This window comes from Falco cherrug, chromosome 9 (genome assembly GCF_023634085.1).
Source record: "Falco cherrug isolate bFalChe1 chromosome 9, bFalChe1.pri, whole genome shotgun sequence".
NCBI lineage: Eukaryota > Metazoa > Chordata > Aves > Falconiformes > Falconidae > Falco > Falco cherrug.
In genome coordinates, this window is record NC_073705.1 from 43923906 (window position 1) to 45077338 (window position 1153433).

A 1153433-nucleotide genomic window follows, 5' to 3' on the forward strand; every position below is an offset into this window, starting at 1 on the left:
ACGCGGAGGCACCGCGCCGAGGGGGGGTGGGGGAGGAGGGGGGGTACCCCTTCCTCCTGCCACAAGCTCTGACCCAGGACATGATCCGCGTTTGACGAGCAAGGTGGAAATGCAAGATTTTTACCCCCGCGCTGGGGGAGTAGGGGCTGGGGGAAAAAGTGGTACAGCGAAACCGTTTCTTGTTTTGTTTTGTTCTGGCTTTCAATGAAATCTAATTCATAAATTGGACATGCTCAGGCTCAGAAGACTAATTCATCCCCTAAAACAAACGCATCAGTGATTGCAGGCACCCAAACGTGACAAGCGTCTCAATATACCAAGGATCCAGAGGAAACAAATTCATTCAGGAGCCCGAAACGTAATTAAAACTACTGCCAAGAAAATGAGGTGAGAGCAGGCTGCTACCTCGATTATGAAGTGGCTGTGGGGCTGAGGCACGGACCGCTATAGCGATACATATAGATAATGTCAGCATTCGGGTCACAGGAGGCAGAGCGATTCCTGGAGGTCGCCGTCTTGCAAGCGCCGGTCGAGTAACGGCTGGGGGCCGCATCCTGCCGCGGGGCCGCATCCTGCCCCGGGCCGGCAGCGCCGGTGCTGCAGGCCCCGCCGCCAAAGGATGCGGCCAAGTCGGCTCAGCCCGGTGGCCCGGCCTCAGAGGGGCCAACCGTCAGTTTCCCCCGTCCTTACAGCACCGCGGTCACGTAAACTCAGCACACTTTGTAACCATCACCTGTACGCATGCTACTACGTCCTCCAGACTTGGCAGTGCCTGCCTGCATGAGGAAGTGCTGCAATGTATTTATTTAATGTAGAAAACATTTTTCCCTACAGAGCACGGTATGGCAAAAACTGCTTAATGCTTAGGAGTAGGCAATATAGGTAAGCTTTACAATGTCTGGGGGGCAGAAGGGGGAGGGAACGCGGTATAGATGGAGCAGAGCAAAAGGGAAGGAAGTCGAAATGGAAATGATATGAACATGAATCCCTGTTGAGCCACATGCGTCAACAGCCTCCAGTTCAGTGGTAGTTACAAGCACAGCTTTTGAACAGGGAAAAGCAGGGGGTAAATAAAAAAAGATATAATTTTAAATGTATAAATCACTTGTTAACTACTCCTGCTTACAGTCCTTGTCTTAAATACGCAGTTTCACACTGATCAATGCAGGATGACATCCACTATATGCTGTGTTTCATGTAATAAAAACACTTAATCCAGATAATTGGCTTCTGGGACAAAGATCAATAGAAATGTTCCTTATTTGACTATGTTAGCAAGTCAAAATTAATTCTAATTTACATTTGCTTCAAATCAATATGCACTTAGTGACTTACACAGGTTCCTTAAAAAGTTAAGCACCTATATTGACCACAGTCATATATATGTCAGTAACAAGTACATGTGTGGGAATTAGAGGGCAGGGGGGAAGCATTACCATAGAACCAAGCTCTGACTTCCATAGAGGAACGGACTTTAAATTTACTTGTGTTTGAGAAGCGCTTTGGCATCCTAGCCTGAAACCTGTAGAAATATGCAGCTATTAACCCCGCAATTTATGCGGGCATCCAAACACCAGTCAGTTACACTCCAAGCACTTGGGAAGAGGCTTGCCTCTTACTTAAGTTTGTACAGTGTGGTCTTGTCCTCAGCTGAAATGCCTCTGGCTGCTATTTTAATAATAGTAAAATGGTAATATAAAATATTAAAAATTTGAACCCAGTGAATTGGACAAGTTACAAAATCTCCTGTGAAATCTTTGAGCAAACACACTGCATGCAGAAAAGGATCCAGTCCCAGCCAAGAGGGGGGGGGAAAGGGCAGGAGCCCAGAATATTGGAACACAGACCAACTGAAACAGGTCCCACAAAGGGCAGAAGACTATCTGTCACAGCCAGAGGACAACACATAAGGAAGATGCCTAGAAGAAATCTCAGATGCCATAAGACCTGTTGTGTAACACGCAAAATACAGTGAGACCAAAATGGATCCATCACACCAAAGAAGAACTGCAACTTCAGAAGCATCTCTCTAAGATGGAGAGTTGCAGCATCAAAACTTCATTGTGTCTAGTCTTAAACTTCAGTCAGGGTACATTACCTTTTCCTTCCCATTATCTGCATTATCTTCTCTTTCTCTTTTCCCTTTCCGCTCTTTCTTGTGTGTGGTGTGTGGGTGTGTGTGTGGGGGGGGGGGGGGGGGCGGGTTTTTTGTTTGTTTGTTGTTTTTTTTTTTTAACTTTGGCTTGGACAATGCTTTCCATAACACTTAATTGCCTCCCCTATTATTTCCCTCCTTCCAAAAAAGCTATCGATCTTGCATTTCTAAGCCCAGAATAAATGAGAGAGCTCATTTCAATTCTGCCATTCATTGTTCGCAATCAGACGAGCGCTGACATTTTGCGGTGGGTGTACATTGTTTAGATGCATCCAGACAGCACTAAAAGGCTAATCCATTTGCCAACATTTTACATATTAAGAACGTTGTAAGTCACCATGATACTCCATCATCATCGTGTAGGGAACAACTCATTACACATTATTACGTAAGGTACCACTGCATTTACAGTGCCAATGGAAGAAAGCATCTCATTAGGAATACACAAGGTAAATACCCAACTCAAGTGACAGTCACTATTCAAAGTTCAACTCCGTGGCAACAGATGCAATTCTATACACATCTCTAACAGCTCTATTGCCTTTGCAAACCACTATGGTGATTTTAAGCTAACCTATCGTGAGCTATTGCTGTGCTTATTTCTATTGTCAGAACAAAAGTGGTATGAAACCTGTACCGAATAAGTTTTGCTACCACAAGAAAATGGCTTGAGTAAGGCTCCAAAAACTACATTGCAATTAGAAATATAGAATATCCCAGAAAGCTGAAATGAAAGGCTTGTGCAGCACCACACTCTGACCTTGCACCCATGGCTCTGTCCCTCCGTGCTGCCACAAGAATGAGGCACATTTTGAAAGACATCGCCGGAATTATAGCTGCGTCATATGCCTGGATCTGGAAAGCCCCTCATGTTTACTGAGCATTTACAAAGCTGCTTCATAAGCATGAGCTCTGCAAGACCAGAACGTTGGGACTTCTATCATATCATAGCCTATGCTCAGAATAAATGGAGTCCTCCAAGATTCAGCATTTTTCTTGTCTTCTCCCAACTTCCACCCATCTGTTATAGCTAAGCTGTGGCTTCCCCACATATAACTTGGGGCAAAATTAAGTGCTTAAAGACACATGAAAAGTATTGGAGGGAAATTCTGGTTCTTGTTTGGGAAGGGGAAGAAAAAAAAAAAAAAAAGGCTCACAGCCTAGATAGTTTAGACAACAGAAATATTCTCCAAAGCTGCTCCTAGCATTTTCTTAAGTATCTTTAACTCTAGCAACAGGAAGTGGAGGTGATGGCAATTTTCTAGTCCCCCTAGACTAGATAATCCATAATGGTCCACATATTTACACCTAGCTAAGTTAAGAGCTAGCCTAAATAGCTGTATACATGTAGCAATGATTATTATTCCTTCTGAAAGTGAATTGGACCCCTCCTCTGTAGCAGTTACACAAGCATAAAGATGAAGCAAATGTCTCCAATTGTTAGCTGTTTAGTCTATGGAGTTGGAAGAAAGAAAACAATATCTAATCAAAGGATTCTAATACAAAACATGATAATACTCTTCTTCCTTCCCCAATAGCCAAGACGTCTACAATTAACGCACACAAAAAAAGTCAAATTTCATTGCATGTTAGAATAAGAAATTTAACATCTCTGCTTCTCCTTGGAAATAGTAATGCAAAAACTCAAACCTACTATACATTCCTATCTTCGTAGATGTTTATGTTTAAAAAGCCATTTGTTGTCATTCTCCTGTGGTGAGAGCCAGAGATTTCAGTTGTTTTATTGAAGCTTCCTTTAGCTTATTGAAACCTTTTTTTCTCTTTCCATGGTTAGTATAGTATAGCAATCTTCCAGGAGTAAATGAACTAGGTATCTCTGTAAGAGGCTGCTGAATTAGAGTTCTTTGTGGGACAGTTGACATTCTTGATTAATTTGTTGTGTGCCAACTAACAATCTGAAATTTTGCAACAGTCAATACTTTATTTGGATTGACATGCCTCTTAAGATGCCATAAAGAAGGCAAAGCACTAGTATTTCCACATTTATACCTGATTTAATTCAGCAGAGTACACACAGCCTAGATTTAATTCATACTTATGTTTGCTTAATTCCATCAGTTCAATATCTGTTGCATCTTGATAAGATACATATTTACTTCCCTATTCTTTTCCTCCAGCTCTGTCTTCTCACAACCTATTTTTCTTTAACAGGCATTTTCTTTACAACAGATGAGGGCCCATTAGGCTTTTCCAGTCTCCCACATTTTCCTAGTTGCATAAATGCACTCCTCATGTAGCCTAAGGCAAGCTGTATCAGTGTTGGTAAATTTAATCTCTATCTTGGCATTTGTGTTTAATAAACACTTTGATTCAGAAGGAACTCAAAGGAATCTGTTAATTCACAACATTTTAATTCTAACAACACGTATTTTGTAGAGACCTCTAACTCACAGGTGGCCAAAGAATCCTTTGTCATTTGGGATGTGAGTGTAACAGTTAAAGGAAAAAGCCTTTCTGCCTCACTGCTAAGCAAGCTCCTTGTCATTATATCCAATGGACACTAATTGAAAAAGGCTAAACTTGCTAAACTCTGTAAGCTTGTTTTCCTGAGCAGGGATCCTTCTTTCTTAAAAAAAAAAAGGAACCAAGTAGGTACAGTTACCATCTTTGTTACAGTACAGATACATAAGGATTCAAGCTCCTGAAGTAAAAGTGTGTGCTATCCATAATTTAATAGTAGCTCTATCAAGGTAATCTCTGAACTAACTTCATTGACACTCATCTGAGGCAGGGGGCAGAGTGGAATTTACAAGATTCTGCACCAAACAGGTACAATCTTCTCCAGGGAACTCCTGCTCTCAGATGTTAAAGCAGACAAGAGAGTAGAAATGATACTGTATCCATTGTCCAACTGGTTACAAGTTGTTAAAAAACATCTTGCATGCCCCTTATTGATCCATCCACACTATACACACTCTCCAGTCTGGTGAGCTGTTCAATGAGCTGCCTATTACAGATGATGAGACATGGCTAGGACAGCTGTCCTCTGCCATCACAGCTTCCCAAAGAGGTAGGCAAATCTGAAATGGAAAACTAAAACAAGGAAAACCCCAGATCTCATTACTTGTGTAGCAACCATAAATGTGTGCTGACTGATCTCACACTTTCTCGGGTAATAATAGGCTAAGAACGACAGCTGCATTGTACAGATACTTCACTGTCAATACATTTCCCCATACTCCCACTATTGCAAACCTTATCAACACCTGACCGTAAGAATATATCCTTGCTTTGTTAGAACTGATTGAACTGCAGGGTGGGTATATCAGCCAGAGGAAAAAGCAAGTTGCTAGAAGTTATCCTGTATTTCACTTCGGTTGGCCGAAGACTCTGGAAAAGTCCTATTCTTGCTACTTCTCACTTTACCCATCTAAACAGTAACAAAACCAGTAAAGTAGACGCTGTTGCATGGCGAGGCAGATAGCCAGTAAAGTCCAAACGTGCATTTGAAAAGTTCTGCCCTCCAGCCAAGACATGGTAACTGATCTTGTGTTTGTTCCTATTTCACTGCAAACTCCATTGAGAAGTGATGTAAGCAGAAAGATTTTGCTGCAAGCCAGGAACTTGAACACTGTCCTTTGATGCATCTCAGGCAAAGAATAGGGACCTTTTCAATTGCACTAACGCAGTCCTTTGCCATCGCTAAATACTGACGTTGTTTGTGTGTGTGGAGTCCTTTAAAAGCCTCACAATGGAAAGTACTCTAAGTGGAAAGTAATTTTATCTTTAAGAAAACCTGATCTTTCTCAACAGTCCGTTCTAAACCATATTATTTTTAATGACCGTCTCACAATGGGCCACTTCTCCCAGCTGGTAAGGTCTCTCTTTTGGCTTGCAGTCCTGTGTCATGGAGTATTTTTTTTCCCCAGCATGTTTTTGCAACATCTACTTTGCAGCCATTTGTATAAACAAGAGCATATCTGCCTTTGCAGTGACTCCATTAGCATTAATGACAGTCACACACACAGAGGAGGAGAGAATATACCTGGGATTTGTGTTCTCTTCAGGAAAAGGTTGCCAGTTATGGAGTGCATAATTCATACTCATGTTACCAGGAAGGGATGAAATGAAGATATTTTTTCATCAGTTTAATTCTTATTGTATGGCAGACTTCAAAATAAAACCTAGTAAAGCCTTTGCTTATTGTATTTTTGTCTCAGAGAAAAGAAAAGGGTGGAGAAAAAAAAAAGTCACACCAACCAGCGTGGTAACTGTCATGGTATTTCTTAAGTTTCCTCCTCAAAAAAGGGGATATTTTTCAAAGGCAGTGCAGTCCAGCCATTGGGGTAGAGGGGCCATGATTCCTGGGCTCCATTCCCACCACAGTCACCGATTCATTTCATGACTAATTGAGTGGACTGTTGCGTGAACATTGTATTCACTTCTCAATTTAAGGGTGAACAAGAACATCAAGTTCCTTTCCTCAGTTACGCCACTCAGTCAGCTGGCCTACTTCTCTAGGTGGTGTAGGGGAAACACAGTAGTTTTATTTTTGGCTGGTCAAACAGGTAATTTTAAGTCATTTCAAGTTTGTAACTCATACAGAGACTAGAAAATGTTTTCTCGTATTTAAAATAATTACAAACAGACAATCTTCATGTGGTCCTTTGGACCAGCCCATTCCATGTAGCAGAGTCTGCAATACAAACATTCAGTATCCAAGGCTCCATTGCTGACCTGAGTGACAGGCCTTCAGCTGTTTAATGATTTTTTTTTCTTTTTTTCCAATTTTTTTAACCAGAGAGGAGGGGATGAGACATTATATTGAGATGGATAGCAAAAGCTCCAGAGACAAGCCCACCCAAAATTACAAGCTGGTTATATTCAGCTACATTCAATCACTTCTTCAATTCTGATAGAGTAGGCACTTGAACTAGGTCTCCCACCTGAGAAAGGGGTGTCCTTATGACTAGGTGTTGGGGAAGGAGCAGGGGAAGACTGTGCACCTCTTTTGAGAAAGAGAAAAAATAAAACCACCTTGAAATATTTCATATGACCTGGTGAGAAAGGGAGAAGAGAAGAGAAAAAGAAAAGCACACAGCTTCCTTCCTACTTCTAGGCTGTAGAGGGTATTTGTGTGTATGAACAGAGTAACACCTTTCTAATGCAGATTTCCCTGTCTCAAGAAGTTTCTTTAAGTCAGGTTGATTTTCTGTGGGCATTTTATGCTGCTTCCTGAAAAGTAGCTACTTCCATGGATACACCTGCCTGTGAACACACCCAGGCATTCACAACCTTTCCAATGGCTGAAGTCACATAAGCCGCATTCTTACTGATGCCTCAACCCTTCACCACCTATCCATTGCCATTTACACAGCCTCAGTTGAAATCATAAGTGTGTGTCAGTTACGTTTGCGGTAGTCTTTATAATGTGGCCTGTGGAAACAGGCAATCCAGAACCACATGGCTTTGTAGCATTCCACATAGCACTGCTTGGGTGTTACTGCTGTAGCAGAGATGTTTAAACCATAGAAAGAAATACAAATTAGCTTAAGAACTCCAAAACAGTTCCGTTCCTGTTACAGAATACCTGAAATCACTGGAAACAACGACCTGCTTTTGTTGATTCCTATTCAAAATGATCTTAAATCTATTACTCTACATACTTGACTCACCAGTTCTGAGAGAAAGAATATAAAGAGGCCCAAACGTGGTTTTTTTCTGTTCTTCTGACAACCTGGAGATACTGCAGTAGAGGATTTATGCAAAGGGCAGGGAGGATAAAAAACAGGCACCACTTTAAGCATCCAGCACTCCATGAGTCACAGTCCTTGTCACAGCACCCTTGTGAAACCACTGACCAACGGTTTCTGAAGTTTCCAAGTTCTCCGATATTTTCATAATATCATTATATACACTCTATCATGCTCCCAATCTAAACTGTGCTGCATTATACAGCAATGTATTATACTACAGTTATATACTATCCAGCTGAATGCAAGTCTGCAGCTGAAATAGCTTTGCTGCAGTGCTGTATTATCACACATGACTATACCAGGCAACATTGATTTTTAAGTAATGGCATTGATTACAACTCTTATTTTTAAAATGCTAGCAGGATACAACCCTTAGATAAGTACTTTAAGACCAAATTTGAATTGCATTTCCCAGCAGCTCTCCTTTCTTTACAGGGACTATATAATAGAATTACGTGTAAGGCTACTGACTTCGACGCGTATTGAGGATTTACACCAGTATGGTTTCAGCAATATGGGCTTTTAGCACTTACACGACTATAATATGCTTTAGATTATTTTTTTTTAATGCAAAACCTTCCCCCCTCCCCCCCCCAGCTAAGAAAGAAGCTTGTTTTCCTGAGAGATCAATTTAATAAATTGAATTTGACCTTCTAGGGCATACTTAGGTAGGATTTCTGCTCCCTGGAAACACAGGCAGATTCTTAACATACTGCTCCAAGTCATGCAAAAATCTAAAAGCAAGCAAGCAAACCACTCTTGGAAGAACATTTTACAATAATAAAGGGGAGCGGGGAGACAACCTCAAACCCAAAGCATATCCTTGCACCTACATTTTAAATTACATACTTGAGGGCATAAAATCATTACAGAGTTTTCATGCTCCTAAGTAGTCCTCCAGATTTATCACCACCATATCATTACTTGACCAGTTTCCCTGGGGTGCTACTTACTCCATTCCAAAAATAACTTTTAAATACCTCTCCAAGATTTCTATGCAGATTGTGCTTTTGTTCTCATATCCTCAGTGGCTCCCAAGTTGGTAAAAATCTCCTAGTTATCTTACTGCTCTGCCAGCTTAATCCCAGTTTGTAAAGTGGGTTTCTTGCAATAATGCCCAAGGACCATACTTTTCCACTTCTGGCTTCTTCCTGCCAGGAAGGCTGTAGAATGCATCAATGCCTTCACCTGTTCCATCTGCAGATAGGTGAAATCTGTTACCCAACTATCTAAACACCCTTTTCCTCACACAGTAGATGGAGAAAACCCAAGAATAGTCAGTCCTACCACAAACTCCTTGTTTCACCCTCAGGACTTGTAAACATCCGGAGTACAGAAACCTGAAGTACACAGTGATCTTTTTGTCATGTGTTACAATAAAGGAAGATTCTGTTTCTGAACCTTGTTTGGAGCATTACCTCTAAATTGTTGTTAGTCACTTGTGCTTTTGATAGACTTACTATTATGGATAAATTGCGTTTTACTTTCCTCGGTGGTTTGTTCAGAAAGCTTTGAATCCACCACCTGCCTCAGGCTAATTAAGTAACATAGGTTTCCCTCTCAAGGGGCAGAGTGACAGTCAAGGTGCAAAGAAATCCAGTAGAAACACTAACTGAAGATGCATCCATTATTGAATCACTTCACATAGTTCCTACAATTTACCAAGTAAAATGCATTTAGGAGAGATGGGTGGCATAACAGCATTTGCCACTCTTAAGCCCTTTTGCTTACTCCAAGCCTCTTTCCAGCCCACATTTATAGTTTTTTCCTCAACTAAGGCAAACCAGTCCTAAGAAATGAATAAAAGCCATAGCTGCTCTACCATCTTCGTCTACATCAACTAAAATAACAGAGGTAACAATGTGGCAGAGGAGGACCAGCAGCAGCAAGGGCCATCCATAGTCTTCCTGAAGCCTGAAAACTTTCTGCATTTTATTTAAGAACAGTCCACACAACAGAGTGACTTGTCCTCCCTTCAGTGTGGGGCAAACACAAAATTTCCATACAACAAAAGAAAGTCAGATTGGCCTAGGATCTCCACAGTGACACTGTCACTTCTCCACATGTCCCTCATTTCACTGCCATGGTTGTTCAGAGCCTTACCCCACCCAGAGGAATGCAATTGCTCTCAGCATTATTACACTGTGGACAGCTGTTGGCCAGTTTTGCTTCAGCCACTCAACCTTCTCCCGCTGCTCTGTTGCCACCTACTTAGATTTTTTTTTTTCCTGAAAGCTCAGAAGTTCCTTTTACTGCAAACTAGCTACCGAACACCTTTGCACTATACAAATATAAGAAGCCTCTTAAGAAATACATTAGAGACACCTTTTAGTGAACTTTTACCTCCCTGTAATTCCATGTTGAAGAGAAATGGTGTTATAGTAATGAAAAATTGTAACAAAACCTATCACCACTAAAGCATGTTTCTTGGTACATTTTATCAATTCACAGTTATGTCCTCTCATCCATTTAAGAAAACAAACCTACTTTGTTTTCTTAAAAACTTTACAAGCATATATAATTATTAGGTGCAGTACTTAACTGACATATATTTTCCCCACAAGTGTTCTTCTTTTCATCCCAGCATGCCCAAGACATGCAGTTCAACAAATTTTTGGCAATGTCTAATATATGTTAGTAACGAAGAATTTTTGTCTTCCTCATTCAAAGTGAAAGTGGATATGATTGCATAGATTTTCTGTAATAATATGGGATGAGTAACTTCACATTATAATCTGGACTCAGTATTGTTTTCAACAGTGGCATTTCTGCCCCCCAGAAGCTGAAGCCCTCCATCAGTGACATCGTTCCTTTTCTTTTTGCCCACCCACCCATATCATTGCCTGACTATAAAACCACATAAGCAGAAATAAAAATCTATCCGGTCCTTCAAAGTCACAGATCATCATCTCATCGTGCACTCATATTAATCTAGATCATTACTAGTAAAAATTGCAAGACCAGAAGTTTCCGTTCTGTGGATACATACTCTGGCTGTGTAGGCCAACCACAGGGCCAACTGCCACTAGATGGAGAACAACCCTAGATATTTGCCGAAGTGTTAAAGAGCTGGAAAATGCAAGCAGCCCTGCTCCCCACGGAGGTTAAGCTGTGTGAGTGACTCCTGCATAACACCTGCTAACCAGACACACATCCACAGCTTCTCTCACTTTCAGTAGCAGTAGCCTGTCTGTTCAATTCCATCAGCAGTTACCACTGTGTCTTATTGTGCTTTGACCTATATGGCCTGAGAGAATGCATTTTAAAAAACACAGTGAATGATTTTTTTATTTTGACTTCTAAATGCCGGAATGGAAGTTCTCACTATCTGCAGTTAGAAGCGAAACGTGATTTTCTGTGCACAGGATGAAAACACCCTTCTATTGATGAAGATAGCAACACACCAGCTCAAACGATTTTCCATTAGCACACAATCAAACTTCATATTGCTTATAGAGGGGAAACAGATCTGGAAACTGCCTGAGACTAAAAGGGACTCTGGGACACTGGTGAGGAAAGAAAAACAAGAGGCAAGCAAATTTCTCATCTGTTGGTTTCTGCAACCTTGAGCTCATCTTGTTGCAATGTAGTGGAATAAATCTGTTCTGTGCATTTATGGATTTCATTTCAAGGCTGAACAAGAAAAAAATCATTTAAATAGCCATAGTTGTACTAAGATGATTCACTATACAGTTTTACTAAACTAATTAAAGATGGAATAATACTATGAAAAAAATTGAGTGAACAGTTACAATTAAATCAATAGGTTCAAAGGATCAGATCACTAAATACAGCAGCAGATAACCAAATCAGCTCACAAGAAGAATAAGCTTTCTAGCTCACAGGAAAAAAGGATGAATTGCTTTGGTTTAGTGCTCTACAGACAGGATTTAAAGGAAGACCCAGCTCACTTTCAAAACAAGACCACAGCCAGCACTAGCTTGTATGTAGTTCATAAACCATGCTAGTGAGGAGCACAGGTAACTGCTCGGTATACTGTTTCAGATCTCAAGAGACAATAAAATACAGGTGCGGTAACGAAGCCAAATGGCCAGCACTAGGTCTGCCCTCAAACTCAACCCAAAAGAAGTTTCCTAACACTGGGGTGGTATCCCCAGTGTTAGGATACCAATTGGGTTCCTAACCCTTTTAACCAATGAGGCTGTGTTTACTGGACTTCACAACAATGTCGCTTCCCACTTATCCTTCATTGTTATCATATACTTCTGCATAGTGATAATTCTTCTTTTACAGTAGCCAAAAGATGACCTTTAACAGCAGCTTTGCAGCTTTACTGCTTAGTGTCCTCAAAAACCTCCTAATTCACTGAAGTGTTTACACTTGGTCTTAGGAAATTTCTTAAGGTGGTCTGTCCACACACCTGCTAATGCAACATGTGGTTCTGTACACAACAGAACCTCACAGGACCATTTTATGAACTTACAGTGTAGCTTCCTTATTATTAATTTTGGCCTCTGTTCTCTACCAGCATGTCTACTATCATGGAATACAGGTTTTGTTGGGTTTTTTTATATTTTAAAACGTTGAAGAAGAGGTGAAAAAGTGACTGAAACACACACACACGCTGCAAACACCCAAGACTTTCCCACTTTTGCAAAACTGGTCAGAAAAATAAAATACAGAGGTCTCCCTTTAGAAACAAGACATTAAAAAAAACAAGAGGTCTCCTTTCTATTGCCTCATTTCTCAGTCTCTAGCTCACACAGTAGCCAGAAAGTCTTCACCAGTTTGAAACACATTAAATTTCTTCAGGCCAATTTCTTAGCAGTAGCTCAAATTTTCACTTCTCCATTTATTTTTCATTTTCCCACCAGTGAAAAGTTTATCAAGAATATTCTTGCAAAGCCTGTGGCTTCCTCTAGCACTTTGATAATGATGTGCAAGTTAGAACAGAATCCAGCCTTCTATATCTCATCGCTCTAAAAAGACAACAGGAACAAAAAAATCAATTTGTTGTTTACGATTTAATGATCAACCTCATAGACAAGGGCAAACTGGTTGACTGTGCAGGTCTGTGAGCTCATCTCAGGGACAGTTTTAAGACCAGGCTTTGAACTGGTTTTCCTCTCACCACCACACTGGCTGGATTAACCCAGTCCCCTCTACAGCCACAGCACAAGCTCTGGTTCTAAGAAGGGATCCAGAGAGCCAACACGGCTCTCAGGGCCAGCCTACGGCAGCAGAGTGGTTGCACCACAGAAAATGTAGTTCTACCTATAAATAGCCACTCACAGCCACAGGTCCAAATCCCAGTTCTATGATAATTCTTTATGCATTTTGACTAATAGACAAATAGCTATTAATGAAACTATTATCACGCTACTGCTCTTGCTCCTCATTAAGACAAAGAGGCAGTTTGATTCCTTTCATGACATTATGTGCTGACAAACAGTGCAAAACAATTCACAAAAGAACAAAGCTTCCCTTTGTATGTTTGCAAGAAATATTCCTTACAAAAATAAGTATTTTCTGGAATAAAAATACAGGAACATCTAAAATAATTACCACTCTATGTGTAAAAATCAACCCCCGACTGCCACAAGCCAAAATAAATGTTGGTAGGAACCATCTTCCCTCTTGAAAGCTGAGAAAGTTATATGACCTGTTATCTGGGGAGAGGTGAATATTTGCCAAGGAATCACTAGGAACTGCTAACGCAAAACCATTACATGGATATAGCATCGGCAAGGCCTTAAATAAGCTGACAGGACTTTGAATGTGCGAAGAAAGGAGATGTACCAAATAATAAGGGTCCTTTTCTCTTTAATACCTTCTCTGTTCCAAAGCACACTTTTGATTTGCTGATCTATTTTCTTTTAACAAGACTGTTTAGTTCATTACTTCTTACATGAGTAAAAGCAGCACATTGCTTTCCTTCTACAAAAGACAATAAATAACATTAAAGGAGTTATACGAGAGAAGGTAGAGTAACTTTACAACAGAAAGGATCTCCTAATGACAGGATACATGATAATAGTCTTAAGGCAACATCATAATAAAATATATGGGGTTTATGTAGCACCCTTTTAGACTGATTTTTCTACATTCCAAACACTCCTATAACCATCTTTTGACATTTCTCCTGCACAGCTGGCTACACCATCCATAAGCAATCTCTGTCTACCTGGCATTATCATTACTTTAAAAGCAATTTCTTTACCCTTCTTTCAACTAAGACTTACGTTAAACCTAATTGCCAGTTACCACCCTCCCTTCTAGAAAAATAAGACCTGATTTCCAACCATTTGAAATTCATCCTTACTGTAAACTAAAATATAATCATAATGCCAGTATATGCACATTGTAGGTACATGACTAGCAGAGGACAAAAAAAAGTGGGTGCCACTTGTGTTCTCAGTGTCTAACTTGAAATGTTAACTCACAGATGAACATAGTCTTACAATAACAACACCACGTATATTACAAACCAAATTACCAGCAAGAGGCAAAAAAGGTATTAGTTGCTTACTTATGATTAATAAAGTAGTTAACAGAGAAGGAATATTATTCTTGCTGGGTGCTCATTATGCATTTGATAATCTCTATTTATAGGACAACGAAACATGGGGTTTATAAAATGCCATCTGTTGGTTTCTTTCCAATTTATAGGATTTCTGACTTCAGGAGCTCTAGTTCAGCAGTGTTGACAGTGCTACAACACGTAATACTCTCTTTGGTTATGAGGACTTGAGCCATTAAACATCAAGAAACTGGCTTGATATACATACTGAATAGTCTATCTCTTGTCTTCTTACTCTATTTAAAAAGCAATTTACACTTTCATGTAACTGATTTCCATCAGTCATTCAAATAGCATAACACACACAAAATGTTATAGTGCAATGATCTGCAGATGTGATAGAAGTGATCTTGTTCTTTGATCTCCACAAGAGAAGGTGTCTCACGAGAGAAGCTCACAGAGATCTAAAACTACTACAGGCAAAATGGCAACTACTCTTTTTCTCTAAAAAATTAAAATGAAAACACAGGCATAAAAAATAAAATATTTCTTAAAGCACAGAGAGTTAGACTTGGATAGATCTGCATTAAATTTCTCAGTACTTAAGAGGTGCATTTTTCTTGCATATTAACCATGAAAATAAAGCACTCATAACGAAGGTTAATATTGGAGTGCATAAGCTGCAGTAAGTTTGACTGTCATTGACTCCTATACCTAATTAAGTCATCAAATGGCCCAATAGTCAGAACTTAGCTTCCCTTTGAGCATAAACTGTTTAGTTTTAATGCAATTAACGAAATTGTGATTGATTTTTTTTGAATGGGTCACTGTGTATTCATAGCAGCATAAATTTGGAGGCTGTTATACCACTGGCTAAAGGTCTAATTAGGACTACTGACTCCAACCTGAATCATAAACACTAAGCTGCTCACAGGGCAAGCAAACGCAGGAAGAAACACCTAAAGTAGTCAGGGAAAATTTGTGCTTTGGCAGTTTCTTAGGGATATCAGTATATGACTTCTGTTTCTATTTTCAATTGCTTTCACCCCGACTGCAGTCTTTGCTCTTGCCTCAGCCTTCCACCCCTGCCTTGCCACAGTTCTTCACTGTGTTCCTCCATCATAGCCTGTCAGATAACTGGAAGTGTCAGCTGCCCAGGACAAGAGCTGTCATCTTTCTTAGTTCTCTTCAGTGCTAGGACAAAGCAACCTGATATCTGAACCAACAGGATTATAATGCTTTCCATCCCAGAATACAGGATTTGCTTCCCTCTTGGAGGTTAGATAAATGGTAGAAATCATTGCACTTCTACCAAAAATGAGGTTGCTGTGTTTAAGCCTAACGCAGCTGTCAGTGTTAAGACAGGTCGGCATAAGTACTTGAGGGAAATTGAAAAGTTTTGACAATAACTTTGCATTTGCGTTTTTGATACACAAAAAGCAGCATGTGCTGGTCATAGCCTGGACTCAGTCAGTCTAAGAAAGGCCATCAAGAACAAATAAAATAAAATATTTTTTTAAAAAGCTGTTTCATGAAAAAGCACACAAATAACTTCTGAAACTGATCTTTTCAGTGATGCATCCGAAAAGCAAATTGGTGTTCTCCTTTCTCTCAGAGACAGTTGACAGGAAGCAGTGACATTTGGCCCAGAGATCAAGACTAAGTGCAAACGGGCTGCAGCTTTTTGGGTTATCTAGGGAAGTTCCTATTTGTGTCCTACAGATGCCTCATTAAGGAAACTTTTTTTTTTTTCTAGGCAATCCACAGTCAGTGAGGTATTCTTGTAAAACTCAGAGAGTCTTAAGCTAATAGCAGACAAGTTTAGCAGGAAATCAGGGCAATTCAGTAAACCACACCAGCACAAATCACAGCAATCTCACTTAGTTTATGAAATGTGACGCAGTAACAAGCTGAAGAGCAACAAATAATATCAAGAAAGGCTGAGATGAGGAACTAAAACGCCTTCTGAATGCATAAAATTCTAAAATAAAAATTTAAATACATTGCCTGTAATTTACTTAAATGCCACTACTTAAAGTTTATTCACACTCATTTAAATGAATGCTGGCTATCTCTAGATGCAGCAAATAAACAGCCGGCATACCCTCATGTTGAAATCTGCCTTAAGTGGAAACACAAATAGATATTGTTTTCACTTCTTTGGAGAATATATAGTCATGATTCAGTTTATGCTTGCTAATAATATCTCTTTCTCTCCTCCTCTCTTTTGTTAGATTAAAGGCTGCTCTTACATCATTTACCTCGGAGTATTTCAATAGTAACTAGTGCTATGTTTGTTAGAGCAGTGTTACAGGTTATGCAACATTTTTTCATTCCTATATTTTACTTTGTGCTTTTGCAGCAGCCTAGCATCCCCATATGCTTTATCTTTAAAAAGACACAGAGTTCCGTAAATAGCATCTTAGAGGATGATACTATCCATGATTATCATTAAGAGACAGGTCTCTAGGGGTATTTTGGATCATTTTAATTAAATTGTTCTAAAGGTCACCAAGGGGCGCACAGACATCAATGAGCCAAATACCAAGTGGTTCCCATTGCCTGGAAATGCTAATGAACAGGAGCCCTGCAGTTAAACAGTTATAAAAATCAGATTCTTTTTTTTTTTTTTTTTAATTGATCTGAATAGAAAGGCAAATAGGGGTTTGTACATTTCCAGAAAGAAAGAGGTTCTCCATTAATACCATACAGAGTGTCCAATTCAACAGTAACATGCTTGGAAAGATGAGAAGTAAAGTACAAGGGGATTTATTTACAGGTTACACCTTGAGCCTTGTCGAGTTGAAGCAGTGAGGTGAAGAGCACACACAGAGTTCCCTTTGGCTGAACCTCCGCTCAGGCAGAAACTTGCTGCCTTAATCTCTCCCCCATCCCCTTCAAGGGCTCCCAAAAACAGTAAAGTGGAGCCATCTGGTTAACACACTTTCTCTCACACATCCTTTTCTCTCAGCCCCTGCACATTGCACTTTGGAACGTGCTGTCCCTTAGACCTCTGAGCTTGAAAAATGTGACTTTGCTGTAAATTTTCCCTTTGATCTGTTCTAAACAGAAAGGGTGCAGATATCTAGCAGCCCAAGCAGCACTGACACCAATAGTTTGACATCTTTAATTATCCTCAAAGACAGTTTCATTATGGGCCTCTATAACTCAATGTCCTTTAATACACAAGTCCTTCTTTTAATGTAAGCAATATTAACTGTGGATCAAACACTCTAAGGTGAATGAAAAGATAATTAAAGAACTTACTTCCAATCCTAAGAAGTGAAAAATGGATATCTTATTTTCAAAATATGAGTGATCATAGTAAAGTGGCTTAAAGAAAGCCCTTATTTATTTGCAAGCTGTAACAGTTTCACAAAAATAGTCCTCCTGAAAACCAGTACTAATGTGGCCAACACTCACACTTTATTTTCACAAGTTTAAATCACAGTTGCATAGGGAGACATTTGTTTCTGTTGATACCTTCAGACAACATGGCATACTAAGTCACCAAATGGGAGAAGGAAACAGGATCACTCAACCAGTTCCTTGAAATAGATCTCTCATTTACGATACATTGTTTAACAAGTAAAACACCTTATGCTGTTAGGTACTTCAGGCACCAACACAAATTCTTTAACAGATTATGAAGCACAATTTCCATAGCAGTGGGCCAAACAGATCTAGGAAACAGAAAGAACCTTTTATATAGCTCTTAGTTCTAGACACAGTAAGTAAGCTTATGGTCTGCCAGTGTTTGGGTGCACTAGACTCCACAATAAAACAGTTACAAAAGTACAAAAACAAAGTACAAAAGAATTTCTAAACTCATTCCCCAATTTCATATTATACAGCTGCCATCAAAAAAAAAAAAACCACCCAAAAAACCCCCAGAAAAAACTCTCTTCAGAAGACAATGCAAAAACTTTCCTAATTAAATTAGAGGCAACTGCGAAGATTGTTTTCTAATACTAAAAGTATGTTACATTCTCAACTATTCCTATTCATAAAGCATACCCCAAAATGGTGCTCTTTCTTATGTATTCAGTGCCAGTAGAGTTTCAATTGCTTTTTTTTTTTTAAACTCTTCAGCAAGTACAGTTTAAACTTTGTTATTCAACAAACATCATTTAAAAAACCTATCCTTAGATTTCTGACATGTATAGTAAATACATGCTTTTAAGAAAGGCATGACTTCACCCACCCCATGTGCTGGACTCCCTACTAGGCAGAAAGCTAGAATGGACTTCTCCAGGGAAACCCGCAAGGAAGCCTTGAATTCCCCAGGGAAACATCAGTTCTGCCCTAAGGGGTCTGTGGAATACCGGAAAAATTATGAAAAGGTAGGTTTCATAGTCACAGACCCAGAGCTAAAAAAGCTACTGTCTTCCAAGAAAGTGTTCTTTATTTTGTTTTCCTGCATAGAATGTAGTTTAAAGGCATTTATCTCCCGAGGAGGAAAAAAAAAAAAATATTAAGATTTCAGGCCTGTAGCTTAAATGGATGTGGCAACACTAACACAAGGATGCTGGGAAGGAAAATTCTGAATATTTATCCACACATCTACAACCTAATCTTGTTGGTGTGAATACTCCCTCTGTAAAGGAATAAATAAGCCAGAGTTAACCTTCCAGCAGTGACTTCATGAGGTCTATGTCCAAAATTCCTCTCCAAAGAGAGCTTTGCAAGTGTTTATATCTTGAAGTCCAAACGAGGATGCTTCGTAGTGGAGTATTCTATGTAATCAGGTACATGCTTCATGTAATTATATATATGTCTAAGTTACAGCAATTCAGAACCAAGTTTAGATATTGGACAGCGGGAATCCAGCACTATTTGCCTCCAGAGTTCAGATTCATCTTTAGCTGTGACAGATATACAATCAGGATATTTCATAACTGCTTTTCAAAACCTTATTACAACTACACAGTTCAATAGTCTTAAAATAAATACTGCATCATCAGCTAAGTATTTAAATAAACATTTCACCACTTTACACATCATCAGCCTCAGTTCAGTGCATGGTAGGTCATCAGCATTTTGACTCACAGCCCAATTTCAGTAGCACTAAATGCATAAGTGCCACATATCCTAAATTAATTTCACACGGACATTCCTCATCATGAATGATAGGCAGAACTTTGCTGAAGACACCTGGGCCCCAGACAGGATGTTCCAGGAACATTTCAGTGTGGTTGGGGGTGGCAGAAGAAGAAAAGGAGTGCAGGAGGAGCACCGTGATCAAGTACCTTCACTTGCTCTTAATGCAGAACACTTGGAGTTTTGTATGATATTCCATAGAATGCTTTTAACACAAATGCTCAGTTTGAATTTCTACATTAAAATAATAATTTTTTTAAAAGTAAGAAAGTTTAGCTCTTCTTTAACGCCCTGAGGTAGTGTTATGTTTGAAGGCCTGGCCTTGACAGGAATGCAGTGAGTAAACTTGAACAAGTCATTCAGCATCTGTGCATTCCTTTCTCCGTTCTGAAATGGGAATGATACCTCTATTTTTACTTAGGTTAATACATATCAAAAAGCACTTGGCATTACAAATACAGATAACTATTTTCCCCTTTAAATTCTTCCCCTTTGTTACTATATTACTGCAGTGTTACCAGGTTTACAATATAATTTGAATGATTTTTCCAGCCTAGCTTTGCCTTATTTCAAGTTAAATCATCATAAATAATTTTCCAATAGCACTTCTACCTTTAAAGGTTCACTTTTTCCATTCTTAATTCCCAAGAAGGAAGCATCACATAACTACACAGACAAACATGCACAGCATGATCAGGTGAAGCCTGAAGGTCAAAAATTCACTTGGCTCCAATGTAATTTTGGAGGAACATTCTTCTGAGTTCAAAACCCAAAACAAAACAACAAGCAGAACGAAAAGGACACTGTCCAAAACAGCACCTGAAAGAATACTGTCTTTACTATGCAAACCTCCAAAAGAAACAGAACTGGGACATTTTTAGTGTATTTTTATTTATGCTATTTCCAGGTTACCATGTGAACATGACTGCGGTGGCCAGTAGGTAGGTGAGGGCTCTTCTGAGGCAGCTGGCTACTCTGCTGGCCCTTAGCTTGTTCCTTAAAATTCAAGGAGTATTGGGGGGGTGGGGGGAGAGGGGGCAAGTTCAGCATCTTTTCCTCTAGACCTATGTAAACTTTTTCTAAAGGAGTCCTAAGGACAACTATCAAACTCCTGGCCAGCAATGATCATCAGCAACTCAAGAAGGACAAGTTAAACATAGTTTTGAAGAAGCATACTCCACAAATCATCACCAGAGTATAATAAACTAACTCACCAACATTTCATCTCCTCTTTCTAAGGCAGACAGTGAGACTGCTCTTAGCATATATATGCCTTCCTTGACCCTTGTAATCTAGGTATGGATTTAGAATAAGTCAAAGGACTTCTTAATTATCTCTTTCTAGTGATGGATGAGAATCAGACGCCTTGTAATAATGCTGCTATTATTAGCTTGACTGGCTGCCTTTGATACTGTCACAGAAGCATACAGGTTATCTCTAATCTGATTTATCTTGTCCAGAAAATAAATTGACTTTCTTAGAGTAGGAAGGCTTCAGAGTTGATTCACCTACACACCTCAGTATGGAGCAGCAGAGCCTGCCCTTCACTTGAGAAATCAAGCTCCAGTAAATCTACTAACTCTCTCAGCTCCTCCTACAGCTGGCAGGAAGGATGAGGATGGGGAGAGGCGAGTTCAAGTTGAATAAGGGTGGTTTTTTTCTCCCAGAACTAAGCACAGTGAACATTTTATATCTACATTTGAAACTAAATGTCATCTTGGAACAATTTCTTTCGTGTGTGTGTGTTGGTTGTTTTTTGGTTTGTTTTGGTTTTTTTTGAAGTGCAGAGCCAAATGAACTGGCCTGACCGACATTATCTGTATCTTTTCCCTCCCCAAAAAAAGTATCACACTGATTTTTGCAGTTGACTCAGTCACGCATTTTCAGGGGAGGGGAAAATAAAAAAAAATAATAATAAAAAAAAAACCAAGAGAAAAAAATTTTAAAACTTTGGTGCAGTTTAGCTTTTCTTTTGAGAGGTTTCATTCTTTTCATTTCAGCTGTATTTCTGCTGATAGTTATAGACATTGCTTTCTTTACTTTCCACTGGAAATTTCAGACCACCAGTTTGAAGTTGCTGGTCAGTGACAAGGGGCCTAGGCAGGAAACACGAATGCCAGTGTTTTTTGTGTACTGACTCACGTCAGCTTTACCTCATCTGACTTGCACACTTTAGCTCCGGACTAGTGTCTGTGCCTTGCTAAAATAAAGATGCAGGCAAAAAAGAGACAGCCAGCTTTCAGCTAAAACTAAGGGAGTCACAGTGGACTGGTAGAAGAGAGCCAGAAGTAGCTGGAGTCCTTCAAGAAAAGGGACTGAATCAGTGAGTTAATTTCAGCCATCACATTCCAGCAACAGCCTCATCAGCTTTTCCTATCATCTGTATTTTTAATTCAGACTTTCCCATTGTTACCTATACTTCCATCACTTCAAGACTGAGGCTGTTAGCAGTGCACCTCAGATGGGACTCTGTCTGAGGATCATCGAATGACCAAAGCAGTTAGATACCTCACTGCTACGTGCTGATGTCAGTGCTCACGTTAACAGCTCTGACCGCACTCAATTAGCAGCTGAAATAGAAGGTGCTGATCAAGATCTATGCTGCCTTACATGGCAAAAGCCCATTCTTTTAAAAAAGTCATTTTGGTCCATCTGCCATGTTCCTATGGCTGTGGCGAGCCAAGACAAGCAAGCTGAATGCTGCTTCCACACCCACCACACATGTGCCTGTCCACGTGGACCGGGCATCCTTCAGAACTGGTCTCTTGCCCTAGGGAATTTCTGGCTGAACTGCAGAAGACAATATATTCAGGCTCCTGAGAAAGGAATTTTGCATTTTCCAGGAAAAAGGAAAGGTAGAAAGGAATTTCTTTAAATGCTTTCTGGTTGAATTATTATTGAAATGATTATTGCCATGGTGCTGAGCGTTTATTGTATTATTAATGATTTCTTGGAGCTTCACACAGGTGTTTTGTTTTAGATTTAAAATAAGACTGCCCTAAACTACATCTACTGCCAACATCCAATTTAGATGCATGCTAACATATTGTTTTGAGGGGATTATCAAAATATAAAATTCCTCGTAACCCAAACTTGATATTCTATGCAGAACTATTTCAAGAAAATCTTGCCGTAGTGCATCTGGTTCATCTGCTCCCTTCCTGGTAAATACCAGGCCCTTTTATAGAGACATTGTGGATAGAAGGCTGAGGAGCTACAGTGCAACAGTGCCATCCCCTGTCTGCAGAAGTCATTGTCTCTCAGAAAAGCCAAGGACTGGAGCGCTCCACCAGTGTCTGCTGTATCTAGATGGATGGTTACCAGAGAACAGCAACACGAGTGCCACGTGCACTGCACCGTAGTAATGCTGCTGGGGCATTTCACTGTACAAGCTCAGTTCTGAAGGAAGTTTCTTTCTAATTAGCGCCATCAACTTTGTGCCAAAATGAATTGCAAGAGACTATGAATTTTACATTTAAACTTAGTTTTCAGGATATTATCCAGCATGCAGTCTGGGGGAGGGAAAGCAATTTGCATCTTTTTGTAGTAAGCAGAGAGGAGGAAATTCCCACACACTTTAGACATCCCTGAAGAAAATCTGTTCATCTATACTATTGCTTTGCACGTCCACTCCTGTTTCTACTGGAAGAAAGGAGCACTTATTAAATGTCTATCCAAGCACTGTACCAGCTATAATACCTCACAGCTCAATATCTATTCTTGTTCAGTTCTTAAACTATGTAATATTGCAACACAGACCAGGAGACCAAAGAAATTTAGGAGTAAGTGATCAGAGGTATGCTCAAAGGTATTTCTTCCCAGAATCACGGATGTGTTGCATACCCAATTAGTATTTTTCACTTACAGGATTCCCAGAGGGAATCCCATGGGTTAAGGGCACAGGCAGGACACATTTGCTCTGACCCCTTATTTTTTATCTATGTTAGACGCTAACCTTCATGCTTTCAATGGTAATAGGACAAGAACAAACTGAAATTAAGCAACAAAATGACTGTGAAATTAGTCATGCACAGTTACCAATTCCTTGCAGCTGACAGTAGAAATAGAGGCTGATCATTCTTTGGTAGAGTTAGCAACATCTTAAGTGCCATCTACAAGTTTCCTCTCTGAAGATTAAAAAAACCCAAAAAAACCACAAGCCAATCCTATGCTGATATCCATGTTTGCAAAGAGAAAAAAAAAAAAAACCAAACACAACCACCCAAAACACCAAAAAAACCTCATGCCACATGAGGTGGTCACTAGCGTACTGTACTCTTAGTACTGATTTCCTAAACATCCCAGTTAAGTGCAAGTAAAGCCAGACCTATTTGCACTTCTTCTAATCTTCTCTTCTTCCAGTATAATACTAAAGCAGTCCTGGAAACCAAGAGCAGGCCTAGCTTCTCAAACAAGGGAAGTCTTTTACCTCTTACATGCTATCGATCCTCTAGTATAGGCTGCCTTATGATTACTTTAAGAGAACGTTAAATCTCAGATCTCAGGTGGTGTTTACCCTCATTACACTGTTTCAATGAACAGAGTACAAAACCACCTTTAAAGCTGCTGCAAGACTGTTTTGTTGTGTATTTCACATAATCTTTATTATGGTCACCTCCCCTGAACAAGTACAGAGAACTACAGCCTTTTGAATCACTGGAGTTCAAAGTATTGCCTCTTTCAATTAGTCTCGTGGGAAACTGTTGCTGCAACGTAAGTGCAGATTTTGCAGTTCTTATGCAGCTGCCCTGTAATTCCCTTGCTTCATTAGGAATACATGAAATGTCAATGACCTGCTTCTCCTTTGGCTTATCTACACCCGCATTGCCCCTCCTTGTGGGAACCAGTAATGGGACTTCACTGGGGCCTGGTCATCCCTGCCAAGCCAGGTTGTACATATCCTTTTCATGTTTCTTCAGGGCAACAGAAGAAAAGCAGAAAAGAAACCTTTCTTTTTGTTCACTGCTATACCTAGAATACTTCCAAGAAACCTCAGCTTTCTTCTTTGTGGTTACAGGTCCTTGTAATAAAATATTCTAGATAACCAGCCAGCATACCAGGTTCGACTTGCTATTAATACTCCAGTTTCAATCTGCAGATAGAATTAGCTCAAAGTTCACAAAGTGACTCCATGGGCGATGTGATGAAGAGCACAGACACACTGCCTTAAGTGTTTTATTTCTGATTTTTGTAAGCCTGAAATATTTTATTAGAATCCTGTCTGTGTGAGCAGCAGCATCTGACAGCTATCTAGTATCTGAGCTTGCACTAAGCAAGTCAGCTTCCACTTTGCTGTAGATAGGTTATTACACTCAAAATTAACAGCTAAAGCCATTCCACAAAAGAAGTAGGGCAGAGGAAGAGGGGACAGGAACAGATGGAGGAACACACACAAAACAAAACAAAATCTAACATCTAAAGTCAATACATAGCCAGTTAGAACATAGTAGTTCACTTTACCTTAGAGATAACTGGTCATCTCTACCTTTTGTGAAGGCTGATGTGATCTCTTCCTCCTCAAACGTTTTTCAATTACCTTGAGTTATCTATCTTTAGCAAACAACTGATTTTAATTGGTGTAAAAGCTCACAGTTGTAAGTGGGTTTGTAGAAAGTCTCAGTCTAGCAAGAATTTAACATCAACCCACCCAAACAAACAGACATCAATACCAGTCATACACAAAAAAGAAAACTACAGACAAACAGCTATGCCACCTGTCCCAAAGGGGCAGGTTCATCACTTATAATTTAATGAGGAAATATTGCTATGGGAGTCACCAGGTGGTGCTGTTAAAAATACTCGTTTTACTGGAGAAATTATATCCATTGTTTGAAGAGATATTGTCTTGTTACGTTCCCTCTCTGTTTCAGAGATAATCTTGGAGCAAGATAATGCTAGGAATAAGTAGTCTTAGTACTTCCACCAAATTTCCTGAGAGGGGCTTCCTCATGGTGTGCTTTTGAGCACCACTAGTCCTAGAATGAACTTACAGGAAGCCTTGTTTACCTTAGACTAAGAAAATACACAATTTTGCCTCTAACATACAGAAAATTGACTTAGGCAGCCCAAGCAACGGGATAAAACTGAGGAAAAATATTAACCCCAAGCTACGTCCCAGACCCAGGAAACAGTAAACTCTTTCCACCAGGTAACAGAATTACCAGGTTAGTTCCGAGGCTTTCTTCTTCACGTGGGGTTCCTTTGTAGGCTATACATACTTGGTGGTTATTACACAGAAGAGAGACCATTTCATGAGATATGGGATAAGAATTTTTTTTCTTACAAAAGGTCTTGATTTTTTCAGTGCTGACCACAAGCAGCCTAATCAACATCTTCACTGAAGAAAACACAAAACTGATGTCTATGCAGAACTACAGCTTTTCGCAGTTCAGTATCATCATGATGTGTCTAAAAAACTACCCTGAAGCTGGCAAAGGCATGGAAGGCATTTATCACTGCCCAGTTAGGATACTGTAGGATCAGTTCCGAAGCAACTGATTTTCTCTTTCCTCCCTAGAAATAGAACCTCAAACAAGTGGATTGGTAAAAAAAAATACATTTATTACATTTGGATCCAGGATTATGAAAATTCTTCTTTGTTTAATTTAATGTACAATATGTCACTAAAAAAAAAAATCCTAAGGAATTCCACCACCCTAACAAACTAGAGAAATGTTTCAGCAGAGAAAGGTAAAATGCAGAACACCTTCCAGCAGATCCCCCCAGTTAGATATTCATTGCTTCTATTTGAAAAGTGAAGAAAAGTATTTCCTAAAGAAACGTTCATATGAATTTTATATGGGCAATTCATTTCCACATTCAGTTGATTCTGGGTAGAATATTGTTATTTTTGTGCTAGGTAGAATGAGGTTTGCTTTAAGCCAGTTCTCAAACAGCATGATTTCCTTCAAAGCAAAAGCAATCTTGCTGGCAGAGAAGTTTGCCTTCAAAAGATGTCAAGATAAAGCCAGCAAGAAGGAAGAGCAAAATATCCTATGAGTATAGCATGCAGCTCTTCTACATTCCATCTTTAAAATACTTGTACCATGCTAGGAGCCACAGATTCTGTTCCACAAGATAGAAAATGAGAGTTCTTACCCCATAAACATGAAAAAAAGAACAAAATGCCTGTTCTCTATCACCAGAAAGTTTGTGAAAGAATTTATTAAAGTGCATCACAGAATAAGCCAATTCAGATAAAATTAGCAAATACTAACACCCTCACAGCAGTCACATTACTCTCACATAAAGTGTCACAGGATCTTTCAAGGCTTCATATGCAAGGTCAAGGATTTAACTGCACATTCTCTAGACATGAATGAGAGATATAAAAATGTAGGGAAAATAAATGCAATCCACTCAACCCAGTATCCAAAACCTTTTGTAATCCGTAACATCACAACATTTCAAGTCTGGCACCTGTTGGCCCGAACTGGAGATATTTATAGATCCTGAAAAACATCATTTTGCAAGAAACCCCTTTTTTGTATCATTAAAGATACTAGCACAGAGTTACATCTGCGCTTAATGCTGTCTCAGTCAGTCTTCCAAGCGTGAACTTTCTGCCTTGGCCAGTGGCACTGTCATTCCCTGTCTTACACCAACAACAGGAATCTGGGACCGCTTCAGATTTAGGCAACTCCAGATAAGCCTAAAAGCCCCTTGGACTGGAGAGAAAGATTTTTTTTTTATTATTTTTTTTATTCTAAGATTGATTACAGCTAGGCAAGGGAACAAGGATGAAAAAAGCAACTAAATTATTCCCTAAGGCACTGTTTATTTTTTTAACTCTGAGATCCCTGTCTTGTTACCTGTAGTCTCCTCCACCTGCTCACTACTAGCGTTTAATTAATGTACTTCATATTTTGCTACTTGCACTTCTCAGCAAATCATGGTTTTTCTTTAAACCTCTGCTCACTCACCTCCCTGCAGCCTCTCTTTCATGCCAATAGCAGCTGTCTTCTTTCCAGTTAACCTCATTTAGGCCAATTTCAACATAGCTACATGCTCAGGCATTAAGAAATCAGACTGCTAAGCAGATCCAGACAACACCTGAATTAATGCCTCCAACAATAATTGCTTTAGAAAATGGTAGGTCATCTTCATTTTTATGTTATGCCAAAACAAACTTTCAGCCCACTACTTCAGTGATTTTTAAAGGAACAGAGGATCTATAGACAACAAACACAACACTAGATCGTAAGTATTAATTTCCAAGTGATCAGTGGGAAGTTAGAACAACAGTTTCCATAGAGAAAAGTGCTTGGGAACACATGCTTTTTACAAAATCTTTTCCAGCAGGTCAACTTTAAGAACCAAGTCTAGCAAGAGCCTTCTGTAGGAACAACTGTTGTCCTACCTCCTAGCTGACAATAAATAACTTCAGATGGCAGCAAAAGAGTCTAAGGGTCCAATACTGAAGATCTCCAAATCTGAAATACAATCTGAAAAAAAAAAATATAAAATAAAATAAAAAGGAGGTTGCGCTCTTCTTGGCTGAAAACATCCAAGCTGCACATGGAATACAATAACCTAGCCCCCAACCAGGGGTTGTCCTTAACTGGGGAGCTATAAGTCTTTTTCAGTGGTTATATTCTGCAAGAAAACAAGAATAGCCCTTTACAGCAAAGTACTGAAGCAGCACATTGTTCTCCTTTTACTCTTTACAATCCCAGTTTACTGCCAAATCACTTTCTCAGGAGTGCAAACAGCCTAGGCTTCTGACTAAAATGGAATGACAGGTGGTATCATTCCATACTTTGAGACCCCTATGTGGTCCATAGAATAAAATCAAAGCCACTAAACTTTACAAGAGTCATGATGTGGAAATATTGGTCAAGTAGTGATGCTTCCTAGTGCATACCCAGCCTTTAAAAGAAGTACACATCACAAATGTTCGAATTCCTATGTTCTTGTCATGTTTAATAGGTGTTTCTTAAGTCCAAATACATATAATTGCTAATGAAAATCCCCACACAGATTGTGGGGGCGAGGGGGAGAATCCAAACACTAGCCAAACCACTAAGGCAAACATCCCTCTCCATCCTAAGGGAGAGCATATCCCAAAAGCTCTGCAACCTACAGTGCTGATTTTGATACCACTCTTGAGGATAATGAATAGCATAAAGCACTTAAATACTGTTTGAAGCCTTCATTTGTAACACTTACCATGAAGTGTAGTACATAGTGTGCATACATACTGTTTTCCTTCCATTTTAAACAAAATGAATCCCCAACTTTCTCTTAAGAGGCTCTCAGTGCAATTATCAATCACACTCACATGCGCATCAGTCTCAAAGCTGTCATTACATGTGCCAATTTCAAGTATTGATCTAACACTTCATATAGCTTACTCTGGGATTTAGCTCAGTTTTCAGTCCTTGTGATAATCTCCTGGAAACTGAGTGAAAAACAACTCTTTGCTGTGACTTCAGAGAACGCGACATAGGATTCAGTATCTAAATTTACATGGCAATAAAAACAAAAGCCCTCTTAAGCTTTCTTTGTGTTGGCAGAGTCACCTTCAGATGCTGGTATTTCTGAGCGTAAGTGCAGGTAGCAACTGCAGCTCTTATTTTTCACCCAAACCACACTACAACCAAAGACAGAGTCATTCCATGTTCTCCATCTGCTTACCTTCTCTGTAGCTCTCCGGTACACATTAATATGCAGTCTAAAGTATTGATTCTGCAAGGTTTGTGAAATTCATGCTACTTCATGCCACAGAGACGGGGCAAAAAACCCAACCCAGAAAACAAGGTAGTGATCACTCTTTTCTTCTCCCTCCTTTCAAACCAAACCCTCAAAATGATTAGTCCCAAACAAACCAAACTCGAGAATTGTTCCATCAGACTGAAAATCCCCACAAAATTCTGCTTGCCAAGCTGTGAATATCTATCCATAACACATGCCTCAAAGAAGTGCCAGAAGGGCCACAGGGAACAGAGCAACAAGGACCCTGGAAAAAAGAACTAATTAAAACAGCGGGCAGAAGATTCATTTAACCAAGAGTGTTATGAAGTAATTCATAATCTCTCCTCTTTACCTGCTTCCCCAAAATATAAGAGATAAGGTCAGAGTGGCCAACTTGGCAATTCAAAAAGAGGTGCGTGTCAGGCTTCCTGGTATTATGACTGCTTCCTAAACTCTCAACTCAAAATCTTTTCTTGTGCCATACACAGGAGCCCTTTAAGGCAAACACTCAGCAAGGCACACACCTATTTAAATTAACATGTGTGGGGAAAGAAAAGCAGTTGTCAGCATCAAACATACCATTTGTGAATCTATCATAGACTGAGCCTCCTGACATTAGTTTTTCAATTTAAGAATATAAATCTCAGGGAAAAAGGGGGAGTGTCTGTTTCCTAAACACTTTGAATCAAGAGATTAGATACAAGTCACAAAACACACACTCTTTTATTTCAGACAAACTTAACTCCAAATAGTCTATCTGTACAAAAAGATTCAATACACCGTTGTGTTGTCTTCCAACACCAGAGAAAAGTGTTGTGACCAAATCTTTACCACAAGTTGATAGGTATTAAAAGTTTGACTTCTCCAAAAGACACCAAAAAAATTGTCAGGGTACACTGCAGACCTAGTTTAACAAACAAAAAAAATCTAAGAAAAACAAACAACCCAAATTTACCCACAGATGATGGCAACCTGAATGATGGTTCCCTACTCCACAAGAAAAAGAAGTAGAAATGGCACATCGATACTGGCACATATACAAAAGGTTTATTTCCATGTGCCTTGTTTTATGCCTCAGTTATGATACCAACAAATGTTCACATCAGAACAACCCCACCTCTGCTGAAATCACTGTTAAACACTTCTAGTATATCTGCAGCATTTATCCTGTCACTAAAAACTGCCTTTGCTAAGGAGTTCTAGATCTATGCAGAAGTCGTGATAATCAAGTTACTGAAATTGCGCACTCTTTTCTACCAGTAAATGCAAAAAGACAATTGAGTTTCCAAGCAACGATTCCACTACTGAGATTCACAGATGCCAGAGCAGGGGGGAAAAGAAACTGCAAGATTCAACAGATGGTAATAGAAAGCCCCTATCTTAACCAGCCACAAACTGTATTTTCTTGTGCAGAGGATAAAGCAGAGCTGGAGCTCTATTTTATACATCATTCAAGAATATGTTTGTTCAGGGTTTGCTTGTTGGGGTTTTTTTTACCTTTTGGAGGTGTGTTTTAGTGCACTGCAGAGGTGCTAGAATGACATGCCCCCAAACCAACATCCTTTGTTTGTAGGACAGACTTCATCTGGGCAGAAGTAACACTAGCTCCCTGACATGGCCTACCTTACCACAGGAACACAGCTAAAAGGGATGGGGTACTCCAGCATCCAAATCAAGGCTTTTCTGGTGCACTCATGGGCTGGCTGCTTGATCTCTCAGATATGCAGCTCTCTGAGGTCTTTTAAACTTTTCTTTTCCACTAGACCTGCCAACAATGCACAACCTGACTCCACAGCTAAGTCCAGCCACCTCAGTTGCTCCATCCTCCTGTTTCTGTGAAGCTACAGGCTTTCTCCTGCAGAAGCAGCTGTTACCCCCAGTCTCCAAGATTATCTACACCTTCTGTGTGAAAAACCTAACAGCAGCAATCTTCTTCCTGTACGGCCAGGGTCCAACCCAGGCACTGTGCATGACTACTCCTCCATAGACAGCTAGCAACCCTCTCTCATGCTGAACATCCTCTGACAAACTCCCACTCTCTCTGCTACTTTTCAAGCAGAAAGCTGGATCTGAAAAAGCATCCTTCTCTGCCTTTCCAATGTGTTTTTGATACGTGTCTTTTAAGTCTCTGTTTTGCATACTGTCTACCACTTGCATCTAAAATGTGTCCCTGTTGAACTGGTAACACACAGTCAGGAGCACAGGCTTCCCATTCTTCAGCTCAGCCCAGTCACAGGCTAAGGAGGTGGATGGAAATCTAGTGTAAGATTGCAAAGGCTGGTTCTACTGTAATGCTAAGAGCACATAGAGTTTTCTCCATCCAGCAGATTGAAAAAGGAAACAGGATGCATAGTCAGAAGAGGGAGGGTTTGCTTTGTAACATACTCCATCTTTGAAAAGCTGATAAGCACTGTAAATAATCACTCTCCTGGGGAAGGAGGGAGGAGAGGTACCCATTCCTCTTCTCTGAGGGATTAAAATTCATCTTAACATTGAGTACTCTTAACCTGTTAACCAAGAGACTAAAATCATCAATAGGTTGTTGATCATGTAGGCCAAGATATCAGGGAATACTTAATCTAGTTTAACGGTCTCTCAGCCAGCTGGAATGAACATTTCTATGCAGAGTTTTGCTGCAACAAAGCAATAATTGCCTATTATCTCTCAGACAATGCTGATTACTTTTTTAACCAAAAGGCAGTTTACTCATTTTGAAACAATGTGGTTGAGTTTAGCTTATTCCTATCAATCAACATTAGAGCAACCACTGCTGATATGACACAAGGCTTTTGCAGGAGGGTGAATGTAGCTGGTTACCCGGGGGGTGTGGGGGAGTGGGGTGCGGGTGGGAATCAGTTACAAACACTGCATTCCCTTATTTCAAATGAGAGGTAGAAAAGATGCACTAGTATCCCTCCTTCTCCCCTCTCATTTTACACTTTCTGAACACTTACTGAGTGAAACCAGAACTGGAAGTTGTAACAGAGCTGAAGGGGCATGCAAAGCACCTTAAGTCAGACCTCTCTACCAACAGGAACTATGCAGACATGAATATACAGTCCTTACCTCTGGGGATTACAGCTTTAGAGGTTGATTTTGCCTCACACTGATACAGACATTTCCTCCTCAAAAATCAATACAAGAAGACAATGCAAAGACAAAGACAATAAGCCTACAAAATATTCACAGTAAATAAGATGGGACTAGAGTTGGTTTTTCCTTCATTTTCTTACCCACACTCCCTCTTCTTCTATGTTAGAGAGGAAAAAAAGACTTTGGCATGATGAAACAATTGTTATCCCCCTCCAAGTTTTAGCTTTTCTTTGTTTTGGAAAAAAAGAAGCAGTGTTAGTTTAAAACCAGACTAAATGGTGGATGGAAAGAAGGTACATAACGTATCTCTGCTCACAGCACAGAAAAGTTCACAGGATTTGAATTCTCCGCCTTTGAAACATGAAGTAATTATAAATCTCACCAGGAGAAGGTCATTTGCTGACAGATATTCAAGATAGCAGGTGTTAAATTACCTACTGTCCATTGCCTCATGAATACAAATGTATTGAGAATTCCCTTCCAAAAAATAATAATCCAATAAAAGAACAGAGTTCGAACTGACTCACTGGGGAATGATGCAAACTAGCCAAGATAACATTTCACAGATCATAGCTATTTCCAGACAGACTGACTAGAGGATGTTTGCCCAGCATGTCTTTCACATTACATTAACCTACAACTAATATGAAACTTTTTTTTTTCCTAAACACCATATTTAGATAAGCATCTTAAAAAAAAACCAAAACAACAAACCCCCACACACAGGATCTCCTGCAAATGATCCAGTAATACCTGTTTATTATTCATGGTGTGCAGTCACAGAGGAAATGGGATCCTAAGTCTGTTCTTACTGCACACACACAAAAATCCTAAAAAGCCAATGTTTGCAAAATCCACTTCTACAGATAAGGAGAAAAGACAGTATATCAAGTAAGTCCACAATGTACTTGTCACCATATGACAACTATTTTTTTGCTAAATGGTTAACATTGTGGTAATCCACCTTCCAGCTTCTCACTCATTCAGATAACAGCCCACAGCACCACCCTGATCAAAACAATATATATGATGGCTAAACCGGATAATCATATGGATAAGCTCCCATTCCCCCTTGTGGATAAAAGTACTGCAGCAAGGTGGCTATAAACTGTAATACACAGGTATAACCCATCACAGGGAAAGCTACACCTGAAGAGTGACAACAAAAGGACACCCACCAAGGACTGCGGTCGTTTACTTTCTAAAGGAGTAGGGGGAGAAGAGAAGGCAGTTGGAGAAAGCAGTTGTTTTTATAAATGCATGCAGGTTATTATTGCAATGTCCTTCAGTAAGGGATCACGAACAACCACCTCTTTTCTATGAAAAAGACAGTACTTGATGTCTCCCTGGTTACATTGAACAGTGCCTTTCACTATTCTTTCTGCACATCTTAACTTTTTGCCCCTACAGAGATATAGGAATCTTTACTGAAACTAGTCACACATTTCTGCAATATCATTTTTTAATCTTGCATCAAATAAATATTTGGGGTTTTAGTGCCACTGGCCAAGTGGCATTTGATAAACAATGAGTACTGCAGCATAGTTTTCTCATCAATCAAGCTATATAAAAGGCCAATCCAGCAATTTAATCTCCGGTTGCTGCAAGCTGTCTAAACACAGTGCTTTTTAACAAGACAGTTTTGTTCGAAGAGTACACACTCGATCCAAGTCTTGTCATTAATTTGAAAAATTACATGCATGATTCCCAGTCCCTGGGAAACATGAAGCTATCTTACAACTATTCTTTAGAATCGACTTTCTTTTAAACAGAGCTGGAATGATCACTGACACAATAGCTGTCAAAGCAGAAAAATAAAATTTAAAACCCATCAAATGATTTCTTAAACGGTTCCTGGTTTATTAAAGGTTTTCTTTGTTTGTTGCTTTTGTTTTTTGAGACATGTCCAGATTCTAATTTTAAGTTCAAACAGAGGTCGAACAACTCAAAACTAATTACTTGGTCACACCTATTACAAAGGCATCACATTTTAAAAACTAAACAAACAAGCATGTATTTTTTTCCCCTGCTTTCCTAACCAGAAGAGAACTCCAGGTATTGGAGTTCTATATAAATTATTTTTGTGCACACAGGGTCAATAGTCTGTTAAATGCCTTTCATTGACCACAGCATTTGCTACTGACACTGGACTTCTCTATTCAAACACAGCATGGCAAACTGTTGTGTGCATATCCCAGGTCTGCCCTGCAGGATGAAGATGCTACCAAGTCTAGAGCAGGAAAGCCAACCCAGAGCAGACTGGAAAGAAGGCCATTACAGAAATCTGGAGCAGCCTTCCAACTGGGGAAAGTTGGAGCGGGGAAAGACCCAGCCATTCTGAAATGGAATCTCAGTTTATTGCAAAGACTGTATTACACAGTTGCTGAAATTCCACAACCTCTTCAGTCCCACGGTCCAAAACCGTATTTCCCTTCACAGATCATATCTCACAAACTCACTAGGCCTTCAGATCAAGAAATTTCATAAACTGACTTCAGTTTTTCATTCTGTCTCAACTCAGGTTGATGTTCACTGCGGTGTCACCATCCTTTTGGTAAAGAGGGCTAGTAATCGCCAAAAGACCACTGAACAGCTGGTCAGTAGCGATGTGTTCTGCTGGATTCGAACTGATGACCTACTGTGGAAGTGAAAATCTCTCTTCTACTAATCCTTCAAGCAACTCCGTGTGCCTATTTCCTTATCTCCTACCCACTGCAGTAAAGAGAAGTTAGGCATGGACAGACTGAAACTTAGCACCAGGAAAGTTCCCTTTGAAATTATACATCATTCATGCATTATGTAGAAATCCCTTTTACATTTTGGTTTGTAAAAGTCAAACTCTCTCCTGACCTGAAAAGGTGAACAGAAGACCTTTTGAATTTTTCACCACAGAAACCCATTGTAACAAATTAGCTTTTTAATCCATTTACCTTTCCAAACAAATCTTAAAATGTCAAGTACTTTGCACAAAATATACCACCATGCAGAACATTTCTATCCAACAGTACTGGAGTGCCTTTCAGAATTTTTCAAAATAAACAATCCATTAGTGAGAATGGCATAATTTCCTAAGCTTTTAACTAACTAGACAATGAGTGCAAAAGCTGAATTGCCATTTAGAAAACAGTAAAGTTTAATTTCAAACTTTAATTTTATCCTTGTATTGGGGCAAAAAGAAATTTAAGTGGAGCACAAGTCCCATGCTTACACAACACTTTTTTTCAGACAGCTCTGTTCATAATAGCAGAAGTTCAAGCGGCTAGTTTGACTTCATTTTCACAGTTATTCAGGGTATGGATGCAAAGGGGGTTTAAGAATGTAGTGTGAGGGGAAAAAGAAAAAACACCACCACACAAAAAAACCCCAAACAAACCACAATGAAATCAAAACAAGAAAAACCCTACTCACTCTCATCCCTTTGCAAATCCAAAAGTGGAGAATGAAGGTGAAGAAGATGGTCTAGAAGCAACCAGGAGAAGCAGAATTATTCTGTGCTCCCTGGGACCCCATTACTTGTCTATCATCTAAGAATATTCCCCATGGTGACAGGCTGACCCCACATAAATACTTCAGTTCTCCCAGCTGCCTTTTACTTCTTGCACTGAAACATCCCAGAAAAAGAGACACCCTAAGTGAAAGAAGAAATAGGAATTACTGTGCTAGGAGATAAGGCTTTGAAATCTGGTATCCATCTGTGCAGTGGATAATTAGCGTCAATCGGACAGAACTCTCTACCACTCAGTGGTTCAGTAATCTAGGGCTCACTTCCCTGAGAAACTGATGATACAGTGACGAACACAAACCTGAGCCAAAGACCAGAGCAGCATTTTGGGAGCAACACTGTGATCCCAAACCCCCCAGAGGTCTCCTACCTCAGCTGAGGGTTGGAGAAACCTTTTGTCCCACTTGTTTTACTGACCAGATTTGTCTGGTTTATAAGCAAAGAAAAGTTTTTTTTCTTAGCTGTGGCCCTGCAAATTCAACCTGAGGTCTCAAAAATTAAGCTATACTCCTCCATTGCAATTGATTACCTGCAGACATGGCTCCCTGCAATTCATTACAGTACATGCCATTCTCCAGGAAATCCTGTGGCAATGGGCCCTCTGATAACGGACACTTTGTGCAGGGCACCAAGGACATTGTTTTTGCTCTCCAACATCTATTTGTTCCTGCTGTCTGTACTGCAGAATTGAAACTTCTGTATTTGTCATCTCTTACAACAGCAGATCTGCCAGCTATCAAAGTGCTACATTTTACCTTCCTCAGGGTCCTCATGCACTCTATGTCTGAAGTTCAAAAGTAGACCTCTTGTTCCCAAGGTAAAGTACACATCACCAAAGAATTTTGAATTAAGCTTGTATTCCAGATCTCTCTACTACACTCAGTTAAGATTTCAGCTGTGCTCCCAATGTGACAATGCAACTTGGAAGTTATTTTAATCTGGTCATGTGTCTCAAACAGTCAGTGATGATTTCATAGGCTTATATTTGCTGAAACATTGCAAAGAGCTAAACAAAGTTTGTCTGTGTAACTCCACAGAACCTAGCATTTGACTGTCTAAAACAGTATGTTTAAGGTGTGTTTTTCCCCTCCCCCTCTGATTCAATATAGAGGTTGCTATCATGAGCCTCTATGAACCTTATTTCATAGTGAATGGAAAAAACTAGGTTAAGGCATTATTAAGCTTGTACAGATAGGCACACAAATACACCATGAGAGAGAGATGAACATGAAAAAAGCCTATTCTTTTTCATTGTCTGTTCTTCTGCCACACTCTGTACATGAAAGCATAATTCTTTTAAAAAAAACAAAAAAAGTTATTTAATGTAATATAATTATGAACCTGAAGACTACCATAAAGACCATTCAAAAGGGCAAAATAGGACAATGCATTCACTCTTCAGCACCTTGTAATCCATGCAGTGAAAAACTCATTTCACATTGGTATAACATAGTGCTTTTTTGTATAGGAGACATAAAAAACAGAATGAGAGAGAAAACGGATGCCCCAATATTCCAGATATGAATTGACCAGCTATTACCTAAAAAAGTCTTTATCGATGTAAACAAGCCTTTTAAGAATTTAACTAAAGCTTCACAGAGCTCCTACATGTACTAAGTCCAATTCCAAGATGAAAAACCATTACAGATTTTCCCCACAACAGTTTAAAAAATTATTTCTTTGATTTTTAACCCTATACAACAATCCCAACTATCTCATCCTCCCAAACTAAGTACAATTAGCAAAAGAGCATAACTGAAACCCACCTGAAGCTTTGGTCAATACTGGATTTTCTTTACAATGTGAAACATTCCTTAAAGTAAGAATCAGGGCCCTCTATACCAGAGGTTGGCACAGGTTAAAGGTAAACACTAAATCAGTTTCCGTAAGTTCAAACTTAATGTGCTGTTTCTTTTCTTAGGGAAACAGGTCAGAAGTCCCTTTCCCCTCAAACAGCAGCAATAAGCCAAAAGTGCATTATCTACTAACCTGCAGCAAGACTTCTTCACAGTGCTGTGTCTACTTGGCAAGCAGTGAGGTTTAACCCATGTTAATTAACCGGCAGCAGGAGCCACTCAGTAAAGACGGTATTGAGGTGTTTCAAGGGAAGACTGCAGCCTTTAGGTATATCTCATGAGGGGGTCAAAAACAGCAACTCTGCTCTAAGGGATCCCACATGGAGTGCGTCCTGGCATTAGACATCCCAATAGTAAAAAGTCTAGAACACAGCCTATATCAGCCCAGGATAATTGCCCTTAGATTTTTCATACAATCAGCAGGTCAAGAAAGAAACCTTGCTTTAGGAACCAAGACAACAAGGAGAAACGGGATGCTACTTCGGGAACAGCTTGGTATCTTAGCTATCAACACCTTATCAACAACTCACACTCCTGAAGCGATGAACGTAAATGCAATTAGCATTCTCTCTCCCTGCTCTCATGAGGATTATCTCTGCCTTTTTCCAATTTCACAGATATATTTTAAGCTCCGAGTATGCACTATATGTCCAACCATTTATCCACTTGACCCTTGCTTGACCAGGAAATAAATAGTCTTCATGATAAAGAGCTTAATAATGTAAAAACTAGAAGACACAGTGTGATTCTGAATTACCCACTTTTATGGGGTTGCCCACTGCCAGTCCCATAGGGAGTGGCAGGCCCTAATAGAAGACAGCTGTGATCTCCTTTCTCTATCACTGGGCAGGATATTTAATCCCTTACCAGTAAGAATTTGAGGGGATCTTGTCAGCTAATATACTAGGGAGGGGTTATTTACTTCTCTGCATTGGTCTGCATTCACACCGGTTCTTTCTTGTTCCTCACAAGTTAAATAGCAAACATTCAATATAACAGATTTACAAAACACAAACATCAACTTCTAGATAACCTTGGATTAACTGGAATTCACAAGTTCCCAGATTACAGTGACTGTAAAGTAGGTACCAAAAGAAACATTTTAGAGATTTTAGGGTGTTGATGTCAATGGAATATTGAAAAGAAATTAGAAACCTCTCCTCCATTCAGTACCAGAACTTGAATTAAGATGTTTCCTTTGCTTATGTTAAGACCAGACCTGCTGTATCTTAAAACTCTGTTTTGCCATGGCTGACATATGCTCTCAATTTCTTATATAGAGTCTGGCCTACCCCATAAAAATATGCAAATGCTCAGTAGGCCAGAGAGTAAGAATGACTCTGTCATCCAAATCCCAAATGGCGAAAAAACCACTCACCTGCAAAAGTAAGGAAACGTCCCTGCTCCTCATCTTTGCTTTAACTCATACCATAGATCTGAACATCTCAAATGAATTGCCTAGAAGGGAAGGCCTCACTAGAGTTTGGGCATGCCTTGTCAGATCAGCCACCTAGGCAAGAGAAGTAGAGGATCCTCAGTGTTAAATTCTAATGCAGTTTATGTGTGGCACAGCTCAGAGATGCAAATGGCTCTAAAACATAAGCAGGAACAGGATTAAGCAGCAGCAGCTGAGCACAGATTTTGTGGTGGAGAGAGATGAGGAATCCTATTGGCTGAATGTGAAACTAGAAACAGAATTGCACAGGAGTGAATTTGCACTTGAAATAATTAGCTCTGTGGAGAGCCCAAACACAAGTGCCTGTAGAGGCTAAAACACAGTATATTGGTAAACAGAAAAAAATACCTAGTGTTATAACTAGCACTGCCAGCGTACCTTAGACCTGATCATCAATACTGTATATTCTCTAGGGCTAGAGAAATCACGAACAAAAATCAGGGACCAAAGGATAGGCCAACCTTGTTGGAAAGCAAGGTAACTCGCACTGAAATACTCAAGTTGTAGCAACTGTAACCTGCTAAGCAAAGGAAACAGCTGAAAGAGTTCCACACAACCCCTTCATACAGCACCCTTTAGAATTCTTGCCCATTACATTCTTGTCAAATTCATAGCATTTATACCCGTTAGGTAAAAACACTCAAGCTAATATAAGGTGAAAATGAAAAATATCGTTAGTTCTAACATTGTTTGAGCAGTTTGGAAATGTATTTAATTTTGGCAATTTGATTGGGAGGTAACTTGCTCAAAGTTATGTATAAGTCAGAAATATTAAGTAGTTTCATTATCAGTACAGAGACTTTTCTTTCACCCTTTGTTGCAATCTCTCATATTGAATTGTCGCTACCCAGCACTCATCTCCCTATTGCAATCTGCAGCAGCAGCCAAGTGATAAGGTTTCATGTTTACCTTTAAGAATGCCAATTGTTCATGCTGTCAGTGCTCAGGTTTTATCACAGGTTCAGTGGCAGTGAAATTGAGTTCTGGGAGGAGGGAGCCTGGATTATGTGAGAACAGTTAGGTGCACGGACAGCAGTATTTTTGTGATTGAGAAGTCAGCTGCAAAGCCTGCATTTACTATCCATTTGAGTCAGCTATGACCATAGAAAAGAACCTGATGGCATGATGATAGCCAATTTGATTGCAGATTTTGCGAGCACAGAGAGCTGTGAATATGTTCAGTGATTCTCAGATTTTGCCTGCATCCCACACATGGTCTGCAGAGTAGAAATAGTGAAATATATATTATTTTTCAACCCACATTGCACTCTGCAGGAGAGCAAGCAGTCCAAGACTTTTCATAAGCTCTCTAAAGGTGTGTTTGTTTGGGCTTTTTTGTTGATTTGAAAAAAGGAATTTTAATCTGTACCTTATTTGTCTTTTTTGGATCAAGTCAGCTTAGTGGGTGATTTCACCACTGGAGGGGTAATGCACTCAGACAAAGGCATGACTATCAAGCAGTGCTGAGAAATTATAGCAACTGTGGGTACAGAGAAAAAAAGAGTAACACAAATAAATTAAAAAGGCCATAACTCCAGGGAAGGAAAAGGCACAGATACATACAGGAGGGTGATTCTCAGGTAATTTATTCACACTTTTTACAGATTACTTGCATAAACCAGAAAAATACCATAAGGACTGTTTCCTGAAATCCAAAGTGAAGATACTGAATACTTTAAAAAAGTCTCCCTAGTTTTTCAGATGCTTGGATTAAATTAGAAAGCAATAATAAAGAAAAATAATATAATTTCTCCATTTCAAATGCAGTAGTCCAATAAGCTTGGAGAGGGCTCAGCCCATGTGAGATCTTCCTATTTCACCTTCTACTTATTAAGGAATAAAATAAAGTTATGGTAAAACTTTTCCTGTCCCCAATGCCCAGGACATTTTATTTGTTCTAGCACATTAATGACTCATAACTGCAGGAAGCTTGTGAGATTACTATTACCACAGTTAAACAAAGACCATCTTATGTTTAATGATGACATCCAAAGACAAGAAATGATAGGAATAAAGGCAATGGAACCAAAGGCTTTGTACTGCAGTTGGGGTCACTAAACGGACAGCATGTGAACATAGGATTCTGTGAAACACCCATCACTAGAGTTATGTGCACCTGCATTAAAAAAAAAAAAAAAAAACAAACAAAAAAAACCCAAAAGGCATAAGTGTCCTTTTAATGTATTTAGGGGGAGTGTGAAATCAGGATCAATGGTCTGACCCTGACCATTGTATCAGGTTGTAAAGTTGGCTATTGCTCTGAGTTCCCAATGGGCTAAACCTTTGCTAGGTTAAGACAGAAAATAAGAAATATTAGGGGGGGGTATTTGTGTTTGATATGTGTAGTTTCTCTAGAAGACTACATGAAAAAACAATGGAAGGGTGGATTTATCAGAAGATTCACAGGAAGTAGTGTAAGGGCCAGCGGAGTGACATAGACAGTGACTGACAAGATTCAGAAGAAGTCGACCTTCCCTGCAAGCTTAACTCTTCCCAGAGAACGAAGGAAATGAAGGAAAGACACAGCTGACTGAATTAGGATCCAGGTTAATTGGACTCCTTTGACTTCCAAATAAAGGTTTCCAGTTGCTACGATCAGGTCTATGTACCCAAACTCAGGCTAAGGAACTGACTCAAGAACTCTGCTGGGAACACACTGTCCATGCAAGGTGCACAAGCAGTAATTCAGTTTAAGCAATACAAGTATAACAATATCAGCCATAAAATGGCATCAGGTGAGACAAAACCTGCAACACTGAGCCCTCATTTAAAGAGCAGCTGGAGAAGAATGCAAGCAGATTTTTCTTGTTAGCGTTTCCATATATTATTCCCTGGTAACTGAAAATTAATACTGTTCAAGATGGAGTTGATACGTTATAACCAGTCAGAGGACTATGGTCACATTAATTCGTAGAATCAGTGATGCAGGGTATTTGCTAATTGGACAGAGAAGATGCTGAGCTAAATGAGGCCTCAGAGTATTACTTCCATTGCTCTTCTTGAAATGAATAAGGAGATGGGAGAAGAAAGGGTGGTGTCTTGGCAGAAGAATTTGTTCAAGCTAACTGTCATGTGTGCAAGGACAGCACAAGACTTCCTCCTCATGCCACTGACTCAGCAGAGGCAGTGCAGAAAGCTTTGCCAGCATCTTAAACCCCCAAATTAAAGCCCTCATTTGATTTCATTGTAATTAAAGTTTCCATGCCTAATATTCTACTATCATTGGGCCTTCCCTCTTTTCCACATGACACCAAGGTATACTGCCAAAAGAAAATAATTAAGTATTTATTACAGCTGTTCCCACAGACATCTGAAGCACTGCTCTCAAGTAATAGATTTTGTTAAAATTTCTGGACTAGAGTTGTCACCTGTTACTGTGTTGCAAATATCTACCTCTCTCTTACATGTAACATATAATAAAAAACTCAGTAAAATCCACAATACAGACGACTAACCTACCAGTTGGTTATCTGGTTGTCAAATTAACAAAAACAAAAGAACACCTGATGTGATATGCAAAACTTTTTAGCTATTCTCAGTTTAGAAACAATTTTGCCTCTTTGCTGAGACTAGGAAGTATGTTTTCTCATATTACTACAGTAGCTAACATGAAACCTGTATAATAACTTGACATTTCTTCTGCCTCTACTGCTTGTTCTCCCCACCTGAAGCCATTCTTATGACATAACAACCTCTACAACAGCCATCTCTGATGTCACAAGTTGATTGTAACTTCACTCAGGGAAGAAGCAGCAGGAGCCTATGAATTCTCAAATACTGAATCCCATTCTCATGCAAAAGTATTTGGCAATAAAAAAAATGAAGTGAAGGAAGTGTCTTCAAAATTGCAGCTTAACAATAAGCTTTTTAACGTTTACCAGCAGGAGTCAGCAACTCCGTCAGGAAGTTCATGCCCGTGTGCTGAAGTAGAACTACTCCCAGGCAGAAAAATCCTTTTGATAAGCTATCCGCTGCTAATAGTAATAGACTTGGAAAATTAATGGCTCCTTTTACAGTGAAAGATTAGGTATGCTTTTGCTAGGAATACTTTTTTATTATAATTTTGTATTTTGCCTATGCTTTTCCAGGAATATTCACACCAGGTATTTTCTTTGTCTCATAGCCTTGTCACCCAAATAAAACCAGTGAGAATGTAAATAAAACTGCATTATGGATACTGTGGAAGAAGTTTTAGGTGAATGTACATCAAACCAGCCATAATTGACACTCAGATTGGTTAAATTAGTAAACAAAGGTTTAACTAAGGGGCATACTGCAAGTTTTTCAATTTAAACAATATTTTCCTCAAATGGAACATAATAATTTCCTCCCTCTTCTCCTTAACAACAGCAAGACAAACCTGTATGAATGCAGGCTTCATTTTCTATTGTCACAGCAGCTGCAATAGCAGCATGTGAGTTGTTCTAATAGCTGTAGAGTGCATCCATATTGGTAAGTGCTTTTTATTTTTGTGAGTACAAATAACACCTTTTTTTTTTTTTTTTTTTTTTTAACAGAAATGCAAGAATAATGAGTATCATCACAATTTCCACCAGAGTTAGTCAGCTGCACCAGGGAGAGGGATTAACTGACAGCAGAGCTACAGTTAAACATTTCTTGAACTGCACATTGTGCCATGAAATTACATGAGGAATATTGTGCTCTAAGAAAGACTGGGAAGAAAAAACTCCACCAAAGCCATTATAGACATTGCAATAATTTAGTGATATTTGGAACACGCAGCTCAGTTTTCCCTCTCTCAGAATGTGGCTAGTTTCACTCTCACAAAACCTAATTAATCAAACTTGTTAAATTGACAAGTTTGATGTGAAAGTAAAAACCACCAATGGTTTAGCACGAAGCTCCACCTGATGAAGGAAAAATAAGGTTGCTTTCAGTGGTCAGTAGTGACTGTCATTGGACTTGATCTTCCACCACGGCCTTTTACACTATTTTACCAAGTTTTGGCATATGGACCATCTTTTGTGCTAACAAAGACTCCCTTCTATGGCTCCTTCTCCTTCCTCATTATTTAAAATCAAGAGCTGAGGAACAAATAGGATGCAGGGACTTGTATTGACCTTCAGAATTGGATGAAGTTTAGTGGTTTCCAAGACAGACAAAAATCACTGAGCCACGGTATCCTTAACAGCAGCAAATTTCTGTGGCTGAAGTCACTGATGCTCTCATGAGGCTGCAGAAGAGTAGGTAATTGCAGCTACATCATGGAATAGGGTACACAAACATGCAAAGATCAGTGGCCTGCATCTGCAATTTGAAAGTAACTTGTAGGTGGTGCTATAAGCCAGAGAACAGCAATGGAAAAATGAACAGTTTACTTTGTGTAAGGGGATCCAACTACATAACTTCCAAGGATGGATTTTCAGCAGCAGTGATGCATTTTCTCTGATGTGCATCTCCCACTGCACAAGTTCGAGAAGCCTGCAGACACCTGGATTATAAAACTTTAGAGAGTGTAACGCAAGCACAAAGAAAATTTTATAGACTTTCCTCGAGGCAAAGGATGATAAATGATCCAGCAAAGCATTCATTGTTGCAGAATACTACACATGCTCCAACCAAAAAAAAAAATACTCCAACCATAAAAGTACTACAGAGATTAAAATTCTGAAAGAAACGTAGAGCTTGGAAAAAGGAAGCTTAATGAGCTACTGCGCTACAGGCAGACTTTGCGTCTATGATTAATATGATATTTCCTCTCACATTTATTTATAAAGGGGAAAAATGGCTAACTAACTTTCTAAAAGGTGAAAGTCAAAGCTTTAAAGTGATACTATTTCAGATCAAACATTTTTAGCACTGTATGTGTATGCATGGGTGAGCAATTAGCAGCAGGCTTTAAACCAAAGACTGATTATTTAAAAAAAATCATTAATGATTAAGCGTCTTGATTTTTTGAATGACCACCTTAGCATTGTCACCAGGAGCTGTTTTCTGATGGGCTTTCCTCCCTGGATTATGGACCGTGGCAGCAAGTCAAACAAACTCAGAGTGAGTTACAATGTCCAGAAACCTCAACCAAAATCCTAGTAGTCAACCAAACCAAAACCCAGTAGCCTCAATTTCAGGGCTTCTGTTCTGTATTGTCCCATGCTACACTGAACTTGTAAAGCAACAGGTAGTAAACACAAATACTATTCTCAGCTGCATTTTGTGTGCCTTTGCAAAGACATCATCTCCTACAACAGAAAAAAAGTGAAGCAGCACTGAGGATCTGGCAGGCAAGTGAAGCATGAATTAATTTCTTGTGATGAACCGATTGTTTTGTGATAAAAACATCAGCTCAGTTAAAAATGAGGCATGTATCACAAGCTCACTCTTGCGATGTTAGATATCTCCAGGTTTCAGAGTTTAGGCCCTCAGTGTGCACTGCAATATGAAAACACAGTGCCTTAAACTTGTCACTTCAGGTATCCTAGTGCTCCTACCATTGTGTCTACTAGTACAGATGAAGCAGTCACAGCAGCTGCAAAAGCTTGAAGTAGGGGGAGAAGGAAGGAAATTCTGGGACAGATACAACCACAGACATCTGCACAACATGGCAGTGTTTCCAGCTCTACTGTTTGCAGCTATGCTGTAGATTGAAAGCCACATCCCACACAGGAGAGGGGAGGACAGAGAACTTGGCAGAAATCTTTACTGAATTATGTATAAATACAATAAGGCTACCTGACTCTGTACGTCTCCTCCCATTCAGTCTGGGCTGCTAGAACTATTCTTTTGGTCTTTCATTTAGCTATATGATGGAGATTCTAATAGCACCAGAATTTTTTATGTTCTTCTCACATTTGTCCTTCATACTTTCTGTGGTATTCAACACAGCTTTCCCCTCTAGTCTGAAATGTACTAGAATGTGAAATTCAAGATCTGCTGGGAGAATTTAAGCATGACTCAAGGCAACATATCTCAGTTTTCTCATCAAATACGGACGTATCTGAAAAGCACTTAATGCCTGCAGATAACATGAACATGGTTTCTTTCAAACATCCTTTCTCTCCTGCTCTGTATTCACTTCTGTGGTCTACTCCTTTCACCAGTGTATAGCATTGGTGCAAAAGCATCCACAACACACTTCTAAAGAAAAGAAGCATTACTCCTCTAGAGCCCCAGGGATGATGTTATTAGAGGTTTGATTCCCATAGCAAGTACACTGCAACCTTAATAAACCATGTATTTGCATCAGGGGATTATGTCCATGAGTGCAGGGGAATGGACTCAATTAATAGTCTTTCTCTATCCCTGACTGCTGTGATCCCTGCAGCAATTCTGCACTGCAAAAAAATGTAGCTCTGGAATGACAAAGTGATGGGTTTTTTTCTTTTTAAAACAAGTCACTTCTTATTTTATGGCTACAACAGACGCACTTTCCTCACTTAGATTTAAGGAGGACAAGCTGGTTATATTTGTCTCTATTTTTGCCAGAAGCTTTGTATTTTGTGCTTGATTGCCTCAGGACAGGGCTGATCTAATTCTACAAACTATAGTTGATCTGTTTTGCTTTTGCTGAGCTATAGCTCACAAAAATAATCTCTATGATCCTGACTGCAGCAATTGGGCAGGATTAGAAAGTCAAAGGTCTGACATAGGCAGGCATGTACCTTTGTCTTTAATTGTGTGCCTCCATTACCAGATGGTAATTCAGATAATCTTCCCTTTGAATTTTAGATAAATAACTCCTTGCACCTTCTTTTCTTGGCATAACTTATGGGACTTTTACCCCTTCTGCATGAAAGAAAATATACTGAGAACTACTACTGTGAAAAAAAAGCAGTCCCCTTATGTTGGCTGTAGGGTACCTGATCTGAAGAGCCTCTCAGGACTAGCAGCTTGCACTGGTCAGCATCTTTCTGGCAGTCACACACAAGATGCCAATGGCAGAGTGAACTGAAGGCTCACTGCTCTCATGCCTCCAAAGAGGTTCTCACTTTCTACAGTAATGTAAGGGCATACTGGTAGATGCAAGCAGGGCAGTTTGTACTGATAACGCCTCTGCTGTCTCTATCACATGGATAAATGGCTCATATCAAGATAAAGTGCCACCAAATTAATTGTCCAGAACACATTTTTAAGCATTTTCCTCTCACAAACTCAAAGTTGTCCATCTCCTCAGTGAAAAGCTGTATTTTAAATTTGTTAACTCCTGCAGTGGAGCTAGGCAGCCACACAGATATGTGCAGTTTTGCTCCTCAAGTGTATCTGTCCCTGGTAATGTAAAAATCAGTCATTTCCCTTGGTCTCCTTGCTCTTGATAAGTGTCTCTGTGTAGGAAAGTAAGGCTTTACAGATTTGTACTTCTGGATGTCCTAAAAAGTGTTTTTTTTCTTGCATAGTGAAAATTCAGATAGAATAAAAATTGTGGAGCACATACAGAGGTACTACTGTGACAGTCAAGTGGCTCAGTCCTGTGGCTTTAGTCACTGACCAGTTTCCATTTTTCTCAAACTACAAATTCCACCGCTTCTGAATTAGCACAGAAACTACTGTATTGTTTCTCCCAGTCACAAGGGAAGCTCATAGACCTCAAAACAGAAGCTATCTTTTCCCAACTGGCTATTTCTGTTCCTGTTGTCTCTTCACTTTCTAAGTTCATAACCAATCTCTCAAACCAGAACATAAGGTCCTCCCTCATTCACTCACTCAGGGAGAGATTAGCCCATTGAGCTAAAGAAATTGAAAGGTCCTTCCCCAGTCCTAGTCTGTCTCTCTCACTCAAAACATACATCTTTTCTCATCTTTCTCCCTCAGATAAGTGACGTGATGCATTTATGTCTTCACTTTTTTCCTCCATTTTTCTTGTTGCCAGCAATTCCTACAGAGCTTCTACAAACTCCAGGCCTCAGAACATCCTAGTTCCAGGCTGATGTAGCTACAGCTTGCCTTAAAGAACTTCATTGCTTTGTTACAATTTCCCCATTTCAAGTGTTAAAAGTGCCTTCCCCTTCTTTCATCATTTTGTCTCAAAAATTCCTTTTTTCCCATTATTACTGGGCTCTGACAGCAGTTGCCCTATTTTATTTCATGTTTTACAGCCAGGTATCCTGTCTTAAAATTCAAAAGAGGGGGTGGATACCTTTCTCAGCAGTAAATGCCTGGGAAGATACCAAGGTAACCCTCTTCCACATCTGTCACCAACTTTTATTATTCAGTATGGGAAGACTGTGCAGTGTCACAGCTCCCCGTTCAGTACAGTGCTAGATTTGCTGATCTCAGAGTCAATTCTATTGATATTTTCTTTAATTCTGGAGGTAAGGAATAGGGTATTTTTAATTTATAAAAAAATATTGTTTTGGGTTTTTTTGTTAAAGTGAGTGGTCTGTTCCATATGATATATCTTCTACTGGCTTATTGACTGGAAGAGTGGAAGAACCTGTCTTCTGTTTCACAGTATTTCTTCACCTGGCTCTGTATATATTTAGAATTCAGGGACTGCTGGGGAGGGGGGAAAGGGGGCGGGGGGTAAGCTAATTTAAATTAGTTGCAGTGTGTGCTTATTTATTTTTTGATTAAATTATCTAAATAATTATGAATATATCAGAGCAATAGAAGAAAAATAATCCCTCTTACTAGCAAAAGATGCAGAAAAATATTCAAACACCAGTGATGGAGAGGGAAGAACACAAAATAGCCCTCAAACTATGCCAATAGTTAGCTGTCATGATAATCAGTTTTTTGATCTCCTATGCTGCCACATCACACTCCATGCAAAAAACAATACCTTGGGGTTCTAGATACTCAGTATAATTTTGACTATACTTGCTTCCAACAAAACTAACCATCATCTGGTTACCTACCACAATAGCTACAAAGGCAACGTTTGTGCAGAAGGCAAAACATAAATCCAAACATTTCCTTTCACCAGTCTATGCAGAGAGAATGACAGGTTTCCCTCATTTCTCATCTTTTAAACTGTTTTTTTTTTTTCTCTTACATCTTTATCCATTTGAAATCTTACCCTTTATTTAAAAATAAATTAAAACCCTTACATTTGAGACAAAATTTCAACATATGACAAATCACATTGGTACAGGTTCAGAAAGCATGGAAAGAGAAGCTAAGATACGTATTTAAATCTCAGGGTTTCTTTAGACCTTTCTTCGAGTACAAACAATAAAAATAAAATAATCCAAGCACATGTACAATATACTTCCATTGATTTACCCATCTGAACTGGGAAAGAATTACCAGCAGTTACCACAGTATATAAAGAAAGGATGGATGTTCATCCCTACACTGCCATTAGCATTTGAACTCAGAGTGATGAGCATACCATTTCTTCAGCACTGAACACAGTAACAGAAATATCACCTCAGCAGAAAGCACTTTTGAGAAATATACCTGGTGCATGCCACGAACTGTCATTTGACTGGGCTTCAGGGCTCTGTCCTATACACCTGGATGTAAGGTACATTTGTATCAGACTACAAATGATCCGAGTTAGACTCTACTTGACAGACTGCAGGCAAACAACAGCTTATGCAGGCATCATCTTCCCAAGTAAGCAATTTCTATGGTTGTGCTGGATATAACAGTGTTATATAGTCTTTAAATGAAAAGCAGCACTCACAAAGACAACATCCACTACAGGATAATGGAGATTTATATACTCCAGCAAGTCCCAAATCCATTTCTCTAAAACATCAGGAGTGAAATTTGAACCTCTGAAGTCACAGCAGTTACACTTAGGATCAATCTAGCCTTTAGCCATCAGTTAGGATAGGTATTCTTAAAAAAAGCAAACAGCAAAAATATATATTAAAAAGAAAAAAAAAAGAAGGACTTGGGAGTCTTTTTTTTTCTTTGATCATCTGTACTTTTTCAGGTTGCTTTGCCTGCTGTCATGTGAAGTCTATATATTTCCTGACCTTGTTTTCTTCCTTTGGGAGTGAATACACCGATTTTTTATACAGCTTCCCTGTATTTACTCATTTATGAGAAATTTTTCCAAAATGGCTGAAGGACTTAACCATACAAATCCCTTTGACTCTCAATGGAATTTGTTTTCCAAAATTCTCTAGATGCTTTTGAAAACTCTAAAACCCCAGCCCTACAATAATTCTGCTTGGTGTTCTATTCGTGTCTTTATTTCACAATTGTTCTACTGAACTGACTTACAGGCATGCATATTTGCTGATCAGCAGATTTTAAAAAACCCTGGAGAATACACATAAAATTCACTGTCTTCTGTAAGGTAATCATAAGCACTCAAAACAGAATGCTTATGCATCTTATGCTGCCCCAGCTCATATGTAAGTACATTAGAATTCAGGAAACTGACTCTAAAGGATCAGCAGAAGCCAAGAGCCAGTGGGAGAAAAGTTTCATTGGATAGTTTTAAATCTCCACTCATAAATCAGAGGAAACAGTGAATTGTTTGGAAGAGAGTATTAGCCACATTCCATTTATTCCCTGACACACAGTGAGGCAGCATTTTGGATCAAATTTACCCTACTGAACACACAGAATTCCTCAGCTCTACTGAGCATTTCAAAATAGTAATACAGAGGAGGCGGGTGAGGTGAATCATAAAAGACCATAAAAGGCCAAATCATTGTACTTACCTTTCAGCTTTCCTACATGACAGTGCTCACCAAGTAAGGCTGAGGCATCTGTGCACAAGGCTAAGTACTGGCCAGGTGTGGTGGTGTTGAAAACCTGAAAGATCTCAAGCAGGATCCTCCACACAGTGTGCCCAGTGTGAAACATGAAGAAGCCTTTCATTCCTTTGTGTCTCAAGTTTAAAAATTACATTGATTGACAGAGTTCAGCCCAGGCTCACTGAACTCAGACTGGCATATCCAGGCTCATGACTAGGTCTATAAGGATTAAAATTCCACTCACCACCCACCCCTCCTTGAGATAACTGTGTTTTCTTCTGACAAAGCAACATCCTCTAGCACAGCCTGTACATTTGGGAATGTTTGAAACTCACTTATTAGAAAAACATTGAATGAACCATCCAAATTACTAATTTAACTCAAAAGGGTTAAAATAAAAAAATGTGTTAGAGAAATATACTTCTTGAAGCAACAGTCATTTGAACCTAGCAAATCACTACTCGGCAAGCTATTCAACTATTACAGACAACTCACATTGACCCTCTCCCATAATATTTTAGGCAATAGAACAATACACAAACTTCAAGTAAATTAGTTTTAAAGAGAAAGATTTTAAAGAAGTTTTTTTACTCAAGAATTATTATGCCCCTATGTTAGTTAAAATTTTATATAGGGTAAGTGAAAGAAACAAAGATGACAAAAGCTTGCAGGTAAAACAATATTCCAGTGTCTCAGCCTAAGGAAGCTATAATTACCAAGTGAATCACCATGAATACCTACATCATTGCCTACCTTGTGGAGAGATTAACTGAATGATCAGACTAGTAACTTTCTCTTAAAGTCTAAATTTTCTGTAGACTAAACAGAACTAATTCAGCATCTCTGAATAGTCTGGGAAACAAATTCATCTGGCAGCATGAAAAATAATACAAAGCCTGTAATGGCAATTTGTGTTGGTAAGCTTTTTAAAAATAAAGTCACTTCTTAACTAAGGATCGCAATCTATATTTTGCCTTTTACAGCTTGTATGAGCTTAACTTGATTTTTCTTTTTTCCACCTTCCTCCTACTTACTGGTAAAGATTTGACATTCAGCTCTGTTTCTGATCTCCTAACTTAAAATAAATCTATGGAAATTAGTAACAATGAATCTAAGGAAATTATCAGCAAGCAAAACCAACAAGTAGGTGACTGCAATGCAACACTGACACACACCACACCCCAACCCCCCTACCCCAGTCAGCTAACCATGATCAAAGAGAGAATAGATCAATTGTAAGGTCAATAAAAGACAAGGGAAACACAATAGATATTGATGTAAGAGCAAATAAGCTTAGAGAAGTCTAATCGGTAATACAGTCATTTTAATGAAAGAACTATTCAAGTGGGACAAGGCCCACTATATGCCCTCAGTCTCCTATAAGAGACAGAGGTCTCCTATTATTAGTGTACATGCCCGATTAACTACTTACTCAGCCACTCATCTGCAAATGACCCCAGCTTTGTAATTGATCCCAATGGGACCACTGGGTTTTCCCCAGTTGTGTGCAATTATCGAATGTTTCATTATGGCATTCAGCTGTCACCCACATGCCAAAGAAACCCATTTTATGCTACAAAATGCTTTGTGATACTTCCTTTAGAATGTATTCATGTGAAGAGACGTTTTTGAAGCAGAATTCTTAAAAGTAACCACAATAGATAAGCAATTGGAGTGAATTAATTTTACCCAATTCAACTGGTAGCCATTATGATTGTAAAATCAGCTCAGCTTGCTACAGAATTCTTTATTGATCCACTTTCATCTTGCAAGAGGGGTAAAGAAAGAAAAGCATTTAAAGGTACCTTATTATCTTCCTGATTACAGCTGAGGGCAGGAGCCCAGTGTGGCTCCTGCTGTGTGCTAGCTTCAGTAACTAGTGTGTTACTTTGGAACAAAATGTAACAGAAGTTGCAGTCACTTATTCCATAGAAATAATAGTTTAGGAGCTGTAGGCAGTTCCACCATTACAAGTCAAAAAAAAAAAAAAAAAAAAGAAAAAAAAAAAGACAACATTCAGAAATTTAACCAACAAGTTAATTTATCACAGCATACTCAAAGTAATGCTAGGAGCCTAACATCATAGCTGACGTCTAAGATTTGAACTTCAGCATTACAGGCTACTTTGATTTAAATGAAATCTCCAATGACATTCCCAGTACAGTTATGATACGGAAATGAATTTGTGTCACAGACGTACTTATTGCAGTACAAGAAAAAGATACACAGTGATCCTGTCTTCCAAAATACAATTGCAAATTTAATTGCTCTTCTGAAATCATCCTGAATTACGTACTTGCAAGTTCTAAAGCTGTGTGTTCTGAAGACACTAAGGTAGTAAAATAAACTCATTATCACAGTTTCAGGAAGACTGCAATGTAAAGACAAATCCTATGATGAGAACCTGGCACAAACAGGTATAACAAAGTCAATCCAGAGTGGGCTAAGGATTGAAACTGGCCAGAGAAAAAATAGCAAGAGAGTGATTCACATTTTCCCTGCCCCTCATCTACATTACAATAAATCTTTTCTGAAAAAAAAAACCAAACCAAACCCAAAAAAACCCCTGCACCTACCCATTTTCCTAAAAGAAAGATGGATCACTGAAAGGTCAAGAGCAATTTCTCTACTAACTGTGTGGTATAAGACTGACACATTTTATTAGTCTGTTCTCTTAATGATGCAATGTGATAGATACAGTTATTGTGATAGGTTCTATTCCTTTTTGCCCTCAAGCCAAGAGCAGCTTTTGTCAAAACACAAAAGGGATAACAAAGATGCTCAGAAAGATTTAAAAACAAGCACATACAGATTTAGTTACTCATCTATGTGAGAAAGGAAAACCTGGCCTTAAGAAAACCACCAACCAATTTTCATTTTTAAAATGGCCAGATATTATTCAAGTCCAACACATAAAAGAACATACAGGTAGGAATCAGATCTGATTTCAGTGTTGATTTTCAAGGGTCTTCTGATGTTATAGTAAAATCTAGCATTAAAATGTACTGGGCCAACTGACATATCACATTTCATCAAACTGCCTAGAGCTTCTTATGTTTATTTTTCTAATATACTTTTATTTTCGGACCTCTCTTTTCATAAGCAGCATAATCTACAGCAGATTCAGGTCTTGATTACACAGGACATTAGTACAAAAGGAGGGGTGTGTGAATTTATTGCTCACTAGCTACTTTAAAAACTAAGTCCTGATCTGAGTAGAAATTTTAGCTGTTAAACTCTAGCCAGTGTTTGTTGAAACATGTACAAACTCCAGTGTTTTGATAATTCAAAATTCATTCAAATTTGGGTACAGAGTAAAAGAGTTTTCCCTGATATGAAGCATCACTCCTACTGTATAAGAAGTCTCTGTTCCAAAATAAGAGATTATAAAAACAGACACCAAAAACCAGAAACAACTGTGGTTTTATTCTAGGAAAAAAGTATCACCTGTATGAAAAATTTCAGACCAAATATTTTATTTGACCTATAAGCCACTAAACAGATACTTTCATAACAGAAATTGGTGTAAGTGATACCGAGTAACACCAGCCCTACCTATATTGGGAAAAAGATCTGGTCTGTAAGAATGCTGAGGCAGAGGTGAGTCATGCCCTATCTTTATAACTGTCCAGCAGAGACATACTGAACATCACACAAATGTGAATGTGAAAGTAGTTGTCTGAACCTTTTTGTCCAAAGAGGGAGCAAATAACAGCCAGTCTCGAGATTCGTGGAAGAGAACAGAGGGTCTCTCATTGGTTTTAAGGGACTCCCATTCAGCGCTGTAATGTTTGTTTTCATGTAACCCAAACTATCCTGCAGAGTTCCAGCCTGACTAAACTTCTAAGCATGAATCACAATGGAAACCTGAATGCATTCAAACGTTATTGGCTCTTCACACTAAAAAGCACTGCTTGACAAATAGGACTATGCCGATTTCCACAAAACTGTGTATGTTGTGAAAACAAGAGCTATGTTTTCAGGCCAGGGGAGAAAGGTGAATGTTGGCAATCTGAGCCCTGTCCAGCCTCACAAAAATAGAGTATCACTGGGTTTGCAACACATCCAGTGATAATAGAAAGTTTTGTGGTTATTTAAAATCTGTTTTAATGAATGTTACTTACACACGCAATTTTCCAGTTTAGCCATAGAAAGGCAACAGCGTATTGTTCAGAGATAAATAATGCTTATTAACATATTTTCAGCTTTCTTCCTTATAGTGTGCAAACTGGCATTACTTAATGTTTAATACAACATATTTCTGTACTTTTAAGCTGGTGTTTTACTTCTGAGACCCTGTAGAGGGCAATAGGAAACACAAACACTGCCCCCTCCCAAGCCCTACATTTCTGGGACTGTAATGAGAGCAGAGCTAATGAGGATGATCTGAAATCCAGCAAATACACCCACATCTTATCACTTCAGCTGAATGCATGAAGTAAAAGAATCTCCATTTTTCTGCTGCCAGGAAACCTCCCAGATAAAGCAGGGTCTGCGATCCTTTCCTTCAACCTGAAATAATTTCTTTTCACTTTGTTGCAAATGTGGAGTCAGTCTATGAGTTTGCTACAATCCTGCCTTAAAAAAAAAAATAACGCTGTGTTTCAATTACATGTAGGTTCTGCAAGTCTCACTACTAATATTCAGTGCAGTAGAACTGAAGCAACACTTTCCCTTCTAATCTGATTGTTTTCCTTTTACTCTAGTATTTGCTCCTGTTGCAGGGTTTTCTGTAACTCAGAGATGTGTTTCAAAGGCGCATGTTTGACTCATGTTATTCCCTTTTTTTTTTTAAATTGAAAAGACTAAAGACTTATTTATACACCAGCCATGTACAACAGACAAAACAAATTAATTTAAAAAAAACCCTCCAAATTAGTTGTTAGTTGTTAGCATGGCTGACTTAAAGGTACTTCTCAAATTCACCGAGTTCTCAAATCAAGTAGCTCAAAATTGGTTATTGCTGTCTTAGAAACAACAAGAACGATGGAATCAACAACATGTTTCCTACAGGCTTGGGGCCACCACCACTATCTTCATTCTTAGCAACAGCAGCACATCCATCTTTTTTTGTGGTAACTCCACAGGAAGGGGCAGCCAGTGCAGGACAAAGCCTGTGCTGCCCATACAGTTGACTGAAGCCAAACAGAACAGAGACAACCTGAAATCTGTCAGTATTGCCCTCCATGGGAGAACCCATTGGAGTATTTCTCCCCTTTATTCAGCCACCAGCTTCCATGGCACATACAGAAACTCCATCTTTGAGATAATTCAGCTCGGTGTCATTAATGGGTTCATATGGCATTAGAGAAGAATTGAGCAGGCAGACAGTGCAATAGCACGCACATCATTTCCTCAAGCTAAAACCATTAATACCAGGAAGTTCACTAAGAAAAGCTCCACCCCTTCCCAGTCCATTGAGGGGCACCAAAGCTTTTCACTTCACCCTTTTCTTTCTGTTTTAATGCAGAGAAGAAAAGTAAATCACTGCATGACTGGTGTCCATCCTAAAGGGTGGTAATAACACACCTGTACCCAAGGAGAGATCCTCATGAATACCTACTTGCCTTAGGATGAGTCTGAGGAAGAGGAGGACAGGCCTGGACAAACAGTAGCCAAGGTATTTCAGTTACAGAAAAAGGTCTTTCCCTTACCCCAGTACCGGATGGTTTGTTCTTCTGGAAACCTGAACCCACCAAGGGAACACCAAGGACAGCGACAGCTCCTTTTTGATCTCTCATAACTCTTGCATTCCTTGGATGGTCTGTTAATTGAATAAGCAAAGCAAACCAAGCTGTCACAGCCTCTTCCTGTCTTCCTAGATTTCTGAAACAGCTGAAGGTCCTAACAGTCTTCAGCTCATTTCTATTCAAGAGCATGTGGAAACATGAAGCACAACAGGAAAGGGTATCTTTACAATAGAATTGTATTGGATTAATCGAAGTAGAAAGCTGTATGCCTCTTGGTTGTGGGTTTTGGGTTTGAGGTTGTTTGGTTTTTTTCAGAAGAGTGTCTAACAGGATTAATTTCAAGGCTGTGGGTGTGAATTACCATGTTTTCTTCCAAGCAAGCAGAAAGGGCCATGGTCCAGGGCATTATGGGGCTCCCTGCCAGCCAGTTCTGCTTCACGCTTCTTTACCAATTAGTCTTGCAATGTCTCCTCCAAACAAGCAGGTTACCAATGAGCCTGTTCATTTAGCATCATTGCTGTATCTAGTTTTCCCTGTAAAACAAATCATTTTATGCTCTGGAGCTGGCAGTTCAGAGACAAGAGGTAAAATGCTGGAGAAGGAGAGACACACACACATACATCTGCACAACCTCCATTCTTCTTCCAATAGATCTCATCAGGGAACATCTGCCCGAGTTCCCCAGGAGCAGGCTTGTACAGGGAAGGTGAGAAAGCGAGCTAGCAAGGAGCTGTCCAACCAGCCCTTGAGGACACAGGCACAGGCAGAAGCCGCTGCTCTGTGAACTGTAGGCCACACTATGCTCATGTCTGCAGACACTTCTTAGTGACTCTGCTCTGAAGAAGAACATTTGCATTTATTTTAATCATAAAAGCTGGATATTGCTTTTTTGGGTTGCGGGCGGGGCAGGATGGAAAGACTAAGGCATTTGTTTTCAACAGAATAACTGCATATAGAGGTGCAATGTATGATGATTTACCATGTTCCCCCACCAAGTTTTGATAAAGACCTAGACCAAGGATTTATAAAAATTATGCACTCAAAATTCAGAGAGACTTAGAAAAGGAGAAACAAGTCTGCTATAGAACCTAATCCTAAAAGATGCTTGCAATTTTGAGTTCCTTAACAGTGTAAAACTTTTGCAGATTTTTGAGCTAGCCAGAAAGGAATTAAAGTCAGTGCTCCCTACTCCAGTGTTTTCTGTTGCAGAACATCAGTCCGAGTCATCAAAGTGAAAAACTGTTTGAGTTACATCTCTCCTAAACAACACCTATGCATGGTAACTCTTCAGTTATGGAGACATAGCACTGAAAGGTTTAAAAGCTCACTACAGTGGCTAGATAGATACTCCTATCTTTTATTGGTTGAATTTTCCTGCCTGCTGTTTCTCATTTCAGAATCTGTGGTTATCACAGAAAAATGTCTGGTTCCTCTTTCTACTGTGCACTACATGTCACAAAAAATTGTAAAGCCTGTCTGGGCAAGTATTTACCTCTTCCCTTCCTTACCACTCCCAAGGAATCTGTTTGATGAATGCTATAAGCCTGATGAAGTATTTGCCTCATATATTGTGTTGCATCAAATTTTCAAGAAATGCTGAAGTACAGTCATTAATGCAGTCTGCTTTAGAGCCTTTTTTCGTTTCCTGCAGAATATTTGTAGCTGGGTAAAAAAAAGAAGCTAAGAAACTGTACTGCCTCTATCACAGGGGTCCACATAGTATCAATTCTTCTGCTAACCAGTCTCCACTGCCACCACACTCCTAATAGCCACATACAGATCCATCCAGGCTGACAGCCACTATCCTGGGGCTCTCAATATCCTCTTCTGCCATGAAGAAAGCCTTTGACACAACTCTGGAGCCGGGTGGAAGACGAAGCCATGTCTTAACTCCAAAGTCAGGCACAGCTTTGCTTACCCTACTAATTATCTTCAGCTTAAAGAATTCCAATTTCATAGAATGGTTTGGGTTGGAAGTGACTTACAAACCATCTAGTTGCAAGCCCCCTGCCATGAGCAGGGACACCTTCCACATGACCAGGTTGCTCCAAGCCCTGTCCAACTTGGCCTTGAGCACTGCCAGGGATGGGGCACCCACAGCTGCTCTGGGCAGCCTGGGCCAGTGCCTCACCACCCTCACAGTGAAGAGCTTCTCCCTTATCTCCAATCAAAACCTACCCTCTTGCTGTTTAAAGCCATTCCCCCTTGTCCTATCACTTCCTGCCCTTGCAAAAAGTCCCTCCCCAGCTTTCCTGCAGGCCCCTTTACGTACTGGCAGGCTTCCCTAAGGTCTCCCTGGAGCCTTCTCTTCTCCAGGCTGAAGAACCCAAACTCTCTCAGCCTGTCTTCGTAGGAGAGGTGCTCCAGACCTCTGATCATCTTTGTGGCCCTCCTCTGGACTCACTCCAGCAAGTCCATGTCCTTCTTATGTTGGGGACACCAGAGCTGGACACAGGACTCCAGGTGGGGTCTCACAAGAGTGGAGCAGAGGGGGAGAATCACTTCCCTCAACCTGCTGGTCACACTTCCTTTGGCACAGCCCAGGATTTAGTTGGCCTTCTGTGCTGCAAACACACATTGTCAAGTCACATTGAGCTTCTTGTAGACCAATACCCCTGAGTCTTTCTCCTCAGGGCTGCTCTCCACCCATTCTCTGCCCAGCCTGTATTTGTGCTTGGGATTGCCCTGTACGTCACCACAGAAGCGCCGTGCGATGACGTACCCTCCTCGTCCTGTAACGTCATCGGACAGGTTTGAGGAAGAAGGTGGGGAGAAACCTTGTGATAACAATACAGAGAAATCCTTACAGGAGGTAATAGATAAATTAAGAAACCTGGTAAAGCGAGTTAAAATGAACCTGCCTACTACTTCAATATCTGTAATTCCTCCAGTTAGCCCAACTACCCCACCGATGCTGAACTCGAGAAAAGATCCATTTCTACAGTGTTGGTCTGGTGTTATTCGTGATGCTGTTTTGGAGGGAGAATGGCAGGTGACCAGCTCGTTATCTTGTCCAGTACTGATCAATAATCTTGATGCACATAACTGGGACATGATTTATGGAAGATTAATGATCAGATTTTAGTGATGGGAGTGTTGCAACCTGCTCTTCCACCTTTTATGATGATCCCTCAGATTTGGCAAATTGTTGTGATAGACTTGAAAGACTGTTCTGTCTTTTTCCCAATTCCCTTACACCCTGATGACACACAAAGAGACTCACTAGCGATGATTTGCAACTGTTCCGATCCTGGTTGCATGGCACCGAAGCCAACAGTCCTCAAACTTGTTCACCAGAACAGCGGGCTGCCCTGAAAGTTGTGTCCCGCAAGATTCAGACTGGCTGGTGTGGTCACCGAATGGCAAATCCTCCGTTATCTTTTTTGGTTTGTAATGTTGCCACTTCACCTTTTGCCCTTATTTTGCAATGGCAAAGGGAAAACACGACGATCATTTTAGAGTGGTTGTTTTGGCCATTGCAACCCAGACATTGTATTTTAAGTCGCCCTGAAGCAGTAGCGGCCTTGATGAGAAAAGGAAGAGACAGGATTGTTGAAACTGATGGGACTGAACCAGCAGATATCAGTATTCCAGTCCGTCATGATGATTATGAATGGCTTCTGGGACATTCAACAGCCATACAGGATGGGTTATACAGGTGTTGTACACAACAACCAGCCAAAAGGACCTCTTTGGAAGATGTTAGAACATTATCAATGGATTGCGAGACCGTTACGCTCAAAAAGACCAGCTGAAGGGCCAACGGTGTTTACAGATGCAGGACAAAAGATGAAGAAGGCTGCGTGTGTTTGGCAATCCGATAATCAGTGGCAGAAACACGTGATCACCGGTGAACCACGGGACAACCTTCAAACCTTAGAACTGAAAGCAGTTGTTGAAGGGGCAAACCGTACCCTGAAGGATTATCTTCAGAGACAGAAAGTATCGCAGGACACAGACGTAACTAAATGGTTGACTAAGGTGTTCTTTACCTTAAACTATCTCTCCCTTAAGGAGGATAGAGAGAGACCACCTGTTGTTATACATCACCAAACAGCACAAGGGAACCAAACAACCACAGTTCCTGGTTTGAATGTTCTGTATAAAAATATGGCTTCAGTTGTATGGGAAGGACCTAATCCAGTATTATTTATCAGTAGAGGTTATTTTTGTATCTCCACAGATAAAGGACCTGTATGGGTCCCTAGCAAGTTTGTGCGACCTGTATGTCAAGATCAGAAGACAGAAGAGAAGACTCAGAGTGAGCAGACGGAATAAACTGTCTATGTTGTAAGGGATGTAACCCGTGGGTATTGTGCAAATGTATGCTATGTGGGGTAAAACGGTTCTGTAAGCCAAAGATTAAATGTAAATGGTGTAAAGAGTGTATGTGTTTGATTAGTAACTGGGCATGAAACAAGAGAAAGCATACGACTAGTGTAATACCATGCTGACTGGAGACAGTATACATCATCAGAATCTGTGAAAGCACAGATTTGTGGGGGGGAATGAAAAAAAAAAAAAAAAGGTGCAAATTGTAGCACTAAACATGTTTAAGTGGTGGGCTTGGTTTACGGTCTTGATGAATTTTTTACCCATTGGCCAAAGTATTTTTGACATCTTGCCTAGAACAAACATATGGGTGACATGGGCAAATATCACAGGGGTAACAGACTTTTGTTTAAGTTTGCAGCAAGCAGACAACCCCTTTAGAACTTGTTTAATTGGTATTCCCCTGCAAGAGAATGAAACAAATTTTGATGGTTTTTTGAAATGTTAAAACAGTGGATCTGACTTCCAATCAGAATGGTACATGTATGAGTCCGAATGGGCAATTTGTTTGGCCTTCTATGCATAATGCAGCGTGGCAGAAAACGGTTATTGAGAATTTGAATCCACCATATCATTTGCCATTGCAGGAGTTAGACCTATTAGGTAGCATTACGCCTGTTAAATACGTTAACATGACTGCAACAGGAATGCCAGAATGCGAGGACACGGTACCACCACTTCAACCTGTAAATGGCACTGGAGTAATTTGGTTTGGTGAACCGCGGCGATTGTGGCTAGCACGACAAGGTGAATGGGAGTTTGATACAAAGTTTCAAAATTTAACCGGTTCACCTAATTGGGGTGAACTGAAAGCTGGAGGCTTACATGTAAATGTATCAGGGGGCTATCAGTTGCCACCGGGAGTCTTTTTGATATGTGGAGATAGAGCATGGCCAGGGATTCCTTTGAATCCTGTCAGTGGACCATGTTATTTAGGGTGTTTAACTTTGTTTGCTCCACGTATGAAAGACTTATTGAAAATGACTCTACAATTTCATAGATCACGGAGGGCACTGCGCACCTTTGATGAAACATGTAATGACCGAGCCGATCTGCAGTCTGTAACAGCAAATGTCTTAGCCTCCATATTTATGCCAGGGGCAATGACTGCATTAAACGCTAAGAATATACGAAGGTTAGGGTGTTGGGGAGAGAAGCAATTTAATCTTACATCACAGATTTTAAGTTCGTTATCACTTGACGTAGATAGTGTTAGGCATGCTACATTACAAAATAGAGCTGCAGTAGATTTTTTGTTATTAGCACATGGACACGGTTGTGAGGATTTTGAAGGGATGTGTTGTGTGAACCTTTCCGATCAGTCCATATCTACCCACAAGAAGTTGTCACAACTGCAGGGAAACATGAAGCATATTCTTGTTGATGATAATCCCTTTGATGAATGGTTGAGAGGATTGGGCATAACAGGTTGGTTAAAGACGTTATTGATGGAAGGAATACGCTTTGTTATAATCATTATCATAATGCTTTTAGTTTTCAGCTGTGTTTTTTCTTGTTTAAAGAGAGTAGTTTTTAACATAACCAATCAGGCCTGGCTTGTGCAAAAGAAAAAGGGGGAATTGTAGAAGAATGGCTGCAGAAGCATGGCCTTAGAATCTCTGAAGATCTGCACAATCCAGGCCTGGTATTAGAATAGGCCTGTAATCAGAATTGTACTGAAGTTGCTGTGCTGAAGTTAACAAGAAAGCTTTGACCTTGGGCTATTCTTGAATCCTGAGATCAAGTAATTATGTTGTGCCAACAGGCCGTGGCTGTAACAAGATACAGCTGCTGGGAAAGCAGGTGCAGGGCCAAGAAAGATAGGGACCGGTATGGGAAAATAGGGAGTAACAAACTACAAGGCTGAAGCACAGCAACACAATTAGCTACATGGATAGAATGCTTATTTTAGTCATGATAATTAGGGGTGTGAGAACCGCGCGTGTTTAGAGACTACTAACCAATTATATTTCTGCTTTACGAATATGCATGTGTATCGGTTCTATATAAGTAGTGTTAGAAACTAACAAAGTTGAGCAAGATGCATAACTCATATTGAGCGTCTTCTTGACTCCGGCGAACCCTTCTTCCAACATTGCCCCACCCATGTGCAGGACATTGGGCTCGGCCTTGCTGAACTTCATGAGGCTCGCTCAGACCCACCTCTCAAGGTCCCTCAGGATGGCATCCCTTCCGTCCAGCATGCTGACTGCACCACACAGTGCAGTGTCATCAGCAGACTTGCTGAAGGTTCACCCAATCCCACCATCCATGTCACCAACAAAGATGTTAAACAGCACCAGTCTCAAAAGTGATCACTGAGGAATACTGCCACAGCACAATTTCTCTCCATTCCTCCCAGGCTACCTGTCCTTGCTTCCACCCCCTGTAGGCTTCCTTTTTGTGTTTAAGTCTGTCCAGGAGCTCCTTGTTCATCCATGCAGCTTCCTGGTGTCTTTGCCTGATTTCCTCTTTGTTGGGATGCAATTCTCCTGAGCTTGGAGGAGGTGACCCTTGAATATTAACCGTCTTTCCTGGGCCCCTCTTTCCTCCAAGGCTTTATCCCATGGTCCTCTACCAAGCAGATCCCTGAAGGAGCCAAAGTCTGCTCTCCTGAAGTCCAGGGTAGCAAGCCTGCTGTGCACCCTCCTCGCTACCCTAGGGATCTTGAACTCCACTATTTCATGGCCACTGCAGCCAAGGCTGCCCTTGAGCTTCACATTCCCTACGACCTTGTTGGTGAGAACAAGGTTCAGCACAGCACCTCTCCTTGTGGGGTCCTCTATCACTTGGAGAAGGAAGTTGTTGTCAACGCACTCCAAGTCCCTATTGGGTTGTTTATGTGGTGCTGTGTTGTCCCTCCAATGGATATTGGGGTGGTTGAAATCCCCCACGAGGACCAGGGCTTGTGAACGTGAGGCTGTTCCTGTCTCTAGAGGGCTTCATTGGTCTTCCTGGTCAGATGGCCTCTAGCAGACCCCCACTGCAATGTGACCTGTCCCTGCCCTCCCTTTAATCCTAACCCATAAACTCCCAGTGTGCTCCTCATCCATTCCCAGGCAGAGCTCCACACCATCCAGCTGGGCATTGACATAAAGAACACCGTCTCCTCTTTTCCCCTACCTGTCCTTCCTAGAGAGCCTGTATGCCTACATTCCAACACTCCAGTCACAGAAGCCATCCCACCACACCTCCTGTGATGCCAATGAGATTGTAGCCCTGCAGACATGCGCACATCTCTAACTCCTCATGTTTATTCCCTATGCCACATGTGTTTGCAGAGAGGCATTGAAGTTGAGTCCTGATGAAGCTGACTTACTGGCTGGAGAAGCTGGAATTCCTTTGTGTTGCTCTTCAGCTGTTCTCCTGGTGACCTGCGATCCCTCTCCAGGCTCTGGGCATCTATTGCTGGCACTGGCATCAAACTGGTATGAGTGGAAGGGATTGAGGTTCCCTTCCCCCATCAACTTTAATCTAAAGCATCTTCACCACCTTGGCAAGTCTATGACCAAAGATGCTCTTCCCTGTGGTGACGCAAGTCGAGGCGGACTTAAAGGAAACACTATGTCTGCGTGGCTGGGTTCGGACAAAATGGCCTTTATTGTTTAACCAAACTATTTATATATCTTAGACAGTGCAGGTGTTAGACCCTGATAGGTTTTTGTGTCCTTCTTGCTTGCTATTTGCTGTTGCTGTGGGTGCCCGTATGCTGCAGTTCTAAGTTCCGATTCTTCACATCCTGTTTACATACCTGACAATTTGTGGCTGTCTTAAAGGTACACAGCTAAGTCTTTGAAGTCAACTAAATTGTCTGCAGACCCGCTTCCCCTTCTCTGACAGATGGACCCCACCAGCCCCCAGTAGACCAGGTTTCTCCAAGCAAGTCCTATGGTCTAAGTAGCCAAAGCTCTGGCTGTGGCACCAGTCCATTTGTTGATTCACCAGATTCGACTGGCCCTTTCAAACTCCTTCTCTTTGACCAGGAGTATTGATGAAAAAACTACCTGCACTCCAGAGTCCCTTGCCATTTCTCCCAGGGCTCTGCAGTCCTTCATACTGCTCAGACTGTTCCTGGCTGTGTCACTGGTGCCCAGGTGAAACCACAGCAGTGGATAATACTCAGTGGACTGTACAAGGCTTGGTAGTCTCTTGGTGACATCCCTGATACGAGTCCCTAGTAAGCAGCACACCTTTCTAGAAAGCACATCAGGTCAGCAGATAGCTGCCTCTCTACCTCTCAGAAGAGAGACACCTACTACTGTCACGTATCGCCTTTACTTGGTTGGACTGGCTGTTATACAGGGAGCAGATCAGGCTGCTTCACTCAGCACCAGCATCAATCCTGATGCGACCGGTCTTTCCTGTTCAGTCTGCAAAGTGGTGAAGGGGTTCTGCAAGGGCAACTCAGGCTTCAGGGGAGGTCTCTTCCTCCTGCAGGTCCTTGCCATTGCAAGCTTCCATTCTTTTGCACTATTGGCCCCCATCCCTTCTGCATGTGCCCACAGGGGAGTTTTTGGCTGTTTGGCCATGAGCTGTGGGTCCACTGCAGACTGTGCTTAGAATCAGCTAACTCCTTCTCGGCCTAAGGAGCCTTCTCACCACCTCCTGCAGCTCATACACCTTGCAAATATGCAAAATGTAATTAGAAGGAAGTGTTAGAGTGGCCCCATTACTACTGATGTTGCAAACACACTGCTGCTTGGTTTACACAGCAACATTTTGGCAGCATAATTATGTCAGGTAAAAACAGAGAGAAGAGTGCAGCTCCAGCTGTGTCCTTCTTGCTTGCTATTTGCTGTTGCTGTGGGTGCCCGTTAGTTATGACAGGCAGAGTTGGCAAAATCAGCTGTTGGTCTTGTTGAGGTCACAGTGAATCTGACATATTTTTTTCTAGAGCAGAACTAGAGTTGTACAGGGACTGCTCAGTTGGCTGGCAATGGATAACAAGCTGTAAAGGTAAGAAAGTATAGCCAGGGAGCAACGAACAATTGGAAGCAGTACAATTAGCACACAGGGATCCACAAGAGGATGACCTCCCCCTTTTTGTACCTTCATAATTTTCTCTAGAAGAGAAACTCCTACCAAATTCACTTGGCTATTGAGGATCTGCCACTGAGCAGGGTCTATCTAAAGTTCACAGCAACTGAAATGAGACCACGTTCATAGTAATTAAATATGATCATTAGGATCTTGGCTGAGCTGCAACTAAATTTCTCAAATGCAGCCTACTCACAAGCCTTCCTATACTTGTAAGGACATATTAAAAGTTAGTATCAAACTGTTTTATTACCTAGAAACATACCAAATGAGAAGTGACTCAGCAGAAACAAAACCTCTGCTTTTATTGCTATCGAGCTACCTTTTACCTCATAGTCCTTAGAGGAGTCAGGGTTTGCTTGAAGATTTTGTACTGTGAAGTCAATGAAGACACCAAGTTCTTTTTCCAAAATGAGAAGATTGAATCCCTGTTTTAAATGGGGGGAAAAAAGCACTGACATTTCAGGAACAGCACAATTTGTACTTCTATGATAAGATGTGAGCAGAATGAATTATGACTCTGATATTAAGTACTTCTGGTCCATCTACTGCTCTTCCCTCAAGAGCAACTTCAATTTCCATCTCCATTTAGGATAAAAAAAAGACTGAATTGGAAGTGTGTTTCTTCTCCAATTCAGTTTTCTTTAAAACAGAACAGTGGAGTTAAAAATGGCTTGGACAGAGGGCAAGGAACTATGTATAGCTAGAGCAAAGTCAGCAATATTGTAGCATAAAAACATACACTTGAGTTTTAAAATAGAAATTGCATGCCTGGATTTTAGCAAGAAACCACTTACAGCCCTTTTCATTCCCTGTGTAATAGACAGGATCAGAAAAAAACACAAAATGTATGTATACCACCTAAGTCATTGTCTAACCATACGAATTAGAAAGTGGTTTTAGTAGTGAAAACTCGTTAACAAGTCAAAAACACGCTAAGCTTCCAAAACTGAGTAAGGAGTACAGTTGCAAGAGTGATCCCTTTCTATTAATCTGTATTCCACTGGGGTCTTAAATCTGAAATGCAGTGGTATTTTGATAAAATGCTGCCCAGGAACAAAGTACCCGTCACATCTTCATCGTGTATGCTCTTCAGCAGTCGCTTTTACATTACACAGCATGTTTTCTTCTCAGGTAGTATATTCTATCTCCTGCTTCTTAATTATTAATTGCTTAAGCTCCAACCATCATCTGCTTAGTTCCTGCAGTGTTAAATTAGGCCATTTTCTGTTTTGCGCAAAGATCTTTAATGGTATAAGCATACTGCTCACTAGTCAAAGCTACTTACTAATTTTGGGGAGTTTTTTTTGAGTACCCCATCATTTCATTTGCACAGATGCAATGAAGAATCCTTTCTAAAGGCCCAAATAGTAACATTTCAATATTAATTTTATCGTTTTATTTCATGCAAGTGAAGGGTGTGGCTTCCTCAGCCTTGGTGCATCCCTAGGCCCCAGGGTCTATTTCATGTTTAGTTTGCAGTTTGATGCTTACGTCCTTTCACTCAGAATTGACACCTACAGGAACAACATTCAATGTTGAAGTAACTGCAGCTGAATGGATCACGTCATTAAGCATGGACTCACTTGTTGGTAAGTTCCCAAGTAACATGTGACACCAAGTAGCTTTCATAACTGTCTATATGGGAGGCCAATTATGCCCAAAATGACCACACAAGTTCTTTTATAATCTCTATATAAATATGAGTCTTCTACATCAGTCACTCAAAATCTGATGTTTCACAACAGCACCATCTATATATCTGTAAATTAAAGCACTTTCCACCATATGGCAAACCATCAGTACTGTTCACACTTAATTTTCCACACCTAGCTTTTCTACAGCCATACTGGTCCTGCCACAGCTACTCCTGCATGCACATAAGCCTCAGGCTTTGCACAGAATGAAAGCAGATCATGAGCTGGCATACGGGACAGCGACTGGGATGAAAGCACAGTGTAGTGCACAGTGGGGAGAAGTAAATAACGTGGCATCACACACTACTGACGTGGGGGGTGTAATGGCTCGGTAGGCAGGGTTGAAGGGAGATGCATGACACAGCAGCATGGAGGACCAGGGGCGAAGGAGACACAACACCCCTTCAGAATGTGGATGTTGACATTTAGAACTGTTTTAGCTGTTTTGTTTGGTCTCATAAGGAAAAAGGAGAATGTAAATTTCCACTGGGAAAAGTAAATGAAATATATTTCTGTAAATATTAGTGAAACTGCATACATCATCTATATTCAAATTAATTCTTTTTTTTTTTTCCTTTGTATCAGAAAATGCAGGATTCATAGTTATTTTCTCACAGTTTCAGCTTTGACAGATCGCTGTTTTCCATGAGGGAAAAGGTTTCCAGAGGAAGGAAATTGACAACTCGTTGTGGCTAGCATGCCCAGGAGAGCAGCAGAGGAGTGGCTCCCTCATCCATAGCTCACCAGACAAAACAGCTTCTTTACCTGCAGAATTTTAACATCATCTTTAAAGAATTTAATGCCTCACTTCTGTAGTGACAGAATTTCAGCATGTCACCCTCTGGTGGTTACTAAAAGCAAATGGAAGCTGTGAAACACCTGGACCTTTTTAAGCTTCTCAGGCCACAGGGCGAGCCCTGCCTGCAGGCTGACCACCAGCCCTCTGCAGGGGAACAGCCACACGTCCGGGCAAGGCAGGCAAGCATGGCAGTGCAAAGCCCCTTCCTCCCTGTCTGCTGGCATCAGGCTGTCCCCTGTCCCTAAAGGCCCCGGGAAGAAACCATTGGCCAGCACCTGCAAAGCACCAGTGCTGCCACAAGGTCAGTGAGGGCCCTGCCTACTCACCTGCCTGAGGAACTTTCTGGAAGCCTCCAGCAGCCGCCACCACTGAGTGCCGTTGGCAGGACTCGGTGCTGCGCTGTGGTGGTGCAGGGCTGGCCGCCAGCCTCTCTGGCTGGCACAGCCCCATCCCTCAGCACCATGCTGCTGCGGCGGCCACAAACCCTGCAGGCCCTTGGCGCTCACCTCGGGGTGCCGCCGACATTTGAGGCGTTTGGCACTACTCGATATTCACACTTAGGCAGCGGGGAATCTGAGGGGAGCAGGCTGGGACGGGGTTTGGGATGAGGGGGGGCTGCAGCTGGCCAGGACCTCCCAGGTGGCCCCCAGGGCTCAGGTGGCACCTCAGGCTGCATGGTAACATCCCCTCAGCTCCCGCCGTCACCCCCAGGAGAGCAGCAGCGTGCAGCTAACCTAAAGCGAACGCCTGTATCCCACACGTTTCCTTTCGTCTCTCCCTGACGAGTCAGTTTCCTCTCTCCCCAAGGACTCGTTCGCGGCTGCGGCGCAGGGGCAGGGACAGGGGCAGGGGCAGGGACAGGGGCAGGGACAGGGGCAGGGCTCCTGTCAGCGCCCAGCTGACGGCCCCACCTGCCGCAGCAACGGGCGGCGGCAGCAGCCCCAGGGCGCCGGCACGCGCCCGCGCTGGGCGCGGGAAAACGGCCGACAGCGCGTGCCCGCAGGCGGCCGCGGCGCTGAGGGGAGCTGACGCCGGGCGCCCACCGGCGGCCAGCCGGGGCCCCGCTACCCTCCGCCGGCCGGCGCCGCCTCTCTGGGGGAAGGCGGACAGCCGCGGCGGGGCCGGGCTCGGCCGGCGGGGGCGGCCGGCGGGGCGGGGCGAGGCGGGCAGCCCCCAGCGCCTCGGCCCGGGGAGAGCCCATGGCACCGCCCGGGGAACCGCCCGCCGCCGCGTTCCGTTACCGCCTGGCCTAGAGGCAGGCCTGCGGCCCGAACTCCTGAGCGACCGCGGCCAGCCTCTGGGGATTGGGGTCAGGGAGGGCCGGTAAACTCTTTACTCAATCCCATTTGTGAATTAAAGCACGGGTTTAGCATCCATTCTGCAGGTTTAATGAAGTTTTAAGTGATGCAGCCTGCCTTTCATTAACTTGGATGAAATTTCTGGAGTGCCCCAGGGTGGCGGAACTTGAGAGGACGCTTGGTTGAAGTCACTTGAGAGGCGTCAGGCTGAGCACAAGCCACCAGCGTCCCTCCCGCTGCCCGGCCCGGCCGGGGGGCACACCGGGACCGCTGCTCCCCCTGCCCACCCGGGAGAGCCCACCTGCAGCCCCCCAGCCACCGCACCCACCCGGCGCCCGCTGGAAACCAGGCGCTGCTCCTGAACACGCACACAGTACGATTTAAAATCCATCTGAAGCTTGGGCTCACAACCTTTTAATGAAAACAAAGTATGTTCTTTACATAGTATTAATTTTTAAAAGCTTGGTAGTTGTGAAAGCAGCGCTTTCTCTGCCAAGAATTTTTTACTCTCATGGGACAGAGGTAACCAAATCTAGCAAAGCATACGGAGCAAAGACCATGAGAAGATTTACCCAGTTGACAGGCAGAGGAATTGCCTCATTTTGCCTTCTATTTTAATAACAAGCTGCTCTTCTCACTTTCCTGGATTGAACAGGCTGATCTCACCAGTAAGCTATTTTTCCACTCGAGCATCTGCCCAGCCAACTTGGAGGGAGACCATAGCACCAGGCTGGGGGGTCCTTTTGTCGTATGAGCAGTCGCGAAGATCACAGCTGTTGCTGCTCTGCACCTGTACAGCCTTATTTTTGTCAGCAGGGCAGGCACTGCTCTAACTGCAGCTGGAACATAACACAGCAGCCTTACTGCATTCCTTACTGCATTCTGCTGATGCAACAGTTGCCTGCTTGTAACCTGCAGCCCCATATCAGATACTGCTACTGTTAGTAACCGGCCACGTGCTTTGCACTGAGTCTGCAAGGCCTCAGTACTGAGTCATGCCAGGTTTGCTTTGGCTGAACATTTGCTGACCTGCCTGCAAGTTTTCTTTTGACTTCGCTTAGCTGTTACAGCATTTTTTCCTCTGACCACATGGTTGCGGATGATTTGGTTTTACTTTTGCTTATGGTTGTATGGTACCACCCTAGCTGTGTGCAGACAGGAGTAACAAGTAGTTGTTCTGTGCAGAACAAGATATTTACAAGCAACAATGTTGGTTCTAACGATGCAATGATGTAGCATGAAGAAATACAGGCCTGGGATGAAAGCAGAGGCCTTGAGAGGTGGAGACACAGGATGCAGCGGGAAGGAGTACACACACAAGATGACAAAAGATGAAACACAGGCTCGCCACTGGAGAGCCCACAGTTATAAACAAATCAACAATTGTTTTCCACTAACACAAAATTCAGACCTGGAGTTATACAAAACCACCTTTTCATGGATAACAGAATGAAGAACAAGTTTCTAGCGTATACAAGATCTAAATGGTAAATTTAGATATTATGTGGAGTTGCAAACCAATGATGAAAGGTGTGAAGCCTGTTAGCAAACATAAAGAGGACCCCAAGTGGATCCTGGAGTAAGAAAGATGCAGCCATCATCATCACACTCCTCTCGGTAAGACCCCATGTGCTGGTGACCAGCCTTAGCACCCCTACCATTGCGCTGAAGCCACCAACCTGAGGACCCTGAGGAGGGTGGATGTAACACCAGTAAAGGGCGAAGAAGCTGGGAAGTGTGTGTATAACAGTTTTAGTTGTATTATCATTCTTACTATTATTGCAATTCTTTCTGTACAGAAGCATTTTTTTTTCTGTAATAATTAGATCTGGACTACTGATTCTTAGATTAGACTTAATATTTCAATTATACTAACATGTTATTTGCTTTCTATATATGATTTGTTTCCTCTTCATAAACAAGATTTTAAGCCTACTCTACATTGTTGCACTAGTACTCAAAGTGGACTCAGAATCAGAGACGCAGAATGAAGGTCCTTGCATGTGGAGGAGGTTCCAGACTACAGATTACTTCCTTTGAAGAAAGTACAAAAAAAAAAATAAAATTAAGTAGTAAGAAGAGAATGTAGCAAGATTTAAAAGTTGTTATGGTAATGTGCTCTTACATGTAAATTAGTCTGAGTTTAGGCAAATTATACTAAGAGCTGCCAACTGTTGGATTTTTTTGTGTGTGTGTGTAGGAAAAATTGCAAATGTTGTAATTATTTTTTCCCCTTGTTTTAAAAAGTATACACTTCTTACTAGCAGAATAGCAGATCATTTGTTGAATTAACTTAAGACATTTATACATTTCTTTGAAAGAATCTTTGTATTCTTGTAAACCAACTCTTCCTGCCTCCACCCTGTTCTATAGATTTATATTTATATTTATATCCTGGGCAAACTTGGCACCCTGGGGTGTTAGAAAGCACGGTTAAAATTCATATGATTGTTTAGCCTTCCCAGTGGGGAGGGGGCAGGAAAGAAATCAAAGGGATTTTTACAAACATTTCTGCTAACTGCAGTAACACCTTTAAAATAAAGGTTAAAATTAATTAAATACTTGACATTGTGATGAACTTTCACGGGAACAAGGATGCAGAAATGTGGAATCTATTGCAAATGCTGACTAAAAATACCAGTCCTTAATAATTAACACTGAGCTGGACTTACACCAGAGCAGTATACATTTCTACGAGCTGCTCTCTGAATTTGTGTCACTTCCATATGCAATTAAGTTCAGCGAGTCCTGTCTAAAAGGCTGACTTTCCTAACTATGCTAAAGCCCTCACCCATCCTTGGATAGACGCAGAACAAGTGGTGTGCGACCGTGCAGGGGTCGAGCTCAGTGGTGCTACTTCATGGGGATATGAACTGCTGTTCTCAGCACACAGACTGCCCTGAGCCTGAGCCCAGCATTTCATAGGGTGTGCCCGAGTGTGCCCACAGCTCCAGTTGCCCCCTCACTGCTCTCTGTGGCTGGACATCCATCTGACAGCTCCCTCCCTGTCACTCTGAGGAAGCCACAGGTTAAACAGCGTTAAAGAGAGACCTGAGCTCCCCTGAAAGGCATGTGTGATGTGCCAAGCAGTGAGCAGCAAAAAGGCTGGCTAAGGAGGTTTCTCGCCAGCCTGGTTTCGTGTGACCTGAACAGCTCGAGAGGATACGTTTGAGCGCTGAACTGAAGCCATTTCCAGCCATCAGAAGCTGGAACTCTACCCAGGGTCAAAATGTGAGAAGGATCTGCTGCCACAGCATGTCTGTCTGTCTGTGGTATTTGTTCAGTGTTTTTGGAAACGCAGTCTAAGTGTAGCAGATTATTCAGAGAGGACTCGAACTATTTTTGAAAAGAACAGGAATTATTTTTAAGGGGGTTAGTAGGCATGTGGAGGCTGGGAGAAAGCAGGGAGGTGAAGGGAAATTAGAGCTAGAAGAGAAGCAGGAAGGGGATAAATGGGTATATGGTGAGCTCTGAAAAATATATTCCAAAAGTATGGAAGAAATGGAACTAGACCCCTACTGCCATCCAAAGAGATGCAAGGAAATCCTTCTGTAGCAAGGAGAGTGCTTTGGCAGTGGAAACCCTCTCCCTGCCCCACACGGGAGCCAGGGCCTGGCCAGTCTGCCACATTAGGATCACCAGCCAGGGACACGACTCTTTAAGCCCAGCTAATCCTGAAGCACAGTGGTGTCTGGGGCACTGCTGGGTAACTGAGGAATTAGGCTCAAAGTAAAGCTGCTCCTGCTGCATGTGCACGCTGGAGAGCATATGTGCTGCCACAGACTAGTGGCACAGTAAGGAGTGGGTGCGCTGATGCAAAATTTGAGAGACCAGTTCTTGTAGACATCGGAGGGACCTGCCGCTACTCCCTCATGCACTGCGGTGAAATTTAGCTGCCTGGTATGCAAAGGCTAATATTTAGTAGCAAAACATTTAGAGTGAAGAGTTTCCAGCATTGTGGGACAGAAAGTTCCACAGTTTAATTCTGTGCTGTGTTAAATAATATAAATAAATAAAATAAGCTCCTTTCACTTATTTTAAATTCTGTTACTTGGTAATTGCACTGGGTTCCATTTTGTAAGAACAAAGGAGAGCTCTGGGAGAAATGGTCATTTCCTATGTATGTTTTCCATGTCACATGAGTTTTTCATTCCCAGTTGTGTACCTCCACTCATTATTTCTTCTTCAAACTGAAGAATTCTGAGCTATTTAACCTCTTCTGGCTATTCCATATTGCTGGTTATTCAGGGTATAAATCAGAAGAAAGGAAGAAAAAGAGGCTGGTTTTTTGTATCTGTCCCTGTCTTGCTCTCTCCTAAAATCCATGCTGTATTCAAAACAAGGCAACATCATAGATGCATCCTGTGATACGAAGATGGTTCCTGTTTTCTTCTTCCAGTTGTTTCCTAATAACGCCTAATGTTACAATTGGTTTTGTGCCCTCTGCTGAAATTGAATAGTCAGACTTGCTTTTTTTTTTTTTCTTTTTTTTTTCTTCTCTGGTGGCAACTGTTAATTTGTAGTCTAACTCACTGTAGGTATAGGGTTATTTTTCCTCGCATGCATTACTTCACATTTATCAGTGACGAGTTTTATTGGGCTTTTTATCATGTTGTCATTTGCAGCTCTTTGCAGTCAGCTTTGTATTTGACTATCGTGCATAACCAAACACCACAGACTGCCAAACACCGCAGCCCATCACCCTTTCCACCCACCACACTCCTCTTGTCCAGTCAACCATGAACCCATGCAACAGCACAGCACTCGGCCCACACCCCTTGGTAACTCAGCAGGTCCTGTCCTGCAGGGATGGGATTGTTATTTCTGTTTAGCTTTTCTCTTTTAAGCCCTTGGATTGAAGGTTATCGGTCTGATACAGGACTAGGACTTTCCTCTTTATGTGTACCTTAGGGTGGATTTAGTGAAAACTTGGATATTTTTTTTATTTTGACAAGTACGCCCACCCTTCCCCCCACCCCCACCCCCCAGGAGAGCAGTACAGCATTGGGATGGATTACTTCGAGAGGCTGTGAAATGTCCATCCTTAGAGGTTTAAAGACTTGGCTAGACAAAGCCTGGGCTGCCCTGACCTGCCTTGGTCACTCAATTCACTTCAAGCACAAGTCTGGGCTAGATGATCTCCCAAGTTCCTGTCAAGTGACACTTGCACGGCTTTACATTAACCGCATCACGCCTACTGCTTACTTACAAGCTCCTTTGGAGTTTTAAGAGCAATCCTCACTTATGGTTTCTCTTAATATTACAGCAGCTGGTTCCCCACAATATTTGGCCAAGTACCTCATTCAGCTGCCTATGTTTTATTACAGTGTATAACTTCCAGCAATTCCTTTTGGAATGAAGTTAAGCTTGCTTGCCTGTGGTTAGCAGCACTGCTTCTGAACCTCTTTAGAAAGCGTGTGGTCACAGTCTTTCCTCTAGTTCGAACTGTAAGCGACATGTTATAAACCAGAGCCATTTGCTGACCTGCTTTAAGGCTCTGGTCGACAGCAGTTGGGCCCGATAATCATTGACGATCAGCTCTTTTCACACCTATACAGTTCATGCTTTGACACTGCCACCTCCCCGACACTTTTCCCTCCACCAAGTTCCCAAGTGCTTTTAATCAATAAGCTTTCTGTCTCAAAATGCTTCGTGAGTAGTAGCAGTAAGAGACAAGGGCACTGTGTGCATGCCAGAACGCTGGTGGTGATATCTCTTTAGTAAATCTTGTGTTTAAATAGAAGTGCTGCAAGAAAGCTAACTAGGGACATCCTACATTCACGCCCAATCTCTTTCACAAAGTCATCTGTGAACTCCAGCAGGTGCGGTGGCTTTTCTCACCTGACATAATCCATTTAACTCTATGCAGGATACAATCTAAAACATTATCTTCACTTGCTTTTCATAAACCCCCATATTCTCATCCCAAATCCCACATTATTTCCAACAACCCGTATTTCAGAAGATCTCCTTTGAACACTTCTGCCACTGCCTGGAGCGCGGTACCTGTCACACAGCAATACGAGCAGTTCGCGGTTGGTGTGACTAGGACAACACAAACCAGTATGACAGCTTCCCCAGTTGCAGCGAACTCCTCTGATCTCTCAGTGCTGCATCCCCTGTGTGAGGCTCCAGGTGTGTTTACAGAGCTCCTCGTAGGAACGAGGCATTCCAGAGCCAAGCGCGCACACTCCCCTCCTTTGCTCCTGCACGCACAGCAGAGCAGCTCTCCCTCACTGCCATGGGGCAGAGCACCACAGAGACACGACTTCGGATGTAATTCAACAACCTCAAAGTGCTCCGGAGAGCTGCAGAAACTCAGCAAGGTAATTCCTCGGGGCTGCTGCCAGCGGCAGGGGAGATCCGAGGAGGCAAAGGCACAACGCGGCCCCGGCAGTTAATGTAGTTCTACAGAGATAAAGGAGTCGGCGTGAAACCTGCTGGAGGGACACCTGAGCCAGGGATCTTGAGGGGCTTGCTTCGGCAAGCTGTACTCAAAGCCGTGAATGCTCCTGGGCCTCCTGGCTCTCTCAGGAGAGTAAAAAGGGCAAAAAGAGTCTAATCTTCCTTTTGTTCCTTTGCGGTTTGACACTTATGATGATGGTTATTCTGAAACACTGACAGCAAGAGATTATGGGTTTCACACTTTTCACAGCACCTTAAACAACTACAGTTATAATCTAGTAAGTATCTGTTCTTGCAATAGGACATCACGGCTGCCGAGTTCGCTTCTGAGTAACCAGCCTCCTATTTTCTACTTCTGCCATGTGGTACTTTGCAGACCGGTCAGTGCCGGTCCTTACTGTGATGGGAAAATTCAGGATAACTCCATGTCTGCTTAGGATTTCTGTGGCATTGCCACTGGAGAGGTGAGCCATAAACCAAGTGCCATGAAGCAGCCTGGGACCTCAGACCGATGGAGGCAAACCTCAGCATCCTGAAACAGTAGCCATTTTAAAGACAGCCTTTTGAGTAGGCCAGGATAATTCCCCCCCCGCGCCCCCACCCCCCGGACAAGAGGAGAATAGAATAAATTCTTCCTGGTGCTGAAGAACAACGAGGACTTCTCTCTTGTAAAATCTTATTTCAGTGGTGATACTGAAATGACATGGGGAAGAGGCAGAGAGGGCAACAAGGAGATTTATTTCTTAGCTGCACACTACAATTTTCAACTGAATTCAATGAAAGAGCAAAGCAGCTTCCAAGGAAAGCATCCGGCAGCCCTGTGCCAGCGTTATTGTGGAGCCTGCCGTCACATCTGCAGATGTTACACTGTGCACTGCCCAACTTAAGGCCGACTGCTGACCATAGATGCATCCTGCTAAGTTCTCAGTGTGGCAACCGAGTTGCTTATGGCGCAGTAGCATATGCAATCTTCATGGCAAGTGTTCAGAGGTGCACTTTGCAACGTGCTGAGAGATAGCAACCTAATCCTAGATGGCATGTGGTACTACTGGAATCTCATTTGGGAAGTGAAAGGCACTCGTGGGCTAATCGCTAGCCCATTTGGAGCCCCTCCAAGTCCTCAGCAGCATCATTATTTAGAAGAAATACTTGACACTTCAGATGAGGAAGTGCTGTGCTGGCAACCATATGCCAGGCCCAGATGCTGATCCATCTTCTGATATGTCCTAAGTTGTACGATGGGTCTTCTTCACCCTGTCAGACCACTGGGTCTCCGATTTCATCTCCAGATGAAACTGATTAGTAATTACTGTTACTTTCTGTCCCCACTGCTGGTCACAGATGGATGACAAGTTATTTAGCATTCTAGTGCTGAAAAAACATTTTCTTCCACAAGTCTGAATCTCTGGAATTCTTATTTCATCTGCAGGACATGAACAACTCCACACGCTCCTGAAATAATTTGACATTTACTTGCGTTGAGGAAACTTTAATTAAGACAATGCCTAAGGCTGTGCAGAACAATCCTGCTCTTCCAGATATCCTTGTTTTACATATGCCTAAAATCCTATTTGAATGGGAGATGATCTCCACCTCCCTAAGAGCGCAACTCCTGTTTGAGCAGTCAAACCACACAGACACAAAGTGCAAGTAGTTTCTCACAGATGACAGTAGGTAGGTAAACCCAGGTTCACCGAACTCCTTCGCGTCCCTTGGTTGTATCGTTTCCACACCTTAACGCAAGGGTTTTTTGCTAGACCCAGGAGAGACAGCACATTCCAATGGCGCCGCCTGCTCCTCTTGCTGGAATGAAGCTAGTGATGGCTCCACAAACAGGTGGGTTTTGAACTCAGGCCCAGGAAAAACACTGTGGGGTTCTGGTGTCAGCAAAACCTGGTGTTCAGCAGAAACAGCCTGAGCAGGTACCCTCCCCCGCCGCCTCCTACGCTCTTCCTTTGTGAACAGCTTGAGCTCCTGGGCCAGAGCCCGAGACAGCCGCTTCTAGTGACCTCAGCAAAACCCCTATGAACATGCCAACTTCTTCAGATGCATTTGCATCTTGCCCCTGTTCGGCAGATTTCCCGTGCATAGAGTTGGCCACATGGGCCTCCCCAAGCGCACCTCCTCCAGGTGCGACCTCATGCTCACGCTGACGTTAAGAGGACTTTGGGTCCTACCAAGACCTAGGCACATACTGAGCATTTTGCTGAGGGTTTCTCCCAGAAAAAGGTGTCTAGGCTGAGCTCGGCTCTAAAGAACATCAACATAATGCAGGACAGACTGACATTAACGACTTCAGGATTTGAATTCAGCATTTTGAAAACCATGTCCAGTGAAAATCCTCACAGAGAGGGGCAGGACTGTGCAGACAGCTGTGGTTCAAGAGCCACTTCATTAGGTCCCAGCGAGCAAAGTTTAGAAAACCAAAGTGCATTCCAAGTGATTTTCAGAAGACTTGAAAAAGCTGAAGCACCATTATATATGTTAATCAACCCGACCAAACCAGTTCTCCTGAGAACTTCTGAAGGCTATCGCAAGTGTTACATAAAAATACAGTTGCGGTATATTTCAGCTTTGTATAAACCTTTTAACACTGTACACCACCACTAGCACAGCCATGTATTGATGTCTTCTTGCGAGGAACATAAACATTGATTTAGCGCTCTCAAGAGAATAATTTATTTTTTCTTCTTTACAGCCTTATACTGGATGTATAATAGACTAGCAGATCATTCCAGAGTACTGGTTTGTCCCAACAATTTCAATTGATGTTCTCCAGGAATACACAGATGACACCTGAAGTCCTGTATGATGCTTGGTTTTGTCTCAAATTTGAAATGATACTTGAAGAACCACTATAACTTGCACCAAATAATGAACGAGGAAAATAATTACCTGGGATAAAATAGCTACAAATTCATTCTTGCAAAATACTCGATAAGGCTCTCACTGTAATCTACGGTATCACGAACAAAAAAAATGTTGCTTTGCAAGATGAAGCTCCGTTTCAAAAGCAGATGTATGATATGCATGAATACATTCAGCACACAAATTCCAATCGGATTTTTCCATTAGGAAAATTAATTTTTTCTTATTAAAAAACTATTGCCAGGTTTTAAAAATAGTTAGGGCAAAGGAGACTACAAACAATAATCACATCACTTCTATTTAATTTACAATGCTCCATTTCTGTTGCTAAAGTGTAATTTCATTATAGCTCTTCAACCTAGACAAACATGACAGCATTTGTAATTTGGATAAGCTAGCTTTGCCTTGTAATTCCTTGCTGAATGAAGACAAAAATTCAAAATACGAGCCAGCAAAATGACACCAGATGTTATACAGCAAGTTTATGTAATACATCGCTAAACTACTTTCTGAGGCTCAGAAATCTGAATATCAGCCTTTTGAACCTAAACTCATGCCTCAGAGTAAAGCTGTGACACAAAGTGACCGTACTGCAAGTTTTCCTTATGGCTTATCCTTAAAATTCCATTCAGAGACTATAAATGAAACGGCAGACCAGAAAACAACTTAGGCTGGGTATTTTAAAACTTTTTACCCCAGAAACTTTCAAGAGCCATGTTTGGGATCCGAGGCCAACACCACATCCATGAAAAAAACCCGGAGTTCCACAAATTTGGCATCATTCCCAGAGGCAGTAAGGTGTGTGCACAGCTCCGGACAGGTCTCATTTGATGCAAAAGCAACTCCTTCCTTTTCTTTCTCATTCAAACTTCTGCTGTAATGCCCTTCACCTTGAATTTAATGCATTAGGTACTGGTAACAGCAGAGAAACAAAACTATATATATACAGGTACGCATTTCTGTGTGTGCGTGTGCACATACATACCCACGTATTTTTCATCAAGGTTTGCTTTCCACCAAGTAGAATACTGTAACGGTGAAGGAAATGGAAGAGCAGCAACTGTCAGTACGACATATCTCACTGTCACATTCACAAAAACAGGCTAGTTGAATAAAGAAAATGAATTTAATTGCTAGCTGGAAAAAAGTAAAATTATTTCTAGTATCTGTGGGTTGGTTTGTTGGGGGGGGTATTTATTTATTATTTCCTTCAAATTGCAGCCCTTGCAGCTTTTCTCAAGTTTTAGTTTCTACTGATTAAGCATCCGTGAGTTTGAAGGAGAAAACAATGCAAACTAAGAACCTGTTGAATAAATCTGGTTTGGGTCTTTAACAAAAATATTTATCCAGGTGGTAAATATTCATGTCCACCACTAAACATAAACTCTTTGGTGCATATTTGACTCAAATCCTTCTCCTGGTAAAACATCCTCTTTTCAGTGCCCTTATCTTCAGTGGTGAGAAAACAAATTTCATCCTCTGAAGAAGGTAAAGTGACAACAGCTAGGAAGTTCAGGGGAAAGAGACACACACAAACTATTATTACTCACTCACCTGATCGACACCAAACTGTTGTTCTAGGGCACAACCACAGGGTGAGCTTTACAGGTGGAATGAAAATCATGTAATACACTCCACACTCCAGGTTCACTCTTCTTCCCCACTTTCAAAAAACTAAACGCAGACACAACCAAGTTTGCTGTCACAATACAGGAAACAAAGAATTTCCACACTAAACAGTAAATCTAAATAGAATTCCTGTTATTCTTTCCTTTACTCCAAAGAGAGTCCTCTTGGCTGCATCATCTAGTTTTACTCTGCCACAGTTTACTTTTTTTAAAAGTTAGTATTTATCCAATAATGAACCTTCCCCTAAATAACTTTGGGCCACCTAAGACAGACTAGAATTTTTGAGTCTATGCCATGGGCATAAGAGGAAATAGATATTACCGTCTGAACGACTCTTTTTATTATTTACTAATCTAGCTTTCCACACATCTCAAGAAATTCTTTGGGCTTTAGTCCTCTCAGCTGATGAAATAGGAGTTCAACATGTAGTAGCAATAGCTGGGGGTTAGGAGACTTACAGATACAGTTTGAAAGACAAGAAGTGAAAGACATGAACATGTGTCTTCCAAATTTAAGGCAGTCTCCAGTGCAGCTCACTTTCCTCCCAACCAGGATGCCTTTTTCCAGGGCTCCTTACAACGGCCTGTGCATCCCCAAGGGAGTGCCTGTTATCACAGGCAGATACACATACCAAGCATGGCAACGCAAAGCTTAACCTATAGCTGCAAATTAAGTTCAGTTTTCACAGTTGGAATAAAGACCCTTGCGGCATTAATAAATCAATCTACTCTTGGATAAGGACTTCAAGCAGTTGCATTATTTATAATGGTTTCACTTTTACTTCCAGTAAGACTATCTGCACCTGCTGATGCTGCAAATGCCGTAACAGATTACAGTCCCTTAGACAGGGGACCTGTCGGGCAGTAAAAAACAACACGCATGAACGGTAGCTATAAGAATCCAGTAGTGCCCTTTAACCAAAGATGAATTAACACATTACACAGAGGAGGAGTAGCAGCAGCATCAAGAATTACATCGGCCTGGTTCTGAAAACACTTGGCTAGCGGAATTTGGGGCAAATTCCCATATAATTATCTTCAAAAACCCAATTAACAAGCCATCCTATAAGGCAAGGCTAGATGCAGAAGAATGGCAGCTGCTTAAGCCCTCTTTGTCTTTTGAGCTCAAATACACATGTTCATTTTCTTTGCCCTTTAAACAAGAACGGTACCATCTAAATGAAAAAAACTTTACTGAAAAACTGCGTGGCCTTGCCTGGTAATAGCCCCAGCTGAGTGTGTTTTGGCTTCTGCTGACTCAAAGGAGGAATTACTGATGTCCAGGAAGGAAAACTGAGGGAAGACAGGATACCCTCTAGTGCATCTGAGACCAAAAACATCTTTATCAATTCAGCGAGGTACCTGAGCCTGAAAACACGGTTAAAAGCAAGAACTCTTGTTAGTGTACCGGATTACAGAAAAAGCTAAAAAATGTAATGCCCTAAAATTGTTATGAGAATTCCCACTACCTTCTTGCGCAGCCAAAATGGCCATGCAGTGGTTGTTAAGCTCCCTAGCAGAACTGCACAGCTCCAGCTGCACGCTTGGCACAGATGCTTGGCTCAGGGGGAAGAACGAAGCTTTTATACCTTTGTATATCATCGTCCAACCTTCTGCTCAGAGAGACTCAATCTGCTGACAGCACAAACCCCATTCCATTAGGCTAGCTTGAGAAATCATCTCCAGCACTACCTGCTTCTACATTCAGCTTCTGGTAAATCAGTGCTGTACACATCATGCAAGATCATTTTCTTATTATGCAAATTACACATTTCAGAGCGCTCTGAGAGTGAAATGATTTATGTGAAAGGCGATGACTCCCAAATCTTCTACAGCAGCTCCACAATCGTCCCGTTAATCTCAAAATGCTGACGTCATCTCAAAGCCCCCGCACATAATGCTTCCTGTACTTATCTACCAACAACATAACCAAGAGGAAATACTTTTACAGAACTGTTGGGGGTTTTGTGGAACACATTTGCTTACATAAAGCTGTATTTGCCTCCTACAGTGGCACATACTAGTAACATACTGCTCCATATTTCAAGCTTCAGTAACATCCCTTTAGAGCACAGAAATAAAGCTACATTACACTGATGCTTGTTGAAGTGGCACCGAGATGACACATCACATTTAACTCGCTTTACAGCTTATGAATTATTGCGTATTGTACCTGCATCTAGTTGTATCACTTAAGAAAAAAAAATCCATTGGGGAAAAAAAAAATTCCACCCTGCAATTAAAGCATCATTTGTATTAACAAACAGTGCAACGCTCACAGTAATTTTCTCAGTTTTTGCTGAAGAAAGAAGCCAGTAACATCCCCCAAGACATGAAAAGTATCACCATAAGGAAGCATGTTTTTGTTAATCTAACTACAGCTCTTTAGAGTGGTTACATGCCCCTTCAGCTGAAAGATCAACAGCAACTTGTGTGGAGTACTCCAAAATGCATCAAGAGATTGAGCACATCATCTCCAGAAACTCCAAGGCTTTGTTGGTTTGACTGACCACACAACCTCAGGTCCAGGCACTGAATTTTGTGGAACGCTACCATCAAGATGCTCCTCTATTGCTTTTTTTTTTTTTATTCCCCCCCCCCCCCCCCTTTTTTTTCCTCCTTCCCCTTTAACAATTTACCTGACACTGCCTTTCTGCAATCACTCAGAGGAGTGTTCTATTGCATGTTAAAAGACAAGATATGTATTGAAAGTAGCAATTTTATTTGAGTTAAAATTATTTACAAAAACCCAAAGACATACTTCATGAAACTGGTACAAACTATTTTTCCTGCCGTTGGCTTTTGCTCCAAAGATCACAGCTGAGAAATACTGTATAAAATAAAAATAGGATTGGATTCAGAAAAGTACTCTACTGTTCTAATTTCCAATTGAGAGTATTTACACAAATATTTACAATGGAAAAAAGTTACTTTAAAACTTTAATTTGCAAGTTGGCCTCAAGTACCCTTTAACGCAGAGTTATTTGAGGGTCTAACACACAAAAATGCACTGCAGTTCACAGGGTGATTTCTCCCCCCACCCTCAAAAAAAAAAAAAAAAATCTGCATTTGTCAGTGCTTGACAATTAGTTACATTTAAAAAAAACTGTTAAACACTGAGGTAAAGCAATTCCCAAACAATTACCAGTGTAACAAAGAAAGGTAGTTGTCCCTGCTTTCCCCCATCATCACATCTGTATTTTATTTTTTCTTGCCATCTCTCCACAGAAAACTACATAATCAAATCAAAATTTTATAGTAAGTGAAAATCTCTAAAAATCAGAAAACTAGAAGGGCAAAATATTCAGTGATTTCCTCCTATCATTTACATACAGCTTCTCTCTCTCTCAATAATGATTTTTTTTTTAAACAAAGGGGAATACAACCTCAAAAACTTTTCTGAGTTACACTGATACACTAAGTTTTAGAAGGTGATGAGAGAAAACGCAAAAACGTATGACCAACATAGGATTTTTGCCGCTAATCAGTTACTTCCTTACAGAATTCCCAACAATCTGCATTATCAAAAATAGGAAGACATAGAAGGCAGCCACTGTATGTAAAAAATTTACAGCTGGCACTGATACAAAAGCACGAGTTCTTAACTTTATACATGGAGATAACACAAGATCTAAAAGCAGGTTAGATTTCCTGTTATTTCCCCCTCATTATACATAGAACTAATATTTTTATGGCTTCAAGTTTTACAAATTCAATGGAATAACATGATGCAACTACCTATACAGGTATTTAAAAATGTCAATGAAGCAGATCTCAGAACAGTCTGCAAATATTCAAGACCACCTTAATAAAAATAATTACCAATTCTGTTGGTCTGAATAATGAGTGCAAGAAAAAAACTGTTTAAAAAGTCACGTATTTTCTGGGATTCTTTGTTCCACTTAAGTCTTCAAACACAATGCTTTGCTGTGAACTAGACCTCAGACTGAACAAAATCTTAGCTATATCAGCAATTTAAGGCTTTGTGTTGTATGCATTTAAACTTTGTCATACTACAGAAGAATGAAATAGAAAGATTATGTCAGCTGGAAACATTAATCCCCATTGGTGTTTTAGCTTCTTTAAAATTCTTCCCCCTAAAACATCCAAATTCTTTGTATTGAGTATTATAAAATACATCTTGAGTGCTTCCTTGAAACAAATCAAAACAGCATTTCAAAGTTTTTGCTTATTAGAAGTGTAAACTACCCTGGGATTGAATATTTTTTTTTTAAATATTTTTTTCTTTCTTTCTTTAAACAGGGCACACCTTTTTACAGTTACTATTTTTTTTTTTTAAATGGATAACATACCCTCAAATGGCTTTGTGTGTTTATGGGTTTGCATGCTTCTTGGAACTACCAAGTGTTATGGTCTATCAGTTTACAGTACATGGGCCATGATAGTTTTAGAACTGAGAAATAGTTCAGCAACCTAATTTCAATCAAAACAGTATAAAAAATAAACTATCCAATCCTCGCCTCTTTGGATTCCAACAGATTTTAAATATAGACAGTAGTTAAAATCACAAAAGTATTTAAAAATTTATATTTTATGATTTTGGAATAATCTAGTAATAAAAAAGCAAGAGCAAATTAAACTCAAATAGGAGCGGTGCTGCTGTCCAGAACTTCTTTATTAGAACATTTGTTTGATACCTCAGTAGCTAAGCTGCCTTTGCACCTGGCTGGCATGAAACAGTGGCTCAACAGTAAACAGCAGTTGCACTATCAGCAGCAAGTTTTTCCCCTTGAAACTTGTCACGAACAAAGCAAGAAAAAAAAAAAAGATAGGGAGGGTAAACCCTGCCAAAAAATATTTAAATACTGCACTGCATCATAAACAGCATGGTTTCTTTATTTACTTTCCTCAGAACCTTTTTCCCCTCATTTTTGATAGTTGCAGATTGATGTAGTAACTGTCTTTTAGAAAATGCTGAACGCATGGTTAAGAGACCAGGTAGCCTTAAAAATCCGAACACGAATGACACAGATGAATGCTCTTGGTATATCCTTCAAGGACTTCTTTCATGACTTCTTCTTTTGTCTAAGGGTAGCTCCAGCATTAGAGTGCCTGCAGCGGAAGTTAAGTATCTAGCAGTGTTCCAAGTATTCAATCACCCTAGAGATAGATTTCTGGCCTGTTGTTCCAACAGCACACTGGAAAATGTAACAGAAAACAGAAGTAACAAACAAGCATTTGTAATACCTCTAAAGTACTCGAGAACTATGCTCATTTCCAAATTTTAGTATTTAGAATTGTGTGTCAGTAAAAGCAATTAGGTTCAGGCAGAGGATTCAAAAGTATTTTCCTGACCAGTCAGAACCAAATGAAATGAAAGTAGCTTCATTCCCCATTTACTACCAAAGCAATGACAGACAAATCGGTTTTCAGTATTTAAAAAACAGAAAACCATCCTGTGCTCTTCTAAAGACACAAACTGAAAAATATTAAGTGCTTCTAAAGATGTATGGACTATTAACAGAAAACACAATTACAAAAATATTGACATACATCAATTTAAAACATGTATTACTTACAGTAAGATTCATAAAACTGAGAAATTTTTTGAGCATTTCAGTCATTATCGAGAAGTCCCCTTCAGGTAAGTACTCCCTCACAGTAGTCACGTTGATCTAAGAAATAAAACAATCCATTTTAATTTGGGAAATATTTTTCCAATACCGAACTGTATTACTCTGCATGTGAAATGCAATAAGACAAGTATATTCACATCATTATTAAGATGGCTTTCGCTGTCATCTCTATGATTTAAGTCTCTCAAACAACACTCATATGTTTACGGTGTTTCTAGGAAACAACAATTGCTAAACTTTTTTTGGGGTTGGTTTTGGTTTGGGGTTTTTTGGGTTGGGGATTCCCATTAAAGGTGATCACAGCCATCAAACCTCTCCGGAACCTAGAGGATTATCAAGAACAAAAACCACCACCAGATCACTCTCCTGACACGTAGAGAATCTCCCTTTATAATTGTTAAGGGTTGAGAATTATTGAACTTATTGTCAGTATCACTCCAAGCACTGAAATTGTATGGAAGCTAATCAGTCAAAAGGTACAGAACAGCACGTGAAAGACCATTCCTGCCATCATGATGAATTTAGACAAGCATGAAGGCAGGTCTGAACCTCATTTTCATTCGAGTATATATTTGACCGAAAAGTTTATGAAGTTCTCGGCCATTAGAGTTCCACATTTTTAGTTCTATTATGTATTTCCAACCTGAGGCAATCATCTTCAACTCACATGGACATACGCGACTTCATGTAATTTCAATGGAGGTAAAAATAAAGCAGACTGATAAAAATGAATGAACAAGTCTGATGTTAACTTGCTTGTTGAAACTACCGAAAAAGAAAGCAAGTTTTAATTATAGAATAGGTGAGCCATTTTTTTTCCTTTGCCTTTCCAAAGCAAGTTCATTTGTTGGCTAAGACTAAGAGTGGAAGGGAGAGAGAGGCAGAAGAGGTTAAATATTCAATTCCAACTGGTTTCGATAAACATACTGATGTTCAGAAAATTTGTTTCAGACTGAATGCCTCTGGCAACTTTTCACAAAACTATATACATCAGTGTAGCTTCATCAACGTACCAGCTCACACTGAACCCTAATTCAGTAAACCTATTCAATACCGCGAATTATTACTTCACCAAAACTCATACTGGACTTCAGAGCAAGTTATTGACTTATTCCCTTACTGGACTCTCTTGGCAGAGACAGCCTAGAAGCAATGCTGTGTACGAGGCCACAATGCAGTCTTCCATGTGCTTCCCAGCATGCTGAAGAGCTGTAAAGAGAGACAACAGAGTGTATTGTATTCTCCAAGCAGCTGGTATCTTTTACTGCTTCAAATACAATCCTTCATTATCACTTCTCAGAATTCTTTCCTCTGAAACAAAATGAGCTTTTGGGCTGAGACCTCAGAGGCAAGAATCAGACAAACTCTGTCTACCTCAGCAGTACATTCTTGAACAGAAACATGGTGTTCACTCACCGTCAACCCGTTATGTTACACAGTATTTTATTAATAACCATTACAGTGTGCAAACTCTATGCTTAACACTCCAAAATACAAACACAAATGTTTCATGTGATGCCACAAGCCAGTAAGACTTCCACCCAAAGTTATATCGAGGATAACATATACAGTCCCATTTGCTAGACACTCAGCATTTTTGGGCAAACCACAAACAGCTGCAGCCACCACGACGGAGCTACAAAAAGGACAAAGGATATAAAGCAAGGTTGGAGAAAATCATATACCGCACCTACTATTAGAAGACCATAACGCTATTAGAAGTAATACACTGCCCCTACTATTAGGAGATTAAACCAAGAAGGACTGATGTTTCAGACATGATACATTTTCCAGAGACAAACTACGGTAACTCAGCTTACAGGTACTTAAATTCCTGGAACAAGCTACTGAAGATGCAGCACATAAAGGCTTTACATAGGTACCTGAGATACCACCAAATGGAGGGAGAAGAACTCAGACAGAAAGAAGACGGGGACAGGAGAAGCGTACATGAAAATAAGGAGCGGAGGAAAAAAAATCAAATCCCTAAAAGCAGCATGAAACAAGAACAGGTCATGATACCCTGGGGAAAAAAAACCCCACTAAATTAAGCCAGGTAACTTTCAAGGACTGTTTCAGAAGAATAAGGTAAAGCCCTAAAAGCCATCGCTCCAGAATATTTCTTACACAGAACCTCTAAAAAGGTGTGGGGTTTTTTGTTTGTTTGTTTTTTAAGAAGGAACTGATCGAAGGTACATAAAGAAAATAAAAAGTAGCATAACTCTTCTTCCACTTCTCATGCTTCAGCTCTGAACTGCTCCTACTTACGATCTGTAACAGTTTCACCTGGGGAACACACTGAGGAAATCTCAGCCCAAGAGACTGCACGTCGGTAGGAAGCAGAAGGTGGGAATTTATGCAGTCACAAGAGCTCTTTGCTTTTTCTGAGCTCGTCACAACCAGACAACATACCTTTATTAAGATCAAGTTCTTCATCATCTTCTTCTTTCTTATCTTTCTCTTCAGTACTATCTGGCTTTTCTGTGGAGACCCACTGTATCTCCCCACTTGTCTCTTGCCATTCCCCACTCTTATCGTGCTGAGCAGTAGGAGCTTCTTTAATCAATTCGTCTGTCTGGCTCTCCGCCAGCTGTGCCGCTCGCTCACACTCAAGAAATAGCTAATGGGGAAAATTTCAGGGGAATTTCTATTAGAAATTAAATCCTAAACACATTGAATTACTACTTGCAAGTTTATTTCCTCTTCACAATTCACCGCTTAAGACAGTTAGTCGTCAATACTTTTCTTAATAGCCTTTTTTTTTTTCTTTTTCCAAGGAAAATATAATTTATCCCGACACCAACGCTGTGCTCTACAGAAGAGCCTCCCTCCCTCCCTCCCGCCCTTGCCGGCACTGAACTAGCAGGCTCCTCGTGGGCATCGTAGATGTTTCATCGTTTTCTTTGAGACGCAGTTGGAAGACTAAAAGTTGCCATATTTCCCTGCCCACTTTTGCTCTCTACTAATCCTTATTTTCTTTTCCTACTAGCTATCCTCTTTGCTCCCTTAGCTTTTCCCTTAGTATGTAAAAAGCAGAAAAGTAAGAGTAATTTAAAATTACTTATCAAGATGCTGCTTCAGTCACAATCTCATACTGTACACTTACATCTTCTGAATTATTTCCCAAACCATACAACCACCACTTTTAAATATTGCTTCAGAGCTGAACGCATTACTTATTTTTATTGTTGATTTTTTTTTTGTCCACTGCTGCACAGTTGTTTCACATAGTTAAATACAAGAACTGCTAAAAGTGTCCATAAAATTATCTCAATTGTAATAAAAAAGACTGTATTTCCTTTAAATCCTTTTATTTTAGTTTGCTGGTAGAACACATTCACCAGAATTATTGGTGAATTTCTTTTTTTATTTTTTAAGTTGGTCAATACAACATTTAATAATGCTGTTTCACAACCATAATCATTACATCCATATTTTATTGCTCTTATAAAGCATGATACTTTTTTTTTTTCTCTAATTTAATGTTACAAACTCCCAAAAATATAGTACTTAGAAAAAAAAAACTATGGAAGCAAAGTATTTAAGACAGGAGCAGCTCACAGTTTTTACAGCTGGTTTAAAACAAAACTAGAAGTAAACCATTTAGGAACGAGAAAACTAGAAGTAAACTCTATAGGAACAAGAAAGCTTTATGGAGCATGAGAGCAGCCTTTGGGTGCCTGTAATAATGATGCCACTGTTTTTTACCAGGAAAGCTGTTTCTGTAATGGGCAGTACTGAACAAGTCAAAATTGTGAGCAGCACCACTCTTCTCCCGCTATGCTGAATTATTCAAAATACTAAACAGAAAAAAATTACGTCAAATCTTCATTGCAGAGTTCTGCCTTTCCCCCTTGACAGCCCGATAATGAGAAATGGTAACTGTTACAGGAAAAACACATTTCTTACCTGCACTAAAGCCTGAACAGCATCAATCTGTCCAGTTATCTTTAGGCTATCATCTTCTCCCGTACAGAATGAGTCAAAAGAACATGATGTTTCCATATTGACAAGACAGTGCCTATTCCGAGCACTGTATTCTACTAGATTGATCAACAGACCCAATCCCTGCAAGAATTGGAGAGTCCGACAGGATTACACATATTGAAAAAGGATAATTTTGCAAAAACCAGCTATCCAGATAAATGTCGCCTTTAAGCCTTATCTTTCTGAGGACACATAACTAGCAGCACACCTTTATGAAACAGTTTGGTAGAAGGATCAGGATTTAAAGGAATAGGAGGCAAAACTGAGATCCCTCTATAATAGAACTTGTATGCAGGAATCCTGTTTTTACAAGTCTTAACACGAAAACATTTTAAAACATGTGATTTCAGTCATAGATTAGGGAGTCAGGTGTCCAACCTTCAGCTTATCATCTTAAAAGACCCGTCACGTGCACAATTTCAGTGTTGCTATTTAGGCCACACAGACCCTTTTTACATAAGCTGAGGTAAATTTGACAAAGCCCTTATCTCAAACAGTAACACCCAGTGTATTTCTACATTGAAAAGACATTTGAAAATTAGGTAATTCACAGACTTATTTAGCTAAATCTCTTTGTTCATCTAGCAGTGCACTTTTTCGCACCAAACAGGGAAAACGGAGCTCAAAGCCACCAAATCCTTACAGAAACTTTCTTTAAGCACCTCACCAAGTATATATAAGGTCAAGGAAAACTGTAGCGGCTGCTCCTTAATTTGGAACCAGAGTAGTTAAATGCACCAGGGGGTGAAACTGATGTAAAAGATACAAGAGCTTACCAGCACCCGAATATCAAATCTCTGTTCTTGAGGTAGGAACTTTGGAACCTGAAGCACACAATTCATAGCTGTGCCTATCAGACCATCTTGTTCACCTGTTTTTGTACTACCCCATTCTGCAAACAAAAAGAGTTTAGAGGCTTACTTTGAAAATACTCATTTTCATAATCATTAGCCGATTGATAAAAACCTTTTCGCCCTAAAGACAGACAGGGGTCGTTTTGCAAAAGCTTGCATCTTGGCACGTAATGCTTGCAAACACTCATCCAATTTGCGAAGACAAATTACCCGTTACTGTAAAGCAAGCGTCTACCGTACTTAACTACTTTATTACACTGTAGATAGAAAAATGATAATCAGCGTAAGGAAAGGGCGCACATAAATGTTTTACTTGATGCTGTAACACCGAACATGCAAATTTTTTGTTTTACCATTATCATTTGTCAGGTTGAGCAAGACACCGATGATGGCCCTCATACAGTCTTCCACGGCTTTACCCACATGGTTAGCTACATTCTGGTGAGGCAGAGGCTTATTGTCTGGTAAACAGATACTGTCTTCAGCACGGTTATATCTCTGAATTAACTCCTCGCAATGCTGCAGTGCTCTGCAGGGAGAAGATGCAGAACAAAATTACCTCCACAAAATACAGGACTTTCCACCTTTATACTTGTTTCACCAGGAAAAAACCTCAAATACAGAGCTCATGCAGAATTTTTCTGACACTTAGATGCCTAGTCAGTAGGGAGACATAATGAACTTATCAGCTATAGAATCTGTTATGAGCTCAACTGAAATTGTGAAAACAAAGGCCAGGAAAGCTTTGTGGCTTAGAGCTTTATCAGCTTGAGATTTCAAGAGCAAAAGTTCATTTTTCTTTCCACAGTCTTACAGAAGATATCGCCTCACCATACAAGCCCAGCCTCTCATATCCTCTGACCATCAAGGCACAACATTATCCCGACAGTGTTACCTAAACATTCTCTTGTTCTGTCCTCAGAGCTACTTCCATCCGTCCTCAGAGCTACTTCCACTCGGTAAGAAATAAACAAATGACACGTGACTTCCTAGCAGTAAAGTCTTAATCTTCTAACACTGCTGGACCACTGGCATGATTCTACCGCATGTCATTAGTCTGATGTTAAACTGACAACACTCGTTTCAACTACCAACAACACAAAAAATGACAAAAATATATACTGGCCTAAATAGCATATGAACTGTGCTGCTTTTTGTCTGCTTGATTTGTTGTTTGTTTGGCTTTTTTATTTAAAGAAGTACCCAAAATATCTAACCTACAACCATGAAATTATGTTTCCAATGAGGCCCACAGAGCCAAATTTTCAGCTCCATTTGCTCTCTTATGAAGAGCAGTACAAGAGGGATACAATCTCTGCCAGTCAACTGAGACCTCACCCAGATTGATAAATGGGTTAGAGGTGTTTGTACACGCATCTTTGCCAGGGAGAACAGCTAAGAACAGAATTTCACTATTTCAATTCTGTTACGCTCCATTTCAGTAAACACTTAAGCATAATGAAAAAACAATAAATAAACGTGGCTTCCCAACTGCCCTCTTCCGTGTTCATATTAACCAGGTACAGAAGGAGCTGAATCCACAGTTTGCAGCTTCTACAGAGCCAACAATAGCAGCGCTACGTATTGGTAGTACTCAGGCAGTTACACATACCCTCATGTAAATTAACTTCAGCATTACTTGATGCAAATTAACAGTGGGGGTTTTTCCCCCCTAGACTCTTCTAGTATAACAATTTATCTATTTTTTTTGCCCTATCATGTGCAGCACTCTGCAAAATTGTCTTTTTGTTATAACTTACTTAGCTGAGGAGACTATGAGTTGTGAGTCTTTGTACGCTATCAGATAGCTCTGATTTTCTGGATTATGCACAGTTACCTGAAAAGAGGAGGAGAAAGTAATATTAAATATGGGACTTCTTTTTCCTTGAAAGAGAAACATTCCCTCTCCCTACCACCCCGCTTCGTTCAGTTGCACATTTCTTAGTTATTACCAGTGTAAACATTCACTGTCATTGTCCAGTATTTCCTTGGAGTTTTCACTTTGTAATTATTCACACAAAATTGTTGTACTGAAGATAAAACCATCTTCCATGATATAGTGAGTACAGAAACCACGTGGCAGAATGTTCTGCCACAGCAGAACCCTGACTCTATATCCTGGGACTATAGTGTCCCAGGTGTGTGTATGAGTGTATGTAAATACACACAAAAATATAACAGAACAAAATTTTAGGTGTTATTTTTAGAACTTGTTCTGAGAGCTTATTATGCATCCAACCATAAAAATCACATTTTTTCTTGATTCCCTTGACTGAAATTCAGAGTAAGTTTCCAGAAACAGCAGAAGTTCTTTTAAATTTTTGTGACTTGGTGTGTTGATTTTTGTCATCTCTACCAAGTTCCTTAAGGACCTCACTAAATCACAAACCACCCTTAGGCTCAGATTTGAATATTCTACCACTAAACAAGGCTCTTCTTCTGCTGCTTGGCAAACATATCTATCAAATATAAATGCAGAAACTGGATCTGAACATTTTTCTCTCACTGTTCAGAAGGCACGTGCCATTAAAGTAGGCACCCTTGGATTAGTACTTCAGCAATTGTTCGTCTTTCTCAGGTTTTAGCTTACTTTACGCTATCTTTGAGTCTTTCTATTTTAGCAAAGAAACAAGTTAGCGCTGGAACTATTTGTCCTCTAACTTGGGTTTACGGTGTTCGCTGAGATTCATTGACCTGCACACTGAACCCCACCGCTGCTTCCTCAGGTGTGGAGATGTACTGCTGAAACATCACAACACTCTTCTGCTTGCTTACCGTATCACAACACAAAAAGAGTAACACTAGTAGCAAACACGAAACTTGGCAAAACAAGGCACTGTAGAGAAGCATATGCTCACAATTCCTGTCAATTTAGCTCTACACAAAACCACCATGTAATTCTGTTCAAATTTCTCATTTAAAAAAAAAGTATCATCTCGCACCTCATTATACGTGCTCAACTGATTACAGGACTAGTTTGACTTTCAGGGCAGTTTCCCCATTCAGCACTTAGATGATACTTGAAAGCAGCAATCCTTAAAATACACATCGAATTATTGCTTTTAAGAAAACAGTGCTTCTATAATGATTCGTTATTATTAGACACACACTGGAGAGTCAAACCCATGTCTTGAAAACAACATTCATAAACAGCAGGTTTTTGTAAGAACATGAGAAAAAGCATCACTTTGCATTTAGTTTTCTTACCAAAAAGAAACAGAATGGTAAAATAAAATTTCAAACTAACATTCCAGGACCAGTGATAAACATCAGAAAATCAGTATCCTCTATAAAGAAAATAATCAACATTACAGTGTAATTATGTAACAATACATTGAAAGAATGTAACATCGAAAAGGTCCACTTGAGAAAAAGCGGTTTTCAGAAATATGATGCATCTGCTTATACTCACACTTTCCAAGACCCGTAAACATCTTTCTGCACCCCATAGCGAAGCAACCAATTTCTCTTCATTTTCATCACTGCTTAGGTGATCCACACATTCTTTAACTAAACAGCAAAAAGAAGTTGTTTTCCACTATCAGTAAGAGATCTTCAAAAGCCAAGTGTATAAACTAGCTACTCAGACTTGCTGTCAACCTTGTTTTATGCTATACAAAACTAATATTAGGAAACAATTGTGAAGGACATGATCAGCACTCCCAAGTTTTTCATTTCTCCAAGTAAATTAAAAAAACCAAAACTAAACAACTGACCACAAACTTTCAATCTTGGCTTTACAAGTTTGCAATTGTCACCACAAATTACCTGTGTATTTTATTTTCTATTGACAATGAAGAGATTGTACAGCACACGACTGTTTCTTAACTGTAATGCACTGCTTTGTACAAGAGAAAAAAGATACAGCAAGTGCACTCTCCCCATACTTTACAAGTCTGAAACTGTACAATGCTTTCATCTCTTCAATCCTTCCTTTGTTCACCCCTTTGCTTACTTTAGACCAAGCTTTGTTCAGCTCAAGAACTCATTTTAGAAATATCCCTTCTGCTATCTGTGAGATGTCTTGGGTTTTTTTGGATGAACAAGTCTTTAAAAAATAAGGAAACAAAAAATCCTTTCTTGCTGAAGGGCTGACTTCCTCCAGGACATTTAGTTGAAAAAATCAGGCCTGAAAACAATTCTAGAAGACTGGAAAGGAGATTTTACTCCAGAATAAGCGTGCTATATTTGTGTGATGTACAGAGCTATGTAACACGGTAATCTGTATTCTGTCTATGATTAAGCCATTTTTAATCTCACGTATTATATGCATCATTATACACATTCCGTTGAACCTTAAAACTACTTTCAATCCCACATGCAACAGATTACAGTCACTAATGTTTCTCAGTGACTCGATATCGAATTGCACTCTTTGTTTTTAATACTACTGAGAAAAAACGCGTATGTTTCCATTTTTAACCACAGAAAACATATAAGCAAAGCAAACATCTTGGGAAGATTACGGATTTTTCACATTGTTAAAGCAGCATCTCCAATATACCTTTATCTACAATATGATCGAGACCACCTAGAAGTCGCAGTTCTTCTTTAAACCAGTCCCCAGCTCGTTTTGAGGTGAGAGACAGTAATGTCTCCATTGCCAAATGCCCGGTCTGAAAGAGTTATGTTCCAGAATTAGTGATATCATCATAGGCAGCTGTAGCAAATCTACCAAATCATATAAATACATGTCATATAAAACCCATAAAAAGCAAAGTTGTAGGTTCTGAGTAGAAGAACCACCAGAGGGAGCACAGATTGAAAAATATGTGTTACAACAATATACTTTGTAATGATAAAAAGATACTCTGCATTTTCAACATTTCTTGATTTTATTAATAGCTTAGAAAACCTAAGCAGACTCCTTTCATCTGTTTCTCTTATTATCAAAAGAAACAATAAAGGAAGGTAACTGTCAAATAAGCCGGGCAGGAAAAACCACAAGCAAAGCCACAGTGAACACTGCTTCTCTGTCTCCTGGACACACTGGCTCTGCTGCTTGTAGAATACATTTAATTCTAACATAGGTATTTCGCGTTTCTAAATGTCAAACCCATAGAAGACAGCAATTAAACTATAACAATGTAGAAAATCTTACTACATTTACAGATATATTAAAAAAAAAAAAAAAAAGAGGAATGTATATCAAAACTCAACAACAGCCAAGTTAAGTTTACCCCCTGCAAATGGAAGCTGAAGGGATTTTAGGTGATTATCTTTGTTAATACCCTGCAATGTTTTTAACCAAAACTAACACCATTTATAAAGTCAAGACTGTAACTTGTTTTTCCAAAGGCCTCTAATAAGAGGCAAATCTTAATAATAAAACATATACTTACACATAAATTTACACCTACACAAAAGTGACCAGTATAGACCTCTGTAACACCTGGAAAATGCACAGGTAAATCTGAACTACTGTAAGCTTAATAATCTCATATATGGTGCATAGGTGCAACAACGAAAGCTCAGAGAAAAAGGCCTGAGATCTGATGAAAGCCAAGTGAATTTAACCACTTTCAAGTTATCTTCCTTCCCTGACAGGCTCGATGTGTAATGCTTCAGGGAGGTCTGTGCTTATTCTCAGCTGTGCAGCACGTTCCAGGATACCAGTTCAAACCTGAGCACCTCCTGGGATTACCAGTACTCACCAGGCTTCAGTAAACATCCCATTGTCTCGGAAAACCATGTTATAAATTGTATCACACACCCCCCCCCCCCCCCCCAATATCTTCAGCTGTTTTCCTGGTTTTCAAAATACTGACTTCCAAGGAGAAAAAGAAAGTTAGAAAAATAAACTTCTGGATGAAAAGTTACCACCCAAAGTCAGTCAGTTCTGTTTTTTAGGAGCAAGCTCTGTAGCAGGCTGTCACTGATGAGCATACAGTGAGTAACGGCATTTCTCCAACGTAAATGAAAATGTCCTTGGGTCATGAAAGTGTTGTGGGGGACAAGGGAACACAAGCAGCAGCAGCAAACCTACAACAGGTTGGTCATCCCTCCCTGACTCAGCATCATCTCAACTCCCCATCACTGAGGAAACAAAGACAAAGCTGCAATTACTCCTGCAACTGTTCCACCACCCGGGAAACTGCTAGCTGCCTTTAATTGCCAACAGACACTCATCGAGTCTGCCCACAGGGGGGAAACTAAACACACTTGGTTACAGAGCGTTCTCTTCTCATCACTGGGAGGTACAAGATCCAAAACCTCACAATTTCAAAAACTGTAAGCTAAAAACATAATGCTAAAGGAGATGAGCATATTTTAAGCAATGGATGGAGAACTCCCTTTCCGAAGCCAGCCAAATGAGAAAGTGTTTTGAGGGAGAAGGCGAGAGAACCTGAAGACAGCAGTCTGACAGATCCCTAGCTCTCTGTAGCTTTCCCATCCTCTTCAGATGATTCCTTTCAATTTTATAGATTGAGCTTGAAAATATTCTAACATGGATGTCTGAAATCATGTGTAACTGTAAGCCAGATTGATAGAAGCTGATTGAAAACTCTCCTTAGAGATCTGAATGGCTACAAAAGATTTAGTTAACTTCCTACCTTCACCATGAAAGCTCAAAGGCCATACAATATTTAAAATATGATGCTTAGTTCTCTGCTAAAGGGCAGTAACACTGCAGAAACACACTTCAAAAACACTCCCTGAGAATTATGCTAAATATTATAAAGCATGAATAATTCAGTATTTATACTACTGGGCTTAAGGATATAATTTTCAGGGTTGTTTTGGGGTTTTTTTTGTTTGATTTTTTGCTGTTGTTGTTGGCTCTTTTTTTGTTTTTTTCTTTTTAATAAAATTAATCAAACCTTGTAGCCCTTTTGCTTTTGAGAAAAGTAATCCATTCTATCCATTTTTTATGTCAATTACTATAAAATTTTAACACTAAAGGCTCAAAATGTGGGTCCCTTAAGCTTTCAGCCTTACGCTGAGAATGAAAACCAGAATAACCTCTTTCATCAACTGAAAAGAGAAGTCACTTCTGAAGGTTTTCGTTATGATGCAAGAGGGAGGAGCTAGCTGCAAGCGTGAGCTTCACAGGGCTATGCTGACAGGCAGGGCCATTTGCTAACGTGAAGGAGAAGATCCTCAGGTTTTATCTTCTCCTAAGACAGCAAAAAAACACCTGGAACAAATTCATTCCATGGAAAAGTCTTTTTCCGTTTCAGGATTTACATTTTAATGTTCACAGCAGTCTAGAAAACAAAACCCTTTGAATACCTGTTTCGAGCACTCAACATTTAGCCTGATCTAGGCAGTCACACAAATAACATTTTGAGGGAAGAGTTAGGCAGTATTGATCATCTTCATCTGATCTATGCAAGATTCAAAACAGAGGCGTAACCAGTTAGGCACAAACTGGAGTTATCAAAACATCCTTCTGCTTCTTAGTGGCTACGTCTGAGTCTGAAAAAGCACAGATCTTTTCTTTACCCCCACAAAATTTGCATTTTAGTTAGCATTTTCTGCCTGTCATCTAGCGCAAAACAGATTACTCATTATATCTCATGACAGAGATCTATGTGAAAGCAGCTTTATCTTCCACATATGAAGTTCATTATTGTCTCAACTTACCATTGCTACTATCATAAATTGGAAGACAACCTAATTATCTCATTTGGCTTGCACATATTCTCTAAATGCTATATAGTCTATGCTTCTAGATGGGGCAGCTGGGAGGGAAGCAGTTTCCATCTGTGAGGTACTACAGTATTTAACACATTTACAACAGCTCGACAAAATTTTAAGAAATACAAATGCCTCAGAAAAAAAAAAAAGAAAGAAAAAACCAGCTGAAACTGATGGCCTCTGATAATATTACTCTTTAGTCATGGACAACTTTCAGAAGACAGAGTCCTTTTTAATATATTCTTTCCCTTTAAAACCCATGCCTAAGAAAACTCAAGAACAGAATTACAATTCATAGAAAAAAATAAATCATCAGGCTAGCTCAGATTATGAAAATGAGAAAAGCTCAAATAGGAGACAGTGGTCTGTGTAGCTGGATGCTTTAGCAATGAGGAACCTGTACCAGCTGTTCCGTGCTTAATAAAGGGAGCTGTCTTATATTTTACAGTGCAAAAGATATCCTGGCACTGACAGACTGTGAGCTATGTGAGTTGTCTTCAGTGCCAAAACAGCGCTGAAATAAGACGCTGATTATACCAGTCCCTAGCTGATCACCACCTAGAGAACAAATTTCATTCTGTGTTGGTATCTTCACATTGTATCATGTGAATTTAGAGAATAAACTGAAAGCAGCAAAAACAAGCTCAGATTTATTCTTCCTTTGTAGCTTTCAAAGGCCAGAGAATTAATACAAGCCCCCTACCTGCACATTTCATAGGTTTGTAGGAAACAAGCCTAAACCTGAAACTTCGAAACAATTCTCCTTTGTCACCACGAACAGATTACCAAAGGTTAAGAATTATACCAATATATACCAAAAATACTAATCATACTCCCCCCAAATTCAACTCTTTCTACTGTTACATAATACTGACTTCTCATATCAACTCAGCTATCGGTTCCATAGCTAGAATTTTGTGCAAAAAGCCAAACCAAACCCTTCCTAAACCAACAGAAGTCAAAAAATTACAAAAGAAAATGGCCGCTCAACAAGGCATATAATCGTTTAATCTGACCTAAGATGGAATACAATCTTAACTGCAGATTACTGGCAGGAGTTGGACCATTATTTGCAGAGATAAAGCCTTAAAAAGCTTACTTTGTAAACAATAAATCAGAAGCTTCTCCTGTTGGGTTTAACTATTACATGAAAACCAGCAAAAACCTAACAAGAAACTTTCAAACGTAAGTAGTATAATACAAGACATTCAAAAATTAAGACCGTACTAACATCTGTTATATTGAAACATAGTGAAAGCAAAACCACAGTGCTAATTTTGCCATCTATGACTACTGATCCAGTCAATCTGTCATCAATTCTTTAAATGTACTCTTTTAATAAGACTTGCAACTTACCCTTTGTTTTTCAAGCTAGCTTGATGCTAGCATCAAACCATGGCCAAATTTATTTTTAAGCAAAAACAGCTCACACTGTTGCAGCTGAAGATACATTCGTAAAAAACAAACATGTTTGAGAAAGGAAGGAAAAAATGCGTCCACAATTATGCTAATCAACAGATCTGCCACCACACTTCGGGGAGAGAGAAATCAGTTTCTTTAGGACAGATGTTTATTTACTGTTAATGGGAGAACCTGCACTACATTTTCAATTTAACACACAGTAATACCCTATTGTTCGGGAATGTGCACATAATATTTAAGCAAAGAAACAAGAGTCAAATAATCCAAATGCTGTCTTTAAACACACGGTTAAAGTGCTTCTTGTTACTAATTGCTACCTTTAACTAGCTGCCCTTAGCAGGGGTGAACAGTGAATCAGACAGCTGAAGAACATCATAGCTTTATCCTACTGACAGCCTTTTAGAAAGGAAATTTCACATTTGAAGAAAATACTTGCAGTGCAGTCGTATATACATAGAAGGTAGACAAAGTGTCATGACTCCTCAGCTGGGAGATAGGAGATTAAGGATAATGTTTACAAGTTCCACTTTATTAAGCATTCCACTACCATCAAGGCTTTCAAATAAAAGCACGATACCCACCGTGATGTTTTCAAGATCAAGATGTTTGTTGTGAACAGTTTCACACAGTCTCCGAATTTTTTCCTTAATTTTATTCATGTCTTTTTCATTCAGCAGCTTGGCAGAAGAAGCATCTTGTTCCAATTCCAAAAGCCGTATCATCAGATCTAGACTAGCTCTGTCTAAATCCATGTTCAAACGATCTCTACTCAGAATGTACATTAGAGCTGCTGTACAAAGGGACAAATTCTTGGGTTGGGAGAGAAAAGAAAAAAAAACAACAGTATTTAGTAATCATGTTAGGCAGACGTTTTATAATTTTTAACAAACAAGATGAAGATTTACGAAGGAAAAAGCCTGAAAAGTTCAAATCAGCATTAGCACTTGCATGAGTACTTGCTCTTGCAAACAGATTCCTTCTAGCAAGTTACTAATGCCTTCCCCTAACCAATACAACTGAGACATAAATCACTTAAGATATTTACAAAAACCTAGTAGAAAAGCAGGGTTTTCTACTTTTAAGGGAGTCAGTGCTGCAGACAAAGTAAGACATGATAACTCCAGTAACAGCATTACAGAGGAGACAGCAGGGGAACAAAGTGAAACAGCCCAGGGTACACAGCAAGGTAGGCGAACATTCTGGTTCGATGGGATAAGCTGGTGACAGCACCAGAAAATAGAGAGATCATGGGGACAGTCTGCATGTGAAGGGGGGGAGGGGGGGGAGGGAAGGAGAATCTGGTGACATACGTTCCAATTCTGCCAAGCAGCTCTGTCAGTCAACAATTTACCCAACCCCTTCCAGCATAAACACATTTAATTTCCAGGGGAATTCTGCTACTTGAAAATAGCCAGAGTACAAACCAGCTTCCCCCACGCCCCGTCCCCATCAGTCCTGAACAGGTAGGTGTTATTATCTTGACCCTCCCTATCTTACACAGAATCGGCGTATAGGGACCTCTTCCCAGCTAAAGCATACTTAATCCTTCTTCAAGAAGGAATTAAATGCCATCTTCATGAGGATCCAGAAAAGCAAAGCCAGAAGGTGACTGTCAGGAAGGGACAAATGACAGTGAAGGGATCAAAGCAAAGCCATCTGTCCCTAGTGCTGGCAAGCACAGCACTTGTATCAAGAGACTCATCGATCCAGGTGAGCTCCAAGTTACGGTGAAGAGGAGAGATGTTCACGGGGAATTAAGCTGTGCTGTGCACAATATTTCAGAAATTCAGGTATTTCAGAAACCTTTCACAATATCTGAAGGAAAAGAGCCAGGGGGGCGTTGCGGGGTTTACGTGTGCATCTTCCCAAGTTCTATTCTCAATAGTCAACATGCTGCGTGCATCTATTTCAGTTTTTTCTGTATAAATTAAAAATGGAGACTAATTCTGGGATATGAATGTTGTACAGCTCAACAGGAAAGAGCAGAACTTCTGTGTCATAGCTGACTAACATCTTGTTTAGAGTTCAGCTGGCCACCAAAGCAATCATTAGCTACTTCTGTTTATTTTAGAAGCAAGTAATAATCATACCTGGTCATACTAAGCAGTATCATCATTTCCAAAACAGGACTAGGCAGCTGACAGTCTATCAAAAGCTACGTTAGAACTCCTTCCTGTCTGAGCCTGAGTCAAGGAAACCCTCAGGTGAATAAAGACTTTAATCTGACTAACCACCAAAGATGCATTTGGAATGCTGAGGGAGGGAAGCAAGAGCTTCCAAATCTGTATCTCCTTTCATGAATACAACTTTGACACACAGCGTTGTTGGGGGGAAAAAAAAAAATAATCTCTTAGCTGTGAATATCATTGCTCCAGCCTTGTCAGATATAAGGCTGAAAGCAATCTATGTGGCTCGTCTACATAGACAGGGTATTCATTTTTTCCCCTTAATTTCTATTAACTTTCTCCAATAAACCTTGGAATTTTATCATTTTAGTTTTAGATATCGTTTACCCTGGATTTACTTGCAACTGGTTTATACTGAAGAAAGTTTAAAGTAAGCAATTTCAGGTTCCTGGAAGAAAACCCTGTTCTTTCAGAATAGTAGTTATTAAAACAGGACACAGGAGCACACGCATTCCAGAGAAACAAAAGGTTACTCCGCTAACCATAGTTCAGCCAGTGTGGGACCTAATAAAGGAACATCTATGAAGAACTATTTTCTAGTGATCAGTATTACCCAGGTGAGCTTCCTGGTTAAAAAATAAATAAATAAATAAAATAATAACAAAAAACGCTTAAGCCCCAAAAGCAGTTTCTATCAACTACAAACTATGCAGCAGTTAAAAGAAGGAAACAGCTGAATTTATAACCTTGGCTGCATTATTAAATATTTAAGCATTCCAAAAAGTCAAGAGACTGTTCTTAGATGGCTACTCAGAAATGCTTTACAGATACTCCAAAGCCTGCTAAGGGCAATGGCACTCGCTTTGTAAGCCTCTGCTCCAAGCCCCTGCCTTGTCTCCAGGCTCCCTTCCTCGCAGTCTCATGGACTTCCTATTATGCAGGGAGTAAGGGCTCGCCCTCTGCATACGCTGTGCCAACACTTCTCTTCAGACCTTCCACCCAAGTTTTAAGATGCTTGAACGTGATCAGGAGGGGCCAAAGCAGGGGCCCAAGATGTTATACACAAGGTTTCAGGCTGCAGGAGGACTGCCAGAAAAGCAAAAAGGAGTGGAGTACCTATGTGTAGCAAGAACTAGGTTTGTGCAACGGCATTGCCTACAGAAGGCAATCAGGCCAGTAAGCCCCCAAATGCTGATGTGCAACAGAAAAATAACGATGTTGCAAAAGTAAGGACCTCCAATGTGAAGGGTGCTTGTAATGTGGAACAAACCTGCTTCAGCTTCATGCCAGTGATACGGGTTTTCTAAAACTCCTTTTTCTCAGTCCCTATAGGCAAGTTCGTTTAATCTTGAATACGACAACCCTACATTTTGCTCTGACCTGCTATAAATGTTAACAACAGTTAACCACATTGGCTGAAAGCTAATCTCGAGCCTTACTATCCACAGAATTCCGAGTTGAGAATGAGGGGAAAACTGTTAGCACAACTCATTTTTGATCAATATCCTGAAAAACCAAACCAAACAACCAAACTCTCAAAATCCCACCCTTATGGATTGCTGTAGTGAAGCTGGTTGGGCTTCCCGCCCCCCCCCCCCCCCCCCCCCGTTCTATTTCTCAGGATGCCTAAAACATGTTCTGCTTCCAAATGAATGCGGAGAAAAAAGTAAAATAAATAGCATTTGCTCCAGAAATTTTATGCCATATCTAACTATGGAGTTGCACTCCATACTTTGCAGAATTCAGGAAAACATCCTAGTTGAACATATACTCCATAACGGCAGACCATTTACACCCACTCTCATCCTTGTCTTGCCTTGCTTGTTCTATTTATACTCCAGCTTGTGGGAACAGATGGCTATTTTCTAGTGTTGAGCACTACATTTAATGCACTTTTTTTTTTTTAATTATTCACATGGTGAAGACATTACAAAACCGCATTTCTTTGCTTAACTACTGACAGCTATAATGAAAATATAGTTTTTATTCTAAACATTAATAATACTCCAAAACCTTTAGACCACAGCTGAAGGGACAAAGTCAGTTAAAAACTGGAACTGTAGCTTAAAGACAGATCTACAAGAAAAATTCAGCAGAACAAGTAATTTTTATACAAATATTTTTTGGGGCATAGCTCAGTAAGTTAACCAGTTATTTTGTGTTTTCCTTGCTGGTTAGAAAAATACCTCTGCAACTGCTATTTTATATTCTTAGAGAAATGTAAAAGTCCTGTACTTTGTCAGTCTGTTCCACTGTATCTACAACGAGGGTGCAGTATACACACATATTTGTCTCCATTATCAACCTCATTGTGGCAGTTTTCCCATCTCCAAAATACTTTAAAGAAAATACTAGTGAAATAATTTTATTGTTTTTTCCCCAGTCCTTATTAATCTTAAATAGATACGAGCCATACAAGCGAAGCCTAGTGTGGTTTATAATTCTAGAGTTACTTTGTACTAAGATTTAGTGGAGAAATTTCTATTAAGTTAAAATTTTAATGAAATAATTAGTGAATGAAAGGGCAGTATATAAAGACAGCAAACTTACACAGGCAAGGTAATTGTTAAAGCATATACTGACAGTAAATAGAGCACATATTTTAGCATTTATTAGTAGCAGTTTGATATATCAGTGATTTTATAATACTGTATAACCTGTACCAAGAATGCACTATGACTATATTAAAACTTTTAACTACCAGTATTTTTCCCTGACAAGAGAACATTTCAAACATACTGAAAACAGTGAATATAATCAATGCTTTTTGTTACTGCACACTAATAATAGCATGCAATTTCTTTTTGAACTCTATGTGCTAGTTCTTTTGAAAATGAAGGAATAATGGTAACTGCTAAAAGCCAAAAATATACCGAGCAAGCTTGTACACCTTCCAAAGAACTGTAGCTGTCCTCTGCACATCTCCTGCAACTCAGCGGTGGCAACTGTCCTAAATAGCTTGACTGTATTTATTTCTAGTATCACTTGGCACTATTTTGACACACAAAATAATGAATGCATTGAACCTGGTTCCTATGTTTTACAGTTAGCCTTTGCTAATTTTTGAAGGAGATGGAAAATAAGCTATTATTCTAAATCAGTTACTTTTCAGCTCTACAGCTTTCTCCCTCACCCACAGCAAGATGTCAAATACCCTCTCTTAGATGTCTGTTTCTGTGGGTGAAAAGTTTCCTTCTGCATTGCATGTTATTCTTTCTAGAGCTATTAAATAAAAGTAATAAACCTGACTGGATATACATATCTACTGGGCACTTCAAGCACCATTTCCTATGTTCAGCTTTTGTAACAATACCTCAAGGGATACCCCACAGAGGAACAGCTTCCAGCCACTGGAAAAAAAAAAAGACTATCATCCACAAGAAGTGTTTTCTATTATAGCTGAATTGAACTTGTGAAGTTGATAACAAGGAAAACCGGAACTGCTCCAGTTTTAAACGCTGGGGTCATGTTACTATAAGTAGTTACATTTTACCTTTCCTAGACTCATCAAAGAACACTTCACAGACTCAAGGCATCCTACAACTGCAATTACACCACTACTCAAGGAGACAGCACAGGACATGAGAAATGCCCCACAACAGCTATAGAAAATGCAGTAATTCACATACAAGCTGCTCTGGAGATGAGCACTTACAGCCACCTTTAAATGTAAAGAAGAAAGGATTCCTTTCAAATGTATTTTATTTGAAGGAAATTATAAATACAACAATAAAACTGTTTGAAAAAAGCTTAAGAGAAGATATAAAATAGCCATCCAAAGCACCGACAGTTTTTTTTAAAAAGTTTAAGTTCCTGCTTAAAAGAATTTCCAAACCCAGAAGCACATAAGCAGTGGAAAGGGAATTTGTCATTGGAATGTAGGTGCTATTATTTTTCATTTCACTACAGATTACTAAAACGGAGCCACAGATCCCAAACGCACACTATACTGGATGCTTGACCTTGAACGTGCGTACACAAAAATTCATACAAACTAGACTGGTTTCATCAAACTTTGATGAAATACACAATGTATCCGTACCTGATGGTGTTGGGAATCATCCAGTGTTTTGAAAACCATGGCTACCATCCCATGTGCTCTCAGATGCATTCGGAAGCTGGGCATGGCGCACTTTGTCGCCAAGCTGATTACACTAGAGAAAATTAATTCTGGATTAGAACAGCTAAAATGAACACATTTACAAAAATGGCAGACAAACAAGTCTACAAAATGTGATTGACCATATACCTCAGACTCTGACAGAGCCTGTTGGGATGTTGCTTCTAAAACTTGTTATAAGGCAAGTTGTAACTGGTGATCAGGGCAGCATTTTATTCATCAGTTGGTTACCAGCACCAAATCGTGTCTGCTTTATTTCCAGGTTGGCTAAAGACAGGATTTCAAAGGTCACCCTGAACTTGCTTCTTTCAAAGAAAAGATGAAATAATTTCAAAAAGTTAAAGTAAAACGTTCATGGATTAAGCACGAAGCTCTGATTTAGAGGCGCTGGAAAGCTTACAGATCAAGGCATTATTAGAAATTATAAACGTGAGCTTCCACCGCTATCTAGCGGTTATCTAATTGACTGACTAGTCCTGCTTATGCCTGTCAATACTTTTACAAAAACCTAAACATTTTCAATATTTATTGCTGCATTTATGGTTGATAGAAAGACTATAAATTTCAGGAAAAGCCTGAAAAAATCTTTAGTCTAATCAGTGATCAGCATAACAGTTCTATTTTAAAAGTGGAAGTAAGTCTTCCCCTAGTTTTATTAGCAAGCTGTCTGCTATTTCTAGCACAGGGCAACATATAGACTATTAAAAATATATTGCTTTTAAATGCGGAGCAATGTGGGAGTGATTCTGCAATCAAGTCTTCAATGACTACTGAGGAATCTTATTATAAAAGATTCATGTGGTATGGTGTTGAAAGAACAAGTGGCCTTTCTGTCTCCAATCACAACAGCACCAGTTAGAGCCTACCTACCAGTTTCTGATTCTTTTACGTCTATTCCTATCCTTACTCATAAATTTCCTTTGGAAAAATGTATTTGCTAACTGAAAGAAAAAAATTTATGGTGCTTATACAAGTTACATTCCATGATATAAATTGGGAAAGTAAAAAAGTAGTTTAAGATCTTAGGAAGCTTGCCATGTGAGCAAATTAAGCGCACTCAGCATGAAAAATGCTCCTTAACTGTCATTATGGTACTAATTTATTCTTGTCATACTGTACATTCAAACTGGGTAATAAATCTCTTGTATTTATACTCCAGCAACAATATTCATTGCTACTTTTTGAGGAACACGAAGAATAAATTCTTTAAACAGCTCTCTTAAAAGCATTAAAGATTTTTCTCATCCACAGTCAAATGTCAAAGTACAGTATCCTCATCCCCTGTCTCTGTGAATTCAAGTTTTTCCTTCTCCACCATTTTAGTTTTGCTTAAGAGAAATAAAAAAATATTATTATGTGGTTACAGAATATCATTCTAATTACTTCTATATCCAGGGAATGGACACCATTATCATAAACATTTTCAAAGCAAGACTTGCATTTTTCACACTCATTTTGTAAGAATGTGTAACCTGAATATTAAGAGTGCAATGAGTAGTTCAAGACAACTTAGGGAAGCTCCCAATTAACACTGAGGCCACAATAGGATGCTAGCTGTGTTATTTATCAACAGAAGAGAAGAGACAGTTGGAGTTAAACAGTATCTCAATATTGCATCAGTTCTAGATTATAGCCAGCAAACTTTCCAGTTTTAGAGATTTCATTTTAGAACTGAATTTTGCATTACAAACCAAAACGGGCACCACACATAAGACTGCACTAAGCAAAGTTATCAAAAAATACTTTTTTAATTTATAGCAAATATGTTTTTTGTACGGGAGAACAAGCGTGTTGAAGCTGTCGCTTACTGTACAATTCTCTATTTCATCTTCCTAATCATACTACTATTGATTATTAAACAACATATCATCTTGATGATTATTTTCTTTATAACAGAAGTGCCAGGTAACCACTCAAACAACATTTTAAAGCACAGTCACTTCACTGACAAATTCAACACCTCTTTTAAATATAAGTTCAGTGTTTTACATTAAGATATCTTACCTAAGGCAACGTGTGTTTAGGGGCTGATTGCTCTTCAATCCACTTAGCAAGTACTCAATATCATCTGTGAACTCTTGATTTTCACCAAATTCCACTACATCATTGAAGTGCTTTACATGCTGAACAACAGTGTATAACTGGAAGAGACAAATATTTTGACCTAGTTAAGCTGCTCTTAGGATTGATTATAACCTTAACAAGTACAGTTTAAAATCTATTCAGTTTTGAGTGCAAGGAAACATTAAGAAGTTAATGAAGGCCATTCAACTATTTAGATAAAAAATATTATCTTTAATAGGAAAGCCAAATTTCATTTTGACACTGTTCCTTCAGTACTTAGGATTACCAATAATTCTTTATCTTAAAAATGTGTTAAGAATACTTACTTCTTTGTCTTCTTTCCTACATTTCAATGCAGTAACTATCTCTTGGTAGGGCTGAGTAGGTATTGTCACAGTTTTTATCACTTTGGGAGGTGGTGCAGGAGCCTTAAAAACTCCATCATCTTTATGAATTGCCTCCTTTGAAGATAGCCTTACCTATTAATAAGAAAGTGCTAAAATGGGCAGATGTTTTGAGCATGTAAACATACACTAAATACATCAGGAAACAGTACAGGTGTGCAATTGTCAAACTCACATTTCGGGACTGTTTAGTCCTTGCCTTACACTACCAAGATGTACCTAAGCTCTGTGATAATGTACCTACTCTTAAAGAAAAATAAAAAGAAGATGGCACAAATTATTAATTTTTAAATACAAAAACCAGTTTAAAGTAGTCAGGAAGCTCCAGTGGAATTCTGAAATTAAAAAAAGGGAAAAAAGTTCTTTACACTGGTTCCTTAAGCTTTAGCTTAAGTAAACCAAGCAAGTTCAGTGTTTAAAAACAATTATTTGTTGATACTTACAAGTATCTCACCCCCTTTATACTGGAGCTTCCAGTTGGTTGCTATACTGAACCATCATTAAGTACACTGGTCTGGATACAAGCACAGCATTGAGCAGTCATTGCCTCAGCACAGCCTCAACTGAAAAATTCTGTGCCTACTGTTCTCATCTGTAACTACTGGAGGCTACTGCACACTACCCTACTTAGGGTAACAGAAAATCGACCTCTCCAACCTGATACTCCAAACTGTATTGTGGAAGACTATATATAGGTGGAAGACTGACTATCGAAATTTTGTAGCACCATAAAAGAAGCAATGTGCATGCCTCAAACAGGTAGAGTTATGCTCTTGTAAATTCATGGTATTCTCTGTACACCAGCCTTATTCACATTTGTGTCATTAATATTATGGAAACAACATATTATAGCATGATATACAGCAAAACCTATTCTGAGCTTACAGCTGGTAGTAGAGACCTTGATGCTAGGTCTAGCATAACTAGTGACAAGTTTCCAGCCATCTCAGGCAAGTATTACAAGCTTCTCCTCAAGCTACTCCTCTGTATTAGTTTGAGGCTGGTATAAGCTTAAGTGTCAGCTTATCTTCGTATTACTGCTTTGGCACAAATTCAGATGGGAAGGCAAGCTACAGAAAACAAGGCACACAGGAAAAAGACCTCCAAATACTCAATTTGAAATGTACAAGTGCCAATGCCAGTGGTCATTTACTCACCCTCGTGTACTTTTTTTTTTTGTAATGTGATGTTAAACTGTGATGATGCAACCAACCAAAACAAACAAAAAAATAATGTAAGTTTCCTCGCTTAGAAAAATGAGGTTTTTTAAAAGTGTGACTGAAAAAAATGGAACTAGATGCACCCCCCATGCCTGCATGTAACTGTTACATACTTCAGGGGATATTCTGAGAGAAAGCACTCTTGTACACTGACAGTCAAAATGAAAATATAAGCCAAAACAACCTGCTCCACTAATGGAGTTTTCTTTACATGCTGCCTCTATCACTGCGCAGCACTTCTGCATTTGCTCACTTAAGTTCCAGTGGCAAAATGCTAATAAACCACGCTGAAAAGCTGGTTTACATAAAGCAGGTACTGGAGGATTCTGATCTTATCAGTCTGTGAACACAGCAGATCTACTGAAGTATCTCATCCAAGTCTTGGTTAATGGCTTCCCCTTCAAAGCAAATTCCAAGGGAGCTTGCAGAGGCCGTAAGAAAAGAGTACTTGGCTTAAGCAGTTTGCATGGGTTTCTCACTGTAGATCTAAGACAAATTTATGCAGATCTTCAGGTAACAAATTTCTACAGAAATTAAAGAGGAAGGACCATCTGTGCAGGAATTACTGGACGTTTAGATCAAGACTCATTAAATCTTAATCATACACATGTAAATCAAGGTTAAAAGAAGTGACTGAATTAACTTCAGATGTATGTCATAACAAGAGGAGCAGATACAAGTGAATTCCCCTAACTGGTTTGTTCAGTCAAACCTCTGCCATATTTCTGAATTAATATTTTGAAGGTTCCAGTTACAAAGCAGAAGTTGGACAGAAAACAAAATGGCTTGCCTGAATATGAATGACGCAGACAGACATTTTCATAGCCTGAAGAGAATATATTCAAAATCTGTCTGAGAAAAAGGCAGATTTTGCCTGAGTCAAGTTAGCTATCAGAGTACTTCACAAAAATCAGTACTAATATAAAGACTCGGTATGCAACAAATGCTTTGGTTAAAATACACAAAATCTAAATTGAGAAAGGGAATTCGGAGACACTCAGGACTGAAATTTCTGCACTCTCCTCAAACACTAGCGGTAATGGTTATTTTTAAGTTAGTCATCATTTTCCAGGCAGACCAGTTAACAATGAAGGAAGGCTGTTCAGAATACTGTGATGATACAACCAAAACCAACCACAAATCAAAAAGGAGCTGGTGTCAGAACAAGACACACACAGGTGGAATTAAAAAAAAAAAAAAACCGAACCCCAAAAAAACCACCAACAACCAAAACTGAAACCGGTGACAACAGCTGAAGACGTATCACTGCAAAAATATCTACTTTCTGATCTTCTGTTCTCAGGCAAGTACTGTAAGCAAGGCACCAAATGAAATTAAGTTTACTGACAATGTACAATGCTCTCTTAGCATAACCAGTAACAATTTTTACACGTATTTAAGTCCAAGACCCTGGATTCTCAGGCTCTCAAAAGAGTTATAAAACAATTACCTTAAGCCTTGGAATAATCACCGATTTTTGAACGAAGAAGTTACTTTAAGAACTGTTTTCACCTCTTGTCTACTTTTTGTAGACATGCTTATACCTGATATGTTCATATTAGCATTTCTGGCTGTATACAGAAAAATTTGTTTCTTTCATAGTGTCTAAAGACTTACATCAGCAACTCACAATCCACAAAGGAAAAAAACCCAAATTATCTGTTTTTAAGTTTTTCTTTTTTGACCTGCAGCTTGCTGACTTCTATGGGTACGAGCAAGTCAGTCCTAGGGGTTCTCACAGAAGATGGTAGTCCATTGTTAGAAATATTAACTTCAGCAGATTAAGGAACTGAACTTGATTAAAGTATTTTTTTTGCATCAGTGTATTGAAATTATATGGAAGATCCTGTTCTGGAGTCTTTCCACTGACGATTTCTTTCCTATCAAATACCCAATGGCTCACATCACAAAGTGGATTTCATTCTGAATTACTGTGACATTACCAGGTATCAAGAACTTGTGCTTCAAAAAATATCAGTGAATCTTAACAGGAGATTTACTAAACTTGAAAAAAAAGTCAGTCTACTTACTGGGACACTGGGAGTTTTCAAAACCGGTGGTGCTGGCAGGGCCTCTGATTCTGGCTGATTCCAGTGTCTAGCATTATATACAGCTTTTGTGGGAGACTAAAAGATAAAAATAAAAGTTATTTTTTTAAGCAAATTTACCAGTAGTCGCTATATACTCCAAAAATTACGGTAGCAATGATGTAGCCAAACAAGTAAAATGAGCTTCATTTTCCCCTCTTCTGTATTCCCAGCAACACAAGTTCTCAGTATCGCATGTATCAGAAAACTCGAAAGACTGATGCATCTGATGGTTTTGAAGACATACAGACCCATTCAAATGGCAAAAGACAGGATGTGTATGCATTTCAAGAATTCTTCAGTTTTTCTACTTTTTAAATTTATTCAAAGACAAAAGGTCTGCAACCTGCCTACAGACAAAACCAGACAGCTACCGGGAAAAAACATGTTAGTGAACACCATGTCAGTAGAAAATATGACTAGCTTAGAATCAAAAAGTATAACTGATATAGACTTTGATGCTTGGAGGAATAGAAAACACTCAAATGAAATGCCTTAATCCATATTAATAAATCAAGAAGCCTTTTTTATCTTTCTGCTCGAACACGTGTCAAGGCAAATCAAAATGCATCAAAGTTTACCGTTCCTTGAATTTTTGGGTAATACAACATAATTCTCAGAGGAAGCAAAGACAGAATTATACTTCTAACATCTGAGTTTTCCAATCTAATTGCACAATAATATTCTAGACTAATATATCGTTACAGTTTTCACAATTTCCCAGCTTGCTTCGTATTGTACGAACTGTGTAACTATAACCTACTCACATGAACTTATATAACATTTTCAACACGAAAAAATATAATTTAAAAAATTCTGTATTAAAATAATTTTAAGTCAGAATAGAACATATCAACTACTGGCTCAAGTACAACCCACAGAGGAGCTACGTGTAGCAAACCTACCAGTACCAGCCATTGCCCGAATACCATTCTATCAAGTATAAGTAGGTTTTGGCATGGCAAAAGCTAGAAAGTAGATTTTGTATGTTCAAGAGTTTCTGTATTACTGTTAAAACTCTACTGTGCTGCATCTTTCCATTCTTTAGAAGAAGAGAAAGCCCTGACTAACAAAACTTCAAAGAACATTAGCAGAATGAAAATCTCAGCTACTGAGTTTTCAAAGCCCAAAAGATATGTCAAGCCCTAAATCATTTAAGAGAAAAGCCTCTTTCCCCCCCCCCCCCAGTGAGCTTCGCTGCGGCCGTAAGAAACTTAATTGGATTTTTAAATTATTTTTTAAAGCAGTGCTCATGTACCATTCAGCAACATACATACCATGGCCACATGGTTTTCCCAGGGAGCCCTTTCAAAGAATACATTTTCAGGTAATGGACACACCAAGTCCTTCAGCAGCCACATGTAGGCACCACAGCCACACGTAAGAATACCAAAATAAGGGTCTTGATAATTTCCATTTTTAACTTTCTCAAGTAACAGAAGCACTAACTTGCCCAAATTTCCTGACAATCTCACCAAGCTCAAAAAGTTAAACTGAGAAAATGGTTTTAAGTTCAGGCTGCTACAGTTATAAGATGATGTCTCTGTTCACAAATAAGACGACTGTGTCATATAGATTCTTATCTGAAAAAAAGTTAACTACTGACAAAATGGTTAAAAGTTTAACTGTCTTTTCTCCTATACATTTCAGAGTAGCAGATTCCTACCCACAATCCGACTCAGGGTTTGAAATGAACAAAGGAAGGACAAGGTAGTAACAAAGATGCTTTTTAAATTGAGAAAGATACAATGTTTCACAAATCTCTGCAATGGAAAAGAACCACCGACTATTTTCTGGACACTCATTTTTTTTGCCTTAAATTACAACTGTTCCACAAACAACAGCAGCAAACGTGTTAAGAGTGGGAAGAGAGGGCCTAAGTTCCTGCGTGCCATATCCTGATATACAGGATAATTCAAGGAAATAACACACACTATCAAGTAACCAGCATGCAAGTAGACATATATATTTAATATCAGTTAATATCAGCCAATGCACAATTATTTTTAATCTTGCAGGGAAGCTTAACTAGTACAATTCTGACAACAGCGTACTGCATTACAGCTGCCAGAAGTCCTGTTACCATAGGATATTCTTTATTAATAGTCCCAAATCTCAGTTACAGCCTCAAACAGTATTCTATCCCTTCTTGAAGGATACTAATATATTAATACTCCTGAATTTCCTGTCCAGAAGCTACATGCTGCACAGCAGCTTTCCAGGCCTCTGTAACATCAGTGTCGGGCTCAGCACACCCAGTGGGGAGACGCAACCCACCCAGCCAGATTGCAGGCTTACACCATTCTCTTAGCTCGATGCAGAAGCCCCAGGGGCACAGACCACGGCAGGCTCTGCTGCTGCAGGACTCCCGTTTTTATGAAGTTTAAGTGAAGAGCATGCCATACTTGCTGCCTTGATACATGCCTCTGCCCCATCCGCGTGTTCCTTTTTCCTCATGCCTCGCGCTCCCCGACAAACCAACGCCAGCCCTCGCCAGGCGCAGGGGGAGCAGGGTCACGCTGGTGTTCAAGCTCACCTTAACTCAGGCAGGCAGCAGTGGGGACAGGCCCTGGCTGACTATGTGACAGGAGCGCCTGCAGTCCTGGCTTTTCAAAATTTAGCACCTCCGTGGCATACATACGCATACAGCAACGAAGCACAGATAACAGAGATCAAGTTCAGTGCTTCAATACGGAGTAAGAACAAAGGACACAAACAGCTGCGCCAGCATAATCAAAAGGTCCACACAGCATTACTGTGTTTTCTTCAGCAGCCAGCAACAGCTGATGCGTAGGAAAGTTCAACAGGGCAGACAGATAAAGACAAATTCCTTCTAAATACTCAGGGCTCAGAGGCTTCCCGAGTCAAAAATGGCATCCTTTTTATTTAACAGTCAAAAATGGGCTTTTCTTCCCTGATTTTCCTTAATCCCTTAACAAATCAAAAGCCAGGGCATCCCACAGTGTTTTCTGACAAGGCACTTAACAGTTTCCTTAGGCACCACCAGTACAATATAGAAGAAATACACATTTTATGTAAGAGTCAAGTAATGCCACCAATAAATGCCTGTTCTGAGAAAGGACATCTTCATTTAGTAGCTCTCTTGTAACAGAGCCTAAACCGTAACTGAAAATGGTAATGTATTTAAAACCTCAAATACCTATGGAAGGTTAGGTTTAGCCACTATCCCTTATAATGTCTTCTACTTTCAGACCAAAGCAACTCTGCCTGTGATTCCATGCCTTCCCAGTTAATATTTCACTAGACAGGAGACACTGCTCCTCAGCATCCCCACCGTCTGGTCCGGTACCCTGCCTCACACTGACTGCACGCAGCTTAACCACCACACACACCCGCAAGAACGCAACACTGCTTTCTGAAGAAGTATGTTCTAATCAGCTCTAACGCATTATGCGGAGACTCTGGAGCCTCTCTTACAACCGACACTGACACGGATATGGCAAATACAGCCCTCCTTTACAATCATTTCTTAAAGCAACCTTAATATTTTCCCTCACAACACTAAAAGAAGATGCATTTCCAAAATAACTGCAAAGAAACCGCATCAATACTGATCAATCCAGTAAGCACCGTGTAGATTTGCTTTAGATTACTGTGTGACAAAACTCAAGCCAGGAAAAGTATCAAAGATCAAATGAATGCTAGGGAACAAAGACTTTACAGAAGGGCTTGAGCACAAAAGCAAAGGGGTTGGTTTGTTTGGTTTTGGTGATGGGTTTTTTGGGGGGTTTTTTGGTTGTTTGTTTGGTGTTTTGGTTTTGTTTTGGGTTTTTTTTGTTTGTTTTTTTTTTTAAGGCAACTCAAATGCTTGTGATAACAAGCTTCCCTGAAGAAGCAACGCTGATATTTAAGCAGCAGTAATTTAAGAAACTGACTGACTTTCTTTTGAAGACAAGACAATCTTGCAATTATTCAAATAATGGAGACTTTTCCTTCAGAATTCTTCCTCTCAAGATTAATTTAGAAGAGATGCAAGTGGAAGTACATCACTCCTTTGAATCCTGTGTTCTTAAGGCAAGTAAGTACTGCAATATTAATCAGCTGTAAGAGCTTCTGCTGAATAGCAGAAGAGTTTCCTTTTTTCATATGTACGGAACTGACAGCTGTTTACACACAGACAGATGTCTGGAAGAGTGCAAATATTCCAGTGAGGGTATAAAGCATATTGTACTGGGGGACTCTGCACATGGTTCTGGGGGGTGAACTGAGATGCAAACCCAGAACTAATGCCAGGGATTTCACAAAATGCACAGGGCTGTCAGTTTTATAAGATCATCTCCAAATAGCATAAACTATGGGTCACGCTTAACCTCCCATCCCTGAAAGCCTCAAAGCTGAAATTTTCAGGAGCTGGCACTCTGCACATACTGATGCAGCACTACCTGCCATTCATAGATACAAGAATAGCAGAAAATAAGAGCCAGGGACATGAGTCATGCTGAAAATACTAGCAAAACAAGACAGACAGCAGCTATTTGCAGGCAAGAACACATTCCAAGGTAGAAGACAATGGCAAAAGAAAACCCAAAAATATTTTTAACAGATATCCTGATATCTGAAGAAATCCTTTATATCTGAAGGGCATTCAGTAAGGCTGTGTACAAGCCAGATGCTCATCAAAACTACAAGTAAATTCCAAAAAAGCCCAATAAACCAAAATACATTATTATTTACCACTCAGTATTCATAACCATTAAGAACACTAGTCTGTCCTGCATGTCTCACTTTGAATGGGAAGAAGGGAACAAGTACATTGTACAGCACAGAACTATTCATAACGGACTGTTTCTTTTGACAAGGAATGCATATGCATCCATTCAGAACAAAGAAAAAAAATTATGCTTCAAAACAGGAAGATGGAATATCAATTCAGCACAGGCTGAGCCATGTGTATATAACACAAAAAAAGTTAATTTGGACTCCAGATAAGATAGCAGTTTCCAACAGCAGTTAAAAATCTGAGGCAAACCTGGACCAAATAATTTATTCAGCATTTAAAATGGGAACCAAATCTCCATTACTTGGATCACAGTAGCAGATTAATGCCAATAAACGACCTCTAGGTGCAATGGAGCACTGAATCGTGAGCTGCTATACTATTTAATGCAGTACACACAGAAAATTATGCATGCACATAGCTAGACAACAAGTTGTTAGTCAGACCAGGTTAAAGAGCTAAAGAGCAGACAATACAACGAATGGGGAGGGAGAAAATGTCACTGAAGTTTTTCTTGCATCAGACTTCTGAAGAACTACAAAATGTTTTTTCTTCCTCCAAGCTCAAAAGGAAGCCTACAGGGCAGAACAGGACAATGGGTCAAACACCCAAGTGAAACAAGAAAATTTATCTTGAAGAAACCGGACAGTTTGATAAATGTGAGATTCATTCTTTAACAGAAATAGCTAGCGGTGTTCTGTATGCTGCTTACAGTAAGTGTACTCAAAAACGGTCAGCTCAGAAGCAGAAGCCATATGGTTATGGCTACTCATTTGGCCTGAAACCTATGTAAAGTCTAATTAAAAGGGACAGGGTACAATAGTTTAGACATACCACCACAATGTTGGGAACATATCACTTCAAGAGAAGAGAAAAACCTGTACCTGCCTACAAGTAACTGTATTAGGACAAACACATCCTGCTAAAAATTGTTAGGCAGAATTCCTGCCCTCTTTGTTGCTACACAAAGGGAGAGACAGCCCCCACACCCCCACAACACTCCCCTGCTAATCCTAATCTACTCGAAGGGTATCAAACTACTAACAGTAAAGCCTTACAAAATTGCAACAGCAAGGCAGCTTCAGAGGTCATATGGCTAGGCTGAGTGTCCAGGCGAGCATGCCCACATAAACATTTCCATTTGGATCAGTGAAACATTTTTCAAATAAAACTCCCAGACGCCCTCAGCTACAACACAGTGGTTTGCATCACCGAGTCTCTGAGTACACTTACCTGATTCCTTTCTAATTAAACCAAACTTGAAGGTGGCCTTGCAGAAAGCACCTGCCTCATGGAAGCTCTTACTCGGCATTCCCCAAAGCAGATCACAACCAAGTTAACTCAAAGTACAAACTTACAGGCGTGTGCAATGGGGACACCGGGCCCTCAACACCAACTGTTACACTCTCAAGATGTGCTCATGTTGCATCATGCTATTATCTAATATACAAAAAAAGTCACAGACAGAGCTGAGTGAACCAACCATGTTCATACAGTACATGGGAGCTGTGAAGACAATTTTGCATATTCATCTGCATGTAAATTAAGCTCCCACTGGCAAATGAAACTGGTGTATTTTAATCTCTTTCAGCTTTCTTCCCATTTTAGAACTTTCTGCAGGACTGAGGCCTTGCGCAAGGTAACATTTATCCTACACAGTTATCCTGCGCTGTCTAATTACTAAAACACTGAGTTAATTACTGGGAACTACGCAACTGATGGGGGCGGGAGGGGATGCGAAGATGCAAGAGAGAATCTGGTTTCAAAAATGTTTTAATGCATCTTTGCTTCTTGCCTAAGAGTTAATACCAGTGGGAGGTGGAATTATAAAACACAAAAAATTTCCACTGTGACATTAAACATTTTCCATTCAATTTGATTTCTCCACTTCCTGAAAAGCACACACAAGGGGAGAAGGACTTCCATGCTTATTTTTCATTTGTCCCTCTTGCCTCTACAAGGACTTTGCCTGTTACCTTCACGCTGCAGTTGGCACCCCTGCCCTTCGCAGAACAAAGCTATGTCTCAACCGATAACATCTTTCTTGACATTGCACAGGAGAAGACACGTGCTTCCAGTAACGTTGCTACCACAGTTCTACCCAACAGCTGCATGTGGAGGGCAGATGAGGAAGCAGTTGTGCCAGGTGGAAGGATCTCAGCTCAGCATCTACCAGAACACACCCTTCTTCACCACAGTTTAAGATGAAGGAGTGGGAAGAAAATAATTTTGATTAGCATCAAACAATTATGTTGGAAGTTAACAGACCAACTCTCGGTGTTTGCTTTCACCCTGAGATGGCTTCAAGGTGTTATGCCCCAACTCAATCCAGTAAAATTACAGTGGCTACTTAACTCTTCAAATTAGGTGACTAATCTAAAAACCTGGCAGTCCTGATTAGCATCCTGTTTACTAACTTAAAAATTAAGCATTGTTTGTCTATTTACATCAATAATAGAAGAAAAACAAATTCCTAAGTGGTCAGCACTAGGAAGCCAGTATTGAATAAACATTCCTACTGATGAATCTGGTTTTGCAAAGGTTAAGTGAAATAATCACATCAAATACGTGATTTGTTAAAAAACAAAGCTTCATATTAACAAACAGATTTATTTCTACTTTTTTAAAAATTCATTTTTATTCCAGCAATATAAAAGTTGCTTAAAATATAAATGCTGTTTATAATTGGTTAGCACTTAGAACAGCTCATCTCTTGTGCATCATTCCAAAAAAGTTTTTGGACAAAAAAACCCAACCCACATAAAACACTTCAGTTCAGGACTGGGCAGACCATCTGCAGGAAGCACCAACCCATAAGTGAATGTACTGCAGAAGCAGCAACATGTTGTCAGATCTGACCACCACTGTGTGTCAAACTGCTGATGAAACAGACTGCTGGCTTAGCGCTAAACTGATACTAGCCAGAGATTTCACAGAAAATTTTGATTGCCAAAATTCAGCTTGATTCCTTGGAGTCAAAATAGCTAATGCCAACTAATAATCTTTCCTATTAAAAAAACCAACTGTGATTTTCAAAGCCTAAATTAGGATGCACACAGCAGCTCCATGTGTGTAGTATCAGCAGTTTAATTGTCATTGAAAAAAAATGCTTTGTTATAACTGTTCGTCCTATTGGTAGAACATTTTTTCCCTAAAGGTTATGCAAGATAAAGACAAGCAGTTCATTCTAAAATTAGTTATGACCAGTTTACTCTGGTCCTACCACTAAATGTATGGAAAGGGCCACGACTGATACAGCAAAACTTTAGAATTAGGCTTCTACTGCTGCTTTTCCAAGCTTATTTACCTAAAATAAGCTATGGAAAAATAATTAACCAAAACCACCTGAGATAGTGCACTTACTTAATTTCACATGTATTAAATCTAAAAAAAAATTTTTAAAATGTAAAAAAAAAAACTTACAAAGTTTAATTTGGGGAACGTAGATTCATTTTCAGGCAAGTGAAAATAAATGTTACTTACAGGATGTCTCTGATAAACATCTACTGTGAAGTATAATGTAAGCTTAGTGGAAAAATACAGATCACAGCACAGCCTAGTTTCTTTCCCCTCCCACACACACGTCATTGTCATATTAGCCATAAGATTACTCAGTCAAACCAAGAGCCATGCATGGTTTCGTACTTCTTCAATTTCAAAACACTTTCAAAGATCAGGTACAAGTATTTCATCTTGGACTTCAAGTAAACTTAGACATAGTATTTGTTTCAAGCTGATATTTATAGCTTCTTCCAGTCAGCATGAAGCACCAGTGGAAAAAGCTCACATCAACCTGTAAAAGATTCACAGGTTATACCTTTAAACTTGTATTATGGCAAATCCTATTAGAACAACAGGATCACATGTAAGCTTTATTTTCAAGGATTGACAGTTTCTCAGAGTGCCTGAAATTTATAACAGGAATATGGCAACTCGATGAAAACAACCTACTCACAGAAAAAATCCACCCTGCCTACACGACAAGAAAGATGCAATTAAATAATGAATTACAGACTAGCTGCAGACCAAACTGAAGTCACACAGAAAGGAGTAAAAAAAAAAAAAAAAAAAACAACCACAAAAAACACCACCACTTTTTTTTTCTGGTTCAGCACTTGATAGCTGGAAATCGGTGATCTTCACACAGAAGTGACTTAACACATCCTTCCAACTGACCTTTCCAAAACCCACACTTTGAACAACCTTGCACACATTTCTGTACCTTGTCGGGCACAAAACAGCAGTTATTCATAAAATTTGAATAAAACATGAAAAGCAACAAATACTTACAAGGTTATGACAGAATCAAGTTTTTACCTTGCATACAAAGTTCAGAAGCAGTCTGTTGGCTAAGCCATGTCTGAATTCAGCAGTGATTTCATTCATGTATTCAACACTACTGTCATGACTAACTATTAATGTCACTTGATCAAAGTAATGCATGTAATCCTGCTAACGCCGGCTGTGTTTAGTGAGCATTTCTCAGTTGCAATGTTGACTTAACCAGGTTAAGACAACTTAAATCTCTCTTCATTTCCCTCAACTGAGTGGATACAATTGGTTACAGTCTCGCAGTGAACCAGACTGAGATTTATGTTAAATGCTTCCTTTTAGTGGGTTGTTTTCTAAACACACATGGGTCCTCAATTTAGATCAACAAACCAACTCGGGAAACTGAAGGAGCAAGGGAACAGGAGTGAGCAGGTAGAATGAAAGGAGACCAAAGCCAGCTTCACCAAATACTTCTGTCAGTATTTTTTGTCTTTTTCAGACAAAACCAGCTCTTACAGTAGGTTGAGTTGGGTTTTTTTCTTGTTGTTTAATGCATAATACAAGACTATCTCAGCTTTTCCTTAAAAATGCATTCCACACTAGCAGAGTAACTTTCAAGCAACGCCACTGTTAAAAACAAGGAAGGTCCTTTGAATGGGAAACTCCATGGTCCAGGACTTGAGTGAGTAGCCCGAAGGAAACACTATGACGATCAAGTTAGTGGCAAAGAGGTTTTTCCTTATCTTTTCCAGTACAGCCCAATGTGTGCACAATACAAGAGCGGGGGGGGGGGGGGGGGGGGGGGGAAGGCACACTGACGTAATGTTGCTCTTCCCATTCACTGCACACACATGGGGAAATGTAGGCACAAAACAGCCAGCTTTTCTAGAGCTAAGACCTCAGCACGTGAGTTTAGAGAAGTTTCTCCAGAGAAAAACAAGAGAATAAGAGAAAATATTTAAGCTAGTTTAAATTTGTTTATAAACATTCAATTCTCATTGCAAAAGCAAGCAGTTAAGGGAAATACACAGATTTTAACTGCAGTCAGAATCACCAAGCAACAGACTAGCATTCAGGTTAGTTTTTAGTTTGAACAATAGTCCATGCATCACCCATGTAGACCGTCCATGTGGTGAGTGTCTTCTTCCTCAGGTTACCAATCATTAAAAAGTGTATTTTTTTATCCTCTCAAGATAATTTCAGTCTTTTATATGCGCCGAGTTGCATTCTGTCAATACTAGCATGGAAGCTTTATGAAACATACTCAACGCAAAAAATACCAACATCTAAGAAATGAATTCCAAAAGACTCATTTCTAAAGTTCACCTATTCTAGCACAGGAAAAAAAAATAATCCTGATATACCACTCATCTAATACCTTGAAATTTCAAGTTACTTTGAGAAAACACACACAAGGACTGCTTTTGGATACATCTACTTGAAAGAGTCAGTGCTTTTCCTGCTGTACCTCCTTTGTCCCACTTCAGGCAACACTTAAGTCTTCCCATATGCCTTGGCAGCACTGAAGAGCACTAACAGAGGGATTAGAGTCTTCCCTTGCCTCTTCTTGGCCCCTCAAGCTGAAAAGCTCCCATACGTTTTAATTATAATTATTTTAATTATAATTTGCAACCATATTTACATTCTTACCTTGGAAAGTTCAAAGATAATCAGTAATCACCTTGTCCTGGTTGGCCTCCCATGGCCACAGGAACTAGGATCAGCATAGAATTGCAGGTCACTCTTTCTCATACATTTCCAGTTTAACAGCAGAGGGCCATGCCAGAAAATCTGCAGTTCAGAGGATTTGGTGGTCCTTAATGACATGCTGGCCAACAGAAACACTGAATTGACAGTACAGCTCTGGCACAAAAATATCAGGCAGCGTCATCAGCTTCTAGGACTGATCAATCAAAAGGTTAACTTTGGGGATTTTTTTCCCCCCAGGTTCTTATTTAGAGACATACACTGTTTGTGTAAGACCACAGGGAACTGTTCCAGAGTATTCCTACAAAAACCGATTCTCCTCACTTGCTGACTCCAGCCCAAATCTGTGGCAAGAGGGGCAGGAGCAAGAAATCTCAGTGAAGAATTTTGATGGTCCCTGTTTTTAAGCCTTTAGTCTGAGTAGATTTGGACCATAGCAACAAAAAGTTCTGGCATATCTTACTGTTTTTTGCCTGATAATTGAGAATTAGTCTCATCTGTAGAAGAACTAAGCTCAAAGGGACCAGCAGGTGGGCATATCACAGCCCCACAGAGCTCCCAAACTTACATGCTAGAGCAAGAGTTACTGAACCAGTTGAATTAAAATTATAAACAGCTGCAAACAAACTTTTGCAGATGTTACTCATGTATGTTTCACACCCATAATTTGCAAGTCAAGTAATGCCAATATTTATGTACTCTAAGTACATAATTATGTTGCTACGGAACATAATAGTCCCCCTGTAACTCAGGCTCAGGATAGAGATTTAATTCACTTAAAAGCAGAATTCTGGTTGAGACTTTACATACCTGTCATAATGCACATGCTACTGCAACTTTTATGCTCATTATTATGCGTGTGAATAGTCAATGATTTCAGTGAGACTCCTTATGTTAAAAGCAATCTTTAGTAACACTGTTATTCACTAAGTCAATAATGTCTGTAATCTTTTATTACACATATGCTCAAAGTTTCAAGAACTGGACTTTAAGATTAGAGTACAATGGTCAGGTTTCAAAAGCACAAACAGAGGCAATAGTCCTGCTGACTGGAAAAAAAACGAATTGGAAAAAATACTTCAGCTTTCTGGATCTACTGAAGTTTAACAATACTACCTGTTGCTTCCTGAGTAACAGAGCCATTTACTTTTCAGCTCAGTGTGATGCAAAGTGCCATACCTCTAACACCACCACCTAGCAGAAAACAATTAATACTCTATCTGCAAGATAGAGTTCTACAAGAACAAAAAATAAAACTGATGTTGAGACAGCAAAGCAGTTCCAGAGATATTATTTTTATTATTATTTAGTCATGGCCAGGTTAATATTTTTAGTTCATTTTTTTCATTCCCAGAATGAAAGTTCCCTTAAGATGCAACTAAGAGTAGGAGTCTCTATCTATAGTTCAGAAAGATAGTTACAGCATCGGTAATTACCACCAGAACAAGCTTTACAAGCCTTTTTACTAACTCCATGTAACTGTCACATGATTAGAGAATATTAAAGTTTAAAATCTGAATCACAATTACAGCAATTTCTATTTCTAGGTCATTATATCACTTACAGGGTCAAAAAGGCTGTTTAATTCTCACCTTTCTCACTTGAATTAATTTTTTTCCAAACTGAGAATTTCCTAGAGTTGAAACCATTTTCTCTCATATAGTATGATATTGCTGTAGGTTTTTCCCTCCATATAATTTCACAACATATACATTCAAAATTAATTAAAGCAGTTTTTATGTAAACCCTGAAGTATTTAAAGTCTAAAAAGTAAACGCACACATAAAATGCTATTCTGGAATAGTATTTGAAGCATATAAATATTGAAACACTAAGAAAATATTCCATGTTTACCAGAACACCCACAGCTGTTTTATGCTGCTAAAAAATACATCAAAAAAGGTACAGTTATATTTACATTCCCTGTACTTCTGTTCCTCAGCCTATTGTAATGTGTTGACTGATAAGAAAATGATTTTTAAAAAATTATTATTTAATCAGGAGAAACTGAGGGACTCTTACCTTCAAGAAATATTATTTCAGTTCTGAAAAGACCCTCCTCACTTATCAATAGCATAACTTCGAACTCTGGAGGCAAGAGCCCCCCTTTCTGTCCCAAGTCACAAATCAGTGAGAAGCGACACTTCTTTTCAAAAGGGCATTACAACTGACACTACTTACTGGTCACACGTCCTCCGAAATGACAACACTCCCTCACATGTTTTGAGAAACAAAAATTTGTCCTCCCTCCTCCACCCTCAAATGCACATTTTAAAATGGAAAATTATTCTGTATCAACACAGCTGGGGAGATAATAAATCTGGTTCTGCAAGACTAACAAAACCCTTAAAAAACTAGTTCAAGTGAAACTACCTTATAAGCCAAGTAATTATCTACCTTTGTGAGAAATTTTAGAGTGTGATTAAATTCCTAGAATTCTTTCGGAAAAGTAACAGGGAAAACAATCTTTACCAGTTCTGAGAAATGTTTTAGACTGCTGAACACATTCTGAATACATATGAAAGAGTTTCTATCATAACATGCAACTGCTGGGTCTCGCGAAACTTAACGGAACTCAAAGGCAAGGGAGAAATAAAGTGCATTTTCCTCTCCAGCTCCCTCTTTCTTTTATTACACCAGTAGCAGATTGCAAGGGTGGCGAGACAGCTACTTTCTTCACCACACAATGGGAATGCATTATGCAAAAAGTATATGAAAAGGCCCTAAGCATTAAAAATGGGTATCCTGGACAATCAAGTCATAAAAACTTCATTTAATGGATTTTACATGGATCCTACTATTGCAAACTTTCACCTAATAGCTAAAGACAATTTTTGCTGCATACACATTTTTACAAGCCTTGAAATACTGAGTAACCTATAACAACAAGTAAGGTAAACCACACCTAGCAACCACAAAATGAATAAGCCCCATTCACAGTATGAAAGGGCAAATTCAAACTGGATACTACATAGTTTGGGTATACGGGGGTGGGATCGGAGGTTACTTTTTTTAACTACATGAAAATCACACTTTTCCACATGCTATAAAAAGGCTCTTGTCCTTATAAAGACTACAGCAATGACAAATCTGAAGCTTTCAGAAAGGTTCAATCCTATAATGCCGTAGACATTTCTTGGGACAGTGACAAAAGAAAAAAACCCACACAGCATTTAATAGTGCTTTACTTTAACAATCATCTAGAAGGGAATGCATCTAGGTTGTGTGTTACCACTGGGCAACACCAGACTCGTACCCAAGAAGTGAAATTCCCAGTGATCAATACAAAAATTTTGCATTTGAATGTTTTACTCTTCCAGATACAAACTTAAAAGCCAACAAATTACCTCAAGCGCAGATAAAAAAAAAATGGGACAAAAGCCCTGTTATGTATCTAGAAAGAAACATCAATAGCGAAGAGTTTATTAAATTAAGAACATTGTCTTGGTCTCAGTATTATTACTTACCCGTTTTGGCCCACTAAAAATCTTCCTGGTGTTTTCCTTAGATTTATCACCTTGTTTATTTGTAGATTTCTTATTGCCTTCAAGCACACCAGATGCATCCTCTGAAAACTCCAGAAGATCTATAAAAGGTAAATATAGGCATGAGACAAACATACTGAAAGCTCTTGGAACTGCTCGGGCATTTCTTGCATCTGACATTTCCACATGTATAGCTTCTGAAGTTACATAAACAACAATCTTCACCAGAAATATCAGCTTAAAACCAAACACAGGTCTGCATGGAGCTCAAGTTCCCTGACTGGACTGTCACAATACATAGAAGATACGTTACAAGGTACACAGTCACAACTACAGCACCTCTTGCCCACTGTGTAAGTTAAGATACCGCTTCCCGTTTCATACTCCCGTGAATCCCAGGTTACTTTTTATATGTGCTTATTTCTGGCATACTGCTACAACTCTGAGCAGCCGATGAATTGAACAGTAGATGGGGTTCTTCAGAAGTGTGAGATTAAGAGATTTAGATGACGAGTACTTCCCACTACAATTACAGAACCGAAGAATTGATCTGACTTTGCTTCTCATGAAGGCAGCCCGTTTGTATTTGCTTATTCTGCTATAAAGAGTACTAAAAAAATATGGGCAGCAGCTCAGAAAGGAGTCAGCTAGAAGGAACTGCTGAGATGGCCTTTCAATGTATTCAATACTTGCCTTACCAGTAGTTCTAGTACTCAGTTTTGAAGTGTAAATCTGCAATTCACTGATCTAATTAAATTCTTGTCCTTGTTGTGTGTTTTTTTTTTTCTTTAAACTTGTGTTTTATTTGAAGCATTATCCCTTCGAGACCAGCTTATGTTCTTTTACTTGGCACAAACCAGAAGTTACCATAAATTTCAAGAAAGAAATAAAGACAGGCACAGAGAAGCACTGTTTCAACTGATAAACAGTTTAGAAAACCTATCTATTCCAGAGAAGCTGTCACTATTTGCCAACTGCACTGCAAAACCACAAACGGAATGTATTGGTTCCTCTAATCCCAAGTGCACTCACATCCAGTAAACAACACCTAGGTAAGGAGCCAATCAAAAGCAAATCACGCAAACAAATTTCTAATGGCACTCGGAAGGACACCAACCTTACCTAGTGTAGTCTGGGGGATATAACTGTTCTTAAAGTAAGCCTCAAAAGTTTCTTAAATTGCAGTAAATTTCAACAGGCTTGGCACCACCAGGGCAGGCAGGATGCCCACTGCAAAGCATGTACCGGAATCAATCTCTTGCATCCCAGCCCACTGGCTTCCAGTTTAGTTGTATGATGTGCAATCAAATCGCTTTGATGCATATCCTTACAAATCCTGAACGCTTTTGAAGAAGCCAGGCCCTGAATGCAATTCCCAAAAGAAAGTCAAGCCAACAGAACTGGACCCTCCTACTGTAGATTAATAGCTAAGAAGTAACTCACTTGACTACAGTATTTATAAATGGGCAAGTCACTCTAGGTAGCCAAGATGTGTCTTCACCCACCCAATCAGCACAATGTGTGCCTTGCACTGAGATCTGAAGCTAGTATTGTGGTTAATTATGATTAACAGTGCTCTGTATCAACTAAACCACCGTTTTAAAATCATCCAAGTTTCTTCGTCTGAATTCTACTCCTATGTGACCCTGAGCTATTCCATTTAAATTAGGTAATTTAAAATTCAAAGAAACTTACCGATAAAAACATTTCAGCTCCTACTTACAATATAATAATTCTGCATTTTTTGACGTTGCTAGCCTATCACACACTTTTATGATCAGTTTCATGAGATTATCTGGAATGCTTCTATTTGAACAATGCTCTTTGAAGCCTTCTAGGTATCCTAAAAGCACTCTGCATACATACTTACCAGATTTTCAAATCTAGACTAAAGAGGGCGTGGGGCAGAAGTCTTCTGTTAACATTAACTGAGCTAGCACTGAGACAAGTGGTTTGGTAAGACACCAATGAAGCTTGTTTCCCAGTGGCTCTCTCTTGTAAGGATGTTCCCCCCCACCTCGCAGAAAAGATGTGCATTTGGACCTTTTTCTCAATATGGGAGCGAACATATAAGGCCTTTTCTCCTCTACCCAACCATTTCCAAGGCATTTCTGGTTTTTGAGATAAATTTTCCACATCTTGACTAAAATTGGAAAAATGTTCAAAGACCAATTAGAAGGCAACACCGCAGTAAATTTCCTGGGGGAGAACAACCCAGTTTTGGTTTAGTGCCTGAGGGTAGTGTCTGCAAAACAGGACTCTACCTTTGAGAACTCTGATGTACTCTTAACTAGCTAAAAATATTTACCCAATTAAGGTGAATCAATTTTTGAGGAGATGCAAACGTAAAGGGGAAAAAAAAAAAAAAAAAGGCAAGTTTGCTCACCAGAAATATACTGCGTGCTAGATGCTGATCTACAAAAGTTATTTTATTATTCAAAAAGATCTCAGGAATCTCATCCTGATCACTGAAAGGAAAATGAATGCATGACATAAAGGTTAAGTTCTATATCAGAACCGATCTACCAAGTAAAAAGCTAAGTTGCAACACTTACACTACAATTACAGGGTAACTACTACTATAATTTAAATCAGGAATACTATAATTCATCATTACTATACTGCTTATGAGACATATAGCAAAGAAGGAGGTGAACCACATAAAATAAGCACGTTAGAGGCTATATATCTTCACACCTTCCTTCAGCAGAAGGTTTCAGGGCAACTGCTCTATCCTGTTTATGTCAATCTACAGAGAGAGATAGAAATGTTTAATTTTAGTCAGCATTTTTTTCTTTTTTTTTTTTTTTTGTGCCTGTCACTTTCTGTAATAATTGTCACTGCCCAAAGTGAAATGGAGTAAAACAAGCATTAACGGAGTCCTACGTGTCCCAGCTGAACAGATGGGAAATAAAGCATTCTGAGACTACAAGCTAAGAAGTTAAACATATTAGAAATCTTAATGACCACCCTAATTACTGATAGCCATGGTGGGACCTTTAGAAACAGACAGGAACAAACCAATAGCACAGTTATTTCCAGAAGTGTATCATCCTCCCAAAGAGATAGGTTTCCTCTTGAAAACCAAAACTTTTGGTTCTTTTTGGTTAAGCCTTACTATTCGTTGTCATTATTTCAGATTTCTCTTGGACACAACTGCCCACTGATTAATACAGTCAGGAATTCAGTCATTTTCCTCCAATATTAAAAGCTTCTCTTTACTAGAGTCATCATGTATTCCAGCTAGTGAAATGATACAGGTATTATTTCAGATCTAGTGAAGTCTCATCAGTACCTTTGGTCCCCGGCATTCTGGCAGAATGCAGCTGGCAAGCTCGCAGGTGAAAGGGGCTTTTGCTTCACTGGGCTGCTGCACCAACTAAATACGAGAGAATTTAGATCACAATGGCAAAAAAAAAAAAAAAGAAAGAAAAAACCCAAACCAATTTTAACTAGAAAGCTTCACCAAAAATCTCAGGCTCAGTTATGAAGCGCCTTCATTAAAAGGAGAAGTCTGGGAACAGTGTCCAGGAATTTACAAACCGGAACATCTCATGGTTTGGCTTTTTATGGTGGGTTTGCACAGCAAGGTTTTGGTAGTGGAGGGGCTACAGGTGTGGCTTCTGTGAGAAGCTACTAGAAGCTTCCCCCATGCCCAATGGAGCCAATGCCAGCCAGCTCCAAGATGGACCCACTGCTGGCCAAGGCCATCAGTGATGGCAGCAGCACATTTGGGATAGTGTATTTACAAAGTGAGAAAGAAAAAAAAAAGTAAAACACCTGCACAATAACTGCAGCAGAAGACAGCTGTAAGAATGGGTGAGAAAAACAACCCCACAGACACTGAGGTCTGTGAAGGAGGAGGCAGGAGGGGCTCCAGGCGCTGGAGCAGAGGGTCCCCCGCAGCCCGGGAGGGTCCCACACCAGAGCAGGTGGGTGCCCGCAGGAGGCTGTGACCCCGCGGGGACCCTGGCTGGGGCAGCGTGTGCCTGAGGGGCTACACCCACGGGGGGACCCACGCTGGGGCAGGGCAGGGTGCGAGGACCCTCCCCGGGGCGGGGAAGGGGCGGCAGAGACAGCATGTGAGGGACTGACCCCAGCCCCCGTCCCCCTGCATCACTCGGGATGAGGAAGCAGAGAAAACTGGGAGTGAAGTTGACCCTGGGAAGAAGGGAAGGGTGGGGGAAGGTGTTTTTAAGTTTTGATTTTTACTTCTCCTGACCCTACTCTGATTTGAATGGTAATAAATTAAACCAATTTCCCCAAGTTGAGTCTGTTTTGCCTGTGACTAATTGCTGAGTGATGTCCCTGTCCTGACCCACAGAGCCTTTTGTTATGTTCTTCCCCCCTGCCCAGCTGAGGAGGGGGGTGATGGAGCTGCTCGGTGGGCCCCTGGCACCCAGCCAGGGTCAAACCACCACCCTTCGGTTTGTGTGTGGGTTTTTTGTATTTTTTTACCATTTCAGCAGGTAAGCCTATCATAAAAGTGAAAAACTGAAAAGCCACTTCAGTGAAAGACAGTCTAACACTGAATTTACCTACTCTGCATTTTTTCCCTGCACTAACAATATCATCCATCTATTCTTTAATACTTCCTTAAATTCCATTTGCAGAAACATTTGAACACATAATATTAAATTTAGTTACCCTCAACCATGAACTACTGGACTGGAAGAAATTGTCCATTTCCAGCTCAGCCAGAAAAATCTTTGCATGATGTTTTATACTAGGAAGCTAAGATTCATTCCATAGAAATAGGCCTAGATTATATTAAGTAATCAAATCATTATTATGGCAAAAATTTTGTAGGACTGTAAAAGAAAGCATCAAATCTCTTGAAACTATGCCATATAAACATTCTTTTCACACAGAACATCAAAATTAGTCTCAGAAATTTCCAGGGCTGGAATTCAGAGAGGCAATCTGGCATCTCACCTGTCAACCTGGAACAGGAACACTGGATTTTTTAATTTGTGGATTTTTTCATTTGTACAAAAAAGAACAGCACGCACAGAACTCAGGTAGCATTAGCACCTTCCAGTACTGTAATGTCAGGAAAAAGCTTTATTGGGCAAGGTGTTCTGAAAGCTTTTTCTGAGGCTTGGATTTAAAACTGGCATTTTCCATGGTCACAGAAGTAATTTTTCAGTATATATAGACAATACCTCACAGCAACATCACGTATTTTGCCGCAACTTCAGGCTTAGATCCAGAAGTCCTTGATAAATTACCAGACTCAGCATCACTACATTTAAAGACCTTAATATGGCTGTTCTGAGTGACCATGATGCTCAAAATTGTCAAAAGGTCTGAGAAGACAGCATGAAATATATCGAGGAGTCCTACAAATTTTAGGGCAACATCAGACTTGCTATTTTTATGATCTGTACTACAGGACTGAAGTAGAGAATGTGCTGCAACTTAAAGAAATAACTTCATGTCACCCTTTCAATTTTGAGAACAAAAAATGCAAGTCAAATCTCATCTGGCTACTGTAGCAAACCAGGAATCATATGAGCAAAGGAGATGCAAGATAAAGGGAAAGCATCTCTCAGCAGAGGCACCAAGAGGTAGCTCTAACCCAAGAAGGACAGAAGTATATCAAGAAACTAACAAAACAGAAATGTACATCTACCTGTGCGATGGGAATTCCTTTTAGGAAAATATTTCAGAGAAATAATCTGTGATACCTCAGAGTATAATGCCTCTTTGGCAAACTGTAGGTATTTTGAGACTCCAGAGGACAGCAGCTGAAAGGATTATTTGATGGGTCAGCATCTCAGCTGCATTAACTGTGTAATGAATTTCTTTCCTTGCAATAAATGGCTGAACAAAGACTCGTCAGAGAAAGGGACTCAGAGGGAGTATTTCATAAGCAGTCCTGCAAGTTAAACCCATCTCCCGAAGAAGACAGAATGCAAGTGTCTCATCATCATTAAATTTTATGAAAACAAATCAAGAGTTTTGTTTGAAAAGACAATCTTCTCATGTAGCATCAGTATCAATTTGGCCCTTTTAGAATTTACAGAAAAAACTAGCAGTTAGGTTTACCTTTGATTAAAAGACTTATATTAGCAGAAGCTATTTGGAGGAAAAAACCCACAGCTTCTACAACATTTGCAAGGCTAAAGTGGAGTCCTCCCCCCTCCCCATCACAATGAAATACATCTTGCCAAAGTCTTAAAAATAAAACAACTTATATATAAAAATAAAAATAAAAAAATATAACCACCAAAATAACTATTTAGTGAATGGCTAAAATTTCTCATGCTTCATGCTCCAAAATGGAGGACCAAAAAGTTTCCTACAACAGCAGCAGTGTTTTGAAATACTTACTCCAACATGCATGATTCTCTGGCATTTGAAATTTCAAAAAGAAAAAGCTAAAAGAAATCTTTCAAAGTTACTCCTTTTCTTCTTCACCAACACACCTCAACCTTGATCAAAGACATTACGTGGGACCCAACCGATCACCAAGTAAGTCTCATTTTTCGAAAGCACTCAAACACCAGAACTTGCCCAGCAAATTCTGCATGAACAGTTTTACTCAATATATGTGTGTATGTACCCATACATACATAACGTACCGCCTATGCAGAAGATGGATACCTGAAAAATGGAAGCAAACAAAGAAACACATTAATATGCAGAGGCACACCCAAAGCCAGGTATCTGACTGGCACTCCATGGGTCCCCAGAGCCTCTCTCTCTCGAGCCATGCACCCTTGGATAAGCTGGAACTTGAGAAAGGCCCAAACTGTTTATAAACGAACTCAAAAGCACAAAAAGGAAGAAGATACTTCACATCTCTAAGAGCTACTTAAATTTCTGCACTCAGCTCTGTAATTCTGGGTTGATGTGGAGCTTCTGTGGGAAGACATCTGCCTTCCAGGCACAGGTACGGTATGCTCAACACAACAAAAAGGTAAGAATCTTCTGTTCAAAAAGAAAAATACTCTACCTCTGGCAAGAGATCAAGGGGTATAAAGCATCCTTCAAGACAGCTGTGAAACACCAGACAGGACCACAGCAGAAATAAGTAAATTTAACTTTTAGATTTCCAAATCAGTAGTACTATTCAACACAGACTCCTAGGTATACTGCAAAAAAACAAAGTATAAGGGTCAACTACATTTAAATGTTCGGTATGCATTCCAGAAGGGTTCTGCTTACCCGCATTAGTACTGAGCTGGCTATCCTGGGAACAGTTTTCATTGCCATCAGAGGTTGACTGTAGTGAAGAAGATGGTGCAGTTCTACTTCGTTTTTTGTTCGCTTTCCTTTCCGCTACCTGCCACTCTTCATCTTCATCCTCGCTTTCACTCAAGTCATCAAACCCAAAGTACTTGATTTTGTAATTGGAACTCCCAGAACTTCTAGAGGCGCCTTCATCTCCCCCTCCCTCATCTTGATCGTCAAACCCAAAAAACTCTAATTTGACATCCTTTTTGGATTTGGTATTGCTTGGTCGAAACCTGGTTGTAGTTTTTGTAGTAGCAATGTCTGCTTTTTTTCTTAAGCGGCCAGCTTCTCCCAGGTCAGTAGGGGCTGTTGTGGTAAATTCATCGATTCGTTCCATGGTATCCTGTATAGTAACATTACAAACTGACAAGCAAGATGGATGTAGAACAGTGTAGTCTCTAGTCCGTCCAACCGTCCCTCTACAACTGGTCCCACTGCTTAAAGAAACTTTTCTTGCTGGGTTCAGACCATCACTATTTGACTCATTGTTTGCTTTGGATAAAGACTGACTAGTGCCATCCATTAGCTTGTCAAAATTTGTTGCCCCCTGTGGTTTTGCTTTGTTGGATCGACAGTATGTCCTACAGTTGCTTGGCCTAGGAATAGTTTGCACAAGTTCTTCACTAATGGCTTCCTTTGGATTTTCAGTATCTTCTTTATCACACTCCTCATCCTTGCTCTTCATCTCTGAGAGATGTTCATTGTCAAAATCTAATACATACTCTCCAGTTCTGGTGTCTTCAGTTTCATCCTCCCATTCATACAAGTGAGTTCTTAATGGCCCCTTCGTCTGAGATGTTTCTGATGGAGAGTCTACTGTTTTTCCAATGTGGGAGTCCCAAGAATCTGGCAAGTCCTTCGCTTCAGTGTTGTATCCAGAAGTGTCTGTAGTTTCAGCATTGGTTTTGTTACCGTCTTCAGCATTCTCATAGATGAAATGACTGTTCTCATTATCTTCATTTAAATTCTGTATTTTCTCTACAATAAAAAAAAAACACCACATTTATTCCTAAAAAGCATTATTTAAAAAAACCAACACCTTTATGAGCAACTTTGAAAAGTCATAATATCACTGCAATTATTCACTGTTGCTCTTCTCCAACCCGTAGCAACACTTGCATGTTACGCTGTCAAAGAGAACAAATTCCACTGTAAGAAATCAGTTTCTGTAAGATTTGTTTCCAGCCGACCGGCATCGACTGACTAATTCCAGTAATTCCAGGTAAGTCAGACTAAGTCTTCCACCTGTTTCCCTACCAGTTTAGGGGAGAACCATTCCCTACCAACACCAACAAAAGCCCAGTGGATTTGGTACCAGAGTCTCATGAAAATTGCATCTGCCACATGCTGCTGTTGCACATCACATACACGCAAAGATACCCAGACGCACAAGTGCGTTACTTCCTGGAAGCAAGAGCAGCAGAAATTTCGTTGAAAGGTCTGAGACAGTACAAGCAAATACAGGAACCAAGGTGCTACCGTTATATCAGCGCTCACTGTACTGGCTGCCTGGGCCAGAAGAAGCAAGATAAGAATTCTGACTAGAATGCAGAAGACCTTGACTCATAGAAGAGTAGGACATGATGAGATAAACTGAAGCAACAGAAGCAGTGGGAACAGGGACAAGTAGGACAGAAAACCCCCCCCCAAACCTAGAACACTGTTAGATGACACAGGCACAGCACACTACAGTAGTAGAACAGGCTCCACTGACAGAATGCAGCCCCTAAGGTCCAAATTTGTCAGGTAGCAAATGCTTCCTGAACCCCATAGTAAAATGAAGGCTTTAGCACTAGCCCCGACTACATTAAACTTCACCAGCTACCATTTACCCAAGTGGCACAAAAGTTTCATAGCACTCACCGAAAGGTTTCAACCTTCCTGATGAGCAAAGTGAGCATCCATACTGTTCCAGGGACTTCTGTTCAATTGTTTTCAGATTAAAACAACATCATCTAAATGCCATCCTTGCACATACAATTTATAAAAGAACTTTAAGGTGCAAGCAGAAAATTCTAGTAAAGAAATTACTATCCAGTCAAGTTTTGCGGGAAATTGGTTTAATCCTCGCTAAAACTCCTCAGGGAGGCAGGACAAGTAATATCTCACAAATAGCATCTAAGTTTTCTGGGCGTCCAGCTGAGGTCTGTCATACAAGTTTACATACTCAGCTAGAAATCAAAAAACTCTTCAGAGAATACATGAAACACAAAACTAAATTCCCCAAAGAACATCAGTCCTAGCCATCTCAGCGATGGAATCTTTTTAATCTTTTTCAGTATCAGTATGTTATACAAGAGATGTGTTATTCCCATTTCAATTTCATGCTTGTGATAAAGAGACCCAACCAAATTTAATCTTTCTGTAATCAAGGAGTGTACAACATGCTCCTTTCCACCCCATATGTTTAATATTACTGTGCAACTGAACACTACCTAATACGTAGGCATGAAAACCAGCAAATTAACCTCAACAATTTTCAAACTTTCTCACTAAACTATTTCGCAGCCTCACTACTGTTCCATATCTGAGTGCATATTTACTTGAATTAATAAAGTCTAAGCAACACTTAAAATAAGTACATTAAAAATACGTCTGTCTTGACTTACTAAACAACACTTTACTGGATTATTAAGAAGTTTCAGCATCCCTATCTGGAAAGGGAATGGTTTTCCCATCCTAAAGAAGTCTGGAATTTTAAAGAACCACATTTCCCACTGTGACCAAATCAAATCTCATCTTCCCATGGAAGAAGCAGAATACATGTGTGCACATGCACATTACAACCCAACAGTCAAATGATTCAGGAATTTATTTTTTTTTTTAGATGAAAAAAGCTGAAATTTATAGTCATACATTGTCTTAGCTCGAATCATTATAATCTCAGCTACAGTCTGTACTCTCAAGTGGAAAAGATGTTCAACACATCAAGCCTGGAAAACAGACTGAAGAGGCCAAAGACATATTAACGTAGCTCATATACATCATTAGCACTGACAAAAGATCTGTCTCCAAAGACACGTTAATCAACTATTTGAAAAAGGTTGAGTTTGGGGTCTTTGGTGGTGGTGGTTTTTGTTTGCTGTTCGTTTGCATTTTTTTCTTTGTTTTGGTTTTGTTTTTTTGGGTTTTTTTTTACACTCTGCTACTAGCACATCACAAAAATCATGACTACTCTACAATACACACTTTCACATATGTTCTCTTAATTCCAGACTTTTAATATGCAAAAAGCAAAGATATAGAGGAAGTGCACGTTTAAGTCTTTCACTTAGAGATCACTTCATCTAAAACATATTCCCCGAATTTTTCTGTTCATTCATCGGTTCTGGAGCAGTGTTTAGCCGCTGAAACCACTCTTACTTTTTCAGTCCCACGCCAGGAAGTTGCTCCATCAGTAACCAAGAGCTAAAGCCATCATTCGCTAAGTTGACGGAAGAAAGATGATCCTTATGACACCTAATCAACCACAGCACTGCTTTTATTTTGAAGTTTTTCTAACATGCATTACATATTTCACCAAGTAATAATAAATCCCAATAGATAATATTTTCATTAAGAGTGAATTTTAATTAATTTTGAAGATGTAGTTATGTACCCTGAAAAACTATTCCACAAATTGTTCTAGAATATTTCAGAACGCGCTAAAATTAGCCCAATATTTGTAGGACTGAGCAAGCAACACAGTCCTATCTAGTCTCTGTGACCTATTAAGGGAACAAAACTTTCTATTCTCTTATTGCGGCAGCCTCATTTGGACAAACTGAAGCATCAGTTGGGAGATGCATCAGGACAAGAACAATCCTGCTTCACATCTGTTTTCTCCATTTCAATTTTTCTGTACTTGCTGCACTGAGGTTGTTATGGTTTTTTTTTTTCTTCCCAGGGTGGCTCACAGCCACCCGACCTGCCTGCTCTTCTCCTCGTGCTTGTTTCCAACAGTCCCACGTAAAAAGCTGAGGAAACTGAGCTAGCTATTAATTCCTCAGTGCCAGTTTCCACCACCTCTAATAGAGCCACCAAAACCACACAGGTATTTCAAGGCATTAGAACACCTGCATATAACTGAAACGTAATCAGACTGGGTTAAGACACCATATATCTAGTCCTTCCAGCCTTGAATTCCTTGTTTCTCTGCATCTGTAGATGTAAGTAAAGTCACTTTCTCCAGTCAGTAACAAATCCATTCTACCCCAGTCAAACAGCTTTATTGATGCTTAGTTTACCACACTTCAAAGAAATGATCTCAAAAACCAATCATCATCAACAGCTCTTTCTGTACCACAGTAAGAATTCTGTTGCCCTTGTATAACCTACTAATCGTTTTAAGTATGCGCATAAGCAACTTAATTTTGAATTGTCTCTGAAAACACTCCAGGAGTATCACACCAAGACGTTACATCTCATTTTTCACTCTGAACTAATCTAATACAGCATACAACGTCACTCTTAAACAGCAAGTAAGTGGCAGTTAGCCTCCCCAATCATTTTGCACCTATCAGACACCAAAATTTTAAAAACACCCAGTACTTCAGAAGTCTTAGTAACTGCAGCAGGAAGGTTTTTCCACCTCCAATAACAAGCAAGGCTGATGGAAAAATCTAACCAGTAAACCATTTACTGCACACCAGGTAGAAAAGTCTGGCTTTAAAACTGGATCATCATAATGCAGTAGCAGAAAACTAGGTAGAGACATTTAGAGGAATACTTCCTCAAAGGATACTTTGTCAAGTCACTGTTCTAATCTCCTCAGTGGGTCAACAGCTGTCAGACTGAAGCTCCTATACCAGAAATTACTGCAAGTCCCTTGCTAAGTGCCCAAAGGTGCACAATACCAGCAATTTCCATAAGTATAGTAATTTTAAAAATCAAGTATATCCATAGTAACTATGCGGAAGCTAGCATGACTGTAGGAAACATAACATATAATTTTATTTACAGATACATAAAGCACAGAGAAAATGAACTAATTTTGAATGATTAGATACTCTGTAGTTCAAAGAGGCATGTAATTTCTCCTCCCAATTTTAACTGCAATTAGGCTCTTTTGGGGCTCAAATACCAGAGTAAGTCTCCCAAGTAATTCCAGATCAGCAATAGCTTATAACTGAGTAATTCACCAGAATGCCTTCCCCTGCCCACCCCCCACCCCACCCCACCCACCCCCGCTAGGTACTAGCACAGTATTACTAAGAACCATAACAATCTTCTGTAGTAATCATGATTTGTTTTCTGTTTAAATCTCTAGAACTTAATTAGCAGAGTACGAGAGAGCCAATCTAAATGACTGGCAGGTCTAAATTAAACATTAACTGATAAAGAAAAACACCCACACATTTTACATCCCTCTTGCTTCATTCTGTGCTCTAGTTTATGTCACCAACAAGACAGGGATGTCTTAAGTATTGCTGATGAATTAAAAAAAAAGAAAATAAAAGAAAGAAATGAAACTTCTAGTCTTCCCACCACACACATTGAGATGTTTTCACAGAGATGCAGTCAACCAAACTTTGCTGCAAAGCTGTATTTAAGTGATTATGCTTATTATTGTCCCAAGTGACCTTCGTAAGATGATTACTGGAGACAAAAACTCAAGTTCATACACTGCAAGATATTCAGTTTATGTACAGTAATAATTTGTACTCTAGATAAATGAAAACGTTTAAATAGTGAGAATGGAACAGAGTTCTTAAAATCCCACTGCTTTTCAGTAATAAACCTTTGCTTTTTCAGTAATAAACCTTTTAATATTACACAAAGGCACATCTAGACTTATTATATCTTTTACACTTGACAGATAGCACTCACTTGTTAGATGGAATAAATGCTATTCTTCATGTTCAACAGAACAGAAAATGCCTTGTGGCTACCACGAGTAGCTACAGTGGGACTACCTCTTGCCTTTTCATTTTTAGATCACATACAAGAAGCAGCATGCAATTCCAGGCTTTTTTTTTTTTTAAAGATGAATGAGTTTTCTTTATAGGTGAGACACCTACATCCTTCAGCTGGACATCTCTGATAATATTGACATTACGATGTCTCAGAGTTCAGCTTCATTTTTTTATTAAATACCTGTAACACAGCTCACCCTTATTTTAAAAGGTTTTTCTTCTCGAGAAACTAATGTCTACCTGAAAATGCTCTCCCGAATAGCCCTCAAAAGCATTACTATTTCTTGATCACACTATATGAGAAAAAGGAAGGACTATCCCCCATCCACAAAACATTTAGTTCAATCACAGTAATAATAAAAGACACCATATAATTACAGACTTGTTGAAATAGTAACAGGTCTAAAATAATTGCAAGGCTTTCAGAAACTGACAGAGTGAAAAGAATCACCTTGAGTTTTTTTTTAATTGTATGCCATCCATAAAGTGTTTTAAACTGAATGTTACAAAAGAAAACTAAGTAAGTTACTAATTGAAGATAAACAACTTCCAATACACTTCTTACCTTCAACCTTTAGCTATATATTGTCTTGAACGAAAAAGTGAAGGCCAACAGTTTTTCCAAAGCAGAAGTCACACTAGACCAGTTGAGCAGACTTCTGGTACTAATTCAAGCTGCCTTCTAGCACAGGCAGCGAACATAAAAAGAGGACTCTAAGGAATCTCTCTATTCATCTGGCTCAAACCCTTCATTTCTGGATTGATGATGAAATAAGAAAAAGAAATTGCTAGAAGAACCAATAAAGAGACCATATGGCAATTTGTCTCCACAGTTGGCTAAGTGATTCCAGTCACTTTATAATCTACACAAAATGGCAAAGAAACATAGACAAATGCATGAAGTTTTTAAAAATGCAAAAATATGCGTAATTCTAAACCTGACCTTTGACTATTCTCCACTGCTTGGAGTGGTGTGGAACACATTCATTACTTCTTCCTCTCCTCTGGTAATGACAAGTAGACATATGGGGAAGTTACTGGTACAAGCAACAGACAGCTGTGACAGCCACTGACCAACATCATGTGTAAGCACAAGGCAGCTTCCCGTGAAACAAGCGAGCATGATCCCACAACCTAGAAACAAGCATCAGGAGACCAAAAGGAACAGGCAAAAACCTGTATTACCTACAGCTGCAACAGGCCAGCAGAGTCCAAGGCAGCCAGGAAAAGGTGCCTAGTATGAGAAACAGTTCAATGAGTACTTAATGGAATCTTTTCCTACTTGAAAGGAGGTACAGGTAGAGAATACTCAAGTACCCGGGGAAGACAGGAACCTAAAAGGTTGCACTCCCAGGAGCCTGAAGTGTTTTTCCCGGATTTGTTATACATCTTGCCAGAGTTGCTCTGTTTTGTCGAACTAGAGCTACTTATCTTTTTGCCTGGACAGCTTCACAGATTCATAGGAGAATTTTTTAGACAGCTAAAACCAATATTTTCTCATATCATCACAGATGACATATTAGAATATTTACAGTAATTAAACTATATTGATACGATGGACTGATCACCTACTGTTACACTATTAGCATTTAGGTATGTGTTACACGAACCAGCCCCATTGCTGCTCAAGGTTCATTTACTCAATTTACTCATTACATTAACTCAAACTTGGTCAAAACCTGCTCGAGGCAGGGCCTAAAAACAGAGTGAGCAGATTAATGCAGAAAGGGGAAGCCATAAAAATAATTCTTCTCATTTCTCACAGGAGATTAAAAGTTTGACAGAGCTTTCTTACTTGAAGAGGAAACACTGAAGTTTGGAGAAAAGGTAACATTCTCTCCATCAACTACCAAAGCTGCAAGAGTTAACAATTTTATATCCTGATCCTTAGGGTACAGCGTATACCAAGATGGAATTCAAAACAAAGTGAAGGGAAAAATATCTTTTAGGAAACCAAATGCTCTCTTCTTGGAGAAGGAAAAAAAAAAAACCAAAACACCCACCACAATCCAAACCAACAATCAAGAAATGTATCCTCCAGCCTAGTCCCCATTTCCATTTCATTTCCATTTAACTTACTAGCTATTTGGCTCTAATTCCGAAAACATCATTTTCAGCTCCATAAAAATCAAATCATCATTAACAGTCTAATACTAATTGCCTGAAGTCAAACAGTATATGCTTTTGTTAACAATTCAGCAACAGAGCTGCAGAACCTTATGTGCTATTTTTAAGTTACTTGGAGCAGTCTCCTAGGCTGCGAGAGCAATGTCTCTTAATATAATTTTCTGTCCTGAACAGATTCAGGGCTCAAAGAACAAAACAGAGCTCATTGCCCCACAACTCAACCACCACCCCCCCACCCCACCCCCCGCAGCCTCCTCCACACCAACCTGTTTGACTGGGCAGGAGACAGCACACGCTGCAGATCACGTGCAGCAACATGTGCTGGCTAGCCAGCTGGCTGCTGCCTTCTCAAATGGATTAGGGACCCAGTTATAACCACATTTTCCTTACCAGCATGCAGAGAACAGAGAGGTAAGGGAACAGATGAATCAAATCAACTCAGTTTTTCACTCCACCATTTTTCATGATACTTGAAGGAGCATTGTGCCTTTGAAATCTCTCCTGATCACTCCAAGTTTGATTAAAACTGGTTAACAAGTACAAATGTTATCAGGACGTTGAAGAAAACAAAAGGACAGTCAATATTAGCCTTGGTATTTTAAGAAAACATGCTAAGATGTCAAAATATTATCATATATGCAAAATAAATGCTTATTTCTTCTATTTACTCATGGAAGAGATGCCAGTATTAAATGTTAGCCCTAGAAACCTGAGCACCAGGTTAATTTTCTCTCATTTCTAGCAATTCTTGATGAATGCTAACCAAAGTTTCCTCCAAGCTACAAACGAAAGACATATTGCCTTCTACAGCTTTTGCAGCATGACACCTTATGCTCCTTCATTGCTGCGTAACCAGCCTGTAGAAGTCTTCATTTTAATACCAACAGGAACATTACTGAATTATTATACACAGGAAACAAATCTGAAAACTTACACTAGATTTCTTTGGGTATTAACCACGCAAGTTCCCAGAATTCATCATGAACGTAACAGATTAAAAGATTTCATTTCTGACAAACTTTAATATTAAAGGGCATGCAGGTGGCAAGATGCCAGTTTTATATTCCTCTTTTTTATTTATTTCTCTCCAAATAGACCCCTGACTACCAAGATACATGCAAAAGCCACAAAATGAAACACTGAAGAAACTGAGGCAATAAGACTTAAAAAAAGCATATCCTGGGCCTTCAGATCCCTAGTTACTGAGGGCACATATATTAACAGGCCACAGCTCATGAACAGATCACTGACACAGGATGTAGGAAACAGTTTGTTAAGCTCATTATGAGCTACAGCTCTGCCTGATGTTCCTGAACACTTGGAAACATTTATTACGGTTCCATTACACCATCACCAGTGTTCCCAAGCATAAAGCTACATCGCTTTACAACTTTGAAGTCAACCAAGCTAAAGGAAAAGACGAATCTTTACCAGGTGCTTGTATCACATTCCTCATTTCTGGGAAGAGAGCCCAAATGAGACATACACACAGCGTCTTCCCTGGTTTGGACAGAAAAGCAGCAACTGCAGAGAAGCCATGCTTTTCTCCAAATAAGAAAACGAATTTCATTGCAGCTTATCTCTCCTACTTTAGATTGGAAATGAAATGTTTTGGTTGGTAAGGAGAAAAGGTTACAGACTAAACTCCTTTGATCCATTTCCTGCCTATGACTGCAACAGCTGGGAAACACAGAAAAGCTTATGGATACAAAACACACAATTTAAGAAATGGACAAAATTTACTTAGATCCATCATTATCCACTGATGCCCATAAGATCCTGAAAAGCCACACCTGGTAGCAGGCATAACCAGAAGACAAAAAGCATAAGACCCTCAGAAGATTAGACTCTCAAGATCAGTTTCATGATTGACAATTACTGAAACAGCTAAAATTACAGAACCTGCGCATCCACAGCTATGATCACAAATTCTAAGTAATTCCAGTTCTTTACTCAAAATTAGTTCCAAACAAGTTTGCATGCAGGTTGGATAGCCACTGCTTGCCTCTTTGTAGATGTGTTTAGTGGCATCTTCTCTTGCAGAAGAATTCCACAGAAAAATTCCACATAAAACCCTAAAGTGGTAAGATTTCATTTCCTACCATCAAAGAACTATTTTCCTTAAGAATAATTTGCTTTCCAGCACCCTGAATATCAAAATATGCAAAGTGAGACAGAAGACATCTTTTCTTCTCTCAAATCACCTAGATGCAGCCTTTCAGTTTGGTAGCACAGTGTTCAGCATCTCTAATAAACCATTATTCTCATCCTGTGAGCCTAACAGATTTTCACACTTGCAGAACATGAACCATGCTGCTGCTGTTAGCACAACATCCCACCGTGCTGCGGCTCCACCCTGTGAAAGGCTGAACCCTAACCTCCCCATTACTGCTTCTCACCTTGGACCCCTGCTTAAGCCATAAGTAGTAATTCCTTGTACACTTTTTCCCACTGGGAAAATACGCTACCAGTGGGCATTCTGAAAGGTGGTCTTATGCTGGCACAGAAATGATACCGCCTGTCAGCCAGCACACAGCTTTTTTTTTTTTTTTTTTTTAAATCCTTGCATTTCAATGGAAGTGGAAGCTTTTCACAGGGATGCAGGCTGACATGACCACCTTCCTTCTTGTGCAGAAGATACAAAGCTCACCACTTGCCTTTATCTTGGGCAGTTTCCAGTGGTATGGGAAGATGCTGTTTTTTGAAGTAATCTAGCTGCTTTTCCTCTCCTCTTCTACCTCTTCAGCTAGCAATCATTAGATATTCCACCTGATCACTTGATCTTTCATTGTACCTTAAGTCACCGTGTATCTCAATACCACCTTCACACCAATCTATACACACACCCCTAGCCAAACCATGCATAGTGGTGTGTCCAGCACAACTGCCTTCCCAGCAAACATTTTGGGGGAAAACCACCAAACCTCAAAATTACTGATTTACCCCATCATTCCTGAAGGCATTTCCTCCTCAAATTAAAATATAGCTAAAAATTAACCTAGGCTTCTTATCATCAGCTATATGCAGCCTCCCAATTTCTATCAAATCAAAGCCCTATAACTTCCCTTGCACTTTGGCCTTTTTTGTTTTCCCAGGTAAGCATTTTTGTCCAAGTTGTACCTATAGCCTTGCAGCTTGTCTTTCACAGCTGAAATAACTATCATTCCTCCCTCATTCTTTTTTCTAATCTTGTTTAAAAATCCTCTACAGCGTTCTGAAAATATAGTCTGTTTTTCTTCTGGTGAATATACACTTACAAGACAAACATGACTTTTTTTTTTAACATTTCCTCACATCTGTGTCTATCCACATTCATAACAATATAAATTATAATGGGACTCTACAGACACTGATGTTTCATAAAAACTGAACTTACCATGCAGCACGTTATCAATGCCCACACCCAACTTGCACACAAAGTCCACAACTTGCTCAGATGAAGGACAAACTGCAGTTCTAGTAAACAACGCTGAAACCCCTTCCCTACAGAAAGAAAACTATTTTACGTCTTCCAGCAAAGAATTAGAGCTTTGAAGAGCTGTACAACACTGCAAGCAACACTATTTGGTCAGAAATCTAAAAATAAAATGGTCCTGAAGAGAGTAGAAATTGTGCAACATCAAATCCAGCCATCAGAAGAGCTGCTACACTCTGTAACCGAAGAGTTGTCAGAGCCTGAACTAGCTCTACCACATGTTCACCTCTGATGGAAAAATCCAGTGAAACAGACACATTCTTCCTCACTGGTAGCTCAGAAGGGCATCTTTTGCTCAGAGCAGCAGGAGAAAGCTGATCCAGGAAGCAAACTACTTCCCCCTTGCAGAGAAAATAAGACAAAGTGTCATGGGCAATACAAGGGGCTGCCACACACTCAAAGAGCTTGTTTTCAGAGACTTCTGTAGTGTAACTCCTCATGCAAAAAGTATTAAAGCATATTATAACATAGTAGCACTAATAACTGTCAAAACAAATGAATCCTTAGACTAAGCCTGCATTCAGACACTACTTATAAACATGTTGAAGTACTTTACTGAATAGAGTAGCAGTTTCTTAATAGGAAATACAAGTTAAGTTTGAGCCTGAAAAACATTTTCCATGCAACTAATAAGATCTCAGCAGTTTGAACCTGAAATGGCTTCCTTACGAACTGTGTTCTGCTTTCCTGCAGGCTTTGGCCCACTTAAGAGGTAAGCACATTAGAAGGTTTTTTCTTCTACAAGCACTAACCAACTGTTTTCAATGCAAAGTTACTTCAGCTTCTTAAACATGAAAGAAGTTAAGGACCAGTCAAAAGTTTGACCTTTTAAAAACTAACTGTTCACTGTACAAGTCCATAAATAATGACTGATTTTAAAAGTATGGATTCCAAAAAAAGGTATCAAGAATCTCACTGTTGTTGTGGAAAGGGGAGCAGTAGATTGAGGGGGAAGAAAGTTTTGTGCACTCTGTACATGGACATACACAGCATGCATTTCCCCATCGTTAGGAAAAAAATGTTACAGAAATCAGAAGACTCCTTCCTAAACACTGGGGTCTTCTTCCTGTATTGCTGTTTTAGCAAACCAGTATAAATACTGAAATGTAAACAGAATTTCAATCTTTTCAGAGTTTTGAAAAACACCCAAGAAAAAAAAAACCACAAAATTTTCCAAGTATCAGGGTAATACCAAAGCAAAAAAAAAAAAAAAACCAACAAAAACACAAACCAAACAGAGAACAATTATCACAGTAGTTTGAACTTGGGCTACTGACACAGCAAAAAAAAAAAAACGTGTGCAAGGGAAAAAGGGTTATCTTAAAAAGGGGGAAACATAACAAAAGCAAATGAAGAGGGGACTTGTAGATACACTCTGGCTATCCATATATCCAGCATAACTACTGCCACTTAAGCTAACTTCGAAACAGTGAAATTCTACGGGCATGCATTATTTTCTGGCAGCCCTCTCCCCTTCTATCAGCTTCCTAATGCTTTGAGCCAGCCAGAGCACAGCTGCAGTTCTTTTTAATCATGGTTGCTGCCAACTGTCTCTTTAGACAGCCAAACGCTCAGACCTCATTCAGTTTCCCCAAACTTTTTGCTTCATTTTTGGACAGAAAATGACTACACTGAAATTATTCCTCAAGAGGTAAATACACTGCACTCAACTCTGCAGAAGAAGAAAGATAAGACGACTCAGACCTAACCACTATCTTAAATGTCCATGTCACCATTAAACACAAAATAGAAGCTCTAAAGCGATTTGAAAGGAACACCCTGGCAAATCTCGTTGTCAAACATAATTATGTAACAAACTTGCAATTGAGAAGTTGAAATTTAACTCTAAAGATAGGGCTCCCCCACCCACGTAATCAGGATGCAGAGGCTTTGCAGACATGTTCACTTATGTACTATCAGGGTAGTCTGTCAGGAACAGACCTGGTGACTTGAAACTATTTTCTTTCAGGGCAACTATTTTCTGCAAATACTCTATTCACTCAGTACTCTTTCTAAGCAACTAAACACAAATAGATTCTGCACATTGGGTCGTGAAGTAGTTAAGCACAGATGTATCCCTTCACTCCTGCGCTGCATAAGCACAAGTTATTAAGGACTACATTTACCATTTTGATTTGCTACCGATATGGGCCAAAGACAGCATTAAGAAATAGCTACAAACACAAAAGAACTGAATAGCAGACCATGGGCAAAAGTTTCCTTAAAAGCACCAAGAGCAAAACCACTTTCAGAACAAAGACTTGCTTGAATACCAGGACACAGTAACAAATGACATGATGCAGAATAGCTATTTTCATAATTACTCTAAATATTAGGGGAGGGAAAATAAAAAAAAGTATCACAAATACTTCGCATGCAATAATTCGTCTTTTAATCTTAAAAAGCTTCAAAGGGCACTGCTGAGGCAATAACCACAAAATCTGTACTTAGCATCACAACACAGCAGAAAGGGATACTATTCCTATATTTCCTCTGTATTCTGAAAAGACATTTTAATCCATCCTTTTTTCTATTTCTCCACAGCAAGCAAAATATATTTTGAAGAAATAAATTCACAGGCTTTAAAACACATCAGACTTAATCCACACCCAATTAAAATACTTCTTGGTTAAAAGCATCATTAAATACCTCATATTTTAACTTATAATTAACATTAAAAAGTAATATTATTTCATAGTCCACAAACAGGAATATGAAGTGTGCAAAGACGAGAGACATCATTCAACCATTTGAGACATCTCCCCACCCACACGTGCCTTCTTTGATGAACAGCATCAACATCTTGGACAAGACCTTCCAAAGGCTTGAGTTAAGTTACAGAACTCAGCACTGTGGCACACAGGCAAAAGACAGCAGGTGACCGCACCATCCAGAGTCAAAACGCAAGAATGCCAGACGCAGTATTTCCCTAAACTGAAATAGCCAGAGTTAGGGGAAAGTAGTTATCCTATCTGAAACACACTCATACACTAACATAATTATGAAATGCCACACCACTTTTTTTCAATGCATCAAGCTTTGACTTCAATTTTCATCTGAAAAATCGCACTAAGTTAATTTCAACATAGAAACAAAGATAAATATTCTAAGAACAATTTTTTTAAAACTAGCACCTCACAGTTTGCTCTGCCAGGCAGTACGTGTTTTTGTATTAAAACTTGGTGCAGCCGAATTTAGTGCGATATACTATTTGGCTTTATGCCTTACAGAATAAGCTTAACACTTAAAAAAAACAAACACAAAAAACCCACCAAGGTGTTTCAGAAATGCAAGTAAGTATTGCTCTGCAGGTTTTCACCTTATCCTACTGCAAGACCCTCATAAAAAAACCTACCAAGTCCTCCTAACTTAAGTGATGTAACAGTAACTATTAATACTGAATATTCTTTTGCTATTTCTAATTTAACTAAACTCCTACTATCTGTAAATTACCCGTTATGTACATGATTACTAATGAACATTCTTCCAACAGTATTATGTCTTGATCAAGCAACATTAGGGTAAGATTATGAGAAGCTTTCCATGTTAAGAGCTTCTCAAAGCCTTTAAAATGAGACTGTTACAAGCACTAGCTGAAAGCTATTAAAAAAAAAAAAAAAAAAAGAGACAGACCAGTAAGTCATACCATTTTAAATAAAAGATACAGATCCTCCACTGTGTTACACAGTTGCACAAGTATCAGAATGATCAAAAACATGGACTGCTTTCTAACAACAAACGTTACTTAAAATTAACTGCCTATTGCATCACCTTCATTTTAATGTCCAAAGAAATGGACATTGAGGCAGGACAATACATTTGGGTCAGAATTAGCAGCCTATACTGTAGCTCTCAGCTTGCCCATAGCCTCGTTAAGTCACAGTTTCCACCTTATTCTAACTCTTAACCTTTTTTCACCTTGGTTAAGAACTACAATACAATGATGGCACATATTATCAGGAAGTCATGAGACATTAATTCATGCACTGTCTAGTCACTATCAGGACAAGGACTAGCAATTGCACTTCAAACAAGTTAACAAGCACTTTCATGAACATGAACCAATGTAGCCTAGTTTCCTACTCCTAGAGATCCACTCTTATATGTGGGTTAAGGTTGAACTCAAGTTGTAGTGTCTCTCACACTGATAATAATAATATTGTTCTATCTACTTGCCTTTTTTTTTTCCCCCCTTCCCTTTCTTTCATCTTCAGGAATAGTAGAGCTTGCTGTCTCAAGCCCTTTGAATAAATCTGGTTGAACCTGGTGGAGTTCAAGAGTGACCAGGCAGAGGAAAATGGTTATGGGGAGAGCCAAGACATGTAAGCAGTAGAAGTACATACGCTATACCTTATTGTTACTCAATTTTTCTTCCCCAAGGTCCCTCTTCCCCCATACCCCCACCCCCAAATCAGTAAAATTAACTCCCTCCAGTTCTGAAAGATAACCTCATACCATCAAACTTTACCTAGCAGTCACTATAACAACAAAGGCTTTGACGTACCTACATTTACACTGGATAACTATACCACTAATTGCTCAGCGTTCTGAGTGATGTACTCTGAGACAATTCTTCTTTATTTTGGATCAGTCTACACACAAGCATAATAACTACTTAAATCAGATCCAAGTTTCATTTACACTAACAGTCCAAAATAAACACTATCAACAGTCTTGGTTTCCTTACCCTTATTTAAAGACCCTCCTAGGATATTCCGTACAGATTCATTCTCAGATGAATGTAATTCCTGAAGAAAGCTATGAAATGAGTTTTTGCCTTCATTTGACTGGATGTAAACAGAATGTAATGTATCCTTAAAGAACAGCACCATTGGATCAAGATCCACCTTGTCCTTCATTGCTTCCGGGAGAACTGCAGTCAGTAACAAACACTTCAGGAAAGCACACAAGAACAGAATTCACTCAGCCACCTGTGTTTAATTCAGCCTCCCTCTCCGCATCCAGACCACCACCACACTCAACAGCCACTGATGGACTTCTCCACCAAGATTCATCAGCTTCCTTCCTTTCAGAGCTGTACATATTTATGGTATATATAGCATTGTCTAACAAGGAGTTCTAGAATTTAAACTAGCATCATATTTAAAAGTTATTCAGCGCTAAATACTGTTATTTTATTAATTTCCACAATACCGGAACCAGGAAGCATGTTCCTCTGGGCTTTTCACACACTATGAATTTTCACAATTCTATCACGTTTCTCCCCACAGTCCTCACATTTTCTTTTCCAACCTGAAAAATACTGTTCTAACAAAGCTTTTCTGCATTGGAACCATTTCACTGTAAAACCTGCGCTGCTACAATCTCTCATTAACAACCAAGGCAAGTCATTACTACTTCTTCTCGTTGTAAATATTGGGGGATGGATTATTCAATCTCTTACGAAAACTATATTCAAACCTAGGTAAACATAAATTGTATTTCCAGACTGAAGGTGGATCATAGTAACAGATAAATAAACTGCAGAAAACCATATGCAAGTGAAAAATATTTCAGCAGTAAAAATAACAGTAAGATTAAAAGGCAACTACATACGCCAACCGATGTGTCTGTCATGCTACAGTTCAACATTTCTTGGTTCTTCTTGTATTACATCGCTAATAAAATTATCTTGCAAGTAACTGAGCTACGTGTATCTTCCTCTTTTCAGTACTTCTTGTCCACTGTATTACAACTGAACAAGTCCACACAAATTTCTGATCCTAGGGTTAACTTCACGATATCTGAGAATTCAAAGTTACTTAAGTTCTTCTCATTAAAATTGATTATGATAATCCAGAGCAAGCCAGTAGGTGTCATCGCCATCAAGGTTCATCTAATGTGATCTGCCCAATTTTAGAAGCTGTGGTTTCATCGGCCCATTGTATGAAAAATTCTGGTGAGATACAGTAACACGTGATGTTGGCTAAGAATGATGTGAACAAAACCACAGTGATGTTCAGCTCCACAGGGTTTGTGAATTCCCCCTTGAGAGCAGATAGCTTACCAACATTTCAGAGCCTGAAAACAGCCCCTAAAAGAAGTCTGACAGAATTCTGTTTCATAGGTCTGGAGGTTTTTATGTACATGTCAATAAAGATGTGCCAATTAAAAAAAAAATATATATACCTTTCTGCAACTGAAGTTCAGAAAACTACTTTTGCCATCCGAATAATTGAATAAGGCAGGTCGTAAGCTGTATTTGCACCTGCATGTTAGTAACGATGTACCCCCACTAAATTAAAGCCAGAAACTTCAGAATAAAGCATTCTATTATCACCAAATCATCACTCTTCAAAATACATTTTTAAAAGCGTTAAAAAAAACACAAATACACTGAGCTCAGAATAAATTTCAGAAAAGGAATATTGTTACTCTGTTCTATTCAAAGCAGACTAACATACTACGTTGACTCTAAAGCACTGTATCTCAACTCCCAGATGTAAGGATTAGGGTGCCAAGGATCTCAGACCAATATGTAAAATGCAGAATGCTTCCTGCTGTTTTTAGTTAAATAGTGTATCCTTCACAGTTTCTTACAAGTAAGAGTTAATTGCCCCATGGCTTTATTAGAACATTTAACCAACCCCTGAAAACATGAAGTCTAAATGTAATTTTTAAAATCTGAGGATAACAGAACTATCTGGGCAGGTGAGTAAACATACCTGCTGTTACAACTTTAGCGCTGCTGCTTTTGCATTCTCCATCTTCCACATTTTTGCTTGTGCTCTTTTCTTTTGCGAGAGGAACAGTATTGTCAAAAGACATGCCCTTGCTGGATGCAACATTTTCTCCACTGTCTGGCTGATTAATTCTGCTGTTAGCTTCAAGTAGAGGAGTGAAGTCCTCAGACTGAGCAGCTTCACCAGGTTCCAGCTGAGAGGAACTTTTAGCCTGTGACACATTCTTTGAGGACACAGGAAGAGATTCTTCATCACTGTCAAATCCAAATGGATCCTCTGTTACCTCATCTTCAACTTTGGGTTTTTTAGGAACTTCAGAAATATCTGGTTTGACACTGGGCCTCTTCTGTCCTAATTTGGCCATGAAGGTGGTTTCTCCCCATTTTGTACTAAGGGTGGTCCGTTTGTTGGAAAACACTTCGTCAAACTTGGAACTGCCGTTTCCCCCTTTCCGGCTGTAGGTCTTTCCAAATCGGGACGTCATTTTGGCTCCTGTTTCATATTCTCTGTTGGAAAAAAAAAGAAACATAAATTCACCAACTTTGCCGTACAAATGAATGTACTTCCACCCTTTATTGGGCCTACAAACACCAAGCATGTATATTTCACACAAGCAACAGACACATAGGCTGCTTCTTTCTATAGACTAAGTCATTTACATGTGAATGTCATTATGTCAAGAGTTTCTGCCATAAGTAATATATGTACCAACTTAACTCAAAATTCAGTTACTTGAACATTTATAGAACAATGGCACAATGGATCCTTAAGAAAAGTCTGCCATGAATACATTATTTTTGGTATTGCTTTGCTCTAATTTTATTTTTCAAGTGCAGATGGCACTGCTTTCACAAAACATCAGCAGAAAGCTAAACAATATTTTCACCTCATCTGAACACACAATGCTCTGCTACAGCCCAGTAACACAGGTTTTTTTTCAAAAGATTTTTTGTAGTTCGGCTTTAACAAGACTCTTTGTAGTTAAATAAAATACTGTCAAAATATTTCAAGTTGCTATAGATATTTTAAATACTGATTAATCACAAATAACAATGACAACTTCACCCTACGTTCTTCACACACACCCAGGCTCATTTAGCAAGCATATGATTTGGTAATACAATGTGGTTTATGCCATCTGCACAGTCATGGTCAGGACAGGTACACAGCAATCCTCCATGAGTGAATCTGATCGATCAAGGGACAGGAACAAAGAGACACTTCGTAATCCATTTCTAAGATCATGGAGGACACCTTACACAGACCAGCATAACCAAGACTGTTTACTGGCTGCAACAACTGCAGCCCTATTCACAGTTTGCTCTCTTGGAAACATAAAGTTTAAATATGAACAGATTAAACAGGAACACATTTAAACAGTTCCCTGCATGTGTTCTATTCCTACTTTTGTTTAACTCAAGAAGGAAGACAGACTACTTTGTTTCTTTTTCCCAAAACAAATACTTCAATTACTGGACATAAAACCAAAACGACCATATCTGTTTTATAAACCATCTTTTCTCTCTCTTTTTTTTTTTTTTTGGTTTGGTTTTGTTTTGGCCCAAACACGAATAGGAAATTGGAATTCTTTATAGTCAGTCTGAATCTAATCAAGTCCATCTTTCTCTCTGACATTACTCTGCATACTGGAGAGAAGTCTGTTAACAAAGGGGGCATTTATTTTAATGACAGAATCAAAGAAATTCAACTTTTAAAGTGTCAACTGCCTTCATATATAGTAAATTATATGAAAAATAGTGCTTAAAGTAATTGTTAATAAATTTATCACATGATCCATTTGTTCAAGACAACTGTTTTTATTAGTATTCCCCTCAATATGCATTACACCATCTTTCTTGCATATTTTAGTTTTCACCTCGATAGTCCAGAGTTCCTCAACCTGAAGTGCTAGACTAGCTTCTGCCAAAAATCGCCAGACTGGTTTCCAGAAATGTCATTCTATCACTTCACTCTAGCAAGATTGTCTTACTAATAATAGTCTCCTTTTATCAGACCAGGCCAACCTTCACTTATCATAGGAACTGAGCAATTCGTCGGGTCATCTATGTTTGAGCAAATTTTGAGTGAACTAAAAATATCAAATTTGAACTTCAGAAGTTTACCACATGGCTGGTGTTGCAATGCAGAAGAGATACAGGAAGCACCACTTCGGGAAGCACCCTTCTGCCCGGCAGTTTAGCATAGGGATGGTAAAGACATGTGCTTATCTACTGACCAGAATTCTGCTGTGAAACATCATTTTGCAGATGGCTTCTGGCTACTTCTAGGAGACGTTACTCTTTAACCCCACCTCCACCGTCTTTTTCCCCACAGTGTCATCAGTCTACTCTGTGCTGCTCCAAACGCATCGTTGCCACACTTTTTCTTTTTTTGCTCCCCTGTTAAGAGGCCCTAATTTCCTATTTTGCAAAGACCAAAGCTAAAACTTACCCACATACTTCAGATAAAAAACAGTACAACAAATCCAACTCAGTAGCTTCAGTTTACTGATGCTTGAAAATATTTAGAACCATAACTAAAATATTTTATACCATAAAGGCCAGTTTTTAAAGCTATAGAAACTAAAGTGAAGTATTTATGAAAAGCTCATTTTCTACACAGCTCTTACAAATAAAACCCCTGAAGTAACTTCACTTACCACCATCACACTTTCTTCCCCTAAACCCTGACTCAAATAAGTATTTCCAACACTACATTCCCAGCAACTGCAAAAATAATGGCAGACTTAAATTACGACTTGCGGCTTGCACTTTTAAAGAGATGATTCCTTTAGTCAAGAGAACTTTATTTTCCAGAAATACAGCCTTCTGAATCTACATTTTGCTATTTACAAGTTTAAAAATTATGATCATCTCACAAAAACTCACAGAAGTATTCAATATGATGTAAATGGGTTAAAAGCCGAGTATCAGGAAAACATAAATACACTACGCTATAAATTCGTATCTTAGATTGAAATTAAAGATGGGGAAATAGACAGGTACCTCCTTACAGGGGAGCATCAGCAGAACAGGATTTCTACCCTTTACTGACAATTCTCTCTTGCTTTTCACCCAGTGTGAAATAAAAACCTCGGCCAACCGCCACCCTGTTTCCACTCCCTACCTCTCTCTCCTGCATTGCGCTGCGATATCCGGAGCAGTGCAAGAAATGCAAAACACAAGCAAAAACCTGACCCCTAATTCTCGGGCATTTCCCAGAGCCAGCGGGGCGGCCCAGCCGGCCCCGGCCGCCCGCAGCTCCCCGGGGCGCCCATCGGCCACCCCCGCTGGCGGCTCCTCGCTACACCGCTCCTCTTACATAACCGAGAAAAAGCGAAATAGCTTAAATGCGCGGAGGCAGAGAAGGCTGATGAAATCCCACGGTGACAGTTTCTTTTTTCCTCCCTCCCCCTGCGGCGGGGGGGTGGGGGGGAAGGGAGGGGGTGCTAGCGGAACCGGGTCACCCCACCGTGCACGCCCGGCCGTTTCTGATGTCATTTCCCTTCCTGCCCGGCCCCCTCCCCCCGCCCCACAGGCACACCGGCCCCCACGGCGGCAGCCCCCGGCCCGCAGCGAACGGCGGAACCCGCCGGCTTGGCGGGCCGCACCGCCCCTACACCCCCCCGGCCACGGCCCGCGCTCCGGCCCCGGGCCGAGCCCCGCCGCCCCCGCCCCGAGAACTTCCCGGCGGGCCGGGGGCCGCGGCCCTGCCACACGCCCCGCCGGGCGGCCGCCGCCCCGGAAGCGGGACCACGCCGGGGGCAGCGGCCGGCGGCTCGTACCCGCCGGGGTGCCGGGGCCTGCTCCGCGGCCCGCACAGGCCTCGGGCGCCGGGCGGCCGTCCCCGGCCGTCCCCTCGGCCGGCACCTACCTCGGCGTGGGTCGTGACGGCAGGGGCGGGCGGGCGGCGGGAGCCCGGGCGCGGGCCCGGCGCGTTCCGGGCGGCGCCGCGGATGTGGCTCTCGCCGCGGTTTCTGGCCGCCGATCTACCGCCTGCTAAAGGCGCTCGCCAACGGGACGCTTCCGCCCCTCCCCCGGCGGCGGCGGCACCCTCCCGGGGTGGCGCGGGCGTTAGGGCCCCCGGCGCCGCCTCCTCCGGCGCCGCTTCCTCCGCGCGGGGATTATCGCCGCTCTCGGGACGGGGCCCGGGACCATCTCTCCGCCATTTGCCCCGCTCCTTCCGTCACTGCGCGTCCCACGCCCGGCCGCCGCCCGCAGCCAATCGCACCCCGCCTTACTCAACCGACGGCGGCGGCGCCGCGCATGCGCCCGCCCCGCTGATGCCGGCCCGCCCCGCGCGGTGCCTGCTGGGAGCCGTAGTGCGGCGCGGGCCGGGCCGGCCGGGGGACGCCCCTCCCAGCGCGGGGTCCCGCAAGGCCCCTCCGCGCTGCCCAGGGCCCGGCGCGGGGCTCGGCCGTCCGGCGCTGCCCCGAGGCGACCGGGAGGGCGCGGCCTGGCGGGACCCGCCGCCTCCCCCGCGGCGGCCTCCGCCAGGGCCCGCACCCCCGGGCCGTGCGGCCGCCGCGGTTCTGGAGGCGGGAGCCTGGCCCCTCCGCCGGCCCAGGCCGTGGGTCCCTGCGCGGGGCCCGGAGTCTCCCGGGGCTGCCCCGGCGGGGCTGGCGGCGGGCAGGGGCTGGGGCAGCCGCAGTCGAGGTCAAGGCCCTTCGTAGGAGTTTGGGAGCGCGGCGGGCAGCGAAACACCCCTGTGGCGACTCCGTTAAAAGTTTTACGCCGACAGCAGCGGGCAGCCTCCCCGGGGAGGCGAGCCCCTTCCTCGCCGGGCAGGTCTCTGGGTACTCACAGCGGCTGCACAGCCCCCAGCCGTTACATCCGCCCCGGGGAGGAAACATGCGCTGCGGAGAGGTCCCATGGAACAAACGTGGTGCGGACTGTGAAATCGTGGCTTTCACATGCTCCTTCCACACGCACTAGCTTATACAAAGAAGTTACATCCACCCACGTACATTCTATTTATGCACACCTTTGAGACTTTAATTAATGATACACTCCGTGTGTAGCGCAAAAAAAAAAACTCCGCGGAGGTAGTGTCATACAACAAATACATGTAGGCATCAAACCACCCTCAAATCCACTATTGTGTATTCTGTAAGCAGTATTTTGTAAAATGCTTGTGGAATAGAAAACTAAGAATGCACTACTAGAAAAGCAGTGCATCACTCTCAGGTATAGTCCGGTCATTTTTCAGAGGCATGAGGCACTCAGGAAAGAAAAGCAACCAAAAAAACCTCTACAACCTTGGAACCTTTTATGGTTTCACAACACGTGATTGTTGTAGCCATCTGTTGTTTGAGGAAATGGTTTACAAGACAGGTCCCAAATACAAAATGAATTTAAAAAAAAAATAATAGGTTGATTTCACTGCACAGAAGAGGTTAGAGTCGTCTCGATACTTCTAGTTAAGAAACATTACTTGTTTCTTAATTTTACATTTAATTTACCCAATGCAAAATTACTGGCTTTCAATAGAGAGAGGCAGGACTATGGTTTCGTTTAGTGACCCTGTAAGTAAATCGATTTTTGGCCTTTACCTGCTATCTATTGATGTAATTTCCGTTTTAGTTATTACTTCTGAAGAATGAACACACTCTGAATGTGCTCCCTAAAGCCAGCGTACAACTAGTGCTAGACAAAGTAAAAATAAACTAGACTGGGCCTTGTGATGGGATGGACAAGGTTGATTTGAGATACAGTGGAGATTTGTGTTGTATTTCAAAGAAGGCTTACAAGTTTATCTGTATCTAACTACCCGACTCTGTTATTGAAGAGCTACTGAAAACAGGTTAGAAATTTTAAAATACATAATTTGAATACAAAAAGTAAGGAGATTTTTTTTTCCTGTGAGTATTCTTGTATCAGAGCTTCTAATTAGCTTGTTTAAACTTCAAGAGTAAAATGGATAGTGAAACCAGTTTGAGTTTTGCATTCTGTTGCATGAGTCTAAAAGTCTTATTTGGTGACTAACTGATCTGTCAGACAAAGAGAAAAAAACAGTACTGTGAGACTCTATCATACCTGGAGGCTGTGTGGAGGTCTTTACAGCATTTGAAAAAAATTGTCCGGAGAACCAGAAAAGGTGAAGAATATGCCCAGAGTGAGGCAGGGACACCAAAAAACTATTTAGAAATAACTTTATACCCGAATAGAAACTAAGAGTTGAAATTAAATTAGATACATTTCTAACTTAAAGCCTGGGCTACATAAATCACTTAAACAGTAATTTAGAGAACTTTTCAGTATAGTGGTAATAACTGAATGTTATTTGAAAGCTGTCACGCATCCTGTACTCCCTGGGCTAGCTTCATATGTCCAACAGTATTTTCAGTCTTTGTAGAATCCCTGTACAGAGTAATCTAAGACACTGCAGATTCATGCTCACGACGGAGTTTCACATGCCTAACTGAGGATAAACTGAACTAATTTATGTGCTGCCTATCCTATCTTGGGTATCAGCAGAAGCCTAGAAGTCTAATAAAACTTTTTACTTAGATGATGATGGAAAACAAACATGCTTAAGAACAGCAGAAATGGGCCAAATTTTCTGCACCTAGCTTACTTTAGATATTTCTGAAAATTTCATACCTTGTAACTTAATAAGCTTGGCAATTAACATGTTAAGCTTTGCCATTTCCATTTTCACCTAGCTTACCTCAAATATGTAAGTACAAAGACAGAGCAAAAGCTATCTATGTTGGGCAGTAGATAAGTTTAATTCTCAAAGAGGGTGGAATTCAACAGGCATCTTATGCTTTCTGTGGAATTCTATTATTGAATTCCCTTCACAAAAAAACAACACAAAGTCAACCATAGAAAACCTTTCACAAAAAAAGCAGCACACAAAATACTCCAGTTTGGCATTTGCCCCCATAAGAACAGCAGCAGGAGGTAAGCAGCTATCTTACAGCTTCAGCTTTTCCACCTTGAAAACTTTTCTGGGAAAGCCGAAGTGACTCCTACAGCTTCCTATTGTGTTCCTTTACTCCCCCCACAAGAAAAACTAGCATCTTTACTATTTATAATGAAGTCAGAAAGCCCGGAAAACCACAGCTCAAATACATCAAAGCAGGACATGAGAGATAAAAGTGTAACAGTAGAAAGAATGTACAAGAAGGACAGAAGAGTTACTTGAATACATCGCACCTTAATATACACTAAAACCCTCCCAGTTCTCTTTTCAAGGTTCTGTGCTGAGATCTCTGTGTGGGGAACAAACACAGATTTTTCAAAATGAGCTGTAGCCTAGTACGGAGCCTTTCACATAATTCAGTCTTGAGGCAGCTATTAATTAAACTGTTTCAGTTTCTTCCAAAAGAAAACAGAGGCAATGCAGTAGGAAAATCGAAGATTTCCTGTGCAGCAGATACTCTGGGGGAAGATGAAGTCAGTCATATCCTTCCAGAAGCTGTCAGGAAGGCTTCTCAGCGCTGCCTCATGGACAAAATTAAAGCAAGGCTACAAACAGGCTTTAAAAGGACCACAGCAGTAGGTATCTTTCATACCAAGTACATAAATGAACAGCATAACGCATCCTTGCTCCACTCCTTTTCCTACAAAAGGATAAGCTAAATAACCCATTGCCCTGCTTCCCTGTGAAGTGCTGCCCAAGAAGCAAACAGTAGCTGACAGGAAGGCTCTCCCCATTACTCCTTATACCCAGACCGCTCCTCTCACAACCATGAAAACCAGTGGCCCCTCAATCCACTCCACATCTTCCCCTTTGCCTCTTTCCCATTCTTCTGTGTCTCAGCCTTGTCACTATTTGCCTCCTAAGTTCTCTCCTGCTTCCTATAGTACTTCCTTCCTTGCCTCTTGTCCAGGTGGAAAGGGGTGGGGGAGAAAAAGGTCTCCTGCTGCTCTTGCTGCGTTCACAACTGCTGCAGTGCTTTCATGTCCCAATTAGTGCCACTTAAAATGCTAAACATTTCAGTGTGTTTTGCTTTTTCTTTGCAAAATGTCAGTCTTCTCCAGTTCCTGTCCTTCAACTGTCATGTGGCATGCATGGGTGACAGCACTTAGAGCTTCGCCATTTCGGTTCACTGGGGCTAGAATTTCCCCCTTGCTATTTGCATAGCAAAGATGAAGGGAGGGTAAAGAGACACATTAAGTAACTAATTATTGTGCTTTAGTCAACCTTTCTGAAACAGCTCTGAAAATAGTCATTTATAGATTAGTATCGCTACTAATGTGTGCCAAAGCAAGTTCAGCAACACCACTTGCAGCAGCATGAAGCAGGCGAGAACAGCTGGGTTGCACTGAGAGCTGCAGCGGCTGGGTCAGAGCAGATGTGATGGTTTGACCCTGGCTGGGTGCCAGGGGCCCACCGAGCAGCTCCATCACCCCCCTCCTCAGCTGGGCGGGGGGAAGAACATAACAAAAGGCTCTGTGGGTCAGGACAGGGACATCACTCAGCAATTACTGTCACAGGCAAAACAGACTCAACTTGGGGAAATTGGTTTAATTTATTACCATTCAAATCAGAGTAGGGTCACGAGAAGTAAAAATCAAAACTTAAAAACACCTTCCCCCACCCTTCCCTTCTTCCCAGGGTCAACTTCACTCCCAGTTTTCTCTGCTTCCTCATCCCGAGTGATGCAGGGGGACGGGGGCTGGGGTCAGTCCCTCACACGCTGTCTCTGCCGCCCCTTCCCCGCCCCGGGGAGGGTCCTCGCACCCTGCCCTGCCCCAGCGTGGGTCCCCCCGTGGGTGCAGCCCCGCAGGCACACGCTGCCCCAGCCGGGGTCCCCGCGGGGTCACAGCCTCCTGCGGGCACCCACCTGCTCTGGTGTGGGACCCTCCCGGGCTGCAGGTGGGGATCTGCTCCTCCATGGACCCCCACGGGCTGAGGGCACAGCCTGCCTCACCGTGGGCTGCACCGCGGGCTGCGGGGGAACCTCTGCCCCGGTGCCTGGAGCCCCTCCTGCCCCTCCTGCGTGACCTGGGGCTGCAGGGCGGCTGCTCTCACACAGTCTCACTCCTCTCTCCAGCGGAAGCTTCCATGGCGAAGTTTTTTCCCCTTCTTAAATACATTATCCCAGAGGCACTGCCACCATCGCTGATGGGCTTGGCCTTGGCCAGTCGTGGGCCCATCTCAGAGCCGGCTGGCATTGGCTTTGTCAGACATGGGGGAAGCTTCTGGCAGCCTGTCATAGAAGCCCCCCCCCCCCCCCCCCATCCCCCCTGGCTACCAAAATCCAAACCCACACAAACCCAATAAAGCAGACCATAAACCAGAATATATAGGGAGGGGAGACCTGCAACCCAATGTACAGGGAAGTGTGATTTCTGTCAAGAACAGGGCTTTTCTAAGTGAGGTATTTCCAATGGATAGCATACTGCTAATTTCTGACACTGAACCCTGAGAAGACCGAAAGGCATTCAAATAGGGGACCTTTATACAGGTTTGGATCATACTTTCTCAGTATTTGCATATTGTAGCTGTCTCCTGATAAGAGGTGGTCAAACCAAGGCGTTAAGTTTAGAAACCGAAAGGTTAAAACAAACACTGCTTGACAGAACAAGGGAATGCTTACAGAAATGCAGCAAAGGGCTAGTTCTATGTGATGTAACAAAAAATAATAATAAAAAAATCCCTGGTTCATGGCACTAATGCATTAGACCCAGGCAGCTAGCAGAAAAAGTTGCACTACACCTTCTCTCTGGCCTGCACACCCATCTGTTGCAATCATGTGAGAGGCAGCATTGGCCCTGCGATGTAAAAGCCTCTGGAAAGACTAGTTTGGCTTGATGAACCAACAGCAGTCATTCACCTACGGCTAAATTCTCAGTGGTTGTTCTGTGCAATTTTCTTCCCTAGGTGATCCGCCTGCAAGTCTACTGGAAAAACCTGTGGTGAAATACTAGTGGGAAAAACACTAAGTAGCTTCACCTTGTTATAATCGTCAAGGTCAGAACTTTATTCTGCCATGCAGTTTATCTCAGCAAGCTGTGCTGAGAAAGTAACTAACTGTGCTGTTTCCCACGAAGATTTTACAACATGCCAAGGTGTTTCAGGAAAAAAAAACAACTAACCCTCATTTGCAGCTGAGGATGCAGCTTAACTTTAAAAGCAGCAAGGAAAGTCTATGTTTTTTGGTCTGATGAAGTTTCCATTGTTTTGTTATGGAGTAAAAGGGGACTGACTCTCTCAAATGCCTGAGATTTGTTGCAGCCTTATAGAAGGACCAGATTCGATACCAACCTTATCCTCTCCCTGAGGTTTTGTGGTTTTAATACTTTTAAGAATTTGTTTCACATCATTATTGAATTTGTGTCTGTTTTCATGGCAGCAGACTTTTAGGAAAGCTACCAAAATGTGCTGTCATAGTGTTTGTTGGGGAAAGAAAACATGGGAATGCAATAAGCAATTGGTGGTTTAAACTGTTCTTATAAAGTGTCCATTGGTGAGACTGTCATTGTCCTATTCTAGTCCTCCTTCAGCAATAGGGTAGCGACCATTTCTATTGCTTATTTTGCTGATTTGCTCCCTTCACCAGTTAGGAAGGGCATGTACATGACCAACAGGTATATATTATGTTACTTTGTCCTCTTGGTTTTGATTATTAGGTTTGTGTGTGGGCTCTTGAATGCAGATGCTATAATCGCTCTGCTCCCTTTTCAGTTTTTATTTACAAGACTTGTTTTCACCTTTGTATTTCCCAAGTACTTGTTTCTACTTTTTAGAAAGAGTGGAACTTGGCCAGTAGCCAAGCACTTCTACAGCAGTTACAAAACATTAAACCATAGCAATATCAGGTCAAACAACTAAGCTGCTGCACTGAGACCAGTACGTGTGGCCTTAGAGGACTGTGTGTGATGATACCAACAGCAGCAACATCAAGTACAACTGGAAAAGAAAATCCACAGAGAATTAAAACCTGTGGGACTAAAGAGGACTAGATGGACATGTCCCTGAATGTCATGGCAGAATTATGTACTATCTAGCAAATTAAGCTGATAAAATTATAATTAAAAAAATAATTAAATGAAGATTTCCCCATAAGAAGGCAAGAAAATATCACCCGTTTCCTGCTAGAATACAGCCCTGAACAAATTACTTCCACCTTTATTCAAACTATAATGCAGCACTGTGAAGAAAGCTGCCATGTGTTCTGCCTGTTGCACAAGACCCTGGTACATCCTGGGCCATACATGGCGCCAGTTCTGCAAGCCTGTCCACATTTACCAAGGTTCAGTGCATACAATGAATCACGTTCTGTGGAATGGTCAAAGGTCATCCTACAGCACGTAGCTGAGAGCCTGTTAACAAGCGGTGGGCAGAGTACTTCAGAAATGTATTTAAAGAAGATAACAAAAGGCTAAAAGCAACCTGTCTGTTGACTGGTTCTTTAGACATATCAAACAAATGACTCATTACTGGATCTAGCCACATGTAAGTGCAACAGAACAGGCAGTGCATTTACTATCCAAAAGCACATGATTAATCTAATAATACACTGGCCTGCAGCACCCTCCTTATGCTGTAGTTTTCTAGTATGTGCAATCTTGAATTCCTGAGATAAAAGTTTACCGTGTAGCACAGTAATTTCTTGCTAAACATTTGAAAGAGGTTGGAGGAATGTATTGATGCAAGAGCTTAGGCTCAAACTAAGGCTGCTTCAACAAACTCAAAATGTCTCCCTGGTGGTTTCCATAAAGAATAAGCCTTTTACTCTACCTGTACAAAAGCTAACTCCCCTTTTATCTGTTGATGTATGATATCAAGTGACTTGAACATCATGTAGTAACCACACGTGTCTTTCAGATAGCAAATACCTGAGCATACCTGAAAGCACATTTCAGTGAAAATACCTTTGCCCATCACCCGCCTAGCAAACACATGACAGACAAGAACTACAGTTCATTAAAACAGAAAAAGGTCATTCCATGCTCTACTTCAGCTCAATCCTAAGCAGTCCTGTTCAGCACAGTGCTGTGTCTTCTAATGCAAGGTATTAGAAGCAAGATCCAGATCTTCAGAAAAACTTCCCTATAATAAAGTACAAGTGCATAAAACCAATGACACATGATTATATAGAATCTTTGGAAATAATTTACATTTAAGACTGGAGGAAAAAAAATCACTGACATCAGTAAGGTTATCTGCTTATTTCCAGAGGTAGGTACCTACAGGCACCAAAAATCGAGCTTCCACTATTTTTCCTCCCTAAATGCTTCCTCACTCTTGCAGAGAGCTGCTCTGTTTCTGACAGGCCCTTCCTGTGCCATTCAGCGCCATGACTCTCTGTAATTTTCAGCACAGGTGGCAAACCCCCTGAAGATTTAGGTCTTTTGGCTTGATTCCCTATGCACCCCCACCCCAAAATGGAAGATTGGGCAAAGGCTGAGGAATCACACAGGCACTGCTAGCTGGCTTCACCTTTGCATCGAATCATCACTTTGGTTATTATCAACTCGGACCAGATTCAGGCATGCTGCAGAGAAAAAAAAAATAATCAGAATTTGTTCTCAATCCATTGAATTATCCACCAACAGTTACCAGTAGCTGAGACAAGAAAAAAACATTTGAAAGAGCACTGGAGTTCTTCCTTTTTATTGGATGTATGTCAACATGTACAAATATTGAATGTTTTTCTATGAAATAAAGGTTCAATTAAGCAGAACAGAGGTTTTAAAGTAATAATAGCTCTCTGCTGGACTCCAGTGACATCTACTGGTAAATAAAGAAGTTACCAAACATTTCTTGAAAACGTAGCAGCCTTAATTTATGCATCTGCCCTTAGGATCAGTAATAATTTTTTTTTTTTTTGGCAGCTCAGGCTAAGAACCATGTCACAATTTGGTATTAGAGTTAATTAAACATTTGGTGTTTATTTTTCAAAATAGGATTTTGACTCCCTTTGATTATTAACTACTTAGAACTGCATTTTTGTCAAGTCATACATTTTGCTATTGGCAGCAGTACATTAAAGTGGTCCAGTAGATTTTTGGCTTACTAGAGTAACTGGGACATGTCTCCAACTATTTCCTTAGTCATTTCATCAATAGAACTACAGTCAAAAAGTAAATAATTTAATACATCTTCATTTGCTTTCAGCTGCATGCATTTTAGCATAGATTCCAAAAGTTAAAATCTCATCAGCAGCACAACCAGCGATCATGGTTTTGCTTCTGACCAATATCTGCTGTTTGTAGGCCTGAGCTGGCTTGTCACAGCTGTATGAGTTTTGTAGGTCATACAGATACTCCTGAATGTAACTTCAGCCAGCACTTGTCAAAGAGTAAATACCGTTGAACTCCTTAAGAGACAGTAGGAAGTCTTCCCCCCTCACCCCCTTCTTTTTCTGTTAGGCAATACAAAACTCAACTTTATCCTCTCACTGTGAGATTTTTATAATGAGCTACTCCTGGAAGGCTTTATTTCAATGGCAAAACAGAAGGAAGAGCCCATCTCCAGTACTATGACTCAAATAAGGCATTTCCAGTAGCCTTCTAGCAAAATAATGGAACAAGCAGCTCTTTCTATGGTGGAAATACATTGTTGTCACATTTCTACATGCCTTTCTGATCAGATCATGAAGCCAAGGGTAACCAATTTCCTTTTCAGATACTTGAAATATTTTATTTAGGTAAAAACTCTTCCTGTGTATCTTTCAAGTTATACAGAGCAACTCTTCAAAAAGCCAAACATGATGCAAGACTTTACACGCAGAAAATGGATGTAATATGCATGATGTACATTCAGAGACACCGCAGCTGCCAGCTGGAACATGCCGAATCAATGCAGTAAGCAAAAGCAGTACTACTGCTCTGTGCAGCAGACTAATGTCTCCATCTACCATTAGGCTCCACTATGCACGCTAGTACAGTGGATGGACATGACTATTTTAATTCAAGACAATTAGCAATCGAGGGTTTTCTTTTGAGGTTGACAAGGAAATAACATACATAAGGTTTTTAAACCACAGTCTCGCCAAACATTTGGCAATAAACATCACTGATACAGGTCTAACCATTCACATTTCATTCAGAAACTTTGCCCCTACTACCTCTGGCAGGCTGAGAGTTGTCTCAGTTTCACCTCTAATGCTGAGGCATTTTCTGATAAGGCTCAGCAAAACCACATACCCTAAGTAAATTTTTCAACTCTTCATCCTGCAAATCCTTCCTTCAAGGAACTGAAGCTTCCTGTGCAAAAGCCTGTTTTGGTAAAGCCTGCCAGTCTCCACTGCAAGCTCTCCCAAGACAACAAAAACGCTGTATGAAGTGGTGAGGAAGCATAGCAACGAGCACCCACCACCACCCAGCAACACAAATCAGCACAGCTCACAAGGTATCAGCCCAGGAATCTCAGAGCAAAGAATGCACAGATCTTTTGGGTACTGAAGTTTAAGTTGAAAAATTGCTCCTGACAGAGCAGCTCAGCCAGATTTGCACAGGCAGGAGTATTTTTCCAGGTTACTGGAGAGCAGATAAAGACAGGTATAAGGTAGCTCGGTTCTGTGGTAGAATACTTGCCAATTAAGTGCTGATCCCAGTACTCAATAATAAAAACTTCTGCAGTAGACTATAAAGAGAATAGTTACTAAAGGAAACGTAGAGACATTATTACAAGTCAGGCTATAAATCTGTTAAGTGATAGTTAAATACACTGAAACATGTCCATAATACTAGATTTGGAAATCAGTGTACATTAATTATGATGAAAAGATATTTCAGAAACTGCAGTATGTTGCAGCTTGAAGATCTGGTGAAAGAATATAGTTCTTTGTTCTTAAACTTGCACGCATGGATGCATCAGACTTCAACAGAGCAGAACTACGCATGAGCCCATGGAAGTCAGATGCTCAGATGTTACTCCCTGGAACTCTGCATTCAGGCCCTGGGTTAGCTGTAACTTCTCTGAAGTGCTCAGTGTCAGATAGAGTCATAGGAAGTTGTCATGGTGACAAGAAAATGCATATAGAAAAAGATGCATATAGAAAGAGCCAGCCCATAAAAATCAAAGACACTTTACATTCATACCTTGACTAAACAGAGATTCACATAATAGAATGTAATTATACCAGGATTAAAGCTTCTTGTAAATTAGATGTTAACTTCTCCACATGTGGAACAAAAAATATTTAATTAAAATTGAAGATAATCCATCCAGTCCTTAGTTAAAAAGAAGTGGGAAGCTTTTCCTGGCAAGTGAGGGAAGCCCAAGTCACCTGTTCCTAAGTTTCCATGTAAACCCAGTAGCTTAAATTTCTCATTATTTCAAAAAAGACAAGCCAAAAGCTATCTTTGAAGTGAACAGATGCTGCACTGTCTTCTTGAAGCTGCACACTTAGGGGCAGATTTGTCATGCAGCTGCAGAATGAAGTCAACAAGCCCGCACTGTTCCAGGGCTGCTATTCAGAACCTTTTGGGCAGCAATGAAAGAAGATCACATCAATTTCATGCTGGTTTTGCTGCTCTACAAAGATATGAGCAGCAGCAGACACAGACACAAATCATGCCTAGATTGCAGGGGAGGAAGATGTGTAAAACTTGTTAGGAAAACAAGGTATGGAAGACCCAGTCAGTACAACTTTTACAAACGCATCTTTTACTTCGGGGTACTTTTGGTGTCATGGCACTGCTTTTATAACAGCCTCTACTCTGGCTGAATTACAGACATTGAGCTGCATGTGCAATTAAATACCACGTGTAGGGCCTCTGTATCCCTACTGGTGCATAGATTTTACAGACAACAGCCTGTTCCCGTCAGCAGCACTTCACCTATGGTCCACATAGGTCCTCAGCATTGTGCTCTGCATCTGACATGACTCCCAATTAAACAGCTGAACTACAATCCAACATACTTGTCTTACAATATGGATTTAGTTGTAATCCCAAGAAAAATTCCAACTGCATACACAAAAAAACCTTTTCAAGCAGCCAGGGGAAAAGTTGCCTGGAGAGGCTGTGCAGTTCCCATTCTTGAATGTTTTCAAGACCTGAGTAAAGCCTTGAGCAATCTGGTTTGACCTTAGAGCTGACCCTCCTTTGAGAAGGAGGTTGGTTGAGACACCTCCCGAGGTTCCTTCTCACCAGGACTATTTTATGATTCTATGATAAAGTACATATCCAAGTAGGTGCCAAGTGATCCATATGCTTTTTCAAAATGACATAATATATAAACACACTCTAATACCTATAAATTAAAATATATTAACTTCAGCTCTCTATAATATTAGCTGCTTAAAACAGAGCCCACAGGATACCTCATTCTCTGCAACACCAGTACTGTAGGCTAGGATGTCTGCAGTACATGAATAGAAAATATAAGTCACAGTACTCACTGGGTTATTCAGATCAACAGAAAAAGCATGCATGGTTAGACATTGTTTTTGCACTATTCCAGGGGAGAGGGGAGTAAGAATTAGTAGCAATTTGGAGGTGCATGGGTTGCCTTTGTTCTACCACTAGTTAACAGCTAACCCTAGTGTTTGGGGTTTTTATTAAGGGTCTTGGAAGCAAAGCTTGGTAAATTTAATAGATAATTCATTTAATAGATATCAGAATGACAAAATCAGGGTTAACTATGCTGAGATAGGAACTTAAAAAATTAGATAAATGCAAAACACAGCAGGGCTAGGAAAGCAAGCTGTTGCAATGGAGTCTGTCAAAATCCAGTTACTGAGCTTTGCCACATCCTTGTCTCAAAGGGCACTCAGCAACCTCAAGTTTAATATAGCATGAATGTACCTGGTTATGCCATGTTTATTTGTACTGATCTCCCATCTTTCTTGCTAAGCTCCAGGAATCTAGTCTGTATTTTTCTTCACTGCACAAGTTAGTCTTAAGCATGCCGGCTAATAGCTTTGGTACATCCAAAGTGCCCTCAAATTGGTAACCTGCACGTAAAAAAGCAAGACTTCAAAACTCAACTGAATGAACTATCTCATCTCTGGTTAAACAGGTTTGAAGCACCACCTCTGATCTGCTTCAGACCGTGCTTGTGTTTCCTTTATTCCAGATGAATTCTGATCTGTTTACAACTAGAAGGTCTTGTTTTCCCCAGAGTAGCAACTCTACTGACCTAGTTGGGGGCCACACCTGTTCTGCTGGCAGGATGTTTGTGGCTTGAGTCTGCACACTCTAACTAGCTCTTTGTCACTTAAAGGACTATAAGAAGTCAGACCTGCCATAGTGTCCCTGGCTGGTGGTACCCAGTGTGGGCAGATGAGAGCAAACCTATTTGACTCCAGCAAAGCTGCTCTCATACCCTCTGCAGGAGACACTTCAGAAGGTGAAAGACAAGCACAAATCTCCTTCCTGTCTGCCTGTGTTTTATTGTACTTAGACATGTTACAATCAACATTTATCCCTCTGCTTGTAGATAAGTTATGAGTCAGGAGACTCCCAGCACATTCCTTCCTAAAGAACAGGGATTAAACTATCAGATCTTTTCACTGACAAGATAAACAGCTAGTCTCCCAGGAAACGAATCTCTACAAGATGTTAGAGGCCAGCTTTGTACTTCTGATCACAGCTACCTGCTTGTTCAAATACTTGGTTATGTTTATGCTGACAACTAATAAGGAAATACTATTTTATAGAAGTATTACACTTCAAACCTGCTCAGCCTGAGGCAGTTCATTCAGTTGAATTCTGAAGTCCTGTTCTTCTGTGTCCAAATTAAGAGTACTCTGAGGCCAGAAAGGTTTAACGTGGCTGTACCACATCGGACTAGGTCCCTCTGACCCAATAACCTGCCTCCTGTCTGGGAAATAGCTCAAGAACAGGGCAAGCACGTTGTAGTTTACAGCTGCTGTATGAGTGCACCAAAAGGCTCTGCAACGTGCCACCCTTACCTCTGAGTGCACTGTGCTCAAGGCCAACTCCAGTGCAGTGCAGCTGCAGCACTGGGTCAGGCTGGTGTGCAAAAGCCGTGAGGAGCCTCATCAGGGCTTCCTCCAGGCTGCATTTAAGTTCAGACCCTCACATGGTCTGGCTGAGCGGGTCTGACGCGTAGCTTCTAATCCTGAGCTACGTTGCAAGTAAGCCTTACTATGTGTGATGTGCCTTGCTGACCCAGACCCTGAAACTCAGCTTTCCCGTTAGACCTTGGGCACGCCCCATTGCTATAGGCTTGTCTAGTGATGGCTGTGGCCATCCCTGGTTACTGCCACTGGCCCTTCTCTGCTCTTACTGCAGAAGGCTTGTGGGGCTGGTGAGGCCACTTGCTCTGCCTGCCTTGCAGTCATCCTCAGCTCCTGGCTACCTTGCAGAGCAGCCCATTGCTGCTTCCTGATGGCAGTCTCTCTTTTGAATAAAACAGGAAGCTCAATTCTAACCTAATAGGGAACCATACACACAATTTGGTAATAACGAAGATGGACTGGAAAAGTCTTTGATGAATGCAAGTGCCCCTTCCAGGTCCTTCCCCAAGATCCATTAAGAAAGCATGAAATGCAAGCTCTCACATACCCTAGGCAGAGAACAAAAGCAACACTTCAGAAAGAAGAGCTTCTCTGCAGCTTTCTTTACATGTCTACTTGCTGGAAAGCCTGCTGTGTGCCTCTAGCACCTTATACTAGAAGACAGATTCGGTAATCAGTAGGAAACAGAATTAGCCGTGAAGGCAATGATATTCGTGCAGTGCAATTTACCACAAGGCATCTGTCTGTATATGAATTAGTATTTTCCTTAATTATCTGCAATAGGAAATCCCAAGATTCTCAGCTGGCCCTGTCAGTTAATATTAACTACAGACTTGGAAAATTATATAAAAATAGAAAGGAAATTGAATCCTGCAGAGGCAGCAGTAGCACTTTACAAGGAATGCAAATAGAACTTCACTGGGAACTGCTGTATTGGCACCATTGGTCCCACTCCACTGTAGCATTTGCCAACACACCACACAACACAATACAATTGAATACAACATGACATTCAGTTAACTCACAGCTCTCACACAGAGCAAAAGGACTACCAGAGGTAGGGAAAAAAGAAAATTGGTGAAAGCAGCAAGCCCAAAGCAACACATGATGATCGGCCAGCTACACGCACCTTTTAGCATACAACAGTTTGTCTTTTCTGATGGGAGATCAGTACAAATAAACATGGCATAACCAAGTACATTCATGCTGTATTAAACTTGAGGTTGCTGAGTGCCCTTTGAGACAAGGATGTGGCAAAGCTCAGTAACTGGATTTTGACAGACTCCATTGCAACAGCTTGCTTTCCTAGCCCTGCTGTGTTTTGCATTTATCTAATTTTTTAAGTTCCTATCTCAGCATAGTTAACCCTGATTTTGTCATTCTGATATCTATTAAATGAATTATCTATTAAATTTACCAAGCTTTGTTTCCAAGACCCTTAATAAAAAAACCCAAACACTAACAAAACCCTGAAGATTTGATCATAAAAGCAATGTAGTCCTGCAAAGAACTGTGTAAAGCATACTCCTGATTTTGCCTACTTGACGAAATTCTGGAGATGACCTTTTCTAACAGAAAAGCATCTACTCTTCTGTATGTCAGACCTGGCTGCCTAATAGCCAGTCACTTGCTACAAAAGATATAATCTGAACCTAGCAAGTAGGGACTCTGGGGACTTGTGCTGGAGTGGGATAGCCACCCAGAGATGTTTGGTGGCCTCGCTTGAGGCTTCAGAGTACAGCTGGCACAGACATTGCTGAGACTGCATGACAAAGTCCATCTCTATCTGCAGTTGCACAGGTTCAAGAGCACCAAACAGTTGTCAAATACAGCAACTACAGACATGGTGTATAGACTCCCAAATCAGCCAAGTGTATGCATCTTCGCCAAGTAGCAGCTATAGAAGACAGGTCATACAGCATCTTGCAGAATGTCAGTCCTTCTGCACAGCCATAGCTGTAATCATCATGGAGACAGGGAGTTAACGCTACCAAACTAGACTCTTCTCCATTACTCTTAGGCAAAAAGAAAATGTGCAGTCTTTCCCATCACCATTCCTCATTCAGTCTGTTTAATCTGCTCACTGATCCTCTGGCATTTCACATCCACATCCATCTCTCCTTACCACGTTCCTCCTCTCCCTTTCCTACTTCTGTATTTTCAGCCTTGACTCCTCTGACATGTTTAAGAGGAGAAAGGACAGACCTAGGGAGAACGGCACAATAATGCAACTATCTTTTTTCTTTATAGCTCTATTTAGCTTCCATTCAGCTAGACAGAAATTTGCTTTTTGGCTAAATCAGTAGGAACAGTGTAGGTTTTCTAAGGCACTGGAGTTCAGTTCTTTTAAAGGGGAGCATGCACAACCAAGCGAGTAACTAAACTGGACTAAGAGTTTGCTCCCTCATATAGGCAAATCTCCAACAGCAAGAGACAAACGCAGTGCAGACCACCACACACCACACCACCACTACGTTGCTTGCCTTCATACAAGCCAATAATTCTAATCAAGCTTACACCTTCCCACCAACTGCCCTCAGGGAAGGCACTCATCAGCAGAGGACTGCAACTTAGTCAAACATTACTTTATATTTTAAAAGTTTATATATGTCTTATAACAATACATTTCTACATTAATCAAAAACTTTCTTTTTCCACCTCCAAAAGGCTCCCATAAACATTTGATTTCTCTTTCAGGACAGGAATTAACCTAAGTAATTATGTTTCAAAAGGGAGCAGTCAATCCACTTGTACAGAATTGTGTTTACAGTCAGCTCCTTATAAACAGTGTATTGTGCCGTGATAACTTTGAATATCTAAATCCACTGCTTACTCCCAACCTCTTCAGTTATATAATTTGTGGCTTGGAAAGTGTCCATGTAGGTCCTGACATAAAAACATAGCAGCTCAAAATATCAGCAGGCATTACTTCTATTCATTAGGTTTGAATGGCTCTGTTTGTTAGACAAGCGTACCTAGGAGTTACTCTGTAAATAGGCCTTGACATGCCAAAATATTGTCACTTCCATTGTTCACAAGTGTCTGCCCTTATATAAAAGCCTATGTATATTTAATATTTAATTGATAGCTCACAATACAATCAGTATTAAAGGAGCATTTAAGATATACATGAATCTAGAGGTTTCTTTACACTAGATAAAAAGATGAATGTTTTTAATTCAGATTATAATAGCTATGAAGACAAAAAACCATGCTTTTCATTTAGGTTTTCCTACACACTTTAAATGAAAGCTACTAGACAGGGTTAATACCAAACTTGTCATTCTTCAACAGTTTGGGGTTTTATATATATATATATACTCTTTGTCACCCCTCCTTGGAAAAAAATGAACATTGCAAACTGCAACCTAAAATTCTACTAGATAAAAAAGTTGCACCTCTTCTACATATAATATTTTCCTCTGTCAGTGCAGGACTGTTCCTTCTGATACTGTTATGACTACTATGTACTACGTACATTAATTTGGTGCAATGGAACATGCTACTGCAAACTCTGAAAGTTTTCTCACTACAGTGCCTCCTGCCTCAACTCCCATTTCCACATAAAGCTTCACGAGGCTGTGTCATGTCCCTGCACCATTTAGGGTTTGCACGGGCCCCTCTTCACCTCTGGACCCCATGCACAGGGCACTGGAGCCTGAAAGCTTGAGAAGAGAAGCCAGGGCCCTGCTCTACCAAGGACTGTTGTGGGAGGAGAAGGGACCAGAAAAGTGTTTCCCACAAAGCAGAAGACTTTAAAGCTTCCTGAGAGCAGGTGAACAGATCATTTACAGGCTGTGGCACTGCCTCTCTGAGGGAAGCACCAACGGCCACTGGTGCTCTGGAGGCCCTTGCCTTTGAAAGGTTACAAGGGTTGAAGAAAGGCTCTAAGCAAGCTAAAGCACAGCATGAAGGCTCAGTGCAAAGCAGTATCCTCTGAGACACGCTAGCCAGACATACTAGAGAGACTGGCAATTTAGGTTGAACATTAATTCCTATGGTCCTGGATCCATGACAAATTACTTACGTAAATAGTGTGCAGAACTTTGTGGAAAAAGCAGTTCCTCGTGGCGCAAAAGTGATTTAATAACCAAATGCAGACAGCCTCTAAGAGGAGGAAGGTGGAAGAGCGTTAAGGCTGTGAGAACTACAGAAATGAAAGGAAACAAAAAGTAGTTTTTCCACCTAATGGCAGGATCCTCCTCTACAGTAATGCAAAAGAAACTTGATATGCAAGTCCTACACTGAAAACAGATTCTGGTATCTCCAGAAGGCAAGAAAGGATATAATTTTCTTTTCTTGCACTTATTAGGGTATCTGGTAGAGTCAGACAGGGTTGACTAAATCACTTCAAGTATTTCCTATAACAACACCTAAGACTATCATCATTAGTATCTCTGAAAGTTAATAAATAATTCCCCCACACTGTAAACAGCATCTGGTCTATTTTACATAATTATACTGCTGAGATACCTTCTGCTGCCGTAGTCCCCATCTGACTACACTGTACCTGCTGCCACATCAGACCACCCCCAGCCCACCAGGCAGCGTAACCAGAACCTCTAGTTCTGCTTTCAGGTTTCTCATCTCTCAGCAAGTTCATAGCCACAAATACAGACGCTGCTACTGAACAGCCAGCATCCTCTCTGGCAGCAGCCATGAGGCAGAAATAATTTATTTTCTTTCTAGAAAACATAGCCTTTTGTGCATGCGAGGACAGACAGGTCTTCTAGATGAAGCTGCGATTCAGGCAGCCTGTATTTCTGCTGTGGACTTCCTGAATGGTTTTACACAACTCTTACCCACTTCAAGTCCCATTTCTGAACTACAAGATAAAGATACTACTTTTGCCTTCCTGTCTTTCATCTTTCTCCTGTGTGGTTTTGGGTGGGAGGAAACCCCCTTATTTTGACACTCTTAGAACACAAGCCTGCTGATCCTTGCAGTCTTTTACAGCTTCTCACTAAAGAGTTCATTCTGTGGTGAGAAATGTTGCACTGGAGAGAAGGGAATGTTATTACTTCCATTTCCTCAGTAGCTTGCTTTATGAGGACAGCATCTGGCCTAGCAGGCCTCCCTCGTAAAGTGTGGTAGGACCCGACTGGTACAACAGGAGTGGTCACATCCGAGTTGCAGTTTGGCCCATAGTGCTCCATAACAAACCTTTGCCTTCTTGTATTTTTAAGGTAAGACAAAATCAAAGTGCTCACACAGTAATCCAGTGCCATATGGATGTCCTGTCATAATTCTACTCCTGGGAGCTGACACAGGGGCTACCTCAAGCACCAAATAAAGTAGAAATCTTCACTGAAACAAATGACCTGTAATTGCTTTCAGAAGCAGTAAAAGCAACCAGATCCACCTACCGACTCCTACACAGCTAAGAAGAACACTACAAGTAATTTAATAGGCATATCTAAAGAAGCCAGAATAGAACTGTATCATCCCTCATGCTCAGCCTCCATCAGCTTTCTGTACTCACTTCTGCTGCGCTTCATTTTCAGTTCTCTGAACTAGCTCATTTCACAGGAAGGAAGACCCATGCCTTTAGGAAGAAGTAGGAAAATAGATTACATAAACAACAAACTGTAAGAACAGCCTGAAGGGCAGCTGAGGAGAACAAACAAAGGTATTACTATGAGCTATAAAGCATTGCTAACAATAACGTTAAGAAGAAAGTTTACATTGAATAGAAATATAGTCATTGAAGATGACTTAAAGCCATAAAGATAAATTCCATAGCTACTAAGCTTCGTTTTCTCAGGATGCATCAAGGATCAGCTGTTCCCAAATGTACGAAGGGACAAGCACAGTAAAAAGGCTAGCAGTTCCCATAGTACCCGTGCAAGGCAGACCCAGAGGGAGCTGCCAGGTTTGACTAAGTATCCAAGTTACACCGGCAACTTGCAACAATGGTGCAGGCCCAAGATCAAACCAAAAAAATTGATCTACAGATCGGGTCTGGTGCAATAAAAACAGCCAGGGTCCAACATAGCTCATGAAGCACCCAGCAGACCCCACAGAAACAAAACAAACCTAAGATAAAGCTAAAAAGGCAACCTATAGATCAGAACTAGAATTAGAGACCAGCACTCTAACAACAGCACTTAATTACTGAATGCTCAGACCCGAATTTAAGTGTAATTTCTGGGCGGGTGAGCGGAGGTGTGGGTATGGAGCCTAGATGAGGTTGATTAGGGTCATTAAGGCCTAGTCACTCAGGGCCCTGACACATTTAATTCTTTTATCTTAAGCAAAAAAAAAAACCCCAACACCCCAAACCACAACACAATCCTTCAGAGAATCCACAGCTATACAAACATTGTATTTGCACAAACCAAGGATATTTTGGAGGAATTGTACTGTCTCTAACAGGTATCACAAGACTATGCAGGCTCCATTGCTCTTACAATTTAATTTTCAAGTGATTATTGGCACAGCTGGCTCTGCATAATGACTTTGGCCTGCACAGCACAGGATGGCATTCCTCACAGCCTTGAGACAGCTCAAAACAGTTTTCCCTGCCTGTGTTCACTTGCAGCCATTGGGTTTACTGTTTGGAAAATAGCAGGAGCCCCACAGTATGTGTCTTGACTCAATGGGGCCAGTTCTTTTTCCCTCCAACTACTATTTTAGACACTATCCCCAAGTGCCGTGCAGAACACGCTACACATACACCTTCCCCATATCAGGGATCTTTATGGATCTATCATAAGGACATCCAATAGCACAAGGTGGTATGGATTCTTGACTATTATCCCCATCTGTTTTTTAAAAAATTATTCATTTTTAGTGTGCCTATACCATGTGCTATGGTGCTGTGCAGAGAAGCTAGTAGTAGCAAAAGAAGTTACAGAACAAAGTTAGCAGAGCACTATGATTAGAATAGTTAACATCACTGAAAAGCAATGCTCAGCAGGAGTAATTAGCTGGGAAGAAGTGTTGTACCGATGTGTCCATTCTGCTTCCACAACCCAAACTAGCATCTCTATATGGTGTTGACATGCCCTCTGTTCTCTCCCTGATTCAGAGTACTTTTGCTCTGTTGATAAAATGAGCGGAAACATGAATAGCCTCCTGTCTATTTGATCTGACAGCTTGTTAAAGCCCAACTTACAGAGAGTAAAATAGAGAAGCTGAAAATCACTTAAATATCATCCACTTCAGGAACCTAAAGAGAAACCATGATGAACTGAAACGTGACATGAGGAATGTTTAAGGATGTAATTCAAGGTTGTGTGATCAAACTGCAATTTTGAAAGAGATGCTTTCTTTTTAATTTTTCACCTTGGCAAGTCTGGCAAGAAAAGGCAAAAGAATAGCTTCATAGGTATTAGTAAAACAGGCACTCTCAGGGGAAGCAAGAATGCTTGCAAACCATCAGAGCCTTGAGCAAACCAACAGGCCTTAGTTCCCCTGACCAGCCCCACCTGTTCCCTCATCCACCCCTTCTGCCCAGGAGCTCTATTTAGCTCAGCCCTGGATGCTTTCTTCCTGTTTATCTATGGGAATGCTGCTAGTCTGCAGTTATAGTCTTGCTATCTGTGTCCTTTTGGTCTTGGCTTTCCCTCAGAATTGTTCCCCAGGGTGTTTTACTCTTGTTATTCTTAGTAGATCTGATCCTGACATGGCTTCTCAGTTTGGCTTCAGATCTGCCTCATCATCTTCAGGTATGTGCATGAGCATCTGGACTGCTAGCTGTTATCCCTCAGCCTGTCCTACTTGCTTTTCTCAGGTATAGTGGGGCTGGACCTTGGCTGGTGGAGGTCCCTGTTCTCCTGGCTGTGCTGCCACATAGTTTCCAGTCCCTTGGGGAGCTGCTGGTCCTTGCTGTTTTCTGACCCAAAGCTTTTCAGCACCGGTTTCGTTTGCCAAAAATCATACTTCAAGTACTTCTTCTGTTCTCTTATGTTTGTAAACTAATGGCACTATTTTAACAAGACTTTTATGAATGGGTTCAATTCAATAATACTTCTACTGGTGATCCGCTCCTAAAAACACTCTATGTGCAGAGCTTGATCCTGTGACCTTTGGTCCTACGGTACTTTGAAGACTAATTCAGACTCTTGCAGTCCATTTTGTTAAAAATACTAACTTCATTTTTATTTAAAGTCTCAGATTCAATTTTGTTCATAATAAATTAGCAAAGCATTTATCTCTTTATATCTATGAAACTCTTATTCACATTAGAGATCACTGTTGTGTAAACTGTACTTGATTCTTATATGAAACTCAAATTGGTGCTAATCCTTTTCCTATATATAAAATATTAATTTTGTAATACCTTAAAGCAAGAGAATGCTCTATTAAGTGATGAGTAAATAAAAATTTCATCTATCCTGTTATATGCCCCACAGTAATATCCTCAGCATCCCCTGTGATCCTTAGGCTTTTGTAGACTGAAAGCAAGCTCTCCCCGAGTTAGTTACTGGCCCTGAATTTCAGGGTTCAGATGAAGGTAATGGGGCTCACCAAATACGTACCAGTCTTCTCAACTTGTAATCTTAAGTGACAAATATAGAGCAGGAGCCACTAATGTATGTTATCTTGTATTGATTTATTACATCTAAAAATTGCCTCTGGCAAATGCAACTGAGAATTACTTCTACTGTGTGAGCTAAAGTCAGAGCCCTTGCAATAAAGCCCTGTTTAGGAAAGGCTATTCATATTCAAACTTAATTTTTCATGATTTGCTCTCTTGTTACAGATCTCGTCTTGTGACAGTGCCCCAGGATTCTTGTCACACAGACTAACTGGCACTCCCTTTGCTAATTTAAATTTACAGTTTAAATTGGACAATATTTTAGTAAATTATGAGAAGGAATAGAAACAGTTGTTAATGCTTAGTGTGGATTACAGCAATGGTCCTCAGCCTTTCTCTGCTGAACCATACAGGTGTCATGAATCTTGCTTCAACTCTCAGCTGAGGAACTTCTTCAAAGGGTGAGTGATTATGAGATGGTGTTCCTCGCTGGTGGTTCATGTTTCAGATATTTTTTTATGCCCCAGCTCTCCTGATCAGTACTTTCCTCCAATAATTAAGAAATTATTTTGCTGCTATTTTTTCTCTTTCTATAATCAAGCTGATAAGATGGCTAGGAAAAACTATGTGATTGTATGATATTGTTTCTTAATAGCTGAACCATTTCCAGCCCCTCTAGAGCAGGTGGTTTGAAGAAGTTAACAGAAACAGTATGTGCTTCTTAAAACTAAATTTCCAAGGGATCTACTTGGTGACTAATCATAATCTAATCTTATTCATGAATGGTAGGTAAGTCGTGGTGTAACTTGCTTTTCAAGCACTGCAAATGGCTCAGACCAAGTGGTAATAGGGAAACAAAGATGTATACAACCAAGATTGTATCAAACATTACTTCCAAAGTAGAACCAAGGGAGAGAAGCTTGAGAAACATGGACCTCCGCAGGTTCTGTTAAGGGAAAGGACAGGTCCAACAGGAGACTATTACTTATCTATAGATAAAGAAGGTTCTTGGATGTCTTCCATCCTTTCATCACAGCTGATAACAAAGGAGAGCTGTGACTGCAAAGGATGAGATACAGGACAAGTGGGCAAGAAGTCTTTTAAAGACCTGGACTCTATGCTAAAATACTTTTTGCTGTATTATATATGTCAGAAAGCCTTTCTTGGTGCTATCACTTCACTTAAAAATAGATATTTCCTGTAATGTAACAAACTCACACTGGATATCCTGCTGCGGAAGAGACAGAGACAAGTTATTGTAGTTTTGTCATGTGATAAGTAGTAAGTAAAGGTATTGTGCCTTGTCAACACTTTCAAATTAAAAATAAATAGCTATTTAAATGAAACTGTATTCAAATAAATTAAAATTTGCCCTAATTTCATGCAGAACAAGCTTCCTTATGAGCTTCTGCCTACTTGAAAACAGTTAATTTCTTGTGAAACATTTATGAAACTTTAACAGCTGCCTCTGGCTGAGTCCTTCGTCTTACCTCAGAAGGTAGTTAATATTGCTGTGATTGCATCTGCTTGAACAATGTAATCCAGTAAAGGAACACCACACAAAAACCCAGCTCCATTGTTTAGTGTTCAACAGACTGTAAACCAGACTGTAGCAGTTCACTAAGTACCACCAAAGCTCCACTTAATGCTATTTGTTAAAAGAAAATATCTCCATTCTTCTTATCTAACTTCTAAAACCAGAATGATGCTATTTTAGAACAAATTTACAAATAACCAGTTCGCTGCCTATTTAACAAAACAGCTGTATCTATAAAATAGCTTTATATAGTTATATTCTTCTAACATAGGCCATGGACCTTTTTTTAAACTGTTTTATTTCTTATTATTACTATTTTTCACATTAAGCGCAGGCTTTCCAAAATGATTGTTAATTCAACTAGTACATGATATGCAGCAACATCCAGTAATATGCCTTTGCTGTGTGGGAGAAAAACATGTTTCCTTGCTTTCATCTTATCATTAAGTAATGTCATCCTCTGCAGTGGGGGCTTCCTTCATTACCTAATAAAAAGTCCCGAAGTCTGTGCCAAATATTGCAGCGAAAGCTTTTTAAAGGTCTTGTTACAAAGTTTGAGTACTTGTTAGCTTGCTGAGTGTGCAAAGAACTTTTGAACACAAAATTAGAGTGGGACTAGCAGATATGGAACTGAATTATTCCATGCAGGGACTCTGAGATCAGTTGGCTGCAGATATGGTCCACTACTTCCCTGCTAAGAAAAATAGTTTGCTTTTGTGCTTTTCCAATTTCCTAGAAAACCAAGTATTTATTATTCCACAGAGACTGAAAAATACCGAAATGAAGAAAGGATAAGTATGAGAAAGAATGAATGAGAGATACCACTTGGGGGGGGAAAGGAAGGAAGAAATGAACAGTGGGAAGAAAATGGAAAAAACATTAAGTTGGGTTGAGGTGAGAAAGGACGAAGTAAGGTGAAAAAGGTGAGAGAAGAAATACCTTCATCATAAGGCAATATTTATACGGCAACAAGAACAGCAGAAGCTGGGTAAATGAACTGTTGCTTGAACTCTCATGTGTTCACAGAACACTACTTAAATAATTCTGACTGTAATTTTTTGAGGTTATACTACTGTTAATTTCTTCCAGTTATACTCACAATTTCTTTTCAACAGGACTCCAACCCTTAGGATGACATCTTCTGAACTAGTAGACTGGTATGTACAATACTATGTAAAATGATTCTTCTCTTCATATACTAACTCCTGAAAGAACACAACCCCCTTCCAGTGCCTACCGTTATGGGATTTAACACATCTGTGCTCAGGGGTGGCTGGGGCTTTTATGACTGAGAACTCACCCGAGAGTTTTTGCTTTTACCAGAGTATGTTTTAGTTCAGTGGAGTATAGCCAGACCTCTAGGCTTTGAGTGCTGTAAATTATTCACTTCTTTAGCAAAGATCTACGTTAGTCAGTGAAATGGGCAAATCAATATTTACATTCCTAACCAACAAAGGGGCTGTTAAAGCTAACCATGCCTTAATCTACCATGCACATAAACACCATTAAGCCAATACAACTTAGCATATGCTTTAGTTTTAGTGACCATAAGCTTCATGTCCTTATCAGGTTTGATAAAGGTTAAGTGATACCAGTTATATTAAGCTATCTCACTGGTTTCTACAGACCTTCTGCAATCTTGGTTTGTACCTTTTTATCTATAAACACTTCTGAAAACTTCCCCAGTTTTTAAATCCAGTTTTATTAATAGAATTTGCCTTTAGAAGTTAATTTGACTCCATTAGTTCTGGTTAGAGCTCACACTCAGCTTTTAACCTGCCTTTCAGTGAAACACCAAGTTCTAGGCACAAACAGAAACAAAAGGGACCCAAAGGATAAACCAAAAGAAAGCAAACTAGTAGTGGGGTCTGAAGTTACTAAATCTCCTTTAGAGTGAGGAGGAAAGTAATATAATCAGCATTTGTGTTAACTTTTGGATATTTCAAGTATCTCCTGGTTACTCTTAAAAATACTTCATGCCGAACTTCAGAGGTGGGTTTTTTCCCCCCTTCCAGAAAATTTACAAGTTTTTCTGGCTTTGCGGGCTCTGGGAATGAGAAAGGTACCTCCTCCCATTCTGTTCCTATGCTACTGTTTAATAGGGGTATCTGTCCTTTGGTGAGCAGAGCCTGGAAGGGACCTTTTTCATCTGCCTTGGACATTCAAAGTCCGTTCTTGTCAAAGCACAAGTGCTCTTCCAGAGGAGTCCTTTCTTTGAAGAGGTGATTGCTTTGACAAACTGACTTTACAAATTTGTAATCCTCTCACATGTGTTATGCCAGAACCATTAGCAAGATCAACATTTTTAGTGTCAGAAGATATTCCTTATAAAAAATACATTTGATTTGATTTACTAGTCTTATCACAGCCCTTGCAGCTTTTTTTCCTTCTGTCTAAAGAAACAGAAAAAATCTGCAACAAAACATTGCTGTAACAGGACAGCCTTTTATCATGTAGATACAGTAAATAAAATTATTTGGCTTTTTATCCAGCTAAAGGTAAAGGTAGCAAGATGGCTTAGTCACTGTATTTCACTATTTCCTGTGCCGTTAACTTCTGGTGCTAGTTATAGCTTTACTAAAAATTGTCTAAATAGTTGTCCCTTAGCAAAAGACCATTCGACTAGGTATTTTTCCAGTAATTTTACTGATGTAATCCTGAAAAAAAACCTGAATATCTGCATTCTTTCACAACATTTTTGAAATAGACATATTTTTAGTTTAGAAGCTTCATGTAAAAATATTGAAAGGCACCTATCAAGAAACTTATTTTGACATTTCTTTTCATGCAAAAAATCGGAATTTATGCTTTTCACATCACTTGAACATATAATACCAGTTTTTGCACAGACAAGATTATCCATTCTCTGACTAGCTCGATTACTTCTAGGAAGTAAGCTTCCCATACCACTAATGACTTTTCAGATCCATTAGTCTGTTATGTATTATTGATTTCAAGCATTACTGATTAATGCTGTAAGTAGATTTATTTCTGCTCCTAAAGGACTGGCACCTCTTGTTACAGTTGCTAGATTAATAGTATGTTGCTGCTTGCTTTAGTTAGTTCCTTGCCATGTCTCCTTCCCTTCCTCTGCTCTTCGGCTGCCCCCTGTGCCACTGTTCTCCCCTTTACCATGTTTTTCTAATACTCTGTTAAATGTTAGGTGCTTTCCATTTACTTTCTATGTACGATGAATTTGCATGAAATTTTGGAAAGTGTAAGGTAGTACCAAAATGGAAAACTCATGCCTGCGCAGCGGTGTTTTTTCAAAGTTAACGTGTTTCATGTTACTGGTCCTTCCAGAGCCTGACTGCCACTGGCCGCAAGCTGCTCTGTCCCTGGCTGCTACTGCTCTCCAAGTACCACAGTCTGCTGCTGGCACTGTGGAGGCTCTTCGGTCACTGTAGCCGCTCCTCATCCCACCACTTCCAGGCTCCAGATTCTCTGGAGTGCCCAGCACCTCTGTTCAGTACAGATTATATAGCTTTTGTTATTTTCTGCATGCTATTCTACAGGTGTCTGATAGCTTGTGTCTTTGGTAGACTGCAGACATTTTGCTTATTAATATAGCATTTAACTAATCACCTGCGTTTTTAAGTCCCTCACTACCTTTGTTGCATAGCTATAATAATTAACTTCATATTAGTCTGTCAGCACTGATAATCTGCACCATACTTCAAGGCCAGTTTTTTTGAAGTACTTAAATGCTGTTTCGGGGTAATGTTACTCAATACCAGGTTATCAAATGTCTCTAAGATTTAGTCACATTAACTCTCAAAAATGAGAACATGCCACCTCCATCAGCTGTGGGACAGAGCAATACAACCATCACATGCTTATGTAAGTCAAGGCTTGGGACTTTGATATCGAAGATAATGAAGGTGGTGGTAAAAAAAAGAGTTATAAAATAGAAGTTTTAAATGTACCTGGTTTCACATGTCTGGGTGGTGGTTTTCTGTCAGGCCTTGTCACCTAATAGCCATTATCTGTCTGCAAGGAGACCAAGCACCAAGCGCTCTGTATGAACTGGAGCAGAAAGTTCTTCAGGTAGGGACAAGTTGTTAAAAAGGTTTCCTTGGTAATGACTGTGAAGGAAGAAGATTGAAATTAATTTAAATCAAGGAAGTAGTATCTACCTTTTGGTAAATAATCAGTGTAATGTTGTATCCTGAATTTAAACAGTATCAATCTCCTGCCTCGCACAGTGTTAATTTGTCCTTTTCTTGGCGCTAGTGCCTTCTCTTTTCCCCTATCACCTAATGACAGTACATCACATGACAGAAGGGGGACAGCGGTTACCTGATTTCTGTCAGTATTCACTTTTTCCCCTTGTTGGTTATCTCCCCAGCTCCTGGACCTTACAAGAGATTTCAGAATACAAAGGAGGACATTTAGGCACCCTGTTCCCAATAAGTGGCAACCCATGAGAGACTGTAATCTAAAACTACTTTGTCTCTGTAAGTATATGATTTATGTAACATATACTGTCAGAGTGTATCATTGCAAAGCAACATATTCTCAGGTGTATGGTTAGACATACAACCATCGCTTGCCCAAGACATTCTGGACCTCAGGACTCCAACAGAATCTTAAAAGTACTACAAGGACTTTCCTTTTGGAATATTTTTTTCCTCCTTTCTTGCTTTCCTTTGCCTATCCTAAACCAAGAAGTCAAGGATAATCAGTGCAAAGTCTTTTGAACTCCATCTCCCAGAATTATGAGAAAAATGGTTTGATTTTGAGGTATAATAGTTGCTATTCATTTATATGAATACATAAGAAATATTAACTTGGAGAGCATCTATTTGCTCCCAGGTAAATAACTACAGAGAAATGTATGCCCTAAGCTTTAGGTTTTTTAGCTGCCAACTTACTAACAAACCAAAGGGAATAGTCAAAAGATCCTATTTCTTTCTCTCACTTGCCTAGCAATGACAAATAAAATGCCACTTCAAATACAATTTCTGATTTTCTTCCAGTCTCATTATATTCCTCCTTGGTCAAGCAGAGGGGTTCTGTAGTATGGCCAGAATACAAGGATCCATTCTCATCCAAACCCGGTTTGTCCCCTTGTATGACAAGACCGAGTGTCACCATAAATCAAAGCCAGACCCTTGGGCAAGTTCAAATCCCAAATGTTGGGCTGCGGTGCTCTCCTGAAGAGCACATGGTGAACTGTCCTCTTCCACTGCAGGAAAGCTGTACTCCAGTGCCTCTGATGACCTCTGGGAAACTCAAGTATGAAATTGTCCTCCCTGTCTTCTACTAGAGATAGACTGATTTTGATTACTAATGGGAGATATAATGATATAGTTAAAAATCAGACGTACCTCTGGCAATTTAAGGCCTTCTATGACAAATGATTTTTGTTGCACATTTGTTTACAACAACATGCACTACATCAGAACTGCACTGCCAGTTGTGATGGGTCATTTTGTCCCTCCTTAATAGCTAGCCTGGCTTGACCCCTGCAAATTAATCAACCTCATTCTTTAGCTCTAGTAGTAGAAGCTTGTGGATTTAGATTCAGTAGCACCACATTCCTATAGATAAACAACTGAAATAAGTCATCACAGAAACACGGAGAGAGGAGTGAAAGCCAGGAACTTTTTCAAATGACACAGTGCAATGAATCTGTATTTGCATTAATTCTGCAACTGTTTGGAAATTATTTCACTAGCCCCAGCACTGCTGATTTTTACTAGTTTTTCTTGTAGACGTGAAGATTCTTTAAGATTACTTTAGGAACAGATGTAGTAATTTTCCTGCATTATCTATCACTATGGTGGTAAGTCCCTTAATTTATTTTTGCTGGCACTGTCCCAACAGTGAAGACTTTGAGGTTTTTAGGTATTTAAGGAGATGTTGGGGTTTTTTAATGTAGCATTAGAATACAGTTTCCTAAAAGGAATGTCTTTCGATACACAGAGCAGTATCCTGTATGGTTTGAATGTACAACATTTAAGAAATAGAGGGTACTGTTGAAGTAGTATGTGTTGAAGTTGAAGTCCAAACAACAATGGAAAGCTCAAGACTAATTCAAAGTCCTGTTTCTTGGGTCCCCTAGTACTAGGAAACAGAGAAAATAAAGATGTTTAAAAAAGCCGGACCCCAGCATAAAGAAATTTTTCCCCATGTACTGTATTTCTGCCATACCTGTGTTCTGAAGGTGGGTTCAACTCTGCTAACCTTAGCACGTGTTTTACACCTTGTTTCTGCTAGTCATCTATGCCCTGTTTGTAGTGTGGAGACAGGGAGCCCTAGAGGGTGGCTTGTTCTGGCTAATCTTAGACTGTCTCAGAATGGGATGAGTCACTTGATGGAGGTGTTTAAAGAGGGCGTGCAGACAAGTTTCAGTGGCTGAGGCTGTTGAAGATGAATTCCCGCTTTTCTAAGGTCTACATTATCTCTGTATAAAAATTTCCTGTCAGTCGTAAGAATTCTTTCCCTTGTGATTATAATTCTTTTTACAATGCCAGGAAACTGTTGCAGGAGTCCTAGGAGATGTTCAAACATTTCTGTCATTTATCCTTAATGTGGATACAGAGGCTGATTTTTCTAGATTTGCCAGTGGGTATGCTCCATAGTATCAGATAATAGCATTTGGGTCGCTCCCAGCTGGAGATTTCCTCTTCCGTGGAGTAAGATGGACAAAAATGAAGCCATGTGAAAACTTCATGTAAGCTAGGTAAATGCTTGCCTCTCCACAGCTTGCAGACAAGCTTAGAACTGAATGAGTAGTATTTGGCAGACAATGCTTCTTGCAATACAGAGATAAGTTATGTCAAAAGGACATAAATTATTTAATTGGCAGAAGACCTCAAATTTGCTGGCAATAATAAAGTAAAATAGGTCAGAGGAAAAAGAAAAAAACCCTTTAAATATGACCACAGCTTCAGAGACTGAGAAAGCAGTATCTTGTGTAATATATATTACTTTCCCCGTTGCTTTTCTTTTGTTTAATGCAACCTGTTTAACATATTGTAAAGAAACAATCCATCATCTAGGCTTGGTGAGAAATTGCCCAAGTCACAGCTGAAAACCCTCTAGTATTATTCCAAATTTGTATTTAGAGCACCATCATTTTCTCAAAAGATACTTTACCTAGACACCACTTCAGTTTCAACACAGTACTTCTCTTCTGAAATTAAGTAAAGGGAAAATAAGAAATTCACATTATAGCTGACAAATCATGTTCTCCCATTTGTTGAAAAAGGACAGAAGAAATTTCAGCTTTTCTGTATCTGCTTTTTGTACTAACAATTGATGCTTAGGAAAAGCTGTAAACTGTTCAAGCCTCTGGCAAAACATGGCAAATGTCTGTTGTAAACAAAAATCTTTGGTAGAATTCTAGATACTGCAGTCCAGACTGAAGAAAGGCTTCTGCCTTAACCCTCCAATGCAGAAAATGTTCTAAACAGTTGGACTACTGTGTAATTGAGGACCTGTGACTGTCTATCCTGAAGAAAGACAAGGAGGGAACTTGGCTTCCTTGCCCTGTTCAATCAAGACAAAAGCATCAGATGCTGAAGAGAAGAAACACTACAGAGAAGGATGGAAGGCCTGGGGAGGTGATTGCCACCTCCTTTCACAGCCAAAGCTGCATGAATCTGGTTCAGAGAAGTCCAAACTGCCAGGCCGACATGTTTCTCGCTTGCAGGAACCCAGGTGCTGCAGGAGGACCATCTGCCTGAAATTCAGGTGGTTTGACACTGAGCACAGTTTTAAGTGCTGATCTGCACATAAATTGTCACAAGAATAATTATACTGCTCTTACTTTACATCTCTTGCTATGCAAGTACAATATGTGGATATTCTTACTCTTTTTGTCCTAAAATAATAAATCTTGAATCAGTATCATACTATAATTATTGTCTTGTCTTCAGCTGAAGAGGGACACCTGTGCTTCCAAGATCATCTGCACATTGCATCAACTGGCAAAAGGTTTCAATTAAAGTAGACATGGTTATTTTGATTAAGTCACGTAAATGAGCACATGTGCCCTGAAAGCACACAGAAGTTTCATGGCTGATTCCTTAGCATCATAGGAAGTTTCCTTGGGCAGCCAACAACCTTCGTGTTCCAGACTAACATACCACAGCCAAAATAATCACATACATTTTTGCTAACATCAACCAAATAAATTTCTAGTAGAAATGCTTAGTAACAAGAACTATAGAAATACATTCATATATATTTCTTTATATAGAGGAAGAGAAGGATTGCTATTGACTATAGAACTTCAATAAAAATACTACTTGTAACTCGGAATGCTAATTTTATCAAAGAATGTTTATTCTAACTAGTGAAATCTTGCATCTGTCAGATGGACAAAACTGATGAGTTTAAAACTGGGTTTTATTAACAGGTGTGGGAAGAAAAGTGCTTCCATTGTGATTTCTCAAGTGCCAGAACAGGAAAACAACTTGCAAATGGTTGGACAAAAAAAATAACCTATTTAATTTGATTTTTAGTACATTTTTATTTCAACAAAGGAGGTATTAGTACATGGGAATATTCTGGGGAAAAATACACTTTGGTTAATGTTTGCTTATGTCTACAAAGTGAACAAGTTACAACCAAATCTTGTCAAGTACTGAGTTATATTATTTCAAAACTATTAAAGGCGTTCATAGTCTGTGAATTAATATCTACATGACTAACTCCTCCTGTCAGCATTCACTTTCATCTTCCTAAGATATGAAGTTTTTTTCCTTGAAGCTGCATTCTCAGCTTGTCAAGAGTGCGGAACTGTTGTTTTCATATCATCCACATGTTAGACTGTTTGACCACTGCTATGTTCCTGCTGCTGTTCTGGCTAATGAACTCAACTGAAATGAAGTACTGGTATATTTTTAAAACCTAGAATTAATGACAGACAGCAAAATGTACCATCACTGGGCTATGGAGTATCTGCTATTTCATAGTAAAGCTGGAATTTTCCGCTTTCAAAATTCTGGCCCCGGTCTCCTAAAGCCCTGCTTTCCTGTTCCCAATTCTTTAGTTGAAGCACAAGGCTTTATTCTTATAGAGGGCCAAATGGTTTTTGCTTTATTCTGCTGGTCATACACATTGCCTATTATATTTAATGTCCTTCCACGGAAGCTGGCCTAAGTGCAATGGAGAAACAATTCATTATGACACTGGAAAATCAGCTGCAAATGGTATCTGTGGGCTGGATTACAGCTGCTCCTTTGTTTCTCCAGGTGTCACACCCTTTGTTTTTAATGACAGTACTCCTGTGTTTTAATGCTCCTGGTGTAGTTTCATGAATTCTGGGGAAGGATGCTGTCAAGTCAGGAAAATGTGCCATTATTTCTGTTGGTATTTGCTGTAATTGTTACGGCGTAAACATCGGCGGTTCAAGCTCTGTAGGTAACTATCTTTTAGCAGATGAACCGGCGTAATTGGAAAAATTAGTTTTCAGATACACACAAATTAATTTGTGGTAACAAGTTGGCAGGGCAGGTAACAGTAGCAGCTTTCAGAACAAAAACCATATCGCAATTCCTGAGTTTAGTTAGATAAGTACCCTGCACAAAAGACCATCAGCATCTTTGAGTCCTACATATTCAAAAAAATGCATCAAGTGACCTCACAGTAAATATATGTCAAAATCCAGAACCAGTGCTCTAAAATGTATGTGCACTGATGATCACTAAAGGACTAAAATGTTCAGCTCCCCGTGGGTGAATATTTCTCGTAGAATGATCTCTAATATGACATCTCAATGCTGATCATTAAGGAAAACTTGCAAAACACCTTCCAGTTTGGAAACACATATATTCATAACTCTACTGACTACTAAAAATTAAGAACTCAGACCTAGTGGAATGGTTGGAGAATGCAAAAAAGCTGCTCTTTTAAAAGTCTCCCCTCTGTTATTTTTCTGTGCTCAGTGAATCATGAAGAGCCTTTTACAGTAATGTCTAATGAGCAGAAGACATTCAATAGAAGCACCATCAAAGTACCGCAAGGAAAGCCTGAGAAATAGCAGTGATTAGAAACTATTCCCAACACAGCGAATGTTAATGTTGCATTACTCTGTTGGATTTCTGGTTTTACTCAGCCTCTCAGTTCTTAAAGCCTAATTCTTATACAAAAAACATGCTCCTAAATCTTCAGCTAGTCATTCTGGGTGCTTCAGTTGCAGGCACTTTTCTGGAATGCGAATCTCAGAGTTCTGATCATCAAACCTTGAAAATCAGAGCTTTTAATAAGGCTATTTAGTATCTATTTAAAAAAAAATAAAAGATGTTGCATTAAAATGAGTTTTTGGTTCACAGATTTTAAAAGAAATTATTTCTCTTCCAATCATTTATTGGAGAAAGGAGGGAAAGGGAGCTTGTGTCTCAGCTGGTTTGTTCTGGCAACTTTTTTGAAAGGCACTGGCCTATCATGAAGAGAGTTGCCGAGCTGAGATGAAAACTGGTTTTTTTTAGTATGACTCTGTTTTAAATTATACAAAGCTTTCCAAGAGAGGCTGCGTTAGCTTTCAGATTTCTGTGCTTGTGCTCAAGCTGAAGAGTAATTTGGCTTGGACCAAAATAACTTCATGGTTCAGACTGCAGCCTTTCTTTTCCCTGACTTTTATGTCGAGAACTTGAAACTACATTCTTACATCCAGACTCCTTTTACAAACCCACAAAAGCCTCATCAATGTTTGATTTAGATCACTGAAATATGGTTTGAGAGGCACAGATGTGCTGACCTGCATACTGCTGGAGGCTGAAAGAGTAATCTAGGGAAATCTCACCATATTCTTCTCTTTCCTGGCATGCTGCTTTTAGCCACTGGATATTGGGTTAGACAGACCCTTGGACTGACTCAGAATGGGCATTGTCGTACTTTTATGTTCTTAGGGCTATCTATTAAATACCAACATCTTTCTCTAATGCAATAGATTATTTAAAATAATAAATAAACAGCAACAAAAAAATCCCTCCTAAGATCTCTTGCTCTAAACTTCCGTAATGTGAGGGGATTCCAAATCCAAAGTTATGATCCTAAATAAATGACCAGACGGCAAACAGGTATTAGGGTGACACCACTGCAAGGTAGTAAGACTTTGGTTTTGAGAAAATGTGCTCATTTATGAAGAATTTAACTTAGTGGATATAATACAGTAGTAAGTAATTTAGTTAAGAATTTGAGACTCAAGAGTCTGTCAGGGACCTGAGTACCCCAATAGGTCTTAATTACCCTGACCAGCTTCACCCGACACCCCCATCAACCCCCTCTAGCCATGGGGCCAGGGGCTGCATTTAAGCTGAAGCCTGGCCCTTTGCTCACTGCCTGAGCTTATCACAGCTATGTCGGTGTGCAGCCCTGGGCCTGGCTGATCTGGGCCTGGGTACGGATATTGCCTCGCCACCTTCTGCTGCCAGCCCTGCCCGGCTGCGTGGATGTGACTGATAGCCCAGACTCTCTGCTGATCCTGAGAGCTGCCTTCCCCAGGTCTGCCGAGCTCACCTTGCTCACGTGTTATGGCATGCTGCCCTGCCTGGGGAGGCTTCTGGCCTCCTGATTTATTATCATCCTACTGGCCCCTACAAAGCAGCTGTCCTTTGCTGTTCCCTGGCATAGTCTAACAATCATATCCCAGTCTTAAATTCTTGTGTTGCTTTATTCTCAGTTCAGTTTATAATTGTTTGGTAAACTCTTTCTGCTCTGCAGGTGTTGAGCTGGAGTTGCAGTGGAACCAAATCACTTATTAAACCAGCAGAAAGTTTCTCTGGAGAGCCAGGTCCTGTAGTGTTCAAATCAGCAGAGTGAATGGGGGGAAAATACCTCCGCTGTTTTCCCATTCTAAAGCAGCTCTGGAGGTCTTATCTGGGAGCTAGAGTCTGTCAGGTAACAAGCATTGCTAGGAAGGGAATACACTTTGACATCTGTACGGTGCTTGGAAACCCTGTGGCAGAATCTTCCTTGGGCCGTTTATACTGGCTTTGCAATTGCTTTGTAAGAGGGAGCCCAGATCCTCAAGCAGTAGGAGCTGAGTTAGTACAGCCATGTTGATTTACACTATCTGAGGAACAGATCCATGATAAAAGTACAAAACTACTTAATTCTGTAAGGGTGATTAGACCTGGAAGTTTATTGTATGTTTTGTGGAATATTTATTTTGGTGAACTGTAAAACTGAGTCCTACTGCTCCTTAAATGTGAAATGTTTATGCTCAGAAAATAGGTTTGAGTTTATTTGGTATCTCTACTTAAGAATGCTGCCGCAAGATTATTTTTCGATTGTTTTTACGTAATAACCAACATGATCATTGTTGACTTGCTGTCTGCAAGATACTAGAGGACACTGAGATCTCTGCAATTACCTGATGATCCTAAGTAATTCAGATTGCTGCACAAGGATGTTTTGCTATGAACTGCCAAATGAACAGCCTTGTTCTATCGCTTTAAAAGAAATCCAAGAAAGTAACTCCACAATGAGCCAGCGAATTTGAAAACAAAAAGACTGAGCAGACTGTCAAGCATGTCCATAGTCAGGAATATAATAGCAACAGTTTGTACTGATTGCATGGTTAGGATTTTTTGAACTTACCTTCACTTAAATTTGTGGAAAAAAAAGTTACTCTATTTCTCATTACCTCTTCTCCCTTACGATCAGTTACTATAAATAAACACTGAAAAAATGTAGTACTTTCACCTCTTGTATCAAAGGCAGCAGCAATGCATTTGTTTAGTAAAATATTCTTTGTGTAGTAATGGCAAGGGTTAACTTCTTGGTTGGGTAGAGGGTTTTTTTGGGGGGGAGAAAGAGAGGATGATAATTTTACTCTGTGTAAATTACATCCTGTTACTAAAGTTGCAGAATGGGGTAAATGCACACAAAGAAAATGTTTTTGTACTTGGGGGAAAAAAAGCCTCTAAATGTCCATTCTTTATTGAGGTGTTCTGCAGTCTTAAGTCCCATTGCAGAAACTGCTTAGAAAAGAGCGCATTGTCTGTCTTATGAAGAAAAGAAGTAGCTGAATCATTCACTCAGAAGTGATATAAGGCTTGTCTAAATCTGATGTCCCTCATCACAGGATCCACTTGTTTCTTATACAGGGAGACGTCAGTCGCTTCCTACTGGTGACATTCTTAAGTTTCAGTTTGTACAAGAAGGAAACTGTATGGTGGCTTGCAAAATAGCTCAATGGCTGTGGAGAATCAGGCCCAGAAATTAAGTCTGTATTCAGGGATGCCTGGTTTTGATCTGTTTTTCATGTTTCAGGCATATTTGTAGCAATCTCAGAAGAGCAGAAAGAATGCAGTGCCCAGCTTTTCCTATCACATAGATGAATTCCAGGATATTCTTTCAGTGGAAAAACTCAGACATGTTTGTCTGCTGTGCTTTACTACCCAACTATGTTTTCATGATTTGCAGCATCATTTGCAAGTCATGGAAAGGAATGCCAGTTCTGTAGGGAGCAGGCAGAACTACAGAAGTGAGAAATAATAGTTTTGCTTCTGAGGATCACTGCCAGTGTCTTTTATCACTTTAGTTCATATAGGTTTGCTTTTGAGATATTTATTCATAAGGCTTTCTCTTTTGTTTTTTAAACTCTGAAAACAGTCTTCAAAAAGACATCCATGTTTCTATTAAAACAAAACCCTGAGATTCTATTGACTTCTTATTGTAACCATACTGAACTACTCACCAATTCATCACCTAAAACTTAAGCAGAGTATATTTGTTGAAGGAAATTCATGACACTACCAGAAAACAGAAGCTCGCCATGTCTGCATTACTCTCGTGCCTAGAAATGTTAGGCAAGCCAGAACATCGTAACAGCACATAATAAAAAGTCTCTGCTCCAAAGAGCTTGTTATCCAAGGATAGGGAGGCAAGAAACAGAGGCATACTGGCAGGAAAGTAGCAGGTAACAATAAGACAATATGGGTCAGTGCTGACAATACGAGCAGCAGGTTCTGTGTGCCTGCAGCCTAGCTGTTGTCAATGTCTCTCACTGCCACTGCCACCAGCAAGAGGAACTGCATGAAGACAAGCAAATCATGCATGTTGGAAACTCTGTGCAGTGAATGATAGAAATGAGCATCACTGGCTGACAGGATGTGAGAGCTGGCAAGCCAGTGCTGTCTGAAAGATGATAAGTAAGCTGGAGATGGATAATCCATCAAGGCCCTTGGAAGTGAAGACAGCAATATCTATCTGATTTAATAGAAAAGGGGAGGTCAAAGAAGGGGATGCATGGCAGTAACAGTCAAAGCAATGGGCTGGGAGATGACAGGATCAAGATGAAAGGGGCTGAAAAGGACTGAGCTGGACACAACCACACTGGCACACTTGCATCCTGTCTGCAGCCTTGTGATAATTGCCTTGTATGTTCCATTAATTAAGGCTGGAGAAAAAAGGATGTCATAGCAACTGAAGTGAGTGAGGATCCAGAGGAGTCATTTAGCAGAGTAGGTATTAATAAAGGCCACATGGCACAGTTAAAGGAGAATATCTCTTTATTTAGAGGCCTCATGTGAACACCTGGGAAATCAGAGCCCAAGATGATGACAGGCTGGATGACAGCCCTAGAAGAAGAGTTTATAAAGAAATGAGCATATGGCTTTACACTTCTGTACATTGAGAAGCTCTGATTGTAGAACTGCAGTGGATTCTCCTTCATCTTAAACATTAGGTCTGTCTGATTTTGGACTTTGTGTGAAAAGTTTCAAGTTGCAGCCGGGAGAAACTCCTCATAATATCTCTGTTCTCAATAGTCATGACAGAATCCTGCCCAAATCTTGAACACTGTATAATCTGAGCCAAATCCTGCTCCTGCTGCAGCTGCTGTTAGTTATTTTGTCTTGGGCAGGACACTTGTCACTGAAATCTCTTACAGACTTGGCTAAAATATCCTCCCGTATTTCTAACTTGCACTGACTCTCCAAGCTGTTTTTAGAAACAATTCAAACACAAGATTTTGAAAATTCGGTGATGTTAGTGGTCAGTTTCTCCCTCCTCACCCTGCCCAAATTCCTGAAAGCAATGAACACCATGCAGACTAGAACAGCAAAGCACAGGGTACCTGCAGTAGCTGTGGGCTGCTGAGACTTCAGCTGCAGTCAGTGATAAAGCTGTCTGCTTATTAGTGCAGTAACATAATTTTCTTCCACCAGCAGACTGAATAATCATGTCCTTTATTTTTATAATTTTTCCAGAATCACTGATGGTATTTCTAGAAAGGTTAGGATTTCTATCACAAGGATGTTGTAAGACTAGACAATATGTGCCAGGAAAAATAGTTTTATAACCATCAGGGCAGTATATGCATTTTTGCGGATCATTTGAAGACAATAGCGCTATTATCTAAAGGAGAAAGATGACAATTCTTTAATATCAAATGAGACCACACTTTCTTTACCTTCTGGCTATCATGAACTATTTTTTCTCAAACCCAGGGTTTTCATTTTGATTGCTGTGTGCGGGTACAAATCGCATCTTATTGTTCCTCTCCCCTTTGTCTTTTCATCAGAGAACCGTCTGTCTCCATAACCTAACTCTATCTCACCTATCAAGATATTTCTGCAGCCCCTCCCCATAAGCTCTGGTCACTAAGTTCTTTCTACTTCAGAAGTAAATACTACATAAGCAGATGAGATTAAAACCCAAATGGTACCAATTTCTCTTCCTGTAAGCAGTACAAGCTCGTTATTAATGCTGACCAAAACCTGGCACTGCTGTCTGTCACTGGCAGATGTCACTCTAATGGCAGTCAATACTTGACTGGGGGAAAATGCTTGATGAACAGAATTTCTCTGTGATTTTACTTCTCATGCCTTCTCTACCAATAACCCTCTTTCAATCTGAGTCCTACCCTAGCTACGAAACACACTCTTCTGCTGTATCCCTGCATTAGTAAATCTTTCATAATGCCTACTTCCAGCACAGATGGCAAGGCAACGTGGAGACCACCATGTGCTGACCCCACATCTCAACCCACTGCAGACGGAGCTTCCTGTGGCACAGACCTGATTTGTTATGGGCAAGAGAGTAGCAAGGAAAGTTTCCTTTAAGTTTTGTATGTAATTACTGCCTGAAAATGGGAAGGTTGTTCTTTCTGCAATGACATAGCAAGTTTTCTATCAATTTTAAAATAGGGTTTGTCCCTGCTTACAGTAGGCACTAAACTGCACCAGCACAATCAGCTTTATCTCACACATGTGAGGAGGTCTGGAAGGGTGAGAGCTCTTACTTGGGAACTGAATGAAAGGAGGGAAGCTTCCAGCTAAAATCATTTGAGAAGAGTTTGGCTAACCAGAATTCTCTGGAGAAGGGTAGGCTTTGCACAGAAGTTAAGTAACAGGAGACAGGTAAAGAATGAATCTGAGAGCTCAGCCCACAAAACAAAGTAAGAGGGTTTTTTTGGAAGCACTGCAGATCCAACTTGGCTGATCTGGAGAGCTCTTTGACTTCTTTGTCCTCAGGCTCTGTGAGGAAGGCCAAGAGGGACAGAGGCAGGTTGACCTTTTCAAGCTACCTGGCCTTGAAGCTATAAGCCACTAGAGTAAGCTGGAAATACTACTGGGGAAATCAAGGCAGAGTACCTGTTGGATTGTGTCTTGCCATAGAGTGGCAGGCTAATGCCATGTTACAGAGCTAAATTAATACTGTGAAAACATCACTGATACAATCCTTCCATCTCAGTGGGAAAGACTTTTTTTTTTTTTTTTTAAATCTTAGGAAAAAAACCTTGTGTGTGAATGGACTTTTCTAAACCATCCTTTCTGGTCTGGCCCTTCTGTACTTAGTTCAGCCCTGGGATTCTCACTCTCCTGCTTGCTTACATGCTTACTGGCTGCACCCTGCAGTTCGTGCTATTGCTGTTCACCATAGATCTTGGCTACCCTATAAAATCAGAACTACCTATGAGGTGAATTATTCACTTCTACAGCTGTGCAGAAACCACGCTGATTTGCTTTACTGTTTTCTATTTTGTCTATTGATTTTTGGCTAGTCCCAAGAGTGTGCTCCCACAAAAGGCCATACAGAACTTTGTACTCAGTTTAACCATTTTATTTACAACAGGTGTTCTTGTCTCCATGTCCCCTTGCCAAGTTGCTCCAGGCATGAAGAAATAAATTTAATTTCTATGATTAATAGAGCACAAAGAAGATGCATATTATATGACTCTCTCCCTGCTTTGTTATTTGGGGTGCCAAAATTGCAGTATGCTGTCTGGGAACAGCTAGGAAGTGGGAGAATTCCCACCTGACAGATCTTAGCTGTTAAAAAAGGCAGAAAGAACACAGGCGGTTGCAACCAGATTTCTGTATAAAATGAGCAACCAGTTTTCACCTGCATATATAAGCAGATAAATTTGTTGCAGGTACCACTACAAAAGTAGGCCTCTGAAAACACTGAGAGAAACATGTTTTCAGATGTTACAGCCACTGAGAAGCAATACCGCACCAGATACTGAGGGCTCACCGCTTCTATACAGGAGGGACTGTGTAAGGAAGGCTGCTATGGACTCAGATTTTATAATGTCGTATTGCCTTTTGAAAGGCAGATACTGAGAATGGATAGGCTCTCAACTGAAAAATCAGTAATTCCTCCGTCTGCCCCATCACTTATAGGAAGACCTAGTGCATCTAGAGGACAAGCACATCATATTTTGAGGGTAGCATAATTATCCCCAAGATCTTTTACAGGGGTTATTGCTATCATTCTCCCTATAATAACAGGGTGGGGGCAGATCACACAACTTACTAGGCAAGCCTTAGAAACACCCAGCTTCCTTGCTTTGTGCATTCCTCATTCATGGTAACTCATATCCCAGAACTGTATCTGCACTCAAAGTAAGAGTGGGAATTTACCTTTCCCATTACTGAGTAGTCTATTCCTCTTTCCTCATGCTGGCCTTGGAAACCTAGCTAATCTTTTGGAAAATTTAAGGAAGCCCAGGTGAACTTTTGTAAATGTGTCTCAGGGACATTAATCCTTGGCTGACCATACCCCTGGTCTTCTAACTCTCCTGGCGTTTCCCCACAGCAGTCTATCTTCTAAGCAGCAAATCAGCCCACCCTCTATTCCTGCAGATTCCTAAAACCTAATTCCACACAAAGGTCCCAGCCAAAGAAGAGGACACTGTTCCTTTTCACTCATTGTGAAAGAAATCCTATGCTCATTTGAACTTAAATTAAATTTTACCCATGCATTCACTTTCCCTTGTCCTGTTAGACAGTTTTCTCAGTTTTCTGGAAGCGCCCCAGAGTCCATGATCTTTCTGCTATTTCTGCCTGTATTTTATAAAAAGCTATGAACAGAAGTTAATTATCAGTAGCAAGAGCTTGTATTGGGTCTGGCTGAGATGGAGCTGATTTTCCCCATGGTGCTGGGCTTTGTATATGGCAGCTAGAAAGGTGGTGATACACACCGGTGTTCAGGCTCCCGCTGAGCAGGGCTGGCACAGCACCAGGGCTGTCTCTCCAACATTGCCCCTCACCGGTAGGCTGGGGCGGGCAAGGCCTTGGGAACAGAAATAGCCAGGACAGCTGACCCTAAGTGAGCAAAGGGTTTTTTCATACCATGTGATGCCTGCTCAGCAATGAAAGCTAAGAGAGAGGAGGATGCGGGGGTAAGGGTAGGGGGGACACATTTGTTACTATGATGTTTGTCTTCTGGAACACTGCTATGCGCACTGAAGGCCTGCTTCCTGGGAAGTGGTTGGACATCACCTGCTGATGAGAAGTAGAAAATAAATCTTGTGTTTTCCTTCGCTTCCATGCACCGCCTTTGCTTTTGCTTTATTAAACTGCCTTTATCTTAACTCATGAGTTTTTTCCATCTTATTTTCTCCCTGCCACCACCCTGCTGTCCTGCGGGGAATGGGAGTGATACAGCAGCTTGGTGGGCTCCTGGCATGCAGTTAGGGTCAACCTACCATAGAGGTGCAGGTGAAAGTCAGGACTCTCAAATTGGGAAGGATGTTCTCACCATACTTCAATGTGACAGAATTCAGAGAGATGAATTCTGGGCAGGTTTTCTTTTCTCCAGAAGTGACTGAGAGCAATTCAGACCTGGGCCATAAGTCAGGTGGGCTTCCAGTGAGTTACCCACACGTCTCTGGCAGAAATATTTGAAAACTTTAGTATGAGCCAGATGGCTTTAGAAAGTACCCAGTGTCATGAATTGATACATTTTCTCCATTAAGCTTCCCAGGGAGACAACAGAGGTAAGCTTTTGGTGGAGAATAAATAAGGGAGATGTAGAGGGCAAATTTCCCTCCAGATCTATAAGTCTAGCATTCTGATAACTTTTAAGTGAAATAGCCTTACCTATTAAGAAAAACAATCACCGCTCAGTAAAATACTTTGAATTGTTCTCTCTGGTTTAGTACTGCATATAAACCAAAAGGAAATCTCCGAGAAAAAAGTTTTGTGAACAATTTGCTATTATATGTCTTTGCCTGACTTCCCAGGTGCTGCATACAGAGAATGAGATGCCTCATACTTCAAATGTTGTGCAGTTCTAGGACATGACTCCTCTCTTTCCATGGAAACTGAGGCATTGCATATAGAATAGATCAGCTGAATTGCCTCTAGCAATTGGCTAAAACACAGGATCAGACAACTGTAATCATATGAGAACATTTCCATTGGACATGAATCTTAGTGTTAGGGTCTAATTTTCAGAAATAATTTCACCTAGCTTGCAAGTGCTTAGTATTCACAAAAGCAGGCCCCAGAAGCTAAGGAAGGGCACCAAATCAATAGCCCTCTTTGGACTAGTACCCAGTTCTTATTGGGAAAATTCTTCTCTCCTTCATACTGTATATTCTTTCATAATATACTCTCAGGAGATGCTGAACTAATGAAATTAATCTATCTTGAAAGGCATGCGTAACACCAAATCTAATGAAGCAAGAAGGTGTCTGGTTTACTTCAAAAAAAGACTACATGTATTCCATGATTTGAATACCCTGCCAAATATACTATGGGCTCTCCTAAAAATGTGAAAAATTGGAATCTTCCAGGCTAACGGTAAGTGAAATATTTTCAGTGCATTGTTATTAAGATGAGAGGAAATAATTAGAAAAATGTAATCTGTGACCCAGGGAAAAGGAAAACAAAGTACAAGCTGTATGTAAACAGACTGAGTGTTGGCATAGCAAAAACTAAAGCACAAAGCAGAAAACTAAGAGCAAACAATTAGAGTACAGAGGCAAAGAACACCTCGGATCTAGTATTTATGTCTGTCCTTGAAGACTGTGTGTCTCAAACTTTCTGTTTTATCAGTTTGGTAAGAGCAGGATGTAACTGTGTGCAACTTCTTTGAACATGAAATTCACACAAATGGGAGACCTCCCATTGCCTCCTTTCTCTGCACTTCAATCATTAAAATGAACTTCATGCTCTATTCCCTGGATGAATTTTATTTGAAGATAGTAAGAGCTTTTGCCAGTTTCACACTGTGGCTTTCTGTAATAACATCTTCTACCTTTTTAGTAGTAAAGTGCAAAATTATCTTCCAAAAAGGTTCTGTCCCTTGAAATGTCCAACACCACTGTTGGCTGCCTCATACCTACAGTGTGCTGCATGCAGGCACTGTGTGTGCAGAAACACAGCGTCATGGATCTGGAGTTTGCATCAATAGCTTTTGAAGTTCGTACCATTAATGTCACATCCACCGTTGCCCTGGTACTCATATGTCTGTTATCACACACACATAGAGAGGAAGGGAAGAGCACAGCCTAGAAAATGACCATAGAATCTCAGACACTGACAAAGCTGAAAACTGTCAGGTGATTTGCCACCTCTGGGTTCAGTTCTGCCACAGCTAGTTTAAATCTGGGTTGGTTGTGCCTACCTAACACTGCAGGGCAGGGACACTCGACGAAATGTCTCTGCCTTTCACAACAGGTCAGCTGATAATTATTTTTAAGGTCTCACAGTCTGACAGCATGTAGAATCTAAGAGGTGTCTCCTCTGGTGAATGTTCAGTGTTGTGGTGACACAAGGTAAACGCCACCTTCCTTAAATGACATCAGGGAAAGGGGATCTGCAGCACTATAGGTGAGTGACTTGGATGTAGAGGCACAGCTCCTGTTCATGCAGAAATGCAACCACTCTAACTTAAGGTTAGGTACTGCAAGTGCTAATTTAAGGAAAGGTACGTGAGAAGGGGAACCTGTGTGGAGCTGAGGGAATACAGGTCCCACCCTTACTATCACAGCCTTCTCATAAAGACTTTCCAGAAACAGTTCACACCATCTATTTGTGTTACAAACTTCAATGAAGCTACTAGCTTCCACTAGTGTCATTTTGATGATGGTTCTAAGGCCTACACTCTGTGACATTCATCCTGCAGTATCTGCTACAACAGCTTTTTCACACAGCTTTTTCACACTCTGTGCTTAATTCTCTATTGCTATTAAACTTCACTTTTGTAATGGGCTTTCAACTGGGAATACAGCAATTCATAACTCTTTACACAGTGCAAGGTAAAGGAAGATTTGCATGCATAAGAATTTGCTCATGCAACGCCCTAACTAAACACAATTGAAAAAGAATGCAGACAGCTCTTGAAACAAGTGGTTATTTGCTGTTCTTTGCCTAAGGTATTTGTGTGGTGTTTTTTGGTTTGTTTTGTGGTTTTTTTTTTAACTGAAGAGCAGCACAGGATGATGTCAGTGGGTTTTATCCCTATTTTTTGTTTATTTTTAGAAGTGGACCAACAAATAACCATGACCTAAATTCTACAAGACAGAAATGCACACAAGCGCATTGTTAAATATAAAAATCTAATGGAGTTCAGACAATTTCAGCAGAACTGTACACATGCATCTTCTTTAAAAGCAGACTACTAAAAAATAATTCACCAACACGGTGAAAATAAACAGTAAGGTCTAATATTTAAGACAGTGAACTCAACCTTTTAACTTGCTTGTTTTCATACAGGGATAATATGGTATAGCACTAAAATTCAGACATGTATCTGTCAAAGGCAAAAAAAGATAACAGCACTTTTAAGTGAGCATCAGTTTTATACTTTAATGAAAGTGAAGCTCGAATTTGGATGGAACAAGCTTCAAACTGGGCATGTGTGGATCCTGCCGTCTCCTGTATTTAAATGGAAGCTGCTGCTGCTGCTGCCCTTTACTAAGCTGAAGATGGACTGAGGCAATCTGAAGCTCTAGTGAGAAACTCTGCACTGGATCTCACGTTATTCCAGAGAACCTAAAAACCTGCTTTACACAAACACAAAAAGGTAAATTGGCTGACTTAAATTCAGAGGAGAGCTTTTCTTTCTTTGTTTTAGCTTAATTTCATTCACCTGAACAATCAGCTCATTCAAAGGGGGATCTCTTGTCCCTCTGAGGACCACAACGGCACCAAAATTGTGGAGTCCTTCAACACATGGAATGACTCGGAAGCCAAAGCCTACACACTGATGGACCTGCCTCTTAGAGCCCCAACAGTAAGTGTTTTCTGTCACTAAAAGCTATAGCAAGTAGTTCTGCTGGCAAAGCTGCCATTTATAGAACTGTAAACAGACATTTAAGGTGCATGCATGTACACATTTAATGCTGTAATGCAATAATGAACAACATAATGAAAACTTTTAAATCTTCTTTTTATTCCTTTAACTATTTATTTACTGCAGAAAGGATTGTAGAAGCAGTGTTTTTCAGCACAGTTACATGGGCAGAAGGTGGGGAGGAACGTCTAATGGCAAAATACACCAAATATGTTACAAACTATCAAAACAACACGTTCTTGTGCATCAAACAGCTGTTTAGCAGTTCAAACACAATGCTCTCTTGTGTTATTATTCAAGATGGAAATCCCCGTAATTTCTGTAATAGTCTGTAAGTGCAGTGGAGTGCTTATGTAGATGTTATGAGTTGTTATTTGCAGTTACCCAAGAGAGCTGTTCAGAAGGTTTCCAAGGTAAGTTCTATCAAAGCTCTTTTGTCAGTCAAATGCTAAACAGAAAGAAAGTTTCCTTAGAACTGTGAAGGTGAGAATCTGTTGTGATGACAATTCAGGATGGAATTTCTTTGGGCTTGCTAAAAAGCCCAAATCAAAGGAGTTCAGAAGTTCTCTTCCTGGTTGTATATCTCAGTATACTGCTAGAACTAAAAACTTTTGTTTGTCTGCTATTTATACAAAAGTCTGTTTAAAACTAAAGAACAAAAACATTATCCAAGCTAATTTTTAAAGTTTTTAAAATCTGAAATTCAGCTTACAATCTTGATGTGGTCACACCAGATATTTTGGCATGGCCCACGTAACACAGTGGACACCTGAAAGTTGTGTGCAAGTTTCAAACACTCCAAAAGTTTTTATGCATATAGGATGTTGGATTGAGTGTTTCAGTTTAATCCAAATTTATAATGAAGGACCAGTAAATATTTTATTATTTGCATAGTAAAAATCCAGTCTGTTTACTTATTTTTTAATTAAACCTGGATGTGTGTGGTGTATTACAGAAAAATAAACTGAGAAGTGTCCTGAGCTAAGGCTTACAAACTGAATTAGATGGATAACATATGAAAGAGGACAGCAGCACATAGCAGGGAGGGAGAAGAGAGACTGGAGTGAACATGCCAAAATGGAAAAGGATTCCGGGCACAGAGTGATTTACAACTGAAAATTTAAAAAAATGGGTTTTTTTCCTTATTCTGCTGAAAAAGGTAATTAGCTGTCTATTTCCTCTCCCCAGGTCAAGTGACTGTATTTTCAAACTTTTGCATTTTAATTTGACACAAAGATTGGTTTAAGAGAGTTTCAGAACTGAAAGCAGTATGTGCTGCTTGTGACTGAGATTAAATCTAGAAGATAGGATACAAAATCTGCTACCCAAAGTGCTCAACAGGACAAACATCATCTATGGAAAGCCCTGCTGCCTACTGGAAAGAGGGTTTAGCAGCTGGCGTCACCCTGCTGAAACCATAATTGAGGTGGGATTACTCTTTGTGCTGCCTGTCACCACAGAGCAAGTGCCTACAGAGGCAGGCTCAGAAATCGGAGCAAGGAACTGTACCGAAAAATAAGTGCCATCAGTTGTTTGAAGCCTCTTGTGTAGGTAGGCGGTACAAACACTGCACCTAGAAACCCTAGGAAATTGCAGTATTTCTGTTCTGATGATTTTTCTAAACTGTATGATTTGTTGCAATGTAAAAGGCCTAATGCTACCATTGGTTGTATAAGTCATACTGTGTAAATAAGCAGCTTTGTTACCTGTATCTGTAGAAAATTAAGAACAAAGACACCCGATACATTCCCGAAGTCAATGTGGGACTGCCAAAACTTGCCACGTTTCGGAACTGGGCTCTACTCCATTAAAATATTCATTCTGCAGAACCAATGTCTACAGTTTGAAGCCAGATGAATTCACAAAAGCAACGATGTAGTGGTCCTTATTTCCCTTTCCTTGTCTTGTTTTACACCAAATTAGATACGATCCATCTCATGTCCAGGCAGAAGTAGCTGAAAAAATGTTCTTGCCCTAGTCTTTTCTGTTCCTGACTCTTGAAACAATGTTACACAAATACATACATTAATCAATCAGAACCAGCACTGAAATATGTTCAGATCTCCAAATGACCTTATGAGGATTTCTTCTTTCCCTGTAGGTATAAACTAAACCTTGCTTTATCCTACCATTGGGAGAATGTGAGGAGTGGACTGTGTCAAATACGATTTATATTCACTACAAGTATTTACATGCATGGCCTTGCTCCTACCAGCATCACTGCTAGCTTCAGTAGGACTTCAGTAATCGACATCTCCAAGTGAACAGTAATTGTTAAATGATTTTTTTTCTCACTGTGAAAGAGAACAGATTTTTTTCCCTAATAATAGTTGAACTGTATTCTTTGCATGTTGTCCTTTTTTTTTTTTTTTTTCCATTTATACACAAATATTTTTCTCATGCTATGGGGACGCGGAGGATTGGACTTTCAAAAATTTTATGTCTTCTAGTAGAAGTTACTCAGTGGTGAGCTGGTTTGGTTGGTTTTGGGTTTTTTCTGTAATCAATTATAACTATTCAGAAAACCTTCTTCTCAGGAAAATGTGTATAATAAACAGATTCTCAAGACAGAATAGAGTCAGACATCAAATATTCCTTGGTTTTATATCTGATCTAGACTGCCTTCTAACCTAGGCAAATCACTTAGGAATTGTGGTTTTGTCCTGAACTGCAAAGGAATTCCTTTATCCTTTTAACTCTCTTCAGACCAGTGTCTTGCAGGATCTTGACAAACTTCATGATGAAATACAAGTTCTGCCCTACACTACTGTTCTCTGTGGCTGATTCATTTTTACCCCTTCTCTGCTTGCACCAAGCCTCAACAGAGGGGACTGTGCACTGCTCTCTTCCCAAAAAGAAGGCTGGCTCCTCAGATTGGCCCTCCAGGAAGAATTCTGCCTCCCTGGTAACCAGCTGTGGCAGCAGGCCATAAATACAGAATAATGTGGCTCCGTGTTGTGCTGCAGTCTCCCCCGACAAGGCCAGAACAGCAAGGATTTAGATATATTTCTCTATCAAACATTTCCTTTGCTCCAAACTCCCAAAAAGCATCTCAAGTTTTTAAGTCCCAGCCAAGTTTACTAAACGATAACTGAAAATATGGTCAGTTCTGTTTCAGCTGTTTTGTTGTAGGCAGTAGACAAGTATTCATTTAGGGAGAACAAGGAGCATTTTAAGAAGGCAGACTGCATTAAACCTTGCTGTTTCCCTCTATTCTAGTCTTTCCACAAGGACAAACTTAAACCTGCTGGAAGGAAACACACTAAGGCAGAGCAACTTCATAATTTCTTGCCACTGACTCTAATGAGGCAAATGATAGAGTAGGATTTAGAAAAGGATTACACTTATATATGGAGGATAAAAATATCCTCCACTAAGATTATCCTTTCAAAGGGATAATAACACTGTTTTAGGGTATAAACCAACTGCTAAGGCTCCATACTGAAAATGAAATTCCCACATCACTGTTCATTATGCACGTTTTGCAGCTCTGTGAGGCATTCAGTCATGGCTAAAGGCAGGGTAGCGTTTTGTCAGGAATGCCGGCCTGAATCAGTGTGGTGCTACCAAAGTTCCTTACCACACCAAAATTATCCATGTGATTCTGCAAAACTGTAGTGTAAAAATACATAAGTAACATGCCTATCAGAAATTAAAACCACAAATTTCATATACACCCAGTTTTCATATACACCCAAACTATATTATAAAACCTACTTTTAAAGGTTAATTAAAATGCTGTCCTTGGCTAGTAGTATGTTCTCCGACTGATCCTCAGTACTTACTGTGGAGAAATTTTGTTACATTATAGTTACTACCTTGATGTCCTCCACAGTTCCCATGACCATTTTGTTCACTTGCTTGAGAAACGAGCATTGTCTATATTGACTGACTGTCAGGAAGTTGGTGCTTTCCAATGAATTGTTTCCTGCAGGATTAACACCGACCTAAGCACCCACAGTGCTGTTGGTCTGTGGGGATACTGGCACCCAGTGGTCCAGAGCCTCAGGTGCAAGCATCTTTTACTTTTTTGACCCAGGAAAGCTGTAGTCCATTGTCCATCTACTGGGAAATGTCCAACCTCTTAGCTTCTGGTTCAGTTTCTTTGTGCATTTGGTGATGTTCTGAACCATGTTACATTAAATAAACTATGCTGTTGTATCACTTGGAAGAGAATTAATGAAGTGCTGATTTTGCCTGTTCTGTTTTTCTTATCTTTATTACAAGGTATTTATAGAAAGCTCAACAGAAAAACATGCAAGGCAACAATGCTGCGTATTATCAATGCAAATAACTGTTCAGAGTATTCTCAAAGGACAGTTGCTACAGTGGGGATTCTGACAGTGGGATTTTTATTCTCCCCTGACAACCAAGTACTCATACCACGGGGTGACAACGTAAGTCAGAGACTAAACAAGGCTAATTGCTGGAGAAAGTGAATAGAGAAAAGCTTTGGGAATTACCTGATTTCTTAATTATCATGCTGACCTGATTTCCTCAAACACTATCTTTTTCTCCCTATCCTGTCTTTTGACATACAAATCCCATAGAAGATCTAGAGATGAACTTGTTACAGGCACGTTTTCATCTTCTAGTAAGGAACTTCTGTGTATGCAACTTACTGATGAATTTAAAGTGTCTAGACCTGATTGAATGCCTTCTCGGTCAACTAGTACTTCCTTTGACTTAAAGAAGCTCTGAATCAGATCTGTATTTCCAATAAAAACAGCGAAATGACTTTTTTAATAACTGACTTTTTCATCTTAGAGAACACCCAGAGTTGGACCCTGTGATAAAAATCCCATGCAGTCTGCACTGAAATGTGAATTTATCCATCTTTGCCACAGACCTTTTTTTTGCCCATATATTCATTATTATTTATGTCCTATCACTGCTTTGGTATAAATATATTTTTTTTTTCACGCTTGACATTTTTATTGACTCTGAACTTGTTTCATTCCTGAATAAGTCATTTTAAAGTATTCTACTGTCCCTTAAATCACATTTTCTCTCTTGTGATTTCTCTGTGTATTTATCCTTTAAATTTTCCCTTGTCCTTAGTCCTCCACAAATGTAATTCAAATTCATTTCAATCTGTTCTTTGTAGCCAAAACAAGCTCCTTTAGTTGCTTCATTTCTGTTACCTTGATCCACTTCTGATTAAATGGATAGCTATAGGCAAAAAAAATCAGAAATCTCCATTCCATTAATAATCATCATTAACTCTCTGTAGAACAGCAGTTTAAAAATGTTCTAGCCACAAGGCTAAGGAGAAAAAAGAACAACACAAACCAAACTAAAGAACACCTGATCTCATTTATTTAAAATGGTTTTATCTCAGACTTCCTCTCACCACTTGCTATCACTATGGGATGTTGTTGTTGTTGTTATTTTACTGGCAGCGTGTTAAGCACAGCAACTTCTACCTAGGCAAGATGCTCATTGATGTTGGTGATGCGACACCAACTTAACACTTTGCTGCAGGAACCTGCACAGTATATGCCATGATACTGTCATTCAGTTAGTGTATCAACCTTAACATTTTGCTCCAATTACAGTAACAGCCAGAGCTACGTTTTTTCTCTCTAAGATCAGAGTCCAACATTTCATTGCTGCTAATGTAGAAACCCAGGGAGTATGCTCCAGTTGTTGAGGATTGCTGCAGGCAGATCTTCAGCGCACAAGCAAAGACAATCTCTTCCAGAATTCCAGACACTCCTGGGGTTCACCTCTTGCTACTCGCACATTGGTTTTAGATACACACTGTCTCTGATAAGTTCAGGCCAATCTCACAGATGTATTCAGAAGTAATGTCTGCCTTTATTGTCTGAAAATACCCATTTCCTTTGATAACTGAGGTGTTGTCAAAGGCATCTCTGAGCTGCACTCTTAATGGTGAATGTCAGCTACTAACACAACTGTAGCATAAAAGGGAGAACTTCATAGCTACCTCTGTGCACTTTCCTCCTTTCCTACCAGCAACCTTCCTTTTCCTGGGAAGGAATGACTGCACTTGACAGCTGTACCACCACCTGCCAGTACTTGTGATTGTAAAGAACATATCCAGCCTCATTAGCACTATTTAAGTTTGGTACAGGCACTGACTTCGGCACCAGCAATCCCCTTGTCCTGGATCCTAGGCCACAGCCGAGCTGACAGTATTCACAGTAGGCAGGCTACAAATGATTCAGAATTATTTTCTGGGCTTTTGTGAACCCTGGTGTGATTCTCACAGCTCAGTAGCCAAGGAATGCCGTGGCTGCAGCTTGCAGGCTTGAGCTATGAGCAGTGGTCACGGCATGCCATTCCAGAGCGAGTGCCACCCTTGATGAGAAAAGCCTGGCTATGAGGAAGAGACAGGATCTGTCCATGCAGATGAATGAGGAGAAGACTTGGTATTTTTCATGACTCCATTAGCTGGCTGGAGCTGAAGCCAGGAGACGTTTAGGCCAGTGGCAGCTGCACAGAGGTGAGTGTTTAAGTCTCCTTGCCTGACCTTCCATCAAAAGGCAGCACAACAGCGATGGTTTGGACAGCTGTTTTTCTGTCCTCTTCAGTTTCTATCAGGTCATCCTGCTTCCTGGGTGCAGCCTTATTGTTTGCTTCATTACTAATCTGTGGTCACCTGGCCTGAAATGTGTTTGTGGCTCCTGATAATTAACTAGAAAATGTTTTTAATTGATTATTTAAATGCTGTGGTCTTCAGACTTGGATACTGAATTTTGCTATGAGTTATAAGTTACAATAAAAATGCCTTCAACAAGTGTTTTATCACATACTTCACAGAGAGCAAAATACATTCAGTGCAGAGCAAAAACAACTGGTATGGAAACCAGACATAAGGTATAAAGGGTTTGTGGTTTAGTTTTTCTGACGTTAATTTAATTTCCAAAAGAGTCTTGTTTAATACTGTCAGGCTTTTGGCAACCAAGTCTTGAAGGCAGCTCACAATTCAGTGTTATTCAGTGGGAGAAATCAAATAGTCATACTAATAAGGGAATAAATGCACGTTTATCCATAGAAGATCATTTCTACTTAGAGAAGTCTAGCCCGTGATGTCAGAGGACAACAGATATACTTCACAGGTACAGAAACTTTCCTGAAATGAAAAGTACAGAAAACTTACTTGTTAAGTACTGCATTATTTGATGTCAGATGCAATAAAAAGGGTCCCTTCCTGTCTCTTTTTTTCTTCTCTGTATCCTTATTTTTCTTTTGGGAGAGAACAGATTGCTTTTCTTCACCACAATTCTAAATCAACAGTAAGCAGATAAACCACCCTTTGACCTTTGCACTGCTGATGTAACTATTCCCTGAAGGTGATCTACAGTTAATGTAACTTGAAAGCAATTAACTTATTCTGACTTCTTTTGCTTGCTGTCTTTTTGCATTCTTGACTGTTTCCTCTTCTTAGAGAAGCACATGTCAGCTTATTCAGTAAAGTCTGGCAATATACCTATGACCTCTTGTTTACTCCACAGAAGATGACAATGCAAGATGTTCCTGGTGCCTTTCCTACAGTGGATGTCCCAGACCATGCTCATTATACAATTGGAGTAGTCATTCTTATAGTGGGGATCACAGGAAGTCTGGGTAATTTCCTGGTCTTCTATGCTTTTTGCAGGTATCTTTCTTTGTGATGTTTTTGTAAATACTCAGATCTATGAACTTTAACAGTACCATGACTGTGCTCTGCAAATGCAGCACAGGCATTCTATCAGACTGCTATGCAGACATAGTAAAAGCACCAAGCGACATCGCTGTAGGAAAAGAAGTGGCAACCTGCCATTTCCCTCTGACTTCCTCCCATTAACTACAGCCATAGCACAATTGTTTGCAAAACTGCAAAGAATCTCCCAGATAAGCCAAGCAATAGAAAAGCAGCCAAAGCAGAAACCTTCCAGTGAATTTTCAGAATTTTCTACCAGCTTAACTGTGTCTGCACTGGACTGATGGGATGTTTTGCACCTGTGCTTCCCACGTATCTTCTCTGTTTCAGATGTTTCCTTCCTCCTGCTGGTTACTGCTCGGTTTCTTTCCCCTCTCTGTTCCTTACTGGCCATGTCTCTTGTTTTCACATTTTCTAAAACTTGGCTTATTTCCTTTTAAATAAAGCCACATTCCAACTTTTCTATCTGAAGGAAACTGGATCTCTGACAACAATGTGATTTTTTCACCATTGCTGTTCACTCATCCTGTTTCTGTTACGCCACACTGGGACAGAGCATTGGCATGATGTCCAGGCCAGTGAGCTTCTACTTCACAATTGTCTTTAGGCACTAATGTAATAAACAAAAATAATAGCAATTATATGATTATTTGGCTGTGTTAACTTAAAGCACTGGAGTGTGGATGAAAGTAGTCTGGATCTCAAGCCTATATTTATGTGGCGCATTAAACAGTAGGCCTCAGTATGTGCATTTGGAGTACATACCAACACTTAAGTGTGAATGACATGGCCTTAAGATCAGAAAAGGTGCTGGCATGCAGACCAGATACGTGAAGATGAAGTACATGAGCTAGCTTGGCTCTGTGGCTGGTCCCATACAAGAAAACCAGTCATGGCAATTGCAGTTCCACTGGAGGACACAGCCTGTCTTCATTTGAAGATGTTATGATGGGATGAAGGGATACTGATAGCAAAGTAACAAGTACATCAGAAGTTTGGAGAACACATCAGATGCCTAGAAAGCACTCTCAAGTAATGGCAAACTATAAGACAGACAGCTGCCTGAAACGTAAATATGTTCAGCAACTTTACAGACTATTGAACAAATACAAGTGGTCCATAAGCATCTACTAAAAATATCTCCTTGCTCCTAAGTTGACAGATAGGGGACAGTAGTCCTAGTGATTGATTCTGGATCAGTGCAAAGAACCCATCATTTATTCTGGTATTTTTCAATCGTATCCAAGACTGAAAATTTGAGAAAGGAGCTAAAGTTTACACTGAGCCCCAGACTGCGGAGCTCTCAGTTGAGCTTTTATGTGTACCCTGTAAAACATTGTAATATAATACTATGAATAACATATACAGGCAGGTTACACTGAAGGCTGGCTATTGCTCTCTTTAAAGTCAGTGTCAGGGCCAGTGAAATGACTATCATAGAGAAGAACAGATGTAAAACAAAATGCTTGATGTGGTACATAGTGAGTTTGCTAAATCCCTGTATTTGGAAGTCACTGTTGATTTTAGCAGCAGTGGAAAATGCGCTCCCCTCCCCCTGCTTAAGATGACCCAGATCCAGAAATCCATAGAGTACATCAACTTCAATTTCCTGGTAATCATGGACATGCAGTGCACTGGGTCAGAATATTTAAAGGACAATACGATTTATCCCCATCACTGAACTGGTTATCAAAACAACCCTCTAAAGTACACAGGAGTATAAGGGTGCAAAACTGAGCCTTGCTTATGTTCTCTCACGAGGGAAAAGAGAAGTGCTCTGCTCTAGCTTGCTATGTAGTGTGCCTTGGTATTTGTGAAGCTGCCAAGGCTCACAGGAAAGAGTAACAACGTAATTAACAGTGCAGCAGTGTTTAGCAACATTCCTTCTGATCTCTGTAGGAGTAGGAGCCTTCAGACTCCAGCCAACATATTCATCATCAATCTAGCTATTAGTGACTTCCTGATGTCCATTACGCAGTCTCCAGTTTTTTTCACCAATAGTCTCCACAAACGCTGGATTTTTGGTGAGAAAGGTTTGTATCTATTCTTTCTAAGATATCACTAAGTATGTTCTTACCATAGTGGCAGTTTATCTACTATTTCCTTATCCTCAGGTACACTTGCAATGTTGAAAAATGTTCTCAACATTGTTTCAATGTTGACACAAATGTTTCTTTGAACATTTTTTTTTCCGTGTGCAATAAATACATTCCCACCACAGGGAGGAAAATTACATGCATGAGATGATAAATACAAAGGTGGCATTGGCAACGTTAGGCACAGGACTAGTCGTCTTGTCACCATTCTTTCCCAATCATATCACACCTTAGTCACTGCCAGAGGCCTGTAACAAAGCACCACCCCTCAACGCACCAGCTTTAAAGTTCTCCTAAACAGCCCTCTCTGGGATTTACACCTGGAAAAGTGAGGCAAGAAAGCCTGGCAGGTGTGAGTTTTCACAACTGAAATTTTAAATGAACATTGCCTCTGAAGGCAAAGAAAATGTGGAATGACGGTGCTTGCTTTCTTCCTGTGTAACTGTAGTAAGAGGAAGACTAATCTTTGCCTCTTGAACAGGTATTGACAGAAAGGTCAGAGAACTAATGTTGCTATTTTGATCTCTGATGACCAAAAGCACAGGTTTTTTTAGTTCTATGAAGTGTTCACTTGCATACATCTTAAAACAAACCAGACCCATGCTTTTAATCATTAGGTTGTTTGATTAATTAAATTCAGTTATTAATATATTCATAGTCTGCATATTTACTTCAGCAAAATCACTCATTTTTATATTCATAGCATGCATATTTACTTCAGCTATGCTGACCTTGAGGTATAAATGGTTCTATGATATCAAAATAGCTATAACCCATTAAGCAAAACAGCTGTTTCTATGGGAGCTGCAGTAAAACTGGAGTTAAACAAGGTATTAGTGGACTGCTGAAATGATCCCACTGGAAACATCAGAAATCACTGAGTGAAAAGATGTTAAGTATCACTGTCTCCAGCAATTCAAGCAAACAAAATCTTTGAAGTTTATCTGGGATAATGTAATTAGCAAGACAGACAGCAGCTATGAAATAGTATTAACAACTGCAGGAAAACTGAAGTTCCATTGCTTTACAAATTCCAGAAGACATTAGTTCACAGGAAACACTTGAACTCTCCCAGAAATTAGCATGGGTAGATTAATTTCACTGCTACTTCTGTCATCTTCATTGAAAGGCTGTGAGCTGTATGCCTTCTGCGGAGCTCTTTTTGGCATTACATCTATGACCACTTTGATGGTGATTGCCTTGGACAGATATTTTGTCATCACAAAACCTCTGGCTTCTGTTGGAGTGATGTCTAAGAAGAAGGCCCTAATAATCCTGGTAGGAGTCTGGCTGTACTCTTTGGCTTGGAGCCTCCCGCCTTTCTTTGGATGGAGTAAGTGAAATGGAATAAAAGTTTTTTTTCCCTCATACATTGGATTAAAGACTGGTTACAGGTATAGAAGAGAGCTGAATTAATGGCTTGCATATTAGGCTTGAATAAGTCAATTTGAAGAAAAAGTGATAAAATACATATTGAAACTGAAGATCTCTAATCAAAAGAAAAAAATCCAGTGTGTGTTACAGCATATTATACGACAATGGCACTTTTCTTTGAGCTCATTACTTACTGAATAAAGAGCAGTAGATAAAAATCAAGGCCAAAATTTAGGAAGGATGCTCCTGCCTATTATCCCATTCCTACTTCTGTTGAACCAAATTCAACAATATAAAAATGAAATAAATGTATTTTGTGGGTTTTCTAATTACCTTTTTCCTCCCCAAAGATGCTGTGTAAGATAGTAGTGTCAATCTAATTTTCTTCATTCACATAAAAGAGGAATACAGTCTGAGTATTTTGTGCAAGTGTATCTTCAGTAAGTCTCGACTGTGCTCTAGACGGGCAAACTGCACTAGATGTTGGTCACATTCTCAATTCAGTCACTGGTATCTTCACGAAGGCTTCCAATAAAGATGGCATTTAGTAATAGCTAAGTAACTAATTTCCTTTTGTAAGTGTGAATTTTACACCTGCATATTGGAACACACATACAGCATCTCGATACTTGCAACTTGTAACAAAGAGGGTTTCTGTTATTCTTCCTCATTTGAATCTGCCTCACTACCATTAATTTGTTTTCTATGAGTCACCAGTTTCAGTCAGTAAGTCAGAATGAACTCATCATTCAAAATCCCAGCCCGTTATTGTGCTCCCTAATTCCAGAAGAGAATGTGTCAGCTCAGCTGAGGTGAGACCACAGCAATGTTTGATTTTACCAAAGGATGCTGCAACCAGCTCAGTTACCGAGTAGAATTCCAGCAGATTTTTGTTACTGTCTTGTTGTCGTTCCGGTCCCCCATAAACATGAGGCACGTTTAAGCAGGCAAACTGCAATACTGGGAGAAGCAGCCTTTAGCTGAACGAGGAACTGTTAGAAAAACAAAATGACAACATAGTCCTGGATTCTAGATTCTTAATTGGAGAAGGTGGAATAATTGCTTGAAGTGTGTTGTTATCTTGTAATTAGATTCTAATAGTACCCACAGTACTAACTCTCATGCAGTAATTAGATGCATCTGAGCACATCTGGTGCAATATTTTTAAGAGTTCAACAGAAAATATCACTGTAAACAGTGAAAATTAAAATACAAAGGTAAAAAGACACTGCTGTTGACAATTTCTTTACTTAATAGTTTGACACAGTTCCAGATTATATTTTATTTCAGGCAGAATATTATGTATGTATGATTTTTTTTTACTTGTATTAAACTTTACTTCAAGACAAAATTAATTTGATCTGCACAATAAACCTTTCTCATTGCACAGCAGATTTCTCTTATCTGCACAAGCTTAAAAAAGTGGTAGCTATAGCAATCAGTTTCATTTCACTCCTCAGGAAGACAGCAGTTTGTCAGGAAATGGAGATACTTAAAAAAAACCCACAGGTCTGATCCAAAACCCACGTTAGTATTTGGAGAGATGCCCTTTGACTATGTCAAGCTTTAAGCAATATTCAAGGACTGAAACAAAATTATTCAGTTTTCCAATCTGAAACCTTAGACTGCTAAACATAAATACAATAGGGCAACAGAGTAAAAGAAAATAAAAACAGGCGCTTTAAACAAAGAATCATTTACCCTTTCAAACTCTTTTTCCCTTTAAGAGAATAGGGCTAAATCCCATGTTATTCTGTGTACCCTTCTCTAACTTCTTCACTCAGAATAAGAATCACTTCATAGCTTATGCCTTCTCCTGTCTTTCTTTCTAGGTGCGTACGTTCCTGAGGGTCTGCTGACCTCCTGTTCCTGGGACTACATGACTTTCACACCATCAGTCCGTGCCTACACAATGCTGCTTTTCTGCTTTGTCTTCTTCATTCCTTTGATTGCTATCATATACAGCTATGTCTTTATATTTGAGGCTATCAAGAAGGCCAACAAGTAAGCAGCCAACAGTCTTTAAGTTTTTATCCTTCTGTTTAAGTGACTGCTTATTTGCTTAAACAAAGATTAATAGAAGAAAATTCAGAAGTTTTCCACTTTTAATTTGTATGCATGACTGAGACAGGAAACCAAACAAGAATTCCATCAATTATCAGTATGGTAAGAGATATGATCCTTAGAAGGGCCATTCCTGAATTTAAGCCAGAGCTGTTCAGTATATCATCTAATGATGCTGAAAAGGATGTGAGTAGCAACAATAGAAACCTAAAGGATGAGAAAGGACTACAGAAATTAACCAACCAAAAGAAATACTAAAGGGACATCAGAGACACCTAACAACTGTGTGTCAACAATTCCACAGAAAAATAGATGGAATTGAAATACAAATTCCATGTTCGTCAAAGGGTAAAAAAGAGGCAAAACATTTAATCACAGGTTTCTGAAACAAAAACTAATGTAAAAAGCAAGGCCAATGTCTGCCACCATGTCTGTAATCTGCAGATATCTGTCCTGTAGGTATCAGCATATCTAGTCACATAGCTCAGTAGAGTCAGAGTAAAATAGCAATATTGGACCTAGGGAAGCAAGGACTTCTCTACTCTGTATTTAATATAACATTGTTCAATTGGCTTGAATACCTGATTTATGTGGAAATTTTTCTGGTACAGGACTATTTTCTTCACTGAAGCACATGTGAATTTTGCCATTGACTAGTGCCACACAAGTACATTGAATTGTCAAGGACCAGTCACATACCTGCATTAACATACATTAACAGTGCATGACTTTTAGCATAAACTAGCATAAGAGTAAATGTTGCCCCATTTTATGAAGCTATTTGCTCAATCCCCTACCTCCTTTTTTTGCTATTGTACGTTTATTTCCCCTAGGTCTGTTCAGACATTTGGATGCAAAAATGGAAATAAAGAGTTCCAGAAACAGTATCGGAGGATGAAAAATGAGTGGAAGATGGCCAAAATTGCACTGATTGTCATCTTGCTTTATGTCATTTCCTGGTCACCATACTCTGTTGTTGCTCTGATAGCTTTTGCTGGGTAATTATGAATGTATCAGCAAAGGAATATTCATTGAAAGCAAAAGGTGTGAAATTGTAAAAGACAGATGAAAGTCAAAGCTACTTGTCAAGTTTGATGCCTAAAGTGCATCCAAAACATTCACATATTTAGGAGTGACATTTAACAGATGAGGCTTATGCTGACTGGTATTTTTTCTTAGTTTGAATTTAAAAAAAAAAAACAACACACAAAAAAAAAGAAAAACCAAGAAGGTTATTACTGGCAACATGCTATTACTGTGCTAATGATTTCTGAATGCAGATTCTCTATGTTAGGGTATGTGAACTATCTGAACTTTATTAAGTACCAAAATGCTAAATAGGGAGTCCCAAAAGATGCACCTAGGGGTTGGTTGATTTTCTTTTCTTTCTCCAATTGTTTTACTTACAAAAGTCTATTCATTTTCTTGTGTTACATCAAACTGCTGAAATTCCTTACCTGTATAAGCATGTTCAAAATTAGTACTTATTTGCATTGGGGAGCTTTTTGATGCTGGATATAAAAGATCATAAATATAAAGCATCTAAGCATGTTCTTGATCTATTTAAATGCCAGCATTTAGACAGTAATTTCAAGAAAAGCATGACACTGTTAATACAGTATCTGTACACAGCTTAACACCAGGCTATAGTTGATACAGTTCAGGTACAAGTAATGGATTAGGAGTCAGGATGTCTTGGCTCTATGTGGATATTTCTCCCATGTTAACATGCAAATTTTCCTGAGCTTCCATTTAACCTTTGTAAAATGGGTGTGACTATCTGCTTGATAAAGTCTTGTCAGCTGCAAAACCTCAAGTGGAAGACTCCTGTGACATACAAAACACTTCTATTTGTATTTTTCAAATCAGAAATAAAAGGTAGGTTTTCCTAAAATTGACACACAGGGTAAATTTACTTATGATGGAGCATTTTGGGAGGCAGGGGTGATTTTTGTTTCACACCTAAGGAAGAGGCCACTACAGGGCCTCTTGTCAAACATAGCTAAGGAAGGCAGCTTCCTAAACGTTGCTTTTATGAAATACCACACTAAGTAGAAAAAATGCTAGGAGAAGAGGATTCTCTCGCTTTGTATCCAGGGCACAATTCCAAGTAGCAGCGAACATTTTCTCCATGGAGGTAAACACGTTCCTCACTGAAAAACGTGAATCCTTAGGATGTATCCCAGTGTCCTATTTCCTATCACAAGGGGACTTAGGTGTTGGGCATCCACCACTGGTGATATGGGGCCAGACAGAAACAGGAAGAGCCAGAAGACAAAGAAATGCAGTACAGCTACCTCAAAGTACTACTTGCTCTAAGGTACCTAAAAAAAGATAAATTAAGAGATGCTTTAAGCTAACGATTTGAGCTAACTGTCAGGCTGCCCTGTATGATTCAGCATCTACCTTAGGATGATCAAGTGCCTGCTGAACTTGACTTCTACCCACGTCTCACTCTGACAAAAATCTGAACAAATGGACAATTTCATAATTCTACAGTGTGTGACAAATGAGCATTTACAGATTTTTCTTATCTGGTAAGCAACACAGCTTCATTCAGATTTTTTTCTATTTCTGAATTATCCCTTTTAGGTAATCCTCCTGGGATTTTTCAGAGATTAATAGACCAAGCCTGGAAGCCTTCTGCACTTTTATTACAATGAACTGAGATAAAATCACTGCACGCGCATATGGGAGGCAGACATGGAGTCTATGGCTATAGTCTTGTGCTAAAGACAAATCTGACAGAGCATCAACATATACAAAATTAAGGAAGAATCTTTTAGAAAATATTTTGGTTGGGGAATACTGAGCTAGCACACCATCTTGTTCACTAGTGTCGGTTTACAGGTTGTATTTTATGGGAATGGTTAGCTTAAACAAAAGCTTTTGTCACTGTTCATTTCTGTTAGCTGAACTCTCCATCAGTCTCACCAAAGCACTCTCTCTCTCACCTCAGGGTCAAAACCTCCACACCAGCAAGGTCACGCTGTTGGGTGTTCTCCAGAACCTGTGAAGAATTATACCCCTAACCAATGTTTTAAAAGTATGATTAGGAGAAACCATATTAAAAATTGTATATGAAGAACATGTTTATCAGACGAAAGCCTTAAATTAGAGGTGAAATGGCATCTGAACATTCAGGCAGCTGAAAAAATGATTCCTGTATTACCACTGGCAAACCATTTCCACCTCATCACAGAACACAGATATTCCCGTAGTATCATGAAAAATTGCTTCACCAGGATGATGAGCTGCCACCTACTTATGCCATCCTCTTTGTTATTTGTCTGCAGTATGGTCTCTTGTATGAGACCTGAGAGAGGACTGAAAGGAAAACCTGTTTTCTTCCATAATACCATAGGAACACAAAGCTAATTGAAAGATAGAGCTCAGACTGTCTTTTCAGGAAGAAAAGCAGTGATAAAGGAAGGATGTTTTCCTTGGGAGGAAAGACTGACTTACCGGGCCATCTCACTTAAAACTCTTTTGACTAATGCAGGAAGAGGTCTTCAGAGCCTCTAAGCAGGTCTATGGGAAATCTGCATGGTAGAAACCACCTATGAAATGTTATCGCTATTTTGGTCTGAGCTGTTCTGTTGACTTTCTTCTGACCAAGACCTTGTGAGCTACTTCAAGTTCTCTTCACACATTAACTGGCTGATAGCAGCAGCAGCATGGCGTATACACATCAATCATAATTCATTTATCCTTTAGAGTTGCGTCACCTGCATATATGCACGGTCACAGTAACACATGAGCATAACATATGACACCCGAAAATACTTCTCCTTCACTTTTTAGTCCAGATCAGACAAAAAATAAACTTTCAATAGGAAAACAGGTTTATTAGTTCTCTTTCCCTACAATGTCTCATTCTGCACACCTGTTTAGTGACATACTGCTCAGCAAGTATATGTGCTGATTGTGGAACAGAGAGATACTCTGATGAATGTACATTCACATACTGAAGGCTGACTTTGTCCCTAGGGTAAACATCGGACAGACCACCATCCTGACTCATAGTAGTGATATGCTGCAAGAGAAGCCCCAAGACAACCATGTCTCCCAGAAACGCTGATGTTCTCTGAAAGGGTGGTGTTGATCTTTCCAGACAAAGGATGCAAAGTTTGTTCTCTCACTGTTTGGGTACAGAACTCCCCCTTTTACTCTCTCTGGAGCACTAATAAAGCATGGTCTTGTAAGTGTATAACTGCACAGACTACACAGAACTCAGTACTAAACATATATTGCATTTGCATTACCCTAGGTATTCCCACGTTCTAACACCCTTCATGAACTCCATACCAGCTGTGATTGCCAAAGCTTCTGTCATCCATAACCCCATCATTTATGCCATCACTCACCCCAAATACAGGTAAGTTCACTCTTATAAGCTATGTTTAATACAGCAAAGAAAATCAGACAATAACTTTGTCACTTTTAGGACTAGTAACTGAACTCTGCTTTACCTGCTCATTTACCTCTGCAAGACAGCCTCGCCCTCACCAAGAAACTACTCAATGCCGTATAAATGTCAGTGGAATTTGTACTTGGAACAAATTACTATGCAGATGGGAGTTAGAGATGTTTATGGATACTGATCTGTACTCAGAGATTACATGACAAAAGATCGAGACCTTCCCACCTCTAAGGAAAGCACTATAGATTTTTTAACTATCTTCATGAGAGATGCAGACGTTTGTCAGTTTTGCAAATAGCAGTCTGTTAAATTAACCAGACCAGTAAGAGATGCAACTCCGTAAGGCATCAATCCACCTCTACCCTATTTTGTGCATCATCCCCACCTTTATCATCAAGTTTTCATATTTCAGATAGTATTTCTTCTGAGTTGTAACATCTTGGGTCATTACCATGTCAAGTTCAGATACAGGTTGTGACATCTGATGGATAGCAGCAAAGCCATATATATGCTGATGTTTCACCCTGTACAAAGACCTACTGGGGAACTGGATAGAGAAGAAACGGGCATGAACATTTAAGTGGGGAAGGCTGGTAGGAAGAGGAAAGCTAGGCAGAGTTACCTTATGCTGTGTATGAGGAAAGAAATACTGTAATATAACTGTACATTTTGTATAACTCTACAGATAGCCAGCAAACAGATGTGTAAGAGGAAGCTAGAATAGCTGCTTAGGGGAAGATTAAAATAATTCATTATGTGGTACTTCTGTGAGTTCAGTTTAAAGGGACAGAATTTTATTTTTGCCCCGATTAAGCTGAAAGGAGATAAAACATAATTTTAGTAGCTCCCTTCAGTTCGAAGAGTTATTATTTTAATGCCCTTATCCCTGCCAAGCAATAAATTTGAGTTCTGCAGAACACTGTGAATAAGTGATCTTGCAGGGTGATTGTATATGAGATATTGGATATCTGGAAAACTCTTTTTGTACCCAGTAATTTTCCAGTCCATGCAGCATTAGTTCATCTCTCTGAATAAATGTATTGTTTATGATGACTGAATTGTGCTAACAGAAAAAATCTGACTGGTTCTACCTCTCATCCATTAGAAAAGCCATTGCAACATATGTTCCTTGCCTTGGATCCCTGCTGAGAGTTTCTCCTAAGGACTCACGGTCTTTCAGCAATTATCCCTCCTCCAGACGAGCAACTGTAACCAGCCAGTCTTCTGAGATAAGTGGGCTGCAGAAAGCAAAAAGGCAACTGTCTTCTCTCTCTGACAGTGAATCAGTAAGAGAGACACTTCCCATACACCCATTTTTAATTGCAAAGTAATTCATTTTCATATAGAGCCCCTCGAAGTGGTAGATTCTTTAGATGAAATGCATTATGGTGCTCATTACAAGCGCTCTAGAGAAAGTAGAGGCACAAAATGAAATTAAAGACAGAAGGCTGAAGTCTAAAAGCAGAATGTAGATCTTTGTATTCTTGATGGTTGGTGACACTGAAGAAAGAGTGGAAAGATGGAACAACAGAAATTTTAGAAAGTAAGGGAAGCTTAGAGTCAGAGCACCCTTGAAAGTCTGATCATACTTCTATGATGTACTTGCCTGACCACAGATTTGGAGCCTGGACTCACACGCAAAAGAAACTGCTAGTTACAGAATAGTTCTCCAAAGAAAGGTTGTAATGAAACAGATAATGCTTTCTGAAAGTGAAGTGGGATGTATTTGGAAACATAGTAATATCATTTGGACAAATCAGTAAATCTATTAGAGAATCATTCTCACCGAAGACCTCGACAGATTGCTGCTGCCAGTCTAAGTGAAACCAAATGTTTTGCACAGCAGCTGAGAACAGGGCAAATATGTGGCATCCCAGGCTCTCTCTTGCAACCCTAAGTTACATTACTAACTAACTAAGCACATTAGTTAGGCCACTGCAGTGGGTTTAAATGAAATTTCCAAATATATGAAAAACCATCATTTTCTTGGTAATTCTTTTCATAGTCAAGGTAATAATTGTATATAATCCAGCCAAGCACTGAATTCTGAGTTGTTTTTAACAGTGACATTTCAATTTCTTTGCACTCTATATTCTTTAGACTTCTTGGTCCAATCAGAATGAAATTCTTCTGGCTAGTAGCTACTATTCAGGTGGAAGGTTTTACAACTGGCTAATAAAAAAGGAACACTTTTATATTGCAACTTTCGGGTTGTGAATCTTGATTCTTGAAAAACCAACAGACTCCTTCAGTAACAGTGTGTTCCTGTACTATGATCAGTGCTGGGGAAAGGGAAGCATACAAACAATCCGATGATTCTTTTTGCTTAGGAAAACAACTCTTAATACCTGAGGTAAAACAGTGGAATGGAGAAAAAAAAATTACCCAAAGTAAAAAATTCCAAGCAATTGGCATGTTTCAGTCTGAAACTTTCTATAAGCCTTGGGTAAGTCTGGATCTTGTTCAGAGCAATGATAGAGTCAAGATTTTCTGAGAAGAATATACGCTTCCCTTAACTATTTGATTTGACCATAGACTACTCTGATTTATTAGTAAGTAGTATCATTTTAGCTGAAATACAGAGCAGAAAAAGGGGCTCAAGTTTAAAACAAATAAAATTACTTTTATGCTCACTGATAATTTATTTTGGGGGTTTTGCACCATATGTGGCTCAATTAAGCTGTAAGATTCCTAGACATACACTCACAATACAAAAAGGCAGTACATATGCTGCCATCTATTTTATGTCAAGGCTGGTCATCAAACTGTAAGACAATAAATTATCTTTATTAATTTTTTTTTTTGTACTCCTGTGGATACAAAGATATTCTGCACCTTGGAAAAACCTAAAGAAACAATTTCCAGTCAGTTCTCTGCAATGAAAAGGAGCCAAGCTCCAGAACAGATGCTCAGAAAATAAAGTCACTTCCATTTTAAAATGCAATCAAACAGGACTGTAAGTGCTAATATACTCTATGCGTGGAATGGGAAGAACAGTACACATTTTTTTAAAATGCTGGGATCCAAAAAATCTTGGGCTTCAACAGGAAAACTGAGAAGCTCTTCTAAAAATTTTTGAGCTCTTCTGAAAAACCTTCCATGGAGACATTTCAGCCTGGAGACACTTCACTCTGTAGACTCATCTTCATCATTGTTTCCCCAACAGTTAGAAAGCTGCTTCTGAAAATACAATCTTGATTGTCACTGTTCCAAACTAAATTAATTTTTCCTTCCCCTTCTTCTGTGTTCCACTTATACCTCCCTACAGTTGTTACGCACACAAAAAAAGATCCTGATCCTAGAGCAATCAAACTGTTATGTATTAGAATTCTGGTGTTGCATCACCAGTTGGAATTCTCTCTTAGTAGTAACAGACTCACCAGGCCAATTTCTCCAGTTCCATCAAAGTTCATGGTTTTCTATCTCTTATTTTTATTTTCTTCCCTGGGGAAAGTTTATCAAAGTATCAATAATTTAAAGTATCAAATACTGAAAGTATCAATAATTGCTTTGATTATTTTCAAGCAATTATATGCTCTCATCTGATGGAAGCTACATCCAAAGCACATAAATTGCTTACGTGAAACCCTTGCTGCATAAAAAAAAATTAGAAAGTATATCACATTGTTATGTTCCCCCGTTTTAAGGCAAGATATGCTGTCAAACAGAAAATAGGCTGCTTTGCCATAAGCTGCTCATCAAGCCCATTAGATGTTTCAATGTTTTATTATTATCTGGAATTCTGTGATTCTTCATCATTGTAGTGAAAAAGCTGACAGAGTGAGGAAAAGGAACAGAAATTTTTGACTTCCAGGAAATTCTGGTGGGTTGGGTTTTTTATCTTTTTAGGTTTTGTTTTCCCATTAGCTGGAAAAAAGTTTATAAAACTAGGGCCCCTTTGTGAAACAAAATGTTTCTAAAGCACAGATTCTGCAGTCCCCTGAACATTTCTTTCTATTTACTTCTGCTTCCATGCAAGCCGCTTCGGAAACATTGGACCTAATTCCTCCAAATACCTGTGCTTCTTAACTAGGTACTACTATAGAAACAGTCTCCCCAGAGTCACAGGGTGCATTAGAGAATTTTCAACAATAGACTACAACAGAACAGTATTTTGTTTTAAATTTTACAGTGCGTCCTGTGGAGAGAAAAAAAAAAAAAGAGCAAGCTGAATTCTAGACTCAACAGACTTGATAGTTTTGTTTGTACCTCTTATCAGCAGAGATTTTATGAAGTCATACATGGCATAAATTTTGTGAAATGTCTTTTATACAACGTATGTCTCTTTTACAATTTCTGTCTAGGTAAAACTGACTCTCATGGGGCAAATTGGATGGAAGTCTAAGGAACATGAAGTGATTGTTTTTTCTCTACTCATTTCAGGGCTCTACTGACACAGATGACACCGAAACTGGTAACCCCAGTATGTTCTCCAGACTTGCTAGCAGACAGATTTCCTATGAAATGGGTAAAGACACAATTCAAACTAGCAACGTAAGAGCCAAACCTAAATTGAAGAGCCATGATTCTGGGACTTGTGAGAAGGTAATAGATGCATAATACCTAAATTCTCTGGAACTGGTAGGTTAACAAATCTGCATGTTTTACCATAATTAATCCTGAAAGTTCCTACCAAGAAAATGGAGATAACCTATAAGTTAACACAATGAGTAATGACTTAGAGACTGTAAAAAGTCATCAGCCTTTTGTTTCCACCATGGTTTATTATTCAGCTGTCTTTGTTGCATTTCTGACAAGCAATGCGAACTTAGCATCTGAATGGTATGTTGTCTTGTGTTTGGTCTTAAGTGTGTATTAAGTAATATTTGTATTTCACTGTCCAAATTACTTGGTTGATCTTTTTGCTATCAGATGAACACATATAGTGAGAGGTAAAAAACAAGGCTATCTTTAGCATACCACTGCTTTTCAGACAGTCCTCTGCAATCCCCTTTTTGGGTTTTTTTTTTCTATACTTTTCATTTCACGTATGTAAAATATTGTGACATACCTATAAGTCATTTATGTCTTTCTTATCTGTGTTCATTCTTCAGACAGCTGTAGATGCTGATGACATATCCATGGTGGAACTGAATGTCACAGAGTAAATGCTACACCTACTATAAGAATTACTGTTTTAATATTCAGCATGGGTTTAACTAATCAAGGGAACAAAAACTAATGACAATCTCAGTCTCTGAGCACAAATTATGCTATTTTTTGAGATGCAAAAATCACACGACTCCCAGCAGACTATAGAAAACATGACCACAAAGGGTAAATAATTGCTGAAGCTAAGCAGAAGGAGAATACATGTACTACGACGTTCTCCTTAAGTCAAACTTTTTCAAGAAACCTGAATATTTTCTTGAACTCAGTAGGTCCCCTGATGAGGTCTGTGATTTCCTTAATGGAGCACGGAAGCATTAATTTTGTGCCATCTTTATACAAATAATGTGCCCAGTAAGCTGAGATAGCCATTCTAATGGCTGTACCTCTGAGACAGCCATAGTCTTGTGGCAAGTACTGCTGGACAAGGTGACATTGTTAACTATTCCATTTTTTCTGTTTTGGGTAGCAGCAAACATCTGAAAAATGCACCTTGGAGGAAATCAAGGTAAGATTTCAAAACATGCCATATCACCTATTCAGTAAGATGCTGTGCTGGCATCTATTTCTTCTTCCATGTAACAAAGCTATAGCATACTGATTATTATTTTTTTTTTACATCTGTCACAACTGAGTCAACCTGCCTGCATTATTGACAGACAGCAAAATAAGAGAAAAGAGTTGACAAGTGAACACAGGCCAGTTTTATCTTTGCAATATTAACCCACATGTAATATAAATATCTTAAATTATCTCTTTATTGTTAGTAGTGATCCTTATGAGCTATGCTAGCCTCATCCTAACACTCTTGTGTTTTGGTCTTGTGCAAGTGACAGCTAACATTGCTATTATCAAAAATGGTAATAGATTTTCCCCTCAATTCCTGTTTTCACTTCACTCTCTAGCTTGCTCCCTGCCTTCAAACTATCCATGCTGTTATCACTACACTTAACATCACCTCTCGCCCCAATGAGCCTAAACTGTCCCTCTTTATGGAGGGACTCCTTACTCGATTGAATTCATAGACTATCTGAGCATATTCACAGGACTTTAGCTCACAGTTGAATGCACTGTCATTAGCTTGATGTTTCATCAAAGTAGACCAGCTCTTAAATAGCAACTGCAAAGGCTGTGCTTTAGTACATTAACTTGTTTAACAGGTTTTTTCTCGTAAGTCATTCATGAAGTATTAAAAAAATATTCAGATCTACTTTTTCCTCCATCCTTTAAGTTTGTTTTTGCGTTAGCCGTGGGGATTGGCAAAGTGTTTATCTACATATCTGCCACTTTTTCACAGATGATGTAACCTGATCTCCCTGCAGATGTTTGTGTTTTCCATTTCTTTTAAACCCTTGCATCCTTCAGAGAGGTGAGACCCCGAACGGTATTGAACAAAGAAAAGGAGAGTTTCACCATGGACCGTCTGCAGCCCAAATATCCAGCATTACAATAACATACACAACGTCCAAGGAGTAGACCTGCCTTCTGGATATAACTCTGGTTTCTTGTACCCTAAGATGAACAGCCACAAGCAGAACAAGAAGTCCAACAGCTGAGCGGTGCAAGCCAGAATGTCACCTTAGCCAATACTTCTGGAACAACTATGGACCAGCTAAACCCAGAATACCTTCCTACATTGTTCTGAAATACTTCTACAAAGACACAACACAAGACAGGCAAGGATAAAAGCAAGAGGAGTAAGCTTTTCAGCATCAGAACTCTCTCCAGTGGTTCACTTCTTGATCTGAGTCACACTGTAATTTTATTATTTCTTCTTTAGGCAGCTCATTACACCATTTCTTTCATTTGGATTTTACTCCGCTCGGGTATATCCCACCACTGCACGGATCTTACTTACAAGCCTCCTATGATTAACATGAGAGGAAAAGGAAAGTGTAAAATTCAAAACTAGCCTTTGTTAATTTAGTGTAGTTTAACTTCAAAGATATTGCAGAGCTAAAGCTGAAAAATTTGGGGAAAAACATACATTACTTCCTGAAGACAATTTCTTCACTGTTGTGAAGTTCCTCAATCAAATGAAAACTTAATCACAGTCCAGTGCTCCCTTCTCTCATTAATGACACATTTCCCCTTACTTTCTTCTACAATCCTTCTACAAAAAAAAATTGTAGAAAGAATTGCCTTTCTTCTACAAAGGCAATGCACTTGAGCAGTAATTTGAAGTCTCAGATCTTTATTTTAATTTCTGAGATTCTGGGGAAGAGAAAGGAACAACACTGAGGATGAGGCTATAGTCCTTTCCATACCTAGCTTCTTTTTCCAACAGTCATTTAAGAGACCGGTTTAACCCACTCTTAGCTAACCTCCCCAGAGCTTTAGGAAAGTATTAGGAAACGCCTAAGAAAAGAGCCCTTGAAACAGTTCTTCCCCATGGACCCTCTAGGAGTTCTCCCTGTGGTTGCAATAATGCAGGGAAGCCAGTAAGTCATTCTGTCCTAAGTAAATCAGTTCTTCCTTATGTCACGTCAGAAAAAAACAATGAAAATGTAACCAGCTTATTCCCTCGAAGGGAAAAAAAGTAATCAGTGGGTTCCAGAAGATTTAGGGCATTGTTTTGAAGCAAACTTTCGGAAACTTACTTCAAACTGACCTTTATTAAAAGGAAGGTTATTAAAACTAAAAATGGAGGTGATAATCACTTCTGTAGCAGCAAACCATTAGATCGTGAAAAAGTGGGCTGTTCAGGCTGGTAATAAACTGCTGAAAGAAACAAACTATACAAAACCCAGGATGTTTTTATGTAAACAAAATCATAGGCATTAGAGATGGAAAGGAGCTATTACAGTTCCTCCCTTCACCTACCACAACCGGATATTGTCTCCAGGCAGAGGACAATATTAAACTGATAATATATACAGCTAGTAATAAGGAGAAAGAAGAGAGAAAACATACGATCTTCAAACAGGAAGTACTTTCAAAGATATTCATCAAGTCTGAGGAATTTTATTACGACTTATTGCTTAGGCTTTTAAAATTATTTAAAAGCGTGAAGCATGATCATGTAATTCTTCCCATCTTTTGTCATGGAAGCCGTTCACACTAGTGAAAACTGGGAAGAAATGCTAGAAAATGCTGCCCATTTCATATGGGTCCCAAAAGGCTGAACCTGTCAAGAAAATAGGTCAAACCTCACACATGCTGTTTCACGTGTTAATAAGAAGTGCATGGTATGTGTCATTAAGAGCACTGCTCCCATCATGATTTTGTTCCCAAGTAGTATTCTTGAAGACTATGCTCTGCACTCTTCTGCATTCCCTTCCACTTTTAGAGGGTATGAAAAGAATACTTCCCTGGCTAGAAAAGTCTTACAAATCCACAGCATGTTGTCCTCTATATCCTTCAACTCCAACATGTACTAGAGATTAGTTTGTATCTACAAAAAGAACTACAGCTGTTCACGTTCATCTACTTACAAGAGGCTTGAAAACCATATATTTATTAGGAAGAATTTGTTTGGGAGCACTTCAAAACTCCTGCGTGTACTCCCTGTGTAACTAACAGCTTTACCTTCCCTTCACCTCCTCTGAGACTATAAAAATCATTCAGGGCAAAGCCTACAAAATGCATTTCACCTGAATATCTCTCCAAGTGATTCACACTGTAACCCCACTGGCATTTGGAATAAACCATTATTAGTTCATATTTCATCTCATCTTAGCAGCTTTATTTGTGTTCTGTATCCTCTACTTGGCAGCCATTCTTTCCGCTTTGCTGTCTCTTTACACCCTTTAACACAGATGACTGACTGGATTAAAATAATTTAGGACTGAGATGATTCACGTTTCAGCTAAAGTCAACTGCACAGCCTGTTCCGCACTGCAGAGACTGCCTGTAGTTTACCATGCACTTGGGTATGCTCCAGTGACTCAGAGGTGTGAAAGGACTGAGGCAAAACTGAGGTGCTTCCCTTTGGCCTTTTGTACTACAGCAGCTGTTCACGGAGCAGCCTGCTGGCAAAGGCAGTAGCAAGCAGTGTGAATTACCAGACAAGCTATTCACCTCCATCGCCTCAAGCTCAAATTCAGGCTTGGGTCACAAGTGAAAATGTTTGGTCTGATCATAGAAGCAGTTCTGAAAAACTGCTGAGCAATCAGTCACTCTTGGTTCCGCAAAGAGGGTAGGTGTCAAGAGCCAGCATAATAAAAGGCTGTTACAAGTCGAGATTGAAGCACTACATAAGCCAAATTCACAAGTTGCCAATCTTACAAATTTTCACATATTGCAAGGGACCTTAGTCCCTGTGTTTTGCTGGCTGCAGCCTCATTTTCCATACTTGTGGAAACTGGTTTGCATCCACCATTGGACTAAAAAGTCATCATGGCATGTGACATTGAGTAAATTTTCACACATTCTCAGGTAAGACAGAGTAGCAAAAAGTGTTTTTCTTGAAGTCATATGCAAAACCAACAGCAAGTCTGACATTCAGAAAAAAAAATCAAAGGCCTCTCCAACACTTTTTGGGTGTTTCTACAGCTCTTTAGGGCATAACACGGGTAAGTTGCATGTGTTCCTGCCTTCCTCCATGTGACCAGTGCCATTTTTTACCTAGGCCATTCCAAGAAGTGCTGCAGTGTGTCCCTCACCCTCTGATCCCTCAGTGAAAGGTATTAACATCTCAGAAACGCTGACAGGGTATCGTTCTGTGTCTGATTCTGAAACCACTGTTTCCACAGGCCTCTATTAAGAGAGTGCCCTTATCTGCAAAGCAATGTTAGTATCAGACAATGGTATTTCAGTGGCTGAGCAACAGGTATCTCAGTTCAAACACTTGTGCTTGTAGCCTTGCAGCTGTTAATGTCACAGGAATGTGAGGAGTCTCATGTTATAAATAGGTTTATATAAAAGTAGTCTTACAACAAAGAAATAAATTATTAGTACTGTCATTCCCAGCAACTCGAGGCGTAAGCCACAATCCCATACACTAAATGTTTCATGTAGAACAACAAGATTACTATACCTTTCTTATCCCATGAAATGTATAGCCTAAATGCTCATTTCCAAACTCATGCAAAGTTCACAGTTGTCGAGATTTCCAAGTTGCCCTGTTTACATTCTTTCTAAGGACTCAGTAGACTCAGTAGATCTTCAGTGTAAGCTTAACAAAGCCAGAAAAGTTTCTCTAGAGCAAATCTAGCCTTAACAGTCTAATACAAAGCACAAACATTAGTAAGAAGATTTTATTTTGTAGGAAAATACTTCTTTTAGTTATACCAGTCCTGGCAGCAGCAGGGTTCTGCTGGAGACTTACAGCACAGGAATTCTATGTACCTGGCTCGCAGATCAAAGCAAATGCTGCAAGAGTCATGGCAGTGTAGGAAAATGCTAGTACATTTTCCAAACACTGGTATCACCTCACTGTGTATAGAGATCTCAGGATCTCATGATATTTAGACTACAAAGCTGGCCTCACAGTGGTTGGTTTGCACATTACCTACAAACACCTTGTGGCAATGAAATTGGCCCTCAAGATTAAGATTCATCTGAAACTGGGGGCAAATAGGAGGCTGGGAAGAATGGAAAGGGATTCGTCCCTCTTTACAGTGAACTTTTCCTCCCTACCCTTCTGTGGGGTTTGGTTTGTGTTTTTTTCAAACTTATACAAACAGCAGTATTGATGCAGATTTAGTACCAAAGATTTTTTTGATCGCTTTCAGGAAAATCTTAACCAACCCTTGCCAAGGAGACTTAATGTGGGAGAACTTTTTTGAGACCCACTTTCATTTGGCCTACTACAATACATACCCTGCCATAATCCATCAGATGTATGACTCAGAAGCACAGAAATTCACAGCAAAAACTGCCTAAGTATGTCTTCTGATGATAACTGTAACTTGAGAGATGCATTTCTAGAAGCATCCTTTTTAACTTCATCAGGCTTAAGTCAAGCCTTAGGTACACTGTAGAGCTGAGTGAGCTGCAGCTCAGGTTAACTTGTCTCGGCACAGAAACACAGACATAACCTGAAAGTAAAGCTCATCATGTGCCTCTTAGTCCATTATTGTTTGGTGTTTTCTTTTATGGAGTCATATGTGATTTTCTAATATTAGAGTTTTTCCTGGAGACAGTTATCTCGTACATTAGTGACGGGAATTTTTATGATACAGCAGTTGCAGTATATGTTGCATTATATGAATTTGTGTTTCTTTCTTCCAAGAATCTGCTCTCAGTATTATCATCTAACTTCAGCATTCTACTTTGCTGTATTTAGCTTAAGCCAATAAAAAAATGAACACAATACACTTGTAAAAAAGTTAGCAAACCATGTTCTATCCTCTACGTAAAAACAAAGACATTATTCATTTCCCTTAACATTTAGACTTCACTGCGACTTACACAAGTGTACAAGAAGATGGTTCAGAAAAAGACACAAAAATCTGAGACTACATCATTGGACAGCACAAGGTCTCCCATGTAAAGTTTCATAAAGGACATTTCCTGAATAGGCCGTGGGACACTTATGGGTATACTTACAGTTGCTGTATGTTTTCCGTTGACTGGAAAAACAGAATGGAAAATACATACCCTTCCACGCAATGCCATGCCTGAAAGGTCACATATAAAGTGACTGTATGTCTAATGTAACAGCATTTCCTTCAAAAGCCCCAGTACTTTAAAAATGTATTACACATTCTCAGATGCGCTCTTTGGATTGGTATAATTGATTTTTTCGAAGTTTTTGAGATGCCTGAAGGTAATCATGTGCATAAACATCTACACGACTCCTCAGAACACACAACTGAAATGAAGGAGTTAAGAGTATGCTAGGTCAGTACTAAAAGCGACTGAATTTTTAAAATATTTTTCTGGTCTAGTATTTGCTGCTAACTCCATGGAACTGTACATTAATAAATCTCCTAAGTTTCAGATTTTTTTAAAGCCAAGGTTATTACTGATAGATGAGCTGGGCTGCAACCTGTATTGTTATTAGGCCTACTGTGACTTGATGTAGAAAGCAGTAAGCGCTTTGGTATAGCAAAACCTTAAGAAGATGAGAAAGGACAGTGCTGAGAAAATGCACAGAAGTTAGAATCAGAAGTTCAAGATTCTGGTGGGGTTTTTTCTATGTTTACTGTGTGACCTTGGGAAAATTATTTTCTCATAACTCAGTATTTCTACCTCTAAAATACAGATAACATGCTCTTCATCATCATGAGGCTACTTTCAACTAGCTTTTGCAGTTTGTTCCAGGATTCACAACTAGAAATAAAATTTTCTTTTTCCACTGTTAACATTTTCTTCCTTTACTATACAGTTATCAAAACGTCTAAACTATTCTATTACATATAAAAGTCAGAGATTGTAACTGAAGGGGATAAGGGATGCATAGTAGTTCATTTTCTCTACAGGAGTTACTCATCAGAAATAATTTAGACGCCCACCCACCATGCTGACTTCAGCTATCATTTAAAGGTATATTTTACTTTGTGACATGAGTCAAGTAGAACCAAGCATTTTAATGGTAAAATGTAATTAATAAAAATATATATCATGCAATTGTGTACATTCTTTGATCAATGAGCCGATAAGTAAAAATGTATTCCCTTGAGAAGGCTGAATATTTAAAATCACTGGATCAAATTTTGCTCTACAGTACATAAGCAAAAAGGAAAACTTATCTGTGGAGAAGGTGCTGGAACAGATCTATGGAGAGAAACAACTTATTAACAGATGATATAAGAGAGGGATCCTTGAAAAAGGGCTGAGGCCTCATCAGTAAGGTTTGTCCCTTGGAGTCAGCAAAGTCAAACAGATAGTAAAGTGATTTTTAGGGATTTTTGCTCTGTTAATGGGGTAAAAATCATCAGTGGAAGAAAGGAGTCATTGACCAGCAGTGTCATCCAGGAAACAAGGGCAACATTAACATAAAATCAAACCAATAAGATTTTCACAGCCTTCCCTGGATACTGCCTAGAATGAAAATCAGAGATAACTGCATAGTGCAGTCTGCTCTGAACATCAAAGAGTTGTTTCTGTCCTGTCCAGACATAAGCAAGCCTTTTCAGAGCCAGCTTCTTAGTTTCATGCACAAAAGAGCTCCATTAATGTCAAAGGATTTAAAGCCGGGAAATTCATCAAAGTTTGAACTCCAACAAGTGTTAAGGATACAGTAAGGCTCAGCCATAAAAGGAAAGAATTAAGGAAAGAATAAGACTATAGTCTTAAAAACTTACAGAAGCATTTCCAGTGCCTGGAGCACAGGGCACTGGATTCTCTACAGTAACTGCCCAGTGCTGAGCTGTGGCTTTGAGGAAATCAGTTCTCCATCAGACTTTTACTAGTTTTAATATATACTAGACTGGTCATAGTTGTAAGCACATAAGCAGAAAACTGAATATACCTCAATGTTTTCGGCAATGCCTCTCCCCTTATTTGTCTATATTAGACATGTTATGCAAGGTCACTTAAAAAAAAGAAGAGGAAAATAAGAAAAACAGGTTTAAAAACAAACCAAGAAAAATTGTTTTTCTCTTTTTTAACCAAAAGTTTCAGATCTGAATTTAGAAGATCTTCCCCAGTGCCATTGCTCACCTTTACCTTGCTGTGCAGACTGTAGAGAGAACCTGCTCAGCTCAGTCCACATCTAGAGATTCTTCTAATTTTCTCTACTGCCAGCAATAAGTGACCAGTCAACCCTTCTCCAGTTAATTCCACAGGGCCAGAGGGCAGGCCTTTTCTTACCCTTTCCAAGGGCCTGGCATGAAATAGCTATTTCTCACCCCACTTCTCTCTGTAACCTTGATCTCTTGATTGCCCATAAGCCCAGGTCTCAGCTCCCTTCTACCAGGCAGATCCTGCAGTCAAGTATTCCTTGTCACTCACCTCAGAGTCAGTTCTGGAACAGTCTAGCTTTCAAGCCCTCCCAGCAGTATTACCATCTTCTTCCAGTTCTCACCAGTTCACGCTTCTAGTACCCCTTTCCAAGCAGTCCCCAACACCCTCAGGTGCCAAAGCCAGCATTAATTAAACACAGCCCCCTCCTGGCTTTTAAAGAAACCATGTATGCTTTCACCTTAGCACGTAAACAGATGGAGTCTGGGTTTATAATAATCCTCCTACTGTTATTTAAAAATAAGAATCCTTTTGATGCTGCTGTCCCCCGCTAAAGTCTCTGAGTAACAGACACACATGGCAGAACACTTAATGTATTGTACATTATTGTACACATAATGTATTGTTTGAGGTGTATTGATACATCTTATTCAAAGTGCTGTTTTCCAGACACACTGGTTAAAACTCACTTTCTGCTGCTGCTCAGTGAAGTAAGAGAACTTAATCTGATGAAGGACAGAGCTGAGGCAGTAGCATCAGGCAGCTCAGTGGTTGATCATATTCACTGCATAGATTCCTTCTGAAAATCATTCCTCTGAAAAAGAAAAAAACACACCAATCTTTCAGATCCTGGATCATTATCTTCAGTCAGATGAGAAATAAGTTTCATGCAGTAAAAGCTGTTCTCCTTGGGCACTGCAGAGACCATTTATTTCAACTGAAGGAATTAAAAACATGAAAACTCCAAGAAACGTCATGTGAAACTCCATTCCAATAAATCACATCCACTTTAATTCTTGCTTTACCTCAAATTGTCACAGTAGAGGATGGCCAAAGGCAAAGGAAGCAAAAAACACAATTCAGGATACCCATTAGCACTGCATCAAAATAAAGCAACTGTAAATACGCTAGGGAATCCTGAAGTGTTTCAAAACACAGTAACTTCACAGAAAACATGCCTCTTTCCCACTGTGGGCCACCATCAGAAAAGGAACTTAAGAGTTACCATCTTGTGTCAGACTTCTCCTTGCTTCTTTCACTGACTCAACCCTCCTTGATTTTTTCTCAGGTGCAGAAGCCAGACCATAGTCATTTCAGAGACAGGGCTAAGGAGGCCACAGTATGTTAGAGAGCTGCATCTTGCAGCTTCCCTTCATTGTGCTGTTTCCTGAAATAGAAAGAATCCCCATCACTGCTGAACCTGCTCCATTTTTACTGGGTCACAGCACAAAGGCAGTTGGTTATTAGAGCAGGTAATGAACAAGGCAATAGTGTGAGCTGGCTGAATTCTAGCTTTTAAAAACAAAAATTACTGTAGGAATTTTCAAAATAACACAGCTGACTGTCCAACACCATTGGAAGCCATTTCTCAGAAACTTAGGATTTTGGGCTCAGATAAGATCAGTGCATTTCTGTTGCCAAAAGATGGCCACAGCCACATGCCTCACCAGAACAGCCATACAGGTAGGAATGGCACGATATCAATCAGGACTTGCAGCATAATGATTCAGCCACATGAGGTGGATCCTGATGGAAAGTGGGTTTCAGGGAGATGTAATTTCTCATCCACTATTTATGGAGGATTCCCTGAACAGAAAATCATGGCCATTAAACCACTTCACAGGGATCTCAAATCAATTCTGAATTTTTCAGTTAAAATGCTAAAACAAAACAAAAAGTCCCATGGCAATAAAGCAACATCCCCTACTAAGTACTTTGTGTCTTACTGATTACTCGCTTAAGATTTTCACAACACTAGTATTTCTTCCCCAGTTCGGGATCTCTCAGGACTGGAGACAGAGATTTGAAAAGGAACCTGTTTTGGCAAAGGACATTCAACTGAAATTCAGCAACTGAAACTCTTTGGAAGTCCCAGCCTAAGTACTAATGCAACGGTCCCAGCTATCACACATTCAGTGCAAATTACACTCTTTTTGGGTGATTTGGAAATTCAAGAGGACACCATAATGTTTCTGTTTCAACACGTGACTAACTCATAGGCACTTGCCTTTGCTTCCTCCCTCCAAGAGCTAGTGGCTTGGTTCCACTTAAGAAACATTGGTTCCAGCAGAATTCCTTGACTTCAGTTATAATTTGACTGTTATTATTTTACTTGATGTCAATTTGAAAGATCTCATCAAAAGAAAAAAGCTCATAACAGAGACCATATTTTATTGGAACTTTCATTCCAGTCCCTCTGCAATTGATAGCCAACATGTAAAGGGAAGGGCTGAGGAACAAAATAAGGAATAACAAAATGAGGAATAAATGGAATAAGGAATAAGACATTCCTGTTGACTTGTCCAGGAGCTCTGTTCTTGTTAACTCGTACATTCCTTTAAATGTGGGGGAACTGACTCAGGTTACTCATATAATAGGATCCTGAATTTGTATCCCACTTGTCCTCCACAAGTCCTAGGCCACTGAAACTCAGTTGGAAAGATTGGCTGACCCTAAACAAACGTTTTTATTATTGAAATAGCCAATAAAGCTACATCTTAAATTAATTTATTTTACTTACTGTGATTGAACAGAGGTATTCAAGAACATTTTTTGACATGGTGTGCTTTTTCTCCTAGTCCTTCATTCTGCTTACTGCATGAAAACATCATGCAAGTGCAAATTACATAGCCGATTTGCCAGTTCCCATCTTACATGAATTGTACTTTTCACATCTGACCATCAAGACATTCCCGATCTGTCTTCCTCTCAACTGAGAAACAATCTTCCTACACACCTTTCAAATAGGAAAAAATTACCATTTAGGAGAATCAAGCTAATCCAGCTAGCGTACTCCCTCACCCTGCCTGTCATGCTTTGAGTTCAGTTCCTGCTCTATTCCCAGCACAACTGAAAACACTAAGAAAGGAATGGAAAAATGTGTGAATGAAAACTGAGATGACTTTGGTTAAATCATTATTAAATAGGCAAATTCTCATCTGAAACAGTTCTGTCACTGTATTTTGTTGGAGCATTTGGCTACAGTCTCTTAACCGATGTTGAGTAGCAAATGTTTGCTTTTGCACATACTCTCTTGTGCAGATTTACGTAACTGGCAGGACAGATTGCTAGCATAAATGTATTAAATGAAAACTGTTGTGCTAGGTTTCAGTTTAGTTTGTTCTATTTCCCTTTTAACAGACATACTACTACAATAATAGCTTACTCCAGGTTATGTGTTGAGGTGGTGGTGTTAAACAGATTTACTTTATGCTTGAAAGTCCAGGAAAAATTCTGTGAGATGTTAAAAGGTGGGGTACCGAGATGCTACCCTTTGAAGAAAAAAAACATATACCAGCAGTCATTCTCCAGTGGCTGCCAAGTCTATTTTAAAATCATTATCTTTACCTGCAACTACAAAGTGTCCAAAGCATTACTTGTAAGCCACTGTGAGAAAAAATGCTGAGCCAGTTCACATGTTCTATTTACAATTAAATGAAAAATTCTCAGAAGTGTGTGTCATTTTGCTCCTCCTTTACTGCTTTAATGCAGTGAATGTATGTATCATCAGCAGAGTGAAATACTTGTTAATTCTGGTTTGTTAAAGTACATGAGCTGGGCAGTCTTTCTTCATTTGCGTAATCTAGAGGTCATATATCCCTTTATAAAATTATCTTTTAAAAGACTCTGGGAATGTGTATTTTAATGCTCAGACAATTTTTTAGAGCTCAAGGAAAAGTGGTGCTTGAGTAAGTATTTATTTGGAAGAGCCAACTGGCTCACAGTTTTCTCAGCTAAGTTCTTCAGACATCACAATTAAAACTGTTTCAACTGAAAAAATCATGAGATCAAGGCACCAAGTAATCAAACTGAACAAGACTGATATTCAGCTGACACTACTTTGTGGTAAGTATCAAAAACAATCAGTTTTGAGCTACAGTATGGCGTTAACTCCCTCTGTGACCTTGACAATCCAATTAACTGCAGTGCCCAAGTTTATCTGTGAATGGGCATGTCATTTACTCTTGGACTGATGCAACACAAAATTAGGAAGGTTTTGCATATTGGTTGCAAACTGTAACCTTTTGTCCATACTCAAACATAGGATTAGCAGTGCCTGTTTTAAGAAAGATGCAATGACAGATTAATCAGCCTTCAACTGAGAAATGCAGAGAGATATCAAGTGAAACAGGTGGGAAAAGATTCACCTTTCCCTTTATACAAATAGCATGCATTTACAACTGAATACTTAAGAGTTGAACAGCGAGCTAGAATTAAAAGGCCAACATTTATTTAGACAAACTAACTGAATATAGATCAAGTTTAAACTTCAAGAGAATTCCAGCTTTCCTTGTGTCTAAAATCAGAGCACAAGATTTGTGGAAATTGTGTAGTCGACACTGACATTTTGAGGCTGGATTGGCCCCAAGTATGAAAGCTGCCTGGCTTCTGAGTCAAGCCGCATTGCTGGGATTCATCCTGCTGACAGTTCATCTTGAATTACCTACTGCCATAACTCTGTCTTTACCCTGTACTAGGAATGTTACGCTAATAACGTGTCCCAGGGAAATGACAGGAACAGTCCAAGGAGGTTACCACATGGACAGCCTTCTTTTTATGTTTGAGCAAACTCTGGAGTTGCAATTCACAATATTTTATTGAACTCTGTGTAACGGCTTGACCTTTTGATTGGTTTATTTGCTTGTTTGTTTGCTCTTGTATATGGACAACATTAGGAACTTTGCAAAACTGCTAAGGTAAGACTGAAAATGGGAATGATGAGTCTCTGTCTTACAAGGGTAAAATTACCATAGTAGTCACTCTAAAAATATGATTCTCATCTGAGCTGCACTTGCTATGTTTTCCTAAGATTTTTCTGTAGAACTTCTGAACAATAAAATAATTTTGAAGATCCAAAATATTAGATTCTCCTGGCAGCTTTTTTTTTGCCGATACCAGAAATTAAGTTACCATCGCATGTGAATCAGACTGCTAACCGGACATAATTATATTTTAAAGAAATTCCTTCCAGTCTTTTATCAGAAGGGAAGTGAAAAGTGCGAGTTGTTCTGCAAAGTGCTCATTTATTCAGTAATGACAGAAAGAACAGACCACCGAATCTCCTGCCCCCTTACATTGCATGTGCAAAGGACAGCAAAAGTCAGAACCGCTAAGCAACAAGCAATCAGAATTGGAAAGGCCTTTTACTGAAGCTGTTAAGGAGTTTGGGTAAATGACAGTGCACATGCACCCCAGATCTGCACTCCTCTAAAGTTAGCACTTCGGTCTGAACAGTCACATTGAAGCCACCATAGAGAAATAACACCTACAGACCTTACCCAAACCAAAGGTAGTATCTTGATACTTACTTGATATTGATACAGAATTAGGCAGAGGCTCCCAGAAAGCCACACTCATTACTAGTTTATTTCTGAACTCAGAACCGTAACTCCTTCAGCAAGGCAGGGAATAAGATCCGATGTCAAAAGGATTCTCCTGGGAGAAACAGATCCTTATTTTCTGCTGCAGTGTATTCAGTTTACACGTTAATTCTCCTAACACCAGCACTGGTGAGGAACCCCTCAGTAGCTGAGAAGGCCAGCCCTGTGGGCAGCAATCATTCTTTCACATTTCCACCTGTGACGATTGTACCTGCAGTTGACAGTTACTGCAACTGAACTGTGCGGAGAGCTTACTAAAATGCCTCATAACCCTAACGAAACCATACTGCAGAAATTTGCAAAAAATGAGGGGCTTATTTACAATTAAAATATTACATATATATACAAACATGAGGAAAATTATATATTCATGAGATCTGTGACTGAACTGAGGATGAACAGCTAATGCCACAGTTGGGGAGATCAGATTGTGAGTAGAAGAAAGGACAAAAGACTTTGAGAAAGACTTGTGGAAAACTCAGAACTAGCTCTTGACAGAACTATCTAAATTTCACAAGAAAGGAAGTCCTCCAGGCTGGATCGAAACTCATGAGTTAATTAAGCAAATCACATTAAATGAGTAACAGAGAAAAATGCACAGTTGAATCTACCAGTAAGTTACTTTCCAGAAAGCAAACAGGGTTGTTTGGACAGTCTTGGTCTTCAGCTTTTTGTGCTAAGTGGTGTTCCTGAGGATGTTTCACAGAACTATTCCAAGGCCATTGGTAGGTCAGCAATGTATTTTGGAAATGTTATTTAAAATGCAAGTTTAATACTGTTACTAGTCCTTTCTAGAAAAAGAGGACAACAGATTCTGTCTCTCCACAACACAGGCACAAGTTTCTGGGAACAAGTTTGTAGGCTTTTTCTAAGAGTGCTGAGCAGGTAGAGCTCCCATAGTTTCAAATTCCCTGGCCTCAGAAGACCTAATGAGAAACACACAAGCTAGTGAATTTCACCCTGTTTTGAACAAAAACAAATACTGAAGCAAAACTGATCTGCCACTTACCAGAACAGGATTATGTGCAAATTTGTGGTCATCCTTGCTGATATACTTAACAGGGAGCAGAAAATCAGATTGCTAAAGGCCTTGTAAAGGTTCAGGTATAAGCCCTTAAATCTAAATAAGATTTTTTTCTATCATCATGTGTAGAATGGAATAATCTAACAGAACATCACCCTATTCGTTATGAAATAAACATAGCTTCCATCCATCTGGATCATGTTTTCCAGCCTAAGTCATCAATGATGCTACTTTACAAGGCTTGCCCATCTGCAAGAGAACTATTTGTGGTCATTTTGCAGCTTTTGTTATTTAAAGAGGTCTTCTAAGAGACAGCAGAGTTGGTAAGGAATTCAAAGGTTGACAAAGAGCTACAGCTAACTCCAAGGATAACAAAACATGTATTTCCATCCTGATACTCGTTAACACAGATCCCACTGCAAAAAGAAAGCCTCTGACAATCAAAATTCCTACCCCTTAAACACATTGCTGAGGGTCTGAGGACGGTTTTAAATGCACACACATACAGCATATGATGAAACTAGTACAGAGCACACAGAAGTGCCTAGCCGTGTGCCACAGAAAGTCAAATCAGATTCTGCCCTGATTTATTCCCACTTAATCCTCCTAAAGAGAATCAAGTAGCCTTGATGCAAACAGGGTATGAACGTATACAAGAGGGAGGCTTACAGCACAGTAAAAATGTTATTCAAAGCTGAAAAATGAAATATCTCCTTACATTCCAAAGCTTTCTGGCAGATGAAGGAAAAGGTATTTAGGTCTTTTGTTATACCAACTTCAGGATCAACTAATCACTTACTTGAAAAGCACCTCATTGCAGTTACCCTCTGCAAATATCCATTACTTTCATTAACCGGTAGATATAGAAGTATCTATCATCATCGGAGTTGGTTAGCATAACCATTCGTAAATAAAGATACACTAAGTTTATAATAAATTGATTTGAGCAAATTTCTTACATTTTACCATACAATTTCACTGCTGCCTCAAGACTAATCTAACAGACAATGGTTCATAGTTCTGATTAATTGTATAATAAGAAACAATTCTAAAAAAATACTTCAGTATTTCCATGGCTCAAGGCATCAGTAACCACAAACAGGCACTTTAATATCAATTTTCTAATTGCTTTCTTTATTAAAAGACACATCAAATATATTGCTGTCAGCATAATAATTTTTTTTTTTCCTAATGAGATGTATAATTTTAGCTATGAATGAATTTTGTAAAAACTGGTATCTAATAATGCTGTTGAAAAGCAAGTGTTCTATAAAACTGACTGTAGACAATGCTATGGTACGCTTTTCTTCCTTTCACAGCAACCATCCTGTTATTTTCTGTTTTGTCGTACTTTGGGGGGGAAAAAAAGTTGCAAGGTTTTTGGTTTTACAATCCGTGGTAAAACCGATCTGCTCTGTATGCACATTGACTTAGATCTGACACACCTTTCACTTAAACTGCGCTGCCTTGCAACTATTGATAACTTCAGTGCTCTGCGAAAAGCAATTTATTCCGGCATTCGACAAGATGCAAAATGTTTCCTTTGGGGGTGTAAGCTGACTTGTCAGTGGGATATTTTTGCAACTACCGTTAAGTCACAATCCATATGGCTATGAACTTTGGCCAAATATAAATACAGAAATAATTTAGACCACGATTTCCTGGCCTGGTCTGTGCATCCCGTGTATTGGACCAAAAGAGCCTACTTAATATGCATCACAGTCAGCACTCAGGCACAGTGCACACGTGGAATAGAGACTTCAGGTTCTGTAAGACACGGGGAATACTAAATCACAACGGCCGTTCTTTTAAGTAGGTTAGAGCTGCGTTGAGAAAGCGCTGCGAACGCTCGTTGCGCATTTCAGCGGTGCCATTCCTGGATTTATAATCAAAAACCCCAGGCGACACAGAGGCACTGTCGGGACTCTCATCGCGAAGGCTTTGCTGACGGCTGTGGCCCGGGAGCCCCGGCAGGGGGAGGCGGCCCTGCCCCCGCGCCCCACAGCTCCGGGGGCGCTGCCGGCGGGCGGCCCGGGGAGGCGCCTGTCCCTGGTGCTGACGGGGCCGCCGCGCCCGCCGCCCCCCGCCCCGCCCGCGCCCCCGGCCCCGCGCTGCCGGGCCGCCCACAGCCAGGCCGCGCGGGGTGGGTTCCAGTGTGTTCAGTGCTTCGGAACAGGCGTTTATTTGATTTGATTTGATTTGATTTTTAACGAACTCATAAAGCAGTGGCTCAGCCACTTTCACTCTTTCTGGAAGATACCTTTGGGAGCGTAATATTAAAAAGCAAATAATCGCATGTCACTGCTGCATAGAGGGGTGTACGTAGTGAGGAGCTTGGGTCTTGACAAAACAGCGGTCACGGTCACCCCAAGGCCGAGCAGCTTAACTTCAGTTGGGCAACGGCGCTCTTCATTCTCTATTTTTCTGAAAATTGTCTTCCAAACCCCCTGTCTCCTCTTGGGCAGCCGTTTTAACTTTTCTGTTCAGTTCAAACGACCATTACCTACCGACACCAGGAACCACTGGGGGAATAACACAACTTCACCTCCACTTTCCGAGGGAACGCGCCGCTCCCACACGTGCTGGGGGGTTCGCGGGGGCGGGAGGCGGCCGGCTCCCCGCTCGCCAAGCGCTCAGGCACATGCGCAGGGCACCGCCGGCAGGCGCGGAGCCCGCTGTCCCTGGCGGGCAGTGGCCGGCAAGCCGGGGCAGCACCCGCCTCCCGCGCCGCCTTCTAGAACGTTCCGAGTCCCTCAGGAGGGCGCCCCCCCCCCCCCCCCCCCCCCCCCCCGCGGCCGCCGCCGCCGCCGCCGCCATGGCTTCCCTCGCCGCGGCCCTGAGGGCACCCAGACGCGTAACGCCCGCTCCCCCCCCCCCCCCCCCCCGATACCTGCTCCCCCGGCGCGCAGCCGAACCGCTCCCCACAGCTTTGTGTCACCGTCCTGCTCTGCCACCGGGGCCGAGAGGTGATCTCCGTTCAACAACGGATTTTGTTACAAAGTGCTCGGCCACGGCTGATAACGGTTTCTCGGCTAACGGCCACTCCGCCACCACCCGCGGCGGCGAGCCCCCTCGCGCTCCTGCTCTCCCGCGCAGCGCCCCCTGGCGGCGGCCCCGCGCGCGGGCGGGCTCCCCTCAGCGCGGCGCCCGGCGGGCACGGGCGCTACGGGCACGCCACGCCCACGCGCGGCGGAGGCGCCCGGCAGGTCCGCGGGCGCGTTACGGGCGCGTTACGGGCGCCCACTCGGCGGCAGCGGCGCCGCCCTCGTCGCGGGAGCGGGTGGTGCCGCCGGCGCCGCCGCCTCTCCCGCCGGGGCCGCCGCCTCGCTCGCCGGGGCCGCCCTCTGGCCGCGGCCGGCGCGGGGGGATGTCCGTGGGTGCGTGTGACCGCAAGCGCCGCCCGCTGAGGGCAGCTGCTGCGGGGGCGGGAACCTGCGCCCGCCGGCCCGCTCGGGCGCCTGGCGGCGGGGGGAGCGGCCGTCCCACGCCTGCCGACACCCCCAGCCCGCCCGTCCCACCCGCCGCGGCGCGGCGCAGCGAGGCGGTGCGTGGCCGGCGGTAGCGGTGGGCGCCCGGCCGGCCTAGAGTTACCGGTTGCGCTGCTCGAGGTACGGCAAGTGGGCAAGGTGGGTGGCGCCGCGGCGCTGAGGGAAGGAGCGGCGGCGGGCGAGGGGCCCGCTCCGTCAGGCAGCGCCCCGGCGCCCCGCGGCTGCGGGAGGGAGCGGGCTCCCGCTAAGGCCGGCGGAAGGCGAACGGGCAGGAGGCAGGCGCCGGGCGAGCCGCAGGCGGCTGGCAAGGGGCAGGCTGGCGAGCGGGAGCCTCTTGCCGCCTCGAAAAAGTCTCCCTGCGGGTTTCAAGAGTTTCCCCAGTGGCAAACGTTGCCCGGTAAAGCCTTTCCTGGGAGGGCAGGAGCGAGCAGGTGGGTCATTTGTCTGAAATCTGACTGCTGGCAGGCGGCTCAGTTTAAGGTTGAATCTTGCATCCTTGGGCGTATGCGCAGGGGCACGCCGCTGCCTCAGCGTCCTGTGGTGATCCTTGAGGAATCTCTGCAATGGACACTGTACACTGACCGTGCAGGATCCCCTCTTCTAAGCTTGCTGTACATCGATTGTGCTGTGCCAAACCACCAGCTCTCTGGAGGCCAGCCGACTCCGTGCAGGTGCTGTGACACCGATGTCATATCACAGCTCAGGCCCTGGTCTGTGTGGAGCTGACAGTGACCCGCACATAGACTCTTAAGCCACTTTTTGGTGTGTTCGTGTTGGTTTGGGTTTTTCTCCTTTGCTGTTTTCTCCTGTAGGACAAAACCGTCAATTAGAATCCCCTGCAGCAAGGCACAAATTACAGTAGTCACAGCATTGCTACAACTTTTCCTGGTTTCAGCCTGGCGTTGGGGAACAGTGATAACAACAGAACGGCAGTGCATTTAGCAACCTTCTTCTGGTTCAAGTACCTGCATTAGAAACCGAGCCCTTCATTTTAATCCAGTTGCTGCTGTCGACTCATTTTGTGACCGAAAGCTGGTAATCTAAGCGCTATGGTTACATATGTTAAAAGGATGTGGTAACAACAACAGGTGTTGAGGTGTTCTTTACCTTAAAAAAAGACATGGGATATCTTGGCAAGGTAGGCGCCATAGAAGTATTAAGTATTACATGCTGTAGTGGGTGCCTTTCAAAACAATGACTGGAATGCTGGTGAGGTGAGAACTTGGTAACATACGCTTAAAGCCTTTTGGTAATACAGGGGCAAAAAAGTCACTTAAAACAGTCTGGACAGGTATCTTTTCCTCTTCCCTCAGCAGCCTGTCTCTCCACAGGTATGGTTTCCAGTTTAACATAGTTACCAAAAATCTTCAAATCTTCTAAAGGTCATGTCTGACTACATGTCATGACTACTATGATATATAGGCAGTCTTTTATGGTAGTGGAATGAGGTCATGGCAGGAAAAAAACCCAAAACACCTAGCTGAAAAAGTAGTGTGAAATGTCATTTTTCCGTAATTCTGAAAGTAGTTATGGAGGAGGACCTAGAGGTGAGGGTAAACAGCAGATACGATTAATTGGTAAGGTGATCCTGGCAGCAGCAAACAGCCAAAGAGAAAACGGTTTCAGCTCCATTTCTGAAGGGATTGTGTTACAGAGAAGGAAGATAATACTCCATCATTATACTGCTGTAGCATATCTCCCCAGCAATACTATACTCTGTTGGGACCCACAAGCCACATTACTAGAAAGGTATCAACAAAGCAAAACTTGTTGAAGCCAAGCATGATAAAAAATTTAACTTCTTAAGAAAGGTCAAAATACAGGATTTAGGACAACTTGATAAAGGGACTAGTAAGAACTCAGAAATACAAGGTTCTGTGAGAACTGAAGTATTTTGATTAAATGGGTGAAACAAAGCTGTACATGGAAGTACAAATAGGATTAGCTCAACTTAGTTCAGAGCTCAGCAGTGAAGGAAAGGAGACATCAATGAGCTCTTTTGCATTGTATAATAGTCTTGCTTTGGAAGCAATATTGAACTTGTGCTGAACCTGTGGGAAAAAAAATCTTAGCTCTCAGTAATTTTATATTCAATTTGACATTGGCAAGGAAGGAATTGAGAGCTAAAAAGCCTTTACATTTCTAATGTGTCAGTTTCAAATTCTTTAGCACTGATTACCCATTATATAGTAAACGCGCTGTTTTGTCCTGTGGATTGCAATGAAGATCAGTCCTCAAATACAGCTGTTGTTTCCTCATTATTCCATGTGGAATATAATTAACATTGGGTTAATTCAAAATTTTGGAAAACTCTAGGATTGCATACATCAGACATCTTGTTCAAAGCTTGAATTTTCTTCATGAAAGTGTCTAGGTGAGTAGTTTCTTCACATGCTCCCAATCCATTCTCATTGCCTTTCCAGTCTTCTGGAAGACTGATAATCTTACTGGGGACAGTGCAGGAATCCATGGGACAAGAAGGACACGTTTGTCATAAAGCAGAATGCTGCTTTCTCATACCGCCACTCCCTCAGTTGAGGGTGACTGAAATGAAGGCCAATATTTTTGTCTGAGTTTTTGTTTCAAAGGCATGTTTATCCAGCTTGTTGAAGATCTGTTTATCAAAGAAGAAATTATTGTTTATTCCTCCACAGGGAAAGTCTTTCACTTGCCTGAAGAAAAACATTAAATGTTGAAACCATGACCTTGCATGAAATCTTTTTATAAGCCAAAGATGCATAGTCTATTGCAGATCAGAAGTCAGACTCAAGCAATCTAATTCTGAAATGCCTAATGATACAACCTTGTTGCTGCAGTAACAGTAATTCAAGGCTCTTCTATGAGTACATCTACCGCTGCAGCTAAAATATAACTGGTGAGTAATGTGGCCAGCTTAATGAAGTAGTAGCAACTTGAACAATTGGAATTTCCATTACTTGTTTCCTTCCACCTTAATTTAGCGTTGACACTGGTGGGTTTTATTTCATTCGTTTAATGGCTATGCACTCCCAAGCATGCAGTTGTAGCTTTCCTAAAGTCAGTTCACCGTAATACAACATGGTCTCCTAGCATATGTGAGTTGTTTCTGCTGGTGTAACACCTCTGACGTAGTTGTGGAAGGACAGCTCTGCTCGGGCTCTGAGGCATTCGCTGGGGGGGGCAGCACTCTCCTCTGCTGTAGAGCCTGCAGAGCCTGGTACCCATCCAGCTTCCTCACAACTGTTCCTATCTGTCAGCTGGGTGATAGCTCAGCGAGGGACCTGCTGAGCTCTGGACAAATTTTTCTTTTGATATCTGCAGAGAAAATGTTACCCTACTCCTGGAATATGTTTGGGTTTTTTTTCTTTAAATGTCATTCCTTACACCGGTGACCCTATCTGACTCAGCACAACTTCTGTCTGAAGGAAGGAACTGCAAGCAAATCCTAGATTTTGACATAGCTGGAGAACATAGGGAAGAAGGTACACCAAGAGAAAAAAAAATGTTGTTATTGAAGCAAACAAAAAATGATTTTTTGAACAGTCTAACAGGCAGTTATGTAAAGCAACTAAAACCTCATCTAAACATCACAAGGTTCACTGTGTTCTGCTAGGTTTGTGCTGGTAGCCATGATGGCATGGTACCTGCTGCACAAATGTAGTTCCTGGGTTTGCTCAGGATATTTCACAAGGTGAGAACCCTCGTGTCTCTCACCTTTCAAAACAGGGTAGGGTTGAAACAGTCATCTGGGTGGATCACTTTCTTACTTACTTACAGGCTGATTGTATTAAGTCTGTAGAAGACAAGTGAGACCTATGATAGAGTGTCCCCAGCTAATGGAGTTGGGTTCTACGTGACTACATGCATGAGCTTCTTAACTGTTCGCACTTCTTTGTTAGGTACAGAACATTCCCCAGGCAGGCAGAGGGGAAACAAACACAGGATTGAAAGGACTTAAGAGAAGCCCAGAGAAAGAAAACTCTGAAATATTTTTACTCCCAGGTGCACTTGGTAGTGATAGTGCAGGCATGTGAAAGAGGTCCTGTTGTCTGGAAGGGGAATGTTGGCCAGAGCACCGGCGTAGCCTGTACACTTTCTTTTTAAAAGTGCCAAGCTATGCTGAACATTCATGCAGACACAGACAGAAAGGAAAGGAGTAGGAACAAGTGACCTCAGTTTAACATTTCATTCAAATGACAGTGCCCCTAACGAGATTATCACTCTAGTTTCCTAGCACATCACCCAGCCTGAAGGATCTCACAGATCCTTTCAGATGTCCTAAACTGATAAGCAAATGGCATGTTACACATGTGAAAGTAGGATAGAAGCACGAGCCTTAGATTAAACAGCATCTCTGTTTCTTGTTTCTTAATGCGTAGTTCTGTTCAGCTTGCTGTGCAGTTCTATTCTGTTCTGGGTTTTGCTTCATACTCACGCCCCATTCTTTTTCCTTTAACACAAATGACTCAAGATTTAGGTACAGGAAGGTAATGGGCACAGAATTCACAGTCCGTAAAAACATATCCTCTCTTCTAATACTTTTTTCTGTGATACTGTCTTTACTAGTGAAGCAACGATTCACTGTGCTTGTCTTATTCCTGGTTTTATTCCATTCTGAACCCTTGCAGTGGAGCCAAGAAAGAGCACTAAAAACCAGAAGTGAATTCCCAGGAAAAGGAAAGTAATAGTGCAATGAGGATTTACCTTCAATCTTTAATGTGTGCATGTGACCTTCTAAAAAAATAAACAAACCCAGTGCTAGTGTTTAGAAATGGAGCTACTAGATAAACTGGCAGGCCTGAAAACTGGCATTTGAAGTGCAAATCGCATTTTGTCTCCCTTCAAAGTCACCATCCAAACATCACTGGTTCTGGACTCATATAGGGTAGGTTACAAATGCTGTTGATGTAAATATGCCCTAGAGGTATTCGAGAGACACCAGTAACCCATTTTCTTTTAAAGCTGTGTCTTGCTATTTGTTTTGTTTTGGGCCAGTTCTACTGGCTTAGTCTAAGTTTCATTTAAATCTGTGTGAATTGCTGTGGTTTAATTTGGATGTCTGACTAAAAAAAGTGGTTATGTGGTTTAGTCTAGTGTCTGTGCAGAGCTTAATTATTCCCTTGTACAAATGGCTTTTCTGCCACTGTGAATACTAAACAGACACATTGTCTCATGGTTTTTGAAAAATTATTGGTCATCTCCTTAGAGAAAGGCTGAGGCCCTGGTAGTGTCTGCTCTCTGCCATTTCACCATCAGTTTTTCTGTCACGTTTTAAGGTAGGTGTTTGGGGTGAATGACCTATTATCAACGTTCAAACTGAGCTGCCTCGCTCTAGTGCATTATGTGGTTTTGGTCGTCTTTTTGATTATCGGAGTAGAACCCGTGCTCTTCTGCCTCTTGCCCTCCCACGTTAACGTAATGGGAATTTCTTTGTAACTGAAGGGTAAAGGCAATGGTGCTGCAGAGAGACAGGTTCTGGAGGTCCTGCACATATTAATGACTTGAAAGGGGTGAATGTTATTTAACGTTTGTAGCCTTGCCCTGAGAGAAGAAGCTTTTTGTTTGTATCTGTAGTTCTGCCAACAGCTCCTCCTCGTCACTTTTCTCTCTTATTTGAGCTATTCCAAATCTAAGGCAGAAATGCTATCCAGTGTTACTGAGCAAGGGTTATAAAGTTTTATGGAACACCTAAAAACTGGAATATAAACTATGAAAAATCAAGGAATGGGTTAAGGGAGCAGTTAGCTAGCTATTTGTATTCCTAGCCTTCTGCTTAAGTGTCATGCCTTCAGAAGACTTGTATCGAAATAATGAGACAGGTTGGTAGTGAAACTGTGCTTTTGCCACGGAAATTAAATGCTGATTAGAAGTAACCCATAATACTTCTTTCTGCATTCAAAGAGAATAAATTTTAATTTTCCCTTGAGAAAGCAAGGGCTACGGAACCAAGAGACAGACATGAGGTTGCGGGATTTTTTTGTGGTGCTAAAGGCATGTAGTGTATACTGTTTTTTTCAGTTTAACAAACCAATGCAAAAGAAGGTAAACTTTTTTTTTTTTTTTGGTGCCTTTCCTGCTACATATAGAAAGATCTATGTAAAAAGAACCTGTTTGTAGCACATTATATATCACAGTGCAATAAACGTATGTTCTGAAGTAGAAGTAACAAATGGCTATGTAGTTGTTAACAGGTTAGTAAAGAGATTTGGGTGTTTGGGGTTTAAGCACGGGATATTTTTTGCTTGTTTTATTACAAAATGTGCTTTGCCCATAAAGTAACTGAGCATGAAGAGGGGCTTGGGAAGCCTAGAAAGATCTGTCCCCTTCCCTGGGGGCTATATTAGACCTCTGAGTCATAAAGTCTTTGCATAGTAGGTGTCTGGTTACAAACCTTTTATGGGCCCTACTCAGCTGGGATATCAGCATCTGCATTATAGCTCCCATCTATTCTTGGGTGATATCAGAGCACGACTGAACAGGCAAGGCAGAAAGAGAATTGCTTTCGTTATATAAAACTCTTCCCTTTTCTCATTCTGTGTTTTTTCACGCTTTCTCTGTCTACCTTATCCTTCTGTTCTGCAGTGCCTTGTGAAAGCGGTACAAAATGGCTTACAGCGTGACTCTGAATGGTCCTGGACCATGGGGCTTCCGACTGCAAGGGGGCAAGGACTTCAACATGCCCTTGACCATCTCCAGAGTAAGTGAGCAACAAGACCTCGTTGAGCTTGTTTAGGTTGAAAAATAGCAGTGAACTAGTCATATGTACGCTCTGACATGGCCTGGCAAAATAGAGGACCTTTGTAGGTCTGAATAAAGATAATATAATGTGGACTTTTAATATACCAGTTCAAGGTAGAACCTGGCATTGATGATGCGTCAAGAAGACAGTTCTGGTTAGTACGTTTTATAGAATGATGATACTGTCTCTCTTAAACAAGCTTCTAGGTCTATTCTGTACAGTGTTTCTTTGTGCTGATAGGGACATCGCTGTTGCTGTGTCATTGGGAGAAAGGGAGAAGAACAACGGTTGGATGGGAATATAGAATTATCTTTCTAGAAAATAAACATGTAATGGCTTGTAAATACATGAAGTCTAGGTGTTAAAACTGGACAAAGGTAGGGATACATGTCCCCTCTTTTTGGGGGGAGCAAAAACTGGTTGAAAATTAGACATTTCAAGCAGTAGACTCAATAGTGCTTAAAATATGGTCTTAAATTATGCAGAAGTCTTCCATTTGCAGCTGACAAACAGCATGTGATTTAATAATTAATTACCTGATGTATCTGTCAATTACATATTAGTCCATTTATTTCCTAGCTGATTTTTTGTGTTGTCTTTTTATTTTTCCTCCTAAGAGCAATATTTTAGGGTGTTGCAGTGGAGTGCTATTATTACCTGAATTAGCTCAGTTTCTTAGAAGTTTTTAACATTGGGTGGTTTTCAGGAAACTTGTAAGCATTTCTCTTACCTACACTTCTCTTATCAAACTAGGTAGTTCTGTGTAACTTCTGGTTTGGGAACTCTGCTTTCTACTACCTCTTGCAGCTTCCTTGTGTTTGTTTTGGTGGGGTTTTTTTCCCCTCCTTCTGACAGTATCAAATTTGTTCCAGAATGCTCAGATCTTTTTAGAGACATCTTGGTTCCTCCACAAATCACCTGCAGAAGGTCTATTTTGTAGTGCAATGACAGGGGAGGTTACTTACATAACAGTGTTTAAAAGGAATACCAGAATGATTTAATCAGACAAATAGAATGCAGACAAAAGGTATGCTTCACTGCAAAAAAAGCCACCGACACTACTTTGAGAACTGGGTGGGGTTTTTTCATAGTGAAAAAATACAGTCTGTTAAGTGGTGGGTACCAAACTGATATCCCTGCAGCAGTCCTCGTTCAAAGTCATCAGTTAGCTTCTCAAGTCTTAACTATGCTGTTTCATATTCATACTGTAAAGCTCTGTATTATTATCTCCCTTATTCTTACGCACAGTGTTTCTTTCTCTGAAGACAGAGGCGCATTTACCTTAATACTAAGCCCTGTGATGATGAGAGAAACTTTTCATAACCCCTTCTTTTGCAAAGAAGGCTGTTCTGTCAGTGTTATTAAAAAAAAGCAAGCAAAACCCAATCACCACCACCACCCAAAAATAAACACACTTCATAAACTTATATTAATTTCATTAGGGTAAATAATTTTGGTATTTCTGTCCTTATCCCACACAAGGTAAGTATAGAGAGGTGCCAACGTGTTTTTGTCAGAATTTTCATGACATAGAGCCTGTGCTGTATGGTATTGATTTTATATTTTTAAGTAATTCAGTCATACCTAGAGGCTGGGGCTATGGCACTTGCACTGTATGACACAATCAGAAATGAAAACCAAAGAACCCGTTGTCTCAAATTGTGATCTCTTAAAGTGTACTCACTATGCCCAAAGGCTATATGATTCTCATGGGGCTTGTGGGAACGTATGATGAGCAGGAGTGAAACCACAATGGCTGGATTCCCAGAGATGTGGAGGAATTACCTCTTCACACAGCTGGCTACGTTTCCAGCAGTAGAAGTGTCAGAAAGCACTGTTAAATGTTTTGAACTCTTTCCCGGTGAGGCCCAGTTTTTAGTTGGGAATGTTGCTTTGGGATGGGATTGGATTTTGTAGCCTGCCACACTGCCTTAGGGGGGAAAGGCAGGCATGCAGAAATGAACGTAGCCTCTTTCAGGAGGAGCTAGAGTAGGAATGCCTGCTGATTGTAATATTTTTTAATTGGAACACAGTGTAATACATGGCTTTTGATAATATTCTTAATGTCTATTTTTCATGTAGCATCTTTCACATAAATATATCTCAGAACAGATCAGATGTTCCCCTTAAACAGCAATTTGCAGTTATAAGTGAGTTAAGCTGTGAACTTAACCATAATTGCAATCTTACCATGGGGGAAAAGGAAAGCTGTACTTACATTCTGAAGATATTCTAGGGGGGGTGGAGTGTGGGAGAGAAGGTAAGTGAGGAAAATCCCCATCTTGAGAAGGGCACACAGCTCTAAATGTTGCCAGTGGATGCCATACGCTTATCCACGGACTGGTTTTGATCTGCAGCTGCCCTGCGATAAGATCAGACTTTCTATGTGCCAGATGAGTCCTAACCCCCAAACACTTCAACTTAAAGGGTCTTATAATTGCTTTTAATACCAGATGTGCTATAGCTCTTTTGCCTACATATGTGTAGTATCCCTCTATGCAGGCAGGTAGGGTTTACATGCAGACATGCTCTTTATACTCTAACTGCCCCCAAGCAACAAGACTGTCTGTGAGTGAGCCACAGAGAACAAAAAGACTCATCTTTTTTCACGGAGGCTCTGTGCTTTTCTCTCATGCGGTGAGAGAGTTGCCTCTGAGCTCTTGAGAAAGATGACGGCAACAGCCTACCACACTGGGATTGTACATCCCGTTTATAGTTTTAAGCCTGCATGTTCCCAAGGACCTGCCTGAAAGGGGAAGCTAGTATTGTGCCAGTATGAAGCTAGCCCACACCTAGACAGAAAGTGGGCACCCTGGACTTAGGAACTAGAGTTGTGGCTTAGCTGTCTGTTGACCTGCACTCTGTCAGCCAGCCCAATTCCTGCTCAGCTTGCACTCCACCTGAGAAGCAGGGGAGAGAATCTGAAAGTCTTTAAAGCCTACTGACAAAAGCATAATAAAAGACTGTGGCATTGCTATTGCTTCTGTTTAGGAAAATGCTCTTAAAACAGTGAGCAAGCAAGGGAGTTACTCAGAGCTGTTTGACACAACAGTTTAAAAGACTTTTAAAACACTGTCTGAGACACTGTATTTTCTTCCCCTCAGGTAGGTCCAGGTGATCAGCTCACTGCTGAATAGCCAACAACATAAGACACAGGAGTCACAGTCAGTCAGCTGGGTGACAGGTGAAGATGTGTTCCCCTGAAATGGATTGTTCTGCTTATCTGTTCTTTATCTAAAAATAAGTGCCTGGCTAATGTAGGGGGGGTGGGGACAGGAAAAGAGGAGACAAAGTGGAGAAGAGTTAAGGTCACTGCAGCTTTCATGCTCCTTTAATGATGGCATTAGAAAATAACCTGGGAAAATTTAAAAAATATTTTTCTGGTCCCTACTTTGCAGACCATCCTACCTTCTAGAACAAATTCTGTCATGAGATGCCATGGGCAGGGAGCAGAGGTAGGAAAACAGTATTGACAGACTCTTAGTAAAGCTTAACATCTGTCAGTCGTACTGAAATGAATGAGACCTGCAGGTTGTTGGCAGTGCTAAGAGCTGTCACCGGTGGCATGATCGTATGAATAAATCTGGTCTTTCCAAATTGATATGGGCAGCAAAGCAGGTTACTTTCTCCTATTGCTTGCATGAACTGTATGGAAGCAAGCAGAATTCATTAATTTTATAGACCAAATCATCTGTAAGAAGGCTTTTAGGCATAGTTAATTATCTAAGTGCTGTGTTGCCATATTACCTAAGATGGTATGATTGTATGTGGATGGATGCAATAGCAGAGCCACTTCATATATTTCTGAATGACCATTGCTGAACAGCAAGCTTTTCTAGTAAGACAGACTGGCTTGCAGGTGCTGCAATGAGCTGAAAGGTGTGTGAGAACTATCATCTGAGGTAGCAGATATATTATCCAGAACAACACAGTAACTCGTGAGTGGTATATTCACTCTGATTATCCATACGATTTTCTATTTCCTAATAGAAAGGTTTTTTAAAGTTGCCTGCATTCCAAACCGAAACCCAGAGCCTGAAACTGAAGGAGACTGTTTAAACAAAACAAAAGTGTTAAGTGTATTTTGGCTTTATTTTATGAAGTGAGGAAGAAGTTGAAAACTGGTGATGATGTAAGCAGTGAGGGGAAATGGCAAACGCTAATAGGAAAAAAAAGAAATTAGCTGATCTGTATACTTATCCTGATAAAAACAGCCTGAAACAGCTCTTTGGGGAGGAAAAAACCCTATTCTAGCATTTTGCAGTCTGCATCTCTGGAGGAGCTGGAAGTCTGTTCTCGTATTTGTTGGGCTCTTTCCTTTTATTAGCATCTTCTCCTGATTACTCCCTCTCCCTCCTCCACCCCTTAGCATGCTTGTATCAGCCTCTTGCCTGTGACTAGGTTTCCTTAGGAGCTATGTGAGAGTATTGATTTCCTGTGGGCCTATAGCATATGGGGTATCAGTGCCTTACAACAGGCACGTGATGGGGGAAGGGAGGCCCTCTTTGCTTTTTTTTCTTGAATGCAGGGAAATCTCAGATTATTTGGGTCAGGCACTATTCATTCTGCAACTGTCATTTGGACGACCATGTGGTGCTGTACGTAAATTGGAATCAGAAGAGTGCAGTTTACTTGTATTCACTGAACTGAAGAAATGTAACAAGTTTACTTGAAATGCTGATTCCATATCACCTCTTAAGCATCTGTCTCTGGTGAATCGAACTGCTGAGTAGTTGTCCTACAGCCACAAGTGCAACTTTGAGAGGTTTTCTTCAGTCTCCAAATGTGAAGTTCTGCACAATACTCAAAGCTGTAGATGAGTCTTTATAATAGGTGATATTCTACAAAATCTAACAAGTAAGTCCCGTGTCCTCTGAAAGCCTGCCTTTTTAACTACTATTCAGTGGAGATGTTTCCGTTTTTCCCAAAAAACTCAAATGACTCAGTCAACCTCAGAGATGGGGAGCGAGCCATTTAATGTAATGACTGGCTTATGTCTAGATAAACTGTCATTATATCTTATGCATGAGTGGTTTCACATTCTTCCAGTCTTCTACAGTTTAACTCAAAGTAGTTCCTTGTGAGAGGAAAATGAAATACTTCCAGACTGACTTTTAAGAACACTCCAAAACTTCCTTTTCTGTTTTTGATAACACAGCTATTCTGTGGGCATCAGCATTTCTTTGGGATAATCTGCTTAATTTCTAGATCACTTCTTGAGCAACAGTCACCCCATCCAAAGCCAGAACATTCTGAATTTTATTATGTGCAGTCATTTGTCATGTGTACGAATGTGTTGGTATAATGAGAGAATGTTAGTTATTTTAGATGGTATCTTTGCTTTCAAACTAATTTACAAGCCAATTCTGGTATGTTTACAACTACCGTTATCAGAAATTATTGTATTTCTGTGAGCCTGAACCCTACAAGGAACTCCGAAACTTTCTGATTTGGTATTATTTGTTTGAGATGTTCCAGTAGTCAGCATCTACACTATAAATGACAGTTCAGTATACAGGGCATTTGTATGATATGGTTGCATCTCTCATCAAGCACAAGTGGCTTGTGTATGTTGGGCAAGGAGAGAGGGAGCAGATTCTCTAGTCGCATTCTGTTTAAATAATATTTATTGGACCAAAGAAAGAGGTGGCTTCTGGTGCCTGGGGATCAGAAAATCCCTGGATACTGGGGACTTGCTTCAACTCTCTGCTCTGACTACAGCAGAACAAAGGTTTAAACTTGGTTGTCCAGGTCCTCTAAGAGGTAAGGCATTAGTTATTCTGAGGCAGACGATATTCCCTGTCTTAACCAAAAATCCCATATAAGGTCTGAGGAGTAATCCCAATGGACATTTCACCATTCCTCTGCTAACTCTTTAAGAGAAGGTTTGATTTCAACAGATACCTGATTTTTGTAATACAAAGCAAATCCACCACAAGTTGTGCTATTTTTTCCCTTCTGGTTCAACAATCATTAAGAGGCTTTTGTTTTCTTTCCTTGAAGAAAACATTCCGAAAAATCCATGCAGCTTGTTGTGTATCTTTAAACTCAGGATTTTTGGGGAAGAGTCCTTTTATTATAAATTTTATTTAAATATTAGTATCATAATGCAGTGTGATTTGAATGCATGTACTGTACTCAACCAAAGAACTTTCAGGAAGGACATGGATCAAACTACAGCTCTTGGTCAAATGATTTCTCTTTTAAATCAAGTATGTGCTTGGAACTGAAAGGCAGCCTCTCCTACCTGTTTGTGTAATTAAAGTAATCACTAAATACTAAGCTTTACTGCTGAAGGTTGGAGTGTATATGGACTATTATGTTATGTACTCTGCACAGTGTCTGTGCAGACATCATGCACAGCTGTAAGGTTCTGGTTCTCAATTCTATCCATGTTTTGAATTTCAGGAGAAACATTTAGGCCAGATTAATATGAATAATGGCCCATAACAGCTGAGGTACCTGTTGAAATGATGTTACATCATCAAACCTGCTGCTCTGACTGTTCTAACACATAATACATAACCCGTGGATTTAAAGTCATGCCTTTATTTCACCTGCTAAATGCAGCTTTTCTCTTTGGGGTGTGATGGTGTCTGAATCATCAGTGCTCGTGTAGCATTATCCATGAAAAGAGCTCAGTGTATGAAATAATTGGCTGAAGAGCATCTATGCAATTACCAACTCAGTTATAAATACAGTCGCTATTTATTGGTGCTAGCTTACTACTCATGCCAAAAACCACTACACAGTGACTTAGCAGCTTTCTTCCCTTGAACAGGAGGCATAGTGTTAAGTGTGAGCAAGTTGGGCCCAAGACTGGTGAGAAACAGAGAAGTTCACAAGTGGCGATAACCATAGTTATTTTGTCTTTATGGAGGAGAAGGAGAAGGTTTCTTAACCTAAGGAAACAGATCCACAACTCAAATGAGTTACGTTCCTTTTTGTGTTGTTTTAACATTTAGCAATGTTCCCTAGCAACTGGATATTCTGGTCTGACAAATTGCTTAGCCTTTGATCTAGAGTTTATTTTTTTGAGAATATAGTTCATGTAGTATTTCAGGAAGTCCTCAGATTTACTTAATTATCATTAAAGTTAGTAATTTTGCAGATCCTTTAGTAAACGCAGCAGGAGGTAACCATTAAATTATGAATTTAAAGATGCTGAACTGATAGTGCTTTATAATTAAAATTAACAATAAGCTTTTTTCAGGTAGAACTTTTTATTAGTGTCTAATGTCTGAACTCTGTAAATGGCTGTCTACATAACACAGCAGATAACCTTGTCATTAGCTGCATTCTGAACACATTATTGCAAAATGTTGTCCAGCCAGCGGAACACGAAGAGGGAAATTAGCTCTGCAAATATGTCAGCATTAACTTTCTGTACCAGCAACAGCAGTTCTCATCTGGTCACTCTTGTTGTCTAATTAGTAGCATAATATGCATGTTTTTTATAACTCTTCAAAATTTTTAAAAAAACAACAAACCACAGACATTTAGCAGCCCTGTGAAAGTATCAAAACGTGTACAAAATGCAATGGTCTTCACTATAATCTAGCATTCGTAGTGGACTGGAGCTATCAGAGAACACAATTTGATGTAGTTGATTTGTGTAACTAGAAGTTTCTGCATGTAGGTACCTGAGATGCCACCATTGTGATGCATAATATAGTGTTAAATAATGTCCAATATAATGTGAGATACTGCTCTTCTTTTTTTACTGGGATTTGTTGCAGGAATAGCCAGATGCTCAATGTGCAGGTAAGTTATTAACCCCTGTTAAAAGATCATGAGAAGGGGAGAGGAAGGAGGGAAATTTTTTGCTGAACATGGTAAAAATCAATACTTGCGAGTCTTGAGGAAAGAAATTAATTTAAAATGTTGTCTGGCAACGTCAGCTATGGTATGCTTTGAAATTATTAATATGAATTGAAAAAGGATGCCTTATATGCAGCATGTTAAAGGGCTGTTTCTTCTGTACTAGTATAACTAAAGCCTTAATAAAAAAGGCTACCTGAGAGCAAAATCTCAGAACTGGCTTTTTGTTACAATTGCCTAAATCCTTAAATCCTAATCTGATAAAAGTGTGCTGTGATATTTAACAATGGCACTTCATAAAGAATTTCATTCTTGCCTGTACAGAGTGAGGTCAAAGATGCCACACATGTGCTGTTCAGTCACATTGTATTGACCCATAATTTACGTAAAATAAATTTTAAATCAAACTGGTATCACCTGTCAAAATGTGCTGCATAGATGATAAAAAAAAAAATAATATGTATTTTACTTAAATGCTATCATAACTCCAGGTCCTAAATGAAATAAAAGCTTGATCATGTGAAGCTGGTCCTGAAACTCAGTCCAGCCCTACTGTTGAGTACCCTTTGGGAACAGTTCTAAAATCTGTGATTTTCAGATCCATTAAGAATATAATTTTTTCCCCCAAATGTGAACCTGTTTCTGTGTTCTTCTGAAAGATTTTAAGGAACAAGAGCACCCAGCTCTTATTTATAGGGGGAAGAAATAATTTATTTTTTTTCCCACCCACTGGCTTTGAGTGTAAGCACTGTTTCTGGAATTAGGTACCCTGAAAATAATGTTTCCACCTTAAAAACGGCTCCAGATGACATCTTGAATGTACTTCATGCAAGGTGACTCCTCTTTTAGTAGTAGTGGCTAGCAGCCATTTTCCCAAAAAGTCAATGAGATCTTGCTCTTCTTTTAGGAAGATGTAATGGGTCAAATGTCTTAAAGGCGTGCAAATCCCCTGGCAAGGGTAGAGTTACTTTCTGCACCTCCCACATGCATAGCTGGTGTTGTGATCATCTATGCCACAGGTGTTCAGTGCCTGGACACTGTGCATAAATAGGTTTTAACCTTTCCCCAAAATCCTTCCAAATACACTTGATTTGTTGCAATGGCAGCTGAGGATTAGGAGGAATACAGCCTTTCATGTGCTTGCACCATATCCCCTTCTTTCCCTTGCTCAGAGCCCAAATTCCAGCTGCTGGGTTAATTTGGCTCCCTTACTTGCTGCTCTTGGTTAGCCATACTTGTTAATACAGACATAAACCCTTACTCTCATTAAAGGTAACAGGCTTAAAGGCACGCAGTTACTTTAAACAATTTATAGCTCTTCAGTTTAAAGCCAGCATAAGTGACAATTAGTCTTTGTGGCATGAAGAAAAATAACGGTAAGGCATTGTAGTACTTATTATACCTGGTTAGGGTGCCATGCACACTCTTCAGAAGTCTCTGTGGGACTCTCATGCTATATTTAAAGCATCCTGTAACTTAGGAAGCTATTTTGAATTGGAATGAATGCTACATTTACCTCAAGGTTCTGGAATGGGACACGGTATCCAAAACTCCAAAAATACCACATGTAACCCCAGATTCTGGTACATAGTGCCAAATCAGAATGCTCTGGTATTAGGGTGAATTTGGGCTGCCTTTTCTTGATCCTGAGGGTCACTGGGACCGTCCTGCTCTATTTGAGAATGTCAGCATTCTCTCCTTACCTAGTCATAGCTGGCTCAAAAATGGCCAAGAGCAGTTGGTACTATGGCAGGTGTTTAAAAAAGAAATAGGCAGCTGAAACAAGATGTTCTCTTTCATCAAAGTTGGCTAAGATTAACTACTCTAGGTAATAAATGGGTAGTTTTTCTGCTAATTTTTAGACAGGAGTTGCAAAATACAAGTACTCTCCTGACCTCCTGTCAAAATTGCTTTCCTGTCAGACTCTTTTATCTCACTTGTTGACTTAAATTATCTAATCCTTTCATCAGCTATATGGGGTGGATGAGGATCTCTCTATTACGTGTCTGCTTTGCCTTCTTGATGAGAAGAAGTGGTCAAAAGTCTGTGTCATCAGTTGTTTGAACAACCCAAAGCCATTATAACAGCAATCTTCTCAGTTTAATTGCCTACTGCTTCATTTCAGCGAAACATTTCTAAAATTAAAATATGTGCTGTGTTGGCATATAGTTGTCAGTAGTCCAGGATGAGCGCGCAGAGCTGTGGGTAGCAGGCTGTTGGAGGTAAGCCCCTGATGGAAAGAGTGAACAGATTATGAGGGTGCCAGAATTGTTTGGCTGTTTCATCCCTGAGACACAGCATAACTATCCTCTCTTTAGAGGGAGGAACTATCCCACAATTGAAAGCTGTGTGCCTTAGTTGTAGCAGTTGGCTGCAAGGACAAGTACCAATATTGCTGTGGTCTGTGGTCATGTGGGAGGCCCATAACGGTGGCTCTTGGCATTCATCCTCGCTCCATGTGGGATCGTACTCTGCTGTCTCCTCCTTCCATATGCCCAGGATGCTGATGGGGGTGTCCCCCCCTGCCTGCCTTTCCTTGCTCTGCCCCACACGTTCTCCCTCACCGAAGTCTGCCGTCCTTTCTTTGCTCTCAGCTTTCAGCGATCTTCAGATTTACTGCACTGTGAGTGGAGGAGTAAAGAGATGAAAGCTGCATTTGGAAAGTGAAAGTTACAGACCCTTCCACAAGGTGTTAGAATTTCTTATAAAACAGTGAAGGGAAGAAGAAAGAATATGTAGGATGTAAGGGTGCAGGAAGGAGTTGGCTAAACAGGGTACCTTATTATGGAGGTTCACAACTTCTCTGTATGTAGCTGTGGGGTCTTCTGTTTCTCTGATTACACATGTGGCTGTATTAAATAGTTTTCTTTACCATGTGTTGTGGAACCCAAGCTGCAACTAATACCAATATAATTCCTGTGTTGAGAATAGGGTATATCTCCACTGAGAATTCCTGGAAGAGACTTTCCTCCCCTTACAACCATACATCCTATAGCCCAGAAAATGATGTTTTTGCCCTACTCATCAGCAATTCCCTTTCCCTACGTTTCTGTGCTTAAGTTTCTGCAGAGCTTTGCTTCCTCACCCTGCAAAATGTCATTTTTAGAGTATAATCTCCAACTTTTTCTCTGAAGAAATTATGCTGAATATAGATAGTAGGACACATTAATCTTTAAGAAAAAAAAAATACAAGTGGATAGTGGTTGTGAGCATTTCTGTAAGTCAGGGGTCCTCAAACTTTTTAACCAGGGGCCCGGCGCGCAGATGAAGTAGCAGGCAGCCATCTGCGGCTGCTTGGTTTCCCCCCCAACCCCCAGCAGGGGGTTCTGTAAATACCGGGGGCCGGATTGAGGACCCTGGGGGGCCGTATCCAGCCCACGGGCCATATTTTGAGGACCCCTGCTGTAAGTTCTTCATGGCAAAATGCGGGAACATGTGCTGCATCTTTTATAAGCCCATGTTGTCTTTGGGTGCTAACATCATTAACTTGATTGAATTCCTAGAAAACATTCTTTAGGTGACCTAAAGAAATAGGCAAATGAGTGAAAGAATAATAAAAAAACCCCAAACAACTGCCCTGCAGAGGAAAAGAAACAACAGGCTTTTCTGGAAAATATGCCCTGTGAAAGATGTGCATGTGTGTCCTAAATGGCACTGGAGGCACCCCAATGACTCACATAGAAAAGGTCTGGATCTTCAACTCACACAGATCTAGTATTTCTTCTTTTATGCAATATGGATAACATGGCTTTGAGAGTCAGAGGTGAATAAGTGGGTGTAAAAAACAAAGCAGAATAAGCCTGTAAGCTCTAGAGTATTTGTGAATTAATTCAGTTTTAATTTCAGATCAGTTTAATCTAGACCAAATTCTAATTCCTTTCCTAGTAAGGATGGGAAGAAGTCTAAGGACCAATAATTTACATGAACAGGGTTGCTGTTTGGAAGAACATGAAGTGGTTTTGTTTTTTCCCAGTGTGTGTGACTTGTCATAGAGGTTATCCCAGCTTGTGGGAACATTCTCGGTAAAAAAAAAAAAAAAAAAAAAAAAAAAGTGATCATTACTTCTACAATATTGAAGACATATTTGCAGTATGATTGACAAGATGAGGAGGTGGTATATAATTTCTTTGCACATCAAGGGACTGGCAGCGAATGAAACCAGAACTAGAACTTAGCTGCTTTATTTATCCCTTGAACAGATGCAGTACAAGCAGCTGCAATAAGATCTTTTATACATTCCACCCACGATTCCCTGGAGTTCATGTGTCCTAAAGACAACCTGGAAAGGAGGCAGGACACTCTCTTGTACAGTATTATATTTTATAAGTACAGTGTGAGATGCTGATCCTTCCCATGGGGAAGGAATTCAAAGCTGGATCTGAGTTTCATGCCATTGGATGATATGGGTAGATGTCTCCTTTTCTCTTGCCACTCTGAGTGCTTAGCTCAATTAGTTAATTTGGTCTGTAACTTCTTTTGTTTTATTAAAACTTTACAGGCCAGGAAACAGCACAAAAGAGTATAAATCTTAATATAATTTAACACTTAGAATTATTTGGCTTATTAACTGGACATTTGGTTAGTTTTATCTGAGGAAGGCATTGTTAAGAGAACTTGTAACAATATTACTTTTTTGTCTACATTGAGTCTTGATCCTCCTCCACTGGTTTTTCAGAGATTGGATTGGGTCCCAATATTAAATGCATTTCCAAGCTTAGAATGCCAAGGAAGAGCTCTTGCCATGAGTTGATTGTTAAGCTTCTTTAAAGGCTTTAGGAAGAAGCTTTGTTGACATTAAATTTTAGAACATCCACAGTGAATGTTCTTGCCTGGATGCCTGAAGTCCATAGTTTTAATCTTCCCCTAAAGTATCTGTGCTTAGCTACTGCCTGGGTAGTGGCTATCTAGCCCATACATCTGTACTAGTATGAGACTGTCCTGGGATATACTAATGCTGTAAAGAGAGATGTGTAGAAAGTAGTCTCTAAAATGTTATCTTTTCCCACTGTAGACAACCCAATTTTACAATAATTAAATATGGCTCAGAAACTAGCAAGAAAAGCCCCCAATGTCAAAGTCTCTCTGAAGAAAGAAGAGGGTGCACACCATCTTCTGAAGCTGTTCATGTCCTCCCACTATTGCCACAATTACATTGATGTGATTATCATTAAAAATTATTTTTCTCAGTGTGTCATAAAAGAAAAGCATTTTTTTTTGGCTAAATTCTAACACTGTACAAGAGCTGATTATCTTGAAGAGGTGAAGTTGAAACATCTAATTGTTTCTTAATATTTATTTGAATATTTTCATGTATTTATTGAATACAGCCATAATATTAAAAGCTTGAAATGCCTATGTTTATTTCTGCTTAAAAAACCCCCAACAAACAAACAAAGAAAGGAAATAAGAAATCAAGTAAAAACATGTTTGTTTGGAAAGATATCAAATCCTGAGACTAGATGAAGGTGGCAGTGACTTACAATGGCCTTGGTACATTTTTAGTTGATCGTAGACATTTTTGGTTGGTATGCAGGAAACATTCTTCCGGTTTTCCCTCCTGAATGTATACTGCCTGTGACCTGTGTATTTATCTTTGGATGCAGATGGCCTATAGAAAAATCTCTCCTGCTTTTGTTGTATGCCTGTGATGAACAGGTACTCTTGATACATATAATAATATATACGTAGCCCTTTTCTCTATCATTTGTCACACCATGACTTACATTTTGCCCACTTTATTTTACTTTGCTACCAGAAAAAATAAAAATCTAGGCTGTTTTGATTTATCTTTTTACTTTTTCTCTAGTTTCATTCCTTTAGTATTCAAGAACATAGAGACCTGGATTTTTCTCTGAATTGTAGAGCTTTGTTTTGTTTTGCTAATCTGTTTGCATGTCTTACCTAGTTAGACAATGGGTTTGATGGCCTGGATGTTTTTTTCTTGGATGAACTTGCAAAACTTGTCCAACAGGCTCAGCATCTCCAACTGAACTTGTGGGCACTACTGTGACACCAAGGACAAACAGCCATTGGTTTCACTGCGTCTTGACACTTTCTTCTCTTCCTCTGGTGGCTTTTATCGCTTTGTATTACACATAGGTTGCACTGTGACAATTCTCAATTTAGTTAGATAACAGAGTGAATGCCATGGCCTCATGTTTAAGGAGAGCTGCCTATAAGCTGCACTTAAAATTGATAGTATGAATCTTAACCTCTGCTTAGCTTTGAAATATGGCTTTCACTTTGTATAATGCCTGACATTGTCTTGAAATTTGTCTTTTTACTTTCTATTCTTACCTCTGACACCTCCATCTTCTGGTTTTTATGGCTAATTTTTATTGCAAAGATTACTGAGAGAGACAGAGAGACTAGAACAGGTCTTTAGCTTTTGATTATAATAAATATTGTCCATTTTGTGATATGAGAACACTATATTGAAGATCATGTCGTATCCTTTTTGCTAGCTTCGCTCCCACCCGCTCTTATGTTTAGTCTTACCAGAAACGTAGCTGTTTATATCCTCTAAGTAGAAACCCAATTCAGAAATAACTACAAGACTGGACAAACTGCATGTGTACTTGAAATGTAAGCATGTATTCCAAGACAGGGAGGTTGTTAGCAAGCTGTGTATATACTAATAGATATCTAGGGTGCATGTGGAGAGAAATGCTACAGTCAAGTCTGAAAGAAGGGAGAGCACTGCAGGCCTACATACTGGCATAGGACCATGAGGAAGAAGTTTGAAGTCTTGCCTGGCAGCTATCCTTCTATAACAATCCTCCAGTTCTAATGAACAAAAGATTAATCTATTTTAATTTAAACAAGGAAGATGGAAGCTTGGAGAATAAATAGTCCTGCTTCTACTTCAGTGCTTGCTCACGATATTGACACTGGGGTTTAGAACAAAGGTGATTTATTTTGTGTTGATCTGTATTTTATTTTAAATATTTTCTGGTTTGGTAGCAAGAAGGAATGTTCCTCAGTAGGAATTAAAACAAACCCCAACCAACTAGCCAACCAAAAAAAAAAAGTAAATTCTCAATAGTGTGAGAAATTATTTGGCTTTTAAAGAACCAAAGCTATTCAAGTCATAAAAGTTTAGGTAGAATATAATAATTCTTTTTCTTTTGCATATTTCAAACAGAGTACTAAGTCTCTGTGACATGCCCAATTCCAAATGTAAAATCTCCTCCTTTTTTTTTTTTTTTTTTGTCCCCCCCTCAGTTTTATCAAAGTATGAAAGTATTGACCGAGTGAGATGCTATTGTTGGCAAGCCTTTGATGGACACTCTTGGAATTTCATTGCAGGAGCCACGACTTCTGTTTTATCTGAAATCTCACTGGCTCTTGATGACAGACAAACTCTGTTTTTAGCATTGCACTGAAGGTCAGGCAAATGACTGGTTTCCAAATAGAGTAACTGAAGATACTGGAACAGATTTATTCCTGGTATAATTCCACTAGTTCTATGAAGTTACAGGGGAAATGTATTTGTCAAGAGAGCCTTATGAGTTGAAGGGTAATACTGCTGTTCTCAATCACTTGTATATAAAAGGAGGTTGGAAAAAATATTTAACATAAAGTTAAAATTCCTTCTGTAAGAGAGATGGTACACCTGCTAAGATGAGGGTGACACTTTTAGCTGGTATAAACCAACATAACTCCATTAAGGAGAGCGAACTCCATAGAATGTGGTATTTTTTCTAATACCTGGGAATCTAGCTCATCGTTTTTTAATCAGAGATGAGGTTGAGGTTTTCTGGTTATGTATTTATTTTATGGTTAATCTAGGACACTTAGACACTGCTTAGGTTACTATCCTAGTGGCATTTGGGATGATTCCATTATTTTTCACAGATCTTTAATTTTAGCTACAGTTTTGGCATACCTCGTCTATAAAACTGATTATCAAGCCGACTGTTTAAATATTTCACTTCATTTTTCCAAGTCATATGTGACCTTAATTCATATACAAAGCAAAAAATTGATTTTTCAGATGGATCAAGAAAAGTCAGTAGCTGTTTGTGAAAATTAAAACTAGACGCTGTTGTACCATTGCTCAGGTATTAGGAAAGGAATAATCAACATCTTTGTAGAATGACATTGCAAAGGCCAAAAATACTAGAAGCTGTGAAAAATTTCTTATACGAAAAACTACACAGATCAGACCATACCGACTGTTTCCAAATCACTGTGAGAAGTGGAGGAGTGTATGCGTGCTTATGGCTGCAAGAAGTGTACGTGTGTCAGCAGGGAGGTATAGCTATGGCTAACGAGGAGGGGCTTTTCATCTCCTACTTTGTTAGTGTGAAATGGTCAGTCTAGGTTGGGGATATGTGAAGTCATAGATGCAGAAAGATCCTTTGATGGGTAAAAGCTGTGATCTTCTATGCCACTGTGTGCCTCAAGGACTAGGAGTATATTGATTACCAACATCCTATGGCACTGGGAGTTGGTACAACATTCCAGATTAAGTTTTTACAAAGAGGGCATTATCAAGAATGTGAAGGAAGTGTAAAATATTTTATATTTTGTAAAATATTTGCAAATACGATTTTTGTAGTTCTGAGGCAGAAATGTATGCCTTAATGCTCAAACAACATGTTTTAATACTTTGGTCTTACTTTCACCAAGAGATTACACTTCAGTGAGCTTTTCTCTTTGAGGTGGCAAAATGTTTAATGACAGATACCCTTACGATCATGAAGTACAAACAACAGTTGCCGTGATGAGGCAGGATTTCTTCAAATTCATTTACCTTTGACTCTAATGCTATACCCCGAAGGCTCTGCTTTTCCAAATCGTTCACAACATATGCTGTTTTTAAATCCATCAGACAATCCTGCACTCACTCTATACCCTATGTTCTAATGTCAAAGCAAATCTATGTTCTACTTGTGGCACCTGCTGTGGCACATACTTCAGCTACTTCAGGGTAGTACTAAGCATACCACCATACTTAAAGTCCTGTCAACATAGCTGTGATAAAGACCCTTTGGAAAATTTATAGCTTTGCCCTAAAATAATCATTTATCATAACTCATATGGGAGACTTAATTGGCTTTTAGTACTTGTAATAATTTGCATTAGTGCCCTTCATGAAACAGTGCCATGTGTGTAACTACAGGCCTCATATAGAATAGGAGTACTTTCATTTTTAACAAGGCAAAACAATTTCTGTTACAAATAAACTCCATTTTTAAAAAAATACCTAAGACAGTCAATGTATTAGTAAGCACCATTGCACTGCATACTCTTAAGTCAGGCTTTGGAAACAGCAGTCTGTATTACTAAATACTGAAAATATTATCATAGGTTGAATTACAAGTTTATAACAAAAATAGATTAAACCTTTTTTTTTCCTTTACTAATACCAACATAGTTCAAATGATAGGTTAACAAAATGTTGTATAATAATATTACTATCCACTATGGAAATACATGTGCTATGGGACTGGCAAATACTTTGTCTGTAGCTTATGCAAAAGCATACAGATCCCTCAGCCTCTTTGGCATATTAATATTATGACTGGATTTGAGAGTGTGTGCTGTCTGCACATGGATGACATTTCCCAGTTGATTGTTATATCTATTACATAAAACTAGAAAGGGAAACAAAAGATGTTTTAAGGGGGGGGGGGGGGGGAAGTTACTTTCTTAGTATTAACTCATGTTTACTGTAGAAGTTTCTGTACTTATCCTTTCTTCCCACTGAGATGTGTGCAAGTCTGAAATCCAATCTCTTCTAAATCCATTATACTTTTTTTTTTTTTTAATGCTTCTCCATGCTTCATAGGTTTGTCATGACAAGGAGTTGCTTAATTGAACTACAGATAAATGTAGATGGATCTTTTTGGTCCTGTGGACTATTCTCCTGACTTTCTGCCACTAACATGGGCTTGTTGTCAGCATTCTACCAACACAGGCATCTTCAAACTTTAATTTCTCTGATTTAGGCTTATAAATCATTCAAAAGATAGCAAAGATTTTGTGCTTTGAGTGTTCACGTACTGGAGTGGCAAAGGGCTGGTACAGGGAGGAAGGCGTGTTACACATTGACTTTGCAAGATGGCAAGTTATGTGTGAGTCCTGCCCTGCTCTCTTGTGAAGCGAGTTTGCTGCCACCCTAGCCATCGTCATTGGAGAGGGGCCTTCAGATGTAAAGGTGAGATGGACTTAAAAGTTGTTACTTTTGATAAGAAGAGCAGGGAGGTTGCTCTTCAGAACAGAAGCAAGTGGGGACATGAGCACCAGGCTGCCTGTAATCCTTAGTTTTACTTCCATACTCATAAAACCAACAAACGTTAACATAAAACTGTACATGGAATAGAAGAGCTTTTAGAACCCTATTGTAAATTAAAGGTATGTTTTCCAAATGTTTGTTGAGAAGAAATCATTGATATTTTGCCAGAGGTGAAAATGCGAACTCTGATTTACCATTGCTAGGCAGCTATGCAGTCATTTGCTACAAAGCGGCAAAGAGGGGAACTGAAATACTTGTATTTGTGCTGAAGAGAGTAACTTTGTGCTAAGTAATGGGGAATTAGGACCATAATATTTTTGCTGCGCTAAAGTTTTACTTCTAATGTGTTGACAGACAGGATAGAAAAATAAAATCCCAAGAGAAAGAAGTCTTCTGGTCCTCCAAGCAAACAAACTGGGGTCACAGGAGGAATACACACAAGAGAGCTCATTTCCTGCATCAGGCTCACTTTCGCAATGGCTTGTTTCACACCTTACTTGGGGAAGGTACTTGTAATCGTGCTGTTTCAAAAGCTGTTAGTCTTAAAGCAGATCTGTTCTTTGCCCTTCCTTCTTTAAAAGGATTTAACCACTTTTGATATTCAGACTTTCAGTTCTCCATTCTGGGTTGTTGATTGGTGGTGGGTTTTTTTTCTTTCCTTTTGAGGGCTGATTATCAGTGTACCTACTAATACAAGCACAAGACTTTCTAATTACACACTTACACAGCATAAACAGCACACAGCCTTCTTATCAGTCTTTACATAAGATGGGCATGACTTTGTGTCATATCTGAGTTGCAGCCAGCAAAAGCTCAGCTTGACAGCCTAGTGCTTTTTCCCCCTGGACTATCGCATTGCACATTCTTACAGGGTCATGCATGATAAAAAAGGATAAGGGGCCTCCAAAGAGACATGACCGATACTTTATTGTCTGCAGAGCTTTTACCTCTGCATTATCGCTGCCAGTCTCTTCACAGAGGCTGCAGCAGAAGCTAGAATTATTGCCTAGACTACAGGGCAGAGTAGCACAGAGCTTGAAATCCGTGCTTTCATGTCAGTTCTGTTTGTCTGTGGTATTCACACAGAGCAGCAGAGTTAGATGAGATGATGTTAGGTGTTTTGAAGCGGAGAGTGAAGACAGTCTTGTTCTTCTCTGACGTAGCCAGAATCTTGTAAAACAAGTTTTTTTTTCTTAGGTCTCAGCTTCTTTCCTCTATTTGTATTTTTATGAGGAACTTTTTTTAATACCTGGATGATTTCTTTATACCAATCTTCTGTACCATTTGCCCAAAATACTGTTTGATGTCTTGTTTTTCACTGTGTAAAATGTGTTGATTCATTATTTCCAATACTTTTATTGCCCTGAATAACTGGGCCAGGGAAGGTCTGGACCCTGTTAAGCTATGTCTCTTCCCCGTTAAGTGAAAGAGACATGTCAATGCCTCACTGTTTAAAACCAGAGAATTTCCGCCAATTTCTGGTGTGTCTCCTCATCAGAGAAGACAGATAGATTATACACTTTCTCTGTGGCTGACACATATAGCTTTAATATCGGCTACTGCTTATGCTTAATATTCCCCTTTGCAGCCTCAGAAGTCTCTCCAATTTGGTAACAAAATTTTGCTGGTAAAATGCTATTTCCAGTAGTGACACAACGTTAAACCTGAATAATAAGAGTATTTTTCTAGTTCTGACTTTGGGTAGCTGTTGAAGAATAGTATAATTATGAAATTGTTGCTTTCTAGATATAAAATAGAAGGTTAATGTCACTGTGTGGAATAGAAATTACTTTTACTTGAATGTATGCTGGACTGGGTATGATCCAGAAGACTCATTGGTATGATCTGGAATTGTGAAGGAGCTCTTCCCTGAGGATCTTGTGCAGGAGATATACAGGAAATGGAAGCAGAAGGTAGAGGGTGAATTTCTTTCAGTCCCGGGAATTATACAGAAAGGCAGAGGAAAAAGCCATTCAGAAGAAAATGCCTCTCACCGAGAGAACCAGATGGACATAATCTCTGGTACTATTTAAAATAGGTCTAGTAAAAGTTTGGGAGCATCTTTGGACTTTATTAGGCAGTTACATGTAAAATGTATATGTTGCTCCCATATCATACACATATGTAACCTTACAGTCTCATAAAGAGCTGTATAAATCTATAAATAGAAGACCCATCCTAGGATAAAGAGAGATTACTAATACAGCTCCATTTGGCTCTTCTGTCTGCCCCAGGAATCTCTGCAGCTGCCCAATAATCATCCAAGCATTCTTAATTTTCATTTATTTCCGCTTCTTGGTGTCTGAAGTAAAAGCTGCCTGTTGTTAAATAGGTGCATATTCGCTTTGAGAAATGTTTTCTGCTGCCATTGCAGTTGGCATAGTCTTGATGTGGAGCACATCAAAGTTCCACCACTGACAGTTTTTAAATATTTTCTCTGCAAACATGATTCATGAGACTAAGCAATGTTATTGAAGAAGATGCTGTGAGAGAAGGAAGGATATCAAAAAAGAAAACAGATAAAAAATAAAAACTAGGGAGGGTGGGAGCCGGTCATCCACTAAGTAATCTCCTGATTTAAGAGTGTTTAGAGAAACTTGGCCAGGATCAGACTCTGACAGCATATTACAACTCCAGAATGCCTATAGATTTCGTTTGCATGTGGGTGTACAGCTTTGAAAAATATTACTGTAAATATAACTGTGCCTAGAACAGAGAACTTCCGTAATTCCATCAGTCATGATTCTGTCTGGATCTGAGGCTTGCATGTTGGTAGTGGGGAATACATAAATCTTTAAAGATGTTTGCTTTATGCAGTCCAAAATGGCCCTTTAATTTAGCCACTCAGATGCTTGCTTGATGACAAAATAGAGCGATGATGCTCATTGTCCTGCAGTTTAGCTAAGTCCTCATTTGAGATCAAAGTGGAGGGTTAACATTTTCTGCATGTTCCCCTTCATTCCTCATTTGTATCAGGCAAACAATGGTTTTACTAGCAGCAGGAATCCCTATTAAAGTAACTGCCATATTTTGTCATCTACACAATTCATTGTTTAGCAATTCATTTGGTGCCAGATGAAGAAAAAAAGACAAACTGGGCACAGAAAGGCAGACCACCTTGGACTTTCTGAAATTCTTTCTTGGTCAAACGACAAATTTTCCTGCTGCCTCTTCCAAACCAATTATTTTGACATGCTCCACTGCAGAAGTTATAGTGTTTAACACAGCCAAGGAAAACACTGTTAAGCCAAATTCTGAAGTTCATTGCATTCCTTCCGTGGACTTAAATAGATGTCCTGTGAACATTTATCCCCTAACAAAATATGCAATCAGATTATCATAATTAGTGTATTTACCCTGGACCACGAGAGGAAAATTCCTGATCTGGAGATGCAGAATTTTGAGACTTATTCTGGCTAGGTGTGTAGCTCATTACAATCTTTGCTTCCAGTGTTTCTGAGAAAAATATCTGCAGTTATTAAGGAAGGAATGAAAGGCAGAAGTACAGCTGTGAAATGGAAGCACCCTGCAGAATAATTCTGTTACACCCAAGATATGTGTAAATTACAGAGCTTGATGATCCATAAGGAGCTGTAGCCTGAATCAAGGATGAATTCGTATCTTAAACTAAGAATCAGAACCACATTCACCTAGATAAAGCCTAGGTAAATACACCAAGCAGGGTAGTAATGATTTTCACATATAGTTTATGACCTAATCTTTGTTACCTACGCATGTTTATTAGATACAAACGTGTAAGCCATTTTTTTAAATCTACCCTAAGCTCCTAAACCACTGATCATGCTGCCAAACTGGTAGAAATCTTTATGATTAACTGTTACTTTCCTTCCCAAGTATAATTAACTACCTGAAAGGAATAGGAATGTACAGAGGAGTGAAAGTTGGAGGATTATATGTAGACAGCATGCTTCAAGACCCTACCTTTAAACACTCTATTAAAACCTGTGTACTCTGGAAGAATAATCCTGCCTTAGTTTGGTGCTGCTTACATCAGCAAGTGATGAATACCAAATCTAGGTGAGAGAAAACAGGAGAGAAGCAGAGTACCCAAAAAGGAATTGGCAGAAACATTGCTCCCCAGGTTTGCAGGTAAAAGTATCACTAATGAGTAATATCAGCATCACAGGCAAATACGCAGGCTGGAGATGCAGAATTTTGAGACTTATTCTGGCTAGGTGTGTAGCTCATTACCATCTTTGCTTCCAGTGTTTCTGAGAAAAATATCTGCAGTTATTAAGGAAGGAATGAAAGATTAGACAAAGTGTTGATTCACAGTTGATGGTTGCCTGCTTTGCTATCTGTAATTAAAACAAGGGAGATTTTTCATTAGACCCTCTGGAATGTAGTGCAAAAGAAAGTTAAAGAATTTATTAAGATGGGATACATCTTACTTGGCATTCCTGATGCAAACTGAAAGCTCTCTGACTTCACCTGTTGATCACCAGGGTGAGCAGCTCAGCAGCTGAAAAGCTGTCCACAGTAGTATGTCAGCGGGATAGGAAATACTGATCAGGCTTCTCTTCCTGCCTTAATACCTTCTTTCAAGTGCCAGTTACTTACTGGTCATAGTCTTTGCACGTTGAAATCCCCCTCCACACACACGTGCTGGGTAACTCCTCTGGGAATTCAAAACCTGTCATCAGCAACAACAGATCAGCTTGTCCATAAGAGAGTGCTTCTCTGGGCACCTAAAAGACTGGTGGATGAATGTTGACAAAGTAGGTAGTACACCTGCTATTACTGCTGGCAAGGGGTCTAAATGTCATCCTTGTCACAACAATAACTAAATAAGGTCTTCTGTGAATGTCAAAGAGTTTCTGGTTTTCCTGTTGTGGAGGTAGTTCTGTTTTTCTTAACAGTGAGTATTGGGAATATGCTGCTGAGTGGCATGGTCAGGTAAACACGCTTTGCTATTTTAGAGAACTCTAGAGGACTGGGAGTTCGAATAAATAGTTTTCCCTCTGCAAAAAAAAAACCCAACAAACCCAGTAGCTTATCCAAAGATAATTGAAGCTGCTTGAGCTACGCACTCTGCTCAGTTAGGAATCGTGAGATCAAGACTCCTGCCTTTATCTGGAATGGAAACTCCCCAAGAACAGCTTTCCTTGTAGCAAAGGGGAATTTTTGAGTCAAATTTCAGCCCAAAACTTGGGCATAAAAATAGAAGACATGGTATGATGAAGGTGAGCGGCATTGTTTGGATCTTCAAACACAGGTCAGTTTAAATGAAGAGCCATTCACCACATGCAAGTTAATATTAACTACCTAAGGTCATTCATTTCTTAAAAAGTCTTTCTAAATACTCTACTTCTAAATTAGCTTATGGCTTCCCAAATTTATGGGACATTCTTGTTAAAAACTTACGTCAATGCTTCCTTCTTGATGTTGCATTTTCTTAATTTAGTAGTATTTTTTGGTTGTACCTTTCAGGACACGTTGGCTCATAATGAATATTGATGTTTGATGAGGAATTTCTGTAAATTTTCAGAACACAATATATTTCTTTTCTGTAACGTTTCATACAAAATTTTTACTTCAGATTCTCCCTTGGAAATGGTGCAGGTTGGAAAGGGGAGCTGATGAAGCAGTACTCTGTAAGGAAAGACTCTCAGTCCAGGTCAGCTTTGTGTATTGCACACCCAGCTGATCTGACTTCTTTGTGACCAGAAATTAAACAAACCTGTGAGCCCTAGGTTAGTGTAGGAGCCACTCTGTCAGGGTTTACTTGGCCTCCTGTTTCATCACAAGCTTGATGGTCCGTAGGGGAGAGAAGTCAAATAGGTAAACTGTTGTGGTCAGCAAATCTACCCATGTTGCATTAGTGATTGAACAAAAATGACTGTATCTTTCTCAAGAAATGATACTTTTTTCCATCTTACTCATTTGCTTATTTTTTTATTATTACTTTAAGTCTGAAATAGCCTTTAGCTGAAGACAGTACCAGTATGTTAAAACATTTCATTTCTATTATTTTATTTTGTCTGTAAACAAGAAGCCATTCTAAAGTCACGTAAAAATGGTTATTGTAGAGTTATGGAAAATACTCTAGTATATGGAAAAAAGACAAAAAACCCACATTCTGAAAACTTTTCAGCTTAATATTGCTATGTGCCCTGAAGCCACTGTGAGATGCGTGGGCAGGTACTCAGCTACATTAATGCCAAAGAGGATTATAAAGCTGATGGATGTAAAATTAACTTAGAGGGATGCTTTTACCTTAGAGAAAACCATATATGCCGCTGGCTTGTGCTTTGTTAAATAAAGTCTAGGGGGTTTTATTACACTCTGCAAGCTTTAAGTAGGAAATTTTTGAAGATTGCTGTATGCACTACTTTAATGGGTTAAAACAGCCAAAACCAGCCTTGGCATCATCACACTATAAATAAAGTTCAGTTCTTGTCCTCAGCAATAGCCATGTCCCTCCTCAGTCAAGATAAAGCAGCAGTAAAACAAGATGCTTACTTTTTTAAAATTCAGATTGTGTTGCTTTTAATTATTATTTTCTCAGTCTTCACGGTCTTCAACATAACAAGTTTTCCCTTTTAGATTTGAGATTATACCATTATGTTCAAATTATTTCCTGTTAAACAAATGTGGTTCCTGTGGCTTCACAGGGGAAGTGGCATCTCTGTGTAATTGAAAAGCCAGGAAAGCAAAGCTTAAGCTATTACATTTTAACAGGTAAGAGAAACATCCTCAGTCTCTACAACATGCCTTGCTTCCTGAAACATCCAGCAGCTTACATACCTGTTAAATGTGTCAAGATTGTATTTTACTTGATACACCTTTAAATTTCCAAGGATCCTGGTGGCAGGACGTCATGTTATGCACTAAACATGATACAGCATACTACAGAAGAAATTTGCATTGCACTTTCTCAGGGGAACTTTGCTTCTGTTTTTTCTTATTCACTTGGATCTTGAAAGGAATTTTTCACTGGCTGGAGTGCTTTTGTTTATTCTCTCAGAGCATGAATGCATACTATAGGTACAAAACAGTTATTCTCATGAATAAGGAGAGCATTCAACGAGTCATTGATGCTATATGGTGGATGGTTGATGCTGGGCCATCCAATTGCAACAGATTCGCATTGGGCAATATGGCCTCTTAAACCCTGAGATGCAAAAGTAATGGCATGATACAGAGTGCAGTGCCTGCAAATTTAGTTCTGATTCAACATCTGTCACTGTAAACATGGGCTATATTTCCTCTTCTGTCATACAGATGCCTTTCTGTGTGTACTGCACTATTCTAGCATCTGTCGGCAAAGCATGGAGTCGAATACTATGTACTTCTGGTTTACAGACAGGACTGCTATTTGCTCTGTCAAACTGGCAGCTCGTGTTTTAGTGATCAGAGGAAGAATTACTCCCCTGGTATTCTGGTGGCCAGAAAAAAAAAAAACACAACTCAATAAACAAATTCACATTTAAAGAACAGTAAATGTAAGCCTGCGTCAATGTAATAAGTACTCTAATTTACAAACACACAGGAGCAGAAAAGCCACTTATACATCGGTCAGATCTGTGCTGGAACCTCAGGACTTACTCAAAGTCAAAGCTATTTTAAGTTGCTTAATATCAGAGTGGCTGTAGGCCACTAACCACCAAACTAAAACTCAGTATTGTCTCAAATGCCCTTTTAGTCAGGCCTTATTGTTGCTGAACCAATCAAAACCCTTTCAAAGTTATAAAACATTATGTTCTTAGTTACATACGATGAAATGCATTAAGTAGAATGAAGCTGAAAAAAAAAGAAAATCTTACCGTAGTGGCCAATAGAAAAAGACATAAACCCCTCAGTTTATTGCTAATGCTTGTAGGGGGAGGCAAGACAAATGGTGTTTGTATGAGGAGGTCAAAAAACTGCGCAAAATGTAGAATTCAAGAAGCCAATAGCTGTGAAAATATGAAAGGCCATATTGATAACTGGGATCTGTCTACTTGAAACACAAAGAAATATGCCTTACAATGAATTAAAATTTGAAAAAGAGAAGTAGGGAAGAGGAAGGGGAATGTTTGATGAAACTTGGCAGTTCTGATCCTGCAAGCACTTAGAAGCTGAGTGTAACTGGCAGGGAGTTCTGTGGAAGCCGACTGAACTGCTCACACACACGGGGCTGCCACAATACTAAGGATCAGTACCTCGGTTATATTCTCAGTTTTGATTTGTATAAAGTTGTTAAACTTTTTGATACCAAAGAAAAACTTACTCACTTGCTCCTTAAAAACTGTCGTAATGAAACAATCAACACTTATTATTATATGACTCATCTCTCTGCTTCCGTCTCATTTGTGCAAGTTACATAGCACACTCTTATCTTGGCTGATGCTAACTGAGAATGGACTGAATAGATCTAACAGCTATATTTAGATGAAGACTGGGGGAAGGAAGATTACTATTAATCATACCATATAAGATTTACAGAGCTGCAGTCTTCTAGCTATGCCAACACATCCTATTGAAAACACACATACACATTTTTACTGTCATCTGTATAGTTGGTGTACATAGAGGACACATGCTTCTAAGGGGCTAAGCTGCAAACTCCAAAATATTTCCATTTAAAAAAAAAAAACAACAATTTTTTCCATCAGATAAGGTGGAGTTGAGGCAGGAAACAGAATGACTTTCCTTCTAACCATGGGCAGGAGCATTTACACTTACTTTCCAAAAATCCCCCAAAGCCTTACCTAGGGCAACCCCCTAAGCATTGCCTACATGCTTTCTTTCATTTCCCAGCTGGAAGCCTTTTACATTTGGTTTACTTCCATCACCTGGGTTATTTAGCTTGGCAAGAAGGGCCAGCTGTCTGTCTCCTTCCTTGAAAAGCCTATATATTGTGTGTGAACAGCAGCCTTGTAAGATTATTAAGTAAAAGGAAAGTTTGTGGTGTTAACTGTGGTGGTACCATTCTAATGTGGTCTGGCATATCTGAGATCGAGGTAAGTCAGTTAACGCAAGTGCTAAGAGTCCTTCTGCTCTTGCAGTGCAGATCTCAGCACACAGTGTCCTGAATTGTGCGTGCTTGACAGGCAATCCCACAAAATCTCTGTGCTGCTGTGGCATCGTGGCTCCTGGTACCCAAGAGAGGTAGACTAAAGCTATTTTGGGTGTTCTCACGTGTATTGTAATCTCCCTTCCTAACTACAGATGAAGCATAGCCTGAGAGGCCACTTCAGAGTGTCTCTGCAGCTTGCCAGCTCAGCTCTGTTTAATATAAATGGAAGCTCTTCAAGGTGTCAGTGGCATATTTTGCAAATGCCACCAGTGTTCTTATAAGGCAGGTTCTGTTGCCTCATTTAAAACAAAAAATCAGAAAGGGGAAAAAAAAAAAAAAAAAAAGAAAAGCCTGGTAGTAAACTGAAAACAATGAGACATATTCTTCAGGAAAATGGCAGCTGCAAAGAGGGAATTTTCTTTAGGTTTGGATAGTCATGTGTGCAAGGACTTTCATTTCCAGTTTTCTATAGTTGTCTGGTTTTATATGTAATTGGTCTTGTTCAGCTCCCCCATCTGACACTGAGAGGTATAAAAGCCACCATCAAAGAGGGCAGGGTGTTTGCTCTGTGGTGTAGGTTAGCTAGGCTGTTTCTTTCTTTGTTCCTGTTTTATGCCTTCTGGCAATGTGTCAACTGAAATGGTGAATTTCTGCCTGATCACTTATCCCAGTGGGTTTTATTTCTTTTCTTTGCTGTTTTTGTCTTGTGCAGAATTGTCTTTATTTTCTAAGAAAACCCATGATTTTCCCTTTGGAGCTGTTACACATTTATTGTGGGGACAGGGATGGAAAGTGACTCATTTAGGAAACAATAATATAAATTTCCTCAATTAACTTGCTCACAATGGGAGAGGAACTGAAGTCTCTAGTCCAGAGATAACTACTTAGATTCATGTGGGTATTTGCCAGTTTGGTGTAACTGTTCTGCAGTGAGATTCCAAGGCATGTCTCTCCTCCTTTCAGTAGGTCATGCTCCTCTATGTAAAACAGGGAAGTTTCGCTGCCCCTCGCAGGCACTGGGAGCCCCGGTACTTGGAAAGCTGGTGAAAGTTAGTACAAAGCATCTATACAAAACCCCACTTGCCAAAATGTAACAGGAGATTTAAATGCCGTTTTCCCCACAAAGGAAACATATTTTCTAGTGATCCAAGGATCTGTCTGCCTTTTCTTGTAAGAGTGTATTATAGCCTCTGGTAGCTGACAGCTTATGTCCCGTCTCTGGTTTCTAGCCTTTCTGACTATGGAAAGCAACATTCTGTGTTACCATTTTCTTCTGTTCCAGAGATCCTGAAGAGGAGAGGGTGTTCTTTCCAAGTGCTTTAGTATATTTCTAGGGCTAGTGAATACTTGATTCTTAAATGAAAAGTGGAAAGTTTAACTTGTTGATTTTGGGGTTGGGGTCAGGCATAGCTCGAGTCCTGGAAAAACAAGGGGCGCTGGCTAATGCTGCAGGCTACCATACTAACACCTTCTCAGTTGTGTAGGTCCCCCCATGTATTTTTGCCTGCCTTGTAAATTAGGAGCTCATTGGGGCAGGAAAGCTGTGTCCATCCATCTGTTTATGCAAGCATTCTCATTAGTATTTTAACACTCAAGCACTCAAATGCTGCCTGGTCCCTCTCTCTTCCCCCTTTGGAGTGTAGCTGAGGGGGCTTGGATGGAAACACGTGCTGGTCTCAAGGTGGTGTAGCAGCTGCACTTTGTACGCTGCCTCCCAGAGCTCCTGCTAAATAGTATTTACTTGGAACCCGGTGCAGACTTATTTTTTAGAGCACAGCTGTCACTGTTGTACTATATATTCACCCAGTACACCGATCTGCTCACAACAGAGCGTAGTAAGAATTCTCTGTAGTGCACTGAAAGCAACATGTGATACTTCCAGCCTGCCCACTTGCTTTAAGCTGGGGATATTGGAAGTCAGATGTCTGCCCTGTAGGAAAATTGTGAGGGCTGAAAACTCACATCTCTGAAGCAGCACGTGTTCCTCTGCTTTCCTGAGAGAGGTGAAATATGCTTGGCTTTTCAAGATGAAGTCTGTGCTTGGGCTTGAGATGCTAAAGAACTACTATCAAAATTAGATATGTCAGTGGTACCCTGTCTTGGATTGTGTGAATCAATTGACAGAAATAGCTATAGCTTGAATCTCTGGTGAACATCTCACTGTAGCCATAAATAAAGGCATTTGCAATACCTAGAATCTGAAAGTTATGTTGTAATCCAGACCAAGTGCGTTAGGACCATTACGGAGGTTTTCTGAAACAGTTCTGTCTAGGCCTTTCCCAGAGATCTTTTAAGAAAAAAAACCATTGGTGGTTAAATCAAAAAATACATATTTGGCCTCGACAGTACTATATTCCTCTAATTTTGTTACTTCTGTAAACAGGAGAGGCTGAGATGAGGGCAAACTAGAACTTACTATGTAGACAGATCTGGATTTGCAGTCTAATTCCAAGAGTTAACTAACATTCACCCTTAATTGAAAAAAAAAATAAACGCCCTTTTTGAATAAAAAATAGATGAAATAAAAAAATAGATTAATAGAAAAAAGATTTCACAAAAATACGGTGAGATCTTCTCTGTGATTGTATTTAGTAAATTTTTAGTAGATCAGAAATGAATTCTCAAAGGAAAGTACAGATAAACACTTTGCATTCCATTCCTTTCTGCTGGATCTTCAAAAATGGGAACAAGATAGTCTTGACTGTGCCTTGACACTTCAGATCCGGCTGCCCTGTATCTCCATCTGTATGCTGGTATTTTGTCCCCAACAATTACTGGCTGTTTTCAATGTCTGCTGTAAATGCATGCTGTGGGTTCGCTTGAAAGTCTCACAGAGAAGCTTGTTAGCTTCTAACTAAAATAGGTATAATGTTGTACTTTGATGTGAATGTTTTATACTTCCAGACTTTAATAATGCTTTCTATATAAAGCTGTACAGAACCAAATAATCTATATTGTATGCTTTTAGCCAGTAGGAGGACTGGGGAAAGAATTCTTTCCTGATGCTTAGTATGGTTCTGAATTACAGATGCAATGAACGAGATTAATCTTTTCTATTTGTGAGTCTTACTGTCCATGAAGCTAGGATAAGCTGATCTTTAGAGGTGAAGTGACATCAGTGGAGCGCTGGCCCCTGAAACAGGAATTGGAAAGGTAGAGCTGCATGAAGGAATCCAGCCCATACTTTGTTATTGTTACACTTAGCTGAAGAGATGCCCACAAACCCCTTTAATTTACTTTTCAAATAAAGGAACGTTGGCTGGTAAGCCATGATTCAGACTGTTTTCTTATCTTTCACAGTGTGGTTCTCCTGCAGCAATTTGACTCAGAAAGGGAGTTAAAATGGCCATAGTTAGAAATTCATATAAATGACAAATTTGAAGTTACCCAGGAATTTTTTTGTTTGGGTTTTTTTTTTTTTGATAGATTCTTCTGACAAATATATCTTTTTCTTAGGTAGTGTCTTCTAAAAGTGTTAGGAGAAAAATATCCCACTAGAGTGAGTGAAATCAGGTCACTAGTCATAACCATCCCCTCCCTCTAAATTTGACTCTAATTCTCAGACAGTTGTAGTTAACTGCGCTATCTTTATTTTGAGATATCACACGTAAATTTGGGGCTGCAAAAAGCAGAAATCAGAGAAGCTGGGAGGGAAGTCAGTATGTTACAGCTATATTAAAATAGTCTCAGTTTTAGACTTCTTTATCCTTTCTGTGGAAGCTCAGCTTCTCTGGGCCTGTTTTGTTTGAAGCATCACTGGGGAGTGGAAGGAGAGATCTATGTGTTAAGTAAGAATTCCCAAATTAGGGCAAACATTTGACTTTCAGTAACTGGGTTGATATTCAAAAACTAGTCTGTTCTTTATGAGAAAAAGGGGGAGTTCCCAGCATTTAGAACTATCAGCATCACACAGTTAACATTTTGTGGCAAGAACTTGAATGTTTAATGAGGAGGTAAAAAGTGGTGTCTTAGAAAAGTGATGTGTGAAGAGTATTTATTAAAAAAATCATTATCAAGTAGGCTCAAGCCTTGGTGTCTACCTGACTGGCAAACGGTTTATGTAATGGAGGAAAAAGATAAACTGAGAAAGACTGAAGTGTCCTGCTTGATGAATTCAAGTCATACTGATTTATCTGTTCACGTTTTGCCTTTTCCTGACCTCCTCTTTTATTGCAGATTCTGTTTTTTGATGTATTTGGGGAACTGAGCAGGGAAGGGCCTTTCAGTAACTATTTAGGTACATGTGTCTATGCAAATAATCTGTATTCTTTGTAGGCTTCTGGATTCTGTTTATTTCTCACAATGCACATTTCGCAAAATGCGTAGAAGCCAATGTTTGTATAACAGGTTAGGAGAACTCTTTGCAGTATGAATCTTTGCAGTATGAATGTATTAAACTGCAGAATAAAACTCCATGTCATTGAAACTACTACAAAGTATTTCCCCCACCCCTCAATTCCTCAACACCAGAAAAATACATCAGGGAACGGCGCTGTTATTATCAGCCAGCTTACTTTGCATGAGAACTTTGTATCTTCACTCAGAAAACACAGAGAGAGCTCTTCTAGCTTTTATCTCTAATGAAAAGGTATAGAAAGCTGTCTCTTGCAGTCAGATCAGTTCTGGGATGTTTTTTACAGTGCCTAATTCCAAAGTCATCTCTATTTTTGTAGTGTCAAGAGTATGCAGGGTGCTGTGTTCTAGCACTTTGATACTATAGCTTGTGTTCTAGGAAACTGACAACGCCCATTTGTCAGACTATACTGTCAATTAGACTGCCAGCCTCAATACTGAGCACTTTTAATAGGGTGTTAAGAAAGGGTTTGGGGTTTTTTTTTTTTTCCTTTTTTTTCTTCTTTGTCTTTGCCGGTGGAAGAGTACAAACAAGCAGACTAGGGAATTGCTTTGGAAGAACTTTTTTGAGTATGTACATATTTTTAAGTGTGTTGAGGTCATATTAGGGAAGGCAGGTTAAGGAATTTCACTTCACACGTGATGAGAAAAAGTGTTTGGTGTTTGGATTTGTGTTTTGGTTTCCTTGGGAATTCAGCTTCACCCTTTAAGCCTGGCTGAATTCACAGGGAAATTTTGGCTTATAACCAGACACATTTTTCTTTTGTGTTCACTGTGCTGAAGGAACAGAGCCTGACTGCAACCTTTGTTGTAGTATTTTAGATTATCCTTGGGTTTTCTTAGAAGTGAGGAAGGTAAGGAAGTGGACAGCTAAAAATAAGAGCAAAGACCTATAGCTTATGTCCATATCTTTTAAGTACCGACTGCTGAAAGCAGATGAGAACTCTGATGTGCTCACTAAAATTTGCCTGACTGATGGTATGTGAAGGCTTTTCTGTTCTAGTTGGAGCACCTCAATGGAGGCAAGTTTCATAAGTAGCTGTACTGTATCAACGTAATCCAGATGCAAGCTGAGAGGGCTGTGTAAAACTGAGGTCAGGATACCATCCTATCAGAGAAGATGCAGTCCACAAGGCATCTGGAGCTAACAAAATGTGATGCCACAGGGAATGAGCAGAATTTATGAACTGTTGCCTCAGTAGTTGGGTTTGTAGTTGAAACACTGTGCCTTCTTATTTCTAAAAGTATCTGTCTTTGGAGCATCAGGTCTAACAGGTGGTTGAGGTCATTTCGGGTATGTAGTGATCTGATTTGGTAATGGAGCTGTAGTTGTATGTGAGTAAGGTTAAGTAGAATGATTTTCTATAAAGCTCACTGTAAAAGAAGCAAAGCATGTGTAAGGCCCCTCACACACATTCGTTTTCTGTCCATTCAATATAATGAATGAATTTGGGAAAAAATGGCTTTTATGAGGAAAAATACAATAAAACCATAGAGAGTGGTTCATTAGCTTTCCACTTCTGAGTAATATCCCTATATGCTACTCCAATATAAATAGTGATAATTATCCCCTTGAGGAGGAGATAATATTGGTAAAAGAACAACTACATTGAGCTTAACCTCTCAAAATTGTAGTAATAACACGTAGATGTTGTCCTGGACCTTTGCAGAAATGCAAATTAACTTTCAGTTTGTTTAATTTCCATACGTTTTGTTGTTCCGCCCATACAATAATAGATACAGCTAGTGTTGTATCTATTACTGTATTTATTGCTGTATCTGTTCCTCATTATAATTCTGGGCAAGTTCTCTATAAGTGCTTTGTACACAGAATGACTGATCCTGATATGACTCTTTTTTATTTTCCCACACAGATTACCCCTGGCAGCAAGGCAGCGCAGTCACAGATGAACCAAGGGGACCTTGTGGTAGCCATTGATGGAGTCAACACTGACAGCATGACCCACTTAGAGGCCCAGAACAAGATCAAGTCAGCCAGCCACAACTTGAGCCTCACTCTTCAGAAGTATGTTGATATAAGTTAAAAGTCTTTGCATTCCCAAGGGTGTCCTATGAAACTTGTGACTAAGGGATATAAGTGTTTTATCTCTGTCTCTTAGATTTATTTGAAGTGTTCATGGCACAGATAGGAGATAGAAAGCCAAAATCTGCTCTGATTCTTGTAGAAATCAGCATGTATTCTTATACAGGTCAGTATGGTTGCTATGTTGGGTGTATCTGTGTTGAATTTAGCCTATTGAATACAGGTGTAGTCCCATACCCGTTCAAGCTCCTATTAAAAAAATAACTCCCAACAGTGATGTTTCTGTTGCTTATTCCCATGTGGACAACACACAGTTTTGTCTGGTTAATTTATGAACAACAGTTATAGAAAAGACTATGGTAACAAGCGTTATAAATGCACGAGAAGAACTTGTCTTCTTTTGAATAAGAATTGAATAAGAAAATGAATAAGAAAAGAAGGGTGAATAATCACAGCAGGCTGAGAATTTGTGTTAATGGTCTGGTGCCTGTGAGCCTGAAAGTGGCCTCTCTGCACCTGACAGAATAAGAAAGGTGTAGCCTGAGTGCAGGAATGGAAGTCAGTGGAACATGGAGAGGGCAGACTTTCTTGTAGAGATGTGATAAAAGCTGTCGTGCCATTGAGAAGGCAGAATCTCTTCACGTAACAGGTTTTTTAACTTTTCCTGGTTAATGTTGCTTCCAAGGAAACTTGTTCTCAAGTCAGATAACTGCATGGACATTATCTATAATAGTTGCATTAATATTTAAAGCTCCATAATTATATTAAGCAAAGTAACTGCTCTTTTCATGGCATTGTGGAGAAGATCGTTTTTACATGGGCTAGGCAAAGACTGGTACAGAAAGTAAGTTGTAATGTGGAAGTGCAATATCTGCGAATATACCAGAAAATCTCATACGTGGATGTGCAGCAGAGCTAAGCAGTATCAGGAACAGACTAATACCTAAGGGAAAAAGAGCTTTAGCTGAGGTTTCCAAGATGGAGCAGGGTGCTCTAAAGCAAAATGTGTGGCTGAATTTCCCATATGGCTTTGTAAGTCTCAAGTTTGTCTTTACGTGGGTGTTCTAGATAATGTGTAAAGTAAGTACACAAAGTAGAAAGATGCTAAAAAAATTGCAACATATTTGTTAGCTTCTGTGAACACTGCGTAGACGTATATTTCCTGGAAATTTATAACATATATTTCCTGGAAAAGATTTTAAATTAAAGCTCTTCAGATTTTCAGATGTTCCAGATTTTCTCAAAGAAAAATATTTGACATTTGTCTCAAAGGTTGTTGTCTAACTGTTTCAGTGAATGCAAGGGAGATGCATGGAATAATTTCTGCCACCTCCTGTGATGTACATGTGTGCCTCTAGTGTTCTTAGGCAAGATTTTCAGCCAAAAATAAAGACACCAGGAGCCTAATCCTAAATCTCCTAGGACTTGGTTACCAGGAAAATTACTGTGCTAAGAGATAATTTTTACATTTTTAGACACAGCCTGCAGCAATGAAACTGGAGTGGAGTATCCTACTACTATGGAAAAACAAAGCTAGTTTCCATAAAGATCGTAGAGATGGGTACACTCAATTATCTAATTGGTATAAAAGTTTGGCAACATTGGAAATCCTTTCAAATGGAAAAGGAATATATGTACATTAGGAAATAGACTGTTGTGATGGGAAAACTTAACCCCTAAATTTTTATGGTCTTAGACATTTATGTGGAGTGGTCACATGGCTCTGCAGAGTAAATTTCAAGGTCATGGAATGCCTTACTACACAATCTGTGCCTTGGTTTCACTGTTGCAGTAGCAGAAGTAGAAGTGAACTTGCTTGTTTACTCGATAAGTCCGTGGAAGAAGCAGTGGAATGTGAAATCTAGACATAAACTCTCAGAGACAGAAAGCTTTTCATTTTTCTAATGGCTCTTGGCTCTCAAGAGCGATGGCCTTTCCTTTTATCGATCCTGGCCATGAAGGTTTCATGAGCATTGTTTATAACCTGACAGTTCAGACAGTGTTTGCTGCTACTCACTTTTATTATCACGCTTAAGTTCCCTGTGGGGTAGGTTTTTTTCAGGGTGGGGAACTGGTTATTTTTTTATTTGGCTGTCAAGACAAGCTGAACATGGTGTCAGCACTTGTGCAGGACATCAGATTGCAAGACATCAAACACAGCAGAAGGGAAGCATTAAGAATGCCCATTTGTACTTGCCTACCTGAGCAACGAGAAGTCTGCACTTCTCTGGCTATATAAACTTGGTTTCTCTCCAAGTACCATCAATCTGCACTGTTCAGGGTACGCTAACATAGCTCTTCAGTGAGTGCTTGGCCTGAGTGGAATTCTCCATGTTTTAGTCATGTAGATATCCCATTATGGGTTCAGGAATTTGTGGATGTCCAGTTTTCTTCTGACAGCTTCCTTCCCTAAACTCCCTGTTAAGTTTGGTCTTATGACCTCACCTATGCTGTTTTTTCACAAGAAACCACAAAATGAAGATGGAGGGCCTGCCAGCTATGCCAGAGGTTTGATTGGGCAGCCAGAACTTGTCTTGTTACTGGCTTGAGTGAAACGCTGCATTCTCTGACTGCTCATTTTCAGTGTCTGGTTGCCTAGCTCTCCGGAGCCCGCAGCATGCCTCCCTGTGCTGCTTTTGGGAAGTTAAAGGATGCACACAGGCAAATGGCAGGGAGTTGAAATATTCCTGGACCATTCCTGGAGAAAGACCTGTGATCTAGTTGTGTGGAAAGGTATGGGACTCTCCAGACCAGCTCTGTTTCCTTCGGTTTAGAAGAAGAAATGTATCTAGGAAGTGAATTTGCTTCTGCTGAAGAAAAAGAGAGCAGCAGTGAGGGGAGAAGGAAAGAAATTTCTTTGCGCTGTGCACTATTAGCCAGGAGAACGCCAAGAGGCATGATAGTGTGCAGGCTGGTGTTCTAAAACATTAGATACTTCGTAGGTGAAGCTTGTTCCTTAGAAACCTACATTACTCCAGATGTACTGAGCGGGGTCGGTGCTAGTTCTGCGGGACCACGCTATGGAAGGCTGTGATCATACTCTATAATGACTGGGGTTGTGGTGGAAAAAGACATTGCTTTGCTTCTAATCTTTTTGTGACCTCCTGGAGTTTAGTTCTTAATCATTTTTCAGTATCAGTTTCTGGTCAGTTACTTGAGCTACACAGCTGCCCCTACGCGTTTTAGTTCTGGGCCAGTCAAAGCTCATTTTTGGCTGGCTGGCTGTCCCACAGATAGATAATAGGCCATACACTTATTGTCCTACAGCATTCAGTTCGCAGGTGAAAAATGAAACGTATGCAAAATCTATTTTTACTTCATAAAAATGGCTTTCTTTTTAAATTCACAGTAAATGGAATGCATGAGAGTGCAGTATTATTTGTCAACATGTTTTACTGGAGCATCCACAACATTCATTTGATCTTAACTCAAGGAATCTGATCAGCCTCCTTGGAAAGGATTCACCAAATGTACTGGCTTAGTTCTGGAAAGTGCTGTAATATGAGTGCGCCTCATTCTGCTGGCACAAACATTCCTGTGACACTCTAAGACTCCTGCCTTGGTGTCACCCTGTGCTGCTGGAGAGGAGCAGGGGAGATGCAGACTTTGTGTTGTGTGTTGACACAACACCCGCCTCCCACTGCATGCCAACGATCATAGAATAGTTTGGGTTGGAAAAGACCTTTGAGATCATCAGGTCCAACCATAACCCAGCGCTGCCAAGCCCACCACTAAACCATGTCCCCAAGCGCCACATCTACGCAGCTTTTCAAATACCTCCAGGGATGGCGAGTCCACCATTTCCCTGGGCAGCCTGATCTAAGGTCTCCTCTGAGCCCCCTCCTCTCCAGGCTGAGCCCCCCCAGCCGCCCCCCATCCCACGGGTGCCCCAGCCCCTGCCCCAGCCCCTGCCCGGCTCTGGACACGCTCCAGCCCCTCTGCGTCCCTCTGGCCGTGCGGGGCCACAGCTGGACACAGCGTTCCAGGGGCGGCCTCGCCGGTGCCGAGCGCAGGGGGACGGTCCCTGCCCCGGGCCTGCTGGCCACGCTGTTTCGGGCACCAGCCCGGTGCCGCTGGCCTCCTGGGCCACCTGGGCAGGCGGGGGGCTCCTGCCCAGCCGGCTGCCAGCCAGCCCCCCCAGGCCCTTCCCCGCCGGGCCCTTCCCAGCCGCTCTGCCCCAGGCCCGCAGCTGCCCGGGGCTGGGGTGACCCCGGCGCGGGGCCCGGCGCTGAGCCCTGGGGAACCTCGTACGAGTGGCCTCGGCCCCTCGGCCCGGCCTGCCCAGCCCCCCCTGCAGAGCCCCCCGCCCCCCAGCACATCGACACCCCCAGCTGGTGCCACCCGCACACTGGCTGGGGCAGCGCTCGGTCCCTCGCCCCGATGGTCCATGGCGACATGAACCATGGCCGGCCCCAGCGCTGAGCCCTGGGGACACCCCGTGTGCCCCCCGCCAGCGCCAGCGGGGTGATGCTGCCATTCACTTCCAGTCAGTCATAACTGACTGTCTTGTGCTGAAAAATCATGAACCAAATAATCCTTTTCTCTAGTGAAAGGGAAAAAGTGTCAGAGGCAAAGCTACGAGAGACTTATGGTAAATATTTAATAGCTTTTCTTTTTTGTGCAGCACCAAAAGATGGCTGATCCTGCAGTATTTATTTCAGGCCTACTATAAATAAAGCATGTGGTGACAGCAAACTGCAAGCAAGGGGAATTCAGTGGTTATTGTAAACTGCTTTCTTTTGTCTGAAACTGTGAATAGTAACCAATTCTGTGCATGTTTTAGGTCTGCTGATGGGCGTGTTTTAAATCGGAACCAGATTTAGGCTGCATTTAATGCTCAGAAGAATTAGAAGAGGATATCTATCCCAGTTTAAGATACAAACAATATTGATGAAAGCATGGTCTGAAATAGTGGTAGTCAGACTATTCTGTAGAAACATTTCTTAAAAGCACTGTAGAGATGATTTCTAAAAACAAACCTAAAATGAAAATATGGATTTGGGATTCCCGCCCCCTTCTTTGAATGATTCCATTACATTCATCTGACTAATGATGTTTTCATTTGGCGATTGCTTACATACTAGAGGTAGAATATGTGAATATGAATTTTTTTTTTAAGGAATACTAATGCTAGTGATAATTTGCTAGTGTTCATGCTCAGCACTGTGAATATATCTCCTGAAATCCATTCTTGGAGTGACTAAGTTTTTCCTGGTTATTCCTGCCTTTGACTGCAGTCTTAAAGCTATGGAAAATGAATGCTCAGTAGCAAATGACTGCTCCTTGGATGAGGCTGCAGCAACGCTTTTACGCTCGCAAGTCCCACCTGGGACATCAAGACTTCAGCAAGGATCTCTAAATTACTGGGTGCAGAAGCAAGATGTTTGTGGGTGTGTCAGACTGGATTAAGGATGGGAATACCCACCCTCTATCAGAACGCAGCATTTAACAACTCAGCCTTAAGTGTTGACAAAGATGTGCCATTTGCATCTGATAATGTTTCACTAGAAATGATGGACTCCTCTGTTTTCAAGTACAAATATGCTCATGTTGCCATAGAAATATAGCTGGAAATTAGATGACACTTCAAAAAGATCAAATAAGAATCTTAAAAGAAAAATTTAAAAACGAAGCTCTGTCCTTTAATCTGTTCCCTTGAGTTCTACAGAAATTATGTTTAAATATGCCAACATGATTCTCAGCAGGATTTAAAGGTTAAATTAAGAAAATACTGGCTAAATATCAGAAAGAAATAAATTCAGAGCTGGTGCAATGTTAGACATTCCATGTGGTGTTCACTGGTGTAATTATGATCTAGACTGGGCCAAGTACTAAGATCTGTGACCATGTGGACAGTCAGTGTTGGAGCTTCCCACGGTTCACTCAGTGAGCACCTTTGTCAGTAGGCAACTGTATGTACCTGTACTCAGGAGAGGTATTGCAAAGTTTACCTTTAGAAAGGTAAGAACAGAGTAGTCACCTTTAGAAAGGTAAGAACAGAGTAGTCAAACAGCTGCTTACATGCTTTACTGAATCACAGAGTGTGTAAATTCAAAATTTTAAGCAGATTAGTAGAAAAAGGAGAGGAACACTAATGGTGTATGTGACATGGTACCATGTAGTTTATTTTGCCTAGACGTGTGACTCTAGAACTTTTGAGAGCCCCCTGCCTCCAATAGCCAAGATTTCCTCCCTAAACTGATAATGATGCTGTGTTCTCAAAGCAGTAAAAAAGACATATCCTCCTGGTGGACTGAGGAAGCTACTTGTGAGCTGAGGGAGGTGGTCCTCCCTCACTCCTTGTGAAACAGAGGTGAATCCCCTTGCATGCCCAGTTGTCTCTGTATGCAGGTATGAGAGGCCAGTAGGATTGCATGTGATTCTGTGCAGCCTGCTCTAGGAGAACCTGCTTTAGCAGGGGCTTGGACTGCATGATCTCCAGAGGTCTCGTCCAGCCTTGACCATTCTGTGATTTGTTAATAGATGTGAGGCCAGCATTTGGACAGGGTTGTGAGTTTCTGTCTTTAAGCAGAAATGTTTAATGCTATTAAAATGAATGAGCAGCTTTTTCCGTGGAAAATGAAATAAAATATCAGCGTCGGTCACTGCAATAAACATAAATATATTCCTTACATGAGCAGTTTGAGTGGACTGCAGTTTACACTCACTGCATAAAGTGTTCTTGTTAGTTTTAGGAAAGAACCTGGAAACTGTGGATATAGGCCAAGGCTTTAAAGGGCAGTGAAGTTTTCATTCCAAGATTCTGCTTAGGGATTAGAACTGTTCTCAGAGCACGCATCACTTTTCTTTCCCCCGAATACCAGCTTAGAGGTTAAAAATCATCATTTTATTTGTCTGAGAAATATTCTCTGGATAAGCTACAGATAATCTCCATGTGAATCCTTTCACACCTTACTTCGCACCCACCATGGAAAGGTCAAGATAGGTATCATGGGCACATCTCGCCAAAGTCAACGGGCTGACACAACTTACTAAATACATGACAGTTGTACTCATTCTGATGAACAGTTCCTGGTTGCATGCTGCAATGAGCAAGTGTATACGTTACCCAAAATGTTACGGCAGACAGGAAGGTCACAGTGTATTTGGGCTGGGACTTTTTCTTATTGATTAGCTTAAGCATGATCCTGTCACAATGTAAATTACATACTGGAAGCTAATTGGAATGGGTGATATAGTATTTTTTAGAAGAGGAATGAGGAATCATTCAATCAGATAAAATACTGAGGCTTCACTAGATCAATCTTGCAATGCATTGTGTATGTAAGATTCATAGTTTCCTTTGGATCCTTTTTACTGGGGTGTTTCTTGCCCACCAGCCACTAGAAAAGCTGTCAGACCTCATTCTTTTTTTGACAAAACCTTAATCATTGGTGGCTCCATTGTTTCTTACAGCAAGAGCAGAAGTACCCCAAGGTCTGTTTTGCCTGGCTTTCAGGCATCTTCAGGGGTTGGCCAGCTCTTCGTGTCTGTGCTCCTCTCCCCGGCTGATGTCTGTTGCAGCATGGCAATACTGAGCACTGGCTACAGGCTGGCCCCGTGGTGTTTCCGCATTACTGTAATGACAACTTCAAACAGTACTTGAGGACTTCAAAAAGAAACAAAACCTTTTTCCAAGTCCTGGCTAATTTTCTTGACTTAGCAGACTTAAGATGTTAAGTTACCTTTCCAGTCAAAGTCTCTCAGTTACAGGCATTAATGGAAAGCTCATTGAAGTGTTTTACCTAGGAAACAGAAAAACTGAAGGCCTAAATGAGGTGGACTGTTGTTAAGATCTAATTATCCGTGTTCACTAATTTTTCTGTCCCATATATGATGCTTTAAAAACCATGTGGCACGCTGGAAGGTCCATATCCCAAGTAAGAGGAATTACAGGAAAATCAGCTAAGTAAATATGTTTCCTTAACAGCTTCAGGAAACTAAAGAAAGTATTTTGTGGTCAGGATGCTCAAAGTATCCTGAGTTAAACTTTTGCTTTTAGAAATTGGTGAGTGGCAAGGGGAAAACCAGACTTAATCTGCATAGTATTAGAAATCTGTTCGGATTTGGACGATACTTGAAGTCGCCTGTATGAACAGAAGGCAGTTACAAAGCTTTCTATTATTCTTTTGTGAATCATCATATCTTTGAATTTCAGCTGTGGTTCCCTGATTCTGGAGCTGGCTCTTTAGGGTGATGCTCTACAGCAGTCCCCAGTGCTGCTCTGAAATCCGTGCTTGAGTGACTTTCACCCTTAAGGAAGCCGTTAAGAAGCCAGGAGTCGCAGGACTGCCGTGGAGCCTGATGATGCTTGAATGGGGGCAGTCTAAGTCTCAGGTGCACTATTCGCACGGCAGGTGAAAATTGAACAGAGAAAATCACTGTGGTTCCCTTCAGATATTTTTCAGCTGAAGAACTTATATAAATATTTGATACTTGATTCTTCAAAATTGTGATTCATTATGTTTCCTGGCAGAGTTCAGTCACAGCTCAAGACCAGGGGTACAGTAGGCTACGTATAAGCACTGAATCTTTATTCGGTGCCTCTTCTGCTCTTTACTAATAATAGCTAATTCTTTGCTGTACACTATTAGATCCTTCCATAACCCAAATTTATTTTCTGTTCTTCTCAAACTAACAAATTATTTTATTATTTGAACATTTTCCTTAGATTGCTTTTTAACATCTCTCAGTAATTATAAACAATCAGTATAATAATGAAATCATTAATAATAAATAGCTATGCTGAACTTGGAAATTTCAAGTGAGGCACTATATCTGAAGGTTATATACCATTAAGCTTTGATGCCTGTCTGATGATTTTGATTGTATTTCAGCCTCTCACTTTTGATTCTGTAACACCATTCTCTGTAGCAAGGCAAGCCAAATTCTGCGTTTAACCAATTTTTTATTGAGGTGGCAAGAGTGGTTTCCTATTTATAATCAATACCTGTTTATATATTTCTGAGTGTTTGAGGTACTGTGGTTTTGCCCACACTGTGCTGAAAGTACCACTTCTATTCATATTAATGTTTCTGCTGTTATTTTAAATCAAGCTTTGAGAGGAACATCTGACACTTTTATCTGATCAGTAACAGCCATGGAAAACATGTAAATGAAAAGTAGAAAGTCAAAAGAGCCCATACCCTCACCCTCCCTCTAATAGTATTCTGTTTCAGCTTAGTTAAAATGCATTTTACTCATGAATCCTATGCTATTGAAATTGAGTTAGTGCTGATAACTAGAAAGGCTCTGCAAAACTCCTCTAATGAAATCTAAAGTCAAATGTGAATTTGGATGGTGTCGACATTAAAAATTCAGGTAAGTAGCATTGTGATTATAATGTATGAATGAATGGTCTCAAGCAAAACTCATAAAAATCAGCTTGAAACAAAGAAACTTAGCTGTATGAGAGATTTGAATGATAATACAGTGATGTCAACAAGGTTTTGCAGGCTGCAGTAGGTCACTGTATAACTGAGCGACCTATTTGTTAATTCAGCATTAAAGCAAGCTCTTTTTCAGATTCTTATGTTCTACTTATATTTACTTTGAAACAAAGGTATGGCTTGGATATAAATTAATGTCTTTTTTTTTTTTTAACATTGCTGATGGCAATATACCTTTACATACAAAGTCAATCCATGCCAGTGTAAGCAAGTTCTATAACTGGATGAAATTTCCTGGGGATGCATGCACATTACTTTATGGGTTACCTGAGTTTTCAGTAGTGATAAAGAGGGGTGAAATGTTTGGAAATGGTTTAAAAATAGTGCAAAGACAGGAAGAAGAGGTCAGCAAGAAAAATAACCTGCCTGAAAAAAAGGGGTCCATGCTCCATGGAGCTGAAGTGTAGAGCTTGCTACGTGCATTGGGTGAGTGCCAGGCACGTGCTCAGCATCCATACTTCGTACTCTTTGGAGAGACACACAGAGCAGAGCTGCAGGGACGCTGGCAGAGCCTTCCCCCTTGCCCCTAGGAGCTGCTGGAATGGAGGAATCTGAGGGCTGGTAACAAGTCAGCTAAGGAGATGGAGGCATTGGTAGCTGGTTGCTCCGTTCAGGAGGGAGCACGCTGGAGGGCAGCATGTGGGGCAGTTCAAGAAAGAAGGATTTTACATAGCAGGAGGGAGGGGAAGAGCTGAGAAGATGCAACAGGAACTGTGCAGATGCCACAGAAGTAGAAAGGGTCAAAGAGAGACCAGGAGAGTAGAACTTGCTTCTCCAATATTTTTTAATACATACTCCTTTTCAAAAACCTCAGCTTTATGCATACTGTTTCCAGTTCCCTTCCTTTCCATCCTTTCACAAAAAATCTCCAAGGCTTCTTCCCTTTTCTTTTCCCTTTCTATCCCATAATGTTTGCGGCTGCCTCTGACTCAGATCTCTTCTGAGGGTAAATGGGTGTTACGTACTTCCAAAAAAATTGTTTCATAGATTATTTTTGGTTTTGATAGCAGCTTCCCTTTAGGTTGGTGCCATTTATGCATAAGAGGTTTTTGTCTGAATACTGCTGTGGGTATGAACACTAGGTCTGGAAAGCATAATTGCCTGTCTTGCAATCTGAGCGCAGCACAATGCAGGGAAATAATTAACAAATCAGTCATCCAGCCAAATGCTAATATTTGCATTTGCCATTGATATATAGAAAGCAAAACTGCTGATGGAAATACTTTTCAATTTTACTGCAAGCACACATGATATCCTGAGACAGGGAAAGTAGGTCTTATTCTGTCCCCAGAGTCATCGCGGTTACATTTGAAGTACTGTGAAATGTTCAGGGTTTTGTCTTTGTGATTCTCGTTGGAGTCACTAAGACTGTTTGCTGGTGTCCCAGACGAGACTCAAGATCTTCTGTGCAAGATTTACAAACAAGAAGCAGCTTCTGTTTGGCTGCTTGATTCACTGTTTAGCTGAAGATTTAACTGACACGTTACTGATCTTAGCACTTATTAAATGGACACCTCAAATGCCTAACCCCGAGTAATATTTATTCTGCCCCTCTTATGTCTCCCCACCGTGGCCAGATTGTCAGGAATATTATTGCATTAAAGCAGATGTGTATCAGAAGCCCAGTTCTACATGCTCTTTTGTTTTGTGTCCTACTGCGTGCTTACCTGCTTCACTGCAGAATGACTCCGTTTCAATTAGGTGATAAGTAAAGTATGTAAAATGTTTTCTAAGCATTTCTAACCCTAATCCAATCTGGTTTATTACCTTTCCATGCACTTGACCAGTTTTCATTTTCTAGCGGTTGAAATATTAAGATGCAATTATTAAGATGCTCAACAAGGTATAAATAAGTGCTCATGTGTAATAAAATGAAAGCAAAAGTTTACTGTAAGAAAAGAAATGCTGATTTTTACCTGTCCTGAGAGGTAGAAAAGATAGACGCTGACTGAGGAAGATACGAAATATAAAAAAGCCACATGAAGCTGAAAAAGAGCTATTATCTCTTAGATCATGTCACCTCTCTGCACGTACAGTGTTGTGCTCCCCTGAGGACACGGGTTAAACTGGTAGTGATTACAGACAGAACTATTTCGCAGCCCCTTCTTAGGCAGGCAACTCCTCTTAATGCAGTTGACTCCTAATGAACCTTTGCTTTGAGTGCAAAGATAGCAGGACTGAAGTCAAGTGCTCTTCAATGAAAGATATATTTAGGTCGGTTGGAACAAGTAGAAATTTTGACAGCCATATCAGCAGTGCTATCAAAATTGAACTGCTTCGTAAAACTACATCCATCTTGGTTTTGAACTTCATTAAGAAAGAGAACCAGTATTGTGGTGCGGGGTGGGGTGGTGTATCTGTGGAAAGGAGAAGAATTTTAAAAATACCAGAATGATGTATTTTATCATCATTAGAACTGTTTTGAAATTTCATTGTGAAATTAGGTTTTTGTTTCCATTTTCAATTGTGAAAATACAGAAGAAAACGTCTAAAAGTTCAGATCAAATTAATTACTTCAAATAAACAACCTTGGCAGAACATTTCAACATCAGCCTAAATTTACCACAGTCATTTGTGAAATTTGGACTTTCATCCTTCTCATAGCCCTACTAAGCGGGTACGCTCTCTGAATGTTTGGACTAAAATAATTTTGCAATCAATGGATTAAAATGTAAACCTGGGAATACATGTTTATAACAGCACCATCATCACTTGAAAAGCAAATTTGTGTTGCTGCAGGATTTGATTCATCTAGCAAAAGAGGGAGGGGAAAAAACGTCCTGAACTTGCAGATGGTTTTCCTGGAAGAGTAATGGCTCTTATGTAAATAATCCCTTTATTCTGCAAGTGCATACACTTCTATTCCACAAATGGACTTCACCTCTTCTGCCCTTTTCTCTGGTGCAAGTCTCTGCTAAATCTAGCAAGCCTCATCATTCTGTTTCTAAATATCAAAGCTATAAACTTTCAGGGCAGAGTTATGTAGGAACTTCATTGTTTTAAAGTAACATCTTGGAACCTTAGAAGTCAGTGTGAAATAAAAATCTTGGTTGGATAGCGCTGTGAAAAACAAATGTTTCTTATCAATAATGTGGAATAAATACAGCTTTTTAGCATCATCTTCTGTGGCCGGGTAGTGAGTGAGGAAAAATAGACATAAAATAAACAACAGAAGTCGTGGAGTAGCCTGGTAAAAAAATTCATTTGCTTGCACACAAACATTTTCCAGTTATGCATCCAGTATGTGGTTGCTTGCTATACCTCTGTATGTGACAAACAATCTTTACAGAGCTGAGCAACTTTGACACTAAAATTCATGATCAGTGAGCAGAGCAGAGGGGACACATAGTGTCTATTCTGCCCAACTGTGGTCTTGAGTATGCCCAGGTCTCCCCACGTAACTTCACAGAAATAACTGGGTGTACCCAGAAATGACACCGATGGAAGGAAGATCGGAATCTCCTCCATAATCTTTGTCTGTTTGGAAACTGTCACAGTCAATTTTCAGCAATTTTGTGTGCTGGGCTGCAGCTGATCTTCTTTTTTTTTTTTTTTCTTTCTCACTGTCTTTCACCGTACTTGTGTGTCTCTCATGAATATGATCTATCGTTTCTCTTTTGAAGCTAAAAAGGTTGGCGGGAGGGTATGGCACTCACTGCTGAGGGAACATCAGTTAGTAACTCGCCTGAGGAAAGTCTGTTCTAAGCAATTAGCCCTTGTTCTTAGAACCTGAAGGTATATATTTCTTCGATAATTATGTCTTCGGGAGTATATTGTGATATGTTCCAACTGTGAGTATCAGCGTTAGTGCCTTTTACAATTTTCCAGCCTCTCGTTTCAGGAATCCTTTGTCAGTGAATTTCACAAGTTAATTGCCTATTGTTTAACAAAATGCCAGTTTTCATTGTCTCCTCAAACTGTGTTCATTTTCATGGCATGTCATTGTGAGGTCGGCATCTATTACATCATCAGTGTTTTCAGCTCCCAAAGTAGCATAACTCCCATATCTTCTATGTGGAAATCTTACAGGTCCTGTAAGGATTACTCCTTCCCGCTCCACCCAACCCCACCCCCCAACCCCTCCTTTTTTTTTGTTTTGTTTTTTGTTTGTTTGTTTAATTCTGCTTATAGAATTATTTTCTGTGTGACAGCTAAAACTAAATACGCAGCTCCATGTGAAGCTAGGTATTAGTGCAGGGATTGCTGCTATGGATGAGCCCAGTTTCTGTCTAGCTCAGCTTTCTGTCTCTGGTAGGTGCCACTCATAAGTGTTTCGGTGGAAAGCGCAACACAGCCCTCAGTAAGGAAATACTGAACCTAACACAGAGGCTCTTTCATCATCAGTCTTTTAAGGTGTGCCATGAAAAATGAGAATCTGTATGGCTACTTATTGTTACCCCATCTAAAACAGCTGTTGGGGGGGTTTGTTGTAGGTGTAAGTATCTAGTCCTTTCTGATATCCTGCTATTCTCATAGTCTTAATGATGTCTTGTAGCAATGAGTTTCACCTCAGGTTAATCAAGTACTCTAGGTTAAAATGTTTGCCTTGATCAATTCTGTATGTGTCGTCTTTTCAATTTCACTTAATGTCCAGGAACATAGTTTTATTTCCCTTTTTCTACCATTCATTATTTTCTAAGCCTATGTAATGTGTTCCCTTACTCCTCTCCTGTCTAAAGCAAACAATTCCAAATGTCTCAGTCACTTCTACTTGATATGTATGCTTTAAAGTATTTTTACTTCATTTTTGTACCTGCTTTAATTTTGAAATATGCATTTTAGTGATGAGAATTCCAGGCATAATCCTGATCTGTAGGTTGGCAATAGGGTATTACTTGTATAATTATGATTTTTTTCACTATTTTCACATTTTTCATTTCATTTTCTCTGGTGATCTCATGTGTAACTGGAAAGGTTTCTGGGGGACGTTCAGCACTATGCAGGTTCCCGCAACACCTCCCACAAATACATCTTCACTAACCCGAGCTGCCTGGGGGCTTCAGTTAGCGTTTGTCACTGTGCTTTCTGTGTTCAGTTCCGATGAAAGGGTGAACTGCGTGTTTTGAAAGCATTTTAGTGGGATGTACTTTTTGGTTTGAAATGATCACGTACGTATTCTTGGCAAATAGAGGCGAAAGGCAGGCATCTGGAGTGGAGTGTGGCTAATTCAGTAGTGATCTGCTCCTTTTCAAACTAAATAATCTGAAATCAAGACCGTGTTTCTTCCTGCAGAGGTGTTTAAATCATGGCAGTTGATATACAGTTTAAGCAGTTTAAACAGTTTAAGTAATAATCTTTTGAGGAGTTGATCTTGAGATGCCTCAGTACCGAAGTTTAGTCTCTGCATTTTAAAAACCTTCAGAGTTGCTTTTCCAGAGTGCTTCCCAAACCTGAATTTACCTAGTTGTGGATGATTGTCATATATGAAAATGCAGTTTGTCACAAGGTACTGGAAAACAGATGATCACCCAAGTCAGAGGCTGCGTCCGTAACTGGTGGCTTTTTATCATTCAGAGAAACTATATCAAACCTTTTTTCACATTTAAGACCTTTGTAAATGAGAATGTAGAGAAAGCATGACGATATTTAGAATAAGTCTAGGCTATGCTTAGCTTTCACTCCTGAGGAAGCAGCGTTTTTCATTTTTGTGTGAAATTAGAGCTGGAAAATAGAGTCCAGACTGCTAATTTTTTTTTGGTTTTTGGTTCCCAGATCTAAACGTCCAGTGCCAGTTTCAACCACAGCACCCAGAATTGACACTCCCAGGACTGTAATTCCCCACCAGAAGGTATGTGACACACTTCTCCTCAGCCAGAGTTAATACCATTTTTATCTACTGCAGTGAAGGTAAATACCTACTACAGGAAATAGCTTTTGCCCACCCCAAATAAGTGAACACTGAATGAATGCTCAGGCAGCAAAACTGCCACAATGCAATGTATTAGTGGTCTGGTTTTTGCTGATTTCTGATCAGAACCAAAGCATCCAGCTATCCTCTGATGTGATCTGGTCTGACCCATTCTGAACAGCTTTCATCTAGGCTGCAAGAGGCTACCAAAGCTTCTCAAAATATACATTTGCTTTTGTAGATTTTTGGGGAAAAAACATTAGACCGTGCCTCAGTGTATCCAAATCCTGACTACAACTGAAAAGATACTCATTTGGAAAGAGGACGATAGGGCATTTGAAAGCTTGCATCATATTGCATTCTTGTCACATTATTCCAAAGAGATGAGAATAAAAAATAAAGAGGATAAGCCAATTTAATGAATTGCAGCAAGTGGCAGAGGAAATGGATGGCTTGGTTTCTGTTGTCAAAGCTCATAATCTTCCATAAAATAAATGTTCCTATTAGAATAAACAGCATTCAATGACTGTACCTGGCAACTCTTCATCTGTATCTTTGGAGGCACAGAGGAGCAAGGATACCTTAAAGATGGTATATATATATATCCCTAGGGTCAAGCACTGGGTAGGATATTGGTATTGCTGATAAATTTAATTAGATAAGTAGAGAGGAGGTAAAACCTCCATTGCTGCAACTTTATCCCTTCTGTGAGTGCCAGTTTTAGCCCCAGCATGTAGTATAAATAAGAAACACTGAAGGTCAAAATACATGGGGAATTAGGTGATGTTCTGCTGGTTTTGGCAGTTCTGACTTCCACAGATCAATTTCAAGTATATTTTATAAACACCATGCTTTCCAAATTCAGAGCTCAGAAGGTAACAACATCCCTGTAACCACTGCAAATATGTTCAAAGTAACAGAAGAGAACATACTTTGGGGAATAATTTGATTCGATTTTATTTTGTCAAATTTTAAATGAACCTGCCTGACCCCGTATTAGTTGAGACAGAAATAATGTTATTTCACTCCAGATCTTGTAAAGGGATGATGAAATTAGGATTTTATCTTGCTGAGTTGTTTCTGCCTATATCATGATTTTATAAAAGTTATCTCGGAGAAAGTTACTGAAAGAGTCACTGAACAGTACTGTGAAATTCCTAGAACAAAAACGATGAATCATTCTTGTAGTTAGACTGCACCAGCAAAGTATCAGGGACAGGAAGGGGGAGAGAGTACTTGTTTTCCCTCATGAACTACACAGAATGCTGTTAGTTTTCAAGGCAGCAAGCAGACACATCTCTTCAGAATTATTCACCAACACAAGACTGACAACTATCTTTTTGGGGACCCTGTGCAGGTGTGACAAATTTGCCTTCCACCACAGGCACGTAAAAGCTTTTATACATCAGGTTTTCATGACTTTGTATTAGGTGCATTTTTTCCCTGGCAAGCATCATTTTTAGAATTACTGCCATAGGTATTTAAGGCTGCTTACCACACAAACCCTTTTTCTCCCTATGTACCCTATAGAAAAGGTAACTCCACACACTGTACACTGTAGGTTATTTTAAAGGTCCTAAAAGTTTAATTTGGCATTAAAGCTCTAAAGTGACTTTACATTTCCTATTTTAACCCTTCAGAGAGAGGTGAGGATCAAAGGACTCAGCCCTTTTTCAGGAGCATGTTGTCTCACACTTCAGAATTCTGTGTTTTGGTACTTAGGAAGGGTTTATTAGAGCTGTTGGAGGCAGCCTGTTCTGAATGGGCTACAGGTGGTACTTGCAGCTGGAAAAGAGATTTACTGGGGGCTTTCTGAAGGAAAAGGGTGTCATCTAGGAGAAGGTATGGTGGGAAACAGGGTATCTAGCAGTATTCAGAAAGGTGTTCCTAGGTGTAGGGTCTTTGGCCCAGGGGGAAGAGGTAGCAGTAGAGTGCTAGAGTGGGGGCCCTGTGCAGGGCAAGAGGAGTGACGTTTGTGTCACCACTATACACTAGTAGACAACAGTAATTTTTAGCTGAAGAAAAATTCTTCTCTGAGCATGGTTTAGAAGGGAATGAAGGCATTGAACCACTGGAGAAGTCTGAAGGTCCGGGATAAAAAGTCTTTGCTGATACAAACAGTGGTATGGGGTTGTTGCAATAAGGTGTGTTACACTAAAAATACTTTAAAAATCAAGGTTTCTTTGCTTGTCCCTTTGTTATTTCCAGTTACAGTATCACTGTAGAAATGAAGAATTCCGTGACAAATAAGCATGAGCTGTCACCTCCGCATCACTACTTGACAGTGTTTAGACTCATGGTTCACATGAAATGAATTCAATTGCATTTCAAAAAAAAAAAAAAAAAAAGCAACAAACTACATTTCAAGACAGTCACGGCAGTGTTGTCATCAAACATTGGGAGAAGTTTTTTCTCACCTTTCTCTGAGTCAAGGTTAAGGCATGGCAATGTTAGCTAAAAAAATCTGCATGTGCAAGTTCAATGCCTAGTTTAAACCATAAATCCTCTTGTGCGATATTGCTGACCTAATTGCAGCTTCCACTAATTTTCAAGCATGTATTTCTTCTTTGACTGCTATGGTCATGATTTTGTGTTTTAGAAAAATAAGCATACTTTCTTTTACAAAGATGTAAGGAAGGTATAAAAACCCCAGAGTTCTTCAGCATGATAGAAATTTTTCTAGATTCCACAAGTAACATGAATTCTCTCCTTACTTTCTTGAGCTGATCGACATTATGGATGGTACAGGTTCTGCAACCACGAGTATGGCATCAGCTGGGCTGTAGGGCCATTACTAGAAATACAAGTTTGACTGATTTGCAGATTCACTATTCCCTTATCTGACATCTCAATCTTGAACTTGAAACAATTTTTACTTAGTTTAGTCAAATCTTTTTTATTTAGTCAAAAGATTCAGTCAAGTCTTTTGCACGGGTGTGGTATAGCTAGAAGAAAGGGCATAACTCATGCTGAAAGCATTCAAATAAGACTTAGTATGAGTCCAAGGGCTTGAAACTAATCCATCATCAGTCAAGGAGTTCTTGCAGCTTTTTGGGAAGGAAAAATACAGGTGAAGATTCAGCCTGGTGCAGTTCAAAATGTTCAAGCTGAAGCTTTAAGGCTAAGCATAGCTTTAACATTTGTTCCTCTGCATAAAGGTATTAAGACAGCCTCTTTAATTTTAATGCTATGACCATGTGTTGTCCCATTTATGAAACAGTATTGAACACACTTATTTCAGAGTCCCAGTGAGGATCTCATAATGCTTATGATTTGTTTCCTGCCAAATTTGGGAGCCTATGTGGCTAAAAGAAAACAGGTGAAGAGATGATTGACTTTTAATTAAAGCATAGGATGAAAGAGCTGCCTGAACCAAAAGCTATTTGTTGTATGTCTTTGAGCAGAGTCATTTAATGCCATGGTGCCTCCTTTTTCTTCTTTCTATAAAAAAGTTTAAAGCAACAACTGTTTCATGGTCACGTTGGGAGGTCAAATTCATTAGTATAGCATTAAAATTGATCTCCCAGAAGTGCAAAAGGTGAATAAAGATTGTATGGTTATAGCAATAGATGAATAGAACATGGGCTGCCAAAGGAAGAGGGCCTGAAAAACTGGTGGTTTGTCTTCCGATGTAAATTTGTTTCTCACTTCTCTGATACACAAGAAGGAATATTAGCCTTTCATAGAAATTGAATATTTATAAAGAAAATAATAATTTTTCAGAATGGAAACTGAGCTGATGCATAGCTTCCTTCTATTCCTAAATGTTTGAGGCTCCTCTACATTTGTCAGTTTTAAGCTCATTCACTGACATTACACTGGGAAAGTAAAACGCAGTTTCCCCCTAGTAGTAAGGGCTTGCTGCAGGATCACAGCCTGCTCTCGAGGCAAGGAGCCCTTTGCTCGGTGTCAGAGCCTCCTCTTCTGGTCGGCTGCAGGGTAGCATCAGCCTTGCATAGCGCGAGATGTGCTTGCTTTTCCAGCCAGAGGCTGAAACAGAATGGGATGAGAGAGATGGGAAACAGGGGAACGTTTGTTGCTGTTGGCTGCATTTCAAGTGATGTCATGCTGAAAGCCGTGCTGCTGCTCTGGATTAGAAATTTGACCTTCACATTCAGAAATGGTTTCAGAAATGCTGCATTGATCTGGTTTTGCCACTGAACTGGAGGAAAAAAAATTCTAAAATATCCTACTGGGAATAAATGGAATGAGACATTCTTTGTCAATCACAAAAGGAAAGCACTAAATAAGCTGATTACTGGGCAGTAATTCTTTAGAAGCTTCCTCTTTCATCCCTTTCCCCCTGAACGCAGGGAAAACAACTACCTTAAAACTACCATGAATATTATTTTAAAATGGAGAACGCTAACCTGGCACTGCTGGGTCCCTAGGAATTCTAGCATTGAGTTACCAGCATGCTGGTATTCCAGCTGGAAGTTGTTTGAGGACTGAAAGCAAAACTCCATTCATGTCATAAAGGTGAACAAAATCATTAACCATAATTTTTTATGGAGGTTCTATAATTTTCCATTTGCCTACTATTAGCATCCAGTAACACCAAAACTATGAAAATGCTTTAGGATTAAGGAAATAACCTGGCATTTCTCTCATTAGCAGTCGAAAACTGATACTTTATAATCAGATCTCCTTGTATGTCCTTTTATTACGGGCTTAAGAAAGAAAACCCACAGTTAACTTAGATAAAAGCCACAGTTTTCAGGGTAACAAACAAATGTAACTCTGGCATATCCTTTTTATTCTCTACTACTTCTGAAGTCTTTCTAAAATACTTGGTTTGTCCCTCTCTGCTAGCATGTAAAACTCATTTGCACAAGTGGTGACTTAATTTATGAATGTAGCCTTGTGCATTTGTGCCTCTTTTACATCACATTTTTAGAGAGAATCCCTGTTTTCTGTTTGTTTAATGATACTTGAAAGCTTCAGTAGGCCACTTAAAGGATAGTTGTTCGCTGTGTCAGGGTATAATGACTGAAGTATGTAATTCTAATATACTTATTTAAAAAGGCATAGTCTGAAAAACGCTTTTAGGATTATCTATTTCTATGGCCTCAGGCAGCTATTAATGCCAGCTAAAATCTCTTCCTGTTTATTACTAAGAAAAATAGTCTCCGTTCATTTTATCGGCCTTACATTTTTTGCTTCAAAACATATTCAATGTATTTAACATTATAATTAATTATATCCTTAGACCTTTGGGGGGGAGGGGCAGGGAGCATAGCAATTAATTTTAATTAATCAGGCCATATTGTCTTGGTTTTTTCAAATGTAATCTCCCCAAGCTTAAATATGCAATATAAAAAAATCCAAGAAGAGAATATAAAATATTTATTTTTCTAGTGAACCTTAGTATCAGAATTGGTAAATGACATTAATGATAACCAATACTAGCAAAAGTAGAAAATCAAAAGGCCAAATTATTGTCAGGCCAGTGTTTCACACAAGACTGTGGGGGAGATGTGTGTAAGGTAAAGACAGAGACTGAAGCAGCGCCAGCCCAAAGGAGGCAAAATCTCACTTGCAGGCTGCCACCTGCTCTTGTACAGGCTTTCCCTGGCAGCAGATGGTGGGCTCCATCCCTTCTTCAGGGTAATGTCCCCTGCCTGTCCCTGTCCCCCGGAGCTGGACTGCAGCATGCTGCCAGCATTACTGGTGGGCCTCTTAACTGTGAGCCTCACCACCTCTGGGTACTAGTTATGGCTGCAGCGTATCTAGGTCCAGAGGGAGAGGCTGAAGTGATCCTTCTCCTGTAGCAAAATCAATGTAACCCAAGTTTGGCTGGAGCCAGGAGATTCCCAAATAGCATACAAATTGATATCATGGCTCCAGAGAAATCTGTAAATTGCCAAGCATTCAAATAGTTTGTGGGGTACCTCAGCTATACCTTTTTTTTTTTTTTTATCCGAAGTACGTAACTACAAACAAAAGTGAAGAATAAAACAGCTTTCGGAACTATATCATTCATTATTTTAAAACATGCGCTAATGAGTTCCAGCACTTGGGATGCTAGGTTCAAATGGTAAACATTAAAAAGATGCTAATCAATATTAGAATCTTGCTATTCATGTTGAGGTCACTGAGCCTTTAGAAGTTAAAGAGTAAGAAAACTGAGAGTAAAGGTATAAAATGACCCCCCTGAGAGTGGTTTTTATTCCTCTTTCATAAAATTGTCCGTACTGTGTGTAGGCAGACTTCCAAAAAGCATAATAGGGCTGTGGTCACTGCAGCTGCCAGCAGCTGGAAGGAAGTGAGGCAGTTTAACCCTAAAGGTGCTCTGTGCTTCCCAGGAAGCTCTGGATGGTTTTGCATCAGAATAAGCTTGAAGCAGTGATGGGGTGTTTTAGGCAACATAAGCATGAGTTTTACATGAAACTTCTGCAGAACCCACGTGACAACTTATTTCCTGCACTGTGTTGCTGAAAAAGCAGTATTTTTCTTTTTTGATATTACCTTTTATTTTGGTTTCACTAAGCTGCATTAATAGCAAATCTTTTATGACATTGAAGCATATACTACCGTTTTCCAGGATGGGCTTTGGTGGAATGTTCCTAATTTGAGCACCAGCACAGACTTCTATGGGTATGGGGTAGGAGAAATTCCTGTGACTTTGACTAAGACAATACATCCTGCTGTCCTCGTTAGGAGTATTATCTGGGACATGGCTGTAGGATCGTACGCTCCTCATCTACATACTCATGCACACATTCCTTCAAGTGGAAATTATGCAGAAATGATCAGGATAGAAGCATCCTACCCGCTGAGCAGTACCTGTCCTCAAGTCCTGTTGGTCTATCTGCTAACCGTGCTGCATGGCCTAATTAGCATGAGCCAGAGCCTCTAAAAGCAATGCAATGTAATGTGTGGCCTTCAATAACTTGAAGTGTACTCGTGGAAAATAGAATGGTGTGGTTTAGAATCATTATCTTTTTATAATAAGGGCATTGACTTTTATGTTATGACTTATATTATCTCAAATGATTCTGACCTCAAGACATTTTTTTAAATATTTCTTAATTATCCTAGAAATTATTAGAGTGTTGTCTTTATATAAACTTATTGCTATGAAGTTGACTAGTAGCAAATGCTTTCTTAATGTTAAGCTTCTTTACTTGTCAATTCCAACTAAAACCCAGTAAAAAAAAATAATGCCTGAGTATGCTCTGCTTTCCTTATCTTAAAACAATGTGTTTCTGTGTTGAAAATCTTCCCTGAAAGGTTGGATGCTTTGGCCCCAACCTATTTATTGCAAGTTTATCAATATGTTTAGAAAGCAGTAATTGCAGATATGTTATTTTTGCATGTGTTCTATGATTGCTCTTTTCTTTTTTTCTTTTCTTGGCCTGCATGTTTGCTACTACAGGAACCTGCTTGGGAAATCAATGGCAACAGAACAACCTTCAGTCCTCTAACTAACACGGCGACTGGGCCTATGGGTAGTATTTTAGCAACAAACGGAACGTTTTCAGGCTACCTCAACAAGCAAGAGATCAGCTTTTCAAATAGCTCTTCCTACTCAAAGACTACCACAGTTAGATCTTCCATGTCCTCTCAGTCTGTGACTTCTGACATTTCACCTGAAAAGAGTAACCTAGGTTCCAAACTAAGCCCTGTATTGACTGATGGCAGTAGTCCCATACACCAGCTGAGCCCTGCAAGGCAGTATAACAACCCTATTGGCCTTTACTCAGCAGAGACTCTAAGGGAAATGGCTGAGATGCATAAATTAAGTCTCAACCGAAGGGCTTCGGAAGGTGGACTTCCTAGAGGGTAGGTAACGTGGTAAAATATTTAATAGTTCAATAAGTAATGGATTTGCTGAAAAAATGAATGTAATAGTACCTACCCGATTGTGCATTTGTCTAGTAATCATGATTAAGGTCTCAAACAATCATTAAATTTTTCCAGTAACCCCCAAAACACATACACAGTACCATTGCAGAATAACTCTCCGTCTTTGGGATCTGAATTGCAACATGGATTGGCAATAGCCACCAGAGCACGAGCAGGAACATTAAGACTGAAGTAACTGTGACCATCTCGGGGTTCTGGCATTTAGCGATTTAAACTAATGCACTCACTCTCACAGAGCCGAGTATCGCTGTCAGCCATTAAAGAAGCTGTTATAAAACAGATCTGGTATCTGGTACCTTCCTAAAGAGAAATTGCTTTGACCAGCAAGTCTGACATGCTAGTCTAGTGGAGTATCCCGCTATAATTCCTGCCTTAATGTATTAGCTTTCCTATGTAAAGTGAGTCAGGATCGCAGTATTTTGAATCCTCTGGTTTGAACATTGTCTGTCTCACTTCCGTTAGCTGTGCTCTTGGCTTGTATGTCACAAGGAATGATCTCCAAATACTGCCCAGGGAGTCTGATCCCATGCTGTCAAGGTTTTCAGTGTTACTGTATTGCAGATGAACTGTTTTATTAGTCAGTTTGTGAAGTGAGGAGCTTGGACTACAATACATGAGAAAAAGCAATGAGAAACAGGTTTTCCTAATTTTTATGCCTTCATGTACTAATTTGCAAACAAATCTCTAGTTTGTTTATTTGTGTTTGTTTAAATTGAAGATAAATTTCTTATTATGATTAAATATGGGGGGAAGTGTACTTTTGACACTAGGGACCGGCTGTATGAAACCAGAAAATTCCAGCCATCCAGTCAAGGTCTGATAGCAAACGCATATTTTCAAGTACTTTATATCCCATTGCAGAAGCTCTTTGTAAGAGTAAAACCAAGGGGTTTTAAGTTGTAGCAAATCAAGGATATTTTATCCTTATAAAAGAGCATTTATACATATTCTAGATGATTCAAGCGGTTTTAGACGATTCATTGTAACTCTCTTGAGCACCCAACAATCCTAATTAACTTATCTGAAAAAATCCTATCATTCCTTCTCATATGGATAATTAAGAAAGGCAATTAGTGTTTTGAAGAAAGTAATTTCAGTTAGTAAGCAAGATCAGCAAAATAAACCTCAGAATGCTTCTCTCTTAATTTACAGTTTTCTTGAGGAGAACTAATCCTTGTCTTATTTCAATATGCAAAGTTTCCCGGGAGTGTATCTCGTTATCTTTTTCCCACTGTCTTTACAACCCTCCTGAACATCTGCAGGGGTAAAGGGGGAAGGGGCTCTGTTTCAGATGGCTCAGCATTCTGACTGTTTCTTTGTTTTCAAAACTACAACACGGATGCACCCCTCACTCACCAAAGTCAGTGTGAACCATTCTGTTGATTCCAGAGGGCACTGCGATAGGACTATGTAATAGAACAAGTGATTATTGGGCTGCAGAGAAGCTGTACCTGCAGAAAACACTTCTTCACTGTCTTCACTCTGCTGCTTTTCTGTTTTATGTCTCCTTTACATGTACACATGTTAGCGCACGCCTGTGGCAGTGCACTGAATTACAAAGCAGGGTTCTGCCTTTGAACAACCATCTGAGATTATTATTTTTTTTCAGTTTGAACAAAATTTTAGGGAGCTGCTGTCTATCTGCCTGTAATATCTGTAGCACTGATCAACAAGTATATTTATGAGAAATCCTCTAAATGTTCTGTTAAAAAAAAATCAGCCTTTATCCTGCAGCCCAGGAACATTCTGAAAAGATGAAAGAGCCCAGAGCTACTAAGTATATGTGTCTCTTCAGGTTATTCCTCTGAGATGCAGAAAATTGTACATCTCTGTTTACATGCAGAGAAAATTTTGAGTTCAATAACCCTGTCATTCCCACTCCCACTGGAGTGTTACCCATGAAGTGAGAGGCATCTTTCCTGATGCCCTGTGGAGCGTAACATGGAACCTGTAACCGCCTTGGGGCTTGGTGTCATCCATGATAGTCTTGATCTCATTGTGGATATACGTGAAAGCGTGTAGAAGGAAAGCCCTGTAAGGTCTGCAAAATCAGCTCAGGACTTTGGCAGGGATGGTCTTTTCATACAGTACAGCGTAAGATTCTGTGTAAAGATTATGAAATTATGGTGCTCCAAAACTGTGAATTTATTATGCATTCATGGACATGCACTTAGCAGTATGGTAAAAAGCTATAAGATTCAGGTTTGGGGGTTGATCTTAAGGTATATTTCATATTTCCATTTGGCGTCCTGTTCACCAAGTCATTTAAACTTAATTGTGTGAATTCCTGCTGGAGGTTTAGCTAAACCCTTTGGAAAATGCTATCAGAAAGCTAAAATTGTTTTTGAGATTATTTCCTTGATCTGTGGAGAATAACAAAGCATCTGTTTTTCTGATACACTTTTACATTAAAGCTTCATCACTCTGGCCCAGGGTGAAAAATAGAAGTGGCCCGTTAAGAGTGCAGCACTCGATGTGCTGAAAGCTCTGGAAAGGGGAGTATGAATAAATACGAAGAGTGAGTCATAGCTTGTAACGTGGTTCTTTTTCATTCCAGTGTAAGTTATTTTTCACACTTTAGGTTAAGGGCAGTAAATACCTGTCCCACAAGTACGTGCCAGGTGGCTTGGGTTACTAGCTTCTTAGTGTGACCTCTCTGAGTAGCAAGTTGGGTGTTTCATACATGTCCGTATTTAGAATCAAACTAAAATAATGTGTGGCTCTGAACTGGAGAGGTTTTTCTCATCTCATACTAAGCATAAGGAGAAGTAAGGCTTTATTCTTTTTGAAGGAAGCTGTAGTAGCTTCTTCACATCAAAAATCTTTAGAGACATGGCTGTTGAGCTGTTCTTGGGGTGTGCATGTAATGATTTTTACCTTTGAACATACTTTTATATGCAAACAAGTGTTTCCTCTAATTAAGGTGTATTTTAGGGACGGTAGTTCTGCCTTTGAAATATTATTTTATGTATAAGGCAGAGGCCTGGATTAGAAGATTAAAGCAGGCATCAGAGTCCACTTCAGAAAATGATACTATTATACTATGTTTCATTGTAAATGAGTACCCAGCTGTCCTGCACATACCTAAAACGGATATAGCATCACTGATGTGCTTACAGCCCAGTGTACTGGTTCCTGTAACAGACTGGTATATTTGGCTTAATGTAGGGTTTATACAGTTAAAAGAATATTCTTGAATCTGAAAGTCTGAAGAACAGTAATTGCAGAAGGTGATCTGTGATTGCTTTTTCCATGGAAATGCAGAAGTGCAAAGCCTTTACTGCAGCTTTGGCTCGTTACAGTGTTTTAGGTCATGAAAAAGGCAGCTGCATGAGCCAATGCAAAAGAACTGTGTGTAAAAAGAGGCAGTAATAGCAAAGGTTCTGCAAGGCAGAAGCAGAGGCAGACAAATCCACTTTGAATGTCGCTCTAACAGTATAACATTGCTGTCCAGTATTTTGTATCAACCCCAGGTCCAGAAATGTTATAGCAACAAGTTGGAAGGTTCAGCACCCAGTTCTGTCAACAGCATTCTGTGCAGCTAAAGAAGAAGGAATGTTTGTTAACTGATCCTGGACTCTCTTCCTCTTTATTTTGCAAAATGTGATGAATTACTTCACCCAAGAACATAAGAGCAAAATCCAGTATTCTAAGCTTTGAAAAAACTAAGTTAAAATAAATGTCATAGCCTATTAATGCTATATGTGCAACCAACAGAAAGACTTACTAGCAAATAATATAATATTACAGTCTGAGCACACTATCTGTTCATCATTCCCAGCTTTGGCCCGCATCATACAAAACTCATCATAGGCCTTATGTTTCTTTGGAATTACTGTGCAAGTCTCTGTCACTTCTTGTTTATGCAGCGAAGCAGGATGTAGCATGAACATTTTTTCACACAGTTTTTTCATACTGTGTACATACCAGATGGAATAAAATATCCTGATACAGATATCCAAAAAAACCCACATAATGCATGGACTTAATTAATTTCATATGGAATAAATTAGAAATGACTGTTCTGAAGTTAATTGGCTACACCGCTGTTGGCATAACATAGGTACAGTCAATTTAGGCCAATACTTTGTTAAGTACAAAGGCATTTTCCTTAGCTTTAGATGTAAAACATCTACCAATATATTCTTTGGATGTTCTCCAGCATGTAAAAGACCAAAAAATCAATCTTGCAATACCAGCTTTGAGGGTGGCCCGAGGAGAACAGACTTCATCCCTGAATATTTAGTATCCGAGTGAAGAATATAATCTCTACTACTCATTTGCTATTTTCAGAGGAGAATATACTCTGCAGATGCTTTTTTCTTCCCTCCACTCCCTGCCCCCATACACTTTGATAACAGTATTTTCAGGGATGCACAGCAATAAAATCATGTTCAAGGGTCAGCCAAAATGCCATGGTACCCTACTAAGTCCTAGTGGATCAACTATAATCCCTACATTTTTTCCTTTCTTAATCATATTGGTGTTCTCAGGCATACTTCTGGGTGTTTTTTTGTAGAGGGTCTGAAAAAAACCTTTAGTAAGCTTTTGTAAATACCTGTTGCCCTTTGCACTCTAAAAACTATTGACTTTTTCTGTGTGGTTGGTTTTGATGTTGTTTGTTCTCTTTCTCTTCTTTTAGGTCATAACCAACACCGCTGCCAAGTTAGTATCAATTCTATGTAGTGCCAAGTATTTGTGTTATGCTGTATGTGTGAAGATTTGTTTTCTGGGGTAGCATGATCCCCTGTGTTCCTGCTGTGTCTGCTTGCAAGTGGAAGTATTATTTTTTTTTTTAAATCTTATTGGTATGGCAAGCGTCATGCACTGCCACTGGTGTCCAGTGGTGCTCCCTTCTCAGCACACCGTATGTTCAGCATTTCTTGGTGATGTTCTAATGCTGCAAGTGCAGCCAGCATCTGAGCTTGCTCAGCTCTTGTAAATGCTTTCAAATGGTTTTGTCTCTATAGTCTGGGTTTAATTCCTCCTAACTCTTTAAGCAGTCTTTATGCCTTCAAGATTTGGGGAGTCTTATCTGTGCCTTTCCTGGTGTATTACTAGTGATATATTTTTAGCCTCAACATTAATTTCCAAAGTCCCACTCCACTAAAATTCAAATTTAGGTTGGTGTGAGATATTGATATGGAAAAAATCTAAAAAGTAATTTACCTTAGAAAAACACGTTGCCCAAAAAAAGAAGCAACTTTGAAAGTATGATTAATCCGCTTTATTTAGGAAAGCTCACAGAGTCCTCAGCTTTGATCTTTAGTTTTCTGAGGGCAGAGGATTGTCTCTAAATTCACACTTTCTGTCCCTGAACTGTTGTCCAGAAATTGCTGGAGACTGGGTTAAATTCAGCATATTTATATTAGTTAAACGTGAAATTGAAACTGATGAGAGAAGGTTAGAAGTAGTAGAATACATAAAATTGAAATATTTGATGCATATAATTTACGCTAATCTGGCATTCTCTGTTGATTTTAATGAGGTGTGCATGTGATGTCATGCAAATGACATAACTCCTTTGGAGTGATGAAATTCTAGCCAGTTTACATTGAAAATTATTCTTTTACAATTGTCTTAGAAAGTGGAATTCACATTATAGGGGTGTTTTTAATTTTACTTGCTTTGGGATTTATTTTTCCTGGTCCTGTTCCAGCTTAGTAGAAAAATCCCATTCATTTTGCAGAGGTGATCCAGCTGTCTCTAGGACCTTACTTCTGCTACCAAGTCCTAGAGCACAGCACCCCTTACAAGCACTAATATCTTCTGTTTACTTCCAGAGTTGTAAAAAAAACCCTCTGCAGTTTAAAATCTGTACCCTTTTCTTTTATTTTTATGGGAATTCTGTTAACTTCAGTGGAAGTTTTGCCTTGGTATGTGTAATGTGACTAAAAGCTCTTGAAAGACATCACTGAAACCATCTAAATACCACAAGTGAAAGCCCAAATCACTACTGCTGCTACCATTAGGGAAGTTTATGCTGTTCTAAGATTACTGGCTTTTATTTTTGTAAATGATTGTGGAAACTAATTGCTTTGAACTTGAAAAGTGGCATATTTAACCTCTGTCTTTTCATTCACATAGTCTTCTCAGATCTTGGGTTTAGAGCCTCTTAAATATTTCTAACAGTGTGGGGGGAAAAGAACACTAAATTCAAGATCTTGAGGACCTGTGTGTTTGTAATTATCGTGTGATCGTTTAGGGTATTACAAAGAAAAGAGATACCGTTGTTCAAGTAAAGCATGTGCATGCTGGAAAGAGTATAACAATCTGCACGTCTCTGCACATCACCCTTCAACAGATGATGTCACTGTAATAGTAATATTGTCATAGCTGATAATTAACGGAGAGATATTTTAAACATGAGAATGTCTTTGTAAAAAGATGATTTTCACTTTTTTGAATGCATAATGCAGCTTCCCAGTTCCCTCCTTTAAAATGTGGATGTGCGTAACTGCAGGCTGTGGCTGTAACGCAGCACATGTGTATTTATGTCTCTGTTCCTTGAGCATGTGGCTGTTAATGTTCTCTCAAGTATTTTGAATGATGTGTGACTCTGTCTCTTACTGTCCATCTTCAGTCAGGGCATCCCACCAAGCAAAAAGCTGACAACATAGCAGAATCTGCTGGCTGGGTGGCACATCATCTTCGATCATCTCTGAAAGATTAAGTCAGATGGCTGCCAGCTTTACTTGATTTTCCCTTTTCCTCCATGCTGGGTTGAGGGTTTGATTTTAACGCTCACCCACTGGGGCTAGCCCATGGCAAACAGGCACACTATTTTTCCCTTGCCAACCAGAGAAGCTGTTGTTTAGTCACATGAAAAAACTCAGTGAAAGACTTAATATTAGCTGATAAATTTATGGTGTAATGGTTTTAAAGTGGAAAGGAAAATCGTTCCAATCAAATGCGATTACATTTTTTAGAATTTCTTTTGGTGGGGAGATAAATCCATTTCCAGCTTTTGAGCTCAGTTCAAAACGAAACCTTTGTGAAATATTTGTTACTTCCCAAAGGACAGGAATCTCAGTTTTGGCCTGTTTGGTGAGCATATGGAATCTATACTGCTGGCATCTTTCTGCTGCTGGTAGGACAGGAACAGCAGCCCAGAGATTTATCTGATCTGCTGTAGGTTAGGGAAGAGCAGCTCCTTCACTGACTGACAGCTGAGGCTTAGCTTACTCACCAAAACTCCAGGCAATACTCAGTCCTAACTCTAGGACTAGCAGGACGTACAACTAGGTGCTGCAAGGAAGCCAGGTGCTCTGTAGCTGAAGTCTGACATTCAGCTGACTCCTTCTGTTGCAATGAAAGCTTCAGTTAACTCGCTCGTGGCTCGATTTCTCAAACAAAAATTCTTGCTCATAAACAAAGCTACTGGAAAATATGCCGGCTACTCTTCCAGCTGCAGTTGTCCTGTCGATTGCAATGTAGGATATTTTGATCAGAGGCTGAGGTTTATCATGCTATAGCAACACTTAGGGCTGGCTGTACAGAGATTTTGGGAAGATTGATTTAGCCTCAGTGAGGAGAGAGATGAAGATTAAAAGGTGTGATACTACATTTCACTATGATTAATAATCCAGACAGAAAGTACTGGAACTTTCTAAATAATAGAGGACCTGACGTCTGTTCACCCCATTGCACTTTCTAGCGCTTTGTAAGAGCCTTCGGAAAGAATGAATGAATGCAGTGAATAAACTGGGCATTCTCTGCAGTATGTATGTACGTCCAGAGGCATGCGTATATACATATGCATGCATATGTTTGTATACACTTACATGTATATATGCATGTAAGAATAGAATTGTAATATGTGTCACATAAATACTTAGGGATTTGTCATGATTTTCTTATACAATGACAACTGTTTCACCTTTTTTTCTCGTTATACATCCAAAAGTGTCATCCACTAGTGCAGCCAGCTTCTGTTACTTGTTACCTATGTTGTCGCTTACCCTCCGATGAGAGTCTTTTGTGGTGAGATGCCATGAACAGACATGCACGCTCCTCTGTTGGTGCTCTTTCTCTTAACTGTCACGCCTTTCTCCTTTCTTCCTCCCCCTTCCCTGTCGAACCTCACTCTTGCATAACCCAGCACGGAGTTCACGGAGCGTTTCAACCCCAATGCCTTGAAGGACTCTGCCCTGTCTACACACAAACCCATTGAGGTGAAAGGCCTAGGCGGCAAGGCTACTATAATTCACGCCCAGTATAACACCCCGATCAGCATGTATTCCCAAGATGCTATCATGGATGCAATTGCAGGCCAGGCACAAGCCCAGGGTGGAGAATTTGCTAGGTAAGGTTATTTCCTTGTGTGGAATGCTCTTTCTCTGCATGATACATCTAACAGTCACTACATGCATGACATGGCAGGTCTTCCTGGGCTCTTTTCTGGAGTATCTTCCACGTGGAAAAAAACAAATCAATCCTAGGCAGTGTTTGAAGGCACTTCATCTTTTCGAAGTTAAAAGAATGAGTAGTTAAAAATGCAGCATTTCTTTTTTGGTATTCTTCCTAGAACTGATAGACCCCACAAAAATATACTTGGTGCTATGTATATGACATTAGATGGCTTTTTTTTTTTTCTTTTTTTTTATGGTGACCATGCTTTGTAATAACCACAGTATTATAGGCATAAGTTAGAAAGAACAGGAAAGGGAAGGTAGAAGTATTATAGGCATAAGTTAGAAAGAACAGGAAAGGGAAGGTAGAATTTTTATTGGTAACACAAAGAATGCAAAATATTTATTTAGTACTGGCTACTGATTTATTCTTCAGCTTGTAGTGTGCAATATATTTACCCCTATCCCTCGTTTACATACCGAACATGTGTCCTGTACATATCCTTTGGACTATGGCAAAATCCATTGATCTTTAATAATTCTGCTTTTCCAATGAACATTTCTGGTACTCTTACCTGATAAACTTATCCACAATTGTTATGACTTAACTGAATTACCTGTGCAATGAATGTAGCCAGGTTTCTCCCTTATTGGGTATCTTTCTACCCAAAATAGAACTTACCTTCTTTTCTTGTGACACCAAAATAATAGGTATAGCGACACACCTTAATATAGTTTCCTTTCAAAATGTTAGCTGCAGGCTTATTCAAAATATAGATGGTTTATGTATTTGCTTGTGCTCCTTTTTACTGGCCATTTCTTTTCTTTTTTTTTTTTTAATTATTTTCTTTTTTCCCCACTAATTTTTTGCACCAGTATTATTCTGTTGTTCATCGCAACTCTCCCTAGTAATGGATCCCAAACAATACCTTTAGCTGGTTTTGACCATGACTTAGTCTATCTCCACAGGTGTAAGTAGACTCATATTTCCAATTAGCAAAGTACAATGAAAGAAGTTCATTCCATCTCTGTGTTCTTTATAATGGTTCACATCTTTCATAGGCATGGATTATACAAGATATTTTATGATATATTGCATTTTTTACTAAATGCTGTAACATTATACAATGGAAATAGTAATGTTTAAAAATGTTACCTATTTAAATGATCAGATGATGATAAAGTTTCACTGCTGAGCATGTGGATCCTTTTCATTTTATAAACTGCACATTACAAGAATTTCTCAAATGCAGTTCCAATCACAGGGTGGCTGGGCTGGAAAATGTCATCTTTTCCCATCTGTGGAAGAGATTTAAACACAAAGTGTTGTGGGAAGAGGAAAATGCCCTTTCCAGAAAATTCCAGATAGGGTGAGAGAAGTCCAAAAAGAGCAGCTAGAACTGGAAGATCAGCACGCTTTCCAGGGGGTTTAGGAATCTGCCTTAACATGTAAAATTGTGAAGTAAGCAATCTGAAAAACGAGAGAGGCTTGAATCATAAATCATAAGGTGGTAATGAGTTATATTAGTATACAAATACAACCTGGAAAGAGCTGAATGAATGGATACATAGGTAAAAAATAAGAAATTAAAAATTGATTTTCATGGACTGTTGAGCCATTGCACCAGTAGCAGCAAGAGTTGTGTTGAACACCACGAGCAAAAGCTTTGTTTTAACTTTCTCATTTTAAACATGGAATCCACCTGTCTCATGGGTGTTTTTGAAATGAGATGATAATGGCCATTAATCCTTTTGCATCAGACAGTTCTAGTGGAACACTGTTCGTTGCAGAAAGACTTCATGGCTGTGTTCTCCCCTGTAATGTTGCAATGAAAGTTTTTCTGCAAGATTCACTATACAAACTACTGCTTAAGCTTTTCCTTCGTTCTGGAACGTGGGTCCCAAGCCTAACATTCACCTCGCCCCAGAAGAGTCTAGTGTTTCTATTTCTACGTGCAGTCAGGTACAGGGACTCTCTACGTCTACTGCGCTGTGAGCTACAGCCTGTTTAGTAACAACTTCTTTTTAAACTCGTAGCACTTAGTGACTAAGCAGTTTTCTCAGTAGATTGTTCTATTACAATTAACACAGCATTTTTAATCTCGATATAAAGGCAAGGTTTGTGCAGATAGGACAATGGTGTACCCATTGACTGATATTCATTTGATTAAACCTGTAACTCATTTCCTTAAGGTGTTGCTTTGACCTCTGTGATATTCTGAACTTTAATTTGCAGTAGAAACCAAGGATGTTCTTTAGTTTGCATGGCTGATCAAGTCTGAGATAAGATTATGCTTAATACAGAAGTATTTGTATGAGAAGTTTGTCATATAAAAGCAAACCAATTTGTCTACTGATTCATGTAGTCTCAATTCTCTACCCATAATTTGGTCTCGGCACTTAATTACTCTTCTTTGGGCTTTTCATTTTATGTTAAGAGAGAAGCCCCGCAGCCACAAGGTGTGTGTAAGATGGTAAGCATACTCAGACTGTAGATCTAAAGGGCTTCGGTTCTTTTTGGCAGACAATAGGTGGAAACACTGCTTGCTGCTTCTTTTATCGGTGATGAAGAATAGACAGGCTTAAGATAAGAATTCCTTTCATAGTTTGACCATTTGAAATCAGTGATGTTTTAACTTAAGTCAGTGAGATCAGAACCGGGCTCCTGTAACTTAGAAAATAACCCACATGTACTGGATCACCATGGAAAGCACAAAGAAAAGCATATACATTTTTTATTTATATATACTGCAGTTATTCAGACCTCATGCTGGAATTAAAAGTAGAAGAAATTGAATGCCCTGACTTTATATCTTTTCTCACTCGATGTTTCTTTGTTTTAATTGATTTTGCTATAGCAAGAACCAAGAGTCGGTTGCAGTAAAACCATGTGGTTAGTACATTTCAAGCACATTTCTATCAAACCTCTTCTACATTCCATTATGCAGTTCTAGCCAAATTTACAAGTCATGTCAGTAGACATAAATCCAACAACTTTATCAGGATTAAGATCTAACAGCTTTAGTTGCAGAATCAATAATGTGATCGCACAAACTTAGCCTCGTGTATCCTCTACAATAAGTCAACTTGGCTGGATAATTTACCAGCCTACATGAACTGTTTCTTTGCTGGGTTGAGGGTTTTTTTACCTCTTAGAGCTTCTTTTTTTTTTTTTTTTTTTTATACTAGTTGGAATCAGTCTAATACCCAAAGTCACAATATTTCATTGTATGTCTACATCAGGGGTAGAACACTGTAGTGTTCCTAAGTTTTACTTATTGCCTATTTAAATTAAATCTGAATAATGACTCCAGGCAGTGATTCACGTGGTAAACCGTAGTTTATAATGAACTCCAAGAAAAAAAAATCACATTGCTACTTATTCAAAGAGGTCTGACTGTCTTTAAAGCTTACTTTAATCTTAATAATGTGTGACTTGTATGATGATGTGAAAAAGGAGGACAGTCTTTTACTGAATCCTACTAGAATACCTTAGGCTATAATATGAAAAACCCTCAAAAGGTCTAACCCGTTCGGGAAGAAATTTTTTTCCAGTAACATTAGTTTAAAGTAATATGCTTAAAGATGCATGATATTTCTACACATACACACCCAGATGGAAAAAAATTAAATTAAGAAGAGGTATAACACAACCATTAACATGGTTATGTGCATCTTTAGGCTGTCTGTAAGAATCAACTGTCACATTTAGGTTTATGAAATGCTCATAATCAGCAATACGCTCTATTTTACACTTCCATGCTGAGTGGCTTATATGTCCTAGTTACTCATCCACAATATAATTACATTTTTTTAAAAAGAAAAAGCCCTGTTGCATTAAAGACAGAGCTGGAAATATTCCAGTATGTTGCATTAATTTTGTTCAATTTACATGAGCGTGTTTCACTCTGTTAGGGAAGGTTAATTCTCCAAGCTCCATTTCCTGCCTTAATCATCTACAATGAGGATATTAATATGTCATATTAATGCCACACATTGCTACTGTGAAATTTGTGGTCCAGCCTCTAGTGTTTTTTAACTACCTTTGAGCTAATGGCATATCTATACGTAAGACTTTTATACTGCATTTTTGTAGATTTGTCATAGTGTAAGAACAAAGCATGTCAGCTTGAGGGTTAAACCAAAGGAATCTGAACTGTCCCTGACCTGCACACCGCTGTTGCTACAGCAGTCCGTGGTTGAACTCAGCAGTACTACCTATCCATTGGTTTATTATCCACTCTACAGCAGTCTGCAGCTGTGAAATTTGCTATCGCGTACAGCAGTTTTTTAAGCTTTGGCAGAATTAAAAAGTAAGTCTGGGGATATAAATTAAACAGTTGGCCAAAATCCGGCAGTCACCTGCGGCGGTAGTGCAGGGCAAGGTGCTGGGTGCTTAGCCAGTACCAAGGGGACTTGAAACCTGGGTCACCTCGGGGAACTTTAACTGGACCCTTCAGAGTGCCAGGGCTTTTCAGCGTAGCCAGGAGCGAGGGGTGGCAGCAGAACGGTGAGACTGGGTGTTACGGAGTATCCCTTCTCCTTATGAAGACTATTTCTGCATGAAGTCAGCAGAAAGCAGAACTCGCTGCGGTGCTTCCCTGCCTCAGCAAGCCCGTCAGCCGTGTATGAAGGGCCAGAAGAGGAAGACTTCTTTCTCCCGTCTTCCGTCTGTGGAAGAACATGGGCACTATTTGTTCACTGGTGCCCATCAGTGCAATACGAGTGGAAGCCGCTGATGGCACACCCTTCCCAAAATAAACAAGTCCACATTACACCTTTCATACCTGTTAGTGTTTAGATATTGTAGAGACAGTTATCCAGGGAACACGAGCTAAAAAAAGGAGCTGGAAAATGCTGCTGCCTCCTACAGGGTATCTTCTGTGCTGAGAGACTTTTTAACATAACTTTTATGTTTTGTGGCAGGGCTTAAACTGAAGAGTCAAGGTTTTTTTTAAGCTATGCTCCATCACGTAGGTGATTATTCTGAAACATATGAAAGAAAAATAACTGGGTTTTGTACCCTGCTGGGTCCTCAAGAAAGTGAGAAGTTTGCATATACTGGGAGTTACAAGGAATATAAATACTCCTCTAATTAAAAAAAAAGACCAACCTAAAGAGGTGGGGCATTTTGGGGTCCATAGCATATATAATTAGCACACATCATGTTTCTGAGCACCTTCCAGTCTTACTTGAAGAACACATTCTATGCTATTGTTAGATGCAAAGCCGTTAAAACAGTGTATTACAGAGTGCTGGAGAAGATGAGTGTGTCAGTTGGAAAATACTGATATATGGGTAATATTTTTTATTACACCGTATGTTACTGCTGCATGTAGGGTATCAGAGCTGCTTCGCTTTTTCACGATTCCTCTCAGGCTCTCAAATCACAAACCCACCTTCTCTGCAGATTTTCTCTGCACAATGGTATCTTGGAAAACACTAACTTTGAGCCTGAACCAGGGAAGCAACTTTTACACCAGGTGACTGCTTCTGGAACTTTATAGAAGTGACTTAGTTGAACCGGATGGCCCTTAACTTTTAACAGAGCCATTTCTCAATTTTCATTAAGCTGAGCATGCTGCGTGCAAAGCTCTATATGGAATAGCATGTTAAAGCTGTTATAATAAATCACTTGCTTCAAAAATAGAGCTTGTATTTAGAGAAGTCATGGAGCCAAGTTGCTCCAAGCACACATCATCCCCTCAGTGTATATTTCTGCAGCTCTGTTAATATTTAATTTTAACTGTATGCTATGCAGAAGTTATTTTCACAGGGGCAGGAGAACTATCAAGTTACTAAGTCTGTTTCTAGCTTGCATCGTAAATCGGAGAATCAGAGAGAGGTTACCTCACTTGTGCTACAGAGCTTCATAGCTTTGACTTAGGTGTGCAAAATTGGAAGTTTTTTTCCAGGATATATCACTTTGCAAGGTGATTAGAGATGTCATAAGACTTTGAGATATATTCTGCTGTTAAAGATTTCAGGTACAATATACGTATGCGAGTACAAGTCTAGACTTCTAATGCTTCACGTGTTTAGTAGACAATGAATCCAGAGTTACGGCAGCTGAAAGTTTGATTCAGAGTTTGGCAAAGAATAATCATCTCTACAAAAAGCTAAAAAAGCCTATCACATCATTTTTATAATGAAACATGGTTTTTATTTCTAATTGCAACCTTAAAATAGTGGCCCAAAACTGCAGCAAGATGGAACGTAAAGCAGTATCAACATGAAGCTGGTTTTGTAAGAAAAAAGACAAGAATGCTTAGAGAAATACATGTTTTTTTCCTGGCATACTCTCCTTTATCACCAAGCATTATTCTAATCACCATAAGCTTGTGGCTGCATTGGCTGAGAAATCGTGAAGAGACATTTCCAAGCATTTTCACACTGATTTGAATGATAACAGACCATTTCATAGATAGAATGGGCCATAACATTCTTAATTCACATAAAATTGACCTGTGTATTTTTTTAAAAAAGTAGTATTTTCAAAGTTGTGTTCTGGACTGCTGTTATTCTGGATGAGAAACTAAGACCAGAGAGGTTGGGATGAAAGTTACCATGTGCTGTTTCACAGCGTTTCACTTTCTGAATTGCAGTACCCTTCCTATTAAAGACACTCACGTAGACAGTGCCTCTCCGGTGTATCAGGCTGTGCTTAAAACTCAGAACAAGCCTGAAGATGAAACTGAAGACTGGAGCCGCCGTTCCGCCAATCTGCAGTCTAAGTCTTTCCGCATCCTTGCCCAGATGACTGGAACGGAGTACAGTAAGTCAAATAACAAAGCATCCCCCTCATCCTGGTTTTAGATTCATGCCTTTATTTTTTTACCCCAGTATTAGCAACTGATACTTGAGGAAGACTCATGTCCAGCTTGCAGTCACGGTCAGCGAGGGCTAAGGTTGGAGAACCCTGGATGTAACCTGAGGGAACTAGAAAATCAAAGTGTTCACTCTCACCTTGTGCTTTATGAAGGAAATTCTTTGATCTGCCAGGGGTCTCACCAGAAAAGTATAACAGACTATTCAGTAAAAGAGCACTTGGGGCCCATAGTTCTTCTTCCTTACAAATGAAATCTTACAGTGTAATCTTTAATTTTCCAGCAGCCTGGACGTACAAAGCTGTCCATTCATTAGATAAAAAGATAAACAACTTACGTCTCTTGTAACAGTCTTTTGTGGAAGTGACTTCCAGAGGTTAAAAAAAAAACACAGATCATGACCTGTATTGAACCTATGGTTCTGTGAGCTCCGTTATCTAAACCTAGATCTGCCAGGAATGTCATGGGAGCTTGAACTTTGTTGCTCATTGCCTATGAAAATGTTTTTCTGACCACCTGGTGCTAACTTCAGAGCTTGTTTCTGATCTAGAGAGAGGGAAGTTCAGGGACCTACCCACATCAGGGGGAAATACTTAGTATTTCCTTCTCATATGAATCTGCTGCTGCCTCTTATGCTATCCTATGAAACAGCAGGCCCTCTCTGCAGAATCACAGCTGTGAAACATTGCTAAAAAATGAACAAGAAAGTACTTGTAATAGCTACTTTCCTACTAGCATCCTTCTTCCTAACCTGAGGGAACTGCTCCTCTTCATGCTGTTCTTACAAAACCTACTGTTGCAAAGTCAGCGTGAATTCACCTTTAGATAGGCTTTTGATATGTTTCTGAAGAACTTATAATTTCATCATAAAGCCAATTTCTTTCTTTATTTCTTTTTTAACTGAAACGTTTTTTTGTCTGCAGTGCAAGATCCAGATGAGGAAGCCCTGAGGAGGTCAAGGTAGGCAACTCCCTGTGAAAAATCTGGCTTTCTCCTTACTGATAACCAAATAATGTTTTAAAACAGCATTAACATGAACATACATTGTTATATTTTTGTCTTAAAATATTCTAATGCATTTACTTTTAAACCACTAAAATTAAAATGCTATCAGTGAGAGGCATTTGAATGAAAAGGATAACAAATTAGCATGTTTTTAGGAAAGACAGTGCAAAATTCCTGAAGTGTGTGTTCAAATCTGAAAGCACTCTGCACATGCAACTCTCGTGTACTTCACTGGGTGTGTGAATGCAATGAGTTCCTAAGACCAAGCCCCGTGTAACTACTCGATTGTGTAACTGGATGAAAATATACCATGTTGTGATAGCACTGAAATTTGTGAGCAATTTATTTGGATGACCCTATGATTGACATTTGACTCGCCTAAAATGATGCAGTAAAGGAGTAGTTTCCATCCATATCCGTAATCATTTGGTTATGTTTTGTTTGGAATAAATACAACCCAAAGTTGCAGAATATGGAAGCACAGGACTGCTTTTGCTAGTGGGTAGATGTATTTGTTTCATATGATCTACCAAAAACACTGAATAAGTGGCTATGTTCAGAGATGTAATAAGGAATTAAAGATTTATTATCATCTTCTGTTGTCCTGCATAGCCAGGAAATAGATTTAGTAGAGATTCTTATGCTGAGCTGTAAAACCTGCAGCTGAAGCAGCGCATCCTGCATGCAAGCCTGATTTTCTGTTTGCATACCTCAAATCCCTATATCATGTTAGCTACTCTAAGCCGCTGGCTGGGTTTGTGATGTGTTTGATATTCAGTCAACTTTTTCTTTTTCTTTTTCTTTTTCTTTTTCTTTTTCTTTTTCTTTTTCTTTTTCTTTTTCTTTTTCTTTTTCTTTTTCTTTTTCTTTTTCTTTTTTTACTGCCATGTGGCTTCTATAAAGGTTCTGAGCTTTTTGATCACGGTGCAAGTCACAAATGTTGAATCAGTGAGAAAGATGTCTGTCATTTTCCCTGTGAAAATACAAGTATACTTTCAGTTTATGTTTGCTATAAACCTTCCCTTGCAGTTCACTGAAGTTCATGGCTAGGTGCCTGAACATCAGGCCTGACATTACATCCCGCAGGGATTTATTTCTTCCTTCAAATGTGCAAGCCTAATTCTTATTAAATGTATTGTGCGTTATCTGTTTTGATGTAATAGGCACACATCCAAATCCTTATTGTGATGGGATTTAAAGCATTGTGCTGAACTTAACAGTCCCCCACATACATCTAAAAGTAATACGTTGTTTTAAAGAACTAATCTTTCCAGCTGTAATCTGTGGCTTTGGAAAATACTAGATATTGGAAACTTAACATGGTATCAGGTATGTTGAAAATAATTATTTAGTAACACAGCAGCATGTGTAAATTGCATGTTCTATTCAGTGTAACTTACAGTATATGACTATATCCACGGTGCTTTGTGCATTTTCTGCAGTTTTGAGGTATCACCGTTTTACCCTTTTTTTTCTGCACAGGCACAGTTACGGTTATGAGTATACTTAGGCCCAGTTGTATTACCTAAAGAGGTTTAAGGGCGTTCATTGCTAGTAGAGGCGGAAGGAAATATATGCTAGGTAGTTATATGGGTACAGTGCGATTGGCACGAGCTCTGGTGCAAGGAACGGAGTCTCCTTCCTACTTAACTGGTTATGCTTGCTCCATCTCGGTGGCTTGGTACCTACCTCGGACATTGCATGTACACCACGGCAGATCTGGTAGCAACAGCCCTGGTTATGCATGCCTCCATCATGTACTACTCTTTTAGGCCTACCGGACTCCGTCTGTTTAATCTTTTGGCAAGGCCCCTGCTACTTTTGATTTTGTAAAATGCACAGGATCCGTATTTTAACTCCATTCTTCCAGCTCAGTAATGGAGTAGCAACTCCTCTTGAGTATCTACCCCAGACAGCCTGTACAACCACAGCTTTCTCCACACCCACAGTTTGGGATCAACTGGAAGGCTTCCTGAAAAGAAAAGGCTCCTGAAAGCAAAAGGTTTCCATGAAACTGTGGAACCTGAGTCTTGCCAGATTCAGTGTAGCATTAATCCCATGCTGTCCTGGCATTGTGGAAAAATCCTTCATGTTCCAAAACTTACATTGCTAGAGATTTCACAGTGTGGGGAACTTTGGTCTTGGGGCATGCTGTGAGCAATCTCTCTCTGGTGCTTTCTCTTGTCTCTGTGTCAGCTCTTCAGTGTAGTCAGCAAGGACTGCATGAAATGGTGATCAGGTTTCTTCCAAATGCTTGGGGGAGAAAAATAATAATAACAAAAAATAAACACACGTACCTTATTTTTGGCAGCACTGTTTCACATAAAAATAGTCACTTCTAGATTGCTGCTTCTAACTTCATGATGTATGCACTGAACAGAACCCGAGCTGGGGAATTTTCAGGTGGCAGAATATTCCGTTCAGTTAATGAGTGCATTGCATGACTGTCCTTTGCTCGTGCTACTGCTATTTTGAAGGCACACATAATCTTATAACTTGCTGTGAAAACTTTCCGTTGCTGTTGTGATGATTGTTACAGAATATTTTCCAGAAAGGTCGTATCCATTTCAAGCCAGAGGTTTCTGAATACCTTTTCCTTGAACGGATCGGTATCTCTTCAAAGCAATAAGGGAATTCTTAAATTTCATGTAAGACCCACTGTATGGGTCTACTGTATGAGCTAGTATGCTCCAATGTAACTTGAAAAAATGCCATCATAAAGTTTCAGCATTTCAGCTAGGAATACTTTATATCTTTTAATTACTTAAAAGCATGAAAGACAGTTTGGTAAGTCAAGACTCCTTTAGGAGTGTTACTTGCATGACACTGTGTTATTAGAAACAGAAGACTTAGAAATATCAGCAAATTTGTTGGCATTTACTCTGTTAATTGTTTTGTGCTTTCTTCAGCCTGAGGAGTAAAACCAGCCCAGTTTGTTCATTTCTGTTTGGCTGGTTTCACTCTCAAGTTCCGCTGCATTAACACAGTTGCCTTGCGTTTTGGGTGTAAACGAGGGGGAAATGACCTTGTCTGCAATGAATCAAAATACATTTTGCAAATAACATTTTATTTTCCATTCTGTTTGATATACTTCTTCTTGACTCTGTTCTCATCCCACATGCTCCTCCTTCGCCTCTTTATTTACAAAACCTGAGTTTAAACTATAGAACATCTTGAAAAGATTACATGCTGAGAGGCACTAAACATTGCTTACAACTTGCCCAAGTGCCCCATTCTGCTGTCAGAGGTACCTAGGGGCGTTGGCAGGAGGTGGCCAATACTTTGTGGGACTGTGCTTTGAAAATCCCATGACATACTGCTTTTTGACACAAATGACCAGAAATATTTATGCATATGTCAACAGTTACACTCACTTATGCGGAGAAAAGCTGTAGAGAAGCACTGCTGAAACTGTGGCTGATTGTTTTTACAAGAAGGACAGCAGGATATATATGCAGGCTGACCTAGGTATTACTGAATGGAAAATATTTGCATTAATTTTGCTCTTGTATGGAGCTAACTTTCACTGACTGCTCAGTTGGGGGTGAGGGAGGGAAAAGCCAAGAGAATCTGCTGGCAGGAAAACAATGGGATGAAACTGCATTTCTAGCAAAAGCAGCCCTGTAATACCAAGCACAAGTCAAAGAATATGAAGTTACATCAAGTTACTTCTCAGAAATGAACAACTGCAAAACCTTTCAGACATTTGTCCAAAGGGATCACCAAGCCTTCTTTGCACTGATTTAAAAGCTGAGGAAGAAATCCAAATAAATTGCTATTGCCCTAGTTATAAGGCAGGGGAGTAGTAGCCATGGGCCCTAACCCCTTTCTTTCTCCCTCCTTTCTTTCTTCTCTCTGTGTGTCTCTCTCTCTGTCTCTGTCTTTCTCTCTCTCTCTTCCTCTTTCTTCATGCCACAGGGAAAGGTTTGAAACGGAACGTAACAGCCCACGCTTTGCCAAATTGCGCAACTGGCATCACGGCCTATCAGCGCAAATCCTTAATGTTAAAAGTTAAAAGCCCACGTTTAGCAGGCAAATACGTAAGACAGAGAAGTACAGTAAAAAACTAACTGCTGTCCTGAGCTAGAGCCTAAGTGTGTCACGCACAGGAAAGGCTTAGTTCTAGGGCCTTTCTCCGAGTGCCTGTCTTCTGTAGATCTTTGTTGTTAGCCTTTTATCCATTCACTCTCACCAAAAGTAAAAATGATGATACAACCCGGTTCTTGTTCTTCATTATCAAGTAGATTAGCTTTTGTCCTTTACTATATCAAATGTAACTGCAGTATACGGGAAAACAGCATTATTCTGCTTTCTTGACTTTAATTCCAGGAGAAAATGAGAGGGAAGTTATTGACAGTATTTCCTTAGAAGGAAGAGGAATGATACTTTTACTGAGTTTTACTGCTGTAAAGATAATTAAGTAGGAGAAAGAAAGATGAAAAGGAAAACTGCCTGAGTCTGGCCTAGACTTTGCTAAATGTACAACATACTTAGTTTGCATAGTCGAATGATGCCGCTTGAAATAAGGTATTAGCAATGTGAAGTTGTATTTCTTCAATATATTATACTGATAGCAGTCATTTGCTGAAAACAGTGCTGTAAGTTTTCTGTTGGAAACCTGAATTTATCATTATATGAAAGCTAGAGATAGCTGTGGTTGCTCAGGATCTTTGAGGAAATTACATTTTGCTGTAGGAGATTTAGGAGTGAGAAGAATATATAGTACTACTGGTGCACTGAAGTTTTTAAAAGTATCTTGTAAGTTTTAAGGAATATGTTGCCCATTCTGTATTGCTCTTGCTTCGACCCACATTTTTTTCTGTATATAGCAGCATGCTTTATCTGAAATAAAAGACTTTAAAACTAAAATAATTATGTGCCTGTTTTACAGAGTACTTTATTCTGTTTCAAAACAGTAACTGCTTCAACTGACTGAAAGAAGTAGAACTTCTCTTTCCACAACAGAAAATTTGGTCAAAAAGCTTTCCCCTATTACCTATAATTATTGCTGACCTTGAAGTTATCTGAACTAGAATAAACCTGACAAAGCAGTTGAAAGAACAACAGAAATTAACAACTATTGTATTAGGTGTGAATGATAGCAAAGCATAATTAATAGATGTTAGATGACAACCTATTAATAATACCATTTAGCACTTCCATTTGAATAATATGCATTCTCTGGCAATAATTAGTAATTGTGCCCATGGCACAGGCACTGAGACATTGCTGGTGCTTAGAATGGGATAATTTTGTTTTGACATTAGAACTATGCTTTGCTTTTAAGCTGTCAGTCGAGATGTAGCAAACCTTTGTAGCTGCCAAGTATTTCTGTTTTCCGTTTGAAGTACAAGAGCAATGTTCCTTCCCTTTCCAGTTTATGGTCTGATCATTAAATGAAACAAAAAACGCAAGTAAATGGAACTGTTTGGGGTTTCCATCGAAACAGTTGACATTAGCCCTCAACAACCTGCATTAGGAGTCCGTAGTACTGACTGAAGCAAAAATTTCTGCTGATAAAACACTGGTCTCTGCAATGGAAGGTTGACTCTATGGCAGCCCTGCTTACGGCCCTCAATATTTTTTTTTCTCATTAACTTCTATAAACTGCAAATTAGGTACCTCTATCTGGTAGCAGTAATTCTGATCAGAGATTAGCGCATGAGAATAGCTTGAAACTCGCTTTGCTGCTTCCAAACATCTCGGCTTTGTATCAGCAATCCATATAAGAACAAAGTTCATTCAAACTCCCATTCTTCTTCTGTGTTATAGAAAAAAGCTGCCATTCATGGAGGGTTTTACATGAACCAACCACATACTGGAGTGTTTAAAGGAAAAATAATCTAGCTATCATACTTTTAAAAAAGTAGTAATTTTTGAGTATTATTTAAGAGTACATGAGCGCTAGTGCCTTTTAAAATGCATTTCACTTTTCTTAGATAAGTACCATAGCGATGCAGTAAACATGCCATTTAATATACACAACATTCATTTATATTTTCCTTATGGGAACACAAACAGATCCTGATCGCACCTTCTAATTAGTGCCTGTGGAAAATCAACGTAACCGCATGAAATAAGAGCAACATTTTAACTTTTCCTGAATGTTGCTAAGATCAAACTTTGGTTCAGAGCAGGTGATTTTGTTTACCTATGGGAAATTTTGATAGAATTTAAAATATCAATAGGCAATTAACTTTTTCTCATAAACATCAAATATACCTAAGTAAAAAAATCTTCCCGTTCTAATTTTCAACTAAATTAAATGATTTTCTGAAGAAGTAATACTACAATGTTTTCACTTAAATAGGAATTGTGTTTCCTTAATGTTTTATGAACATAACACTGATACTGTTTGTTTCAAATAGTCCTAGTGCATGTACTATAATGGAAAAGAAAATGTCTAGATTATGTCTCAATGTTTACACTTAAAGGTATTTTTAAATGTTTTTTTAATAATCAGAAAAGCATAGTTTGATCAGATATGAAATTAATGGAGATGTAATTAAGGAACCCCTTCTTCTTAGCTCTGCTTCAGTGGATTTAGTTAATGATAAAAATTCAGTGCATATAAACCATGTAACCAAATAGAGAAATAGTTGTAATCCTTTTTTCCTGGAGGATACAAAATGGAATTTAAATACTCTCCAAGCTTGTAGAATTTCAATTATTTCTGTAATTACAGGAAAAAAAAAAAAAAAAAAAAAAAAGAAAAAATCTTCAATAGTTGATAACTTCTGGAACTTTTGCAATGACAAAGACCTTTTGTAAAGGTGCTGTTGTTAATCCCTAAGGCTAGATTGTTTACTACAGCTTATTCCCACTGCTTAGTCCTGTCCCTTTCAAAAAATCTCCCAAGTGATGGACTTTGTTAGTTAAACTGTCAGTCAAATTTTTCTATCGAGTTTCTTCTTTATATGTAAATTAGTAATTCCTTAACTCTTACTCCTCAAAAATCTGCCTTTATGCTGTCATGGTGATCTTCAAGCCCAGAAAATTAATGTTGCAGAACTTTCTTTGAATAACTATTAGGAGGCCTTGTTTTTCTGTCCTGAGCGGCAGGCAGACCTTTTCTGTAAGGTGGAGAAACTGGACTGGATTTGTCATTACACTATATCTCATTGCTCGAGACTAACAGACTTAGGCCGGATAAGAAATCATTAACAGCTTTAAGAAACCGCTAGCTTTGCTGTGGCAAAAGCTCAAGTCCAGCCTGGTTATGCCCTATTTTTAATATGTCCAGGCTTATCTCACTGTATGTCGGTTCTGATTGACCAACCCCATCTTGCAGTGTTTCTTGACCATTTGCAGAAGTTTGCTGTTTTGCCTGGGAAAATTTGTCTCAGTTAAAGACAGAGGGGCTTAACATAGGTTCCTGATTGAAGACTCCGGGAGTCATGTAATTCTTTCAAATAGTGCTGATGATAGGCAGGTGTAACTGTCCCACGCTGAATATATTTTGAACCATGACTGTTCTGCTGAGCAGAAGACAATAGTTGGTGACAAAACTGTCTGGCAAATAGCCTCCATGCCAAAAATAAAGTAAAATGCAGGATGTGGATAGTGGTATTAACCCCCTGCCCTTCCCAACATTGCCAGTAAAGGATAGTGTTATAAGCATTTAATGAAGATACAGCAAAGCTGATGCCAGTAGGAAATCAAAACCAAAACGCCTTCCAGGTAAATCTGCTTGTCTGGTTATGACACAGGGAAATGCTCATTTTCTGCTGTGATATAAGACCGTTTGTTCTGAACTAACCTGTTTCCTGAACAGTGCTGCCTTGCCTTCTACTCAAATGGTCTCCTCCTTACCTCCTATGGTGCTTAGTTTGCAGCAGGGATACTGACTGCATGCGGTGCGTGCTGATGGGACATGGCTAGAGTGTGACTTCAGAACAGCAGGCATGAGAACTTGACCTCTCTTCCTTCCATGCATGACAAAATTAAAAAAGGAGAAAGGTTCTGTGGCTCCTTCCCTCGCCTCCCTCTTTTCACGTCTGCCCGCATGGGAAGGAGAGTACGTTTTTCCTATGTAATAAATTCAGAGGTCGCTTTCTCTTCATTGTGGTTTCTCTCTCATTATGCACAACTGTGTGGAGTATATATTCAGCAGCAAGGAACACTTCTTTTAGGGACTACTTTATCACTTTTGAAAAGTCCCAACTCTTGCGTATCACAGAGCTGTTGAAGTCTTCTTCAGGGCAGAAGAGGCGACACCAATCTTTCACTTGTGCATTCAGGTTCCCACGGGGATTAAACTGATTTTGTGGCTTCTTTAGCAGTGTCTACCTTGAGTTTCAGTGACTGCAACTATCATTACACATACCAGAAAATACATGGATACTTGCACAGATTTCAGTTTGCAAAGTTAAAAAGCTAGAATTTTGGTATGGTCTGCAATATGCACAAAAATAGATTGACTAAAATTTGCTCTCAAGCACAATACATTCTTTGTTCTACTGCTGCTTATCAAAGCTGTCTGATGCCACCAAGACAAGCTAAGGAATCTTGATCCCCTTCCTTTGTTTGCCAGAAGTTCCAATGATTAGCATTGCTGACCTGCCCAATTGTCAAAAACTTCCTATCTATACGCTAATCAGATTACCAAAATCATTTTGAAATATACACCTTATTTTTCTACAACAGCCCATGAAATAAAGCAGACTTCTATAGGTAGCTTTCTCATTTAAGGAACATAACTGCAATAAAGAATAATAAGCGTATCAGTTTAATATATTCTATTTGATCTCCACTTACCTTTTAGCAACTAAAGAGTGAAAAATACCTTAGGAATAGTGAACTAACTCAATAGTCTCTATGGAATTCTGAGTGAAATAAGAAGGGAAAATCGATCAAATATAATGTGTTTCTTCCCCCAAATAGCCCTGGAAGTTCTATGGGGAAAATTAATTGAGAGATCATAAATCATTTGTTCGCAAGCCAGTTCTCTGTAGAACCACTTGATCAAAGATTGTGACTGTAAGGGATGGTGTATGCACCTGAATGTACTCACATAAAATTGAAGGAGTGAGGCCTCTGGATTAAATCAGCAAATACCGTTGAAGCTTTTATCAGAACAGATCATAGAGAAAGTAATGCATAAGCTAACAGAGCTTGTTGAAGCTCAAGGATCAGTTTTGGGGAGCGTGGAGTGTGTACCAACCTATTTTTAACATCTCGTCTTTACCATCTCAGTCTTTTGCATGTTCCTGTCCACTAAACTTTTGCATGGGCAGAAATTAACATTGCTTTCTTTCCTACTGTGCAACCTTTAAGATTCTCATATGCATCCTTCTACTGACGTAGATGGCTAACCAAGATACCAGTGCACAATGCTACCTTTCTCTCTGACCACTTCCTTTCATTGCCTTCAGTCCCACAACAAAAAAGCAGTTCTTGCACGTAGCAGGCTTTCCAACACGCCAGAGGTACTCAGTTGTGGTCTGTGGATCATCAGACTGGCTCACAGAGCTTTGTTTAGGGTGAGCTGGAGAACTGGCCGATAGCATAGCACTGGCACTGCTTCCTTTTATTCTGCTTCTAAATTGCATTAATGTCAGCAAAATTACCCTAAATACTAATAACTTCCTAACAGTTCATTTCCATGTAAGCATTTGTTGTAATTGACCCTGAATGATATACAATTACAAATGAGAGAGGGAGAAGGCAAGAAAATCCGTAAGAGAGTTTATGAAACAAAATGTAATCCACATTCTGAAAGAATGACAACTGCTCTAATTCATGCCACTTGCTCATTTGGTTCAGGAACCGAACAGAAAAGACACATTAGTACATTTCAGATGCAGCTTCAAACTTGAGATAATACCATGTAGAGAAAGTATGAATTTTCTTATCATTGATCTGCACAAACTACAAAATAGCTTTAAAAAAACTACCAGCTAAAATTGAGATCTATGTGTTCTTGCTCTTCTCTCAGCTTCCCTGAAGAACAGTGAAGTCATGATGAGAAAGAACACTTCAGTAAAAGGGGAATAATCTCCTGGTGTCCAATACCTGAAGTTGTTGTGCATTGGTTTTGTTTGTAACGGTCACATATATAAACTGAAAGTCCTGATCCTGTGTTCAAGTGCCTGGTGGCAGGTATCTGCACTGTGCCAGTGGGGCTATAAAACGCTGGAGGGAACCATTCAGATAAATCCAATTGCACTCTTAAGGCCAAGATAGAGAATAATTATCTGAAATATATCCCAGCTCAAAGCGTTCCACGCACTGAGAATTTTGTGGTCATTGTTCTTATTAAAGTGATGTGTTTACCAATAAGATAAATTGGAGTACATATACTTGCATGCCAAATATCACTATGTAAACCTTGGAAAAGAGTTCTCTTTACTTTCAGCAACACTGATGATGCTGTATTTCCAGCTGCATTTATTAATTGACTGTTAAATATAACAGCAACCAGTAGATGCCACTAAAATGCATCTGTAGGAGGTATTTGCTTTGATTTTAGTGAGCTGCTTTGATTGAGTCCATATTACTTGTTGAGAATGAGTTGCTGGTGTTTTTTCTTCCACTGAATATATGATAATGCTTTTTCTGTTCTGTGGCACTGTCTGCACAAACCAGGATACCTTCTGGGAGGAACATACTTCCCTGTTTTGGAAAGCAGACATACTAGTAGGACATGTTGCAATCGTGTTGGCGTGGGCTGCTCACATTCTTAACTACAGTGGCTGAAAAAGAGAGACTAGCTCTTCTACCCCTCTTTTCTGATCCCAAGCTAAAAGTTTTAACTAAACCAGCATGATAGTTGTCTTCTGTCCTCTTCAGTTAACTGCCTATGATTTCTCTGTGTGTCTTATGGTGTCTTTGTTAAGGCAACAAAAATGTAGCTAGGGGGGAGGGGGGGTGCGGGGCAGGGAGGGGGAAGACAAATGCTCTCGACAGTTTTATATTCATCTGACCATGGAAAAATTCTCAGCTGCAAACACGGAAAGGTAGAAATAGCCTCACTGGATCAGAGCAGCAGTTAATCTAGCTCAGTGTCCAGTTTCCAGCAGTGTTGGTATCTCATGCCTTTGAGACAAAAATGTTTGGAAGGCAATTATGAAATAGCTTTCACACAGCTTTACTCCCAGACACCCTATAAGAACTTTTGTAAAAAATTTTTTTACTTACACTTCTTAAAAGGAAATTTTAGTTTTAGGCAAAAATATTTATGTACGAATAAGTACGTTAGGATAAAAGCTTTTAAAAGTCTAATAAGAACAAGTCCTGCAAATCCATAATATAGTACTAGAATAGTGGTATTTATTTCAATAGATAGAGACCCTAATAATCTGTAAGTTCTAGCAACTATTTTCTCTTCGAAAAAAGGCAGTATATATTTGTCATGTTCTATAGAGGACTATTGTATGATCAATACAGGAAAACACTGATAAACTGAATAGTAAAATTTGTTTAAAAAGTCCACAATTTCTTACTAAAGAGGGTGAGCTTTTAAATACTGAGCTGGGATTCAGGAGAACTTATTTCAGTTCTTTGCCCTGCCGTGGACCTTCTTTTTGACCATAAGCAATTCTGTTAAGTTTTTGTTCTTCATTTGTAAAACAAGAAAAATAGTTTTGCTCCATGAGAATATGAAGAAAAAATTAATTATAGTATTCACTTACTGCTTCAGTACTGAAAGACCGAGTTAAAAGAGCATGTGGTCTCTCAGGATGCCTAATGTTTCTTATGTCAGCAGATCTTCATTACAGATTAAATGATTCTGTCTCTGCATCATTTTAATGCAACAGAGAGGAACTGTTCAGGAGAGAGAGTCCAGATCCCTTATCCTCTAAGGAGAAGGTAGATGAAAGGTGCACAAGCTCCATATCTGAGGTTACCTGTTACATGTACAAGTTTGTTTGGGAATCTTTTAGATTTGGTTTCTAAAAATGAAACTGAGTGGGAAAGTATTCCAGTGTCCAGTACATACAGTTCAGATTCAACAGACTCATTTATTGGAAACTGAAGTTTCTTCAGGCTCTGTTTAGAATCCAGTAGTGCACACAAGCTTGGCTTGCAAATTAATTTTACATTTTGTTACTCAAACTACTATAATTCTTGCTAGTGTGTGGGAGGGAAAGACTATTTCTACCATTTCATTCACTCTGTCTTTGTGACCATATCATGTAGCATATATTTATGATAAGGAAACATTTCACAATTTTCATTGTACAATATACAGTATAATTGGGAAGACAGTATATTGCATAAATCTTGTTTGAGAAATATGTCCAACATTTAATAAAATCTGTGGGAGTTGCACTGTTCTCTCAGAACAGTCATCGACTAAGGCCCTTCTATCAAAAGCTATTTCAGCTGCGGACTAAAAGTGCTGCAGACAAAAAAACCCCATTAATATTAAATCTCTCCCAGACAGCTCAAAACTACTACCCACTACTGTCAGTTATTTGAGCCGCCTGTGTAGCCACAGAGATACAAACTGCTCATGTTGTGAGCCAAATTCTTTCATGTTGTGAAGGTATCGACTTCACTGAGCCTGCCCGAGGGATGTATTTGACTCAAAAGTAAAATTAATTCTGCATTTAGATAGCAAAACATGTTTGATTGTAAAGGCTGGAAATCCAATAGTCTGTTCCTCAAAATGCAAGTATTGCCAAGAGGAGACACATCTGATCTTGAGCCTTTCTCACTGTTAGCCAAATGGGAATTACTGCTGTTGACTGGGGAGAGAAATAGTTCCTGGAAGAAAACCATGAAGTAGTGTGCCTTTGAACTTGTCTTTCCCTTTACTCTCTACCTTTTCCTTTGCTTTATTCTGTGGAAGTATGTTTACCATACTTCTCTCTCCCCGCTTAACCTGCACAACTCCCCTGCCATCATTACTGTTACCCTATACTTGTACGCTCAAGGAACAAGCTTTTGTGAAATTCTGACCTCAAAGTCAAGTGACCTTTTTCTGCGTTCTTCAGTATAGCCGCAGCTAGTGGAGCAGAAAAGTTTGGATCAGATTGACAGTAACAACAGAGGCCTAACGCTATCCTGCCTGACCCCAACTGCCTGCCTTTTGGTCTTGACTAATTTCTCATAGGATATCTAGTAACACTGGAAATAAACAGTGCTTTATGCTTTCCAGGCTGTGACTGTAGTTTTTAACGTTCTCGCATGATTATGGCTCTTGGTATACTAACGCTTTGCCTGCCACACACACAGTTTCTAATCCATTCTCCTCCACGTTGCTTCATCCTGGCTTTCCTATACTTGATGTTCCAGTGAACTCACGGCTTGGTTACCATAAAGATAGTGTTTGGTTTCTCATTGCTTTAGAGTGGTGAGCCCGTGGATCTTATGAGGGTATTTGCTTTCATGACAGGTTCTCCCATTCTGACCACCATAACATCTTAGTCATGCAGCCACATCTGAGGGCCATTTCAGATCTACTTCTGGGTTTGAAAATGAGGCTTCAATTCATCTATTTTAGGGGTTACATTTTAGTTAGAGGTTTTAAAAATTGGTAGAGATCACCTATGTCCAAACTTTGCTGATGTAAACTGGACTGGTTTTTATAACTTTATTGGAGGTAAACTAAGGAAAGGACATGTGACTGTATGTATATACGTGATGTACATACATAAACACAGAGATAGAACAGATAGAAATACATGAAATACTACTAATAAAGTGGAAAATGTTACAGAATAGCCTTCTAAACATGGTGTAAGACAATGACTGAAACTCAACAAATCCACATAAACAAATACGTCTATTCCTTTTTTTCAAAGGACTTCTCAGAAAGAAGGTTCAGTTGGGTAAATGAGGACGTTTGCTTTCTGGTTTGTAATTTTAGATTCCAGTTAAGAAACATGTTCTCATTTTGCATATTTCAACTTTAAACTTGTTGACATTCCAGCGCAATCCCTTAAATAGGAAAGGATGCAACCACCCACTAAATTGCTAAGTATTGAGACTATCTCAATTACTTAATGTAATTGGATTTCAGACTTAGGAGTCTAAGGCTAAAGGATTCTATTCTTCATGAAAATACCTATGTCAGCTTCTCACAGATACACAGTTGCTTACACTTAAACTGATAGTTATTTTTGTAAGCGTGTATGTGTGTTTAGAGAATAACAGCCTAATTCTCTACCACTGAAATTGAGGCTGACTTACTCCTCACCTCAATGAAGGAATGATTGCACTTGTTCCTAATTTGACTGAGATTGAGAAAACTAGTACTTACTAGGACAGATAATGTTCAAGTGCTACCAGACACATAAAATCTATCTTGTATGAATCTTTGTTAAACCTTTAGCTGCTTATCACTTCAAAATATTGGATCCTTGAGGACTGCCCAGTCTGATTATTTTTACCACTTGGAGTTGGCATCAGAACACGTTCCGTTGGAATATTATTGAAATTTTCTTTTACGAGGACACTTGCTAAAGTCAAAACTATGCCTGAAATTACATACATACATGCAGTGTCTGATTCATAACTGTTAATTTCCTTCATCTTACTTTAATATTGAAATAAAGTTGTTTGCAACTGAGAAGCATACAGTAAACTTGCATATTTGTTGGATTTCACTTGGAGAGCTGAAGAGGTTTCTCACAACTATATGAGCAACCACTCTAGGATGCTTTTTGCAACCAAACATTTCTCCTCAACCCATCTTCTTTCTTCCTGGGTTGGTTTGGTGGGTTTTTTGACCACCACTGGCAATTGCATTTACTTTATTCATATTGTATCCCCTCCTTTCACAGAGACAAGGAAAATGTCGCAGCAGCATCACAAAACAGGTAATGTTTGCTCTGTTTGTTTGGCTTGCCTCCTATTCAGAGTTTACTTCCACTTTCCCCATATTGTTCTTACCTCAAACCCGTGAAATTTATATGCTGTTAGAGCAGATGATGAATGTAGCGGTTACAACTAAATGGGTTCTTCAGGCATTTCTTTCCAGTGTAGACTTCAGAAAGCTCTGTGAGATGGGGCATGTGGGGATCATGTTTCTCAGAACTTAGAAACCTGGAAAATAAAAAGCTTTGATCAAATGTTCTTGAATGGAGTATTGTCAGTTTGTGATGGACAAAATTGTAACAACAATTTCCATTTTAAACTTTGTCTAGATTGTTCAAGATGTTTTTAAAATCTAAAAAGTATTATCTTTTTCATATTTTAAGAAGGTTTACATACCAGATTCTTGCATATCTTGATTGTTCCTCGACAGGTTATGAGGTTCAAAAACAGTATCTCTGGAAGTAAGTTCTTTCATTTCCACAGTTGTTTTCTCCCAAAGAACCTCAGCACATTTTGCAGTTATGTACAGAAGTGTACTGTTTTCTATTGGTTCATATACTAAAACACACAAGTACTGAAACACAGGTACTTCTTGAGTGAACCTGGACAATTGTTTAATTGAGCAAATGAATGCCTTTTATTAGTTTGACATGAAAGGAATTCTATCTCAAAGCCTTCCTCTGTTTTGTTGATTCCTGCCTAAACAACGTGCATCACTTTTTTTGCTTGTTTTTTGTGAGACTGCTCACTTTTGAATAAAGGTTGCAGAGTTTAAATCCAAGTGCAAGCGTTGTCATTACTAATGACACAAGCAATGGTAACTGGCACTTGGAAGAGTAGGGAAAATTGATTTTTATTCTTAAATTCAATTTGTCCAAATAATGAAATAAACCCATTGATTCCTGTATAACAACAGTAAATAAACTAAATTGAAAAAACAAGTAATGCACGTAAACATTTCACTAGCAGTTTCAGTTGTATAAAATCATCTACAGGACTATGCAGCTGCTCCACTGAAATATTTTATTTTATTTTACCAGGAACAATTTGTGATGTATGACGGGTGTTAATGTCATATTACATTGCTTTAATCTTGCATGGTTTGTCATACCATAGCTTTTCTCCACCTCTGTTATCATCATAGCTCTGCTATGTGTCTTATTTTGATATTCCTAGCAATATGGTTTCCAGATTTAACACAAGGTACCTTTTTTAATTCTTAAAGCCTTTCCTGGTCTTAAGCAGTAATAAACTAATGAACTACCAAGATTTGTCATGATTTTGTCTGCAATATCAGGATGATCTACGGTATAAGGAATTTAGGGATATAAAAAGAAGACACTGGATATTTACAGATATAAATCTTCCAGGGGAAAAAAAAAAAAGAAAAGACAGAAAAACAAAGCCTTCATTACTAAATCTAGACTTAACTTCTTTTTTGGTTATGAGGTTTAGCATTTCTGATTTGGGCTGGAGGGGTTGGTGTTTGGGTTGTTTTGTTGGGGTTTTTTTTCTGAAGGCTTTACTCCATATAAAACCTGCTGTCTTAAAGGGCCAGGTGTTAGCATTCTAAAATGCTGCTTTATTTGTTGTGATAGACATTAAGCACATGAATCTCTGAAAACCAAAAAAATCACACAAACCTTTTTCTATTAAGGCTGGAATTCTGTCTCTCCCTCAAATACCTGCTATTACCTAGGAAATGCCTCATTTACAAACCCCCTTGTAATCTTTGTTACCCAGGCCTGCAGCTACTACGCATGCGACACAGTATGTGACGTCAAGTATTTGGCATCCTCCTAAACCGTGCAGCATGGATGCCAACACTGACAATGCTAAGCCAGTGGCCTCCAAGGGGTCTGTGAGGCTTGGAGCGGGTACAAGTCAGAGGGAGGCCGGTTTCATCACTACTGGCCAGAAAGTCCCTCTTACTTCATCCAGTAATCAAAGGTACACTGTGACGTGTAACTGCATAACTGACCTGTTTGGAGCTTTGGAATGGTTTGGTAATAACAACCTCTAACTCCTTCAGACAGACATCTGCCTTTTAGGCGATGGGCGTTTCCAAGTTCTACAAATTCCAACAACTTCTAGTTTGCGTGAGTTTTATGTTTTAAGCAGCACTCTCAAGGATCGCACCTGCAATAAGAAGGAAACAGTCATTAAGCACCCTCTGCAGAGAAACGGTTCACTGTACTTCTACAGACATTCCAATATTCGAATGCAAAGCTCTTCCGTGTTATGTCTTTCTCTAAACACCTTCTCCAGCACTTTTTTCTACAAATGCTATGATAAGAGATAATTTTTCCCCTATTCATTTTTATTTTTGTTCCCTATATCTCCAGTTCCTTACAAGAGATCTGTTGGAGGATTTGAAACAAAAAGAACTTCAGGTGTTACATAAAGGAAACTAAGTACTGCTTTAATAATCCACTCAATTGTTTTTCAGACAGCAAATGTCAGAACCTAGGATTTTACTGAAAGAAAGAAGTTTAATTGGCACTAATTTTTTTAAATGTTAGAGTGTGTTTGTTGCCTGTGTTTTCTCATTATGGTTGTTAACCTTTATTATCCTCTTAACCTCTACTCATCTGTGTTCCTTTTTGTGATTGAAAATCATCTGAGAAGAGATATATGTGTTTGTTTTCATCCACCTAACTTACATTGTACATTTTATGTTTGTTTGTGACCACATACATGGAGATGTTTGAGAACATCCATTTCCTTTGGATTTCCTTAAAATACAAAATACTATAAAGATTAAAAGTGTACAGAATACAGATTTTTTTTTAATATGGTCAACATGTAACAATGAAGCTATTTTAATCGATGATCTATTTTATAAAGCAGCATTCACATTTATTAGTTCTTAAAATTCTTCTGCACCTGAAGGACTAAAAAAAAAAATAGAAAAAAAAAATCCGATTGAAAAACTAGAAATTAGGCAGTGTTTAGAAAAAAAAAGTTAGGTTATCTTATTTGAATATCTAAATAAAATTATTTAAAATCTATACTGGTTAAAATAAAAACAGTCAGTCTGAGTCCTTTCTATAAAACAGAGCAGAGAATTAGTTACCAACTGCATATAATTTGTGTAATCAGATCATCCTGATTTTAAAGTTTTCTGTACTTCATCTATATTTATTCCAATTCCTTGTTCCATTAATTAATTAATATATCCTACGCTGCAGGAAGGTGATCAAGCCTCTAACATTTAAATCACCAAAAAACCTATTACAAACAGCATGCAAGATAAAATTTGTATTTCTTTCAAGTTTTATAAGGTGTTCCAGTATATTTGCATTTATTTTATTTATATATGTTTGTCCAGTTCAAATCTGTCTCCACACAGGTCCATGTCCACACATATTCTTTTTTTTTTCTTTCTTTTAAGTATATATCACTGTTTTCTCTTAAAAATATTCTTATTCTATTCTTTTAAGTATATATACACACTGTTTTCTTCTATTCAAGGTATCATTTTGTGACTTCTGAAATCTGTAGCAAAATCCCTCTCACATCAGGGAAAATAGAAAGACAACATAGGTGCAATCTTAGTTTGTTTTTAGAACATATATAAAGCTTCATTTTTTATGTGCAGTGTAGATTCAGTCCTTTCCTGTTTGCTAAATCAAAGATACGTAAGTACTAAATTTTGACTCGACACATTTTAATGTGACAATTTCAGTACCTACTGTTGCACAGGGCAAAAAAAAATCCTGCAAGTATGAAAACTCGGTAACAGCCTAGCCCATAATCTACAGCTGTGATGTACAATATCCAGGCACTCTGCCTCATAGCCTGTGTGATTGGTACTGTATTAGTGAAGCGGAAGCATTTACATCACAGTGCAAATTGCATCAAGATGGAAGCACTGATCTGAATTTCAAATGCGTATCATGATGAAAAAACTGTTGCAAAACTGTTGCGAAACTTTTGGTGTAATGATTTGAAAACCAGAATTGCAAACAGGATGAGTATTTTGAGGAGCTCACTTGGTATGTATACAATTGCAGACGAAACTCATAAGGGAGAAAACACTGATTTTCTGCTTTTGTCAGAGGGCTAAGGTTTGGCTGAAAAACAGTCATGGAACTGTAAGCTTTCTTTTGTTATTTGATACTTAGTGTGCTCAGGAAAGAATATTTTGGGCCAAAGAATTGCCAAATTCCATCATCACCCTGATAGGAGTAATTTGTAAGAATCCAGACATGTGGCAATATACATATGACTTAGGTCAAAAGAAGTAAAAATCTGTCTCTTATGTTCTTATATCACTGCTTACGGACAAGACAACTACGTCATGTACAGTAATGCCCTGATTTAAGAAAAAAAAAAAAAAATGTATTAGGATAACTACTAAAGAAAATGGATCTACAGCATAATAAAATGGCATCAAGAAAAAATGTTCCTTATGCCTGGGGGACATACACTCGTCACAGAAGGCTATGCACTGGAATAGTATAATAATCTGAAAAATCAAATGCCATTAGTCATTTTTCAGTGGCTTATTTGTTCTGTGGATAATAATTAATAAGATCTGCAGTAAAATCTGCCTAAACACAAAATTAAGCTTTTGTCTCTTCTTGTTTCTCCTTTTCCCTACCCTGCCCCTGCTTTTAGTTTTAAATGACCTAGTGATTTTTGTTAGGTTTATTCACAAGTGAATAATGAATGTACATACCATTATTCTTTTGCTGATATTAAGTGCGTTGAAACGGTCAGCAAATAACTTGAACCTTTTAAGTCCACTTAATGATTATTTTTTTTTCATTTGATGTAAGAGCTAGTGGGGAGACAATAAACAACCTCCCAAAAGACTGTTCATTTCTTAGCAGTGGATGGCTTTGACTAAACTATTTTGCAAAGCTGTCTAATAGATAACTTTGCCCCATTTGTCTGTCTGTAAGTGATGAGTAATACTTTCCAAATTTCAGTGAGGCTGCAAGGCTGAAATATATTAATAAGCATGAAATATATTAATAACCTCTGATAGGAGGTGATGAAAGACACTAGTAGTTCAGTAGGTTACTAAAATGGCCACAGGGTACGAGACTAGATTTTTATTGTTATTATTAATTTCAATTAATCTATTTTGCAATCAAATAAAGATAAAATGAATTAAACTGTAATATTTCTCTGTTCCATGTTATCTGTGCCACAAAAGCACGAGAGGGTCACAAGGATAACAACTCACACTCATCAGCCAAGTAGTTTTCAAACTGGTGTCGTAAAATTTTATGCTCCATCTTCCCCTTGTATTTTGCATACTGTTCTAGGTATAAAAAGGCATCTTATTTTTTGATGGGTTGGCCAGTGCAATGTAAGGTGAATTTAGGTCAGAGATGAATGGGCTCCTTTTAAGCATCTTTCCACTACCTGTATTGCATGAGACTGATTAAAACTGACACAAAACTGGGCTGAGTGGATTTCTAGACTATCAGAACTTGCAGGAAACCTGCCATGATAATGATGATAATATGATGATGCTATCATAAACTATGATAACACCCTTTAAATTGTTTTTCTTTCATCTAATTAAAAAATTTACTCCCAACATAAACTTCAGCTCCAGGAGTAAATATTGTGTGAAATTTATCTGAGCCCAAAGTTTGTGACAGGCTGATTGCAACCATTTAAGTACTGCGTGCCACATTTCCTACCACTGGCTTCAGTGGGAGCAGGACTTAAATGCTGTATAACGCCTGGGATAAATTTCAGTCAAGCAGGACCAAAACTGCATTACAGTCTTAACTGCACATCCAAAAAGGCTTAACAAATCTCTTCTTTTTTCTTTGCATAATTGTGCTTTTCCCTCAGTAACACGGCCTGCTACTATGTTTGCAGCTTCAGGTTCAAACATAGTAGGTTTTATGCTCTACTTTTAAATATGCCTCTTCTGAAGATGCTTCTTGTTTTATTTAATTTAACTCTAATTAGTACCCCTGTTGAGCATGCTCCGGTGTCTACCAGTTCTGCCTCTGCTCCTGCACATGCTTCAGCCCATCAGCCTGCTACTGCTGCTCAAAACACAGCCAGTCTGATGACGCCACCAGCAACCACCTCAGTAGTGCAAGAGTCTTTCTCATCCTCCTTCCAAAGGTAATGCTTCATTGCTTTGTCCTTCCGCAAGTACACCCCTGTATGGCTCTGAAAATGCTGCATACACATTCTTAACTTAAGAATGTAGTATGCAAAAGCTGTAACCTATTATATATGCTATTGTATATTTAGGTGTGTTTTCTTACTTGGAAGTACCTTGTTCATGTTTGCAAATAATTTGCAAAATAAAACCGCCCTAAAAATGTAGCTTTAAGTCTGTAATACAGCTTACATTTTCAGAAAGCAAGTCTAGGGTTAAAATGAGAGAAGTTTCTTCACTGCTTGTATTAAAACCAAAACAACTCCTCATAATATTACAGTGAATGAAGGTTCTCTTAGTAATGTTTCTGTAGTATGACATGAAATGGAAAATCAGAAAATGTCATTAGTCACGTGATTGAGCTTATCATATCATAGCAGGTGTCAGTGAAACATAGTGGACATGTCAGTAGAACCACACATTTCATGACTGACTTGCTCTGTAGGGTATTAAGTTTCTATTAATTTCAATCAATTTCTATTAGATTTGTCTACTCTTTTTTCTCTAATGAGATTTAGCCACAGAGCTACGGTGAGTTTCAAGGAGGTAGGCATTCAGAACACTTGTGGTACAGTAGGATCTACAGTTGTATACTAAAAGCTGTCAGACAGTCTGTGAAGAAACATGGGGTTTATACTGCTGTCACATTATAGTAATTTTGCAGATACTAAGAGTGAATTCCTTTGGTGCATATTATTCTTTTCTCTGTGTTTTTTTTTACTAAATGAATATTCCTCGAAGATGTATGTTTTAGCATGTTCTAAAAATACAAGGGAAAAAACGCTTTCAGTAATGGAAACTACTTCAAATAATTGAGACCTAGGATATAGTCTGTCATATCTTAGATTTGTGTAAATGAAATTGCAAATGTTCTCTTGGCTCTACTTCTTGTTTAATTTTTGCTAGTTGACTTGAATTATTTATGTATAGCAACTACTTCGTTTCTCACTTTAGTCAGTTTTTACCTAACCGTGACCTACCAGACTCCAGTGTTTTTATTCCAGTGCAAGAAAATCAATCATCCAGCCAGCAAAGGAGGTTTGAATAAGGTATTCTGTAATTCAGAACTGTGCCGTAAGGCACTTTGACATGAAATAATGATACAGTTTAAGTAATTTTTATCCCTCAGTTGAAACTGTAACATGAAGAAAATGGATTATCTAATATATGCTTCAAAAATAAATGCTTCTATTAAACTAATCATGCCATTGACTTGTGTTTTAAATAGAATCTTTTGTCTGGTACTGCTTGCATATTAAAAAACTTTGGCTTGAATTCAGTCTCAAACATCTTCAGATCTTGCAGATAAAAACATGAATAATTTAGTAAAGTCCAGTCCTGAAACACTGTCTTTCTTGGTTATTGATAGACTCTGGTTTTAAGATGTTTACATAATGTGTGCATTTTGTCTTGTGCTCTGTAGGAGTGTGCTTGGTTGTGCTATTCTGTAAGTCTGCAGATGTATGCTACAGAAAACCTGTTCCTGGTAACTATGCAGCAGTCTTCCTGAACTCCGACAAAGCCTGGTTCTGATGTCACTATTTTTGTCCCTGTTAAATAATTTTGTACATGCTTTCACGCTTTTACTGTGTCTTCTGCAGAGTGCTTGCAGCCCCCAGCTCTCTTTCACAGCCTAAGCCTTTCCATGGGTCCAAGAACATGTCATTAGCAGCTTCCACTATTTCATCTGCAATCTCATCTCAGTCTAGGTATATCTGTAAAGCTCTCTTCTTTTTATTTTAACTTAATTTGTGTTTATTCTATGTTGCTCTCTCCTGTTTAAGGTTTTCAGCTTCTTAAGAGATTGACTTAGCAGAGACTACTGAAAAGCATGATGTGTTTAAAGGAACAGCTTTCTTCCTTATCCTTCACGTTAAAACCAAGCTAGGAAATGCCTAAGTTTTAGATTTAGGATATGTGACCAAAAGATCCTTTCGGAACAAAGGTATTTCAGTTGGTTGGTTTTGCTGGTTTTGCCATCTTAAAATGAAAATAGTTGTCTAGTGACACTGGGTGAGAATGACAGACTTTTTTCTTTCTTTCTTTTTTTTTTTTCTTGGTGATAACACAGAATCACAGACCTTTTATTATGCTCTTAATCATGACTAATGAAAGAGCACTGACAGGGAAACGTAGCATCTATCACTAGTAAGAGAGAATGCTGCTGTACTGCCTCACTGCTAAGCTTTTTCATTGCTTTCATTAACACTTTGTCAAGACTAACAGGAGAAAGCAGTAGGTTTTAAGAGTGATTGTTTGAATATAATCTTCAGAAATAATGAAAAACTGAATCAGCAATGCATTTGAGATCATAATTATCCATGTCTTTCATCTTGATATCAAAAGGTAGCTAGTAATCACCCAAAGGTGATGTTTGAAATGAACAAAACATGCAAGTTCGAAGGCTACATTTCAAGAAGTATAATGATCTTTGTCAAGAGTATCATAGAAAACAGCATAGGTACATACTTGAAAGCATTTTGGATGGCTTCACATTGCTGAAACCAATGCAAAAATGAAATACCTATGGAACAGATCAGAAGAGTTCTGAGTTTTAGGATGTAAACATCTGTTTACAGCCATGGGAATTACACAGGGGATGTAATTCCCATATGGAGCTGATAAAAAATAAGAAAGAAAATTAACTGCTGATGTAATTCTATTTATTTGAGTGGAAGTACACTAATCATAAATTTAGTTTCTATTAAACTAGTTGGTGAATGTCCCCACAATGTTAACAAGAATAGAAGGTAAGAACAGATGCAAGGGTGTTTGCTGCCATTGACATCTAGTTTCATGTATGAACTTTCAAAATTCCAAAGTGGTGTTATTTAGGGAATTATTTGTGGGTGTCCATCATAAAATGCCTTAAGAAGACCTAATTTTTGCATAGAATCATTTAGGTTGGAAAAGACCTCTTAAGATCATTGAGTCCAGCTGTTAACCCAGTATTGCCAAGTCCACCGCTAAACCGTGTGTCCTAAGAGCCACACCTACATGACTTTTGTACTTAAAAGGTGACTCCAGGTACAGTGACTCAACCGCCGCCCCGGGCAGCCTGTTCCAATGCTTGATCACCCTTTCAGTGAAGACATTTTTCTCAATATCCAATCAAAATCTTCCCTGGTGCAACTTCAGGCTGTTTCCTCTCGTCCTGTCGCTTGTTACCTGGGAGAGTGCTCAGTGCATTTCACAGGTAATTCTTACGCTGCTTTTCAGTTCAATCCTGTGGTATGATTAGGCTCTTAAATGTCACCAGTACTATTTCATCCGCTCTTTGTTTTACTAACAAATCTCTTTTAGTCAAGTGGAATGATCACATATCTCTGTGAGAAGAGGGTCCTACATAGTTGTAGGCGACAATTGGAAGCCTCTTATAACCAGTCCCTTGCTTCCTAAGCAACAATAACTGTGCATATTTAAGCTTGATTAAACGCTGACATGCAAAATATGTTTATTTCTTCTGAGCCACAGAAAAGACTTAGTTCTAGTGCTTCTCTCAGTTGAGGACTGAATTGTATCCATCACTGAAGCCTTGGTGACTATTCTGGTCAGCCAGAGGACATCTATTCATGTTTCATCAGTCTGTATCTTAGGACCCATATAAATCTTGTTGTGAGAGGTATATTTTTACAGACTTGCATAAAAGATTTCCTTGGTATTCTACTAGCTTCAGTGAGAATTTTACATAATAGCTAATAATAGGTCTTTGAAGCCTGCACCTAGTAGTAGTCTGCATCTTCTTATTTCTGCAATATACATATATTTCATTGAGATTAGCATTGATGTCACAAAAGGCCGTCGTTTTCCCCTTCAAGAAAAACAGTCAGATAATAAAAGACTTTCATTTAATGAACAATTCTGGAGAAATGCAGAAAGATAAAATCACAAATTACCATTCCATTGTTAAAAGCTTAATCAGATTTATTTTATTGCCTGTCCAAGATTAGAAAGGCATTTTTAGACTTGAGTGAAATAGATTCTACTCATTGACAATTTCTGAGAATTTTGAATAGGAGGATATAAGGGGAGGGCTAAAGAACACATCACACTTTTAAGATGTCAAAACTACAAATTTTCCAGTTTTAAGAAAAGGCTTTATTTCAGAAATAAACATTACTTTGGATTTTGTTTTTATTATTCTGTGAAGCTTTCTGGCTAGGTGAAGGCAGACAAAGATCTGAATGTTGAGGATGCTGCTAGTCAGGGGGGGCATTCTAAAACTGGACTATTGAGTTATAAGACTATACTCGGAGTCATCTAAAAACTTCAGAAACCCTTACGAATATGTGAATCATAGCATCGTGAGCTTTTAAATCAGAGTTATAGAAGTGGTAGATGTCTAGAAACTTTTCAGAGACAGTTTATCATCATAGAAATCCTTAAAATAAGGCCACCTAAGTAGGCAGAAGGCATGTTTTCACAAAATGGTTAACGCATGCATACTTTTTTAACTGAAGGCTATTCATTTAAGAAGCTCATAATTCATGTGTATTAATCACAGGATTATGGATAGACTGGAATCCCAGAATAGGCACTCTTCACATTGAAGTATGGTAGCTATGTTGGTCAGGAGTAGAATATGATAGTTACTTGGGACAGATTGACAACTGCTGGTATAGCTTTTGGTATAAGAATTAGATGCAGATATCTTCTGTTATCTTTTGGAATAAATCTGCTTTTCCATAAAAGAGCTATGTTTTCATTGTTGTCTTCAAAATGACAATTAAGCAACAATTATGTATAATTTACATATAAAAAGCTAATAAATTAGTGTAAAGATAGCCATTATTTGTTGACACTACATGCATGGCTGTCTTAGACCTAATATAATACTATTTCTTGATTGAGCCTCTATCCATTTCACTTTAATTTCACATTCCTTTAGCGGGGAGAAGGGAGGCAGTGTGAGGCCTTGAAACTATAAATTCATTTGTAGTGATGTATCAGCATGGACTAATCAGTGTGAATCACAATTTTAATGAGTAATGAGGATAAAAAGATCACCTTGAGATATTAAAATTTACTTGCAATTCAACTGTCTTTTATCGCATGCATTAAATTGGCATGGAGCATTTTACCCTTTCTTGCCCCTTTGAAAGGAAGCAGGTTGTCTGGGAAGGTATGCACTCCGTTCTTGAAGGTTTTCAAGACACCACTGGATAAAACACTGAGAACCTGGTCTGACCGGAGAGCTCACCTTGCTTTGAGCAGGAGGTTAGATGAGACACCTCCTGAGGTCTCTTCCACCCTGAAAGGTTCTGTGAATCTATGAAAACCAGCTGTCCATTTCAGAAAGCAATGCTTTAATCAGACTGCTAAAACCTATTGCTCATATCTGGCAATTACTTAAGTCAAAGATATAAGATCTACAGCATATCAGCTTTATACACTACTGCCCTAAAATCTTACTGGCCAACAGATGACACAGGTATCATGCTGACATACACTTCAAGGCATTACCAGCAGGCAAATGTTATTGTCATAGCAAATGCTTGCCCTGGAAGTCCAGTAATTCAGCAAGCCTTGGAACATAAAGGCAAATCAGAAACTTGTAGGACCTGTAAAAAATCGTTCCCCTGATAGTCAGGTGCAAGAAGCAAACTCCGTCTGGATTTGGAGGGGTTTGTTGCAGCTGAAATAGGGTTTTTATCTTTGTGCACTACTTCTATGTTTGTTTTAAAAACTGTTACGTATTATAGCTAGTGTATTCAAACTTAAGGGACTTAACCAGGCCTCTAAATTAATTTATAATTCAAATTTTTGAGCATCTGATAGTTTTAATTTAGAAATCAAGCAGTTCATTAGCATGCCAAAATACAGACTTAAAAATCCAGTTTCCACTTGACATACACCATTGGAGCATTGCAGCGTGTTGTATAATTTTAGTTAAAAATAAAATATGGATTACCTTAGTTGCAACAGTATCCCCATCCTGTAAAACATGCTCAAGTAGAATGAGGCTGAGATTTTACCAGCACTTTTCCAGTGTTTGTTGGTGTTTTTTCCTTCTAGATACCTTAAAAATGTCCACCAAGAAAATGCAGGAGGATTTCTTGATCAGTGTCCTTAACTATTCAAATCTGATTTTGAATTTTGGTAGATCCTCTTCTATAGTGACTTTGCTTTTGTGAGCAAGGCCATATGCATAACCACGTAACATGAGTAAAAGCTTCATAATGTTCCTAAACAGGAATGTTTGAACTAAGTCATTAATACTTAACTGATCACGCTACTCTTGCTTTTAAATCTGCCATGTCATCTTACTTTTTCACTTACAATCTTACTTACAAAGAAGAAAGCATAGCAGGAGTGTTTTAAACAAGCTACGAAGCTCTTTATGCATTTGGTTATTCCATCTGGAGGGTAAAAGCAGGGCAACCAGTGAGACAGCACTCTGGGAATACAAAAACAAGAGAAGCAATGGAAAGAGCTACAATTATGGTTCTAAAAGGAAGGTGCAGCTTCTGAGATCTTAGGATTTTAATTCAAGCACTGTCTGTGGTAAAGGGAAGAAAAACTCTTCTCCAGAAGCTAAGAAAATAACTGGCATATGATAGACTTCTGGTAGTTCTGGCAAATGTGGGCTGTAGTCCTTTGGGATGTGATTGATGCCATGTAGCCCTGTACTGCTCTGCATTTAGACAGTGTTCATTCTGAATCCCCGTGTTTCTCAGATCATATATTGTGCAGGCTTTTAAATACTTCCTGTATTTTCAGAAATTAATCATTTATGTTCCGAAATGATGCTGTTTCCCCAAGAAAAAAAAGTATCTACCTGTTTATCTAAGACTCCATTTAGTAAATGAACAATAGAATGGTACTGCAATGGAAAAGTTGAATGTGATGGCTTGGTGTTGTTGCTTCAACTACTTCCAAGCCTGTCTTTTCTGTGGGGTTGTCCTAGTTGCCTTATAAGCTAGGAAACTTAGCTGATCTTTGGACTTTGGTTCATTCAAGGCTTGTTTTGACTTTGGTTCATTCAAGGCTTGCTTTTAAGATTTGATGCAGCTTGAGCTTATGATACTGAAAAAAGGAAACTCTTACTTGTTTTTCTGTGCTAGTACATATAAATGATGAATGTCAAAGCAAACAGCCCAGTGGTTGAATTAGAGTTCCACAACTAAAGAATAAGCAAAACTGAATGACAGTGACTAATGGAGCAATATACTCAGCTCATTTTTTTATGTTACCATCCGTCAGGTTTCACTATGATTCCTAGCTTGAATAAGAGAAGAAAAATGTAATACTGATCTTATATGATTATAAGTATGTACATGTTGTTTACTTTAGCACTTAAGAGCACCTCTTACTCATAAGGAAAGTCACTGTAAGACAAGATATCTCGATTTTCTTGGTACATTTTTTCAAATACAACTTTTGTCTCGTTTTAGTTTCAACCGGCACTCTTCCACCTCCGTCAGCTACCAGTCAAAGAAGAGGTATAAAAATGTGTTGTGCAGCTACTCTACTTTACAAGCACTTAACAAACCAATTTATTGCTGCTAGTAGGCATTTAGTGAAGTGTTAACATAAAAATGATCTCTTTCTTTTTCTGACAACTAATAGTTTTCAGAGCCAGCATTTAATTCGTTGCCTATCACATGCCATTGGCTGCTACAGATAAATTCAGTAAGGGTGCTTTCACTGCTTTTCGAGATGCCATTGCTTCCTTTTCCATTAAAGCATCTTTGGTCCTTAGGACATCTTTTTATTCTTTTTTTCTTTTCTCTTTCTTTTCTCTTCTCACCTCTCTTTTCTTTCTTTTCTTTTTCTTTCTTTTTTCTTTCTTTTTTCTTCTTCTTTCTTTTCTTTCCTTTTTCCTTTTCTTTCTTTTTTCTCTTTTTCTCCTTTTTCCCCTCTATTTGAATCACATGCTACTTCCTTTTCTTCAGCAGAAATTCTGATAAATCTTTTAACTTCACTAAAACCCTTAATGATGTAGCATAACACTTTATTTCTCTTTGACAAGCCTTTTTATCTTCCTTACTCTATTTAATATGCATCATATTATGTAAAAGAGTTCAGTAGTTGACTTAATTTTGCCATCATTTTGGTACTATGAATATGGGAGGGGTGGGGGTGGGGTTTGTGTGTGTTGTTTTTGGTTTTTTCAACTTCATTTCCCTGAACATACAAGGAAATATAGCGGCATGGTATTACCTGCTATTAGCTTTGGGAAACATTTGTATTTTGAAAAACGATCTTTCTTTATGACAGTCTAAATATCACTAATCTGGTTCAGAACTTCTTTATGTATTTTGTGCATTAAGAGACCTTCAAATGAGTCTTTCTGCCAATGGACCTGCACATCTGGGAGTAGACTTTCCTGAGTGTATGTGTTTTCAGATTAAGGCTGTATGACACATGGTTTAAAATCTTTTAATCCACATTGTAAATATTGATCACTAAGCCTGTAAAGGTAAGTATGTTTTACTGATTTTCTGTCTAGTTTACCCTGAATAGTAGATTTTAAAACAAGGAAAAGTCTTGATAGTGTGTGTTTAGCTAAAGGCTGTATGCGAAGCCAGCGTACCTGAAGTGTAAATCTTCCTGCCTGTCCTACGGTAGGAGCAACGATCCTCTGCTCAGTGACCCCAAGTACAGTGTGCACTACAGATAAGGAAGTATCAACAGGAAATAGATGGTGAGAATGGAAAGTAGAAAGTCTTACTGTGTTTAGAACAGCTTTGGCGGTTCAAAATCACAGCACAGTTCACAACAGAATTTACAGTGAATACAAACCCACTAAAATAGTTTAGCTTGGAGTTTATCTGTTTACTCATGGTATAGTGAACCCAAATCCAGCCCTAAGCCCTAGACTAAGTACAGAAATAATTACCTATAGTCACTGTAGCAACAGCAACGTTTCTAGGTCTAACTAAATAGGTAAAATAAATTAGCCTGAGGCATCAGTGCTATGCAAACCAGATCTATACTTTAAGCACTGTCAGAGTAGCAAAAGGCTGTGTTGTGAGAACAGGTTTATTTTGTTCAAAATCAAAAGTTTACATTTGTCAGAATATTTTTAACCTGTACTGGAAGGAATTTTCTGGGTTTGCCATATGTAAAAATGATAACGTGTTCTCTCCAGATAGCATCTAATTCCACTGTTGAAGAAGGTACAAGTCAAGATGGACCAATGGTCTGGCAAAACGGAATGCTTCATTTCTCATGCTGACCAATGTTTTCCTAGAGACAAAGCCACTATGGAAATAACTTCTAAATTGTCAGCACAAATGGATAGGGACCTTGTTCATGCACATAGTGAAAATGAAGGGGAAAAGAAAGTAAAACTATGTTTTCAGGGTGAATAACAATGATGTTCAATAGTGAATGGTTATTACTGCACACATCTCAGTATCTGTTGCTTCCCTTTATTTTGTTGCTTGCTTTGTATGTAATGCTCTGTTAGTGGTCTGTGAAGCAAAGTCATTACAAATAGAACCATCCTAAGTAACAGGCAAATAGAAGAGGCATATATTTTGATGTATTACTATAATCAAACTGGGAATCACCATCCAAGTCATAAAATAGAGAAAAACTGTTTCTTATTGATGTTTGGAATCCTGAGCAAATGCTTTTAATCTCGGAATGCAGAAATTGCATCATAATATTGCATTTCATTTGCTTTTGGGTTAGCTGAATCTGAACATTAGAAAAATTAACATAAAATGTGGTTTCAGCCTAAATAGGGAAAAGTTAGTTTCAGAAGTTTATTAAAGGTCACTGTAATCTTTTTGAAATGAGTACAGTGCTTATAAACAGTAGTTAGCATTTGTAGTAGTAGTAATTGTGCTGAGCCAGTATCTTTTTAAGTCAGCAAGATATCCCTTATTGATTTATTTTAGACAAGAAAAGGCCTGTTTGTAGAGGGACAGAAAACCCAAACTCTGTATGCATATTCCTGAAGTCTGATCTATTGTTAAACTGACAGTTCCTTTAATAAATTTGTCATATTCCTTCAGTAAGCTATTTTCCGCAACAGCAAGAGCAACGTGGCATTATTTAAAAGCCTTATTCAGATAATTTTTCTTTCCAAAGAATTGTCCAAACCTTTCTGAGCAATGGTAAAGACTAATGAATCTCACTCACAGTATTCTCTCTGTAGCTCTCAAGGACCATTCCTCTTGGAGTGCTTTGGAAGCTGCCAGATCTGTTATTTCACAATCACTAACTTTTGCTGTTTATAAAGTTGCTCATACCTTCATTTTGCTTTTAGAAACACAAGCCAGTCATATACACCAATGCCAGTTTCTGGAAGCTACGGTGAAAGTCCTGCTCCTTCTGCTACTTCAAAAATGAGAGTTGTTACTACTGCCAGCATAAAGCCCTCTGTCTACCAACCAGGTAAGGTGACTTCAAAGTACTGAAAGGATTCAGAAGAAATGCACACGCATTTCTTTCAGAAAAAGATAATGCAAAGAATGGACATTTTGCAGTAGGTCACACACAGATCAGGAAACATTTAAATACATCGAACCAAATGCTGCTAGTTGCTAATTTTGTTCAGACTATCTGAAGACAAAGGATTATGTTGTATTTGTATTCTGCTTTGGCGTGAAAATGTGGAACAAATGGAGGAAAAATAAAAGCAAGGGAAAAGACTGTAATATAAAATGTGTAGCCTGATTTTTCAAAAGAAATACTCTTGGAAAATAACCCAGTACACCCAATTAGGGGCCCAATGACACTTCAGAATTGATAAAATACCTTAAGAATGCACAGCTCAGGAAGGAGATAAAATAAGTGAAGGTAGCTTGAGTAGGATATATTTGCAAAATAGATAAGGCTTATATTTGAAATAAAGAATGACCTATTAAAGCGCTTCATAATGCTATGCTTCCATTTCCCATAGATCCAGTTACCGAACAAATATATTTGATTATTCATTCATGTGGAAAATATGTTCCTTGATGTTATTTAAATTCCCTTTGTATTAATGTGTTACAAAGGGAGTGAACTTCTAAAACCATTGATGACCAAAATGTGAACCTTCAAAATGAATAAATTAAATAAGGCAGCAATATAAGTCTCAATGCAGTTCTGTTTCAAATTAAGTTTGTTCTGATCTTAGCAAGAGAATTTAGAAGTTGATTTATATCTTGACAGTCAAGTAAATATGAAAAGGCCAAGAATTCTTAACAGTCTTAAACTCTGTATTCTGTCATGCTCTATCTCTAGATCAACTGAAATGAAACCAATGCAGAAATTTTGCTTGGACATAAAGACGACAGACAGATCAATTGATTGATCTTTATATTTGAGATATAAAGTTGGAAAAAGCCAGTTCAGAGCTATCATGGGCTGTTTAAGGGTCTCAAAGTAAATAAAGGTTTCAGCTTCTCCTCATTTGCTTTTGGTTAAGTGTGTCAGCATATACCATGTTCTCACTGAAGGCAAATGTTATTATTTTTATCTTGCAAAAGAAGGAAAGATGAAGACAGATGATTTATTTCCATAATCCAGAACAGAGCAAACTGTGACAAGTCAAAATATCTCCTAAATGCACCGATAGATACTAAGTCCCATGGTTATTTGGGGGAAGTATAAACTCCAGTTCTCAATATACCAACCTGCCACAGAAATAAATCTGTAGCTATATCCAATTAGGAGTTAAATCTGTTAAAGAAAAAGCTGGCTGTTGAATTAGACTCAGAATAAGAGGCAGCGCTTTTGTTATCTCCTGTAATGGACATCTTCTTTGTTTCTTATATTGCTGGGTTTGAGCCCCACTCCCTCCCAACAAAGATTTAAAATACAGAATATGGAAACTCTGTTTTGTCACTACATATACAACAAGCTTACTTCAACTGTATATATTGTCTGCCTGCATGTGTAAAATTCTCATTTTGCAGGCACTGCAAGGATGTAATGGACTCCAGAGAACAGGAGAAAATTCAGAATAATATATAATGTGATATATTACAGAGACAAAATTAAAATTAAATTAAGTTTGGCAGAGAAAGAAGTAGTAAGTCTCCCTGTATTGTTTAGGAGTTTGAGATATCTGGCAAAGGATTCTGAAATACCTTTCTAATTGAACCCCAGAGTGACTTGGGTACAAAGGAGATTACAGACAGAGATTTTATTGAAGATGTTTGCGTTTCTTTTGGTAACTTTTTGAATTTTTATATATTTGATGCAGTAGCACTTCATACTGGTTTGGGAATATGAGCTGGCCCTACAGCACAGTCCTAGTTCCAGTCCTGAGCAAACGGGAAATTGTCACTTAGGAAGAAATGGAGGAAACAGCATTTCCTGTCACAGATGGGAAAGATCAGCAGTACTTTGAAGCAAACCATCAAGACAGTTAGAAAACTTACTCACTCAACTTTGTCAATGCATATAAATTCTGTCCTGCAGTGTAAAATGCAATCTGAGAGGACCAGCTGTTCTCTGACTGTGACATACGGGACCACAAAGTACATCTTTTCTTCCAATCTAAGTGCAACCTCAGGCTTTTGCAATAACTGCACTCTCACTTTAGCAAATAATTTCTTAGACTTCTATTTCTGTAAATCCACTGTGTGAAAAGGCCAAAATAGTAGAGATTACTATGAGAATTTGCAATGTAGAATTTAGAAAGGGAAGGTCTTTATGCTAGCCATCAGTGTCAATGGGAATGAAATTACCTGCTTCCCTTAAAAATGTGGCCCAGCAACTTGCAGATTAAAACACCCACCAATAGCTTCATATATGCAATATCTAGAAACCTGAATGAATCACTAAGAGGGTTTACAAGACTATTTTAATCTGTCTCAGATTGAAAAAAATAATGGGGCTAAATCTTGTTTACTCAGAAATCAATCTCAAAATGAAACTGCATCATTGAATATCTGGCTCAGATGGAAGTAATCAGTAAGCGTACACTTTAAAGAGAAGAAAGAGGACTACTTTGTCTAACCTGACTCTGGTGGGAATTTTCTGCTGCTAAAAATCTTCCGATAGGGAAAGCAGAGAACTCTGAAATCCTTTCCCTTCTCTGTCCTGTGATTTTCTTAATTTTTAAAAGGAGTGTAGACTTCTTTTCTGAACAAAGCCCACTAGATGGCAGAAAATACTTGTGTATTGCTTTCTTGTAAGCTTTCCCAGACTAGAATAATGATTTTATATATTCCAAGCAACTCAAATGCCAGTTTCATACTACGAAGTAACATGATACCTAGAAGTAAGAAAGCAGATCCTTCCTTTTAAATCCGTAAGTCCAAATAGGACTACTCATGTATGTAAAAGTGCTCAAGTGTAAAGGCTTGATCCGCTCTTTTAGAAATTGGTAGAAAGGTTCCCACAGATCTCAATGACCTTTTCACTGAATCCTAAGCACCTTCAATATTAAAGCAGCAGGTTACATACCATCTTTAATTTGACATTCTTCTGAGTAAGAATAGTGTCTTCTTATAAAGGAATAGTTGCATTACCTGCTTTGGCCGTCTTCTACTATGTACTGGAACAGTATATAAGAAAATTTGGAGCTTCAAGGATGTGGCCACTAAGTGTAGAATAAGTGAAATCTATTGTGATTATGAATTACATTTGTTAATGGAAAATTATTATTAAGAGTAACAATCATGTGTTCTACTAACAAAGCAAAAAAAGAGGAAATTTTTTTTCACAGGGCAAGCTAGTATCGAAGACTAAAGCATTTGCAACTATATGAATCTTTACTTTACTAAATTAATCTCTGGTAACGCACCTTTTTTTCCTAGAGGGAAAATATCCATTGACCATAAATGAAGAGTTGATGGGGAGAATTCCAAATTCCCCAGCAGCAAGGAACTGGCTTGTTCCTAGGGCTGATAAAAGAGATCTCCTCTCTGCCATGCTCTCGGGATAACAATAGTCCCATTCTTTCTCTCCTACTTTAAGAGAGTCTGAGGGCTGAGAGAAACAAGGTGATAGAGGCTGGGTTACTGAATTTAAATTTAAAGTGCTCATTTTTGAACAGTTCAGGGTCAGCTCATATAATACTGATATTTTGAGAATCTATTCTCTTATACTGAATCTTAGTACTTTTAACCAGCAAACGGCACCTTTTATCTGCTGCATGTCTATTGGAAATGAAATACATAAACATGCAAGGTGCATTTGTATGGCAGTAGCTACTAAGAGCCTATAAGCTTAGGGATATAGCTGTTGAATAATAAGATAATAATTCCCTCTTAGTAACAGTAGCTACAATCTCAAAATTGGTGAAATATTTCTAATACATTGCAATGACAGTATTTAAAATCAATATCCAGTTTGTTCACAGAGGAAAATATATTGTAATAAATCCAGCCTGTAAAAACAAATCATAATGGCTGAAAAGAGAACTTGGACCAGTTGCGAACACCCAGCATTTGTCATTTTGCAATAATTCCCCTGGTATCTTCTTTCAGCAACTGGGAAAAAATGTTACTTGGCTGCTTTATTTTACTGTGGCAAGTGGAAAAGATGGATAAAGTAAAAAGAAATAGACAGTAGAGAGAATGAAAGACAAAGATCCTTCCACAGTGTTTATCCTTCAAAGGAGTCTAGATTAATCTGAACTCAGATAAATCATATGCTGTCTGCATTAGTTGGAATAAGCAAACTGGAAAAATCAAAATACTGACACTGAGAGATTAAGGAAGAAAAAGTGAAAAACCAAGAGGTTGTAAGATGAATTTACTAAAGACAACCATAGAAAAAGAGATCCTAAAAATGGTACCTGGACTGCATTTGTTCCTCACTTCTGGAACTCTGGGTTTGAATATCTGACCATTTTGTTAGGCCCTCCGTGGGATACACTCTGTACTTTGCAAAACAAGAACTGGCTCTTGGGGGAGGGAGAATCCTTTCACAAAACGGAGTGAGCTAGAAGTCACCTTATTTAATTAGAGAGCCTCATAGGTGGGAGCCTTTTGAACTCACCAATTAGAGATGAAACATTGCCTTCTAATTTTACCTAGCTTAATACCGTAATTCATAAATAGCAACAGCCTCAGGATTTAAAGAGATTGCATATAAACTCTCTGTTCTGAAATCTTTAAACGCTGTTTACCATTCCCAAGTGGAAAAAAAAAAAAAAAAAAAGAAGCCTCAAGCTAAGGTGGGATACAGTTTTGTGAGGCAGAAACTTTGTTGATACTGTAGCATAAGAAAGTTTTACCAAGACGATGCATTAGATTCTGAACTCAGTAAAAAGAAGAAAATCAAAGATCACTAGGATGATCACAATGGATTATACATATGCAATTTAAGCACCTGCAGTTGCCAATGATCAATGCCTGTTATTCTCTGTGGCAGGGTGTGGGCTACGGGAGGAACGTTAAGTAGAACATAATCTTCTCACCACATAATTATCCAGAAAGATCCATTCTCCCCCCATTCAGAACCCTCTTCTTGGTTGAAATCCCTTTCTACCTGCAAGCCCCTTTAATTGTAAATGCTGTACTTGGTCATCATTTTGTTGGCACTCAAATCCACTATGCAGAGTGTTTGCCTAGGCTGCAGGAGAACTGACTTCTGTTCCCAAATCTGTGCTCTCTCATTTAGGCAAAACACTTCAACTCTCCAAGCTTCTGTTCCTCCTCACACAAACCAACAATAATTCACTTTGTTTTCCTTGCAAAGGAAAAACTGCTTTTAGTGCTCCTGTACTTGGCAAAGCGAGGCAGTTTCTCAGGCAGTGACTTCAGTCCTACACAATGCAAGATCTGACGTTTTGAAAAGAGCAGGGCAATGGGAAAACTTGTTGGTATGTGCAGGCTCTAGCTTCTGCTTATTTTTATGTGATAAAGCTCCACCCAAGATTAGAGCCTGGTGCATACAAACACAGAGGCAGTCTGCACTGAAGATTTTATGTGATAGGGTGGAAGAAAGGAAGTATAATATTTCTATTTTATACATGGGAACTGAGGCACAGAGATACTACGCTTTGCTTGAAGTTATACAGGAAGTCTGTGGCAGAGCCAAGAACTGAACTGAGATCAGTCGTAACCGCAAGTCTGGCCTTCCACTAAGTGCTGTTGGCATTGTCTCGCTGGTCATGTGAGCTGAACTGGCTCCCCTCAGTATTGCTTCCAGTGCTCTCCGTCTCTGTGCTCCCTGTATGAGCCTGTTCTTCTTCAGACACCTAGGAGTAAAACCTACAAATGATAGATAACAGTGCCATCTGTGGAAAATGCTGCATTTTAATGAATATAATGAGACTAAAATTTAAGCATAACTTCTATTGAAAGTATGGGGAATTCCATCTAAAATGTTATTATGTGATCTGGCCTTTCTGTTTTTAACCTGCCCTGAACGGATTATATGGCAGTCTTTAAAATTATCACAGAATTGCCATGTCTATTCCTACTAGAAAATGAAGAGATGCCCTTGAAAACGGTCGTCATAAAATCTGTAAAAGCCAGTAGGCAATGACTTCTGTAATGCATGTGGATTAAAAGTCAGTGATTGTACTGATAACTTTGGCTTCAGTCCAGAGTTAATCAGCAATAATGGGACAGGCCATAATTAAGTGTCATCTGAAGCTTTTAATTTTTGTGTGTCATGGAGTACCCTTTGGTAAGTGTTGCTGTTTCGCCATCAGAAGAAAAGACTTTAAAATACTTCTTGGTTTCTTTTGGGATACTTAAAACAGCACCAGCACCAGCGCATTCCTACACCCCTGCCAACACTGAGCCTGCAAGCCGCCCTCCGTGGGTAACAGATGACTCCTTTTCCCAGAAATTTGCACCTGGAAAAACCACCACCACTGTCACAAAGCACATCCTACCACGGGGTGCTCCAGTACCATCTCCTGCCTCAACTTCTGCCTACCCATCTCCAGGTTCAACTTCTTCCCAGGCTCCTGCAATAGCTCGGGGAACAGTTCAGAGGGCTGAGCGTTTCCCAGCCAGCAGCCGAACTCCTCTCTGTGGGCACTGTAACAGCATAATTCGGTAAGGTCATGAGGTTTTGAAGAGGGACGAAGCAGGGAAAAAATATCAGAGGGACTGGTTATTGTACATTAATATACAGTACCAGAGCCTAAGACTCAGTTAAATTACCCAGGAGGGATGTCTGTTGTCTGCATCATTAATTTAACATTTCCAGAGCTCATTTTGCTATTGTGTGGTTCACTTTTTATCACTGCAAAGTTATACATGCTAATTGTTTGTTTCTTGGATGCTGTGGTAAATCACTGTTTGTTTTTTAAACAAGTTTCTGGTCCTAAGGTACCCCTTGAAGGAGGTACATAGAGCCTCACTGGGAGAGTTGGGGGGTGGGGGGGAGGATTATGGAGAGAAAAGGAACGAGACATCATTTTGGAACAGCAGCCAAATGTAATTGTTGCTTTTGTGTCTGGCGAAAGATAATGCCTACACTCTATTACCAGTGATTCATAGCATGCCTCTCCCTTCTCCTCTCCCAATTCATTCTGCTGGACCAGTGCCTATTGTTACCCTGTGGACTGCTAACCAACTTTAAGTAATCCATGTATAATGACAGTCTCCCCCACTAAAGGAGCTGGTTTGGTGACGTGGAACTGCTGATTATTGCCCTTTATATATTCTGAAATAGATAGACTCCAGTAATAATCACTATATCTAATTACAATCAAGAGTAAATCACCAAGATGAATTTAATGTGTATTCCATATAATCAAACAGCAAGTCATCATCTGATAATCTGACATTTCTAGAACATGCCACATGCAGTGTGCTCTCAGATGAAAAAAGGCAGGGACTTTAGGAGCTATTGTGAGGTGTGGGTGTGTAGGTTTGGAAATTTGCCTGCTTTTTCATGTATTCAAATAGTAGCATTATCTTCTGTGTTACAACCCTTGGCCTTTTCCTGCTGTCTTTGCAAAGACCACTTATAGCTGTGCAGATATGAAAATAATTGATGATTTTTCCAACAGTTGTCTGTAAATCCAATGTATAAGACTGAATAACAATGAAATATTTTAACCAACTGGCAAAGTGTTTGAGTAGTGTGCTCGAAAAAGACCATTTCTGTTCAAGCTTCTGGATCTTATTTCAATAGGTACCTTCATGGTTCAAGCAGAATGCTTGTTATACGTGTATGCAGTGTCTAACAAAGTGGGTTTGTAATCAGGGTCAATCAATCTTTTTGCAATACAAATAAGACAACTATGATTGTTTACAGGGGTCCTTTCCTGGTAGCCATGGGTCGCTCTTGGCACCCAGAAGAATTCAATTGTGCTTACTGCAAGACATCCTTGGCTGATATGTGCTTTGTGGAAGAGCAGAATAGTGTGTACTGTGAGCGCTGTTATGAACAGTTCTTTGCACCAACCTGTGCCAGATGCCACACTAAGATCATGGGGGTAAGAGAACAAGCTTAACCCTTTCTCCAGCTGCATTGTTCATGGAAATAGTGAAATAGTTTAGACTGTAAGCAATGAATGTAAATATTTAATTATTTCCCCTTTTTACATAATAATGTCCCAGCCCATTGATTATTTCAGAATAAGAAACAAATTATTTTATAGTAATTTTTATCTAGCTGAAATATTGGATGTTTCTGTACCTTATTCAATTCATAGACAGCACATATAATCCAATTACCATCTCACTGAGTGCAAAGTAAGTAACACTTTCTGGATAGTTCTTCGCTATCCGATACACACTATGTTACTTTTACCTGTCTTTTCCTTATGTTCATAGTAAGAGACTTGAACTGGAGTATTCTATCTTACACAGGACCTAGCCTAAATTTCAATGGAGAAATCAGTGATCTTGGGAAGAGGCCCATTGCTCTTGCTGCACCTCGCTGGTAGCTAGCAACACAGCTGCCAAGAGGAATTCTGCTGACTTCTTATAGTTAAGAAAATACAGGCAAAAATAGATGCCACTTCTGTCTTAATGTACTTGTGCTTAGGTACAAGTAAATTTGCTCTACTTAAACCTAAGATGGTGATGAGGTTGGAATACCATAAAATAATTTTAGCAGTGTATTTATCCATACAGTGATAATGAATATATGACATGATACTCTTAAATGAGGAAGCAAGGAGTACACATTGTTTTTTCACTGCTTAGCTTTTGACATGTGTCTAAATGTTGGCACTGACAGACTAGATGCTTTTCTGTGCAATTGCCAATTAGGGATGGCAGCATCAGACATCTATGGTGAAGCTCTGGCTCCAACCAAGTCTTGATGGCTACTGCAGCAGTAGTAATTTTACAGCACAGTACTGACTTAACTTACCTAATTAATGCCGGCACAAATCAGTTCCCCATTATGGATTTTCATCAGGAAAATAGCAAAGATGCCAGCTGCCTCTATTTATATTAATAAGATTTCTCAATCTGGTTTTTTTGCTTCTTAGCTCAATGAGGTTCATAAATGGATACAAACCTATTTATCAGCAATAGTTGTTTTGCAAACAGTAACAGAAGTTAATGACAAATGGTGATTCTCTAATAAGATATATGGTAAACAGACTATTCTGGCTATTCACTGGATTCAAAGCACAGAAGAGGACTTCAAACCCTTTTGTCATAGTCAATGGAGACTAAAAATAATCTTTTAAAGAGAATCAGTCTACATATATAATTGGAAACAACATAAAATAGGATCTAGATTCTCATCTGGTGTAAATCAATACTGTTTCACTGAAGTGAACAAAGTTAAATTCATTTACACCAGTTACACATCTGGCCCTTTGAAATCTGGACTGTTTGACAGATATACACTTGAACATTGTCTTGGGCACAAGTGAGATTGACAAATTAGCAGGTAATCATGTATCAGAGCTCAGTACAGCAGCTTCTGGTCTTGGAGGACTTCTGTATGACAAGATAAGAATGAATCAGTAATAGAGATTGATCCAAACTGGATAGAAGAAAGAAGCTGATAGAATCTGGATGCTCAGTTTAAGAGAACATCAGTTGCACCGAACATGGAGGGTTGTGATGAACACATGGCCCACATGGCCTAGGAACAGACCCACAGACTCATCTTCACTAATCACATAAGTTAAAATCTAAGAACCCTTGCTGTTTTTTTTTAGATTTTTACATTAGTTTGCAAAGCATTCTTGTGAGAAGCTTAAAGAAATTAGTGCATAACCTAAGTTGCTTTGAAACATCAGACTTATCCCCTGCATGCACTTCCTGGTCTTAGAGAGAAAGTTACTCTTTAAAATTTATTTAACAAATCATACTCTTGCACTGAAGAATTCATACTAGTTGTGTCAAAACAAAGGAGCAAATAATCAGAATCTTTGTAGAGAATCTCTCCTGCAACAGCGACTGGGCATGTTGATACAAACAGCTGCCTGAACTATGTTGTTTCATTTTGGCAAATACATTGTTCTGGAAAGTTTGTAGTCCTATTTCCTCTTTCTTGCCAGAGGAGCCCAATTTTTGTCATACTTCTTTCTTTTGAGGAGGGGAATTGGCTGATACAAAAGGGAAAAATTTAGAGCATCTTTGCCTTGTGTTTGTTCTCCAGTAGGTAGTTGCATGACATGCTATTCTGCTGGAGATTTTTGTTTGTTTGTTTGTTTTACAGGAAGTTATGCATGCCCTAAGACAGACTTGGCACACCAGTTGCTTTGTCTGTGCTGCTTGTAAGATGCCGTTTGGGAATAGCCTCTTTCACATGGAGGATGGGGAACCTTACTGTGAGAAAGGTATGGCAAACTGGACAGGTCTGCTCAGTCATCATGTGCTTCATTTTGTGTGGAAGCGACATAAGAATAAAGCAGCTAATGAACAAAATAAAAAAAGTTACCTATCCAGCATGGATTTTGTTTCCACTCGCCACATATACAAGTATTTCCCTTTGTATTGTTCTCCACTTTTTGTGATAGACTGGAAGAGCCCTGGTCTTTTGCCTCCATGTCCCAGAATGCCTTACATTATTTCTCTCCCTTTTGTATTATGATGCCTGCTTTCTGTTTCTGTTCCTACACGTTTTTTTCCTGTGCCCCTCCCTTCCCTGGTAGAGTCTGCTCACTGGAAATCTACATGTTATGGGGTGAAAAATTCTTCTTTTAGGGTTCTGGTAGTGCTTCTATACAGTATGTGTGGGTTGCTGCCCACATTGTCTCTACTAAGTTGCTTGAATTACAACCTCTGGTACTGCTACTTCACCCTAAAATGGATCAACCAACATACATGAAAAGAGCTCTGCTCAGATGTGCAAGACGTGGTAATGGAGATTTTGTTTTCTAAGTGCTGCAACAAAGGAACAAATGTTTCAGTAATGTATGAAACAAATGAAACAAGTGTTTCAGTGAATGTAGTAAAAAGTAAAAAAATTCATCCTCTGGAAACTTTCTATTTCTCTTGGATTTAATACGATTACATTAAGTGTTTGTTTTAAGTTTGTTTTTTTTGTTTCATTTTAGATTATATTGCTTTGTTCAGCACAAAATGCCATGGCTGTGATTTTCCTGTTGAAGCTGGAGATAAATTCATTGAAGCTCTCGGACACACTTGGCATGATACCTGCTTCATTTGTGCTGTAGGTTCTATATCAAATACTATATAATTTCTTTATACTCATAAATAGTGAAATAACATCAGAAGACCTGAAAGCAGGAATGACTAACGTATGCCTAAGGATGTAGAGGATTGAATTTCATTTTTTACTTGCAGATGGAGAAGGATGGGACTCATTTCTCTTCTCCTCCCATAAATGTACTAGAATTATTAAATTTGACCATCTCAAGCAAGTGCTTTCTAATAAAACATCCAGTTTTAGGGAGTACATATATTAATACATAGCACTATTGCTGTTATTCCTTCCAATATTTACCAAATAAAGATAAAGCAGGATTTAAAATAAATTAACACCATACTGAACAGTATAGCCACAATCTTACAAAGCAGTGCATTTGTATTTCCATGCAGAATGCTTTTTGAAACTTGCAAAACCAAGTCTGTTTAGAGAGAATGAATAGTAATTAGCATAGAAGTTGGTCAAACTCATCAATCTGTGGTGCACATACAGCTATACAGTGTGGCCATATTCCCACACTGCACACAAAGTAGTAAAATCCGTATGATAAAGAGTACTTTTCATCTGGCTCTAATAATGCTGTGCTAAGGTAATAATATCTAGAACCTCTAATTAGCTAAAAATACTATGTTGGCCACAGCAAAAATGGTAGTGACAATTCGTAATGTTTGTTGACCTCTAAAATTTAGGCTGAAGAGTAGAAAGTATAGAAATGTAAATATCTAAAACTAAACTAGCTACTGGTCTTTCAAGGGTACATGGAAGTGAGTGACACAGGTGTCCTGTGAAAATTGAAGTGGTTTTGAAATTCTAACATAGGAAAAGAATACCCAGACAACGAGTTTCCTTCATGAACTAACAGCTCTTAGTCACTTATAAAAGATGCTTTCTCTGAATATTTTGTGTTCTTCTCTTGCTTGTTCATTTAATTGCATTCTTATGTACTTATTTAAATTAGCAATGCGACTTTCTCTGGAAGTGATAGTTCTGCTAATGCAGTTCTCGCAGCATAGCTTCTTTTGTTAGGAGCTAACTTTATTTCAGTGGGTTAAGTCAAATGTAAATAGCCACATGACTTTTAAATTCTAATATGCCATCCTCATATCCTTTCATGTGATTTTCCTTCCACTTGCAGCAGCACATCACTGATGTTATCACTCACTGATTTTAAGCCTGCCATAAGCATTAGGGACAACATTTATTCTTACTCCTAGATTCAGATATGTTAACTTCCTTAAGTGGTTCTAGCCAACTCTGACCTTGCAAGTGGCGTTGCACCACCCTGTGTACAATTCCAGGGCAGTTTAAGCTGATCTAAACCTAGGCTGCCCTGCCTCAGACACGCATTCTCAAACCCTGGCACTGCAGCCAGGCAGAGAGCTCTGTGGGTTGAAGAATAAACTGGTAAGAATAAGTAATTAGTTTTCAATACCGGCTGTCTGAATGACTCACTCCTTGATCACATAAGCACCCATACCAAGTAATAACAGGAATGAGTATATAATAGTACTGTGGAAGGATGGTACCTCAGGGACCATGGCACCTAATCAGAACCTTTGTAAAATCATACGTGAAAGGATCAGAATCTAGGTCTTAAAGTCTGAGCTAGCTGCATGTGCTTGCGTGTGCCACTGTTCTTTGATGATCTACACAAGCACTGCTGGGACATGCTGAAGCTGCCTAGGGGATCGTGTACCCAGACTTCCTTTTAATGGAAACTAGTGAACGTAGTGGGTAGCGGTGGCAGGAAAGTACAGAGAGGAGAGCTGATACAAACCAGAGCCTAACCTCAACATGGAGTAGGAAAACTACCAAGGCGTACACTTTGATCCAGGAAATCAGATGCACTTCTGCCAAAGAAATGTGTGGCAGGAGAGAAATACAGTTGAGGTTGATAATCATGTCTTTCTCCCTCTTTTTTTTTTTTTAATTTATTTTTATTTTTTATTTTTAGTGATTCCTGATTATATTTATTATTAATTCTAGGTATGCCATGTGAACTTGGAAGGTCAGCCTTTCTACTCCAAGAAGGATAAGCCACTGTGCAAGAAGCATGCCCACGCCATCAATGTTTAAAAGAGCTGGTAGTCAGTAATGCTGGGGAGAAACAGATGACTAACTGGGCAATTATAAAGTTGGTAACCATGGCGAGTGTTTCTCTTGGTAAAAGCTGGGAAGTTGATACTGCTGAAGTTTTAACTTTAACCTCTTTCATAAATGCAGAACATGCTTTTGCAAGGTTCATACAAAAACCTACTAAATGCACAGTCAAAAACAAATGAACTAGTCCATTATTAGAGCAACAGTTGGGGGAAATATTGAAATTAACTAAAAACTGTAATGTAAAAAGTAATGTGCAAATACAGTTTCAAATAACTACCCACAGCAGTTTTATTGCTTAGACCACACACTAGTGTTCAAGAACAACTGGGAAAGTCCTTTTGTAATAAGTCATTTTCTTTTATAACAAGAATGACTAAGTGCCACATGTACAATAATCTGTAGAACCAAAGGCTATAACTTTCAGAGGAAAATAAATAGATTAGGGTTTCCTCTGTGAAAAGTGAGTGTTGTTCCATTATGTTGTGGTGCTACCTCATAGCATCAAATATTTTAGATTCTTTCCGAATAAGAAGTCTGCCTTGAATCCATATGTAACTGGAAAGCATAGGAGATAATCTGTAACTTAGTTTGAAAATAAAGTGGAAACAGACTAACGCCTTCCATAACCCGTTAAGATTGAGAAAAGCATGTTGGGTCAACGTTGCTAGTGCACTTGGCTTATACTCGCACAGTAGATTAGCCATTTTCATTCATAATAGAAAAGGACAACTGGCTTTCTCCAAATTGCTTTTACATTGAATGGAATAGAGCTGGCTGGAAAGGCTAGCTTTTAATTCAAATCCAGTTTTCCTTTCCTCTTGTGGAAAAAATGCTCAAAGTTGCTTTGGTTTCTAATTCCCATTGATATCAGTGGGAGGTAGGAATTTACATCTGGACCTTCATATTGATGGACACAGAAGACACACATCCATCTAGCACAGCTAGGAAATGGATGACAGCTTGCAAAAGTTCCCTACTCTATCCCACACAGGAAAAAAGCATCTTTCCCCCCCCCCCCCCACTTAGTAAATTAACATTGATTAAAAATTCATAAGGAAGCATAACACCACAGGCACATTCTCTTTCCCCCTTTTCTTAGTTTAAGTGCAATGCATCCTGAATTGTAGTAGTATTTGCCATTGTAAAACTGTAGATAGGGTCTGACAATTAGGATAACCATACAGTAATCTTTTCTAGTATTTTAAAAACAACTTTCAGGTTGTTCAAACAGTTAGTTATAAAACTTTTTTTCACCAAAAAGATCAATACTTGTAGCACTGATAACACCTTTGAATTTTTAATTTTAAATACCAATGACACTTGTACTAGAGACCGCAGGTCTGTTTGAAAATAGAGTTAAAATGGAAAGTCTGATCACTATTCAAGTTTTATTAATCTGTTTAAGTGAGAATTATGATGTGTGTGTTGACAGCTTGCAGTACTGACAGTTTTGAATTAGTATTCCTGAGGCTGAGGATGCATTCTGTGGGCCGCATTCTGTGGGCCACATTCTGGTGCCATCTGCACCCTATTTCTGCCTAGTGTTTTGAGTAACAAGAAATGACATAGCATTGTCTGCCTTTGCCCTCCAATGGGTAATGGTCATTTCAAGAAAACTGTTGTGTCTTTTCAGGGATGAAAAACTGTCCAAAGATTGGGGGAGGAATAGGAGAAATTTGGAGTTCTAATATGAGAGTTGTTAGCTGCAGGCAGTGTGCAGCTTGGAGAAAAATAACAACCTGAACTGCCTGTGGCAGTTTTGACATGTATGACCTGTATTTATTCAGTAGGTATCTTTGTTCTTACTGATCTTAGCAGTGGTCTGATACAGGCGCTACAGGGTCAGATTTTTGTATGCATGAGTTATTCTAAAATACTAGCACATTATATGAAAAGCCTTTTTTTTTTTTTTTTCTATAGCAAACAAATTTTCTGTTTTCAGTCGGTGCTGGGCTGGTGTGAATATGGTTCCATTGATTACAAAATCCAAAGATCTGGCTCATAATATTCTCTAGAGGAATAAATTGTAATCATGGAAGTTAAATATTTTTTTCACTCATATTTGACTTCCTCAAACACCTTTTCATAACAGTGAGACAATTCTAGAGTTCCTTTTAATTTTTTAATGTCATTCAAAATGGTGGGTTTTATTCTCTGTTATTTAAGAGAATTCAAACCAGCATATTATATACTAAGGCTGCATGAAGATATTTTTTAGGCAGATTTCTGTGTTACCCACTGACTGGGACTAGTTTCTTGCTGTCAACATCAAAACAGGGAGTCAGACTCCTTGGGAGGACACAAAACGCTAGGACTTGTGATGCCTCAGGAGAATTTCATGAGGTCTTTCACCTCTAATCTACAGATGTGTATATGTGTGTCTCTCACTCTCCACCTTCCCCCTCAATGTCCTTAAAAGCTCCCTCTTCGCTGGCAGCGTGAAGGACAAAGCATTTTAGGAGATGGCCAGAGATGGAAGGCTGCAGCTCAGGCAGGGGTACGCTCTGTGAGATGGTGGTAGGCAGCACGGCTGGGGCTGTCTCTTCTTCATGTTCACAGGGGAGCCCGGCTTGCCAGCTGAAGGGGCCCGGGTCAGCCTGCGAGTTGCTGGCTTGCTGGCTGGACAGAGGTATGGGAGACAGGGGTCTCAGTGTAGGCAGGGGAAGGGAGGCTTGGATCAGAGAAGGGAGAGCACCTGCAGCAGCCAGAATGTAGGGGCTCTGGGGGCCTCTGGTTGAGTGTGGAAAGATGAAGCATTGAGGGGGTGGGAAGCCCTTACTGAAGCTGGGGCCGGAGGAGGGGGAATGCCTAGGTAAGCCTAGTTTCACTGAGTTGACAGAGTAGATGGTTGGGGTGGGGCAGGGGGAGGGAAAGGGGGAATAGCCAGGATGACTCACTACAGTCAGGGAAAGGGCCTGAAGCAAGAAATTGGGGTACAAGTAGCTCACAATAGTTCAGAGAGAGAGTATGAATATGTACAGAAGGGGTGAGCAAAGGGGATACAGGATCCAATCTAGTAAATCTGAAGTCAGTACTGCAGAAAAGTGAATGCAATGTACATAAGCATAGGTGAGCTAGCTCGTGGGGTGACAACAGAGAAAATGCAGCAGCACAGACTTCAGCAGAAGCTGTACTAGTTTGAGTCCTTAAAATTTCCCTTTCAGTGGGAGCCGTACTAACTTGAGAGTCCTGAAAATTTCCTTGGGCAGATAACCTGCACTGTAACACATGCCCTGACTCCAGCCGGTGCCCGAGCAAGTGAGATTAAAGCTAGTTTACATATCACTATATGAGATACAGTGATATCTCTGAACGAAGAACAGAGATACCCTGAGGATTATAATGTAATAAATTTCCTGTTTTGACTTGTGCTGCTTCATAATGTGGTCCAAAAATAGAGAATCCAGTTACCCGCCCTTGATATCTATATTAAGATATACTTTTTGCACATATCTGAACCAGAAATTTGTGAATAATAATGTAGTATTTTAACTTTCATGGGGGTAGAATACCACATAACTGCTGATACTCTTCTGCCACATGTCACCTTTGTGATATGGAGGGGGGAAAGATGCATAGAGAGATATATATATAATTCAACTTTCAACTATCACTGAACATAAACGCTGTACAAAAATATGCAAGACTAATAATGTCTACTTGTTTATGTTTTATGTCTTGTAATAGATGCCTGGGACAAGTCCTAAGTTCCTCTAAATATTTCTTTTCATTCTAATTAATTTACATAATTAAACAAAGATACTGTACCTCTGAATGATCAAATAAAAAGACCAGTCTTTTAGCTAATAAAACATGTTCAGTAACTTTTCAATCAAAGTCTTCAAAAAGTATCTTAATGCTTTTTCCATTTTTTGGTTTTTTTTACAGAACAGAGTAAAAATAATGTTTCCACAGAAGACCGCTTCCATTATCTGGAAAAAAAATCATGACTTCTTTTTTTAGAAGTTCATTTTTACTGTATTGGATTTACACATTACACATTTCTAAAATAAATTCAAAACAACAAAAATATTTTACTTTGGTCCTTCATAGGTCAGTACTTTGGGCAAAATGTTTTGTTAAAGATTATTTGTATTTATGTTTAATAATGTGAATGTCCACAGCACTGAACACACTCACTAGTGTCTAGTGCTGGGCACACTAATGTTTATTTGCAATACTTGTCTCCTGGTAGCAGATATTAATTTCTTTAGTATTTATAAATATCAGAATTTGAAACTGAGTGAATTCTTGCCTGCAGTGATCATATTAGAAATCTAGGTTTTATAATGTATTGACTTGATGCCACAAGTGCCCTTGCTTTTAGATATACTTTTTCTCCTAAGTTCCTAGTTTCTTCAGAAACAGAATGTAGTGTGGTTTATGAGGTGTGAGTAACTACCTTGCATGGATTATCTGTGCCAACATGAATAAACCAGTCTAGTAATAAAAGCAATGTGCAAATACAGTTAAAGCTTTATGATTTGGGCATATTTATTAATATGGCATGTGAACAGCTGACTACTTTCAGCCATGTAATACTGATACAAAAGCATACACAAGCTTGTACTCTCTACTTCAGACCTGAAAATAAAAATTAAAAGCATTGGTTTCAACTTCATTGTATATCCATCTTGAATGTTTTATTAACCAAATAACACTGTTTTAAACAAACATTAGTATGCTTAAAGGATGTAGTGTACTAACAGTACATGTTGTAACTTAGCAAGACTTGTATAGTCTCAGACCTTATTGTGTCAACAAATAGTGTTTATAGTAACTTTATAAGGAATGGGTAAATTCTGTCTTAGGTTACGTTGACACATCTGAGAACAAAGTTTGATTGCGTAAGTTCAGGTGGGTATTCCATTTCTTAGAAGAAGTGACTTTAAATAATGCACAAAATGTTTTAAATGTCCTCATTGAGCTCCAGTGCCAAGAAATACTTTCAAATGAAAGGATATCTTCATATAACAGTGCAGTTTATAAAAACAGCCATTTTGTGCATTCCTAATGCACACCCTTCAGGAATGCAGGATTTTTAAAGACACAACTAATTACATTAAACCTAATTAAGAAGTTAGATGATAAATGGACTGATTTGGTTTTAGATAGCATTACAAAGTACAGCATCAGTGCACTTGGTGCACTTTGATTTTATTTTACAGCCCTAATTTCTGTTTTCAATGTGCATAAGGAAAAACACAATTCAAAAGAATGAACAGAACAGACACAATTTTCTGACAGTTCAAAATTGCTGTTTTTCAAATTGTCTGTTCTGACCTCTAACCCTTGCACAAGACAGTGGTTCCTAAACTGTGCACTGTGATCCCAGGAGAGTTGTTGCAAGTAGAAGCAACAGAGGCACCATAACACTGTGCCAGCTAATAGAGTGCAAAAAGTGAATAGAGCAAAGTTCATTAGAAAAGGACATGGTGCAAAATAGCTTGACAAGTGTTGCACTGAGAGTTTCTTAACAGAAGTGAGACTATGATTTACTCTGAAGAAAATGGTGATTTCAAAACTATAGACTTTGGCATTGCTCCTCACCACCCCCCACCCCCCCCGCCCCTGAATCTTAAATTCAGCCAGTTTCTGTTGATTAAGAAGGGAAGGAATGTGTGAATAAGATTGCTGAAACTATTATTGAACACACAATGAAATGCTTTGTTCTCACAGCCAAATCAGAGAGTTATGGATGAGACTCAGATTATATTCAGGCATAAATTCTGTGCTGTATGCCTATAAAACATGCCCTTGGATAGCTGTTAAAAATACAGTTCCCCCTCCTCTTAGGAAGATTACATCAAAAGAAAACAGTAATGTGTGTTGTGCTAATAAGGACCTTCAGACTGACTCACGAGACTTTTCTGTGCAATAAGGACAAGCGGTATGAATTTTTTTCAAACGAAGCTAAACTTTTGAACAAAAGATGTTTTTCCTTTAAAAGTTTCCAGATATTAACTGTTAGGGAATAATAAATCAGTATGCATAAAGTATCATTAATAAATCTGCCTCCGCTACACAAGTATTTTCTAATCTTACTATAGAAATCAGATTATTTTCACTAATGACAAAGATGTTACAGAAATTCTTCTGCTTCTGCTTAGTTTTACTATGTGCAGTGTTACTGAAAAAGAGTTGAGGCCTTTCTATAACTGAATTAATTATTTATTTTTCTTTTAATTAGAAGATATAGATAAAAAACAACTTTGAATTGAATAAAGGTGATGGTCCTTCCAGTACTTGTGGAAGTAATACTGCTTGCTACAAGAAAGCTAAGAAACTTGCTGTTCTTCTAGAATGTTTTATTCTTATGGTGCATTAAAGAAGCTGTTTTGGATTTTTGGGAAGTTTAATAAGTATCTATAGTGAAAATTAAGGATCTCATTTCAGAACAAAAGAATGATTTACAGAATTTTAATTATTTTAAGATCTAATCATATGTAGACTGAAAAATAACATTGGGAACATGGTTTAGTTTCATTTAAATGTTGATAAATGCAAGCATTCCTATATGCATGTATGGAACACGTATGTGGATTAAAACACTTGGAAGTGAGGATTTGATTTCCTTTAAGTGCATGTGTTTCATACCTGCAGCATTTGAGCCTAAATTGTTGTCATATTGTATCATTTACTACACACAGCATAATAATGGTGCATTAAACTGAGTGCACCTAGAGATGTAGTTTTTGTTACCAGTTAGGTATTTGTGCTTTAAGAGGTAACATCTCTAGACTTCTGATAGCATAGGAGATGTGGGAGCAGAAAGAAGGGCACACTTTCCAAAATCTGGCTTCATATAAAAGATATGAATTCAGGGAATAAAAATTTTATTTGTGCATTATAGACAAAGACCAAATACATTCTTTCACAGCCAAATGGTCTTCTGCAGTTCCCAATGCCACTGGTTGGCCTGTATGTTCCCTGACCCATTTTCTTCCTGGAAATTTTTCCCTGCACAGATTCTGAGGACATCATAAATTTCCCTATGATTTCTGCACATGTGGTAGCCTGGCCAGAGTTACTGTTACACATGCTTGTAAGCTGTGTAGCACTGTGGGGTAAAAAGTAATGCAACGTGCTGTGCTGCTAGTGCAAGTGTATTCAGTTGGTCTACGGCACCCTGGAAATACCAGTTTTACTGAGATTTATTGGAGATACACAATATATACGTTACTAACTGGAAGTTTTTGCTTTACTGCATCTATACAACACAGCATCTATGCTAAACTGCACATACTTCTGGCCAAAAAATACTTGCAAGAAATGTGATAGTGCTAGCCAGAGACATTCAGGTTCTAGGTATCACCTCAAATTTAGCATACCTGAATCTAAACTGCATTGTTACAAAATAGTGACAGAGCATAATTCTTTGAGCAGCTCTACTGTGTCATTTACTACACACAGCATAATTCTCCAGCTGCTGCAGCAAAAGGAGAATAGGGCTGTATTTTATGTGGATGATGATTTTCTGCCATCTGTATTATGTAAACCAGTTTCTGGAATGGGAGCTTTTCTGAGTTCCCATTCTTCTGTCACTTTGTTGTGACACCAACTACAGTGAATTCAAACTTGCAAAGATTTCAGTTCATTTGGCAGAATTTATTTGTAGTCACATTGAAGGACTCCATGTTTCCCCCATGTCACTTACTCAGCTTTGTGCTACACATCTTCTAATGGATTGGAAACAGTCTGGTGGTGTTAATTACACCTATGCATACAATCACGGACTTTTTAGGTTAGCACCCTGAGAGATTTAATTCCTAGTGGCAAATACATGACACGTTATCTATCCTTTATAGACTTACATGGCTGGTGGTTGTTGGAGACTTCATGGATTTCCTAAGCAGTCACGGAAGCTGCTCTCTGTTTAGAAGTCCTCTAAAAAGAAAGAGTCAGTGTTATTAAAAAACAAGTATTAAAGTCTGAGGGCAGTGTATATCCTTAAGGGTCCACATTTGCACTATTTAATACAACCTCAAACTGTATTTGCTCCTATGCAATTCTCACCAAAAAAAAAAAAAAAAAAAAAAAAAAAAAGAATGCGTAACAGAGAAATGCTGGGCTGTTAATTACTCCTCCCTAACTCTGGGTAAGAATCCTTATCCCCCTCCAGCTTAGGGAAATTCACTGGCACAGAAAGGTATAAATTACATCTCTGTGTGCCAGCTTCAGAGAACCTGGCCACAAATACTTAAGCTGAAAATTTTACTCATTCCTTTAAAGGGCACCAACAAAGTTTTCTGCTTTCTCTGATCTCATAACATTAAAAAAAAAAAACCAAAACAAAAAACACCAGAACAATCCTTAAGTCAAAGGATAGTTAAGTGAACATTTATTTTAGACATTCATTACTAAGTGCAACTACTTAAAAGTGAACAATTGCTATGAAAGAGGGCACATGTGAAAGCAGTAAAATGAGATAAAAATGTAGAAGAGTGAAAATGCGAAGAAAAAGTTTTTAGCATAACAATTAACCACCCAATTTACCCTTCCTTTATTCATCGTAAGATAAATCATTGAAACTGAATTAATGGTGAAACATTCAGTAATAGGCCTTGGTAAGGAAATAGGAGCAGTGTATCAGGATATCCTTTTTCCGCCCCAGAGTACCAATACTTTCAATTTTATATACAACGGAAGTAATTAATTGTAGCACAAAGAAGCACAGCTGTGTTTCCTGATGGCCACACATGCAATAGCTACTATTGTGTAGCATTTTGAGTATATACGCTGAAAACTGTTGAACTGCTTTGAACTTTTTATAATTTGGGGAGTTAATTTCCATTAGTAGCTTTTGAATTTATAGTGGAATTTTAATATGCTATTATCTTAGATCCAATCCTGCATCCCTATTTAGGTAATTTTTCGCTGATGCCGGTGGGAGTTTAAAGTAAATTAGGTATAGCTGCCAAATCCGGAGATTTGCAGACACAGGCCAATTTCTCACTGGAAGCAAAGGAAGTTATAGACTATTTGTCAGGATTTGCTTTTAGTTATATGTGTTTCTTTAATTTGCTCAAGTTCAGTTCCAGTACATATTCAAGTATCTAAGTATCTTATACACTAAGGAAGAAAAGCTTTATTGCTGTGCCTTTAACTTCATTATATATTTTCAGACATATTAGTTGACTGCTGTGACTGAAATACAAATATATCCTTTTCTTATTAATTTAGTAAACCTGTATTATTTTGGTTTTGCTAGAATTTGAAAAAAAGAAGAGAATAAGAGGATTTTGCTGCATTTGTTCTTATGTAACAGCAATGCATTCATGGTTACAGGTATGTTTAGTCTGAGAAAAAAAAAACCCTAAGGATTTGATTAAGTTAAATGATTTGGTTAATTTGTTTTGTATAGGATTCAGATCTGTTTCATTCTAACAAGCTTCGAAGAATATAAAATTTTCAGTCTCTAAACGTCCATCTTTGTAAATCTCTATGCTACCCACTATAGCTGCCAGAAACACATCTCCTTGAATCCATGCCTCTTGAGGACAAAGCTGTCATACACACCAAGACAGAAATTTTCTGTATTGAAAAGAATTCTCCTTGTTTAACAGCAGGTTTAAAAAACATTTCCCCTTTCATCGTTCCTTCAGTTTCTGTTGCTGAGAAGGATCATCATCAAGAAGTGAAGTTTTTGTTACAAAGACTTGAGGGGGATGAAATTTCAGCATCCGTAGGAGAAATGTCAATACAATGTGGGTTTGGAGCCAAGGATTATTCAAACTTGTAAAAGAAACTAACAAATACTTCTTAAAATAAAAAGCAGAGGAACACAGACATATCTCAGATACACTCATTCTCAGAGAGAAGCTAATAAGTAGAACTTCCTTGTAGATCATTTGGCACTGCAGACTCATAGTAATTTCAGAGGATAAATTTCAAAATCAGCACTCGAGTCTAACTCTGAATACTTAATCTTCTCAGAGGAAAAGAAGACTTTCAGGATTTTATTTGCACGCATCTAGGTACTAATTCTGACAAACTGATGTGAGAACTCAAGTAAAGCCTCTGCTCAGCCTACAAATACTTTCTTTTTCTGTGTAAGACTTTTAATGCTCTTACTACCCAACACTGGCTTTAAGAAAAAGAAAATAATTTTAAATGTTTCTTTGTAGTTATAAGGAGAATTGTCTCAGGGTTTATTTTGGCCTGGTGAAAAGACTGCAATACGGGTTGTGTACCTGGGAATCCATAAAACCAGAAACATACAGCTTAACTAGGCGTAGGAAGAAGAATCAGAAAAAGCAACAGGAAGTTTGGTTCTTGACTGGCAAAATGTCTCCTAGGGCACTTGCAACATCAGGCAAAGTGTTCCCATTACTCCAGCCCTTTGCAAGATGAAATGGAGTTCCCTACTACGCAGCTCAGTAAGGAACCAGTTCACATCCTGCAGAAGCTGCCTAAGGCACATGACAGGTATAGCCATTACGTCCTCCTCCTTCCCCGTCCACCTGCACAAGGCTAAAGAACAATCTGGTCTGCAGAATCCCAGAAGTAACCCGAAAATACACCAAGTGCTCAAGCTGTGGGAACAGTTTCCTGTTTCCTTGTGCCTGTGCTCTGCTGTTATTCTTTGGAGTGTCTCCACAGTGCTCTCCAGTGCTGTACTGTGCTCAGTTCCACATCCCGCTTGTTGGACCGAAGGTTGGCCGGGGCTTGCAGCGCCGAGGAATACTTTTTTCACCTTTTTACTATCAGTGCTTCACTAGCAGAAATTTTTTAAACACACCTTTCTTCACGGATTTGATTCTGCCTTACTGAATTAGTTATGCTTACATTTAAAACACTTAATAAAATCCATGACATTTCTAAGTAACAAACAGCTGTATAAATTTATAATCAGAAGAATGTACTTTCAAGTAAAATAATTCTGAGAAAAGACAAAGCCAAATTCACGTCATTTTAAGTGAAAAAAATTGTGTCCCTGGCTGAAGGGCAATATTCTTTTAATATGTAACATGGAGTATTTATTTTGGTAACAGTAACAGAGAACTACTCATCTAATTGCAAACAGTTTTCAAAAATGTATTTGAACCACAGATTTAAGACATGAATTCCAGAAACTGAAGGGAAGAAGGATCTACAAAGATAAAAGTTCTATCACATGGATGACCTTCTCCCTGTATGTACTTTTTTGTTCTTATAGATCTTTTGATATTTAAGACTTGCAGTTCCCAAGTGATTCCAAGAACTAATAAGAAATTCCTGGAGAGGAAATGACAAAGCAAGCAGCTGGAAGACCATCCAATTCATGATTTTTTTTTTTTTTTTTAAATACAGCTCTCTTCAACACGACAGTCAGTCTTGATCTGCTTCTTCTGTATTTCATGTTAGGGTTCCACATCCTATCCTGGCCAAATGTCAAATGAACGTATGTTTATTTTCAGATTTTTAGACTACAGCATCTTTGAGTGTTGGTCAATTAACAAAATAAATACTTCATGTTATTAAAACCTGATGTGTCTGAGGTTTTGCATATTCCTAAAATCTTCACCAGGTGAGATGTCTGTTACTGATAACTAGCTCACCGGTACCCTATGTCTTTCTGAGTGCCTGTCACCTGAAGCGTTCATCTTCTGGTTTAAATAGGTATGTTTACCTATCCTGCCAGGTAAACAAAGCAAAACAAGTCAGATTTGATTCTTCGTGGTTTACTTTACAAAAATCTTAGCTTCAGTTTCCACAGTTACTTTCATTTCAGGAAATACATTGATTCTTCAGGTGGTGCATAAAGAAAACTCTTCCATCATCAGGTCGAACATCTCGCATGCCAGGATTGGTCAACAATCCTCTTCTCACAGAGAGACTGCTGTATGATTGTAAATAAGGAATTTTAATCTACTCACACTGGTTTCATACTTTTGTTATAAATCCTATGTGTCAAAAATGACAGTTTATCCCTGTATGAAACTGGAAACATATTGTAAGTACTGCACAGTTTTGAAAGACACCAGTACTTTCCCTGTGATGTTTCATCAGACATCCATCTCAATCTAAATAGTTTTTAAGGTTGTTATGATTCTTCACTTTAGATGACGATACACTTCTGTCTCCTGCAGCCCGAGTATAATTATAATGTAGTTTGCTTTTACTGACTTTATTCTTTGATTAAGCTGAGTATTTACACAGTGCTCGTTTATGCAGAGAATAGGCATATTGGCCATGGTAACGCAAAGTTCATCATCAGCAATACTTATTTCTGATCTGACACGGACTATTTCTTGTGGTATCTTCAGTGCCTGAGTGCCTTGAAAAGTACAAGCTGAGATGGCTGTTTCTGTGATGTGCAAATTTACTGACCTGGAATTGGATGAAAACAGTTGATCCATTTCACACAAGGGATCAAATAAATTTCAAGGCTAGTGGCTTTTGCTAAATTAATGCATACTGGATTTAAATCAATATCCAACATCTGAAAAGCACGACTGTATTACCACACAGATTATTACTTAAAGAGATGCTAGCGCTAACAGCTTTGGTTCTGGTTGGGAGCACAGACACGCATGTTGCATTCTTCTTCCATATTGAGTGTCTATTCTGTTGCTATAATCTGATAGTAGACAGTGTGGAAGAACAGCAGACTCATATTTTCCTTTGAAATTATAAACATAAGCATACAAGTTCTGTATTGCTTGGCATGAAAGCTGTGATTTTGTCTTTCTTGCAGGCTGTCTTTGTTTTGGACACTGACAGATTTTTCTGGATGATGGTCATCGGAAAAAATTTTCTAGAAGTCTAGTAAGACAAGACCTGTATTTTTAAATGCCTATCACCATAGTATCTGGCCACCTACACTCACTAGGTGTGCCTTTAACTGCCTACATTTTAAAGGAGTCTGTGAAGTCGATAGGTTTGAAATTCTACTCCCTTTTTTGTTTTGCTATATAGGATAGTAGGCAAGCTAAGTACTCGTCTAATGATCCGCAGGTATAATGCATGTGAATGATACTGCAGAGCCCACGCTCTCATCTTACATTCAGAGGTGACAACTCTGGAGTGGAGTACACAGCATTTACAAGTCCTATCTGATACTAGCACACAAAAATGGAGCAAGGCTGTGGGCAACAAAATAAGCAAGCCTGTGTTTCCCACAATATATGCGCATGTGGCTATTTGGCACCGATAAGTGAGATTGCTTCCCAACTGGTTATTCTCTAGAAACAGTTTATCTGGGCAGGCACCTTGACACTAGCAATTGCTGGTGTGTCCTGAAGGCCTAAAGGGTGTTTTGGGCTGCAGCAAAGGGAAACCGAGTAGGTTTGCATGATCCATGCAATCTTCATTTTCCCCTTTAGTTGGCTTTGTGTACAAAGTTCTTGACACGAAGTAACCACATGACAGGGAGAGGCAAGACCACCTCAACAACACAACTGCTGCCACTTTGCTCAGCAAAGGATTGAAACAGCAGCCCAGGTGGGAACTGTGTGGTCCTCTTGTCGCATGGCACGCTGTCATTAAAGCTCATTCTGCACTGCTGCTGGGAGACCTCACTTGAAGACAGACAGACAAATTACTACTTTGCTAATTTGTCCTAATGATGAGGAGCTTGGAAACGCAATGCAAATCATGGCCTTCAGGAAACTTATCAAGCAAGCACAAGTTATTACATATTCCAATCTAACTAACTGGGTTTATTTATTTAGAGATACAGGAAATGGAAAAAAGCAAACAAACCCAATTCTGTCGTTCACAATGGAACTCTACCCCTCACACGGCACTGCAACGTCAACCTTTTCAGAACGATTTTTCCACAAAACTAAAGGCCCGTTTGAGGCCGTCATTTTTTTCCCTTGTGCTGCCGCAACCACTGCCTGTTCGTTGCCCACCCCAGCTGGCACACTGGCCCCCTTTAATTCACATCAAAACTGCCACGGTAATCCTCCACCCCACCTACTCTGTGAATCCTGGCAGCTTGTCCATTTTCCATGGCGCCGACCCACCAGCATGTGGATGGAGCTCCCCGGCCCCGCAGCCATATCCAGCTGAGCTGCTCCTCCTCATCCCGAGCCCTCTGCTCGGCCAGCAGTCCCTCCGTGACACCTGCTTGGCCACTGCTTGTCCTCACACCTTCCCGGCCTTCCCTAGAGGTGCTCCCCCACCCTCCTCAGCGGGAAAGCCCTTCTGGGCGGCGGGTAAGGCGCCGCCTCGGTGCCGGGGCTGGGGGCGGCCGCCCGCGCGGGGCACGGAGCCTAGCGACAAGCTCGCTCAGGCGGCGGCTGGCTGCGGCCTGCGCTCCCGCCCCAGGAGGGCCTACGGGGGAGGAAAAGCAGGCCCGGCTAGTTCCTCCCGGCCAACTCTTTCCCGGGATGCGCCGCCAGCCTCTCCCGCCCACGGCACGTGTTGATGGAAGGGCGGGAGGAGGCGGGCGGCGCCGCCGGGCCCGGGACGCGGCCCCCGCCCGGCCGCTCTGAGGGGCGGCGCTGCCCCGCGCCAACGGCTGCCGCGCGCTCCCCGCCGCGCGGGGAAGGCGCGCGCCCGGCACCCCCGAGGTGCCGCCGCGCCAGGACGCCCGCCGGCGGCCGCGGCTGCTGCTGCTGCTCCTGCTGCTGCTCCTGCGCGCGTTCCCGCCTCCCCTCAGCCCCCGCCGTGCGCGCGGCCGGAGCCGCCGGCTGCAGTGATTGGAATCCGGCTCCTTCCCGCCCCGCCCGCGCGCCGCAGGGCCGGGCCGCGCCGCGCCGGGAGCGCCTGCCGGGACGGAGCCTGCGCCGAGCCCGGGCCGCGCCGTCCCGCCCTCGCCCTCCCTCGCCCGACACGCACCCGCCTTCGCCCCCGTCTCACCGGAGCCGTCGGGGCCCCGGGAACGGCTTGCGGAGCGCGGCGGGGAGCGGGCCCTCTCCCCCTTCGCCTTCCCTCCCGCCGCGGAGGATGAGGAGCCCCCACCGCCGGTGAGTGCCGGGCCGGGCCGCGGAGGCCCCGGCCGTGCGTGCGCGCGCGCGTGCGGCTGAGGAGCGTCGGGGCGCCCCGGGCAGCACCGCGCTCCGCCGCCGCACCCCTCTCGCTGCCGGCCGGGGGGCGCGGGGCGCTGTCTGTGCCCGCCGTCGGGCGGCTCTCCCCGGCGGGGTCTGCGCCCTCTCCCGCCCCCCGGGCGCGCTCTGCGCGGCCCGGCCCCGGGCCACAGCGCCGTCGAACGCGGCCTCCCGCCGCGGCCTCCCCGTCTGGCGACGGTTCTCCCGCCCCGGCCTTTCTCCTCAGGGGGCCCGCGAGCGCCCAGCGCGGCGCCCTGCTCCGCCGCGGCGCTGGGGGCGCTGCCCCGCCGCTGCCCGGCCCGGCGCCGCTGGCGGGGGTCGGTCCGCGGCTGGCGGGAGGCCGGGAGGCCGCCGCGCCGGCGCAGGGGCTGCTCGGGGCCGGCGGTTTCCTGCGTGGGCCGGGGGGCCGCCGGCGCGGCGCTGGCGGGGCCGGGCCCGAGCGGCCCGCGGTGCGTTCCCTCGCCCTGCGCTCCCTGCCCCCGCCTGTGCGCCCCTGGTGTTGTAATCCCGGGCTCGGTGCCCGGCAGCCCCAGCCCGAGCGAGCGGCAGCGCCGTCGTGGGAAGGGTGCGAGGGAGAAGGTGCTTCGTCTGCCTTTTGTGCGAGCCTGAAACAAAGCTGTGCGCCGGCTTTCCAAATCTCCTCCCGTTCGGCCATCCGAAGGAAAAACTGTCGGACCAAAAAATAAGCCCAGAGCATCGCACGTACCTTAGGAGTAAAAGGTTGCGCTGTTGACTACCGATTAAGTACGATGTTTTCATAACTGGTTACAAAATCTGTTGAAGAGGGTTTAAAGACGTGAATGGCTCTTTACCACCCTTCAGTCAACCCTTTGTTGGGTTTTTTTTTCGGTTTTGTTTTTCTAAAATTAAGACTGAATTCAGCAGCAGGGAATGGTAGTAAGTTGTGGTTTTTCCATTCAGCAGTTGCCTCTTAACTTTGTGTCGAAGTCGTATGATCGTTCTCCCCCGTGAAAACTGATGGCGGTTCTAATTTACATTTTTTGTTCTCCGTGGACAGGTAACTTTTTAGTTCTTTACCAAGTTAGTGTCCTAAGGATTGATACTCGGGACTGTTATCTGTAGGAATAGAGAAGCTTCTTTGCTAGACGAGGAAGGCTCTGCTGGATTCAGAAAGCTGGTTGGTTTGTAGTAGAACCTAGTCCTGGAATAAAAAAAGTTAACATGAGAGCAATTTGTAGTCGGATACTTTATCCCGTATATAGCCAGAAATAGCCCATATTGCAGCATTTGGAGCAGTCTGGATAAAATTCTTGCTGGCAATGTATGTGCTCTTTGTTCTTGTACATTTGTGCCTTTTTCTTAGATTATTCACCACGTTTCCTTTATTATGTGAGTGTGTGTATATTTTATATCTATTTATATGGAGACATGCAGCCTGGTAGGCTTTTGAGTTCTAGTCTGAAATTTTGTGGAGGATCTTCCTGCACAGCTGCAAGATTCAGCTGCCAGTCCTTAGTATGTCCTGCTGGCTGCTTTGTTCCATGGACAATGAATATATATGGCTGGATCTGGCGGTTGTTTTTTCTGGTTGTTGGTTGTTTTGTTTGTTTATGTTGTTTTGTTGGTTTTTTTTTTTTTTAATTGTGAAGTAGTTTTGAAAGGGACCTCTGGATGTTATCTGGTCCAGCCCCGGTTCAAATTAGAACAGAAAGCCTTTGGTAAATTGCAAGCCTAAAATAGCATGTTATTTGAAATTTGGTGATCAAATCATGTTCACTGAAACAGTAAGCAGCTAGAGTGTAGAATTTCTTAAAGTCAGCATATGGGACCCAAATCTTAGTGGTTTTGACACTGCAAGAACTTTGCAGTGAGAATTAAATTTTCATAACAAAGCACACAAATTGGTGAGTATTGTAGAGTGTGTAAATGGTCTATGTGCTTTTTCTTGATACCAACATTCAGGAATTCGAGATCTCAAGTGTAAGTGGTGTAACCAAAGTAATTAACTTTGTTCTTTTGTAGTAGTTGATGTGTTTATTGTACTACTCCAGGTCAGGGCTAACAAAGTTTTGATCGCATCTGGGATTGAATGTGATGCTTGTTCAGATGTGTAGTAATCGGCCTCCTGACTTCGCTCAGAATGGACATGTGTTTGCCATAGATGAGCATTACTGTTGTATGAAATGTCATGGATTATTGCATTGCAAAGAGAAGAGGATTTTGAAGAAGCAATAGATAATTTGTCTATTTCCCAGAGTCTTGAAAGGCAAGCAATTGATGGATAAATTGATTTTTTAAATTTTTTTTTTCCATTGGTTTTAAAATTAGGGATTATCGTAACATTTTGTTTGTTCTCTAAGAAGCAGTATACAGATTCTGTGGCTGTGTAATATTAAAAAAAGTAGGGAAGGACTTGCTAAATATTCACTAAACTGTATTTTTATAGTGAGAAATTGGTGCAGGCTATAGTCATAGAATCATAGAACCGTTTAAGTTGGAAAAGACCTTTAAGATAGTGGGTCCAAGCGTTAACCTGTTGCTGCCAGGTCCACCATAAAACCATGTCCCTAAATATTTTAAGAGAAAAAAGTGTTTTGAAAATACTGATAATAAGTAACTCTGAATTAATCAAATCTCTTTTAAATTGTGTGTCAGTCAGTGTAACTAGGAACTCTACTGTTTTCCCATGGCATAGTGGGGCATGAAAGTGTAGATAAGAGCATCTGAGTACATACCCTTCACAGAAGCAATCAAAGAACAAGTACTGGTGCTTTCGCTAATTTTGGTATGACCAGGCTTTCCAAGTGAAAGGAACCCACCTTTTCCAAAGCCCTTAAAAGCAAACAAACCAAAGGAAAAAAACAGCCTTCCTGTTCTTTTTTGTTCATTGTCGTGGCTGATAACTTGTGAAGAAGACAGCATCTCTCTCCAAGAGCAGGTAAAGCTGTGACACATGGAACTGTAGTAACTTCCTTAGTTAATTGCTGAAAAGTATAGATGGATGAATGAGACCAGACAGTATGTGACAGGGAATGTGTTACAAATGTGTGTTTCTCCCTTATCAAGCATCAGTTGAAGACCTGTCCTTTCTATCTAGATATCTAGTAAAGTGTCTGGTATGTCTTGGTTGCTCAGTAAACCTGGGCATGTTTTTGGTGCCTGGGGTTTTCTTCACTTACCTTACTATCATCTGTAAATAAATGACAGAAGGAACTCAGTAATTTAAAGATACGTCATGTCAGAGTTGTTTTATATGGGCACAGACAGAGTACTTGGAGCCTTGTTTCACTTGCTGATATTCCCCAAATGCAGGATTTGGGGGCGGGCACAGAGTGCATGTGCTCCGTGGCCTGACAGCAAACTTTTCCTTTCACTGCTGATGATTTGGTGATTCCACTTTTTCCTTTCTTGGACAAGATCTGCAGAAGTCTCTGCAGTTGCCCCATCGCACTCATGCTGATAGTCCCCAGTCGCCTTGCCCCCTCCGCAATGGGTAGTGCTTTAAAGGGAAAGCAGGGAATTTCTGCCTGGTTTTCTTGCAATTCCTTAAAAGTTGCTGTGAAGTCTCTTGAGCGTTTGATATTCGCAGACATAAAGTAGCTTTACTTATTCTGAAAAATGTTTAAAACTGAAAACAAATGTAAAATCTAGCATGCTGTTGTGTCCTTTAAAAATAATATTGAGACTGGAAAAGGTGATCCTTGAAATTGGGCAAAAAATTGAAATAGTCACCTCATTTGTCTTCATTGCACAGAAAACATCATTTTAGCATTCTGAATGCTTTTTATTGAGAAAATATATAAAATAGCCATTTTGTGAGGGATTCAGTCCAGAAATATCTGCTCAGTACTTAGTGCTCTGGGTATGGAATCCTCAAGAGGTTTAGTTTGATACAAACAAATAGCCGCCCCACCGTTGATGAGGCAATCTACTAGGGGACGAGCTACCAAATTGCCAGAACCATCTTTGTTGTGAATTGGCTTCCTAGCACCTCAGCGGGTATGTTTGCAGGTTGTATTAGGTGTATTTTATGCCCATGCTCCCCCAAAAGCAAAACAAAGCAATTACTCTACTGGTCGTCAATATATCTTCAATATATATTTTGAAATTCATTATAGTAGGTGTATGACACTGAAGTATTTTAGGTTGTCATATATTTGATATAGTCAGAAGATAAAGAGCGTCATTCATGTTGTGGTAGTGATCAGATGCATGAGTTTCTGGTTATGACCCCACTGCATCTGCAGTACATAAATGGTGTGAAAAACACAGACATTCAGGTTCAGATTTATAATCCACATAGCTTTATTTCTTGCCATTTTTCTCATGGGTGTCTACTAGTTGCCTTCTCATTTCATTTGAATTCAGTGTGTTTCAGTTAGGTTTGCTGTTTTATGATGGTGTGGTTAATGAAATTCAAAATAAGTGTTAAAGTAGGAAAATAAACTGTAGTTCATCATTATGATATATTTATAGATTGTGTATGCATGATGGAAGAAGCAGCACAGCAAAGCCTTATTTAAGGTTCAGTGTGTTACCACCTCAGAATTTCTGCAGTGACATCTGTTGTTACAGTGAACAGGATTGGCTTGATGGAGCTTGTCCTGCAAGTCACCAGCAGAGTCTGCTACCTGTGCCGAATTCACCAGTGGTTGTGTTCACTGGGGGCTGGAGGGGGGGCGGGGGGGGCAATATTCTGAGTAACATGAAAGTTACGAACTTTCTTTAAAAGGTTCTGAGAAGACAAAATCTGTGAAGTAGTAGTTGATAGGGTGCCTAGCATTCAGCCAAATGCTGCAGGTCTGATGCTTATTTTTTCCCCAGAATAGACTTTCCCGAAATACAGAGGAAAATATAGTACATTTAAATGTAATTTTAGTATCTGATGTGTTGGCTGTGAGTTAAAAGGGGGGAAAAAAATCAGTGTTACTACCTCAGCTCTGCAGCACTGTAGCTTAATTTGCAGCATGTTATAGCAGCAGCAATGCTTTTTACAAAAACTTACAAAGTCAGTTGAATTTTCTCAGTGTCTCCTCAGATGCTTTACTGGATGGCTTCAGTCAACTTCATTAGCATAAAATGAGGAAGCAACTAGCAATTCTTTGTGTCTGTATTCCCTCAGTTCACTATCGTAAAGAGACAACCGTCAATCTTGCCACGTTTTGGCCAATAAAAATACAAGCAGGTAGAGCAGGGATAAGTTGGAAAAATATCAAAGGAAGTCTCAGAAGATACATACCAGGACACAGACCTGGTTCATGGAAGCAATTTCCTGTTCACTGCTGCAGCTGTTGAAATGGTCTAAATTTGCTTTTCTCTTGTCTTTATAGTGTTAATTATTAACAACCTTTTCGTGATTTGAGAAAAACTTGAAAACATTCATAGGCCTTTGCACTTCCTCCGTGAGAGCTTGATCCCAAACCTGACTGGAAATCAGTGGGCAGAGCCCAAATGGCTTCTGGAGGACCGAAGCCATCACAGATTTCACTTCTGCAGAGAATTAATATCCTGCTTATGAAAGGTTTATTGTGCAAGTGAGTATATTATGTGCTCAGAGTCAGAATTTCAGGGATATAGATGTGGCACATAAGCTCAGACAAAATTTTCTAAATAATTTGTTCTTTTCCCTGTTACTTGTTCAGTTGGCAATTCACGGTGCAGTGGTGATGCAGAGGCATAGGCACTGTCCCATGTTGTTGTGCAGGGGGTATAAAGGGTTTGAAAAGGAAGCATGAAGAGGTAAGCTGTGAGGAATTCTTCAGAAGGAAGAACAGATGCTGGAAACAGGAAATATTGTGTCATCCCCTTGTCCCCTGTGCTTGAGAATGAAAGAACCTGGAGACTAGTATGACAAGAGTGGCTTATCAGAAGAGGACAGAGTGAACCTCAGTGACTGTAAACGTGAATGAGAAAACCAGAAATCTGTGTAGAACATGCTTTTCCTTGCTGCCCACCTGCCTTTGTGGAAGAGAGACTAATCTTTTACGGAATGCCTTGGAGAAGGTTTCAGAAACCTTCCTGTACCCTTCTCTGTGCTGTCTGAGGGACAGGCTGTGCAGTTATCAGACACTGGTTTGGACGACTGAGAGTTAATTACAAGAAGGGATTGGGACACAGGGCACAGGAAGGCACTGCCAGCTAATGAGGTGCAGGCATTCTTCTTAGACTCAATGCCCAAAACACAGACATGTTTGGTTCAGATTATTGAAGGGTTTTTAGCAATAATCAAAATACAGTAGTGGTACTGAGTGTACCACATTGAGCAGAAATGTCACTGATGATAGAGGATATGGGAAGTTTTAGTAGGATATTTATTTGTATTGCTTTAAAGTATTTTTTTTAAAACTTGTTTTGAATGTCTGCACTCTTGGAGACAAAGGAAACAATAAATCACACAGAATGAAAAAGTGCTTTTTTTTTTGTTTTTATGTATTGATGTATTTTTCTAATTTTATCTGCTAGATTTACTAGTTTGCAACCATTTAATCTTTTTTTTTTTTTGTGAAAATATCCTACACAAAACTTTCTGTAGGAGTATTCTGAAGTGTATGCCATTCATTAGGATTAAAGATTGTGCCCTACGTCACCCAGGGAAATTGTTACTGTGAGTTTAAAATTAAAATAAAAATTCTGTAGGATTTGCAGCCAATTTGTTGTATTTGCTGAGCTGAACCAGTGATCCTACTAGTGATAATTCTTCTTTAAACCTCACAGTGTGGACCAGAGTTTCAGACGATATTGTATGCCCCAGTCTTCTGCTTTGGTTAGATGAATGGAAATTATTTTGAACACTGCTAGCTCCATTTAATTTTTTTTTAATACTTTTGCGTTAACGATTCTTTACTGATTTAAGTTGACAACCACTGATGCTAGTTTACACTAATCTTTATAAGTTTTGTGTTCTTTTTGTACATGGTGAGTTGTTATTTTTTATTTTTAGCTTACAACTATAATTAATGCAACTCTAAAAAGAAAGAATCTAAACCTGGAACATTGTCCTAATCAGAAGTTAGGGCAGAGGGTTCTGGTGAAGTGTAGGCACGTTCCCATATAGCTGATATTCTTCAGTTTCCTGCTCTTAAAATTTCATGGAAGGAATGCAGTTAGAGACTCGCCAATTTGGGTTAAACCAGGAACTGCGAAACAAAACCCAACCCAGACAGGACAGTTTTTATTCAAACCCAAGCCTCTGTTGAACTGTCTGTTTTTGTTCCGCCCCTGGCCCTGCTTCATTCCCCCCACCTCTCTTCAAATTCACAAGTTTTTAAATGCAGAGATGTTTCTAATTTAGAAAATTATTTTGGCATAATGAACTAAAACAGAAAGGAGGGGACTAAACTGAGGGAGGTCAAAAACCAGATGGAAATAGAAAATCTGAAAACATCTACTAAAAAAAAAAATCACCCTTGAAATAATGGAATCTAAATGCTGAAATTATACATCTGCTCAGCAGCTGTGCATTCCTTAGCCGGAGGTTCTGCTGCAGAAATGGCATTAGTCAATTTTTCTCGAAGTTTAAAATGCTGTTGTATAATATTTGTATCTCTCTGAAATACTTTTGGTTAATAGTCTTAGGAACCTAAGGTTGTAGAGAGAATAGAGGTGGAGGGAAGCGCTGGTGAGCTGGTGTAAGGATTTCCTTCTTTATCCTTAAGCATCTGTAGTGTTTAAGGTTGTTTGCTGCAATGAAATTCTGTGATTTTCTTTCTTGGTGGTTCTTTTTGAGTATCTTTTAATTTTTGGTGACTTAATTTCAGAGGTGAGGTTGGTTATGGGAAAAATAACTGAATACAAATATATTAAATGAGTGCACTAGTGAGAAAAGAACGTTACAAATTAAGAAACCTGTCTCGAGTGTTTTGCTCTCAACAACGGCCAGTGGTATTGCTCCAGAGGAAAGCACAAGACAGTCTGTAGCAGACAACTGTGGGATTACACTGCTCTGTGGAAGCTTCTACCTACATCCTAATAACCAGGAGCTAGCTGAAGCAGCGGTGCACATTAAATAAGTTTAGGTATATATCCACAGCATGTTTCTATGCAGTATCTTAAAATGTTAAAGCATTTTAGTTAGAAAAGGTCTCTGTAAGCTATTAAGCAAGTTATAAAAATGTGTAATCTTACATTTTCTTTTGTGTCCTTTTTTATTTCTTTGTACTGTTTTGACAATGTTGGGGATCAGTTACCTGTTGGTACTGAGATTTACATGTGTTAGAGCAAGTCTTTGAGCAGGCTTGGTTTGAGTGCTGATGTAAAGGGTGATCTAGTTGGTGTAAGAGCCTATGTTGATTTTTAAAGATTTTATCTGTAAAAAAGATACCAAGTGTGACCCTTGCTTCAAAGAATTTTAGCCAAGATTTTAAAGTTATGTAAGATAAATGCTGTGGATTTCAGAAATGTTGAATATTGTTTTCAAAGTGTATCTGTTTTTGGAAGAAGTGTTTACAGGAAAATATTTTTTACTATGTGTACTTGGAACAACTGATGGTAAAATAGTTCTCCTTCAGGTTAATTTGAATAAGAAGAGCAGCTGTGGGTGTGCTGCAAATACAGATCATAGGGTCTCATGAGGATTTGAAAGAGCTGAAATGGGGCTTGGAGCAGGACTGTGGGTGGGCTCGGGCAACAGGGAGCGTGGGCAGAGGAGAAGGGGCATAGTGAGAAAGCTTTGCTGGGTGTGAGCCCTGGAGTGTGGCAGGGAGGGCAAGGTGGGCAGAGGTAGGTCTCACCCTTTGCCTGGGGGTAGTTAGTGACAGAACTGTGTATCTCCTTTTCTCTGTATGTAACTGTCTAGCACCTCTTCCTGTATCTAGCCATACGTTTCCTTTCTGCAAGTAGTTACCATTCCATTGTCACCACTGATTTTTCCCTCAGTGCCTGTGACTTTGTCATAGTGTGAAATGAGATTTTAGGCTATTGAAGTGTAGCTAATACAGAATTTCCGTACTCACAGACTAAGTTTAATACTCTGTTTATTTGGATTTCACTCTGCCACACGTTGTGGAAAAGACTGAGCACAAACAGGAGTAATTGGAGGTCTGCGTGCGGTCGCATGGCTGCAATCTTGTTGAGATCAGAGATGTGATGGGACAGCTGACAGAGTGCTGTGAGGACTGGTATAGGCTCTCCAGAAAGGACAGGCTGGGATGGCAACGGGTGCAGGGTGTTGTGTGTTGTTTTTCTGAGAGCGCCATGGGAACTCGTGGAGCTCTGCCTTCTGGGTGGACGAGGCGTCAGTTGAGAGCATACGGGTCAGGATTAGCAGCAGGTCAGCATGGGTGATGTTGGCTGGTGTCTGATAGTCTTCTGCAATGAAATTACTAGCTCAGTGAGTTGAGTGGAGAGCAGTGGATATTGTTTGTCTTGACTTCTGTAAGGCTTTAGACACTGCCTCTTGTAACATCCTTGTCAACAAACTGATGGAAGTACAGACTAGACAAATGGACAGTGAGATAGACTGAAAATTGGGTGAGCTACCAAGTTCAAAGAGTGCTGATCAGCAGCGTGAAGTCCAGCTGGAGACCAGTCACTAGCAGTGCCCCCAAAGGGTCTATGCTGGGTTCCAGTATGGTGTGGTATCTTCATAAATGACCTGGATGATGGGACAGAGCACCCCCTAAGCAAGTTTATAGGCCATACAGAACTGGAAGGAATGTTTGATAGGCTGGGTGGTTGTGCAGCTGCTCAGAGGGACCTGGATGGATGGGAGAAGTGGGCAGAGAGGAACCTCATGAAGCTCAACAAATGGAAACGCAAAGCCCTGTACCAGGGGAGGAATAGCTCCATGTACTGGTAGAGACTGGAGACTGACTGGAAAGCAGCTTTGCAGAAAAGGACCTGCGGGTCATACTGGACGACAAATTGAACATGAGCCAGCAAACACGCCTTTGTGGCAAAGGTGGCCAGCAGCCTCCTGGGCTGCATTAGGGAGAGTGTTGTGGGCAGGCTGAGGAAGATGATGATGCCCTTCGGCTCGGCTCTGGTGAGACGTGGCTGGAAGGCCCTAGCCAGTTCTGGACACCTGGGAGGTAATCGGCGGGTACCCCTGTGGCAGAGAGGTGCCAACAGCCTCGCTGGAAGCAAGTGACAGGGCCAGTTCTGTTCTGTGTGTTTGGAAGTAGTGTGGAAAGGGGGTAGGTGGTGAGGTGGTGAAACTTGTAGCTGATACAGGTGTTGTAAAGTGGCTGTAGCCGTACTGAATGCCTGGATGATAAAATATCAGATGAGGTACTGTAAGTGCAATGTAATTTAATTTGGACTGTGGTAAAACAGTAATAGGCTCTAAATAAGGTATTAACACCTGGGGAGGTTTTTGGATAGTTTTCCAAGCAGCTCTTTGCTGTGAAGCTCCAACTGTAGATTGCACCTAGCTGCTTATGGTGTTTAAAACTTCCCCTTCTTCCTTTTGGCAGTGTGTTTCCACTGTCACTTTTGTATTGGTGTAATTGTGGCTAGGTGGAAGGTTGGATTTGTTTGCTAATCTGGCTGAAAAACAACCCTGTACAAAAACCTTCATTTTTCAGTATTTCCAGCTCACCGTGATACCATGTGTGGAGTAAGGGGACAGGAGGCACGGCACTTCCATTCTTACAATTAGCACAGTCTTAAATTTAAGCTTAATTTTGAAGCAGTGTGCTATAGAGAAATTACAGTTTTTTACAAATGTGATTATGCAGCTGTACACATTCATTATATATAGACATGCATGTTATATAGTTCTAGTAACACAATTTCAACAATCTCATTAAAACTAGAAGGTAATTTTTTTGTTCTGGTTTGGTGTTTTTCTTCCCCCAGCAGTACAAATAGACTTGGGCTTCTTGAGCTGGGAAGAGAAATAGTGGAGAGCAAAACGGTGATGGTTATCTATCACGCCTTAAATGAAATTAAGAAACTGATAGGGAGTAGTTTTTGACTGGGGGGTGGTTGTTGTTTTTCCCCATGGCATAAGGGAGTAGCAGGTTACAAGCACAGTAAAATATCGTGTCTCTTTCCTTCCTCACAGTGAAAACTTCAGTTGAAGAGTCGCTACCAGAATATGTGGCTGGGGATGAAAGTACTGTGCAGGTTTGTGATCACACAGACCTGTTGAAGGATGTGTCTGTGAAGGGTGGCAATAGCATAGTCGCTTGTGTCCAGTTGCAGGTCAGGAACTGCACAGGCTTCTGAATGGAGCAAGGGAGGACTCTTCTTCCTTCTTTCCTGACTGGTCTGATAGCAGGCGGTGTCACAGAGTGCTCAGCTAGACATCTGCTACAGTGCAGTAGGCTAATTGTTATGCCTTTTATCACACCCACATGCACCCAGGCACGTCAGCTCCTCTGCTGTTACTTTCAGTAGTGTCTGTAACGCCTACAATTTTTATTTTTTTTTTTTTATGGGACTGGCTTCTAGCTGCCTTCATTGACACATTTTTTGGGTTTGGTTTAATGATATTGCCGTCAAACACGAAGTAACATGTTTTAGTGTCTGCCTTATCTTGAACACTTTCTGTTCAGGTATTTTTTCTTTGCTTAGTGTGGAAGGACCACTAATACAGTTTCCTGAGGACTGGAGCAGTGCAGCCAGGTAGACTTCCATTGATGTCTGCAATGAGAATCTGCTAGATGAATAACTTAAGTAGCAGCTGAAGAGGGCAGTTCTGTGCTACAGATAAGCAAGCCAAGCAGGCGGGTACACTCGAAGGGCCAGTTCTACTCCCTGTTAACGCCACCCTTGTGCGTCCTTGCCTTTCCTTTACAGCAGCACTTGCTGGCACTCCTGACGCTGTTGGAATTTGACTGAAAGCCTATTGCCTTTTTTTTTTTTTTAAAAAAAAAAAAAATAATAGCTAGACTGGCAAGAAGTGAAGCTTGTGGTTGTGGGGGCAGACCAAGTGCCAGTGTTGGCATACAGAACGAGAGTGTCCCTTCCAGATGCAGCTTAGTTGTACTGTAGTGTGCTTGTGGGTGAGGCAGCCATTTGGGACTGTTACCTGTTTTGGAATACTTTTTTTTTTTTCCTCATAAGCTTGAATAATAGTGATTCTGTGTAACTTCTTAGTGTATATTGAGTATATCCCCCCTCCAGAAAGCAAAAATGGCTTGAGCAGAAGCTTTACTTTGCCATTCCTGCATTCCTCATTGCTCTTCTCCTTTTGCAGTTGTGTCCTTTGTTCAGTAGTTTTGTTAAGTGTTTTTGTCTCTATAGTACGTAAGGTTTTGGGTTTTGTCAGATTCCTTAAACCTTCAGAGACAAGCTGCACGTGTCAACAGGCTTGAAGATTAGATGTCTAGTACGATTATGCAGTGGATGTCACACTGTTTTGGTTTCAAAGGTCTTGAGCTGTCTTAATGTCCCCAGAGGTGAAGGATATTATGATCAGAAGTGTTCAGTAAACTTGTTATGCCTGATAAGGGGGAAGTCAGTATGCACATACTGTCCAGCCAGTGAGACATGGCGTTTGGCACCAGAGGACATGGGAGGGAAAAGGAGAGAAAACTGTGGTTATATGTGGAATATGCGTGTGAGTGGGGAAATGGATATATTGCAAGGACAGGGGGAATGAAATCATACAGGATATAGGGAAAGAGCTGGGGCAGTTACGTTGGGAAAAGATATAGACCAAAACAGGACGTAAATCTGTAGGAAGCCAGGCCTTCTGAGGTCTGTTGCTCTTAGTGCAATTAGCTTGCTGTGTGATGACTTCTCCCCTGCCCCCTGAAAGAGGAGGAAAATTTGAGATAAAAGAATCACTTGAGGTGTAAGAACCAGTAGTACCATAGGTGTGTGTTTGCCATCATTGCCAGGGCAGAAGGTATCAATTCAACAAAGTTTTTTTTCTTCTGTTTTCCTCATGTAATCGAGGCTTTAGTAGAACAGAGGGAAGGCACAATAATATCTTAAGGGACAGAAATAACAATGTGTATGCTATTCCCAAATCCAAGGAGTTTTACAGAGTTGGTCAAAAGGAGCTTAAAGTGACATAGCATCTAGCAAGTGGAAATGTGGATGCTCCTTTGTCTTACACGAAGCTGGCTTATGGCTGTGAATGGGAAAATACGTTAGAGAATTAAATTCCGTCTTTTAAAATGGTTTTTTTTCGAAGAACTGCTGCAGTTGAAGAAGACAACTAGCTTTTTGACAATGGACATAACAGAATTAAATGCCATCTTAACAGTGCAGTTGGTATGAGAGAATAATCTAAAAATATAGTGTTGAAATGTCTGACAGGGTCATAGGAGTACCGATGCAGCAACATGTTTATATATTAGTATGTCTGCAGTCCACACTCCTCCACCTACTGAACCCATTATACTGTAATAGAAAACAGATTCTGTATAAACTGTTGTTGCAAATTCACTTGTTTTTGAAAATGCTGGATTTGCTGAATGCTGCTCCTTTGCACTGGATTTTCTTTTCAGCAGAAAGCATTATCATGCAGAACTTGTGCTTTTGGAAAGTATATTAGGAAATATTTTATCCTCATGCAAACAAATTTGCCAATACTGTTGAGTTTTTAATTTTAATTTAGAATGCAAGTTTCTAGAAGTATACTTAAAATAACTTTAAAATGATAATTTTCATACATCTTTCAAAATATTGTTTCTCTGCTCTTCAAAGCAATAACACATAGGTATAGCTTTATTTGGTGCAGAGAGTTCAGTTATAGCTCAGTGGGACTGGCAGTGCACAGTTATGTTAGAGATCGGTATCCAAAGTGGCACTTGCTAGAATGGTTAGTAATGTTCCCAATCATAGTTCACATATGAAATGAACCGCTCAGAAGGGTGGTTCATTTAGAATGGTGCCTGTCAGGCTCTGTATTGCTTGTGCACCTAGGAGTAGTACAGTTAAAAGAAGTTAGAAGATGTTATCCATTTCAGTACTCCTTTTTAACAGTACTTTATGTAATCAGTTTTGTTTCTTTTCTGCACATAGTAATTGTTTCACCATGTGTTTTTCTGTGATACGTGTTTTTTAGCTTTCAAAGAAGGTTGTGATTGTGAAAACATTAAAGTTGTTGTAAGCAGGTTGGTATATTTCCTGATGCTACTTTTCATTTGTTACAATTAATTTCCACTGATGATGTGAGTTTAGGGTTGTTGGTTTTTTTGGTTGGGTTTGGTTTGGTGGTTTTTTTCTTGTTGTTGTTCCCCCCTCCAGTGATGGGTTGTAATCTTTGCTGGCATGAAACTTGTGCTGAACTGAAATACTAAAGGCATTTGCGAATGTCCTCATAAAACATCACAGTCATGTTTTCTGTCTGCTCTTTTGGAAAACAGGGCTTTAGCAGAGAAGTCTCAGTAAAATTTGTGTACGTTCTTTTATTTTTAGCACAATGGGTTTGACCCCTGTTGAAGCCTTTGGGATTACTTTGTATTTTTAGGGCTGTCTTAATTTTCTTTATATATAGTGCTTGTGTGATATATCCCAATAATAGGTCCTGAGACCAAAACACAATCTGGGAGTGAGGGGGAAGTTTATGTTAAAAAAAGACACAACAAAGTATAAGTACAGGGAGGATGCTAAGGGTGGAACTGTTATATAGGCCTTCTGAAAGAGAATCGACACTAGTAAGTTTTTGCAAGCCGTTTAATAGCTGTCAGGTAATCATGTTATGGTGTTTTGAGCTTCGGTTTTAATGTGTAAACATACTTGCTCTTCCACTTCTAACTAACGATTTGAATAAATTTTATTCCAACTGACTAAGGGTTATTTTATATATGTATACATTTATATATATTTTACAAGAAACATAACTGATGATTTGTTATAATATTTGGGGCATTTTCTGTTGCCTTGAGGTTAATAGAGAAATGCTGAGTAAAACAGAAAATCCCATCAGTTAGAAACTGTGACCCTACTTTGAATTTTGGTTATCCAATACAAATTATAAATTGGAAATAAATGATCCAAAAATAAATTTAGTAGATGAGTAACAGAGAAGAGAGGCTCCTTTGAGGAAATATTTAAAAGATTTGGAGTTTTGCATAATGTGAAAGACAAAACCTATTTTATATGATGCATACAAGCAAAATGACTGCGTTTTGCCTTTACAAAGTAACAAGAGGTCTTGTAACTGTAAGTCAGTATGTGCAGTAAATGAAAATACTTATGTTTATAGTGCTCATATTATGTAAGTAACAAAGGCATCTGAGTAGGATTTTTGTTCTGATGCATAAAAAAACCTAAAACACCCAACCCTGTATTTACTTTGCCTAGAATGTAAGGGTAAATTAGCCAGCTGTTAGTGCTTCTGATGCTTGACCTGCAATAACCAAGGTTAAGAAATGTTCATAGTGGCTGTTTTTTGTAAATGTATTAGTAGTATATTGATAAGGGTGATTATTTTAATCATCCTGCCTACCCTAGTGTGTTGGGTTTTTTTCCCAGATTTAAGCCCCCATCATAGCAGTATTTGACGTTACTAGGTTCAGCATGAAAACACTGCTTCAGTTCGACATCTCTTAACATTTAGAACTTGTTCCTGCTTTTTAGTTGGGAACCAATACAGAAGAAACTGTGTGAGTGAAGGATCCTATATCTAAAGATGCCTCAGCTCTGCATTTCTGTTTTTGACTTCTTAAATATATTTAAAAATCTAGGCCCAAAACTTGATGACAGTTGAAAGTTTCTGGCAGCCTTTGTTGCTGTTTTTTACAGGGACAAGAGTGATTCTACAGATGCAGTGTACACTGGCCAAAGGTCTCTTACTGGTAGAGTTGTAGAAGAATTGCCACCCTTATGAGTGCTTTGTGGTGTCATATTTAGTTAAGCCAACAAAGAGTTTAAACTACCTCCTATGGAAATGATACAAGAGAATGTCAGGGGGAGTTCCTTGTTGCCACCCTGATGCCCTAAAGACTTGGCACCCTCTTGAGATACCTTGAGGGCTCTTTTTTTGGGTTGTTTGTTTTTTGGTTTGGTTGGGTTTTTTTGGTTGTGTGTTTTTTTGGGTTTTTTTTTTTTTTTTTGGTGGGGTGGGGGTGGGTGTTGTGTGTTTGGGGGTTTTTGGTAGTTTAGGGTTTGGTGGGGTTTTGTTGTTGGGGTTTTTTTTGTTGTGGTTTTTTTGTTCTGGTAGAATAACATTTGGTAGTATGCTTAATGAATAGAATTACTAGTGCTGGAAAAATGTTTTCAGAGTTATTCTTTCTCTTTTCTTACACTGTGCTATCACTAGAATAATTGATAACTTGTTTTTTTCAAGTCTTTGTTATCTAGTAGGATAATTGTATTTTAGTAATTTCAGTTTATTCAGAATAGTAAAATTCTTGGCTATTTTGTTCACAGCAAAATACTTATTCCATATTGCAACAGCCTTTTTTTTTTTTTTTCATGCTACAGAAATATCATCTTTTAAGGAAAATAGACAGAGATGGTTTGTGTTTCTGTAAGGTCAGCTGGTGTGTTCTGTGGGGTAACTGTAGTGCTTATTGTTATTTCTCTGTGTGTGTGTGTGTAATTGACCAGAAAACTTAGACATTGTAGCGTCGTTGTGTCCTGAATCAGCTGCACGGGTATAGCCTGAAAAATCACGTGAATTCATAACGAAGTTGTCCCTGTCGTTTGGGTTTATGAAGTGGCTGGCCTTCTGAATGAAATTCTGTCTGATTTGATATACGTGAATGCTTTGGTTCTGAGATGCAAGGCTTTTGACATGAGAAGGAGCTATTCTTACTAATTCCTTGCTTCTGAGTAAGATCTGCTCGTTTCTGAGGTCGGTGAAAGTCGGGTGAATTCTGAGCCGGGTAGAGACGAGCCGAACACGCCAGACGCCAGACCCTCGGGGCGGAGCTGGGCCGCGGCTGCCGGCGGGGCCGGGTTCCGTGGGCCGGCGGCGGGCCGGGCGCAGGGGGAGCGCAGGGCCCCTCGGCGGCAGCCGGCAGCTCCAGGGGCGCGGGGAATACTGAGCAAAAACCGGTTTTCTTTCCTCGTTCAGGAGAGGCGGCGAGCGGCTCTGTTCCCGGCTCCGGGCAGCGCCGAGGTGCCATTTTAAGCGGCGCAGTGCCTCCGAGCGCTGCGGGGCGGGCGGGGGCGGGCGGGGATCGGGTTACCGGCTCCGCATTCCAGCGCCGCTGGCCCCGCCCCCGCCCTGCCCGCCCCGGGGGGGGCGCCCGGTAAAGGGGCCGCGCAGGGGGAGCGGGAGCGCGGCGAGCGCCCTGTGCCTCCCGCTGCAGGCGCGCCAGATGTGGGGAGGGCACCGCCTCGTCGGGTGCCTGTCGTTGTCCAGGATCTCGGGTTTTGGGTTGGCTCCGGGTAGGCATGACAACTTAGGAAAGAACTTGGGTTTGAAGTATTTTTAGGTATCAGAAATCCTTTTGGCTCTGGTTAATTTTGCTTAGCTGTAACAGTGCTTATAAGGACTTTCTGGAAACGGATTATTGTGCATAAAATATTTCGTCGAGAAGGAGAAGGCTGATTATCTGATGCATATATTGCCTCCTCATTTTCCAACTTGCTGCCTATGTTTACAGTGTTATGTAAATTCCAGGTAAATATTTACTTTTTTTCACGGAGATGCAGGTTTATGTATTTTAATTGTTTTCCCATCTCTTCCCATGGATACAAAATAGCAATTTGAAGTGACATGTTTTAAAGATCGTATAATTTCCATTTAATGTTTGCACTGCAGCAGTACTTAGGCGCTCCTTGGCAGAGCAGTAGTTGGTCCACACTTTAAAGCTTGCACCATTAAAAAAACCCCCCAAAACCCAAACAACAAACCTGCAGGAGACTATCATTAAGGCTTTTTGTAACAGAACTGTGTTTGTATAAAGTTTGGAGTTCATTTTGGAACAGAATGCTCTGTGGAATATTTATTGCAGTTGTTACAGTGCAAAGATACAGCAACGTCAGTTTTTATCTGCTCTTCCTATAGGGTCATCAACATGTGTCTGTGTACTTCTCTGAGGCTGCGTAAATATTTTCAGGTAGAAGAAACTAAGGAGGAAATCTCAATTTGAGACTCTGACCATGTTGCATTGTGGGTTTTGGTCTGTTGTTCTCTACCCCCACTGCCCACCCCCCCCACCCCCACACCCCTTCGGGTTGTACATCATATAGTGTCAGTCGGGTGTCCATAAGTATTGACTTCTTTTTTCCTCTACTTTCTCTATGATACCACAAAAATGAGAGAGGTAATGACTCTAGATTTCCTTCAAGAGCTAGGAAGTACAGCTTTGTTTGTGAAAAGGCTGAGCAAGGGCATGAGATGCCACATTTGTTGGAGCCTAAATAACGAATGCTGTATATCAAGTGCTGTGAAATGGATGAATCAAATCAACTGCAAAAATATCTTCTCTAGCAGCTGGTTGGAGTTGTATTATTTATAAAATAATGTGAAGCTTTTAGATCATGGGATTTTTTCTTCATGGCATGTAACCTCTTTGTAGCAAAGGAGGTAAAATGATCCTGGTTTTGGTTAGCAATGCAGCTCTCTTGTCAAAGGAATTCCTTTTATTCCCTTCCCTCCTCCCACAAATAAAAGCAATCACCCACTGAAATGGGGAGTCTTATGTCAAAATTCTGTAGTTGTTTTAGTTAGAATGAAGCACTCACGGAGAGTATCTTGTTCTGATGAACATTCTTCCTGAGAGTTGCTGCTGCTTCATTCCTGAGCTCCCCCCAAACCAAAGGAATCAAACTGATTCTTTCTGTTTCACTGCAGGAGTCTTTTGTCTTTTACCTCCCCCAGCAGAAGTGTCTTTGGTGCAGGTTGGAGAATTCTTCTCCTCAGCCTGAACATGAGAAATCTAATTTTGGCTGGTTTCTGTCCACTCCAAGTTAAAAATCTGAACATGAACTTTTTGGAAAGATTGAGTTTACTCTAAAGTCAATAAAATTTGACCTTAAGAGCAAAAATGAAAATGGACACTATCTCCACTGTATTTCATTTTCTTAGTAAGACCATATACAGTAAAAATAAATTATTTGATCACCTCATGTACCCTATTAGCCAAATTCTTGGTGTTTTTTCAACTTACTGTCATGCATGCGGTATTTCAAAAAGTGTCTAGTGTTGGTTAAAAAAATACGTTTTTTATAACCAAAAAGCATGATATGTCACAGATGCAGCTGGTGCTGAGAATATATAAATTCTAATACATATAAATAATATATAAATTATATAAATAATAAATAAAAACTAATACATATAAAAAAAGCACCACAACAAAACACCTTTTTGTTTCTGTTCCAATGTGTACATCTATAATGGGTTTCAGTACAGTTCAGATAGTTTCATCATATTCAAACTGAAATCTCAGTGCGTATACCCAGAAGTGTGAGGACCATAAACGCACATATAATGCATTTTAGTTAAGTACTTGTGCCAGTTTAGAAACTTCAAGCAGTCAAACTGTGATGGTGGAGCCCCTGTGCTGAGATCCAGGGTAGAATAATAGACGAAGAGCTCTGGCTAAAATTGTGTTGCCAACACCCAACTTCTGCATTAGCTGAAACAGAGCATAGCTGTGGCAGTCATGCTGTAAGTTAGCAGCGAACACATCTGAATTACGTTGCTTCTGCCCACGCATGCTTACCTTGCAAAATGTTTGCATAGATCTTCATAAAAACACTTCCCTTAATCTGCCGTGGCAAGCAACAAAATTATTTTGGCAGTAAAATAACATGGTATTTGAGGTAACAACGTTGCGAATGGAGGATATGCTGTATGTTTCTAGTGTTGCTTTCACTGTAAAACTCGTTATTTGTTCACCTGTCTGATAAGGCAGTGAAATAATGGGTGGTTCTGCCCTTTCCCTCCTTCAGTTATACTCCATGCAGCAGTTGTGGTGACCAGGTTAAGTCATTTTCATTGTCCTGATCTGACAGAAATCCAGAGCAACAAACAAAGCCAAAACAAACAAAAAACCCCAACACCAAAACCATCACATCAGTTATTTGAGGAACCTCATCCTTTGTTTGCATTGGGGTACTAGCTCTGGTCTGCAAATGGGGGGAGAACAGTGGGATCAAGACTAAAACTTTTGGGTTTGGCTCACTGTTCAGCTGAATTAGAACAGAAATCAAAGCCGGCAGGCTGCAGGTTCGGTCTTCCCGGTCTGGTTACCCTTGTACAAGAAGGCTCATGCGGTGGCGGGGTGGGCAACAGGGGCTGCTGAGGGCCAGGTGTGTGCGCATTCAGCCCGCAGAAAGCTGAGGAATGGTCTGTTTGTTGTCTTCAGCTACCCAGTGGGTGTTTTAGAGAAGGTGGAGCTAGAGTCTTCCCGGGAGTGCATGTTGAAAGGATGATAAATTAGTGGTTACAAGTTACAGCAAGGTAATTTTTTACTGGATTAAAAAAAAAATAATTAGAATGATGAGGTACTGGGGCATGTTGCTGAGAAGCTGCAGAACTGCCATTCTTGGATGTGGACAAAACCTTGAGCAACTTAACCTGACTCTGAATTGGGCTTTGTATTGGGCAGAAGGTTAGACTAAGCAACTTCTGGAGGTCTTTTCCAACCTCTGTGAGTTGATGGTTCTATCTGACGGCAACTTGGTTGTGTGGGGTTACCAATTCATGTGGATTGGTCACCTTGTCTTTCTCCAGAGCTCAGACAGTTTGTCTCTCATCTGATTTCTAACCCAGTCTAATAGGTTGCTTGGTTGGTCCTTTTTAATTGGCATCATTCTGCTTGACTGAGTTGGTGAATGGAGGACAGGAGCAAAAATTGCTTGACCTTGTTCAACACCAGCCATGTTAGTTTATCTGGTTGCAGTAGTTAAAGTTCATTTGTATTGTGTATCTGGGTTAAAATGAAAACGGAACTTCATGTATAGTTTGCAAGTGTACCACCATCTTTTGTTTTACAGCTGAGGAAAGAACTCGGCAAACAGGTGTGGCGCTCAGTGATGGCCCTTTTCATTAGGGTCATATTTGTGGGCTTTTCTGGTAGATCTTTCTTTAGAAGGAAACTTCACAGATTTTTATTTTTATTTTTTTAATACTATGATTAGTTACTTTTAACTATAGTTTGATTATTTCAGATGGCCTGAGTTACAGTTTTCTAAAGGTCTAGGTTGGGGCATGGCACACTATGTAGACTTATTTTTTCTGTTTATCCCCCATTTGTGGTAGTGTTCTATTCCGTGATTTAAGTCTGTCTTTATACAGAGAACTGAGGCAGGAGAGCTGCCAAATGGTTTAGTGCTACAGGCTATCTTAAAATCTCAATCTGAATATTTTGTCAGTGGGAGCTATTGGGTGGATGCCTAGGGTTTGGTTGGTTTGTTTGTCATTGTCCTGTCTCGTGTCCCGTCCCCCACCCCCCCCTTCCCGGGTCTGACCACTTGGTTGTCTGAATAGATTTGAGCTTCCATTTTATTTTAAATTTTAGCATTTGTATTAGCAAAAGTAATTGTACATAGTCTTGTGCTACAGCAGTTACATTTTTTAAAACGATGGGTGTTTCTGACCTGGGAAAGATAACATAATACTATGGATGTTCAGTATTGTTTGTTTCTATGAGCATATTTGAAACAATGGAAAGGCTTTAAAAAATGTTGAAGTTCCGAAGTGTTTCTTCTGTCAGTGTTAGATTTGGCAGTGGCTCACAAACATGAGAAACAATTTGCCAGGAAAGGAGTAACTCTTACCATACTTCTTGTGAGTCCCGTGATTTTTCTGCAAATATTTAAATCCTATTGTAGGACTTAAAAGGAGGGAGTTTACTTTGAAGAGAGCTAAAAGTAGTTTCTTCCTTCCTTTTGTGAGGTAGGATATGAAATGGCTATAGGTTGAACTGCTGGCCTGTAAGCAATTATTTTTATACAGATATAATCGAAAACTGACAGCAGGGTGGGGTTTTTTTCAGCAGGAGTTTATGCACATCAGGTTTTCAAACTCAATAGAGGACAATGGTATCATTTCTGTAATAGTATGTAATAAAATCTGGCAGGTTTTGAATTGGTGTTCTGGCTATCTGCAAGTCTTGCACAAGTAAATCATTATATTCTTTTTCCAGTTGGATTTTTCCTGGCTGTGTTATCACCCAATGTGAATGTTATCACTCAACTCCACAGTATCCTTTTTATTTTAAATTTTTAAATCAAATTGTTAAGGAAACCACTTTGGAACTCGGAGGACAGGAACCTTAAGGCAGACTAGCATTTGGGGAATTTTCTCTAGTTTAGTAAAGTCCAGAATCTCTTTCACCTGTCCTTTGTATATTTTCCAGATATCAACCGTGTACTGGCTTTAAGTAAGATCTCCTAGCCTGTTGTCTTGTTACTGTTTCTTTCAGTTTTGCCTGTTTGAAAATGACAATTTCTATACTGCACATATATAAATGTATAAAGATAACTTCAAAGGATCAATGTTAGTTTGCAGGTCATGGTTACCTGTAACATGGTGCATATGAGTTAAGCCTGAAAACGGAATATTCATAGAATAGTTTGCGTTGGAAGGGACATTTAAAGCTTATCTAGTCCAACCCCTCCCTGCAGTGGTCGGGGACATCTTCAAATAGATCAGGTTGCTCAGAGACCTGTCCAGCCTGACCTTGAATGTTGCCAGGGATGGGGAATCTACCACCTCCCTGAGCAACCTGTTCCAGTGTTTCACAACCTTTGTCATAAAAAATTTCTTCTTTTTGTCTAGTCTGAATTTACCCTCTTTTAGTTTAAAAGCATTAGCTTTTTTTTAGTCCCAACTAAAAAGTTTGTCTCCATCTTTCATTTTACATAGATAGCAATTGTGCAACTGTTACATCTTTTCTATAGCCTGTTTTTTTTCACCCAAACTTCATTAGAAGTATAAGCATTTAGTATCTTTCTTGGCTTTTATTTAAATATGTGCATTTGATGTTTTCCTTTTTTGTTAACATTTTTTAATTGAAATTTATTGCAGCATCAACAAGAAATAGAATAGGTCTGTGAACTGGAAAGCTTTCTGAAATATGACTGTAGTTTTATCAAAGAAAACTTGAAAATGTCAGGCAAATACAACTGGTTTTCATTAGGTGGGGTTTGGGTTTTTTGGGTGTTTTTTTGTTATATTTTCCTCTTGGGTTAACTTGGGCTTTCAAAACCTGTCCATTTCCTTGGAATTTTGGACTTTCTTCCTTGTCTTTTGTTTTTCTTTTTGTGTGTGTGTGTGTATCACTTTAATTTGAATGATCAATTTAAGTGTCATTGCTGTCAGAAAGTAGAGATGCTCTCGCAAAGGATTAGCAAATGAAAGAAGTGAAAATTGTTCCTCCCCTGATACACTGTTTGTAACAGCTGTATTTGAAAATTTTCTCATACAAAAAGAGGCTTTTTTGATTATTTCTTAGTAGCACTTAAACTGAATAGCATCAGAGGAAGCCCTTTTAAGGAGGATAAAATAAAAGACACTAAAATAAATGTAATAAAGATAAGACCAGATTATAGGCAACTTCCCAGTATAATTGTTGGGCGATGTTCCTTAGTACTGCAGTAGCAGAATTCGTTATTTCAGTAGTTCCTAGATCTTCTGTAAACTATTTTAATTTCACTGTTGCTGACAGTGGCTTGGAAAGCTCTTTATCTGCTGTTCGGTGGTAGCTGTGTATCCTGGTGGTGCTGCATAATGGGCATTTTACACAATTACTAGCATGAAACATAACATCAGAACAGTCTAAAGCATTCAGTGTTGTATCCTGTCACGCTTTCAAGCAAAAAGAAGCCCTTGTAGCTCATCAAAATACATCTAACTTTAAGATCCAAAGTTAGAGGTTAAGCTGTGAAAATGTCTAATATTCACAACCACATGAGAGAAGGAGCAGTTGACTAAAGAGTGGAAGAATTGTAAAAGTCTAAAAATAATTTTAAAAAATAATCTAGGTGCTGAAAGACCTGTAGGAAAATAATGTACTATTACTGTGCAATAATGGAAAAGTTGTTTGTCATTACTTCATGTACAGTAGACAGTTTGCCTTTTCAGATGGTGCTGTATGGAGCCGGTACACCTAAAGCAGCATGGCAGGGCTGAGGAGGTTTGGGCCAAGTACTTCCCTTCTTGTATGGCTAGGTTGAATTCTGGAGTATTTTAACTTCTGTCTGCAGAGGAACAGTAGTTAAAACAAAGGTGCTTTCTCTCCACATCTTTACCTCTTTTTCATTATCCTAAACAAGTCTCCCTCATTTTCATCCCCTTCAAAGTATAAATATTTTCAGTTATTTAGTTAAGACACCTTCCTATACAGATTGCTGATAACTTTTCTTTGTTACAACCTTTGAAGGTGATGGAGGGTGAAATTTTGTTGTTCTTTATCCTATTGATACACCTTTGAAAGTCTCATCTATCAGCTCGGCACAGATGGGTATCTTGCTTCATCATCCTACCACTGTTTTTCCTGGATTTGGCATAACATATTCTGTATCTTTAAGAGCATCTTGATCATGCAGTTTTCAAATTATCAGGTGTCTTACCCCCCAACCCCCCGGAGGCAGGTAATAGTGTTCTGAAGCTGCTTTTCAATATGTCAAGTCTAGGATCAAGTTACAAGTAGTGCGATAAGAGTTATGTACCTGAACTGCTGCTATTTTTCAGTATCTAAGAATGTTCCTCTTGAGATAACTTACAAATATCTTGCTACTTTTAACAAGGAGGAACTACGAGGAGGTCTCAGCTTATTTAACAAGAGGAAACACCCACCACAACCAGCCAAGAAGAGCCCACCTCCCTCAAACCATTCTGCTGGTCTGTGCATGGAAGAACTGACATCATCATCATACAAACTGCAACGCGTTAGCTTCTGTTGACAAAGAGGTAAACCTTACCCCTAAGTGAGCATGTAGACAAGGAAAGGCCAGAAAGCTCTTTATTCATCAGAAGAATTGGTGAATGTTTGAATCTTTTAAGCTTTTTAAGTGTATCTTAAAGAATAGGAATTGGGGGATGGCCCGTTCTCCTTCCCAAGTTCACTCAGGAAACAGCCTGAGACCATTTTACACCTTTGCAAGTCTTGGCAAAAGCTACCAGTCTTGTTCAAGGATATTATTAGGAGGTTTTGGTTTGGGTCACGCATGTCTGTATCCCACGTCATCATTGTTTTCTCTTTACGTTCCCCACTCCCTTCTCTGGTTTAGGAAAGGCCAAGATCATGTAATCTGATCTACATGGGATTTTGGTGGTTTGACAGTCTAAAGCTCATTTAATCAGATCACTGGATTATCATGTACCATTCTGGTTTATTAGAGATAAGCATCCTGTATCTTAAAGAACTTGAGAGTTTCTGGGTCTCACCTGACTTCCAGACATACATGCACAAGTGAAATAGATTACAGCATCTTGAGATCACCCTTTCCTGGGTTTCCTGTAACATCAAACTTTTTTTTTTTTTTTTTTTTTTTTGTTCTTACCCCAGATATTCTTTTTCTTTCTTAATAAGGACGAGTTGCATTATGGAGATGCTTATGTTATACTAATAGCAGGCATCTGCTTTAGTGACTGCCAGAATATGATTGCATGCTGCTTTGATCAAGATTTAGTTGCATTGCTTAGATCTTTCAAGTTCTGTTTTCTTTTTAAATATAAAGAGCTGTAAGCTTGTTATGGAACTGTTGTGTGGTTCTGTTTAAATATACTCAAATATTTGTTCTATTTTAGTTTTGAGAACATACTAATATGAGAAGGAATGTGCAAGAGTACTGCTTCTATTCAGCAGAACTTCGGTTTAAACCTGCTCATTTATTTCTGCTCACTTTAGTAACTTTTATTGTTTTATCTTGTGACTCTTCTAGAGCCAACAGAACCAGGTCAGACTTTCTAATTTTCCTCATGTGCTTGAAAGCTGTTTCCTGACTTGCAGTCATGTATACTTCAATAAATCACTTGAAGTAAATGCAGGAACATATCTGGGGTACATACTTTCTTTTGCACAGTGTTCCACTGTTAATACAATCGCAAGAAAAGTAACCGGGTTTTGAACCTGGGTTGAATTGTCAGGGCTGATAGTTAGAAAGGCTCTGTACTTCCATGGGGCAATGTGAAAGGCACTCCTATAAATGGAGCCTGCTGCTGCATTGCGACGTAATTCTGTGTCAATTTTTGTCATTTTCAAAGCTACTTATAAAAATGTGGAAGGTTGTTTCATCCTTCCTAATGTTCAGTGGTTTATAAGGAAGGGTACGTATATAAGTTCTTTCACATTTAAAAACATTGGAATGTTGAATTTGTTCCTTCTTGGCTTTGTAAGACATGTAATTTTTTACTTTGTAAACCTGTAACCTGTACATTTTTCCTGCAGTTGTTTGTTCCAGCAATTGCTTTTCAGATTTGAACAGGCAAAAGTGGTCATGATAGTGTGTATATGTATCTTCCTTTTATAATCTTCTCTAATTATATGGTATACATATGGGAGCTTTAACTGATATGCCTTGCTGTAAAAAGAACACAGAGGCAAAATGTAAATAATCAATGCTTTATACAACACTTCAGGAAAAACTGACTTTTATCTGTTTACTTTCGATTTGCTTCTGGACAGCCTTTCACCTTTCTTCACCTGAATAAGGAAGCTGCTACCCTGAACTGGGATTCTTTTCTATTTTCAATGAATACTCTTGGAAACTATCCAGTGTTGAAATCTATCAGCACTTAGAAGTGTCTGGCATTCTTGTCAAACGGGATTGCTGAATTTCCAGTAAGTTGTTAGAGGGCTGAAATCTGTTTCTGCAAGGAGTAAGGAAATTCAATGGCTTTCTGGTTTGGTGGGGATGATGGTATGCTGAGAAGGCCTATCTGAAGACTGATGCTTCGGTTGCATTGTTGTTATCTATTTAAAGTATGAAAGCTTTCCAAGGAATGCTCCTGTTGGTGAGGTTTGTAAGTCCCATGCAAGTTTGTCACTTGAGCATACACCTTCATGAGGCTGAATTACTTTAGAGCCCCAGAGGTGCTCATCTGCAGTTAGGCCCTTTTCTTGCTGAATCTTTGAGTAGTGCTATGTATAGCCTGTGTTCAGTGTTACAGAAGGTTGGAACACAGAAACGTGAGATAAAATAATCTGACAGCCTTACATGAAAGTCTCTGTTGCCTTCCCCTAAATTTCACAGTATTGATTGCTATTTTATATTTCTATAGTTGCTTAGGAGGAAGAGATAGCTGCTCTGTAAACTAAGGATAGTAAGTAAAATATTTACCTGCACTTTTGCATGTATGATTTTATAAAATGTCATGCATCTAAAGTGTTAAATCAGCTAAGGTTCATATAGAGGTTTAGCATAGCCTATAGAGAAACTACCAATGTTAAACACTTTGCTGGTTCTTTTATTTCGCTTAACCCTGGTCCTTGCTTGACAGTTTAATAGGTTACAGATGATTCTCAGTGTAGAGAGGGACAGAGGTTACCTGTATATTTGAACTCGTTTTTGCATTTTTTCTTAGTTAAAATAAGAATTGTATTCTCCTCTTACTTGGGTAGGAAATGAAATACATAAGGGAACTTGCAAGGATGCTGTTTTCCTTTCCTTAGAATATCCCAGAAAATAATAATGGTGCAGCAATTACTTAGGATAATTAATATTGTAAAGTGTATCTGTAAGAGTTGTTTTAGCTTTTTCATAAATGCTACAGGCTGTGATAGTGTATACATCTGAAATAGCTGTACTTCCATTTTTTTCAAAGTTTTGGTTTTTTTTTTAAAAGTTTAAATATTATTAATTAACAGCAAATGGGACAGCGCTGGAAAGATAAAAGATCTTCCTGTGATGGTCCGTGCTCTGTGCAATGGATCTCTGTCTCCACTAAATCCAAAGTGGTCCCGAAGTGAGGAGCTCTGCTTGGTTAGTCTGAGCAGATGTGTGTGTCATTTTCAGGTTTAAAGAATTCTATTTGAGACTGTTCTCAGTTCGTGGACTTGAGGGCAGAAGGAAACCCACATAAGTGCCTACCCCAGTGTGCTATAAATGCATTTTACTGTAGTATGTCTAGTATGCCTTTAGGAGTCTTCTCGCAATGGAGAATCCAGTGAGTCATGGGTGAATCAGTCTGTAATTGATAACTCTTTAAAGTGTATTTCCTGTTTGAATTAAGATGAGATTCAAATGTCAGCTGCTGGCTCTTGTGCCTTCACTAAATAGAAAAAGCTGCTAGTGTCAGGGTTTTGGTTTTTTTCCTTTTTTTTGTTAGAAGTTACATTAAAGTGAACATGTCAAGTATCTTAAGTTTCTTGCAGCAGGGCAAGCTTTCCAGAACTAAAATAAACATGAAATTTACAAAAAAAAATATTGAACAATACATCTATCACAAATGTACGTATTTCCCTGGTGGTGTATCTCAGTGTTGTTGGAAAAGCTTATATGTTATTCTAATGTGAAGTCTAACCTACTTTCTGTACCTTCCAAGAACAAAATGACTTCTCGTTTTGAGTGTATTTTGCTATAAAGCTTGTATTAAAATGTATGGTCATATTTCAGGAGTCTTCTCCCCCAAGTATGCTTAATTGGCTAAAAACGAATTTATTTCTGTTTTCTCCCTTTTGCCCCTTCCTTCATGAGCCTTGTGCTCATCTCTGTTAAGTAACATGTCTTCAGCAAGTACAGCAGAGAATAATCACTTGTATTCATCAAGTCTATCTTGAATCACCCTGTTCATCCACAATTTCTAGGGTGATGCTTTAACTTCTATATTAGTATATTAAAATGTGTCTGAAGGAAGGTGCCTGTCAGTTAAGTTTGTTAGTGTACATCAGCACTGCCAGAGTGTTTAAAGTCATGTGCAGAATACCAAGTGTGTCGGAATTTTTAGCAGGCTTAAGCAGATGACAACGGTGTGTTTTAGCTCTGGTGGTTAGCACACCTCTGGTGCCTGTAGAGCTTTGCTTACAAAAACTTCTTCCTGGCTAAAGAAACTATGCAGTTAATTTAGCCATTCTTTTTAAAGTCTTTTTTTTCCAGGATACAGCCCATCTTTTACAGTGTTTGTTCTGAGAAGGTGGGTTTTGCTATATAAAATGGACCTGTTCCTGGGCCGTTAACCAGTAGACATGCGTATTGTTCTCTGTGAGTGGTGCGCCACCAGTATATGCCACAATTTAAAATAATAATTAAAAAAAAAAAAAAGGCTTAGTTTCTTTCAGGTCCTTCATAAGGGCACCAGCAGCCCTGTGCATTTGTAGCAGAGAATTAGAGATGAGATGAACTGGAATTCTTTACCATTACTTTTAATATATAAATTGGTAGTAAATATAGGAGGCCAGAATGGATATGTAGGTAACAATACATCATGTCAAAGAACTTGGTGCTGAATTTCCCTGCCCTGTGTGTGTCTGTGCCCTTCAGGCCTTTTCTGTATGTAGAATTTTTTTCACTAATTTTTCGTTAGACATCTTAGGTTGAGTTGAAAGGGCCCATGATCTGGTGGCCAAAGAACTAAAGCAGTATAACATTCCAGTGTTCTGGATGTATAATTGTTAGGTTTAAAGCCAAAATGGCTGAGGACTTTTGAGCAGCTTAGTTTCTAAATTGAATGACCTGTGTGTGTTACTTCCCATATGATGCAGCATTGCCTTACTCTAACCTGTTCACCTCAGCTGAAGCAGAAGTTGAGGCTGTGGTGGCCTGAGTTCAGACTTGCAAACTGAGTTCTATATCATAATGCAGGTGGTAATGATGGAAAATTTTTATGGTCGTATTTTTTAAGATACTAATGAGTAAATGGGTACTTTAGCAGTATCTGGTTTGTTTTTATTACATTGGATTTTTCTTCTAATATTTCTAATTTATTTTTTTTTAAATAACAATGTTTGAAGTAATTTCAGGGACCAGGTATACAGGAATAATTCCCTAGTACAAGACTTCCATACTGGTACAAGATACCATAATTATATCTTTATTTTGAGTTGTTGTAAATATTTTTTGTAATGTGTAACTTCTTCTACGCAAACAAAAAGACTACTTCTGTTTTCAGGGGGTGGAAATAATAGCTGACTGAATAATAAATTTGTCTTACTGTATCAGGGAAGAGTACTACCTTGGTTTTTTAAACAGCTGAGTGAAAGTTCAGTCCACTTGAGATCAGATAAAATCAAATGCTACCAAGGTAATTTCATATGGTGTTCTGGATTATAAAGCACTCTTTCACTTTTCCTGACATATTGAAGGGGTTTTTTGGTACAATGAAATTACAAAAAAAAACGGTAAAACATTTAGTTCTGTTGTCTGCCAAAGAATTACAGTTGTTTCTGTAACATCACTTAATTGCGGAAAGCCAGAACATTCCTTTAGTGGAACATTGTTCATTAGAAGAATATCGGGTTATGACTTTCTGAAGTTAGATCCAAAAGCATCTAATGTATCGACTACAGAAATACCTAAACTTTAGATGCTACACTTGGACTAAGGGAATTCTCAAGCTGACTAGAATAATTTGAAATATTTTTAAATGCCTTTCTTTTTGTTACACAGTATTGTATAGTTAGTGACTTCTAGAGAGCAAGAGACTGGATGTCATGTCTTTTATCTTTAGCTAAAAGCTGTTGCCAGCAAAAGGCTCCTGTGCTTGCTTGTTTCCTCTAAAGACTTTTTTTTTTTGGGGGGGGGAGTTCGGTTATTCTCCAAACGTCCTATCACTATTTCACAGAAATGAGGTTGTATTCTGGGGAATATAGATGGGCCTACTGGGAACCAAACTTTATATATTTATATATCCTTATATAGATGATTGTCAACAGCTGGAATCTCCAAAGGATGGATGGATCTTTTGCAGCATTCTAAGCCACCCCATCTTCCTATTTGAGCATCCTTGTAGTCAGTTTTTCCCAAAGCAGTATTGATAAGTCGTAGCCGGTCTGAAGGAAAACACTTTGCAACATGTTTTAATAAATTTAGTGTTGATTAAAGAATGACTAATGAGTTACTGAAAATAAACTATGCATTGTGGTTTTTTTAATCACCAGGGGTTATATCAATAGAAGCCTACATTTAGGGGTTTGTGTATAAATCTGAATGGTCTTCTGTATGTTCCTGATATGATACACACTGCATGAATTAAATCTAAATGTGCTTCCCTTGCATTTATAGCTGCTGCCAATTTTAAGATTTAATGACAGTTGACTGATCCTTTCATTTTACTTTACAATGGTGTAAACAAATGCAAATTTTAAGGTTTATATGTTTTAGCAGAACTTAAACCAGATTTTATTGAGCGAGGCAAGAATTCTGTGCTTTTGTGCCTCTAATGCTGATAGAATTTTGGTTTCACTACAGGCCATTTAATAGAATATGTGCATTTTTACAGCTCCAGGGGAAAAAAAATAAATGTTCAGCTCTGTCCCTGTGCCAGCTGCTGAGTTCTGGACCTTAAGGTTTCCATATTCTTTTAAAATAGTTCTCATTGCTGACAACTAAAATGCATGGTGACCGACCTTCAACAGTCTGTCAGACCCAATAGGGGAAAGCATTTATGCTTTGAATGTTCTGTTGTGACAGACCAAGTTACAACAGAGACGTAGGTGTTTATTTTGCTTTTGGGGAGGAACACTTTTGAGCTAATAAAGAAGTGGTTTTATGATTTTTAGAAGGACATTAATTGTAAGGACTCTTAGTACTAAAGCTGCCCAAACGGCCAAAATTGTCTAGGTGTGTTTGTATTCTCATATCTGAATGAAAAAGTAATTTTCTGAGCTCCAGCATATGTTGTGTTTGTTCCCCCAGGATGGTTGTTTTACTCTTTTGAATGTTAGTGTAGTCCACGTTGTCTTCTGCAAGAAAACTTAAGTTACCTGATAAGTCTGCTCATGGTGAAGGCCTTTAACCTTTTGGGGAGGAGGGATGTGTCTAAGGTGTCTCCTGATTTCCTTAAAGATGCTGTCATGCTTCCATGTGTTCAGAGCTGTTGAGATGATGGCTCTGACTTAGTGGTTTGCTGAAGGCAGTGATCTCCTTGGAAAGGTTTTCTCATTCCCAGCTATGTGTTCCTGTCACCTCCGTACCTTGTCAGAAGTTACCAACCCCACAAGCTGTGTTTAGTATGATTCAGCTTGGCTATGTGTATTGGGTTTGCAAGGCAGAGTTTTGGTAGCCAGTGGGGCTACAAGGGTGGCTTCTGTGAGAAGATGATGGAGCCAGTGCCAGCTGGCTGCAGGACGGACCCGCTGCTGGCCAAGGCCAAGCTGATCAGCAACAGCGCAGTGCCTCTGGGATAACATACATGTAAGAAGGGAAAAAATCTGTGCAACAGCAACTTCCGCTGGAGAGAGGAGTGAGACTGTGTGAGAGCAGCCGCCCTGCAGCCCCAGGTCACGCAGGAGGGGCTCCAGGCACCGGGGCAGAGGTTCCCCCGCAGCCCGCGGTGCAGCCCACGGTGAGGCAGGCTGTGCCCTCAGCCCGTGGGGGTCCATGGAGGAGCAGATCCCCACCTGCAGCCCGGGAGGGTCCCACACCAGAGCAGGTGGGTGCCCGCAGGAGGCTGTGACCCCGTGGGGACCCTGGCTGGGGCAGCGTGTGCAGAACTGCAGCCCATGGGAAGGACTCTAGATTGGAGAGGTTTGTGGAGAGCTGTCTCCCACGGGAGGGACCCCACGCTGTAGCAGGGCAGGGCGAGGACACCACCCCCACCCCCCACCCCCCAGTTCCTGTCCCCTTGCACTGCTGGCAGGGAGGAGGTAGAGAAATTGGGAGTGATGTTGAGCCCAGGAAGAAGGGAGGGGTGGGGGGGAAGGTTTTTTAAGATTTAGTTATTTTCTCATTATCCTACTCTGTTTTGAATGGTAATAAAACAATTTTTCCCAAAGTAAAATCTGTTTTGCCTGTGACAGTAATGGTTGGGTGATCTCCCTGTCCTTATCTCAACCCCTGGACCTTTTGTTATGTTTTCTCTCCCCTGATCAGCTGAGGAGCTGCTTTGCTGGGTACCTGGCATCCAACCCATGGCAGTATGGTTCAATTTAAAAACCAGAGAAACCAAACATTAATCCTACACATGCATTCGGAGGTGTAAGGCAATGTGATAGGACATTAGTGCAGTTTTGGAATCTTGTTTGCTCTGTAGAACTTTCATAGTACCTGTGACCATGGGACTTTAAAGTTGTGGCAGAACATTTTTTTAATCTTTTTTTTTTTTTCCCAAAATCAAAGAGTTCCTGAAAATGTTTCTCACTCTTTGAATTACTCTGTAAAAAGACAAATTGAAGAAATACTTGACCTTTTGCAGGAATTTTAGGGGGAGGAAGAAGAGGATTGCCTATTAGAATGTGGTCTAATATGTCCTGTGGGACAGGCAGGAGCTAGGTTTCCTTGGCTCTTTTGTCAGAGAGAAATTGAAGTCTGGGCAACATTCCCAGGATCAGTATTACGATAAGAATGCGCACATCTGGGTCTGTGTGCCAAATGATCAGATTTTATTGTTGCTTCCATCCACGCAAGGCAGCCTATTAGCCAGGTGGCGAGTAGAGTCTAGCGAGGGTCTGATGCATACTGTGAAATTTGGCTATGAAATTTGCCTGATGGCTAAATAGCATGGAGCCTAGGTATTTTTTGATAAATTTTTCAACCTCGGGAAGGCTTGTGAAATCAGTCCATGGTATCACAGCTAGCCTTATGTTTCCAGGAATGTCAGAAGCAGCAGAAGACTCTTAATAGGGGGGCCAGTCTGTCTTCAGTATCCTGAGAGGAATTTCAGATTGCAAATGGAGGAGCTTTGACTTGGGTACCTACAACACTGAGGTAAACCAGCTGAGTTTTAGATCTATCTTGGAAAGCAGAAGTACTTTTTAGAGAACTGTTTTGGATACTTGGAGAGCTGTGGTGTATGATGAAAGAAGGAGCTGGACAGCAAAGGCTTTAGCCCAGTTGTTTTTTGACAAAGCTTGGCAAGTCAGATTCTGACTTGACCTCTCCACGCTGAATGAACTGTTTGGCTTTGATGCATCACCAGTGCTGCAGGATGATGGGATTGCCTTTGAGGGTGGCCTACTATATAACTGTTTTTGTTTTAACAACGAGCTATTGTCAGATTCCTTTTAGCCCCAAAGTATGGAGCGTCAGCTGATTTTTCAGCTTCTACTGGCTCACTTTGCAAAGAACCTGTAAGAATACAGAGACGAATACTGCAGCTTCGCTGGGAGCACGGAGCCTGCTCTCACAGCACAGCAGGCTGTGGAGTCCTTCAGATGACTCCAGATGATGTAGCTAGGTATGCCAAAATAAAATATTAAAGGTATCCTCTAAGAAATCGGGAGGTTTAAACTCTTTCTACTATAGGCAATTCTATCTGCCAAGACAAAGTGAAAGCCTGGTGGAATTTTCTGGCCCTACTGCTGGGGCAGACTTTCATTATGGAGTCTAAGAAGGTCTATGTCTGGATTCACATGGCCCCACTAATTAATTCCTTGTGTCACTAGATGCTGTGGAGAGTATGGTGCGTTGTGATTTATGCAGGTTCATGTCATTCTGGAAGATGCATCCAGTCTTGTCTGTCGGGTACTGCATCGTCCTGCCTTACTTGAGAATTTATTTGTATTCTAATACTTCTAGATATGCCTTGGGGCAATGATTTATCAGGAGCTTGGTTGTGTAGAAGACTTTGTGTTATATATCTCAGTGCAGAACTCAAGGTGATGAAAGAAACATGTAACAAGGGCAGGGAGAGTGCCTGACCGTTTAAGTAGTGTGTCGGTCCTTCAGATATTGCCCATTCAGGGTGTCTTCTGTCTGTGTGAGCTTGCATGGTTGTAAGGCCTCAGAAGAAAAAGGTCAGGTTGCTCTAGGGTACAGATTCTTTCCTCATGTGTAAAGAGACCAAATGATGTGACATGCAGAGTCCTCTGATACCTCCTGAGCAGACAAGTTCTTTAAGGACCTGGAAGAACCACTGTCTCTTCTGGAAAAAAATTATGTCAATGTGTTAGGCCTAGTCCATTGATTTAACTTATGTCTAATAATGTTCATGAAATAAATAAAAATTGAAAGTTGCATGCCTCTGATAGAGAAGAAATTTTTCCTAAAAAGAGGAAGACTTGCCTTAAAGAAAAGCAGTTGCATGTATATATATTTATTATTTTTTATTATTATTGTACGGATTTGTCCTGTATTTTCTGCCACAGTAGAAATGAATCATCAATCAAGAGATTTTGCATTAATGGCAGTGGCGGTTGTTCTACCTGTCTGCACAAACAACTGGCCAGGTTAGATAAGTACTTAAATTGACCAGTTGGTGTTTTAAGTCTGTATTATTTATATGTGGTATCTTGGTTTCATCAAAGTATTCCAAGGTAGTATTTCTGAAGTTCTGTAAACCTTCCCACAAATGAATACAAGTTTTTTCTGCCATAAAGGTTCCATGCAGTAATCGATAAAGAAAACAAAATCTAGGCTTTCCAAGGGCAACCTGGAAGTGCTGGAAAGATAAGAGGTATCCTGAACTAAGTTGAGAGTTTTGACCAAATATATAGAAAGGCCAAACCACTGTAATACAGATGTGAGGAACGGTATGACATGAAGTGCTGGAATATTGTGTTACTCCTTGCATTTTTAATACCTTGCAAGAATAACTTGGTGATTGTTTATTAAAACTCAAGGGAATGCAGACATAAAAATAATGTTAAAAAATAGTTTTCATGGAGGTGTATTTTTACTTTTGAACTATTCTGAGCTAGTTTGCCGCAAGGATTGGATAAATGTGCTTGAACCATATTTCAGGCTCTTCTTTCCCATCTTGCTACCTGGAAAACTTGGTGTCCAGAGGCTGGAAAATGATATTGTTTGTTCAGCCAATGAATTTTATTTCTTGTAAGAGTCCCATTGAATTTGGAAGGGCTGTTTGTTCAGTAAGATGTTCTTGCTCATATACCTACTGTTCTACAGACAAGACTGAAATGTACTGCAGGTGGTATGATGTTTCCTTTTCCCAGCATGATAAGGGGTTTTTCTCACGTGTAGATTTGTTGAAAAGATTTTCCTCAAGAAATTCATATCCTTGGACATGAATTTTGAAGTAGGATTTGGAAATTTGGTATGGCTGCTTTCCCTTTAAAATTCCACTCAAATTTCACAGGTATAGTAGACTTCTAAAAGCAGTATAGTCACTATTTTGCAAACTTTTTCTAGCTTACAGCAACTCTAGATAAATTTTCTAGTGGTAGTCGTGAGACTGTTAGTTCGAGCATCTTCTAGACTGTTATCAGGACCTGCAATGTATTTTCTTTGTGCATAGATTTCTAACAAAAAACTTTGTTTAGGACTATAGTTTGCCTGAAAATTAATAATTCTGGTTCTGAAACCTCTCCCGTCTATGGTTAACAGAGCCTTCAGCTGGCCGGGAACTCTTGACACTGCATAGAGGGACAGGTGGCTAGCATCACCTGCTGTTCTCCTCCACTTTGCTCCCACCCCAAATCTCAGATGCAGGAGGTTATTTGCCCTGTTTTTTTTCTGATCTGTTGGTACAGTATCACCCTAGCCCATGTCTGTGACATGATCTGAATTTACAGAAACTTTAAAACAAGTTCCGTTTCATGAATCGGGTTAATGGTATAATTAGCTGAACAGCTAACCCTGCAGAAGTGAGGCACTGGTGGCTGAAGGAAGTAAAACAGCAGGAAAGACGTAACTGGAAGCTGGAGTGAATGGAGAACTATTTAACCCATAGTCTGTACCAACGAATCCTTGTATGATCATGTACTTAATTGCAATTAAATTACTTTAACTGTTATGTTACTCTAATTAAAGTTACTTTTCCAAGGCTATGTTCCGTAAATACATACAATTTTGCATTTAAAATGCACACCTGAGCTAGAGTTGTCTAATAGCACAAAGATTTGCCATTGGCACCCTTCTGTTTTGAAAAGCTGTGGTAAGTCAATTTTCATTTAAATGTGCAGCCCTCCTGAGCATTCTGTCTTCTTGCAATTGCAGATTTCCTGCATGCCAACCTTTCCTGTCTGGTTCTGGGGTAAAAAGCTGCTGTGCTTATTCAGCTATAGATCGGTGGGGGTACTGGATGTTTATAGCTACATCAGGAATACCCTTCATCTACCTCTGGTGTCTTACTCTGCTGTGAAATTTCTAATTCATACTGAAGGTGTGAAAGTTCCATATCGCACCCACCCCACCCCTCCAATTTTCTCAGATTTTGGCATATTTCCCCAACTGTAACAAGTAGCAAGAAGAGGGAATCTAAAATCAATAAAGTCATTCAGCTGAAAACTGGTGAGGCAACTGGGGCAAAGGGGGAATGAATTGGAGGAACAGAGTGCAGGGAGAGTCAAGTGCCAGGGAAGTTTTTAGTGTCAAAAGAAGAGACAGGTGAGGGAGTGAGTTGGATGTGGTCCTGGAGCTGGAGGAACTGGAGCTATAGAAGGGAAGCAGGATCTAGAGATGTGGGAAGACAAGAAAAAGGAATCCACAGCCTGAGTACAGTTTCTTCTTCAAGGTAAGTCAGTCTGACTTGAGCTTTGCCACTCTGAGACCCTCCTGTCTGTCCTGCTCTTGGCTGTTGGTTCCTGCCCTCTGCCCTGTGCTAGTGGGGTAGCTCTTCCCTCCCCACATGCACACAGAATGAGGTTTAAATCGGCTCAGCTTAGATATTCTGACTGTTCCCTGGGACTTGCCAATGGCCGAAAATTTACAGTCCTCTGGGTTAGCTATTTAATTTGTGTATTCATGTAATTCAGATTTTTCTTTTCCCAGTTTGGGTGCTGGTATTTCTGAGTTATTAGTATATGAAGATTCCAGATTTTGTCAGAACACTTGGAAAAATTTCCGGATAAATCTGGATTTAATGTGTAACTAGTGACCAGCACTGTGAGGCTCTGTACATTTGAATTTGTTTGTGCTTCTTGTGGTCATTGTAGTAGACCAGGTTCTATTAAATTGAATAATTTATTCATTAACTTTATTATTTTGTCCTTGATAGCACTTCTCTGGAATATGCCATCAAGAATGGCACTAAATATTTTGAAAAAGTAATCCATTAATAATTAAGCATTTTGGATAACTGTATAAAATAAATATTTAAGTCAATTGATTTTTATAAAATTAGGTATGTTTTTAAGTAGCATCTCATGCCGATGAAGAAATGGAAGAAATAGTAACACAGTTAGGTCACTCACATAAATTAATAATTATCTTTAACTTCAGTCCTATCTCTGACGAGAGATTTTGCAGTTCCCCTTTTAAAAAAAGGAGAGATGAATTTGGAACTGACACAAAAATTCAGTAAGGTCATGAAAGAGGCTGTGTCCACCTTACCAAGCACTGTGGTGTAATAGGATCAGATCTGTCAGGTGCTGAGAACCTGGCATCCATGCTGTACAGGTGGTGAGGGTTTTATTTCAAGCTGGTCCTTGTCTGATTGTGTGGCTGAATTCCTGTTAGTGGTTGGAGCGTGTACAATGTACATCTGAAGCTCATTCTCTGATCTAGTTTTATTCAAAAGAAACGTGGTTCGTGTACTTAGAGACCGCTTTGCAATGTAAAGCAAAGCAAGGAAAATAGGGTTGTTTGGGAGATTGACTTCAAAAGTGTAATCCTGATTTGAATTAAATGCTAAAGTATAGATGTACCTAGAGTCGTGCAGATCAGGAAGTTCACTTAAGTAATTTTGTTTGGTAAGAGAGCTTGGATATCTGATACATGGGAGTGGGATCAGGAAATGCAATGAATGCTTACAGAAATGAACAGTTACTAAGAATTTCATTGATTTGGGAGTTTGAAAAATACCAGGAGGGCATCACTTAAAAAACAAACAAACAATCCAACTAGTATTTTTTGGAAATGTCTTCACCCTTATGAAGCAGCCTCTATAAAGTGGCCTTTGTATAAGTCAGATGCTAAATACAGGGGATTGGAGGTGGTGTAAAAACAGAAAGCACACCAACTATTTGCTGTTTATAGTTGTTTCGTTTGGAGTCCAACAGAAGATGAACTCTAGTTCCTTGGTGTTATAGAGAGGAAGAGATGGATATATTTTTCAGATTCTGTACTTTAAAAAAGCAAAAATAATCTCCACAAATACTTTTGCGTGGCAAGAATGTTTTTTCAGTTTTACCATGGAAGAAATAAGTCAAGTATCAGCCTGTCTGCTCAGTGGAGACAGTTGTCTTTAAGAACTGGTGCTATCTGATATTCAGGATGGTTTTGGGTTACCATTTTACACAAATTTATTATTTATTACCAGGACTATTAAACCTCAGTGTGTGAGGAACAGTGCTTATAAATGGACGTGGAGACAGAAGTATTCTGACCTTGTAATGGTAAAGGTCTTTATGGTGCTTAGAAAGGAAGAGAGAAAGAAAGTGGATGCTGAACCTCTTCCTCTGCTGGAAATCATACAGGCGCATGGTTTATCCATCCCTATTCCCAGTACTGTTAGCCTTGGCATTCAAAAATAAGTCAATACATCTTTATGCGGGGAGACTGGTTGTATGGTTTTTAACAGTGTAACTGGATTGTTGATGTTAAAGCCTGTGTTACTTTCAAGGTTACATTTGTAGTCGTAAGACTGGGACTTCTAAATGAAATTTTTTTGTATGATCTCTTTGAAAGCTTTAGATGATGGAAGCATTCAAAAATTGTGACACTGATAAAATGGGAATAGTTGACACTAAGTGGTGTATGCTCAAGATGGAGTCTAAATAATAAAGGTGATAAGCCCAACCTAGCTATCCACAATGAATTTGAAGACTTCGGGAATCGATACAGGTCAGGCTTGCTCACAATTTGTTTGTGCAGTTAAGAGCCTGTGTTGTGCTTTCCTCTAGTGCTTAGGTGTATGCCAGTTCAAAAACACAAACAAAAATTCAAACTCACCCTATTGCCAGGACTTTTTTCTAAATTCTTGGCTTGCCTTTTCTTCCAGGAGTATTCATGCCTGTGTGCAGCTATTGATTATTTCTCAGTATATTGCGGTTTCTTGTGTCCTGGAACAAATGGGGTGATACCAGTGGATTTTTGTTGTGAAGCTGCAATCTTAAAGATTCTTGGGTGTTTAATTAAAATTGACTGGTGCGTTGTTTTGGGGTTTTTTTTCCATTGGTGTCACCAACAATGTGTCCTTCCTCTTGTCTGCTGACTTTAAAAAAAAAAAAAAAAAAAATTAAAAAAAATTGGAGAAACCTGGTATCTGGAGGCTTGCAAATTGGGCTGGTATAGACCAGGCAAATCCAAGAGTAGTTGGGAGAGATCAGAAAGGCTTATTTTCATAGGAAAGCTAGCTATAGAGACTTTTTTAATACCCTTCCTCCCTGACATCACTGTTGATCTAAGACAAAGCTGTATTTAAACAAAGGATAGAAATCTGGGTTTGTTTTTTTAATCATATGAGTGCATAATGATACAATATAAATAAAATAAATTTCAAATGCTTTTTAATATCAGTATTTTAAAAATATACTGCAACCATGCAAGTATTCGAGATTCAGGACCCTTAAGGAAGAACCTTTTTCTAGCTAGGAGCATCTCATAATAGCAGATGGCTTCCATAATCCCAGATACCAGTATCTGCAATGTGCCATTCACATTATGTACTATGAACTGTCAGTACAGTTTCTCTGGATATCTCTTAAGTCAAATTATCTTCCTGTTTTACAGATTGATAGAAATATGCATTTCCATAATATCACCTTTGAACTAATGAAGTGGAAGTACAGATGAAAACAGTCTGGAGAAAGCTTGAAGTACAGTACAGTTTCATTCAGTTTCCTAATTCTGAGGTAAGGTTAATGCATGCGAAACTGTATTTCAAATATTTCAGGGATAAAAAGCATATGATAAGCAGCTACGATATCTTTCTTATAAATATTTCTGAACCTACTTTTTGTATGCTAGTGAGTCTTTAATACCATACTGGGAACGGCCATTTGATCTACTCTCTGTCCATGTTTCAGTTAAGAAAAAAGAAAAAAACAGCATCAACTACAGAGACATCTGTTGTAGAAAGATACATTAGAAAAAAGTTACCATATCAGGCAAGTTTTATTTGGTACAATCTGTCTGGTCATGGTTATTACTAACGCTTTAATTGAAACAAGGGACTGAAAACATAACCAAGTGACATGCCTGTTGGGCATCTTGTCTTCTGGCCCAGTGTTTGATTGGTACAAAACGCTCTTACCCTTTTTTATTATTATTGCTATTAGTAAAATGTTATGGGGTGTGGTTTTGTCATACCAAGTTCCACTGCCTCGAAATCTTACAGGCATTCCTGTGATTGATTATGAGTGATGGGTGTGTTGGTTCATAGTTTGCTGCTTTTGTGGTGTCTGAGGCTTTTTTTTCCCTTTACGTAACTAAGAGGCTAAGTAGAATAATCCTGAAATGCCAGATTTCTGACATACTTCAGAATTGTTTTCTGCAACATTAGATCTGTTTAAAAAACAGGTCATGAGCAGTGGCCCTCCTACATCGAGCTTCTCACTGTTGGAGTTTGCTTAACTGAAGCTGAGGCAATACCCATATACAGCAGTTTTTAAGCTGCTAGTGCTGTTGGGCCTTCTCACTCTTTCCCATTTGGGTAGAAATGGGGTCTCTGTAACAGGTGGGACAGCTTCAGAGACTACCCTAGCAGGCTTCAACAGTCATCATCTTGCTTGTTGTCAAAGGAAGTTCACATTTCAGATTATGTTACCTTGCTGATTTTGGCCGCTGTTACAAACAGATGTTGAACTCCTTATCAAGAAAACAGAAACTTTACTTAAAAGAGGACTGTCTCTCTCTCACTTCTGGAGATCAGCCAAGGAATCTTAATATGCATTTGCTATTTGTACATTTGACTGACAGAGAGAAGCATGTATTCTCTTTTAGAGGTCAAATTTTAGAGAAACATCTAAGGAAAGATCAGCATTGAATTCAGCTAACTCATATTTTATCTTTAGCGGACTTACTGCTCAAAACCAGGAACTTTCTGCATACCATAAGCAAATTCACAAAGCTATAAAGTTGGAACTCGTGTTGACAAGTGCAAAATTTGTACTCAATCTACAAGCACTTCAGGTGAGGAAGATTGTAATCTTGTCTACATGCTTAATGCAGGTCTGATGGATGTTAGCTTCTTTCACCTTCCTATTTTACTTGGGTTGTTTTATGCCTGCCAAGACAAGAAGACAGGCAAGTACTATTTCTTCTTATTCAATCACATACTCCTGTAAAGATGCTGGATGATTCAAAGGCCAATTGTACTATGCATCTTGCAAACAGAAACAGCTAGCACAGACCTAACATGCTTGTGTACTGCTCAAAAGTAAAGGACTTGGAGTCAAGTGCTGACAGTTACGGACTTTGCACTCTCACAAAACCAAGAACTAATTTCCTCCCTTTTTCTCCCAGAGGAGGGGAGCAGATCATTTCTCTTCCAATGAGACAGATAGTTGAGCAATAAATAACAGGTCCCAAATTGTTTATCAAGAGAGGATTCTGCAGGTGAGGCACTGTTTTGAAAGATCACTCTTTCGTCTGCCAGAAAGAACAATGTCTATTCTTAGGCTTGTAATGACAAGTAAATTTCAGAATTGGGATTAAGTGTTCGGGGAACATGTGCATACTAATAGAAGACTGTGTACTTTAAGAGCTATTTGTACAAGTAAATAGCTTCATTAACCTAGATGGTTTGCCTGGACACTAGAACCACATCAGCCATTTAGAAGAGCAATCGATGTGCTAAAGGGAAAGGATAAACTGTGTTGGTGTAGATTTTGGGATTTTGTAGGATTAAGGAATGGTAGAGTGTAGAGAATGGGTCTTTAAAAAACAGTTTTTTAATCACTCTGTCCTCTGTTCTCAGTGATCCCACTCCCAAACCATTTGCAGCTGGTGCAGTATTTAGAGTAGTGCTGTAAACTTGATTAATGAAAAATCTCACTCCTTTCATGTCAGAGATTTGAAGGAAGGGAAATGCTTGGAGATGCCGTGTATAGGTGAGCTTTCTGAATAAAGAGTACCAGTACATGCTAATTAGTATGTCTTTAAGATACCATCTGTATTTCCCTCTTAAGTGTCTTTCAGATGCTATCCTGAATTGAAATGAACTGAAAAATGGGTGGATGCCTTTCTGTTACACATGGGGAGAGAGAGAAGGGGTTTTTTGCTAATACTTATTATTTTGCTGATAGGCTGGGCAAAAGCTTTCCAGGGTCAAATGGCACAGCATAAGCATATGCAGTTGGGTGAAAACTGGATGCAATGTTATTTTAAGGGAAAACCGAAACAATCTCAACACTACCACCACATACTCCAAACCATCTTCATAGTTAACTTTTTTCCCTTCTCCACTGTCTTTTTAATAGTAATAGTATTAGTAGCAGTTGAGGGAGGTAAGTGGTTTTCTGCTTTCCCTGTATGGAAGTAGCTGATCTGGCAAAATATAAAATGGCAACGCCACAAAATTTCCCTATCTTGACACAGCTTGTCCTGCTTTTACTGAGGATTATGTGCTTGTAAGTCAACAAGCACACAAATGCAAAAAGGGAGCTTATCAGAACCAAACAAGAACAAGTCCTTTTGTTAATAATTTCTGTTCCTATGTATGTTCTACTTCCTGTTTTCATACCTTTATATAATATATATACCTTTATATAATATATATATATTGAATTTCAATAGCAAGGTGACAAAGAAGGAAGGTTACCAAATCCAAAAGAGGGGAAAAACTATAAATAACCAGAGGTGGACAGAGTGCATCGTTCCAGGTGTTGATCAGACATTTTATGTACTTCCTGAGAGAGATCGGTGGTATCGTATTTCAGAGCCTGACTTGCTTTCAGGTGTATTTTTTGAGCCTACTTATGACTTGACACCCACAAAACCCTGTGAAATTGAGTGCTTTAGTTTTAAATGTTTGTTATATGAAAAAGGTGCATTATTTTGTATCTAAAACTGCTGGCTGGTAATTTATCTGTTAGTTCCTAGTTGGTGTACAGGGAGAAATTGTGATTAAATCTCTCTGGTTATGTCTTCCATGTTACAGTTAAGAGTATCGTACATCTCCCTGACAGTTCTCAAGATGGTTTACTTTAATCTTTAATACAGAGTCTCTCCGTAATATGGGTCTTCATTGTACTTTTGCTATTTTTAGTCTATTTTTTTGAGACAGTGTAAACTTTTTTTTGCAACTGTGTGTTTATACAAGTCTTTAGCATTTCTAGTATGATGTAACTGGAGAAATACAGCTTAATATATTACGCCTAATCAGTAGGTCTGTGTATGCTTAATTACCTTCTGCAACTGGTCTCGTGTATCATGTTGTTTCTTCATTTAATATAAAGATTTTGGTTGTATGATTACTTTGGGTTTTTGCAGTATTGAAAACTGGGCTTTGGATGACTTCCTCCCTCACCCTCCATTAAAATATGAAATACTCCCTTAGTTTGACTTGCCTGCAGCAAGGCATCAACTAGGAGGAGATTAAAGACCTCTAATGTACAACTGCTGAACCAGTAATTTTAGTTCACAGTTTAAGAATAACTTCCTACTTTTCAGCTTCTAATGTCTATAGAGTTGTTGTCTTTCTGTTTCCTCCCAAACTGGTGGTAGTAGAACCATAATTTCTCATGTGATGGAGCTTGTACGTTCAGTAGCCAGGAACACATGCCAAGTGCTTCAGATTGAAATCTGCCAGTGACAACATGGTATTTTTTGCAATAGTTTTCTTACTAACCATCAAGACTGTGTAAGAACCCCTCCATTCAGCTAGGAAGCAATTATTCTGTAAGGTTGGGTTAGCTGCCACTGAATTTCCTTGGTGGCAAACGATTTGCTCAGAGTTAATTCCATAACAAACAGGCTGAGCCACTTCAGGCTCAAACCACAAGTGTGGGGAATGCAGGTCAGTGTGCTCAAAGCATTTTCCGGGAGTGGAGTAACCAGAAGTCCATGTTGTCTTTTGAATCAGTTGAACAAAACAGGAAGTGCCAGTGATTCCACTCCAGAGCTGCTCTGTTCTGTAGCGCGCTGTCACACGTTTTGCTGGTCCTTTGACCAGTATCCTCCTAACTGTGCTTTACTTACTTCCTTTTGGCCCGGCTTATCCCAGGTTATTCTTGTAGGGTGACCATGACAGCGTAAAACAAGAGCCTTCCCTGTGCTAGGCCAAGACTTACCAGATTCAGGCAGGTTGAGTTAAGCTGTCCAGGAATCCCTTAGTTTTACAGTTTTTCTGTTGGCTCTGGCTCAGAAGCTCGTGTTGAAAGTGTAGTGGGTGAGAGATCTCAAAGAAATCCAGATAAGTGGTTATGTAGTAAGAGGAGGCTGAATTTTGTGTTTTTTCCCACCCTCAGATATGTAGATTTTTATGGGGTAGGATGGAGAACTAATTCAAGAACTTAGCCAAGAAAAGTATACAGTGAATGCATTCACAGGACAGTATGAAGATGCTTGTATTGATAGGAATGTATTTTACAATGGGATTATTGTGACATGGATATGTAATTAGAAACATACCAGGTTTTCTTCTTTGCTTATTTGTTGACTTAATGTTTAGATTAAGAATGGTAAAATGTGGTTATCTACTGAATATTAATACAGGGGTTGTTTTTGTTTTCAAGTATTGCTTTTCTTTTGTTGGTTGATGGGTTTGGGGTTGGTTTTTTTTCCTTCCTTGAGGCAGAACCAAGCAGATAAATGTTGCTTTCTGCTGGTACTATTTTGAAGCAGTCTTAAGAAGTCAGTTATGGACTAGGTTCCTCTGAGCTAGGTTTAAATGTCAAGAACATCCTTCTTCAGAGGTTCCAAGGTTATGATAAGGTGAAATGTTTCTGAAGTATTACTGCTGATACGGAATTGCATGGAAATAAATCTAGGGGTCCAGTTAAAATGTATTTCAAAAAGCTAAAGAGCTGCTTGTTAACCTACCAAAATCTCAGATTGATTTAGATAAGGGTCCTTGTTTAACATCCTTAATGTTCGTAAAAGTGTGATAGAAACTTGCTAGTTTTCTTATTTCTAATCCTGATACTACATATCCTTTAAAAAACCTAAATGTACACCTGTAACCTACTCACTTTTTTTCCTCCAGTAAATTTGCTGTTTGGCGGTATTTCCAATCTTTGAATTAATAAGACTTTTTTTAAATAGGGTACATGGAGGGGATGAGGGGATGGTGTGTCTATCAGCCTTACAAAATTAGCATCAACAGTTCTGTTGCTCTTACTGTCTCCATGCCATCAGTAGATGGTACCTTTCTCCCTGCTCTGCCTGTTACTCAGCCAGAGCCTAAGCAGGAGCTAAATCCTTATGTGGACATACAGTCTCATGATAAAAAAGAATATTGTCACTATTCCTGTGACTGGGAAGAAAAATTTAAAAAGCTGAAAAGATCTTTTGGAAATCTTGAGCTAGTGAGAGTGGCTACTCCTGCTGTGGTTGCGTTTAATAAAAATTCAAAATACAGTATGACATGTGTTGCATACTTGAAAGCAAGTAAGTTTCATAATTACTTGGTCTTGTAAATGTTACTTTTAAACATGCGAGAATTTTACAGTTGGTACATTGATAAACTGAAATTAATTCCTTGGAAAATGGAATTGTTTGTCTCAGTGACCATTCCCTGCTCCCCAGAAAAAGCTAATTAGTTATGTAACTCATGTTGTAACTGAAGGAAGACGAAAAAAAATTACAGCTGAAAGTATTTTTTTAAAAAAAATACTCATGCATACTTAGGCAGAAGTGTTTAAACAGAAGTTTAAGCTGCTGTTACTACAAGGGGAGCAGTTAAAACTGAGCATGTAATAATGCATTTATAGTTTTGTGATCTGGGAGGAGTTTATTCTTTACAGTCTGCTGTAATACTTTCCTGTGCCAAAATACCGAGAATATCAAAACTGTGCTTCAGATAGAGCAGATAGACAGAAATGGCTTACTGTGTGTCTTTCACTGTCCTGGGGGATACGAGTAGCAAAATGCTTCTAAGGATTATGAAAGAAATTTTACCTTTTTCTTGTAAAACTGGAATTTGGATAAAGCATGTTCACGTACCTTGTGACAGCCAGTTGATAGCTTATAAAGTAAGTTTTTCAAAGCATTAGCAGTACTAATGTATCAGTTTCCAGATCTGTGAGGGCTTTTTTAACATAGGGCAGAGCTACACGGTGATAATTGATTATTGCAAACTATTGTAGAGACCAACACTTTAAATGGATTTAAAGAGGGTAGAAGAGTACGTTCATGGTGAGTAGATGCCTCTTCAGAGTCATGAATAAATTTTGCAGCAGAGGAAATAAATGTAGTGGGATACCCAGAGAAAGAGCATCCTAATCATTCTCTGAGTTTTGTACTCTTGCCCTCAACATTTCTTCCTGACTCTTTAAGGTCAAGGCACAGGAACGATGGACCGATCTACCTCTGCAGTAGAGCTGTATTTATACCACAGTATTTCATCTGCTGCTTTTGTTTCAGTACAGTTCTTAACTCAAATATGTGTAAAATCTCAAAGTAAAAAGGGGAATGGAAAAAATACCCAGGAAGTGATAAGAGGATTGGTCATTACAAGATACTGTACAGTGATTGATAGAGAAGGTTCAATAATGATGACTTTTTTTTGTCCCCTTTCCTTCTGCCAAAAGTAATTCTTTATTAGCTTCAACTCACAACAATTTCTTCCCATAGTGGAATCTGGTTTTCCTGTAACCCTCAATTTTTCCTTTACAGATTTAATTTGAATCAGCCTTCATTCTTTCCTATTGGAGGTGATTAGTGTAAGCTAAAGAATCGTGAATGAAAGGTTTTGATAGTGGAGATGTAGAAGGAATAAATGACTTTAAAATGCAGTATCAGCCTTGACAGAAGTAACATAAGGAAAGGCAGGATGAGATGTTTATAAGAATGTCATCTTGAATGATTGGGTAATAACTGAATTGCCAAAGTTAATCAAGAGGTGACTTAGGAGGCAGATGGATTCACTTTTAAGATTTTTAGCTCAAGGAACTGTTGAGACATCAGAGGAGATACTTTCAATTTCAAGTTTAAGGACGGTGGGGCAATGGGGGAAATTTTTGCAATAAAAAATAGTGTCCAAATAATTCCTATAGTACTGAGTATAGGTAGTTTGTCATACAAGGGTCAAAGAGGAAAAGTAGGAAAGCAAATGAAATTGATAGAAGGAATATATAGTATAATAACTGTACCTTCTTAGTTTCCTTAGGTCTTAGTCTAGTTGCTTTCTTACAATATGGAGAGAAAAGCAAAGATTTGAATGAAAAAAAAATTTAAGGTTTTTATTAGCTGAATGTAATCTAAACCCGAAACAAACAAAACCAAACTGCTACCTTACATCTTGATGTTTTGATCTTTTTTGCTCTGCTGCACAGAGGTTGTTGAAAACCTTTTCTTTCTTGGTGTATTTAAAGTGACCTTTTTGCACTAAGAAAAGAAGTGGTGTAATTACTTGTATATTAATGGAAGAGATACTACTAATAAAACTATTGAACTCTGAATATTTCAATCTCATTGAACTTTATCTAGTCATGCGTTTTGTGTATATGTTTCATTTTGCGTGAAAAAAAGTAACAGTATTGCTTTAGCACTTCTGTGCAGGGAAATAGGAGAGTATAACTGTTGAAGTGTAAACATTACCTTTGAACTCTGCCTTTGTCTACTTATTGAAAGATTACTGTGTTTGGGTTTAGAAATGTCTTTGAAGCTATATGGATGAAAGTACATTGTTTAAACAACAGTAGTTGTAGTTTGTGCGCATGTGCATGCCATGTTGTTTCTGTAGTTATTTAACCAAGCGGATCTGCAACGCACTTAGAGTTTAATTTCAGTTTGTATTAAAATATATTTTCATCTCAGCAAAACTTGCAGAATACTAACAGAGTAAGGTAGGCTTAGACACATTACATATAGACACTTGGAAATTTTTCCTGGTGCAATAATACTTTCGTACATACACAATTGAAAATTAAGTGTTGCAGATGAAAGTAGAAGCTCAATGCAGTGTAGAATTTATTTTAGATTATTAGTACTGTGGAAGCACATTCTTAGTATAGCTAATTTAATGTCTCCACTGTTTGTGAAGTAACTGTGTGTGAGCAAGTCATGCTTTAAACATAAGTGTTTATCACTCTATGATACTGAGAATAACAGAATACTTTGCAGGTTCTGCATAAGGTAATGTGTGTAATTACAAGATATTTGCTCTCTGGATGGATTCAGGGTTTTATTCCCACTACCCCCCTTCTTTTCTTCTTGGGCCTGTTGAAGCTTTCTTAACCTACTTGTATGTATCAGGGTCCTCCATGCAAGCTCTGGGAGTTACTAGTGAGACAGCTTGTGAGGTTAGTAACCCCAGCTGTCCACCTTGCTCTTTTGTTGGAGGTCAGCGCCTCTGTGGCAGTATCAAGCAAGTGGCAGCTCATCAGCCACAGCTGTTCCGAGCCTGGCATATTAATTTAAACTGCCATCGATTCTGGTTTAGGCCATGCTAGACTTGCCACCGACAATACTTGCTCGTTTCTCCTACTCTTTCTGTGGAGGTGGTACCCTCCTCATGTTTTGTGTCTGGAGCTTGTAATAACCCCAAATGTGAGTTTCTAGGGTGAGTGTTGAGACTCACAGATGACAGAAGAGCTGTTAGCTGACTATTCATATAATTCAAGAGTTCTAAAGAGGGTGAAAGGGCACATTTCAGCAATTTAAAGTTAGAAGGGCAATATAGCTAACGTGAAGAATAAACTTAACGGTTAAATGTAATTTGCAAAGTACATATTTAAAATTTTGTTTCCGAACACTTTAAAGAATAATTCCCTACCTGCCACATCTGTGTTTTAGAAGAGTATAAAGGAGCAGCATCTACTACTTCGTTTACTTGGCCTATCCAGCTATTAAAAGGCTGCTTTGGAAGAGCAATGGAGACTGCTCCTTTGAGAATATCTGTGTGTTATTTACAGTGATTTGTGAGAACAGCTAGGGAGTTTCTCCTATGGGCATGGTAAACAGGTGAGGAAAATGAGGATTAAGACTTACCTTGCCAAGCAGCATTTTGTATTACCACATTGTGATGATGTCGAACTTCTTGCCAGTCTTGTCTCTGCTGTTTGTATGTGTTGAGCAAATACTGTTAAAGAAAGATTTTCTCTTGCCCATTGCAATGAGGAGTGCTGAATTTGATGATTTACAAATTCTGTGGCTTGCTTATGAAGTCACATTTACAAGTGTGTTTTTTATCTTTTTCACAAAATAATGTATCGGTTAATTACGGCAGCAGTTATCTTATAGGTACCAGAACAAAAACCTATATCCACGTTGACAGTTTTAAGCATTTTGAGGGCAAGCAGTTTCCTCCATGTGAAATGTTTTATCTGTTGGCCTTTCCTAATACTGGATCACAGGTCACTTACTTTACAAAGGGGCACCATAGTGTCTTGGTCAGATACCAGAGGGAAAGGATTTGCAGTTGTCTCAGTAGGCAGCAGCGATTCTTGTGTTTAAGGCATGGCTGGTAGCAGTCTGGAGGGGGTTGGTTTGTGTTTTCGGCTGAGGGCCGTGTTGATAAGTAATGCTTTCTGTCCACAATAACTTGAAACTCCGTGTTCCAGGAGTAAATAAAAAAGAATGGAGGGAGTTTAAGGTCTCCCTTCTGATACTTTTTCCTAGAATGTTCTTACCCTCAGCTCTGTTTGGAAAGCGTATCCTTTAATAACTAAAATTATACCCACAACGTGAGCGTGAGGAGTCAGGGCTCTGTGAATAGCATTATCAAGTTGACTCTTTTGACCTTGGTAATTACTAATCTGTGCAATCGGGTATTTCTGAGCCTTGTCAGCCTTGCTTGTTAAAAATGTTATTTATTTGATTGGGTTTTACAAGCCTTGAGTAGGAAAAGAGGATTTAAAGAGAAAATCTGAAAAAAAGAAACCCAACCCCATGTTTATTCTTAAGGGGTAGAGGTCTTCTAGAGGGGAGCTGGCTTGCAGAGGGGGAAGACAGTATTCTTATGCTAATCCACGCTCTGGATAAGGAGCAAAGCAGCCGTGCAAACAATGGAAGTGGAGCCAGAAAGTCTGCTCTGCAGTCTAGCACGCCTTGAAAAGCATGTCAGGCAGGGCGCCTAGGGCTGCTCCGGGGAGGGGCCCGAGCAGAGGGGAGAGCTCCACTCCAACTTACTTTATGGAGCTGGCAGCTAGCCATAAGACTTGGAAAAATCTTACTACCTAGAAAACAAGAATCAAGGGTGGAAGTGAGGGGAAGAGATGTAGCTGCAGTCTATTTTTCACGTTAAAAAACCCAAGCCCCCAAAACCCTGCTGAATTGTCTCATTGCTGCTCTTCTCTTCTTTGTACCAAAATTGAAATTTCAAGCGACGTGTTTCTGAAATAGTTACTATTTTTTCGAAACGGTGGTCTGCGTGAGACGCAGATTTTAGCAACGTGCCCCTCCTCACAAATTAGCTTACACTACCCCCATGTGGGCAAAACGTTCAGATCGGAAAGCGTGTTGGAAGCTGGAGCTGCAGGCTGACCTAAGGATGGCGTTGGGGGGCTTCTGGTTTGCTGCTCCTTGCTCCTTCTCTTGTAGGAGAAACCGATGTCAGCGACTCTGGGGGGAAAGCATGGGTTTGTAGAGCATGCTTTGTTATTGATTAAATTCAGTAACCAAAAAAAGGCAGGCTGTTTCGCTTAGGCACCATGAAATGAAATGAAAAATACGCTCTTTAACCACTGAACAAACCCCCAGTTTCTGGGGAACTCCTAATGAGTCCCAGAATTTGCACAATCACCTTTGCTTTGGAGACAAAAAAGTTGTGAATTTGTTTTTCTAGATTGGACAAAGTTTATAGGTGTAACAGAAACAAGCTAAGACCGTGGGATCTAAGTATAATAAAAGTTTACCCTGTCAGTTTTTTGGTCTGGGGATTTTTTTGACATAGATTAATGAACAATTGTCCTTAAATTAGGGAAAAAGTACTGTAAGGTTGTGAAAACACTCATTAGTCTTCTTTATAGTGCTGAAAGGGATGCTGCACTTGAGAAACCCTTCCTGTGAAAGAATTTGTGCTTTTAAAGGCACTGGCCCTGATTTTAGGGTCCATTGTTCACTTTTTATAAAGTGAACAAATATATACTCAGGATTGAGGCTCAGCTTTTTCCCTTCCTTAGCCTAGTTAATTGTTTGTATAAAATAATTGCAATTCAGAACCAAAATATGTGATAGGCCTTGTAGTGGTATAGTATGGCATAATATTTTCAATAGTGACACGTGAAATTTGTAACAATCTTAATTACTTTTCTCTTGTTGCTTTTGTTTAGTGAACAGAAGGCATTTTTTAAGTAATTTTTTTTTTCCAAACAAAATTTAAAAGGCTTCAGTTACATTCCCAGTTTGGATTTCTTAGATTTAGAGATGGAATGTATTACATGTGGAGACTTTTCTCCCTGTTGACATTGATTGGTATGACAGTAAGGCACTAACAAAAATGATAAATAGATAATAAAAATATTTAAGAGTGATAGCTTCTGGGTACAATAGCAGCAGTTGATGTCATTTATGGTAGAAGCAGCATGGGTGTCTGCCAATTGTCTTAAGGGCAGAAGCTCTCAACTAGCTAATCGCCGAAGTCATGGAGTTGAAAGAGGAGAAATGGGTCAAGATGAATAAAATTGTGTAGTGAAATCCTATTTAAATATGCTCAAATAGGAGAATGTGCCATGTTTGTAACACACTAGGATGTGCCTGAATACCTGATGGTACTGGGAAAACAATGTTGCTGAATTTCATTACTGTTAATTTAATGGCACAAACTTTGTAGCAGTTAGTTAATTGGAATTCCAGAGTAACAGTAAGATGGGCATACAGGAGTCCAATGAGTGGCGTCCCCAATTACCTAATTGTGCTGGGCATGGTAAAAAGCAGCTAGGCTTTAATTTCTTCATGGTTAACAAGTTTGTTTATGAAACAGACAGATATGTCATAATTTAGTAGTTTGGCTTCTGAGTTCTGCCCTAATGTACACACATTCGATATTTGCAAGCAGTGTGAAATCTTCCTTTCATAAGATTTCTGTTAAGAGTATCCGAGGTGGATTTTGGTGAACTTTCCAGCTGCTCAAAAAAAAAAAGTCCTTTTCTAAGACCTTGAACTCTTGCTGCAGAAAGCAGTTGTTAGGGGCTTACATTTTCTGAATGAACAAACTCACCGTTGCAGTCCATGCATGTTAGACATGTGTCATAAATATCCCACAAATAAAACTCAGATACATTTGTGGGGTTTTTTGAGAAGTGTGTAATATACACATACAAGTGTGCTACATTTAACATTTCAGATTTTGTAGTGGTTACTAGAGGGAGCAAGAACACTGAAGTAACTTACACAGTCTTCTGCTTTATAAATTTATGCAGTCACCAATATTTTTAAATAATTCTAATTCAGTCCGCGATTTAGTGGAATTATTTTTGTGAGTTTACACAGATTAGTGCCTAAACAAATAGGGCCTTATTGGAAGTAGGTTTTGTTGATGACCATGCAGCCATGGCAGTCTTCTCCAGCAACTGTATGATTTCTTCATAGATTTTTGTAGTGGATTTACGTGTGTTTTTAATTTAATATAACTGACAGTACTTATGCATAGCTAGTTCGGCTGTTTCAGTAGGCATGCCTTGCAATAAAATAGTAGAAACACGTTTTAAAAGTACACTTGTACAAGTCTTTGACAGAATTACACAGTACAGAATCTGAAACCCGTTGCAACTTCCTTCTTGTTATGGCATTGGTTAAATTAGCTTATTCAAAGTCAAATACTCAGCAGTTAATTGTAGCTCTTTTTGTATTGTGAATAACGAAATTGAGTTGTAAGGGCTCCTGGATCACAGTCTCCTCCTGTCGTGTCACCTGCAGCTACATGAGATGGTGGCCTTTGTAAACTAAAGGCTAATTAAGTTTTTGGACACTATTTAGTTTGCAAATCTGCCTTAGAACCTTCTAACCAGTGGTTAGGAATTGTCTTCTAATTTCTGATCTAAATAAATTTTAATGGCTAATCCATATGTAGTTGTTGTTGAACCAGGAATTTTCTTCAGGTTGAATAGCTGTCTTTTTTCCCTAGTGTTTATTCCTGTGTTACACTTTCAAAGAGTAATCATTTTGCTGCCAACTTTCACACTATTAATATTTCATTTCTTTTTGTCTCCATTCATAGGGCTTTCCTGTTCTCCAGATAATATTATCAATCCTAGGCATATGTTGGATTTATCTATCATACTGTCTCTGTGCTGTCCGTGTTTTACCGTTTCTCCTGGGAAGGTTCCCTAGGAAATCCTAGAGTTGTGTTTGTCTGTTTGTCCCAGCAACATCACATGGATGTGTCTGATGTTCTGTAATTGTTAAGTCTACTTGACTCCTTGGACATAGCATCTCTTGTGCATGAATGCCTAGTCTATGTGAAGCAGAAATTCTTCAGGGTTACCAATATGCATAACTTTCCCAATTTCATGCCCTTGTATTTCATTCTGTTTCTGTAACTTCGGTTCTTCATGTGATCCAAATATTCCTGCATAAAACCAACACTCAGCTGAATTGACAATTCATGTATGTCAGCAAGGTCTATCAAAGTTTTACTTTCTGTGTTTAGCTCATTAATGAAAAGGGTAAGTATTCTTGAATCAGGCTGATTCAGGAATCAAGGTCCTTGAACATCATTTGAACTACACTGGTAATCTCTGTTCTTGAAATTACTTGTCATCTGCCCTGTAGTGAATTCTTTACTGTTCTTACAATCCCTCTTTTCTTCATCCAAATTCATAGTTTTCTTTGTGGTAGCATATCAGGCTTTTTAAAGTTTTAATACAAAAGTTGTTGCTGCATACTGGCTTTGACAGTTCGGGTTATTTCTGGCATTCTCTTCCACCTCAAAGTTCTGTTCAAAACTGTACATGTCATTGAAGTAATACCCTTATGGTTACCTAAGTTGCTTCTTATCCCCGTTACACATAGGAGACTAAATGTTTTTCAGTTTTGCTTTGGCAAATATATTTAGTTGGTATTGTATGTACTGCTGCAGATGTTTTGAAATGTCTGTTGACATGGATTTAATGTTCTAATTCTTGTGAAGTCTGAGACTGACGTTTCTTTTTTCATATGTTCCCCTTTTACAATACTGTCTTTGTTCTTATGTTCAGCACTATCATTCTTTATTGAAATTTGGGACAGTGCAGCTCATTTCGTTTGGGGATCATGCTGTTAAAAATATTACAGAGCCACATCTAAAGAACAGTTACCACTGAACTGGTTTTAGAATCGTTTTGGACCATATGACAAATCTTGCACACTTCAGCTTCGTATGTTTGGAGTCGTATGGAGTGTAGGGCTAGACTGCCGTGATAGTGCTGTGAATTCACAGATGAGTTCCAGTTCAGACACCATCCCACCCCAACCCCAGTTTTAATAACAAAAGCATTTTCTTCAATAAACTAATTTTAGGAAGGATAATAAATTACACTGTAGACTACAGTGGGTGTTACAGTTGATGAATAAATTACTTCTTAGCAGAATATAGTTGAATGCTTCTTCATGGCTACAGTAGGAAAAAAGAGAGCTCGAGGACTTTGAATTCAACTGATTGGCTTATGGGTTTGAATTTCTTCAGCATGCTCTGTTGGCAGAGTAGTGTTCCAGGTGTTAATTGGCACTTTAACATATTTGAAGTAGCCATTCAGTTGTGTCTTTTTACACTGTTAATATCAGACAAGTTTTGGAGAAGTTCCAGCTGTCGCTCACTTTAGATAGCGTGCCTTAGTGGGGGGCTACCAGTCTTCCTCTTTAATAGGAATCCAGAAATGGTTCAGAAAAGCTGTTACTGCAGCCTCTTCAGTTTTGTCAACTGTATTTTTTTTTTTGTTGTTGTGGTTAGTTTTGGTTTTAGTAAAAGATACTATCACAGGAAGGTCGTAACTGCATTGTTGGGGGGTGTGGCATTTGTTAGAAGGAGTAAAACAACTAGTCGGTTTTTGGAAACTTTTTCTTTAATGCTGTTAAACTGCATAGCTATATTGGAGTGCCACAGGTGATTTTAAGAACAAAATGTTCTCAAAATAGTTTTTGTTTCTGGGAAAGAGCAATATAGGCTGTTAGAGACCTGATTGTCTTTGTTTAGCTCAGAAACTTACATAAGAAAAAGGAAGAACAGCTCAAAGGATGACTAAAAACCACCTGAAATCTCTTCTGATAGTCATGGGAGGAAGGCTCTGCTGAATATTACTGCGGTGACTGAAAAAAAATATGCCTCAACCCGTCCACATTATGTTTTTGACAAAACTTTGTTGCTTCTGTAGTGTGGGCAGTAGAGTAGGACATGTGCCCACACTGCAGTTCATGTAGTCCACCTTGGGACTTGTAATTGTAAATTGCTAGTTTTCCATTGATGGCTTAAGCTCACCTGCCCAGCGGTGAAATGTTGCAGCAAGGCTCATCGGAGCTTGTCTGCCCAAGCTTTGCAGCCAGCTGCAGGGCTTTCCTGGCTAAGGGCGAACTTGACCCTGACAGTAGCAGCACAGAAAGGTAAGTAACAGTATTAAGGTGTTACGTGCATTTCAGCGGAAGAGAAGGGAATTGCAGCCCTTCTGGGTTTTACTTTCCATTTTAGAGGTACTTCTAAATGCTGAAAAGCATTTTAAAATCAGAATGATTTTTAAATGGGGAATTATAACAGAGCTTGTTCTCAGCATCATTTTATTACATGTAAATACATATAAAATGTATATAAAAACATTTTAATACATATACATCTGTAAGAAGTGAAATATTAACGAAAGGAAGATTCAGTCAAGTCAAAATACCGGTTCTAAGTGGAGAGCATTATATTCTTGAATAGGCCTGGACAACATTTTTGAATAATACCTTCAATTGTCTCACTGAACAAAAATCACCATGAAATTGCAAATGAGTTGCATTAAAATGTTCTTTTTTCCAGTTCTTGATTTCTTTCATAATGTACTGTGTGCTATGGTGGTAGACACACATTGCACATTAAGCGCCTGAGCCACTCTCTTACCTTACTGAACTGGGGAGCGAGATCACCAACTTTCTGAAAGTTTAAAACACTCCTCCCCTTGACATGCGGAAGAGTGAGAATACGTAGTCCTTACTGAAACTTGCACCAAGACAGACAGAAATGATTTTAAGATAGACTTTAAACAGATTATTAGTGGTTTTTTTCCCTCTTTCATGGACTGCAAAAACAATACTGTAAATAAAGCCTTTGGTTTTTTACTATATACAGGCTGTTGGCAGTTTTTGTCTTCCACGTGTTTTATGAAGTTCATTGCAGCTGAAACACAGAATAAAGTCATAGTACTTACAGACTGACGTTGCTGGCCCGATGTTTTTATAGCTAGAAGGACGTTCCCTGCCAGCTGTCAGAATCGGTCCTGTTTCTTATGATTAGGAAACACTAAAAGAGAGTGAATGTTGCTTTTACCTCTTGCCTTGCCAGGAAGTTTTATTTCAAGGTTACTAGTGCTTAGGACGTCTGCAAATGGTGTCGTTTGAGGCCGTCCCCCGGCAGGACTGGTGGCAAATGCCGGGGTGGCTGGGCGGCAGTGGTGGTGGGCAGGCGCCCGGCCGGAGCTCACCCCCAGCTTCCTCTGGCGCAGGGATGCTTTGTTGCTTCATTAGGGAGAAGTCAGAGACGTGTGAAAAGTAGGCCAGGGGTCAGGGCAGCCTGCCCTGGCCCCGCTGAAATTGAAAGTGACGGACACCTCCCAGCTCAGCCGCTAATTTGCCTCCATGTTAAATGCCTCCGAAGCACTAATTAAAATGAAAAGTTCTTGGGTCTCACCGACAGACAGATTGCGTTATTGATGGGGGAAGCGGCCACCAACAGTAATTGCAGCGCATCCCCGAGCGAACACCGGTTTTGGCATTCATGAGCAGCGCCAGGCTGACAGGGATCAGAGGGGTCAAGCCCACTGAAACAAGAGGCCGAGGGAAGGCAAAATCAGCCCTCTGTTTGTCTTTGTGCAACGTCGCTTTTGTTGCGATTAACCATTTAGGTGTTCGAGCTGCTTTTTAGTCCTTTGAGGCCAAATTATGCTTCCCTTGTGAATCGCTGTAGAAAGTTCGTTAAGCGGAACGTTACCACAAACTGTTGCAGTCTGAAAAAGTAACTTCTTATTCAGTTTGGCTGTCTTGGCTATGTGTTCATCCACCTGATGAGTAGAATTATATTTTATCTTTGGAGCAAATGGCATGTGCATATAGTAGCATCATTTTTCAGGAGGGATTATTTTGTACAAAACTTGGGTATACAGAAAGGTATAAGGATTTTGAATTGGAGTTAACAGATTAATAATAAATGCTCATTGGTATTGTGGACTGAGCTAACTTTCTTTTTTCCAGAAAACACTGTATGAAGTAGTAGTCTACAGTAAGAGGGACTGGGATATAGTCAATGCTAAGTAAGAAGTTTCTTAATTCAAATGTTCAATGAGGTTGTGGTGGTGTTTTTTTTAAAGATAGTACTATTCTAGAAGCCAAAAGTAAAGTTGTAAGTAAATTAGGTAACTAAACCAACTATTTTAATACAAATTTAGATTTCATCCAGCAGAGACTAGGTTTTTCTTGCAATAAAGCTTCTCTGCAAGCATTTTTTCAACTGGTGGCTCAACGTGGTGGTGTCCTTTCTCCCGCAAGATTATGGGAAGTCACCACTGGGTTTCATTTTTAAGAGAAATAATGAGTGTAAATTTAAATTTCTGTAAAAAAAAATAATTCATTTTCAATTACTGTTACATGTTAATCTGTTGAATGCTACCTGAAAGCTGTATGTGAGTATAAAATATATGGCTGTGACTAGTGAGTTAACATGTCTAACATTTTTGGTAGGCATGTAAAAACATTCCTGTGGGTTGTTACCAAAAATGCATATTTCAGAAGAATCCTGCTATTCAGTTGAGTAGTAAATATGGCTAATGTTTTGAGTTATTAATCTTAATAAGCATAGACATTTTTAATTAGTTTTTGCAGCCACATGGTTATGATCAATGTGACGAAAAATCTTGAGGGGTTTTTATTGTTTTAGAAATGCAAGGAGTTTCTTAACACTTTGTTTTACTGTATCTTTCAGGAAACGAAGTTGGAAAAGTTACAAAAGCATCTTCGCAGTCAGGCGCCAAATCTTGTATCAGGCTTCACCAAACAGACTAAGCTTAATCTTTGTCAAGCAGAAGGGCCAGTCGCCTTGCACAGGAAGGATTAAAAGTGAACAATGACTCGATTGAGAGTTTATGAGCGATTGCTTGGAGCCTATCTGCTCATCATTCTCCATGTTCAAGGTAAATATGTACTAGTGGAAATAAGTTTATATTTTTGATCTCTGAGTCATGTGTATTCCAGTGGTTGGGGTAGGGTTTTTTTGTTGGGGGTGTGTGTTCTTTTGCAGGCAGGTGGCTTATCTGCCTGACATGCATATAGACACTTCCCTAAAAAGGACATTATAATGGTCACGTGTTGTTGTAGCATAGATATAGATTAAGTCTATTTTAGCAAATGCTTAAATAGAAACAGTACCAGAAATGCATAGTACACTATGGAGCAAGTTATATGAAAGCAGAATTGAAGGTTTGACTTTCTGAATTTGTTCCCTGTATGTGTGCATCTTTGATCCCTTTAAACTTGACTCACTGAAGAAGTTGCAGAGTGTGGTTCTCCATGCCTTCTGATGTTCCCGACAGCCAAGAGATAGTGTGGTGTGACAAATCTAAATAAACTTGTTACAGCTACTCAGTGGGCCACAGTGAGGCTATGGGATGTTTGCGATAGTCTGGTTTTTAGTTGGCGAAGATACTCGCTTGTATGTCTGTTGCCTTTCCAACCATCGGTTATCAAAAGCTTCTGCAAGTCCGGTTATCGTTAGGACTTTTAACTCCTTGGTTAAATTGGGTTGAATTAAAAAGTATTGGGAACTGACCAATGTGAGTGTTTCCGGCTCTATCGGGAACGGAAGTCTTAAGTCTGAAGATTATAACTAGTTTGTGGGAAAATCCATTTTATTATTATTTTCTTAGTTCTTATTAGCAACTGTACTGTACCCGTTAGATCTGATTCTGTAATTGCTTGTAGTTCAGAGAAGCGTTAGAATAGCAGAATGGTATCTGAGCTGTTAGTGGTATTGCATTCTCATGTTTGGGACATGAACAGTAGCACTCTGCGTGCCCACCAAGTATGTACATCCATCGTTGGTCTCTGTGTTAGATTTCTCATTCTCCCAGCTGTGCACCTCTCATGTTTGAGTTGAGTACACAGAGCTTTCCGTATGTTTCAAGGGAAAAGCAAGGCTGATTTGGCAGTGCCAATTTCAATACTTCAATATAAAAGGTTTTATGTTCTCTTTCCATACTTATATCAATTATTGCTTAGTGCTTGATTTTATTTTGAGATGTTCTTTGAGCTATTTACTTTCAAGAATAACAATTCAGTGAACCTATTAAAATGGGGAGAGGAGGAAGCCTGGTAAGTACCTAAATAGCAGTCTTTCTGTTCTGTTTCTGGTGGGTACTAGTGGATTAAAGGATTTAGCAGAGCTGTCTCTGGTGGGGCTATGCTCGATACGTAGCTTGACAACTGATTTGTAACAGCAAACGTGAATCAGATGTATAATGGCCTGCCCCTTCCAAGCCACCTGATCCCACCTCATCCCCTGTGCTGGTATTTATCCTCCTGTAGTCAAGTGCCAAGGTGTACTTGGGAACTATTGGAGCTTCTAACCCTGGGAGGAGCACTCAGGCAGTGCACAAGACTGTACCCTTAAACATAACCCAAAACTTTATTAAGCAGTAAATATAAATGACACTGAAGATATTTCTCTGGAATTGACCAGGGATGAGCTGTCAGCTACACTAGTAGACCCAAATTAAATGAATAGCGAGCATGTCAGTGCAAGGAGGATCATCTTTAAGCTCTTTCAAGTACCATCCCACACACACATTCACAGCTAAGCTTTAATGGAACAGAAGTCTTCTCCCAGGATCTTTGCAGAATGGCACTTCGTTGAAGATACTTAAAACTGCCGTTCTTCCTTCTGAGTTTCCTGTGGGGTTCAGTCCAGGAGGCTACCATGAGCACACTGAAGGCTTCTGTATCATTGAGTGCAGCCTACAGAACTGTAAACACTTTTCTTCCAAAACTGGGCAAGTGTTCCTGTATAATTGCCAAGTTATTTGAGCGCTTTCATCTTTTTAGCCTGCAGGGGCTCAGAATAGTGTCTCCTAACTTTTAGGTATGTGCTTTAAGTGCTGATGTTTGGCTTCATTTACTCATGTGTGTGTGTGTATGCATGCACATGTATTTCAGAAGTGAGGAAGAGCATGAGTCTTAAGTTTGAAGCTTTGGCATTGCAGCAAGTATTTTGAGGTTGAAAGCAACAAAACAAATACAAATCCAGGATTCTTCCATCTTTGGTCTTTGTTACATTAGTTAAGCCGGGAGAGGGAAATTCACAAGACCAGTTCCTCTTTCCGTTGTGGACTTAAAATTTTTAATTGATGAGAAATAGCGCAGTCTGTTTAGACAGAAATAGCCTAGTTTGGATATAGCTGAAGCTTGTAGTACAGATTTACAAATATTTACAGGTAGCTGAAAGGTGATTAGATTCATAATGGGCACAAATCACAATAAATGAAATTTTGGTGAGAAGTTAGGAAAGAAATTTTCACTGTGAATGTGGGTTAAGCATTAGAACAGGCTTCCTGGAGAGGTTGCGCAATACCCTTCTGTAGACAGTCACTTTACCAGAATGACACTGAACAACCTGGTCTCATGTGCAAGTTGGACCTCGTTTGACCAGCTGGTGGTACCAGGTGACTTCCAGAGGTCTCTTCCACTCTAAAATAACTCTCGGACATAGCACTTTGCTGTGGAGCTTGTTCTACTAGTATTCAAGAAGTTTTGCTGTTTCTTGCAGAAGATACCAGCTGCTTCTCTTCAAGAGGCTGCTGGGAGCAATATACTTTGCTCTCTTTACTGAAGTTATAGTTTCCCCTTTGCATTAGTCAATATTCAGCACTTTACTCAAAGGCAATAGCAACTGAAGGAACAAATTTTTTTTCTCTCCAGATACAAACAGGAACAATAATACAAACTTACAGGTCTTACAGTGACTTTAAATTACATTAACTCCTTCCATGATCATATTTATTAATAAATGCTTCAATAAATAACTACTAAAAAATAATACAGGTAAAATAAGTTTAAGGACTGTGTAAAAAAATATGTTTTTTCAGCTTCTAAAGAAGAAATTGTCTTAGGAATATTTCTGACTTTCAAATCAATACTGAGTGAGTTCTGAAAGCCATGGGAAAGTTGCGCTTGCTGAAATGTTGTTGATTCTTTGATGCAAGTTGCCTAAAGGCTTGTCTTCAAACATGTGAAGTATGCTTGGTTTCTAGGGGTGGTGAGCAGAAAAAGTCAAGTCTTTCTACTTGTCCCTAAATTCATGGAAGAGTTGTGCTTGGGAGGAGGAAAGAATAAAGTTGATTAGTCTTCAAATGTTTGAAATTTTTATAGGAAAGAAGAAATCTAAAGTGAAAAGTCAAAAAAGTGGAAATTTCAAGTGGAAAATAGTTTCAATAGGAAAAATATATGCAGGATGTTAGAAAAATGCATCTTAAAGGAATCAGTAGAAGTGGAGAAGACACATTGTGAGGAATTGAAGAGAATGTGTGATTTACAGAAAAAGGAGGGAAAAGCAAGAGAAAGCAGAAACACACGGCATGTGTACTTTCAGTGACTGGCATCCAGCTTAATGGTTTGCTCTCTTGTTTTGGAGGCTTCTTGAAAAATGGTATGGTTTTCGGGGCTTACCAAGACCTGAGAGAATGATAACAAGTGTGTCTGTATATGTACGTGTATGTATACGCGCCATATTCCTTAATAGGTAACTTTAAAAAAACAAGTGGCTGCAGGTTTGATTAATGTGAAAATGTTCTTACAACAGCAGCAGAAACCAGACAATAATGTCATGGAATCGGTGAATGGTTGCCGTTTCTCAGGTTGGTACTATGGAGCAGGTGGACACAGTGGTTACCCTCTGGATTGTATCTTCTTTATGGTTTATGGGACTTTTTCACTTCTGTTGAGAAATGGTCGAAAATAATAAGCCTGGGTGGCAGACAGATTTAATAGCAAGCTTTTCAAGCAAAACATTTTTGTATTTCCTTTGTTGCTGTGGAAGGCCTTTGCAATATTTTTTAGACCTGTGACTTGGTCTGCATCTTCATCCACCTACTTTTGCTCATGTAAGGCAAGAGGTTGTCAGCATCATTGTAGTTGAGGACTGTGGTAAATGTGCTTTTGTTTTGCCACTAGTGCAGGTTTTAGTTCAGAGAACCAGTTTTACTACAGAGTGCTTTCTTTTTTTTTTTTTTTTTTTTTTTTTTTTTTTTTGCAATGCACTGAATTGATGAGCATAACCAATCAATCTATGGAATGGAGTACTTAATGTATACTTAAACACGTTCTCCTAAGTCTTGTATTTTTGTTACTGTCAGTTTACTGTGTGATGTAATGTTAGATGTGTGGTTCAGCACACCTTTGTGTTCTTTAGAGGCACCACAGAAGACCAGGGTTTTAATCCTTGTAAATTAGTTGACTAAAAAGTATTAATAGCATTCAATATGTATGAAGAAAGCTTTATTAAAAGTTAAATTTAAAAATAATTAATGTTACTATTAAATATTAAAATGAACTTATTAAAGTTGGCATTGTCATTGAACTGAAAAAATCTGTTGATTTGATTTCACTGTCATATTTAATTTTATTCAAAGGTTTGACGTAGAAAAGGAGATTACTTTCTTTTTTTAACTTTTATGCATTTTCTGAATTTCAAGTGAAATATTTACTGATTTTAAACATATAAACTAATCTGAGATTTAGAAAGTATTCTAAAATCTGCAGAAGGAACTTAGAGTCAGAAGCAGATTCATTCCTTGAGGAGCGTAGTTCTGTTTAGCTGTGATTTCCTCAATCACTACAACTGTTTTTAAAACACACAGGCAGCACACATGTGATGTTAAACATTTGTCTGATTAAAGTTATTTTAATGGATTATTAAAAGGTTATATTTTTCTTTATTATAATCTCACATTTAGTTTTAAGTAACTTACTCCTTAGGAGTCCATTTAATTTAAATTAGAATGCAGTGTACTTTTTTCTTAAAGTAAAATAAACGTAAAATTTTCTTGTCTCTGGCTCTTGTATTGAATACATACGAACAGAGAGCAGTCTTCAGAAGTGACTTTAGTGGGGAAGGGAAGTGGGAGCCTGGGGATTACTGGTTAGGAAGGTAGGGGGGCAGGGGCTGCCTGTCTGTTGAGCAATGGTGTAGCTGCTGGGAGAGCTGGAGGGTGGTAGAGAGATTTTAAAGGAGTAGTCTGGGAACCTGCTGTGATTTTTTAGGAACCAGTTCTTCTAGATGGAGCTACCTCTAACATGCCTGATCTTTGGAGATCACAGCCTTGATACATGAAAAGGCACTACAGGGAGAATTATGGATGAAACGCCAGACACAGAGCTCATAGAAGCATTTAAGATATTTGCACTCATTAAAAAGATTTTCCTGATTTTTTTTTTTAATTATTTTGTGTTTTAAGAAAAAGTCCTTTACTCGGGCTGTATCAGTTGTACCAAGGTTTAATTCACATAGCAGTACATGTTTGATCATTATGAAAGCTTGTGATAGGCAGAAAGGTGAAACGTCCTTGTTGGAGTGGATGTATTTGCAGTATCTGCATACTAAAGCAAGAAAAAGTAATTGAAAACTACCACATAAAATTTTCTGGGTATGTTTTTTTCATAGGGAAGGCATATCTAATGTAAAAAGCATTGGTACAAGTTTAATCTTTTATGAAAAGAGCCCAGTGTGGGCAAGCCCAGAGGGTCTGCTAGCCCCAGCATATACAGTTTTAGCACCAGCACGAAGGCAGGTGAAGGTGGTCTTCTGAAAAAGAATCCTTTAATTTAAATACTGAATTTATTGGGATTTACAAGCTTGGATCAGAATAGCTACAAAGAAATGCTGATAGTACTGTACTTCTGCTAGGAAAAATCCCTTTTAAGGGTAATGTGCTCCGGAATAAAAATGTTTTTATGTGGAACATCTATATTATGAATTCAGAAAGCTGTTGAACAACTTGAATGCTGTAGGCTGTTCGTTCTAGCATTGCAGCTTTATTTGTGGACGTAGAGGGGATACAGTTAAATTATAGGCATAATTTGGCTTTTGTATTTGTCTTCTTTCATTTACTGCTCTCTGTCTCTGCATTTCTTAGTAGGCCAATTTTTTTATGGGTTACAGAAATCTTTTCTTAGATCAGAAGAGTTAACGAAATTATATATGTATCCTGGCATTGAGTTGCAACCAAGTTAGCTCAGTTTTTAGTGCTGCTAACCCTTCACTGTCACGCACAGTACTTGTTAAAAATTATCCATATTAGTATTAGTATTTGAAGCCATGCTTTCAAGTAGACTTACGTAAGTTTCTAACCTCGTGGGATTTTTAATATACTGAGCTTCTTTAAAATACATTTTATAGTCTAACATATTTTCTGTGATTGAAAGAAGTAGTTATTTGAATAATTTATATTTTTCGATCAAGGGTTGGATATGATACACTGGCAGGCATTGTTTTATTTTATTAAAAAAAGTTTAATTTTAAATGGAAAGCCATTTAAATGTCTCCTTATCTGTAGCAGCTGTTAACACTTCTAGAAATTTAAAATTAATGCATTATGTATGGGACAATGTTGTGATGGGGCAAAGCAGAAGAGAAACTGGGAACTTGGAGGTCCCATCAGCTTGTTTCTATTTATCGTCTTATGCTGTGGTTGCGTGAGAAGAGAATGTACTATCACTCTGATATTTTATTGAATGTTGTTTGTTTTTGAAATGTGGTAAAATACATATTATAGAGCAGTTTGTATGTTTAAAGGTATATGATACTGTCATTCTCAAGCCTGGATAACAGGCTGAAACTGATCCACAGTCTTGAACAAGTCCTCCAGTGTGCAACAGTTCATTTGCTGCTACTGCGTATTATTTTGCCCCACCAGCCTTCTGCAATTTACGGGTAGAGGGTAGGAAATAATGAAGAAAGAAGCTTTGTTGTGCCTGAAATCTCTGGGTACTGTATTTTGGTGCAGACTTACTTCTTTTGAAGCTGTGTGTATTAATGCATAGCACTTACACCTTTGAAGGTTATGTTAAGATTTATATGTGTGTTCCTTAGCAGCACCGCAGAGCTGACAACTGCATGTCGTGGAAAAGAAGCCATTAATTACATCATCAACTACTGTAGTGTCACAAGATCCCTAAAACATGATCCTCTCTTTCTCTGTCCTGCTCCCAGAAGGAAGATAAAGAAGCGTGAATGGTTGAGAGATGGAGCTCTGAGGGTAGGGGATAAGGAGAACACTAGTGCAAGAAGGTCAGGTGGTGTCTGAAGCAAGATGGTCATTTAGGCATATCCTTCAGTCACTCTTGTTCATTTACCCAGTAGTTATTAACCAGGAAAAACAGCAATGAAACATTTTGTGGCCCTATTTGGATCTCAATCTGCCCTCTTAAAATGTCTCGAGAAATGCAAGCAAAGTCAGCTGTACAAAAGTCAAAGGTGCTGGTTCTTTGAAAATACAGTTATCTATTTCAGATGTTATTTGATGTGTTCTTCATAAGTCTTGTTACACAATCCATCATAATAAATTAAGAGGGAAAATGTATTTAATCTCAGTTTTAGTATAAAAGGTCTGTATACCTGTAGTCATGCTTCAGTGTTAGTTTACAAAGAATAATAGTGCTTATAAAGATCCAGACCTGCATAAAAATGTTGTACTTTTTCTTCTGACTTAGGAGAAGCTATGCTTTAAGGGTTCCTTGATTCTCTTCTAATGAATTGAAAAAATACCGCATTTGGTGCAGACGGTAGGAAGATGGACGTGTGACTGTGTGACATAAGTCATAAAGTATGCACACTTTTAACACGTGGAATGTCCCTGAAGAGAAAGGAGTTTTTCTAACATGAATTGGGAAAGATACCTTAGTAGTTCAACAAAATCAGAAGGAAGGACAGTATTTGTACATATGCAGTGGCTTTTCCTTTAAATATGAAGCAGAATTACCTGTTCTCTGAGCAGGTAAGGATCTCTTAAATGTGAATGCACAATGTTGTGTATCATCTGTAATACAATATTAAAATGAGCTTTCAGTTTATGCTGGGAAGAAATCTGGCAGAGAGAGAGAGAGAGAGGACAGATGGAGAGGAGCTGCAATTTCATACGTGCAGAGTTCCTTTTGGTTAAATTGGAAATACCGATTGCACAGGTAAACTCCTGTTGTTCTAGCACTGCACCTTCTTTCTTGCTATCAGTCTGTACATACCGGGAATATTTAACTCGGGCATTACTGAAGTACTGTTTGAAAGCTACGTTTCAGATAAAACATGGCTAAGTGATTTGAGGGTTTAGGTAGAGGGTGCTATACTTCCTTAAGATATACTCTTAGCTGTATCTGAAAAAGGCGCAGTTTCATTACTTTCAGAAATCTCTGAATTGGGTCAATGCACTGGGTGTACTGTATCAGATAAGGAAGTACGTAAGTCTGCTTTTTGGGGAGCAATAAGATGAAATTTCACAAATAACTTAATTGCACGTTGGGCTGTTTGATATAGTGGATGTTACAATAGATTGATACAGAGGGTGGTATCTACACAGGGGTTTAATCAAGCTTTTCTGCACATCTTTCAAGCAAGGTACAACATGAGAGCAATGTTCTCATTACAGCTAGTCTTAGGTGGGTTTGACAGGAAGCCACAAGAATCTGGTAAAAGAGACCATGAGTTTCCTGGTCAAAATTTTTTTTAAAAATTATTCTTAGATGAATTTCTATTGTGACTAAAATCTTTCTGAGAGGAACTGAGGTACTCCACCATTTTAATTATAACTGAATTTATAAAGGTTTCTATCAGTCCTAACACTGAGTCTTCCACAGAGACTTGCTGTAAATTGTGTCAGTGCAGGTGATAAGTTTGTTCACAGCTTTTCTAGCTTTATTTGGTTCACAGCTTGAGAAAGGTGATGGACAAAGAGATTTTATGTTGGTAAAATTACTTGTGATAATGCTGGAGGAGATGGGTGAAGATGTTCTCATCTCATATAGTAGTCAGAAAGCATATTCAAAATGAGGCATGTTTTATTTATTCATGTGTTTAATTTTTTTTTCTGGATGTTCTTTGATAAGAAGAAAACCGATGAAATTTTTCTTCTGAATGCCTATGTTCACAAAAGCACTTTAATAACACGAACTAGGACAAATGATGCTGAGCTCTCCTATTCTTGAGAAACTGAGGGCTACTTGGAACGCAATTTAGCCCTATTTTTATTCTGTGAAAGCTTGTTTGTGTGGATGTTCATGTCATTTACTGAAATTTAATTTGCAAACAAGATTTACTTTAGCTCTGTTTTGAAGTACTAATGCATACAGAGATCAAAAAAGCCAAGAGATTTTGGAGTTATTACTGCTCTTCTATGACACTGTGAATCCATAAAAAATGACTTCAGAAAATTAGAAAATTGCATATTAAGTACATTCAGTCATGCATAAAATTATACTGTTGTGGTTATCAAGCGGTCAGCATTTTGGTTTTCTAAACACATGAATGAGAAAGGCTTTCTTCAGAAAATCCTTACCGGTTACCTCACTGCTTTCCTGCCCCACCTCAAAGAGGGAAAATATCCTCTTTCTGTTTATATTGATTATGGTTGGAATATCTGCTGTCAAGGTTTGAGCTATAGGTATTTCTAGAATAATATTGTTAACTCCAGTGTCTACCATAATCTTGGGAGAGAGAGGTTCTTATGTCTTGTGTAGTTCAATTATTTGTTAATGTCATTATCCTATTGTCATGTTTTGCTTGTAAAGCTTTTGAACAGTTATTGGACATGCAAAAATATTTTGTGTTTTTTCAAATGTCCAGGTCAAGATCCAGACAGCATGCTTCATGGCACAGGAATGAAGACAAATCCTGACCAAAAGAAACAAGCAAATGGAGTAACACTCGCTCCAGAGGACACGTTACCTTTTCTTAAGTGCTACTGCTCAGGACATTGTCCAGATGATGCTATTAATAACACATGCATGTAAGTACTGCACACAGGGTAGAAGAGACTCTTTGAAGAGGCTCATTTTTGCTCGTGAGAGCGCAGACTATCTCTGGAGTGCTGACTGGTTCTGTCAGGTGATTTGACCATAGCTGATTAGAAACTCACTGGTTCTGTGGAGAGCTGAGCACTAAAACCCATGGTCATCTGTATGTAAACAGTACTGCTTTCACCGTACTTGGAACTATTTGCAAATGGTCATTCCGTGCCCAGCGACTGCTTTGAAGGACTGAGGTTTTCAGTAACCTGTAGCATTTTATAACTGAGTATTAAATGACCCAAGTCTAAACCGGATATAACCGTCCGCTTGCTTAGTCTAATACTTCTTCACGTAGTAGTCAAAGGTAGTGTTGGCAACGTAGCCATTTACTACTTGTTGCATATTCATTAGTTGTAGAGTGTGAGGGAAATGCGGGAAAAAAAGAAAAGCCTCTGAACACGCAGGGACAGGAGAGGGTAGTTTTAACTTCCATAGCCTTAAGAAGCCTAACAGATTCATGCACTGATTATGTGTTTGCTTAAGATGTTTTTTTTCATGTCTTTAAATGCCCTCGTTTTTCCTTTTTTCTGTTCATTTGCAGTTCCATGTTTTAAGGCCCTTCTGTTTTCCTTAAGAATTAATACGAAGATACGTAATAGAAAACATATTATTGCTGCTTCAATTTGAGTCTTCACTTTAACACATAATATTAAGCCTCTCTAAAGCTGTCACTTGGCAGATAAAGCAGTTTTTGTGGAACCTAAGGAGGTGGAATAAACACTATCTTTTTCAATTTAAACATAGGTAGTATTTTACAAACAGTTTTGCACTTAGAAAATGTTTAGTTAGGACCCGGTATTTTGTCTTTCCAGTCCTTTGGTATTTATTTGTTGTTTTTTATCGCCCTCTGGTGTTTGCAGTGACTAGAGGCCTTACTAATTTTTTTGCCTCTGAACTATTGGCTGTATGGATCATTATTCTGATAATAAAACTGTCAAGAGAGTTAACAAAACTTATGCAGTGTATTCTGTGGCATTATGCTTCCAAAATCTGCATTTCTTTAATTCATTTAAATAAAAAAATTTTGGCAAACAAAAATATTTCTATATTTGTTTCCCACAGTATTTCTGTTGAGGGAATGAATGAATGTTGATTAACTTAATAAAATCTTAATTTTACAGGTTTTGAAAGCACAGACCTACCACTGTGAATTGGTTTGGGAATCCTTACAAATATTGTTGACATTTTCATGTAGTGTAGAAATCAAAGCATTAGTTTTAAAGGGATAATGGGGAATTGAAGTGTTGGTTTTTTTGAAAGAATATAATTCATTTGTTACTGTCAACTTCAGAAAGTGGGCTTTGGGGGTTTTTTTGTTTGTTTTGCTCTCAAGGCCGAATATTTGTGGGAAAAGTGTAGCTGAGTTTTTTACCTTGGAATAGCCACCTTTCACATACTGGGACTTCAGGAGTTTATCATTGCAGTTTCAAGAACAGACACACAACTGAATTCATTATTTTTTTTTATAGCCTATGAAATTGTAGTCAGTAAGCCTTTTTTGGTTACATCTCTTTTACAGCGACCTCAGTTGTTTCTAAACAACTGCAGGTGTGGTTGGTTACAAGCAATCTTGAAAAGGGGAGTGAGGAAGTAGAAGGCAGAATATTCAGGAGAAAACATCTCTACAGTATTCTATTTGAAAATACTGTGGGGGTCTTTTGTTCTCAAACTGTATGGTAACCACTGTGTTGAAGATATTTTCTAGATATTGCCATTCTGGTATTCTTAAGAGGTTCATGTTCAACTAATGCTGCACGTTAAACGACAAACATGCTGGTAAAGCACAAGTGATATGTTTATTCCAGAACTAATGGGCATTGCTTTGCTATCATTGAGGAAGATGAACATGGAGAACCCACACTTGCTTCTGGCTGCATGAAGTATGAAGGTTCAGACTTCCAGTGCAAGGTAAAATAAATGAGATATCATTAAAATTTAAGATCTCCATAGGAATTATGTAGGGAAACTGCAAAAGCAGTTTTAATCTTTGTAGTTTACAACTGCAGTCACAGAATTTTGTATGTTGCCGTTTACTGCTGAGGAGAATGGGACTGAACAGTCGTGAGTGAGTAGTGGCAGAAAGGACACTTAATGGTGTTTCAACAAAGATTGTAATAGAATCCTAACTTGTTGGAGTTCTCTGTAAGTATTTGTAAGCCACTGACAAAATGAACAGAGGACATCAACCTTTTCTGTCAGCTGTTTTCTCCATCAAAGAGAATTTTACTCAGATCAACTAGGTTAACTATAGTTTATGGTTTAATACAGAAGTTCTTGGTTGTTTTAATTTTGAATTTCTTGTTTTCTTCAGTTCATTTGATAGCAGAGCATAATCATAAGCAGTTGTCTTCACAGATTATGCAAGAGCTCCGTTAAACTGTGTGTATGTGTTCATGAAACTTTATCAAATGTGTGTTTTCCTGTCCAACATACAATTTTTTTTTTTCCTTTCTAGAAGCTATGTATCATTAATTGCATTAATATAACTTGCTTGTGATCTAAAGGGGTATAATTAAGCAGACTGCTGCCTTTAGAACTTTATCTGTTACAAAATTTGAAACTGAAAACTCAGTTAAAGCAAGGATTTGTTTAGAAGACAGGTATATAGCACTAGTTGGGCAAGTGGATATTGCCTTGGAAGACTGGATTTTGATTTTTCTTTACATTAGACAAAGCTTTCAGAGGTGATCACCAGCTGGATTGCTTCTCACGCTCCCCCAAAATACTATCACTGTTTTAGGTACTCAGTTTTAAATCTCTGTATAACGTAGCTGTCAGTAGCACTGCTTTTTGGAAGCACTGTTGACTTCAGCTTACAGCTGTGAATGTTCAGGGTTACTGCAAGTCAGACCTGAGGTGTCATGATGACCTCCTGAAATTGTTCTTGTATTTATATTAGTGTCTCACTTATAGATTAATTTTCATGCCCCTCCGTCTTTTAAGTGGTGTTCTGAAGATGTTTTTGAAGCAAACAGTACGGCTATGATGAGTGCAAAAGAAAAACTTTCAAAGGGGTTGGGTTTTTTTTGTCTTAAGAGCGGTATTTATTTAACATACTATTAACTGCTTTTGACCAAGCTTAAATTTTTTGTGATGTATGAAATAGCAACTTAAGTAGGAACCATATATTTCTGTGCACCAAGTAAAAAAATGTTTCATGAAAATAAAATGTGAACATAGAACATATGCACCCAAAGGGATTAGATGATACCTGTCTGCCACTGTGAAGTGATCCCACATGTTAAATGGTGAGGTTGCACTGTTTTTGAAAATAAAGTAGCTTGAATTTTTGTCTGTGCTGTAGCGTATCCGTAGCATCACCTGTCCCTGTCCCAGCTGATCACTTCAAAATCTGAATGCTTACTCCATTTTCCTTCAACAGGACTCACCTAAAGCACAGCTGCGTCGAACAATTGAGTGCTGTCGGACTGATTTTTGCAATCAGGATTTACAACCAACATTACCACCACTTGATAGCACAGGTAAACAGCTCCTAGATGTTCACACTGCTGCTCATAAATGCTATGTAGATTCTGTTCTTCCTGATCAACAGATACAAATAAGAAGAAAATGGAATTACAGTATTGGACAGTTCTGGGTTTTTTTCTTACCAAGTAATTTTGATACAGAGCTCTGTATGACACTTCATACTGTATTTCCAGTTTTCCTTTTCTGCTACTTCCAGGTTAATCTTTTCCTCCATCAGTCAATTGTGGTATTTTTTTTCTTTTGCTCACTTTGCTCGTATCTTGATCTGCATGTGATCTTTCATCTGCCTTTATCCTGTTTCCACAGCCTGTTTCTTAACATGTGTTTCTTAATCTCTGCTGTGCTTTTGCTGTGATGAATGTATCTTTAAAAAAAAAGTATTCTGACATTGTTATCTACTGTAAATTTGTTCTCTTCTTTCTGTTGTTCCCAGTGAACATAGCTTATAGTTTCATATGCTTACTCATCTTACACATTCATGGCTAGACAAGTTGTACTGGTTTAACTGTTCAACTGTTGCTTAATACTTTCTCAGAATCTTACTGCTGTAAATCCTTCATTTCTATTTGTAAGAACAAACTGACAAGAGTCAACCAAAACAACTCCCAAAATATCAAGGTCGATCTTTTTTTTGTGTGTGTGTGTCATTCAAATGAAATTCTCTCTGCTTTTCTGGTGTAAATATTTGCTTTCATACTAAAACAGTAGAAATTTTGTGTAATTTCGTATGAACTGATATGTTGTACACATTAGCTGTCTTGCTTGTTTCTGACGTTTTGCAAGTGGCTTCACTTACTGTCATAGAATTACAGACTGGTTAAGGGTTGGGCAGGACTTCTGGAGGTCATCTGATCTAACCCCTCTGCTCAAGCAGGACCATGTCCACATGGCTTTTGAATATCTCCAAGGAGGGAGATTCCACTCCTTGGCCAACCTGTGCCAGTGCTTGATTGCCCTCACAGTGAAGAAGTATTTCCCGATGTTCAAACAAAACCTCGTATGTTTCTGTTTGTGCACATTCATGAACACAGGATATGAAAATGTATCCAACTAAACTGTTTACAATAGATGTTTAATTAATAGACTTTGGAAACTTTCCTTTTTTCTTCTTTTTTTTTTTTTTTTTAAATAGATGGGCTTTTTGATGGCAGCATTCGTTGGATGGCAGTGTTGATTTCTATGGCAGTCTGCATAATTGTCATGATCGTCTTATTTAGCTGCTTTTGTTACAAGTAAGGAAAGCACCTTCTTTATTGGCAATATCTTTAATTTCCCAAAAGAGTGTAGACAGAACAGTAATTTTCTAAATGTACTCAGATAATCGTATGCATTTCTGACAAAAACAGAGGGGAAGTGAAACCGTTGTAATTTAATTTAACGTTTTTGTGGATAGCATTTTGCATTGCTAGGTGAAATGAAATGTGCACAGCATAAAATTTAAGTGTATTTGGTCCTTTCCTCTGGCTACAAAGTGTTTACAGTTTGCTAAGCTACATGTAACTTTTATGCTATAGCAGTAAACCGGAATATCTTGATGGTTTGTATGGTTTTGGATCTACAGGCACTTTTGATAATTAAATTCCATCTACTTCTGAGATTTACCTTTGTAAAGTGCTTTTGCAAATGTAAATCGACAGGGATGTGTTTTATAACTTTTTCTTTTTCTGCTGTGTTCCAAAACGAAATAATTAACCAGCTGAGCTATGGCAATTCATGCGGATGCAGTTTGACATTATGCTGCTTCTGTCAGCTCCAGCCCTGTGCTGCAGGTGATCATTGTTCTAGCAGTTTCAGCAGAAACGTGCATGTGTCAGCCTCATCTGCCATGGTTCAAGGTTCAGTCTGTTAGATTAAACCAAAACCAGCGGTGTTATTCTAGTAACGCTGGCCATGAGCTGAGTATTAAAAAAGGTTGTTTTCCACCTGACTCATCATAAACTCACATGCCTCTACAAGCATTACAACAACTTGTTAATATTAAAAAACTATGCAAGTTACACTTCTGAAAGAAAAAAAGAGATACAGTAAAATCTGATAATTTTTTTTCTTTTGAGAAAACTTGCACATTTAAATAACTTTTTTCCTAGCCTAATTTACTACATATTTTGAAGAATGTGTTTTGGAGTTCAGCTTAACTTCTCCTGCTGCTTTTGCAGGCATTACTGTAAGTCGATGGCAAAGAGGCACTGTTACAATCGTGACCTGGAACAAGATGAAGCATTTATTCCAGCTGGGGAGTCATTAAAAGACCTTATTGACCAGTCACAGAGTTCTGGGAGTGGATCAGGACTACCGTTGTTGGTAAATCATAAAGTTTTTTCTTTGCTGAACTCTCCAGCGTGTACAAAGTTTGGTTTGTACCTTATGCCTAGAACAAAGCAGTTTATCCATATGGTATGCTAATTATTTTATAAGCAATTACTGTGAATGATACAGTACAAATTAAACATATAAAAAAGCCTGTCTTCATGTAATTAACTAAAATGAAGCACAAAATTAGATGGTATGTTAGGAAATCTGTTGGCATCAGCAAAATGTAAAGAAAATTCAGAGCCTGCAGACATTAAGATAAAAATGCAATAAATGGATCATACAAGTATTGAATTGAACAAATTCAAAGATATTTTTTCTTAGTATCCACTGTCCAATAAAACAGATTTGCTTTTTATTTGCTGACCGTTGTTCATAATTTTTTATTCACCTTCCTATATAATACTTGCATAAAAATTAGCCAGTGAGACATATAACTACAATTGTTTATAAAAGAAACAAATATGATGCAAGAGAATGCATCTGAATTAAACAAGAAGTTGAGCTGATTTAACCTTTTTGGGTTTGCTATACAATTCTTCCTTGGAGGCAGCAATAATGAGTTTAAATTGGGAACAGAGGAAAATAATACAGAACGAATTTTACAATGGGATCAAAATTCAAAGCAGTCCAAGCTTGAGAAGCAGCTTGTCCAGGTACTTTTAGTTAATCGCTGGGTTTCCCTTCTCCACCTTACCCTCACTCTTTTTTGGTTGGGGGTTTTTTTTTTTCCTCTTCTTCCCTAGGTTCAGCGTACAATTGCCAAACAAATTCAGATGGTGAGGCAAGTCGGAAAAGGACGATATGGTGAAGTGTGGATGGGAAAATGGAGGGGTGAAAAAGTCGCAGTGAAAGTGTTTTTCACTACAGAAGAAGCCAGTTGGTTCCGAGAAACAGAGATTTACCAAACTGTTTTAATGCGTCATGAAAACATCCTTGGTAAGGAAGCAGTAAATTATTTGGCTACTGGAGGGCTTGTGTGAGGGTGAAGGAAGGGGGAAGTTCATAGTGGGTGGCTTGAGGGGTGTATGGAAGCTTCTATGGAATAACCAGATGGTTGTCCCTTAACATATGCTAATAAAATGTTCTTGAGAGGGTGGAATTTTGCTGCTGTTGGGTGGAAGCATGTCTGCAATCTTTTTGCTGCAAGACTGAAATAGTAACTTCATGTTTACTTGAAATCTGAGCTTTTACATGATCAGTTTTCGTAAGGGGAACAAGTATCTTCTGATACAGTCCAGGACAATATAGCTTTAGGAATTCCTACTAAATCTGTTGCATAAAAAAAAAAAAAATCTATGTACAAATAAGTTGTAACTTTGTTCATGTATTTCATAGGTTTCATAGCTGCAGATATTAAAGGCACTGGCTCCTGGACACAGCTTTACTTGATTACAGATTATCATGAAAATGGATCATTGTATGATTTCCTGAAATGCACTACGCTAGACAACAGGGCTCTCCTCAAACTGGCGTATTCTGCTGCATGTGGTCTGTGCCATCTACACACGGAAATTTATGGGACACAAGGCAAGCCTGCTATTGCACACAGAGACCTGAAGAGTAAAAATATCTTGATAAAGAAAAATGGAACCTGCTGCATTGCAGACTTGGGTCTTGCAGTCAAGTTTAACAGGTAGATGAACAAATCCCCTGTAACAGGAAAACTTGTTATGCTTTTTTTTTTTTAATATACACAGATATCCTTTCTAAAAGGAAGACAGAATCATTTAGTTGCATGCTTTCAGTTTTTTTCAGTTTTGAGAGTAAAATGCTGTTATTCCTTTGAATGCTGGTCAGCACTGAGGTGAAAATAGGTTATTGAGAGACAATGAGAAGACTTCTTGTGGGAAATAAGTAGTTTTGTAGAGGAGAGGAAGAGGAGACAAACTCATTTGTTATTCAAACTGGCCTTTCATAGTAATTGCTATCATGTAGTTTCATTATAAATTCTGTCACAGAACATTTGAACAGTGTAAAGGGAGTAAAACTTAATTGAAGAACACTGTATTAATATTATTGAATACTTTTTTTTTTAGTTCAATGGGGCGGAGAATTGTGTTCTGCTACAGTAGAACTTGAAAGAAAGTGTAAGCCTTTGCAGATAATTTTCTGAGTTGTTACCAAATATACTCATCTTTATAGTGGTTTTTCATTTAAATTTTTTTTAATATGTGTTTTCAATGTCTTGCAAAAGCAGCAGCGAACTGTCAACTTCCATACTCACTATCATTTGTCTAGCTAATCTTTTTCAGGGAGGTATAATGTATTGCAAACATGGTATTGAGAGGGAAATAAAAGAAGGAATTTGATTTGTAAATAGGAGCTTGTAGTGTAGTGATTGCACCATATGGGATTTCATACCACGTCTTGCAACAGCCCACAATTTGCTAACTTCCTAATGTTTTCATATAGTGACACAAATGAAGTTGATGTTCCCTTGAATACGAGAGTGGGAACAAAACGTTACATGGCTCCAGAGGTCCTAGATGAAAGCCTGAATAAAAACCATTTCCAACCATACATCATGGCTGACATCTACAGTTTTGGGCTGATCATTTGGGAAATGGCTCGGCGCTGCGTCACAGGAGGTAAACTTTTAAATATTCTGTGTAAAATCTACCAGGCCCTTGTCTCACTTTAACAATGCTTCACCAGGAAATAATACAACAAGCCTGCTATATCAACAGATTTGTGTTCTTTAAAAGCAGTAATAACAATCTGTCCAGAGTACAGCTTGAAAAATCACTGAACTAAACCTTTTTGACTGTTACAATTAAGCACCTCAGGCTTTTTTTTCCCTTGCTCAAAAAGCAGAGTGCCTGGTCTGGGAGAAATAGTGGGATGCAGATGTGTTTCACCCCTGTGCTGTTAATAAAACTTTTAGAATGTAATTGATAAGACGATATTATTTTGTTATACTTACTTGCATTTTTGGTGTCATTCAGTTTTCTGCTTACATATATTTTTGTGACTCATCCTTCCTATTCTTTCATTCTTCTTTTGTGACCTTGCAGATCTTTACTTGTATTCTCCTCTTCTTCCATCATATGCTTTCTCTGTTTCTTTGTAGCATGTAGTAGATTAAAAGATGTCATAATCTGTGTTGGGTATCAAAGTCAAAGTGACTGCGGGGAATTATTGTAGCTATTAAACTTAATATTCATAATATCAGAGCTTTTCTGGTAAATGTCTTGATTGTTATTGTGAAGTTTTTGAATTTTTATCACAGTATAGCAGTGTGGTGAGTTTGCCTTGGCACAAAATTGAGTTAATTTTTGCTTCTGGCTAAGGAAATCTGAGAGTAGATATATAGATTATTATTTTTTTTTAATGGTTCTTGATCTTACACAATTATCTGCAGGTATTGTTGAAGAGTATCAGTTGCCATATTATGACATGGTGCCAAATGATCCATCCTATGAAGACATGAGAGAAGTGGTGTGTGTCAAACGCCTACGCCCAGTAGTATCGAATAGATGGAATAGTGATGAAGTGAGTATGCTGAAAGGAAAAAATAATTCAGTTTGTTCATTAACATGGAAGGGTATTTTTGTTTAATAAATACTAAACCATTGTGAAGTAGGGACTACATTCAGACATTCTAATATTTTGAAAACCTCACAGCAACAATAGGAAAAAGATGTTTGAAAACAATGCAAAATACTGTATTTTTTATATATCTTCTCTGATCTGAGGGGAAGATACTTCTAAGCAGCCATCTAAGTGTATGAATACTGCTGTAATTGAGATTTTCTTTTTAGATAGTGGACCAGTTGTCAGAGTTTTGATTGAAGCTAAAACATAAATGAGTTTTTAATTGGTTTTATTAGTCTTAATGTATATAGCATATTGATTTGTGGCATAAGGTAGTTTATGGAATATGAAGCAATTTCTTTGTGTTTGTATATGTCCTTTTTTTCTTCTTTTTTTCTTTTTTACTGGTACATACCAGGGCAAGCCATGATGCAACTAAAATATTAAATTTAAATGTGTTTTTAAAGGGGCATAGCTTGAACACAGTAAATAAGATGTAACTTTCACATGGCAAGCTAGATATGCCATATTCTGTCTTCCCCACATCCTTGATTTCTTTTAAGAATCCCCAGTTTTTTCCATATTATTTTTTGACTGCTGAGAGAACTTTTGTCATGTCTTTGTTTTCAGTGGAAAAGTTCTTTACAGTTTTTCTGCCTTACATGTGGAGATTTTTATGCTCATAGCTACCATTATAGCTATCATTTTTGTATCACTGTCCTTGAGTTTTAATGATAAGTTCCGGTAATGCATCTTTGTGAAACTGAAGAAACACTTCAGCTGGTTCCAGCTGCTCTAATACTAGGCAGTGAAGGGGAGTAAAAAGGTTTGGGACATGGCTGTTGTTTTTTTTGGGTTTTGTTTGTTGTTGTTGGTCTGTTTATAATAGTTCTCTGTCAGCATCTGTGCAGAAAATGTAGAAGTCACGCATTCTGCAGTTTAGTTCTATAATTTGGGCTTGCAGTGAACCAAAATTACACACCTCAGATCTGTCAGTTGTTACAATACTGTTCCTTTGTTTTTTATTTTACAGTGTTTAAGAGCAATATTGAAATTAATGTCTGAATGCTGGGCTCATAATCCTGCCTCGAGGCTCACTGCCTTAAGGATCAAGAAGACACTTGCCAAGATGGTGGAATCACAAGATGTAAAGATTTGACATAGTAAATTGACATTGGAGAGCAAAGCTGGACTCCTAGATCTTTTCACTCAAAACATGGGTGAGACCTATGTGGAAAGAGGAAATAACTGAGATTCAGTGTATTTTCTCAGCACACTTCTACAGGCTGCTAATGAAATCTTTCAGTACTTCATAGACTGTAATACTGAGAGCCTCTATACACTACATGCTACGTATATGGACAGCCTTGATAAAATACACGTTTTGGTTTTTTTTTTTTGAGCTGCAATGAGACTTCAGTCATACTTAGTGAGTCTCCAGTAAAACTCTGGGTACTGAATTGAATGTTCAGATTACAGTGCTTTCTGTGAAAGCCTAACAAGCTATATGGATTCAACAGAGATGGAGAATATAAGCTTTTTTTTTTGCCTTCTACCTGATAAAACCTAGTCAGTCCATACCAAGTTTTTGTGAAACAGCCTGTAGGTTATGAATCTGTTTGTAATACTACTCAGTTTTAACAGTTCTTTATGCCTTTATGTGTGTGCCAGGATAATTTGCTGTCATTTGGAATAGATAAGAAACCATTTAAATGAACAAAGTTTTTATGGTCAGGGCTCCATGCATTCTGTTGCTCCACCATCAAAGATTTGCTACAGAATTTACACCCTGCCATTAAGTTATCTTCCACAATCTCAGTTTTAATTTTATTTCTATTCTTGTTTTGGTCACAAGGAGAACTGCAAAAATGTGAACCATTAATAAATTCAGGAATGCCTACCTAAGTCTGTAAAAAGCTTGAAAAACCTCTTTTAGAGGTATAGACTGCCTTGGCCATCTCCCTTACAGTCTAGTGGGCTCCATGATTGGATGACTATGAAATCTGGCATATTTTTCAAATTGCCACATTCAACCAGCCTTTTTGCTGTAGAGCACTTTGTATCTTAACAGAAAGACCATTGATGATGTGATTCGCCTTTCTACTTTATTGGGACTCACTGGTAGGTGTCTTGTCATGCTCTGAACTTTTTTCCATACAGGAGGGAATCAGTCAGCTGTAGGAGCATGCTTTTCATCATTTCATAAAATTAAGCAGAAAAGTTTTGAAAGGCTTGGGAGCAAGTCTAATTTACAGACGCAAAAGAGGGGAGGCAGGAAGTGCAGGCCAGGCACTCAGAAGATTAGAGAATACGGTAAAGGACAAGACCAGGAGGACTGAATATGTGAACCGGTGAAGGTAAGATCCACAACATGCAGAAGATTTTGAGCTGGCTTGCCCTGACGTAAAGACGGGAGGCCACATCTGTGGGCCGCTTAGTAGACAGTTAAAAAATTCAAGGTTTCAGACAAGGTAAATCAGTGGGTGTTTTATGGTCCTTTTAAGCACATTTGGAAGAAATGGCATTGAAAGATAATTCATGAAGATTAAGTTAGTTAACATAATTGCAAAATTTGGTCTCACTGTGCCAACTATTTGGCATGCACAGGAAACGGTATTTGCCTCCTTTTCTCCACTGATACAGACAAGTTGGTTGAAAGCCAAAACCCCTCCATGAGGTTACTGTAGGGCAGAATTAAGTGATTTATAACTCCTTTGGCACTTCTACTTTGAAGTTAGAAAATAGTACCATAAGTCAAGTTGAAGCTTCAAATGCGTGAATCATCTGAAGAATGAACACACAGTATTGGAACCATTGAACCTATTTGATAATTTAAGTGCCTATAACTTTGTACTGTAAATCTTGTTCTAGATAACTTTAAAAAGGGAAGTTATTTATACAGTGTGTTTTGTGCTTTAGTAAAAAAACCCACCTAGTCTTAGGTACATGTGTATAATTAGATACATGCACACATACACACATATGCCATAGTCAAGATTTGAAGAAAAAAGTTAGGAATAATATTAAAATTGATTAAAAAATGTTAAAACTTCAGAATGATTTATGCCAGATTATTTGTTGTGTTAAAATATGTACATGGAGATTGTTTTGATATGTGTTTAAATTTCCCTTGAAACTGATAGAAAACAATGTAATACAGAACTAATGTGATTTGTGAACAATTACAACCTTCTAATGTTTGGTATTTGTTGTTTTAATTCTGTAGTTCACATAATGTAAATGGTCAGGCAAAAGATTGCAGTATTTTTATTTTCTATTGTGATGTACAGACTTTATTTAACAGTTCTGCATATTTTATAGAAAACTAGCTATTTCAAGGGACATTTCTTTTTTTAAAAAAAATAAAGTCATTACTTTTGTTCAGTAATGCCTTTAAGTATTAATATGTATTCTGGCTGGGAAGATCATAGGTGTGTCAACTATGGTTTTAACTTATTTGAAAACAGCAAGAGATACCTAATATTGTGCCACAATCCTCATGATAAAGGGCTTTTTAAAAAAAGTTTCTCCGTCCATCGCCAAGAAATGTATGATGAATTTGAAACTGTTAATCATGTCTTCGCACATAATTTTTGCACAGGTAGTTGGAAAATATTTGGTATGAGCCAAAAAAAGTAAGGGATAAGCTTTGTTTTTTTCCTTCTTCAGGATTTTTATCAATAAGAAGGAAGAATGTTTATGTAGGTACCCTTCTATAGCTTAAACTTTCAGAGCATGGAGGTCTATTTAAGTTAACCCATTCCTGTTAAGAATATTTTTCTATTTCTTTTAGAAGTTGCCACAGCATTATTAGCTGTAAACTTGTTTTGTGAATTTTTAAAGTAATTTTTCCCAAGTTTTCAGGAAGCCACTGTTGGAAGTGGGAATGTTGATAATTTGCAATTATTCACTTATTTTCTTCTCCATTTTTTTTTAGGCATTTGCAAGACAATAGGATGATGATACTTGATAGGCCTCTTAAGACCTAAATTGATTTACGTATTCAATTTAACACAGAAGTAGTGAGCTGACTGCTGCAAAGACTATCTTTGAGAGAAAAAAAATATTTTCACCTTAAGCTTAATCTTAATTTTTCAGCACTTCGTTTATTAGGTTCATACTCAAACATACCAAGTTTATGCAGTTTTCATTGTCCTGAACAGGAGCTGCTAGGTCTTTAGTATTCCTTGGTTCCCTGGTACTCAAAAAAAATTATCACTAAAGGATCTGGTTGCATAAAGCACTTGAGCACATATCTGCATTCCATGCAAAGTCATTCACTGTTTGGAGCCTAAGCACATCTATACTGATACTTCAACAATTATTTGGGGAAAAAGAACCCCAACTTTGCTTAAAGCTAACACATTCATTTTAATATAATTAAGCATACTTAGTGCAGAATTTAAAGCTAAGTTGTTGCTTTATGCAATACCGTAAAGTTCAGAAGCCTTTAAGGTCAGGGAGGGTAATAGGATTCTTCTGTTGGAGTGTGATTAATCTTATTTTGTTGGTCAAAATTTTAAGTATTTGTCATCAAAAAAAAAATCCCCCCAAATGTGTTTTAATTCCTTTATTATTATCAATACAAAAATAAAAAGTGTGGAAAGTATCTTGGGGAGTATCAAGACTGTGCCTTGGAAGTTCTTAAACACTTATATATGGAGGGGGGTGGGGTGGGTTTGTGTTTATTTAACCTGGTCTATGTGACTTCAGTTAGGTGGAAAATAATTTGAGTCATTTATGTAATTCTTACTGTTACAGCAACTGAAAGGAAAGTTCTTGCATTCCTGGTATCTTGTAAACTCCACAAGAAACTTATATCCCTATAGGAAAATGTAGGCTTACATTTTGAGTTTATTCTGTTTTACTCAATACATACTTTTTTCCTCAGTTTTACTCAAGAAACTGACTGTTTTCCCAATATCCATCACTTTTCCCCAATTATTTTCTTAATCAGTCCATTTTGAGGTATTAAATAAAATGTAAAATTAACATTTTACATTACCTCCGCAGTAGTCTGGAATCAAATTTTAGATCTTGATCTAAATGACCATTTGAATGTGTTTATAAAACAAATAATTTGGATAAATTTCATCTACTCTTATCTTCACAGACTATTTTAACAGTCTAAAATGTTTGAAAAGCAAAGATATTAAGTTAAAAACTATTATTTTGCTATTGCAGATATTTTTAAAGGAAAGTTACGTGCTCAGCTTCTGTCAGATATTAGAATGATTTAGCTCTTCCTCATTCTTCTCACAGTGTCTCTGAAGTCAAGCCTTTATCCAGTGCCCACAGTCTTTTCCAAACTGGGGTCATGCCTAATAACGGCACGACACAATGCTTTATGAAGCCATGGTATATTAGCCTTGGTTGGTATAGCAGAAGTGGAGTGCACATTACTTCTAATTTTTAACAAATCTCATGTAATTGTTGCTTTGTAATATTTTACCATTTAATGCGATTATAGAAGCCCACATCATGTAGTGACATTTGTGCTCTGACATACCGTGCCCAAAATGAAATGTACTATATTGTATACAAGAAGAATAAATAACATTGTAGTTAACCTAGAGAAGATGTAAATAAAATATGAAAGAAGAGTGGAACAAGACAAATGGTCACACTCTTGTGTGTGTTATATGCCAGAAGTGTAGAATACTCCTTTAAAAATGTAACACACTAATGTATTTTGTACAGCATCTGCTTTAGAAGGTGCCTTATTGAGTTTACCATGAATTGCTTGTTCTGTACACAGATTATGTCCAATGTATCATTTTTAAGTAAATAACCTTATTTTAGTACATATTAGTAATGTGTTTTGTTACTATAAGATTTTGCCTTAAGAATGTAATGACTTGGAAATCATAATACTGTAACTAAATAATTCCCTACTTTTTAATACCTCGTTTGTTTTTTCTTTTCCCACAGTCTTTGAATAATTGAATAATGATGACTTCTACTGTGCGATGGTGTTAATTACTTGGTGCTCTGTATTCCTTGGACTACATTTGGGCACAATAGTAAAACCAATGTTTCCTTCTCCTGATTTTTATCCCTGTCTTGCAGGAAAGCCAGAACCAAGTAAAAATAGAGTAATTATTGTATTTGAATATACACAAGTTCGCTACATGTTGGTTTTATGCATATAAACTTGCATCAAGCTTATCAAGTAAAAAGAGAAGAAATAAAGGGGTGGGAGATTCAGTAAAGTTTTTGTTCCTTCTGTGAACAGCATTCTTTTTGTGTAGTGGTATCCAAATTAAGAGATTTGAGTTAATATGCTGATATGCTGTTGGCTGCAAAATTATGCAGGTGCTTCTGTATAGCCTACTAAATTCACTGTGTTGTGATTCGAGCAAATGAAGACCCATCAAGGGGATATCTCATCTTGTGAGTACACAATGCTACAAAATCTCAGAATTTTCTCATTGTAGAAATTTATTGGCCGCTACTCTTCACAGAGTTCACTTTTATTTACAAGGACCAATAAGTAAGACCAGTTTTTATTCTACTTTGTCCTTTTAGCGGGAATAATTTTAGCTTTAAAGATAGTTTTTTACAGTAGCTGAAAGTTTTCGATACCTGGGTATCATATATATAGGCTGTTATTGGTGTGTTACAAACATAATAGTAACACCTGTTTTTCCCCTGTAAAGTCATGTGCTGGATTTTGCAATAGAGTTCTGGGAAGTACAGTGGAAGACTAGACTGTCTCAACGCTGTTTTTTCCTTAATACGTAATACCAGGAAATTATACTGCACAAAGATTTGGTCTCCTTATAATTAGTACCTTGGCAAAGTAAACTTTTTCTTACTGTTGTGATTATCGTGTGCTTTGGAATATCGCCACTGATTACACTGATCATGGCTGGATTGAAAACTAGGATTTTTATATTGGCATTACAGGAGGACATAATGAAAATACCATGGGTAACTGAAACTTTTTGCACCATTCTTGACCAGCATGCCTGCCCCCACCCTCCAGTGTTGCTTCTTGAAATGACCACAGGATGGTGCCATATCCTACATCTTGAAAAAACTGAAGCAGGTGATAAGAGAAAATAAGTTCTGTGTGCTAATAATAAATATCAAAATGTTATCATTTATATGTGATTGGTTTTGGCCTCTACATAAGAAATGCTACTGATGAGCTTGCATCAGTCTCTTAGAACTGAAAGAGCTATACCCAGTGACATGTCTAAAAACCCCACATGTATGTTTTGTGTGCAAGCCAAAAAGCATACCAAGTAGTTGGTGAATTGAATCACAAGCTTTTAAATAAGTTGCAGAAGTATCACTAATTGCCTATAGGATTAGATGTAATTAATTTCATTAATCCCTTCTGCAGTTTTATCTTTGCCTTTCCTAAAAATACCACTTCAGTCTTTTCTTGCTGATGTTAATGTAGTAAGTCAATACCAGTTGTGAATCTGAGCCGTGAAAGGACCGCTGCTGTGGGCTGACCACCTCGTGAATCTGGTTTGAGAGGGGTGACCACCATGGACTTCAGAGACTGGATTGACGTGGGTATTTGAAATTATTTCAGATGCATCTGACAGCAGAATTCAGGCATTGATGGATGCATAGAAAGTAAAATCGTTTATATAGATTGGGTACTTGCATTCTGAGTAAGGAAGGAGATCATCTTGTAATGGAAAAGAAAAAATTAGGAGACTTTAAAAAAATTTAAAATGCTGTAAGGTGTCAATATTCATAAAGCGGTGAAGGTTTCAGTAATGAAATAATTACATGAAGGCATTAAGATGCACAGCTTTTTTTATGTTTTTATAAAGCTTAGTGGTTTGATCTTGAAATCCAGAAGCCTGAACTATTAGCAGTGTTCTCTGGCAGATTTCTGAGAAGTACTGAGAGAAGGTGGAAGCTTTCTTTTTTCTTGTTAAAATGTGAGGTTTACATTGATGGTATATATATCTCTGTCTTGAACTGAGCATGCGTATTTCTGTGCCTATTGGTGCTTGGCTGAAACTGCCATCAGGCCTGCTAATCTGGTTGATCGGCTATGAGTTACACCGGAGCAACTTGTCTGCTCTTACAGACAACTCTCTTTTCCTAATGCCTATGATCAGCTTCCGTTTGTTTATCATGTTTGAAAACTCCCCTATTCTTAATCCACTGAGCTAACCAGTAGCTATTTTTTAAATTGTCAATTAATCATCCTTGTATCATTGTCCTCTTGCCACTTTTGTGGCAAATTTTTCTTTCCTCTAGGTCCTGATCTGGAGTCTGCCGTCCCTTCATTAAAATAATTTCCTGTCATCTGTTGTCTAAAAATGCAGGTCATGGTGATGTGGTTGTGTTAATCTTACCATAAAAACCCAACAAACAGTGCCACCACCAAACAAACAAACAAACAAAACAAAAAAAAGCAAGCAACAAAACAATTTTTTGGGGTGTTTTAAAGAAATTTATACCAGTAGTCAAATAGTTGGCTTCTATTTGAGAGTTGATTTAGATGAAAATTTACTAAAAAGCTGATGTATTCATTTTTTAAAAAAAAAAACAAACAAAAAAACCCACAAGCCAGTAGCTTAATCATCTTTCTTTTGTGGCTTGAGAAGGAGGTCAGGCTTCCTGACTTATGCAGCCAATAGAATGTTTTAACCCATTATCCTTTATTAATTTTTTGCTTCATAGTCTAAAAATGAGTCTTCCAGCCAAGTGTGTCGTCTTTGAATATGCAGGTGGCTAATTTAAGCACATATTTGAAGAAGACAAGTATGAAAATGCCTTCATGTTAATACTGTGTTCACTCTGGAGTCAATGATCTCTGCACTTGCCCGGCTGATTTGTCAACAAAAGTAAACTCTGGTAAGCACAAGGATACCAAACCTTTAAAAGTCCTGTCTGGATGAACTGCTATCCTACTTTTACTACCTACCAAATCCTTTTCCAAGTAGCTGTATGGGTTTTGTTCCAGTGGAAGCTTTCTGTCAAAGCTTTAAAACAAGCAAAGCATTTTTGAATATATATGTGTGTGTGTCCCCTGTCTGTATTGAATTGTGGAACTCAGCTGGTAGGTGCAAAATTGGTATGCACTAAAGATGGGATGTTTCTTTGAGCTACCCTGACCTAGGCAGCATGTTTGGCTTGGCACTGCAGAATGCTGCCACCACGAAAGTCCGTAACTGGAGGACCACTGGTAAAAACGTCTGGGTCCACCCCAGTATAGTATCTTTATACTCAAAGAACCCAGTCTTACAATGTGATGCTTTTCTTCCTTTTTCACATTTTACCTCTTGAATTTTTTCTTCTTTTTCTTCACTCATATTTGAGCAGTCTGTGGGATAGAAGAAGACACTGAGCTTGTGGGCACTTTGTGCTGCCTGCCACAGAGCAGTGCAAGATGTGGCTTCATGCTAGATGAATGGGGAGACCTGGCCCGTTAATCTCATACGAAAATCAGCACTTGTTAGGAGTAGATGTGAGATCATTTTTAGTTGTTTGCTTTGTTGGATTTTTCAGGATGGAGAAGAACAATCTTTTCAGCAAATCAGTAGCTGAAACTGCTTTGTAGCTATTTCAGAGGATGCATGTTGTCTGCTTGTCAAGGTGATGTCTTAAGTGCAATCTGTATTTGTACCGATGTGGTTTATTAACAAATTTGTAGTTTAGTGTTGATTAGAATACAGGTAGGTGGGGAGAAAACCCCTTCATGGCAGGATAGATTTTTGTTAGAAAATGCTACCTTAAAAGGGCATAAAATACATGATAAGAATTTACCTCTTTAATCAAAAACATTTGGAATTTTAAATGTATTTAACTTTGGCAAATTTGTTTTAATTTTTTTTTTGTAAAGCATGAGGATAGACAAGTACACCATAGTAATTTAACTTCTTTAAAATTAAAGCTTTGGGATATTTTATTTGACAGAAGAAAAGTTCAGGACATGACCAGACATTGAGATTTTGGAAGTTCAAAAATACTCTGCAGTTCAGATTTGGTTTTGTTTTGTTTTGCAGTACTGTTTTGATTTACTCTAATTATAAATTTATTTTATAGTCAACAATGACAGCAGACCAATGAGCTTGCCTTTTTGCTGTAAGTTTTATTTGCTTGCTTGGTTTTACCCATTTACCGAATGCTGAACTCTGGTCTGAAGGTCACAATATTCTTTAGGGTTATCTTTGAAAATAAACTGCATTTTCACCAATATTTTTTGAATGTTGTAGACATTTTCCTAAAGTCTAAACGTGTAGACGTAATTTGTCTTAACAATATTACATTACTATTAAATTTTTGTGGTGTGGTTGAAGTACAACATAGGCTCAGAAGCAAAAAGACCAGGCCATTTCTAAGATCCTTGCTTACAAGTACTAGCATAGGGTGCATCTTACTGGGTTCGATCGATCTCTTCCAGTGTTCGTGTTGTGCACATGCTGGAGTGAGTTGCAGGAGTTTACAAGACAGACTGTGAGTGCCTGTGGTCCACAGAGAGCTAAAAGGTAAAATTGTCCTGAGTTCTTGGGTTTAAGCTACTATTTACAAAATGTGAAAGTTCATATATACAGTCCTTCCTAAAATCTTTTCCATGCCAGTGGTGGGGGTATTTGCCATGGAAGGATACTCTTTTGCCAGGGGAAATGGGAAATTATTTACGTTATAAGTGAAGAAAGTCCCACAGAACAGTTTTTCTAATTAGGTACAATTTCTCACAATGGAAAGATTTGGGAACGTGCATACTGATGCATTTGGAGTCCAAACCATTGGGTTACCACTTGAAAGACAATCCCATTGCTGCTCATAAGCAACTAATCAAAAGCCAAACACTTCCAGAAAAGAAGCATGAAGACAAATCTAGGGTAGTGCTATGTTTAAACACATGCAGTAGGATTGAATACATCACAGATGAAGCAATAGTGAATTGATCCATTGTATCTATGGAAAGATATCAGTAAAACAAAATGTCACTATTCAAGTTTTAAATAGTAGGAATCCACCCATCGTTGTCCCAGGTGGGCTCCGTTTTGCTACGGAGCCCTGCAGCAATTCAAAGCATACTTTCTCTCCCTTCTCCATTTCTGCCATAGCAAAAGTAGTCATGGTGTTTCCATCTGGTGCTTTCCTTTGACTACTTGAGAGAGTTCTTTTGTACCCACGGCTAAAGGACAGCTGTCCTACTGCTGGTCCCGAACTAAACTCCACAGAGATGACAAACAGGTAGACACCTTTATGTGGTGCTTTAAAGTAGCCATGTTCAGGGAAATAGCTGTTTCCATAATTGAGGTAAGTTTCATTAAACCTCAGAGTTTTTTGTTTATCCTTTCCTTCTGAGAATCCCACGTGGAATGCCACCAATGAATCTGAAAAAGAAAGAGGAACAGGATTTTAGCAGCGAGCATTCTTCTTTTCCCAGGATTCAGGGCTTCAACTTATGTCCCACCTTATCAGGCCTGATTTCTGGAATGCTTCTTTGTAGAGCTAAAGACTTGAAATGGGTATGTGCCTGGGATTCGGTCAAATGATTCCCTGGAAATACCTGAACGACTGCTCTTGGAAAGTATAAAGTTGAGACCACCCAGGAAAAAGAGAAGTAGCACTTTTTGCTGTCTTAAAAATAAATTAGTTTGAAATACATTCTCTGCTTATTCAGTCTTATTCAGTTCTCTGCTTATTCAGTTCTGCAGCACAGATGCCTGAAAGGGCTGGTTTTTGCTCTGTCTGTAACAGTGGCTACAATCATAAAACCCAATGCTAAAACTGCGATGGCTGTAATTACCAGGCAGGTGCTTATGGCCACATGTTTAGTGGGAAAGGGAAACGGCCAGTCACCGTGAAGTATGAGCTGAAAACTTGTCTCTGAAGCTTAGCTGTAAGAGAGAGTGTTCACTCTGGCAGGTCCTCCCTGTTCCACTGGTGCAAATTATAGCAGTTCATGTAATGTATCTGTCTGCGTTAGAAAAGATTTGGGGCTTTGAGTATGCTCCTTCCAGACTCAAGTAACAGAGGAGAAGTCAAGACCGGGAAGCCTAGCACCCTGTCAGCTTCAAAAGAGAAAACTGCTACTGTATTAACATGAGCATCTACAAACAAAATTTGTGTTCTAAACATCTGAAGCTCAATTAGTTCAAGGCCAATTTCCCAGCAGCTATAATGGGTGTAATTTTATTGGCCTCAAGCAAAGTGCAGCAGTGCATCGACTTGGTTCTCACTCGGAACTGCTGATTTTGATGGAGGGGGGAGGATGTAAATAACGTCAGCATTTCTCCTTCCAGCATCCCACAAGATACCTGACAGGTCTCACAGCTAATACGCTCTGTGTTTGAAACTTGGAGCAGGGCCCAGAAAGAAACCAGACCTGCACATGAACAAGTAAAAGAAAAGAACACACCTTTTTCCAAAAGCTCTGTCTGCACTGTATTTCTTCCACTTATCACTTGGGTATTTTCTCTGTGCTTCTCAGGCTTTTTCTTGTCTCTTTGCTTGCCTTGACCTTTCTGTTGCCTTCTCCCCTTTCTGGTCAGCATTGACTGAATCTTTGTAACATCCAGACTTACATTTGAGGCAACTAATTCTTCGTTGCTTCCAAATAGTTTTTTAAAAATTAGCAGATGTTCCTCCAGCTTCTGCTTGATGGTTGCGAAGTCTGCTGAGAGAATTTCCACAGAAATGTTGAGTGGCTCAATTACATTTGCTATTGTATGATTGCAGCAGAGATTCATGTCATTTCTGGATTCATGCCTCTTGATTGCCAGGCTCAGGTGTTTGATATCATTCTTCAGAGTCATGATATCATGATAAGCTGAGCTATCCAAGTCATCTTTGGCAGCTTCATAGTTAGGTTCCATATGTTCTACGATGCTGCGTTGACTACTAGCTTCATCTGGAGTGGAGGATGTTTGCATTTCTTCTTTGGGATGCATGGGAGATGTACGAGCATCGTGTTTTTTCTGTTGACCTCTCTCCAACAGGTGAAAACTCTTTATAAGAGATTCTAAAGTCACATTTTGTTCTTGGAGTTTATCTGAGATGTGTCTGAGAGATTCTTGCAGCTGAAATACTGATGATATTAGGATACTAGGATCTTCTTCAAACAAGACTTCCATAAATTCTTCTCCCAGTAAAGCCTCCAGTGCTGCTTCGTGCCGCATGGCATCTTCTAAAAGTGAGCCAAAAGAACTGTTGAGAAATTTGATGTGTTGATGAATTTCTTCATCTTTCTTCTTCAAGAAGCCTATGTCTTCTGAAAAAGCCGTGACTTGCGACTGAAGCTGTCTGTTTTCTTCTTGACGGAGATTAAGGGACTGATGGATAGATGGAAAAGCTGAGGAGAGCTCTTCAATTTCATTCCTCAAGAGATCTCTGAATACTGACTCTAATTGCTTCATATCCTTTAAGTTTGATTGGGTGCCTTCAAGGGAATAAGTGATATTCTTTAAATCTTCCTCCAGTACGTCAGTGTCAGAAGATAATCTCTGGCAATTACATTCCTCCATGTACCTCAACAGATCTGAATAGTTTTCCCGAAGATTTGAGAGAGTATAGTTGAGCTCTGCTATCTGCCTTTCCATTGCTGCTTTGTTTTCTTCCATAATAAGTGATTTCTCCATTAAAGTTATTGTAAGATCTTCTGGCCTATACTTTGAGATATTTTTTTTTAACTCTTTAAACCATCTCTCTAAAACTGCAATGTTCTGAAAGGCCACATCTGACTCCATGTAAAGTTCTTTAAGCTGCTTTGCATGCCCTGTCAGAATGTCGTTTATTTGTCTGATGGTTAAATGGGTATTTTCATCTTTGGGACCATGATGCGAGGAGAGTTCCGTTAAATTTTTTTTCAAAATCTCAAATTTATTTTCAAGATTGTTTTGTTCTTGTTTCACATTTGCTATGCTGTTGTTCAAAGATACAAAATGAGACTGCTGTATCTTATGAAACTTCTTGAGCTTTGCGTCAGTATCTGCCTTGATCGTGGTGAGATTATAGTGGGTACTGGCCTGCTGCATTTGCAATTGGTTCTCTATATCTCTTTTCAACTGATCGACTTTCACGATGTTTTCTTGGACTTTTGATTCAAACTTAGTTCCCAGCTCCTGGAATTCCTTCTTGGGCACAGTGCTCTCTTGGAATCTTTCTATGCTTTTCTTGTTGACTTGCACGTCATGGGACAGGTTTCTTACCATGGTCGAGAGGTTCTGTAAGCTTCTGTTGAAGCTTGCCCACATTGGGTTAAAATGTTTCCTTAGAAAATTCTCCACGTGGGGAAACAAAACTTGCTGCAGAAGCCTTTCCTGTAGATCTGTTAACACCGTTGAAAAAAAATAAATTTCATTAAATTTAAATTCTGCTTTCGGAACACATCTTGGTGTTGCCAGAGTAAGTCAAGTATGTATTTTTCTATAGTAACTGCCATATTACTCCCCAGAAACTGACCGCATGATAAATTTTGACAATTACAAAAATAGCCTAATTTTAAATCAAGGTTACTGTGAAGCACATTGTGTCTTTGAGTCTGCAGGCAATAACTTAAATATGTATTGACAGCCCTGTAAGTCATAAAAAATACTGCATTTTGAAGCCCCCTGGACAAGCAGTTTTGTAAGTGGCTATAACTGCCCGTTTTCACAACAGTTCTTAGCTAGTAGGCTCCTGCTTATTTGGCTGTCTCATAATGTTGTTCTTGTTCTGATGCTTCTACTTCACAAAGTTATACAGCATCTTAACAGCTGAATAAGTAAACCAGAACCAAGTCACTTGAAAAATCTGTGAAGTATCTCTGTACTAGGTAGGAGTTTTAATAAGGTTTGATTTCTGTCTTTAATGTTCAAACTTGAATGCCTGCAAGTTCACTGAGGACAACAGTTTGTATCCCTGGCAGCGCTCAAGGCCGGGCTGGACGGGCCTTTGGGCAACCTGCTCTGGCGGAAGGTGTCCCTGCCCGTGGCAGGGGGCTTGGAGCTAGATGATGATTAAGGTCCCTTCCAACCCAAACCATTTTCTGATGATTAGAACATGTTTTTTGTGAGACAGTGGCTCACATTAGTAGCTCAAATTCAGTAGCCTTGTTTTTTTCCCACTCCTGTATATGGTGGGAATAATGTTCCAGGAATGGGTTGAATGTTATCGGGTTTTTTTACATACACCAGTCCAGTATTCCTCCCCTCGGAGTATACGGCATGAGTATGAAAAAAGAACAAAACCCAAATCTAAACTCTACATCCCCATGGAAGAGAAGAAGCCATAGAAGCAGAATAGTAAGCTAACAGATTTTAAGTATGAGCAACCTCTTTATTCTGTTGTTAAGGCATATTCTGAAAAGTACAAAGGAATCTGCCTTCCATTGCATTTCCCTTTTCAAGTTACTCTTTAATTAGGTTCATTCATTTGTATTGGAATTGCAGCCGTATTTTTTTCTTTCTTTAGAAGCAACCAGCAGACCAAGGACTATCAGGGTATTTCTGTTTTCAAGTTTTCTTTCTGATCTGCGTGGTTGTACAGGGCCTATTGGCAGGCTGATAATTCTGGGTCAGACCTCTCACCTGAATTGCTCTGGTTCACTTCTAACATCATGCTTGTACCGTTGTTTTCAAATATTCTCTGTAAGTCACCTAAGTTGCTGACTGCTTGATGAATATCACTTTGAAGATCATCCAGTAAAGCCTCATGATTTTGAATGACTTCCAACATTTCTCTTGATTCCACTGATGTTGACACTAATCACAAGATTAAAAAAACAAAATCATGCAATGGAGTGCAGCGACCAGGTGACAGGTATTCCTACAAGATCTCTGAGAACACCTGTGTGCTTTTTGCTCTGAAAATTTTGCACTGACAGGAGGTTTGTTGTTTTATAGCACCTTAACTCATGGTTTCCTTGCAAAGAGTTTTTTCAACAGTGATGAAAACCAAATATATTTAAATATTAACAGAAGGAACTTCAGCCACAGTAGCCATGATGGCAGTAAAATGCTCTTCACTTAAAATCTCCCCATGCCACAAAAATATTCTGGAATAATGACTCCTTTCCAAGCCATTGACTTAAAGGGTAGCAAGGTTTACCAACCCAAAATAAAAGGAGAAGATGAAAGAGCAATTGAGAAGTTCCACTAAGCATACACATTAAGCATAGAGTGCCAGTGTCATAGCTGAGAGCTGCAGAAAGTGGTATATCCCAACTGTGCCATCCTGGGGGCCTTTCGCCCCCCAGAGTTACCTTTGACTTTTAAATCTAATGTTTTATAAACTTAAGTCATGTAAAGAAACTGCTTCTTCATTCGGTGTTGAGAGCATAATATAAAGACAACTCTTTCAGAGCTGCAGTACTGCCCTAAAGCCAATTGCTAGAAGATACTTCATAGCACTGCAAGCCACACCGTTTCCCAGAAGGTAAGGAAAGGTCCTTTTTGGATACTTGGAGTGCCTGAGGTACAAATCTATGGTACCTCATAATAAAAAAGCTACTGGGTAGCTGCTCTGAAATAGGATTTTGAGTGGATTGTTTTTCTGGTAGACTTCTAAGCATGTTATGCTTTCCTGTGAATCCTCTTAGTAGAGCAAAGGGTTAAACTTGCATGCCATTGAAGTTTAATGCTCTGTACCAGCTGGCATTCTCACTGGGTATCACTGATGACCAGACCAACTTTGAAACTTTTGCATGCTTTGTCTAGAGCATTCATGTAGTGATACAGCAAAAGCCCTCATTCATGCCAATAAATGTAGTTGTATACAAGCTTTCCCAAATAATGCTTTCACTAGAGATATTGTCCATAGCTTATCATTGTAAAATTGCAGCTAAAAAATCCATCTCTCTCTCTCGTCAGTGGCTGAGAGGTAAAAGAGTGGCAAGCAAAGTAACCTCAAGCACATACTGTGGTTTGAGAACTCCTCTTCTTCCTGTTCTTCAGTTTGACTTCCTGGCACCAGAATAAAATTGGCATCTGCAATTGAGACGTAATACATCTGTGAAAATGTTTTAGACAGAAACTACTACAATTTAACAAAGCAACGCAGGGCAATTTCATGTCTAGTATTACTGATGTGGAGGCAGGTTTCTGCATTGCAGGTTTCTTTGGGTAAAGAACACCTTGTCTGGAGAATTCACTTTGCTTGTGGTACAGCATTGGCGTACAACTGCATAAATGCTCGCGCTGTGCGGTGGTGGTGGTGTGTTACCTCATGCTGAGTTATTGCTCCTAGGAAATAAGTCTGTATGTACGTATGCTTGCTTTTCTGGGGGGTCCTATCAAAAGATCTGCAAATTTCTCTTCCTTGTTCCACAGTTATCTGAACATTCTGCTGGCACCGGCTACAGTGAGTGATGCTGTACAAACGAGGAGATAAAGGTGGAGCATTTGGGTTTGGTCAATGAGTATAACGAAGGAGAGACTAGACTAGAAGCACTGCATTTGCTAATATCTTTCCAACGTTATAAATGAAGGTCAGGCCAAGGTATCACCTGGAGATAAATCTACAAATAAAAGCTATCTGCGGGGGAAAAAAAGCTAAACCTTACAGAGATAAAAAGAGACATTCCCACTTTATCTGTGGAGTCTGTAGGTGAGTTAGACATACGTTGTGTGAAAATTTTCACACAGATGTTTGCCTTTTTTGTTTTGATTGCATTAATTGCTATTTTATCCATTTTTATCCATTTAAATTCTTTTTCTGCTTTTGGAGTATTGTTTGCTAAATCCTGCCCATGCTGTGAAACACTCCAGTTTTTAAGCGATGTTCCCCTCTCTGACCTAGTAGCTGCACTCACCATTATTCAGCAGTGCAAAGAGTTGTAGTAGTTTATTGTATGTAAAAAGCTATTGCTAGAGCTTCCGTGGAAGTCACAGCCTGGCCTCTGTTCTTGTGTTGTAGAGCTGCTCCCCGCTCTAGGAGCCAGTGTCTGTGCAGACAGGGGAAGCAGAGAGGAGGCAGCAATGCAGGCGGCGGAGTGAACGCTGCCTACCTTGTTTGAACTTGGATGCGTTGTGATTTCCCTAGCCAGATGACTTCATCCTGTAAACTGACCGTAGGGGCATTTCACATACTAGTGTTACTTTCTGATGTCACCAGTTTCTACCTAGAATTAGACGTTCCTAAATGGACTTGTACATCTGACAGCTCCTCCCCCCCCCCGCCTCCCCCAGCAAATTAATACCTTTCTCCATGTGTAAAGATTACAAAGATGCTACCAGCAGAAGAATTACAGCTAATTACAGCTACTTCTTCTTTCAGGGTATCCGTGATTGAGGGCATAGCAGATTAAAGAAAGTAAGGCATCAGTTCTCAAAAAGAGGAGAAACAAATAGGCAAACTTTTTTCTTGCCACTGTGACTGGCATTTAGTCTTTAATTCTCATGCTTGTTCCCTGGCTTTCCTTACCACGCTGTTCACAGTCCTTGCCAATAAATCCAGGGCAGCATTTCCACTGTAAAGACTTCAAAACCTTCTGTTTCACTTGATAGACTGGCTTCAGAGCTTTCCTGTACCTGGGGAGTAAGGGTCTGGGCATTAGATTGCAAGTTACAGTCAGCTGGCATCATTCCGACTAGCAGCAGTTTGGTTCCAAGTGTGTCCTAGACAACTAATGCAGAATGCAGTTAAGACATTTGTCATAAACTGTATCACTGCTGCTTAGTAAAACATTTAGGCAGTCCACAGTGATTTATTTTTTTCCCCTACGTAAGATTGCTTTTCAGGACTACTGTCTACACCAGGAGGTGTGTACACACTCTTACATGCAGACAGCATCTAAGTACTATTCAGTGAGCAGGGCTCCAGTGCTCTGCCTCACGCTTGATTGTTCTTTGGTAGAGGTGTTTTTCCAAGTACGTTGACACTGATCTGATGCAAGTCTGAGAAATGTCACAGATGGCAAATTTATGCAACTATCAGTAATGCAACTGCAATGTTTATTGTAATAGAGTCCTTTGCAATCAAGTTTGGATGGAGCTTCAACTTCTGTCATATTCTGATGAGTTGTAGAGAAAGTTTTATTTTTAAACAAACATCCCAAAATGTCACTGGTACCAAGGAAGATACAAATTTGTAAAAACTCCACTAAAATAGTTTGTTTTCTGTTCAAAGAAAGAGGAATTAATTGTATTAACAAATAACAAAAGCATTTTTGCAATCAAGTAACTACATAGATGTGAAAACATACGTGAGTATTAAATATTATTTCACTTCATAAGTGCGTTGTGCCTCAGTGTCTCCCAGCATTAAAAATGTATCAGCCCTGGTACCTTAAGGTACACCGCTGGCTTTCACCAGTACTCCTTGGGCAGCCAGTCCTTCTGAAAGAAGAGTAAGCACTTGGCCAGTTGCCCATCTCTGACTCCTGCCACATAAATGGTTTTACTGATGGCTGCAGGCAGAGATTTTTTTTAACTTATGCATGTGTATTGTGACCTGAAAATCATGGAAAACATGTGGTCCCTGCTTGTGTCTGAACAAGCATGTGAGAAGATTTGAAAAATCACTGAATCACTGTGTAGTCCTGTACTTGATGGCTTAGAAAGGCAGTTGTTCTCCCAGGTTACTGAAATGCCTGATCACCTTAGGTGCATAAGTCAGACCCTGCATCACTTTGGTATTAGGCTGAGCTGATGCTTCAGTTCTTTTTGAAATGTGTCACTAAATACTTTTGAAACTATCATTTAGATACTTCAGAGAAAATTCTGTTTTCTTCAGTGGTTTTATTTAGGATACTTACATGATCTTCTGGCAGTCTGGTGCTCCATTTAGACAGGGCTGTTGGGAATTGATGATGTACTTCTCCTTCATGCAGGCTTCTATGTATGTTACCAGCCGGGACTGCGTGAAGGAGCACCAGTTCCTAGTGGAAGACAGACATGGGAAAGGAATTTGAAGTAGGTCATCTTAAGTCTCTGCTTGTAACAGTGCCAAGGAAGAGTGAAATGCAGAGGGCCCTTCCTTTTTTTTTTTTTTTCTTTTTTTTTTTTCTTTTTTCAGCTTGATGATGAGGAAAATGGAAAATGTTTGCTGGCTTCTCCCTCCACTCCCAGTTCATTTGTTTTCATCTGGGATGTTTATCTCGGTGTGTTACAAAAGGGTTGATTGTCTAAACTTTGATGCATTATAGTTCCATTTCCAGTCCTTTCATTTAGCGGGAGAAATTTCCAATCCATGATAACCTGCAGGTTAATGTCACTTTAAATGTCAAATTGCCTTTCTCAGCATGTTGCCATTTCAGATGCCTAATGACTGACTCATCAGGTTGAGGCAGACTGCTTCTGAAAACTTAATCTGACAAAAACTCCATTAACAATCAATGTCTTCCTAAGTATTACTTCTTCAAGATAATACAGTAACCGGTTGCATTTTATTAGTTAGACTAGCTTTGAAATAATTTCTCCTATCATCTGCAGGAAAATAGCGCTGGAAAAGTGAGGGTTGTTTTCTTGGTTTTCTTGGGTTTTTGCTTTATGCTTCTAGCAAGGACAAGTGAGTTGTACTAGTCTGGTAAATTTTACATGTCAGAATTATATAGGCATCTATTAATCCCAGAGTGTAGGTGAATCTCTTCCTTTTCAAGAGTTTAAAGTCAAGACATGTTGTTTGAAGTTCAATGGTTAAAATCCAAGATCAGAAGTGACATTATCCAAGACCAGAAGTGAGGAGTAATAACTATAATGGGAACAACTGAACTTTAAGCAGTATATTTTTAAGTGGGAACACAGGAACCAAATCTCTGATAATCAGCATATATGGAAAAAATTTGCCTGTCTGAGAGAGTTGCAGAAATATTGGGGAACTGAGTCCTGCCCAAAAGCAGAAGCTGTGGCCATAGGGGCCAGGCAGCCAGGAGAAGGGGAAGAAGCTGCAAAGGAGTTGGAGGCATCAGGCTGGAAAGGGCAGACAGCCTGGGCTAGCTGGGAACACTTCACCAGGCTTGTTGGGACATAAACAGCCTTTTGTGTTCCCCTGTTTTTTAAGGAAAATGTGGTTACGATTTCAGCGGACGCTCATGCAAGCAAAACTCTTCATCTGTTAGAAGCAGGGGCAGGAATCTGCTGGAGCCTGTGGCGCTGGGAGGGCTGCACAGGAAAGCAGGCGGCTGCAGCCTTCGTGGTGATTTCAAGCCAAACCAGCTGTTTCGATGAGCTGTAGTTTTAAGGCCTTTGCAAGTGACTGGGAGAATTTTATCCCATTTATCAATGGGAGCCTTGTTTCCTGTGGGACTGAACCAGAACACAAATTCTCAAATTCTTATTAAATCATTAATCTTCGAGAGTCAAATGCTCTGCTTGTGTCACCGGGCAATTCAGTTGAAGCCACAGACGAACACACGTGCCCTGGCTGATGTCTGTCTCCAAGGTGCCCATAAGTCTGCCAGGCTTTGTAAGGCTGCATTGCTTGTCAGTGGTTGGTTTAAGATGAATATCTCTGAAACAGAGACCCGATTTGCGCCTGTATTTAGGCTGTCCTCTCTCATGTGCCCAGCAAGCCATAAATGGGAGTGGGTTTTCCCCCCTCACATCCTCTGCTTTTTTTTCTGGGGAAATAAGTGACCGGGCGCTGCTGCTGTTGGAGTTCGCTGGCATCATTGCTAGGTCTGCCCATGGGATGCCTGCCAGATCCAGGCAGGAGTCTGCATTCACTGTGGAAACCTCCTTTTAAAATAGGCTTTGTTGGCTTTACTGTTTTGTTCTTTCCTAACGAAAACAATCCACACCCCATGAATCATCATCTGGGCTGATTTGTTTTTCCCACCATACACAGCTTCCAACAGGTCCTTTGAGTCATGGAAGCCACACGAGTCTAAACCAAATGTTTACATGCATCAACATGTGTGTGAGCAAGAATGGGGCATCGTGTGACTGAGTACTTCAGCTGTGTAGCACATGTCAATGTGCACACACACATAATGGAAAACACGAGGATTCCTTTTCAAAACCTGTTAATGTGTTGGAGGTCTCTGGTGGGCTTCTCACTCGTAGAAAGGGGTTATGTTCTATCAGAAATTGAATCGGTGGTTGATCCCAGCTTGGTGCATACTTTGGACAGTTATTAGCATGCAGAATGAATAGCATGAAAAAAAGGGGAATTTGGTATGCTCTCAATAACAACTTCCTTTAACGGTGGGCATATTTCTTTATGTCCATTTTTCTTTAGTGTCTGGTCACTAGTTCTTTCTCGCTTGATCTTAAAAGCTTATTTGTGGAGATGAAGGGCTACATAACTTGAAACCACTAAAAGTTACTGTGGTTAAAATCAAAACACAGTATTAAGTGAAGCTTCCCGAAATTTATTCTTTCATCATATAAGTAAGTGAGGCATATCTTTCCCATCTTTAATAAGCTGCCATATAGATACATGTGCCCAAAGAGGAAACTTCTATTGCAGTATTTTTTGCACATCTTGTCAAATGCTTCCTTTAAGGACACTTTGCTATCTGTAACTAAAAATACTCCTTAACTGTATAACCTTGAGGGAAAATATGTCATTCTTGAATGTTAAGTGAAACAATGTAAAGACTGATCTAAAGTTCAGCGAGACATGCAGGAGTTCATCTGCTGGCACCAGTGGCTCTGGATCAGGCTATGAAGTTTCAAAGAGCTGCTGTTTTCACGAACAGCGCTTTATTCAGCTGGTTTCTGAATGCAGCAGCTTTGTGTTCTGCTTCTGCATTTTTCCCCCTCTTTGTAGTTACGTTGCTTCATTCACTAAGTATATAACCAACTTAACACCCTCTGCTTTTATTCTCTTTAATACAGTTTGCTCTTGAATCAAGCTTCTGCTGCCAAGGAGAGAGAGGAGTAGAAAGAAGTTGCTGGTCTGAGCAGAGCAGAAGAGCTTTCTCTCCAGTCTGGGGAATGGTAAAGTTTATCTCATACTGCAAGTTGGAGCAACACTTGAGGGAACCCTAGCAAATCCAGGGCTACAGATGTTTCATTTATTCAGTTACTTTTCCTGTTTTACATTCCAAGCATATTAATCCTTTTTTTAAACCAGAAACAAAGTATCTGAATGATTTTCTTTGATAGACTATGTGTGTGTTTCCTAGGCTTTATTCTAATCTCCTTATTGAATAAAGTCTTCCCGTGTCTATCCTCTTTTGCCTTATTTTGAGGCAAGTGTATTCTTCTGTCTGCAGTTAAATACATCTGATGACAAAGAAGTCTGTATTTAAATAAGATTCAACAAATCTAGGTTAGCTCAAGCTCCTTTTTATTTGAACCTTTAAGATCTTTAAACTAAAAACTGATTTTAAAATTATTTTTTCTTATGTTAGATATTCCTTCTGATTTTACTGAAACACAGGTTCAAGGCTCATGTCCGGCTGTGGCCCCGCACGGCCGGAGGGACGCAGAGGGGCTGGAGCGTGTCCAGAGCCGGGAAGGGGCTGGGGCACCCGTGGGATGGGGGGGTGGCTGGGGGGGGCTCAGCAGGGACCTCATTGCTGTCTATGACTACCTGAAAGGAGGCTGTAGGCCAGGTGGGTGTTGGTTTCTTCTCGCAAGTAACAAGTGATAGGACAAGAGGACCTTGGCCTCAAGTTGTGTTAGGGGAGGTTTAGGTTGGGTATTAGGAAAAATGTCTTCACAGAAAGGGTGGTCAAGCACTGGAACAGGCTGCCCAGGGAGGTGGTGGAATCACCATTGCTGGAGATGTTTAAAAAAGCACATGGATGCAGTGCTTAGGGACAGGGTTTGGTGATGGACTTGGCAGTGCTGGGTGAACAGTTGGACTTAATGATCTCAAAGGTCTTTTCCAACCTAATTGATTCTATGATAGCAAAATGCAGGCAGTTCTACATCTGATTGCAGGATTTGGCTGGACCACCTTATATCATAGCAAACAAAGTAAAACCCACTGAACCAGGAGAATAAAGCGGGATGGCTGGTCTGCAGTAATTATCACTCTGCTTAGATGAATATGGGGTAGTCCCTTTTTTTTCTATACACTGCTATGCCAACAGTTGCAGCATGATAGTCAGTGCGAGGAATGCCCCCCAGGTCAGCTAAGTACTTACATACTTTATTTTTCTTTGTTACATGTTCTCATGATGGGCACTGCAATGCATAATTTCAGACACTTCCTAGGTCAGTGGAATTTTTGCCTAAACAAAAGCTTCAGGATATTGTTTTTCCGTAAGTTTTGCTATTCCTTTGGCTATACTAGTACAACTGGGTTGTCCTTCACATCAGTTTCCTTGGGTCTCTATTCGGAAGGAATCCAGTTTCTGTAATTACCTTGAAAGCTCCTGTCCAGCTATTCCTGTGTCTACTGCTGACAGAGTGCAAAACTTTTCAGGTCCATAACACTTTCCTTATTGATGCTGTGCAAAGGGCATCAAATAAGCAATTATTGCTGCTTAAATGGGCTGCAGTAGAGAGGACTATGTTCTTCCAATTTAAACAAGCCACTTTCTATTGACTTCTACAGAATGACTTTTGATTTATACCATTTGAAGCAGAAAACAAGAATGAGGCTTTAACTGTAGAGTAATCTATGTTCTGTTTTTCCCTCAGTGCAAAATTCTCACTGACAAGAAAAAGCAGCCTCAATAAAACAGAGGTAAAATACCACATTTAAATTAATCTAAACTAGGACTGTGCACATCATTTTTAAGACAGACATATCTTTTTGTTTATTGCAGGAGGTGTTCAGCTGTTGAACAAGGTGCTGGCTCTCTGAGGGAGCATGGAATGTATGCCACTGTGTTTTTAATTAGCGGGCAGCAAGTGATCACTGGTGATCTATCAGTGAATTTCCAGCTCTTCCTGAGCAACCAGCAACCCTGTCTTACAATCTCACAGCAGAAACTCTCGTATTTCTCCACCCTTCCCTTAGCATGAGTAGAGGTCCCCCTCAGGCAGGCTCTGGGATCTTCCTGTGACTCGTCCCATGAACCACCCTGGTTGTCACGGGGTTTTAAGCAGTCTGAGTGATTTGCAGTTTACCTTAACAAGCTGGGCTGAAAAGAGTGGCAGTGGTAGTTTCAAACAGGTGGATTTCTAGACACTGCTGGAAGCCTTCAGAGCCCTGAGTCATGCTGCCTGAAGACCGCTTCTGTTCCAACAGTGGTGCCAGTTAGTCTGTTATCAGCTGGGACTTGTGCTGCAGAATGTCCTAAAAAATTAGTGCAGTGAAGGCTTTCTGAGAAAATCCAGTCCTTAATCTGGAGCCTTACTGGGAGCAGGAGCTCAAGAAAAAGCAGGCTTGTCTGGGGGCTGAGTTTGAGCCAAATCCAACTGTTGCTACTTCAGGGAAATAAATGCAAAAGGTTTTTCCTCTTCACAAAGCATCCACAGCCATTACTTCATTTATATTATCCTCCCTGTAACAGAAGTTCTACAGCCTGTTCAGAGGGCAGCTTACACTTGGATTTAACCTTTTGATCCCTGCACACGCAAGTTCACCCCTAGTGTAGCACGCTCGCTCCTTTGTCAGACCTTGTCTTCAAGTAGGAATCGCAGCCGGTGGCCACCTGATAGCACAGCTGTGGTGATACCAGCGAGTCCAAAATGCACAGGAAGACCAGCTTCCCAGGTGCCACCCGCTCCGGGCGCAGGTGATGTGCACCAGGGTTTGCCCTAATCACGTTTTGGGCCTGCGTGTAATTTTGCTGAGTGCTGGCTACCAATCACTCGTTCAAGGGGTGCTGGCCCGCGCAAGTGGGACGGCTTTGGATCCACGTGGTGGTAGTGCCGATGGTGGTTCTGTGGCTATGCTGAAATATGTGGTCCCTTGTTACCTGCTGAAAGAATGAATTGCTGCAGCTCACACTAAGGAGCAGTGAAGTAAAACAATCCTGTGGGCACAGTGTTCGATGACTCCTGCATCGCATGCAGTGAAGCTGTGTGTCATTTGCATCAAACATGCTAATGGAGAGCCATTCCGCCTGCAGCTGTGCAGCTCGGCAAGAGCCAAATATCAGAGAATTTCCTAAAGTTCTGAAAGGAGCCAAGTACCTAACTTTGGTAGGAAACTGTTGCTTCTGTTAATGAACTTGGCACTGCAAAAGCTATTGTTGAGCACTCAATGGCCATTCCACTAGATTGCAGGATATCAGGGGCTGAAGATCACATTTAGCTCATTTCATCCAAATCTGCTTTATTTTAAGCGTATGTGCTATGCCCCTTTGTTGGGAAATTTCAGTATCCCATAGGCTTCTTGAGAAAGTCCCTGTCTAATTTTGAAGCGATAGATGAGTCAGTGTGAAACTGGTCTTTATTAAAGCAATAGATGTTTTCCTGTAAAAGCGGACAAAAAAAATATGCTATTAAGATTGAGCATTGTTCTGACTTTCCTTAGAGTAAGACTGATTGGGGTTTCCTCTGCTTGTCTGCACTTCAGAGGATAGTTGTTCTGTATTTTGACACCCTGGGTAATCACAAAGAGAGTCCTGCTTCTTTGTGGCTGTCTTGGTGCTAAATTAGAGGAAGAGGTGAGTGTTTCATTGAGATAACAGCACACCTGGCTGACATCAGAAAGCCTTCCTCTAATCAAGGGTGACTTCACAGAATCGTGTGTCCAAACCTCGAAATATGTTAATGCAATTAAGGATTTACTTATGCTGAAGACCTCTGCCTTTCCTACTTGTAGTTCAGGTAGTGGAGCCTGGGGAATTTTTTGCTTTTGTTTTTTCATTTTTTTTCAGATACATTGTAATTTTAAGAAAAATTCCAATAGATGACAGGCAGAGTGTGTGTTTGTGGGTTAAAGAGAAAAAAGAAAATCTAAATCACCTATCCAATTGGAGGGCAAATCCAAAACAGGGGCTACTTGGCAATGATTGCACTTTTGGAGAGAGAGGGACGTTCTGTGAGACTTTGCCACAGATGGGGAAACCAGCTTTAGTTGCTCTGCTGCTTCCCATTTTATCACCACAGTCCATTTCTCCCTTACTGGGTTAGCCTTCTGTTTGGGGACCAACTCTGTCTGTGTGGTTACTGAGGGGAGGAAGTTAAAAATAACCTCTGCTTTTTCCTAGGATTATTTTTAACCTGGAATGCTTAAGTGATCTGGTTTACAGTGTTGCTTGACAGACAGGATAGGCCAACTGAGGGTACAGGCAGCTTTGGGCTTTGCTGTCAGAGCTAGCATGTGATGGGATTGCATCTTTTAGATGCTTCATTTATTTTTTTTTTTTTTTTAATTAAATATGAACGCAAGTACATGAAACCTGAGTTGTTAGCCTGACTGTTGTTGATGCTGTGGGCACGTGGATTAGATTAAGGCCAGCTGGCTGCAGTTCTGCTCAGCACTGAGAAAAGATAGGAAGGAGCCTTGGGGTTCACTGCTCCACTAATGGTGCTTCAGTGCATTGCCTGATTTGAGAAAAACCTGTTTATAGGGAGAGAAAATAAGCCCTTCTGAGTGTAATTACAGTAGAGGTCTTTCCATAGATCTCTGATCAACAGAGGTAAGTTCATGGCAAGGGTATGGAGAAGATAGCATGTTCTTCCCAGGGTCAGGGAATCTTTCCTTTCAAAGGCTGGGTCACCATGTTCCTGGCTCCCATGCAGCTGTGTGGAGAAGGACATGCGTGTCCAGTTCTGTCTGCCCAGGTCTGAATTGTAGAACCTAAGGGAGGGCATGCAGCTGTATACTTACATGGCCCTCTCCTTCAGCTGCAGCTCCCCTGAGGTTGGCTCAGCACCATGCCTTGCTCAGGCACGCGTCATTACCAAGTGTTTGGTAGAAGCGGCTCTAAAGAAAGAAAAATCTCCAAGGTGGCTTGTCAGTTCAGGGCAAGTTTTCACGAGCTATCAGGTGTGTCATCCATATAGCGATTGTCAGGCTAACAACAGTGGTGTATTGTCTCATTGATGTATTTAATTATCCCTTTCAATATGACTTGTGATCAGACAGCATTTGAATCGGTTCCAATAGTGGTGACTATTAGAGTAGGGAATGAGCTAATGCAAGCTCTTATTTGATATTTACTGGGTCACTTGTAGAACTTCCACATATCTGGTCATAGCCCAGGCAGCTTTTCAAGCCTCATTTTAGCTGCCTGTATCCATACGCAGGAAATCCACCAGTAACAGCAGAGTCTTCCTATGAAGTTTTGCATTAGGCATCTGTTTTATATAGGAAATGAAGAGTGAAAATGTATTTATTTTGGGTATTATGCATTGAGTATTTATGAAATCCAGAACCTGTTTTTACTGTTCTTACCCTTTATCTTCCATTGCTAAAACAAATGCTAATATAGTCCAGCCGTTTCACAGTACAGGTCTCTTCATATACTCGTGCTTTCATTTCCCTTTTTAATTCTGCTGACAGTTTGTGTACACATGGATCCATTTACCTCAACCATAGAATAAACTATCTAAAGTCAAACCAAGCAGCTCATATGAGGGCACAGTTGCTGGGGAGAAAAGAATAAAAGATGATTTCGCTGGGAAAATTGGCCTCTTGATAGTTTTGATTTTGTAAGTAACATGTACAAGCACTTGTCCGCTTTGAATACGCAGGGCTTCAGCTGTTTGCTCAGATACAAACAGCTGAGATACCAAACTGTTACCTAGGTTTTCCTCTAAAGAAAAGTTGGAACAACTTTATTATCTCTTTTTAAAAAGGTCACCTAAAGACGAGTGTCTTCTTGCTGATTTTCTTGTCAGAATAATCCTGTTATTGTGAGATGAATTCATTAGTAAAGTACCATATCCAAGCTGGGATCTAATGAGTCATTTCACCTTACATGTTGAAACAAAAACCAGAGGAATCTGTCTGACTAATTGCCCTGGGTATATTAGTCATGATGTCTCAGTTATTCAGATAACTGCACTAAGAAAAATAATACTATAATTTTTTTTAGAAAAATCTTTCGTTATTTTGTAACAGCCACTGCTCCTAATACACAAGAAAAATAGCAAGAGGTTGGAAAAAACCCACATCATTTTTGTTAGATAGTTATGAGAGTCAAAACTTTATCTCACAGACAAAGTTACCATTGATTTTGTTTGGGTTTTTTCCAAGTTCTGAAAACAAAGTGTTTCTGTATTTCAAAAGCAAACTGTAAGTGGGACATAGTTTTGGTAGAAAATTCTTGTTTATGAGCCTGGGCTTTTTTTATGGCATGTCTTTATCTCCCTATATCTCTTAATTCCTGATTAAATCCTGCTTTTCTTCTTGCTCTGCGCTTTAGAGGTAGAAGCCCAGTTCCTCTATGTTTTTTTCCAGGGTATGTGTCACACTTATAGGGAGGAAATACCAGATTGATGACAACTTCTTGTCTATGCTTAGCAGCGTACTCCAGCTATGAGCACCTGACATGCATTTGAGAAATTTAGGATCTGAAAAAGTACATTGCTTCAACTCCTTGAATTTTTAGAATTTCAAATGCGCTTACAAGGGGAACTGTGCTGTCTCTTCTTGTTCACACTCTTTCACCTCACTTTTGGACATAATTCCTTTCAAAGTGCCAGATTTCTTTCGTAAGATGGATCACCTTCCTGGGCTTGTGTGCACTATAAATGTGACAGCTCTAGCAAAAGAACATACACCTTAAAGCTACAGCCAGGCTAGATTTTGATTGCCTGTAGTCATCAACATAGCTTTATAATTGGGAAGAACTCTATGATTTGACTCATTATGCAACTGTCTCCATAAAAGGAGGAAGTATTTATCTTCTTGGGAGGAAATTAGGATGAGTAATAGCTAGTGCTGAACAAAGTTACATAGCAAAGGAAGAAATCCCTATTAGGACAGTGTATTACAGCATCTTGCTGACCCATATATACACTTTTTTTACACTGCTAAATGTGCATAGTATTTATAGTTTTCAGAATGCTTTTGGCATTTCACCAGCAATCAAATGATTACCACCACCTTGCAGTATAATGTGGCAGTCCACAGTACCACTTAGGCTTTGTGTTCCTTCCTCTGATGGTGTCTGAAATGCATTAACCAGGAGTTGGTGAATTAACAGGGCATGTCATTATCAAACACTAGCCATCAGGCAACTGGAAGTCAACGCTTACAGGCTTTAGAAAATTACTTAAGGTTAATGGTGGGAGGTACAGATTTGTGGGAAGGTGTGGTATGAAGCACAGCAGGGTTTTAGTACACTCACCATGCTGCATGCAGAAGGGAGGCCCTAATTTTACACATAGGTGAGAGTAGAAACAATTTTGCATACTACAGTTTGCATGGAAGGGAAGCATGACATGAGCAAGGTTTTGTAGTCTCTTTCCATCTCCCTTTTTCCCTTTCCTCAAGAGCATTTAAAGGGAAAAATACCAGGGCATCCTAAAGCACTGAGCTGTGAACAGCACTCACTGTGCTGCTGTTTCAGCTCTCCCAAACAGGGCTCTGCAGTACCCATCCATCAGGGCTATAAAAAATTCATTCACTGTCCTGCTTGGTTTTCATCTATTTTAAACATTTAGAGACCTACTTATGTGCCCTGTAAAACTTACAAAAAATCATAGTGTTTAGAAATCTTTCTAGTGAAGTACATGCCTTTTCCATTCAGCATGGCTACTTTTGTGCTGTAGATTGCCCCGAGAAACATTTCATGGTCATGAAAACCTTTTGTGGGGGTTGAATTTGTAGTCATTTTCATGCTTATTTATTATTCTTTACTCTCTTATATTTATTCTTCACTGTTTTTATTTTGCTAACATCCTGCTGTTCTCTTTCTCTCTCTATTTCCAAGGCCCGAGTCTTTAGCCAAGCACATGCCGACGATGGGCAAAGGTTGCCATGATCAGCAAAAATAATCAGCATTAATTTGTGATGAGAAAAAGTTAGTAAATGTTTTTTCTCCAGTTCTGCTTTGCCAGAAATAGCATTTGTTTTATGGTGCTACAGCAGAACTGGAAGGCTTTGCATCTGCCAGGTGTGTCCAAACCCCTAACCCTGTTTTGCCATCTCGGACTAGGTAGAGAGCCAGTCCCATCTGTGCTTTCATCCTCCACAAGCAATTTCTGTTTCTGTAGTTAAAACATTTAAACCTCTCCTTGGATATAGACTGATCCCTAAAATCTAATGTATTTTAAAGAGAAACTTCTATTGAAAATGGTCATTTGTCAACAGGATACAAAGGGTACCAGACAGGATCACACAATTGTTACATGTAAGACAGACACATTGGCGTACTTACCCGTTTCGAGACTGTGAGCTTGCAGCTTCAAAATCCTCTCTCTCTTCTTGATGTGGGGAGGTCACACTTGAAGGGTAATCTTGAATATTCTCCCTGAGCCCTTCTGCCTCCCAATAACCTTGTTCCTCGTGTGACAGAGGAGTCCTCTGGGGGTATACAGAGGTCTCGTAAATTTGTGGCTTTGAGCTGTGCACTGAACCATCGTGATATCCATGATGGTCCGAGTGTCTGGCCAGCTTTGCCAGTCCTATTGTATTACAGAGGAACAAAAGTTTCACTAGCATTGTGGGTTTCTTCCCACCTAGTTACACCTGTCTCTTGTTCTCTTCTCTGAAGCACAGCCTGGATTAATTCAGGAATGCCCCGGCAACATTCTTTAACTGGAAAGTTGGAAGAAGGAAGGGGGGGGAAAAAAGTTTAACAAAGAGCGGAAAAAGCTTTCGACCCTCCCAGCTACTGTGGAAACGTCCGTGGCTATTGAACAATGTGAGTCTGGTTCCTGTGTGGGGCTCTAGCGTCTCCAACAGAGGCGGGGGGAAAACGGTGGTAGGAATATAGCTTATTCAAGGAACTTCTGAGCTTGGCTGCCTTCTAAACTTATCTGTGGACAGGAACTTGGCTTTTATCAACTGCCTTCTCCCTCAGGCACAGGAAAAGGATGTTAGCTTAAAGGAAAGGAAGAGAAAAGAAAGGAAAGAAAATACTGAGTGGTGTAACAGACTTTCGTTATGGTGCCAAAAAATGTCACAGACCTGCTTGCTCCAATGTCTGCATGTGGGTATTTTTTCTGCAATGTAAAGGCTGAAATACCGTGGCTTTAGCAGCAGAATACTCATGGTATGTACAACAAATTATGGGCATTAAGGGATTCGGAGTAAATGCACAGCAAAAAAGAGCTTACAAACATCCATTTTTGTGTGGCTTTTGCAAAGTAGCTCTGTGAATCGTACTCTGTTGCCATCATGGAAGATTCTCATGAAGTGGTCCTTCTGAGAATTCAGGATTATTGAACATTTTTAAGAATTTCCATTTGGGTTCTCATCTCGGGATCTTACATAATTTTTTTGTATATTTTTAATTAGCATTACAAAAAAACATTTGCCAAGAGCTGCTGTAAAGAGCTACATCACCAAATCCTAATAATAATGAAGAAAAAGGCTGTGGAAGTAGGATGTAGTTTTCTTACTGGTTTTGCTTTACTTGATGGTGCTGCTTTTAGACTTGATGGTGCTTCTTTTAGTTTTGTTGCTATCATAAACTTTTTCTTTCCTTACTGTCTTGCAGGGTGATGAGCTCTCTGGCATTTTTGAGAAGAAAACGAAGGAGAATTATGCCCCGCTGACAAAACAGGTGGGAATGTTGGTGCAGACCTGCTAGATTATGTCCGTTTGAATGATGAGATGCACATCCTGAAGTTCAGTGCATTAAATGTAAAGCTTTTCTGGAGTCATTCCAGTGCCAGCTGAAAAATAGAGGGTAAAATCTTTCTAGGATTTTGGAAGGCCTTGTTATTAAAGGCTGTGAATTTGCATCTCATTATCACTGGTTGGATCTGCACCCCTCTCCTTTTGACTGCCCCTCGTTTATGCTTACTGGAAGAACCTAGAAAGATGCAGAAATGCACTTACTGACCTGTGACAGACACCACTGTGTAAGAGCAATTAAGTGCTAGGGCAGCAACAGTGGCACATGGAGCAAGGTGGAGAGAGATTTTGATAATTATAAGGGCAAAACCTGCTCTTGCTGTTGTAGTCACTTCTCCAGGGAGATGAAATCATAAGTTCTGGACTGAAGACTGAAAGAAGTAGGCAATTTCCCTCTGTTCCTTCCTGCTGCTTTTATTTCAGAATTGCATGCATCCTGCTATAATACATGTTAACGTGTGAATATTTTATGTGCCATGTTTCACATACAAATGTGCCTTTCTTACAAGTAACTGGATGTGACCTAAGCATTATGTTTGTTTATTTAATAAGACTAATTATCAGGAAGGAACTGAAACAAACACAAGACAAAACAAACAGGCTTATAAACTGAACTGCTGTGTGATCGTGGCTTGCAGAAAAGTGATTTTATGCTACAGATACTGAAGTTGTCCCACTTGTGACCTCCTTCCAAACCCTTTGGACTTGCCTTCCCACATATACCTTTCCACTCAGTCTTAACTCATCTGTTTAATCTTTATTCTTTGTGATACTTCCCAAGTGGTGGGGCAATGTTTCTCTGCCATCCTCCTGGCTCAGAACATCTGCTGCTCCTTCAGGTGCGAGAACCATTCTCTGTGCCTTTGTAATGACGCTGCCCACAATTGCAGCAGTTGGGAGGCACAGATTGCTCAGCCATCTGCAAGTTAATAATTTACCATGACTTTTTGGTAGCAGTTATGAAAGATGTTAAAATCTAGAGCATGCCGGCAACTGATGTCTCTTTCCTTGTGATGGGGATAGCATAGGATGCTGCCATGAACACGTGGAAGGTATGAATTATTCAAAGGACTTGACTTACTAAACGCTAGTTAAGGTTTCTGTCTAATAGCGGTTCTGATTTGAGGTCTCTGAATAACATTCAGGTTATACGGTTGGTTCATAACATTAGATTTATTGGCAAACTGAGCTGTAAGTTTTCTTGCTCTAACATCTGTAGAGGAACAGGTGTGAAGAGTGTACCTGTTTAGGAACAAGATACACCACAACTTTCCCTCTCTTTTTTTGAGCTAACTCCTCAGCCTGGAACCAAGGAAAACAGATGTGCAAGGTCATTTGCTGTAACGATTTGCTCATTGCTTTCTGAGGTCAGTCTCTTCTAGGAGGTACCTTCTAGGTGAGAAAGGCAGCTGTGCACCAACTAATATTAATAGATACCTGTTCTCTTTTCAGTTGCCTGGTTTAGGCTTGGTGTACTTTATGCAGCTGGCTACCACTGTCAGAATGGAAGGAATGGGTGAGTAAATCAAATTTAAAACATAGCTTGGAAAATGATTTGGAAATAAGTGTTATTCCAAAAGTATACTTGAAACCCTATCGGTAAGTGATGTGACAGTAACAGTGTGGAGATGTTTGGAGCCGCCCTGTTACTTCTCAGAAGCTTCTAGCAGTTCTCAGAACAGCTAGCCAAAAAAATGCAGCTCGCTCACTCTATATTTTGGCAACTAAATTGGACAGGTGATAGATATTGTTCCTCCAGTCTTGGATCCCAGTCTAATGGCTTTTTTTGCCTGTGCCTTTATTTATGAAAATACTTTTTCCCCGATTATTTTTGAGGAATACTTCTTCAAACTACTCAAACTAGTCTTCAGACTTCAAACTAGTCTTGAAAGAGTTGAATTTGCAAGTTATACCACATTCACGGTATGCCCCAGGATCTTGCAGGTAACTTTCAGGGCTACTCTTGCCTTGTCTGGTAATTATAACCATTTCCATCAAACACAGCTCTTAACCCCTTCCAGTGTTGCCCGCTCTGAGAATTCAATGTCCCGTTTGTCATTCCATATCGAAGCTGTCAGATGCCAGTACTGGATAAGCTGTGTAAGATGTCAGATCTCATCTTGGCCCCTTTCTGTTTGTTTGGAGTCAGAGCCCTGCACCTATGGTTGGATAGGAGGTGGGTGACCACACAGTAAACAGTGCCAAACGATACATTTGATAAATGGCTTATATGTACTTGGAAAGCAAACATGCTGGCTAGCCCAGTCAGTGGCTCTCTGGAGAAAGAACCTGTAGAAATTAAATTTTCAGTTATTAGATTTGTGTTTTCTTGTTTGTTCTTTTTATCTTCCCTGATTCACTGCCTACTCCACAATGCTCTTAATTATAGACTTAAATTCAGAATCCGTGCTTTTAAAAGAAAAAAAAAATAAAGCCAAAAACCTTGGAAAAATATTTGAAAGGCCAAGAAACGATTACGTTATTTTCCTAAGCATGGGTTGCTTTAGATTCATATATCCCAGCTCAAAATCTCTGAAGCGGACTAACTGAAAGGATTTTTTTATCTGGGAAGATGAATAGGACAGTTTTGTTAATAGCTGCGCAGCAAGGGGATAGCTTCTCATTAGGCGCTGGGTTTTAGATCTGGAAAACGCTGTCTCATTCCCTCCCTGCTGTCGATACGCGCACGTGGGTGTGCAGCAGCTCCAGGGAAAGGGAGCACGGGGGGGAGTGTCGGGAGGGGGGCTGCTGAGCTGGGAGGCAGTTCCTTTCAGTGCTCTGTCCTGCAGAGGAAGAAGATGAATTCTTGTTGACAAAGCTTTTGAGCAAACTAACAGAAATAATCAATGATATTAAAAGGCAGAGATCAGTCACGAAAGACCGCTGTACTGGCAGTGCTCTGCTCGCTGTACATGTGCCTTAAAAACGGCTCGTCCATCAGCCTTCAAGCTATTCATTCCCTGGCAGAGGAAATTAGTCATTAACTATGCAAACGTACATGCAGGGATTCAAATCCTAAACTGTTTGCCAAGAGGATGTCAGACAACTGCTTATTTTCGTTAAGGCATGAAAATGAATGATCTGAGACAGTTCTCCCTTCTGTGTTTTGAAGTTTTCATAAATGGAGAGAGAGAGGGGCAGGAGGATTTCTGTTTATATAGAACATGGTTTGATCCTGTTAATGTTAATATTATTCTCCATACAAAAACTTCCTGAACAAAGGATATTTACCAGCCACAAAAGCAGTCTGTCTTTCCTTGCCTTGCCTGTCTTTCAAACAACGTCATACACTGTTTAAATACTTCAGTAGAATATGACCAAATCCCACTCCTTTCATCCAGCGAGATGCCTTTGTCAGCTGTTAGTCTCCAGCGTAAGTTCCTCATTAAAGGACAAGGTTAAGGTTTTGTGTGCGGAGCAACTTGCAACTGGGAAAATTAAAGAGGAGAGAGACACGAATTAAGTAAAATCCTGTTTTAATCTGTTGCAGACGCAAAGAAAAGACAGTAGAAGACGGGGAATCTTGATTTCTGCTTTGCACGTGTTTCTTTCCCTTGTGTCTGTGCTTTGGGAATAGGTAGACTGGAGTTACACGTGTCACGCCCCTATTCCAGAACTACTGGCAGATGTTGTACAGGTCTGCTTCCAGGTATGAGCCACCAACACCCAGAGGGAGGTGTAGGCTCGTGGAAGGTTGGGAACTGCACCTTGCAGAGACCCTCAAGAAACTACAGTGTTATGCAGCGAGAACTCAATGGGCAAGTCTGAGCAGCCAGAGTTCAGACTTCAGATGAACAACAGCTGGGTGAATTTGTCATTGCACAAGGCAAGACAAGGCTTTCACTTCGTGTTATGCAGATCAGCTAAATGTTTGTGAGATACGAATTTCTTGACAAAGTGGTAGGAATTAAACTCAATAGAAGAAAAATAGGATCTTGATTTAACTGACTTCTCCCCAGTGTCCCAAGGCGGAGAACAGAGAAAAGGAGGTTGCTGCCAGGTGAGATAGGAACTTGGCTTCTCTGAATTGCCTGCTGGAGAAGCTTCTCTTCAGCTGCTGATAATGTTAGCAAAATCTTAAAGCCAGGGTTGCTTACATTAGCTCCTGTTGTTAGGTTCGCCTGAGGCAGGGCTGGCAACAAATCAGGGCTGAACCTTCTGCTTAGAACAGAAAAGGGGTACTGCAGTCACCGTGGGGTGGCAAACGTTCAGCAGCCGTTATTGATGCTTGCCCTATATAGATCACCTACAACACAGTCTTGAGTCCAGAGCTTTCCTAAAAGGGTTTCAAGGTAAAACAATGTCTGTGCAAACTGCCTGCTGCCTTGGGAGGGATCCAGCGGCATTTAAATACCTCTTGTGAGCTCTTTCTGAAGGTCATCGAGAGAGGAGAAGGCAGGAAAGGAGTATCCCACTGGAGTGCTGGTTAATTCAATTCGGTGATGAATCACGTTTCGTATTCCAGGATGGCTTAATGTTTCATGTATTTGTTACCTTTTATAGCAATGCAAAATATGTAGAATTCAATTGTAAAAATCACAATGACAGAACAATAACTTAACAAAATCAAAATACACTTCTCTCTCAGCCTTATCAGCCTAGGCGTTCTCCTGAAAATATCAGTAAAACCCATAACCCTGGGAAACTCTGTGCTCTGCTTTAATGGTCTTTAAAAGCCTAGTGAAAAAGTAAATGGGCCCTGTAGCGATTCCCAAAGATGGTAAATTCCTTCTTACCAAATGCAGTAAAAACAAAACGCCTGCCCTGTGCCTGATGAAATCGATGGGAGTCTTGCAACTGACTCTAAGAGCACCTGGGTTAAACCACTGGTCGTATGGCACAGTAAGATGCAGATATCTTCAATTCAATAATACCCTGGGAGCAGAAATGAGCACCAGCTGTGCACTTACGGTAGTGGTCAATCAGCCACCTGATGGGAATTTTGAAAGATGGTAAGAAAAACCTTTTTTCACTTTTTGCTGCAACAGTCTAGAACAATGCAAGCTCCTATAATAATTGGCTATGTTGTGATGGCCTTCCTCTGAATCTTGCATTTTTTAAAATTAATTTAAAAGACTGATAAATTTATTAGTCAGAGATTTGGCTCTTCTACATTCAAATGGAAATTTGTACTTCATTTATAAGTAAGGATTTGTTTTTAATAATAATAAGTAATTATTTGTGAGAAAAAAAGATGAAGAAATCTATGCTGTTTCCCAAATCAACCATTTTTCAATTGTCTCAGTATGGAGTAAAAAAAAAACCACTCCCAAAACCTAAAAAAATATTCTTAGTTCCACAGTAAGCTATGTTTGTGTACATGTCTGCATGTATGTACAGACATACTGGGTTTTATTCAGATTATTTATTTTTTTTTCTGTGTAGGCGTTCCCCATCTGACACTTCCAGGCTGAAAACTTGCGGTAGCAGCAGCTTACGGACCAGTACACTTCATGATGTTACGGTGTGTTACCCTCCCATAATGCAGTTAAACCTCTGCATTTCGTATTTGGTTTGCCTCATAAGGAAAAGCAGCCAGAGCTGGTCAGGGTTTGTGCTCGGAGGCCAATGCTCCATGGCTTCCATAGTCTCAGATATGGCACTGTTAAAAAAAATATATAAATAACCACCTTGTTGCACCAGCAATTGCTTTCACAGGTGCTTGCTCTGAATTTCAGTTTGCTAGCGGGACAACAGCTGGTTTGGGCCACTTGGGATTTATTTCAGAAAAGAATTTATCTTGAGTTTAACTTTAAAGCACATTAGGATATCCAACTGTGATTAATGATCGTATGTTTTTGTAGTTTTTCCTGGCGAGTCCTTGAGGCTGGATGGATCCTCTGTGCAAGCTGTAAGAGTTCTCTGCTGGATGATTTTCTCACCCCACTGTGCTCTGCAGCACAGAGCTCCGACGTGAGTGATGGCGTCAGTGGAAAACGTCAGCTCACCCTGCAGTGGCAGAGCAGAGGTCTGTCTACAGCAACTCGGAGAACTAGGAAGCAGGATTTCCCCCAACAGGCATCTGATTTTTCAGAAATGAGCCATTGCAGTGGGATGTGCAGCCGTGCAAAACCCGTGTTTTATACTGAACGCCTTCAGACTTGACAAACATGGCAAGTGGGACTTCTAGCTCCCTTCACTTGAGCACCAAGCCTTAGCTGGTTCCCTTTTTCTCTTGGTATTTACTAGAAATAACGTCCTCGTTACTGTTTTGTGCAAAGTGGGTTCTGGTAACTGCCAGACGAAGAAACCTGACCCTGTTTGCTAGAAACACTACCAGCTTTATGTGCCCCCCCCGCCCCGCCCCCCCCCCCCCCCCCCCCCGGGAACCCTGGAGAGCTTGTGTTTGCCTCCTGCTGCACCCCCGGGGAGATGCCCTTTCAGGATCTCAGCTCCTCAGATAAAAAGTCTCCCTCTTCACATGAAAGCATCCTTGAGTGAGAGCATTGCAGCACATCTTAAAAGCTTTATCTGTCTGGAAATTTTCCAGACAGTCCCTTACCTACTGATGCCATCGTCCTCTCCCCCCTCCCTTCTTAAATCTTCCCGAGCAGATCCATATCATTAATATTTCAGTATCAGCTGTTCACAGGCATTGGCTACACTGCAGCACACTTCATCAATAAGAGCCGGCAAGAGCTGCGAGGTTTGCCACACTGCCTTCGTCCAGCGGAGAAGTAAGAGGAAAGGCAGAGACCGGCAGAGAAACAGAGTATCTGCCGAGGGTGAGGCTGCATATTGCAGTCCCAGTCTTGAGGTGCTTTCTGCTGCTGTCCCTCACTCACATCACCCAGGTATTACCCTAGCAAGCAACAAGAATGGATGTCTTTAAGAAAGGTTTCTCCATTGCTAAAGAAGGTGTGGTGGCTGCTGCAGAAAAGACCAAGCAGGGGGTGACGGAGGCTGCAGAGAAGACTAAAGAAGGGGTGATGTATGTAGGTAAGAGAGAACAATTTTCAATCTACATTTGAGCACAGACTGCCGCATAGACTGTCTCTGGGAAAGTCTGGGGAAATTATATTGTGGCTAAAGCTTGGGAGTGAACATCAGGAGGTCTGGATAACATCCTCAGCTCTGTCACAGAGTGGCCATGTAAGCCTGGGGTGCCACATCCTGCCCGTGCCTCAGTTTCCCCGGCTGTAAATTATACATAGACTCAAGATACTGCCTGAGGGGAGGCAGGACTAATGCAATGTTAAGGAGCAGGTGCCCAGGTGGAAGGTTTCTGTTCTGACTGCTCACTGATTGCAGGGGGAGTCAGTCATGCTCCAAGCATCTGAGCACTGCTGGTCTCCGCCTCACCTCTACACTGAGACACGCTGAGGAGGTCCCCGAGAGAAGCTAGCAGCGTTATTAACTGGGGGTTGCAGGATGCATCTGTTTCCCCCACAAACGTACCATTTTATCCTGAAATCCCCTCTTGTTTACCGACCTGTTTCGTTCCCTATGCATGCGTTAATCTTGCTTTACAAGAGACGCTCGGATTCATTTTCCCTAAAGGATAGGATCTGGAAAACAGCACGTCTGACGTCCTGCCTGGAGACCTCGCGCAGTTAATGTGCTGTTTCAGAAACCTTCCCTTTGAAGGTCACCCTTGAAACCCGCTATCTCCACTATCTAGCACATGCAATTATATGGCTGGATGGTCGGCTATTCCAGATACTATAAAACCTACAAAGTCTTAGGTTCCCAAGACTGATAACCTTGCTGCTGATTACTGTACTTCACGCAGCTTTTTATGTCTGCTAGATGTGGGAGAGGGTTTTTTTTAGCAGGAAAGTTTACATGCAGGCTCTTCCTGTTATCGTGCTGCACCATCCACAGCTGTATGTAGCTGCTATATTTAAAACAGCTCTGTTGACAATAGCTACAGCTACGTACTTGTACATCATAAATGAAATACAGATTTTACATGTAACAGGTCTGGTAAGGTCTTCATCCCAAATTTTTAAATACTCAGCTCTTGGCATGCTGTAAATGAACAGATGTAACAGTTCACATTTCAATTTGAAGCTGACTCCCAAGAAAAAAGGTAAACAGCATCCCTGTAAATAATTAAACTAAGTACAGTAATTGAAACACCAGTCTGCAAAACGTCACATGTAGGTGTCAAATTGTGGCATTGCTACTGCTCCAGCTGCTGCCTAGTCTGAGTGATGTCAGAAAGGGTTATTCCAAATTTTATACATAAGTCCTAACATCTCTGTTCAGTCATGTTGTATGTCTCCATACTGTGACCTGGCTTTCATTTTTGCATAGCCATGAGGTGCAGTCTGCTTATGAGATTCTAACCTCTTCAACGAAGTTTTCTAAAAGCTTTCTTAAAACGTAAATCTCTCAATGAGGATCAAATAAGGATCAAGGGAAAGGTTAAGTGCTTTCTCCTTTTTTTTTTTTTTTTTCCCCAATTTGTTTGTTTGTTTTGGATTATTGGTATACCGCCAATTCCTGCCCAGTCATGCACTGGATAGTACTCTGCCTTGGGGCTGATTCAGTTCCTGTTGCATACTGGGGGCTGCTCAGCCTTTCAGGCAAAATTCAGTCTTGCACAGGCAGGAAAAGTAAAGGCCAGATGCTGATTAGCTCAGGGAATCATTTCCTAAATAAGCAGAGAAGGTGGAGGCCAGGTATATCGATTAAAACTGGAATGATTAGTCTGTTGTTTGTGCTGCCGTTTCTCTGTGCCACATGAAGGGTTAATCAGAGAACTGAACTGTTCCTTTCCTGCTCCTTCCTTTCCAGAAGGAAGCAGCTTGGTCTAGAGCGTTATGTGACGCAACCTGAATGTTTGGCTGCTGTTATAGGAGAAAATAATACTTGTATAAAAGCTTGAGGGTCTTTTCAGAACATCAGGAAAGGGAGGAAAAAAAACCCAAAACCTGGGATGGATGAAGTGGATCCCTGACACTTATTCAGGTTTGCGTTAACTCCTTGCTGACTCTCCAAGGAGGATTCCAGATGTCTGGTAACAACCACCACATCTGGTGAGTCACTTGCTGCAGCCCCAGGAGAAAAAAATAATGCTTGTTCAGAGGCATCTGCCTGGAGCAGTGTCATCGGGGCACTGCGGCCACCTCGTCCCTCCCCTCTGAGCCATGCAGGTTTAGTTCCCACAACCTGTGCCAGAGCTGGAGATGCCTCCCTCCTGTGCTAACACTGCAATGCGGTTCACAGCTGGGCTGGTTACAGATGCTGCCATTGCCGGGGCAGTCGTGAGCCTGGGATGCTCCTGCCCTGCCACGTGGCTTGCTGAACGGGTAGGGCAGAGAAGAGGGTGCACGAAAAGAGAGGGAGAAATCCCGTAGCACGGGCCACCTTTGCAGTTAGCAAAATCACAGTCTGCTCTCCGAATGGTAACAGTCTCGGGGTGTACCAAAGTGGGAGTGCATCCTTGCGCAGTTAATGTATATCCAGCGGTTGATTCAATGGGCTGTCTTTTTTTATTTGGTTTGAACAGGGGGATGAGTGATGCTGAAGTTTGTTAACAAAGTTAATGCAAAGCTGCATCTGAGTATTGAGTATAAGGTAATTAGTACTGCTTAATACTGTAGTTCAGGAAGCCTCAACAAAGAACGCACTTCTAGTTTTCCAGAACAGCTTTTGACTACACATGTCGCCCCAAGGAAGGGACTCCAGCACGAACTCCTGCAGGACTTGCAGCACACCATAAAATCCTTTTCTACTCTAAACCTTTTCCCACTGCGTGGCTCTCCACCACCTTGGTCACACCCTTGTGACACCAAAGCTGTTTCAGATGACTTGCAGCACTCTGGAGAGGCAGGATGCGTGCACTTTTAATTCTGTGTACACAAGCTGCATGCTGGCAAGGACTAATGAGTGAAATGAGATTGAGCATCAGGTGATTGCTTTCTGATTCAACAGATGTGGGTTGCTGGCAAGGGTACCAGCCGGCCGGAAGGTCAGGTTTCATGTGGTGCATAATGGATGCTGAGCCTGAGTCATTGGGTGTGGCCGGGAGGCTGGGTTCGGAAGATGAGGCAAGCTCTCCCCAGGCTGCAGCGGTGGCACTTCCCAATGCCGTTGCTTCTGTCGTGGATTCGAGTGGGTTTTTTGTCTGCCCGTATCCCTCCTTTCTGGAATGGTTTTCCATCAGAAAAGATGGTACCCACCTGCACCCCTCCCCCTGCAAAAGAACTGAGCCAGAATAGTCATCTTAAAGCAAAAGTCTGGTAAAAAAAATACACAGAAGTACAGTTCTTGTCCCACTAAGCACACTCACTGCAAAACTAAAAACGTATGCGAGGCTAGTACAGCAAAATACAGACTTTGTTTACCTAACAACTGCTCTTTGACCAAAAAACTGCAAAGGGCTGAGCATCTGCACCTGATGTGACAAAATCTTGCATGTCAAATCAGTATTGTGGCAGTCTTTTACTGGCATGGCACTGGGAGTGAAGCTGGAGCAGGAGGGCGTCTGAATTGAACTGTGTGCGTTTGGCTCATTCAGGAGCTCACGCTCATGGCTTGAGACTTGCATCTGCTCTGCTCTCTGCTGTGCTTCTGTACACATTTCTGTATGACGGGCATCATTATTAAATCCAGGCTACAGCAGTGCATGCGTATCGTGCACCATTAGGAACTGCAGTTTAAAGCAGTAACAAGTGGAAAGCATGAAGACTTCAGTTTTAACACAGTTCAGGAGGGTGGAGTGAAATGTTAAGGGCATATTGTAGTAGAACAGCTTTGCTTTGCCCCAGGCAACAATTGCAACCACCAAAATAAATCAACAATTGAGAATTACATTCAATAATACATGACATGTATCAGGCAGAACAGTGCTGGGCTGGATCTGTTGCTATCAGGGTGCTGCACCTGTTTTGCTTTTCAGGCTGTTTAATGAGTGGTTGGTAGCTGATTGCTCCCACCACACCCATGGATGCTGTAGTACCTCTGGAGTAAAAGATCTGTCTGGTGCTCTATTTCTGTCATTTTGACAGCTGGCCATAAAAAATCCTTTTCTTTTATCAGTCTGGGAAACCTGAAAAGAGCCTGTATAGATGCAGATGATGTACAAAATACAGTAGTGGGACCAGTGGCACCTTCTGGGTTGCGTTTATTTAACTCCCAACAGAGATTAATTTGTTCCTTTATTTTTGTAGTGTGGAAAAGCGTCTAGTTATGTGGGGCTGCCCACCTACTGTATGATTTAATGTACGTGCTGCAGTATGCAAATAGAAGGGATGTATAGAAAGTCACTTCAGGCTTGGAGGAAAACCGCAGAGATTAATTATTCCTTAAGGGCTATTTGCGTTGCAAACTGAATGCCCTCACATCCTGTTAGCCTAGAGAACAGCAAGATAAATTACAATGTAAGCATACATATGGTGTGCTTTCATAACGTGCGATAAAAACATCTGCATTCTGTGTATCACTGCAAGCAGGCTGAGGCACTGAAACTGGAATCTAGTAAGCAGGTATGTAGCAAGTGGATGGTGGTTCTATAAATTCAGCCTCAGGTTTCTCCAGAGTCTTTATTACAGGTACAGAATGAGCTTTAAATGACCATTGCAGCCAAGTCACCTGCCAAAATGCAGGGGAGAGTCACAGATGCGACTCCTTGTCTTGAAAGACTGAAGTAGGTGAGATTTTATGAGATGACTTAATATACATTCATTTTAAAAATCAGCTCAGCACTGCTTTACCTCCACTCAACTGTTCATTTTGGAAATATTTCAGGGTCAATTTTTTGTACTTCAGCATGGTATAATCAAGATTTTTTAGATCTAGGCACCTCCAGACACTTTGCAGCTGAAGTTATCCAACTCCCGACACAAAGGTACTCGTTGGCTTTATTGGGGAAAGAAGCTGGTCCCTTCTTCGGGCTCTACAAATGGCTCATGTCTTAGCAGGAAGGTGCTGGCAGCACCACGGCTCCTTGCTGCACCTTGTAAGAGCAGAAAGCTGTCCTTGTCCATGTCCAGAAACCAAGGGGTTCTTTGCCCTGTCGCACTGATGGACCTTGTGTTTCCTTTCACAGGTACCAAAACCAAGGAAGGCGTAGTGCAAAGTGTGACCTCAGGTAAGAGCACAGCCCTGAGAGAGATGTGGAAATCTGTGATGTGCTGCTGGCCCTCTTGATAAGGCGATCGCTCCTGCCAAATGGAACGTCAGTGGGGGACACCGCTGAGCTGCGTGACCTTCCATTTGATGAATGGAGGAGGCTTGCCAGGAGTGGTGGGTCAGGGTCTGGTATTGGCAGTGCACATGGGTGGGAGAAAATATTGGTCGAGCAGGTCAGAAATACCTAGCAAACGTTACTTGGCAGACTCAGATGGTTCACTGCAATTTAGATGTTTGACAATGTCGGGAGTTCTGCCCAGCATGCGGAGATTTATTACAGAACATCCTGTCGAGCCAAAGCTGTGGTCTTTTGGGAGACTCCTGTGCAGAGATGAATGGATCCTTGCCCTGGAGAATTTCATGATGATTACTTTTTGGGTTTTCTGCCCAGGTGTATTAAGTCAAACAGAAGGTACCCAGAGAGAGGTCATGCGTGCCTGCAATGCAAAATGCCTTATTTGCACGATTGTCTCTTAGTATCTTACAGTGAATTTTTCATTCTCCAGTTGCCTGCGAAGACTGACAGGCTGCAGTGCTGCTCTCCGGGCAGCATTTTGAGTCAGACAAAACCCTCACAAACATGATTTAAATTCAGATGCGATCGCTTATAAAAAATCCAAATAGGGACTGTAGCAGGGCCGATTTCCTCTCTTACCTCGGTGCAATCGTTCTGTTGTCCCTGTGAACATGACTGCCTTTTGCCAGTGCCTAGCTTGTTGACTTTCTGCTTTTGTTGAAACCCCAGTTGCTGAGAAGACCAAAGAGCAGGCCAACGTGGTGGGAGAAGCTGTTGTAGCCAGCGTGAACACAGTGGCAAACAAGACTGTAGAAGGAGCAGAGACCATTGTGGCCACTACAGGAGTCGTAAAAAAGGTATGTGTGTTTCTTTGGTGATGTGCGGGGCGGAAGAATTGTCTTTGGATTACACTTAAAATGCTTGCAAACATTTACAGTCGATGGTTTTTCGTATTCAGTGAGAGGTTTTCAGCAATACCTGCTTTTGTATAACGCTGAATATTATTGTATGATGGCTAATACGAATTATTGTGTGATGGCTAATACAACTGCAGAACTGTTTAGTTTGGAAGGGACTACTCCAGATCATCTAGTCCAGCCTCCTTGGCATCACTGAGAGCAGGTTGCCCGCTACGGTGTCCAGCTGGGTGTTGCGTATCTCCATGGAGGGAGACTCCATGATATCCACGGGTAGCCTGTGCCGGTGTCTGACCATTCTCACAGGAAAGAAAAAAAAGTGTTTTCTCGTGTTCAGACAGAGACATTAAGCAATTTGTGCCCATCGCCTCTTGTCCCATCAGCGGGCACTGCTGCCAAGAGCCTGGCTCCCTGTTTTCTTGTGAATGTGGAAAGCGTTTTTCCTAGGGACTTGAGCAGAAATGCGGGCAGGCGGCAGCGAGCACCTGGCCGGAGCGGGAGCTGTGGGGTGGCGGGCGTGAAGGTGTGGGAGCTCGGTGGGAGCGGGAGCTGTGGGGTGGCGGGCGTGAAGGTGTGGGAGCTCGGTGGGAGCGGGAGCTGTGGGGTGGCGGGCGTGAAGGTGTGGGAGCTCGGTGGGAGCGGGAGCTGTGGGGTGGCAGGCGCGAAGGTGTGGGAGCTCGGTGGGAGCGGGAGCTGTGGGGTGGCGGGCGCGAAGGTGTGGGAGCTCGGTGGGAGCGGGAGCTGTGGGGTGGCGGGCGTGAAGGTGTGGGAGCTCGGTGGGAGCGGGAGCTGTGGGGTGGCGGGCGTGAAGGTGTGGGAGCTTGGTGGGAGCGTGGGCCCCCGGCAGCCCCGCGGGCGGCAGAGGGCAGCAGCAGCTCAGGCAAAGCCGGTCCCGGCGGGGAGCCCGACCCTCCCGCTCTGCCCGCTGCTGATTTTGACAGCCACCAAGCGCTTGTTGATAAAGGCCTCGTGACCCAAATTGTCCGCGGATTAAGCCAGATTCGGACAAGGCATCTTCTGTCCTCCAGCCTGATTTGACAAACCGTGTTGCTTCAAATTGAGGGGATTAAGGGGCATGTGAAGGATCAGAACAACTCCCTAGATGAAGGCAAAGCTGATAATTAGGAAAGGTGCTTTCACTGAGTGGTAACGAACAGCAAGCGATTGTACGGGACGTTGGGATAATATTTGGCAGCTCTTTGGTAAGCCTGGCTGCGTTTCCCCTCTTCAGAGAGCTGTGGGCCGTGGCATTGATAGCGACATGAGTTAGATGAGTCACAGCAAACCCAAACCCAGAATCAAAGCAAAGCGAGGCCAAAATTGTTTTAATTGTTCAGATGGCTGGCCGATGAACTTCCTGACCTGCACGTAAACACATTGTGATGTGAAACAAAACTTCTGCATGCCATATAAATCCTGAGAGAATAGCCTAACAAAAGAGGAGAACACCAGCTACAAGTGACGCAAAATGTCCTCCTGAAAGCATGTGAAAAGGGCAGATACAGAATTTCTGCTAAGCTCTTGGGATAAGATTAATCTCTATTCCCACAGGACACGGCAGTTCGGCTGCAGGAGTGCAAACAGTGATTCCTAACTCCATGGGGCATGGGGTAGTTGACCCGGGAGAGCTAGGAATTTGCTGATGGTAGGAATCCATCTTGCAGATACCAAACTGTCTCTCCGTCTGGCAAGGACTGAGCAGCAGCAATCCTCTTCCCCTTTCATCCTAAGTGAGCCCCCCCCCCCAAAGACTGATGAGCTACAATTTAAAGGTGATAATTTCAGAGCTCAAACCAGTTAGATGTTTTCCGTTTCCATCCTTGTGCAGGGAGTCCCTTAGAAAATCAGTGATTCCTTCACCCTAGTAATAGTTCTAGGTTATGCAGACTGCAGGCAATGTAAAAAAAGCTGTGGGTTTTCCAGAGGGTTAAAGTATTAAGCTTCTGAACTGTTCTGGCATCTTCTGTTGACGTCTGCCTGCTTGGAGTTAAAATAGGGTTTGATCAAGAAATAAAAAAGGGTAGGCTAAATGAGGGAAATTTCTTTGGATACAGTATCACAGTGTCAGGCTGGATAGCAGATGTGGGCAGCAGAATGAAAGCGGGAGGAGAAAAGCAAGGCAGAAGAAGTCACAGAGGAAAGAGATCTAGACAGAACGCTTCCTTCTGGGAAAGAGAGGGGTCATTACTCCACTGGTTTAGTTCAGCTTGGATTAGCAGTGCGGATCTTGTAGTCATCCTCACTCACCACACTTCAGTTGCATCCGCTAGATACTTTTTGGATAGCAATGACACGGAAGATTGAGCTCCATGTGCACACTGAGTGCATCCCAACTGCTAACGGTTAATGCCACGGAGCCAGAGCTGCTCCAGAGGGAGGGCTCTGACTGGAGTGGAGGGGTTGTGCTGGGCTCTTGGCACCAGCTGTTTTCTCTGCTCCTATTGTGCTGCATAACTTGCTAATGGAAACACAGCCAGAGGCTGCCAAGAGCAGCACCGGGCACTGTACTGCATGCGAGAGACCCACTGGAGATACACTGAGAAGAGTGATAAGGTGTAGCAGTTAGATGTTTAAAAAAATACATACCTACTGTTATAATTTTGCATAATATATGCAATATATATCCTGGAAATATACACAAGTGTTTCAGCCGCTGAAGTCTGAGAGAGCTGTTATATCCAGTCCTCCTCCTTTCTAATCGCAAACAGCATTTGCTAATGTCTTATTTCTGTTTTCAACTATGTCCAGTGTTGTTCCCTGCTGACTTTATGGAAGGGTTGTCCAAAGCCCAGGGGATGTGTGTGAATGCATGGCACTGAGCAGTGCCACGGGCTGACTCAAATCTGGGGAGTCGAGTGGCCTACGAGGCACGTCCCCAGCTGAGCGTTCCCAGTATTAATGTCAATTACGGAGAGCTTGTTGACATTTCATCTGTGCATCTGACAGCGGGGATCAGCGGCAGGCACATACTAGCAAGGAGCAGAGAACTCTAAGGATTCTGGATTAAGTTTTGCTCGGGGCAGCAGCTGCAGGGCGGCTGAGCCCTGCGGGTGTATCAGACGGTGACTTTGGCCATGGGGAAGAACTCAGCCCTTTGTGGAACGTGGCAGGCACTGAAATATGGACACACATGGGGCGGTTGGCAGCCCGCTGCTCCTTGCTTTCCTCGGTGGGAGCATTCGGAGCCAGGCAGAAGAAAATGGGGCTGAAGTAACTCTACCGCGTGGAGGGGTGCCAAGCGCCAGGTGAGAGCAACCTTGAGTAGTGTTGGTGTCATCTAGTAGGGCTTTGGCACTGGCCTGGTCACTGCTAACTGAATACAAGATGGCGTTGACTGATTTGGAGGAGTTTTTAAGGATTAACTAAAAAATACATAACTTAAAAGATTATAAACCCTCCACAATTTTTCTGATACACAAAGGAACAAGACCTATCGGTAATGTGTTTTTTCTGTGGCTGTGCACCCATGCCAGTCCCTGGGGTGAATATTAAGAGATTTCAGTGAGATAACCATCCACTAAATACCCCTGTCTTAGAAGAGGATTAATTCTTCATCTGCATGACACAGCACAAAGTTTGCTGCATTGCAGACACCACGTGGTTGGGAACAAGCACATGTATGTACACACACACACTCTCTCTTTCACAAAATATCCCTCAGGGACTGGAGGTATTTCCCCCGGAGCTGATGCTTCCCTACACCCTCCACCTAGCTCTTCCCTTTAGATCTATTTGCCTTGTCAGTTTTTATATGGTTTAGTTGTCAGTTCATGGCTCTGTCACTTTGAATTGGGTTTGATCCTTTTTATTTTTATTTCACTCCATGAATGATTTGAGCAGTTGTCAGTTACGTGCAACTGCCGGGTGTGTCCGTTGGATCACATCGTTTCTCTCTGCGCTTGATCTGGCGCACGTGTACTGCGCCCGTACCACAGCTTATCGCTTTCGTAACAGCCGCACATTTTGAATGCAAACAGTTGATGTTCGTGGCCTTAATTCTGTTCGCTTAAACCCTGCGACACCACTGATGCTAAGACAGTCACACCAAAGGAATTAGAAGCAGAAACTGATGAGTGACCTCTTTGTTTGAGTTAGTTTGGGCAGGGCAAGTGGCAGTAGAAGAGAGCAACCAAGGGCATCAGAGGCCACCGAGGGCAAAGCTGCTAAGCAGGAGGAGCTGGGACATCAACAGCTGAACTACCTTGCAACTCAGTAGAATAAACAGTCAAAATTCTTCCCCTTTGTATTCAAGCTTCACTGTACTTCACTGATGCAGTGATGCATCCCAGTGGTATCCTCCAGCATCCCATGGAGCAAGGAAGACTGCAAAAGCAGCGTGGAGTGGGGTACTCTGCCTACAGGCACTTTTTCTGTGCTTCCCTCTCAGTCTCCTTAGTGCATCCAGGTGTACATTTTTCAGATGCAGAACAGCTGTGTCAGTGGCACTGGTGAAGCCTTGAAGTCTACAAGACTCGGTGTGCATGTGTGCGCTTCGTGGCTAAAGGTTGTGCCCCAGTAATCCCATCGGATAATAATGTAAACATTATTAAATACATATTATTTGTATAAGCAGCCCCAGGAAACCCTAAGAAAGTCTGTCTGTGAGGTGGATGAAAACAAAGCGACCCCAAGAGTCCACCTGGATTTGTAGGGTAAGGCAGGTATCATGCGCGCCTGCCGGTGGGTCCACTCGCTTTAATCACGGGTTAACCTCTTAGTCAGAGCTGTCAGCATCACTCTGAGCACATTGAGCCCGAAACCCGCCCAGGACAGCCCGTCCATGGGACCTGTCAGGTTGCCTGAGGACTAACAAGGGAGTGGTTCGGGGATGCTGCCAAGCAGCATTGCTTTTGCTCCAGCACCCAAGGTCAAGAGCACTACAGGGGGCTGAACCCTTCTCCGCCTTATGCAATTGATGTCTCATTGCAGGCTGTTAAATTTGTAGCAGATTAGGTTGCCAGAGAACCTCTCCGGTTTCACAGCCTTAAAATAATAATAATAATAATAAAGAAATCTTGCTTGCCAGTGAATTTGTTGAGGTTTTGATAAGTAATGTTCCAGCATCCAATATTTAGATTCTGTATGCTTTCTTTGTTAGATAGGAAAGATAATCTTGATAAGGTTGTTTATCTCGGGATTTTTGGGGGTAGTGGGAAAAAAAAATCACTGGCCTATAACATGATGTGGATAAAAATATAAATTCCTTTTCACATATGGACTCAGCCAGCAGAACATAAAACACAGGCACTGAGCTGAAAAAAGGAATTTCATAGAATCTGTGAAACAGACAAACCTAAAGAATCAGATTGCAATTTTTTTTGCAAAATCTGTGGACTTTAAAAATCTTTTTTTGAAAAAACGTATTAAAATATCTGAAGCCAGAAGCCTATAGTACACTCTGTTTAAGTCCTCTTAACATTGCGCGGGAATATTTTTATAAACGGCACACCCTAATTTGTCAAGATTTTCATTAGTGTTATCTGAACATGTAACTGTGTTTCATAACCTTAGTGAAATACTGAATTTTATATATATATATCCTCTATAGTGTATATGTTCTATATACAAATGTATTTTTATACACAAAAAGATATTTTAAAATTTCTATAGTATTCCCGTAATGAATTCTAAGGTCTTGTGTTTCACTTAACTATTATGTTAAGCTACATTGTTTTTCTCTCTTCTCTATCCAAAAAGATTCAACTTGCCCCCAAAAAAACAGAAGAAAGCAGCCCATAACACACTAAATCAGGTTTTTTCCATTTAAAATACTTTTTTTGGAGAGAGTACATAATCCCTGAGGGGGGAAAAGAGATCTGCTTGCTGTTTAAGAGCAGGAGGAGTGTTGCTAATTACTTCATAGTTGCAACATGCCTTTCCCTTAGAACATTTTATCCCTTTTAATGCAGAGATGAACACAGAACGGAATGGCACAGTTATAGCTGTCCTCCAGAGAAGCTGGATTTCTCACCCTTGTTTCTTTCCCAGCATCATGCCATGAGTCAGTGTTATAGCTGGGGTTGGTACCCAGGAATTTCTGGCTCTTCATCCAAAATGAAGACCCTTATATCGCACGGTCCTCCTGTATATTGGTTTCCCATCTAGTCACCGAAATCCCCAGCCGGCTAACGCCCCGCTGAAGAATGCAACCCTTCCTCAACTCGTGCTCGCTATTCTGGGCAGGGTGGGAAGCGTGTGAGAAAAAGGCTGTGAGGCAACATCCCTAACACAGCCTGACACCTCTTCATCCTGCCATTGTGCTGGTTCCTGAAACACAGTTTAGAAACACTCTCCAGCAACATGGTTGCTTCCCTTTCTAAAAATAGGTGGGAGTCACTTTTATCCTTCTGGAGCAGAGTCCTGGCAGAGAGCATGATTTAAAGCGATACAATAAGCAGCACAATTGCTGAACAGGGATTCTTCAGCCCACCCATCACTCTCGGGTGCTGTGTCCTGAGGAAAGGATCCCCTTTTCCCTGATAGTTCCCATGACATCTACCAGAGCTGAGCTCCCTGGCCGCAGCAAGAATAGGTAGGGGATCATGTCCTGTAGAAAGATGCAGTGCACTGCACTTGTCCTTGTGTTCCTGTGAGGTGTCCCCCAGTTTTCCCAAGGCAACTCAGCGCCTTAGGTTGTTGCCTTTGATTCACCTTCGTGATTTCACGTGGCAGCTGGTAACCCCACTGGCAAAAACCTACGAAGCACCTGCTGTGGCAGCTATTGTCGTTGGCTTGCCTGGCGGGTTTCTTTTCCTTCCACCTAAAAGTCAAAAAACCTGCTTGTAAAGCTTCAGAATACCGTTTGAAGCTATTTACCTGTTTTGACCTAACATGCCTGTTGAGTTATAAAGTATAGTCCTTTTTATATGGCCCTATATGCATGTAGAGTGTTTTAAAGCCTCAGACTCCATCCTGAGGCCAGGTTGCAGTGCTTCTGTCTCCTGGCTCCCCTTCCTGCCAAAAATGGATCTGAAGTCCAATTTCCAGCTTAAATTTCGTGGGATCTACCTTATATCTATGTAACTTTGAAATATGTCTATTTTTTCCGTTTTATTTCACGTCATCTCCTCTCCCCTAATTCAGTCCCAAAAGCAGCAGGTGTGTGCTCCTACTGATGAGAACAGTTGTGACTGGACAGGAAAGTAAGGACATGCCTTAAAGTGAAGAGTGGAGTCGCCCAAAACACATGGAGCATAAAGTTCTGTTTACAGGAGGTTTGACAGGAGCATTTGATTCGCTCTGCGGCAACAGTGGCACCAGGGAAAGCAGTGGCCTCGCGTTTTCAAAATACTGAAATTCAAATTCTACATCTCCCTTCCATGTAAAATTGACTTTCCCTGTAGGTAATATGTGTGTCTCAAGTTCCTTCTGTGATGGCCCTGACTTCATGAGTAAAATTTTGGGAACGGTGCTGGGGATGTGCGCTCAAAGGGAACAGAGCAGCTCTGTAATTTTAACAAAGTTCGCTGGTGATTTGGGGCTGGACTATAGAGGTCCTGCTATTCCTGCTTCCCCTGGCTCTTTGTGACTGATTCCACAACGGTGTGTTTCTGCTTTCTGTCCACCCCCTGTGCACATCCAGTATGGTCAAGATTTTTGTCTTCACTTCCCATGTGGCCAAATCACATTTAAAATAATTACCTGGAAATATAATCTTTTCTTTGTTGCATAGAAAGGTCGCTGAAAGATGTCAGCAGGTAGCTGGAAGAACCCAAAGAGCTTATGAAAACGCTTGGACTTCAAACACAAAGAAAAGCTTATCCTTTAATAACGACATTTTATCTGAGGCATGACATTAATGCCACTGCAATACTGCTATATCTGAAATTAGTATTAGTCTATGTGATGAGTATTTAGGGTAGGGAAGATAGTATGGGGAAAGGCTAGGCATAGCCTGTCTTACTCTGGGTACATTTATTTGTTCCTCTCAAATTTGTTCACATGAAGGAGTCAAAGCTGGTCTCAGTGACAGGGAAGAAAACTTCAGAAAAAGAAAGGAATCTCTGTATGAAAAAGACCCTAAATGAGACTGTAAGAAATTGAATTGCTATTTCATAGACATTTGCTCTAACAAGCTGCACGCAAAAAAATGGATTTCAGGCAATATCTGCCATCTATTAAACCTGGCATTTTATTTGCGTGTGTAATGCTCAGACTCGCCCTGCGCGGTCTGCTCAGAGAGCCTTGAGATGGAGGCAGTGACCCTGTGCGCAGCGGTAAGGACAAACGTCTCGCTTGTGACTTGGCAGGAGGACCTGGCCATGCCACAGCCGCCCGAGCAGCCGGGGGCGGCGGGAGAGGGGGCCCCAGCAGCCAGCACAGGCGGCGGCGGAGAGGTAAGGCCATGCCGCGGTCCCCGGGCTCTCAGACCATGCAGGGGCTCTTCTGGGTTACTGGTTTTCCCTGGCACCATCTCCTCTTTGTTTTCTGTGGTTATAGATCTGCTGCACGTGGAGCCCATCGCTATTCCCAGTTCCATCACTTCCTTGACAAAAACCTGACCTCATCAGTTCTTGCTTTTGCCTCTTTCTTTTTTGGGACTAAGAATTTGCTGTGAGTGACAGGTGGGACAGGCTGCAAATTGCTGGCTGGTGTTGGGGTATAAACACACAAACGGTAGTTAATGCTTACCTATAGCTTTATCACCACATGGAATAGCTTTCTCCTGGTTGCAGCCATGCTTTAGAAGAGCCTTAGATACCACGTTAGATTTTTCTATAGATTTTTGGCTAACAAGATAGATTTTTCTATATTTAAATTCGTTCTTTTAACTTTTGCTTTATTCTCCCTGCTATCTCCTTTTGAAGCCCTGGGTCAAGTGTCAGCCTCTGGGCCAATTTCAGCTCTTGAACAAGGGATGATGACCTCTTACTGTCCAACACGGGATGTCCAAAAGGATGAACGCTTCTCCCGTGGTATTTCCTTGATGATTTTGGTCCTACGGCCTTTGGCTGCCCGCTCCACAAGCCCCGCAGTACTGCAAGCACCCAAACTCCCCAGTTTTCAGCTTCTCTGAAGCTCAGGCTGTCTTCACGGTGCCCGAAGCTCCCAAAAGTCTCAGCTTGCACCTCCCACCCTCCGCCAGCCATCATCCCCCTGCTGCCAGTCCCCCAAACGAGCCCTGCTGGTCCGACTGACTCCATGGCTGCGCAAGCGCTTGTGTCAAGCTGCGTGGCAGGGTGGCAGGCAGAGCCGGCAGCGGGACATGGGTGGCAGTGGCAGCCCAGCCCCATGTTAGCTCAGCATCCACCCCATGCGAAATCACAACCTAATTTTCCCCAGAGGTCTGAGTTACAGCAGGAGTGTGCCTGGTTCCCAGAAGGAAGGGATAATTAATTTGTTTTCTGCACCACATATGGTCCTTATTGTTCTGTAGCTGCTCATGGGGTTTTATGTGGTGACTACCAGCGCTGATTTTTCTCCTGGTTTTATTTATGTACATTTTCCACTGGAAATATTTAACTGTTTTCCTGTCTGTGTTTTCTCACAGGGTGAAAATGAAGGCAATTAATCAACTTAGGGGCTTCTAGTTCAAAAGAGAGCATTCCAAGAGCATACATGGAAATATTAGTTGACACTGCAACAGGAAAACCCCGCTCTCCATAGACTAACTACATTCAGCCCTGTAGTCTTTCACTTGCCGCATTAACCAGTCATAAAATATACGTAAGCCAGGCTCCTCTGATTGTAAGCAAGGCGCAGGTGTGTACCGGGGTGCGTGTCTCCCTCCCCACCTCCCTCGCAGCTCCCCGACCCGCTCGCTTTGCGTGTTTTGGTCGGATTCACTGATCTGTCTCTCACATCCATCCGCACTGGCACTTGGGATCTCTAGGTATTGTGGAAATATATATGTTTTGTTTTGTTTTGTTTTTGTTTTTTAACAAATAAAAGTGTTTGAACAAGTTTTTTGTTTTGTCAGTTTTATTTGCACATTTTAGACCTTGATCCTTCCAAACTGATTAACTCTTCCTATAAAAGTGTGGTATTAAAATGCAAGGGCCTTAGATCATGATGTAAAAGATGTGGGATAATGAAAAGTTGTATTTCTGAAGTCAGTAGCATAAGTAGGCCAGCTTTCTGTCTCTCAGGGCTGAAAAAGAGAGATTTCACTTGTTAAATACTCCCCTGTGTTTAAAGGGGGGGTGGGGGGTGGGGTCTGGGGCCGGTGGTGTGGATTTAGAAAAGCCTCCTTTTTTTTTCTAGGAACGTGGAAGTCATGTAGAGCTCGGTTAGCATTTGTTCTTTGCTGTTTATTCTGCTTACGCCAGAGCTTTAAAAGCTCTGTCCTGACATTTGGGTGTAATGAACAGCTAGAAAGGTAATTAAAGAAGCGCGATGGGCACTGACCTGTTGGATCAGAACGGGTGAGAGCAGCGCACACCTTCTGCATTCACAGGCTTAGCGAACGGGAAAATGTAGCTGCAAGCTCGTTGCTGTAGCTAACGAAGGATGAGTTTAAAGCCTGTCAGTCAGTGTGGATCTAAAACCTGGGGTCTTTTATTCACCTGCAGGCAGAGCACCCACGAATCCGTGAGAAGCCAGTGTAAACCATAAAGATTTAAGCTGCTTCAAAATCAGACCATTAATCTCCATTAAGCTGCGTGACTACGGAAGGTATTACAGGAGAGACTTGCTGTAGCATGGAAGGATCTAGCAAGTGTGATATCAGCCTCCCTCGTGCGCTAACCGTGCACATGAAGCATTGCCTTCTAGAGACCACAGGATTTCCATCCAGGTGGATGTTTGATCTCGACAAGGAAGGGGAACAAAAGAGCCCTAGCGGAGATAAGGCCCCTGAAAGGAAGTTATATCCATTATATGCATACCCTTTTCTGATGTCCTGCAAAACATCTGCCAGTTAAACAGAATAACTAAATTTGAGGCCGAGGTAAGAAGGCATGAAGGGCCGTGATACTCCTGCTGGAGGCTGGAGTCTATTCATAGTGCACGCTCAGGAGAGACAGGGGAAAATTCCTCTGCTCCAAAGCTTTGCTTTACGGAGGTTTAAAAAAAATTGTTCTGCCAGCCAGGGGGAAAGAGGAGGTGAGTGCCTTTGCTAGCTACAGCACATGTGGGAGGCAGGGGCAGTGTCGGCTGGGCCAGGCTGTAACTAAGCAAGGAGTAAGCTGCTCCCCGAACGCCCGTCTCAAGCAGGCTTCACCCTGGTCCAAAAGGACTGAGACCAGGCGAGAATGATAATTTTTGAGCTAAGAGCAGGCACACTGCTCTAGGGTACTGGGCCACGTAGCTGCTGAGGAGCGAGGCTTGCAGCGCTCAACGTTGATGTGCTGTGCTATGGTAGCATCTTCCCTGTGGGAAGGAAAGGATTTAACTGCTATTTACACACCTATATCTAGAACTGTGAGCCTAAAACCACTGCTCAGCTGTTGCCTAACATGAAGGCACCAAAAGGGTCTGGATGTTTCCTACAGATCTGTCTCTGTGCTCGCCTGCTGCTCGTGTCACTGAGCACTGTTTGTGCCTGGGCCGGACAGGGGTTCGGCACTTCCCTGCCATAGCCCCTGCCTAGGTCTAGTCTAGCCCCATGGAGGTCGGAGCTCAGAGAAGTGCACAAGGCGGTCACAAGCCTTGAAGACGGAGACCAGGACACAAGGTTTCCTCCCACGTGAGCATCCTGCATCAGTGAGCCAGAACAGGGCAGCGCTGTGCCCGTGCAATGGCTCGGTGAGCCTCGGTTTCCTCCCCATTCCTTCCCCAGCTGGCGGCTCCCCAGCCTAGGAGCAGCAATGCCAGTCAGAGCGGCTGCTTCAGAGGTAAGAAAGGTCAACACTCGTTTCTCCTGAAGCAGAAGGGTCTGTCATAAAAGACCCAAAACCTTATCTATTAATTATTCAATTCAACTTTGTTGTATGTCTGCTTAGTTCGCTGCATGGAACAGAAGGCTGTGCTTTTAATGAGTGTTCAGACCAGCATGAAAGGTGAGAGAAAGAAACTGAAAAACAGAAGGATGGAGGAGATGCATCAGAAGACATCCCGCAGCAGAAGGTCCTTTCCCAAGGGAAGCACTGGGAATGCCCCTGCCCTGGGTAAGAGCTGATGGAGGTAAAGAGTAGCAAAGTCATTTTTTGCTGACAAGTCATGTTCTGGGCAGTCAAGAGTTTCTTTTACACATCTCCTGTGAATTATTTAAGTGGTCCTTGTATGTGTGATACCACTCTCATATAAACTGTTAATTTAATCCCTCTGTGACGAGACAACGCTTGGTGCCAGGGGCAGCAGGGCCATTGTCTGTCCCCAGTGACATGACTCAGGCTGTCACCTCCGTGGTGATCCAGCTGCCAAGTGTTGCCTCAACTTTACCATACAAGTGACCAACAAAATGCTGAAAAACATTTTTTTCCCCCTTGTAATAGCAAAACTTACTTGCCATGTAACATTACATTTAAGCTTTATTGAGTGATATGTTGTGATACAGTTCGTAGCCTTTGAGAGCTCCCCCCTAGTTGTGTTTTAAAGGGAATGCAGGGCCTGATTTTTCAAACATGCTCGTCTGGGATGCAGTAGAGAAAGCAATGGCTTTCTCCAGAGTATCTCAGTGTGCATTCCACTAATTTAAATGCAAATCAGGTAATAATACACTTCTTAAAATCCCACTTCATCTGAAAGTCTGGGGTTTCTGTCTGCATAACACACGTCCTAAAACCGAACTCAAAGAGCACCGGAATAAAAACTGCTTCTCTGAGCCCCAGGCGGGGTGGGCAGCACAGCTGTGTGCCGCAAGGGTAAAGCCAGTGTGCCTGAAAAAATATACAGAGCTCTCCTGTGGACCTTACCCTCGGCTTACATCCCAGTTGCCATCCTCAGCTTTCCTAGCCACTCCTGGGATGGGACCGGTTGTTTCTTTCCCTAGCCCTGTACCAGATCTTACAGCCGTAGTCAAGCATTTCCCATCTTTTTGCCCCTTCTAATTTAAAGACCAAACAATTATTTGACTTTCCTAATACTGAAGCTGCAGGATATCATGAGACTCTGCAACAATTCTGGTATTTAAGCTTGGTTTTAGTTTTCAGTGCTCTGGAAGACAGTAGGAACTGGTCACTTCACCTAGACGTTGCCTCAAGGTTCAGAAACCAGAAGGTAAAGAAATCCATATATACTGACCTTATTTTGATCTCATGCCTTGAAGCAGAGGTGACCGGTGATTTCTGGAGAATGTTGCCACCTGTGGAAAAGAAGAATCAGGTAGTCCTACTTTTCTCCCAGAATTGTATTTCAATATTTGAACTGGAGGGCTAATTTAGCTTAATTGACGTGACATGGTAATTATTTCTTTTTATGAGCAAAAAGTTCTGTTTCTTAAAACAATCATATTTCTTGATGTAAACATCACATCCCTCCCACGCTAGTATCAGGCTCTTTTAGCAGCTTAGTGGATGTTGAACACTGCACACTCCGTTAGCTTCAGGAATGATGTTTGTAAAACTTTCCAGCCCTGCCTCACCATTGCATTTACCTTGCTGATGGGAACCATACCTACCTATAAAACCTAACCCTGGCAAAATTATAATTGAGTGAAACCCAAATAAATTTCAACACTTCCCATTTAATTAACCTTGTTTGCCATTTTCATGTGTAAAACATGAGCTCTAGCTGTGATCAGTTCCTTCTCACCTTTATCAGGTAGTAAAAACAGAAGGGTTCATCTTACTGATAGGTGAGAGGGTGCTCAAAGATGCCATAGACGAGGTGTGAAAGGAGAGGAACCAGAACAATTCCTCATTTCCCTGCAGTGCCTTAGATTTAACCCACAGCTATTTGGGCTGTGTGTGTGGAGTTGCCAACCAGCCCCAGAGCCGTGGGTTGTGGAGCCCTCCTAGCACTTAAGGAATCAGTTTGGGTTTTTTTTTTTTCCCTCCCAAACACAAATAACTGCTCTTCACAGGCAACAGACTGAGAAGGTGCAGAACACGGAGAAAAAGCCCAAGGCATGGGAGAAGGGTGCTGGTGAGACAAATTACCTGTCGGAGGCGAGCAGTGCTGCTGGGGGTGGTGACACTTTGTCACATCTCGATTCTGGCCCAGCAGTGTCAGCAACATGCCCCGGTGTTACCAGGTGGAGTAACTTTGGGAATAGCTTGAAATTTCCGGGGCATCTCAGCGTGTGGCTCTGCCTGCGCATTGTGGTACCTACCCCAGCTGGGGGTAACCGGGATTTCTGTCTGCAGTCTCAGCAAATACCAAGACCTGAACGGTGCAAAGGTCCAAACTGACTTTCCACCTGTAAGCGATTTGGTTTGACCTTAGGACACACTGAATGATGCAATCAAAGGCCAGGAAACCCATTCAGAAAGAGGTAATGCATGGGAGGAACAGGAGTAGGGACTGTAGATGTAGGTAGAGGCTGGAGCTGTTAGGCCAATGCTGTGTGGATGTCTGGAGACAAGGAGCACACAGGCTGTAGGGTTTTGGCATTTAGCTTTCAAAATACTTCGTAACATCCCACCCCACCTCTATCTTTTCTTGTCATGAGGCAACATGGTTGAGAACTGACAGTGGCGAAATGGGCAATCCCACAGCACTTGCTGGCCAGGTCCATCAAGTGGTGGTCAGGTCCTCTCTCTCAGTGGTGATAGACTATGGAAAAGCATACAAAAGAGTCAAAGCAAAGACTGGGATTCATGGGGAGGAGCGGTTCTTGAAAAAGCTCCTCTCTTTTTGCCCAGGTGTTCAGGATAGTGGAGAGACAGCATTTCAGAAGACGGCACATTTGAAAGCTGACTTTCTTGAAAACGTAGCCGCTCATTTCCCAGGGCAGCCCCAAGTCTGTTGAACTGCTGCTGAAGTCCTGGGAAAGGCTGATGCCCTGGTGGGACATCCAGCTCATCGCAAGCTCAAACACTTCCCATCACACTTGTGAGAGACCCACGGAAGCCCATCATGAATACCTGATGTCATGAGATACACACAGTGAAGTGTAAGTTAGGTGACCTATAGCTTGGGTTATGACAGGAATTAATTTAAATCTATATGCTTACTTCATTTAGTCCATTCATCTGTAATTAGAAATAAGTTACTATTTTACTTTTACTGTTCCTTAAACACTCTGTCTTAGGAAAAGGCTTTCAAAAGTTTCTCTTGTGATATTCTCTTTAGAGGCCAAGAGAAGTTTGAATGCTTTTGAGAAATAGTTTTTTACTAAATCCAGGAATAGATCCCATCTGCATTAGTAGTTTCAAAATTCATAACAGAACAAAATGAAAACTCAGGGATAAATTGCTGTGACTTTCTGAGCAGGTGACATTCAAATCTTCATTTTTACCCAGGTCAATCACCCTTTTTCTATCTGAGCACTCTAATCTACATCTAACGTCAGTTCAAAAAGCTTCCTGTTAGCTTTAAAAAAGTAATGTTAACTCACAAAGTGAATAAAGATGATGCAGTCTGTCTGTTCCCTTAATTTCCTGATGGGGTTTTGTAACTCTGCAAGCCACCTGATGCACAGACCGTTTCTCCAGTCATATGGGATAAATATGTACTATACCAACGGTCCCTTTTCCCTCCTCTCTGGGCTTCGTTATAATGATCATGCCATGTCAGTTTGCTGGGCAAGAGTAATTTGCTTTCTTTGAGGTTTTTCTTTTTCACTTGGAATCGAGGTAATGATATTAACGCTAAGGATAAGATTACATTAGATGAGGAGTCATGCTGCTATGCTGACAGTGGTGTAGGTTTTACTCATGAATTCGTGCTACTTAATGTTTTGAGCGGGAGGTAAAGCAAGCAGCATGCACAGATCGGACACCCACATGGAGTCCAAAGTGCTGAACAAAGATTTCCACATGGAAGAGTAATAGTTGGAGCTGGAGAAATCTAGGTAGGTGTCAGAGCAGAACTAGAGAGCAACGTTTACCTGAACTGCGTAGGAGCCTCTAAAACATTGCTATAATGTGTTGCATGTTTACGCTCGGTACCAGTGTGCATCGGTTATAAACGTTCTCCCAAATTCCTGTTCTCCCCTTCAGGCAGACAGTGCTGGCCAGCATCAGCAGGGCCCTGGAGCTGAAAATCCAGCAGCAGCAAGGAGCTGGGAGGGCAGCTGGAAGGTATTTGCTGCTGGGCACCTCCCCTCTCACTGGCGAAGGGGGCTGAGAGCAGCCGAAACCCACCTGTTTGTTGTGGCTCTGTTGTGGCTAGGTTCTCAGGTTCAGGCAAGAAAGGTAAGCAGATCTACGTTAGTGGTTTTGTCCAGAAAATGCCAGAGTGCCCCAATACTGCCTGTCTTTTACCTGAGTTTTTTGCAAATTTGAGTAAGAAAATCATTCTGAAAAAGAACTCCGCAAGGAATGGAAAAAGATACCTGACGTGAATACGTAGTTAAAATGCTAATTGACCTGTTGATGGGGGAAAGAGGATTGCTGTTTGAAATAATAAATGAGTGGTGCAAAAGCTGAAAAGAGCTCTCTGCAGTGACAGGCTGAATGGGAGCGGATTGCATTTAAGCTTGTTTTCTGTCACTCTCCCTCACTTGGGTACTAATGAAGTATCAGACTTACGAGAACTGCCACTTCCCACCCTTCTTTATCTGTGGCGTCTTGTTCTCCTGCCTGTTACTTAACACAAAGCTTTCCTCAGAAAGACGAACATGGGTATGAGCGGGACCGTCTGACCGAGATGCTTTGCAGGCTGGAAAATAGTCCCGAGGAGCCCAAGCCCCACAAAACGGGCCAGCCCTTTGGCCCCAGCTCTCCCAGTGCTTTATGTGTACAAAGTTCCTTTGTACCGGGGATTGGTGGCAGAAAACACCCATTCCAGAGGCTGGTGGAAAGCTGTGAAATGCCAGAGGTTAAAGCCAGAAACTTTTATTAAAGTAGTGATGCTAGGTAAGGAGATCAGTTTAAACTTTATTTCTGTCCTAACAAAATCCATACTGCAAAGCTACGCTAGGAAAAGGTGGGTTTGCTAATTTGGCTTCTTTTTTTCCCTTCCCCCGAGAACTGCTAGCGCTGGCACTGGTTACATGCCTAACCCAGGCAAGGCCTGCAGTGGTGATGGGCTTTTGCAATCTGACTTGAGCAGGCAGCTGGGAAGATGGCCAGGTTAGTGGTGTCTTATAAAAATACACGTAAATGACAGCTCTCACCATCTAACAAGGAAAGGGGATGGTGATTAAAACTGCTGAGAATAGAAAGAAGCTTGGGCTGGTTTCTGTTCTCAGGCGGTTCAGCTCAGGGGATGAAGGAAGGAGAAAGAAGCCAGCCCGGCGGGGATGAAAGTTGGCCATGCCCAGATACTGCTACTTCAGTAGTTTTCCAGGACTCTATAAAGCTCAGCCCAGTGGTTTTGCTCTGTCTGTGATGGTGGAACTGGTTTTTTTCGGTTGGGGTTTTTTTTTTTTGTTTTGTTTAATGGTTGGTGGGGGTGTTTTTGTGGTTTTGATTTAGAAAAAAACAAACGTATAAACAAAGACAGTGCGATGAGGCAGAAATTTCTACCTGGGCACACCCTCTCATTGGGGAGGGTAAATAAACGGCTTTTCTGTGTGTATTTTCAGCTCTGGTTCCTCACATCCAAACCCCACCCATTGCACCCATCACCCCCCAAAGCATCAGCAGGTCTCCTGGCACACGTATAAAAGCAGGACAGGTCAGGACACCCCTCACATAGTGTGCTATACATTGCCAGGTGCTTAATTTTATTGAAGCAGAGGAGTGTTAACAGGTGTCAGAAGCCACGATGTCAGCCAAAAACTTCCAGGGGCTGAAGGAACAGGCTGAAGGTGCAGCGAAGGATGCTGGTGAGAAAGATGAAATGTTGTATATTTGTGGGGGGGCTTAGCGCTGCTTTCGCTTAGAGAAACATTGGTGCTAGCAGGACACAGCGGCCCCTTTTTCCTTCAGTTCCCAGGGGCCAGGTTTTGGCCATGGCCCGGAGGAGGCGCCGGGCTGGCCACGGGGGCAGCCATGTTCCCCCAGCTCCCTCTGCAGCCCCTGAGCATCGTCCAGCCTTTATCGCTACCCAAACAGTTCTTTAAACTTAGTGCTTTTAGAGCAATGGAGCCTTTTTTTTTTTTTGCTAGTAATAACCTTCTGTATTTAGCATTTACATGGCTCAGGGTGGTCTGTTCTCATGCTCTGCAGTGGTTTTTAAGCTGTTCTCTTTTTAAGAAGTTGGCCTTAACCTTTGATTAGTATTTGCTGCTTTGATGAGTATTTGAGGCTGTCAGTGCCTCCCGGTATTGGTTGCAATGGACTGTTTGTAATAAGTAGTATGAGTATGTTTCCATTGTTTTCTTCTCCGGCAGTGATCACCAGACTTCGTAGGGTTTAAAAAAACCTGTGCACGCATTTCTGTCACAGCTCTGCCTATGTTGTAGGGCCAAGGACTCTATTATTATTAGCACTGTGCATTGGAAACCAACTTTAAAAGGCAAAGTATAGTAGTTTTTCCTTTAAATTAAAAATTGCAATATATGTATAGCTTATTCAAGCATTTTATGATATATTCCTTACAGTGTGTGTGTGCAGCTCATTGCTAGCAGGGTGTGATTTGTATCACAGTCCTGGATTCTGATCCTGCGCACACTTTGTTGTGTAGCTGAAATATGTGAGTAACCTCACTTATTTCTTCAGAGTTACAGTAAGTTTCCGCACACCTGGGAGCAAATGTGTAGCAGGCCCAGGGAGATGACTGTACACCTTGCTGAGAAATAAAACAGTCCTTGCTGCTTCCTGAATATGCTCATGTCGTTGAGGGGTCACTTCTAGCAAAAGTGATAGGATGGGTTTCAAAATTGTTAGACATCTTAGAGTTACATGGCATCTCACTTCTTTAACGCTTTATATTCCGGAGTTGATCTGTTGTTTCTTCGATTTGTATCTTGTTTGTAAAATCTCCCTTTTCCTGTCCTGCTCTGTTTAATGCATTTGCTTCCACTTTGGAAAAGGCCTTACTCCCAAACAGCCTGCAAGGAAAATGCATGCTAGACGGCCAAGCTTCTCCAAGCAGAATAAGTAGAAAAGTCAATACAAGCAAGCGTAGTGTAAAATAAGCAACTTGCAGCCAAATGTCATCATTCCAACTCACTGCTAATCTTTGCTCCTTTATGTCCTTTCTATTTTATCATTTTATCTTCTTATCTATCATTGCTTCGCTCAGCTGACCGTAGGTGCTAGGTGGATGCTAATCTCATAGCAAGCTGCGCTGGCAACACACCACTCCCAGGGTGCCCACAAGCGAAGGACACAGCCTCAGCCTGCCTCCATACCAGCCTGAGCTCTTGCCAGGGCCATAACCTTCTGTGGGCATGCAGAAAAGCCAACTGACATAGGGAATTCCCATAAGCATGAATGTGAACAGCTGGAAATTTATTTATTTAGTTAGTTATTATTATTTGTCCTTACTTACAGCAAACGCGTTGGGACAGGCTACCCAGGACACAGTCAACCAGATTACAGATGCAAGCCAGAAAGGTAGGAGCAATGCCATTCAAATGAAGGAGCGATGGAGCAGCTCAACACGAGCCAGCAGCAGGCAGTGCTCATTCCCCGCTGTCCCATGGGTGCTCTCACCCTGAAAGTCCTGGTTTTCAGTGACAATTTTTGGCTTTTTATGAATCTTGTGGGAAAGACTTTCAGGATCTGTTGCTTCGTAGCTCCATAAGTTTACTGGCAGACAGTAGCTGACACTCCCCTGGCCACCGAGTCTCATGCACGGCACTTCAGATTTTGGCTTCCCTTTTTGAAAATTTCTGGGAACAGGGTGGACAAAACTTTTTCTTTCTTGAGAATGAAGTAACTCCATGACACATCTGGCTGCCTGCAGCCCAGCAGGCAGGAGTGCATCCAGGTCCAGCCCCACGCCGGCTTCCAGCGCCTGCTCACACAGCAGCTGGGGTCGAACATCCCACAGCTCCAAAGGTGCCGTCAGGAGATGTCTTGGCAACTCACTTCTCTGGATTGGGAACAAGTTAAACAAAATACTAGGATCAGTTCTTGATTTTAATAATTTTCTGAGGGTGAGAGGAGAGTTGGTGACTTCAGGACCTAAAATCTTAAAGCCAAAATGCACCGACAGCGTCTCCTTAGAGCAGATGCCCTCTGCGGCGCCGTGGATGTGCAGAGAAGGGCGGGCTTGGGCACTTGCTGACGTTGGATGGGGAGGCAGCAAAACTGCTGAAATATTTTTTTAAAGATGTATCTGTATTTTTATAGTCTAATCATTTTCACACCTCCCCCTTTCATTGTAAATATTACACCATGTGCTGCATTTCCCCAGCTTTCTGCTTATCTTTTTTCCTCTCTTGCAGCTATCGACAAGGCTTCCAAGATGGCACAAGACGGGGTAGAAAAAGCAACCGGCCAAGCCGCAGAAGCAATGTCTGGCCTTGGGAAAAAGTGTGGATTTAAGAAATGATGCTAATTTAAGCAAACAGTATTATGTATAAAAATCTCTCTTTGGTCTGCAATTCTCTACTCCTTTGTGTAGAAAAATGAAAGCTGTTTGATATCTGGGTAATTTCTCTCTCTTCAAATACAAGTTTTTAAGGCAGAGGGCCCCCCTCATCCTTTATGTGGGAAAAATACGTCTGTTAGCACATCTGCTCACAACCTTCAACGTGGTTCACAAGGCTTCAGCAGTGCTGTTGCCCTGCGCTTAAAACAGTGCAATTAGAGCCACGTTTGCTGCGTGTATTTATGAAAGCAATGAAATTGTCCATACTCCAGGACACCAGAATAGTCATATGATGAAACCGAGTTTCCTTCCAGTAATCAAAAGTTAAGCTGGGGCTATATTTCTTGTCAGTTGTCCATTTTTCCCCATCTGCTGTATTTTCGGGTAAAGATAAATAAAAGGTATCGTAAGATTTCCACCACCCAAAAATACTTTGCCTTGTTACGTACTCTTTTTTATTTTATGGGGACTTGCGGTGAAGGGTTGCTCAATGTCTTGCAAATCTCTTTTGCTCTTTGATTCAAAGCCCGGTGAGGTCAGTGACCATCCCGTAAGGGAGGCGAGTACTGAATCAGTTTGCAGTTTGGCAGCCGGCTCTGGAAAGGACTGGTCCCGCACTGCAGAGGAGCCCTGAGATCTCTGCAACTGGATGCAGGTTCTGCCGTCCGCCTCCTCGTTCCTTTCTCTTACGTGTCTATCGTCCATCTAAATTTCGTGTTACCGTCATCCACGACACATCTTCTGTTAAGTCTGCTGGGGACAAAAACCAGGCACTTGCTTTACGCCAGCGCACACGGGCAGCACTGCAGCTCGGCGCAGCTGGTGGCACCGCCGCGAGACAGGGCACCACATGTGCTGGGCGCAGCTGGCAGTGGGCACTGCGCCGCGGCCGCCGGCTCACCGAGGCAGCGGGAGAGAGGCCAGCGGGCAGCCTGGCCTACCTGGTGGAAATATTTGTTTTAGCTTGCTGCTTGCTGGGCGATCAGAGGCCGCTGCAGCCAGACAGGGTGCCCGCTTGGTGCTGCCACTGGCAGCAGAAGGTGCTGATACCCACTTACAGTAAGTGCTCTTACCTTGCCCTCTGCATGTTTCTCATCGCTAGGCGATATTGCCTTTCTTTTCAGTTTTGTTTTGGGTTGGTTGTATTTTTTTTCTCTTGGTTTGAAGCCTTACCGGCCTGGTTAAAAATCTAATCTGGGCCTTACAAAAGAAAACCAAAGCATAACTGAAAGCATCTGGCTGTAATGAAATAGGGCAATCCATGCCGGTGTGAGAAACCGGTGCCTCCACTGCTGCCCAAGAGCTGTGGCTGACCGTGGTTTTTGGAAGCTGATCTTGGCAAATGCAGCCCTAGGGGAGACTGACATGCAGCTGAACCCGAGGAGCACCCTGCCTGCATCTGCACCAGGACACTGCGGACGGACGGGAAAGCCTTTAGAGGGCCCTGTAAGTAATAGACCATCTGTGAGTAAACATAGTCCAGGGCTTTGCACGGAGCGTCCCTATGCAATGTCCACTGTCATTTAAAGCTTTAAAAGACTAAATATTTGCCCAAGTACAAGCTTACAGAAAAGCATTAGACTATTGCACTCTCAGTTACTGGGCAACCCTCAATAGTACTTAATTATTTAGTACTTTCCATGGTTACCTCCCTGACGGTGAAATCTTCGGAGAGTGAGTCTTTAGGCTCGGTGTTTCATAGCTAGTGCTGCGTTTGTGGGTGCTGGTGGCCCATACACTGCTCTCCACCACAATGTTTTTATTCATCCAAACCACTCGTTATTTCATCCTACACCGAATAAATTGAACAGTTGTGGGGTTTTTTCCCCAGTGAAACCTGTTGCCCCCTTACGTGACTGGTGCTGTTCCTGCTGCTTTGTGCACGGGGACGCAGCCCTGACTCCTGCTGCGCAGTTTTTGTTTCCTTATTGCAATCACAAGCCAGGGCTTCAGTGTAACTGCTCCAGTTATCGCTGCCCGCTGCTCTGGCCCAGCGAGGGCTGCAGCACTGGTGGGGTAGGGGCTGGGCTGCCTGGCGGCAGGGACTGCGCGGGGTCGTCCCCCGAGCCGAGCGGGGAGAAACGCCTTTCTCCATCCAGCTCCAGAGGCAGCTCCCAGCTCCTGGTCCCCGGCACAGGGATGCCCTGGCTGCTTCGGCACCGATCCCAGGAGCCTGATGGCAGCGTCTCACATCCCGCTTGTCCTGAGGGTGGATGCTGTGCCACAGGCACTCATGAGCCTGAGTCACTTGCTGGCAAGTGTTTCTAGATCTGAACTTCAGTGCTTTGCTCCACAAATAAGGTCACTGCTTTGGTAACAGTGCTCTTTGGCCTTGCGGTGTTTGGGGCTCTCTGTCCCTTGTGCATCACACAGGGAGCCGTGTCCCAACCCGGGAGCTGTGTCCCCACCCAGGACCATGCCTTGCCATCCATCCCGAAGGCTCCAGATGTTGTGTAAAAGCAAAGCAGACATCCCTCAGGCTCCATCAGCCCATGCCATGTGAAGTTATCCAACACTTGAGTTCTCAAATTTCCTAAAATTTGCTCCTGGGTGTGCCCCCAGCTGCCTAAGTCACGAAATGCTGGGCAAAGGGGATTCATGTGCCAACCTGGCCAGGCTGCCAGCACCAGCACCACCTGCCCCATGCCCCACTCCAACGCCCCAGAGACCTGCCCGGGGTGGCTGGGGGGACAAGCAGCTGCCCCATGTCCCCTTTGCAGCTCAGCAGGGCAGGGGCACAGGGGCACAGATTTTACCAGACTCTTTGAAATCTACCTTCAGCTCCTTTCTTTGCCCAAGAAAACATGAATCCTCATCTCAGGTGAATGCTTTGATTAATGGTTATCGAGAACCTGAGCTTTCTGAAACCTGCCTTTGTGGCTGTAGTTTCCCATCGTGGCAAAATGCAAAGGTGATTTTTTTTGCAAATCCCCACCGCCTTCCCCCAACCCTGATGTCATTTACTAACAGTTCTAAGCTTTTATTTCTCCTTTCTTTGCAGCTCCCAGACCTAGACCAGGCACCTGCCCAAGCTTTTTGAGCATTTCTAGCCCTCAGGGTTCATTTTGAAAGCGGGGAGAGCAGAGCCTACGCAAAGGCTGGACAGCAGGGTCCGTAACTGTTGAGCACAGCATGCTGACCGGCTGCTTGTGCAGGGAGACGTGCTGCGGTGAGTGTTAACCAAGCCCTTAGTAAAGCGAGCCCTTCTTACTGCTCTCGTGCTGGTCTTGGCATGAGCAGCCCCCCAGGCCTGCCAGCAGCAGCTCGCCCTGCCTCAGTTTCCCCCGGGTGTCGCTCTCACACGTGTTGCTCCAGCTGCCGTTCCATTCCCCACGTCTAACTTAGGCAGCATGTGTGAAACACGGTCTCCTTTGTCCCTTAGGACTAACCCTCCGTCTTTTTACTTCTTTTCCCAAATCACCCTTTTGCAGTTATTCAGGTCCTCGCTCCCTGCCGTGGCGCAGCCCCTGTCCCTGACCCCACGCCCCCCCAGGGACAGTCCCTGCAGGGCTGGGGGGCTGCTGCAGTGGCACAGCCGCAGCTGGGGGACCTGAGGCTGAGCAGCAGGACATGGATGGGACATGGACAGGACACAGGAGGGACGTGGGGGGCTGCTGCGGGGGGCTGGTGGGTGCCAAGAGGGAGGCACAGACAAGGTGGCGCTGGGGCTTGTGGAGAGTGAGTGCAGGAACAGCTCGCAGCTTTGTGAGGGTACCGTGCAGAAATTGTGTGCAGAAATGGGATGGGGCAGCACCTCTGTGAAAAGGAGCTCGCCTGCCTTAAAGTAAGGTCAAGGAACCTCAAGGTGCACAGGCTGGGGCTGGGCCGGGTGCTGGTCTCCGTATGCCACCGCTAATGTACAGGGGTGAAGCTGCTGCGAGGGCTGCGGGCTTTGCCCCTGTTCCTGCGCTCTGCTGCGACCTGAAAACCTGCCGGGTGACCCTGCCAGCCCCAATCCCTCCCAAAGAGCAGCAGCAGCAGCGGCCCGCAGCAGGACGGGTGCCCCGGGCAGCCCCAGCACGTCGGGCCAGGCTCTGCACCCTTTCCCCAGCCAGCCGTGACTGCTGGCTCGGTGACGCCGGAGGGTATGTCCCGGCTGCTCCCCAGAGCCCCCGGTTATGGGCCGATCCATTGCCCGTGAGGGGTCCGGCTGCCCCTCGGGGCTGCCCGCGCCGCCTGCTCCCAGCACCCGCGGCAGCGGCGGGTCCAGCCCACGGGCGGAGAGGGACCTCCCGTTCCCGTCCGCGTCCGTCCCCTCCCGCGCACGCAGGCTGTCCCCTCACGTGGAACTTGGCAGGTTCTGCGAATTCGGGCTCTGCTGCAGGCGGGGCTGGGGCAGGGCCCCCTCCCCAACCCCTGCCCACGCCGGGGCTGTGGGAGCCCCTGGCTGCAGCCGTGGCGGGTGGGGGCGGGGAGGGCCAAGGCGTGCGGCACTGCGGGTGCTGGGACGTGGCCCCGTGGCAGAGGCTGAGCGGGCTGTGGGGGGAGCTGCTGGTGGGTGCTGTTGGGCCCCACCGGGTTGGGGGTGTCCCACAGCTGCGCTGGTGACAAAAGGACGCCGGGGTCTGGCCCTGCTGGCAAGCGCTGTGTGTTTGCTGGGGCTGGCTGGTGGCCGAGCTTAGGAAGCATCTGTGCTTGCGCCTTGGCCGCTTTAGCCCGTGTTTTTGCCAAGCCGTCCTGGCACCGCTGCGAGCAGCACGGCCGGGTTCCAGCCGGGTGGCACGGGGAGGGGGCGAGGCGGCGGGGGACGTGGGCGCATGGAGCCCAGCCCTGCTCTCCTTAGCCCCATGTGCTGCGAAGGGAAGGTCACCGGGTTGTGTCCTGTGCCAGGGTGGCTGAGGGCACCGAGGAGCGAGGTCGTGGCCATGGCACGGAGGGACGGGCAGGCGCAGCACCGCACACTGCACCCGCCCCGGATTGTGTTAGGGAACGCTGCTGCGGGGATGGGTGGCAGCAGCTGTGGCACTGGGTGCAACCTGACATCTAAATGCACTTGTGATGGAAATCGTGGTGCCTGCAGAGAACTGCGCCTCTCCGCTGGCCTTCTGTGCTTTTGCTCTAAATGAGTAACAGAAAAGTCCTTTTTATAGTTGCAAACTGGGGTGTGCTTTAATGTCTTTACTCCTGTGAGGCAATCACCTTCACCTGTGTGCAGGGAGTGTTGCAACAGCACGTACACGCTCCAGTGCTACAATTCAATATGTACCTGCAGCGCGTCGGTGTGTAATATAATTAGGATTATTTCAGTAATTTTATTTCTACACTCAAGTTCATCGGGAAGTCAAAGCATCAGTGCTGGTGCCGTACCCGTCTGCTCTCATGGAAGTTGCTCACGAGCTGGTGATGGAAAAACCCACAGGGTTGTATTTGCACTACTGGAGCATGGGAGAGAAGGAACCATCCTGCACTTTGCAGTTGGGATAGGATGAAGATACACAAATAGACGAGCCTGTTGCTGACTCCGAGTCTCATCCCTGTCAGTAACTGGAGCAGAAGCCGAGCGGGACGAGGAAATTGAAGTTTCCTGCCAGCAAGGCCAGCAGAGGGGCCGGGAACAATGGGAATGCTGCCTCTTGGCTGCTGCGCCACGAGCATCCGCGGGTCAAATGCTACCCTCAGTTTATGGAAATACTTCAGGGTCTTTTTTCTGCATCGTAGGCCAGTTCTGAACTTTGTCAGTGCCCCTTGACTTGACGTCAAGGAAGACATTAATTTTAAACCAAAATTGTTACTTTCCCTGCATTTTGGGAGCATATTCTGGTAGAACTTGCTTTCATATGTGGTGAGTAATCCCTTCCCTGCTGTCAGAAGATAACGTGATGCAGAGAAGCCCCTCCCCACCATCAGGAAACCCTCCACATCACATTTAATCGACATAAAGTAGGACTTTGTGGTCAGTAAGGAACTGCAACGGCTGGAAGAAAACAGAACCTTTGCCATGATGCTGGAAAGGACATCACAGGGGGACTGTTGTTTGTGAGATGGCAGGCCCGGGCTCGAGAGAGGCATTCCTACAGCCTGCTGTGGTGGTAACCACGGGCAGAAGATCAGTTTGATGAATAAGCCCAGTGTTCTGGGGTCGGTTACACTTTTGCAGCCCTTTTCAGCAACACTTACTTGATCAACAGAGTGGAAGCTCCCATCCCCTGTGTGGAAGGGCACAGAAGTAATTGTGCTAGAAAGCAGGTGGGGACAGGGAGGGAAGGACACAAGCCTTCTCCCTTTGCCCTCCAGAGCCAGGCATTGGAAACAAGGGGTTAAAATATTATGACACATCACGAAATTATTAGCTTCGTCTAACACAACAAAGATTTCATCAGATGCTTGAAAAAGCAGGGTTAGCTCCTCCCATTTCTTTTTATAACCATGGATTTTAAGTCCTACTGGGGAGAAAAAAAAATGCGGGCAAGAATCATCTGAAACTGGATACTTTTCTATGTAAGGTTCTGAAATGCCGAAGTTGATTTAAGCAATCCCTCATCGGTATGCCTTGGATGCAATGTTTTTCTGCCCGGCTGACGACTGGCTGCACCTGCTTGTATCTCCCCCTGCGGCACCGGCTCGGGAGCCTTTGGTCAGGACAGCTGTGGCATGCGCCCTGTTTACCAGCTCCATATGGAAAAACAAAGCTTTCATTCCTGGGCTATGGAAAACTTCTGCCAATTAATACACACCCCCTCTCTGGGGAGGAAAACATAATAAATGCTAATGTTCTCTTCAACCTTTTATGCCTTGTATATTAATCACCCAACAAGGGCTCATGGCTTTTCCCTGTTCCAGTTTGCATTTGCCCTGTAACTGCTGGGAGGAGTCCTGCTTTGTCTATAAAAAGCCACACTTTGCCAAACGCTGGAACAGAACCGAACTTAGGGAGTCGCTCACCCACCCTCTGCGGGGAGAGGACGGAGCAGCCATGTTCGGGATGGGGAAGAAGCTCGCTGAAGAAGCCGCGCAACAAGCCGAAAGCGCTGCGCAGGTGGCAGGTAAATACAGCTCCCTGCTTTCCCCCCTCCTGGGCCTTGGGTGCTGCACCTGCCCTGCTCCCAGCCCTGCGAGCACAGCTGTCTCAGCAGGAGCTGTAGGGATGCTGTCCTAAAGGCTGTGGCCACGACATCCCGTAATCCCCAAACTATAATGCTATGCACTGAAGGCGGCAGAGAGCCGAGAGGGGAAGACGATGCTGCTTATTTAGGGCTTTGCCTCCTAACGTGAACAGCCATTTTTGGCTGTTCTACAGCTGTACTGGGGCTGTACTACAATCCCAGTTTTACAGTGGCACAAAGGAGGACTTCCCTGAAGCCCTGAGGTCTTTTATCTGCTCAGCGCCGTGCAGTTGTCAGCCCCGCTCTGCTGCCCGCGCTCCAGCCCTGCCCGCATCGCAGGCACTTGCCCCACCGAAAGCACAGGTGCAGCTGCAAGGGCTCAGGGCACCTGAGCCAGCTTTACTCCTGCGGCGAGGCTTGCTGAAATGGCCCTGAAATTGAAGAACACACTGCTTCGATGAGCCGTTGTTAGTGAAGTTTTAGCACTGGTGCGATTCCAGGAATGTTTGTGCTTAGCGTAGTAAGTGAGCAGTGGAGACCGTGTCTTATTTCTCTAGGTGACATCTAGGTAAACTCTCAAAACCAGAACAAATTCTGTGACTTCAAATACAGTAGAAATATTACTTGCAGCTTTTGTGCCCCATGAAGCGAGTGGAAAGCCTGTTACTTATTTACTGTCTGTCCTTGGTTGAGTTTGCTAGGAAGATGAAAGATACGTAACCCCACATCCACCCCCCCCTTTTCCAAAGAATTTGGGTTTATGGTGAAATCAACAAGATTTCTGCTAAAGCATGAATAGAAACCCACCAGGATGCAGGCAGTTGGAGGGTAACCATAAAGTTTTGTTTTCAAATGCAGTGCTTTTGCTGTGCAGCAGCCCTAGAACTGCATATTTTGTGGAGATTTTTTGATGCTCCTAACTTTTTTGACATTAGGGAAATAGCTACTGTTTCCTATGCTGGAAGAGCGATACGGATTTTTTAGAAGTAGTATTTGGCATCGTGAAGGAGCTGAGCAGCCATCTCAGTGTTCAGCTGCCTGGACATTTAGGAGTCAGCAAACTCAAAGAGCAAAGTTTTTAAATAGCAGCATCAGTCCTTCCCCTTCTGCCCCGAGCACCTGAAGCTGAACCAGTTCTTCAGACACTAGCAGCCTGAAGCCCTGTGCCTGAACCCTGTGCCCATCTTCCCAGCAAGTCCTGCGCTGCAGCAGGGCTCTTCCAGCTGGAGCTGCATCCTGGAACACCACCACGAGGTCCCAGGGACTGGCCTGGCTTTGGCCACTTCTGTGCCATCAGCACGTACCTTGGTAACATGCAGCAGGTACACAGCACCTGATGGTGAACTCGTGTGGCATCACTGTCACCAACTCCTGGAAGTATTGTAGGGGTACCCTCTATACTACTATATATATACATATATACACACACTATATATATATGTATATATAAAATACTCTATAATCCCCATTTAAATGAAAATAAAAGGGGCTTTTATGACAGTTTTTTTAACAAAAACAAGACTGTCCAACGGGTGGTCCTGCAACTGCTGCTTACCTTGTCTCTGCGCTACTTCTGCCATGCATGCGTGCGCCCCAGAGGCACAGCCCCATGAGCCATTGCCAAGAGCAGCACAACCGGGCTTTGCAAGTATCTAAAATTAGCACCTACCCCATGGTTCCTAAAAGGAGCCATGGACTCAGCTGTGACCCAAGATTGCTATGGGAAGCATTTTCCTCAGCAGCACCTTCTGGGCAGTGACCGTCTGTGACGTTAGGAGCCTGCAGCAGGAGATGAGGCAGGGTGGTAATCCGCGTGTCCTTCAAGCAGTAAAGTGCCCTGCAAACCCCAGGAGAAGCAGGCCACTGGTCTTTACAAGACGCTTAATGACACAACTGCTGTTGAAGAGCCATTCAGTTCAAGCCTGGAGATCTCTGAAACTTCAGACCCTCCCAGGCCACTGAGATGCCCATCCTCACCTGCGCACTCGCCGTCACGCAGCGCCCCAGGCATCGGGCTCGCTCCGTCAGCCCCCGCTCCAGCGGCACCCGGCGCACAACACATCCCTGTGTTTGGAGAGGTAGCGGCTGGAGCCAGGGGGAGCAAAAGAAATCCAGGGTCAGCTGACGGCCATTTGCCCCAAACTTTTTTTTGCCTCTGCTGAGCAAGACTTCCCCCATCATAGCTACTGGAGGCCGAGCATCCAAATATCATTATTTTCTAGGCTGCAGTTGCTCTGCTTTAAGACACCACCTTCTCTTGCTCTTCATGTCTCAGTAAGCCTCCTCTATTGAACATTTCCATGCCTTTAAAACTAATCTGGTCTCTTATAGAGTAACGTTTTTTCTAGCCACAAGAAAAAGCATTAGACCGATCACTGAATTTTGATGTGCTGCCCTTCCAGCACGCTGCTCCAGACAGCGAGCATCAAGCTTTTTGCAGTTGGTGAGAGAATCTACCAACCAACCCACCTGAGCCCGCTCTCGGCAGATCTTACCCAGGCTCAGAAAAAGGAAGGTTTCATTGCACCTGACTGTCTGCGAGGGTTTGTTTCCTGACACTGTAGGGGACACGTCGTAATGTCCATAATCTTCATCTGTACCAAGACACACGGGTAATGTGGGGGACTACAGCTGGAGTCCTAATAGCAGCTCTTTCACAAGATCAGGGTGCCCATCCTTAGGGAATAATTTTTCATCTTCTAGTCCTGAAACATTTAGGGAACCCTTCTAAAATGTGATTACTGAATTCAGGGGAAAGGTAAGAACTGCTTGATTGACCCTTCTTTCTCTCCTCATTCCAGTAAACGCGGTGGGCCAGACTGTGCAGCAAGCAGTGGAGCAGGCTAAGGATGCTGGTCAGAAAGGTACCGTGATGTTTCTGTTCACTTCAATAGTGTCACATCAGCAAAGTCCCAGATATGTCCCCCACCCCCTCCCTGCTCCTTGTCCCACACCTGGTGGGAAACGGGAAGGTCTTGCAGCGATGCTACAGTTACCTTTGTTTTTCTGTTTTAAAAGCTCTTGACGAGGTCCACAAAGTCGCTGAAACCAGTGAAAAAGCTGTAAAAAACGTAGCGAATCAAGCGACTTCATGGACCAAAAGCTTTGGACAATGAAGACAAAAATGTACCACCACTGAAATTTTTGTAAACAACTTTCTCCTATGTGTACTCTTAAATAAAGAAAACACTTATACTCTACCCGGCTTGCATGTATTCCTTAGGAATCTTTTGCTTACACATGTTAAAAAAGCATTTACAATCGCGGGTTGAGAAAGCCTAGGTTACTTCACGGAGCTGACAGCTAAAGCTGTGCGATGCTATTAACGCGGACAAACACTGGTGTGGTTTTTTTATGAGGCAAGGGGTAGCTCAGAGCAAGCACAACGTGAAGGCAAGGTCTTGAGAGCTGGTCTCTCCTGTGTTGTCACTGAGCCCAAGTCATGGCCGGGTGCGCGCGAGTGTGACGAGCTGTGCACCCAACAGCCCTTTCACAAGGTAAGCACCTGTGTTCTGTGACTGCGCTCGTGCTTCTGGTCTTAATCTGTAAAATCGCAATTAGCTACTGTGCTAATGAAGACTCAAGTGTGTTTGAGATGTACGTAACCACTGTGACGCTCAAACTAATGCCAATAGCAGAATGATGTGGTACTGCTGGCAGAGCATGTAGCTGGCCGCTGTTTACACTGCCTGAGGCGGATCACTGGTACAGCTTCAACAGCTCTGCACAGCAAAGTATCGACGAGTAAAAGAGGAGCTTGAAAGAATGAGAGCCGAGCACTTCTGGGCTGTTTAAAAAAACCCAAAAACCAACCACCTAAACAACAAACCCAACCGAATAACTAAATACCCAACCCCAAACAGCAGCAACACAACCACCCTGTGTGCACGAGCTCAGAATGAGGTCTTAGAATCTACAGACTCGCCGATTACGAACAGTCATTCAGAGGTCACTTACTTGGCATCCTGGAATCACAGCAAGAACGACCATGGCTCCAGCACTTCCTCCTGATGGTGACAGTTGCCATCAGCAAAAACTGGCATAGCAACGAGTTCTTTGCATGGATAAAAAAAAATGATTGTTCTACTTGTTCTTCTGTGTAACAGATATTTTGCACTTAGTAGTTTGCAGGCAGTGTGTAACCCCGGCCGCTGTAGCCGTCACCTTTATGAAATCCACTTGCACCTTCAGAGCACTTACCGAGATGCTCTCAGCACAGTCTACAGAATCAGCACCTCCTGCTGCGCGAGGGATTACACCACCTGCTGCGGTAAGGTGTGTTTTGCCCTAGGTAGCAGGCGTGGTTCAGAGCCGTTTCAAACCTGTGTTCCCATCTAACTTCAGGTACTGACTGGCTCCCTGCCAGGCACCCCAGCGAGCTTCTCGGCGAGTATCCGGTGGCAGGTAAGTGAATGCAAGCGGTGACAATCTTAGCTGGAAGAGAAAACTTGTGTACATGGGTATTTATATGTGTAAGGAGGGGAGCATTCCCCAAGAAGTTTGGTCCAACACCTAACTGAAGTTACAGCTGCAGTAAAAAAAAAAACCCCAATACTTACAACGTCCCAGACAGCAATTGCTTTCTTCAGCTGTGGCTAGGGGCTGGGAACTTTGGCTTTGCACCTAGCCTCTGAAACCACATTAACTCACAGCAACCGCGTGGAATTTCACCCCTTTCTTCTATCTGTTGCTGTTGCCAGGTCTCGAGAGGGATGTGGTACAAAACGTGCTAAGGAACATGCGATTTTATGTTTTTCTTAACTGTCTGATCACATTAGGACTGAACTCAGCGATGCTCAGCACCAGTGTGACCTTAATGCTCCAGACCATTTCAGAGCAAGCTGCCACAAGAAGTCTGGAGTCACCGATGCAGTTTGGTTCTGGCGTTCAGCTAGCAGCAAAGGGCAGATCGACTGATGTGCTGTAATCTTAAGTCAGACTCCAAGCATCAATCTCCTCAAGAATCTCAGCTCCTTGATCAGAAGTACCCCAAGTTCTTTTTACACCAGCCCTTGGATATGCTCAGATTTGTGTCTCATGGGTCTCCAACACTGTCCCTGTTAACAAGACGTCAGTAACCGCTGCAGTCAGGTGGGTTGTGGAGAAATCCAGTCAGCCTTAAAGGCTCATCTCTTGGTTTGGTAAAATCATGCCAGGGGGTAGGTCTGCTTTCTTTTGAGATGTCCTGGGAAAAGAAGTGTTAACATACGGATGCGAAAGAATGTAAGATGCTAATGAACTGGGGAGTTCAGGCATGGTGCAGCTTTTGGCTTTTTTTTTTTTTTTCCCTTCAAAGTGGGGAGGAGGTAGAAGATAATCCCAGTTAGCTAGTGATGCCAGCTTTCCACACGCTCCAGCAATGAAAGGGTCCCATTTTTGAAGTTTGCACAGCCAAACTAGAAGTGCTTTACTAGCTGGAGAGAGAGGAAATGAGAGGGAAAGGGAGGGAGAGCAACAGTAATTACCCAAAACTCATCACTGCTACTGCACTTTGCTTTCAACATCGTCGCTGCTGGATAATGCACCTGGGTTTTTAAGATTCTTTCTCTTTTCAATACTACTGATATCTATTCGTGAATTTTTAGCCTCCAGGTTTTGGTGGAAGCAGGTTACAGTTTGTCAGTTGAACGGTTAAAATCGTAGTTTCATTTCACTATCTAATAAATGTTTACATAAAAGCTGCACTGAAAAATATAATCCAAGATATGGATCTCATGGTGTGGAGATCCACATCTTGATCACAGTAATTCTTTCATGCTCAAAGGGTTCTCATTGTTTCCAAAAATAAATGCCAGTATATATATATATATATACACACACTGCACTTAGGTGATGTGTAGTACTTTTATAACCCTAGATACCAGCATATATGATGGAGTAAGCCACTAATGAAATGCATCACACAGGTTTATTGCTCCATGCTAACTATTAGAATAGTTCTTCACACAAATTTGAGAGGACACAGTAAAGACCTGAAATGATTTACCAAACATATCTGACTTCAAAAGTCTTGCTGACAGGCAAGTTCAGGAGACAGATCTGTATTAGTGAGACCCTTAGGATAACTCAGACAGTAGCTTATCAGTAGGCATGTCATGAATAAACAAGGGTGCTGTGAAGGTTCACAGATTGATTGTAACTACGGAAAGCTATTGCATGGAATAGAAAACAGTAATACACCAGCATAGTAGGTTTGGAAAGGTCAACTTTTTTTAATAACTGCTCTTCTCTCCAGGTTATGTCATGCAGTTACAAAGTAGTTAGAAAAAAAGCATGAGTTTCTGGGAGGGACTAGTTGTCTTTTAAAAAAAACATTCATATTCATTACATAAATAACATCTGGCACTTCAAGGGGACTCCATGGGACAAAAGCCTTACACTTTAAAAACTGTGCTTGATCCAATATTGTGTTGAGGTCTGTTTTGTTGTACTCTAATGTTCATAACTTTCAAGACCTCCTGATGACAAGAAAAAAAAAAAAAAAAAAAAGAGGCTGTGTGTGTTAAGACAGTGAATTAAGTTTATAGCAGCATTCTAGCTCCTCCTTAGTTTGGCCAATGATTTCTGGGTTCAGTTTCACTTTAGTTGTTCACCGAGGCAGTATTTAATTTTCAGAAAGCCTCTGAAAGGAAAAGGCTGAAAAAGAATTCCAAAAAACCTAAGTATGATTCCTTATCTAATTCAGACTATCCCTTTTTTTTAAAAAACGAAAAAAGGAAACAACCTACAGTCAGAAGAATTATGCAGATACTTGATTAAAAACATAACTAGAGTTGCTTGATAGTTTCCACTTATAAAAATATTAAGTCTGTCACCTCTACATACTTCATGGTGATAGTCTAGCTAGCTTGAACAAGCAGTAAAAGACAGTCCTATAACAGCAGCACAGTTAAAGAAAAAACATTGCCTAAAGAGAATCAGGCCTGAAGCTTTACTACGAATAAAAATTAGACTCCTATCAAAGTTAATCCCTGCTGGAGGCCCATTCTTCCTTTGACAATGCCACGGCATTGATCATACAAGGCCTTACTGAAAGTGCCAAAGCCAAAATTACATCATTAAACAAAAGTGCATGAAGTAATAATGAGCTAAGTGCTCATCTAGTACAGTATCTGATCTGAAGTCTGAGAAGTGGCTCAGGTGGCAAGACCACTCTTTCATACATAAAATGTACCATTTCGTTTTGTAGGTGAAATACCCAGAATGGCCCCCACAAGTGCAGATGAACTGTTATCTTCAGATACATACTTGTATACAATTTCCTAGTCCTTGGATTTTTATTGTAAAAAAAGACTAGTTTGGACTGAAACTAATTGAGAATAGAATCCACTATAATGTCAGAAGAAAAGAAAATTTTGTGGTTACATGTAAACTTGTGATAAGCTTTCTCAAGAAGAGGGTACATGAACAGCGAGAGGGGTGGGATACAACAAGGAGCGGTAACGGCCTCTTTATGTAAAGGTCAGGCCAGCCTCATTGTACACTTTGAAGACTTTCTCAATTGCATTGACATAGGCAGCTGTCCTCAGGTCCAGACCCAGGTTGTACTTCATGGCAGTACGCATGATTTGCTGAAACGGAAAAGGCGATATGTGATTTCAGCAAGTTTCTCCATAGGAACTAACCTAGATTTTGCTTGGAGGATCCGTGTTAGGAGCATAAGAATCTGCTAGACTTGTATCAGAGCTCCAATCTTTTGTGGATCAATTCTAAAACTGATGCCCCTTAGAACTGACATCTGAAAGGGAAGAAAATCCTTCCCAGATCACTACATTGCACCTTTTCAGGTCTTGGTTCCACGCCTACCTCAAATACAGAGAGAGACAAGATGTTTCAAGTAGTCTTTGCGCCACTAATTAAAAATACTGCATAGATGGAATAATCTAAAACTGCTGATGGTAAAATAAAGCACTCTTAGGTGTATGTCCCAGATTAGCCACGTACAAGAGGACCACTAAAAAGTTTCTAATTATTACAGCTTCTGCTAGAAAATACTTCCTGATCTCATGTATCGGTCTCTCATGTTTACTATACCCAGTTAAAGGCAGCCATCCTGGCACAGAGCAGAAATACCTCGGACTCAGAGCGACTTCCATTATCATGAACTGTTTATCTACTCCTTCAGTTGCAAAGAAATTCTGTACAACCCATCCAAAAACTGTCGCAAAGTCATGTAAGACTTTTTCCTATATTTACTAGCACAGTATTTACCCGGGCAGAACGCTCCATCGTGTAAGCCAACCCAGAGTGGACGATGTCCTTCTCCGATGCACCCTGCAACAACAAGGAATAAAATCAAGGTTTAAATCACAACACAAAAAGGTACTAGTCGTGTATTAGGGACAATGACATGCTGGATTCCCATAATGACCAAAGCTTGCTTGCTCATTTTCTTCTAATAACTGGTGTAAGAATCTAAATTGCCTTTGCTTGAAGAGCTAGTTAGGATGAATTACATTCTAAAACCTCAGATGTAAGCACTGAAGCCTTTCTTTATGCCTAGCTTCTAGATGCATGATGCTAGCACTTTTTATTGATGTTGTAACTCAGTTTTCAGCCTTCAGAATACACAGTAAATGTTAAAACTCCCAGGAGCCAATAACCTATAGAAGGTACTTGCAATTGCAATTCTCAAATACCAGAGTAACTTTGTTCCCATTACAATTTAAACACATAGAACAATAAATAATTGAAGATAGCCTGAATTAGGATGACTATCAGCTTCAATGTCAATATCTGCTTCAGCATCATCCTGATTGCTGTAATTTACTAATAATTTAGTAATTATCTGGCTTCACAACATACATGCTATCCCCTAAATACCAATTTGGGCTGGATTTAGAAAGTACCAGGCCAGTTTCTACAGCTGGTGTTTAAGAGATGACAGCCATCGCTTTAAGCCACAGAACCTAACTACCATGCTATTCATGTAGCCTAACATTTATGAGCAATGTGAATATATTCATTCATTTTGTCATTACTTCCAGATCTTCCATTTCAATGCAAATAGATAAGCTCACAACCCATCATTTCACATGAAAATTTCCCTACCGTGTATTGCTTCACATTAGATAACAATGAATTCTACTGACATTTCTTTGCCCATTAATTTAGCCTTAGAGTAACGTTCCGCGGTTTTTCACCCCGCTCTTGTCTGTGTTATCCTGGAGTTACAGAAACACTACGTGAAGCTGTCTGTGGTGCGGGATCTTGTTGAAAGTTGTTTGGGAATCTAGGCAAACTACATCAAAAAGATCTTCAAAAAAAATTCTGGTAATGTTTGAGGCAGTATTTCCTACTAAAAAAGCTCCACAGACTTTGACAGCTAGGGTTCAAAGAAATCATGGAATCTATGTATTCATCTGGTTAGCCAGCAGAACTATTTCATAGCAAACAAAAGCATCAAGAAAAACTACAGGTTTTTAAGTTTTCCTTACAGGCCTGCAAAAAGAATCATTCCCTGCACCCTCCTCAGTAAAAAATAAAAACCCATACATGGTTTATCTAACCAATGGAGATAGTCTGTTGCTCTGAAAAACTCCAGCACACAAACAGCAGCATCCAGTCTAACGCCAGTCACAAACACAAAATGCATCTGTATTAAAACTGTAGCTTTTTAACAATGTTGGAGGCATTTTGCATGGGCTCAAGTAAAAAAGAAAAAATAGCTTACTTCCAGTATTCCTAAGCAGTTCAGATCATTTGCTTTCTTAATTCATTTGGCTATCAGGCTAACTATGTGCTAATGCCTTGCTTGGGACAAAAACCTCCACGACAGCTACAATAGTAAAATTTAGATTGCAGTTATAAGATCAGAATACAGCTACAGGAAGAGTAGAAAAACCAGCAGCAACTACTTACCGATATCCTATCTTGAAATTCTGCTGTAGGCACAACTGGAATAGTTCCACCATGTTTCCCAAATTTTCTTTCCAAGCTTTCCTGGACAGACACTAGAAAGGAAAAAAAGCAGAGGCAAGGTAAGTGACAAGGAGAGGAATGTGCTCCCTAACAAAGGACCTGACCGAGGACTTTCAGCCTTCAATGGCATGATGCTCCGACCACAGGGACTGTGGGCAAAGGCAGTCATCTTATTTTTGTTTTCTAAGAAAAGGAAAAGATGTTAATTTTTCTGTTTTTATAGGTGAACGCCTCCAATATTAGTAGTAATATTGCTACAGTACAGTCACATGGCAAGTAACTGTGGATCTACTGATCCCACTTCATTAACCTAATAAAGCTGATAGAGCAATTTGGTTTAACTTTCCTAATTTGATAGACAGCATTAGACAAAATACTTCTTGAAAATAAAGCTATCTGTTATCTGTTATGGCACTTTGCATGCACACTACTTGCTAAGAAAAAAGCCCATGTGGAATTTTAGTTTTTAACTTCGGAGAAGTGCTTTGGTATTTTGAATTGATACTTATTTCATCTTAATTCTTGAAATTTAATTGGTATGGTTTCTTAAACATCGCAAAGTACTTGAGGTGACATAATTTTGAAGTTAAGGGATTTAAATTAGAATTGCCATAACCCTCAACCACTTCAGAAACACCTCGAAAGGTACCACTTATGAGAAAAGGCTATATTAAAAAAACATTCAGATGTATGTTTTGTCAAGTTCAACATCCCAAGATTCTCACATGTTTTCTAGAGAATATTGTTTACAATGGAGCAATATACTTCAGTTCTTCTCCGTTAAGCATCCTCTTTCCATGTAATCAGTATTCTGGCCCAGAAACTGAAGCACAGAATGACCCTGAGTGGAGCTGTAGACCATAAGGAGATTTTAACAGCGTGTGTGCTGATTCTATTAATGCCTTTTACAAAAATCTTCCATTGTTGTATGTGCAGAACAATGTCACCCACTCGAACTTTGAATACTTCTCAAATACCAAGCGTACAGCTGAAAGATGTTCATTAAGAAGTAATAAATATGTCATATAAGCGGTTTGAGTTCAGTATTTTCACAAAACTGAGGAAAGCATCACTTTATGAATTAAAAGAGAAGTGGAAAAAAGTATGCGTTGAACTTAGGTCATTAGAGTTACAAGTCAGTTAACCTATCACATCTTTCCTGCTCTTCAATATGTAGCAATGATAAGACTTGTGGGAAACTGCACTGAATTTATAGGAGTTGTATATTCATATAGTCCAGTCTATAAATTAAACAGCGAGCCAAAGCAAAACCGAGCACTTACTGAGCAAGTGGTAGTTTGAATCCCTTTCATATTTAAAAGTCAAGCGGCCATAACTGACGTGGTTCAAGTTTTTCAGCCATTCAAAATAGGATACTGTTACACCACCAGCGTTCAGGTAAAGATCCTGCACAGAAATGATAAACGTCTTGAAATGTGACCATGTGACAGACAGCTCTACTGCATTAAGCAAAAGCATTGCGTACAAGTACTAGTTTAAACTGCATTAGAAAAGATAATCCAGTTGTTACTCTTACATGACAACACTTACCCTCTTCTGCAGTCCAAGGATTACTTCTACCAATTTAAAACAGGATTCAACTTAAAAACATGTGAAGTTCAGGTGTGCTTGACTGACTGACTACTTTCCTTTATTTTAGCACAAGTTTTTAATCAATAAAATTAGGGCGTTCTTAGGCCACCTCCGTGAGTAAACACTGAACATCAGCCACCCTTTCCAGCAATACCACTTGACCAGGACACCCTTTCTCTGGGAAAAGATTATCATTATACCTGGATAGGTCTTACTCTTTCAAATTATTGCTATAGGTTACTCATTACTTACTCTATACAATCTACAACACGCAGTTTTGCCAGAGCACCGCCCAGAGACACAATGTTTACAAACAAATTGACCACTGTATTTACTCTGCCTTCTTCCTTTGCTTAGTGGACTATTTAGTTGAGCAAATGTCAGCTAATAATCCAAAATACAAAACTACAGATTTAAGAGCTAATTGTGGATTTTTCTCTCTTCCAAAAATATAGTCTTCATGTAATATTTATCTTTGGTGACTGACAGTTGCAGTGAGATCTTTAAGTAATTACTACCAATCTCAAGCAACATTGACACCCGTTTCCTAGACATCAGTTGTTAAAAACCATTCTTAAAGAATAAATGGCTATTAACAAAAACCTTCAATAAATAACATTTTACTACAATTCACAGAAATATGAACCTTGTAATGAAAGTCAAAGGTCATAATAGAACCTTACAGGGATAACCATGATATTCCGCTCCAAGAAGATTCTGTCAGCTTCAGGAGTTGTAGGCCCATTGGCACCTTCAGCAATAATCTGAAAGGCATCACAGCAGAGTAACTTAGAGGTGTATGTTTGTTTTCATCCATGCTGATTACTGAATACTAGTACTTGAACAGGCTTTCCCTCTTTTTCATTTACATTTGAACTCTCCAACTTACTTTTGCTTTAACTTTGTGAGCGTTGGCCTTAGTCAACTGCTTCTCACTGGCAGCAGGGATGAGAATGTCACAGTCTGTTTCCAGAATACTGCCCTCAAGTGTCTGTGCTTTAGGGAAGCCCATGATTGTCCCGTGTTGCTGTTTGAAGAAAACAAACCATGGTGGGTTTAGTGTGTGTTGTATGACTTCCTTCCCTCCTCCTTAACTTTCAAAAAAGAAAGAAGGAAGAAACAACAGTACTTAGAAAGACAGCACATAACATAATTCCTAGCTTTACTTTAGATTAGACATAAAAAGCAAGCTACAAAGCTTGGATAATATTGGATAATAGTCAAAGTTCCCATGATTGAGGCATAACTGCTCTCTGGCCAAAGACTGATACCCATTTGGGCTCTGGAGTATTTAAAAAGGGGGGTGGGGGGAAGTCCCTCAACTCTTAAAATACATGGCAAATGCAATAGTTTTCAAACAACTGAAATGACCCACCAGCCAGCTACCCACAGGATAAGCTGCCTCACACAAGATTCGCAAGTACCATTTTCAAATTCAGTACTGCAATGATAGCCCTTTTTAGTGACAGAATCTTTTCATCCGTTTGTGAAAGGGGGTAATAACAACATTCACGTGCTCCCTATGTAAAAAGATGACACATCAAATAAGCCCCTTAGAAACTCTAAGTAAAAGATTGTATTTTAGTGCCTGTGAACTGTCTGAAGTTTGCTTCACTTGGTAACTGAAATAAAGAGACCAAATCCAGCTTTCATTATAAACTACACATTCAAGTCACGCTGGCAGACAGGCTTTCATTCTTTGAGAAACATCCAAAAGGTAAGAAGCAGCAAAACTGCACTTTGAAGTCTTAAGTGTCCACATGCTTGTGACTCTCAGTCAGGAAACCTTCAGCAACCTCCTTGCCCTGGTTCCTTGAGACGTCCTTCCTAGTTTAGTCATTACAAAGGCAAGATAATTATGAACTCCCATTCTGAAACCCAAGTAATTAGCCTGCACACATACAAGTCCTTGCCATTTTTCCGAGAGTCAGGTTAAAGGGTAAAAAAAAGTGCTACCTGCATTCATATGGGGAAAAGGAGAAAGCCAGAAGAATCAACATTCCTAAGCCATTTTGTAAGTACTAATTGCAGCACGATTTAAATATCACAAATTAAAACCAGTCTAGAGTCATCTGACGTACTTGCAAAGCTGACAAAAACGAAACTCTTTCTGCCCAGTTAAGTTTCATACCAATTTGTAATCTTCTAGTTCCTTTGGGTCAATCCCATCAGGATTCCAGATGGAACCATTAAACTCTCCAACAGCAACACATTTTGCTCCGAAACGATGCAAGTATCTCATAGAATGCAAGCCCACATTACCAAATCCCTGCAGGCGGAAAGAGAAAGGGAAAAGTCATTAACCCTTCAGCTAAAAAGATGGTTACTTCTAAGGCTTATATAGGTTGGGACAGTTTTAAACAGTTCTTCACCTATTGGCACATCTTGGCATTAGATGATGTGTGGAAAAAATACATGCATTCTATTCTAGCCTGAATATCATTCTAGAAATTATACATTTAGCCAGCAATGTACAGTTGTGCTAAGTGTTTTACACTGGACACATAGAAGGGAAGTGTTAATGCTACTATGAAAGTGTTAAAACTATGATGTTTATCAACTGTGACTATTTTATAACTGGTATAAATATAAATTGTTTATATATCCATGAACATCAATTCATGGATTTCTGTATGACTGTTCAGAGGCTTAACTAACATTTGCAGGTCAAGAAATATTCATGTTTAATTTGAACAAGGAAGGCTTATGAGTGTAAAACCATCCCACAATAGAAAGCATTAAACAATAATATTATTAATTCTTCACTTTAAAACATACAAACTAGTAGGAAGCTAAGTAAGTTCTAATACACTTCTGAAGTGGTCCTGTCAAAACAGATTGCCTAAGTTTACATTTAGATAATCCTGCATCTCATTAGCATGTCTTACATCCCTACAGGTGTAGAAAACCTGATTGCAGGCCATTATGCAACATCCTGGAAGTAAAAGAACACACACGGCAGACCAGAAAGTCACATAATCCATGTCCAAAGTTAATAGTAAGATTCTATGCTGGAAAAAAGATGAACATTAAATTTGTGTATAACATAGGTCCTATTATATTTAGGATTTTTGCTACTGTGTATTAGAAGCAAACTTTGCTACAAGAGTTTCTCATGCATTAGATCCCTTTGAAATGGTGTATCCTCATCTTCCTAGAAAAAAAATCAGCTATTCTTATGGCCGTATTTTCATCTAAGTTATGCTTAAGTGCCTGTTGGTTATCCCCTTGCCTGGCATGAAAATGCCAAAGTGCAGCGAGATGCGTGTGCTGCTGGGTCTGTCTGTGCAGGGCGGAGACGTTTGTTTCAGCCCACTAGTTAACTAAAGGACAACTAGGAGGTTACAACTACTCTGCTACTTCTAACAACCAGTGCATTGGTACTGAAAACAACAAAACAAAGCAATCCCTCAATTCCTCCATTTAACATACTGTTCAAAGCTGAACAGAACAAGTTATTTCTTCAGAATTTTTAGAATGATAATGCATATTACTGAATACCAAACCCCTTCAAAATGCAACTACTTCAATTCAGTAAATCCTGAAGTTTTATGAACACCAAAAACCTACATTCAACCCGACAAATGTAGGTTAAAGTATTGGTTTCTACTTTTCCAACTGCTTGCTCCTCAGTGGAACAAGAACCAACCCTCAGTTCCTTCTCTCCCTAGAATTTTTATTACAAAACAGTGCAACAAATTTTATGTAGGCAGCAACAGTCACAGCTCATTGAGAAGTGTGCAATGCCTTAGTTTAAATAACTGCTGTAATAGTATTTCACTTTGTTCTTTGCAGCCTATGTTCATAAAGACTGGAGATTTGGCTTTGCGCCTGTAGAGTGCAATCAAAAGTTCAGTTTTTAAAAAACAGTCCAAAATAAAGGGCACCTACGTTGCTCGAAAAGTGTTTCTAAAGTTTGAGAGTAAAGGTTAACTTGGAAGTTGTAAAACCCTAACAGGATCTATTGCTACAGCCTTTTATAAAAGCAGCTCTACTGAAAGTTTGTTTACTACTTTTTCCCTATAGTTGAAGGAAAAAAGTTACCTGAACAGCAAATGTTTTATCTCCAAATCCAGGAGTCATTCCTAATATACTCATATATGATGCTTCATTGATGAAATTTTCAATTCCATGGAAGAGACCACGACCAGTTGCAGATATACGTCCATGGATCCCGCCCTGGCTGATGGGTTTACCCGTTACACATGCATGTGCGTTAATATCCTGCAAAACAGTGAAGGACTTGTGAGCTATGGGATTTATCAAAGAACAGCTGAAACAAGAAAGTCTGTACACTTTAGAGATAAGGGAAAACAGGAATCGTAAGAGTCAGAACATGATATAGTTTATATACGTTTGGTTTGTAAAGATTATTTCCTTCCTCGCTTTGTGTGAGCAGCTTCTCAGAAGTACTCTAGTAGATGTCAGGGAAGCTGCATGGTGCAATACTGGATATGCTCTGTAATTTTTTTGTTGTATTTAGGTGTATAGGTTAACGTCAGTCTGTGGCGAGTTAATTATGGTGACATCCATGTTGTATTGTTAACAACAAACAGACCTTTGACAAATCAAAAGGCTTTGAAGGATACGTTTCTAAAATTAGCTCCCATTACAGCCATAACTTCCATCATTATTCTTTACATTTTCATCTTTTAAAGGGCTCAGACGTATCTTTGGACTGGTTTTTTTAGTCATCTTACAGCAGTGTTTAGTGTTCCTTTATACCAAATTCAGTTATTCTGAAATGACAGTGCAGGCCTAATACCTTCCTCTTGTCAGAATACAGGGATGTTTGATCTCAGAGTAAAACCTACAGTGTGAAGGTCATATGGGAAAAGTTAGATAACTATTTACTATTTTTATTCAGAAAGGCAATATATACGTATCAAGCCTCTATCCTTAATTTGGTGGCAATAAAATTAAATTTTCCATATACTAGACAGCTAGCCAAGATAAAATAGACTATTTAAAACCAGAGTTAGTTTTTCAAATTGAAATTAATAACTTGAAAAAACTTCCTCCAAACCACACACTGTTTGAGCCTCCCTCTTCTCTCACCACTGGTTCCCATGCTCCCACACCCTGGGAGCAGTCACACAGTGGCTTGGCCTCCAACACAAGTTAAATAGTAGGGATGAAAGGGAATCCACTGAAAGGAGTCTGCCAGCAGCCGGATGGGTTTCTATTCTACCAGCTGCATATTCACTGAGAGGCTCCCTCCCCTCCATCACTCGTGCCAAATGCATTTGCATGCCTGCGGCATGAGTGCAAGATGCTTGGTGAGAGGAAGGAAAGGAGCAGACAAAAGCAAGTGGAGGCAGAATGGCAGGAGACGACTAGAGCCATAATGGAAGTGAAAACTATTTACTGCTTGACAATGATAGTGAATTAGCATATAGAGCTAAAGATAACCCCTCTTTAAAAAACAATAAAAGCGATGCTGGGCTTGTCACAGAATTCCAAATTCAGTTTCCCAAAATACAGCTGCATTGCTCTCATTAAGCTATATGCTCCCTCTGGTGGCATATCAACTGTAAACAAGATCTGTGGTGGCGTTCTGCTAGGAACAACTCCGTCTGGCATTCTGATGTATTTTTGTTTCAGATTGAAACAACATTTTAGCCTTCATGCATTCACAAAGGAGGAAGTATGTTTTATAAACACCTGCAGAATTACAGCCTCCCACCATACATAAGAATCTATTTAAGTCCCTTCACATGTCCCAAAAATCAGTTGGATGGGTCAGGAAGTACAGAAGAATGGCAAGGATGAATTTAATCAAAAACTTTAGCTATATATGATTCAGTGACCCAGCAACCTCAGATGGATTTTCTGGAACGGTTAACATGATAGTTATTAAAGACTTGCATGGTTAAGCAAGAAAACAGAGCATGAGGTGAAGGCAGGTCCGGGTCTTCTTAAAGTCACACATACAAACCACAGTTGATGTCAAAGTCTTAAGTCGTCAATCAAAAAAATGTTTAACACATCTCAGGCCAAAAAGAGAGACTATGGCTTTTAATGAGAAGCTTATAAAATGGCTTATCGCTAGCATTAAAGACTTCTATACTAGTACTAATAGCCTATGAACTTAGTTGACAAAGTTCAGATACTGAACTTTTTTGCTCATGTCTTAATCCTCTTCCATGCTGCAACATTCTCCTCGTCTGCTCAAAACCTGACATACAGAGACAGGAAGCTGCAGTGACTTCCCCTTTCCGTTTGTCTGTTATTTGACTTTTCCTTTCCACTTCAAGCTCCCTGCACACATCTGTGTGCAACCACACTGACTCATCAGGTCTGTAGATTTCTCAAACACATCCCTCTCACCAAAGTTATCTTTCCACAACTGGATGCAGTCCCTTGCATAGCTTCCATCCATTTTTGGAATTATGGTTAGTTTCACTTTTATTCAGTGGTCGTTTTCTGCTCTTACTTCCCTTTCCTCTTTCCCCCATGGTCACTTATCTGTGTATTCCTTAATTACCTTTATTTTTGTTCTTGGTGTCTCAACCAGATAGTTTTCTGAAATATCTTCCTCTACAAACGCGTTCTGATAGATTATTCCACTTTTTACAGCCTTGTCAAGAGTTCTCACCTTCCTTCTCTATACTTGCTCATTCTCCACAACTGTTCCTAAGCCCCACTACAGCTACCATTGTCTCCTCATATGTACCCACGTACAAAGCAACTCGAAAAAACTGGTATTTCTTTCCTTATTACAATTATATAGTTAACCTTTCAGAAAAATGCACCTAAATCCTCAGAGTTTTTTTATTCCTCAAGAATTAAGATACTGCTATGCAGAAAGAATCTAGGAATAAAAGAAGCTGTTGTAGTAATTCAAACTGCGTTTTTATGCTCAGTAGTTGTTGGCTTCTTTTCTTTTGTCATTGAAGCATGTGTATGTGCAGGACTACACAACAAGCTGAGATGACAAAATGGAAAGAAAAGAAATTGAGCCATTTAAAAATCCTCTCCTGTACCAGTGTTTAGTTTTCCACCTATTAAAAAAGCTGAAGCTTCTGTATAAATGTGAACTATTAACAAATACAGCAAATCTTAAGGCAGGGCGCGCCCTGTGAGCCTTCGGTGTCAGTCGTAATATAACAATGCTGTTGTATCACAACGAAATATGCATTTTAGTGCCATGAGTTCGGGCAGTAGTTTTCTTAAATGTTGGAATTTTAAGTTATGACTGAGGTAGCAGGTTGCCCCTCTGCATGTTGAAGTCTTCTTAAAGTCATAATTTTGGCTTTTTATCAAGATTAAAGTTTTAAATGAAGTACATATGTGAATAACAAAAAGCAAGCAATGTTTTATAGTGATATCCTTGTCTAACAGACAGTTGTGTTTAGCTCAACTAATCAGCATGCCACAGCCTATTCCTCAAGCATTCCTTTTTTACCCCCCCATTAGACTGTATTTCAGCTCTAGAATAACCTGTGCCCCCCATCCTCCTATTGTTACAGGCATCAGACAGCACAAGACAAGTATTCTGCCAAGAGACTGTCTCAGGAAGCCAGGCACATCTTGAACAGACATGCCAAAGAGAAATACGTGTTGGGTGGCTCTAATGCCTCATTACTGGGGGTGTACAACATGCTGTATTTTGGAGGAACTGTTGGAAGGGACTGCAGAAAGTGCAAAGAAAGAGTCTTTTCAATTCAAAAAGAGCGGGGATAGGCAAACATGCAATAGCCTAGCATATTAACACGGTAATGCAAAGCTATGGCAAGACTCCTTAGCAAAGTATGACCTGCTGGAGTAGCAGAAACAACATCTGAAAGAGAAGCTAGGAAGTTCGGTAGCATAGACACTATGCTGCAAGAAGTTGTACATAATACTTTTTTTTCCTCATGCAATCTGTCAAAAGTATACAACAGAAGTGTTTGGTCAACAGTTATGCTTTTGGTACAGTCAAAACAGATACAAATAACCCCAGCAACATAAGGACAAAAGCCAAATTTAAGGGCTGTAATTAAAAACTAGTTTTAAAAAAACTTCCTTTTTTTTATTGCCTTCTGGGAAGTAAGTTTTATTGGTGTCCTTTTGCTTTACATTTTGGAGAATTTGTTGGTCTACACTGATTACCTGTTACTTTTAGGGGACCACAGAGAATTTTTAATACTTTTACAAGGTATACTAATAGTGCAAACTTAATTTACATGGGCTCTTGAATGCACAAAACCCATGAGCATTTATTTAGTAACACTTGTAAATTCAGTAGTCTAAAATGGAAAGTTTTCAGTACTTCAAGACTGTAACAACTATCATTTAAATTATTAAGTAATAATGAAAACCAAAAGGGAATGGTAGAAATAGAAACCAATTTTAGCCTAAGGATGAGGCCTTTAAAAACAGTGTATTTTTTTTTTTTTTTGCTGAACAGTTGCAATCAGTATTGTATCAGACAAACTTAACTTAAGCTACCCTAAAATCCTCCCACCAATTAAGTTGTTAGAGTTTGCAAGAATATATTTAGATCAAGTTAATTAAATACAATTATATTATTAAGCAGCACGGTAATAAATGTCTAGATAAAAGGATTTCTGCAAAGACCAAGAAAGCTTTCCTACTTCAGAGCCTCTGCTCAGAACTTACATAGTGTCCTATGGTACTGGCATAGGTGTCAGCGATCCAGGACATCTCCCTCTCCCCTGTACTCATATCAGGAGCAGGCACATCAACACCAGGTCCTGTTGGCAACAATGAAAACAGCTTTTAAGGATCAAACATGAATAGCTATCTTCAACCATTATTCCCTTGGGAACTGTGCAGGCCTTGGCAGAGAGGAACTGTTTTCTTGTTTAATCCTCCGTTTATTATGCAAGCAACAGATTCTTCTGGATTCAGTTCAGTTTTAGATTCCGTATCACACATTTGTACAATACTGTCAAAACCTCTAAGCTTTCACACAAGCCATTCAGTAAAATGAATGTAAGTTTGTCAATGAAAAGTGATATGAGAATGCCTCAAAAGAATTTTTTTTTTTTTTGACAATCATTGCTGCAACAACAGGAAGGGCGCTATCTAGGTATGATTTCTATATACCGTGACGTTAATAATTTTTTTTTTTGCATTAGAATTTCCTTTTCATCCTGGGTGAGTTTAAAAATTGCAGATCAGCTGTTCCTAGTCATTGCACTGTAGCACATACATTTGATTTTACTGCTTACTTCAGGAAAGAGACAGTACATCTTTCTTGATGAAATAAACCTTTGAAAGAACTTTCACACATCTGTTGCAAAAAAAAAAATCTGGTCTGTCTTTTCCAGATAACTAAAAATAGCATCTGCCCAACATATTTAAGATCAGAGGGACTTGCTCAGCAAGATTTTAAATGCACATCTGCCCCTACCAATTGTTTTTTCTAAGTATTTTTAAAAGGTTTGTGAAAGCTGCATAGCATCAACCATAGAGCAGAAAAGGAAGGCAAATTTAATCAAACCATTTTAATTGTCACTGAGCTAACAATCGCTATAGCTGGCACAGTGTATAGTATTACCCTAGTCACATGTAACATCAATGAGGGTGTTTATAAAGAACCTTAATTTAGACGAGAAACACTCTGGCTGGAAGACAAGGGCAACAAAGCTGGTAAAGGGTCTAGAGCACAAGTCTTATGAGGAGCAGGTGAGGGAACTGGGGTGGCTTAGCCTGGAGAGGAGGGGGCTCGGGGGGGCCCTTATCGCTCCCTGCAGCTGCCTGACAGGGGCTGTAGGCGGGGGGGTCGGGCTCTGCTCCCAGGGAACAAGGGACAGGACAGGAGGGAATGGCCTCAGGTTGCACCAGGGAAGGTTTAGATCTGATATTAGGAAAATTTTCTTCTCTGAAAGGGTGGTCAAGCACTGGAACAGGCTGCCCTGGGAGGTGGTGGAATCTCCATCCCTGGAGGTGTTTAGAAAACGCATAGATGGGGCACTTAGGGACATGGTTTAGTGGTGGGCTTGGCAGTGCTGGGTTGGGACTCAATGACCTCAAAGGTCTTTTCCAACCTAAACGATTCTATGACAAACTCTCTGGCTGAAAAGCAAGAAAATGCAGATAAATGGATACACATTCCCGGGGCAGTCAGACATCAGGAATACATGACAGACCTTTAATTAGGTACATGCCTTGTTATTCACTTGAATAAGAACCTCCTCCAGATAAAGATCCTCCATTTAAATAGAAGTTGAGCTAGTAACAGTGAGCTTTCTCCAGAGACTTCCAGATAGCAATTCCACACAGCAAGCTATCAGAACTACTCAAGGGTTGAGAGTCTGAATGAAACACCTACTAACATTACAGAAGCTGAGGTTCTGTTACAACAGGCACCTATGCTTCTTGCCTACGCTTCTCTTGCAGCCTGTGGTTGCCAAGGGTGAAGCCATCAACTTTCTCTGGGGTGGATCTTCTATTTCCTTCCTCTGTTTCCTCAGATATCTGCCAAAAGCCTCAACTGAGACTACAGGAAACAGTAACAGTGAACAGATTGATATTAGATATTAAAATTGCAACAAACTTGGTCACAATTTTATAATGTACCTCTAAGAGAAATGCGATTCATTTTGCATCCTGTGAGCTCAGCTTTTGTGGCTTTTCATAGCAGAACAGCCACCAGAAAAAAGTTAAGACACAGTTCCCTTTAAAATGCACTAAGATGCAGTAACTCAATTCTTTATGACTCTTTGCTGAAAGTTCTATACCCAAATTATTTACAGCTCTCAAAAATTTGGTTATTTAAGGATACCATCTAGTGGACGCTGCCAATGCACAACAAATCAGATTCCTAAATTTTAATAGTACAATTGCACAACATACCAATAAAGCCCTTTTTTGCTAGCTCCATGGTAAACCTCCTCGTGATCTTTTCCAATTCATTGTCCTATAGAGAAAATGCAATAAATATCACAAGAAATCATTAGTGTTCATGAATATTTACTAGAACTTATACCCAAGCATGAAAACATGCCCTTTTCTTTTAGAAGAAAGGATGACTCGTATATTTACATCATTTACACGCCACCCCCTAACAGACCCTTGGAATTCAGGCAGCACAGGGAAACATTCGACGTTCTTTCCGTACATTCTGATCCAGGACAAGTCAGGAGTGTGGCACAGAAAGAACCACCTGTGCTTATAGCAGAGATTTCCAGCAAACAAATCTGATATCCTATGTGAGAGATTTATAACCAGCAACAGCGATAGCTGGCCTGCTGATTGTGTAATCAATGCAGTTGAACAACTTCACACAAATTCTTACAGAGTTCTGAGCTTAGGATATCTGTTACATATCCTAGTATTCCTTTCTGTACGAGTTATTTTAATTAGGGCAAGAAGGCAAGCCTGCAGTAAACCTTTTATAAAGCAAGTTAGTTATTATTCACACTGGAACACTGCATAGAAAGGTTTAATGGAGCATAAAACTATTTGTCAAAATAAACAAAAACATTAACTTTTTTCTAAGAGTAATTTAATTTAAGCCTTTACTAACAGTATCAACTTAAAAAAAAAAAATCAGGCTCCAAATTATTTGTAGTCTCCTGACTTTAAGAAAGGAAGTAGTAAGTTAAGTAATTGAAGTATTTCACTTCTGAAACACAGACCTGTTAAAAATTCTTTTCCTACCTATTGCATGCACAAGCTAAATTCAGCCTTTACACAGGCAGAAGTGGCAGGAAGTTTTAAGTGGTCAATAACGCCCTTAGAAGAGCTTTTTTAACTGGCTGGCTTCAGTACTGCAGATAACCAAATTTTTATCTATGATTAAGCTTACTGTGTAGTTCTTGGGATTGATCTTGACACCAGCCTTTGCCCCGCCAAATGGCACATCTACAAGAATGCAAAGGAAAATCATTTTACTTTTTCAACAATAAAGGCAGAACACATCAGTAATATGTGTAATTATATCTGATTTTAGCAGTGAATTTTGTTTTGCCACATTTAGGGCTTCACAAGCTAAGCTATAATTTATCTAGGTACTCCTATAAAAATGAGAAATCTTTCAAGGGCAGCTTGAAAATGGTCTTTGAAATTCCAAAGATTATGATTTAAATTTTCTATGCTTCAAGCACTTGTACTTGGCACTAGTAGAAACAATAGGTTTTACAGTTTGTATTTCACTGGTTTAGCCTAAAAATAAACAATAGGTTTTACAGTTTATATTTCACTGGTTTAGCCTAAAAATTTTACTTTGGAAGTCCTAAGTGAAGTGTCTCTATATACATTAAGAAAGTACTTTGTTTTCTTACACATAATCTGCAGATTCTCTCCAAACCCCTCCACAATTTAACAGCTGTGTATGAATTATACTACTTTACAACCCATAAAGAATTCTATCCTTTTCCTTCCACAGCTCCCCTGCCTGAGTCCTTTACAGCCTCCATCTGTTCCCCCTAAAATTAGCCCCCTCCTAATCCAAGTTTGTCATACTTTGATTTGAGTTCAAGATACAGTACTTTTACAGGAGGGGGTAGCTAGCAGAATATGGATTTTTCAAATGAAAATGCAACTTTATCCAAGTATCTACAGTAACAGCAGAGGGAATATGTATTATTATTTTTGTTACTATATATTTTTCCCATATTGCTATGGATTTTAGTCAAAGATTAGTGTCTAAAAATTAATTCAAACCTTTTAGATTTTTTTCTGTAAATTACCTCAGTACTGATTGAAATCAAGATTGTATCCTTGCTTGAAAAATTATCACTTACCAACCACAGCACATTTGTATGTCATTAGAGATGCTAAGGCTTTCACTTCATCCACACTAACATCCAAACTGTAACGAATACCTGCAAAAGACACATGAGACAAAAAGGAATTCACTGAACAACTTCATAGGTATTTATAAACTGAGAAGGTTAATTCTGTACCCACCATCTATAACACACAAGTATTTAATCTATCAACTTTTGTGCTTTAAGACTTGAAGAGCAATTCCCCCATTCTCCTATTTACATATCTATCTCTTACTTAGCAGAAATTCAAGACTTCAGTAATTCTCTATTAAGTAAGTAGTTTAACAGCAGCACTCAACCTTGGAACAAAAGTGAATATTCCTTGGGAGCAAGATAAGCCAAGCTGATAGGTAACTAGCAGTAGAGATTTTTTTGAAGGCTGAAAAAGCTCATCAGCATTCCATAAGATCTTTAGCTTTGGACTTCATTGATTGTATATACAAGATGAACTTTGCTCCTGAACATGACTTATCAGTACAGGTTAGAGTCAAGACCTTTTTGCTAGAGAAATGCAAGCTCCTGTTAAGTTATGAGCCTTGCAATACATTGGCCGTGGTCCAACAAAACCACAGGTAGCTTCAAGGCTCTGGCTGCTAGGCACAGCCACATAACAGAAAGTAACAAGCCACTCTACTAATTCAAATTTGTTCAAAACATTTTGTTTGCATAAGCCTACCCCAGCAAGCTTGTGGGCCCATGCCACCCATCCCGCACACGCATGGAAGCCAGCCCACACCTGCATTCCCTGCTCTGAGTCATTCAGCAGAACTGCAAGTGTGCTGACACACGGTGCAGGCACAGTTCAGATTGTTGTGGTCTGACAGCGGCTCAGATGCAGAATGGGTGATCCCAGCCTTCAAGGCAGTTCAAACCTTCAAAGAGCGGAAAATGATTACACAAAGGTAGGGACATCTATCACCTGCCTGACCCATACCTGTCTTCTAAAAAGTGAACTGTGGCTGTCCAATGCATTGATTGAACTCAAAAGTTAAAATTCATGTATTCTGGAGGTAGCTGCAGAGTAGAAAATATTTAACCAAACTGACAGGGCACATATACAGAACTACAGAAGCCTAAACACGTGATCAATACAGCACCCACAGACAAAAAAACCCCCACCACAAGCTATATGTTAGCTTCTATCCAAGCTTCTTCTACATCACTAAGCATGTAACAGAGCCATGAAGAATTTATTATCCCCACCTCTACTCCCCGAATCCTTGGCTGTAGGTTGTGCCAAGTTGCACGGTGGCTTGTAGCAGGCACAGAGTGTCCTTTAGATGCTAGGACAAGGCACTACGAATTTCCTACTTTCTATGTAAAGAGAAGACCATATTCAGGCCCTCAGGAGTGAGAAAAGGCCAGCATACATTATCCAAACTAAAGCACTGTGCTGCTATGAAAGCCATTCCTGAATGCTCTGGAAACAATCCCAGTTTCAAAGGAACTGAGTGCTGCTCAAATAAAGCTGAGGGCCAAGTGCTACTTTCTTATGGGAGTTCAATCAGTAGAAGAAAGTACCATGTCTCTGCAGAACAGAATTTAAATTTTGTGTGCAAATGGGGGAAGGGTGGTCTCCCAAAGCAAGCTAACTAGTTTCTGACTTCGGTAGAATTGTGTTAATGCCTGGGCTTTCAAGAACCTTCTCACAGGAAGTAATATTCGAAATTCAAGTGGAATCTATCAGAGCCCAACCGACTAGTCACAGTTAACGGTTAAGTGGGTTTTTTAACACTTCTTACCCTGATCCTTCAAAGGAGCGACTACCCTTCCATCAGGCCCTGAGCAAGAACAAACACTACCTACGGCACTGACTGTCCTGCCTGGGCACACTGTTCCCTCTCGGCTGAGCAGGTACTCTGGTGACAGGTCTCATCTGAGCATTGCTCAAGCCAGCCGAGTCTGAAGCCACAATCTATGCTGGGCAGAAATGAACTCTGCCCCTCCACCCCCAGCTCAACCAGATCACTGTGTATTTATTTGTTCAGCCCATATATTTATTCAAACTTCAAGCTGCATACACAAAGCCTTTTTGCTATAACTATACTCCCACAGGCACACAAAATGTTGTTTATTGATATATGGAAAGCAGCAGGGGGACCAAACCATAAGGGATAGTTATTTTGTACAGTTCTAACAGGGAAGCAAAAGGAGAGACCACCCTTTTCTGCACATCATACAGAAGATGGGTTCTGAAAAGGTGAACATGCAGCAGTTTAACTAGAAGACTCAAACACATGCAAAACAGTTACATCTCCAGTTTCCTTGTATTACAGTCAAGGATTACTATAAACCTTACTGTAATAAGTATTAAACTTTTACAGCAAGGGAAATAGGGAGAGGCCCAAAGACAAAGTCCTGAAAGGCTTTCAGCTGAGATGCCTATTTGTCACCCTTGTACATATACCAGAATAGGGAAAACTTTAGATTTGAGGCTGAAACTATCCTTTTCTGGACAACTTCATATTTTTGAGCAAGATTTAACTTCTTTTCTGGCCTTTTAAACAGCTCTCATTGTAATGCCGTGTCTGGTGGCTTCATCTTCCTAAGTGGGAGACTAGTCAATCCTGAGAGTTGTGCTCACTTAACTAGCCACTTTGCTCCAGTTTATCTAGTGAAAATTTTCAGTAGTGTCAGGCAAAGTTCAAGGTGTGGATTCCAGGTTCCCTGACAGGTGTGATGATTTTTCCCTTCTCTGTCACCAGTGGATAACATTTCAGATGCACTAACGTTTCACTCCTTTTCACAATTAGGAGAGCTACTGTTTTCCAGGAACTGCAATTACTCTGCAGGAGGCCCACCTCTTGATGGGGAAGTTATTTGTGCTAAGCTGTTAGGACTGATGAGAAGCAGGCATCTGAGAATGCTGTACATTCCATCTGCAAGGGGATGCACAAAGATAAAAGGCTTAATTTCTATTCTATTCGGACATCAGCGAAATTTAGTTTGACAGCTTCCTAATTTGGCAGGAGGAGAGTATTGCCATGCATTTGTATGGCTCTTTTGGCAGTGTTACTATGCATTCAATAGTCTGAGTCTAAAAATGGACCGTATACAGAGATAAAACACTGTTTTGGTTTGGTTTGGGTTTTTTAAAGATTCATAATACATAAGCAAATGAAATGAAAAAAAAAAAAATAAAAAAATGCTGCTACGCAGCAAGATTATGACTTTTTAAAATCCTAACAAGTCCCACACAGTCAGTCTCTGGAAACTTGTGACTTGTACAAACTAGCTACAAAAAATAGTTTGAAGAAAGCCTCAAGTTACAGTATGACTCACTGCCATGGAAAATACTTTTCACTGGGAAACATACAAATTCTTGTCCTAGCTGAGAATTCTCTTTCCTTGCCACACCCCAAGAAGTTAAACAACATGCTAAGAGAGACACTTTGCTTTTCTATGCACAAGACCTTTTAGATGAGGAAATGTTTTCATTTAAATTTTGTTTTGTGACTGGTCAGTATAAAGAAAAGGCTTTATCATCACATTGCAGTGTCAATGCTTTTAAAACTTCTTTTTTGTGATCTGTATTTCGGAGATATACTTTACCCAGTATGGTGGTTTGACCCTGTCTGAATGCCAGGTACCCACCAAAGCGGCTCCATCACTCCCCTCCTCAACCAGACAGGGGAGAGAAAATAGAACAAAAGGTCCACAGGTTGAGATAAGGACAGGGAGATCGCCCAGCAATTACTGTCACAGGCAAAACAGACTCGACTTTGGGAAAATCAGTTTGATGTGTTAACCATTCAAACCAGAAAAACGCCTTCCACCCACCCCTCCATTCTTCCCAGGCTTAAGTCCTTATTTCTCTACCTCCTCCCCCTGAGCAGCACACCGGGACAAGGAACAGGTTTACAGTCAGTTCATCACATGTTGTTTCCGCTGCTCCTTCCTCCTCGCCCTGCCCTGCTCCAGCGTGGGGTCCCTCCCGTGGGAGACAGCTCTCCACAAACCTCTCCAATCTAGAGTCCTTCCCATGGGCTGCAGTTCTGCACACGCTGCCCCAGCCAGGGTCCCCACGGGGTCACAGCCTCCTGCGGGCACCCACCTGCTCTGGTGTGGGACCCTCCCGGGCTGCAGGTGGGGATCTGCTCCTCCATGGACCCCCACGGGCTGAGGGCACAGCCTGCCTCACCGTGGGCTGCACCGCGGGCTGCGGGGGAACCTCTGCCCCGGTGCCTGGAGCCCCTCCTGCGTGACCTGGGGCTGCAGGGCGGCTGCTCTCACAGTCTCACTCCTCTCTTCTGCTGCAGGGTTTTTTTGCGCAGTTGTTTCTTTTACCACCCTTCTTAAATATGTTATCCCAGAGGTACTGTCACTGATTAGCTCAGCCTTGGCCAGCAGCAGGTCTGTCTCAGAGCTGGCTGGCAATGGCCGTGTTGGACCTGGGGGAAGCTTCTGGCATCTTCTCACAGAAGTCACCCCTGTAGCCCCCCCCCCGGTTACCAAAACCTTGTCATGCAAACCCACTACACCCAGTTACCTCTTGCACTGAGCCAAGTAACTGTTTCAGACAAAATAAAATTTGCTCGTGATTTAAACTTAGCTTCTTAGATAGATGCTATGGATCAATTTTCACTTTTCCAAATGGAGGTAGCAACATGCTTGAAACAGTGTTTTTTAAATAAATGTCAGAGTAGTAATTATCAGCAAGACTGTATTTTGGATTCTGTAATAACAGCAGTCAGTTACCATTTTAATCAGCAGGTTTGTAGTAAAGGAGTGTACTAACAGGCATGCAACAAAGACCTTGATTTCAAAAAAACCTGGCTACATCTTACTAGATTTTACGCTGTGAGAATTTCAGTATGTTCTGTGATGTTGTTTGGGTTTTATGCTTCCTTAGAAAACACGGTGTACAGAACCACCACCTTTTCCAGGATGATTACTGCCTTTCTAGTATGCCTAAAAATCTACATCTAAGGAAGCTGGTGTAATTCTTTCCTGATCTTCTACTGCAGTGATCTTAAACGGTAGTATCTATGTATGCCCTCCCCACTAATGAGCATGAAGTATTCAAAGACAAGTCTCAAAAGTAAACAGTTGCCATAGTAACTGTTCAGAGCAAAACACATGGTAAACTACTCTTCCTGCACTAGGTATCTTGCAAACCTTAGCAAGTCGCTCAAGTTCCTCAGAACCTGCAACAGTCATGCTTTGACACTGGTGTGTTCTTCTAGTTGTGATCATCTTTAGAACTTTGAAACTAATTTGGGTCCTTTACAGAGAACAATTCTTGTTAAGATGGTGCATTTGTTCTGCTCACTGCTATTTGCAAAATGCTTGCTCATCAGAAAAAGCATTCCAGGGAAGGCAGCAGCTATCCTACACTACCCATACAGCACTCAGCAAAACAGATTTCATGACCTCTTTGAAAGTTTTTAGGTCTGACTACAGCCATATTTATCTCCCAATTAGCAACATTGGATTCTGCAGTGGCCCTGTGGGTTAACAGCTTGCCTGACCCTGTCCAAAGGCTGACATTACATCCAGAGTCTAAAGGAGCTTCAGCAAAGATGCTCACCTTGTTCGAACTATTCACCAAAATCCCCAAACAAAATCTGTAAATCAGCTTCAGCATTTATTGCAATGCCTTAGTTCCTTAACATTTTAACTCTGGATCATGTACAACATTTTCATTTAGATGAAGTCTGGGAAGTAAACAAGTGAGACTGATTACACTACTATAAACCTCTATGTAATCATTAATACCTAACACAGTAGGAACAGATCTTCCAAGCGATCCTTAGACTCTTTCAGAACAAGTACATTTTTCTAAATCCAGAAAAACAATCCAGCCTTCCCTAGAAGGAAATTGTTCAGCCTTATTTAACCATTTGGAAAGCATGGCAAGCAGCACAATGACAAATTTTGTAATTACTGAAGACGAAGAAATTCCAGAGAAACCTAATAAAGCAAGATGAGTAATTCAGTGCTGGAAATAAGATCATTGCACACCCATCAGCAACAATAACTACTCATTCCTAAATGCAATTCACTAACTGCCAAGAGAGGAGATAAAAATATTTATCTCTTCCCACACAGCATTAGCCAGCTGTAACCTGGGGCAGTCAAGAGATTCCCCTATGGACACATCCCACCATTCTGATTTAACCACAATTATGTATCTATTCCATGACTATAAGGTATTCAACCAGACAGAATACTTCAGTATACACCACTTCTTGTATGCTTTTAATAACCTGCACTTACATGAAATACGCTTAAACTATACACGTTCATTTCATTCCATGAAGAGAAAAGCCAAGAATATCCTCTATTAAAAAATAACGTGTGGTGCACTGGTAAGACCTTGTGTTTTTAATGCAGATATGACAAATTTAGTATAGCTACCACCAGGCAATCACATATTACCTGAACTTATGCACATAGAATATGGCTCAGCAGAAGTAGAGTCTCACCTGCAGAACTACCTCAACCCTACTTAAAGCATAGCCTTCTCATTAAACTGCACTCCACTCTGTATCAACAAAAACTGATACAGAGAGATGCAGTAACACTGCTTCCATGTAGATATTAATACCACGGGCATGGGTGTGCGCAGAGGGCGGAAATAACACACAAGTTGGCCCTGGCTAGGCCAAATGCCATAGGAGCCACAAAACAATAAGCCACTGCAGTGCTGACATGAAGCAGGCAAATTCCACACTCTTACTAAGAGTTTATTTCCTAACAAGATGGAGCTGTTGCAATTCAAGTAACAAAGCATACCTGCCAGGATGACCCAGAGAACAGGAGGGAGACTATCACACAAGAGACTCCCCTCCTCACCCCCTTCAACGTGTTTATCCAGAAACCTCAATGCTGAGAGAGGTATGATCGCTCTATAAATAGACAAGAAGCCAACAGTAGCAAGGGAAAATAACTATTTAGGATCAAGGACAAAGCTGGCTACTACACAAACGGTATGAGCTGACTAAATGAAAAAGCTGAGGCTGAAAAAATTCATAGCCAGAAGAGCAAGGCATAGACTCCTACAAGAGTATCGGAGATAAAAACACAAAACTGATACAGTTCACTGAGAATTGCAACTAGTTTATATTAGAAGACAGCAAAAGCACAGGTCACCCATTCCTTGTCTTTTTCTTTCCTTCAATTTGCAATTTAAATATAAATCCACTGCTGTAACAGTTGTAAAGTTAGGTAAGCTACAATAAGAGGACAGAAACCTATGAAAATAAGGCACTCGTAAGCTTTAGCTATAACACTGTTACCACAGTTCAGCTAATTACCTTTTTTTCTGTAAAAGTCTCATATTCATTTGAAGTTAGATCAGTTTCCATGGTGTATTTTCAGGTTACAGATGGTCTATGCTACAGTTCCATCTCCTGCATGGTCTCTAGGGTACATTTCCACACCTTACCCTTGAAGACCCCCAGGCCAAAGACACTAGCTCAGAACTTTCATCCATGCATGACTTAAAAAAGCAAAGCCACCAATACAACCCCCGGATAAACAGAACTCTGCTGAACTGGAGATACCTTATAGCACGACTTCTTACTTCCCCCACTTACAAAGGGGTATAAACAATGTCACGATAGTCAAGAGAGCACACAGGGTTGTACTGGTCCAACTCTTACACGTAAAGCTTTTTCTTTTGGAAGTAAGGTTACCATCACGATGCGTGCGTACTGTTTTAGACAGTATGTACAACAGAGGCTATTTGACTGAGCACTGAGATTAGCATCAGCCTTAAGACCTCTGCAACTGGAAAACTGCGGCAAGGGTAGTATGAATGTCACCTTATGCAGTAAGAAACTCATTAACATGAAGTGAGAAGGATAAATCCTGATGGGCAGAAGAAAAGCAGCCAAAACCAGAAGATGGTACAGCTTTGTCATGCAGAATAGCACCTTCCAGCCAAGACAGCACCACTCAGGAAATCAGATTCATTCACCTCCAAGTCAACTGAGCAAATAAAGTAAGAATCATCTGTCTTTATATACAGAGAGTGAACTTCAAAGTAACCTATGACAAAAGTTTTTCAAAATTCCTGTGTAAGTGAAAGTTAGACTAAACCTGCTCTGGAACTAATATGGTTTTAAAGCTTTTCTGAACTAAGGAAGCAGCTGAGACTTGGTTAAAGCAATCTGGGTGAGCATAAACAAAAGGTTAGGCTGTTTCCCAGCTCCAAATCATTTGGTTTCATTGATAGCAGACCTGCTGGACAGCCGGCTAAAATGAAAAGGCTTTAAAAAGTTCTAAAACCACTTAATAGCTTTATCCCCACACTAAATGCTGCCTAACAAACATGGAATCATTTCCATACTACTAAGCTGGTAGGGACTCGATAGGCTTATTCTGTTTTCTGAAACAGACCCATTAATGAAAACAGCTGTCAGCAACCACAAGAAAAAGCGGCTTAACCAGTTCTACACCTTTCACAGAACCTGATAAAATTATTTACAAGATTCATTATTTTAAGCAGGAACTGCCAGCGCACTTTTTAACAGAATCATCCATATTCAGCCACCTCATTTCCTGCCTCCCCGTTCGGGTTCAATTCTGCAGGCAGCTGTCAGTGCTGCGGACGAGCAGCTGCGGTTTCCTGCTGGTGCTGGCCACTCACACACAAGTCACCACGCCAGCAAAGGAAAGAGTGACCTGACCCACAGCATTACTTCAGCCACCACACAGTCCAGTCATATAAATACTAAGTTTGGGTCATAAGCAACTTGATTTCCAACACACAAGAAAACTGCTTATCCCTATGTTCTCAATGGGATGAGGGATCTTAATTTTCCTTTCCAGCAAACAGTTACGCTGCAGAAAACAGAGCCTTTAAAACCTGGACTTGCATGCTGGACATACCCCGAGGCCTACCACTGAAATGAGTAAATCCATAACCGTTCTGTAAAGATTCCTGAAGAACAGCAGAAGAAAAAGAATCACCACCTTCTCGAGTTGCAAAGTTTTGCAACCCACGAAGTAGAATGACAGGCTAATTTCTACAGCAATTAAATAGGTAAATGCCACAAGACGCAACAGAAGATGTTATTTTTGGGTTCTCTCGATGACATGGGAAAATCCCACAGGTTACAAACTGAAAAGAAAGCATGTTTCAGTACCTAGTGCCAGTCTTCCTGAAAAGCACTAAGATGAAGAATCACCTGCACTGCCGTGTAGTGACAACTGCATCCAACCTGTGTCTGCCCAGCGGGGAAGGGCCTGGGGGGGGCTGGCTGGCGGCCGGCTGGGCAGGAGCCCCCCGCCTGCCCAGGTGGCCCAGGAGGCCAGCGGCACCGGGCTGGTGCCCGAAACAGCGTGGCCAGCAGGCCCGGGGCAGGGACCGTCCCCCTGCGCTCGGCACCGGCGAGGCCGCCCCTGGAACGCTGTGTCCAGCTGTGGCCCCGCACGGCCAGAGGGACGCAGAGGGGCTGGAGCGTGTCCAGAGCCGGGCAGGGGCTGGGGAAGGGGCTGGGGCACCCGTGGGATGGGGGGTGCCTGGGGGGGCTCAGCCTGGAGAGGAGGGGGCTCAGAGGAGACCTTAGATCAGGCTGCCCAGGGAAATGGTGGACTCGCCATCCCTGGAGGTATTTGAAAAGCTGCGTAGATGTGGCGCTTGGGGACATGGTTTAGTGGTGGGCTTGGCAGCGCTGGGTTATGGTTGGACTTTATCTCAAATGTCTTTTCCAACCTAAATGATTCTACAATTGACTTCTGGTTTTACACCTGTTTTGGGGGGGAAGAGAGGAGAGTAGGATAAGCCATTAAATACTTCCTATGTTTATTAACTATGCTTTAGATTGTTAGAACTAGGTTATTAATAGCATCATACTTCTTGATTAGAGATATGACAGTCAAGTTTCCCACCAAAGTGTAGAAGTTTGCCTGTGCTAAAAATGTAAGACTGATCTTGAACTTGCCCTCATCCAGCCCAGCCCATGGGGTCTGCCATTCCATTTGCGCATCAGGCCAGAGTCATCCATCCACTCGGGAGCCTTATTTTCAATGCAGGCCTCTGCTAGCACTCACTCCGGGGGTTTATTTCTCCTTGCAGGCAACAGAGAGGCCAGCAGAGAAGGAAGTACAGAAGTACTACTAGCCAAGGAACTGCTGCATTTCTCCTGGCAGGTCTCATCTATGTGCACATGTGAGTTTTAAACTTGCTTCATAAAGATCAACCTCACATTAAGAAGTTTGGCGCTTTTCAGATTTGGGCTGGACAGGGGTTGAGGTTTCACTCTAGAAGAGAATGATCAGGCAAAGAATTTGAAGATGTGTGTGACAGAAGGAACATAATCTAACTGCTATAATATTAAGCTACAAACATTTAATAGAAACACGAGGTGCTGCTAAAGTGCAGATAATTCAAATGTTTACTCTGTTTCCTCAAATAATTCGGCTGTCTCTGGGTTTAGAGCATCTAAATCAAGATTTTTTTTTAAATTTCATTGACAGTAAAAATTCTTCATTAGTTCATGGTTAAATTTGTAAATGACCTTATAAACAAAAAGGTATATAGAAGTAACATACAATCACTAATGAAGTATTTTGTTATGGATGTACAAAAAGAAATGAGGAACAAAATTGAAGGAAGACAGCCTTTAAAAGATTTAAAAATATTTGTTTTCCTACATTCCATACCTTAAAGTGTACTTTGATCATTTGTCTAATCTGCATACACAACAGTATTTAATATTCTCTAAACAGCATCTCTTATCCTTCAGCTTATGTAAACCTCAAGAAATACAAGAGATGAGCTTTTAAATCACAATGCTTCTTAAAAGAATGACAGAGATGACAAAGAATCCCTACTTGCTATTACCTAGCAGTAACTAAACACTCTCTTAGTACCAAATACAAAATTCTAAAAAAAAAAGTACAGGGAACCTTATTTTATCGAACTTTAAATTACAGTAAGTACAAAGTCAAAGTTCACAACTCCGCATTTGAAAAAAATCTGGAAGCTGTGTTCCTCTAACTGCCCTGCAAGCCTTCCAGATTCTAACTCACCCCTTCTTTTAAAAGGTGGTCTTAATGTCCCCCTTGCTGTTTCTTGCTGGCATGAATCACTTTCATCAGACTCTTGAATCCACAGTGTGTGAGTGACACTCACTTCAGCAAGTTTTCGCATGTTGTACTATTATGGAGTTTGAGTTGTATTTCACCGGTCTTTGCAGGTTTTTTCCCTGTGGAATGTACTAGGATTCCAGTTTAAAAACCACTTCTAGACAAAAGCTCAAGTTATTGGTGTATTCTGGGTGGATCAAATGTACCATAAACACAGAAAAACCTTTACTACTCCTTTTCTTTGCAGTTTGAGTAAAAATGATCTACTTCCTCCCATCTTTTTTTTTCATAGCAAGTTTCAAGCAGTCAATCTGCACTTAATCACACATGCCATATAAATTTACTGCAAAGCCAGATTGTCATCTGATAGCGAGCAAATTCCTAGAGAGCATCAGAAGGTGAAATCCATTTATAATCACTACAGTGAAAAGAGTGGAAGTATCATTTGCAGTTCCTTCCCCTAAACCCACAGAAGGTGGGGAGTGGCACAGGAAGAAAAGGACCAACTATTAAGACTTCCCATTTTCTTTAGCTGTCATTTCCAACTGCCTTGAAATTCACAGTTGTAACTTTCCACAAATGCTCCAGTGTTTGATCCAGTGTCAGTGCAGACAGGCATAACAAATGCTACTGAAAATCAAGAAATTCTGTTGAGGACTTACAAATGTAGGTATCAGAACAGAAGGTATCCCGTCACCCCACTGGTGTTTTTTGTTCCTGTACAGAGTATTTTACAGTTCTTTGTTATGAAAACATTAATTTCTTTGGTACTACGCAATACTAATGTGACTTATTAGAAGTTATCATATATATAAATACGATCTTATTACTTCATTTGCCACTGAACTGTATTTTGTTACACAAGTGGGGATCTTGTAAATAACACAGGCTGTACAGAAAAGTACGTTTTGTAAGCAGCAGCAAAAAGTAACTTAACCTCAACAGTGACAAAACAGCAGTATAATAACCATCAGCATTTTGAAAGAAATCATAGCAATGTCAGAGAAACAGTAGCTCCACACAGAGTAAGCTTCAGCCATACCCAACTTCAGCTACAACTAAGTCTGCGGTGGTAACTCTTGTTCCAAGTAATCACCAGAAGCTGAGTTAGCCTCTTTCGGGTAAGAACTAAGCCTGCCATGGGACACTCACTATGTATTTGATTTTGCAAGGTTACGAACCGCATTAACAGGACAGACTATTTGCGCTGCAAAGAGAGACATCCCCCCTGTCACATACGCACACCAGCTGAACTGATTATCAGGAACACCCTTCCTACTCTATCCTCGAAGTCAGAGGTCTTTGCTGATAAGAAATCACCGAGAAAACTTTGCTTCCTGCAACCATCGTTATTTGCCATAAAGCTGTTCTACGCTGAAGAAACTTGTTTACAGAGCACAGAGGCTCCGGTCTGAAACGGTCCCAAAATGGTCTCCAATACTCAACTGTCCACAAAGTTCGAAGCTCCTGAAAAAGTTATGAGGACATCTGTATTTGTTTTTCCAGGAAACGCCATCTCTCCCAGACTACAAGGAGTCCGATTCGTCTAAGATCGGAGCTGATCCCACGTGAGCTCAGTCCCGCTCAGCTCCAGCGGGATTCACCCTCCCAGTCCCTCTGCACTGGCACGGCACCGGCCTCACCTACGCCAAGCCAGCTTCCCCTGGGCAAATCGCTTTAGGTTCTTTCCTGCATGTGTAGCCAACGCCTGGGGAAGCGTGCAATTTGATTATTTTATTTTTCTCTCCTGCCGCTTTCTGGGTGAGCACTGGGGTGTCACAAACGCAGCAGGCGGCGTGTGAAGGGGCAGCTCCTCAGCCCCCGGCTCCAGAGCTGGCACTTCAGGCGTGGAGACCCCACGTCCTCCGAGGGGCACCACCGCGGTCCGAGGCGCACCGGGCGGTTACGCGGAGCTGCCCTCGCACCCCTCGCCTTGCCCGAGGCCGGAGCCGCGGCGAAGGCCCGCCCGGAGCTCTCGCACCCCGGCTAACGGGCGGGTCACGCGCGGGGAGCCGGGCAGCGGATCGCTGAGGGGCCGAGGGGAGCCGCTCTGCCCCCGCTGCCGCCTTCCCCTCAGCTGAGGGAGGGAAGCTGCTGCCTGTCGCCGCCGGAACGCCGGCCGGGCGGCCAGCGGGGAGCCAAGCGTCGCCCCCGCGCCGGTACCTCCGGGAGGCGCCCGGCCGGGGCGGGAGAGGGGCCGGCGGGCAGGGCACTGTAGAGCGGGGCGGGGGGGGGGAGGGGAGGGGGCCGGCGGGTCTTACCTCCCTTGCAGGGGGTGCGGTGCTGGCTGTGCTGCGCCCGGTAGCCCTCGATCACCTCCCACTCGCCGTTGTCGCGCTTGATGGGGAAGGAGACGCTGAGCACATGGTTGCAGGGCTTGATGATGCGGAGGATGCCGCGGACGCGGTGGCGCCGGTCCTCCATGCTCTCGCGGGTGCGCAGCCCCTCCACCAGCTTGTCCTCCACGATGCTGGCGCCGCGGTCGAAGAACCCCTCCACCATCTTGAAAAAGTTGGGGTCGTCCTCCTTCTTCGCCGCCTCACAGTAGTGCCGCCGTGGGCACCGGCTCCCACCCCACGCCGCCGCCACCCCCCCGGCAGCCGCTGCCGGCCCGCCCGGCTCCGCGCCCGCCAGCACCGAACCGGCGGCCAGGCGGGACGCCAGCAGCTCCCCCAAGTAGCGGTACATGGCGGCGGCCGCCGGCACTCACGGTAGCGGCGCAAAGGCGAGGGACACAGCCGCAGTGGCGGAGCCCGGCGGTACTGCTACAATAGGCGCGGGGCCGCCGCCGCCGCCTTTAAACGGCGTCGGGGTGGGGGAGGGGGCGGCGGGGCAGGGGGGGCCGCGGGGGGGGGGCAGGAACGGGCTGCGCCTCCCCACTGCGCACGCGCCCCGCCTCTCCGCCCCGCCCCCGGCGGGATTCGCGGAGGGCAGGGGGGCGCGGCGCGCGGGAGTCTCGCTATGGGCGGGACGGGAGGGGGTGTGGCGAGCACGCGCGCTGCGGAGCCGCGCGGCCCCCGCCCCCGCCCCCTCCCTGCGCAGCCGCCGCCGCCCGCGGCCGTGCGGGAGTCCGGGCGTTGCCGGCCGCGCCCCCGCCGGCTTCGGTAGGTCGGCGGCGGGAAGGGGCAGCGGCAGCGCGGGCGGCCTTGCCCCGCCTCACCTCGTCCGCGTCGCTTCCCTTTCCTCTCGCAGAGCTTGCGGCTCTCCGCGCCTCACGTTGTGGGCCGGCGGGAGAGCGGTAACGGCCGCTGCCGGGCGGAGGGCTGCGGCCTGCGGGGGCTGCGCCGCTCCGCTCCTGGGCCTGTGCCGCGCCCCGCGGCCCCGCGCTGGGCAGGCGCCGTTGCCGTGAGGGACCCGTGGAAGGAGCCCGCGGTAAAGCACAGGCGGGAGCCCCGGCTCGCTCCGGGCGGCGGTAGCGGGTGCTGCGGCGGGCCGGGCCGGCACGCGCTGCCCGTTCCCCGGGCACGGAGCGTGGCCTCTCCCGGCGCCGGGCACACATGCAAGTAAGGGTGCTCCCACGCAGGGCGGCGCAGGGAATCCTCCAGGGAAAGGAGGGTTTGTGGGACGACCCCCTGGGAGGGGGAGCCCGCTAGGGAGCCCCATCTTGGCCACCTGTGTTTAACGGCTGCCCTGTCAGCCGGGGACAGGCTTCGAGCCAAGCTGCTGGCTGGCCGCGGTGCTCAGGTGCTGTGTCGGTAGCACGTTGCCGGCTGCTGGCTCGAGGGCGTTGGGGTTTATGTACCTCAGGCTGTCGAGTACTTCTCTAAGAATATCGCTTTAAGCCACGTAAGATCTGATTTGATGTGTTCTGAAGAACACGGGAGATTGTGTGTTGCAGCCTTTCTACCCAGTTCGTTTTAGAAGAAAAAGTGATTTGTTCACGTTCTGTGGGGTTGGGCTGCTAATCAGAAAATACAGCGGGTTTTTTCTGTTGAAACATGTGGGAGACCAATGGCCTTAGGGCAGAAAAAAGCAGAAAGGCCCTTTATGGGGATCTCTAACCGCTATGGACGCCTGAAGGGCTGCGCTGCAAGGCTTGCGGGGCATTTAACTTGCCTGTATTGGTCAGCAGGAAGCTTAGCCACAGGCTCTTTCAATGCACATAAACTTCTCAAACCACTGATACTCAAATTTTATCTTGATTTAGTGTTGTTTCTCTATCCCGAGATTCTTAAGAAGTTTTGGTAAGGACCGCTAATAAGGTTACCTTTTATCTAATGAGGGTGGTTTGTAACTGTAGTCTGGAGAACAAAGATCCTTGTAGTAAGGGATACAGAAACAAAAGCAAGACAGGAGGTTGTTCTTGGGCCAGTTTGTCAATTGGGTGTTCCCACAAGGCTTCAGAAAAAAAGCTCAGAGAGTTGTTTTTCTGGCCATACTGGAAGTGGTTCATAGATAACTTCTATTGCGGTGTTCGCTTTCAGTTCACAGAATTGCACTGATCTCAGTAGTTGTATCAGCTTTGAGTTACTATTTGATTTCTGTCATATGCAGGTTCTGAAAAGCTAAAGCTGAACTTCTGTTCAAGTTTCTAACTTCTGTAAATGTGTAGGAAAGGTGGTGTGGCAATTAGCCCTTATCAGCTAATTGTTTTCACCTTGTTCTGTAGGTTACAATACCATTTCACAGACACAAAGGTTAAATGAAAAATGTGATATAACAGTTTGCTCGTGTGTAGACTTGGATCAAAATAAGGTTAACATGCTTAGCTCCTATCCTGCCTTCAGCTGTGGCATCTCTGATTTATGAGCTTCACTCAATTATCAGCTGCTTGCAGTATCAGGCTGTTTGCAGTACACATTTGTGAAGGTATTTGAGACTGAGTGTGGGGCATGACAGTGTGAGACCAAAGTGGGATCTCCACATGGGTTCAGTCACATAACTGTATTTGGAGTAATGGCAGCATCATAGCTGCTCTCTTTTCTAAACAAGACTGGATTTCAGCAAAATATTCAACAAGCTGTGTGCTGAATGCTAAGAATAACTAAATCAGTACATTGAATTTCTTAGTCTTTAAATACTGTAAAAGAAAAGGTAATTAGGGATTTTTGTTTGCATTTTTTTGTGTGTACAGTTCACAGGCACTTTATCAGCCTCAGTAGGCCCGTACCATTTTTTTGGTTGCTCCAAATCCCTTCTGATGACAAGAGTAATCATGATGCCTGAGGGTATTCAAGAAGAGTGAGAACAGGAGTTATATACCTTATTCTAGTACTCTTACATGGTAAGTAGTGAGCAGTTGAAGCAAAATGTATTTATCAGAAGAAATTAAAATTCACAAGCTTTAGAATGAATTTTAGCAGGTATGAAAGTGGTAATTGCAATAATAAAAGATTAACTGTATCTTCTTTGTTCTTGTATAGCATATGAGTGCCATCAGAAGATTCACGTTTGAGTGCCATCAGTAAAAAAAAAAAAAGTATCTCTTGAATGGATTCAAAGGTAACTTTTTGTCTTCACAACCAGAAGCTTCACTAACTTTTAATGTCATGTTGAATGTTGGTCTTAGGCTTGCATCTGAAGAGGTACGTAGAGAAAACTTCATACCTGTGTGGTAGGAACTGTCTGCAAGATTTGTGGACTTTGCAGCAAGGTTATACTCAAGTGTTATGTGTGATAGATCTAAGTCTTTAAATCTGTGAAGTTTAAGCGAGGGAGACAAGTTGATTTAATTTCCGAAGCTGCTTCTAAAACATCTTTATTTTAACAGATTATTTCTATTAATTATAAACATTGGAGTGTGCCTTCCTGAAACAGTCCACAATTTTAAGGTGTAAATTGTCGATTTCATAGCAGGGGGAGTCAAATTTATTATGTGTCAAATTGTAAAGTTTTATTGAAAAAAGTGATCTAAGACAGGAATCCAGTATTTTCTGCTTTAATTCATTATTTGAAGTATTAGCTATTTGAGAATATATAGATGACTAGGATAATCTTTTTCCTATGTCTGACATCGTTAATATTGGCATCACAGATGGAAAATACAATTTTATTAAAATTAAAAGGTCAGTTGGGTTCAGTTTAGTGTTCTCAAAGTTTGTCAATTTGGCTAAAATGTTCCTAGGATGTACTAGTACTGGGCTCTCTCAGAAGCCAGGATAGCTATTCCTGGTTTGCATCCCAGTCTCCTTTACCAGCTTACCAAAGCGGGTAAGAGAGGGCAAGAGCAGAGAAGCTGGAAATTAGGGGACCTCACAGGGCTCTGAATAACTCTGCCCCTTGTCTGGCTAAGCCCCTTCAAATCCAGGGTAACCCTGGGACGGCCTCCAGTTCAGAGACTTAAGAGTCTGAACATCCATTACCATGGTCGGGAGGAAGGTTGGTCTGTACAGTGGTCAGAGAACTAATTCCTTTCTGTGGTAAGCAAACTTTCTTCTGGGAACAGAAATGGAATTTGAAATACTCTGCAAATGGAATTACAGTTGTTTCAGCAAGCTTCATTTTAAGCTGTCAGCTGTATCACATGAAGCATTTGGCAGTTCTTAACCCTTTGCTTAAAGAATTGAGATAAAGTCCAAATATTGGTAACACATATGAAGACATATTTTTCTAGTGATTCTAGAAATAACGTGGCAAGTTGTAAAACCTCTGTTTTACAACTGGTTCTAGCCCAGTAGGATAACATAGTGTGTTGTGCAAGTTGAAGCAAGTTCTTGTTCCCCTTTGAATTGCCTGTATGAGCAATTGTGTTTCCCTTCCTTATTTAACCAGAAGTTGCAAAAAGATGTTTATTTCTCTTGGACTTAAGTGTTATGCTGCATTGGTTTATGTAGACCTTGGTAGTGTAGGTCTAGTTAGGTGACCTACACTAGGTGACAGCTGGGGTTATTGTACTACCCAAACTTGCTGGAGAAGAACTGTTCAGCCCGTTAACAGATCTGTGGATGGTTGAATAATAGTTACTGGGATAATGGGAGGGTATGAATCTGTCAGGAATACTAACTGTAGTCCTATTCCTGTTCCTCTCGGCTGAAATCCTGGGCATGTTTCTGTTATGTAGAGGGTATGCAGGTGGGCAGCAAGTATGTAGGACTTCACAGTAATCCTACTGCGTTGGAGCTGCCTGGATATTGTGGCAAAGTGTGCCAAAATACTACCAAACAGCAATCTGATCCTTTTGCAGATTGTTAGCTTGAGGTGTTCTCAAGTTTTACAGATTATATTTTCTGCCTTCACAATGCTTTAAAGTAAAGCTTCATGTATAATTGGTTTTGGCATGGGATATGAAAGTAGGTGGCTGTTTTCTTTATCTAAAGGAAAATGTTGTGCCAGCCTTCAGTCTTCAGAATAAGGGGAGGTAATTTTGATAGAGCACGTGTTCTTTCAAATATGTATATTTTTAGAAAATAAATACATAAAGAAACTAAGGAATGATTAATGCAACCTGAGCTGAATTTTAATTCCAAAGTTGTGAATTAAATTATTATACTCTTAAGTGTCACATTTCTTGGTTATATTCTTCCCTTTTTATGCCAAGCCAGTACATGATATAACAGGAATTAAACAAGAAGTGTGGCACGGTTGTTTAGCTTCAGTGTTGCTAGAGTGCTGGCTCTATAAGATGCTATTACAAGCAACACATGAATTAGGTGAATCCCAGAAGATTCCTTTGATTTGCAACCTGTCTGTGTAAGCACTCTTACAAAACAAACACTTAACTAGAAACCTTCATTTCAGTCATTTCACCAGTTCGAGACTAAAGCTGATGAAAAGCTGTTTCACTGGCAGCAGGAGGTATCAATACTTAAATCTGTTGGTTTGGAGACTGGGCATGAGCCAGCTGAAGTTAAAATTCTGGTAAATACTTATGAATCCCTTAACTGAGGTCTGAGGTAATTTTTCTTTCCTTTATAAATAGCTTCAGCTGTGTCCAGCCATACCAGAGCTGGAGAGTGGACTGGTAGGTTTTCTTTATTTGCTTCTTTTGGCTTGATACAAAAGAGCTTGAATTTGGTGGCTTTCCAAGCAGGTTGCAGAAGTTAGATCTGGGATGTGCTTTCTGTAGTACTGCAGAGCTGGAGAAGAGGTATTTGGATTGTTTCCAGTTGAGATAAAGACTTTAAACCTTCCAATACTTTGTGTTGTTAGTGAGATGCTTAGGTATCTGTGGTCTGATGATTTAACATTATTTTTATGTATTATTTTGCATTAAATTTAAGTATTTTCATGGTTGCTGAATTCAAGTATAAGCTATTAACATCTTGTTTGTATGTAAATAGTTACTTCTTAGCCTATCTATAGCACTGTAGAAGTAGAGGGTGAAACTCATGATTGTACAAGTGAAGTAGGAAGTTGGTAGCTTTAACTTAGTGGGGGCTTCCTTTAGGAAATAGTCTAACGTGAGAGTCTTAGGTTTTTACTTTGGGTGTTGCTATATAAGCAATCAGCTGAACAATATCATGTTTAAATTTATTATTTAAACAATCCCAAGATTTTTTACTTTTGCAGGACTTTTGCAGCAAGATAGCATTCTTATTTTAGAATTCTGGCAGTAGGATTATTGGGCTGTCTTCCAGAATGTAAATTCGACAGGGGTTCCTAATTCTCTGGGAAAGGTACTTGAAAACCCCTCAGTAAGTGGACTAATGTACCAACTTTTCAGAGCAAGTGTCAGAGGGCAATTTCCCAAGCTTTTAAGTTGTTAATGATTCTGCTGCAGAAGTCAGAAAATATTAAATTCTCATAACTATCTCATGAGTAAATACAGTTTTGATTGCCTTGAAAAGTGGTGGTGCTTATGTTTATCAGCTTTAAAGGCCTTCTGTCTCCATCTGTTTATATTGCTGCTGTGCATGATGACTGATGTTGCCAACTGGTTACTTTAGCTCTGTGGCAGAACAGATATAAAAAGCTCTTGATGTATACAGGAGGTGATGTCCTCATTTCTTGTTCAGACAGTCTACAGATACACAAAAATTTTGTGCCATGTTTTAGTACTTTTATCATCAGTATATTGCTAATTGGCATTGCCAAATAATGTAAATGAGAAATACAAAATACGCTTCTTAAAATGCTTATTTCCTGTAGTGCAACTTCTGGTTTTCAGATGGGTAGGATGAAAAGGAACTTTCTCTGGAGGCTGCAGATCTGATCTGAAGCTTACTGAAGTCAGTTAACAGGTTAATCTGATTTCAGTGACCTTTCAGTCAGCATAGCCCTTAATGAAGTGATAGGGGCTTTTGCAAGTCAATGTGAAGGCTTCTCCTTTCTCAGTTCCTGTATTGGTGAGAGTCTGTTATAGTAGCTGGTTTGTATCTTCGTGGAATAATCTTTAGCTTTTGCTTGTTTTGTCCTCATCTGTACTTTAAAACACAGAGGGGATGGTATACTTCAGATTCCTAACTGTGAAATGCGTTTGAAATGAGCTCATGAAAAAGCTGGTAATGGGAAAGTTGAAATGAGCTCATGAAAAAAGTTGGTAATGGGAAAGCTGAAAGGTATACAGACAAAAACCTTCATAGATGCACTGTGAACATGCAAGCTTTGTTCCTTTAAATAGGGTTAGGAGGGAAAGTAAATACTTTATTTCCTGGAAATTATGCTATGTTTTGAGAATTGCCATCTATTTTAATCAACGCAGCAAACAGATAGTAGGAAGTATGGTTTGCCAGGAGTAGCTAAGAATTGTTTGAAAGTCACATTTACAATTTAAATTCTTTTTTGCAACTCTTGGTGGCCTTGGCTGTCTGGCTGAAAGTTATACCAGAGATCTTAACAGCCTGGAATCACAGCGTCAGAGACTGCAAACCAGTTTTTTCTTGCTTTAATGCTCAGTTGACAATCAGAAATTGTTGGCATAAATGAAGTGTGTATTGTTTAAATAACAAACATTAAAGTTCTTAAGCACTACAGAAGACTAGTATTCTCCAGTTCATTTGTTTGCATTTCTGTTAACAAAATTAACTTTATCCTCTTTCACTTTGGAGGACTGGTTATGGAAATCACTATTGTTAAAATATATTTGAATGTTTAATCATTTGTGGATGAAGCCCATATATAAAGAATTAAGAATTACCGCTCAAGTTTGTTGGTACAATTGAAATTGGCGCTGTTCATCAGCAAAGTCCAGGAGTACATTGGCTGGTATTTTGCAACACATTACAGATTTACAAAAAAAAAAAAAGGTAAAAAAATTGCTGGTTATGCTGGATGCTGAACATGTATGTGATATCTTTTCTTAGTCATCTTTTACAGACCTCAAGATTGTTCATGGTGTCCACTGGATGTAGAGATACAGTGCAAATGTTACATGGCTCATCCTAGAGGAATCTCAGAATAGGGAAATAAATCAGAATAAGGAATACTTGGATTTTAATTATATTGTCCCATCTTGTGCACATTTGAACTATTTTTGGAAACACTATTTAAAAAGGTTAGGTATTTTTCCAGTCCTTTTGGTCTGTCTTCTAGTTAAACGATTTGGTTTATTATTAATGTCCTTTGATGCTGGAGTTAATAAAAATCACGTTATAAATGGTGTTCAGGTGCCCATAGGGCAGTCTTCTTAAATGTATAGCCATGCAGTGCCAGCTTACGGGATTGTGGCAAAACGTGCACCGACAAAATCTGTCTCCTGGAATGTCTTCTGGAGGCATTGTTGCTGTCATTGTTCCTTGGTGCTGGTGTGGGAGCAGTGGGCACTTGAAGGAGCAAGGCCCTCATGTATCCACAGTTGTGAGGAGCATCCAAGGTATCTCGGCAGTTGACATGAGAACAGTTTACAATTGCTGCCATAAATCCTCAGCGCTGCCACAGAATCTGATTTAGATAAACGTTTCTTTTAATTAACAAGCTGAAGATTTTGTGCTGCTTGTAAGTTTTTCTTTATTATTATTTATTGTCTAGTCTTGTCAATGTTGGCAGGTTGTCTCATCTCTGTTCTACTTTAGCTCTTCTGTTTTTTCCTTTCAAAGTCAGTAGTTTGAAGGTAAGCTTGTTTTGAGCTAGTGGTAAGGTAGCATCTCTGCACATCATTGGTAACAGATTTTCAGATTTCAGGAGGAGTATTATATTGCTGTCATCTGACTGAGTTAAAATCGTCATGGAATTTGTGAAAGCTTATCTTGATTTCTTTTGTTCTGTCTTATCAGTTTTTCAGATAAGCTAGTGTTTGATTTTAATTCAGTAAAGGAAAACTAACTGGCAATCTAAATATGTATGCTTTTACATTGTTCACAGTTATCATTAGAGATCAAGTTTCACGAGCATTGTGGCAGTTATATAAATAAATGTGTATCATTGGGCTGTATAAGCAGAAATTGAACTTCTTCCTCCTGTGACAGATGCCTCGTGAAGGTAATAGAGAAGGAAGGAGAAAGAAACCAGTCTCCTTCACTGTTCTGTTTCCCCTGTATACTTTACGCCTCACCTACCAATGAACCCATACTTGTAGTGCAAGTTCATTAGTGTTACTTAGTTTTAGGTTTAATTTATTCTTGTTTATTACATGGCTAATTCAGTGAAGGTTATTGTAAGTCAAAGAAATTAATGGGCCTGTTAACTAAAAGGAAAAAGGTATCTCATTTGACAAAACGTTGTACTCATCACCTTTTTCCTCCCAGAGTGGCTGAGTCTTAGTCATATCAGGATAAAGCACACTGTCTCCAGACTTAGATTTTAAAGTAATTCTTAACAGGTTAAAAATTAAGGCTTAGTTGTGTGGGTAGGTTCTGCACAACACGTAAGGTAAGATAAAACCTTTAACACATAAGGTAAGAGAAAACCTCTTTCACATAGTTCAAAGGTTCAAAAACTGAACAAAAAGTAACACCAAGTGCCCTGTGTTAATACCAACTTTGAATCATTTGATTATCTTATCCTGGTGTAAGACAGCACCTGAGACTTCAGTAAGGTAAGGAATAAAAGCATTTGACTGAGGAGAATGATAAATCTTATTGCAGGAAGAGAGAAGCCTGCAGATACAGAAATGGGATAATCGGATGATGGATGTTAAAATCTCAATAGGTAAGCTGAAAAGGATGGGTTTGTGACATCAAAAAGGTGAAGGATTACGCATTGGGGAATGATAGTGCAGTGTTTAAGGTATTGAGTTGAAAGATTCACACAGAGTGAGCTCTCCACTTGTTCCACTTTACTGTGTGAGCCAAAGTAAATTACTTAATCTTTCCTAGCCTCAGTTCCCATAAGAAGAACAGATGATAACTTAGCCCCTACTTCTCAAAGGTATGGGGAGGACAAATATGTCAAGTATCATTTGGAACTGGGCTGGTTATGCAAACTTGTATGGTCCTCATATCTGAATGAATATAGGTCAGAAATTACAGAGCATGGACAGTATTCTAAATAAGAAACTCACGGAGTTTGCTTTTCTAATAAACTGATACAGTTTTTCTTTCCTGTCAAACTTAAGTTTTCTCAAGAAATACAGGAAATTAGATTATTGTCTTCTGAGTGGTAAGAAAAATATTTCTTGTCTTGAATGTTTATCCTTTATCAGAGCATGTTAAAATTACTCAGTTTTTTCTTTGTTAGGAGCAGAAACAGTGAGCTTTACTGGTTCATTCATTTTATCTTGAAGGTAATGAAAAATCGAAGTTATGTAGGATTTTCTAGGTTCTGTTGGACTAAAAGTAGAAGTTCTCTTGGAATAACAAATGCAATCTGGCACTGCATCCATAAGCTCCTTTAATGTGTTATTTTGGATAAAAGGAGTGATTATCATTACATGTTACATATATGTTTTTCAAGCAGATTTTTACAATTATTTCTGTGTCTGGTGCTTAATGTGTCTGGGGAAAAAATATCAGTCTTTCAGCAAGTCTTCATCCAGCAAATTGGATGCCAGGTGAAGAGAAGGTAATATAACTTGACCTATGACTATATTTGGTTATAAAAAATTCTAAAATGCCAGGTAAGGTGAAATTATTCAACAAACAAAGGAAATGGATACTGGGATTGGCATGAGTTCTTTGGGAATATGCTGGTATAGATACGATTGTGCTTTGTTGCTGAGAATATCAGATCAACTTCTTTAGAGCACTGTAATTTCTTGAGCTTTGTCTACGCTTGGTGGTGGTTGTTGTTGTGTCGTCCCTGTCGTGTGTGTGTGTGTCCCCATCCTAGATCAAAAGAGAATATAAAATCTGGAGATGAGATGGACCCAAGGTGACTTTATCAGACCTTTAACTGCATGGACTGCTAATCCTAATTAACTTGTTGGGAGTATGGACATAGCAGTTGAGCTATTCCCCAGTCTTCCTGTGTACAGCAGTGTAACCCCAGTGGACAGAAATCTGACTTCTCAAGCATGAGACTTTCATTCCTACAGTAGGACAACCAGCCAAAATCAAAGTCCTTATTGCATCAGTGCTTGTAAAGCACTACTAATCCTAAAGATGCATGGCAAGCTTTCTTCCAGTAGTACTGCTCCTGGCAGCTAGTTCTTGACTGAGAAGTCAGTATTTCCTTCTTAGGATAACGGTGTCAGACTGCTCTTGAATTATCATCAGTACTTTTATTGGTATAAAGCATGGTGGCAAGTTTCTATCATGGAGCCTGGAGCTAGACTGGAAATCTAATGTAATGTGGAAAGCCCTATGTAACTTTTAAATGGGAACACCTTCAGTCCCCACTAAACTGTATTTGGATTTATACAGATGAGCAGTTGCATAAGCGAAACCCTTTCTTTCAAAGTCTCAAGGTTTCCCCACCAGTTTCTAAAATCCTAATGTCTGTAAGTGAGATTTTTTTTTTTTTTTTTCTTTTGGAAAGGTAAGTTTGAGTCAGGACTGCTTTTTAAACGGTCTTTTATTTATGGTGTTTACAGTCTTAAGAAGCTGGGCTCTAACTGGAGAGGGGAAAGCTTTGCATAACACCACCATTCTGTACAGCAGAACGGTACAAGTGGCTTTGCATTGCTCAGCAGTGGAGGACACCACTGGTGGGCAGCCTCTCTGTTTTTACATGGTCAGTGAAAATCTGAGATGCCTGCTAAATAGTGTGTGATTTCAGGGGTACTTGGGGAATGTTACCTGTGTAGACTAGCTTTCAGGATCAGGATTTCAGGCTGAAAAATTACCTGGATTTAAAGTGTAGGTACTTGTATTCTAAACCCTAGGTTTCCCAAGTTAAACCGATAATATGCATAGATAAAGGGACTTGGCAGCTGGTTCCCATTTAGAATTAAAAGTTTTAACTTCTTTGAGAGCTGGTAGAGTAGAACTTAGTTGTTTGCCAAAATTAGAAAGGAGCAACAAGTAACATTATCATGAACTATACAATAATTACACAGTTCTTAATTTTTATACATGATGATGCTACTTCTTCCATCTTTATATTTGCATTTTTAATGAGGAATACAATTTAAATGGACACTTCTTTGGATGTTTTTCTCCTCAGCTTCATCAAATCAAGTACGTGCACATGCTTGTTTGGTGAAGATTAAAGCCTTGCATCCATACCCCATCACTTACTAATTTTGTCTCATTGTGATCTGACTATTCAGTTTTCTGCATAGTTTTTCTATTGGCAGCTGCAGCTCATAATATATCATACAATAAATACATTGTAATGTCATGCAAGTTCCTGTTGAGAAAAGCATACACTTAATATGTTAATATTTTACCTCTCACTTGCCACTGAATACCTGGTATTTAATGAATTAAAACTATATTTTGGGGAAGATACCGTCAATTATTTTTTTAATCTGATTTCCATACCGTAAACTGAATCTCCATTTGTTGCTTTTTAGATTCATGCTGACAAAAGTCGTAGCTTAGCTGTTTGCCTTTATGTATTTTTCACTTAAATTTTTTGTCTGCTCCAGTGTTTCATAACAGTTTACATGAAATGTTGCCATACTTCACTTAATATTTGTTGTTGTTAGCTCATGGCTCCTAAACTGTCATTAATTTGGATGGTATATTAGTTTTAGCTGCAAAATAAAGCTTATATCTATAGTGTAAACGTCAATGTAATTATTGCAATGAGATGTCAGATAACTTGGAACATTAGCTAATAAGATAGAACAAATTGTACTGCTTTTTAAACTCCTTTCTGTCTGGTCAGTAGTAAAGGTTACTCATCTCTGGAGAAAGATAATAGGTTGTATGTTTAATGTAATAACTTTTTGATTCTCTGCTTTAGCTCCTAATTTTAAAGTCTTTTAAAGTAGGCATATATAAACAGATCTTAATGTGAAATTTATGGGAAGAACAAAACCAATGTGTATTTACTCATTACCTGTTATTTGCTCAGTCCTATAATATCTGATTATTTCTATTTCATGTGCTTCCACACACAAGTGATTAAAATCTGGAGTTACTCAAATCATTAGCTAAATACATGGAATGGTTTGATATGGAATGGGTAGCAAGTTTTTTTCACCTGTATTTCTTCCCCTCATTGCAGTAATCACAATTTGTTACCTCTCATTTTCCTCTTTCAGATCATTGCAGAAGGTAAAATTTACCTGTATGCACGTGACGTTGAAGTACTGCGAGTCACACATAGTTGTAACGGTCTTTCTATTGAAGTATATAAGTTGACATAAAATAAGGGCAGGTTAGAAAAGACTATTCAGAACTACTTTAGTGCTAAAGTAGTTTGGGTATTGTGGCATTAAACAGAACTCTTCTTAAAAAGATACATTTCTAATGTAGACACTGCCATTTCTGTTCTACCTGTAAACTTCCTACTAGTGTTTTTTCAAAATATTTTTCTGAAAGCTACTGTGATTGTTAGCTTTGTATTGTAGTTTACGTGGTTGTGTGGATAAAAATTTTGCTAGCACACTGGTAGCCTCGTTGTTGTGTACACTGTCAGTCATGCTGTTTCTGTACTAGTAAAGATGATGTATAGAACTTGCCACATTAGGCAGATGAAAAATTGTATTTGCATGCAGGATTACAGTTCTAGTACACAACGTATTAAGCAAATAATTAACACTTCAGTACAAATACTTAAGAGGAAAAGGTTCAGGGGGGACCTTATCTCTACAACTAGCTGACAGGAGGCTGTAGGCAGGTGGGCATCAGTCTCTTCTCCCAGGTAACGAGAGAAAATGGCCTCAAGTTGTGCCAGTGGAAGTTTGGATTGGATATCAGGAAAAATATCTTTGCTGAAAGGGTGGTCAAGCATCGGAATAGGCTGCCCAGGGAGGTGGTGGAATCACCATCCTTGAGGCGTTTAAAAAACACATTAGATGTGGTGTTTGGGCACATGGTTTAGTGGTGGGCTTGGCAGTGCTGGGTTAACAGTTGGACTTGATATCTTCAAAGCCTTTTCCAAACTAAATCGTTCAATGATTGTAAATTAGGTGAGCACTTATTAAATCTCCAGTCTTTCCTCATTATATTGAATTAGAAGCAATTTATAGTTTTAATTCAGCTTGGAGCAGCTGCTGCGTCAAGACAAATGGATAAATAGATAAACACTTATAGTTTCCATCCTTAACCCTTTATACTTCAGGAGCTTGGAAAGTTACACAGCTTAAAACTTCATGGTTCCTTCATATTTTTGTATTGCTGGTTTTATAAACGTGGTTTGGTGGTTAAGATTGAGGAAAGCACCTTTCTTCAGAGAGAGGCTGGTGTACTCTAGGTGAACAAAGTGGGTTGCTGATGTGTGTGAACATGTTAAGTCTGCATACACTTGGCTGAACTTTCTCCCAAAACACATGATGGAAGAGTTAGGGTAGGCAGAATATTCCCAGGTATTAAAATGGTGAGGGGGAGAAATGATCTTGAAAGCTTTTCAGATTAGCTGTGAGTCAGCAGATAGGGCTAGTCTCAACGCCTTAATGTAGTACACCTCAAAAATGAGGACTACGTAGTAGTGAAGTAATAAAATAATTTGTAAAAGTTCTTGAATTAAAGGCAACAGAGTGAAGATGCACAATAGTAGTTACATTAGCATGGTACAGAAGATAATTGAGGTATTGCCTCTAACATAAAGATGGTGAAGAAAATGATACATCTTTACTGAGAACAAGAAAAGGTGTTTATCAGTGGTTATGCAGCTATGCGCTATCCTTAAAAAGCAGAGGGAGACCCAAGATGGCTTCGTAACACCATACCTTGAGTTTTTTTATTTTGCTTGAGGTGTTTTCAGACAGCCGAATTACCATGGAAAAGGGTAGATATATGTACAGGCCATATAAATCAGTGTTTTAGGCATTTTTTTCACAGATCTTGTTCAGTTGTGATTATTTCACTTTAACTTTTATGGGCAGAGTAGGATAGCAATTGTCATCTACAATTCTTTGAAGTATAATCCATCAAATTATTTTGGATAACTAGTCTATGTGCATTGCTGCTTTGAAGTCTGAGAAAAGTTACCCAATGAAATAGGGAAATTTGCATCTAAAAGGCACCTTTGGCTCAGTCAGCTGTGTTGATAGTTACTCAGTGTCACCTGTTCTCTGTTAAAGCTTAACCAGTTTGCTAAACTAACATCTGTCTAAACCATTGAAATGTAAAGGCTTATATATTAAAAAGCTAATGCTAATTTTCTTTATGTATCATATTTTAATTTTAGCCAGGTATATGCTAAAAGACTTTTAAACTTTCCTTCTGTTTCAGAAGTTTGACTGTCATTTTCATTAACTCAAAATACTCTGAAATTTTTATCTTGTTTTTTCTGCAGTGATCTGGTAAATTAACAACTTTACTCCTTAGCCATAATACCTGCGAAAGAGCATTTGGTTGGCTGACGTTCATACAGTTCTGTAAAGAAGTTGGTAGGTACATTGCTTCTGTAGCCACAATAAGGAGCAAGTGTGTGCAGTGAACCATCTGTGATCTTTGTAGCGCTCTTCACCATTGCACAGAGCCAGCTTGGCCCAAGTCTGAAGGTTATATTCCCATAAGGGAGCTTTATCTCTGAAAAAAACTTAAACTTCTCAACTTCTGGACAGAAGAACTTAATCTTTTTCAGTTGTTAAGGCTGAAGTGTATTCTTGGAGTGTGCGTATAGTGTGTGCAATAGGAAGATCCTAAAATAACCTTGCAATGTCTTTGCATTTTCAGAAACAGAAATACTCAAAATTTGGATATAAAAGTCAGTACTGGCACATTCAACATCTGTCAAGTGTTTTATTTAAAATACAATGCTTACATCAGAAGCATGTGTTACGAACTTTCCTTTTGAGATGTTAGATTTATAGAAATATTCTGTGAAGCCAGCTTTCATCTTACTGAGATATGAAAGTATTGGAGAGATCAGCTACTTAGTATCCCAGCTCACCAGTTACTTTGAACCTCACAAACATAAGCCAGTGATACCACATGAAGGATGTATACTACAGAAACAGATAATGTGCAGAATGTGTCTCGGAGTGGGGAAGGACTAGAAGAGGTCTGGTGCTGTAGGTTCAGTCCTGTCAAAAAATACTTGCTGCTGTTTCTGTTTACAAGAAGGTTAAATATTTGCTCTCCTGGAGAGATCCTGCATAAACAGTGAGGAGGTAAATGAACTACTGATTGAGCTATTGGTCTAAAGAGGTCTTGTGGGCTTGTATGCCATCTGGCTGCTTCTGGAGCTGCTTCTGTAGTTTCTAGTTTTGCAGAGCCTTGGAGCATGTCTTGACCTAGTGATGACTTGTGTGTTCCTAACGTAACTTCTTTGAGTGGGTGGCAGGTTTTTTAGTTAATACATCTAACTTGAATTGTTTAGTGATGCTGGCAAATGAAAAAATACTGCGCTTGCCTTATATTCAAGAGGAAGTGTGGCTTTTGTTAGTCTACTGCTAACATACCCACTGGTGGTGGAGAGTGGAAAATATTTTGCTAACAGTTGTAAATTACTGATTTATCTCACCTAAGTGAAGTTATGAATGATACCTTCTCAGTACTCTCTCCCACAGTATAAAAACACAAGCAGAGTCTTGCCTACAGCTGTTGTCCAAAACATTGATGATATGTGCAGTCAGCATCCATTTTTTTTTTACAAAACCTCATCTTTTTTGAGTGAAGCTGTTGTACGGGTGAGAAAATAATAGTGGTGGCTTTGTATTTTAAATAATTTTTTTCTGCCATAGCATGGAAACTACATACAATATGGGGGAGTAAATTCTCTTTCCCAGGCCACTAAGGCAACTGCAGTTGAGACATCAGGCTTTGATTATGGCTATCTGTGTGCTATAACCTGTTAATCCCTGTGATGTATGTAATTGTGATGGAAGATGGATTCCAATAACTTCCATAATGTGAAATACCAGCTCATGTGATTTAAGCCAAAAATTTTATTTATTATTATTTTTGAGAAACACACTGGATTTGTGTGGGAAGATGTACTTATTTGTATTGTAATGCCTGCACAATATCCTACTGATGTTTTGGCATTTGTGTTACTAAGTCAAGCCAAAAGGTATTTGCTGTTCTGGAAATAGATTTTACAGAAATCCATTCAATCGAAGCCCAGTGAATTGTTGCTCAATTTAGAAGACAGTTCTATTTTACTGATTAGTCAAAAAAATTCAGTTTAAGAAAACAGAGAAGACTTAAAAGAAGAAAATAAAAGCTGCTACTAGCCTGATATCTTGGGGTTTTATCTACCGATCCTAATAAATCAAATATACAGGCAGTTAATTTGATGGAAATAGGGCTATTGTGATCATGTTTCTTTGACCAGTTGCCTCACTTTTGTCTTAGGTCCTGTATTGTTTTATCAACCTTAGTTTGTCAGAAGATTTAATTCCTAAACCAGATATTCATTGGTAATGATAACCTGTGGAAGATTTTCTGCAGACTTAACCATTTTTCTTAAAAAAACCCTTGATGATGTCATTCTAAAACTGTGAGGCTTTTGAATATGCTGAAATATGGAAGAATATCTTTCTTGACAGAAAGTATAGAAGTTTTAGTTGTTTAAATAGTTCTCAAATAAGGGTTTGGGGAATGAGTATTCTTCAAGAAAACATGCACAAGCACTTTTGTATATCTGTCCTTTTACCTTTATCTTTCATTCCTACTTAAGAGGTCACTGTTCCTCAGAACTTTTAACTTCTTTTGTTTGTAACAGCCACTGTATGTTCTTATCTCCTTAATTATGTGGGTTTTTGTATTGCAAAACAAAAATCAATAAATAGCATTTACTCTCGCAAGGCACAAAGGCAGTGAGGAAAGAATTACCAAGTTAATCACAAAAGCCTACTGACTTTACTGCAATTTTCAAAGGCAATGAAGACCATCTCAACGGCTGAATTGAAGTGTATTATCAGTGTTCAGATTTTTGCATCATCGAAAAAGTAATCCTTTTAAAATAAAATGGCTGATGCAGCTGCTGAGTAGATGTCTCCATATGATCCAAGCTTGTATTTACAGAAGAACTTCAAATAAAGGAAAATATTTTCCTTTTGGACCACAGTTTTAGAAGCCACAGGCCTTGATCCTGCAGGCAAGTAGGTACACATTAAATGTTAACAATGCCATTTGGTTGCTTGCCTTAGTTATTATTTTAATAGTTATGAAGTACAATGGTAGTGTTTCTAGCCTTTTAATCAGTATTTTGATTTAACTTCTGAAAAGCATCAGACTGTATGGAACTTCTCAAAACACTGATTTTCATTTGAATTATCAATATCCCTGCTGATGCTGCAGGAGTATTTAGGAAAGTGCCTAAATCTTAGGTGTTTCATATTCAAAAAAGCGTTTTGTTACTAAAAGTGTTGCAGATAATGAAAATTGCATACACATTATTTTATGGCTATATATTACTGAATACAGCTTTTATTTGCAAACCAGCTGTGCCTGTCTCGAGGCCAGATGGTTTTGTAGTCCTCTGGTAAGAGCCAGTGACAAGAACTAATTGCTTAATGCATTAGTATCGCTGCTATTTAATATAAATAATAAGTGCTAATAGAAATTACTTTCTGTTGAATAATAAATCTATATTCAGCTATTATTTAACAGTAACTTCATACTAATTATTACAGGTACTGCTGTAAGAATGAAGGTTTGTGATTTTCATGAATCTAGATATTGACTAGCAGGGTTCTTGTTCTACCACCATGTCTGGTCAACAGCTGCCTCTGCAATGTGTTCCAGACATGTTATTATGTGAGCAAAATAACCATCTTGGAGTAAAGTTACTTTTGCTTAAACAGGTCAGTTATAGATAGGACTACAGGGTTTGCCTGAAACTTTGTATTAAAATTTAGATACAGGCTATTTGGTGATTTTTACCACCACCAAACAAAGGGTGACAAAAATAAGACCTGTATTACTTATCTTATCAATTTCTGCAGTTGCCCATGTGTACGTGTACTTTCTCCCACATGGGTGTTCCCTTGACTTCTTGTAAGGTCCCACTAGCCTAGTCTAAAGCCAATCCGCTTAAATCCCCTTGATCTGCCATCAATTTACAGGTATAGTCTGATGTTAATACATCATGATGATACATCGCTCGCTTAGGTAGAATATAAGATTGCTTCAGCTCTAAGTTGCTTAGCTTGATCTCTTCTGGCAGTTTTTATTTTTCATTCAGTTCCTCTTAATACATACAAATATTTGGACGAAGCTTCTTACTCATTTGGTGGATAGGTGATGTTGCTGGTATATTGATCCACTTGCAGTGCCAACATGAGTTGTTGGCATAAAGATCATCTGTCTCTTTTCTTGCACAAATTGCAAGCAAACATGGAGTATGTTCATCACTTCATCCTGGTGTTGTTTCAGATTCTAAGTGTGTGAAACTGTTATTACACTGCTTGTTGTTTGTTCCGTTTTTCAAGGTTGTTGTACAGCTACAGCACCTGGTTCTTAAAAAGGCAGAGTTGAATTTTGGAGGGAGATTGGAGCAGTGTGGTAAAAGTGCCAGAAGATTTCCCTGTGATGTAGTCAGAATTCTGCATCCAGAGGTTCATTTCTAATCTTCCTTTGGTTGGCAAGTGTCCTAGTAGATTTTCTACTCTATCGTCAATTGGGATGAACTGTTTAAAAAAAAACAAACAACCAATGAAACAACCCTACAGCTTGAACTGAAAGCAAACACTTTGAAGATGGCTGTTAGTAACTCGTTTTTTTTCTGTTGTAAGGTCAGTGAAACAGTCCTTTAATTTTGTTTATGCTACTGATAGAAGTGTAAAATCAAGCATGCAAATGGAGGGAGGGGAGAGCTCAAAGTAGAAGTTAAAATTTAGAATTTAAAGAATATCCTACCTTACGTATTTGTGACCTACAGGGCCAGCTTTTCATCAAGTAAAGAAAGATATAATTGCTTTTGCATATTGTAGGAATCAAGTTAAGTACTTGCAGGTTAGGGTGTTCATCATCAAGCTGTTACAAATTAAAGCTGCAAGTTAAGAGAATATATAGAAATATGTATTTCTATATATTCTATATAAATACATATATTCTTTTATGTGTCTACATATAAAAGAATATACTGGGTTTATCCCCAAAAGCTTAAGTGTTGGGGGTATATGAGAATCTCACAGGGGTAAAGTTATTCTTTTGCATTATCTTGCACTAATCTGATACATCACTGTTATTTCTGTAATTTTATTTGTAGCTTGAAGCTGCAGTCTGTAACAGACACGAAGAAACCGGCACCCAGAGGTGGAATTAGTGTGGTTTACTTCCAGTGTATAGGACTTACATAAAGACTTGATGAAGCTATATTTGGATGTAACTTTTAAATTTAGGTGTCTGACTACCATTAATATTCAGGAGTGATAGGAAGTTACTTTGGCGTAATGCTTAAGTGATTATTGTGGTGAGTGAATACTATAAATGAAGAGTGAAATATGAAATAAAAGTAATGGCTACTTCTAAGGTATTTTAAAAATAATTTAAGACCATGTACGTGGCATCGCACAATGTGCTTCGACTTCTAACTATGGGAAGAGGATTTTAAAAGTTATTTGTAATTGTTTTCCTATGTGTAGCAAATTACTAGAGATTAACAAACTGTTAATGTCATAGTTCTTCATTTTAAAAACCTTTAAATTTAGGATTCCTCTCTTATTGTTTAGGTCAGGGGAAATACACTATATACCACAATGTATTTCTTGTAATGGGTATATTAAACTTCGGTTGCAATGTCTTGCAAATGTAAAACTTGCTGATGTAGTTACTGTGTTTTAATAGATCATTGACCCGTCAATCAGACTCTGACCATTTCAGAGATAAAACGCTAGGCTTTCATTGGTCATTATGAATAGAGCACCTTTCCACAAATTAAGAAATGGTGTAATAATTAACAGGTATAATGGGTATGTGCATTCAGGTTTCAGTTATATCTTTATGAGCTTTAGCTCCTGTTATCTTTGGTGTAGTTAACCCCCTGTCTACCCACAGTTAACTTACCTACAGGATAAAAATGGATTTGTTTTCTGGCAGTGCCATTTTGCTAATAGGATAGGATTTTGCTCGTTTTTTTAAGATCTGTAATGAGCTGTTCTTTTAGACTTTTTCTTTAAAACAAAGCACATAACTTCACTAACAAAACTCAAGTAATAATACTGTTCTAAAGAAGCATAGCAAACGCTTTTGCATGCAGATAATTTAACAGAACTTTAATTTTTTCTGATTCAGAGACTTAAATGATTGTAAGTAATGATGATTTCTGGTGCTGGAGTTTGGTATCTTTGTCCTAAGAAGTAATTCGGAAATTGCCAAAGCAGGTCATTCAATAGTGAACTCATTCGGTGAACTAGGCAGAGGTCACTTAGCAGTCCTAAGGTCTAAATATCTCAAGAAAAATGAAATTTTAAGGTTTTGAAAAGATAAATGATACTTTAGTTGCAAAAATTTGTTAAATAACATCAAGATTCAAATGTTTTTATGTAATATAAGTGCACTGCAAAATATGAATCGGGAAAGAAAAGCTTCAGTTTAGAGAAGTTACAGAACTGGAAAGTTAAGGAAAACTTTGTGAATTATATATAACTACTTAATCTTTAAATGTGACAAAACCCAAGAGAAGTGATAGTTAAAATGAGAGGCTGATAAAATACTGCATAAATGGAAGTTTACCAAAGTATAGAAGTTATTTCTGTTTTGACAAGTGTTTTCCTATTAAGGTGGTGTTGGCATCTTAGTATTATTAATCTGATTTCACATGGTTTTATATGCAATACTGGTTCAGGTGTGTTCTTATTTAACATGTGAGTCTCTATAAAAATGTGTTCCAAACAAACATCTTTAGTAAACTCATTTTTGTACTAGAAGTGGCATAGCCATCATCCTATTGTAAATTCAATTTAAACTACTTCAGGGAAATTCAGTTGCTAATGACATTGATTGTCCCTATATGTGCAGCAGTAGATCTTGGAAGTGTTAGTGTTTGCGGTCAGTAGCTCCCAGATTTTTTTTCATTGGTGGGGTTTTACTGTAGTAAATAAGTTACTGATTATTGTTAATACATTTTGGTCATGTCGATGTTACCTAAGTGTAAGGTGTGCTTATACAAGCAAGTACTCAGGTACTTGTCTAAAAAAGTGTTTTCAAAGTACTTCTTTCATACTAGTCACAGATCTTAATGTGTATTTATACATGTATTTGTAAGAGGATGAGTTATTCTTGAAGAAAATGCAGAAATTTTTCAATTGTACTTGGCAGTGTCATGCCTGCTGTAACTTGAGTCCAGACCACTGCAGTTGCAAGAGGAATTAGCTTTTTTAGAGTATATTGTGAGACTGCCAAGATCTTCCAGGTCCACAAAAAGAGATCGGGGGGGGGGGGGGGGGGGGAGGGGGGGGGGGGAAGGTGGAAGGGCACAGTATTTGTCTTTTTTCCTTTCCTATTTATAATATTTCAATATGTGTCCAAGTAGGTAGTTTAGTTATTCATAAAAGATGAGGGGTAGTGGGGTGTGGTCAACACATTTCTGATCCAAGAGCGGCTTACGCTGAGGCTCTGGAATGCAACCTTCCCTGTTCCTAACACTGTCCTCATAAACCTTCCAGTTACTTGTTCCTTTATTTCTAGTAGTCTATTCTTTCATTAATCTGATGCTGTGATGTACCCTTCCTTAACTGGAAAGATGGGTAGATCCATAACTACCCACCTATGTATATATATATCTACATACTTATATATGTATTAAAAAACCTACTTTTTTTTGCTATATTCTGATCCTCACACGCATACTACTTAATATTGTAGTGCACACAAAACTACTTGAAGCCAACCACAACTAATTAATCCGTAACAAATAAAAATAGTTCAATAAAATCCTGCTGTAATCTTTTATTTTCCCAGTTCTTCTATTTTGCCTGTATTTAAATCTAAAAGTAAGACTCCTGTTTTGCCACAAGGATCTTATCTGAGTGTAAGAAGAATTACTCCAGTTGAATCTCGGGAATAAAAACAGAAAATAGATTTTTATGAAGACCACAAGTATGCCAAGGTAGCAGCTTTGTCTAATTCGGACTATGCATAAAGAGTTTGTGTGTATATATACTGAGAAGAAAGTCTGGGGCTGTTGGCATGCATTTAGATTTACACATTGTTGTTTTCATAGACTGGTAAAGCTTTTCACTAACAATAATACAGCAGTGCTAGGGAATTAAACCAAAGTTAGTTTCTATGGTTTGAATATGGGGATTAGAATTACACACGACCCCCCTATGCTTGCATATGATTCTTCAGTGATGTTTTTCCTTCAAGTCTTAACTGATTAATTCATTTTTCCACCTTGATTATGGGAAGAATCACCTGGGCGAGGGACCGAGCGCTGCCCCAGCCAGTGTGCGGGTGGCACCAGCTGGGGGTGTCGATGTGCTGGGGGGCGGGGGGCTCTGCAGGGGGGGCTGGGCAGGCCGGGCCGAGGGGCCGAGGCCACTCGTACGAGGTTCCCCAGGGCTCAGCGCCGGGCCCCGCGCCGGGGTCACCCCAGCCCCGGGCAGCTGCGGGCCTGGGGCAGAGCGGCTGGGAAGGGCCCGGCGGGGAAGGGCCTGGGGGGGCTGGCTGGCGGCCGGCTGGGCAGGAGCCCCCCACCTGCCCAGGTGGCCCAGGAGGCCAGCGGCACCGGGCTGGTGCCCGAAACAGCGTGGCCAGGGAACAAGCGACAGGACACATCATTCTATGAAATTGTTTAGTCTTATCAGTTAGGTTGCACTTCTGAAGTTCATGTAGAGCAGTGGTAACATTTTCTGTTTGTCGTAGGGGATCTGTTACTGAGGCTGTTTTGACATCGTTATTGGGTAGCTTTTTATCTACAGAACTTATTAACATCACTTCTTTAGGACTTCATCCTCACTGTCACTTTGCTTTGCCTTTCTTTTCTTACGTCATGAATGTTGAACTGCAGATTCTGTTAGTTATTTGTCTATTAACATTCTTTAATTACATAATTGAAACCTTTTGTATGGGAATTAGCCTTTAAAAGTTGCATTCATATGAGGCTGAATTCAAATGTACAACTACAGAAGTTTGGATACTCTAATCATTGAAGTATGAATTGCTTTGCAATGATCGTAAAACTGAGCAATACCAGTTAGTGTTTTGTAGCTTCTTTATATGATAACATATCCGGTTTTAGTGGTTGTATACTGTTTTTTCCAGATGCAGCTATAATATACCAGAGATCGGGATGTTTATCGTTTTTCCGTGTTACTGTGAGTTTTATGAGTGTGCAGAGTTATCGACCCCTAGCGGGTTGTTAGGAAAATGGCCGTTAATTTAATAATTGCTAAATGAAAAATGTAAGTACTTTTCAGTGCTGTCTTTGTTTCAGTGTTCTTTTTCTTCTGTTTGCAGCTGGATTATCTCCCGGAGTTCACTACTGGTGTTCCGTTTCCTACCTCTGCAGAATTGCCTATTGCAGCAACTTCTATGAACAACACTCCCAAAACACGTAGCTAGGTGTCTGCATTTTAATGAACACTTGTAGGTGTCGCTGAGTATTTTAAAATCAGACTACAGCAGAAATTTAAAAAATCAGGGGTCTTTTGTGCTGTGTAAGGTGGGCTTATCTTTAATTAGCTAGAAAAGCTAGTAGCTTCTTGGGTAGTATGGTACTATTTAAATGAATTAAAACAAATTATGAGTCATCTGCTCAGGTTTCACTGACCTCTTAACTGACTGTTTATTTAATAATTATAATTTATCAATAATATCATCAAGCTTTCCATTTCCTAAAACAGTCACTTAACACAGTATTTTCATGCTAAAACAGCATGTAAAATACTGCATTTGTAGAAAATTTTAAACTAATTATTAATAGCTCTAGTATTTTTAATCATTTAGTTGAAATTGTAGTTTTCTGGGAGATTAAGTTATCTCCTAACTATGCTGTGTAAGTTTATTACACCCATTTATTTCAGATTAAAATTAGGTACTGAATAGGGAGTTCACGTCTGACTGGCTAATTAGCAATAATAAATGAAGATGCGTCTGCTCATGAATTAAACTTAAATTGAACTCCACTATAACTCTGCATCTGCTATATGTTTTCAAGTATCAGAATGAGAAATTAAGCCCCACTGTAAATTCATTTTTCTAAGCAAATTTGATACAATAAATAACTTCCAGTCTTTTCTTTGTGTGCATTTTAATTTTATAGGCTTTAGGTAGTAAACTAGAGGTTTTACCAGTTAAATTATTAAATACTCCTTTGAATTTTAGGTGTGTTTAAATTGTAAAGAAAAGGCAAAATATATTTTTTTGCATTTACTAATATTTAGTATTCTGCCTATTACATAAACCACATTGTTTAAAGTCAGACTTGGCACAGCAATCAAAAATGACAAAAAGACGTCAAATTCATATTTTTGTGGGAGCACCCAACATTCCGAGCCTAGTGGAGATGTCAGAACAAAGTAGTTCAGCACCGGCTGCTGAAAAATGGAGGGAACTCCGCTGTTGGTGTGATACACATAGTCTTTTTCCTGGAAAAGTCAAAGATGCTGACCACTTAATGTTTCAGACAGAAAGCTCTATAGTCACAGCAGTTCCTACAAGTGATGACAGCTCTAAGCAGTCTGAACAGGGGAGATTAATGGTAGCAAAAGAGATTTTGACATCTCTTGTGCCTGCGGCAGTAACTTGTGCCAGCACACCTAAAAAGACCAAAAGTTTAATTTATTCTGATTGTCAGATATCTACAGATAAATGCGCACATGCAAATGTGAATCAGGCTGCAAATCAACACTTTGCACAAAGATTTGCAGAATCAACTAGACAATATAAACAGTCACATGGTGGCTGTTCAAACCTTACTGAAAGAAAAGCCAGTCACGTAGAATTTAACAGCTCTTACATTTCTGATTTGGTTGCCAGTACTAAGCAGATTAGCGTACATCTAAGGTCTGTGGGAGAAGTTGTTCAATCAGATTGTAGAAGTGATTGCCGTGAACATCGAAGTCAGTATCTGGATTTGTTTTTCCCTCAAAATCGAGAGTCAAAACCAAAAGGACAATCAAGTGATTGTTTAGACTTTGCAGTGTCAACAGACACTGAGTTCCGTAGTATAATAACTTCAAGTCAGATGGCTGTTTTTGCATGGGGTAGGAATGAGATGCGGAAAAGAACTGTAAAACTGTTGGAAACAGAAGCAGGCAAAAAAACTGAAAAAAGGCAGTATGATCAATTCCAGTTTGATCCTGATGTTGGAACATGTCTTAATGTGGCTGAAAATGAATATAAGGAAGAGTATACAAGTTCCCTTGAACTTTTCAGTTCTGAGGGTGATGCGGAAAATGTTTGCTTTGAAGCTACAAAACAAGAAGGAGCTGCTCAGGGAAACGCAGAGAAGTCTCAAGAACGTAACGTTCCTGCTGAGCAACTTGAAAATGAAATCCATATTGAACCACTGAGCTCAGGAATATTGTGCTCTCAAGTAGACAGTTCTCGTAAGATCTGTTCGGAAAGAGCCCGCCAGTATGAAGATTCCTTTCATATTTTTCCTCCAGCATTTGAAAGACGGCTGAAACCAAAGAGAGCTAAACTGAATTCTTCCCCAGCTGGTCCTGGGATGAGAGTGGATCAAGAGAGGATGGCAGAGTTCAAGAAGCTTCAAAAGAAACTAACACCACTTAAGAATTGTTGCTGCAGAAATCAAAAGTACAATGTTTTGGTTACAATAGTACATCCCTGTCATATCAGAGAAATACAGATGAAGACTAGACCAAAATCTTCATGTACAATTCCTGTAGCAACAATCGTCGTTATTGACCAGTCAGAAATTGAGAGAAAGGTGGTGCTGTGGCGTAGCGCTGCGTTTTGGTCACTCACCGTGTTTCCTGGGGATGTTGTACTGCTTACAGGTGAGAATTCCTTTGTTTCCCTTTTTAAAATGTGGGTCTTAAAAATGCCTATTTAAAGTAGAATGGTGTGTAACCAGTAATTTGAAACTGTGGCTAAGCGTTTGTAAGTATCTTGCATTGCTCAGCATCACTTTGAATTTTCAGTCAGCCTGCCAGTGGAACATCAACGGTCTCATGGAAGCTTGCCTGTCTCTTCTGTGTAGTCTTTGGTCTGAGACACAGGAGTGCATTGATACTGCAGCAGTGCCGTAGATAGTCAGTCTTATTTTCTAACCTGTCAGTGCTTTAAAACAATTGTTCCTGAAAGGTGTAAGTGCTGCTACAAACCAGATATGCTAGTTGTTCAATGGATAGACTTTTTTTTGTAATTCTCCGCTGTCGAGCCAGAAAATCATGGTGATCTGTTCAGTCTCAGGGTGAGAAATAGTTCTTGTCTGCTTAATCATTCTTATCTCAAAATACATCAAAAATCTTTCTGAGTAAGCCTAGTACTTAGCTACTCATTCTGAAATGTTGCACAATAATAATTCACCAATACAGTCACCCACTTCACTTATACAGCACCTGCTATGAGACTATTGAATGTTTTATATGAATTGAAGAATTACGTCAGACTACTGAGAAAATTTGATTAAGTCATTGTAAAGGGTGTTGGCCGAATAAATAAAAAAAAAAAATCACTTTGTTTCCAAGCGATCTCTTTCAGTTTTTCACACCTGTATGCATGATGGTTCTATAGTCAAGGAAAGTGTGATGTACTTCAACATTGCCAATACATGAATTGATAAGGCTGCTTCTTTCTTGCAGATTTAATAATGTATGAAAATCTTTGGTGTGGAGAGATCATGCTGCAGTCTACATTTACCAGCCAGTTACTGAATCTGGGGAACTGCTCAGCTCTCAATCCAGAAGAATGTAAGATTGTAGTGCATAAGCTTCCACAAAAACCACAGTTAAATAGCTATTTAAAGTACTCATTTTCTTGGCAATACCTCCTATACAGGACAAAACGGAAATGTGAGCAACAGAGCTATAAAACGCTACAGGAAAGTATGACAGGAACACATGTGGGCAAGATGTTTGGCATGATGACATCAGATAGGCACGTGAACTTTATGGTAGAGTTGGGTGGTTACCATTCAAAACTCTGAAAGACTGAATTCTTTGAGCTTAGTTTGAGAAAGAGCAGTTATTCCAGCACTCAACCATAAGATGTCTGAGATTTCACGAGGATTAAATTCTTTGCAAAAACTTGAGGCTTAAAAAGTTAGTAGATCCATTCAGGGAAAGTAATTCATTGCAGGCGACTAAGCGTGAAGTCTTTAAAGATACGTGAGGATACAGTAGAAGTATCACCATGAACGTGAGTTACTCGTATTGTCTTCCTGATGCTCATTATTTCCAGCTGTTTAAGGCAGGTGCTGAGGTAAATGAACAAGAATAGCTGTTCCTACCAAGCTGTGATAAAATTTCTCTCCTATTTTTAGTGTGATTTAAAATATTGTACTTGGCTTAACTGTGGGATGCTATCAAGGGAAGGCAGATGAAGTGCGGTTTAATTTTGGATGAAGTGTTACACATCTCAAGAATTTCTTGCCTTAGAATTATTGTGAAATAGTTTTGGCTTTGTCAGTATAAATTAAGTACCAACTGATAAATTTTGTACTTCTAAGCTTAAAAAAAAAAAAAAAAGTGTCCCTGTAACTTTTTTTATTTTATTTAAGTTTGTCCTGTAGTGGATGGTGATGCTCTCCATGGCTTATTGTCATACGTATCATCAGAATTTCCACACTTCAGAGACATTCCACGAAGGCAAGTTCAGAGTCTGGATAGTGTTCAGTATATGCAGCTAGACCAGCTCCAGCCAAATACATTGGTTCACTCAGTCTTGAAAGTTATCAACATTGCTGTTTTAATAGGTAAGTTCATGCACTGGACTTCGACTTCCAAAACTTCAACAACAGGTAAAACTTAAATAGTAATTTTGCAAGGCAGTTCTGGTGATTTCCCATTCCATACACCAGTGTTTGACACGGGAATCACAAGGGAAACGTCTGTGACGATCCACTCATGGGAGGCATAGCAAAGAAATGGAGTTAAGGACAGGGAGAAAATAGTGACCGTAGTTAGCTGCTGAAAGGAGGTTACTACACACTAGTGGTGATGGATAGCATACGTGCCTGTGGGAGCAGTACGCAGGCGGTGGGCACGGAGTGTTCCTGCTCACCGAGGGATTTGTGTGTTTTCCCTAAGGAATCGGCACTCACCACCGGCTGCAGTTACAAGTGTTTTGACTTGTCAGTGAGATAGCTTGGGCATCTCCACAGCTTCAAGTATCTTAAGTATGAGGAACGTGGGCTTGAAATCCTTCTCCGGGAAGATAGGTGTGTGTGGCAGGAGTGCTGAAAAGAGGAAGATACCGCAGTTACGGTGGAGGAACATAAAGGTGTTTTTTAATGGCTCTTGAAATTCAAGAGGTACATTCTTGCTGTAGACCGCTGCTTGAAAAAGGGGGCTGGTTTATGAAAATGTCACGTGGGACAGTCAAGCCTTACTAATTCAAAGCTTGCCAGCCAACTACCTTCCAGGTAAACATCCTGTCATTAAAGGAAAATTTGATTGCACTGTAAATCATGTGGTTTTCAGAATTAAGTTATTATTTTAATCCAATGGTTTAGGAATTGCTTGCCTTTCTTACTTTATAAAGGAGCTGTGTTGCTCTTTATAATGCTTTATTTGGAACAGTTCTTGTTTGTTTCTATTTTTTCCTATCTAGGATAGGTTTTTAAAGCTAAGCATTCCTGGTTTCTTAAGTACGTGTGATGTTTCTTTATAATAAACCTTACTTGTGTGCCTTTCTGTAAAAGTTCTTTTTGATTTTTCAGCACTGGAGAGTGCACAGTATGAAACTGCTAACATGTCTTACTGTGATACTCTTTTTCTGCATAGGCTCAACAGAGACCTGCCTCATCAATATAAGTTTGTCTTGGAAATCCGAGTTTCCTGTATATTTTTATTGTAAACTCTCCTCTTCCCCAAAGAATCATGGTCAGCAGTCCGTGTACTGATTTTTTTTTTTTTTTTTTAAGTTTATTCTTCTGTCACACATTAATTTTCTTCTAATAATTAATGTAGTTATTTCAGGATTCCTTTTGCTGAAGCGCTTTTCCATGTAAAAATTGAGGATTTGTTTCCATTTCTTCTTGGGCCTTACAGCTGCTGCCTAGCCTCTTCTTCCCCTCTGAAGTGAACAAAACCAAATTTATTTGGGGCATTCTCAGTATTTCAAGCAGTGTCTTTCCATGGTTTTTTTTAACTTGTATTGGGCAGTTAAAGATCACCATTCACACCTGGAAAAGGACTCTTCTTCCCTTTTTTCCCTGCATAACTGTTCTGATTATCTTTTTTTTACAGTACCACTGTTTCTCTGTGCTTGACTTCAAGCTTTGGCCACAAATTTGATCATATTGCACTACCATCTTGTATTAGTAAGATTCAAATTTTTACCCACACTGTCAATATCATGTTTATTAATTATAAATGGAGAATTTTGAAGATGGAAATCTTTATAATTTATTATTATACATAAAATCTTAGAATTGTTAGATATTTCAAGCAAGAGCTCTTGTTCAAAAATTATTTGACTTTGAAAAATACTGTATTTTTAGTGTGGAGCTTAATTGTTTCAGTATATATGTACTGTTATTAATCCTCTCAGTGGGATTGTACGTGATTGTAGTTTTCTTTTGTGAAAACTCTTAGAGAAATGTTTCCTTCAGTGTATTCCACAGAAGTTACAGGAACTTTAACTTCCAGCTATGACAGTTTATTGCTGAGAGATTGAGTATGATTTCTTTCCATTTATACCAGTCAGGATGCAGGGGAGCTGAAAGATGCATGGATTGCTAGGTATTTAGGTAGATAAAGGTAAATTAGTATACTTTGTGCATTCCTTTAAACTAGGTTTGTGTTGCTGAAGAAATCAGATTGTTCTCATTTTGTCCTGAAGAAATTGTAGGTGTGTTCTTGTTTACTTATAGTTGTACTGTAAAATAACATAGCTGCGTGATTTCATCTTAATATTGAGGCACATGGGGTTTGCATGTTTATATGCTGTTTACTGTAGAACTCACATAATTTCAAACTTTTTCAGAATCTGTGTATAGATACAGAGGTGGCAACCAAAAAAAAATTGTCCTAACAGTAGAACAGAACAGAGGTCAGCACTATAGGATGGTACTGTGGGGAGCAGGGGCTGCCTGGTGCCCTCAACTTCAAAGGAAAAAAGGTAAAGTCCGTGTACCTGTAGGTAGCTGTAAAAGGATTTTTGTGATGTTACTAGTATCTTTAAAAAGCTCAGCTGGTAATGTCTTTCCATTAAAACTGTGAATACTCCCCTTGGAAAGGCAATATACTTGATAACAATTTTAACATTTCTCCTCTGTTAAGAAGCAGTGCCATCAGCAACAGATTTGAGTGCACTCGCTTTACGAGACTGAGAAAGCATGAATGTTTAGAAACTTTACTCGAGGTACAAGATGCACTGGTGTTCAGTTATGTAACTGTAAACACTTGAGTAATAACTATGTTACCATGTTTGCTGAGTCTTCCGTATTGTTGTCTGGTTTAGCATGAATTGCTGAGTTTTTCTGCTTCTGATACTCATTCTCTGCTTGCCACCTTACTACAGGGTCAGGCTTTACCCTAATGGTTTTGCTGTCAAGTCTAGCTCTAACTGACCAAAACCATCTCTTGCAAGAATTACATGGCCTGTGTTTTAGCAGCAACTACTACGGAATTTTGTTTTATTACTGGCTTTGTTACCTTAAAATAAGGAAACTAGGTTTTCATTGAACTGGTAACTTGAGAGTTTGTATTTCTAATCTGTGGATGCGCTTAGGAAGTATATGCTGTATTGAAGTGCAGAATGTGGCGGCCTAAAATGCCGGTTTTTGTATAGTGCAAAATAAAACCCAGAAAGGTTAAAACCTCACAGTGAATCTTTACCTATTAAACATAGATGCTCTGAATTCTGCCAGTTCCACTTCAATTTGTAAGTAATCTGCACTCCTAGAAATCATTTAACGGCAAGACATACCTCTTAGGCTACTTGAAGAAGATGGTCCAATTTAAACATTAACCAATTAACTTTATTACATAATACCTACATGGTTATCGGTTTTGTGCGTGCTTCAGTGTGAGCAGGTATATACTGTTTGTTAGATTCTTAGAAATCTTACAGAATTTAGTATGCTAGAATATGAAACTTCTCAAAATATAGCATTTTAGAATTAATTGTAGCTGCAAAAAGAAGATACCAAAGGGACTTTCTAAGACCCAATCATATATCAATTCTCTGATGCTTGAAGCAGAAGAGTGTAAATTGTAGATCTCTGTAGTATTAAGTCTTTATTCTTGTGATCAGTTTTCTAATCAACAGGGGAATGTTGAAGATCTGAATAATAAGTTAAATTCGGGATCAACCATGTCCCGTACCCTAGTTAGACTATGTCCTCCACTTCCATATATCCCCTCTTGCCAAGTGCACGTTTCTTTCTTCCTGTTTAGATTTTCCCTCACTGTTGCTGTAGTGTTACTACCTGAATCTTGCTTTGGACTAGAACACACAACACACTCAGTTCTGGGGCACTGCAATATCTCTAGTCAGATGTGATGTGCAGGAAACTAGACCTGTTCAGAGGAGCGAAAATTCTGGAGTATTTTGCTGTAAAACACTGTCTGGTGGCAGATTTTTTCAGACACTTGCAATTTTAGCAGGTTACTACCAAAAATCGGATTAATCCAAAATATGAAAACACTAAAACATGCTAATAAAATCCTTACACATTTTTCTACCCTTATTTCCAAACCAAATTATTTTGGCTGCAACTTTCAGCTTGAGCAAATATGGAGGAAAAATAACAGCCTGAAAGGTTACCAGACCTGATCAGTAGGTGAATGCTGGATTCTTACAACAAAGTGAAGGACAACTCAAAATGTTTCTCCTCTGTAATCTCCTTTTGTAAAGTATTTTTCTTTATTATAGAGTCAATCGGAAGATGGAAACTCAGTATTTCTAAATTGGAACGTTACGGAGATTAAGATTAAATTAGAAGATTAAAAAACAGGGGTGTATTAAAGATGGAAGTGATTAATAACGTGAAGATTTTTTATTCTAGGCATTCCCAACTTTTCCTTATTAGAGCTGACAAATTGGTTTCTTTTTAAAAAAAAGTTTGGTTGATTGGAAAGCTGAATTCAGTACAAGTGAAATGAAAACATTGTTTAGTTATGGGAGGACTCATGCAAAGTTTATAGGGAAGGGAAAACCTCTACGTGTCATCACACTTGAAATAAAGTTGCCAGAGCTGACCATATGAGAATGTCTTGTTGATTTGCTTCTCAATCTTGTCAGTGACTGCGGCTTTCTATAAAGTAACTAAGGTATAGAGAGTAAACTCTTGTTTGCTTTTTTGTCCTGTAGAACACCTGTGGGACTTCAAATACCTTCTGGTCCAACGTAGTTCTGTCTCTGGTGACTTTGAACTGCACACAACTCCATGGTCATCCTACGAGTGCTTGTTTGATGATGACAGAAGGGCAATTGAATTTAAAGAAAAGTTTCAGAAAAGCAAAGCTTCCCTCATGCAGGTGACAAAGCTCTCGACGCATTTGGAGGAAAAATGCTCAGGTAAAGTCGTTATCCATAGCTCTGTAACGGTTCCACACTTGTCTGTTGTGCAGTGTGTAACTAAGCAAAATAGATGTTCTGTTGATCAAGTAAAACTTTTTTCATTTTTAGGTTAGCACAGCTGTGGGAGTCTTTAATTTATTCTGAGGGCTGCTGCTCAATATCCAGCCAAACTGTGAATGCAGCCTTCCCTCAGTGAGCCCAGAGGTGGGACAGGTGGTACCGTACAAAGATAGGCTTTGGAACACAGCGTGAAATGCTGCCTTTTGTTGTCCACGCCAGCCAGTCTAGTAATGATGTGATTAATGACTGAAAGTTTGTCTAATAGCATTTCTCCAAAACTGGAATTCTCTAAAGCAAGAGTAAAATAGCTACTGCTATTGAAGACTGCTTACAAAAGAACAAAGACGACATTTTATGCAGTCACCACCTCCCAGATAAACCTAGAAGATTGCGAAGGTTGGTGTTAAACATTAAGAAGTAACTGTATAAAGTTGGTATTGCAGCATTTAACTCTAGTTTATGTAGGAATAGTGGAAGGCTAAGTTGTTAAAGCTGTGCTTTTCACTGTCTCTGAATTAGCATGGAAGAAAAGCAACTGGCAATTTGCACAATTCTAATCTCTTGATCTCTTATTCAGGCTCTTCTGTAGTGGTATCTATGACAACAGTACCTGAAAACATAGTACTTGTATATACTTTTAAGTGATACTTATGCAGCAAAAAGTCATTGTGGTTAAATCATCTCTAAAAATATGAGTGTGTGCTTCTAAAGCTGGGGGGGGATTCAGAAAGTTTTACTGATAATCATTTTGGTTTTGAACGAGCTGTAACCCTTGCGTTTGGTTTCAGTTATAAATAAAACTGAATGCAGATTTTATTGAAATCGTTTTTGCAGGAGTGATTCAAGTGAAAGCCCGTATCTTAGAACTGAAGTTTACCATTTCAACTGGTCAGTGCAAGCAACTCACCTTCTGTGCTGACACTTCACTGGAGTGTGTTTTGGCTTCTCTGCCGATGATAACGTATTCAGGCTGTGCTCAGTGTGGTTTGGAACTACTGACGGATAAGAACATGATCTACAAGCAGTGTATAAGATGTTTGCCGTACAACAAAGTAAAGACTTTCTACAGGTAAATGAAATAAAACTACAATGGCATTACTATTAGGGAAGTAAACTACAACTTTCTCCATTTTAAGCTCCCCCATATAAAAAATTTTGAGGTGTGGTTAGCAATTTCTATTTTTTTTAAATGTATTTTCAAGGAACTGTTCTTGAATTACTGTATTATATTGCCGTTATTCATAGGTGATACTGTTTATTTAAACCTAACTTTTTAATTTCTTTTAAATACTATGTCATTAGGTTTACCCGGCACTGTGTCAGTAAGCTAAGATGGAGTAGAAGCTTGAGGAGGAGAGGAAAGCTTTTTGAGAGTCTTATTTCAGCCTAAGTTTGAAATTGTGTGAATGCACAACCATATTTTTAAAAATTAATTAATCAATTCTAGCCTTGCAGAAACTGACATGTTTTCAATAAACATTCTCATAGAGAGCAGGGATAGTAAGTTATCAGCAGATGGCGCTGTGAGACAAGACGTATATGCACATTTACTTAAACTAAATCGATCCAGTTGAGGTAGGAACATTGTTAACAAATTGTTCAGTTCTTAATGTTTACTTATATGTTTTGAATTGTAAGTATCAACTTGAAATGTGTAGGTAGGGAAGACTGAGACAATCACAGATGTAATAGGATTCTAGAATATGTACATTTCCTACCAAAATTCATTCTAAAAGTATGCCTAAACTATTTCATAATGAGTTTAACGAATCATTACATACTTAGTAGTTTCTCACTTGGCTTTGATTTAATATTAGGATCCCATCTGTCTAACAAGGTAGTGACTTGGTCTTTTTCCTCTGTGCAAAAAATAGTCTTGCATCTTTAAGTTTACAACTAAGTGCAAAGAATTTTTCCTTAACTGAAGAGGTTCCCCCTCTGTTTCATAAGATTATGACCTCTCGTGTGACTCTGAAGGACTCCAGTTTACTCTCTTGCACAAAAGGTGGTAGGAAAATGATAAAGACTTCAACTGTTTGTATTCTCAACATGTGAACACGTCTTGATGTGGAACTTAAATGCGCAACTTCTTCAAAGAAAAGTCTGTCATTTTTGTACTGAAATTTTGCTCTGATTAGTTTAGTAAGAATGCATCTCCTTGGTAGTATTTCCTAATTCTGTATTGTAGGATAACTCGGTACGTGTACAGCTTAGCAGGAGAAAAATCTGTCTTTTGCTAAAGAAATATCTTGTGAAAATGAAATTAACTTAACTAAATGCTGTTCTAGCATTACTGTGCTGCTTAACAGATTGTTACATCTATGGTTAGTGTTAGTCTTTTTTTATAAACCTGTGTGCACAACTAGTAGAAAACTACTTTTTTTTTTTTTTTCCTGTAGTGTGCTAATTCATGTCCCCTTATCTCAGATTGCTTTTAATCCCTCAATATAAGGAGGCAGTATGTTCAGTACGCTCTATTTCTAACAATGGAATAGCTACCAGCATCTCCTTGGAAGTAAAATCTGCGTATTGTTTTCTACTTAATATATACTAAACACTGCAGACTTCTTAAAACATAGGATTAGTCTGTAATTTGATTTGCTGCTTCAATTCAGGGAATTTAGTAACTGATTAACCTAATAGATTTTTTTATTTATGTATTTTAAGAGTGTGAATATTTAAGATAGACAATATGATAGGAAAATAGATACTATGACAGGATCTTGGTATTTAAGAGATTTACATAGCTTTAAAATCTTGGGTTTCAGCACTGTAGGCCACTGAAGTCATCTCCTGTCACCTTTTTCTTTTGAAATGTAGGAGCCCAGTTTTGTTCATCTGCTGTGATTGTAACGAAGCTCATCTTTTCCCTCAGATGCTGAAGACATAACATTTAGGTGCATGTGTATATGCTTAGCTAGCTTTCTTTTTTCCAAGTTAGATACCCAGAACACTGAACACTTTAACACTAGCAGTAATAATGAGGCAGAAGATCCTAAAAACCTATTATACGACAGCACTTATGTAAAGTACATGTGTCAATGTTTCCATATTCTTTTTTGAGCTTGGACAATATGAATATGAAGCTAAAAGAAATTACAAAAGCGAAGAGAAAGAAAACTATTTTGTATTTCAGAGCTTATCTCCTAGATTTTGGCTATCACAGATGGGCCTTTGCCCAAACTTCCAGTTTCCTAGCGTCTCTTCCCTGGAATTTGGTATGACGGTAGCATTTCCCTCAGATAATTCATTCTTCAGTCTGTACCAATCAGTATTTGCCGTTTAAAAAGTTGAACATTTTAACAGTAGCCGTAATGAGACAGAAGATTTCTAGGGTGTTTAGCCTCAGCAGGGATTAAATCTAACCTTTCTGTACTAGTGGAAAAGCCTATTTCACTGGCGTGCTTCGCCAGCTTTGTGTGCAGGTACTAAAGGCTATGTACTCAGTAGCCTTTAAGGAATATTTTAGCAGAACTATGTATGCCTCTAGTGAAATTTATTTACATCCTTAAATATGTTTCTAACTGTTTTACATTGATTTAAATTCACCATATTAAAACCAGTGGTATTTAAGGAATAAAGTTAATCTCACAATTGCATTTTCTGTGGCGCTAGTGAAAGGGAATTAACAGTGTCAGTCTCTGTTTTGAAGGCTGTGTTGACTTTTCTTTTTCCCCATGACAGTTCAGTCTTGTTGACGTAAGTAAGATTATTTGAAAGAAGACTTAGATAACCTTGAACAGAGTAGGAGCTGAGGAGGAGGCAGTGGGCTTATAATAACCAGGGATGAAGCAAAATTAATCTTTCCTAACGCATCGCTTGGTTTGCAAGTTATATCTGTAGACCGTGCCTGGCTGTGCTTTTAAAAGCTTTATGTTTTGCAACATCACTTAGTACATTTCTCTGCAAACATATTAATTATACCGTTTTCAAAATGGTTATTTAGTATTTCTGGAAATCATAATAATTTTCATGTACTTCAGCATAAATTGTCTAAACCAAAATATATTTCTTCAGACACAAAATAGCGATTGCCCGCAATTAGTTGGGAAGCTGAGCATTAAGTGTACTGTTAAGCTTTCTCTCATGAAGGAAGCCAGCAGTCTTTAGTGACTACAAATAGTCTGGGCCTTGGTTTCTGTCTAAACCAACAGATTTTAAATAATCCCACAGATAATCAGACATGGAGTTCTCTTAGCTCTTTTGATCACTTCACTTAAGATTATGAAATTTAGCAGTAGCTTTTAGATTAACAGATGGCAAGTAAAGTCGTTTGCCTACTGGGAAAGTGGCATGTTTACAGTCATTTGCCTTCGTGCCTCACAAGCATTCAGATTAGTGCTGTTAGGTGTATTCTGCATCATGCTAACTAAATTAATCACTTCATAACACTCCCCAGCTGTCAGTATACTGAACTACTGCCTGACTGTCGTATTTGACAGCGCAGCTCCGTTAGTCTCTTGAAGTGACTGCCCTTCCTTCATTCTGCCGTCTCTGCAGTGAGCACGTTTTATCCTTTTGGGGAACGTCTCCCATGGAAAAGTTCTGCACTGAGGATGATTGTGCCATATTTTATTACATTAACATATACTGGTTTGGTACCGTTCCAATATTGCTATAACCAGGATTTACATTATTGTGATATATCTCCTGATGTTTACTATTTTAGTTTCTTCTGTGGGCGGTCAGGGTGTAAGCGTTGCATCCTGCTTTGGTCAGAGCAGTGCAGATTTTCTAAGAAGTGTGAGGATTGTGGTGCTGCAGATGTTGCAGGTCAAATCGTAAGTAGTGTAAGGGCAGTCAAAGAGCGTATGTTGGGTAGAAGCTGCATCAGCTGTATAAATGATTAGACTTAGTAAAATCACTCAGAAGCTTGAAAGCAAGCAGAAACCACCTGCTGAACATCGCTGTAGAGGACTGCTAAGGTTTCATCTCACAGAAACGTTGCAAAACAAATAGCAAGGACTTAATGCCACGCCTTTTTCATTGTTCCCCTAATAATGACAGGTTGGAAAGACAAATACTTGAAATGTAGGGAATACCTGTCTAGAAAAGATCACTTCGTACCAATTGCTTGTTACCCAGTATCACTTTTGAATCATGTGAAACAGCAAAATTTGGAAAGACCAGTGCTTGTGGGACAGCAGTCCCTAACAGGTTCGTTTCAAACCCAATAGGAATACTATTGGCAATATTCTGTGTAGAAGATAGTTTCCAGGAAGGAGGGATTATTACTTTTTTAGCAGTATGTGAAACATTTGATATTAATCATAGTACAAGGAATACTATCTTGGTATTATGTAGTGGCTATGAAGTGGTGTTTTAAGACAGACAGTATTAGGTGATGTTGATACAGATGATACAATTCCAAGTGATGCACCGAAGCTTGTCTCCCTATTTTGCCTTTCCATCTTTATGTACCCATTGTATATTTCTAGGTACATATGCTTACATATTAACATTTATACTTCGTATATTTAAAGTTCAAGGCCATAAATGACATAACACTAATTTCATAATAGCACAGTTCTCGCTGTCTTCCTGGAAAAGGCCACTAAGGCATGGTTTTCTGCAGTTGTCTGAAAGTAAGACTTACTTGATAGCTTTAGAAGTTACTTTAACATTGAGTAGTGACTTCAGAATATATCTCAAACTCATTCCAACTCCAGAGACTTGACAGAGATGAGTGCATAGATTTTCTAGTTCTTGGTGTTAGGTTGGAGGGTGATATTACGTTGTATTACTTTCAGAAATTTTGCTTCAATCAAAAAACCATAGCAGCTAACTTTCAAGTCTTTTGTTTTCTGATCTAGACCTGCTGTGATGACAGTAGAAGATGGAGGTTATGAAATTTATGTTCATGTGGCGTCTGAGTTGATGGAAAAAATCTTCCTCAGTATTCCTGCAGACTGGCTGAACAGATTAGTAGGTACTGTTTCATGAATTACTTCTGATAGAAACAGGCAGCACAGTTCACAATGGGAGTAAGATTTTTAATTATTGACAATTGAGAACTGGGATGAGATTGTTCTGGAAATATGATGATTGCTTATATTGCATGAGACTTTAAAAAAAAAACAACACAAAACAACAAACAAAAAACAGTAACAACACAAAGCCAGAAAAAAAACCCCAAAAAACACCTCGGAACACTTCAGTTGCTGTCCAACAAACTCAGAAGTTCAGAGTTGAGGTAGCAACAAGAGATGAGATGGCATGAACATTTATTTTGCTATATAACTAAGTATTCAGTAAGCAAATGGATTGCTTATATGCAGAATAGGGTGTCTTAGCAGTTTTTGGAAATAGCTGACAGGCTCTCATGATGTAAATAACTGAGCAGTGTTCCGGACAGGCTTCCCTTGATACACTTTTTTTTTTTTTGACTTGAAGTGTTTTACATGATTCACAGGTGTTAATTTAATGAGAGAGTCTTAGTGCAGTGTTTTTAAAAAATTTGTTAAAACCAAAACTGACATTCAGATGTTGAACTACACTTTCAGTAATTTAGTGTAGCTTTCATGGAGGTAAAACTGGAACGTTAGGTGCTACTGTGAAAATAAAGAGTAAATTGGATTGTTCTATCTTTTGCAGTGCCGTCTTCAGATATAACCTACAGCACGATAGTAGCAGATCTGTGTCATTTGCTGCTAGCAGATACAGAAGCATCCTATTTGTTGGAAATTAGGAGCCATTTTGTGCTAGATGAGAACAGCTATCCTTTGCAAAAAGATTTCCATCTGCTAAACCTTCATCCTGATCTTGGAAGCATTGACCTCTGCAATAACTGAGTAACAGAGACCATAGGAACACACAGATGGCAAACAGAAGAAATCTGAAGTAGCTGAAGGAAGCAAATCTCTTTAAAAATACAATAAAGGATTCTGGGTTTAACTCATCCTAAAACCGCAAAAGGACTGGTATAGAGTATCTGCTAATAGTACATACTGCTGCTGTAATACTGAAATTTTCATAAAGATATTTTTATACATATATTTTTTATAATAAACTCTTACTGGGTATCTGTTTTCCTTTTCTCCCCAGAAAAGTTTACTAGTATTGAGAGGCTGAATTTTTCTCAGATATGGCAGGAAGACGGCCACAATTCAATGATATTTTAGTTATGAGATTTTTGTTTGTCTTATTCTATTGCTATCTGTAACTTGGTTATGTCTTTCGCTTTGCCTTTGTGGTTGCCATCCTTTTTTTAACAGCAGAATTTCTGCCATTTACCCTTAGCAATTTTGCTGCCATTGTTTTCTTTTAGTAAAACAGAACTGTCTCACTGAATCCAATTTTGTGTATCGAGAAGGTATTGCACATATTTATGAGGGTTTAAACTGGTGTGTTCTTTCACGGACCCTTTAAATTATTTAATTGCTGTAGTATTTATTGTTTAGTATTTATCCAGCATAAGCTGGTGAAGAAACTTAATCACCTTAAGCCAGTGTAATCAGTTTAACACTGATCTGCAAAATTTTCTCCCATCTTGATCAGATTTAGAAATTTAATTCTTTTTAAAGTCTTAGTGTATTCTGATAGTGATTTTTAACAGTAAAGCTGAGTGAATGATGACTGTACCTGACTTCATAAAGTAACAGTCTCATAACTACTACTCTGCAAATGCAATTATATATATAGATCAGTATTTTTCTGACAAATATCTTTGTCTGATATGAATTGTGCCTCTTGCAGAGGCTGGTAGAAGCTGTAGGGGATGAATCTTGTTTGCTGCCTGGTAAGTCTTTACCTGCACTGTTCTCATTTAGGGAAACTGGTTTCCCCATACACTGTTGCACTTACCTTCAGGCTTCAAACAGAGCTGTTCTCAAAACTGAATTTGATAAATCAAGTTGTCAAATGTATGATAATGCAAGTAATATGACTGAACAGCTTTCATGTGCTGTTTTCTGGAAGCAGCTTCCTACAACTGAATAACCATCTTTCTTGGTGGCTAGTGTGGACTCTGTTGTGTCTCATGTGAAACCAGTTTGGGAGTGTTGGGGTTTTAATTATGTTTGAATAGCACTATGTGTAAGCCACATTAAGTGGAAGTTACGCTATCTGGATTGGTAAGCTGTGTGTGGCTACCACCAAGTTCCACATGCTCTGGGAAGGTCTCTCCAGCTGACTGGGACCCAGCTGCCTCGTTCACTTGTCATGATTTCTCAGATAGCCACTGTGAGTCATAGTTTAACAGTATTCCTTCTTGAAATCCAAGCAACATGACACTGTAGTTCAATGTGAACTTTAATAAATTTACCATAATTCTATAGTTTCTTTGGTTCCTGTCTTCACTTTAGTAATTCTGTGTAAAATTTCTAGGTCTTGCTGCCTTGTGGCTACTACTTCAGGCTTTTCTCCCCGCCTTTCAAGCAGGAAGCCATTTCACTTTCTGTGCCTCCATCTAGCACAGAGATTTCTCCTGAAGGAGCTTTCTGATCCTTTATCACCTGTAATCATCATTTCAGTTTCATCAAGCTGCTGCTTTTAGAGTATACTGTTACATTAGGAGCAAGCAATCATCACATCCATCTGTTCTCATTTCCTCACTTAGAGGAAGGATAGAGTAGTGCAGATGGCAGTGATCATTAGGTTTCCTAAAAGACTAGTGTAGGTATAATTTTAATTGGGAGAGAAGGTAAGGTAGAGTGTGATCCACAAGGGAATATAAATACTCTGAGTAGTGGTAGGGCTTCTCCAAGGTCCTGTTCTCTACAACAAGAATGTAACCATTATTCATGTCTGTTCTAAAGTGGTGGTAAATTGCCGCTCGCTGTCATTTGACAGGGCTGTACTTCCATAAAGTTACATGCTAAACCTAATGCAGAGCTTTAGAAATTCCTGTATTTGTCAGTGGTAATGGGAAGTATTGAGGAAGGTGTCAACGTTTTGTATGATCTTGTATGTATTTTTTGGATGGGGGTTTTCTGTGCTGTGCATCTTGGTAAAATCTTAAAATTTTTGTAGATGAATAGAACTGTTGGCACTGAGAGGTCTCATAATCATTCCTCCTCCTTCGCCTTGATATTAATCTCAAGTACGAGACCAGCTAGATGATCTGTAAAAGGCAGTAGGTAAAAAAGTTGTTCTGTTACGTGACGATTAATACCACTGTATTATAATTCCTTATCAAATAACGTTTCTTGCTTTACTGGAATAACTGTCCTGTTCAGGAAGTCAAAAAGGACCTTTCTCACTTACATCACTTGAATGACCTTGAGCAAAGTCAAGTACATTGGTAAGTCATTCAAATACAATTCTTCATGATTTTAGCTGGAATTACTAAACATACAAACTGCAAGTATTGGCACTTTAATGTATAAGAAGTGCAAAGAAAAAAGACAACATTAGTATAATGCATAGTTTTATTACTTGGACCATACTGTACATCAAGTCAGATGGGTGACTGACTTCCCACTTCAGAGGTATTTATGTTAATAGACACTGTACATTACATGCATCTTCCTGTACAAGCTAGTAAACCTAAGTGTCTGAAACATTCTTAACAGTTTACTTGTAAGATCTTTAATGTTTGTTGATATGATTATAATCATAAAAAGGACATAATGTATTTGGTAAAATTGCTTTATTGTGGTAATATAGTTATAATAGAGTTTATATGTAGTTTTCCTTCCCTGATGAAATATTAGTTGCCTCTTAGATAGGTTTTCAGTGGTTTTGTAGGAGTAAAATTTGAAAACGGCTCTTTGAGTTTGGAGGTGCTGGCATTACTCATTTAACAGATACAACAAGGGCTGAACGTTCTGTAAAATCCTGTTAAGTGTAACGAGCCTGGGCTTATCTTTGATCCAGTGGTGCAGTTAGCAGGACGGGCTGAGAGCAAGTACCATGTAACATTTCAAATGGGGGATCAGGTGAAGTGGAGTCTTGTCTTGCAATTCCTCTCAGATATATTCTCACCTGTAATATTTTCTTTGGATAACAACAATCAAAATGGAAAGTGTTCTCATCTCCCCAGAGAAGCCTCATTTTTTAACATATTGAATTAATTAATATTGTATCCTGTTTGAAAGGGTATTAGCTTTATTTCAGCTGCAGAGATTATTGTTCTCTAGGAACATAATTGTACAAAATGTTTTGCTGCAGTAGTCTGTGTGTGTCTGGTTTATGACTGTATGGTGTGGAAGGTACAGAGTTCAGGTCCCCAGTGAACAATCAAAAGGAGAAGAACATCCTATTTATTTTGATCAAAAATAATCGCTCTGAATTATTTTACAGAACAGTAATTCACTTAACAAAGACAACTGCTGCTAAAACAGACATAATGTTGGGGGGCTTAAGCTAACCGGATTTTCAATGTAAGAATGGTCGTACTAGGGCGAACCCAAGGTTCTTGTGGTCAGTGCTCTGTCTCCAGCAGAGACTTGTTTAGGGAGAAATATATAAGGATGGAACAGGTCCCTTGTATTACTCAGAGTACTCTGTCCTGCAAGCCTCCGGTCATTTGTGATTTCTGAATTCTTTTATGCTTCTTCCTTTAGTGTCAACACAGCGTTGTAGGTTGGGGTCGGCTGAGAACATCTGACTGAATTGTTGTAAGAAAGAATCCTGCACTGAGGGATGTCAACTTGTGCTTCTAGGCTTTTGATCCATAAACTGTGCTGCCCACCATCCGTATGCAAAAGAGGTTCTAAATATAATGCTTCTATTTTGAATAAACTGTAAATTTAGTAGTCAGTCAGCATTTCTTGGGCTTTGTCTGTTATGGCATATTTACTGGGCTTCCATCCCTTGTGGCGATGCTCCTCTGCCCGTGGTGATGCAGTGCGGTGGACAGTTAGGCCTCGTGTCACCATTGACAATTCTTAGGTAATTCGGGGCTCTGCCCACATGATGGGTGATCATTTGTGCCCAGAACTCATTTTGACTAGTAAATTCCAATCCTTCGTCATAACTAATACTGGGAGATCGTGTTTGTCTCCCTGTTTTGTTTGCTCTGCTGCATATTGATTAAATTGGAAATATATTTTGAAGAGAGGAAAGATAAGAGTTCAGCCTGCCAGGGACTGAGTCTTCTATTTGTGTTTGGGCAATTTACTTATTTTATTCTTGTCTATTTAGGAGCGTGAAACGGTCAAAGATTTTGTACTCTATCATTAGATTATGAAAGATAGCGAGAGCTTTTCCATGTTAAGGTTGTCTTTTTGGCCGCACTTTTCACATGTCGTGGCAGAGAGCATGCCATCGTTTAACCAGCTCCTTGGGCTTGCTGATCATTTCATTCCAGTGTTCTAGTTCCTTGCCGCGGGTGTACATGAAGGGCCCAACTACTACACGTCCTAGCAGATGTGTTTCTGGGGAAAAAAGCAAGCAGGTGGTGATTAACATCCGTGAGTGCTTCTCTAAAATCCTTACCTAAATGAGAATATTAACTTGTATTTCTGTAAATAACACGTGTTCCGAAAGTAATTTTTAAACTAAAATTTTAGTCGAGGAATTCACTGCAGATTTCAAGTTCTGTAGTTTCTATGCACTAAGATTTCAGCAGTTAAAAGTACTGCAGTTAGTGAGCATTGCGTCAAGGCTGGTCTACCCTACTGTCTGCCCTCCAAACCGGAATCCATTCCAGGCACACGGTTCCGTACCTGCCCAGCCCCTGTGCCTCAGGGGCAGGTTTGGGCCCCAGCAGCCTTAGCAGGACCCACATGATGCTCCAGCTTGGGAAAGAATAGGTTCAGTCTCTGAGGTGGCAGGGAGGTGCAGCATGTGGGCTGCCACTGCCCACCCACTGCCGATGAGCAGGTTGTTTCTTCGTGCCTGAACTTTTCAGCTGTGGAAGGGGGAAATAACCTGAAACCTGCCTTACAGGAGCTTTGGAATGTCTGCAAAGCCTTCAGCTGTCGCAAGTGAAAATGGTGAAAGACTCGAGTACTGATCCTAGTTCTTGTCAATCCTCAAAGCCAAAGCACCTGCCCTAAGTCTCCCCTAAAAGAATTATTTTAGGAGCTTGTGAATCCAAAGAAGGGTATTAACGTTTCACTATTGATACCATATTTGCACGGCAGGGAAGATGTTTTCCTTGTGAGCCGTGGGAATACTGAATTCTGATTTGCTTCTCTAAGCAGAGCTGCTTAATAGACTGGCAATTAGTAAGAGGCAACCTCAAGCATCAGGTTTTCTGCTAGGGAATGGGGTGTGTTCAGTCTCTCTTTCTTCTTTCTGTGATAATTGGAACTCCTATTCCTCTTTCAGATTTGCTTAGGAACAGTGAATGGCCTCAGTTTGGGAGGTCAGGGGCTGCACACACAAGTGGTCACAGAATGTGATGTCACAAGCTTGTTCCCTTAGGAGGCCAGAATGAAAAAAGTACTCGGGCTGACAGTGGCTAGCCTACAGTTACTTTATTCATGTCTTCCATTAAATTTATCTTTAGCCTCTGAAAGAGGTGTACACTTACTGCAAATGAGTTGTTGAGCTTTTTAAAGAAACAACTTGTGAAATACCTCAAACCTTTTTGCCGTTTTCTCATTATTGCTGAAAAGGAACTAGTTCCTCCCAGGTTTAAATATGTCTGTAATATGTAAGAGATTCTATGACATCTTAATTGTAATAATCTGTATAGCTTACTTTCTCCCTTGGTACTCTGCAGCACCGATAGACTCAGGCTTGCTGTATCCAGCTCTGTCTGATGTGCCTTGAAACTGAAGGTTTCATTGTACACTGGATTGGGAGATCCCAGAACAGCTGCTGTCTTTTTACTTTTGATGAACTTATTATGGTTCATTAGTGAGACTCTGACAAACACACCTTGGAGAAAAAGAAACTCATGAAGAAAATACATCAGAGGCAGTTGGGAGAAGGCTTAAAGAATTTCTTGCTTTTCAGGAGTCAATATTAGGTGCAAAATTACATCTTCAACAACTCGTGAAAGGTACACGGCAGCATGGCAATGCAGAACATTAAGCAGGGAGTACACAAAGTACTCGGGGTGCAGTTTCGCAGTGCACTTTCCAATTTAAGATTTGTTAATAGGAGCAGTTGTGTTCTTACCCCGTATCCTTGATCTTACATTTCTGTACCTTCCCTTCATCTTCTGATGGAGACTCTTTTTGAAGGCTTAGTTTGTTGGGTCGGTAGCTAATGTCATGTATTTGGTCACATGATTGATCCAAGACAAGGGAGGCTGTGCGGGAGGAGCCGCGTCGCAGAGCTGCAGCCTGTGCTTGGCTTGCATACGTTTCAAGGGAACAGATTCTCCTAGTCAGACAAGAATCCTTAAACAAATGGTTTTACTAAGGACTTCTAGCCCTGTGGTAAGGGATTCTGTAGAAAATTTGAGGAAAAGATCAATGATCTCTGCTCGCTTTTCTAGAAAATACTACAAAAATGGTGTGTGAGTGTGGGAACAACAACAAAATTGTGCTTTGCTTCCTGAAGGGGGCTTGTATTGCATTGGGGTCTTATTCAGTAGATCTTTGACAGTGAGATCCAAAGCAGCCTGAAACTTCTTCCCTACCCTTCTACAAAATTTAATACCAAGCATGTAGAAACTTCGTCTTAATCTGATGGCTGAGGATTTGTTCTTCTCCAACAGCGCAGTAATAGATCCCATGCTGCTACTGTTTATTACTCCCTGCTATTTGGTTCGTTACAGTTCATCTGTATAGCAAAAATGATCCAAAATGTCAGGACTTCAGACAGCGCTGACAGACTCCTAATGTCTCCTTGTTATTCCCACAGGTCCAGTAGGCTCTCATTACTGTTTTGGAGGGAGCAGGATTACCAGCACAGCCTTTTTTGACAGAGTTGCTACCTGAGTGCCATATGTAGAAGGAGTTACTATGTAAACTACTTGTACAAAGTCTGACTTTTCATCACTTTCTTATTACTTAATACATTTGATTCAGTAATTTGAATCTACAAACATTTCCTTACTGTCCCATACTGCGTATTTTCTACCAAAGTTGGTGTTGCAGTAATCCCTGTTAATATAGAAAACTTTTTTTATTCAAGTTTGTTCAGATTTTCAAGAGAATCTGTGGACCCTAAATCATACCTGAAGGGCATTATCAAAGGAAATTACACCTAATTTATGTAATCTTTCTTCCCCCCCCTCCTTAGTAGTATATTCTGGAGAATCTCCTTCTGGCAGCTCTTCCTTCCAGTGTGCCCACGACTCTTGCTATTCTGATAACCTCAAGTATACCAGCACTGAAATAACACGGCAGATGAGCATTACCTTTGTAGGAAAAATCACAGAAAGTTCTAGCTCTCTGTGCTACAGTACTTCACAGCTTGCAGGTGGAGACATGACTTATTAAGAAGCGTGTTCTCCCTCTCTTGTAAAGCCGCAGAGATGATGCAAAATTAGATGCTCTTAGTTCACGATGCTATTTTGTTCATCTGCCACAGAGCAGTCATTTTTTACTGGCCATCCTTATCTTAATTGTTTTATAAAACTAATACATTCTGTAATCCATTTCTCTTTCAACAAGTACACAGTGTATGATTCTGCTTGTAAAGCTATAGCTTTATATACGTATTTATTTAAAGAATACAGCTACCCCTATATTCTCATCATTTTACTGTGCATTTCTTCATTTATAAGTTTTGCCCTAAGCAGAGCAAATTTATGTCTAATGTTATGAATGTAGATTTACTCATTTAGGAGGGTGTTGTTTCTAAAGTTAAATATCATGGTAACAGCCCACTCACCTCAAAAAAACCCTCAGCTGACGTGTGTATATAGGGAACTAAACCTCTTTTTAATTGCTGGGTGTATTTTGCCTTTATATTGCTTAGTTTCACAGCCCTTCCAAAAAAAATCACTACAGATGCAAACACAAGTTTGGTTCTTCCATCTGTTTTTGCTTTGAGCCTTTTAGATTTTAAACAGCCTTTTGAGGTAATCTCTACACTCAGCATTTAAGTCCAAGGACACAGGAGCACAATGTACCAGTAAAAACCCCACTGCAGTAAGTTGTGACTCCATGCCATGGTCCTTTGAACAACAGCCAGGCTGCCCTAAAATGGGAATTTTATTCCCAGTTCTTCCCCAACAGCTGTTCATTTTAAGGAGTCATCCTGCAGCCGCACTTCTCTGGAGCGGAGCGCAGCAAAGGGATGTTGCTCACTGTACTAAAAGCAGGAGAAAAAAAAATTTGCTACGGATGACATGAGACAAACCATTTATGAAACCAAACCAAAACATAGCAGAACTGAGCTACCAAAACCTAATTAGCCCAGTAACGAAGCATAGCTTGTTTCCACTCAGATTAAATCACCCAGATGTTTATTTGTTCTTTTCAGAGTCACTCAGGGCAAGCCTGGGTGGACAGATGAGGAAGGAGCAAATCAAAACAGGAATTCTGGAGCTGATAGCAGAGAGGAAATCACACTTACTGACACCGTGGCTCTCCTCCTGGAGCTGTAATCCCCTTGCCCTCAGAACCACCACAGTGAGACGGCCCAGGTAGTCGTTGTAGCTGAGGGAGAACTGGATATCGCCATGCTCTGAAGGAGGCTTTGGAAAAAGAAGAACACTTGTCAAATGTATCTGAAATACTCTTTCTTCACACTGCTGGTTTCTGCAACACCAACGCGTGTGAGTGAATTGCAATGGCTTAATGCTGTGGTGAGATTTGATAGAACCAATTAATCAGCCTTCCTGAACCTTTGAATTACTGTCTTTGCCAGGTGACGCCTATTTCCTTGCCTCTTCTACTTTTTTCTGCTCTTACTAATTCAAAACAGAAGGAAATAACAAAAGGGGAGCTTCCTTGCGTCCATCTCTGAACTCACGTGACCGCTTCTGAGCGGCTGGATAACCCCTGTACAACAGCTATGGATCTGCAGCTCAGTACGATGGGAATCTTGACTCCAAATGTCTATCTACTACTTTTCATTTGATGTATTTGGTACAACATACTTCTGCCTCAGCTGTACCCCTCCAGTGCTTGTAAGGTGGCAGGAGTTGCACAACGCCAAGCAGCCTGGTATTGCATACCTCCAAGTTTTCTTTCTCCAGATCTCTCCATATGACTAGTGTGTTGTCATCAGTTAATGTTTCATTTTTCAGTGGGAAGATAACTTGGCCTAGGAGATGGTGCTTCTTCTGTTTATCAACATGATAAACCAAAAACTTCAGAGTCCTTTGGAGCAACGTTTTACTGGAAACCTGTACAGGAAAAAGAAGGTTATATTAATAATCATAAAACATCTGACACTTTTCTACTCTAGCACGACTTCAAAGGAAGAATTTTTCAAAGTGTTTTTAAAGGTAGGTGGAGATTTCCTTTGATTATTTGAAGTCCACTTTCTTAATTCGCCTAAAGCTTTAGCTATGCAGAAGTCTGAAGATCCAAGCTGAAAGAGAACGAGTTCATTTGCAAAATGTGAAGTTAGCTGGCAGGTTTTCACCTCGTACAGATCTAGTGTTTTATCATGCATTCACTTCCAGACACAGATGTTTAGAAATCTTTAAACGTTCATTTGTCAATTGTCTGAAACGCACACTTTTTTGGTTTTAAAGCTTTTGTCTTGTGACACCTGCTGAAAGCCTCTTGACATAGGGAGCCACGCTCCTGGCTGTACAGCACTACACAGAGCACACCAGCCAGCTCACGAGTTCTGGTTTCTGGCCTGCTTCCACAGCAAGGAACCTAAAAGCTATGAAAGCATTACTTCAGTATTTGTTGCTTCTGGACTTCTAGAGCTGCTGGGCTGTACTACTCGGACACAGTTCAAACTGGAGCTTTCATCATTCTCAGGGCAAATTTTAGGATCCTCAACTTTGGTGTAGACCACAGGTAGGATCGGCTCTGGAGCCACAGGCTTCAGTAGCCCAGGATCTCCAGAAGCCCCAGTTAATAAATCCTCTCTCTAGTGGAAACAACTTGTATCTTGGTAGAAGTCTGTAGAAAATCAATTTTCACAAAACACGTACTGTGGTTTGACAAGTCAATATTTGCAAACGAAATTCTGCTTCATCAAAAGGAAAAGTACCTGAAAAACAAAGTTTTCGTCAAACTGTGGGTTAAGGGTTTTGCGTTTTGTTCTGGACTGCAAGTAGCTTCTTTCATCGGGCAGCAAGTAGATTTTCACAAAGGGACTACAGGAATCGGCAGGAGGCTGCAGCTTTCTGGCTTTGATCAGAGAGACGAGGAGCCTTTCTGACTCTTGTTCATATTCTATGGAGAACCAGAGGCGGCCAATGTTGCCTTCAGGAAAATCCGTCTCACTTTCATCTTCAGGGAACTTGTACAGCTCTGGGTTAATGGTCCCCACGACGTAAGCTCCAGCTTCGTGAAATAAAATGCAAGCACCCTCAGATTAGTCTCAAGACCTTAGCAAGCATTTCTATAACCACTGCTGTATTAGGGGAAATCACATTAATCTCTCCATTAACAATCCATTTTTGCACGAACTCTGTATTTTAATTCCTTTTCCCTCAGATTTGGAGGAGTAGTTGTAGGCTCCACCACTCTGCTCTTACTCCTGTGACCGTACCTTGGTAGTTTTAGGTGTTCGTTGCTGCACCCTGCAACTGGTCACTGCTGTTTGTGGGGACAGCAATCGGACACTTCCCGAATTACGCTCGTGTCATGCCTTTACGAAACACGGAAGGAGAGATTGCGCTGCCTGCCAGAGGTGCAAGGTCCCACGGGAGTGGGACCAGAATGGCTACGTTATGGCCCTATCCATATATATATATATATGTATGTATATATATACACACACACACATACAGTGTTTAGGGTTTGTACTGTGCAATGCTATGTCTGGTATGCCCCCCGTAAACATGCTTCATAATGATAGAGTAATCCTTCAAAAGAGTACCCTTAACTAGTCCTGTCCGTACCCAAAGAGTGAAATGACGAGCGTGGCCCGGGCTGAGGCGTCAGGCGGGGGTCACCGTCGTCCTGAACGTGTTCTTCGCTAGTCAGGTTAATCCAGTCTCGCCCGTCCAGTGTCGGTGGAATGATAAAGGGAATGCTTCTGGATCTGCTCAAGACAACAGCTACTGACTCTTCTGGTTTAAATATGGAAAACAAACTTAGTAACGGTAATAACTTTACTGTTCTTATCTCACTGCTTTGTAAAAATTCTGCGGAGGTGCATAGGTAGAAAAAGAGAAATACCCATTGTTTTGCAAGTGATTTTATTTGTATAATACCTAAAGGTCCAGCAAGATATATCAGATCTTAATTCTTCAGACAGACCCCTCACTTTTTTTTCCCTTTCTTCTCCTTTAGAATTTATCCTTCAAAGGAAAGGAAGAATTAACTGCAGCTGCTTGATTTGGAGCCCCAAAGCCCTGCAGTAACTAACTTTCTAAGAGTTTCCTTTCTGAAGTTCTGTTGTTTGGTTCTCAGATGCTTTGTTATAAGACCACCAGGAATGAATTCTGGAACATAAGCCAGATTTGGCTAGGTAACAGATGAAGCTATCCATGCACCACTTACACTTTAATGTATTATTTTTTACATAAATCAGAAATAATAATTGCATTTGTAGAATGCAAGAAAGTATTATATTCCTAAAGGAACAAAACAGAACGTGACTGATTATTTTTTTTTTTCTTCATATAATTTAGGGGTCTCCTTTATTTCTGTACACGCATGTATTTAGGCCACCCCCTCATCTGAGATTTTACAAGTTGAAATAAGTTACCAGTAGCGCATATTTTAAAAGCAAAACAAAAATAAGTACCTTGTGCCTTTCAGTTGAATTTCAGAAGTTGATCGATCCTGCAAAATGGCATTTGCGTTTCTTGTTTGGACAGGACTGGTGAGCTTTTCGTAGTAAAGAAGGCAGCAGAATTTCTTCCAGAGCAGGTACGCAGTTGTTCCGATGAGAACAACTACAAGGATCGCTCCTATTACACCGCCAGCAACAGCCAGTGCTTGTTCTGTTCAAACACAGAAGCACATAAAGCTTCATAGGAGGATCAAAGTTATGTCTGCTTTGGGGGTAGACAGGAATATTGAAGCTGACAGATTTGATTTACATTCCAAAATTATTTTTAAATGAAACATTCTGCTCACATGCACATTTTGTCTTTGGTTATAGCACGATGCAACACCTGAAGATGTACGACACGGGCAGGGAGAGATTTGAAAGCGTTCATCTGAATACGCTGGCAGTGACTGCAATGGAAGAGACTATAGACAGGGGAACCCAGAACCCAAGGAGTTGTTTGGGCTTCTGTTTTACAACAGCATAAGCATTTACCTTAGCAGGGCAGAAGTGCTACAGCTTTCAGAACAGAAGAAAAAAGAAAAAAAAAAAAAATCAACCTGGGAGCACCTAATACAAAAAGTACCATTATTGTGGTTTGGTTTGTACTTAGAACTATTCGTCTGTGTTGACTTGAGACTAGATCCTGGCGCAAGGAACAAAGCAAAGCTCTGGGTGTTTTTTTGCTAAGGATGCATGTGTTTCCTGATCTGGAAAGTCAAACTTAAGCATCCATTAAACACTGTTTCCTGAATCTTGATTACTTTGGATAAAACCAAATCTTGTATAATTTGGGGGTTGTTTTTTTCACACTAGTAAAATTTAATAAATGTCTTTAATACGAGTATGAAGAGTTGTGTTGTGAGAATTTCTCACTAGAATAAGGACAGATGATTGCTAATGGGCTCAGTTTGTTGTTTTCTCACATTTGCCGAGTATGCTAGAGTAAAAGGCTGCACAGACCCCTTCTGCACAGTAACTACACCCAGCCTGTCTGGGCCGACCACTAAACTAGTACTGGTGCATCGGGACGTGGCTGGGTCTCAGCTGAGAACTGATCTGACCAGAATATCCTCTGTCTGGAGATGAGCCCACAGTGTAGAAGCATCTTCCTGCTGCCATGGGAGGCAGCTCCCGATCCGCTGAGCACCGTGCACTGCCAGCTCCCAACGGCTCCCCTGAAACTGAAGCAACCAAGCGACCTGGTGTTCTCTCACAGCTGGCACTGACTGGTTTTTTCTTCTTCTCTGCTTTTGGGTAGAGATAATCGTGATTATGCTTTGTTCCTTTCCCTGTTTTTTCTGTCTATTCTTGGTAGATACCTTGCAGTTAGCTGCCTCTATATGATAGTACAAGTAAAGAAAGACGGTACAGGCACAAAGTAATCAGTCAGCGCTAGTAGTAACTTTGAATAAGAATTCAGAACTAATTTGATTACGGTTTAGTTTGATTACAGCTATAAAGAATACAGGAAAAGAGTTGCAAACACGTGTGTTACTGAGCTTTTTCAGCTTTGCCTTGTAGCAATAAATAAGTGATATGAAATGTCCTTCAGCTACACAATGCTTATGGAACTACTTTGTGTTACAAAATTAACCTGGCTGTACTGCCTTAAAGGCCTTTATCTGATCCCATGTCATTTTCCTGCTTTTGGTACAGTCACGGAAGGCAACTTATTTCTGCAGCTTCCCCCCGCCCCGGTGTGCCTAGCTGGCTCGCTCTGCAGAAATCAGCTGGCTGCTTCCCTGTGAGTCCCCCATGGGCCGTGTCTGCCAGCACCACGGAGCAGCCGCCCTGCTCATGGCTGGACCGCAGCGACGGCCGCTTCGCTGTCCCCGCAACTGGTAGGTCAGCTGAGTTGCTTTCAGCATTTAGCCAGGCTGTTGCTACCATAGTATTAGCACAAGGCTCTGAGGAACAGGAAACGAGTACCTCGTTGGTGTGGGTTAATATTAATGCAGAGACAAGTCTGGTCATGCTACGCTGGTAACTGGGTTTTCTTTCATAAGAACGCACAGTATGAGGAAACGTAAGAAACGCAGTCCTGAGGCTGGAAATTCCGTGGGTTTGTTCCCCTTCGCACTGCAGGGCATGCTCGAGCACCTCGTCAGCCAGATTGCTGTTTTCTTACAGACTGGGAGGCCAGATGCAGAAAAAATGCTTCAGTTTAAGGCCCATGAACATAATAGAAATTAATGGTTCACTTCATACAGGTGTACTACCAACACCACAAACATTCACAGGGCTGGTGGTTTTACCGTCTGACATACACATCTTGAAGGTTAACGTTTCAAGCAAGCTCAGCAGAACTCTGTTTCACTTGTGTCTTCTCCATTCCCAAGTCTTTTGTGCTCTCAGCTCTGTCCTGTGCTCTCCCATAACCCGTTTGTCACCATTTCCCGCCAGGGACAGTAAGCTGAGGTGGGCTGCGATGCAATGTGTAGTACGGCAGCTGTGCATCGATCCTGGAGTTTCCAGTCTCCTCGTTGGTAAGTCTTAATGCACTCAGTTTCTTCGCTGCACAATGATGAATATATATCCCTGACCTACCTACTGCCATTGGCCCCAGTTCTGCTTTTTTATTTTTACACAGTGGTAGATATAAGGTGAAGCTTTACTAATTTCAGTAAAGCCACCTATAATTTAATGAGAGTAAGGAGCCTTTGGCTCACTTTTAGTCCATCTTATCTGATTAGATGAGCAACAGAACCAGGAGCTTAGGGCACAATGTAGCACTAGCCACATAATCAACTGATGAAATGAGTTGAAACCATTGTGTGCAGGGAGAAAATACGTGTATTTTTAAATAACTACCTGCTGTCATGAGAAATTGATGTATTGTGTCCTGCTGTGGCACAGGATCACAGCAGCTGGAGATGGGAGAGACCTGCTGGACCACTTCACCTCCAAGTGGGCAGCGCTGGGGGGCTGTCTGCTGGCAACGGGTACCAGGCTTATCCCAGCACAGGGAGAAGCATTGACGGTCATTGCCTGTTACCTTTGGGACTGGATCCCTTTTATCCTCCAGTCTGATAACACGCTGTTAGTAAGCTTTTTTTAATTTTTTTTTTTTTTTAAGTTTCCAGCGAGCCTTTTGAAGTCACCGCCAGCCAGTTGTCCCCCAGAAGCTTTCACCCCTATATGAACGCTCAGGTCTGTAACATTCCGAGTATCTCCAGCACCAACCCAAGCGCTGGGGCGGGGGTGACCCTTGCGCTGGCCGTGCCCCCCACTCCCGGCCGAGCCCCCCACCCCCTCGCGGGCTGCAGGGCGACAGGGCTGCAGCCCCCCGGGGCAGAGCGGGTGGGAGCCGCTGCCCCCCGGCCCGGCCCGGCCCGGCCCTCCCCGCCCGCCGCCGGCACTTACCGGCCATGGCTGCTCGGGCACGGCTCCGCCGCGGGCGGTGGGCGCACCGACCCCGCTACCCAGGGGCGGGCAGCCCCTCCCCGCCCGCCCCCGCCGAGCGCGCCCGGGGCGGGCGGTGGGACGGCAGCGCCGGTTCCCGGCGGCGGAAGGGAAGGGGCACCCGGGGGAGGGCCTGGGGCCGCCCCGGGGCCGCGGGAGATGCAGCCCCCGGGGGCGATGGCGGGGGCGGGGGGAGATGCGGCTCCGGGGGGGATGGCGGGGGCAGGGGGAGAGGCAGTTCCGGGGACCATGGAAGGGGCAGGGGCAGATGCAGCCTCCGGGGATGAGGGAAGGGGCAGATGCAGCCCCGGGGGTGATGGCAGGGGCAGATGCAGCCCCTGGGGCTGATGGCAGGGGCACCCCCCGGGGCAGGGACACATGCAGCCCCGGGGGTGATGGCAGGGGCAGCCCCCGGGGCAGCCCACCTGGAAGGCAGCGCAGGGCAGCGGTGGAGCAGTGGCCGCTGTACATCTTCGGTCAGCCCTAAAACCCCCGTCCGACCTTGGGGTAACTTCGAAAACAACAGCTGGGCTCAGAAAAAGACCGTGATGTCAGTAGCTTAGTCCTGGAAATCGGGGTGGGCAAGAAGTTAGCGTGCACTTGTTTCAAACTTTTAACCAAACGCATACGAAGGAGCATGGAAAATCTATTCAGGCAAATTGCAATTCCAGCTTCTCCTGTTTGTATTTACAGCTGTGATGATCTTTAATTGCTGGTCTGTGTAATAAACACAACCACACTGATCTTAACTAACAAAACCACAGGCACATAGTTCAGAAATGAAAATACTCGCTCTGCTGCTTCTTGCCTGCTAGTGCTTGCTTCTTTCTCAGCCTGTATGATGAGAATCTATACATTAAACGTAACTGTGGTATACATGCTTGTTCCATTCACAACTTTTGCATGTGTTTGTGGTTTTTTAATCATTTAATTTAATTTAAAGCCATTTAATCTAAAAGCTAAAGTGATGTGTAGGAGTTGAACCAGCAGGATTCTAATTAAATACCCTCTGTTTCTGTGGAACCTCAGAATTCTTTTAAGTGCATTTAAAATGTCCTGCAGTAGATGTAGTGTGGTTTAGCTTTTTCCATCTTTTTTTGTGTCCTCCGTAAGCAAGGAAGCATTTAGATAATTTTAATTCTAAATAGAAAAAGCTCCGCGTGTTTCAGTTTTGCACTTTTAGCGTAGTTACTATTAAATAAATATTGCACAGTCGGTGCTTTTGCTGTTCTTATTTCTACACTGAATTAGTAGTAACGGTGAATTACAGACTTTTTGATCAGCGGTTTTGCGCTTGCCAGGATAATGCCTATGAGCAAGCCTGAGGTGACTGACAGTTTGGAGTTGGGTGGCAAGACCAGCAACTGTCTGCTTTCTGTTGCAGTGTTCTCGCTTGAGTTGGCTTTTATGGCTACATAAGGAGCGGTGAAGTTGTTTTAAGCATCAGCCTGCCTTACAGAGCACTACTGAGCAGCTAGAATGCTCCTGGCCAGGGGGTTGTGTAGAGGGGTGGGAAGCGTGAATGTCTGGGAAGCAAAAACCATCTGCCGATTCAGCTCCTGTTTCAGTGAGCCAGTGGATGGGATGGGGTGAGCCTGGAGGAGCAGATCTCACCCTCTCCAAGTTCCTGTGGAAGGAATTAATGGCAAAGTTGCTGAACAGGGAGCTTTAATTTTCATTTTGTGTTGCACCACAACCTCCCTGCTCTGCAGTCTTTCTGTGCTGGGTTCTTGCACTGGTTGGAAATCAAAATCAATACAGGACTTGAGGAACAGAATTATACCGTCCTTTTTCTCTGATTACCAACCTCCTTCCTAGCTTAAGTCTCTGGAATGGCTGAGACCAAGCTGACAGTTTAACGTTGTGTGGGCCTAGATATTGTACTTATACATATTCTAAGTGTCTGGTGTGTCTTTTTTGTAATATGTTTTTCAGTGTGTGTATCCAGGTCTCGCTTCTTAGGGTAAAACCTTGGTCTTTAAAAGACCACATAAAAGTTCAATTTGTAACCATCATGATTTAACCCCAGCTGGCAACTCGCTCCCCCGCGGTGGGATGGGGGAGAGAATGGGAACAGTAAGAGTGAGAAAACTCGTGGGTTGAGATAAAGGCAGTTTAGTAGGTAAAACAGAAGCTGTGCAGGCACAAGCGGAGCAAAACAAGGAATTAATTCAGTGCTTCCCATGGGCAGGCGGGGGCACAGCCATCCCCAGGGGAGCAGGGCTCCGTCGTGCGTAACGGGGACTTGGGGAGGCAAACACCATCCCTCTGAATGTCCTCCCCGCTCCTCCTCCTTCCCCAGCTTTACGTGCTGAGCATGAGGCCAGACGGTATGGGACACCCCTTTGGGTCAGTGGGGGTCAGCTGTCCCGGCCGTGTCCCCTCCCAGCTCCTGGTGCCCCCCAGCCCCTCGCTGGTGGGGCGGTGAGAGGAGCAGAAAGGGCCTCGGCTCCGGGCAGGCTCTGCGCAGCAGTAACCAAACAGCCCTGCGCTGTCAGCCCTGTTCCAGCACGCATCCAAAGCACGGCCCCACACTGGCTGCTGGGAAGAAAACTAGCTCTATTCCAGCCAAAACCAGCACAGTAACCACAAAATTGTATTTACTATACTTCAGGATAATCAGCAAGACATCCTAGTTTAGAATACAGGGTAAAGGGTGCTGCATTCTCCCCACCTTTTAATGATTTTTGTAGTATTAGCAACAGAAGTAAGGAGTCAGGCCCCCCAAAAGTAATACATATTTCTTAAGTGTATATTCCTTCATGTTCTGTTTTTCTAACTCTGCTGGCACATCCCTATCGTGTTTTTGAAAATACACATTCTCATGAAATTGCAAAGCTCATCACCTGGGGAGTTACTGAAAACCGTAGTTTTTACTGTGTACATCTGATGCCACTTTGCTTATGGATGTTTTCCTCACCTTGGTAGCGGTTAGTCTTGTTTTGAACGCGGAGATGGTGACACTGTTTTTATGGCTGCTCAGGTGGAGGCTTTCTTCTCGCTTTGGCAAAGCTGAAACAGATGCTGAAAAGGCAGGCGTGGCCACGGGAAGGCTTGTGTAGGCAAGGTAAGCCTGAAAATCCGCTGTAATGTTGCTCCTGTAATGTTGCCCTTAAACCCTGTGAAAGATAGAAAGAGAAGTTGGAAATGGGTTATAGTCTCTTACAGAATTGTTAAAAGGTTAAGAAGTCACAACACTCAAGCTAAAGAATATTCTGCCACAAAGCGGTTTTCTAAAATGTGTTAGTTTAAATGCAGCGTTGTCACATTGCTCATGAGACACTGACTTGAGTAACACGTTTGTGTCATTTATTATATGATATTCTTATAATTTCCACTAGAGTGGGTGAAATTGAAATGTATGTATTTTTTAAATTAAGTGAAATATTTGCTCAGCATCTTTTATACCGTTCTGTTAACAATCAACTTGATCGCATGTAATTACTTAATGCTGTTTGTAGGAACAGCCCATGACAGAGGATCGAGAAATACTTAAGATATAGCTGTAGAATCGCAAGCGTTAGTAGATCCTTCTAGTGGTAAGTAATTCTAGCACAATTCACTTAACAGTTGCCCTCTAAAGTCTAATCCCTTCTGTAATTTATTAATAATCTTGAAGTTACAGCAGACGCCTTTCAATGAAAGGATTTGGTAAAATTTTTTTAATTTTTCTTTTTTAAATCTAATTTGGCAGCCCTAGATTGATCCTTAAATCCAGGCATTTTAAGTGAAACGTATTCATGTTCTACTGCCTTCACTCCCACTTCCCTGCGTCTGTGAATTTTGACTTTCACATTGGTGGTGCCCTCAGCTACAGTGGCGTCTAGAAAGAGGTAGACTTTTTTTCCCCCCAGTTAAAATGTGATCAATTTTATTGAAGCTGGTGAATCAGGCAGGGACGTAGTAGATTAGGGTCTGCAGGGAGCATCGATGGGCACCCTAACTACAACAGACAGATTACGTCAAGAAGTATAATTGTGAATGGTAGAAATAATGAGTGCTCAGCATTTCTATAGTGCCTTTCGTTCCCAGGCCTCCAATTTCTGCACCAGCATTAACTACTGGTAGTTAACCACCACAAAAGCTTTTTGAAATAATGGTTATTGTTATCCTTATTTTATAGATTGTTTAATAACTGGAGTGCCTCCAGATTCACGCTTGTGTAGCTGAGAGAAGGATTTCTCCCATAATCTGCTGTTGGCCTTGGACTAACATCCCCTTCTCAGCTTTAGCAGGCTGTGGATAACTGACTGTTTCGGAAAAGAAGAGGTGAAAGAGAGCTCTAGTCTGTCATAAAATATCCTTTGGGTTCATTCTGGGGGTCGTTTGTAAGTTGCCTTTCCAAAGAAAAGGTGGGAATGGGAGAGGAAGCGCCCGGAGCAGGGCAGGAGCCCACCAGGGCTGTTTCTCGAGCTCGGCTGGTGGCAGCAGCCTGGGAGCGCAGGGTGCCTCGGGCTCCAGTCCAGAACAGCTCTCCCAGTAAAACTGCAGGGATGAAATGGGGATAGAGGCCAGGCCAACGCGGACAACAGGGAAAAATCTTTAAAAGCTGCCATACTGGGTGCCTCCAGAAGGGCCTGGGGAGAGAGGGAGCAGCAGAGAAGGCAGCGCAGGCAGGGTTCCTACCCCGGTATTCCATCTGAGCCCAGTAAGACCCCTGACACCGCCGCTAACCTCGATATTCGTCAAGGAGAGGCAGGCGGGCAGCTCCCCGCAGCCATGCAAACCTCCCCCGGCGTGTGTCTGTCCCACTCGTGTCCTTCTGGCACAGAGATGCTCAGGGGAGCCGGGGCACGCAGACCCCCTACAGCTGGCACAGAGCACGCTGGCTGTTCCATGCTTTGATTGTCACCTTCTGCCAGGCATTCGGAGCCCCTGGCAGACAGGGACACACCTGCCTTTGCTTTTTCTGTGACAACTCTTTCAGCCCCATTAGGGTGTTCCTACTGGTATGAAAGCACGCGTGGGCAAATCTGCGTATCAGCACTTGTGCAGAATGCAGAATGTTTTTGTTGCGTTTCGGGTTTTTTTTACTTTCCTTCTGCTTCTAGTATGCTTTAACTGTTGGTGTTGCCTAATAATAAAACTTACACAAGCTGCAGCACCACCTCCCGTCCGGAGCCGGGCTTTGGTGTCATTCAGTACAGCGAACCAAAAAGTGCTCTCAAAGGTGACCTTTTTTTTCTTTTTTTTTAGCTTTATGAAACAGCATACAGACAATGTGAACTTTTATTCCTCTCAGTTGACTTTTCCTTCCTGTGTTTTACAATAGGCGTTTCAGAAATACTAAATCTGCTTTCACTGGATCGCATTCTCACAGCTGTAGGGTTGGGATTATTTTTTGTTAGTGTAAAATGCATTAAGAAAGTTAGCAGCTGTTACTGTTTTAAGAAAAAAAAGTACAAAATGTTCCTTTAAAATTACATCTGTTAATAAAGTCCAAGTTCACAGATGATGTACTCAAGGACTGTAGAGATTTTTGCTGAAAAAATTACTTGCGAAGCTCTGGCTCGCCTGGCTTTAAAGCTTTTGGGGGGCAATATCTGGCTTTTTGTTCTGGTTCTGTACATCACCTAGTTTTGGTAATAGTAATCTAAACTTCTTAACTTTGACAAGGCCTTGCAAGATTACTTATGTACACATGGCAAATGAACTGTTCAGACAGCTGTAGCGATGAACAACAGATGTTTTTCTAAGGCAAGACTAGTTTTTGTTTTAGGCAATATTTCCTAACTCCCTCTGGGACAGTAATGGATTTAGGCCATCCATAAGGTAAATAAAGTATGGATACTCGAAGACAAATGGGGAGGGATTGCTGGGCAGACAAGAGAATCTATAGACAGGAATGCATCTGAAGATGTAGGTAAAGTCCAGGAAAGCACAAATCAGACATATGGCATAGCAATTATACCATATGTAACATAGCCCTAATGGGTACAGCCTTACAGAAGACAAACTTTTCACTGGGAGCAAAATTTGATGTTTTTTTTTGGGAGCATATACAACTGGAATGAGATTCTGAAAGCTGAAGATAGCAACAACAGATTTACTGATGGCATTCCATAAACTTTTGTGGCTTTTTTTTTAAAAAAAAAAAGTGTCCAAAAGCCTGGGCAAGACTGTAGTGGGATATTGAGGGCCAAGGATGTAAGAAAAAAAATTTAAATATCCTGAGTGCAGGGAAAAAAAAGAATAAACTTTTTGTATAATTAAGTCCTTATTTCATCTGCCTTCCTCTTCGCCCAGCAGCCAGAAGACGGCAGGGTGGGCAGCCTGGGCTGCCCCTGCTGGCTCCCTTCTGCTCGGACCTAAACCCGTACTGACCGTGTCTGGACCCAGCTGCTGGCTCTGCCAGGACAGACCGTTCGATGTGAGCACAGAATCCCCCAGGACACCACCCTCGTATGTAAAGGGACTAAGACGTAAAAGGCTCTCTGCCTGTTGGTACTGCTTCTGCAACAGATAGCAAGGAATTCCTGATCCGTTTGCAGAGCATTTGTCTAGTGCTGACAGCGTCCAGTATGCATCAGAAATACATAATGACCTTTCCTAAATACACCTAATACAATAGGATTTGGCTCCAAAAACATTTATTTCCAAGTGATATCAATCAGCTTTGGCTTGTGCATGACAAAGGGTTAGAAATTAAATCAGGTATAGTGTAGATAAGGGGTGTCATATGGGCAATGTCACAGCAGCCAGGTGAACTATTAAATTGGCAGGGAAAAAAATAATAAAAGGAACAAAAACCACCACAACCCCCAAAACTCAAAGAGGGTTCATCTTAACTCAAATCCTTTCACAAATCTAGGTTAGAGCCTGGCCAGGAAGGGGCAGCGTGAGCTGCTGCGGGCACACATCAGGTAGCGATCACTGGGACGGTGACTGCTGCAGCAGGAACACTGCCCACTTGTTAGAGCCTCACCTAAAATCCATGTGAAAGTGTTCTAGGAAATGCAAGATACAGGAGAGGAATAGAAATAAATCTTTCAAGCTTAGAAGAATCAGTGTCATTCCCACAGATATTGTTGCTTTGCTTTACTCAGAAAGGTACAGCCTGAATGCTAGAAAGCAGTATTTTTCCCTAGGAGCTAAGTAAACCATTGCTGTCCGTTCCCCAGCCGGGGGCCCAAACGGTACATTTGTGGCTGGAAATGCTAACCTGGAGGGCACCTGCCTACCATCAGCCAGCTTATTATATAGCTTTGGTTGTACGTATGGAGAGGTACACTGGGTTTTAGGACTTCAGTTGATTTCTTTCCCAACCCACCCCCCCAAAAAGAACAAACATCTCTGACAATCTATTTGTTTATTTGGCAACCAGGGGCGGGAGAGAGTTAAAAAAGGAGCTTTTCTTTCAGTTCCTGAGACCTACGAGTCAGTATGTCCATGAGCAAAGGTTACATAAACTAATAGATTAGAACAAGATTTAGTTGCATAAACACTGTTACTGCATTTTAATCTGTCACAGAGTCAGCCCTGCAGATTACTGCAGGCAGAACTAGCCCGGGGCTTACAGCCCATCCCGGCGGAATGCTTCTGGCACTGGGAGCGCTTGAAATAGCGTCGCTCCCTCGCTGTGGGGCTGCTCTGAGATCTGTGGGTACTGCTTTGTAGGTCTTCTTTGGTGCAAACCTTTTTTCATACACAGTGCTGTTGCTATCAGCTTGCGTTCGATTTGGAATGTCACCCTCCTCTATCGGTTGCATAATAATTTTTCCTGTTCCATTTAACCAAGGGTGATGCCTCTTGTGAGGGTGGTCCAGTATAGGCAGCCACAGGGACTAGATCCAAATCCCCTTCCAATGGCCCCAGCTTTCCTGAAGCCCCTGTCCTCCACCCATCTTTTTTCCATCATACTCTGTCCCCAGCATATCCTGGATGAACCTCTCAGCTCTTCAGCGTAGGAAGACTCCTGCTGCGTGGGGCAGAAGTGGGGATGGCTATGCTGCCCGAGCCTGGTGTCTAGGGAAAGCCAGGCGGGAGTAGGAGTGTTGAGTGGGCTGGAGTCAATCCACAGGCCGTGGGGCCAACAGATAGCTACGTTATGATGATTGTGCTCTAAATTGCTTGGGAATATTCCAGGTCATATGGAAAACGGAGCCTTTCTTGGAGCTGCGGAGCTATGGTTTTTCAAAGTGCATCAGGGTCAGAAATTACGCCTCTAAGCTGCAGTGCTTTCCTCTGGTACAGTGTTTTCCGTGGTGTTTTCCCCAGCTTCTCGCTGATACCATTTCCTCATTTCACATCTGGGAATTGAGGCATTAAAATTCAAGTCTTTATTGAATTGAGGCATCAAAATTCAAGTCTTTATTGAGATGCTTGACTCCCATTACTTACAGCTAATATCTCTACAGCAGGCTTTGTTCATAGGCTCAGCCCTGGGCACCAAGATCTAGAAAATACTCCGGTACTTTTGTTCTATTTGTTGTCCAAAGACCAAATAATTATTATTTTTTCATTTTTAATCACACTATTTGCAAAAGTCAACTAAAGAAGCTTAGTATGTAGATGAATGTGTTTTAAAAAAGAGTTCAGATCCAGATTTGTGAAAGTGCCTTGGTGGACGAGTCACATAGGACAGAATCATGGGTGACTTCTCAAAGTGTAATGTTTTGCACTGTCTTTTTCTTTTCTGGGAGCCCTGCCGGCTTATGTGGTGCTGGCTTGCCTCCTTTCCAGTTAAGAGTAACAGAACAGATGGAAGACTAGCAATGAAAAGCAGAACAAAGCTAAACGTGATTAAATTCTCAAAAAGGCCAAAGCTCTTATTGCATGAAAGGCAGCTTTAAGCTACCCCAAAACTGGCCTGAAAGGTAATTTTTTACAGGTTGGCGTTTCTTTGCATTTAATTATTTCTTTCTGCTGCTGGATATTAAGCAACTGTAGAGAACAGGGGAGAAATTCTGGTGGTTGTGCATGGGTGGAAATGAGATCTGGGAAAAGGAGAAGTGAAAGCAGGGTACCCATGTGATAGTCCCTTGATTTAAAATGAGATTTAAGATTTCGTGTCATGAAATCTTTGGTTTATAACCAAACATGCTTAAAGATGCAATTTTGTTTGCGTTCTCCATAATCAGCTGTTGTTCTATTCATTTGATAAACAAAAAAGTCCTGCTGTGTAGAGATTTGCTAAGTCTTGGAGACTGCTTATATCAGCAGGCTGCCTTGCAAATTGCCCAGGCAAAATAAAGGCAAAAGAACTGATCTGTTTTGTTGGGAAAGCTGCTCTTAAATCCAAGATGAAAAAGAAAGGAGATGACACAGCTCAAACCCACAAGTTTTCACAGTACTAAAAAGCCTGACAGCTTTCAGAAAGATTAATTCCACAAAGAAGAGAGCTACATCTGTGTTGCTCCTTGAAAAAAATCATGTCAGTAGTGTTACAGCATTATTCCTGAGAAAGATGAATGTAGATGAGATGACCTGGAAGATTTTGTAGTGACTTTATGAAACTAACAGATGAGGTAAACCCACACAAATCTTCTTCACAGAATAATAAAATTGCAGAATAAAGGGTTATTCATAGACAGTACTTCCTACAGTTGGGCACTGCAGATAGGGGTCTAGTTCTTAGCACTGGGAAGTCGGAGAACTTGAGAGGAGCTCAATTTTCTTAAATAAATTCTGTACATGAGAAGATGGTCTAGAGTCACAGATGTTTGAATAAGTTAAGCATTTATACACAAATGGCGCTGCTTGCTTAGGTAGAACATTAACATATAACCAGACGGATACTACCTGTAAATTATCCAAATTACAGCTGTTGCATGTTTGTCTAAAATTTTCATCTGAAGTTTTTGGTATTGCTTATCTGACAGAATCGCTTTCTTTGTAAAATTCTGTGTTAGAAACAGTTGTGCTTCTTACATCAAACGGAAGGTGAGGATCAGTTTTATGTTTTCAATGCATCCCAGATGCATTTCAGTTCTCTCGAGTGTGTGTGAAAACGCTTGCTGTGCTAGCTGCTGTTACTGGGCTGCCTGGAATTATGTTGGGTGTCTGAGCATAAGCGAACACTGGACGCCTGCAGTGCCTACGGAACGCCAGTTCCAGCAAGGGGCCAGCAGTACCTCGAGCGGAGAGCTTCTGACTGGTTGTAGGCCTAGTAAAAATCCTAGTTTGGCTATGGTGTGTTAGTTATTGTCGTGAAGGCGCTCTCAGACTGCGCTGGAGTGCTATTACTCTTCAGAAACACTCAAAATTACTTCACAATGGAAATATCCAAGATCTGATCCAAATCGACTGTGGCAGATGACATTCAGGCAACCGAGCAGCGTTACCCGCAAGACAGCATATTGTTCCTGGAGGGCTACATTATTGCTGGAAACTAGACCATATTCCAGACATGCATTAAGCTAAAACCCGCCTGGTTGCAGGTGCAGCTCTGCTGGCTTAAATGGCTTTGAATCAACAGACAGCAACTATCAGCCTCGCAGGGTTTGCGTAGGGAGCCCCAGAGGGTGAGAGATGAACAAATTGCGAGCAGCGTTCTTGTGAGATGGCTGGGAAAGGCGCTGCTGGCAGGGCACTGTCCCGCTGGAGGCACCTGATGGAGCTTGGGAGCTTCAGGGCTGATGGAGGAGCCCAGCCAGTGCAGTCCGGGCAGGTCTGAACCACCACCGGCCATGGACAGGTTGCTAACAGGAGAGCAGTGCGGGCAGTGCAAGAAAAGGCTGTAGGGTTAGGAGTGGGAAGGGGTGAGGGGAGGGCTTCAGGACAAGTTTTTCGGTCTAGTATGGAGGAACGGAGCTCAAGGATGATTTTCCCACCCTCTACCCTCCTCTGCAGAGGGGTGGCTGGCCCTGATGTGGTTCGGGAATTTTTGGGTTAGACAAAGGGCTTCTGGGCTAGGGCTGGGCAGCTGCTCTCTGGAAGGTTGCTGGGGTGGCACAGACTGGCCTGGGGAGGGGGGGACAGCTCTGCCCGGCGGTGTCCTTCACAGGGCTCACTGCCCTTCCTCACACAAAGTGACTCAAAGTCATGGGGCTGCTGCTTCGCTTTCTTCTGATCTTCCAGCAGCCAAATCAGTGAACAGGAATTTTGAAAGCTCTCTTCCTTGCTGGGCGTAGGACTTTAATTTCATGAAATTAAACACATTCTCACATGTTTAAACCCTGGGTGGAGCTCTTGGGGAGACACGAATGCAAGTCAGGCTGAGCAATGGGGTACCAGAACTGTTCTGCAAAAATCCAGTTGAAAAAACAATGTTTCCCTTCTTCCGAAAAGAAATACATCAAGTTGTCTGGATTTAGCCTAATGTATCTGTAGGCTTTTGACTCCTCAGTTTCCTCTGTCAGCTTTGTCAAAGACACAGAATAAATTCTCCAAATTTGAATTTGAGATATCTTTACACCTTTCCTCTTTAAATGTAAATGAAAAAGCTGTATGCCAATTGCATCATTACGGATACCCAGATGTGTAACCTGTTGAGGTAAAAGTTGGTCACCAGTACCTTCCAGTAAGCCCATTCCAATGCTTTTAATAAAAATAGTCAACCTTACTGGACATACCAAATCCAGAACAAGAGAGCTATGCAACTTCTTCCTGCAGAGGGTTTAAAGAAAAAGAGAAATGTAGCATCATCCTTACATTGTACCCTTTATGTGTTGCTGGGACGTCGTTTGGGCAGCTTGGGACAAGTTTGGAAGATGCATTTGACTGGAAGGGTCAAACACTGAGCTGTTCCGCAGCTGGCCACTGGCACCCGTGGAATGGTGCTGGAATAGCTGTGAGTGTCGGGGGAGGAGGGGGTGGTCTCATCGTATCAGCCAAAGGTCTTTTGCTGGAATAAGAAAGGAAGCAAAATGCTGTGGAGTCGTCCTCTGCTTGCCGCACTGCTGGGGTCCTGTACCACTGCGGGGAGAGTCTGATGAGGATGCTCTGGGACTGGGTCGAGGAACTTCTCTTTCCAGCCTTTGAGGAAGGATGCACAAGGTCAGCGCAAACAGCTGAATTAAAATGCCTGCTCTGCTTCACTGCTGTAATAAACATAGCAAGTAAAATAAAGCAGCCGGAAAGCTGCGGCTGACCCAGGCATGGCTGTTAACCCCTGAAATGCCTCCTGACCTGCAGCCCGAGGGAGGGGTGTGTGTGGTGTGTGGGTCTTAGGAACAAAGCCTGGAAGCACATAGAAAATGACTGGTTTTGCAGGCCATTTTGAAGACTGAGGGAGCAAGCTTGTGTTCCTAAAACCATCGGGATGGGGGTCTTGGTCCTCCTCTCCCAGTTGAGCTAGGCATGATGGGAGGGCACTGGGTGAAGGCTTAGGAGCAAAGTGAGAATGTGCTGTAAGTGTTTTACAGGAAGGGTATTAACTCTGTCCTGAACAGAAAGAAAGAGGACTTGAAAGGATTATTTTTGGATGTTTTGGCATCCTTCTCCTTGCCCCATTGGAGATCCAACCAGCCTGCCTTGTGTGAAGCTTTAAAAGGAGGGGAACAGGCCAGAAGGAGATCAAAGCAGCTCACCGTGCAGAGGCAAGGAGTGGTGCCTGGGGAAGGACCGAGCGTAGCGGCTGGTAAAGGTGAGTGAGAGGACAGATTCTGTACAGAAATGGGCCACCGCAGGTGGGGCCAGGGTTCTGCTGGCAACTTCTGTCCTTGGCATTCCCCAGTGCACCATGGGTCACACCTGGCAGCTCAGAGGGACCTGGATGCTGGTGTCCTGCTGGGGGAGGATGAGCCAGGGGATGCTCCACAGCATCACCCTCCCCCCCCGCCCCCAGCAGTGCTGCCCAGGGGTGCGCTGGGCAGCCCCGAGCCCAGATGTGCCTGCAGGGAGGGGGGGGCAGGCCGGGGGCACAGCTGCCAGGGCATGGGGCAGCAGGGAGGGCAACCCAGGCCACTGCTGCCAGCGCCCGGCAAGGGGGAGATGCTGATACACACTTTTAAAAAGTCACTTCAGTTCAACTAAGATTTGTTTCAGTAATTGGAAAGAGGTTCTGGTAAACAACTTGCAATAGAAAATTTGTTCGAAGTTGTGTCCTGTCCGTGCCAAACTCGACAGCTCGTGCGGCACACTGCTTTGGTTATTCCTCCCCTACTCAGCACAAGCAATCTCGCTCTTTTTTCAGTCCATTGGGACACCCTTGTTCCCAGCCCATGCCTATACAGCTGATGTGTTCCGGGTTTGAGGGTTTTAGTTTTGGTTTGGGTTGGTTTTTTTCAGCTGCCCCAGATGACCAGAAGCAATGGGTGTTTCCTACTGGTGACTCCACATTTACACAAGGGTAGAAACTGAACGTAGCCAGGGTGGCTTGGCCCAGGCGCCAGTTCCTTGGCATGCCTTTTATAATTTTCCTTTTCCCCTTATCATTTCTGTTCTCCCCCCTCTGCTCCTCCTCTTCCTGCCCCTCTCTGCCTCCCCTCCCTGTGCCTCCCTGGCGGCACTGCCGGCTCTGCACAGGCCCAGTTTCTCTAATCGGATGAAGCCGCAGGATTATCTCTCTCCCTCCCTCCCTCCTGGGCTCCATTTTATTTCCTCTCCAGCCAAGAGGGGAGGCAGGAAGGGGCGTCACGTCCAGGCAGAGGAAACCCCGTCTCCCAGGCTCCTGCCTTTGATGCTCTCTAACAATCCTTCCTCCTCCCCCTTAGCCTACCTTGGTGCCAACAGCACAGGCGGACCAAGGAGCCCAGTTCCCAAAGGAAATCCGAACTCTCTTGCCTTTCATTCTCCTCAGATTTCTGAGCATCTGTTTTAAATCCCCTCCAAGTACGTTGGGCAGGGAAGCTGGATGTGCAGTCCCTGAGGAGGGGGAAGGTAAGGACCACGGAAGCCATGTGTTGCCCGTTCTCTCCTCTCCTGGGAGGACGCGGAGCCCTCTCCGCTGTGCCAGCAGGTCTCTGAGAGTAACAAAGCCGATGAGGGGAAGGGAGAGGAGCCGCATAGAGACAGACCCAGGCTTCTGTAAGTGCCGTGTCGGCAGCAGGGGGTTGGTAGCCGGGCTGAAAAGCCGAGGAAATCGTAGTTTTCTCTTTTACTACATTGTCGGGAACTGTGTCTCTGAGCTTTGATTGAATTTCATGTAGTTCTGCAGAAGGTGGGGGTTTTGTGCTGGTGTCTTTCATTTAGATGTGTATGTATCTGTCTTTCAGCAAGTGTTGCTCAGATATCCTTGTTACTGTTTCTTTGGGGGAGAACCCCCCCCAGTCCCATTCATCTTATTTCTCTGCACATCTACAAGTTTATGAAGATGCTTTTTGATGATCTTTTGTGGGTATGTCGGGGTTTTGATACTAAAAAAAGAAAGAAAAGGGGTAAATTGTATTGCTTTAAATTGTTACCTTTTTAGGACTAATCTGCCAGAGAATGGTTTCCCTTTTTTTCTTCCACCATGCCTACCACATGTTTTTTGAATTCCTAAGAAGTTAATATCCAACACAACAGAAAAGCTGAGGAATATTTCAACGCCACCTGCATATCAGCTTTGTTTAATACTCTTCTTTCCTAGATAAATGATAATCACTATTTAGAACAACCAGTAACATTTTCTCTTAAACCAAAACGTCTTTTCTGAAGTCAAAGGTTTGATTTGGTTTGGCTTTTTGTTATCACTAGAGTAAATGTTTTAGATCAGAAACCATAGCAGGAGAGTGTTTTGCGCGTATGTTGTAGTTTATAACCTCCTGTGATTAAAGGTAAGATTTTGTGCTGATGCACTTCTGGATTTTAGGGGAAGAGGTTTAAAAGGGAGGGGGAGAGCCAGTAGTTATTTCTGTTTAGAGAACTCTAAGCATGAAAGGTGACTGGAAAGATAACCATTGGATAAATATATTTTGTAAGACGTTGATCTTGTGCATAAGTGAGATGGACCATATAAAGACCAAAACTTACCTCTTTTCCAGTGACTCATGCTTCAGAGTAATCATCCAATGCCAAAATATCAGTGATTTCCTTGCACCAAGCTTCCAAATAGTGGTTTGCATGTTTAAGGTTAAGCATATGCCTGAACGTTTGCAGGACATAGACTGCAGTAAGATCCGACTTCAAAGACTTTTACACGGAGTAGAGTCTTTGTGTAAAAGAATTATGTTTGGGGAAGGTTTCATTTAAGAGGGTGGATTAGATGAGGGCTTCATGTTTTCATGCCATGGCTCAGTTACTCTGCAAAACACTCGTCCCTGATTATAGGGTCTTGTTGATTTTTACTGTCTAGACATTTTATCTTAACTGTACTCCAGAGAGAGCTGCAATTGCAGATTAGTTTATCTGACACTTATCTAGGGCTGCCCAAACAAGAGCAGTAAACTGCATACAGCCTTGTGATGTCTGAACTGGTTTACAACACCAAATATGATAATTCCCCATTAGATAACCATACCGAACCCACATTTCTCTTTCTATAGTAAACTATGCACATTCAAAATACACTTGAGAAATAAGAGGGTATGAGGGAGGGTGGAACGAAAGGAAATTGGTATTGATGGTCATTATACTTCTGAAATTCAATCTTCTTTCTGTTAAGGGCAATGGTGAAGGGTAAACCCGAGGCAGCTTTAAAACACTCCAGATGAGCAGAGGTATTTGCTGTACCAGTGAGATAACATTACACCTGTCTGCAGGCTGGTTCGTTCTGTGCAGAACAGCAACAAAATCCTCTTCCTTCTTCAGCAGCTCTTCTGGAGGTTAAAGAGGCTGAATTCTCCATTCCTTTCCCCTGTAGTTAATGTTACAAAATGAGGATGGATTGTACTTGACTGGTCCCTCGTATTTGGATATTGCAAGCTGTTATACAATTTGCAGGAGAATGCAGCCTAGGAAAGATGCTTTCAAAGGCTCAGGAACTAGACAGAGAGCTGTTAATGGTAGTTATTAATTTGCTGTGTTCTAGAAGTATTTTTTCCAATGAATCAGAAAAAAATAAAAATCTTATTTTTGTAATCATGTGCCATGGGTTTATCATTGCAGGCGTTCCTTAAGTCATTGGGCAATTCCATTACTTCCTAAAAGAAACAAAAGTTTCTGTCTTTGGCAGATGCATGTGACATTTCATTGCTTGCAGTCCCAAACCATTCTGGCCCAAGAACAGCAGTATAGCATGGATCAGGCTGCAAATGATGCTACACTCGAGGGTTTGCAGGCACTGGCCTTTTGGTTCATTCTTGCAGTTTCATTGCACAGTAACAAGAGGGTTTTTAACTTGTGTAAGCTGTAAAGCTGTATGCATATACCGTATCCTATGTGAAAACACTTCTCCTTGGGCTATTAAAATTCAGGAAGACGTGAATCATCCAAACTCTTAATAGTCTATATTTTCCTTGTGGGGAGGGTGGTGGATGTTGCAGCGGTAAGAGCGATTGTTTCTGTAAAAGCAGAAAGAGGGGGAGAATGGAAAGAAATGTTGGGATACAGTGCTGAGGAATACCTGCGTGAAGGCAGTGAACAGAGAGATACTAAATGAGCCATTCTCTGGTTCAGATAATTTGATGTGGTATTTCTTACAGATGCATTATGACTATGGAATTAATCTAAAGCTATGCCGCTGATAGTTCATATCTATGTTAAGAACTGTCCTTTAGGAGTATCTTCTGATTCCTTAGTGGGTGGTGGAGAAGAAGGTGGTCTCTTTTCTTTGCAAAAGCTGTTAAAGTTCTTCAGAATAAAGTTCCATTCACAGAAATTATCTTTAGCAGTAGGAACCACAAAAAATTATTTTGGGGCTGCTTAGGTGTATATACTGAGAGCATGGGACGGGGGACAGGCTAACTAAATGAAGACATCAGCCAGGTCTTTGCTAGCGTGGTGCTGAGTGTGAACATTAAGCACGTGAGTTATATCCAGGTGTCAGGCTGCACCAAAAAAGCGTTGTAAGAAAGATCACCTTTAAACTGGCCTGTCCCATCCCTGTGTGCATCTTTAAAGTAGTATGTCTTCCAAAATTATGGCTCAGCTCTTGCGCAGTGTAGATCTAATACAGAAAAAGGAGCCAGTGCATTTCTCCATCTGCAGAATATTTGCTAATTAAGCTTTAGCAAGGGCACACCTGAGTGCAAATGAAGGTTAATGGGATTGAGCAGTTGTAAAACCTTCATTTGACTTGGAGAGCTTTACTCTAGTCAACAGTGAATGAAACTGGCAGAACCCAGTTCATCTGAGCTGCGTTGAAAGTTAGTTCTGACTTTGTTTTCAGCTCAAACTAAGCAGACCTGGTATGGAAATTGGAGAGATGATGAATGCACAAAGCCACGCTAACTCTTCTAAACTGATATTATTTTTTTTTTTAGACTCTTAAAATTATTTTATTGGCTTTTGCAATGAATCTGCTGGGAAAGTTCAGTGTTTATGACTGAACAGGGTAGATAAGTACGTCTTGAAATGCTGTCAAGGAAAAGGATACATCTTGTTTTAGAAGTTGTATTTGGTTCTCAGTGGCCTCTAAACAATGGAAATAGTGCAGTGCTTTTCTTGATTTCGTTACAAGAAAGGGCTGACAGACTGGAAAGAAACTTTTGGAATTCGTTGCCTCATTCCAATGTATCACCTTGCCTGCAGAGCACAGGGGTCAGGTTTGTGGTTCCTTTCAAAAGTCATTCCTATTTCACCTTGTTCCAGTAAAAGGTAGAGGTTCTACTAATCAATCAGATGGTTTAATATTGCAAAACGGTTGCACATTCTTTTGAGGTTCAGGATGAGAAGCCTCATGAAACCTTCTCATTGGCAAAGACAGGTGAAAGCAAAAAATTATGAAAACAGTTAAAAAAATAATCATTGAATCATTCAGTTTTGATGGGACCTTGGAAAGTCATCTATGCCAACTTGCTGCTCAAAGCAGAGACAGCTATGAGGTCAGATCAGATTTCTTAGGATTTTGTCCACTTGGGTCTTGAATATGGTCAAACTAATGTTTGACAAGCGAAGAATTCCTGTAATGGAGACTTAACTCCTTATAACCAGCGCCTCGTTGCTAGTGGTTAACAGCAGACATTTAACGGGTTACCCTCTAGCTGCCCATCGCAGAGGTGGGGTCTTCGTCTGCCGTGGTGATGACAGGAACCCGCTTTGTCTTGCAGCTCTTGAGCTGCTCTGCATTTATACCGCAATATTTTGTGTTTCTGACATTATTGACTGTTAATAAGGAAGCAGAGACTTCTGCAGCTCATTTTGTGGTTGAGATTAACCAAGAGGAGGGGAAACTTGCTTGTTTATATAGAGCAGGGTGTAAACAGAAGTTCTTGAGGAACTTCTTCACATACTCGGATTTGACAAAACATTTGCAAGTTTTAGTCAGCTGCTTTACCATATCTTGGGGTTTCTCTCCTTAAGGTCTCTGGTGTCAAACAAGCTTTGGATAGCATCTTGTGAGCACGGGCTCTCCTCTAGCCAAGCTCTAATGTTTTGCTTCTCTTTCTTCTCTTAGTCCTGAGAGAGTAGAGAAGCTCCCTTTCATCCCTTTCAGATGTTTCCTGAAAATAGATAAGAGCTTCCCACACAGTTCTGGTTAGACCACAGGAATTGGGACAGTTGCTTTTTCGAGAGAGACACCACACGTTGACATAGTAACTGTTATTTAAATATCGAGTTTGATAAGGAAATTTTTTCTTCTTGGTTCCTCCCATATTTTTTGTTTATATCATTTCAGAGCTAGCTTATGCAGACAATGGGAACTTTTAGCAACGCTATGAAATGTGGTTATGTAGCCTTCTTTTGAGTCCTTTTCAATACTTACTTGACTACATGTGTGCAGCACCACTTATCCCTCTGGATAGAGACTGCCAGGTCTTTTCCAGCTTACAGATACACAAAAGACAGCTTGCAGCGTGAACTGAAAACATAAATGTGTCACAGAATCCCTCTGCCAGACAGATTTTAAGGAAAAGTTCATCATAGTAAATAAAAGCTTGTGAGTGAATGTAGCACTGCAGGGCGACGTGGTCTGCAGTTGTGACAGCTCTGCTCATAAAGAGCCTACTTATAATAAATCATTGCTACATAATATACCATGCATATGTAATATGCGTGGTATTAACATGCATGTTATATATACAATATATACATATGATACCTAATTTGAGAAATTCTGTTAATACTGGGTTTATGTACTTGAAATCCTGCAGATTACTCACCCTCACTTGACGCAGGGAAGCTAGCGGAGGGGCTGCTTTCAGCAAGTGCTTCTGAGGCACCAAGAGTGTGTGAACGTTACCAGTGAGATGAGTTTTCTGCAACTGCAACCAGAATTTCACATAGAGATGCTCTATTTATCTCTTTCAAACCAAATAGTACAAAAGAAAGGCCAGAATATATTCTTCTCAATGTCTTTTATTTAATAGCTTTCATTCTGGGATTTCAGAGTGCTCTGGAATCATGAATTAAGCCTTTAAATGCCTACATTAGGGCTTCTGCATCTAATCCCTGAGTCACAGAGGAGTAAACTGAGTCACAGAGGGAATGGCTTGCTCAAGGTCATACAGTGTGTCAGTGAACACAGACAGAGGCAATTGTTTCCTCTTTCTAATCACTGAGCAATTGTTTTTATAATCTGGGTCAGTCTTCTGACAGTCTTCTCCCTACCACTGCTGACAGCAGCTTCTGGAGGCAGATGGATTGCCTTTTTGAATCTTTCTTTTCTCCAGTGTTTTGTGTACAGTTCATAAACACTGTCATTAAATAAAGAATTAAAGGGTTGTTTGGGTTTTTTGTAGCCCTTGTGTATTGTTCAATCACAGGGAAAAATACGGGAACAAGAAATGAGGATAAGTTGCTAAGTCTCACTAGGTAAGTTGCCAAAGGTTTTATTTCAGGCAGGAAAGCAATTTAACTATTCTACATGTAGAAGAAGAATGAACCATCTTTGATTGTTTCGTTGGTGCATCTTTCAGTCTGTAAATATTGTCTTCCTTTATCCTAACAGAGATGTTTGGAGAGCTTCAGATTGCTGTTACTTTTGTTTATGTCACCATCGTTCCCATTTGCCACTACAGGAGTTGCCATCCTCAGTAGGGATGATGCGTGAACGTGAAAAGCCACTGTACCTGCGGCTGTACCTAGTCAGGATTTCTAAGGCAGATTTGAGCTTCCTTTTCTGCTGTTGTAACTGGTTGTAAAGCTTTGGTCTTTGTTGGCGTTTCTCTGGGAGGCCGGGCGCGTTAGGTGGGGGCTCAGTGCCGTGCTTTTGGCCTCCTCCTTCCAGCCAGGGCAGTGCACCTGCTCTGAGAGCACATCGACCTTCCTGCGGAGCTTTAGGAGTCAGATGCACGTTCACTCCTCAGGGTGGGGTATCTCAGCCCCCTCGTATCCAAAAGTAACTAACTACAGTGCTGAATCCTGAAGCTGAAGCTAGGATACCCATGCTAAGCCACACTGAGTTCTTATCTTCCCTCTAACTGTTGCTTTTAAGCTTTCAAGCAAACAGCAAAAATGATGATTTGATTGTGTTCTACTAAAACCACATGTATTTCCAAGCAGATATTTTAATTGCTTGGCCAGTTTGGGTGGAGGTTGGTGGACGTGCAGACTCCTGGCCTCGGGAATGCTGGGGCTGCACTCCCCTGCTGCCAGGCTGGAAGCGGGCTGGAAGCAGGCTTTTCGGTTGCTGTAGGATTTTTACGTTCATGATGCTTCACAGGCAACTGTGATTCACACATTTTACTGGCTTGGGCCTCTGATGGGTAGAGGGTCTCGCTGAGCAAGCTATGGCCCTGTGTTTTTGCAGAGTTGTGGGTCGGTGGCATGGCTCTGGGCGCGGTCTGCTCAGAACTGGGGAGCCGACCCACACCTGAGGGCGAGGAGCTGTTCGATACCAGACTGAGCCCGTCCCCTCCAGACTGGTACATGTGATGGAATAGGATCTGATCCTCTGTTGCGAAAAGGTTTGCTAGCATCTGTCTCTCCGAAATAAATGCAAATGTGAACAGGCCACTGCAAATTTTGTGCGATAAAGATCAATTCCTAAAAAAATTATGACATGCTTTGCTCACAGGACTTCTGTACCACCAGCAACTCTTAGCAGCACAAACCTGGCAGCTGAATTAACAGTTTCATTCTGCATAATTCTGTTCTGCTTAAAGCAGAAAGGCAATTATATTAATGTACCACTTCTGTAGGCACACACTGTTCACAGTAAGCATGATTCTAGGTCAGTGTTGCCTGCTGTCATAATATTTGATGACTTTTTTATTAAAGCCCCAGCTGCTGGAAACAGCTGATGACATGACCGTATCAGCATATTTCATTTGTAATGAAAAAGTTTTAAGTCTTCTGGCTGAAGAGATAAATTTTAAAGAAGTGAGCTGTCAAATACCAATAGTGAGTGTCCAATATGACTACAATATCTCACATTTTAGCTCTGTCAGCTATATGTAGGGCAGTTTGTACACTGAGGTAGGTCTGTGTGCACATGAAGACACAATGGGAGTAATGTTTTGCTTATAAATGTCTTCTAAAAAAAGATCAAAATCCCAAGAGAACTTTGACGTTGTTTCTGAGACAGAAGGTGGTGAAGAGGACGCCTAGTTGCACAGTGCATAGTGTGGTGGTGTCAGGGCTACACCCAGCACACGCCTCCCTTGCAACAGAGCGTACCCCTCCCCGCTTTCCCAATTATTTATTTACAGCCCCACGTGAATTCTTCTTCCTAGGAATTCAATTAAAGTTGTCATTAAAACAGTCTCCTTTGGTTCATCCTCCACAGGCTCTTCTCTCACAGCACTCTCCTTTTAGCTTTTTTATTTTAGAATTTAGCATTCCCAGCTCTTCTTTCCAGGCTCAGGCACCGCCAGGACTGTGGGCTGCCCCTGCTATTTCTTAAAAGCCAGTGATCACCCTCTTGCATGACTTTTCTTATGCTGCTGTTGGGATAATTGTGGACACAATGGCCTTGTCATTCTGCCTTAAGGTGACTGTATCAGTAAATGTTTGAATCTATTCACTTTCTGACATGGCAATGAGTTTGTTACCCCCTGCCGAGGCTGCTGGTAAGCAGGCTCCCCACGGTAACTTCAGCACTGGGGGAAGAGGTCTCTGCTTGGCTCCTCGGTAAGGAGGTAGCTGAGGTTCATTAATCCTCAGGAAAAGGGGACTCTCTCCTTTTCCCTTTGTTGCCAATCGATGCAGAGAGAGCTGTCTGTCCAGTGTGCTCAGCTTTGGACAGGGAAAAACAAAGTCTTTTAGAAAAGCCTGATAGCTAAAGTGATAATTAACAGAAACAAAAGAAAAGCTGTGACAAGTCAGCTTACACACACGTAAACCACACGCAATCTATGCCTTTGCTATGCTGCACACTGAGGATCATAACTCTTCCGCTCTTGTGTCAAATGTGCTCCTCTTTCTCTTCCTGGGGGTGAATTATGGTCCCAGTGACATGCACCGCTGTCACTGGTGCTTGTACTGGGGCAGAACCAAACAAGGATCCCATCCGTTTGCACAGACAGTATGCACTTGGCTGTTGTGTGCATCGGGTGGTATTTGTAGATGCCCAGATCAGTGTCTCCTGGAGATCTGTCTGACACTTGGAAATACACGGTGACCCAAAATATTTACAAGAGGGCATTAGCAGATTGAACTGAAGAAGGCATAGTTCATTTATAATGCTATTCCAAAATGGAAAGCCTAAAGGAAGATGATGGATTAAAGGTTAAGTAATTGGGGTCTCAACCTGATTCTTCATTAATCTAGTTGCATTAATATCCTTGTATTCACAGAATTTCCTTGAAGTTCCCTGGTGAGTGATACCTTTTCCCCTATTTCAACTCCTCTATTTTTTCCCTTCCCTTATGCCTCACCGAAATAAAATAACAATTAAAAAGACCAAAAAACCCCTAATCCCAGGCACTTGAATCTCTAAGCTTTTTACCATGGCTAATCCTGTTTTGCCAATGCCTTCCAAGTGGCTTGAATCCCCCCGGCCAACAGTAGATGTTAGTGATTACTGCTAATGGACTGTTTCTTTGAAGGGAGTGTAGGTAGGGGGAGGCCATCAGGTCTCCTGATGCTGGCATGTCAGTCTTCGTGTAAGTGCAAAACAGATCTTGTCTTGTGCAAGTTACCAGTAATTCTCAATGTGGGCAAGCAGGGACAAATTTTTAGACATGACCATACTCCGGTGTTTGCTTTGTTGAAAATTATTTTGGTGGTATGAGCCTCTTTAAAATGAGAACAGCTCTAGAAGAAATTAATGTCATATTAGATGATGTTCCTTTTTATATCCTTTTACCATGGCAAACATCTGCCTTAGAAGTTTAGTTGTAGATGCCAATAAGGAAGACACATTGCTTAAAATAGCAGACCTGAAGAGAACACCATGTGGACATGTTGCATTGCTTCTGGTACCCAAGGTAACTCGGCTGTTTAGGCAGAAATTTCTGCGCTGTATTTCTGTGTGTGCTGTCCTGTGTCCCAGGCAGGTGTCAGCAGTGTTTGTGGCTAAGTGGCAGCTGCCCCTTGGGCTGTAATTAAAGTTCTGTCATTATAACCATAAACTGCTCTTGCCTTTTCAAATTTATAACCCCGGGTGTTTGTAACAAGATGAAATAGAGTTAAGAACTTACATATAGCAGCCATCAATTCAAGTAGATCTCGTAAGTTAGTTCAAATCACACTGTTCTCCTTATAATAAAACATACATGTGTTTGTCATGGAATTTGGTGCTATTGCAGAAATTCTGTTTGTCTGATGAAGCTGATTATTGCAGAGGTTACTGAGTGCTGATGCACAGTGGGGCCAGGATGGTGCAAATGAAGGAGTGAATTCTGGGCAAATACCTTGCAACCCCCTAATGCTGCATGTCTTCTCAAAAAGGGCTAATGCCTGCCATGGAGGGTCCTGGTCAGTACCCAAAATTAACAGTCATCATCCAAAAATTCTGGTATGCATCAAATCACCTATGTCTTCCAGATTCCACACTTGCATATTAATGCTGTCACCTCTGAAACTGGCTCTGATTTTATCACTTATTTTGCAGTCAGATACTGGTTTTGAAAGCATAAAATGAAATATATGAAGAAAAGAAATATTTTTTTTCAGTGTTATGATCAGTAAAGTGAAGACAGGTGAAACAGCCTGCTGTCACTATTACAGGTCTTGTTGGTTTGTGGGTTGACCATCACGGTTGTATAAAGCAAAAATAAAGCATGGGAAACAGAGGAATAAGTCTCTGGCATTGCATGTATTTTTCTAGTAAATAGTATTAAATTTTAAGTGAAATTTCTCTTTGTCTCTTCCCAAATTCTGCAGCTAACTTGTACTGTGTAATGTGTTAGGCAATTCATACTGCATCACAATACACTTACTTAGTGCAGTAACGGCACTGATGAAAGAGCAGGCAGTGCCATGTAACTTGTGAAGTTATAGTACAGAGCTTGAGACGGTACTCAAAAGTTCCTTTCCTGGGATAAAGGATCCAGCATTTGTGTTACTTTTATGGCATTTTGTAGTTTTTTTCATTGCTTCTTGGAGGAAATGCTAGCACAGCTGGATTTCTTTTGTTATTAACACATCGTCTTGTGTTAATGTCCCATATTACTATCCTTATTATGAAAACTATGATTTGTTTTGTGGATGTCTTGTTTATCATATCGCTCTTTTGAAGCCTGCCAGTGCAGGGAAGAAAGCAATCACTTGGGAATACATAACGTAGGAGCTAAATAAAATCATACTGAAATATCATGTGGTATGATTATATTTCATGAAAGCTTGCTCTATACGTTGACATGACTGTAAGGAACCACTCTACTTATATCCACTTGTGTTTGTTGTCAAAACTATAAATAAATGTACATGCATGGAATACAAAAATACTGAAGAATTCTAGAATCATAGTTAATATACTACTGAACGTCTTTTAATTGATAACGTCCATGATATTTAATATTCTAAGACTAAATTTACTAGTGCATTAAATAGGTCACAACTTTAATCATAAGTCATAGCAAAATAAACATTTGTTGCTTTAAAGTAGTTCAGTGGAATTAGTGAAAGCAGCCTAGATCCCCTCATAAGCTATCTGAAGCTAAGCCAAAAATAGTGGATGTTAATTCCATTTCTATCCTAATCCTTTCTCTGCTTGTCTAACAATTCTCTATGTATTCATAGCAGGGTATCTGCCTCAAAGTTCATGCGTGCTTATTTGTGCGTTCAGGTGTGGATTTCCTTTGAATGTCCAAATGAAAATACCTCAGTTCAACTCAGAATCTACAATTGGTATTTCTGCATAAAATCACTTTCCTGTAAGCTATGTATTTACTTTTTAAAAAAGAAAAGTTAAGCTAAGCAGTCTTTTCTGCCCAACACGCACAAAAAAGTTTCAGGTCCCTGAGTACCCATGAAGTCAGCCGTGTTTGTATCCATGTTTCCTATGGGTAATCCATTCCTCATTAGCTGATTCACAAAATACAACGGCATTGCATGACTGTGAAATTAGAGGGGTTCCATGTTTTGGGGTTGCTATTTTTTGATCTGTTTTTGTTTGTTTGTTTGTTTGGTTGGTTGGTTGGTTGGTTGGTTGGTTTTTTTTAGTTTGTCACATTGTTCTTGGTAGCTGCCCCCAGCCCCTCCCTGGACATGTGTTGGTTATGTGCTGGTATAACCATCCAGACACTTCTGCTTCCTTCCCCTTCTCAGAAACCATCAGCTGGATGCAGCCTGCATGAACTCGTGTAGGGAACAGCACCTCCAGTGTGTGTACGTGCAGTGTTGTGACTCCTCCGTAGGGGTGTATATACCTACCTGTAAGAACTTTTGCATACGCTGGGGAATGAGTGCCAGCTTTGCACGTGTGAAATGTGGAGCCTGGGAAGGTGGACGAGGGATTATGTGCCCTTTCCAAAGCCTTAGGAAGCAAGGCATCGTGCAGGTTTGCTCTGGGTTTATGCCACTAGTAAGTTTGTGGGCTTTTGCAGTGGGGAGTGGTCTTCTGTTTATTCCCTGTGCTAACCTTAGCAATCGGTGTGGCTGGGTTGATGATGTGGCGCAGGGAAAGCTAAGACAGTTATACAAAATAAAAAGAGCAATCAGGGTCAACAAGCTGATGCAGTTTGAGGCACACCTGCGTGCTTGCCTGTGCTGCTGTGGGATGCTGTGGCAAGGCTGGACTGCAGCAGAGGTGAGGAAGGGCCAGGTCCACCAGCATGAGCGATTCTGCAGCCAGCGCGCTGCGTGCGGAGCCCCACGTGTGCCAGGCTGGCTCGGGGCTCTGCCTCTGCCAGGCGGGCAAAGCGTGCTGCCGGTGTGAGAGCTCACAGGTCTCTCCGGAGTGAGTGGGGAACAGGAGCAGGGAATGGAAGGGGAAAGCAATAGGTGGGCTACAAACGGGGAAGTGTTCCAGCTGTCTGGGAAAATGTAGCGTTGGATTTCAACACAATAGGAAAGAAAGTGCGTTGTTCTAAGGGAAGCTGATTCATCATGTTTGAATGGGGATTTGATTTCTTTTTTACCATTTCCCCCCTCCCCCCTTCCTTAACTATGTCCTAAAGTATCAGGTAAGATGCTGTTTTACTTCATTGATCCTTGTTCCTGTTGTTTTAAGGTCCCAAAGTCACAGGGTAATTGTTACAATTGTGTTAGCATGGAACACTGGTCTGTCTGAGCAAAAGTGTTCACATGCTGTTGATACTCGGTGGTTATAATGTTGTACGTGTATTTGTAATGTGTAAAATATGTAGCATTGGTCTTGATTTCAGCTGCGCTTGGAGTCTACGCGGCTGGAGCAAAAATAAATCTCTGCAGAGTTTTCTTTGGAGGTTTCGTTGCAAACCACACTAGGTGTTGTTTTCAGTGATGTCAATATACTTGGACTGTTTCATTCACCTGAATGTGTTTCTTCACATTCAGGTGATGAATCAATCTCAGATTGCTTCACTTCTGCCAATTACAGAGGTTTCTGCAGCAATGCTAAGTAAACAAAGCAAACAGAGGTCTCTGTGCCTATATACCCATGTTTGAACCTTGTAAACTTTGTGAGATTGCTCCTCAAAGTTTGCACAGCCTTGTATCTTCTGTAACGGGATATGTTTGAAGCTTCCTTTCACCTGAGACTCAATATTTGTGACTGAGGATTTCCATTAGTAAATGTTGTTTCATCCCAGTGTGTGCGAGAGCCTTTGCAGGCGTTATCTTTTAAGGAGATTAAATGTACAGTCTTCACCTTGCGGACAGCTATGCTCTGGTGTTTAATCCTATTGACTGCTCTGAACTCCATGGCAGACTACACCTATCTGTGTTAAGTGGCTGCAGGAGGAGTGTGAAGTGTTTTAAAACTGTCACGTTCCCAGTTCTCGCTTCTCTACGAAGTGCTGAGTGAGATTTTGTGAGGGCTTTGGGAAAACTTGCAGAAATATGTTGATGGCCAGCCTGGCAAGAAGTGGTTGCTTTTGGCTGCAGCTGCACTCAGCGGTGTCTCTAACCCAGGAATCTGAAAAAATTCCATTCCTAGAAGAAAAGATGCTTTTGCGTTGTCCTTTGATGCCACCAGCCTGTGGAGTCCTACAGGGCCCGGAGGCTGCGTGGTGTAAAGAGCAGCCTTGATGCGGGTGGAGTCTGTAACGAGTTTAACTTCTAACTAAACAAGCATGTAGGAAGGAGGGGGAACTGCCTTTTTTCTGCACACAGTCCAAATTCAAGCAAAGCCTAATGCTAGAGGGTATTGCTGCCAATCTCAAGTCCCTAGTACACAGCCCACAACAAGAAGCTACTCAAAGAAGTGATTGCAAACATTGTTATTTTTTAACGTTGTCTTGCTCAATTTAATTTCATTATGGAAAACTGCCAAGGCAAGTGGATTTCAGGTGATGGGAAAACTGCAGCCTGAACTGTTAGCTTGCCAAAGTTAACAACGAAAATGGAATTACAAGCGTAAGAACTGATAACTGTCTGGATCAGCAGCAGAGCTTTGGTTCGTGGATGGAGCAAAAGGCATGCTCCTCATCAGTTGCGTTGGTAGAGGACTCTGTGAGTCTCTAAATGTCATATTAAAAGCATCACATATTGAAAGCTTCTCACCGAGAGGTTTGTATGTGAGTCCTTGGAGCCACTGGTCTCTTGGCATTACGAGTGGACTTTCCTGTCACACTTACAGAGTACTTTTGTCCACTAAATGTGGACAAGACCCTTTCTTGTTCCACACATTCGTTTTTATTTTAGTGGTACAGTTCACAAGAAACTGTGAAGGTTTCTGTAGGAGTCCTGCTAAGGAGGCAGAGTGTACAGAGTGCATCTGAGGGAACAGATTGTGGCTTCCACTGTACTTCTGTAAAACAAAATATCCAACAGTGCTTGACCTGGAAGCAATGAGTAAATGCTCTAGATTTTTCTGTTCAACAGAATGCGTTCTTTTAGGAAACAGAATATGTTTGTATGTATGTGTGATAGATATAGTTATATGACCATATTAAAATAACTTAGTTACACAAATGTTGCAAGACCTCTGTGACACCAAGGGAATGTGCGTAATCAGTCAGGGGAAGATCCGATTCAATCAACAAAAATGGATCACTAGATCTGGTTAGATTGAAGATCTTCAGTTACAACTTCTCTTAGATGTGGATGTGCTAGTATAGATGTTAACAAGGCTAGGATACTATAGCACTCAGTAGAAACAAGCATTTTCTAACAATAGAAGTGACTAAGTGCACTAAAAAAAGGACAGAACCACCACAGTACTTGGGCTACAGAATTTCTTGGTTTGCTTTTACCCTGCTTCTGGTGCAGTGAGTATGTACCTTCCACAGCCAGTGTGAACCTGTGAATTCCCAAAGGTGGTTGGCACAAGAAGCCCAAACCATGCGCGGAAGCACGTACCCTTAACAGACTGCTGAGATGCACACTTTCCATACAGCCCAGTGATTCCTAGGGGAGTTTCTCCCCCAGCCTTTCACTGGGTCCCTCTTTGCTGCCACCTCCTACCGTGCCAGCGGTAAGCACAAGCTAGAATGCCCACTGACCCAATGTCTTCACACCGTGCTGCCCAGCATTTTTTGTCCTGGGACCACTGGCACTGACTCCAAACAAGCCTAACAGAGCTCATTTCCTTGGGTTTCATCCAATTTCTACTCTGCTACAGGTGGTCAAAACAATTTTGTCCACATCTACTGCACACTTGTGTGGACCCTGGGAAAACAGTTCACTAAAATAGTGACAGTATTGTGGAATAAAATCTGAAGAAGCTTATTAGGAAGGGGAAGGGGAAAAAGGGAAAACTTGTTCAGTTGTTGAGACTTTGTTAATGCTTGCAAGCTCCAGCAGTGTTTGGATAACTTCTGAAATGATACTGTCAAGAAATTAAAAACTGAAAAGTTTTTTGTTTTGACAAACCAGTTAGCATCGTTGCTTTAATAACACCATGGCGAAAAGCTATCTTGCTTAAAAATACTTCTGTCTTTGCTCAAGTTATATGACATCTCTGGACATTCCAAAAATGGCTCCAGCAAAATCAGGGGAGATGATACCTGGCAATGCTGAGACTGTTATTGTTAAAAGGTAGAAGATATTTTTTTTCCCCCTTTGTGTTTCGTGACATGTAAAAAACCCAGAATTTCAATAAATCCTGCTTTAATTCAGAGAAAAACCTCTTGTGGAAACTGAAAGTGGAAACTGGCCAGTCGCTATACTACAGTATAGTGCTTTTTGAAAAGTATTTGTGAGCTGTGAAAAGCAAGAAGCCCAGGCAGAAAGTCAACAGAGACTGTAGTTTGCAGTGCGTTTATTTCCTGCTTAAATTTCTTCTTTTTCTTCTCACCATTTCTTGCAGATCTCTCTTTTTTGCCATGTCAGCTGACAGCCACCAGCTCCACACTCATTCCTACCAGGACTCACTAAGTTCTACTTGTTACAGTCTCTTGAATGTCAATAGTCACCCCCTGTCGAAGAGCTCCTCAAGTCTGGCTTATAGTGGGCAATCAAGTTTAGAGGAAAGTCAAAGCAACAAACAGGAGCTAAAGAAAAGCCACAGTAGCACCATCTGCCATACCCTGGGAAACAAGAGTGATGCAAGGAGTCCTGGGTGGTCCTTCTCACAGCCTGGGATGGTGGGACTTGGATCAGTGGTCCAAACCATGAGCGACCGGTCAGGCAATGACAATTCACAGAGCAGAAGTAAGACTACAAACCATATTCTTATCGCTGAAGAGTCCCCGGTGTCCTGGGAAGTGAGGGGCACTAAGATGTGTGTAAAGAGCAGCACTGTTGAGAATGTTTCTTCAGCCTGCATCGTCCACCAGCAAAGCATGTGTAAAACGGAAGAACCAGGAACGACCCTTCAGAGAAGCCACTCAGACCTAACTTGCAGTTGCAAACAACAGACCTATGTCACTCACGTAGAAACCAGTGCTGCTCACTCCAGCCTAAGTTCTAGCTGCAGGCATGATCCACCAATGGCTAGGGTGTCTTTCCAAACGCAGAGATATGGATCAGAAACAAATGAAAATACATCTCACTATCAAAACCTTGTGACTCATCTTCCCGTTCTGCCCAGAGACCAAAAAGTACCCACAAACAGCTTTGACAGCAGTGGTATTCCACGTAACACTACTGTTTACACAGATCCTGGAACGTTTCACGCTGCCGTGCTAGGACCCCACATGCCTGGAAATGGTTTCTCAAACAGGACGATGTTCAGTCAAGCCACTGGGATTATTCACGGTGGTCTGACTTACGGTACTATTCCAAACTCTGCATACTCCCCCATGGTGATGACGGTTCATAACAATTCTGCAGGGGCCTGTAATATACGGCAGGACCCTTGTATGAAGGTAGATGCCACCGTCCCTGCCTACTGCCATTCTTTGCCCATACCATCTATACAACTTGTGCCACGGTTGGTATGCTCGGTTAGCGAGTCAGGAAAAGAGCAGGCAGCACCTGGCTATTTTCATTCCTTTTCTACTTCAGACATTCTGACATATCCTAAGCTGGTGTCTTCAGTAAGTGAATCAGGCCTGGATGCCAAGAGAATCCTGAAGTGCTGTAGCATTCCTGGAGAACAACTGCAACATGCTCAACACTGCGCTCAGCCAGAGAGAGCTCCTCCAGAAACAAAGGCTGCCTGCGTTGCCCTTAGTAGCCAGCAAGGTGCAGACATGGTAATGACCATGAAGGATATGTGGACTATGACCTCTATGAATGATTTAACCAAAGGATTGAAACCAGCTCATGAGTTTAGAGATGCCGAGGTACAAACCCTTCCAACCATGGAGTGCAAATCCGTGGCAACAAGCCCGGCGGCTGCAGCAGAAGGCCACTCACATGTGTTCCCCGAGGTGAACTTGGAGCAAGACTTGGAGGCCCCCAAATCTCCAGTACGTGAAGTGAGATGGGATGATGAAGGAATGACATGGGAAGTGTATGGGGCATCTGTGGATCCAGAAGTCCTTGGGTTAGCCATTCAAAAACATCTTGAGATTCAAATAGAACAATTCCAGACAGACCCTGCTCAGCTGGCTGGGGACAGTAATGAGGAGCCATCTTCTGATAAAATGGGGAAAAAAAGGTCATTCAGAACAATGATGCATTCCCTGAGATACCCGAGCTGTTGTGCTCGTTCCAGTACTGCAGTGGAGTGAGCACAGCTGTAGGATGTAGGACAGCTGTGCTGCTTTTAAATTGTAAATAAATGCTGACTCTTAAGTGTTAACACAGTACCTGTGGACAACCCACGTCAGGATAAATGGGAAAAGTTCAGTGACCGTCAAATGCACAGCAAAGCAAGGAAAAACCCGTGACCGGGCCATATAACAGGACGTGAGGTTGTACCTACATCATGCCATCTGAAAGCTCTTGGCTGTATTTAATGTAGCACTGTTTTATTCTTCTGTGTTAGTTTTAAATGATATTGTAAGGAATGAGACTTCTTTTCTAAATGATGCATCTTTTTAAAATAATTTTTAAAAATAATTTAGGGTTAAGTATTTTAATAATTTAGGGTTAGAAAACAAAGTTAGAAAATGATGCTTTAATCAAAGTTCTTAGCTTTCGGTCCTACTCCCTTAAATTGTTTTGGGAGATATTTTGCTGTTAATTTATAATAATGCTGACTATGAGCCCACTTTAACTGTAGGCAAATTGACAACTAGTGTAATGCTGTATGACAAAGAATTACAACTGTTGCTACATAACTCTGAAGTAATTTCAGTATTGCAAGTCTGAACTCTTCCCTTTGCAAGCTGATGTACAGTTGGAGGATGCTCCTGCAACTTTCAAATTAGTTTGTAGTAATGATGAGATATATTCTAAATAATCCAGCACTGATGTTTACCAAGTGATTGACACAAATGTACAGTATGACCAAAGATGACTCATGTGATGTGAATTACTTATTGAATGCTTGTTTTAGAGACATGGAACAAAAGCTGTTCACATTAGTCTGTCACGCTATCATACCCTACAAATCATAAGCAGTTTTGTTCTGCTTATATTAAAAGTAATTTCCAGTGAGTTCTTTTTATGTGCATCTATCCTGAACAGTGGTTTTTCTGTTGTTGCATAAACCACAGGCAACTGTTTGCATGTAACCTTTGCTCCTCTTGTGTTCCCTGCCTGGTCTGAGTCAAGCGTCTGCTGAAAAGTGAGACTTCGTGCTTCGCCAAAGCACAGCTCCGAGGTTATTTGTTCCAAGTGCCTTGGTCATATGGGCAGCTTAAAGATTTTTCTTCCAAAACCAACTTTGCAATTTCCCAGTGAGAAACTTTTGATGATACTGTAATGCATCCATAGTCCAAGGCCTGTTTGAACTGAAAGGTCTGTCAAGGAAGCTGAGACTATTATTTCCAGTGTCGTCTGTGGCCTTTGGTCAATGTCTAAGCTTCTTTAGGAAACTAGGAATGTGCAGTGTTGTTTGATGAAGACAGAGGAGGAACATTCTGTCTCAAAGGAAAACTTGCCATATCAGAGAACTTACTGCTGTGGGATTATCTATTCTTTCTTTAAAATTGTGTGGTCATGCTTTTGTTGGTTTGGTTTGGGTTTTGTCCCAGTAAGTTAGCAGGCTGCCTACAAAACGCTCGCCTGACATTGTTATATGAGCAGGAGCCCCTGCTGCTTAGGACAGCTTTAAAATTTCATCTAGAAAATCTTTAAATACAGGACCTGCTAGCTGGAATGTCCTGCGATGCACTAATTTAATAATGTAGACTAGTTTAAGAACAAATTCTAACTTCTGAACAAAGTGGAATTGAACAGAGCTGGCTCCTGTGAAACTCACTTTACATTCAGGAGGCTCCATTCAGGCCCTGGGACTTTGGCCTCAATAAAGTCTGAACTCAAAATGAGTTTTATACAAATGGAGTCTGAAACCACTGGAATATGATGCCTTACTCAGGATGCCTCTATAGCTGTAGGCATCCAGGTTTCCACAATGATCCTAGATGTTGAAGTTCCTTTTATTAAAGTTTTACTAGAAGTAAAGAAGCAAAAAAAAAGTCACCTGCTATTATTTAGTGTTTAGTTAAACAGTTTTTATATGGGCTTATTTTCTGGTCCAGAGTATCATAAGCAGTACCAAACATTGATTTCATCCATTCTTCAAATATCACACTTTGAGAATTTTAAGCACTGTAATGGCCTAAACCCTTCTGTTGTCTGTTACCTTGTCCTTGGCTGTGCAGGAAAATTAAAGATTGGAACAATCAAACTAAAGCTTTAATATAGCAAGTGACCCTTGCTCCCGTGACTGTCGTAATCACACTTTCAAGCTATTTGGCATACGAGTTCTCCTTCCCACCCCTGCCTTCCCAAGCACCCCTCCAAAATAAAGCCCCCAACTCTAGGAAGAGGCTAAAATAGGACCAGTGTCAAACTGGTCAGAAAGAGATAGTTTGCAGAAGGGACTGGAGCAATATGGCAGTCCCCCGAGTGCTTTGCTTCTTGTATACTGTAAAGGCTGGAACAGCTCTTAGACTTCACACAGCTCTGGTGTGAATTACCTATGGTTTATATATTGGTACAGATTTGCTGTTATGGTGCTAAACACTGATTATCATTCCTGGGTGAGAAAAATAAATAACAAATGAGGGGAAAGGACACCAGCGATTTGCTAATCAGGAAAAACAGATGCTCGCTCATTACAGGCATGGTGAGTCTTTAGGATACTAATTGGAGTTGCTGTGGGAAACAGACGTATCGTTTGTGTTTGAGGATTTCCTATGCTTTTGCAAAGGTTAAAATACGAGGTATATTAATGGAGATCTGGGAAAAAAGCAGACAAATACTCATCTAAATATTAGCTACATGGGTAAAATAAGCTGTGTAACTTTTACGATGGATACCTCTTAAAAAAGGGAATTTGGATTCACTTTGCATTTGGGTTCAATTTAAAAAAAAATTTAAATGCGGTTAGGTTGTATATTAAGCTTTCTTCATATTAGAGCTCTGTTCAAGTGTTAATCTTGTAAACGTGAGAGCTCTTATCTCTGTTTTTTAATTTTTTCTGACTTGGAAAAATCCAAATCCATTGCATTCTACTTTTAAATATGACTAAAGCAGAAGGAAAACTTCCACTAGATTTATAACTGAGCAGGTCAATGCTTAACACAGATGCATGTCAAGCTAGGGTGAAATCAGAGTGCATTATTTCCTTCAGCCCATTTGAAAACCAGTTTGCATTGCGTCATGTTGCCTCTGCTCCCCAGCCCGAATGGTCAGCTATCGTTTGCAGCTGATCAAGCTGGGGTTGCCTTTAGCACAAACCCTCAGTGAGGGCTGCATGGCACACGAGGAACTTAACCCTCTTGCCTCAGTGCTCCTTCTTTCCCTTAAATAGGGAACAGCCACCTGGTAATGCAGCATTTTGGGTATGTTATGTCATCCCTGGACACTAAGTAATGTCTCTAGAAGGAACGAACTGTATATGATACTTGGTGGGTATGGGATTGATAATGGGCTGAGATGCTTAGGTCAGTGGTTCAGCACAGACTGAAAGGAATTGATGCTAATATCACTATGCTGATGAAATAGCTCTGAAAAATTTATAACATTTCATTTCACTCTGAATTATTATCTTGCTTTAGTAACAAAGGAGATGTATCACAAACTTCCCAGCGATTCCTGCTGTCCCTAGGGTGATGAGGAGCCAGCCATGGGGATGGGGGTGTGCAGCTGAGGGGCTGTCCAAAGATGGCAACCCCGTGACGGGGTCCTGTGGGCTCTCTCTCAGTCCCAGTTCAGTCTGTGGTGGTTGCAGACCGTGTGCCTTTGGCCTCATGCTGCTGGAAGAGACCTTTTACTAACACAGCCTGGATCCTGAGCTGGTTCTGCTAAGGACGGCCACGCATCTCACCCTTCCTACACAAGTTTTACTGTAGGAAGCCCTGCTCTAGGGTAAGCTTATCTTCCTTCCAGAGGTAGCTGAAAAAATGATGTGTTGTAGAGCTGAGCCAAAAGGCACCACGGAGCAGCACTGCTCCCTGCGTGTCCATGGTCCTCCGAGACAGGAGTCAGTGGAGAGGAAAATACAATTAGCTGTTCTGTACCCTCCTGTAGGGAAAAAAGCATCTCCAGTGCAGGGACAGGGGCATGCATTTCTTCCTGATCACTTCTCTGCTTATAGCCAGTAAGAAATAATGGCAAGCTGGACTAATTGCATTATTGGATAGACATTTAGTCTTTTAAATCCAAAGCAGTAACGACCTGTCTGGAGACATGCTGAGGTAAGAGGCCTTCTGGAAAGATGTTACTCCCTGTTAAAGATGGAATAAGAAAAACTGTGTAGCTTTGCTTAGAAAAAGTAGTGTGTGGTGAGTTTGGGATAAAGCAGAATCTTGGATGGAAGACAAGACCCAGGAACCCCAGTTCCAAACAGGGAGCAGGGCCAGGTGCCCTCCAGACACTGCTGTGGCCCCCTCTCTGAGGAGCTTTTCCAACTGTGAAATTGCAATGTTAATACTTCATTACCATCTGTTCCTTTCAGACATGTTGAGGTGATTAATTTATCTTCTTAAGCCCCTTGAAAATGAAAGCAGTCTATTAGTGCTAAGTAATACTGTTAATTGGCAAGAGAGAAAGAGGCAGCCTGTGGGTTTATGAGTTGGAAATAAATAATTCTCATCGACTCCCACAGTACCAGTTAAATACCTTGGTGGGACTTGCTGTGTCAGTCACTTGTGTCTCCCTTTCAGGGGACTTTAGATCTGTAAAAGTGAAGCAAGTTTTGATTTCTAAGTTTTATTTCTTTTTCCTCCATTCAGAACTATGGATCTGAAATGAAGAATACAATGTGCCTTTTGAGCTTCTTTCCAAAGCGTTGTTGTTTACGCAGGTCACAAGATCCAGCTGACCCTTTGCAAATAAGGAGGATCTAATGCCTGCGAGCCTGTGTGTAGAGCCCTGGGCTGCTCGTGTCTGCAAGTACCGTGTGCCTGCTGAGGGAGGGACCCTGGTGCTTTCCACTGGTGTTCTAGTCCAGGGCATCCCACTCCCCTTCCCCTATAAACCACAGAGCCATGTGGTTTATAAAGGGGAAGGGACGAGTAAACTTTGTGGGTGATGTGTGGGTTAATGAGAATTTTATTTCTTTTCTCACTCAAAAAGAAACTTGCAGCCAAAAGTTCTGCCCGGTACAAAAATGGGTGTGCGCCTTTTTCACCTCTGCAAGCTGGAATGAGTGTATCCATTTTCCACGGGGCAGCAGCCCCGCTCTGGGCAAAACCAGTGCTGTGGGGTCATTTCATCCTCCTCTGGGAGCTCCTTCACAGGACTAAGCTCACGGCTGCTTGTGGCTTTTACTGCCGGTCTGCATCAGTGAAGGGAACGGTGCATATCCTTTGCTGTGGTCACTCGGATGCCCGGCTTCCATCTTCCTCCAGCTGGAGAAGTGCTGGGTTTTGAGCTGACAGCCATCACATGTACAAGGGCCAATGTGTTCAGATAGCAGAGAACTAAGCTGTAGCTTGTCTTTAGAAGCATTAATCCTATCTAATATGTGACCTAAACAGATGTCATCTATCTTACTATCAGCCTTTCAATACGCTACGGGCTATGCCACTCAGACAACATGAGAAGGAAGCTTAGAAAACAAAGGGGAGAAACAGAAGCAAGGAAATGACACTGCAGCTGTCCATCCTGTCCCGGCCACCCCCTGCTCGCCTAAGGGCAGAAAGGGCAACTCCAGCAACAACGAGGTCCAATGGACGATGCTCAGCAACAACAGTCGCAGGTGACTCAGTGGTGTGATGAAGGAGAGAGGTTGTCCCCCATGATGCTAAAAGCAGCGTAGCACCACAAATCTGGGTCAGGAGCTCCGGTGAACTCCTGCGGGCCAGGATTACATCTCCTAGCTCCACCTGGCGCACAGCCCAGCAGTGCAGACAGACGCTTTTCCCCCTGCATTTTTTCTGGTACCTTCTCACCTCCTACGATTTTAACTGTAAAGCAGAGATGGGGTCCCAGCTTCCTGCACCATGAACCTTGCCAAAACACCCTTTTGTTTGTGCTTTCCAGTGCACAACTGCTGACAGGCAGCTCTTTGCAGTCGATGAAGCACACAGAACTATCCAGGCTTGGGTGCCGTCATCTGACCTGCCCTGTACTTACTGCCCTGACAGCAACCGCAGGAGCTGGCGTTTCTGGTCCTTCCCCTACCACGGACACAACACCCTCAGTAATGACACATGCATAAAGTCAGTCCTTTCATCTCCTCTGACTGCTTTTTGTGATGGTTGTATACAATTTGCTTACCCTGTCTCTGGCACTGGCTGTAGTGCAAACTGCTTCGCTCCAGATTGGGAGCAGAAATTCCTGCATGTAGGTGAGTTAAGTGCTGTCTTGTGTTCACATTGCCTGGAAAACCCTACAAATGCCATTGACTCAGAGAATCCAATTTTAGGAAAGCCCATACATTAATTTGAATTTATGATGTGATGGGTTATGTTGTAATTCCTTCCTTGTTTTCATAGGGATCTGTGTTTGTTAAATTTCATGCTTTTTTCAGCGTGGGACTCACTTTGATGGTAGAGTTAGGGGTTAATTTAGTGCATGCTGCTGTAGCTGCTTTCTTAAAAGGGATCTTGGAAAAAGCTGAGACAAGTGTTCCTGAGAAAGAAGAAGAGGCCTGTTTTGATTATGTGTTACCCATTGTTCAACAATCCACTTCCCCACTTAAGCAAGAGCAATCCCTAGAGCCGTAACATAGCATAGTTGTCAGATAAAACAGCCCTTGTGCTTTAAGCCTGTGCTGAGTCCTTTCCTGCTCCAGTTTTGGCTGGAATATATGTATGTGTGTGTATATATATATATATATATATATTTGTGGGGTTTTTTACATGGTGTTGGGAGGGTCACATGCACAATGTTTAGTGACCAAAATCACACAGCTTGTTTCACTACAGGCTGAAACTACGTTTGTGACAGAACAAGTTTTGTGAAGGAGGTTGAAGCTTTGTAAAAACAATTTTTGATTAGTTACAATTGTTTGAAAAGACATGCTGTTTACATGCGCTCTCCCTCCCTCCTAGTGTGGGCCCTTCGGTGCTTTGCCTGAGCGCTGGTGCCAGGACCTTTTCTGGGGCTGCAGGACAAGCATCTCCTCTGCTTTCACCTTCCCTGGAGGCCCTTCCCTCATGTTTGTGTTGGCACCAGTGCCCTACTTGGGGCACCAGGTCTGTGCCTTCCCTGCGCATTTTCTCCTCATTAGGTTCTTATTTAAGTCTTTTGGTTTTTCTGTCATAGGGAAATGGAATATCTGGGTATTACATGCCTTTATACAAAATAAAGTACTTCCCTCTATGGGGATATTAGATTCGGAGGTTTCTATCCTGTACTGGACACCAGCTCTTTCCTGTATCACTTTCCCACCTTTCTAGCATCGCAGAAGCCAACTATCTTCCGCCAAAGATGATTAAAAAATAACCTCACCAGGTTTAACTCATCTCCTCAACCCTGCTGTAACAAGCAGGAGGTGATGAATGATCCAGAGAAATACATTGTGCAGGATCAATTGCTTTTTGTTTGGTTTTTTTCTGATTAAAATGCAAAGTGAGCCCCTGGGAATAAATGGAGATAACGTCTTGAAACCAACTCAAATTTATCTTCATGCAGTTCTTGAATTGCTCTACATTAGCCTGCATCTGAGCTATCCTCCAAGCAGCCAAACACGAAGCAGCTGCCCTGTCCCAAAAGCCAGTCGCTTGCAGGCTGAGAGGCAGGGGGTGTGTGTGTGTGTGTGTTGAACCACAAAACCCAGCTCTTTGGGAAACTAGAGGTCTCTGAATTTTTAACAGTGAGCTTGCATGGGAAACTTGCCCATTGACGTTCTGATTTCTTGAATTTACAGCATTTTTAACATCTCAAGTGCGCCAGGCAGTTATTAAAAAAATGACATTGTAGTGTATGTGGAACATGGCTAAGGATTTATGTTTAATATTTCATTCTTCTTCAATAGTTGTAGGAGCCACCAAGTCTAGGATCAGTGAATCACTGTTGGGATATGACTTTGCTTATTGAGTGTTTTTCTCTGTGTATTGTAGACTGGCCAGCAAACTGTGGCAGAGTGTTACTTTCAGCCAAACACCGCAGGGAGAACTATATCAGGCATGGAAGCAAAGCCACACTCCTGGCCTTGGCAAGTCTCCTTGCAGGTATGCACAACCTTTATGACAATTTTTCAGTAATATAAATATCACCGTCTTGGAAGAGGTTGCTGATGAAGTCAGTAACACACTTACTGACAAGTAACACTTCGGCACATTTTTGTGTAGCCATTGGGCTATTCCTGCTGCCGTCAAAGATGTTGTCAAGTCTATTGTAACCCACAACACATATACGCTTGTTCCTCTTGCTTGTAAAGCGCATGTGAGTTGCAGTACCTATCCATCACACCTGACCTTTCCCCTTGATAGGTGGCAAGACATAGAATTTCTGGCCATCAAAGAATCTCCTGTTTCTGCAAAAGGCTATGTGTATATGAAGTGGTCGCTGTTTGAGATGCACCTACCAGCTGAGGCTTGGGACGATTTCAGGAGGGAAAAATAACGACAACAATAACAAAAAAGGCAGAAAAAACGGGCAAGGATTAAAATGGCCATACCCATGGTTTTGTTTTAGAGAACATGTGGGACTCTTAGGAAAAACTACTTGCCTAGGCACATATCACACAAAAGATGCTGTGTTGACAAACATCTGAATGTTTGGGTATGTGCTTACCAACATGTCTGTGCATAGGGTATGGAGTCTTAATTACTTTCACTGAATACATGATGAAGTAGTACACAAATAATGTTATTTCCCTCTACAATTGCTAGTAGCCCCTATTGCACAAGAGAAATAATTTCTGTTGCCACAAGTTCATCTGTTCTTCTTCTCTGTCCCTCTACTCAGCGATGACGTTTCTTTGGCTAAAACTTTTGTTATTTTTTACATTGATAGGTTTGGACCACAACAAGTAAGAGATTTGTTCACGTCTGTGGTGGGACCCTTATTCACGATTGCTGGGTTCTCACTGCAGCCCATTGCTTCCAGAAGTAAGTTCTGCTTTTGGTTAGACTTCCTGGAGAAGCTACAGAAAACCTTTCTGGTAATCTCTTTAAATGAAAGCTGCGTGTGGAGTTTAGGTGTAGTCTGTACTTCTGTTGCATGTGAAGTGGGATAGACTATATGTGAGACAGGCTGATAGTAATTTAAAAAAGTTTGCAGAAATGAGAAATCCTTAACCTAGAAGAAGCGAAAAGGCCAAGTGTGGCATGCAGGAAAAGACCATTACAACATCTGTTCACAGCCTCTGTATGAAACTGTTTGTGTGGGAGTTCAAAAATATTTAGTTTATCTCTGGAATTGAGGTAGCTTGACAAAAAACCGCAAAGATTCAAGGCACGTAAATACAGCACAGAGAGCTCTGAAAATCCCCTGCAGGGAAGTAAAGCCTCGGACTTAAGCAAAACTGACTGCTGCCCCTCTCGGCTCCTTGGGCTGCTTGGTGACTGCGAGGTTGGCCTCTGGCCATGGGCAGGATGAGCTCTGGGGGAAGGCTGGGGATGGATCTGGCATGCAGTTGTGAGACCGAGCACCAGGTCACGGCCTGCCTGGAAGGGGACCAAGGACAGACGTCAGAGAGGATATGAGGGCGGGATGCAGCCAGGCTGACAGGGACAAAGAGAAAACAACCCACTTCCAGCAGCAGAGCTTGAAGCAACTGGTGATTCCCCCGGGAGCTGCATGAATTTCCCCAATGCCTATAAGGACGACCCTTCTATAATTTCATATTCTGCTTTAGGACTGTTGCTGTCTCTGAGAGGAGCGGCCATCAGCTTGCAACTCTGCCTTGGCATCTGGCTTCACCTCTAGCGGTGCCATGCTTGCCTCGCCGCATCAGTGTGCTGCACTTCTTTATTTCCCTTTCAAAAGGCAGCGTTGTGCTGCTTAACTCTGCGGTAGAATTGTAGAACTGGGAAATTACATTATGAGGCATTAAATATAGGAGTTAACACAACTGCTTCTCTTCAGCTGAAACTATTGCAGCTATTGAAAGATGAATGGTCTAAACTGGAACCAGAAACATTCTTTAAGAACATGTGCGTAGACCCCCGTGAAACTTGCTACAAAATCATTGTAGCAGAGAACATTCCTCAGGTTCTTTGTGTTTTGGGTGGTGCAGAGTAGTACAGTTTGGCAGGCCAATACCGAAGAATTGCAGGAAAAGCTTCCACTTCTGTACTGAGGCTCCTGTTTCAAGGGTGTGGAAGGATGAATCTCACCCTGCCCTTCATTCTCACGCTGCAGCCCAGCAAGGAAGAATGTCTTGGAGTGTACAAAGAGGGTCATTAAGCACTTTTGCAGAATCAAGGCAAAGCCAAGCAGTGGCTTGTCAGGAAGGATGGGCTTTATGCTGCAGGACTACACGTATGATTACCATTTAGCAGGAAACAGAACTGAATTCTGGGTACAGCAGCGCATTATGTGGTGTCATAGACTTCCCGAGGGAAAAGTTGCATGTGTTTATCCTCATTAACTATTTTTGATGTGTATGTAGTTGCTTCTTGTGCATCTAAAATGCTTCTCTTTGTACCCTGGTAGGAGGCTTACTGTCAATACTGATGCGGAGTTTTATCCAGCACTGAGGAACAACACAGTACATAAGATTTTATTTTTGCTACTGTTTGAACATGAGGAGATCTTCTTGTTTATTTTTCCACAAAATTGCATCTCTACCCAACCTTCACCCCTAATTTAGCAGACTACCAATTTGTCCTTTGCTTAGACTAATGCCATTTTAAATTCCATTTTTTGATCCGCTATGCAGGTTTGCATAAAAAGGCGCATCTGATGGGGCTAAGGGTATGGCAGAGGGAGGAGCAGCACATACTGCCATCAGTGGTGAGAGGGAAGAGCTCATTAAAAATATGCATACAGTTCCTTACTCTGAAATTCCTTTAAGGGAGAGATGGAAGATGTATCCAGCTGGTGAATCCTCCTAGGAAAGCATAACCTTAACCACAATGCATTCACGCAGACAGCATACTGTGTGAAGCAAGCCTGCCAGCACAAGTGGCTCCATGAAAACCATCTAGATTATGATATTGCCTTGGTCAAGCCAATGGGAGACATGACAGCAGGCCGCTTTGTCCGCTGTGCCTGCCTGCCCGAGAGAGGCTGCTCGCTTTACCCGACCCAGTCCTGCTGGGGAACTGGATGGAGGGACGCAACAGGTATAGAAGCGCTGCTGGTTTTCAAGGTCAGACAGGGCTGCTATTATTTTTTTCTCTTACATCCAAATACACAGAGAAGGATTATATAACACATCCTGTGTCTCCTAAGTATTTACACGAGGAGGAAGCCAGATGCCTGAAATGCGTGTTCCTGGAGTAACAGCGCAACTGGGATTAGGTGGCTGGCTTCTACTTTCTCTTATGTCAGCACTAAATTATTTGTACTCTGGCCACAGCCATGAGCCCTAACCACAAGTAAGGCCCTGTTCAAAGGAACACCTCCTCTGTCCATGACCGGAGGAGCTCCTATGTGTAGAAAATGATGACTCAGCTAGCACATGTATGCAGAGCTGCACAGCTACTTAGGTTTCTATTTGAAACCCATTTTCTCTGTTAATTGTTTCAAATACTGTGCAAGCACCTATAAAAGGCAGCGGCTTCACAGACATGCATTCTTGGAGGTGCTGGCTGGGTGGTCCCGGGAAGGCTGGCATCTGCTTGCCTTTAACAGCTAAAAGCATGGGCAGCCTTAGTGCAGCCCGCTCTTGCTGCCCTCCAGAAGAGTAACTGGATTCTTTTCCCAGCTGAAAACCATGATGGCAGGTATTAGGAAGTGTTCTGCTATGCTGCACACTTGGGAAAACACAAAATACTACAATATAAGTACTGTGTTAAGCCAAACCAAGCAATGCCCATTGGCAGTTTCCCAGCGAGCACGAAAAAGACCAAAACTGGTGGCTGGCCACATCCCCTGCCATGTACCGGACTTCACCCTTCCCCTCTGCTTTGCTTCGCCGTGGGTGGGGAGGGTGACCCGGTGCTGTCGGAGGTTTTGAGGTGGGCCAGGCCGTCAGTGGTGGTGGACTTCAGCACGTCCCGCCTGCAGACGAACGGAGGCAGCGTGGCTCGGCTGGCCATGGCCTGTGCAGGGCTGAGGGAGCCGGGCAGCCCTCCCACTGCCTGCCGGGTACCCCAGCTGCTGGGCAGCTCTCCCACCACCACAGGGAAAACGGGAGAGGGGAGGATGGAGGGGGCACGCCAGGGATCACGAGCTGCAAGGCCTCTTCCTGGGGCAGAGGCTCCGGTGGGGCAGGGCTGCCGGCTTTGCGTGGGGTGAGGGGCGCTGAGGCCCGTCTCCGGCCTGCCGTGGGCCGCACCGGTGCTGGGAAGCTCATGGATCCGCCAGCTTGGTGTCTTCACCAGCACCAAGGCCTTCCCGCCCTGGCTGGAGGCCGCACGCCGCCATGGCGGGCCCTGAGGTTTGTGTGGGACAGAGGTGTCGAGGCCACGAGCCGCGCTGCTGCGGGCCTGTCTGACAGGATTTGCTGTGCTGGGTTTGCTGCGATTCACGGTGTTTGGCTGCTTTGCGGAACAGCACCACACACAGACACACACAGCCCGCTCCTCTGCCCCGCTCCGCCTTCGTGCTGCCCCCTTCACCGCCCTCCGCCTGCGCGCCCTCGGGCCGCCCCCGCTCCCTGCCCCCGCTGCCATGGCGGCGCCCCGCCCGGCCGCGCAGGCTCTCCGCCGCGCCGCCAGGGGGCGGGCGGGCCGGCGCTCTCGCGAGAGCGGCCCTTGCTGGCCGGGCAGCCGCGGCGGCGCTGGGTTGAGGGGACGCCGCGCCGGGCGCCGGTAAGCGGCACCGCGGGGGCGGGCGGTGGCTGGGCCGGGCCCCCCCGCGGGCCGGGCCGGCGGCGGTTGCGCGCCAGCGGGGACGGACACGCGTTACCGTGCGGCGGGCGGGTGGTGGTGGTGAGGGAGGGCCGGTGGTGCGGTTAGTTTCTGTGGGGGATTTCTCTGGCGGTGCCGCCGTCGCCGCCTGCCGCAGCCCGCTGGACGGGCGGTCCGCGTTGTCCGGGGGTGGCGGCTGCACCCCCGCGGGCCGGGGCTCCGCGCAGGCGGGCGGCGAGGCCGGCGGGGCGCGGGGCCGCCGCGGGGTGAGGTGCCGGGCCCGCCGCGGGGCCACCCGCCAGCAGCCGGCGGGAAGTCGCCCGGGCCCGCCCGGCGGGGGTCGGCATGGCCGGGCGGGGCGGTCCGGGAACCGGCATTCGGTGGTGGAGGGCTGACAGTGATCGGATACGAAGACATGGTGGATTTATTTTTTTTTCTCACTAATCTCGCTTCCTTCTTATGCCCGTGAGGGGTTGAGCCGCTAGCACTCCTAAAGTCATCTCACCCCTAAACTGAAAAGTCAGAATCTTGTGTCAGCGCTTGTCAAAGGTTGTGTAAGTATTAACAGCCGGTGTTAGAAACGATCAGGAGTTGTTGTACACCATGCTTACTGACAGGTTGAAAAACCGGCGTTGTTAGGTGGTTGGTAAGTGGTTCGAGCCAGAGCTTTCAGGGATTTTGTCAGGCCTTCTTTCAGCTTTAACCTCAGTATTTGTGGCTGGGGTTAAAGGGAAAAGCCGACAGAGCAAAATGATTGTCCTCCACTGGGGTTTCTTCCACTGGGGTTTTAGGTAAGGCATGCATCATGGGAGGGGAAGGAAGCTGACAGTCAAGTAAAAAATAGGGTTCAGAACTCTGCAAGAGCATAACGTTATGTTGATGGATATACAAAGAGCGTGGCAGTGCTACCTTAGGGGCCTATCACTTGTTTTCCAAAGGGTTTTAAATGCAAAAGTCAGAAGGATAGATGTGTTGTAATATAAAACCTGTGTTAAGATAACAGTGGTCTTTTCCACTCTGGAAGATCTACTTTGGTGTTGTATGCAATTATGGCACCATGATTTCAGGCTTTTGTATTCAGATATTTTGTGATTGTACTTTATGTGCCTGCTGTGCTGTCCTTTAAAAAAAATGTTTACGATGGATAGAATAAAGCGATGATCAGACCTCTTGTCTCAGCTGCACTGGTAACTTGCGACTCTTCAGAACCCAGCTCTGGTGAAGAAGTCTTGGTATCTGTACTTTGTGCGCTGAGTGGCCTCTTCCAAGGCTAAAATAGGCTGAAAAGGCAGTTGCATGTGTTCCGGTCTGTGGCCCAGATCCAGTACAGTGCAGGCAGGTGAAAACTACTTGAATTTTAGGAAAATGTATTACCTGGAACTTTTTCCCTTATAATTCCTTAAGGTGTTAATTTCACTTTGTCTTTTACTCAGAACTGTTAGAGGTCATTTTTTCTGCTTGTGGCTTACAAAACAGGGTGTTACATACTTGTTTTGGAGGAAAATAATCCTCCCAGCAGTAGGTCCACGAAGGTCCTGGGTTGTGAGGCTGATGCTGTACTGTATAAAATGCTTGTTATGTTTGGATGCAAATGGAAATTTCTGAGATTCAGCTTGTGTACTTACAGTACTTCACTCTCTGACCACAACTCCCACGTACCTTATTTGGGATGGTACTTCAGAAGAAGTACTGTTTTTTGGTGGAGTAAATGGAGACTAAGCGTGATTCCAGTTCAAACAAGCCAGCTGGTTTTAAAACCGCATGAAGTCAGGTCAGAGAGACCTTTCGGACAGCCTTGGCCTGCCAGCTGAAAGAAGTCTTTCCGCATTTATAAATAGAGCCTGTTCGATGTGAGGTTTTGTTCCCGGCACGGCCATCTTTTTGAGGTTATTCAACACTCGTTTGAAATGGAAAACAATGATCTTCCCGGGGGTGGCTGGGCTGAAAGGCTGGTAAAACCAGTTTTCTGCTGGCTGGTTAGCAGCTTGCGTGGGCGAGGAAGGCTCGCCCCCTCCCCTGTGCCCCAGCCACGTGGGATTTAGTGAAAATGGAGAAAGATGATTTTTGTCCAGCAGTTTCTGATCTACAAATAAAAGCAAAAGAAGACACCTCGGGAGTAGAGGGCAGGCAGCTTGTTGAAGACTGGAGGTTGTGCGGAGAAGCGATACAGTGGCCAGGAGTTTGGGCTGCAGGGTCGTGGTGGTGACAGCTCCCCGGCAAGGCTTTTGGGTGTCGGAAGACAAAAATCTTTCCGTAAAGGCCACCGGTTATTTTGCGAATAGAGACAATATTACTATCTTCCTGCCTCATTTGGGCGGTTCTTTCGGTTTCAGCCCTGTAACATTTTAACTGATTACGTGCAGACACGTACCTCTGCTTTCCTCGCCTGCGTGCGGGAGCGTGGAGCGAGAGCAGATAAGGGCTGTGCGCGCGTCGGTCTCAGTTGGGGCCCTCCGGAGCTGGCCACAGCCCAGCCGTTTGTTAGCAGAAGGATTGCTGGAACATCCCAGGTGCCGTGCCGTGCCGTGCCGGGGAGCCTCGCTGCGGGGTCTGGGTGCGCCCGGGCACGGGGAGGGGTATCTCATGTGGCCGGCGTGGAGGCTCGCAGCCCCGTGTAGCCCTCCTTGCTGCAGAAGGGCCGCGGGCTGGAGGCCTGCGCGCTCGGGTGCGCTCTGCTGCATCGCCTGTGTGAAAAAGGCGCATTGCCACAGCGCTGAAGTTGCAAGACATCGCGGGTTTGTTGCAAAACGCTGCGGTTCTGCGGTTTGAGCTGCCGGGGGGATGCTAGGAGGCTCTCGGCGCGCTAGAGGACGGGGGAGGGGAGCGCGGCTGGGGCTCTGCCGCCGCCCCCTCGCCGGGCGGGGGTAAGATGGCCGTACCGGGGCCCGGCCCCCCCCCGCGCCCCCCGGGGCGGCTCCGGCGCCTCCCCCGGCCGCTGCCGACGTGCGGGCGCGCCGTGGCCGCGGGGCGGGGCGCGGGCTGGCGGCCCCGATAAAGCGCGGGCGGCGCCGCAGGGGGCCGCGGTGGGCTGCCCGCCGAGCCCCCGCCTGCCTCGCCTCCGTCGGCGGAATTTGGAGCGGATTCTGCAGCGGGGCTGAAGGCAGCTGCGCGTTCGGGGGCCGTGCTTGTGCGGGATGGAAGGCTGCGAACGGCAGCAGCTTTATAAGCAGGCCGCTGCCGGGTTGCTGCCCTCGCTCGGAAAGTAAGTGCAAGCCCGGCGATGGGGAGGGGCGTGTGTGTGTGTGCGCCTGTGCATCCCGTGGTACCCGCGGGGGGATGCTCCGTGCGGGTGGGAACACTTCGGTGGCGTGGAATTTGCCAAAAATGATGCCTCTGTATTGCAGCTGTGTACGCTGTTGCAGACGTGATCTTGGGTGTCTTGAACCCCTACTGCTGTTTGGTGGTACTTGCGCAGCAAGGAAGTAGTTGGTTACCCCCACTTGTTTTCCTTAGAGGCCTGCAAAAACTGGGAAGGGTGGAGTGACTCTTCCTCAACTGTAACGTGAGTTTTATTGGCTACTGACAAAGCATAAGAACAGCTGTTTTACAAGAGCTGGCTGGCAGGAGGAAAGCAGCATTCATTCTTTTTGTATACATTTCGGAGAGCAACTCTTCCAAGCAAATGAAAAAGCAGAAAAGCAACAAACACAAGTATTTTCAGAGATAGAGGAGAATGTGTAAGTTTCTTACATTTGACTGCCCCAGTATGTAGTTGCTAATGCAGTGTGAAAAAGTAGTATTTCTTCAGATACTGAGCCCAGTTCCCTCGAGGCATAAATTCAGAAAACACATAAATGGTAACGCGGCATACATTGGACTTGGCATTTGTAGATACACAGCTCAGCATAGTTTTCACAATTTTAAGTACGTTATCTGCTGTGCAAGCCAACATGGCAATTACGTTTAGCTTTTCAGACTTTGACTCGGTTGTTACATAGAAGTATGATGAATAAAATAATGAAGAACAATAGGATTTTTTTGTTGACTTTTGAGTATCTGATAGCTCTTAATATATCTAACGCCTTGGTTTTCTTGGCTGGCTATATCTCTGCCTTTGCACTAATACTTTTAGGTTGCATCTGAGAGCTAGGGCTCCCGCTTATGCTTTCCTGTAGGTTGTACATGAGAGAGTTGATAAGCCAGATAAAATCTGGGGGAGGGGTGTTGTAAAGAGAAAGCTTACCTTTTATTGAACATCAGTGGCAAGGTGAAGGTCATGAAATCTTGCAGTATTGAACCTGTGAATGTGTTACAGAGTATGCAAATACAAAGACGAAACTGACATTCATAGCATGGAATGGAAAATGAGGTATTTTGGACTTCCGCACTTTGTCTAATTTGGTGTAGAATTAACATAAACTTAAAAAATAAATTCAAGGTCACTTCTCTTCTGGTTTTGCTCTGCACTTCCTAGAAGGTGAGATGTTACGTCAAGGATGGAATTGAGTTTTGTACGGGGGCTTGGCATGGCTTTGGTGCCTGCTCCATTTCTCATGGCTGGGGGCACCTGGGAGATGGGAAGCCCATGGTGTGGAGGGAACTAAGGGAGATGCAGCCTCTGCCGCTGCCTCACAGCGAACCTTGCTTTTCCTGCCAGATTCCACTTGTGAGCCACTCCTGGCCCTCTGCTCTCTGATGTACACAACTTGCATGTATCTGGTGGGCCTTGGCTATAGAAGGATTTTTGGGTTGCAGTTTATATGGTTATGGGGCTCAGAAATCACAGACTGAATAGCTGCTCGGTAACACAAGCTCCATGGTCACCTTGTCATATTCAAAATACTCTTTCAGTTCCCTCCAGAGGAGTGGTAAAATCTGTGAAATATTTAGATTGGCATATGTGTACGCTTCTAATCAACTCTGCTGGGAATTTCTGTAGCTGTCATTGCTGAAGACTTGTTTTTAAATAGAATGTTTGCTACAAATGTTTAATTAGTGCTTCAGGAATCCCATGAAACCAACAGGAGAGCTGAAACAAAATATCTGCCATTTAGGAAAAATGCTTATATTGATGCTTCCCATTTTTACTAAATATCCATATTTAGCTTTTTTCCCCTTAACTTGCAGACTCCTTAACAGTGTAACTTGAGTAGAAATTCTGTATCTGAGCTCCTTTTACTTGAGGATATGCTGAAGCTAAGTTACCACAGCAGTGACCAGGACAAAAATAATGGGCAGCTGCTCTCAGTTTTGACCTTTGCAGCTTAGTAAAGAGTGATCTGTGTATCAACACTTGGTTTTTCAGTCGATCAAACGATATTAGAAGTTTTCTCATTCATGGGAGCCAGTTCATTCGCCTGCAGCTGAAAAAAGGGTGACTGAAACATTTCCTGGCCCTTGCCAGGCCGTTCTACCCCAGCTCCGGCAGAGCTGTGGAACCTTGCCTCAGCTGCTGGAGTTTGCTGGCTAAACATAAAAGCCGCAGAGGAGGATTGCCTAAGTGCCTGTGGTTGAAGCTGTTGTCAAATATGTGTTGGTTTTCCTTCGATTGTGCAAATTCCATGGGCCGAAGTGTTTGAGAGACCGTTGTTGCTCCTGGAGAAAGCTTTATCTGTGTTTAGAAAACTTGCATTGGTGTAGGGTCTTAGCAGATCTTTTGTTCACCTTTATAGTGAAGTAGAACAGATGGTTCTTCATATGATGCCCTTCCTCTTCCATTAAAGAGGAATAGAAACTTAAGATTTTTTTTTTTTATTATTCAGTTTTAGGAACACTTCAAGAATGAGTCCAACACAAGATAGAAGTAGAAGCTCCTGCAGCAGTGAGCCTCTGGCAAAGTGCCTTCAAGCAAAGAAGGACTTGGAAACAGCTATATCTGGAATTGTCAAAGCTGAACAACAGATTAAAGAGAACTGGCGGGAGGTAACTTAAAATTCTTTTTTTAAAAAATATGTTTTAATAACTAACATGGCTTTAATGCCAGTTTTTATTATTCCAGAGTACTTCCTATTATGGTGATGGTGTGAAATTTCCCTAGAGACTTGCAAACATCTTGCTGTGTAATTTGGTCGTGCTCTTGATAAAGGTATTCCTGTATTACTAGCTTAGGCACGCAGAATTCCCTAAAGCTGTTGGTTGAAACGCCCGTATAGAGAGATACTGCAAGTGACATTGTTCTTTGGTATTTCTTTAAAGGTAGCCGTGGAACTTTTACTAACTTGAGTCATGTGGTGCTCTGGGTGACTGTGGTTAGCTCTTGAGAAATAAATTGCTCCAAAAATAACACTTATCTATGACAAATACTATTTTGCAATTGGTGCAGCATATGCTTGTTCATGCAGTTTGACAGATGTTCTAGAAACGCTACCTGTTACCTTACAGGTAAAAGCGAAGATTCACAGCCACATAAGCCGCCACCTGGAATGCCTGCGCAGCCGTGAGGTTTGGCTGTTTGAGCAGGTGGATCTCATCCAGCAGCTGAAGGAGGAGGCACTGCAGCAGCAGGCGCAGCAGCTCTATTGGGTAAGGTTGGGTTGTAAATTGTTGCACTGGCATTTTGAAGTAAACTTTGTCCTTGCAAGTATTTTCTCAGTTTTACTCTTAGAAGCCAAAACAGTAACATGTGTTTTGTGTTCCATCCAGTACTTGGGACAATTCAATTGTCTTATTCATCAGCTGGAGCGTTCCTGCAGTAACGAACTAGCAAACCAGATTTCAGCTTGCTTGGAGAGGTAAATACATTTTATGGTGCAAATGAATTGGTATTTATTTTGACTCACAAATTTAATCTGATTTTTGATTCTAATAGATCTAACTCACTGTTCCTACATTTTTAATGGTTCCTGGAAATAAGATCTTCAAAGCAGTCTGAGACAGGATTCCGCTCATCTTTTTTTTCTTTGACTGAAAGTACAGGGCTATAAAGAGCAGGGGAGGCACTCATTTGTGCAGAGTATTTCAAATGTTTAGTTGTTGATGGCAGTTAAAGTAAGAAGGAGAAACTTGGTTTTTGCTGTCTCTTTGTTCTGTTCCTGGTTTGTGGATCCTCTTTATTTGTGTTTGTGAGGGACATCTTTATTTTTATGCATGTATTAGAAGTCTTTTTGTTACCTAATTAATACCAAGTCAGCTTGGAATTCTTTTTATGAAATAATGGACTGATTGCTAAAACATGACAGATGAAGATTGTAAATTATTTTTTTTTCTTTCTGCATCTACCACCTTACTCTTTCAGACTGGAAAGTCTTACTCTTAAACCAGAGGAGTCTTCCATCCTGAATTTTGAGGCTGACACATCTTACCTTCGCCAGGCTATTACCTCATTTGGTTCAATTAAAACGATGGTGAGCACTAAGGCTTTCCTGGGTTGGAATACTTGGAAAAAAATATCTTTTTTTTAGAGGCAATAGTGTGATATACTCGAAGTGATGTTTCTACTTTTAGTTACACCTTGTATGGATCTTGTGTGTGAGTCATATAGTTTTAGCTGTATAATATACATGTGGTGGTTTATTAATTATTGCATGTAGTTGATCGAACTTAGCTCTAGTTATGTACATGTTACTTTAATAGATTTTGGCAGAGACTGAGGGAACAGTGGTTGTATTCTTACTCCAGCAACTGAAAATTAATGCTACGGTATTCTTTAGATATTAATAGTTATACATTGTAGATGGCTTGCTGTGATAAAATTATTTTGGGATTCTTAGGTAAGCACAGTATTTCCTGTATTATTGGAGATAATTCTCTTAAAGAAAGTGGACTGAAGGTAGTAAATCTTTCTCCATTCTGTTTTTAAATGTTGGGAAAATAGTTAGCCACAAAGAACTGACCAGTTGTAACTGTGCTTTATTTCTACTTTATTGTAGAATTAATCCTAGAAACTAAACAAAATTGACATGTAAATTAACTTTTACTTTTCTTACGTTACAGCAAACCTCTGAGAGAGAGAATACTTCTCCCTGGTTCCCAGGGCAGAATTGTGCCCTGATGAACTGCGAGCAGGTAAGGTTAAGATCTTACCTGTATCTGAAAGTTTAGTTGTATTAAAGGAAAAAGAGTAACTTGAGCACAGTATGTTAGCTTGCTTGAGTAATGACTTCTGTTTGTTTGTTAAGAAGTTTGAGAAGTCAGTAACAGTCACTGCGGTGAGCGTTAGTGATCTGATGTTCTAGCTGCTCCAGGAACAGGCATGCAAGAACATAGTGTGAAAGTGAATTTGGATTGTGACTGTCAGTCAGAGTTTTTTAAGTGACCGCTCCTTGATGTTGTCAAGCCAGGACTTGGAACTATCCAATTCCTTTTAATGCAGAAATTAGTGGGAAGTCTTACATTGGGCTCTGCACAGAAACAGCATCAGTGAAGGAGGGTGGCAAATTAGTCATGGGAGTTGTGGTCAAAAGGAGGGTTATGGCTGGGTTACACGTATCAGAACTGTGCATTGTAGAAGTTGTCGCTTCCCGTTTTTGTCCTTTATTCTCTGAAGAATCTGGGATCACAAAAATAGCTATCAGTGCGGTGGCTTAAAGTCATACAGGCGATGGAAGATTTACTTTTTTCTTAATTAGAAGGGACTGGGAGTTTTTTGGTTCAGAAGTGCTGATGCATGTTGAGTGTCTGTTTTGATGTTCACCATAGATTGCTTTGGCAATTAGACTGTCTCTTAACTAAGAACATTCTTTCTCAGCAGAAGAAAGTCCCCCAGTGTGGGACAGTGAGTGCCTCACTTGCTGACTGGCTACTTGGAAGCAGACCTGCAGGTGTTTGCCAGGCTCCGTATGTTCCCAGCACCAATCTTGAAGAATGGGTTATGCAAAAATGCGTGTCAGAGCCCAGCCAGGTAAGCCTGTATGCACTAACCTAGTTTTTTAATAAAGGGGAAAATACTATGCGATCGCAGGCAGAATACGGTGGGAATTAAACCTTCTGTAATTCTCTTCTCTCTGCCTCATGCTCAGCTAACACTTCCGGGCTTACTATCGGAATGCTCCAAGCGGTAACTGCAAACGGTAACTGCACATTGTCTTTCAGTGTTAATAGATGTATTTCAATGTGTCTTTGCTAGGATTTAAATTCTTCCAAAGTCTGTTATTTTGAGGAAGCCTGGGGGAATCTGAAAGATTTGGAAAACTGGCTCCTGCAGAATCAACAGCGTGATGTTGCTGGGAAGACAGACTCCCCTGGCCACAAGGACTCCAGCTCTACTTTCAACTCATCCTTTTCCACTTTTGACAAGGTGGAGGAATTGGGATCCCTTGGACAAGAAGAGATGGACCTTTCTGACTGGCTGCTTGCTCCTGACACAGAAAATGGAAGCAGTGCTTCAGATGAGAAATGGAAGTATGAATTTAAACCTTTTAGGGAAGAATTTAATTTGAATGATTGGCTCCTCAAAGCTGAAACATGTACCAGTTGTCGCAGCAGCCAGATCAAGAGCGTGGAAATTGAGAACCTGGGAAATCTGAAGTGCCTGAATGAGCATCTTGACGGAAAGAAGTCACCCACAACATCTGCTGTAAATGCTTGGCTTCTTCAGCATCCCCAGGCCACATTTAAAGTGGAAGATGTATGCAAAGCTAATGAGCTGTGTGCCAGCTTTTCAGAATGCGTGTGTGATGAAAACTGTGGAAAAGAGGCTCTGTGTAAATGGCTTCTGAAGAAGGAAGGGAAGGATAAAAATGGAGTTCCGGTCAGCCAGAAAGATGGTTCAAACCTCGAGCATGAGAAGACCAAGTCTGCTGCCAATACCTGGCTTAACCCCATGCAGCAGCTCGCAGGGGAACCCGTTAGTGCAGAGAAAGCAGATTATTCAGCAGAGATCGCAGAACCCTTGAAAGTATTGCTTGAAAGGCCTCTGACAAGCTGGCTAGCTAAGTCTGAGCACAAAGCAGAAAGTGCAGAAGAAAAGGCGAGTAGGGAAAAAGCAAATAATAGTTTCAAGAGTCCTTTCCTAGACCTCCTGGCTCCGTTCCATCTCCCCTTGAACGTAAGCAGTTGGGTGTTGGCTTCAAACAACCTAGAAAACGCTAACCCACCTCCAGTGGAAGATAAATGGCTTCTACGCAAGAAAGCGCAAGTGAGCATGTTTCTGTTACTGCTGTGTCTTAAGTCAATGTGCTGGGTTTATTGTTCTACTGAGTGTAATGCCTGCCTTCTCTTCCAAATTCATAGCTCTTCTGGATAATACTGACTTCGCAGTTTTTAGGTTTCATAGCTGTTTTAATGTTTTCAGTGTTTATTACTTAGTTACTTCAGTAGCTGTGGCCAGTGTTTAACGCAAAACGAGTTGGTATGTTTTACTAAATGAAGAAAGTATACATATCTAAGACTCGGAGGTCAGTTTTATTTTCTTTTTGAACACTTGACAGAATTTGAAGATACTTCAGAATGTGTTTCTGTTTGGATATTGGTAATTAATGTGACTTCTCTTTCAGGACTTTGGCCTTCCTACAGTTTGTGACCTTTTTGCCTGTATGAAACTCAATGGAGATAAAGAAAAATGGCTGTATCGGACTCCTTTACAGGTAGGATGCACAGAATGTGTTAGAATAGCTGAGCCTAAGCAGGACTTGGGGGTACAGAATACAGACACTGGCAGCTGTCACCTTCAGAGTTCTCTAAATGTAATGTTTAACAGCATTGTGACTTCCTTCCCATATACCTTTTTAACAGCTTGGACCATTCCACTTGGTCTTTATTCCTCCTCTTTTTATCACAAGCCAGGGAGAGAGCTCATTTATGTTCTTGAGTAAACCACTCTTTAACTGATTGGCACTTAATAAAATTGTAGTAACTTCTGCTGTAACTAGAAGGTGCAATTAATGTCTGAATTTCCAGGCAGCTTCTTTCTTATTTTGGTAATGTATTTACAGCTGATGTCATGCTTTTCCTTTTTTGCTGAGGTAACTCCTTATCATTGTGTTTGAAATTAATGAAAAAAGTCCTTAGCAGGCATACTTCAAACCCTAAAAGGCAAGATACTCAGTTCTGTATTTTAATATGAGCCCCCTGCCCCGCTCCAGATGTCTTGTACATGGTTTTTTTTCCCCAGAAGTGTTGCTTTCTGTTTATCAAACGTAATAACCCCATTTTATTTTTTTTTAGATGTGAAGAACTGAAGCATCGAAATTGTCCCCTTCGTAATGATCGATCGCACATCACACTGAACGACTGCAGCCAGCTGAATTCTTGTGTTTTGTGTTTGGCCGCCTGCTTTTCTTCTAAAATTTTAACAAAAAGAAAGATTACTCATATAATAGAGTGATGGTGCAGAAGATGCCTTTTTGTTCTGATTAATTCTGAAATATAAACCCACTGAGCATAAGCAATCTGATACTATAGAGGTGTTAGTAAATTTGTATCTGTTACGGGACTACGTGAATCTTCTTTTAATGGGTTGTCACTTGAAATATGTTGAAGCCAGTGCAAGTATAAAGCAAAATCTCTCTGGTGCTGTGAAACGTCCACCTTTTGGCAGTGACTTTGGAAGTGTCATTCATTTCAGCTGCTGCAACTTTGTCATGAGTTGGGTTCCAGCCTGCTGGGATTGCAAGATAATTTGGGCTGTATTTGGAAGCAATTTCTTTTATTGAGCAGTTTCTAACTTGAAAGGTTTCATTTGCATCTTGTTTTGGTGCGTCTCCCAGCGGAATATGTGTAGTCCAGAGTTTGAAAAAGACACAGATTTATGGGACCTGACACGTGATGGGAGAATTGGTGACTTAGTTCTGAATGAGTATTTTTCTTGCAAATTTTTGAGCCATTCAGAGAACAGGGTAGGGTGATAATTTTCATGCGTCTGTAGATCAGATCCTACCGTGTCCCCAGCATTTAATAACTATGTGAATTTCACTGAAAAAGCTGTGAGATGAAAAGAGTATGTGTCTGCTAGTTCTAGGTAATTCATGGCTAAACCACTGGAAAGCAGGCATCTTAGCCACATAGTATTTAGAGGTAATATTTGGGAAGTTAAATGCTTTCTCATCAGATTGATGTCATGCTGTTGAATTGGGAGACACTAACTTGACAAACTGTGGCTCCCACTGATGCATTTGAAAGATACTTAAATCTGTGGATTTCCATGTTGTTATGCGTATGAAAGTGGGGTCGAGTAACTGATCCCTATAGCTGTGGCTATAACATGAGCAATGCCTCCTTAGGTATCTAGCATTTTGAGCCTGTAGGAAAGAGTGTGGAGATGTTAGATGGAAATGTGGATCACACCTGTCAGCTTGCATGAAAAACCATTAAGTTATGTAGTTTCTGGTGCAGCTTGTACTCACTTAAATTGCTCTTAATGGTTATCGGATTAAGCTGCCTCTTCTCCCCATCCCTGCAGCCTGCCTGGGAATGGAAGTGATTTCAATTCTTCACAATCCTGTAGAAAAGAACTTACTAGCAAGATCCAACCTTGGTATTGTTTTGAAGTGTGAACACATTCCTGTCTGGTAGGACCTGTGCATTTATTTATAAGTAAGTTTTTAGTCAGTGAGGAAGATACTGCACATCTGAAACCAGACCCTGAAAGGGCTTAACATCAGTGGAGCACTTGGGGCTTTCTGCGGGAAGAAGAAAGACATTTTTGAAGTTCCCTTTTCCCCTTGAACGTGTCGTCATTGCTACATGGGAAGACTGCACTGTGACTAACTCCAGCAACAACCTATTTTGATTGGCAGTGGAACTTAACGAAGGTGACCGACGTGCAGCCCACCTCTTAACAATTCCTTGTAGTTGTCATTGTGTGCTACTTGGTCAGCTCATGAGCCTTTAAAACTTGGGGGTATGTATTCCTTTACTTACTCGACTGACTTGTTATCACTAATTGATATTTATGTAAAACATTGATTAGTCTTTTCCATTAAAAACTAATTGCAACCAAAGGGTGTGGTACATCTTCCTTGCAGGATGGTTAACAAAAAATGTTGCGGCGCGTTGCCTAGTTAAACTCTGGGTGCTGCTGCAGCCGTGCTTGCGCCCCGTGCTGGATTCACATGCCTTTAGTTCTTTGTCTTGTCACTACCACAGTTGCGTGGAGCTGCACTCCAAAGCCAGGGAGCCCAGGCACGAGCCCAGGCACCAGGCAGGAGCTCAATGGACAACACCTGCCCATTGCCACACTGCGGCATGACACCTGGGATACACGGCCAGTGTGGCTACATCACCCAGCCTTTGCCCAGCTACTGTAAGAAACACAGATTTGGCCCAAATAACATGTTTCTTATTGCACTTAAATACTTCAGGAGGATTTATATATTTTAGTAGCCTTCAGTCTTCTTTTTCCTATGGCTGTAGAACACCTCTGGTCTAGCTGTGCAACTGGTAGTTAGTTGCTCTCCAGCTCTTGTGCTCTCCTGGTTTTTGAACGCTGGGCTCCTGTGCGTTTTGTTCCTCCTTTAAGGATTTTCCATTCCTTTACAAACTCCAGGCTGCACTGTACCATGGAGAGAACAAATGTGCTAGAGCTTCCTTGTTAGAAGCACAGGTCAGTATCCAGACTACACAAAGCTTCACTTAAAACAGACCGGTTTGCCATCTAGAATTTATTAAGCACAGGGGGTAACCTCTTAAAGCACAAAAAAAGATTTTTCCCGACCCTTTTCAGTCCCAGATAAGCTCGAGGAACCGCGAGCTGTGAACACTGACTGGATCATTTTTCTGCCCTAACGTACACTTGCCTCCTATCTTCAGAGGCAGCTTCTGCTTCATGGGGGAAGCTGGCAAGTCCTGCCACCCGACTAGTGGCTTTTCAACACATTCCCCCAGTTGTAAGAGAAGTCACCTGCTGACAGGGAACGGTGAAAGTGGTTTGCCTTTCTCTGTTCCAATGACTACACAGAAGCAGTTTTACAAGATTCAAAAAGCTTCTGTTAGACCTGTTGTCTCAGACTCCCTCACCTGCTGCCGCAGCATGGCAAGCTGTCTCGCATCTACCAGCAAAACTAGACACCATGACTGGCCCTGCAGGAGGATAAAACACCGTGCTTCAAGACAGCCACAGTTTCCCATGCTCACATTTGTGCAGTCCTGCATGGGAGGACTGTAACTTGCTTGACAAATCCTGTCCGCAACTTTATTTTACTTCCTTTTATTCCTACTGAACTCAAATATTCTCTTGGTCACAGTTTTAAGTAGCAAGTTTATACTGATTTTTTGCCATTAGACTGTGAACACAGTAAATCTTGACACAGAACATCATCAAGATGTTCTCTGTACTCCGTATTTACAATTCACCTGCATCACTGCTGCCTCCGTGCTGGTTATATTTCACAGCTCAAGCTACGGATCACTCCATTTACAAACAAGTTATGAACCAAACCTTTTGATAGCCCTAGAAACCGCTACTTCAGACAAATGCGCTCAGCTCTGCCCCTGAGGCAAGCAATTCCAGGAAATTTGAGGTTAATGCAGACCAGACACATGATAAATTGTCTCAAGAGGCAGCCTAGCTTTAAGGTTGTGGCAACTTTGTACTTACAAAAGCTTGTTCCTACATTATCTCCAGTGCATCTAAAGGAGGAGAGACATTTTTTTGAGCCTCACAGCTTTAATATTCCACTTAGGGGCAGAGAGCTCCTGGGTCATGTATCAGTCCTGGAAAAGTCTCTAGAAAACCTAAAAGATACGTTACAAAGTTCCTGACACCATCAGCCCATAAAGCAGCTACCAGCCCTTCAATCAGCATTGCCAAGCATGTAGAATTTTAAGTTCTATTAATGGTGACCAAGAAACATGAGTAGGGGGGAACCTGCCGATGCCAATGGGGAGAAAAACTCTGAAAATGCACACATTCTCCTGACGTCCCATGTGACAGTGCCGTGCAGCTTGTGCCCATGTCACCCTTCTGCAGCCTGCGATGTAAAAGACGGTTTCTTTGGTGGTACAGCCCTTGACAAATACATGCTAGAAGGTCCAGCTCTAACACCGCAACAGTAACGCACAGCCGGCTGACGGACTGGGACATAAGGCTTAATGAGGAACAGCAGCTACAAAAGCAGGTCAGAAAGAGCCTGGTTTCTTTCCTTTATGCTACACCTAGTTAAGTGCTGGTGTAAAGCATCTTTCTTTAACTGGTAGCCAAAGAAAGCTAATTGAGTTCAACTGTGAAGGCTCGTTAGCTGTGGCACTTGCTCTACAAAAACCCAGTCTCAGTAGCTATCCTCTGATGAGGTTTCTAGCAAAGGTGCATTTCTTCTTAGGGGAAGGTAAGTACTACTATCGTCTCTCTAATATTTTGTTTTGTTGGGTGCGGTGTAGCTATCAAGAGCTGTTTCAATAGGAAGAACTCAAAGTAAACTTGTTTTGCATTAAGTTGCTTACTGAGCAGTAAGTTTCTTGGTTTTCCCTTGCTCTGCCTTCATGATATCTCAGACCTATTTAATTGTTTAAGAACTGAAGGAATGAGCTCTTGTACAATAACTCTTAATTTCTGAACTAATTCACGACTTGCTCTTTGATTTATCTGCAAGCAATGTTTGGTATGTGGTTTAATTTTAATGCTGGAGGCGTGGCTTCATCACATCTTCATTCCTCTAATAACCTACAAACATTACTTGGGGGCAGGGGGGGGAAGCTTGGCGCTAATTAAAAACTAGTGACAATATAAAATAAATGCAAAATAAAAATTGCAATAGGCAATGAAACTGCTTGGTTTCCAACTGCTGGCTAAACAAGATCTGAGATACTGGAGCACCTCCATTTTGATAATTTACTAATGACTGTTCTGCAACAGCACTTGACCCAGAAACAACCAGTTCCTTATTTATTGGAGCAAGTAAGGGACTGGAGTCAAGCCCTTGTATGCCTCGCCATAATCTCACATCAGGAGACAGTCGGCCTGTGAATTCGCTTCCCCTTGCCCACTAACTCCCCCAGGATTTTATCACACCGGTCCCTCAAAACAAAACTGTAAATGAGTCACTGGATACAGCACACTTTTTTTTTGTCTTATCAGTACCAGGAACGGCAAAGTATAGGAACAGCATTGCATCAGTACCACCCTTTTTATTAATGACGATGTCCCTTTTTACAGCTTACCCTGCGCTGTCAGAGCAGCAAGCCTTGCCCTGTGCCAGCTGCTACTTAACGCGCTGGCTGGCCGGGCGATGCACGCTGGAAGACCGCAGTGAATAGTTCTATGGACACAGACTTTATTACACAGCGCTAGCATTGTAGCTCACGCAACCGAACAAACCTGGCAGCGCAGCAGGTACAGCTATGGGGCTTGAGCATGCCTCGTAGCTCTGGCCCAGGGCTAGCTGGTGAGCGTGTCAGGGAGACTCTATCTTGGTGGCCACTCTGCTCACTTGCAGGTCCAACAAATATTGCTGCCTCTCCAGCGACTGGCTGGCAGAAAGGAAAGGGCCAGTCCAGCTATGCGGTGTCAAAAGGTTCCTTCCAGTATAGCTTCCTTCAGTTTCACACTAATTGTAAATAAAATAGGAAGGGGCACCAGACAGATCTCGCAACTGATTTGATTGGTGACTACGCAAGCGTGTCCTCTGCCCAGCGCTGGCTGCCCTGCTCAGAGGGACTGCCGGGTTAGGGAGCCCTTCATGTGCTCCCAGTTGTTATAGAGAGCGTAGAGGCCAGTAAGCGTCAGACCTGCAATGCCACCTCGTGCTATCCCACGCACTCCACCTGAAAAAGAAAAACAAATTGAAACCCATTAAAGTTACACTTGAGGAAATGGTCAGCTTAATGAAACGCAGCTGCTTTTTTTTTTTTTTTTTTATAACTTTGCAGAAAGGGTACCTCTGCTAATTCTACCCTCCCCTCAAACCTCTTGCCAGGCTCAAGAAAGATCCTTCCTGATCCTGACATTAATTCTGCTGGTATGGCTTCCTCTCAAACTGTGTTAGCCCTACTGCCCCAGTGAACCACAGAACACTCAAAGCAAAGTTGGCTTCTCCCAGGCCCTATTTTATTCCATCTGTCCTCAACACAGGTGTTTACAGATAGATATGTTCTCTTTCTGCTTTAAGAACTCATCCACTTAGGATTTTAGATGAGGAATAATAATAATGTTTGTCAGTTATAGTAACTAGGTTTGGGGCAGGGGCAGAAAGGACAGGAGGGGAACTAGTGAACACAACAGCAGCTGATGTGGATGCGGCCGCGGGCTGCAGAGATTCATGAGGGCCACAACTCTGAACTTATCACTGATTTTTAAAATTTTAAAGCCTTTTGGGGAAAAAAGAAAAAGTAGATGAAAGGGATCAACTGGCAAGAATTTGCTAGGGCATACACTGAAAAACTTTATTCTTACTATTACTAATGTTCAAAATCATCATCCTGCAATGGCAAAACCTGAGTCATGCAGGTGATTAAAAATTATTTTTAAATTCCTACTGCTCACTGAAGACTTGAAGCTTCTGCAAGCTGTGAAAGTAAAAATACTGGGCAAGTTTGGCTGCTACTGGCAGCCAGCACCTGGCTGGAGCTGGGAGTCAGATGGCATTGCAAGGCCATTCCATCCATGTGAGGGTTGTGCTGCGCCGGGGCAGAACTGCTGCTTTTTCCGAATGGCAAAATGTTTCTACTCCTCAGCAGTAGAAAATGCCTTCATAAAGCTTCCAGAAAGTGCTATAAATGCACAGGAATACCTAAGATCTTGTATGACCCTCAACACTAGAAAGACCTCACTGAATTTGATTCTGCAGTGTTCATCAATCCCAGCTGAATCAAGTTGGATAATGTGCACAGTATATAGAACAAGGCCAGCTTCTGCTCTACCGCTAGATAAACCTGCCTGCTTTACCGGTAAAACTGACAGTGGAATTCAGGTTCCTCAAACCTGAAACCAATGAATCTCAGTAATCAGTGGCTGGTTTTTGTTTTGTGGGGTTTTGGTTGGTTGGTGTGGGTTTTTTTTTTTTTTTTCCCTCCATTATGGATCATGAAGCTGTCTCGGAGAACTGCATTTAGGCTTGTAGCGGGGCAACAAGCTGCTGGCGTCAGCCAGACTGAGACTGCGTTACCTGTGCTGCAAGATTAAGTAAGATTTCGTTGGAGCTGTTAAACCTACTCACACTGCCCAGGCAGGTAATGAAACCAAGAAGCTGCAGTACTGATAGGAGAAGTTGGACTTGGTACTAGAGGTCATGTCTAGCCATAGTTTCTAGAAATTTCATTGCCAGACCAGCTGCGACTATCTGAGAGTTTTTTGGGATATACACCTAACTGAATTCACTGCCCTAACTGTTGAGAATTCAACAGCTATAAGGAAAGCCATACTGTTTATGCACCTACGTGCCTAAATCAGAATCTAGGAACACAAATGTAGACTTAGTTTTGATAATTCATCCTGAACTTGTTGCACAAAAGGCTTTTCACATGAAGGGGTTGCAGCTGGGTAAACAGAACTAACCATGTGCAAGCAGCTTCTGGCAAAAGGCCACAGGTGAAATTTAAAGGACACTTTGTGCAAAACAAGTATTTGAGATAATCTGGAAATGTACTAACTTCTCATTACTTTTGGGGAAAAATTAATAAAACATTAGACAAGCCTGATTTTTCTGCTCACAGAAGAAATTCTGCAATTGCTCACAGAAGAAACCTCCAAAGAGGGCTCCTTACCATTACAGTGTACAGGAAAATGCACAAGATGCAGAACATCCTCACTGTACAGAGCTATGACTATTCCTGCAGACGCTTCCCTCAGCCCCCAGGTTCAATTCCTCTACTTTTCCCTTAAAATCCTATCCTTCCTATGGAAGAAAGCTAGGTTGAAGGCTGATGAAGATTCCAGATTCTGTGAAGTCGGGATTGTATAAGAAAGGTACTTTCTTTAATTTGGGTAGCTGAGCCACCTTCTAGCATCCATGCAGACTTAAGACAGAGTGCTGCTAAAACATACTGCTCCTAACACAAAATGTTGTTAATATTTTCACATGCTGAGGTCAGCCAGGTGAGGATGGCAGCTCTGAATCCACTTAGGAGGGTCTAAAGCAGTCTGCAGTTCTTGTAGAAAACTTAGGGACTTTGCTGAAGATGCTTCAGCGGAAATCTGTTTCGTGAACAGGAAGAACTAAACTTGTGCAGTTGGTATAGGTGCATTTACTGAGTGAGAAAAAATCCAAGAAGAAAGCATGCAGGAAATGTTTCTGACCAGGTTTCCTATGCTTCTGCTACAAAATGTTATTAGTTATTTGTTTTGTAGCAATTGTACCTGGCTTCTGAACTATCCACAGTAATTATTAAAGAAGGGAAAGAAAAAACTTTCCTTTCCCTAACTGGTTAGAATCGCATTTGAGTAAATACCTCCAGGTCTGTGGCAGACTTCAAACAGTAAGGCACTGTAGAATGCAGCCCAGTTGCTGGGCAGGAAATGTTAAGCCCTCTGAGAAGATTACCTTGTTAGAAGGAGAAAAAAAAAAATTCTCCACTCCTGTCCCAGCTGTGTTTGCATGATACAACACGTTCCCACCCCTCCTCTGCAATCACTCCCTGCAAGCTTCCGATACCAAGTCTGCCTTGAAAAACCCTGCTAGAAACACGGTTGTTTCTAAGCCTCTAATCTTGCATGTCTGAGTAAGATAACTTAAAAGTTCCAGCTGACAAACATTTCTGAAAGCAGGTATTTTGAGATCAGGCAACTTGCACAATACTTGAGAACTGCTATGGGTTTCCAAAGATACATCTGATGCTCTCTTAAATGAGAATTTAGTTCTCTGCCTTTCTTTAGCTGCTGTACCCTTTCCCCAGAGTATTGTCCCTCTTCTATACATTTAAAATAGGTTTCAGAGTACACTATGCAATGACACACAGCGTTCTAACAGAACAGCTTTGCTTTTCTTCATGGTATGATCCACTCCTAACACTGAATTTTAACTCGTAGTAGGTAAAGCCATTATCTATGTTGCATAACACGAGGGAAAAATCTTCTGTTTAGGACTTTACTGCCTCTGTTTTCAAAATGTGTTACTCCACTATCCCGGGACAGTTTGTGGGATGTTTAAAGCAAGAACCATCCAACAACAAGCACTAGAAATACCTTAACTGAAAACCCAGACCCACATATTTATGCCAAACAAAAGAAGTGTTAATAGTTGTTGTGTTTACTTTTCTGTCTTCCAGTCTTTCTCTCCCAGATATTCAGAATGCAAACAGTTTCTCTTCATTTAGGGCTTCCATGAACAAAAGTCATTTAAAATGGTTTAAAGGGCTTGACTTTTCAAATGTACAAGGCAAGCTCAGTTTTGCTCCAAGGTCAAGCACAGTGGTAGCTAACCAGAGCCACTGAACCATCAGCCAGACATTCCTTTGAACATCTGTGGGTGGTCCCACGTCAGTAGAAAACTTGAAGAGTTTCCTCCTGCTGCTCCACTAGGGTCATTTTATGAAACCTTTGAAGTGTGGGCAAAGTCTGTGGGTACAGAAATTATTGCGGAAACCGGCAAACTTCTTTTTGGAAACAAGATACATTCCAGAAAAGCATGTTCTGCTCTCAGACTGCTGCAGCTAAGACAGTATTGTGGTTAAAATACAGAAACACAAAGCTTGAAACAGGGAATGTCTCCTGTACTTACTGTGGAGTGAAGGATAAATTGGAAAACCAGTAAAAATTTACTATTTAATTTACAAACTTGTAAGTATTGAAGCTGTTGAAATTACTTTGAAAACATTATTAAAATTCCCTGTCTTCTCACTGAGTGAAAGCAGCAGCACCTAGCTGACAGGAGACTACTCAAGCTACCGTAAAAGGCAGCTAGAACCCTGCAACACTGAGAACTCAGTTCACCGTTTCTGCTTAGCAGAGCCACGCAGAAGGCAGTGCTGCTCTCGGTGGCCACGTGTACTTTTAGACATCAGCCCCCAAGTAACAAAGAAAGCCTCTGCAAGCTACTACCTGTAGTGCCTGCTTGTACTTTGCTCTTATTTCTTCCTTATTTCAGACCCGAAACAAAATCCTTTCACTAAATGCCATTAGAGTGAGTCCTATAGACTTGTTAAGTTAAAAGCAGGTTTTAACACAGGTTCTTTATTTCTAAAGCACCAGACAGCCCTGAACTTTGAAGTTCAGAAGCAAATCCTTCACTTTTCTCCAAATAATGCAGAAAAATAAGATATCCTTGGGCCATAGCTGCAGCAATCTGCAAAAAGCCCCTCGTTCCTGCCCCGCCCCAACAGAAACAAGGAGAAAAGCTCTGCCTGGCCCAAAGAAAAACACAGATTAAGCCCAAAGGGAAGAGGCTTTTATAGCTGAAGAAGCAGTTAGCTAACACAACTGCCCTGAACTTCTACCCACTGAATGTCACAAAACTGATCTCTACCTCTGGCCAGACTTTACTGCTAGCAATAAAACATTTAGCTCCTCTTTAATTAATTCATAATGTATTGATTTTTCAGGGTTGTTTTCTGAGGGCTTAAAAGGCAACTACTCCTTTCAGCTACCACTTGCATGCAATTCCCTTCTTTTCAGATGCACACCGTTTTATACCAGATAACGTAACGTCTATTGCGCAAAAGGCATGAGATGCTCTATCTAGTATCGTGTTCCTACTGCACAGAAGTACAGTAAACAAAATAATTCAGTTTGTTCAAAAGCATTATTTTTGCTCCTGTTTTCCTTAACCTCAAGAGGGGGAAAAAAATTATCTAAGAAAAAGATCATCTACAACCTGTGCAACCCTCAGATAAGAGGTAAAGGTTATTTAACTTTTTTGCTTACTGAAGCCTCTGTCAGGAATTTCAATGAGAAATCAATGGCTGTCACACTGGGTGCCAGTCCAAAGTCCTACCCAGCTCAGTATCTTTTTCCCTGAGTGATCAGTCCTGCATGCCTGAGGAGAATTGTAAGATCCTCAGCCAGCTGTACCTTTGTGGAGTGATGACTGGAACCACATGCATTTTCACAGTGGAATGGGGTAATAGTGACATAGTGCACAGTGACAATCATATTTTTGATTTTTGCTACTTTCAGAGACTAACACAGTTACGACAAAACAACGACATTTGATTTAGAAAAGAGGTTGAAAACACATACAAGAGGGCTAAATATCTGTTTTAAGATATGTTGGTATTTGTGCTTTGCAACATTTATCAGAAAAAGAATTGCATAACAGATCTTCATTTCTGTCTTTGCTTGAAACTGAAGAATAAATAATATTTATTAAATGGAAAAACCATCCTTATGCACTTAGGTTATCACTCCCTTTCAGCAAAACTCAAAGAGGACTGACCAAGTTGCAACGCTTCTACTACATACACCACCAGCAAAGGAACACACAGGGGTTTCTTTTGCCTGTCACTTAACTTCTACCTAAAACATTCAGTTAAAGTTGTGAGCTCAAAAGTCAGCTTCCATGAAGCTGCAAGTCTAGTGTAACAAGTTAATAACTATACTTGCATTGCTACATTTAGGATAAAATCTAGTAAGTAATCTTGATGTTAAGATTCCATTTCAAATAAGTCTGAAAGCTAGAGGTCACTCTGGTCGAAGGGATGACCTAATATGCTGTCTCAAAACTCCTCAAATCAGTTTTACTTTGAAACTCAATTCAACATCCGTTAATTTAAGCCATATAGCATGCTGAGGCAGATTTCAGCTAACATTTGATTTATAATGGTGAGTTAATAGTATCTGACTTGCTCCAAGGAGGACCCTCAGGGGCTTCACTGCTTCAGTCACTTGCAATGGGGAACTTTCAGTGACTTTACACCACTTCCAGTGAACACAGACAGGCTGAACTTCCACAGTCCTCCCCTGCAGACTTTTTAATGCTCTTTCATATTCTCGTAGACAAGCTGTGTTGTTCTAGCCTTGCACAAAACTGCTCACAATCTAACAGCTTGAGAACATGCATATTCTGGAAAGCCTCTTTCTTTTGCTTGACTGCTGGCATTCTGGTAATGATTAACACTTCTACAAGGACAAATTGTGAAAACTGGGACCAGTTCGGGGCAACAAATCTCAGCCTTCAAAGTGTCTTCCCACTATTTTTTTTTCCTGTCCACATATTCCCCTCAGCAAAGGCTTAACTATTTGTTTCAGAAATTCAATCTAGGTTATGTAGTGTATGTACGCAAGAGTGTTTTTCAGGTCAGCAGGGCTGCTGATAGGGTTCTTCCATCAGGGCTATGTTTAAAAGTGGACCAGAAAGTTGTAATAAAAAACCTGCCATATTTTATAGTTTCTCCTTAAATATGTTCCTGATCTCTTTACAATAACAGGAGTGATGGTACCGGGAAATCTGAGTGTTTGAACAGCACTGCCTCCAACTCTATAGCCACCCTTTGTAGGTTGCAGAACAGCCTTGATTTGAAATGGCATGTTTGTGGGAGTTTCTTGCTGACACTAAAATATGAGGATGTATAACAGAAATGTCCCTGAAAGCTTTCAAATTTTCCTTTTTTAATGCCAACACAACATGGCATTCTGTGTAACACTGGAAATGATTACAATCTTGATATATGTCACAGATATGAACTAATCATTTGCATATGGTTTAAATATTCATGTTTTTTTAAGGTAAATATATATTGATGCTGGGTAAAGGTGTAAAGGAGGGAAGCTTTACCATACAGAATTAGGAAGGGCATTCTGGCATAAGATGACAGGAGAGGAAGCATGGGAGAAGCAACAAGAGGGATAGAGCATGAAAAAGGAAAATAAGATTTGGAATTAAGTTCTTCAGACAGATGTAAATACTATCTTTTTCACTTCCAGAACTAATCCTCGACCTTTTAGGTCTACTGTGCTACTCTGATTTCATGCATATGGTGAAAAATTTATTTATTTTGAGTTTCTGTGCACTACAGTTCATATGCATGACACACTTGAAATCCAATATTGTAATAGATACAGACTTATTGACTACATTTACCTTTATCAGCCCCACTAGTAGCTCAGCAGATTTTATGTTACAAAACAAAAATCCCCCTGTGCTCTGCTAAGAAAAATTTTTGTAGTGTTAGGTTGACTGTGCATGTGACTGTAGCTGTTGCACTGTGCCAAAAAAAGATTACACATAAGGCCAACCCTATGCTTCTGAAAGGTAAGGCAGAAGCTTCTACTGGAGCGTAAGATGGTAGTTCTTAATGACTTCCTACAGAAAATGATAAGACTTCTATACGGCTACTCTATCCAGCTGTTGTTGGTAATCTGTCATATCACTCATGAAATCCCAAGTAAATAATTGATTACAAAAGATTACTAATCTTGCACTTAACCTTGCATAAACACGTTGTATTTATGAAGGCTGCTAAAGCCAATTATTTTTGGTTTCAATTAGTCTAGGCCAACAGGAAAATAAGACTTCTTAAACTGTTTTGCTGGCCTTCAGGAACATTTCTAAGACACTGAAGCTCAGTTAGATATGTAAAAGTACATAGGCTAATTCTGGAATTATCTCCTCAGTAAAATACAGGTGAATCACATAGCCAAACCTCCATCAAGGTACTTAAAAGTTTATAATTTTTTCCTGTGGTAATGTTAATCTGTGGTATCCAGAAGTCCTCTCAAAAAAAAAGATGATCCAGTTGTTGAGCTTGGAATATGTGTTAACAGGTGTTTTGCTGATGAAGCTCAGACCCACCCTCTCTTCTGCAAACAATTCGGTATGCATCAGCAAACTAACCTTAAATCCATGGTGTTCTCAAATAACATTGTTGGTTTTGACCACTATGCAAAGCCTAGAGTCCTACCACAAGACAAGTTTCACAAACGGCTAAGTAATAACTTTATAAATATATCAGTTTCTCTATGTGTATGTATAGTTGTTTTGTGGCTCCAGATACTATCACATCAGTCACTTTTAAGTTTCATCTTGAAGCAGTCAAGCTGTGCTCTGTGTATTCCTCCCCTCCCCTGCCTGGCCCTCTTTCCCTTTGGAAAGGAGTTCCCATTTGCCTGCATCCACTCCTGGACTTGAGAAACTATTGGTTTTATTCCTGCTATACCTGAAAAACATGGCTAAGAATGAGCCGAGCATGTTTTTCACACAGCTGCACTATAAGTCTCAGTAAACATTTGAGTGTTTATTCAGTATAGATGTGTAACAGACATAATTTGGCTCTCATTGATTATTGTTAGTGCTGTGCAAGTTGGGAAGAATCCATTTAACTCAGCTGGAAATTTTTTTTTGGAGTGCAAGTTTTCTTTAAGTAGTCTTAGCTGTGTGAAAAAGAGTGTTCGGCTTTGTACACACTGAACTAATAAGTCTTAGTTCCTACTGTACCATTTTTACACTGCCAATTTTCACAACAGGACGGTATTTAGTAAAAGGAATGAGAATTTTTAGGATAAAGCACAAGAAAAGGAAAACTAGAAACACGTTGCTACTCTACCAGTGCTTTTGTATAGCATTCCTGTCAAGGTTCCAGCAGCTATGGTGTTCAGGTCATCTTCTGCACCTCGTGTTTTTTCAATTATGACTCCAAATGCACTGTAAAGTAGAGCTGAGAAAGAAAAATGTTAGTTAAAACTCCCATTCTCTGAGACAAAGGGCTCAGAATCCAGGCCTGGTGTAACTAGACTACACTTCTGAAGCAGAGATTTTCTGTTTGTTTAAAGGGAGGGTATTTCTCTGCAAAATCCTGTCTTTGGTGGTTTTTCTTCCCAGACCTGTTTCTGTTTTACAGATAATTTTCCCTTCTCTAGCTATAGTTTGGTTATAAAGTAGCATTCCTCATGACATCTAGTACTGCCTCAAGTCATGATAAATATGTGACATAAAGCACTGACTGAAGTTTAAGCCTGTTTTGCTAATTGAAATTCGTTTGAAATAACTTTTGAGGGTTTAACTGTACTGGCAGGCTTCATACTGTCTTCTGTGGGTGATGTGAAACTAAAGGCAACAACGCTTTCTAGGCAGCACAGAAAATTGTTGACCTCATGTGACCAAGATGAAATGCAAGTTAAGTGCTGCATTCAGGTGATGTTATCAAGGGCTGGAGTACAATGGGCTACATTTCCCTTGTAAAGGACTGTTAAATTGCTTGGGATTTGACAGCTGCTTCACCTCATAACTTTGTTCCCAAAGGGCCTTTTGCTTTTGGAGAACTTTGGGGACTGTCCTGGAAAGGAACAGAACGTGAAATCACAGTCTTTTAGTATGGAGGTATGTATAATGTATGCATTTTGATGAAGGGAGAAGGCATGCCCATCCTTTATACCTCATGATATATTTCAAGCTGACTAAAATAATGACATATTCTACCGTTCTTTAAGTGACAAAGACACAATGCCAATTTAATTCATCCCTTGTCCTCCAAGAAATTCAAATCTTTACTTTGCTAAAAAAAAGCAGGTAAATTCTTCATGAACAACCATATTAATGTGGATCAGTTGAACAGTACCATCTTTCTCCTTTCAGCATAGGCAATGGTATTTTACCTTGTCTTAGCAGCATGTAGTATTAACAATGAGGGGAATGAAAAGCTGAGTTAAACAACATTTTTAAAAATAGTTTAACACATATGTTGCTACCTTTGTTCAGGAACAGAATGACAAAAATTATCAGTAATGCCAAAAGGAATCTTTTTTCTTATCAGTAATGCCAAAAGAAATGCTGCACAAGTGAAAGAACATGCAAAAAAACTTCAGCTCCTTGAAAGGAACTTGTCTGGTAGCTAGGAAAAGGCAAAGCTATACCAAATCCCAAAATACTAAATTCAGCTTAACTCTGTGACTTGGTAGGCCATCTTTTGTAAGAAATATAACCATTTGTTACTGGAATGCACAAACATTTTCTTGAGTAATTTCTTCAAACACAGCTGGAAAAACCTGTTAATGTGTCACTTAACCTGGAACCTTGAACTCCGCTGTGCCTGCATCTCAGTTTTCAGACATGTTTTCATTACATTTGGAATAAAAAATAAGAAAAAACAAAAATACATCCCACCATAAAACTCACTAGGCATATGCAACTCTTATGAGAAGTGCTGTTCCTACTGTAGTTCAGAATCCCATCTCTAACCATGGCCTCTATATTGTGGCTCAAAAGCTGGTGTCTCGGTTAAATGGCAGACTAATCTACTCCTTAGAAATAAGACTCAAACCAAATGTAGTAAATGCAACTTAACCTATCCTTTGATGTGTTTTTCAAGATTCAAATATAAGTAGATTGGGTTGCAACATGATGTAATCTCTATTGTAAATATTGCTGATTTCTCTTTTATTACCACTCTGTGGGGCAACGAGTTACATCATTAATCTTCAGAATAATTTCATCAGTTTTTGATTTTTCCTTTCAGAGTAATGGAGCACCCTTCGGTCTTTTAAGACCTGGGGGGAAGCCAAAGAGCCTGTATGCTCTAGGGCATTAGTTATTCCACTGAATTCTATGAGATCATGTGAAGAGTGGGTTTTCTGAGGGAACTGATGTGATTTTTATTTGCCAACCCAGCCTCAGTTCACAGAAGTTTCCTTACATTAGGCTTTGATAATTTTTCTCTTTTTTTCTAACCTGTATTAATTATAAGCAACGTTTAGATTTCAAGTGGGTGGCATCATATCTAGCTAAGCTGCCATCATAAAAGGATAAATCTTTATAGTCACTATTTCTTCTATAGATAAACATTTTGTTGACTCTTTAACAGGAAACAGGCATCTGGCAGTTGCTCACATGACCACTGAGTGTTGTCTTAGGTTATTAAAGTTACTGCAGATGTATTAATTTTATTTTTTGCCTTAAGTTGTGAATTCACTGCCATGTATTAACAAGTAAACGTTATCTATAACTTCAGTTATGCCTGTTATTCTGCAACTAGAGTTCTTGTTTGTAATATACTAAAAATATTGGGTTTTAATTAGAGGCTTTTGGCTACTTAGGCTTCAGATTCCATTTTAGCCTTTAATTTCCTTTTCAATGTCTACTGAAATGTCCTCATGATCCAAAGAAAAAAACTTGCAGATTTTTCTGTTGGATTTCATAATGAAAATTTAAGAATACTTTCCCATCAGTTACATCTTTAAACTGTTTTCCCTACAATACAACAACTTTACTTACCCAGAGATCCCAGAGTGTTGGCCCATAATGCTCCTTGCCTTGTCACCATATTTAGAATTCTAGAAGGGAATTAAAATAATGTGTTTACACTACACATCTCATTAATAACACTGGAATAATGAACCAAAAGCCCTTCAAAAGAAAACAGTAAGGAAGAGCACACAGCTTGGTAATACATAATCTCCTCTATCACAGATACTACAAACAGTAACACAGGCAATACCGAGAGCAAGTATTTAGTCCCCTCAAGTCTTAGGAAAGGTTTTCTCTCTTTCCAGGTCAAACTTGGCCCTTATTAAGAATCCAATTTCTTCCCTTTGAATTACTTTCTAACCCCAGTTGATAAATGTTGCGTACGTGACGACTACACATAGCTACTGAGAATGACTGATACACTTATGCTGACTTAACTGGGTAAAAGACCTCCAAGGAAGCTTAAATGCTCTTCTAGAAGGTGCAAGCAATACAGGGACCATGTGTCAGGGAGCATGGCGATGCCTGAACAAATGGCATGGGTATTAAAAGCCAGTCAGAAAGAGGCAATCTTTTGCACTTCCATTTGTCAAACTTAGCACCCAACAAAAGGTAAAGTATCCTGAGTATTGCTGTATGTATGCTTCCAGACTAGCACTAAAGAAGGAAAGCAAATCTTTAGTGCACTCTCAGGGAAGCACAATGCCACTTCTTTTTGGCATCAGTTGTCTCCAGAATGGTGACAACAGCAGCCAGAAGAAATGACTGATCTTTATCTTCCAGCAGTGTAACACTGTCACAAGCACAGTACTGCTCTGGACAGCTGACTACCACTGGAACTTAGTTTATCATTTAAAGCAATGAAATCATCACAAGTTATGTTCCTTCTGAATTGAGTTCATTCTCCACTATTTTTCCTTTTTTTTTATAATTTTCATTAGGAGACACAGACCATTACTGAATATGGTTAAGTAATGAATTTAATAATGGAACACTGAAACAAGAATAAAAATTTAAGATGCCAGGGTATTGACAATCTCCCCCTAATTACACCCCCAACACCCATTTTGTTAACATTGCATCAGTTCTGAATGGATGAGAAAATTCGTAATTTTAATAACCATAACATACTGTGAAACATTTGATGACAGAATATTAACAGCAAAATTCAAATTAAAAAAAAATAATGTACATGTTAAGGATAAATTTGAAGGAAACACTAGCTAGGCAAGTCTGGTCCCTGCATCTGATTAGGAAAACATGGAACTTAATACACTGTTGCAAGGTGATGACCTTCAACAGGCCTTTTCCCTTGAAGGGCAAGGCCTACCAACAGCGTGCGGCCTGGCTGCCACCTACTGGGCTTGAACCAGCTACCCTTGTGCTTAAGAGCGTGGTTTTGTCTGACTTGGCTCATTCTGAATATGTAAAATACAATCCTGTTCATCTAGAACATTACAGAAGAGTCATAATTATGGTGGGTGATATTTTGGTTCTAACTCTAAAGATGGTAAAGAAGGGGATGAAGAATACAGAAACAGAATTTAAAAAGGAGGTGAGCCTGGACAAATGTGCTAGGAAATACTAAAATTCCTCCTCTAAAATTCCCTTTTTCCAAAGTACTGTGGGAGTGAAAACTGTTTCCCCCAGTTATACCATTCCTCTAGTTTCCTATGTCTCCTTCAGAGGCACTAAGTTTTCTGACAGTTACGTCTAAGCTACCAGTACTTCTAGAAGGAGAAACATACTGCTGGAAAAAATGCCTCTCTATTTTTACCGTGTTCTTTCAAATGATCTGCTAAGGTGAAAACAGTGAATGCCGTGGGTGTTCATGGACACCACAATCCAGAACAACTTCCACCATGCAACACTTGCTCAGCAGCATGCACCAATGTCATGCCTAATGCAAATCCACATGGGCCTTGCTCCTGAATTGTCATTTCTTCCTGTTTGAAAAGTTTGGGAAAGGAGAGAGACCTCACTCTCAAGTAAGTGACAGAGAAAAACAGCTCAAAGCAAAATTGTGGGGCTTTTTTCTGGGAATATGTCATCATATAAAACCATCATTTTGAGTTTGAAGCAGATTACTCGTAAATATCAAAGTAGTGATCTATTCTCAAATATTTAAGGTAAGTCAGAGGACATAGCACTTGTCACTAAATGAAAAGCAGAAAGCTTGAACCGAACATCATTATAACCAAAAACATTTCGTGACTTGATGAAGACAAACACTGACTCTCATTTTTCCCCATTAAAGACACAAAAATACATTTATTTTTGCAGCATATTTAGATCTAACCTTGTAGAAGCTGGAAGAAACAACTCTGTCACTGAAGTGTACTGTTTTTTGAGATTAAACACTTACTGTACATTTCTAGGTTTTGACCACGCCATATTTTGTGTCTCCTTCAAGCCAAGTCGCAAACCATTCAGTGCACCAAATGCTGCCCCTAGTTAGCATAATGTCAGTTATTAGTTTTTAAGAAGAAAAAGGAACAAAAAGAACAATACTAGAAGCAAATACTGAGAAGAGACTTCAGTGTATAGACTGAAGTCAAACAGCTGTTTATGTAAGGCTATATTGCAGAAGACAGAACTCAACAATCTTTGTCAGTTACTGTAGTACACAGGTGTTACCTGGACAGTTGGGAAAAATGAAAAAACTAAGCAATGAGACCTACCTGTCATGCAACATCCTCCAATGGTAAAAAAGGCCAACTCAAATCTGCCTCGAGTTTTGTTGGCTCCTGTGGGCAAAATAAACTCATCTGTATCCTGGGGGGAAACAAAACAAAAAAAAATGCTTTTGTATTTTCCAAGCATACCAGCTTCAAAATGTAGGCCATATTACATTTCTTTTTTCTTTAATCCATACAATGAACTAAAGAAGAGACAGGTACAACCAGTGTTTCTGGAAAACTGTTGTCTATGCAAGCATAGAGATGGAATATGCTATGTGTATGCTTTAACAAGAATGAAAAAAGACCTAAAAAAGATAGTGAGCTTTTTTTTTTCCACCTAGCTGTAATCCTAGATTACATCAAGCAGCCAAGGAATTCATACTGTGTGGGATGTTGTTTGGGCTTTTTAAAAATTACTATTTGCATAATTATTTATTATATCCTTGCAGCAGACAACACAAGATTCATTCCCCTCTAAAAACATTCCTGTTGTCTGATTACGCAGCACTGAGCAACCTATACTGATGCAGAAATGCATTAAGGTTTCCCACTACTCTGACCTTGAAGAAAAACTGCCCTTGTACTGAAAGCTGTATTTTATTGCGCTAAGTGACCTATTTTAAAGACATGAAAAAAGGAAGGAATAGAATAAGTGATGATTAGGCATGAAATATGGGATTGGTAGTTTTTTACATGTCCACCTTTCTCCCACAGGGACAGGCCTATGTTCTCATAAATCAGATTGGTCTAAAAAGCTAGAGAAATGGGCTGATAACAAGCATATGTGTAGAGAGGTGGTGGTCCAAAGCACTTTTTGTATATGAGACACCGACAAGATGTACACGTGTCAATAAGGTGCTAAAGCAGTAAGATCTCTTTTTTAATGCTTCTGTGCTTTCCAGTTATGGTATTATTCACCCCCTATTTAACCAATTTGTATGACCGCAACAACCGCAGGCTCAAATAATTGCACTTAGTCCATACTTGGCACTGAATGTGGATGGCAATACAGAAAATAACCCCAGCTTCTAAAACTCTGAATACTTCAGCAATAAGCTGAACCTATAATATGGTTTCTATCTTTCCTGTCACTAGGTATTTCGAGAAACTGAGCGCGTACACGACTTAGCAGTTCCCAACAATTTTCACTATTGTCCAAAAGGTCAGGATGAAGCTGTCATTGTCTGTAAGTAACCTCTATGTTTCTATAAACACCTAGGAGGGCTATCCTTTAGGTTTCTGACAAAAGGCTGGCATGCTATTTTATAATGCATACCTGTTGAAGGTAACAAAAGCATTGCAGAAAACACATTTTGTGCCTGCATTACTGGACTAACAACAAAAAAAAAAAGTGGGTTTTAAACTCATGAGTACCATTGTACCACTCATCATTATGGGAAGGCCAGGACCGAAATGTAAGATTCTCAACAATCAGGCTGACTTTCCCTCTGCATTCTGAAAGCCAGTGGATGGTCTTTAAATACAGGAGACCCTCATCATTCCACGCACACCTTCACAGACAAACCAATTTTAAAGGCTAATAATTTAAGTTCTTGTATTCTAAAATATTAGCTATGTCTTTTTCCTTGGGTTTTTAGAATCACAGAATAGTTCAGGTTTTAAGGGACCTGTGGAGACTGTTTAGTGCTCCTAAAAGCACTGTTCAAAGCAGGGCCAGCTACCGCTGGCTGCTCAGGGCCGTAGCTGGGGTTTGTGCTGCTTCAGGGATGGAGACCCCACAGCTTGTGTCTCCAACTTGTTCCAAGTAAAGTTTTATTCTCACATTTAATGTGAGATTTATTTCAATGTACTCGCTAGTGCTGAACATAAAGAGAAGTGTTACAACACAAACTGTAACCTCTAGGGTTCCATCACTAAGGAACTGTTTCAGAAGTTATTCATGACAGTAGCACTTTCTCTTCAAGCAAGCCTTTTTTTTTTAATAAAAAATCTTTTAGCATACACATATTGTTCCAACAAAATTCTGTTATACCATTTTTGACACCAGTATGTTTCCAGATATACTGTACTAACCAAACAAGACCGCTTTAGAGAGGGTATTTTCAGAAGAGGTCTAAATAATCACTTAGTGTTTTTTTTGACCACTCAACAGGAGGCCACCTAATCACACTAGGGAATCTACTTCAAACAGAGGCATATCCCCTGTTTTGTACTGCTACGGGAACGTTACGTTGTAATCTTGACTACAACAGCTTCTAGTGAGAGAGGAATATAAAAAACAGCCCCCAGAACTGCAGAGTTTTCCACTTAAAAAAAGCTGTGACCCAGCATACCGTGAAACAATAGGCACACAGATTAGCAGACATTCCACAACCGTTTACCTTCAGTGCTCCTACAAAACTTAATGTTCTCAGATAACCCAAGTCATAAATATATATATTAACTAAATAAAATCATTAAAAAATGCATCCTTATTGGATTAACTACACCTTTTCAGCTGTAGTTAATATTGTTGAGAAAGGAAAACATTCTAGGATTTTATTTTCCTTATGGGGGCCTACTGGCCATCAGCTGATGTTAACTAATGTTCAGCTGTGTAAGTATGATAATTATTCTGTAGAATAAACCAGAAAGCTCTACTTCATGATGGTCTCCCTTCAGCTGGGAAATGACGTAAGGTAAGTGCTGTGAAGTCAGCACATCCGATGACAAAGCCTGTATCAGGTCTGGGGTTTGGTTAAACACTTCTGTAAACGGAGGAAACTCATCACAGTATAAAAAACTGATTCGCTTAAGAGTGGAGAGTTTCTGGCTGCTCCTACTGGTTGAAGGGGCTCAGTGGAGGGCGTGACAAATGGCAGAACTTGTGCAAGAGCGCTTGGGGCTGTATGCCTGAGTACGGAGGGAGACATCCCCTCTTCAATGGAGAGAGACACTTATATTGATGCAACGGTCTTACTTATCCTAAATATTTAAACTGATTTTCTTCTCTTAGATGCCATGGCGCTGCAAGCTTTTATTAGGAACAATACTGAAAAAAATCGTTCCTTTCACCTGCTCAACAGTTCAAGACTTCAGTGCACACTGCACAGCACTGTGGGTTTCTGACGCCTTCACGCACGACTGTACAAACAACGGAATCGAGTCCAACAAAATAAAAAGAAGCTGCCTTCTTACCTGGACTAGATACCTGGGATCCAAGTTTAAATACGGGGACAAAGGGCTCATTCCAGTTACTGAAAGGAAAAAAACCCAGAACACGTGACCACCACTTCCCCCAGTAACAATTTCCCACCCAGTGAATTAAAAGGGGGCTGACCTCGTGCGCTGAAGCTTAAGTTGCACAACCGAGTAAAATACGGCCCCGGCCGACAACCCCCCGCTTTCAGGGGGGACTACGGGAGCGGCACGAGTGGGACGGACACGCCGCCTCCGTCACCATCGCCCGTCGCGCCACGCTGCCCGCCAGGGCCCGGCTGCGGCGGGCCCCGTGTGTCACCCTGCTCCCGGCGGCCCCGGCAGGCGGGGGAAGCGCTGCGCTCGGCTTCCCGCGGGCTCGGCGGCCGGCAGAGCCCCAGCCCGGGACGCGCCGTGCCGATCTCCCGGCGGCGCCGCGCCCCGGGCCAGCAGGCCCGCCTGGCCCTGCCCGCTGACGGAAAGCGGACACAGCCCCCCCACCCCGGCCCCGCCACCCGGGCCGAGGGCGGCCGGTACACCGGCCGCCCCTGCGCGCCGGTACTCACGTGGCACCCCGGCCAGGTCGGCGTGCGAGTAGCCCACCCCGCCGGCGCCGAACAGGCCGCCGAGGCCCGTGCCCTTGGAGTTGCCGCCGCCCTCCATGGCGCCACCGGGCCCCGCCGCCCGCCGCAGCAGCGACCTCCGCGCCGCCGCCGTAAAGCGCGCCGCGCTGCTTTCCGGCCCGCACCGCCGCTGCCGGCGGGGGAGGAGCGCGGTCGCCATGGTGAGAGGGGTGAGGCGGGCGGGGAGCCATTTTGCTGCGAGCGGCGGTGGCCCCCAGATCCCCTCGCTAGACGCGGCTCGGCTCCGGCCCCGCCGCTCCTTCCGCGCCTCCCGCCGAGGGCGCGGCTGGCGGAAAGCGCCCGGCGCCGCGGGCCGGAGGATGCGGAGGGGCAGAGCCGCCGCCGCCGCATCGTCGCGCCGTCCCCGGGGGGCGGCAGCCGCCTGGCCCCGGCGGCCGCTGGCGGGCCCGCGCGGCTGAGGCGGGCTGGGCGGGCCCGCTGAGGATGAGTGCGGGCTGCGGGCGGGACCCCCCTCGGAAGAGAGCCCGGCCGAGCACCGCCAGCCCCGGCGGCAGCTCCCAGGGAGAGCGGCCGCTGCTCGGTCCCCGCCAGGAGGGGCCTGGGGGCGGCAGCTCCGGCGGCGGCAGCCCCACCACCGCCGTGGGGAACAAAGGTTTGTACCGGCCGGGGCTGCACCCTCCCCGGGCCGAGGGGAAGCGGCCAGGTGAGCGCCGGGGCTGGGCGCGGAGGGGGCCTCGGCGGGGGTCCCCCACCTCCCTTTCCTCTCGGCGGCTGCGGGGTGCCGGGGGGCGGCTGTGCCCGCACGGCCTGGGCAGTGCGGAGCTCGCCCAGGCCGGCCCGGAGCGCAGCTCCATCGCCTGGGGCTGGGCGGGAGGCGGCGGCCGGGCCGGGGGCTGCGCCGAGGTGCGGGGTCCCCCCTGCTGCTTGCGGCCCCTCCGGCCCCTGTTCGCGTGATGCGCTGGAGGGAGGGCAGCGGGACGTGGCGGGAGGCCGCCTGTGCGGCTGCACGTAGCCTCCCCGGAGCCGGCCTTCAGTGCTGGGGCTTTCGTCGTCTCTAGCTGAGCTTCGCGCAGCCAGCGTGCCCCGGGCACCCGCCCCCGGCGGCGTGGGGCAGTGCGCCTTGCTTCCATGTGGAGAGGGGTCTGGGTGCCGGATCGCTTTGGGCCTGGTTCTGCACAGACTTTCCGGCAGCGGTGCAGCCGTGCCAGGGAGGCGTGAGCCGCTAAAGGTAGCACGTTCCGTGTGAGGGGGCAAATCCTCGCTGCGAGAGAAATGACGTTCGGCGGGGTGCTGTGCCAGGCTGTCGCGGCCGTGAGAGCTAAGGGTGGTGACAGTCCACATGGGCATGTGGCTGCAGGCCTGGCGTGCTGCTGGTCATGGGGGCTGCGCCTCCTGCCCTGGAACAAAGCTGCGTATAAAAAGTTCCCACAAGCCTCTTTGGGAGACTTTTATTTGGAGCTAATGCTGTCAAAATCAAATTTCAATGCACGATAAAGTACCTGTTTCAGGAATAGGAAGGAGTGCAGGGACGAAAAGAAACCTGAACAGATTTGCTGTGGTCCTCGGTTGATGAGTTAAACCTCAGTAACCAGTAACTTAGAGGCAACTTCCAGTAGACAATGGTTCGAAGTTATATACATATGCACTCCTACAGAGCGATAAATAAGAATGTTCTGCAAATTCAGTTGTTTTCCTCAGTGGTAGATTCTGAAGAATGGTTTCTTTGTGGGAATTTGTCTGTGGAATCTTGAGCAGAAATTTAGAGATCAATTTTAAAAGAAATTACACCGAAGTCTGCTTTTATTGTTTATGCTGTATGTAAGCATATGTTGTCTTTTTGTTGTTGCTTATGTTTTTACCACCTTTTCTGTAGCAAAAAGAGATGTTAGTAGTATTAAAATTATGCGTACTGTGTTGGTTATAGGGCTTAAAGGGCTTAGTCAGATGTTAAAATTCAGACCAAAACCATTTAATTCTGTGCTGCTGCTATAATTTCTATTTATTGTGCTAGAGAATTAGTATTCCTGCCTCAATGCAAATTTATACCTCAAGAAGTAGTCAGCTGCCTTTTGAAGAGGTTTACTTGTCCGATGTTTTAACATGTCTCTTCAAGTTATTTTCTGACTGTTTCTGCCCCTTTTCCTGGAGGCAGTGGGTTAACGCTTCAAATAAAGTGAAATTTGGTAAACAGAATGACTAATAGACTTCAGTTTTAGTGAATCTTTAGAAATAACGATCTTCTAGTTAATAAAATCCTTCAGTTATTTTTGTCCGAGTGGGGTGAAGCTGTGTGTTTTTTGAAAAAAATTGAATGGCTGAGTATGGCACAGGTATCCTTGTGCTTGCACTCCACATACAGCTTTGGTGTTACTCCCCAGTGACCTAGTCACATGATGGCAGTTTTGCACTATTGTTTCAGAAGAAACTAAAAGGATTTACATATTTTCTGGAGATTATTTTTGTGTTCTACAAACTGTACTTTCGATGACGATATTTAATAACCAGCTGTGGAAGTCTTCAAGGTCTGGAGTGTTAGGGAAAGCATTTATGAAACAATGTCTCTTTAAGTTTTCTATGGCCTAAGCTACCTATGCTACAAGCTACACAACCTCCATTTGCAGTAAAGTGCTGAGTCTTTATGTAGTGACTATTAATTGGAATAGCCAGATCTGCTGTACTGGTTTTTAAGTTCTGCAAAACTACTGTTGCCGTAGGGGAACTACAAATTTTACATACCTGGTTGAAAGCAGTGGGTAAATGCCTTGCATAGTTAGTAGTGGCAGGTAGATAACTTCTCTTGACAAAAGGAAAGAAAAGGAACTGAAAAACTGAAAGCAGTTGCTAGATTTTCAGAATTACCTTTAAATAACAACAAAACTAAACTAAAAAAAAAAATCCTAAGATTACTTTCCAGTTGCGAAATAACTGCTTTGAGTTTTTTCTCCTTATCCCTGCCACCCCCTCAAGTCTCTACATAATTAGTTCATGTGCTGCTGGTTTTGAAAGCTTGTCTGAACATCATCACAGAGATAAGAGTGTTAATAGTAAATTTCCAGAAGTCCTTCACACTTTGTTGCTGTTAGGGGAGTAAGTGTTGACAGGCTTTACAAATGGTTTACAGATGGAGGGGAGAAGACAAAATCCTTTTCTCAGCACTTGTCACTTCTAATGTGTACAATCTTTATATTAAGCCTCATGTTTCACAGTATGTTGCATATAAGTAAGTTTCTCAGTTGGGTCTTCTAAGATGCCTAGTTGGTAGTTTTTTGTTTGGTTGGGTTTTTTAAAGCTATTTCATGTTGTCTCTTCATTCCAAACCAACAGAAGTCTTCCAGGGCTCGCTGTAGTGGTAATTAAAGGTGATAATGAGAGCTGGAAAGTTGAAGTTGTCTTTTTTTTTCCTCTAGAGATTGACTGTATGTTTTTAACCATATTAAAAAAAAGTTGGCTACAAAAACCCAACCAACACACCCCCCAAGTCTGGCATTTATAAAAACTATTACAGAAGCTACAGTTGCTGACTGCTAAAAATTAAATATTGCATCACATGTAGTTTTAATAGTATTAGTGGAAGCTCCTTGTAGTAGAGATAATGAGGACTTAGTTGAGGTGTTTTTATCTTCGTCAAGAAGAAGTTACCTTATTCATATGAAATCATGTTGCAGCTCTATCATGTTTCATGTAATAATATAGTGAAATGTGTTTTTTCAGTTTGTAAACAACGGACAATTACCACTTGGTTGGAGAATAAAGGACCCAAGACAACTGAGTCCAAAAGGTAAAATGTACAGCATACCTATTCAAAAGTTGTGTTCTTTGAGTGGGCCTGTGGGGAACTCAAAACTGTGGGTTGCCAGCACAGCTAGCTACTGAAAAAAGGCAACCCTGTTTCTGCTGGTTTCCTTACCGTGGCACATCCTCTTGAGTGTAACTGACTGACAGTTTCATTACAGAAAGCTAACTAGTCCCTCACCCCTCCCCTCTAAGTCCCCAAACACAAACTTTTCTGCTTGCTTAGCTTCCTGAAGCACCTCATTCTTTAGGTGAATAAACACTGCTGCTCCTGCAAAGAAAAAGCAAGGGCAAGGCCAAGTGGGACTGCTGCTTCCAGTGGCGGTGAACTGCTAGGTCAAGTTAGCTGTAATATCAGGCTATGCCCTTAGTCAACAGCTCTGCTTTTATTTTTGTTTAAGATAGGGCAGTAACAGTTACAGATTTGGGCTGATGGTCCTGCATTCAACTTGCAGTTCTTTTAATTTACAGACAAAGGTCTGTTTTGGTTTGTCTCATTGGACTGTGATTGTAGTATAAACATGTGCAACTTGATTTAGTTTGGACCGAAATTTACAGGTGCTCAAATGTAACTTCAGGTTATTCTGTGAAGGTTTTATAAAAGTTTTGCTGCTGAATGGAACCAGGTAAAGTTTGATGTTTCCTGCTAACATAATCTGTCAGGAGCAATGTGTGCAAGGCAGTGTTAAAATTAAACACCTAAGAGTTTAACTGTCTGTTGCAGAGGAATTTCAGATATTATTTTCCTGTAATTCCACTTGCAAATCTGTTGGTTTATATTTCATTGATGTTTGTTAATAAATAGAAATGGAAATCCATAGCAATGCTAAAATAGGAAAACTTGGGATGATTAATACAGAACTACATAGGACTCAATTACAGGGTCACAGGTTGCAGTAAAGCAAAGATATTAAGAGGATGCTTAAGGGGGGAGCAAATACTTTTTTTTTTTTTAAGTTTCCCTTTAGAGTATTGCTTTTGTGTGCTCTTCCCCAGCCTTGCTGACAGACTACAGCCTAGTCAGTTTTTAGCAGGTTAGTTGTGTAAGCATTTAATGTGCTTTTCTATTGCAGTTGATACCACAATCTGAATTTGAACAGTCTTTGTGTTTCTTATCTGAAGCTGACAACAGATATTGTCAATACCTTTAAACAGTCATTTATTGAGATGGCAGCAGTAATTTTTTTTTCATCAGAATTTTCAGTGCAGAAACAAATGTTTAGGTGGGAAGTTACATTATCATAATATAAAACCCTCTAAAATCCTTTTGTTTTCAAATAATTTTCCTATGCGTGAGGTTCCAAGCTGTCATCTGTTGCTCCAAGCACCTTTTTTTCTTCTCTTTTTGTTCTGTAATGATAAAGGTGTGAATGCTGTTTCTTTACCCCGAGTGCTTTTTTAGAAGAGGATCTGTTACCATTCATGGAGAGAATTAATGTGTTCAAGAATCTATTAAGATATTCAGTTGCTGAATTTAGGATTATGTAGATGGGATACTGGGCAATAACCAGACATACAGAGTTTAGCGTACTTAAGTTTGCATTGGTTGTATGTAATATGTATCAATAGATTCAGGCGGGGGTATTGTTTGGAGTGATATAATCACCAAGAGTAGTCAGTTGTTTTAATATTTATATGGTGTCTTAAGTATTTTTCTTTATCGATACACTGGTACAAAAATTAGTACATAAGTGTGAAATTACTTCCCAGCGTCTTCTTGAAAAGTTTAATCTGCTCATACAAAACTTGCTTCGTTTCCCTGTGTAACCGTTAGGATGCATTTCTTTCTGTTCTTTGTGTAAGACAGCACAGGACAAGTTAGGTGATTTTTCTCTTTAACTTTTCTTACCAGTTCTAAATATATTTTACTCATGCTTTTGTATTTGTAATTTTTATTTTTTTTAAAGTCATGGACTGTTTATAAAAGTAAGGAAGTAATAGGATGTTTTTGAAATTGTGGACTGCTGTGTCCTGGTCTTCTAAAAGATGAATTTGTAGCTCTGAGGGAATGGCTACAAAACCATTGCTTTCCTTTTTCACTGTATTTAACTGATTAAAATGAAAGTTAAGGAGGACTTCATCATGACTTTGAACTTTTTTTATCTGGAGAAAATTAGCTAAACAGCTTAATACTGTTTAGATTTGAAAATAAGGATAATGAATAACTTGAATAGATTTCTAAGATAAGCAACTGATTCATCATCCTTTGGATCCTTTAAATGGAAATAGGTTGTCATGGAGATACAGTCCCTGGTGCAGTAAAACTTCTTGATCCTGTTAGTGCTCACTTACAGAGTATAATGAATAAAATCCTGTATTTTCTATTGTATCTTTATAATAATTTCTTTTTAAAAATATATATACACAGAAATTTCATTTGGAGACAAGACATTAAATTCCCTTCTCTTCCACAGCTTACACAGCAAAATCCATAACAATACTGAAGCAAATCCCAAGATGACTTCCATTAAAAAAGAGAACTTTTGTGAGCATGATGTGAAAAAGCTAGAGAATATTTGTCAGCAAAATTATTCAAAAATATCTGTGGAAGTTCGGACAAAGCATGTAAATTTGCCTCAGACAGTCAGCATGTGTAACTGGGTGGCTGAGGACAAAGATGCAATCTTGGACACAGAGCCTGTGAAGGGGATGCAGTCTGGAGACCTCTTAAAAAATGCCAACGTTGACCAGATGCACAAAATTGGCAAGCAGGCTCAGAGGGGCTGTGAAGAAAGCAGTGACAATTGGACTCAGAAGAAATTGCCATCAGGCCAGTCTTTAAAAATGGGAAATACAAAACTTTCTTCAAAAGATACTGAGGCAGATGAGCAAGTGGCTTCATGCAACTCACAAAAGCTGAAGAGTTGCAATTCTGTCAGTTTAATGGGTGAACAAGAAGAAGGGGATGTAGTTCCAGAAAGTCCACTTTCAGATGCTGGTTGTGATGCTTGTGTATCTGATCTTGGAGGTCCTGGGAAATTGAGCAAATGTCAGAGCAGTTCAGGGGATTCACCTGCTTTTGAGAAAGAAAGTGAACCGGAGTCACCGATGGATGTAGATAATTCTAAAAATAGCTGTCATGGGTCAGAGGCTGATGAAGAAACAAGTCCATTTCTCGATGAGCGAGAGGAGATAAATATCTCAAAATCCATAAACAAATCTTTTAGAATTCAATATGGGGATGCTGAACTGGAGTCAAGAAAGTCACGTTTTTCTGCCAAGGGCTGTGAAAGCTTTGAGGAAACAGATAATTCTGTTAAAGAGGACAGTCTGCATACGAAGTCACCTGCGCTGTATCCTGCTCCGTCATTAGAATGCAAAAGTGCAAAACAGGGTGTGAAGAGAGATTCCAAAATCACCTCTCACTTCATGAGGATACCTAAAGTTGAGGAGAAAAGGTAGTGTTCTGTCTGCCTCTTCATCTTTTTTTTCATGCTCAAAAATTTCAGAATACGTGAAGAAACTAATGGTCGTCTTAGTTTCATCTTTTAAAAATACTAATCTGTTTTGTTGAAGCATTAGTGCTGCTGATGCTTTGGTTGAAATAGACATGAAAAATCTCCCTTTTGAACACAGTTGTAGAGATGTGTATGCATATTTTTCAGGGTTTGTTTTTTTTGGCTTTATTCATAATTCGGGAGAGAGAAGGGCTGGTGATACAGACTACAGCACTGGAAAGAGAAGCTGCGGCTGTGACCCGGGACTCTGCATGCTAGATGTTGTGTAAAGGGTAATCTCTTCTCCGAGAGCTTAGATTTCAGTGGGAGCATACAAAAGTGAATAAACAGCAAAGGAACAAGCAGAAATGAGAGGGCAGTGTGTATTGGTGTAATAAGCAATTTTCTTAGTTGACTCAAGTCTTTAAAGTAGGGCAAGAATGTAGTTTTGCACATCTTTTCTGGGAGGTCCTTTCTGGGTGTGAGGAGCAGCACAAACCATACTTTTCAAGGAGGAGAGGAAGAAGGTGATGGAGATTGGCTAACTAGCGGTGGGAGCTTGCATCTGACAGATCTTAAGAGATGAGTGGGCTGAGATTGGAGATGAATTTGCTGAAGTATGGAAAAGGGGGTCCTAACGTTTAAAATAATGGGTTTAGGGAGTACTCTTTTCACTAATTGAAATGAATTGTAGCAAAGCAGCAGAGATTGAGGCTTGTGTTTGTCAGTGCTAGAGCATAGTGTGTTAAAATAAGTCCATGTTTGAAAGGGAAACTCATGCAGAAGTTTTGCTGTGTGGATAGGTGGGAATCCTAGCAGTACTTTACGGAATAATTAGTAAGATAGTGTGTGAGGCTGCAGAGAGATTATTTTTGCTTTTATTTTTGGGGGGTCTAAACAAGAGGATGTGAGGGTTATAAACTGCAGTGCCGGGCAAAGTAGTGGTATTGCCTATAGTGCTTAAGAGGGCAATCAGAAAATCTTAAAGCTTTCCTCCTGCTTTTTGTTACGCCAGGCCTACAGCAGAAGGTAGAGTGGCTCAGATCCTAACTCGCAGAGAAGAAAGCAGTGGTGTATCAAACAGGTTTCAGTCATCGGTAATGCTGTGCCAGAATTACCCTCTGGCTCTCAGATGAGCGCAGTGGGCCTGTACCCAGTGTCATGCCGATGTGGCTACACCATTTGTATGTGATCGGCCAGGCTGGAGGTAATGTCTGCACCTGGCAATACTGGCATATGCATAGATGCAGCGAACAGGTTGGACTACATCTTTATCCGAGGGTGGAGTAAATTCGCTAAGGGGAATTTAGAGGTCTAAACAGTACCTCAGAGTGCAGGCTTTTAACTAGTTTTGCGTTCTACTCTGAGAACTTCCTCCCTCTTGCGTGAGAAACATCTGGTATATTACATCAAACATACAGCAGGTTCAGATTTTTCTTCCCCAGAATATCAGATCCATGCAAATACCTTTGACCATCAAAGAGGATTAGTTCATCTGCTCTTGCATATAATTGAATTTTACAGGTGTGTTTTGGATTACTTTTAAATGTCTACTTCCATTGCAAGTGTTTTATGCCTGACATGAAAAATACAACCCTAGTGAGAAAGGGTAGTTAAGAAGTGTTTTGGGTTTTTGGTGGGGTTTTTTAGTTTGAAGAAAGAATATGTGCATCTCTGCATGCACATTTGTTTGTTTTCTAATAGTTGAGAAGGGGCTTTAGAGGCTATCCTGACAAATACTGACCAGTGAGTCTGTCTCCTGTCCCTGGATAAACAGATCCAGTTGGGACTCTGCAGAGGAAAACTGTACCTTGCTAACTCACCGCTGTTCTGTGAACGTGTTTGTAAGCCTGTGGTGAGGAGTGTTTTGGTAGACATTGGGTACTTGTGTGTGTTGGTGGAGGAGAAAGTTGCCGGGGGGGGGGGCGGGCGGGCGGGCGGCAGGGGTAGAGTTCCCCAAATAAAGCTTTGGCCTGGGGCTACAGCAAGGACTAGCAAATAAACTGACTCTGTTACAAACATAACCCTGGAGTGGAAGTTCGTGTATTTGCCTACTAGTTTTTTTCAGTGGAAATGAATTGTTTCAACATATTTTATTTTAACAGCAGGAAAGACAAGTGTGAATTCAAACCCCAGAGGCCAGGAAGGAAGATGCCTCAATATGTGCCACCTCCTCTTCCAACTAATAAGAAATGGTTTGGGACACCAATTGAAGAGATGAGAAGAATGCCTATGTGTGGGGCCCGTCTTCCTCATCTGCGACCCTCAGCCAATCATACAGTAACCGTCAGAGTACGATAATTAAGTGTATTACCTGAAATCAAATTTCCTACTGAATTGTTCAATAATATGAAATGCCAAACATTAGTCTTGTAGTATTAGCAGGTTGTGGAATTCTTTCTTTGCCATTCCTTGCAAGCAGACTAGGGCAACTGATTTTCCTGAAAATTGACTTTTCTGATGCACAGAATTAGGATATTAAGATCCACAAGAAATGTAATTGTTTGAACTGCCTCTGGCTCGTTAGGGACAAGTATTTTTCTTTTGCAAAGAGGTATGTGTGTACTTCCTTGTCTGAGTTGTAAACTGTGAGAATTTAAATATGTCTGCAAGTAAAATTTGTACTCATGTTATTTTTTTGTTTTAATATGATTCTGTTTTGGGTTCAAGATACGCAAAAGGCTCAAGATATAAAAAAGACAAAACATGAAGAGGATTTTCAAGGAGTTTTACCACTGCATTTTAGATCAAATCTGATGTATTTACCTTTAATTTTTTGGAGTAGTATGCAGTCATATTATTCTTGGAGTAAAACATGTGACCAGAAAACCGTAGGGTCATGGATAAATCCCAAACAAAAGAGAAGCATGTTTAAGTTTAAATGCAAGTTCTGAGAGAATCAGTGCTGTCAGAAGGCTGTCTAGCAGATTAAGTCTTTAAGTACATCACATCGTTTTTACATTTCTGGTATTCTGTGGAGTAAATTTGAAATATTGCTGTATCTATAATGATTTCTCATCCTCTTCGTTCTTAGGTTAAAAAACATTATTTCTGCACATGACTATTGGTATATTTGAAGCTACATTTTGAAAATACTTGGATGAAACTATGTAAACACTTAAATTCATAAATGAGGAAGTCTTTAGTTGATAATTGGACATGAGATAATTGCATATATTACCTTTATTTCATTGTTTTTCAAGAGGTCAAATGATAAGGTGGTGTTCTTTTCACCAAGTATAATGTGTAGGAGTAACAGATGGATTATTTTTTTTTCTGAGTATCTGTCGTGGTCAGTTTGTGGCTTTCCCCTTTCCAAAAAGGGTGGCTGTAGATAAGACCTCTTTTTAACTATGTTTTTGCTTACTTTTTATTTCTTCAATTTAAAAACTTGAAAGTAGAGTCTGAACTTTCCCCCACCTCCTTCTGTGTTGCAGGTAGATCTTCTGAGGGAAGGAGAGGTGCCTAAACCTTTTCCAACTCACTACAAAGATTTGTGGGACAACAAACATGTTAAAATGCCCTGCTCAGAACAGAATTTATACCCTGTAGAGGATGAGGTAAGGTCAAGTATTTACAGTTGTGTAACCAAATAAACTTTTTTTCATATAGATGAGTTTTCAGTTTACTGCATTTGCTTAGTTGGAAGACTGTATATATGGAATTGGAAAATCAAGTAGATGAACATACCTGGTCTGAAAACCTGGACTGTGGGTCATGATGCTTCAGGCAGAGCAGGAGATTTGTTTTAATGCGTTTTTTTTCTCTCTAGTTTTACCTAGCCAGTGATTTGATCATGAATATATTTTGATATGGAGTATAAGTATTTATATGTTTGGGTTTGGGGTTTTTTTGGTGAAGCAATTTGGGATGCCAACAGATGTGAATAATCAAAATGTGGTTTCAAATTCATAATACTCTGTCAGGTATTGCTGATAGTGAGGTGTATCTGACTGCTGTTCTGATGAAACAATGGCAGAGAGGTTAGGGTTGGCCCTGCGTGGTTTGTTCATTTGCAGTTTCTTGTTACTGCTCGAGACTTACTTAAACGTACCCACTGAAATGCTTTAGACTGTGGTAACATCAGCAAGTGTGTCCTGTAGTGAAGACACTATCATGATTATTGATGCTTGAATCTGAAACAGATGATTTTTATAGCCTCTAGGAAGTACTCTTAAAAAATTAAATCTTTTAAGTTTTCAATGTTAAAGATACAGTATAAAATGAATTTAATTGATGTTTCAGAGGAAAAGTGTTGATAAGGTCTTTGTTGCCAGTTGAGCAAGATGAGTTGTATCTGCCCTCGTGGTGGTCTTACAGGAACTGTTGTTACTGATTGCAGTGGGCAGTAAGACTTTCTGTTGAGGAACAGTATCACAGGTTGTCTTACATTTGGGTTAGTGCAAGTCAGCCACAGCAATATGCTTTTATAATCTGTGCCCTTAATGTTCTTAATACTGTTTTTTATAAAGTTAGTTTTTGAGTTTTGAATTGTGTATTTTATTAAGTGTGGTCATGTTTTATCTGTAGCTTCAGTTAAAAGGGAACCTTAAGGAAGTTAAATGCAGGGGACTCTAGAACTGCAGAAGTGCTTCACAGTTATTCAGAATATGTGGTTTATTTTTAAAGGCCTTCACAAATAAAGCAAACTTTATTTCAAAAAATGGGGCAAGGAAGAAAATTATTAGTAAATATGTCATTCTGTTTTGAATAACTTAATCTGACTTTGTTTTGGGCTTTTGGTTTAAAGAATGGAGACAGAACTGCTGGAAGTCGATGGGAACTAATCCAAACAGCCTTACTTAACAAATTTACGTGCTCACATGATTTGAAGGTAAGCTTGTCAATTTGAAATCAAGTCTATATGCATAAAAAGTACATTCAGGTTCACTGTGTACTGTTAGCGATTCTGGCTTAGTCCTATTTGCTTATTCACGTACAGAAATAATTTTTTAAAAAAATCTGTGCTGTTCAAGGGATTCCCTAATGAATTAGGGGTCTTTAATAGTCTTATGTGTTGCCACTGAATTTATTAGCTATTATTAAAATGAATTGTCATTTATAAACTGTGTTTGTCCGGCAGTATCTACTAGTTTGTGGCAAACGTAACGTGGGCTTTTTCTGTAACCAGATCATAGGGCAACACACAGGTGAGAGAGTTTCAAACAGTAAGTGTTCGTGCTGGTGGAGTCCACAAAAATTGCAACAATTCAAACCGCTGACAAAAATCTGTAAATTGTGAAGACTAAATGTTCTGGTAATAACTCTTAGAGTTCTTGTTGGCTTTTAACAAATTGTGATTTGGAGAAGCTTAAAATTGCAGTTACGTTTTTTGTGAAGAATAATAATTTGATTATACCTAAAAGGCAGGGAAGGAGAAGGGTGGAAAAGCTACAGATAAACTTTAAAAATAAATAAATAGCATTCCCCCAGCAACTAATGAAACTTTCCTTGATGATACTATTTTATTTGGTATTTTTTCTTGACAATTTTTTGAAGGTGGTGGTTGTTGTTGTGAAGTACCTGTTTAACTTTGTTGTGGTCCTGCTTCTGTAAGTTTTTAAACTGGTAAAACTTCTGCTATATTGCTGAGGGACTCTTTTTGTATTTTTAAAGCAAGCAAGCACAGGCTGTGGAATGTTAGTTGTGTGTTGTAGGCAGGTCCAAGGATGCCTTGTCTTGTGCTAGGAAAAGCCTGTAGGCTAAAGCTTATTCAATGCTAAACCTAAAATACAGGATTCAGTGTCATGGAGTTGCACCGTATTAATACACTTCTATGGATTTTGATGGGCTCTGTGACAGGTTTTAGCCACTAGATGGTACTGTCCCTTCAAAAATGAAATTTCATAACATCGTTTTTCTTCTGTTAAGTATCTCTAAGCTTCATTTTGATGTGCTCTTTCCCTAGGAAGCTATACTGAGATACAATGTTGCTTATTCCAAGAAATGGGACTTCACAGCTCTTAGCGACTTCTGTGAGAAGGTAAACCAAGTTGATTTCAAATAGGAAGAAAAGTAAAATCTAAGTGACTGCTTTGTTTCTGTATCTCAATGCTTTTGGCTTTATTTCCCCTTTTGAGAGTAAAGATTTTGCAGACACCAATGTGGACAGTTACTCGTCTGGTAACTTCAGTTGAAATGATAATTATACTTTATAAACTGGGTTAATTTTAAATCTTAAGGGCTTAATTGGTGCTTCAGTAACACCTAAGGTTACTGAAGGTAAGGTGGGAAATGCGTTTTCTCTGTTTTATGAAAACCAGATTTATTAAGGACTTGTAGTAATATTTCTAGCGTAATGGTATCTTTTTTTTAAAAAAAATGTTGGTCGTATTTTTCCTTTTTTAAACAGCTTTACTGTTATATTGCAGTGGTGTTTGTATAGACTGTGCTTTGCTGCTCTAACAGTAAGATTTTGCTGTATGCTGAGACGATGAAACTAAACTGTAGAGTCTTTGAAAGATTGCGGTGGGTTTTATGACTTCATGTTGCCTTCCTGGAAGAGGCTGGGAAAAAAAAATCAATAGTAGGTGACAAATGCAAGTCGGACCGTTATTAATGTACGTCCTGACTGACAATCAGAAACTATGCTAATTAAAGTGGTATGGGAGATTAAATGAGATGCAACAGAAATTGTGTTTTTCTTCCACCAGCTCAGAAGTGCTTTAAAAACACGTGCGCTTTTTTTCTTAGGAGGGGCTTGCTAAGCTGTATTAAGGTTCAGTGGAAAATGAATTTGATTTGAAGCTCATTTTGTTAGTTACATATGTTTAAAATAATATCTGCTTGCTTCATGTGATCAGAAGAACTGTTCTTTCTATTGCCTGTTTCCATAGTGTATGGGGAATACTGTTTTGCAGAGCGAGTTTTGTTTTGCATGCAACACAGTCTTGTTATTACTGACAGAAGACACCTGTAAAAGTGGTATCATATGTACCAGCCACGAGAGCTACTTTGTTTGCCCATCTTGCCAGTTTAGTGCTTCCTCCTGTCATCTGTGGGGTGTCTCTGTTTTTGAGGCTGTCGTGGCTGGATGGTAGAGGCTGTGGATATTTGGCCTATTTGCTCATATTGACTCTTGTACTAACCAAAATTACCTTGGCCTCTTCAACTGTTTGCTGTCTTCTATACATAACTATTCATAACACACTAATTCTTGTGTTATTAAAGAATACATATTTAAATTTTTAGAATGTTTTGAAGTACAAGCACTATTTATGTAAAAATCTGACTTGGGAAGATACCAGATTTGCATCATATTGCTACAAATGCAACCGAGCTTGCCCTGATGCGTTCATATTATGCGTTTGGGAGTTCCGAAACTGTGGATAATCAGATTCAGAGGTCATCTGCCAGGGAGAGTAAGTAATCTCAGCTCTCTCCAGAGAAGAGAGGAACAATAGGAAAATAAACTATAATATTGGGCATCAGTCCTTCACTGAGAGTCAAAAGGAAATTTCTGTCACCTGGGAATGATATCTTACTTGTGAGGCTCCCAGGTGAAGTGGGGAGAGCTGTTTCAAAACATGAATTTTAGACCAAGGTGAAGAGTGTGCAGCAGTATATTAAATAAAGAATAGTGAAGCGCTATATGACGGTGGCTCCTTGTAGACCACAGAAGCAAGATTTTACTGTGGCTCTGTTTATTGAATGTGTTCAGTGAACAGAACATACAGAGGGAATACATCTTGTAGGGAGATGTTTAAATCTTTTCTGTTACGAAGGGATGTCTGAACTCAAGTTTTGTAAATAGACAGACTAAAAACAGGCTTTGAAAGCAGATGCCTTGTTTAAGTGAGTAGCTGTTGAGTTAGAAGTTGAGATCTTCTGTGGAAATGACCTAAATACACTGTAATGAAATGTGGCTTTTGAGGTTAATACATTTCACAGTTAATGTTCAGGAGTCTACCATTGGCATTTGTATTTTCTTGTTTATCTTACGGTTTTGAGGGAACAGGGGAACTGTTTCAGGTGACTTTTGCTCAGCAAAAGTTGAGAGGGTTGGTTGAAAGGAAAGCTGGCTTGAGTAATCAGCCCAAAAGGAGGAGGAGCAGCTCAGCAGAGGGAGAAATAGTCACAAATATATGTTAAACAAAAAAGATGAAAGCAGAGTGTCATCCTCATCTATTTACATTCTTGGACACTATTGACTTCCAATGCATTTCTTAACCAAGAATTTTGTTGTCTAATTTAGAAGGGAGCTGGGTCCACAAATTAATGGTGTCTATTGATTTGAGACCACTGTATTCAGATACTACTTCAGTAGGTCTGTGCTTCATAAATTATAAAGGACCGTTTGTTATTTTATCTTCTGATTCTGGACACAGCTCACATTATTATTAAAATTAATATCTGTTCTATGCTTTCATATCAGTCTTACATTGTGTTTCCTATTTTAGGTAGTTTCTTTCCAAGTTACACATTAAAAATATACATTACTTCTGAATCTTACAAGTAGGATTTAAATCAGTTTTCTTATCTTAACAATAATTACAGGTTTATTTGACTTAAGTTTATTTTCCTTTAGATATAGATAGAATAAAGATTCAAACACTTTCAGCTTTCTTAACTAATGGGAAATAAATGTCATGTATGTGAGCCAGGCTTTTTTTCCAAAACAGCATCCCCTGACATGTACGGGCTGACTAGCTTTACAGTTTGTTCCAAGTGTTGTCAGAAGAGGGAGCCCTTATTATTTTAAAAAGATTCTTTTGGATGCCAGTTAATGTGTGGAAGTAAAATTCCTATTTGTAGTGTGAAGTAAGTTTGGAAGCTTCGAGTTTTTTTGATGGGTACCATGAGTTTTTGAAAAGAAACAGTAATGTACGTAAAGCTCTTAGTGGTTTGCCTCAGATGTCTGATGGTTTTGGTTGTCCTCTACAGAATTTCCACAGTTGTGTTGATTTGTTTTGCCATCTGTTTGTTAATATTTGCAAAGAGGCTTAGGATTTATTCAAGTTATTACTTAGTGGATGAAAATTATTAGTGCTAACATTTTTCTTCTTACTTGCAAAATTTTTGTCACTTGGAAATTATCCCTGCATCTGTTTCTCCAGAACTTATGTAGAAGCCAGGCAGGAAAGAGTTAACCAACAGAAAAGGAAAGGAGAAGAAACAGCTCTGGATGGAGCTGTCTCTGGACCCACAGTGTGTTGTAGATGAGCTTTATTGGTGTGAATGATGATAGGCTGGGAATTTATTACATGTTTTTCATCAACAGCGCTACATACTGTAATAGTTTTTATTTTTCTTTCTTGTAGATTTGCCCTTCCATTTCCAGGCAAGAGTAAATTCTTTTGCTTTTTCCCAAGTGTGTGGAGAAAAAAAAGTGAGGTTGTTCAAGGCCTGTGTCTTAGGCTAATCTGCAACATCAACTTTATTTAAGGGGAGAAGTAAGGCTTTATCAGTTAAGACAGTCGCATGGTCTGCCGCTCTAGATGGGGCCTGTTTGTTCTGGACATGTTTTGTTTTTATCATATTGCTTTAAAATCTCTCAGAGCTTAAACGTAATTCTTGTTAATGTTGTTTTATGAACTCTTCCTCTTACTGCTTGCATCTGCCCTGCTCTTTCAGGAACAGAGGAGTGCTTAAATCTGAAAATGACATGACATCGTATAAGCAGTGCATAACTTTCTTTAAAGGTCCTCCTTCTTTTAAATCCAGTTTTAGTTGCATAGTATACAAGAACTTTAGTCAGCAGGATTTATGTTGTGAAGCTTTGGAAACCTTCATGATATAGAACCTCTGTCATTAAAATCTAAGTTCTTTTGAGGTGAATCAGTTGGTGAACAGCTTCGCAACTTAAACATTTTTGTCTTCACAGTAGAGCTGTATCAAACCGAGTTACTTGGTCCCATCTAGAACTTGTGAGATTTAGCAGCAGTACTTCAGTTAATAACAAATCTACTGAAAAAATATGTAGGACACTGAAAGTGGCAAAAAGGAGCTCTGCAGGCACCAAAACAACAATGGGGGCTTTTATTTCTCACGTGGATTAATTTCAGTCTTCTAAACTCCTTTGACGCATAGAGAAGAACTATAGCATGTACATCATTTTAGTGCAGGAAAACTAAGGAATAAGGCTCATATGCTTTTCAAGTCTTACTTGCAAGTTATCGAAGTTACAGGCTTTCCTGATACACTTCAATAAAAAGAAATAATCAGATCTAGTCATCTGAGTTTTAGCTACTCTTGCTGCTTTTTGGTGTATGCAAAGCCGGAAGAGTGACTCATGTATGCAGGACTGTTAGCATTTAGGATTCCCCAAATACTTGTGTTTAAAATGTTAATTTGTGAGTTAATATCTGTACGCTGTTCAGAGCTGAAAAGGATTAAATGCAGTACTCGGGGGTGTCATTAAAAGGAAAACTGTGATACCTGATGATTACTCATGTTTTGGAAATTGCAAATAGTTCAGGTAGAGGTTTGATTGCCAATCTCTTAAGAAGCACAGACTGAAGATTGGCGTTTAGGTAAATCTGTGTTGCATAGTCAGTGGGTGTCTGAGGAGCTGTGAGTCATCTGAAAATGGATCACAATAAATCTTGTAGATATTCACGTTGTATCCATAACTACTTTTATGTTTGTCTGGACTCTTTGAGCTTGATCATCTTGGTGGAAAGTTTGTCTGTGAAATGGAGAATATAGAACGAGAGGAGTCGGGAATGGTGTAAAGGTATGTAATACTTCCCGTGTGAGGAATATCTGAATAAGCTAGGAGTGTTTCATCTTTTCATTTTAGTTGAGAGGAGTGAGGAATGGGTATAACAGCGGTGTCCAAAATATATGTAGGAGAGGGTGAAGAGGAAATGAGTGTTCATTCTTCAGTACAACAGTTAAAGAACACCAGAGGAGTGTTCCTATCAGGTAAGGATTTCAAAACCAGGCAAAAGCAAGTAATTGTTTAGATACTGAATGAAAGGCTGTGGAACTCCTTGTCTGGGCATGTAGAGGATGCTATGGCTTTACACCAGGTTCTGAAGGGATTTGGAGAAATTGCTGGCAGAAAAATCCCATTGACATCTACACAGATACTGTGACAGATTCTGGAGATTTCTGAAACTGATCACTGCAAGCAAAAGTGTTGTGAGGAAGTGCTGCTGATTGCTTGTTTTTTTGTGCTGTTAACTTTTCTGGGCACCTTTTGTTGATGGGCTTTCATGAGCTTTTGTCCGTGTTTACATTCTTACAACTGCTGGATTGAAGTTGAGAGGCAGAAGTGGCCTTGTCACGTGGGCCCCATTGTGGTGTAGTACCCCCATTGTGGTGTAGTACCAATATGAGACGTTGCTGACAGAAAGGCATGGGGATCTATATGCTAGCTTCTTTTAGGAGGACAAATGAACATCACTTGAAGGCACTTAGGCCTTTTAAATTTTGTTTTTTCAGCTCTCTGCAGAACTTGAAACCCTTGGTGCCTACTTGACGTAAGCAGGAAGACTTAAAGGGGCGATATGCTGTCGATATCTTTACAAAGATGCTGTCATCTTCTCCACTGTATAACACTCAGTTTCCAACTATAAGATTTGGGGTTTAGTGTAGGAAAAAAGCATGTGTGTGTCGGCTTATGGATGTCTTGTGGTCTTTTTGTCTGTTGGGAAAGCTGTTTGAAGCCGGTCAATCTGTTTAATGTCCAGGATGTGCATATTTGCTGTTGATTTCCTTATAAATTCAGCATCAGGAAATCCTTCTGTGTTATGAAAGAAGCTGAATAACTTTGACATTTGGGTTTATCCAAGAGGTTGAAAGAAACATGATCGTGTTCTTTAAAAAAGACCAGTCTCTTCTCCTCCTGTCCATACTTAATTGCAGAGAAGAACCTTCAGCATGAAGGAAGAATGTACCAGACCATTTTATCTGTGCTTTTTTTCTCCTTTTCCAGTCAAGCATAAGTTCAATGTTTTTAGCCTCCAAACTGGCTGCTAGCTGGGTTTTTTGGTGGTTTGTTTGTTTGTGGGTTTTTTGGTAGGGCACAATTCTCAGCTTATCCAAAAATCTGATAAAAAGCTGTGTAGCCAGAAAACAGGTCAGTTGTCAAGCTGAAGGAATATATTGCTATTTTTATTTACCCTTTAGTTATGCTTTCACATGATATAAAATATGGGCTATTAAAAATGTTTGTCTTACAATTACAGCTGTCGTTAGTTTTGAAACAGGATTAGAAAAGGAGTCCTATTTCTCCCTGCTTCTTTCCATTAAAACTTGCATGACAGTCATACTTCTGGATGCTAGATCCTTTTAAAAAAGTCTGGAGCAGTCAGGACGTGAGGCTTAGTTACTGTCTGCTTTTATGTGCAAGTGTCGACTGTAAATTTCTAGAAACTCACTTAATACCATTTTTGAATTTTCCATAAATACCATTTAGAAATACATACACTTGATATATAATATGCAAGACAAATATGTAAATTAAATTAGAAAAACTTTATGTATTTTCCATGAATACTACACAGCTTTATTACAGGTGTTTTGCTCTTCCAAAAGTCTGTTTTCCTTTTTTTAAAAAAACAAAATTGAAGATAATTATTGTAGTAGAAATTATTTTTCATTTGCACAGATCCCTACTATTTAAATTTTGGCCTAGCAATATTCATATGGATATGTGCACACACTTTCTAAGGTATCACTTTTTCTACCACAGGTGTTCTGAGCAGATTCCAGAATGTAAGAGATTATTCTTGAAGTGAGGAGTGGTGGAGCATACTACAATGAGTCTTGTTACTGTTAGTCAATGCTTTGCACTTAGTTTTTCAGTGAAATATCAGTTTTCTTCTATTTATTTTAATTATTCCTAACAAATGTGTCTTACTGAATTGCTGAAGTGTGGCATAAACCTAGGAAAACCTGGGATAATATCTACAGAATATGCTTAGTGCACTCTTTTGGCAGACTATAGTTTCTCATTTGAACGTATGTTACTATGTAATATACTGGCACGTTTGGCCTTTGGTACTTTCAGAAAATGTGTCAGAGGCGAGTAATTGAGTTAAGACTGAGCACATGAAATGTGTAAGAACTGAGCAGAAAAATCAGATGTGCAAAATTTGGCAGTATATCTGCTGCTTCTCCAAGAAGAATTGGTTGTGTTTTGGTATCACTGAGCTGTTTTGAATGACGTTAAGAACGGTCTTGTCAACGAAGTGCTGTACTTCAATTGCAAGATTTCAAACAGCCACAGAACCACACAGACTTTAAGTGTGTGTGTGTGGTCTGAACCTTAATAACCTTAACTTAATAACTTTAAACTTAATAACCTTAAGAAATTTTTGAAATTACCTGGACAATTTTGGAAATCATACTTCTCTTTTTTTACCATTATTTCAATTTTTCATCTAAAAAAAAAGACGGTAAATGCATCATCTGAAGCTGATGCGACTATAGCATAGTCTGGTTGGATTACAGTTGAGCTCTGGATTTTCGCTTATTTCAAAAAGACTTAACTGCTTAAGAATACCTGCTACTGTTAAGTATGTGCATATCTTGGGAGATTTTTATGTTCTAAAAGGCTTTACTGCAGTCTTGTCTCCTAGCAGGTCTTATGAACCATGTCAGTCTTTCCTGTATGTTCTGTTGTTTGAATGACCTGCTTGAAAAAATGATTGCTGTAATCGGTGATACTGGAAGAGAAGGAATTTTAAGGTACCAAATTGTTCTGGTGACTGGGTTTTTGATAAATCATTTTTATAATTGTCTAGACAGTACTAACAGAAGTGAGTGTTGTACAAAGATGTCAGCCTACAAACGTAGGCTTTTAAGCAAGAAACAAAATGCCCCAAGGCTGAAAATAGCCTATCCATTGCTTCATGCTGGATTCATTTTAGTCCAGATGTCTTCAAACAATTTTCATTACATCAGATTACCTTTTTAAAATCTAAACTGAAAGGTCTTTTGAGTGTGCCGTGAAGGGTTTTCTTTTCACAGCAGCAGAAAGGAATTTATCCCCATATTGAACAAAATGTGAACTTTTCTAGGGTGGGGGCAATATGCATCTTGTACACGTTCAAAACATTAGAAGCTAAGTGTTGTAGCAGAGAAATAGCATTGAGTACTGAATTACAAGCTTATTGTTAGTTTTCTGTACTTTCTCAGCAAAACAGTTGAGTATCTTTCAAGTGGTGTTTTGTAAGCACCATTGCAATGCCTATTGCATCAGACTGTTGACTCAGAACTACCAGGGAAAGGGGTATATACACATACCAGCTGTAGAGTTGTAATTACATTGTGTCTTAAGTGTTTGTGCATGCTTGATGCTTTGGGACGATATAAAGATACATCCTGAGGATCTCTTCCATAGTTTTCACTGTATTGAGAACATTCCCGTTTCAAAAAACAGAGGGGAAAAAAGCTAGTAAATGTAAAGGTTGTGTTTTTAAAAGTAATCTTCTGGTGTTTGCTTTTTTTGTTTGGGTTTTTTTTTTGTTTGTTTTGGGGGCTGGGGGCTCATGGACAGATTTCTTTGCTTCCATTGGATTATGTGTAAATCATTATTTTCATGTGGTCACCTGTCTATCCCAAATGACTTAAGAGAAGCTCCTCCTTTTGGTTGTGGTGGCTTTCCTTAGCTGCTTTATGCCTTCAGTGGGTTTTGTTTTGGTTTTATGCCTGGAGTAGTTAGAATAAAAAACACTGGTCAAAGCTTTCAAGAGAAGCACTCTGAAAAAGTGTACGTGGAACCAGGGAAAGGATAAAGAGGCATTGCCATTGTTAGAATGACTGTGAAAGTGTAAATGAAGTGTATTATAACTATATTCCTCATTTTTTCTCCTCCTTTTTAATCTTAAAAACTGAATTTGTTTATATTGCTTCCATGCAGAGTTTATTAATAGTTGCCATGCATTCTTTAAAGAGCAGGTTTGCAAAGGTGGCAGTGTGTGTACCCTGGAGATGGCCTGAGGTTCTTATCTGGCCAATATAATCTGAATTACTGGATGTTTTCCTCAAGATATTTGTGATTTTGAGTCAAGCAAAAAGCAGTTTATAGATTTGTTGAAAACTACAGTGTTGTGTTGTTTTTAGTTGATCCTTCTTTTTTCCCTTCTGCCTGTGCTGGACTTTTTTTGTAATGTTAAAGAAAATAGTTTTGTAAGGGCAATAGCTGTGGTGTCTCATGAAACTTTTGGTGCCAAGGTTATTGATTTCCAAAGCGGTTGAAAAAAGTTGTAGTTAAATATCTGATGGCTTTCAAATGTTTCTACTTTATGCTTCCTAGCAGAAGTTTCTTAAATGATAGCAGAATTTAATCTCTCCCCCCCCCCGCCCCCCCCCCCCCCCCCCCGTACTGTGTTTAGAAATGTAAGTTTTGAATGAACCTGGAAAGGGATCGTTTTCACCTTTAGTGTGTCAGTCAGATGATAGATGCTTTTTCCTCCTCCTTGTGTTACAACCCTGCTGTAGAAACAAGGTCATTGTCCTTTCCACTACTTTGTACTTCCCGAGAGTATCCAGAAAGTATTTAGAAAGCAGTATTTGATTTTTCTTTCCAGGACTCTATCAGTGCTTTGGAAATGGTTGTTATGCTTCTAGTCATGCTAGAGTCGCTTTGCAAGAGCGTACAGGTAGAGTCTATTGGTGGCCTGTAGAGAATCAGGACTGAGGTTTCACTGGTAATGGAAATGATTGAGGTTAGATTTCCAGTGCCTTGGAAGTATAAACTGGGCTTCTAAACCCATGAAGAGGAGATGGAAAAATAAATACATGTTTTTCTCTCTGATTTTATTTAGAATGTTGAAAAGGTTTGAGAACAAAGCTGCAGCTGTTAGGGATGATACACCTGAGAAATCATTCCAGGGTTGGATTGGCAGAAGACGTGAATGAGCCTTTAGTGGGGAAAAAAAATTAAACATGAATTAACCTCTGCCTTGTAAGCTGTCTTCTGTTTTCCTTTTGAAGTGTCAGTTTGTGGTTTTGATAAATGTCAGAAGCATTCTTCTTCTCAAATAAGATTCTTCTCTGCATAATCCAGCGTTATCTGTTTTTTCCTTTTTCCCTCCAAAGATTACTTTGTCCTTCCTTTGGTTTCTAATCAGACGAGTGCTGAAGAAATGGGATGGATTTGACAGCTAAGTGTGTTCTATTGAATTGGTTTTGTAAGGGAACTAAAGGAGGCAGATGAGAGTATTCTTTCTGCAGTTTTGGGTGCTATTAACTTAATAAAATGGGAACTAAAATCCCCCCTACCCCACTCCTTGCCTCTAGGTTTCAATCTTGTTTATATGTGTAATATTTGACATGACAAAGAAGCTGTTTTACATAGGCATACACAAGTTAGTGGGTTGCAGCCTAGTGTCCCTCTCTGTGTACCAGCTACATTGATAGTTGTGGCATGGTATGTTTAAGCAGAATTCAGCTACTCCCTGTCCAGAGGAAAACGCTTTGTAGAGGGTATGACTTAGTGAAGGCTTTTTTTTGTGTGTGTGTTTTAATTTAAATACATTAGTCACCTGATAAGGACTTATTTAGGCTTCTTTCATTATTTTTTTTTTCTTCTTCCAGCTGTTCCAGATAACAGATTGAGAAAGTCTGCCTTTAGGATTCTATAATGTTTAAAAGCACTTATGACAAGGATTAGGGGAAGAAGGGGGAGTAGTTTGGCAGTCTGACATTGGTTTATTTTCAGGTAAGACTTAAATGTTGTAAACAGTGCCTTGGTTGTTTTATTGGCACTGTTGTAGTTCTAATCATGGATCTAGACTCCACCAAATTTAGGTGTTAAACAGCAAATAAAAAGTATGTAGCTTCTGTATGAGGCAGGAGAACAAGTAAGTAAGTACAGGGTGCTCTGGAAGAAAGAGAAAAGACAACATGGCTTAGTGCAGTAAAGGAGCACCCGCATATTGTGACTGCTTAAGTATGCTCAAGTTTTTGTATGTCATCTCAAAGGAAAGCCTTAGCTGGAAGGGAATGGTGAGGGGGATGCTTCAGGATGCCTGGAAAGTTCTGTGAAATACACTTTAAAAAAACAAAAAAGAGCTAAATTAAAATTAACATTATCCAAAAGTGCTTAAGAACCAATGTCTTGTAACTAGTTCAGTTGTGCTCTTGCACTATTCTACATCTCATTTAACTGTGAAATGGGAGCCTTTGGAAGGGAGATAGGGTCTATGTACTGAATGAAAAAAGCAGCATTTTAAATACTTACAGGTAGAACGTGACTGTTAACAGTCTTACAAAGAAACAAAGCCTTCAAACACAAGTTCCTGTTGTCTTTGTTTCCCAAAACAATTTTTTACTTTTTTCATTTTTTTTTTGCTTTCCCTATTATCTTCACCAAAATTGCAAAATTACAAAAGCCAATCAACTTTTTCTGGAGAACATTCCAAGTTGTCCTAGATCTCGTGATATGTTCCTCCTGCATATTCCTTGCATATGGCACCGAGCAAATCTTTCTCTTTGGGGGAATGTGAATAGTATTGCTTTGTTCATGTATCTGTCTTCATTATTTTTGTTGAATTGCAGACTTGAGGGAGGTTCAGTAATGATGTTATGTCTGCCTCTATTTGCAACCAGGTTTTTCAGTGTGGAAGTATTCATCATGTGGATCTTAATGCCCTGTAAAAGTATACAGAGATATTTTTTGAGACAATCAGAAGATAGCGAAGAAAGAAAAAAATTGTTCCTGAAATTAGGAGAATGAATGTACTATGAATAAAGTACAGAAGTTATGCAGCTTGTTTAATTAGTTAGGAGGCTGTTACCACCTCTAACCATATGATTAAAGTAATTAGGAAAGCTGCTACTGGAAAGGCAGTTCAGTATAGTAACATGGTACAGGGCACTTATAAACTGAAACAAAGTGATTTGAAGTGCATGAGGCATTATGGCAGCTGGGAAGGAGAATGTCAGGTCAAAATTTGTTAGAATTAGGAAATAAAAAACACAAAGTCTGAAGGAAGCACTCTGGTCTTCCCCTTCATCCTTAAGAACATGGTTCAGTTGGTTCTTGTCCTGCCAGAAAAGTTAATACGGGGAAATAAAACCAAACAAATTGAAAACATTAAGCCATTGCTGTCGTAGCATGCTGGTTGCCTGTTGGTGTGATGACTCTACCTTCCCATGAGATAGATAGAGCTGTCCAAATTTGTGTTCTCTATGTGCAGTTTGTTTGGTTTGATGAGCTGTCAGATTTAGATATAAACTCTCTACCATCACTATCACCCCATGCTGCTTCAGATCCTTCTTATTAGGACTGTCAGGCATACTTGTTCATTACATTTTGGAGGACTGGTTTATAGTGACAAGATGCCATTACTTATGACCATGTTTAGTCAGGCCTCTTTGCTGCAGTATAAATGTTCATTTTGCAAAATTGCAATGCAGGTTTCACCAAGAGCTCTTACCTCTGCAACAGCTCGCTGAGCTGTTTGCATCTTAAGAATTGGAGCCCTAAGTCATGTTCATTTAATCAGTCGCTCTAGTTGCAAATACTGTTGAAATCACAGAGTGATTTCTTTAGCAAAAGGCAAGTCATGCTTTGCAACTCTGCTTCCATATACTTTTCCCTTGGGGCATAACCCCTGCTTTTATTTAATTCCTAAATAACTTTTTTGCACGATTGGAGGACTGTGAAGAAAGTCAACAATATGTTTTGGTTTTATTTCAAATCCTGAAGGAAGCTGCAAAGGACATGTTTGCATAATAAGGAAAGGAGAAACTGATCAGTTGTTTACAAACAAAGTTGCTATGATACTTGATGTATTTTCCTTTATCAAAAATTGTTGATAACCATTTCATATTTTAGAATTTCTCTGAAGTTATAAAACAGATGTTAGTTTTTAACAAATGGAAATCCAGTGGTCTCTCTTAACGTTTACAGAGTTGTAGCCTTGAAGAAGCTTGTACGCAGTTGAAAGCGCTTTAGTGAATCAATACAGATGCTTCTACTAGATTTACTTCAGAGTAGAAAGTACTAGATTTACTTCAAAGTGAGGTGCTTGTTGTAACAGCTTCATTCTAACCGCTTTTTCAGCGAGAAGAGTTGCAACTGGTATCTGCCTTTTATAGCCCATTGGCAAGGGGCGTGACTGGTTCTGTTTCACCTACCACCCACCCTGTGCAACATCTAATAATGCATGACTTTGTGGTAGGCTGGTTTGATTTATTAATGCAGAGGAAGACTATCCCGCCTGATACCACCCACCCCCCAAGTTATTTTCCTGTAGCGTTAGCAAGCTGAAGGATCTCAAGAAATTATCAGATGAACATGGGAACTGGTGAAACGTGGTGTGTGTGTGTGTCTGGGGGGATAGACTGACGTATCCCTCTTTCAGCAGCTACAAGTAAGTAAAATACATAATGTGACTCTAGGCTGGATTTTACATCAGTACAAGTCACTGCTTCCTGAAGAGAGTTTCCTTCTAAATAAATCTTCATTCAGTTCTGGGACCAGGTATGCTCTGTGCTGTTGCTAGGTTCTCTCAGGTTGGCCTTTGCGTTGTGTGATGTCTGCCAGATGTAGTTGTGGTGTCAGCATTCCACATCCTGGAATACTTTTACTTTCCATGATAGTGTTCTTTTTTGCTGCTTTCAAAGTCTGAAAAGATGGTCACAGATAAAACCAGGTGGTGTTGCACTGAGCATAGCTGAGAATATACATTGATATGGTTGGTCTGCAAAGCTGAAACTGTGGTGGCATGCTGGTTTAGTGGACAAAAGAGGATAAGAGCCAAGCAGCCAAGGGTTTGCAGGTGTTCTTTTTCATAAAAACCTCGCTGGAATGTTAGCTGTGCAGGAAGAGTTCATGGGCAGAAAGGGTAAGTTGTTATTACATGAAGGTGGCCATGACTCAAGTTACGTTAAGTATTTTAAAGAAACTTAAAGCAAGAAGGGATACATATTTCTGGCTTACTGTCACTGTTCAATAATGAGTTATAGTCTCCAGATATAAATGGTAAGCACAGGACTGTATAGTTCCCCAAGGAGTTATTTTTAGGGAGAAAGCTGGGGGGGTTGTTTGGGGTTTTTGCCTTCTTTTTTTTTTGTGTGTGTGTCTGTGATGGTGATAGTGTTGCGAGGTTTCTTTTAAAGAAACAAACAGCACCTGTCCTTGAACAACAGTGTTCTTAGGTTACATACTGCAGCAGCTCTTTTGTGAATTCATAACATTTCCAGGAAGAAACAAGCTATGTTTGAATTTGAGAACTATTGATGTGCTTCCCCACAATATTTAGGAGATCTCTCCCTAAATAGGGGAGTATTCAGAACAAGGGTGCTTAGGCTGCTGGATGGTTTGATTAGAGAACAATGCAGAGTTAGGAGTTTCTTGTTAAGGTCTGTGAACTCAGTTACCATCTTTTTGAAGTTGTTGGGTCTTGTGAAAGTGTAGTAAGATTTTCATGGCACCCAAGGCTTTTCAAGAAAAAGGCAGCTTATTTGTCATTTACATATAAGAATAATCTGTCTGAAGTCCAATGAGAACAGTTCTGGGCATTAAGAGCTCCAAATTTTGAAGTTTTTGTTAGTGGAGGTCTAGTAAAAGTCATGCATAGAAATAATGTAGAGAGGAGAGTATATTCTGGTACATTAGGAAGGTAAGGAGAATTTCAGAGTGTAAGTGACCTTTGTAGTTATGCATTCTGCATCAGAGCTGAGCTGCTTCTGTTTTGGGAAGAAATTGTCTCATACTATTATGATATTGTTTTCAAAGAAGCATAAAGAAAAGGTTGAAGTCTTGACAGCTGTGACAAAGTCCAGTGCCATAATGTGTCACCAGATAAGTGATACTGTATAGTCTGTGGCAGTCAGCAAAGCATAGCAGCTACTATTTATATGTCAACTTTAAAAAAGAGGAAGTGTTACCCAAAGGGGAGAAAATATCAGAATTTGACAGCCTGGTAGACATCTGAGGTTAAATGTCATCTTATGATTAGATTTAACTTACATATTCATTTTAGTATTGAGATCTGAAATTCCAGCCTTTAAATGCTCATTTTGTTACTTCATGGCGCTTAAAAACGTTGTGCCTAAGAACAGAGCAAAGTTTCCTGCTAGAGCAGATGGTGTTAAAGGTTTGGTCATAATTTTGAATATCTGACTTGTACTGTGTAAATACGCAGGTACCTACACGGCCAAGAACGGGGGCAGGGGGAGAGAGAGATATGCATCTTGTTCATTTTTTAACCTTGAAAAAAAAATCGGCTTTCACTAATACTTTGTATATTACATGGATTCCTCCTCTATTATCTCAGGGGTTTTTTCATGTTTTCTAGGTTTGCTGTTCTAAGTTCTTGTTTCAATTTAAAATTTTGAACTAAAACCTTGTTTGTATGTCTTTGTGAGCAGCATACATAATGTGTGGAAAGTAACTGTGTAGGTATTGAGATTGTTTTATTTTCCCCCCTTCCCTATCATAAGTTGTTCGTCCTTTGAACATTTGTTTGTGTTTTGTTTTGTTTTTTTTTAATCTCCGGAGTGCTCTTATCCCTTTTATATCACTTGGAACAGGAGGGAATAGAGCAGAGATACTTCTATAGTTATTTTAATGATCTTGGAAGAACAGAAGTTGTTAGCCTTCAGACAGTATTTTCAGCTTGGCATTTATGGAGAACAGTATGCTTTGAATCGGAGGCATCGTATTTTCCTCTTCTCAAGACAATTGCCAGTATCTTTTTTTTTTTTTTTACATTCTGAAGTCTCTGTGAAACTTTCGATTGTGAATTACAAAGCTTTAATTATATGAATAAAAAGCTCACTTTATGTGATTTCGCAATTAGCCTTAAGTGTTGCAGAGACTGAAGCTGATAATACCTTGATGCTGTTCCATCCATTCTGTCTGCTAACGTTTTTGTGTGAAATTGGTAGTAAATCCAATTATTTTCCAGTTTTAATTGAAAAATAATATTCTATAATTTTAAAGCCACAGTTTCAGAATTTTAATGGTTTTAATTTAGAAACTGCTGGAAGGTATTTGTCTCAAATACAGACTCCCTGGTTGTAGGGGAAGGAGGGAGGCCAAATTGTGATCTTCATCTTCCATTCCCCAGCTTTAGTGCATGTTGTGTGTTCTCTTCTTTCTGCTTCTTGCCCTAAACACAGCATGCCAACGTAACAGCCAGTCACATCTAGTGCCTGGATTAGGTCAGGGGAAAAACTGCACCACTGCACAGAAAGATGGAGAATGTGTTTTTCTTTCCTTCATCCTTCTTCAGCCTGTTCGTACAGCAGAGCATGAGACTTTGGAGGCTATGGCATGCTTTTGTGCCATTTTGCATATTGCAGCTGCACAGCTTTTTGGTTTTCGTTTTACAGTCTCCCGTTTGTGTGCCTATCCTAGCTTTTCAAGGAGAGTATTGGCCATCTAAAGAACCTTTTGCACTTTCTAAAAATATATGTATGATACACAAATGGGGGTGCAGGGGGTGTGTGGGTTCATCTAAACACTGGGTACGTGATGTTGAGCTCAAAACTGGCAGTTGCAACTTTAGAAGAGATACCCTGCACTTTCTCTGAATACCTTGACTTGATACACTTCGGCAGCCAAACATGTCAATAGGAAGGGAATTGAGAATAGTATAAGAAGGGTTTGATATGACTTGTCTTGAGTATAGAAGCCTTGTGAAGCATTGGTATGCCCATTTTTTTGAGCGTTGTCAATTCTGGTCTCTCCGTGGGAAGAATGTTAGAGCAGGTAGAGAGGGGCAGCTAAAATAGTCATAGGATCAGCTGTCTTACAGGAAGAGGCTGAAAAGATTGCAACTTCAGAGTGTGGGACCAGGCAGGCTGCACCCTTTAAGGTATGTGCCCCAATGGCTATAGTTTTTGAAAGAAGGTGGTGGGGATGGGCAGCAGAAAGGGCCCAGGCTTGCGTGCTTTCTTACGTAGCTTCTTGCTGCTGCAGAGGACAACTGAGCTGACCCAGCAGTGTGTTTCTTATGTCCTTAAGAGGAGAATGGCACAGGCACTTGTCTTGGACTTTGACCTGAATATGAAAGGGAAGTAAATAGTTCCAGTACTTTTGTGGTTAGGTAGTGATTTTTATAAGTTGATAATTTGGTTCATTGTTGGGGAAAGAGTCAAATGATAACTTATTCAAGGTTCCTTTATGCAGTATTTGGTGACGTGTTTTTCTCAACTGCAACTTCTGAGAGTTGTTTCTGTGTTTTGGTTAAAGGATTATTGCAAGGGAAAATGTAGTGAGGTGGTACAGTGAAAAATGCTGCAGGTTTGCATGAGGCTAATAGGACGTTTTTGGTTTTCTTTCATTTCTTTTGGATGGGTCCTGCTTTCACAAACTTCTTGTACAATCATTATTTCTGATGTAAAAGAGATGTTTTGGTTTTTTTTCCCTTTTTCCTTTCTTTGTAACAGGTTCTTGAGGATGCAGAGGCTCAACATTTGTTCCAGTCCATTCTTCCTGATATGGTCAAGCTGGCGCTCTGTCTCCCAAGTATCTGCACCCAGGTAAGTAAACGCAGCTAAGTGCTCTGTGGCAGACCGCTGCTCTTCAAACTGTAACTAATGGCTAAGGTCAAAATGTCAGGATCACGTTATGTTCTTAATAAAAGCTGTAGGTTTTGTGTTGAGTGTAGCTGAAGCCTAGAGTGCAGAATGGACAATGCACATCTGTAATGGAATGTAAAAAAACGTATCTCGCTGTCGTATTTTTAGTCTGAACTTCAGTAACGCTTCCCTTTCTATATGCTGGAGTCGCTCCTTCCTTTTCTTAAATGAAATGACAATGCAGCTTTTCAGCTTTGAAAACCACATTTATAAACTGAAATACTTAAATAATCTTAAAACGTCTTTTTTATTTTAGAAAATTTTTAATCCTGGAATTAGTATTTTCATAAAGCCTTTGTTTACATGGGAGCATATTTTATTCTGGTTAGACCATCACAATACTTGCACACATAAAAACCTTAACTGTTCATTATTGTTATGAGAATCAGTTCTGTAGGTAGTAAAGCTGATAAAAATGAATAGGACTCATCAAGTAAGTGAGAATGTATGATGGGTAACACATTAGCAGGGGAATGACTCGTAAGCTTCTTTGTTACAATTTTCAAAATTGATTTTGTTGGATGGGAGCAGGGAAAATACCTCCCTATTTCATTCTGCTGCAGGGGTCCTACAGTAGACGTGTAATTTCAGACAGTATGAATATTTCTTAAAATTCTTTTACTAGTCACTGGATGGGGAAGTTTTTGAGAATGCTGTGAAGTTTCTGAACACAAAGTCAAATGCAAGACTTGCAAATTCATGTAGTAATGCCTTTTATAAAGATGATGTACTGTTAGGCAGTGCAAATTAAGAACTTTGTCAGATTCGGGTTTTTTTCATTAGACATAAAGCTAAATTTGTTCCAATATAACGTACTGTCCAAAATATCCTATTTTTATAGGCTTGTAGAACTTTAATTAAAGAGAGCTTCTGAGGCTCTTTTCCCCCCTCTAGCTGTGTGACTTCAGACATCATAATACAGCTTGTTAATTAAATAGCCAGAAGACAGAATGAGATTCAGTGAACGTGAATGTAGTAGTTATAAGAATGAAGGAAAACTTGTTTGTTTTGTGGAGTAAATAGGGCTGTGTATTCAACTATCTAAATCAGTAGCAATTTCTATATTCACAACTGAAAGGATTAAAACATAGCTACTCGGCTCTCCTGGAGCTAGGCTGATGATGATGGCTGAGAATACTGGGAGAAGAGGTGAAAGCTGTGTTCCCTTTCTCCTGTCAAGTGGGCTTATAATAGTTCCTGGACTCCTTAGCATCCAGAATTATATTCCCGCCCCCCCCCCCCCCCCCGTATTATCACATAACTTAAAAAAAAAAAAAAAAGCAGCAGCCATGAATGTAGTGAGTGAAAATTCCATGTCAGGAGGCTGAAACCTGATAAAATGGAAGATTTTTTCCAAAAAAACTTCAGGGTGTTTTATTTTTGTGCCCCCCCTTCCCCCAGCCCCTTTGTTTAGTTTTATATTAAAGAAAACTCCAAGCCGAAGAGCAAAGCAAAGCTGAGCTTCCGTTCATTCTGATTATAAAAGAACAGATAATCATGCACTTTCTGCAAATGTTATCAGTGTTACTTCTTCAAGTAGGATGGAAAGAAATTCAAAGCAAGTCATAGAATGATGATTTGTGGTGTGACTTCAGCATTTCTTTATTAAGTATAATAAAGTTATTGTAGCTGAAAGCATTCCTTAAGGGCTCCTAACTGTACAGTTTGTGAAAGTGGGGTTTTACTTCAGCTTTTAGATTGCTCAGGATTTGCAGCATCCCGTCTACTTTCCCCCTCTCCATTCCCCATGGTTTTATTTGATAAGTTGTGTTTTCTTGGTCTTCCTTTTTATTATTGATAGAAATCTGCAGTTTGTCAAGCAAACTTTTTCTGAATTGTCTGGAATAATCTGTTCTTGACTTTAATGGTGCGGCTGATTAAAGGGTTCACCAATGGCCTAAATTACTCTTGCTCTAATTTAACAAATGTAATTTTGTGCTCCTGTTTTTTCATTTAAAAGGGGTAAGCTAATTATTTTTCTCTCTCCTTCCCTCCCTTTTCTCCTGCCCCCCCTCCTTTTGTTGGTAGCCAATACCTCTACTGAAACAAAAGATGAATCACTCCATCACAATGTCACAGGAACAGATTGCTAGTTTTCTAGCCAATGCTTTCTTCTGTACTTTTCCACGTCGCAATGCAAAGATGAAGTCTGAGTACTCTAGTTATCCAGACATTAACTTCAACAGGTATGGCACTCTGAGGTAAATGAAGCTGATAACCCTTCAATGAAAATATTATTGTAGTCATTTAGGGGAGAAACTCATTTCTTTTATGCTTCTGTCACTAATTTCAGTAGTTTGCTTTCTGTCTTTTCTGTTTACCTCTAAGGGACAAGAAAACTATGCAGCTATTTAAAGAAAGGATCTTGTGCACATAAAGATATGTTTAATATTCCAATTTTTTCTTTTTTTTCATGCACACACAGACACGCTTTTGCTGTGGCGTAATTAGGCTGATACAATTCCCTACCTCCTCATAAGCCATTTGTCTGTGAACGGTACATTTCAGTTATGCTTCAAGTGTTCCATATGTTTAAATCAAAGGTCAGTGTTTCCCCAGCCATGTTTCTGACATCCTTTGTGTCAGCATCAGTGATCTGCATGTTTGGTTAGACCAATAGGACTTCATTCCTCAGCATCCTTACAATCTCTCTTATCATTTTAAGGCAGTTGTAGAGCTGCATGTTAAAATAAACCTATCCTTTTTGCTACAAGTTAGCCTAAAAGGGTTTCAAGACCATGGTAAGAATTTAATTAAAGTTACTCTGATTTCTAAACAAACACTTATGTTTTTCCCCTCGGTGCTAGCTTACAGATTCAATTAGAAATTTTTCTTCACATCTGTTATTTTTTAAATAAGCTTATTTCAATGTTAAATGGGGGAAGAGGATGGAGACGCTTTCTTCTGCAGAATGTTATGGTTCACACGAATTTGTAGATTAGAAAGGGGATTTTGTCTTCTGGGCACCTCCATACAAGGCTGTGTAGGTCAACCTTAAATTTATTAGGCTGGAGCTTAGATAAGTTATTGATGTAGAGTTTTTCTCATTCCTCACAGTTAACATATGTAGTGTGTGTACTCTGAAAACTGAGATGAAATATAAAAATACTGTCACCTGTGATCCAGCACACTTGGGTATGTGTGTCATAAGAGCTCTGTTAGACTAGAACTTCCCAGAATAAATTGTCAGGCATGCCAATGTACTAATAATTGTTTTGGTGCTTGCTGTCCTTAAGGGCTAGCACAAGCTTCTCTATATTGTGAATTTCAGAAGAGAGGCCAGGGTCACTGTCTTGGTGTTTGTTCCAGCAGTGCAGTAGGTTATGGAAGTGTGGGTGGACATTAATGTACCATACAATTCAGCATGTTTTTCCACAGTTAGTTCATGAGAACAAATAAATTAAAAGTACCATCCATGAATTAAAGAAGATTTTATGTTCAAAGCAGTGAAGGAGGACAGTAAAGTTCTGGAAAGAGTTCTCTTTGTACCAGCTATACACTTCTAGCTGAATTTTGAGGTTATTTATGAAGGGCTTGAAGATTAAAGGTTTTGTAACTTAAGCATGTTATAAATCAAGCAGTTAAATTCTTACCAACTACAGAATTAAATACCGCTAAATCAGCGGAGTAAACTGATACTGTCTTCTATGGAGTTGTACAGCAGTATAAAGTCACAGTAGTACAGTGTAGTACTAGTGGTTAACTCTGGGCATAATATTTTGAACTACTTTAAAATAAAAAAGCCTTGTTAAATTATTAGGTAAATAGTTTCCTGCCGTAGACTTGAAGAATGACCAGTATAAAGTATGAACTGTTCAGGGGTTTCTGTCCTATTCCAGTCAGTCCTCCTTTGTTTTCTGTCTTGGCTTCCCAGCGCTGTCATTCATGGTAAGTCCCAGCAATGTTATTTAAAGGGGTAATACAGCAGACAGCCTTCAGGCCTTCCTCTTGCCTTATGGATGAGGTAATGCTCAGCTGTTAGTCACATAGGGTAGAAAGCCATTTTTATCCATGTAATTGCAAGAATATTGTTGCCAAACTGGAGGAAAGAAGGGAAGTTGATGTCCTCTGGTTCTTGAGGATTAAAAGTGGCTTGTCCTCAGTGTTTGCCAATTTCTGTGATGTTTTTTTTTTTTAACATATATAATTAGTTGCCATTTCAAGTCCTTTTTTTACTTAACCATTTGTTGGACCAAAATTCCTTCTCCCCCTGCCCTGTGTATTTTGCATATGATAATGAGCAGATTAGTGAGGTGGAATAGGGGGTGACAGGCAGTAGATAAAATAAGAAGGAATGTATGACGGAGAGGGAGACTGGCAGGATAAAAGCAAAAGGAGATTGAAGAGAGCAAGTGGTGGAGAGAGCACTACAAGAATTTACAGGTTTTTATTGTGCTACGATATGTAACCTGATTTCATTGAAATCTGAAAGGAAGGGGGAGAAGGAGGATGGATAGGATTTTATTTCTTTTTCTTCCTGTCAACCCTCTATTTTTTCACCCTGCAAATTAGTTCTTTGGTAGTGAGGGCAAGGAATAAAACGTCATGTTTTCAGCTATTACTGCAGACTTGTAAAGACAGCAAGATTTGGTTGATTGCAGTGTGTATTCTCAGCTTTTACAAAAAAGCCTTTCGTGAAGCTGGTTATACTCAAAAGGCAGTAGGTAATGACTGAAGTTAAAATGTTTGTGCCCTCCCCCCCCCCTTATAACTGTTTTGTTGTAAAGGTTTTGGAGGTTGCTGTTATGCTCTGTCTGCTTAGGGATGGGCATAACAGATTGTTCCACACAGCAGCTCTTTCTCCCCACAATATTATGGACTGCAGCTTTTTCCGGACTTAGTTCTTAGCATAATTCATCTGCTACATGACTGTGAATGAATTACTTTGTTCTTTGGGTAAAAAAAAAAAAAAAAAATAAATCTGCCATGGCTCCCTAACAAAGCAAAATTACTGAGAGGATGCTTGCATTTGAGGGATTTTTTTTTCTTTTTTTCTTTAGCAAGTGGTGGTGTTTCTCAATTCTGCTGTGTATGCCCTTTCTGCATCTATACAAAAGGCTTCCACCCCTCCCCTCAACTCCTTGAGACTGAAAAAAATTTGTCCCTCAAATTAGAAACACAACCATATAAGCTGTTTCTTTCTTGTGTTTTCAGTTTTACACAGCAGTTATCAATTCCCTTTATGCAGACTTAAACATTTCATACACTATAAAACAGTTAATGGTTTCTACATTTAAATTCTGTAACGTTCCTTTTTCCCTCCCAGTCTTTTCTCTACCTCAGGTTTTTATGTGGTATTGACTTACTGTATTTTGCCTTCCACCCATATTTCCCCCAAGGTAAAAATCGAACAGACAGTCAGTGTAAGATACTGAGACTCTCCCCTTTTTTATTTTTTCTCTTTTGTTCTTTCTCCCCTGCTCCCTCCTCTTCCCCCCCCCCCCCCCATCCCCTGCTCCCTGTGTTAATCATTTTCTGGTGCACCAGTGCTTGGCATTGTTACTGCAGTGATGATGGCAAGTGGTTTGAGTGCTGGTGCATGTGCTAATAACTGCAACTGATTGGAAGGAAGGCCATTGTATGTTTTAGTATTGACATGTCATCTGTACTTACCTCTCCTCTCCTGCGTGTTGGTCTTGCCAGATGAGCGGAGAAAGAAAGTATGCATTCTTCTTTTGACAGTGAAGCACTTAGTTTAATAGTATGTTGTGACACCGACGCTGTTTTGATTGTTCATCGTGCTACAGACTGAAAGTCACCTGTGTATAATGAAATAGTGGGTACTTTAATTGAATTCTTCCCTTTCATGCTTGGCAAGGATGGACCTATTATGATTCTTAAGTCATTAACAACATAATTCATTTCAAATGTAGCTACTAAAATATAATTCATATTTTAACTTGGAGAGCTTTAATATTTATGAATTTCAGTAGATAAAATGACATCTGTTCAGTAGCCAAACATTAGATCATACTAAATAGCGTAAAGTACTGCTTCCGTTCAAAATATCGAGCTAACTTTAAAGAGTTCAGTTTTTCTTTTAAAAAAAACTTTTATAATATATGATGGAAATAGATTAGGCAGCTTTATGAAAAATATCCCATCACAGAAAAGGAAATAATTAAATTTGCTATTTTTTTTGCCTTGCTGGATAAGTTTCCATGGAAATTGCATGCTGGTTGAATGTAGAGCCTGAACTGCATTGACTCTTCTGACATAATCTATACAATTATGATGTTGTTTGCACAGTTTAAAGTCATTTCTTATGGTGATGATCGTAATTAATCTTTTTCGTGAATAGTTGGTGGTTTAATGTTGCACTTTCATTAAAAAATATATTCCTCTTGAGATATATTAAAGATAAGATGGAGCTGTGCTTTCTTGCTTTTTTTTTTTTTTTTTTTTTTGGGTAAGATGCTGAAACAGGTGCCATCCACTGTCACACATGATTTTGTACTGTGGAAGTTTTTTTTTCCCTCCTGTTGACCAAGTTATCAGACCTGTGTCTTGACGTTACAGAATTAGGTAGTTTAGGGGAACTACCTAGTCTGATTATATGTAAAAGCAAAGTATAAGGGGGAAAAAACCCTTCTGCAATCTTGCATCAGTTCAGGATGACTGAAAAGGAGACAGGTTTGTCAAAAACACACTTTGGTTTTGCTGTGTCTTTGACCTGCTACAGATCTGTTCGTAGCTATGTCAAGTGACAATAACTTCTCTGTTTGCCTTTTTTCAAAAAAACTGACTGTACTTAAACTGGAGGTTGTTGTGCAGCTGTAATAGCTCCCATCAAAGCAATTGAGGTTGAATTCATCATTGAAGGTAGCGTGTCTATCTTTTGGCACATATATTAGTGGATGCTGTGGTCTGAAACTGCCAGTATTCCACTAGGACTGAATTTCTTCATCTTTATTAAACAGACCTTTTAAAGTAATTTCAAGTGATAGGAAAGGAGGGGGAAAAAACCCACTAGTTAAGATATATATGTCTGTAACAGAATGTATAATACATGAAAGGAAATGGGAAAACTGTATAGTACATTTATGCAGGAGAATTGAAATCTGATTTACTAGTAATGCAATTGTCTCTTCATAAACAACATCAATTTCACAACACTAATGAGTATTCTGTGGGGAATAAATTACCTAGCGACTTTGAGAGAACTTGGTTTGGACTGAGATGCATTACTCCTGAAAAGTGGTTCTAGGGTTTCTGAGTTTACAGATGCTGATCCTACAAAACTGATCCTGTATGCCTGCCTTAAGTATATGTTCTAATTAGCCTTGGATGGAATACTTTAAGTAGAGTGTAATTTTCTGAGAAATTTAAAATCAACATTTGCATGTAGTAAATGATTAAATACTCTTTAAACAGACAACTTCAAAAGGACACTATTATTAACAAGCCTGGCATAATTACTTTCCTGTAGTGATTAAAGCAGTACTCAATCTGAATATTTTTTTTTAGCTTTGTAAATGGTAGTAATTTAGTCCAGAACTTAGTTGTACCATGCTATGGGATGTCTTTTTTTTTTAGATCTTTAGGGTAAAATACGGCAAGTACTTGGAGTTAGCATCTTAGCATTTCATCAAAGTCAGCTATCAATCTGGTGTATTTTAGGAGTCCCAAATCACTAAAATTTTCCTTAAAACAGGTTTATAGTGCTCCATATTACTTTCCACAATAAACAAAAGTACAAAATGAAAGGCACAGAGAATGGAGATGTGGGTATATGTGAATGTCTGAGCTGGAAAGATAGTTTTTGCATCCAGATTACCAACAGAATGACATTGCTCTATTTTTTTCTTTGTATGAATCTTGAAAGTCAGTATTTAATCTAGAGGTGAAGTTATAATTAAATATAAGGGTGTTGAATGGTGTGATGTTGTTATATAACTTTGAGATGACAACAGCTTGTACCCAGGACACATGACAGTAAATGCGAAATGGCCTATGAGGTTGAATTATTGAACGTATTGTTTTTCTCCTTGACACGAAGGGAATTAAAAAACTGTAAATTCCATCCTGGGTAAACAGAAAAGGAAAGCAGTTTTGATACAGAAAGGTGGAATTCATGTTATCAAGTGGAAGAGACATACACTAGGCACCAGAAAAGCCGAACTGAGGTTGCTGTACCTGATTTGTGTAAGGTGGTGCTAAGTTTCCCTACTGGGAAGTGCAAGATCTGGACAGTGGCATTTCCTTTTGTGCTGTCCGAGAGCTGGTTGGTTAATTTGTCTGCCTTCCATCTCTCTAGGAGGAATTTCTCATCTGGATTATTCTGCTTTTGATTTATATAAAGTCCACATTGCATGAATTGAAGTTTTGATATTCTGAATAGCTTTACTTTTAGTTCTCACTTACATTTTTTTGAATGGCAGCAGGACTTTGTAGTAAGGGTTTTAAGTTTTATATAGGCTATAAGAATTTCCCATTTAAAATTTACTAAGGTTTTGTCATCTTACGTCATGTTATTGATGTTTAAGTACTTAAAGCTGTCTAGGGCAGTGGTCTCCAAGCATTTTTGGTTGCGCATACCTATGAACAAAAAATTTTTGAGCATGCACCCCCAACATACGCATATTTATTTACTTGCAAATTACATACATGTGCTACTGTATCAATATATTACATTCTAATATGTGCACAAAAAGAGAAATTTTAAAAGGACGAGCTAAAGATGAAGTAAATACTACTTTAAAAAATATTACTATTTTATTTTAATGAATGGTGCAAAAGTACTTTCTACCTGAATCTTAGTGGATTGACTTGCACACCCCCTGGGGGCTTTGGAGACCAGAGTGGGTCTGGGGTGCTGCTCTTCACAACATACAGGTATGTAAGCAGGAAGGAAACATTTTGTAATTAATTTCTTTTGATATGTGGAATATAAATGGTAGCAATGAAACACTAGTTGCAGCTCCATTCTTCATGAAAAGTCCTTGACCAGTAACTGACTGGAACAATCTTCCATCTTCTTCATTGGAGTGAAGCTTCAGGGATGTAGCAGTCTGGTTTAAAAGGCAGACAAATATTTCTGTATGGGGAAGAACCCCACCCAATACCTAATCGATTGAAATGGCTTTCCCAGAAAATATTTCAGGCAAAGCACACAGGTAATTAATGTAATTCCAGTTATTCCTATATGGTAGGCTGAATTGTTTTTCCATATTGAGAGAGTGAAAGAAATTGTTCTCTGTCCTGTGTAAGCATGTGATAAGCACACATAATTATATACACATTCCAAATCTTACATTATGGGGTTCTCTCCGTGTGCATAATGCAAACAGATTTCCTAGACATCAGCTAGACTAATATCGTAGGCAGTCCTCAATATGCATGTGATAGTTACCTTGAGCACAATTGAATAAAAATGTCAAATAATATCGTGACAGACCCTTACTGAAAAAAGAATGTTTTGATCAACTGTGCTTAGCATTGCATATTCAAGCTTAAAAAAATACTTCATTAGAAATATGATACTGTTTCTGAAAAAGGGAGAGTTTTGTTTTGCGCTTTTGTTTGTGGAACTTCACTTTTTTTTTTTTTTCCGGGGGAAAAAAAATTGCAGGAGAAAGATGGAAGAGAGGCTGCTTATGTGCTCCCCAGTGCAACTGATGTAATCCTGAATGATGAGTTTATTGTGCCATTCAACACTGTATTAGTTTTTCCTTCAGGGTTCTGTGTGTCAGTATGAAATTTTAGTACTTTCTGTTGAGACTGCTAGCATCTGAGAATGCTCAGCCTTTTAATGAAAATAGCCCTCAGTCATATGGAGAGTTATACAGATTTGACGATAACATAGGTAAGCATAGTATTTCCACCCCTACACATACGCATCAGAAAAGCTTAGGCTTGAAATGCAATAAGATACAAAAAGCAAGGTGCTTGGTTTGTTCTTTTTTTTTCCCCAAGTATTTTGTGATCCTATACATTAGACTAAAGCTCTGTTTAGTGATTAGTTCTGTTCTTGATATTGGAGGTAAGGTCTATTTGATATTTTTATTTCTGCCTTAACTTTCCATCCTTCCCCCTGCTTAGTCCCTTTACTGGGTGAAATTCATCTGTCCATACTACTTCCTTGTAAATCCTTCTTCTTCCACCTTTATTTGTAGGAGAAAAATGAGGTTTTAGTAAAACGGCTTGCCCTTGTCTAGATGCTGTGTTGCCCTTAGTGAGACCACACTAAAATACAAGAAACAGTACAAGTGTGTCTTCAACTACAGTAGTAAAGAAAAAGGCACTGTGTAGTGTGTCTGGCAGTTAGGTAAAAGCATGCATAGTTAATTGTGGGGACCATAAGTATAAACTTGTGCATCCATGCTTTTGCAATAGCAAAAATGCAATTTTTTTTGCTATTTTAGCAAAATTAGCGCACATGAAATGTCATGGATTTATGAATGGGAAGTATTCTTTGAAGTATGATTCACACTGCAAATTTTGCATATTGTTTTCACATGGGCAGCTTTGAGTCCTTTGGTAGGTTCAGATTTCAGTAAAGGCATCATTATAATCTTGAAAAAGAAACATTCAAAGGAATCCCAGCCTGTGGGTGGGAAGATACAGGCTGGGGATAGAAATACAGATAACAGATTTATTTAACTGGGAGGTTAAACCACGTGATTGTAATGGTTCTTTCTGCTTGTAAAAATTACTGGAGCCATTTCTTCAAGTAACATGAAAGGATCAGTTTAGCACCTTGGAAATTAAATTTTGCAAGTAAACTTCTGTATTTTAATCATACCTTAATCGGAAGCGATGTGTTTTGGGACTGTTCACTTAAGCATGCATTATGTGCATGCCAGGGTCACATTTGCGTAGCTTTTAATGTTAAATCATGTTGATGTTGGTTTGATTGGAAGTGCACCCTTTGAAGTCCCTTGAAGATTTGCCGCTTGTCTCAGCACTCCAGGGACCTAAGAGCAGGTTCCTTAGAGCTTTTGGCTCCAGCTTTTGTGCTGTCAGAGAGCACGAAATAAGACCATTTTGTGTTTGCAGTCAGTGAGACTACAGAAAACAGAATATTGATTACAGTTTTAAAATGCTTTTTCACCACCCTAAAATTTAGGGAAATTTAGCAAAAGAAATGCACGTGTTTTTGTAATAATTACTGAAATAGTATACACTGTTGCCTTGTAACTTCATTGTATGTTTACTGACATTCGTTGAATAATTTTTAAATTATTTTTTTTTACATTTTCCCAGTACCAGTTGTTATTTTTAATATTTCTCATATATAGGAATTCTCTTCAGAACAATTGGATTGTCTGAATACTTGCTAGGAAAGAGTTTTTGGTTAGCCAGAATGACTTTAACAGTCTACTTTGTGTTTATGGCATCGTTCACGCATCTGCTTTCTTATGTTTTTAAATCTCTGACCTTGATTCCTCGAACACTTAAGTATGGCCCTGTAGAGGTCTTCATTCATTAACGTTGCTGCTACCCTGGCTTGGAAGCTGGAGAGCCAGAGATAAATTTGTGGCTATGTTTGGCGATCAGCTCTGCAAGCTTTCTTAACTCCCATATCTGCTAAATTGAAGTTATCTGCATGGCAGTGAGAACATCTTGTACAAAGCAAAACAGCTTACATATGCAGTTGCCAGTAATATTTCAATTACTTCGACTGAAAGTAGGCTTGCAGTGCTTTGCATTTGATTTACGGTGCACTTCATTTGGATGAGTTCTTTAATTGGAATTAATGGGTTTTGGCCTTGGGTTCTTCTGTCAGGAAATTGATTGTGTGGTTTCCACTTACAATTTTGGGCGGCTTTTTTTTAGTAGGATCTGTGTCACAGAGCTTGAGGAAGAATTTTATTTAATATCTTATTGATGCCCTCATACGGCTTTGTTCTTCAAAATAGAGATTTGCTTCAGAAATAGAACTTATCATAATGTTGCCTAATTGATCCGTTTCAGAAGTAAGGATCAAGGTTAAAACGTTCATAACTTTGCCATGTTATATCTTCACTTAAATTAATGGAGCAGGACTGGGCCATTTTTGATTGTTCTAGGTATCACTTGCTTTTACTGTTGCATGTTGGTTACTTTATGCTGTACTTCGGGAAGCTTGGCTGCCTGTGTGTGTTGCAGGGGGAGGTGTTGGGTTTTCTCTTGTGCTTTTCTTCTGAATTTAGTATAGCTTGGTGGAAGGCTTCCGAATCATTGATATCATGATTTCTATGGAAATTTGAGAGAACATATGAAGCAATCAGTTTCAACTGAATGAATATCAATAACTTTAAATAATTAGATACTGTGAGGGTTTAAGGCTAATTTGTAGCCCATTAAAATCCTTGGGGATTTTTCCACAGGTCTAATTGGCCTTTAAATCAAATTCCTAATGATGTAAAGCACTTTCACTTGAAATAACTGAAGACAAGAGTTCCTTGGTCTGGTTATATGGAAATATGCAAGTGATATACTAGTGTTTTGTATTTTTCAAACATTATAGATAAATAAAAAGCATGTTTGCAGATAGCTATCTTCAGTTTACCATTAGCTCACTAGTAAAGGTAAATCCTAGACACAGAAAATATGAATTAATTGATCTAAGACGCGGTGGTTTTGGCCTGCCACAAATGGCTATCCTTTTATGAGTGTGTTCTGTTTCAGACAAACATGATTTGTGGTCCTAAAATGTGTGTGCAGGACTGGTGTTGCACGCTTTTGTTTTTAATAAATAACATTTTTTAATTTTTTTTTTTTTTTATTTAACAGTGGATTTTCAAAGAGAAAGTACAATTTATGTTATGTCGTAGCAAAGAAAAGGAAATGCTGTGCGGAGAAGGGTGATGAGAGCTCTGGGGTTAACTGTTATAAAAGATCTGATGCATGTAGTTACTGGATTAATACAGCTACTAGGTCAAAATACAGGTAATTTTGAAGGCCATAGTATTCTTCAATCTCCATGGTATGGACTATCCCTCCGGAGCAAGGGATGCCTGTGCCAGAACCCAGAGCTTCTCAGATTCTTTTGTGCTGCCTTGTGGTCTTTACCCAGCCATGTAGGGCTGGAACAGAAATACAGGTATTTCTTCTCATTATTGTAATTATAGATGCTGTTTGGGGAATATTTTATCTGCTGTAAAATAAAATGCGACTTTTCAGAAGCAAATCGGTGTTACTCTAGCTTTGATCGCAGAGGAGAAAAAAAGAGAGGTAGTTACCGCAGCTTTTAACAAGAGAAAATATTTGGTTGGAGTTCCCTACTTGACAGAGTGGCTGCATTTTGATGAGTAATTGTAATGGATGAAACAAAGTTCATCTGCCTTGCCATTGCCTTTTAGCTTGATGTGACTTATTTTAGTCATGTTTTTTTCCAGTTCTGGACTTCTCCTCCCCAGTCTGTTAGTTATGCTGAGTCACATATTGCCTTTGTGATACGAAGAACATCCTGAGAGTTTGCAACATAAGTGAGATTTCAATTTGATGTAAAGAGGCAAAAAGCTAGTAAGGGTATGATTGGACTAACAGATAAATTAACCAGTTCAAAGGATTCATACCAAATGAGACTGCCAGATAAAAGGTCAGAGATTATTTATGCACGTAGGGAGGACCTGCACACGTGCGCACACACGTGTATCAACTCTTCCGTTTATGAACACCTTATTAGTCATGCAAGCAGAACTTCTTGATAGAACTTGCATATTGGCCCATTTTAAAATAGACTAAGTCTGGAGTTTGCCGCCTTTGCCTGATTCATTATTCAATGAATGAGAGAGATTTTATAAAACCTTTTTAACCACCTCAAAACTTGCTACTGTGACTTAATATATGTTTCGGACGACATTGATCTTTTCAGCATATATACTTCGTAAGAATTCTTAAATACTGAAAAAATGTAGTTTGCTACTAAAAGCTGCAATCACCTGACAGCATTCTGGTTTTAAAGGCAGGTTGTCATCCCAGTACCTAGAAACAAATAAATAATGTCGTGTCATTCCTTTACTTAGACTGTTTATTGGGGCACAATCTTACATCCTTGGGGCTTTCACTGAATCATACATCTTTTAGTGAACTTCCTACTCAAAGGATATTATTTCTGAAGTCGCTGCTATTCTTCCTTCCAGATAAATTCCATTATGTGTTGCCAGTAACAATGCCTTGTCACTTTGTTGGAAGTGAAATTAACTAATGCGTGTTCAAGTTGCTGGAGGACAGATGATGCAGTAAAAGTATTTCAGCTAACCTTAAAAGAATACATTCACTTAATGGCTAAAAATAGGGCGCTTCTTTTTAATGCTTAGGTTTTTACAAATGAATGTTAGAATGCCAGGAGTTGCCCAGCAGATGAAGCAGTTTCTGTTGGGGGTAGGTTCTTTTCTTTAGAAATGCTGCTGGTGCAATGCAACTCTTGAAAGCAATATGGTTGCGTTAATTCTTCTGTGCAACTCACTGAGCTGAAAGTAGGGTAAAGCATTTGGATCTTGGAGTACTCAATGTATGTATTGTCACCCCTTGGTTACTTACTTTAATCCAAGCCAGTCTGTTGCAAACAAACTATTAGCTTTCTTGGATGTTCATATTGAAGTTATATTTTTTGATATTACAGTATCAATATGAGATAGGCATTCACTTAGCATCTTAATAAGAAACTTAGCAAGCGAATGAACTTGTTACTCTTAAAGGCCCATGTTATAGGGGCTGTCTAGAGAGTTCTTTCCACAGTACAGAATTTAAATGCAAGGCTAATCAAAATGTGCATATAATGATTAAAAAATCAATCACAGTTCGTAGCCTAATAACTATGCACTATATCCCTGAAATCTAATTAATTGCTTTTATTTCTTGTTTTTCAGATTGTTTGAAGGACGGTCACCAAGGAAGCCTGAGAAACTTAAGACCCTTTTCTGCTATTTTAGAAGAGTCACAGAAAAAAGTATATCCTTTATTCTTTTTCTGAGCTACAAACAGATACGTGAAAAAATTAATCCCATTAAATTTAGAAATGGCTATCCAGCATTATGATGGAAGTGTGCAACAAAAGCCAGCTTGCTAAGTACACTGGTATTTGTATTAATGTAACTTCTTCTCATATAGATGATGCATGCAATTAAATTTTTTGCGCAGGGCTTTGTTTTTTCTGAGAGGGGGATATGAGGGGAACGTGTAAAATACGCAGAGAAATATTTTCACCCCCCCTTATACAAATTGTGTGTATATAAATGTGTATATGTAAGTATACTTAGGTATATTTGTAATATATGCAACTACTTGCTACACTGCATCAAAGTGAGGATGTTGAGGGAACTTAGCACCATATGTAGTCATTAAAATCATAGGCTTAAAGATTCTGATTCAAGCTTCAGATTTCCATCAGTGTGCACATTTAGTCCTCTGACTACCTTTGCAGTTCTGAAGGATTTTCCCCTACTTGTGCTGATATTTCAGTTTTTTACCTTCTGTTCTCCTAAATCAAAGCTGTTGTGAAGTTTGCACTGCTCAAATAAAACAACTGATAGCAAGACATGAGAGATCCCCAACTCCTTCAGAACTTAGTGCAGTATTTTCCTTAGCGTACGTAGTCAGATCTCTTGTTGTAGCCATGAATTTGAACATTTGCATAAGCTTTCAAAAATAAATTTTTGTGATAATTTTATTAGAGCTTATATATTGTATTTTGCGGGAGAAAGAGATTTTACTGCAGTAGCAAGCATACATCATATCCGCAGCAATATCCTCATTACAGTATTTTTTAAAAGAACCTTATTTCTTTACATGTCAGTATTTCACTATCAGCTTCATGTTCTCTCGGAAGGGTTTTTTAAAAGACAGACAGCTTTAAGATATTAAATATTAAAATCCCTTTCCTTGGTTCTGTCCATCTTCAGTTCATAATTTTAGTTCACCACAAATTAAGTCCAGCTACATCCTGTTTCAGCTATCAAACTTTCAGCAATGTCAATAGAACTAAATCTCTGATGTAAAAAGTAAATTGTGATCTAAGTGTTGGACTGAAGAGAGACAGAGTGCTAGCCTTTTTTTTTTTCAGTTGAGTAATAATGTTTTCATGCAAACCAAATCCTAAATTTATGCAGCTGTCCCTGACCCCCTGTGCATGTGAAATCTGTTGGGAACATGCTTTATGAAACTGCATTTCCTAACATGATAACTTTAAATAACATTTAATGAGTTTCTTGAGTGCTCTTTTTTTGAATTAAGAATTCCTATCATACGTCCAAAAGAGACCCCATTTCTTTGTTCTTTTTTGTCCAAGGAATTGGTAAGACTGAAGTAACTTAGCTCCGTAAATTACTGTAATAATCTTGCAATTCTTTATTGTTGCATATTGGAAATGGTAATTGAATTCCTTGTAAAAGAACACAGTGGAGACTATATCAACTGAAGACTGTGCTCAAAAGGTGAATGCTTCATTTGTAAGTCACTGCCACTGATAACCAGAGCTCCTTTGTGGAAAACCACTTGATTACTGAAAGCTGTGCACTTATTTTTTTAAGAGCCAGTAGTCCTTTTATTTCCCCTAAACCCCTGTAATTTTGAAGAAAAGCATAGGATTTTTTAAGGCTTTTGGAAAGATATGTTTGTGCTTTACCTACTATTGTGAATGTTTTTCACAAGCATAGACTTACTGGAGCACAGAAATGAGTCTCAAATGCAGTTTTCACTAGGATTGCATGACTTAAAGATTGATACTTTCTGTTGCAAAACGAACTTTTTTGAGTAAAACAAGGAGAGAAGATGCTAATGTTTCCTTCCTGCAGTGAGCAATAGCTCCTTTTTTTCTCTTGAGGGCAGGAGTCATTTCTCGGTTGAAATACAGTGAATTTGACTAGCATCCTGGCAGGGCTGAAAACAGCTTGATTTGGAATCCACTAATGCTGATGTAGTAGGATTTTCTTGGAAACATGAGCTGCTGCTTCATCCATCCATAGGCTGAGTACTTTGTGCGTTGTCTGTTGACTCTGAACAGCAGCAACCTCTAAACGCTCACAGTTTCTTTTTTTCTAAGTGGCAGCACATTTTACTTCCAACTATCAAGTCTTTCTATTAGTGTTTACAGTTTAAAAATCACTCGATAAATAGTTTCTCCTTGATCTGGAAAAAGAAAAATACTCAAACTCCAAAGGGAGAAGTGAGTATTTTGGTCTTCATGTTACTTGCTTTCAGTTTGAGCATGGGCTGTCAGGGGAAGATTCAAAGCTGCTCCTGAGGAAAGTTAAGCTTTTGTGTTTCTGCCAAGAATGATGTTGTAATTTTAAAAGCTTACCACTTAAAATAATCTAAGGACTAAAGTTCCAGCAGTTAATACGTTTTCCTCTGGGGTTGGTTTGCCTGTAGAACCTACGGGATTGGTGACATTTACAAGGCAGTGTCTCCAGGAGTTTCCAGACTGGGAAAGGTAAGTCAAACATCCAATTAACGTAAGAAATTTCTTAAATCAGTAACTGAATCCTATTCATATGACATTAATTCAGGCCTGGAAGTACTACAGAACACAATGTTTGGTATGGATTGTTATGGAGAGAAGTACAGAGGGAAGTGGGTGGACTGCCACAAGTAGTTTGAGTGTCCTGGGTTTTACAGTATGTTTGCCTGTGAAGCCAACAAGTCTGAAGTGAATTTTACACAGTGAACAGTAGCACATCTTTGGTGCTGTTGCTTGAGTGGGGAAAAAAGAGATGACTTGATTTCAGAAGTCACGGGAAATATAATGAAGTATGGGTGATAACCAGCATAAAAACACGACTATTATGGCTTTCTTGCTGGTTAGCAAGTTTAAGTGGGACAAACTTGTGTAAAAAAACATCGAACTTCAGTTTCAAATTTAACACAATTGACTGTGTTAAACTTTTACAAATTGTTTCTGAGAGGCAAACGCACTTTAATCCATCAGGTGGTTGGGGTTTTTTTAAACCACCTTATGTTTAAGGTGTGTAAGAAGTTTGGATTGGGATATCTTTTTGTTTTTTAAATGGATGTCTTTGTGTGGAGATTCTGTAATCGTCCTTTCGTACAATATTTTTCCTCAATGATAGATCTCAGAAAAAACTGTCTAGATTGCATGTCACCTATGAAGGCACCATTGAAAGCAATGGACAAGGTATGCTACAGGTAAGCACATATAACGGTAACTGTGGCTTTGTCATGGATTTGTCATACTTTTGTGGTCTGCCAGCATAACGAAGTTATTTGTTTATCCTCAATTGACTTAAATGACAAGATGTTATGCAGTTTAAAAGAAACATCAGAATTAATTCCGTGGCCAGTCTTGGTGCTGTCAGTGTTCCCCAGCCCATCTAGGTTTGCCCATCTACCTGGTACAGAACGAGCTGACAGAAAATCAGAAGCTCTGGACAGCTTCGGGTCTTATGGTTCATGCCAGGATTAAAGATTGACAAGATAAAAGTTTCAGGCTGTGATCCTGATGAGTTGTCAAGGGTTTCAGTTTATTTTTAAAAAATTATTCTGCGCCCCAGACGGTGACCAGGTCAGTGGTTCAGGAGACCTTCTTGCTGCTGCCAGCACCACTGTTCCGGTCTGGGAGGCAGTCAGCAAAAGAAATTCATAAGGAGGATGTCCTGTCCATATCTACGGAGCACACTCAGACTTTTCAAATTAGTTGTTAGCTTTTTGCTTTTCTTTTTTAAAAAAAGAAAGTGCCTTCTAGAGTTTGTTTTTAAAAAAAATAAAAATTACAACTTCAGCCAGGAACAAGTACTGGAAGGAAGAGGAGGAAGGTGAATAGGAGTTTTTTCTGTGATGCTTTTTGCTCAAACTTGCCTTGTGACTGAAACCTGAGCATGCAATTGAGTGTATTGAAATTATTAAGAACTGAGCAACTGCTCAATAACCATTTTTCTGTTGTCTCTATCTAACTATATAACCTCAGAAGTGAGAGATTTAATTATACCTTTTCATGTACTGTTTCTGTTGCACTCTGTAAAAGTGAATATTGCCTGGGATGTAATATGTTTCTTCCTGGCCATTTGCAGTCTTATCAAGTGAAATATCTCTGCTCAGTGACCTCGGCCTCAGCAGGCAGGGTCACTGGCTGGGATAAGCAGAGCAGGGATGGTGGTGATGACAGTTTCTGCCGACAGGCTGGTGGTCATCAGACAAAGGCAAAGTGATGTGTCAGGTCACCAAGGTCAATCCTAGATATCTGGTCAGCAAGTGGGCATCCGCAGAGAACAGGGCTGGGCATGGGCCCATACATGATGTGTCTCAGGTGAGGTCAAGGACAAGGATGTGTGTTTACACGGGAGCCAGGATGGGGGCCCAAGGTGAGGCTACTCAGGGCAGTTCATGTGCATTTGGGGCTCTGACACTGAACGTTTGGGTTGTTTTTGTGTTACTTTTTTTATCGTAGTCAAGTTCAGCGGTTCTTAAACAACTGGAGCATGTTGCCGTTTCCAGCATAGACTGGAGGAACGCATGCTGTTGTGGTGGCTGGCTCTCGCTGTGCTTTAGACTTGACTCTTGACTCCTGAATCAGTTTCTAATCTACACGGATGTTCGTGTTGCTCCAGCAACTCTTACAGGAGGGGAAAAAAAAAATGTGCTCTCATCAGCTATCTAAATAAAAATCAGTAGGAAGCTAATAGCATTTGAAAGATGAATTGACTTTTTAAACTATAAATTTATATGGGCAGTTAATCTGCGTAAATAGTAATCACTTTATTGGATAAACCAAATCCTTTTAAAACTTGTCTATATAAAAATGTGATTTGCAAAATATGTATTATTGCAGCAAAAAATAAGAGTCCAGAGCTTCTCTCTTTTAGGTAGAAACCTTAATGATCAAAATTACTTGCCTTGTTCAGGTGCATTTCAAGGAGAATTCATAAGAGATTCTTCTAAGTGCAGAGCAACTGGTAGGGGGGCAATGCTAATCTTAAAATGTTTCATTGTGGACAGTTGGGGCAGAATGCTTATTAAAGGACAACTTAATAATTGTTCCATGTCCATAAAATGCGAAAAGAATACTGTGCTATTATCATCTTTCACATTTACTGAAATGTGTTTCATTGTTCAGTATGTGCTCTTCAAAAGAAAACCCACAAAACTTGAATTCAGAGCATTTGAGGTGCAAAACTTGATTTTGCTGTATAATGTCTTGCTTGTTTAAAGTTTTTGGAGAATTAGAAAGAGAAAAAAAAAAAGATAGTTACACTGTTAATTAAGGCTCTGTCCCTTAGGTTATTATTATTAATGAGGCTGCTTGTATTTTGAAGTGATAGCAGGTTTCAACAGAAGTACTGAAATTTGTACAGGACTTTTATTTACCTTGGTAAATGAAAGAATTTTGTGCTGTTTGCTTGTCTCATAATCCTCGTGAATATATTTTTGTTAGGTTGATTTTGCAAACCGTTTTGTTGGAGGTGGTGTGACTGGGGCAGGACTAGTCCAGGAAGAAATTCGGTTTTTAATCAACCCAGAACTGATTGTATCAAGGCTCATCACTGAAGTCTTGGATCACAATGAATGTCTTATCATCACAGGTTGGTCTTTTGCAGAAAATGTTTCGCATCTTATTCTGGTTTTACGTATAGATGATACATTTCAGGTTGGAAGTTTAGTATGTTTAAATGCTTTAGGGATAAAAAAAGGAAGAAAAAAAGTAAAGTTAATACTCATTTGACAATGAGCTTCCTTCTTCACTCCACCTCTTAAGACCTTAGGGCTGCTGTTCCAGTAGATGTTTTGTGAAGGAAACATATTTGAGGACTTTGGTGTTTAGGCCTAGCTCAAGAATATATTGGGCAATATAGGTAAAAGCCACTATTACTAGCTATTAGCTGGTAATGCTTCTGTTACCTTGAAGCAGGGGTGGGATTTTTTTGTTCCTGTCTGGAATTTGTAACATTGTAACTGCCCTTTAGTTAGCAAAAGGGGGAGGAAGTGGAAGAGGAGAAAATAAACATCTGTTAAAAAAGGTTAGAAAGTCAGGAAATGTCTGTTAAGGATTTTGTTCATAACTTACAAGACCATGTTTGTGTTACTTGCAAGTTAGTTATGAGTTTGTAACTACAACATCAAAAACTAAACACTTCTCCAGTATGTTGTTGATGGGCTGTGTATGGAGATGCGCTGTCTGTCCAGTGCTTTACTGGAAGTTTTTCCTTTTGTTTCAACCTCTGTTACAGAACTTGGAATGTTTTATTATTATCCATTGAATCAAAACAGTGAGCATCAAACCACTAAACGTCACTATTAAGAACTGGAGAAACCCAGGTTGTGCTGTATATGTCTGTTTCATACATGGGAACACAGTGAGCATTTGTCATGACTGAAAAATAAAATGATGCTATAATATTTTTTTATGTACTCTAAAGAACAGCTATTAAAAAAAAAAAAATCCACAAAACTTGATCAGAGAAGTCCTCTAGGCAAATATGGTAATAATTATGTATATTTTTTTCAGTAAAAATGTTGGGTTTGGTTACGTGAGCTGCCTCAACAGTCAGTAATTTGTATAGGTATTAGAACACGTTTCTTGGAAAAGTCCTTCCAAAGCACTTTTCACATGCATGCACAGTAGGAATTTGATTTTATATCTTGCAAATCTTACTTTGTCCTGAGCTATTGATTGTACTGGGCAGAGCATCTTTTGTTTTCAGTCTTACACTTGGTAATCTTTTTAAGACAGCGTTTTATTTTGTTTTTCCACCCTGCCAAAGCTTAATTCTTTTTCTGTGAGAACTTTTTGATAAATTGGCTTTTTGTGATTACCTTTTAAAAAATTGAGTCAGAAAATTCTTGGCTGTGGCTGATTTCTGTTGTGTATTTTGGGTATGATACTATAACAAGATTAAGATGTTGAAGTACTGTCCTCTGGGTGAGGCCCTTCTGACAAGGGTAAAAGCAGAGCACAGCTATCAGTCTGTGTAATAACTGATGGGGAGAAAACACTGAGTGCTTTGAAAGAGCATCTTCCATTCCTCTGCAAAAAACACCGATTTGGCATGAACAAATAAAGGTGGGGATATTTTTTCACAGCAATATTTTTTTTGTTTTGTTTTTTTGAGTACTTTATAGTGTTTTGCAATTAGTATTTGTGTTACAGTGTTGTTCTCTAATGGAAATGGCCATTCCATCATTTTCATTTAATCCTTGGAGCTCTTCCACCTCAGTTCTTAGCCAAGTCTCCTTGCTGCGTGTTACAATCCTCTTGATAAATTACATTCTTTCTGATGCGTCTTGGCTTAGCAGCCTAATGGGTATAACTGTGTAGCTTAGATTTGCAGAAGAGTCTGAGAAATTGGAGAGAAATTAAATTTGTTTTGATTGCACAGTATCTGGTTAAGATCACTGCTGTAATGAGTATGGAACTGGCCATGCAAACACTCAGGTTCTTCAGCACAGACATCTCCCTACAGAAATGTCAGTAGCACTGCCGGAGAGTCTTACAGCTGCATTTCTGCTACAGCTGTGAATAAGGGTCAGTGTTTCTCATTCAGGCTTTTTTTTTCTTCTTTTTTTTTACCCACCTCCTGCCCCAGCCCCATCTTGAGTTCATGTGTACTCGAGCGGTGTTAAGAGCAGATGAAGCAGTGTTCCATGTTTGCTTTAAATCTACAGATTGAACAACAACCAGTACTGGTTGCATCTTAGTGATGCATTTTCAGAGACCTCTAAGCACATTACTCGTGCAGTAAATGAGATCAGATAATCGGTTCAGTGGAAAATTTACTCAGAGGGGAAAAATTGTTTTTCAGCTGGATTTAGCAGGCTGATTGTGCTACTGTCTGGAGACCCAGAAGATTAACAGTAGCACAAGATAAGGATCAGAAGAATTGGTTGAAAGGGAGAGAAGGACCTTCCCTTCACTTTTGGCAGTAAATGTTTCTTTGGATTGGTGACTACAAAACTATACTTGCACTGTTCGCATGTTCTCCTTGTTACTCAGTGCTACTGGTACTGGCTCTTCCGAGGCATAGTTTCTAGTTCGTAAGAAAGACTAGAGGGACAGCATGGTGAGGCTTTTCCCAGTCCTTGGGAACTTTATAATGCCATACAGATGACAGGAAAATGAAAAGCTACACTATAGAGTCTGAGAAAGGAATATTTATTTTTAGTAATAATTGCAAGTCTTTCTAGATAGATGAGGTCCCATAAGCACTAACACTCGGCAGTTTTATCATTTGATGCTGTGGTTATTACAAGTTTCACAAAGAATGTAGTTTTGAGGGATACCTGTATATACTTTCTTTTGACTTAAGGCTTTTGTAGTTTTTGTAGTTTGTTTTTAGATTTCTGATGGAACTATACTGTTATGTTGTATTTGTGGCCTGGCTTTTTTTACCCCTTTTTTTCTTTTATGGGAAGAAAAAAAATTCACTAGAAACATTAGCATATCCAGTTTATCCCGTACTGCTTCTGTTCTCCCAGCTACAGCAGTTTGTATCCTGGTGGTTCATACGCAAAAGTGCTGCCAGTTGAATACCCATTTTTGTCTGACATATTTCCAGAGCTTCACTTATGAAAACCCATTGATTTTCATTAACTTTGGGTTTCTGGGACGTGAGTATAGATTTTGTGTGATTTCTTTGAATATCTCTGTTATTATTTTTTTATATATGTGTGTGTGTTTGTATTTGCTTGTTTGTTTGTTTCCTGGTGCTTTTGTGATCAGACACTGCGCTTCGATAAAAATAATGAAAACAATGAACCTTGAAAAAGTTAGCTTAATACTTCGACTGTCACTTAATCTAGGTTATCAAGATACTGTGAGAGGGTAGTCTTGTCTTTCCACATGCTAGACACCAAAGGCAATGCTTCCTTTTCCAAGTTGGAAGTTTTGCTAGGTTGTCCCCTAAAGAGAGCTGTCAGAAAAGTCTTATACTTCTCTTCTCTGTTTTTGCTTACTATTTGCTCAGATACTTTTTCCAAGCATATAAATAAAACTGAATTTTGCCCGTGTCAGGAAAAGTTACTGAAGGTTGGTAGCCTGTAAATTCTATTAGAAGACTGTTCTGAATATTTAAGCTGCTCACAGTTGTCCTTTGATCGAGGGCATGGGTGTGTGTGAATATACAGGCATATTCTGCCGTCGCAATTTTGGGGGACTTTGATTTTGTAACAGGAAGTGAATTCTTGGTGAGGAATCTTTTACCATCCCACTCATTTTGCATAGCAACTTTTCAAAATAGCCTTGAGTGGAATTTGTGTGCCCTCAGTGTGGTTAATCATCTAGACGAATCTAAATGAATGAGTGAATAATAGGGCAGATGATTTAAAGAAGCACTGATAAGTCTTTTCACTTAAAATGAATTAGGGTAAGCGGGGAAAATGTCTTGAAGTAGATGTATCATGTTAAACAGTTTTTAACAGCTTGTGTTTCCTATGTTTGAGACTACAGATAGCTAGCATTCAAATTCCCTGGTCAGATGCGGTTAAAAGTTAATAGTTCCAGGTTTCTGATTGTTCAACTTCAGTTTTATTTTTATTTAGAAATTGAATAACTTTGAGATTAGATTTAAACATTTGTATTCTCAGAGTATCACCAACCTGTGCAATAGTTAGGCATTAATCTTGTCTTAGTAATCAGACATTTTGTGCTGCCTGCTGACACACATCTTTCTAAAACCTATTTTTCTGTTATATATATAGGCATAGCTGGTGTTACTGTTTGTAATTAAGGGATTGCTTAACAGTTATCTCCTTACTCTTACTGCTTAAGCCTGTGCCAAACTGTACAGGTATGAGCTGAAATTTTCCAAACAAGGTATTCTTTTCAGTCCCCTGCTTTTGAAATTTGGCTGTTGTGAGCTCAAAATGGGGAAAAGTTGTGATTTTGCTGTGGCATTACTTTAGAAGTATTTCTTTGAAGCATTTGTGCATTCCCAGGTTTTGAAGCAAGGTCCTGAAGCTCAGTAAAATGACATGTGAAAGGCAGCCTTTTAGAAAGGTTCTGATCCTTACTGTCAGTTAAAATGCTCTCCTCCTTGGTCTTCAGATAAACCTTTGAAAAGGAGTTGGTATAGCGGAGCATAATAGGTAAAAATACCGGATTTCTTAGTGAGCTACTTTCTTACAGCTCTTGGTGCTTGCCAACATACCCTGCTGGACTCTTTGACAGAGCAGCCAGATGCATGCCAGACCATGATTTCGTGGCTCCTCAAGTTTTTATAAAGTAGCTTTCTGGCACTGACCACTCCAGCTGACAGCAGTGATCTTTGGGTTCAGTCAGTGTCATTAATTGCTGAAAAAGTGTAAGGCAAAATGGTAACAAGGAAAGAGGTGTACTGGGCAGTGAGACTGCAGGGCAGCAAACTGGTTAATACTGGTGTGTTGGAAATCTGCATCGTTTTTGACCGTCAGGGTTTTCTTTGGCTTTATAGATTTTAATTTTGTTAGAGGAACAAAACTTGTTAGAGAAATAAAACATGTGAACGTATTGCTCACCACGTACACTTTTGAATCTGTGTATATTTTTCTTGTGTTTCCTAAACTGTCAGCCCAGATGTTTGCTAAATTGTGATGAAGTATAGTTGCCATGTTTTCAATAGCGGAGTGACTATTTTATCATCATGTTTACAGGTAGTAGCCTCAAAAAAGAAGAAAAAAATGTATGCTGGTGGCCCGAAGGCTCACAGTCTTAACCAGATATTAGCCAGTAAAACTTCAAAGATGACAGGCAGTTTATTGAGAAGCTATTGAACTTGAGAGTGGCAAAGTTGAAAACTGTCTTGTTATGTACTGGACAGCATACATAGATCTGCACTTGCAGTGTTCTGTGGTGGATGCTACACATCATCTGTGGAAACGAAGCTTCTGCTGGTAGAAGATAATGCATTCTTGGTGCAGATATGAATTCTGTTTTCCTTTGTTTCAGAGAGCTGTGTGTTCATTCGGAGAAGCAGTGATTCCTATGAAAGATTTGCCAAGATAAAAAAATATGTACATATTTTTTAATAATGTGGAAAAATCATTTGTTTCAGGTACTGAGCAGTACAGTGAGTATACAGGCTATGCAGAAACTTACCGGTGGGCAAGAAGCCATGAGGATAAGACCCCAAGGTAAAGTTCCATGTAAACATTTAAAGTGAAAGCGTAAGTTAAATGTTACAGATTTGAAAACTTGGTGCTTTAAGTATTTCCTAGTGTTTGCCTTAATGGAGAGTTTGGCTGTTTGATCCTGCTCTCTTCGGTAGAGCCAACAAGCTAACAAAGCTATCTCTTATTAATGATGAGATATTAATGCTAATAAATGGTACCTGCCAAGATGTCAGTTCTTAAACCAACATCTTTTACAGTTATATGTATTCAATCCAAAGCTTTGTTAAGGTACTGACTGAACTCTGGATTGTAATGTCACAAAAAGTTTGACAATGATACCTCAGGTGCTGCAGTGCAGCTGGTATGTGGCAAAATAAGATTTAATAAAATGGATCTGAGTAGGGTCTTGAATTTCTTAAAAATTGTTACCATAGTGTATACACAAAGTTATTCATTTGGTGTAGAAACATACATAATACATTCTCATTTGAATGTTGGAGGAAGACAGAGAGCCAAAGTGCTTTTCACTGACCTTGCAGTATTCTTACGTAATAAATAGTACTGTGTAATTTGATTTGTTTCACATTTATGTCCAAAGTCTGGCCAGATTATTTCTGAATTTTTAAGGAGACCTGTCTCATTTCTGATGGTGCTTTCATTCCTGACCCACTGTCTGTTATGAGCTCACCTTTCTAGCTGCTTCTAACAGAGAAGCTCTGCAGGGAATTGCTCATTTTGGATCATGATTATATGACCAACATTAAAAAACTAATGTCATCTGCTTTTCTCTTCCCTCTGATTTTAGGGATGAATGGCAGCGACGCTACACTGAAATTGTTGCTATTGATGCATTTCACTTCAGACGTTTCCTTGATCAGTTTGGTCCAGAGAAAATTAGAAGAGAGCTCAACAAGGCCAGTAACTTCTTACAACAGTCTGCATTTTAATGTTTATAGTACTACTTCAAATATTTTTGTATTATTATTTTCAGCTAAGGAAGTTCTTGCTTAGTTGTGTCTCTTTAGATGTATTTCAGGGTTTTGCTGTCCAGTGTTAAAGCAGAAGCTTGTCAAATAGAACGACTCTTACCATTTCATATGCTATTCAAAGGTGTATTTTACTTCACTTTCAAAAATACAAGTGAAGTTTGGATATACATTTTGTTAACTCTTCCCTGTCCTGCTTCTAAATCATGATTTTAAGTTCTCTTCCTGTGACTGGCTCTGCTGAATCCTACTCAGCCCTGCAGTCAAGGTAGAGAAGGGGGTGCCTCATGTTTCCAGTTTTAACCATTTTAACAAAACTTTAGACTGACATTCAGCAAAAGCACACTCCCTACTAACAATTCTTAAACATTATTAATCATTATCACTATGTAGTCAAAGTAGACAGTCCTTGGCCTTACCCTGCGTTGGCTGTATGTATGCAAAACTGCAGTGATCTGATGGCTACGGTCCTTGATAGGGTGGCCTTGGTCATCTAAGTTGCCAGGCTGAAGAGCTTTTTGGTAAGGGAAGGTGGAAGTGTGGTGGGCATCTTTTTGCTCTCCCTAATTTGGGATCCTGTCATTGTAAGACACTTGAGTTTTTAGATGGTTCCTAGCCCTTGGTCTCTGCCCTGGACTGTGTGCTGCGTAATGTTTGTGAACATGGGGTTACTTTCCCAAGCCATGGCAGGTGCTTTATCATCTTGCATGGCTGAGATTTCCATGTTACTTGTTTTAATTCTTGCTTTGCTGCTGTTCCTTTTCTTGAGGCTAAGACAGTTTTTTCCCAGCTTTTGTTGTCCTTTTCAGTGACTAGTAATTGCCATCGCTGAGCTGTTTATAGTTCTGAGACCTTCGCTTTCAACCTGTGCCAATGTTTTCAAGGCCTTTGCTGTTATCCCAGGCACAAATATTATCTCCTAACAAGAAATGCCTGGTATCAGTCTCTGGTTCACATAGCCACCTTATTAACTTCTAAGTATTTGCTAATGGAGCAGAACGAGGGCCTTGCATGGCTAGTGTAAGGCGTGGGTAGCGACAGGTCTGTGGTCTGTTATAGCAGTGGCAATGATAGTTTTATTGGACAGTTGAGTACAAGAATGCTTATACAGTTATACTGTATTATTGTGCTTGTATTTGGGTTCAAAACAAACATATGGCAATGTGTTTCGTATTCTCAGCTGGAAATGCAAAAGGAATATACCTGGAAGCTCATCTTCCCACACACACGCACCTCCCAGAAATGATGTACGGTGCTGAAGGACTAATTTAATTTAGTCATAAAATCTTAGTATCTTGACTAAAGTAACATTCATCAGCTTGTTTCTTCATGGTTGGTAATGAAATTAGCCCTGAAAAAGACAGTAAACGAATTTTGTAAACTTCAGTGATATCGTAGAACAGAATTCAAATTACCTACTCCAGTGAATTTATGATCTGCCTACAATTTTCAGTGGTATTGATTTGGTTTGGATTTTTAAAATAAATTATGGTAGATATATGCAGCTTTTATACAGTGTGTCAGTATGGCTGGTGTTGTTTGAGGACTGATTGGTATTTAAAGAAAATTGTAAGCCTGAGTTAATTCTGTTTACTACAGTAAAAATTTCATTACACTTATTGGAGGTTCTATACTTTTGAACGTACTGTGGGTGGGTTTTTTCGGTTTGATTTAAAATTAGTCTTAAGACTGTGGGTGAGAACAAGTGGATGGAATAAGCTGCAATTCTATTTCTATTATGATTTAATAAATCAGGACTCAGTATGCACAGTATATGCACACAGGCTTTGAAACATGAGTGTATTGTGTGTTAGTAGACACAGCTCAGTGTTCAGAGGGTCTTTTGTTTGTCTGTTGTTAGATGTTAGGAAATGATTGAAACAAAAGTGGTTCTTCTTGCAACCTGTATTTTCTTACAAGCCTGTATGTTTTCTCCTGCATAAAATCCATTTATCTTAAAGAACCAGATGTTCACTTTTGGTTAGTTTTCTCAAAAGGTAGCTGTCTGAGGCTGACCTTTGTTGCTGGTTTAAGCCGTACTGAGAAAACAAGATTAATGTTGTCTGAAGTCAGCTGTTCAGAATAAGAAACAAAAAAATCATTGAATCTGATTCCAGCATTAAGATTTACAGATGTATGTGCAAGAGATGTCACTGTTTCATCCTTGGTAGCCCCTTGAGATTATTGCCTAATAAAGACTCTCACTAGCAATAACTTTTCCCGTTGCAAGTTCCACTTCCCAAATCCTAAGGAACAACTGACTTACCGTGGGCTTGCAATCCCATTTGTAGATGTCATTAAGCCTACTTAGGTAGTCAGCAATTAAAAAAAAGTTACAGCTTCGTATCTGGCAAGAAATGCTTCCCTAAGAGTTATGGTAAGCCAAACAGTTATGTTTCAGTGTTAACAGTGAGAACTATATATAACACTTTTTATATGAAAACAAACCAATAGTAAACATGATACAACTTCTAAATATGAGACACCAATTATTTGAAGTTGTGTTGTACAGCTTAAAAACAGATTCATTTATGTCGTTCAAGAGGAACACCTCTTCTGCTTCCCATAGAAAAGTACCTGCTTTAAAACTGCTTTTCATATTCCTAGGCGAAACCTATTTCAGATATTGGTTCATAATCTCTTGTTTAAAAAAGTGATTATTTTTATCTTTACCCTTTATTTGCAAAGAAAGATCATACAGGAGCACTTAGATATTTTTTGTCACTGCTGCTGAAGTCCTTCCAAGTATTTGCTGACTTCCTTACTGTGTCTGAGACAGCTTTTGTTCTCTGTGTCCTGGCGAGTTGAGAAATACATGCCCATTAAGTAAAAGCTGAAAATAAAACAGCAACTTATCACAACACCAATCCATTTCCCTCACTGGGAGGATGGATTTTGAAGAATTATTGTCCAGGCAACCAGAGTAGTAGCTTGCCTGGTCCACTAGTTTTGTACAAAACAAATGTGTTCTGGACATGAAGCATACTAATAATACCTCTGACCTGAAAGAGCTCGAGCAGCTGCATGCACCCGATGAAGTGTAAGTGCTCCTTATGCAAACTCTGAATCTGGTATCGTGCGAAATTGTAACTAACACAAGCCTGAATTTGCAGCTTAGATCAGATTGGAGTGAAACTATGGGTATTTCAGTCTGTACCAGACAATTGTACCAGTTCAATACCATTTTGTACTGTTGAAAAACATCCTAAAGAGTTTTATCCTTTTTTCCATGTATGGAAGCACCTGCCTTTACTCAAGATTTCTTAGTGAATATTGCACTTTTTCCTCCTAACCTCATTTATTACATTAGACCTGTATTCTAAGATGCCATTTTGTATTTTATTTTTAGTTTTGAGACATTTCATTAATACTGGACACAGCAGTTCAGCTGTCATGTGTGCTAAATAAGCCAAAAAGCAACAACTCTGACATAATCTACAGTTAAAGTTATTCCGTGCTCTGGCTGTCCTGACAAGTTTCTTGTAGTTGTGAAGAAATCCCTAGGAGTCAGCATCTGTATCTTAATTTTTCACTTTGATGAGGCAAAATTATTCTTGCCTTACAGTCTTTAGTGATTCACCTTAAATTTAAAGGAGGACTAATTGTGTATTGAAGTCTTTTGAATTTGGTATTGCTAGAAGACAGTACTGATTATTGTTGCCACCTTATTTTTTGAAAATACTGTACCAGATTGCCTGTCAGCTTCATCTTCTGACTCTTGTCTGCCTGCAGGCCTACTGTGGCTTCTCTCGACCCAATGTTCCACCTCAACATCTCTCTGCAATAGCCACAGGAAACTGGGGATGTGGTGCCTTTGGAGGGGACTCCCGATTAAAAGGTAAATTTTAGCAAATCATTAATGTCCAAATGAATCAATCAAGTTGATTTTTTTGTTCTTGGACTTTTTTGTTGTTGTTCAAGTACGTTTTTTGGTTTTATTCAAATTTAATACATTTTAGCCACGAATTGGAATAATGGTTAAACTGTCCGTAGAACTGATTCATTAGCTTTGATCTTTAGACCATGAGTAATGTGGCCTTAGCAATAAAAATGCACATTGCTCTTACGTTATTTTTGGGGTTTGGCTTTGTTTGAGGTAAGTATGTGATGGTGAAATGTCACGTTTACAGGACCTGTGGCACTGAAACCAAAAGCGCAAGCACACAGTATTTGTTCACAAAAGAAACATGTTCATTGCAGTGCTATAAATCAGTTGACCTTTGTGGAGCAGTCTTTAGAGATTATGCCTAAAATTTGTATGTCTGCAAAGCTGTTTATAGTTCCTGGTAATTTGCAAGGCTTCACAAACTTGCTGGCAATTCTTAATGTTTAGTTTTGCTCCTTAATATGTTGTATGCCAGAGAGGTTTCCAGTCACTCAGAAGTACGCCTTTCTTTCCTGACTTGCTTGCTGTATCACTAACTTTCCCATGTTCTTTTATTTTTAATTAGAGTATTTATAATGCAGCAGGTATCACATGCCTACTTTAATTCAAGACTTTTTCCCATCAAGTTAAGAACTGATGGATCCTGACATTTAAATTGATATTCTGATTCGTATGGTTCTAAGTAGACATTTACATTTTTGTTGTTTTCAAACATTCGGAGACTATTTAAAATTTGCTTTTCTGAACAGCTTTTGGTAGTTACATTGAGACAAACAAGCATCAGGCTACCAGCTTCATTAGTTTTCTTTCTTAATGCTTTTTATTCATTGAGCATTTATTTTTCCCCCCCCCATGCTCATTGATTTCCTGACAGTTGTTTTTTGATTTCCATTAGATAAAATGGGCTGCCAAGTACAGGTTGTCAATATCAGAAGTAGTTTTTACTGCAGGATCTGATCGTGCTTGATTATGATTATGTTAGGAAGGTTTAATAAATGCTTTGATTTGCATAAGGTCTCTTACTGGATCTGAACTGTGATATTCCATGTGTATTTTTTAATGTCTGGGTTTCTGATAAAAATAAGGCTCATCTGCTCTAAGCCATTATTTGTTCAACACTGGACTTTATTAGAATAGTGATTGCTCACTGCAGTGCTTTACTCCCTCTGCCTGTTGGTCAGAGCTCGAAACTGAAGCACGCTGACAGAGACCACCAGAGCTGAGCCCGTTTGGTGAGGCAGCCCATAGGGAAAGTCTTCAATGTAGATCAAGAAATGAGCCACGAGATATGTGGTGCTTTGTAAGTTGGCTAGGAACTCCAGGCAAAACAAGAGCATGTAAGGGTGAACATTCTCTCAGTTTTATTTTAACTTAATATTTTAGTTTGAGCTTTCACTTATGTAACTTTTCCTCTGGTTTTTGGTCAGTCTTTCCCCCCCTCCCCCGCCAAAAGTCTGTGAGAATTAACACTTAACAGCACTGCTGCTGTGAGGAAAAAAAATCTAAATCTATGTGTGCACTCTCAAGTCTTCTGCTATTCTTCTGGCAGACCTTACAAAGACAGACGTTGGTTTAACTTGCATTTCGGTTACTCTTTTTGTAGAACAGCTTGATTTCTTAGTTGACCCTGAAAAATCAGTAAAGACAATTAAACAGCAGTGATGTGCTATGGATATGGAGCTAGTCGTTTAGTATTTGATACTCTACTCTGAGCTGATGCTGATGAGAAACAAGATGGCTTCTTTTTTTTTGTAAACTATGAGCAACGAAGGGTACAGTAGTTAGTCATGTGTGCTTTTGTCAGAATAGAGTTGCATTTGGTGTGTGATAAACAAATGAAGTCTTTTCTAGTTTAGATATTCCCTGCACAGTCATAAGTGCTAAAGTTGTTTCTCCCTTATGTTCTAAAATGCTGTGTAGGGTTATTCTAAACTGCAAATACTCTCAATGGTTTCACTTCATTATAAGTAAATTTCTTACGCTGGTGAATAATCTTTTACACTTCAAAGGGAGTCATAAATACTTCATTTCAGAACATGTCTTGGTAAACTCTGAGATTAGCAGTATTGCAGTTTCACTGAACCCAAATAAATAGCTTTTGTTGACTGCACAGGCTTTGCAGTGTATTGCAATGACAAAATAGTTTTCATAGTTTTAAAATTTTGCTTTTTCGTTTAATGTTCCTAAATATACACCCTTGTCCTTTCAGAAGTAGTATCTGGATCTGTAACAGAGGCTTCAGAACCACCAAAGTATTTGATGTAACTGGATAAGCGCCATAATGCATTATGGTATTTTATATTTTTTTTCTTTTTTCTAGTCATGAATTAAAGAAACTGAAGTCTTCTTAAGGGAGGAAAAAAATTATCTGGCTTAATAAATTAAAGGCCTGGTATGTAAACAAGCTGGATTCCAGCTAAGTTAAGGATATTTCCACAAAATTTTAGTATAAACTTAAGACTCTCAATACTGAAAAAAGTATGTTTATATGATTGGAAGGGGTTGGAAGAGCTTATCTTTTCAACCAGAGGATAATTTAGCAATTAATAGCTGCAGGGGCTCTGTTGCAACTGTCTGAAGATGGGAAAAGTGTTGTTTTATTGAAAATGCAAAGGAGATGTTCTGATGAGGCATCTCATAAATACCTAATTTAACTACTAATGATTGTGAGGATGTAATCTTTAGCTGAACTGGTGTTCTTATTTATCTGAGAAAATAAAGTTCAATGGGAAGACTGCCATCAGCTTTAAAGAGACCCTTGTAGGGTTAGTGGAAGGAGAGAAAAGCATGTGCCTTGCGTCATGGCAATGCATACGATAGTGAGGTGCGGCCGTGATAGTACTGCAGTTCTGAGCTTACACAGCAGGCGATGACACGAGGAGCATTGGGTGCTTTGCCCAGAGCTGTGCTGCTGTGCCTGCAGTGGTGTGGTTCTGCTCTGCTTGCCCCAGCTGTGTCTCTGCTGCCACGTTCCTCGCATAGATCTCTGGACTTTGGCTGCACTGCCGCAACAGTACTGCAGGAGGGGAGCCCCTGGCGATAACATTCTTTCCTCTGGATAAAAGGGATGTATAGGGCCTCTGAGGGATAGTTGGGTCCCCAGAGGGATTTGTATTCTGCTTCTGCCACCCCTGCTGGGTGATAGAAGAAGGTGTGTCAACGCAGCCATTCCTTCAGGTGTGAGTCCAGAAGAGTTAAATGGGATCTCATCAGCTGAGCGCGAGGGGTAAGAGAGACCACATCCCTCCAGACCCCTGTACCACAGGCTCTATGGCTCTTCCTGCGATGCTCCTTTCTGTACTGGTAGCACGAGATTTTCACATGGTGTTGTATATCATCAATGCACAGAGGATTGTGAAGCCTGATTCTTGACAGAAATTTTGAGCCTCATTTCAGAAGGTTTACAGCAATTCAAAGTAAGCAGGAGAATATTTTTAATATCTTCTGTAAAGTGAAACTGCGTTGTTTGTTTGGAATGAATAATAACATCCATTAGGTTCTGTTCCCCTATGCAAGCTAGTTAATTAGACCCTTTAAAAGCTGAACTGCTGAAGCTTTACCAAGTCCACAGCTGGTTCAGTAGTTTAATTAAAATATCATTCCCAGACTGAGATTAATTTCACATGTGAATAGTGTAATTTATAATTTTAGCTATGGGTTTACAAGAGGTTTTCTTGATTAAAGAATGCATTATTTTATTAGGTTTCTGTTTGAAAATGTGAAAGAATCTTGAGCTGAGCTATGAGCAGCTTTCTATTTAGTTTCCAGTAGCAGGTGGTAATGCAGCATGTGCACTATTTTATTTAAAATTAATCTTACTGAGACAATCACATTTTAATTACTGGGTAGAAAAGGAAAGAATTAATATCAGAACTGCACTCGCAGACCCTGAAATAAGACAAGCTGCACCAGATTAAGTAGTTGCTGGGTCCATTCATTTCAGGTAATGTTACAACAGTCCAAATAATGTGTAATTGATTGCATGCATCTGTGACACCCCAGCCTCACGGTACTGTGAAAAAGCTGCGTTCTTGCAAGAATTTGGTGCTGCCTAGAGGGGTTTTGGTTTTCCTTCCCCCCTTCCTTCCTGGCTGTATGGTCTAGTGCCCTCTCTTGCATCAGCTCTGGCGCTTAAGCAAACCCTTTACTCAGGCAATTCAGCTGCTAATCTGGCAGAAAACAATAGGCTTTTATTCTTTTGTGTGTAACTTTTCTGCCAGGTTTGTGAACGGAATTGGCTCAGTGAAATATTTGAGCACTTGAGAGCTGCAGAAAAGTCAGGAGGTGGGTGACAAGGGAGAAAATGTAGCCGGACTAGAGCCACTTCCTGCAGTTGCAGCGGGTCATTATTCAGCTCAGCTGGACCATTGGTCAATACCCCAGGTGATTTCTCAAGATGAATCTTCAAAAGTCTGTTTCCAAGATAGGAAGCATTCTTTCTTTTCCATATAGAAGAACAGAGTCTATTTTGTAATGTTAGCTGTTCACAGAACTTGGGATGCAGTTTGGCCCAGCGAGTCTGACATAAAGCTGGAACTTCAATAACCTGAATTGCATTCCTGGCATCGCCACTCACTTCTCATAGGTCAGAAAGAGCCGTTGTGTTCCACGCTGCATACCTCTGTGGTGGGTCAGGTGGACACCTTCACGCTGCACAGTAAGAGGCTGCAGAACCACAGAGCTCCCCTGGGGAGCTGAAAGTTGGGTCAGCACCTGCTTTGTGTGGCTGCTCTGTGTAGTGTACTTTGTGCGGTGGGGGGGTTGGCTCCCTTCCTTCTCAAGGGTGGCAGAGAACGGAAACTGATGTGCTAGCGGGTGCTTTTTACCCCGCTATTTGTGACTCTATGCAAGCAGCTTAACCCGGGATGTAAGATGGTGCTCTGTCTTTATGCTGTCACCCACGTTTATTGGATATTAATGGCTGCATGCTGCTGGGGGCAGACACGGACCGAAAAAAAAAACCCTTTCATTTTTAAGCACATTGTTCATCTGGAAGGTAAGTGTGGTCATCACTATTGACTCCAGCAGAATACTTCAACACTCTGAGCTGCAGTGCCCAGTATTCTTTTCTTTGTTTTAAAAGTGGAGGTAATACTTATCTAACCACGGTTCAGATTGCTTTGCAGCATTCACCTGGAGATGGGTGGTATGATTATTTGCTGTAAACTTAGGCGGTGTTTTTCCCATCAGCGAACTGTTTTGTTCCGTATTTATGGGTGTCATCTTTTTTGTGGTTTCAGCCTTAATACAGATACTGGCAGCTGCTGAGGCTGGACGTGATGTTGTTTATTTTACCTTTGGAGATGTGGAGCTGATGCGGGATATTTACAGCATGCACACTTTTCTCTGTGAGAAGGGCCAAACTATTGGTGAGTGTAAAGAAATCTTTTCATGCAGTAAAGAGACTTAACCATCTCTGTAAGTGGAACTTGTCCCATAAGAATTATTGTCATCAGGTCCTGAACACAAGCAAATGGGTCTGTGTTTATTGTCCACTCTGGAAACAGGTGCAAACTCTTCTGATTCAGGGTCAGCTGCACGGTGTTAACCTGTTAAGACTTCTAGAATCCCGTTCTAATTCACTTGGGAGTTACGCTCCAGAATTTGGAAAATACAGTACATGGGGTAGACAGAACATTTGCAAAAGTTTTTTAATATAGTTCAAAATGCTTTGAGAAGGGAAAATCGGCTTACGCATTCTTGACGCAGATGTGTCTCACAGTGGTTCTGCCTTGATCCTGAAAGATGTGGTCAGACGTATTATCTAGTAGCAATACAAGAAAAGCAGTGTATCCATTTCCCCACTGTAATCGTTAAATGTCTGGGACAGAAGCACAAAGCTAGGTAATTGGCAGTATGTTTGTAAGTAACATGTATGCAAGCCTAATGTTCGGATAGCTTGTGTAGAGAGCTCAGCAAAAAGCTGAGGGAGCCCACCCTGTGTTCTGAACAAACCTGGATACGCTCACGTTCCCCTTATAGAGCTATCTGCCTCCTCTTTCACTGCTCATTTAAAGAGATGTTCCTAGCCACTTCCTCAGTGTGAGTGTTCATTTCTAGTCTTCATTTGCAGTCATATGTTCTTCCTATTGTATGATCTTAATGTTTTTTAATTATTTCTTTTTCTTTTTAAGGGGACATTTATAGGCTGTTACTGAGATACTACAATGAGGAGTGCAGAAGCTGTTCAACTTCAGGACCAGATGTCAAGCTGTACTCTTTCATCTACAACGCCATTGAGTCCTATGCAGATTCTACTGATGATGATGATGAAGAAGGAAAAGGGTTGTGCTTTGAGGATTAAAATAAATGTATTTGATCAGAATATTGTTCATCTCCTCCCACTGGTATATCGTGTGAATTGCTGGGTACAATGTATGCATTGGCTTGACTTAATATATTATATTGACTGCATTGATAGTTCTGTATAATACCCAGGAAAAAAAAAATCCCACCTTTGAAAGATTCTTTTTGTTTGATGGTTGCATACATGAAAACTTTGTTCATGCGTACAGAGAAGATTTCTTTGGTAAATCTGGTTTGCATTATACCTTGTTAAGAAGGATATTTTCAGTAGTATTTCAGTCAGAGATTGCTGGAAGACTTCAGAAGATTTCTCTGTACTCATTTGTCCTTATTTTTCGGAGATCTTGCCTAGATTTCTCATGTAAGTTTAGTGCTGGAGTACAGGCAGCCACGTAACTTCTGGGATGATTGCAGAGAGAAGCGTTGTAATGATCGTTCTTACTGAAAACTATCATCATGTGGTTATCTCTTAAGACGGCCATGGTACCATCATTGTTCTTACCAACTTTTTCATTCATTTCACTTAAAATGTCCTGGTTTAAATCTATTTTTTTTAATAAATAGCTAAAAATGGAAAAGAATCAGGAGGAGCTAAAGTGCATTTCATAACTGCATGGTCTTTATTGAATCAGACATAAAAGTTATCATGAAGAAGTAGAGAAAAATCAGAAAGTATGGGAGGGTGGGAAAATGAGAAAGGTGACCAAAGTTAGAAGCAGAGGGGAATATTTCCGCGTGAAACTGCAATGCCATTTGTTGGTGCTATCTGTTACAACATTGAACAAGGTCTTAGACATGTTGGTATATCTGAAGTTTCTCAAGGGTCACCGCTGTTGGCGATAGTCATTTGAACTAAGGTCTGCTAGTTGTGTTTATATTGTCATATCAGTTCTTCTTTATTGCAGTATGCATATATATGAGCATAAGGTCCCCATGGGATAACGTGAGTGAGGAAATGGCAATCACTTGCATATCAGTGGGGGGAAAGTCTGCGGGCTACAGATAAGAACGTACCATCTTGTTAGGACTTCACACCCGTGTGTCTTCAGGCATGGGAATGATGATGAAGAGAGGGCAAAAGATGTGTAAAACTGTGCTGTTACTATCTCTGTGAATACCAAATTAGTGTTGCTGTAGTACACTAATAGTTTACAGAAAAATGAAGATACATCTGTGATAAAACTTTCAACATCTACATACAGGGCCAATCCAATGAAATGTTTGTCTGTTAGTTGTTTAAGCCCAAATTGCTAAGTTTAGCCTTTTCTATGTTAGATTTTCTGGTCCGTCATGGTTGCTGTTATGAGTTTAGCAATACAAGTGAAAACTGCAGCAGGGAATGTAGGGAGCTAAGGCTCTAGTATCAAGAAATTCTTTTGGCTAATGTCAGGTAACACTTCTCCAAGCCTGAAACACGACATGGTAATTAAACGCTGGCAGCTGTTGGCGGCCTGGCTTACAATAAAGCACTTGCTGCTTGAGCTGCTCTTGTGAAAGCAATAGCAGAGTCTGGGCGATTTATAAACATCTTCGGAGCGCTGCACCTCTGCGTTCCTGCTGAGCGGGCAGCCTGGAATTGTGTTGCTTGGAAGGTGACAGACACAGCAGTTGAGGGGTTTATTCTTCCCACCAGCTGTAGTTTTCTCCCATCCATTACAAGGAAAAGATTTGGGTTAGAACGTCAGGCTTTTTTCTGTGTTTACAACTTGTGTCCTCGGAGTTAGCAGAAATCTTTTCTCCTGCTCCTGGTGTTTCAGTGTTGGCTCAGATTCTGGCATGGGAATAACAGTGTTTCGTAATAAGTTCTTATTTGGGTGTTTATGTTCAGCTGTGGTAGTGCTTCTAGATGCATTGCTGATGATAAATGTACCCTGTTAATTAAGACAAGTGATGAAAAATTGGTGCTATCTGCCAAACCTTCTTCATCTTACTACTCAGGATTTCCTATAGAAAAGGTGGACAGAATTTGTTCCTAAACAACTGGAAGAAAATACAGCAAAAACCTTTAGGTGGCTAGACATGACTTCCTCTTAATTGTAAGTAAATACATCTTTATTAGTGCAATATTAATTTTCATTGTGAGGGGAAATGATTGGTCAGGTATGAAAAATGTACCAAAATAAGATGGTGTAAAATTCTACTTCAACTCTAGAAACAGAAAAAATGTATTTAACTTTGGAAAGATTCTCTGAAGATCATATTGTAGGGTGTCCAGTTCAGAGAGTTTTTGCAGCGCCAGGTGACCCCAGGATGATACCAGTCATTTTTTGTAGTCTGTAATTTCACCGACACCCGAGAAATTTCTAGTATGAGGAAGAATGCCTTTTATTTGAGATCATTCTTTAGGACGTGTTTACCATATGTTCCCATACATTCCCCCCCTGCCCCCCCTATCCCATCCCATGAAATATGACAGGAGAAAAGGAAAGTAACAACTTTTCTGTTCAGAATGAGTGTGATACATCCTGCATTCTACTGTGTCCCCCGTCTTGTAGTGGGCAATGGTGTAAGAACACTCTGAATATGACTTTGATCACAGGCAGGCTGAAGATTGTATTTTTCTTGGTTGTTTTGGTGTTTTGTCTGGTTTTTGTTTTGTTTGGTTTTTTTAAAGTAAAATAGCCCAGTGTTAACAAATAACAACAGTGTTACATTCCCATGGCTTTCGAATTTAATAAAAAGCTAAACTGCCCACAGTGCTGCATGTGGAAGCAGGAATTTTGCATTGGCCCGGTACATATTTCCCCCCCCCCCCCCCTTCCACCTGCCACTCCATTTATAAACCACCTGAAACTGATTTTTTTTCTACCTAGAAATGGCTTTTGGTGCTCGCTCTGAAGTAGCGTGGAGTGGAGATGCCGATGATCTCTTTGTGCAGCCTAGTAAGCTTCAGTTTTACTCTTCTAGAAACCTGTTTATGGAGTATTCCGATTCTTGGGGTTTTTTTTATTATTTTAGGGATGTTTGCTATATGATTTCAAATAAAAATAAACTTCCTACCAAAACTTTTGGTTTATATTTTTTAGCACTAAATTGAATGCTTAATACGAAACAACAGGCAGTCATGTAGATTGCAATGTTGCCTCCTAGTCAAGTTTGGTGTCTGAGCACTTCGGTTGTTTTACAGCTCTTGCACCCAAATTCCTCAGTTTTGAGGTGTTCTTATCTAATGATGAGTACCCATTACTGTATATATTAATTTATAAACTGTTGAAGTGTTCCTGACATTCTTCTAAACTTACAGTTTATGCACCCTTATATTATATTGATTTTTCTGGATCTGTATGCTAATGTTTACATGATTTTGTAGGAATACGATTAAAAAAACTCTGACTGAAGCGATATTGTGTGCTTTGTCTCATAACATACTTTCCAGGAATGAGAAATTCCAGCACATTTTAATGCCAGTGGCACAATATTACAGATAGTTCTAGCAATAAATTTAATAATTCCAATATTTTGACACACAGAATATGGCTAAATGATTTATTCTTACTGTACAATATTGTAACAGTTGCTCCCATCCACATAGCAACGTAAAAAGGAAGGAACTACTGTAAATTGGAAGGGTGTTGGCATGAATGTGAGAATTCATACGTGCGTATGGGCATAGGGAGATGCTTCAATGTTAATTCCCAGTTTGCTTATTTGCTTCTGGTAAGCAAGCAAGCAATTATTCTTTGAACCTTATGAAGGCAATGTAACTAAATAAAAACATATAAACCCCTAAACAGATATGAGTAATGAACATGTTGCATAAATGTTTGCATGGTTTATAAAAGTGGGAGCGACATCCTCCGAAGGGAGATGATATAGAACTGTTACTCAAAAATCTTGTTTTAAGCCGGTAAGGAACTAATTTTTTTAGTATTGCAGAAAATCAGGATAAAGTACAATTTCTGATTGCTCTTAAGGATTTAGGTTTTTCAAGGTTTTTAGAGTTCGGCTTTTTGTTGTTTTGTTTTTTATTTAATAAGCTGCACTTACTAAAGTTTATAGTGTTGACACCAAAGGATTCAGTGTGTCGCACAGCAGTGGCAGTCACGAGGACGTGGGCCAGCAGGCGTGCCCGCAGAAGCAGGACTGAGCAGCTTGGCTGTGGCGGGGCAGGGCGCCCCGTGTGACGCTGGCTCTTGCCGCACGCTAGGTCTCGGTGCGTCCTCAAGCAGTTTGTCATTCCTGGGTGTAGGTGTAAATGTCCAAAAAGGTGTCCTCCTCTGTAGGTGGTGTTTGGCTATGTGTGGGATAATCTGGAGATGACAGGCTTTTGGTAGGGAGGTAACTGGGTAGAGGAGAGACTGTGCCCCTGGTGTTGTACCCTGCAAGTCCCAGGTGGTGGGGACGCAGAAGGTGCTCACTCCACTGCTGCAGAGGGGAAGCAGCTGCCAGTCTCCTGTCCCAAGCTGTCACCAATCTAACTGTGATCAGCGGACACCCTCAGGAATATGCGTTATTAATTGTTAAAAGCAATTGGAGCCTGTGGAGATAACCCCTTAGGGGCAAAGCACAATTGCAAGGGCTGCTTCCCTGTGGAATTTTCCCAGTCTTCTCCACGGCAAACCACTGGCCTCCCACCCATGTCATACTTGGGTGGTGGAGTCCCAGACGAGTGAATGTCACAAGTTTTGACATTTATGTTCCAGCCTGCATGCTCGCAGCCTAAGCAGCTTTCTATGACAGAAGGATGGACAGATGGATGTCGGACCTTGGGATACCAAAAGCTGTTGTAAACTCTGTTAAGGTTCACAGATGTATTTGTGTATTAGCCAGCGTAGGGTGATGCAATATTTGCTCTGGATGGATGACTGGGTTTTTTTCCTTTCTGGTTTTTTTTTTTTGGTTTGTGGGGGTTTTTTTGTATCTGCAAAACATCACCTTTCATTGTTTTGTGGAACAGTTTTAACAAGAGTGAGAACAGCCATAATCGTGGAAACTGCAAGATGCCACAGTTGTCTGAAGCTGAGGGTTTTTTAGCTAAGAACTGAGCATTTATGATCTTGTTTTGTGCTAATAGTATGTCATTTTCACTTATCGTTGCGTAAGTGAGTGTGACCCAGAAGCTGGATAAGAGGTATCTGTCACTGGTAACCCCATTACAGCAATACCATCAACTTCTACTTCACGGAGCTGTCAGCCGGGGTTACCTGACAGTTCTGGTAAGTGGCACTTGGTGCGCAGTCAAAGGCAGCATGGGTATGTGCCGAGTCCTCGTGGTAGCGCTGCGCCACCCTCTTCTGATGTTTGCTGCAGAGGCTTGAAGAAGCTGTCACAGCCCCCAGGGAGCACAGATCGTGATGGTCGATCCGCTGTAAATCTGCCGAGCCGAGGACAGCGGCTCCTGCGCGCAGCAGAGATGGCGCTGTCTTTACAACGCCACCGGGCTGGCTGCTATCCGCAGGTCACACACCTCAGCCTGACAGGCAGCTTTGCTCTAGATCAAATGGAAAAAGGTTTGCACTGAAAATCCTTTCTGTAGCTTACCTGCCCAACAACAAGAAAAAAGAGAGGTTTTAGTGTTTTGGTTTTTTAATGGTAAATTGAACAGGTGATACTAAAAAATGGGAGATTTGTTCCCCCCCCCCCCCCCGCTTTTTTTTTTTTCCCTTTTTGAGTATCTAAGAGGACCACTTTGGTCCCAGTTCTCAGAGCAGCAAAATACAATGAGGTAATTTCTTCACTGTGTGTAAAATGATAAAAGCATGCCTGATTAAGTAAAGGTTACTGAAAAGCCCCGGCTCCTCTTTCTGAGTGTTAATATTGGTTTGTGTACATCTCCTCTTGGAGATTTCACATAATACATAGGTAACTACCTACCTGCCCTGCACAAAACTGTCCGCAGACACTTTTTGTCTACCCTGTTCTCAATCACGTTCACTTGGAAAGACCAGTTCAGTGACGCAGGGCTTTTTTGTTCTTTAAAGAGATGCCTTCTGCAGCTGCTTGGAATTTTTATATCTATTATAGCTGCTTTCTTTTGCAACTAATATTATCAAAGTGAGATTCTGCACAGATAAAAAAGCGTTTGCTAAATAGGAAGGGAGGAAAGAAGCAGTGGAGTAGGGTTGTTTTTAAAGTCCGTATTTAGAGTTACCAAGAAACAACGCAGTGCCGCAAAAGATGGCTACCAGTTTGGATGCAAGGTATACATGTACACATACCGGCACTTAATCACTGCCCCTACACAGCTGCCGACTTCCATTCTGCAGGCTGTTACTGTAGGATGGCTGTTTTAATGTCACTTTCTTAATATGTCTGACCTTAGCTAAAGGTTAAAGGCATTACTGGTATTTTTGCCGGGGAGTGCGATATTGACTAGTTTTTGTGTAAACTGATATTTACATTAGGAACAACTGAGAAATGAAACCTCTGTAAATCCTGGCTGGACGTGCTCTGTAGTGGCTACTGAGCAGCCAGGCATACTTTTCAGGGTGGAGGAATGTGTTAAGAGGCAAAAGGGAAAAGCTGCATCTTCTTGCTCAAAGACTCTGTTTTCACCTGTCTTTTACACTCACTTTATGGAGATAGATGATTATTTTAATTGTTGGGGAACAGTTACATTCATTCTCAGAAATTGCTAACAGTACCTCTAAAAAGAAACCAAACCAAACCAGGAAAACAAAGGTAGAACCAGGGGTAAACGTCAATGCTTCCAGAGTTATTACAGGAATCTGCTTTAGTCATGCTCTCCAAATATAATGCATAAATTCTCTCAGCAATCATTACCAAGACCAGTTATTGGGGGGTGGGGGGGGTGTGTGTGTTCTGATTAGCCCTTAATTTTCCACGTTTGCAGATTTTTGCAAAGAGGGCAGGAAACACTTCAGGAAGGCAACTGATTTTTGTTTCTGTGTTCCTGTTTGTTGGGTTGCCACCTCCCGCATGTAAGCGTCCAAGAAGAAATACCTGTAACGGTTTCCTTAGGTGCCTGGTCAATTAATGTTTTCCATTTGTGAAAGACTGTCCTGACTGGATGCTGATAGTAGTTTTGCTTTGCTTATAGGGGGAAAGCAGGGCAAAAAAAAAAAGTTTATATTTTTCTGAAGACAGCAATGTGAGCTCTGACCGTGTCCAGGTAAGCTGAATTAATTTTGGGCTTCAGTGGGGAGACGACAAGAATAAGCACCTTACCTGGCCAGAATGTTGCAACTTTAGAACTGAGAATAAGAAATTCATGGAAAATTTTCTCCAGGCTGCCTTGTTAGGGTAAGTTGTTTTGCTTTGTGTAGCTGGAACACCAGAAAGCAGGTTTTCAGAGAAATATTTCCATGGGCTTGTGCGTTTTCATCAGTAGCAGTGTTCCCCTGTTAATGGTCCTGAGTAGCTGCTGTCTCCTTTTGTAATGTTCCAATAACTGGGCACGTGAGAAACTGTATCCATGTGTGACGGAGGCAGGGTGTCCCCTCTGGTGTCTGTTGGCTTTGCAGGACTGACAAGGGTGAAATGCGCTTGTGAAAATCTTTTCCCGTTGCAGGAGTTTGACCTGCTCCACTCACAAAGGAAATTCATTTGCTGAATTACTCTGTTGTGCTGTTTCCCCGTCAGGTGTTACCTACAAGGGGACTCTTGGGAAAGCTGATGATCCTGAACTGTGACGTTATTGTGGATGCAGAAAGAAACTAAGCAGAAAGAAGCTTGGTTTACTTCATATGAAAGTGGAGGAAGCTAAATCAAATTAATTTTGAAGAGAGTCCATTTACGTTTTAGATGTAGTTTATGTCGTCTGCTATAGAGAGGCTTCAGAGGAACCTTCCTCTGTGGCCTTTTATCAGGGAGGGCATCGCTCCTCTGCACATGTACACTGGGCTTTCAGCTGGGAGTGGAAGGGAAGTGCTGAATTTGCTGATTTCTTTCATTCATCAAAGCATCTTGGCACACCAGATGCAATAAAGATATTGTATAGATCAAAGTGTCTCACCATGGTATGAAGTTAATTTTGCTAAGATTTGAAGACTTACCTTTTCAAAATTAAAGGTTAAGAAAATTACTTTGAATAGCTAAATCCCGTTATTGAATAATGACAAGAATTTCCTTAATGTACTAGGAATTGATTGGACCTAAACCAAAGTGTCATGGAAATAAATTAAGGTAATTGTAGGTGTTTCACAATCTTTCATAGGAAGGATAAGGTCCTAAAAAAACTGTGTTTTCAAATCCAGAGCTAACTTCATCTTCAAAATGCCTGCATTGTAAGGTAATTATCTTGTAGCAGTTTTAAGTCATTATTTTGCCTGTTGCCTGAGGAATTTTACTGCAGATCAGTATTAATAAGATGCCAGGAGTACAAATTTCATAGCTTCATCTCTGTCGTAAATGGAGTTCATATAAGCAAAGTGGCATTTTCATTCATAATTACTTGACCTACAGCAAATGTGGGTCAGGAATGAAGGGATGTTTGATTTTACATTCTGTGGAAAATCAAACCTTTTGCAGTGTGAGGAAAAAGGTAAAAATAATAAATAATCAGTGTCTTCTGGGCAAGGATTGTATGTACTCTAACTTTGAGGAAAGGAGGCTTCTAATTCTTTGTGTTGTAAATCTCAGCTAAGTGGCATTTAGACTTTACTGTTGATGATGACAATTCCCTGAGTGTTCACAGTGGAAAAAAAGACCTACTGATTATTGATTGAGTTCACCCCTCCCTCATGCCACCAACTCCAGGTACACAAAAACTAGCAGCCAGACCCAGCAGATTAAATGTAAAATGCAACAACTCTGGAGCTCCCCCCTCCTCCCACCCCAAACCTGACCATTTGATTGCGGGCAATCATGAGGACTACGTGTTTTTAATGACAACTAAGTGCCTCCTAAAGTCATCTGCCTTCAGCATCTAGGGCTCTAAATCTTTTGATTGACATTTTTTTGGTTAAATTTTAAAGTTTTTGAAAGTTTAAAATTGTTTGTCAGTCATCAGCACAAGAGCTGGAAACACTCAGATGAACCTGCACCTTCTGCATGTCAGTTCTGGAAGGTTTCGTTACCCTGGCTGACAGCGGGAACCTCCTCTGCCTGCTAGGAAAGCTTTTGGCTCAGAAAGGTTTCAAGGGTAATCAAACCCCTGTTTGCTTTAAACAAGCATCCTCCTCTTTTTGCCTCAAATCTTGATTGTATGTGACCCTCAGATAGCTTCAAAATGTTAATAAATCACTTTGAGATTAGTTTCTGCTACAGTCCAGTAAAAGCTGCTGACAGATCTGTGTAAAATTGTACCCACGCAAAATGTTTAATCTGTGACTGTAATAATGCATTGATATAGTTAAACACGCAAGAGAAGGCTTTTCTGTTCTGAGAATTGATGAGGCGGTGACCTCAGAACTATGGCTTAAGGGAGCTAAATCCAACTTTGGGTTCTGAACTCCAGCAACACTCAGCCAGTGTTCCACGGAATGGCACGCACATGGATGTAGGATCACAGTGACCAGCATCTTGAAACAGCAAATAACACCAGGTATTCTCTGCCACCTCAATATTTCTCTAGGACTGAGACATAGCACAAGCAGCAACTAGTGGCCAAAGTACCCTCATGTTCTACTTTAAAGCATTTCCAAAAATGAATATGTGGAACATACCCAGGTGGGGGAAATTCTCTGAAGTGGGCTGAGGGAAAAAAATAAAGAGCCAGGAGGAGGTGAGGGACTCGGGAGGGTCCCCTGCTCAGTGTCCAGCAGGCAGCCTGCACCTTTTCCTTACAGAGCTACAACACACAAGTGCCACAAACCTAGAGCTGGTGGGTGACCCCGTGGGTGTTTTGTCATACGCTTGAGAAGGTGTTAATTCCTTGCAAAAGCTTCTTTGTTTATTGAAGCGCTTGCTTTATATCTCTGTTCTGGTCTGATGGCCTCACTGCCACTTAGCTCCTCGCAGTGTCTAGCCGATGATCTCAGCCTCGGCCCACAAGGTTCACCCTGTCTGCAGGAGGAATCATAATTCAGCCTCCTGGCTCGCTCCTACTAAGCCTCCACCGCACGCGGAGCGCCGCTGGTGACAGCATGTGCCAGCTACGCTTAGTGGCTTTGGAGTATTGAGTGAACTGTCAGCTTCAAGCTCATTTAGTTATGACTTGGGCTAATCACAGTCCCCAAAGTGATGTGCAATCCTTGCTCTTCAGAGCTAGATCCTTCCCTAGCTACAACGTGCAAGGGTGGTAATGAATCACGATTTGCTAGCTGGATTGAGTAAGAAATGACAGGTAGGATTTATTTCTCACTTTCCAAACACCTTTATGGAGTTTTCAATTTTCTTCTTTAATTGGCTTCAGTGACAGCCTTCCACAGGCACTGTGCACATCCAGGGAAATGGGTCTATGCAGGAAAGGGCTGCTCATTAAGGCAACATCTGTAATTGGCTTAGGCTGCCACAGTGATAGTGCTACAAATCCAAACCTAGCACAACTGCCTCATGTTAATAAGCATTAATAAATTCAGTGAGCTCAGCATCCACGAGTGAAGACTTTGTAAAAAAGGAGGACCTATGTAATGTGACTGTTGAATATGTAATATGAACTACATATTACATCTAGTCTGAAAGGAATTTAGAGCAAAGTTAGAACAATTTATTCTGAGTTGATAAAACAAACATAATACAACATGCTGGGAGTAAGTTTGGGGTGAGTTGTTCTGTTTTTCCCCTTAAGATCAACATTATTTTTCTGGAAATTTATTCAGTGATATGGTGGCTGCTAATGGATCAGCAGTTCTTCTGAAGCATGAACAATAATCTCACCTCGTAACTGAGATGCTCAGGTTATTTTCTACTTTACTGGAGAGCAATTGTACAGTAGAACGCAGGCAACAAAAATTAAGGGAAGCGTAGAGCTGTGAACAAGGATCACTCTAATACTGTCCAGCTGCACCTAGTGCTGTGAATGTCATGTTTCTAAATGGCCACCATCAGGAAAATAAGAAATGATTGTTACTCTGCATGTACTAGATTCAATATTTGCAGCCCACCCCTGAGCCCTTGGATATTTTACATTAACACTTTTGCTGAAGGTCCCTTTGGCTCAGGTATCAGAGAGGAAGGGGTTGGGGGCTGCAAGAGGAAAGTGTTAGAAATTACAAAGTTTTAACTGTACAACAGGTTTGGAGAGCCACTTCAAAGGATCCCATTAAAAAAACAGATATGGTGCCAGAACAGAAGTAAACAGAAAAGCCTGTTTAGTTGCTGCAGAATAACTCGGTAGGGACAGTGCATCTAAGGGAACTCTAGCTTTGAGGCACAACATGGTGTTGATTAGTGCAAATAAACCTCTTCAAGAGTCACCTTTCAGCAATTACAATCAGACCCTGCACTGTGGCTTCAAAAGCTTCATTAGCAAACCCTACTCCCTGTGAGAGCTACAAATCTTAGATACCCCAGAAGTTTTAACTGATGGAGGACTGTCTTGCCTTATTTATTGTCTTCCAAATAGAAGTGGGAAGATAATTACACTTTCCTTCATCAAGGTAAATAGCATTAAAAATCAAAATAGATTCTTCTGAAGAAAACACATACAGTGGTATAAAACAAGAGATGAGGATAATTTACCAGTTGAGTATGATGAAGTCAGGGTACTTAAATGTTTCATTTTCACCTAAAGGGACAATCATAAAAAATGTAGTTGTGTGTTAGGTGTAGCTAAAAGAAAGTTATTAAAAATATTTTTGGTCGGGTTTTTTTTTGGTTTGGTTTGGTTTTTTTTTGTTAGGAGTCTCTAATGAAATGCCTGCAAATATTGAAAACAATTTTCTAGCATTTTTGTCCTAATCCACAGGTAAAATAGAAAAAAATAGTATTTTCAATTCTTTCTTGGATAAGGAAAAGGCAGTTGTCTTTGTTCATGTCAACATGCCAAACACTGGCAGACTTTTTTGCAGTGCCTGTGGTGACCCACTTCCACAGTTACTGGGAAAACTTCTTGCTGTTTCTCCTGCCAATGTACTAACTTCCCATTAAACTACTAGGACAAATTAAGTTTAGTGCTCTTGCTAACTTCATCATTAATTCATTATTTAGCAGCTATTATATATGTTGTATGCCAGAGTTTCTCCCTAACCCACCTCATGTATTGATTCACTTGTTGCTTTGTATATGCTGTAGCTTTTTGTTTATTCTCAGATTTTAATGGTAATACAGTGAGATATCAGAGAAACAATTACAGCAACAGTTGCTTTTGTTCTTGTAGTTGTAGTGGACTAGTTTATTAGGAAAGACTTGTGAAACAGCCAAGTAGAAGTTGTATTGTGCAGATTTTCATTTGGCTCTATTGTCTAACTTGTCCCCCTCTAATGGATCTGTGGCCAGACAAGTGGGCTCCTGCAGTTTGATTCTACCCAGGAATATGTTTGGAGAGTAAAGTCACTTGAAATTAATCTGTTGGCCAGAATCGGCTGAGTAGTAGCCTTCGGTGATCTTGGTCTTCCAATGAAATGCTGTACTTCTAAGTTACTGTTTTCTCCAGGGCAATGCAGCCTGAAATTTTAGAATAGAGAATAATTTAAACTAAGATAGATGGTATCCATATAAAACTATTGATATGAGTTCATTTGTTGACCAAATAATGATTGCATGCTTAACCTTAGATCTGATGTGACTTCTGTTGTGAAATTGATATAAATCATGGATGCTTCAGTCAGGTTTGAAGGATGCTTGGAGGTCATGCAGGGCAACTCCTGCTCAAAGTGGGATACACACTGGAGTCAGACCAGGTTGCTGAACGCTTTGTTGAGTTGGGTCATGAAGCCTCCAAGATCTGCCACGTTTCTGGGTCCCTGTTGTAGTGTTTGTTTATCCTCTGAGTCAAAAATGTTTTCGTTGTATCTAGATTGAACCACTCCTATTTCACCATCTCTCTTCCTCCTCCATGCTGGCTCTGTCTTCCTGCTGACTACTCCCAACCCCAGTTATCCTTACGGCGGAGGAAAGGGCAGTGATTGCTTCCCTCCAGCCACCGGCTGTGCTGCTGTTGGCACAGCCCAGCATGCTGTTGGCTTTCCTCACTGCCTCACATTTAACCTGCCCAGTACAAGAAGCAGTGAGAAACTGGGCTTGGTTTTCCTGTCTCTCAGACATCCAGCAGCCCATGATTCCTTTACCATGGCAAGTTTATTCTGGGATGTCAGGGATATTACTGAAGCTCATGGCACATAAACCCAAGGTTTTGGCAAGCAAAGGGGATAGAAATAAGCCATGTAAAATTCTGCATGTAAACTTTGCTGCAGGAGTTGTCAGAGGTGATTAATACGCTTCTCTCATGTAGGACTGGGGAGGGAGAAAAGCCTGATAAACGATACCAACTGAAAAAAAACAAACAACCAAACAACCCAACAGAGGAAGATTAAAAAAAACTGAGGGAAAGCACTGAAGTGAAAGGAAATTCACTGCTGATTCATTAGGGTCATGGTTTCACCTGTTGACTTTGTAGTAGTAAAATATGCTGAACATAGCTGTGTAGATACTACAGGGAATATCTGGGAAAGGTATTCCCAGATGATGGAACCCACTTGAGCCAACTATTGAGAACATCACCATGAAGCACTTCATTGTTCTCTTTTAAACAAACCAATGCCCAAGTATGTGCCATTTTAGGGAACATAATAAGTTCACCACAAAATGCAGCACTGTTACCCTGGTTAAATAGCAGCTCAAAGCAGATCTGTACTAGTGCTACAAAAACCATTTTCCCATTCGATGCAGCTATGTCTGATATAATAAAAATAAAAGCCATGGAGCAAAACCAGGGAAGTTAGAATTAGAAATCTGCCAGAGGAACTGCCTGGCAGCACTCAGCAGTTGTGAGCTGCTGCTAAAAGTGATTTGGTTCATCCTGAAAACATGATATGAACTCTAGGCTGAAAAGTATATTTACAGTTAATATCTTTTCACACTAATGGGCGTAAGTGGAGCACTAACAGTGCAGGGTGCTTAACAGCAGCAGAAAGGTCCCCCAGGGTGGGGAGGGGGGTTAAGCAAGAATTTGTGGTTAACCCTGCTGTGTGAGCCACTGAAGTAGTAGAATACTTCTGGGAGGAAGGGTGAAAGCATCAGCAATCAACTCGAGTGATGTACTCTGCCTAGGAATGCTCCTGTGCTTGGCAGAGGGGCTTAATCTGGGTGGCTGCTAGATTAATTTCAGAATATTCCAGTTGAGAGGGTTATAGAAAAGGGAGAGAAATGTTGTACGAGGAATCGGTGCAAATCCCAACTAGAAGAGTGAGTGCCATTACTCTGTTACTGTTTATAGGATTTTAGAAGGTTTTTTTAGCACTTAATTGAAATGCCTACCTAGGATAAGCAGCAAAACCCTCAAACCTTCCACTTTGGAAACTGACTGAACCGCTTGTTGGAGCTCTTTGGTCTAGGATGCTCTAAGGCTTTTAAGTCTCAAATTTAAATATTTGACAAGCCTAATGACCAGAGCCCTGTAGGATGTTCACTGCGTTTATCGTTGGACTCAAAGAGAGAGGATGCCTTATCGTTTCCAAATTGCCTTGCTTTAAGAAGGGATGATACTTTAGATTTGAATTTATGTTACTTGGTAGTCTTCACATGTAATAAACGCCCTGGGAAAAAAAATAAAATGGAGTTTCTGTGCTTGGTTTAGGAAGAACTTCTGGTAAACATTGTCTCTAGTGGAATTACGTTACCAATAACAATGAAGAGTTGCCAAAAATACATAAATGTATCTATCTCAGGAGGGGAAGCTATTAATGAGATTGTCCTTCTGCGAGTAATCCTGTATCCAGACCACCTCCTATGAGATTACCCTTTGAAGAAACAAGCCTACTGAGAAGTCATGCTGTGTTAGAGAGAGTTGTGTGAAGCAATTAACCACAGGAACTGCAATGCTGATTGCAAGTAACTGCTGATCCAGCAAGGAAAACCGATGTACCAAAACCAAGGTAAGACAGAGGCAAAGTGTTAGGGAGTCATGCAATACTCTACCAATGGAACAAACGAGGGGTCACATTGTGCCCTCGGTGGGCAACACGGTGTGTTTCCAAAACGCGTTTGGTTCTAGTTTTGTTAAAACATGCTTTGGTTTGTTCAGATAGGCTGGTTCTAGTTCTGTTAACTCATGCCTGAGTTAAGACATAAAAGAGGCTGAAATAAGTAAGAAAGCATGTCAGGTTCACACTGACATGCTACAGAAAACAAGGATAAATATAAAAATAAATCACGGTGAGGCAGTGTGTCTTTCAGCACAATAGACAATTTCACATCTGACTTCCATTTCAAGGGTGCTGTCTTCACTATCCTGTTATACGTTTTATCCAGTGCAAAACCTCTCTAACACATAACAATTATTTTAGTGGGCAGCTGGCATGAGAACAATGTCGACCAAGCTGGCAAACTTGGCTCAGTGTCTGCTATGAACTGCAATTTTTCTAAGTTTTCATTCCACTGATGGACTTTCCTTCCAGCCAATTTCAAAGCATGATAGTTTAGCAGGAAGCAAAGCCAGTGTACGTGTCTCCTTTTGGGTGGTGGGAGGGAGACTTAAGTATACAAGTGGACACGTAAATGTGCAGTTAAACATGAACTATAATTAGGAAATGTAAGAATTAAAACTAGAATAAGAAAATAGCTGATTGTCTGTCACAGGGGCTCACCGGAGAGCAAACGGATGAGTGGCAAGAAGGTATGGCTCAGGAGGCGCAGAGTGGTGGCAAAGTGACACCGAATGAAGGAAAGCCAGCAGCAGTAGGGCAATGCCTTAGTAAAGCAAGAGCTGGAGAGGCAGGCACCAAAAGCTGAGTGGAAGAAGCAGGCAGGAAATCCAGTTACAATAAATACTGGAGAAACTGGAAGTTGCTCCAAAGCACAATAAACCAGCATTTTGCTGTTTCAAGCACACAAATTCCTCTTGTGTAAAGAATTTAAAAAAAAAAACAAAAACAAAAAACAAAAACAACAAAAAAAGAACATAAATGTTGGGAAATTGGGCAAAGGCTTCAGGGAACAACATAAGTACTTAAAACATACTGTAATATCTTAGTATCTATCTAATTGTATTTACCCTGTTCACTGCAATGGTATTTCAAAGTCAGATTTGACATGTGGGTTTCCCTCTGAAGTAGATGGGAGATCTGCTTGTCCTCACTATAATTTTTAATTGACTTTATGTTCAGTCAGCATAACATGATTGCTCTAAAGATGGCTTCTGTCTGCTCATAATAAGGTTAAAACAATTAGTAGCTGCAGCATCTAACAATATTTCACCACTTGCCAGAAGGCTCAGCCAGCATCTGGCTAGCTGCAAGTAACCAGTTCAGCACGCATTTCATTTTGCAACGGTGATGGGCTCCCACAGCCAGCGTGGTGGTCACCCTCCTGGGCAGCAGCGTCCATGGGACAGGCCATCCCGCAGTGCTTCCAGTGCCATCCCTCTGTGCAATCTGTTCCCTGCACTGAATACTGTATCACAAAGATGTTAACACAAAATCATTGACACCTTAACTTTGCACTATTTATCAATTCCTCAAAGACACACAGCTGCTAGGAAAACTGCTGAGATGATAATGAGGCTTTTGATTTATTTATGTGAGAATTAAGATTTTTTTATCTAGAAGAAATTAATTTTACTCTCACCAACGACTGTAATAGCCAATAAGCCTCATGAAAACCTGTGTGACCATTAGGCGACAAAGCCCCTGATGAAGCCTGTTGTGTTTCTTTCGAAGGTTTTTACTTTCCATTTCTGCCCATCTGACCCTGATACACTCATTTTTGCAGTATACCCTTGGCACAAAACAAATTATAGCTCTCCTTCTCTTCTCGTTCCTTTTAAGTTGTGGCATTTTCCTATTATTCATATCTCATTATTTACCCAGAAAATTGTCACACATTGGTATTTATGTGATGGTGTCAGTATTTACCTGAAATATCAATTTTAGCGTCTCTAAAGACAATTGACCTTGGTTGTATGTACCATGAAAGTTGATTAAGAGCAGGTAAATAACAAACGTGCCGTGTTCTGAATTATTTGAGAAAATGGATAGACATATGTAATTTGAAGGCACCCGGGAGAAAAAGAAGACTTGGAAGATATAAATAAAAATTCTGCCAGCAAAGGAACACTTCAACTTGTATTGTCTTGCATTTTATATTTGGCCACGTAACCTCGGACAATAACTCACTCTAAATCATGCCTCAAAGTAGTTCCAATCATTTTGTCAAGGTCTACTACTTTCAGTCTACTTTATGTACAAAATTTGGAGAGAAAGTGTTATGTGTCCTTGGAACACTTTATACCTCCTTTATGAAACCTGCCGTCATTCCTGTACGGGAGTTGTGTGAATGCCTTGTCCTTCAGATGAGCTTTCCTTCCGCGTTCCCTTTACGGCTTTGCATCTCATCGGTGATTTCATTTATATTTTTAAAGGAAACTGCTGGGCAGGGACCGCCGAAGGGCTTTCTCTGTACACACAGAGTTAGATGCTGCCCTCTGCCACTACCGCCAAGTGCTGTTGCTCTCCTCGCACCAGGATCTTTACGAGGTGATCCATGAGGAGAAGGCTGAGGCGGGAAGGGGCAGCACGGCGCCCTCAGGGCCGGGATGATCCCCCGCGCCCCCGCCGTGCCTCACGCCGTGCGGCTGCAGGGGTGCCCGCTCCTACCGCCAGTTTTCTTGACAATTCGCTGGAAATCCTGCGGGCGGGCGCCCCTTTTATCCTCGTTTCCCTGCCGCCAGGTGGGTCGCCTGTTGCGGGCGGCCGTCCCAGAGGGGCCGGCGGGCACGCCGAGCCGCAGCGCGCTCACGCTGTGCTGCCAGAGGCCCCCGGCACGCCCCGCCACCCCCGCCTCGCGCCCGGCCCGGGCCAGCGGCGTCCCTAACATGGCGCCGCGCAGGTCGGCGCGGACGGAGCGGTACCGGGGACAGCGCCCCGCGGCCCCGCCCCGCCGTGACCTCAGCGCGCCTCACGTGACGCAGGTAACGCCCCGCCCCTCCCCGCCCCGCCCCGCCGCTCCCTCGGCGCGGCCGCTGCCCGCGGGTGGGCCGGAGCCTGCCCGCCCCCGCAGGTCTGTCCGCGCCGGCGAGGGGCGGGGGGCGGCGTGGCGGGGCCCGGCCCGGCCCGTGTGAGCGTGCCTGAAGGTCAGGGGCCGCCGCCCGCCGCGCAGGCCCGCGGGGCCGCTCGCCCTGTGGTTTTGCGGGGGGTCGCGGCGCAGGCCCGAGCCGGGCCCCGGAGCGCGGCCTGCGGCGACGCGGCGCGGGGTGCGGGGGCAGCGGGCCCGGGCGCCGGTGGTTCCGCAGCCCCACGGGGGAGCCTGGGCAGCCGCGCTGGCTCCGGCCCCCGGGCGCGGCCAAGGTGAAGAGGGCAGGGCTGTGCTGCAGGCCGCGGACGGCCGTGTCCCGGCGGTCCCGGCCCCCTCCGGGCATCCCCCGCGCTCCACTGCGGCCGGGCAGCCTGGCGCCCGTGTGGTGGTGCCCACCGAAGGCGGCTTTGTTGGGGGTCGGGTGGCACGTCGGGTGGCTTTATGGCGTGGGGGTGCCTCGGGTTTCTCGAGGGGGGCGTACGGTTTGTCACCGTTCTCCATTCTCTGGGTCATCGCTCTGGGTGGAGAGCTGGGCTGCTTCTTACAACATGGCACATCAGTGTTGGGAGGGAAACCACATGTAGTGTGGGGAGGTGTGTATTGCTGAAGTAGACTTTTTGATAAGGAAAATCAGCATATCTCTAGTTTCTTTTATCCGTGAGGCCTTTGGAGATACTTCATTATGTTCATCCTTCCCCCCCGCCACTGTCAGCCTTGTTTTATTAGAATCTGTCTTAAAAAGAGCTTTAGGAGTGAGTTGTATGGGCATTATAGGAGAAAACGACTATGATGGCGAATGAAGGAGCGTTTTTGTGAAATATGGACCAGATGTATTAATGATTACTTCTGCAGAGCATAAAGAGCATTTCTTAGCACTGGTAGCAGGACTTCATGGGTGTGTTAAGAAACTCCGTAAGGGTACTGGCAATACCAGGGGAATTATCTGTTCATAAAGCAGTAGCCTATGCAATGTATTTATGTTTAAAGTGAGCTTGAAAAAAAACCTTGAAAAACACTTTGCTATCAGAAGGGTCTTGCTGTCTCTTTTTCATATGCTTCTGTTACCCTCTAGAAACATGGGCAGAGTAATTTGCAAGACTGTCCATGACATTAGGTCACTTCTGGAGTTGAAAGTGCCAAGGTGAAAACCTCACACATGCCATACTGCAGAACAGCTGCAGAAATTTTCAGCAGCTTAGGGTTTTCATTTACTTCCACCATTTTAAGGGTGCTTTGGTGCCTTAAATATCAGGTTGTTCTTTTGGTTCACTGCTTCTTTCTTATTTTTGACCTCCGGTAGTGATTTAATTAATATCTTCCTTTAAGTTGCTCTTAGTTAAGCTTGATTCCTTGCCAATCACTGTTTTCATTTCAGAGCAGAGTTGATTTAGGAAACATAGCCGACTGGAACAATCCAAACTGTTTCTGACTTCTGCCTGCTGTCCTGCGTGCTGATTTTTGACTGACAGTCTCAAGGCTGAGTGGGCTGGGATGGTCTATGATCATGCTGGTGGTCTCTGATTCATGTAGTTGCTGACAGCTGACATCTGTGCTGAAGAGTGGTGTGTGCAAAAGGAAGAGCTAGGAAGAACTCGGTTTTGTTGAGTCAAATTAATCTGTAGCTGAAATCTGACTGGAATTACATGATTGGTGGCTTTGTCTTTTTTTTTTTTTTCATACCTGCATAAAAATAGAGGCATTACTTTTTCATGAGATGGGAATAACATCTGTGATAACAGTTGTCTTCACCTGTTATCTTTATATCTTCACAGGAGTGACATAGCCCATATCTGCTCTTACAGATTGCATATTCAGTAGTTACAACTTGGAGGTATGGCTCTGACCCCATCTTGAAATTTCAGGGGAACTGTAGGGAAGTGACTGGTACCACTTAGAAGCTTTTTGTTTCTATGATATATTATGTCATCTGCATCCGTTTTCAAATCTCCCTGACAAATTGTTGTTATTTTGCTACGCACTCTTTGCTAACTGCTAGAAGAAAGATCTAAACGTTTTCCAGGCAGACTTACTAGGGAGAAAGATCATGAAATGACCTGTACTTAAGAAACTTGCCGCTGTAGTATGATAAACTGAGAAAAATGTTCCTCTCATTCTCTTCTTTTCCAGCTCTTTGCAAAGCACTTTAAATGAGAGAGGTAGCCTTTTAGGAATGAGTGTCCAGCCCTGAGGTATACGTGCAGAAGTTTGGTGGTAGAGGGATAGATGAATTATTTCGCTCAGAATGGGCACAGACATAAAGTCCCAAGTGCCGTGGTGGTCTCTCAGTTCCTACTGTTATGATATGTTGAAATCTTGCCAAGTTTTGCAAAATGACATGATGTATACATAATGGTTTTAGTGCTGTTACATCTTAACGAGAATTATGAATATAGACAGTACGTTAACTCTTGTCAGTGTTGTACCCAGTTGCTCTGAGCTTTTGCAGGACTTAATCTGCTTTCAAAATGGTGCGGACAGTATTTATGTTCCTACAGTTGCCTAGGAGCCCTAATCATAGACATGGTGTTGACACAGGAGGAAATCAGTGTTGTAATAGGCTTAGAATTTGTGAAATGGGAAATGACGAGTGAATATAGGTAGACAGGAAATAATGCTAACGTGTAGGGGATTCAGTGTGCAGGTAGCCTAACCTTTGTCAACTTGCTGAAAATGTCAAGTGGGGAGAGAAGTTGGTTTTGAGGTTTTGGGAGTTTTGTAGGAGGGGGGTTTTAAAGGAGGATTGTATGCTCATTTTGGTGATCTGCCTTGGGAGAATACTTCCCATATATCTGGGCACTGTGGAGAATGTGAACAAGTGCTTGTTTGGAAAATTCATTGACTGGATGATGGCAGCTGGTGATACAAGCTAGGCATCAGATCTGCTAGTAGATGGGAGTGAAAAGGCCACAGAATTCTCGAAAGAGGGGACAAAGGAATTTAGTAATAAAAGAGGAGAATTCGCTGCTGGGATGCTGCCATTAAAGTCAGCAACTAAGAAAGGGATTCAGTCAACAGCTTTCAAAATAGATGAGTTAAAAATCTCATGTTAAAAATGTGATGACAGAGAATAGTATGCAGTAATACTGTCTTTTTCAGTAGGAGCTTTTTTTCTTTTTTTTTCTTTTTTAAGACCTGTATTCATTTTTAAATTAGATAATGAAAAATATAGCTCTTCCTATCCCTTCCTTACAAATTTAGGAAACCATAGATTTCCTTTTTTGGAGGGAGAGGGAGGAAGAAGAAAAACTGTAAGGAAATAATTTAATGGGATTTATATAAAGAAAATGTTTATATGGATTTTTTAAGGTATCTATTACTTCTTGAAATAGAGATAAAAATAATCTTTACATGTAATAGGTAACATAAATTTTGATCTGTGACTCAAAGTTACAATGTTGTTTTTAAAACACTCTGAAGTACATTTGGCAGCTCAGTACTTTTGTTTGTTCTTAACAATTGTTCAACTAGTCACACTAAACAACAGAACACTTGGATTTTACCTTCTGGACCAAATAACTTATTTCTCTGGATGGACAGCAAAACAAATGAGAGACACTTCAGAGTTAAATCTGACTTTTTCTTCCTCTTAATTAGTACCCTACCCTTTATGTTCTTGTAGCTTTCCAAATACTTCTAAAGTGAAAACAAAATGAGTAATTTCTTTTTACATTATTGCTATTCCTTTGCAATTTTATTAACTTGAACATTAAGATTATATTATTTTTATATTGTAAGCTGCATTTGTTTGTTTTATTCTGAAGGTGAGCTTTGATTCCCTTTGTTAGCACTGGCGCTGATGCTGTGTTCAGCATTCCCAATGTTCAACCCTTATTGTTTTTCTCATTGTGTTCAAAATCACAGGGAATATGTTCTTGTTAAAAAGCTCATGAGAGGTCATTGGAAGGACAAGGTGAATGTTGCTAGCTAGGAAAGCAAATTAAACTGAGCCTTTTCTTAGTGTAATGCTGTTTGAAGGCCAATGCCAATATTAACACTTAACTAACACTTCTAATTATCTTGTCAGCTCTGTTACGGCATAAATTTGAAGTAGCAGGCCTTTTCTCAACCACTGCATTTGTGGCTGACGCTGTTCATTGAACCTACCCCAATCTGGCTTGGTAAAAGGCCACAGCTTTCTACAACCAAGAGAGAGCAGTTATAGCTGCCAAGAGCTCCAGAGAAGTCAATGATTAGCAGACTCATTTGTTCCCAGGGAACCAGTGCTCAGGGGGCGTATTGTACAAGTGGTATCATGATTGCTTCAGGAACCAGGATGATGTTATCAGTTACAGAGGCTGTGAGGTGAGCTGATTGATGGTGGTGATGGCCATCAGCAATGCTCCCAGTGTTGTAAGTGCAGCTCTACAATCAGTCACGGAGTGGCCCCTCTCCTGAAGAGAACGTGCCTGGGCCTGAGCTTTGTTGAAGAGCACTCTAGCCATAAGTTTTCACTATGAGGCTGAAATGTATCTGCAATTCATTGACTCTTTCTGATTAGGTTTGGTTTTGTCTTTATTAATAGACTTGGATCTTCCATCTAATAAACAAACATGAGTCATCTGAAGTTGTTTGCGGCTACGGTGAAGTGGCATGGCATTAAACTTCTGGAAAAACAAGATATAGCCAGAAGGGCATTTTTACATGGCCAACGGTATGTTTCATCAGGAACCTCAGAACCATTCCTGAATGGGAGTAATTCAAATTATGTGGAGGAAATGTATTATGCGTGGCTTGAAAACCCTAAAAGTGTACATAAGGTAAGTCTAAAACTTGACTGTAAATGAGCATATTAGATTAAGTGTGAAATCGATTTTTTTCTTAACTTGTTTTACAAAAAGCCCAGAAAAAGGTCTTGTATGAAATGAAAAATGTGAAAGTAATTTCCCACATATTGATTGCTGTGAGATGTGATATTGCAGCTAAAAAAGCACAGAGGAGCAATAGGCATGGTGAGCTCTGCAGAAAGAATGAAAAGTCCAGACCAGAAACAGTAAGCTGCTCGGACACTTTCAGTATTCCTCCATGGAAATACTGTTCAAGCAGTCTGTTAAATAATTAGTTACATCTGGAAGAAGACCCAAGAAATAAAATACTTTTAACTTTTCGTTTTTTGTAATAAGGTTGTATCTGAGGGTGTGTTGTATTTGAATAGTATGTGTTGATACTGGGCCTTCCAAGCTGTCTGAAGGAGGTGAATATTTAGTTCCCTTCAGGTAGCTATGGAAGTTGTCACCTTAAAACTGCATCCAAAATTGTCAGAAAAGCCTTGTTAAGTATCTGGAAAAGTATTTTTTGTCTCTCTCACTCTCTCTCCAGGCAACATAAATTTGTTTGCTTTTTTTTACGTTAAATTTATTGCCAAAATTCTTTCTTGTAGACAAAATATATAGACTTATTTTTTAACAAGCTTTCTGCTGACAAGGAAGACTCTCTTATGCTGATACACGTATGGTAACTTAACCAGCTGATGAGAAATCTGATAAATTCTAAGACAGGCAAGTAATTTTCTAGAGAAGTAATGTGAATTGTGGCCAAAATGTTTACCGAATTGCTTGTGTTTTCCCTTATTCTTGAGGCATGTGTATCAAAATGTCACTTAGAAGTTGTTGCTCTAAGTCTGATTATCTAGAGTGTGAGGAAGTGGTGCATGTCGAGCAAGAAGAAAAAAAGACCCGCAAAAGCAGCTTTGTAGCTGGATTTTTTGGATGTTGCATGTGAATGTATTCTTGTTGGAAGGTGACATATGCAGTGACAGCTCTGAAGACTGAATGTTATTCATGTAGTGGGTAGATCCCAGGTCTTTTGTGTGAAGCCTTAACTTGGAACTGAAGAGGCCTTCTCCAGGGGTGGCTCGTTCTTGCATCCCATCTGTCTTTGACGCCTCATCATGTAACTGCCAGCTAAAGTTCCAGCCAGTGTAAAGCAGGGTAGCACATGTAGATGAATTGGATTTGATTTCTGAGAAGCCCTCATGATGCCTTGCTGCTATAGATCTATTTTAACCCTTTATTGTGAGGACACTGAAGGGATGAACTCACGCATAAGGAGCGTGTGTGGTGACACCTTGTTTTTAGTTATGCTGATGCACGACACATTTCTTTCCTTTAAGAAGAATGAAGTTTCTTGTTCACAGCTGAGTGAATGTTGCTGCCGTGCAGTCTTGCAAACTTCTAATGGTGCATAAATCCCAGGAAACGAACAGAAGCGTCAGGTGGTGAAACCGGCCGTGAGCAAGAGCGGCCCGGGGCCGCAGCCGTCCCCGCGGGGCCGCCGGCCGCCCGGAGCTGGCCAGGGTGCTGAAGGGCGGCGGGCCCGCCCGGAGCTGGCCAGGGTGCTGAAGGGCCGCGGCGGGCCCGCCCGGAGCTGGCCAGGGTGCTGAAGGGCCGCGGCGGGCCCGCCCGGAGCCCAGCCCCTCCGCGGCGCAACCCTCCGGCAAAGAGCACTGGCTTCTGCCAAATTCAGACCTGTTCGTTATTTTGCTGGTACCTGGGGGCAGCTGAAAGGCTATCTGTCTGGCTGTTCAGGCACGGTGGGGCGATGGATTCTGGTGAGGTGATGCAGTTTGTAGGTTGAACAGTGACCAATAAATTAGCAGAAGTGAATTGACAGAGGAATGTAAATGTACTGGTGGTGTAGAGTGGCCTAGGGAGTGGATCCCAGGTAGTTCAAGATGCATTTTAAAAATGTGTGAATTCTTTTCCAGGTTAACTGTATGTAATATGCTTGCAACAGTAATGAACTGAAGTAAATTCGCTGTGTACCTGGTTTATGAGGCTTAACAGAAGATGACTGATGGACATAATGAATTCACAGCCTAGAAAAAGGGGAGGAGGAGAATGATGCTGATTCATTTTACTTTGTTTCATTCAACAAAAATTTTTTTTGGTTTCTTGTAAACCGTCTCATTTCATCAGCTGAAAGCTGTAAACTTACCCAAGATTTTTGTTCGCAGAAATTGTTCAATTTGGGCTTTAATAAACAGTTTAAAATTGTTAAGAGTTGAAGTCACCCTATTTTCTTAAAAATACAGAAAAATTCATGCCATAGTTATATGACTGTAGGCAAGGTGTGAATTTGTCATTCTGCTGTGGAAAGTGGTGGAAGTGTTGAATGATAATGACAAGAAACACCAGTGGCTGACATGATGTTGGTTATGGTATTGTTAATGATTTTACTCTCTTCAGGCTACTCATATTTCATTGTTTTATCCAGTATGTCCAGCATTGTTTAGAGAGCAAATTTGTGCTAGGCATTTAGACGTGACACTCTTTCTTCTTTTCCCTCTTTATTTCCTATTTTTCCACATGTTTCTTCTCCTTGAACATCTCCTCCTTATCCAAGGGGATGTGCCTTCTTCTAGTTGACAAGATGGAAAAGCTTTATTTTTCCTGGGATTTAAAAATCGTACTTTATTCACTTTTACTTAGAAACTCCAATTAATCATGGCTCCTCAAATTATTTCCCCCTCAGAAGATTTGACTGGAAATGTCTTCCTATGTGTGCTTGTTTAAAACTCTTTGAAATATGTCTGTCATGTTCCAATGAGCATATTCAATGTTACTAGCATTTTTTCTAAGAATGTATACCATGGTTATGTGTCAAGGAATATTCATTTATATCCAGAGAGGCTTTTATTCTTTGTGCAAATCCATTTCTGATAATTTCCTGCTTTTCCTTGTCTTTAGAATTTCCTATTCTTAGAGTAGCCTAACCAACAATCAGAATAAAACGACTTGGGCTCTGAAAAAGGCATCGTTATTTCTCTTTGAAGTGTGGTGTCACGGTCGTAGATCATAAGGGAGAACCTTGACAAGGCTCAGTTATTACTATTGCAAGATTAATTACAAAACTGCATGGCTGGATATTGAGTACATAAAGCCTGCCATGTTATCCTGTATGCAGCCACTCTACTGTGAGTGTAATCATGTCCTTGTTTTGTGTACTTGGAGAAAGTGTTGGGTTTTTGTTTTGTTTTGACTTCATCTTTTTTCTTTCTTTTTTTTTTTTAAATGATGTAGTGATGCTCAGTGTGTGTCTTCTAAGGCTTTACTGTCCTCATTGCAGTTGATAAATATTATGTCACTAGAAAAAAAACCAAACAAACCATCAAGATAACTAATATGTTACTTGTTATTCTAAGTGCAACACTGTTTATTATACGAGAGTAGAATATTGCCACTGAATCACTTGAATTGTATTATATTACTTGAGAAAATAATGGCTAACTACAGTATAGATTTGCTGACAGGAGAAAAAAAAAAGGAATGTATCATGTATCGCTATAGTAATTTATTTTTTACAGATGCATTTTTCTATTATAAGTCTCCTCTATAATTTTCTTAGAGAACTTTAATAATTTAGTTGAGAACCTGCAGGTTTGCTGTGAGACCAAGCTGATCTTCTCTCTGTTCTGTCACATGGCAAATGCTGTTACCAAAGACTGACATTGATACACAGGACTTGAAGACTATAATCTGGTATCAATCTTGAAAGACACTATAGAAATTTGTAAAGGCTTTGATGGATGTGTATCTAGAAAAAACTAATTTTCTGTAGCCAAATGATGTATTTTCCCTCCCCTCTGATTAAATGTCAAGCCTGCCCAACAAATCAATAAGTTCAAAAATGTGATAGGAAAAAATAGTGTGGGTTCCTTCTGGCCCAGCTGGCTGCATCTTTGGATGTAAACATTTTCTTTGTATTTGTGAGTTTGCATGAAGAAAGGGTCCTACGCCTATTGTCCCTTAAACAGATAGCTTGTTGGGCAAGTCTATTTGGATTTTGTTAGCAACTGTCTCAGCAGAGCACTTGTCTAAAAACATACTCAGTTGTCTGTGGGACTGTGCTGTGATAACTTTTACATCTACATGAAAACCTTTTGACTCAACAAAGGAATAGTTATATTATCAACCTTTTATGTGTATCATGGTATTGGAAAAAGCAAGGAAGGAACCCTAACATAAGCAACACATATTCGTTATTAAACTTTGAATGAATATACCAAATGTCAGATTTGTTATGGATCTAAATGTGTGTTTGGAATTTCCTAATGTAATGGAAGTTAATAACTCTGTATTGCCAAAATAATTCCCCCAGTCTAAGTAGCATTAGTTGTAAAATGAAGTAATGGTATCTGTTTTTCACTGTCAGGGATCTGCAAACTCAAACTAGGTGCTGTATAGTCATGGAATAACAGTACTGTTCTTAATAAAGAGTTAGAAGTTAGAGAGAGAGAGAATACCAGAGGAAATGAAGTTATACTTGTAGACCATTTACAGGATGGTGTGCAAATTCAGACTTCTAGTGTTAGTGCAGCTAGAGAGGTGTCAAGGTAAGAAGAATACAGGAAATGGGCATGAATGAGAGAAAGGAGAAGGAATGAGTTCTTCATCAGTGTGTCTGGGACTGACCACCAAGCATGATGTGTCTGCCTTAATTTGTCATGGCACATAAAATTTAGGCTATGTTAAAATCAAGTCTGTGTAAGAGCAGGGTGATAACTTGAGTACGTTTATCGTATTTGTGTCAATGCAGATTTGTGTTCGTAAAGAAGTGAGAGAGGTGCATTAAAGCAGTGTTTTTTGAGCAGTGGCTTCAGGCTAATCATGAGGTTCCTGCCCACAGGTTCAGTGAGTCCCCCCACTTTCATAACCTGAACTTGGTTTAGCTCTTGTATGCTGCCTCTCTCATAGCATTTCTGAACACCTCGAAGACTGTAGAAATTGCAATGTGAAGACTTTTTGTTTACAAAAGCAGAATTTTATAGATATTTTTCTGTCGTGCAGTGTTTGGATTACATTATTTTGATTCTTTTGTGTATTCTGTAATTAATATATTAAGCAAAGTTCTTTTAAAAAATAAAATCTTTGCACTGCTTTTTGTCTTTTCTGGCACTGGTTTCTTGAAATGCATTAGTTCTATGCTCACAGCCAGGGTAAATAACATGCACTGTACAAAATGAATTTTCAACTTTTGCAGTTACACTATTCTAGTCACAAAGATTTTAAAGTTTTGAAATAGCTTCCTTTCTTTCCTGAGTTAGCCAAACTGAGGAAGTTGGTTTATGACCTTTCATTACGTTTTATGGAAACTTTAAGCTAAGCAGAAGTATTGATCTATCCCCTGCTAATGCAGACATTATTCTTTCTGGGGTATAAGCATCTCGGATGTTTATCCCATTCTGCTGCTGTCTGCTGGCTTCTGTATATCTAATACCATTCTAACCTGGGACAGTGATCACCTCATCAGAATGGAAACAGTTCAGGAAAACAAAATTTGGGCATATGTCAAGGAAGTGGTTGCTTTAAAGTGCCGATGGAAATGAAAGATCTGTGGTTTGTTGCAATTCAGTTTCTGAAATACGTATTATTCTAAAGTTATGACTTGCACCTGAAACCAGATCCATAATTTCTTTCATAGTAAGGTAACCTAAGCTAGTGAGGAAAGTATCTTAGACCAAAAGCCTCACTCAGAAAAGCTGTAATTGCTTTTAAACAGTTTCTTCAAGAAAGGCCCTTAAGGACTGATTCTGATTTAGGATATTCAGTGGGTGTCTTGAAGTATCATAAATCCTTTAAGTATCATTAAAAGAATGGCATAATTTCATTTATTGAGGTTTTTAGTTTTATAGGCTTGATACGTCTTTACCAGCAGCATAATATCATACCCATTACTGGTTGCCTGGATAAACATCACAGTTAAAAAGAGGTGTGTGAATGAATAATGTACGAAGATGCTTTGCACTCATGTGTGCTGCAGAGTTTTCCACTGAACAAGCTCAGTGTAAGAAATGAGATGAAAAGGGCTCTGTGTAAAAGAAACACACAGCTGGTACCAAGAGGTGGACGTATCATTGCTCACTTTTTGCTGGGTATTAGTGATACTTAATGCTGTCATGTAGTGAGATACCAGTTGCAGATCAAAGGAGCTGCTGTTGGTTGAGACTTTTGTTTGAGGTAATAAATTTTCCTCCTTTCCTTCTCTGTACCCATGTCCAGTCCTGGGATTTGTTTTTTCGAAATGCTAATGCTGGCCAAGCATATGATCCCCATCTACCAGATCAGCTGGAAAGAAAGGCATCGTTTCTTCAGAGCCATGGTCTTGCCCAGACACCTGGTAAAGCTGAAAAGCTTGTTGAGGACCACCTTGCCGTGCAGTCTTTGATAAGAGCATACCAAGTAAGTGTGCTTTGGGGAAGGTGTGGGAGGACCTCTCATTTCCACACAACCTTTTTCTTCCTTCTGGTCATAACTCTTGCCTATTGTCTTGCTTCTGATCCAGAATGTCTTGAGCTAGACAGTCTTTTTCTTCCCGGTAGCGTCTGAACGCTGAGGTCCTGGATCCAGACTGGGATGTTCCTCTGGCGTAGCAAACTGAGGGGTCAGATTACCCACAGCCCTGATGCTGGTCATCTGACTTAACCTGGGAGCTGTTTATGGAGACAGTGGTTTGTGAAGGGGAACATGAATCTACTTTTTTTTTGCCTATTTACCCGAAGCAGGAGCAAAACATGTCAAAGCCTAGCCTTTACTATTTTGGCTTACTTTGTGCGTGTGTGTGTCTGATTCAGTGAATGACTTGACCAAATTGGAAAACGAATTTATCTGAAATATTTTTGCTTCATATGAAGGGAGTTGTCGTGGATATACTGGTACTAATGAATCTCCTGATGCATGAAGTGAAATAAGAACCTTTTCCTCTCTTCAACAGCAAAGTTTTCCATGATCCAAGTCTGTCTTCACCTCTGAGAAAGTTTGTATTGCAGTTCTTAATGTTACTACCTTTCTTTAAGAAAGGAGGAAATGTGCTTGCCTTCTCATACATCCAGTGTGAATTTTGAGATTCCTGATTTGAGCAGGATTATAGGTAAAAACAGGGAGAAGAAATAATGAATTAATCAGAAGTTGAATTTTGGGAGGCTTACATACTGAGTTTGGGTCAGCATTGATGAATGTTGTTTAGAGACCTGTTTGTCAAAGTTGACTTTGTTTCACACTTTTATTAAATCAAGAAATTAAGTCTAATTTCCTTTTTTCCTCTAAAAGAAGATGGTTTTTGGAAATAGCACAGTGCTTGTGGTTAGATGTTTTCTAAATGTAAACCAAGTCTAAACATTTTTATTTAGATTCGTCTTTAATATCTTAATTTCAAGAAAAGCTTAAAACTAGTGTGAAACAAAAAAATCCCAAACCAAACCCTGCTAACTGTAGGTCTGTGTTGAGGAAGGTATTCCGGGTTGATTTTTTAAATTTGTTTTTTTGCCTTTTTTAAAAAAGTATGTATGTAACTTTGCAAGACGTTTGATACAGTTTGACTTGCACAGATCTGTTCTGCCCTGCACTAAAAATTTTAACGTTCTTTGCTGTCATCAGAGGAACAAAAGAGGAACTTTTAAACAAGCTTTTTTTTTTAATACATCACATTGTCACCATTGATTCATATATATACCATGCTATTCCAGTAACTGGGGAGGTGTTTGTAAAAGAGTAGAAAGGCTTGTGGCTATAAAGGATATATGAAATTTCCTTAGAAATAGCTATGTAGAAAACAACTGCTTCAGTAAAAATTTGCTGCAGAATTATAGAAAATTGGAGAATATTAGGCTGCTTTGACACCATTTACTTTAAATTAGTTCAGGGATTGCCATTTTGTTTCATGTGTTTGAAAGAGTGTGCTAAGTCAAGTGATGGAACAGAAATGTCTGTCTAAATGGCAGACACCCATGTGTCTGCGATAAACGATGGAAGAGGATTACCTAAGGCAACTGTCTGTTTTTAAAAGGTATTTAATACCCTCTAAATTCTGTGTTGAAGGGATGTGATCAATTTGTGACCTTCCTTTGCCTGATAATGAAATGAAATGGAGCAGGATACAGTATCTTCATTTCTCAAACCTGTCAGTATTTTATGGCTTTTGTGGTAAACTGCTTTGTGGTCTGTGGAGCTGGACTTCTGAAAAGGCAGTTAATCTGTTGCTTTATCTGATGCAGAGCACTGGATGCACTGAAAGAAGGATTTCCAGTGAAATGTGTGAGCTTAACAGAAATGAGTCTAGATAAATTAATTTCTTGAGTTTTCTTTTGTAATGTAGGTTAGGTTTTTTGCATCTGTGTCTAGAAAATAAGATTTTAAAATCTGCTTTCAGGTAGTCTGTACTTGGATTTAGTCAAATTAATGGCAATTGATGAACAATTTCCATCCATCTATTTTCACAGGATTGATCTCTGATTTTTGCAGTTGTTACTGTTTTCTATATCCAGTGAAAGAAGTGCATGGTATTAAAAAACAACTTGGTATTGAGGTAAACACTGTCTTTTAATTAAAGACCAAACTGCTCCTGCAGTGTAATAAGGCATAGCGCTTCATTGATGTGCTATTCTGGGTTTTGGTGGTCTTACTAATCTTCTTCCTCTTCCTGCTAATACTGCAGAGCAGATGTAGCTTAGGGAGGTGAATTCTTTCCTGTTGATGATGCTTGAGAGAGAATTGTTTGCTTAGTTCCAGTCAGATAGACTTTGTGCTGCTGTAAACAATGAGGTGGCACAGATGCTGCCGTGGGCATCATTTGGCCTGTCAGAGCTTTATTACTGGTGATTCATGAGATGCAAAGAGTCTCAGAGCCCAGGCAGAATTTACAGGGCTGGTGGTTCTAAAAAAAATGCCGTATTTCTGTTCACTTATGAGTGGAAAGCATTTTGTTATACAGAACATTTCAGTACTGTTTCTACAAGTCATTTGTTGATGAACCACACTTTAATCACACTTTTATTACAGTGTGATGCGATTTGTTATTAATATTGCAGATTTTTTTCAGAAACAATTAGGTTACTAGTACCGTGAATGAAATTCTACTCAAGTGATCTGAATTTGTCCCTAGAAAGCAAAATATTAAGGAGAAAATATCCATATATTCATCTATAAAGAGCTTTTAATGAGCTAATTTGGTATATTAGAATCATGCACAGGAGACATGCTAAATTTTTTCTTTTTATTTGTGGCTTTATTGAATCAATTAGTTATTTCTTCTGTAGCAATGTTACATGTTAATATAAGGCACTAGTTTATAGAAATGTTGTATTGATAACTGAAAACTGGCTAAACTCCCCGTTGAATTTGTGTTTTTTGACGTCTTGAAAGTCGACTTCACAGGTGAAATTCCCACCATTTCGTGGACGAAAATAAATGCTGTCTGATGCTGTCCAATGTAGAGCAGAGCTCATGAAGAGCAATCCCTTCATTTCCAATATAAACTTCTTCATCCCCGATCTATGTTTTAGGTCAATAATGCTGTATTTTTGTATCCTGCAGGTGTGGAAAGGAGGATTCAGGCAAATATACAAAATGACCAAATTAGCAGATGAAAGGATCTGTAGACTGGTCATAATTTAATTTTACCCAGAGATGTAGAGTACAATCTTCAGTAGTTTTCTTTACTTAAGCTTCAGTGTAATTCCAGTTTAAATTGTATGTCAGACAAAATAAAGGTTATGTTCTGATGTGTATTCAGCATTTTTTAGTAGTTAGTATACATATCCAAAGATACAATGGTTATTTCCCATCCTTATGGGGAAACTTGGGAAATAAGACCCTTTCGTGACATTAGTGGTATTTGCTGGTTTGATTTCATGGCTGATACACATGCTATAGGGAGATATCAGTGAATTTTTCCCTTTCTCTGATTTCTGTTGGTGTGATTTCATTTTTCTCTCACTTTCTTCCTTTTTTTCAGATCCGCGGCCATCATGTGGCTCAGCTGGATCCCCTTGGAATTCTGGATGCAGACTTGGATTCATTTGTTCCATCTGACTTAATCACTACAATCGATAAACTTGGTGTGTACACTGTATCCCTTGTTATTTGCAATGGTCATTTGTCTCTTTTGTCTCGTTGGTCTGAAGTGATTTAATAAGACATTTCAGGGAAGCTTCTACCTTTCCTGCTTGCTGGTATCAAGAAATAGTTTCTTTGAACATCTGTAAGGAGGCTCAAATTTCAGGACAATGGAATTTCAACTCTAAGATCACAAGTGAGGTTCCTGTGAATTCACCTGCTGACGAATGAGGATTATAAATGCTTTATGAAAACCCCAAATCTTATGGGTTTGAACCACAGCAGAAAGTAATGCTAATCAATACGTCAGGCCAAGATTCTGATAATCTATATTACTTTTGTACCGTTATGCTTGAAACTTGTTTTGACTGGGGACATCTGAAGGCTAGTCAATAGGAAAAAAACAGCAATAAACAAAATCTTGGGTAGTGGAGCTTAGGGTAAATTTCGTACCAAATTTGGATTCTAGCCTCTCATAATTATTCCTTCTGTATAACTTGAAGAAATCTGTTTGAAGTTTTGGGAAGAAAATATGGGAAGTGTAGAATTCTTGACTTGCGTATATAATCCAGTGGCAATCACTTTAGTTTACTGCTGGAAGAGTGTGGTACACTAGGGTCTGCTTTTGCAAAGGTTATTCTGGTTGCTAAGAGGGCATGCCTTTGAGAAATTGCACTGATCAATTTCTTTGCTCCTCTCTGCTTGAATAAAAAAACCCCACACATCTGATTGATTTTTCTCTACTCTTCAGTCTACCTGGTTTGTTTAAAAGGTGATTTTCTACTTCATGAAGACACTGGATCAATTCTTCTTTGATATGCAGGGAAGCTTTTTGGACCAGACATAAAGCATAGTGCAAGTGGTAGATAAAACACATTTTGCTTAATTTTACTCAAAGTAAGTCTACCGCCTCTTCGCTGCTGTGTTTTCTATTTCTGGTGGTAGGGAAAAAAGCAGTTCTGACCCTTGATCATATAAAGGCAGTGGAGTGCTTAGGACTGTAAATAGGAGCTTACATAAATCAGCAGTATCCTTTGAAGTTTGTCAGCTTTAATTAAAGGAAAGTACCTACTAGAAAATCCATTAGACATTCACTGAGTAAATATAACTTGTTTGGAGCATGGGTGATTGCTAGCGCATCAGTACAGATTTCTTAAACTCGACAGATAGTTTAGAACAGTGTTGTGACTGGTCAGAAGGCATCATACTGAAGCCCTCATGAGCGTAGGAAAAATATGCTAGACCTCTGAATGAGATGGTGGGATGTGTCTGAGAGTGTAACTGAAGTGATATATCAGTTTTTGAGGGGAAATAAAATTTCTAACCTAGTCTTGGCACAGCAAAAAGGCAAAGGTTCTCAAATGTTGCCTGTCCTTGGATCATCCAGGCAGGGAACTTGGGAAAGGTCTCTGGTAGTACAGGAAGTATTTTACTGTTTGATTTTCTGTGCATTTTTGTTATCCCTGTCTTCTGGCTTCTTTTTTGAGAAACCTTCTGGTAGGAAGCTTCTTCTGGGAATTGCTTCTAAAAATGCAACTAGTTACAGGTGTACCTACTGCATGATTCGGTTTATAGAATTACTTTCAGGATTTCAGTAAGGTTGTATCCCTTTAAACTTGAGGTGATGCTTCAGTAGATATGCAGCGCTACAGTACAAAGCACAGATGTTCTGTGTGTGCCCAGATCGCTCCCGTACGTGTTCTGGTTTTTGCATGACAGAACATGAAGAGCCTGTGAAGTCTGAGAGAAAGTAAGCAAAGTGGGAGGGGGGAAAGCTAGCACTGCTTTGTTTCAAATGACACTAAAGGCCCTGTGGTCCCCCCTGTCCCTCCCTCCTCCTCTTTTTTTTCTCTTTTTCTTTTTTTTTAATAATTTTTTTTAAAAGGAATAAATTAATAATTAATTTAAATACCTATTGTGGTACCAGAAAAGAGAAATAGTGGTACAAAACACTTTTTTTTGCTCACTCCAGATTTGACATTTTAATATATTAATAAAAACATTATTAGAAAAAAATTAATACTTAAAATACAATATTTTAAGATATATTATTTTTAAAACACAAAATATGTTATCACTGACAGTGCTGTGTAGTAAAAGTGGTAGCAACACAGTCCTATGGCCTGAATTCAACTCTAAAAACTAAGTTCCGCTATTATTTCATCTTTGAATTACTTCTTCATATTCATCTTCAGAAAATTCATTGAACAGGGAGTACGGAGCACTATTCTATATTGATTTAAGAGTTATGTGCAGGCTTTCATATCAGTGTTAAAGTGGATGCCTGCAGCTTATGTGGAACCAAGGTAAAGAGTTCAAAATTAAAAATAGAGAAGCTGCTTTTAGTTCTTAAATTATTTTTACATGTGTGTGTATATATAATTTTTCCATATATATTTATGTTTCTATAACTGTATGTGTATTATAAGCATTACACATTTGCTTCTTACAATTGTAAGAAGCTATTTTTCTTTTCTTTAATTCACCAGGTCTAGATTAAACTTTATGATGCAAAGCCTTTAACTTGCTTTGACACCAGTTTTGCAGTTTTGTCTGTTGTGTATTTTGGCTTTCAAAATGTGCGATAGCTAAGTTAAATATTTTCTTAAACTGTGTTCTCAGCCACAGCAAGCTTAACTATGTCTAAATCAAGATGGAACCATGTGCTTAAACAAGCCCTTGTTCTAGCTGGGGAGTGTGTGTGTGTGTCTGTTTTATAAGGGGTCACCGACTGGGAAATATTGCTGGTACAGGTTACTACAGGTTATTACATGGCTATTTCAAACTAACTTCCTTGTAAAGAGAAAGAGGGTGAATCAGATACCTTGGAAGTCCTACTGGAGTGTTTGCACAGTGTTACACTGAACACGTTCTGTATATTCTCTAGTCTGTCTATTAATGTTATGTAAATTAATCTAGCACGCTTCCAACCAACTGGTTCTGTCTGTGAAAAGTGGTTATTTTTGTCTTTGTTGCTTGTGATAGAGCAAGGAAGATATCCCAGTCATTACAGCTGGTTGTCTTACTAAATGGTGAAGTGCAAGATATAATATGGAGATTTGATAGCATATATGCTAATATGCTAAAATATAAAAAGGTTTGGGTGATTTTAATTTCAGTTGTTCTATCTGAGCATTAAGAAAGAACAGTTTGGTACTTCTAATCAAACAATAACTATTAAATGAAAACGTTTCTTTTTAAAATCCAGACTAAAGTGCTTTTACTAATGGATGCCTCCAAAATATTCACGCTTTCAATTTTTAATCTGGTACCTTCTTGCTTAATATTGCTTTCTTAAACTTAATTTGTGGTGGTTTGAAAACCAGTGCTGTTTTCCTTTCTGTCTCCTGCCCTGCTTCACAAATTGGTGATGTACCTGTTGTAGGGTTTTATGGTTTGCACGAATCGGATTTGGACAAAGTCTTTCAGCTGCCTACAACCACCTTCATAGGAGGAAATGAGAACAGTCTGTCTTTACGTGAGATCATCAAACGGTTGGAGGTCAGTGGGATGTTTTTTGATTTGTGGTTGTTTTCATCCAAACAGAAGTGAACCTTTTCTGGTTGTCAGTCACAAAAAACCTTATCGTTTGTCAATTTTTAAATAGAGCATGTAAAGAATTCAAATGACATTAAAAATAACCCCTGTACTGTTTCTAGAGAGGGCAGCACCATTGATTTCACTGTCTGGATATCTGAAATACATAGATTAAGGATGAGTATAAAACAGGTGAATGTGAGCCCTAGTTCTGCAAAGAGCTGATGTTGTTTAAAAGGAGTGGAGCCTTTAGAACTTGTCTTTTAAGCAACCTACCTTATAGTTCCTACTATACAGATGAAAGTCCTTTGTATAAAGTACTTGGGATGTGCAGGGTTTGCTTTCAGACCCCTAGCTTTAGTGAGACTTTTACCTGAGTGAGGACATGAGGGTTGGTACCAAACATATGAAATCCCAGCTGTAGCTTGTAGGTAGTGATGGTCCTTGTTTTGCATCCCCAATCCTTTTTCTAGAGTTTCATCATCTGACAAGTGATATGGTTATGCCATGTTAAGTCATCACAGCTAAAACCATTTAAAGCAACAATAATTCAAAGGAGTAAATGTTACTAGAGGGCAACTCCAAACAGCAAAACAGCAAGTAGGAATGGCAATGAATTTGGAGACTACTGAGTTAGTAAGTGCTGGATATTCCAGATCGTGCTTCTTCCAGGATTTGGGAGTACTGAAGTTGTAGAGAGTTCTGTTGCATGGTAATGAAATCCATTGGAGTGAAAAGGATTAGGGGTGAGGAAACACGGTACTGAGTTACAAGAATCTAAAAATAATTACTAAGTGTGTAAGAGTTCATGGCTTTGACCTGTTGCAAGTGTGAGAGGATGTATTGACTTGCATGTTGGACTCTTAAGTCAGCTTAGCTGAAGCATGGTAAGTTGTTTAGCCACAGCATCTCTGTTGTGCATTTGAGTTCTGTATTTGCTTTTTGGTTTTTGCACTTGTAGCATGTCTGTGAGCAATTTAAAGAGAGAATCCTTAAAACTGTAATGTGCAAATAGATGGTCAAAATCAATAGCAAAATCTAAAAGCCTCAAGGAACTGATGTGCGTTAAAGAGAAATAACCCTCTGGCTTCCCTCTTCTCTCCAGAGCTTTGGATTTTAAAAAAAATTCCTTTTTAGTGGCACTAGAGAGCCCATACTGTGTGTTCAGAGTGGTTTTGTCTCAAATTAAACTCACAATAGGTCTTACTTCTGTTGACCTGTATTTTGGACACATTTTTTTGGTGACGTATTCTATTTAAGGTAAGAAAAAGAAAATTAAAAAAAATGCAACAAGAAGATAAAAATGTCTGCATTTTTTCCCCTGTCCTTTCTGTGCTTTCATCTGCTTGGATTCTTTTTCAGATTTCCAGCCTTCAGAGAATTGACAGTTATCAGATAATTTGCATAAGGCTTCATAGCTGTCTTCTCATTGTCTCTATTGCTTCATTTCAGGTGACATTTAAAAAAGACAGGGTAAATTCTAATAAATTACTTGAAACCTTTGCTGGTGCATCTAAAGAAAAGACTGCTTGTAAGAGTAGTAGCAAGTTCGGTGAAATATGCCAGTCGGTGGAAGGCAGGTTTATTAGCCTACTTTGAATGTATTACCAAATGAGAATCTTCCAGATTCAAAATTTTGAAATGTTACTTTGTAGAGAAAGCTTTCTGGCACAAAACTAGATTCAGCAAAATAATTTATTTGCTTATAGGATTACCGTGGGGAAGATCTAGTGGAAGAGGAAGAAGGCAAGATAGCTTTCAGAAGAGTAATATATCCAGAAAATATAATTTAAAAAATATATTTGTTTCTTCGTGGCCTATTAACTTCCTAAAGCTTCTGTGTTGTTTTCACATCCTAGAATACCTACTGCCAACACATTGGTTTGGAGTTTATGTTCATCAATGATGTGGAGCAGTGCCAGTGGATCCGTCAGAAGTTTGAGACACCGGGAGTTATGAAGTTTACGAATGAGGAGAAAAGGACTTTGTTGGCAAGGCTGGTGCGCTCAATGAGGTATGCTGGGGTGGTGCTGGGGAGCCACGCTGTGGCTGCTGGGTGGAAGGTGGCATGGGAAGCCGGTGCGGTCTGTAAACTGCCAAGGGTGGGGGTGAGGAGTCTAAGTGAAATCTGGAGTAGAGCTGGGTGTAGCTGACTTGGTTGCGATATCAAAGGAAAGCTCTGAAGTATGTCAGGGTCTACGTAGTGACTTAGTCTTCTGTCTTAAGAAAAGGCAGGTTGTGTTCTCTAACACTTGTATGGCCTTTAGTGGTACATCTGGCAATGTTTTCATTGGCTTGTGGAGAGACACTGGGAAAAAATTGTTTCAACGGACTAGTAACATACATCTGTGTTAAAAATTCACAGCCTAAATAGGTTGTCATAAAATAGGTGTCAGAACAACGCTGGATACTGATCTGCTCTATTCTCTCTACCGTGCATCTTTCTAGTAGCACAGGATCAAAGGAAGCCATCCTAACAGTCAGCCCAAGGAGAATTTTTAGATGGGTGAAATGTTGATGTGAGCGTTGTTTAACTGACTGGGATGTTAACGGTCTCTGGAAAGCTGTGCCAAGATGGGACTGGATTTGAGAGGCATAATGTGATTTCAAGTCTTGTTTTTGCCCTTTTCCTTTTGAGGTGTACCAACATGTTCTGTACTGTTGCACGACTTGGCAGCAGGAGTTTTGGCCTCTGCAATATATGAAGGCATGTTTGGAAACAGCATGTTGATGGCTCCCATTATGCCTGTCTGTATGCAAATACTGTGATCTCAGAGACTGAATTACCCTCTCACCCCTAGAGTCAAACTGTCTTTTTGGGCACAAGATTTATTCCAGTTCTTACAATCTGAAACAGTTTGCATATCCTTTGATAAGCACAAGAATTAGAAATATATAAAGATACATATGTTTGATTAAACGTCTGTGTTCAAAGACTTAAAAATGAAGTGCTCATTGGGGGAGTTGGAAGGTATTTTTGCCAGGTGTTTCGTTTGCCAATATTATAGCAAGATTGTTTGGTTAAATGTCATTTAAACAGAAATAAAAAAGTCACTTGATGGTCAAGTGAATATTGCACTTGAGTAAGTTCAAGCCCTCAGTATGAAACATCACCATTTATCTTGAGACAAGAATTTGTGCTTTTATTCCTGCCTGTCTAAACTGTGGAAAGATCTAGAGTTTCTAGTAGCGTGAAAGAGCTGAATGTTCATCTGCCAAATTGTCTGCTGAAAATGCAAGAAAAAAGTTTTACGTAAATTTCTATCCAGCTATCTCTAGCGTGCTTTTTTTCTTTTTCTTTTTTTTCTTTCTGAAAATGATCAGGAGAAAAAACTGGTTTTGTGGAAAACTGGTTGTTCTCTTGAGATTTGTGACTTTTTAAAGCAGATAGTCATCACTTTGCTCAAGAATGTTTTTAAAAGTGTTCATTCCAAGTGCTACATAGTTCAGGTACTTGAAACTGAATTTTAAAGTAAGATTTCTCACCCTTTTTGGTTTTCACTGGTAGGTTATTGAACAAAGGGTCATTTTTAACTCTTCCTCCTGTAAAACAGTCATGGTATATCTTTGAGCTACCTTGTGTATGCATTAGTAAACTTGTTAGACCCTAACTGTGTAGTGTGATCTGGGCATCTTCTTAAGCCTGTGCAGGGTCAAGCAGTTCTAGATTATCCCTTTTGAGAGCAGCCATCTTTCACAGACTTGCTCCTCTCTGGGTACTCAGTATGTGCAGTGACAGTGGATGAGCTGTTGTCAGCCTTTGTGGCATACGGAGGACTTGCAAGATGTGACCGTGAAATACTGTAGTTTTGCACACTTAGTGGGAGTTTGCCTCAAACAATGAACTTTCTGCTTGTCCAATACTGGCTTAACTTGCAGCTGCAGAGAGAAGGAAAACAGCTTCTACACCACTTTGACTTGCCCTGGAGGACCTGCTGTTCACGTGGAACCCCGCTTTCAGTTTATATAAACTGGCAGAGCCCCACAGTCTTCCCTGAGGAATTCTGGCAGCATAGCTCAGCTGAGGGTCTGGCTTGTTGCTTAGATGACTGAATCGTAAGGGTATTGATGGGTGAGCTAAGGAGAATCTTTTGGCAACTATTGATTTCGCTGCTTTTAGGATTTCAATCTGAAGAGGTAAATGTCAGCATCCTAAGTGAGGAATAAGCTGAGTATTAATGGATTAGGGCTGTCTTATGAGTCAAGGTGTTGCACAGATGATGTAACCAATACAGTTATTTTCATGAAGATTTATTTTCTTTGCCTCTTGTATCTCCAAGCTTTACAACATATAATGCTTTCAACGTTTGTTAAAAGGTACTTTTTAACTACTCACATTGCCTCTGGCCCAAATGCATTAAAGAATGAAAGAACACAGAGCTGTCAAGGATTGACATCTTTCTGCTGCTGAAGCTGAGGCAGAGATACCAATGTCCTAGTTCTTGGCATGTCACCAACAGTTACATCACAGTCTGAGGAGCCCTGCCACTGAATAGGATCTATGAAATAGGTGTGCTTTCTACTGTGGGTTTTTAGAAGTATTTAATTGTTACTTCCAGAAAATACAGGTTCTCTGTTATGTTTTCTTCAATACATAGAAGACACTTCTTTGCTGTCACTCTGCCTTCCCGGTGGTCAGCATACATTTTGTGTACATAGGAAGGAGCAGAATATAACTTTACGTGAATCTTGTCTGAGGTGGAGACTCTTCTTCCTGTCTGAATTTTTTCACAGTCCTAGTAAATAGTTCTCAAATGGTGGAGAAAGAAGACTTAATTCTCTCCTGTGTCTCCCTCCCTAATGTGACTTACTTTGAGGCCTAAAAACATGTATTCACAGACATTTTAAAACAGCATAATGTAATTTTATTTGCTAAAAGATGTTTGACAATGAGTACGTGCTACATTATCTTAACACAAACACTCTGTCTTGTTTTTTGGGGTTTCTTTTTGGCAAAGATTTGAAGACTTCCTTGCTCGCAAGTGGTCTTCCGAAAAGAGATTTGGTTTGGAAGGATGTGAAGTAATGATTCCTGCACTGAAGACCATCATTGACAAATCCAGTGAAATGGGAATTGAATATGTTATAATGGGGATGCCTCATAGGTAATGTCAATGGAACTCCCCCAACAAAAACAGGCTTATTGTCTTAAGACGAGTTTTGAGTTCTAGGCTTTTATTAACTAAGTTGATATTAGAGAAGCTCGAGTAGCAAGAATATGTCATACCGAGTAGTGGGAACACAGAATTGTAACAAGTACTTGTCGGTGAGAGGCTACAGGCTTCACAAGTAAATGCCAGTGAAACCCTCTTCAGTGTGTATCGAAGCTGCAAGCAAATGTGGCAGCAGCCGTGGTATCTGTCCCATTGTGTAAGGTCTGGGACTGAGGAAGCTTGGTGAGATAGTATCAAACTTACTTTTGCTGTCGCCTTTATTAGTTATTAATGTCATTATAGTAAGACTGCTAGATAGCTATGAAATTAATTGCTCATACTTGGATAACCAGGTGTTATTAAATGTCTGTGGGAATGCATTGGAGGAACTTTGCAATGGGAAGGAGAAGGGTAGAAAGAAGGGTTTCAGGTTCAAAAGCTTGAAGTAACTTCTTACTATGAAATTTCTGACAGAATGGCTTGCTGATTTTATGTTTCCTGCTGTTAACATTACTGTTTTTTGAGACATAACTGTGTTTGGAATTTTCTTAGAGGTAGACTGAATGTATTGGCTAATGTAATCCGGAAAGAGCTGGAGCAGATCTTCTGTCAGTTTGATCCCAAACTTGAGGCAGCCGATGAGGTAGGATGCTTCTTCAATAGATCTATATAGAGAGGTCAACATTCAAACTAGTTTTTAGTCATTTTGGTCATAGTTATTATGAAAATAGCATTATCAGCTGCTGAGATGTATTGTTGTCTTTACTAGTTTGAGGAATGTAATTCAGTGAATTTTTTTAACAAATCTAAAGACTATACTGTACCTCTGACTTGCAGAAGGTATCTCAGGAATGATTGTAGATAAGTTTAGTTCTGGGTCATTTGACTGAGTTCGTAATCTCAAAGCATCTTTCTTTGTTTTATATAAATGAAGTTAGTATCAATATTCTGTAAATATTAATCCAATATTGGCTAGTGACACTAAGATAATAAAATAGGAACCGTGTTCCAATTTGAAATTACGTTGTCAACACCACAGGGCGTACTGGTGTACGATTGGCTAGATGTGTTTTTCAGACTGAAGCACAAATTTTAGGCGTAGTCAATCGGATGTGGCTGGTATGAATGACATTCCTGAATCATGAATACTTCATGCATGTTAGGGATCTGGGGATGTAAAATATCATCTGGGAATGTACCATGAGAGGATCAACCGAGCAACAAACAAGAAAATCACTCTGTCCCTGATGGCTAACCCTTCTCACCTGGAAGCAGTTGATCCTGTTGTGCAAGGGAAAACAAAAGCCGAACAGTTTTATCGAGGGGATACGGCAGGGAAGAAGGTACAGATTGTTTAATATAGTAACTCTTACCGGTGGTTTTTCGTTTATTTTTAATAAAAATAGTTTACCAGTAGTTTTGTATCATAGCATTCCTCTCTTCCTCCTTCACAAAAGGGATATATCTCCTGTTGAACTAGATAGGGGTTTTGACATGGTACCTCAAAGGTAACCCTAGGAAGTAGGATCAAAACTTCCTTTCATTTGTGAACTGAGAAAGGTAGAAGAATGCTGAGAAGGCTATATAAAAATACAGTTCTGTTTTGTAAGCACTGCTGAAATACAGAGCAAAGAAATCCTGTTGAGAAGCTGAAATGGAAGTTTTGCTTTCTAATATATATGTGGATATGTGTGTATAATCCTCCCTTAGGTTATGTCCATATTGTTACATGGGGATGCTGCCTTTGCAGGGCAAGGAGTGGTGTATGAAACGTTTCATCTTAGTGACCTGCCGTCCTACACCACAAATGGCACTATTCACGTTGTGGTCAACAACCAGGTAAGAAGTAGAACATTTTGCATTCAGTTTGTCTGCTGAATAGCTGCAAGTTTATTTCTTTTTATTCTTACTTGTTATTAGCTGGGTGCATTGTCCCCTCTGTATGTCAGAATGCTTAGGATGTTCCTGAAAATGATCACAGTATCCGGCAACTCTGAGTGGATGGTATTTTATCACCTGTATTTATTTCATTCAATTTGTAAAACTTAATTGGATTAGGTTTGCTTTGTTCTGTTTTGAGGGGAGCAAAGCTAGCTAGCCAAAATGAAAAGCTGACACTAGTGCTGTATAAATGACTATTAAATGAAAACCTCAAGGGTGCAAAACAAAGTAGAGGGAGATGCCCAAATTATTTTAATGGAAGTTTCTGGCATTTCTAGATTGGCTTTACCACAGACCCCCGTATGGCCCGTTCATCTCCATATCCTACTGATGTTGCTCGTGTGGTCAATGCTCCCATTTTTCATGTGAATGCTGATGACCCTGAAGCAGTGATGTATGTGTGCAGTGTAGCTGCAGAATGGCGAAACACGTTCAATAAAGATGTGGTGGTTGACTTGGTAAGTCTTTGTTTTCTTAACTTTTCATTCTGTGTATTGTGTACTACTCTTGTTTTTCTGTGGCTTAGAAGGCCCAGTCAAGAAACATACTTTGTTTTTAAAGGCCTTTAGTTTTTTCATTTAAAAAACCCGAACAACTAACAGGCCCACAAGAATCTGTAAATGTTTTTATACCGGAAGCCTTCTAAAATGTCTGTAAAACTCTGAAATTGAAAGATTGAATTTTACATTTTTCCTTACCAACAGATACAATCTTTCCCGTTGTAGGTTTGTTACCGTAGGAGGGGGCACAATGAAATGGACGAACCGATGTTCACCCAGCCTCTAATGTACAAGCAGATCCATAAGCAGGTGCCGGTGCTGAAGAAGTACGCTGACAAACTGATTGCAGATGGGACCGTAACGCTGCAGGAGTTTGAGGTACACGTCCACAGAATTAAAGGGAACTTAAGCTGTCACTAGGAAGACACAACTGTCGCTGTGTGCCCTCTGCTTAAAAACCTTCCGTTACCGTGATAAGTCTTCACCCTTTGACACTTTCTGATTCAGTTTGGTTTGGATTTTCATGTAAAATAGATAGTATTGTTGTAACAAAAGGGCTGAAAGCACTGTGAAGTAATTCATAACATATTGCACAGAAAGAAGTGTTTCAGTGCTGAGATTTGTAAAAGGTGATCAAATGCGAGTGTTGAGGATGGAGGCGTTTGTCAACTGTTTTTCATCTCTAGAACCTTGATTCATCAGTAAGACAGTATTTAAACACTCATAGGTATAATTATAGCATCAAATTGATAGCCTTGACAGGCTTGTATCCACCAACAATGCAATAAAATCAATTTAACCTTTTTATTTTCTTGCAATGATTCAAGTAAATTCAGAGATTATTTGAAATATTCCAGAAGGAATGAAGTGCAGTCTGGTGCCTGTATTAAGCTGGTCAGGTCTTTACCTTAATCTTTTTGAAAGCGAGGGTGTAGAGTGTAGATGCAACAAAGGACTTTCTGAGAAGGTGTGGCTAACCGTGTAGTGACACAGTATTGCAGATCAACAAAAAAGCAGTTTGTGTAGGTGCAGTTTGTTATCTGTGGGAATGGTCATGGCTGATGCAGAACTGTCTATCTGGAGCTGTTGTAAACCTGTGTCAGCAGTGACATGGGCTTTGGTGACTGGATCCAGGATGGTTGTTCTAGAGCAACGCTTGTGACTTCAGCTCTCTTTACTTCTGTAAAACCTGTCCAATAAACTGATTTTATTTAATGTGGGTAAGCATGTTTCTAGAAGGCAATTTGATCCTAGATTAAAAAAAGAATTGTTTGCATAATTGTAACTAAATTTTCTTCTGGAGTTAAATAACTTTTTGTCATACTGAATGACAGGTGTCATCTGTAAGATACAAGGGTGTTATGTTTATTCATTTTAAAAATAAACTTTTGTTCTACAGGAAGAAATTGCAAAGTATGACAGAATATGTGAAGAAGCATATACTAGATCTAAGGATAATAAGATCCTTCATATCAAGCACTGGCTTGATTCTCCTTGGCCTGGTAAGAAGTGTCCTGTCCTAGTGTTAATATTATTGTGCTTTTATTTTGAGTGCATATTCTGGAATTCTTAAATGGTTTCTTATCTGAAAGTGTTCCTTTAAAATAGAATATTTGACCTTCGGTTTGCCCCTGTTAATAGTAAATAAAACATTCTGCCAGATCAACTTGAAAGAGATGCTTTTCTTAAAAAACATGCAAAGTAAGGCGTGGCTTTGAAAAAGTTGTCTTTTCAGTTTAGCAGAGAAGTGTTTTTCCTGTAATTTTCACTGTCTGTGCCTTCAGGAAAAAGGAGTATGTCTCATGCTCCTTTTTGTTGGGTTTGTTGGGTTTTGGAGTGTTTCTTAGGGATTGAGATATGCCTTTTTTTGGCTGCCTCTGCCCAGATAGTTGGGACTGCACAGGGAGTGAAAGCAGAAACAAACCAGATCATGCATGCCTGTAAGATCAAGTTCTGTTGTCATACAGATGGTCAAAATGATTGTGTCTCCCAGTAAAACATAATGAATGAGGTTTAGGCTGCTGCTTAGAATGTCTTTTAAGAGCTATGAGGTTTTAAATAAATTGTAGGTATATCTTAACCAGTCCTTGAACATCTCACCAAATCTTTTACTTCCAGGATTCTTTAATGTGGATGGAGAACCCAAGAGCATGTCTTGTCCTCCAACTGGCATTTCAGAAGACCTGCTGACTCACATTGGCAATGTAGCTAGTTCAGTGCCAGTCAAAGACTTCAAAATACATGCAGGTCAGCTGGAGTCTTTGTTTCTCCTAGTGGCTATGTTTCTTGTTCAGACTTTGTATTTGTGCTCATGAGTTGCTGTTGGGCCATTTCCCAAAGAGGAAAATGCTTGGGACTTTTAACTCTTCCACCCTATGGGCAAGGAGAATGTGACAGTTGAGGTCCTGCTACTTGTGCTCAACATAATATTCTTTCAGTATCATGTCGCTTCCGTTCCCTACCTCATTAAAACAGATTTTCATCTGAGGGTGTTAAAAGCCTCTTTGTAACGTTAATACCTCCTTTCATTCTTCATGTCCTTGTGGAAAATGCTGCCTCTATGCAGCATGTTTGTGGGACTTACTGGGAAGTAAGGCACCCATCACAGGAAGCACTATTAATGGGGGTTTTTAATGCTAAAACCAGTGGTAATTTGAAGTCCACTGAAGATACTTTTCTTGTGGTTTGATAACTTTCTGTTCAGGAATATAGCTTGTTCTTTTCAGACCTGGCAATGTTGCTGATATACTGTGAGTCTAACTTTAGTACAGCTGAATGAACTCTGTGTGGGCAAATTCAGACAGTTTTTTTTTTTTCAACTTACCGTTTAGCATTGATGATAGCACAAATCTAGTGTTTTCTCAAAAAGTCTTAGTTTTTGGTCTGAAGAGATTCAATTTAGTATTTGGCATCTATTACAGTAAGCAGTTAAATGTGTCTGTCTTACTGGGGAGCCCTGAAGCTGTCTCAGAGTTCGGAGTTAGTTCTTTTACTTTCTCGTCAGGCTGAAGTCTACAGCTCTACAGGGAGCAATAGAATGTTCATTCCATGGGGAAACATGGAGACACTTTGTTTAGGGATCTTTTTTTCTTTTGTTGGCTTGTAGGGAAGGTACTTCAAATCAGGAGAAGCAGCTTTTTTTTCCTATGTAAAATCTCTAGCTAGTCCTTCTTCTCCAGAGTAATCCATCAAGGAATGAAGTGTGTCTGCTGTAGATGTTCCGCGTGTTTGTGTTCCTTTGGGACAATTAAACACTGTTACATGTAATGATGGTAGGGCATTCCCAGTTTTCAATTGCAGGCTTGTTGAGCAGATACAATCGATCGATCAACTTTAAAATTCTCCTACGTATTTATGCACTTTGTTGTGACACTGATAAATTTGAAATTATCGTCAGCCAATAAAATTTAATATCAAACATTCTAATGATCTCAAAAGTCTTTTCCAACCTAAATGACTCTATGATTCTGTGACTAAAATGGTAAGATGTTCTGTGTTTAGTAACTTAATTAACCATTGACAGTAACACTTGCCAGCATATAAGATAGATTTATGGTTCAAAGCAAATCCTATCTGCTGGATTGTTTTCTGCAGTGTAAAAGGCCATGAGAGAGAAAATTTTGGGAGAATTAGAAGGGGCAAGAGCGCTTTTGACTTGTTTTGTCCTTCCACTGGAATGAAACAGCTGATGAATTGCAGTCTTTCAACAAACAGTTGGAAGATTTTGTGAAAAGTTTAGTATATTCTAAAGAGAAAATTTTCAAGATTTTTTCTTTACTTAGAATTCAACAATTTCAATGACGTTATATGTCAAATGAAAACGGGGAGATTTTTGTAAAAATGGAGAAAGTAACAAAGGGAAATATGGGAATGTAAAAAATAGGACAGCTTACCAAAAAATCAGTGCAAATGAGAAAATAAGATGTTGTCAAGTGACACTGAATACACTAGGCTTATAGCCTCAGGGCTGGAAGACTTCCCTTTAAAAGTCACAGTGTTGTAACTTGTGTTTTGGGTTACCAAATTATACAATCTTCACTGTAAAAAAAACCCACTCAACCAACCAACCGAAAAACCCCAAAACAGCAGAAAAACCTATTGGTTACCAATTGAAAATCTGTTGGCAGCTGCTATGATTTCCTATTTATATGATACTCATAGTATTGATTAATCCAGCCTGTTTCACTTTGTAACATCTCCAGAAGTCCAATAAGACAAATGCCAAGAAAGAATGAGAGAGAAAAAGGGAGAAGAAAAAGTCACAAACCTGATAGCTGATGTTTTCAGTCTTTCATGAAACAGTACTTGGTGTTAGAGATGTGAAAATAAATCTTTGGGAAGAAGTATTTCACCATGAGTCTTTTTGATTGTTCTCAGTAGTTTCTGACACAACCAAACTTATTTTCTTCTTGTCAAACAAGGTATGAACATTATGCAACCCTTTGCCTGGGAGACAAGTTATTTTACTTTGCTAGTAGTTCAGTTCTGGAAGAACAGTTTGCAGACCTTTTTAAGATCTGTGTTTAACTTAGCCAGTGGGGAAGGGGAATGGTGAATGTAATGTGAGTATAAAATATCTCTGAAGTAGGTCCATTGACTTGTGGTCTTTATTGCAATGTAGGCCTCTCTCGGATTTTGAGAGCCCGCTTGGAAATGACCAAGAACAGGGTTGTTGACTGGGCCTTAGCAGAATACATGGCTTTTGGCTCGTTTCTGAAAGAAGGGATCCACGTCCGACTAAGTGGACAGGATGTGGAGAGGGGTACTTTTAGGTGAGTATTGAGTTGACTGTTAAATGCTGTCCCATTCTTAAAGAAACACCTTGGCATTTTTTAAATAATATGATCTTCTGTGGGAAAGGGGAAGTTGAGACTATTCAGCATCAATCTGAACGTTATAGATTCTGGCAATCAAGAATAATCAAGTCTCCTGTGTCTCTGTAAACAGCATTTTAAAGATTTGTATTTAAGGGAGAACAAATGTTCTTAAATACTTTCTTCCTTCTCTTGCTGAAAAGCAGAAATTAATTTTTTTCCTGCTTTTTAAGTAAAAATTCAGCTGCAGTCCATCTCATTGTGAGAAGTAAAAGGATATGTGCTGCTGCAGATTCTGAAGTCTTTTAAATACCATTCCCACGGTGGCTGCTTGGAACTCGGGTATTCTGTGAACAAACACATTGCCAGTTGGAAAGGCTTTTTAAAATGAAATAAGGTCTTTGGTACCAGGACTTTTTTAATGACTGTGGAGCATGAACAAACACAGAGTCTGATCGCTTCTTAAAATATATACAGTTCTTACCTGATTCTCTGCGGAGTAAAATGTTAATGATGTATTTAATTGAAGCCTTTGATGCGAAGCCCATTGCTGGGGGTGAATGAACTAGCAGCTGCACTGTGCTTCATTGTGAATGCTTGCAGAAAGAGAGAGAAATCTTGGTGCCTGTCTTCTGTGGTACAGTGCTTTGTTTCTGTGCTGAGCTTCCTTTGGCATCCAGTCTTTGGGGATTTTCTTCTTTTTGCTCCTATTCTAATGGCAGTTTAACAAAATCATTTGGACAAGACCTGAAGATAAAGCTGAAGATCAGGAGATTCCCGCCCTGCACCCCCACCCCCATTTTTCATCCTCTTTGATTTCAGTACCGTAGTCTTGTAAAGTGGTGAGCATCTCCTGGGAGAGGAACGCACATGTTCGTTGTTTAGCAACCTACCCACCTATTTCAGGTGAATGCTTAGTTATGTCTAGCGCACACCTATAGACTTGTCTATAGAATACTGGTTCTCTGTATTCCAAGTTCCCTCACTGGTGGAAGAGGATTTTCCAAAACTATTGCCCAGAATTTCTTGACTTTCAAGATAAAAATAATTGTTATGCTCACAGCAATATAGGGAAAAAGATGAAAAGCATATGTTGAAATAAAAAGCTGTTTAGACTGGTGAAGACTAGCTCAGGGTTCCTGTGCCATCTGGATTTTATTATTCAGTCTTTTCTAAAAGGAGTAAAAAGGCATTCAAATAAATTTTGTGAAGTTCAGGACTGAAGCTGGTACTGCAGATGTTAGATTTATAGCAACCTGGTTCTGCTTTACCACTGAGTTTTGAGTTTGCCTGATGCGTAGTGGGAGCTACAAAACACTAGCCTGTAGAGTGATTATGAATTTTTGTTATGAATGTGATAGGGCAGTTGGACAATAAAGGGTGAGATTAAAAAAATGACCTGAGGAAGTCAGAGAATATGCAACTACTCTGTTAAACAAAAGAGAACGCTGTAGAAATGTGTAAGACAGCCTATTGCATTCAGGCTCATTTCATCAGAGGAACAGGTAGAAAAGTTAACTTGCAGTACAAGCACATCTGAGAGATGAGATACTGCAGTTGTCAGTAAGGCCACTCTTTTTTTGGCTGTGGTTGAGTTTTTTTCGTTTGTAATAAAGGTGAGCAACTTCCCGAACAGCTGAAGACATTTGCAAATGTCGGTGCATTTTTATTGGAAAAAACACATTGCAAACACCTAGGAAGTGTATGTCATGTTATCCTCTCCCTGTACCGAGGAGATCCTTCTTCTCCCCCCAATCTCTGGGACTAATTGAAGAGGGAGTATCAGCTAGAATTTGGGAAGAACTTAAGATACTGCATTGCCATAATGAAAGCAACATGACTGGAGTGCTTTCACTGTTTTGGAGCTTCAGAAGTGCTGTCTAGAAAATAGTACTTTCTGTCAGTATTCAATACGATGGTTGCCTTTCCTCCTGTTTCAGTACTCAACGTTATCAATAGACAGAAGCTAGATAAAAACTACAGATAGAAGCGCTGGGCCCTTTCTCATCTTGGAGACGTACTGGAGAAGGGAAGGAAAAGGGGAGAGAGACTTGATTCTGTACTGGTTTGATGTCGGTAAACCTGACAATCACGCAACAGCAATATCTGACTTGTACAACTGCATTTCTGGCTGTCTATCTATGCTCATTGTAATCATCTTCTGCTGCGGAAGAACAAAAATTTGTGCTCGAGGCTTATCGCCTATCTAGGCCTTCTATCTTTGGATGAATGACAGAAATAAAATGACAGTGGCAAAAATTATTTCTGCCTAACAGCTGTCTGGTGTGTGTACTCTCTCGTTCCTACCAGCTTCCCTCCCTGTGGTGTTCTCCAAAGATTCAGTCTTTTCCTGGCCTTACATTGTTGACTTCTAAATAAATTTCAGAGCTCTTTTGCTAGCGTTCAGTATAGCGAAGGGAAGCACAAAAAGATTCCGTCATTAGTTCAGTGTTGGCAGCTGTACAACACACAGTAGTTGTGAGCAGTGTAATAACTGTCCTTCTGTTAGCAGTTGTAAAGCTGGACTTGGTGGTGTGATTCACTCAGTCTGCTCAGAGAGTTAATGGATGACAGTAATTACTCCAGTCATCTCTGTTTTGGTGGTGTTCCTCGGTGCCCCATTCTGGTGCTGATTAATGGTGTTCTAGAGAGCTGTAAATGGTGCATGTGAGTGGAAACAGCAGCAAAGATGATACCACTGCTTCAAGTCTTGATGCTGAGATTAGAATTAGATTAAGTTTTTGCATAAAAGGCAAACAACAGTTGTTTTAAGGAAGAGAATAACAGAATTTGCTAGGGAGGCAGTGTGAAATATTTTTAATAGCGGTTTTGTTCTTCTGTGTTTGTTTTTTTTTTTTTTTACTGTAATCAGTCTATTTCATTGCAACAACCTCCTCCCCCCACCCAGTTCTACTAGCGATGAGGTGTCTTCAGTTTCTCTGAGTGCTTGAGGACAAGCCTGGGTAGTCAGTGAAAGTCCTTGTAGTGCAGCAATTGTATTTAGACATGTGATTGTATCTCTAGGTTTCAGCCGAAGCAGGGTATTTTGTAAAGCAAAGACAACTGTGCTGCTTGCATGCCCTCTAGAGAATGTAGCTTTGATGGTTTGTCTTTGAAAATAGCTCTGTTAAAGCCCAAAGTTAATCTTAGCTAATGAATTTCTTTCCACAACCCTTCGCAGCCATCGTCATCATGTGCTTCATGATCAAGAAGTCGACAAGAGAACGTGTGTTCCCATGAACCACCTCTGGGAGCAGCAGGCCCCCTATACCGTGTGCAACAGCTCCCTTTCCGAATACGGTGTCCTAGGTATGGCTCGGAGTAGCTGCCTGACAGCTCTGCTTGTGTTTTAATAGGTCTCAAGCGAGATGTTGGAAATGATGACTGCTGATAGTTTTGTTGGGGTTTTTTCAGATTTTGCTTTAACGTGGTTAAGCTTTCTGGCTACCAAGTTTTACTTGGTTACTTGAGTTTGCCAAGCCTCAAAACAAACAAAAAACATCTCCTTCTGCTAGTGGCCTTTAATAATAAACACTCTGCCTTTTTTGTATTTTGACTTTATCACATTCATAACATTTTTGTATTAAGAGGGGATCCAGGAATTGCAGAACAGGGGCCTAAAATCCAATCAAAATGCCTAAACCGATCCCCCCACACCCTCTGAAAAAAGTCGTTTTCTCAAGAGATTCAATTAATTTACCCTGTTCATTGTCAGATTTGTCCCTTATTCTTACTTTGAATGGTTTTTGAAAAATCATTGTCACATATAAACTTTAAGCCAAACCCTTGTTTTTTTCCTACAGTGTGCTATGATGGGTTTCGCTTTTAATGTATATTTTAGTTTTAACATTTTAGAATAAATTAAAAATTAGAGGGGAAAACTTCAACTGCGTGTATGTTTGCATTGTTTCTTTTTGTTTTCTTTAGTTTTTGAATGTGTTGCTTGTGGTATCAGGCATATGGATTTGCAGGTTTCAGTGTGCTTTTGCAATGCAAAGCTTTCTGCACTCTTCAAATGGTACACTGGTTTGTTTAGGCTGCTCAGAACCTGCTTGTACTTCAAAACTACAAACTGGGAGACTTAAGTAGCTTTTGGTGGAAAAGTCACAGAATATGCTAGCATTGGTCTCATTAGTGTTCAACAGGAAATTATGTAGTAATGACAGAAGATGAATTTCAGAGAATAATACAGCTACACAAGAAGCAGAGCTCAGCAAGAAAGGAAATGGAAAAAAGCCGTAAAACGGTTGTATAAGATTCAGATATCAAAGCTCTCCCTCTCAGGTTCTGGCATCTCTTAAACAAGCGTCCCCACATTTTACAATTTTGGGATTCGGTTGAAAGTATCCATCTGTTGTGGTTGATCTTGGCAATGCTGGAAGATGCACTTAATGCTTTCTCAAAAGGGGAGAAACTGTCAAGAAAATCAGGGGCAGTTGGTAATACAGATATAAAAATCCATGCTAGCCTTATCTGAACTGCTATTCTGAGCGTGCTATTTCAAGAAAACAAATTCTTGTTAGTGATAACATTAATCATAGTGAATTATATTTTTGGTACCGGACAGACATTTTACCTTCAGTTGCAGAGAATGGATAACCTCACTCTGACATGTTGAGGGTGGCAAGAGGAATGTGGAGCACAAACCAAATGCATCTAATAATTTATCAGAAGTGTTATTGATTCTATGGATAAATAATGAAATCTTGTTTCATATCCATTTCAGAGCTAGTGTGAAGGGAAAAAATGAAACATTGCAGTAGATAAATGTGGTAATTGATAGCTGCTGTCAAAGTTACAGAAATATTTGATCACAGTCATTTTTACATATGCTACATATTACCTAGCGCTAATAAAATTAAAGCGGTATAAAACTATAGTTGGAGCATGGGCTGAAGAGCTGAGGGGTTTTAGCTATTTTTGTTAGCTCTGTGGCAGAATTGATGCAAACAAAAGTTTGTATCTCTATAAGCTGGTACAGTAACATGTAAATAGGAGAGTAAAAGAGGAGAAGTATATAAACATAAGAGAAATAATTGTCGTAGACAAAAAGCAAGAATTTTATTTCAGAGAATATTATTGTTAGGGTTTTTTTCTCAATTTCCTGTTGTTTCATAGAGTTTGGTCTGGGGGTTCTTAACTTGAGCCTGTTTTAAGTGATTATTATATTATTTTTTTGTACTGAAACTGCATGTTTCTGTGTTGGAAGTGATTCTATAATTGTTTCCTCTCCCTTGCTAACTTTTACGTATGAACCTTCTCCAACATGTTTACTCTTGTGTATTGTATCCATAGAGAGACAGTGTTGGGATAAGCAGCAGTGTGTGAACATCTTCTAGTTAAGCATCTCAGTCAAAGAGGAGCTGTTAGAATTGTTACCTGTTCAGCTGGTAACATCACTGGATGTCTGTACTACGTGGAAGAATAAGTGAACACTTGCAGTTCAAAGAGTTGATCCTTCAGGAGTGGCAGCCCTCCACCCCCCCCCCCCCCCCAACACTTGATTTTTCTCTAACTGCTATTTCTGCTATATAAGCCTGTTACAAGGAACGGTTTGGGATTAGTGCCCTAAAGTATTGGGAGGTCAGGGGGAAGAGCTGGGAGGGTTGTGAGAGGATATAAAGAAAAAAAAAAAAGGTGTTAAGAATTTAATTTATGACTGTGTTAACATGCAACACCTCAGAAGCATTTTGGGAATTCCTTTAGTTTCTGTAAATTAGAGCTAAATAAAAATGGATTGAACAGCCCAGCATGATTAAACAGATTATTTCCTTGGCAGGTACACAAGCCAAGAGCTGGCATCTGTTCAGAGCTGTGAGCTTTGCACCAAGTTATTGTTGAGCTGGTTAGGAACGCCTGGGGTGTAACTGCTCCATTAAAATGATACTCTGATGAGATTGATTTCATGTAGAAATAAAACAAAGGCAGTCTTGTTAACTTGTGGTTCAAACAGTTGCTCGTGTTTTGTGTACAGGAAGCTGTGGAGTGTGTGTACTGGGGCATTAAATCAAAGTATTTAACAACCTCTGATAGTTTTGTTTGACATCCTATGCCTACTGGTTTTAGCTATATCCAGACTATTACCGTTTAGTTGTGCATCTACTCATCTCGCTATAAATTTTCCCATTTACCGAAACTGAATGTCTGGGAGTACAAGTGATGGCTGTGTAAAGTCATTTAAGCAAAACAGTTTGAGTTTATTTGCTGATTGAGGTAGAGGAGAAAAGCATAAGTAACTTACAGGCACTCCACATAACCTCTTCAGCATTTTTTAAATACTTCAAAAGATCTCCTGTTGTTGTTTACCACTCTCAGAATGACTTGTGTAGTGTTGATTCTCTATCCAGGAGATGCGACCTCCACGCAGGTCAGGTTCAGTACTGTCTTTGAGAGGTCTTGGGCTGCAGCATCCTATACTGGGAACTTCCAGGGAACATCCAGGCAAGATAGACTTGGAACAAGGGCGTAATTCAGCAAATTCCCGAATGATGAGGCCTGGAGTGCAGCTTTTTCAAGGGGGGAGGTCATGGTTAAAGTAAAAGATGAAGGGAAGAGGACAGGTACCAATTTAAACTTGTTTTGCAATACACTCTTAGGATGAAATATGTAGTATTACTACTCATTCAGAACAGCATATTTTTAAAGTTAGGAGTAGCAAATACAATTACCTTGTCAGAAATTGTCTTAGGAAATAGGACAGACTGTGGTAACCAAGGACCTGGTTTTCAGTGGCATCTGCGTGGAGCTCTAAGAAGGCATCGGTCTTTCTGTTTAATAGAATCAGCCACCAGATGGGTATTAACTTCACTTTCTCCTGGTTTGTGTTTGGGTGCATGTCCCTCAGAGTCCCTGTGCTTAGATTTTCTGTTAAACATAGCACAAAACAGTCTTTGTAAATTTCCTCTTTCTGACATTAAATCCCTGCACTCATAAGCCCTCTGTAACTATTAGTTAACATTCATGGCTGAAGTCACTTTGAAATCATATTGAATTAAGCTATAGCCTTACTTACATTAATTGAAAAACTACAGTTCTTACGACAATCATGAAAAGTGCTGTGGGGAAAAACACAGCGTAATATGCTGTGTAAGCTGCCACTTTGCTTGACAACACCTTTTTCTGTGCCAGAGTGACAGAAGAACAGTAAGGGAGCACAGCAGGAACTGGACTAATAGAAACAAGCATTTCTGCTATGCCTGTCATCTAGGGACCTTAATGAACTTCAGCAATTAAAACATTAGTTTTGCAACCTTAGTCAAGTGCTGTGTATTTTTATTTCTTTTCTCCCCTCAGTTTGGCCGTTTACCAGACACTGGTCCCCTGTGCCCTGGTGTGCTCTGAGCCCTGAGCAGCTGTCGGGTGTTTGGGAGCTGGTGCCCTGCCACCCTTCGGGTGTGCGGGTTCTTTACCGGTCGTTCTTTGAAAGCCACATCTTGCAGCCTAGTTGTCTTGGCACTGGATTTCCTCACAGCTTAAACCTCGTTCTCTGTTTCTTTCTGTTTCTAGCTGTGTAAGAGTTAAACTTTAAACTCACAATGTGTGCACAGCATTCTGAAGAAATGTTCAGCTCTTGTCTCTGCAGACACAAACAAAAGTTTGCAAGGTCTCTGCTGCAGTTTTTTTAACCCTTTACTCATGAGGGGCTGCGTTAGGAACCTGCTCCCCTGCAGTTCATGTTCTGTCTCTAGAACTGTGGAGTCTTTCTAGCTTGGGTCACCTTCCCTGACCTTGACTCGTCTGATGGCCCACAAGTCCCTTTCAGGAGAAGCACCTCACCCTCTCCTGGGTTGTTCACCTTTCATATGTCTAGGTGTCTTTCCACCAATGTTTTATTCTTTTTTTTTAGTTTAGCTTTAAATTTTGTTCAGATCTTGTTCTTTAAACTGTTTTCTCTGCATGCAAGTAGGAGTAGTAACTCTTGACAGACTCCCTGACAATTGCTATAATTGCTGGTGGAATAGCTTTGATGTTAAGAACTCTCATTGTCATTTGCCTGGTGGAAAATGAGTTCTGGTATAACACAGACATATGTTCCATGAAATGGTCTTGGCAAAATTGATTTCAAACATTAATCGGAATGTACAGATTACATTTGGATATATTTTCCCAGATATTTTTATGGCTGTCAGAAAGCTTGCAAGAGGCATCAGTGTTAGGATCACACCTTTCAATGCGGCTTCACCTGGGACATTGTCACCTTGTGAAGATTATTAGACAAGTGGGCAACGAGATACAAAATGAGATATGGACACACTTTTTTTCTGTCTGAGTTTTAGGGGTGATTTTGATATATGAAACAGAATTACATGTGTGCTCTGAGCAAGTTTTAAATATGCACAGAGCTCCATACTCTTTGAAAAGCACTGTGTGATTATGGCTAACTCCAAGCAGCCAAGACTTCAGTTTGTTCTTCTGTAAAAGCTAGATTAGCCCATCCTTACAGAGAGCAGCATATGTGCAAATAAGTCTTGAACATATTGCATATTTTCTCAACCATGTCACCCAATCAGTAGAAATGGTCTCTTAATGCTTGTGTAAAATTAGAATGGGATTCAAGCCTGTCTAGGGAAATCTATTTTTCAGATACCTTTGGGAACATGCATTGAAGGAGTCGTATAAATTTTTCCACTGTTTGCATTGCATTAAAAACAATAGATTCACACAAATAAGGATGACAGAGGTTTAAAATACATTCCGAAAGACGGGCCATTCAGGCAGTCGGGCCAAAGGAATGGTCAGCAAAGCCCATCCTCTTTGGTAACGCGCTGTCATGGTGACTCACAGGTGAAAGGCTCTCTGGCTGACTTACTGGTCCCCTTTTGGCCTCTGACTTATTAGTTGCCTTTAGGTGAGAACGTGAGCATCTGCTGGGGTTATGGGTGGACTGTTCAGTCAGCCATCCAGAAGCCAGGTGACTCCAAGATTTCTTGCCATGGAGATGGTAAACGAGAAGCTGGATTGGGATAACCGGGGAGTAGACTGTGAGGATACGCTATAAAAATCAATGTGTAGAACTGTTTTCTCTGTGAGTAAACAATTTCACTTGAAGGTCTTGTTGCTTTTTTATTCATGCTGTTAATTTGTCCTGCACTTGTTCCTCCACTAACCTTCCGGGAATGTTTGTATACTGACATTGACAGAAAAGCCTGCTCCTGGAGCAGAAGAAAGAAATCCTGTAGTCCCAATTTAGCTGTAGCCATTGAGTTAAGCTAAAGCAATTTCAGTTTCATGCATAGATGACCTATGTCAAAGCTTCATGTCAAGTGTTGGAAGGGTGTTCTTGTAGTTCATGTTATAGAGGGACTTATCTGATACATTGCTAGTCTCACTAGGTTTTGTTGAGGTGTTGAGGTTTTCCTTGAAGTTAGTTTAAACTTTCTGTAACTGTATATTCGCTAGTTCTCAATTTTATAAGGTGGAAATGCTTGTCCTTAACTCTTTTTCTTCCTCCCTCCCCCAAGTTTGACAGTAAAACTTTCAGGGAAGGAGCTACTTGTGTGTGTTTGTGGTATCCAGCACATGAAGACCTCGATCTTAGCTTAGAGCTCTGAGTATCTGTCTGCTAAAGAACATAAAGTAAAAGTTGAACAAAACCAAAAAAGGGCAAAGAAGGTTTGGATAGGTTTGACTTGATCCTGAAATCTTCCTCCATAGCGAAGTCAATTACTTTGCACTGATAACATTAATGTAACTCATATGCTGTACGTGCCACATATTGTTCTCTTCTATCTCATACTATATTATTAATTTTTTTTTGATGCCTGGAATGCCAGGCCATCTTAAAGGTATTTTAGGTATTTTTCTATTATCGCTTACACAGGTTTTTGGTATTCTAGTTCTCTTTAAGTAGTTCTCATTCACCTAAAGGGAGGCTCTCCTAGAGGGACTGCAGCCCTTAGTCACCAGGGTATAAATCACAGATGATAAGTATGTGTGAGATGTCAGCTGTCACTTGCTGGTGACCCCGTAGCAGGAGCGTTCTTTGTGTGGAGAATGTCAAGGTGCTAAGTTTGTCTTTTCCAGGAAGCCTGAGGGTTTTTTAAGTTCCTGAAACTTGTCTAATTGGAAGAGTTTTATAGTGAGTTTGATCTGAGTCAGAAACTGTAGTTCCAATGACTTTGGGTTTTATCATGGCTTCACAACAGTTTACTGTAGTTTACTATATGCTGCTGGTCACAAAGCAGTATTGGATTTTACTGATATACAGTATTTAGGAGGCATATTAGGTGCCTGACTTAGGGTTGTATTTGGGCTCATAGACACCTTTCACTCTAAGAAATGTTACCCACAAACATGAGGTTTTACAGATTGATTTTATATTTTTTTTTTTTGTCCTGTACTCCAGAGAATGTCTGCAAACCCAAATTAATGCATAGTATCTAGATCGTTGTACCATCCTCTCAGATACGAAAGGACTTCTCTCTGCATCCCAAATGCCAGTCTTGGGTGCATTTCTTAATTAAAAGCACACAACTCTTGTGACTGTTCGGAGGTAGGGGGAGGCTGCAGGCCAGTGGGACAAATTGAGCAGTACAGATATTTTTTTACCAGAAGCTGCGCTCATTTTTGCTGTGAAGCCTATATTGTAGAACAGAGTTTGAGCAGCTACCTTGCCACAGTAAGGAAACCAGGCAAAGATGGAAATTACGGTGACTGGCACGTAGTGAAAATATGAAGCTGAGTGCAGTGCAGGTCAATGGTAGCAGGATGGGACTTTGCAACTTGGGTTATATGTGCAGATCTTAAAATAAAGAAGCTGGAAAGAGACAAGAAATCCAGGTCAGTTTGTTAATTCACTGAGGTTTTTTAGTCTTGCAATTACTCAAGAAAAGAGTTACAACTCATTATCACAGGTTTTTAAATAAAATTTTACAGCAGCAAAGTTAGTTGCTTTGCTGGGGTAACCTTCAGTGAGAGTCTATCCATGTTGCAGTTCTGTATTTGAAAGCAAATCTTTATATTCTGTGCAGACCTTAAAAACTTTAACACAAAACGTACTTATCCATCGAATATTTATTCTTTATGTGTATGGAACCAGTTTTCCCTCAGTCAGAGCCTCTACATCCAGAGCAGTGCTGCATAACACTGTTTTTTTACTGAGAGATTTAACTTTTTGGGGTTTAATCATTCCAAACCATAGGTGTAGAGTATGAGTACAGGTATTCACTCAGCACTCCAGGCTCAGCTATATCAGTGTCAAAGGAAAATATGAGCAAAGAATTAAATATATATTTTTATATTATTAGATACTTTTAGGTGTTTAGTATGAAAGATGGTATAGAAAAATACCTTAAATTTAAGCGTGGTCATTAAACTGAGACAGGTACTTTGCACATAGCTAGGTTTTCATGTCCTGACTTGACACAAAATTCTGCATGTGTTCTTTTAAAAGCTAGGCAGCTGAGGCTGTCTCGCACATACAAACACCCTTGTCGTTTCCTGTCTTTTGCCTTTCCAGAGCTCCTAAGAATCAATTACCTGGCTTACATTGCAGTTTAGGTTTCCTTTCGCTCGGCCGATCACTGCCCCAGGTCCTGCTGCAGAGCTGGGGCTTTCTCGTACTGCAGCAGGTCTCCCAGTGAGAGCAGTGGTTAGTTTCTGCCTTTAAAGAGGTAAGTATGGAGCCTGGTGAGAGCCTGCAGTTATGTTTGGGCCTTGACAAGTTTTAAGAGCTGACCAGAAGCTGCCTGGCCAGCCCCGTGCAGAACACCGGAGCTGCTGTCAGCCGTTGGTCCTGCTGCGTTAACCTGACGTGGCTGAGCAGGGGGAGCGGGCAGCCCTTCTGCTCCATGTGCAGCTGGTGAATTTACAGTTCAAGCAGCACAAGTTTAGGGAAATTTCTGCAATTACTGGCCAGTGTAAGCCACCTGAAATCTTTGACACAGAGAGGGAGAAGGTTATGTCTTTCTGTTTTCGTTAGCTGAAGTAGTGATGTCCTCCCCACAAAGAGCGAAGAGCACTTCTGGTCTCCTCTTTGCCACCAAGACAGAGACCTTAAGGGTCCTTGACCCTGCCGAAGAAAGGATTTGCCCAAATCCCAGATATGTCTCCCATGCACCTGTTTTGTTCAAGCTTTTCTGAAGATCCAAAGACTACGGACCTGCCTGTAGACTAAAGATTGATGTCACCAATAATTTTGTTCAGTGCCTGCATATGAGAACATAAAAAAAAAAAAAAAGATTATTGTGCAGGGCTGTGCAAATAATAAAATTAACAAGTAGCTTCTTGAACTAATAATGTGCTTTTTTATCCCACATTTTTTTCCACAAAAATGTGGATTTTTTTCACAGGAAAAGATGGCACCTACCTCAGTGAGCTCTCAGGAAAATGTCACACAAAAGTCTGAGCCAAGGGAGGGGTTGTAGTTGTTCATTTAAAAAATCCTCTGATATTTAAATGTTTGAGGAAAAATTTGAAGGTTTGGAGTCAGGATTGGAAAAATGTTACTTGCTAATCCTTCTCATGGAGACAGTACTACTGTAAACTGCATGGTTTATAACAGGGCTACAAAAATCCAGTTCATGCTCTCATTTTGGTTTTGTTTTAATTTATTATTGTTTTTTAGTGAGAAATGAACAGAATTCTCGGCAAATCTCTTTACTAATTCTCCTACTTGTCTGGTTCTCAGGTTTTGAACTTGGCTTCGCTATGGCAAGTCCCAATGCTCTGGTGTGCTGGGAGGCCCAGTTTGGCGACTTCCACAACACGGCCCAGTGCATCATAGACCAGTTCATCAGCTCTGGCCAGGCCAAGTGGGTTCGTCACAACGGGATCGTCCTGCTCTTGCCACACGGCATGGAAGGAATGGTGAGGGCTGCTGGCAGCCGTGCTGGGGGGAAATGCTGGCCACCGTGCCTTTCTCTGTGGCTGTAAAAGCCAAAAGTGTCTCGGGGATCCAGTGGTGATATGAAGCCAGGAGCAGGAAGGCCCTGTTTGGCATGTTGGACTGCTTCAGTGCTTTCCCTCGAAAGCCAGATTCTTAGTGTGCAGTAAGAAATAAATCATTAAAGCCTAGCAGTACTTGCTTGGCTTTATTTTGCATGAAGTAAGTCTGTGTAAAATCTGCTCTAAATTCTCTTGCAATGAAATGGTATGAAGCAACTTTAAAAGGTCTTCAGAAATCACTGATGTTGGATAATTTTGATATAGTAAGAAATTTCCCTCTTTCTGAAAAGGAAAATGTGTCCACTAGCTGTTGACTCTCTTTTCTTTGGTGGTTAGTAGGAGGAAGTAGACAGTGTCTTAGAGGGAAAGGGCATGGGCACGCTCTGTATGTAATGTAATATGAAGTTCATATCAGCAGTAGAATCGTTCTTCAAATCTTTTAAATTATTTGTAAAGGTTACATGAACATCGTGTCAGGCTAGGTTAATTTTCCCCTTTTCAAATGCATTAACATTATGAATTGATGTGTGTACGTTTCGAGTTTTCTATTAAGAAAAGCATAGTATGTGCCACAGTGTCATTCTCCATCTGTATAAATGCTCTAGACCCTTTCACTACAAATGACGTCGTTTCTATTCTCACAAAAAAAATTTAGTTAATTTCCCTTCAATTATAATCCTGTCCTGATATACCAGGGTGTATTCATAGCTTATGAATGGCTTTCCATACTCAGGTGTGTGTGAAGAACAGAGGGTGTGATGCTGTTCACAAACGTTTTGATAAATTAATTTTTTTTTAAAATTAATTCTGAGGGACAGCCTGAATGTGCCCTCAGCGGGAGGTGTGGTTCTCTGCAGGGAAACACTCAGCTGAAGGGAGCTGGTTCTCTGCTACTTAAAATTGATCTTCCTTTTCTCTTAGCAACTTGGCAGCTAAGATTTGTCCAGATCTTCTCAAACATGCTTATTTTGCTACTAGTGTCAGGTGGTTTTGGAATATTTAGGAATCCCACCAGGCTGTTGAAATCAGTTATCCTCCCAGAGGAGCTTTCCATTACAGGAGTGTTATTCTCTCTATAAGTACAGTGTTGGGGACAGAATGATTTGGGGAAGGATTCGTAATGGGATATGGATCCTTTCACCTCTGGGTCATGCATTCACAGGCAAGTTGGCTGAGATTGAAAGACTCTGCTGCCTAATGGCTCCTTGGGGGCTCATCTGAAAGTAGCTAATGGATTCAGTATAGCTCTCACTGGATAGGTGGTCACAGTAGAAATAAACCCTAGCCCATCCCACACAGCTCTTGCTGGCAATCTGACTGGTGGTGTCAGCAGAGAAATCAAAGATAGATGTGAACCTTGAGGCTGCAGATGAGGTGGTTGCTGGGGCAGTGTCATGTGTGTTAGGGAAGCCTCATATGTCTCTTCTCCAACTATTTGCTGGTAACATCTCTGTTTCCAGCATACTGAGCTCAGTGTGCTCGGGAAGCACTGTGTTTGTGCATGTGTAGGTACTTGGTGTAGGATTTGATTCACGGCAAATAGCTATATACAGCAGAGGTACTGCGATATTGGACTCTTACTGTGTGCATGTCTTTGCTTCTTGTTCTCGAGCCCTTACCATCTATGACTAGATCATCTGGCACCTCAAAAGTGGAGACGGACTTCAAAAGAGTAATTTTTGAAAGGCATAATTCTTGGCTGTTTGCGTTACTCCTTTGTTGCCAGTGGGGTGTTTTTTCCTTGGGATTCCCTTAGTCCATGGAGTAGAGTGAATCACAGAATGGTTTGGGTTGGAAGGGACCTTAAAGATCACCTGGCTCCAAGCCCCCTGCCACGGGCAGGGACACCTTCCACCAGCCCAGGTTGCCCAAAGCCCCGTCCAGCCTGGCCTTGAGCACTGCCAGGGATGGGGCACCCCCAGCTGCTCTGGGCAGCCTGGGCCAGCGCCTCACCGCCCTCACTGGGAAGAATTTCTTCCTAATATCTAATCTAAACTTACCCTCTTGCAGTTTAAAGCCGTTCCCCCTTGTCCTATCACTTCCTGCCCTTGCAAAAAGTCCCTCCCCAGCTTTCCTGCAGGCCCCTTTAGGTACTGGCAGGCTGCCCTAAGGTCTCCCCGGAGCCTTCTCTTCTCCAGGCTGAACCACCCCAGCTCCCTCAGCCTGTCTCCATAGGGGAGGTGCTCCAGCCCCCGATCATCTTTGTGGCCCTCCTCTGGACTCTGGAATCCTGCAATTAGAATCAGGGAGGATGATGTGTTGAATCAAGGTGGACTACTAGCTGTCAAAATAATGAGTGATTTTTGAGATTATTTCTTAAGGTTTCAACAGAGGAAGTTATGATGAGAGACGGCCATATAAAGAAAAAAGTTCTTTGTGAACATCATTAGCTTAGGATGCATGGAGACATTCGGGAGGTGTAATAGTTTATGTTTTCAGGTTAAAATTCTTTGCAACTGTCTCTAAAATGAAAGTCTTACCTAATGGTAACTGTCATTTGAACAAGCAAAGGCTGCCAGCATTACCAATAAGTGCAAACCCACACTGCATTCTCATACTCCTCACAGCTTTCTTTTATCCTTTATAAACAAGGACATGAGAGAGAAGATAACAGGTTCTGTTACACTCCTCATTCCTGATATTGTCTGTGACCAGCATGCATGTTTTGCTAGTGTAAAATGGATCTAACAGTGTTTGTGCAGTAAAAGAAACCACCTTGGCTACTGGTAGTGAGATAGCAGATGTGAGTGCTCAGTACTTTGACAGAATGTGAAATACCTTCTGAGGGGGCAGAAATTAATTATAGGCTAGTTGGTAGGTACAGTTTGTACGTGTATTTTGATCCATTTTAGCTGAAGCATTCACCTAGGCTAATTTGTCCTGTACTGACTCATGTACAATGGTAGGAGGGAGATCCTGAGTCTCCTTTTGTCGCTAATATAGCAGCGAGAGTCGGCAGTTAACTTTGCGTTTGCTCCTGATCAGCATGCAAGTGCGGTTTAGCCCAAAGAAGTGTGAGTCACTGCAGTATGCTGAGGAACGCAGTGTTTCTCTTCCTGACATTCTTTCTGCTCCTTTTTGCCCTGCATTAGCAAGGTCATTCTTGTGCCCACGTGGACCTGCTGCCCTTTCACTGGTCTTCATCGTGCAGCTATACTAAGGCTAGAAATTACTTGCAGCTGGTAAAAGCATTGGAAATCCGTGTGAAACTTAATCTTCTCCTGTGCAAATGGTTTGTGGATGACAAAGATTTCCAGTCCTTCGGTGTGTCCTCTCGTCTCACTGCTGTTGACATTGATGCCTTTGCCTGGGGGGGCAGGTGGGCAGGCTGGTCAGAGCTGCCAGGGTAACAGGAGGTACTTATGCAGGGAGTGACCTAGACTGTTGTCTAACTGCTGATCTGGCTTTTTAACGTTGTTTTAAATGATACCTTTACCAGGGTCCGGAGCATTCATCAGCCAGGCCTGAGAGGTTTCTGCAGATGAGCAATGATGATTCTGATGCTTATCCAGTAAGTAGATTTGTCAAAGGCCACGTCCTTTTTTTGCTCTTCACATCTCAGAGGTATTTTTTTTGCAAGCAGCATCCTTTTAGCTAGGTATAGTGGGTTTTAGCTAGGTATAGTAGGTTAAGATTTAGCTTCAAGACTAGGTGTAACATTAACTTGATCCCGGTAAAAGTAATGGAAGTACTGTCTGCGCTGTTTCATTGCAAAGCTGAGGTCATATACAATTAATCTCTGGCAGCATGACCTTTTTATGGCTGTTCCTCAGGGCCAGTGATTCTGCTTGTTTATATTGCTGTGTGTACTGCAAATAGGTGTCTCTAGCTAATTTTGAAAGGAGGCCAAGTGAGACTACTCCTGGCTTTTTGCAGTGGAGCTACATTGTACTGCTGGGAGCACGAAAATAAGCAACTTCTAAATTTGATTCAGCTAAGACCTTCATGCGTTGGACATTCATTTTTACAGATAAAGTATATACCTCTACAGGATACTGGGCATACACTTCCCCACTGCAGATTTCCTAAGAAATGATGCTATACATCAGTTGAAAAGCCCACCAATTTAAAAAAAAAAAAAAAAAAAAGAGGCAAAATAAAATGGGCGTTTCAGTTTTGGCCCTGAGTTTGTTGCCTGTGGGGCAGTGATGGTTCCAGAGCCATGTTCCTCCTCATCTAAAAGCGATTTTTGTTAGTCTACTGGCAAACTAAAGACCAGTTTGACTGACTACATTTAAGCACTGCCAATTGTACATAATAAGCAAGTTATAAATTTTGTTGTAGAAGGTAGGAGTCCAATTCAGTGGACCAGGAAATTGTAGTAGATGCCATACCAATCTATAATGAGATTATTGTACCTATACACCTATATATGTGCTTACCTAATATATATGTACCCCTCCCATGTTTGTAAAATATGTAATTATGAAACATGATTTTATGTGTTAAAGTATTATAAGGGGACAGGACACCCACCAAAAAATGGGAGAGAAAGTGTTAAGTATCTACTAAAAAAATTAATTACTGTTTTAAGAATCTTTCAAAGGGGTCCTATTTTGTACTTCCACCTAGTGAAGTCCTAGTCCCCCCACCCTTCCTTCCTGAACTTCCCAGCTTGCTGAAATTAATGGAAGCTTTTTGCATTTATTTGCATACATTTTTAAGAAGAAGTAGAAAAAGAGGAGAATGATTTGTAGGGATGCTTCCCTAGCTAATAATATAATCTCAGCAGAGATCTGCTAATTAAGTTTTTTGAGGAAGGAAGTTGCCAAGAGTCAGAAATAGAAGGATAGCTTTCAAGCCTTTTTTTCCTGCTCTTTTTAGACTTTTTTTTAATGCCTTTAATGTCTCTCTCAGGAGTTCAGTGAGCAGTTTGAAGTTTCCCAGCTGTATGAATGCAACTGGATTGTGGTGAATTGCTCAACTCCAGCCAATTACTTCCACGTCCTCAGAAGACAGATCTTGCTGCCATTCAGAAAACCGGTAAAGTTCCTGTAATGGACTTGGTTATTCGAAGTATATTAACTCTCACACAAAAAGGGGTCTTTGCGTATGACATAAGACTGAGTAGAACAAGAACTGATGAAAAACCTTAACTGAACGCAGGTTGAAGTCGCTGATTTGATGGGGTGAAACTCGGCTCTGACTTACTATGATTCTAAAACTTGATTTTCAGCTTTACTTCGTCCTGGCTGTGTAGACCTTCAGATGAGCTTGTCAAGACATTACGTAGCTAACAGGTTGCATAACTGTAATCTGTATGTCTAATTGCTGGAACTTCAAAAACCCAAGATACATCTGTTGGATGTTCTACTGGTTCATAGCCTGTGATTTGAATTTGTTCTCAAAAAGAGGCATAAGCAATCGTTTTTGAGAACCTTTAAAGGGAGTAGACTACCCAAATCTTTGAATAATTTTTGAAGCTTCCTAGGCTTTCACAACAGGAAAAAAGAATTTACTGGGTTTGCTATTCACATTAATTTGATGTGTGGCATATAAGGCTTGTGTGTTTTGCATGAACAGTGTTACAAAAGTTGCACGTAATAATACTGTAGATAAAACAGCTCATGAGTGTTGGAAAAATTTCTGTCTTACAGCTGATTATTTTGACACCTAAGTCACTGCTGAGGCATCCAGAAGCTAAATCCAGTTTTGATGAAATGGTGTCTGGTAGGTCATCTCAAAGCATTATGGACAAATAATTAGCTATACAGTCACATCTCAGATGTGAAGAGAATCTGCTCTGGAAATTTTTTTTGCCTTTTCCTTTGCTGTAATCTCTGTGGAGCTGTGTGAGATCTAGCATGGATTTTTGCTGAAAAATCTGCTTTCAAGTGTGCATTCTTAATTGTAACAGGCTTATCATGTAACCAACCATTAATCTTAAAGGCAGTGGAAAGTACATTCCCCTCTCTGCAGGGATGTTCCCCTCAGTAGGCTGTTGGAAGGGAAATAATAATAAATATGTCTAATAATAAAAATAAATAAATATAAATTATGTGTGTGTTATTTATAGTAAATAAAAATATTAAACATAAATTGTACACATACATAATAATAATATATAAAAAATATAATGGGTCCCTCTGCTCTTTCTCACTTCATAAAAATATTGAGTTGTTCTTTGTCCTGCTCCCCCCCGCCCCCCGATGTGAGGGGCAGGGTGTAATCATACTGTGCCCATTTGGAAGAATGAGGGGGCTGTTTCTTCTTGCAATACCAAGTTCTGGGGCCACCATGTCACACTAGTGATCTAAAGTGAGCTCAGTTGGTTCAGAGCTGTAGGCTACCGCCCTAGCTGTTGCTGGCATGCCATCAGCACCAAGAGACGTGTGGCGACTGCAGAGGTCACACCGAAAACTGGAGTCATTTGTCTTGCCACGCACTGGTTAAAATGTGTTCGAGCGGTGTGAGGAAATGCAGTGAAATGTAGTGATAAAGCGATTGTTCAGAGTGAGATGTGCACAGGTGTGATGGTCTGGCTCCAGTTCTAGTGGGTGTCCTGACTGCTGTCAGAAAAGAGTAAGTGCTCTTTTTTTTAAAAGCAAGTTCCAGTATATAAACATGCTTAAATATTGCATTGTCTCCTTTTTGTAGGAGAGTACAGTTTGCTTCTCAAGCAAAAGCATTTGCTGGTTTTGATTACTGATTAAAAGCTTTGTAGAGTGAGTCAGATTAGAAATTCTGTAGGGATTGTGATTTGTCTCTTTGTCTTGGGAGCCCTCTCTACTTCAGGCTAACCCTCAGTAGTGGCCAAGCTCCTAATTAACATTGAATTCTGACATACTTTCATTTTCCTGCTGAAGAGGACAGCAAGTAGTAAAGTATTGCTGACTCTTAGCTAATGCTTTTTGCTCTGTTTTTAATGGAAAGCTGAGAAGGAGAGGAAGACTGACTCCAGCTGACCCAGTGAAGTGCAGATTCAGTCTTTTTTAATGATAAATTCTGCTGTTCAGGGAGACAGGCTAATTCTGACATAAATCAGTTCCTTTTTCATATGTTTGTGCTGCTGCTTTTCACCCCCCCCAAAGATAAATGATTCAAACAGGAGCTTATTCTCCTGGTAAGTGGGTGTGCTGATTCAGACTGGGAGGTCATGTGCTGTCTGCTACCTTGCAGTTGGTTAATATGGGAGTAGTTCTAATCAATCATCTAAAAGAGCAAAGAAAAGGATCTTTTAGACCATCAAGTCCCTCTTCCAGTTTCATGTATCCCAAGCAAATTGTTCTCCTGGGAGATGATATCACAGGGGAAAAGATATCTAGCAGTGAGGATTTGTGTCTGAATTTGTATCTTATCACTTACACATATGGCTCAGTACTACGCTAATTCTTCCTTTAGCTAATGCCATTTTAGCTCTCAAACAGAGCTTTAAATTGCATAAATATATGGCAGTAATGTGTGTGCTTGTGTAAATAGTTCTGCAGTTGCCAGATTTAGTTGCATTATGAATATGTGCTATGCTTTTATGTAAGAATGTTATAAAATTTTCTAAACCTGTATTAATGTTACATGGTTGAAGTCATCTTGGAAAGAAGAAATAATATTCCAGGTAATTCTCTTAAAAAAAAAACCCTGGAAGCAAAGGTGAGCTATCTAATGAATCTAAAATTAAAGGTGTAATGCACAACACAAAGCTAAAGAAGAATCCACTGTTAATATGTTTCTCTCTATTAAGTGTGGAAGAGTGGATTATTGACAGTCTTTTAGCTTCTTGAAACTAAACTGCTGAAAGTCACTTTAGCAGAATTACCAGTCTGAAAATAGGAATAGGGAGGCAGCAGAACCCCGTGACCATTGCAAGCTGCTGTTTCTTGGGCTGCTTTATTACAGTGTCAGTTCCACGGAGGGCACTTTTCTAATTTTTGCTCTAATCTAGGTACCACTTTCCAACGTGTGATCCCTGAGAATGGGCTGGCAGCTCATGCACCACATGAGGTCAAGCGAGTGATTTTCTGCACAGGAAAAGTATACTATGATCTTGTGAAGGAGAGAAAGAATCAAGACCTGGAGAAACAAGTAGCTATAACCAGACTTGAGCAGGTGAGCTCCCTGATCCTCAGAAGACAGGGACCTTGGGGAGACTTTCAGCAAGGGGTTCCTATGCTTTTAAATAGATGTCACTTGTCAGAAAGGATGGTGATAGCATTTTTATAGCACTGTGCGTCTTACAAGACATTATCTAATCCTTCGTGGCCTTGTGGAGAAGGAACACATCAGTAGTATAGTGGACAATGAGATACAGAAAGGTTGATGACTTTTCCAGAACAAGGTAACAAAGTGAAGGTTACAATATGATAGCACCTTAAATATGTATATCCAATCTGCTAGGTTTGCATGTTGCAAATAGTACTCTTTGCAGCTATATTGCCATTTCCTAACTAAGGACTTGTGTTGTCACAGCTGCCTCACTAGAAAAGCTGTTGGGATGCAGGAGATCTGGACTATGACCTACTTCTGTTCGTACTGATGCAACTATAAAATAAGTGTGTATTTGCTTCTGACAGCATGAAATCAATTAAAGAAATACAAATCACTTTAAAGAACATATGGCAATTATATTGGGTGCTAAATAGTTCAATGATATTAGGTACTAAATAGTTAAATACAATAGTTGGTTGTAACACCTGATAGGTAAAAAGCTTTCTTATCATGGGCTAACACCATGTAAGAGAAAGCTTTGCCAGTTATTGCTCTCTCTTTCCAGATCTCACCATTCCCCTTTGACTTGCTGAAAGAAGAACTTGAGAAGTATCCGAGTGCTGATCTAGTTTGGTGTCAGGAGGAACACAAAAACAGTGGATATTATGATTATGTCAAACCTCGTTTCCGCACTATTGTGAACCACACTCGACCTATATGGTATAAGACTTTAAGCAATTTCTCTATCTCCTGGTCCTGGGCTTTTTTTTTTACTTTAGAATTTAGATGGGTTTGGGGTTTTTTTTGTGCTTTTAAATTTGTTTTTGATGTGAGGATGTTATTCATGGGTAAGTCAGAATTTTTACAAATCAGTTTGGGTTCTTAGGTGAAGGAGGGAAAAGTCTAGATGACAATTTCTCAAAGACATCATGCCTATCTTGCTCCTCCTAGTACCTCTAAAAGAAAATCAGTAGCAACTAGCTCTGTATTTATTGCCACTTAACGCAGCACTTGGCTCTCCTGGATTTTTCTCTCTTGTCATCTAAGATTGTCTTTTGTAAGAATTTCACTCAAAATCTGGAGGAAACAGATGTTTTAAGGGCTCAGTCCAGGTACCTTTGCATTTGTTTTAGATGATTGACTCTCAGATCTGCCCATGCAGCTGTCAGAGGAATATGAGTCTTTATCGCCAAAAGCAAGTTACCTAATTATGAGCTGGCTGCCCTGGGAGGGATGGGGGAGAAAGCGCAGTTTAATATTGATGGGAGGAGGAAAAGAGGCGGAAGCTGACCAGAAGCTATAACTGATGGTGCACCTTAGATTGATTTTTATTTAAGAAAGATTGATGATTAAATGTCCAAATCTGCCAAGCTGACTTGAATGCATTTACCAACATGTTCTCATGCTTGTTTGTGTCAAAATAGTCTCTCTTCTCACCTCATTTGTCTGCCCAATTCTTTTTGTCACAAAGGTACGTGGGCCGAGAGCCTGCTGCTGCAGCTGCCACAGGCAACAAGAACACACATCTGGTGTCGCTCAGAAGATTCTTGGATACAGCTTTCAACCTGGAGGCCTTTGAGGGAAAGACGTTCTAGCTGCAGGGCACCGACCCATCTCTGATATAATCTCTCAAATCACTGCATCTGAAAGAGGATATAAAAGTGGGAAAAATACTGGAAATTACATGGTTTTGCTTTACCAGATAAAACAATCCAACAGCTGGCTTCATTAATCTGCCCCTTGCTCCCCAGTTTGTAAGGGGAAAAAAAATTATTCCTATTTACTTTCCACCATTTTTTGTCACTTGGCAATTTAGATTGGGGACCTCTTTGGCAGGAGGAGAGTCTCCTATCCAAGGATGCAGTGTCTGGCTCAGTGAGGCTGCAGTCTCAGTCTGTGGGCACTAACTACTTAAGTAAGTAGAGCAGGCATGGACAGCATGATAGTTGTGCCCATCCCTGAAAAAGAAGAGAGTGTGTTTGGGAACCACTACGGAAACAAGTTGCATTGTTGTAAGGAAAGTGGTTGACAGTTACTTCTAAATATATTGGAGAAGGGTAATGAAACTGAAAAGCAAAGAGTTGATAGATGACTTTGGTAGGGAAACGTACTGGCTGTGGTTGTTGAAAGGAGATGGTAAGGTCCATCACAGTGATGTGAGGAGGAGGCTGGGAACAGGGACTCTGATTACAAAGTTGCTGAACTATGGGTGATAAGAGAAGTGGTGCAGACCACCTAGGTAAGGTGGAGGAGGGTGATGAAGGCAGAAATGAAAGGGACCAAGAAAAGATTTGTTGGGGGTAGCTGAGGAGGAAAGAGGTCTACACAAGACCACAGCTCACAGAGCAATGGGTGATAAGCAGCATTCAGCATCAAATGACTTCAAAAGTGAGAGATGACAGTACCGATTTCTCCCACTCCTTGGGCTGCCTGCTTTGATACTCTGTGATATTAGGGAGCTGTGGTGTCCTGTGAACATCCTCATTTTGGATGAGCACTTCCCCTCACCAAACTACTAGGATCTGCTTTTCTTCGACCTGGTAGCACCTGTAAAAAGATTGTGTTTGGATGAGAAATCTGTGTTTGTGCAACAAGTAGTGGGTTCTCTGCTTTGTCCAGTGCTAATCCCTGCCTCACATCTCTTTGCTGACATTAATTCAACTCTGAAGTGGCAATTCCTGATTTAGTCACCCTTGTTTATATTAAGAGGAAGGTGGGCAAGCAACAGTTGCTGATTGACCAAAGGCACATGCTGTGGGTTTGTACAAGTAGTCATTGATTTTTTTGTTGTTTTGTCCCTTGTGTTTACTTGTCAATTAGGATATCAGTCGCCATGTACTTTCAGCATGGACAGCAGGGGTTGTTTCTCTTCCCAGGAGACGGTGCTTGGCTTCCTGGGAGGCACTGCAGCGGGGTGGTCTCAGCTGCCACTGCCTGCCATGCCTCTGCAGTGCCAGAAGGCAAGTGGGCACCGCTTCCCTCTCCTCTCTTCATATAAGAACTAGTGTGGTCAGAAGTCCTGTTGCCTCTGCCCAGGAGAACCTGGGTCTGGGTGAACAATGTGACTGCCGGTTTCCGCAACGCTGGACTGTGTAGTGGCAGGAGATTTCTTGCCTTTGTGCTGGCTGGCAGAGGGAGCTGCGTAGGTAACACAGTGAGCGGTGTGGTGGGACGCAGAGGAATGGCCAGGCCTGTGCTGAGGCAGGCAGCAGTAACTGCCTGCGCAAGGGCCCCGTGCAGGGCCTGCAGGGTTGTGCTGGATCTGCTGAGCAGCCACTTCGATATATCCTAACAAGTGACTGGAAAACATAGACGAGACCTCACCCCCATCTCCAATTCCCTGTCCTGAGCGTGCTCCTGGGACATGTATGTGTTCTTGGCAGTAAGTTTTACCCTGCTGCTGCTGTATTGGCTGTGAGATAATAAGGCTTGACAGTATATGCCTGAACCAAAGAATCAGGTGATGCTGGAAAGCTTCCTGTCTCGTCAAAATAAAAAGATGTCTTAAAAACTTTGAGCTGTAATCAGATACTACTTGTCCAAACAGATTACCAAAAAGGGACGTGTGCCTTGTGCTGTCCCTTTATTTGGCCTGGAGACAACACGATGGTGAAAAAAAGAATCCTTCTGTCACAGCATAAAATTGATGTGCTAAGGTACTTACCGTGGGATTCAGAATCAAACTTAGTCTAATGTTTGTGAAACTCAGCAGCATCCTTTTAAATCAGGCTGGTTGCCTTGGGGTTTTTCTCTTACCTGAAATATTGAAGTTAATTCAGTCTTTTGAAGCCTAATGAACTTGGAAGGTACTGCAGTTGACAGCAGTAAATATTGTCTCCTGTCCATTTCTATAGCTCCAGATTTTAGGCTGATAGGCAGTAACCATCACCCAAAGTATTTTAATGCTTTTATGAATGCTTGTTTCTGTGGCAAGAACTGAGTGCAGCTGAATATTGCTGGCACCGTTTATTGTATTTGCAGTCTGCATAAGGCAGGTCAGTGCTGCATGAAGTATGATAAATGCACTTATGCCACAGTATATCCAGAGGCAGAAAACAAAATTAACATAGACGTGTAAATGGTAAATAACAGATTTCCATTTTCATTGTGTATCATAGATTGTGGCATAATAGTTGCATAAAAATTCCATCAAGGAATGTAAAAAACTCAATAAAATAAAAATATGTAAGAAAGAAGTTCTCTGTTATGGCTGTTATTTTTGACAGTTTCTCCGTTGAGTGCTGGCATTAGCATCCCATCCATAAGAGTGCTAGGGCAGCTCATTTTTCCATTTTCTGTTTGTTTCCTCAACAGTGGCTTATTTAAATATAGTAGCAGTGAGGGAGACAGCGTCTGGACTAGGAAAAGATAATTATTCAAAACAATTGGGTTAAAAGTAGTAATAGCATTGAGGTTATATTAGAGTATTTTGGTTTATTCTAACTTTTTTTTTTAATAAGTGAACACATTTCTATTTCAAGCAGCATTTTTAAAAGACTGGAACTAGACTGGAATTAACTTCTCTAATTTATAAACACTGGAGTTCATTTCTCTAAACATGTTGGCTCAACATATGTTTCTATTGAATTACTTTTCCTGTTGCCTGCACTTTCAGATAGTAAATGTTCAAAAGCTTACTAAAGCATTATAAATTGCTACAGGCATAGATTATACTGGTTTACAGAATTCTGCTACTTTTCTTGAACAAGGCTCTTGAAAAGAAACTCTTGCAGTGAGTTCTCAAGTAGATGCCCATTAAATAGGTGCATTATCAACAATGAATGCAGGTTTCTGTAATGGCAGCTTTAAACCAGGTTAAGAATATCTCTCTGATCTCACAGCAAACAAATACTTTGTTAGAACTGACAAGGTAAATACTTTTTACATACTAAATAGCAATCAGTTAATCTTTGTGGAGTGTTTGTAAAGGACTGAAGTATTATATAGTCCCCTCCTGCAAATAGTCTGCACTGAAATCCAAATCACAGCTTTGTATCTCAGAAGGAAGAAACAGCCCATGTGAGAATCAATTGCCTTCATCGTATCTGTGGGTGAGATACCACGCCATGCGTGCCCACAACAGCAAAAGACTTGCTAAGACAAACGGCTTCTGTCACAGAGTTGGTTTTGTTTCCTAGTAGCTACCTGATGAACTGTGCTAGCAGCAGGGGTGTGCTTGGTGGAAACCTTTGCTCTGCCTGCAGTGCAGTTGGAGTCACTGCTAGAGCAAAGGAGTAACGCGTTCTCCAGAAAGGGAACCATTCTGCTTGTTCTGAGAGGTAAAAATTAATGTGTGAGAGTGGCCGAGAAACAGGGGTGTGTATGCGTTTGAACTGAGTAGATGAAAGTGTGTGTGTTGGGGGGTGGTGTTTGCTTCTTTTTGTTTGTTTGCTTTGGGTCTGTTGTTGGTTGGGGTTTTTTTTAAGAACCCCTTGGCCAGACTCTGGCTTCTGTCTCAAGAGTTCTGGTAGCTCTTACCTTGATGCACAAAGAGCAGGGATGTTCTGCTGCCTGCATATGCAGAGTTGGGAATAACCGCTGCTGCTGCTAATAACAAAATGAAAGCTTGGGAACCTCTGCTCTGCGCATGTGCGAATATATGCATATATATATTTAAAAGTCTTTTTGATTGCTGTTAACTTTATGCATGTGTCACAGATATTGTTGCTCGACCTAGGGTTTTGCCAGTGGCATAGATTACTTGAAACTTTGTTTAAGATGTGAAATAGAGGCGCGCTTAAAAGTCATGTAAAGCCAGAAAATCCCTAAAAGTAAATTAAATATCTTTGTAAAGTTAACTTTGTAAAGTCTGGTCAAAGGTGGAAGCAGAGTCTGCTATTGTCTAGTGTTGGTTCGGTGAATTCAGTACGCTTCAATTTTACAGGCAGTTCCGCATGTTGGCACTGGGCTATGGGATGCCATGAGGGGATGTCAGGGCACCTGCCAGGCTAACCAGTTACCCTGTAAAAGTGACCACTTAATTATGGCTGATGGGACTGGCCGGCGTGGGGATGCCCAAGCAAAGGCAGCCTATGGTCAGCTGGTTAAATCCCAGATTTTGGTCCCAGTTGGCCCATCTCTATCTCCTTTGCCATTGTCCCCTAAATACTTCAGATACGGCACTTTTTCCCCAGGGTGGGAGGCTGTGGCTGGGCCCCTGGGCACCCGCAGGGGAGGAGGGGTCCCTGCCTGGGCCCCTGTGGGGCATGGCTGGCCGTTTCTGCAGGAGGGAGGGCCAGAGTTGGCCGACGAGGCTGATGGTGGCCGCTGGGGAAGGCTCAGGAGAGAGCGGGCGCACAGGCTGCCAGCTGCGTCTGCTTCCTACCAGCAGGTAAGAGACCTGGCTGGTGGAACTGGGTAGGGGCCTCATCCTGCCCCGGGGAGGGGAGAGCACTGCCTTTGGAATTATTATCAGAGCTTCTGAGGGCTTTAAGGCCTAGAGAAAAACCCCGAGTGTGGCTGTGGATTTCTGGCGCAAGTCACCGGCAGAAGCTGCTTGGGATGTAAAATGCTGCCACTCGCAGTGCAGGTGCAGCGAGGATTGTTTGGAAAAGGTGAGGAAACCTTTGCGTGAAAGACAATGGAGAAATGCATGTGTTTGGTTTTTTTTAAAAAAAACACCACAACAAAGCAACCCCTTCAAAAATCAATTCTCCCTCCCTGGGGGGAGGTGAAGAATGACCTGCCTTTTGCCAGGCTGCAGCCATCGTCCCTGAGCAAGATCTGCCTGGATGGACACATGCTGGACCTCTGCTTTTCCCTCTCTCCATGTCCTGTGGACGAGATTGCAGGTCCTGGAGCTTTGATCAGTAGCGGTCACAACCTTTCTGTGTTGATGAAAAAAGCAGCATTATAGCACCCGAAAAAAAAATCTTTGCAGATGAGGGTAATTTTGTATGTATCTTTCTGCCCTTGCTCTTGGGTAGTAGAAGTTACTAAATAGAATAACTACAATGTGAAACTTTAAATGGTAAAAGACGTCCAAGATTTCTATTAGCCCTGATCAAAAAGTTTTGTGTATTTTTTTGTTCCCTTTGGTCATTTAGTAGTTCTGTGAAGTCCAATTGTGTAGCAATAGGAGTCTTGATTTGATGGACTCTACTGATTAAAAAATGATGGTTGAAAGGTTTTCTTCATGTTTATGCAGAACAAAGAGATGAAGTGGGTACATTTTCTTAATCATCAGTGTAAGATATCGATGAAACAGCATGCAGACTGAAATAGAAATTTGACATACTCGCAAGAAGAAAACAGATGAATATTGCCTCTTGTCTAATTCTTGCCTTTTTATTTTAATTGTTGAAACCACTTCTGATTTTAGATACTTTCAACACTTACTTCAGCTTGTGCTTTTCTTAAAGCCATTATTTAAAATTTAGCCTATTATCCAAAAGGAATAAAAGAACAAAAGGAAAATTTATTCATGAAAAGAATATTTTAGAAATTTATTAGCTTTGAAGAAATCTGTGAAACATTTTTAATCAAAGTTTTCAATTATTAATAAGCGCACCAGGCAGTTCCTTTGTGATAGTTAAGTGACGCAGTCATTAATGGCAAATGGAGATCAAGTTTGTTTGGAGGGGAGAATAATTGTAGTCATCACTAAAGATGCTGCATGAAACACTGAAATATAAACATTAATTTTTACCTCTCAGAACAAGCAGAATGGTTCCCTTTCTGGAGAACGCGTTACTCCTCTGCTCTAGCAGTGACTCCAACTGCACTGCAGGCAGAGCAAAGGTTTCCACCAAGCACACCCCTGCTGCTAGCACAGTTCATCAGGTAGCTACTAGGAAACAAAACCAATTCTGCTGCAGAAATCTTTAGTTCCTATTCAATAGCCCATAAATTCACTGACACTCTCATAAAGGAGCACAGAGAAACTTTCTGCCCACGTCATACCCCAGCCAGCTCTATCTCTGTATCCTCCTCCCTTTCAGGAGGGAGGGTGTGCTCAGGCTATCACAAGTGAAGAAGCTCTGCCTAAGACTGCAGCTTGGCTCTCGATTATTTTCCTTGGATGGACATTAGACATTATCAGTGCAATGGGCATGTTTACATAGTGGCTTACGTGACCACATTTCAGTTGGCCTAGCAGTGGAATAACAGCTGTCTGCGCAGGGACTTGGTTGAAGGGCAGCGATGTTTAGTGCTCTCGGGGATTTCTCCCCATGCCTGCAATGCTCCCTGGGGTAAAGGAAAAAGTGCAGGTCCATGTCGGAAGGTGCCTGAAAATGCACCCCTGGTATCACCTCTCTGGGGCTTGGCTGTGCCATAGAGGAGACCTCTCTTCTTCTCCCTAGTGTCCCAAAATGACCTTGCCCAGGTTGCACGATTGCTTCTGCAGCGATGCCTTGGGTGGTCTGGCTGGGGGTTCCAGTAAAGGTCCCGTACCTGTAGTACATCAGTTCCACAGCAGAGGCCATCAAGTAAATGCGAGCTGTCACTGTGTGCTGGCCAGGACTTGGCAAGGGTAAACTGAATGAGTAAAAAGCAAAACACATTTGAAGAAAGAGTGTGTTTTCCCCGTATTGGAGGAATTTATTTCCCTAAATGAGTGTCTCCACTGCTGTGGATAAAATAAAAAGGATAAAATAGAACTGTCTAATACAGAACATGATAAAACGACTGTACGTAATTCCCTGTGACTAGAAATAAATGTTTAACAAACTGCTCCCAATAGGCTTGTTAAAGATGAAATATTTATTACTATATGTTAATTACAGGGTTTAAGCAGTACTTAAGTAATTTGAAGGGATTGGCTTCATCTTGCTTTCAAGAATTTTATGTGATTAAATCCTTCTTCATCAGCTGTTCTTTGTGCTAGAGCGGTTTGCACAAACACATCCTTAACTGAACAGTGTTTGCAGTGTTGATTATATTGTATAGAATTAATAGTGGACAGTTTTCTTCATTAATTCCATGGCCCAAGCAAAACCAGATTCCGTCAGAACTAATGTTTTTGCAAGCGGACTGAAACACAAAATTGTTTTCAAGTCTGGAAAAATCTCGTTAATTCAGTAAAGTTATACATTAGTACTGGGATGTTAGTCTCTGACACTATGTCATGAAGGGAGTGGTAGGTCAGGTTGCTTAAAGATTTACCACCAAAGAGTTTGAGTGAAATAGATTTAATATGAATTTGTGGGAATGTGACTACGCAAGATTTGATGGAAAGATCCACTCTATTACTTATTATGTGGAGTAAATGCAGAGATAAGTCACACTGAAATCAAATCAGAATAGAAGCAGCAACAGTTTGCAAAATCAAAGGTATAAAAGGGTAAAGGAGATTCTCCCACTGAGTCATGAGGTTTAGAGTAGACCCCCTTGCTTTCTATACTCGTGCAGAGTTTAGGTGCAGCTGGATCTATTCCTAGTCTCAGACTTGGATGGCAGATTAGATCTAGAGAAATATTAGGGGTAAGGGGAATTCTCCCACTGAGTCACGAGGTTTGGAACTGACCCCCTTGCTTTCTAAACTCCCACAGCATTTGGATGCAGCTGGATCTATTCCTGGTCTCAAACTTGGACAACAGATTAGATCTAATAGGGGAGAGAAAGGTTACTGACATTTCATAGGATTTTAGCAGGAAAACACTTGATTATGTACTTCTGTGATTTAAAACAACCTAACTACTTTAAGCTTGCAATGTATTACAGCAAAGGTGTACCTACTAAAAGTTTTCCCTTGAGTTCAGTGAAATACTCATGTCTCACACCTTTGCATCCCTCAACGGGCGAAGGGTTGAGCCTCGAGGAGCAGGGGAATCAGTCAGCCCAGGCTTCATCATCAACTCTCCATGACGGCCCCTCCATGTAGTATTGCAGAGTTAGTAGTTTGCAAGCCCTGAGCAGTATCTCGCTCGGAGGGAGATGCTGGTTGCAGCCTGCTACGATCCAGGAGAGCTCAAAGGGTCTCACTTTAGGGTCACTGTTTATAAGGCTGTGAGATGACTGGCTTTAGTCATTAGCAAATTTCCACCCTGCCCTCAACCCGAGCCAGCAACTTTCTCAAAATTTCCAGAAACAGTACATTTTTCCACCTGCTTGCCACTTGGACTATGATCTGGAGAGAACATTCCGGGGCTGTCAGGGAATAACTGATCATTCCCATTCTTCTTCCCTGCTTTGCCCAGTGAACGGGAGTTCCAGCACAGGCGGTGCCACACTCTGCCTCCGCTGGGTAGGAGTTACCGGAGCAGCCCGTGGTGCCTAACCCTGACTCATCACCCAGGGCACCAAGCCCCAGCCAGCAGCTCCCAAGGTCCCAGGACAGCCCAGAGAAGGGGAGAAGTGCACCATCACACACTAGCAACCAGTTTTGAAGAAGTCTGTGTATACTTTTTGTTGGGGTGCAACACAGGAGAGAAATACATACTTACCATGTAAGTAATCTTCTTTCCCCTGAGCTGCTTAAGGTATCAAAAGAACCATAAATATTTTGCACCTTTACATCTTAAACACTGGTTTGTGCCAGCATATTTGGCACAAAATTTGTTTGAGGAAAATTTTTGGTTTATCAGAACTTCAAATTATTGACAAAACTCTGTCGTCTTGGAGCTGATGAAGAGCTGAAGCTCTGTGTTGCTTGGGGACTTTTCATTGCAACAACCTACTGCCTGTTCAGAAGGAAAGTTAAATAGAAATAAAGCAACCTAATCTCCAGCGGTTCTAAACGGTTCCTCGTTACACTCTTAGATAATTAACTTCTCCTGTGATGTGCTCATTTAATAGATACCTGGTCATATGTGACCATGTTTATTTAATGTGCTCTGCAATATTTATACCACAATACACCCTTCTCATTATAAAGCAGACATTCTTTAATTTATTTACACATTCACATTCTGAAGCTCTTGCTTAGGCAAAACTTTAGAGGCTTTGGGAAAATATATCTGAGTATGCATGTCAGTATATGACTGCACATAAATAGCTTCTGCAGCGACTGTCAGAAAAAAAACCCAACAAACTAATATTTTTCCCTCTTTTCAGCATCACTGTTCTGATATTTACGTGCATTAAAAATTAGAAACATGCTACATGAAGAGTGATTATTATTATTATTATTATTATTTTTCTTCCTTTTTTTTTTTTCCCTTAGACCTTTATCACAGACCTCAGGCCCCTCATTAGACTTAACAGTAAAACTGTATTTTTCATAGCGAGCACAATACTGCGCAGCTGATGAGCTCAATAGATTTATGCAGAATTTTGTAACTTTGTGGTACCTGTCTCTGTAACAAAGCCCAAAGGGAAGTAAACAGAAATCTCTGTAATGTAGTCTGTTCCCTAGAATTAATTCCAAAGGCTATGACAAAGGCCACTAGTTTGTAATGTTTCTGGCTGCGCTTCATCTAACCTTGGTGGATGCTTTCCTGGTTACATTTACATATATGCATGTATGTGAGCAACGATGTCTGTGCCCGAGTACTGCCTATGTGTGGGTGCAGAACAACCCTCTCTCTTTTTAAAACTGCCTTACAAAATTGATCAAAACTGAAAGTTGTAGCAAGGAAATGGCCACATTTTGGAGTCACCTGAAATTAATAATGCATCTTGCCTCTCACTTGAATGAGCCTATACAGACTCTTGTAAATATGTGCCTTGACAGAGCAGAAGAATCCCGCACATATTCTCTTGGGCTGTTTTCAACTCATAATGTGTGTGGGCCTTGATAGGGAACATTCTCAATGTTATAAACAAAAATGCCTTAAAATAACCAAAAGAGATATGGACAGGTTAAAGCAACCATCAGAAGTATCCCTTTGTTCCCTCTCTTTTAAGCTGAGGGACAGGAATGGTGGTGAAGAATTTACTGGACTAAAGCCCTTGCACTAATTGTGGAGTGCCATACAGCTAGTTCTACAGAATTTTTTACTGGAGAATTGGAAAATGTTTTAGGGTCCACAAGTTCTCTATGATTCAAAGCTGTTATCTCCATTTCAGGTAAAGGTGATGGAGAAGTAATGTCTTACAAGCTGCAAAGCCAATCTGTCACAGACTTTCTCTTAATGTTTAAGAATGATGCATGGAAGTCCTTAGTGCTACTGTGTTTAGTATCATGACGCTGGATGGCCAATATGCAAAATGGTCAGGAAGGAAATTTAACTATGTATAGTAACACTGATATCTTTTATCCAAAAAAACTCCATTACATTAATTCAACTTTGTTGCTCTAATGAAGTTTAAACTCTTTTCTGACACCTGTGCTGGTATCAGCTGTATTTTGCTTTATTTTTCCGAGTACGTGATCAGAGGTGTACCTATGGGAAGTTGATTACCATCCTACAGTCACTTTAAAATGAGCAAAACCTGTCTAAGCAAAAATCAGATCTTTTCAACTCTTCCTCAGTAATTCTATGGAGTGATTTCCTTTCCAGGCACCATTTCCATCTCCACAAAAGAGCTCCTAGGCTTTTTCAGGGTTTTTTTTTGATCAGGCTGGCCACGATGAAAGTGTACATCTCTCCTACCAATAGCTGTGCCACTTTTGCATTAGGCTTCTGAGAATAAGCTGCTTGAAAATTAAGTGGCTGCTGTCTTTAATATGGTAATATGTGAGATAAACACCTACAGCTCTGGTAAAGGGAAATGTCTTGTTGCCATGCATGGCTTGTGCAACTGCTGGGACTGATGGCCAAAAGCAAAATCTTGCTGTTGGCTGAGAATGTAAGGAGCATACCAGTAGTGTGTGGGATAACACCAGCCTCTCATATGAGGAAGAAGCTTCATCTCTTTTAATAGTGTTTGAAACCAAACACCAAAAAAGTACCTAAATGAGGTGCCCAGAGATCCTTCAGTCTATACTTAGGAGATATCTGAATTGCTCTGCGGAGACACCTCTCTCCATCAGTTACAGAGGCAGCCTAGAGCAAGCCAGCTCCAAAGCTGAGGGCTTCGATAAAGTGCCTGCAATTAAGTGTAGCAGACCTGGCCTTCGGAGGTGCAAGGGGGAGTGGATGGGGTGCCACACAACCATGCTGCTGTGCAGCCTGTGCTCGACGCAGTTGTTTTCATCTTTTTCTTAATGTATCAAGTGTTGTTAATTTGTTTCTTGGTAGCTAATGATTTTTTTATTTTCCCCTCCCCTTTTTAAGAAATTACCAGAAAAACTGTCAGATTTTTTTTTGGAGCCATTTGCAAAACATAAGGAAACGCTCATAACAGAGCTTAATCATATTATAAGAGATTGTAACTCCAAAAGGCAAACTATTTTAGTTATATTGTGTTATTGTGCCATTAGTACCATTTGACTGCCAACTGTGCAGCGGCGGGGCTCCAATCAACGGGAGCCTTTGTGTGTTTTCCATGGCAAATAATGCCAAGGATAGGAGGGAGAGAGGCTCTTAGTGGTACAATTTTTTCAGTGATTAATAATACTTGAGATCCATTTCAGTGATCAGAAATGTGTCTTAATGAGACAATTAGTCAAACCATAAAAGCTGCACAGCAATTTACTTGGTGTTACTACTGGAATAATTTGCTGCTGCTGTTTTCCTCCTCCTGATCTCACTTTATCACAATGGTCTGGATGAAAGTCGCTGTAGAGAGACTTGCAGGCTGGGTTCAGCTTTCAAATGGCCATGATTATCTATGAGCAGATAATCCCCTTAAAAATGAGGGAGACTTGGAGGAAAAAAGTGGTTGTTTCGCATACAAAAAAAATTAACTGCCTTTGTCCAAGTGGCTTCTACAGTGCCTTCAAATATCCAGCTGCCTGCTAGTGCCATGGCAACTAATCGCAGATAGCGTTTGCGGGACAGGTACCAAACTGAAAGGGCTGCTTCAAATTTGTGTTTATTTTTCTCTTCTGTAACAAAACCACAATAACGGGGCCTGAGATCTCTTCATGCATTCTAGCCGGCTGTGTTCAAAATGTCTGATGGAGCTAATTTTTTATCTTGCTGGAAGATACCTCACTGTCATGTTACAAACCTTTTCTCATCTGTCTCTGTTCTTTCACAACTTGGTCATAATATTACTCTAAAGCAAAGTCAGAACAGTTGTTCTCAACCCATACTTGCCTTGAAGTTTGCTGCTTCTCTTTCAGACCTGAAGAAGCTTGTTTGTATTTATTCCAGCTAAACATGTAGATGTATTAAGGATTAGTATCTCCCTACAAAACTGCTGGCATTCTAATTTGGAGATACATCAGAAATGTCCTCAGAGTGATGTTGCAGAAGGCACTAAAGAGAACAAAAACTAAATCTATTTTAAAAAATAAAGTAGTCACAGTGGTGAGTACATCTGCCTGGAGTGTTTCCATTGATGTGCACAGCATTCCATGCTTAAGAGGTCTGGGGAGTTTAGTCTTCTGCTTTTGGGAGTAAATTCTGCCCAGAACTAACATTATTTAAACTTAGTCTAAGTAATTTGCATATACCTAAGAGGCCAATAAACAATTTACTGCCAGAGCAAAAAGCCCTTTGTTGGTGTCCCGCTGACGAATGCAGTGAGGGCGGGTTTAAAGCCCTCCCCATGCTGAAGGCTGCGCTGGAGCTGGAGCCTGAAGCTGGGTTGTGGTGCAGGACAGTAACTGCTCAGTAGTTACAGGGTCGGGGTCACAGTGAGGTGTGAACTAACTGCTCTCCAGGGCAGAACTAGAGCAGGGCAGATGCTGAGACCCCAGCCTGCTGTCTGTGTCGATCTCTACTGCGGAAAGTGCCTTTGGTATCTGTGCCAAGCGTAACTGTATTGATCGTCTCAGTATGGTTCAGTCTGAATGTTCTCACTTTCTAATCTTGTTACATCAGAGTTGCAGAAAGCAAAAAATGTTTCTGTCTTCTAAAGGGACAATACGGTTTTCTGCCTCACTCAACTCTGAGTATTTTTTGCTCACTGAAGAACACTGTTTTAATGCCTTCGTTACCTGTAAGTCATCAGAAGGGGACTGTATTTGGATACAGTCATCATGTTATTTTGGCAACACTTTTGTGTTGGATCAGTATCAGTGTAAATGTAGTTTGGCTATTTGTAAGTGCAGCTCCCTGCAGGTTACAGCTGATAGGAGACACCGAGTGACAGGATTTCTTTGTCTTTGTTTTTTATGCTGGGCAGCCTGTCTTTGCTGCCTAGCGCTCCCAAGCCTTGACAAACGTTGCATTTCTTTATTCATGCCACTCTGTTAGGATGCAAAGACTAACCACTTCTTCCTTTCACAACTGATTATGGGCCAAACTGAAAATTGCTCAGGGTACCAGCATTCTGGCATAGGGTTGTTTGCAAACTGCTGAATTTACCTGACTCAGAAGTGTTTTTAAAATGAAGTTGAGGTTGAGAATATATGTTGACAAATCAGGAGCAAAAAAGAAGCTTCATACTCTAGATATTGGGGGGAAAAAGATCAAGAGGAAAAGGCAGCATTACTTTTGAGACACCTGGAATATTAGTTGTGGTAACACCCAGTCAGCTTTAATCCTGTCCTTATGGCAACGCCACCTTCTTTCTCTCTGTACCTTTGAGCTGTGTCTAATGATGTACGAATGTTTTCTGAGACATTTGTGGCCAAGAGAAGAGTGGATCTGGCATATCGGTATGAGTCTTTGACATAGGAAACTTTCTAGAAGTTGAAAGAATGAAAGATATCCAGGAATTTCCTCCTCCTTTTAATTAAAACCAAATCAGAACAACATGCAAGTCACAATCCTACATGAATTCATAATATTCGGAGTGGTAACATGACTGGTTCTGGAAAAGGCAGTATATTCTTAATTGGTTGACACATGAGTGTAGCAAGTAAGATTACTAGCGCTTCATTAAGAGACCTGGAACTGTAAAGAACCAACTGTATCCTGACATTTTAGATACCTTTGTGATGCAAGTACATTGCCTGGCAGAAAGCCAAGGTATAAGGGAATGTGTCCCTGTAAATAAGTAAGCATTTAACACTGCTTTTCACTAAGTGCGTCAACTTCCCATCACCTCCTAAAGGAGAAATACAGCTTACAAAGTATATGCAAATAAATTTATTCTTATTTTACATTTCTACTTCTTATCCTAGCATCTATATTCCTTTGCGTTCTCTCTCACAGTACTTGGATCCAGCTTGGCTCTACCCTGGTTAGCTGTATAGTCTGAGGTTGATTCAGCTTTGGTGTGGGTTTAAAACAGATCAAAAAGTGAATGCAGCATTGCAGGTGGTTCCACAGATAGTAGCATGGCCTATTAGCCAGTACTTCACTGTGTAGCGTAGGTCTAGGATTGGAACCAAAAAAAAAAAGTATTTTGTTGGAAGAAGTTTCCAGCTGGAACCTCCCAGTTCCTAACCTATCTGCCTGCCTTGGAGGAGGGTGAAACCAACCAAGCTGAGGTGCTAGAGATGGCATTATCCTTGGTCAGTTTTCTGCTTTCGCTCCACAACTCCCATCCCCAGCCCTAGAGAGGCTGTTGAAAAATGGGGAGGTGAGCAGTGGTGGCTTTCAGCCTTTCTCTGGAAGCCACTTGCACATAAGATTAGAAAACTCAAGCCCTGAACTCCTTGTCTCAGCTGCAGCAAAAAATGATAAAAAAATTACTCTCCATGAGGCACTTAAATAATATTATCTATGTTTTCCTGCAGAGGAGGAGGGGAAAACAAAAATCCTGAAGAAATTAAGACCAAAGCAAAGAAAAATGTTTGCTATTTTGAAAGCAGAAGCATGCTCCGATACCTTTGTGGACTGAAATGTAGCAGGTTTTCTTGTGATTGTGTGCTGGTGCATGCGGGAAGGCCCCAAACGGTGCTCTCCCAGGCATGGCCTTAACTCCCAAACTACCCTCTCCTCCTGACTGTGCCCTTCAAACTGCCTCAAATATAAAGGAGTGCAGAGCTTAAATGTGTTGATATTGACAGAACCTGGACTGTTTATGCCTTAGGAAGCGCTCATTTCAAAACATAAGTGCTTTCAGTGAGAGACTGCGGTGAATAAAACTCTGTACTTATGAAAATCCAGGTCATTGATGTTGCAGCAAAATACAGTCTCCCTGTTGCCCACCAGCTCTACAGTGTTCCAGCCTGGTATCTCTCCCAAAATAAGCTGATATCCATCTGCCTGCAGGACAGCTGGAGAAGGGCAAAGCAGCAGTGGCCAGCACTGTACTTGCTTGGTTTCCTGTGAACTCTGAGTATATCCAAGTTCTAGCACTTAGGAGGGCCAGGAGCAAAAAAACAGTATTAATGTAGTTAAGTGCTGTACAAAACTCTCCACAAATCCTATCAGCTTTAATCTCTGGCTTCACTATTATTACATTAATGGATCTCCTTTGAATGAAGCTTCCACCCTCTGTCATTTCTAGTTCCAGTGGTAAAACGCAAGAAATTCATTATGTACTTGTATTTGCTATTAACTGGCACAGCGGCTGTAAGAAACACAATGTATTTATTTGTAACTACCATGGAACAGGACTAAATTCAAAAGAAATCTCCAATAAACGTTAAGATGGTGCTATAGAACAGCTGGAACATTAAGTGAACAACCTTGATAACCCAATTGTTCATTCACGCATAATTCATTTCACTTCTACTGAAGGAGTAATTCCTCAGGACGTTAAAGACTTGTGATTTTGTGAAGCTGAGAATGAAACCAGAAGGGACAAAATCCTCTCGTGACCCACATATTTGTTTAGATGAATTAGGTGCTTTTTGGGTTTATTACAGTACATTGTATAGTGTTGTAAATTAATCAGAACTGGGGAAGAGAACTGGCTGATACAGAAATTCCATGTGCCTGCCCTCCTCCCCCCCCCGATGTAATTTTTTTAAAATTCATCTTACTCTATTTACTTGTTTCACAAGACAGAAGCAGATCCCTGTATAGCCAAACGTGCAGGGTCTCACCTTTCCAGGCTTTTATCGGCTATGTGTCAAGGCTAGTACAGCCTACTGCCCAGCACACATCAGTTATTTTGGCAGGCAGAGGTACCGCTTCCTCTGTCCCAGCTCTACTGCAGCTGTATGACTTGCAAGGGTCGGTGTTCCTCAAACATTTAACCTAACTGTGTCCACCTGTGACAGCTGTTTGCAGCATTTTAATTCAACTTATTGCAAAACTACAGAAAACGGCTGAGGAAAGAGTCCGGTTCATAAAGCAGCATGTTTTCAGCTTCTGCTGCTGTTCTGTCATCCTCATCAGACAGCTCCCACCTATTTCTTGGATCCTTTAATGGCAATGTCTGACAATTAACATTTGTAAAATGAATGAGAGAAATGGCATCTCTATACCGTTGGCTCTAAATGTAAAAAACCCAGCCTTACTGGTTTCCCGAGGCTGAGGCCTGGTCTCGCCCAGTCCCTGTCAGGTACATTGCAATGATCTGCAATACATTGCAACCCCAGTAAGAGGATGTGGATGAGGTGCTGGTAGCTATATATTGCATTAACTCCTGCTCTTTGTGTCAGCCCAACAGTGATACCGAGTTTATCTTTTTTTTTTTTTTTTTAGGTGCATGCATGTGATCTAAAGCCTTTATAATCACACATTTTACTTATCTGAATACTTCAGATCACATGCGCGTGATTTATCTTGCAATCTTACATTAATTTTTCTAGGTAGAAGTTTTTGTTATGTATCCTCTTGTAGTCGGAAAGCATTAGAACAGAGAAAAACAGTTGCTCATTCCCTAACAAACACAAAATAGCCAACAGTAATCCTTAATTCGCGATGAATCGGAAAAATATAGCTACACCTTCTTTCGCGGGCGATGTCACCCCAGCTTTAGGCAGGGACAGTGCACTTTGGCTGCTCTAGGTGGCTGGCCAAGAGGCTGAAGCACCCCTGCCCAGCGGGGCCTGCAGCCAGGCGCAAGGAGGTCAGCCCTGCACCCCCTGGGCCAGCCCTGCACCCCCCGGGGCCAGCCCTGCACCCCCGCCGGGGCCAACCCCGCTCACCCCCCGGGGCCAGCCCTGCACCCACCGGGGCCAGCCCTGCACCCTCCGGGGCTAACCCCGCTCCCCCCCCCCCGGGGCCAGCCCTGCACTCCCCGGGGCCAGCCCTGCACCCTCCGGGGCTAACCCCGCTCCCCCCCCCCGGGGCCAGCCCTGCACCCTCCGGGGCTAACCCCGCTCCCCCCGCCCTGGGCCAGCCCTGCACCCCCCGGGGCCAGCCCCGCTCCCCCCCCCCCGGGGCCAGCCCTGCACCCCCCGGGGCCAGCCCCGCTCCCCCCCCCGGGGCCAGCCCTGCACCCCCCGGGGCCAGCCCCGCTCCCCGCCCCGTGGCCCGGCACCCGCCACCTGCCCTCAGCGAACTGCTGGGAGCTACAGCTGGGCTGTGGGCAGCGGGAGTTACTCTGCACTCCCAAGTACTTGGCTTTATTGCTAGGTTTGAACCTGAGCGTTTTCAGCTTGAGGAGTTTGTTTCGGACTGCGCTTTTTTAGCGAGGTGTGTGTAATTGGGAAAGATACGCGCAGGGTACTACGAGCTGGTTTTAGCGAACAGCACGGGCCAGTTTGCCTTCCCGAGGCACGTTTCAGGGCCAGCTCTTTCCCCAGTCACACAGAGCCTCCCTCGGCGGCCTGCGAGCCCCTCAGCGCGGCGTGACCGCTGCCAAACGCCCGGAGGAGCCCGCCGGGCCCGGCCGCCCCGCCTGCCCCCCGGCAGCTCCCCCAGCCGGGGCCCGCTTCCCGCCGCGCCGGTGGCTGCGAGGGCCGGGCCGCCCCGGGGCCGTTAGCGCGGCCGCCCCTCCCCCCTTCCCCTGAGGGGCCGCGGGCAGCGCCCTGGGGCTGCCCCGCGGCGGCTGGCGGGGCCGGCGGCGCCTGGCACAAAAAGGCGGCAACGTCTTTCCTCAGGGATTTTTTATTTGCGGTGCAAAGCTCCATCTTTCCATAAGCTGAATGCATGTTGTCGGCATACACACCTCGGGTCATATATGTTAATATAGACAGATAAATATATATTAGTCGAGAGCAAAACACAACAGAAACCTGACGTGCTATAAACACACCTTTACATTTATCATAAATCTATACTATTTTATAAAAATAAAAGTATCGCTAAAATATTTTTATGTCCTCTGCAATGCATACAGGAGGCTTTGGGCTGCGCTGCCACAGGGCGCTGTGGGGAGCAAGGCCGGCCTCCCGCGCCCTCCCACCGCCACGGCTTGCCATGATGTATATATGCCTATCTATATATCACTATAGATAGAAAGAAGTCAAGTTTCTTTCACTTTTGTACACAGTGAGCATAGAAGTTGAGAAAAATTGCCTTTTTAATTTCTGCATCCCAGTGCCGTGCGCACACGATGTACACCTACGGGCAGAGCGAAACAATTACCGCCTCAAAATTCTCTTGCAGGGGGTTTGTATGTCCCGGGTCTCACCAAGAGGTCTTGTTAAGTCATTGCCACTTGTTACATCCATGTAATTACACTTAATTTGTCAATCAAGATTTTCTCCCTCTTTATAACAAACTGTCTATTCCATAGTTTTCTGGTTGGAAATGTTTTAAAGGCTTCACATTCAATTTCCGTAAGTGCGTGTGCATAGACTGTGTATTTTTAAACCTTAGAAGAGAACTTCATTTGTATAACGCAAATAATTTTAAATAAGAACCTAAGAAAACTGCCCGTTTCCTGAAATCCTTAAATAGGTGCAACTGCAGCATGGGACCCTGATGTGTGGGTGTAGGGGTTGATTGAGGAGCAGCACAGTCCCTTATGCTTGCAAACGGAGACATTTGTAATGCCCTGTGCCCTGAATTTTATCTATCTGTAATTTAATCAGGACCCTCCAATTTAAACATGCCTGAACCGAGCCTGCAGTTTCTCAAACAGGGCCAGGCACTTGGCAGATCCCACTTTTAGCAGGGGCAGTGGCTGAGGTTAAGGATGTATGCAAATGCCTTCCCCTGGAGGGACTGGCTTCACTGAAGCTGCTAGTTTTAGGTATTCAGGCTGAATGCTAAACTCAGAGCAGTGAGTATCTAAGATACAAGTATGGAATGGTTAGCTAAATAAATAGGAAGTATGGGTGGTCATGGTTTTCTTCTTCAAGTAAAAATATGGTGTTAGTATTTGCCAGTATTGCAGAATCTGAAACACCTGTCACAGCAGCTGTAGACAAGGGGCTCTTAATGATAAATTGGTATAAAATTTCAGGTGTGGCTGTAGTTTCTGCCTGAATTCTCAGTGATTGTGTATTGAGTACAGTGTCTAAGCTACTGTTAAAATTCCAGCCAAAAAAAAAGTAAAATGAAAACATGGGTAATATTTACAAATAAGCATCAGTAACTATGGAACTAGGAATACAAAATAAAATTGTACATTTTGTTAGAAGCAAATTAATAAATAATTAAATAACCATTCACAGCATTTTTATACACTTAAAATATAATTATAACTTTTAAACATACAATTCTATGATGCAAAACACTGCTATGTTTATGTTAAAAATGTGGAATGCATTTTTAGGGACATGAGAACAAAGCAAAAGTACTGGGAATGTTTCAAAGTAATTTTCATAATTATAGTATAGGAATTATTTAAAATCGTATTTTGAACAGTATATCCATTAAGTGAATGTCTGGCTTGACTAACAGTTTTCTTGGGGTGGGGGGGGGTTGTTTTGTTTTTTTGGTGTTGGGTTTTTTTAAAATTTTTTTTACATTTTAACTTTGGGGCAGTTTTAATGCCATAATATTATTTATAACATCTAAAAATAGATTTCACCTTCGGTTTGAGCCACAGCTCATGGAGTAATGAAACACATACGTTTTTAAGTGAATGCACTCTCAATCACTGTAAATCATCACAGCTGATTTGCTCCAACACAACTGACTTGCTCCAATTGATCATCAGGCCCACTGTGCTTTCATAGATGGGGTTGTGGGTAGTCTTTGTCCAGCAGACTGCTTAATTGCATGTACGCCCCTCCAAAGAGGCAGTAAAATAAACATGGACACATATAATCTACTGAATCTGTATCTAGAGTTCTGCGCTTCGAGTTTATTGTAATAAATCTGTTCTGCTTTTAGGCTTGAGAGTGCTTATGCATGTGATTGTTCAGCCTACAAAGGAAGAAAAGATGTCTCTGCTTCTCCACAGGCAAGTAAGCAGTCCCTGGCCAGGCTTCCGAGTGTGCTCCAGCTTGTCTAGCAAAGGTTCTGCGCTGGAGCTAGTAGCTAAGTGTCTTTAGTCAGTAAGCTGTATTCTAACAACGGTGACTGAACACTCCTAAGCAAGACAACATATTTCAGCTTAAGAGGAAGTAACTGAAAATATCAGTCCTTGGAAGGATTTGTAAGGAATGAAAGAAAAGAGATAATGAGAAAACCCTCAGGGTAACACTCACAGAATATGGAAGTTACCAGATACTCTAGTATTTTCCTGACTGAATTTACTGCGTATTGCAGAATATGAACCCTACATCTACAATTTAAAAATATAAAATATAAATCCTCCCAAGTGGGATGATGCAAAGCTGATATGAGTACCAGTACTCTTAAACTGGTATTTATAGCTCTAGCTTGGAGACTTCCTTATATTGCAAGTTTGCCTCTTCTTTCTACTTATTTATTGCTCTTTAATTTTGTGTGGTTGCATATACTCTCCTGCTAACCACAGCGACTAAATTCGTTCCTGTGCAAACAGAAAAGGTCTTAAGCAGGACTGAATTGCACTTATGCTTTGTGCTTTGCCTCTCTGTCAGACTGGATTTTGCACACTGATAGAAAGAAATAATTAAGTCAATTCATTACGGACAAAATTCTCCCAGTTCTCTGTGATGGATCTTATCTCCAATATGCCACTTTCAGAACAGGACTGTGCTTGAGGCAAGTGCAAACCAGAATAAAGGCTAAATTATTTCTGCAGCATTTTTGAACTGGGGGAACACGCAAACACTAGTGTAATCTTCCTAAACCCTGTTGGTGAAAATACACAGTGGCCACTTAAAAATAATCTGTTTTCCTTATGTAGTAAATAGCATGGTGGTATTAAATACTCTACATTCAAATTTTCAAGATTTAATGGCATCAGCCTATTATTTACAATGTCACTCTCAACATTCCCAGTAGGGGAATATTTTGATTTTTTTTAACATGCAAGTCTTGCAGGAATAGATGTGAATACTTTAGTGCTACTTGCAGGGGGTGTTAATTAATTGGTGTGCCTTAGTATTTAATTTATGTCATAGACAAACTTACTCAATTTTTTAGGTGATAAAAAGGCATAAGTTAATTATGGTTAGAAATATACTTCTTCCTTCATTTCAGCCATTTGAGACCAAACCTTTTTTTGCTGACTCTCAAGCAAGAAATGGTAGTTTAGTATGTACAGGGTTTTAAATGTCAGCTACAATGTAAAACAATGACATTTTGGTTCTACACTAATATATTACTAGTACTATCTTGCCTTTGAACAACTATATTATTGTTTCTTCCATAAGGTGGGTTCAGGAGAACAACTCCCACAGCCTCTTAGAGTTTGTGGTCACTCTGCAGCTGTGTGGTTGCTTCTTGTTTAGCAGGTGGCTTTGCCATAGTAGGATTGCATCTACTGCACAGATCTCTCATTTCTAGGAGACTTTCTTCCACAGCTTTTGCAAACGCATCTGAAGAGGTTTCTTTACAGTCTTTAAAGCTTGAGATGCAGAATAATATATGCTCTGGCTGAGGGTTATAACATGCCCCATAACCGTTGGGCACCACAGGCCCATAGCAGCAGAACATTTCCGTAGTAGTTGGAACCTGGTTGCAGGGAGAAGGTAAGGAGTGATCTCTGGTTAATGAGGGCACCTGAAATCGGTTGGTTAGGAATGAGGAAAAAGATAAGCAAATGCTACAAATGCTGAAAATGTGGTGAACCCCCCTTGCAAAATATCACTTCCTTCAGAAGTCCAGACCTGGAGCTGACACTTTGAAGGTAAAAGCTGATCTCAATACTGAATTCGGTTGCTCTGTTTGTTTGCTATTGTTTGGAAACTGGTATCATTTGAAGTGGATATAATGCATAAGTTTTCTCACTTTATCTAGATCTTTAACAGCTATAAGCTGTGTTGCTGAAAGATGGGTTATTTTTAAGGATGTATGTAATTCTGATACATAAAGTTATGATACATAAAACTTCTCTAAGGTTTTAAATGTCTTAAGGTTATCTTAAGGTTATATTAAACTTGTAATGGGAAGACTGTAATCAATTAGAGAAAGCAGTATTGTCCATTTCTAACCACCATTTATAATTGTGTTGTTGTATAAAAATATTTTAATGCATCTAGGTGCTATATGTCTATGACATGTGAGTTTAATCATGGCATAATGCAGGAGTGAAACACTTTCTCCTGCAGAAAACAAAAGACGTGTTAGAAATCTATATGTTTCAGACTCTGTGTACATGGGCCTTCACAAATGACATTTGGCTTTTTAATGGTCTAGAACAAGCCATTAGTCCTGCTAATAGAGCCATAGAATTGTCAGATAAATTTGCCGTGCAACAGCCGAAGGCCATAAAGCTATTCAGAAGCACTCTTTGCTCATGGATAGTTTCTTCCAGAATTTATGTAGTAGTATGTTGGTTACATTCACTCATGTCTGAAAGCCTACAAACATTATGACAAGATCAAATTACTTATTAAGGTTTTATGCTGTAGCATGATATTATAAGTCTCTTTTGTTGCATAGTTCCAATCTGTGCAGTTGGGTTAGTGTTTCAGTAAATTAATTCCTACAAAGATTTCTTCTTTCATTAGGACTGCTACTACATGCAATGAAACATTTAATTTTTAGGCTGTATGCTATAAAGATGTTTCCTTATTCACAACATTAAATGGAAGAAGTGTTGACTCTTAGAGTATCTTAGTATGGTTGCAAATAACTAAAATCCGTAAATGTCTGTAAATCCAGGATGCATGCCTGCGCAGGCTGCAGTCTTACACTGAGTAACTGAAGGCTCTTGAAGATTTCAGACACAGCTACTTTTAAGAGTAAAATTTCCTCGTGGCTCTTGGCTTTTGTTTCTCAGAGTGGCAGCCTGTCTGGCTTGTGGCTGTACTGTCACTGGAGTAAAGAATTCACACTAGAGCTGTCACCTTAGGGGAAGGATGAGAAGAAAGGGAATGGGAAGATACATAGTTTGGGAAGTGAGGAAACACTGAGCCCTCATGCGAATTGTACTAAGCTTGTTTGTGTGCATTTCCAGAATTTCTGGGAAGGGGTTTGGGATGTTGCAAGGGAAGTGATAACTTCAGTATTTACGGTTCTGATTTTGTGGGATGAACGAAAACTAGATTAAAAATCTGGAGAATTTTGCAGACTTCTTGATGGTTCTTGATGGTAACAGATTTTTGTTGTAGTTTGTTTTGGTTTTTTGGTTTTGGTGGTTTGTTTTTTTTAACTGTGAGCTACAAAGTCTGGCAGAACACAAATGAGTTAGCCTTTGCTTAGCAAGACCAGTGAACAGGAGAAACTCACCTGGCTGGTTGAAAGGATGAATCGATTACTTGTCAAATATGTCTCATCTGTAAATAACTCCGGCAGTTCCTTGAAGTGTTCCCGTGCCACCTCTCTGAGCCCCAGCAGATGATTGTCTATTGCCATTCCAGTAATAGCCTGTGTACGACATGATAAGATACCAGCGTTTAATTGAGTATGGAGACATTTTCTTAGCTGTAACTGCCTTGTTTTCTGGTCAGAGTTGATGAACTTGGTTTGGATGATGTAATGCTGGTAATGTTCAGATATTACTCTGAGTACGTACTTGGATGATCAGTAACTAGAAATTCATATGGTGCTCTGAAGATGTAAAAGTTAGGAAGGAGCTGGTCTTGAGATGTACCATGTGCTGATGTTATCCGGCATCTCTCAGAGCTAAGTATCATGGGCTGGGCTTCCAAAGCCACTGAAGGGAGCACATGGGACACTTAGAAATCTTTAACTTGTTTTGGAATTTCCCGTGTGTCACTTGGATTGTATTTCAAGATAGCAAGACAGATCTGAATTGAAACAAATTTATCTTTCATTGCCTTGCTGCCTGGGTCTCTCTGGCAGGTAAAGCATGTGCTATTCCACAGAACTCATATCCAAAGATCTGGTAGATGTCTCCAACAGATGTAACAGTGATCACAGAATAACAGATAGAATTGCCAGTGATCTATCACAGATCTACTAGCATACCCCACCACTTAAGAAGATTGTGGTTGTGGACACAGATGCCTTCTTGATTTAATTCACTGCCCAAATATGCCACTTCCCCCTGCCCTGTGCTGGATTATCTCAGGGGCAACCATCACTTTAGCCCTCGCCCTGATGGGGCAATTGAAAACACTAAATTTGGTAAGTAAGGATGGTACTGTAGCCCAGGTGCCATGAAGCTAGAATCAAATTAAAGAGGGCTTAACTAATGAGAATAATGTGCCTGACAAGCAAGAGACCTAGAGCAGCAGTCTAATTGCCATCCTACTTGCCCGTGTCTCTGCTCACCATCATCTCCAGCACAGAACCAGCTATGCTTGCCCCCAAACCCTGCTCCTGAGTGTCCCCAGTCTCCTCTCCTGATCACCTGGGGAGGTGATCGGCAGCATGTGCAGTGACTGAACTTTAGTAGGGCCATGCTGGTGGCCAGCTAGCCAGCTTACAAGAATTATTGCTGAGCCTGCAGTAAGTCTTTCTACCACGAGCTAGATATGCTTGGGTGTTTCAGCTCTATCCAGCTACCTAATGCTGTAGACTTAAGGAATGCATTGGCTTTAAGGTCTTTGCCCTGATAGCAAATGTGATGGAAGATAGCTAACAGGATCAAAAGTCAGTCGTCGGAGATGGGCAGACCAGGATAGTTACAGACTTTTGTTTCTTTACAAAACCCAATCAAAATTTGTTCCAGTCAGGCAGGAATTGCATCAGATTAAAATATGCATTTAAAACCCTTCAGTCTGGGTTTATTCTTCTTGGTGGGAGCATTGATTATGAGGACTGAGCTGTAGCTTACCCCTTGTAACAGGCTGAAGCCATGGAGGAAGAGAATGCTGAACAAGGGACGTGGTACTACACTGGGAGTAGAACCGATAACCCTGTGGCACAGGCCCCTTGTAACAAGGGAAAGAAGCAACCTGAGAGAAGGCAGGATTTAAAAACAAGTACAAACTTGGTTTTCCTCTTAAGGGGCAAATGGAAAAAAAAAAAAAGCACAAGTTTGCTTTTCCTCTTAAGAGGAAAATAATTTTAACCCGCTAATAATGCTTGAAGCAGGGGTTTGGGAGTGCATAATCTTGTTTGTCTTATTAAGGAGTAGGCACTCATTGGTAGGGGGGCTATTTGCTCATCAGCCCAGATGGAGAAAGGAAGCTTGCAAAAAAGTAGCATACATCAGGGCATGTTTACGTTGTTTTTCCCATAGAGGGAAACTGACTTGATAATAAAAGGAAATATTTTGCTATCACACAAGATTTATAAGGTTGTTAGAATTGACATTTTTGCAACATAGATCAATGTCATGTCTGAAGAGAGGCCGAGACAGCCTAACGAAATAAACTGTGAGTCAACACATAGGAAAAAACTGTGCTAAATTGAATTTTAGAGCTCCGCACTTAAGATAGCAATGCTACTAGTAAGCCCTAACAAGGGGAAATAAAATCATTAAATTGCTTTTTGTTTTATGAACTAGATTTTTTCGTTTTTCTTAGGAGCAATTACATTTCAGCCTGTTACACACTATTTAGTCAGACAATGTAAGTCTTGACCATAGTTTACAGGCACAGCAACTACATTGTGCTATTCTGAGAAAGAAGGGGGGTACTTGGTGAATAGAAATACCTGGAAAACTTTTTAAATTTAAAGATAAGTTAATTTTCCGGTCTCAATTTTAGTATTTTTCCATGACCTACACGCGAGGTTGAATTTTATGAGTTTCAGGAACTGAAATGACTTGGAGGGAGAATTTTATGAAAATTTTTTCTTTTTATTTTGAACAGATGTTGTACAGAAATTCCATTGGTTGTGATGTAGTAGGCCTACACTATGTTGTGTTGGTGGTGGGGTTACGCTGAGGTGGTTCAGGTGAGGCAATTGCCCTGAAGTAAGACTCAGCTCTGCTTTACAGGTGACACAGAGCCTCAGCCTCTAAGATGCAAGCTCCCAGCACAAAGCTTGAAACACAAACCTGTTTTGGTTTTTTTTTTCACCTGCTTCTTTGTTTCACAGTCTTGGGAATAATCCTGCCTGAAAGCAACACTTCACCTCTCCAGTGCTCTGAGTATACCTTTGAAACCACCTCTGGAAGTGAACGATTTCTTGAATATTTAAACAGTGAGCAACAGTGTGGGTTTGTTAGGCAATGGTCTGAGACAAAACCGTAGGTAGCAGATTCACTTAACATAGCTGGTTAACGTTTATTAGTTTCATAAGTGGTTAGACTAAGTTGTTTGTAGTTTAAGTCTGTGCCTGTCTTGGCACAAGTGGGATGTAGAGCATTAATTAGACTGAATTATCTAATTTTTAATCAACAGAAAATGAGTTGCTTTTCATGCTAAACTGATTTCTTCACTGGGGGGGTGGTGTGTGTGTGTGTGTGCATCTCTTCCTTTTGTTAGATGTGCAGGTCTTTAAAAGAGAACTTACTGGAATCATTCCCTCATTGTTATGACCTTGATTAGAAATGGCACTTTGGAATACCAGAGTACACTTTCCAAAATACCAGCCAGTCTGAGGATCAGGTCCCAGATAGGGACCTCTCTCTGCTAGGGAAGAGAAGCCTAAGAAAATGCATAAATTATTATTTTTAGGGGTGCTCTGTGTGTGTGGAATTCCTGATGTGTTAACAGCTGTCTTGAGCTTATCTGTAACATCATAGTTTATCGGTCTAAATACCTGTAAACTTGGGGGATCTGGATTTTGCAGTTGGATTTTTTTCTCATGCATGTTACACAGCAGTTGAGTTGGTTGCTTGTAATGCTTGCTTACTTCTCATCCTGATGAGGCTTTCAGCTGTCCACTTGCCGTACCCCATTAGAATATCCCCACTGCCACTTTTCTTGGCTACCCTCATGGCTAACATTTCATGTTGATCACAGAGTACCCAGAATAAAGGCTTATTTCATCAGGCTACTGTTTTCCATTGCAAGCCTTTCAATATTTAATTTAAAAGTCCCTTTATTATATTTTGATTGCAAACTCTTTAAGATGGAGGCCATTTTTTAATTGTTAATTTGTACAACACCAGACTTAGTGGAATCCTAATTTGTGGCTGTGACTCCTAAGTAAGACACAGATACAAATCATAAATGTTTTGTAGAAGCACATTCCACATGAATATGTTGAATACAGAGTGTCATGTTCCATGACAGTTCTATATAAAAGAGCTAATGCCCAAGAATGATGGTCTTGCCACTGATGTCTAATGCAGAATTTTGTTATCTTGCTTTCCAGGAATTATTCTTTTAAGGTGATGTTAGTTGAATATGGCTATTTGGAGGGTGTTTGGGTCATTAGAAATTTTCAGAAGTGTGACATGGCACGTACTTTTCTCTTCAAAGATGCCTACATTTTCTGTTGCATAAATAGTTAATGATTGTATCTTCATAATTTTCTAGAACAAACTAACTAGTCCTTATTCAGACAAAGCAGTGTTCCACTTACCAGAATAGTGTAATTAGTTTGAGCTGCAATTGCATCCTTAAATCTCTGCATCTTCTCAGAATCCTGGTGGGGGAATGGAAATATATCTGTTATTGAATAAATTCTCAAAGAAATAGCATCTTCCATCAATTAACCAGCAGCCAAAGAGCGAGCGTACTCAAATGTCCTTTGCTCCTGATTCAGGTGTAAGTATTATTTATAAATGAAAAGTCATAGGGATTCAATGTCCTAATCAGCAACGGTGCCTGGTTGTGCAAGGGTTGAACAGGTTTATTGGTGGTAGTTTGTTTAAAGTCAAGGAAGGACTTGCAGTTCCTTTTGTGGATTCCTTCCGTGGATTTTGGTGAAGTAGATTACTACTAATGGAATTGCTCCATTTGAAGTAGGGAAAATAATTGCCTAGTGTAATTCAGTGTTTTCAGAACAGCTAGGCAGTATATTTTTTCCACAATGGTGTATCTAGACAATGACAGTGGTATTAATGACAGCCATTACTGATATTTTACTAGCCAGTCAAAAAATTACTCCCTGGTGTGAAAGGGCATCTAGAATTTTCCAAGGCTGCTCTACCCTGCACAGATTCCTCACATTTCAGATAACAAGCCAGTAAATTTTGACTCCTGTCAAATGACAGCCTTTTTATATTGCGGGAACGCTCCTAAGAAGTACTGCCCTGCTGTACATCAAGTCCAATGCTACAACTTTTGGAGACCCTGAAACAGCCAGAAATGACTGGGTCTCCAGATAAACGGGAACCTTCAGCTCCTATGGACGATGAATGATCTTTTGAACAAAGAATTAATTTTAGAAGCCATTCAAGGCCACCATCAGGGACCTTCAAAGTACAGAGTCTGTTATTTTTTCATAGGGCTAGAGCTAGGCCTTAGTTCCCTTATACAGATTAAATTACCAAATGCAGTCTTTAAATCTGATTAATTTACAGCTATTCAAGCAATCTCTGCAGTGTCAGTTGCTACTTCTTTTACAGCAAGTGTCAAATGCATGAGATATTTCTCCTCCTAGAGAATCAATCCGACTTGATCAATCTTTGGTGACTGTTCAAGTTATCATTTGAAGATCATTTTTATTAGCATCAGATAGAAAATTGTTTTTAATTTAGTTTGGATTAATGGCTATTAACAAACAATATTTCGGGGAGTTCAAGGCTACTTAAACCAAGTGATGCATCTCTTTGTCCAAAAAAATAAAATTAACCCCTTCACATACAGAGGTAATCTGTAGGTCTAAAGAAATCACCTTGGAACAGGGCTGTATTAAGTGAATTTTGTTTCTAATGATACTGTGATGATAATACGTATTGTTTTGAACTGAAAGATAAAGATGTTCACATCAAAACAAAGATTTCTAAAAGTTTGTGGGAAAGAACATTCACAGATCAGTTTAAATGTCCTTTGCATCTCTCAGTGGACAAGAAGCCAGGAAAACTGTCAGTGTATTGGTTTGCATTATGATTGCAGGTTTTTCAGGGGGGACGAAACCATTATTCTCCCTCTTCAGTACTGCCAAGGCATGCGATATAAAGATTAGGGAGATGAGACTGAGCTCACTGTAGACACGCATGGCATTCTTCTGCTTGCCTGTGTGAAGCCGTACAGTTTAGGATGCAGTGAAAGGTGGGTACAATCTCAGATTTCGGTGGTTTAAAATGGTGAGAAATTCTGAAGCTTTGGGAGAGCTGCAGAAGTCAGTAAGTGTTGGAATAAGGAAGGTAGGAAGAGATAGTTGGAGGGAGCAAGAAGGATCTGGCAAAATAATGTGCTAGGTTGGCTCCTCCTAGGCGTATAGTCAGCCTGCAGCAATGTGTGTTGGGGCTGGGGGTATCCTGGGCACCCAAGTGTGGAGGGGAATGTGTGCACATATAACATCAGCTTCTAGTGAAATATGATTAAGAACCATGTTGTCAGACAGGACACTGATAGCAAATAACATCCTCTTCTTGTCTACTGTATGGTAGTCACTATGTGCAATAGTATGGTCATAATCTGCCTTGGATTACCCACTCAGTCTAGGGAATTACTTCAGGTTTCCTGTGAGTTATCGTTTTAACATAGAAATTATTTGAGTCTTGTTCATCATGAGCTAAGTTCTGGTCATGGTAACCTTAAGGAGACTGAAGAAGCAGTGAAGGAACAGAGCACTTCTCTGGGCAAATTTTCCTTATCCTCTGGGACATTAAAGCTTGATTTACAATATTTCATTAATTTACACTTAATCCAGCCCAGCAATACTTCTAGCCATGCTATGCTAGATTCTGTAGAGCAGCCACGTGGTCTGTTTCCACTGGAGTGGGCTTATTGTGCAAAATAATCTATATTATGGCAGCGTTTTGCATCTGAACAGCCACCTGGAAATTCCCTGTACAGCAGTGAAGTGCAGTGGGTAGAAGCAGCACACAGAGAGATGCTGAGGGAGCCTCTCCAGGGATGGCGGGCGGGACAGTGCGCAAAGCTGTTTGTGCAGCTATGGTCTCGGCTCTCTCACCTGTACCTCTTTGCATCCTCATCTACTGTGTACAGTACTCACGCTTCTGGCAAACAGATGGTGTGCCTCAAAGAAAGGCAATTACATTTTTCTTTTTGCAGGATGATGTCAGGACAGTTTGGAGAGTTGTTTTATTAGTGTGATGAAGTTTTTTCATCATGAAGGTTCAGCCCCCTTGAGGATCCTTTAAAGCTAACTCTATTTGGTAGAAACATACCTTTAAACCCAAAAAGCTCAGCCAGAACATATCCACTTTATCCAGAAAGCAAAGCATGGGAATTATATCACTTCACACATAGCAGTCTGCAGCAGAGCTCTTTACTGCAGGGGACCTGTGAGGCAATTCCCCTGGTGTGGCAGTATAATGATCCTGAACTTTGCATGGTCAGCCTAGATCTCGCCAGGGAGCTGAAGTTGGATATGGTGATAGATCATTCCCGAGACAGTACTAAGTCTAAAATCAGATGTTTTGTTTCTTGTAATGTCATGCTTAGGCACCTCTGACACCTTTTTAGGCACCTTTTGGTGCTTAAATAAAAATAAGGAAATATTTATATTTAGCTTAATGGATGGTCTGCACAAAAAGCAAAATCCTGTTACCCCACCCTATGACTTCATGTTCTCAGTTAACAGTTAAAAATGAGAGGTTGGGGATCATGAAAGTATTATTTGCTTAGTGTTTTGCCAAAGAAGGCAGAGGGGGAACCAGGGCAACATACCGATAGAGCTGTCTTGTCATCAGTCATTGCTTTCACAAAAGCGAATGCTTCTGCGGTAGCAGACCTAATATTGTCAACTCTGCCCTCATCAAATCGGCGTATGGAAGCACTTTCGTAGGTAGGGACCAGTCTCCTATGGCATCTGAGAGAATGAATTAAGAAAAACGAAGAATAATTATTTTCAAGGAGTCATAAAGACTAAAAGAAATATAGGCTTGGTATATTTTATTGTTACAGCCACGATTTTATTTTTTGCATAGTATTCATCTTAATGTTGATAGAATTCTATAAGAAGCTTAAAAAAGATGGATGGTCACTCCTTTCTAATATGAGGAGCTGCATACAGCTGTATACGTTTTAGTTATGCATTGCCCATAAAAAATGACTTGCTGTGTAAAAACAAGGCTAGTAAAACTAAAATTTACTGAAAGATCTCAAGGAATGTTTTATTTGTACTGCATCATAAAATAATTGTGTAATTAATCATTTACTTATGGCCTTGAAATATACTTTATTTAAAACAAGAAAAAATGCACTGTGTAAGAAAAATAGAAAACTAAAAAGGGAAAAGGGTGCTATTTGAGATGGAGCTGGAATGAAAAGCAAACAGAACAGTGTGAAGACTATTGTTCAATTTGGGTCCAGGTATATAGCTCCTGTTCCTCGCTTCAAGACACCTACTGTGCCTTCCAGTTGAAGCAGGAGTCTCGGAACATAACTGTCCCCTAAGGTTTTTGCTGCATACATGGGATTTATATCATGGTTGGGATCCAGATCAAAATCTTGGACCAGGTCATTATTGGAATTTGGTTAATGGAATACACAAATGGACGTTTAACAGCACTTAATGGAGTATGCAAAATGTGATAGGCATCTCTGGTTTTGACTAGGTAAAGACCACTTCAGGATTTAATTTGACACAATAAAGAATTGTTTATGAAATAGGCTGTTCTGCAGGAAACCATGCAACTGATCTCTAGCCTGGAGCATCAGCTGTTCTGACAACGTAAAAAGGAGCTTTTAACTTTGATAACACCATGGAAATTGGAGGGTATTATCAGTTTTGGGGTGCCTGTGAAGAAGGAAGCAGCAGTAGTTGCTATCCTGTGTAGGAACTCTGATCTGATATGCTGCTGGAGTATTTTTCCCTGTCAACGCTTTTTGCCCTGCAGTGCAAGGGATGCGTATGTGTTGAGCTATGCGTTACTGCCATGGTTCCTCACAACCTACCTGCAGTGGCAAGGGAGTGCATTCTGCTCCAGGGACTTGAATTCCCTAGCTGCTTCTGCTGCTGTGGGTGGCAGGGTTGTCTACCACTCCCTGCCACATCCTGTCACCCTCTTCTCTGTGCTGAGTGCAGGGACAGCTGTAGGGAGGGCACTGCCTGGGAATGGTGTGTGGTGGAAGGGGGATGTGGGGATGGGAAGGTAGAGCAAGGAGAGGGAAATGGAGTGAGGAAAAGGAGTATTCTGTCTTAGAGCCAAGTGGGAATTCCTATCTTGTCTGACCTACAGTCATTATGCAAGATCCCTCACTTCCATGCAGGAGGCATTTGTTTGGGTGCCGAGGAAAAAAGGACCCTTTGCATAAAAAAACAAATTGTGAGGCTCCTTTTGTGCTGCCTTGTTCCTGTGATTTGAATTAACCTTACCTGTAAAATGCCAGCTGAAGTGCTACTTGAATATAGGCATCTGGGCTAATCTTTTGTTTCTTAATAAATTCCTTTCCATAGTTCTCAAACTTGTAGGCGACAAAGTCCAGGTTTTTTACTATCCTGGAAAACAAGCAGAGGCAGTTACTGCAGGGGGAGATGCAAGAATCTCATGTTCCATTTCCATTTGCAAACAAAACCCAGAGATCGTTTCCTGCCTGTACCCACTTGGAGGTGAGCAGGCTCCTGCTCTGCAGACAGTCCTGCCCTTTGGTAACTTGTTCCTAGTCAGTAACTTTTATTCATGCAGGTTCTAGGCTGGGCTTGTTATCTGCAGCCTTAGCAGGAGCTGTGGCACTCAGGTCATTCTATTCATTTGAGTAAAACACTTTTTTTTTTCTTTTTTTTTTTTTTTTTTCTTTTTAACCATAGTGTTTTCACTCCTGAAGCCTAAGTGAGGGCCTGCTTTGTTCTTGACAAATGTCTGTGAGATTTGCTAGTGTGAGAAATGGGTGGATTTAAAACCTGGTAAAGGGTGTCAGCTCTCTGCAACCTTTCAATTTAGAGGACTACTACCTTTATTTAAAAACAAAAAGGAATTACTCTGCATCCTGGATGTTCTCATGCTCTTACATATGCTTCTAGTTACTTTGAGGTCTCGTCTAATTCAGTCACGCTGGACATACTTACCGCTGGTCATGCAGACAATAAGGTCTCTACAGAGAGATCACAGGCCTGAGTGTTGAGATTAAATAATTTGGAAAAAAAATCTCTCATTACCACCCCTAACCCCAAAGATCATGCAAATCTTTTACAGTCTGGAAAACTAACCCCTGTATGAGCAACACAGATGTAAACAAATTACATTCCTGAATTAAAATCGTTATTCAAATCGGTTGTATTTTACTATCGCATGTATGTATCCCCATTGTCCTGGCTTCGGCTTTAGTCAGGTCAAACCTGCAAAGTGCATCCACAAAAACAGCGGACTTGCATCCTGTGCAAATCAGACTCAACAGTTTTTCCAGTGGTCTTTCATTGTCCTAATATTTACATGGAAGAAAAACAGTGGTAATACAATTCCTGAATACAGTGAAGTGGCTCCAGTCCATGAGGGTGCTATCCTGCCAAGAGATGCTAGGTACGTTCAGCTTGGGAAGAGGAGGAGAAGTGGGAGAGCAGGGAGAACCCTCATGAGGAAACCCATGCCTGCACACAATGTGCTGAGTAGTTCCCAGCTTGCAGTCATTGTTGAGAAAAATGAGGCATCTCTTCTACCTTTGGAGTTTTTCTGCTGATGATGCCAAATGTGCCTGAATTTCAGGGGAACATTTCCATCTCAGTCTCCGTGGAGCAGGAAGCTCACTCACTGAATCGGCTCGGACTAATTTCTTGGAGCTTTCTTTCCTGTTAGTATGTGAGAAAAAAAAATAAATCATTACAGTCCCAGGAATAACCAATTTATTAAACACTGCTTTTTTAGGAGGTAAATGACTGGTTTCCAGGAGCTGTATGGGTCTTAGCGGCCCTGTGCATCAAGGGGAATTTGCGGCTGGCAGAGGCTTCCCAGGGGCTGGAGTGGGTACAATAGCTGTACTGAAAGGTGACTCACATGTGCTTGAGCAAGTGTTCAGTGCACTGCACCAGTACGATGCCATCAAAAGGGGAGTGTTCACACACGGTACCACAGATGCCATCTCTTCCTACCACAAACTAAGCAAGGAAAAGAACAAGTGTAAGATATATAGAGAATAAATCATTTTCTGGGTAAGTTACCCAGGCTGGCAACCTAACCACACGAGAACAACAACATCTTTTGTTTTCTTATTGCTCATATCAGGAACTTCCTTGACTTACAGATTAGTGGGTGACTTACAGTCTTATTGCAGGAGATTTTCTTGTCCTGTGAATAGCATTGCATTGGATCCCTTTCATGCTGCTATTTCAGACTGATTCCTGCGAGAATGTAAATTTTAGCAATTCCCACTGGAGTCTGGAAATAGGATTTAGCATCTGCTTTCTGGTAGAGAAAACCCATTAATAGAAATACAGGCCAGGGTTCTCCTTCCCCATTTGGGGGCAATGCAACTTCTGTATCTGGGAAGTCCCTTAGGATCACATTTTATTACAGATATATCAAATGAGCTAGCTCATGCTTATTTGGTAGCTTTCTCATGGCTTGTTTTACTGCCCTGCTTCCTCCTTACCTTTTTTGGGGTGTGTATTCTTCATTTTCCTCTTGCTTGCTTTCCTGATTTCATTACACATACATGGTACAAGTGGTGACACTTAACCTGCTGCACTGCAGTTCTGATACCCCCATGCAGCTGGTTACTTCTGTGTTTCAAACAAATGCAAATGTCTAGGACAAAATTGCAACTTGTCTCACATGTTTCCTATCCTTTTTCTGGACTTTCCCCCTCACTTCTTTTGAAGTGTCTTTGCCTGGACTTCTCCCACTCATCTTGCTCTGTGCATTTGTATCACACACCTATGCATTCTGCCTCCCTGATTTCTATGAGGTTTTCACCGTGTGTGTGGTGCAAAAAGTTTACCGGGATGTTTTCTGATGCCTTACTGCAGAGCTGAAGAAGAACATGGAGAGAAAGAGCAAGTCCTACTGTGAGAATGGCTTCCTACAAAATTTGCATTTGCATGAAAGAAAATGGGATCTTTTTTCCCCTATGAATTTCTCTTCACCTTTGAACCACTTCTGGCCGGAATAAATCTGGGCAGATGCAGCTTTCCCATATACTATGTAAATGTATTGCTTTCTGCTACCTTCTGATAGTAAACAGAAAGAAAATCTTGTTTATTCTCATCTACTTGAAACACCTCAACTAGTGGCCCTGCAAATGACAGGATTCTAACTAAAGACAAATGGTATGTTCTTGAAAAACACAGCACTGTGTTTGCAGTGGTATAAATCAGGAATGACTACTGAAATGTATTTGCACTGGGGTAAGTCAGCGCAAGTGAAATTAGTTTAGTGGTTTCTCTTTTCATGTTGCTGTTCTTAAATACGGGCAAGATCAACAAGCATTGTGCAAGCAATGTATCAGTCAGGGGTTTTTTTTTACAGTTTTTCATGAGGTGTCAACTTTGTTGGCAGTTGGAGATTAATACATTGCATCACCCTGGGTCTATTGCAAAATGTGAAATTAACAGTGCAACACTTTCAAGTATGACAATCAAAATCTGATTGGGAAGAAGGCTGGAGAAATCAATACTTTCAGGAAAGTCTCAACAAGGATGTCATTAAATGAGTAAACAGTCTGTTAAGTGAGAACTTCGTACTAACTTTAACACATGCTGAATTATAAGCAGTAGTATTTCTAGGACGACAGGAAAATGTGTGAGAAAACAGAGAAAGCTATTGTGCTTTTCTTTTTTTGTTCTAGGATGCTAGTTCAGCATTTTTATTTCATTTGATTGAGTGTAATTAAATGGGTACTGTTGTTTCGGTTTGGTTTTATCAGATACTTACCTATCTGTGTATCTGTCTACCTCCTCAAGTGCAAAGGGCAACTTCAGGGAAGGTGATAGCATACCTGTGTTGGAGAAGGCCTCCCCACTGCAAGAAAGGCAGTAGATCTGCATCCCTGCCTTGCAAGGAACAGTGCTGTTCACACCAACCCTGCCTTGGCAGACGCTGATGCCATCTTCCCCTCTTTCTCCTCCTTGATTCTAAGTGGTCCCTACCACAAGGGCAACTGGAGTGCTTTGCCACGTGCAAGTAATATCATCGTACTGTAAGGTTTTTACCTGCATAGGTTTGTCATACCAGCGATTGGCCCCGTTTTTATGGTAGCCTCCCCCATGCAGCAGTTGCAGTGCCATGTTTGTATCATTGAGTTCCACCCTGCTTGGGCTGTCCAGACACACCAGGCATATGCACCGTTCAATCATGTCAAGGGAGTCGCGGTTAGTAGAGTCTGGGGATAAAAGAGTGAAATATTCACATCCTCTTACGTGTAATACAGGCCTGGTGGGGAACCCTGCTGCCTTGGAGAGCACTGGAGATCCGACCCTGACTCTGCAATGAGCTGATGACTGCAAAGCTCTCTCAACAGCAGAACATCTCGGTGCAAGGAAATGTTACACTGGGGCATTCATTCATGTGTTAACTTTTGCAATATCTCTGAGTATCTTTCATATGATTTAATAATATCCACTTTCTTTTTCTGCTTTCCATTTCCTGAAGTAATTATATTACAGAATAGATCTATTTTACTCTTAAAGCCAGCAATGCTTACTTCTTTTATATACAACAGTTACAGAGAGGACAGGTGGAAAATACAGAATTTCAGAGTTTGTGCTGTTGCTGCAGTATCCTGCTCTGGAACAGCAGGGCCTGTACAGGTATTGTGCTGTTCACCCATTAAAACCCTTTTCTGGACAAGGAACAGCAGGGCCCACGTTGTTTTTGTGTTCTTGCATTAAAACCCTCTTCTCTCTCCTGTCCTTGGTCATTTCTTGTCCTTTAGAGAAACGAGCCCTGGATGGGTATATTGCTTATATCACATGAGGGAAGCATCTGTGGATGAGGTTGTGAGGTTTAGTTTTTTAATGCGATATTGCCAAAACCATGGGTTGCCACATTCCACTTCCTTCCTATCACTAGTGTACCGCAGAATAAAATATGATTTTTCTGGCTTTCTTTCTCTGTTTCTTTTTCCTATCCTGTCACTCTTGCTTCTACAGGTGGACTACAAAGGCTATTTTCATGTTGTCCTCAGCACTTTCCTCCTTATTTATGGTCTATTTATGTGGGGTGTTTTCTCAAGTTTTTAAAGTCAGAAACATTATGAAGATAACGTTTTGTTTGCTTCTGAGGGCCAGTTTGAGGCATAGAAAATATTTAATAGTGAGCACTTAATACAGCTCTTAATTGAAAGGATAAAAGTGTGGAATCTATAAAAAGAACTTGGTTTATTCAAAAGCATATAACATCATTAATTGCTATTAAATGTTTTCTAAAAAGATCAAAGGAAAAAGGGCTTTCAAACATCAGCTTAAAATTCCTTCCATTCTTAACAGATCAACTTTCACCTGCTTGTTTAGCTAGGTTTTGGTGAAAATGTTTTTGTTTCAGAATGTTCCTAACTAAAGAAATGAATTCAAATTGATCAAAACTTCTTGCAAGTCTGTGCTAAGTTCAACAAATCTGTGCTGAATTCAGGAGATGACTTTAGCTGAAAGAATGGAAAAAATATTTAAAATTAAACAATTCTGATTTGCATTTGAAATATGGAGCCATTTCAAAATGTGCATGTTTCTAATGTATGCAAATATGAAAAGTTGATCCTCTGAAAGGACAGCATTTTTCAAAGTAAGAAAAATATAACTTCCCAAAATGAGTAATATAGGTTAATAAGGAGCTAGAAAAAAACCCAGATGCTTGTAATCATCCAGGTTCACTCTCTGGATGCTGTGTAGTAAAAAAGAGCACAAATATGCAAGAAATGAAAAAGGTATCAGGAGAAAGAGAGGCAAATGATAGCAGTGGCTGAGAAGGAAGAGGCAGGTTATGGTAAGGTACTGTCTATTGCGGTCTGGTGGCTTCTACTAGGGAGTGTTGGTAGCCATGGGCCCAAGTGACAGGGGTGGCCAGCCTGACTTCTAGGCTGCGTGGGGACCTGGTGGGGCACATTTTATGGTGTCTTCCCTTGCACACAGAAGCAAAGTCCTAGGAAAGGCACCTGGTGTTCCTGCCAGGTGCTGCAAAGGCTTGAGCCAGGAGGTTGTAATTGATGGGTCATGCAGGTAGGCTGAGCTTTCTGCCAGTGATCTGTGGTGCCCTACAACATGTGAAACACTGATGGCTCTATGAATTGTATTCAAAAGCATTCAGAAGTTCTATAAGGGAGAAGTCACATCCCTGTCCTCTTGGCTGTAAAGCTTTTCTAGTATCTGACACTTAAAGGGCTGACCGTAATTGTGGTATTTATTCCATTCATGGTCTGGGTACATCAATGCAAAGGCTGAAAAGATCCTCGTGAATGGAAGTTGCCCTGTATACCTCAGCTGCTGGTATTTGCAGACAGGCACCTTCAAGGAAAAACTGCTTGCATAGTGATTTACAAACTGCTCACAGTTTGCTCAGCGTTCTGCTTTATGTTGTCTGATAGATTTATATATATTTCATTGTGGCTGTTGCCCACACATCTTTGACAGATATGAAGCCCTTATTCTGACATATGACTTCAGGGTATCTTGAGTCTAGGTATTAGGGAGAATAAAATTAAGCTCTGCTAGAAACAGAAAAGTAGGGAAAAGATGCCCTTACAGAAAGAAACAGACATGTCCAGAGAGCTGATCAAACACTGAAAAAATTATCACGTAAAGCAGGCAATGAACTGCACAAGAACTCATGAACCATGACTCAGGATGGAAAATAAATATTTCCAGAAATAGCTGAAACAGAGAAGTGTGAGAACAAGCCTAAAGCCCTGCAAGACATTTCGTGTCCCCCTTCCTTTCTAATGCACGCAGTTAGCATCGAGTTGGCCAGTTATCTTTTGGTTAGTTGGCCTTTTTGTTTTAAAAAGGAAAATATGAGAAGACGGTTCTGAATCAAATTCAGATATAGTATACATGGGACAGCAGCCCCTATAGTAGTAAGAATTAACTTCCTCTACTTAGGGGAGTGAGTTAGTTCTGCAACCTCAATGCAGTTGAAACACTGAATACGTTTATAAATCAGCGATGACTGACTGGGTTTATTACAATTTCTTTGAAATTTTCTCACCTAGAAGACCTATTCTTTACTTGCAAAACTATACAGGCCCATGTATATATCTCCTTCATAACCTCTGCAAAGTGCTGTATAAGTCTTCTCCATCTTGAAGCAGCCTCTCTTTTCCTGCCCAGGACAGAAGAGTTGCAGAGTGGCCCCTTCCACCTCACACTGCTTCACTAGAGGCTTTTCTATTCCTCTCTTAGTTATTTTTGCAATAACATTTAACCATATATAAGAAAGAAAAAATGTCTGTTCATAATCATGTGTAACAGCAATACATTATACTACATAGAGGAGCTGTACTAATTTGAGTGGTCTAGGATGAGATTCCTGCTCAAATTAGAGAAGGCTCATACCGCAGTGATGTGAAATTTGCTAGTGCAGAATCTGTTTTTTTCAGCTGCATAACAGAGTTGGTTTGCTTCCTTTATTAAAATTAATATTTTGGCAAATGCCAGGCAATCCAAATACACTCTAGAGAGGGTTCTATTTTTTGTCAATTTGCCTTTTTTTTTCTTTTTTTTTTTGTGTTTACATTTAGGATGATGTAGGTTTACAAAGATGATGTTGCTTCAGGTTCCAAGGTATTCACTGTTTTACTTAAAGTTGTGGCATGAAAATAAATAGTCAGGTGTTTATCTCAGTTTTCATTAAAATAAGGAATCTTTTTTTTCCTCCTGATTTAAAAAGAAAAGATGGGGAGAGAAAAGCTTCAGCATGAGGTTGGTACCACATAGTAATGCTGTAGTAATGGCCAGGACTGAGTTTTTGTGTGTATTTATCTAAATAAATTTATTATTAGCACAGAAATACTTGAATAAGAAAAGGGAGGATCTTCCTTGGGATGGTAAACATATTTTGATAATATTGCTGAACTGGGGATAAAGAGTTAACATTTTTTTTTCCAGGAGGGAAAAATAAACACCTAAGTCACCTAAAATGGCAAAAAGAGGGTGTTTACATCACTTAGTTTCAGACTAAAATGTATAAGGTGTGACGTGATATAGATGACTAATCCCACCCTTTATTTTCATCTGTTTCAAAGTTAGGCATTCGAGTCCAGAATCCAAGACAGCTAAATGCTGCCTGTTGTTGAAAGAGAGAGAGAACTATCCCCAGATAATAATTAGTGTCACCTTTCCTAGATACTTTCTTAAGATTTAGATGAATCAGCCCTGGTACTTCCTATTTTTCTCAATTGACTAGGGAGAGTGCACAGCTAGATTCAATGGGTGTTTAACTTGTAGATGCCTTTGTTAGATGAGATGAAAAATGTCTAATAATTGCCAAAAGCTAAGAGCATACATCATTCCTATTGGTACGAAATGGATGTGAAGAAAGAGACAAATCACAAAATCTGATGCAATGTAATTTATGGGATGAAAAACAGAGAATGGAGTGAAAGCTATTTACATGGTATAACACTTAAACATACACAGCCAAAGGGTCAAACCGTATCTGCTGCTTCCCTGGTAATGCACATCTGAACACTTACAGGTATTGAGTTTCCTCCTACTAGAAAAATTCAGCAGTGAGGTTGCACGTTCAATCCTGTGTTTGCTGTAATGTTCACTCCCAGCAAAGAAAGGCAATGGTGGTGAGGAGGAAGAGGAGTAAGCCGATGAAGAAGAGAAAGCTGGGGTTGCTGCTGCTAACCTTTCATAAGGATCATCCTGGCCTCTGCCCACTCTGTTCTTCCGTCTGTTGTCAGCAGTCCAATTGGAGGCAGCATTTCCTCTTCATTCTCTGCCATTTTGACTATCTTTCGCAACTGAGTGAAAAGATCTCCCTCACTGAGACGACGGAAATTAATGACAACATCCAAAACAAAAAACTGCAAAAAAATGACAGAAGTCAGAACAGTTACAGGTGGGCTGGACCCTCACTGGACCAGCATTTGGCTTTTGTCTGGGTGAGTGTTGAGATGCCGAAGTCCTGCCTGGAGAGCCAGGCCTGCAGACAACGGAGCACAAACCCACTGGGGACTGGCCCAGGGCTCACTCCTCCTGCGTTTTAATGACAGTATAATGCCAGTTGCTACAGGGGACTTAAATTGTGTGTTGGGCTCAAATGCAACGTACCTTATTTAAATAAACTTAAAAGCCCCTGAAGAGATAAAATCAGGAAGTATGTAAGTAATTTCCATTGTACTATCTGTTTAAAAATAACCTAGAGAATCTAGAGAACTTCCCATTCAGGTGAGGGAATGGACTTCCTAGAAAGGGGACCACTGGGATCTACCTCTTCATTCCAAGGGGGCCTGCAGGCACAGCTCCAGTCAGGCAGTCAAGCTGGGCTATAAGATATCCTGCCTGGCCAATATACTCTGCTGCTCAATGGTATTTATTGGTTGGGGCGGACTCAGTCTAATGCTTCAGTATTTCTGCCTGCACCTGTGCTAACTCCTTCAGACATACCTGCTTGGGATGGTGGTATATATGCCATGTGTTGCATGCCAATACTTAACTGTCAAGAGAAGAGCATTTCCAGCAAAGGCACTCTAATAAGATATTTTTTTTTCTCTGTGGTTTTCTCTCTGTTTAATAAATATTTTTATTTGAATGAGAAAGCAAATGAATTCTGCCACATTCCTACTTTCTGCATCACTGTACTTGGAACATAATGTGGGCTAAGAACAAAAGTGCTGCGGAAGCATCTTTTGGAAATATTGACAGCAAATGCTTGGTAAGAAGTGAGCTCATACATAGCACATCAATTGTGTTTCTAAACAGTGATTAGATTAGGCTCTTGAGTGAATTTAAGCAAACTAAGAAATATAGAAAGGTATAAAAGAAGAATACTCATTTACCTGATTGTTACAAGCAACAATGATGTGCTCTGGTTCTGGCATTACACTGCTTTTCTGGGCCACGAGGGTATCTTTGGTATGTCCTGGAAGACGATAGGAAGAAAAGAGTCCATAGTATTGCTTCATACAGAGAGGATGACCAGACAGCTGTCCACGAGCAAAATCAACAGGTAAAGCATGGCTGGAGAGAGAGAAGGAGAAAAACAAAGCCAGAGGAAAAGAGGGGAGAGAGGGGAGAGAGAGACAGAAAGGAAAAGAAATCTAATCTGTCCTTTGTTCTGTTACAATTAGATCAGGTATAGCACAAATTTAATAATAAAATGAGATTACAGTATAAGGGAAATAGATGAATTCCCATACCGAAGTTAAATACATCATTCCTGGCAGCTTCATGCATATTCATTAAGCAATTGCATTATCATCTAGTGGAAATGGAAAGAATAGCAGGTCACAAGCAGCTTTGCAATGTGTGCGGGACACCTGCCGAGATGGGACCCTGGAAATTTGCCAGGACAGAAGTCAGCAGAACAGCTGGAAAAGACACAGCACCTTGAAAAAAAGGTCTGATGAAATTCACTGCAAATCACAGTGGCCCTGTGCTGTGCAGAGTGGTTAAAGAGGCTGTGAGAGGGCCTTGTCTGATGAGCAGGAGTGGCTGGGCATTTCCGTTTTCCAGTAAGCCTCGCTTACGTACTAGTCCTTACTTAGAGCTATTCCCCTTTTACGGAAGGCATGTGAAAATAACACCACCTAAAAGGCATCTTTAGTGGCCAGATAAAAAACCCAAGTTATCACAATCACAATTATGGATTGTAAAATATCCCGCTGACACTGCAGCAGGAAATAATGGTGCTGTCACTCGGGACAGGTTGCAGAGCCCACAGGAAGAAGAAGATCTTGTGCTGCAGACATTTTTCCCTCAGCAAAAGAGGACTCAGCTTCCAGCTTGCCAGAGTGGTGCAGGGGTGAAAGGCACACAAGGAGGGTTACTGCTACATGGCTGATACGGGGTAATGTTTTGTGCTAGTTTATCTTGTTTAACTGTCTCTAGAACTCTTGCAGTTCTAAACCAGCGATACTCACTTCAGTTCCTGGCTCTCAGACTCTCTGTATCACTTATTTCCTTGTACAGGTGCTTAATTTTTTTTGTTCCTTATCAGCAAAATAGGCTTATTAGTGATCTACTTCTCCCACATTTTGCATAATGCAGAAATCCTCTTACATTTAGCAGAGTTTTAAAGAGCATCTTTGATGATCGAAGATAGTGGAATAGCATGGTAGATTTAGATAAGAAAATCTGTAATTATAGCAGTTAAGAAAGGGGTTATTAACTCTGACTGATGGCAGCAGAAAATCTTGAACTGATTTAGGAGAAGTCTGTGTAAGGTCTTACAACTCTTTTACATGAGCGAGTTAGGCATCATTAGTCATGGCAACTGCACGGAATATCTGCAGTTAAAATGAAATGCCTAGGTTTGGGTTGGAATATTGTGCATCTGCATGTGGGATGATCCAAGAGAATCTAGCAATACGCTCACTGGTAGAAGTCCTTAACAGCAACAAGGAACTGAAAAAGTTACAATTATGGTGTCCTCATAATTATACAGGAGGCATGATAAGCAAACAGCAGTAACAATATGAGGACACAGTAGTGAGGATTTAAATGATTACAGATTTAAGGCAAGCAAATCTGATCACAGGATTCTTTGGATATGGAGTAGCACGGTCAAAATAATAAGAATTTAAATCATCCTTTGTTTGAGCAATGTGGTTTCTTTATCTCAGATGCTGTCATACAAAGATGCAACAAACTACATTAGTATGCAATAGTGCTTCACAGCACGCTAGTGCTGGTGTTTGCAGCTGCATGGCATATCTTGGACAAAAGCATGTTCTTAAATAAGTACCTCTTCTATGCTTTCTGAGTAGCTGTCAGACTTCTGAAGTGAAAAACCAGCCTTTTCTTTCTTTTATCAGAGATGATAGGGACTTTCTTTGAATAGGGGCTTTGCCTTCCTCATACAAATAAGTGTGGGTTAAAGCATACGCCATAGGCCTTGTGTGTTTCCAGGCAGGAAAATGACCCCATCCCTACTATGGTGTGGTGTCCATTGTGCTTGACTTGCCACTCTTTCTGCTCTTTGGCGAGCAGTGATTTCAGCAGTAAACTTGGAACGCTAGGTGGGGTTAAGAAGTGCTGTGTAAAATGCTGTTATGAGGTACCTCATACGTGAGTTAAAGAATCATGGATTTCCCCATGTTTATACACAGAAAGGAACAACGGCATAAGTAACTTATTTTTACCAGCCACTGAACCAGCCTGTCTGTGGCGAGGCTCCCTTCTCCTGGTGAGATGGGTTATTTCTTTTCTGGTAGGAGGGAGGTGCGGGGGCTGATGCCCTGAATGGAGGGAGCAGTGTGTGGAGGCGGTGCATGCACAGGGAAGGTGTATGGGCTGTGTCACCGTGGTGCTGCTGCTCATCGGGTCTGGGCAGCACAGACTTCTTGGGGTGTTCTCAATAGCTGTTAGGCAGGTTGTGTGGGTCCTTTGGGCTGTGCTGCATGTGCTAGAGCAATGACTAGCAGGCACCACAAGGATTCTTCTCCAACCCATTAGATTGCAGTAATAGAGCAGAAAGCACATAAAAAAGCATCACTGAAGCGCTTGCCTTGAAGCATGCTGGAGCCCCAACCCTTCCAAATGGGGGAGAGGTGCAATGCAGCCTGACTTTGGGCATGTTAGAGCACCCTTGAACCAGAAGCCCTGCAGATACTCAAGCAGTAGTTCTCCTTCCAAGCTACTTACGTGTCCAGTAAAGCTTTATAGTCTTGCACTCCTGAAATGAGATTGGCAGCAAACCTGCAAGTAGCAGATAGAAGTGACATCAGTCTTTTGTCATTTGGCAACATCGGGCTGTTTCTGAGAGACAGAGGAGAGCCTGAATGATTGATGACACAGCATAAGGAGAGGAAGCCTTCTGGCTTGGCAAGAAGAGCCCCCCACCCCCACCTCAAACCTAAATTAATTCATGTCAGGAGAAGTATGAAATCCTAGAGACGGTCCCTTCAAATGGTTAAACAGACTACCACAGGAGGAAGCCTGAAAGCATTTATTTAAGGAATGGGAGCAGAGGCTGAATACTTAATAGAATCCCTAACATGGCTTTCAATATCAATACTCATAAGCTGTCCATTTTATTAGAGTACTTCCTGTCCTAAGCAGACACTCTTTCTGCAGAGCTGTGGACAGGTGTATTATTTCCTGACACTGCCCATTTGCACTGTGTCTGAGTGGGAGGCTCTGAGAAAAATATTTCCTTGTTACAGCACGTGCATTAGAAAATGCAAAGTGGAGTTTTTTTGAAAGCTGTGTGCACAATAAATTTACTCAGTAATGAATAGAAGCATTTATAGTTATGTTCAAAGTAAAGTAAAAAGATACATTGGTTGCCTATGCAAGATGTTAAAATAACACATATTGGCTTCAGGGTTCTGGCTGTTTTATAATAGCATAAATTCACATGCAGTTAATTCTTTCAGTAATGAGCAGCTAGAGAGTGCTAAAAGCAAAGAGGAAAATTGCACTATGTGAAGGTAGATTTGATCTGGTTTACTGTTTTAAAAGGAGAAAATGTTTTGGCAAAGGCTGAAGAATGGAATCCTGTTTTAAGGGCGCCTGGAGAGGTATATTCTGTGCTTGACTACTTGCTTACCTTTCCACTTTTTAAATGATTGTAATTGCCCACAACAGCTCAAAGGAGAAAGGCCAGTTCAGGGCTGGGATGGATGGGCCTGAGGAAAGCAATGTTCTTTGGGAGGAATGATTTCTGAATTCTTATTCTTAGATCCCCTGTGTTTCTGGTGCTCTTTTGGGCACCTGAGACAGACAATTTAATGCCACCGTGGCCTTTTCTGTTTGCAGCGTGGCTACAAGTTGTAGTGATGGCACGTTAAAAATTGTTTTCCTTTAAAGAATGTGTCAGAAATCAGTATTTCTGTTTTCCATCACAAAATGCTTTACTTACACAACGAAAAGCTTTGCAAATATTCCTTAAAAAAATTATAAATACCGTGGCATTATTTTTCATGCAATAAATGGAATAATAATGATGCTTTCATTTCTGATTATCAGTATGAGTATCCCCAGAAACACTGTCTTCAGTCAGCAGGCCTAGTAGGAAATCATTTAATGGTTGCAGCCCTTATTTTTTAATGAAAGTTGATTGTCTTTTTGCAAAAGCGGTATATTTAAAATATCCTTTCATTTAGCAAAAGCTACAAAGTCGTAATACATTACCTCAGCTGGTCATCTACATCCTTGAAATACTGACGAGCAAAGATAATTGCTGGGCTGGAATTGACTGGAAGAGCTAGTCGGTTGTTGAGGTACATGTCATCCAGCCAGTAGTTAAGCACCTAAGGGAAGGAGATGTGAATTCTTAAAGCTATGAGCAACGTGCAGAAAGGCAGTCTGGGCATGAGGGGAGAGTGCTTGGTGCTCCTGGTGTCAGGCATGGGCTCTGATTAATGGAGCCGCTGAGCATTTTCAGTCTGGGCTCTGTGACCTCAGCTCAGCTGAAATCAGCTGCAATTCCATAATCCTATTTTTCAATCAATGGCAATTTACAGTGTGTTCCATTAAAAAGTAAACAAGCTCCATATTGAGGTGCTTTGGGTATTTTGTTGTTTGCTTTTCTCTACAACAAAAAAATGTTTGAGTACAACATGCTAACTGCTGACTCTTGAAGAGTGATTGGGATATATTTAAGAGATGGACAGAATTTTACTAGTGATGGCTTTCCTCAGGGGGCTTCAAATATTTGTCAGCAATGCCAAGATGCTCTGTTGTTAGCCAGCAGATACTGTCCTGTAGCAAGACAGAGTGGGAAAAGAATTTCCCGAGCCTAATGGTTTAGTCCTGCAGATACTGGCATGTGGATAGGGCCCCTGGAGAACTCCCTCTGTGTCCACTGACACAAATGCAGATTGCTGATGCTTGACCCAGACAGACACAAGTATTAAATTTCTAAAGATTTTTATTGAAAACACATATGTACAGTAACTGCATTGCTTTATGTCTGAGCAGAGTTTGAAGAATCATTATTTGGAAAATGGAGGCTTTCATAAAAAGATCAAATAGTCTTTCTGAGTTTAGCAGCATGCTTTGAATATAGTAACTATAAACAACAAGGAAATTATGCAAAAATAATTACGAATGCATGCATCAGTTGAAAAAGGTTTCCTCTGAGATATTTCATTGCTGTTAGAACAGATGCTTCCCCCACAGTCTCTGGAGTCTTCAGAAGAACAGGCTAGAGCTGTACTCCTGGCAAGTTAAATTCCAAACAAAACCATTTCTAGTTTATCTTAAGAATCAGGTATTTAATTTTAATAACCAGTGTTCAAAGTTGAGATGTTACAGAAAACACTTATACATCCTTCCTCTGTAATTTTCATGCTGTAAGTGGTTAAATGAACAGTTGTCTCCTGGAACACTATTTGCTATCAGGAACGCTATTTAAGCAATGGTTAATTTAGCCACCAAAACCATGAAGTTCTATGATCAGAATAACAAAACAAGATTGGGCAGCATTTAATGGAGCCCTCAGACTGTGGCAACAAGTCGTTCAGAAATTAAGAATTGCTTTTAAAATAAAAGCACTGCCAGTACTGTAGCCTTTTTTTCTATAGCAGCAATTTGATGGAGTCGTCTTGCAGGTCACACAACTGAAATGTTAAGGGAGAACCATGCTTCACTGACATCAGTAGCAAGCCTGCAGGATTTTACTGAATCCATGAAACTATCCAGTGTCTCTCTTCCTTGCTGGGAAGTGTCTCTAGTTTTCAGCTGCCATATTCTAATGTGGTTAATGCAGGCAGGATGAACTGTGACTTTGTGGAATGATAAAATCTACTTTATCTATGGCTTATTTAGTTTTCCATCTTGGGAAGCAGAAAGCTGAGCTTTTTTAAAGGCTGAGGTCTCAGCATGGTCTATGTGATAGATAGAGATATATCTATGTATACACGTGTGTGAACATTCGGCAAAATAAATACTTCTGAGTAACTACATTGGTACAGTTTGACAATAAATGGCAAATAGTATTTTAATTTAAAAAGAGTAATTCCTATCCTGTAGTATTCTATTTTAGAATAATTTGGATCAGAGTTTTGGGTAGATGGGCATACAAGACACATTTTTATAGCCCTATCAGAAAGCATTTTTAATTTTAATAAAAACTCTAAATCCTGTTATTAAGGAGAGAGGAAGACATTATCTCCAAAAAGGATATAATAGTGTTTCCTGCAGGTAGAGCCGCCACCTGTGTGCATGCACCTGAGGTGCACGAATTCCCTCATTTATGTCAACAAACTGTTTAATAATGACATAGATTTTAACACTGTTTGAAAAATCTAGCCTAATATGTCTGAAATATTCATTCCCTTGGTAGACTCTGATGTGACGACCCACTGAAACCAAGCAGTGATTGCATATATAGAACACCACAAAGAGTTTGCAATTGCTCAATACAGCAAATATTTTTCTCATCTGTATTTGCTTACCCAGTTCGTTGTCTTTTCCCTTCTTTCCTCGAGGATTTGCTGCAAGGATTCCCCCAGACCTCCTGCAATTCCAAACTGCTCCACAATGACCTTGGTCTTTCTAAATTGCTCCTCTGGCACCAAGTGTTTCATGCATTGTAGGTACATGCATAAGGTCTGTTGTAGTGGTGGGACTGGAAGTTTTGTCACTGCCTAATTATAAAAAAAAAAATAAATTAGCAAGTAATTCTAATTGTTCCCAAACTGTCCTCTTTTTATTTTCTTCTTCTTTTTTTCCCCTTCTGTTACTGAACAATATATTGCATCCCTTTTTTTTTTTTTTTAGCATTTGAGATGCCTGATTACTGCAAATGTAGTTGTGTGACTTCAGTGGAGTTTCATTAGGTCTTAAACTGTCTGGATTTTAGGACACAGTATGCAGCTGTATGCAATACTGAAGCAGTGGTACCTATCCAGTGGCTCTATTTGTAGGCCTTTGGCCAATGAGGATTTCAAATAGATAAGCCAGGAAACTAGTGGAGAATTTTCCTTTGTAAAAAGTCTAGAAATCCTAGGACAAACAGGTAAATAGGCATGATGCAAGCATATAGCCTGAGCTAGACTCTAGGAAATCTTCAAACACATTAAAGTATAGTAAAATAATGCATTAAGAGAAGGTATTTCATTAGTAAAGAAGTGCACTTAGCTTGTGATCAGTAAAACCAGGGGTAAATACTTGTTTAATTGGCAATATGACTGGTTATAAAATTGGAGAAATAAAAGACATGCACGTCTACCTGTTCATTAGTACTGACTACAGACAATCCTCAATAAACCTGTGGTTTACCCTGCCAAACCTCTGCTGTCGGCCAGGGTGGAACCCTCCTAGAAGGCTTGATAAAACATTTCTGTTTATATTTGCTTTATCTTTATCCTGTTTGGAGCAGGAAACCAACAATATCTGGGAAAAAAACAATCTCATGCTGCTCATGCAATTAAGCTTCTTTTGTTTTTAATCTAAAATTAACCAAGTGAATTGTAATTAGTCATTTAAAAGCCAGAGCAATCATGGGGGCAGTGAGAGAATCAAGCAAGGATGTAATCCATGAAGGACTGGGAAATTGCAAGAGGCTGTGATGCTCTAAGCATGGTTCCTTAGGGAGATAGACATGTTTCCTGTTGAGAAACGGTCATCTAATTCAACTGTGCTTGTCCATTAGCCATCAGTGTAGACTGTAAACTTTGGGAGGGTTTATTTCTCTAATCTGATTTTTGTTTGTCTCCTAAAGCAGGTAAAATTCAGATTTTTTTTTTCTATTAGCTCTTGATGAAATAGACATTCATTTTCACAGGACTGCATGACCATAGCATGATTTCAGTTGGAGGAGATGTCTGACAGTCACCTCGTCCCACCTGCTGCTCAGAGCAAGGCTAGCTGCAAACTCCTTTGCTAGTGCACGTAGGGATGGAGGGAGTGGAGGAAGTGCTCGGAACAGAAGGCAGGGAGTGGGTGTCCTCAGAGCTCAAATACCAGCCCTGCCTTTTGACACCCACAGAAAAGTCAGATATTTAATTAAATTAAATTAAAAACTGCATTAAATTTCCCTATCTAGAAACCGAAGATTTCAGGTACTCGTAAAATGTGTCATAGGATTACCTGCTATTAATGGAAATGCAAATCCAATTTAGCCTGTAACACACCCTGGATCTCAGAAATGATAGAATGGTAATTCTACAGTTTCAAGCTATGTTTAGTCAGGGGCATATGTCTTCTGTCATTGACTTCTAGGTCAGTGGAAACAGATGGGTGAAATGATATTTCTTGTTGATACTGGCTTTGGCCCGATCTTTCTGGGTAAGGTTGCTCTACAGTTCATGGCTCTGCTTAGGAAAAAAGCTTTAAACCCAAGGGGTTGACTGCTTATAGGCATACACATCCGGCATCTTTTAAACCAGCTTGAAAATGAATCATACATGATAGTTTGATAGTTCTGTACTATTAAGAAATAATTACATGCCATCTCTGACTGTACAGTAATGCATCTGCTGCTGTGTAATAATATTTCACTTACTGGAATTCTTCACAGGATGTTGGGAGGAAAAGTGTATTTGGGTATGAGAAGCACTAATGTTACACCAAAGTTCTTGATTATGAACTGCTTCAGGTATCCTAGTGTTCCCTGAAATGAAGAACTCTGCTCTGGAACAGAGCTTGGTTTACAATTATTGTATTAATTTACAGCATTAAAAGCTGTTAAGTCATCCATCTTCAACATTTTTTCTTGTTTTTTGTTTTCCCAGAAACAGTCACTTACTGTCTCATCTTTACTGCATGTATCTTTCTCTTTCTTCTGCATGTTTTTTTCTAGGACAGGCATTCCTGCATTTCTTTTGATATCTTTTGTTGAGGACAGAAATTGAAGCCACTCGGGGGCACTTATGGAGCCTCACGCCTCGGTTCTGGAAATAGAAAAGATTTAAAGTCCAGTCAATACCCATTATTTATAACCAAAATGTACGTGGGGAATATTCCCTGTGCAAGCATACACAGAAGCTTCAGAATGCAAAACTGAAGAGAAATAGAAGTACAACGTTCAGAAGTAGCTGAACTGAGCCCTGTGGAGATTGCTCTGACATTGTTTGTCTCATTTTGCTATAAATTTCTTTATCCAGAACTATCTGATACACATAAATGATGTCTTCTCAGCATGGTTTATTTTGTCCTTCTAATTTACTTTGCAACGCATTGTGCCGTGATCTGCACGCTTTCTATTACCGCTATGTGTTAGCTGGAGGAAAGAGGTGACTTCTCTTTGAATGTACTCGTGTTGACACAGATAATAGGAAGGCTTCAGTTTTTTATCTAAGGATCTTCTGCGTCGTCCCCTTACTATTTTATATGAAAGCATCATGGTCTTTAAATGTATTTGTCATTGAACGGTTCCATGGACACAGTGAGGTGCTGTCATCTCCATGTTAAAGATGTGGAAGCGAGCTTGACGGAGACGTGCCTTTGCTCCCTGCAGACTAGAAGCTCGCAGGGTGCCAGTACTTTGAGGCATAGCTCGGGCTGGGGGGCCCCGTGAGCCTGCCTAGGCTGGCAGGCTGGCTGTGGGAGGGGTGCGAGGGGTGGCATATGCTGCACTTGAGCCACTTCACACAGTGGTCTTTCCAAATAGCATATACCTATCCAGGGAGACGGCTTAACCTGCCAAAAGTCACAGAAGTCATCTGTGACAGAGAACATACTTCCACTTGTGTGTCTCTGGTATTGTGCTCACCCTGGTTTTCACTTCTAAGGGTGCCTCTTGCTCCTTTTCTGTACAAGAATGAGCGATATGCCAGACGTTTCTTCCTATATAATAGTGCCCACATCAAGCAGTTACCCTTCAATTATGGTGATACAGCTAAAGCAGAGTAAGTTCCATCTGTTCAGTCAGGTCTTGATGAATCATAGGGGGTTTTGGAGTTGTTTTAGGGATTATTTTTTTTTTTAATTACTTTGCACTATGTGTATGCGAAATATCAAAGACAACGTGTTGACTAAGTAGAAAAGAACTTCCTTTCTGAAACCCTTGGGACTATACATTCGAGGCACTTGAATTACTCCTACAACAACTTTTAAGAACAATTTGGATAAAAACCTGAAAGTGAGATGAAGAGTTTTGTTTAGCGATGGGCAGGGATGGCTGTGCATTATTCCTCTCCTGCAGAACCAGCTTGGCTTTTCCAGCCTTGAGGCTTCAGCATGGCTCTGCCAATGTGTATGTGGTCACTGACACCTTGTGTTGATCTTGTCCTCTCCCAGTCCCGCACTGCCAGCGGGGCCATGTGCTGTGAAGTAGGTTGAATAAGGTTGAGAGATGTCCCTGGGGCCCTGCAATGAGCCACGCAGCAAACTCATGTTGATCTGTCATCTGCTCATGATTTCAACCCAGCTGAGAGACGATTTCCCTCATGGAAAGGCCACATTAACCCACTGTGCTGCTCCGCTCCCTCCTGTGTGCTGCACAGGTGCTCTATTCCTGGCAGCACAGGTTCAAAGCACGTCAAATAATGGACACATTCTGTAACTCTTGGAAAACCGTGGCTTGCTCAGTAGTTTATGGGCTGGCCTCTGCTCTCCACCTGTGTTCAAATACAGAGCAGCCATTTTGTCTCCAGGGCCCCTAAAACTGCACCACCCTAAAAGAAAAAGCGTGCCGGTATCCTTCTCACTGGGACTTTTGATCTTTCTTTCCCTATGTTTTTTGTCAAACTGCAATATGGAGTCACACCGGCTACGAGTCCGTACTGGTTCTGTGACTGTGGGAAATGCCACTAATAACAGACTCGCCTATCTGTAAAATCCGTGTGATGAAGAGATTTTGGGGGTGCGGAGGGGGGGTAGCCTGAGCTGTACTTTTTCTCTGTCAGGGGGATGAACCGAGGCTTTGCCTCTGGTTCAAGTGCTGCCAGCTTAACATCACACCCAATTCTGTATTTGCTTTAAAAAGGACAAGGAAAATGACACGAGGGAAAATCCTGCAGAAATTCAAGATGACTTCAAAGTTGCTCACTGGAACGGCTGTGAGGTGCATTGTCAAAGTTATTAGGCAAAAAAAAAAAATAATCCTAGCCGCTTTTATTTACGGCTGGCTTAGCTGGAGGGCTGGGGCGAGTGGCTTAGCAGGGCGGCTGCGAGTCACAGCAGGCTGGGGAGCCGGTGGCTTCCCCACAGCTCAAAGGAGCAGCTCAAATCCACAACAAAAGGCACTGATCTCCCCCTAAGCCGAGAGCACAGAGGGGCTGAAATAAGCCCATGTGCTTATACTTGAGTTCTCCGTCCGCTGCGGCCCCGGGGGCAGGTTGCAGTGCATTCCGCTCAGCCCCCATCTATTCATCCCCCCTGCCAGTGGCAGCAGGAAGATAAGCTTCAAGTTCTCAGGAACCGACGCTTAAAGTTCAGAGGGGCGTACGCGCTCCCACGAATACTTGTGGGAAGTCGCGCTGCGGCGGCCGTTGGCAGTGCGAGGCGGCCCCGGAGCCTCCCTGTCGCCTGCCGGCAGCTCCCTGCGGGCCGCAGCACCGCCCGAGCCCGTCCCCGTCGGGGACCGCTCCGGCTCTGCCGGGGGCCGCCCCGGCACTTCCCCCTGCCCCAGCCCCGGGGCGGTCCCTTCCCTCCCGCACGGCCCGTCGCGGCGGGACCCGCGGGGGGCCCCGACGGGAGCGGCCCCGTGGGTGCCGCGGAGTTTGGCGAGGGGAGCCCTCTCGGCTGCGGGACCCCACTCCCCCGCTCCCACGCCCGCGGCTTCCCCGCCCCGGCTCTCGCAGCCGCGCCGTCGGGGCGGCGGGGGGCGCGCAGCCCGCCCGCCCTTACCTGCTCGTCGGGGCGCTCCGGGGCGGCGGCCGGGCGGGCTCGGCGCGTCGCGGCGGCTCTGTCCAAGGTACCGCCGCCTGCTCCGCGGCCAGGGCCCCTCTGGGCGGGGGCGTGCGGAGCGAGGCTCGTCCCCGGCGCCGCCTGGCTCCTCCCCGCCCCGCGGCCCCGGCACCGCCCGGCCCGGCCCGGCCCGCCCCTCCCGCTGCGCGCAACAGGCGCTGCCCCCCGCCCGCCGCGCCCCGGCCCCTCAGCGGGCCGTGCCTGGCGGGGGCGCCGCGCCCCGGGCCGCCTGTGCCCCGGGGGGGCGGGCGGGGGCGCCGGGCGGAGCCGGGGTTGCCCGCGCCCTGACCACCGTCGGGACCAGCCGAAAGGCTGCGCGGCGGCGGCAAGGGGAGCCCCCGAGGGCTGCAGCTCTCGGTGACCTCCGGTGCCACGGCGGTTGTCGCCAGCGTCGAGCGGTGTCGCCGCGGGGCATCTGCGGCTCCTGAGCGCTCCGTGGCCGAGCGGGGCGGGCGGTGCTGCCAGCGGGTTGCCGGCAGGGCGGCGGGGAGGGCCGGCAGCGGCCCCGGGAGGGGAGACCGGGCTCTGCGGGAGCTGCCCTGGCGGCGGCAGCGGCCCCGGGGCGGGAGGGAAGGCGGCCCCGGGCGGCGGCAGCCGCGGACCGTGCCGTGCCGGGAGCGGGGCCAGCCCCGGGGCGGCGGGCAGGTGCGGCGGACGCTGCCGCCGCGTACCGCTAGGAGAGAGGCTGCGGTTTAGGGAAACGGGGCTCAGCCCCGCCGCGCTGGCCGTGGCTCCTCCGCCGGACCCGCCGCGCCACAGCACCGGCGCGGTGCTTCCCCGAGTTCTGCGCCGCCTGAGCAGCGACTCGACCCGCGGCGCCGCGGCACCGACGAGCCACTTCTCTGAGCCTCCCTCGGGGCGCCCAGCTCTCCGGGGGCGGGTGGCAGCCCTTTAGTGAATGCTGTGGCCGTTTCTACAATTTTCCCCCCTCTCTCGAGATTGTAAGCCATGTATTTTGTTTCCTAATGAGCTAAGAATTTAAATGAACGATTTTATTTCATATCAAGATAAATTTCCAGGGCAAAATGTGCACTCTGGTTCCATTGTGGTCGGATCGAACGTTTCAACTTTTTGCAGAGGTTTGAATGAAGCACTTCATCCATCTTTTGTTTTGTTTAATCCCTGTCGGCTACACCGCAGCGTAGGGGCAGTTCTCGGCACCAAGAAAGGCGTTTTCCAGTGTTGTGTCTCTTTAACTGCCGGTTGTGCGATTTTTTAACTACTCGGGAATTGAAACTCATGATTGTCAGAATTAAATTTGCGTGAGAATACAAGGACCTGGTTTTAGGCAATCGATAGCATGTTTGCAGTGCGATGCTCAGACCCATTAACGTATATTTTGAAGAATGAACGAGAACGTTTTTTACTGGGTTTTCTCCTGGGCAATTCTGGTAACCGATGAGGTTTGTGTGAAGAATTGTTACTGTAGGGGTTACGCTGAGCACAACCAGCTCCCTCCCTCAAGCAGCCCTCAACAACAAAACAGAGGCAATCGATCCCCTTCAATTCCATTTATTCAGATTGTATTGTTCTTGTAGTTTGGAATTCAACATAATACAGCATATTGCACTTACCGGAGAGCAGCACAAGAGAGAGAGAGAGAGAGAGAGAGAAAGAAAAGTACAATACTTCAGTTTATTCCCAAGTAAGAATAAGACGTTGTGATAGTTGTTGCTCTTCTTAAATATATGAAACCAACAGAAAATCTAAGTATATGTACACAAGATTTACCAAGTCCCTGAATATGCCATTCAAAATTTTACACAGACTTTTTTGCTTTTCTTATATTTTTTACAGAGATATACAGTATGTCACACACAGTTTCAGCTTGAGAAAAACTTTGCACGATTATACCCCAGCTATGAGGCTGTTGGGATTTTTTGTTGTTGTTTTGTTGTTGGTGGGTGGTTTTTTTGGAAGGCCCCCTCCCCCAGATTTATGCCAATGATTATTCAGATAATTTCCTTCAGGATTGTCCCCCCATTCCGCACCCCCTCCACCCTGCCACCAATTAAAAATAAGTCTAGAAGAAAGCCATTACATCATGACAAAGGTTAAACTCTATATATTGCACGTCAGTACAGAAACATAATGCAGTAACGCTTTCGTCCCCCCCTTTCCCTCTCTCCCAGGTGCCCCTCCTTGCTCCTGGGCTGGGTCATGTGGGGGAACCTAACTGTACTCATAGTCCGACGAGTCCTCCTCAGACACCCCTGTCAGGTCTCTGCGGTAAGAGTCCACGCTGTTCTCCACCTCACCCGCTGGCTGGAGGTTTTTGCCTGTGCCTTTGCGCTCTTCCATTTTGATGGTGTCGTAGAGTCCCTTAGGTCCTTCTTCAAGGAGGATGTTCCTCTCCGAGTGAGAGGGTTTCATTTGGCAGACGTTTTTGAGGAAGAGGAGGACAGGGGCGTAAAGCATGTTGGCAAGCCCCATGCCCAGGTTGAGCTGCACAAAGCCCATGGTGTGCACAATCTGGCCAGCCACGATGGGCCCCAGGGCGTATGCCACGCAGTAGGAGATGTCTGCGATGGCGTAGACACTGCCGTAGACAGAGACATGGCGCACGTCCACCAGGAAGGCCAAGGTGGGCAGCAGCGCCGTGTCCACCAGGGCGATGCCAAAGCAGATGCCGCAAAGGGGAATGATGACCTGCCCGAAATTCCTGCAGGCTGGCACCAGGCAAGAGCTGGCGCCAATGATGGCCATGCCCAGGGCCCCATAGAACCACTGGAGGTGGGGGTACGCGGCGGCCAGCCGGACGGTGACGTAGACGCCCAGCACGTGGGGGAAGAAGGCGGGCAGCCAGGTGAGGCCCACCTCCCACTCGCTGGCCCCCATGGACTCCTTCATCCAGTTGGCGATGGTGGGCTCCAGGAAGGCCAGGGGGATGTTGCAGGTGGCCAGGGCCCCTGCCACCACGGCGATGTAGGGGTCGACCATCAGGCGGTGGATGGGGGTGCCGACCGGCATGTTGGCCCGCGCCCCGGCAGCGCCGGGCGGCGCCAGGGCCAGCAGCATCAGCCCGTCGAGGAGGCAGACGCAGGCCAGCACCAGGAAGGGCACCCGCTTGCCGGCGAACTCGTAGAGGACGCCGCCGAAGGGGGGGGCGGCCAGGCTGCCGAAGGAGATGCAGGCCAGCGCCGTGCCCAGGGCGCGGCTCCGCGCCGGCTCCTCGGCGTAGCGGTCGGCGATGAGGGCGATGCCGGCCGTGTCGGCGAAGGCCGAGCCCAGCCCCTGCAGGCTGCGCGCCGCGAACAGCGTCGCGTAGTTCTCCGCGAAGGTGAAGGTGGCGGTGGAGAGGAACATGATGGCCAGCCCGGCCAGCAGCGGCGCCTCGTAGCCCACGCGGTCGATGAGGGTGCCGCTGAGCGGGTTCACCAGCAGCTGCAGCATGGCCTTGGAGGCGAACAGCACCCCGACCTGCACGTCCTCGTTGCTCCCCGTGGCCGGCGGGTACCGCGCCGGCAGGAGGCTCCTGTTGCCGCCGCTGCCGGTCTCGTTGCCCCCCGCGGGCGCGGAAGGGCCGGCGCCGTCCCCGCGGCCGCGCATGGCCGCGATGTAGTCGGGGATGATGGGCACGATGACCATGTAGAGCATGTTGTCCAGCAGCAGCGCCACGCACACCACCACCAGCAGCAGCCGCCGCTGCCGCCGCGCCTCCCCCATGGCGGTGCCCAGCCGCCGCCGCCGCTCGCCCACCGCCTCCGACAGCCGCGCCACGGCGGCCCGCGCCCGGCCCGCGCCCCCCGCCTCCGACATCGCCCCTCAGCGCCGCCGCCGCCCCGCCGCCGCCCGCATGGGGCACGGCGGGGGCGGCCCCGTCGCCGCCTCCGCCGCCCGAGCCGCCGCTGCCGCCGCCGCCGCTCACCTCCCGGCGGCCGCCGCCAGCCCGCGCCGCCGCTGCGAGGCGGCTCCGAGGGGCCGGTCCTCCATCACCACACTAATAAGCGCCGCGCACGGAAACCCCACCCGCCCCCGCCGCCGCGCCGGCCCCGCCGCACGCCCGCCCTCCGCGCCCCGCCCCGCTGGACCGCGCCGGCGGCGGCAGCCCTGCCCTGGCCCGTCGCCGTCAGGGGGCTGCGGGGGGGTGCCGCCGGTCCCTGCCCGCCCCGGGGGTGTGCCGGGGGGGGGGGGGGGGGGGCAGGGACGCCGTGCCTTCCCCGGAGCGGGGGCCCTCTGGCAGCTCTCGGCGCCCCGACGGTGCGGCGGCCCGCGGAGCCGCGGGCGAGGAGCCGGCTCCCCCGGCAGCCTCCCGCAGCCCCCGCTCTGTCGTTTCCCTCAGGGCCTGGACGCGCAGGACCAGCGGGCCGGGCCCGACGTGCGCCCGCCGGTGCTGCGGCGGAGCCGCGTCCTCGCCGCCCTGCGCCGCAGTTGCCCCAGAGGGGCGACCCGAGCCCGGCTCGCTGTGCGGGGGAGTCGGCGGTTACCGGCGCAGCCCCTGTGCGGTGCGAGCCGCAAAGACCCCCTTTGCCCCCGCGCCTGGGCCGCAAGGAACCGGCGCCCCCCTCCCCGGCCGCGCAGCCCGGAGCCAGCGACTGCCGTCGTCTAACCCGAGGGCTACTCCCAGGGCTGCCGCCAGCCCGCGCAGCTCCGCCGCCCCTCCCGGTGGCCGGGCCTCGGGAGGTGGGGGGTCGGGCCCGCCGGCAACCCTGCCCCTCCTCAGGGGGTGTGTGCCCTCCCCGGCGCCAGCGCTCCCCGCTAGCAGACCCTGAAGCTGCACTGGAAATCAGAGAGCAACACGGTAACTGTGCTGCACGTGCCTGACACGGGGGCCCACCACCGCCCCAGGGCCGGACTCTCCCAGGGCGGTGGTGGGAGCTGGTGCTCGCCATCGGCCGGGCCAGGGCTGCGGCTGGAAGCCCTGTGGAGCAAGGGGCATCGTGGGGCACAGGGCCTTTGCTATGAGTAGGATGCTCCTGGCATAAAGCAGAGGGTAAATATCATTAATCCTGTAGCAGAAATGACACGTGGGCTGATCCAAGGAGGATCTCTGCAGAAGGCTGTATGAAATAACTGGATCTCTCAACAGAGCAGTTCCTCAGTAGATGTGGAGTTTGGGCGCCTTCATTTGCTTGCGTAGCTGGGCTTCTGTGGCTGAAAGGGAGATGATTTATCTGTCAGTTGCTGTGTCTTGCTTTGTTGCAAGAAAACTGTCTAGATGGCCAGAAAGGCTTTAAGATGGATCCCTGCATGGAGTGGCATACAGATCCAACCATGCTTACACAGAAGTGGTGTCACAAAGCACACTTACAGCAGCAATACCCCTAGACATCCATACTGTCATTGCTATCATTATTTGTTAGTCGTTCACTACCCCAGCTGCAAAACTGCAGAAATACATCAGGACAAGGCTCTTGACCCAGGGCTCTGAATATTCTAGTATCCTAAACGCTTCAAAAGATCCTTTCAGAGGGTAGAAGGGAAATGTCTAAGAAAGTAGGAGAGTCTTATTAGAAGGGTACTGAGCTGAAGGCCATGGCTGCTGCACTTGGCTGCACAGTTCAGGCTACTTGTCACCTGCGAGACTGATTTCGTTGGGAAAAAACCCAAACCTCAAGCCCTGCAAAGCCCGTCTTCCTGTGGTTCCTCAAACAGACAGAACCGGGGCAGCAGCCTGAGAACATGTTTCTGCACGGCATTGTGTGAGCACATGAAGAGCAGCTCCCAGGATGGTAAGGGAACTGCTGAAGGATGCACCCCCTGCTTGGGATGGATATCACGTTTGCGGTAAGCGGTAATGGGTTGGGGGCAGATATGACTTTGGATCATTGCTGTGCTGCAGTCAGGAGTATTGGAATCTTGGCTCTCGCTTGATGAGGCACTTTATTTGATTAAAGTTTCCCTTTTAATCAGAGATATGGTCATTTCCCGTCTCTAAAATGGAATCTGGCTCTGGGGGTCATGTCTGGATAATAAAGGGACTGGTTCTCTTGTCTCAGGGGAGCTGATATTGAATTTATTACCATCAAGGGAAAGCAGAATTATACTTGTAAAATGTTGCATAATAAATTTAGCCTTCTTAGTAAATCAAATCAACGGATACCCTTATCTGCAAGAGATGCGTCATCGCTACGTGAGCTTCTTTGACTAGACAGAACTGATGTAGAGAAAATGTACCTTCAAATGTGGCCAAAACTGATGGACCCACAGTAAATTAAAGTTAAAAAAAAACCACCTCTCCCTAGTGTTTGGCTTAGAAATTCGTAATTATATTTGGGAAGGGACTTCAGGGTGAGATGAGACGACTTTTAAAATTTTGTACTTTATCCCAAAGCCCAGAGGATGTGACACTTCCTTGGTTTGAGAGGAGGAATGCGGAGGAGGAGATGTACTTCATTTGTCCTCCAGTGCAGAACATGCAGTTTTAGAAAGTCACTGTTAATGTCAAGGAGATGGAGAAGATTTTAGGTCTGTAAATAGAGCAGAGTTGGCTGCACCAGGACTTCTTACCACTTTCTTTGTTCTAGAGGCAGTAGATGAAGGAAAATGCAGCTCATGATGACGGTTTTGCCGTAGAGAGGAATTTATTCCTGTGTCCAAAACCAGCCCAGGGCCCAGAAAGGGAAATTTCATGTAGCATCTTTGAGATTTCAGAAACAATGGAAAATACATAACACACATATAAGCATATAAACCTACACGTCTGGTGATGGTATCAGTTCAAGTTTAACGTGAGGGGAAAGTGGGGTTCAGTATGACCAGCTAGTCACTCTTTTAACACTTGGTTTAGTTTAAAAAGAAAGACCTACCTACATTGGGAATCTTGGAAAAATGAGATGGTTTTCTCTTCAAATATCAAAATAAATATCCGAGTAGTTAAACAGAAAAAATGACTTGTGTACAATCTGTGCTTGCTTGTCCTGCTACCTACTGAATTGATAGTCCTTGCACTTTGGAATGACAGTTGGTTTTGATGCTGTGTCAGAGTGATTTTACAGAGAAAGAGGTAGAAGCAACAACTGCTGTGATGCACTCTGCTGTCTGGAACAGGCTTAAGTTAATCATGCATCCTTAAGAGTCTTTCTTCCACAGGAGAAAAACTTTTTGCTATGAGGAGTCCAAGTACAGTGAGTCAGTGTTCCTCATGTCTGCAAAATATTAATTTTCTTAATAGTCTGAGTACTTAGTATCTGCAATAGGGAGCTTGTCCCCTTAAGGATATGGTAATACTTTTTAGCACTTAGTCCCGAACTAATTACGTGTTTCTTTTCTGATTTTAATTTCTGATTAAAAGACCTGCTAATCTGATCCTGCCAAATAGGAGAGGCTCACCTAGTTTGACAAGTATGTTATAATCTCTGTAAGTGTGGTGGTGGAAAAGAGAGGAGATAGAAGGTAAAGTCCATTTTCAACCACCTAATTTCAAAATCTTTTTTGTGCACAAAATGGTCAGCCATTGACATATTCCTGTATGTCAGTGGTCATTATTTTCCTGCCCTTCCTCTTGGGCTCTAAAATCTTTGTTCCCAAGGCAGACAGACACAAGGGTGCAGGCAGAGCCACACAGAGGAGCTTGGAAGAGCAGAGGGAAGAGCCAGTCCTGGCAGGGCCTGGCAAATCCCAGGGCTGGTGCCTCCATGCAGTGGCACCGGGTGGGGGGAGGCCAGGCAGGGCTCGGTGGCCCTGGTCCTGCTTCGGGTACCTGCTGGGCAGGTCTGGTTGGCAGGACTGGCTGGACAAGCCTTAGCCCCTTCGGCCGATGGTGCTTTTGGCATTAGTGAGAATAGCCACCAGGCACAGCCTTCTGGGGAGACTGTGTCTGTTGTAATTCTCTGTCAAAACTTCACGTGTGATATAGGTGTGACGAGGGATGGGGACTGTACATGAAAGTGTGCCTATCTGTTTCTATAAAAGCTGTGTTCAATAAGCAAAACTGCTCTTTATAAATTGTTGTCATAACACACACACCCCCCCCACACCCTTTTATTTTTCAGCAATGGTAAATTATCTGTGTTTTTTTTTAATGTTGCACCCATACTTTATGCTGCTTCGCTCTTTGGCAATAGTGCTTAGAGAGAGACAGAAAAATAGATGAGAAAGAGAAGAGAAAAAGTAATTCAAGGATTTGTGTCTAAGCTTATGTTAGCTCTAGCAATAGTTGATGTTCTTGTTAGTTATAATAGACAGTTGTTAGTTAGAGTTAAAAGAGAGGTATTAAACTATAATGTGTCTTCCATCTCTAAAAGTACAGGGTATTCTCTATGTTAAAGTCATGTCTCTACTTCTAAATGGCTGAGTGAATGGAGTTTCCACTTCCTCCCTTGGAGAATACTTAGCTGTCCAATAAAATTCACAGCTTAAGTAGTCTTTTAATGTTCAAGTTAAAATTTCTTTTCCTGTTTTATTCCCACTATACCTATATCTACTGTGTGCATCACCTTAAACCACCCTTGTCTCTTCTTTCATGGAATCACAGAACAGTTTGGGTTGGAAGGGACCTTAAAGATCACCTGGCTCCAAGCCCCCTGCCACGGGCAGGGACACCTTCCACCAGCCCAGGTTGCCCAAAGCCCCGTCCAGCCTGGCCTTGAGCACTGCCAGGGATGGGGCACCCCCAGCTGCTCTGGGCAGCCTGGGCCAGCGCCTCACCGCCCTCACAGTGAAGAATTTCTTCCTCATATCTAATCTAAACCTACCCTCTTGCAGTTTAAAGCCATTACTCCTTCTCCTATCACTACCTGCCCTTGCAAAAAGTCCCTCCCCAGCTTTCCTGCAGGCCCCTTTAGGTACTGGCAGGCTGCCCTAAGGTCTCCCCGGAGCCTTCTCTTCTCCAGGCTGAACAACCCCAACTCTCTCAGCCTGTCTTCGTAGGAGAGGTGCTCCAGCCCCCTGATCATCTTTGTGGCCCTCCTCTGGACCCACTCCAACAAATCCATGCCCTTCTTATGTTGGGGGACCCAGAGCTGGACGCAATACTCCAGGGGAGGTCTCACAAGAGTGGAGCAGAGGGGTAGAATCATCTCCCTCAACCTGCAGGTCAAGCTTCTTTTGATTCAGCCCAGGATTTAGTTGGCTTTCTGGGCTGCAAGCACACATTGTCAGGTCCCATTGAGCTTCTTGTTGACCAACACCCTTGCATCCTTCTCCTTAGGGCTGACCTCAATCTATCCTCTGCCCAGTCTGTTTGTGTTTGAGATTGCCCTGACTCATGTGCAGGACCTTGGACTTGACCTTGTTGAACTTCATGAGGTTTGCACGGGCCCACCTCTCAAGCCTGTCAAGGTCCCTCTGGATGGCAACCCTTCCCTCCAGCATGTCGACTGCACCACATAGCTTGGTATCAGTGTTAAACTTGCTGGAGGTGCACTCAATGCCACTGTCCATGTTGCTGACAAAGGTGTTGAATAGCACTGGTCCCAATACGGACCAATGAGGAACAACACTCATCACCAATTTCCACTTGGACATTGAAGCCATTGGCCACAACTCTTTGAGTGTGACCATCCAGCCACTTCCTTATCCACTGAGCAGTCCATTCATCAAATCCATGTCTTTCCAGTTTAAAGACAATGATGTTGTGTGGGACGGCATTTACTCTGTCAGTCCTAGACTCGACAAGGATCACAAATGGTGTCCATCTCTGAGATGCAAGAAGCAGCTATAAGATCTGGGAAGATCCTGCTCCCCCCAGTGACTGCTTCTCTTCCTAGTACTTTAGCATCATTTTTGTCCTATCATGTCTTTCTTTGCTCTTTTGAGGAAGCCAGTCAAAATGTTCTCTAACGAACCATAAAAATACTGTTTTTCCCAAAGTTACCCTGTATTTCCGCTTTTCAACTGTAAAAACACAGAATCTATCCTTGCTCCAAAACCCCTCAAATTCATCCCTGCACTCATTTCTCATGCAATTTTGTAGGGAGCTGGCGCTGAAGAAATCTTTTGATGCTACTGATTCTTGAAATGCTTCTCCACTAGCCACTCACATCTACTCACCTTCTGGGGCTTTACTGTAGCCCAAATCAAATTCCTCATTGCTTAACAGCCTCTCAAAACTAAGACAGCAGGAAACACTTCTTCCACACCGTCACAAATAGTTTCTGTGACTTTAAAAGCGGTGCCAGATTGGCAATCAGATTTGCTGACAGTTTAAATGTAGGCTTCCATCATGCTGGGCTTTCTCCTCGTACTGGCTACAGAAGAAGGATATTTCAAATAACCTGTCAGATATTTTGTTTTGGTAATCTGTAAAGTGATCAACATTGTCCCAAGCAGAATGAATTGAATATGAATGTTTTACTTAAGTGGGGAGGCAAGTATCTTGGCAAAGAATTAGAAATGCGTTTGCAGGATGTATTGTATGTGACATATCCCAATGACAGGATACAAATCAGCTTGTACCTTCATACTATTTAAGTGAAATTTCACTGTCAAGAAAAGCTCTGGCATCTGGCAATTTTGTAATACCTTTCTACAAAACCATTGCATTGTAAGTATGAAGTAGTTGTTAGTTTTTGGAAACAAACAACATAATCATAGAATCATTTAAGTTGGAAAAGACCTTTAAGATCATCAAGTCCAACTGTTAACGCAGCACTGCCAAGTCCATCACTAAACCACGTCCCTAAGCACCACATCTACGCATTTTTTAAACATCTCCAGGGATGGTGATTCCACCACCTCCCTGGGCAGCCTGTTCCAGTGCTTCACCACCCTCTCAGTGAAGACATTTTTCCCAATATCCAATCTAACCCCTCACCAGGCACAACCTGAGGCTGTTTCCTCTTGTCCTGTCCAGCATAGGTAAAATCAAGTGGAGAGTGAAGCCACCTTGTAGCTATTTGCAGGTGTGTAGGATTACTATTTGCATAAATTTAGGGAGGGCCATTAGGCATGTCCTCGTGGCTGGTTCCTCAGGAGGATGGGCTCAGGTGAGGTTTATCTTAAGTAAGCCAGTGTGGGTTTGAAGGTGCTGTTGGAGTGATGGTGTGGGATAGGTTGTGGGCAGAGACAGAAGAGTGAAGGTAGTGATTTCATGGTGCTTTTTGTCACTTGGAGTGTTTGCTGAGATCTGTCTTGTCGGTACTGCTTCAGAGCAGCATATGGTCCATGTGGCCCTTGTCAGCTGGGGGTTTTTCTTAGCAAGTTTCAAAGGGCAGTGGCTCCTGCTGGTGCTTTTACATCTGTCAAAGCAGCCTTTGGTATTTTTGAATAAAGCTGAATAACAATCTATGCTTAATAATACATTAGGTAAGAGGTTTTTGGTCTTTGCTCACGAATCATCTGAAGATACTTTGACAGTTGTCTCACTTATTTTGTTTGAAAATGTTGTGAGTTGCTCTCAGCATGAAGGTTGTTCTGAAAAAAACTTGCTGTAAACATGAGATACCTGGGCTGCACTGACCGGCCCTCGGGGGCTGTGCACCTCCCATTGCCTCGCTGCCTGGGCTGGAAGCGTGGGGGGTTAGTGGCAGGTTCCCTTCTCCTTCCTGCTGTCTCATCCTGAGCACTGCCATGCTGATGCAGGGCTTTGGGGAATCATTCTTGGGGTTGATGATTCTGGAGACCTGAGCTGGGCTTGGCAGTGGAGCACAGGTGGCGCTGGCCCCAGCGTACTGGCCTGGCTGATGCTGAAGGGCTGTATCCTGCTCCCTGCCCAGGGGCTGCAAGGCTGCTGCTATCAGGCTCCAGGCTGCACAGCACTGATGGAGAGGCTTTGCTGGCAGTGGCCTGGCCAGGGCACCTGAACAAGTCTGATGAGATGAGAACTGTGGAAGGGCAGGTGTTGTTACTTAGTTCTGGATGCCACTTCTTTGTGTGAAATTTTTTCCTCCCCAAAACATCTGCTGCCATCAATCTGGTCACTTCTAGGCCTTGTTCTATTTGCTGTTTTCTTGGTTATGCCCAAATCGGCTTCCCCTCTGCTGTGTCTAAAGGGTCTGATGTGGGGCTGGAACTCAGTTAAAGAGAACTTCTGCAATTTTCTAAATAAATCCTTATATAAGTTCCCCTCCCCCCCCCCTTAAGAAGAGTAGGAGTAGTCTGTAAGTGAAATGAACTTCCTAAATGCTGAGTTTTGTCAGCACATCCAGTAAGTTTGTGTTTGGAAATTGCACTGAAAGATCTCTGGAGGATTTGCAGATGGGAGATGAGGTCCGTTTGCTAACCAAGGCAGGATCAGCTGAGTAGCAGGAGGAGCACCTGGGAGAATCAGCTGAGAGTGCTCCTGCTCTGAGCTTTCTTGCTGGTGGAGAGAATGCATGGGATTTGCTGTCAAAATGTGATGGGACTGGTAGTGTCCTGGTTGCAATCCCAAAGAGTGTCTGGTTATGTAGTTTAGAGTCAGAATTAGAACTTAAATTTTCTTTAGCAGTTTGGCATAGTGGATATGGGGAGGTTTTGTTTTGGTTTTTTTTTTTTCTTTCCCTAGAAGCACAAAGTTAGAGGGCAAGCTTTCTTTGACTTTCAGTGAGATGGTGGCACCTGCAGTTGAACTTCATTCTTACTGAAGGTATCTGGTTTAATTTTGAGCACAGCCATAGAAGGAAAAGTACCTTGGATCTGCAGGGTGTCCTATTTTTGCCAAAGACTTCAATTTTTTAGTGGTACTGTTGAGAACTCTTTTCAACTATCTCCATAGTACTTGAATGCTGTTTTCTGTGCATTGCATGATCTAAACTGTATGTATGGAAAAGAGGGCTGTTCTATGCAGGCTTGTGCTGCATGCGTGTCCCTTCAATAAAAGGGAAATGCAGGGAATGTGCAGCAGTGAGCTAAAGGATGTTGAACATAGACTGTGAAGTACCTCTAATTGGAGACAAATAAGGCTGCATTTGAGGGGGACCCTGTACTTCCTGACAAGGTTTTAGGATTTCAATGGGCTCCAATAATTCCGAACAGTGAACTTCCGAAGATATTTCCCGTTTCCTTGATGGCAGCTATGTTTAAAGAATATGGCACCCGGGAATTGAGAGTAGGAGACTATGACCTTACCTTACCCGCAAAGCTGGTGGCAGCCACCTATTCCTAGTGCAGGGTCATTCTGCTCTTGCTGTGAGGCTGCCTTTGATTTTGAGGTGAAAGGCTAGAGCTCCCATATGGGAGGCTATTGTCCTGCATCTCTTACAGAGCATGCGTTAACTGGACAGCAGGCATCTGATTAACATCCCTAGTGCTGTCATAAATCAATCTGTGTATGCTTAAACAAGTTACATCAGCATAATGAGAAAAGATGTGGCGAGACAATTAAAAGAATTAACCCAGAGCAGGAGAATCGATACCACGGAATAATCTGTTGCCGGAGTGTGACAGCCAGGCACCATGGCAGTTCTGGCAGCCAGTCCCTGCAGGAACTGAGCCCCAATCTCTCTCATGAGGAGGCTGACGCATTTTCAGAGGATCTGGCAATAGGGCTCTGGGGCTTCCAAATGCCTGAAAGCTGATAAATTTTAATTATTTTTATTATTAATTTTTATTGCTCCGAGGTGGAAAGCAGCTGTGTGTGAATGAGTTCACAAGTATGTGTGTAAATAAGCCGGTTCATACCTTTCCTGCCAGTGGAATCGGAGCGTAAGGAATAGGGTACAATCAATTTTAGTGATTTAATACTGTCTAGGTAAGCTTTTCTTCCTACCCACTGACTCAAGAAGGTTGTCTTGCAGTACTGTTCTTCTGCTTTAGTGCACTGCTTAAATTGAGCACTGCAAATGGCTACCAATGGAAAACAATCTCAGACTTATTAGATTTAGATTGTAGTGGTCATTATGGTTTATGTGGTCATTATGGTCATTAAATTTAAATTTAATTTAAAAAATGAAAGGGGGGGAGGGAAGAGTTTCTAAAAAAAGTATGGGTTTGTTTTCCTTGGCTGCCCCCCCCAAAGTCACACTGTGAAAAGTCATGTTGACAATGTGCGTCTTTCAGGCATTGCAAGCTCCTACTAAAGTTCAAGACAATTGCATGGGAGTCCTTGAAAAATGAACTTATGTCTCCCCCAGCCAGTACTCTGTATTCATTACTTGAATCCAGTTCAATTACACCCTGTGAGATAAGACCTCTGGTCCTTCATTTCTCTAAGTCTGCTTGAGGTTCCCCTGGAAAACTTCTCTGTAAGGCTGCTCATAGCTGGAAAACACAGTCAGCATAATGCACCTGGGACCAACAGATCTCCTCCTTTCTTGCCAGTTCAATGTAAAGGAAGTCAAACTGTGTGCTGAAACTCAGTGAGTGGTGAGAGTCTCTGTCACACGGATATGTTTTAGAGAAAGGCAAGAGAGCCAAGACATTGAGAGATTGGTGTGAAGGGATGCTCCCAGCATTGTGTTTGTGTACTCAGCTTTTTTTTTCTTTGCTGCAGCTCTTATCTTCCTCAGGCAGAGAAACCTGTGCTTGCAGGTCACCTTCTCTTCCACTTATCCCCAGGCAGCAACAGCCAAGTGCTACTGGGACCATAAGGAGTGACGTAAGGACCACCTCTTTGGAGGTGTGGAGGGAGCTCCACCACGTATCTCTGAGCATGTGGGACTCGCATTGCGAGTCCACTAGACCACCAAAGCCTAATGGGTGAGGTTAAAAAGCTGTTGGTGTTTCCAAGAAACAAAGTTATTGACCCTTTGTTTGGGAAGAGTTTCTCTTGGGTCAAGGCAAAGCACCTAGTGCTGGGACTCGTGTTGCCGCTTTGCAGGGCGGCAGGTGGTGAAGCACCTAAGGGTCCAGTGTCCTCTGCTGCCAGAGAGGCAGCGGCAATGGTGGTGAGGGGGCTGCCTTGCTGCAGAGCTGCCCTGGCAACAGGCATATGCCACTGCTTCTCCTTGGGGAATGAAGCTGGTCCAAAGCTTCCTTTGGCAGCAGGCGGTTAGGGTTCATTTTAAGCTCCATGTGGATACCCTCAAGACCAGGTGCTGTGCTTGTACCTGGAAAATGGGTGTCCTGCCGTGTGGTGAGAAAGCAGTGGGTGTTGAAATGTGTACAAGGGCCTCAACCACAGTGCGGGCCCTGCTGTGGAGAGAGCATGCTGTGCATGCTGACTTAATTGCGAGGGGGAGTATTTACATGCTCTGTGTGAGGTACGGGCTAATTTGAAGTGCTCTAGTTTGCCCTCCTGTAGTTAGCCACCTTTCCCTGACAGCTGATGGGGAGGATGCTATCCTTCCCCCTTCATCATATAGCCATGATGATTTTTGTATGTGCTGTTCTTGAAGGACATGCTGGAGGGTCTGCAGCAAAGGGAGGCTTTTGCTGGCCCAGGAGACTGGCAGCATGGAAAGGCTGTTGGAGGTGCAGAATGAATGCAGGCCCTGCTTACTCTGCTTCCCGTTTGCTGTTCTGAAGCATGCTGGCAGTAAGGTAACTTGCAAGATAAGCTTTGTGTCTGTTTTTCAGTGCCAGTTATGTGTATAATGGATCTCAGCTGGGAAACCCTACTAGGACAGGGCAGGGGTAAGGGTTAATGCAAACCCGGGGCTGACCCTCCCCTAGCAGCTCTCCAGATGGGTCTTCTAGCACAATGCCTTTAGCAAAGATCTATAATCACCGAACTTTTGACCCCAGTCTCTGAAGTAACTCCAAGTATGTTTAGCACACATACAAATGAAGTGGAAATCATTATTGGCTTGCTCGTGACCTGCTGAAAAATGGTTCCCCTCGGGGGGCTCCGTTTCCATTTCCCTCAGTCTCTCTGAGCACTCAATCTTTCAGCAGTTTCATGTGCTACACACTGAGCATCACTGCTTCTGATCAGAGCTGCCTGCTGTTGCCTGTTCACTCCAAACCTTTCCCTGCCTTACATTTTCTTGGGCAGGAGTAACAGGGCTCATACATAACCACTGCCTGCTGTGTTTATGTTGTGGGTCCACCCATGGCTCTTGAACTCATGCCACGCTGTCAGTTGGTCTGTCTGTCCTCTCTGTCCCTCCGCCAACAAGTCCCAGGTAAAGGAAATACAGGCTTGTGGGCTGCCAGGAGGCGGTGCTGATCCAGATGACTGGTAACCCAAATGGCAAGGCTTCTTCCAACCTGGAATTTTATTTCTCTGCTTTCTGGCTGCATGGACATACTCATCTTGTCTGGGCTGTCAGACGGGTGTTGGCAAAACTGATGTCTTCTTTAAAAGTCAGTCCCTGGAGCCCATTACTTCTGTTCAAAACAAATAAACTATTTTTCTTTCTTTCCCAAGCAAAGCTACAAATAAGTTTTGAGATAAGGACAAAGCTCATTGAGAGAATTGCTACTTATTCTGTGTAAATACAGAGTAATTTCCAACACTTGGGTTGTTCTTGGCTGGAGTCTCTTTTTGTGTGGAAATGATCACAGAAAGAAGTCCTAGTATTCACTTTGTCACCTTATCCTGCGTTGGAGTTGAAATATTCTGAGTACTGGTACTTCTATTTTGCAGATTTGAATGCCTGCTTATTTTTTTCCTATTGTACTTTTTAGTAAATGACAATTTCTTCTTGGTGGGATGGCATAACACTAGAATAAAATGACAAGACTTTGCTAGAATAAAAATGACCAATTCGTTAAAAATGGAAAATGAAATAACCATGTTGAGCTATCCTAGAAAAAAAAAAATAATTGTTGTAAACTTTTTTCTGGCAGTACACTAAAGTCTATATTGAGACAGCAACTGTTCATGCAGACACGTGGTGCTCTGCCCATGCTGTTAGCTGTCTGTTTGGCAGCTAGCCCCATGGCAGCACGGCCCTCTCCTCCAAAGGGGATGGTGCGGCTGTGACTTGGTGTGGGGATGTGGCAGACCAAGGGGAGCGGGACCCTGGCTCTCCTCCTCTGCCTGCTCTGCTGGTTGCTGCAGTCTGCTTGGAAATCTTGCCATTGTACCTAGGGGCAGCTTGGAGCCAGGCAAGCTGTGCATATGCCTAGTGCTGCTTATATGTCCTGCTGTTCACTTTGTGCAGGGGTCAGGGTTGCTCTGTAACAGCAGAATTACCAGGACATTCCCAGCATTCCCTTAACTTCTTCTTTTTATGTCACGGGACAGCTCTTCTGCATCCATGACAGACAGCTGGCAGCGCAGCCGGAGCAGTGCCTGCCCCAGGGTGTCCCACTGCTCAGGAGTGCGTATCAGCCCCGGGACCAAGGGGAACGGTGCAGATCTGGAGCAGTGCAGGAGGGAATCGAGCCTCCTGCTCAGCTGAACCTTGTGGAGGAAACTTTGAGGCCTCTGAGGCTCTTTAGTGTCAGTGCACAGGTATGCATGTGTGCATTTTTATTCTTGGAACTTCAGCTGTCTGAGGGATGCTTTCCGTATGGGCCTGTGCCCCCAGGATGCTTGCCGTTGTGCTTGGGTAGGGCTCCAGGCTGTGGACCAGTTACAGAGGTAACTTCTCTCTCAGTAAAACCTGGGAAGCATCTCCTTAGGCAACCAGTAGAGATGCATCCCTGAAGTTATACAGGAACACTGTTGGAGAGGTAAGGTGGAAGTGTGGCCCTTGGACTTGCTGGAAACCACCAGAGGATCCAACTAAACCCCCAATTTCCATAGTGTGACCTCTTCATTGGAGGTGATGTGAATAAGTGGTAAGGCTTGTGGGAACCTGTTCCTCTGGACTCTGGAACTTCCTGGAGGTTTTGAGTTTCTGCTCCACTGCTGATGTAAGGCAGTACCACATGAGTTGTACACACTGAGGGACCTGGGGTCCTTCTGAGTCCTGTAATTTCGGTGGTTTTCCAGAAAAGCTGGGGTGGGTAAGCCAGAGTCTGGTTGCACAGAAGGAAAAAATAAAAAAATATATTGCCAGCGTAGAATACGTTAGTTATTGGCTATATTGCTCTAATTCCAAGGGGTTTATCCAAGTGGTAGCTTAAATGATAGATACGTAGCTGGGTGAAGTGCCCAGGATTCTTCTCTGCTAGGCTCTGTCAGACAGCAGTTAAGGACATTTGGAGCAGATTTGTGGCAATATGATGCCACCTTCTGGTTATATTTATAACAGCAGAGATACTATTAAAAAATGGGTTTATTGCCATCTTTGATAAACTAGAATAACCAAATCCTTAACTATTTTAGTACCTTTCTTGCATACTTTTATTTTAACGCATTTTCCACCAAGTAACATGATCATTTTCCCTTAGGCTACTGTTTAAATTAATAAAAAATAAAAAAATAATAAAGAATAAAACCATTGCACTGTGATGTGCTGCTGCTGACTTCAAAGGGAGAGAGTTAAGGCTCCAGAAGAGGGCTTGACATCCCTGCTGCAGAAAATCTGCCACCGTGTTTTCTGTATGGCAATGGCAAAGACCCGGTTTTCAGTAGCTAGCAAGTGCTTGTCCTCCCGACGTTTTATTTAATAATATGTTATGATGTTTTTTGGCATTAAAACGGCCTTTCTACCCAGCACAAGATGACTCCTTCCTTACAAAAAGCAAAGAATCAAGTGACTTTGCAAGAACGTGATGGTGAAATAAGGGATTTTCCTGAACTTCCCTTGTTGGTCGTTAATCCTATGTGTAAACTTTCGCTCACCACAGTCAGTAGAAGTGATGCCTGGACTCTTAACTGTTATGAGGGGGTTAAAAGACATGAGGTGTCTCGGGCGCAAAGCAGTGCCCGGTAGGTGCTGTAGGTGCCGGGGCGCCCCGGCCCGCCCCGTGCCCAGCAGGGGGTGCGAGGGCACCGCGCATGGCCAGCTCCCCCAGCCCCCTTAGCTGTGCGTGCCGCTCCCGCAAGCCTCCGACAGCCAAGGAAAAAAAGCGTAGAAGCAGAGTGTAAGCAGATGGAGAAGCGTTATTTGATAGAATTTCATTTCACTTTGCACATATGCCAGTTGCTATAGGAGATGGAGCCTGGCAGGGAATGGGGTTCCTTCTATTTGGTGTAACTCTCTTCTATTTACCAGCTAGGATTTTATTGTTACTGACAGCACAGTACTTCTGTGTGTCGTCTTGGTGTGAAAACATATTTTATTTCAATATTTGAGCTTCGGAGCAACTGCTGCTTTTTCATTCCTTAGCGCAAAGATTTGATGCTACATTTTCCATGTAAAAAAAAAAGTTGCTTTTCTGAAGTGAGAAGGATCTTGGCTATTGGGACATACCAAGAAATTAATGCCACCTTCAGGTCGACAGAGCTCACTTATTTAACGTTTTCCTCCTGCATCTTAAAGTGTTTTGATACATAATTTTCATTCTCCGTTATCTACCAGTATAAGCCCTGATTTTGCTGCTTTAACAAGTATTGTTCTTGGCTGCTATGTGCTGACACCAAATTTTGCACAGAGACGTCAACTCTCTGATTTCATGAGATTGATGGCAGTTGTTTTAGAAAATCTGTTAATAGAAGTTGTATATTTTCACTAGATTTTGTATAGGGTAGTGGTAAGTATTTGGTGGTAGAATTATTTGAAAGGCATTAACAACTATGATACAGCAGTTTTGTCATAAAAGTAATGTATTCCTTGACAAATATTGGTGTCTTTGGGCCTGATAGAACATCCAGTAACTTCTTCCTCTTGTAGGAATTGCCTTAAAGTTATTGGCTTCAACAGTAATTTTGTATAAGGAAGTCCTAGGTTTCTGTTCTCTAAACATTCATGAAGATCATTGTACAGGCTTTTCTCCTCTCTGAGGATGGGCACATTGTGTTTTGTGATCAATGGAGATATTAATTTGGTTGTGACGTTGTCTTTTTTCTTTCTATCATTAGTAGTGCATTAAGATAATGCCAGTGATGTGTCACAGTGTAGGAGATAAGTGATGTGTTTGGTGAACAGCAATACGTGAATCTTAAATATAAGTTTTCTAGAGAAACAAATTTGTTTCTGGCAGAGTTTGTTTTCATTAAGGGCAATCTGCTCAAATGCTTGGGTATCATCATCAGCTGTCTCTTTGCTCCCAGTTTGTTAAATCCAGATTTCACAGTAAAATCTGCAGCATTTATGCAAGAGCACAAAGCAAGTGGCAGCTGCTCTGTCTGGGCTGCTTACAGCAGATTAAGCTGCAGTGAGGTGTGCTGCCAGTGGCCATTGGCCTGAGGAGACCGGACAATGAACTGCCCTCTGACTTGTTTATAGTCAGCCCTGTCCTGTAAATCTAAAATAAATCAGAAGCTGAGCTGTGGCTGGGCTCCTTAGATGAGTAGCTGAATGGAGAGGCCAGTCAGGGCTTTAGCTAGTTCAAGGAATCTGTAACTGCAGTCTGAGATGCACCTCTGCATCTTGGCCTTCTTCCAAAGAATATTTTCTATGTTTTTTTCAGGCATGCTTCTGGTTCCATCTGAACTTAAACACCCCTTTGGTTCTGCTTTTACTTATCCCTTTTCATGCAGTCCGGATGGGTGCTGAAAGAAGACATGCTGACTTCTGCAGGAAATAGCATAATCCACTTCTTCCCTAATTCAAAATCCAACAGGAGCCCATGCCTCTACTAAGGCCTCAGCAAAGACTGAAGGAAATGGCAGCTACTCCCTGTTGAGAGCTGATCAAAGCAGTTTCTAAAAGTGAAGAAATAGTTATGACAGAGACTGTGGCTTTCTCTTTTCACTGCTTGTCTTTCTGCCTCTTTGTGTCATCAGTCTTGGACTGATGATCTGTATGCAGCAGCTTTCTTCCACATAATATTTATTGAGAAAAGGCACAGCACTGAGTGACCTTTCCATCTTCCAGCTGTGCATGCAAGTATCTGGTCAGCAAATGCTTGATGTGGTGTGTTTGGAGATGAGCTTGTGGGGTACCTTTGAGCTGGCAGTGCAAGGGAAGAGCGCTGTTCTCTGCACTTGACCCAACAGAAGGCATGACTTGGCTCCCGGGATCCAAGCGCTTGTGGAAAGCACAACTTGTTTATGCATTACTGTCATTTTCTGCCACTGATAAGCCACGATAGGGCATGTATTTTGGAGATTATCACACTGCTCGGGTGATTAAAGTCCAGAGGCAACCTGAGGTTCGTGATAATCACTCAGAAATCCGCTGCCAGGTAGATCTGGTGGGTTAAGTAGATCATGCAGTTTCCTTCTGTAGTTTTTTGGAAGCTGCAGCAACAGTCAAGTGCTGCCATTGCTCTGGGAAAGTGGGATGCCCAGAAAAGTGGAGAACCCTGCCTGGAGCATGGCTCCAGCCACCCACAAAGTGAAGGTGGTTTTCACAAAGTGCTGGGCTGGCTGCATCATGCTGCATCTGCTGCCCCTGCTTCTCAGATCTGCAGCATCTGCCAGACTGAGCTAACTTGATTATCCCCAGGATGAGATTACCCAAAGGTGATTTTTTTTCTTTTACTGCTGTGACAGATGATGGGAACTGACTCTTCACCTTTGGAGTCATGCTGATAGAATAGGATTTTCTTCAGGAAACTATAGCTGGTGCCTATTACCCAGGAACCGTAATTGTGTTTGTGTTATGTATCCCTTCCTGGCTCATTTTCTTATATTTGCATCTCTGATCACCAGCTCTGTGCTCTGAGCAGGGGCTCTCAAACTGTGCTGCTTGGCTGTTGTGAGTGCAATGGGATGGTCATGGGATCTGTGACTGAAAGCAGCTCCAGCTCCTGAGTTTGGGGGGATATATGCAAGTGGCGATGTCTGGGGTGGGCAGCTCCAAGCCTCTCGGAGCAGAATGTCTTGAACTAGGGTTTTTCTCTAATTTTTAAGCGGTGTCTGTACCAGTGTTGGTGAGGATATAGCAGGCTTAGACAATGCTAGTTTTAAAAATGAACTTTATGTCAATGTACCAACTGTATTTAAAATAGCAGTGGCAATGCCTAGAAGGGGACCTGTGCATATGATGCGTAGACATGGTCCTGTGGTGTTTGCAGATCCGCAGCATGGTGGGTAGGTGAGCCTGCAGTGTGCGAAGTGGGGAAGTCACCAGAGGGTCATGTGTGACACATTAGGAGAAGTAAATCAAATGATTGCTGTGGCAAAGACTGTTTGCTGTTCTTTATCTTTTTCTATAATATGCTGGAAAAATACGAGTTGTGTGATGTATTGGGCGTAAATAGAATTTTGTACCGATTTGATTTTTGGTGTGGCATGTTTAATTACCATAGAAAGGTGTGGAAGACCTTGAAAAGGAAAACAGGATGATACAGATAGTTAATAGCAGAACTTAGTGTTTTGTAAGAGATCAACATTATTTTCTGTAAGGGAAAATGGCACAAAGACTTCCACTATACAGTGACACAGAATATTATATCTGCTCAATAAATCGGGTAATCTGTGATCAGAGCCAGCCTCTGCACATTGTAGCAGGCCCTTGAAACTGTTTTTCGGTGACCAATGCTCCTTTTGCCACAGTGCTTAATGATTGTAAAACCCCCTGAAAGATCACGGGGGAGTGAGCCACCTGGCTGGGCCTCTCCTCTCAACTGGACACGTCCCCTTCCTCCCTGAGGAAAGGGGCTGGTGGGGGAATTTATATTTTCTGCTTCAGAGGATGAAAGTAATTTTGTCAAGTGCAGCCTGTTCAGGGCTTGTCTGAGAGCTGCTGGCAGGGAGCGTGTGTGTGCTGCTAGTCAGGTGGCTTGTAGAGGTGCTCGGCTGTGGGGAAAGTAGTCTGACAGTAATGAAGAAACCACAAATCCACCTGTGTAATAGCACGTGCTGCAGCCACATCCTACCATTCTTTGTGTCTGTCAGCGGAAGTTTTGCCCCAGTTTCTTGTCTGTTTCCCTTTCAAGCAGTCATTCCACAAATGACTGTACGGAAAAGCTAGATTAAAAAGTCACATAAGCTGCTTTAGCAGCCATTAGTTTAAGTACACTCAGTAGAGTAAACATTTATATGCCAAATCAATTCAATAAATGGAGACAGGTCACTGTATTAAGTGGACTAACGGATGCTCAGGACACCAGATCCCCTCAGCAAGCGATGCAGGGATTGTTCTCTCTCCAGCACTTTGCTCTTACTACAAACAGTCTTTTGGGGAAATGGTTTTATCTTATCATTACTTGGAAGTGGTTCCCCTGGTTAGAGAGGTGTCTAGGAGATCTAATTTAATGTATCTCCAGGACTGGGAGGATGGTACTTGCTCCTAGGGAAGGAAGGTACTGTGGGAGCTGGGAATAACTGGGTGGGTAAGCTCCCGGTCTTTGGCTCGTGTCCCTATGTGAGTGTGTCTCTGGAGTGAGGGACAGCCTGGAAAACTAACAACAAGAGAAGCTGTCAGTGCCTTTTCCCTCCAGAGATGCCGTGGAGAGACTTTTAGGAGAGGAGGGCTTTTCTCCTGAGGTACTTGGGCAATGCTGCTCAGCTGGCTGTGCTAAATAAACAGTGATGGTTGTGAACAGCAACGTGGGCAACTGGGTGCCTTGCAGTCCTTGAGAGAAGTGTCTGTCTCTCCTGTGGTGCGTGGATACTAGTCCCAAATCCCTTCACCTGATGGCCTTGCTGACACCTTTGGCAGGTTACATCTGAATATGTACCCTGGAGTGCTTTACACGCATACCAGGTGGGATCTGTGAATCTCCCTACCGTAATGAGAAAGAAACAATAATAGGGTAGAAATGTTGACTTCTCAGAAAAAGCACAACTGAGACATGCCAAGTATTTTTATTGTTTTTTCCCCAGCTGTGGCACAGCACTGTCATTGATCAGGCTGAGCAGAGAAAATGGCCACACATCCTTAGGTCTCTGCCATGTATGCTCCTGCCACCAATTCTTCCCTCGGCAATGGTTAAGGGGTAGTAGATTGGGTTCAATGTGATTAATCTGGATAAACTGCATGTTATTTGTGGTCTTCATGGCCGGTTGTAGTGGCAATGTGCCTCCCCAGCCCTCCTGGCAGCTATCCCCAGGTCCATGGAAAAGGCAGCCCAGAGAGGCAAGAGACAGTGAGCCACCGGTGGGACCTGGCAGTGCCTGTGGAGGGTTAGACAAGCTACATACTCATCGATGCATAGATCGGGTGTTTCATTACACATAAATGCAATATGCTATCAGTTTGATTTCAGTGCTGTGCAGAGGGGAGGTTGAAGAGAAAGCTAGTGTGAAATTGCTTCATCCCTGTTTGTGTCATGTTTAAAAAAAATAAGAGAGAATAAAGGCCAGTGGCTCTAGTCAGGGGACTGGCAGTGCTGAGGACATCAGGAGCTGGCTGGACATTGGCTAAGCCTAAAATTTTAGAGCAGCATTAAATACGTTTTTTTTTTTTCTCATTGCACTCCCCTTTTTAAAGGTCTTTTTGTAACAGGAACTCTAAGGGGGGGAAATAAAAGTTGACTGGGGTTTCCCTAGGGTCTACTAAGGTGGCTCCAGTGATGGGAAATGCCACGGAGCAACCTCAGGTGGGCACCAGATGTGCAGCTTTCCTGGCTGTGGGTGTAGGATGCTGTGACTTGGCATAAGAGCACTTATTTTTTCTCTATGGTGGAAATTTGCTATTTCGGTGTTCTCTGGTAATGGTAACACAGGACCCAATAAAGAGAATTTGAGTTGGGAGGGTTTACACCCCAGCTCTGGTCATTGTGAAGTACTTTTGTGTCCCCCCACAAACAGCTGGGCAGGTAATGAACTGTGACCAGCTGGTAACAATTTGCTTTCCTCAGAGGCTGCATTATGAGGAAGTCCAGTATGGAGCCATCGTGGAGCAACATGTGCCATTACAGTGGGCTTGAGGGCTTCCCTGGGTAGGGATGGGCATAGCTTATGGGATGTCACTGCTGTGCCTCGCTCATCGCAGCTGCCCTCTGCATCCCGTTAGCCCTCTGACTCTCTTGTTACAGCAATCGATTCCTGCTGCTGTCACACACATAGTGGCTGTATTGTTTCCTTAACTTGGAAAAATACGTGTTCAATCTTCACTATTACAGGGAGTGTCCCCACTTGCGTAACATTAATCTTTTTCCTCCAGCTTCAAAGGCTGGGCTTGCTTTTTTTTTTTTTCTTTGAGTGAATTACCTTTAGATGTCTCTGAAGCAAATTAAAGAAACTGTAGTTATAAAGTCTGATTTGGATGTTTTTTTTTTAATGAGGAGAGCAAAACCTTTGCACCCTCCTTCATCTGGAGTGATGTGTTATTTCATACCGTAGGTAAGCACTATAGTATCATCGCAGAGCCTAAGAAGATTAAACTAACCTGTATTTCATGAGGAAATGAGAGCATAGATAATTGCTTAACTTGCTAATCTCTTTAAAAGTACCAGTGAGCAAATTTTAAAAATTCTGCAGAATGGAAGTAAACAGAAACGCTTGATTCCCAGTGTCCTAGTTTATGAAACCCAGATGACTTCTTTTTCTGAAGTGTGTAACCTACTTGAGATTTTTGTCTACCACCTACTGTCGGGCATTTGATCTGAGTCAAAAGAGGTTGCTGAAGTCAAGAGTTGAACGTAGTTTGTGAATTGTAATACAGGGAAACTGGAGAAACTTCTCCTCTCAATATGTGACTCTACTGCTGTGTCCTCCTGCTTCATCTTTGTATCTCACTCTTTCTACGGTGCTGCCTCTTCTCCCCTATCTTAGTGGGACCAAGTGCTTCTCAGGCAGTGACCCTTGCTGGGGTCCATGCGGTGCTCAGTCTAGCTTCACGTGGCTCAAAATAAATACCTGGAGCTTATACCTCCTGATATTTCCTGTATTGATTACTACCTTACCATGCCTTGATTTTTTTTGTATCCAGGAGTAGCTGAAAACATTGTTTACCTTTCTGCTATACAACTTGCCCAGAAAATAAAAGAAATCGGATGCTTCTTAAGGGAAAATGTTTTGGAAGCAGCGTGAGGGTTGTGTTTGTTACTATCAGCTCTGGATTTCATGCTTTTAGCCAGTTTGATTCTGCTTTTGATTTTGAACCCTAATACCATTTTTTCAATGTGTTTGTTTATTTTGCTGGGACTTCATAGCTCTTTAAACAGAAGCTCACAAAATGTTTTAATAGTGGTCGTGGCAGTTCACAAGGACATTTCCTGATTCAGTATTTCTCCTTGGACCAGCTCTATCCATCCTCTCCTTCCAATCTGTATTTATTAGATGAGTGTGTCTGTAATGAACGTTTGAGAATATCACAATCTGTGTGTGTGGCAGTCCTCCAAGTGAAGGAGGAAAACTGTGGGAAAAGCTCCTGGGTACTCATTTTACTGCTCAGCTTTAGGCATCTGTTTAATTATTCCTTGCAAGCTGAAGCAAAACAGACAGGCAGATACAATCAGATACATTTTAATTTGCATTTCTATGACATTTCCCATGCCAGGGTAGGATTTGGCGGTCATTCTCTCCCTGGAGTATGAGAAAATGCCAGGCTTGGTGAGGGTGGGTTTACCTTCTCTCCAGGTGGTGCCCGAGAATGGCAAAGGTAAGAAATGGAGAAACCTGTAGCTTTATTAGATCTGGTACTAAGTTTTGAGATGAACTTGCAACTTTAAGGGTGTTGCACCTGGTGGTTGCTTACTTCAGGATGATTGGGTTATTTGGATTTGTTTGCTGTTACATTCCTCAGGCAAATTGGCTGCTGAAGAAACAGCTGGTTGAGAACAAGTGCTGTTGTGGAGGCAGAAATAGAACATGTAGGTTAACGAGTGAGTATGTAACCTATAAATGTCTAAGTTCACATTTGCGGAGCAAGCTCTGGCCCTGCCAGCCTGGGTGTACCCAGGGATAAAGCAGGCTGCGGTCGGCAGGAGCTGGCACCAGCTCCCTGGAGCCAGTCATGGGGGTCCCTGTTGGAGTGTGGGAGACCTGCTCTCTGGCAGCCTTCCTGAGACCCCTGCTTTGATGCTGAGGACATATTTCTTCCTGAAGCAATTGCCAAGCGAAAGGCAGGGTTCCCTGCAGTTGTCTTGCATTTTCATTCCTGTTCTAGGTTTTAAGCCTGTTTTAGCTCTTACTTGCCATGATCTAGTGCTGGTCCTCCCCTAATTAAGGGATATATCAGTTCTCCTTGTGAAGGTCTCATGGGGCCTACGAAGGGATGTCCTGGAAAAACTAGTGGGAGTTTGGGTCACAAAAATGCTTTGATGCTCAGTGTTAACAATTGGCAAGTGTAGCCAGGGTGAAGGAGTGGCACGAGCAGCCCCAGGTTCTTGCTGTGCCTTGGCGGTGGCTGTTTGTAAGGGGGAGAGCTGTAAGCAATGTACCCGGCTGTGGCAGGCTAATCGCTTCCAAGTCCTAGGTTTCCAAAAAAGCTCTTGGAGAACTTGTTGCTGTTGAGTTGTATGAGCCCCTGAACAGCTTCATACTACTATTTTTTTTCTTCTTTTTTTTTAAACTGTGAGATATTTCTAGCTTTCTTTGGGAGGCATGTTTTTTAATTACTGTTCTTGCATAGTTAACTGGAGTCAACTTGAGGTTAAAGCTAATTTAAACTGGATGTTATATTTAGCATTTATGGTGCTAAAAGGATTATAGGAAAATAGATACTACATAAGTGGCCATAATCTTCTCGCTGTTTGTGGTACTTGAGTGGCAGAGAATGGGGTGCCAATCTGAGATTAAAAATCTAATTTTGGGGAGCTAACGAGAGTCACATTGAAGTAAAAAGGTAAAGATGGATTAAATTTTGAGGACTTAATTTTTTTAATTGGGCCTCAGACCTGCTTAAAACCTTGCAATCAGAGCTTTAACCAAAGCATGTGATTCTAAATTATGTACTATTTCCATACACCAATTTAATAAAATTAAACTAGACACTTCAGTTATACCCTTGATGGAACAGCCAGGATATATTTTTCAGAGGTCATTTTTTTCCACTGCTTGAAGTTTGACAGGCTGCCTCTGTGCTATTATTTTTGATTGCTGGAGGCAGTACTTAACCAGCTCCTCTTATGTGGTACTTCCAACACGACAGTGACGAGAAAGCCCAACCCGGGATGCCAGGAACCAATGCAGATTGCCGCTCTGCAGCTCCAGTACTGGCCCTTGGTCAGAGTGCAGTCGCCTTGCCTGAAAAGACCTCTCAGTTAATTTCTTTTCCATCAGCTGGAGGGGAGGAAAAAAAAAATAGATGTGTGAATAGTAATGCTGTTTGCAGCCCTGGCCTTACCGCTCTGTCAGGAGGGTGGGTTACTTCTGAAAAGAGATGCAAACAAATTTTAAACTGGAAAAATCCCATCACTGCATTATAGATGAGCCAGCTTCTCTGAGTTAAGTTGTCAGTGTGACTGAGAAAGGACTGGCTGCTAGTGCGTGAACTCTGCAGGAGCCTGGTGACTCGGTGCATGGTAATACACTGCGTTGGCTTGCTGGTGTCTGCTTGCAGTCACCGGGAGTTCTGCCTTCAGCCAGCCGCGTTTAATGGCTGCAGGAGGAGGGATGGATCCTGCATGCTCACTGTGACCAAAATGTAACCAAAATCGGCATTTGGAGAATGTCTGAGCTGGGCTCCCTTTTATTCCTGCTTCTCTGTAGGCTTTAAAATTAACAATTAAACCCTCTTAATGGGATTTGTGTACCATATGGCACCTTCCCCACAGGATGACTCTTTCTTGTTGCAATCCTGTCGTTTGTCCATACCTACAAATAGTTTTCAGCCAGAGAAACAACATGCACAGTTTAAAGACACCCAAAGAGGGATAACCATCTCTTTGGACAATTCTTTATGCCCCAGGTGGGAGATACAAATAGTGTTCTCCTGTTGTGGTAAATCAATGGAATAGACTTCAGTGGTGGTGTGGTTTAACCACAGCCGGCAACTCGGCCCATGTGGCTGCTCACTTGCTCCCCACAGCGGGATGGGGGAGAGAATCTGAGGAGTAAAAATGAGAGAACTTGTAGGTTGAGATAAAGACAGTTTAATAGGTAAAGCAAAAGCTGCACACGCAAGCAAAGCAAGGAATTCATTCAGTGCTTCCTACGGGCAGGTGGGTGCGCAGCCATCCCCAGGGGAGCAGGGCTCTGTGAGGTGTAATGGTGACTTGGGGAGATAAACACCATCACTTCAAACATCCCTCCCCTTCCTCCTTTTCCCCCAGCTTTGTGCTCAGCATGATGCCATGTGGTATGGGACACCCCTTGGGTCAGTGGGGGTCAGCTGTCCCCTCCCAGCTCCTGGTGCCCCCCAGCCCCTCGCTGGTGGGGCGGTGAGAGGAGCAGAAAGGGCCTCGGCTCCGGGCAGGCTCTGCGCAGCAGTAACCAAACAGCCCTGCGCTGTCAGCCCTGTTCCAGCACGCATCCAAAGCACGGCCCCACACTGGCTGTTATGAAGAAAATGAACTCTATCCCAACCAAAACCAGCATAAGTGGCAAGCTCAGCCTCTGAAGTGCTATAACAATGAGAAGTTAATGCTCAATGCAGGATCTAAGCATAGACTATGGGGTAATAGGATGCTGACACGCTTCTAGTCCTGAATTCCTTTGTTTTGTTTGTAATACTCTCATTTCTGCTGGTAATGAATTCTCAGAAAGAGAAACTGCAAAAGGACACCAATAAACCAGTTTTATTATTTGGTCAATATAATACAAGACACGCTAAGGTATAGCTTGTCCTACTGATGCCTGTGATACTTGCTTTTCCTTTAGTTTCATCCTAATCCTCTTTCACAGCACAGAGGTTCAGCCAGCAGTAGTTACACAGCTGTTTGCTTGTAGATGGAGCTTTTAATTATGGACAACGTCATGGGATTAATGTTTCCAATTTCAGCTGCTGAGTAGGTTTTCACTGGAGTCAAGAACCTTGGGTTTTCCTGCTGGTGTTCCTGGTCTAAACTCATTGCTGCTTCACATGTTGCATTTATAAGTATGTTGCTATATACCTTTAATTTCAAATGCCATCTTTAGGTGATGGTGGCAGAGGTGTTGGTACCTGCTGTGGCACAGATAGGGAGAGCAGGGTGTGTCTGTGTGTCCGCACTACCCTCCAGTGTGCAACTTCTTCTGGGGGAGCAGAGGGACTGTACAAGAGACCTGGTGCCTCCTAACTTTTTAGACAACTGAAGCTAGCTAGTGTGGCTCCCTTCAGCAAACACATCAGGATCAGATCTGACCATGTCTGTGATGTGCTCCACTTTCTAACTGCTCTGTGGGTGAGAAAAACTTTAAGAACTTTTGAAGAAAGTAGTGGAACACTTCAAAATAGATTTAGGCTGCATGTAAAGGAAAACTTCCTTAGCTTCACAAGTGTTGAGAGCTCTCCACAGCTATTTACAAACATTTTACACTCAGTGTGTTCTTTGTTTGTTTTTAAGTCCTGTTCCAGATACCATATTGCAACTTTTTTTCCCTTATTGGCCAAAATAGAGTTGCTAATGGCCACTCTGCTGCTGTGGCTATTGCTCCTTCCTACCTTAGAAATGCATTACAACCTCTCAAACACCTGCTATCAAAATCCTAGCTGTCAGGGCTGACTGCCTGTATCAGAACAGGACATGAGAGTGGGAGGAAGCTGGAGTTCACAGACAAGCAATTTTGCTCAGCTGACAGGGTTTCATCTTGTCTTGCTCTAGCTTCATGTAGCCTGGAAATCACTGCATTCACTCAGTTACTCCCAGGGGATACCAGGTTAAAACCTCATTCCAAGTGACTACTTTTTCTTCCCTCTTTTTATACTTCTGCTCCAGTGACCTGTGAAAGGAAGAAAAAACATACTTGGGGTAATACAAGACAAAGAAACAACTTCAGGGACTATAAGATCATCTAGTCTGACCTCCTGTGTATAGCAGAACAATTTGTTTAAAGTTCCTGTGGGATGCCTGTTGTTACACATAGCTGTTTCTGGGACTACAGCATAGATGCATCTGTTAGAACAAGCACGGTATAAAGAAAGAGGTTGGTTTTTGTTTTTTTTTCTTGTTGAGAAGGAGCAATGGTTCATCCACCTGATGCCTCTGTCTGGTTCCAGTCTCATGGATGTCAGAACCAGTATCGCTTTTCCCTCTATCACCCTCTCCATCATCATGAGGCTGGTGTGGCCCCCCAATGCTAACTCTGCATCCTTGCCACTCATAATCCCTGTAGCATCATTTCAGCCATCATGGAAACACTGCAAGCACGTTGAGTACAGCGTAGGCAGCCCTGTTTCACCAGGGGCTGAAGGAATATGTGTGCATAGGGGAACTAAGGGCTCACAGCTTAGAGAGCTAGGGAGGACAACCACAATCATCTAGTCTGAAACTAGGCTAAAGGTGTATCTTCAGAGCTATCTGTCTTTGTCTAAAAAGGCTGCAAGTGATGGTGGTTTCACTAGTTCTCCTGATAAGCTGTTCCTGTCTTTCATTACTGCTGGGAATTTTTCCCTTATTTCAAGGTTGAATTTATCTAGCTTCAACATTTATTCACTGGATCTTTGTAAGCAAGATTGGAAAGCTCCTCGCGTATATCTTGCCCAAGTGCAATTACCTACACAGTGTGATGAAGGTACGCCTATGCTTTCTCTTCAGTGAGCTGAGTATGTTGAGCTCCTTACCCATCACGTCAGAAGGCTTGGGCTTTTTTGTTAAAGCCAGAGAACTCATTTTGTGACACTCGCTTGAACTCTGTCCAATGCCTTCAAATCCTCTTTAAAATGCAGACACCAGAACAGGATTCAGTAACCTAGTAGGGGTCTTGGCAGTGCTGCTCAGAGATGCTGGAATCCTTCATTATTTCTACTTCATACTTTTTTTTTTTCCTTCTTTTCCCCTACATTAAAGAATCTTATTAGTCCTTTTTGCTACAGCATTGCCCAGACAGCTTACATTGAGACGATTATCTATAATGACCCCTAAATCCTTTTCTGAGCTCTGTTTTTCAGAGTAAAGTCTTCTATCGTGTAAATATAAGTGACTGCCATTCCTGGATCTCAAACGCTTGGTCTTACCAAAATACATTTTGTAAGGTTACAACTATTTACCATGGTGGCTTAGATAACCCTGTAATGATAATCCATCTATCTCTTAGTTACTACTCTACAATTTTTTATGTCACATAAATATGTGGCTATAGCATAGAGAAGCAAAAAAAAAAAAAAAAAAGTTGTCTCTGGCTTAAAATTGTCCCCATTCAGTGGTATCTGCCTATCAACTGTATTTTAAGATCTGTCAGTAGTCTAGTTTTAGTCCATAGAATATGTTATGTGCTAATTCCATAGGAGGTGTAATTTGTCATATTTTACTCATCCTTCAGAAGTATCTTGGAGAAATCCAAGCATCTATTAGCAACACATGAGCCTTTGCATTTTTGTCCTGGACGCAAAGACTGTGATTGAAACTTCTTCCATTTTAGTCAGGTCAAACCAATTCTGACTTGCTTGTTCTCATTTTCTACCCCTTCAGCTGGCAAAACCTTGTATTTTTTTTCAGCAAAGGGTGTACTGTAGGGAAATGGAAGAGTTTTGCAACAGCCTAGTGGCTCTCCTGGATGAGAGAAGATGCACTTTTGACTGCCATCAGGTTAAGGACAAATGGATTTGAATCCTTCTACTCTCAGATGAGTACTATTGCATAAAAGCATCTCTTTTGGCCTTAACAGTGATTTCTTTCTTGTTATATGATAAGCTTCAAGTTGCCTAGTCTCAGGTTTTGAATCCTTGCTGAAAACAAGCTGCAGAGAAGTGGCTCAATGTGATGCTGAAGGCAGAGTGGGCAGGATATAAAACAAAAAAATCTCTCTTCAGATTTATAGATGTTTAAAATGCTTTTCTTGCCTTATGTTTGGATCCCACTTTTGGGGGAGAGCTTAGGTACCAGATTTCAGCTTGGGGACTAACCTCCAGGAGCTGGATTTATTGCATGTCTGTGCTGAGTATCACGGTATGCAGTCTCTCTGTAAATAAAGGGCTAACTCGGTAAATCAGCCTACTGTCTTGTCTCCATTACGGTTTTTCTTAGCTATTTCAAGAAAGTTGAAACCTTCCCAGTGAAGGAAAGGCTGCAGAGCCCTCTGGGAAATACAGCACTTGATCCATACGTCAGAGGTGCCATTCAATGTGCTATCTAGGGCATGCTGGGCCAGAAGCATAACTGTGGAGTACCGATCAGCTCATGATGTTCAAGCTGACTCTGGTTCAGTAGTGAAAGACCTGACTAACATTGCCATCTCAGCATTGGTTTTGTCTTCCCTCTGTTTAACGGCGTTTCCTCTGCCCTGTCCGCAGCTAACAGCATTCTTAAACTTCTGCTTGTACAGCTGCTTTTCAGCACAGCGACCTCTCATCTGGTGTGGTATAATTTCCTTGCAAAACTGCCTGTATTTGAATGATGGGTCAGGTAACAGAGACAGAAATCAAGAATGATGTCGTTGAACCTTCTTGTGTAGTTCAGTGGAACAAATCTTGGGGTAGCAGGCGCAAACCATTGAACACCATGAGGGGGAAAAAAAAATATCTGTTGTCTCGCTCTTCACCAAGAAAATTCAAATAGTGGCTTCTCCAGCAATTAAAGCCGCCAACTGTTGTCTGCCGTTGTACAGTTTGTTTTCACTGTCAAGATCTGAAGCACATGGCAAACCTAGCATTCTCGCTGTTAGGACTTGGAAGTTTGCTTTCTGCTTCCAATTATAATCTTCTTTGCTGGTTTTCGTATGTAAGTGAACTATTGCTGTTAGCATTTCAGTTCTTTCTTTAAAAATAAGGTGTATGTTTGTAAGCCACAAATATTTGTCTTCCTACAGTCACGTTCTTGTACTACCAATTAGAAGTTAGTTTGAGAACTTGACTTATGTTGGCACTGTATTAAGATATTAGACCTTGCTTTATAACTATACAATTATTTTTAAGATTCCCAACAACAATTTATTAGAAGGAAGCATACTTTCTACCATTAGAGACCCACCGGATTAAGTATTGTCCTCTGAAGCATATTTCCAAACAGTGTTTAATTAGTTTGCGTTAATTTAAAACCTGGGCTAATTGACATTAGATTCCTCTAAAGCAGGTAATTGAATGAGTGTCTGAAATACTTCTCCTATAACATGAGATCAATATTTAGGTGTAAATTCTTAGTTGTATTGCCTATTTCTGTGGGCTAGAGGCTCAAAGGAGCAGCAGCTTGCTTCACTCCCTTTGCCTCGTCTCTGGTATCGCTCAGGGGAGTTCTCTAACCAGCATGCGGGAGGCTGAGCCCTGAGCTTGTCTCTTGCTTCTTCTAAAACAAGGAGAATTGGTGGCCCAGCCCAGTGCCTTTACTTGGCCCTAGCTCTTCTGACAGATCAATGATCTGATGTTGTGTTCTGAACAAAACTTGCTTTGGAAAATTTCATACATAGGTAACAGGAAAAAATCCTGCCTGTGGAAATCCAAGGGTCTTAAAATATTAAAAAAAACACCTCAATTCTTAAATCTTGTATGCACAATTTTAATTGTCCTAATCATTCAAACTTGCATCTTACTGAGGTCTTAGAATTCTTGTGCTTTCTATTGCTGTTGTTATTGGATCCTTTTTTAATGATGTAATCTCTTGTGCATCTGTACTGTACATCAGGAAATTTTCAAACACCACCTAAAACAGACATGTAGGCATGTATGTTTACCATTTAATAATTCTTATTTTACATAATCCTTAATGCAACAGGTCTATCCTCCCTCTTTCTCTGCAGAAAATGGAATGCTTGTTTTCATAATAAAACATCTTCTGAGTATTTACTGTGTTAGCCTGTCTAGGGTAGCTTACACGGACCGTTGATTGTAATCCTCTGACGAATAATCTCTAAGAATAATCTAATGTATATACAAGGCAGATAGTAGCACATGTATTTGCATTTTAACTCCAAAATACAAACTCTCAATACCATAAAGCTGAGCTGTGTGTGTCCACTTAGCCATCCTCGCAGGTAAAACATGAACAGAAACTGAAGTGAGACGTGACAGTAAAGATCAGTACTGGTGACTAACACTTGCTATCGTCATACTACAAGGATCTGACATTACATTTTTTGTCTCTGTATCCCAACTTGTTGAACCAAACCAATCATTAGCGCTTGGGTCCATGTTTAGGGATTTGGCAATACTCTTCTCCCTGTGGTGACAAAACCAGCTTACTTCCCTGTTTTACAGCAATTTAATTCAAAGTAGTATGACGATAGACTGCGAACAGTGCAAATTCTTCCCTTGACCCTGTTCCTAAACTGGTTTTTAATGCCTTGGTCAGATACACAAGAAGTGCCAGGAAAAAAATACATCAGAAAGTGTATGGAGTACATGAAGAATGTGCACTGCAGAAAACCTCAACTCCCTGTTATTGAACTGTAGGGTGTTTGTAAGTGTGGGCAGTGCAGGAGAGCCGAGTCAGCAAGACCTTGATTTGCAGCATTATTGAGGACACAGTAACTTCATTTGGAGTTGTGGGCATTTAATAGCTTTGAAAAGAGGACTGTAAGAAATGCTATTTAAGGTGTGAGGCATTTCTGTCTGCTGAAAGGAAACCTGACGAAATTATGCTGTTTGTGTCTAGAGATAAGGAGGAAAACTTGCCTTCTATTTATTCTCCAAAAGCCTGTCTTTCATCAGCGCATCAAAATATTCACTCTGACACAAACGAGCAGAACTAGGCTGCCTGTAAGAGGGGTAGTAGGATGGCTGGGCGATATTGGATGTAATACTGCAGATCATTGTGTTAGGAGTGGTTGGATACTGAATCAAGTAGCTGAACCCAAAGGAGAGACACACTTTCGTCTTCTGTTTTGATAGTGGACAATTGTCCAAAGCCTCCCCAACAAAGGGCTGCAATAGTTAACATGGAGTACCCTGAAGTACCATCTAATTATTTTTAGAAGTGGGTAGGTTGTAGTCACTGTCATCTTTAGTGACAGGACAGGTATTAGTCACTGATGTTCAGATTGGCTGTTCTGGCTTAAGTTGAGTTGCTGAATGCATCCAAGGGTTACACTTTTCTCCCTTTTTTTTTTTTTTTTGTCCTTATGGGTGGAGGTTTTTTCTGAACAGTAGGTGGGATGCTATCTGCGTGGGAGTGTCTTGCAGTCCCTGAATAACCCCCTGGGCTGTACTTTGGTTAGGGTGATATAAATTCTGTTTCTTGCCCTCTGGGATTCTCTAATGTTGAAAACATGGTGGGACTTTGCATGCTTCAGCATAACCTGCTTGAGATGTGGGACCTTGTTGTGACAGGCTTTATCGGGATGGCAGCAGAAACTCATTGGCAGGATCTGGGCAGCCAGCAGTGCCAGGGGGCATTGGGCCAGCACTGTTGGGGTGAGGGCTGACTGTGCTAAGGATAAACTCTGTAATTAACTGGAAGTGTGTGCTGGGCTTCTTGATGCACTGCAGCTTGCTTTCAGACATTTTTCTGAAAGAAACACAACATGCTTACTGGTGCACTTGCTCGTGGTCATCAGCCAGTTCTTCTTAATGCCAATAAATTAATGGTGAGAGCTAGTTGTAGCTAGAAGAGGATCTTCGCTTTGCTGACCAGTTCCTGGAAATTCTTATGTGTACTTCCATCTCTTGTTTGTTTCGTTTATCTTTTTTTCTGGAGAGAGTGATATTATCCATGATCCAATAAATGAGCCATGAGCAACCTCGTTTCCCCTATTCTTTCGCGGAAGTCAGCAGCTGAGGCATTATGAACCAGAACTGAGGAGGTGGTTAAATCCACCCAGTTTGTTCAAATGCTTAGTTTACCTCTCTTCACTCAGTCAAGAGCCTTTTTAATTCAAAGAATGAGGCCCTAGACTGGGACAATTATGGGCCTGACTGGCTGAGAAGCATTTGTTTAAGTTATTTAGGGTGGAGATGGATGACGGGAGAAATGATTCAGGTTTTATGTACATCCTTAGGTTTGGAGGTGCAGGCTGAATCCAGGTGGGATTTTTGAGCAGGTGGGATTAACTGGAGCTTAAGGGCACTTGGCGCAACGCAGCGCACAGGGAACCATCTCAAGTGAAGTCTCACCCTGGGAAGCTGTGGGACACCCTCTGGAGGAGTGGGACAGCCTCTTCTCTTGTCAGTCATGCACTGTACCGCCTCTGCTGTGCTTTCAATTTGTTGCACTACGCTGGGCTGTATGAACATGTCCCATGTTCTACAAAGCATGTAAGTTTTGCACCATCCCTAGGTCTGAAAGATTTTGATGACTGTTACTTTGCATTCCTTCAATGTGGCCATAGAGGACTGATTTGGTTGCTGCTCTGGCCAAAGGCCCTATTTCTCTTTAGGCTTGAATATTACTAAGCAACTTTGTGCTCACTAAGTAGCAATACTCAGCTTTACCCATCCGTAGCTTTCAGTAATCAAACATGAAAAAGTGTGCCTCAACAGAGGCACGTGAAAATCTGTAGCTGCTGTAGCTGTCCAGTAGAATGGAGAAACAGCTCTGCTACTTTCTGCTCCCATGATAAAAGGTTTGCATAAAAGGAAGTAAAAAAATCAATCTGAAAATAGACTAAGAGCCAAAGCCTGTGAGAAGTTCCTAACTGAGGTATGTTCCCTTTAAGGCAAAGGGGACTCAGACCGTAACCAAATGTCTTAAGCTGTTGTTTATTACACTATTACAGTATCGTTTAGGTAAGCCATAATGTGTTTCAGTAAGCAAACATGAAGACCACTCCTCAGACTGCAAAGTTCAGAAAATACACTGCTCAATTTAATTTTACTGCGTGTCCTGTCGTTCCTGTGCTGTTGGAAGCAGCAAACAATCATTCCCTCTACACATCCCCGAACCCCTGGTTCAATCAGGCGCTGTCAGTCTCCTCGGCAGCTACCTCTCCTGAGTCAGCACTCTCCTTAGTTTCATCCCTGCTGTGTTCAAGCTTCTCCTTCATGTTTGATCGTCCCTGCAGCCCTTTTCTAGGCTGTCTATGCCCTCTGTGGGTTGGAATGCCCCAAACTATGAGTCTTATTCAACGCCTGAGCACTGTGGCTTTCAAGTGGTGTGACCATGTGTCCGCTTTTGTTTCCTATTCCTTTTTTTTAGAGTTTTTTAGCATTCTGCTGTGACTTGTCAGTATGACCCTGCTGACAAGTGAACTGATGATTTCAAGGCCTGGCCAGGTCTCTTTCCCGAGAAAGAGGTAATTACAGATTCAGAGCCTGTCACTGTAGATACATACTTAAAGGTAATTTTCTGCCCATACACATTATTTTGTGCTTATTGGTGCAAACATTTTGTCATCTGCTCACTTAATATTATGGGTACCTAAGATGTAAGTCTTAGCTGTCAGCTTTAGATGTGATTACTCTGAATAATTTTGTCATGGTGTAATTCACTGCTCTGTCAGGTGGTTTGTGACTAGACTGAGCCTCACAAGTCCCAAAGCACATCTCCGAATGGGATCCTGCTGCTTACTTGTGACAAATGACATTTATCTCCTGTCTCTAGCCATGGTGGGAATGTCTGTTCTACCCACTGATTGTTTAGCTTCCGGGATTGCACCATCTACCCTTTTGTAACTCATACGTAACTATTTTTCCTTACCCTTTTGTAACCCACATGCAAGTGTTTTCCCTTCTAGTATGTTCGAAAGCATCACAGGGACAGATCAAATTGCTTTGGTTAGCTTCAAAAGCTCTTTCACTGTCAATGCTTGGAAATGAACTATACGATCCTGATAAAAGTCAGTTAGGTTTGGATTTTTTGTATGCACAATCTCTTCTATTTTGTGTGTCACACAAATATATTTTTGTAAATGGGTCATTGAGGCACATCTTGTAATGACAGGTGACATCAACTGACAGTTTTTGATCCTGTAGGCAATGTGAGCAACACGAGCAAATACAAATATTTAAAATGGACATTTCTAATAGTTTAAAACATATACAAATTCCGATAATTATAAAATAAGTGGCTTTTTAATTGCTCAGACTCTTCAGTCACAACTGATACAGTCATCGTTCTCACTCTTGTAGAGCATACGGGAAGTTAATGGCAGATGTGAAGTTAATTTTTATTTTTATGACGTTTATAGAACATAATATGACCCATACCTCCCCTGAGTTTTTTCTCAGTGTCTGATAAAAAGCTGGATGTTTTTCTGATGGACTGTGAGTTTGTTGATTGTCCTGGTAAGCAGCAGCTACAAAATCTGATGCAGTTTAGCATGTGCAAAGCTGAATGTCACACACATTTGAACCAGAGCCAAGCTAATATTCCTTATTGGGGTAAAATGCCTACTGAAATGTTTTTATGGAATTAGGAGGGCAGACTCATCATGGAAATTTGGGAACTCCCATTGTGGGGAAGATATGTTATTCAGATGAACAAGCTACTTATACAGACATGTGGTGTAATACTGGATACTCCTTTAATCTTTTCGTAATCCAGACATTACCATATGGACAAACTGCACAGATTGATTTGAGGAGGCCTCGCTGGATAAATGAATACCCTACTTTGTTTAACATAAAAGCTCAGCAAATTAGAGTATCAGGGAAAAAAATAATGCTTTCCAGCACATAGTTTATTCGCAGTGACATATAAAATGAGAGTGATGACAATCAACACAGGTTTAAGGCAGCTTGTTTGACAAGCAGCTCGTGATGGTTTGGACAGTTATCTGGAGGGCTTTCTTTCAGTGCTTCATTGCTTGTAGCCAATGCACGGCCTTTCCAATGTGGAACCAACCACCTTTGCATGTACATATCAGAGAACACACGTAGTTTTCTCTAGCGTTTTGCTTCCAGTGGTGTACCTGCATTAATTTTGCTTGATGCCGTAATGGGTTATTTAGCTTTGTTATCAACTTCTTTCTCAATCTTCTGTCCTGTGAGGAACTGCCATATTCCTCCTCTGTAGTTCTCATTCCCCAAGGCATATACGAAGGCATTCACCATTGGTGCAGTCTTGGCAATAACAGCAGGAATCTGTCATGAGACACAGTATTTATTAATAGGATGATGCACTGAGAGGCTGGTTGGCCAATTTCAGCCTGGGCTCAGTTTCCCTTTACCAAACAAATGCCAGTCTCCAACATGAGCAGCTTGCTGCCCCCAGAGAGATGAGAGGTAAAAGCAACTTGGTCAGTTGGAGTCCATTGCTCAGGAAATTATAGTCTCCAGGAGAAATAATTTTGATCAGCATTGCCTGAAACTGGGATATTTCATTTAAGAGTGAATACAAACACTCTGGAGGAGTGAAGGGTGTGCCACGGACACCTTCTGATGGATAGGTGGGCTGATATTGCTAACACATTTTATGTGGGAAGCTGAATACCTAAGTACAGTAATGCATTTGGTGACTTGAAACTGGGCTAATTTTTGGGGACTGAGTGAAAGTTGAAAGGTTTAATGTGATATTATTGAGGCCCAGAGGTAGCCTTGGAGTTAAGACTCATAGAAAAAAGGGAAAAAAGGAGGCAGCATAACCTTAAGAGTGATCAATTGCAGTCTTCCCGAGGAGAGAGAAATGTTAAAAAATGAACGAGACAAACAGTCTCTTCAAAATTGAAAATTCTGGGCAGGTCCTTGACTCTGGGAAGGACACAAAAGCTCCCTCAAACCATGGGGCAGTGCAGGCTATGGACCCCTAACTGTCTGCTGAAGAAAAAAGCCCCCAACTTCCTAAACAGTAGCTTGATCAAAGCAGTAATATAATGCCCATTACATCACTGTGCTTAGAGGTTTTGCCTTAAGTGGTAGATGAAGAGAATGCTTTGAGGAAATGATCTGCTTGTTATATATATGTTATAACAAGTAAACCCAATTGTGAGTAAATTGGCCTCGTTCCATAGGAACGGAGACAGGGGAGTAAGGAGACTGTCAGTGTTTGAATTCCCTCAGGTGGCATAGACGTACCATGCGGTATTTTGGTGAAATGAACATCACGTTTTCAACTGCTGCGTAGAAGCATAAAAGGCAATAGGGACCCCAGCAGATGACCAGCGTCTTCAATGGTAAACCAGTATTAAACTGAAAAACAAGAACAATACATTCTTTTGTGCTTCCCAGCAGCACACTGCCACGGGCAGATGGGACAGATCCTGTGAGACCATGGTTTGTGTTCTGTAGCAGGAGGGGATCAGCCAGCAGGATGTGCAGTATTGCTGCTGCTTTGCCGTGCATGTTGGACGTGTGTGAGCATAGCTCCCTCTGCATCGAGGGCTGCCTGTGCAGCAAGTCCCCTGACCATGGGGATGGGGTGGTGAGTGGCAGTTCTCCTGGGTAGAGGTGCCAAAGCACCTTATGGCAGATCAGTTAAATCAGTCTGTGTGCTAGATGGAGAAGCCATAGCCAGTAATTGCTGCTGGGGGGGCAACATAGACATTTAAATACAGAACAACATTTTTCTGACTTCTCAGAGGGTCTTGCAGACAAAAAAAACCTCTGTGGAGCCACTACTAGGGCAGCACAACAGATGGATGCAGCAGCAGCAGCTGTGTTGTGGTAGTAGGACTCCTCTGTCCTTCTTGCTAGGGCCTTATCCATGCTGTTCATGGATAGCTGTTCCCAAGTGTCATATAAATATTAATGCATAGGGAAGATAAACTTAATCCTTAAATTTTCTGCATCGTAACTAGTCTACAGAATATTCTAAGAAAGAAATTGCACTCTATTGCATAAACTCACTGAAAAAAAAAAAAAGGTGATACTTATAATAATGAACGTTGAGATTTATTTAAGAACTGTGCAGAGGGTACACATGTTTATTCCAGACAGCCACAAACAAGTCTGCCTGACTGTCTCTTTGCCAGTATAACATCCCCCTTGAGCACTGGCTGCCTTTACCAAGTGCAGGGGTCGGGCTGTGCCTGCCAGCCATGGATAGTGCCCCAGACTGTACAACCTGCACCTAAGAACTCATATAATCACCACATTACATTCCCATAAACCTGCCACGCCAGAGCAATTCCTTTGTTTCCAGCTCATAAAGGTTTCTGAATTTCCTCAACCAAGTGTAAACACGATGTGCATAGGAAGGCCCTTTGCCCCCACGGGGTGCCTGTGTGTTTCCCTGTAGTGCTGCAGTTCTGGCTGGCTGCCTCGGTGATAAGCTTAGAGCCTGCAGGAAATAATGATCCTTCCTGAGCAATGTTTCTCTGGATAAATACTGATATGCTATTACCAAATATACTGCATGCTGTGTGCTTGTTTTGTAGCTAGAATTGGACCAGTGTAGGTGGAGGGGAATCCTCAGGGTCATTAGTCCAACCTCTGCTTTGACAGGGAGTGGTTTGTAATGCGCTGGGTTGGAGCAGATGTGGCTGGCTGGTCAAATCTTGAAATATCTAAGGATGGGGTTTCCACAAGCTTTCTGGGTAGCTCCATCCTGCGTTCTGCTACCCTCCTGCTCCAGTAACACTGGGGAGCTAGCGCAGAAGGAGCTGAGCCAAAGCCTCTGTGAAAGAAATTGGCTTTTTGAGGACTTTGTCTCTGTTGGATGCAGCCCTATTTTGGCAAGGTGGTTGCAGGAGTGGGGGAAGCTTTCTTACCTTATAGTTCCCACTTTTCTTGAACTTCTGGTGTATGGACTGATAGGCCGTCAGCATGATGAAGCCCGGGATCATGAAATTGAAAATGGATAGACCAAAAAGGAATGTGATATAGTTTCTGGAAAGGGTAAGGAGGAGCAAAAAAGAAAGAGGTTGTTAATTCCTCTCTAAGGCATCTCTGTAAACTTGCTGTAAATATTCATTAACTTGTATTTTTAAAAGGGGAAAAACCAGTTTTGTCAACATGCTTTACATGCAGCATTTGCTGAAGGCTGGTTAAGTTGTGCCATGCTGTTGTGTATGGGATGGATAGTGTCATAGAAAATCACAACAGGTGTTTGATTTCTAAACCCAAGCATCCCTACTCGGACATCTGTACTGGAATGCATTAAAAAAAAACCCTCATTCTAAAAGAGTTTCAAGTCCTAAACCCAGAAAAGATGCAGTTTATAGATGAGCAAGGGAGCAGCAGAAACCTGAGCACTAGCCTCTCCCATGGAGGAAGCTGACTTCAGCCGTTCCCACATGGTGCCACGTGAGTCAGGGCAGCCTTGGGTCATGCCTGCCTTGTCCCAGCCACTGGGGAGGGAGATCTGCCCCAGCACCAACGACGGAGGATGGCTGGGGGCTTCAGTGTGCTGTTGAGACCACCCCAGGGGATGGCAGCTCCCCCCCCCCCCCGGGAGCTGGCCCCTGCACTCACCTGTCCCCTTTGCTGTAGTCCAGGGTGCAGCAGGTTCGGAGGGGTTCGTAATCATATTCCCCCCATCCCAGCAAGGGCATCACAGCCCAAAAGGCAGCAAAGAGCCATGCAAACAGCATCATGGAGATGGCCGTGCTCCACTGCAGCTTGCTCCCTGCAAGAAAGGAAAAGGGGGTACGCATACCTGGAATGAAACCACCGTGGAAAGCTGCCTGGCTCGGTGGGGCCAGTGCCAAGCACCCCAGCCCAGGGGCCTTGGGCAGAAACAAGCAGCTGTCGGTGTTTTCTAGCCTGAAGGCGACCTGAGCCTGGAGCAATCAACCTTGCATAAAATAGGAAGGAAGCTTTTAAACTTTAGGAAAGAGCAAATTCTTATTCCCTTTTGGGTGCTTTACTTAGACAAGTGCTGTATTGCTGTTTAGCTTTGTACCATGCTGGAGTTACAGCTGCTCTTACAAATATTAGATTCTTGTGCTTTGGGAATGTGTTTGAAGACTCAGATGAGGCAGAGAGCAGCTGAATGAACAGAGCAGTGCAACAAATAGTGTTGGAAGAACTCGAGCCCTGCTGCAGGCTGTGGGTCAGATCAGAGATGCGACTCCGCACAGCCTCCCCAGCCCTTGCCTGCTTCCCACCTGCCCTGCTGAGAGTGCAGGGCATGCATGGATATTAAATATACCCTGTTCTAAAATCACTGCTCATCAATATGTATGTCAATATCTATATACAACCTGACAACGCACCTTGTTCTAAAAATACTGCAGATCAAATTATTTTGCCCTCAAGATGATTGCTTAGCCTGGAACAGGAAATGCAAAGCTCAGCATTGATCATTTTTATTATAAAATTAGGAAAAAAAATACTACTTGTGCCTATCTCATCCAATTATGTAAAATACCATAGGAATAGGTCAATGAATGGAATGAAAGACTGGAAGCTTGAGAAGACACGGGGCATATTTCTTCATGGAGGAGGCAGGCAGGCTTTCCCGCAACTGTAGTACGTTGTGGTTTAGCCTAACTGCTTGCGTGTAAAAAACCAAACCAAACAAAACAACCCCTGGATAATTTTGTTATGGAGGCTAATGTCTCTAATCATGCCCGTGCTGAAGAGCCCATGACGCCAGCTGCGCCAGCAAGGAGCATGGTGACTCTTCCCACTGCTCCTTCTGTCTCCTCACACATAAGGAATCTATTTTGGACACTAGAAAAAGAGAGAATAAAACCTAAGAAAATCAGATTTTTTTTCGTTCTGGATTTGGCCTTTTGCAAAATGAGACTAATGGTGAAATAGCCTTGGTGAAATCAGCTGCCTGTTGACCCTCCAGAAAAGATTTAATGACACATCAGAAGTAGCTAAAAATGTATGAATGAAAAATTAAACACATTTGATATTATTTTAATTTTACCCAGAAAAAATACTTGCCTTACAAGAACAGTGAAAGAATTGTGCTCTGTTCACATGGCAAAAATGGCCTCTTCTGGGGGGGCTGATGCCAAGAGAGCAAGTTAAGAGCAGTTCAGTTGGTTTTGTGCAGAGCAGGCCATTGCTATACCTTAAATGCCTTTTATTTTTTGCCTGATAAAATTTAATGTAATAGTCATGTAGATCCTAATTCAGTTAAGTGTGTATGTATAAAGTCCAGCATACGCTTAAGGATATAATTCCTAATTAGGGGCCAGCGCTGGCAATTTGGTCCTATTAAGTCTAATCACTCTTGTACTCTGGCTTTCTCTCCTTGAAAACTGAGGAGGAAGCTTCTCTTTTCCATACAGTGAAATATTAATGCAGGGGATTTGAAATGGCTTCTGTGATTGCTTTGGAAGAGAAAGAGGTCATACTTATAAACACACACACTGCACCCCACCCCACCCCATTATTTAAAGATCACTAAAATTGTGATGCCAAAAGCTTAAATTTTAGGTAGTGGTAGATAGAGCATGGAACTTTAATCCTTTTGACTGCACTGGCCAGTTCTTAGTGACCTAATCATAAACTATTTCTCAGTCTTTAGTCTGTGGGAACACTTAGGAATTTAGATTATTTTTTTTTTTTTAAGATTTGTAAGTTGGTCAAACATTTAGCTGATTTTCACAGAAAAAGCAAAAAAAATACATCTCTGAGCGGCTCCATTTCAGCTAGATTTCAGACTGAAATTCAAAAGGTATTTCTCAACGAAAAGGTCAACAGGATTTTCTAGGATGGAGGAAAAAAAAATAATACCTTCTCCTTGCTCTTGCAAATGGTTGTTATAGCTGATATATTCCAGAACAATATGCCTTGTGCTAGACTTCATGGCATGCATCACTTAAAATTGGCAAAGTTTGTCAAACCCAAAAATGTCTGAAAATATGTATCGGTCATGAGTAAAATAGGTGTTGGTACCTTCTTCAACTGCAGTGCAAAAAACACTAGTCACTGGTGTTCACAAGTATTCATCTTTTGTAGGAATAAGAAAGGTTTACTGCATAATAGCTTCTTTTGTGCTTATCATTAGAAAAAGCTCTTTAAAATACCCTAAATAAAGGGAATTTTTTTACTCCAATGATATTTTTCTTTTTTTTTCTGTGGTTCTCCATGGTCACAAAGCTGTCTTTGTGATTACCTTCTGCTTCAGTGAAAATGCAAGATCTGTATAAACATTGGCGTTTTGTCAGGGAAAACTGATGAAGGTGCAAAACTAGATGAAGGAAGTGTGGCAGGGTGGCTGCAGTCAGTGTGGCAGCAGGTAAGGGCTTGCTCCTAGTTTGACAGAGCTGACAGCTGCAACTTGGAGCAAACAGTAGTTTGCTAATCTTTGAATACTGATACAACAACCTAGGTTTACTTATTCAAGGAATTAAGGATTAGATAAAACTCCCTGCAATTCTTCTTCTTGAAATTGAATGCTGCTGTGAAATCCCTGCTGATTTTGTTCATCTTTTCTTTTGTAATGTTTAGAAAAGTACTGACATAAATCACCTCAGATTTTCCATTTCCCTCTAATTCTTAAATGCGAGTGTAAAATCTTCAAGATCTTTTTTTCTTTCCTTTTAAAGCTGTAGCTCTATGCTGTGTTATGAAAGGAAAAAACCTGACCAGGATCTTTCCCCTCTTCACAAACCGCTGATGGCAGCGTGCTACCCTCTCGCAAGTATGAGCCGCGCGTTAGATCTAAACACCTTCTGCAAAGATGTCTCCGTGGTGGGTGGCTGCCCCCCAGGCTGTCCACCAGCTGCCCCCTGCCTGCCTGCGCCCAGCTCCAGCGGGACCTCCAGGGCTGCTGCTTCCTTCCTCCCTCGCTATGTTAAGAACATAATTTGGGACGTCGTCCTCATTCGAATGGCCGGGGAGGGAGAGCTAACCTTGCTATGAAACGTCATCTTCTGTCCTGAATGCTTGGCTGTTGACAGGCAGCTTTCTCTGAGTTTGCCCTTTCCTCCTTCCCTGTTGGGCACTAACATAAAACCGCTTCTGTTTTCTCCTTTCCTCCCTTAACGATCAAATTTTGAAATACAATAGTATATGTTTTCCCATCCTGTACGCATTTGATATTGAAACCCTTTGGACTCCTCTGCCTTTTCTCCTCTCACGGCATACCTTTAGTCTATAGATTTCTGTCATCCTCTCCTTGCTGGGAAAGCAGCATCTCAAGGGCACCAAGGCCACATTTAGGGGATAAAAAGAGAGTTGCCTGGGATGAAGAAATCAAGTGAGGGGAAGAGTAAAATGCCTTGAAACTACAGCTTCCCTGTCATGTGTGGTGGTCATACTATTTTCTTCCATATGCCAATCAATACCAACCTGTTTTCTGGTGAGTGACATATCCAGTTATCAATATGCTTTAAAGGCTAGATCTTTGTCACTTGAGGGTTACATCGACTTCCAAACTTAAAAACCTGCTTAATTTTCAGGATGTTGGTGAACACATTTGTGTCATTAGCATCCAGAATGGCTGAAAAATCACATTTTCCCTCATCATAGTAGCAATCTCTCACATTCTACTCGGCTCGCTCTTCCTCAGAAGTACAGATAGTGGATAACCGAGCATCAGGCTGAGGAATGCCTCAACAAATGTTTCTCAGGAAACTGTTAGGACATAACAAAAACATTGGAGGTGATGTAATTGAACCTGGAAGGAGTGCCAGTTCTGGGGGAAAAGATAAAACATTGATAACTTTGTTTTTTTTAGGCAAAGGTATTTTGTACCTCCTGTATAGGCACACAGCACACGCCAGTGTCAACAGGAGTTTAATGTATGAATTGAGAACGTGGTATCGCCAGCAGGCTTGATGTATCAGATCTATGAGATATGACTTAATCTTCCTCGCAATCAGCTTGTGCAGGATGAAACTAGAAGTGGCTGGTGTTACTGGAATAGCCACAGAGCAGGGCTGGAGATTTGTGCTGGGACTCCAACTGCACTCCAGCTTTTAAGGCCTTCTGGGATTTTGGTTTTGGTTTGGTTTTGTTGTTCAAAACGTTCAGGAACAGCCGCAATGCTTGGGCATCGGTAAGTAACAATTTGAGCAAAGTAAAGAAGCTTGTGCCCTGAGGGTCTCTCTGTCTGTGCTCTTAATGTAGTATGCTCTTGACTGGAGGAGTGCGTGACACAAAAGCATTAAAGTCAACGTTGTGGAGAGTAAAATGTCTTTCCAAAGACATGTTTATTTTCAGGCTATCTCTCTTGTAAAAATACAGATGCTACTCTTTAGCTCCAAGCACATTTTAGTATCTAAAGGGTGTTAGTATGGATTTAGCCTACAGCCTGCATTATTTGGGGCCTTTGTCTGGACACGAAAAAGAACATTTCCTTGCCTGAGCTGAATTCTTGACAAAAGTTGCAGCACAAAAAGTTGGCAACCTTTCCACCCTCAATGGGATCATCAGATTGAACTTGTTTGCTGCGTGCTCTGGGTGTGTTTTAGCACTTGCTGCTTTATTCCTACAGAGGCCATGCCTGAAATGCAGCGTGGACGCTAATGGCAGAGGCAGTTGAGGCGTTGCAGCTCAGCCGCTTCTTCCCCAGCCCGTTTTTACACTTCCATTTAGGAAATATTTTGTGGTCTGAGCAACCTGCACTTTAGCACAAGAAAAGGAGGGCTCTGTTTGCCTATCAGCATTGTTGAAGGGACGCAGTTTTTTTGGGAATGGTGTGGTTATGTGAAGTGCTCTGCACTGCTCGCTCCTCTGGGAAGAGCCTGGCTGTAGTGGGAACCAGGAAAGCTGCAGGTCTGAGTAGGAGGACCTCATCCATTTCTCTCTGGGGGCAGAGCTGGGAGACTGCTGAAATGGCCAAACAGTGTGGATCAGGGCATTCCTGGTATTACGGAGTGCTAGGTTGCCCTTTCAGGATAAATTTGCATTTCATATTGTGTCTCTTTCCCTTTTCATAATGACAGCCATGAGATTGTGTTTGCCACTCGGTTGTTTTCTAATAACTTTTGAAAACACTGGCTACTTAGAAGTACACTGGTGAGGGAAGAGGGAACTGGCAGGTACCACGTTGCTGCGTTTACAGTGAAAGTTGGTGTCTGGGGAGAGGTGAGCACCCCATACAGCTGTCAGCACAAGTCTATCTTATCAGACAAAAGCAACATCATCCCTTGCCCTGTATTCACAGGGAAGTGGGGTTTGGCAGTTCCAGTGCTAACAAGGCTGCTAGTTTGTTTTACAGCAGGTAATAATGCCCTTGGTTGTGCTCCCTGACCTCTGTGCTAAGAGAATATGGTTATTCCTCTGCTCTCCCCATCCATAGTGGTGGCTGGAGTGCAGTTGGAGTCCCAGCGTAAATCCTAGCAGTCTCCACAGATGCTAAATTCAACCCAGCACCCTCATTCAGCAGAAATTTCCACTCACGTTACATGAATGAGTGCAGAAATGCAGTACTGCTGAAGTTTGGGAGGAAGTTCTGTGACAGAAGACAGAGCATATCTATCTGTATAAATCCATATGTTTGACATCCTGTCAATCCCTATTTCTCACCGAAATCAAAAATATGCTTTCATGAGTCCACAGAAAAGGCAAATTTACTTTCCTGCATTGATCTCCCTGTCTAATATTAGATTTCCATTAAATCCAGCTGAGGTGTCAGAGCTACTTAAAAACTAAATTGCAAGAAAAAACAAAAAATGACCTTCACTAAAAGAAGAAAACCAACATATTCCTCCTCTTATCAGTACTTAAAAATGGCTCTGCTGCTCTTATTGAAACTAGCAGATAATTTGTTCTTTTCTTGGGAACAAATGTACTGAGTTCCAGTCTTCATAAGGGGGCTTGGAAAGTAGCATAAACCCCACAAATGGTTCTGGCACCCCAAAGCACCCCTGCGTCGTGTCACACAATGGGACTGCTGAGCTCTGTCTGCATGATCATACCTCTGGGCTAGTGCTTTGCCATGGGCTCTGCTCCAGCTGCTCTCTCTGCAGGGGCATCTCTCTGGCTACACATAATTTACCTGTAATTAGTAAACTCTGCATAGGCACAAAGATCTGTTTGGTACACAGCAAGGTGTTGGGTAGAAGCCCAAGGGGCATAGATTATTCTTCAATATGGGGAGTTGAATTTTGTTTGGGACACTGAAGATTACTTATGGAGAAAATGAAAACATGGCAGGCAGGTCACAACGTGGATGTGATCTGGAAGAGGAAATATCTCCTGATGGTGGCTGGTTAGTGCCCCCCATATGGAAGAGGTCCTTTGGAGAGATTGTTTATATTTGTTCTCTCTCTAGCAAATAGAGACTTAGTAAGTCTTAACTTAGATAGTAAGGCAAATAAACTTACATATAAGATATGCAGATAATAAATGTGTGCTTGCTTTGATTCTCTGAAATCTAAGCAAGCTGCTTTATAGCAGGATCTGGGTAAGGCTGCTAGGTAAATTGTAGCCCTTACTTGTACAGTAGTGATGGTACCGGTCCCAGGCGACCGCAGCGCTGGAGCCAATGCTGGCTAGTGCTGTGAGGAAGCCCTGGAATCCGTGAATTTGACAGCCATCAGAGCCGTAGGGCCAGTATCTGCCAATAAAAAAGAATATGTTAAGAAAACGATAGAAAAAGGTGAAGACATGTTTGGAAATTGCATTAATGGAGAGGGTGAAATGATAGCCTGTGACCTTGCTTTCTGAGTCTGAGAAACATTGTGAAAGATGTTACTGTGGGTGCCTTTAGGTATTTGCCAGCATTTATCTTGCTGTAATGTCTGATACAGCACAACAGCTATTTTTACTCTTAATATGGAGAAGAAAAGATAACCCTGCATTTATGTATTGGAAAGTTGTTGTTTGTTTTTTTTTAAATTTGAAATCTACATTTCATCCAATTATCCGTATCTTCAAATTTGTCAGCCAATTTGTCAACATGTGAAAGTAGCAAATGAGTTATAAACTTTTGGAAAGTCAAGGTTCACCATTTCACAACAAATAAAAATACTCCTGATAGCAAGACTGAGGCATCCAAATGTCTTTGCAGACATAGATTGAAAAGAGCTATGGGATAGTCTCATGTAGCTGACATCTGCTGACATGACCCTTCAATTACCTGGTCACCCATGGTAAGGAGCCATGGCTGTTTTGCTTCCCGTGTTCATCTAACCTGACTCTTATGCTCATAAAGCTGGCTGTGAGGTGGAAATCTTCAATCTCCTTTCCCCGGCATTTACAGAACACCAGTATAACTCATTAGGAGACTACCCCTGGAAGTCCCTTTGAAACACGTCTGCTTGGGAGGCTGGGAAACTTCTGCTCCCATTTAAAAGAACCGTATATTGGTTTGAAATATATTTCTAGTCTCTATTAAAGGTATTTTCAGGGTTTAAAAATATGCTACTTAAGTGGAATTATTCATCAGCTTTTTTATAGGGTGGTGGTAGTTTTTTTGATTATGGTTTACTTGTGATTTGTTTATTGTTATTGTTCACTGAAATGCTTGATATTGTTTCTGTCCTCTGATTAAATGATTGCATGTGGGAAAATGTGGGAAATCAAATGTGTCATAACTGATGGGAGCTCCCTGCTAACAGATCTGCATTTTTATTTTCCACAAAATTCTCAAATAAGTGCTTTAATGGAAAAGTTCATAAAAAACTAGAAAGGCTTGCAGATGAATTTGGGGTCAGTCTAGAGGTTTAGGTAAATGAAATGTACAACTGTGTTGATATTCAAGTAGCTTCTACTATAACCACTGTGCGGTTAAATGTCTTCTATAATCAGTCCTATAATCTGTTGACGATTATATTCGGTGTAGTCTGCTTTCTTACTTGCCTGGTGGAACTATATAGAATTTCATTTTGCTGTTTCAGATTGAGAGAATGAGAAGGTTGGTTAGATGGTATGTAGAAAAAGAGTGATTTAATTAATTTGACCTCTTAGGACTTAAGCTGTAAGTTTTAATGTGGTTCTTCTGATCCTCCTTTAGGAAAAATAAGATATACCTTAGGAAGCTGGAGAAGGCAGCGATGAATGCATTGACGCAGATCCCGCAGTCAGCCAGTGCAATGCTGAGAACCAGCAGATTGCTGGGTGTTCGGAGTTCTTTGATTTTTCGGAAAGAAATAATTGTCAAGCCATTCAGACAGAAGCCAAGCAGGGCTGAAATATAGAATTGTTTGGTTTGATTCCACTAGAAATGGGAAATATCTACAATTATATTGCTGTATTCTTTAATGAGAGAGCAATAATTACTATGGGAACTTATGCACAGGTTATGTATCTGTAGTGGTTACAGCCTGCATGCAAGCTAAAGACTTTCAGGAGAGAAGTCAGAGGTGACAGCTGAAGCCAACGCTTCAAACTGCATTAGGGTGTCGTGGTTTAACCTCGGCCAGCAACTAAGTACCACGAAGCCTCTCGATCTCTCCTCCCCCCACCCCCAGTGGGATGGGGAGAAGAATAAGGTAAAATCCATGGGTTGAGATAAGAGCAGTTTAATAATTGAAATGAAGTAAAATATAATAGTAATAATAAACCCAATAATAATTTAATGAAGATGAGAGGGAGTGAGGAATAAAACCCAAGGGGAAAACCCCAAGTGACGCACAATACAGTTGCTGACCACCCTCTGACCGGTGCCCAGCCAGTCGTCAGGCAGTGATGAGGGCCCCCTGGCCAGCTCCCCCAGTTTATATGCCGAGCATGATGTTCTGTGGTATGGAATGTCCCTTCGGCTAGTTTGGGTCAGCTGTGCTGGCTCTGCTCCCTCCTGGCTTCTTGTGCCCCTCCTCACCGGCAGAGCATGGGAAACTGAAAAGTCCTGGACTTAGAGCAAGCACTGCTTAGCAACAACTGAAACATCAGTGTGTTATCAACATGATTCTACTAAATACTAAATCCAAAACACAGCACTGCGCCAGCTACTAAGAAGAAAATTAATTGTATCCCAGCTGGAACCAGGACGCAGGGATATGGCCAGTCATGTGGAGCAGAAATGTTTTAATCTTATTTGTAATTCTGTCGTTTGTTTTAATAGAGAAACCTGATTGCCAGGCTCCGTACAGGGACACGTGGGTCAGAGCGAGGGAGATGCAGGGGAGGCACTTTCAGAGGGGCTCACAGCCAGCACTTGCTGCTGGTGCACACATCTCCCAGCCTGTCTTTGGTAGAGAATGGGTTGTGTTTAATATCAATAGTAACATTCTTTTGTGTTTAAGCATAGAAATCCCTCAGCTGTGTTTGTCAGCCTGCCTCCCTTTGGGCTTCTGTTTAAGGTTAGCGTAGACAGTGCTTGAATCACACCAGCTCAATCTTATTACTGCCCTTAGTCAATAGACTATACATGGAAAGGAATAATCTAATTATAAAAAACAGTCACTGATAGATTTTTAAAAAAAATAAGTTAACGTTGGTCCTCAGAGAGGAGCATCCAAGCAACCCCAGCTATTCACCCAGGGCAAAGCTGTGCCATCCTGAAACCCATTCTTCACTGGTTTAAACTCAAGCTTTGTCCTTTAATGCCCTTTTCAAGGCAACCTGAATTATTTTAGCTCTCATGAGGCTCTGACTCAACATCCCACCTCTAAGTCTTGGTTAGATGAGATGCAGTATGTCTTTTGCTTCGTGTTCTTCTTGGAAAGAGAAATGATGTAGCACGAAAATGTCCATATCCCCTAAATCTGTAAAGTAGTGTAGTTACTTACGCTTATTGTCTTAATTCTGCACTTACATAAGATGGATGATTTTGTCTAGTCAGAAATCCTGCTCCTGCCTTAATTGCATTAATGGCTGATGGCATAACCACAGTAACAGATGATGGGAGTCTTTCATTACACAACATGTAACAAAATATTTGCAGGAGAAATATTTGGAACCATTTGAGATTGCCGTTCTTATTCCCTCCCTGCCAGCTTACCTCCCACCCACAAGGTGAAAACTGCTGCCTGTTCTCCCAAATGCAGTGAAGCCTTTAGGAGAGGCATGTTGTGACCGTGTTTGAAGTAGAGCTGAAGAGTTATTACTGTATCAACTTTTTTTCTGTCTTTCCCCTGTTTTTGGAAGCTCCACGCTTCAGCCCATTCTGCTTTTTTGAAGGCCAGCGTGAGTGTACAAATAGAGAACTTACTAAATTAAAAAAACTAAAATAGCTACACATTTTCATTTTTGGAGCAGCAGACGTGTCCAGTTAATAAAGTGAATGCAAGGTTTTCCTCTTCCCCAGAATGTTTGCACTTAGAAGCAGCACCAAAAAAGGAGGTCTTCACTGCCTTTCTCTCAGAGTCTTTTAGAAATTATTTAGTTTGATCTTCTAAGTCAGACAACAGAGATAAAATTTTATTGCCAATCTGCTGGTCATGTTCTGCCTAAAACCCTATAGAAAATACTTGTGTTTAGTAAAACATACATGTGTTAGATCACATCTAGTTTTAAATGCAGGTTACAGGCAGGTACTTTGCTTGGACTTCAACAGCTGCAAGCCCCCTGGCAGGCTGCAGCCCCTGGGCACAGGTGGGTGAGCTGTCAGGGTGCTGGTACCACAACCAGCTGGTCCCCAGCAGGACCCTGGCTGTGGGGCTCTGCCAGCACCCAACGGTGTCCCTGTCCCTCCTGCTGCTTCTCACCCCTCAGTGACAAAGTGCAAAGTCATGCCAGGACCTGCCAGGCCCTGCAGATGCCTTAGTGGCTCTTAGGCAGGTTTAGCCCTGAACCCTCTTTAGGCAGCAGCTTGCCCCTGGGCCAGGAGTAGAAGCTTTTTCTTCTCTCTTTCCTCCAGGGGAGAATTTCTGGCCGTGCTCTTCCAGCTTTCCTTTTCAGGCAGATACGATGCTGCCTTCCAGCTGAGCTCACCTGCAAGGAGAAGGCAAGCATCCTCCTTTCTCCCATGCTCCGTGTTTGTGGGGTGAGCTAATGAGCATATATCCCATTCTGTTGGTGCTTACAGCTTCTCCTCCTCTACTGTTGGGCCCCACGATCCCCGCATCCCCAGGTGAGCAGCACTATGCAGGGATGGGGTCCCAGGCCCTGACTGGGAAGTAGCTCAGAAGACACACCAGCGGCTGAAATAATCCTGGCTACAAGCCTGCCCTTTGCTAGCTGCCAGGTAGGTATACATTCGTAGTTTTGTTGCAGTTTCTCAACGTGGCACATGCCTTAAGAAAAGCCTACATTGGCTAAATTGAATGAAAATGGACTTCTTCCTGGAGTTTTGCTTCTTAACAGTTTGAGAGCTTTTGAATCTCATACAAGTATCTTTCTGTTTGTCACTTCTACTCAGGAGCCATTAACTGCAGCACTACCGATGCAATCTGAATGTATGCAAAGAGTTAACAGGCTGTTGTGGACCTGTTATCTTTATGACAGCCTTCGAAGCCTTGTTTCATTGAGGGATGATCAGCCATTTCAACATGTTCCCCAGAAGAAGATAAAATTGCCTTTAAAAGTCAACCACAAAACCTTACATCACAAATTCTTGATAGGAAAGCTGAGTAGCAGGTACTTGCCTGCCAGAGGGCGGCTATGCATACAGAGCAGACCTTCACTGGCAAACAGCTGGCAGCTCACCCTGATTTACTCACAAGTACTGGTGATGTAGCCACAATGACCGCCATAGGTCTGGGGCAGCATACCACAAGTGCTGCTCTTTGCTTCAGTTTTCCTTCCCCCTCCCACCAGGAATAATAGGAACAAAAATCTTATCGCTGCTGCGGTCCCATGCCGAGCTTACCTTCGACCAGCAGGGCAGTGCCGATGGCAAACACCTCTAATTCAGTGAAGCCTTCAGGGACAGGGTATGCGGTGACCATACCTGCGATAAAATGCCAACAGATTTAACCTCTGCCCTCTGTTATATCTGTAGGGCTGCCTTTTCTCTGGATATCCCTTCTTCCACTAGCCCAAGGCTTCTTAAAGGAGCAGCTCACGTGCAGACACATGCTCATTATTATATAAAAGCTTTGGGATTTTTACTCCCACCACTACAATCCCCGCAAGAATGTTATTAATGATGGGACTAGCATCAACCTGCACTCCCCCTTCCCCTGCAAATCGTATTTCAGACACCAGCAAAATGGAAGCATTCATTGCAATTACAACAAGTTCTTTGTAGAGACAAGATTAAGAGCCCTGTCCAGTTAATTCTGCAACACTGGAAAAGAATTAAAGGTTGTGGAACGAAGGAAACATGTAATATATAATTGGGGAGTGACCTGAAAAACAAAGGGGCACTCATTGAGTTGGTGATTAGGGGAAAAGTATGAACCAAGAACTTCTGCAGCATATAGGTCTTCCCCTCACCCCTTTTTTGGAAACTGGCCAATATATTTTTCTGGCGATGACTATTCTGTATACGAACTTATCTCCTCTTCATAACTGAGACTTAAATTAATGTGCACACTGGCACAGCCTGCTTAAAGACAAACACTTAGAAATTACTGATTTGGGGCCCCAGACATACAGGGAGGGATGTGAGTTGTCCAGTTGTGACTACTCACAGGAATTACCTTGCTGTCCTTTTGAAGATATTTGAAGACTGGGGTCTTGGTGTAGTGCTGCTCTGGAGTATGTGCAGTGTGCAGCTTGGCCAGCCTCCAGACCTTTACCTGCCGGCCAACTTCCCCCCATGAGCAAACCACGGGATGGATCCGAGATGTGCATCAGCCCTTGCCATTTCCCAGCAGGGTCTACTGTTTTCCTTTCATTTCTTGTACTGCTGGTTGATTAACTCTTTAGGAATTTGAATGCCTGGATCCTGCAGAATGGAAGACAGCAGCTTTCAGAACCCAAGTGAAGCAAATGGTACTTTTTTAGCTATACAATTATTGTTTATGCCTGTCCATTAGAAGTGAGCAACTTGGCCGTACTTTCTCGATTTTTAACCTACATTTAGAGTAGCAGTAGTTGTGATAAGTACTAGATAGGTTGTTTTCTTTTAATGGTACTTCATTGCACCCTTTTTAGTGCATTTGTTTCTTTATTCTTCTCTTCTCGTTCCTTACTGCTTTTCCACAGATCTACTCATTGCCTTGACAACAAGGTGCTGCTAGCATGATAGTTGCTGCTTGGGCACATAACTTTCTTCATCCTCATAATCTGACTGCAAAATGGGAGCAAAAATGGAGCTGAAGCACAAGGCATTTTGGCTTCCCCCAGCTCAGGCCCCACACTGTGCTGACCTGGGTCTTGGCTGGCTGAGATGTCAGAGTGAATGTGCTCCGGCTGAGGCCAGAGCTTGTTCATGGCTCTCCTGATTACACAGCAGAGGAGCAGTCGTAGTCAGGAGTCTTGGCTGAAGACAGTTGTGGATTTTTTGCAGTTTTCCTGAAATCTGTGCTTACAGGCTGTGATGCCCAGAAGAACTGATCAGAGGTTCAAGGCTGTTGTGAAACCATCTTGCTGTGTTTTCTGATCTCTGGCATTCAATTTACAGCTGGGTTTGATGCGGGTAATTGCCTTGATGGATATGCTTTTGGATTTTAAAGTAGGATTCAGGAAGGCATGATATTTGTTAGGCTATACAGAAGTTTGGTTTAAGCAAAGCAAGATTACATTGCACCTCATAAATCCATTGTTATGTCTGTCTTTCATTCACCTACATGTCTTGATGACAAAGAAGGTGACAGCCCCTGCCTTCTAGCAGGGCAAATGACTGATCTAAGTCTGTGTTTTAATAGTGATCCATTGTGTGTTCTTGCAAAAAATTAGTGCTAGATCTTGTAAATGTGCTGTAAATCTTTTTAGTGTGATAGTTTTGAAAATAGATAGCTCATTGTAATGCTTGTCAACATAAAGCTGTACGGTTCTTCTAGACTAGGGGTAAAGGACATGGATATTATATGAACTGTCCTCATGAGTGCTGTCAGGTGCTTTTCATTGCCTGCCACTGTACTTCACCCTCACTCCCAAGCAAACCTCCCAAATGTGTTACTCTGCTGGTAGTTTTTGTGGTGTGTATTAAAGTCTGTGGTGCAGACTTTGCTCATTCCAAAACTATTTTTTCCATGAAAGTAGGCTACTACCCCAGCCCCTCGGGATTTAGCAGATCTTTTTTAGAATGAATATTGTGAACTTGTTGGCTGCTTTTCTTCAAGTATCTTTATAATTTTCATGTCTAAACCTTATTTACTTTATCAATGTTGAGTCTAATAACAAAAGTCAGTCACAGGGTTCAGCATCTGACTCAAGTACAACTGGTGTCAATAGAAACTTTTATGCGCCAGGCTCTACAATATCTATTTTTAATGCTGTGTTAAGCTGACTTTCTAATAGGACAGCGGGATGGTATGAGATGACGTATGGCCCAATATGGCTACTGCATTCAGTTGGTTATAAAGGGGTTTCTTCAAGCAAAGAGGAGATGTAAACAGGGGATAAATGATTGAGTTTGATAGAATCTGCTAACGATAGTTCCCTTCCCATTTTTTAGTGATTCCTTTCTACTTTAGGCACTCTTTTGGTAGCTACTTGCTGTTTCAAATTCAGGGGAAAAGGTCTTTCACTCAACCTGATGTTATATTGCAACTTCATATTTTGAATTCCCACTGATCTCTCTGCATCGATAAAAAAATCCATTTCATTTTACTCTCTCACTTAAGAATACCTCACTGGTTACTGATCTGTTTGCAAGGAAGATGCAGTAAAAAAGATCTGATAGGTTCTTGCCACATGTCCTCATGGATTTCATAAGACTGTATGGACTGGGTGGGAGCATATTAATCTTTGTAAAATATGCATCGGTACAAGCACAACAAAAAAAGGTGCAGTGCAAAGATAACAGAGTGCTCATGCACTCTGAATTTTTTCCATGCAATCAATGCAGATTACTGACGTGCTTTTTTTACATTCACAGCAAGAACTTTGTTAAATTGATGTATTATTATTCCTCTGCCTTCCTAATCCTTTATTCTGATTCAGGTTTAGCCAAATTGTCTTTGACTTTTTATATTGAAGAACACCTTTAAATGACAAACTACAGTATTTCAGCAGAAGCAGGCTGGGAATACAGTGACACAGAACTTCAGTTTGATATCACAGGAATGAGTGGTAATCTTGGTCCCCATGGGAAATGCTTCTCATCAAGGCAAGGAAACCAGAAAGCGTATTGTCTGGAGACCTTGTGGTTGCAGTTCTGAAAATTTGTTTTGATCTGGAAGTAATGAGTAGGAATACCCCCTAGATTGTAAACAGGCACCTAGCATTGGCCACAGGAGGGATGATGCAGGGGAAAAGCCTGCAGAGCAGTGTGCACAGGCATCAGCCCTTTAGACAAGCCTGTGACCACGTAACAACTGCTCTCCTCAACAGTCTGGCAGTCTAACACGCTTGCCAACCTGTCTCTGCAGCTGCCTCCAGATGTGCTTGGAGGAAGAAGCAGTGGTGAAGGCTGAGGGTGGCCAAGAAGGCGTGGGAGAAGCAGGAGCCAGTGGCCGTGCTTTTGGGGAGTGAGCATGGCAGCCCTGGGTCCGGTGGGGAGGGCGTGAGGGGTCCAGAGCAGGGTTTGTACTCTCCACGAACAGCATGGGGGCTGGGAGGTGCTGCTGTGCAGAGGAAGGGGCTTGCTTGCAAGTGCAGAGAGCCAAGATCAGGGAAAATATCCAGGGAAAGCTCCTGGGCCATGCTGAGCCAAAGTGAGGGAGGTGTAAATTCAATGGGAAGAAAGCAGGAGGAGCATCTTCACAGCCAGAGCGGTGCTGTGTGAAAATTCCTTCAAAAAAGGATGAAGGTGCCTCACCTCCTGCCCAAATGTCACGCATTAACCCTGTGCTTGGCTACGCAAGGATGTGATGCAGTGCTGCCTGGATCCAGACAGCCGGTCACAGCCGTGCCATGGCCTGGTGGCCGCACCGCGTGGCTGCTGGGGGCCTGGCTGTGCTGGGGCTGGCTTCCCCGTGCACTGCTGCTCCAGGCATCAGGGGGAAAGCTGCAGCTGGACTGGGAAACATTGCCTTTCATTCCTGAGGTTTAAGTTACCCCTCTAGAGACAGGTGGCTTAATTCATAGTAAAGTGAATACATATTTGGTAAAAATATACATATTCACCTAGGCTAGAAAATTAATAGAGTTAATTGCATCCTAAACTTAGTCTTTGCTGGATACACCAATTGTGATCATTATCAAATATGTATAATTGTTGCCTTGATCTGTTACCTGTTTCTCAAAATGCATTTCAGATGTCTGTAAATACTATGTTTTGCTTTCACTTTGTCTACTAATTTTAGGGTGGTATACTTATCCACAGCATAATGAAATACGCTATCTCTGCCGAATAGCGGCATGTTTCAGGACTGTGGAGGAGAAGGCAGTCCTATAGAATGTAAGATATGCCTAGCACTGTTTGGTTTGCCCTGCGGGGCTGAGGCCTTCCCACAGCATGCAGAATAAGAACTCTTCCAGGAATTATGGTTCAAAGACCAGTAGCCAGTACTCAAAAGAAACTCTGCTTTCAAGAGGGACTTTAGCTGTGCTAAGGGAGAGTTTGTACACCAGCTCTCCTTCTGTTTGCTGTTGCTCTTGTAAAGAAGCAACGGGACTCTCTCTGAACTGGTCCTCAATGAGCGTATGCTACTGCCCGTGTATGGAGATGAACTTCTAGGCCAAAGTGTCTAGTATGACAAAAGCACCTCATTTTTCTCATCACTGTGATATTGCAGATCTTACTTGTCTTAGCAGTCTTTCTACCAGTGTCTCTTTGTGCAGGTATTTTCCCAAACTTTCTGCTGACACTTCCCTCAGAAACATTACTTAAACCTGAATTCTGCATAGCTTTCCTTGGCTTCAGTATAAGATCTGTGTTTACACTGAGGGATTCATCACATCTAATTTTTTCCATATAAAACCCAGATCTGCTAATTATCTATCTAGTCTAAGCTAGGGTTTCTTTACTGTTACCGGAGGAAACGGATAGTTCCCAAGCATCACTTGTCTTAGGGCAGGACAAATTGCACTCTAGAGACACCTCTTCCTCTTCACTAACTGTTGAGAGAGCCCAGTGACTACTTCAGATTGATGCCTACCTTTTAGGTGGCTATATTAAGAATCAGTCCAATCTTTTGTACCAGAACATAAAGATTTGGGGCTTTCCACTTCTTTTGAAGCTTGGGGTTAACTGCAGTCATTGCCTGCTCCTCTCTTCTTTTGGCTTCTTTCTTCTCCTGAACTCTTCTATGGAAACCTGACCAAATATGTATTTTTTACAACAGATGTATTAAGGTCTCTTGTGTTATCAAAGTGCACTTTTCAGTGCACATTAGGAATAATCAACAATTATTTATAAACCACACCTGTGAATTAGTCAGGGCTTTCCCCTGTATTACCATAAAATAAATGTTACAGGTTTTTTAAAGATTGCCTAATTATTTTAGCTTCTGTTACCCAATTGTTTAGGCTCAGCGTAATACACAATTTCTTCAAGCTGAGTTGCCTTTTATAATAGAGTGGTACAAGACTTGTAAAAACAACATTATGTTCTCTCACAAAATGAAATTAATCATGATGAAGGCAAAGCCTTCAGTTGTGCCTTTGTTGCAGTCTCTAATATGAGAATGTTACTGAATTATTGTTTGTTTTGTAGCTAGATAATGAAGGTGGAGAGAAGTTTTCATAGTGTGCCATTTCAAAATGATAGTTCCAGGCGCTCTTAATGCAGCTTTCAGTTACTTTAGTCCCTGGTAATTTTTTTCTTTTTACAGAAAAAAACCCCAATCAATCCCTGCATAGGACCTCTGGTGGGCAAAATCTCATCATAAAGTGGAAGTCTTGATTAGGAAATTGCTTTTCAGACAGACAAAATATGTGAACCTTATGTTACATAGGTATCTTAAAGGCAAGTTGGAATAAGAGAGAATGCCCATGAAACAAATTGTTTTGCTTAAGTTCCTCCAGCAAAATGAAGTAACCTGCCAAACACTTTACATGATACTTTGAAACAAATATAAATGGTAATTTTAAAACTTTATGAATGCATTTATTAATAAGGCAGAAATGCCTAGAACTGTGGAGGTTAAAATACAGGCACTGAGCAGTAAACTGTCAAGATAACAAGAGAAGCTTGGGGGTTTTTTTGGATATATCGGTAAAAGAGCTTAATGTCCATCATGATAGATGATTAAACTGTCCCCAGATGACAGGACTTTCTGAGGACCTTGCACACCCCTTCACTTCTGTGGGAAATTCCTTAGGGAAAGCCCTTACCAAGACTTCATCTCCTTATATGTTTCTTGCAGGCTGCAGCACATGCCACCTCCTGCTGTTCCCCTCGGTGCATCAGCCTTCCCTGTGTTTCTGCTGGTCTGAGTGGGACTGTAGGACTTGCTTTTGCCCTGGAAAAGTTCATCTGAAGAAAATTGAGTTTCTCTGAAGATGGCTCTGCATGCGTTTAATATTCCTGTGCCTGCAGGCAGATGGGACAGGGGAGTCAGCGCTTAGGGGAAGCTCCTGATCATCAAAGGCTTCCCTCATCTTCCCAGGTTTTTTTCTTACTCTTATCTTGGTAAGGATAGGTTATCAATATTAGGCCAGTTATATATCTTCATAGGTTGAACAAATGAAGGATGGGCTGCAAAGCAAAGCAGGAGGAGCAAAGTGTAATGCTTTTCCTTTTTGCCCTTCTGTGGGTCAGTAGGATGGTTGTGGGGGTGAGCGGCTACCTGAGGCATGGCATGCCATGATTTTCTGCTGTTAACTCCCCAAACTGCCCCTCTCTTATTTCACAAATAATCATATTTTTTTAAAAAATATATATAATGAAGCATTTAGTCCAAGAAAAATAAGAATAATTACACAGACATTGTAATTCTCCTATTATGACCCCACCACATGAATATATGTGTATATATATATGCATGCATTGCATCACCGGAGAAAATGGATTGATAAAAGCTTATTGCTCTGAGAAAAATAACATTAAGGAGGTAGAATACACCAGGGCAAAAACTTTCCCTTTTCACTTTCTTCCTACCTTTTCTCCCTTTTTCTGTAGTCTTCTTTTTTTTTTCTTTTCTATTTTTCTTGGTCCCTGTGTGTAAACATTGACTTGCAGCTTCCAAGAACTTCACTAGAACTGTCACAAGGGCATGTCCTTGGACTGCAAATTCTCGAGGCTGTAGGCAGCTAAATCAGAATAGGAAAACTGGTGATTATCAGACTGGAAAGAGGGCAGAGGGTCGCTGTGTAAAACGTTATGCTCCATCTGCATTCAGGAGCCAAATAAACAGTGCTGGAAGTTTAATTCTTCTTGCATGCCTGAGGAAGCAAAATAAAACAAGGCACTGTTTCCTAAGCAGAGGTGACTCTGCAGGGCTTAGACTAATACTATTAAGGTCCAAATCAGAAAAGGTTGTTGCAGTCAGCAATACTACTGCATGACCCCCTCTGTCATGCAGCTAAGGATGCTAAGCCCAAAGTTAGCTTGTTTTGTTAAACTGTAGAAACCTTACTGGATTTTAGGGAATGAAGGCACAATAGAGAAGAAGGACCAGGAATATTAACCTGAAGAAGTTTTACCCATTCCAAATACAAATGTCAGATATGATTATGGTATCTCCAGTCATCAAAACTGAGTACAGTGAACTGGCGTGTGGCTGTGGCATCTCAGAAAATAGTATTTTTCCTGTGAGAATGATGCTGTTGGACATCACATTTATGTTGTTCTGAGTGTATATTTGGGAAACTCCATGGGTGTGTGCCTGTGTGTACAGACACATAAATACTTTTCCAGTCTTATTCACTGCGCAATTGGTTTCCTTCTTTAGAAGACTTGTAAAAATTCCCTTTAGCTGTTGTTCTGATCAGAAATTAGTCAAGAGTTTATGGCTACCAGTGCAATGTATTAATTTTTGTATTAATTTTTCTATTAATGATAATTTAAGCTTTAAATCTAGATGTACGTATATATGTATGTACAAGTCAATGATACACTTTATTTGTTTATACATTCCTTTCCCTAATCTTTGTGTCATGTCTTCTTCGGCTGTGTTCCATTAGAGATACAGGTGTTGGTCTCGGATAAAAACTTTTGGAGTGCCTACACCTTACTAAAGTTCCTGGGCATTGTTTTAGTATAAATGTGAAATAAGCACTTTTTAAACTGTACATTCCAGCAGTGCGGATGTGCTGTGATGCTTATCTTTTCCTCCTTTTCTTCCTCCCCCTACTACCAGCTGTAATGTTAAGAGCTGGCGTAGCAGAAAGCTGATAGATGACTGCAGCATGTATGAGTGATACTTGTTTTGAGCTTTAAAGGGCTTTTTGTAACAAAACGAGTCAGAAACATTAGTATCCTCAAAAAGATAACACTGTGCAACTCAGATGTGTTTTTCACATTTGCGTTATTTTTTGACACTGCCTTGGTGTGGATAGTTTTATGGTAGTTAAAACATTTACTGACGTGGATTTATATGTATTTTCTGTGCATTTATTTTTTGTGGGTGGAAGCATCTTCCAGATTCCATCTAGTGGGCAACACAAGTTCACTCTCTCATTAGTGCTCAAGACTAATAGTCTCAAAGACAGGTTTGCAAAGGGATTTTAGGAAAGAGAAGTTAGCTCACCTGCTGTGTTCACCTCTGCAGAGGCATTTACAGACTGTTTGTCCCAGAGAATTTTGCTCTGGGGTCCTGTACGTCTGATCCCAGTGGCATTTGCTTGTCCTTGTGGGGCCTTTGGGGAAGAGCAGAAGAGCCATGGCCATGGAGGCTGGTGCACTCCTCCCTTAAGGTGAGGCAAGAGTCAGTGTCACCTCTTCCACCCTGGGGCCAAACTTTCCTTACTGGTTAGTGAGGGGACCATTCTCCCATTGGACTTGAAGGTCCTGGGTACAATGGTGTAATGCACATTTAACACTATAAATTTGTATCAGCCATGACGAGACCTTGCTAGGTACATGAGCCCAAAGCGAGGAGAGCAGGAGAGACAAGGCGGATCATTGTACACCTCCATCTTCTGCTAGACTTTGCCTCACTAAGCACGGCTGCTTGCAATGTGGCCTTGTGAAGCAGCTTCTGCTGCATGGACAGAAATGGGTCAAATGCTGCGTTCTAAGAGATGTGTACGCATTTATCCCCTGCTTGGGTTAGAGGTCTGCGCTCTTTTGTACTGGCTATAACAGCCAAGGTAAGCGTATACACAAAAGAAATACCATTGATAGACTTACAATGCTCCGTGCCAAAATTTGGGTTTATTTTATTTCTTCAGCATGTCTAGACGTCTATTAATGACTTCAGTCCTATAGGTTTGGAGGAGCTGCCTTCATCAGCATTAAGTGCAAGATCCAATTTAGAATGACATAATGCATTAATGTGCTCTGGACTTGCATCAGTGGGAAGGATTTTCCACTCTACAAGATGTGCCCTGCCAGAAGCTTCTTGGAGATGCATTTACCTAATGAAATTGATTTAGTGTCTGGCTTGTGTTGCCTGCTAATAAAACCTTTCGGACAAAATCATGATAATAAGGTATTTTATGGCTTTCATTTATGATAAAATGTGCTGGTTTGTTTGCTTCATGTCATATTTCTCTAAGTATATGGGGAAAAGAAGTAAAAATAAATTCTACCTAATGGCCATATTAAAAATGAGTGACTTAGTGGAGCATGCTGACTTTGTCAGTCAGGTTCTGCCTCTGAGCTCGTGAGAAGATTCTGCTGATAAAACAATTTGGGATCAAAAATTCTATATGGGAAAAAAATGGGAAATGATAATGTCAAGTAATTAACTTAATCTTACTAAAAACAAAGTGAAAAAAAAAATTCTTGAAATTATACCTCACTAAGGAAAGATAGGAACGATTGCCACATGCTGAACTTTGCTGACAGTAATCTTTGTCCCATTTGCTTTGCATTTATTTAGACCAAAAATATAAACAAGGAAACTGGCTATTCTCAGAGTATGTAAAACAGTCTTATGCTTCTGCTGAATGATGCTTGTTGGCTGCTTCTTTGTACACCTTTTTTTCTCCAGCTGATTTTTTTCAGCTTGATGAAGAGAAGAAACCGTTTACTTCCTAAGCAAGCGGCAAGGAGCACTATATTTTATGATTTAGAGTGCAGAATTGTGCCCATGGAAGTAAAGGACCTAACTCCCACTAGTTTCATTATGGAATGAAATTGGCTGTCATGAAAAGAATGTTTTTACTCTGCACTTTTACCTTTGGCAGTTGCAAAAGGTGATATTGATTTTAAAAAGTCACATATAAATATCACCTGCACCTACAAGAAAATTAGCTAACGAGTGTTCAGTTTAAATGAAGTAGTATAATGCGTGAATAACTGTTCAGTAGCTGGCAGGAGGAGATACACTTAAGTCTTAAAACTACCATGAAGATGTAGAAAGCTGTTGCACTGCAAACAAATTCTTTGGGAGAAATCAGAACTGTGTGTAGAAGTGAATACGTGGTCTGTTGAACACAGTAGTGAGGTTTTGTTTTTGTTGTCCAGTTTTCTCTCTTCCTTCTCACTGAATTAGAGAGGGACCATGGATATAACCAGAAGCAGCATCTTCTTGCAGCCTGCTCATCGATGCTGCCTTGTGCATGCGTGCAGTTCCTCTCCTGCAGCCCCTGAAGTGCAAGTGCTGGCATCTAACCTTATGGTTTTAGGCATCTTGTTTCATTGCCTTTGTTTTATCAGTTCGCTCTCTTGTGTTCTGCCTCCTTTCTGTTATGTCTGTGAAGCCTGTGCACCAGGGGAACATAACCTCTCCCTGTGCACCAAGGCCTTCCTCCTCCACCAGCTCTGTGTGTCCAAAGCCTACCTGACCTGGTTTCCTCACCTCCTGATGAACTTCTGGTAGAGTTTCCTCATGGTGAGGCCAGTCCCACTCTCTTGCCCGTTCAGATCAAGCCCAACATGGGTGTATCTGTGGTTTGACACTCATCATTTGCATGATTTGGTGGTGATTTACCAACGAACAATTATAAGAGGATATAGCCGACGGGGAGGAGAACCTCAAACCTGTAAGTGCTGATAAAACAGAACGGGGTTGTTACCTGACTGATCCTTTTCCCTCCCTTTTCCACACGTCTCTGACACACTTGCAGATACATTCCAAGGTGAAGAAATGCGTTAATGTTGCCACTTTTATTTATCTTGTTTTATTAATCTCTCAGCCTTTCACCAGGTCTTTCTCTTTCTTCAGCAGTGAGTCTGTATGTTAACTAAATATCAGCTTTCTTGATGAAGTGCATAGCATTAGCAGCTGCTGAGGCGTTCTTTATTGATTGCTGTTGTTTTTTATAAATTAAGTTTACTTCTACTGCTCCTGGCATTTAGTTGTAACTTAGACATTTCTTTTGTGAGGCAAAATCGAGGTTCATGAAAGCTAAACCTTACCATACAGTTACTGGCTACTTTCTACCAGTCTATCATTCCAGAACTCCAATGGAGGGAAACCACTTTATCAGATGCGTTGAAAAAAATAGAGGCAAGAGGTTAATTATAATTGAATTGCTTTTTTCAAGTCGAATATAACTTCAGTGGGGAGAGAGATGCTTCAGTCAATGTTGTGAGTATTGAGCTGAGGCAGAGGCTGGGCAGCAAGGCAAGTTGACCAATGAGTGCACTAAAAAACCCGATAAGCTTGGTCTTTGCTTGGAGATCGTTAAGGGAACTGACAAATCATTAAATCTAGAAATGGGACCTAATGCAAGTCAATGAGAGAACAACTATGGATATTTAATGAGCAGCAGTGCATCATGTTCTCAGCTCTTCAGAAATAAATAATGAGATACTTGAAATTTTCTTTGAACAACAATAAATGTAGAATGTGAAAATAGCATGGAGAAAAATAATCCTTTGGGCCATCCTCTCTCAGTAAGTGATTTCTACTGGCCTTAATTAATTATCAGAGTAACTTGTGAAACAAGCTTATGTGAAACTATGGCACCATAAAATGCCTGTTTAATAGTTAGCCCCAAACCACATCTAGATTACCTTGAAACTCTGAGAGTTCATTATCCTGAATTATTGAAAAATTGCCAGTGTAATTTCATTCTGCTGAAGAACACAGGATGAATTCTGCATGAAAACAGCTATACACCAGAAATCCTGGTAAGCAATCTTGGTTAGGATCTATGCCTCACGCTGGTGCTGAAACATACTCATTAACCTGCAGGTAGTTTGTACGTAGGAAAAGGTATGGTATTGCTGCACTTCTGACTGGTGACTTCTGATTACATATTTAAAACAAAACCCAAAATGAACAGGTCTGCAACAGGGAGAAGTGTTGGAAAGGTGAGGTGGGAGATGAGCTCTGGAGCTGGGGCTACTTCAGCCAGCTTATTCCATAGGGATTCTCCTTGCACAGGTGGACCCTCAGCCCAGGCAGGAGAGCAGGGGCAGTGGGGAAACAGTGGAGACGTGAAGGTAGTTACACCATGTAGCCTTCTGCATCCAGCTTGGCTGGGGAACTGGGCTCCCTGGATACCCTGTATTGCCAACAGGAAAAGACACCAGCTTCAGAAAGAGGCAGCTTACGTTGCCTGTGTTACGCTTATTTTGGAATGTCCCGTGCATCCCGATAGCTACCGTGGAGTAGTCTTTTGTTAGGGATCTGAGATGGCTGCACAAGCGTGGAAGAGATTTGAGTTTTGAGGAGTAACATCCACAGAGCAGCTCTTCAAAATGTGTCTGTCTTTCATAGCACTCTCAGGTGGAAGCTTTGCATTTGAATGGTTTCTGGTGGGGTTTTTTTGTTTGGTTGGTTTTTGGGATTTTTTTAAGTTATTATTTTATTTATTTTTATTCACTAAAATGTCTTTTGGCCTATGCATAGGCCAAAATACTAGTATTTCTTCCCTGGCTTTGTGGCACTTCATATGATTTGATTCTCCTATGCACCTCCATAGAAGGGCAGCTGTAGATAAAACCAGGCCTTTAAGAATGTGCAGAGCTGTAGTTTTCTCCAAGGGAAATATGAATTTAAATCCAAGAAAACCTAATTTTTAGATAAAACTTCGTGGTTGTAATTCCTTTCCCTGTCTTTTCTGAGCTTAGGTAAAGGAAAGGGGAACTGGGAAGCGACCAGTGCTGAAATGCCAACAGGATGCTGGGTGGTTTCTGCCTCAATCAGCCACATTTGATCCCACACTCCCATTTCTCTGGGTGAAGCAGATGGCAGAGTCCCTACTGCGTTAACAGGGTCCAGGATTTTAGTAGAATTGATCATGTTTTACATTGCAGTGAAGCATCTGGGACTCTCCCCTGTAAAACCTGCTGGGCACTGTGGCTTTCCTGAGCTCCAAACTGGAAGAGAAATATTTTCCTAAAGCACCTTTGAAGGAGTAGTGGCTGGTCAGTGCTTTATCACTAGCTGTTGAGCTCCATTTAGTTACTCCTCATTTCTCTTCAAATTTAACTTGCATTTTCTGTTTTCTATCTGACACAGGGGTCATTTTTTCTGCCAAAGCTATAACATAGTGTGGCTGGGAACTGGGGGAGTAGCAATCTGATCGGGTTGAAAGTAATCACCTATTAGTTTCTCCAGAGCCTTTTACCTCTAACAGTGTGGTGCACATTTGTGGTGTGAGTGATTTATATACTTTCACATCAACAGAAAATAATAGTCTTTATAAACATGAGACGTCCTTGCTAGTAGGAATAGAATTCTGCTCCCATCTCAAATAGTGACTTCTCAAGCTTTATATTTGTGCATATATTTCAGCTCTACTTTTCTCACATGTGTTGTGTTCTTCAGAGTCAGATGAAGGTTGCTGAAAACATGGGTGCTCTCCATCAGCTTTGCAGTTATGGCTGCCTCTCTAATAGATGGGAAACAACTGTCTTCAACAGGAGTGGACAAAAATAATTTCACAGGCATCCCTGGGCTGTCCTTAAGACAGAGGTAAGCTTTTCTTAGCATTCCTGAAGCTGCCCCACAGCCCAGCATCAGGTAGTGCTCCCCAAAATGGTTCCTCATCTGGGCTTTGTTGTATTAGCAAGGCAGAGCACAGCGCTCAGTCCTGCAGGCATGTGCTGGCCCTGATATAAACTGAAATATGTGCATATTTACTGGGTTATTCGTTGTTTATTAGTATCAGGCATATTGCCAACAGTTCTGTAATTGCTTGATCAAACTAGGAGTTTTTAAAAGAAAATAAAGCCTTTTAATAGTATCACTATATATTTTTAGTGTTCTTGTATAGGAAGCTTATGTTCCATTAGCACAAGAAACTGTTTTTAAGTATTCCCAGTTCACTGTGAGGAAATAAATTATTGCTAATTCCTGGTCAGATAACAGTTATCTTGCCTGCAATACAGGTGCCCCAAAAGTATGTTTGCTTTTTTCCTTGCCCAAGAGCCACAGGTTGCTGGGGGAGAGTGTCTCGATGCTCCCTGAGGGAAGAAGTGCTGTCAGTATGGTTCCAGGAAGCAATAAGCACCTTCATGAAAATAACTCAAGTCCCCATCCTTAATCCCTGCCTATCCTTTTTTATCTGATGGACTCAGCGAGGGCTGGAAGATCACAGTGTGGCGGAAAACAAAAGGGAGTTAACAAGATGTGACCAGTCAATGGATAAAACAATAGGCAAAACCCTCCGCGTTGTCTAGTGCCCAGGTGTCCTTCCCATGCACAGGTAGCCATGTGGATCGTGGTGAGTTTGCTCTGCTGCTTCATGCTCGGAGGGCTGCCATGGGCAGGCGGCTCGTGCCCGTCGCAGTGCAGCTGCGCCTACCACAGCCTCAGCGAAGGGACGAAAGCCAGGTATGCCGATGCTCTCCCCGGGGGGGTTGCCGCTCTTTCGCTGGGTGTCGGGGATTTTATTTCTTCTTCTCTGTAAGGAGGCTTGGAAGGGAAAATATTGCGTCCAGACTTTGCGTCCATTATTTTTCCAGTCGCTTTGCACTCTAGCTTTATTTGCAGAGGATTAGCTTCTGAAAACACAGTAAGCTGATTTCAGAGAAAGCGTTTGGGTATCTCCTCTGTGAGAACAGAAGTGACATAAGTACTGCTGGTGCAACGGCAACAAGGGAATAAAATTTAAACATCTTTTTTTTACCATTATGCTGAAAATGCTAGTTTTAAAAGGCTTTATTCTGCTCTGCTGGTTTGTTTCTAAAATGTAACTAGATTTGGTTTATTTTGTTGTACCAAAACCTGCAATTCCATTTACTTAAAAAATCCTTTAGTTGGAGATTTTAGGCAAAGCAATATACTCTAGATGAAAATGAACCAAAAAAAAGATAAATGATAATAACAAGAAAAATAAAATAAGATAATGTTCAGACTGGAAACTTACAGTTTAAAAAAGAAGACAGGACCAGAAGGACATCCATTTTTGAATGCAATGCTCTTGTACATACATTTCTCTGGAGGACTGTAATAAAAGTCTTTCTGAAAGATAATCACAAAGTAAATGATTTGAATTAATGAAATACAGGCTACATTTTTATAAGTTGTGGTTCACAGCAGAGGAGATTTTGTGACAGAGATACAATATTTGCAAAATCCTTTGGAAAAAAAATTTCTAGACAAGACCACAATACCGAAATGAAAGGCTGTCCCCTGTATTCTGGATTCCCATTAAATAGATCCACTTTCTTATCTCTTTTATGGTGCTATAGATTTAAGACTTGAAACTTTCCCAGTAAGAAGCGTGATAGAGACACAAGTAGTCTGCAATTGTTAAAAGTGAATGCAATCATGGGACAGCCAGTTATTGCTCCATAAATGTCACAGTTCCCAGGTGAATTTCTTCTCAGTGACTTGAAAAAGCTTTAGTGTGTTTTGGTAAGATACCCAATAAAGGAAATGTCTGTTAGACCCTTAAGGAACAAAATGTCACCTTTTTTTCTGCATTATGATTTGTATTTCTCACTAGTAGAAGATTATCCCATAGATTAAATGTTTAGTGCTCACTGACATAGTTTAGGGACACTATGAGAAGAACTGTTTTACTGTCATAGTGTCTCTGTTATCAAACATTTTGCCTCGTGCCTATGCAAACGAACAAACAAAAGTTTATTGAAAGAGGATTTCTGGATTTTTCGTATTTGATCAATTATTTTTTTCTTCAAAATCTCAATTTTCAGCTGAGGGTGGGCAGAATTTAATGCCATAATAAAAGTGCTGGATGACAGTAATGTACCAGGCTTTGATTATAAATTGACAATTTAACTGTAGGCTCGAGTAACATTTAACTCCAGGAAACTTGCATGAGCAGTTCAGCCATGTTATTTGTGTGTGTTAGTAGGGGAATAATTGCTTTCAGCCAAACCCAATCTAGTTTTGGCAGCTTTGTAATATTCTGCTTATCACCCAGGCAGTGTGATAAGAAAACGTTACTTGACTGATCACATTACATTGCTTGCGGTATCTAGTTTAGCATGTGGAGTGGGACATGCCTATCTAACCTGTTACCTTTGCAAGGTGGCTTTGTATTTTGTTAAGAACTTGCCTTTCTTTCCTTGCTGATAGGCAAATTAAAGTGTATTCTGAGAGACCTATTTTGTCTCCCTTCATTCCTCATCGCTATCTACAATCCCACACCTTGACAAAGTCAAAATCACAATTTTTTGTATGAAGGCTGTGAAAATGCAGCATGGGGTTTTCATGATTTGATCTCTAGAGATTAGAAATGGGAAGGAATGATCAAGACACATAAATCTGCCTTGCTTTTAGTATAGCATTTTCCAAAGAGTTAATTTTCTGCACTTTCACTCTCATAACTGCACATGCCTGCAGTGCAGTGGCTGCTACCAGCTGCACACACCTTCCCGACTATTTCACAGTAAAGCAAAGCTTGCTGTGGTGTAATTCCAGTGAGTTGTGAGCTGACTTTCTTATCCTCATTTCACGACCCAAACATCCTGTGCCATATTTAATCTGTATGATTTCCTGCCATCCCACATGTCAGTAAGGCTTCTTTTCTTACATCTTTTTTTGTTCAATTTATGGATCATTTTGTTTTAGCATGCACTAGAATCCTGCTATGCGTGAATGCTGTCATTGTTGTCTATCATAAGTACTCTAAAAAAAAACCTGAATGAAAAATAAAAGCAGGAACACTATATGGGCCAGAGTCAGACTCCCACCCCTCCAGGAGGGGCACAACACTGCAATCTCTGCAGTCAAAAGGTACATATGGATTAATGCAAGTTGATGTACTGATGGTGAAGATGTAGAGATCAGCAGCAAGTAAGAAAAAACAAGAAGGAATCTGGTGAAAAAAGAAAGATGGATCAAAATCCTGCATTAAAGTAAAGTTTCAAAACCTTCTTAAAATACAGGAAAGTGACATCTGCGTTTGTGTTTCCCCAACAGGACAGTGCTGTGTAACGACCCGGAGATGACTCTCACTCCTGTGAACATCCCTGTAGATACGTCCAAGCTTCGGATAGAAAAGACAGCCATCCGCAGGGTGCCAGGAGAGGCTTTCCACATGCTCCACAACCTGGAGTACCTCTGGATGCCCTATAACTCCCTGGCCAGCCTCAGTGGGATCACCTTCAAGGGCCTTCGTCGTTTGCAGGAGCTGAGGCTGGATGGGAATGACTTAATATCATTCCCCTGGGAAACCCTGGTTGACATGCCACAGCTAAGGCTTCTGGATTTACACAACAACGAACTTACCTCAATCCCTCCAGATGCTGCTCGTTATGTCAAGAATGTCACATACCTGGACCTCTCTAGCAATAAGCTGATGACTCTTCCTCAGGCTCTTATTGCCACCTGGGCCAACCTCCAGGCTGTTCCTTACTTCCCCAACGATAACTCCAAGATCATCCTAGGTAAGAGAAGTTCCTGTCTTTTTGCAGGGGGCACAAATTTCAAGAGCTCTGCATCTTACTGCAGTATTTTCACCCCCTGTGGTTACTACAGCAAGTACACTGCTGTGTACAATTTAATACCCCATATAAAGTGTGCAAATTCATTTACATAATTAACAAACTCACCTCAGGCTCCTCACACCCGGCTTATTACACCATGACCTTCATCACTTGCTTGAATCTTTGTAACACAAAACTGGTGACTCTTGCTCAAACTCTTTATTTATTGACATTGCCACTTTTGACAGAAATGCAAATATGATTAGAGCTCCCCATCATTCACGTGTTCTTCTCTAATAACAGTTACTATGGAATCGACCCATTTTAAGCAGCATTAAATAAGAAGATGGACATTTATTATGTCCAAAGAGGAATACAGCCATCACTGAGCATAACATCTGGGTCAGGACTGCCAGTTTGTCTCTTTCCAGAGCTGTGTTTATCTGTTTACACAGAATTAAACCCTAGTCTCCCCACAGCCACCAAGACAGTGCTGCCTTTAAGGGCAGCTATAAAATTACAAGAATCTACCTTTTGGTGACAATTCTGGGCTCCTCAGAAGTATGGCTTTGAGGCAATTGTTCATTTTTATATCAGAGGGCATGTTACAGATGAATCCTCTTGGCTGAGTGTCCCCAGATGAGGTTTCAAGTACATTTACTAGTTCAGGGGCTTACTACTCAGCCTTTTAGCCATCGTGCAGCGGTTCCACTCTACAGCAGGTTGACGACTGTTCAGAATTGTTGCCATCTGCTGTCTTCACTTGCTATGAGCTGACCCAGCTCCACTGGCTGTGTTTGATGCGTGGGGTGTGTGCATTTGCATGTACTGCCTCTACAGCCACAAATGTGAGTTCAGGCACTTGCTGATAATCTTGTCAGAAATATTGCAAGTTGTCTCTCGTTCTGGGGAGTTCCTGCTGCTCTTTGTTCTCTGGATAAATTTAGTGGGGTAACGTTTTTAAAACCAGATTGCAGTGGAAACAGACACAAGACTTTAACAAGATTCAAAATGGCACCTACAAAGCTTTTAGTGTCCTTTGCAGATGTTGTTTAAGGTTTCATTAGCATCAGGAGAGGAGCAGGTGTTTCATCATCTCCTTTCGCCAGATGTGGTATCAAGTTCTTTAAGCCAATGCTAGCTGTTTGGGATTGCCCATTTCATTTGTGGCGTAACAAGACACCGCCTGGACCATACGCTTTTCTTTCTTTATGTTTTACAGTCAAGTCACATGTAAAAATGTTATTCCATTCAATATAGATTAGGAGAGTATTTTGTTGAGAAGAACAGATCACGCCTTGATGCTCATGGCCAACCTGAGTGTTTATGTAGCCAGCTGTGCACAGATTGCTTGTGCCAGAATCCTAAAAAATTCATGTAGGCAAATGAGTATAATGCTAAGATTAATACGGTAATATATAGATAGTCCAGCTCCTAGATCCTATCTTGCTAACACCCACAGGAACCAGGTATATGAAAAGCATGTCCCTCGCAGGAGAAGACTGGGAGAACACAGCTGCACGTTTCTGTTTCACTTTCCTCATGACTGTTTCTCATGAAGGCATTAAAAAATCCATGAATAATAAAGAGTCCTATCTACAGTGCATCATTGTGACTCTTCTTCAGAACCCTTGCTTGTAGATGACTTGAAAAAGAAGCACTTCCAGTGGTAGCTCACTGGCTGATAGTCTGTGCCAAGGCTGTGAGCTTTTGCACATGAGGATTACCCACATGAGCCTACAGGATGGTGCTGTGCAGGGCAGCAAAGGGCTCACTGTGGCTTTGGGGGTGCCATGGCATCAACTGGAGCTGGGGTACCTGCCAAGGAGTCTGGAATAAATTGTTATGCAGTGCATGAAGTCAGAAGTAAGCTGCTAGGAAAAGTGCCATAAAACAACAAAGCCAAGCTGACCTTTCATTCTTTACTTAGTCCCCATAACTTTTATATATCAATTTATAGGAAGTGCCCTCCCACTAAGCCCACCACTTTCGGATTCCCTTCCAAGCCCAGTGAAGATGGCATGCAATGGCCTCAGAAGTTTTTCAGCAGAATCTTTAGAACAGTTTATCTGAAGCCTCTAGGGCTTTTGGTTGACCCTGTGTTTCTGTTGACTCTAGCAAATTCAAGCAGCCCCTTGATGCTCATAGAGCCTTGTGTTGCATCATCTGTGCTTGTGTCAAAACTTGGTTCTTACCAGAAAGCCACTGCTTGCATGTATTCTGCTAGCTAAAGCTGTTAGAGACCATAAACTGTCCATTGGACAGGTGAATGTGGATATTTGTAAGTAGGATGACACAGATTTAGTCAAAATTCATCACCTTCTGTTCATGGATATGCATTGCTCTAGTTCCAATTTTGCTTATTTGGTATCATCTTCACAGGTCTATTTTTAATAGAGTAACGTCTCATTTTTTTGAATTTGAGTTCAGTAGGTACACACTCGGAGAGCAGGAAAAAGAAAAAGAGAAGCGTTCTGAGACTCTGAAATGGGAGGGTATTCTTCCATGTACTCCTTTCTATGTGCATATTCTTAATATAGTTAATGTCTGATTATGTTCTTTTATATACCATAACATGCATATTCTTCAATTTAATCCTTAAAACTGTTCTTTCATCTTATCAAGTGTAAATTAACATTTCAGGAAAAACAGCTGATTACTAAATAATGAAAATAAATTAGAATAAGAAGGCTGGAAGAGGGCTCTTACAGTCAAGTAGGACCACCTACACCTATTGTGAGCCTGACAGCTGGCATGAGAATCTGTCCAATATTTTAATAATCTGCAGTGAGAAGAAAACAAAACAAACCAGCCCTCCCCCATGGCTACTTTTTATTTTCCATCCTGGAACCGTATGTGTTTATAATAACTTCTTTTTCTTCTTTACATGCACAAATAGTGTTTTTCATGATGTGCATAATCCTGCTTTGAATTTAAAGAATATGATTTCAGCTCTGGGTTTTGAGATACTTTAGCAAGCTGTATTTATTCCCGTCTACTAACTGGCAAACATATGAACGATCAAGCTCAGTCACCAGCATCAAGGGGCTGTTGGAACATCCCCCCGACCCCTGTGCCCCTGCACACGCACAGGCAGCCCTTGCAGGGCAGGTGAGGAGTCTATCACAGTTTGTCTTGCTGAAGAATAGAAACAAAAGATGCTGTCGGAGTCACTTAATGCTCTGATTTATTTTGACAGGCTTGCAAGACAATCCTTGGGTATGTGACTGCAGTCTGTACGAAATGGTCCATTTCCTAAATTTCCAGTCTCCTAACATAGCATTCATTGAGCCCAGGCTGAAATGCTTCACGCCCCGGAGCCTTGCAGGAGTCTTCTTCAGCCAAGTCGAGCTAAGGAAGTGTCAAAGCCCCGTTGTACATACGTCTGTAGCCAAAGTAAAGACCATCCTGGGCAGCACTGTGCTGCTGCGATGTGGGACAACAGGGGTGCCCATTCCGGAGCTCAGCTGGAGAAGAGCTGATGGTGCTCAACTAAATGGCACAGGTGGGTTTGGTTTAAGCTTTTCTCTTACACGTGGAATGAGTGAGGCAGACCTGCACCTTTATTTTCTACAGACTGTCGGAAGCAAATGGAAGCTTCTGTGACAGTACATCCTTCCCACTGATAAAACACCCCAAAAATAGAAAGGGGTGCAAAATTAAGATTCACTGTAATTCACAATAGTATCGTGTGTGATTCACTATTGCACTGTGATTTTCTATACAGTATAAAATCACTTACATGTTGATATCATCAGGTAAATGTATACTATCATGTAAAAAGTTGGGTTTGCTTTGTTTCATAACAATTGTGGTGGTGAAGTCAAGTGGTTTTCTGCAAATCTGTTGGAGCTGAAGAAATGAAATATGTCCAGCTGTAGCAAAAGTCTCTGTTTTAAGTTAGCCAGTTAGTTATTTAGTCACTGGAAAGGCTTCCCACTGAATTATTTTATGGGTCTTTGAGACTAGTGATGCTTTGCTGTTAATCGGTTAGTAACCATCTCTGGCAGAGAGGTGTCTGATGTGAATTCAGCAGCGGTTCCAATCTGCTGTGACAAAGAAAGAAGAGGTTGCAGAGGCAACATTACCGATACGTTAAAAGAGAAAAAAGTCACTAAACTGCTAAAGGATGCAAATGGTTCATTTCTGATGGATTGCCAAGGTCTCTTGGGAAAATGCTCTGTGGGAGAAACACTTGACAGGTGCCTCCTCTGTGCTCACCCTTCTCGTGGGGGGAGCTTTCAAACAGCCACTGTTTTTGTGACTGATCATGTTTTCATTTCCATTCACAAGAATGGATGGACCTAAAATTGCAATGTTGGTCCTTTAATGTGTGGGGAATTTAGGGAAGAAACCTTTGCTGCACTCAGGGCAATCATCCTTAGATTTTTACCCTCGAGGTTTTAGGTCAGAACCTGAACCTTCATCCCTCCAACCTCCCCTGAATGCTACTGTACCTCAGCCCTGGCCCTGACTTTCATGGATAGGTCTAAACTCAGCAGACAACTTGCTAAGGATGGGGTCTAATCTTCACAGGGTTATAGGGCTCCTCAGTGCACAGAAAGAGGGGAGAGAGCATTTTTTTTCTTTCACAGCAGTAGAACTGCATGTAATAAATATCTTTTTTTGGATCTGCACAAGTCATTGCTCTGTTGTACATGACATGCAGGATGGAGCAGAGCTGCTCCTCATAATGATAATGTCTACCCATCATGCTGTGAACGTCCCACCTACACTTGAAAGAGAGCCACAACAGAAAAATAAAACAGAGAATGCTTTCCTGAAAGCTTAGGTTGAATTTACTTTGAGCTACAATTGAGAATGATGTATTTTGTGCCCCATTAAATCAGACTTTAGTGCCTTTCAATAGAAAGTTTGCTGAAAAAGTACATTATTTCAGCTTTTGTGTCAATTCTGTAATGACTGTTTGAAATGTTGGTGTTCTGAATAGAAAGGAGTGAGAAATAGCCCACAGTCTGTATGTACGTGGAAGCGTCATAGGAAGACCTGTAGCTTTATGTTTTTTAATATACCCATTCAGTAAATAACTAAAATGAAAAAGTAACTCCTAATGATATTGTATTTTACTGCCATTGGAATGTGCCCTGGTTGACAGGGCTGGATCCTCCCCATGAGGGCTTGGGAGAAGGGTGCATTCTGCCTTACCTTTGCTTTTCACACATCTCCCTGGTTTACCTTTCAATGGGAAAAGGCAGAGTTAGTACGTGCTCATCCTAAGGAGGCTGGTTAAATAATGAAGAGGGTGCTTTACCCTTCTGCATGGTCCCTGCTCTTTTTTTCTGCACAAATAGAAAAAGGCAAAAAAAGCTGGTTTTAGACTCCTGGTAAGCCAAGTGAGAAAACCGACTCTCAGCTGTGTATATATTGCTCAGTCGTAAGTGCTCGGACTTCCCTCTGTTTGGCTCAACATAAAAACCTGCACTAATTTAGCAGTAAAAGGGATATTGTTTTTCAGCTGGTTTTCTCCGTATACTCTAGGCTAGTCCATATATGGTTTTTAGAAGAAAATCTTGCTGCTTGTATTCTCTGTCACTCAGAGGACTGCGTCTAATGTTCATATAGGTCGCATTACCACCTGCTCCTTCCACCCTTTTAAGTATTGTACCTGCATAAGAGCTTTTAAGCTTTTTTTTTTTTTTTTTTTTTTTTTAAATAAATAGAACTTTCCTTTTTTTTGTTTTCAAACTGCATCAATTTGGAGGAAATGGCATCAAATGCTTCACAACATCTCTTCGGTCTTAAGCAGTGTAAATCCCAGCGTAACCTAATTTTAGTGTTACTTTTTCTTGGATTTACTTTGATTTTGTAATGTTGGTGGCAAAAAGAAATGATGACTCTATTGTATCAAGCAGACATTTGGCAGATCGAATCCTATTATTTTACAAAACATGTTATTAATTCTATTGATTATTGCCTATTTATTTTATATTATTCCTTCCTTTCAGTTCACCAAGAGATTTCTAGTGATGGGATGAGCTGGTCTATTCTGGGCCTGCCTGTAGTCTCTTATCTTGACTCTGGAGAGTACATCTGTAAAGCAAAGAATTTTCTGGGGGCAACAGAGGCGTTCATATCGCTCATCATCACAGACTCAGAAAGCACGGATGACCCCAACTCTAACGCCAAAGGGGCATGGAGTGGGAAGGCAAGTGGGATGGAAGCAGCTGCCTACAATGACAAGCTAGTGGCAAGGTACGTTATCACCACCTCCACCATGCCTACCCTGGGGGCTGGAGGGGGCACTGGAGATGGCCTCCTCCTCCCAGATGTGGCACAAGATAATCCCAGAAACCTACTGGTGAGCCCACCTACTGGTCAGCAGGAGCCAGAGCGAATGGTGAGGTCTGTCAGGGTGATAGGAGACACTGACCAGAGCATCACCCTGGCCTGGAAGGCGCCTCTGACAAAGAACACGACGGTGTTCAGTGTCCTCTATGCCATCTTTGGAGAGAGAGACATGCGGCGGATCAACGTGGAGCCAGGGAAAACCAAGGTCACCCTCTATGGGCTGCTGCCAAAGACCAAATACATCGCCTGTGTCTGCGTGAAAGGGCTGATCCCCAGGAAAGAGCAATGCATCATATTTTCAACAGATGAAGTTGCCAGTGCAGGAGGGACCCAGAAGCTCATCAATGTGGTTGTCATCAGCGTGGCCTGTGTCATTGCTGTTCCTCTGACGCTGGTGGTCTGCTGTGGAGCCCTGAAAAGGCGCTGCAAAAAATGCTTTGTGCGGAAACCCAAGGAAATTCAGGAGTCTTACGTCACCTTTGAAAGCCTGCCTCCTGGAGCCAAGGCGAAAGGCGTGGAAGGAGAATACTTGACTAGACACACCCCCGATGAGTCGAACAGGCTGCTGTCTGCCCGATCCAGCGTGGACTCGGAAGCAATACCAAAGATGGAGGAGCAACCTAATGAATACTTTTGCTGATAATAACTAGGCTGATTGTCGGCTTGCTCACACGGCTGTATATATACTCTCTGGTCCAGAACTGCAGGCCACCTTGTCAATGCTTCTGTCGCCAACACATTCTGAAGGACTATGCAAGAGGGTAGTTGGTGCCCAAGCTTTACAGAAACATGTTGCTCATCCCACTTGGGGTTTGCTGTTTTGTACCCAGGCAAAAGCTTCTGTGATAATGGCCTCGTTCTCCTGGACCACTTTTATTTTCGTAAAATGAAGCGTGCACACTGAGTGTGAGGACATTAAGTGACATTTCTGAGCGCGCTGTGCTTGGTGCTTAGTACCTGCTCTGTAATACACAAAGTATTTTATTCTCTTTTGATGTACTTTTGGTTAACAAACAGGGGAGTGTTTAGTAATTTTAATATATATACCTATGAAGGTGGAGATTGAGAGTCTTACCTTTTACATCCCCCATGTTTGCATGAAACATGCAGCTCGCTGCATAATAGATCACTGAACACAGCTGTACAGCACCCCTTTCTAGTATGACCAGCGTAATAAGAGCTCTGTGCTCTGAATTCAGAGAAATGTGCAAAGAAGGTAGAAATCAAGAGGTAAACCCCAATCCACTCCTAAGAATAACTAATAGAGAGCGTTTTGTGATTGCATTCTGGCCCTAAACACCATTAAGATTTCTTGAACAACAGTACTGCAGAGGTCTTTCGGTATCAGTCCTAGCTGGCATTTTGTAGCTGTATTGTAATTAGTAGAGTATGTTTTATATCAGCTGTGCTAGTTAAAATCATACAATAGGCTACTCTGCAAACTGTGTGGCGTTGTAATGCTTTGTAGTCACACTGAAAAACTTAAATTAGTTCTGCAAAACCCTCCCAGAGCAGCCCTGTCATTGCTGCCGGCTCTCCTGACAAAACTGGTGGCGAAGACCAGAGGGCTCAGCCAGGCATTTGTGGTTAGGTCATGAAAATACCTTGCTCCATGCGGAGCAGGGGTATGTGATGTGGTGGTAGATCGCTGGCCAGGCACACATCAGTCATACTTTCACCATGGAGTCAGCAGTGGCAGAGGCTCAGTGTGGACTTTTGGGTTTCAAACTTTTTACAAGTTCAAGAACCCTGAAAAAACCCCGTCTAATATTCATCTAAGTGTACTTTCATTGTCCGGGTGAGCTAATCAGTTATATTAAGTCCTGCAGCTCCACTTGAATTTGGATCTGAGTGCTTACCACAATGCACTTCCCAGTCACATAATTTTCCACTCCAGTCCCTTGTGTATTAGTACTGTATATAAAGTTTTTCTCTTTGTAACAAATATTCTTCATGAAGAAAATGTTCTGCCAAATGTTGAATGGGAGGGATCCAGGCAAGTTGAAATGAAAACTGGTAAAGCTTGCTGAATTGTTTTGAAATGTGTTTTTGTAAATTTATTGGAAGGATGTCAACACACATTCTGGATCTGTATGTGCAGTGGGGGTTAACAAAACTCACTGGTTGGAATGGAGCCCTTGATGGATTTTGCAAGTCCTCCTTGTACAGAATAGTTTCAGTTATGTCAGATTACTTGGCCTGGTGGAGAAAGCAAGTCATTTGATCTCAACAAATACTAGCAACAGGTGACACATTACAATAATTTCTGATAGGACTCCCTGTATTCCTTACATTAATGATAAAGAACTTCTCTTATATTGGGAGAATTTGTCAATCTCTGTATGAAATAATGCATGCTACTTCTGTCACTGGACTGCATAGATCTTTAGGTTTACAAATAACATTTACAAACAAAATTATGTCTTTTATTACAACAGATTAATTGATCAAATATGTAGTATGTAATAGATCTATTACTTATTTATACAGTTGCATTTCCCAGGATTATTTTTAGAGTCTTGCTCCAAGGTAGAAACCCCCCCAAAATTCTTCCAGTAGCAGGTTTTGGGATTAGTTGCAAGGATTGCTGTATTATTGAGCTTGATTCCTGCCTACATCTGCAGCGCAATCACCGGGCTGTGCAGAAATCTGCCTGACTTGGCCCTGGATGGATAAGTTAGCCCTGAAGAATCCAGGCTGTCCCGAAGTTCTCCTGTTGTTGACGGAGTGGACATACTGCCCAAGGACTTTCCTGTAAGTCAGGTTTGCAGGAGCTGACTGGGAACGAGAGGTATGTACCTTTTGGCTCCCTGGAGGCACGAGCTGGGTGATTTGCCACCTCCAGCCCTGGTGAGGAGCAGCTCTCACCCGCTGTCGGTGCGTGCTCCGCCACACGCTCTGTGAGCCGGCAATGGAAAGGCACGGGCTGGGCCAGCACTTTGCTTGTGAGGGAGCATGGAGAGGGCATCCTGTGACATTCGCTGTGGATGTGTTAGGTTATACAGAGCCTATTGGATAGTTTTTGCACTCTGAATAAATAGCGATCCCAAATAGGACAAACATGATTTTTCTTTTCTATCTCCTATGGCTTTTCTCACTGACTCATAGGTGAGGCATCACAGCTCAGCGTCTCAACTGCTGCTGCTCCAAAACGAGCCTCTCTACTGCACCGGTGGGTCACACAAGACAGGCTGTAGATAGAATCTTGTGTAAGCTCTGTGTCGCCTGGTGTTGGTCAGAAGAAAACCCCTGTACTTGCCAAACTGCAGGTGAAATGTCAAACCATTAAGTAAACTGATTTGCTGCGGAGTGTGACTTCAAGGCTCTGGGTCAGATTTTTCAGTGGTATGGAGGCAGGTAAAAGCAAATACCTCACTGGATTATTTTTTTTTGTTTGTGGATATTTTAACTGAAGAGGTGTTAGGCACCTGGTTTCAGCAGGGTTAGCTCAGGCCAGCTTCCCTCTCTGGTTGTAAGATACGTTGCTCAGAGTTCAGGCAAGGAGAATATTCATGCCTGGAAACAGTTTCTTACTCAGGTAAAGTCAATCCTTGGACAGACATGTGCTGTAAGAACTGAAACAAACATCCAAATCTTTTGGAATTACTACATTAGCAGCATTATCTATTTATTTTTGACACTTTGTTCTGTTTGGTTTTCTTCTTCCACACATAATGTTTCCTCTGTTAATAATATCTTTGTGTCAGGTTTTGGCCAATTTTTTGTTTTGGGGGTCTCTTTCAAATATTTTGTCACTGTCAAGGAATAAATTTTGGAATCCCTTGGTGTTCCCCACTTTTACTATTAAACCATTTAAAGATTTCTTCTCTGATAAGTGTTGAGCCACTTCAGTAACAGGATTAAGGTGAGTGTCCACCTGTGTTGGGCAGGAGGTTTGCACTGGTTGCCTGGGCTGGGCGATTTGGAGAGCAGTATGAGCCACTCTTTGATGGGCCCTTCGTGTGATAGATAACAAAGACATGTTCCTCCTTCCACAGTATCTTTTAATACTTATTTTGGAAATCATAATAGTGTGAAATTGAAAAATTAAGGATAAGATCTGAAAAAGAAGGTAACTGCATTTTAAAAATGAATCCAAATAGCTCTGAAGTGTACTGAAAAATTGTCATTATTTCTTTTTCTTAAAAGGATCTGGAGAAAAGCAGCTATCAAAATGAGGGAACTGAGCAGAATATAAATGAAATAATGTGCCCAAAGTGATTAAAAAGGAGTACTGCAAGCAGCTGAAGTGCAAGAAGAAATGTTAAAAAACCACCTTGAGGCTTTGAAATACGTTTTTTCCAAATATCTTAAAAAGTGTCCAGATTATCTGGTGAGTAGATCCAGAAAGAGGTTAATATTGGCTCTGAATTATAAAGTCTCTGCAAATATTTTTAATGCCACATATATATAACAATTCCACAAATTCAAACTAATGTTCAAGCTGACAAACACCTTATTTCCACAATGTGATTTAAGCATGTCGGAAGGCTATAATTGCTTTGTCTGGTCAATTTATTTCTGTGTACCCAGAAAGAATAGACTAAAATGTCTTTAAACAATTAAAAAAAATATATCTGGGACACAAAAATGTATGTGCATATAAACATAAAATTGTGGGAAAAAAAATGAAGAACCCGAAAGTGTCAAGAAGGACAGCTAAAACATTTTTCAAGATATTTTAAAAGTTGAATGGACATTGAAGAATGAGTTAGAAAGTACTCCAATAGTAAACCAAAATGTAAAGGTTCAAACGGTCCTGAGGAAGCTGACATCAAAGTCCCTCAATGTCAGAAGTGTTCTGGGAATGTCTGAAAAATTTCAGGATGTATTTACTCAATATTCAGTGCTACAGTACCGTGGCTTAGTGGGAGCTCCATCAGCTTTAAAGTCTGTGAAAAGAAGCAGCAAATTGTTGTCCAAAACAGAGCAAAAGATTTGTCCCCCGCTTTATTTTCCCATTACTCAAAACAAAAAGGAAATAACTTAGCAGTTGCTGGTAAAGTTTCAAACTGATGAGAACTAAATGTGTGCACCCAGGAGAGCAGACCAGGAGCTTCTCAGAGGCAGCAGTGAGCCTTGGAGCAGTGCCCATGTTTCCCGAGAGCCAGGGGCTGCTGGTGCAGATGTGGAGCTGTTGGCACCACAGTCACATCCCATGGGAGTATGTCGGCCCTTAGCTCCCATTTTCGACATGGCAGATGGACTCTGCTCGTGCCCTGAGTGAGAGATGAAACCTTTCCTTTCCTCTGGTGGGTGAAAGGGGCAGGTTGTGCCCCTTTGCCAGCTCTCTGTAGGATTTGCTGTGGGACCCTGCCAGGGGCACTGGGTTACTGAAAAAATTGGGGAAAGAATGGCAAGTTTGTACAGCTCCTGTTGTTGTTGAAGGCTTGTGAAAGAGAAGCCTTATTTACCTCTTTTCACGTCACCTTCCTCTTTTTCAAAGCTGCTTTTTCAAGCCCGTACCATTTGGTGTTACATGCACTGTATCTGAAATACCCAACTGCAGCCTTTACCTCTTATGTCCTCCCCAGCAGGGATTTCTGATGCTGATAGCCCTGGCAGAGGAACTGGAATTGTAAAGCATCAGCCTGGACTTGATTTCTGACAGACCTGTGTGCACCTGTCACTTCAAGATGGAATTCGACTTCCCTCGCCATCGCTGGGAGCATGCAGCGGGCGTCCTTTCGGCGCTTGCTTTGGCAATCAGTGCAGCCTCTTAAACTCCACTTCCCATAGATTAGCAGACAATGACTCTGTAGAGATTTATTTTGACAGTTTGGGTTTTAGGCAGCTTGTTCTGCATTTTGGCTTTGGCCAGGATGCCACATGACATTAAAGAGCAGCTGAACGGAGTGGACATCTGCTGTCACAAAAGTGACCATTAAATTTACAGGCAGGCATAAACTGGACTGAATTAAAACAGCAACAAAAATCCGACTCCAGTAGGAAACATAAACATAATGGCTACAGCAAACACCGTTTGGGGGATTTTTTTTTTGTTCCTTTCTTTCTTTTAATTTTCCCCTCTTCTCTCTACCCTAGAGAGTGGGTAGACTCTCCACCCACTAATTAATCTGATTGTGGTAAATAATTCACCACTAGTTTCTCAGCTTATTACTGAAGCCTCTGAGTACACTTGGGCTTTCAGAATGTTTAGAGAAATGGCCTCTTAAGTAGCAAATAAATATCAGCCTGAAAACAGCCGGAGGATTGCCGCAAAGGATGACGAAAAGGCTGAAGTACTTAATGCTTTCTTTGCCTCAGTCTTTAACAGCAAGAGCAGTTTCACCCAGGTGCCCAGCCCTGGAGCCGGAAGAGGGGCGCAGAGGGGCTGGAGCGTGTCCAGAGCCGGGCAGGGGCTGGGGCAGGGGCTGGGGCACCCGTGGGATGGGGGGCGGCTGGGGGGGCTCAGCCTGGAGAGGAGGGGGCTCGGGGGGGCCCTTATCGCTCCCTGCAGCTGCCTGACAGGGGCTGTAGGCAGGGGGGGTCGGGCTCTGCTCCCAGGGAACAAGGGACAGGACAGGAGGGAACGGCCTCAGGTGGCACCGGGGGAGGGTTAGATTGGGTGTGAGGGGACATGTCTTCACCGAAAGGGTGGTCAGGCACTGGAACGGGCTGCCCGGGGAGGTGGTGGAGTCACCCTCCCTGGAGGTGTTTAAAAGACACATAGATGTGGTGCTTGGGGACATGGTTTAGTGGTGGGCTTGGCAGTGCTGGATTATGGTTGAACTTGATCTTAAAGATCTTTTCCAACCTAAACAATCTATGATGCCATTGGCCCATGGTACTGACTGACACCACTCTTTGAAAGGCTGTTTTCCAGATAGGTCAGTCTGGGAAGAGATCTCATGTGGGAGAAAGAAAACAACTATGTTTTATTTTCTTTCTTTTCTGTTAATAAACTAATTTATTTAAATTACTGTATATTTTTAGCAGAGAAGCCCAGATGAAATTTTACTTGCTGCATCCCAGTACACTGGGCATTATGCCGCTGTACTGTGTCCAAAGATGTACGCGAGGTGAACCCGCCAATAATTTTTACTCTGTATATAAACCTGTTAATAAACAACACTTTTCATGATTATTTTTTTTTTTAAAGATGTGACTTAGCTGCCACATACTTTAAGACCCTCCCTGCAGACCACAGAGGAGGAATGTGACAGTGGCAAAGGAGGCACCTTTCCTGTGAGCAAAGGATGTTATTGCAAGTTTGGGCCTTAAAAGCGGTGAACCCCTCCTGCTAGCTTGGTGCTGGAGACAACCGAACATCCTGACCCCGCGGCCTCACCGGTGGCATGTATGCAGCTCACAAAGTAGGTGGTTTTCAATCTTGTTTCCCTCATGAACCCCAAGCACTGATGGGCCTCCCCATCACCTTGTGAACACCAGGCCAGCACAACTGGACAAGCTGATGATCTGGGTGAACTTCAGCCATTTATCCCAGCACGGAATGCATTCCATCACGTCTAACACTGAACACTATCTAGCACAGGGGTCCTCAAACTACGGCCCGTGGGCTGGATACAGCCCCCCAGGGTCCTCAATCCGGCCCCCGGTATTTACAGAACCCCCCGCCGGGGTTGGGGGGGGAAACCAAGCAGCCGCAGACGGCTGCCTGCCACTGCATCCGCGTGCCGGCCCCCTGGTTAAAAAGTTTGAGGGACCCTGATCTAGACACTGGTTTTCTTCTGCTTCTGCTGAAACCTTTTCTCTCTAGACCATGCAGCTCACACATGGGCAAACTCCAGGTTTGCTCCTGATGCCAAGCTATTTTCTATCTAACTACATGTTGTATGCAGCTTACTACTGTTCTTAACTAACTATGTGTTGTGTGTAGTTTACTACCATCATTACCAGTTATAATGAAGCGTAAAATCATAAAGTTATGATTATAAAATAATATTGTTGGTTTATTAGGGAATATTTCCATGGCAGACTACAAAAGAGGACCGAAGGCGCTGGTTGAGTGTGGCGTTTGCCCCCCCAGAGGCCCATGTTCACGCAGGGTGTCCCTGAGGCCCTCTGCTTCGGTGGCTGATGGGTGCCCAGGAAGGACACTTCCTCCCACTGCAGCTGCCAGTGTGGCTTCTGCAGCGTTCCCAGTTTAGCCGGCCAGCCCTGCTGACAGGTGGCCCCTTTGCTGCTTAAGCTGCACTGAAAGTGCGTAAGGAGTGTCAGCCTCAGCTCACGGGAGTTGGGCTGTGCCACTCATTGCAACAGCTTCACCAAGAAACGTCCCCAGTGGCCACCACCACAGTCAGGTGGGGGATTTGTAGTGCTGCATCTGCTGTGCTGGACCAGCAGCCTTTCTCCTTCACTCGTGGCTTACTGACATGTTAAAAATGTAGGGCAGCCGTGAAATAGCAGGTACTGCACCATGGACATATAAGGAAGATTTCAGTTTTAAAAAATGATATAAAAACACCCAGCCCCATATGCTGGTGCTACAAGCTGGGCATAGCGAGCAAGAGCAGCCCGACAGGCCCACTACTCACTGCTTGCTGCTCGCACACGGGAGGCAGTCATGAAGCACTGCAACAGTCCCCGGTTTCCCCAGCAGCTCATTTTGCTGATTTGCCTTGAAATCAAAGCACCTGTCAAATTAGAAGCTACAGAATCAATCCTATGTTTTCTGTAGGCTTACAGAGGCTATGCTGTTGCACACACCGCAACAACCAAGTATAGATCTAAGCCGTCACACTATAAATATTTTTCTATCCTGGTCCCATAGGTTAGAGGTTAAGTAGGTTCAGGCTAATCTTGATTTGTGACCCAGCTTCACATGTGCTGTGGTGAGGTTAAGCCTTTTTCCAGTGGCAGCTGCCTTCTGCAGGCTGTGATGAAGCCCATACACACTAGATGGCCCCAGGAGAACGCAGCGCTGCTTGGAAATTATAACCAAAACTTGCTATCTTGGATTAAAAAACAAAGATAAATGAATTTGGTTACACCAAATCAATGCTCATAGAATTGTTTAGATTAAGTTTTTCAAGTTGATGGAAAGGCAATTGGCATGTCTCATGGAGAGGCCAGAGAATAGCACTGAAATTTTATATTTATACAATAGAGATTGATGTCCAAGGTATATTTTTTCAGAGAAGCCCATGGACTGGCTACAGCTATGTTTCTTTTTTCATTACCAACATGTAAGAATGGAGATGGGGGTGGGGGGAAGCTGTTTCAGAGGAAAAATAGTGCCGTACTTCTATTTCTGTGACAGAGCAACCAAATTTGAGGATGAGGTTTCATGCTTGCTGTGTGCAGTGGGACACCCTGCAAAGAGCTGTGGGCAGGGTGTGGAGCCTGATGGGTTGTACAACACAGCACTACGCACTGACAAATTCCAGCTGTGAAGCCTGGCCCTTACTGTGGCTTTCTGCATTGATAAATGCCATTAAAGTATATGAGATTTAGACAGATCCCTTGAAATTTTTTTAAAAAGTAAATAGGCTTGGTTAATTACTTTTAAGGACTTGGGAACAGAAGTGGTTTTGCCTCCATCTTCATATTATCAACCAAATAAACATGCCTGTGAGAATCCCCACAGCTAAAGAATAAATGCCAAGAGTAGTCCTGGGGGTGATGTTTAGCACTTTGACACACGCTATGAACATAGTACATGTCTTCTTTAGGGTTGGGTCCCCAGCAGGATTTATTTCTGCGTCAAGGAAGATTACAACTAATAGGATTTGCTTCTTGGAGGCTGTTGGCATGTTTGGTACAAACCCTGCACAGTGCTTTCTTAAAGAAGAATATGGACCCTATTTGTCATATTTTTCTTCTTCTTCTGGCCTTCCACAAGATAAACCCATCTGTTTCATCTTGTGTCACAGGATGCTCTTGTTCTCAAGACAGCTTTGGAAGGTAAGAATGCTAGTTACCCTACTCGTAGCACCAGCAAAGCAGCTCGGAGACTCCCAACATATATTTGCCGATGATGTGAACACCAAAACCAAACAGGTGGCTGCATAATATGCTTCCTTTAATACCTGGATAGTATTAGCTAAAGCATAGAATGAGAGTTCTCTTATTTTGTTGAGATACATAGTTGCCTGCATAGCAATTTTTATGACTTCGTTGTATTCTTTGTGGGAAAACGGGTGTGAAACCCAGGGAAGGATAGATGCATGGCTTATGCATGCCCTGTACACAATACCTTATAATTATTCAAGTGCTTGTAGACCTGTATAGAGAACTAGTTTGTCAGCTATGAATGTGGTGTATGACCCGGAGAATCTTCTGGTTTCCACCTTAGGAGTTTGCTCTGCATGTCTGCACTGTTGAGGCAGATCCCTGCAAACATTCCTCAGGACATCAGGAAAATTAGAATAGAAAATTCTCACCTAACAGAATTGCCTCGTGGGTCTTTTGAGAATGTTAGTGCCTTGGAATATCTCTGGCTCAATTTTAACAACATCACCGTGATGCACATTAAGAGCCTGGAATACCTGCCCACTCTGAAGGAGCTGCGCCTGCAAGGGAACAAATTAAGTTCAGTGCCATGGACAGCATTTCAAGACACCCCGGCCCTGAAAATCCTGGATCTGAAGCACAATCGGCTGGATGTCCTTCCAGAACATGCGCTCCGCTATCTGCCCAACCTGACCTATTTAGATCTGTCCTCAAATCAGCTTACCGTCATATCCAGGGATGTCTTCTACAATTGGCCCGTCTACCAGAGAAGCCAGAGGGCAGAGGGGCAGATAGAAGCTATTTCCAACGCTGTCCTGGCCCTCCATGACAACCCCTGGATTTGTGACTGTCGCCTGCGGGGATTTGTCCAGTTTATCAAGTCAGTCGGCCCACCTATTATTTTGATGAATTCCTATTTAACTTGCTCAAGCCCGAAATTCAGGGCAGGGAAGTTTTTTCATGAAGTGGAGCTCAACAGCTGCATGAAGCCCCTGACCTCAGCCCTTGACACCAACCTGACAGTCCCAGTGGGGCTGAACATCACCCTGACCTGCTTTGTGCAAGCCAGCCCTTCCCCTGTGGTCTGGTGGACCTATGCGCTCAAACTTTTAAGGGCATTTAATGGTAAGCAAAGCTTTTTCATCTCTCTTTTTTTTTTTTTTTTTAAAATTTAAAATTTATGTACTGCTATTCTACTTACATAGGTCTTCAGGCCATCACAGTCACCATGCTGGCTCTCACTCCTGCTTTAGAGCATCACAGTTATTGTGGTAGCAATAATCCAAATAATCTTAATCATCCTGTGTGTCTGACTGGCATGAGAAGACCTGCTTCATGCAGGATATCAGTCAAAGATGAGAAGAGCACAGCCTCATTTCTACACAATTATTTTGTGTGGATTTTTAGTAGTAGTGCTTTCATCGTGACACATGAAGTAAGAACTAGTAACAAAACATCAGTCATACATATATAGTAAATATATAGCTAGCTAGACACGCATATACATTCACACTATATATTATATACTAAATACACATACACTCTATATTATTATGTATGTGTGTTTCTAGGAGCGGGAACAAACAACATGTTTGTGGTTTTCCATATGTTGTCTCAAGAAATACCCACACAAACCACAAAACCCTGCAGCCCTGTTGCCTGTCTCCCTCTGTTCATATTCTACAACAAAACCAGAGGTTGTAACCCTCCGCAAACCTGGCTTATTTATATTCTTTATTGAGGGCCTCTTAATATGAGGCCTTTTCCTCTTCCTCCCTATCCAGCTCCATTCTTGCACATCCTCCTTCACATTTATTTTTACCAAGAGCCTTCAGTAGGACAAGCTGCTATTTTCATCAGGTAAGCTAATAATGTATATGGGCACCGCACAGGTTATGTGTTCCTAATAAGCCAGCTAGCTAAATAAGATAGCATTAGCCCTTAATCCTGCACTGCTATTTGCTTTAATTGTAGTGTCGTAGCAGCACTTGTGCATCTTTCCATAAGCACATGCTGAATTAATTATGTACAGGCTTTCCCCAGCCACAGCCACATGCCCCTGTTTGGGCAGACGGCAGGGGGTTTCATACTGTTCTCCAAAGCTGCCTCATGTCCAGCCCAACGCCCCTGGCTCCACACGCCTCTTTTCAGCCTCAGCCTTTTGAGACCGACAATTTCCTGCACTCAATCCTAATGTAGGATGGAACGTGTGTCCAAAGCTGCAACTGTGCCTCCTGCACCTCAGCAGCTCACCTTGGCTCGCCCTGACCTGAGCAGGCTGATGGCAGCTGGCACACGGGCAGCTTGGCCTCTGCCTGCAGCAGCCTCCCCAGCCGCTCGCACGGGGTCGAATGCCCTCCCTGTCTCCTGATCTCGGGCATTTCAGCGCATTAATTGCCTCTTCGCCCAGATAACACTTTGCTGACAAGCTCTGCTGGGATTTGGCACACTCCCATGCCCCCTTCCTCTTCCCGGGGCAGGGTGCGTCCTGCCTGGCCTCCTGCCCCCCCATTCCACGCAGGAATGGTCTTGGGGCTGCCCCAAGTGGCTCCCTGTCTGCATGGGCAGGAGGGGTCCCTGCCTGTTGACATGGCTCCCCTCTTCCCACAGTGTCCACTGAGCCCGTCAGCGAGGACACCATCCGCTCAGAGCTGCTGATCCCGGCGGCACGGCCAGCAGATGGTGGCAACTATACCTGCATGGCTGCCAACTTCTTGGGCAACTCCTCGGCGGCCATCACCCTTCAGGTGGGAGCCCTGTGGGCATCCACCACTCCCGTGGGCTGGGCCCCCATTGCCCCTGCCGAGCCGGGCACCCACGTAGAAGTGCGCATCGCCAAGCAGACGGTCTATGGCATCACCCTGGAGTGGTTTGCAGTGGCAGCAGCAGCAGCAGAGCCGGGGGAGACCTGGTACACCCTCCTGGTGGGCCGCTATGATGCTGCCCAGAAGGACACCATCTACATCGGCCCTGGCGTCAACACCTACTCAGTGACCGACCTGCTGCCCGCCACCAAGTATGAGGTCTGTGTGGCTGTGCGCAACCAGGCACCCCGCAAGGGCCAGTGTGTCGTCTTTGTCACGGGCAGCGACATCAGCCAGCTGGAGCAGCGCGAGAAGCTCATCCACATCGTGGTCATCGTCTGCGCCATGGTGCTGGCCGTGCCTGCTGGCATGTACGCCTGTACCGCCGAGGCTCGCCCCGGCTGCTTGGCCCGCTGCCCCTGCGCTTGTCCCCGCCGCCGCCGTGGGGGCCAGGCACAGGCTGCGGGCAGCAAGGAGAGCACGTTGGACAGCCTGCCTGCCGGCAGCGAGGATGGGCTCTGTCGCCCCGAGGGTGGCCGTGGCGCCCGGCAGCCCTTGGCCCGTGAGGAGCCTGGCAAGCCCCGGCCACCCCACCGGAACAGCGCTGACCTCTACTAGCCCAGCCCTGCCCTCTACTAGCCCAGCCCTGCCTGCCCTGCAAGTGCAGCGGCACCTTTCTCAGACGACCTCGAGCCACAGCATGTGCTGGTTTTTCTTGAAGGACCACCAAAGAAGGCTCAGTGCTGTAAGGACTCAGGGCATGGTGGGGCACACGGCCCGGATCTGCAGCAGGCTTGGAGAGCCCTGGGAATGGGGGTACTCGGGGGGGCGAGTGGCTGTGCCCCCCCCCAGCCCCAGGCTGCCTCTGCAGCACTGTCATGGAGCAATGCACACAGATACACAGGGAAACAAGCATTAATGAAGAAAAACACCCCAAAACCAACAGCAACGCACACGGAAACAGGCCAAAGGTCCCCCTTGCCCACTCGTAGGGGCTGGTCTCTGTTTCTGTATTTCTCCCAGCCGGGGGGTGCAGGGGGAGGCGTGTTTGCAGCGCTGCCCTGTGCCGGCTGCCAGCTCCTGCGTGCAGAGACCGGGGGCCTGGGCAAGGCTGTGCTCACAACTGGCAAGAAAAATGAGGATGAGAAGGACTGGGGCAATGTGATGCAGCTATTTTGTTTCACTTGGCGAAAATTTGTTTTGGTAAGGGCTATTGGTTGGTGGTGAGGTTTTTTGGTGGGGTTTTTTGATATTTTTTTTTCTTACTCCTTAAGGTTTACACAGCCCTAAGAGGTTCACAGCCTTGGTTGTACAACAAATAGGAAACCTGTGAGTGCTTGCTGAAACACCAGCATGATGTAGCTGCAGCACAAGGTTTCTGAGGTTTTGAGTTGGCTTTTTTTTTTGTACTAGATGGGAGTGGGGGGGCCTTTTACTTGTGTCCAGACATCTTAAGAGGACCATTTCAGTTTCTCACTATCTAAAAAGAAGAGCTGCAGAAAAATGAACACTTTGCCTTTTGCAAGCCAGCACTCAACTGCTGTTTCCCCTTCCACCCTGCCCATCACTTGTCTCCTTTTTTCCCAGGAGGGCCCTGTGGCTGCCGGGTTATTGTAGCTTAACCCCAGCCTGCAACTAAGTCCTACTCAACCTCTCCCTCACTCCCCCCACTTCCACCAGCAGGATGGGGAGGAGAATCAGGAAAAAAGGCACAATTTAATAATTTAAATAAAATAAAATAATAAGAATAGTGATAATAAGAATACTAATGAAAAGGAGAGAGGAATGAAACCCAAAAGGAAAAAAACCCCAAGTGATGCACAACATGGTTGCTCACCACCCACTGATGGATGCCCAGCCAGGCCCCCAGCGGCGACCAGCAGCCCCAGCCAGCTCTCCCCAGTTTATATACTGAGCGTGATGTTCTGTGGTACGGAATGTCCCTCTGGCTAGTTTGTGTCAGCTGTGCTGGCTGTGTCCCCTCCCAGCTCCTTGTGCCCCTCCAGCCTTTGTGCTGGCAGCACCTGAGAAACTGAAAAGTCCTTGACTTAGTAAAAACATTACCTAGCAACAACCAAAACCATCAGTGTGTTATCAACATTATTATGCCAATTCCAAACCACAGCACTGCACCAGCTATTAAAAAGAAAATTGTCTCTATTCTAGCCAAAATGAGGACGGGGTGATGGGGATGCTTGGCCTGAATAAGGCTGGCAGGAAAAGTGGCCGGGGACAGAGAGGGTGGTGGAGCTGGGGTTTGGGATCCAGGCACCTCCCCCAGATGCAGATGGGCCATCTACTCATCCTGCTGCTTTGAAACCGAAGCTTGCCTCCTTTCTAGAGGTGAAATACCCCAAATGTGCATGTAAAGACAATCGGCCCCTGCTTGCAGAGCAGCTCATGCTGCATTTCTTGGGGGTCTGAGGACATGTGACTTACCTGTTTCTTTTTTGGCCTCATGCTTTCCAGTACAACCAAAGCACGTGGCTGGTAGACCTGCAGCCCTTTTCATATGTGTTATTACAGACCGCCTCAAAAAGAAAAAAAAATTAGAGTAGAAACCTCAGCGGTAAGCAGAGATAAAGCCTAACGTGAGCTTCACTCCACGGCAGTTTGGCTTTCTAGTTGTGTTTTTGTTTTTGCTTTCCACACTGTCTGTCCTCCGGCCCCAGGATTCTCCCCCAGCACCTCCTCCTGCTGTAACTCGCTGCACAGCTTTGGAACAGAGACCTCTTGCTAATGCTGACCCTCGGTGTTGTACTTCAAGGCACTTTCTAGTCTTGTCAGTCTTTTAGTGTCAAAGTAATAAACATGACAGATTTTCAGAATATGCAGATGTCACCTGCTATTCATTTCTATGAATTTAGTTACCAATTGCAAAGCAACCTGGATGCCCAGGAGCTCCCAGGAGGGATGGGGGACGCCGGGCAGTTGTAGCATGTGTCACGGGGTCTGGAGCGGCGGGGAAGGAGCAGAAGCAGCCAGCCAAGCAGGGAGACAGCCTTGTCCTGGAGAAACCCCTGGGGAGATAGTGCATGTGGGGTCAGGCATGAGCTGATGCTGGTTAAGGACCAGTGTATGAGGGGGAGTGAAAAACAAATCAGGGGCTGTAACAACTGGCCTTCTCCCACCCTAGTCAACAAGGAGGGACAATGGCAAACTGTGGAGACTGTAAAGAGCTGCTGAACCACAGCGAGGGACAGCCAGAGAAAGACAAAACTTCCCATCACCACATGTAGAAAGTTCATAATAAAGCACACAGCCTGCAGCCTTGCGAGGAGCCTTCCTCCCCTGGGGCCATGCCGCAGCAGGCTGCAGGGCACAGCGGGTGCTTGGCCAGGGGCTCCTCTGTGACCCTGCCTGTCCCCTGCACCATCCCGCTTCTTGCCTCCTCTCCCTCGAGGCTGGTGTTGCCCAGAAACCATGCAGCCCCTCTCCCGATTCGTGATCCACAAAAGGGGCCATGTGGTCACCCTAGAAAGCCGCCTGGCTGCCTGTGCCCATGCGGTCACATCACAAGCACTGACAAGGCATCGTTGCTCACAGAAGTGCACCATCCACAGACGCACCTTTTGCAGGTTGGTTTTTTTTTTTTTTTTTTTTTTATTATTTACAAACCCGTCCCTTGAAGTTGAAATACAGAGTAACTGGAAAAGGGTCTCACAACATAGTAATAAAACATCTTTATTCCCTCTTAAATATAATCTCTAAGACTAAAAGCCTATAATTCCTGTTAAATCTCACTTAATTCAATGGTCTTTATAGGCTTTCCTCGTTAGAGAATGAACATTGAATACCGGCTTCAACACAACATCGGGGAAAACAGTAGTACAAGGAATAAATCACAAACGTTTGGTACCTCAGGAAACGCTGCAGAGCCTGGCAGAGACACAAGCAGCAGAAGGCATGTGCTCACACAGGGCAGCGGGAGCTGGCTGTGGGCTGCATCCCACCCGTCCCACCGGCTCACAGCCGGAGGACAAGGATGAGGTGACTGAATACACCGTGAGAGCCTGGGCCTGACACCACGCAGCCCTGGGAAGAGGGATGAGCAAGAAAACGGCGGAGGAAATATGAGATGCAGCAGGAGAGACTATGGGAGCAGCGCTGCTGCCACAGCCCCCAGCTCGGACCCTGCTGCACCTCTTGGCCACAGCTCCTGGCTCAGCCCATGGGTGGCATGAGCGATGGTCACCCTCTGGCTTCTAGGTGGATTGAACCAAAGTTAAAAAATACAGAATTTTCCCGGTAGGTAGGTAACTTCTTATTCAACCAGCTATCCCCTAAGCTGATGAAGACCTGATGCAAAAAAAGGGAATTAGACCAGCTAACAGGGTGAGAGGAGGCCCTGGGGGTTAGGTCTGCTGGTCCAGCTGAAACGACAGCTGGAGAACAGTCTCATGAACCTCTTGTGTCCTGTCCTGTCAGGTTTGTGCCCCATCTTGATGTCCACGGTGCTGATCCATGACAGCACAGCTGCCCTGGGGGGCCAGGGCTCGGGCAGAGGGTGCAGGATGCTGCTCCCCAGCCAGCCTGGTGCATACTGCCTTCTCCCCAAGGGAAGGGAAACAGCCAGGCCAGCTGAAAAACATCTCCTCAGAAACAAACACGAGAGAGAAACTATGGGATAGATCCAGGGGAAAAGTGCTCTGCCTTTGGTGCCTTTTTACCATCACGTAACAGGAAAACAAAGCATCAGCTGCTCTGCACACACACACACACACACACACACCCCATTAGCTGCTGCATAATTCACTCAAAAATACTGACAGGAAAAAACAGAATATTCTATGGAAACCTCCTTTTTCACTCACCAGTCCCTGGAGCAAGCCAGGTAAGCTGATGAAATACATTTCCCGACACCTCCTGCTCATCTACAAAACCAAATGATCTTTCCAGACACTTCCCTGACCAACCTATGCAACTTCCCAGCACTTGTCTATACTTTTCACTTATCATTTTTCTCTCAGTTTTACCTTGTCTTCGCTGCTGCTTTAATCATGTCTTTCTCTTGCCAGCTTCTCCCTCCTTAGGGGACGTGGTGTCGGAAGGAGACAGTACTGGGTGAGTGCGGCTATTGAACTTCTGCGCCCAAATCTTGCCCAGCTGGTCTACACAAGGCTGTGGTGGACCCCCCGTCCCCCAGTTAGCAGGCAAGTCCAGGACAGCAGCAAAGCACAGCATCATGTCAACGTACTCTGGCAAAACCCAGCATAAGCTGCAGGATAAACGAAGAACTTCTCCAAGCCTGCTCGCTTACCTTTTGGGAATGGAGGTACTCAGGCCATGAGCACATCGCTCCGCCAGCTGTTGCAAAATGCGTCGCACCCTGAGGACAGCGGGTACCAGCTACACACTACTCTCTTGCAGCATCGCTGCTGTAGGACACCCGGCCCTTGATGTAGTGCTGGTGCCACAGTCTTCTAAAGTGGGGCTGGGGTTTGAAGTGTCAGGTTTTTGGACACCTCAAACCCACCTGCCAGACCAGGTCAGAAGTGGCATCCTTCAGTGCCTTGGCTGCAGAGCGCCTTGTTTGAAAACCCGGACTCTGGGGTAGGGACCTCCAAACTGGGGGGCAACCTAAATCCCCGTTCATGTGGAGAGACTGTGGCTGGCGTGAGGGTACTCAGCACCCCGATCCAACAGCTGCAGGGAGGGACCAGTGCTGGGACACGAGCTGAAGGAACCACACTCACAACTGGACACAGACCGCAGCGTTTGCTGTGGGTGGGGTGACTCTGTAGCATGTAATACTTGCTGAAGGTGAGGGGTGGCTATCACAGCGAGAAGTTGCTGTCGGATCATGGGGTGCTGACAGACACGGGGGAGACCACAGCACATAAACATATCCATGCACAGCCTCAATCCGCAGTCTCTGGGGGCTGCCAGGAGCACCTAGATGTGGGGCTCACCAATAGCTGCGTTCCTCTTCTCAAACCTCATTTTGAGCTCTGACACGAGGGCATTGTGGGCACTGCCATGACCTCTCTTCTTCTGTTTGTTTATGAACTTGGGAGTGAGGGAGCCAGACACAGTCGGCACCCGCCACCCTGGGGCATCACCCTTGGGAGCCAGGGCGGGGGGCGGCGGGGGCAAGGGGGTGGGCGGTGGCACGGGGGCAGCCTGGATGTTGTTGTTGCTGTTCTCGTTCTGTAGGCTCTTGGCATCGTCTTCAACGACAAACTTATCCGCAGCATTGCTGGGTATCTTGAACTTCAGCCACTCCATCCTGACTGCCCGGGGCTGTGGGGTCTGTCTCTTTTTTATGATCCTTCTTACCGGCATGATTTTGTTGGACCGCTTGTTGCGCCAGAACATGGCAGTAGAGATCATGATAGTTATCAGCACCATTATGCCCATGACACCAGCTAGCACTCCTAAGGCTTTCATGGGGTTATCTTTAGTTTGCATCAAAAAGGCGGCCATAGGCCCTTTGTGAAGAGTCTGTAAAAGAGTACAAAGAAAACACGTGACTTACTCTATGGGACAGACAGCGACCCAGAAATTTCATTTGTCCAAAATATGTAACACGCAGGGCTGACTAATGGAAATTGTCTCTGAAAAAAAACGAGAGGCAAAGAGCCAGTCCAGGTTTGGAGAATTTAGGTGGAGCAGGAGGCTGGGCAAGCATTACAGTGTAGTGAGATGGATGGATGGCGAGCACGGAAGCTTACGGGAGTATTGCTGCCAAATTAGGATGGATTCCTCCACCTCACCGTAGTGTTTGTTTAACTTGCAAGAACCGAGCAAGAAAATAATTGGCTCCAGGATCTGCAGCTGTATTGTTGTACTACGTTTCAGAGTTAATTTCCTAGGAATAATAGTGTTGAACCCAAACAGAAGTCTTTGAGTAGAAAACAATCTTGCAAAAACAGTTGCAGGTGATGCAGTTTATGGGGTTATTACTGAGCATGGCACTGAAAAGATTATGAGAAAACTTCACTTCATAAAATTCGGGTGTACAAATGAGTAGTTAGCAGGTATGTGCTGCATTCTGTTTTCAAGTACTCTTTTACAGACATAACAAAACTCTTTGAGGTAGGGGAGATGAGTAGAACTAAAGAGCTTTGTTTTTAGAAATGAAAGAAATAAATAGCATAAGCTACATATGGCATATTAAGGACAAATGAATGGCCTGTTCACTCTGCAGCTTAGCACACTGAGCGTCTCGGAGGTCCCCGTATAATTTTGCGGATTTTGCCCTGCGGGTGGAGCTTGGATCTTTTCACACTTTTCCAGTACATGATGGTGGAGATCACCATTGTTACAGAAATGGTGGAAAGGACGCCACTCATGCAAATTCCAAATATTGTCCATGGACGCTTCTTGAGGCCTAAAATATAGGATTTTACCCTGGACTTGATCTGGAAATATCAAAAATAAGAGAAACTGTCAACCCTCACATGGTTATATATGAAAGAGGCCTGTATCTCTTATAAATACAACTAGGGAACTAGGGTGAGACGTGTACAGGATAGAGAGCATATAAAATAAAGGGAGCTAAGTGTTGAACTAGGCACAGAAGAGGAGACAGTTGCAATGGCATTGAACTGAATCCAGAAACACTAAAAGAAGTTAGGAAGCAAACTGGTTGATCAGGGAATAAAAGGGAGCAGCGCAGCACATGGATCACCCGTATTATTTCCAAGAGACGTTCATAATGAATACAAGCTCCTGCAACAATGTCTGGACAGACAGTGGTGTTGCGGAAGGCCAGGAGATCTTTCAGAAATGGCACATTCACGAGCAGGTTTGTTTACCAAGAGCCAGTCATAAAGCTATTTGTGGCTGTGGAGGCACAGGGCTGCGCACCGTGCCCCACTCCTCTGGCCTCCACTCCAGGAGGGAATCATCACCCCAACTTTGCATGTCTAGTAACAGGTTATCTGCATTTAGTTAGCGGTCTAAGCTCCCAGCTTTTAGTCAATGAGGAGCAAAGGACACCTCCACAGTAGCAGCCACCACATGCTAAAACAGGTATTAAAGACAGTGAGCATAAGGAGAGCCTCGTGCCTAGCTTGGACTTGCACCTCTGACTTTTAGACATTTAAGGTGAGATCAGATGGATTTCCCCGTATGACTCTAAACTAGGACGCCCACCTCTTTACCCTCCACAGTCTGTGGAGGGAGATCACTGAGTATCCCCAAAGGGTGCTTCAGAGCACCTCTTGTCATGTATTACACAGGAACAGTATTTGTTTTTAAATTATATCCCTAAACATAGTGAATGTAAATTCATTAATAAACACCCCATTGCCTTTTCACTTCACTTCTCTATTTTCACAGCTTACCTCCAACACATTGTCCAAGCCCACTCTTCCCCTACCTTGAATGTTTCCTACTGCTAAAGAGAAATGGACGAAGAACTGCTATCAGAACTCATGGACCATGTTACCTTACAGGTAGTGACCAATTTTCAGCATTTTGCTGTGCAAAGAGTTTTTCCATTATTTAATTAGCAATGGACCTGAGCTAGAATCCAAAAGCAGAGCAGCCCGTGATTTGGCAGAGCTTGGATTCACATCAGCTTTGCTGTTCTGCATTACATGGATTTTCTGTACTTAAGTCCCATCAGATGACAGAAATTCTAGCCTGGCTTACGTGACTTCATGTGAAAGCCTGATGAATGAAGTGTCAGATAAACCATGCTAAGTAGTACATGGCCCAAAATGAGTCCACTTATTATGAGTGTTGTCAAGATCTATTTTGTAGCAAGACACTGATGGCCAAATAGTATAGAATCAACACTAGGAGAAAGATGACATATATTTAAGAAGATGCTGTATCTCAGTAATAATTATTTGACTAGCTATTTGAAAATCTTGAATAAATGGGATTAGACGGAAATACAACGTATCTATGTTGCCAGTGTACAACAGTTGCAGGGGTGAGAAGCGATGGAAATCGTATGGGGAGTTTCAGAATTTGGCTTCGCTCAACTCTTCCTTGTCTCACCAAGTCTGGCACCTCTTCAGAGCTTCCAGTTACAAACAGGAGATTAATACCAAAACTAAACCCATTAATAGTTAGCTGGTTCAGCCTACATTCTAGTTACTGGGCTGGTACTACACTAAACGCTGCCTAGAATCAGCCTTGGATAACAATTCTTCTGTAACCTCTGCATAAAATCATAAGGCATTTTGTAAGCATACAGTGGGAGAATTTCTGTTTGTCACGGCTGTGACAGTCACCTGATAAATAAGAAGAATAACTTGCAAACCAAGCCTGGAATGTCATTATCTTAGCCAGCCTGCAGAGAAGCTTGTGGTAAGTGCATTTGTCACCAAAAAGCTTTGCAATCGTGTCTGTATCATCACTGTGGCCCAGTTAGTTAACACATACAACAGGTCTGAGAGAGGTCTGAGCACCCTCTGACAGAGAAGTCTGGGAGCGCTTAGACACCTAGGTTTGAGCAGTTTGGCCCTGAACACTACCCTGCATGTTCAAAACACCTTCAGGTCCTTGTATCGATTGCCAACACTGCCTCAGAACCAGGTCAACGCTGCCTCAGAACTGGGTCAGCGAATAGTGCCACTGTGTGACTTATTTAGCTGTTCTTCCCTAAGAGGCATGCTGCATTTTGAAGAGCACTGGTTTCTCTTGTACACGTAAAACAAAAGCAGATACACAATGAAACGAAAGCTGGTTTGGGAAGCAACTGCCATACCTCTGTAGGCCAAACCCTGGAAAAAACACTCTCTTTCTTAATAGCCATCAAAGGAGTTAAAATGCCACTGCCCACAGAAGATAATGCTTTGCTGTTTTTTGCTGTGATTTCACAGTTATAATGAGCACTGGCTCAGAGAAAGGCCGGGGGCAATTAGAGGGTTACAGAACCGTGGCAGAAGTTTGGAAGTAGCTAAACTGTGCGCTTCAGCTTCCAGAAAGAAGTCCAATCCTGAGACAAGAATATAATTAAAAGGATTAAAGCAACTCTTTGGATTAAAAGATGTCATCACCTATTTTTTATTTACTAGGCACGTGTGGTCCCTTGCAGGACCCTTGTGACTGGTATGTCCCCTGCAGAGAAGCTCCTCAGCCCAAGTCCCATGGGCTGCTGAAGCGTCCAGCGGTCACTGGGACTCGCCAGCTTTTGAGGGGCTCTAACACTGACACATGCCTTTGAAGCCAGTTTCATAAGACCCAGCACCGCGCGGTTAAAGCGTACATAGATGCTTTCAGGCTGTGTACCTGAAGGGCAGGCTGCGGAAAACACTGCTCTGCAGCACGTGGGGCTTGTTCTTGCCATGCCTCCTTCTCGAAAACCTGATTTTTGCAGGGAGGATGCCCGTGCCTCTCTTTGCTACTGAAATGGTGACCTATTTCCTTTGGTTTTCTCTCTCCTGACACAACGGTTTGCAGCGTGCAGACACCCACACCTCCCGGCAGCTTCTCAAGAGCCTTTCATAAAATGCATTGGTTGCAGTGAGCAGAGCAAGTGGGTGATGTATCTAGAAGCTGGACCCGACAGGAGTGTGTGGTTGAGCTGTTCAACCACGAGACCAGCTAAGGCTCGCCGACTATATTTAGAAGTCTAAGTAAGTAGCCGAAGCTGTTTAGAGCCCAAGTTATCGCAGATTATAGACAACTCGGGTTGCATCAACTTGAGCAAGTGGGTCTGTACAACAAGCCAGCTGGTTCTGAGGAGGCCACTTCGACATATTCAGCATTTCTGAATATCAGATTGCTCTGGTGTGGCTGCAGGGATGCACTGCCTGCTAGCACTGAAGCAAGCTAGGTGTTCTCCCCAAACACATTTTAGTCTCAAAGAAGTCCACTTAGTGCAGTTGGAGCTGTCTGAGACACGAGCCATCCCACAGTATGTAGAGATGATCAGGAGATTTGCTTCAGAAATAACTCCTGATCCAAGGCAGAACACAAGCTGCCCCCTCCAGTGCTTATCCCAGTGCGCAGTGCTATCACCTGTATATGAAGGCTGCATTTACAGATGCCAGCATGGGGCAAGACTTCTCAAATCAAACCAACCTTCTCTGAACAGTTCTTTTCCAAGGTGTGTGTAACTGGGGAAGAAGAGGCTAACTGCTCTGTGAATGTGGCAAAGGATGTTTAGTGCCACCAGCAAGCACAGTTCCCATGGTTTCAGGGTTCGTATGAGACAGGAGATACCCACGTTAATTCACAGAAGGAGTTTGTTGAACTCTTCAGTTAGAAGAATCTAAACTGGAGACTTACCAGCTACATTTAGAAGTCTAAATGTGTAGCCAGAGCTATTAAGAACCACACATTGTGCTGTCTAAATATGGACTTAAGCCTCATCCCATGAAGAGATGTAAATAAACACCCCCATATATTTTCAGAACCTCAGTGGAGTCATGAAGAGGCAGAGGGATCTCCTCACCAGGCCAGCTTTCAGGATCAGGAATGGAAATCAGCCTTCCAGGAAAATCTTGGGCAGCAAGATAGATTTTTGAGTGAGACATAAGGGTGGAAAAAAAAAGAGAGGCTTTTCCAGCACGTTTCTTATTCTGTAGAGAAAGGATGGGAGATTAACAGATGCCACTCAATACCGATTTCCATAAACTCAGACTCAGTTAAATTAAAAGGCCTCTGGAATTTTTTTATCACTGTATTATTCTAAGAGCAAAAGGTCCTTTTGATGTGCAATATTGCTGAACTTAGCTACAAGCCATCTATCTCAAAGGGCACAGCCTTGCGCTAATTGCAATGGTAAATGTTAATCAGAAAATATGCCTGTTTAATTACTTTGTGTGATTAACACTGCGGGAAACCTCTAGAGGATGCATTGAAAAATATCCTCCTTATCCAAAATCAGTAACACATAAATACCCACCAAACAGCTAACTAAAAAAGGCTTTGTACAACTGAAGCACAAAGGGATGAAATGTACATTCATAACAGCCTGAGTAAGCAAGAAATTGAGAGAGAGAATGCGATGTCCCTACACCAAGGGGCTGTTCTCCTCACAAGGTGCTAGCAGCATCTGCACTGTCTCTGGGACACGGAGTGACTGAGGGTCTTGTACACTGGCACTGCCTCTCATGTGCAAGCCGAAATGTGAGAGTGGTTTTTGCAAGGTGATATGATGTTCTTGAAGACAAACAGCTCAACTCAAATCATTGCAAGCAATGAAAGAAGTAATGAAGAAATATACAAAAATTTATGGAGGATGTGCATTGGATTAGTAATGCAGGTCCTGCTGAAGAGACCTACTAAAGCAAAGAAAGAAGATGCCGTTGCTATCTCAGGCTCTGGTTTGGGACTTGGCATCAAGGAAAGCGTGGGAAGAAGTGAAAAACTGTCTCAGAGCAGTCCATGTCTTCACAGCCCTCTTTGCTTCCCCTTTAGACTTTACCAGGAGAAGCACTCCCTCACTTTGTGCCCAATCTATACCCCTGGAGGGGGAGAAAAGGAAGAAGAGAGGGGACTTTGTACAAGACACTTTCTTCCATCAGGTGCTGACATTTCTTCAAGCTCTAGAAGGAAATCCAGGAAACTGCTTGTCCCAGAGCATCAGCTGCTCTTGCTTTCCTTCCAGATGTCCTTCATCGGTTGGTTCAGGGACACAACTTCTCCCCCAGCAGCAGCAGCATGGGGCACCCTCCCTCCCTCCCTCCTCCCTCCCCTTAGCCTGGTACCTTAGCCCTGCACGCTACCAGAAAGATTACCAGCTCGTCTGGGAGGACAGGGAAAGGAAAGGGAAAGCTGGAGGCTAGATGCAGGGGGCCAACAGTGCCTGAGGCCACCTGCTGCCACCCACTCCTGAGATGCTTGCCCCACGGGAAGCCTGGAAGCAAGGCAGGGAGGGCGGGTGCTCCCACTGTTGGCTACAGGTAGCAATTCTTATTTGTTGTAAAAAACCCCCAAAACTTATGGGTTTATGAGAAATCAAAGTGATAGGCAGCTTATTTCCTTTACATCAGTAAGAATGGCTAAACCTCTAGAGCTAAAGCAGGGACGCAGCATGTGCAGCCCCCCGGAGCCTGGAGGCGACATGCCCTGCCCGTGCTGAGCCCCAGCACTGCTGCATGGCGGCTTCCAACGAGCCCTATGGGCAGCCCCACACCAGGCTGCCCCACGCCAGGGCACAGCCCGGTCCTCTGGCAGTCCTGGCAGGGCAGGCACTGACAACAGGGACCGGGAGCTCCTCCTGTGCTGCTGGTGGCAGAGTTTGCCTGGCCACACAAGTGTCCTCTGCAGACATCTTTAACTTCCAGCAGGCTCTGAACTGTACGCAAGAAGTATCACGTAATTGCATCTGATAAGGAGTATCAGTGAAGTAAGAGGAGATGGAGAAAACGGAGTAAGACTGCGACCGATAAAGGAGCAGTTGGCGCCTTTTGACCAAACAAAGAGAAGGGCAGCTGCTGTCTGTAGGAAGAGATTTGCATCTTTGCCCAGTATGTATGTGGTCCAGAGACTGTCAGGGTAATGATGTGTTTCTCATCTACTTTAAAGCACATTTCCTCCCTGCTGGTACCTACTTAAAGGCATGGCAAGGCAGTTACAATAAATAAGAATCATGCAAGCGTGTGCTGCTCACCATAAATCGCTGCTTGTTCTTTGGCTGATGTAAAAGTCGCACTAACGGGAAACTATCAACCTATGTGTGCTATCTTTCAGAGCCTTCTTGTTATATCTGCTAATAATACTGCAACTATTAAACTCGCATTCAAAATTCTATATACTTTAAAGCGTTTCTATAAAGTTTTTTTCCCTTTTCCTATGTCACTTACATTGACTTGCAAAACTGCTCTGATATATTTCACTCCGGCGCCAGCTACTTTTCATTCACTTTTTGTTTTATTCTTCTGAATGAAAACAAAAAAGCAGAAATTTAGCAGTCAGGATTTACCTTTACTCTCAGGAGCCTACAGTCCTTAGTTTGCACCTATCTCTAACGATCAGGTGCCAGCAACTCACCTCCCAACCACACCACGCTCCTACCTTTGCACCTTTGCAATTTCTCTGACCAAAATGCCTTTTACGTTTGTGGCTGTAGAATCCAGCTTCACCATAAGGCTCTAGAAACACTCTACAAAACAGAGCTAGCAAGGAAGGAGAAGCAATAGCTGGCAACTGTTTGGCTGTTGGTTTCAACTCTTGAAGCATTTTTAAAGTAGCCTCAGAAGTGGAGCAAGCAGTGTCCACTCTTCAGTGCCTCTCGAGGATCGTCTCACACAAAGATGTTTCTAAAACATTTGCTTACCTCCTCTGTGATATCAATCTTCAGAACTGCCGTGGTACTGAAGGACGGGGAGCCTCGGTCTTTGGCCTGCACCACCACCGACCAGATGCAGTCTTTATTCTTTGTGATGTTGTGGATGATGTCCAGGGAACGGATATAGGATTTCAGCTTGATTTCCCCAGTGCTTTGGTCTATGTCAAACACGTTGGCTGGATCTGCTTGCATGATGGAATAATCCACAATGTTGTTGGGTTCTTCTGCATCTTGATCTATAGCCTGGTAGGGGAAACGTAAAGAACAAAGATCTTATTGTTTGTATGTCTGCCTGAAGACAAAACTCTGAAAGTTCCTGAGCATTTACTTCTGATAATATCCATGCTGTGAAATGACTGCGCTGTTTTTGTTTCATCTTGGAAACAATTTTCCCTTTTCTGGTATCAGCTATGCTACTTTTTGTAGTGAAAAACAGCAGGAGTAGAGTTCTTTTTGTATAAGCGATTTCTATTTGAGATTAAATAAAATCAGAGGAAAAACTGAACTGTAACCCGTCTATAGAATGCAAATGACTCAGTGCTGGGGAGTTTCTCACACAGCGTGGGGGACAAATCTGAAGTGATAGAGAACAATGGGATTAGCTCTGCACTGTAAACTAGAGCTGCCGTAATTTTTGTGCCGTCATATTTATTCTGCTAACATGGGGTGGTGTGTAATCAGGCTTTGCTATATGCATTCAGATATGTGTAGTATAAGATCTTCTGCGCCTTTGCTGGTGAATTGTTGTTGCGGGTTTTTTTTACCTCCCGTTCCACACTGGATCAACAAATACAATTCTGCACAGTGAAGGGAAAGAATCTGTGTGGTTGAGCACAAAGGCAAGGCAGGAAGGTTAAGTATCCAAACCCCTGTACTTTCATTCATTCATCTTATTTGGGCTTCTTATGATCACCGTATAATCCAGGATCCTCCAGCAGCTGATGGTTCAAATATTGTAAGAGAATTTTATCTTTTGCCTATGGAATTTATTTCTCCTTCTCAGCACTCTGTAAACACTATCATTCCACGCTTTAATCCATTTGTTACATACAAATGGATGTGCAAAAAATAAAGCCCCAGGAAAAGCCAACTTTCAGACATTCATCACGATCCCTGAGCAATAAACAGCAGAGTCGGGGCTTTTTTCAAAGCACTCTGCTTTGCGACACACTGTGTCATCTCTCACCTCGATCTTCACTGGTGACCCGATAATCATTGTCTTTTCCTGGATGTTTTCATTGAACTCTGGAGAGTGGTCATTGACATCTAGCACAGTGATAAACACTTCAGCCAGGCTGTATTTCCCATCCGTGTCCTCTGCCTTCACATAGAAATTATACTTTGAGTTCACTTCAGCATCTAATACAGCCCAGGGCTGGGTGTAAATTATACCAGTTGATGGGTGGATTAGGAACCTGGAAAAGAAGCATGGAAAAACTTCTGGGTTTTTGGGTCACTTAATGTGTGTTTACAGCCTAGGGCAAAGGTGGGCTCTAAACACGGAATTGCTGCGCCCAAAGATTGGTACTCTTCACCTAACTCCTGTCTGGCTGATGATTCCAAATCATTCACTCTACCTATTTTTGTCTAGATCCTTTAGTTTTGAAACTATCAGTGTCTGGTGTTTTTCAATTATGCATTAGCCATTTAAGCTGCATTTTCTGTTAAAGTCTTTGTCCTCAGTAAATGCTCAGTGTGATGGCCTTCTCACAGAGTGATTTCTTTGCGTTAAAACATTAAGGAACTGCCTATTTATTTTTTTTCCAGTTTGTAAGTACAATATATTAGATCATGTCCTGCATAAATTAAGATTGAACGATATCACCTCAATAGCTAAGGAAAGCATGCCACATATCATATTTAAGCTCTTTACTTCTCAGAATGGGTAAGAAAAATGGCTGCTCTTAAATCCCCCAAAGTGCAGGGCAAATTACCCCCTCCAAAAATAATCATTTTTCCATAGACTGGCACTGGGATGGAGTGGGTGTTCAGATTTATTGATAGCAAGTTTGATTCTACACATTTGTAATTACTGAGACACTGTCAAAAGTGTCAGCCAAAAGCTTGGATTTATAGAGAAGATCCCAACACGGTGGCTTTTTAAAATGGACTGCCAGCGTCGGCTCCAAGCAGTAGGGTGTTTAACAGATGAAAAGTTTTATATACGCTTTTATTAATGTACAGGATAACAAAATATTTTCTGTGTTTCCTCTGTGAGCACAATTGAGAGACGTTATAAAACGGGCACTTAATAATCCAGGCTCTTCAACTGTTTTCATTACCCTATTAAATACAAATACAAGGCTTGATGAAAGCCAAGACCTGGAGGTGGAAGGAGCTGTGCCAAATCTCGGTAGGGGACAGTGCCTGTGCCAAGTGCCTCCTTAGCACCCAACCCAGCCTAACCATGCAGAGAGGACTCTCATCACCCCCATTTTAGTGGGAGACTAGAAGCACTGAAATATGAAGACATTACAGCAGCGTACCCCGCTCACACTAGCAGCTTAGATATAGGATTGCCAGCATAATGGTTTTATCTTCAATAGGAAACACTATTCCTCTTACTCCAGGATAACTCATCCTTCTGCCAAAGCAAACTGACACACAAAAAAATCATGCTTCTAATTGAAACTTAAATCTGCATCAAACTGTGTGTTCAGCAGGTCTAGAGGTCCCAGGGCTAGGAAACCAATCCAGCCTTCCAGAGCCATGCCATTCTGGCACAAGAAAAAAAATATCTCATACTTAGGAAGGAAAAGAAAGTCTTGACATTTTAATTTCCTTATTCAACAGCATAAAACACTGAGTCTGAGCATCCCCCTAATTCCAATCAGAATAAAGTTGCACTCCTGGTTTTTTTTCTAAATCCTTCATCACCAACCTTCACAAGTTTCTTTGCACCAGCTGCTACATTCTAAACCTAAGAGGTCTGCCTGCACGACATGACCTTTGCCTGCTTGCCTCTATGCAGTTAGCAGCTAGCTTAAGGACTTAGTGAAGAGCTCAAAATAATCCATCGTGGAAATGCTCCCATATGTGTATCCTTCTGGCTACAGAAGAGGTTCACCCTTAACATCGTGGATTTTGGGCTTTGATTGTGCCTCCTAAATGGCTTTCACCTTAATAAGAAGAGTTCAGCTTTAACTCCAGGTGGATAATGTAGGAAGAAAAATGGATTCTGGGGATGAGTGCCTGAAAAGCTCACTCATTGCAATGTTCTGCCCTGCAGCCCCACCATACCCAGGAGCTGCAGGTTCCAGTAGCAATATCTGTGATGGCCGGTGATGCTAGCCATGGCTGGCAGCCCCAACCAAGGAACCAGTGCAACTACTGGGGGGGAAACAGTGTGGGAGAAACTTTTGTTTCAAGGATGCTCTCACCCCAGCACTGCCCCCAAAGACAGGGAGAGGGAGCTAGGCATCACCACAAAATCAAGTAAGCATCAGATTCCTTTCTTCCTTGATGCAGGGCTCTTAGGCTTACATATATAAAATGCCTTGAACACCCAGTGCAGCTGTCCTCCAAAGCTGAAGTTTATATTCTTGAAGGTCTTGCCATCTTTGATTTGTTTTGACAAGAAACCGGACTATTTATACAGCTATACGGAAATGGAAGGGGAAAGAGCAAGGGATTTTTTTCCCCTCCAGACCTGACTTTTCACAACAACTAGACCAAAACCTCCTCTTTCTTTCACAAGTGTCTTTCAAATGGTGATTAAACAGGTCTGTGCATTAGTACTTCAGATGTCTTATATCTCTTTGGGGGCTTGTGGGTAAAATTCCATGGGTTCATGAAGCAGATGTTTAACGATCACATTAGGTTTTCTATTGTTGTTTTCACAGAACTCACAAAGAACACAGCATAAATGTCCTTTAGAAATGAGCAGGTCAAGAATTAGCCTGTGGTGGTTTTTTGTTTGTTTGTTTTTTTGTGGCTTTTTTAAATTCTTTTAAAACTCTGCTTAGAGGCTATATAGGTTTTTTTGTTGTGGGTTTTTGTTTGGGCTTTTTTTTTTTTTTTTGGTTTACTTACAGATCTGCTCCTGTTCCATAGATAGAGTACTTGACTTCTCCCCAAAGCCCTGAATCTGGATCTGTAGCCTTAAGAAAAGAAAATCAGTGTCATTCTTTACTAAACTGCAAAAAAGAAATGTTTCATTTTTCTTTTAACAACAGGCTATGTAGAAAACCCAAATGATTTTCACTCTTTTTGCCATCACATTTTTAGGGAGAAATCACATAAATGTACACTTAGAAAACTGCAAAATCTAACACCAGGGAAGGTCACTGTCCCAGGGAAGCTGCTGAGATGCCTCCTGTCTCCTGGCCAGGCGGGTGCCCAGAGGCTCGAGCAGGGAGAAAGCCACTAGATGGCTCCATCCATTGACATTTAACACATCCTCCCTTTAATAGAGATGAAGCTAATCTCAATGACACCAACAAACTACCCTCTCTCAAACTTTCCTAATTATCAGTTAAATATTAATGTATATTCCCCAGACAAAATTATTTACTTTGTATAGAGTATTTTTTAAGCCTCTGCTTGTTTGATTCAATTTAAAGTAATGCATAACAAATGTTTCAAGCTATACACAATATTTCAGCTTTGCTTATATTTTAATCACTCTTGTGCCTGTGTGACTTTTAGTAATGCAGATACTACACCAGATGATATCTTTCTTCCAGACTCCTGTTGGCTTCCTTTCTCAGCCCAGGACTAGGAAAGCTATTGATTTGGTAACAGCTATTTCCATAAACTCCTGCTTCTCGGATCGCTCTGAGGTGGTGTTACGTTATACCTTTGTACCTGGCCATCAAAATTCATGGCAGCAGCGGCTGATTCATTCATCACCTTGCTTGACTGTTTGGAAACCAGGACAATGCCTTTGATTCCTGCATGGTTAGCGTAACCCACCTGCAGCCCTACTGCAGCTGTTCTTTAGTTCTTCGGCGTGAGCTTGTCAGATGCTCTCATCCCATAATTTTGACCTCAGTCTACTTTAGGACTGCCTAACTGTTCCTAAAATATTTGCACACTTGGGACTTCTGCCAGAATTGGTATCCTGAGTCCTTGGAGTGCCTCAACTTGTCAAGTATATTTGTGATTCTGGGTCAAGTACTGAGTGACAGCACATGACAGTAAATGCTACACGGATTCCTCAGCTATGCTGTCCTGTGTACCTTGGCTCAGAATGGCTACTTTTGCTGCTTTTGCAAACTTTAAAAAAGAAATCTTTCTTTTCTTCTCACCTTGGGCATTTTTTATTGCTCTTGCTGCAAAGATAGTGATGTTTGGAAGTCTCTGTTTTCTACAGCTTTCCTATCTGTTTCCTCTAATAACCTTTTCTGTATTGTTTACGTTCTGCTTCTCAGCTTTCATTCTTCCATTGCTAAAATTTGCCTTCAGCGCTTTATTATCATGATTATTTAATTTTCTTTCTTACTCACAGCCAGCCTGTGCTGGAGATCTCTGGCAACCTGTGTCCGTCATCCCTACCTGTGAGGCCTCCGCCAGGCGACTTGCATCACCCACCGAGCCCCGTGTGGCCAGGAGCTCTCCTGCCTTTGGGACACCAGGTCTGTTTCCAGTCCTAGCAGCTGCACCGAAGAGACACAGCTCTCATCAACCGACCGCTGGAAATGATTCTCCAGCACACAGGGCCCATGTGATACCCTGATTTTATTTCTATGAAAATGTGATATACTGGGAAATCTCTAGGCATATTTTTCCTGCTGTGAGAAGACACTTACATAGACAACTTTCTTTCCCAGCTCTAAGTCTTTTAATGTTATATTCTTGCCTTCATTAATTGTCTAATTCTGCATTTAGAAGCCAGATTCCTCCCAGGAGGAGGAGACTAATACCTGCTAAGCAGCCATCTTGTTTTCTTTTTACTCGTACTTAAGCAAGCAAATCCAGTAAATCCAATTCCACGATCAGTGGAACTGTCACAACCGACTCTTCCTGCTGGACACTGATTTAACAGGGGCTTTCTTAGTACTCACAGACCCTGTGATCTGTCTTAAAAGCAGAAGGCCTTTAATTAAAAATCAAAGTGAATTTGTTGTTCTGAAAAACATTTGCCTAAAACTTTATTTTTTTCAGAAGTTTTTTTTTGTTTGCTTTTTTTTGTTGATGCTCGAAAGGAACTGGAGTCCAGAAGCCGACGGTGAGTACGATTTGCTACTTGCCTCTGTCCACCAGTTTTAAGGTACTTGAACTGTCACCACAGACACTTAGAAAAGAGAGCCTTTCTTAAGAGATTAATGAAACTTACTGTAACAGCAACTACGTTAGAGCCTCCCGGGGAGTTCTCAGGGATCCTGGCAATGTAGTAATCGGAGGAGAACTTTGGGACATTGTCATTCGTATCCAGCAAGCGTATCACTACATCAGCCGTCGAGCTGAATTTCTCTGGTGTGTTCACCTCTATTGCAAGAAGCTAAGAAGAGAAAACCAGGAAGTTACTAAAAGCAGCTATTATTACTTCTTAAAGGAGCTTCTTTCCACTACCCACGGCACATTTGTACATTTCAGCCTGGTTGGACCAAACAGCTCAAAAACAGGGAGAGGATGAGCTGGGTCAGTGTGCAGCCTAGGCTTGTTTGTGCAATCCTGTGATGGGCAGTCAAGCTGCGGAAAGAGGAGTTCCAACCTGTGTATACATATTAGACTTCGTGGGACAAATGCAATTGGTCATAACTGACCAACACAGCTCAAAAAGCTGTAACAGAAGCAAGCAAACGCCTATCCCTGGGCAGCTCCGAGAACACAGAGAAACATAAGCACCGAATAATTTTGAAGAACCTTGTACACTGAATCACGATCCTTTGCAGAGGAAGCATAAATTCTTAGTCAGGGAAGAAGTCAGGGCAATAAACTGCACCAAACAGGGCAAGGAGATGAGAGAACCGGTACCCTGGGCTGTTTGGAAGCAGCAGTACCCCCACCCCAAATGTTGGATGGTCAGGGATCAGGCACATACAGTAGAACCCCCCTTCAGAAAGTCTGTGAGAACTCCTACCACCAAACTCCTTGGGACCCTACCCTCACTGCCTTGTGCTGACTAGGACTTTATCAGATACCCACTGGGACTTTTGGATTGCCTCACTGCCTCCGAGGAGAAACAGAGAGCTCTGGCATAACACATTCTCATAACTCTGCTCACCTGAAAGGGCAGGCAGCCCCGTACAGCAGAACCAGGGGTGGGGAGAAGCCAGCAGGGTGGATGTTCTGGCTGGCTGTCAGCAGAGCTTAACGTGAGTGCACACCTATCCTCCCCTCAGCTGAGGGATGGCACTGCTGGGTCAGCAAGTGGGTTTCTTACATTGCCCCCAGCACACAGGGAATCGATGCAGGGAAGAGCAGTCACCACAGAGAAGGCAGGGGATAACCCAGGCGCCTGGTGCACAGCAGCTCTCAGTAGGCAGCAGGGAGCTCTCAGCTCCCCACTTGGGAACAGACCTGAGCAAGTATTTGGCGAGTCACCTCCAAAGCCTCAGGCAAGCACTTTCCAGCAGGACTTCAGCTACTTAGCACCGAAATTTTCCTCTCTTACTCTTAGTCGAAGGCAAAACAGCAGCAGCATTTCTGCTGTGTCTGCTGGCTCCACAGTAGATTAGGGGGCTATCAGGAGGAAGCCTGAGCTAGTAAAGCAGCAAGCCTATTGCTCAGGTGTTGTGTGACTGAGCAAAAGCAGTTTCAGCAACAGGTACGGACAGACAGTGAGTCCTTCACAGCCTCCGGCCCCTGCGCCTGGTCCCTGGTGGGTGGCTGCAACACACAGCATCGGCACTAGGACATCAGTCTTGGGCTCTGCAGGGGCTGAACCTGAATGGTTCACACAACAACCAGTGGTCAACCCTTTGGTTTTCATCTTTGGGTAAAGACCTAGTTAACACGAAGCAGGAGGGCTCTAGAACTCTCCTGAGGCCAGCACACCACTAATAGACTTGCGAGCAGGACAGCTAACTGAGATATGAGAAGCTCAACTGAAAAATCTAGTGGCACAGGTTTTAATTCCCCGTAGGTGTCTGTTCCAGAGCTCCCTCAAAGAGGGTGAATGCCTGAGGGAGCTTTAAGCTTCGGAAGGTAGAGCAGGGCTGCCACGGCATCTCCTCCTCTGTGGGTGCGGAGGTGGGGGCTGTGGGGGCTCACCCTTCCCGCACCGTGCGCCTGCCTCCCACCGTGTCGCAGCTCCCCATGGGCGGGCGGTGCTGGCACTGCCGACCCTGCCCTGCCACGTTCGGAGGAGTTTGTACCACTCAGAGGTGGCAGGATTTGGGGATAGGAGGGAGCACTTCAGGTAGACAGGGAAAAGGCTATCTCGGGATCATCTCCTGGAGCTGCTCCTGCTGTGTGAACAATTCTAATGGCTGGAAAAAAGCAACAAAAGGGTTCTTGAAGAAGTGAATCTTGAAGGATTGCTTGTAATTACTACAGGACACATCTGCTCTAAAAGGGGAGTTCGGTCACTGGGTCTCTGCGCTAACTTCTGTGTTCAAAGACCAGGCATACAGACATCGGCAAAAAGCTGCTCATGAGCAATCTCAGCTCCTAAAGCAGCACAGGGGTAAAATCTTATTGTTGATCATGTACATGGAGCTATAATTAAATTATATCATCTGCAGTGAAATGATCTTTGCTGCTGGAATCAGCTAATCTTAGAATGCCTTATGAGAGCTTAGCAGTTTTGCTTTGTTTCCTACATTCATTTTTTCTTCCCTTTCTTTTTAGCAGCCATAGTCCAGCTATGTCAACACACTGACAACATCTTCCTTCAGGGAGGGATTTTTGTCAGCTTACTTGCCTGCAATGTCTTATGCAGAGCTGAATTGTTGGTTTTATGCAGAGAGAGAAAAAACGTAGCATAGAACTGTTACTTCACAGGACTACACAGTAAAAATTAATACAGGTCAGAAGAGGAAACTGAGATGTAATCTTAAAATTGGCAGGCACATTTTTTAAAATAGCGTTTGATTTTGGCAACTGGAGATAACCGCAGCCTCATTTGGTCCTGGTCTGTGGGAGATGTGAGTGGGCAGGCTGTGAGGGGCAGGAGTGTCCAGGCTCCTGTCAAGGCGCCATGTGCTCCAAGCTGCAGGGGGTGGAACACGGGAAATTTGGCCCTCAGAGTATGTCAGCCCAGGACAAGGTGGGACAGCGACGTCTGGCCCCTGCGGCAGAGGGACTGGAGCTCTAAGAGGCTGAAGGGGTACGAATTACCACCGCTGCCATGCCTTGGGAAACCCACTCTAGCTCTTGGCCAGCCGAAAATTAAGGAGGTCCTGACTACCAACTGCCTTTGAGAGACAACTGTAAATGGAAGATAGATTTTATCTAGTAGCCTTTGCTTCAGGTAGTTTTTCAGTGCATCTCCCAGTCAAACTGGCTTTAGTTCCTCTCTAGCGTTTTCCTGTTTAATAACAAACCAGAGGAGAAGACTCATTGCTTACAGATACCCGTCCTCCCCCGAAAACAGCTTTTCAAAGCTGCTTTGGGATACATGTTAAATAGGAATGTATTCTTATGTCATGCAAAATTCTAACAAGACTGACTACATTGGCAAATAAAACTGGGTAGGAAGTGATTTGAACTTTTCAGGGAAATGGAGACAGCAATGAGGTCTTTATCAAGTATTTGGTGCCATATATTACTACCATATCATCCAGCTGCACCTTCTTAATTTGGAAACTAAACAAAGGCTCTGCATTTTTAGCAAAGCCTTATGGACTTCTCCAGTAGAAATAATTTCATAAAAAAAATAAATGTGAGTAACTGCTTAAGCTAAAAAAAAAACAATATCCTTTTTCCTGGTAATTAATTCTTTCAGTGTTTATGGCAATCACATGAACTACTTTGATTTCTATTAGTATTCATGAGGAGGCCACGTGTAACTTCTTTACTGGTCTTTTGGTAGTTTAACCTGAATAAATGTGCGCTTATTATAATTAGTTTCGGTAGCACTTTATAGCCCTTTCAGAATCTTCCATTTTAATACCATAATGATGCCTCACATTTTTGTAGCATCTATAACCTATGAAACTCAAAATGGCTAAGGAGCATTGCAAGAGGAGACATGAAGCATACTGCAGTGGAACTTGCTAAGGACACAAAGCAAACCATGTAGCAAAGGAGAGAACAAAATCCAGGTAGCTGGCTTGTGGAATGTGTAAAAAATGCCACTTTCTGTACAAAATTAAAACTAGCATATGTTAATACCCAGCTAGATAGTTTTGGCAATTTTTTAATTTTTTTTTTTAGCAATTACAGGGATTGTCTGTGCCATGCTTTGCTGTCAGAACTGACCCATCTATATTCATGTTCAGAGGCAGCTGATATAAAACCAGACTACTTAATTATCTTGCTGATGAGCCAATGAATCCGCCAGGGAAGGTGGTAGTGCAAGGGTCCAGCTTTCGGGTGAAAGCTGGCTTTCGTATGGCTGGCTTAAAGCATGGGTGAGATGCCTCAGGTCAGTCTGCAAAAGGCCATATATCTAGATACACTCTGACAAGGGCAGTGAGCAATTTGGGGAAATTTTCTTCCAGTCAGCTGGGGTCTTCAGCCTGCCAACATTCAAAAGCATGATCGTGAACCAAATTACTTAGGACTAAGCAGGTAATATTCTGGCCCCAGAGAAATTAGGGTTTCATCCTGTGAATTTATCATTGTAAAAGCAGAAATAACAGCCTTAGGGTTCAGCCTAGAATGACTCAGAGCCACCAACATATGCAGCTTCCACAGAGAGATAATACTCAACATTTTGCACTGACTGGACTAAATTAGTCCACAGATGCACCCATTAAACCTTTGGAAGTTGATGAACCAGAGGCAGAAATGAGTTTGCCTTACATGGAATACAATATCACTGACAATGCATCAGACAGCTCCAGACGGATTAAGAAGCTAAATCCCATCAGATACATAAGCCATCACACACACATCTTATACACAGGCAGAGAAGACCCGGAAAGCAGAAGTACCTTGAAGGTTAACAACTTGAATTTTTCATAGTCAATAGCAGCAGAATTTTCCACTATTATTGTAACCTGAGCCTCATTCAGGACAGTTTGGGGGACCACTCGGAAGATGCCACCAGGTCCAATAAGACGGAGGTTGAATTTAGCATTGGCTCCCTGTGAATAAAAGCAGACATGGCACTGTTTTCAGTAAACGATGCGCTTCTTACAGCCTAGATTGGCTCTGTTTCTTCACACTGTATAAAATTAGAACGAGTCTTACTGCTTAGAGCCCTCTGCTCTCCATCCCTTGGGCAAGAGACTGCTAAGAAGCTTAGTTATATAATCCCTCCATCCCTGGTCACAAGACGGACACAGCTTTTCTTAAAATAGATTGACAAGCTTGGTTATTCTTCCAGTCATAATGGAAAAACCCTGCAGCGGGACTGGTTAAGAGAGGGATCTTGCGGCAAGCACCCTTGGGCTTGGTGCCATGCACTGTGAACCAGCGCAGGTGACAGAGATAACACCACGTGCATACGGGCAGGCGAGCCCTGGTTCCTGCCAAGGGAAGACAACTGAACTGTCTGCATCAGGACAATGGACTCCTCAAAATCCCAGCCTATGTCCTAAAAGCTCACAGCCTGGGATGATGCAGAGCCACAAAGATGTGCCACCTCCAAGCAGAGGTAGTACCCCACAGTTTGCACTGACTGGACTAAGCCAGCCCAGAGTCAAAGCCACTAAACCTTCTGGAAGCTGATGCACCTGGGGGGAGAGAGGAGCCCAACTTGGGCAGAATAAAATCTGACACATATTTTTGACAGCTCCAGGTGAAGTGAGAATCCAAATCCCATTATATACAATCATTGAATCTTTTAGGTTGGAAAAGATCTTTAAGATCATCAAGTCCAACTGTTAACCCAGCACTGCCGAGCCCACCACTAAACCACGTTCCTAAGCACCACGTCTACATGTTTTTTAAACACCTCTGGGGGTGGTGATTTCACCACCTCCCTAGGCAGCCTGTTCCAATGCTTTACCACCCTCTCAGAGAAGACATTTTCCCTCACACCCAATCTAACCCTCCCCTGGCACAACGTGAGGCCCTTTCCTCTTGTCCTGTCGCTTGTTACCTGGCCAGACCAATTCTTATAAAGCAAACTGGAGCACAGAAGGGAAAAGATGAAATGGAGATTCTGATACTTCTGCCTTACAGGGGCGGTGGGAAAATGAGCTGAGCCCACTTCACCAGCTCTCTGACTTCACCAGTTTCTCAATGTCATGTTTACACTGTGACAAACCAGCGAGATTCGCTGCCTGGCTGGTGCCACCTTCTCCCCCTAGCATGAAACCTGAGATGAAGAATTTCTAATAATACCTTTCAAACAGCATAACTCTACTTTTGGCTGTACCACCGGAGGGCTTGTTATGAGCAGTTCTCGCTGCAACCTTAGCTCATGTCAAGAGGAAAAGTATTCAGCCGTAGTCCCCCAAGTAAAACAGAATGATCTGGGATCCAAACTTGATGGTCTGTGTCATCTGGTCATACAAACTTTCCCAGCTACAGAGGTGACAACAGGAGCTCTTTTGCTGGGTAGTACAGCCAGATGCACAAAGCCAGAGCCGCTGGATTATGGAAAATAGTGCTGATGGGGAAAGCACACCACCTGACTGTACAAAGTCTTCTGTGCTTGGGACTGTACGTGGCGGTGGCAGGGGGCAGTGAGAGAACTGCCTCTCTCCGTCAGCTGAGTCATTTCTGACAGTGATGTCCACCGAACCCAGATCTGCCTGGAGCAAGCTGTGCTGCTGCATGTCTCCAAGCAGCCAGCCCTGAGACACAGGGATGACTGAAGGAACAATAGCACTGAGCCCTAAGCTGTGTCTATCAGAGGAAGAGGGTTGGGGGAGAAATATCTGCATAAAGTTCTTGCAAGTAAAGATGGCATTTCCATCAAACTGTAGGGCTAAAACAGACCTTGTCCACAGCTTCCTCCTCACCGCACCATCCACTCCCCCAAGAGTCACTAATGGCCGTGACAGAAACAGACATATGTTAATTTTTCTCCTTTATATTGTTGTCTCATGTGGAAGGGAAAACGTATGCTATGCCTTGAAAGAATGGCACCCCCCCCCTCCCCCAGAGGGATGCCTTACACTGTACTAGGAAGCTTCTTGAGAAATCTAGACAGTGTATTTAGCAATGTTTTCTGCTTATTTTATAGCCTAACTTGCATCCTGAATATTTTGTCAGCCGATATAAGATACCTACATATTTTGTTTCTAAATAGAAGAGACGGGGTTTGTTTCTTTCCTTCTGCAGCAACATCCCCTGTGACAATAGCAGGACAGACGTAGCACTGCTTTGAAAGCAGTCATTTATCTGCTTGCTGCAGAGCAGCAGGAGGGAGGGGGGAAGAAGCTAGTGGGTTTGATAGAGTACAATACAGTCAAACCAGCACAATACTGAGCATGGTTATATAAAAGCACTCTTTCCAATAGTGATGCAGTTCTCGGATGCATTAAGCTTTTCTCTTGTCGCTGCCTAACCTCAGGCTAACTCAGATGGATGCCATTCATACAGTATTTAGCTTAGGGATCCCTATAGCAACCATCACCATAGTATCTACGGGCATCACAGGTCAGTTAGATAGCAGGCTGAGATGGATGGAGTCTTTTCCCTTTATCTGGTTAGAATTAGTTTGGCTCTGGCATAATTTTTAAGATTACCTAAAAATATCACTCCAGTGGGAATGATTTATCAAAGCATGCACTGCAGACTCTGGCTGAAACATAAGGGCCAGAATAATAATATATTGTAATAAAAGCAATGTAAGGGTACAAGCTGTATTGTTTCCAGCAGGGCTGAGAAGATACAGACAGCAAATGCACTTGAAGTTACTAAAGTGATTGGAAACTCTAAATCTCCAAAGGGAGGACCTGCTTGGACATTTACACTGACAACAACTGAATACAGCCACTAGTCAGGGGAAGTTCATAAGGACTGTTCAACTTTGGTCACCGCAAGAAGTGGGCTGCAGCTTTAGGGCGACCCTGCTCACGGACATAACGCTATACGACAGACTAAGCATATTTCTGAGTCCAACCTCTCTGTGGTAATGGATCCTGCAACTACTTTATCTGCCCTAGGCTTCTGGGGAATGCAGGTGAAATAGTTGAGTTCCTAAAATGACATTTCCCCATCTGACAACTCTTGGGAAAATAAGGCTGGAAAACTGCAAGTCACATAGTTTCCACTTACCTGATCTGAATCATTGACTGTAATCTTGAGTCCCCTCAAGATTTCACCTTCTGGTGGGTGCTCATACATGGTCAGTTCAAATTTGTTCTGGGGACCATTTTCTCCATAGAACGTTGGTGGATGGTTGTTGAGGTCGACTACCCGTATAGTCACCATGGCAAAAGCGTACACGGAGGTCTCACCTTCCTGACTGACTTCTGTTGCCTGCAGCGGGCAGGAGAGGGAGAGAGAAGAATGATGAGGGTATACTCTCTTTCCTCAGCTCCATGCTTAGGTACTGTTCTGCATGCCCTAACATGCTAACCGGTACAAAGATTCACAGCCTTTTATTTCTCCAGAAATCTCAGTCCATTTCACACTGAAATTTATGAAGATTAGTAGATTATGATAATAAACCAGTCCCAATAAAGCCCCAGTGAAAAAATTCTCCTCCTCATTTTGTGAGCTTTCTAACTCACCCTAGGTGAAAACAGTTCTCTAACGACAGATAATCTAATAGAGGTAAGACAATTGCTTGCCTGAAGTGTTGACAGAATAGAAAAGGAACACAATCTATAAATTTGCTGTGGTACCACAGGTAGTTGATTTTCATGTTGCTGCAAGGACTGCAGCCTTGAAAACTGTGAGAAAAACTGTACTTGTGGTATCTAGGCAAATATTTGGAAAAGTGACACACTTCTTTTTGTTCGTATGGGAGTTTTTTGAGATTTAGTCTCTGATTTACAATTCTGCTTTTCTGTCCAGATGAGCTTAATTTAAACTGGATATATTTTGGACAGGCAAACAAACCTGTTTGGCGTTTTTCTGAACTGAAAGTTCAAAACCGCCTGGGTTTCAACATTTTCAACATGCAGCCTGATTTGCTGGATTGAACCTAAAACGTTTCTTTTGTCAGGACAGAGACTCCAGCTGGTTTCTTGTAACAAAACAGCTATCTATAACATGGTTGGGTTTTTTTTGCTTAAAAGGCTGAAACCCAAAGGCACTAGACTGCTAAATTTCTCTGAAGATGTTAGTCTGGTAACTGAGGTGCCTGTCACTACCTACTCTGGGTAATGCAACACTCTTTTGGTGCCTCAGACAGATTTTTGTCGCCTGCCCAAGCTCTGGGTTGCCACAGATGTAACTAGGAGAAACAGAAAGGTTTGCAAGGGCTTAACCAGTCCTGTACCTGGGAAGTGCTGGCAGACTGCGGTCAGCCAGGGAGATTAGGGGAAGAAATGGTGTCCAAGTTTAACTCAGATGATGGGACCTCTATGACCTCCCAGGTTCAGCAAGCTGCTTGAGCTCACTAACAAGAAAGTGCCCTTGGGGATGCTGCCTTGGTTCTGGCAGCGTGCAAGCCCCCAGAGCTGCCTTTAGACAACGTCCTTACCATGACAAACTCTTGTGGTTGTATTCTGCGTTTGTTGAAGAGAACTGATATAGTCTTCACAATTTAATGCTACGTTTTTAAATTCTTGGTCTTCAGAAACTGCTTTAAATAATGCCTGTCAGACTGGTATTACACCTCATCAAGGTGTTAGCATGTATTTATATGTGGCTGATCAATGCTTCAGGAGTGGATACTGCTAGGACATTGCATGATCTACCCCAGCCCTACTGCTAATCATAGATTTGGCAGTTACCTGTCTCATCACATGGAGGTTACAAGACAGTAATTCCCATTTTCGCAATAAAATCTGAAAAAACATAGAACAGATATCTACACGCTATAAAGGATGTTGATTCTCTAGACTCAGAGATGAAATTAGGACAAGATGACTTCATTTGAAGGAAGTAATTTAGACACTAAATATCCAAGGGAACAAAAGCACTTTGTTCCGTTTTATGCTATCTGGCACTCGGCTCAAATATAGGGGGTAAATATAGGGTTCTAAAACAGGTAAAGCCAGCTATAAATTGAGCTGTATTAGACAATCATGCCTACTCACAGCATTTAAGACCAACAGTCTTCAAGTGGCCACGGAACATACCTGAACTTTTAGTTCATACACTTCTTTCTTGAGCTGATTTGGGCTTTTTATAACAGAAATGGCTCCAGTTGTGTTGCCAATTTCAAATGAATCTTCACTTCCTGCAATAAAACCAAGATGCTCTAGTTACATGTCACACTTCCTTTTTCTGAAAAAGCATGAGCAATCAACCGTGCGCTTCATTAAGCATATCTTTGTCCATATGTGTATCCCTATCCATTAGTAGATTTGAAGCTGTGTTTGAAAAGCGAGCGAAGCATTTCTATGCCTGGTCACAGTGAGCCGAGAACACAGATGAGGGCCAAAAAGGGTTTCCTTCCCTAGGAACAGCTCAGTGGAGCTCTGCCCCTGTGGGCATCTGCCCTCACTTTCCCCTTCCAACCCAGGTCAGATTCCCTTCAAGCCTCAGCGACCAGGCGTGCAAATTTGGTTTTCATTTCTATTATGCAGTCTTCTTTATACCCTGGTTTAGATAAAAATAGACATTCCTCATTGTAATTAGCAAATGCATAATTAAGCACTGAAGAACATTTCAACTCACTAATATCAGTTAAGGTGAGACATCTGACTACCTAAAAGAAACACAGTCACTCTTTCAGCAGACAGCATCTCTGGAGAAGCATCTTCTGGCCTTAGACATTCAGCTGTTCAAACCCTTTCCGCCTCCTGCAAAGCTGCCCTGAGCAAAAACGGATTTTTGAGGATCTGGGGTAAAGCCCAGGCTCTGTGCATTGAGGCAGAGCTGGGCACAGGCAGGACAGGGCTGCAGGCTGCCTGCCGCTGCCGACCTAACTCCCACCAAGCTGAACCGAAGACCAGGCACGGGGCCGCCATCCCTGGAGACCTGGTGAATTTGCACTGAAGCAAATGCCAGCTTGCAGAGAGGCAGCGGCGCCTCCCCACAATGCCTGCCCCCACCTCGCCATCATGGTCAAAAGCAGGGTGGGGACCAGGGAGGGGACCAGGTGGCGGCTCAGGGGCCTTGCCCTGTCCCCCTGCACATTACCCCACGTACGGTATCAGCCACAACCTATGCTTGGTGGCAGACCCTACCATTGCAGGAAATAGAAAAGAAAACCCTTACAATGAAGAAGACCAAGCCTTCAGAAATAAAGGATGATGACCTGAAAGCCCAGTCATTTATCTTTCTCTCTAACTCAATTCCAATGTTGATTTTTAAACCATCTGATAGTATCCTGTTTTGCTAACACCTGCAATAACTGCAACTTCATTAAAGTACACTAGACACAACGTTGAACAGATATCGACTCGTACAATGGTCAATTATTAAGATACATTGGCCTGGAAAGCGCATCCTGACTGAGAAGCAGCTTAAGTCAATAGTGGTTTTAAGTCACCGTACTTCATGCCATTGCCTAGGCATCACAGGGAAATTAGGAACTCAGGGTATGTAGCATTATGTCTATTCTTTCGTACAGCATGTTCAGAGGACTGGAGTATTTTCTGAAGTTATCCCATACTTCCCAGACGAAAAATACGTACGAGGAATAAATAATCTCCTATTTGCGTGTAGTATTTTCTTGCCCATTGACAACCCAGCCTGCAGGTATCGGAATAATGGCTTGTCACGAGTAATGTCAGGGCCTGAGGTGCAGGGGCAGAAACATATTGTCGTCTTTGTTCTCTATTTCTTCTACTTTCTATACACTAAAAGCATATTTCCTTCCCTTCTTTTCCATTTCACCCTAAAAAAATCCTGTGTTAATGTGCATGAGAAAGCCTGCTCTCCATTAAGTTGTATTTTGTGCTACTTACCTGTCATCCCCTTCCATCTTCATTTTCCACTCGTTCCTAATCACTTACTTTTTTTATGCTATAGCACCTTTTTGGTCATCTATTTTCTTTGGAAATTGAATATATTTCCTCGTTAATCCTATTTCCCTTTGACATATTCCTTGGTTCATCTGCCTTCGCTTATTCTCTTTTCTCCATTTCTCCCTTGCCTAGTATATTTTCATCCCACTTGTTCTTACTCCTCATTCTCCACCTTTCTTTTTACCTTTTCCCTTTTCCATCTATTCTCTTCTGGAACCTTTTTTTCTCAATGTTTCTACTTTCCTTTTACCCTCTTTTATCTATTCCCTTGCACTGAGGAGAAGGAACGTCAGCTTGGGTCCTGTCCCATGTCAAGGCAAAACCTCAGCTGCAGCCCTCTCTGTCCCCACCAGACCTTGCTCTTTAGATCACGTAACGCAACGAGGAACTTTACCGCGTAGCTCTGCAACTGCAGATTTCTCTGATGAAATTTTGGAATCTCTCACACCTGGGAGTGGGGGTGCCCAGTTGCCATGAAAGTCTTGTTTTGGAGGAAGAGAGAACCAAATAGAACTAAAATTGTGCCTTGGAGTTTAGCTAGGAGAAGTTGTTAGCTTCACCGGCTAATGAATCATCAGTTCAGCTAAGTCTCACATTTATGCTATTAAAAGATGTGCGACAGACACTCTCAGAATAGCTGATGAAAAGCATTAATCTTTTGATAGCATCTACATTCTCCCAGTGCAGCGTGCAACCAGGATCTCTTCACTGGTAAGTATCATTTCTTCTAAGAAATCAGAGGTTTGGCCGTTTAACCACTTTAAGCACAATATTAATAAACTTCTCCCTCTAAATACCACGTCTGGGTCTCCCAGTGCATTCTCGCGCCTCCCAGATTAAACGATAGAGACGCTCAGTAGCAGTGACTGCATCTTCCTTTACGCTTTCTGAAATGACAAGCAGGCTACTGATGCCTAACAAATCAGCAACATTAATAACTCCAAGCATAGTTCTGTGAAGCAGATACTAAAACCCAGTGAATCGTATCTTGGCTGTTCTCTGGTAGACAAAGCCCTGGAGTTGCTCGAGGTACCTGACATTATTTCATGAGAGTTTGTCTCAGCTTTATTAAACTCTAGCATATCCCATTCTAATTTAGTGTCAGATCTAGTTTCGACTGCCCTTCAGATTTCATACAAGACAAGTCTACTCACCATTTACGATGCAGTAATGAATACTGTTAGGCTTTCCTCTGTCTCCATCAAGAGCAACAACAGTAAGGACCTCAGAGCCCTGGGGAGAAAAGGGAAATCACAGTCTGCGTGCTGAGATCAGAGAGCAGTGAAATTGCAACTGCTTATTAATAAACTGAAGTCTTTCTGCAGTGAGGCGTGGGGTGGAGAGTGGGTACTTTTGCTTGTGCTGTATGGGGAGGACAGCAAGGGCCACTGACTCCCACCCAGGAAAAACTCAGTGCTTGGCTTTGCAGAGCAGGAGCTGAATGCTCCTCCTTGAGCCAGCTCTGTGCTGTTCCTACATCAACAGTTTCAGCTGTTCCCAGCGATGTTGCAGCCCATGCACCGTACCTCCATACCAAGCGGGGACATCCCCGCTGCTGCTCACTCCCCACGGCCGTGCTGTGTGACCTGCCCTAGCCAGCCTGCTGCCAGCACCACGCCACCACCTGCACCGATGGCAGAGCAACCTGCTTCAGGGCAGGGGCCTCTGCCGCCCCAGGAGGACCACGGCTTGCTGCAGCCTCTGGGCATGCCATGCAGCTGCCAAGTGGCCGGGGCTGCTTTGCTCAGTGCCCAGCTCCTCTTGTTCTTTTTTGCAGCTGAGCTTTGGGTGAGCAACAGCAGGAGCACTGCTCTGCTCCCCACGGGCTTCTCGGTGCCCACCACTGCGGCTGTGCCACGGCTGCAGACTCCCTGTGCCCACGGGTACTTCAGCCCCAGGGGCTGGCCGGCTGCAGCCACGGCCAGGGACACCTACTTTGAACCACAGACTTGGGCAGAGGATTTGGTGTAACTAATCCAAAACCTGAGGTTTAGTTTGGGTCACTACCAAGCTGCTGTGTAGGCTCCCAGCAGTAGACACCAGCAGCTGCTGAGGAGTTATCAGGTCATTTTGGTCCTCCCTAGTTAAGTTCAGAGTGGCAGGGAAAGAAGAGATCACAAAGCAACTTGTCCCACAGAACATTTAGTGCATAAAATTGTGATGAAAATGATGATGATTTAACTGTCCTTAAACCTTCACTGTCTTTCCTTCTGTGCAAGTAACATGGCCGTGGGCCATAAGTACAGAACTTGTGTGCTGGAGACCATTTGCTTGTGTGACTACTCCTATCAACTCAGAGGGATGATGACTGTCAGCATTATAATGCTCACCCAAATGGCAATGAGCTGTGCAATTCAGGCCTCCCTCTGAACTAAAGTGTTACTGTTGGGGGCTGCAATACCAGGGAACATTGAAGTAACTGTCAGTTAATCACAAATGGCAACAAGGAACATTTTCACGACAACACTTGAGTGAATTTTTCAAACAAGACCAAGGTTCTGTTAGAGCTACTGGAAATAGAGAACTGTATTTATTATCATTTATGCTGGAAGCTGCAATAAAATCTGCCTACTGGGCAAAATGCAGTGCAGTCCCTTTGAAGGTGACAGAGTACTTGTAAATCCTGACAGCTCCACCAAAGAGAAAAGCAGCAAGCTTACAAAATTAACACCAAACGTGTAAACAACACTAAAATTAGCTAGTGCATCTCTCTCTGTGGAGTTCATTCTAATAGCAAAACACACACTGAGAAGGACCAGTTTGTGCTTCCATCATTATAATATCATAATGGTGTAAGTTATGAGCTCAAGCTGGATGTAATTAACGTTTATTGACTCCCATTTCCATTGTAAACACTAACTCCTGTATGCACCTGATAGTTATTTCAAGATCTATATGTAACTATGCAGAATAAATCAATATACATAATATCATTCATTCCAAACATCTGCAAAGTACACAAGCATTACTTCTCTGCCCTGCTGAAATGGAACAGCCTATGCACTGAGCTCCAATATACAGTCGTGCAAAGGCTGCAGTGTACAGGACAGGAAGGAAGGACGTGATTTTTCCTCAAGGGAAGATCAGGTGAATGGCATGCAATCACACTGCCAAAGAGATCTACAGTCTAATGTTGGATAATTTCATGAGTAGATACCATTTCTCATAAGTATGATGAAAAATTTAATTAAATCTTATGTATCAGGGTGAAAGCTGATCCATACGCAATATCATGCCACTGCTTAGATACAGAGAAAATTAATTAGTCTGCAGCTTCAAGAATCCGATGTGGCAGAAAGCATCATGGTGGATATAATAAACTCATTTGCTAAGCTGTACACTTCCTTTTAAGCAAATCCGCCATTAGGCATTTCTGAGGTGATGGCACAGCCAGAAGCTCCACGTACTCCTTGGATTCTGTGTCTGTGGTGGATATCAAGTGGTATCTTCAGCAGCGGACATCTGCCAAGAAATGCAGTGTCCCCACCCACAAGTGGTTTTCTTAAATATGTCCCTGCTTGCCTGATGATCCGGTGGCTTTTAGCCCTGGGAGGATTGGTGGCCATTCTGCCTACCTAGCCATCACTGAGCAGAAAGATTCTGCATTTTGGGGATGTCAGGATTGCTTCTCACCACAGTTATGTCCATGGGACAGCACAAAGAGTCTAGAGTATTTGCGCATGAATTGTCCCCACACCTTGCATAACCAGTGTTGGTACCAGACTGCTCAGCTAGGAAATAAAAGCACCACACAGCATACAAACACACAAAGGCTTCAAGCATGGTGTGTTTGGGTGAGGTAATCGGCAACCTGCTTGAGCCTTCAGCCAAGTGCCTCTGCAGGTCTCAGCTATGGAAGGGCCTCTAGTCACTGGCTGGGCTTAGACCAATGTAAACGGGCAGAATCCTTTTTGACTTTAGTGGCAGTAACAGGAAGCCTTGCCTGGCAAATTTGCGATGGATGGAAATAAGAACAAGTCTGAGATTTGGTCAGTCAGCTCATTTCACCTGGGAGTCAAAGCAGAGTTTAGGTCCCCATTTCCAATAAAGTCTGTGCTAGAAACCGTAGGGTCATCTGGACTGAGATGTGAGAGGTTGCACTTGTGGTCCCACAGGTGAAAACGAGCACTTACTGCGAGCGTATCCTCATAGACATAGCCGTAGTAGGGAGTCCCAATGAACATGGGAGGGGTGTCCTGAACATCCTCCACGTTGACAGTAACAGTTGTTGTGGCTGAAAACACTTTGTTGTCTCCCCTGAGCTTACCACCACCATCCTAGAAGAGAAGTCATCATCAGGTACCTCTGCTGAAACACGTCTGCAAATCAGCTTATGGCATCGCATGCACCTCATGAGCCTTCAGGAGCACATCCCAGGAATCCCTTCTCTCAACACACACATTAATCTCTACTGCCTTATTCCCTTCTCTTCCATTTGTCTTGCTCCCTCTCTGATTAGGAAGACAGCTTGCAGCATCTCAGAATTAATTTCTTATATTAAGTGTTTGTGCCAATATATGCACTCCTACATGGTCTGTTATCAGCAACACAGGGGACAGAGAATTCAAGGGGCTTTTGAGGGAAAAAAGAATGATAGAAACTAATGCAACAAGTTTGTGATTAAGGTCTACAGCTTTTCACCCCACATACAGTCTTGTCATACACAACGTGCAGTAGCAAGGTAGTGCATTGCTAGGGTGAAATTAAAACAGTGGCCGTGATCAAGGTCTCCCAGGGACTCTTACGTGACAGAGTGAAAGCACAGAGGAGCTAAGCAGCCAAAAACTGCTAGATAGCCACAGTGTATAAATAATCTCCAAAGACTTGATGACAATCAACGCTGCTACTGATACAGCAGAGCCAATTAGAAAGATGACTTCCAATTTCAGAAGCTTTTAACACCCCCAGTCTCAGAGCACTCCTGGAGGGCAGTAGCCATGCTGGTGTAGAAGATTGTGACTTGTTCAGCATGTCTGCTGTACCAATTCTAAAAGTTCCACTTTTTGGAGAAGTCATGCTCATTGTTTTTTCCTTCTTACTGTCCCAAAGGCAGCATCTAAGCCAGATTTTGTTACTTATCCTCATGAACTTTGTCTAAATAAATACATAAAAATTTACGTATGTTTTTCATAAAACATGAGAAAAAGTCCCCATAAGTTACAACAAAATCGGCCTCTTTCCACCCATGCAAGTCTGTGTGTGACAGGTCCCCGCCGGATCCTGAAACACTTTACTCCAGAATCCATAAACTTTTAATGCCTGTTATGAATCCTCAGCCGCACCACAGGCGCACCATTGCTGAGGACAACAGTGGCAAGAAGGGATGTGACCAGAAGTATTTGCAGGATTTGGATAAACTCCTGCCACAAGGCAGCAGGGAAGTGAAAGAAACGTCCACAAATATTCCCAGAAATGCAGCCCATCGCTCGTGCTGCAGCGGGTCGGGCTGTGCCCTGTGCCTTGCCGCGGGCAGTGCCTGCCTGCCAGGGCTTCACCCTGGTTGTGTCAGGGAGCCCTGGGCACCGGCGTCTACCCAGAGGGTGATGCCTCTCGAAGCCGGGGCTGCATACACCAAGCCTTCACTTTAGGTGACTCTCCAAATGCACAGGTGGCTCTCTGCAGCGGGGCTCTCTATCCTGGTACCAGAGCTGGAGGGAAATGTGGGAAACCCACTCCCAAATACCTCCAGATGCTGCCCAGCAGCAGATGCCGGTCCCCTTTCCGCCCTCACTTTTCCATGTTCCCTTCCACACCTCCAGACGTTTACAGAGGGAGCGACACTGCTGCCTCAGCGTTACGCTTCGTGTTTCAGCAACCCTTTGAGTCACACTTGCATTTGAACTAATCAGCCCCACTCAAATACAACCCCCTGCCTCCTCCAGCTTCAGAGAAAAGCTTTCTACCTTGGCTATGACGACAACAAAATGCGTTCTCGATTTCTCGTAGTCCAGGGTGACCCCTGTTTTGATGCGCAGGACACCGCTGTGACGGTCTATGGTAAACTTATTAGCATGGAAGTTCTAGAAGAAAAGAAAAGAAGAAACAGCAAGAGATTACGGGTATGGAAATAAGATTGCCGTAGCGATTCATCTTTTATTTCATCTGCTAAGGGAAAAGACTAGAATAATGATATGGTGTGGGTGAATAATGTATTTGATGAATTTCACCGCGGTGTGTTTATGAACAATTCATGAACCAGCCACGGGTCTCTCATTATCCAGAATAAATCAGTTACCTGCAATGTAGATTTTTTTAATCTTTTAGTATTTCATTGTGAAATCTTTAACTTTGGTTAATGCAGTTCATTGCATGGAAAGAGGTAGGGAGGCTTAACAGAAAAAAGGTGAGGGGAAAAGGAAGAAGCAAAAAGGTGATATCTCTTAGCGTTTCAAAGTTCTACTAGCTTAAAAAAATATCAGGAGGCTTGCATGCATAGATTACTGTCAATAGAGTTGTGTTTTGGTGATTATTGTGATATACAAATAAAACCTAAAAGGCATTTGATTGCCAAAAAGGCCCCAAAACTGTCTCCCTCCATTCTCTTAGACTGAAGGTATCTACAAACACACCTCCATTTGGGCATCCATACACAGTGGCCACTGTCGGATAATCTTGGCCTTTTCAGTAGACATCACCACCTGCCTACATCAGACTTTTGGGGAGGTATTTTTCTGTGTAACTTGACAATTCCCAGCAACTGTGTCAAAAGACACAGGAACATTTTTTCAACAAATATACGTATTTAGTATCCTTTTTGCCACCCAAATATATTGACTAGCCATAGAAGTTTAAAATTGTAGTTCCTTGGCTTCAGAGTCTATCAGCTTACTGGAAAAAGCCCTGTGCAAAATTGTGTCCTACACACACGGTATTTTAAAAGGATCATAATTGGTGCAATTAGTACTAAATTTCAATAAGGCACTCAAGGTGTTCTTGCACAGTATGCCCAAGCTCTTAACAGGGTTAGCTTTAGTTTTATGTAAGTATCCTCCAATTTTTTGCCATATTTGTATGCAAAGTAAACATCGCAACAAATTGCCTTTGGTTTTGCTTCCTGTTGCCTCCTGAATAAGGGGAACTGCAGCTAATCTGGAGGAAGTTGCTCCTAGGAAGAAGGAATTCGAAGGGTGTAATGCAAAAAGTTTCCCTTTTGGCATGCAGCAGGCCTGTAATACAGCACTTCAGTTGTGAGTACGGAGCCCTTTCTGTTCCTCACTGGTGGGGGACAGCTGAAAGGCTGGCTTCAGGCAGGCATGGCTTTGTCCGTGAGACTTGGTACCTCCTATTTCACACTGCGACCCAGCGCACAGCTCCGCACCAGCCAGCTACGTCGAAGCGCACATTTGGGTTTCCAGTGCATTTTGCTTTCTAAAGCGAGCTGTTTCACGCTTCAAAAATCCCACATGCATACGAGATTACAAGTCAGACTTGCTCTCCCCGTCACTCCAAAGAAAGGGCCAGTAGGAGCCCTGCTGTGAGGAGTCCTGCTGGCCAGCACAGGAGTGACAGTGGCAACTCCAGCTGCTCCCTCTGCCTGCCGGGCTGCACCCGGCTGTTTGCAGTCAAGCGACACCCGTTCTTCCAACGCTCGCCTTCTTGTGCACAGCACAGATTTGGTCCTACAGGCACTAGCAGCAGGCTCAACCCTCAAATTATTTTTAACCTGATTTCTGAGAGCTCAATAAATGACAGATGTTTTTTGAAGGTACAGGTAATACCTTACCTGCAAGAAGTACGTGATACTTCCTCCAGAACCTGTGTCTTTGTCCACTGCCTCAATCTTAAAGATACTGCTGCCGGAGGGAGTGTTCTGCGACCAGAAAGAGTTACCAGAGTCACACCAGAGTGGAAAAGCAGGTGAGTTAGAAGAAATGCAAAAATGAGCATGCAAGGAGGCAGAAAAAGAGAGTGATGGCAGAAAGAATATAAATTCATTGAGGGAACCAGAGAGCAGAAAGAAAAGAGGGAAGAGATTAAAGATGGAGAAAATTGGGGAAGAAAAAGAAGGGAGAAACACTTTTTGGAATAAAAATGACAAAATCTCAGCAAGGATAGAACGCATCCTATTCCCACTGAAGTAACTTCTGAAAACTGCCAATGACTCACATCTTGGAGCTTACCCCGAAAATAACACCCCTTAAGTACCTACAGACTCATTCCCCAAGTCTGCAGTGAGTACTCAGTATCTACCCAAACCCTAAAACAACAGAATGCAAGTTAGTCCTGCACATCTTGTTCTTTTACCAAAAACATATTAGCTCCTCTTTACGTCCTATTGAAATATAGTTCTAGTATGCAAAGGAACTTCACCAACCTCTGGGACTTGGACTATGTAAGGTGTATTGATGAACTCCGGGCTCTCATCATTAGCATCCATTACAAGGATCCTGACTTTTTCAGAAACCTGAAGTAGAATATGGAGAACATATTATGACTCAGGCTAATTTTTAACACTTAACTGTTCATTTGCCTACTAAGGTGTAGTCAAAGGCAATGAAAAATTGTGTTGTAATAGAGTATCTTTGCACTACCGAATCTAAGCACATAACAGAAAATCCCATAATCCAGAAGAATTTTCTTTGTGGAGAACAGCCAGACATCTCCAAACTAAATAAGGGGTCTTGAAGTGCTTTATACTTTACAGATTTGGGCTGGTTTTCAAAAGTTTTCTTCTTTATGGCATTCAAGAGACCATGATGTATTTTATGAGAATATACAAAACACTGTAAGTGTCTTTTGTACAGACAGAAAAGAGCATTCATTAATGCCTATTTTGATATCATGATACTAGGTTAATATCATGCATAATTTGGATGTGCAAATACATGCTACTAACATGTAACAATTCATCTTCAACAAAATGCATGTTCTCTTTCTAAAAATACAGAAGCAGGCATATTTGACCAACAAAACTTCCTAGGTGCGTCCAAGTGGACATGTGGATGAGATCCCATTATTTCCTATTTACAGAGGCTGCCAGGGCAGTTGTGCCTGTGGGATGCTGGCACCTCCCAAACATTTGTTGTAGTAATCTCACTTAATCTGTTTGAGGTGAGGAAGAACTCTAGAGTTATCCAGTCTTGCTGATAGCAGAAGGGTCCCGCTTTTGTGACACCTTTAGTGATGAAGCCCAGGCCTTCTTTTCGACAGAGTAATATCCTGGATGGGACAGCATCTGTCTGTAAACTGGAAATGCCAAGGGAATTTGTAGAGCTAGGCTTGTGCAGTGCCTCAGATCAGTCCTTCATGATTAGGCACGATCAAAGTTTTATTCTGCAGCAGGCGAGAAAACTCCCATCACCTTTGCCTAAGCAAATCTTCTTAATGTCATGCCAGAGAAACACTGCGGGGGTGGAGGGACAGTCCAGCTCTTGGGTGTCCAACAACTGGTTCCTATAACGTCATGCATTTCTCTAAAAAGCCTCCAGATATTTCTTAGGTATGAATCCTACTGAGCTGACATTGAAAGTTCACAGGAAGGTGTGGTAATGCTCAGGCCACTAAGACACTCTTTCAGCTTGCACGACATTGGAATTGTCCTCACATAGCTGAGCAAGGAGCAGGGGTGAGACTTGAGCTCCTGGGAGTTCACTGGCTCTTGAAACAGGAGGTAAGACTCTAATAAGATTATGTTTTCTGATAAAATGAGATAGTCCCTGTAAGGTAATTTAATAGGAGGAGATATGTGGGGACAGACAGTTTGATAAACTACAGCATATTTCAATACTTACTGTACTCAGGCCATCTGAAATGCGGACAATAACTTCAATCTCATCTTCCTTCTGCAAACCAAGAAAATTCCTTTGTTAGAGAGATGGTGTTTGCCCCGATTGGAAAAGGGACTGCCGATGTAAATGCGCCTCAGCAGGTAGATCAAAGTAACAACTAATACCACCAAGCCATCAGAGCAGAGGCCAGGAAGCCCCCCCAGAGGCTCCAGCTGCCGGGCTGCTTGGACTTTGTGTGGCTACTGTCAAGAGATGGTTGGTCTGGGAAACCCTGTTGTCCTGTAAAGAGCGAGTGAAAATCAGTCCTCTTTTTCAAGAAACGCTCCCTAAAAAGGCAGGATTGCTTCAAAATTCCTCTGTCTCAGTATACAGGATTTTGAAGGGTTTACCAAGTACTGTGTGCCCTTTCTGGGAAGGAGACGTGAAGGGTTCAATGCCTGTGATCCAGAATAAGGCTGCCTTTGGGCCATTGTCGCTGGGAGCACCTTTAACCCACATGGTTACATGGGCTAAAGGACTGTGACGTAGCTAGAGAGGCATCCCAGAACACTGCTTACACAGATCTCTTCTTCCTCCTGATGACGGCAGAGTCCCCTGGCTGAAGGCCAGAGGACTGTAACCACCCCTAAGCTCTTGGTGGAGTGCAGGTGGGGGGAGACAGGGGTAAGGAGTAAAGTTCTCTTTGCCGCAAGCTGGACAGACAGCTGCCAAAAAATTTGATAGCAGTGTCAGTGGCACAAGTCAACTGGAAAACAATATGATGAGTGAAGCATAATGTTTCAGAATTGCAAAGTATACTACACGTTTCAGAGGCAAATACATTGGCATTGTCCCTCAGAGCCACAGATCAAATTAAATGGAAGGAAATTCCACAAACACATGGAGCGCTGCCATTTCAGTGTACCTCTCTGTCGAGCTCCTCGATCAGCGTAACATTTCCAAGGTCCTCATCAACAGAAAAGTAGCGTCTTGATCCAGCTTCATAGGCCAGGCCGTACGTCACGGGATCTCCTTCTGGATCACTTCCATTCAGAGTGTACACATGGGTACCTGAAAAATCAGTGTCCATCAGCATTTCCCTGTGGTTACTTCAGTCAGTGAATGTTTCACTGGCCTGTTCCTTAGTGACTGAGCTACCTGGCGGCAGGCAAAGCTCTTGTGAATCAAATCCACTTACTGAGACATACGGAGAAGGAGACAGGTCAATAGCCCCGATTGCCACTTTTCAGCCTATTGGTTAAACTGAGTTTATCAGCGCTCGTTTCTCTCACCTCAGGCCCTTCCCTGTGGAACTGCGCCTAGATCAATACTGTTCACACCACAGCGTTTGCACAGATGACAAGCTCTTGGCTAACTCTCAGCCCCATTGAGTCAGAAGCGATGCTGATGTACGACTGGGTGACAACCTCAGCGGTACCAAAATGCCCTCACGCACTTCTGCTCTACAGTAACAGTGGAATTGCAAGCGAGCAGGCAGAGGATCCAGCAGTCCAGAGCTCCCACAACACTGGACCCCAGCTCTGAAGCTCAGGAGACACAAGCGCATTTGCGGCTTTTCCATTTTCAGAACTAGTAGATGCAAAAGTCTTCTTTCCTACTTCACTCCCCCTCATTAGCTCCCTCTCATTAAATTCTCTGACACACCCACTCACGCTCATACCCACAAAGAAATTCTCCAAACTCATCAATGTATTTCTTTCACAAGCTGGGGAAAGAAAGGTTGTTAATTCTATTTTTGAACATTGGAGAAATTGGTGCCAGTTTTTCCAGTAAACTGACTTTGTTTATCAGAAGTCATACTTCCTGGGGGAGTTATAACACCCACGTTTGCAAAACATGGTGACAGCTTATTAGTACTATTTTTTTAAACTTACATGTCTGTCATTCTACTGTGCTTTAATACCTTCATCCAAATAACTTCAAGCACTTTACAAATACCAGTTAACTGAGCCTGAAATATAAATCGCTGTTGTTTCCTTCCGATCCGCTATGCCTTGGGTAAGGTACCTGAGATACTCAGAACAGAAACTCTGCCTTACATCCAACAAAGCTCTCTCCACTGGAAATACTGTGGCTGAGCAGCTCACTGGTTAGTAGGGAGTTTGGCTTGTGCATGGAACACAAAGATACAGTGGAAGGATCCCTGCTAAGAAGGTTAGCAGAAAGTTAAGGAAGAACACAGTTAGCAGAAGACTCCAGTTTTAAACTGCTCTTAAATTGAGAGATTTTTAGTTCCGTACTCAAAAGCCGTAATCTTTTCCTCATATACCCTCCACAGTGGCAGTGGAGTGTTTCAGTGACCAGACCGACACGCTTCTATTTAACTCGAGCTTTGGTCGAGGTCCTGCCCACAGTACAGACAGGTCAGCTGCTTGAACATTTCCTCAGTTTTGCAGTGCAGCCTTCCACTCCTCGTTTGCTTATTCCTTGGCATGCAAAATGTAAAGTAAACAGATTGGTGGGCTTAATGGACACACAATGTCCAGGCATCAGCGGTGATCTTTGCATAGCAAGAAATTATGCCAAGCCACATAGGATCTGCGCTCACTTATGAGTAAACTCTCCTATGATAATTACCAAGGCAATATTGGGGTGACTTTACACAGAAACACGTTCCCATTGCAAATACCAGTGGGCCCACAGGAGCACAAACAACAGACCCTGTTACGAGCCAGCTCAGCCAGGTAACAAATAGCCAAGATCTGCAAAAGTGGTTCACAAAGCTACAAAACACTTCCCACATTTTTCGGAATTTTCCCACAAAATAGAGTAAAAAATAACAACACACCTGTAACCGAGGTCCCCCAAAATTATTAGGGAAAGACAATGAGCAGTCCGATGAGATGCTTTTCTGATTGTAACAACTGAACTGTGTAAGTACAAAGAAATGCAAGGAGAGGAATAAACTGGCACTGATATAAAATCATATCCTGCAAGTTCACCTGCCTCCTGGTACAGCTGTCTACATAAGAGATGGAAAATTGAAGACTGTTGAAGGTTCTGCAGCACCAGCACCGGCTGCATGTATTCCTGTTTTTCAAAAGCTTTGCTTTACTATCACAGCTGGGGCCAAACCGAGAATTCAGGTGTCAACTGTCAGCACCTCACTGATGTCATTATCAATACAGCATTTCTCTTCAGCCTTTTCCAGTCATTAGCAGTTTTTCCTACCTAGTCACTTTTCTCCCCTTGCTTTTAATTTTTCCTGCCCCTTCCCCTTTGCACACCACTGGCTGTCCTGCCTGTTTCTAGCCAAGGCGGATGGCTGTGGAGCTGCCATGTAGAGCAGAAACAGGACAGACACTGCAACCCACATCTGGGGTCTCTCGGAGTCCAGGGGCAACAGCCAGGCACAAGGTCGAGTGCCCTCAGCTGCCAACGGAACAAGAACTGCAGAGCACTCCTCGGGTATGGCAGGGCACGTGTGGGGAAGAACAGACTGCGAAAGTTTAGGTGAATACATTGGGACCTGGGCTTGCTCTCCTGATCACACAATTTTCTCTCCTACGTTTTTTTGGAATTCTTTTATAAGGAAAACAGTATTTTTCTTGCTGCTAAATATGAGAAGAAACATTGATATTGGTACAGACTGAAATTACTGAGGTTTCTGAGCAAGTAATGAAGGACATCATTGACCTTTACACTGGACTGTTTGCTTCCTACCTAAAGCTGATGCTTCTTCATTTTTCATAATATGGGACACTTGTGTGCCTTTTAAATTGGACTGTGGACCAAAATTTTTTTTCATAGCTTATTATTATTCCTAATTTTTTCTGAATTGTAATTTCACTGCACAGTACTCTCCATATCATTAACACCCCTGGGAACACTTCTCAGAAGAGTGTTAATGCCAATTAAAAATCTCCTCTCAGTGTGCTATCTCCAGCTGTTGAAAAGGAAGTAAATGGAAAAGCAGCTAAAATCTTATCAGGGTGTATGAAGAAAACAGTCTCTCCCTGTCAGAAAGATAAGGGAATAGAAGAGCCTGTACCTGGGGATATGGCAAACGCCGTGTGAGGGCCCCAGTTGGCAGAGCTGGATGCTCCTGGTACCTCGCGGATCGTGCAGCAGGCTGGGGTGGGCAGGTCTGGGGGAGCTGTCCACTGCTCCCTGCTACAGCTGCCTCCCGCGAGCCACACCAGGATTTCACTCTGCTTCCCTATTCCATCTTAAAAATTGTTTGCTCTTTGCTTCTGACACTAAGGCTGAACGGCTATCCCATGATGCCATTGCTCCATTTTACTTCATTTCTGACTTAAATTTATTCCTGACCAGCCTCTGCCCATGTGCTCTGGGGCTGGTGTTGCCCTTTCACTGAAGATATGCTCTCCCTCTCTGCTCTGCGACACTTGGCGATCAAACCCTCTCCCTGCCAAGTTAAACGAGCCAAGCACATTTTGGGCTCATGCTCAGTCTCCCGGTTGTCTTTGCCACCACAGCTGACATCTGTTAACGAGATGCTGAGAGGGACATCCATGGCCATGCTCCCAGGACAGGACACCTCTGCTCCCAGTGTCACTGCAAACACCATCTCGCCCAGGGTTACGTGCCTGCTGTCCACCTGTCTCAGCCAAAAGCCCATTTTCCCAGCAGGAAAGCTGATGTCAGTTAACGCAGAGCCTGCAGATGGACGCTTTGCACTCCAAGGTCATGCAAAGCAAAGGGAAGCTCAGGATCCTGGATGGCATGGACCACACACCAAGACTACCTCAAAACCAGCTCCTTTCCCATTCCCTACCAGCTACCGCTCTTTCCCCAGCACTGCCAGGTGACTCCTGCTCCCCCCCTGCACACCGCAGTGGCCGATGAAGCGGAGGCACGGCCTGGACTGGCATCCCCAAAGCCACGGCGGCTGCAGCAGCAGCACAAATGGCCCTGGCACTGCAAGTGCCTGCGGCAGGGACAGGGAGGTATGGCAGCAAGCGCTCCGCACGGGGCCCCAAACACTACTCCACCCACAGCAGCGGTGCGTCCCTGTGGCACCCACAGCAAGGAGAAGCCACCTGAGGGCAGTTTTCTGATGTACCTCCAGCTTCTGTTAGAAGAATAAAAACAAAGGCGAAGGCTGTAAGACCTGCGAGCCCCCGGCGCACCGCTGCGCAGTGCTGTACCATGCAGGGCTCCCCGTGCTGCGCGGCGAGGCGGGAGGCAGGCTGTGTCTAACGGTGTTGGTCCAGCAGCTCCTAGCTTTCCTAGGGGGGAGATTTTCATTTCTGCAAGAAGCTGAGCAGTTTTACACCTTTAAAAATTTAGCCTTCCCAGAGTCATCTGGATGCGAGGTCTTGGTGGGTCTCTAGATTTCAAGATGCAGCTTGGACTAAACTGTCCATGTCTGTGTCCTTGCCAGTCAGAAAGGAATTATCATTTACAAAAAGCAGCATGTTAATTCTTTTGCTCAGATATTTTTTTGTGACAAGGAGGGCTGAAAATAAACTGTGGGCAGAAAAAATTCCTTGCAGGTCCCGCAGCTACTGTGCCTGTGGCGAATACAATACAGAAACACATACACAGAGATGGCAGAGTGCCAGGGAAGGGATCACTGAGCACTGAAGGAAGGACTGGGAAACACGTTAGCAGGGACTCTCAACAGTTTGGGGACCATCAGTTGGATCAGGGTGATAGAAATGGGGAAGGAACAATGGGTACCAGAGGGGACAAGAGTCTCTCCACAGCCAGTTGTGAACAGTGGGAAGAAACAAGACCAGGAGCGTGTAGGAGCAACAGGGGGAGCCTGAAGGATGGAGAGACGTGAAGTGGTCGGTCAGCCAGGGGTAAGTAGCTGGCAGATCAAAGAACTACCTCTGCAAACCGGCTGTTAATGGAGAAGAGTGCATACTTGTTGGGGGCATGGGGAAAAAAAGAAAGGAAAACTGCGAGGATGAGGGGCACGCAAAGATCTCCAAAGCACTGACGATGCTTGGGCTTTGAGAGAGTAATGAACTTAGGCCTTCTGCGTACGCTTCAATCCCTTGCTCTGCTGCTGTTCTCAGTCCCGCTCTGTCCCCACTATGAGGGCTTACAGGGATTAATGAGGTAAGATGAAACAAACAACCCGAAATAGCATCCTACACATGCCTTAAGACCCTCATTAGGAGCACACGTACATTTTGTATGTACACAGGCAGCTCTTCGCAAAGAGCTGCTCCCCCACCTGCCCTGCGGAACAGCCACACGAGCTGCAGCTGCTATTTCAGTTCTTAACTTTTCCCATTCTTCTTAAATCTGGCACTGAAAGGAGCTGCTGTTCTGGCCCTTCTTATCTCGAGGGGTCTCATGCTCTGCAGCAATAAACAGGATCTGGGAATCTGCAGACAATTTCAAGCTTTCACACAAGAATACTGTTTGCTGTTTTTATGATAACTTATGCCACAATGCATGTATCTTGGTAGATCACAATGATCTACAAGTAAGCAAAATTTCACAAGGAAAAAGAAAGTAAAGGATGGTATGAGCACGATAACATGATTTTCTTAAATTTGATGCATTCCTGCAGCTGCAGCACTGCAATTTCTCTTTCTACAGTCATGTAGAGAATCCATTGTCTCCTTTTGGTGCTCCAGAAGGTTGCATGTCCCTTGCCTACAGATGCCTGGGAATATAACTAGCAGATGCCACTTTGCCAACTGCTTGTAATCTCAGCAGCGCCAAAGACTGTAAAATTCCTGGAAGTTTATTAAAGCTGCTGTCCATGGCATTGCTCACATCAGGCACCGGCTGCTGCCAAGAGAAGCATCTTGCCTATGACTCCAAATTTTATGTAAGCCCAGGGAAGACCGAATGGCAACCTGCCCATTTTCGCAGCACCTAAGCCTGAGTGAAGCCATCCAGAATCAAACATATGAAGGTTTTAATTCCCCTGTTCTGTCACTGATCATCCTGCTCAAACTGAAAGATGACTGCTGGAGTGAGGATTCTTGGGACCGGCCACCAACATGGGAAACCAGATGCCTTCTCCTCCTTCCGGAGGATGTCAGGGCAGAGGGATGAAAAGTAATAGCCTCCTCTGCGGTGTGAGGGGGGCCCTTACGGGGCCACAGAAAAGGGCCAGCCTGGTAGCCATTTAGCATGGGCAGTGTGTGAGTCCTCAGCAAGCTCTGGCATGAAACTCTGACTGTGGTCTGACACGTACACTGGTCATCTTTGCCCTGCGCAAAGCCAAACGCACACGCAGCACTGTGGCCCCAAAGCATGGGTACCATTCCTGCCCTCCTGCGGGAGCCTCTCTGCCAAAGCATCCCCAAGGAGCAGCTGTGCCGACATGGGCAGTGCGTAGTAGCAGGAGTTTGCACCAAGCAAATCCCGAGAAGCCATGCACCAAGGGAACTTGCCAAAGTGCTTTCAGAAGACAGGACACTGTGGTACTCGCAGCTTTTAGTCAAGGTGTTCTGTGAATTAGCCCAAAGAAACACTGGCAGCTGCCCAGCAAAGCTACCACATTTTGATTTCTCAAAAGTAAGGTCTTATCTCCCTTTCTGAAGGGTTTCTCTAGGCCTTTTGCAAAAGCCTAGACTCAATACTTCCTAACCTTTCACCTCAGAGAAACACTTTTGGTGGCACCTTTGGAGCTCTAAGCCAGAAGGTGCTTTTCTTTTGTCTTTTAAAGCACGTTTATACAGCAAATTAGAAGTACAAGCAGCCAATGTAAACACATTCTGGATGAAGCCAGCAGGCATGAGTCACACCAGCACCGAAGACAGAGCAGCTTGAGCTTCAGCACTGCTGCAACCAAAGTATAAACCCTCCAGGGACCTCGATGTACCTAGTCTAGTTGCTAACGTTACCATAGCACGTGTGAAAGCCCATCACATATTTGTCATTATTCTTACTCAGGCCAGTTACAAGAGCACTAACACAGGCTCTGATCCCTCACACTGCTGCTTTGCTGACAAGGCATGCACGTTTTCCTTCTTTGCCTGCCCGGAGTCCCAGATCAGATGTACTGGGTCCCAGCGCTGGAAAATTACTGCTGTCCTTTGCTGCTGCAGGGAGTGCTGTCACCTGAGACACCGCGTGGCCCTGCGGTCCTGATAGAAGGACGTCTTTGCCTGTGTTGCTGCTGTGTGCCATCTCCAGCTCCCCATCCCCAGGCAGGAGGCTGGAGGTTCCCAGCTGTGGCAGGGAGAGGCCGATGCTCTGTAGATGCCTGCGAGCTGGCACCACACCAGGGGACAGGAGTTCGATGGCAAGCCGGTGCGTTGTACTGCTTGCGGTTTGAGCGGTTGAATTGGCAAACATCACCCCAACCAAACCGAGTCAGGGTCCCATTTTGCAGCTCCCCGGGCTTACGAGCCTTACCTACGCTACGAGACAAGCGATTGTGCCAGCTAATCTTACTCCAGCAATCAGCAGGGCTGTCCAGATCACTAAGGCCAAGCGAGTGTGGTTTCCATGTGACTTCAGGCAGAAGTACAGCAAAAATCGCAGCTCTTTGGGCTGCCTCTGGCTTTTGCAAGTGCCACTACATTACTGTTGGCCTTCAGCCGAGGTTTCCATTTAAGCTTGACCAAGCTTATAGCAAATCCCTGCTGCATCAGAAGCAAGCTCTTTTTCAGTTCATCGGCTAGATGCGTCACTTCTGTGCTGTGTGCCGCCTTCTCCCCCTCCTGTTCTCTGGTTAAGCAGGCAAAGGAGAAGTCACTGCTTCCCAGCCACCCTCTCCCCATCCCCTAGCATGCCCGGTGTGGATCTTGGCTGGCATTAACACCGATGGGCCAGAAACGGAAACTTGGAGCAAACCCCAGGCAGCTGCCTTCCAAAGCAGCGAGTGATCCCTAGTCACTTTTAGGAAGGCAAAGATGGCAGCATCAGTCTTCCAGAAGAGGCTGTTCCCTCCGGATCCTTCCCTCACCTCCCCAAGCTGCCCAAGCCCTGGGAGGACAGGGGTTTGGATGCACCCCCCCGTGCAGCCATCTTTCTCCTCTGTGCATGAGGGTAATAAATGGGTGCTTTGGTACCCAATTTGCAATAGCTAAATACTCTTCTGATTTAGCCCATAAAAGCTACAGACAAACAGGAGCAAATCCTAAACAAAACCACAGAGCGATGTTTGAAGAAAAGGTAGTGTTCATCACTGTAATGTATTTTACATAAATTTTTTTAAATGTTAGGAAATTATTCTTCCCCGTGGAAAATACAGATTATAAATCACCCTTCTGTTCTTAATTTTTCTTAATGCAACTACAGTTAAAAGAAGCATAAACAGACCTGCCTCAAAACGCTGAAAGCTGAAAAATATACTAGTTCTTGAATTTTCAATAAAACAAAACTAAACCTTTTTAAAAAACATCAGTTATTTAGACAAAGCTGTTTTCACTCCATCTAGAAATGTTTTCTACTATTTGTACTGTAAACATGAAAAAAATGGGATAACTGTTCAAAGGAAATCATCCTTCTGTTACTTTTTAATGCATAGCTTGCTCTTCCCAAGGCTGATAAAATTATTAGCAGCTAGCCTTTCTTCTCATAAGCATTTACAAAAGTTGTAAGAAGTCCCTCGCCACCATGGATTTATTTCTGACCCCAGAAGGTCTGTGCCTTGGTACTGTGAATAGGCTGGTGGACCAAGAAAAGGAGCTAAAATGCATGTTTTAAATTACAGCTACAATTCAAACAGGTCATTTTAAATTGAGGCTGATTAAAAGCTTGAGAGAAAAACATTTAAGACCACAGTATATAATAACAACTTACAACCAAACAGATGTTGCTAATCAAAAGAGCAAGCAGCTCCGGTTTCACAATTTAAAGATACTGATTTTAATACTGACCAACAGGTGTGTCCTCCGAAAGGCTGAGAAGTGCCATGTTCCCATTCGTGCTTCTGGCTCCATTATCGAAGAAATAGGGGGCATAATTTGCCTGAACTGCAATTAAAACAAAACAGAAGGCAAAGAAAAGCATTTTGTAGGTGGCAGTTATTTGGCTTTGTTGCCTGACTCTCAGTAACCAGGAGGTGTTTTGGGAATACTATGAGTGTGTCACATACCCAGTTGCTGCAACGGACTTTCAGAAATATATCCATACAGATTTTTTAATAAAATTACTCCTACATGCCACTGTGCCAGTATTCATACAGCAGCAAATAGAGAGTATATGAAAAAAAAAAACCACAAACAAACAAACAAAAAAAATCCACCAACCAAAACCAACAGAAACAAAACAAGTAGCAGGATCTCTCTAAAACATCTCCATCAGTTCCAGACAGCTTGCAACGACTGTACACCTCTCCCCTGCTCTACACATGCAAGTCTGAAATTTTCCCAGTGCCTCGGTACCTTACCCAGTATTCTAAACACATTCTGTCTTAAAATTACGCCTACTGCATGAGCAATTAGCCATAATTAAATAGTTACTTACTTGCTGCCAGACAACAGCAAACAAAGTTAAAAAAAAAACAAACAAGAAACAACAAATTAGTTGTCATTCTACTGACTGACTGTTAAGAGATTCAAAATAACCCCTTGGAAACAAAACTCCAAATACATTATCACAGAGGGTGACATTTGCAGGGGGAACAGTTGCCAAGGAAAATATTTCAGGACATTATCACATCAGTAAAGATTATTACTGGATTTAAGGTTGTGCCTGCATCCTCCTGTATTTTTATTTAACAAAGTGATTCTTGTACTCACCCAGGCAAATGTGCATCAAACTGAGAAATAAGGAGGGGCTGAAATGCCTTACATGCTTCATCCCACTGAAGAACGGGCCAATTTTTTTCTCTGCTTCAAGGGACTGGGATATATTTTTTCCTCTCTGAAAGGTCCAGGAAAGTGTCCTTCAGACTGATGTAGCGAAGAAATGTGCAAGAGGCAGTTAACAGATGCTAAGATGTTAAGCGGATGACACGTCTTAACTTCTGAGGAATTTAAAGAAGCTCCTTCCTACCACCTAATTAGACCAATTACTTTGCAGGGAGCTGTGGGACTCATTTCTGAGACAAGATTTGGAGGAATCAGTGTAACTCTCATAGGCTCTGCTGTTAGTAACTGTATTTGTGCTGTCCAAACACACAAGTCAGAGAGAAGGTAAAGTAGAAAGCTGTTTTCTTTCTGAACTCTGTCTTTAGTTCTCCAAGCCGGTATTGTGTTTTTGAGAACTACACCAGATTTCCCTTTATTTTAGCTTTGATAATCTTGAGAAACTACAGAGGCAGAAAATCTAACATTAGTAACAAACAGTAAATGTAATTGTTACTGTTTTAAAGGAAAATCACAATTATGATAGCAAAAAATACAGCAAAATTGCCTACCAAAAATGCAGAAGTCAAAATGTTCTTTTCATGAGCTGGCCTGATCATCTAGTTCTTAAACTGCATGAATTTCTGAAAGCATCTTTTACATTCAGCAGGTAATTTTTCACCAACATACTAAACAGTGTATTTAACACTGTATTTAACTAAACAGTGTGGAAAAAAAATGACAAAGTAGCTTTAGTTCATTGCTTGGTTTGGTTTTCTGCACATAAAAGGTGTTTATTTAAAATATCTGTCATCCAATAATTGATAGCATTAACAAATCAGCCAGTCTGGGAAGTTGTTCACAGGCAAAGCTTTTGGCTGCTTAAAAGGAACTTTATCAGTGGTGATACTTCGCCTCCAATCAAGGAGATGTTTACATAGCGGCTTAGCTGTTTAAACTTCACCCGAGGTAAAGCACTTGCCCTTTAAGGATGTGTTCGCTAATGGAGTTTCCTGCTTTTTAATTAATAGCCTGCGTGAAAGCAGTGTCTAAGAAATTAATCAGTCAAAGAGCTTTCTGTTGCAACGCTTGAAAAGATGAAGTTTTTTTCCTGGCAGAGACCCTTGACACCAGCAGTGACTCGCTGCCTGCAGCATGGGTGCTGGAGGGATGGGGGCTAGTGGGATGGGTGCTGGTGGGATGGGCACTGGTGGGATGGGCGCAGCTGCCAGCACCCTGGCAGCCTGTGCCCACACACAGGTCTCTGGCAGAGGTCACTGCTGGATGACTCGATGGTGCCGCCAAGCCCTCAGCACCTTCTCATGGCTGGAGGCCATTCCTGCTATGGCAGTGCTGCTTGGCTGTGCGGAGCGCCCAGGTCGCATGCAGCTCTGTGGGACGCTGCCTGTCCCGCGTGTGTCCGGCTGGGCAGCAGGCAGGCAACCACTGCTCCCTCGGGAACAGGCTGGGGACATGGAAAGCAAGTGCAGAGCTAGGAAGTAGCTTCAGACTGGGCAAGAGCAGAGATTTTTGGCTTCCTAATTATCCATGTGTTTTATCATTATTTGCTAAGGTTTTGGAAAAGAGGAGGTAAGTGTTCCCTAGACCTAACCCTATGGACAGTCTGCCTTCCATCCCCAGCCTGCGGGGTGCCGAGCTAAAGGTGGGCAGTGCTCCGGGGCTACCTCTCATCACACATACAGGAGAGGGACAGGCTGGGCAGTTTCTATGTATTTTTCCTACAGAGGGAACTGGCAGTTAGATCCCGCTGCATATGTATAGCATACCTTACCCACCGGCTGCTGAAACGGCAGGTAAAGGAATGATGGAGGGGGCTGTGGCAGAGAAGCCTTGCTGCAGCTGCAGTGCTGTGATGCTCCTGCGCTGCCGGCAGGGCAGTTCTGCACCTCCAGGTTCCCCTGGACCTGCTGGGAGGGCAGCTCTGCCTGCAGAACACATCAGCCGTAAGGCTCCCAGAAGGGTAAAAGTAAAACTTTTGGGCACAGTATTAAGGAAACTCACCATCCGTAGTGGAACTTGGCAGAGGATGGTACAGAGAGCAAAAGCCTAAAAAGGTGCCTTAAGGGATCAGACAAATTAATGAAGGTTAGGTTCATCGGTGATGAGCAAATGCGATGATACAGGTGCAAACCCTGGCTCGGTAAGGCACTAAATTACCAACTGCCAGAAGCTCAAAAGTTAAACCGGGGGAAAGCTGTTTGCCATCTTGGTCTTTTCCTAACCCTCTCCTACAAGATCAGACCTTAGGTGTGACTCCATATGCCTGTTCCTGTAGAGCAGCGTTTGCAGAGGCTCCGTGCCGAACCAACGTGTGACTTCAGCAGCGGCCTGTGAAGCTCGGGGGAACCTGCAGCAGGCAACTAAGAAAAACAAATGTATTTTTAGTGCATTTCAATTCACATTATGTGGATCCAAAGCTGAAAACTGTGTGGGAGGGGATACACATATAGAAGATGGATATAAATGTAGTCCCTGTTACAGATTTAACCATGTCACCACTGTCAAAAGTGATATTAAACTCCTGATAAAATTACAGAAATGCACCTGCGTGGTGCCCGAAAGGAAACACAAATAGCACCTAAATGTCCTCTCACCTGCCTCCTCAATCTGGAGCTAGCAACACACTTTTTTTCTACAGAGTATTTTCCTAGAAAAAGTGATGGAGAGCTCTTGTCAAAGTTAATAGCTATCTGTTCCCCTGGTTGCATCCCCTGGGGATCTAAATCTCTAGGGCCTGCATCTCCAAGGAAGCAAAATATCTCACTCCTCCTGAATTTCAATGAGTTTGAGCTCTTAATCCCCTTAGAATTTGAAAACCTAGCTAATACATGCCTATGCACACTCAGATACGTACCTAACACAGCAACACTCTGACAGAGTATTTTTTTCTGTCAGAAAATATGCTTTGATCAAAGCTAATACAGCTCATGGAGCCAGGCTGATTTTGATGAATTTTTTCCTTTGGAAGAAAAGGGGCACGAGAGGGTTTCAGGAGAGCAATATATTCTGTCCCAACCATTTTAGGAATGGAAGGATCCCTCTCTCTATGTAGAAGAAACTTTCTGCTTCATATATTTTTAGCATATCAAGTAGCAAGAAACATTAAAAAAGAATGAAATATGCCCATCTGATCTGAAACAATTAGCTTCCCAGGGCGTTCTGTTTGTTTACTATTCAGCATGAAAACAAATCTAGAAAGATCCAATATTTTCAGAACAAAACTTCTGGGTTTGGGCCACTGATTAACAATATCTACTCCAGTTTTTAAGAAAACATGAATTTTTACGAAATAAAAACTTAAACATTGAAGGATACTACAATAATGCAATGAATATTTTTGTGGAATTCACCCCTTCTGGCCGTAGCTTGGGCGGTACTGGTGGTACTGGTGCAGCATGGCTGTAGCTGCTGCTTTGTGCATCGTGCAGCCCCCTGGGATGCTCTGAGCCATGGAGGCTTCTCTTCCCCTAGCACAAACCCATACCTTCACACCGAAACCAGACCCCTCCAGGACACAGGGGCCAGACACAAAACTAACCACACATGAGCCCCTTCCAGCTCCTGCCCTCTTATCCTTGGAGTAAAAGAGGATCTTGGAAGACCTGGGCCCCAACACACTTGGTTTTCTTAGCTCTAAACCCCAATTTAAGCTTAAGACTAGTAGTCTTCCTTAAGCAAGTATGGCTGACAAGAAATGGGCTTCCACCAGTACTGAGAGCTGCCCTTTTCCTGATTCCACGTCCCTGCATATGGGAGTCATGGGCCCCACCAAGACAGTTGTTCTTGAGCCCAGTCCCAAAGCCCAACTTAAAACATAGGCCAGGCTAGAACCAGCAAGACACCAACACTAAACCGGCACATAAAGTGCCAAAAGACCGCAGCCCCCCACACGAGGCAGCAATACCAGTATGAGCTCAGGGCTTCCCCCGCTGCGGGCTGGGAGGAGGTCTGCAAGGAGCTGGGAGGAGGTCTGCAAGGAGCAAGTGCCCCAATCCGGCACTGGCATCCCAGCTGGCACGCACAGCACCCATGCTGGCAGCCAGGGCTGGGAGGGCAAAGACCGAGCTGGCGCAGAGATAAATTACTCTTTCCACATTGTGGGTGGCCCGTCCACCTCAGGGCAATCACATTAGAGCTGCCTACCTGGGGAATGCCTGCCTGGCATACAAATGTGAGGTTTCCATGAGTCGCATTTCAATCAGGTTTTGGATGCTTACATGCATTTGCAATTTAAAAATACAGAGAAACATAAAATTAAAGAAATAACCGAGATTAAATTATCTACCACTGTTCTGCTTCCATCCGAGTTAAAAGCCCCTCTGTTCTAGACTCTGGACAATATTGGTAAGTAATGAAGTTCAAATCCATATAATAACAACTCCAGCTACTCTTTTTCCTATGCTTGTCCTCCCATTCTGGATGCATATGACATTAAGCATTACCTTGGAACGGAATATTCAGCATTCTGTGTGTGCATTTGTGTCTGCAAATAAATTCAACATAAAAAGTGCTGCACACTTTAGATAAACCTCAGCACATGCAGAAAGAGTCCAGCTTACACCCTGGCCTTCCCCTCTCTACATCATGTGCTAAGGAGCTGTGGGAGTTCCCATGACACCCGGAGACACCTGCACAGAGCCATTCACTCAGAATCGCTCCAGGCAATAGCCACGAAGGAGGGAAGTGGAACCTCAGCCGTTTTCAAGACCCTTCTCAAACCCCTCCCTGTTCTCACATCTTTAAAGGCAATAGGGAAGGTCTTACTTAGCTTTGAAAGCAAAGCAAGAGGAGCAGGCTGGGCCTGTGACGCAGGCCACAGGCCAGAAAGGCACCCTAACAGCCCTGAGCTTGGCACAGCTGTAACCACAGCTGGGCTGTTCCTTGCACACTGAAGGGTCAGTCCATGAGCAAGTCCCATGGCATGGAGCAAGCAACAGTTGTCCAAGCTGGTCTGCAAACATCTTCACAGCAGCAGGATGTGCTAAGGTAAATTCCATGTAACACACACACTTGTTGCTTGGATGTTTGCTCCCTGGCTGGGACCTGGGCAGAGGGCATAGTGCTCTCTGTTTCAGTGCAAGCAGAGAGATGAGACAGAGTCAAACGCACAATTCCCACCACAAACAAAACACAACACTTGTGTCTCTCCGAACTACATCACTCCTCCCTTTCAAAATCTCCCCCCAGAGGACTGAGAGACGATTTATACTGGGGCACATCACTGTTCTCCACCAACTTCCGATACTACAGAGCACAAATGATGGTGAAAACCCAGGAACAACTGTTGATGACTGTTTCAGATTACTTTTTCTGGCAGTGAAGTATTTTACATGAGCTATCCTTCACATTTTCCTAGCACAACAACATACCTTCTGTCTGGCTGCCAAGAGAAACTGTGGGAAGTGCTGGGGGATCCACAGGAACTGATCCAGTCTGATGGCAGGAGAGAAGAGCCCAAAGTCCCTCAGATGTCTTCACTGTCCATCGCTATCTCTATGTTTTGAATTACCAACTACAAGAGGGAAATGGGCTTACAATACCACTGCGCAGTAGGAACAGCAAAAGAGAAACACTCCCATGGTTTTGGTGGTTAAATCTAACCAGACACACATGCTTGAGCCCTTGGCCACGATCACCAGACTCTGATCTTCCCTGTTGCCAGAACAAATATGCCACCTCCTATATAAGAGTTTATGCATCTCTCCACAGCCCACTCCCATCACTTGGGGTATGCAAATTTGTTAAAACAACATGGAATTCTTTTAGTCCTGCAACATTCAGATGCAAACCAACAAACACCTCTTTCTCCCTCTAACTGGGTTAGTCTCTTGTTATTCATTGAGTGAGTTTATCACTTTTACATCTGCAAGGAAAATGGTCTCATTGTTACAGGTCTGACTCATGGGGGTCTAAGTTCAGTTTTCATCTCTACCACAATCAATCTATAAATAATTAGCCTAAGATCATAAAATTCACATTAAAGTAATCAAAAGACAGTGATGTGACCACTAATGAACTTGGTCAAATTTATAAACCTCTCTCAGCTCAGCAATAGAAAGCTGGAAGTGATACTCTGCTGTTTGTGGAGTTTAAAGATCAACATGACCTGTGACTCAGTTGCCTACACACACTTTTTTATATTGCAGCTCCACGGAGCAGCTATGCTAAACCTCAGCAGTATACAGGGGGCTGGTAAGACCCTGGACAGAATCACAGAATCATAGACAAGTTTGGTCTGGAAGGGATCTTCAAAGGTCACCTAGTCCAAACTGCTCTGCAGTGAGCCTGGACACCTTCAACTAGACTGGGTTGCTCAGAGCCCAGTCCAACCTGGCCTTGAGTGTTTCCAGGGATGGGGCATCTACCACCTCCCTGGGCAACCTGCTCCAGTGTTCCACCACCCTTGTTGAAAGAAATTCCTTCCTTGTACCTAGTCCGATAAAACACATACCATGAGGAAGACTGGTAACTCAACTGATACAGGAAGATACTCCCCACAAAACAGAAGAAAAACATTCTTCATTTGTGGAAAGGAAACCCACGATTTAGAGAGGGACTACAAGCATCTGACCACAAGTATTATGTCAACTTGAAACTCCTTGGAGTGTCCTAAATTGGATAACAAGGACAGAAGCATCCAACATGGCTGGCTGCTTTGGAAATTCTGGGACAAAGTTTAGGCAAACAAGTGATTCAAGCTTGCACACAAACTGCAGTTTCTTCAGGCAAGATGTAGCACATTATCTTTGTCCTTGATGTGGTAAATCTTGGCAAAATCCACGTAACCAGAGGCTTGATCTCCTTTTAAGAGCTAGGTTTTCTGGTACTTGGTTATGCCTCAGTGTCAGAAGGCAATTTTTTTTTTGTTTGGTTTCATCATTTTTAAGAATTGCATACACCTTTAGACTGTATGTGATCTACTTTTGCTCTCTTATGTCTTATAAAGAAATCAGAGAACTTATAAATTAAGACTCACATGTCAAAACTAGCAACCTTTGTCTTGGACTTTGACAAAGTATCTCAATTATTAGGACCAGTAAAAAATTTCCATCCATCATCAGTTTTTCTAATATGCAAATCAGGTTTTGGTTTTAAACATTTTCACCTTCATTCTTTGGGACATGTTCGTATTGCACTAAAGCCACATTTCATTTTGAAATATTTTAATTTTTTTTCATAAATTTTGATTTAATATTATTCCACAGAGAAACTGAAAATATCAGGGGGAACGAAACATAGATTCCCTCCAGCCCTTTCCAGGTAGAAAACCCTCTGTTTTCCATCCTGCTGTACTGACAGTTACTGGCAGAACCCTCCGCTCCAGCCATTCGTGAGGGGTGGGTACGCTCTTTGTTGCGATGTGAGCAGAGGAGGACAGAAAGAAGGGGGTAACTTTGTTGGGGATAAGCAGGAAAGCCACAGAAATCGAGACCACAAGCCTTCTCCCAGCTCTGCAGCCTCCTGTTCATCCTGCACACATTTCGCTGTGCATACCCTCCCACCTCCCAGCCTGATCTCATATTTGATCGAGAGGAAAGCCAGCCTCCGTTATCCTCCAGAATGCACCTTTTTTCTCTTGCAGGCACCTCTCCCATTGCCCCTCTGATGGAGGCTGCCAAGCCTGGACCTGTGCAACGTGCAGCGGGACCACGTGGAGCCCTCCGGCAGCGAGGAGCAGCTGTGGAGGTGGCACACCAGCTCCCCTCCCACAGGCATGCCATCCCCAGCCCAGGCACCCCCGGCTCCCTTATCAGCACCGTACCCAGCTCTTCACAAGCCAAAAAAGCTTCCCACTCTCAGACATTAATGAAGGATTACTGATAAATTAACAGAAAGAAAATGCGTCCCTGAATAATCGTAATAATTCTGCCCCCAGCTGTTTTGGAGTAGTCCCATTGCTGAACGTGGGATATGTACTCACATATCTACATACATGCAACATCCTCATGCTAGCCTTTGAATTTCTTTCAGGTTATTTTCTTGTATTCTGCATACATTTGACATACAAAACAGTAAACACAGGAAGAAACTTCTCATATTTTCCAAATGGATAGCAAGGCTTTCTACAAGAGCATTGTATCCATACACATTCTCATATCTGTGAAAGTGCACTTTATAATCATGACCAGATCTGAGGGTGAGAGCTTTTTAAAAATAAAGAACCCAGACTGGAAGTCTACCTGCAGTAAAAACTGTTTATCTGTGTTCACTCCCACTGCCAGGAAAAGCTAGAAGGAAGTCTGAAGTCTTGTTCCAGTAACTGCTAGCGAAGTGCTCTTGTGAGGTTACAAGACAGACCTCGAAGGAGGAAAGACTCACTCTATTGTTTAACTGTGCACAGACCAAGACCAAATTATGGAGGTATGTACGCTCAGTATTTCATAAGGCACAAAATAACGTCAGATTTTCCTGCCTCTAACTCCTCAAATGGCCTGATATAGTTGAGTCAGACCAGAATCTCCCCTTGCTGGGGGAATGCTTTAAATGCCAAACTCCACACATATATCTAAATAAACCCAATTTTCATAAACCCCAGTTTACTGTACTTCTGATAGCATTTCTGCTAGGCACAAACTGCGAGAAATGACTCACCGCACTGCATCAAGAATCAATAAAAGTTACCCAGGCAGCAGAGCAAACACACCAAGGCAATGGTCTCGGAACAGGAAGCACCCAGGGCTCCTTATGACAAAGTGGTCTTAAAAACTGAGTAACGCCATTCGGTGAGGTCAGCCAGCCCCATTATTTCGCATACCACAACACATTTAATGCCACGCTACGGTTTTATACAACGCTGCCGTGAGGGAACCACGGCCATTATGTCCTTATCTCTGCAGGAATTAACAAGTGACAATGGGAGGGAAAACAAGAGGGAGAGCAGACACCTAACATCTAGCAGTGTTAGCATTTCCACAGCGAGTTTCAAACAGATGTCAAAGTCCTTCCCAACAAAAAGTGGTGTTTTGTGGGGTTTTTTATCCTTTTTTTTTTCCCAGATAAAGAGACAGTGCTTTCATCCCTTCAGAAAAAATGCTACTTTGCCAAACAAAAATCTCAGAGCAGTTGCCTGCACGATTTATCATGAGTTATCGTCATTCACTGTCAGTGTGGGTGGCAGCAGAGAAGGCTTAGGGAATTCCTGGGAAAAAGAAGTAACTTTCGCAGTGCTTCATCTCAGATATGGCTCCTCCTCATTGTAGTCTGCTGAAGAGTGTTTTATAGTGTTTGCAGGTAACTGGGGGAAGCAGAACACTTGCCACAGCTGCTAAGTAATTAAGTTCCTGCTAAGCCACTTTACTAGCTTTGAGGCTTTTAAAGACCACTGCAAAATCTATTTACAATTCAGTAACCTTGCTTCTTTGGAAGCTACATATCACTCTCCTCATTTTATTTTGACAGGGATAGAAAAAGAACAAATAGTGCCTAGAATATCCAGGTATATTTAGATAGCCTACATTCACTTCGGCAGAATGATCTCTGATGGATGTGGTGCCACGGAGCGTGACACAGATCTGTGTGAAGGATGCCATTTAGCAGCCGACAGACAGTCCAAGTTATTTATGGAAGAACTAGTATTGTTCATTGTTTTGCTTGTAAAAATTGTACGTATAACTCAGAGTTGGGGTGTGAATAACGAATGAATCAAGATTTTATAGTTTACTCTGTGTGGCTGAGAAAAATAACAAGACTTGTCAAGGCAGAGGAAAGATATGTTTGTGTTCTCCCCATAAATCTGGCTGCTGTGCATGCCATGGACGTCACTGCATAGATGCCCTGCTTACAAGGCAGTAATATAACTTGTTGAACCAGGGGATGTATGAAAATTAAACATGCTCCTTTCACTGCCACGTATAACCAAACTCAGCTGTTCAGTAGAGCAGTGGCGTGAACGCAAAGACTGCAGGTGAGCTAAAGCCCTTGCTAGAGGTCAGCTCTAGCCCACACCAGCACTTCAGCCACAGGGGCTGCTGCCATCCCTGGGTTTTACTCAGGTAAATGCGTGACGCAGTGGTTGCAGATGGGTCTTCCTATGACCTCTCGTAGGAACGCAGGTGTGTGCCTTAACCATCCTCAGCAGGGAATCCCACAGCACAGCAACTCTCAAACCGGACTAAGCGCTGCGGTACTTACCACATCAGGATCTGGCGGATCCAGCGGGCTGGGGCACAGCTCAGCCTTTGCCTTCAGTTGCTGTAATGAGAGGAAATCTGAGCGTCCAGGCCACCTTACACCAAAGCAGAGCTTGTCCTCAGCCTAGAAAGCAGGATGTATTTCAATACGTTTTCCATCTATAAGAAGGGATCTAAATACTCAGCTTTGATGTAATTTACTTCACAAACTCGCAGAGCTATTGCTCTGTTCCCATATACACTTTCCAGCAACGGTCTAGACTTTGCCTGCAGAGGTTTCCACAGCCCATAGTCCTGCATGTATGTCGGTGCTGAAAACAAGTAGTTTAACCTGGCTGGAACCTGGAGGTTGGCTCTTCATACCTACTATCTCTACCTTATGAGTACTGTGCTCTTACCACCTCCTCCCTGTACACCTTCAAGTACTTTATCTCAAAGTACTGTGGTTATTCGAATACTTTTTTTATTTTATTTTGCAGCAATATGTCAATAAAATAAAACAATAGAACTATATGGCAAGAGTATCAACGACATGTTAATTTGAGGAATAAATTAAATATGTGGGAACAGACTTCCACACCTGGCAACTGAGATTACACAATCTGAAGCTATTGCAGTGAAGGCTGAAATACAAATTAAATGACAGAAAAATCCCCGCTCGTGCTGTGACTTTAAGATGATCATATGGTGCCTTGAAACAGGGATGCTCAAATCCTGTAACTGAAACTGTCCTTAGTTGCGGTGGTTTGACCCAGGCTGGGCGCCAGGCACCCACCAAAGCTGCTCCATCACCCCTCTCCTCAGCTGGGCAGGGGGGAGAACGTATAACGAAAGGCTCGTGGGGCGAGAAGGACAGGGAGGTCACTCACCAGTCACTGTCACGGGCAACACAGGCTCGACTTGGGGAAGTTAAATTTATTACCAATCAAGTCAGTGTAGGATAACGAGAACTAAACCCCAAAACTTAAAAGCACCTTCCCCCACCCCTCCCTTCTTCTCAGGCTCAACCTCACCCCCCATGTTTGTCCCATCTCCGCTCATGGCACAGGGGGACAGGGAATGGGGCTGGGGTCAGTCCCTCACACGCTGTCTCTGCCACCCCTTCCCCCCATGGGGAGGGTCCTCGCACCCTGCCCTGCCCCAGCGTGGGTCCCCCCGTGGGTGCAGCCCCACAGGCACACGCTGCCCCAGCCGGGGTCCCCGTGGGGTCACAGCCTCCTGCGGGCACCCACCTGCTCTGGTGTGGGACCCTCCCGGGCTGCAGGTGGGGATCTGCTCCTCCATGGACCCCCACGGGCTGAGGGCACAGCCTGCCTCACCGTGGGCTGCACCGCGGGCTGCGGGGGAACCTCTGCCCCGGTGCCTGGAGCCCCTCCTGCCCCTCCTGCGTGACCTGGGGCTGCAGGGCGGCTGCTCTCACACAGTCTCACTCCTCCCTCTGACTGCAATTTCCCACACCCCTTCTTAAACACGCTACCCCAGAGGCACTGCACTGTTGCTGATGGGCTCGGTCTTGGCCAGCAGTGGGTCCATCTCGGGGCTGGCTGGCATTGGCTCCATTGGGCATGGAGGAAGCTTCTGGCACCTTCACACAGAAGCCACCCCTGCATCCCCCTCACTACCGAAACCTTGCTGCACAAACCCACTACATTAGTACAAAAATAACATCTGGAAACAATAAATGCAATGCAGCACCATTGTCTAGTTCAGCACAAGGAGAAAAATTTGAGGAAAATCAGACAGCAGAAGAATTTCTCAGACAGAAAGTGCCACATAGACAAAGAAAGGGTGAGGGACCATCACACCAAAAGTCAAAAGGTAACTTTTCTAGTCAGTGAGAACAACCAATGAGGAAGACTTGTCATCTAAAACTGTAAAATCACATCTAGGAACAGAACAAAGCACGGGAAGAAAGTTGGGGAACAAGCAGAAAGTTGTGCTCAATTAACAGGAAAAGGTGCAAACCACATTTTGCAGTAAAAGTACGCAGAGCAGGTTGGCTTCACTTCTGAGACTTGAGGATCTGTTTTTAAAACTGTTGAGTCTTGACTTAAACTCATGGAAATTTAGGGGAGTTCCTTTCAAAGAACGTCAAAAGTGGAGCTTACGAGGTTAAGGTCAACCATGCACATAGTGCTTGGCTAGACATAACTTCAGCTCGGATTGTCTTTAATCTCTGTTTTCACCAGCCACTCACCTGAAAAGTTTTGCAGGAGGCGGCAGCAGCACTGGTATATGTTGAACTAAATCAAAGGATAATGCCGATTTGTTTAACCTTGGTACATTCGAACAACTTCAAGATAAGAGCCCAGTGACAATTGCCATCATTTATTGTTTCCCAAGTAATAAAAAATCAGCAAGTGGAAAGTCAATGAGTTGAAAAAAACACTTTTTAAAGGGCCTTGCAGACACTGCTCCATTATTTCATCTCATTCAGAATCTTTTCAACCATCTCACTGTTTCTCTGATAGCATCTGTAAACAGATGGACTTTGTCACACTTTTTTTGTAAGAAAACATCTTTCTTCCTAGGCATATTGATGTCTTGGGGAAATTTCTGGGATGCAAATACATTTTAGCACTGCTCAGTGAACACGCCACACAGCCTGCACTGCCTGTGACACAGGGCTCTGCAACAACACCATAAGTTTTGCCTTGAGAACCCACTTACCAAAGACAGCAGTTCCCAGTGCACTTCGGTTTTGTGAGCTGATTTTAAGAGCATGCTACAAAGATTTGATTTTCAGAGCCCAGAGCAGCCACATGGCTACAGACTAACCAAATAGTTAGGAATATGTCTGTCTTTTTTCCTCCCTAAGCTTGGCATCAGTGCTGCTGCTGAAACAACATCACAGAACCCAGCAGAAAACCACTCTTCTTCACGGACCTAAATTTCAAGTGTCATCTTGCCTGTCGGGTGAGGGAAGCCCTGCTGCTGTCTAGCTTTTAGAGCTGGTGATCTTATTAGCCTGTATATATTAGTTGCTTTGATTACACTGCACTCACCACAAATGCACGAGCACACTGATATAGTTAAGTGACTGTACAGGTGCCTAGCGGGCAGTTAATCACAACCATCCCTTAAACAGGAGTTTTTGTGTGCACTGAATTTTGGGATGCTTAGGTGTCAATGCCTCCTATATAAGGTCACCTGTGAGCATCCGTGCCATACTGCCAGCTGGGACTAATCAGCTCTCAAACTAAAATCCTGGATGCAGCCTGAGCCTCTGACAGAAACTGGGCATGGTATGACAGCTTCTTGTGACTACACGGGTTTTTGTGATTGTGTCAGACGGCAGAAGACAGACAAGTCCTGTTCAGTTTGGAATCTCTCATAGGCACATAGTGACCTGAATTCTCTAATAAACGCTTTCAGAGACTGGCCAGATGGCATCGCGCACGTAAGGTGCTTATCCTGCAGCAAATCTCTGGCCTTAGCCACTCTGTGGTGGAGCATCAGCCTGAAAATATGGCATCAACCCCCCGCCACCTGAGGGTATTTCACAGTCAGTGCATCTGAGACACAAACAAATGTTGGCACAAAGGCTGAATGACAACTTGGACAAATAAGTATCCAGACACTGAACTAGCAGAGACCCCTACCACAGAGACATTGAAAACAGAAGTAATTTTGGCGAACTCCTTCTGTGCTGTTAGCCCTGCTCCAAGATCAAAACATAAAGCATGAGACGACAGTTCTGTGTCCATAACCAATGCAGGTTATGCAATGGCTGCCACAAGTCTAATAATACTGAAGGGCTACTGAAAACGACAGGCATACATGGGTTGGAATCAGCACCCTTGCTCGTGCCATTTAATGTAGGACTAGGGAGCTCTCTTTGCTCCCCACCAGAAATTAAAAAAAAAAAAAATAGTTGATGAGCTCTGCAAAGAAATTAGCTGTGATGGAGACAACTGCTCATAACCAGCAAGAACTCGTTGATCTGAAGTAAAAAACCAGACTGATGTGTAACAGGGTTTTCTCCTCACCTTCAGCCTACAGGAGGATAAAGTCAGTGCTCAGCCTTGGACAAATTCTTCTCGGAGCAATCTTCAGTAAAAAGCGCGTATGTATCTGATCCGTGATCACCATCTGACAATACTTTCCTAAAGATATTCATGAGGGGGTAGTCAGCAACACCATTGGACAAAACAGAATCAGGTAACAGATGTTCAGACTTGATCCGATGAATACTGAAGTCACCAGAGGTCTCCCATTCAGTTTTGGCACAAGCTATCTTATATATCTTATATAGCCTGCATATCTACAACAGAAGGTATTTATCCCTCTGCTTTTATGTTTCACCTGAGATTATTATTCGAGATGACACTGTCCATGAGTGATTTTAGTTCTCTTTGGCAAATACTATCCCAAGAAGTTGCCACTGCAGTCCATACTTCGGATAAACTGAACTTCTCCAAAGCTAAAATCCTGAATTCTTTAACTATACCCAGGTCCTTGCAACAGTTGAGGGCCACATAGTCTAGAGGGCAGAAAAGTCACCAGCAAGGGCGCCCGTTACCCCTTTTGGGATCATATTTTATATAAAGAACAAAGTATTTTATACCTTCTACTACCCACTTCGGAAGAAGAGACCTGAAACCCTGCCGTGCCTGTCAGCAGGGATGGTTTCTCCTGCGCTCCTGACAAGGCACAGTCACAGTGCCAACTAAGACAGACTGATTCAGTGTTAGCTGGTGGCATCAAGTTCTAAGCAAAGTGAGGGACCACCTGCCTCACTCAGTTGACAAGGTCAGACCAGGGTCCAACATCTGTTCTGGCAGGCATAGAGATACTTCAGAAACATCTTTATTGGAACTTGGCTGTGCAATTTTCTTGCTTGACTGCCAAACGCACACAAAAACCACAAGACACCAAAAAAAAAAAGCATTTGTCAGCTTGGACAAGCTAAATTTACTACTTTATATAAGCATACAGCTTGTGTACTTTGAAAAGCCACTGAACAAATATGTTTCTCCTCAGGTAGGGCCAAACAAATATACGCAGAAGCAAAAGGAAAACAAAAGGAAGAACAGATGCCTGTAAGTGAAATCATGATGAGAGGTACCTCTGTTCTACCTGCCACATGGGGAAAACAGCCTGCTGTGTAAGAGGCAAACTCTGTTGAAGAACCACCTTCAAGGGCTGACACATAATATCCCGATACCCTCAGATGAAGCAAAAAAAGATGTTTGGGCAGTGGTCACAATCATGCTGAAATAATTTGAGTGTACCTGCTTTAGTTCTTTCGGCCAAGACTTGGACCTCACACAAGGAACAGCTTTAACTGGAATAGCCCTCACCTTAGATTGAGGCCACTCTGGGACACTCATTGAGTAAAAACACTGAAGCGCATTAAATGATGTCCTGGGATCCCTCCAGAGACCCAGAGTATTTCTGTAATTGTGCTGATGGTCTTTGGGGCTTATGTTTTTGCCAGCAGAGAGAACATGTTGCCTGAAGGAGGACTGTAGTGTGGCGCACGCTGGTTGGAGGGCGTGGTGCAAAACCAAAAATCATGCGGCATTTTTCAGATATGGAAGGAATGGGTTTAAGTTCACTTTAGAGAACAGAATCTTCATACCTGTTAGCAATGCTTCATACAGAGCTGTAAACACATATGGCCATAGTCTACAGAGGAAAACCCTACTGCAAACACGTTTAATATCAAAAATGCTTTTAACTTTACTTGCCATTTGTATTCTACAGATTCATCTGCAAGCTACAAAAGACAAAATAGAAATAAAATATGTTGGCCAAGTGATCAGCAACAGAGCAGTCAAACACAGCTCCTTCACCAGCCTCCCCACTCAGAGATCTGGTGAGGAGGACTGGCAGCTCCTTCATCCTTGATATAAAAATGCTATGCATGGTCAGCTCTTCAAAAATAGGAAGCTGAGAGTCAGTTCTATCTAATCCCAAAGTCAATCAGAAAATAAAGTAGTAACAAGCACACAGAAGGACCAGAAATAGGTTCAGTTTCTCAGTGCAATAGAAACATTGCCAATGGGAGCATGGCCACGTGTAAGTGCCCATAAACTTGACCCCTGGGAACTGCATGTGCCTGCGTGGGTAACCACAGACCTCCGACTGTCCCCATCCAACTCCCCGAAATGCTGAAGGGCACCGAGACCATTCCTATTGTATTGACAATCATGTTAAGAGGAACAGTAGTACTATGAGTATTGAGGGAAAAATTACAATTTACAATCTGCAGTTTGCCCAACAGCAAAGCTTTCTACTCCTCCTCATATTCACTAGAAGGAAAACCAAATTTACGAGCCACCAAGCAATTCTGTTTTAAGGGCTCACCCCCAGGCAGAGAAATAAGCAGCATATGCATAAGACGGGTAGGAAAAGACAGAAGATATGTGAGTGAAGACCCCAATCACTGCTAACAATGTCAGCAGAGGGTGCTTCTGTTTCTCCGTTATTCAGCCCTTTGGTATTATTCTTAGCATTTATTTCATGCTCCAGTAAGTTTTGTTTATTGAGGTGATCACACACAACTCGGGTGTCTTAAAAGAACAGCTGCCTTCTGGCTTCAGGAGGGAGAGATTTAATCTGATTAGCCTTAACATCTTTTCAGTACACTGTTTAATAGCCACCTGATGACATTCTTCTAGGAAGTTAAAGAACAAGCCCCCTCACTTTTAAAGCCAGATTTAAATGCCCAGAGGAGATACTGAAAAGCTTACCACTGTACTGGAATCTGGTCCTTTACCGCTTTTTTAACAACCTGCTTATCTAGTTTCTCAGCCCTTTCTAAATGATGAGCTCTCTCTCACTTGCTAGAAAACTACTTCCAGGTGGACTTGAAGCACCGAGAGCAAAAGCTGCTGGAAAAATCATCACGTGCCTAGCTACAAAAGAAATCTTTTTGTCGATATAAAATAAATCATTCATAGAAAAGGTTAAATACACATATATACTGATAACTAGAAACAATAACATCTGCCCCTTCCCATCTTTCAAGCAATCGAAATATGCAAAACAAAGTGATGCAGCCAGCTCTCCTCCTCCTCTTTTTTGAGGAACTAAACCCCTGTTTGGTGCAGAGGAATATGCAGCTGAGGCAAGGTCCAGTGGTAGCCAGGCACCTTTGCCTGCCTCTTCAGCTGCCAAGCTAATGTCAACAAGACGTAGGAGCCTGAGTGACCACAGAAACAGCACTGAAGCCTTTCCCAAACACAAAGTAAAAGTAATATACACATAGGTCCTATCTGTGAAAGGAGGGCCCTCAACCAAGTAAAACGCTGTGAGATGTGCTGGCAGGCAGATGCTTTTCAGTCTGCTCATCTTAACTGTGGAAGGGGTCCAGGAGCCATCGGAAGACCTGGACGAGGACAAGGCTTGCAGTATTTCCTTATTTCCATCGGAGTCATTTTGAAATTTACACCTGTAAAACAAAGATGGAAAGGAAGAAAAATGGAGAGAGTTGTTTAATTGGGAGTGTGGAGAATGGCAAAAAACTTTAATACCTGAAACTGAGCCATGGGCAGGTGTAGATTATCAGTGATCTGAAAATAAAAAGGGATGTGACAGCAATTATATTTTTCCCTCTTCATTGGATTGCTGGAGATCACCCATTCCCAGCAGGTTTTTCTCCCTGTACCGAGGGTGCGCAATCGCTGAAAGTATGACTGCTGCTGCTGCTGGAAGTTTCCACAGTGAGAAGAAGGTCTGCACAGACAGGGGGGGCAGCACCACTGCCTCTCCAGAGCTCAAGTCCTGCAGCCAAAGTATCACACAAGATCTTCCCCTTGCCATCATCACACTCACCATCTTTCCTGGACAGAAGCCACAAGCTGACATTGGCTCGAAACGTTTGCTTTCTGGGACAGTAACTGTTTGTGACAACAGAACAACGTTCTAGGCAATCAGTGGGTTTGCTTCAAAAGAGGTAGCCAGGTCAGTTAAATGACCTCCCTCCTTAAGCCGGGCTGAGCCAGGCTGCGAGCAGCTTGGTGGCTTCCCCGTGGCACTGGCACACGGAGAGCGGTGCAGATAACGCTGAAAAACTGCCCCACTGCTTTGCCTGTGGGCTGTATAGAGCAAGGACCACTCCCCTGGAGAAGACGGCAACAAGGAAGCACAAGTCACCCAGACATCTCCTAACACCACCACCATGAAGCCAGCGTCACACAGCTCCAGCCCAGAGCCGCGCACGAAACACCCCCCGGCGTTTAGCTTTGGGCAGCTGCCGCATCAGGCCTGAGCTTCTACATCTGCCTCTTGGTAAGGGTCGAAACCGCTCCAGACCAAGCACTGTCACACAAGCAGGTCTGTAACAGAGAGCAGCAGTCATGTGCAGCAGGCAGGCGTGCCCTGTACGAAAGCAAATACACAGCAATCCCGGACCAGGCAAAGGTATGGCCGCAGCTGGGGACAGGAGATGGTTACGGGAAGCGTGCGGGAGCGCTCAGAGAACCGGGGCAGGGTCTAACAGGGGGCACGCGACCGTCATTCATGTATTACTGGCTCTGCAGCAGAGGAAGGTATTTCAGATTCGCTTTGCGGGAGATCTTTGTGGTGCATTCACAGGTTTTAATGGAATGCTTCCTTTGTGCTCCTTCCTCCCCCCAGCACAGCACTTTCCATGGCTCTGCGAGCCTGCGAGACCACTGCCGCTGTGTTTCATCACAGGACGCAGCAGCCTGCTTCCAGAGTAACGTTCTCTTGAGAAGCACTTCTTACCAGAGAGGTTTCATGCCTTTTGCATGGAAAAAGCCTGATATTTTTTCAGATAGCAGAAGGCACCTTGGATTGCAAAGTAATAGCTATGCTCGTCCTGCAAAACCTCGGTACTTTGGGAAGGTTATAGGTTCAGCCAGGTAGGACACATGATCTATCTGGGGCCAAGAATGACAAAAGCCACCTCTGTGCATTCAGCATTGGTTCCCCAATCCTTCTGCATGGGCTGGGAACCCACTGTTGCTGCTGTGGATCCTTTATAGTTGAAGTCCTCGGCTGCTGCTACACCTGCCAATTAAATAAGAAAGGAGCCAGAAGAGCTGCAAACCCCTGAGCCACAGGCAGCGTGCAGCTCCGCAGCGTGCTTGCTGATTCCAACACCCAGGGGACTCTGCCGATAAAGCCCATGGGTCAGCACCAGGGGACTGGAAAAGAAGGAAAGGCACCAGCTAAAGGAAAACCGCAAAGAAGCAACCAGGATTTCCACCTAGGTTACCTGAATACCAAAAGGAATAAAGCATTTAAGGTCTTTTTTCAACTGGAATGAATTTGCTGGGAACTTCAAATCTGTAATTATATGATGAAACCATCAGAAGAGGATAAATAAGGAAATAGGAAATGGACCATTTTAGGGCAAATTCTGTGCCTTTACCAGCTAGCCATTTTAATGAATTTAGAAACTTTAAGATGTTGTTATTTTAAGAACCATACCTAATCCTTTTGTTCTAGACTTGTTTGTGGTTTAGCTTTTTTTACTGGGGGTCTCACTGAAACCAGGGATACTATGGACATACAGAAAGATGCAAACAAAGTGTTTTCAGAGTAGTGATGGTGCTGAATTACCACAATAAGGGTAAATTAAAGTGGACAAAACTGCTGAGAGATAAAACTGTCACACTATACCGTGAAAGCACTGATATGACGGCAGAACGTCCACTAACTGCTTTAGAAATCATTGATTCTTTCTGCAGGAAATCCTCCCTTTGCTATCAAAACCAGCTCTAACTATAGCTGGAAAATTAGAGTTAATTCTCCCATTGCGCGTCTGAACAAGAAGCTAAATTAACTCCCAGCTTGCTTACTCCCTCCTTGCATACCTTGCTACAGGGCCAAGCAAATGAAGCTGGTGGCAGCCACATGTAGGTACACAGGGTGTTTTAAGTAAACAAAAAGGTACACAGGCAGGGAAAGCCGAGCTTGTGGCTGGAAGTATTTGCACCCACCTACCAGCTCACAGTGAGGCACCAGCCACTCAGAAAACAATGAAATTAAAAAAAACACAAGTGAAGATTTGTGTTCTGAAAGGGCAATTGTACCGTTTGAAACCCTCATCCAGAATGTGGCTGCTTTAAAAAGCAACAAACCCCTTTGCCCTCCACTATGAAGGCTATGGCTTCTCTGTATTTCCCCTTAGAATAAACAGTCTCAAAAGACTACAGGGTGGCCCTCCCCTCACGCTTGCTCTAGGCAGGGAGTGCATTTGGCTAGAAAAAGCTTCCAAGTACTTCAATGCCAGTACATTTATATTTGTGCAGACTTTAGACACACGTATTTAGGACAAATTCCATCTCAGGTAATTGTTGTTCCGGTAAGGGCTGTGGGTTAAAAAATTGGATTTTTAGGAATTTACAGAATCACACTTTGGCTGATCTCTCAAAACACGGAGATGGATGTGGCCACAGATAGATGGTGATAGAATACAGCAGCGCAAAGCCACCACAGAATTTCACTTTTGCAGCTTCTGTTCTTATCAATGAGGAACTATGCTATGACGCTATTCTTCATGCCCTCAGAACAAGAGTAAGATCTTCTACAAAGCAGGAACTGATATGAACACTTATGCTTTGATCAGACTAGATCATATTTCTCTTGATTGTTTTACACTGTAAGCATTAAACAGATTATCTTCTACTCTTATTTCTTCCCAATCCAGTGGTACAATGAAGATAATACTCACCTGCACGGAAAATTCTGTGAAGGCTGCAGATGGAAAAACCTCTAAGTGCTGTGATTTATCTATAATGATTACCCAATTAATGTAATGAAACTGCCAATCTTATTACCTTTATGTGGTTTTTTGTTGAGTTTGAGAAGCTTTGAGCAGCAGACCTTTCGACCCTTCTGACCTAAGGGTGGAAAATAATACATTACCAGTGGAGAAAGATGCAAATAGCTGTACATAGATGCTAAATAGCCCACAGACATTTTGATTCGGTATTTACCATTGAAATCCTTGAACAGAGAAATCTGTGAAACAAAGGATCATCATGACTGATATCTACAGAAATCTGCATGACTGCAGAGCTTTGTCCCTAGCATGGAACAGGAATCAATTTGTTATTTTTCCATTGTTACTAGTAGATACACCAGATGCACTGTACAGAAATTTTTTACTCTTCAAAATGTCACATGTTGGCAGGCAATACAAGCAGCAAATTCCAGCGATTTTAACCTAAGAAAGAGATTCTGCACTCCTCCTATAATTACATTACTTAATGATAATATAAAAGATTACTGAGAGGAAAAGAGTATCCATATGTACAGGAGCATAGAATAAATTGCTTGGACAGGCAAAGCCATTTAATTATTCCCTCCTTACTAGACCTAAATAAGTGAGCTGTTGATTGCATTTGACACATTATGTGCTGGACACACTAAAAGGGAGAAGAAAGGTTGACTCTTGAGCTGAAGTGGAGCAGAAAGGACAGAGGTAGGCGATTTCTCATCAACAAAATCTCACATATGCTCAATATTTCTAGAAATTCCTGCGGTACAGTTTTACAGCCAAGGCTAGTGATGGTGGCTGCTCCAGCATCCGAGAGGTTTGAGATGTCTTGTTACTATCCTTTCATTCCGATTTAACAGGTTTTACATAAACCATACATTCATCTTGCACACCCAGGCACTTCTGCTTTCCCATCGGTGTGTTTTTGGATAAGGCACAGTCTCCTTTGCACACTTTCTCCCCACCTTCTGACTCAGGGAAGCCCCAACCCCCTAAGATGCACATTAATGAAAAGGGAACGTTATTACAGGATCCTGCACATATTCGTTCGGGTTTTGTTGGGTACTGCTGTCTCCTGTCCTTCCTGGACCGGCTTCTGCTATGCTCCTGAACACACATCTAGAAATTTTCCTACTCCCTTTGCACTGTTCCATAACTTTTCCTCAAGGGGCCTGGGAAGCCTGAAGAAATAGAAGTAGAAAATGCAAAGGGAGTAGAAGGACTTCAGGCAGCAGAGCTCTGGCAAACAGCTCTGCCATCCCGAACAGATGCTGGCAAAGGAGAAAACTGGACAGCTGACTTGACCAGTTTGAAAGAGCTTCCCCATGTTTCTCCACACTCCTCTTTACACATATTGTGATTCTTACAAGGTTTCTAGAAACTATGAAGCACAGCAAATCTGCTGCTCCTGACCTCTGATCATTTAGCTTGTTTGGTTTTCCTTTTCTCACATTCATTCCCTACATAATGGGTAAAATAAACACCATGGAATAATCACAGTAGGTCTCCCAGATTTACAATATGAAACAACAAATTTGAACAGGTAACTCTGAAAGTTACACCTTTCAATTTAAAAATCCTACTCAGCTGTCTCTCTGCAAACCCAGAATGCCATCGCCAGAGATGTGGCTATGGACAGACAGAAAAACCTCTGAGTTTAAGATTTAAACTGCTCTGTGAATTTGTGTGCTTTACAATACTGCAAAATGGTAACCGGGTGCCACAAAGCAATACAGAAATTAAAGTGGGGAAGATCAGTACCTTAAAAAAGAAGAAAAAAAAAAAAAAAAGTCAAGACTATCTGAAGGTTCAGAAGAGCTACTCTCACCCAGAACTTCTCCATTTACTCCAGTTCTGATGATCTTCTTCATATTCCCTTGTTCCATAAGGGTAGAAACTTTTTTCCTCTAATGTGTTTCTTGCTATTCAGAAAATACATTATTTTTATATTGGCAGTTGGTTATCTACTGGAGAAATAGAAGAGGATTTTTTTTCAGAGCAGCATGTTTCAGAACACAGATTAAGGTAAAATTAATTACGCTGTACTACATGCAACAGGCAGTAAGAGAGGAAACACTACTGTACAAATCAATGCATTGATACACAACCACATTCTTCAGTCTAAGTCCTTTCCCAAATTCATTCTCTCCTTTTCAGTTGTCCAGCCCCGTTTGTTTTCTTCAGTTAAAATCAACATAGAGAATAGGCATTTTGTATCACAAAAGGAAAGAACAGGAAAATGAGGAGATGGTTGTGTTAGAGGAATATACTGTACCTTCTGCAGGAAAGGCATTCAGGCACAAAAGAAAAATGAACAAAAAGCCACAAAGTGCCAGGATCTTCATTTTTCCAACTAGTCACAAGATGTCTTCAAGGAGGCTGAAGGAGCAGTCTGGTCTGCCGCCAGTGCAGCCTTACCTTTTTATAAGGTAGATCGAAAGGAATGCCGTGTTCAGAATGGGTGGAGATTTGGCCTTTGTATTATATACCTCACGGGATGAAAAGAAACAGCCTTTCCTGTTATGAGAAGCAGTTTAGTCAAAATCGAGCAGCAGTTTGCTGCATTACAGAATGTCCTACCTGTTGAAAAGAAGTGCCTGTCTTTCAGTATTGAGCATACAGGGATGCCCTGACACAGAGTGTTCGTCCTGGGGTTCACAGAAGCCTCCCTGGGCGACCTCGTGTGCTCCTCCGTGTGCCCGGGAAGGCAGAGAGCACAGCCGAAAGGAAGCTGTGTGGACAGTGAACTGGAACTGAAAAGGCAAACCAAACTCAGAGTGTTTAAATCAAAGCAGTTGCCAATGTGTTGTTAACATAATTAACAAGACAGGTGGTTAAGCGGCAGATTTCTGAGTTTATTATTAACTTCTCAGTATCTATTATGTCTGGATAAGTAAGTCTGTTACAGAGATTCCAGTTAACAATCAAGATTAAGAAGTCCATCACATTCAACACCATATCAAGGTTCAGAAAGCATGCATTAAAAAAAAAAAAAAAAAAAAAAAGAAAAAAAAGCTCCTTCAAGCAGAGATCGACTGCAGAGCTGAGTCTTTTAAATACAGCAAAAAATTAGGTTTGGCAGCATTTGATTCTCACAGCTTATTCTGGTAAGATTTGGATCTCAAATACCAGAATACGCTATGACCCGTGTAGCCTTAAAAGCTGGGAGCAGTACCGGCAAGCCACTCGCACTTGGAACTGCAGGACAGGTGGCTTCATTCTGGTGCACATGCATTGCCCTTTCCCCTCTACCCCCAGGTTTCAGAGGTTTCATATTTTAGGATTTGGATTTGGCTTGTTTCTTGCTCTGGACCAGCAGCCTTCCACACTGGGTCACCCCTTCATCTACCAGTCTTAGCCTCAAAAGCTTATTTCTACATTCCTTCCTAGCAATATCCAAATACTGTGAAGATCACTCGTGCCTGACAGTAATTTTTTTTTTTTTTTCCTGCCAAGGCTGACATCAGCAAGGCTCTAGGATCAAATCACTACTATCTCTTGCTACAGATAGTATTATCTTCAAAGTGCTGTATGAGCAGCCCTGCCTCACCACTGGCACACCTCAGCCGTCTGGGCTGCGGTAGGGTTTTTAGCTCACATCAACGCCAAGCTTCTCAGAAAGTACTTTTACAGTTCAGTCAATGATGCAGAGAGAAATGAACGGGACATCAGAGCGTCGATGTTGGGTTTATGATCTCAGGTTTCTTTTGAATAGTTGAAACACACGGATGTTAGCCCTCATCTTGTACTTTTAAAGCCAACAACTTTGACAAGTAACACAGAATCAATTTATTAATTTATATAGAAATTCTTTACTCCTCTCTAAAGGGGGAACGATCATTAATATTATCAAAGTAGATTTAGTCAGGTGTTTTATAAAGAACAACTAGTTCCAGAAAATATATAAACTAGAACTAGTTACACAAGCTAGAAGCATTATCTTTGACATGGAAACATCTCTGCTGTCCATTTTATTAACGGAATCAAATTTACAGCTTCAGTGTATGAACAGAATCATTACATTGCTTTGAATGAACTGTAAATGGAGAAGAAAGCTTGGCCCATATAGCTCTGAGCACAGGATGAAATCTAAGCTGGTAACAGCTGAATCTCTTCAGCCTGGCTTTCCTGAAATAATCTTTTCTATTCCACCAGCAACTTCCCGTTTTAGCAGACCAAGGTTGATTTTGTTACCAAAGAATTTCAAACTTGCATTTGTGCCAGTTACCTGACACAGCCCATCCCACTCCAATTCGGGAAAACTTTTGACTGTATTTCTGCCCAGTCTTGCTCAGGGAAGTACTCACTCGATTTCAACAGGGCAAGTGACTTTCCTGTATAGGGTGTTAATCTACACCAGGATCTCAAGATGGAAATTCGCATTTTTTTTGGCTAAGTGATACTCTTGTAAAGATGTGGTAGTTACCGCTTAACTCCTGTACTAGACTGCAAAGCTGAGAAGGAAAGAAACGGGGGAGAAAAGAGATTTTTAGATAGGATATGTGACTTCACAAACTATTTCTACACATTAATCCAAACGCTATTAAATAGAAGTAAAGGCAGCTAGATGGTAATTCCGTGACAGTAAAGCTACTACAAAACATAAGAAGAAAAAATACAGGCAGGCAAGTTGTGCTGAAGGTTTAGCACAGCATGCAGCCCTTGCAATTATCTCTACCAGTGACTAAAGGACAGAAGCAAGACAGTTTTCTGCTGATTTTGTTACATCTTTTCTTTTAAAATATCCAGTGAGAGATGTGAGCAGTGACAAACTCACTGCATACACCAAGTATCTGCCACAGATAGTGGAGAACAAGCAGATGCGATCTTTTTCAAGAAAAAAAAACAGACACAAAAAACAACTTAAACTGAGCACACAAAAAAAAGCTGGGAAATTTCATGGGCTAGTCAGCCTACTCACTAAGGTTTGCAGAAGATCTGAAATGTCAATAAGGCACATGAAAGAAGAGGTAGGAGAGTCATTTTTCTACAACGTTCAGTCAGGCTGGCTGAGCAGCAGTAATGCTGAAGCAAGTACGTATCTCACCAGCTACGGTATTTTATCTCCATTATAGCTCCTGAGAAAGTTCTAGGCAGGCTCGTGTATATGGCATGATGTTGTACAATATAGGAGAAAACTCATCGCTGCAGAGAGAGTCTCGCGATAAGCAGTCAATGAAAGATTCTTAGTATGGCTCTGAATTAAAAAAGTAAAAAGCAATATATGCCTGATTCCACAGAATTCAACCCACTGCACTTCTAAATGTTGAATCAAATCTCACTTAAATCTTGATGTCTTTAACTGTTCTACATATTTAAACCTGTGAAAACCTAGGAAATTAACAAGACCAAAATCTAGGATATTGTTGTAAAGTCAGTGAGGCTTTTCCTACCAAGTTGATTCCAAGCTAAATCCTCCATTTAGCTGTTGTTTGTTTTTTTATTTTTTAGTTTTTCTTAGAGTCCCAGGTCCTACTGAAACGTCTGAGAAAGATGGAGCAACAAGGGATGCATGTGTGGGGTTTGAAAGAAAGAAAATAACATTCTATTTTCCCCATAAGGTGTTTTAAGATGTATAAATACATATCCTTCTAGTTGAATTAACTCTGCTTTTTTACAAACAAAAATTGTACAATGAACACAATTGAAAGATATTTTTTTAAAAAAAGCTGTATTGCTTTGATTTTCCTGGGGGCGGGGAAGGTCTTGCTTTACTGGTAAGTCCATCTGGTGACTTTGCAAACCATATTCTGGTAGTAACTGTGTGAGCAGCATGTTTTAATGGTAACCCAGAACAAAATCTCTGGTTTGTAATCAAGACCCATAGCCCCTCTAATGGTTAAAGCTCTCATGCCCAAGAAGTCATTACGTATTCTGACCATTTGTTACTCTCAAGACCAATTTTAGTTTCACTGATTTTAGGGTTTTTATTTCCAAAATTTACACTCAAGCTCTCCTCATGCTTCTCTGTTAACAAGGAGCTACCATCCCACCCCAAAGAATGCCTCTGTTGAAATATCAACATATCTGAGAACAGAAAAATAAAAAAGGAAAATCTTATCATGGGGTGCATCTCAGCTCTGTCTCTTAAAATAGCAGCTGCCTCACCCAGCTGGCTTTCTTCCTTAAACATAAAAGTGAAGTAGAAATAAAATGAAAAATAAATCTCATAAAAGGCACATATTAACTCAAACCTACTAAGAATTTATGAATGCAAAAGAAGAAGGTTACTAGGTAAGATGGGGGATGAGTTGCATAAGAAGTTCACCACATGATGACTACTGAGGTTTCCAGCTACGTGCATTTAATTAAACTGGAAAGGTCTTGGAATGTTAAATACATTACAGCTGCTGTCAACACCTACTTCAAAAAAGAAACATTCATCTTCTAACATATTTACAACTGAATATTGGCAACAGGACTGTTTACAAAGACTTATTTTCTTAAATATAGAGAACTGCGTTGTAACTTTACCATCAACCCCAAGCAAGAAAACAGCATGTGCTACTTTTGTTTTCTGCTTGGAAGAGGAAGGCTGCTGCTGTGTCTCTGTTACAATCCAAGCTTTCCAGCTGCTGTGATGGGAAATGAGGCAAACCTGTGTATTTATCACCGCACCCCCAAAGACCCCACAGAGGGGAAACTGAGCAGGTGGTGGGAAGCTCTGCTGTCTGCCCAGGGGAACAATTTCATATGGTTTACACTTCTGCTTTTCAGCCTGCTTTTTATTTCCAAGTTTGGAGAAGCCAAAACAACCACTTAAAAGCCATTGTGCCAAAAAAGAGCACAACGGACTTTGCCAGATGAGTCAGAAGGATTGCCTACAACCTTCCCGGTCTGCCTGCTACCAAGGGAGGCCACCGCCATCTCCACAGCTTTGGCTGAGCAACTCGGCAGATGTTACCTGCAAAGTGGTTTTGGCCCTCAGACCAGAGAGGATCAGCGATTGCTACTCCAGAGTGTGGCAGAACAGTCAATGTCTGTATTTTCTTTTATCCATGTACAGCCTAGATACTCTCATCCATTCTGCTGAAGACACATCACTTTCTGGAAGGGAGATTATCCTTAGACTTACGTTCTTTGATTCTTAATCTTTATTTCACATAATCTGCCTGTAACCTCTGGCATTGCTGGCTGCCCGTGTCCCCAACTCATTGTGTCTGTGCCACTAATTCTATGCATTTAGGTTAGTTTTTGAAGTATTTCCTCACCTGGTGCTTGTAGTCACCTCCAGTTTCTTCCCTTGAGTCTGTTCTCTTCTCATACCACTTTCTTCCCTTCTGTCACTCCCATGCCCTTGTCACTCTCTGCTGTCCAGCTACGCCCCAGTCTCACTTTTCCTTTATTATGACCTGGTAAGAGGTGAACAAAATTTTTGGTTGCAACCGTTTAATTATTTTTTTTTTCCACTGAAGCTATTTTTTTTCAAGGTATCAGTTTGCTTTCTGGCAGAAGTAATTTATTGAAAAGCCAAAATATAAGTGCATGAAAACCAGTGTGTTTGATATGTTGGGCTGTTGTGGTTGTGTGTTTTTTTTAACCAGTCTCAAATTATACACATGCTTTGACTCTACCATCGCTCCTCATGGGAGAGAAATAAAATTTCCTACTCATCACGTGGGCTAAATTGTCCATTCAGCATAATCTCTCATAATACATTGTGGCTAGAAACCTGCTGATGCACGCACCAAGCTGAAAGGAGTTAGCTTTTCAAACCTTCCCTGGAGCTGGAGCTCCCCATGGAGAGACAGAAAGGTTTCCCTCACCACCACCAGTCTCCCCAGTGAACAGAAGCCGCTCTTGCCCGCTGCCAGGAAGCCCATACCCTTCCCGGCCACAGCGCGCCCTCCCACCTGCCCCGCCATGGCAGCACGCACCCTGCCGCAGCCACGCCAGGTCACACCGCCTGCCTTCCTGAAACCCGCGGGTTCCAAGACTACTCCCCACCCCTCCTCACGACTGCCGTCTTTCCATTCCCTTCCTTCTCTGTACAAGGAAGCCTTGTGCTCTGTACATACCAACACATGCAGCCACATACCGCAGTGACAGGCCTAGTTATGTCTGGAAGGCCAATAGTGGCTCCAGTTAACTTGGCGTTTGGTTTATTTGTTGTTGAGCTTTGTTTTGTGCTTTTTGGTTTGTTTTTTTCGTTCTAAAAAACCTTGCTGTCTACTCAGGTGTGTGCTAAAATCCCCTGCTTTTCAAGGGGACTTTTACTATGGCAGATACATTAAGGAACTCTACAACTACAGCAAAAGTTGAGCCTGTAATTAAATTAGCATCTCATAGACTGGGATTACAACAGGCTGTAGTACGCCCCCACGCACTGTGGAAGATAACGATTTAAAGTGCTTCAAAGAATAAATTTTAAATTATGATTTAAAAAAGCAGATTTTGATATCCATTCTTAATCTTGTTTCACGTTCATACACATTCAGTATTTCCTTAAGGAAAGGTTCTAAGTTGGTTGACATAACCATAACTCGTCACATCAGTTTTTAGAAAACATGGCCTTTGCCTGCAAGGCACTACTACTTGCACTTATTTTCACATTCACAGAGCTCAGTACTTGCCTATTCTTCTTTCAGTGTTCATCATTATTAAAATTATGAAAACTAGATTCATCTACTAAAGAATTAGGTGAGAAAGTTTTTTGTGATTTTTGCACGGCTCTGCTCACTTCACTCCTGCCTATACAGCTGGCGGTCTCCCAGTTTCCCTGGCATTCATGAATTCCTTGCTGAGGTAGGATGAGCTGTTCCTCAATGTCACCAGCTCTACCCCTCCTTCCTCCCTCCATGGCTGAGCTCCCGCGCGGGGGTTATCCATTACCTAGGCTTGGATACACGCCTGCCTTCACCACAAAGGCTGATTTTTCTTCCTTCCAACATTTACGCCTGCTGCTCCTTCTTCAGCCACAGAACGGTGGTAGCAGAGGGCTTCTTGACTGCATCTTTGCTGGAGCTCTTCCTCTGCCTTACGCCCTGGCCTGCGCTGCCTTCTGTCCCAAAGGGCAGGCTCTCAGTGGGCTGTCAGACACCCCCTACCTGGTCCTGTAACCCCTGGTGTGGAAAGCACATTCAGCTCATTTCTCACACCTGCTCATTTTCCATTTCCTTCCTTTTCAGCACTACAGCTAGTGCTTCTGTGTTGTTACTTATATGTATATAAAAAGGACAACCGGCACGCCTAATTATGACCCTAGAACTCAGTGGGATTTTTTGCAGGTCCAGGCATGACTCAATGACATGTAAACAGAATTTGCTAGAAGTTCCCACCTTTTACAGGAATTCCTTATTTCGTTATGCACGCGCCAAAGAACAGAGACATAGCATACATTTATCCTGCAATTAAATTAAAATCAGATTGTAAATGTTGACTACAGCTGATGTTTCTAAGGATTTCTATGATGTTTTAAGTAATTCTACTTTAAATGATTATCTAAATAAGCAGCTGCAAAATTGTTACTAATTTACTTCAACTTTTTTTAACAAGCATAAGAAAGCGTTCTTCAGTTAGCTGGTATAAGCAAGAAGGCCAGACCTGACTGCATTTATTTTCAGTTTGCACAGCAGAATACAAGATGAAATTTAGATCTTACCTTATGAAAATATTCAATGTAATTAGCTGTGCAATTTTCATCCGACTTGCCCCACCTCTAACACTGCTGGAAGCTGTGAGGTTATGCACCGGCCTTCATGAAACCTATATAATAGTACACCCATAAAACAATAACACTTGGCATGCCTGGTGTCTTTATACAACTTGACAAAGCCAGAAGACAAAGATGATTCCTTCCTTATATCTGCTGATAAAGGGAAAATTCTTTTGAACTCTTCAATATTTGAAAAAAATAAGCTGCCTTACCAAATTATTTTCTTTGATCTTCAGTTTACAGCAAACTTAGAATTTAAGTGGTTCCAATTTAAAAAAAAAAAAAAAAAAAAGAAAAATGCATTTAAATAACCTTGCCACGTAATATTTAAGAACAAACTGGATTTTTATTTCAACATTCAACCACATCAGTGTCCTTTAGTCATCATAGTAAAGTGGAAAGGGATTCTTGGAACACAGGAAACAGTACATCAATCTGTGGCAACCCCCAGCGAGGATGGCTGTTCAGACCTGTAACCTGGCACTGCAAGGCCAGCTGCCACACAGGCGAGTAAGGCGCTGGCACATGGCTCCGAGATCAGCCTTAATGCAACACTCACCCACCTCCATTTTACCAAGCAACAGACCCCGACCACAAGTGTAACAGAACAGACACACTCTAGGAACGCAAATACCTCATTCAGACGTACGCAACGCGTCTCAGAGTGAGGAACATCATCTTTAAGCTTCTAAACAAATCTTCAGCACTATTGCAAGGCATTTCTTTTTACGAACGCGTATACTACCACAGAAAGGTAGTGGCGTGTGGGGGTTTTTGGGGGATGAAACTTGTAATATATTATTCCCACTTCTTGCTAGTGGTCCTAACACCAAAAAGAATTACTGGAAATCTGTTTTTAAATGACCAGTTTCACTTCAGAGAAATAGCGTATCACTTGGAAACTGAGTTGGCCGGCAAACAATTTTCTGGGGGGTGGGGTGGTGGTGGGGTGGTGTGTGTGTGTGTGTGTGTGTGTTGTGAAACAAGCTTCTGACCACTGTCAGGGGAATAACAGCATTGAATATTTAACTGCAAAATCCAATATTAAATGTAACTTCCATGAAACATACTATTCATACATTTTTATGAATTGTATGGTGGTCTAAGTATCTACAGAAGTACCAGATTTCTTCCTAGACACGAACTCACCACCACTGCAATGGTGAGATAGCACAAGCATGGTAATTTACTTGTATGAAGGTCATGGCTTTTGAGTTACAGGTCTTGATCTACTGAATGCAAGCCTAAAATCACTGCACCTTCCCACCCAGACTGGACACAAGATATTACGCATCTACCATCACTACCAATCACCTTATTCCTGAACTGCAGTGATGATCTGCCCAAAGGTCATCACTTTTTCCTCCTAAGCAATATGATACATCCTCAACCACCACCAACTCTTCTGAGAAAAATTATGCCACAAGTGAAAAAAACAAAAAAAACCCCACAACACCAAACCCAAACAACTCACCCAAAATGCAAAAGCAAACAAGAATTGTATTTCTTAAAGCAATACATCCTTTCAGGATTTCTGAAGAACTTGTAAAAAGCAAGAGTAACTTATCAGATTCCTCCCCCTGCCCGTGACAATGTAGGAAAACAAAATTCCAGGTATGTTTGCAAATTATAGTTGAGCCTCAAGGGAATAAGAAGAAATGCAAGCTGAACTGAAATACAAAAAGCACACTGTCCTATCATCTATGTTTCTTACAGAGACAGTCAGACAAAACTTGGGCTCTTAATAAAAGCTTCAGTAGAGTTCTCCTATCCCATCAAATTTCTAGCTAAAAGTAAAACCACTGTTGATGAAGTATGTGTTTTGTTTCTTCTACTTCTCAGTCACACAAATACAATGGAGGTGACCATAAATATTTTGGGGGACAAACTGTGTTCATTGCATTGAAACGGTGCCCAGTGAACTGGATCATGGAATTTTAGCTCACGCAAGCTGCAGCAAGCAGCTGACAGTAAATCAAATGATGGAACATTCTCCTCAGACAGATGTCTCCCTGCAGGAGCTGGCAGGAAGAAGTTGAAACTTATGCCATTATAGAAATGCAGACAGCCTTAGCCTCTAAACACCTTAGTTCAAGTTCTGGATGTCGTATTATCAACTTATTTTGGTTGTGCTGTACGATCAGCATATCCACAACACACAGAACCAGGAGGAGGCCACAGTGGCTGAGTAACAGACTCCGAAGAACAAAGTCTCTCTGCTATCCCTGCAGCCATACCCCGTCAGATCAGCACAGACATGGTTTATCTATGTTTTTAAGGAAGAGATCAATATGCAGATCAATCACAAAATCTTTCCAAAAGCCCTACAGGCTGACAGCTGCACAGTATTTTCTGCTTTGGAGGCTTGCCAGCTGAATTAAATGTTTTATCTATTCAGGAAAAAGTGTGAGATGCTTGCTCAGACATTTGTCATTGTACCACTTCATTTCCTCATACTAAGTTTTCTGGAACTGAGCAACCCGACTAGTTATTTTGGACCACAGATGCAATAGTGCCTTGTATTCTTCTATCATCTTTCTGAGAAGGAAAAAGCTAAGAAGTGCTTTCTCAAGGAGTAGCTAAAAGCGAAAGAAGGACAGGCCTTTTGGAGTCATGGGGAAGAGCAAGAGGAATAACCCTCCCCATTTAGGTGCCCGTGTTTTTCCCCTCCTCCAGGGGAAGAAGTGACACGCAGCGGGAACAAATCTGCTTCTGTAACAAGAGGGTTACTCAGCTCCTCTCACCACCCTGTCAGGGAGGTGTGAGCTCTGGCAGATTAGCTGTCAAAACCAGTTTCCTAAATCACATCTTGCTTGAGCTGAAGGACTGGACTTACCACAAGAAGAAAACATTTCCCTCACTCATAGCACACCTAGCACTGCATCCAGTGTCAGTATTTTTGGACCGAAGCCTTGCCTTGTTTCGGTACGCTCTCTGTTTAGAAGCCTACAGCTATCAGATAAACTGGTCCACATCATATCTAAGGCTCTGAAAGGGCAGAGAGAACAGAAATCATCTAAGAAGCCGGGGTGAAAGGAGACACATTATTCCATCTTCACCACATTGCCTGCAGAAGTGAAGTTAAAACCAAGCAACACAAATAGAGCTCCAAGCCCCACCTTAATATAGGCAGGCTATCCAGAAAATGACGTGTGGAGACAGAATGAGTGAACAGAGCGCTCGGAGACCACGACCACCCACCCCCCGGTGCACAGGCACACCAGCCGGCAGCTCTGCACAGGCTTTACTTGCAGGGCACAGACCGAGGAGCAGCAGGACACTTGCTGAAAAAGCTCTGCCAAAGATGTTTTAAACCTTGCTCCGGGACAGTCTCCTATGCACTTACCAACTCGCTATAAACTGCTAGGAGAAACGATAATCGTAGTCTTGCTTTTCTTTTGGGTCTTTCCTAGTTCCTACATCCCAGGTGCTGTCATTACTGCCTCCAATACAGCGAATACACCTACAGCCTGCAGTTTCTATGCTACGTACCCTTCCCCTTCAAAAATGGAGGCCAGCACATACTCCCAGAGAACTACATTGATTCACCACGACTACTCCAGGTTGAATTAACTTAACTTTGTATCCCCAGAGTTCTTAATTCTCCCTGCCTTCTCACAGCTCAAAAATTAGTTTCGTTTATCTCTAAATCTAACAAGATCATTTGCTCCAACTGTTTTATCCTCCTTATGCCACGAACATCTGCTTCAGCCTGGTTAGAAGTTCTCATATATATAAAATGCAGATTCTTACTAGAATGGCATAAGCTCTAACAAAATATTAATGAATCTTGTATTAGCATACCACCTCCAGAAATAATGACTCTATAAAGACTGCAATTTTAAGAATTTATCTAGTTTATTCTTGGCAAGTGCAAAAAGACACTCTGGAGCATGCCTTAATTTAATAGGATATCAAAATACTTTTTGCAAGAGTTTGAGACACATCCTTTGTGGCATTTGAGCTTAAAGGTATTAGTAATGTGAATCTAAGGATGCACCCCTTATTTCCCTGGATGATTCAGAAATACTTCTGTACTCAATTTCCTTCCCAGCCCCTCAACTCACCTTGGTGAACAAAACCAGCATTTTTTCAGATGCAAAGGTGTGATACAACAGTTGCTGCTCCTTTCATAAATTAAGTCTTAAAGAAGACTGTTGTATAAATACATCAAACTTCCAGCTGACAGATCTAAAGTTACAGGTTAGCAGGCTAGAGAGTAATCTGTTTTCATTCCACCACCTGTCTCCAATCACTCCCGACACACTTCTGTCAAAAATTTTGTATATTCTTCAACCTTATTTGTTAAAGGCTTTTCTTTCTTCTGGGCGAGTCTGAAGACGACCCTAGTTCACTGCTTCTAGTCTTCCATTTCCAGTTTGCTTAAGAACATTTTCTGCCTTCCCACTACTCCCACTGTATCTTAGGTGGCATTTATGATGAACTTTAGCCAATTCCCTGAACCACAAGGTGGAACTTGTGGAGAAGGGAACTCTACCTTTTGATCCCTGTGTCTCCTGGAAATAGTACTGTCAGCTGTTTTTTTTTTTTTTTTGGGGGGGGGGGGGCGGGATGGAGCTCTTGATCCCTGTTGTACTTACACACTGCCAAGGAAAGTAATGCTGACATCTGCCCCACTGCTCCAGTCAGATGCCACCAACACAGACGCTCCAACTGAAGTGGCGCACTGGCAAAAGCTTAGCCACACTGCTCTTGAAGCGGTTTTTGCTGCTTTTACTACCCGAGGAACCGACCTGGAAACACGGCACACATCTTTGTCCACCTTCGTTGGTATGAGCTACCAACGTGATTGAATCCACTCCAGCCATGAAACTGCAGATTCCCAATTTTACTGTCTGTAAAACAAACAAATGAAAAACCAGAAACCCTTTTCCACCTCACCCCCCCTTTCCTCCCTTGTAATTCATGGATTCATCTATAATGCAAATGAATAAATTGTTTTTGACAGACTTGCTTCAGTTAACTGATGAAAAGAGACTGACATGCCACCGCTGTGTTATTACTAAACAGACTTTTAACATCTCAAGACTAACAAAGGCATTAACCTGCCCACCTGGCCCACCCTCCTGCATAGCTTGTACCAAAACATTGCTCCCAGTAACCACTGCACTACAGCATGAGAACCAGAACTGACTTGAAGACTTTAAGAGAATTAAACATGACGTCCATTACCTGCGGCAACTTTTGAGATTTTTCCCCCTTGACCTGTGTTCTTGGATTCTACTCTTACCATGATTTTTATGCTGCCCTGTTTTGGGCCAACACCACTTATGATTCCCTTTCTTTCCCACCCTGCTATGCTTGCACATAAATACATATTTCTCCCGCATTTATTGGCAGTTAAGCAGCTGCTTAAGCTTTTTCTCACTAAAAAAAACCTTCTTACATCTCATTTGAAACATGGAAATTGTTTTCCTTAAATAAGCACTTACTTGAAAGAGGAATTCATGAAAATATCTGATCTTGCTTGCACTTGTGACCGATTTCTCTCACTCCCCTTAAAAGTACTTATGTAGAAACAGCCAGCAAAATCCTGTCTTCACTAAAAGTCAGTAAGGCAATACAACTAGGTATAACCTTCTTCAACCTGACCTAACAATGAATCAAAACCTCTTATGACTTTATAGCCAACTGAAAATATGTGGGGAACAAAAGCCTCCTAAGGAGAGGACCAAATAAAGTCAGCAAAGTACATTAAGTAACACTCCTTATTCAAGAAAAATTAAGCTTTACCCCTCAGCCAGTTTTGGATTTCTGAATTTATATCCCAATAACAACCATATTACTTTCCTAGTTTACAGGAGCGTATGGAACAGGAAATTAAGAGTTAAAGAGTCTCTAACCAGTGTTTTATCAGCTTTTACAGATCTGAAACTTAGGATATAAAGCATCCAGTTTCCTTCTGGAAGTATTCAGTGTTTAGGAGGAGACACATATACATAAACCCCATGTACATACACACACCCCGCCAAAAAAAAAACAAAAAAAAACCAAAAAGCAAGCTGCTGAGCAAGACCTACTTAAGGGACCCTGATACCTAGTTAAAAGAGTATCTCTCAGTTTTACAATTAGACCTCTCAATTCAGGAAAAACACCACCAAAATAATTTGCTTACAGTATCATCACCCTAGTATGTTCTATTGATAAATTTGAACTATTTTTTTCTAGTAAGTTGTCAAGCTGTTTGCATTCCAAGAGTAGCCTGAGCAGTAAGGCAGCATCAGCTGTCACGCTCTGCCTGAAAAAATGGGCACCCATCCTTGTGCATATCTAACCATCACCTTTTTTCTCCCCTCCCCAAATCAGAGCTCTCTTAATTAAGATAGATCTTAAATCTTCAATTAGGACTTCAAATGTAGAGGAACAACTCTTAATCTTGCCTTTCCCTTTTTGGAGACCCACACTAGACAGCACTAACAGCATTTTCCTACTGATATAACCTCATTCACTGAAGTCAGGCCACATCTTTCCAGACAACCAAGCACAAATGCTCATGTTTCCCCAGGCACTATTTGGCTCCCCCACCCCCCACCCCCTCCTCTTAAAAGGTTATTAAGAGACTTTCCTGTTGGTTTCACTTTGCATGCAACACATCTCCCTTAGGCAGGGTGTTGTGTTCTATATCTTACTGTTGCAACCAGTACAGGATACCTCCCTTGGTTCAGTCAGTCTCTGAAACTTTGTCCTCAGAATCTAGGCGTTTTGACCGAGTTTTCTTTTAGTACAGGCACAAGTATCAGAATTTTGTTAGGAGCCAGCTCCCTACAGATTTCAGAATTTGAGGACCAGCACACTGCTGTGTTCAGCCCCAGCATGTAGAAATCGATAAAGCATAGGAAATTGCTTAAGGAGACAAAACCCTCCCAAAAGGCTACTTACAGTTGACACGATCCAGAGATTTCTTCCTCTCAAGTACTACAGATTCTCATTCAGCTGTAAAAGTGCCAGGAACTAGACTGTGCTCTATGATCTTTGAGCAAAAGGAGTTGCAACGAGGTTCTTCACAATCCACTTTTTCTTCCCTATGATTGAAGAGTCTAAAAATACTAGTGTGTGACAAGACATAAAAACGTTTGGCACTGGCTGTAGTCAGTAGCCAACAGGTTACACTAACTGAACCACCTGAAGCAAGTGGAGATCAACAGCTTCCATCTGGGAAACAGCCCCCAAGAGCTGCCAGCCAGTGAAACTGTAAAACTTCGCAGGTATTTTTTTTACAGAGGAATATGCACTCTCTCACAAAGGAAACTGCAGCCAAAAAAATATTTATAGTACTCTTCAAGTCATTAGCGCAAGGGTACTAACACATTTCTATTAAAGACGGGGAAAGTGACAGCAGTCAGCTTATGAGGCTAGAATTTTATTGTTCATAAATCAATACATAAACATAGCATATTTACCATACATTGAAAGTCTGAGTTGTTAATATGAGCTCAAAACTTTCTTGTGCCCAGGAACTCACCTTTTATTCCAACACAAAACAACTGAGTTTGCCAAGTATAAATTTCTTAATGTTAAATCAGTTTCACTGATGGGAAACATTTCTTTTAGACCAAGCTAAACATACCAATTTGGAGAATAGTTCGAAACAGACTAAAGCATACAACATCATGGTAAATGTATGGTATTTGGGCTTACAGTAGGCCATCCTCGATTCCCCTTTTCTGTGCCAATTGTACAAGCTTGTTAGAGATGAGCACTAGGAGCTCTTCTGAAAGGTGGAGCTTCATCTGCAATACTGAAATTTAGTCACTGGCAGACAGACATGCCTCTATTGATATTCAACAAGTTGATAAATCTAGTATCAAAACAACGCAGCTATTATATCAAGTCAACATTAAAGTTCTCACGCGTACTCCAGAAAGAGACCAAAGTTCATATGGGACTAATGCCACATACTTTCCTTGTCTTGTCTCCTTTATACTTTTTGGTCACCTCACCTGTCAAATCCAACGTTTCGGACAATTGCTTAAACCTCTAAATTTCTGCCCAGGCAGAACTCATTACTACATATAGTGCCATATCCAACTTGTTTAGTTCTTCTTAACGTGTCACTAAAGTATAATTTATGCAATCTTAACTGAAAACTAATGCATGTCAACAGCATTTAATGAATGTGTCCTTGTCCACATATGGGATACACCAGTTTAGAAATTACCTCCTTTACTACGCAGTAACAATAAAAGAAAATAAAGAGTTGAACTGCTGTCAAACCCATTAAAAGGGAGATAGATTATTTTACCCATATATTAAAAATAATTTACTTTTCCAAAACAATGTACATCAGAAGCAGTTCACACTACTTTAAACATAAGAGTTGGAAAGTGTCTGAAGAAAAACTATTAAGTCTGAATCACATTGCACTGAGACAATATGCTGAAATGCTTTTAAACTTCTGACTTGGAGCAAAACTGCTTGTAACCATGATTTTTTATTTCGCATGTGCAGTTGGTAGGCTGTCAAGACAGCTGTGAAGAGGAGTCTCCCTTTACTTTCTCCTGCTGCTTCCACCACCAGCCAGCATGGTGGCCACCCGAATGAAGATATTCAGCGTATCTGTGTAAATACCCATGCACCTAGGAAACAGGAAATCAAAGTTAACACTGTTGAAAAGAAACAGTATTAGTGTTTCACACCATTATACTTAATTTTTAAAAGCCTTCATGAAGCATCTGTAACAAAACCCAACTGACTCCTCAGCCGTGATATGTATAAACCCCCCTGTATTTTTGCTTTACCGTACCCCCTGTATTTTTGCTTTACCATCTTTGTCAGCAGCAACTATTTACAGAAGTCTTGACAGACAGTATACTGTTCTCACACAGGAGTCCTCTGCTTTTGTGCTCTATTTTTAATCTGCGTATCTCCAAGAATTTTGAACAAGTCAGTATTATTCTAATTACAAGAAAGCAGAATCAAGGAGGACAACAATTCACCTGATACCTGACAGACAACATCTACATGCAAGCTCCTCGTTAGTCAGACTTGCTCCTTACTAAGTCAATTAATCCTTCTTTCCCTATCTATCACACTGCTGAAGCTTCTTTACTTACTGGCAAAAACTAGTAAATATTAAGTGACCAGGAAAGAGTTAACATTTTTTGTCTCGGCTGATACTGACAGATATTTTCAGAAAGCAGCTACAAATTCTCCCAGCAATGCTTTAGAAAACAAAAATACTTTTACAAAGTACTGCTGGAGGCAAGTGACACCACACATTCAATCTTCTTTCTCTCAGGCAGATGCTTTCAGTTTTAACTCAAAGAGCTATTTTCACATTGCATTTTTAAGTCCTGTGATTTTTCACATTTAGCAGCAATATACTTTTGAAAAGTAAACAAAAGGTCTGGCTGTAATACAGCTTGAAGAAAATTCTTACACAGACACTGAGACCAGCTGTGTTAACACAGAATACTTACGCATTGATTGGATCATATTTTGTTACTCCGTAATATGGAATAGTTTCTGCACGCTTGATAACATGCTGCGTATCATAGAGCAGGAACATGCCAAAGAGCACCAATCCACCATAAACAGCTACTGAATACAAGCCAGCACCAAAAGCAGAAGTAGGAGGCAAGAACATGGATCCTGGAGAGGAATATATAATAGCGTTAAAGAAAGCTGCTATGTGTATCTGCTACTTCAAACTGGGTCAAACTTCAGTTACTGCAGCACATGCTTTCTCAAGAAGTATTCAGTTCTCAATTTGTGGTGCATTTTTTATACCAAAAGTTTTAATACACAAGCTGAAGAGATCACATATACAATTTGATCCAGTGATTTTGAACACCCTAGGGAATCACGTGTACTTTTCTTCATGTGAAAGTACTTCTGTCCCTAGGGCTACAATAATGCCTAGAAACACATAAGGGAGAAGTACAAGTGGATCACGAACTAAGATCATGTTAGCTGTCTTCCCTAGTCACTGGCAGTAACTGAAAATAGAAGCCACCACTCTTGGCCATTTTTCAGATTAACACTTGCCAGAACTGTAACTTCACGTTTGGTTCCAAGATAAAATGTAACACAGTATTTTCTGCTGTGTTAGGGTTGCAAGGGCTATTTAAGGCAAACCTTAACTGGACAGGCCAGCCTGCAGTTAAATATAAGCTGCATCTTAGCACCTCAAGTTTTCAACCTATGTTATCTGACATTATTAAACCAGTATTTTACCAATTGAAGAAGCAAGTACAAAGCCTAAGCCTATTCCAAGTGGTCCTCCCATGTTCAGAAATTTTTCACTCGGCGCACACATGGCCACAGTTGAGAGCCCTCCAACGATTCCAGCGGTGTACCAGGCAGCTCTGATCAGCAAAGGACCACCCAAAAAGGCTAGAGGAGCCACCACTGCACCCATGACACCTAACCAAAGGAAAACAAGAATTAAGATTTGGAACAGTTCTGGTAAAAACACCACCAGACAAAACATTTTCAATTTTTTCCCAGTCAGATAACATGGCTCAAACTCACCCACTTACAGGACAAAACACCAATGCACTTGACTGTGCACCTATCTTGAAGTGAGCACAATGAATTAGCAACCTTAAATTCCATGACCTACTTTTATCTAGCTCTGGGAGTACTTCAGGGAACTGGTCTTTGGAAGAAAGACTAACAAAAGTCAACATATCGATCTGTTCAAAACAGAGCTGGTAAGAGATACTTAAGCGTGGACTCATCAGCTACACACGAGCACTCAACACTGAAAAGCAGGACAGTTTCCTTCTACAATAATTAGGCAAGCAAGTCGGACTTTTTGCTAGTCTTGGATGAAACCTTTATCTAGTCCATTAATATCACATTAGGTTATTTAACTTAGTAACAATCTCTGAAATAAACACAATTTCTTCTTGATAGAAACGTTAGCACGCATGATTCCAGTGCCTAACATCCATGTGTCTTTCATGAACCAGAAATTATTTCTGGCAGAACAGTTATGAAAAATTATAGCCATTGTTATTTGAACTAGGTATCATTAGTGAGAAACTGCTATGTACTCACAGCTTACACACCTGATAGGAAGATGCACGTAAGCAGCTGCAGTTTGATACTAAAATCTCATTTTTCTCATCAAGTTTTCAAATACTTTCCTATCCTGTACTGCTGAAGAACATTAAGTGCAGAACAAGAGTGCTTACAGAAGCTACAGTGCCAGAAAGCAGTCATAAAACCAAAGCGGCTAAACCCAATTAGTTTTATCCAATGTGGTATATACTTATCTCAAGTTTAACTTGAGCATGACTTTTATAAGATTATGAAAAATATTAAGAGTTGTGTTAAGGACACTTAAGAAGTCTTGCTGACACTGAGGAGCTCTCTGGTTTCTGAAAAGTATTAACTCTCCTATAGCACTATATAAAAAATTACCCTAAAGTCAAAGTTTTGTTAAAGAATCTGTTCCCACTGAAGCACAGACATCTCTACAATGAACACTAATCACATACCTGAATGCATCATCCAAGCCAAATGTTTAGCGGCTGGACTATTTTCATAGGATATAGACCTGACCAACATTCCAGCACCGATCATAGCTGCAAAAGTTGCACCTATTGCCTGTAAAAACCAACATCACAAAGCTCAAGTTAACACTAGGATATATGGTGTCTGTTCTAATCTCCTGGTCTAAAAATTAATAGCGTAATTCTGAGAAGAGCAACCTAATTGGTAATTGAAGCATTTGCCAATTTTACTTCTCTAAGATTACAGTCAGATCTTTGCATATTCTAAGTTGCAGTAACTCTCATTTTGTTTTTATTCAGCCTTCTAGGAATCCAAGTTGAGTGGTAAGACGGCAACAACTTCTTAATTGTGTAAGGTAAAAGAAAAAAAACATATAATTCTGCCCCTTACCCTAATCCTCATTAAGCTGCCTGAAACATTAGCTTTACTTTTTTTTTTTGTACGTTTCTCCACCAAAAGCCAATACTCATTTCACATGCTTCTTTTACCAGTGATTTTTAAACCTCATTGCCTTATCTTACTGTTAATTCCGACCAGAACCATCCAGTAGCTAGCAAACTGGTCAGAAATGTACAACTTCCATTTATCACCAAGGATGCATTATTAATTTAATCTCTATAAAATTATGTAAGTGTTGGCATTTAAGTATTATCGTTCTACTCCACTTAACACACTGAATATGTACGAGGCAGACATATTTTGTTAGCAGTTTGCCTGGATGGTTTGCCTACCAGTATCATTTCAGCCTTGGCAAACGGGAGACATCTCTCAAAGAGCTATACAGAAGAGCACAGGGAGGAGTAAGAATGCATAGGGACCACTGCCATTTTTAGAAAGTGACAGAAATAGCGTCTTTAGCCTCAGATGGCTATTTATAACAGCTTCTTACTTGCATATAGTGGGTAAGGATAGCATAGTATATTTTTTTTTTTCCTCATGTCTTTGACAAACTGTCAAAGCAGCAGAAGGTACATGTCAGCATGTAATTAGAATTACCAAATCTTAAGTCACGAAATATGATTAGGATACTTTAATAGCCTTTACGGGTAAGGAAACTAGCGTAAATGAAGTTTTGCCTTTACTTTTCATCAAGTAGTTTACACTTCACTTTTCTTGTATCAACCATCGCATTTGGGGTCATTCCACAGGAAGTGTTTTTATTTCTGTAACATGCTTACCAGCCAGGAGCCTCTTGTCATAAGGCTCATGAGTGCTGGAGATCTGCTCACTGCTACAGCAGAGAGTGCCGTCAAGCCAATGCTTCCCGCGAAGTACATGTAAGTAGAGCGAATTCTGTCTTTCACATACTGTGGCCAAATACTGAAAAATAAGCAATCACATATATCTGTACAAGTACCAGTATTGGAAGAAGACCAACTAAAAGTACGATAAAACTGTTAAATATATTCATAGATACAGATATAAGGGAGGTTTCATAACAGTAGTGTGGTCTAGCAACCTCTGCCTTACAGGAGGGGGCTGAACTTTCAAATCTTGCTGGTCTAACATAACTCTCTAGAAACACTGCAAGTTGCAGCTACTATTAACTACAGTTCAATTCTAAGGAGAAAGTATACATGGGAAACAGAATAAAAAACACTTTTTAACTATGGAAAAATCTGAGAATGGTGTCTATATAACAAATCGGCATAAGGAAAAATGTCTACAGAACGTGTACTGGGCACTAAACAGTCAGCTGAGCAGCTCACAAACTGCTGAGTCACAGTGCACATGATTATCTGACATTGCAAGACATGAATGTTATTTTGAAAGCTAACAATAGCAACAGACCTAGCCGTGAATGAGTTTCTGCAGTATGATTTGGTCATACTACGGACAGGAAGCTTTCCCTGCTAACATCAAACAGTGCACACATTTTCTTTCATTTCACCATTACTTCAAGGCTTGTGGAAAAAGTAAATATAGCTCTATCAGTGAAAAGCTTCTTATAGATACAACTAGCAAGCACTCAACATGAATGTGAATGGTCACTTCCAAATATAAATGCAGATGAAGTAAAGCAAAATGCCTTCAGCACCCATCTCTCTCGTGCCTGTGCCTATCACTAACCACCCTTTAAGATTCAGTAGCTGTATGGTTTTGCCATCACAGTGAAGTTTTTGTTGGCCAAAATGCAATACACAAAGTTTTAAGCAAAACAATTTATTAGAGCAAGGCTTATGCCAAGCTAAGGAGTGTGTTCAGAGAAGACTCTTTACAATGTGCTGTATTAAAGTTCAATGAACAGTCTCACAGGAACACCAAAGTGGTCTTAACAATGTGTTTTACAGAAGATTACCTGTGGCATACCTCATAAGACACGTTTATATACTCTTCAAAGATACACTTCAAATTTAGCAAAGCAAAGAAACTCACTTAAGTCAATGACCATTTAAGTTTGGGTAATTAAGCTTCTCTTTCAGTTACATGCTTTAAAATCCTACAAAGAGTCGAGGGCTTTCCATTCAGTTTAAAAAAAAAACAAAACAAGATGTAAGCTGTGTGTACACTGGGTCATACTAGCTAAAAAAAGGAACAGATACAAAGAGGAGGGAGGTTCACTTAACATACTCTTTACTTAAAACAGTAAGCCTTCTTACTTACACAGCTCTTTCAATAGCTCCAATCTCACTGGACATGCCCATTCCATAGTAACAGAGGGCCCCCAGGCCAACAGCAGCTCCTCCAGCAACAACAAATTTCCCTAGGCGATCAGCTGTATAAAGAAAAAAAAAATCCACACTCATGTATGCTTTTTTTTTGGATTGTTAATAACATACTCAACATGAGTAGCTGTTATCTGAAATGGCTGATCCATGTTAGGCTTCTTTCTTAAAGCTCCCCTTAACTTGATGTCATTGCATTACCAGTTCTCAATGAACTACGCGTGAAAAAACGCTACATTCCCACTACAAATGCAATATAGCTTCATAAAATGGAGTAAGAAATAAGAAACCAACTAGGAACGTGCCAGGTTTACAGACCTTCATTACAGTGACATGAATTCCAACACAAAACCAATTAACAGGTTCACCAACAGAAGAGTTCACCTGTCAGCTGATTTAATATACCATTTCACTATCCAACTCACTATAAAACAGGAGAAAAACTAGACATTGTGTCCTTTCCTCTCATTTATCTGCCCTTAATGCTTGTTCCTTTTCAAGAGCTCTTTAGTAGCAACTAGATCCAAATCAGTTTAAAAGGAGATTTCCAAAGCTCATGGGCAACAACACATGATTTACCATCAGTTTCCATGGTCTGATTTTCAGACATACTGCCTGCAGGCCACATAGGAGATTACTGCTACAAATACCAATCATAAAATATTATTTTAACTGAAGAGCAGCTGAAACCAAATACCTACAGATGTATGACTCTCCAAGACTATGCTTTTTCCTAAACCATAGGCAAGAGACTATCTAGCTAATCTACATATATCCCATTTGCCAATTCAATGCTATTATAGGACATTCACCAGTCTGTTCTACTGAACACTGCTAGCTAAAAAAATCCCTTTTTTGTTGACTGAAATTACGATTCACACTAGATGTACTAGCAAGCATAGTAAGCCAATGCCTCACATAACTGTAGCACCGGATTTTTGTTTTTTTTTTGGTGAACTGTGCATGCTGTGGAAAAAGCCTTCCTTTAAACAGTATACAAAGTCAATGTAGCAATGCAAGCATTACCGTATTTTTTTAATATCTGCAATCCAATATCCATTAAGAGACAATTTGTCTTAATCGCTCTCAACTGCAGCTTGAAGTAGAAACAAGAAATTTCTCTATACTATTACACATTTGGAGCTATAAAGTTTACAAGGAAAGACAGACAAGCAAAGAAACTGCCTCCAGCCATTTGACTGAGGTGACTAAGCAAACTTACATGAAACAATATTCTCAGCCTCTTCAATGGTTTGAAGGAAGCCAATTCCTTTGATGAAGTTTTAAGTTAAGCTTCAAAGTTCCTCAGTATTTAAAGCAGAGATACACTACCTTTAAGTGCAGTTTCTGCAGATGGCTCAAATGCTGCTTCTTTAATTTCCTGGCCAATTTTTCCACGCCTTATACCCGTTCTTACTCTGGTGGCATAACACTGTTAGATTCAAAAATAACGTAAGAAAGATTCAGTGAAATAAAACAGAAGACATTTCCTACCAATTTACCTGCTACACTTACAATTGCTACGTAGTCTCTTACTTACCTGTGCTTACCCCCCAGAGACATGAAGCAACTGTGATCAAAGGAAACAACTGCACATTAAAGTTTAGGAACCTTTGTGAATAGCATTCATACATTCTAGAAGTACAGAACTAATGCAGTGAATTTCAGAAGCTGAAGCTTTCAGTCTGCATTTCTTCTACCCTAGGTCCACTGTACTAAACAAGTCCATGAGACTTGTTTATTTAAATGTAAACACATGCTCTTTTTTATTTTGTAAAAAAAAAAAAAAAGAATATGTTTTGCTTTCTATGTAAAAACTCTAGGTAAACACGTAAAAAATATTCTCGTACGATACTTATACTTTACAGATGCTAAATCTGGAAAAGCAGCATGCAGTCTTTTTGTTCAACTGTAGCCTTGATTTACGTAACAAACCTTGAATGAAGGCCTGTAAACTTAAAAGATTTTTAAGGTTGACAAGCTCCAAATAAATGTAGCATGCTGCTCCAACTCTTACTGAACTGCAAGAACAACATAGAATATTTAAGTTCAGATACAACTTTCGAAATTTCCTGGCCATTCCTGAAAAGGAATTTCTAAATTATTATACAGGCCCCTGAGCAACCAACAGCTCACTCACAGCAATGAGTTTGTTTTAACATGGAAGCCTAAAATCCGCAAGCATTGCTATCACTAGCCATTAGAGCAATGAAATTCAGGAAGTTTACTACAGCACTTCAGTTTTGTTGTGTTTTGCAACTATCAAAACCTAGCCCAATGTTTTAATTACATAGCACTCGCGACAGAAATAAAACCACAACACAAAAAACCCCACCACCACCCAACAAGAACACACACAAAACCCAAACAAACCCCAAAACACCTACAAACTCAGAATGCTTAAAGCAGTTTTCTATCCTTAAGAGGAAAGATAAGAATTTGCCATTGGAAAGTTCACCAAGATGATGACAAAAGAGCAAATGCCTCCTAACGGTTGCGAGTTACCTGGGCAGAAAAGAGTATACGAAACATCTTCTCTCAACAAAGAATAAACAGTGTCTCAGCATAATGACAGTCCAGTTTTTAAAATTGCTGGTTGGACTCATGACAGTTCTGCCATAGTTCAGAAATTGCTCTAAACTGGGCCACAGCTCTAAACACATATTGGGACTAAAATCTTCACAAATCAAGTTTTTACTTTAATATTATATTTAAGAATCTTACTCAGAAACAGGGAGTTAGAAGGTCAGACAAGAATTTCTGCTCCTTCCAACTTACAAAGTAAAGGCTTGCCCCCTTCTAACTACCTCCTTTAAGTGCTTTTTTTTTCCCCAAAAAAACTTTAACAGATAGTCAGCCACTGGAACAGAAGATACTACTTCAATTAATAAGATTAATTAAGAACCCTGTTTTTTGATTAATGTTCTTCCTTCAGTAAATTAGAGCAGGTACCTCAAACAAGTAGAAGGTCTATGATCATTCAAAACAGGTACTCCGTGCAAAATGATTCATTTGGCAAAACACTCAACCCTTTAAAATACCAGCAGTCAAAACCATTAGAAAGAGAACTACCTTACCTGGTTAGGCTGCCACAGTTTGTATGCTTTTATGTTGGAGTTCCTTAAAGCTGGGGAAGCCTGAGTAATGCTGGGCCGGATAGTATGGCATGGCAATGCCCTCAGGCATACTAGCCTTGCGGCCAGCATGGTTGCTTAGATAATTTAACACACTGTGTTCCTGCAAGCACAAGAGAAAATATACCTTATTATTTTGTTACATGGTTTTCAGAAAACACTGTACACTTATCCTCAACCACACTACAGCCAGTAACAGTAATGGTGTTATCACTGGAGTACCGTAGTTAAGAGCCAGAACCTTCTCATAAACATGCAGTTTACCTGTTCTACCTGTATGCCTCTATTTCCATCTGAAACTTACCCCAAACCAGGACATACCACTTTTCATACACACAAGTTACATCAAGACTTTTTATCTACTTATGTTTCAGACACTTTGGCAACTAGCTTTCATTTTCAGACATAACACTGCATCAGTACTCTTGCCCTCCAAATAAGCGTTCAAAAAGATGCTCCAAACTCACTTAAACTTCATCCAAGTATAAACCCACACGAATAAAGCGCGTAACATATGTGGTGGGAAATGTTTTGGAGAGATTTTAAGCTATCCTTTGAAGGTTCAATTAGGTTTATGGACACAGCACTCAGTCAAGGTCATAGCCCAGAACCCAACCGCAGGTCATCCTGTGCAGTTTTGATTGGAGAATGACGGCATTCACGGGCAAACTGACAGCATAAGCAAACATCAGCCTATGTATTGTACAGGTAGAATCAAAACTGCTAACTTACTTCCACAGATAGTGCAGACATTACACAAAAAAAACCCCCAAGTCCCTGTGATTACACATACACCTATGTGTGCGATTACGCACAACTTATTATCATAAACCAACCCAAGTACCAGTAATTTTTTCTCTAACTGTTCACTGCTTACATGTACATGTCCAATATAACTTAAGTGCATTCTAAATAAAGGGAATTTTGAACACGCACAAGAAACGAGCACCCACAACACTGCACACCTAGCATTAACCACAAAGAAGCGAAACTGAGAAAATAATCCTGTTGCTAGAAAAAGTTGCTCTGCTCAGTTAGGAAATCCTGCTTGGCTAAGTGGGAGTACTTTCAGAGACACTACCCCGCTCTTCCACGGAGATGATACAGTTTACAGGAATTTATAGCGACAACTGTACGATTTCGATTTTTATTTTTCTGAAGCCGTTACTTCAAGCAAGACGTCAAACATTAGATTAACAACAAAGCTAAACAACAGCAAAGGACTACAAAGAAAACACCACCAAGTCCCCAGTACAGTAAGTGGCAAACGCAGCACTAAGGAAGCCACTGCCGCACCACAGCACGAGGAAACCCGCTGCTGCCCGGGCGGGGCGGGGAGGCGGCCAGGGCCCACCTCAGGCCTGGGCCGGGCCGCGGGCCCCCCTTCGCTCTCGGCCCGGGCCCGCGCCCCGCCGCTGCGTCCCGGCGAGACGCCCGCACCCGGCCCGCGGCCGCCCCCCGCGCGCACCCGCGTGCCCCTGCGTGGCCCCCGCGTGGCCCCCGCGCACCTGCGTGGCCGCCGCTCGCCCGCTCGGCCCCGCGCGCAGCACACCCGGAACGCCGCCTCGGGAGCAGAAGTGACGTCAGGCTGCCCCGCGCGCTCCCGGGGACTGGCTGGCTCGCCCCACGTGACCCCAGAGCAGGCAAACGCCATTGGTCGGGGGAGGCCGGGTGAAGTGACGCGTCGCTCCCCGGCAGCCATGTTGGATAAGAGCAGGGAAGGTTCTGGAAGGCGCCTGCGGCGGTGCTCTGCCTTGCGCAACTCTGCGTGTCGCAGAGCGTAACTCGGGCGCTGCCTGCGGCGCAGCTGCCGTTCGCACCGGGGGGGCAGAGGCCCCCCCCCTTTCCGCAGGGGGACGGCGGCCTTGCCGTGCGAACGGGGCAGCCGCCCGCACCCCTCGCAGGGCCGGGCAGGGCAGGGCGCCCCCGCGGGCCCATCTGCAGCCGGCCCCTGCCCATAACTGTCGGGCAGCAGTGGTGGGGAGGCAGGGCCGCGGCCCGCCCTGCCGCTGAGGGGGGCTGCCTCCCGCCCCTGCGGGGCTGCGTGCCTCCCGCCGGCCAGGCCGCTGGGGGGGGGGGGGGGGGGGGGCTGCCTCCCGCCTGCCAGGCCGCTGCTCCCGCCTGCCAGCAGGTGGCACGAACTGTGTGAAAATACCCGAGCGAGGCCGCCGAAGTTCACTTTACTTCCAAGGATTATAACAATCCATTTTGTGCTCTGTGCGTTCCCCCCCCTCCATTTTGTCTGGCGCGCCGCTGGCTGACGCAAGGGTTTGCAACGGCAAGGGGGAGAGACCTGGCGGCCAGTGCGCCTCAGCAGGCCACCACGGCTGAAGGTGTGCCAGGCGGCGGGTGGTGGTACGGCCCTGTGTCTGCGTGGCCTTTTTGCCACCTTTACTATTCACTGCATGTGAATTTAGGTAAAGTCTTGCCCTTCTTAAGCTGTCAGAAAGTTCAAGGCCTTTCATTTGCTTTTCTTCATGGCAGAGTGGTCTAGTCTGAGCTGGGAGGCAAATCTCCCCCTTAGTTAACTTCTCCTTGGAGTTATACCTCTCTTCCGTGTGGATATATTAACTTGCTTTAAGGCAGGTGCCCGCATGCCAGATAAGCACTACATTGTATACGTGAATTGCAGAAATGGATGCTTCCAGCCCTAACCCTAGCCTCATCCTGGGCAGAGCCTTGCAAGGGCACTCCGGCCCTTACAGGGGTTACGCTTTTCCCCTTTTGGCTAAACAAATTCTCTACCGATAGCTTCTTTCCAGCCTCACTCCAGCTGGAGTGCTGAGCTTTTTTCCAGGCTTAACCCTAACCCTCAGCTGAGCCCTAGGAAAGACACCGGCAACCTTCCCGGACTATCAGTTCCTCAGGGGAATATTGTTTTTGCAGCCTTTCTTTTTATTTGGCAGCTCAAGTCCAACTGGAGCTCTGGCTTTTCCTTTCCACCAGGCCTAAGCCTAGGCTGAGCCAAAGGCTTGTGACATAGCTCAGTCCAGAGCCTTAATATTACTGGGAAAAGAATTCTTTTGGCAGCCCTATTTCTCCTTTGCCAGCCCTTTTCCAGCCCCATCCCAGCTGCGTATCACACTTTCTTGTTCTCTCGAGGCTAGCGCTAATCCCAACCCTTGTTCGTGCTATAAGCCAGGCACTACTGGGAAACAGTGTTCTTCAGGGAACGCAGTAGCCCTGTGTTTGCTTTGGGAGCCCCTTTCCAGCCCCCCCTCTAGCCACAGCTCTAGTTTCTTTCAGCCTTAACGCTACATATGGGCATAGTTCTTCACAGCCAAGTAAAACAGACTGAGAGAGCCTTGAGCAGTATCAAAGACAAATATAACAAAAAAAAAAAAAAAAAAAAAAGAAAAGGGTGTTGAATATAGAAATAAGTACAGAAATAGAATGAGAGTTACGGATACACTTTTGAGGACTGTGAGGTTAGCCTTTCTGTATCTTGGAGCCTCCTTGTTTAAACTATAAGAAAGGAAATACAGTGTACTGCTAGTTCACAAAATGAAAGTCAGGTAAGAGAGATCAGATGTGGGAGAGGTCTAAAAGTACACCAACACATAGGACCTTGAAGAAGAATTTGAGAAGAATGAAGCAGAAGAACGCATGACAGAAGGGTGAAAATTCCACCAGAGGGGACCAAATTTGATGGGATTCAGGGTCTGGTTCTTACTTACTCTGATGCTTGTTTGCTTTCCTTTGGAGTAAATGAAAATCCAGAGCTTTGAAATCCATTGCTCCAAGGTCTCCTACAATGGAAGAAAAAAATGGCAGTTTCAGGCCACAAATAACATTGTTTAGAGACTTCTCATGTTTATTTCAGAGTTTGCAACGCTCTGTAATTGTTAGGTACTAATGGAGTCATTATAATAATTAATATTTACATTTATAATTCAGTTGTTAATAGTCATCATTTATGCAAGAAATCAAACTTATCTCTTACTATGACATATAATCATGTAAAAAAGTCTCCCGGGACTTTCAAATAAGATCCTCAACCCAGCTCTGTCCCAAATTGTTTCTTAAAACAGATAGTTTTGCCAGTAGCAACCCAAATCCACGCAGGGCCCACACTGCAGCAAATTCAGCTGTTGAAGCTTTTTTACAGAAACTTGTCTGCTAGCAGATGCTCCTTTTCTACTTGATGGTCAATACATGTAAATGCTGTAGCTCGTGAAAGTAGTGCATGAGTGGTAAAACCTCAACATAAATAAGTCCCAAACCATCTAAGAATTTTTCAGTTAAAACCAGCAGGTTGGATCCTATCTGCTGGTGCCACTGTAGCAGTACTGCTTCTCTCAGACAGGAAGGCAGCAGCTTCAGTCGCTGTGCCACCTGGTATTACTGCAGAGCTTCAAAGCAGCTGGCTGTGCTTTTGCAGTAGTTCGGGCTCATGCTGACAAAAGCATGGAGAACAGCATGACAGTGAGGCTTGTCGGTGAGATGGCAGCCAAATGCACACATAAAAATGTGCTTTTTAACTCCAGTGCACTGTTTCTTCATGGGATTGTGTTCAAACGCACTGTGCAGCCAACACTCGGGTCTGGGTCCAGTGCTGTTTAGCATCTTCGTTAATGACCTGGATGACGGGACAGAGTGCACCCTCAGATTTGCAGGTGATACAAAACTGGGAGGGGTGGGTGATGCACCAGACGGTTGTGCTGCCATCCAGAGGGACGTCGATTGCCTAGAGAATTGGGCAAATAGCGTCACGCAGTTCAGCAAAAGGAAGTGCAAAGCCCTGCACCTGGGAAGGAGCAACCCTGTCCACCAGCACAGGCTGGGGCTGCCCAGCTGGAGAGCAGGATGGCAGAAAAGGCCCTGGAGGTCCTGGTGGACACAAGCTGAACGTGAACCTCCAACATGCCCTTGTGGCAAAGACGGCCAGCAGCATCCCAGGCTATGTTAAGCAGTGTTGCTGTAACTCAAGGGAGGCGATCCTCTCCCTCTGCTCGGCACTGGTGAGGCCACACCTGGAGTGTTGAGTCCAGTGTGGGGCTCCCCAGGGCAAGGAAGATTGTAGAATCACAGAACGGTTTGGGTTGGAAGGGAACTTAAAGATCACCTGGCTCCAAGCCCCCTGCCACGGGCAGGGACACCTTCCACCAGCCCAGGTTGCCCAAAGCCCCGTCCAGCCTGGCCTTGAGCACTGCCAGGGATGGGGCACCCCCAGCTGCTCTGGGCAGCCTGGGCCAGCGCCTCACCGCCCTCACTGGGAAGAATTTCTTCCTAATATCTAATCTAAACTTACCCTCTTGCAGTTTAAAGCCGTTCCCCCTTGTCCTATCACTTCCTGCCCTTGCAAAAAGTCCCTCCCCAGCTTTCCTGCAGGCCCCTTTAGGTACTGGCAGGCTGCCCTAAGGTCTCCCTGGAGCCTTCTCTTCTCCAGGCTGAACCACCCCAGCTCCCTCAGCCTGTCTCCATAGGGGAGGTGCTCCAGCCCCCGATCATCTTCATGAGTCTCCTTTGGACCCACTCCGACAGGTCCATGTCCTTCTTATGTTGGGGGCCCCAGAGCTGGATGCAGCACTCCAGGTGGGGTCTCACCAGAGCAGAGCAGAGGGGCAGAGTCACCTCTCCTGACCTGCTGGCCACGCTGCTTTTGGTGCAGCCCAGGGTATGGTTGGCTTTCTGGGCTGCCAGTGCACATTGCTGGGTCATGTTGAGCTTTTTGTCAACCAACACCCCCAGGTCCTTCTCCTCAGGGCTGCTGTCAGTCCATTCTCCACCCAGCCTGTATTGATACTGGGGGTTCCCCCAACCCAGGCATACTGGGCATACTGGAGACAGTCCAGCAAAGGACCACAGAGATGATTAAGTGACTGGAGCATCTTTCACGTGAGGACAGGCTGAAAGAGGTGGGACCGTTCAATCTGAAGGAGAGGGGGGCTTAGGGCATTTTATCAATGTGTATAAATACCTGCTGGCAGGGAGTGAGAAGGAGCTAGACTCTTCTCGGTGATTTCCAGTGACAGGACAAGAGGCAATGAACACAAACTGAAATAAAAGACATTTAGCTTAACCATAAGGCTTTTTAATATTTTGTTGTTGTTGTTGTTACTATAAGGGTGACTGAACAGTGGAACAGGTTGCTGAGAGCATTGCAGAGATTGTCGAAAGCTGACGGGACACAGTCCAGCAGCCTGCTTGCACAGAGGGCTTGGCTGAGGTGACCTCCAGAGGTCCCTGCTGACCTCAGCTATTCTATGAGTCCATGAAGCATTAACATAATGCTGATTCCTGAAGGATCTGAAGCACTTCTGTTTTTCAGGACTGATATGCACCAGTAAGAGGTGTTTGGCAAAGAGTAAACATTTTCTCCAGGTGGTATGTAAAAAACCTCTGAGAAACAAAAATACCAAAAAAGAAAACCCGCAAAGGTACTGTTTTTCGAAAACAGGTGAACAATTCCTCAAAAATCAAAAGTATAAACAGGAAAACTTGTACTGACATAAGAATTTCCTATAATTTTAATAGGCCATGTTTTCACCTACAACATGTTTTGCATTTGCTGGAAATCGTATAGTTCCCTAGGTGGGATTAAGTACAGTTTGATATTAAAGGATTAATGTCTAACTAGAAATATTGCAAGATCAGAAAACCATTGTGAAGGGACTTGAGTATCCCAAAAGGATGTGTGAAATTGGCACGGCAGGCAGCAGGGCAGGCTGCAAGCCCTGCCTCTGTGCCGGGCAGGAGCCAGGTGAGGGAGCAGCCCTTTGCCTGCTTCCCAGCCTTGCTAGTTCCCAGGAATGAAATTTCCCGTAAGTGGCAGCTGCCAGGGCATAAGGGATGGCAGTCTGGCTGCCGTGCCCAAGGGGGACAGCTGATCTGACTGCCTGACTCCAGAGAGAGCAGTCCAAGCTCCCCCTCCTCAAGTCTTACATGAGAAACATCACCTATTTTACAACAATAAAGTCACTCTCTTCTTAGAGATAAATGGCTTCTGAAGGGATTTTGTTGTCTTGCCATGAAAGTGAGGATCGCGAGCAGCGCAGGCATCTTCCAGGAGATACCATGTGACATATTTTCAGCCGTGTGCTCTGCCTTGCCAGCCACCTGAAGCGGGACAGTAAAAAATTCTTTATGTTTAGCCCCGGCGCAATCCTGAGCCACAACAAGCCCGCTGTTGTGTTAATAAATAGGGTCAGTGTCAATTTTGAAGCTTAAGCTTTTAACTCTGCAGCTCTGGCATCCTTCTGCAGAAAAAGTCATCTGTGTCAGTTGTTCACATGGCTGCGTTCATCGACAGAAAATAAATAAATCTGTAGTTAGCACAGTTTCTCCTTGGGGTAAACTTTGCCATTGAAGTTTTTCAAATTATAGCTGAAGAAAAATATTTTGAAGGTTTTCTGGCTGTGCTGACTCTAGCACTCCAGATATCTCTCCCAGCAGATTACAGGGGACTTTTAGACTTAGTCTGTTCCTGCTATTCATGTGACAAACGCATATTCATTAAGCATCATGTTCTTATTTTAGATTAGATACCATAAAACAGCGCAGTGCGGAGGGAATTTGGGGAGACAGTACTGATGTCTTTCTCAAAGCCTGGCAAGAAAAAAAGGCCATTAAACAGAATATTACTTTACCACGGAAGAATAAAGTATTTGGATATAGCTCCTTCCATGCAGGATTCTGAGCAACAAGAACAGGCTGGGATGTGCCAGAAGCAGAGCAGAATTAGTATTTTCTACAGTTGTGAGAATTTTTGGGGTCTCGGTTTATTCAGCCAGATCTTAAAACATTTCAAAGAGGTGGTTGCTTCATTGCAGTGGTACTGAACAGTGCTGACACTGACGGTAGTGTCTTTACTCATTTCTGTTGCAAAGTTTGCACCTCATTAGTTTTAAAAAGCGATGTACTGAAATTTGGACTGCCCCTTTTGTATTTTGGGGACTTGCATGTACATTTACATTAAGCAAAAGTAATTTCAATATAGTAATATTCATCTGGAATTGGAGAAAAACTTTGTGTGTGTTTGTGAGGGAATTCCCTACGTACTGTCATAACAAGCATCGGCTGTAAGGAATTTCACGTTTTACCCATCTTGCTGAAATAAAATTAATAGATTGTGGGAGGCATTCCTGGTATAATGTTTTCTGGGTTGTTTAAGAGATGGCTGGATTTTTGTGTGTGTAAAAAATGGTGTTTTGAGCACAACAAAAATAGCCTTCTGTAGTTACTGTAGACATTTAAAAATGAATTTATAGATACATTTGTGTAAAAAAATAATTTAAGAATAGAAAACAAACAATATATTTGTTTACCACCGCTGAAACATCCTGAAAACAAAAGTATACATCTTGAAGAACAAAAATAGTAGCTGTGTTTTAAAGTGTATTTTCAAACTGCTAGATGTGTTCTGCCTGTTTTCGGTACTTTTCATGAAAAAACCATGCTATGAGTACACATCAAGTTTGCTCTGTAAGTACTTGGCAAACTTAAGACTTACTAAGGAAGAAGTCTTTCAGGTAGAATTTATGGAAACATGCATGTTTATGGGAGGAGCAAGTTCTCTTGTTTTTGTTGTTTGTTTGTTTGTTTTTTTCCAGTCAATACAATGTTTTCCTTCTTGGGCAGGCTAAAGAAAGGAGCATCGTATCAAGCTGTGGTGATAAAGAAGCTTTTGGCCTTCAAAGCCCTATGGGAGGTGGGGTGGGGTGGTGGAATCTAAATGGCCGGATCTCCTGGATCCATTTTTTTGATCGTTCATATTGAGGCCCTATTTTGTAGAAATTGTGGGATTCATTCTGGCCTAGAGAGTCTGTAGCCATTTGAACAAATCTTTTTCCTTTGCCAAATGTTAATGCTAACCTTTATCAGCTACTAAAATAAACTTCAAAATTCAGAAGTTTGATATCAAAGTCTTACATTTCCCATTAATTATGTATTTTACATATAATTTGGAAAATGAAAGGTAGAGCATTCATTTCTATTCCTGAATTTAACGAAGGTTAAAATACATGAAGGTATATAAACTTGCAGTTCAGTAAATCACTTAAGCTTGCGAGTAACTGTGATACGACTTGGAACAGCACTGTAATGTATTTAACTTAGAGCACATGCTTAGAACTGTTGCTTTAGTGACTCAGGCATAGTGCATTGGTTACTGAAGTACTCAGAGATAAATGAAGATGAGTGCTTTGATGAGCAAGGACCTGACATTGTACAGTTATAAATGAATACAGAAGATACAACATTTTGTTCACTGAAGATTCTATTTGAATAAATTGCACATAAAAGGACATTTCTTTTTCTTGATCCATGTTTTAGAGTCTATAGCATGAATTATTTATTTACATCAGATGATAAAAAAAGCTAAAACAATTTAACAATGTTTTTCAATGAAAGGGTGAAATCTAAATTTACAGCATGAGACCTCTCCTCCCAAGAAATCGTTATTCATTTTGTTTAAATACAAAAAATACTCATTTCCCTAAATGCCTGTGAACTCTATACTGCAGCAAAAAATGAGCCGTGGCTTTTCCTAAAACTGCTGTTTGTGCTTTCTAATTACTTTTAACATGCAGGCACTGTTCTTCTGCAACTTCTTGAAAAAAACCCAAACCCCAAAACAAAAACCTCTTTGAAATTCAGTAAGCTTTGATTTAAAGTGATTGGTTTCCACCTGGATGGAGTGAAATTTTCTTCTTGGGAAGTTTATTAGTACATTAAAAGATGCAAATTAATTCATAATTCTTTCAGCTCATTCTCTTGGGAACAATTACACAAGGAATTTATTAATGTACAAGAAAACAACAGTTAAAAATCTCAAAGGGCAACAGGGGTGTGGAATATATGAAAACATTTAGACATAGCTAATAGTTGAACTCGGTTACAATAATAACAGTTCGTAAACCAATTTTAATTTTTCTTTATTTGTAAACTGATAACAACCATAGGGTGCAGACAAGGAATCAAAGACCCTGGCAAAATGAGTCTACAGTCAAAGGCCTTGTTCTAAATGAAGTGCTGTGGAAACACAGTCTGAAGAGGTGAACACACGCTACCAGGGCTTCTAGGATCACAGCCAAATGCAAGGCTTCAATCAATTCACCAGTTTCAATGTCTCTGACGTATACCATTCCATGATGATTGCATACAACACTATCAGTTTCAATGTAAGCCCCTGCACTCTGATAAATAAGCCAAATATTTCCATCTGGATAATGAAAACCCCTCAGGATCCAGTTAATATTTGATGAAAAGACAGCAAACATTTGCTTTTTAGACTTCTTTGATGCACTTATTTTTTCTCCTTTTAGTTATGGTGCTAAACAACTCAGCTATTTTCCATTTTTTCTTTTCATAATTTATCTGGCATGCTTTTAATGTTACATATCTGATGAAAATTTCAAATATTTTTACAATCAGAGTCATAACACAGGCTATCACCAGGATACCTGTAATTACTCTTGGCTATCTGCTTCCAGCACTCCCTGACATCTGACTGTCACTGCAAACACTGAGAGGGAAACACATATTCTCAAAATATGGTAAAAGAAGCATCACTACTGAGGGAAGTTTGCCCTTAACTGGGGCATTATCCTATCTTAAAGAATTTGCCCTCTTTTAACTTAAGCACAGCCACATAAACATAATATACAGCGATCAAGCCTCTGCTGACCAATACCCGTTTCCTTGAGGTCTCCACGCTGAAGGCCTAATCATAGCTTAACATACTGGAGCAAGACAACATAGAGGGACGTCACCTGAACTCAGAACAAAATTAGATTATGGATATGCAGGCATAAAATAACTTGTATTAGGCTTGCTCTCATAATACCTCTCTCTACAGACCCTAAGGAGTACTGTTTACAAATGGAAAACGTTTAAATTTGAAAAAAATAAGATGCACTACAAGTATTTCTCTCAGTTTTGAGAACAACATTATACCTGAAATAATAAAAATCTAAATAACATGGATTGGCAAAAATAAATTCTCAAGAAGAAGAGTGAGCACAGTAGAACTGTGGTACATAGAAATCACCCAGGGAGAAATCCAGGTTCTAAATACAGCAGTGTTTATTGTATTTTCTAGTGACAGTGGGCCACTTCCCAAACTTCCTCAAAAAACCTCCCAGATTCCAAGACATTGTTTTGATGATGTATATAAAGGAAAAGAGGTTTCTACTTGCTGAAAAATAGTACTGTTGAAAATATTGGTTGAATTCCTGTCCTGCCCTGCTCCTGCAGCTGCCTGACTGGATGAAAGTATTTCCTTTTGCCAAGCTAAAACAGGCAGTTTGCTTCCAGAGGAGCAATTCTCTCGCACAGTTCAGTTAAGGCTACTGAGAGAAATCAGGGGTTATTACCTATCTAATGCATCATTCTGTATATCTAAAAGAACATACAGACTTGCTGGAAAAAAAGGAGTAGACAATTTATGCGTAATTAATTTGACATCCCTATGCAAACTCAAGTTCCACTAGCCTCTTTTAGCGAGTTTGTTTTCTGCTGGCTTCTGCAGGAGGCCAAAATCCCCACAACCTGGGAGAGAAAGAGATGCCAAAGAATCAGAAGCACGTTTCTGAGTGAGAGTATTGACAGGGGGCCGGTATGGTTAAACAGTTTTCAAATGCAAATTTAACTATAGGAATAGGCAAGCACAAGTTGTTTTGCTGAAGGCAGGAGAATTACAGTTATTTTTCATGTCACGTATATTTTTGTCCTCAAAACACCCCCAAACCCCAACAATATCAAAGACTTTGGGGGAAGGTTAGGCTGTATGAAGAGGCGTGTATTACGCTGTGGGCAATGAGGTGAGGCCAGACCAGGCTTTTTATAACCAAAATTTTCATTCTGTAAGACTTTGCTTCAGGCAAATATGTGAAACAAAATGATGGCATCAATTTGATTCTGAAGTCATGTGCCTATAGGAAAAAGCTCTGAATTAACTCCACTTGGGATGGCATTTCTCTAACTTTAAGGACAAAATGGACAGAAATATTCCATGTCGCCATTGAAGTGATTTCTTACAAGGCTAGCACCAAGGTTCAATGGCTGAGATCCCTCAGTTGTTGCCTTTTTGGCAGCACACCGACAACGTCAGCCTAGCATAAATGTAAGTGCCAGATCCACTTTGTTTCCTTTGAAGTGCACAATCTGAAAGGATAAGGGTAAAGCCCTGCAGAAAACAGTGTCAAAGTTAAATATCATTGTTCTCAAGAAATTACTTCAGTAGCTATTCTAGTTAATCATGGTCATTCCCTATCTATATAGAGTGGACGGAGAAAGAAGCGTCACAGAAGGACAGTCTTTCCAAAGGAGTTTCCCCCCTTTAGGTAGAGAGGCCTGGGTTAACATAAGAACTCAGCAGGCTGCAGATAAAAAGGGTGAGAGCTTCTCTAAACATCAGGCTCTGGGTTTGGTTAAGCATCTGGCCCTTAAGCATTGTAGCCGTTCAGAAACCAGCTGCTGATTACTTTCAAAACAAAACCTGTGATGTAGATGTGTGAAACCGTGAGACACTGAAGGAAATCACTTTGCAAATGCAGCGATGCCTCATTGATCCGGCAAATTCACTTAGGCTGCTGAAGCATTCCCATCACCGTTATCAAAGCGTCACACATCTACCGAAGGTGGCCAGGTGAGACATACCTCAGGTGGTGCAGCTTCCTTCACAGGAACCAGAAAGCAAATGAACTGGAGTTTGCAATCTCAGTGTGAAAAATAATCTTCTTTTCTTTGAAAGGGATATTGTTTCACCTGTGATCATAAATGAGGATGAGCGGTGAGCAAGTGCCATAAAAACACCTTGGGTTAGTTTTAAAGATATTTACGGGAAGGTCTCACTTATTGCTAAATGAAGAACAGTTCTAATCTGTTTATAGTTACTTTACTACTACATAAGTAAAAATGTGCTAAGAACAGCACACTTGTTAAATTAAAGCTCACTTAATGATTACACAGCACTTGGGAATAACATCCAGTTAAAGAGTAAGCAGTAAATGGATGTTTTCTTTAGAATCATTCATTTTGGGAAAATAAGAAGACCAAAGCCTTTCACATTTTTGCTGATTATGAAATAAAGAAAATACCAGAAAGTAGACTAGAAAGGTTTTCTTCTTGTGGTGAATATTGGAGTAATTCCTACAACCGATAGAATTCCATGAGAAGGCTGCTGGCTCTAATTTTGCACCCCATTACAATGGGTTGAGCTGAAGTCAGTACTGTTGCTGTGTCAGTAGACTGGATAGACTTATAACAGACTGAAAAAAATCAGATAAAATACTGGATACTACCTAGTATCTAGCCTCTTTGTTGTTTTTTTCTTGTCACCACAGTGTCTGAAAATGGTGTGTATTAAATCAATAGTAATAGCAAAATCCCAAGCCTCAGATAAAAGCTAGTGTTTTCCTCTTTATGGGAGTGAGTATTTTAGCTGCATCATGGTTATTTTTTGGGTAGGGAGTAACCTTGGTAATACTGGGGTGGTGATGAGGATAGTGGGGGTAAATAACTAGTAAAGAATGGTACTGTAATACCCTTTCTGATAGTCAGGTGTTCTCTCCAAGGGTTAGACTTTGGCATGTTTCATCAAGAAGCTGGGAGATGATCTGTCTGATCTCTTCTGAAAGACAGTCGATAGAAAACAGTTCTTGCCTTTCATTCTTGTGCTCAAACCTGGGCTTTTCACTTTTGTTCAAAGCTATTTCAGACCCAAACATACTAAGAAAGAAAGGACATTGAAGCTAGATGATCTCTTAATTTAAAAGTTAAAAAAATCTTTAAAAAAAAAAAAAAATTCTGTGGCATAGTTAAGATATATTGGAAAAAATATTTTAATTTTGAGATGAATCACAAAATTAATTGATAAAGCTACATTTAAAAACAAACCAATCATTCATAAGTTTGAAAGTGGCTGTACTGTCATTTCTCTTCTTTTCCGTGATGTAGTTGTTCAATAACGTGGCATTTCTGCATTGAGCACTTTTGTGACAGAACTTGGTTTTAAAAAAATAAATAATCTTAAATGTGAGAAATCCTCTACAGCAATCCCAATATATGAATTTTAGATTTATTTTTTTTTTTAGATCTTTTAGATCTTTAGATCACCATCTTTTCTTATAGGAGCTTTATAAAAGTATTGCTTGAATAGTTCATGGGCCGTGTTGCGGCCACCCTGCAGTCTAGCATGAGTGGATGGCAATGGTTTAAAGTTTGGTCCCCTGTGGATGACATTGATAGAATCTGCTGTACAATTTACCTTCGCACTAAAATAATATTTGGGACTAGCAACCTTCATATGCTAATGCATGATGAAAAGGGCTAATAGCGGTGGAGCTTACCACATCCTCTTCAAGCAGGGCAGAGTAGCTCCAGAGTAGAGGCACTGTGGAGGACTGGAGTGGGTCCCTGCGGTGGGTGGTGAGCCAGCTAAGTTGTCCTGACTCAAAGCTATGAAGCAATGCTTCCTTTTTGTCTTTGGCTGTCAGAAAACCTCTCGCTGCACGTTCAAGCTCCAAATGGAGCAATGACAACATGCCAAATGGATCATGACTCACTTTACACAGGCATGTCTCCAGTACTGATGGTGATGCTACGGCATCAGATCATTATTTTTCTTTTTACACACATGCTGTAATTGCATGATATTGGCCAAGGAGAGCTACAAACGTGGATGTATTCGCTCAGTTTTTAATGATGCTTGCATAATTGGTGGCATATGGAATTTTAATGAAGACTACATGCAGTATGCTGTTTGTCTAATAGGGAATTTAAAGTACAACTTTTTTGTGGTTTGTACTATGATCATGAAGAAGGCTGGAATTAGTGAAATTACTATATGATTAAGAGAAAGGCTTTCTAGCATTTTCTACTCATTAATAAAGGAAAATTGTCTGTATGTAGAGGAAGATTGATTAAAAAGTTTGTGTTTCTTTTCATGGAGACACCATAGAGTCCCTACCAAAAGATACTCAGCACTGACCAAAATGAGAGCCACCAAAAGCTGAGAAATCAATGTCTTGCAGAGAGAAAAAAATATCATAAATATTGAAAACTTGCACTGGTTGTTCAAACAAGAGTTCCCAATGGTGTCTGCTTACGCAGGACCCGTGCATATCTGCGTGTGCAAAAAAAATGCTTTCAGTTTTCTCCTCAGACATTGTAGGTATATGCTGGCTGTATTTGTGGTATTCTAAAGGTTTTTCAACTCGCTGTAGACTTCTGCATATAAGATAGGGAAGACAGAGCTCCTCATTCTCCTGTCCTGAGTCCTACGACTTTTTACCCCTCTTCAAGTCTACTAGAGGTAAAAGCTTTGCCTTGGTGGCGAGGAGCGATAAGGCAGAGACAGTGCTTAACAGCGTAGCCTGTCAGATGCACACCCTCAGAAACAGGAGTCAGGAAAATGTCTTCTGTGTGTTTTCAGCTGTAGCAATTATTTACATCTTCCTTAGCAGTCCTCAAAGGACAGGCAGGAATGCCAGCCTTCCTTTGGCAATGACAGTGCGGTTCTCAGAGTCATTTGATGGCCTCATCTTCTTTCAGAGTTGTTCCAAAATAAGCCTCTGTAAGTCAGCCCCACAAAAGTTTTTAGAACTCCATTTTAGATTAAGATACGAAGAAGAAACATTGGAAGAGCATTATAAAACATAAATGACTTTTGAGTCCTATCTTTTGAAAAGCACTTTGCCAAAAATTATTAAAATTTGGCAAAAAAGTTTTAGCCAGACAGAGACCGCTTACACATAACTTGAAGCGAAAAGAGCTTTTTTGATAATATAAAGGGGACTATGTTTATTGGGTTTATGATGGAAAGTCTCAGCCATAACTGTGGAGCAAATACAACCTCCACATATAATGTTGCTATGTAATTTATTAATCTAAAATGTTCAACTTAAAACAGGTATCTGTAAAGTCATATTGGTGAATGCACAGGCTCTGAAGGGCATATTACATAGAAAAGCAGTAGAAGCTGCTGCCCGTGAAGACTTAACATAACTAGATAATTTTACAAGTGTTTAAAATAGTATTTATTTATAAAAGGCAAGCTCTGCTCTGCAAATTGGATCTTACAAATCTTTTAGCACGCACCCAGGAAATTTGAGATATCCTACTAAAAACTAAACATGCAAAAAATTGAGATACATAGTGCCTGTGTTTTTGAACATCAAGTAAATGCCAACATTCAACTTTTACATAAGCTCACTATACCTTTCTGTGTCTTTCCAATAAAACAAATCTGTTTTCCTAAAACTCTTGATCTACCCTTTCAGCAGAACACCACCATGGACTGGTGAAGGTCAAAAGCAAATTTGGGTAACCATCTCACACAGATTTACTGAATTTTAGCGTGGAAAAAAACTTGTGAACAACATGGGCCCTGAAGTCTCAAATAATTTCTGCATCAACTATAGAACTTCTACACAAGGTGAAATCTCAGGATTTTCTTTTAGGAAGACGTCTGTCATGTAAAGGGTAGAAGACTACATCCAGGTTGAATATGGTTCTGTGGCCAAAGTCATAACCGTGAAAAACGTATGGGTCATTTCCAGTCTGCCTGTCTTTAGTTTGCACAGGAGATGCAAACGCCATGCTCCCACCAGAGCACCTCTGCCTTCCACTCACTCTCTCTCCCTATTCCTGTATTCCCAAGGAACCTTGTAAGTACTTGATGCTGTGTCTTCAGGACCTCATGGTGTGTTGGAGTAATTCTGCAGAAAGCTGCTGAATTTTATTTGGGCAGCAACAAGGATCCTGTTTCCCATTGGAGCCTTCTAGAGTAGCGCCGAGAAACTCACTCAAGGGTGGGAGTTACCAAAGGAACCCAAAGGAATTAGAAGATGGTAAAAATCAAGGACAACTGGTTATATCTGCTTCCTTTGGCTGCCTCTGTCTCACTGTCTACCACAATAAAAATGGGGATTTAGTGATACTTCCCTTTAGCATGAAATAGCTGATTGTAAAAACAAACCCAATGAAATATTCAGTAATAAAATGGTCAAGTCACTAAATAATGCATTCAACTGGCTGTAGTGGTTGACCTTTGCAAAATTCCTTGGAGGTGTAGCGCAAGCTAATTTTTTTCTGATGGTATATTCCTGGGGAAACACTGCGATGAGAACTCTATATTTCACAATGAAAGCAGCTCATTTTTTAGCTTTAATTATGCATGTTCTTCGGTAGGTGGCCTTCTTCCTTCTTAGTAGGTACTGAATCAATACCCTGGTGTAGTGCTAATGGGCGCTGTGCTACTTGAGGTGCCAGCTTTCAGAAGAGAGGCTGAAAGCAAGGTCTCATCTTTCTGTGATTTTGATGGCTCTTACAGCATTTTTTTTTTTTTTAATAATAAAGGTGTTAACATCAGCACCTTGGCCACAGTCCAAGTTGAGTAATTACATTCTATCTCCCTAAATTTTGCTTTGTGCAGTTTTAATTTAATATGGTGCTGCTCTTCTCTTCCTGCCCCAAGTTGTTTTGTGTCATTGCTGGGCACTATTAAATAACCTCCATATTTCCCCTGAGACAGGTGCATTTAAGCTGTAGGTAAGGCAAAGCCCGAGCATGAAATTTGTGAACCGTTCCCAGAGAAGGAAACACAAGCTCACTTGCAATAATTACATGCCAATATTTACCTGGACAAACTCCAGCTTTGCCGCTCCCCTCCAGTAGTTTACTTGCATTTGGAATTTAACTACCTAAATGAAAACAGCAGCTGTAGGGAGCACCGTCCCTTCTCAAGAGGGCACAAGGTTCATGCATGGGAGGACTTCTTCGGCAGGCAGAGCAGTTTTATCCTCTGTCCGAGAACATAAGCTGCTACAAGCTGCCTTTCTCTACAAAAACATCGTATTTAGCCATGGACTGCAGAGGGATGTTGGGGCAGAGTTACTCTGTTCCACTTGGGTGGCTGCCTTTCCCTGTCTCATCCCTCTGGGGGGGTCAGCTAGTCCTCCCAGGGCAACTGGACGGGACCATGAGCTCACTCTGGCTCAGCCTTCGGTGTTCACCAAACACACACAGGGCTATCCCTCCAAAAGACAAATTCAAACCGGCTGTACATGAGGCTAGAAATGAAGCTGATGCCAGCACATTTCTGGATTTAGTTCACAAGGTGACCTTCCTGATGGTCTTGTACCTAAACTCAGCACTTTAAAGTGGCTCTGGGAAGGTATCAAAGCAGCACTGAGAGGAATGGCTGCTATTGGGATACCAACAGGTAGGTTGGGCTGGTACAGTAGGAATCCTGAAAGAGGAAGCAGCTGATAAAGCCGCTCATGGCAAGCAGCATAATGCAACATCTGCCACGAATAAAGCGAGCTGGACCTGCAGCTCCCATGAACATCAACAAGGAGACCTTGCCTATGGCACAAGAGCCACAGTCCTTTGTCTGAGTGACTCCAGAGCAGCAAGGGCCAGGCAGTTCTCTGCATTGCTGTAGGCAGCTCCCACCAAGAGCATTTAAATATAATGGTTTCATTGACGGGAGAGTCTGTAAGAAAGCCTGGCAGTTGCCTGGGAAAGGCTCTGGACTGGAGGCTCCTGGAACCAGGAGAACCAGTCTGCTTTTGGCATCACACAGAGCGGGGAGAGTCCAGGTCCTTCTTGAAATGGTTTGAGAGAGGCATCTGCCGGTGGTCATGGTGCAGCTGTTGGCTTTACACTGATGGCAAGGAGACTCAAGAGCTCCGGGGAAAATGCTCCACGTGCTACTGCCTCTCTCAAATACTGCATACTGAATGCTTCTTGAAAACGCAGTATCGGAAGTAAAGGCATCTAGGAGATATCTACACTAGACACTATTAATCTGGAGAAGCAAAAGTCTTGAATCTAACATGGGTTTTCACTGACATGAAGCCCTTCTTGTGTAGACACTGCTGCTCAGGACTGAAGTCAATCAGCTGAGCACTGCTGTCACAAGTTTTTCTAATTGTATGTGCTTTTAGGTGCTATAAGCAGGGGAGGGATTGTGTTACACCACAAAGCACCAGTGATCTTAGGGCACAAGTCCTTCTGAGGCTGTAAATCAAGGTAGACAGGTCTTGAAAAAAGTAGGTAAAAGTTAATATTAAAACCACAAAACTTCAGGTGCAAGCTGTGTAACCAGAGCCATCCTGAATAGGCTTATGGCTGGACATTATTGTGTTTTGTTGTTTTTTTCTTTTTTTAAATAATGTATTTGAAATCTTAACTTGAAAATAAAGTCATAGGAGCAAAACACTATTGATATAACTCAGCAAGACTCTGCTGATTTTCCAATTTACACTATTTGAGTAATCTTAACTACGTATTATTTCCCTTGGCTTTAAAACGTTGCCAGAACCGGAGGCCTTGAGTCTTTTCATACTGATAGTATTCTCTTGCTTCCATCTTTTTTTTTTCTTTTCTCTTTTAAATACAGCATGCTTTTATTGTTTAATTTAAAGCTATCCAACCTTTCCTCCTGCTATCCAAAGAAATTTTTGCATGTAAAAACAACAATTTGGACCCAAAATTACCGCCATCTGCTTATTTATAGCAAGATCCAACAGTAAAGGGAGTCTTTATTCAGCCCTCGGTGGGAGTCATGTGACTGTGCAATGAACTCAGTTTTCATTTTCCTGATAAAAATGAGACTGTTTCTTTACCAGTCCCTTTTATTATTTTATGATGTTCTGCAACAAGAACATTAAAAGAACCTTCATTAGATCGACCCCCTTCACCCTGTCATGGCAATTCCTTTTTCAGGTATGTAGCGTGTGTCTGGTCCTGGCATGCTATTACGTGCCAGAATTAAATGTCTTTATAGATTTGCTTTTATTCGTTCAGTGTCTGAGGGGGATGGTGAGCTGGTAAGCATGTTGCTTTTTCAAATTGCTGAGCTATCCTTAGGGTGACCCTCAGAAAAAAAAAAAAACCAAAACAAAAAACCCACAACCAACCACCAAACCCCTGCAATACCACAGTTTTAGTGGGGCAACAAAACCAAACAGCTGAAGAAAAAATGAAGCCAGTCATTGCTCTAAGAGATTGGGGATTAAATAATTGAAGAAACCTGCCTTGTGTCAGGATCAGCAGCAAGGAGAGACTCAAGTAGGTTTTAAACTTGCATGAAGTTTCTCATGAACTGTGATCCTGAGGGACTTTCACAATAAAAAACCCCACCCTTCTCTGTTCAAAGAAGGGTATGTGGGAAGGTTGTTGGCATCTTTGGGTGGATTACTTTCCCTTCTAATGGGGACACATACCAATTGCAGTGCAGCACAAAGACAGACTTCTGCTGCTCTCAGAGTTCACTTTTGACCTTTAAAATACAGTGCATGGGGGTAGGAAATTGTTTTTTACTTCAAAATGTTTTTTAAAATCTCATTGTTGCAGTAAAATTGTCCCAACACACTTTTACAGACAGAGCTCGTTGCACTACAAAGATAGGTTGGGGTTTTGTTGTTTGGGTTTTTTTTTGTTTGTTTACGTTGTGGGTTTTTTGGTTGTCTTTTTTTTTTTTTGTTTTTGTTTGTGGGTTTAGGTTTTGGGTTTTTTGGGGTGGGGTTTTTTTTTGGGTTTTTGTTTGGTTTTTTTAGCTTAGATCCAAAAGATACTATATTGGCTTTCATTGAGATGTATGACAAGTGCTCCAAGTTCATAGCATCAAATTGACATTTCCCACACTAAAAGCACAGATAAAGTTCCTAGTGTTTACTGTTATATATACACAGTTGCACTACAGCGTAAATTTGGAAAAAACAGGCCAGTAACATGTATAGCAGTAACTACTTTAAATAAAATTACATAGATGTTCTGTCCATAAAATTGCTCAAGTTTGTAGTTTTATGAGATTTTGCACTGCTTATCCTACTTGCCACTATGGCCCAGTTTTGAGATGTCATGATACTCTAGGATAATTGAAGAGGGGGAAAACTCAAGAGCATTTTCAAAGCTGACACCCATTGATAGAAGGGGGTTTATTCCTGCTCAGCATGTTTGTATTGAGATTTGTCTATCCAAATTACGGGTCCTCAAAACAGGTATCTGTATCTAAACTCTTTGGCCAGGCTGCCTTTTCAATCAAGGAGGGAAATAAACCTTTCTAGATTTATCTCTTCCTAAGGTAGAAATTGAAGAAGCACAGTGGGTTATGCCATAGAAATAGCTACTTTCATTCCTTGGGTATGTGAGAGTGTAGATCACTAGCATGAAAGATGCATCCAGCCCTCACTCTCTAGCTGAGTTCTTCATCACCTAGAAATTGGTGGCACCCCACCACTGCCCTTTCTAGCTCACGCTAAACGCAGCTTCTCTTTAGTCCTATATAAAACTACTGAGTATGAAGACAACCAGGTGGTATCTGAGTACAAATGAGGAGAAAACCAGACAAATCATACAAAATGCAACACATGCTCCAGAAAGAACACACACCTTAAGTCATTCAGGTGGTGGGTACTTCAGTTAGTCTGCAGGGGAAGTGATGTACAGAGACCACGTGTGCAGACCGGTTTGAATGAAATCCTGATTCAACTGAAATGGAATGAATTAAAACACGCAATCCTGAGCAGGCGCAGGACTTCAGCCTTTGGAGAAATGGCACATTTCTCATACAACTCCCATCAAGTAAAGAACTCTGGGATGCTTTTCAAGGAATGCTAAGAAGCTTAAGCCCATTTTGATGAGCTTACTGAGTGTGGTGCTCAGCCCACAGGATATAACAGGGATCACAGGTTGAAGCAAATGAGTGATCCCAGGACAGGACTCAGGCTTGGGCTCTCGGAACGATGATGAGTTTGAACAGTTCAGTGAGGAAAGAGCTGCAAGCAGCACTCCCTTCCACCTCTGTAACTCACAGAGGCAAATGCAAAATGTTACCTTTGTGTTACCCCCAAGGAAAGCAGTAGATGCTTTTTAATTCAACTATGTTGTTCAAGCCTGCCTATCCACCTCACAGTGTTCCTGCTCTGGCCACAAATCAGTCGCCGCTTGTCAACATTTGGACAATTCTGTCAGAATCTAATAATAGCCAGCAGTGGTAGCAACAAAAGAAAAACCAGGTTGTGTGATTTTAGCTAGCCAGCTAATTCTGAGCTCCACAACAGTCAGCAGGAAGAACTTTTAAGTGGCGTGTATGAATACAAACGTCAAAGATATCTGATCTATGTGCAGACTGCAGCTTGACACACAAAAGAACGTATGACCTTTAACTCCGTGAAATACCTGTCAGCCAGCTGTTCTAGGGAAGAATCCACACACAGCGCCTGTGATATGTTGATCCTCTTTTCAGGCCATCCAGGGTTTGTATCTTTTTTTCCAAACATTAGAAAATGAATTGACTACAACTTCAGCATTCATGTACAAGCAACGTATCTGATATGAGTGATACAGATAACAACACCTTTCATCAAAAGATCCCAGGAGTACTATGCATCTTATTCACAATAGTTCCAGTCCTGTAACATATTCTTACTCAAATTTATACGCAAGCTGCACCACTGAAATCTAATCATATGTGTAAGCCCTCTCAGAATCAGAGACTAGCACTGCACAAGAATTATGTTTGTCTCTGCTGATAACAAAACTCTCTGTAGGGCGAAATACAAAAAGAAACCCTGTTAACTGTTTGGATTCCTTGAGGAATTTTGGATGTCACATCTGGGTTTTGTCCAGATCACAAGGACTATCATCCTACTCTGGCTGATAATACTCCAAGATATTTAATGACAGAAGATAAGCAGGATTTTGTGGGCCTGAGAAGCTGAATACTCTGCTGGGAAGGTCTGAGTTTTTCAAATGAGTTTTCTCAACTGGATGAGTAATTCTTTAGCAAGGCCAGGAAAAAAAGAAGCACAATACAAATGAAGCATGAGAGTGGGAGAAAGAGTGCCTGGTGTTCTGACAGACCCCATTTTTATCCATCATCCCCTGCAACCTTGGAGACAGAAATCCACGTAATGTGCCACCATGAAGTTAAATAACCCCGCCTTCCCCCAGACTGTCTTGCTAACCTGCTGGGTGTCAGTGTCTGTACAGGTGAAGCCAGAAGCACTACAAACCTTTTCTTTTAGTAAAGAACAATAGCAGTCCTTGTAAATGTATAAATAATGAAAAAACTTTAAATTCCATTTTCATATAGACTGTCAGATAGCACTGGTTGCCAAGTCATGATCCCATCAAAAATATGTATCTAGGACATGCTGCAAAAGAGCAGTCTAAACCTGATTGCATAGCCTGTGTCATCACACCATTGAGGTGTAGATCTGAATTTCACCACAGTCTAGAATTTTTCTATTGGTCTGATATCAGCATTAGAGGACAAATTTCAGAGTTAATTTTAAGTTTTAGGGCTCTTTATGCTCAGATCTAGCAACTGCCACATGGAGTAAAACCAGTGATCCATCCTTCCTCTCTACTAGCTATGGTCTCTTGGCAGTATAGCTCCAATGTAAATAGTGATGAAAAGCACATTTCAGATATGTCTCTGAACCCTGGGGAAGTTCCAAACCTGTATTTGCACTCAGATGTGACCCTATGCCAACATCACACCAAAACGAAACTTAACCTGGGATTGGTATGCTGATGGCTTTGAGAAATTACCACAATGCAGTTCTGTTTGCAATTTCCCTTGCAACAGCCTTCTTTTTTGAGCTTCTAAAACAATCATAGCAAAAAAATATACAAAATCATAAACACACGATAAAACCATTAGTAACGCACATCCTTTTCCCCTTCCCATGTGTACCCATTACAACAGTTTGCAAGAAATGTGGAAATAGTCTGTAACTATTGTGTGTTACAAGTCCTTTGCAGTATAAATCCTATACAGCAAACTTGAGATGCAGCATGCCCTTCTGTTCTGCTCACACGGAAGGAGAGGTGTACTTACCCACCTTATAATTCAGTTCAGGTAATGCCTCTTAAATAATACACACTCCCTTTCCAGAAGGCAGTCATTTATCAGTGTTATCAGATAACTGCTTATTTTGAGCTGTTAATGGAAATACCGTTGTCTGCCAAGGGTGGTAAAGCTGTTGCCTTCTGCACAAGTGGAACTCAGCAAATCGGAATCTGGGGGAAGAGATCTAACCTCTAACAGCCTTCAGGGGAAACTTTTTACTATCTTTCCAAAACCAGTGGAAGAGTCCGGACTGTGCTGTTTGGCAGCTTAACCTCAGAGGAAGTGCAAAGTCAAAAAATCTGAAAACCAAGTGGGTTCAAAACCATACCGCTGCTAAATCCTCTTCACTTGGAATAAGTCTTAGGTAACAAATCCAACCTCTACTTTAGTCTGCATACACTACAAAAAAACAACCCAAGCTGCTGATGTGGAAATCTTGAAAGAGTATGAAATGAAAAATTGTATCAATATTTTACTGAAAGTCTAGACCCACTTTTATGTCACCTAGAGATATTTTAAAATACTGGGACTTAGGTAGTGAGAGAATAAATGGACCATAATTTAATCTCCCCACCTATCTAGTTGCGTTTCAGAAAATTAAACTGTCCTGTTTTACAGTGATGGTTTTATGATCCTGTGTTTCCACAAACTCAAAAGTCTCCCATGTCCTTGAAAGAGATGAAGGCAATACTTGCTCCTCACTCAGCCAGTGACATGGACGCACTCAGCAAACACTCAAACCCGTTAGCGTGCCGCCGCCAGGCTGCTGCCCTCTCCATGCAGGTCCATGTGCAGGCGTTCGCTAAAGACACGGGACAGAGCTGCTGCTCTGCTCGGGCCCAGCCTGGCAAGCAGGAGAAGCCAGAGCTGACCCCGCACCTCTGGCTCATTCAGGGCATCCCCTCAGCAGTCAGGAATCGGGCATCTGAGGGTCACTGTGGCTCTCCAGCCCCCTCTCCCAGCCTGATACCTTCTCTACAAGGGGTGCTGTATGCACCAGTTACTGAGGAAAGCTAGATGGGTCCCAAACACGTACCCTGAGAAGTCCTAAGGTTGGTGGCCAGCATGCTGTGTCCGTCTTCAGCAGCTCCAGTCCCTGGCAGCACAATGCTGAGCAATGGAGTCCCTGCTCTCAGGATTATCATGTTCCTTCCCCCTTGTTTTGCTAGGGAGGGTGGGAGAGGCCAAGAACTGGCAGCTTCCCACCAGAAAGACCCCAATGTGCACAGAGGCAGTACTGAACAAGTCTCACAGGTCCACGCAAGCAGAAGCTGATCCTTCCACCTCCACCCCAAGGCTGGAAGACCCATGACTCCCTCCGCTCTACCCTTGGAAACATTTACCCCAGTCCGCTTCCACCAGCAGACCCTGTCCTCTCAGTCCTCTGTTGTGGCACTGGCCACACAACCACAAGTGCCTTCAGGAGCCACAGGGCAATGAAGGATCAGGCCTGTCACATTTTGGTTTTCCCTCCTGCAAAATCTTTTAAAATCTTCTGCATTTAATAATCCACACCTCTGTCTTTTGCCCCACTTTCAGACTTGAACCCTTCTGATTCCTTCCATCAAATTGACAAGATGAAAGGTTCTTTTTCTTAAATATAACTTTTAACAAAGCCTGTATGGAATATGCTCCGTTGTGTCAGTGATCTGGAAAATGTGCTTTGTCTTTCTTCCAGAGGACATGCACATTTCAGATTTCCCTTAAGCTTTCATAATTATTTCTGATCTCGATGGTTTTACTTTGTCAGACCCGCTGATACCAGCCAGATGAGAGAAGTGATTTGAGGGTGGATTTTGTCTAGGAGGGAGCAGAGCAGAAATCCAGCAATAAAATTCTGGTAATTTCTCATTTCATTGTAAAGACATGTCGTGGGCATTTGCATATTCTGGCTGTGAAGTAAACAACTATAATCAGATGACATGGCAAGAAAGGCTTGAAATGCTATTCAAGGCTTAAGGTGTAAGTGCTTATTAAACAACAAACCTTTTGTATGAAGAATGCTCAAAGGAAAGCATCGTATTAGACACCTTTCTTAGTAACGTGAGCCTATTCTCACAAATACCATAAAGACTGGGAGACTGAACATAACAGGTTTATCTATGTGAAGTGTACACTACAGTGAATATGTACATGACCTATTACTTTAGCTCACAATCGCAGCAGATAAAAGCCTAGCTCCTGCAGAGCTCATGGCATGCCGAGAGAGCTGCTTCCAGCATTTCACTGGGCCCCATCGCTGCATCCATCAGCTGGCCTCAGAAGGGAAGGGAAGATGAGACGGGAATTATCAAGATACAGCTTGTAATGGCTGAGTCATAACACTAAACGCCTCTAACTCAAACTAACAGGGTCATTTAGGAGGCATGACTTGCTGTGACACCTGCTGAAGAAGAGAGGAAACTTTGGGTAGTTAACATTTTAAAATAAAACTCAGAGTTTCCTTTCAGCTGCGTTTAGTGTCTGAACAAACTCCAGGGCACAAACTCCAGTGCCAATTTAATACAGACTTCTATTTGCAGAGACTCATTAATGTTGTGCACAACTGCTTAAAAAAAGGTTAAAGTCTTGGCAGAAAGCAGCAACAGCATCGATTCAAGTCTAGAAATTCTCTCTCGCTTACCCTGAGACTCACTAGCTGGGGAAGCACTGAAGCATTTAGCAGAGTTGTAAGCAGACACAGAAGCAGCGAGCAGCCGGTGGCACAGAGGGGTGGCAGGCAGGGGCAGGTCGGCAGCCGGTCCCCGCAGTCACCGCTGTGGCCCTGGCAGTGCCGAGTGATGCAGTCTGCGGGGCAGAGCTGCGGGCATCCCAGCTAACTGCTTCCCACTAAACCATGTCTGCTTTATGCTTCCCTTAACTATGTGCTTTATAAAGCAGGACTTTCAAAATGAGATAGCACATTTTGAAGACCTTATTGTATACTACAATACTACAAATTTCCTCTCTGGTGATTCCTTTGGATGTGAGGTTTAATTTTGATTGATACTCCCTTTGTAGAGACTTGGCCCCATTTAAAAAAAAAAAAAAAAAAAGTTCAAATAGAAAAGTGCCAAAAGTGTTTTCTGCTCATTCATAACAGCAGTGGCTTTAGAAATGGGTTGGAAGAAACTCAGGAAAAACCTCCAATTCAGTTAAAGATATCCATAAACAAAGAAAAGCAAGAACGTGAACCTGGAGAGGCACAGGCATGGCACAGTTGCTGGGCTTGGTGGCCGGGGCTCACCTTTTATTACCTGCATCTTCTCTTGCTTCAGACCTATAGCATATAACAGGCATCTCTAAGTTCTGTCACTATGGTTAAGAGCAGACACTATTTTAGAAGTTGAACAGTTTGATTTGGTATGAAATGCTTTTCATCTTCCAAAGATCTCAAAGCACTTCACTGCTCAAATGAGTAAAAAGAAGGCTCACACCCACTGCTCAGCTGTAGCCAGCTGAGGAATGGACTACAAGAAACATTTAACAGTTCCCCCTTTAACCCTACATAAATCTTCAGAAAAGCAATTGAAAGATACCTGTCTCCATTGAAATGGGAAGGGGAATGCAGGTGGAAATAATTTAATTAACTGAGCTGCAATTTGGCACGGGGAGCATATAACACTTTCTTATTGTATGATAACACTGCTCTGCCCTGAGTGGTGTTCTGCATACAGCACATACAGCAAGCATGCTACAGTACTAGAGCCTGAAATTACGACCTGTCCTGGAGAGATTCCTACGGCAGGAAGACTGGTTTGTTATTAACACAACTCAGCACACTTGAAATCCTTAATTATGGGAGCAACACTAGGGTCCTCAAGCCTTTAACCTGAAAGGCAGATGAGGTGGTACGAGAGCTGTATGCCCTTGGTCTGTTTCCTGGTGCTCCCATTGCAAAACCACTAGTGAAACAGCTCCTTCGCAGAGTCCATGAAAAGCTCGGATATGGAGGACCCCAATCACTGAAGGGCTTTGGAGAAGCAGAGGTAGGTTCTCAGCTAAGGTACAGCTTCTCCTTATCTGCTGCCTGGAGGTACCAACCAGTGTCAGAACAAAATTCGCCAGCTATATTAATCCCTGTTATATTCACTTCCCCCAAAAAGTCCTAACTGCAGACAGTAGCAAGCAGTGAGTTGAACTTGCGGTATTCTTTTAGTGCTGGAACTGAAGAATAACAATGATGCAAAGGATCTTCAAAGATCACTGGGTTTAAGTTCCTGCCGCAAAACAGGCTCAACTACACCCTATGGCATTTTTGGTGAAGATTAATCTGAACTGTTCTTAAAGCCCTTCAGTCTCAGTGAGACCACTTACCCAGAGAAGTCTATCTCAGCATCCTGCCAGAAAGCATTTCCTCCTCTCTAATCTGAATCTTGTTCTCCCATCTGCTGCAAAAATGAGGTTGTATGTACTATGTGCATCCAGTTTGGACTAATGCTTACTTTAGAAGGCTGGAAGGAATAAGTGTTGGCTGGCACTGCAGTTATGGAGAGACGCAAGAAAAGGCAGTATTGGGAAAAGAAGGCAAGCAGCTGAAGCACCAGAAAAAAAAAAAATGTATTAGTGAGTGATATTTTGTGGAGTAAATGAATGCAGGTTTGATGAGGAACATAAGTAACATCCTGCGGGGTCAGCAGGGAAACCCTAATTAGGCAGGATGCCCTTCCTTGATATTAATTAGTTATATGCTTGATTGAATAAGTACAAGTCTTCCTGACACTGCAGGAGGCCAAGAGGAGGCCTGCAGCATGCAACCGACCAGTTTCTCCCTTTTTCTCACACGTTCAGACACATACCAAGTGCTGCTGTACAGGCTCTCCCCTATGCATGCACACGCAGACACCCGTGGTTATAACCCATGGGACCCCTCGATCTGCTTCCTGTCCTTTCGCAACAGATACGGCTTATCGGGGTGCCCAGATTCAGAAAACCGCAGGGTTAACAGCCTCCGCTAGATGAGCAAGAGACTGTCTAGCATGCCACGGCCAGTTGACAAAAGTGGGGAACCAGAGTAATAGGTGTATGCAAATTAATAGCTCACAGCGTTTCATAATGTGCATCTCCCAGCAGATGCCACAGGTAATTATGCAACTGAGGGTAGTGCTTCTGGGAGCACTCATAAAATACAGCTTTTATCTTGTTGCTTCCAGCCCATGTCTGGTAATGTATAAATAATGTTAACAGCGTCTACACAGACGGACAAAGATTGGATGTGTGCTGCGTTTGCGTGCCTGGTGAAATACAGATTTTGCTGCAAACTTGAGATGTGCTAGAAGAGAAAGGAAGGCCTTTGCCTCTTGAAAAAAGGGCCTAAAACACACATACCAAGGTCCTACCTATAAGCAGCAAAACCTCCTTGCTAAGTGAGAAAAGCTGGGTGCTTAAAAACTTTGTGAGTGTCCCTTTAGGCAACCAGCCTTCAGACTGATTCAAGATAGGTGATGAATATGGGGTGGCAGCTGCTTGACGTGTTACTGGCTCTGTACAGCAAGCTGACAGCTTCATATGCCAAGAAACTTCAATAATGCAACAGCTGTGATAAGCGGGAGGCTGACTGTACGACAGCACAGTTAACAACAGAATCCATTCTAAGTGGGGCCAACACTACTGTAAAGTTAGATCTTAGCATGCTTAGGAAAAATAAGCAAGATATGAAAATTAATTTTTGCTGCATTTGGATTCCCATACACACATCACATCTGTCCACATGTGCTTTGTATGTGTTCCAGCGACACTGAGATGCTCCACAAGGCAGCTTTCAAATGTGCAATAAGCTTGTCCCATTTTATTGCCCACAGATTAGGGATGCATGCTCTTGCAGCTTAAAATGCACTAAGCATATTGTGAATACCATCCAAAAAATTTGGTGAGAAGACAGAGTAATGGAGGAGTTCTGAAGCAGGTATGCAAACAAGAGAAAGCATCTGTGGATCAGTTCGAACACAAAAGTGAGAAAATGAACCACTGTTATTTTCCAAGGGTAGTCACTTGTGGAGGGACTGTGATGACTACTTTGTTAGCTTTTGTTTTGTTCTTCGAACTTGTCAAGACAAGGACAGCACCTGAAAGGAACAATGCTGCAAAACAGACCAACGTAGTTCTGTAAGTGAATTCCATTTGTGAAGATGGCTTTAGGTGCATTAAAATAAATCACATTATTGTAGTTTATCAACAAATGTGTGCAATTTAACAGCCTTACAGTGGCTACAAAACCAAAAGAGATCCCATTATCTGTAAGGAATTCCTTGTTACGTGTCAATGTTAGGAAGTGCAGACAGATACACAAGCTGAATAGAGGAAGGAAATCAAAGGAGCAGAGCTAAATATTCAAATGGGACAATTTGATAGAGTAAGGATCAAGAATCATGCAATCAAAAACTGGCCCACAGTCATTGCTAATACTGAGAAATAATGGTGGCCATACATTTCTACTGTTACTTAGTAATGATAAAAATGCTGGGTTTTGATCTCCAGTTGAAACGTTGCCCTGCCTTCCACCACTTTTCCTAAATTTTCTAAGAAAGCTATTTTGTGATGCAGCTTATATCACTATGAAAAAATACGGAAACAGTGTTACAATTCGGTCTTACAAAATATCAAGCTGCTTTGCCACTGTAGAAATAAAATAAAAAGATCCAGAAAATGGGAAGTGGGAAGAAAATTCAAATCTATCCATAGATGCTAAGATCTATCCATAATGCTTCATAAATTAAAACATGTCATTTGGCATATCATCTGTTTGTGTGGGGACACAATTAAGTGTCATAAACTGGAAAAAGCAGTCCATAAAATTGAAAAAAACTCAAAATAAGAAAAAGCATGTTCTAAAGTAAGTTTTACTTAAAAAAATTCCCACCTTTCTGTGGTTTATCTTTCACTTGTATTTCTCCAGAACAGAAGAAAAATCTACATTTAAACTGCCAGCATTTCACAGATTAGCAGTTTTAACTTTGGTTTGCTTTCTTAAACAAAACCATGAGAAATAAGGGAAGAACAGTCTTTCATTTTAGTTTTACTTTTAAAAATGTAGTCTATAATGTCTATTAGAATCCAATTCTTAAAATGTAATCACCCTGTCACATGGCTTTTTATAAAATTATTCACAGAATTACATGGGCACAATATATCAATATACAGAGGAGCTTAATTTTGTGTTTGTGACACAAGCATTTTCTAAAATAACTTTCTAAAATATGTTCTTAACAGCTTCATACCCATGACCAGTACTAAAAGTGCTGCTTCGGCATGACTAACAAGGTTGTAGCGTGTTGTTGTTAGCATATGTGATCCAGTAACTGAATATCCTAAAGCATGTTGTGTATGGTAAGCTTTTAGGATGGACTAAACTCAGGGACGTTTTGTATTCATTTCAGTTAGAACTAGTAAGTGCATAATAATTTCAGATGACTTAAACCCAAGAAAACTGTGAATGTCCATCTCCTACATGTAGATCAGAGAAAACATTAAGAACCTCCCAGGACCTATACCTGTAAATACGCCCCTTGTAAAAGTGAAGCAAGGATGCTCTAGTTACAGAACTGTCAGCTACCAACAGTTTTGGCCCACGCTCTGTTTTTGGCTTGGCAGAAGTCAGTAGGAACCTGTTGTCTCTTAAAAAAATCCTCCACATGGAATGAAATGTTCTTAGTCTAGCTCCTAACAGCCCTCAGTGGCAATCAGCATCAGTAGAGGCAATGAGAACCGAGCTAGGTCTGAGATGCAACGAGTTCGTGATTCCCCAGGAGAAGTCCCTGAGGAGCAACAGCACTGAACCTCCATGGGAGTACAGTAAAGAGAGAAGCTTTGCTCTTTGCATGCAGGATTTGAATTTCCAGGGCTGCTGCTTTGGCTCCTTGATGGGCTCTAAATTCTTGCGGGAAGCAGTTGCATACGTAACACTGCTCTCAGGGACCTTGGACAGCAGCTTCTCTCAGGCTGTGTTGAAATTAAATAGTAATAAAAAAGTAATTTCTGAAAGTGGATACCAGTTTGAGTTAGAAAAGCCCTTGCCAAAATATGCTTTCAGAGCAGGCACAGCACATATATTATTGAAAAGCTTTGTTTCTATATGGTGTGCCAAGTTGGCAGAAATGCAAATTTAAAATTTAGAAGAGATTGCTAGGGAGCTGGGCAAGAAGAAGGAACTAGAAAGAGAAGAAGGAATTAATAGCATTTGTTTCTTTTAAAGAATAAATCTTGAGCTATTTTCTTTCTTTATGGCAATCCTACATTATTTATCTGTCTTTCTAGCTCAGAAAATAGGAGTAAATTTTATATGTGACACTTTCTTGTAATCCAGTGGTACAGAACAGACTCTCACATAATGCTGCAGTATTTTACTCTGCTGTCCTGGCACGTAGGGGATGCATTTTAGGGTCCTTTGTGGTTCGTGTGCTGATATTGTGCCTGGCGAGATCCTCGTGTCTTTTTGAGAAGGGGAGAATAAGAGAGCACAAAAATAATACAGGAGTAAACCTAAGTAACACAGCCTCTACATCAAAGATATTAGAGACACTTCCCCCGGGAAAACTGGGTTGATTTTTCATCCTTTTTGGAGTCTCTCATCTTTTTCAAAGTCTCTGTTTATCCACAGAAGTTATTTAAAGGACAAGAGACTAAGACTATTAGGATGCACTACAGCAAATTCTGACCCACTACTGGGGGAAAGGAGAGCAGATAATAGGGCTGGCAGCTGTAATTAAACAAAAACAAAAACAAACCCACAACTTTTATAATAAAAATATGCAACTGAGCAACATCTGATTACTGCAGAGAAGTCATCCGATTAACATGAAAAAGATTTCCAAAAAATGTCACCTGCTACCCTCAATCCTTTGTTCTTATTATTACTCTTCTCTATACAAAGAGAAATAAGAGACAGCATTTTTCCACCTCATATGGAAATAACTGGTATCTCAGACTTCAAGAGCTGATAACACTTTTGTACTTAGGAGGACCACAGCCAGATATCATCCTCATGCTTTATCACTATGTATCACAGCAGCTTCTGCAAGGCTAAATCCAGGATGCTGGCCCTGAAGAATTAATGAAAGTTTTCTACGTGTTCGCACTATAAACAGAATGTGGGAGAGCAAAATTTACATTAATGACATGCTTCTGGTATGTCATGACTATTAAGATATTTCTGCAGCGTCACACAAAATAAGCCTATGGTGGCACCATGACCTCAATTCAGGTATGCAAGTCTGCGTCACAAAATAAAATAATAAAAACTGCATATATATATTACAAGCTCAGAGAACTACTTTCACTGTTGCCCAAGGAAGATTCATTTTCATGCTGATCTAGGGTTTCACCACAGAAGGAAAACTATATTCTGAGCAAATTGAAGAGTAAGTTTTTGCCCACGATTCAGTTGTATAAGTAGTTAGGTATGTAGTTTCGGTATAATTCTCAGGGCATACCAGCAAGACATGCTGTCAGTACCCTGTGCCACAGCTTCCTTCTCTGTCTTTCCACTCTATGGATCCACAGAAGTGAGATAAACAAGTTCCTGGCTCAGGCATGAAATATTTCTTGGACCCATTAGTGGCCATGCCTGAGGAGTTTGCAAAGAGGCAAGTATTGGGCTAAAAGTAATAGCGGATACTAAATCTAACATAGGATTCAGCTTGTGAGGCAAGTACTGTACTGGCACTGTAGCGATATGACCTCAGGTGAGGTTCTTAAACAGAAACTTAACACAAAAGACAATTTTTCCATGAAAGAAACAGTCCCTATTTGCAAAATTGCTTAAAGAAAGCTGTCACTGAAGTCACCTTTGTTTGGCCTCACCATAGCAGGCGTTCATACCACAACAGGCAGTATCAGTCTTTTTTGTTTTAACAGATGGTAAGGCCATTTACCTTTTAGGAAGTTAGTATGAAGCCTCCAGAAATATATAGCAAGATCCTTTGCATGTCAGTTTGCTTTAAATATTTGTAAACTTCTGATCCTGTAAGGAGGGTAACAGGTCAGTAAAGCACTTCAATTAATAAATAAAACAGCAATAATAAAAAGAGCTGCCTGTTTCCACACATGCAGGACCACGTGAATTACGTGATTCCCACATCAGATGGAAGGAAGAATTAAAACTGGACGCACAAAATCCCCAGTGGAGAGCTGGCTGAAACCCAAACAGTTATGAATTTTATGGCCTGAGGTTTGTTCACCCAGTTACACTTTCAATTTCTGACACACGAACAGCAGAGCTCAAGAACATGAGCCAGAAATTTTGGCATTGCTGTGGCAGTTTGTCCTCTCTCCCCAGTTACTCAAGTTCTGCTTGTCTTGATACAGACTGGAGAGAGCAGCTCTGTCTCCCCTGTGCACCCAAAGAGACAGACAAGCAAAATATTAAACAGCTACAGATGCTGAAAGAAAATCAACTGTTCAGTCAGCTCTTTGGGTTGTTTTTTTTCAAAGCCTTGCTTGTAGGACAAAACTGATAAGAATGCCTGATTATTATTTTTAAAAAAAAAGGCGCAAAGAAAACCTGTCTGATAGGAGCACAGCTAAAGCTTAATCTATTTATGTAACAAAACAGAGGCCAACTGCTGTTAATACGCTAGAGAGGCACAGAAATTTCTGCTAATCTATTATCAGGAGACAAGCTGCTATTCTGGCACGGGGAGGGCTCACATCACACCACCAGTCTGGCAACCCTTTTTGCTCAGATCCCTCACATCCCCTGTTCTTCCTAAGACAGACACTCCTCACTGTTACCGCTCCCAAACGGTTGACACACCAGAGCACAGCATGTCCCATTTCCCTTTTTTCTTGCTCAAATACGGAGCTACAGCACATTCCCTTCGTAGTGAGTCGGTGCATGGGGCACGGTTTCATCACAGCAGGGAAGCTTTTCCCTACCAGGCTGGTTGAGAGAGACCGAGCATGGAAGAGCTGTAGGAGTTGGTGCTTATTGCTAGATTTACCTTGACGGGGGTCTCTTGTCCAGCCTTCCTATACCTATGACCAGCTCTGCAGCTGCCTTGTTTCATCCTGTTCAAGTAGGCAATACCAACTAAGGTTCACAGCGCAGGCTCAACAGTCAATGGGGAAAAAGGCAAAGCCCTACAACTTCCTGGCAGTGGACTAATACCGCAGCACCACTCTATAGAAGGAGCAGCATTCTTGCCATGGGGAAACCAAACCAAACTAAAGAAAACTCCTCCCTTCAAAGCCATCACACCGAAAGACTAGGCTGAACATGAAAGTTTGTAAGGTGCCAAGGTTCAAGGTCACAACGTTAATTTTCCCCATGAGCTAAGTACCTTGGGAGAACACACACAGTTTTATTGCAATTCACAGATCTCTATTCCTGATAGAATATAAAAATAGACGGGGAAAGTATAAGGATTTCTTTCCCTCTTACACTTAGACTGCCCTATCCTGCAGGTGCTGAGCCTGTTCCTTCCAACAGCGCTGTACTTCTTCAGTGCTGTTCCAATTAACAGGCAAAAAAGTGTTACAGAAGTGCTGTCTCCTAACCAGGTTTATCAGACACAGTGAAATCCACCCAGCTATCTGTCACTTCACAACACACTCCCTGCATTGCAGCTCCTCCAGGGCACGAGATAACAGCTAGAAGGAAGATCTAGATGTTTCTAATACCATTTTTCAGGCCTAAGAGATGCAAAAGAACTGGGTGAGAATCCACCCAGATGTCTTGGAAAAAGACATAGGCAAGAAAACTTTCCAAAGGACTGTTCTGTCAGTGGAAGGCAGCACACCACAGGTCACGACAAGAAAAGGAGAAACAAGAAGCAGCCATCACACTGACTGCAATAGCTTTAACTTGGGGAATAAAATGGAGCCCCTTATCCAGCCACAGGTTGTCCCCGTTGCATTTTCTTACCTTCATAGCCATACTTTATAGGTGTGTTCCCTGGACGTGTAGTGACTGTGTGACTTAATTAGCAGCTATGCAAAGTACACATTAAGGGATCTGATTGTCAGGTCTTCTGCTGTGACTCAGTGGCTGCTGAATGTGGAACAGCCAGGGAACACAGACAAATCCATGTTCTCCTACAGAAGTTAAAGCACGTCGGTAGCTTTTTTTCCCCCAGCATCACTGGCAGCTGACTTCCCCTGTCTAGGTGGTGCCATCTGTTAATCATGTCACATCCATGATCTCTCGAAGGAGGGTAAAAGGACTAAACCACTTCAAAAGTAGAATAATATTGGATACTGCAAGGAGAGCGCTGCAGTGCGCTGACATCCTATATCCAGGTGACTTCACTTTCAGAGCGGTGGCACTGAGGTTGAGATGTAGGGTTGCCATGTGACCGTTCAGCTTGGCAAAACCTCAAAATATTTCCAGTCTCGTGCTCTGCATTGCTGCAGTAAGACATTTACCTGTGTTGCCCCTGCTGGACTACACTCTTAGATTTGATATGCTGCTCCATTTTTACAACATGGTGCCGTGGGATTATTTGAAAAGAGTAGACGGCCACCCAAATTCAAAGCAAGTGCTGCTCTGCACTTCTCCTGGGAAGAAGTGAACGGTTATCTCCCCTTCCCTTCTTCTCCCCTCCCTCCTGCCAAGCTTTCTACTAAACACAATTACATGCAGCATTTGACAACAGAGCTGATAAATTATGTGCTACTTGAATTGAAAATGTGAAGGATAATAGGGATAAATATCAATGCATTCACAGATGACACAAACCCATTTCCTTACTTTCAAGGCTTTTTGATTGGGCTCAGGGATGACTTGCATGAACTAATTCCTCAGTGCATTGTTACATAAAATAAAAAATCTCTAGAGGAAAAGCAGACTATACCTAAGAGGTGGCTGACAGAAAAAGAGGAAAAAAACCCAAACAACAAAACCAGCGAAAAACCCACAAACCCCACAGGGAAATATTTTAGGGTCATGAAAATCTCTCAGCTGCGAAGTTTAGCTGAAATTTTTCCAGTTTCACTGAAACTGGAATTCAAGTCTGGCTTTCTGGTAACTACAATTTATTCCCATCTGACTGAGATTTATGTGCTGCCATAAATACTTTCTTATGACTTATCTATAATAATTTCAGGTGAACACTTCTGCAACAAGAGGAGTCTTATTGTTGGCTTCCATTAAACACAGAAGTCATCATCTAAAAGCTGTGGCAGGCTGCTGTGTTTTGTAGACACCATCACTTCTGAGGGAAACAGCAATGTGGGCAATCCATAACCCTTAGTTAAAAACTCTAATGTAGCTCTATTGTCATTCTCTGGTATTAAACCGGTAATTTTCCCAGAAATCCCACCAGTGTGAAAAACAGACAGAAATCTCAATTTAGCTATAGATGTTGCTAATGGAAAACTTCAGAGAACACATGCTAGCACGGAGAATGCTCTGAGATCAAACCTCTGAATTCAAACTGAGGGGTGCAGAGGGTTTCATCACTGCTTTGAGCTTGGTTTAGAGTCCTGCACGTTTCTTCCTCCGTGCCTGTGTGAAGAGCTCTGGACAGTACTCTGCAGGCTCCCACAGATGTCCTGTGCAATTCTCAGCTATTGTATTAACCTTTGAAATTTAAGGGTATCAAAGAGCAGCTTTCAGTTGCTACCACTAGACACCTCCTACATCTCTAAGAAATGGAACAAGCACCAACTCAAGCACAATATCGCATGGACCAACCAGTAAGCTGTGGCTTTTTTAAGATGCTCTCTGCATGCAGCCCACCAGGATACACATCCAGGACTGCTTTTAGAGAGTTAAACAACCCAGGGAGGCATGGGTAGGATGTTGCCATCGGAAAAAGGAAAAAGACTGCATGGTTGAAGGAAATACACACATTTCTAAATGGCACAAGTTCGCATTTCCATTTTTACCCCCATGTCTGAAGTTCCTCCTTTCATCTGAGGTTCTTGCTGTTCTAGCGCAACGTAGGGGGAACATGCACCTAGCAGGAGATGGAAAGAGGTACAGAGAGAAAACCACAGTCACCCATCTGTCCTGAACCCTCTCAGATGGAAACGCACACTCTCTCCTTATGCTTCTCCTGCCCTTTCCGCACAGACATTGTTGTCATGGCTTGCCAATCTCCTGGTGTACCCCAGGCCCCCCACTGTGTCTTTGGGGGCCCGGTGTGAACCCTGATACGCTTTGCTGCCATCCCTCCCCAGCTCTGTTGAGAAGCAGACTGCACAGCTTCTGAAAGAGAAGCTGCTCTTCGCTACTAGTCACCCAGAGGCAAGAGAACAACTGCAACTCCAGAGAAGTTGTGCACGTTTGTGTATTTTTAGCAGGACGTAGGCACAGGTAGGCTCTAGGGTACGGACCACAGAGCCTTTTCTGGTGCTAGCCCGCACAGTTCAGGCTGCGGGTGTGCACGTGGGACTGCTCAACAACTACATCTTAGAATCCTTTTAAGGGTGACGATCGGGTTCAAAAGGAACAGCATTCACAAGTGCATGATTTCACAGATACAACTGATCCTGCTGTGCTAGCAGATTTCCTTTCAACTAGTTGGGCTTACTTGGCTGACTGTCCTCAGCAAGGAGTTACCAACTAACTGTTCGTTAGACACGTGCAGCTGCGGTGCAGGACGTGGGGTCAGCCCCTTCTGACATGCAGTGGTCTGGCACTGGCACAGGTGAAATCTGAAGGGCAACTGTGGAAAACCTGCTCTGTGAGAACTGCCCACAATCGTTCTTCAGGGCTCCGCTTTTGAGATGAGCCAGGCTGCTGCTCGGTGCGGCAGTGATTTATGCCATGAAATTTCTAGCAACTCTGAACGTACTGCAGTGCAACTGGGGGATAGAGAGGAACTCTGTGTGCCTTGCTGAGCAGCTTGGAGAAACAGGAGCTGAAATGAGAGCCAAGCCAAAGGGTTCCCTTCTCTGCAACTCATATGACGAGCAAATATTTTGAGGTCAGGAAAAGCTGATCTTTTGCTGCCTAGAAGCAACCAGTTGCTTTCTATTAATGTGTCATTTTGTGTTGAGTCCTGTGCAAATTAGAATGAGACAATTGCAGACATCTTGAAGAAAAAAAAATGGAAGCATTGAAAAATTATAAACCTATACCAGCTATGTGCTGATCCAAACTAAACCATGTTTACGTCTTCAAGAATGAAAAATGTATTGTTTCCATCATTTATTTATCATGTAAAACATACCAGGAGGTATATTTATGGCATGAATTCTTTAGTTTTGAATAAATGACAAGTATTCTTAGTATTAGAGATGGAGCTGAGCTGCATAATAAGGCATTAAAGTACACGTTTTGCCTGTTGACATCTCTTTTTAAGGATAGAAATTAAGATGTTGAAAATAGAAAGCATCAATATTCTTGAAGGTTATATCCAAAGGGCTCAGTAACAGTACGTAAATAGAGAATTAATGTCAAAATGTAGATAAAATCCTTCACATTTCTAGAGGAAAAAGCTTGGAAAGCAAATATGACATGTGTTTGTTCATTACAACTTAATTAGCACAGCACAATATAAAGGACCAACAGTTACGGTGAATACAAATTGAAGACTGTGTTTGCAGGTATATCTGTACTTATATGTATCAAGACTAATTGCCAATATAATGAGCACGGAAATAAAGACTGTTGAAGTGCTTCTGGGATTTAAATGAAGCAGTAATGTCACTGTTTTAAACCTTGCTTCAAAATCTCTTTCACTATTTATTTCTGAGAAAAAAATATCGGAACGTAAAAGTTTAATTTAAATCTTTCCTCAAATTTCCAGTTTTTCTCTACTGAGCTGGGGGAGGGAAGAGAAGGAAGAAGGGCCATTTTCTGGAAGTTTCTGCATTTCTCACTTGTAGTTATTCAGAAGTGAAAGTCACCTAGGTGTTCATAGGTACCATGTGCAATAAAGGCTTGTTTAATGCAGGGGATAATTTATGGCCTGTACAAAGCAGCTGACATCCCACAGATGTAAAGGCAGGTACTGATCCACACTGACAAGCCAGCACCAAATCTCTTCTGACCAATGGAGGGGGCAGCAGTACAAAATGTGTCCCCAAAACCCCTTGTCCCCAGCAGACCTGCAGCTCAGCTGTGCAGACCAGGGTCGCCTGTCTGTGCCTCAACTGTTATATCTTAGAACTGCTGAAACTCCCAGTGCTGTTGTCACTGCAGCAGATCACACAGATCCTTTGATTTTGCTTTTGCTTTTCATTTGTAAACAAGAAAGAATTTTTTTTCTCTTCTTCTATATCATTCAGAGAATCTTGGTATTACATACACTATGTGTTAAGGATTATTTAACCCTTGTTCAATTAACACACCATGCAATACACCTTTGATATTTGTCTGATAAAACGTCAAGTAGAAATGACAGGAGACTACATGGCATGAGCATCCCCCTCTCTGTTGTTTTGCACTAGCATTCACCACTGCATCAGACAGTGCAGAAATAACCACAAAGGGTTAAAGAGAAACAAGCCACATGCCTCTCAAACATCTGAATACACACTTATTTTCCAGACCCTACATACAGCCAATTAGCTGATTCACCTTTCTGGTCTGCTCTAGGGTGTTTTGATGCCATTTTATCATTTCACTGTAACTGGCAGTAGCGTGGTTCTAATGCAGCTGACCCCAGAGGTAGCTATGGACAATACAGAGAAGTAAAGAATATTTTTGGCTCTTATGAGTTAAGTAATATAGCCTGGCAGAGAGGTGGTGATCGTACTTCAACAAAGAAGATCAGAACACAATTACGCAGGGCCAGAAATGTATTCAGTAATGATCCATCATGCTGTCTCTGGCTGCTTTACATGCAGAAAGATCATCTGCTTTAATCTTGCTAGTCTCCAGATCCACACAGAGCATCATATATTATGCAAAAAGGTACTCTGGGTGGCAGCATTGAGTGCACCATTGCAGCAGGCTTTATTGTTGTAAGGGGCTGCTCTTTGTGGTTATTTCCCACACCCCCACACACCCCCCCCAAGTCTATACTAGGCATCCCCTTTCAGAAAAATGTTTTAAAGTCTTTCTGTCTCAAAGGAGAGGTTCTCGCTACTCACTGTTTCTCCTCATATCGTGCAGCCTGCACCCACACAGAGAGATCCTTGCTCCCCCACGCTCACAATACACACTGCCTCTGTCCATCACTGCCTTTCTGCTGTGCTGCAGGCCCAGTGAGATCCTTCAGTGCAGAAAAGCAACAGCACCATGCCGACTTTGTCATTCCCCCTTGGTTAAATGATTTTAATAAATTCACCCTAGATGGCACTTGAATGTTTAATTAAAAAAAAAAAAAAAAAAAAATCAGTCTCTACTGGACATATTGCACATGTGGTAGAGGAAAAACAGTGTCCTTCAGGAGAATTCGGGGAAGGTTCACCACTGGACAAAATACATTTTCTGCAAGCAAGTATTCTCGGCAACACTTTATGTTAAAAGGAGGAACTGGGGAAGACAGTCTTGGGCTCATTACAGGCTTCTCTCCCTTCCAAAGTCCTGTAGCTGCTGCTGCAGAAGGTCAGGGAACAGATGCCTGTCTGCTCCCAGCAGAGTTAGGGACAGATCCTCACTTGGAGTAAACGGACACAGTTCCCTGGGAGTACAAGGCATTGGAGCATGCTACACCTGGTGAGGAGCCAGACTAAGTTCTTGCTCTTTTTCTTCTGAGCCACATAAATTTATTTGACATATCCCTAAAATTGCTTGCGAGAGCAGAGTGCAGCTTCATTTACTTCCACAGAGTTGCCCCAGATTTTCAAGGAGAGGAATCAGTGCCCGACTCCTCACTGGCTCAAATCATTTTTGCCTGCGCAGAACGGCTATGAACTCCCCCGCCTGTGGAAATGAAACAATCTACCTTTGCGCCCACATGGGATAAATAGAAGTGACTTGCCAGGGGCCAAAGCAGCGTGGAGCCGGGCTCAGAACCACGCATGCTGAAAAGCAGCCTCTGCCAGGCTCCCTACCTGCCTCCTTCGACAAGGACAGCTTGACTCAGGAGCTGATTTTTTGTTGTTGTTGTTATATTAGCAGGGAGCTAAAGGCTCCTGAGAGACTGTTTATAGAAAGTGCTTTTGAATGTATGCTTCAGCATAGATAGCTCCCATTTAAAAGTGAAGATGGACCTTTTATCAAAAGATGTGACAGGATATCTTAAGGGTAACCGTCACAGGTGGAGACATAAAAAGAATAAAAAACCCCTTTTCTCTATTGTTTCGGTTTTCTTGTAATTTTACCAAGCATTTAGAGGGTGAGATAATGTCAGATACATCTGTCTTTGGCATTTTTAGGTATGTATCACCTTGGAATCTGAAGTGCTCAGGCAGTATGTGATAACACCCTGAAATACTTCCAGCTCCTCAAGTTTCTCTCTCATCTTTTATTTAATCTTAAATGAGTTCAAGTAACTTCTGATTTTGCATTTGTCTAGATCTGAGGTACAGAAGAAAAATGAGGCTTCTATAATTTAGTAATTGGTAATAACTTTATAAGTATAATTTAAATCTCAAGTCAGCATAAGCACTGAATTAGGAACCAAGGAATAAATACTCCTAATCTGAGTGTAAGAAAGTATTTCAAATGCTCACATCACTCTTACATTTTTTGTGCATCTTCTGCTCAAAGTGAGTATCTGGAAGGCTAGCCGTCCTTAAAGTTATATAGAACAATAAGTCCACTGGCACATAACGATCAAATGTGAATATAAGACCACCATCAGAAGAGCTATTGTACCTCACATGGGAGTCCATCTGACCCCTATACAAAGAGAGTAATGAACAGGCCTCCCAGAACAAACTCACTCCCACCATGCCATAACACACCAAAATCCCAGCAATGCTGCTGAGAGGGAGAAAAACATCTAGTACAGGATTAAGTTCCCTAGATCTGAAAATGCTGCCCACAAGATGCAGCACTGCAGGTCAGGCAGGAACTCGTGCTTTTATAGAGGTGAAGATCTCTCTGATACTGCAAAGATGACTGTCATTCAAAAGGAGATTAGAGTTTGTTCAGCTAGTCCTTTTCAGGTGAACACATGCAAGCTCTACCAACTCACTAGCAGCTGTGTGAAGACTCAGTTTGATACAGCATTTTAAATTTGGTGTTCTGCTAATACAGCAGCATAGCTGCCAGCTGGCTCAGAGCATGGGTCAAGCCTGCTCACATCACACAGAAATCAAATGGCTTAAAGCAGACAAGAAACAAACGGCCCAGAAACAAACGTGACTCTGAAGGCTGCAGGGTTTTGAGTTGTAGATGTTAACTTGGCACCTTTCGTTCAAAACCATCCTAAAGTACACAGATTTTGAGCAAGATTTTGAAATGGAAGTCTCCTTTAGCAACCAAGTAAGCTAGGTAACATATGCATGTAATCATCAGGGCAGGGACACCACCAGGTGACTACTGTAAGTCCTGTCCAGAAATACTAGCTGTGACTTCTTCTTCATTGAATTCTACATTCCCCATTTCTTTGAGTAGTTACAGGTGTTACTGCACAATTTGTCTGGCTTGATCCTCTCTCCTGTGTTTGACAAAATGGCTGCCCTGCAGAAAGCATATAAAAAGGTCACATATTTCTGATGCTGGCAACATCTTTATTTGAAAATAAGCCTCTAGCCCAAGAAGCGCTGGGCTTCCAGTAAATTTTAACCTCAGTTATTTATTCCAATCTCTTGCCTAAAGCATTTAGCCTTGGTTTATTTGCAGGACAAAGGCTTCAGTAAATCCTGAGGATTACCCTGGGTGACAAAGTGAGAAGAAACTAATTCCTTCAGAGTCTCCAGGTCAAGTGCATTGCTGTTTCCCTCTCCCCTTTTCCCAGGGACGACATCTGCTTATGGGCTGACTTGGCCCGTACCTTCTGAGAAGAGCACTTAGCAGTGTTAAACCTGTGTAACAACAGGGTATTAGTGAAACCCAAGATGGTAGTTACAGACCTAAACTACTTACAAAAAAAAAATATTACTTAACAACAACTTCTGCCCAGAGGAGACAGTACTGTTTCAGTTTTCAAAGGAAGTGAAAATCCCACATAGGGTGATTTGAATTCGCCCCTCAAGATCTCCAAGAGCAGCCAGCTCCTGTGACAGCCAGCGTCACCAAAGAGTCACAAAGCACTGGCTGAACCAGGGATCAGGAAAGGGGAGTTGGAGAGCTTTAACCCCAAACAATCAATGCAGGTGACTTTCTGCCACTATACTCAGTAACAATGTGCAACAGCAAAGGCTCAAGTTCATTTTAGGTCAGTTATGAATATAGCATGAAACAGAAGTACATTTGGATGTACTGTACAAATGGGAAAATAGAGATACTTCAGTGGGTATGGCTGGTCTCTCCCTATATAAATGATGCATCATAAGATCCAAGTTTCAATGTTCAAAGAGAAAGAGGTAGTTCTTTTAAAGATGTTAGACAACACTAAACCAGAAACCTAGTACATATCAAAACTTCAACTGTTTCTCCCCAAGGAGATGATCAAACGTAAAAACCTCAAGGAAAGTGCAATAAACACCCTTCATAACGAGCAAGAAAGCCACGCTATTACTAAGAGAGTGAAATGCCATACTTAATATATTGTGCAAACTGGAAAAATGTAAGGTGCTGGGCTGATGTGTAAGCCTTTCCCCTCCAGAGGGGATATCTCCATTTTTGTTATCTCAAAGACAGTGAAGAATTGGGATTTCCCCATCGATGTTTGCCTGTGGCATACTGCGCTTGGCTGGCCTGACAGCTCATGTGGCAAAACCCTAACTAAGGTGGACAGAGGATTACTTCAGTAAAATGCATGTTTGTGTTATGCTTGGCTTAATACAGGCCATTTTCTTTGGCTGGAGGAAGAGGAGTAATGGATTAAAAAATGCAAGTGTAGCGATGAAGCATTTCATTTACCCTAAGCTTCACTGTGTTCACTCAGGGCCCAGACTAGCGTGTTACCACCTTTCAGTCAGTTCTCATCACAGGGCGTGTTAAGCATATGCCGCCTTAGATATTTCATCAGTACTTAACTGGGAAAACATTTCCATCGTGATAAGGAGGAATCACAAAGTGAGCGCTATTAAAAACTCTATTCAACATGGAGCACATCATGGTATGTCCAGTATCACAGGAAATAAAATGTGTGTTACACATAAATCCATACATTTATGGTTTGAGGTACTTTCCTTTAGAGGTGAGGGCAAGACAATACCAGGAGATTAGTAACCTCTGTATCTGCCCAGATAGCGATGCAGGTCATATGTACAGTGAAAAAACAAAACAAGCAGCAAAACCTGTTGTGTGCAGCTAAACGAAGGATTGGATACGTTATTCTTCTGGTGTTTACCTAGCTAGATCACACATATATATTTTACACACTATCTGCTATACCAGTTGGAAGCTGCTTTCCTCTAGGAAAAGAAGTGTCCTCTCTGTCTTACACAATTTGTACTGATGGGGTCAGAAGTTAAAACACTCGTGCTGGGGCACTGGCTGCTTGAAGTACATTCATTATGGATATCACCTTGCCAATGGCCAGGGCTCAATAAAGGTCGGTTGACCTTCCTGAGAATACTTCAAGCAGCAGAAGCAGCAAAGAGAAATAAACCCACACAAATTCCCAAGTCTTTTACTAGAGCCATTCGTCAGGAGTTACAGTACTGTTTGTTGGGAGGAAACACTTCCCTTGCAAAAACTCTGAGTCAAAGCACTAGGAAACCACTATACTGGCAAAGGAAGGTTGTTTATAAAGCATTACTACTAGGCAAGGATTGCATAGGGATGTAAGGATGTACATGTGAAATCTGTTTCCCACCTCAAGTGGTACAAGAACCTGAGGAGAATGACTGAATGAGTTTAGCTCTCAATAACAGAAGAGGGGTGCAGCTTGCTCTGCCTTCTGTGACAAATTCAGTCTTCTCTGCCTACACCTGTCCAGAGCCTGCCAAGATCAGTGCAGAGACTCCCATTGACTCTGGGAGGCTGTAACCCATGGATCCAAATGAGTGCTGCACTACAAGAGAGGCATCATTAAATGTTGTAATGCAGTGCAAATGGTAAAATAAAAAGCACTAACAGAGAAAGTTAATTCTGCTTTTAGAAACAATTGCTTTCATGCAACAGCAATTGCCCATACCTGAAAGCTTCAAGTGCCGTTTAGGTGCATTCCTAGTGTCTATATAGTAATGTTAATCTAATTCTGTCCGTGTGGCATTTGGATATGTTACTAAAGCTCCCAGTTTTAACAAGAGCTCACTGTCTATTGAGGGCAATGTGCCTCTTATATAAGCAGAAATTTTTGTAAAAAAGACCTTGCTTTTTCTGCACAGAGATTGACGTGCCCGTGTGCACAAAGATCCAACAACATTATGGATGGGGAAGGCAAAGTGATGCACAGCTGTAGCACCACATCTGGATACATGTGCTGCAACAGACACGTAAGAGGAGGGAGGAGAGCCTCAAACTTTCTAGAAATCTGCCCTGAACTAGCAAGAGCATTCTCTCTGGAGTTAGAGACCGTGTATACAAACCTAGCTAGGCAATTGCACAGAGAAGTATCTAGGGTGCAGAAGTAGCTAGGAAAAAAATCAGAAGCATTTACTAACTGCCAGTTAGATGTCCAGGAGACATGGAAGGTCTTTCCTATTTGAGATGTCTCTTGATCATCTGCTGTCTTCTAGCTTTTTTTGGTGGAAAAGCTAAACTAGCTAAACTATAGTTTGGTCACTGAAGGATGACAGAGACCCAGACTGTCGTAATAGCCCAACATTCATTACAACAACAACAGCAAAAGACCACGGTAATTGTTATTTCTATCCTTACCACACAAAGCTGAGCACTCCACTAGCATTGCAATAAAACATACATTCTTTACAGGGCATTCTGTACGAAATCCTCACTGTGTTTTTTTCTACGTATGCTAGCAGAAACTCATCAAAGGTTTCAATTAACAGCCACTTTATTTGGGAGGGCAAAGCCTTAAAAACCTCTTTTCCATTTTGCCATGTCCATTGGGATCAGGTTTTACTCTGTTCCAAACAACAGAGCACAATGGAGCATTTGTAAATGTACTTTATCTTTTGTAAATAAATCTGACAGCATTAGAGATAAATCCACAGTCCCTTGAGGGTGAGATCAGTGCACAGTTGCATGCTTGTACGAGTGTACACCTACCATTAGTCTGAAAAATCGGAACCTACTGACATAATGGGTAGTTGTGATCAAGGCAGAATAAAGCTTTCTACTCAGTTCCTAAATTTTTCTGTCACTGTTAATCATCTCTGTTTGGAACAATGTTTCTTGTTTACTAGCAAACAACTGCCTGTAGACAGGCTAAATATTTCTCTATCAATGCTACAGTACACTCATACCGGGATTCAAACCTGAACTGCCAGCGAGAGAGATTCTCTTTCTCCCTTCTCTCTCCCACAACTCAACGTGCCTTCTCTAAAACTGTCTTTCCCTGACATCGACCAGCAGGTCTTGTCTAAGGACCCTGTCCTAAGGGTCTCCCATTTCCTTTTCACAGCCTTGCATTAATGAGCATCCTCCCCTGAATGGAGCGAACACAATTAATCAGCATCATTAGATGTTGCCAACACCTAAACTAAGGTGCGCTGCCAAGGTCACAGCCCCGCCACACGTCCTGGGGGCGAGAGAGAAGAACACAGGGTGTTACTGTGGTGAAAGCTGGAGACTTGGAACCCTGCTTCTCACAGGTGTTGTGCTGAGGGTATCCATCTTCCTGCTTTCACTGAGCTGCACTGATAAACAACACACCTCAGAGAGCTGGAGGAGGACAGCGGAAGACTAAAGCTGAAACAGAGTACAGCTGATGTTATAATGGCAGCTCTCTGGCAGCTGCCTTTGGAGGTTAATTACTTTTCTAAAGAGTAACGATTCATCTTTTCACCCATACCATAATATCCTGCACTGCTAATTCTCATTTTGAAGACAGGAAAACTAATGGCAGAGAAAAGGTTTAATACATATAACTCAAAAGAAAGAATAAATTTGCCATAACAGGATTCTAGACGCCATCAATAAAAACTCATACCAAAAGATCACAACTCAGAGTATTCCCAGAACATAAATATTTTCTAAAATACACCATCATTAGCAAAACCCATCAAGCTTTTGTTTCAATAAACAGCATCTGCCAGGAGCATCTTATCTGTAACAGGCAATATTAACAAAATTTGGTCTCCCATTTATTAAAGGTGCAGACTTCTGGGCTGGCGTCTCAGGAGTCTTCCAAAAGCTTTAAAAAACAAAGGAGACCTTTTGATGCAAGACTTTCCATCTTAAATACTCTAACAGGTATTATGAAAGCACTAATGTTCTAGACCTGCTGAATACAGTTTTACAAAAAGCACCCTAACTTCCGAATCCCTTGGCTACACTAAGCAACTACATAACCAGCACCTTCTCCTAGCAACAGAAAGTAACTCTTATTTTATTGCTGTTAAAGAAAGTAAGAAAATGAACTGAGGAAATCCCTCTGGTGAAGGGGCCCAGGTGTTCAGGCTTTGCTGAAGGAGCCATGTATCCTATCCACAGCCAAGCTTGGCAGTGAGAGTAGTGGCCAGCCCTAGCCAGACCCTCGGGCTCCCACCAGAGCCTGCCTCCAGGAGAGAGGAAAAAGGCACCTATAAAAAAATCTCTTCCTCCTTCCCTGTGAGGTGCACAGAAATAAGCAGAGAGCAAATAGCTAATACCCAGGGTAACTGCTACTCTTGGCAGGGGCTGAACAAGTGATACTAAAATGCAGGGTTCCTTCTCTCATGACCAGTTCTGTAAGTTACTTAATTTTGTACCAATTACCTGGTTAAAACACCCATTAGCTTCTCTTCTGCTCACCCTCACCCTGACTCTATTTGACGGTGTTTGGTTTTTTTTTTTTTAAAGTTAGCAGCTAAAACATAATTCACCTCATCGCACAAGGTTTCCTCAAGTCAAATAAACATAGGCAGAATTATACCGTTTTTCCCTCAAGCGTTTTGGATGGGTTTCTTCTGTCCTCACTGCACTGTCTTTGTGCTGTACCACTCCATGGCTAAAGGGCATTAGTGTGTTTATCACAGAATGGTTTGGGTTGGAAGGGACCTTAAAGATCACCTGGCTCCAAGCCCCCTGCCACGGGCAGGGACACCTTCCACCAGCCCAGGTTGCCCAAAGCCCCGTCCAGCCTGGCCTTGAGCACTGCCAGGGATGGGGCACCCCCAGCTGCTCTGGGCAGCCTGGGCCAGCGCCTCACCGCCCTCACTGGGAAGAATTTCTTCCTAATATCTAATCTAAACTTACCCTCTTGCAGTTTAAAGCCGTTCCCCCTTGTCCTATCACTTCCTGCCCTTGCAAAAAGTCCCTCCCCAGCTTTCCTGCAGGCCCCTTTAGGTACTGGCAGGCTGCCCTAAGGTCTCCCTGGAGCCTTCTCTTCTCCAGGCTGAACCACCCCAGCTCCCTCAGCCTGTCTCCATAGGGGAGGTGCTCCAGCCCCCGATCATCTTCATGAGTCTCCTTTGGACCCACTCCGACAGGTCCATGTCCTTCTTATGTTGGGGGCCCCAGAGCTGGATGCAGCACTCCAGGTGGGGTCTCACCAGAGCAGAGCAGAGCAGAGGGGCAGAGTCACCTCTCCTGACCTGCTGGCCACGCTGCTTTTGGTGCAGCCCAGGTCAACTGACACCCCCAAGTCCTTCTCCTCAGGGCTGCTCTCAATACATTCTCTACCCAGCTGGTATTTGTGCTTCAGATTGCCCTGACCCATGTGCAGGACCTTGGCGAACTTCACAAGATTTGCATGAGCCCATCTTTCAAGCCTGTTAAGGTCCCTCTGGACGGCATGCCTTCCTTCCAGCGTCATCGGTAATCTTGCTGAAGTTTCACTTAGTCCCACTGTCCATGTTGCCAACAAAGATATTAAACAGCGCTGATCCCAATAGCGACACCTGAGTAACACCTCTCGTCACCGGTCTCCACTTTGACATTGAGCTGTTGACTGCAAGTCCTTGAGTGTGAACATCTAGCTAATTCTTCATCCACTGAGTGGTCCATCCATCAAATCCATGTGTCTCCAGTTTACAGACAAGGGTATCGTGCAGAACAGTGTCAGATGCTTTGCCCGTGTCCAGGTAGATGATGTAAGTTGCTCTTTCCTTACCCACCAACACTGTAACCACTTAGACTATGTTACTGCTGTAACATAGAAGGCCACCAAACTGGTCAGGCATGACTTGTCCTCAGTGAAGCCATGTTGGCTGTCACCAGTCACCTCCTTGTTTTCCATGCGCCTTAGCATAGTTTCCAGGAGGATCTGCTCCATGATCTTCCGAGGCACAGAGGTGAGACTGACTGGCCTGTAGTAGTTCCCCGGGTCTTCCTTTTTTCCCTTTTTCAAAAATGGGGGTTATGTTTCCCCTTTTCCAGTCAGTGGGAACTTTAATGGATTGCCACAATTTCTCAAATAGGATGGATAGTGGCTTAGCCCCTTCATCTGCCAGTTCCCTCAGAACCCAAAGGTGCATCTGATCAGGTCCCACTGACTTATGCACCTTCAGGTTCCTTAGGTCATCTCGAACTTGATCTTCTTCTACAGTGGGCAGTTCTTCATTCTCCCAGTCCCTGCCTTTCCCTTCTGCTACTTGGGTGGTGTGGCTGGAGCACATACTGGTGAAGACTGAGGCAGAAAAGTCATTGAGTACCTCAGCCTTCTCCATATCCCAAGTAACCAGGCATCCCATTTCCTTCTGGGGAGGGCTCACATTTTCCTTAGTCTTCCTTTTATCTTTTTTTAATATATATTTTATTATATTCTTTATGTTTTTAAAGAGGCAGATGAAAGGCAAAGTCTTCCTTATAGCACATTTGAAATATTTTTTTCCCACTACCTTTAGCCATGCTGAAATAGCCATTGCAATACTACAAGCAGACTGCTTTACCTTTTCAGATGCTGGGGCAGCAGGAGTGAAATGTCCTCTCACTCAGCTGAAAATGATACAAAAATCAATGCAAACTTAGTGGAGAGGAGGCAGTCCCATTACAAGAAAGTAATTTTCAGGTTCTCCTGTGGTACTAGCTTCCAGAAAGCAAGACAGCATGTGGTGGGTAATACTCTGCCAACTGAAAAATTTTATGTCAAATATTCCCATTAGAAACTTTAAATTAAATGTGATATACGTAGAGAAGCTGGAAAGACCTGGTGTCATATCCAAGCACTTCTCTGGATTTTCATAGCAAGCAGTACCCCGGAGAAAACTGTGAGAAACAAGAGACAATAAAAAAAAAAAAATGAAAGAGAAAGAAAAGAAAAAGAAAAAAAGAGAAAAAAAAAAGATAAAGCCAAACATTTCAGCAATGCCTGTTTATTTTCTCTGCCTCAGGATTTGTTGATCCCTGCCATGGGGACAGCAGCAGTGCCAGCCAATGGCAGTACTGTCCCCTCAGCCTTACCCCAAGGTCCCTCTGACCAGGTACCTCTGCACGCCTGGGCCTGGATGGCCAGATTATGACAGACAGAGCCAACAGCACTGTAAAGAACAAAACCCAAACTCTCTAGACTTTAGAGTAACTGAGAAAGCTGATCCACAGCTCACGTTGTTTTGCAAAATATTTTTCTCCATAGTTTTCTTCCCTAAGCTTTAGGTACCTGCAGAGCTCAGAAGGACATTTCAGCCTCAGTGCGGCAGCGAAACTTGCCTCAGATGCTGCTTTCATAACATTTCAAAATGAAAACTTCCTTCATGGATGTGTGAGTCAACAGGTCTCCTTGCTGAGGCACAGGGGAACATCAGCAGAGACCTCTGCAGCTTTAACTCTTTCTGATTCTGCACACACTCCAAAGATAAGAGATAGGAGCTTTCATCCAGCTCTGCAAATGGATTAGCAAACAGCAACTCCTGAATATTTTAAATTCAAATGATATTAAACTCAGGTTAAACTCACTGCTGCAGAAAAAGTCAATAATGTTTTCCCATCTTGATTTTTCTTTCCTCTCATTTCATTGCTCTCCTCCAGCTGCTGCAGGGATACCGACTGCAGTTGGCAGTATAACCTTACTTATGACACGCTCAGGAACAGATGTTTTTCCTCGCATCTACCCTTCCTCTCCTACCTTTAGAGTGGAATAATGAGATATTCTGCAGCTCTGGTTCAAAGCATGGCTATTAAACAGCTAGGGAAAATGATGCTGGCATGGCAAACTGTGTATCACTGAATTACTACGAAACATGGTGATGAGAAAATAGATCTGCTTTAAAGGAGAAAAATGGCCTGTTTTCAGTCAAGAGCTCTTTCCCGTTAACCAGCCCAGCCCATCAGCAAAGTATTAGCTAGTGTACACAGCAATTTGTAGGCTGCATAGAGGGCAGCAGCTTGTGCCTAGAAGCTGTCACATACCTCCCTAGGTGGATGTATCTACCTAAGGGCCATTCACATGATGAACAATTTATGAGCTGTGATTATTGGGGATTTGTTGTTTGTTCTTTTTTTTCCCTGCCACTCTTGGAGTAATGGAGCAAAACAGTACAAACGGAGCTTTCCCTGCAGTTCCCCCTGTGCAGGATGTTGATTAAAGCCCTGTAGCTCACAGAGAGAAATTCTTACCAGATCCTCCATGTATGCCCGTTCTTGATAGGCAGAGCAGTGCTTTCCAGAGACACTGCCTAAGTGCTTTGCTCTGAAGTTTATTTTGCATTCCATAGAAAGAAAATGACTGCATCAATGGGAGGGAAAGGCTGGCTTGCATAAGGCCCTATGTATCTATCCTGAATGCATAAACCTTTGGGAAATATGTCTCCATCTCTGCTGTCATAGGAAATCAGTCACCTGCAGTAGCACCTTTTAGGTAATTTTATGAGGTTCTGTGATATAGGAGAATTCATTTTCTTAGGTGAAATGTCTCCTGATGGAAGCTGTCTTAGCAGAATCTCTGTGATGTTCCTTTACAGAAGCAGGCAGGATATGGTGGGCTCCTCCTCCCGCCCCATGATCACCTAGCAGGGGAACTTGAGAAGCTCATGGGCAGAAAAATGCGGACCTTCCTGTTCCTGGCACGCTGGCTGTGCCATCACTGCCAGGGAAAGCTGCTCAATGATGACACAGCATATAGGAACACAGGGCTTTTCTAATTCTCACCCATTCATAATGGATGGCCACAGACCTAGATCCTTGTGTCCTGTGGCCCAGGACTGTCTATGGAGACTGTCTGGTCCCTAGGACTATTCATGAGGGCAGGAAATGAAGTTCAAGTTTTAAACTTGAGCAAAATATGGGAATTAATTGTTTTTATCCGGACTCTCAGTCCTGTGATACTGATACACAACACAAAGGGGGATGCAGCTGCAGGATGCAGGCATCAGTATGTCGTCTCTCACACCAATCATGGTCTCCATCACTGTATTTTCAAGGTGCGTCCTAACTACGTGCACCTTCCCACCTGTAAGATAAGGGCATCTCTGTTAACAATAGGTGACCCGTTAAATGCCATGCAGGAGGTCTGTGTTACCGTCACGCTTTAGCCCCAAGACCATCCTTCCTTTCTGCATTTAAAACATGAGCTGAATAGACTAAGTCTGCCTGTATCCTAGACAACAGCTTCAATGGACTACAGCTGCAGGCAGGAACAGCAGGGAGAGATGCAGCATAACTCAGACCTGTACCTAACTTCAAATGGATTTGGGCCAGCTCTCCTCCGCCTATGCTTACCCAGTGCCTAATCAATCTAGGAGCATTTCTTTATTGGTTCGTATATGGGTCTTTCACGCAACCCGTCAAGAACACCAGGCTATGTATCTCAGTTTAAGAGATTATAAATAAATACAAGTGCCTCATTCTGCTCTTTCAGACAGGAAAAAAAAAAACAACTCCAAAAGAATTAGTACTGTTCTGTGGCAAGTTAGAAACAAAGAGTGCCTCCAAAACTAATTCCAAACACAACCCTAAACCTCATTCTTAACCTAATCATTCAAAGAACATAAATTATCCTTTTTCCTTATCCCTGCATCAACCACCAAGGTTTATTTTGCAATTTTCTTTTTTTTTTTTTTTTTTTTTTTTCCTGGCATCTATATACTCTGCAGTTATGTTCTTCAGATGTTCTGTATGAGACTAAAACAATGTGTTTTTATAAGAACAGAGGTACATGATTTCTTGACTCCAAGAATAAAATTGAAGAAAAAATCTAAGACATGGAAGAGAATCAAAGGAACAGAATCACTGCTTTAGAATGGTCATTATAAGAGATGAACTTGGAGATCTGAAATCAGAATCACTTCTTGAAAATGAACTTCAATTTAAGACATCCTCAAGGGAAAGCCTAGGATATAGAGCTAAAAAGGACACTATATTCTTCATTTGGAAGGGAAAACTGAGAAAAAAGTAATCCCCAAGTACTCTACAGTCTGGTTCATTGGAGCTGGTGTGGCAGAGGAGCTAAGTGTCACTAGAGTAATTTTACAGCTGGACAGTGCAACAGTTACCAAATCGCAGAATGGTTGGGGTTGGAAGGGACCTCTGAAGATCACCAAGTCCAACAAGTAACTAAAAGTAGATTCATCTGCTTTGATAGTTGTCGAACACCCGACACGTAAATCATGAATCTCTCTTAATACAGCAAGGATACACACAAGTTTATAATGACCTACTGTCACAGGTATAATGATAATTAATAATAACAAAACCACTGCCATCAATATTAGGATGCATCCTGTGCTTTTCATTGTCACTTTCCTGATCTTCATTCTTTTCTGAATCACAGCATGGTCAGGGCTGGAAGGGACCTCTGGAGATCATCTAGCCCACCCCCCTGCCAAAGCAGGCTCACCTGGAGCAGGCTGCACAGGGTGGTGTCCAGGCAGGTTTGAGTGTCTCCAGAGAATTTGCCAAAACAGAAGGGGAACTAACAGATTTACTGAAACATATTTAGACACGAGGAAGAACTACACAGAAAAATGCAGGATATCAGATGACATAAGGGTGAAAAAAACCAAGCCACCAAACCAAAGAAACCCCACAAAACAAAAAAATCCAGCTACCAGAACAATAAGCCAGGCTCGTGGTTTTGCTGCAGAGATGGTGTAAAGGCCTGGATCTGGTCTACCATGCTTCTGCGCCAAAGCCATCTGGGGAGCTGCATGCAGCACCGAGGTAGAAAAGGGAACTTCTTAGTTCCTGATTTAGGGGCTCTACATTGCACCTGACTCCACGTTGTGCTGAACAGCCATTCCAGCCCAGGTGACAGTAAATGCACAGTGCATCTGAAATGCTTTTAATTTGGCAGGCCCCTGCCCCCCTGCCCAGTGCCTGAGTGAAAAACAGAGTTACTCTGCTAGTTCATGAGGTACTCCCTACGGGAAGGAAGGATTCCCTGTGATCCGTTCTGGGTGTTATGTGCTCATTCTTTTATGTGTGGTTCTTTCTCAAGGAGGGCACTTCTAAGCTTACAAACACAACTGTTGGTTGCCAGCTCACGTCTCCGCTAAGGGTGCAGTACAGTATTGTGCTACTCCAGGTTCTGCCATGTAACTTGGCTTGCTATCATAGAAGCAGCATTCAGAGTAGCATCCTGTGACAGGGCAGTGGTTTGCACTGCACATAAAAGCATTAATGCTGTAATGAAGTGGGAGACAGTGAAATACTTGGCCCTAGTGCTCAGTTGAGCTAAACGCTATTTTTTTCCTTAATGTCAGAACCTGTATTCACATTTGTGCATCCATCCCTATCTGTAGGTGCCGGACTCTTATTAAACTTTGTGCAACTTCTCTGTCATTTTAAATTGAACAGCGATCTTAAACCATCAGCTGCCCCAACGAACTGTGTACAAATCCAGACATTGTTTGTAAATGGCAGCTGTGTGACAGCAGTTCCTCTCTTGCCTTTCTTTCTGACTGTTCACCTGACAAGCTCCACTTAGCTAAGGGTTAGGGAAACAAGGCAACATTTTCATAGAAGTGCATGCACCTGCCATTTAAAATTCCTGCTACATGGACAGAGTTGGACTTTAAAAAGTCAAGTTACACCACGCGCTGCTCCAGGCGAGCTTAAATGATCAGTCTCATGTAGAGATGTTGTGAAAGACAAAGTCCTTGGAGTGCTGGCCCAGACCCAGGCCCCCTTCTATCCCTTGTGGTTCTCCTCACCGTGGGGTCGCTGCTGATTCTGCTGGCCCATACACTCCAAGGGCATCACAAGGATAATGGTGCAACCACAAACAGTCTTGCTGTCCCCCACTGCATATCTAGGGTAAGAGGTACCATCTACTCAGAGCAAAGTACTAGGTGGTGTAGTCATGCCAACTTCTTTCCCTGCTGGGAAAGCTTGGTATATTAAATCCAGGCACAAGTTCAGAACTATGTGGCAGCTCCTGCTAGCCTTTTCTGGTGCAAAGTACAAGTTGGCAACCTTCCTGTGACACTGTGTGGTTAGTGTCCCCCAGACTGCAGGGGTGCCATGTGTGCTCCGAGATAGGAGGCTGAGCAGCAATTTGCACAGGTCTCATGGGTATGCCATTTGCACAGTCATGCTCACTCCCCGATTATGATCTTGCATCGACTGACCATTCGCAATGCAGCAATAATTCCCTGAAGCTGTGGAGTTATACCAATGGGTTTAGGAGAAGCGTGCTCCAAAAGTCTAGCATCTCACTTCCCCACCTGAGCTGACAGAAAGCACCAAGGTCTAACATGATAGCACTTCTTGACGATTTAATGCTGGATGCAGTAAAACACACCAAGCTTTTCTATAGAGGACAAACTGGCTTTGTCTGAACAACACATTGCAACCCAATACATCATTTTCCTCTCTAATTTCCAGGAACACAGGAGAAACAAAACAGAACAAAACTATCCCTAGCCATTTTCACTGTGTTACCTGGTACAAAGACAAAACAAAGCACACATTGTTCAGGAATGTGAATAAAATGATCCAGAGAGAGACAAAACCCAACTGCCTGTTGCATCCTCCAAGGCATGACTTCGCTGTAGACCGGCTCAGTGCCTACCTGGCCTCTGTGGACAATCAATCAGGCAGCTGCACTCCCACCTCCATGAGGATCAGCTGCTCTCTCTACAGTATCTGTCATCTCCCACAATGAATGAGAAGAGGCCTCAGCAAAAATCACTCGGGGGCACGGATGTTCAGGATGTAATGGACCTGACAGCAAGCAGCTGCACAGGCTAGATCCATATATTTTAGTAGCACATAAAACACAGGGTGAATTGTCCGGGTTGTCTCATGAGGCATTTTACCAACCAGAATTTCATTGAGCATGAGAAAGAAAAATAATAAAAATTTAAGAACAACCACCACAAAATAACCCAACCACCACCAACCCAAAAATACAACCAAAACCAAACAACCCAGATAATGAAATTAACCTAGAATGAAATCCACTTTCCATAGATTATGTTTAAATGCCTCTATTGCCCAGTAAGGTCACTTTTTCTCCTGCTGTGTAGCTTAATGTCATTCTTCACCTGCAGCAGTTGCTGGGCATGCTTGGAGAACTCCGTGGACAGAAGGCATTTTTCTCTGACCCCATAGGAAAACACAGAATTTTCTGACCTACTTCTTCAGAGGAAGAGGAAATGGGCAATACTCTTTTACAGAGCTGGTGAGAGCCCTGGGGACCGCTGGTGCCGGCCAGAGCCCTGGCAGGGTGGCAGCGTATCTCTGTTGGCAGGGCTTTGGAGTATGATTCCTTCTCCCTCATGTTCCCAAAGACAAAAACTTTCTTTCCTCCACTCAAAATGCTCTGCCTAGCGCAAAGCAACTACAGAAATACATGTACATGTTGTTCCTCACTACTATTCCCAGATGACCAGCATACTTTTTAAGTAGCTGTCCCAGCACACAGGTGCCCCTATCCCCTCCACAAAATACGAGATGCTTTTTACCTTTTTTGATTTGGGTTTTGTTGGTTGTTTTTTGTTTGTTGGTTTTTGTTTTTTTTTTACATCACTAATTTTTTTTATTGTCTGTTTTTCTTTTGTCTTTTGTGAAGAGAATAGGGACAGTGGGAGGAAAAGCATGAGCTGTGGGGGATATGAAGAGGGGAAGGAAAAGGGGGTTCAAGACACCAATCTCACTTGTGCTTATACAATCTGAAGGGAGACCTGCTTGAGTCAGCAGCAGAGGGGAAGGTGAGAATGGAGAAGTAGGTGAGAGAGAGAAAATTCTTTTCAGAAGTACTGCTTATGAAATTAGCTCCCTTCAGGCTATTTGCCAATGCTTAAGAACAGAGAGGAAGTGAATACAAACCAGCAACTGTGATTCAGAAGAAAAAAATATTCCGTACCAGAGAAGAACTTTCTGCAGCAATTAACCAGACAGGACCTGATCTGATCAGAACCTGATCTCACAGGCCAGCGAGGTCTGTCCACAGAGCACCCAGGCCAGGGTAAGGTTTGCAGTAAGAAAACTGTACTGTGTTTCTTTCAGATTCACGAGTGGCTCCAAGTCTTCCAGACCCTCTGCTTGACTTGCAGTGGGTCAGGGGAAGCAAGGAATGAGTGCACATGGCACTAGAAAGTGATTTTCACAATGGCCTTGCAGAGCTACAAATGACTGCACAAGTGAAAAATCAGGGGGGAGAAGTTTTATAACAAGATGAAGTTTTTATAACCAGGACTCACGGTAATTATTAGATCAATCATGTTTTCCCAAGTGGCTTTCATCCAGCTATAGCCTTGAAGGAGGTGGACACTAACATATTCCAACCTACCAAGCTGGGCAGCTAGAAATCTCTCTGATATGTTAGCTGGATAGCACAAAGGCCGAATCCAGAGCCACTGAAATCATTGGGAGTCTTTCCACGGTTTCTACAGATTTGGGAACAGACTTCTGATTAACATAAGTCCCCAGTCCTGCAATTATACTTTGGCAGAGGTCTGTCTCCACAGATCCAACGTCAATCCTACTGCTGGGTAGTATTTCAGAAGAAGTCCGAGGGGGAGTTTATGACCAAGACAAACCTTTATTGTAACCAAGAGATTAGTAAGGACTGTGCGAGGAAGTGAAAGGGATCTATCTGTGCCTCAGTTCCTCTTTGCCTGTCCATGGAAGAGCAGACTGTATCGCTCTGCTGGGTTGCTCACAACAAGTTAAAAATGGAATTCTCCATTCCATTAAGCATCCAGTGCCCTCACTATTGGCAGCAAAATTGGAGTAGAGACATTAATCACAGAACAGGTGTAAATTAAAGGAAACTTCCATTGTCCATGCCACCAACTGAGGTTGGCAATGAACGTGTGAGCATTTCAGAGCAGTAGCTTCTCAAATACTTTTCCCCTTCTTCATCTTCTTCCCACTTACTATTATTATTGGTTTAGAGCTGAGAAAGGTACACATCAGTTCAAAGCATCCTTTTTTGAGAGCTCTGTATGCTCAGTCTCAGTCTGGCATTCTCAAAAATGGAGTTATACATGCACTTTTACTCTCCTTTTTTCGCATATGCATGTCTCCAAAAGAATGGCACAGCACTTATGATATTACTGTCTTCAGTGCCAGATATGCAGTGCTGAGGATGGGAGAGCATTCCTCCATCCTTTGATGCCCCCATATAGAAGCTTCTCTAGAGGACTCAAATACGACATGCCAGATGGGACTTATTTCAGCAACAGACCCTCGCCATAAAGTGTGCATCAGTAGTAAGACCTGAACTGCCCAGAACTGAGCTGTTGGGAGTCAGCGATTTTCACCTGTTATTTTTTGTTGATCTGTAGATAACTAATACCATAAATGAGCAACTTTGAATTGCCCAATAGGTAACACCAGTCGTTATCGCTCAGGTCTCTTTCAGGGGTGTTTTCTAGATTATTGGTAAAAGCGATGAGATCATTGCTAGTCTGCTCAAAGCTCTCTTCCCTTCAGAAAGTGTCCCTAAATTTTGGAATCTTTCCCATCCATATCTGGCCATACTTCTCTTTTGATCTAAAGTCCTGGCACCAATTGTCAGGAGATAATTCTCCTTTTCTGCAAGTATGACACTGTCTATTTCAGCAGCTTTCCTTTGAGAGAAGCACTTGCTGTCTTTGTCTTTCAGCCAGGCTGCCAGTCCCAAAATACCTCTAGGCTGATTTTCATTCGCTTAATTATGACTTGCCTACATTTTATAGCATGGATTTAGGAGAACACAGAGCCTGAGGAAAAAGCCCAGAGTGGACTGCAGCTGTGGAAGCTCTCCCATAGACTACTGGTATGTCTTACCCCTCCATTGCATCCCCCTGGCAGTCACTTATCTTTCCTGCTCTTTTAGTCTGAGCCTGGTTTAGTGGAGATTACTACAGCCTTTTTTCCTCATAGATTTCAATGGAAAGAAAAAATAATAATAATTTAAAAAAAAAAATCAACCAAGGGTTAGCAGCCAGCCTACACTTTCTTTTTCATATCTTATTGTGCACCATATATAAGTACCTATACTTATATATATATGTATGTTCCGCTGCTCAGTGACAACAGCTTTCATTGCTGTCTTGCAGCAAAGCTGTGTCACTTAAGGCCTTTGTCCCATTCTCCAAATGAGATGTCTGAATCCCCATTTTAAAAGCTCGGATCGCCTTTCTCTCTTGTCTTGACAACCATCTCATTGCCCCCCCACCTCATGCAGTGTGAATACACCTATCTGCCTTTTTTTCTCAGCTTTTCAGATGAGTCCTTGACAAATTAATCAGTGCCTTGTCCTTTCTGCACAAGTTACTGTCAACAAAGCAGATGGTGCTGTCCCTTACATCTCTCTCTCTCTGAGTCCGTGTCCTCCAGTTTTCTGACAAGGGCTGCTGCATGGCTAATTTTTTTTTTTTTTCTTTTCCTTAAATAATACTGAAGACAACAGACTGTTGCCACAGGACACTGCTTATCTGGTCAAAGATGGCAATACACTGAAGTTAAAAAGTATATAAATCAACAGAAATGCTTTAAGAACTCAGACCTGCAAAAGCCCGAGGATCATTAACAGTCTGTTGACATGGGAAAATTCTCAGATTATAAAGAATCCTGGGAAACAGGATTCATGAAGACTAGTGAATGCCCATGGCCCCTGCTCAGGCAGGTTTGGCTTGTACAATGACAGAACTGTCACCCTTCCCTGTAATGGCCTTTAGTTTTCTGACTGAACCTTGGAAATCTGGAGATTACAAAGCTTAGGTATCTAAAAAACCTTATAGTTACTACGAATTCCCCAGTTCCCCAGGAATTCCAGCCCTTGCTTCCTCCTGCACTCCCCCAGAAGTGGAAAGCTTTCTACCAGCTGACTTTTCCCCCCCCTGTACTGCTTGTTCTAATACACCCCAAACTCCGGTTTCCATGGCTAACTTTTGAAAATGGAATTTATTAATGAAAAATGAAGAGACATTCAAGTTCAAAACAGCAAATATCAAGAGTTCATCTCACCCTTCCCCCTCCCCCCCCATTTTGATCTGCTGTTTTGTAATAGGCACTTAGATTTCACTGGAAACTGCTCAAAAAAGAAATTAAGAATCCCTTTGATGCAGAATCCCTACTCCAAACCCACACATTAAGTCCTCACAGACCCACAGAGAAGCCTCAGTTGAAAAAACCTCTGATAACCTCCATTGAGACCACCCACCCTACATCAGCCAACAGCAGCTTATTCCACTGGTATCAGACATCAGAGCCAAAGAACTGTGTACAAAAGATTCATTACTAATGCTCTTAGCTTAGGCTGATGAATCAATATATGTGATAAGATCAGTGTCATCCATGAATGAGATTTCTACTGTGGCATGCATTAACGAGAAGCTGTGAGATGGTGCTATAAACTCAGTGTGTCACTGAAACACCTACAGCACATTGCTGAGTAGGTGAGAAAGAAGAAATAATGAAGTCTATTCCATTCTATGTGAATTTGAATGCAAGAGGGGCTATACAATGTATAAATCATATATCTATTTAATATGCTGATTTTGCTACAGGACTGCTGCCTATATAAAAAGGGCTTCAACCATCTTTCCCTGCACAGGGGGTCTGGCCACATAGCGTTTCTAAGCTTCATGATCCTGAAGGACACTAATAGACCCAAGCAGGGTGAACCGAGACCTGGCCTGCTGATCTAATGATGTGGTGCTTTTGCTCATTGCTAGACCCAACCAAAGGCTTTTCAGCAACGTAAGCAAAACTAAACTTTGGAGTGACAAGCTGGGATGGAGAGCTAGAAACAGACACAGAGAGTCTGGTAGGCTGCTCTTGTAACCAAAGAAAAAAGTGGTGCAATGGTAATCCCTGCTCGTGAAAAAGGAATTCTTCTATTCATAGACAACAAT

At 41.3% G+C, this 1153433-nt stretch overlaps 23 protein-coding genes, 4 long non-coding RNA genes and 1 other non-coding gene across 80 annotated transcripts; 15 read left to right on the forward strand and 13 right to left on the reverse strand.

The window, feature by feature from the left end:
* Positions 1-83123: 83123 nt before the first annotated feature.
* WAPL (WAPL cohesin release factor) lies at positions 83124-242924 on the reverse strand. 7 transcript variants are annotated; one of them, XM_055721467.1, is made up of 21 exons: positions 242788-242924; positions 233963-234087; positions 183403-183561; positions 151550-152073; positions 133320-134366; positions 126129-126247; positions 111888-111983; positions 108560-108712; positions 108174-108310; positions 106092-106203; positions 100505-100732; positions 95365-95476; positions 94273-94370; positions 92621-92697; positions 91214-91389; positions 90783-90898; positions 89929-90087; positions 88432-88639; positions 87140-87228; positions 85963-86058; positions 83124-85581 (listed from the first exon to the last, which is right to left on the reverse strand). In XM_055721467.1, exons 4-21 carry the CDS (start codon positions 152049-152051, stop codon positions 85516-85518), a joined length of 3591 nt encoding a protein of 1196 aa, XP_055577442.1. In that variant the 5' UTR covers positions 152052-152073; positions 183403-183561; positions 233963-234087; positions 242788-242924; the 3' UTR covers positions 83124-85515. The 7 variants fall into 7 exon arrangements, with proteins under 7 accessions (XP_055577442.1, XP_055577441.1, XP_027672974.1 ...); XM_055721466.1 differs by lacking the exons at positions 183403-183561; positions 233963-234087; positions 242788-242924 and adding an exon at positions 155441-155764; XM_027817173.2 differs by lacking the exons at positions 183403-183561; positions 233963-234087; positions 242788-242924 and adding an exon at positions 154694-155010.
* Positions 201166-228365, forward strand: OPN4 (opsin 4). The gene is given in 13 exon segments (XM_027817176.2): positions 201166-201907; positions 206195-206364; positions 209449-209591; positions 211536-211669; positions 212862-213065; positions 214939-215110; positions 216004-216168; positions 219441-219548; positions 220699-220879; positions 223977-224138; positions 225172-225210; positions 226068-226158; positions 226161-228365. Coding segments are annotated over 12 exon segments (1626 nt in total). The 5' UTR covers positions 201166-201907; positions 206195-206235; the 3' UTR covers positions 226259-228365.
* Positions 242925-243368: 444 nt separating the features above from the next.
* On the forward strand, positions 243369-372014 carry LDB3 (LIM domain binding 3). Of its 13 annotated transcripts, XM_055721478.1 has the most exons (18): positions 243369-243505; positions 249947-250061; positions 283417-283568; positions 298748-298823; positions 311395-311417; positions 314854-315057; positions 321709-321878; positions 322854-322890; positions 337668-337703; positions 343642-343803; positions 345445-345552; positions 351238-351285; positions 354066-354193; positions 360453-360753; positions 361964-362144; positions 364337-364457; positions 365178-365293; positions 367277-372014. In XM_055721478.1, the coding sequence occupies exons 2-18, from the start codon at positions 249969-249971 to the stop codon at positions 367364-367366; spliced, it is 2046 nt and encodes a 681-aa protein (XP_055577453.1). In that variant the 5' UTR covers positions 243369-243505; positions 249947-249968; the 3' UTR covers positions 367367-372014. The 13 variants fall into 13 exon arrangements, with proteins under 13 accessions (XP_055577453.1, XP_055577448.1, XP_055577450.1 ...); XM_055721473.1 differs by lacking the exons at positions 311395-311417; positions 314854-315057 and adding an exon at positions 306262-306668; XM_055721475.1 differs by lacking the exons at positions 311395-311417; positions 314854-315057 and adding an exon at positions 306262-306668 and having other exon boundaries at positions 360459-360753.
* On the forward strand, positions 315065-317460 carry LOC114018181 (uncharacterized). Its single transcript, XR_003563612.1, has 2 exons — positions 315065-315423; positions 315469-317460. It is a non-coding gene; the product is annotated as an uncharacterized LOC114018181 (long non-coding RNA).
* LOC114018180 (uncharacterized) lies at positions 322901-381927 on the reverse strand. Of its 2 annotated transcripts, XR_008734034.1 has the most exons (6): positions 381300-381927; positions 375208-375280; positions 339683-339840; positions 337777-337929; positions 325041-325188; positions 322901-323908 (listed from the first exon to the last, which is right to left on the reverse strand). It is a non-coding gene; the product is annotated as an uncharacterized LOC114018180 (long non-coding RNA). The 2 variants fall into 2 exon arrangements; XR_003563610.2 differs by having other exon boundaries at positions 322901-325188.
* Positions 381928-382111: 184 nt separating this feature from the next.
* BMPR1A (bone morphogenetic protein receptor type 1A) lies at positions 382112-469229 on the forward strand. 4 transcript variants are annotated; one of them, XM_055721485.1, is made up of 14 exons: positions 382112-382290; positions 406888-407050; positions 422809-422930; positions 441263-441470; positions 451160-451322; positions 453189-453291; positions 454766-454865; positions 456005-456104; positions 457029-457173; positions 457929-458121; positions 458521-458818; positions 459598-459773; positions 460547-460677; positions 461753-469229. In XM_055721485.1, exons 4-14 carry the CDS (start codon positions 441404-441406, stop codon positions 461876-461878), a joined length of 1602 nt encoding a protein of 533 aa, XP_055577460.1. In that variant the 5' UTR covers positions 382112-382290; positions 406888-407050; positions 422809-422930; positions 441263-441403; the 3' UTR covers positions 461879-469229. The 4 variants fall into 4 exon arrangements, with proteins under 4 accessions (XP_055577460.1, XP_055577459.1, XP_055577461.1 ...); XM_055721484.1 differs by lacking the exon at positions 406888-407050; XM_027817189.2 differs by lacking the exons at positions 382112-382290; positions 406888-407050 and adding an exon at positions 382942-383115.
* A 2309-nt stretch (positions 469230-471538) lies between these two features.
* Positions 471539-492168, reverse strand: MMRN2 (multimerin 2). 2 transcript variants are annotated; one of them, XM_005433475.4, is made up of 7 exons: positions 491756-492168; positions 480386-480508; positions 479053-479159; positions 477549-477617; positions 476220-476393; positions 473072-474979; positions 471539-472043 (listed from the first exon to the last, which is right to left on the reverse strand). In XM_005433475.4, the coding sequence occupies exons 1-7, from the start codon at positions 492037-492039 to the stop codon at positions 471655-471657; spliced, it is 3054 nt and encodes a 1017-aa protein (XP_005433532.2). In that variant the 5' UTR covers positions 492040-492168; the 3' UTR covers positions 471539-471654. The 2 variants fall into 2 exon arrangements, with proteins under 2 accessions (XP_005433532.2, XP_055577446.1); XM_055721471.1 differs by lacking the exon at positions 476220-476393.
* A 255-nt stretch (positions 492169-492423) lies between these two features.
* On the forward strand, positions 492424-498663 carry LOC114014240 (uncharacterized). Its single transcript, XR_003557660.2, has 3 exons — positions 492424-492592; positions 493040-493105; positions 498565-498663. It is a non-coding gene; the product is annotated as an uncharacterized LOC114014240 (long non-coding RNA).
* An 886-nt stretch (positions 498664-499549) lies between these two features.
* On the forward strand, positions 499550-516097 carry SNCG (synuclein gamma). Its single transcript, XM_005433476.3, has 5 exons — positions 499550-500118; positions 505178-505219; positions 506006-506133; positions 514443-514529; positions 515684-516097. Exons 1-5 carry the CDS (start codon positions 499998-500000, stop codon positions 515702-515704), a joined length of 399 nt encoding a protein of 132 aa, XP_005433533.1. The 5' UTR covers positions 499550-499997; the 3' UTR covers positions 515705-516097.
* A 6283-nt stretch (positions 516098-522380) lies between these two features.
* Positions 522381-530322, forward strand: ADIRF (adipogenesis regulatory factor). Its single transcript, XM_005433477.4, has 3 exons — positions 522381-523948; positions 525561-525623; positions 526460-530322. The coding sequence occupies exons 1-3, from the start codon at positions 523888-523890 to the stop codon at positions 526564-526566; spliced, it is 231 nt and encodes a 76-aa protein (XP_005433534.1). The 5' UTR covers positions 522381-523887; the 3' UTR covers positions 526567-530322.
* Positions 530323-533332: 3010 nt separating this feature from the next.
* On the forward strand, positions 533333-536848 carry LOC129736879 (uncharacterized). Its single transcript, XM_055721280.1, has 3 exons — positions 533333-533588; positions 536450-536512; positions 536667-536848. The coding sequence occupies exons 1-3, from the start codon at positions 533333-533335 to the stop codon at positions 536762-536764; spliced, it is 417 nt and encodes a 138-aa protein (XP_055577255.1). The 3' UTR covers positions 536765-536848.
* Positions 536849-539537: 2689 nt separating this feature from the next.
* On the reverse strand, positions 539538-571744 carry GLUD1 (glutamate dehydrogenase 1). Its single transcript, XM_055721277.1, has 13 exons — positions 571189-571744; positions 557861-557941; positions 556924-556979; positions 555969-556032; positions 553767-553861; positions 549207-549386; positions 547294-547431; positions 546052-546189; positions 545846-545926; positions 544853-544976; positions 543510-543601; positions 541860-541922; positions 539538-541219 (listed from the first exon to the last, which is right to left on the reverse strand). Exons 1-13 carry the CDS (start codon positions 571613-571615, stop codon positions 541100-541102), a joined length of 1659 nt encoding a protein of 552 aa, XP_055577252.1. The 5' UTR covers positions 571616-571744; the 3' UTR covers positions 539538-541099.
* Positions 571745-571908: 164 nt separating this feature from the next.
* Positions 571909-613126, forward strand: SHLD2 (shieldin complex subunit 2). 13 transcript variants are annotated; one of them, XM_055721275.1, is made up of 11 exons: positions 571909-572031; positions 574291-574369; positions 579109-579299; positions 595591-598097; positions 598905-599012; positions 599822-600016; positions 602251-602385; positions 604582-604788; positions 605686-605920; positions 610665-610780; positions 611446-613126. In XM_055721275.1, exons 4-11 carry the CDS (start codon positions 596576-596578, stop codon positions 611640-611642), a joined length of 2715 nt encoding a protein of 904 aa, XP_055577250.1. In that variant the 5' UTR covers positions 571909-572031; positions 574291-574369; positions 579109-579299; positions 595591-596575; the 3' UTR covers positions 611643-613126. The 13 variants fall into 13 exon arrangements, with proteins under 13 accessions (XP_055577250.1, XP_055577249.1, XP_055577247.1 ...); XM_055721274.1 differs by lacking the exon at positions 579109-579299 and adding an exon at positions 589166-591530; XM_055721270.1 differs by lacking the exon at positions 579109-579299 and adding an exon at positions 574002-574151 and having other exon boundaries at positions 571992-572031.
* Positions 613127-614205: 1079 nt separating this feature from the next.
* On the reverse strand, positions 614206-627076 carry LOC102046245 (synaptotagmin-15). 2 transcript variants are annotated; one of them, XM_055721278.1, is made up of 8 exons: positions 626920-627076; positions 623527-623725; positions 622676-622818; positions 621820-622115; positions 620822-620992; positions 620218-620338; positions 617443-617622; positions 614206-616169 (listed from the first exon to the last, which is right to left on the reverse strand). In XM_055721278.1, exons 1-8 carry the CDS (start codon positions 626924-626926, stop codon positions 616033-616035), a joined length of 1254 nt encoding a protein of 417 aa, XP_055577253.1. In that variant the 5' UTR covers positions 626927-627076; the 3' UTR covers positions 614206-616032. The 2 variants fall into 2 exon arrangements, with proteins under 2 accessions (XP_055577253.1, XP_055577254.1); XM_055721279.1 differs by lacking the exon at positions 617443-617622.
* Positions 627077-640386: 13310 nt separating this feature from the next.
* GPRIN2 (G protein regulated inducer of neurite outgrowth 2) lies at positions 640387-670867 on the forward strand. 3 transcript variants are annotated; one of them, XM_014286878.3, is made up of 4 exons: positions 640387-640866; positions 656639-664624; positions 666342-666452; positions 667240-670867. In XM_014286878.3, the coding sequence occupies exon 2, from the start codon at positions 656655-656657 to the stop codon at positions 658446-658448; it is 1794 nt and encodes a 597-aa protein (XP_014142353.1). In that variant the 5' UTR covers positions 640387-640866; positions 656639-656654; the 3' UTR covers positions 658449-664624; positions 666342-666452; positions 667240-670867. The 3 variants fall into 3 exon arrangements, with proteins under 3 accessions (XP_014142353.1, XP_055576477.1, XP_005433535.1); XM_055720502.1 differs by having other exon boundaries at positions 640388-640719; XM_005433478.4 differs by lacking the exon at positions 667240-670867 and having other exon boundaries at positions 640388-640719; positions 665331-667218.
* A 128-nt stretch (positions 670868-670995) lies between these two features.
* On the forward strand, positions 670996-684004 carry NCOA4 (nuclear receptor coactivator 4). 5 transcript variants are annotated; one of them, XM_055720500.1, is made up of 10 exons: positions 670996-671147; positions 676889-677048; positions 677508-677648; positions 677769-677857; positions 678361-678469; positions 679059-679130; positions 679813-679965; positions 680191-681201; positions 681560-681649; positions 682230-684004. In XM_055720500.1, exons 1-10 carry the CDS (start codon positions 671008-671010, stop codon positions 682233-682235), a joined length of 1971 nt encoding a protein of 656 aa, XP_055576475.1. In that variant the 5' UTR covers positions 670996-671007; the 3' UTR covers positions 682236-684004. The 5 variants fall into 5 exon arrangements, with proteins under 5 accessions (XP_055576475.1, XP_014142372.1, XP_014142371.1 ...); XM_014286897.3 differs by lacking the exon at positions 670996-671147 and adding an exon at positions 671591-671740; XM_014286896.3 differs by lacking the exon at positions 670996-671147 and adding an exon at positions 673537-673696.
* Positions 684005-687105: 3101 nt separating this feature from the next.
* LOC102047091 (mitochondrial import inner membrane translocase subunit Tim23) lies at positions 687106-705594 on the reverse strand. The gene is made up of 7 exons (XM_055720503.1): positions 705432-705594; positions 704866-704924; positions 701728-701821; positions 701412-701496; positions 699074-699132; positions 696411-696521; positions 687106-687761 (listed from the first exon to the last, which is right to left on the reverse strand). The coding sequence occupies exons 1-7, from the start codon at positions 705526-705528 to the stop codon at positions 687646-687648; spliced, it is 621 nt and encodes a 206-aa protein (XP_055576478.1). The 5' UTR covers positions 705529-705594; the 3' UTR covers positions 687106-687645.
* Positions 699682-699884, reverse strand: LOC114014243 (small nucleolar RNA SNORA74). The gene has a single exon (XR_003557663.1). It is a non-coding gene; the product is annotated as a small nucleolar RNA SNORA74 (small nucleolar RNA).
* On the forward strand, positions 705573-776653 carry PARG (poly(ADP-ribose) glycohydrolase). Of its 8 annotated transcripts, none has more exons than XM_055720499.1 (18): positions 705573-705649; positions 709161-709227; positions 711656-712639; positions 714784-714970; positions 716116-716238; positions 717429-717512; positions 718587-718661; positions 735980-736072; positions 738200-738372; positions 750970-751049; positions 753470-753530; positions 754168-754243; positions 756486-756633; positions 762076-762154; positions 762939-763047; positions 766852-766957; positions 772246-772374; positions 773140-776653. In XM_055720499.1, the coding sequence occupies exons 3-18, from the start codon at positions 711699-711701 to the stop codon at positions 773307-773309; spliced, it is 2634 nt and encodes an 877-aa protein (XP_055576474.1). In that variant the 5' UTR covers positions 705573-705649; positions 709161-709227; positions 711656-711698; the 3' UTR covers positions 773310-776653. The 8 variants fall into 8 exon arrangements, 7 of the variants coding, with proteins under 7 accessions (XP_055576474.1, XP_055576468.1, XP_055576470.1 ...); XM_055720493.1 differs by lacking the exon at positions 705573-705649 and adding an exon at positions 705656-706152; XM_055720495.1 differs by lacking the exon at positions 705573-705649 and adding an exon at positions 705656-706152 and having other exon boundaries at positions 738200-738357.
* A 14577-nt stretch (positions 776654-791230) lies between these two features.
* OGDHL (oxoglutarate dehydrogenase L) lies at positions 791231-844851 on the forward strand. Of its 2 annotated transcripts, none has more exons than XM_055721309.1 (23): positions 791231-791308; positions 795846-796080; positions 802321-802500; positions 806051-806153; positions 809537-809652; positions 811548-811702; positions 814647-814793; positions 815394-815484; positions 816005-816184; positions 816552-816680; positions 817061-817240; positions 817508-817660; positions 818682-818784; positions 819401-819529; positions 821904-822054; positions 825278-825405; positions 834725-834903; positions 838421-838492; positions 839839-839964; positions 840579-840651; positions 842861-843024; positions 843689-843843; positions 844595-844851. In XM_055721309.1, the coding sequence occupies exons 2-23, from the start codon at positions 795874-795876 to the stop codon at positions 844716-844718; spliced, it is 3045 nt and encodes a 1014-aa protein (XP_055577284.1). In that variant the 5' UTR covers positions 791231-791308; positions 795846-795873; the 3' UTR covers positions 844719-844851. The 2 variants fall into 2 exon arrangements, with proteins under 2 accessions (XP_055577284.1, XP_027673008.2); XM_027817207.2 differs by lacking the exon at positions 791231-791308 and adding an exon at positions 793020-793154.
* Positions 844852-862889: 18038 nt separating this feature from the next.
* CHAT (choline O-acetyltransferase) lies at positions 862890-899130 on the reverse strand. The gene is made up of 15 exons (XM_055721425.1): positions 898989-899130; positions 895945-896089; positions 893651-893842; positions 891384-891502; positions 889893-889946; positions 887087-887267; positions 885934-886111; positions 881301-881470; positions 879148-879248; positions 878814-878942; positions 877536-877658; positions 875885-876026; positions 872664-872726; positions 868506-868643; positions 862890-866786 (listed from the first exon to the last, which is right to left on the reverse strand). The coding sequence occupies exons 2-15, from the start codon at positions 896005-896007 to the stop codon at positions 866517-866519; spliced, it is 1923 nt and encodes a 640-aa protein (XP_055577400.1). The 5' UTR covers positions 896008-896089; positions 898989-899130; the 3' UTR covers positions 862890-866516.
* A 1421-nt stretch (positions 899131-900551) lies between these two features.
* On the reverse strand, positions 900552-902982 carry SLC18A3 (solute carrier family 18 member A3). Its single transcript, XM_005433484.3, has one exon. The coding sequence runs from the start codon at positions 902805-902807 to the stop codon at positions 901221-901223; it is 1587 nt and encodes a 528-aa protein (XP_005433541.2). The 5' UTR covers positions 902808-902982; the 3' UTR covers positions 900552-901220.
* Positions 902983-925105: 22123 nt separating this feature from the next.
* LRIT1 (leucine rich repeat, Ig-like and transmembrane domains 1) lies at positions 925106-980771 on the forward strand. Of its 2 annotated transcripts, none has more exons than XM_005433486.3 (6): positions 925106-925225; positions 967951-968097; positions 968831-968958; positions 971518-971984; positions 975223-975528; positions 977990-980771. In XM_005433486.3, exons 3-6 carry the CDS (start codon positions 968837-968839, stop codon positions 978970-978972), a joined length of 1878 nt encoding a protein of 625 aa, XP_005433543.1. In that variant the 5' UTR covers positions 925106-925225; positions 967951-968097; positions 968831-968836; the 3' UTR covers positions 978973-980771. The 2 variants fall into 2 exon arrangements, with proteins under 2 accessions (XP_005433543.1, XP_027673009.1); XM_027817208.2 differs by having other exon boundaries at positions 925107-925225; positions 968703-968958.
* On the reverse strand, positions 938157-954230 carry RGR (retinal G protein coupled receptor). The gene is made up of 7 exons (XM_005433485.3): positions 953994-954230; positions 950272-950428; positions 948736-948857; positions 941861-942014; positions 941158-941275; positions 939524-939637; positions 938157-938593 (listed from the first exon to the last, which is right to left on the reverse strand). Exons 1-7 carry the CDS (start codon positions 954070-954072, stop codon positions 938453-938455), a joined length of 885 nt encoding a protein of 294 aa, XP_005433542.2. The 5' UTR covers positions 954073-954230; the 3' UTR covers positions 938157-938452.
* Positions 980772-987998: 7227 nt separating the features above from the next.
* On the forward strand, positions 987999-993866 carry LRIT2 (leucine rich repeat, Ig-like and transmembrane domains 2). The gene is made up of 3 exons (XM_055721366.1): positions 987999-988199; positions 988591-989372; positions 990858-993866. The coding sequence occupies exons 1-3, from the start codon at positions 988090-988092 to the stop codon at positions 991667-991669; spliced, it is 1704 nt and encodes a 567-aa protein (XP_055577341.1). The 5' UTR covers positions 987999-988089; the 3' UTR covers positions 991670-993866.
* Positions 993867-994657: 791 nt separating this feature from the next.
* CDHR1 (cadherin related family member 1) lies at positions 994658-1043814 on the reverse strand. 2 transcript variants are annotated; one of them, XM_005433487.3, is made up of 17 exons: positions 1043646-1043814; positions 1042782-1042877; positions 1033922-1034067; positions 1033021-1033071; positions 1031604-1031693; positions 1031013-1031099; positions 1029193-1029309; positions 1027423-1027566; positions 1024444-1024522; positions 1021454-1021554; positions 1019478-1019681; positions 1016237-1016389; positions 1011529-1011693; positions 1009284-1009351; positions 1006438-1006666; positions 1005240-1005494; positions 994658-997495 (listed from the first exon to the last, which is right to left on the reverse strand). In XM_005433487.3, the coding sequence occupies exons 1-17, from the start codon at positions 1043704-1043706 to the stop codon at positions 996947-996949; spliced, it is 2595 nt and encodes an 864-aa protein (XP_005433544.2). In that variant the 5' UTR covers positions 1043707-1043814; the 3' UTR covers positions 994658-996946. The 2 variants fall into 2 exon arrangements, with proteins under 2 accessions (XP_005433544.2, XP_055577340.1); XM_055721365.1 differs by having other exon boundaries at positions 997378-998415.
* Positions 1043815-1058401: 14587 nt separating this feature from the next.
* Positions 1058402-1067493, reverse strand: LOC129736793 (uncharacterized). The gene is made up of 3 exons (XR_008733866.1): positions 1067124-1067493; positions 1064602-1064664; positions 1058402-1061243 (listed from the first exon to the last, which is right to left on the reverse strand). It is a non-coding gene; the product is annotated as an uncharacterized LOC129736793 (long non-coding RNA).
* Positions 1067494-1081558: 14065 nt separating this feature from the next.
* Positions 1081559-1093124, reverse strand: GHITM (growth hormone inducible transmembrane protein). Its single transcript, XM_055720627.1, has 9 exons — positions 1092991-1093124; positions 1091426-1091585; positions 1089681-1089780; positions 1088287-1088398; positions 1086861-1087002; positions 1085667-1085775; positions 1084396-1084584; positions 1083639-1083810; positions 1081559-1082795 (listed from the first exon to the last, which is right to left on the reverse strand). Exons 2-9 carry the CDS (start codon positions 1091552-1091554, stop codon positions 1082708-1082710), a joined length of 1041 nt encoding a protein of 346 aa, XP_055576602.1. The 5' UTR covers positions 1091555-1091585; positions 1092991-1093124; the 3' UTR covers positions 1081559-1082707.
* Between the last annotated feature and the right edge of the window lie 60309 nt (positions 1093125-1153433).

What these genes read in the sequence shown, in the direction of transcription:
- SHLD2 (XM_055721275.1), top strand. Translation starts at nt 596,576, where the DNA reads ATGACAAAAAGACGTCAAATTCATATTTTTGTGGGAGCACCCAACATT. An exon ending in AGCTCTCAATCCAGAAGAAT is followed by an intron (nt 599,013 to 599,821) that starts GTAAGATTGTAG and finishes ATTTTATTTAAG; the next exon opens with TTTGTCCTGTAGTGGATGGT. An exon ending in AAAGTAAAGACTTTCTACAG is followed by an intron (nt 605,921 to 610,664) that starts GTAAATGAAATA and finishes TTTCTGATCTAG; the next exon opens with ACCTGCTGTGATGACAGTAG.
- ADIRF (XM_005433477.4), top strand. Translation starts at nt 523,888, where the DNA reads ATGTCAGCCAAAAACTTCCAGGGGCTGAAGGAACAGGCTGAAGGTGCA. An exon ending in AGGTGCAGCGAAGGATGCTG is followed by an intron (nt 523,949 to 525,560) that starts GTGAGAAAGATG and finishes CCTTACTTACAG; the next exon opens with CAAACGCGTTGGGACAGGCT. An exon ending in TACAGATGCAAGCCAGAAAG is followed by an intron (nt 525,624 to 526,459) that starts GTAGGAGCAATG and finishes CCTCTCTTGCAG; the next exon opens with CTATCGACAAGGCTTCCAAG.
- LOC129736879 (XM_055721280.1), top strand. Translation starts at nt 533,333, where the DNA reads ATGCCTTGTATATTAATCACCCAACAAGGGCTCATGGCTTTTCCCTGT. An exon ending in AAGCGCTGCGCAGGTGGCAG is followed by an intron (nt 533,589 to 536,449) that starts GTAAATACAGCT and finishes TCCTCATTCCAG; the next exon opens with TAAACGCGGTGGGCCAGACT. An exon ending in TAAGGATGCTGGTCAGAAAG is followed by an intron (nt 536,513 to 536,666) that starts GTACCGTGATGT and finishes CTGTTTTAAAAG; the next exon opens with CTCTTGACGAGGTCCACAAA.
- OGDHL (XM_055721309.1), top strand. Translation starts at nt 795,874, where the DNA reads ATGAGTCATCTGAAGTTGTTTGCGGCTACGGTGAAGTGGCATGGCATT. An exon ending in CTTTGATAAGAGCATACCAA is followed by an intron (nt 802,501 to 806,050) that starts GTAAGTGTGCTT and finishes CCTTTTTTTCAG; the next exon opens with ATCCGCGGCCATCATGTGGC. An exon ending in AGGCTGGTGCGCTCAATGAG is followed by an intron (nt 811,703 to 814,646) that starts GTATGCTGGGGT and finishes TTTTTGGCAAAG; the next exon opens with ATTTGAAGACTTCCTTGCTC.
- MMRN2 (XM_005433475.4), bottom strand. Translation starts at nt 492,039, where the DNA reads ATGCTAGTGAAACTTTTGTTCCTCTGTAATACAATAGGACTGGCAAAG. An exon ending in CAAGGACTGTGAACAGCGTG is followed by an intron (nt 477,618 to 479,052) that starts GTAAGGAAAGCC and finishes TCTCAATTGCAG; the next exon opens with ATGCCAATTTTATTCTGGTG. An exon ending in AGTGAACCAGAGCAATTCAG is followed by an intron (nt 474,980 to 476,219) that starts GTGAGAGGTCTG and finishes CGGTGTTAACAG; the next exon opens with ATCTACAGGAAAGGCTTCTG.
- GLUD1 (XM_055721277.1), bottom strand. Translation starts at nt 571,615, where the DNA reads ATGTACCGCTACTTGGGGGAGCTGCTGGCGTCCCGCCTGGCCGCCGGT. An exon ending in ATACAAATGTGCTGTGGTTG is followed by an intron (nt 556,980 to 557,860) that starts GTAAGTGATAAT and finishes GCATTCTTGTAG; the next exon opens with ATGTGCCATTTGGCGGGGCA. An exon ending in CTCACAAAGTTAAAGCAAAA is followed by an intron (nt 545,927 to 546,051) that starts GTAAGTTGGAGA and finishes GATGCCTTTCAG; the next exon opens with ATTATTGCTGAAGGTGCCAA.
- BMPR1A (XM_055721485.1), top strand. Translation starts at nt 441,404, where the DNA reads ATGACTCGATTGAGAGTTTATGAGCGATTGCTTGGAGCCTATCTGCTC. An exon ending in CATCATTCTCCATGTTCAAG is followed by an intron (nt 441,471 to 451,159) that starts GTAAATATGTAC and finishes TCAAATGTCCAG; the next exon opens with GTCAAGATCCAGACAGCATG. An exon ending in GCTATTAATAACACATGCAT is followed by an intron (nt 451,323 to 453,188) that starts GTAAGTACTGCA and finishes TGTTTATTCCAG; the next exon opens with AACTAATGGGCATTGCTTTG.
- LDB3 (XM_055721473.1), top strand. Translation starts at nt 249,969, where the DNA reads ATGGCTTACAGCGTGACTCTGAATGGTCCTGGACCATGGGGCTTCCGA. An exon ending in GAAGGTGGACTTCCTAGAGG is followed by an intron (nt 306,669 to 321,708) that starts GTAGGTAACGTG and finishes TCTGAATTGCAG; the next exon opens with TACCCTTCCTATTAAAGACA. An exon ending in GATGACTGGAACGGAGTACA is followed by an intron (nt 321,879 to 322,853) that starts GTAAGTCAAATA and finishes TTTTGTCTGCAG; the next exon opens with TGCAAGATCCAGATGAGGAA.
- LRIT2 (XM_055721366.1), top strand. Translation starts at nt 988,090, where the DNA reads ATGGACCCTATTTGTCATATTTTTCTTCTTCTTCTGGCCTTCCACAAG. An exon ending in TCTCAAGACAGCTTTGGAAG is followed by an intron (nt 988,200 to 988,590) that starts GTAAGAATGCTA and finishes TTTCCACCTTAG; the next exon opens with GAGTTTGCTCTGCATGTCTG. An exon ending in ACTTTTAAGGGCATTTAATG is followed by an intron (nt 989,373 to 990,857) that starts GTAAGCAAAGCT and finishes CTCTTCCCACAG; the next exon opens with TGTCCACTGAGCCCGTCAGC.
- SLC18A3 (XM_005433484.3), bottom strand. Translation starts at nt 902,807, where the DNA reads ATGTCGGAGGCGGGGGGCGCGGGCCGGGCGCGGGCCGCCGTGGCGCGG.
- GHITM (XM_055720627.1), bottom strand. Translation starts at nt 1,091,554, where the DNA reads ATGCTGGCCGCAAGGCTAGTATGCCTGAGGGCATTGCCATGCCATACT. An exon ending in TGACAAGAGGCTCCTGGCTG is followed by an intron (nt 1,085,776 to 1,086,860) that starts GTAAGCATGTTA and finishes TGGTTTTTACAG; the next exon opens with GCAATAGGTGCAACTTTTGC. An exon ending in TGTACTTGCTTCTTCAATTG is followed by an intron (nt 1,083,811 to 1,084,395) that starts GTAAAATACTGG and finishes ATTCCTCTCCAG; the next exon opens with GATCCATGTTCTTGCCTCCT.
- SNCG (XM_005433476.3), top strand. Translation starts at nt 499,998, where the DNA reads ATGGATGTCTTTAAGAAAGGTTTCTCCATTGCTAAAGAAGGTGTGGTG. An exon ending in CTACAGGAGTCGTAAAAAAG is followed by an intron (nt 506,134 to 514,442) that starts GTATGTGTGTTT and finishes GTGACTTGGCAG; the next exon opens with GAGGACCTGGCCATGCCACA. An exon ending in GCACAGGCGGCGGCGGAGAG is followed by an intron (nt 514,530 to 515,683) that starts GTAAGGCCATGC and finishes GTTTTCTCACAG; the next exon opens with GGTGAAAATGAAGGCAATTA.
- CDHR1 (XM_005433487.3), bottom strand. Translation starts at nt 1,043,706, where the DNA reads ATGAAGCATGTAAGGCATTTCAGCCCCTCCTTATTTCTCAGTTTGATG. An exon ending in TTGTTGTCGTCATAGCCAAG is followed by an intron (nt 1,027,567 to 1,029,192) that starts GTAGAAAGCTTT and finishes CTTCTCTTCTAG; the next exon opens with GATGGTGGTGGTAAGCTCAG. An exon ending in AGATTGATATCACAGAGGAG is followed by an intron (nt 997,496 to 1,005,239) that starts GTAAGCAAATGT and finishes ACTCTTTTACAG; the next exon opens with ACTCTTCACAAAGGGCCTAT.
- LRIT1 (XM_005433486.3), top strand. Translation starts at nt 968,837, where the DNA reads ATGTGGATCGTGGTGAGTTTGCTCTGCTGCTTCATGCTCGGAGGGCTG. An exon ending in TAACTCCAAGATCATCCTAG is followed by an intron (nt 971,985 to 975,222) that starts GTAAGAGAAGTT and finishes TTATTTTGACAG; the next exon opens with GCTTGCAAGACAATCCTTGG. An exon ending in TGCTCAACTAAATGGCACAG is followed by an intron (nt 975,529 to 977,989) that starts GTGGGTTTGGTT and finishes CCTTCCTTTCAG; the next exon opens with TTCACCAAGAGATTTCTAGT.
- LOC102046245 (XM_055721278.1), bottom strand. An exon ending in CTCGTCATTTCACTCTTTGG is followed by an intron (nt 622,116 to 622,675) that starts GTACGGACAGGA and finishes TATTTCACGAAG; the next exon opens with CTGGAGCTTACGTCGTGGGG. An exon ending in GGAGGAGAGCCACGGTGTCA is followed by an intron (nt 617,623 to 620,217) that starts GTAAGTGTGATT and finishes TTTTTCTCCAAG; the next exon opens with GTGTGTTTGTCAGAGTCTCA.
- CHAT (XM_055721425.1), bottom strand. Translation starts at nt 896,007, where the DNA reads ATGCCTGTCCTAGAAAAAAACATGCAGAAGAAAGAGAAAGATACATGC. An exon ending in CTTCAGCTGGCATTTTACAG is followed by an intron (nt 876,027 to 877,535) that starts GTAAGGTTAATT and finishes TCATTCTCTCAG; the next exon opens with ATGCCATAGGAGACTGGTCC. An exon ending in AAACTAATTACACTATTCTG is followed by an intron (nt 868,644 to 872,663) that starts GTAAGTGGAACA and finishes TGTCGTACACAG; the next exon opens with GCTATTACTGGAATGGCAAT.
- GPRIN2 (XM_014286878.3), top strand. Translation starts at nt 656,655, where the DNA reads ATGTCAGCTGACAGCCACCAGCTCCACACTCATTCCTACCAGGACTCA.
- RGR (XM_005433485.3), bottom strand. Translation starts at nt 954,072, where the DNA reads ATGGTCACCGCATACCCTGTCCCTGAAGGCTTCACTGAATTAGAGGTG. An exon ending in CACTGCCCTGCTGGTCGAAG is followed by an intron (nt 950,429 to 953,993) that starts GTAAGCTCGGCA and finishes TCTATATTTCAG; the next exon opens with CCCTGCTTGGCTTCTGTCTG. An exon ending in GACTACAGCAAAGGGGACAG is followed by an intron (nt 941,276 to 941,860) that starts GTGAGTGCAGGG and finishes TACCCTTTCCAG; the next exon opens with AAACTATATCACATTCCTTT.
- NCOA4 (XM_055720500.1), top strand. Translation starts at nt 671,008, where the DNA reads ATGGCGGCGCCCCGCCCGGCCGCGCAGGCTCTCCGCCGCGCCGCCAGG. An exon ending in TTGGTTCAATTAAAACGATG is followed by an intron (nt 678,470 to 679,058) that starts GTGAGCACTAAG and finishes CTTACGTTACAG; the next exon opens with CAAACCTCTGAGAGAGAGAA. An exon ending in TTCTACGCAAGAAAGCGCAA is followed by an intron (nt 681,202 to 681,559) that starts GTGAGCATGTTT and finishes CTTCTCTTTCAG; the next exon opens with GACTTTGGCCTTCCTACAGT.
- WAPL (XM_055721467.1), bottom strand. Translation starts at nt 152,051, where the DNA reads ATGACGTCCCGATTTGGAAAGACCTACAGCCGGAAAGGGGGAAACGGC. An exon ending in TTGATCTTGAAAACATCACG is followed by an intron (nt 95,477 to 100,504) that starts GTGGGTATCGTG and finishes TAACTCTTTCAG; the next exon opens with ACCGGGCATTTGGCAATGGA. An exon ending in AGAACTTGATCTTAATAAAG is followed by an intron (nt 87,229 to 88,431) that starts GTATGTTGTCTG and finishes CTCTCTTTACAG; the next exon opens with CTCTTCAGCATGCTGGGAAG.
- PARG (XM_055720493.1), top strand. Translation starts at nt 705,933, where the DNA reads ATGAGTGCGGGCTGCGGGCGGGACCCCCCTCGGAAGAGAGCCCGGCCG. An exon ending in TAGAAGAGTCACAGAAAAAA is followed by an intron (nt 751,050 to 753,469) that starts GTATATCCTTTA and finishes GTTTGCCTGTAG; the next exon opens with AACCTACGGGATTGGTGACA. An exon ending in TTAGAAGAGAGCTCAACAAG is followed by an intron (nt 763,048 to 766,851) that starts GCCAGTAACTTC and finishes GTCTGCCTGCAG; the next exon opens with GCCTACTGTGGCTTCTCTCG.
- LOC102047091 (XM_055720503.1), bottom strand. Translation starts at nt 705,528, where the DNA reads ATGGAGGGCGGCGGCAACTCCAAGGGCACGGGCCTCGGCGGCCTGTTC. An exon ending in ATCCCAGGTATCTAGTCCAG is followed by an intron (nt 701,822 to 704,865) that starts GTAAGAAGGCAG and finishes GTTTCCCCCCAG; the next exon opens with GATACAGATGAGTTTATTTT. An exon ending in TGGAGGATGTTGCATGACAG is followed by an intron (nt 701,497 to 701,727) that starts GTAGGTCTCATT and finishes TATGCTAACTAG; the next exon opens with GGGCAGCATTTGGTGCACTG.